This window comes from Chanodichthys erythropterus, chromosome 5 (assembly GCF_024489055.1).
Source record: "Chanodichthys erythropterus isolate Z2021 chromosome 5, ASM2448905v1, whole genome shotgun sequence".
Classification (NCBI taxonomy): domain Eukaryota; kingdom Metazoa; phylum Chordata; class Actinopteri; order Cypriniformes; family Xenocyprididae; genus Chanodichthys; species Chanodichthys erythropterus.
The window spans coordinates 7,606,412-8,759,844 of NC_090225.1; the positions used below are offsets into that span (position 1 = coordinate 7,606,412).

The 1,153,433-nt window shown below is 37.1% G+C and overlaps 18 protein-coding genes and 1 long non-coding RNA gene across 47 annotated transcripts in view; 8 read left to right on the top strand and 11 right to left on the bottom strand.

Annotated features, from left to right (window-relative positions):
* The first annotated feature begins 2,188 nt into the window (after positions 1-2,188).
* Positions 2,189-127,609, top strand: marchf8 (membrane-associated ring finger (C3HC4) 8). Of its 4 annotated transcripts, XM_067385869.1 has the most exons (8): positions 2,189-2,353; positions 33,152-33,333; positions 91,418-91,468; positions 103,659-103,738; positions 104,052-104,882; positions 110,112-110,292; positions 116,339-116,474; positions 124,675-127,609. In XM_067385869.1, the coding sequence occupies exons 2-8, from the start codon at positions 33,238-33,240 to the stop codon at positions 124,977-124,979; spliced, it is 1,680 nt and encodes a 559-aa protein (XP_067241970.1). In that variant the 5' UTR covers positions 2,189-2,353; positions 33,152-33,237; the 3' UTR covers positions 124,980-127,609. The 4 variants fall into 4 exon arrangements, with proteins under 4 accessions (XP_067241970.1, XP_067241966.1, XP_067241969.1 ...); XM_067385865.1 differs by lacking the exon at positions 104,052-104,882 and having other exon boundaries at positions 2,247-2,353; positions 124,675-127,608; XM_067385868.1 differs by lacking the exons at positions 2,189-2,353; positions 104,052-104,882 and adding an exon at positions 3,522-3,573 and having other exon boundaries at positions 124,675-127,608.
* Positions 127,610-130,522: 2,913 nt separating this feature from the next.
* On the bottom strand, positions 130,523-133,262 carry LOC137020399 (uncharacterized). Its single transcript, XM_067385872.1, has 4 exons — positions 133,130-133,262; positions 132,174-132,308; positions 131,778-131,993; positions 130,523-131,498 (listed from the first exon to the last, which is right to left on the bottom strand). The coding sequence occupies exons 1-4, from the start codon at positions 133,239-133,241 to the stop codon at positions 131,338-131,340; spliced, it is 624 nt and encodes a 207-aa protein (XP_067241973.1). The 5' UTR covers positions 133,242-133,262; the 3' UTR covers positions 130,523-131,337.
* Positions 133,168-142,378, top strand: vdac2 (voltage-dependent anion channel 2). Of its 2 annotated transcripts, XM_067385871.1 has the most exons (10): positions 133,172-133,307; positions 134,483-134,572; positions 135,642-135,713; positions 135,806-135,855; positions 136,061-136,213; positions 136,319-136,371; positions 138,501-138,728; positions 139,912-140,062; positions 140,850-140,907; positions 141,260-142,378. In XM_067385871.1, exons 3-10 carry the CDS (start codon positions 135,647-135,649, stop codon positions 141,349-141,351), a joined length of 852 nt encoding a protein of 283 aa, XP_067241972.1. In that variant the 5' UTR covers positions 133,172-133,307; positions 134,483-134,572; positions 135,642-135,646; the 3' UTR covers positions 141,352-142,378. The 2 variants fall into 2 exon arrangements, with proteins under 2 accessions (XP_067241971.1, XP_067241972.1); XM_067385870.1 differs by lacking the exon at positions 134,483-134,572 and having other exon boundaries at positions 133,168-133,307.
* Positions 142,379-152,290: 9,912 nt separating this feature from the next.
* ifit8 (interferon-induced protein with tetratricopeptide repeats 8) lies at positions 152,291-156,084 on the bottom strand. Its single transcript, XM_067385873.1, has 2 exons — positions 155,822-156,084; positions 152,291-155,594 (listed from the first exon to the last, which is right to left on the bottom strand). The coding sequence occupies exon 2, from the start codon at positions 155,465-155,467 to the stop codon at positions 154,169-154,171; it is 1,299 nt and encodes a 432-aa protein (XP_067241974.1). The 5' UTR covers positions 155,468-155,594; positions 155,822-156,084; the 3' UTR covers positions 152,291-154,168.
* A 235-nt stretch (positions 156,085-156,319) lies between these two features.
* On the bottom strand, positions 156,320-159,190 carry comtd1 (catechol-O-methyltransferase domain containing 1). The gene is made up of 7 exons (XM_067385874.1): positions 159,034-159,190; positions 158,529-158,641; positions 158,034-158,139; positions 157,834-157,952; positions 157,142-157,196; positions 156,922-157,055; positions 156,320-156,612 (listed from the first exon to the last, which is right to left on the bottom strand). Exons 1-7 carry the CDS (start codon positions 159,068-159,070, stop codon positions 156,460-156,462), a joined length of 717 nt encoding a protein of 238 aa, XP_067241975.1. The 5' UTR covers positions 159,071-159,190; the 3' UTR covers positions 156,320-156,459.
* Positions 159,191-257,638: 98,448 nt separating this feature from the next.
* znf503 (zinc finger protein 503) lies at positions 257,639-261,071 on the bottom strand. Its single transcript, XM_067385134.1, has 2 exons — positions 260,526-261,071; positions 257,639-260,132 (listed from the first exon to the last, which is right to left on the bottom strand). Exons 1-2 carry the CDS (start codon positions 260,784-260,786, stop codon positions 258,702-258,704), a joined length of 1,692 nt encoding a protein of 563 aa, XP_067241235.1. The 5' UTR covers positions 260,787-261,071; the 3' UTR covers positions 257,639-258,701.
* Positions 261,072-265,113: 4,042 nt separating this feature from the next.
* Positions 265,114-600,994, top strand: lrmda (leucine rich melanocyte differentiation associated). The gene is made up of 7 exons (XM_067385135.1): positions 265,114-265,350; positions 265,987-266,087; positions 482,880-483,006; positions 484,240-484,379; positions 490,663-490,789; positions 560,987-561,074; positions 598,772-600,994. The coding sequence occupies exons 1-7, from the start codon at positions 265,309-265,311 to the stop codon at positions 598,849-598,851; spliced, it is 705 nt and encodes a 234-aa protein (XP_067241236.1). The 5' UTR covers positions 265,114-265,308; the 3' UTR covers positions 598,852-600,994.
* A 10,906-nt stretch (positions 600,995-611,900) lies between these two features.
* Positions 611,901-824,611, bottom strand: kcnma1a (potassium large conductance calcium-activated channel, subfamily M, alpha member 1a). 7 transcript variants are annotated; one of them, XM_067385882.1, is made up of 35 exons: positions 823,719-824,611; positions 774,066-774,230; positions 720,058-720,119; positions 704,927-705,020; positions 704,633-704,744; positions 692,696-692,771; positions 691,644-691,719; positions 691,071-691,241; positions 687,865-687,956; positions 675,366-675,476; positions 674,981-675,086; positions 674,706-674,788; positions 672,909-672,978; positions 671,997-672,152; positions 667,225-667,334; positions 666,777-666,845; positions 660,161-660,247; positions 659,949-660,025; positions 653,521-653,529; positions 652,377-652,550; positions 649,737-649,745; positions 646,088-646,120; positions 645,614-645,691; positions 638,727-638,820; positions 633,449-633,572; positions 632,445-632,669; positions 631,803-631,995; positions 628,550-628,663; positions 626,104-626,187; positions 624,448-624,578; positions 621,825-622,019; positions 621,352-621,470; positions 619,196-619,420; positions 617,831-617,859; positions 611,901-615,469 (listed from the first exon to the last, which is right to left on the bottom strand). In XM_067385882.1, the coding sequence occupies exons 1-35, from the start codon at positions 824,001-824,003 to the stop codon at positions 615,318-615,320; spliced, it is 3,990 nt and encodes a 1,329-aa protein (XP_067241983.1). In that variant the 5' UTR covers positions 824,004-824,611; the 3' UTR covers positions 611,901-615,317. The 7 variants fall into 7 exon arrangements, with proteins under 7 accessions (XP_067241983.1, XP_067241984.1, XP_067241978.1 ...); XM_067385883.1 differs by lacking the exons at positions 645,614-645,691; positions 646,088-646,120; positions 649,737-649,745; positions 652,377-652,550; positions 653,521-653,529; XM_067385877.1 differs by lacking the exons at positions 626,104-626,187; positions 645,614-645,691; positions 646,088-646,120; ... (1 more) ...; positions 652,377-652,550; positions 653,521-653,529 and adding an exon at positions 643,030-643,302.
* Positions 824,612-830,464: 5,853 nt separating this feature from the next.
* Positions 830,465-902,095, bottom strand: dlg5a (discs, large homolog 5a (Drosophila)). Of its 9 annotated transcripts, none has more exons than XM_067385888.1 (34): positions 901,202-902,095; positions 879,702-879,770; positions 877,416-877,448; positions 876,781-876,943; positions 875,520-875,663; positions 872,930-873,113; positions 869,619-869,878; positions 868,219-868,531; positions 865,985-866,215; positions 863,702-863,886; positions 863,495-863,620; positions 862,038-862,170; positions 860,421-860,548; positions 860,139-860,314; positions 859,947-860,050; positions 858,074-858,166; positions 856,715-857,581; positions 852,656-852,776; positions 850,220-850,364; positions 849,223-849,347; positions 849,035-849,127; positions 846,842-847,010; positions 844,215-844,377; positions 843,668-843,801; positions 843,410-843,574; positions 842,770-842,953; positions 840,529-840,677; positions 838,651-838,821; positions 838,153-838,349; positions 837,911-838,054; positions 836,389-836,516; positions 836,019-836,128; positions 833,912-834,021; positions 830,465-832,190 (listed from the first exon to the last, which is right to left on the bottom strand). In XM_067385888.1, exons 1-34 carry the CDS (start codon positions 901,497-901,499, stop codon positions 832,087-832,089), a joined length of 5,919 nt encoding a protein of 1,972 aa, XP_067241989.1. In that variant the 5' UTR covers positions 901,500-902,095; the 3' UTR covers positions 830,465-832,086. The 9 variants fall into 9 exon arrangements, 8 of the variants coding, with proteins under 8 accessions (XP_067241989.1, XP_067241988.1, XP_067241987.1 ...); XM_067385887.1 differs by having other exon boundaries at positions 856,715-857,593; positions 876,781-876,934; positions 901,202-902,094; XM_067385886.1 differs by having other exon boundaries at positions 849,035-849,124; positions 856,715-857,593; positions 901,202-902,094.
* A 5,739-nt stretch (positions 902,096-907,834) lies between these two features.
* On the bottom strand, positions 907,835-927,618 carry anxa11a (annexin A11a). Of its 2 annotated transcripts, none has more exons than XM_067385895.1 (15): positions 927,470-927,618; positions 920,720-920,947; positions 919,344-919,426; positions 916,727-916,927; positions 916,548-916,635; positions 914,901-914,995; positions 914,525-914,638; positions 913,337-913,427; positions 913,096-913,175; positions 912,925-912,981; positions 912,746-912,839; positions 910,340-910,435; positions 909,822-909,880; positions 908,707-908,829; positions 907,835-908,601 (listed from the first exon to the last, which is right to left on the bottom strand). In XM_067385895.1, the coding sequence occupies exons 2-15, from the start codon at positions 920,937-920,939 to the stop codon at positions 908,542-908,544; spliced, it is 1,461 nt and encodes a 486-aa protein (XP_067241996.1). In that variant the 5' UTR covers positions 920,940-920,947; positions 927,470-927,618; the 3' UTR covers positions 907,835-908,541. The 2 variants fall into 2 exon arrangements, with proteins under 2 accessions (XP_067241996.1, XP_067241994.1); XM_067385893.1 differs by having other exon boundaries at positions 916,727-917,065.
* A 1,956-nt stretch (positions 927,619-929,574) lies between these two features.
* mocos (molybdenum cofactor sulfurase) lies at positions 929,575-937,780 on the bottom strand. 2 transcript variants are annotated; one of them, XM_067385137.1, is made up of 15 exons: positions 937,618-937,779; positions 937,212-937,301; positions 937,043-937,109; positions 935,657-936,307; positions 935,474-935,550; positions 935,194-935,393; positions 934,869-934,985; positions 933,989-934,366; positions 933,733-933,895; positions 933,533-933,617; positions 933,217-933,341; positions 930,495-930,591; positions 930,127-930,268; positions 929,941-930,045; positions 929,576-929,820 (listed from the first exon to the last, which is right to left on the bottom strand). In XM_067385137.1, the coding sequence occupies exons 1-15, from the start codon at positions 937,745-937,747 to the stop codon at positions 929,704-929,706; spliced, it is 2,544 nt and encodes an 847-aa protein (XP_067241238.1). In that variant the 5' UTR covers positions 937,748-937,779; the 3' UTR covers positions 929,576-929,703. The 2 variants fall into 2 exon arrangements, with proteins under 2 accessions (XP_067241239.1, XP_067241238.1); XM_067385138.1 differs by lacking the exon at positions 937,212-937,301 and having other exon boundaries at positions 929,575-929,820; positions 937,618-937,780.
* A 5,203-nt stretch (positions 937,781-942,983) lies between these two features.
* On the top strand, positions 942,984-963,461 carry zgc:110045 (uncharacterized protein LOC664755 homolog). The gene is made up of 14 exons (XM_067385139.1): positions 942,984-943,119; positions 944,355-944,422; positions 945,173-945,293; positions 946,698-946,721; positions 946,902-946,934; positions 948,036-948,152; positions 951,040-951,171; positions 953,458-953,586; positions 953,950-954,039; positions 955,548-955,589; positions 958,858-958,933; positions 959,837-959,889; positions 961,282-961,451; positions 963,101-963,461. The coding sequence occupies exons 3-14, from the start codon at positions 945,210-945,212 to the stop codon at positions 963,459-963,461; spliced, it is 1,311 nt and encodes a 436-aa protein (XP_067241240.1). The 5' UTR covers positions 942,984-943,119; positions 944,355-944,422; positions 945,173-945,209.
* A 17,399-nt stretch (positions 963,462-980,860) lies between these two features.
* On the top strand, positions 980,861-1,021,967 carry vwc2 (von Willebrand factor C domain containing 2). Its single transcript, XM_067385140.1, has 4 exons — positions 980,861-980,990; positions 989,003-989,753; positions 1,002,774-1,002,903; positions 1,021,816-1,021,967. Exons 2-4 carry the CDS (start codon positions 989,085-989,087, stop codon positions 1,021,965-1,021,967), a joined length of 951 nt encoding a protein of 316 aa, XP_067241241.1. The 5' UTR covers positions 980,861-980,990; positions 989,003-989,084.
* Positions 1,021,968-1,058,207: 36,240 nt separating this feature from the next.
* LOC137019979 (protein SPMIP7) lies at positions 1,058,208-1,070,074 on the top strand. The gene is given in 9 exon segments (XM_067385141.1): positions 1,058,208-1,058,739; positions 1,058,862-1,058,920; positions 1,061,136-1,061,212; positions 1,061,644-1,061,782; positions 1,061,859-1,061,926; positions 1,062,981-1,063,022; positions 1,063,177-1,063,284; positions 1,063,374-1,063,475; positions 1,069,368-1,070,074. Coding segments are annotated over 9 exon segments (1,254 nt in total). The 3' UTR covers positions 1,069,495-1,070,074.
* Positions 1,070,075-1,078,247: 8,173 nt separating this feature from the next.
* LOC137020408 (uncharacterized) lies at positions 1,078,248-1,083,191 on the bottom strand. Its single transcript, XR_010895193.1, has 2 exons — positions 1,082,240-1,083,191; positions 1,078,248-1,078,756 (listed from the first exon to the last, which is right to left on the bottom strand). It is a non-coding gene; the product is annotated as an uncharacterized lncRNA (long non-coding RNA).
* Positions 1,078,763-1,109,457, top strand: ikzf1 (IKAROS family zinc finger 1 (Ikaros)). Of its 5 annotated transcripts, XM_067385896.1 has the most exons (9): positions 1,078,763-1,081,300; positions 1,088,773-1,088,826; positions 1,091,113-1,091,232; positions 1,101,017-1,101,292; positions 1,101,950-1,101,982; positions 1,104,485-1,104,652; positions 1,104,829-1,104,954; positions 1,106,055-1,106,180; positions 1,107,942-1,109,457. In XM_067385896.1, exons 1-9 carry the CDS (start codon positions 1,081,003-1,081,005, stop codon positions 1,108,661-1,108,663), a joined length of 1,923 nt encoding a protein of 640 aa, XP_067241997.1. In that variant the 5' UTR covers positions 1,078,763-1,081,002; the 3' UTR covers positions 1,108,664-1,109,457. The 5 variants fall into 5 exon arrangements, with proteins under 5 accessions (XP_067241997.1, XP_067241999.1, XP_067241998.1 ...); XM_067385898.1 differs by lacking the exon at positions 1,106,055-1,106,180; XM_067385897.1 differs by lacking the exon at positions 1,101,950-1,101,982.
* A 4,211-nt stretch (positions 1,109,458-1,113,668) lies between these two features.
* On the bottom strand, positions 1,113,669-1,117,363 carry fignl1 (fidgetin-like 1). The gene is made up of 2 exons (XM_067385142.1): positions 1,117,226-1,117,363; positions 1,113,669-1,115,744 (listed from the first exon to the last, which is right to left on the bottom strand). The coding sequence occupies exon 2, from the start codon at positions 1,115,725-1,115,727 to the stop codon at positions 1,113,745-1,113,747; it is 1,983 nt and encodes a 660-aa protein (XP_067241243.1). The 5' UTR covers positions 1,115,728-1,115,744; positions 1,117,226-1,117,363; the 3' UTR covers positions 1,113,669-1,113,744.
* Positions 1,117,364-1,118,369: 1,006 nt separating this feature from the next.
* On the top strand, positions 1,118,370-1,129,694 carry ttl (tubulin tyrosine ligase). Its single transcript, XM_067385902.1, has 7 exons — positions 1,118,370-1,119,027; positions 1,120,001-1,120,079; positions 1,120,690-1,120,922; positions 1,121,017-1,121,152; positions 1,121,281-1,121,550; positions 1,123,228-1,123,371; positions 1,126,162-1,129,694. Exons 1-7 carry the CDS (start codon positions 1,118,859-1,118,861, stop codon positions 1,126,343-1,126,345), a joined length of 1,215 nt encoding a protein of 404 aa, XP_067242003.1. The 5' UTR covers positions 1,118,370-1,118,858; the 3' UTR covers positions 1,126,346-1,129,694.
* A 2,181-nt stretch (positions 1,129,695-1,131,875) lies between these two features.
* The window catches only part of klc1a (kinesin light chain 1a), a 41,205-nt gene continuing 19,647 nt past the window's right edge, over positions 1,131,876-1,153,433 (bottom strand). The window contains exons 9-17 of one of the 5 annotated variants that reach the window (XM_067385904.1): positions 1,151,900-1,152,073; positions 1,150,953-1,151,052; positions 1,149,667-1,149,719; positions 1,149,463-1,149,530; positions 1,149,206-1,149,314; positions 1,148,464-1,148,598; positions 1,139,429-1,139,559; positions 1,136,716-1,136,779; positions 1,131,876-1,134,242 (exon numbers count right to left, since the gene is read on the bottom strand). In XM_067385904.1, the coding sequence (XP_067242005.1) occupies positions 1,134,177-1,134,242; positions 1,136,716-1,136,779; positions 1,139,429-1,139,559; positions 1,148,464-1,148,598; positions 1,149,206-1,149,314; positions 1,149,463-1,149,530; positions 1,149,667-1,149,719; positions 1,150,953-1,151,052; positions 1,151,900-1,152,073 (900 nt within the window). In that variant the 3' untranslated portion in view covers positions 1,131,876-1,134,176. Of the gene's footprint in view, positions 1,134,243-1,136,715; positions 1,136,780-1,139,424; positions 1,139,560-1,148,436; positions 1,148,599-1,149,205; positions 1,149,315-1,149,462; positions 1,149,531-1,149,666; positions 1,149,720-1,150,952; positions 1,151,053-1,151,899; positions 1,152,074-1,153,433 lie in introns of those variants that run through there. The other 4 variants (XM_067385903.1, XM_067385905.1, XM_067385906.1 and 1 more) reach the window with 4 other exon arrangements.

Consider the following 1,153,433-nt stretch of genomic DNA (forward strand, 5'->3'; position numbering starts at 1 on the left):
TAATTTATTTATTTTAATTTATGTAAATTAAGGTTTTTGAAGAAAAATTCCAGGATTTTTCTCTATAGTGGTCTTAACTGGGGTTCAATGAGTTGAAGGTCCAAATTGCAGTTTCAGTGCAGCTTCAAAAGGCTCTACACAATCCCAGACGAGGAATAAGGGTCTTATCTAGCAAAACGATTGGTCATTTTCTTAAAATATCAAAAAATGTATATAGTTTTACCCACAAATGCTCATATTGCACTAACTTTGACATGTGACGTAGGCGGAAGTACTGACCTGCAATTTGGACCTTCAAACCGTTGGTAATCGTTGAAGTCCACTAAAACCTTAATTTCTTTCAACTGAAGAAAGAAAGACATGAACATCTTGGATGACATGGGGGTAAGTAAATTATCAGGAAATTTTAATTTTCAGTTTGTCAGACTGTCAGTCCAAATAGGATTTTTGTGCATATCCAATTGATATCCAATCAGATTTAGCAAGTGTGAATAGCAAAAAATGACTTGAAATCCGTTTTGAGCTACATTCACATGTGGTTTGAAATCCTATTCTAATCGCATTTCTGGAAATCCATTTCAGTTTGACCACTCAGATCGGATTTTCACTTGGTTTATGTGACTTTCTTTTAGTTGAAATCTGATGTCTCCGTGAGGCCTCCATAAGGAGCAATGACAAGATTGCTCTCAAGATCCATAAAGGTACTAAAAGCATATTTAAATCGGTTCATGTGAGTACAGTGGTTCAATATTAATATTGTAAAGCGACAAGAATATTTTTGGAGCGCCAAAAAAAACTAATTATTTAGTGATGGCCGATTTCAAAACAATGCTTCAGGAAGATTCGGAGCACAAATGAATCAGTGTATTGAATCTGTTGTTCGGAGCGCCAAAGTCACATGATTTCAGCCGTTGGCAGTTTGACACGTGATCTGAATCATGATGCGATACACTGATTCATTCATGATCCGATGCTTCATGAAGCAGTGTTTTGAAATCGGTCATCACTAAATAAGTCGTTATTTTGGTTTTTTTGGCGCACCAAAAATATTCTCTTCGCTTTATAATATTATTTTTATAAAATTTTTATTTTTGTTTATTATTTTCATTTTTGGGTCAACTAACCCTTTAAGTATAAAAAGTCTAGTATCCCCAAAAGGCATAATAGGGCCCCTTTCATTTGTTAACATTTTTTTTTTTTTTTTTTTTTTTACTAGGTTTTTTTTTTTTTTTCATTAAATTTTAGGAATAACATAAGCTTAGAAAAAAAAGACTAGTTTGTGCAGCAAACAGATGGTGTAAGAAAGGTTCATGCAGGTCTTCAAATGAATTATGCGACATTAAATCAAAGGAAACAGACGTTGCTCAAAACAGAATGTGAAGGCATTGGCATTTGTGCAGGTGCTTTTAATAGTTGCACATTTTGATTTTACAGTTCTGTGCTTTTTCAAAAGGAATCCACACCTTTAAATCACACTATAGAAGAATACAGATCTCATTTCCAATTCATTTGTTTTTATCTTAGTCCATGTGCCCTTTAAGGAAACATCTCTTTTAATACAAGAAAATCAAGAGGAACTTGTTTTACAGGTTGAGTTTCAGACATTAAGTGACATCCACACAAACATTTTACTGTGTGTCATTGATCCTAGTGGACAAATTGCTCGACTTTATTCATGCATGTACAATTCATAACCACAAGTATTATATAGGCTACCAATGAATCAAAGCAATGCTCTGAGCACAAAAAGTGCATATAAAACGTGTAGCCTAAATCCTTTCAAAGCATGACACAGCTTTCAGCCATTCTCTCCTCTATCATGACACATATACAGATCATCTGTTGTGTTTCTCCAGAAGAGGCAAGGAGGAGCAGGGCACAACACACCCATCCCTCTGTAAGCTCTTTTATAGTCTTCTTTAACCACTATAATAATGATTAAAAAAGAATCTTAATAAAAAACACACACAACACCATGAACTCACACCCTACAGTGCACCATTGTAACTAATGAAATCACTGTATGGAGACATGAACCTCAAACAATGAGGAAGAAAACAAAGGGTTCATCATCACCACCTCTTTCACACAAAAAAGTCATTTACATTTCTTATTTCTGAATATAAATATAAGGGTCATTTATGAACCCTCACCGAATCAGCTATGTGTATAATTTATTTTAACGCTGGAGTACATGATAGCACGCGCATGCCCTCTCCGATTTTTTTCTTTTCTTTTCTCAACCCGATTTTCCACCCCGAACGCGGAAGTCGGTGGACGTGACGCACGCTATCAGATGGGGACTGTGAAATAAAAACAAAAACATCGCTTTATACAGTCGGGGAAAGACGAGGTAAGTAAATATTTGAGCGAATCACGTAAACCTGCATTAGAGAGTAAACACTGCACCGCTGTCACTGTAACACCACACACGGTCGTCCTTTAACACGCCGAGAGATAATTTGTATCTTTATGGGTGATATGCATATCAAGTTAGAAAATATACTGAATATACCATTCTCATGACATTTCGTTCAGCACTGCGGAAGGCATTAGTAAAGACTTGGTTTATTGTATAAACAGCGTGTTATGACTGCAGCTCGAGTCCCTTCGTTGTTCCAGGGCTTGCAGAAACACTGCTGAACAATCCGTGTTGTCTCTGCCTTTTGACAGTGTTTATGTGCAGACCTAGAAAATGCAGAAGTATCTGTTTTAGCGAGCATGTTGCACTTCGTAGAAAGGACGCAGTCCTGAAAATAAGGTAAGAAAAATAACTGTGGTGGTCGTCAGCTGTCATCCTTATCGCGTCATCAGCGAAAGTGTTGTATTGTACGACTGCCAGTGAACAAAAGATAAAACTGAGACGTAACCTCAGATAACAGAGAAAACTATATTGCAATCGGTATGTTGGATAGCCTACATAGTCCGTATTAATGCTTGAAGGACTCATTTGCGCTAATCGGTTCTTTTGAACAGCTCCTTTCAAATAATGAGTTCCAAAATGATTCATTTTTTAAATATCATCGCGCGACGCTTTACCTCAGAGTGGTAGGCATCTACTGTTGTTTATTACTAATCGATTTGTTTCTATTTCGATTGTGATTTCATTTCAGTTCTGTTTGTTGCAAACATTCAGCTTTTAATTAAGTAACATATGCCTATAATTTCCATTTAGCCTACATTTTACGATAATGAAATTTAGCTTAAATCACTCAGGTGAAACAGTTTTGCATGTTTCAACTTAAAATGCTACATAAATGTTTCATTTGTAACATTCCTTTTATATTTGACTGAAAAGCCAGACGTGTTAAAAAGAAGGTTTTTGATTCAGTGAGCCAGTGAGTTGATTTGAGAACCACTCGGACCGATTTAGTCCGATTCATGACTAAAATGTCAGTCCGGTCTGAGAACCGATTCAATCGATTGATTAAAAAGATTCGAATCCAAAGAACGATTCATTCTTGAATTGGATGCCTCTGCTAATAGCCTACCCAGTTTTCCCAGTGCGCTTGGATTGCAGTAGGTCTGTTGGGTGTATCGGCTCAATGCAGAATGGATTACAGTGCTACATAAGTGCGTACTGTAAACATTTTATTTCGCTTTTTTGCTGGCATTCGTATCTTACGCATTAGTAGATCTGAAGGGTGGATCAGTGACTGTGGGTGTTAGGCACATTCCCGCGCGCCTAGTCTTCACATTCATAAAATGCTTTGACCTGCCAGTTTTGTCGAGATATTGATGGACATGGCGGTAAGCGCATAATTTTCTCTACGTTTGCCTATTATATCAACTGTATTTTTATTTTTGTTGCTGCAGTGCAGACAGCAAAACTCTTATAGGAGAGTCCGGGGCTAGTTGTCAGTCTATTTACTCCAGTGAATATTTCTCAGCATAGGTTTGTTTTTGAAAGTCAATTTCTGTATAGACCTGTACTTAATGTACCTCAAAGTCTTGACTGTAACAAAGTGAAACAGTTAATTGAACATGGGGTAAGTTGTCACACTATATCCTGACTTTGTAGCTAAATTAAAAAAATATATATATATAATTTACAGTAATAATATGTGCAGCTATTACATTTTATTGGCAGTTAAGGTCGTAGTAATGAAATGCAGACATTTTTTTTTTTTGTATTTGTCACATTAGCCTTGTCACAGCTTGCTGAACTGTCTGACTTTTTATACACCTTCTTATTAGTTTGCAACATCACTGTTATCTTAACAACAGAATGTCACAATAGATAAAACAAAGTATGGCTTTGTACTCGAAGTTCACACTTTCTGATCCTGTTTGCTTGATTTTGAAGTTGCATGAGGTTTCAAGAACTTCATGTGGTGCTTTGGGAATTATGGAGTTGCCTCCCTTACAGTGAATTTTGTAGAGATGGGAACCATTTCACCAATGTTGTTCATCAAGAAAGACCCTAGTGGGTGTGCACTGTATCAAGATTTGGCTGTGACTTCCATGTTGTGAAATGTGTGCGTTTATGGTATTCCTGTTTTCTGGTTGTAAATGAATATGGTAAGTGAGGCCGTACATGCATGGGGTAGAACTTGATTATTCTACTGTATATTCATTGTAAAATATTAAAGTGACCTTACAATAGATTTGCATGCATCAAAGGTCAAACAAAAAAACTGATTTTCTCATAATAGTAATTTTTTACATTTATATAGCGCTTTTCTGGGTACTCAAAGGGGATCTCCTCAACCACCATCAATGTGCAGCATCCACCTGGATGATGTGACGGCAGCCATATTGCGCCAGAACCAGCTTATTGGTGGAGAGGAGACAAAAGCCGTTTCTTAATATGCGTTCTTGTCTGTACTTGTGGACTTGTGAAGCATCATCAGTCACAAGTTCACATCTAGCCAAGTACAGTTTAAAATCCCCAGATGTGTTCTTGATCCACCCCTTTTATTGAGGATGCATCAAGAGGTGACTTGTGCAGACTTGAGACAGCCAGGTATCCCAGAATGCATCTCGCACTAACCAGAAAGCGTCAGTAGTAAAGGAGAAAACCCGCGTAATTTAAACATATTACTGTTATTATGTCATGATATGTAGTTTTAAGAGTTTTTCAGGTGAGAATGTACTGGTTTAAAGCTCAAATTTGTGGTTTATTGATCAAGATAGTGCCTTGCTGAAAATTTGTTTGGATGTTTTCGGAGTTGTGAGATCCAGGCGATCGCCGGGCGCTCAGCATTCATGTACCCAGGAGAGTACAGCCTTACCTCGGCTACTCCTTCTGACATTTGCTGATGGTTCTGATGTCTCTATAGTGGATAAACATGACATAATTAGTCTTTTGTATATCTAACAGTTGATCTTTGGTCTCATGAATCTATCATTTGTTCTGTGGCAATTAAATCGTTATATATTTAGGCTATTTAACTTTACCATTGTAGCCTACTGAAGCACTGATTTTTTATGCTTGACTGAATTGTTTGCTTTATTTCTTTATACCTTTTATTTTCTAATATGTTTTTGTTTGTTTGTTTGTTTGTTTTTTAATAAAACGAAAAGAGGCAGAGTGGTGTTTTATAACACATTTCGTTTTATTGTTGCCTAAAATATATATACAGAGATAACCGGAGAAGCCAGAGCGAGCTGAGTTATATTATCAAGTACGATGCTGTGCCATTTGCAGAATCACTTGTGTCCTCCCGTTCACGGGAGTTCGTTCTCCTGAGTCGAACTTACCAAGTTCTAACTACCAAGGACCCAAGTCCAAATTTTGCGAACTTGGTGTTAGGGCTGGGTATCGTTCAAAAATTTTCGATACCGAGACGATACCGATACCTTGACTTCGATACCGATACCTAAACGATACCTTTTTCGATACCAATTTTATAAAATCTGTTTAAACAAGATTACATAACCTAAAAAAAAAATCTTTGGTTTTATATTTTAACTTTGTTGACTTTTTTTCAGACTCAAAGACTCATCTCCTGAGCCACTGCGGGGAATAAAAAAAGCACAAATTAACAAAATTTACCCAATACAATAAATCAGTGCAAAGTTTTAATAAAGTTTAGTTTTCAGTGCAAAAATTCAGTATGTGAGGCTCTTTTTAAATCACTCAGCAATTGTTCTTCAAAAAATTAATTAACAAGATCAAAGCGGAAGTAAGAGTGACGCAAGTTCGTTGCGTCTTACCGTGAAATAAGAGTTCTGTGCCTTTATTAAAATCAACACATTAATGATTCATCTCTCATCCACCCGCAATTCATTTGAATGTTATTTTTGTTATGATTATCCGCAGTATCAGGAGGACGCTGATACCCCTTTTTCAGCAGAATTGTTCGCGTTCTGGAGCCAGAGGCAGAGCCTGTGCTCGTGCAGGCGAACGAGCCTGTCACGAACCGGTCGCGAGTTTCCATAGACTTGACGGACGAACGCTGATGTAAAGCTGCTGTGTGTTGTACCTGTCCATAACTAGTCTAAAAAACATTGCGCGTTCCGCTGTTTCTGCAGGCAGTGCGACACTTTTGTTTTCTGTTAACAGTATCTGTAGTGAACCGGCTGCTCACATAAACAGCCGTTTCTCACCCGTCCATTCGGAGATAAACGGAAAACGAAACCGTTGATTCACTCGCCCTCTCGCACATAGGGTCTCTCTCGCGCGTATAGTTTTATATATTGAGATATAAATAATAATGTAGCGCAACGTTACTTGCTCCTCAACGAGACAGCGAAAGCATTTCTCCGCCCCTCTACTCGGCTCCATTCTGAGGTACCGAAATTTGGTACCGAATGACAAGACACTTTTCGATACTCGATAGTATCGAGGCAGTTCGATCGGTACCTAAAAAGTATCGAGTTCGGTACCCAGCCCTACTTGGTGTTGAGAAATGCCTAGAGTGATGAAGCCAATCAGTATATGGGGATGATTAGGAGGCCATGATGGACAGAGGCCAATGGGCAAATTTGGCCAGGATGTCGAGGTTACACCCCTACTCTGTTCGAAAGACATCCTGGGATTTTTAATGGCGACAGAATGTCAGGACCTCGGTTTAACGTCTCATCTGAAGGACAGTGCTTTTTGACAGTATAGTGTCCCCATTACTATACTTGTCACACCTGCACACCACATGGACTTTCAGTTGGTTTTCATTAGTCACATGTGCTCCTTTGTTCTAGTTTCCCGCCACTAATCAGTCACCATGGACACTAACTCACCATCACAGCTGTGTATCCTGAGTTAATCTAACTCTTGTGTATATCAGTTCCTGTTTGTGTTCATTCCATTGTCCGATCTCATTTCATACAGACCACATAGGGACCCATACAGACCACAGGGTGAGTACCCCCTGCTGGCTTCACTAACACCTCTTCCAGCAGCAACCTAGTTTTCCCAGGAGGTCTCCCATCCAGGTACCAGCCAGGCTCAGCCCTGCTTAACTTCAGTGGGCAACCATGACTGCTGGATGATATAATATGCATTGCACATAACCTTATTTCTCAAAGAGTCTGAAAGCGGTTTGTTCGAAGATTCAGTCTCTCTAAACCCCTCTTTTTCGTCAGCCTACTCTGCTCTGATTGGTCAGACGACGCAGTCTGTCGTGATTGGTCTACCTCGTACAGTGTGTGTCAGAAACTAAACTCCCAATACCATATCTGAATTTCAGCTCTGGAGGCTTCGTTAACTCTTGTATATATAGTGATATGAACAGGAATGATGGTGTTGTATTTTCCGTATCAATTCCAGAGTGAGATGTCATCCTTTTGTATAGTGCATCCAAAGTGAATTTGCAGCGCTGAAAACAGAATCTTCTCGACAATTCGACAACACTTACCAAACTCCTCCAGGTCTAGGCTACAACTAGTGTTTGAGGGAGGGGCAAAGCGGACATTGTTCACGGGCAGCCAATGAAGATCATAGGCTTTTATTATGCACATTTGTTACATTGTTATATAGGTATGTATCAGGAAGTGATACTGGAATTGTTGACGACTCATTTCGGCAGTTCAGTATCAATTCTTTCTTTTAGGAGACAATTACTTTACATTCACAAAAAGCTATATTATACACTGCATGAAATATTCGAAAAATCATAATAGTGGGCTATCAAGTGGTAGAAAGGAAATGTATATAATAGGATATGGACAGATATTAATTTATAGACTTCCAAGTTGGTGTTTTATTGTCTGTGTTTTTTAAAATAAAACAAAACACTTTGGCCTATATTTAAAATGAAAGCTTGGTCTGTGAAATGGCATGATATAGCATATTTTCAGTATGCGGTAATTTGTATGCTAAGAAGGGGGAAGATGACTAAATTTAAATAATTTAAATAAGACTTAATTTTACAGAATGCATAAATGTTTTTTGATGTCATTCTTGACACAAATGTATTAATGTGCAATTAATGCAAAATCCTAAATCAACTATTGTGTTTTAAAATTGTGTTTTGAAAATATAATGTCCTGACTATATGAAATCATCTGAAAGGTAAATTTATTCAGTGACTTATCTACAGGCATATGAACATTGGCATATTTAAGTACTCCAAAAATCTAAAAACATTAATGTGTCAAATACCTAATTAAGGAATAAAAACCTTTGATATTCAATATAGTACAATGTCATAGATCACTATTTTCCAGAGGTACAAAATTAGATCAATTAACCTCAGAACTTAATCTAAATGTCACAGATGTTGAGATGAAATGACAAAATTAAGATAAGCATAGTTCATCAAATGACTTTGTGCCATTTTACACTGATTTAGTGGATATTCAATGGGCCGCACACCCACAGTCATCAAACAGACAAGGTTTTGGAACATGTTATTTATTATTTGGAAAATCGCCTTAGCTAAAAAAATAAATAAAGGCACAATATGTAATTTTTTTTGTATTAAAATATCCAAAAAACACTTGAACAATGTTTGACTTGTGTACTTGCATTATCCCAAAGATAATTCTTAAAGTTTTTAAGAATGTTTAAATCCTAAGAAATAAGCAATTTTAACCAGGACACAGCGGACCGTGTGTCGCTTATCAATGACATCATACCTGTGTTACCCTTGGTTTCCGTTCTATGTAGAAACCATGGAAACACCAAAGACGCTTTAATATGTTATGTGTTTTATTAGACAGGATACATTCATCAACAGAAAACTAATCATGTTATATAGCTCAACACAGTAAGTCTTATTGTTTAAATCTTGTTTTCTTGATTTACCGTGAGTACCATGTTTAACCATGACTAATGGTTACGCCTTTGTTTTGGGTAAGCGACCTCTAGTGGCGAAAATGTACATATTGTACCTTTAAGTCTCAAACAATATCTGGCTATATTCCATAAATGTCTGCAGAGGAAGCATGTATCAAAAACAATTTCATATAAACTGCATCCTGTTTCTGGATCTTGCATCCTAAGTCAGGGCTTCTCATTTGCACCCGCATACCAAAAAGGCAAGCTCCGCCTCTGGGCCTTCATTGCATGAAGTGCTTATGATTAGCATAAAGATGTATGTAGCTGCGGGACAGACCTGCCATGAAAAGCTATATATCTGCGTATCAAATGGAGCAATTCCTCCTTTGGAAGAAAAAGGTGTTGAATTTTATGCTAACACTACAGTGCTCTATGCAATTTAAGCAGATATAGCCCTATGTGTGCTAACACAATTGCTACAGCATAGGTAAAATAAAGTTGCTGATTAAGTTTTGGTCCACTAACGGTGTTATATCTCGGAATTGGCTGTGTTTCTGACAGAAAAATAGAAACTGCTGTAGCTAGCTACAGTAGAAAGTAATTAGATTCTTTTGAATGGGTTCGACCCCAGTAAGCCATTTAATTACAAAAACACATTTGTTTAAATTACAACTACATTGGAAAACTCTAATAGAGTGAATGCCTGAAAAACAGGCCACCTTTTGACAGTCTGTGTGTGTGTGTGTGTGCGCGCATGCTTTTAAGACTGTCTATTCACATCCACCTTTGTGCTCTAATGTGCTTTATGCACTTGACCAAGCTTTTGCATATCAACTCCAGCATTAGCCAAGACACTTAATGGTTTATTCTAAGACTGTAGGAAAATCTATTATAAGATCTAATCTAATGCTAATCTAATCTAATGCTAATAGCTACAAATAGAGCTTTTTTTTTCTCTTTTTTTTTTTTTTTTGCCAAAATCTTGGCAATGAACCACAACTCCTAGTAATGTGGTAAGAACTAATAAATCATGAACATGCTAAAATTAAACAATAAATAATATAGGCTAAACTTGAGGCAGTTTTGAGGCGTTTTTAGGGTGGTCATGACCTTCTAATAGATGTGCTGTGGGGTTTTAATATAGCATCATAAACTTGTGATCTCAATAATAGAGCCAAGAAAAGCTACTAATCAATAGTATGCTATTTAGAGATGGAAGAACATTTACCTTGTTTGACTAATCTGGACACATGCTGCCAGGCTTTGCTGTTGACTTTTGTGCATTGGGCTGCTTCACTGTCTGTTCTGATGACACTTCTCCCTCAGCTTCATGAATGGCTGTGTTTGGAATAGCATACTACCTCTAAATTTTCTGCAGTATATAATAAATATGCAAAGTTTCTGTAAGCATGAACGCATGTTTAGTACTGCATCCCACAATACAATGCACTTGACAGTTCTCTCAATTTGACTCATTTTTGATCAAACAGTCTGAAGCTTGTACAAAAACAAATCAAGTAAAATGCAAAATATCTGTATTTCACTTTGGGCTTGATACGTTTTTTTTAATGTATTTGAAATTCTCACCAAGACTGCATTTATTTGATCAAAAATACAATCAAAATATTGAAATTGTAAAACATTGCATTTAAAAAAATAAAAAAACTTTTTCATTTAAAAAAATTGTAAAATGTAATTTATTTCTGTGATGCAAAGCTAAATTTTTTAGCATCATTACTCCAGTCTTCAGTGTCACATGATCCTTCAGAAATCATTCTAATATGATGATTTGCTGCTCAAGAAATCTTTCTTATTATTATCAATGTTGGTGTAATGTTTAGTCCAAGGATGAAGAAGATAAACAAAGTAATTCCATTAGAATTGTTATTTATTAATCAATGAGACTCAGGTAATCCAACAACAAACAACTAATAAACACAAACAAGATATAGCATGTAAAACACAACAATACCAGACAATAAATAAAAGGAAATGAGAAACATAAATACACATGGTGACAACTAATTATTTAATCAAATGATGAATAACCATAGTAATTAATGACAAATGAGAACAAAGGAACACAGACAGCAGAAATGAGTGAATTAAAAGTCAAGACAAACTAAACTGAACATTATTGTGACAGTTGGAAACAGCTGCTTTTTGTTCAGGATCCTTTGAATAGAAAGTAAAAAAAAACAAAAACAGCAATATTTGAAATAGAAATCTTTTGCAACATTATACTGTAAATGTTTTACTGTCGCTTTTGATCAATTTAATGCATCCTTGATTGATAAAAGTAATAATTTCCTAGGAAAAAAGTATTTTAAATGGTAATGTATTTGTGACCAATTAATGCATTTTCTTGACAAAGGCTTTTTGCCGAAACGTTGGAAGTGAGTGTGCGGTCTCATTCATATAAATGTATTTCTGACCTCCACTCATATGCAATGTCGTGAGGTCATATGGCAACTGTACTGTTGCTTAATATTGCATGTTGCCTTTATTTCTGTTGTATTTAAAAAGAATGGTAGGGAGTACAGTGTAGATATGTGTGCAGTAGACTGTTAGTAGCAAGTGAGTGTTTTATTTAAACAGAGCCATGTATTGTGATAGGAAGTTAAAGAAGTAGAGGTGGGTTTAACTGGGAACCACCATGTTTTGATTTTTTTAGGAATCCCTTTGTACTTTTTATTCATTTTATTAATTTATTCATTATTCACTACATCAAAAATTGCAAAATCCTAGCAACAAAAGCATGTTAGCTGTATTCTTTAACGAGGCAGAAGAGATTAATCAGAGATGCCTCATTCAAAACAACGGCATGCTGCTGTGCTTGATAAAACATGAAAAAACACAGTCAGATGGTGTTTCTCTAACATTTTTTTTTGCCGGAGCATAGTTAAATATTAACAAACTCTTTTTCCGACAAGGACAAAAGTAAAGGAAGGATATTACAGAATAGAGAAGAGCAAGTGTCATTACTCAGACATCACTGCAGAATTTACAGCGACTGGAATCAAGACTGCACTTATGAGTAATAAAAGCAAATACTAATCATTTCCAAAAAACCACGGCTAGGTGACACGGAACTATTGCAAGACAATTTTTTTTTCTTCTGAATAAAATGCTTTGTTAAAAGTAGTGCATAATAAAACAAGAAATGTGTATGAGGAAGGTAAATGTGGTAAATTATGAGTTCATGTGGACTTAAAGACCCCATGAAAATAATGTATTTACTTTTGAAAAAGGAAATTTGGGCAGGATATATTGAAGGGGCTTATATATATTTTTTTTTTTCTTTAAATAGGTTTTAGTTACAATCGTCAAATACGTTCTCATTCTGTCTAGAGATTCAGAAAACTGTGTATTTTTACTGTTTTTCAGGAAATGTACCACCATTTAAAGTTTGGAAGAATGTTTTCCTTTTTGAAATATATCTGTATTTTCTTCCCTAAGGAATTATAAAACTGTTAGTTCCTGTCCTTGATTCTGATTGGTCAATAGCTGTGTTTTATTCAAGATAATTCACGATATTCATGATACTTATGTTCATAATAAAAAATCTGTTTAAATGTCCGATGTATTATCTTGTCCTTTTAACAGTTAAGGGGTTTTCCCCTGACTGACAGTGCTAGTCAGGTTTGTCCAAAAATCATAAATGTGGCGGAAGGAAGGCTTTTAGTTAAAGTTTTCTTCATGAAAGTTGCATTGATACATATTTTTGTCTTTAATAATTGTATTGTGTTGTAACCGTTTTATAAAATCAATAAGGTACTCGAGGGTAGTGCTGTATCGTGAATAAGTCACGGCTACTAAGGGTTACTACGCTTCGCGTCGTGCCTAAAAACGCCCTTCAGCTGTGACTTATTCACGATACTGCACAGCCTCTCATACCTTATAGAGTGCCTCAGGGATGACGCATTTTTGTAGGCAAAACCCGGAAGCGAGTTAGCATTTTAGGACTTCCGGTTCCAACGCCGTAAAGTCTATGGGTGTTTTGAATGGGTTTTTGCTAAATCGCCTGAAATAAGGTCTGTGGTTAACAAAGCCTCTAAATACTTTCAGGTTTTGATCTATGACATAAAACACACCAGTTATAACCCACTTGTGATTTTTTTAAACTTTTACTGTGTCTTAAAATCGGCGGTTGCTAACAAATTGCTAAAAGGGACTACTTCCTTTGGCAGGGACTTTAGACGTCATCATTAAAAATGGGACATTTGGACAGCATTTCTCATGAAAAAGTGGATAAGTATTCATAACAGCACAGATCATAATCAGCGAGCATGTTTATAAATGAAGTTGTTTTTTAAATACAGTTTGAGGAAGCTTGGCGGTGGTGACGTTGGTCCACGACCATGGTGTGCTGTAGTCCGTTTATAGCCTACTGTTAGCCTTTTATATCTGACGACTTTATTTAGGCTTCAAAATCTATAAATGTCGTGTTCACTTGTAAAGATTATCTTGATAGACAAAACGTGTAAGTGTCATAACCCTTTGTTAAACACAGAGCTTATTTTCTGCGATTTTCAAAAAGTCTATGGGAAAAATGCATAGGCTTTCAATCGAGGGATGCTGTGCACCGCTAACTTCCGGGTTGGCCTACAAAAACGCGTCATCCCTGGGGTACTCTATTGCTTACATAAAATATTAACTAATACCAAAAAATATAGTATAGTAATATAGTAAATAGTGGTTGTTAAAAATGTACCATCACAGGTCAAAACTGAATTGAAAAATTATATAAAAATAGAACAGTTATTTTATAAAACATTAATAATATAAAATTTCGACTGTATTTTGTGATAAATTAAATGCTGCATTAAATGCTGCATAGATATGGACTAAAATCCACAAAACGTTTGACAGATTTGTTGAAAATGTGACCTTGAAACGTTTCTAAGACAAACAATTGAAGGAGACGACTTTTGAACCAAACTAAAGTCATATCAGGTTTTGTACATATTTAAAGCTGATAGACATAACAAAAATGGCATAGTGGCTAATTCAGATAAATTTAGAGGCTACAGATTTGAGAGCATTGAGAAACATGAAGCAGACAAACATTGCTGAAGTACTTATCACCTGAAAGACATTGTGTGCGAGAGATTTTGGAGCCAGACTGCTTTGTTTAAGTTTAGACTTACTGAATAAATAAATGATCACCTTGTTATTAGGACCTTCATACTGCAAATGTTCTTAAATGCTTTTTCACTTCCTGCTATCCACCTTTCCATTTTTAATGAAAGAGCAAGTGTGGCCATTAGTAACTTGAATGTGGCTGGCTTCTGTTGTCAGTTGCTTCTGATTATTTTAGCTGATGTTGATGTTGCAAACTAATATTATCACATTATTTTAATTTATTAACATAATCATAAACACACTGGATTGTAGTGCAAATAGTTCTACTGTTTACTGCACTTTGCTATACTATACAAAGTTTAGGATTTTGAAAACCTTATAATGTAAAGTGAAGAATAAATATTTGTTTTTGCAATATTTCTTATTGCAATATTGCAATAAGAAAGAGTGTAACATACCAAATAAGAATTCTAAAGCTTATGTATATTGTTAAATAACATTGAACTCGAAAAAGTATTATCTACTGTAATAGCTACAGTACTCTGTATACAAGCACACTATGTGTAAATAAGGGTACATATTAGAACCGTCTCTGTTTTGGACATTTATATGAGTTGAAGTAGACTTTCCATTACGGTTCATTTTCTTTTTTTTGCTCTTCAGTTCTGAATTAGAGCATTTGGCAACAGAAAATGTGTTTTAATAGAGATGGAGTGTACAGCTCTTTGGGCCACTCAAAGAAAAAACAATTATAATCCACTTATGAAATGGTGAATTGCAGTGCTGATCAGTCATCATCACTTATGTGCTTATAATGGTCGCCCAGGCCTGATTAGTATGTACACCACCAAGCAGTATGTGTGTAAGGTTATGGATTTCACAGTTTGGAGCAGTTTTATTTGTCATATTTCATATATATTGAAAGAGACACCTTATGCTCTATACTTGGATTCTGGTTGGATTCAGATTGTCTTTCCTTGTATCCTTAGGTATTTTACAAGCAAATCCGCCCAGCTTCTCCTCAGTGTTTCCATTTTGTGGTTGATATTTTGAGAAGATGCTGTTTTCTGTGCTGCGAAAACAGCAATTTGAATGCACTTCCAAAGGATGAGGGCTCAAATTGATATGGTTTATATCATTGTATATACAAGTACTTAGGAAGTTTCTGAGCTGAAATTCAGATATGGTGCTTTGTTTCTGACAGGTGCTGTGAACAGTAGACCAATAACTACTTGACCGTCTGACCAATCAGAGCAGAGCAGGCTCTCAGAAAGGAGGGGTTTAGAGAGACTGAATCCTTGAGCGAGACCTTTAAAAAATGAAGAACCTTTAAAATTGCATAATACAGGCACTCTAAGGCCATGTGTCCACCAAAGCTTTTTTTTTTTTTTAAAGAGGCTAGCGTATTTTTCCATTTTTTTTCAATGGGAGCACCACTTATTTAAAACGGCTGGAGTGTAATTAGGCACTGAGCGTCTATTTCACGCTGAGTGCTCTGCATTTTTTACAGATTGTCCCGAGTTGAAGAATGTTCAACTTTGGGTAAAATGCAGCAGTCATCACTGTCACTTTGTACCCAGCCGTCCAATCACAGTGGAGGAGGGATGAGACAAATACAACACCCACCAACCGCCACATTCTGCTTGTACAATGTCAACAGATGACAACAACAAGCATAATATAATTTAAAACAAGAGCTAGAGCAAATACTTTATATTGTATCAACATTTTTATTTAGAAACGGTACAGAAACAAAATATCTGTAAAATTAGATACTAGTAACACTTCCGCGGATTGTCAGTAAACGGCCAGTGTTATGACTGGTTAACGTCATTGCATATATCTATGCCCCCTCACTACTGAGTATGTTTTTTGAAAAATGATCCATATAAAACCATCACTTACAGACAAAGCATTATGTTATTGTTTAATTACAGTTTGTGTCAGTCCAATAGAGTTGGCTGGTTCATGTTTCTTTGCAAACTTTCCATTACACTTTGCAGTCAGTCTGATTTGCAGTCAGATGCTCTGAACAAACATAATCTTCAGAGACGATTCGGGATGCAAACAAACATGAATGTTCAAAGTGAACATTCCTTTTCTTTTGCATTTTTCCTATTGTCAGCTAACTCAAGTGGAGTATGTCAGAAATTGAATGGGCGTCTATATATACAGTGTAGAATGTGTAACTTATTATAATGGGTTCTATTTGATTTTGATGCAACAGTCGGCAGTGGGCAGGGCCAATGGTGCGATGATGTAAAACAATTTGTCAATGTCTTGCTCTAGAGACAGTCATATGCAAATGTTTTGCCTGTGTGATGTCACAGATCCCACAATATCCAAACAAGCTGTTTTTGTTGCATTTAAATGATAAAGTTATTAATAACATTCCCTTGAAGACCTCTGTCAAATACCTAGGAATTCTTGTAACAAAGCATTATTAAACTGTTGGTTACAATGTGATCTCTCTGTTTATGGTCTTGTTCTATTATCTAAAGCATAAGGCTTATCTCGATTTGTCTATCCCTCCCTATCTTTGTATGTTAAAGATTCTTATTGAAGATATCAGTAATTTGTTTTATTCTTTTCTTTGGTAAAACAAATCCCAAAGACTTAAGAAAAGTGTTCTTACTAATAAGAAAGCTGAAGGGGGCTTGGAAATACTTTATTTTGAAGATGTTAGAACTTTTAAAGCATGTTGGATTAAAAAATGTTTGATTAATCGTAACTACCTTTGGAACCACTTCCCACACAGTCTCTTTAACCAAATAGGTTGCTTAGAATTTCTGTTAACTTGTGACTTTAATATTTTTAAACTCACTCTTAAATTGTCCAAATTCCACCAACAAGTGCTTTTAGCCTGGAAAATTTGCTACTCACACAATTTCTCTCCTCATACTTCCTTCATTTGGAATAATGCCAATATAATGACTGCCAATAAATCTTTATTTTGAAGGAATTGGTTTAATTATTAATCATTTTATGAATATGTTTGATAATTATGGGAATCTTTTAACTTACAAACAATTCATGCGAATTCAGTTTCCCTGTGCATTTTAAGGAATTTAATTCAGTCATTAAAGCTATTCCTCCTACTCTTGTTAAAAGTCTTATTCACTATAACTCTACAATAATGACAAAACCAAAATTAATTTTAAACAGTCTTGAACTGATTGTACTATTTGTACTATTTTCCAAAAACAAAATAAAATAACACCTAGAGGAAATTTCTTTTGGAACTCTGTTATTACTCATTAATTGGAAGACTGCTTGGTTAATCCCCTTTGAATATTGTATCAATAACAAAACTAATGAAATACATTTTAAAATACTCTTAAATCAATATTTTCAAGATACTCTGATATTGATTATTTATGCTCCTTTTGTAAAAATGAGAAAGAAGTGTTAGCACATTTGTTTTCTGATTGTATTTTTGGAAGGAAATGGCAGAATTTATTTTTAATCTAGTAAAGGATAAATATTGTTTTTGTTTTTTAAATTATATTATAGTGTGCTATGAAAACAATGTTAACAAAGGTGACATTGTTAATTTATTCATATTGCTGGCAAAATTTTATATACATAAACAAAAATGCTTAAATTCATCCCCAATATTTAAGGTATTTTTAGTGGAATTTAATTGTTTTATATCTTCTCTGAAATTGTTAAAAAACAAAAAGTCATTAACGTGTTTAAAATATTATGATATTATTTTCAGATCCCCTAATTAATGTTAGTCTTATGCTGCTCTGTGTGTAAATTGTTCTATTCTCATTCAAAAAGCAGTTTTTGTTGCTTGCTAATGAGCTAGGATATAGAGAAACCTTCAAGATTTTTGTCATCAGATCAAGGAAATTTTGATTTCTCATGTCACGACCACTTCAAAGGTCCACAATCCAGCTAAACTTTCCTTATTATACTGTTCCCCATATTATCCTTAGTAGGTTCCTATCATCATGAATGCACTTTGAAAAAATGACAGCTTTGACTCTTTAGATAACTCCTTTGTGTGTTCCACAGGAAGTAAATGCAAGTGCAGATAACCCCCTTAGTATTTTAACATCCTCTTTAGTTTAAGGTAGTAATTAACCATGTTAATTTGCTATTGTTCTTCAAATTCCTCTTGTGGCAGTAACCTTACGTTTTATTAAGGTCTTGAAGCAGCAAATTCAAGGAAAGATCTTTCGTTCCAGTATATGATGAAAAATCAATGATCCTTATTTTTTGCACTTTGGTCTCAGTGCTCAGTGCTAAGTGCCCTCCCTGCTGTCCCTGCTGCTGTTTGAGACTGAGTGAGTGTGGACCTGTGAATTGATTCAGCAGTGCCATAACTGTATTTGTATTCGGCAACTTTAATCACCATCATTGGAAACATTTAAAAATGTTTTTAACAGACCGGAGAGTACTACTTTTTTGAATGAAATGCCGTGGGTACAGATTTTGTGTGGGCCTAGTACAAGCATAATACTTAACAGATCAGTAATTTTTGAACATTCAAATATAAATGAAAGTATATACTCTAAAAAATGCTGGGTTGTTTCAACCCATGTTTGGGTCAAATGTGGATAAACCTAACATAACCGTTGGTTTAATTTTTTAAAATTACATTTTAAAGGGTTAGTTCACCCCAAAATGAAGATATTTTAAAATAAAATAATATTATATTTTTGATAAAATCTGATGGCTCAGTGAGGCCTGCATTGACAGCAAGTTAATTTACACTTTCAATGTCCAGAAAGGTACTAAAGACATATTTAAGTTCATGTGACTACAGTGGTTCAACCTTAATGTTATGAGGCTTCAAGAATATTTTTTGAGCACCAAAAAAAAAACAAACAAAAAAAAACTTTATTCAATAATATCTAGTGATGGGTGATCTCAAAACACTGCTTCATGAAGCTTTACGAATCTTTTGTTTCAAATCAGTGGTTTGGAGCATGTATCAAACTGCCAAAGTGACGTGATTTCAGTAAACGAGGCTTTGTTACATCCTAAGTGTTTCGAAAATTGCATGACTTTGGCAGTTTGATTCACGCTCCCAACCACTGATTTGAAACAAAAGATTTATAAAGCTTCGAAGCTTTTGGCTCACAAAGTTTTAACTGTTTTAAATATACCTTTAGCACCTTTCTGTGCGTTTGAAAGTGTAAATTAACTATTTACTATTTAAATTAAAATCTTATGGATGTGGAATGACATGAGGGTGAGTAATTAATGACAGAATTTTCATTTTTGGGTGAACTAACCCTTTAAACCCAAAAGTTGGGTTTGTCCATATTTGACCCAAACATAGGTTAAAACAACCCAGATTTTTTAGAGTGTATAAATCAAAGAAATATAATATGTAAGATGTAAACTGCCATTTAAATGTTCGGTGTCAGTAATTATTATTTTTTTTTACTCAGCAAGGATGTGTTTTAATTTATCAAAAACAACAGTAGACATTTATGTTAGAAACTAATTATATTTAAAATAAATGCAGTTCTTTTGATCTATTGAATCCTGATTAAATGTATCACAGTTTCCAATAAAAAATAAATAAATAAATAAAAATAATAATTAAGCATCACAACTGTCAACATTGATAATAATAAGAAATGTTTCTTGAGCACCAATCAGCATATTAGAATGATTTCTGAAGGATCATGTGACACTGAAGACTGGAGTAATGATGCTGGAAATTCTGCTTTGCATCACAGAAATAAAGAGGTGTATTTAATGAAAGTTTAGTGAAAGTTAATAGTGAAACTATATATCCTCTATGAGGTGCAAATCAAACACTTCATATTTTTTCATTGGAGATGCCTGTATGAATGCTGCTATGGCACAGACATGGCTGATAAACAGTTTTAAGTTGCTTGACTGGATACTGCCGGAAGGTTTCCAGGAAACCTTTTCATGACCCAATTAAAATTCACGCATTATGCTTTAATTTCGCAACCGGGCATTCAGAAACAAGAACACGTCCTAAATAAGTGCCTCCTTTTGCACACTAACCATCCATTAACATTTTGATAGATGAAAAATCAGTTCCTGAAATTTAGCTGCTATTTGAATTTTTTTTTTTTCACTTACAATCAGCGAAATCACATAACCATCTGTGCACCGCGTTTTACAAAATTGAACTTTTCCCGCTATCTCTGCGCCTTTTAGGGACTCTTTTTGATGTTTTGATGTGGTCTGCAGTTTCACCTTCCTCCACTAAATTTTCAAAACGTTTCATCTCCTCTTGCAAAACATGAAGTCATCTGCCATCCAGTTTCCTCCTGTGCTCTGCTCTGAATCTGTGTGGATTGAGAGACACTTTGACAGAAACTACAACTAATGCAGAAAATCTTGGAAGGTTTGCTGTCTCCATTAAATTTGCAGGATTTGTCTTCAAAGTGTGAGAGAGGTTTACTTTCTTAGAAGGCTCTTCCTCTTTGAGCCTGCAGAGACTGTGTGTTTGAATGTGTGTTCAAAAATGCATGTGCACCCTAAGGTCGTGTGTTCCTCAATCTCAAGAGGACAGACTTTCACTATCGGCATGAAACCCAGTTCACTTTTCAGCTTGTTCTGATCAAGTACCACCTGCTTAGCAGGACTGGGTATTCACACAAATTTATCGATTCGATTCTATTTCGATTCACAAACTTGCAATTAAAATCGATTTGATTCCGATTCGATTCAATATCGATTATTTTGGTTATATATCAGGTAGAGTACATGGCAAATTTTCTCAAGGAAAAAAAATCTCTCAACTAATGCTGTAAACTATACATACGAGTTAAAATTAAAAACATTAAGAAAAAAAAATGGAACTGGCGTTGTATCAGTTAAGCTTTTTCCATAAGTTGAATAGGGAAGGCGGAGCCGCGGAGGACGTAGCGTAAGCTTTTTGAACTGTGAGAGTTTTACACTTTCTTCGTAAGTAGAATACAGAAGACGGTCTGCTGGAAGCTAGATATTTTACTTCATAACTTGTTTAAATATGGATTTTTTTCTTTTTTACACAAACGCAAACGCATTATTAACCCACCGGAGCCATGTGGAATATGTTTATGATGGATGGATGTGGATGGAGGCACTTTCTTTAGCTCATACTTGTAGATCCCGCTCACTGCCATTATAAAGCTCGAATGCGTCAGGATATTTATTAAAATATCTCTGACTGTGTTCATCAGAGAGAAGAAAGTCATATACACTTAGGATGGCTTGAGTAAAGTTTGGGGTAATTTTCATTTGAAAGTGAAGTAATCTTTTAAATATTGAAGAAAATTTAAAATTATAATGAATATGGTGCATATATTTAGCAAAATGCTCCTCTCTAAAAGTTCATTTTTCCAGCTGACCAACAAGTTTATGGTCACTGAATATGGTTTTTCTGAGGTAAATGTGACATTAAGTAACATTGTTTTTTTTGTTTTTTTTGGCATTTTTTTGCCTTTATTGTCAAAGGACAGTGTTTAGACAGGAAGCGAAGTGGGAGAGAGAGAGGGGGATGGGATCGGGAAAGGACCACGAGCCGAGACTCGAACTCGGGTCGCCCGAAGAGCATTGGCACTACATGTCGACGTGCTGCCCATGAGGCCTTCGGCGCTGACGTTTACGAGCTATTTTATTGATGTCTTTCAGCTGTTGAAGCGATTATATGAGACATGATACGGATTCCGTTAAGTTGTACTCTGTCTTTTAACATACCTTAGATTTAAATGTTAATTCCTGTTTATTTCACTCTGTAACTGGTATTAAAGTGTCACAACACATTAAACAGCGCCAAAATGTTTTTTTTTTTTTTTTATTTCGTAATAAATTGTTTTTTGAATTTCGTAACAAACAAAGAATTTGACATCTGAGACTTTGTTTTATATCAAAAGTAACAAAGCACAAAGCTTATTAAACTTATTGCGATTTATTGGATGGTTGGTGCGCTACAATGTTCCATTCATTCATCAACTGAAAACAGGGTAGACTAATCGATTCTTGGGATTTAAGAATCGATATCGGTTCATAAAAATGAGAATCGATTAAAATCGAGAAATCGATATTTCTTACCCAGCTCTACTACTTAGACAGAAAAGGTCTGTCTGATTGACGTGTGTTTTTTAAGGCCGGGTTGTCTGAAATAGCTTTACTTTACAGTTGAATTCAGGATTGAGGAAACTGTTTAATAATGTAAGGCATTTCTGTCATGCATCTGACTTCAGAATGTATGTTTATCTATAATAAACTGACAATCATATCAAAGCTAACATACAAATGTGATAGTAATGACTTTATCTTATTCAGACGACATTAGTGACAGCAGATCCGACAGCATCGAGGAAGGAGGTGGTCAATGGCGTAACACTTCGCTCCATAAATTACAGCTTCCCGAAAGGACAACGTGTTTATGCGCAAACATTATGATAATTTATTCTTGAGCTTGAATGTGAAATGAAGGAATGAACGTACTGCTGTGCAGAACAGAGTGTGTGTGTGTGAGGATCAGCAGGCTTTCATCAGTACACATCAAGTCCAGTTTATCCCGCTCTAATCTCTTAACAGTCTGTGAGGATGTTCCAGCACTGGCGGAGTTTGTGTCCCGCTCTGATCTTGAGGTCATGTAATATAGCACACTGATGGGGCTTAAGCCAGTAAGCCACTTATTAAGCTTTGAATAATTATCTGATATCATCACTCCAGGTCACATATGACACTACCTGACGTTATCCATTTGGATGCTAGATAATAAGGCGTGTGATTGTGCAACTGTTCAGAAAAAAAAACAGCAGAGATAAATCCTGTTGTCGCCTGCTACTGCTACTGGAAACAGAAAAATGGCGAAAGTGCAAGAGAGTAGAGAGATTTACTTTTATCATTTCCAGTGATGCGGAGTAACTTTCTAAATAAAAGTAGCAATGCTAACTACATTTTTCAGTAGTGTGTAGGTCAGCTGTTTTTAAATCAGAGTAATTTTAGCACCAAGCTACTTTTCCCAGTAGTTAGAGGTGTTCATTTTAGGAAATTGGTTCACCTGCATGGTTCTTTTAAATGCTTTTAAATAATAGTTAGAAATGCTGCTTTTGATCACACACACACGTTGGGTTTCCATGTTTTATGGGGACTTTCCAAAAACATAATGATTTCTATACTGTATATTCTCCTAAACCTAATCCTCTAAACAGAAAACATTCTGCATAATTTAATATGATTTATAAACTGTTTTCTTCAGGGAACAAAAAATGTCCCCACAAGGTCAAACATTTCTGGTATTACTGTCCTTGTGGGGTCATTTGGTCACCATAACATAGGGTACGGGTTCTCAACTCTGGCCCTCAAGATCCACTTTCCTGCAGAGTCTGAATCCAATCCTAATCAAACAGCCCTGAACAAGCTTAGCTAATCAAGATCTTCAGGATTACTAGAAAGTTACAGGCAGATGAGTTTGATCAAGGTTAGAGCTAAACTCTCCAAGAGAGTGGACCTCGTGTATACACATATACAGGGCTTGACATTAACTTTTTTGCTTGCCAGTCACTGTGGCTAGTGGTTTTCCAAAGTTACTAGCCACTCAGTATTTTCACTGGCCACAATTTTGACATTGATACCATGAGGAAAAACTGCCATATAGATATTTTTAATATTATCTCATAATTTGTTAGCAGGTATATTAGGCTGCTGTCACTTTAAGACCTGAGGTATGGATCCATTATACTGTTACACATGCGTTTTCTTTCTCAACTGTTTACGTTCACTTAAAACATAGCTGACATTTTGACATTATTTTGTGTGTATTTGACTGTTTAAGCTCAATAAACAGCGAAAAATAACTGAGAGGTGGCTTTATGTGCGCACACTTTGGGTGTGACAACAAAATCTGCGGGAATGACCAAAATTATGCACAATACGTGCAATTCCACACTGAAATTCAAGCCTTGTAACACCAACAATATTCATCCGATGCAAATAAAATGAGTGAGTCTGTGTGATTATCTGTTGGAGAGATGAGAGCGCGAGAAAGCGCAGCTGGTATCCTGTATCTTTTCTGCAGAAATGAGTATTGGAAGCATTAGATATTTCAGTATTGACGTATCGAAAAATCTATATTTTTTTGAAAACATAATATTGCACTTAGTTTATTATTTCTAAAGCCTTTTTAAAAGACTACAATTGAAAAATGTTCAACCCGCCAAAGTGGCTAATAAGAGTGACTGAAGTGCATAACATTAATTAGATTGTTACAGTGGCACCTGTCAAGAGGTGGGATATATTAGGCAGCAAATGAAAAGTCAATTTCATGTGTTGGAATCAGGAAAAATGGGCAAGTGATTTTGTCAAGAGCCAAATAGTGATAGCTAGAAAACTGGCTCAGAGTATGTCCAAAATGGCAAGTCTTGAGGGGTGTTCCCGGTATGCAGTGGTTAGTATCAAAGACTATAGAATAACACAAGACGTGTCACTCGTATTGTTTTGAATGGGAGAAAGTGTAACGCGCAATATGGCGGAATAAGTCCCGCCTTCTAAATAAGAGCCAATCGCCGACTGGTAAAGTCATCGCGTCACTTCAGCGGCCGTTAGAATCACCGGTTTCTATAGAAACAGTCAGACGCGCGCCTCCGAAGAGACACGCATTTAGGTCTGCGCATGCACATTAGCTTGATCCAGCCTAAAAAATAGTTTTTTTTTTGTCATAATTCGAGCGTTTAGAAACTAAATTTATGAGCCGGTTGTTGTTAGATTTCATTGATGATTTCAAAAATGAAATTTAATCTTAAGGTTGGCGAACAGTTTTGGAGAATTTGAGGTTTCCCCATTCAAAGAGATTGCATGATGCTCAGGATGCCCGAGAGTCGTTTCAAAGATGGCCGCCGAGTGAAGTGACTTGTCTTAAAGGGACTTTGTTAGTATCTACCAAAAGTAGTGCATGGAAGTTCAACCGGTGAACCAGGGTCATGGGTGCCCAAGGCTCATTGATACATGTGGGGAGCGAAGGCTAGGTCGTCTGGTCCGATCACACAGAAGAGCTACTCTAGCTCACATTGCTGAAAAATTGAATACTGCCCATGATAGAAAGGTGTCAGAACATGCAGTGAATCACAGTTGGCTGCGTATGGGGCTGCGTAGCTGCCTAACAGTCAGAGTGTCCATGTTGAACACTGTCCACTGCTGAAAGCGCCTACAATGGGCATGTGAGTGGAGCTGGACCATGGAGCAATGGAAAAAGGTTGCCTGTCTGATGAATCTCATAGTAAATATAGCATGTTAAAAGTTATTTTAGGAGTTATATAAATTACAGTGCTATCTAGTTGCATTATGGTAACATTAGGATAAATAAATCATTTCAAATGCTGTTTAATGACGTCACACCAATTGAGATCCTCATTGTGCTTCTGATTGAAAAAATTCAAATGGGTATCTTGACTGTAGTTTACCTTTAAATTAAGAGTATCTTGTAACTTGACAAGCTTTCCCAACAGACAGATTCTGTAATGGAAATGCAGATCATACATGCAGAAGTTTAGCTGTTTTTAGTCTGGAGGAATGTCCATAGGGAATGCCTAACTGTGTCACCTTTACAGTTGCATGGATGAATAAATCTGGGTTAGAGTCTTGGCACTCAGCGTTATCTCACACACTAGAGACCACAGCAGAAGGATTTTCCAGAGAGAGGAAACACACAGGCTCAGGCCTGTCTCTTGGATGGATCCATTGCTGTATCGATCTCATATCATTTCCAGCGGCAGCTGCTTATTGATGGATCGTCCTTTCTGGAAGCTGGGTAATTTACCAGCCTGATCAGTTCAGTGCACAGAGCAGCTACTCTCTCTTACTGTCATAGAGTTAAGGCCAATTCGCACCAAGAAAGACAATTATGACCATAACCATATTTGTGCTTACACCAAGGGACGATAGTTTTCTGCTTATTGTAAGTGTGTGCTCAGTTATGTTGTCTACCGCTTTAAATGCTCAAGCTTTTTAAAGTTCAGTGGATTCTGATTGGCTGTCAATTTTTTATCGTTCATCAGCTTGAAAAAGTTGTTGAGATTCCAACTAACGATATGGTGTCAGTTGTGGTTTAGAGTTGTCTATTCTCATTTAATTTTGTTTTAGAAATATCATTCATGTTATTATAATTCCCTCTAAAAGTCAAATAAATAAATACGGAAATAAATATAGATCCAAATACAGAATTGTTATCGATACACATCTACTTTATAAGCAGTTTTGATTGGTTTATTTAAAACAAATCGACAGTCACACAAGGTTTGAACTGCAAACAACTACAAGAAATATTCCTTTGACCTTCACTTTCATAATCTCATGTTCAGATCCTGATCCCTCCCAAAATTGTGGTCACATTTAATGTTGTTCAGCTAATTTTTGTGAGTGAAATGCAGGTATTTTTATAGGAATCCACACAATTGGGAATTTTTTCCCCTATTGCAACATATATACAAGTGAATGGCTTCTCGAACGAGAAAAAATGTAGGGCGGGACTTGATGTTTTTCCATCGGGAATTGATTGGAATTGTTGGATTGATTGTCTCGCCCTTGTGCCAGTAAACACGTCATCAGAGAAGAGAAGAAATGTTGCTGCAAGAGAGAGGGGAACTTATTTTAGTTACGAGAGCACATGAATTTAAAAAATGATGTGCACTGATAAATAATTTATAATAAATACTTCAATATTCTATAATTTTTTTTTTTTTTAAGAATTGTCGGTTTTGATTTCATGGTGACTTTAAATCCCTGCTTTGGACCCTGTGATTGCTGGATGCATGGCAGTCATGAAGCATACGGTGCACTTCATCACGCGCTGCCAGCAGGGATCATTGCTGTTCCTCTCGGCCTTTCTTCCTTTTAGAGCTTGAACTTGGTGACTGGAGTGTTTCTGATTTGAGCTGAGGCAAATATTCTGATCTGTTTGTTACTCTGTGTCAGTTTCTATGTGGGCTTTAGCTCTGTAATCAAATCCAATACAGATTTTTTTTTTTTTACTATGTATGGTATAAGACAGGCTGCTATACCATATTTAAGTGTATTATTTATCTTTATCAATAATTTATCACAGTTTTGCTAACTAAAACTCATAAAAACAAATTTGTTATGCTCTTTGAGGCATTGCAGCCAGAAAGAGCCATATTTGTGTCCAGATGCTAACCATGAACTCATTTTTTTTTTTTTTTTTTCACAAAATCTCAGTGGTGTTTGTGCAAAACTGTCTAGGTGTGTCCCAGTTTGCATTCTTATGCACTATTTTATGCCATTTTGTGCACCACTGCCCTTATTTGTTTATTTTTCACTATGACAAAATTCATCCCTGCTCAACAAGCAACATTACTTGAGGTATCACTTATTTTCTGTAGCACAAATGCTTGGGATAATTTACATTCCAAAGATAAATGCTTAAGTTTATGGGTTTGTTCAAACCTGAGCAATAATAATAGGTATACTTGCCCTTTACACAGTACATACAGTATGTGGCATGGCATGTCAGATTGACAGACGGTTTCCCTTTTTTAAATGTTCTACTCTGATCGACTGTGCAGAAGTTTCTGGTGCAGTGCATGCATAAAATAGACATGTTCACTTTGCACCGCTCATTTAGATCCAGAATTTTTCAGAGACCTCATGCATTAGTCATCACTCCGCAGGCTTCAAGACCATGATTATTATTATTATTATGACATCAGATTTCATGAAAACCTCAAAGGCTAATGACTTATGAATTTGACCACTAGTTGCTTTTCTCAACCAATCATTTCTTCAGTGAAACAAAAGCCATGAGATTGATGTTTTTTGCCTTTTCTTCCATTGACACTCAAGATTTGCCTTAAAGGGATAGTTAACCCAAAAATGAAAATTATCCCATGATTTACTCACCCTCAAGCCATTCTAGGTATATAACTTTTTTTCAGATGAACACAATCAGAGTTATACTGATTTTGATGCCCAAAAAAATCACAAAAGATATCCACACGGCTCCAGGGGGTTAATAAATTCTGTCTGAAGCAAAGCGATGAGTTCCAAGAAAAATATCCATGTTTAAATCTTTATAATCTAAAATAACTAGCTTCCGGCAGACAGCCTACGTGAATTGTCTTGCACCAAAAGAATAACCCCTGACCTGACGCATGGCGTATTGACGAACGCGGAAGCGTAGAAAATAGAACAAAACAAAACACTGGTCATGAATTAGAAGTCTAAAATGAGTAATATCAGAGGATTTCAATATAAGAGAAGAAGACCTTGAGATGTTGCCCAGCCATATTTGTTTGAACCACGAGAGGCATCTAAGCTTACGCTACTGCTACATCTACAGCTAGTTATTTTAATTTATAAAGGTTTAAAAAATATGGATATTTTTCTTACAAAAACACCATCGTTTCAATTCAGAAGGCCTTTATTAACCCCCTGGAGTTATGGATTACTTTTATGAAGGATGGATGCACTTTTTTTGGGCTTCAAAAATCAGAAGTGCCTTTCACTGCAATTATAAAGCTTGGAAGAGCCAGGATATTTTTTAATATAACTCCAGTTGTGTTCTTCTGAAAGAAGATAGTCATATACACCTAGGATGGCTTGAAGGTGAGTAAATCATGGGATCATTTTAATTTTTGGGTGAACTGTCCCTTTAAGCTATCACTGATCATGACATAAAATCTCCATAAAAAATGACGCAATGGACCAGGATACTGTAGTTTCATCAGCATCTCACACGCCTCATGTACTTGCCAGTAAACCATATGCTACTGCTTTTGTTTTAGAGAGCTAAAAATTATTCTCAGCCTATTGATCCGATGGAACATGAGTGATTGAAGTCACATGCCCTCTGCTTTAATGCGGTGTGATTAGCACAGGCTGTTGATTGGTCATGTGGAGCAGTTTCTGCTCAGATAACTGTCCTGCTGTGAGCCCTGGATCCATATGAACTGACCAGCTGTTCTGTGAGCAGCTTATGAATTAATGGCACTTTTGATGCCAAACAGGGAGGATTTCATTTGCTCCTCCCCATGTGTTGACCGTTATAACAATATCACAATATTAGATCATAATATGCATTCACTGATAATCACACAACCAAATGTGAAAATGACTTCAATCTGTTATACGTAAAAGTAGGATCCAAAAATCGGAGGCTATTTTCCACTAATAAAAATGCTCCTTATTGTATAATATGTTTCATTCCTTGTTATATAGTATCAGCATAACAATTTCAGTGATTGGTTGAATTAGATTCTAAAGAGTGTCTTGTACTTCAGTGGAAGCAAGAACATCTCATCAAAACAATATTTAAAATAACCGTTTAATATATATATATTAAATATATTAATATATATATATTTTTTCAGCAGTTTTGATCCTTCAGAAATACAGAATGAAACAAGAAATGTTCACTACCAGCATGTACTATTTGTCATGCTGCATGCATTTGTCTTTTAAGCAAACCATTTGCACTTGCAGACAGTGCAAAACAGAACGTTTTCATTGTTCAGTGCCAAACTGGTGGATTTGGTCTGATGCCGGTGGTCAATGTGGCAATATAGATGCAAAGTCTTACCCACACAAAATGGGAGAAATTGAATTGCTGTCATGGTTGCAGCAGATGGTGGTAGAAGTTGAACTGCCTATTTATAAGCAGATTTTGCATTGTCTCAGCATGGCATGAGCTCTTTGTTCTCCTTCAAGGAATGCGTTTCATTATGGAGAATATTGGAATTGATTTGTAATTGGTGATTCAACTTTTAACTGCTGCTTCTCATTTCCTTGCTCGCTGCATGAGACTTGATGTTTTTGTAGTTCAATTAATATGCAGCAGTGTTCCTGAATACTTAACGTGATTTCTCCAAATGGGATGTTTTCCTGATCTACATCCTTGTTGGTTTTAGAATGAAATTCCTATTAACCAAGCAGATTTCAGTGTTTGGATTAGATTCGAACAACATTTTTATCAACCTATTATTTAATTCCATTTGCCACCTGATGATTGTTGCGCACAAAACATGGAAAGCACTTTCTTGATCTGGCAAGCTTGTTGATTTGGTAACATCCAGGAGTTTAAGGCTTTATTTGTTTATTTATTTGTTTATACAGTCCACCTTATTATGTCATAAAAGTTTCTTTTACAACATACTTGGTTAATACAGTGAACACTTTTGAGGATAATTGTTGGATTTGCCAAAGTAGGTGACATTAAAGGTGGCAAATTTATGAAGATATTTTCTGAAAAATTTAAAATGAATGTTGAAATATGTTCACTGAGGCATGAGTATTTAAAGGGGTGGTTACATGGTTTTTTTCTAGGCTTGATTGTGTTTTGGGTGCACAGGGTGTACCTTTATTCTATACCTCTGTTTCCACTGTCATATGAACGGCTCGTTTGACTTCCTGCTTCTATGAAGCCACTACGAAGCCATACGCAATGTGCTCAGATTGGTCAGCAGGTTGGTAACTGGCCCAGTCTGTCGTGATTCGCTGAAGCGTCCGGAAACACCACGCCCCTTACCATTCGTAGTTACGCGCTTAGGTGGAAAGTAAATAATAGGGCCTATATTGCTGTATCAAATAGAGCCGAATCAGACCCAGATGAAGAGGGTCAGGCAGAACCTCTGCAATCGCGGCTTTTAAAGGACGTTTATGAATGGTATTTATTCATATACAGTTTTATCCTGATTAAAGCTTTACTGTTGCCGAATACATGACTGAGTAGTCGCATTTTTGTAAAGGTATCTTTTAATTTATAGCATGAACAACTGTTTGTCTATGAACATAGAAGTTTGTTGGTGTTTGTTGCACTAGAATTTAGCTAACTGGCTAGCAGAAACAAGTTGCTCTTTGTATACGTTCTAGATGCATTAAAAACAGCAACAAAACTATAACATTACGTTCAAAAGACAATAAAACGTACTTACAGTTTGGGAGCGATAAACAACTGCCTCTGCTTTTAAAGTGGGAACTGCTTCATCTTTCAGTAAAAGTCTTTGTGTAAATCCGGCATTGAACTGTAGATTCTGGAATCTGTCTTCAGCGCCGCATCCAGTGTAGAAAATATCACAGAATATAATGGGTTATATATCTTTTGACGCGTCGCGTCGCGCAGCTCGCGTTCGGTGTAAACAACTCTTCCGCTTTCATTATGCTGTGCCACATGGCCTCGCCCACTTTGTGTTCCCGGGGGCAGTGTTTATGTTAATAGCAAGGGTTTATGATGTCACCAACCCGGGAAGAAGCTTGTTGTAGTCCAAACCGCCTGTTTTTGTAGGCTTTAAACTGCCATAACTTGAAAAGACAATATCTCCGTGTGCATTGAACTTTCAGCGCTGTAACTTTGCAGATACTGTTTATGCTCAAGCAGCAACATTATACACTAACTAAAGTTAAAAAAGTGAAATCGCATGCAACCACCCCTTTAAAGCTTTACCTTTAGATAATTCTATTCACACAAGTCAGCGCTGTTTACCCGGCTCTGTTAACATTGCACTATTATTACTGTCCACAGAAAATGGTTAAAAGTGTAAGTTTGGAGATTTTCAACCAGCTTTGTAATGTTAATGTTGGTACTATGAGCATTGTTTACTCTTTCTCTGTGTTATCTGGACGGAAAATTCCTGTTTATTTGTCAGCAACAACTTTTGACAGCTCCAGGGCTTGCGTGAAAACTGCAGATTGTACTTTTGCATTTTTTTTATATCCCTGCCCACAGATAAACAGAGGGTTATTAACAGAACAGTTCATCGATGAAAATTGTATTGTACTTAGTCTACTCTTTAAACAGCATTATGGTAAAAATACTTTGGCAGCAGCCTTCTTAACTGTATGTGACAGCATTTTTCTTCAGGAGGTTGAGCAAGAAAGTCCTCCCTGTTCCTTTTCTTCCTAATTAACTGACGGAACGGCAGTTTAGTTTACCCCCAACCTCCATTTGGCCTAAAACACTGTTCGTAGCCATCCAGTTTGAAATACTGACTACAAATTCAGAGGTTTTTCAGATTTTCCGTTGTGGTTTCTCCATATTTATGATTCTTTGCCGCCTATACTATTGATATACAATATACACTATAGATATAGAAAGACGGTTCACTCCTATTAGTTATGAATGAGAGAAACTGCAATGTGCAATATGGCGGAATGCGTCCCACCTTCTAAGTAAAAGAGCCAATCGCTGATTTATAAAGTCATTGCGTCACTGCAGATGCCATTAGAAGCTCCAGTTCCCATAGAAACCTGAGACTCGTACTTAAGAGCTTTTCTAACCTGAAAAATAAGCTTTTTAAGCACTATTTGAGCATAAGAAACAACATTTATGGGACAGTTCATGTCAGTTTTTATTGCAAATTTCGCAAAAAGCTGTTTTTGAGATTTCAGGATTTCCCCATTCAAATAGATAGGACTTAGTCTTGGATGCCTGAATTAGCTGCTCGGAGGCATTGCAAATGTGGCCGCCGAGTGAACTGACTTTCCTTGAAAGGGACTTTGCTACAATGCTCTGGATCCTTCACTGGAAACTGAAAGTAACTCACTCCTGCTAAATGTTTACTCTTTGAATTCTTGCACCTGGAAACAATATATTTTGACACACCATTATGACTAAAGTTTGCTAAGAGTATTTCCTACTCAAGCAAGGTGGTATTTGACTCTGGTCAAGCCCATCCATAGGAGGAGACTGGGAGGGGCCTTGGACGGCAACATGTCCAGTGCATTATGGGTGTTGAAGTTTGCCTACCTATTTGGCAAAAAACAACTGCCCTTTTTCTCTAGTCAGCAATAATTTTTCAGCCAAGTTGTATTGAAAGCCCATTTTACCAGCAGTGAATTTTCTCTTTAACAGCAATTAATTTACAAGAGATATTTGTGTGCATTTTTCTGTTCATCAAAAGAGGAATTCATAAAATGATGATTAGATTATTTATTTCTTTTCTCTTTTTCTCTCTCTGTCAGATTTGGATTAGTGGTTCTTTCCATCATGCCGGTGCTGGTGGACAGACTTCAGCTTCAGAGAGTGTGAGCTCCACTGAACTGCGGGGATGAACATGCCATTGCACCAAATCTCTGTCATCCCTCGTGATGTCACTTCCTCCCGGGTGTCCAGCAGCGGGAAGGCAAAGGAAAAGGACAAACAGGTTTGTCTTCCACCTGATAGACTTAAAAAAACAGGCGGCACTGTAATCTGTGACCCTTTTTATACTTTGTGGCTGAAAGACAGTATCCTGTTTTCTTAGTTCTGAACATTTTATTTGCCCTCCCAGAACTTGATGTGGAAAAGAATGGAGTTTAGATACAAACCTTGTACACACACACACACATTCCTCTGTCTGAGCTCTAAATGCTTGTTTTTTCTTCAATCGTTCTGGGAACTTAATCTCAATATTGTTTATATTATGCTTTCGTGGAACACCCCAAATTTTGATAACTACTAAAACATTGTAATAAGGGAAGTAGGCGAAGTAGAGGAAGTCGCACATACACCAGTGTGGGTGCTTGAGGGGGGGCTGGTTTCCAGTAAGTGATGCAGATAGGAATGACTGTGTGAAATTAAGAGGTTATGATGAGTGAGGAGAACTATAATAAACAAAGTGTGTTTGATATCACGGTGCCTGTTGGCTTTGTGTTGACTGTTAAAGGTTTTTCCTTATCTTTTGGTATTTTCCCCTTCTGTTAGTCAAGGTTTTCTGCACCAAAACCAGTCATAATTTAGTTTCAGTTAACATTTTATGCTTCTCTTAAACCTAGGAATTATTTGAGATGATATTCCTTTAAGACTTTTTTTGTGCTTACTTAAAGGCACAATATGTAAGATTTTTGCAGTAAAATATCTAAAAACCACTAGGCCAGTGTTATATATTTTGTTAAGTTGAGTACTTACTAGGGGTGCAACGGTTCAGATTACTCACGGTTCGGTTTGTATCATGGTTTTAGGTTCACGGTTTCGGTACATTTCGGTATGTACTATGTTCAGGTAAAAAATTATTACTGTCAAATAAAAATAAAGAAAATAAGAACAAATAATCAAACAGCACAAATAAATACAGCTAAGCAAAGATACAAATAAATAAAGCTTTTTAGGTTTTTCATGTATCCAGTTTTCAGGTACAGAAATTGAATAAAGTAGCTAATAAAATATAAAACAACATTGCATTTAATCTTCAGTGTATAAATTAAATAAAGATCAATCATTATTAATTATTAAGTTACTATTCAGTCATGAGCAATGAGTGATTTCTACGGAAGAGGATTAGGGCCAAGCAATAATAAAAAAATAAAACCATCTTGAGATTAAAGTTGTTAAATTACGAGAAAAAGCTAGTTCAATTTCAAGAAAAAAGTCTAGATAAAATGTTGAGAATAAACTTGTTAAATTACGAGAAAAAACTCCTTAAATTTCGAGAAAAAAGTCGAGATAAAATGTTGAGAATAAAGTCATTAAATTATGAGAAAAAAGTCGTTAAATTGTGAGAGCAAATTTGTTAAATTATGAATTTGTTAATAATTAATAATTTAATGAGTTTACTCTCATCATTTTATCTCGACTTTTTTCTCGAAATTTAATTACATTTTTCTCATAATTTAATAAATTTGTTCTCGTAATTTAATGACTTTTTTCTTGAAATTTAACAAGTTTTTTTCTTGTAATTTAACGGGTTTATTCTCAACATTTTATTTCAACTTTTTTCTCGAAATTTAACGAGTTTTTTCTCGAAATTTAATGAGTTTATTCTCAACATTTTATCTCGACTTTTTTTTCTCGAAATTTAATGACATTTTTCTCATACTTTAAAGAATTTTTTCTTGTAATTTAACGACTTTTTTCTTGAAATTTAACAAGTTTTTTTCTTGTAATTTAACGGGTTTATTCTCAACATTTTATTTCAACTTTTTTCTCGAAATGTAACGAGTTTTTTCTCGAAATTTAACAACTTTAATCTCAAGATTTTTTTATTTTTTTATTATTGCTTGGCCCTAATCCTCTTCCGTAGATTTCCTTGTCTTTTGTTGTTTGATTAACATTAAAAACACATTCAGACAGCAGGAGTGCAAGGGCTGCTGTCTCTTTAAGACATAATATACGGATCAGTACACTGATACTGAACACATGCATTCTTTCTCGAGTGTATAAGTTTACTTAAGTCATAAACGACTATGCTTGCTAGGATACTCACCAAAATGGGCATGTTGATAATTTTGTGTGAATTTGTCAGTTCAAGCACAAGACTTGAAAGAGACCTCAATATTTGCGCCCTGTACACACGTTTCTGCATGCGCGCTTTGGTTAAGTGCACAAATCTTCTCACAGCACGCGCGTAAATTCTCTTTTGCGACTCTAATGTTTAAATTGGCAAGGCTTAAATGAGTTTAGTTTAAACACAGATAGAAACGTGTGCTGTTCAGGTCTCACCTGCGCTTGCACGCTATCAACACCCGGGTGATGACGGTGTAAATGACTGGTCAAATAAACCATGCGGCACTCACAGTGAACAAAGTTTAGGGGAAGCCAGAATGCGTATCAGAAACATACATTAGCCTAACTCTGTCTGTCTGAACCGCAGTGCAAGTGCTTGCCAAACCGAGTGTGCAGAACCGTGCGATTAGTTTTTTTTTTTTTTTTTACAGAGAACCGAAGAAATGTTTCCAACTATTTGTAAATCGTGAGAAAAACGCGATTTTAACCAAGGCTACAGGACGTGTCTGGGAGTTGCCTGTCAATGGCGTCATAGCTGCGTTACCCTCGGTATTGATGCCATTGATGTCTTTGTATAATTGTATGATTTTTTTTTTTTATGTTTCTGAAAGAAGTATCTTATGCTCAGGCAGTATTCAGGCAGTATTTATTTGAGCAGTATAAACAGTAATATCGTGAAATAACAGTTTTATTCCTGTTTTATTGAATAACTATTTTTATTTATGTGATGGCAAAGCTGAATTTTCAGCATCATTACTCTAGTCTTCAGTGTCACATGATCCCCAATGTTGAAAACAGTGCTGATTATTTATTTTTTTTGGTGTAAACAGTGACAAATTTCTTTGGGATTCTTTTGATGAATAAAAAGTACAGGCAGTTTTAAATAAAATATTTTGTAACATTGTAAATGTCTTTGCCTTCTTCACTGTTTTTAATTAATATAATGCATCACTGCTGCATAAAAGTATTAATTTAAAAAAAAAAAAATCTTACCAAGCACAAACTTTTGAATGAAGTATATGGAATTTTTAAAAAGAAAATGCATATTGTGTATATAATAAGGCTTAGTGCCAGTGAGAGACTTTTGGCATCATTGGATGACACACTTTCAAATGTGGGGAGGCTCATCTCGGGAGTATAATGAGAGATGAACTGAAGTCTGAATTGTTGTGTGATGTTGTTCAGCCTTGTGGCCCATATTTGGCACTAATATTTTATCTATCTGAATACTGAAGGCTTATTTTGCTGAGAAGTCTGATTCATACACTTGAACCCAAAAGAATCTTAATATTTACCCTCATCAGCTTTCAGCTTGTGTAACTGTGCCAGCAGCTCTTTAGCCCTCTTCTAGTCCAACATTCTGGCTGGACGGTGACACTAATGAGTCTTGTTTCATTGGTGGGCTTGAGGCCGGTGGCCCATCAGCTGTTTGTTTGTCAGAGCCGAGCAGGAAACAGGAGACAGGCTGTATTTTTTTTTTCCTTTGTGTCCCCCCCCCCCCTTCTTTAGCTAAACGGCCTCAAGTGAGTTGGGTAGCAGGAAGTCTGTTCAGTTCTAAATGCCAAGATGTCAGTCATCATTCCCAGACTACTTTTTAAGAATGTCTTCAGCAAAGGCTCTATATGTTTACATTTCTAGTGTTTAGCAGTTGAGTGACCTAGAGGCATTTTGATTGTTTTTTGTAATAGAGTCTTGTGTCTGTCCAGAGGTATGGGGATTTTTTGTATCAAGCCCACTGTGAAATTACTGGTTACTGATCATTAGTCATCAAAGCTGGACTGACAGTCTGTCAGTTTTGGTTTGTTGCAGTTTCATTTTCTGCCTCACTTTTTTGTGACAGGACCCTCACAAGTTTCTGCCTGACTGGCAGTGGCAGTGTGCCACCCAGATATTTATTTATATATGTTTATCATGACTAAAGATACTTCTGCAGGCATTTAGGCAGGTGTTTTAGACGAAGTAATACATAGTGAATCTCATAAAGTCAGATTATTGAATCTAAAAGAATCTAGTGAATCTAAAAGAGAGTTAGTTACTTTGCTTCACAACCATGTGGTCCTTTGCAGGTGTCTGAATGATTTGACATCCTGTCACATGATATTGACTCCATGACTTGATCCAAAATGGTCCCTTTATATTGGTTACTCCGAATGATATCAAATGAAATTCATTTTTCCGGACATTCTTTCTCATAACAAAGCAACGACTTTTGCACTATGGTAATATATGATATTATAAAATCATGCCAGAATAAAAAATATATATATACATTTTGCATATTTTAAGATATTTTAATCACAAATGAAATGGCTGTATTGGCCTTTGGACGGTTAAACTGAATGACCTTTTGACACTTCAAAATCCAATTCAATTCACATTTATTTGTATAGCGCTTTTCACGATACATATCATTTCAAAGCAGCTTTACAGAGAATGCATGTCAAAATATAATTAAAAGTTTTTGGATTCAATAAAAGAGATCAAGTTGTACTACCTTACATACTTTGGATGTCATATCTTTATTTTTTCATTAATATTAAGGCCTTTGGACAAAAAAAAATGTCCCGTCAAGTCATTGACCCATATATATTTCTCATTAGATTCACACTGTAATGAGACATTGATATACAGTATACTTTATACAATTAAATATGTATATAAAAGTTTTATTTTATTATTATTTATATATGTAACGTCTGGATGGATCCGTTCAGAGTCAATAAACTTTGGAGTTTTCAGAATGCTTTTAACCTGATGAACTTTGTTTCTTAATCACTAAATCGGCTCCGAACAGTCTACTAAAGATGAGCCCACTTGACACCTTTGTTGCCCTCCGAGGTAACACAGCAGGCCCAATTTCCTTGCTCTTAGGACATCAAAGGGGCCCCTCATGTGGACTATGGGCCAGATCCACATTCCAGCACCCACACACACTGGCACACACAAAAACACACACACAGACACACATACAGAAACACACAAACATAAATTTTTAACTGTATATATATCCTACCACTATGCTGAAATATATATTTCATATATTTTAGGGCCTATGCATGTTTCCTAGTGTTTAAATTAGTGTATTTGTGCTAGTGTGCATTTTAACGATATAATTTTGTCTGTAAACCATAACTTCTTGTCTATGCCTTTCTAATCTGGCGAGTTTGGTCTCTCCGTAAAGCTCCGGACTCGAGCTATTTACTGAGGTGGGTCACATGGCTGACATATGCATTTTTCTATGTGTTTAATGATACTGTGAAGAAAGCACTCGATCTCGAAATCCGGTCTGATGGCCACTAAGTATGCAAATTCATCTAGGAGACCAAACCAAGGAACTTTGCCCGCCAGATAGTGCTGCGCATCTATTGGCCGCTACAATTCAGGAGGTGTGTTAGTTTGGGTTTCCATAAAAACAACAACACACACCTTTTCTGTGTTCTCCCGGTGACCTCCCGATCGTCTCGTGCACGTCTCCCCGGACGCCTCAGGTGACCGCGCTTCCCAACCACGCGCGCAGCTCGGGAGGACCACTTCCTTTCTCTCTCTCTCTCTTCGGTTAAGTTACTTAAGTTTAAACCTCTTTTGAAAACCCCGCCGGAGAAACCCTCTCGGAAAGGACCAAGCCAAGCGCGTTGAAACTGCTACTCACAGACTTGAACCAATAAGCAAGTATTATCATTTACCTTAAATTTGTCTAAACTGATTTCTGTGCTGGCTCTCTCAAAAGGGTTTAACTGTGTAATTTGCCATTCTTTGATCATCTTTCTTTCCCTGTCTTTTCTTCATTTTCATTCTCGTGTATATATATGTATTTTCTTGTATATATATTTAGATGTATAACCTCTGTATTCGTAGCTGCATATATTAAAACACTTAATTCATGCTCGATTGTTCTGTTGTTCTTCCAACTGAAGACCAAGTCACTTTAACGTTTTTTCGATCGCTTTATGCTTTAGTTATTTTCATGGCCAGAGAATAACTCCGTTTATAATATTCTGTGAGGGACTTAGTTTGCTGGACAAACGAACAGTTTCTCTAAATAATTATTAAACCAGAACTAATCATATATGTAATTGATTATAATTCGTTGTAATTGATTCACAATATATGTTTAATTCCCCATTGGGTCGATATATGAATCATAATTTATTCATAACCTTATGAATTATTATATTCATATTTCATCCATAAATTGATTAATAACCGCTACACATTCGTTACATATACTATCATAGTATTTATTATTTAGAATGAGCTTTTTTATATTTTTAGTTTTCATTTTAGTTTTGGTCATTTCGTTATGTGCTTTTTCATTTTTATTAGTTTTTGTTATTCGGTTGTTGAGTCTGACGTCACGCGGCAACGCTTCCGGGTCCAAACGCTCTATCCCATACCACAAGAAAACAACAAATGGTGCTAATATACACACACAATGTAGTATAATACTACCAAAAACTTATAATCATAACCTTTATCTCCATACCAAAATCCCAGATGGCCAGACAGTGATTCATCTTTTATAAATCATTAAAATATTAATGTCTGTGACGCTGTGATTACGGAGACTGTTGTGTAGACTGTAAGTATTTTAAATGTTTAACTTTAAAATGTTTAATATGAATAAATAGTTGGTTGCAGTTGGTTGCAAACCATTTAAATTTTCATTTAAGTTTTTTAAGTTTTAACTTTATTTCACTAAAAAAAATAAATTATAGTTTTAGTTTAAGTTTTAGTTAATAATAACAACACTGGTATAAATAATATATTTTATATAAAACATATTAAAGTTTATTATATATTTACATATATTGTAAATATATATATATATATATATATATATATATATATATATATATATATATTTACAATATATGTCAAAATTATTATATAATTGTCATGAAAATAATGTCACAGTGCAAAAGAGGTTTTATTTTCTTTATGCAAAATGTATTTTCCTATTTCTTTCTTTCTTTTGATTTTGGACTGAAATATGATGGTTATGTTCCTGACAGGCTTCGTGAGACTCGCCCTATATCAGTGCTGACACTCAGTGTAGTTTATGAGGCTCTTTTGATTGATTTTGATTGCTCAGGGATGCATAGAGATGGGTGATGGCCCATTAATATTATTCACCAAGACATGATAATCAAACCCCACATGAATTTAATGACCAAAGTCTTTCAAAGCTTCATCAGTGGATTATGCTGTGTTTAGTATGACCCTTTTATGCTTAAACACAAGGTCTGTTTTTCATCAGCTTTGAGGACATTTTCTTTAAATGTTGTTGCGTAATATAAATGATTATGTTTCCCTTCTTTCATTAATAATTTCCTAGAACTGAGCTTCACACTAAATCTCTTGGAGTCTAGACAAATCTTTGCTCTTAACACCTAGAGTTTGTCTTTCATACAGACTGAAGAGTTGGCACCAGGCACAGTATCGTTAACCTCTCGCTCAGCATACAGATCAGCTGGGAGGCATATCGCCATTAGGCAAAGAAAGCACAGCCCATCTGCCTGTTGCAGACAACTCCTCCTCTGTGTCTCAGTGGAAAGAAACCCTCATTCCCACTGCTTTAGATTCAGCGCCAGCTGCCATTGCGGATGCAGTGCTGTTGAATGATCCGAAATGAACAAGTGTCAGAAAAATCAGGTACATAAAGCATGCTGTTCTTTCTTTGTTTTGTCTGGCTGGTACAATCTGTTCTTCCTCACATCGGTGTCATGTTGATCCTTTGAATGAAATCGGTGTCAAAGACAGTCAGTGACTGGTAAAATCCACCCAAAAAATAAAATTCTGTCATTAATTACTCACCCTCAGAACCTTCAGAACACAAATGGAGATCTTTTTGATGAAATCTGAGAGCTTTCTGTCCCTCCATTGACAGCTACGCAACTGACACTTTGACGCTCCAAAAATTTCATAAAGAGATCGTTAGAGTAATCCATATGAATTGAGCGGTTTAGTCCAAATTTTCTGAAGAGACTCGATCGCTTTATTTGATGAACAGAGTGAATTTAGGCTTTTACTCGCCTATAAACATTAAAAAAACACACACATCAGTTGTGGTAAACAGAAGCTCAAGCATGTTTGTTTAATGCGTACGAGAACCAATGAGGTTCATTCTCGTGTGTTATGCAGCACATTTGAGCTTCCACAAGAGGTTTGTTCTCGCACGTCAAGCAGGTTTGGTTGAGCTCATGTTCACTGATCAGTGTTTATATGTGAATTCAATCTGTTCATCATTTATAAAGCGATTGAGTCTCTTCAGAAAATTTGGACTAAACCACACAATTCAGTTAGTAATTACTATAATAAGTACATATGTACATGGGGAACAGGACTGTACAATAAAGTGCTACCTTCTGGATGTGTACCATGATAAAACCAGGGTATTGTTTGAATCACCTCAGATAACCATGATATTGCCATCATACACTCTAAAAAATGCTGGGTTAAAAACAACCCATGTTGGGTTGAAAATGGACAAACCCAGCGATTGGGTTATTTTAACCCAGCAGTTGGGTTAAATGTTTGCCCAACGTGCTGGGTAGTTTTATTTAACTCGACTATTGTTTAAAAATCACTAAATGGCTGATTTAAAATGAACCCAAAATAGGTTGGAAATTAAAAATCATACATAATTACTAGAGGCAACAATAATAATCAAAAGGTGAACATTTATTGATAAGCAATTTAATAAATGTTTATTGTTTGATTATTATTCAATAAACGTATTAATAAATGTTAATCAATGATTGTTAGTTAATTAATTATTAAACATTAATAATTTCCAACATAATTTGGGTTCATTTTAAGCGAGCAATACAGTAATTTTGAACAATATTTGGGTTAAATAAAACAACCCAGCAGGTTGGGCAAACATTTAACCCAACCGCTGGGTCAAAACAACCCAGTCACTGGGTTTGTCCATTTTCAACCCAACTTGGGTTGTTTTTAACCCAGCATTTTTTAGAGTGTACACTCACTGTATCATGATAGTGCCACAGCAGGAGGGGTATGTGAAAAACGCACTAAAAGCATAGAACTGTTCTGAGTTTTGTGATCAAACGCTGACCTCTGGACACAACAACTTTTTGGAAGCCGTGTGCCGTACAGCATGACGCTTTCATGAGCAGCTGCTGTGCGCAGTAATCTCGCATATAATGCTGGGAGAACAAGCCTTGTGCGAACTGACAGACGTGAACAGAAGGAGACAGAAACTGAACTGCCAATTTGGCAGAAATACAAACAACTGTATTTATCTGTGAAAAATGTAAATTTGCCTGTTTTGTAAGTCTCAGTATTTTGAAAAAAAGTGTTTCATGACCCGGAGGGCAGGGAAACTGGCCAAACGTTAACACGGCCATATTGTCCAAATCTGTCTTCCCTAGAATGCTCTGGTTTGGAGGGGTTTTGGATGTTAATAATATGCTAATAAAGATAAGAGCCTCACAGCTCTGTAAAATAACATGAAGCCACCAGGATGCTTCGAGGGAACTGACAGGATTCTGAGGGAGCGACAGGATTTTAATGCCAGCACTATCTTTTGTAGAACGCTTTTAAGCTTCGTCAACATTCTAATCTCCTCGAGAGAGACCAAGGTGCCATGTGATTGCCAGAGCAACTTGTTTGTGTCAGTGTTTGACATTTGCTGTGATATCAGCATAACTCAGAATGTGGTGTTTAGTGCTACTTCAGAGTAAACTGTCAAATCTGTAATTTCTTTTGCATTAAGTGTACCGCATGCTTGAGTGAAATGCTTATTTTCCAACATCCAAAGTATAACGAAGCAGACTTAATGAAGAGAACTTTAAGACGTACTCTGTAAAAAAAAAATATATTTTTCTAAGTTGTAAATAAAGATTAGTGGAGTACATTTTTATAAGAAAATACTATTTCAGTCATTCTACTTCAAAAATATTACATTTAATTCAACGTGTTACATTGGCTATTAACCCTTAAAGGTGCCCTAGAATTAAAAATTGAATTTACCTAGGCATAGTTGAATAACAAGTTCAGTACATGAAAAAAAATGAGTTTCAAACTCCATTGTTTCCTCCTTCTTATATAAATCTAATTTGTTTAAAAGACCTACGAAGAACAGGCGAATCTCAACATAACACTGACTGTTACGTAACAGTCGGGGTGTATGCCCCAATATTTGCATATGCCAGCTCATGATGAGGCATTACACAAGGGCAGAACATCTGGATGTGCACAGCTGAATCATCAGACTAGGTAAGCAAGCAAGAACAACAGCGAAAAATGGCAGATGGAGCGATAATAACTGACATGATTCATGATAACATGAGATTTTTAGTGATATTTGTAAATTGTCTTTCTAAATGTTTCGTTAGCATGTTGCTAATGTACTGTTAAATGTGGTTAAAGTTACCATCGTTTATTACTGTATTCACGGAGACAAGACTGTTATTTTCATTTTTAAACACTTCAAATCAAGAATCAAATATAAACACCCAAATAAATACTATACTCACATGACCCGAAGCATGCATGCAGCATACATGACGAACATCTTGTAAAGAACCATTTGAGGGTTATATTAGCTGTGTAAACTTTGTAAATGCACTGTATTATAGAGTCGCGAGCTCGATGGGCAGGGAGCATGAGATTTAAAGGGCCAGCAGCCCTTGAATCGGTGCATAGTTAATGATGCCCCAAAATAGGCAGTTAAAATTTTTTTTTTTTTTTTTAAATCTATGGGGTATTTTGAGCTGAAACTTCACAGACACATTCAGAAGACACCTTAGACTTATATTACATCTTGTAAAAAAATGTTCGCTGGCACCTTTAAATGAATGAATGAATGTTTTGCCAATCATTATTACATATTCTGGTCTTTAGCGACCCAGATTTATCGAACATGGATAGATCTCTACCTGTCACGATAATATAAAAGTCTCCTGATTGATATTAGAGTAACAATTACAGAAGAATATACAGTATTAATCATCATCACTGTCCTCATCAGAGTTCATCTCCCAGTACATTCAACATCTGTCGCATATATGCGATCCGATTTTCAACTTCTTCAGAAATCTACAAAATCAATATTTTGATCACTGACAGCTTTATCACCAGATCCACCATCGAGTGACAGTGACAGTAATATTTGATCGTGTTTAGTACTTTCTCTGTAGTAAATCCCTGAGCCATTTCAAGTTTTGCTGATGATACTTCCTATTCTTTTGTTTTCTGCCTGCATTGACTATGAGTGAAATGTCACTTCATCATTGTGGAATTAAGGTGAATTGCACTTATTCAGTCATCAAAGATTCAATTATTGTTGTGCAGAGAAAATGTACTTACACTGTTAGACATTAGCGACCCTGTACAATAAAAAAAAAAAAAAAAAAAAATTAATGGGAAAACGGGTATTCTTTTTAATTTTTTTATAAGGAATTGAGGAATACTAAGAAGGTCTAACTTTTAAAAAAATGAATGAGGAGGAGGGTAGTGAATGATGTCCTGGGTCCCTAAAAACCTGAGGTTTGCATTCAAGGGTTAATTGTAAAATTTACTAACAATTTCTGAATTAAATTTGTTTCTACACCAATTTTTTCCCCAGTGTATACATGCTCCCTAACTTTCTGTGCAGGATCCTTCAGGGAAACATCAAATTCTCAGTTGAAGGACTGTTTAAGTGAAATTTGACCCAAATGTGAAAATGTGAAACCTCATGTCATTCCAAACCCATAAGACTTTACATTATCTTCGAAACACAAATGAAGATATTTTTAATGAAACCTGAGTGATTTCTGTTCATCCATTGTAAAGTCCACGCAACCAATAATTCAGTGCTTCAAAAAGTTTGTAAAGAGATTGTAAAAATAATCAATATTAATTGAGCAGTTTTTTGAAGAGATCACTTTACATATGAACATATTTAATTTAGGCTTTTATTCAAATATAAACATACACATACATAGAGCTCATCAATAAACAGAAGCTCAACCATACTTGCTTGACATGCAAGATCAAACACCTCACTGGTTCTCGTGCATGTACAGGAGAAGTTGAGATAGACAGGAAACTATTGGAAAGAGTGAATGAGTTTAAAAACGATACAGATTGAACCTGAGTTCCATAAGACGAATGCTCTTTCATGCATCATTAATGAGCACTACCATGCCATGGCTGTGATAAAATAGCTTTTGCTTTTGACTGTTTACATTTACTTAGAATGGAAAAAAGGTTTAAACAGAAACATTTATTTTACCACACATCACACACTACTGTACCATTCCAGCCTCCACTTGATTCAGGATTAAGATTATTGTAATCTAAGATGACCCACTTCTCATTTGGCAGCAGCAGATTGCGAGCTCCTTCTCATCATTTTGAGAAAGCACTCATGATTGTGTCTGAGAGCGGCTCTGGGAGAAACTGACAAGCTGAACGCACACTGCTGCAGGGCTCAGTCTTGGCCTATAGGGAAGCCTCTGGCCATCATAGTTTACATCGTTCAGAAAATGTAAGAAAATTCTCCCACGTTCAGCACAGCCTCCAGGGGAAACCTTCAGACGCTCCACATATGCTGCCTTAAATGAAACAGGTGGAGGTAGTGCTTACAGAATTTTTTTTTTTTTTTTACCTTGGGAGCATTTGAACTGTGTAAACTACTGTGGGAGGATGAAAGCACATTTGGTGTGTTAATTATATTCAGTGATTTAGATGATGGCCTGTTTGTTGATTAGAAATTTAAACTTGCCTTCATGGAACTAAATGTGAGGTAAGGGCACAGTTAGGCTCTGTTCCAAATCCTAGTGAGCTAGCATGAAATAGAATAAAATAAAATGTTTAGGTTAATTGCCTTTTTTTTTTTTTTTATTAGATTAAACTAGGATTTTTCATTAGATTAAACTACCTACCTGCAGAGTACAGATCCAACCCTGATCAAACACACCTGTCTGTAATTACCAAGTGCTCCTGAAGATCTCAGTTAACTAGTTCAGTTGTGTTTGATCAGGGTTGGATCTAAACTTTGCAGGAAGGTAGTTCTCCAAAAACAGGATTGGGCACCCCTGGATTAAACTGTTTTCATCAATAAAAAGTGACTGTACCTTTAAAAAGTTTGGGGTCTGTACAATTTTTAAAATGTTTTTGAAAGAATCTGTTATGCTCACCAAGAATGCAGTTATTTGATCAAAAATACATCATTCTAACACGCTGCTTTGGAGAGTAAGAAATTTAATTCAATTCACATTTATGAATGTAAAGCGCTTTTTACAATACATATCGTTTCAAAGTAGCTTTACAGAAAATGCATGTTTCTACATTACAATTTAGAGAAAACTGTTATCAGAGGTGACTGTCAAAGTAATATCCATGTGTCAGAAATATACAGTTTTAAGATAATGCAAATCATGCAGTAAGCTTACATCATGTATTTATTTAGGCTCGTTAAAGCAATTATTACAAGTTTTGATCATAATGATTACAGTATATGGAAAATTTGGCAGTTTCGTATGTTGATTCAGAGTTGGCGTCATCTGAAATACTCAAGAAACATTTCTTACTATTGTCAATGTTGAAAATGTTGAACACTTTTTTCAGGATTCGATGAATAGATGAAATAGAAATCTTGAACATTTTAAATGTTCAAATCAATTTAATGAATTCTTGCAGATTACAGTCTTATTTTTCTTTAAAAAAAAACATACTGACCCCAAACTTTTGAACAATAGTGTGTATTTATTTAAAACATTTATCTTGCTTTTTCCGTCATCTTGAATTTTTTTCACTGTACTTGTTTGTTCCTTACTATGTTTTGGAAGAGAAATTGGTTGCCAACATCAGATTCCTTACTGATATGTTTGTTCTCTGAATACTGTCATACTATTTTTGATAGGCAATTTGCTCATCCTTGGGGACAATTGGGACAAAAAAAAAAAAAAAAAAAAACTAATTATTTTACAGTATTAGTACATAACATTGGCTTAATTTCCCAATATAATCACTTGAGATTTCTGATGATGAAAAACATAAGTAACTTGTAGTGAAGTATAGCTTTTTCCAAGCCTCTTGGCAGTGAATTAATACAATGAAATGACTTTAAATATATGTTTTGTTAAAGGTTTATTACAGAAGTGGTAGTTCTGCCTTTCATTCATTAGGTGATAGTCTTGCAACACTGAAAGTGTGAATTTTGTGAGATAATGTAAAATATTTTTCATCATGTCAGAGGCTAAAGAAGGCCTGCCAGTCATGCAAAATCCAAACTATTCATTTGGTCTGTGTTGTCAGGCCCGATTGAGCTTGATGACATCACTGAGGCAGTCAGGTAGCAGGGGTATCTGAAATAAACCACATGTGCATTGTACCCTGTATATTTTGCCCAGGCATCCTCAAGAAATGAAGTGTGAAAATACCAATGTTGTTGTCAGCATGACTTGTCTGTGTTGTCCATCATCCTTTAGGTGAATTGCTGCATTGCTGGTGTTTCTTTCTTTCTTTCTTTCTCAGTCTCTCTCACTTTTGCCTCGCTTTCTTATTGTTACTCTTTTTCCTCTCTTATTTCTGTGGTGATGCGGCGGTTGAAGATGTGTGCTGAGATGCTAATACCCCCTAATTAACCCCAAAGCATAATTTTCTCTGTCTCCTTCTTTTAACTCGTCTCCAGTGAGATGTAACATTGGCTCCTGCAGCACTGCCTCATTCCTAGTGTCATATAGCCAGATATTTGGCAAAAAGTCATCATAGCAGCTTATTCTGGCCAAAAAAACGACAGGAAGAGGCCACTTGACCATCATGCTATGCAGCCAAAAACAGTTTGTTTTGTTTTTATGCGCCAGAGTTATCCGAAATACACTCTAAAAAATAAAACATTGGTTCAACAAAAAAAAAATATGTTAACGTTTTCCACTAGAATTTTTAACTTAAGCCAATTGGGAGAATTACATTAATTCAAAGCAATATTTTGAGTTGATCCAACATAATGTTTTAAGTAAGGTGAAGACGTTTTTTTGCCACAATAAAAACACATTTCTAAGTAACATGAACTTAAAAATTGTCAACATGAATACAACTATTTAAGTGGATCCAACATAATGTTTTAAATAAGGTGAAGATGCTTTTTGGACACAATAAAACGCATTTCTAAGTAACAAGTAACATGCTTGGCAACACTTACCAAGCACCGCTTGTCACCATGATGGTAAATCTCCAAAAAAAACCCCACATTAACAGAAACTCTTCTAAATTAGCATAACAAAACACTAATTACTGCTAAATCTCCCTTACCATTAATCTTGTGCAAAAAACATTATATAACACTTAATTTTAGCATTTACTCTCCCTTTCTAGTGCCATGGGCAAAGCATGATGGGAAATATAAATCCCAGCCCAGTTTCACTTAAATTTGTCTAAATTAAAAGAAGTATTCATACAACTCAAAACACTGAAACACGTTTACACGTCATCAGATTGTATTTTACATGAACATTAAATACATTTTTGATTAACTGAAAATGTTAAACTATGACAAGTCATGATAGTATATCGAATCATTAGGCATAATTTGTGCGTCATCCAAGCTCAATAAAATAACAATTACAAGTAAAAAGTCTAACAGCATTTCAGAACTTAATTTTTTTATTTCACAACAATATATATATTTAAGTAATGACTAAAGGTCGCCTGAATTGGTTTTTAGAATTTATTGTACTTACATTATATATTAATATTTATATTGAACAATATTAAAATTCTACTAACTTCTGTGTAAATTAAAAATAAATGACTTAAAACTAGAAACTCTTTAGTTATATTGAAACATTTCATTAAAAAAATATGAATAGTGTTATTAACAAAACATGAAAAATGCATAACATAATGTGCAGTTTGAAAATTAATAAAGACTACCTTTATAGTGTTAGTAAAATATTAGTTTTTAAAGATTAACTTTTAAGTGAGTGTTAGATGAGAGCAAAGGTAATGTAAATGTAAAAGAAGAATTTAGCATGAACAATTATACATTAATAAGTTATAATTATATATTTAATCTATCTATCTATCTATCTATCTATCTATCTATCTATCTATCTATCTATCTATCTATCATCTATCTATCTATCATCTATCTATCTATCATCTATCTATCTATCATCTATCTATCTATCTATCTATCTATCTATCTATCTATCTATCTATCATCTATCTATCTATCATCTATCTATCTATCATCTATCTATCTATCATCTATCTATCTATCATCTATCTATCATCTATCTATCATCTATCTATCTATCATCTATCTATCAAACTTGTAATCTTGCAATAAATATTTATATATCTCATGCTTCATTCCCAGGTGAACTGATGAAAAAACCTGTGTGTCTTTACTCCTGAAAGTTGCATGAAGTCTGTCAAACAGATTTCAATGAACTTTCTGCTTTCTGAGGCTGAGACTAGATCAGTCCTGGTCTAGCTGATGTCAGGATGCTGAGATATAAAGACAGCCAGTCCTGTCCTATCTCTCAGGAGGAAACACATGCAGAAGCTCAGGCAACCCTCCAGCTCTGGCTCCTGAAAAATGCTTTTTGTGCTTTCTTTTCCACCCTGGCTAAGGAAGCACAGTTTCACGGGCATCTCCGAGTGGCGCCTAATTAACAGTGACACGTTGATTGCCGTTTTTTAGACTCCCACGACCCAGCTGATTTGCTCACTCTGAACTCAATTGCTGTGTTCCTGAACGCTTTTTAAGAGGGCTCTGCCAAGACAGGGGAAGAAGGGGACGCTTTTAGACGCCCCCTGCCTCTCTGCCATCTTCAAACACTGGCCTCTGAGAGAGTGTGCCTCGGAGGTCCATCATTTTCCCAGCGTATAACTATGATTATTCTATCTAATTGAGAAGATTAGGGTCATTTTAAGAGCCTCGCATACGTAAACGTTGCAGTGTTAACTATTCACAGATACAGATAGCCCTCCTACGGATCAGTCTAACCTCAAGGCGGAACATACCTATTTTATTCTTCAACTTTTAATCTGACATTCATAAAATGATGCTTAGATAACGACTTCTTGCCCATTCTCTCCATTAAGCTTGATCTTACGCCCCGAAGAATGGTTATTTGTCATTAGCTGCCTATTTATCAACATCACAACATATTAGACATGACTTTACATAGTTTTCTGCACTGCCTGTTTTATCAAGAAACACATTATTCTGTAATTGAACCAATCAGACTGTTCTTTGTTACTTTGAAACTCTTGTGAAATCAGGCTGCCGTTGTTTCATCAAGTCTCTGATGGTGAAAGGCTCCACAATGGTTGCTATTATTGCCCTCCGGACGTGATGCTGGGTTAGAAAACAGGCTGGAAAATTATGGATTGCAGTCAAATTTTGATTTGTGCTCAGTTTGTGCCTTAGGACACGTTTTTAAGTCTGATTGTAGGTTTGCTTCATGATTTTTAAGCAAAAGGAAATTTAAGCAGTAATGACCATACCAATCTCAATTTAACATGCAAATAAAATTAAGAAAGTAGGCCTATCACAATTCTGTATTAATATACACTACCGTTCAAAAGTTTTGGGTCAGTATGATTTTTTTATTATTTTTTATTTTTGAAAGAAATTAAGAGTTTTATTCAACAAGGACTCACTAAATGAATCAAAAGTGACAGTGAAATAAATTTCAAATAAAAGATGTTCTTTTTAATGTTCTATTCATCAAAAAATCCTGAAAAAATGTGTTCACCATTGATAATAATAAGAAATGTTTCTTGAGCTGCAAATCAGCATATTACAATGATTTCTGAAGGATCAGGTGACACAAATATGGTGATGAGGGAGTTTTGAATGCAGTTATCTTTTGCCATGTCTCCCTTATGCTATATATTCTCATCTCTTATTCAGAGATATTGTAGTATTCATTGTCCAAATCCACATAATCCTGAGTGTGTCTTTTGCTGGATCAGGACAGTTGATTAAAAACTTGCTTTAAACTTCTGTTTGTTTCTGGAGGCTGGCCTGCTGTCATGAAGAAAGAGGGAGTGGGAAGGTTGGTGAGAGAGATAAAGGGTGGATGATAGGGTGAGAGAGATAAAGACAGAAATGAGAAGGCAGAAGGCAGACAGACATTAACAGCTTCAGACACATGAGCTACACTGACTTTGGTGGTTGCTGGGGTAACCGGTTCCCAAGGTCGGACAGGGTAAAAAAGGGTGTGAATTTTTCCTCCCTTGAAGTCTGCATGTAATGATCTGACAAAGAGGATCAAAAGTTTGAGAACTAATATAAAAGGTACACTATGGAACTTTTTTCTTTCACAATTAACATTTATATATTGAGACAATACATCTGAGTCATCAATCTTTCTTCCAAAACATGTTTTACCCTGATTCACTATGGTAAGCCTATTATAAATGTTTATATTTTAGATGGGGTGGGATGGATTTTGTGGGAAATTGCGTACATACAGTATGTAACTTTACAATGCATGACTTGTCATATCTATAAATAGAGAAAAGTTGCTTCAGCTACTTTGAGACGTGTATGGTGTGGGAGTGGCATAGGTTAGTTGATCACCCGTTTTAAAAAAAAAGTCGAAAAGCGCGTGACAGAGATCGTAATAAAACAAGAATCAACATTGCCTTGGCTTTTCGGAGATGGCAAAAGCTGAGGGATTTGAAGTGTTGTAAAAGACATTCGGAAATGGCGTTTTTACTCTGTTAGAGTTCATTGTAAAGCATTATCTTTTTTGCAGGGCCATTTCATTATGGATGTTGCGCTGTGCTGAAATTTATTTTCAAGGAAGTACTATGTCTATTAATGGGTAAAGCTACAGTAACGTCTTAGCTAGTAAGCTTAAGATCATTTCCATCTAAACTGGTTATATCTCTTAAGCCTAGTAGTGAATGTTTTATGAGCAGTAGGATAATCTCTCTGTCTTTTTTTAGTTATGAGAAAGAACCATATTCATCCACACGGTCACACAGAGCCGAAGCACAACCAAAGCAATGCTCTTCCACAAAATGCATGCAGCTTTATTTTTTTTAACTGCTAGAGGGCCAAAAGTTACAGTGTACCTTTAAAAAATTTATATTGTTCCTGCAAATTGTCACTAGCATGAAAATTTGATTGAAAGACTGATATATGTTTTTGAAATACTAAAAAAAAATCTGTTTTTCAGAGAAAAAAATGGACATTCAGTTAACCAAATATAGGTTGGTACTTGATTTTAGTAAATGGGAACTGATTAGATGGTGAAAAGTGGGCGTTACATAGCAGATGAGCCACATGAATGGAAAATAGAGGGGGTGATGGTCAAGTTTTTTTTTATAATGTTCACCAATCATATATACACACACAAAAGCAGGAACGTGTATTAAAAAAGAAGTAAATAGAGTCAATAGAGATACAATGCTCAGGACTCAGGTGCTACTATGAATTCAGCATTAGTGCACAGGAATTTAATAGATGATACTTTACAGTAATATTTTATAGGGTTTGGCTTTGTTGTGGTCATAGTTGTTTTTGTTTCATTTAAAATTGATTTTCCCCCCTTCCATTTTACTCTCTTTGGGAATTGCACCCTGTGCTCATTACTGCTCCTCTGAGTCAGTTTGGATACTCGTTGCTTTTCCCCTTAGAAAGAAACTGTTATAGAAATGAAGGGTTTGTGTGTCCGGTTAAATTGGGTGAACCGGGCTGTGATGCTCATGCTGCAAGGTCTCTGCATGAGAAATGACAGCAATCAGGATGTTACAGTCCACTCTGCACATTAATGCAGTAATGGACAAAGCTGCTGCCAGGCCTGAGAAGGATGAATGTTTCAAAATATCATTTTAGAAATGGAAATGTATCAATTTAGGTGCAAGAATTATACATTGCAGTGGAGGACTGAATTGCCATGGCAACCACTTCCATATGGAGATTTATTTGTCAGATAATTTTGGAGATGACCACATAGATTCTTTTGAAAATGGTTCACCAGAATAATAAAACTTCTTTTTTTTTCTGTCACGTTATCAAGTGGCCAGAAGCATCTGAAATTTATTTTGAAGAAAGTGTTGCCCATGCAAGCTCACTGCCACATTGCATTGGTATTTGGGTGGATGCCAAGGTGTTGCTGTGTTGTTGCTATGGTGTTTTTTGTGGTTGTTAGGTAGTTGCTAACCAAAAGAGCCTTCTGGTCTCTAAATATGGTCTGGGGCATCTTCTTCACTGTAAGTCTATAGAATTTTTTGGGCAGTTTACATGAGAACGAACGTCATTGGTTCTTGTGGAAGCTCAAATGTGATGCGTAACATGAGAATGAACCTCATTGGTTCTCGCACGTCAACGTGCTTGAGCTTCTGTTTACCATAACTGGTGTGTGCATTGATGAATGTTTATATGTGAATAAAAGCCTAAATTGAATATGTTCAGCGTATAAAGCGATCGTGTCTCTTCAGAAAATTTGGACTAAACCGCTCAAGTCATATGAATTAGTTTTACAATCTCTTTTTGAATTTTTGGAAGCGTCAAAGTTGTAGTTGTGTAGAGGAACAGAAGGGACAGAAAGCGCTCAGATTTCATTAATCTTCATTTGTGTTCTGAATATGAATGAAAGTCTCATGGGTTTGGAATGACATGAGGGTCAGTAAATGATGATAGAATTTTCATTTTTTGGGTGAACTATCCCTTTACTTCACTTAGTTACCAAGGCAGCATTTCTACATTTTCAACTAATATATTTTATTAATTTCATTTCATTTCAATTACCAAAAACAATATTTTAATATTTTTAGTCTTATTTAACAATAACAACACTGAAAATTTAGATCATCCGCTATAGGAAAACCATAAATTTGATTGGTTAGAAAATATACAGCACACTAAGTCTGAACAGACTGAAAGCCCAAGGATGAGTTACATTTTAAAGGAGACCTATTATGTCCCTTTTCACAAGATGTAATATGTAATTCTCTGGTGTCCCCAGAACATGTCTGTGAAGTTTCAGCTCAAAATACCCCACAGATCATTTATTATAGCTTGTCAAACTTGTCCCCCTTTCTGAATGGTTAGTAGATAAATTTATGCAGTTGCTTTGGAGTTGATTCAACTCATTGACTAGCATGTGCCATCATAGGTTGATAGATGCACCCAGGACCTGATTATAGCACTTAAACATGGAAAAAGTCAGATTTTCATGATATGTTTCCTTTAAAATATTGGTCTCGGTTTGGGAATTTTGAAAACGTTTGTTCAATAACAGTATGTTTGGTTTGTCTAGTGAACATAATTACCTTCAGGTTCTGTTGGAACTATTAGGCTTGAGCCTCTGAGCTCTCTTACTTTCTAATTTCCATTCTGAATATGCAGACAGATTCTTCTAAAAGGATTTCTGTTAATGTCATAATGCAAAAGTGCAGCGCAGTCTGAAAGCTCTGATAAGCTGTGTGGAACAAATGAAACTCAGGCTGACTGAAGAAGAGCTTTCAGAAAGATGTTAGAGCCAATGCATAAAGTAGGATGTATTAGACCTAAGCACATACTCAAAGAACAGGCACTCAGAGAATACTGTCCTGGAAAAACTTTCATGCTTCATTTTTTCCCCAATGCACTTTGAAGTAAAACATGAAACTGGGTGGCAGCTGTCACAGCGTTCTGGGCATCACTTGGGCCCTGTTGTGGCGTTTTAGGCACCTATTAGCCAGCAGACACATTGTAAGGTGTAGTGCACAATGATGAGATGACCAATTATTTTAGTGGAAAAGATTTGAACTTTGAATGTTAAATACTGTTGATGCATTACGCAAGCAGCATCTTCAATATTATTTCTTTCAGATTTCTACTTTAATTTTTCTACTGAATCAGCTATGTGATGTTTATCAAAGCTAATGTTGACCTGAGAACTGATATCACTGCATTTTTATCCTTTTTTACCATTCGAATCCATAAACAAATCACTGCGTACGTGAATTGTTTGCCAAAACTGATATGTACCAGGAGGAGATGCATTCCTGAATTATGAGTTATGAAAGGAAGACATCTTTATTCTAGTCTGTTGTCTGACTGCCTACAGTCCTCTGTGTCTGCACCAATCGCTATTCAACCGAGACCAAACAAAAGAAGTCCTTCACAGCTTGCTTGAACATGATTAGCAAAAGGACTAACTACACAGAGGATGATTCTGTAAGCCAGTGTGTGTCATTAGGAAAATATCACAATCTGCTCTGGCTCTAGATTGAGATTGTTTAAAAATCTAATGGGAATTCTGAATTTAATCTAGCGGGAATGCTGAATTAGAAGTTCTGTTTGTTCCGACTTAAGTCAGTGGAAAAGGCAAGGAAGGATGGATTGCAAGGCGCAGCACTTGACAGGGGGGTAAAAGTGGAACAAAGTTACAGTGGCTCATGTAGGGAGTAGAAAGGAAAATATTTGAAAATTGATTTTTTTTTAAAGTGCTGCTACAAGTCTTGATAAACTGGATGTTTGAAAAAAATAAAAAATAAATAAATAATAGTGAAACCTCAACATCCATAATGGGCTCGATCCGACTGCCTGTGAGTGGTAGGGTTGGGTTTCGAGAATCGGGGTTTTGATAAGACATGTGCATTCTGATTCCACTTTACGATTCCTGTGTTCGCATTTTCGTATGTGATTTTAAACCATTTAAGTGCAAGAAGACGTGAAAGAGAACTTGCACAATGCACACATCTGAAGCTCGGCCACAGAGAGCCACTGTTCCCGGCCTGTGTCTGTTCTTGAACCGTTTCGCGCATTTCCACCGCAGAAAAGGTAGTTCCAGGCTGGAATTGGCTTCTCTTTCGCATTGAATGGACCAGTATGCACAAAATTACGTCAATATATCCTCATAAAAAAAGTGAGATTTGTTTTAAGTGAACATAAACAAATGAGAAAGAAACACAGCTGTCAACATTGAACACTGAAAATAAGGGAGATTTCCCGGGATCCTTCACCAAAATAAGGGATTTTTTTTACACGATTATTACATTGGCACTGGGGTCAGGACCCCTGCACTTTTGATAAGGGTTGCTTCAATCAGTCACACTATATCATCTTTTAGCTTAGGATATTTTCTTTCAAATGAGACCATTTTCATTTTCACGTTTCTGTGAGCTTTCTTTCGTAAACAATCAACGGAAATGCGCTCTCGAACGGAGAAACACGGGATCTCCAAACCATCGATCAAAGCGTGCAAACGTTTTAGGACAGGTCGATAGTATATAATGTCAATCAAGCCAAACCACCCATTCAGAAACTGAGGAATTTGAAGGCTGATCTCTCAGGTTGACGCGCAAGCTGGCTTGACTGAAGTTTTCGTGAGGATAATAGTTTATGGACTGTTTTGATTTCGGTAAATACATCTAGAAAGGTAAAAGCATTGATGGCATCTATAAAAGAGATATCTGAAATAGAAATGAAAGTGATATTGCCTCGTCCAGTGAGGAGGACGCACGAGAGGAGAAGCGTTTAATCTGTAATACTGCATTTACAATGCTTATCAATGGCTTGCACTTTGATCGTGAAAGTGAAAGTGCCCTTTGCAGTCGCATCGCGGTGCCCCCGTGTTCCCATTTCTCCCGATGTCCATTACAATTTATATACTACATTTCCCGTGAGCCTTTCAAAGAAACTCCATGAGCGTGGAAAGACGCGTTTGGCGCATGCATAGCCTACGTGCATCGCCCGTGGTCAAGTGCAAGCCACTTCACAGACACAGATACTTGCGTCTTCTGAGTTAATACAATCAGAGCGTAAAAATACGGGATATTTTACGGGAAAATACTAAAATAGGAAGACAGCGGGAAAAGAGCTAAAATAAGTGAGAAACCCGGAAAAAACGGGAGGGTTGACAGCTATGGAAAGAAAACACATGTGTAACAGCATTTTGGATCTGTGCGTTCGGTCTTAAAGTGACAGCAGCCTAATAAACATGCTGCCTGTCATTAATGTTAATCGAAGAACAAAAGAAAATCATTCACTCATCTGGATTCAATATATTTTGAGACTTTAATGAGGATTAGTCTATATTTTATTTATGAAAAGAAAACAATGCAAGTTCAAAAACCTGAATGTCTTTCAAAAAGACAGAATAAATATGTTTGATATCTAAATGTTTGCCAAAGAACAGAATGAAACTCGGGGCTTAAATACAAGGGGAACGTAATCAAGGTGAACATAAACAAGTTTGTGGAAACTAATTAACAGCCAGGGAAACTAACTAGGAACTCAGGCAGGAAAAACATAATTTACTACTGTAAAATGCAGTACGATAGGGCATGTGACATTTCCATCAATTGGCCCAAAACTCACAGTGGCTCTGAGCCTTCAGGCCTTCCTTGTTGTTGAGGTGTGTTTGTGTATGGGATCAGTCACGTGCCGCAGAGACAACAGCACAAACCGGACAGACCTGGAGAGCTGTTTCATAATGACTGTGAGGTGTCAACCTGTCACTGAAAGAGAGGGTGTGCACACACGTGTTAGAATGGATTGTCCATGGGGGGCCATACTGAACCTCCTGCTGCGATGGAGAACAATTTGTGTTGTTCCATGAAGTCACACGCAAGAATCTCAGCTCAGCGAGAGTTTTTATGGCTAATCAGACACGTGCACAGATAGACCTCAAGTGGTGCTCAAGCAGCACCTGCCCTTTTGTCCCTGACTAGATAAGTTCCCTTTTCTAAGTCTTAAGTGCATTTTTTTTAAACGTTATGTTTTAGCTTTATTTAAATTTGCCCCATGGCATCAATTCTAAATTATTTGTGTGCCCAAAACCTGCATTAAAGTCTAATTCTGCAAGACCGCACAAGCCCCTGTCCCTACCCCTCTTCTACATCCCTCTTCATAGCCAACACGCAAATCAAGCGGAGCAGCATTCAGCCAGGTGACAATAGTGTTTAGCCTAAGATTCATATTGTTTGTCACTGCTGTCAAATTAAACCACTATTACAATATCTACTTAGAGCCAGCCTAACTAGGCAATAGTCATACATTAAGCTTAACAACAAAAAGCGAGTCTGGCATTGGCATAAAATCACATTGTGCAGGGTCGAAAATGCCACCAAATGTTAAAAAAATGCCCTCAAAATTCAAGATATGTATTTTCCCTGTATGAGATTTTGTCTATTATATCATGTGATATAGTTAAGCAATATCACTCGAGCAAAAGTGCTGTTTTCCCAAATATCAGCACGATTGCAAATATAATTTTACTATTTTAATTTGATCATTTTGTCACATATTGTTTATTGAACTGTTTTATTACAATTATAAGTCGATACTAATGTATAAATTTAAACACAGTAATGTTAGTTTTGACTGTTTTTGCTCTATTTTACAAACGAAAATAGTTCCGAACCAAGCAAAACAGTTGTGTCTCATTGCAACGCAGAGTTGTGTTTCGTTTATGAATGAAGCCGGTTTAAACGAATCAGTGAATAAATGATTCTTTGACTCATTCATACACATGAAATCAAAATTGACCTTATTTATTTTGTTAGCACAAATTACTAGTTTTGTGGTGAACAATTCATCCATGCAAGTCAATCCACACAAAAAAATTGTTTGGCTTCGTAATATTTAATTAAAATCTGAAAATGCTCCTCCCTTCTGCAACGGTGCCCCTTCTCTAATGACATCAGTTTGACGGCTTGGGTTGAAAACGCTTAAACCACTCCCCTGCAACCGTTAGTCTGCTATGAGCGAGAGATGGAGAGGAGGAGCGCTAAAGTAAAACTCTGCCCTCTATTCAATATTCTGTTTCACTTGGAAATACGTCACAGCACTGGAGAAAAGTCGTTTGCAACTTCCGGTTCACAGGGACTTTAAGACTTGCCGCCAGCTACTGGTGGTTTTGGTTTCATATAAAAGTATCATATACAGAACAATATTATTTCATTTAATTTTTTCCCTGTATTTTATATTCTATATTTTTCTATATTTGTATATTCAAAATCTTACATTTACAATTCTAGTTCAGAATCATTATTCCTGCAACTGTATTTGCAATGTAATTCATCTAAATATTAAAAAAAATAATAATAATAAATATTAATTTCTGTCAGTAATGCACATTGATTTCGCTAATTTACCAATTACAGCATAATGCCAACAAAAGATATTTTTATTATTTAAATAAATATGAAAATAGTTAAAATGTTCTATAGTATGTATCTAACTTACATACTATAGAACTTATGTATCTTAACTTATGTATCTAACTTAAAAACTTATTTTTATAGTAATTATGAGAGGGGTGCCCTTTTTTTCTCACCCAAAATGTCTGCGCATGGCCCGTGGCTAATGCAAAGTCATTAGATGTTGTTTTAAAACAAGGAAACCATTTTCCTAGAGGGGATCTTTTATAGTAATCAGACATAAGCATGCCCCAGAGCTCATATCTACAGGCTAAGCACACACACATCTTTACTTGTCTAATTTGTCTCAGTTGGATTCATTGAGAAAATTCAGAACTTGAAAATGATATTAAAAGTTCTTTAGAAGCTCAAAATCTGTTTAAACACATTTTGATGAAAGGAAAATACACAGGGGGTGGTAGTTTCAGGATCAGGGCCAGCAGGGGGCACTAAATCAGTGGTGATTTTTGCACAAGAAATTACCATTGTAAAAATCTAGCTTTGATTTCTAAAACTCTAAACAGTATGGTTTCATAAACACCTTTCATTTTCATGACTTATCTTCACAGTCTAAACATCTGGACTATTTTTTCTGGGTCTGTTTGGTAGGACGCACCTGCACTGTGCTGAGGTCAGCCGTTGGCTGCGCTTCAATGGGAGTTGAAGGGTGAAGATAGCTGCTTGAGTTATGCAAACTATTACAGCATCACACATTTTGCAGTCATATGTCTAGTGGCAAGCCCACATCTGACATCAGCGCCAAGATCAGTAGATGAAGACATGTTCAGGTTTACACCAGAAAGCAAAATGGGTTCTAGAGAATGTGACGTTCATTCATCTACTGAGAAGTTACTTTGCCTAGTTTGTCATTCACTGAAATGCTGTTTCTTCAGCTGAGGAAGCTTAAGCTTTGATAAGCAGGATGTTTTCTCCCTGTGAGATTTGTATATACAAACATATAGAATGTTAATGCATGAGTTCCTCAGCAGTATATTTTAATATGCTTGGTCTTAATTCAAATGTATGTGCTGCAGATGAATTATTTGAGGAAATGAGAGTGGACTTCTTCAGGAGAGAGATGACATTTTCATTACCACTCTGTTAATTTATGGGGGCTTGGGTCTGTATGGAGTGAAGTACCTGTACAAATCCAGGTGTCTCTCTCTTGGTTTTCACTCTCTGTTTGACCCTGCAGGACAGAGTTTATTCTAATTAGACTTTTTCCTTGATAATTCCACATATTGCTCTGCAATCATTTACACGATGTGGGCTTAGTTAGCCTCATTGTTCCAATCACTGCTAGGTTACGGCACTTCACAGATTAACTCATTATTTTCGCTAATTGTAGCAAATGAGGCGTCTGACCTTTTTTCAATAATTTTTGCTACTTTTCGTTCACCAGATGTTTAAAGTGTGTTTCACTAATGCCTGAAACTGAAAGAGGAATGATATTTTTTGACTTTAACAGGTTCCCTATGTAAAGAGCATTTTATGCACAACAGATGTATTGATGCAAATTATACTTGTGTGAGAGATACATTACTGGTCAAAAAATACTTGACTGAGTTTCTATTTCTCATCTTAAAAATCTTTTAATCTATAGGTTTGTGCATAAATACAGTTCTTGATTTATTTTTAGACAAAAATGTAAATGGTGCCTATGCATATTTGTCTTTATAAGACATACAATTTAAATTTTATTTTATTTATTTCATTTTCACGCCATTTTGTTTTGTTTTCGCAGCTGAGCTGGAATCTAGACAAAGGAAAACTTTGGTCTCTACATAATTCCCATACTTCCATTTGTGTTATTTTCTGGATTCATACACCGTGTCTTATCCAGACGCGATGCGATAAGATTCCAGCGACAAACAATTTGTCTGTCCACACCAGATGCGACACGATTATGAGACACGATAAAGTCACAAAAATCACAGCCAATCAGAAGAGACTCACACTCGCAACGAAGTGGATAAGTACATAATCAAATTCATGAATATTACACCATTTTAACATTATTAAAATACATACTGAGTTACTGAAACCATCTTTGTCATAGAATACACTTGTCTGTTCACAATGAGTTTGAACGTTCTAGTTTCCTTTTATTTATTTCGAAGATCTGAGGTGAATTGTCCATTGTTAAGTACAACTATTAAAGACACAAAATGATATTCATACTCACATTAAATGCTTTTAACATTTGCGTTGTGACTTTGTGTTGTTGTTCCAGCCGCGACGTCGCAGAAAAATAGAATCCGTTTCTAAAATAGAATCATCGTGCTATTTAGGACAAGTTAGGACAAAAACTCTGATTAACATGGAAAGATACTTTTTGTCGCATGTCGCAGCGTCGCATATAGTTAGGACACGGATAGTCGAGCTGAAAATAATAATAATTATTGAATAAAAAGGTGTGTCCAAGTGTTTGGATTTTAGTGTACTGTAAGTGAACTCAGTGGAAATTAACTGACTGGCATCCACTGATAATGGCATGGTATGTAACGCCAGAAACAGACGGAGGCAGCAGTACTGGCGTGTGGGATGCTGGCATTCATTAGCAGTGTGTGAAGCAGACATCTGCATGAGATGTGTTGTGAGCCAGTTCATCGAGGTTCACGGATCTATGAAGCCTTTCACAATGGATGATGAGGTGAAATGAGTTGCATTTAGTGGCATGCAATGGACTTCTGAAATGAGAAGGCAAAGTCCCTTTTTACCTTTGAGTTTATTCACATCAACTTGTGCATGTTTCAGCTGCATTTTGTTGTTTATAGGGTTTACTGTTAAAAGGATATCCAGCACCTTTTATCTTATACTTGGGTCTATCAATAAGCAATGAAGACTTTAAAAGTTGTACTATATATTAACATTCTATTCACATCAAGTCACATCAAAAACATAAAGTTTTCATTACATAAATAATGAGTGCTCATTAAAAACTCACAGACTCACTATGTGATGCAAGTCATTTCAGGTTCATTTTGATGTGACTGAAATTGGTGATGGGTTAGTGTTTGCGCTGAACCATTTAGTCCAATTTGTGGACTCGTTGTACTGTGTATACATAGGTGGGCATCATCTCACTGACAAGGAAATCAGCCAATCACAGCAACCTAGAGGCACTGCCTTGTATCATGTGACTTTTAGTTTGTATATTGCTGCTTTTAGGAGCTCAATGAGAACACAGTGCACCCAGTGGAAGCAAAATAGTCCCCGATACTCAGTTTTTGTTTGTATTTCTGTATTTTAAATTATTTTCTCATCCCAATATTTTTGGGAATTCACCAGCTCTTGCCTCTTCATAGAAAACATCTTATTAGATGATTTACAAACATTGCACATTTTATCAAGGCTCTTATCATAAATAACGGTAGTTTAATATAGGAACTGAAAGTCACCGATTTAGTTTTTACAGTAAATGACTGTTTAGTTGATGGGAAGTGAGTCTAGCTATTTCCACTCTAGGGAGACACTGTTCAATACTTTTTCAAGCCATTTTCATTTTGTGGCCTTGAACCGATGAGCAATTCTGTCACATGTAATCAAAGCAGTTCCTCGCTGATTCTCCCTTGTGAGCCTCATGACTGATCTTAATTAATGACCCAATCTGGATCCTAAAAGGCAGCCCGCAGACTGTACCAAAGCACACACAGTCCCTACCTAGCTTTCTAGCTTAGTCATTGTTGCCAAGTTACCAGGTAAAATGTTAGTAATGACCCTGAAGGTGCAGATGGCATAGATTTCATCCAGACAGCCTCTTGTTTTTCTAGTCTTTGTTAATGCAAGTTGTTTCACTTTCAGCCTGAATCAGTCAGATTCAGACAAGCTTGCTAGGACGTGCTATTTCACTTCCTGTTGCAATGTTAACCTAGAAAACATTACTGGCAGGGCTCAATTACAACATTTCAGACACAACATCATATCACTTCTAAAGGACAACATGTGGACATTTTGACCTTTAATCTTGCCTTAATGTCATCAAAACTAATTTAAATCAAAATCAAGGTTTAGGCTAGTCTTAGCCTCAGATGTCAAGCTCACAGACTGTTGGCTGAATGTCTGATCCATAAGGCACACAAAATGGGAAACACTTCAGGAGTTTCGAAGTCGTCATTTGATCGGTTAAATTCTACATAATTTCTGGGAGATGTGTGTGTCGTGTTTTTTAACAAAGCTGTAACAAAGCTGTCCTGAAGCCAAACCCCCTCATGGAAGAAGAAAGCCGTCGTGTTTAGAACTGTGACAAAGAGCGCTTATCAGGATCAACTAAATGCTGGATCTTCAAAAGTATGTGAAGTTTGTGGCCCCATTGTTACAGTAAACTTGCACAACGTTCTTGAATGAATAATTTATTATATGTATGTCGGTCATACATTTTCATGCCCTTAAACATGACAAAACAAATGTGATTGGTTGCTGCCGTCAGTCTGAAGGTCTGGCTATGCGAGACTAGGTTTAGGCTAACTAAAAAAGGGCTTTCAGCAGACATATGCATAAAAATGTACAGTCATTCTCCTCTAAATAGGCAAAAAAAAATTGTTTTCATCTTGTCTGCTTTCATGATTCATCATTGCATGTAGTTGCATTGTGGAACTACAGTATCGTCATCAGGAAAAATCAACGGTGATAGTTTTTAAATCTTCCTTGATATGGTACAATATATATTTTATTTATATATTTTATTATATTTAAATATTATTAAAAATATTATATATATTATGCATTGAAATTTATGTGTAAAAATGTGATATCACATTTTAAATACAGCTCAACTAAGAGACCACTTAACATTGATTTCTGAACTTGGAGTCTCTTAATTTTTTCCAGAGCTGTATATATTTTATTATATTTAAAATGTGATATCATTTGAAAATGACATTTATAAAAACATTAAATTGATTTTATTTCTGTTCCTTCTTTCTCATTCCATTTCTTGCTCATTTTAAGTGTCAGTGTGTCAGTAGTGATAAAGCTTAGCTATTTTTATGTATTTTAATTTATTTTAATTATTACAAAATAATTTTCTAATAAAGTTAAGCGCAATTTTACAGTTTTCGTTCACATTATGGAATTTTCTAAAATAGTGGTTAATCGTTAAAGGCTATATTTTCTATTTTTTAGTTATCAGCACTGACAAAATCCACTGTCATTCAACTTGAACTACAGCTGTTTTAGATGTTGGTCCCCATCATGAGATGATGTTGGTGTGCTGGTGTCCCGATCAGGCTTATTATTAGCTTAACCAACAGATCTTCACCAGAAAGACTATGCTGGTTGACGAATAGTGCTAAACAACATAAACCAGCCTGGGCATACATGGATATTGACGCTGATCTGAGCTGCCTTTTTCTGTTTCAAGAAAATATATCTTACATTTTTGATGGGAATTTAAAGTCGCATGATCCTTTTCAGTTGTGATAGTCTTATGCTGGGAATAGATTGGATCATTGGGTCATTGTGGTTTGCTATTGCTGTGAGTACTCCCTAACGTAAACCCTGTGTTTATTTAAGGCCTTGTTAATAAAGCACCTATTTTTGGTAACTTGTCAGACCTTTTTATGTCATTTTTAGTTTTGCTTTATGTTCTTCAAAAATGAAACATAATGAAAATAGCTGAGAATGAGTCATAAACAGAGTCAAGCATTTGACATTCAGGAAAGATTCAGGCTCTATACAGTAATAGACTGTATGAACAGCAGCTCCTGACCCCTTGACCCTTTAGCTTGAATTTGTGAATGTCCTTCAAACTGCCCCCTGTGCGGATTGGCTGCAGTCAGCCCGGGCTAGTGAAGATGTCCATCTGTGTGGGTTCAATGTATAGACACAATCTGTCAACCAGTAGGCCAGCTTGAAGCAAGACCAGTGCCACAATCCTTAGCGGAATAAGCCATGTAATGCCTTAAGTCTGATTACAAAGAGCTTTGTCGTACAGTTGCAGCTGAAGTCTGCATTACTGCCGGAATCATCATCTGTATGGAATGCCGGCTCAGGGACAGGAGGGGAATTCCATCCTGAGCCCAAATGCAGCCTCAGCCCTGCAGTTTCCTCAACACTCCCATTTCTCTGTGCTGGCTGCTCTCGGAAATCAGTCTTGAGTCTGTGAACCCAGTCTACAAGCCATTCCCATCAGCGGGACTGTGAAATCTTTCATTCTCTCCGCAATAAAGGCTTTGGGATAAATACAGCCTACCCTGGGAATGGAGATGGAACGGCTCTTTAAACTTTGTTTATGCTCATCTCACTGAAGTAGACCATTTAATAGTATCTAATCTCCCTTAATTACACTTGCCAAGGTTAGACATGTAGACAGGACTGCCAAAGGCCCTTATTGATTTCACTTTCAGTCAGGCCAGTCTGTGTCTTAATGGAAATCACCAGGTAAAGACACTTTGGAGATGTTCTGTGTGATTTCACCTCAAAGAGGATTGGCTCTGTTTTGAGCTGTCTTGATTTCTGCCTTTATTGTAGGCAGTCCTAACAGAAATGTAATCTTGTAAAGGCCAATTCACACCGCACCAACAGACAGAAACAGACACTTTGTCAGGTTTTGTCAAATCAGACCCCTTTCGGAGTCTGTTAGCATCTGTCGCAGCTTGTTTTCTCCAATTGAACATTTTGAATCAGAATTAGAATGTCTGATATGTGACATGGTGAATTTCGGTGCGGTGTGAATTGACCCTTCGCCAGGAGTTTGATTGACAGGCGATCTAACCGATCATAACACCGAATCTGCCATTTTGTCCGACGAAGCAGTCAGGGGAGTTAGTGGATTAACGTAAGTGGAGTTGAACATGAGTGAGAACATGATGTTTGGCGTGAGAGCGGCATGGCTTGTCGGACATAGCAACAGTAACTAAGGGGGCGGGTCTATGCGAACGGTCAGTTGGCCTTAGGTGAGCGTTTTGGAACATTCTAACTGTGCATTATTCAAATTGCATTCCTCATGTAAAGCACACGGGAACTTGACGCTCATTCGATTTAAAGTTTGATGTTAGCGTGTTTTGCTAAAGCTAACAACGTGATACTCCGATTGAAAAGCCTAAAATACATTACACACACAAATATTTTTTAATTAGTACATTAAAAATGCATTAAATTTAAAAACACTGATAATTAAAATGTATAAATTCACCTAATGTATATTTGCATTTTGTCTATCACAATACATTTTTCAAAAGTTATCTTAGAAGGAAGGTTTTGGAGCTGAACCGTAGTGCCTCATCTTTTGCTAATTATTTCTCAGAAATCTAATTAACCTCAGCTAACCCCTGTATTATGCATGAACTTTTTTTAATAGATCGTATAATAGAGGCACTTCAGAAATGCATTGATTAAAAAACCTACTTTGAATTATTTTTATTTTATTTTATTTTATTTTATTTTATTTTATTTTATTTTATTTTATTTTATTTTATTTTATTTTATTTTATTTTATTTTATTTTATTTTATTTTATTTTATTTTATTTTATTTTATTTTATTTTACAGCAAAAATATACCCACAATATTCAAAGCATTTTAATGTTCAGCTCAAAAGTGGCCATAAAATGTTTGACCACTTATTTAAATTCCAGCATACTTTGCTAATTCATACTGAGACAAACTACTGTGTGATTAACAATATACGCATATCATATTTTTAGCTCCTGTTATAGATAATCTCTGTAATATCTTTATGATGTGTTAAGCTTTTTCATGTTATAAAGGCAAAAATGAAATGGCAAAAAGAAGGCATTTACTGAAAGTTAAATGTCAGTGTTACTGTCAATGTGGGATATAAAATAAAACAAACAACATTGTTCACTTTCCTGTACTGTTGACGGGAATCTCTTCCCTATTTAGTATGATACAAAAAAAAGCCTTGTTTCACATCACTTCCTATAACATTAGTTTCGCTTTAATATTCAGTGGAAAATCAAGCTTTTTGGATGGAAATGAGCTCTCATGAGTCCTCATGTTGGATTAATGTGCCTATAAGGCCATGAAATGAAATTGTATCACATAGAGAGTCCAGCAGAGACACCTTATACATCCTTAAACAGCTATTTTTATATTATTTATTATAATTTTAGCTTTAAAGTACATAAATTGATGCTAAAAGTGTTAACACTATTTTTTTTATAATATTTTAATATTATTAATAATTAGAAAATATTTAGTGTTTTATAAATATTTTATTATATTAAATATTTAATTCATGAATATTATTTTATAATAATTTAATATCAAAACAGAGACACATATAAACACCCTTAAATAACTATTTTTTATATATTATTTATTGAACTTAATTGCTGCTCAAAGAGTATCAAGAGCTGTTTACACAACACTGTTTTCAACTAAAAGCAGAAAACTTTTTGTGTGTTTTAGCTGTTCATTTACACGACAATGCTTTTGGGGGCCTGAAAACACAAACTTTTGAAAACGGGTTTCAAAGTGCAGTATTTTGAAAATGATACTGTTCATCTCCGTGTAAACTACAGAAATGCAAATTTGTGAAAACGGTGACGTCATGTGCATGCATATCATGTGTTCAGTTTATAGGAGCGTAGTGTTTCTTTACAAAGTGACATCGCCAACTACTGGCCTGGCATTCATAATACAGCGTTTTTTGTTGTTTTCGCGGATCCTTGTGAATGGAGATGACATTGTTGTCGTCTGTACGCGACAAATGCAAAAAAAGTTTACATTTTTAGTATATCATTGTCGCTTAAATGTATGATTCACTCTTAGTGTTAATTTTCTGTTTGAACTGACTAATCTCTCTGATGTTGTTGCTTTTGATGGGAATTGAGCGACCGGCATTGATCCATATCCTCATCTCTTAGTAAACCAGTCATCACTGCAGTGTAAGTGGGTGACCTGCTTCAGACATGCTTTCTGCTCTGTCCTGGCCTGCAAAAATAACATCCCAAAAGCAGAGCTTGTATTTTTAAAAGGGGTCACTTAAAAGAGACTATTTATTGAACGGTAATTAGTTTCACAGGTTTATTCACCTTTGCGAGTTACTTAAATATTAAAAGCCACACACGCTTCCTCGCATATACTTCCAGCCTTACTTTATCAATACACATGTAAATGAGAGCTGAGAGATTAAAATGCAGATTTCAAAGCTGCTGATGTAGGAAGTTTGGCCTTATGTGACTGTTTTGTTGAAGGCATACACACCATCATCTTCTGTCTCCCTCACGGTTTCTGTGTGGATAGGCAACCCCTGGACCTTTTGAGAAGGTTTGACTTTCTTTTTGAATATGAGCTGAAAGGACTATTACATCGCAATTTCATGCCCCAGGGGTTATCTGATATCCTCTTCACTACATTTAGCTCAAAGTGTCTCCTCACCTACCCCTGATTCGCTCAATGCCTCATTTCACTCGTCTCTATGCCACCACCCTTTATTTTTCAACAGTCTACTGAATGTCTCAGTGCTTTTAGCACCGTATCTCTTATGTGTGCGGACCAATAGCTGAGCGCAGAGTCCGAAGTCTATTTTTTTTTAACATGCTGTACCTGCTGATTTAAAGGATGTTATCTGTTCTTTCTGATTTTACCTTATAAGGATGCCCCAGTAATTTGCCATTATAAATAATACTTGATCTGATTTATAACCTAGGAGCTGCCTTGATATCTGCCTTTATTGCATGCAGTCCTAACAGAAATGTAATCTTGTAGGTGAACGTTCTGGAACATTCTAACTCATAGATTATTCAAATTGCATTCCTCATGTGAAGCACACAGGAAACTTGACGCTCAATAGATTTAAAGTTTGATGTTAGAATGTTTCTAAGCTAACAACATGATACTCTGATTGGTGAGCCTAAATATAATGATAATTAAAAATGTATAAAAAGAAAACTAAATAAAAAAAAAAAATTACCATTTATTACCAATATTATTATTTTTTTTACATTTCACTTTGTATATTTGCATTTGCAACTCACTAGAAAAAGATAATATTTTAATTGGAATATTATTTAGAAAATAATACCACACCAATTTTCAGGATTTAAATGTTTCTTGCTGACCATGAAACAGCATTTTAGTATTTACTATATATAAAAATAATATTAATGCTCAAATAATAAATAATATTGATGCTCAAAAACAGTTTTTTAACTCACTAGAAAAATCTTAAAAAATCTTAGAAAAAGAAAAATATTTTCTTTATTTTATAAAATAAAGAAAAATATTAGAAAATATTATAAATATTAAAAATACCACACCAATAAAGGAATTTTTTAACTCACTAGACAAATAATGATATAATTGGAATATTATTTAGAAAATAATACCACACCAATTGAGGAAATTTCCTGGCTTTAAATATTTCTTACTGACCACGAAACAGTGTTTTTTTTATTATAAATGTATTGTTTATTATAAATGTATTATTTATTATATTATTATATAAATATATTGGTGCTAAAACTACTGTATGAATTTTTTTAATTTAGTTCAAAATTATATTTTTGTATGAATATTATTTAGAAAATAATACCATACCAATTGGGAGTATTGACCAGCCTAAATAAATATAACAGCTTTGAAACTGCATTTTATTAAATTAAAAATATATATTGTCATTCCCATGACTGGATTATTTAGCTGTTAAGAAACAGCACAGTCATTATATCACTCCCAGCATCACATGAATGTTAAACCAGCTCTCGGTGAAACTGCACCTGTCAAAAAACATTGCGAGACACATTGTGATTTTGTTCCTCATGTTTCAGTTTTTGGTGATTTATGCAAGGAATACTTCACTAAAATGTCACCACTTGGAGCTCAGGAGCAAAAAAAGCCATCATTACTGCAGATTATCTTGATCGTAGATAATCTTGCTTGCAAGGTATAAACTTTCTATGGTCATTGTGATGATAAAAACTAATTTAGTGTATTTTTGTGTATTTTTAACACTTTAAATTGCATTTCCAGTCGTCATAGGAAGTCTCATTTACTTTGTTTGATATCTTTGATTATGGGTTGTTATATGCAGATTTACTCAAAAAACAAAAAAAAACAAAGGATGAAGTGTTATATTTTAAACTGTGACTCATTTGAATGTAATTATTTTCATTAAACCCCTCACAGTTTTATATCACTGCAGACACAGTGAGCGTTTTGCTCTCAATCACTGCAGAAATCTCAATAGCTGTACCACAAAAACGGGAGTCCAGTATGTGAGCAGTATTTACCAACCTACACAAAGAAAACACTGGATGTTTTTCATTCCGGTGTTTTAATGAGTAATCTTTACTGTGTTGACAGAGCAAAGTCCATGAAGGACTTAAAAAGCGACAAGCAGAGGTTTTTAACAACGTGAGCCACTTAGCAGGCTAATGAAAGTGAAAGGTACAGGCCACACTTAGTTCATTATCCAGCTTAAGGGCTTGCTCTTAAACAGTAGACCTCAGGTGAACGCGTGAGACCCAGCCAAGAGCAGCAGCACTCTTACACCCACTTTCTTACCCAGAACCTCCCTATGAGGTATTTTAAGCAGGATTTTCTTTGTGATGTGCGTACAGCTCTTTGTATAGTACATTATATCTGCTTTACTGAGAAGTGCTTAGTCATTATTAGTCCAGGGCGGCCGTGACCACAATTTCCTTGTTTCGGTCATGTATTTCCTCCTCTAGAACTCTGAAGAGTAAGATTTTTCACATCATGAAAGTTGGATATGGCTCATGAGTTTAGAAACCCCTTGAGGAATCTGTAAGATTTAAAATATATATGTAAAAGATGATAAAAATTGAGTTTGTCAGTTTATTTAATACGGCCCAGAGCAAGTTGCATAACAGACATTGAAGTATATTTAACAAGACAAAATAATTACTGAAATGCATGCTGTTGAATTGGGCAATTTGTGTTTACATTTAGTTTGTAAATTAGTTGTGTAAATTATTTTGTCTTGTTGAATATATCATTTAAATATCTACAATGTTAAAAAGCCTCATCAGTGCTAAATTAAAAAAAAAAAACCTTCTTATTTTTATTTCATTTGAATTTTTTATTTCATTTTTTTTATTTAGCTCCACCAGTGCTAAATAAAAATTAAAATGCATTTTTTCAGTTCTAAATAACAAAAAATCAGTTCTAATTAACAAATTATATTATTTTATTTAGCTTTATGAGTTATAAATAAATGAAAACAAAACAAAATGCAGTTTTATATCACCTTTATTATATTATATTATATTATATTATATTATATTATATTATATTATATTATATTATATTATATTATATTATATTATATTATATTATATTATATTATATTATATTATATTATATTATAGCTTCATCAGTTCTAAATAACAAAAAAAAATGCAAATTTTTTTATCACATTCTTATTTTATTTTATAAGCTTTATCAGTGCTAAATAAAAAAAAACAAAATGCCATTTTTATCACCCTTTTTGAATTTATTTTATTTAGCTTCATTAGTGCTATAAAATGGAATAAAAATAAAAAATAAAATAGAATAAATAAATAAATAAATAAGAAGGGTGATCAAAATCGCAGTTTTTATTTTATTTTACTTTTGTTATCTTCATCAGTGCTAAATAAAAAAAATTATTACACTTTTTTTATTTTAAATATAATACAGATTCTTCATTATGGTGAAATTAATACCTAATGCAAGGTATTTTCTGGCACAGTCTGGTTTAGTATTTAATATGATGCAAAACCTAAATGTCCTTGGTTTCAGCAGTATTATTTCTCTTACACTTTCAATTCTGCAATTTGTACTCCCTGACGTGGCGCCCTCATGACCCCAACCTCTCTACGGTCTGTCTTTGAAATTTTTTTTCCCTGTCTAGCTCTCTGCTGCTTTGTTGTAAGCGAGCCTTTATAATCAGTGTTTCTGGCTAAATTAGAACAATTGCTCTGGGTGAGCATCTGAGGTTCTTGACCTTTTCTTTGGGAGCGTGCAGTCTTAACTACATTACAGCCAACGTGAATCCACCGAAGGATGAGATCGAAGGCAGGGTGCACATTAACCCAGCCTAGGGACAAATGACAGTTTGGAGGGGGAGGGACTATGTGTCAGGAGGATGGGGTGGGGATTTGAAACCCAGACAGCCAGAGAACACGCTCAGCTCCGCCCCCTCATAAATAATGCACGTTGAATCGGGTTGTCCCTGCTGATTGGAGTCAGCTGGAGGAAGTGGCTGTTTGCTGGGCTTACCGGCTGAGAGAGCAAGCCCAGGCTAGTATCGTTTCACTCGCTCCGTGAGTGTGTGTGCGTTTACCTCTATCAGAGTTCCAAAAAAAGGAACTTGGATGTAGGACAGTTGGATCTTCATTGCATCCTGTTCCGCAGCACTTCCGTGTTTATCAGCTTCACCTCTCCCACAGGATTTACACAGGGGACATGTAACCTCTCCAGCAAGGCTTTGTCTGTGTGTGTGTGTGTGTGTGTGTGTGTGTGTGTGTGTGTGTGTAACGGAGGGGACCACCTCCTCCTAAAGGATTCACCAATGCATTCCTGTTGGAAAATGAAGATTCAGGTAAAAATTCTGCAATGTTTTGGTGTTGTCTTTCCTGTGTTTGTCAGCCGAGGCTGTATGTGTTTGTGTGTGTCATTGTGCTCATGTGAAAGGGGAGCAGTGAGATTGCTGTCTCCATGGTTGCTATTGAGAGGCCTGTTGTTGTGTTATGGAGATGAGGCAGCTTCTGTTCACTAGTGCGCCACTTTCAGCATCAGCTGTGAGCTTTTTTTTGTCTTAAATCAACAATGCCGACATTTATTGTGCATTTGTGTGCTTTCTATTCCCTGGTTGTGACCTCCCTTTCCGCACTCTACTTCTCGTTGTAAATGTGTGCTCAGGTGAGGGCTTTTATATTTGCTAGCAAGACTGCACTACTGTCGAATTTTTGTTTTGTTAATCTCTTGTTATACTGACCTATTAGATGGGCTGAGCTTATGTGTAACTACACATATAGAGCACATCCTTTATTTTATAAGGCTGTGCCCCAATATAGGGGCTATTATTTTTTTTTTATGGTAGCTGACGTGCTAATAAACTCAGTAATCATGTAGTGGATGGGAAGATTTAGTAGTTTCTGATGCAGGTGCTTATGAACTTATTAACCAGGCATCTAAATCAGATCTAAATTTTATATTTAAGATGTGAATGAATGCAGTGCCAAAATTATTTATTATAAAACTACACAAAAATGTTCTTAATTTTAAGCATTGCCATTTAGTAATATTACAATGAGACTAAAAGGCCCAAACAAAATTATTAACATGATAAAGAATGAATTGGAAAATTAAAACATTTTCTAGTAGTGCTGCATGATTTATCGCGATTAAAATGCACATGATTTGGCAAAGGCTGCGATTATTTTATGCGCAGCTTGTCGGAGCTGTACGGCTCTGTGATTATTTGTAAATGCTTCTCCATCTGAAAGCCAGAGGGCGCTCTTGCACAGAAACTCCAAATATGCCCTGTTGCAGAAGAAGATAACACACAAAATATCTCTGTAGCTGAATAAACAAGAGATGGAAACACTTTGATTGATTAAACATGACTAATAAACACACGACTGCCCTATTCTGTGTAAGAAGCCACATCATCTCACAGAAGGACGCTAAACTGTTGTTATGAAGTGAATTTGGAGTAAAAACATGTTATTAAATGTTATCTTATGTTGGACAAGATGTTAATAAATGCTTCTTTCGTCTGAAAAGATGTATGACGCATTTCAAATGTACATTATAAGCGATTCAAACTCAGTGCTTTCAGATGAATAAGCATTTGGAGCCATACTTCATTGACAAGCTGCACATAAAAAAATAATCGCAGCTTTTGCGTTTTCATAATCGCACTAAGAATCATGTTTAAGCGATAATCGCGTTCAAGTTCAATGTTATTTTTTGTATTGTGTGATAAATTGTGCAGCTCTATTTTCTAGACTTCTCCTGCTTTTTTTTTTTTTTTAAAGATCTATGTAGGGATGCACCAGTATTAATATTCTGGCAGATACTGATAAACTGATAATTGTTATGGCTGATAACTGATAAAATGACAGATATTTAAATTCTATAATAAGCATATATAATATATATTAAATTAAATAACAAATATTATTAATTTATAAATGTAACACTTTAAACACTAAAAACTAAAATAAATCACATTAAGTACAAGGTAACTAAAATTAGATACTCATTTTTAAAATTACTAAAAAGATTACACAATTTGCTCACTCTCATGTCATTGTAATCCTTTATGACTTTGTGCAGCTCTCTTCTGTGGAGCACAAAAAAACAATAATAATATTTTGATGAATGTTGATGGCTAACCGGTTTCGGTTCCCATTGGCACCCTTTGTATGGACAAAAAACAAGACAAAACAAAAACAATGGAAGTCAATGGGAACTGAAACGGCTAATAATTACTGTAAATATACAGGGTGAGCTGGTGTATATTCTGTGTAAAAATGCTGGGTTTAAAACAACCCAGGTTAAATGTTTGCCTAATGTGCTGGGCAGTTTTGTTTAACCCAACTATTGCTTAAAAATTACTATATGGCTGGCTTAAAATGAACCCAAAATAGGTTAGAAATTAAAAATCAGATGCATAATTACTAGAGGCAACAATAATACTTAAAAGGTGGACATTTATTAATAAGCAATTTCATAAATGTTTAGCATTTAATTATTATTCATTAAACTTATTAATAAATGTTTGTTTATTGATCATATTCAAAAATGTTCATTTCCATCATACTTTGAGTTAATTTTAAGCAAGCTGTATAGTAGTTTTTAAACAACAGTTGAGTCAAATAAAACTAAGTTGGTTTGAAAATGGACAATGTGATAAATGTTTGCCCAACCAGCTGGGTTTGTCCATTTTGCCTCGCTACCCTATCAGGCAATGCGTTTTTGCATGAAGGTACCTCACAAAACTAATTTCGGACAGACGTCTGAGGCAGCGTAACGGTTGTTGATCTACAAAAATAGAGCTTTGGTGATAACTAGGTGAATATTTAATTACTGAAATTGTAATTTCTTGCTAGAAATGATATCAAAAGTGGAAAATGTTGGTCATAATTGACTACCAAACACAAGAAATCTTTATTTTTTACCTTAACTGTCACAGAATAGAATGCAGGATTGTGGGATATCAAAGGCAGCGAAGTATGCATCCTTGCTGCCTTCAAAAATAGATCAGATGATGGTATCTCATGAGACAGGAAGTGAAGCTAACATTGAATTTGTTTTACAACCTGTCATACTACCTGTCCATGATGGCATTTGCCTAATTTGGCTTCTACCAAGTGACTAAGATGAATTTTCACAGAAATACTGTAGAGTTTGTGTGGACATCAACCAAGAAAGGTTGATAAGCCAATTTTGGTGTCATATTTACGCTCTATTATATGATTAGTTGTATTTTATGATTTACATTTAGCAATGCTGTCCACGACCGGAACACCAGAACAGACCAGCGACCCATTTGCAACCTACTGCTTTATGCCTGTTTACATATTAGTTCGGTATTTGTACTGTCTCTCAAAGCCATTATGTGTCATTAAATCTCAATGATGATCTGTTAATTATGGCCTGTTAATATACTGGCACATCATGAGGCTAAGTTCATCATTACACCATCTACTGAATCCACTGAAACATCCCAGCAATAGAAACACACGTGTCTGCGGCAGTGCACGAGCAAATCGCATCATTGACGGACACACAAAATCGTAGGCTTTGTGTAAAATCCCCTCATTGGAAGGGGGAGGGGGCAGACAGATTAGTGATCACATGGCCCCCCCACCAGCTTAAAACCTGTGGGAGAGAGGAAGTCATGAGTGAACACAGGAAGTGTGCCTGTGTAAAAAAAAAAAAAAAAAAAAAGATCCAGTCATCTTCGTTCCAGACCAGAGAGACAGACAGGCACATTCTCATTAGGGATGACTCAGTGATTTGAAGGAGATGTGACTGAAAGGCCTTAGGGTTCTGCTGTACATTACAGATTATCCCTATTACTGCCATGCTGTTTCTCTTCTTTACCACTCTGATTCACAGGAGCCCTACATAGTGCTCACTGCTCCCCACACACTGAGAAGGTAGATCTGTAGAAGATCACTTCACTAAGCAAAATCTGTTCAATTGGGATGACCCGCAAGTTGCAACATCATCAAATTTCAACATCAAGACAGCACTTGAATTGCGCAGGGGCTCAAAAGGTTTCGAGTTCGATAGCATTAGCTCTCACTCTACTTCCTTATATGACCTCTGAAGTGTCATAAGTATCCTAGGCCGAAGGCAGGGGAAAGCACCATGGACAGGTGCCCAGTCCATCACATATATATATATAATATATATTAGTGCTGTCAACGTTAATGTGTAATTTTTTGCAGTTTAACACGCTAATTTTATTTAATGCAATTAATGCAGCATCCGTTTTATGTCATCCTTTGGCTAGCATTACAATATGATCACACTCACCGTGAATGTCCTGTCACACACACGACGCACAGAAAGACGCACGCTAGTATCATGCGCATGGGTGGTGCGCCAGAATCTAGTTCTCTGTCACGCTTGAACGAACAATAACACACACAATAATGGCAAAAATGTCCATTTTATCGAGTATCCTCATAAGAGCAGCCTTGAATGAGTTAAATAAAGTCTTTATCGAAAGTAAAGAGTTGTGATAAAGTGGGACGCGTGTGAGAGCCGCGTCATGTGCAGCAGCGGCAGCTCTTAAAGTGACAGGAACCAAAGTCATAATAATAATAATGAAAGAACAAAGGTAACAGAGAAAATTACTCACTGCTCTTGACTAAAGGACTTTTGTAGCTTTAATAATGATTAATCTATATTTAATTTTGGCTACAAATCATGCAGTTTATATCTGTTAGACAGGTAGGAAGGGCACAGGTAGCCTAAATATGACATTTATTTTGGGTTTATGTGAGGATTGTTCTAAGTTCACTTAAATTAAAAATTGTTTTATTTTTGAAGCCTAATAAATGTTAAAAAAACTATAGTTTTTAATTACACTGTAATGTTGAATGGTAATAATTCATGTTTAAAACTGGGGGGGGTCTATTTCATTGAGACATCAGTAGATGTATTTAGTATCCGTGATACTGGCCTTCATTCATAAAAATATGCCATTAAACAAGTATTTAAAATATATGTTAAGTTGTTTCTTTATGTTGTTTTAATCTGGAGATTAAATGCAAAATTATTACATTATAAAATATATTAAAAACATATAAAATCTTTGAATTGTGAATAATCGCATTTAATCACAGAAAAAAATTTGATTAATCGAGTTCATTTTTTTAATCGATTGACAGCACTAGTTATTATATCTTTAAATTAATATAATTTGTCATATCCCTGCATTTAGTATTAAATGTCTGAGTTTTAATTATCAATAAATATTATATTATCAATAAATAATGGCTTAAATTTTGCTCACGTAAAAATATCGTATGACTTGGAATATCGTGCACAATTTAAATGGTCTATTTTTACTCTACTTTTCAAAAGTTATGCTGACTTGATGCTGAAGAAACCATTATTTTCAGGATTCTTTTATGATTAGAAAGTGCAAAAGAGCATTTATTTGAAATAGAAATCTTAAAGTAAAAACATAATTGTTGTTTTTGTCACTTTTGATTTAATTTCAGACATCCCTGCTGCATAAATAAATTTACTAATTTCTTAAACTTTCTGACCACGAACTAGTAGTGTTCATCAATATGTGTAAAATATAAATCATTATTCATCACACCCTGCATTTAGTAATAAATAACTGCTGTTTAATCTGAAAATATGTGACTGGAAAGAAATATTGTGCAGTAAATAATGGCTTATATTTTGCTCATCCAAAGCTGTTGTATGATTTGGATTGGAATATATAGCGCACAATTTATCTTAGCGTATCTATTTTTGTTGTTTTTGTCATTTTGGAGCTTGTGGTAACTGAACTTGCTTTGAACAACAAATCTCTTTGTGATCAGTAGAATAGATTACAGGTTTGAAATGGCACAAGGGTCAGTAAGTAATTTTTTGCTTTTTATTTTTTGAGTAAACGTCTCGGTTACATATGTAACCCTCTTTCCCCGAAGGAGGGAACGGAGACGTGCTTCGTACCTCATTATCATAAATATTTATGTCCGATTATGTTTGCTGCATTTCTAGTGTCATTCTGTTGTAGATAATTATGCACTACATCAGCATTGGGTTTCAGAGGCTGAAGCAGATTGTTTATCGTCTATGAATGACCTCGCATTTGCATTTTGACGTGAGGGAGCGGTCCAGAGGGTCACTGGGGAACACAGAGGTCCTAGTGTCAGCAGACTAATTAGTCTTGACTAGCCTGAGTTAATTTGGAGTGGCTTTTATTCCAACATCTGAAAAAATAAATGCATAAATAAATAATCTGAAAGTGAACAACCAAAATGGTGTTTTCCCATAGGAATGTAGTTTCACTTTGAGATTAGAACAATAACAGGATGCTGATTATTGATTTATACAGTGCATACTGCAGTTATGTGCTGTATATTTGGACGTTATATCATGTACGGATTTTCAGTATTACTCACTTGAATTCTATTACCTTTACTTGTATACTAATGCAATATTCCTATTACAGATTCGACTGATCATTCTAGAAGGCAAACATTGTGATACCTGCAGTTAGGATTAGGCAATTTTCAGTTCAACTTTTTACTCTTATTATTGTTCTGATGGTAGACTTTGTATTTTGAAAAATTGCAAATGTGTGGTTGAGTATGGTTAAGTGAAACAGATGAGTGGACGTTAAGTCCAACCCTGTTCCCCATTTCAGTTGTTGAGAAATGACCGTTTCCTGTGATTTAGTAGAGATAGTGCTCTGGTGCTCGGCCCTCAGTCAGCTCAGCTGATTCTGTCCTTATCAGATCATGTGATCTCCGGTTCATAGGCCTCAGAAGGCTACTGTTTGTTTGACAGGTCAGATGTGTAAACTGCTGCTCTCAGCTGAAAAGAGACCGTAATTGTTGTCTTTTCCCAGAGTATGAATCCCCCTCTGCCTATGTGCTGCTTCTTTGATATTGAAATTTGAGCTACCATTGTGTAAAAATCATGAGCTCAAACAGGAAAGCGCTTCCGTGCGCACTTCCTGCAAGATAGGGTTACATTCCCAGTGTCTCTCGGCATAAAAATTATTCCAGGCTATTTCAATCTTTCCTACAACCACATTATCCACTATAACAAATTTGTATGTGATTTAGGTTGTTAATGAATCTTATTTATGCTGACGTGTTTCATTTTAGAAAGCATAGATTATACTGTTTAATAATGTGTGTGTGATTCAAAGCTTTTGATTAGTTTAAATTACATGTTTGAATGGGGAGTGATACGCTGAATTGCAAATCTAATCACTTGTTGATGTCAAGTTAAATACTGCATGAAATTCAAAGCAGAAGTGGATGATCCCAGCATGCTTTGCTTGCGCGTGACATGACAGGATTTGAAAGTTTCTTGTTAAGGCTTGTTTGACTCTCACTACTGCTATTTGTGAAATCGCTCTGATCTGCTAGATAAACAAGCAAGCTGTGCTGCAGTTTAAATGTGCACTGCATAATCTGAATTAAAACTAGATTAAAAAAAAAAAAATTAATGTTGGCTTGAGAAAGCCTGACCAAAAAGTTTAAAGAAGTCTTGAAAAAGCTTGAAGTTTGAAAGTTTTCAGTTTGAAGTAGTTTAATGTAGTTTAGTTTTAAAGCTTAACATTTGAAGGCAATACAGTCTATCAGAAAAAAAAACAGATTGTTGCTAGCGTGTTTCTACATTGAATTAGCACATTGTTAGCCTGATTTAAAACATTGCTAGTATGTTTCTAGCATTAATCAACAAATTGCTAACATGTTTTAGCATGTTGTTAGAATGCTTCTACCATGAATTAGCACATTTCAAATGTTATGATTTAACATGTTACTAGCATGTTTTAACAGAGGGGGAGGGGGCAATTTGGCCATATCCGACATAAAGCTTCTATGGTGGTTACGGCCCAGCTGTGATATAAACTGAAGGTTATTTAAGCCTATATGTCCTACTTCAGTGTCCTGTTTCAGTGGGATTTACGTCAACACGGGAGAGAAAATTGTATTAAACCATTTCATGGTCTATAATGCTGTTTTGCTCTGTGTCCCTCTGGACTCATTGTTGACTTCATAATCAGAACATCTATTTTTCCTGTATCTGTTTACTGTGCATGGCTTAATTTTGTTGGAGTGGAGGATGTTGCTGCCTTGCAGGAAGCAATGAAATGAAATATGACGTGTGAGTCTCTTGATTATTGTCTTCTGAAAGGAAATATCTATAACTTAATGTGAAAGCCGAAAATTCATCAGACTGCATTTCACCTTTCGTTCAGATTGTGATGTTTGTTCTGTTGATTTAATTATATTGCTTCCTTCACTGTATTAATTTTCTTCTGCTTTCTCTCTCGCTCTGTTTATACACTCAGACACTAATAACACTCTCAAGAATAAGGAATAATTGACGACAGGCTGTTGAATTATTAGAAAATAATGCACACCCAAGATGGTAATGCGGCCACAAAGCAAACCGGGAGAGTGCATTATTTTCTAATGATTCAATGTTCCGGAGTGAGTTATTCTGCTTATACTATGGTTACCACACCTCAAGACATTGTTCAAGATGTTGTATTTCAAGACATTTGTCAGGTTTTTGTCCTTAAAACGCTCTTGTGTCTAGGTCTAATTTCTTGTGCATCTCATCCCACTCCTCCGTTGTTAATTTCAAAACGTCATTTTAGAGCTGGTAGCAGTGGCTTAAGCCATTGATAGCAGAATAATGCAGTTATTAATGCAGATATTAGAGAGAAATTAAGCGTGTGTGAATTACTGGAGTCTGTGTGTCTCTCAAGAGTGTTCGGCAGCACTAATAGTGAAACTGTAAGTTTATCTGCTTCAAAAACTGCCGTTATTAGCCAGTGAGAACTGTTGTGTAGCTTTAGTTGTTAAACTATTTTACTGAATTTTCAGTATCAATATCAGAGAGAGTGGGAGAAAGAGAGTATGTCCTTTCTGTACATAATAAAATGTAATTTTGTGGCAAAAAACACTGAAATAATTTGTTGTTTTATCCTTTTGTTTACTATATTTATTTGCTTGGTCAGTGCCGTTGCGGGTTTTGGTTCTTTTGCTGTTTTAGGCTGTAAGGACCTTTTTGAAATAACTGAAATCGTTTGGCGAAGTGATATGTATGACATGTATGTGGTCAAAACCTGCCTGGAACTACTTTAGCTGTGTGTTTCCCTGAAAATAATTGCACACCTTAGAGCATTCGTCCACCAATCAGATTCCAGCTTTCAACAGCCCTACAGTACTATAAGAAACAATAATCTCAGCACAGATGATTTGGTAAATGCATAGCAGTTTTGCTCTTGAGAAACAAGTAGTTACCTTTAATGCTTTAACAGCCATGTCCCTTTTACATGTCCCTGTCACATCAACAATCTGAACGATTATACGATGGGTATTCAGAGCACTTAACAGCAAGATCGGAAAATTATACTATACAGTGTCTTGGAAAATGACCAGGGTTCATTTGAGTTCATTGTTATTATATATGCAGTTACAGATTTTAAAATCATTACACTTTGGTATACATAAATGATACTTCAGATCATACGCTTTTTGAGAAGAGATCTACTTTTAAAACCTAGCAACCTCTTTAAACATCCTAACAACCTCATTGCAATGCTCTGGCAACCAGAAGCAATGTGCTGCCAAGATTTGCACAGGCAAGAGCCAGTCACATTTTCTTCAAAAAATGTAATCTAGTTTTACTATAATGCTATCCTGTTAGTCAGTCTTACTCCTTTTGTAAAAGGCTTAATACTCAAAGCTTTGAGTAATTCGAAAGTATTGTTAAGATTAATTTATTAACATGGGTCTAAATTTTGCTTACTATCAGTTGTGTTATCTTTCACACTTCCACAGGCCAACTGTTTGATTTGGAAAAGTGTAAAATAATTTACAATGGGCATATATAATAGTCACTTTCAATGGATTTGTTTTCCTCAAGCCTTGTTTAATTTGTGATGCTGGTAGATGCTGTTTATTTTATACTCCATAATCTCCATAGCTGAACCATAATCACATCCTTTTACCGTAATGCTTTGAGGAACCATGCTTTTTCTTGTTTTGGTTTTGAGAAACCAGTTGATGTTTGTGAATTTTATTGTGTCATTAAGGCCAGTCACTCATTACTGACAGGAAGTGCTGAGTGGAGAAGGAGAAAGAGAGCGAGAGAGATGAAAATAGAAAGACGGTGATGGTGAGGTTGTAGCAGTGCTGTCTCATTTGTTGCCTGTTCCTCCTGACTGCCGTTGTTGCGTTGAGCTGTCTACTGAGGCAATGAGACATGGAGATAGGGAATCTTAGAGATGGAGGAAGAGAGCAGCCAGCTGAGGCAGTGTAGATGGCCATCTGTCACAGGTCTCCACTCACTCAGTGCTGATAACAACCTCTGCTCACCCAGTAGGATAATTCAATCTTCTCCTTGAGACAGTCATGGCCATCACCCTCTCCTCGGAGACAGCTCAGATACCAGATTAGAGCTTAGATTCTCTGCCCGAGCCCGAGCCCGGGCTATTATTTCCCGCCACTGTCCTCGGGCCGGGTCGGGTCGGGTCGGGCCCTTGTCACGTGTCATGCGCAGCGTCTCGTTCACTCGCAGTCTCGCACGCGTGACGCATCACACCTGTTGTGCGTGTTGTACTATTCAGTAGCTTAAAGCCTCGTTTAAAGCCTCGTTTACACTACACGCGTGCGGCGCGTTACGGCTGCGACGCGGCTACCGGAGCTGATACGCGGCCACTCTAGTCAATGCTCGTGTTTACACCAGCCGCGCCGCGGTGCGTTTGAGAAGCGTCCCAGAAGCGGCTCACCGCGCCGCTTCGCTAAAGATATTTTTGACGGACGCCGCGTCCAAGACGCGCAGCTGAAATACAAAATAAAGTCAAAATAATCACCCTGAGTAAACTCCCGCTCATATTTCACATTAATACGATGCCAGAAACTGACGACAAGAGATTCGAACTTGAAATTTCTTGTTTTTTGTTGTGTTTTAACTTCATCTGTATGGCTACAGCAAAATAAAGTATGGCATAGCAATAAACACAATCAAACCGGACAAAATATAACCATTTAGCCATTAAAAACATGAAAAAATTAACGAAAACAATGTTTGCCAGGCAAATCTAGTGGTCTCGCGAATCCAGCCGCTTCGCTTCTGAAATTTTTCTGGTGTGAGTTGACACCCCTCAAAAGACGGAACAAAACCTTGTCGGAGCCGAAACGAGGCTTAAGTACAACATGGAGCTTGAAGAACCAAAGAAAAAAAATAAAACAGGAGAATTAACTTTGAGCAAGTCTGGAGGAAAATCGGAGGTATGGAAACATTTTAAACTAGTTTTAATAAACAAACAACGCAGTTTACATGCTTCTTCCTTGTCGTATTATTCATTAAGATAATAATTAATAAATGCACGCACAATTATGAACTTGATAAATGTTACAGATATGTTTTACTATGCACAAACAAATGCTTTTCAACGTACATATGCAAAATTCAGAATTAAATGAATGTGCTGCAATTTGTACAAAAAGAGAGTCTAGCTATAGCCTACGTGTTTTAGCCATTAAATAAGCACATTTAGTTTCAAGTTTGTTAAGTTTTGTTTTGAAGAAAGATTTTCTTTAAAGTGAATTTCGTTTAGTATTAATTGTATCTTAATTTTAATACATTTTTCATCATCCAATTACCTGGATTTAATACATAAAAAGCAATATAGCAGACAATATAATATTGATATGGAGGCGCCGGCGCGCCACGGACACACTTACACCATTTGAAACTCGTAACACACGCTGTCACCGAATTTACAAATGCACATCTTGCTTGTTGCTCACACACATATTATGTTAAAATAACAATAGGTTGAAGTAACATTATTAATAATAATTAATCTTTAAGAATATTTGATTGAATGCTGAATGTTGAGCTTGTTCAATTTAATAAAATTAAAACTTTATTATAATTAAAATAATTTAATATTTAATATTGAGTGGCCAATTTTTGCTCATTTATTAATAGTATTTATATAATTTATATAACTGCGCAGCTCCCCCCTGTAGCCTATGATCTAGCACAGCAGCACCTGCGTTAAAAAAAATAAAATAATCTGGCGCCGCCCCTGGTTATAACGGCCCACATATTAAAAATGGTCGGGTTTAAATCGGGCTCGGGCTCATAATTACAGTGGAGGTGTCGGGCCGGGCCGGGCTCGACACAACGTGCTCGGGCTCGGGTAGGGTCGGGCTTGATTTGTTGGGCCCGATCTAAGCTCTATACCAGATACTCTCAGCAAAGCTTTACCAAAGTGTGACTTTGTGCAAACGATGATGCCACATTGCTTAGGTATTGATGTGCATTCCACAACTTAGACTTTTATTTAAATTAACCTGGCATGAACATATATAACCTGGCAGATTTTGTTGACATATTCTTGATTTCTGCTTCTGCGGCCTTGTTCTGATTAGCCTCGCCCTGCTTTTCATAACTGCAAGGCCATAACCATGACTTAAACACTGAAGAGACAATTTGTTTTGCTTTTTTTCTTTGTAGATTTAATTTTGGGGTTGGGGTTATGCCATAAATGTAATGTTCCTTTTATTTAAATGGATTAAAGAAATAAAAAGCTTAACAGGAATAAAGAAAAAAAGGCAGATTGTAGGAAAATAATCTGTTGTAAAGTAATGAGTTTGCAAATAATGTTTTTATATTAAAATATGCACATTCACTCTTAATCGTATGCCTAAAATGGCTCTGTTTATGTTTCTTGTCTCTCACATTCAATTGCGAATTTCATTACACAAATAGCATATAGACTTTTCATTTTAAAATTGTGAAATTTGGCAAAACTGGAATAGTTAGTTTCATTGGATATTGCAATTTTGTCTTAAAACACATGGTAAATATTAAATGTTTAACAACTTAAAACCTTGCACACTTTCACTGTTAAAACTGATGCATTGCATTGGAATTCACGCTCGTCTTCTGTAAACTGTAAAGCCCGCCTTCTTTGATTTGATTGGTCATATCAACATTTTGACGTTGGCGAGAGCTATTAGACTGCTAAAAAAAAAAAACTTTTAAAACTTCATCCTAACAAATTGAGTGTTGCGTAAGGAAGTGCAAGACCTGTCCCCCTCAAGTTAGTCTCACGTAGCCAGACCTCCAGGCTGATAGCAGAAGGTCTGGACTCCATAGCAGCTTTCATTGGCCAAGGACCGCCCAAGAGGACATCTGATGACATATAGAGCAACCAATCACAGTTGATTTTGTTCAGCATCATGTTTGGGGCGTGAAAATGTAAAGTTGATGTCCCCACAATAACAGACCAGTGTGCAGTTCATTCAAGAACATTGTGCAAGTTTACTGCAAAACTTCACATACTTTTGATAAGTGATCATTGTCACAGTTGTAAACAAGACTGCTTTCTTCTTCCATGAGGGGGTTTGGCATCACAACGGCTTTGTTTCCAGGCGGACCATTAAAGAACGCCACACACATCTCCTAGAAATCCTGAAGAATTCAACCAATCAAATGAAACTCCCAAAGTGTTTCCCATTTTGTGTGCCATATGCATCAGACGTTCAGTCAACGGTCTGTGGTTGTAATGTCTGAAGCTGAGACTACCCTCAAGTTGATGTCTGTGGTGGTTATGGCTCTGCATAACTGTGGTTGAAACAACTTCTGATCTGCTGTGATTGTGTAGCACCATAAAGGAGATTTGTATTTGATGTAGATTGATTAATTGTTGTTGAAAACTTGTCTGATTAGGACTCAATGATAAACATGTATCACAAAGTCAGGTAAGTTTCCCAAACAACTATATTCAGGACTGTTATGAGAAGTGTAGCCTCAGGCCTTAGTTCATTGTACTAAAACAAAAATAAATTAAAATAGTAGGCCTATCTATCAAATAAAAAATCCCGTCAATTATCATTCCATGTCAACTCAACCAGGTCCCCGGCTCAAATTTTTGATTTTGTTAATATTTTTTCTGTAGAAAGACAAACATAAATAGTGATGAAAGCCAAAATATTAAATGTCACAGATGTATATTTACTGAGTAATCCACTATTTTGTAGAGGGGGGTCAACATGACAATTTTCACCTGAGATTTTGGAGCCAAATTTGAGGGGTGTAAAAATGACTTTAGAAAGATGGCAGACATATAGCCTTGGCTGTGTCAAACAGTTCCTCAGGTTTCTATGGATCAAGAAGTCGCACGCTGATAGGAGCAGACAGAAGCCACAGAGACTGCTGCCATGTTCACTTTTTCACTCTTTAAAAGCTTGACAGTGTTATCAGAGGTTTATGTTAACATGCGCTCACTGAGATGGAGGGGCACATTATTTAAGCACTCTGAGTGATTTGTATATACCTCAAACTTCACTGTGCTGTTTTCTCTTCTAATCATCCCTGTCATATTACATTCAAGCACCATGCATGCATTTGTCATCTCATTATATTATCCGTGCACTCATGGCAACCTTGGAGTCTGGCTCATTATTCTGGATCTGCCCACACACTTGATGAAGCCTGCAGATCCATAACAGCAATGTATTAGCACTTAATTTCTACTGTTACTGTTTACTCAGCCACACACCTGAAGTGCTTGAAAACATTGAGCCACATATTCTGCATTTTATGACTATTTTTTTCGTGTTAGTTCATAGTTGAATTTGTTAAATTTTTTTAAATCATATGCTGCCATGTCCTGTTGTGTATTACCACCAAAAGCAGGACAAAACAGTGCAAATCGATTAACCCATACAGAACGTACAGTACAGAGTGTGATGTGAGCACCTCGAGCATGTGTATTCTCGTGTGGCTCAATGGATTGTGCCGCTCAGAACAATCTGAACACCGCTGTGCGAACCAGACTGCATTGCTGTGTGACCCATTTCAGTTTGGCACAATCTCTGTTATGAAAGCCTATGGGAACCTCAAATTACTTTAATTGTTGAAACCACATCAAGCTCATTGATGAGGAAAACAGATGAATTTACGCTACCCTTCATACAGTAGGTTTGGGGCCAGTAAGATTTATTTTTCTGAAATAAATTAATACTTTTATTCAACAATGATACATTAAAATGATCAAAAGAGAAAAAGATTTCTATTTCAAATAAATGTTCTTTTGATCGTTCTATTAAAAGTACCCAAAAAAGTGTCAAGGTTTCCACAAAAATATTAAGCAGCACAACTGCTTTCAACATTAATAATAATAAATGTTTCTTTAGCACCAAAGAATGATTATTGGAATGATTTCTGAATGATCATATGATACTGAAGACTTGAGTAATATATATATATATAGATATATATATATAGATATATATATTTTTGTGAATTGTGTACACCTTAAAACAATTAATATTAAGCCCGGAACACACCAAGCCGACTGTCGGCCGTCAGGCAGATTTTGTTCTTTGGCCGACTAAGTTTTCTCAGTATGTTCCGCACCGTCGGCTGAAGTTGGTCCTTTTTGGCTTTATTTGGGCCAATTCTACATGTAGAATCGGCATCGGAGCTCGTCGGTCAGTCGGGCCATCTGAGCATTCTGATTGGCTGTTCAACTACTGCCATCTTCTGGCATGGAAAGGCATTTCTTCTTACGCAGGCACCGAACGGACCTGCTACTTGGCCGTCGGGTGTCGAGCGTCGGTTTTGTCAGTGCAACTTTGGACCAAATCGCTGCTGACGTGAGCCAACCCTTGCCGTCTGCTTTTGTCGCCACTAATTCGCTGGAGTCAGCTTGGTGTGTTACGGGCTTAAAGTACACAATAAAAACAATTGGTCTTAAAGCTGTCGTAATTTACTCCCCTCATGTCGTTACAAATCCACTTTTTGACTTTTTCTTCAGTGGAGCACAAAAGGTGAATTTTTTAGAATATCTTGAGCATATCCTGATCCATTTCTAATAAAAGTGAATGGGATGAGTGCTATTTAGCTCCAAACTGACACAAAAAGTACCATAAAAGCATCATAAAAGTAGTCCATCTGATTCGTTTGCTATAGTCCATGTTTTCTGAAGTCAAACAACATTGTGTAATGAACCAGATTGAAATTGAATTTATTCATTGAAAGCTCTCAAATCAAATATGGTTTCTTTAGATGCTCCGCATCAGGTAGGAATACTTTGACGTCATTGAAGGTTGAGAACTAAAGATGTTTGATGTTACTGACGTCAAAGTATTAATTTAAAATTAACAACACATCCAGTTTCTAATAAAATATCTGTATAGAGATGGTGCGTCAAATACTGTACCCTTTAAATGTAATGCCATCGTTGCAAAGTACATTTAACACATGAACATATATTGATCAGAACTTGTTTGAATCTGAACTGATTCATGGAATGAATGTAACACAACCCTAATATTTTATCTTTTTATGGATAAGTGACTTATTTTGACCTGTTATTTTAACTGAAAATGTCCATCACTTTAGTGTGTTTGTGCAGTTGTATGGAAAGATGATGAACTGTTTTGATGTCTAGGATAGCTGAAATTCTCCTTAATAACAGAAAGACAGTAACCAGCAGGGATTTAGCACTGGGTCCCTCCACTGCCATCTCCATGGTAACAGCGCAGGGCTGGAGACATGAGTAAAAAACACAGGAATGATTAAAGATAAAGAGCATGTCCTTCTGTTGCTGCACATGCTCTCACACATATTGGGTCCTCACCATTACAGTTGAGTTCAGAGGAAAAACAATGAGCTCTCACACACGCACCCACTCGCTAATCATGGCACATTTTGCCAAGGGGCTCTTTGTTGCAGAGCTTTTCTCCGCCAAGCATTGATATTAGCACCATTTCTGCCTCATAATTCGCACAGGACTGGAAATGCTAAATGAGCATGTGCTAGTTTTCTTTTGTTCTAAATGTAATGCTGTTTGTTTTGAGGTTTTGAAGTTTTTTTTTTTTTTTTTTTTTGCTTTATAAATGATGCAAGACTAAAAACAGATTTTGTTTGGTTGACTCTAATGAAGCCTCTCAAGAACATGACTGAATCATTGTTTTGCGTGAAGAAAGACCATCTTCTATTAATTTTAAGACTTTTTATTTTGGCTTTGTGCCATGCTTTCGAAGAGAATTAACATTTTCAAATGATCATAACTGCATCTGGAAAAAGAAAAAGGAAAAAAAAAAAGTATACCCCGTTCAGTATTTTTTTAAAAAGGGAAATTAATACTTTTATTCAGCAAAGATGCATAAAATTGATTAAAAAAGTGACATAAGAACATTTATTTGAAATAGAAAGAAATAGAATAGATTTTTTTCAAATTACAGATCCTGTTAATTTGACTATATTCATCAAAGTGCTATAGGAAATTGGATTAGAACATGATGTTTTATCAAAAATGTTAATATGATATTAATGCTTGTAAGTGATTTTCTGTGTCTGCATTCATTCATTCGGCCTGTCTGTTTCAATGAGCCCTTTTTTTCCAGACAGAGTCTTACAGTCTAGAGCTTAGTCTATTTTTAACTCACATCTTGAAACAAGAAAAGAGTAAATGTGCCAAAGCCGGAAAACAATGACAATCTGTACACAAATAGTTGTAATTAAGTGTTATAAATTAGGAAAGGGTGTGTTTGCTCAGGGTTTTTCTGTTGTAGTTATTTAAGTCTAATCACAATTTAGCCACTGAAGAAGGAATGTCGGCAGAAATACAGATGCCTACTTCAAACTATAACCCAACTGATGTTTTTTTGTTGTTGTTGTTGTTGTTGCTGAAGTCAATACAATTCAGTGAAATGGTAAAATATCAGCCATTTCATCAGTCTATTACTATTACAAGCTTTTAATTTGCTTAAAGGTGCAGTAAGTGAATTCTGAGAAATACTGTTGAAAGTGGATCAGACCGAGCACCACGACACACTTGTAGCCAGCAGTAGGGGGCGTGAACACTCAAGTGGGTGATTTTAAGATAGACTGTAGAAAGAGAAATGGCTGAGAGACATTACAAAAGAGAACAGGTCAGAGGAATATCACTGAAAAAAGACAGGTTTTGATCAGGCAAGAGATTTTGGACCTGTGTTAATATTAGAACAGCTTTCCAGTGCTGGAGAGACCGAAGGCCTGAAAACGGATGCTAAGGTTGCGTTGTTTTTTGGTCCATTTGTGAGTAACATTGGTTTTGCTGTTTCACAAAACCTAGAGATGCTGTTGTTGTAATGTTAGCTATATGAACAGGACAGTTTTAAATGTCATGTCTGGAGCTGGTGTGCTGCTGGCAACTAACAACAAACTCTTTCTTATATATACCCTTGTGTACTGTCTGTTAATTTTTTTGTTATTTGTTCAACATTTTCGCTTTATTTTTCAGGAAGCCTTATTTTTCTGTGCTTTAGCAAAGGGGGGGGGGTGGCAATGGTTTGTTTGGGGTGATTTCCAATGTCAACAGTGTTTCTCAGAAATTGCTTACTGCACCTTTAATATTCACTATACATTCAGTATATTGCAGTTGAACAAATCAGTGTCTCAGTGTAGGATCAGTTGTTGTAATATACTGTAGCAACCCTCTTACATTACAGTCACAACTGACCTATAAATAATATAACACAGCAGGAAAAAACACTTTTCAATGCTTAATGGTGGAATTAACCACCTGAGATATAGTTAAATGTCATATAGTTCAAATGTATTATTTCCTTTCTGTGTAGGTGTATTTCCTCCTTGTGAAGATTACAATGTTATTAAAAAATGTTAGCAGTCATTTCCAGGATACTTTGTAAATGCTAAGCATTGTTCTCAAACTTTTTCTGCTTTTTCTCTCTTCCACAGAATGAGAAACCGCTTGGTCATTCTGCAAGCAGGTCCAGCAACATTTCAAAGGTATGAAAATCCATTTCCTTCCTCTTCTACTGACACAGAGCGAGTGGCTTAGCTTTCTAGGGGGTCTGCACCTGCTATCTAAAAATACTTTTCATTCTCTACTGACTTTGTTCTGTCAGGATTTGTAACAGAAATATATTTATTTGCCTGATGCAAAGAAGATTGGAAGGACATTTTGTCTGACCTAGAAGCAAGAAAAAAGTATAAGAAAATGTACGCTGGTTATTATTCGGGTCAAGGAAGCTTTGTTCTTTATTATCTAATCTTGAATTCCCATCTCATATTTGAAGGGACACCTGTTTATCTGTCTAATATTTAATGAATACCATGTGCCGCTACACAAATGAGAAATTAATGCTTGCAGGTGCTCATTCCCACTGTATGTATTTAATATAAATTCTTGCGACGCTGTTGTTGGAATAAACCTCTGTACTAAATGGAGCAATAGTTACTCTTCAATGTCTGTGCTACTAAACTGGATGTGTTGTTATTCAGGTAGCCAAGTATAAACATGTTGACAGTTTAACTAACTCCCACTTGCTCAGCAAGATTCTCCTCAAATTTTTGCCTTATGACAGTAGTTAATCTGAAATAGAAGACTGTTTACTATAATGCACCACAATGGCTATTGAAGCAATGTTGAGAATATAGTGTGTACTTGCATTGTCACATTTCAGAAAGCGTCATTAGGTAGTTAGAAGTGTTGGCGCTTATATACTATATACTCTAATGAAAAACAATGGCACTTTTAGTCTCATTTCTTGGATTGTATAATAATCACCTTTGTTTCACATTCTTGCGTTGCATAATGAACTGCATTTCGACACATTGTAAAATTCATCGATGAGTGTAATCACGTTTCCATAGCTATAACTGCTAGCATTCCTGTATTTATGTATGTTTTGGCTCTAATGATGTAAAAGTGTTCCTTTGGAGTTGGATTCCAACTAACAAAGCAAACTGATTTGTTCTCACCCTATTCAAATAAACCCTACCCCACATACATATTGATTTGACTATTTAGAGACATGGAGCACTGTGTTAGCCAGAGAGTTCATGTTGGAATCATGTCTGTCAGGCATTTTCACTCTAACATGGTTCTCTTCCTAGTAGTGGAGATTTACTGCACTTCTGCGTAACATTGAGCCTCTTAACAGATAAATCCTTCACGTGAACTAATAGATGTCAGGGTCACCTGTTCTGAAAAACGCTCCACTGGTTTAGCTCAAGACATTCAGCAGGGTTCACACTCAAGCCTTGAGTGCTTTTAGGCTGTTTTAATGTTTGGTTTGAATGCATGTTTCCATTTGATTCCTTATGGCCTCGATTCTCACGGCAAAGTTTTTTTCTTTAGGGATAAAAAGAAGTTTGAAATACCTTTTTCAGCGGTTTATCAGTTAGCAAACACCCCGGCACCGCCCACGGTGCTTGGACCGGCATTTAGATGAATATGTGCTGCACTCTTTCCTCACAATAACAAAATAAATGCACAACAAAAATGACAGGGGTGAGAAAACATCAGTTAAGAAAGCATCCGATCATAGCGATGTTGCATCAGCTCTGCAATTTGGCATTTAATTCACATCAAGTCACGCTTACAGTATTTATATACTACTTCATACAAAATATTGCTTTAAATCAAGCAGCTTTACAATATTAAGCATGAAAAAACAGTGTCAGTGTCTCTTAATTAAAATTAAATCTTCAATTTCTACTATAAAGCTGCCCTCCACAGTCCTGTGTTTTCATGTTTTTATGCGTTGCGTCTGAACTTGGACTAAACAGAAGAAATGAACCAGCAAAGATTTCCATGTAAATTAGGCGGAGCCTCAGAGCCACAGCTACTTATTACGTAATCGGCATGGACCAATGGTAGTTTGAAAGTGTTTTACCAGCCTGAGCAAACTTTTCTGGAAAGTTTGCTTTGGCAAGCTGTTTCAAACTCCCAGCAAAAACTTTGTTTTGGACTGATTTTGTTTGAAATGACGTCCCACCAGTTCTTCGATTTCGTTTGAAGTATATTGCCTTTATTTTGCACATTATAAATACAGAAGACACCATAATGCCAAATACAAACAGTACCGCAGTTCACATGAAGCTTACCTTATGCCACCTTTTGAAGTGTACGTGAACCATATTCCAGTTTTGATTGACTCTATACAGTGAATTCCCAAATGTTTGTTCTAATAATTGTGCTATTAGGAGTTGAATGAAAAGTTTGTCTTCATTTACTTTTAAATCCTTATGTACTGTAACACGTTCAATTGACTGTTTACATGCACATGGAGCATCAGGATGATCTGTGTTCATCCCTAGCGGAAATTTGTTCCAGAGCTCATTTGTCTCTGACAGGATAAATAATATGAGAGGTCCCACTACAGTTGTTATCAGTTCAGTGTCCGACACGCATTCATGCTGCATGACAAGGTTTTGACTGCTGAGAAACCCAAAGGGTCCTAATAGGGGTCCATGGGGTGTTCCTGTCAGCTCTGTCATTTCAGCCGCACATTAAGCAATCAAACAAAACAACACACTCAACTGATCCATGTCAGTGTTATTATCCAGAATCCTCCTGGTTGGGTTAATCTCCCCAGCCTTAAAGGGATACCCACATATGAAAACCTTTTGTTAATATTCATGTTGTTCCAATCCCATATGACTGACTTCTATGAAACCAACCCTCTACAATGCAAGTAAATCAGGGCTCGTTGACAGAACTGTCACTGTCCCAATCGGGCCAGTGATGCGTTGTTTGTCATTTGCACATGTTTTTAGGCCTTGCCAATTTAAACATGAAAGTGCAAGAAAATGCAAAAGATAACTCGAAGAAAAGGCCACGCCTGATAGCACACAAATACTGAATTGAGCTCTCTTTCACATCTTGCGCTTGAACGGACAATTTCACAAAACTGTCAAAATGCCCATCTTGGCGAGAATCCTAGTAAACATTGTTGCTATGTCTTAAGTGAATATTAACAGTTGAGAAAGTAAACGTGTGTAACAGTATATTGGATCTGTGCATTAGTCTTAAAGTGACAGCAGCCTAATATTCCTGCTGCTGTCTGTGTTTTTAATGTTAATCAAACAACAGACTCACTGTAAAAATATCACCCAATGATCTTGACTGAATAACTTTTGTAGCTTTTGATTACTTTATTCAATTTATGTACCTAATCTACAGTAGTACCTAACTACTGTTAGATCGGCAAGAAAAACTTGAAAAACACTGTTTATTTAGTTGGTAACTTTTCTATTGTTTATTAGTGTTTCATTATTTGACCTTATTTTATTACAGACTGTTTACTGGACTCTAATAGTGTTTGAAATTTATATATTATATTTATGTAGATTTTTTCATTTGCAATGTTCTTGCATTTCATGTAAAAAAAAAAAAAAAAAATACTAGCCAATGGCGACTCGAGCTTCAGTGTGTCCGTAGAGGGTTGGAGACATAAGAGGATATTTTTATGTTTGTTTTTTTTTTTTTTTGTCCATATAATTAAAGTCAATGAGGTTCATTGTTACTTGTACACTAATGTTAAAATATCTTTAGTGTTTTACAAAACATAAAATCAAACAGGTTTGGAACAATATGTAGGTTAGTAAAATGATCATTTTCAATTTTAGTAAACTAAAAACCTTTTTAAAGTTATTTTTTTCAATGTAAAAATACTTGTACATCTTAATATGCAGAGAACTTGACAGCAACACTGGCTAAACCAGTGGCGTGAGTTTGAGGAGGGAATGCCTGTCTGTCTAGGGGGACTGTGTAGATGAAATATACTTAGTTCAAGTATGATTTTAAAAGAGGGTAGAATGTCTTTGCTTTGTAGAGAACATCTGCTGTGAAGCCCTCTGCCTGTCACATCAAATGTCACATGTGAGTGATTGACAGACCTTTTTTATTGCAGCATCTGCGTTCATTTCCATAATCATTCTGTAGACATACGCCTCAAATTGTGCAGATGATAATGTACAAACAATTAGCTTCAGAGTTAATATGCTTCCATAAAATTGGTTCGGGTTGAACAGTCTGGAAACAAAACCTTGCTTATTTAAATGCTTTTGTATTTAGTGCTGATTATCATTCCGTTTCTGTACGCGACTTTTTCCTAATTTCCTTTTGATTGCTTTTTAGGCACAATCCAAAAGTTCACAAGCCTCTCAAATCCACTTCATTATAAAACATTCTTATACTGACTCCGTCACACTGGGTTTTTTATCATTTATGCAATAATGCTATTAAAGAAAAACCTTCAGTATGTAATCATTTATTTCCTCATACACATTAACAGACCAGGAACTGACCTTTATATCCGGAGATTCCATAATATGTTATCAAGTTACTAATGCAATCTTCTAATTCACAATATGTGCAATGGCAGTATGTTATATAAATGACTTCAAGTTGATTCACTATGTTTTATACCAGTGGTTCTCAACCGGGGGCAGGGACCCATTAGAGGGGGCCCAGCAAACTTTCAAAGGGGCCTCAAGATAAAGAAGCATTAAAGAAGCATTAAAATAAACTAAAACATCTACAGTAAAACTTATTTTTAGTTTACCAAAAAAAAAAAAAAAAAAAATCCTGAATAAATTTGAGGCATTCCCTACTTTAGAATTTTTAAAAAGGAAAATTATGTAATATAATAAAATCTTATAACTGTGTTCATTTTTATGTATTTTATGAATATACATTGTTCCATTTATGCCAAGATGTGAGAATTTTTTATTGTTATCAAGATAACCTTAAACAACTGGAAAAGTAATTGGGTCTTTGAATGTGGACAAAGGGGGGCACTGGGGTCAAAAAGGATGAGAATAACACACACTTTTATACCATGTGTCTTTTTTGAAACACAGATAATGACTTGTAGGCATGTACTGTAGGTAGATAATGGGAAACAGTAGGTGCTGAATATACGTTTAGCAGATACATTTGGCAGATACATTTACAGTATGAATATTTCATGGATTTGTTTGTTATTTTTGTTTGGCTTAAAACTATTTAGTTTGTTTATTAACTTTAGTTGTCTGGCCCTTTGCACAGTTGTGCTTCTGTTGTAGGCTGAGGAGAGGTTTTAGAGCGTGTAATCTTGGCCCAAGTTGCTAGGTCACTGTGCTCTGTGTGTCTGATGAATAGAGCCATGGAGAGAGGACAGCCTCCCAGAATAACACCCGTCACTGGGAGCTATTTAGCCCTCCAGAGGCGGATGGCACACACAGACTTTACAGTGGCTTTGTGGAGAGAGAAAGAGTTAGGAAGGGCTTATGAAGGCTTGCTGAGCAGTTTTAGAGACATGGGCTCACTCTCCTTCTCTTGTTATTCATCCTACATGTTCATTCTTTCTCCCATCTATTCTCTGATAAGAGAATTGAAGTCACAAACATTTACTTTGATGTTTGGGTGATGAAAGTTTCAGGTGATTGTCCTTTCAGATGGCCTTAAAGGTGCCCTAGAATTAAAAATTGAATTTATATTGGCATAGTTGAATAACAAGAGTTCAGTACATGGAAAAGACATACACTGAGTTTCATTACACATTGTTTCCTCCTCCTTATATAAATCTCATTTGTTTAAAAGACCTCCGAAGAACAGGCGAATCTCAACATAACACAGACTGTTACGTAACAGTCAGGATCATTAATATGTACGCCCCCAATATTTGCATATACCAGCCCATGTTCAAACATTAGACAAGGGCAGCCAGTATTAACGTCTGGATCTGTGCACAGCTGAATCATCAGACTAGGTAAGCAAGCAAGGACAATAGTGAAAAATGGCAGATGGAACGATAATAACTGACATGATCCATGATAACATGATATTTTTAGTGATATTTGTAAATTTTCTTTCTAAATGTTTTGTTAGCATGTTGCTAATGTACTGTTAAATGTGGTTAAAGTTACCATTGTTTCTTATTGTATTCACGGAGACAAGAGCCGTCGCTATTTTCATTATTAAACACTTGCAGTCTGTATAATTCATAAACAACTTCATTCTTTATAAATCTCTCCAACAGTGTGTAATGTTAGCTTTAGCCACGGAGCACTATCAAACTCATTCAGAATCAAAATGTAAACATCCAATTAAATACAATACTCGCATAATCTGACGTATGCATGCAGTATGTATGATGAACACTTTTTAAAGATCCATTTTGAGGGTTATATTAGCAGTGTAAACTTTGTTTATGCACTGTTTAAGGCAAGCGCGAGCTCTGTGGGCGGGGAGCGTGAGTATTTAAAGGGGCCGCAACATGAATCGGCGCATTTCTAATTATGCCCCAAAATAGGCAGTTAAAAAAATGAATAAAAAAAAAATCTATAGGGTATTTTGAGCTGAAACTTCACAGACACATTCAGGGGACACCTTAGACTTATATTACATCTTGTAAAAAAACGTTCAATGGCACCTTTAAAGGTGATTCATGTGGGGTTTTTGTTGTTGTTGTTGTTTCAATTTCAAAATACTAGTTTTGGGTCAGTAAAATTTTGTAAATAATTTTGCTAGAGGTTTCTGTGTGAAATATAATATTGTGAAATATAATTATATTGTATATTGTTTTGTATTGTATTGTATATTGTAAGTTTAGAATGGAAATATTTTATGACATTGTTTAAACTGTAATTTTTGAACAATTGAATGAATCCTTGCCGAATAAAACTGCTAATTTCTTTAACATTTAAAAACAAAACATACTGACCCCAAATCTTTGAACAGTATTAAACCTTCTCCTATTTTGGCTTAATGCGCAGTAAGTATTTTACAAATTTATAGTAAAAATGAAGAGATTGAAAAAGTGTAGGGCCAGAAACAAGTCCAAATAAATTAAATACACAAACTTCTTGTGGTGCGTAGATCAATATGTAATATTTATCAAAAATAGCTCAAAGATCAAAAAAACTAATAAGATCCACTCACAAAAAATGGGCCAAAAAAGCTCACAAGAATTTATTGTTCAGAGGCCAAAAATAAAGTGAAAAGTGCAAATTCTGCAAAACGTTTTTGGGATCAAGATGGCACTGATGAAGGTTTGATCCCTAAAACATTTTGCACACTTTGCTCTTTTTGCACTTTTGCCTCTGAATAATAAATTATTGTGGACAAATTCATAGTAAGCCATTCGAAGGATGATTCCTATGGAAAGTGTAAACATTGTGCATTGTTGGTGCTATCAAAACATTGCTCTGTTTGTTTTGAACATCCCAACCAGTCCAACATACTAATGTTGGCTTAGTTTGGGTTGGGACTATTCACCTAATTTGAATCGGCCAAAAATTGCTCATAGCATCTGAAGGCTATATACCAATAATGTTCTCCCTAAACTGCATCTGTGCACTTATGATGTTTTTCCTGTGCTGACCACAAAAACATTCAAGTCTCAAAAATATGTGGGGAAAAAAGCTAGAGATTTCTTGAATTGCTGGCTGCCCATTCAATTTAACTCTGACATGAGTGACAGCGACTGTTGGCTACGCTGTGTAGGCATGTCTAGAAACTTGACAAAGTTGAGTTCAACTTTATGCAAATCACCAGCAACTTGATGGGGCGACTACCAATGGGAGTGAAGTCAGTTGAGATTGTGATCCATCTCCTATGAGACAATCGAGTGGTGTGAAGGTATTCGTAAGACACTGAAAGAGTGATTTTACTGTTCATCTCTGAACATATTAAAATGAAGGGAAAACGTATCAGAAGTTCAGTTTTCTCAATGTTTGATTTATGTATTGATAATTGTTCATATTGTTCATGATATTATGATGCATTTTGCACTGCTGCAGTTTATATACAAACAATTTCCCCTGCATATTGATATTTAAACCAGCTGTTAACAACTTGACTAAAACCATATGCATGATGGGCCTTGTTTATAAAATTTCTGATCTGCTTTCAGTAGCACTTGTTTCACTGGTCCCCCAAATGTCGGTGCCATGTTCGTAATAGAGAATAAATGATTTTCCATTATCTCTGAATAACTCCCATAGTGTGGGAAAAGACAAGCTGTTGGCCTCCACAAACAAGCATTTTTTGAATGTGCACAAATGTACTCACAGGTAGATTGAATTTGCACATTGTACTGGAGGCAAATTCCATAACCGCCAGACTATTTTCCCTATTACTAGCATTTTTGCTCATGTGTCGACACTCGCAAGACTCTCAAGACTCTCTTTCCAATTTTCACCAGTCAGTATGTGGTTTTGTCAAGGGTTTGTGTTGTTTTTGTTGGCTGTGTGTGTTTATCACTTCAGAAACACACACTCTGTCAGGCTTGAAAATACACCTTATCTTGCTGACTGGGGCTGCATGGAGCCTGAGTGACTCACAGTTAATCACGCTCACACTGTCGTCACAACTGTGCAACATAAACACATTTGACACTTTCCACTATTGTTAAAGCATTAGAAGGACACAGTTTTTTTTATTTCTTGATAACAATATATTTTTTTAAATACCAAAAAATTTAATTTTACAACTGTGGCACCAAAAAAGTGATGTTTGTTTTTTTTATATTTATTATTATTATATTATTATTATTAATCTGCAAATCTATTTACTTGTCTATGGAATATTTAATTTTAATGTTTAAATTGGGCTTTAAAATGATGAACATACATATTACAATTTGGGAATGGGATTGCAAAAAATGACATAAATAATGAATATAAAATAAAATATTTATTTTGACCTCCTGAGGCAGGCAGTTTCTAGGCCCTATTAGAACTGGGCGAAATGGCCAAAAATGTTTTTTTTGGCTAAATGGCAGTATAGGGTAAATAAAAAATGAAAATAAATAAATAAAAACAAAAGCACAGGCTAAATGTTAACTGGTAAGAGAAACACACATTCACTCATCTGAGCCTAGTACCTAGTAGTTACATTACAGTAACTACATTTGATTAGCCTATCCCATTACAATAGTCACTTTACAGTTACTGCTGTCATAAAAATACACTTACTTGGAGGTTTAAAGTTCTACATATGACACGTTTAATCTCCAACAACAAATATTTTAGCAAAATGTATATTTTAGTCAGAATTATTGCGCTCCGTCTGTTTGGCTCGCATGCACTAGCTGCGCTCATTCATTGAAGTCTGTGAAGTTTTGCGGAGACTCGCTTGCAGAATATTGTTACTCCTTAAAAAAAAAAATAACTATTTGCGTTGCTTTTTATGGAAAGTAATGAGTAATTTGAGGAATACTGAATCTGTTTTTGTGCAAGTGAGATGAGTAAATGCCTGCTCACATTTAGTCTAGAACTACTGTACAGTAACCATCATGTTCACACAGCGCATACAACGCCTCGGCACTCACTCACGATTCCCCTCAACATGGAGACAGGAGAGGTGTCAGTCAATAAATTGTAAAACAAAGTAACTTTCTTTACTTATTTGAAAAAATAACTTTAAATAACTTTGTAAATTAAAAAAATAATGCGTAACTTTACTAGTTACTTGGAAAAAGTAATCCGATTACATAACTTGTAATGCGTTAACCCCAACACTGCTAATATATGATACAAACTCAATATACTGCCCAACCCTAGACCCTATTTTGTACCCATAAAATGTTTAAAAATGTTCACATCTTCAGTTCCCGAGTTACAGCCTTCATAAACAGAAAGGGTGTGAATGGATGTGAGTGCGAAGCATATGAAGTCATGGTGAAGTGCTAATGTAAAGCGTTCACTCAGGCATACTTCCACATTTGTCGTGCCTGAAAACACAATATTATTTCCTAATAGTTTCTTGGAACATTGTTCATCAAAGATTTGAATTTTTGTGACACTGTGTGTCAGCTTGTGTGTTAGTGTGTGTTTTTGTGGAGGGCAGTTCCGGACACTCTATCCTGTATTGATCCCTGTCAGGCTCAGGGCTATAAATTCTCTGTTCGTTACAGATAGAATCGATAGGTAATTAGTCTGGAACATAAATGATGGAATCAAACATTGTGCATGCGATCCATGCTGCTTTGATTCGAACGCCCAGGTAATATTAGTTTGTTTGTGTGTGTGAGAGAGAGAGAAGTTTAAGGGAAGGATATTGCTTTTGTCAAAAGTTTTTATTTATCTTTAATGTAAACTTTTTTTTCCCCCACTTTCTTTTTAAAATCTTCCATTGACTCCAGTGTTCAACATTTTAAAAAGAACTAATATCAATGGAATGTCTTCTTTCTTCAATCTGTTTACTGAATTGGTCTTATCTTCCTTGCATATATTTAACCATAAAAATACCATCCAAAAGTTTGGTGTTGGCAAGATTTTAAGTTTTATTAAAGAATTAGATCAAACCCACCAAAGCTGCATTTATTTGATCAAAAATACTGTAAAAATAAATAATTAATTAATAAAAATAATAAATAATTGTTAGAATTTAAAACAACTTTTCTATTTTAATATATTTTAAAATGCCATTTATTCTTGTGATGGCAAAGCTGAATTTTCAGCATCATTACTCCAGTCTTCAGGGTCACATGATCCTTCAGAAATAATTCTAATATTCCGATTTGGTGCTCAAGAATAAGAATAAGAATTATTTCTTTAATTCTTATTCTTATTGTTAGAGTAGCATTTATTTGAAATAGAAATCTTATACTTATTAATATAAATGTACTGTCACTTTTGATCAATTTAATGCATCCTTGCTGAATAAAAGTATTCATTTCTTTCAAAGAAAAATCTTACTGAATCCAAACTTGTGAACTTGTCCAAACTTGTATATTCATATATTTAAAGGGTCATGAAACCCTCCTGTTTTAGCCTGGTCATTCACACCTCTGAGCTGCAAAAACTGTTAAAATGGGCATGTAAAGCTCTGGAAAAGTGGGAGTGTAGAGGGCGAGAAGAGGGGAGAGAACAACCAATGAAGCACAGACATAGAACACACTCATTATACAGAATAATAAATATTAATATATGAGCACAGAGAATATGACGACAAACTCACAAGCACAAGGGAGACATGCGAAAGAATATATAATAGGGCTAATAATAGGCTACTTTGATTACGTTTACCAGCACTGATCTCAAAATCAGTCTTTTGTCTATTAGAATAATCGTGTCGTCGCGTTCTACACCACTGTATCAGTGTCCAGTTTGCACAATTCATTTGAAGAAGACTTGATGAAATATGTGTGTATAACTACACCATGCTGGTTAATATTTGGTGCAGGAGAATGTGTGAAATAAAAACTTTAAACACTGATACTTTATTCTGTATGAGCTGTGTGTCACACTATGTGGCTAGTGTTGTTAAACAGCGCGGAGCTCCGCACTGAAAGTGATCAGATGTGAGCTCCGCTTCTATCATAACAGTCGTATCTTTCATGTGTTCCTATTCAAACTCCTATTCTGACCGCATCGCAGGCAAAATACAAACACCACACGTGCTGCTGTGCTGAAGGATACATATACGGCGCGCATTTTTGAACACAGCTAGAGCAGGCAGAGGTGAATGAACAGCACTTTTGTGACATTTGAATTCTCTGCTGTAATGCGATCTCATGCGAACATATTTTCCATTTGTGCTGGTAGATTACAGCAAAACAATCCACATGCACACAAACCTCTGCTCTGGTCGCGTCTCAGGAAAACACATTGTGTTGTAGCACTGAGGAAACGAGCACCAAATGGAGGCGAGAGAAGTGATGCTTCCTCATGCATAATACCGCAATTATAATCTTATGCATACTACAGCGCAGTGATTGGATTAAATGAGCTTTATGTCATGAATATATGTTGAGAATTGCTCGAAACGGTCTACGTCAGCATGTTCTACCATGCCCATACTTGGGCCGAAAGTACACGATGACGTCAGATTTTGTGACGTTGCTCCGACTCGGCTTTTCAAACAGGAAGACAGAAATCGCTCTGAAAAATGCAAAAATAACTATTTTTCACTTATGAATAGCATTAATGAGTACCTTTTAGTGTTTTCAATGATATGCAGCCTGTTTACATCTCAAAAAAAGTGTTTTGGGGTTTCATGACCCTTTAAAAAGATGTGCCGAATCTTGTGACAATGGCAAAGTGGCTGTGATGCATTTCATTTATGCAGAACCAAAAACAAAAAGTTAATTTTACTTAATTGTACTTCAACTTTTATGCCTTTGCAAGGATTTGGATTTACATCAAGAAGTGCTAATTTAGTGTTTCTAATTTGCTGCTATGGTCTTTGTTTTGCATACAGGCAGGAAGTCCGACCTCCATGAATGCTCCCTGCAGCTTCCCCCGGTCTTCAGTGACACCCTCGAACCAGGATATATGCAGGTAGGTTTGCCCTCCCTCAATCCTGAAACCTCTTTATGCTCCTGCAGTATGATCATGTACTGTAAGAGAGAAAAAGATCTAGAGGGAGACTGAACTGTCAGAACATCAGTGGGCCAACATTGCCATCCATCTTGATTCTGTCATTTTGCTTTCTAACCTTCCTCTTGGTTCCTCCCACCTGTCTTTTTGTAATCTTCTTCCATATATTCTCTAATGCATGTTGCATGTATCTTTATGTCCGTTTTCTCTCTTCCCATCTCTGTTTCTGCACCTCTCTTTCTGTCCCATCCCTTTCCTCTCCTCTCGTATGCAGTTCTAATGACCACGCTCAGGACCTGGGCTCACAGAGGCCCTTAAAGGCCACTGTAGTGCTGTTGAACTCTAATGGTAAAAGCTCAGCATCTCAGGGTGTCACCATGACCACGCTCTGCCTGGACTCGCCCACCAAACCCAAAAATAGAACCTTGTTTGGCACAGAATGGCTCTCCCTACTCAAACCATCAGTCAACTCTAAACTGGAAGGAGGCAATCTGAAGTTCTCAAAGTCTCTGAATGATGTGGGACAAAAGATGGACAGCCTATGCAGCGGTCTTCACTTTATAGACCGCACTTGTTCGGACGGGGAGCTGGGAGTGGAGAAAGAACAACTCATGCAAGATGGCCACATCAAAGCCCTCAATGGTCAAGCCAACTCTCCCCCTCTATTTGCTTCTCAGCCTCCGTCTTTCCTCAACAACTACAAATACATCTCCAACCCAAGGCCTGAGAACTGCCTGGCTCCCCCTGCTCCTCCCCATTCAGACCTTCAAAGAAGCTCCAACTTCCTGCGCCTCATCTTTCCGCTCACCCGCTCTTCCACCGCGGGAAGTCTGCAGGCGTCTGAGATGGGAAGCTATGCTTCAAAGCTCCACATCACCAAGTCATCCAGTGCCATGCTGGACGCCAGTGAGTCTTGCTGTATGGAGGAGATGGGAGATGACGAAGTGTTCGAGGAGGATTCGACCCGGTGGAAGCTGAAGATGGAGGGGTTACGGGCTCCTCTTTGCTCTCTCGAGGAGGACAGCGACTTGGATCAATGCTCCTCTCCGCTGTCTGAGAAAAACGGGCCGCTGTCGCCCTACTCCCTGTCGGGGGACTGCTGCAGGTTGGTGGGGCTTACTCACTCCTGGCTTCACCTCTAGGGTGATTCATCCTTGTAGTCCAACTACAGCCCTCATCTGGATATTTATTTCCTACCAATCCCTGTTTATCCTTCCTGTTAGAGGCTGTGTGCTGTGATCGTTTTGCTAATGGCAATCGATAATAAGGCTTGTATATGGGTGGAGTTGTGAGTGTTAAAGATCCATGGTGTGGAAGAGGAAGTGCCTGGCCTGCTGTGTGGGATACATATTGAAAGCATTGTCATGGATAGTCCAAGCAGATTTCGCCAGAGAGATCCTATCGATACTTATGGTAGCTTCTCGAAAGATGAAGTTCAGATAAAATGGAGATTGAGATCTGATTGAGATCTGGCTCTCTGGCTTTGGAATTTGAGACCAGGCAAAATGTTTTTCTCAGTATTCATCTACAGGGCCTCGCGGATACCTCAGGAAACAATTAGTGCAACTTGTGAGGGAGTAAATGGCAATTACAAACTATTAGTTCAAAAAGAAAAAAACTACTTTTGAAGTCCATGTAGTTATCCATGTAGTTGGTAGTCACAAATTCTTTTTGACATCTTAGATTTCAGGAAGTAATTTTCAAGTGAACTCTTTGGCTTATATTGAAAAAGAATGTGGCTGCATCCAAAATGGCATACTTTCTGAGTAGGTACTACTTTTGAGTAACTAATTACTTTTTGACCATTTAAAAAGGTATGTTCAATATGGTATGAATATGGGTAGAATGAAAGTAATCCACACCTAATACATTCGTCGTGCTGTCATTGAGTGCATTTACATGCATCCTCATAATGCGATTAAAATGGTATTTTGGCAATATTGCGATTAAACTTTACCTCATTTAAGCATAATACTTTGATCAAATGAATGCGATTAAGCTCATAATCGTAGTAACGAATCGCATTAAACTTGGTGGTGTACACCGATTTTATTCGCAATAAAGAGGCGTGTGTTGTTCACACAACTTCATGAATGAACTCTGTGACATTATTGTGTAGTGCTCTCTTCTTCAACACAACTCGCTGCACAGTCTCTGCTCCGTATCTTCATCAAGACGGCGAGAAGAACATGACAGCAGCGTAGGCCAACCCGGCATTGCGATTTTTATCACGGCATAATATAATATCCAATAGGTCCATAAAAATGTATTTTGAATTTGATGTGAGTAGATTAAAACAATAGCTAGTAACATGCATACTGTATTCCTATCTGAGTATGGTATAACCATACTTATTAGCGGATAATCAGAGTAATGAAAATTGCATGTAAACTGGAGTGAAAAGTTCTGCTCATGTCATGTAAACATCTTCCTTACTCTGATTATGAGAAATAATTGCATTAATGGTGCACGTGTAAATGGAGTCATTGTCATGTGACCTACCAGTGTCAGTTGCATTGCTTTACTGCCATTTATAACACCTCACCTGTGGCTTCATGGGATGGGATAGTGTCCATCAGATGCACATCTCGCCAGAAGTACGAAGTCTTCCGGGTGCTCTTCACCTACTGTTTAATGAATACTGTGAATTCAGCCATACTGATCTTTTCACATACTGTTTTTCGCTGCTATATAGTAGGGAAGTATGCATGTTTGGATTCAGCCTATCTTTGTTTGGAAAGTGGCTATATCCAAGAAGCTTTTTGAGAAGATCTGCTTGTGTCAAAGCTAAAGTTATTGCTTGCACTTTATACGAGCTTCACTAGATGTCTTATGTTATATCAATTGTTTACATTTTCCTTAAGGGTGAGGTGATGTTTCTTCCCACATGTATTACCACTCTCACGCGGTGCTGTGAAAACACATGTGCTCTTAAAATAGCTGACATTTAGAGATCAGCCAGCAAGACTTATTGGTTTAAACCAGTGCTGAAATACCCAAGCTTGGAGATCTGCCACAAAGCATGCTCAGGTGTCTTGAGGTGTGACCATGGGCAAGGACACAGTTTTATGTGGGAGGAACATCACATGTACCGGTGCATTTGGATATTTTAACTGCATCTGAATGTTAGTTTATGGTGGATCTAGTATTGGAAATTATTCATATTATTCATGGAATTATTCATATGTTCCTGTCTGCTCTTCTTTTTGTGTTCAGTTCACATCTGCATATTTTGAAGAAAACCTTCTCAAATGACCGTGAAAACATTTTGTATTTCAGCTCTTTAGAAAAACCATATACAAACTGGTGCCCTAAAGTACCCAGAAACCGATACAATTACCTAAAATGTAAGAACTTTAATTTTCAAAAGGCCTGGATGATAATCAAAAAACTTATGCTAATTGGTAAGTTTGATTTTGGGAATCAGTCCCAATGAGTAATTGAAAAATGTAATTCAATTTGTTTCCACTCAAAAACATTCACTGAAGTCATGTGCCATTTTAAAATTGTGAAAATATGTTGAAAATGTATTGATAATATTGGTACCTATAAATGAAAATAATTCCTACAGTTTTTCATTTAGTGAAAAGTATGTGGAAAAATGTTCCTTGATTACATTTTTAGTTGGATTTCACTTGTATGGAACATTTCAGCAATGTCAAAACAAAAACATATATCATATCAAATATCATAAAAAGGATTAAAAATGGATATATAATTAATTCAGGATCATATCTGCCAGTGTATTTACTTTAATACAGTGCTATAGAGTGAATGTTTGTCTAATTTCATTTCACTATTCCAGAACATCAGATCAATGAGCCATAGGCCAAACCTTGTGAAAAGAGCGGATAGAATGTCTTAAATGTGCTAATTGGATTGATTCTTAATATTCTAATTTAATCTCATCTAGCTCTATGTGATGGCCTTAATATAATCTGATTAAAATAGGAAGTGAGAGTGGGAAATTAGTCTGGTCTTTGTAGTCAAGAAAAATATGAGCGCTCATAAACAAAAGGAGCCCATTAAATCTATGTGCCTTTAGCCCTCATGAAAATTATTACACACTCTGCTCATATGGACTGTAAGGCCACATAAAAGATGATGGAGATGTGACAGGCTTCGTTTTTTCTCTTTGTCTGTGCTGTTTGCTAATCTCGTAGAGCCTTGACTGGATCAGGTATGTCTGAAAATAGTCATTATCCTGGTCATTCCGTCTGAAAAGCCTCCTCTGAATGCTGACACGGAAACAATCTTCCGTCTCATTTGTGCCTGCTGCAGCTAGTTAACATTTAGAGGGTCCGTATCGGGGAGGATATGATTGTTACATCCATTACAGTGGCTAAACCGTGTGCTGTGACCATAATGTCATTTATTGTATGTTGTTGTTCTGTCAGTAAGTATAAACGTCAAGGATTACATTTATGGTTGTCTATATATAGGTTTTCCTCATTCCTCTGGAAAGTACTGCTGATTGAAATGCTTGGAATGTTTAATGAAATCACAGTCAACTCTTTTATGTCTGTAGACTACATTTTGCACATTTAGCAGACAGTTTTATTTAAAGTGGCTTACTTTAAAGGGGTGGTTACGTGTTTTTTTTTTTCTAGGCTTGATTGTGTTTTTGGGGCACAGTATAACATGTCTTAATGCTTTGTTTTTTTGAAAACGCTGTATTTTTCATATATTTTATCTTTATTCTACACCTCTGTTTCCACTGTCATATGAACGGCTCGTTTGACTTCCTGCTTCTATGAAGCCACTCCCTCCGACATACGCAATGTGCTCAGATTGGTTAGCAGGTTGGTAACTGGCCCAGTCTATCGTGATTCGCTGAAGCGTCTGGAAACGCCACGCCCCTTACCATCCGTTATTACGCGCTTAGGTGGAAAGTAAATAAAAGCGCCTAAATTTCTGTATCAAATCGAGCCAAATCAGTCCCAGATGAAGGGGATAAAGCAGAACCTCTCCAATCCAATCCACAATTGCAGCTATCTTAAATATTTTATTTTATTTTATTTTATTTTATTTTATTTTCCATCTGTCCAGTTATCTATCCATGTTTTCTCCAAAATTGTACTGTATTTTATTTTTTATTTTATTTCATTTTAATTTTATTTTTTAAATAATTCATAGTGTTAATGCAGGTAAAATAAGTCTTTATTTAATTTTGTTTTATTATTTTATTTTATTTTACATCAGTCCATTTATTTATCTCTCCATCTATTCTCCAGAGTTATATTTTATTTAATTTTTTTTTTTAAATAATTCATAGTGTTAATTCAGGTCAAACTATTCTTTACATTTATTTATTATTATTTATTTTATTTTTAATTTAATAAGTATTTTTTATTTTATTTTCCATCTGTCCATTTATCTATCTATATTCTTTTTTTCTTTTCTTTTTTTTTTTATTTATTTACCTGAATTTACCCTTTATATTAGTATTATGTATGGTATTGGGCATTAAAAATTCAGCTGATCTCTATTTTGAAATGATTACCAGTCATGTGTGGTGTCATCTGAAGTGCATCTGTGATTCACTTTGAACTGCTGCTTGAATCAGAGGAACAATGGCGCTGACATCCTCATAATATAAATGTTGACATTTGGCACACAGTTGTTTGTACGTGTTGCTTTCCCAGATGACCTCTAAGCTTATTAAGCATTGGCTGCGTCAGAAATTAAATTCACATGCATAAATCCCCACGAGTGCAGCCCATTGGAAAGAAAAAAACACAAATCCGATCTCAATACATCTCATTTGTTTCTCAGCAATGAGATTACACAGAGAAAAAATTGAGCCTTCAGATTAGATTCTGCTCTCCCTCTTGACACTCTCCACAAATCCAGCCTTCCTTCCACTAACAAACAGCTTTTCCCTTTTCCCCGCTGGTATGATTTAAAGTTGAATGGTTTTATGCTCTATAGGCTCTGTTGATGTTTTTGTAGGGAATTACTTTCCATGAATCCTTCAGGAAAAGGAAATTTTAGATTTATGTGTACAGTGTGGCACTGACATGGTAAATAAAATACAGAAATGCCGTTTCTGACTTCTGTTTTAGTGTTATATGTTTATCCTTTGGTCCTTGTGTCCACTTCATAGTCATTCACTTTGAAAGTGTTTTTTTTTTTTGGAGAACAGAGTCTGCGTTTTATTCAAGACTTTAAATCTTAACAAATATTAAAAATCAGTTGCAGTTACAGATGCATTATAAGATGAATAGTATTATAAGAGTCCGGTGTGTGTGTGTGTGGTTGCTCATGTTGCTTTGCAGTGGTTTTAGGAGGATGACCGAGTGTTTCTCCCTCTCTCTCTGTAAATAAACTGTAGGATTTGTCACTGTGAGGGGGATGATGAGAGTCCACTAATAACACCCTGTCACTGCACTGGGAGTTTGCGGTTTGTCCATCAGAGCTGCCTGCAGCAGTGGATCAAAAGCTCAGACACGCGCTGCTGCGAGCTCTGCAAGTATGACTTCATCATGGAGACCAAGCTCAAGCCACTCCGCAAGGTAACGTTACATACATGTTTACACATATAGATGCAAAAATATACAATAAGGTCTCATAGTTGATGGATGGATGGATGGATGGATGGATGGATGACAATGACATAGTAATGCATTACACCCAACACTGATGGATGGATGGATGGATGGATGGATGGATGGATGGATGGATGGATGGATGGATGGATGGATGGATGGATGGATGGATGGATGGATGGATGGATGGATGGATGGATGGATGGATGACAATGACATAGTAATGCATTACACCCAACACTGATGGATGGATGGATGGATGGATGGATGAGGGCTTATCAAATTTTCACTTTTCTACTGTCCAATGACAATCCAGAAAGAAAAAAGCGTTGGGAGCCTAATGTTACAAAGATAATACATTGAGAATTTTAAAATTGGCTTTTAAAGGGGACCTATTATGCCCCCTTTTACAAGATGTAAAATAAGTCTCTGATGTCCCCAGAGTGTGCATGTGAAGTTTTAGTTCAAAATAACCTACAGATAATTTTTTATAGCATGTTAAAATTGGCACTTTTTGGGGGTGAGCAAAAATGTGCCATTTCAGCGTGGGCCCTTTAAATGCAAGTGAACTGCTGCGCTTGGCCTAAGAGGGCGGAGCTTCAAGAGCTCATTCTCCGGTGTCAGGAGTCAGTCAGGATGCACTATAATGTCAGAAACTGTGAATATATGCTGCATGGAGATAGAACAGGTATAGTTTAGTTCAATTACGTTTATAACTTATGTTGTCGTCTTGTTTTTATCCACTATATTAGTACAAACCTGTTGAACCGGACCCCGTTCAACTTTACTGATGAGTTTTATAACGTTTATTGTACTTCTCACAAAATATGAAGCGTCTGTTTTCACTCTAGAAAATCACTGCAAGAGCTTAATAAAACCAAAGTCCATTTAAGACAAGTCATTTCACTCAGCGGCCATCTTTGAAACGCTTCTCGGGCATCCTGAGCATCATTCAGCTCCTATCTCTTTGAATGGGGAAACATCAGATTCTCCAAATCTGTTCGTCAACCTTACGATTAAATTTGATATTTGAAATCACCAATGAAATCTAACAATAACAGACTCATAAATTTAGTTTCTAAACGCTCGAATTATGACAAAAAAACTTTTTTCAGGCTGGATCAAGCTAATGTGCATGCACAGACCTAAATGCCTCTTCGGAGGCGCGCGTCTGACTGTTTCTATAGAAACCGGTGATTCTAACGGCCTCTGAAGTGACGCGATGACTTTACCAGTCGGCGATTGGCTCTTGGCTTTAGAAGGCGGGACTTATTCCGCCATATTGCGCGTTACACTTTCTCCCATTCAAAACAATACGTGTGACATGTCTTGTGTTATTCTATAGTCTTTGATAAAACACAGTGCAAGTGTGCATTAAAATATTATCCAGAAACTCTCTCTCTCCCTTGCATTATCATCAACATAGACAGCGAAATACACAGAAACACTCGTTACAACTAACAGTAAATGAATATATAAAGACATTGTGCCTTTTCATGTACTGCTTAATAAACTGGTTAACTTTATATATCGTAAATCAACTCTGATTAACTGTAATAAAGTTCTCTCACCTTTATTAATGCCGTATCCACTATCAGTCTGGAGGCTGTAATTACAGCTTAAGCTGGATAATGAACAGTTTGTACTGATCTATCCTTGAGTAACAAATTTTTAGCTCAACCTTTTCCAACCTCATCCAGCTACAGAACACCTAAAACGCTTGGGAGACATTCTCGTCAGTGCGGCAATGGCGGACTGTGTACAACTCGCTGTGAACTCGTTCAGGGCGGATCTATGTTAAAACAGCAGTGTCTGTCAACATTCGTGGGCAGGGCCTGTGACTAATGTGACAGCATACTGCCAGGAACCTGCAAACGGATTGGTCTGAGCCGCTGCTTATGATTTATGAGGATTAAAAAAAGGAGTGGTTGGATTTTTATCATTATAGAGTTGTGTACACACACTGCCAACACAAATTTATGTCCAAACACCATGCAAAAGTGAATGTTGCATAATAGGTCCATTTTAATATTGGCTAACATGAAAATATTATCAGCTGCTTATATTGGCTAGACTATATTTTGCACTCTATTGACGAATTCAGTTACATTCATGGAAAATGGAGAAAATAAATGGGGAAAAAATAATTTGTGTCACTCTATGAATGATGCTGTTGCTGTCTGTTAATCCTAAATAGCCTGCAGTTAGGCTACTATAGGTACTTGATAGAAGAAGTGTTTTTTTTCTGGTTATTAAAATGATCTTTTATCACTTTGTTGCATAAAAACGGTAGCACCACTCCAGGCCATGTATAATGAAGTAATAAGCCACAAGAGGCTGTGAGTGACATTCATTTCACCACAGGTGTTACAAATACTTTTAAATAAGGGCACTCTGCTTTATTTTTTATGCAGATACAGTAGTTGATCAGTGTAGATGAGAAACAGTCTGTCCTTTGAGATGACTGAAAACAAGTTAGTCCATGAAGCCTGCAGGAGGTTTTTATAATTAATCGTTAGAATAAATTGTTTTTGAGTGATGTGAACGTGATGAAAGTCCAGCCACTTCAGTGTGTCAGTCAGTCTCTTCCTCTTTTAATTAAATTTCTGATGCTGTGTGTCTCAAATGGTGCTTAAAATAGGACATCTGTAGGACAGCATTTGTGTTACCATAGAGATTGCGCTTGAGCAGACTTCCTCAGAGAGAGAGAGAGAGATTCCCACTTGTCTGCAAGATACTCCAGATGAACTGAGATGCAAAACTTGGTCAGTTTGACATGGCAGACTAACCATTAACCAGTACTGGTTGGATTCATTTCACAGTTTGTCTGTCAGTTGATGTTTGAGACATTGTTCTGTTGAGTAGATTATGAATGTGATTATATGTTGGCAGGTGTTACTCATGTTGACAGATGAACACAGCATGTCAATGTCAGTATCCTTCCAGAAGAAAGGGTGCAGATCAAATCTCATCTAAAATTCAATTTGAATGATAACAACCATAGACACTGAGGGAGAAACGTCCCCCAAATATTCAGATTAGTAATTTACTGATGTGGGGCTTTTACAATGGTTGATTGGTAAATAAGTACTTCTGGTCCACCGTAATCCTCAAAACTTGGTTAAATCATTGCTTGTGAATCCGTGTATCATTCATTCAGTAGTTTTTTGATTTAATATTGAAAGTAGAAAAATAAGACAATTACTTTTTTAGTTTTTTCATTAAAAAAAGAAAACACAACCCATACCGGGGCACAGCATAGACAGGGCTTTCTTCTGTGTAGACCAGCGGTTCTCAAAGTGCCAGAGGATCCTTGAAATAATTTGCTCCAGCCTACCGTATTTTCCGGACTGTCACATTATCACGTGCGATCATCAGTGACTTATATAATGCATTTAATGTCAAATAATCTAAATGTAGACTTTTAAAAGTAGGTGTGTCAAGTATTCGCTGTGTTTTGGTTCATGTTTGTGGTGTGTGCCAGAAAGATGTTCAAGGAGATCGAAATGCACTAAAGCAGCGCATTCTGTTGTTTTCTTTATTTTTCAAAGGCATGATATTTTGTGGTCATTTTGAATGTACACAAATAAAGAATATATATTTTACCATTTTGAATGATGTCCTACTCTTATCTGTATGACTCTAAAGAGTATTAGCTTAAGTTATTTCCCCTGCTGAGGAAACAATGCAAGTGATCTCACACCAGCGCCTCGCATGCTCACACAGCATGGCATTGCTAACTTGACATCGCAGCCTGTTCATTATCAAAATAAAATACAGCCAACCAAACATATAGAAAATTATTGTGTTGTACAATATAAAGTCTGTGCCGGTCGGTCAGTCGTCATCTGTCACTTGCTTTTATTCCAAACTCTCTTCTCTGCATGTGATGCTGATTTACATGTATATTTGGACTAGTTTCAATTCAAATAATTAGTTTAGGCTTGGCGTTTAAAATAAATGTTGTTTGTAATGAATGGCACTATATATGGGCTATTTTTTTTACATGTACTATATATTTTTATTATACATGGCTACTTATAATTTTTCATTCTTGTTTTTTCTCAATTCCATTCATTTAAAGATTTCAAAGATGAAATGTAATTGCAATAAACGTGTTAAGAATACATACGACTGCAGCAGCGGAGGACTATTATTCTGCTGTGCGGAACTGAGGAAGAGGGCGCGGTATGATCTTCAGCTGTCCAATCAGCAGAAAGGGCTGTTTAATTCCCACCCACGTGTAGAAATCGAATATTCAAGCTGTTTATTTATTTTTCTACCCCTGAACAAAAAACTAAAAATCAAGTTGAATTCTTGTTTTTCATTGTTTTTTTTTTTGTTTTGTTTTTTTATTAAAAAACGAAAAAGAAGCAGTTGAAAGAATGATACACTGATTCTTGCGTCTCATTTACTTGTTCCTGGGTCTGTGCATCAGGTGCAGTTTTGTCTTATTTTCAGAACCTGTTATTGGGTTGCCATGTGATAAATTATTAAAAACTAAAATAGCTAAGGTTTAACTTCTAGACGAAGTTGAACATTTCAGCCGTTCTCGGTTTGAAAGACTCTAAGGTATGTCCGTTGTCAACATGCTGTCTGCTCTTTTAATAATCTCCTTTTTATAATGTCAAAATGTTTTATGACTATGCGTAGACAAAAAGGGTCCCATGTAACTGACATGCTTATATAATAATTTGCCTTTGACTATAGCATGGCCAAAAGTGTGTGCACAATAAAACGCCACACCCATATGTGCTTGAGGGATTCATTTCAAAACCATAGGCATTACAAGGGAGTTTGTCCTCCCCTTCATGTCACATTGGCAGTCACTGAGCTATTTGGTACTTCCCATTCTGCTGAAAATGTTTGTCTAAAGATTGAATGATGATATGCTTGATTTTATACGCCTGTTAGCAGTGTTGCTGAAATAGTCAAACACATTAATTAGGGATAGACATTTATTCACCCTAATAGGTTTCAAAACCTCTATGATGTTCTTTCTTCTGTAGAATTCTTAATTTATTTATTTATTTATTTAATTTGCCATTTAAATGGAAGTCAGTGGTCACCAAAACTGTGGTTACCAACATTCTTCAAAATACAGGATTTTGGGTGAACTATGCCTTTAAACAGGCATTTAACCATGTAATTTATATCTGTGTATAAATTGGGGATGAACTTAAACTGGTTTAACTGGTAGTTCTATTTTTACATTTCAGCAGAATTATTGCACTTCCACATAAGCACAAATCAAGAGAATGTCGACTCGCATGGTTTATTTGACATTATCTAGTTTCCTGATGTATTATATATAATGCTGTATATCCAACCCACATGTTTGCCAATGTTTTCAGATTATCAATGTTTTTTTCTCCGAGCAGAGAGAGTGCGTGTACATGGTTGCCAGGTTGGGAGGATAAATTAAACCCTGGACAGAAAATGTATCCATTTAAGAGAAAAGCTCTGTTTGAGGGATTTAAGCTCTTGACATCTGGCAACCGCAGATAAACATGTGGAGTCTTGTTAACAATACTTGATATCACAAACGTCGAATCAAAATGAAACATTTTCAGGATAAATAACCAGCGGGCAAATTTCGCAGACAATTATGCTTGCTTAATTGAGAAAAGCGGAAATCGTGATCACTATTAAAATATGATTTATCATGCAGCCCTAACTGTGAATTTAATTGGATTAAATGTGTACTACAGTTTAAATAAACACAAATTAATTGATTTTTCTCTGTTAATATAGTGTTATTCTGGTGAATGTGAAAATTTTAAATGGATTCTGTGTCATAGCTTGACGTAGAGACCTGCACTGAGATCACTCTCTCTAAGACACATGAAATATTCATTGAGCAGAAAGGCCAGGTCACCGATTTTGTTTGTACTGCACTCTAAACAATATAGACTATTATATTGATTATAGTCATCAAAGTCCTTCTTTTACAACAACAATTAAAGATTTAATGTGTTATTTTTGTATGTCTTTTTAATATCTGTGTCTGCAGTGGGAGAAGCTTCAGATGACCGCCAGCGAGAGGAGGAAGATCATGTGCTCGGTCACTTTTCACGTCATCGCCATCACATGTGTCGTCTGGTCGCTCTACGTCCTCATTGACCGCACGGCAGAGGAGATCAAACAAGGTTAGCCTCGCCCACCCCTTCACCAGCCAGTTTAGCACTACCTCCACCACTTCTTCATCCAGCACTGTCTGCCTGCTTCCCAACAGCCCCATCCCCCTCCGTTCCATACAGCTGTCCTTACGTTCCCCCCGGATTTTTCTATTGCTTATGGAACGATCACATTCCTCTGACTGACAGCTGTTTGTTGTACCCAGTGATGCATATCTTGATGTATTCATTACCTACATGCAGATTATTTATCCTTTCTTTGAGATACAGGTAATGCAATATGAGTGTCTCATTTGAAAGATATGTGAGCTGGTGCGCTCATAGTCTCATTGTCACATTCACAGACAGAGCACAGTTTGTTCACTGATTGTCTAATACATATTAGGATCCTTGTATACGACAAAAACGGGCAACATTTTTATGCATTTTGGCCATTCATTTACACGACAACATCATTTTGGTGACTGAAAATGGGTTTCAAAGTGCAAGTTTTTGAAAATGATACTGTAATTGTCTCCGTGTTAACTACAAAGACAAATTTGACACATTTTTTTTTATCGTTTTCGCGGATATGTGTAAACGTGGATCATTTCGACAACATTCTCGTCTGTATGTGGAAAAAAGCAAAGGAAAAACGTTTCTGTGTTTAGTACATTGTTGTCGTGTAAACACCCTCAGACACACAACTGAAAAACTCTGATTTTTAAAATTTCTGATTTCTGATTTCTTGCAGTATTTTAAGAGCAATACAGTACATTAAACACTTATAAATATGTGGTTGGTGAACAATACACGGATAATGTACACTTTAATATCCCGTTAGGCCACAGAAAAGTAAACTTTTTTCAAGTTTAAGTGCTATATGTACCAAGACACTTGTTCTTTGTAGTTAAATTGTACTTGTTTAACAAAAGTGGCTGTACATCGTAGATTAAAAAAACATATAGTAATGGGTCAAAGGACTAAGCTAAGATGGCAGATGTAGTATGTTCAAGTACAATTTTAATACTATACACCTACATAATAAAAAACACATTTCTTCAGGAGTTCTAATACAGTGTACATTATTTTAGATGCAACAAGTGTTCCTGATTAACCAATCACTGGATTTTCCAAAGTTTGCCAGATTAGTGGCATCAAGTCTTTGAAAGATATTTGTCTGAGACACTTAGTAGCAGGTAAACTGGATTTCTGCCAGCAAAAATCTATAATCTGCTTTGTTTTCTACATTTTTCTGTTATTGTGATAGTCTCAGATTTAACTGCTGCTAAAGGACCAGACACCAAACCGACATCAAAGAAGTAGCCGTGACGAAAGCCGACATTGCAAAGACTACAGCCAATGAGCAACTAGCATGTACGTTATATGCTTGAGGAAAAAACTCTCCATACCAGCAGATGGCAGTAGTCTGTATTTTGGCATCCTAAAAGAGAAACTGGAAGAGTTAGGACTGCGGATATTCAAAAGCGAAACAAAACCTGATCCAGCCAGTCAGCCGGAAAGCCGCTGATGGTGGTCGTAGTTCAATTATCAAGATAACAATAATGATAACTGATATTAGCTTCCACACCACTGGGTGATAATGTTTTGTATATTATAAGTACATGCCACTATTATGTTGTTTGCCACTTGAAATGCTTAAGATCTTTAAAGTTGGGTGGATTCTGTTTGGCTGTCAAATGTTTTTAACATTCTCCAGCTGAAGAAAAAAACGTGAAATTGATTACAGAGATATTGTTTCTCTGTGTTGTTATTGTTGTAGTTGTGGTATAGGCTTCCCTATTCTCATAGAATTAGAATGATTATTAAAACTTTATAGTTATAACTATCATTCTTGGTGTGAACGTGCCTTAAAGGGTTAGTATATCCAAAAATTAAATTTCTGTCATATGTACTCACCCTCATGTCGTCCCAAACCCGTAAGGTCTTCGTTCATCTTCAGAACACAAATTAAGATATTTTTGAGGAAATCTGAGGGTTTCAGAACCACACATAGGCAGCAACGTCATTGCACATTTTGAGGTCCAAAAAGGTACTAAAGACATTGTTAAAATAGTCAATGTTATGAAGCGACGAGAATACTTTTTGTGCACAAAAACAATGTTGATGTCAGTAACTATGTCTTTTAATACCTTTCTGGACCTCAAAAGGTGCAATGACATTGCTGCCTACGTGTGATTCAGAAACCCTCGGGTTTCATCAAAAATATCTTAATTTGTGTTCCGAAGATGAACATGGGACGACATGAAGGTGAGTAATTAATGACAGAAATGTAATTTTTGGGTGAACTAACTCTTTAAGCTACGTGGAGACTAGTACATTAATGGTGGAGTTGATTTACTCACAGATCATCTATCAAACTCCACTGAATCGATACCATTAGGGATCTGCGGATCGCAGGGGCCGGATGTGTTCAGAAAATATGACGGCAATGGATTTTATTTCCATATTGGATTTGAGCTGGGGTGCAAGTGTGTGCTTGACTAAAACACGCCAATCCTTTTTCCGCTCTCTGGGTGAGTTTTAGCACTGACCTCGACTCGTACGCTGATGGGTGTCTGACAGCAGGCACTTTACTGATTTGCTCCTAACATTAAGAGCCCATTCACACGCGCCTCATTGTACAAGAACTGTAGCTCTGAGGGAGATCTTTGATCACTGTTACCATGGTTACACATTGACTTTTCTTCATCTTGCATGGTAAGGCTTGAGCAGAGTCAGAGGCCTGTCAAGCGCAGTGCATGCACACACCTGAATGTTTCCTCGTGTCCATTTCTCATCTCTTGTCATTCGTAACCAGCAGTTATCTTAAAGGGTTAGTTCACCTGAAAATGTAAAATTATCCCATGATTTACTCACCCTCAAGCCATCCCAGTTGTATATGACTATCTTCTTTCAGACGAACACAGTCAGAGTTATATTAAAATATATTCTGGCTCTTCCAAGCTTGATAACGGTAGTGAAGGGGGGCGAGATTTTGAAGCCCAGCAAAGCGAAGGGTTTTTGTAAGAAAAATATCCATATTTAAAACTTTATAAACTATAATAACTAGCTTCCGGCAGACGGCTGTTCGCATTGATTTACGCCAAGAGTAACCGAAGGACGTGACAAAGGATGTAGGGATAGTGTAAAGGTGATGATACACGGGGCAACTTTTTGAGCAATGTTGCTGGGCAGTGTTGCCATCAACGGGCAACCTGATGAGACACAAGGCAACTAATTAGGGCAACAGACAGTTGGCAGCAACTAATCAGAGAGGAGCAAATCTATTGCCAACCCAATAAATACTTTATTATAAACACTTGTTAGGCACTTTATTTCAACTTTTTAAATATTTTCTTCATTTTAATTAAAAATAAATGCTTTTCCGATCAGATTTTTGATAGGAAAAGGGAGTGTCAAAAGATCGTGTCAAAAGCTACATTCATGTGCCATACGCCCTACAGCCTACGCTACTACAGACGTTAAATGGGCCCTGTCTTTTTAGTATTTAACTGAAAACATTCGATAGCTTAATTACAGTTTACACGCATTACATTGGACAGTTGTTGGTATTTTAAGCAGTATATGAGGTAAATTCCCTGTTTTGGGTTGACACATGACAACTTACTAGCGTAAAAAGATATAAGTTCACACTCCTTTTCTCCGCTCCACTGCCGCTGAGAGGCCGCCATCTTGTTCGAATTTTTTTCTGAAATCTCCGAACCAATAACGTGATCGGCTGCTAACTGATTGGAGGATCTCAAAAAATTGCCCACGACCGATCTAACGTATCCAGATATATATTTGTTGCTCTTTCTCAGTGGGACAGTGCCCAAGCAACATTGCTCGGCAACATTGCTCAAAAAATTGCCCCGTGTATCATCACCCTAAGCTTAGACGCCCCTCACGGTTTAATCAAATAGGGCTGGCCAACAAACTCAGGATTCTCTTCTCTTATATCGAAATCCTTAAAATTCTCGTTTTGGACTACTAATTCGTGAACAGTGTTTTTTGTCCTCTGTGCTTCCGCATTTGTCAATACGTCTTTTGTCTGGTTAGAGGTTACTTTTTCACTGTAAATCGATGTATACAGCCAATTTTTAGTTTATAAAGTTTTAAATATGGATATTTTTCATAGAAAAAAAACCATCGCTTTGCTTCACAAGGCCTTTATTAACCCCCTAGAGCCGTTTGGATTAATATTATGATGGATGCACTTTTTTGGGCTTCTCACACCCCCTTTAAATATAACTCTGATTGTGTTCATCTGAAAGAAGATCAGTCATATATACCTAGGATGGCTTGAGAGTGAGTAAATCGTTGGATAATTTTAATTTTTGGGTGCACTAACCCTTTAAGATATGATTCCCACCCTCCTGCACCCCTGACCCTCCACCCCTATCAGTGGCTTCTCCTTTTGCCAATAGTCAAATAGTAACAAACTCTTTTTAACCATGCAGCGGGGAGAATACCAGGTAAACGCTTTTACATTTACCATTTTTTTTTTCTCCTAACTATTTCCTCTAACTGTAATTATTTCTTTGAAGGTCCTCTCTTCCTCCCCCAGCTACATCAGCCATCTCTAGCATCAATGCTAGTCGCAGCCTGAATAAAGGCAATAATACTTCACAGTGAGAACGTGCTCTGAACGCAGTGTGCATGGCTGCCCCTTACCGTCAGTTGTGAATATGCTGGACAAAGGCAATTTCAGGCTTGATGGCCACTTATCACAGCCTGACCACTTTTTTTCTTTCTTAAATCTATTTTCTGGATATATTCAGGCACAAAAAGATTAAAGAAAAAGCAATTGTTCATGACTGGAAAGGTAATGCGTTGAACAAAGAGGCGAGCGCTGCATTTTAATGGACTGTGGTGTGTTTTTATCGAATTTGAAACTGACGTAAATCTGTATCGACCTGATCTCCTCTGATATTACTCAGGCTAATGTGTAGTTGTCAGTGTAATGAATGAGATGGACCAATCAAACTGGTCCTTTGTATATAATTATGTATATTGCAATATACAAGAAAAGGCCACTTCTATCAGCAAAAAAAGCATGCAGGTTTGCAAAAATGCAAAAGACTGTCCCGTAAGTACGGCACTAACCTCATTCTTTGCCTTCTGCCTTTGATAATCATGTCAGGTGGACTAAAGCTGCACCCCGGCTTGACTTACGGAGCCTCCGAAAGCAGTACAGTATTCTTTGTCCAAGGCCTTGTGCTTGAACAGAGCGTAGCATTTAGAGATGTACTTGTAGCACATGGCAGTTCCCTCACACTTGATCTTTCCTGACATTTCGAAATGCTCTATTCCAGACAGGAAAGCAACTGTAAACAACTCAAAGGTTGGCTGAATTTATTTCCAATGAAGATGGACTGAGACACACATGAAATGTCTTTGCTGCTGGTCTCACTTCCTCAGCCATTTGTAATGATTTTGTTAAAATGGTCAAGGGTGAAAGCATAGCCCTGTCTCCATTGCGGGCTCTTTAGAAGCTTGGGTGGGATATCAGGACTCCAGCCGCCTGTCTTTGCATCCCTGCTCCTGTGTTTGCCCCAGTGTTGTGCTTAACGCATATTTTAGATCTTGTGTTGTATTCCAGAATCACTTCATATGCACATAGTGTTAATACAGTATTGCTGTAGGGCAATGTATTACTGCAATCTTGCTTTAGGATTGTTGCATATGGGTCAACGACATCAGGATCTTTTTTTTTTTTGGTCCAGGGCAGGTCTATTAATTTATTCAAAAATACATAAAATGCAATTCATACATGCTACTGCCTGAATACACCTCTTCTATGATGGGGAAATATCAAGATGAAACGATTCTGAAAAAATTAAGAAAATACCTCATTAAAAGAATGGAAGTCTTGAAAAGAAAACTTAAAGTAAAAGGAAAGTAGTTTGACAATATAGTTTTTTTTCTTAGGAAAAAAAAGTTTCAACAAAAATGTAATTACTGCTTATTAATATTCGAAAAACCTTCTGTCCACCAAATCTTAGTCGTATGATGTGACCCAACCAAATTCATATGGTGCAATTAACAAGTAATATAAAACAAGAAATTATCGTATAGAGGAATGTGTCATGGTCAGCAAGTTCCTTAAAATATCAGATAATATGATCTTTTTTGACACGGCAAGGTTTTAAAATATGTTGTGTGTCTCTTAATGACAGAAACATAATGATATTAATGATTAATTCATAATATTTGTAAATATACTTTTATATTTATTGGATGGATGGATGGATGGATGGATGGATGGATGGATGGATGGATGGATGGATGGATGGATGGATGGATTGGGGATGGATGGATTGGGGAATGGATAGGTTGATGGATGGATGAATGGATAGGTTGATGGATGGATGGATATGGATGATGAATGGATATAGATTATAGGTGGATAGATGGGGATGGATGGATATAGTTGGATATGGATGGATGGATGGATGGATGGATGGATGGATTTGGGGGATGGGTGGATGGATGGATGGATGGATGGATGGATGGATGGATTGGGGGATGGATAGGTTGATAGATGGATATGGATGATGGATGGATATAGATATATAGGTGGATGGATATAGTTGGATATGGATGGATGGAGGATATGGATGGATGGATGGATAGGTTGGTTGGTTGATTGATGGTTGGTTGGATGGATGGATATATAGGTGGATGGATAGATGGATATGGATGGATGGATATAGATATATAGATGGATATGGATGGATGATGGATGGATGGATGGATGGATGGATTTGGAGGATGGGTAGATGGATATAGATGGATGGATGGATGGATATAGTTAGATGGATATAGATATATGGATGGTTGGATGGATTGGGGGATGGATAGGTTGATAGATGGATATGGATGATGGATGGATATAGATATATAGGTGGATGGATATAGTTGGATATAGATGGATGGATGGATGGATGGATGGATGGATGGATGGATGGATGGATGGATGGATGGATTTGGGGGATGGATAGGTTGATTGATGGTTGGATGGATGGATGTGTAGGAGGATGGATAGATGGGGATGGATGGATGGATGGATGGATATAGATATATAGATGATAGATGGGGATTGATGATGGATGGATATAGTTAGATGGATATGGATGGATGATGGATGGATGGATGGATGGATTTGGGGGATGGGTAGATGGATATAGATGGATGGATGGATATAGTTAGATGGATATAGATATATGGATGGTTGGATGGATTGGGGGATGGATAGGTTGATAGATAAATATGGATGATGGATGGATATAGATATATAGGTGGATGGATATAGTTGGATATGGATGGATGGATGGATGGATGGATGGATGGATGGATGGATGGATGGATTTGGGGGATGGATAGGTTGATTGATGGTTGGATGGATGGATGTATAGGAGGATGGATAGATGGATATGGATGGATGGATGGATATAGATATATAGATGATAGATGGGGATTGATGATGGATGGATATGGATGGATGGATGGATGGATGGATGGATGGATGGATGGATGGATGGATGGATGGATTTGGGGGATGGGTAGATGGATATAGATGGATGGATGGATATAGTTAGATGGATATAGATATATGGATGGTTGGATGGATTGGGGGATGGATAGGTTGATAGATGGATATGGATGATGGATGATATAGATATATAGGTGGATGGATATAGTTGGATATAGATGGATGGATGGATGGATGGATGGATGGATTTGGGGGATGGATAGGTTGATTGATGGTTGGATGGATGGATGTATAGGAGGATGGATAGATGGATATGGATGGATGGATATAGATATATAGATGATAGATGGGGATTGATTGATTGATGGATGGATATAGTTAGATGGATATAGATATATGGATGGATGCATGGATGGATAAAGTTGGAGATGGATGGATGGATGGATGGATGGATGGATGGATAATGATATAGATAGATAGAATTTTGTCACTAAAACATTATAAGCTTTTTAAAATCATATGAAATCAACATGAATACAAAGAGAACTTGGAACATGTTTTGAATCCAAATTTTTCTTCTTTGTAATTGTAGACACTCTTATTTGTCATTGACCCTTATGTTTGATCCTTGAAACATAAACAGATGTTCATGTCACAATGCCAAATAAGCATTGAAATGTGTGTGACATGCAGTGATTGACTTTAACTACTTCCTCCCTTTCGTTTATCATACAGGAATATTGGAATGGCCTTTTTGGACCAAGCTGGTGGTGGTGGCCATAGGCTTCACGGGCGGACTGGTGTTCATGTACGTGCAATGCAAAGTCTACATCCAGTTGTGGAAGAGACTACGCGCCTACAACAGAGTAATATATGTGCAGAACCGCCCAGAGACCTGTAAAAAGAACGTTTTTGATAAGCCCTCCCTTCTGGAACCCAACTTGGAAAATAAAGAGGCGCTCGGGCCGGCGCAGTCGGACACAAACTCTTCCCAGTACACAGAGACAGAGGACTACAGTATGGAGATCCTGCACGTGTGATGGCTTGGCACCACATATTACCCCCACCCCCCCTTCTAGAGGACCGGCTGGGGCGTCGCATGCTCCGGGACACACGTGGATGCCACACGGCGCTGGGCACGAGGACTGAGACTGAGCTTGTTTCGTTGTTTAGATGTTATTTTCTCTTTGTTCGTTTGTCCGATCTGTCCCTGTAAGTTGTTGGCTAACCATAAAGAATCGGTGTGCGCTAGATCTCGGATCATTCCAACTACTGCCATTGTACTGCTGTCGTACAAGAGTTGAAATCCACCGTCGAGCCGTGTGTGTGTGTGGACGTGTCTGCGCTGGTTCTGATGGAGCCGATGCATATAAGCACTTTTTATTTCCCTGTCCTAAAGTCCCCTGTTTTAATAATATATTCAGCTCCTTTCTACGTGGATAAGACATTAAAACAAACTTGAAGTTTTGTGGGCGACATCTCCCATTTTATAGGTGCATTTGTATCTCCACAGACCCCTCGGATGGAACAAAAAAGGAATCTGAAGGAGCAATGAGGGAACATTTATGTACTGTTATGTATCATTCCACTTCTTTAGAAACATTCTGAAGTTAGTCATTGTGAAATTGACACGACCTAGGCTTTATTTTATATCGGCTGATTACTAAATAATACGGATCATCTAATTACAACATTTATCCTATGAAGGGCTAGATTTACTAAAGCGCGATGCTACAGTTCTTAGCATGTGCAAAAATGATCCCATACAGTGACTAGTCACTGGCTATGCTGCTGATTTTTGCATTTGCTGAAGACTTGACTGCATTAGTGAAAGACTTTAGTAAATCAGGCCTTAAAGTGTATGTTGCGAATGTAAAGAATTCAAATTTCTCCCTGAGGGGAAATTAACTTCATTGTAGCATCATGAATCAGTCATGATTTGTGTGTGTTTGTGTGAAAGAGATTTACCTTCATTATGAATTTTACCTGCGGGAAACTTGCAAGTTAAATAAATCCAAGTTTTCCGATTTAATTTCTCTCTCTTTTTTTTTTTTTCTTCAGAAAAATGATTATCAAAGATCTGCCCGCTTCTGGCATTCCTGCATTGATTTTAAATCGCAACTTGAATAACAGAAATGATGTTTCAGCAATGATGACTTGAACTATTTAGCAAGCGTTCTGCTTGTTTTCTTTGGTTTTAAAAACAATCATAGCATATTTCCCATAGGTGTAATTTCAGGTTTGTATTTATTCTGAATATTGTATAGCGTTTCAATGGCTTTAAATGTTGGAAAATAGCCATGTTAGTTTTGGCCTTCATTCTTAATTTTGATTGACATCCCCGTTGGCAATGATCATGTACATGGGCTGTGCTTCTTATAAACTCTATTGGAATGAATACTTTTTCATGATCTGATATGTTCACAAGGTACAGGATACTTCTGCCATCTAGAGCTACTGCACAGATAATGCACATTCAAAAATGTTTAACCTCTTCTGACTGGCTTTGTGCCGTTCGACCAATAAAAGATGCTCAATGTTCAGTTTGCTAATGCCATAGCTTTTGTATTCCTTATCTTTTTTTGAAACTCGTCGTCTTAAGTTGGGTCCGTCTGCGTGCGACCAAGCATATTCTTTGGATAACGTCACAATGTATGCACTACAACAATGAAATAATGCAACCCTGTCAGCTCTCATTTTACGTGAAAACACGTGGAATAAAACCACTGTCGTTGGGCTCGGCATTGCTTTTATGGTTTGCCAGGCCTCGTATGAATCCTTTCCAGCTCGGTTTAAATCCCCATAGCCTAGAGATATTTGACATTTCACTCAGTTTTATGGCAGATTTTAACCCAAGTTTTGTTTCATTTGATACAGCAAATTTGTAAAACAACGGGAGCTGGCTCCTTTTACTAGTTAATGAACACCTTAACAGATACACATTTTCCAGAATCTCTTTTTTTAGCACTGCACTGCATCATATTTTGATGGATGTGTTTTAAAGCGCAGTAATAGTCTTTTTTCTTTTTTTTTTTTGTTTCATGGCTCATCATAGAAGTGTTCAGTGCATCAAACTGCAGTGCATTACTACTGAATTGGCTTGAACATGAAAAACATGACTGTTTCTTGCATCTCCCTTATTTCTTGTAATTTTTCTCTAGTAGTAAATAGTTTCTCTAAGCATTTTTGAGGATTAAAAAAACAACCAAATAAAGGAAATGTAGAAGTTTTCACCAGCCTTGTGTTGTATAAAATGTTTTTTTGTTTTTTTAAATTACTGTAATAACGGTGATTAAAGATCTGAAAACTGCCTGGATATGTCGAAGATTATTTCCCATAGGAAAATTCAGTGAAATTCTCAGTTGGTCATTTATATGTGTTGTCAAGGCCTTTTATAAACACTGTGTCAAATAGATAACATCAGTGGATTTGATCAAGCATTTCACATTGTGGCTTTCTCAGTGGATAAATACTGGTTTTGTGAAACTGAAAAGGCTGTAATTTACATGTATAGTTTTGTATTTTATGTATGTTTCTCTTTTTTCTCCTCAGTATTACCACCTTTATCCGGATGATTTTAGTTTCTTCGCTGAGATATGAGTGACTACATTTGTGCTGTGTTTTTAAGGGAGACTGAGTGGAGCAATAAAAGAAATCTTAAACTAGCCAGTGTCGAACTACACAGTTTATTTGTAACTGACTCGTGAGTTTTGTTTTCTCTGTGAGATCTCAAGCTCTTACCTAATCCTTCCAGGGGGTTGAGTCATAAAATAAAGTGACTTATGCTAAATGTCCTTTTTTTTAAACCAGCCATTTAAGAAATCGGACAAACATGAAGCGTTAAATCCTCATTCACTGTGCATGAGCCATATGAGAGAGAAGATGGAAACTGGTCGACTGGATATAAGCCCAAGGGTCATTAGGTCATATGGGTCAAGCGGCTTCCATATATAATCCCATTAGCTCCATGTCTTTGTCTTTAGCTCCCCTTTGGCAGGAAACAGAAAACAGTACATTTAAAACACACACAATGAACTATTCAAATAAAATTTGGTGTGAAATCTTCATGAACATAATGTGCCTTATACCATAAAACTTTCAAATGGTCCCTCAACATTTTCAAAAGCACAAGAAGAGAATAAAAAAAATCATAAAATGGCCACTGAAAACTGACCTTACATCTAACCTCTCCAGCACTGATCTAAAAGCATCTGGACTCTGATATCATTATTATACACCCCCCAAAAAATTTAGGCCTAAATCTGAATTGCATATAAAATTTCCATCCACTTCGTATTACACATTTTAAACAAACTATTTATGTGATGCATATTTGTCAGTTAAACATAAATTAAATTTCTTTACTCAAAAAATGGCATACTTTATTAACTATCTACATCTTTTTGGTTATATTAAATAATTATATTTTCAGAATGCATTTATTCAAAGTGCTTAAAATGTGTGTAAATCTTGTGTGAAATCTTGTTTTATATGCAATTCAAACATAAATTGACCATAAATTTAGCCCTAATTTTCTTTTTGAGTCTCTAGAGATTGAAGTTGGCATGAAACGGAAGTTGTGATAGTCTTTTCTTCCTTATTGTGACGTATATCTGAGTGAAATTGCTTCTTGAACAAGAAAAAATGTAGGGTGGGACTTGATTGTGTCCATTGGGAATTGATTGGATGGTTGTGGTTTGCTATTTCTGTGATGTCATGTGAGTGACAGATTGTCCCGCCCTCGTGCCGAGACACGTCATCAGAGAACAGATGTCATTGCAAGAAGGAGGGGAACTTATTTTGATTCAAGATTACGAGGGCACAGGAATAAAATATATATATGTATATATATGCATGGACATATTTATAATAAATACTGCAATATTCCGTTAAAAAAAACAAGAACAAACCAAGAATTGTCCATTTTGAATTCAGGATGACTTTAAGATCTCTTTCCTGAGAACGAACTGGCCAAAATGGGTATAACCACTAAAAATATATTATCAGCACAGAGGCTGTAAAGAACATTTGATTGAACATTAACGTGTTTCAAGATATAAAGGCAATAAACCGATTAGAGTCTAACGAAGGTACACCATTAACATTTTTTTTTTTTTTTTTTACCTATCTTCATGTAGATAAAAAAAATCAAATAAAAATGTGGAGGACACCTTCCTCAGAAGCTCATGCTGTCATGTGATGTACTTCTGACCTCAGCTCCAGAGAACACAGCACAAATGGCAGCTCTCAAGGTCATAGCAGGGATGTCCTTTCTTCTGTCCTCAGAATCATCTGCAATTCAAAATGAGTCTGCCAACATCAAACAACAGTGCTGTATCAGCACTTAAGGCAAATGACTGGTATGAACAGGATGTTCAATGCTTTAATGAATCATGTTTTTTGTCCAGTCTGCTACTTCTACATTAGTAAATGTATCTTCAAATATAATGTGGTTTTTACAGTCCATGTTGAATCATATGGTTTGGTTGGTGTCAAAAGGGACAACTAAATTCCAAAGGAAATCACTCCCTCTATTGTGTGGACTTATGTTAAATACTTCGATTTACAGGAATTGCATGTCATCATAGGTCAGTTTAAATTGGTGCGAAATTATCATTTGCAGTTTAGAATTTTGTAAGGCCCTTTTTTATTATTTTTAATTTTTGTCTATAATAAATTCACATGGACTTCTAATCTTTAATGTGCAGTGTTTTGTAGAACTGAACATACAAACATGTTAACATTTTAAGAAATGTATTATCAGCTCAAAAGGGCACAGCCTGGATCAAATCCACTGATGTTATCAACTTTGAAGATGATTTTCAAAGAACCACTTAAAAATTTGTATAGGTAGCCTACAACTGATTTTATTACTGAAGGTTAAACTGACATAATGCCTAATGTGTATCTGTGTTCATATAGCCTAATTCAACAATAGGCTACTGATATTATCATAAATAATGTTGAAATTTCATTTCATTGACTACTTGTATCTTTTGTGAACGTAATATGCATCGTTTACATGAAGTAGAAGGTTAAAATTATTAAATGTGAAAAATCAGTTAAATGATTTTGCCTACATTAATGGTCATTTACTTTATGATAATGACCTCTGGAATCACACAAATGCACAAAAACAAAGTAGTAAATCATATAAATATAATGAAGGGAGATTTAATACCCTTCACAAAAAAACCTACCGTGGCAAAATGATAATTCACCTTCAAATCTTGAACCCCTTAAAAAAGTGTGAGATTATTAATAACTAGATGTAGCAAAATCGTGTGCAACAATTTTTTTTTAACATGAACAACCTTAGAGATGTTTTAGCAGCCCCAAGAGGCCAGTGTGTGCATTGCTTGTGAGTTATCAGGCGCTACAATCCAACTCCGTTAAAAGTAAAAAGACATTCAAACTCTTTGGAAACATATTTTTCCAGAAGTTTTGGGAGAGCAATTTACAAAATAACATATTGACATGTAATATAACTAAAGAACGCTACCTCATATCAGCTCAGGCAATGATTCAGTCATATTTTGCAAAAGAAAAACACTGAATAACATAAAATGTACCTTTTTTTGGCAATCAGATGTTTATTAAGGAAATTTAATAAAAAAAAAAGGGAAGATTAAAGTATACAACAAAAAGTATTAGTGGTTACTTATAAGAACTAAAACTGTGCACTTTGTAAACTGGATTCAATTTAATAAAGCTTGAAGCAAAATTCAAACAAAGCTACTGCGGTGCATGGCAGAGCATTGCTCTTGAATATCTTCTTGTGTTCACACTAATTTAAATTGTGAAAGGCTAGATCAATCGTTCTTCTTCTAAACTGATTAGAGCTAATTTGGTATTTATTTGTACTTGGGAAACTTTGCATGACTCCACAGTAACTTTTTATTGAATTTAGCCCTTGGGTCACATACAAAATTCACTAACACAATGTACTGTTATGCGATTATAATGTAGTATACTGAAATTTTATATATCATTAACATCCCAAGTTTGTCCATTTCATGACAATTGTCAATTCATTTTTAATACCATTCTGAAATAATAATCAACAGATTTTTTTTTTAGAAATAAGCTAAGTAGTCATATTACTAATGATCTGAAACGTAACAGTGTGGTGAAGCTTATGTTTGTGCTCTAGATAGCAAATTAGAAGTTTCAGTAAAACCTCAAAACAGTCTACGATCACAGCAACTCTACATTCAAATGCGTGCCTGAATGCCATTAGCATTGTGGCTTGAAGTACACATCTCTCATGGCCAAATTCTGGAAGAGACACTGAACCTGAAAGCCAAAACTTTCAGAGGAAGGTTTAATCTCATCAAAACTGAAATTAACTGTTAAAATTCGGAAAGCACAGACAAATGGCCACAAGTGATACAAAGCTCACACGGCTGCATTAAAAACCGGCACTAAAACAAAAAATTTAGGGAGTCCAGTGTGAAGCTTTGTCAAGTCTTCATTCTTCTGAAAAGACCGTGTTTGCTTGCAGACATCTTCCATCCTCTTAATGTCATCCATGGTTAGGTCTGTCTGGCATTCTGCATCTGCACACAATATAGAGCAGTAGGGAGAGGGGTTAGTTATTCAAATTACTCTCCATGTTAATAATGATGTCAATTGTTGTCCATTTCTAATTCTTAGTACAAAGTTTCAAGTTATCTGGTACAATTTATTTGCAGACTCATTTTACACACCCAGCCGAGTTCATAGAGAATGATATTATCTGTTATGTAAGCCTAATTCAAAGTTTACATGTATTATTTGTTGTAAGAATCCTGTGCGCCTTATACAAATACAGGCAACACCTAATATAATTACTTTACCTTGTTGATAATGTAACATCTCTAACTTGATCTTTTGCTCTGGGTTCTCAGGGGACTCATGGAGATCCAGTAAGACCTCTGCAGCTTCTTCCTTCACCTTAATCCTCTCCGTTCGTTTACGCGATGCTTTTGACTTGGGCTTACGTTTCTGATGACCGAGCTTAACTGTAGGAACCCAGTCTACAGACTCAACCTCATTTAGTGCGCTAGGGCAGCCTAAAGAGAACAACACCGCAGCAATAAGTCTGCCTCCTGCCATGACTTGGTAGTTAACTTTGCTAATGTTTCATATTTCTGTTCAGATACAGGGGTAAAAACTCAAACAAAGAAACTTTAACTTTACAAAGTACGGAAAAACTAACTTTATATAAACATAGCATATGTAAGTTAACTTACCTTTGACAAAGTGATCGCTGCACACACGAGCATTAGCCGACTCCGCTCCACTCGACCGCAGATACAGGTTTTCAAGCCACTTTTTCCTACGTTTTTCAGTCAGTTTCTTCCATTGTTCCCCCCTGTGAGCAACAACTTTTGGTACACGATAAAAGCTCTTCGTGGTCTCTCGGTTTGACCGATTTGTGCATCCATTAACGACGCAAATCATGGGCATTTTGAGTTACTTGTAGCGAAGTTACTTCCTGCCCTCCAGCTACATTTCGCGCCACAGCAATGACGTCATGTGCAAACAACCTATCCACGTGTGTCGTAAAGACTAGAAGGGAAACAGCAACGGCCACTGCGCATGCGCACATAAATATTGCGCCATTGTATTTATTATGTAACGCATTGTATTTATTATGTAATACAGGTGTAGACGTTAATAAAAAATAATCTGATAAGTAGCAAATTAATTTATTATTCTTTTATCGTGAGACTTGCTGTATCCCTTCTAGCCACCACCATGATTTTCACTAAACGGCAATATGTTCTCTATTTTAAATAAATAGCTTATATGTTATGCTAAATAGCATAATCAGAATCAGAATTGTAACTCCATGTAGATCAGCAATCATTTCCATTTAAATGAAGCACGCATTCTTTTTTTTTTTTAACCTTCGTTGAAACGAAAAGCCAGAAACCGTGTTGTTGTTACTAAAACTATTAAAAAAAATTCTTTCACAAAATATAAACATTAGATTTTATTAAAAAAAAAAAAAAAAAAAAAAAAAAGATTTTGTATTACATTTTAAATCGAACAAAATGTCTGAACTAACTGAAATAAGTTTAAGTTGAAGAACTACAGTTAATAAAACTGACATGAAATAAATCTAATTCAAAATATTAATAATATAGTTTCCCTTATATGTCATCAAAAACAAGCAAGGCGACATCTCTTTTTTGGCATTTACCGTCAGGCACCGACGGGGCAGCCTGGGGTCCTTGAGCAGGAGGCTGTCGGCACGGGTGTGTAACATTACAGTCTCCTTCAGTTCGCCCTCCAACTGGCCAGACCCTCCACATTGGTTCAGCGCTGGGATTAACTTCAGCAGGCGTACTTGAATAACCTCACTCCACTCTTTTTGACAGGTAAGTCAGCGAGAGAAGCAGGAATCATATGTAACGGTCATTTCAGCTTTGGAGTCGTTAATTCGCATGCTTTCTACTTAGTGCTAGCGCATTAGCTCGCGTTAGCTGAATCACTCAGACTCTCGGCCTGTTCTAATGTCACAGCCAGAGAGAGACAGCAGCAGCCCAGAGCCTGAGATCAGCCATAGCGTGACATGAACACGAGTCAGCAGCTTTACAGCCTAATATATAGTGTAGCTTTAATAGACAGCTCGCGGGATCCGCGGCGGGCTTCCGCAGACTGCCATGAGTGCAGCAGCCTCGCAGTACTAGAGCCGCATGACCGGTGTCAAACAGAGATTTTTTGGTGTTTTTATTTCTGTTCTGCTTTAGATTTAACCATAGCTCGTGCTGTACATTTGTCTTATTTCGTTTTAAGTGTAGGGCATGAGCACCAGCACCCATGCTGGTTTCCTGCGGCTAGTAAAAATGGGGAAGGAGATCCACAATTAACCTTGCCCTTACTTTGCCCTTTATAATAAAGCAGTTCTCAAACCCCAGCTGAATTTATTATTAATCGATAAGATTCCTGATCCTATTTTTTTTTTTTTTTTTTTTTGGCTTTACGTTATAACGTTAGACTATTATGGGATTGTTTCAGTGGTTCATGAGCAACTGTAATTCACTACTTCCTGAAGAGAAAGACATAGAAAACCCCTGTCACGTCTACAGGACTAGCCATTCCTACTTAATGACCTGTATGATAAAGGTCACAGTGATTCATTATAATATGAGTAAATGATGTGCTCTATTTGGAAATGTAATTTTATTGTATTTCCAAATCCTAATACTGGTTGTCTCAGCATTATTTACACTACTTGAAGGGCAAAACAATATTGCATTCCAATATTACTCCAACATTTTGGTTGTATATTTTCCATTTTCTGATAGATTTGTTGGCTAGTGTTAAAGGGGGTTTGGGCACTTTTCAGTTTGGCCAGCCTGAGAGACTGGATAAGACCAGATTGGTCAATCAGGGGAAATAGATGCCATGAATTCAAAATGATCAATTCTTATTTTTAATTTTTATGCAATATTGTATTATTATTTTAAATGATTTATCCATATACATCATTATTTTTTTTAAATTCATGTAACCTCATCATCTTTAAAATAACTTCCCCTCCCTCTTGCAGTGACATCTCTTCTCTTCTCTGATGACGTGTTTACTGGCATGAGGGCGGGACAAGCTGTCACTCACATGACATCACAGCAATAGCAATCCTGTACTTTTTTTGAGAAGCCGTTTCACTCTGATATATATCACAATAGGGAAGAGAACTATCGCAACTTATATTTCTTTCTGACTTTAATTTTTATAATGTGACGTCACATCATATTGCAATGACTGAGGAGATTTTTAATGTGACTTATTCTAAGAAAGAAAAGAGAGTTCAAAATTCATGTAATCGAATCATGTGACGTCTGCATAATTGAGCATTTTGAGTTCTGATCTTTTATTTTTTAATTCCATTTTTTTTTTTTTTTTTTACGTCTGTTTTCATACTGCATCGTGATTGGTCTATTAAGTGGAATTCCATGATGAATTGATCTCTTTGCATATATTCAACCATTTAGACCAGAGACGTCTAAACCTGCTCCTGGAGGGCCACTGTCCTGCAGAGTTTAGCTCCAACTTGCCTCAACACACCTGCCTAGAAGTCTAGGAAGTCTGCTCTGATTAGCTGGTTCAGGTGTGTTTAATTGGGGTTGGAGCTAAAGTGGCCCTCCAGGAGCAGGATTGGACACCCCTGATTTAGACACGGCCTTTACACTGTACAGCTACTGTATGTTGTTCCTCATACACAGCCAACAAAAAAACAAACATTTGAACATTTGTTTTATGCAGTCCTTAAACCAAAAATTAAAGCCTAAGCTTGCTGTTTTTTTTAGCTGTCTCCACCTCTCACCTCTGTTCACATAATTGCTTCTTATTCTGACTTGCAGACATGTTTCACACTGGTAGGTTAGTGTGGAGTGTATCAGTGCGTCACTTCCCAACTCAGTGACTCAGCTTGGGTGTGTCTTGCTGTCAGGTCAGATTAGCTTGAGTAAAGCCGCTGCATTCAGGCTGGGTCATTTATCAAACTGACATGACACTGTCTCACTATGATTAGCCATGGAATGCTAGAGATACGTAGACCACCCGAAACGTCTCAATTTTATTTTGAATGGCTCAGATCAATTGTAACCATTTAGATTCTGGTCTGCTTCTGCTGTAGTCTGGACAGCTGTATTAGTATGATGTTCTACTAATTAACCCGCTAATTATTCCTACATGCTTTTTTTTAATAGATAAAATGGCCGTTCCCCCAACATACGCTGATCTTGGCAAGTCTGCCAAAGACATCTTCAACAAAGGATATGGTAACGTCTTTAATGATCCACTTCTCCATGTAGAATTACTGTTAGTTTTCTTTTCCTATTCTAATTGTTTCCTTTGGTTTATTTTCTGAAAGGATTTGGTATGGTGAAGCTCGATGTCAAGACAAAATCAGCCAGTGGAGTGGTGAGACTTTTATTTTCATTAAATATGTAACCTCTGCTTATGTCACTTCCTGTGTGTTTAACACATTAGTTAGTTCCATATACACGTAGCCTATTCCTTATGTTGGCACTTAACACATTTGCAAATCCACTATGAATTATTTAATAAAACAAAATGCCTTCTCCTTGAATATTATCTGAAATATTTCTCTTTCCTGTCTCTTTAGGAATTTAAGACCTCTGGTTCCTCCAACACTGATACCAGCAAAGTGGTGGGCAGCCTGGAAACCAAATACAAGAGATCTGAGTATGGTTTGACCTTCACAGAGAAGTGGAATACTGACAACACCCTGGGCACAGAGATCACCATTGAAGACCAGGTCTGAATGTGGTTTCAATCATTGAATGGTGACCGATCATGGTGCAGTTGTTTTAGCATGAAGAATAATTTTGTAATTTTGTCACTTTTTTTTTTTTCTTTCCAGATTGCAAAGGGATTGAAGCTGACCTTTGACACAACCTTCTCACCAAACACAGGGTAAATTATTCCTTTTCTCCACTGGCTCTAACAGAAAAGCTTTTGAATTTCTCTGTGCACATGTGTAGTTGAGTCAGGGGAGACGCAATGTCTCTCATGGGGGACTGTAACTCAATACTGTACTGAGCAATTCAAGTGTCGCCATGTGACAAGTTAGTTGTGTTTTGTTGTGCATTGATGCATATCTCAAGGTTACTTTCACACAAGCTGTACAACACAGTCCTCGTGTTCTGAGAACTGTAAATCGGTCAGGAGAGTGGCACCTGTCTGGTGTCGTTGGGGTCTGATCTCAGATGACAGTCACGCTGACATGGCCTTTACTGATGTATAGGCTCATGTAGCTCACGACGGGCTTTGGATCGTGTAGCAGAGGAGTGAAGAGCAGTGTGTGTCTATGAGCAAGATCTGTTGATTACATTGTTCAAGAGTTTAGGATATATATACACACGTGTGTGAGAAATATCCTTGCAGTTTAAAATAACTGTTTTCTATTTGAATATATTTTTAAAATAATTTATTTCGATGATGTCAAAGCCAGAAATGATTTGGACATCATTCTAATATGCTGACTTGGTGATCAAGACACATTTCTTATTAATTTGTAAAAAAGGTTGTGCTGCTTAAAGCGATTTCTGAGAAATATTCGGACTGAGCACCACAACACACTTGTAGCCAATCAGCAGTAGGGGGCATAAACACCCATGATGGTGGAGGAGAGAGATTTGAAAAAAGACTGTAGAAAGAGAGATGGCTGAGAGACATTACAAAAGAGAAAAGATCAGAGGAAAAATTACTGGAAAAAGAAGGGTTTTGATCAGGCAAGAACTTCAGGACCCGCATTAATATTAGAACAGCTTTCCAGCGCTGGAGAGAGTATCTTTGGTTTTGCTATGTTTCACAGAACCAAGATATGCTGCTGTTGTAATGTTAGATATAGTATCAGGACAGTTTTGAGCGTCAATGCTTAGCTGGAGCTGGTGTGCTGCTGGCGACGAACAACCAACTCTTGCTTGTTGTATGTATGTTCCTTGTGTGCCGTTCCTCTTCTTCACTTTATCGTGAAGTATCATTTTGCTTTGTTTTAGCTATGATACAGACAGCCACCCTTGCATTGTGTGCTTGTTCCTTTTGCGTGTGGAGCAATGAAAGGTTGATTTCAAATATCAGCAGTTTGTCAGAAATCACTTACTACTGCGTTAAATATTTTTGTGGATACCGTGATTTATTTATTTATTTATTTTCAGGATTCTTTGAATAGAAAGTTCAAAAGAACAGAATTTTTTTGAAGTAGCAATTTTTGTAACATTATAAATGTATTTACTGTCACATTTGATCAATTTAATGCGTCCTTGAATAAAAGTGTTCATTTCTTTCCAAAAAAAAAAAAAAAAAAATCCTAAATTTTGAATGGTAGTGTATTTCACTGCACTGCTGTATGCTCTGTTTTATCGTGCAGACAATGCAAAATTGACTTTTTTGCTAGCCTTATTATAAGCTGTGACTTGAGCTTTAAGTTGTTTATAAATGGTGCAGTGAATGAAATAATATGACCAAGACTTGACTTTGTCCTTCACTATGGTATCTGCATCTGTCCTTTGGATTGTGTCTTGAAATCAGTTATGTATTGGATCATGATGAAAGCTAATTATTTTACATTTTAGGCCTAAATAGATGATTTATGATGCAGTGGTCCCAAACAATATTTGAACACCGAAAAATGTATGAATAATAAAGTATCACACCATGTGGCATTTATTTTTTTTTAAGAGAAAGTGAGTAAGCACACTTTTCAAACTAAATATTCACAAAAGCGTTGGTATGGTATCTAAATATTCACAAAAGTTTGGTATGGTATCTAAAGCAATGAAATTGATATTTTAAGTGTGGTTTGATTATCCAAGTGCTTTCCGAGAGAACTACGTGATTATTTCAGAGTCATTTGTTAAACAAATGTATCACTTGTTTGATGGGAAAGAATTAACAATGTAAACAGTTTATATTTCTGCACATCAGAATTTTGGTTTATTGCTAGTCAAAAGACAATTAATCCATATGTTTAAAAAACATCTTATAAACAAATGTAATTCCTCCAGATAGGATGCTAAATTGTTATTTTCCTTCATGAACAGAAAAAAGAGTGGAAAAGTCAAGACTGCATACAAGCGTGAGTACGTCAACCTGGGTTGTGATGTTGACTTCGACTTTGCCGGCCCAACCATTCACGGCGCTGCAGTGGTGGGCTATGAGGGATGGCTCGCTGGTTACCAGATGTCCTTCGACACTGCCAAGTCCAAGATGACCCAGAACAACTTTGCTGTAGGTTATAAAACGGGAGACTTCCAGCTGCACACTAATGTGTAAGTCCTGAAGCGTCACTACATCATTCTAAGTGCATGTGACTGGGACCTGGTTTATTTTAGTGGAGGGAAGTGTTGATATAATGAGAAATTATGTACAGCTGGCTTTGACGTCAAGAATTTTACTATACGTTTTCCCTGGAGTGAAACATTGATTTTCTATAAATATTCCAGGCCATTGACAACCTGGACATTCATTTATTATTATTCATTTATTCATGTAAAAATATAAAATATTGTAAAAAGTAATGTTAAAGTCAATATACATATTTTTTGTTTGTTCTCGTCTCTGAAATATTTCATGTCTAGAAATTACTCTTTGTGAGTTCAATCTCAAATTACAAGAAAAGCCCTTTGTAGAAGTATCCTGGGTTGATGTGCATTTATAAAAGTATTTATTTATTGAAATTTGTGGTTAAACAACTGTATGCAGCTGACTACCTGACGAAGTTATTTTAGCTTTACCAATTAATAGACACTGAACTTCCTTGAAAATAAATGCCAGTACAGAGCTACAACAACCATAATGAAATGACCCTTCATAAAAGATAATGCTTAACAATGAACTCTGTTAGAGAGCTACATATGGCAATTTATTTGTTAAATAAAATACCTTACTCGCCGATTGAGTAATAAAAACGCCATCTCCTCTTCACTTTTATATCATTTCAAATTCCACCGTTCTCATAATCTCTGAAAAGCCAAGCCAATGTTGATTCTTGTTTTATTACGAACTCTGTCGTGTTCTCTTTTTCCAGCAGACTCTCCTCTGTTTGGCATTTTTGTAAAAATGGGTGATTTCCCCAAAGTTTTGAGATTTTAGCTGTTCCATGTCAACCTTTCTCACTCATTGAAACAACTAACCTATGCCATTCCCACACCATACACACATCAAAGAAGCCAGAGCAACTTTTCTGTATTTACAGATATGACAAGAGACACACTGGCGAGTGACATTTGTATGCAATTTCAGACGAAATTGCATCCCGACAGGTTTAAAATATAAATGATAGGCTTACTATAGTGAATCAGGCTAAGACAAAACATATTTTTTAAGGTTTGATGATGACTCAATTAGATTGTTAATTTTGAAGGGGAAAAAAAGTTACATAGTGTACCTTTTTAAGGACAGTATTTTTTAACCTTGTCTTAATGATTCATTAATTTTTTTCTGTCCCTCCAGTAATGATGGCTCAGAGTTTGGTGGCTCCATCTACCAGAAAGTGAGTGATAAACTGGAGACAGCGGTGAATCTGGCCTGGACAGCAGGAAACAACAGCACGCGCTTCGGCATTGCTGCCAAGTATCAGCTGGACAAAGACGCCTCCATCAGTGTGAGTAAACTTGCATTGCTTTTACAGAAATCACAAGTTGGGACACCTGTTTCTGCATCTAAACGTCATTTCTAAATGTACTTTTCTCCATAAATAGAAAAGGGTGTAGTGAATATTGATTCACTAATGCGTTCTGATGGTCTCAAATGACTCTTCTTATTCATAATTATTAATGCATTATTATTAATCTGCACTGTCCTTTATGCCATGAAAATGTGCCTTTACACTGCAAATAAATGTATACGGGAACCTCAGGATAAATTTAAGAGCTAAGGCCAAAAAGGCTTGAGTAAGCATTATTTTACAGCATCTTACAAAACTAAGCAGTGTTTTGCATAATTTCCTCTATATTTAAAGGAAATGGGTGTATATACACAGGAATTACAGTTAGAGGACATGATGTGTTGCACTCTAAATTTGTTGATCAGTAGTTCTCATTCCCATTCAAAGATGTTGATTGATAGTGACAAAGCTTAATGCTGCTGTGATGCAAAAAAAGAAATCCCCAGAGCCGCCACAACCTCTGATTTCCATTGGCAGAACAGACATATTTTAGTACAGCTTTTATATCGATTCTTCACACAGAATTTGGCATCGACCCACTGCCATAGATTTGTGCCCGTTTATGAGGCGCTTGAAGATTCCCACTGCTAATAAAAGTACAGCTTTTGTTTAAGAGGCTGGAACTCAGGCTCCTCATGAACATGTTTGTGATTTGAATGTTACATTTGGCTTTGCATGTGCACACTGTTTTCAGAAATGAGTAATTGTTCTCTCATTTCAACAGGCTAAAGTGAATAACACCAGCCTTGTTGGTGTTGGTTATACTCAGACTCTGAGACCAGGTACAGTCTTGCGTTTCCTCTTATTATATATGCATATTAATTTTTTATATATATATATATATATATATATATATATATATATATATATATATATATATATATATATATATATATATATATATATATATATATATATATATATATATATATAATCCTTTATTTTGTATCTCACAAAAGTTTATAGTTGGTATCTGTCCACCCACAAAATATGATTGACTTTGGAGACTGATAATAATACTTGAAACATGAAACGTCAGATTTTAATAATACTGTTTTGATGTAGACTTCTGCATTTATGTGGTAAAGATGCTGTGTAAAAGGTCCAGTGATTAAATCTGTGGTGGTTTTTCAGGTATCAAGTTGACTCTGTCGGCCATGGTTGATGGAAAGAGCATCAATTCCGGTGGCCACAAGCTGGGCTTGGGCCTGGAGCTGGAGGCCTAAACCTGCTCCTGCTTAACATCAGGGACAAGGGAATATCAGAGAAATCTGGCCTTAAATCTAACTCCATCAGCAACCAGCAGGGGGATTCGGGATGGGATGTGTGCAAAAGCTCATCAAATGTCATGGTGTTTCTTTTTATCCCCTCCTGGTCCAAATGCCCTTTGTATTTGTTTGTAGTTGTTCTCTTACAGACATTCAGCTACAAATTAAGTTTTTCATCTGTCTCCAGCACTGCCGCAGTAATTAAACTCTCTGGAACTGAGGGCATCTGTGGCTTCCTGTTGTGTTCATTTCTCAGTTAGACGGTGGTGGGTTTGTGACAAAACTGTCTCTGATTTCATCATTTGTATTGTATCTGATATTCCTTAGTCGTCTGAATGCGACTCAAGCAACTACTTAACTCGATATTAAAGGTTATACCTGCTATTATTTAAATACTGTTAAACCGTTTTCTTCTTTCCATGCACGCAAGGACGAGCTTAAGCAGTTTACTTTTCCTTCAGCAGCCATCCAGAGTAATCATTATACATGAAGTCTGCCCTTGAACTTAGCAGTTTTTGGGTAGCCTAATAGGGAGATGAACGCTGGTGCTCCTAGCTGGCATGGCTGGCCTTTTGTTTTCATTTGCAGCACAGAGACGACTATCCGTAGTTCACCGTGAAGGTGGAACAGGTGGTTTGAGTTCAGTACTTTTTGCTCCCGGTGTTGCATTATGATCCTGATTCCCTGAGGCCATGCTTTCACAATACCTCAGAGGTCCTTATGTGTATGTTTGAACTTTTCAATAAACTATTTAAACAAATCTATGATACAGGTCTTATTGATTACAAAGCAGATGAGTTTTCATACATAAACTCGAGCTCAGAAATGTGTTAGCAAACCAAAAATGGGCCTGCCGGTCTGTTCCGACAGGATTGTGGACGTGCAGTAGGGGGAAAAAAGGTGGCAAGTGTCCACAACCCTATTGGAAGTCTAATTAACAGGGTTATTCACTTTTAAATGGTAGAATAAAAGCCTCTTGTATTGATTTTATGTTCAGTCAAATTCTTCAGTATTTGGGCAGAAATTAATGTTACTTTGGTTTAAAAAACAAAACATGGTACCACTGCTTGTTTTGTTTTTAATGATTGTTTCAATCCTAAGTGGTCTTTAAGTTTTCACATCTGATATTCTCCACCCATTTGAATTGACCTATTGAAGTTTAAAAGGGTACATAATTTGATTAAAATGGATGTTTGTAGTCATTAAAAGTGAAATGTCAGCTGTTTTATATTCCTATGTAATTATGCGAAGAAGGACGGGTTGTTTACTATGCAACCCAGACTTCATTTATTGTGGGTTCACTGTTACGAAGGAACTTTCCAGTTTTCCTGCTTATTTCATGTAACCTATCTAACCTATAAGTCTTTACAATTCATGGTAATATTAATTTATTATTTTGTAGAATGTTTGCTTTAATATATATAAAAAAGGTATTGTCTTAGGGCATTTTAGGGCTTTTATTTTATGTTTTTGTCCTCTATGCTGATTTTATATATATATATAAGTGGAATATTATTACAGTTTAAAAATCCCGTTTTCTGTTTTGATATATATATTTTTTAAATTAAATTTTATTCCTGTGATGGTAAAGCTGAATTTTCAGCATCGTTACTCCAGTCTTCAGTCACATGGATCACATGATCCTTTAGAAATCATTCTAATATGCTGATTTGGTGCTTAAGATTATAACATTTCTTATCAATGTTGAAAACAGTTGTGCTGTATTTTTGAGACAACTAGAACATTTTTTCAGGATTCTTTGATGAATAGAAAGTTCAAAAGAACAGCATTTATTTGAAATGTAAATCTTTTGTAATATTACAAATGTCTTTACTCACTTTTGATCATTTTAACACACCCTTACTGAATAAAAGCATTAATTTCTTCCGAGAAAAAAAAAAAAAATGGCTGAGCTCAAACTTTTACATGGTGTATACATGGGACTCCTGCTAGCAAAACCACTAGAGAGCCACTGCTCTATAGCCCTAAAGTCAAACTCCCAGTATCCGGCACAGAGACAGGCTTTGGTATCTGAATGTAATTTTGTATCCCTTCAAATAAAGATGATATACTTAACCTTGCCTCAACAAAGTAGAGACATCTTAAAATATTAAGCAGTCTTATAGGGTTTTTCTGGGTAAGTTTTAAGAGAGGAAGCGCATACGATAATTAAATGCCTTATGATCCTTTATAGATGAGTAGCTGCTATGTTGACAAAAGAGAATATTCAAGAGTATGTAAGTGCTGGTTGGCAAGTGTTGGAACCAAGGATAAGTGTTGCATCAGACACCACATTAAACAGTTTACACAACTCCGTGGTCCTCTGTAGGTAAAGCTGTTGAATTAATACACCATGAAACACTGATATGCTGGAATATTTATTAAGTTAATATATAGCACTATTTTGAAACATACATTTGGCCAATCAGATATAGCAAAATAAAGTCTTATACATTCCTCATGATTCACACATTCATTATGTACACATAGATCACAGTGTACGCATGCATCTGCATCAGAAATGTCAGACTTCCAGAAAGCAATTTCTATAATTCATGCTCAACTGAGATCATCTGTCACGCGGCTGTGAGTAATTACATTATATGACATTCATCAAGGTTGCTTATTGAAACATTTTTTCTGATTCTCATTTCTCAAGGCAAGGGGTTTTATTTTTTTGACCAATATGTTCTGCTGTTATTCTACACTACATTAGAGGGTTTAGTTGTTTCTTCTGGACCTTTGGTGTCCACGCTGTCCTTCTTGCTGATCTCTTTGACCTGCTCTGTCTTCTCCAGAGGTTTAGCTTCTGTTTTGGTCGACGTCTCAGATTTTGCAGGCTTCACTTCATGTTCACCGCTGTCTGATTCTTTGTCTTTTGGTACAGTTTCTTCACTTTTAACATCTTTGCTGGTTCCACTGCCTTTTGTCACCACACTATCCTCCTCTTTGGCTTTTTCAGGTGTTTTCACTTTGCTTTCTTTAGTATCTTTTTGCTCTGGCTTTGCATCAGATTTTGTTTCCTTGGCTTTGGGGGCTTGATTACTCGGTGTTTCATCAACCTGTTTCTCTGCGACTTCAACGCTTGTTGTCACACTTTCCACACTGCTCTCACTTTTGCTGTCCTCCTCTTCCTTTGACTTTTCAGGTTGTGAATTTTCTTCCTTCACTTTTGAAAGGTCCTCTTGCGTCTTTTCTGTTTCTTTAGGCAAAGCTGGTTCAACTTTTTCTGCTTTGACACTTTCTACACTGCTATCGCTTTTGCTGTCCTCCTGTTTCACTGATTTTTCAGGTTGTGATTTGTCTTGCATATCTTTTGAAAGGTCCTCTTGCGTCTTTTCTGTTTCTTTAGGCGTAGCTTGTTCAGCTTTTTCTGTTTTGATGCTGTCTGCACTCTCACTTTTGCTGTCCTCCTCTTCCTTTGACTTTTCAGGTTGTGATTTGTCTTGCGTATCTTTTGAAAGGTCCTCTTGCGTCTTTTCTGTTTCTTTAGGTGTAGCTTGTTCAACTTTTTCTGTTTTGACGCTGTCTACACTCTCACTTTTACTGTCCTCCTGTTCCTTTGACTTTTCAGGTTGTGATTTGTCTTGTGTATCTTTTGAAAGGTCCTCTTGCGTCTTTTCTGTTTCTTTAGGTGTAGCTTGTTCAACTTTTTCTGTTTTGACGCTGTCTGCACTCTCACTTTTGCTGTCCTCCTGTTCCTTTGACTTTTCAGGTTGTGATTTGTCTTGTGTATCTTTTGAAAGGTCCTCTTGCGTCTTTTCTGTTTCTTTAGGCAAAGCTGGTTCAACTTTTTCTGCTTTGACACTTTCTACACTGCTATCGCTTTTGCTGTCCTCCTGTTTCACTGATTTTTCAGGTTGTGATTTGTCTTGCATATCTTTTGAAAGGTCCTCTTGCGTCTTTTCTGTTTCTTTAGGTGTAGCTTGTTCAACTTTTTCTGTTTTGACGCTGTCTACACTCTCACTTTTACTGTCCTCCTGTTCCTTTGACTTTTCAGGTTGTGATTTGTCTTGTGTATCTTTTGAAAGGTCCTCTTGCGTCTTTTCTGTTTCTTTAGGTGTAGCTTGTTCAACTTTTTCTGTTTTGACGCTGTCTACACTCTCACTTTTACTGTCCTCCTCTTCCTTTGACTTTTCAGGTTGTGATTTGTCTTGTGTATCTTTTGAAAGGTCCTCTTGCGTCTTTTCTGTTTCTTTAGGTGTAGCTTGTTCAACTTTTTCTGTTTTGACGCTGTCTGCACTCTCACTTTTGCTGTCCTCCTGTTCCTTTGACTGTTCAGGTTGTGATTTTTCTTCCTTTACTTTTGAAAGGTCCTCTTGCATCTTTTCTGTTTCTTTAGGCAAAGCTGGTTCAACTTTTTCTGCTTTGACACTTTCTACACTGCTATCGCTTTTGCTGTCCTCCTGTTTCACTGATTTTTCAGGTTGTGATTTGTCTTGCGTATCTTTTGAAAGGTCCTCTTGCGTCTTTTCTGTTTCTTTAGGCGTAGCTTGTTCAGCTTTTTCTGTTTTGACGCTGTCTGCACTCTCACTTTTGCTGTCCTCCTCTTCCTTTGACTTTTCAGGTTGTGATTTTTCTTCCTTCACTTTTGAAAGGTCCCCTTGCGTCTTTTCTGTTTCTTTAGGTGTAGCTTGTTCAACTTTTTCTGTTTTGACGCTGTCTGCACTCTCACTTTTGCTGTCCTCCTGTTCCTTTGACTTTTCAGGTTGTGATTTTTCTTCCTTTACTTTTGAAAGGTCCTCTTGCATCTTTTCTGTTTCTTTAGGCAAAGCTGGTTCAACTTTTTCTGCTTTGACACTTTCTACACTGCTATCGCTTTTGCTGTCCTCCTGTTTCACTGATTTTTCAGGTTGTGATTTGTCTTGCGTATCTTTTGAAAGGTCCTCTTGCGTCTTTTCTGTTTCTTTAGGCGTAGCTTGTTCAGCTTTTTCTGTTTTGACGCTGTCTGCACTCTCACTTTTGCTGTCCTCCTCTTCCTTTGACTTTTCAGGTTGTGATTTTTCTTCCTTCACTTTTGAAAGGTCCTCTTGCGTCTTTTCTGTTTCTTTAGGCGTAGCTTGTTCAACTTTTTCTGTTTTGACGCTGTCTGCACTCTCACTTTTGCTGTCCTCCTCTTCCTTTGACTTTTCAGGTTGTGATTTGTCTTGCGTATCTTTTGAAAGGTCCTCTTGCGTCTTTTCTGTTTCTTTAGGTGTAGCTTGTTCAACTTTTTCTGTTTTGACGCTGTCTACACTCTCACTTTTGCTGTCCTCCTCTTCCTTTGACTTTTCAGGTTGTGATTTGTCTTGCATATCTTTTGAAAGGTCCTCTTGCGTCTTTTCTGTTACTTTAGGCGTAGCTTGTTCAGCTTTTTCTGTTTTGATGCTGTCTGCACTCTCACTTTTGCTGTCCTCCTCTTCCTTTGACTTTTCAGGTTGTGATTTTTCTTCCTTCACTTTTGAAAGGTCCTCTTGCTCTTTAACAGACTCCTCAGGTTTTTGTTCCTTTTCTTCTTTCTTTGATTGAACCTCTTGCTTCTTCTCCACAGGTTTCTCTATTAGTTTGTTGTTATCCTCTTGGTCTTTTTCCATAGGTTTAGATTCTTTTGTTTCTTCCTTTACAGTAACAGTATGGTCTTTTTTTGCAGAGGTCTCCTCCTTTGTGTCCTCTCCAGTAGTCTGTTTTCCACTCTCAGCATGTTCAGCAGCTGCCTGTTTGTCAGGTTTGGGAATATCTTCCTCTACAGGTTGAACTGGAGTTGTTTCTTTCTCTTTCTCTGCAGGTTTTGTAGTTGCGGATTCTTGAGATGAGATTTCAGCAGCTTTGTGTTTATCATCTTCAGTTCCTGGAGAAGTTGCTTCCACAGTTTGTCCAGTTGGCTTAGTGTCTACTTCAGTTGTTGCTTCAGGACCTTGTGGCTCCTCAGATGGTTTGTCTTTTGGTTTCTCTGGCATTTCTTGCTTTTCTACCATATCTGGTTTGGGGACATCTTTCTCTGTCTCTTTAGCTGGTTTATCTGTCTTCATCACATTTTCCTCTTCAGGTCCTTCTACTTTTCCATTCGTGTCATCCTTCAGGTCTTTCTGCTCGGTGTCTTTCGTGTCTGTTTCCTCACTTTTATCTTGTTCATCAATGGCCTTTTCTGTAGAGTCTTTAGCTGGTTCAGTGTCAGCATCTTTTTGTACCTCAGAATCATCTGGAGTTTTTTCAACTGACTCATCCTCTTTTTCATCACTTGGTTTGACTTCATTTTCCTCTGTCTCTAACTCAGGACTGTGTTCATCGCCATTCTCCACAGCTGGTTCTTCAATATCTTCAGCTTCTTGAGGAGTTTGTTCCTGCGCATCTTTCTCGCTGCTCTCCTCATCTGGTTTGTCACCCTCTCTCCCCTCCGGGCTCTTATCAGAGCCAGTGTCCGATATCTCCACATCTTCTCTGGTTGTCTCTGTAATAATCTCTTCAACAAATTTGTACTGAGGCTCTGCTTTTCGAGTTGCTCCCCCCTGCCTTTTGACACAAGGGAGAGTATAGGTGGGTGACTGTCTGTAAATGTATGGTACTGAAATATGTGCATCTGAGATTGTAGAGTACCTTGACTCTTCACCCTCCAAAAGTTTCCTGTAAAAAAGGAAACAAAGCAACTCAGAATAATATTCAGATACATTATGCTCAACTAGTGACAACCTGTGCATTTAAGCCTACGAAACTATAAATAGGCCACATTTCTGAGTCTGACAATGTTCTATTACAGTGCCGTCACAGCCAAATAGGATCAGTGACATGAATGTGGAGACACTTGGCATGTCAACCTTGACACCCTGCCAGTATCTATCGGACATTTCCAGTGATACTACAATTTGTAATACTGACACTTCTAGTAATACTATAATTTGGTTGTAACGGCACTGTAATAAATGATGTCAAAAATGTGTCCAATTTAGTTTGTCGACCACAATACCAAGTCTGTACTGAAATTTAAAAAATGTGACGCTTTGAGCGCTGTTAAGTGGATTCGTAAACACCTCTGATTGAGTTCTTTGTGTTCAAGTGCACAACAGATATGTTTGTGATTGGCTACAATGATCAACGCACAGGAGCGTTTGGAAAAAGGGAGATATCAGCGGATAGACACCTGCTTTCAAACGCTCCCGTGTGTATCCATGTAAGCGCTCGGTGAAGAGTGTCATTGATGTCTATTTACAAAATGTTTTGGAAGCTTTGATCATTCTAGCCAATCTGATGAGCGCGTGGACACAATTACAAATCAGAGGTGTTTATGAATCCGCTCGACAGCGCTCAAAGCATCACATTTTTTAAATTTCAGTACCGACTTAAGTATCACGGTCGGTACTTTTATCGCTTCTTAATGCAGAGGTTAACTCTCACAAGCCTAAATAGACACGGAACAGAAGCCACCAGCAAAATCATGACATGACACTGAATTTGTTTGAAACTTAAACCCATTCTAATCAAACAACAAATTAAATGAAATAAAAAAAGCACTTAGTAATGATTATTTGAAATTCAAATTAGCCTAACATTCCAGTTTAATAAACATTTCAGTCATGTAGAACATATCTCGCTTTGTTCGCTCTCTAATTATGTATGTAAGTTAATAAGTGATTGCTCAGCTAGAAGGCCTTTGCAATGACATAAACCTTCCAGGTACGAATAATAAAACTTTGGTTTACTGATGAAGCTGACAGTCTGTTAATTTGCACTGTTAAGGGATTCACAGGAAATAAATTCTAATTGGATAATTTTTTTAACACTATGGACAGAATCAGGAACGAAAAAGTGACTAAGCAAATAATTTTTTTAGTCCTGTTATGAAGGCTTTGTTGGTCCTGAGAGTTCGCTATGAGGTCAACACTGAAAAAGTTTATACAGTATAATCAAAATACTGTAATCAAAGAAGTACCTGTAGGAATAAATTTCAGCATCCAGTGCCATTTTGACATTGAGAAGGTCCTGGTACTCCTGCAGATGACTGCTCATGTCAAATTTAGCATTTTTCAGCTCAAATTCCAACTCTCTGATTGTGTCCTGCACCATGGACAACATAAGTAAACACAATGGAAATGCATTAGGAAAAAAAAAAAAACATTGCACTGAATTTTAGATTATGTAGAATTAGTGCTCAACTTACTGTATCTTAATTTAAACATAACTGCTCTTATTTCAGTATTCCTCACACTGAATGATTACAAATATTCTAGGCTGAACAGCGCATCACATGGTGCATTACCTGGTAGTGATGGATTTCAGCATTGTGCCGTTGCTCGAGGTCATACAGCTGCCTCTCCAGTGCTTCCCTCACACCTTTCACAGAGTCGAGCTCAATGTTCTTGGACTGCAGCTGTCTCCGGTGTTCATTAATCTCCGCTTTAGTCGCCATGAGAGATTCTCTGTTGACTTCAGCAGCTTTGGTCAGTTTGGCGAGCTGCGCTCTAAAGCGTTCCTCAGCATATCGGATGTCAGGGTCGGTGTGACCTTCGAGTTGCATCCTGATGTCCCTCAGAGCTGCAGTGACATCACTTCTGCTAAAATCACTCATTTCTGCTGTCACATTACTCTCTTGGACTTGGGCCATCATTTCTGCTACCTCGCTTTCGTGGTTTTTCTTCAAGAACCCGATCTCCTCTTCAAGAGCTGTGGCTTTTCTGTCCATCTCTTGCTTGGCTAGGTATGAGTCGTTAATGTATTTCTTAAGTACTGAAATGCTGTCCTCGGCATCAACTCGACCACGAGCCTCTCTTTCATACTTCTCTCTCAAAGTATTAAACTCGTCCTCCAGGTTCTGACGGTTTATCTCAATCTGATGCTTTTGAAGGCCCATCTCATGAACTTGCTGCCTCAGACTGTTAAGTTCTGATTCATACTCTTTGGACAGAGAAGAAGATGATTTAGCTCTGAACCTAATAGCCTCAATTTCTTTCTCTAGTGCTCGGTTTTGATTTTCCAGGTGATGAACCTTCTCGATGAATCCCGCGAAGCGGTCATTGAGCCCCTGCAGTAATTCTTTCTCACTAATTTTCCTCATAGTCATTCCACCTGCATATTTGTTTGAAAAATCTAAGCTATCAGCCGGTTTTGCGGCGAATTCTTTCAGGGTTTCATTACCTCTCAGTGGTGCAGTGGACCCAAGGCTAAAGGCAGACCTTGAGATGAGTTGCGATGAAGGACGCGCCGTTTGGTACCGGTACTCTTCCCGTGTCCGGCCAGGTGAATGGAGAAAACGATCCATTGTGAGGCTGGTGCGTTTTCCTTCGCAGTGTTTAGTGAAAATGCTCCCCTTTTTATACTGCAGTAGATGCTAGGTTAGCGGAATGGAACTGTCCATATTGGTTAAATTCACAGAATCAGCTGCTCAGCATCCTGCGCATTCACTCACTCACTCACTCCTCCACCGATCCCAGGGGAACCATGTGACGTCACACGAACTCCGCAGATTCCCAACTCATACTATACCTCAAATATTTTGTTTATTAAGTAGCCGAAGCTAGAATATATATAGTCTTAATGCCATAAATGTCACTATCAAATTCAGAAATTCCGAAAAAAAAGAGGTTAATTTTCCTTTTGTCAGAGAAAAAATTCTAAATGTTAAATTTATACGAGGATATAAGGATAACATGCTCATTCCACGAAAAAGGCGCAGCGTACGAATTATGGAGGTAGTCTTAAAGTACGCTATATATTTTTATAATAGCTAATATAGATGATAATACACAAATTTTAACATCGTTTTCGAAGATTCCAGTAAACACAAGTTATTGAGAGTACGCATTGATCAGGTAAACATAGTATTCCATTGCAATCAGTATAAAGTCCTGTAATTATTTAATATGTAATTATTAGTTTATTAGTAATATGTAATTATTAGTTTTTCGCAAGCAAAAGTTTGCTCCATAGAGTTTCCCCTACAATTCCATAAAAATGTAATGGCATCAACATCCTTTCAGGACTTTTACACTTCAAGCACTGCCTCCTGCATTTGTTATCACATTATCAATAGGGGATGATATATCAACCCTGTATCCATTACTGCCTATAGAAATAGGCTATCAGCATTAAATTCTCCTTATACTAAAGACTTTGATGAAGTGTCATGACCTTCAGCACAAGGTTAGTAATGGCTAAATAAAACTCTGTTACTTTTAAAAAGGCATGTATATCTTATTAGCTATGCTATTTTTATGGTTTAATATATATAAAAAATGTTATTATTTACCATTTCCTATTATTGCCAGATTTGCATATATTTTACTGCAGTAGCAACATTCTTCAAGCTATAGAATACATATTTGTGCTGCAGAAAAGCATAAGTCAGCTCCACACTTTCAGTCATGCTGAGCGGACACTGTGAGCTGGATTGAATCCATCAGCACAGCTTCTACATGAGCAGCCAATAGCAACATAAGCACACTCATCTGCCTTCTCATGTGTGTGCATGTGGTTTAGAAAGACTGACTTTCATTTTTCATAGTCCGATATAACTAGCGCTGTTTCTATTTAGTGTAAACTGCAAAAGCAGCATAAACTGGAATAGAAACAGAAAGGAGGCCCTGCTCAGTGATGGGTAAACACCCCCCCCCCCAAAAAAAAAAAAAACAAAAACAAAAAAAAAAACAAAAAACATATCCTGGTATCAATAGTGACCCTTTCTTTTCTATGAGAAAAATGAAGAGAAATATTCAATAGATTTGGACTTTAAAGAAAGTAAAACACCATAAAAAGTTTGTGTGTTTTTGAATTTTGGTTAAAGCAAAATTCCTGCCAGCCTATTAAATAAAAGATGACTCTTATGAAGCAATTTAGCAACAATATGATCTAAATGTGCAAGTCTGCTGTAGACTTTACTTTGGACATTTTAAATAACGACTATAGTATGGTTTGTTCCACTGAAATATTCAATTCAATTCAATTCACATTTATTTGTATAACGCTTTTCACAATACATATCCTTTCAAAGCAGCTTTACAGAGAATGCATGTCAACATTACAATTTAAAGAATGCAGTTAGCAATTAATGTAATCATTTAAGCAATTAATTTACAATCACTGTTAGCAGTTTAACTGAAGGTAGAAACAATGAGCTCCTGGAAAAATGAATTACATATTAAAAATAATTAGGGTATATAGACATTTGGAAATGTGCAAAACTGCTGCATATGTTTATCAACATAATTCATAATGTATTAGCCAAATTTCCTTTACTTCAAAGTGTCTTTTCATGTTGTTGCTCAACTGTTTAGAACAGAATCTGTTTCTTTTTTATTTTTGTTCATCATAACTTTGAGTTAAAGGCACAATATGTAAGATTTTTGGATTAAAATATCCAAAAACCACTTGGACAATCTTATATATTTTGCTGACTTGTGTACTTACATTATCCCAAATGTTTCCTAGAATGTTTAAATCCAGAGAAATAATTTTAATTTAATTGACTTCATACCCGCGTTACCCTCGGTTTCTGGTTTTGTTTTGGAGAAACCATGGAAACACCAAAGACGCTTTAAAGCTGCTTAATAGAGCCCGATCACACGAAAATGCGTATCAATAGTACGAGTTTGTAATCTCGTAGAATATATACGCCAAAATGAGTTTTTCGCGTGCATATGATACGCACTTTATGGGGTATTATACGTACGAAACTGGATTGTTTGTCCGCCATAAGCAAAAATGCTGCACACCGGTAATCTTGAATTTGAATGCCTGTACATGCTGTGCACTATGGCTGTGCATGATAGGAGTGTGATCAGCGCGCACACGAGCTTGATTGACACTGCTAAGACACTCCTCCTGACTCTGATTGGTTGGTTCTTACCGGGAGCGGTGTATTTCTGCAAATGGCAATAGGACCACTGGGAGGAGCCAGAGGAGCTTGATTTTTTCACAGATTATCTGTCTCATATTCTACTGTCAGGACATAATGACAGGTTTAACAAATATGTAAAAAATACATTTTTACAAAAGTTACCTACTGCAGCTTTAATATATTATGTGTTTTATTAGACAGGATACATTCTTCGAGAGAAAACTAATCATGTTATATAGCTCAACACAGTGAGTCTTATTGTTTAAATCTCATTTGCTTGATTTACCGCGAGTACCATGTTTTACCATGACTAATGTCGATCTAGTTTACTGCAGTGTGCAACAAGTGTCTCATAGTAGCAGCCGAGCGAACACAGTGTAGCACTATAACAACTGTCAACACAAAACAGCGCTGCTTTAGCCAACATACGGTTGACCGGAAGAAGCGGAAGCGCGATTGTGGCATAATAAAAGTTCCGCTGCTCTCGAGACGTGCAATCGCTCCAGCGGCCTCATTTCTGCTCACACAGTACTCGACCCTGCTCTGCTTCTTACTACAGTAACATTAATAATCTCATCCATGAACATGATTTCTGCCCGAGTCCTGATTCTTTTCCACCGGCTGTGAGGTGAAGACAACACCTCCCATGATTCCACGAAATCAAGGCGTCATCAAGCTACGCCTTTGTTCTGATTAAGCGACCTCTAGTGGCGAAAATGTACATATTGTGCCTTTAATATTTAAAAATTCTTAAACAACAACAAAAAAAACTTATGACAATAAACACTGTTTTTTTAGGTTAAAAATGAAAGAAAGCATATATTTATTGCTCTTCAGGAAGAAAACATTTGTTATAGATTTTAGTAAATGTACTGGATAAAATACAGGGCACATTAATTCACACAAATGTCCACTGTTCACTAAAGATGTACAGTGGACAAAAAAAGCAAGGACAAAGTGAAATTAGTGTTCTCAATAATCTGTGCTCTCTGTTCTAAAGGACGCAAACAACTTCCGGATCTCGTAAGTGTCCCGTCTGTCACGCTGAAGGATTTTTCTCAGTCTGTTTCTGCAGGAGACCCATTCGGTGGACACTCGCCCCAGCATCATGCCTTGTTTGTAATGCTCAACCGCAGCTCTCTCTGAGCCCAGCCTGTACAGTTTGAAATCCCCATACATGCGATGCCAGGCTTGACGGTCAGCTGGCTTTAGGTCAGAAAGGGCAAACAGCTCAGTGAACTTCTGCTCTGCTTTAGCCGTCTGCTTTAGCTCTGCATACCTCAGCGCTAACTCCACCTGTGGGTATACGTGACTTGGGTTTAAACTGGCGCCCTTCTCTAAATGGTGGACACAAAGGCCCAGCAACTCCGGATTGTGTATGTCATCAATCTGCATGGCTTTCCAGCGGTAATTGTTGGCAATCTCGTGATGTAAGCGTGACGAGTCTGGCGCTTTCTTCAGCATTTCCAGCAACACTTCCAGGGCCGTGTCATAACGCTGCTCTTTCTTCATGAACTTTGCAACATGCAAAACAACGCTGAGGTTATCCGGAGCCATTTTGAGTGCTTGTGTCATGTACTGCCATGCCTCTGCGTTCCTTTCATTCTTGTAGCACTTGAGCCCCAGATACACATGAATCATTGCATTGTTCGGGTCCAGTTTCAGAGCTTTCTTTAACTGGAGCACAGCTGGAGACTCTTCATAACGTACCCGCTTGTACTGACCAATCTTCAGTCCCTCCAGACGGAACAGAGAAAAGGCAAAGCCTGTGTTCCATTCCTTATCATCCGGCTCTTTCTGTAGAGCTTCAAGGAAACTCTCCTTGGCCCTGACATAGGACTTCTTAGAAAACTTGAGAAGCGACCAGGCTTTTTCGCTCAGAACTTCTCTGTGAAGCTCTGTCGGAGATGAGGTGGGGAAAGCCTTGAGGATTTCATTTACCTTCTCTATGTTTTTCTCAGCCTCAGTCGCATTGCTCATGCGACTGTGCACCCAGGCCAGGTTTCCATACATCACTATCGCATTCTTGTCATCGTTCGGATGTTCCTCCTTTGCTAGTGTCAGGTTCTTAAGCGCCTCGTCGTTAAAACCTTGCAAATGTTTAATGAAGGCCAAAAAATTCAATTCTCTTTGTTTCAGGTTTCCTCCATACTCGCATTTTACAGCAAGTTTTTCACGAACTTTCACTTCAAGAAAGTTAAGATCAGCATCCTCCTTTAGCAAGTCCCAAGTAAAGTGGCAGGACAACAGTTTAAGATTGTCCTCAGACATTTTCTTATTGTTTAAAACACAAAACAGATGCAAATGTTTATACTCTGACAGTTTTTCTTTCTCAGTTTCCTTTGGATTTGTACTTTGTTTACAGCATATCTGACTGACCACTTCTTTTCAAATGGACCTACAAAAACAAAATTAAATGATCAGTCAAATATAATTTGCATGAAGTGATCTTAAATTGTATTTTTAAACTCTTTGTTAAATCTGAATATATATATATATATATTGATATTTATTCCCCCAAACGTTTTAGCAAAATAGTTTCTATTATTGATGAAAAGCAGCTTATTTTATTTGTAGACTATATGAATTATTTAGCACTTTATGACAACAGATACAAAGTCTTACCTTCTACAAATCTGTGAGCTCCTCTGGTGTTCATCGAAACAGTGTTCATAGTTTTTATAGGGTTTAGTCAGGTTACCTATTATTGCAATAACCAGTTAAGTTTCACTTTCCACTTATTGCTCCGATTAAGTATAAACGAAACTTTAAGGATGCTGCGTCAACAGTGTAACCATGTAAATATAACCATAGCTACTTCCTTTATCCATGCTAATGAACAAGTCTAGATTAGCCTAGATGAAACGTAAAATTGTTATCAACGACAGATAGATGATAAGTTTAAAATGTAGCTATATATCAAGATTCAGATATAGTTGATTTAATGTGGATTACATAATCAGTTGTCACTTTAAATATCACTGAAAGATAATATAGTACAAAAAATAATTACGTGTCGTTGCACACAATTGAATAAATAAAGTAGTTTTTCTCAAAGGACTAATGACTTGACAGAGTAGAGTAATGGCGCCATCTTGTGACAAACCTTATGACGCTGCAAGGCTTTTCCATTGCACGAGGGTTAGCTTAAGCAAACAATAATGTTTTAATAAGAATGAGGTTTAGATACAGTTTTCATTAACACCAGACAATTTTTTTTTTCAGCGTGTTCGTTTTATTTATTCATTGATAACCAATCAGGGTTATCTTTTGATAGCCAGTGTCAGGCCATCTGCAACAGTGAGCATACTGAGATCAATCCGCTCATCTTTGTGTAACTTCTTGTTCAGTTTGTCTATGGTCTGTGAGGAAAGGTCATCTTCAGCTGGGTTGATGACCTGTCCACCCCAGAGGACCTGAAAAGCAGAAAGACATCAGCTTACTCACAACCAAAGAGGAAAGGTAGGAATATATTTGCTTTATTCATCTCAATATTTTTATTTAAATGAATCTGTAAAATGTAGCTGTCCACCCCCAGCATATGCTCTTTAGGTATGTTTTGAAGCATGGCAGCTGGTTTAATCTGGTCCTAAGCAACTAGCTCCAGCTCAAGACCAGCTTAAACCAGTTCATGACCGACCAGCTTAAAGCAGCTGCCATGCTTCAAAACATACCTAACCAGCATATGCTGTTTTTTCAACAGGGCCCATACAACATGTACTTACATTATCAATAGCTACAATGCCACCCTTTCGAACAAGCTGAAGTGACTTTTCATAGTATATTTCATAATTCTTTTTGTCAGCGTCAATGAACACAAAGTCATACGTTCCAGCTTCACCAGCACTTAGGAGTTCATCTGTAAAGACATAAGGATGTTTTTTTCTATATTTCCAATTAAAATAAAAATAAAATAATGTTGTATTACATGTATTTCATCTTTACCCAAGGTTTCAGCTGCAGGTTTAATGCGAATATCTATTTTATCCTCCACTCCAGCCTAAAACAAGGATAGTTTGCAGTTATTTGATCTCATTTTAAATCCATAGTGACAAAACATCGCTGTTGTTATCTTTGCTTTTCCCAGACCTGTAAGTTTGCTTTATGATTGGGCTGGGTATTTTTAATGCTATTCTTATGAAACTATAGAATAAAAAGCGAAAATTGCATATAAAGCCTTTTGCTGATTGGCTTTGTGCCGATATCAGCACCTAAATGTACAATCACATCAGTCTCAATCAGCACCCAGTGTAAAGTCTGATGGACATTTCTGCATCTCTGGCTTAAATCGCTACTGGTCAGCTGGGCTTTATACTGATGACTGTGTTGTTGCGGTGGCAGGCAGTGATCAGTATTGAAATTGATACGTGTAGGTGTTCGTGGAGGAGCAACTTGACAGATACAGCTGTCTAAAGCAGTGATGTGTCCTTCTGAAACAAATGACTTCAGCTACATATAGCATGCATTAAAATGTACTATTCTGGGCTGTGTTTCCCAAAAGCATTGTGAACTAAGTTGATCGTAGAGAACATTGGTGGCAATGGTCTCCACGATCAATTTGGGCTCATAATGCTTTTGGGAAACGCAGCCCAGTATAGTTTTGCAAACTTGTTGGACTGTGTTTTGCTTTGGTTTACCTCTATAAAAAATGGCTTGGCTATTTTCACATATTCCTCATTAATTTCACAGGCCACCACGAGTCCATTCTCAGGAATTGCCAGAGCCAGACTTAAGGCGTTGTATCCTGTGTACATACCTAAGACAGATGCAAAATGTGTTTTACAGGTAAGAGGTAAAATGTAGACACATATTTATGAATTCTATTGCTTGCACTCACCAATTTCAATAGTTTTATTGGATTCTATTAGTTTTGCGAGATTAGCCATAAACTGAGCCTGCTCAGGTGCCACCATCATCAGGTGACTGGAGTCCTCCATAGTTTTCTTGAATCAGAATCAGAAATATACAAATGAAAAAAATGCAGTATTTTTCCTTCTACTGACCTCTAGTGTTAATGTGTGATACTACGCATGAATACACGTGAAGACTTGTATTAAAATATACAGTAGTGTTTAAAAGTCACATTGAAATGTACATAAAATAAATTTCAATTTCATAAAATGAATTTTGAAAGAAAATATCTCCCTTTGCATTGAACTTTGAGCATTGTAACTTTGCAGATGTTGTTTATGCTCAAACAGCAACATTACACACCAAAGTTAAAAAAGTAAAATCATGATCAACCACCCCTTTAATTTTATATTTCACATTATGAATTTGCTTATTTTATTATGTAGGGTGGCACATGTCCTAAAGGTGTTTTTCTACCCACCAGTCGTAGATTGGTCAGCACTGGGTGCTCCCTCAGAGAGTTATTCACCACATACTGCAGCAGAGGATCATCACCTTTGAAACTCTTGCCGATCAGAGCAGACTGGCATAGTCCTACACATAAAGTGAACTAACATTAGTTAAATAGAATTAACCATTGCTGGGGAAATTAATGCACATCATTTCAGAATAGGAGAGCCAACAGTATTATTAAACAGCTTTTGTGGAGTTGGTTTATTAGGCTGGCATTTACCTGCTGCAAATTTTCAGCTTATTAAAATGCTCATTACCATAACATTACACACACTAGGTGGCCTATAAAAAAGATGTCTTTATACAACTTCTAGGCACCCAATTTACTTTAATCAGTGAGAGGCCAAAACACTCCAAAACACTGTCAAGTAACAGCATTTATCAAACAATATGCATTGTATTTATTTTTATTTTAGAAGTCAAATTACCCATGTGAAGGTAAATAGTCATAATGAAAGCAGATATAAACCTACCTGTAAATGCCAAGAAGAGGGTAATAGTACAAAGCATCTTAATGTCAGGTGCCAGACTTAATCAACAGAAACAAAAGAGAAAAATGAAATTGGGACTTGCACAAGTGAGGCACAAATATATACCCGCTGAGGTGGAAAGTCCATGCTTTGTTTGTTTGGCCTCCGCAGATAAATAAGATACTGCTGTTTGCGTGGTATTGATTTTTATCAAAGTTTAGCTTACAAGTACTTTTGTTCAATGGCTGTTGGGTATAGCACGATAATAACCTGAATAGAAAACTTGATACAATCTAGATAGAAAATTGGTGCGAATGACATATAATTTGCAAGAGGTGTGATTTTGAGACATTTCAAGAGGCTTTCAGGCTGGTTTAAATTCATTTCCAATGTTATCACAGATTTGCAGTGGCGCAATAGCCTCCAATTTACTATATATTCCAGCTGCTGTTTCAAATACTTTACTTTTATGAATGGTGAAATTAAATCTCTATATTTGCCAAGAAGCCATTGATTATCATCCATTTTTGTTCTCAAGCTAATGAATATTTCTTAAGAGTGGACTTTCCAGCATGAGGACATTGCTTTACCACACTTCTTATGATGTCATAAAATCAGTAATCAATATATGAGTAATACAAGAGCTTATGTTGACAGTATGACAGTACAGACATCAATGCAGCTCTATATTATATTATATTATATTATATTATATTATATTATATTATATTATATTATATTATATTATATTATATTATATTATATTATATTATATTATATTATATTATATTATAAACCAGGAAATTGAAGTTCATGTTGAGATAGCCCAGGAGTCAGGAGGAGTGCCCTCTGGTGGAGATTATGGGCACTCCAGCTGGCAGATGTGACATAGTCCCTCCTTAAATCTTACACAATATGTAATTTTTTAATTAAAATATCCCAAAACCACTAGAACAATGTTTTTGTTGACTTGTGCACTTACATTAATGCCATTAATTTAATACCAGAGAAATAAGCAATTTTAACCAGGACACAGACCGTGTCCGTTCATCGCCTATCAATGACATCATACCTGCGTTACCCTTGGTTTCCGGTTTTATTTTATAGAAACCATGGAAACACCAAAGACGCTTTAATAAATTATGTGTTTTATTAGACAGGATACATTCATTGACAGAAAAATAATCATGTTCAACACAGTAAGTCTTATTGTTTAAATCTCGCGAAAGCGGCAACTGCGGCATAATGAACGGCAACTGCGGCATAATAAAAGTCCTGCTTCTCTTGAGGCATGTGTCGCGCTCGTCTCTCATTAGCAATCGCACCAGCGGCCTCGTTTCTGCTTGCACAGCACTCGGTCCTGCTCTGCTTCATTCTACAGTAACATTAACACCTCCCATCATTCCGCGAAATCAAGGTGTTATCAAGCTACCTTTGTTTTGAATAAGCGACCTCTAACGGCGAAAATGTACATATTGTGCCTTTAAGGAGTGCTTAAAGGGTAAGTTCACCCAAAAATGAAAATGATGTCATTAATGACTCACCCTCATGTCGTTCCAGACCCGTAAGACCTCCGTTCATCTTCGGAACACAGTTTAAGATATTTTAGATTTAGTCTGAGAGCTTTCTGTCCCTCCATTGAAAGTGTTTGTACGGTATACTGTCCATGTCCAGAAAGGTAATAAAAACATCATCAAAATAGTCCATGTGACATCAGTGGGTTAGTTAGAAGTTTTTGAAGAATCTAAAATACATTTTGGTCCAAAAATAACAAAAACTACAACTTTATTCAGCATTTTCTTCTCTTCCGGGTCTGTTGTATATCCGCTTTCACTCCACAGTGACACTGCTTCTTCTTCTTCTTTCCTGTTTTACGGCGGTTGGCATCCAGCTTATTGGTGCATTACCACCCCCCTCTGCTCCGGACAGTGACGCTGCTGACGTGTTATCCACTGCGCCCGAGCTTCGTTTACAGTCTGAGGGAGACGCACGCTGTATTCAAGCTATTCTACATTGTTTGTATTTTGGTATTGCTATATTTTTTAAAATGGTGCATAAGTGTGCATGCAATGTCCTAATCGCGTCGCTGTCCGGAGCAGAAGGGGGCGGTAATGCATCAATAAGCTGTGAACCCTTTAAGGGCTCTTGGACAGCTCCTGAGGATATGTTCCAGGGTCCCTCTCGTTCCGGCACAGAGGACGAGCTGGTGAAACTGCCTCCCTCAAGCAGAACAAGTTGGACGGTCTACATCGTAGGCTGTGTGTAGCAACTCAAGCTGCTACAAAAGTCGCTGTCTATTTGCCGCCATCGCTGTTGCTGCTTCTCCGACAACGTACACAACAATCTTCTTTGGCTTTTGCCTTGATACTGTGGGTTACACCATCTGTGGACACTGCCTACTAGGGGTCTGCTTGTGTAATTGCACGTCAATGCCGCAGAAGTATAAATGAAAACCGACGTGTAGAGGCTACGGCGTAGGTCCGACGCAAAAGTATAAATCAACCTTAAATGTACACATTCTCATTAGTACACATACTACTCTCTAGTGGATGACAGAATGTCTACGCAAACCCTCAACAAAGTGAGAGCATGAGAGGGCCTTTCTGGCTTGTTTTTGCCTGTGTAGTTCAGAGAGTGTTCATTTCAATATTGCCTAACTTAATGAAATGCGTTTTAATTGTCAGTCTTTGTAGTAATGTGCATGCACACTGCCTGTGGAACGTTGCCTCCCACACACAGTAATGAACTGAAAGTGTAAGTGTGTCATATGGTAAAATTGTTTACTTCATCTCATTACTGGCATTTCAAACGGCACATTTGTCTGTGTGTGTGTTTCACAATGAGAGAACCAGAGCACAATGCTAAGAAGAACACATTCCCAGTATCAGAGACTGGGTGGTGGGGCGTTCTCAAAGGAGAGGCCTACTTCCTCTGTAGATTCGTTAATTAGGTATGCACGGATGCAAACAAATCTCCCTGCCCACACATAAGTCATCAGCAGTGAAATATGGGGCATGACTACCTCTGTCTTTGAATCTTGCTCTTGCTGTGTTTAATGACAAGAAGAGATGCCTGTAAATAACAGTTCAAGTCCGCTCTCTGAAAATAAGATGCCGTGTTCTCGTATCCTCTCCCCACCACTGCTCCGGGAATCTTATGTGACGCTAATTGTTCCTGCTACTTGTGCCAAGTACCCACTGTTCTTCGACACAATCTACAGACAGGACCCGGTCCCTCGGCTGCTCTCAGTGTCTGTTTAAGGACTGAAAGGATGCGTCTTGCCATCTGTGGAGAGCGCGTCTCTTCCTGTTCCCGGCCCTGATTGTATTTGCTCTTCCTTTGGCTGTCAGTGCATCACCTTGATATATGCTCACAAACCCTCTCAGAGGCTTTGAGTAAGGAATACAAGAAAAAAAGCCCTCCGCCGCTGGAAGAAGAAAAGAAAATACATGTGAAACTGTTAATATGAAACAAAATAATTCAAGAGGTTGCTCCTTTGTTTTCTTCAAATGTAACAAATAAATAGAGTTGTATTTTTTAAAAAATGCATTACTATTATACAGGAGCTGTTGCAACTCGTTTCTTATTTGCAATAAGAGCTGGCTGCCTAATATAGACAAAAATACACATTTGCAGTAGTTATTTCAATTAGTTAAAGCAATGTAAAAACATATGTTGTCAACTTATTGATCATATACTTTTTTACAGTGTGTGTGTGTTTAGTATAATATATATATTATACTATACTATATATATATATATATATATATATATATAATTATATATATTATTTCATCCATAGATAAAGGTTTTAGTATATTATTTCTGGAAGCAGAGAATGTGGTACTCGCTATCTTGCAGCAAGTGGCAGTGTTGTCTACATAATGTCAGAAAGAACCAGCATAAAATAACTGTAATATAGTGATCACAAAGACAGATAACACTAACAAAGAGTTTATGAAAGCCAAAAACATGAATTAGAATCATTAAGTTTCCTGAATAATTGGATATTAATAATTGGATTATTATAAATGTTTTAATTTATAATAATAATGATAATAATATCCTGACTAAATTGATATGGAAACGTTTTTATTTAATTTTAATAACAACAACAACAATAATACTTTACAATAAGGTTTATTAGTTAACTACATTAGTTAACATGAACTAATAATGAGCTTCACTTCTACAGCATTTATTAATCTTTGTTAATGTTAATTTCAACATTTACTAATGCATTATTAAAATGAAGAGCTGTATTTGAATATGAACAAACAGTGAACTGCTGTATTTTTATTAACTAACATTAACAAAAATTAAATACCGTACACTGTAAACCCTAATGCTCAAAATACTTAATTCGTTTGAGTAGGACAAACTTAAATTAAACAAATTAGTTCAGTTAAATTAACAGTTATGAGTATTTAAAACTTTCTTTTACTTTTGAGTTCACAGCACTGACATATTTCAAGTAAACTAAACTGTTTTAGTTGCAGCAGATTTCTAATTCCCAGCATGCTTTGCATCAGACTGTCTAAATGTTGAAATAAAGTGTTATTTTGTGTGTTTTTGCATAAGATTAACATAGGGAGACATAAGTTAGTGTTTAATGTTGTGTTATGTTGGGATTGACAGGGGGTTCTGTTATGTTAGTTTTGTAGGGTTACCATTCTGGTGAAGAGTAGACCGTGTGGTTAGGTTGAGGATGGGCTGCAAAACTTTTAAGACCACATATACTGTATGTTGTTTGATTATATACATGCAAGTATATATTGACAGTCTCTTTGATAATTATAATAGCATGTGTTTTTTGCTAACTAACATTTAACCTAGATTTGAATGTGATGTTTATGTAAATTAACTATATGTACTTGAGTAGGGCGAGGCTGAGAACTGTGGGAGCGAAGGAATGCCAGTGATGTGATTGTTAATGAGAGACACCTGTGCACCACACTAGCATCGCTCCACTTCCATGGCTCTCGGCCCCGCCCCACTTGTCACAAAAAAATTAAGTTCTACTAATTTAAAAAAATAAGTTAGTTAACTTAAATGTTTTGAGGTAATAAGTTTCCTCAAATGTTTTGAGTATTCTGAACTTATTGAGTTTTACAGTGTAGTAAATATATTGCTCATGGTTAGTTCATGTTAGTGAATACATTAAATGAACCTTATTGTAAAGAGTTACCAATAAATGTAATAGTGTTTTCATGTACAAAAAGGTAACTAGAAAAGAAGTAATTGTATTAAGTAAACAAAAAATACAAATGAAAACCAGTGTCAGATGCTTTATGAGGGCTTGTATATATTAGAGATAAGCTGGTAATTATTTTTTCTACCTTTGTATCTCTTCTGCATTGTAACAAAGTGCTGAACCTGGTCTGCATAAAATTACGGTTGAGTGGCAGGTGCAGTTGTTTGACTTTCAAATCACTTAGGCATCTTTTTTTTTATTAACCTTGCATGTAAATAAATACAGATTTCAATTTCTATGGAGCTGCACGTGGAAATGACAGTCCTCAAAACATCAAACAAACTGCTTCAGGGCAATCGCACCATCGCAAGCCCTCTAATGTGAAAGGCACTGACACCTGAAGCAAGGTGCAAAAAAGACAAATGTCATTTTTTCAGAAACAATTAGCGAGAGAGCCTTCGGATTTGAGGACGGCTCATCTTTCCAGGCTGTCGGCTCCTCTGTATGGCAGTGCAAGGCTGCTGTGGAGCTCAGTCTTATATCACTCGCTGCTGACATCTTCCTGTCTGAGCAAGTCAGGCCTCTATAGTGCTACAAGTACACACACACACACACACACTGCAAGAAAACCTTCCTCACCTGAATATTAAACAGTGCAGAGATCTCAGTAGCTTTTAAAATGGTGTTGTTTCTGTGTTTTCTGCTTGTATAGGCAGCCGTAGTCAGGACTGTGCAAGAGACGTTGCATCTCTTATTACATTACTGACCTTTTCAGAACAACATCATGGGCCCATTCAGATTTAATTGCTTCAAAAATGTATTTTGATATCCATTAAAAATGTGTACATATATGTACAGAAAATGACCAGTTACAGCTAATCATCTACCTATTGCAAAATGCTCGGATGTCTTTTTGTGGATCTAGCGTTCAGTTATCTAGGCAGCATCATTTGCATAAAGCTAAATGCATACAGACATTCAGATTATTATATGTGTGTGTACAATGGCTGTTTATTTTCTTTAAAAAGCAGATCTGTTTTAATATCTTATTGTTAAAAACTAGGCCTGCCAGTAATAATAAATAATAACAATTATTCTTGTAGTTTCTGAAAAAGCAGAATCAAGCTGTACATTTCAAAATAATTCTAGTAATAATTCTACGACATTCAGTATATAATTTTGAACAGCAGTTCAAAAGTTTGGGATCAGTAATGTAAAAACGGTAATATTGTGAAATATTATTACAATTTAAAATAATTGTTTTCTGTTTGAATATTTTAAAATGTTTTTTATTTCTGTGATGCAAAGCTGAATTTTCAGCATCATTCCTCCAGTCTTCAGTGTCACATGATCCTTCGAAAATCATTTTAATATGCTGATTTGCTGCTCAAGAAGCATTTATTATTATTATCAATGTTTAAATTTTTTTTTTTTTTTTTTTTTTTTTTGAGAATTCTTTAATGAATAGTAATTTGAAGTTATACACTACCGTTCAAAAGTTGGGGTCAGTAAGAATTTTTTTTTTGGAAAGAAATTAGTACTTTTATTTAGCAATGATGCATTAAATTGATCAAAAGTGACAGTAAAGACATTTATAATGTTAAATGTGTAAGCAACAAGCTCATTGGCTGCAGAAGTGACATAACCCATCAGCCTGCGCCATCTAGAGTTTCATGACTGAACTATATATATATATATATATATATATATATATATATATATATATATATATATATATATATATATATATACGTGTGTGTATAATGTATGTAATTTATTTGTATGATTCCATCTTCAGAAATCACTCTAATATGCTGATTTGGTGCTTAAAAATCATTTCTTATTATCATCAATGTTGAAAACAGTTGTGCAGCGTAATATTTTTGTGAAAACCATGATGCCGGATTCTTTGATGAATAGCATTTATTTGAAATAAATAAAAAGTCTCTCAATTTTAAATACAGTAAAGTGCAGCAAAGTATTAAAAAATCTTACTGACCCCAAACCTTTGATTGGTAGTACATATCATTGTATGCCTTTGACAGCCTTAAAAAACAGAAAAATTAGAAATTCCATCTTTTTTTTTTAAAACCCTAGATGTAAAGCATATTTGTAATATAAATTGTCCCACCCACTTGTCTGTTACAGAAGCGCTTCCTTGCAAAAAGCCGCTAACATATGTGATGGGAAGCTTCAATTCCTTTATCTCCATACTGCTGACACCAGGGCTATTTACACCACCCAGTGCGTCTGAAATGGATGTCCTTTTGTACAAAGTCACTTCATTTTCCTTCCCCATTATTCTTGGTTCTGCCTGTGAATGTCCTATAATTGCCATAGTTGAAGTGCTAATGATAATGTTATAACTTGGATCAATTTGCTGTGGCAATTGGACCTTTTTAATTGAGTCGATTATCAAGCCTGTGTGTGTTGAAGCTTACAGAGCCAGTGCCAGAGAGAACGCACCCCAGGTCGTGCGTATGTGTGTGTAATGTGGGGTTTAAGTGCCCCGGGCCGCAGATAAGGGTTCGGGGCAGAGATGGAGGAGGAGACGAAGAGACGAGGGCAGATCAGAGCCTCCGCTGTAATATTCACAGACACTCACCACATCTGAAGTTAATCCAATCATGAAGAGATGCCTTACTTTCATCAGCCTCAGACACACTAGCATGAGGTCAAGAGCAGCTTGTATTAGCACAATGATGTCAGAGAGAAATGGTGTAGATAATTGACTTTCAGTCCCTTTCAGAAGAAACCCTGACAGCCGGCCTTATGCAAAACAAAAACGATTGCCAAACGTGTGCTTAACGACGTCCAAACTCATGGGATGTCGGCTCCTATTCCTCAGTTGGTCTTCGTCTGGAGCAATGGACAGCCTTGTTGAATTATCTCAAACGGAATGCCAACATGTCTCTATGGTGAAGTATGTTTGAAGACTTGATGAAGACTCAGTGGAAGCATGACTGCAGGTTTTGTCATGTCATGCTCGCACTTGCGCGACGAGTTCCTGCTTTGGAGCGATCGCCTGCTGATTTGATCAGTTTGATTACCAGCTAGAAATAGCTGCAGGAATTTTTCTATTTTTTTTATTTTTTATGAAATATCCGTGATCATATCCATCATGCTAGCATTGTGTGCTTTTGTTAAAGCTGAAGTGTATGATTTTTTTTAAGACTCACTCCAGCTTTAAGGGATAGTTCACCCAAAAATGAAAATTCTGTCATCATTTACTCACCCTCATTTTGTTCCAAACCGGTATACATTTCTTTGATCTGTTGAACACAAAAGAAGATATTTTGAAGAATGTTGGTGACCAAACAATTTTGGGTCACCATTTTTTTTTTTTTTTTCATACTATGGAAGTCAAAGACCCAAAACTCTTTGGTTACAAACATTCTTCAAAAAATTATATACATGTTGCGGGTGAGTAATTGATGACAGAATTTTCATTTTTGGGTGAACTATCCCTTTAAAGGTGCCATCGAATGAAAAATTGAATTTACCTTGGCATAGTTGAATAACAAGGGTTCAGTACATGGAAATGACATACAGTGAGTCTCAAACAACATTGTTTCTTCCTTCTTATATAAATCTCATTTGTTTAAAAGACCTCCGAAGAACAGGCGAATCTCAACATAACACCGACTGTTACGTAACAGTCAGGATCATTAATATGTATGACCCCAATATTTGCATATGCCAACCCATGTTCAAGGCATTAGACAAGGGCAGCCAGTATTAACGTCTGGATCTGTGCACAGCTGAATCATCAGACTAGGTAAGCAAGCAAGGAAAATAGCGAAAATTGGCAGATGGAGCAATAATAACTGACATGATCCATGATATCATGATATTTTTAATGATATTTGTAAATTGTCTTTCTAAATGTTTCGTTAGCATGTTGCTAATGTACTGTTAAATGTGGTTAAAGTTACCATCGTTTATTACTGTATTCACAGAGACAAGAGTCGTCGCTATTTTAATTTTTTAAACACTTGCAGTCTGTATAATGCATAAACAACTTCATTCTTTATAAATCTCTCCAACAGTGTGTAATGTTAGCTTTAGCCACGGAGCACTATCAAACTCATTCAGAATCAAATGTAAACATCCAAATAAATACTATACTCACATGATCTGATGCATGCATGCAGTATGTAGTATGGTTGTAAATGCACTGTATAATATGCTGCGTTCACGCCACCTCGTATTTTCCGGAAACTTGAAATGACAACATGTGACGTTATATTCGGAGCTGTTCACGTCCTTTTGGTCCTTGGACTGGGAATTGTGCGTTTTCATGGCACCACTATCAAAGCCTAAATGAATCTACAGCGGTCAGGTGGTACAGCGGCCACGTGGTACATGTGGGAGCTTTCAGAAAACTCCCAGGCTGTAATTACGAGCTCTGCGAGGACGTGAACGCTTTTTACAAGCTAGAATCTCGTAACTACAGGAATTACGAGGCCGCGTGAATGCACCTATAGTCGAGAGCTTGGGGGGGGTGGGGGAGCGGGAGATTTAAAGGGGCCGCACACGCTTAATCGGTGCATAGTTAATGATGCTTCAAAATAGGCAGTTAAAAAAATGAATAAAAACTGGTTCTAGGACACCTGTAGCCTAGATGTAAATAAAGCAAAGGAACAAATTAATGAAATGTGACCACAACATTTTTCATAAAACAAACAAACAAACAAAAAAAAACAGTCCACTTTATGTTGTTAATAGTGTAGTGATAGCATATATGAAGCACAGCTCAAATAGAAGTCAGTTTTAAATAGCTTTCTGTTGGGAAATTTTTCACGCGAAATTCTAAGTCACATGGATTTCTATTAAAATGAATGAATTTTTGGAGTCTCCTCATATCCTGAGGACCATAAAATCCTGAGGACCTATGGCTTAGGATCATAAAATTTTCATCCAATCTTTATATTGGGTCCGACTGCAATAATACGACGTCCTACCTGTCAACGTATGTTTTTACATACTCTCGCTCACCCTGTTCGCATAGACATCATACATCATCAGCGCATTTCATTCTATGGAGAGTTTATACAGACTTCAGTTCCTACCGAATCAAAACAACGAGCTTATGCTGATTTCACACTATGACTAGAGTAGTCAAGAGATGGCAACCTGTAACGTTCTAAACGGAGCTGTTCAGTCAGATGCAGAATTATGCATATCCATGTCAACACTATCAACACCAAAATGAATCTGCAGCAGTCAGGTACAAGTTGTTTAGGTTCATTATTATTGTAATGTTATGTGCTTTGAGACACAAGGTAGTTTAACGCCGTCTCTGGTGATGTTTTGCCAAAAGGAGCTGTGTGTGTGCCTTCATGTGTTTTGGAGGAGGCTAGCTTTGTACCGCGATTTGCAGGGAGGGTGGGATTGTATGCTTTCAATGCAGGCAAACATTAGCATTTCTCAGCTCACCTACTGCACCTTTAAGGTGTTCAGTCATGGAAATTTGGCCACAATATCTAGTGTTTGAGAATCAGTTATAAATATGCAATTTTTTAGATTAATTGTCCAAAAAAGTGTACTGTGACTCTGAAGTAGATCTATAGCTGGAGAAAGCTTTCTGTTAGCATAAATGCTAATCATCCATGTGAACCAGTAAAACCTTGAAAAAAACTCCCAACTGTGTAAATGTGGGGTGAAACTATCTGTTTGTTCTACCAATGGCAGAAAGAGGAGGTGTTTGGACAATCTTTTTTGGAAAAAATCATTATATTTAGAGTTATGTTTAGTGTCGCTAGTAGTGCTATTTGAATGTTAATATGAATGTAAGAAACTAGAAACCATGAGAAAAAAATCGTGGCACAAATGTTATGATTTACGAGAGGATTACTATGTTACATTTGTTACACACATACAGTGACTTGTGAAAGTCAGTGCTCTGAAATAAATCTTTTATGGCCTATTTAGAGCACATGAGTGAAAATATTCTTCAAAGGGACACTTTCAGGACTTTTTTTTCTATTTCGCCATTCATATCCGCAGTGAAGAGGCCTTTGTAAGGATACCGGATTCCGCCTAATGTTCCATGAAGACCATGGTGAATTTATATTGATGGGACTGTTGACTCTGAACTCCATCGGCATGATTTTTTCATAAGCCACGGGGAACAAGAAGTCAGTCAGCTGACAGGTGTTAACACCGAGAATAGCTCTGTGAATAAGAAATGGGACACGCATAAGAACGCGGCTGGCTTTTCTCTCTCTGAACGCCCTCAGAACTTGTGTTTTTCTGCACGCACTGTTAAGAGTATAGCTAGAGGTTTTACTGGGACTTTGTAAACACCACAATGCATGTCAAATGGGATGAGTCTTGATAGCTGTAAAACACAGGGCCGTTCCTGGCTTATTATCTTTTAGTCGAGCTCCGGAGTGCCGCGCGTATGCGTTCCTGCACGTCAGCACAGCCGAGGCCGCTTGGGAGAGCATTGATTATTTCGCCATGAGCCGAGGAGAGATAGAGAGAGAGAGGTGTGATTTTTCTTTTGTACTCCTTGAAAGAATCAAGAAAAATAAATATTTGCGAGCGCATGTCAGAGGGGGGCAAATACAGTATGTGTTTATGAGGGTTAGTGTCACAGCAGCGCTCCTCTGAGGAACAGTCTGCCAACCCGAGGCTGAGCCGCATTCTCACTAGTCAACTTTACTGCCTTCATTTGGGCTGACGAATGGCTGGCTGACTTATCAGCTCCTCGGCCTGCCGGCTGTAGTGAGTCCCAAGAGCTCCAAAGGACCCGCTGCCTCTGGCCTGATACATCCGCCTCGCACTTCGTTTTCTCTGGCTGCAGCGACAGGAAAGGGGGAGGCCAGCGCTTGTGAGGACGACTTCAAGAGTCGGGCTTCCTGCAGCTGTTCTGTCGTTCAGCGCCTACCCATGGGCTCTTGCTTTGCTCAGCAAACATACATCAGACAGATATTAGAGTAATCCAAAGGTAATACATTACACGGCGTACCGGGGGGACGCTCTGCCGGTAATGGATGCCTGTGCCGCACATCCCCTCTGTCAGCCGCTCCACGACTCCACGAAATTCCACCACTAAACCTTTTTGCTTATGTCATTACCTGAATTTATTTGGAAGTAATGCAGCTGGTATTTTATTCTTAATCACACTGCCCAAAGGATTGAGACATATTTTCGAAAGGAAAATACAGCTTGCATGCTCTTATGAAAGCAATATATTACCTGAGCACTTAACAACCCAGAGAGAGGAAATAAAACTAGCCGCACGATTCTTGTAGTATGTTTATAAGACTATATTACTATCTTGCCGCAGCCCCCTGTGGGCCCGAGGCTGTGCGTTATGGCAAGTGCTCCATCTGCAGTTGCATATTTTACCCTCAGGTTATTACAATTCAGATTTGTTTGCACCTAATTTACCGTTTATTGTGTTTTATGGTTCACTCTCTATAAAAGGCTCTTAAACATGCTCTGAGGACTAGTTCGTCTCTCGCTCAGAGAGGTGTTATCAGATGAAAGTTGCAAATTGGGTTGCGTGTGTGCGAGGGGCTAACGTTGTTTTCTGTACGGCAGGCAAATAAGGGGACAGCAAACTTCGAATCGGGATTCGTAGTCAGCTGCAGACTCCAAAAGAAGATGATTGCTCTGAAAGGCCCCCCTGACATCTCCACATATGGGAGGCCATATGTTTGCTTGATAGACAAGCAAGGGCGAGCGCAGCACAGCAAAGCAAAGCACAAACAAGTTCTTGGCACTTGGAGCACTCCGCCTCTGAACAAAAGGAAACACAACAACAACAGATTCGCAAGTATGCTTAGCATAGAGCTTAAGGGGGTGGGTTCATATCCGCAGCCAAAGTCTACTAGATCAAAATAGACAGCGGAGAAAACGGCACGCTTATTAAAGAGACACACACACTGTGTGTATCTCATAAGTAATCATAGATATTTGGAAGTAGAATGTGCTTCTGAAAAAATGTAAATATAGTAGCTGAAAAAAGAAGCCGAAAGGTTTATGGGAGGGGTGGTTTAGGGGCTCAAAACTACTTTAAATACATTTAAAATAGAATAGAAAATACACTACCATTCAAAAGTTGATTTTTAAAAAGAAATGAATACTTTTATTCAGTAAGGATGTAGTGGTTATCAGTTAAAAATAGCCTCTTAAAGAGATAGCTCGCCCAAAAATATTTTAAAGGTGCCCTAGAACCCCTTTTCTACGGAAGAGGATTAGGGCCAAGCAATAATAAAAAAATAAAACCATCTCGAGATTAAAGTTGTTAAATTTAGAGAAAAAAGTTGTTAAATTTCGAGAAAAAAGTAGAGATAAAATGTTGAGAATAAAGTCATTAAATTATGAGAAAAAAGTCGTTAAATTATGAGAACAAATTCGTTAAATTATGAGAAAAATGTTGTTAAATTTCGAGAAAAAAGTCGAGATAAAATGTTGAGAATAAACTCATTAAATTATGAGAAAAAAGTCGTTAAATTATGAGAACAAATTCGTTAAATTATGAGAAAAATTTTGTTAAATTTCGAGAAAAAGTCGAGATAAAATGTTGAGAATAAACTCATTAAATTATGAGAAAAAAGTCGATAAATTACGAATTTGTTCTCATAATTTAATGACTTTTTTCTCGTAATTTAATGACTTTATTGTCAACATTTTATCTCGACTTTTTTCTCGAAATTTAACTAATTTTTTTCTCATAATTTAATGAATTTGTTCTCATAATCTAACGACTTTTTTCTCGTAATTTAACGAGTTTATTCTCAACATTTTATCTCAACTTTTTTCTTGAACTTTAATGAGTTTTTTCTTGTAATTTAATGAGTTTATTCTCAACATTTTATTTCGACTTTTTTCTCGAAATGTAACAAGTTTTTTCTCGGAATTTAACAACTTTAATCTCGAGATGTTTTTTTTATTTTTTATTATTGCTTGGCCCTAATCCTCTTCCGTACTTTTCACAAGATGTAATATAAGTGTAAAGCGTCCCCTGAATGTGTCTGTGAAGTTTCAGCTCAAAATACCCCATAGATTTTTTATTATTCAATTTTTTAACTGCCTATTTTGGGGCATAATTAGAAATGCTCCAATTCTGTGCATGTCCCCTTTAAATTCTCACGCTCCCCGCCCCCAAGCTCGCAACTCTATAATACATTGCATAAATAAATTTCACACAGCTAATATAACCCTCAAAATGGATCTTTACAAAGTGTTCGTCATGCAGCATATTAGATCATGTGAGTATTGTATTTATTTGGATGTTTACATTTGATTCTGAATGAGTTTGATAGTAGTTTGATAGTATGTTGAGACTCACTGTATGTCATTTCCATGTACAGAACTCTAATAATTTAACTATGCCGAGGTAAATTCAATTTTCAATTCTAGGGCACCTTTAAAGAAGATATTTTGAAGAATGTCAGTCACCAAACAGTTGATGGGCCCCATTGACTTCCATAGTATTTTTTATTTTTTTTCCATACTATGGAAGTCCATCAACTGTTTGTTTACCCATATTCTTAAAAATATCTTCTTTTATGTTCAGCAGAAGAAAGAAAATCATACAGCTTTGGAACAACTTGAGGGTGAACTATCAGTGGCAGGTTACCACTTTTTACATTGCAGCTTATGAGTGTGTTTAAGTGTAGATGTCCATGTTTGACATTTATCATGGTCCTGTTGTCCAAAAAATAAAAACTGGGTCGAAAATAGACAGTGTGTAAATGGACAGCTGGATCACTAACATCTATCCAAAACCTCAGCACTTGTACAGGCTGTAGAGAGCCATTCTGTTGTTTCCTGCTCCATATGGGGGGATGCGTTGGTTTCCTCTCTTTCCCATGTTAGTTCTCCTCAGAGCTGAGTAGAGTGTGTGAGACTGACAGCCCTGCTGATGAGACGATGGCATCAGAAAGCATCGTCTGACAGCTTCTTCTTGACAGGCTTCCTGTCTGAATTTGTGGCGGCTCCCAGTTCTCCTTCTCTCAGCCCTGCAGAAGGAAGAGACATCCCTGGACGAGAGGCAAGGTGAGGCTGTCACTACCTGACAAGTGTTTGGTCATGATGAGCAGGAAATCGTAATTGTTCACAGCATTATTTATGCCACATGAGCATTTAAAGGTATTGTATGCTGTATTTTAAGTTAGGTCAACTTGAAGCACTGTGTTGATTATCTAAATAAATTATGTTCAGTTTTCTAGCAGTGTAAAAAATGATGAAAGAGACAACCTAAATCATTTCCTGGTGTACTTAGTGATTTTATAAAAGCATGGGTACGCCATGTGCACTGAGACAGGATGTTTGTTTTGAATTCATTTTGAGTGAGGACTGTCAATTGGCATCTCAGTGCCATATGTTAAAATGACAGGCCCGGAGAGAACAAATACATCAATCATAACTCTGTCAGGACAGAAACACACTCCAAAGCAAATACTTTCTATTATACAGGTTGCAGCAAAACATCCACGAGTCTGCAGAAAAGCTTTAACGTCCATATTTCCAGGGTCCAGACGCAGGTTAGCTCATGCCACAGCGGAGTGCTTGGATTGTGCCTTTAAATCTCAAAGCATCAGCCCTGTTGCTATCTTGGACCACCAAAGCCATGTTTGAAATTTTATCTTATCAATTCTTAAGCAAATATTTTTCATCTTAAATAAGAATTTATACCTCTTACCCATAAAATTACGAAACTATACATACATATACTATATCTTTTCACACTCAAGGACATATACAACTATTAAAAAAAAAAAAAAATCTCTGATACTTAAGAAGGCAACACAATGCATTAAGAGCCAGGGGGTGAAAACTTTTGAATGTAATGATTAGGGTAAATTGTATTTATGTCTTCTGGGAAACCGAAGGGCAATACTAAATAAAAAATATGATCTTAAAATAAAAAGACCCCCCAGCTCTTAATGCATTCATGCACAAGAAGGCAACACACTGAATTAAGAGCCGGGGGGTGTACATTTTTCTTGTTTTGCAAGTATCCAAGCAAGAAATGTTTTGTTCAAAAAGGCATACTATATACTATGCCATTCTTATGCTTTTAGACCTCACAGCTGCATTTGACACCATTGATCATAATATTCTAATCTCTCGGTTGGACCACGGTATTGGTATCAAAGGCATTGCTTAAGAGTGGTTTAGGTCATATCTATCTGATAAAAAGTTTTCTGTCTGCCTTGGAGACTTTGTGTCCCTGTCGGCACCCCTTCCTTGTGGAGTCCCTCAGGGGTCTATTCTTGGCCCAATGCTGTTTTCCCTGTACATGCTTCTATTCTATCTGCTTTTAAATCTAGTCTTAATACATATTTGGACTTCACTTACCTGCAGCAACTGAGGTGTGTTCATTCCAGGATTCAGCATCATAATCTCTCACCATTCCTGTAAAGTTAAGATTAATTCATTTTATTATTTCAACTTGCCAATTGCCATATTTACTCACCTGTTTGTCTTCACTCCTGTGCTGCATAAATAAACTGTGCTTCTCTTCTCTGAGTATCAAAGAAGAGTATGGCTACACTAACATTCCACACGTTGTTTTTTCATTTAAATCAGTATATAATTTGGTTATTTGAACATTCTTCTTATTGGAATTTTCATCATGAACATTATATTTTAAAAATTGCACAAAATAGTGCACAAATACGTGAATTGGGATGCAGTTTTTGTATTACAGCTGGGTAAACAATGCTTTTATTTTTGCAATTTAATACTGGTTAAAAATAACGTAATAAATTCAGCATCCGTTTTTCACTCTCTGAGGCTACAATGTGTTTTTCCTTACTTCCTGTGATTATCGTTATATTCTCAAATAAGAGAATAGCTGAAACATTGGATATGGCGGCTCTAACAAAGTAAGTTCGCCTTCTAAATTAAAGAGGCAATCGCCAGTCTGCCATGTCTGTATGTGAAACTTAAAGGATTAGTTCACTTTCAAATAAAAATTTCCTGATAATTTACTCAACCCATGTCATCCAAGATGTCCATGTCCTTCTCTCTTCAGTCTAAAAGAAATTAAGGTTTTTGATGAAAACATTCCAGGATTATTCTCCTTATAGTGGACTTCAATGGAGCCCAAACGGTTGAAGATCAAAATTACAGTTTCAGTGCAGCTTCAAAGTGTTCTACACGGTCCCAGACGAGGAATAAGGGTCTTATCTAGGGAAACCATTGCTCATTTTCTAAAAAATAATATATATATTTTTTAATACATTTTAACCATAAATGCTCATCTTGAACTAGCTCTCTTCTTCTTTATTAGAATTCTGGCAGTGTAGACACTGCTAAGTGTATTACTGCCCTCCACAGGTCAAAGTTTGAACTAACTGTTATATACTTGAACAAGCATATTGTATATGACAATTTAGTTCAAAATTTGACCTGAGGAGGGCAGTAATACACTTAGCAGTGTCTACACTACTGGAATTCTAATGAAGAAGAAGAAGAAGAGATCTAGTTCAAGATGAACATTTATGTTTTTGTTTGTTTGTTTGTTTGTTTGTTTTTAGAAAATGAGTGATGGTTTTCTTTAGATAAGACCCTTATTCCTCGTCTGGGATTGTGTAGAACACTTTGAAGCTGCACTGAAACTGTAATTTTTCAAAAACCTTAATTTCTTTTTGACTGAAGAGAGAAGGACATTTACATCTTGGATGACGTGGGGGTGAGTAAATTGTCAGGAAATTTTAATTTGAAAGTGAACTAATCCTTTAAACTCAGCATCTGAGCTACACTATACATGCACATTGTGAATTGGCTGGATCAACCCCAACTATGCAGTATGTAGTGTTATTTGAGCATAGTGTGCTCTTAAAGTGGAGTCGGAAATATAGTAATTACAAGTTATCAGCAAATGACTAAGCCAGGGGTAGGCAAGTTCGGTCCTAGAGAGCCGCTGTCCTGCAGATTTTAGCTCCAACCCTGAAAAAAGACCTTCAGCTGCCTATAGCCTTAGTAATCCTGAAGAGCTTGATTAGCTTGTTCAGGTGTGTTTGATTAAGGTTGGAGCAAAACTCAGCAGGACAGGGGCTCTCTAGGACCGAACTTGCCTACCCCTGGACTAAGCGAACTAGCGAAGTTGATATTACAAGTGGGAAACTTGACTTCTAGATGATGTACAAGTTGTCGAGTTGTCACATTGGAAAGAGAGTGATGATTTGAAACATGGAAGAAACACTGTTCCATAGCTTATATAATATATATAAAGCCAAACATAAAATCAACATGTAGCCAAGTATGGTGTCCCATACTCAGAATTTGTGCTCTGCAGTTCACCCATCCAACACAGCAGTGCGTATTGAATACACACCCAGAGCAGTGGGCAGCCATTTTTTGCTTCGGCACCCGGGGAGCGATTGGGGGTTAGGTGCCTTGCTCAAGGGCACCTCAGTTGTGGGTAATGAGAGTCTACATTTCCTGCCGGTACTGAGACTCAAACCCATGACCTTCGGGATACAAGTCTTACTCCGTAACCATTAGGCCATAACTGCCCGTAACAACTTTTAGCTGTGATACCATGTACAATAAAGTGATAGAAATAAATATTTTTCTTCATTTTGAATTTAAATGTAGCTATTTGGTTTTACTTTTCACAATATAATTCTTTTGTTTTGTTTAGGCTGCTTCTGTGATTCTGACTTGAATACGTGACATAATAACGTAGGTTTGACTCTGAGGTGCAAGATTCCCAGTTGTACTTGAAGGCAGCATAATCTTTAAGCAACAGTGTTTATGAAACCATTCACTTCAGATTTTATTGATCATTTAAAATGTTAATATAATGTGACTTTGGCAAGTGTTTGAAATTTAGGTAGGCCAATTTCCCCATTCAATTATATAGAAACTGTATTTGCATGACTGACAATAGCTGCCAGAGTGTGTTCCCAAGATGGTTGCTGAATGAAAGGATTTACCTTTAAAGTAAGCAAAATAAATAAATAAATAAAAATAATAAACAATTGACCAGACATCTTATTTAAACAGGAGTGCAGATGACACAGACAGGGAAACCATATGGAGTTATTTCTTGTAAGGTAAAGCAACACTAATTGTAACATCAGTTGTTATTGGTTTATGGAGTTATACTTTTATTGAAATGAAAACCATGTTCTCTAATTTTAAATTTTTATTATTTTAATTCTTAAAAAGGTTTCAAATATTTTGGTAAATTGCTATAATTAGTATTTTTATCATTATATATATAAAAAACAAAGGTACTGGCAATAAAAGTATTGATGATATTTTGTACAAAAATGACATTAAACATTTTAAATATACTTTGTTGATACATTAATTTGGGGATTCAATAAATGTTTTAGTAGATTTGATTACAAATGGTATTGTATTGTGATATTACTTGTGATTAATCGGCATGATTAATCAGTTTTTTTAATTGATTCACAGCCCTGCTAGGTATGAATCATCAAAAATGAACACAGTGGGTGAAAAGAGAAAATCCAGAACATGTAGCATCTTTAATGGTTTGTAGCTTCTTCATTTCAGGGGGGGAATTATGTTTTTAATTAACTTTTATATGCCTCTAAATGAACCTTGCTGACAGGGATTGTAAACATTTCATTAACTACTTTGCTCTAATAAAATCAGTCTAATAAATAACTGATAAATTTACTCAAATGTAACAATGGGAGGTGCTGGCATTCACAGACAGCAGAAGCCATGCTTTGTTCACTCTGTTGATCTTAGACTCGCTAATCTTCAAGGCAATTTATAGCAGAGATTGCAGCTATGCATCATTTTACAGTTGTGCATTATACATAGAATTATTCAAATACATGAGAGCATGTCATTATTCACCATCTTTGGGGAGTTCTGCCATGGGGAGGAGGTTCAGAATTGAAAACATGTAAACCTGGCCTAGACCTGCTTATATATTCTAATACAGCTCTGAATTTCTCTGATTGTTGTGAGGTTTCATCATCTACGTTCTGGAAAACCTTCTCAAAACACCACCTCCTCAATGCCCCCCCCCCCCCCCCACCGGTCACATCGCTTAGCACAGTTCTCACATTTGATATCAAATCTTAAAGCATAAATAGGGTCTTTCCATTTTTGCCCTTCTCAGCACATTAATTAAAGCTAAAAAGACAAGTGTTGTGTGTGTATTTAACCCTAGGCCTGTTTACCGAGAAAAGGACCATGTCAGCTCACATATAGCATTTGAGTTCATTCAGGATGGACTTATGAAATATTATGTCTTTCACTTCCAAAACGAGAAAAATCACTTTCATTACTCATCACCTCATCCGCCAAGTTGACAGCCTTCCCAAAACGCCAACATTCTAAAGGGAATGACGCCAAGGCTAAATTTGTTTATAATTTGGGCTCTCATATAAAGACTATTTATGCTTTAAGATATATAGGGTTGTTAATGTCTTTCATCAAGCTGCCAAAGCTGGATTTAAACCATCAAACAATTAATACCAAATTTTCAAATCACTCATTGAGTCAATGTATCGATTTACGCGGAGTGTGTTAGTCATCTGAGAGCCACATGCAGCTATCATCCAAGAGTTATTGCAGGCAGCTGAAGCCTCAGATTTAGCACCTCCCCGTCCGCTTCTTTCAGTGAAACTCTCAGTGTTTGCAGGCCTTTGAAGAGCGCATCGGTCCCCCAACTCAGCTCAAGTGCTCTATATTTCATCCAGAATGACAATTCTCACTGTACAAAGTCCAACGCAGAGTGACGCCAGGATGCTGGAAAGTGATGGAGACACAAGGGAAATATCACATTTCTCTTTAGCCTCCGGAGCGATGGTCTCTTAATATAGCTAATGAGAAAGGGGTGCTATGAGTCCTCATGAAGCAGTAATTGTCAGGCCTTCTCTTTAGAAGAACAGCTGTGTGTGTGTGTGTGTGTGTGTGTTTGGGATATTAAAGTGCGGTAACATTCTGCCTTCCTGCCCTCTGGGTTGACACTTTTACTTGATTACGGAAGAATCATTAGGCCCGTCTGGTTTTAAGTACAGCAAAATGGCGTGAAAACTATCCCAGGTTTGCAAGTTTTTGGAAATAGCAATAGTCTTGAGAGCTGCAAATGAATGATGTAATGATTTGTTTGTCTCCTAAAGTTAACTTTGTGGATTCAAGAATAGGCAGTTTTAAGAAGCACTGTGTGTGTGTGTGTGTGTGTTTTTTCCATCTAGGGTTTCATCTTTACATGTTGACAAATGGTTCATTAGTGTAGGGAGTGATGATGAGTAATAATTATGACCTATTGAGGAAATACAATATCCTGGAAATTACTATAAATGATCCAACAACTTCTTCACGAGAAATCAGATCTTACGTGATCTTTTGAGATAAAAGAGTTCATTGTTCTGTGAAAACAGCTTTTCTGGAACTCACAACTTCCTCCCCAGAAGGATCATTCATTGAAACTAATGCCTATTTTACGCCACATGCACAAGCCCCATATCAGTGAAGTAGCAGCTTACAGTTACTTCATTACAAAATTACTACGTAATTTATAAAATGATTAGTTGGAATGCGCCATTGATAATTATCACTCTTAAAGGGTTAGTTAACCCAAAAATGAAATGTATGAAGTTTATGTCAGTACACACCCTCATGTGGTTGAACCACTGTAGTTACATGGACTATTTTAACGATACCTTTTAATACCTTTCTGGACCTCAAAAGGTGCAATGATGTTGTTGCCTATGTGTGGTTCAGAAACCCCTCTTAACTTGTGTTCTGAAGATGAAGGAAGGCCTTGGGTTTGGGACGACATGAGGGTGAGTACTTTATGACAGAAATTTCATTTTTGGGTGAACTAACCTTTAAAAATAATGGTTCTTTATTAGCATTGATGGTTCCATGTGAACCATAAACATCCACTTTTCCATTGCACAAAAGGTTCTTTATAAAAAGGTTCTTTAGATTATTAAAATGTTTTTCACACTAAGAAGAAAATGGTTCTTTTAAGAACTATTCACTGAAAGGTTCTTTATGGAACCAATAATGGTTCTTCTACACTCTAAAAAATAAAACATTGGTTCAACAAAAAAAAAAGGTTTACGTTTTCCACTAGAATTTTTAACTTAAGCCAATTGGGAGAATTACATTAATTCAAAGCAATATTTTGAGTTGATCCAACATAGTTTTAAGTAAGGCGAAGATGTTTTTTTGCCACAATAAAAACACATTTCTAAGTAACATGAACTTAATAATTGTCAACATGAATGCAACTATTTAAGTTGATCCAACATAATGTTTTAAGTAAGGTGAAGACGCTTTTTGGACACAATAAAATGCTTTTCTAAGTAACATGAACTTACCAAGCACTGCTTGTCACCATGATTGCAAATCTCCAAAAACCCACATTAACAGAAACTCTTCTAAATTAGCATAACAAAACACTAATTACTGCTAAATCTCCCTTACCATTAATCTCGTGCAAAAAACATTATATAACACTTAATTTTAGCATTTACTCTCCCTTTCAAGTGCCATGGGCAAAGCATGATGGGAAATATAAATCCCAGCCCAGTTTCACTTAAATTTGTCTAAATTAAAAGAAGTGTTCATACAACTCAAAACAATGAAACACGTTTACATGTCATCAGATTGTATTTTACATTAACAGAACTTAAAATTAAATACATTTTTGATTAACTGAAAAAGTTTAACTTTGACATGTCATGATAGTATATCGAATCATTAGGCATAATTTGTGTGTCATCCAAGCTCAATAAAATAACAATTACAAGTAAAAAGTCTAACAGCATTTCAGAACTTGATTTTTTTATCTCACAACAATATATATATTTAAGTAATGACTAAAGGTCGCCTGAATTAGTTTTTAGAGTGTATGGCATCACTGCAAAAAAAAAAAAACATTTGGAACCTTTATTTTTAAGAGTGTACAAATTTCATTGTCTATTTACATGAGGAACAGTTACATTCCAAACTGCAAAAATGTAAAGATGCCAGAGAATGTGGTTTAAAATAAATAAATATATAAGTAAAAATAACAGCAGATCTCAAAAAGCACTACATCGTAAAAAATAATTGTTGGTTTCACTGATAATAAGTAACCTGGTTGCCTTAAAATTTTGAGTTCATTGAAATGAAAATTTTGAGTTCATTGAAATGAAAATTTTGAGTTAATACAATGAAGGTGATTAGTTTAATCAACAGAAACTCAAAATATTGTGAACCACATTAATTATCTAAGTTGATTTGACAAAAGAAAAAATGATATTTTTGAATATCATTGAGTATCATGAAAATAACTTTTTACTTTGTAATAAAAATAAATAACAAAGTATGATCCTTCAATCATAAATAATGGATTGGTAGAGTCGTAAGTTCTTCGGTAGAAGTAAAGGCTTCTTTCTCATTGCTTGTGTCATATGACTTGACAGTGATAAAATGAAGGACACAATATCGGAAATATGAGCTGTCTTTCTTTTTAGACTGATCTGATGGACAAGCTTTAAAGTTTGCTGAGACAAATGGAATCACTTCATTATCACTCTCATGGAAGTCTGAAAAGGCTATAGAAAATGCTTTAGTAAAACTTTAGTATGTAATAATTCATTGTTATTTTGCATAGCGTATCTGTAATCATCTGTACAGCAGATCATATTTAGATTTTCTGAATCTTTTCTGAAGATAATTTAGAGCTGCGCGAGTGCATCTTTTGGAGAAATCGGTTTTATTGCCCTTAGTAGTCATTGCAGGAAAAACAAAAGCTCTCAAGGCTTAATTTACTAATTATTAAAACATGATTACATTTGTTTTATCACCATTAGCAATGTGGCTCAAAATCAGTTTGTGTTAGGTCAGTAACTCTTCCCAAATTGGACTCTGCAGAATTGAGAAAACATTAATTTAAATCATTGTGATGTGCCCAGATTCTATTTTCCAATTTAGCTAATAAAGTGCATAAATGATTCATGGCAGACACATACATAATTCATAATTAGATTACCACTTGATGGAGTGGAAGTTATTAATTGTGAAGATACATGTGCGGCCGCTAATTCTTGAATTCATTTGTGTAGTTTTCTTTATTGGCACAATGCTCCGTGAGCTGTGCTGCACTGCTGCGTCTGATTACCAGGCAGCATTAACACATTGTTACAGCAAATTATCTCTTTCCTGGGACAGGCCAGACATTAGTGATGGCTGCAATATGCATTTGCCTTTAAAACTTAAGGGGGTGATTTAATTTATTGAAAGTGTCAGATGGCCCCAGTAAGTAATTATTTCAAACACCCTGAAGATGGCAGCTAATATATTCCAGCACTGTAGGGAACGCATTGTGACTAAGCTGTCCTCTCCTCTGTCCATCCGAATAAACTGTCCTCATACAATCTGAGCTCTGCAAACCATATGGAGTTGTAAACCAGAGAGATTATTCAAAAAGCATGAGTATATGCTAGTGTAAACCTCTTTAAGTCAAGTAGCATTGTCTTACACTAATAGGGGTGTTACACTATTGTACAGTAAAGTGGAGTATTCTTGGATGTATAATTTCTCACATGGACTAGTTGGACCTTTGCAAACTTTCTCAATGCTTTCATCCACTGCAGGATGCTATATGATGAGCGTTGCTTAGTGTTTAAAAATAGTGATGTTAATGAAATTTTGTCCCCACACCAAACACAAAATTAACGTTTTTGAAGAATCTTCCTGTTGTTCTTTTTCTAAAAAACATATCTTTGAATGCTTCAAAAAACATGAAATTATGTTTCTGAAACCACATAGTATTGTTTGAGGAACAGCCCACAGTTTTGGTCATCATTCATGAAGCCAAAATTTTCTCAGACATGTATATTTGAACACATGGCACATCATGTTCGGACACATGCAAGAACCAATGGTATTGTTGCGTCATAATCTAAGATTTGGAATATATGGTGCGTTCATGTCAGAAAGATTGTATTTCTGAGAGAAAAAGTCTGGATTTTCTTTAAGCCCCAAGTTTCAGAGTTGAAAACACATGGAGAGTCTGTATTGACGATACATTTGTTCAAATGAATGAAATTATTATTTTTTTAAATTTACAAAAAAACAGAGCACAGAAGGCAATATTGTTACCGCACCTTCATAAATAAAAAAGTAAAAAAGCAAGAACACACCTGACATATTCTTTGTGTATCACATTGTAGAAGTCGAGTTTAAAAATCCTGCTGTATTTTTTGTATAAAGGTTTATCGACATCTTGATCTAACCAAAGTGATTTGAATGCACATGAAAATAATTCAAAAATATGAACTTCCCAACAGAGCATAAAATGTACTTTTGTGGTGTTTTATGGTCATTTTTGGAGCTTAAAGTCCCCCTGTGGTGAAAATCAAGTTTTTAATATTGTTTACATGTCTATGTGGTGTTTTTAATATGCTTTAACACAAACCATGTGGAAATTCATAAGTATTTTGCTGAGTATTTTCTCCTTAAAACTGCAGTGTACCACAAACAGTCTCCAAAACATGTGGTTTGAAATCGCTGGAGTTTCTGATGTTCACAAACTACCAATCATGTCAACTTGTGATTGTCAAGTGGATCTCTGAACTGGTTGGAGTGGAGGCGGGGCTATTTTGCATATTCATAGAATTGCATATAAATGAGGCAAGGGTTTAGAGTTACATTCAAGCTATTTTAAGGCATGAGGGACATTTTGTTTTTTTTAAAGGAAAAAAACATTTAAATATGTCATTTTGGTGCTCAGAGTTGGTTGGAAAAGATCAGCGGGACGGTTCTTCAAAAACTCATCTTTTGTGTTCCACTGAAAAATGAACAGCATACGAGTTGGGAACGACATAAACGTTCATTTTGTCTTGACTTATTTCTTTGACATTTTCAGTTGATTTTATGAGGATTATGCTGAAATGTGTTTGTGTTTTTATGATTTTGTGTATTGGTTTATCCCTGCTGCCAGTCAGGCATTTTCATTGCACACTGCCACCTTTATTTCTGCACTTATGACACAATAACATTCTGTCAGTCTTGTTGCATACTTCTCTTCAGCATAGTCTGGCTGCAGGCCGAACTTCATCTGGACAGCTGGAGACCATAACTCATGCGTCATCTCCATCTAACTCCCACAGATCTTTAATTAATCCAAGCTGTCTGACAGTTAAGTCACCCTGCTTTGCTTTACACGTGACATAAAATAGCCCTTCCTCACCTGTCAATAACATTAAAGTGTCTATTTCCGCCTGGCAAGCCTTGCTTGGAGAAGATAAACAGGGTTGGCTCTTTTAATGGGCCCAATAATAATGGCCCCTTTAACATTCATGAGAATCTCCTATTATCTATTGATTCAGTCGCACCCAGCATCTTGCTGACTTACGCCTCTCCCTAATTCCCATTACCGGGAACACTGTACCCTTATCAAGCCAAACAATACGGCAGTTGTCAGTGAGAGCAGAAAATATGAGGAAGCATCTGCTCGGTCCAGGAACTCATGACACTCCAGTGAAGAAAAAAAACACACACAAGAGAGAGAGCCGCATCAGCCTCCTCCTGTGGAAGTCCTCTCATTGACCTCCGGCTCCATGTGTGTGTGAACACTAAGGTAAATATGATGGTCGTGCAGATAAATCAGAAGACTGAATCCACCTCATCTCATGTGGGATGGGATGGGGTGGGGTTTCAAAGGTTGAGGGGACAAGGCAGGCCCAAAATAGAGGCTGGCTCCTTGCCTATAAACCTGTCTGTGAGATATGTCTCTCGCCATGATGGCATCCGATTCTTTTCCCCTACTTCAATACCGACTGCTATCTCCTTCCTCCTGCTATGTCTTTGTGCTCTTTAAGACAAAGGGTAATAAAGCTATAAATTGTGTGTCCTGCAGAACGTATAGACATTCTGTCTCAGTACTGCTGTTAGAACTGCCATAAAGCACCCTCAAAGTCATAGATAAAGATTTAGAGTTATTTAACATCCTCCTCCAGCACTAAATCAGAGTGATAAGAGAATTAAGTGATGGCCATAGGTTCTTTGTCCTTAGTCTATTGATTTTTTTACCTCCAGAAGGATCCAGTATGTTATAATTATTGAGCTTTGGATTTGATTCAGGTGTACAGAGAGTGGAGAGGGCGACTTCTTCGATTTTAACAGGGCTAAATGAAAAAGCACCTAATTTTTCCATTTGCAAATGTGCTTTAAGTGACCCTTCGGGTTTAGATGTGAAGTATTATTATTTTTACTATTATTGGTTTGTTTGCAGCTCTGCTTTATCCCATCTTAAACTAATTTGAAGCCACAAATTCAACTATTGTCCACAAGATATAGAGATTACGTTACCCAAAAGTTTTCAGTTCCCAAGTAATTAGAGTAAATTGTGCAAACAAAAAAGGAATTGGAATATATATATATATATATGTATATATGTATATATATGTGTATATATATGTATATAATATATATATATATGTGGAATATATATATATATATATATAATATATATATATATAATAATTATATATATATATATATATATATATATATTATATATATATATATAATTATATATATATATATATATATATATATATATATATATATATATATATATATATTAGTATCTCACAAAAGTGAGTACACCCCTCATTTCAGCAACCATTTTAGTATATCTTCTCATGGGGCAATAGAAATGAAACTTGGATATATTTAGTGAAGTTCCTAAACGTAATTTAGGGAGGAGCGAGCCCATCTAATCTTCCAATCAACAGCCAGAGTATATAAGCAGCTGCTTACCTCTCTTCAGTCTCAGCTGTTTCAGCATCCCTCCACCTCCCCAAACTCCACCTTCATTTCAGGTACCTTGCCCTATGTAATCACATCCTATATTTATTCACTGGGGGGTGTATCAGAGCTCGAGTTGAAGATGCTTCATCGAGCCCCTCCTCAGTGGACAGCAAGCCAAATTAGCTAAACTAATACCCTAAAGATTATATGGGGAAACGAACTCGTTAAAGAGTAGTCAATGTGCTGCTTGTATAGCAGTATAGATTTACTGTCCTCTTAAAATAACTTAACATACAGCCATTATTGTCAAAAAGCTGGCAACAAAAGTGAGTACACCCTAAGTGATAACAGTTGTATGTCGTTTAACCAAAGCCACATGTCCTATTCATCATGTTCATGTTTTCGTCTGCTTGACATGACCATACAAATGTGTGGATCTTGTATTAGAGCAGTTAAAATTTGGTGCTTTGAGTACAATTCTCTCATACTGATCACTGGATGTTCAACATGGCACCTCATGGCAAAGAACTCTCTGAGGATTTGAGTATTAGAATTGTTGCTCTCCACAAAGATGACCTAGGCTATAAGAAGATCGGTAACACCATGAAACTGAGTTACAGCACAGTGGCCAGGGTCATAGAGAGAGGTTTTCCAAGACGGGTTCCACTCGGAACAGGCCAAAGAAGTTGAATCAAAGAAGTTGAGACCTTGTGTTGTGCGCCAGGTGCAGAAGCTGGCTTCAAAAAACACATGCATGAGTGCTGCCAGCATTGCTTTAGAGGTTGCAGAAGCGGAAGGTCAGCTTCTCAGTGCTCAGACCATAAGCGGCACACTGCAAAAAGTCAGTTTGCATGGCTGTCATCCCAAATAGAAGCCTCTTCTGAAGCTGGCTCACAAGAAAGCCTGCAAACAGTTTGCTAAAGACAACCTGTTCAAGAGCATGAATTGATGGAACCATGTCCTGTGGTCTGATGAGACTAAGATAAACTTGTTTGGCTTAGATGGTGTCCAGCATGTGTGGTGACACCTTGGTGAGGAGTACCAAGAAAACTGTGTCTTGGCTACAGTTGCTGCTGGTACTGGGGAGCTCTGCTTCATTGAGGGAAACATGGATTCTAATATGTAGTGTGACATTCTGAAGCAGAACATGATACCTTCCCTTCAGAAACTGGGCTGAAGAGCATGGCAATGACCCCAAGCACACCGCCAAGATGACAACTGCCTTGCTGAATAAGCTAAAGGTGAAGGTGATGGAGTGGCCAAGTATGTCTCCAGACCTGAACCCTATTGAGCACCTGTGGGGCATCCTCAAGCGGAAGGTGGAGAAGCGCCATGTGTCTAACATCCAGCAGCTCCTTGATGTCATTATGGAGGAGTGGAAGAGGATCACAGCAACAACCTGTGCAGCTCTGGTGAATTCCATGCTCAGGAGGATTAAGGCAGTGCTAAATAACAGTGCTCACTCAAAATTATTGACACTTTCGACACAGTTTTGACATGTTCACTTAGGGTGTACTCACTTTTGTTGCCAGTTATTTAAACAATAATGGCTGTATGTTGAGTTATTTTTAGAGGACAGTAAATCTATGCTGTATACAAGCAGCACATTAAGTATATCCAATTTTCATTTCTGTAGAATAGAATTGTCCCTTGAGCACATATAATAAATTGTAAAATATATACACACACACACACACACACACACACACACACACACACACACACACACACACACACACACACACACACACACACACACACACACACACACACACACACACACACACACACACACACACACACACACACACACACACAGTGCTGGTCATATAATTAGAATATCATCAAAAAGTTGATTTATTTCACTAATTCCATTCAAAAAGTGAAACTTGTATATTATATTCATTCATTACACAGAGATTGATATATTTCAAATGTTTCTTTTAATTTTGATGATTATATCTGACAACTAAGGAAGATCCCAAATTCAGTATCTTTAGAATATTATTAGAATATTACTTAAGACCAATACAAAGAAAGGATTTTTAGAAATCTTGGCCAACTGAAAAGTATGAACATGAAAAGTATGAGCATGTACAGCACTCAATACTTATTTGTGGCTCCTTTTGCCTGAATTACTGCAGCAATGCGGCGTGGCTTGGAGTCGATCAGTCTGTGGCACTGCTCAGGTGTTATGAGAGCCCAGGTTGCTCTGATAGTGGCCTTCAGCTCTTCTGCATTGTTGGGTCTGGCATATCATATTCCTCTTCACAATACCCCATAGATTTTCTATGGGGTTAAGGTCAGGCGAGTTTGCTGGCCAATTAAGAACGGGGATACCATGGTCCTTAAACCAGGTACTGGTAGCTTTGGCACTGTGTGCAGCTGCCAAGTCCTGTGGGAAAATTAAATCTGCATCTCCATAAAGTTGGTCAGCAGCAGGAAGCATGAAGTGCTCTAAAACTTCCTGGTATACGGCTGCGTTGACCTTGGACCTCAGAAAACACAGTGGACCAACACCAGCAGATGACATGGCACCCCAAGCCATCGCTGACTGTGGAAACTTTACACTGGACCTCAAGCAACATGGATTGTGCGCCTCTCCTCTCTACCTCCAGACTCTGGAACCCTGATTTCCAAAGGAAATGCAAAATTTACTTTCATCAGAGAACATAACTTTGGACCACTCAGCAGCAGTCCAATCCTTTTTGTCTTTAGCCCAGGCGAGACGCTTCTGACGCTGTCTGTTGTTCAAGAGTGGCTTGACACAAGGAATGCGACGGCTAAAACCCATGTCTTGCATACGTCTGTGCGTAGTGGTTCTTGAAGCACTGACTCCAGCTGCAGTCCACTCTTTGTGAATCTCCCCCCACATTTTTGAATGGGTTTTATTTCACAATCCTCTCCAGGGTGCGGTTATCCCTATTGCTTGTACACTTTTTTCAACAACATCTTTTCCTTCCCTTCGCCTCTCTATTAATGTGCTTGGACACAGAGCTCTGTGAACAGCCAGCCTCTTTTGCAATGACCTTTTGTGTCTTTCCCTCCTTGTGCAAGGTGTCAATGGTCGTCTTTTGGACAACCGTCAAGTCAGCAGTCTTCCCCATGATTGTGTAGCCTACAGAACTAGACTAAGAGACCATTTAAAGTCATTTGCAGGTGTTTTGAGTTAATTAGCTGATTAGAGTGTGGCACCAGGTGTCTTCAATATTGAACCTTTTCACAATATTCTAATTTTCTGAGATACTGAATTTGGGATTTTCCTTAGTTGTCAGTCATAATCATCAAAATTAAAAGAAATAAACATTTGAAATATATCAGTCTGTGTGTAATGAATGAATATAATATACAAGTTTCACTTTTTGAATGAAGTTAGTGAAATAAATCAACTTTTTGATGATATTCTGATTATATAACCAGCACCTGTATAGTATAACATTTTGGAGTCGGTAAGATTATTTTATTCAGCAAGAATCTATGAAATTGATCAAAAGTGACTGTAAAGACATTTATACAAAAGATTTCTCTTTCAAATAAACACTGTTCTTTTGAACTTTCTATTCATCAGGTTTATTCATCTTTTCATCAAAACAATGCACATAAATTGTCATGTGCATAAATGTCACATACAAAAGAAAGAAAACTTTGCAGAATAAAAATAAATCATAAATAAGGAAGAGAAAGACCAAAAGAATCGAGTGTAGATATTCAGAGATTCGACAAGTTGGGCATGTCTCAATAAGCACATACAGTAGGAGTGATTAAGTACACCGGAGGCCCTGCATTTCACATGCCTTTAATCTCCATAAACAAGCCCATTATATGTGATGGCTCATCAATACCAGTAGCACTGAAATAAATAGACACTAAAGAGTGATGTCATAAACGGAAGCCCATGCAGGCGCTCATTGACGGATTGAGGATAGCAGTCACGACGCTGACCTCAATCAGAATTAGTGCGCTGACAAACGGAGTGATCAGCAGCGGTCATAAATGCGCGACAGTAAATCACGCGTCACTTCGACTCCACGTCTCCCACACAGCTAGTTTATTGCGTCTACTGTCAAGTGGAGCTCATTGTCTTCAGGCAACAGGGTGCCCGTGTGTTTTCCTGGCTGCAGAATAAAGAGAAAGAGAGCTCTGTTGTCTGGCATTTGGAACTGTCAGCGATGTGCCACTCACAAGAGTGTGTTCACCAGGGAGAGACTGCTATCCAACTGTCTTCATGTACCTGCTAATTCCTGTTTCTCCTGCTCGGCTGAGCAGGACTCCCATCACCGGCGGCCCCAGGCAGCTCCGATACTCAACCCCCACTTAATGCTTGACAGTTGGCTTCTTAACAAAGATGCCTGGAATATAATTAAATCATATTTACCTTTGATTCCAAGCCAGCTTTGTAATTAATTAATTCACCCAGGGTGTGTTTGAATTACATCGCTATGACAAGTCCGCCATACTTTGGGGGGCAAAATTCCACTTCTGTTCTCGTTCCTTTGCAGAGGATGAATCGGCGGAGCAATAATGACCTCTGTGTGCGGCCAGACTCTCATCAGGTTGAGTGGCTCTAGCTCAGAGGCTAATGTCTATAGACAGGGGGTTTCTTACACATTCATGTAGCCTTTAATTTTCTCTGACCTTTTGCTGTGAAGTGGGAAGAGTATTCCAGTTGACGCTGTCATCGCGGCAGTCCAAAAATAGCAGCGGAGATCCACAACATCTGCATGATGAGTCCAGACGCTGGCCGAGGAGCTGGCCAGACCACCCGCTCCAAGGCAGTTTTGAGAAATGCAGTGTCTCAGACACAGTCCTCACTCTCTCATTTATTGGTCAGGAGAGAGATTGGATGCTAATTCACTACACAGTAAAATCCCCAGAGTTAAATCAACTCTGCTTAGAGTACATATGGTCCCTCTCTAAACAGTGTTAAAGTAACACTGAAGCAGAGTTAAAGTTAATGAGATAATTAAGCAATTAATAAGGCTGTGACCTGAAGTCAGTTGTAGTTCTCTCGTGTGTTTCTCTTGTCTTCAGTGATTCTGCTTGTTAACAGCAGGTGTTCATCACTAATGCACAATCATCACTTAATTAATTGCTTAATTATCTCATTAACTTTAACTCTGCTTTAGTGTTATTTTAACACTATTTAGAGAGGGACCATATGTACTTTGAGCTAAGTACTTTGTACTTTTGATTTTGCTGTGTATACTTTTAGCTCTTTTAGATTATAGTAATATCCCTTCAAACACATTAGCCATGAATTTACAGTTTAAATTGGATTAATGCTTCATTCTGCTCTGACATTGAAACAGGGTTGAATCTAGGTATAGGCGGGGTGAGCCCACCCAAACATCTGTCCTGCCATCCCATTCAGACTTTAGGCAAAGATAGCGTTGATCTTTTTATGATTTGTACATTGATTAAAAGCAATCTGAGGTGGGCTGTGTGTTGAGAAGTTTGAGAAAGACTGCCACAACCAATCACAACACCAGATTGCTGTATTTTTCCTTTATTAGCTGAAAGCAACAGCAGCTGCTTCAGTCTGTTGTGGCAAAGCAGTATATCTGCCAGCCTGCCCTTCTATAGCAGTCAAGAACTGGTCCTGCATTGAAAGCAAAAAATACAGCTGGATTGTTAATTATCAGCATGAAGTGAATGATCATTAAAGGGTTAGTTCACCCAGAAATGTAAATTCAGTCATTAATTACTCACCCTCATGTCATTCCACACCTGTAAGACTTCCGTTCATCTTCAGAACACAAATGAAGATCTTTTTGATGAAATCTGAGAGCTTTCTGTCCCTCCGTTGACAGCTACGCAAATACCACTTTGATGCTTCAAAAAGAGATCAGTTTAGTCCAAAATTGCTAAAGAGACTGGATCACTTTATATGATGAACAGATTGAATTTATGCTTTTATTCACACATAAACATTGATCAGCAAACATGAACTCAACCAAACCTGTTTGACCCGCAAAAACAAACCTCTTGTGGAAGCTCAAACATGCTGCATAACACGAGAATGAACGTCAAGTCAAGTCAAGTGAATGATGTGTGCGTTGATAGATGTTTATGTGTATAAAAGCCTAAATTCAATCTGTTCATCATATAAAGTGATAATTTTTCCTTCAGAAAATTTTGGTCTAAACCACTCAATTCATATGAATTAGTTTTACAATCTCTTTATGAACTTTTTGAAGTCAATGGATGGACAGAAAGCTCTCAGATTTCATCAAAAAGATCTTTATTTGTGTTCCGAAGATGAATGAAAGTCTTACAGGTTTGGAACGACATGAATGTGAGTAATTAATGACAGAATTTTCATTTTTGGGTGAACTAACCCTTTAATCAGTTATCATGATGCACATATGGAATCACAACAGTTGTCTTATAATTGAATGACAACAGTAGGAACTGAACTGCAATGGAAAAAAAAAAAAAAAAAGATGTGTCATTTACTTTGAAACAGTTTTCATTTTAAAAAATGCTAGTAAATTTCAAAAATAATTACAAAGAAATGGCAAGTAACACACTGATTTAAACATCATTTTTTGAAGTAGAAAGAGCATTTACTTGTATAATGTACTCCAATAAACATAAACTGTTTTATTTAAAACTTCCAAAACCCCCTTTTTTTAACAGTGTGTGTTTTGGTTGACCAGTGTGTTTGTATATCACTCAGTGCACTCCACAAAATGAGATCTTTTGAAGAATGAACACACATCTTTGCATAAATATTTTCCATGACAGTTCAAAGTGACCATATCTGCCAAGCTCTATAAAAAAACAGTATAAAAGTAGTCCATTTTCATTCACTGTATTTCACAAAGCTATTATATGGCTTCAGAAGACTTACATGTATTTACAGTTAAGTTTCGGCCATTTAGATTTTTAAATGGTTTTGAAAGAAGACTCTTATGCTCACCAAAGCTGATTTATTTATTTATTTTAAATAGTAAAAACAGTAAATTTGTAAAATATTATTACAATTAAAATAACTGTTCTATTTATTAAATATATTTTAAAATGTAATTTATTCCTCTGATGGCAATGCTGAATTTTCAGCATCACAACTCCAGTCTTCAGTGTCACATGATCCTTCAGAAATCATTCTAGTATGCAGATTTTGTGCTTAAGAAACATTTCTAATTATTATTAATTTTGAAAAGAGTTGCTGCTTCATATTTTGTGGACTTTTTTGTGGATATTTTCAGAATTCTTTGATAAATAGAAAGATCAAAACAGCATTTATTAGACTAGAAATCTTTAGTAACATGTCTTTACTGTCACTTTTGATCCATTTAATCTGTCCTTAATGAAAAAAAGTATTAATTTCTTACTGACCCCAATCTTTTGAATGATAGTGTATTTATTTATTTATTTTTGTGTCCTTTTTGAAGCTTGACAGTCAACAGATTAAGCTCATGTCACCAAAATGTAGTTCTGCAATGTCAGTAATTTGTAATTAAATCATAATTTAAACTCTTCTATCTTCTTGTATTTTTATAAAACATTCATATCATTCGACTTTAGTAACATTTCCGCACATTATCTGATTACAGCGGAGACATATTCGGCAGTCCACTCATTAGAAACCGTCCCGTTGGTGGGTTTAAGTACCTCTGGCATCAACACAATAACAAAGACTTCTCTGTAATGGTTAGTGATATTTGTATCAAACGCACACAACAATTAGTCAAGGGTAGAAAGAAGATGAAGCCTTGACTGTCTGCCCTTATCCCGAGGATGTGGCTCCCACCCCCAACGTCTGAGCTCTTGTCTGTGGGCGCTGTGGAAGTGATTTATCTCAGCGTGAAAAGACTTGTGATAATGCCCCAGTAGGATGAGGCCCAAAGCCCTGTGTATTGAATGCTTCAATGCTGTTTGCATGAAGTTCATGGCCCTGAAGCAATGATAAATGTCAAGTGCAACAAATGTCCTGTAAATAAGGGCCTCCAGCAGTAAGCCATGGCCCTGCGACTGTCAGAACGAGGGAGATGTGTGTGTCCAGACAGACGCTTATCTTCTGGAGGAAAACAGTAATCCACTCCCTCTCGTACACTACAGATATATTCACTGTGTTATGAAGGCTTTGTCAGAAGGAATCTTGAAGAGTATGTGTGTCAGTGATGGAGGAGAAGCTGCCATCACCTTATATCATGTAGTGTTGTGATTACCAGCTGATAGTATGTGTACTACAAGGAGTTGGAAAGAATCGGCTTTATTAAACCTATTAAACATAAATTGTGACAAAAATAGCAAAGTTAGAATAATTCATTACTATAATGATTTTTCCCCAGTTTTTTTCCCCCACCTTTACACATTCAGGAAATCCTTGTTGATGGGGTTGTGGGGGTACTTAAAGACAAAAAAGGTTGGAAAACAATGTTGTTGTGAATTATCTATTTAAATTGTATAATATAGATAATTTACATGTATAATACTGTTCAAATGTTCGGGGTTGGTACAATAGCTTTTTATGTTCTTAAATGAAGTCCCTTATGCTCACCAAGGCTGCATTTATTTGATCAAAAATACAGTAAATAGCAGTATTTTTAAAATATATTTTAAAATCTATATTTTTTAAAAAATTATTTATTCCTGTAACGGTGTGGTGAGAAATCGAGTCCCCCCCCAGGAATCGCGTTTCCTTCAGGACCCCGAGTAATCCCGTTGGATCAACAGGCATTTAATGTCTAGTATTTTTAGCGTCTGATTATAATTCCTGATTAAAAATCTTTTAAAATGCATTTTAATGACAATTAAAGGGTTAGTTCACCCAAAAATGAAAATTCTGTCATTACTCACCCTCATGTCGTTCCACACCCATAAGACCTTCATTCATCTTCGGAACACAATTAAGATATTTTTGATAAAATCCGATGGCTCAGTGAGGCCTCCATTGACAGCAAGTTAAATTACACTTTCAAATGTCTGGAAAGCTACTAAAGATATATTTAAAACAGTTCATATGACTACAGTGGTTCAACCTTAATGTTATGAAGTGACAAGAATACTTTTTGTGTGGCAAAAAGACAAAAAACTGCTTCATGAAGCTTCGAAGCTTTACGAATCTTTTGTTTTGAATCAGTGGTTCGGAGTTTGTATCAAACTGCCAAAGTCACATGAACCATTGAAATTTCGAAACATTTCAAAGCACTTATGACGTAATGAAGTCTCGTTTACTGAAATCACATGACTTTGGCAGTTTGATACGCGCTCCGAACCACTGATTCGAAACAAAAGATTCATAAAGCTTCGAAGCTTCATGAAGCAGTGTTTTGAAATCGCCCATCACTAGATATTGTTGAATAAAGTTGTTATTTTGTTTTTTTTGAAGCACAAAAAGTATTCTTGTCACTTCATAACATTAAGGTTGAACCACTGTAGTCACATGAACTGTTTTAAATATGTCTTTAGTGGCTTTCTTTTAATTATTTTGCTGTCAATGGAGGCCTCACTTAGCCATTGTATTTTATCAAAAATATCTTAATTTGTGTTCTATAGATGAACGAAGGTCTCACAGGTGTGGAACGACATGAAGGTGGGTAATTAATGACAGAAGTTTCATTTTTGGGTGAACTAACCCTTTAATGTCTTTTAAATTACATAGTTCATATTAGTACTGAAGCTATAGGTTGTGAAATCAAGCATTTCTCGCTCTTACTGTTTTTAGTTAGCTTATGTACTAGCATAACATACATCTACCCAATTTACCTGCTAGCTTAGAGAATCTATATTATATTAGGTATAATTTTTGCTTCCAATATCTGTTTCCAGTTTGTTTTATTATTCAATACATAGGCATTCATTTTAATTTTCAAGCATGTTGTATGTGCACTTTATGTAATAAACATCATACAAAATAGGTTATAATTAATCAAGACATTGTGATAACAACTTTTGATCAGGCATTACCACCTGGGTCCTAAAGGAGACACACTTCCTGGTGGGGGACTCGATTTCTCATAACAACGGCAAAGCTGAGTTTTCAGCATCATTACTCCAGTCTTCAGAGTCACATGATCCTTCAGAAATCATTCTAATATACTGATTTTCTGCTCAAGAAACATTTATTATTATCAATGTTGAATATTTTTTTTTGTAGAAACCAGGATACTTTTTTTTTCAGGATTCTTTGATGAACTAAAAGTTCAAAAGAACATTTACTTTAAATAGATATCTTTTTTTTTATTATTATAAATGTCTTTACATCACTTTATGGAATTTAAATGCATGTAGTTTAAATATAAATACTGCACTTTAATTTTTTCAGTCTAAGACACAGATCTTAATGCTGCCATCTGATGGTCGATATGTGAACAGCTCTATCCTGTCACTAATCACAGGATATGCAGAATTACACACTTTTGCATTCATATCATGCGCTGACAGTCTTGGTGAGCAGATCTGCATGTAATCTGTTTTCATATATAAATTGAATGAATTATTTTAAGCAGAACCAATAACCTATCAATCATCTACTTCTAATTACTACACAGCGTGCCAATGCAGTGGATTTTTCTGGCCATCCTGTGACAGTGTTGTTACTGGAAGCAATCCAGGCCACTACCATCAGAAGCACTGAGTATAACTTGCAGTAGTTTGTTGGTTTAAAGCTAGTGATCCCACCGAGTAAGAATGTATTTGTAGGCCTGTTAAACCCAGTGGACAGAGACAGTTTGTGCGTGAGTCAGAACAGTTGGGTTGTGAACATGCCTAACCCATTTGCTCTCTGCACAGGCTATAAGGGAACGACTTCAGCTGCCACATGTCCTGAGAAGACAGAGAGTGAATTCTTTCATTAATACCCACATCAAGATATCGCCCCGGTTTAAACTGCTCAAAACTAATTTCCAAAAGAAAAATAGCCCTATTTGCCACAGATTACCCCGGCCCACCCCTTTCCCCCCTTGAGGCGCCTTTATCTAATTTTGAGATGTTATCTAAGGACCTAAGTCGTTTTGGGATTCAAGTGCGCTCACTTCAAAGTATCATTTCATTTATCGATTGGCTCCCTGCTGGCCTTCTGCTCTCGGCTGTTAGAGCTGCTCACGGCTCTTTGCTATTAGCCATGTTGTCTGCAGATGAACAATGTCATGTTAGGTTTATAAACAAGCTCTGGTGTCTACAAACTCATCTAGAGCTTCACAAAACCTGCCAAGAATATGTGTCTTATTTTAGTCCAAAATCAAAATAAATAAATAGAAATTATAGTTTAATTGAAAATGAAAAATAAAGCCTATTGTAAGGAGGTTAAACAAAGAACACTGATAAAGTTAATTTTTACTTGTATAAATACTGAGTAATATTAATTAACTACATGTACTTACTGAGTTACGGTTAGGTTTAGGGTTAGTTACTTGTAATTATCCATAATTTATAGTACTGTTATTACTAAGTACATGTAGTATCACTTTACACCTATGTCACCTTAAAATTATTTTAAAAAATGTTCCTGCTTTTGTAAACTTTTACTTACTATTCTAACTTGTGTACTAGTCTAACTTGCTCTTATTGCAATACTGTATTGAGTATTTTTGATTATTTTCATATTTTGTTATATTTTTTGGCCATGGCCAGTTTCTCATAATCATAATATGAAACATTCTCAATACTGGTGCAACATGTATAATTCTCAATACTGGTAAAATATATGAAAAGTATACTGTTTATGAAATATTGTTTAAATTATAAAGTATTTATATTTCATGGTAGGATTTATTGTATGTCTTTATGCTTATTAATAATAATAATACTTTGTCTAGGACAAACAGACACATGAGAACACACTTTATTTATATTAAAATAAAAATAAAAATATTTTTATTTTTAAATGAACATTTACTTTAAATTTACTTTTAATTAATACAGCAAAACAAAAATACTGCATACTATAATAGTACAAAATTGAGAATCTAAATGGAGTAAACATTGAGAATGAGGGGAATTAGATAAGCTAAATTTTATATTTTGGAATGAAATGTGACCTGTGCACGTTATGTCTCTATATGTATGTATTTATTTACTGAGACACTAGCTTTAGGAAAAAGTAAGTATGACATAAAACAGACATGGTGTGCAGTATGCAAATGTACACATGCACTCACTTTGTTGGATTAAAATGGCAGCATAAATTATTGCAGCATATTCTGTTGACTACCGTCAGTCACATGACTCCTGTGCTTTACAAACAGCCCTGACAGTACTGCCTCTCTCTGGCCTGGCTATATGCTCAGCCGTATATTCATTTTCTCAGTCTCGCTGGTGACTGCGCTCAGCCGACGCAGGCAGGATTTATGGGCCGCTGGCTGCTAGCTGATTAGGATACTGCTTGTAAAACGTATTTTGGCATGTACAGAGGTTTTACTGGAGCTCTTCCTGTCAGGCAACTGCAATACATCAATGGCAGGAGGGGTAGAATGAGAGGTGCAGAAACATCCAACCCGACGCCATGTTTAACCTGCTGGCACTGTTTGTCCCTCTCGGGCAGTACTGCAGACTTCTGATAGAAAGCTCTCAGTGTAATACACCCGGTGATACTGTGCAACTGTCCTATATTTCAGTCTCTGCTGTATTAAGACATTGAGCGTTATTCATTGGTGTATATGCACTTAACTGCTGTCTCGGTGGCTACATGAGACCTGTTTTTCCCAGAGAGCTTCTCATTCCCATCATCTCCTGTTTCATAGCTAGTGTGAAAAGCAGCCCGGTTTGGCGAAGAAACATGACTGTGTCCACACCATGCACGAGAATGAGGCTGACGTCTGCTACCTGCCACCCCACCTCCACTGTGATTTGTGCCATAGTCAGTTGGACTAGTGCAATCAGGATTTCACAGCACCAGAATGATAAAGATGTCACAGTTGCTCACAGCACGTGAGATCTTTAATTAGACTTAATCGAAATCTCACATACATACATCTCCCACATGAAAAATGGTGTAGTTTTCTGCTTGGGTATGGAGAAGGGTGTGGAAACTGATAAACTTTACCAAAAAACCTATTTGGAAACAACTATATAAGGACAGGCAGACCAGGTCAGAAGCTCAGAAGGCTGTCAGAGCTGCAAGGGCTGCTGGGTAGGACCAGAATGAAAATTATGCCATGATTTACTCACCCTCAAGCCATCCTAGGTGTATATGACAGCCCAGGCTCATTAGAAAAACATACCTGTGTCAACATTTTTGCAAAACGCAAAATATGTGAAAAAACGTGCTAAAAACGTGTTTAGTTTTTTTACCGGAACAGATGTATGTGAATGGCAACATTTTATTACGCTGGAGTTTGTACGTATCACCGCAGTTCTGAACTGAAATGTCCGGTGAGTGGTGCTAAAAGTTTAAAGGGTTAGTTCACCCTAAAATGAAAATGATGTCATTAATGACTCACCCTCATGTCGTTCCAAACCCGTAAGACCTCCGTTCATCTTCAGAACACAGTTTAAGATATCTTAGATTTAGTCCGAGAGCTTTCTGTCTCTCCATTGAAAATGTATGTACGGTATACTGTCCATGTCCAGAAACGTAATAAAAACATCATCAAAGTAGTCCATGTGACATCAGTGGGTTAGTTAGAAGTTTTTGAAGCATCGAATATACTTTTTGGTCCAAAAATAACAAAAACTACTACTTTATTCAAAATAGGCAGTTAAAAAAAATCATAAAAAAAAATCTATGGGGTATTTTGAGCTGAAACTTCACAGACACATTCAGGGGACACAATAAATATAGTCATATACACCTAGGATGGCTTGAGGGTGAGTAAATCATGGGATAATTTGGGGTGAACTATCCCTTTAAGACTTTCCACTACATACATTGTAATGGAGTAGATGGGCTACTTGTGGGTTATTGATGTACAGTATACATATTATATATACAATGATTTCCATAAACCTCTTGTGTGGTGAGCATGTTTGAAATTTCTGAATTAACAGTCATTTTGATATTTTTTGGGTGGTATAAAGTAAAAACACGCCATGCCGATACTATTGGGTAACACTTTATTTCGATAGTCCACTTTAGACATTCTACTACTAACTATAAGAAACCTTGCAACAATGTCAACTAACAGTCATTACTGTAGAGTAGACTGCTTAATATCTGCTAACACTTTATGTTGATGAACTGCCAACAGACATTCTACTAACTATAAGAAGCTTTACAAGTACATGTCAACTTATTCTACTAACCCTAAAAAATTCATGGTTGATTCAACCCGTGTTTGGGTCAAATATGGACAAACCCAACTGTTGGTTTGTCCATATTTGACCCAATTATGGGCCAAAACAACCCAACATTTTTTTAAGTGTAACCTAACCGTCTACTAATACCCTAATGAGAGTTCATTGACATATGGTTGCAAATGAATGAGAATTAGTTGACATGTAGTCAAAAACTTTTTTTACGTTTAATAAAAAAATATATATAAAAAAAAGTTTCTTTGTATGATTCAAGCTAATCATCATTAGGCTACATTATTGTTGTCAGATTCTGTTTTTTAAAATATGTTATTTTGACCAACAGTTTTTGATACAAGGAGCTGAACGGAAGTCGTTACCAAAATGGCCGCCGGGTGATCTGACTTGCCTTCAAGGGAGTTTGACGGCGCACTCAATCCTGAAGTGTAGAGAAGTCAAGCAGAGTCTCAGATCACCCCGGCCTGCATCCACTACAGCCAAAGCAATCCTTTAAAACAAGGCTCCTGGTTGTTCATCAAGAATATTGTCAAGCATGTCTGCTAGGAAGTGGATAAACAATTACTCTCAGCAATCCGCCGAGGTGCATTAAGGTTATTTATGGCCAGCATGTAAATATATAAATTGGGCCACACACCAAATCAAGCCCTCTCCTGGGTGCCGTGCAAGTCATGCTGTCTCACATTAAATCACTGATGCAGTTAACAACAGGCAGAGTGGGCATATGATAATGCCCTCACTGTAAAAAATGCTTCCTACTTAGCAGCCTATGAGTGCGTGAGGTGACATATGCTGTGAGGTACAAGCGCTCCTGTAGGATCAATAAACTCCACCAGGTTTTGGGATTTACGATGACGTGCCATCGATCAATTAGGAACAGAACCGCTTTAAGTGCGCAGAAAATACCAATGGGTATTATAACCAAATCAGAAGTCAAATATTTCAGACGAATATTTCAGAGGTATGCAGCGGAACTGCAATCCACCAGAGTGAAATGACCACAGTTTGTTACCACATAACTAGCAAGGCCTCTGAGAGAGAGAGGGAGAGATGGAGAGACACTGATGGCTGTTCGGTGCTAGAGAGAACGAATGTAAAACTGCTGGTGTGGTTGCAGGAGATGAGATCCATAACTCTATGAACAATCTGCAGGACAGTGCGCCGATGCGGCTTGGTGCCGGGGACTACAGTCGCGATACAAACGAGCTCAGTTTGCAGCCCTTGCTCTTCCCTTCCCACTGGGGAGATGGAGTCATTTGCTAGATCACTCTCCCTTCGCTTATCACTCAAAAGAAGTAGCTTTCAGTGTGCAGCAGATAATCATACATATTCTATGTGCTGGCAGGCCATAAATCTCAGTCGCTATTTCGTCTTCCAGTCATTCATCCATCACCCTGGGAGCTGGATAGAGCGCAGGCTGCTTCACAATATATCAAATTAGTACCTGGGATGTTTACCAAGATAATGCAAGACACCAGGAACGGGTGAAATATAGCATTGCCGCATTCCTCAAATTAAAAGGCTTCCCGGTCCTACGTGTGGAAAGATAGTTTAGAGCTGTTAGCCTGTTGTTAGCTTGTGTGCTTTATCCTGAGCTGGTTGTGTTGACACTACTAACACAGGGACGTTGTTTGGCACGATGCTCGGGATTGTTCTTTTTATGTAAAAGAAGGAAATACGTGATGAGGAAATGAAATCGTATTGGAATTTTTGCAATATGTTCGGGGCTCAATAATGCAAACGCTCCACGTTTTCTGTGCATATTTTCCAGAATTAAATTTGGTCTAAAGCTGAGGTCGGGGAAGAACTGCTGTGTCTGTTGAACAGACTTAAAATCAATAGTAAAATCCAATATCTAATTTTGTTACTGTCTGGCAATAAATAATATGAAATAGTAAATTCAGTTAAGCTAAAGCAGCAGCATTATAAAAAATGTCCTTAATTCATATACATCTCATTTTATCTTCAGCTGTGATGTATGAGGTTGTAGTCTTTGTTTATTAGTGCAGGATTTGTGTTGTGGTTTACAGTGTTTAGCGGTTTGCAATACTAACCTACGGTCACCGTGAGTTTGCCAAGTAAGACATGTTCCGGGATCAACATATTTTTTTGATCCTGGAACAACATTCCAGTCTGAAAATGTAGTCTTAACCATATTCCGACCCCTAAAGCTAATCCTACCCATAACTTATCCCTAAAATCAGAGGGGAAAGATAGGTGAATAACATTGATGTAGAAGCACCTAACCCTGGTTGCAAGCCTAAACTTGACATAAACGGTAAAATTGTCCCTCAAATCTGATCGGTTGATTGGAATGTTGTTCCAGAATCAACAAAGATGAAACAATACTTTGTTAAATATTTAACATCTTGGTTACCTATACTACTATTTTTTGTAACATTTTCAAGTTGTCAAACTATTATGAATATTATGGAATAATATAAACTATTATGATTTTTTTGAAAATTATATATATATATATATATATATATATATATATATATATATATATATATATATATATATATATATATATATATATATATATATATATATATATATATATACTGTAAAAATGCTGGGTTAAAAACAACCCAAGTTGGGTTGAAAATGGACATACCCAGCAATTGGGTTGTTTTAACCCAGCGTGGGGTTAAATGTTTGCCCAACCTGCTGGGTAGTTTTATTTAACTCAACTATTGTTTAAAAATTACTGTATTGCTCAATTAAAATTAACCCAAAGTATGTTGGAAATTAACATTTATTAATGTTCAATGAATATTTATTAAACAAGAAACATTTATTAAATTGCTTATTAATAAATTTATATTAATAAACTATTAAATTTATATTAATAAAATATTAAAGCTTATTAATAAACATTCACCTTTTGTCTATTATTGTTGCCTCTAATTGCATCTTGTTTTTAATTCCCAAACTATTTTGGGTTCATTTTAAGCTAGCCATATAGCAATTTTTAAACAATAGTTGGTTTAAATAAAACTAGCAGGTTGGACAAACATTTAACCCAACCGCTGGGTTTGTCCATTTTCAACCCAACTTGGGTTGTTTTTAACCCAGCATTTTTTTAGAGTGTATATATATATATTTTACTAGTGGGTGCAGGACACTATAGTTCATTTATGTAAGTGAGGATAGCAAAATAAAGTAAACTGTGACATATTATACCCAAAAATTCCTCATACAGTGGACTACTAGTAAAACTGATAAAAATCTGGGACCAAAAATTATACCATATTTATACCAAAGATTATACCATATTCTGTTTATTTTTTCATTAATAAAACATTTAATTTACTTTTTTCCCCCCAAATAAATACTATCATCACAATTTAATAATTTTAAAAATACAGAAAATTTTAATATAAAGACTTTTTAAATGGCCTGAAAGAGATCTCCATAATTTAATATGGCTTTCCAGTAAGATTAAATGATATTTTATGTGATTAATATTATATTTTTAAATATGATGGCTTTATTATAAATATGTTTATATCTAAGGTGGACACTCAGCTTAATAAATTATACTGACCATTTGAATCTAACCATGTCATATCAACAGCTATTATCACGTCAAATATTGTGCCCCAACAATAGGGGCACTTTTTACTCCAAATACCATACATATTTAGTTACTGAAACATATTGCATTGCTGTCAGAATCGTATCAAGGATCAGCCAAATTTCCACATGCTTGGTGAACCTCCTACCTACTTGAATGGGGTAGACAGAAGTCACCAAAACAATTGGATTTCAATTCGATTCACATTTGTTAGTGTAACGCTTTTCGCAATACATATAATTTCAAAGCAGCTTTACAGATTTCTACAATACAGTTTAGAGTAGTCTGTTATCAAAGGTGATTGTATCAATACAGTTCTTGCTTTTCATTAGCATTTGTGCCCTCTTTTTTGTTAGTGAAGAAATAGCTTAGCATTTAGCCATTTTTATAAGCAGCTTGTAGTGTAGTTAAATTTTCATTAGATTGACTGTAGTTTAACCTAATTTGACAAGCTGCAGTTTTTAAAATAGCTTCTTCAATGCTGGTGGTTTGTGTACAGCAATTAAACGGCAAATTGCCTTGTCACATTAGAGAAAAAGACAAAGCGATGCTGTTATGCTGACTCATGACAGCCCAGTAAGTAATGACAGCTATGAGTAGATCAAATGGTTGTCTTGTAATTAGCAAGGCAGATAATCAGGGCAGTGAAATATGGTGGCTAATTGAAAGATTGCCATTTAATACAGTTATCTAGCTGATCAATATGTCCTCTCATCACCACAGACATCTTTGTCTTCATATCCACATTTCATCAGACACTGAGTAAATCCAACATTAAATTTATTGAATAGCAAAGGTGCGCTATCATTCCTGGTTTCCTTATGTAACATCGCCATTGCCATGCTTCACTTTTGGCTTAAATGGATGCTTTCACTGGTACTGTAATCCATTCTGACCTGGCTGGATTCATTAGGGGCGGTTAGCCAGCAATAATTTTTGCAGATTACTGTACATAATTCACAGCGCAGTTCTGCAGTTGATGCTGACACACATTTTTTACCACCACCAACCCCCTTTACTGACATTGGGATGTTTTTTGATGTATTACATGGAGGATATTTATGGTGAGGGTATGTGGAGGACCTTGTGCTGAACTGAATCTCTCCTACACTCTTCCTAATGCACTCAAAGTATTCTGCTCTCTCTGGAGGCCGTTCTGTTCACTTTAATAGTGTTAGGCCAAACCGGAACCGAAGATGAATGGCTGAGAACAGAAGAAAGGATTCCCTTTAGACTGAGCATGACATACTTTGAATTTAAAGGCCAAATTGACTGATTGTTATCACTTACCATAAAACCTGGGATTCGCCTCTTTTTAAGAACCCAATAACATGTCAGAATGAATGGATCTAGATATGTAATTCTCAAACCAGGAGGTGAAGTTTGTGTTCAAATAATTTAGTCTGTCTTTTCTTAAAGTGGTCCATGATTATGATTTCACTTTTTTAACTTTAGTTAGTGTGTAATGTTGCTGTTTGAGCATAAACAACATCTGCAAAGTTACGACGCTCAAAGTTAATTGCAAAGGGAGATATTTTGTTTTACAGAAATCACTTTTTAAGGACTACAACAAACAGCTGGTAGAAACTTCAACAAGCTTCTTCCTGGGTTGCTGACATCACTAACCCTAAAATGTACATAAACCCTGCCCCAGGAAACATGCAACAAAGGAGGTGAGGCCATGTTGAGCTGCTTTAGAGAAGAGGAAGAGTTGTTGTAGTAGAGTGTTGTTACCATGCTGTCATTTTATGTCGGACTGCTTCACAAACGAGAGCCAATTCAAAGCTGGATTTGCACAAAAGATTAACATGATGGCACATGCTAGTCTATGAGTTGAATCAACTCCACAGCAACTACTTAAAATGATCCACTAACTATTCAGAAGTGTCCAAATGCCTTCTAAAAATTGTAACTTCTTCTTGAGTCTCCCCATTAGTGTCGACTCCGGTTTGAACAATATAAGGCTGAACACCGTTACTGACAATCCTCATTTTGGCTGTGTGAGATTCTCCAGCTTTGTTGTTGTTGAGCAACCAAAGAGAGAGCTGTTAAAGCTCCACCCTCTTCTGGAAAGGGGGCTGGCAGCAGCAGCTCATTTGCATTTAAAGGGACACACACAGAAACAACATGTTTTTGCTCACACCCAAATAGGGGCAAATTTGACAAGCTAAAATAAATTATCTGTGGGGTATTTTGAGCTGAAACTTCACAGACACATTCTGGGGACACCAGAGACTTGTGAAATGATATCTTGTAAAAAGGGGCATAAAAGGTCCCCTTTAATATGCAGAGACATTTATACTGTACCTGACACAGCAACATTGGCTCATCCAATGGCGTGAGTTTGAGGGCAGGACTATCTGTTTCCTTATCAATGGTGGATGAGATGGGTGTTCAGGAAACCTGTTTAAAAATAATTCGTTTTGCAATACCGTTTGCTAACACTAGTGGCAGAAATGACAAGTTTAGCTTTAATAAGTGGCCTGTTGCTAGTAAGAAATTTCCCTCAGTCAATAAAGGCCCTGCTTTTCAATAACTCTCTTATGAACCTGCTCTCGTACTACCTCTGCTTTTACACATACAGAGTGAGCGCTGTTCAATCTGAACTAGCTGATGCACAAGTCAATGAAAGTCACATAACACTGTGTCTTCCTTCACATTAACGACACTTATGTTATAGGATTCCAATAGATACCCTCCGGGCGCATATTATTTGGAAAATCATTAGCAGCCAACAGCAGAACACACTCAGCTCAGCAAACTGAAAGTTATATGTTTTATTTCCTGTGCAACATGGAAAAAGTTAGGATTTAAATGTACATCTCGTCTGTAAACATCCCCAATTTGCAGTGTAAATGCAGCAGATTTTTTGCTTACATATTTTGTTAATATTATGTTCAGTCCATTTTCAGCTATAGCTCTGTAGCCTGCAAGGGAGGACGCGCACTGTATCCTATGTATTGCTTTTCAGATTAAAAATCTAATTTAGGGAGATTAATGTATTTTATTTGAGCTTGCTGTGATCAGAAATTGCTGTGCTAGAGAGTGGAATCGCCTCTTGATTATTGAATTTTTATGGCCGTATAATTAATTACAGATTCCCTGTTTTGTTCTATTTCTTTCTCTCTGACATTTTAATTTCGACAAAAAGCCACGCTCCCCATGCAGCCTTTCTCCAGAGATCCCTAATGGCCTATAAAACACAATGACTTATAGATATGGGGCAGACATCAGTTCGCCAATGATTGTTTGAAACCTTGCTGATCACATGAAATTTAGCCGACTCCTCCGTAACCCCCTGGATTCATTCCTCGTCAATTAAATTGTGGCAACAGCGTCCTTTCAGACGGATGGAATCTATCATTGTGTCATCGACCAGGAATTCATTATTGGAGGCAACCTGGAAACTTTTCAAAAGCGTCATCAAGGCCATTATTTCTTAAAGACGATTGTCATTACCTGAGAAAGGGAGTGTCCTTGGTTCTCCTTGCATAGGCTGCATTTAAGAGCCATGAAAATCAATCCTGCTGTCAGCCGAGCCATGCTACATCTTTGAGTAGACAGGTTTGAAAGCTTATATCAAACTAGGAGCTTTAGCTGCCGTCAGAGGCAGCAGTTACCATGCCATTTGGTGAACAGGTGATATAAATCAGACATTGCCTGCTGCAGTCACCTCGTCCAGATGAAACCAACTTTGATTGGTCGCTTTAGGTAGCTATTCATCTCTTTGGTTTTGATGCACAGAAGACAGCCTTTGTGAAAGCTTTATTGACTGATCAGATTGTGCGAAATGTGTCATGTAGATCAGAATAAGAAACGTATACACTTTCATGTCTTTGTTTCACAAAGATCTCTCAGCTAGTGGTAAGGATTTTGATTTATCCCACTGAATTAAATCTTTTAAAGGATTAGTTCACTTCAGAATTAAAATTTCATGATAATTTATTCACCCCCATGTCACCCAAGATGTTTATGTCTTACTTTCTTCAGTTGAAAATAAATTATGGTTTTTGAGGAAAACATTCCAGGGTATTTCTCCATATACTGGACTTCGCTGGGGATCAATGGGTTGAAGGGCTAAATTGCAGTTTAAATGCAGCTTCAAAGGGCTCTACACGATCCCAGACGAGGAATAAGGGTCTTATCTAGAGAAACGATTGGTAATTTTCTAAAAACAAAAAAGAAACAAAAAATGTATACACTTTTAACAACAAATGCTTATCTTGCACTGCTCTGGAAGTACCACGGTAGGGCGAAAATCTCATTTTCTCCTCCAACTTCAAAATCGCCCGATTTTAAAGGGTGTTTAACTTAGTCTTTGCACGACATGAACATCTTGGATGACTTGGGGGTTAGTAAATTATCAGGAAATGTTAATTCTGAAGTGAACTAATCCTTTAAATCTGTTCACTAAAAAGATTTTTCACTGATTCGTTCAGGTTTCATCACCAGTAGGCTCATCAATTCATTGAAGTGAATGAGAATCACTTGAATAGTTTGTTCAAAAACCCTGATTCATTCACTAAGAATAAACCACTACTCAGCCGGCTGTCACAGATCCCTTGTTCTCCTAGACTCCATTTCCCAAGATCCTCCTGTTCTCCACACCTGCACCCACTTCCCTCGTCATCTCCCTATCATCACGGATCACCTGCACCTAGGACTCTATTGTTAGCACTCCCTTTATATGACACTCACTCCCTTCACTCCTTGTCCGTTCTGAATGTTGTTTACTGTATATGTTGGCGTTCCTTACCTTTGTTTGATTAAAGTTCTATGTTCATTGTGGAAATCCGTATCAGCCTCATCTCTACACCAGCATATCATAACACCGGCCTTCAGTGTCATGGTGCCAGTTTTTAGTATAGCTTTGAAAACAGTGACTTTATCTGGCAAAGCCACTGAAACAGACCATACATCACATTTATTAACCCAGTCACTTCAAAAGTACTTCCAGCCAAATATTCCTCATAGTTCATTGTGGCATCACTGGTTGGTTGCCCTAAAGAATAGGTTTTGTCGAGTCACGCATTGATTTCCCAGTGCCTACTTCGTCTGCGAGACACTGATCTTTTCTGTTGTATTTGCGAGCGGTGTAATAAATTTCCCCAGGAGACAGATCCATCTAAGTGTATTTATTTACTATCCTGCGGCTGTGTCGTACTATCCGTCGTCATTGCGCTCCTTTTTTTTGCTGTGCAAGCAGAAATCAACAAACCACACATCTCTTCTGAAAACTACTCCTTACCTCCAGCTTGTCGTTCCCTCTTTGTACCCCTTTTGGTACACAATAATAGCTGTGGCACTTACCATATTTCAGGTCTAATTGGATGATGGTTGAAAAGCCAATTTAGGGCACACACTTTAGAGGGAAGAGTTCCTCTGTGACATTGTTAGGCATCGGGATGCCACCTTCCATCTCGAAGAATAAAGTATAATTGCTGTTGAATGAAAAGAGCAAATCTGTTGATGTATGCAATGCATAGTGGCCTGGGATAGTGAGTGGATATTTTGTCCAGGTTGCAGTCCATCTCGCTAAGGCCTTGGCAGAGTCAGCAAAAAACTGCTCATTGCGAAAGCACAAAAACCCCACTGACAGAGAGTGCTGTTCATGCTAGTGATATTAGCACCATATGCACAATGCTTGCATGACAGAATAAGCTGGCAATATTTACAAAGGCTAAACAATAAACACCATGTGTACAACTGAATGGGCATTTCCCATGGCGAAGAAGGTAAGGTTTTCTCTAAAAAACCTTACTAAATCTTACTAAATACTAAATCTTTTATTATTGTTGTATAGACAATGCACACTTATATAAAAAAAAAAAAAAAAAAAAACATAAAAGAGGAAATTATATTATAGAGAGGACAACCTTTATATTCCAAGGCAGCCCCCTAAAACTTACTGGACTTTATGAATTAATAATTTATGATGTTTGTTATCAATACTTTTTGACAATACATATTAGGATGTGTACACAAGGTATACGAAAAATTTTATTTTTGCTTTAACTGCTAAAAAATATGCATTTATATAAAGTTTATTTTTCTTAGCCCAATGACAGGCATTTTATATACTTGTTTTAGATATAAAGTCACCTTTTTTTTTCAGAAAACAAGAATTGCTTTCTTATGTAATTTTGCTTTTCAAGTAAATGTATCTTAATTAAAAGGTAGGATAGGCAATTTGTTATACTTTTTGAAACTCTCTTCACATCCTGATATAGCAATCGATAATAGAAGTGGTCTATATATCGAAACGTACACATATCTTCTGTTGAAGTCTCAGGACCAAAAAATGTTCGTCCAGTCATTGCATTCAATGTCCTTCCTGCCTGTCAATATATGCATTTCCATACCTATCCACACCACACTCGCGCAGACATCACACGTCATCAGCATGTTCTGTAAGGCTATGTTGTAGACAGACAGTCACTGAGCGCCACAAACAAACAGCAGCTGCCTTTTACAGTTCCTACTGAACCAAAACGGCAATCTTATCCTGCGTTCATGCCATGTCATAACTGTAATTATGAGATGGAAACCCATGACATTCTACCTGGAGCTGTTCACGTCCTTAGACTCGGATTTATGCATTTCTATGTCAACACTATCAATGCAAAATGAATCTGCAGCAGTCAGGTGGTACAACTAGAGCTCTGTAAGTTGTTTACGTTCATTATTATTGTAATGTTTTGAGACATGAGGTAATTTATCGCCGGCTCTCGATTCGTGATGCTTTGCAGACTCCACTGTGTGCGTTCATGTGTTTTGAAAGAGGCATGGCTTTGGAGACTCTCTGAAGGGAGGGTGCCTTCAAAACTAGCTTGCTATTGCTAGCCTCTCTGAAATTGCCCACCCTACCTTTAAAGGTGCCCTAGAATCAAAAATTTAATTTACCTCGGCATAGTTGAATAACAAGAGTTCAGTACATGGAAATGACATACAGTGAGTCTCAAACTCCATTGTTTCCTCCTTCTTATGTAAATCTCATTTTTTTAAAAGACCTCAGAAAAACAGGTGAATCTCAACATAACACTGACTGTTACGTAACAGTTGGGATCATTAATATGTACGCCCCCCCAATATTTGCATATGCCAGCCCATGTTCAAGGCATTACACAAGCCAGTATTAACATCTGGATCTGTGCACAGCTGAATCATCAGACTAGGTAATCAAGCAAGAACAATAGCGAAAAATGGCAGATGGAGCAATAATAACTGACATGATCCATGATTACTTGATATTTTTAGTGATATTTGTAAATTGTCTTTCTAAATGTTTCGTTAGCATGTTGCTAATGTACTGTTAAATGTGGTTAAAGTTACCATCGTTTCTTACTGTATTCACGGAGACAAGAGAGCCGTCGCTATTTTGATTTTTAAACACTTGCAGTCTGTATAATTCATAAATACAACTACATTCTTTATAAATCTCTCCAACAGTGTAGCATTAGCCATTAGCCACGGAGCACTATCAAACTCATTCAGAATCAAATGTAAACATCCAAATAAATACTATACTCACATGATCCGATGCATCCATGCAGTATGCATGACGGACATCTTGTAAAGATCCATTTGAGGGTTATATTAGCTGTGTGAACTTTGTAAATGCACTGTATAATAGTCGAGAGCTCGGGGGCAGGGAGCGCGTGATTTAAAGGGGCCGCAGCCTGAATTGGTGCATAGTTAATGATGCCCCAAAATAGGCAGTTAAAAAAAATAATAAAAAAAAAATCTATGGGGTATTTTGAGCTGAAACTTCACAGACACATTCAGGGGACACCTTAGACTTATATTACATCTTGTAAAAACTGGTCCTAGGTATCTAAACTTTAAGAATGTTTAGATATTTGTACTGGGAAAAAAAAAATACTGCTATATTTTTCAGTATATGAGAGTTACAATTGAGGCATTGAATTTAAACTTTTGTTGAACATGGTAAAAAAGTTTTTCCAAACCAACCTGAATAAGAGTACATTTCTAAGAATTTTAAAGTAAATCTTTAAAAGATTTTTTTCTTCTCTTGACGTTGGACGCTCTTATATGTCACTGACCCCTATGCCAGTAGAGAACTTGAATTTCTGATGAATTTCTCTTCATTTTGTCGTGGATCCAAGCTGAATTTATTATGCTTATATCCTCTTTATCAGAGATGTGAATATCAGGCAGGATTCATAAGTCAAGGCGGTAAATTGGATCCGGTCTTTTACTCTAGCACCCCTCCTCAAAAGGGAGATCTATGGGCCGATTTCCCAGTCACCCAGTCATGAAGAACCAGGAGATGTAAATGTCAGTCTGGCTCTCCTTTACACTCAATAAAGGCTGGAATTGGGCTTTGCTCTCCCCCAGTCGATTGCCCATCTAATGAGGAAAGGCTTAACCATAACTCTAAAAGATTCACTACTGTTTATGTTGCTGTGGGAGGGCCTTGTGGAGTAATAATTCCAAGTGGATAAATGCTTTCCCGATAACAAGCTGAAATAACCTGTCTGGACGAGCTTAAAGTACACAAGAGAAATCGCACAATTAGCGATTACGGAGGTTATACCTTAAGACAGAGGCGAAAAGGTGCTTCTGACTCTTCTCAAATATCCTGCTGACCAAAAAGAATTTTCCTTTGTGTTTTTCAGACAGGTCAGACATTAGTCATCGGCAGACCTCTACCTCAGCCGTGGCCCCTGGCCTGTCCTTAACTGTGTTTTAACACTAACATTAAGCTTGTTAATGTAATTGAAGTCACATGGAGGCCCCGGTGATAGATGGCACTTTTGGAATGGCAGAGAGGGGTAATCTCAGTTTATCTTCCCTACGACTGAGTGCTCTTTGGCCTGAGAGTGTAGTGTGGGCCACAGGAGATCTGGGAAACAGATACTAATGCAATGGATTCAGCAGATGAGACCACCAATCACTATAAGCATGCAGACACTCAATGAGGCCATTTTCTCCACCCTATCTGTTCCTATGGAGATGCTGCGAGAATGTAAATCCGAGCAAGACGGTGGCTGTTTGCTGGATAAAAAAATATGTCCTATAAATGTGCTCAATACTAATATAGACACAAATTCTTAGATGCTTTCTTTTACAGTACAGGACAGTTTTTATTAAAGACCCCCTGTGGTGAAAATCAAGTTTTTAATGTTGTTTATATGTCTATGTGGTTTTTTTCATATGCTTTAAGACAAACCATGTGCAATTTCACAAGTCAACACCATTGCTGAGTATTTTCTCTTTAAAACTGCAGTGATCTAAACACGGTTTGAAATTGCTGGTGTTTCTTACGTCACAAACTACTTTATAACCAATCGTGTCAACGTGCCAGTGAGCTTTAGCGTATCATTTCTATGCTGCAAAGCAGGTCTCAACAAGAGAAGCCAGGTTATCCCGGTATACTTTTCTGTTGATATGAAAAAACAGGTAGATATAGCAACATAGCAGGTGTATGGTGTATATTACAATGTTATGATGAACTATATGCCTTTCTCCACTGACCTTCTGAGTTGTTCAAATTGTTTGTAAGGATTTTTAGAAGGCAGCTGACTCTGAGATCACGAACAGGAACATGGTTTGTGTAACATTAGAAACACATTATTAGTTATTTGATAACATGGTCAAGCAAAAGGCTAATCATATTAATTGCAGTTATGTGTCCGACGTTGTAAAAAGCGATACCTCAGTAAGTTGACCGAGTGGATCTTGTCTGAGCTCGTGTGAGTGAGTGTAGGTGGGACTAATTAGCATATTCATAGATCTGTGAATACTAAATGAAGCAAGTGTATAGAGTTACATTCAAGCTATATTAAGGCATGAAAATTTTTTTCACAAGAAATAACATTTAAATGTGTCATTTTGGTGATCAAAGATGAGTTTTAAGGGATAACATTATTGACAACAGGTTTTTCTAAAAAAAAAAAAAAAAAAAAAAAAAAAGATTGCTTTCTTTCAACATACTGTATATATACACCAAAATAGCACAGATGCAGTGACATCACTATTCAGTTATCTGGTGAATGATCTTGTTTTGGCAAGATCTTCCCAACACATTTTCCTCAGTGCAAATGCATCATTTAAGCCATTACCAGCCGCAAGCTCTTTCATTAGAATGAACTATATCATCCTTTCCCCAAGAGGCCTTGGGAGCGCTCAGCTCGGAGAATATATCTCTCTAAGAGAATGTATCAAAGGCAGCAACATGCCTAGGTAAAGTATTACTTAATTTATACTGCTAATGCATAACATTGATTCTCTGCGGAGAAAATAAAGAACAACATATTTTTGGAGCCTACATCATTAGGTTTAATAATTTAAACCCAGTTTGTGGTAATAAATATACTAAAAGAGCTTTAGTTGGGTTCGTAATGGATGTGCGTAGGAAACCTGGCACTTATATAAAAGAATAATATGAATGCGTGTTGGAATTAATTAAAGTCGGGTCTGCACTGTTTCTTTCAAGGAACAAGGCTAAAAAAGCTCTACCTAGGAACTGAGAGGTAACAAGCCAGTGGAAAAGTACAAAGCCCTCATTTTATCACCCAAAATCCACATTGATGCCAGCACCACAGCCCACACATTAATGGACACACATACCGATAAGCCCCATTTCATTATATCGGCTGTTTGGATGCATTACCCCTATATATTGGCTTTGGTGTTCTCAGCGACTCATTAACAGGGGCATAATGGGGAAAATAAAAGCGCTGAGGAAGATGGAAGGTCTTTGATGTATCAGCTCTTCTGGGCCAACACAGCGCTCTGCTGGCTTTATTCACTAATTTTTAGTCACGACACCTTGAGGACAGAAACTGCCTGAGGAGTTACATAGTCATTCGGCCTTACAGAAAGATTAGTTGTAGATGGAAACGCTTATTAGCATTTTTTTTTGTCATCTTGCCTCCATTTTTGGCCAAAGAAGAATATATATTGCTGAAGGATAACACTTTGAGTTTATCAGAGAACAAGGTTTTCAAAAGCTCACTGACCTCCAAACAGCCTTCAGTGTCACGCTGCTCCTCCCTCAACACAGCCGTTTCATTTGTACACTGTAAATCACAAAACTTTATTGGTACCATAAGTCAGGCCAACAGCTTAACCTAGGCATCTCAGTCAGCACTGCATATGAGCAAGAGAGAGAGAGAGAGTAATCTCACTACAAGCCTGACCTCATACTTGACTGATTCTTGTGTGCTTTGTGGCTTTGTTAATATTTAAAGCAAAGACCTTGTACCTGTAAACCGTACAGAGAGTACAGTCTCTTAAAGAGCTTCCCAGAGCAGGATTTTACATCCTGCCAAGAGATTAATCGCCTAACCTTGAAAATTGAAAATCAAACTGGGCGTCAGAAAAGTTGGATTAACTACAAGAGCATGATATCGGGTTGTACAGATGGTTTTATTATGTCATTTTCTTTTTATAGACCAAAGGTATTGAATGCAGTATACATCAGATACTCAGGTTGGTGCATTCTGCTGCACATGACATAAATCTGCTCCAGTGATTTCCAGAATCTTCTACACGGACAAGAAACTCTCCTTTGAAAAGTGATAAGTACGTCTCTAAACATTTATTGCTGTCATTCGGTTTCCGTGTCCCCTGATTTGAGCATCATGTAACACTTCTACGTGTGAGTGAATGCACAAATGTGTTGGAGATCCTGCTGAGTAAGTTTACGCTGGCCGTAAATCATACTCTGGACCAACTTACCATCCGTTCTGGGCAGGTGGAGCTGTCAAAATGGCAGCTCAAGTCATGCAAATGGGCAACCAGATCCAGGAAGAGGCATGCAGTGGGGTCTTTCAATTCTCACGTCAACTGGTGCTTACGGATTGCTATTTTGACTGATACTTTAGATAAGAGATTAGTGTGTTTAACCTTTGGAGGCGCAAAAAATAAACCCCAATAAATGAAAACATAAATATAAAAGAAGATGTTAGCATTTTATTGCTCTGTTTACATCCATGCTGTCTGGGTAAGGGCCCATCATATATTTCCCTCTTGACAAACGGATTGTGTTTCACTCAAAGCATCTCACCTTGCAGAAATACTTGACAGGGACAGGAATTCAGAGGGGAATTTAGAGAGCCAATAAATAGACTCAAGCAATATATCAGTATGCTCAACAAATAAGCCTTTATAAAGCTTTAATGACAAGATACAGAAGTAATGTGCAGACTGAATGCAATGGTTGATTTATCTTAGTATTATATTTGAAAACAGCACTGCTCTACGACTGACATGTGGCTCTGTTGACTATTACAAAATAAACTCTCTTAAAGCACTTTACAATCTCACTGATTTAATTTGTCTAGCAATGTCCAACAGTTATATTTCTTTCATGAATGTCATAAACATTTGAACTGTTTTTTTGAATGACATTTTAAACATTTAAACATCTTAATATTATATTTATTTTATATTTAAAATAAACATTTTTATATTTGTTTTTAATTCAGTTTTTGTAATAAAATGGATAATTCCATAGCATTTATTTATTGTAAATTTAATTTGACAAAATTAGAGCTTGAAATGATGCACAATAAAAATACGATGATAATGAAATTTCATTAAATGTCAAGGTATATCTTCACACATCATATATTTTTAAATTTTTATACATTAGGTGCAAAAGTATATATAATATACACCGATCAGGCATAACATTATGACCACCTTCCTAATATTTTGTTGGTCCCTATTTTGCTCTCAAAACAGCCTTGGCCCGTCGAGGCATGGACTCCACTAGACCCCTGAAGGTGTGCTGTGGTATCTGCACCAAGATGATAGCAGCAGATCCTTTAAGTCCTGTAGGTTGTGAGGTGGAGCCTCCATGGATCAGACTTGTTTGTTCAGCACATCCCACAGATGCTCGATTGGATTGAGATCTGGGGAATTTGGAGGCCAAGTCAACACCTCAAACTGATGTGCTCCTCAAACCATTCCTGAACCATTTTTGCTTTGTAGCAGGCCGCGTTATCCTGCTGAAAGAGGCCACAGCCACCAGGGAATACCGTTTCCATGAAAGGGTGTGCATGGTCTGCAACAATGCTTAGGTAGGTGGTACGTGTCAAAGTAACATCCACCTGAATGGCAGGACTCAAGGTTTCCCAGCAGAACATTGCCCAAAGCATCACACTGCCTCCGCCGGCTTGCCTTCTTCCCATAGTGCATCCTGGTGCCGTGTGTTCCCCAGGTAAGCGATGCACACGCACCCGGCCATCCACGTGATGTAAAGGAAAACATGATTCATCAGACCAGGCCACCTTCTTCCATTGCTCCGTGGACCTGTTCTGATGCTCACGTGTCCACCGTTCGTGCTTTCGGTGGTGGACGGGGTCAGAATGGGCATGCTGACTGGTCTGCAGCTATGCAGCCCCATACTCAACAAACTGTGATGCACTGTGTATTCTGACACCTTTCTATCAGAACCAGCATTAACTTCTTGAGCAATCTGAGCTACAGTAGCTCGTCTGTTGGATCGGACCACACGGGCCAGCCTTCGCTCCCCACGTGCATCAATGAGCCTTGGGTCACCACTGTTCCTTCATTGGGCCACTTTTGACAGATACTGACCACTGCAGACCGGGAGCACCTCACAAGAGCTGTAGTTTTGGAGATGCTCTGACCCGGTCATCTCGCCATCACAATTTGGTCCTTGTCAAACTCTCTCAAATCCTTACGCTTGTCCATTTTTCCTGCTTCTAACACATCAACTTTGAGGACAAAATGTTCACTTGCTGCCTAATATAGGTTATCCCACCCACCAACAGGTGCCATAATGAAGAGATAATCAGTGTTATTCACTTCACCTGTCAGTGGTCATAATGTTATGCCTGATATAGTTTAAGTTTAAAATGTCAAGGTCTCTGACAAGGTTAAACAATAAAATAACAACAAGACATACTAATATCTGTTAGTTCAAATAAAAATGAACCCTTGCTACATTAAAGTGCCTGTAGTATGAGCCTAATAAATAAAGTTAAAACATCAAGGCCTGGTTTCATAGACAGGGCTTAGATTAAATTAGGAGATTTAAGTAGCTTTTTTAAATGTGCCTTAAAAAAAAAAAAAACATTACTGGTGTGTATCTTGAGACAAAACAATGGCAGTGACTTATTTTAGATATGTCAGTGCAAGTTGCTAAACAACTCAAACATGCATTTTTGTCTGGGACTAGCTTAAGCCTTGTTTGTGAAACTGGGGGCAAACTTTTAACCAGGTTTCTTCAATGATTTAAAATCCACTCTATTCATAAAACACTTTTCTAGCAACAGCAATGTCACTTCCACTGAAAAACCTGCAAGCAAGTTCAGCCTTTCATATCTCATCCAGACCCTCTTCATTTAGACTTATCCCATACATGAAAGCTTAAGTTCTCCTTAAGTATTCTTAAAACAACATAATGTGTTTTTCCAGTGTGATACATGACTGTATCAAACAAGCTCTGTACATTATAAAGCCGCTCTGACAGCTAAACATCTGCACCTCTGAGAGCTGACAAGCGTCCGGTGAAACAGAGAGGAAAGCCAGAGCCTTGGATTAACACCCTCACTGAGGCTAAAGGTGCTTCTGTTGGGTTAGGATGTTTGGCTGGAACACTGGGAAAAATGGACATGGTCTGCTCTAAGCTTTTTGGAGACCCAGAATTCAAAGTCATCACTTTTCATATCCATCTTGCCTCTTAAACTATAATTGTTGTAGTAAAAATTTGATGATCACTGATGTTGACAAACTCTGCCCAAGGCTTGCCTCTTCACATTTCCATTTGATATATATTCTTCTCTCTCTCTCTCTTTTTTAAAGGAGACAAGCTACAGTAAGAAACTGTCAAGTGGCTTATACAGTGCGTCACCAGGCTTATGCCAACAGGATTGCTTTTATTTTCCCCAGATCATCTGGTCACTTGATGAAAGCATATCATCCTCGGTAACCTCCTGGATTTATTTTGAATGAATGTTAAAGGGAGCCCTAAACACAGCAAGCCAGTGAAAGTCAAAAATGCATGCAGGTGCATGACTCACTTTCACAGACACATATTTTGCTGCTTTAACAGTCAACATTACAACCTATGTGTTTGTGTTTCCTACCACAGACGGGGTGGTTGTTTGGCATGTTGAGGTGAAGAGTGCTAGGAGATGTAAATATAGTAGTTGGGCCTTCATGCTCTCATGCCAAACAAGTTCTCAACAGCAGCAGACAGATCTGAGGGCCAAAGGGGGATTGGGTGTCGCACCACTGCGAGACTGCAGAATCTGATTAATTATTAGTGAGTGGTGATCCTGCCATCACAATAGATCTGTCTCAAGCCTGCACACAGCCAGAGCAATGAGATGAAATGTAAGAGCCAGGGCTCAAACAAGCAGCGGCGTCCTCTCCCACAGTTTCAGAGCTTCGTTCCCAGGTTATCTCTGCCATTCTGAGCTAATTATTGAAAATCTGTATATTTCTGATATCACTGAAATACACTGGGCATCATATTTCATATTTGGCTCAGCGTGTCACCTTCTGAAAGACTGAGGCAGTTTATTTACTGCACGAAAACAAACCAGAATGATCTTTCTCTGGTTTCAGAGGTCAATCAAACTGTCAGGTTGAGTTGTGCCCTGGTCCTCTCCTGTATCCCTGTATTTGGAAACTGTAAATTTTCCCAAGAAGCTATCTGTCGTCTTCGCTGCACCTCTTTCATCAGTTTGACAACCAGCTTGTCTTAGACCAGATCCGTTTCTACTTGTGAAATGATTCCTCTTATAAAAAGCCAATGTGACGTTAATTGGCAAATCAGATGTGGCGGTGACATCTTATTTTGGGACTCTTCTAATGAGTTTTATAGAGTGAGACTCAACAGGGTATTGCATTTAAAGTTTAAAGAGCTCAAAGTCACTCAACACTGGGCTGTTGTTCCAGTCCAATCCAATATGGCTGCCGTCATGTGTTTAGCTACCGCAACGCTTAGGTGAGGCAGAGGGGGCGCCGTTTCCCACGTCAAGATTGGTGTCACGGTGACAGCAGAAATTACAGTCATATGTTGGTACTATTTTTGTCTCGCAGGGCTCTGTTCCCCCCCCCCCCGTTTAATGGCACATTCCTTTCGGCAGGAGTTATGAAAACACCGGTGGCAACATGTTCTATCTCCTTTAAAGAAGTGCATGACTGTCTGGCTCTGCAATAAAGCAGTCAGTTATTAATAGTTGGCATGGGAACATGTGTAAATTATCGTCCCCTTGCTTAAAATGACATCCCGATTCTCTGCTTATCAGTCCTGTGACACATAAGAACAACTTGAACTGTCATGTGTGAACGTGATTGATTTGTGCGCCGATTTGGCAGCTCTCTTGAGGGCAGCGTCTTTGTCTTTCAGGAAAACATCCCTTTGCGTGCACGCGCTTGGAAAGAGGACAATTTCTTCTGAGCAGTAGTTGTCAGATCGTGTTATTTAAACTGTCACTAAATGTCTAGCAGGGTCATTTTGATCCTGGGTGACCTCGGGGCCTGGCACAGAGACGGAGAAACACGCCGCGTGAGGGTGCCATGCGCGAGTTCGGGCGCTGCTCTCCCCGAGGCTCGACTGAATGCGTTTCCAATGCAACGTTGCGCCTCTGAGTAGTCTTTTGAGTAATGCAATTCTGTCACATAACTGCTTTTGCAATCTGTGATTCTCATCATTTACGTTTTATTGAGAGAAGAAAATCGGCCGGCTGTATGAAAGGTTGAATATATAAATATTGCCCAAGGAATGCAATTACCCCCACTAGCACTGCTTTATCCAGTCTGTAGGAGCCAACTGTGTGTTTTAAGGGGTATGGATGACCCCCATGGGGCTCCTTTTATTGAAAATATGATTTACAAAGAAAACACAGCGAACACACAATTGTCCTCTGATCCGAGTTCAGAAGCCACGGGCAAACGGGGGAACGGGTCATAAAGCCGAGGCTGGAGTCCCTGCTGATCTCAGAACATCTGCTCAGCCATTTACCAGTCTAATAGATTAGCCCAGAGAATAGGTGCAGGTGTTTTCTGCCCTAGCCAAAACACATCAAAACCAGATTCCTGTCCAACTCGCGCACCGGCATGCATCCGAGCCAAAATGAGTCATGGCCCCTCGCAGATAATAAAACAAGCATAAAGTTTGCTTAAGATACAGGTGGGGGTGTTTTACGCACTTCTGGAGAGAAACAAATAGGAAGCGTGTTCGGGGATACAGTAATTGAATGCAGATGGGAGGAGGTAAATGAACAAATATCTCGGTGGAATACCTAATAAGAATGGGACAGAAAGGGAAATTAAAAATTATTGGAAGCAGATGGACTGTTCTTTGAGTTTTTCAGGGAAATTTATTAGGGCCATGAAAGAAATGTGTCTGTTTATTTTGCATTGCCATGAAATTAATGGCCTGCTGAGTTGTGTTGGTGTTAGTTTATGACTGCTATGCCATTAGTCATAATTTAGCTGGTATTTCTTATTGATTTGTGATTTAGCTTGATTTATTGGGGCCTGTCGGCTTTGATTTTGAACTCCACCACTTTCATTTCAGCAGCGAGAACAGATTTTGGAGAACAGAGAATAATATGTTCAACAAAGTTTTGATATATGGGGAGTGCTCTTTTTTTGTTGTTTTGTTACTCCCCACCCCCCACTTCTGCCTCTTGTTTGCCGAATATATCACCTGTCTGCAGTGGATTCTGGGATTATACTACTTTTTGCTTTAATTGAGTTACAATTACCTATAAAATTCCTATACATTTTTACAATTTTATACATATACAGTTATATTATGTTATGTTATATTAAATTACAAGACAGTGATGAAAAATCAGCCCATTTTTATCTGTTAAATGGACTCTCTGATACATACACACAAAACTGCTGTTGAGGTCAGGCGTTAACTCTCTGTGCAAGCATTTTGTGTCTCTTTCTCAATTAAGCATGAATAAAGCTGCTTTTATTGGTTCGTTAATTCTCGCACTGGCACTGTAGTGGTTTCTGATGCAAAAAACAGAGGAGGCTACATGCTGACTGCAGCGCAGCAGCTGCCCCACTGTAAATACAGGCACCAGAGCCGGCACTCATGGGTATTAATCAGAGTGATGGGTAGTGAGAAAAGAAAATGGAGTCTGATTATTATTCCAGAGGGATCCGGTGAGTGTACTAACATGGTCTAAGAAGCACCGCACTTCCTGTTTCCTCTGATCAATGGCAGGAAGTAGCACAGAGAAGCGATGCAGGGGTGAAGTACGCAATCCAGGTTTTCTGTCTACAGAGAGCCAGATGGGTTTTTAAACACCTCTGCAGCAAAGCTTAGACTCCTCCTGCGAACAACAACACACACACTTTTATTTCCCTCCCTCTGTCCCACACTGTGAGACACAGCTCAGCTAATGTTTGGCCTCAAAGCTGAAAGACAAAAGATGTTGTGTGAATTGTGAGAACAAAAACAATTCTCACCTTGAGGGAGACGCAGCAACACTAGGGTCTGTTCAGCTGGGCTACACTCATCTTTGCTCTAGTCATTTGATGCACTTAATGTGGGTTGATATAGTTTGTATTTAATGGGAAAAAAACACATTTAACAAAGCATGATTTTAGTATATTTGGTATTTTACTATATAATATTTTATATATTATATGTTATACATATTATATATTATTTAATCAAATTATTTCTAAAATAAAATGTCAAATATCAATGTTAAAAAAGTAATTCAATAAACTAGTAACACTTTACAATAAGGCTCCACTTGTTAACATTAGTTAACTCCATTAGTTAACATAAACTAACAATGAAAATACTTCTAAAAGGCGTTTGTCAATATTAGTTGATGTTAATTTCAACATTTACTAATATAATTTTTTAAATTAAAATTTGTATCAGTTAATATTTAATGGATCTGAGCTTTTTTTTTTGCATTTTTATTCACTAACATTTACAAATACTGTATTGTATGTTATTTAATGCATTAACTAACGTTAGCTAATGGGACCTTATTGTAAAGTGTTACCTGTACATTTAAGAACATTTATTCTGCCTATTGTACTCTTCAACTGGAGCACCACATTGAATGTATACTGTATTGTACATTGTATCATATTGTATTATGAGTTGTATATTTATACATTGTATGTAATGGCATATAATGAAGAACTGATTGATTTGAACGGATATTGGAATGACTCACCAATCAAAATTCCTTGTAAATAAACCTGATTAAGTGTTACATATAACAGCATCTCAAATTAGAGGACTGGAACTAACTGGTGTATATACGATATGAGTTATAAGCATGAACAGCAAGACATAGGGCTTATTTACTTGAATCTTATTATCCATGACACCATTGTGGTTGACTTGTGTTGTTCATTCTATTTAAGCTGGGTAGGTAGCGAAAGAAATCAAAAACTCCACAAATGGAACTTTGTTTCGAGCAGGAGTCTACAGCGACACACTTGAAAAGGAAACAGTTGTTTCATTAGTAATAGGTTCAGAGGACCTCGCTGCCACGCTGAGCAGTATTAATGGGCTTTGGATTCTTGCTTGGATAGAACTGAATTATGTTAATGGCTGACAAAATAGCTCAATGATGTGGTGAATCTGAAATCTTTATGGTTTCTTGGCACTAAATGAGGGTTTTGACCCTGGCTTCATGAAGAGAGACCCATTATATTTCATTTACTGATTAAGTCCAAAGAAGAATTATTTTGTCAAATGAGATGAAATCTGGATAACATGACATCTTCACATCTGCACACCCAGACTCTGGGACCTATTGTTATAAGGGGGCAACAGTGGCAGTCCTGTCTTAATTTATGCCAATTATGACTTGACAAAAGGAAAAATAAACCTAATAATTTATTATTTCTTGTATTATGTAGGTGATATTACGTAATTGTAGCATGCAGAGAACATAGTTTGAAATGTATCATCTTGTTTTAAATAAAGTAATTTGTAAAATTGCAACTGTTCACCATGCACTCTAAAAATGCTGGGTTAAAAACAACCCAAGTTGGGATGAGAATGGACAAACCCAGTGAATGAGTTGTTTTAACCCAGTGGTCGGTTTAAATGTTTGGGTAGTTTTATTGAACTCAATTATTGTTTAAAAATGAAAATGAATTCAAAGTATGTTGGAAATGAACATTTATTAATAAGTTTAATGAATAATAACTAAACAATAAACATTTATTAAATTGCTCATCTTTTGATTAGTATTGTTGCCTCTAGCAATCATGAGTCGGATTTTTAATTTCCAAACTATTTTGGGTTACTTTTGAAGCCAGCCATTATAGTCATTTTTAAACAAGAGCTTGGGCAAACATTTAACCCAACCGCTGGGTTTGTCCATTTTCAACCCATCTTGAGTTGTTTTTAACCCAGCATTTTTGTGCAGTGTGCAGTTTAGTTGTATGTATGTTAGTTGATCTTGCGATTTTTTTTGCACACAATAACATTTTTTTTGTATTCAACGATCATGCAACATAATTATTAAAGATACAGACGCATTTTTTTGGAAGTTGCATGGCTCAACAATCTGAGGGGACACGTTTCCCCTTGGTATGAACGGCTGTGACACTTCTGTCCTTCTTTCAGCCTGAACAAGAATGTTTCAGTCCAAATGTGCTGGCTGTCTTGTATTATCCAGGGCTAAACATGACAGATCTTCCACCAGCACGCTGCACTTCCTCTATATTAATGTGCGAGCCTGTGCGAGCTCCCTCCGTGCCTTTCCCTCAGGCCCCTCTTACCCACACAGCCCTGCTCTCCGGGAGTCACAAGAGATGTTCGGTACCTGTCCAGAAACACCTGCATCTCCACACCGCGCAGCCTCTGCTGGGAATGTGGGTTTTCAAGCAATGCTTGTTAATGCTGTCATATCCCAGAGAGACACTCCTGGAAATGGAAGCAAGATGAGAAAAGAGACAGTGAAGCAAGAGTGAAAATCCAGAGAAAGGAAGCAGTTTTATCATTGTCAAAAAAAGACCCCTCGTATCGCCCTTGGAGAGTTGAATAATTCGGTGGCGAGGAGAGCCCAGTTTTTGCGCAGAAAGTCAATTTGTTTTGATCATACTCCACCTATAGTCTGATAATGCAGGCCTCGGCTGCGAAATATGGCAGCAACAAGTCATTCCCCATCACAAAAGCTCAGCCACAGTTGTCTTGCTGTACTCACGGATAAGTAACTGCTTTTATTTAAGTCGACTAAGCATCAAAAGGAGCTGGTAAGCTTAGGAGAGGAAGTACAATGTCAAGAGGTTTTGTTGAAATCCTAGCAGGAATTTTTTTGCCTTGGATACTGGGCCTGAAGAAAGGCGCACAGTGTAGGGGGCTACAAGTCCCCCTCCCTTCGGCCTGACAAGCACAGAGCTGCTTAAATTGAATTGACATGTCAGCAGGAGAGTAGCGCTTTGTCCCTGCTCTGGATGCCAGCATACTTAACCTTACCATTTAAAGCATTAGCCACTACCGTTGGCACTCCTGACAAAGAAAGCCCTGGAAGCACTCTTCATACCTCTTACCTCTGCTTTTTATGATTTTTTTCTCCCCCCATCTTGGCAGTTTTATCTGTCACGTGATCAACTGCTTTTATTTTACATTGTAATCCAGCCCTTTCCTTCTGGGTTTCATTTACAGTTAAGTGCAGGACACGGGAAAAGGGCGGAGGGCGACGGAGAAAGAAAGGGATGGAGTGAAGGAGAACGAAAAAATGGGGTTTGAATGAGCCAAGCAGTGAGATAAAGAGAGAACCAAAGGGGGAGGTGAGCGAAAAGAGGTCTTTCATTGAGTATCGAAGTGAGAGCGAGAGAGAAACAACTATGTTTGAAGTGGGGGCCTAATGTAGTGGAGATGGAATCTGTCACTCAGCTTATTGCATGTTGATGACTCAGGGCTGTTTGAGCTGTAAGCAGCCTATGATTTATGGACAGCAAGTGAACTCCTGCGGGCGAAAAAGCAAGTCGGGGATCAGAGCGGCAACAGGGCCCTTTTTGGGCTGGAGCCCGGCCCTGCATTTTTTTCATTCATGCCAAACTGCTTTGCACGGCAATTAGCTCTGTCCTCATTTAGTCTCCCCAGTCCCAAAGGGTAATGAAAGTCATATATCATCTTCAAGGCTGCTAATTATCCAGCATGGTTGCAGGTAGGCTTTGTAACAGTGAGAAGGGCCTGTCGCCCTGATATTTATTGCTCCTCCAATAAGCAAGTAAAAAATACTCTCTTGAAAGGTTGCCCACAGCCCTTGCCTCACATCCTTGACATACCTTTTTGCAAATGTGCTAGTCAAAGGGGAAATGTCTTCATTCCACATAACTCATTTTTCATGCTGTAACGAAGCGTTCTGCGAGAGCCTCTGCGCAAGTGCCGGAAACTTGAGACGAGACACGTAGCGGGGGTCAGCGCGTCTCCGCTGATTTACACGTGGGTTAGTTAGTGCTAGGACGAGATAGAAAAATCAGGAGAGAGAGAATGTGCAGTAACCGGAATGCTGGCTGCTCAGTTGTCATTTCCAAAAAATAGTTGGAATAACTACTTGCTGTTTTGTTATGTATCCAAGTGACAAACATGCAGAACTGATTTTTAATTATTTTTTCATTTTTATGTTGAATTTTTATTGTTTTTTTTTTTGTTTTTTTTTACTAAATGGGCCTTATGTTACAACAATAAAACATAAGTGTTCATAAAATAGTAATAATAATAATTATCAATAATAATAATATTGTTGTTGTTGTTGTTATCTATTACATTTATGCAAAGATGCTGTTTCTGGGTGGTATTTTTTTTTTTTTTAGAAACCTATCTACCATATTGTGCCACACTGTAAAAAAATATTTTCATGATTTGTTATCACAACATTTTTTCTTTTGTCAAATCAACTTCAATAATTAATGTGGTTCAGATAACATAATATTTCGAGTTTCTGTTGATTAAAAAATCACTTTCATTGTATTAACTCAAATTTTTTATTTCAGTGAACTCAAAATTTTAAGGCTTTAACTTTTTTAAGTTAAACCAATCATTTTACAGTGCATTTTTGTGGTATATTGACAAACTGATAATTAAGTATAGGAAAAAGTGAGTATTGGTAAAAAAAAAATATCTAAAGAACTACAATGAAAACTTAAAGGGTTAGTTCAGTCAAAAATGAAAATTCTGTCATTAATTACTCACCCACATGTCGTTGCATAACCATAAGACCTTCGTTCATCTTCGGAACACAAATTAAGATATTTTTGATAAAATCAGATGGCTCAGTGAGGCCTCCATTGCCAGCAAGATAATTAACACTTTCAAACTATCCAAACTGCCAAAGTCATGTGATTTCAGTAAATGAGGATTTGTTACATCACAAGTGTTTCGAAATTTCAATGGTTCACGTGACTTTGGCAGTTTGATACACACTCCGAACCACTGATTCGAAATAAAAGATTCGTAAAGCTTCGAAGCTTTATGAAGCAGTGTTTTGAAATCGCCCAATCACTAGATATTGTTGAATAAAGTCGTTATTTTGTTTTTTTGGCGCACAAAAAGTATTCTCGTCGCTTCATAACATTACGTTTGAACCACTGTAGTCACATGAACTGTTTTAAATATGTCTTTAGTAGCTTTCTGGGCATCTGAAAGTGTTAATTATCTTGATGTCAACGGAGGCCTCACTGAGCCATCGGATTTTATCAAAAATATCTTAATTTGTGTTCCGAAGATGACAAAGTTCTTACAGGTGTGGAACGACATGAGGGTGAGTAATTAATGACAGACTTTTCATTTTTGGGTGAGCTAACTCTTTAATAAAAAATGTAAGTGTTTGAGCACAGTATAGAGTCTTGAAAAAGGTTGTATTGTTCTATCCAAAAGGGCAATAAAATACTTTCACTTTTTAAATACATGTATGACACAGAGACATACACAGTATATACATTACATTCAGTCCCAGCTGTGGAAATAGAAATAGAAATCTCTAGAAATATCTGCAGTGATTCTTCAGTGGTGTCTTAACTTTGGTAGGAACACACCCCTTCTGTCCATACCCAAATCTACACCCGTGTTCACACCATGTCTTCTTTCATGATTTATGAGAGGAACATGGAAAAATCAGCAGTGCAGTGCACTTTCAACAAACACTTCACCAAGCCAAACTTCCAGGAACTTAATATATTCAAGTTTTTCCTCTATCCTTTTTTCTGACTATAAATTAATCACAGTTGTGACTATAACATATATGAAAGATGTTTGTTGGGGCTTTTGACATGTCGTGTTAGCATCATCTTAAAAAGGAATGACTGCATGATTTTCCTGAACCTCCCTTCTGATTGAAAACATGTGATTTAATGGCAGATTAAGAGGAGCTATTGGGCTGAGACTGTAATTCATGTCATCTTGTTAAGCAGTGTTATGAGGCCCCTTGACAAATTATGTTTTGCAGCATGGGTTGCTCCCTCTTTCCCTCTTTCCTTCCTTCTTTGAGTCACTAGAACAGAAACGTGAGGGGCGTCTCAAATGGAAATATTTATATGGTTCCAAAATGCCTGAAGGGCATCATTAATGCCCATATTCAGAGATCTATAATGTATGCAGGGTACTGCAATGATTTTTGGATCTCAAACATCCACATATTTTCTCAGGCTAATGACTTTATATTTGTCTCATTCCTTATTGCTTGGAGACACGGGAGAAAAGGAAACAAGCCTGAAAAACACAAGGGGGCATGGGGGGTGGATAAGGATAAATGTACAGCTTATGGAGATCAGATTTTTAATTACACTCAAGGCTATGATGACAATCCCATGCAGCTTAAAGCTTTGTACAGTAAACGTATGCCTAGCCAAACGCCCACTACAACACCACCGCCCTTATGTCTTAGTGAAGAAAAAACAAAAGGAGACAAAATGGAGTCCTGATCTCATCTGGTCCAATGATGATGATGATAGTAGTAATAATAATAACAATAATAATATATATGTAAAGGTGTATTTTTACCTTTGTTTTGGGCTGTCTAATGCTGCCTTCATGTGCTATTGGAAATTTGATAATTCCCACTTTTGATGTCGTGATTACGAGCTCATCGCGTTCAAGCTTTGAAACTGAAAAGCGTTCGTGTGCAATTTTTACGTAGGAAACTTGTATTTACGATAATTCGGAGAGCACATGAAGGCAGCATGAGTCATAAGCAACTTTTTTTTTTTTTACCTGTGAATACTGTATAGTCCATACTAGAGGCCCACCAAAATTATTAGTAAACCCAATGTTAAAGAATGAATTATTATATTATCAGTTGCAATTTCAGTTGCATTATATTTATTACCTGCATTCAGATTTAGCATTTTCCTTGAGGTCAGTCCTATGTTCATAATAAAAATCTATTTAAATGTCCGATGTATTATCTTGTCCTTTTAACAGTTAAGGGGTTTTCCTGTGACTAACAGTGCTAGTCAAAGCCGTGTTCCGTGTTCACAACAATTCAGTCTTTTCAATGTAAAAGTCTTCGTTATTGACTGACACACTTACAAAGACACCATCTTTGCCGCCATCTAATGGTGTAATAATGTAACTTCTGTTGCACATTCAGGGACTATTTTTTCCGGCAGTAGGACGGTTTTTAGTGAAAGTTTACTTCATTAAAAGATGCATTGATAATATCATTTTGGCTCTATATATATATATATATATATATATATATAAAGTAAATATATATAAGTAAAAGATGTTTATGTAAAAGTGAAAAAGATGTAAAAATGATAATGATGATGACACGGTTATGGTAAGTACGTTCCAAAACACGCTAGAAGTGGTTGACCAATCACAACACACTTTTCCAGCCGACCAATCAGAGCACATTGCACTTTTCGAAAGGAGGGGCTTCGTAGAGACAGGATTCACAGGAACTAAACAGAGTTTTACAAACAGACTGGAAAGAGAGGTGCTGCAATAATGAAAAATATGTGAAAAATAATGTGTTTTTTGAACTTTCAAGCATGAAAACCTATTCTAGTAGACCCCAAAAACAAAATCAAGAGTATAGGGCATAAAAAATTGGATTATTGAATAACTTAACCAGTGAATACTGTTATTAGGAGCTTCAGACCCACAAAATTGATCAGCATACCAGGTTTCACGCTGATTAAGTTAAAAAGAATATTGGTAATTATATAGATCAGACCGATTATCTGCCTATCTCTGTTGTAGAAAGTTTATCTAAACAAGTAAATAATAATTTGTCCACTACCTGAGGCTCTAAAATATATTTGCATAGTGAAACATCTCTGCCCTTAGGTAAAGCGAAATCAAAAGGAGACAAAATAGAGACCCGATCTCATCCGGATCATACCGGGCAAGCACACGGGTTAGGCCTAGTATCAGAGAAGAGACTAATTGTCAAGGTTATGCCTCTGTAGATGATTGATGTCAGCTCGGGCTTTTCTGTCAGCCTGTCAGGAGGCAGGAATGTTTAATGTTCTCATTATTGGTTGCGCTGTTGTGTATATTTCTCTGTCAGCGGCACGGACCCATCTGAACTGCCAAAGCACTTCAAAGGCCTGCAGGTCATTTATCTTCCCCTGACGCGGTGAGTGTTCAGCCTCAGCTGAGTGCTAGTGATTTGTTATGACTTGAGAGCAAGCTGACAGACAGCTCTTCTGGTACAGAAAAAAAGGATTCCTTTTTGTCACACCGTGAAAACATCAATGTCCCTGTAATGGGCTACAACTGTCAATGGAGGCCAGCACCTGACAGTTGTGTGGTCGCACTAATTTGCAGCCCCAGTGGCTCTCTTCCCCAACTTTAGATTTGGTTATGGTGTCACAAACAAACAGGCCACCATCTGCCGCGAGGTGCCACGGGGCCCGGCGGAGGGAAGGGGAGAGGTGGCTCGGCTAATTGAAGTCACGTCGCAATTTCGTATTAACGTACGTAGCTCGTCGGCTTTGATGTCGAGCCAGAAGAAAAAGCCCGATGCGACTAGGCGAAGATGGGCCGTGCACCGTGGGCCGGAGTCAGGAGGGAAAAAATCAGATCTTTGTTTCCTTTCCCAGGCCATGACATGATTAATCGTTCTCTTCTGATCTAATTTTGGAACATGAAAAACAGCACATTTGTCTTGAAGAAAAATGATGTGCTGTACTGTGCAGATGGAAATTTCCAGCCCTGAAAAAGATTAAAGTGAAATTCCACTCCTTAGACCTAATCATGAGTTGTAGATTATTCTGTCGTTTTAAGCAGATGGCGGGTTTGATTCAGAGGCCCTCTCCTTATATTAATGAATACTAGACTGGTATATTTGACTTAGGTAAGTGAAATGTCTATCACGCCTAATGGACTGCCGGTCGACGGTGCGCGTGCCCTACCGCCGCGTGCCCTTGCTACATATTTCATGGTTTGTACTTATGCAGAACATTTTGTTTCCTTCAATTTTTCACACTTGTCAACAGTTTGCTAAATATTTTCACACAGGAGTGGAGAAAAGAACAAACTTGTGTCCACAGCTAATTTCCATCTATAGGTCACTGCTATAACTCTGCAACTAAAACTGTCACCATGGGCGAGAAGAGAGCAGAATTCAATAGTAACTTGATTAAGTTCCCAGTCAACATGACTGCATACACAGCACTATGTTAACCAACCTAATTATAGGAGCGGCGAGGAGGGGTGATAAAACCGGCTGAAAGGAGGTGCCTTCTGAGGCTGATCATGTGACCTTCAATACTGACTTACCCTCAGGGAGCAGTTGGAGCTCTTGTCACACCTCTCCTCTCGTTCTATCTGTGTGTATTCGATTCGGAAACTCGCGCCTTTCTTCACTTAGTCCAAATTAGGTTATGTGATTAAATCCCCAAGGCACACTTACCACACCCACACAGCTAGTAAAAATAGTGGAAGAAATGTTTCAGATTATTGTCACTTTTTCAGTGCTTTATTCAATTTGGACTGTCCTAGAATCTCACATGTTCTATATGAATATTCATTGCAAGAATGTTCAAGAATTAGTAATGCTAATTAGCAGTTTGCCTCCCACTATTAAGACAAAGCCATTCTGAAATATGTGCAATGCAATATTTAAGCAATAATGTACGAGCAACAACATACCATTTAAGCTGTAAATACTATATATTCACAATATAACATACAGTAAATATGAGTGCCTTATAGCTTTCAAAAATGATTACATAATAATTTGCATGATAATTCAAAATATTAATAACAATATTTTTATTAAAATAATAATACATTTGAAAAAAAACTTAATTCATTATTAATAATATATTATTTACTATTTAATATTATTCATTATAAAATGGATAGTTCCGGCCCTTGATTCTGATTGGTTGAGCCGGATTTGAAGCTGTTGTAAAATTTCCGAAAACATACCGCTGACCGTATACATAACTATCGCTGCGCCACTGAACGTGTATGTTGCTGCGTCTGTCTTAGCAACCACTTTTAGCAACGTAAACATATGTTTGTTCTCAACTGATTTTGTTCATTGAAGCTTACTGCATTATGTAGAACAATATTGTGAGAGAGATATGGAGTGACCGAGTGTATTACCTGCATTCAGATTTAGCATTTTCCTTCAGGTCAGTCCTGTGTTCATAATAAAAAATCCATTTGAATGTCCGCTGCGATCTTGTCCTTTCAACATTTAAAGGGATAGTTCACCCAAAAATAAAAAGATGATGTTTATCTGCTTACCCCCAGGGCATCCACAATGTAGGTGAATTTGTTTCTTCAGTAGAACACAAATGATGATTTTTAACTCCAACTGTTGCCGTCTATCAGTCGTATAATGCATGTCAATGGGAACTCCATCTATAAGAATCAAAAAAACATGCACAGACAAATCCAAATTAAACCCTGCGGCTCGTGACGACACATTGATGTCCTAAGACACGACACGATTGGTTTGTGCAAGAAACCGAACAGTATTTATATCATTTTTTACCTCTATAACACCACTATGTCCAACTGCCCTGCGCATCCGGTTAGTGAGGTCTTAATGCGCTCTGACAACGGAAGTGATCTCTCACACTCATTGAAGCAAAGCGCGAGACATCACTTCCGTCATCAGAATGTGTTTTCAGACCTTACTAACTGGATGCGCAGGGCAGTTGGACATAGTGGTGTTATAGTGGTAAAAATGATATAAATACTGTTCGGTTTCTTGCACAAACCAATCGTGTCATGTCTTAGGACATCAATGTGCCATCACGAGCCGCAGGGTTTAATTTGGATTTGTCTGTGCATGTTTTTTTTTTACTCTTGTAGACGAAGTTCCCATTGACATGCATTATACGACTGACAGACCGCAACAGTTGGAGTTAAAAATCATCATTTGTGTTCTACTGAAGAAACAAAGTCACCTACATCTTGGATGCCCTGGGGGTAAGCAGATAAACGTCAACTTTTCATTTTTGGGTGAACTATCCCTTTAATGGGTTTATCCGTGCCCTGCTAAGACTGACAGTGCTAGTCAAAACATTTGTCAATTGCGTCTTGTTCTGTTTTCACAACAACTTTCAATATAAAAGTCTTTGTGACTGAGTGACTCACTCATAAAAGAAATCTTTGCCACCATCTAATGGCGTAATAATGTAACTTCTGTCGATGTTCACCATCAGGGACTTTTTTTCCAGCGGAAGGAAGGCTTTTAATGATTTTACTTCATGAAAGTTGCATTGATACATATTTTTTTGGCTTTAATATTTGTATTGCGTGGTAACCATTTTATAAATGAAGCCATGATTTACAGTGGATTTATAACAGCTAACAAAGGTTTAACAAAGGCCCATAGCTGTTATAAATTCACTGTAAATCACGGCTTCTTGGGGCTTATTGCTTTATTTAATTATATTATATTATTTAATATCAATTTATGGCACCCACTTTTATTTTAGGTGTCCTTAACTACTATGTACAAATGTCAAAAAAAATAAAAATAAATAATAATTGTTAGACACAGTGTAGTTTATATGTTGTATTGCAAAACAAACAAACAACAAACCCTAACAACTTTAGTTTAGTGCCCTTGTTACATGCAGTTACTATAGTAATCACTATAAATTGTGCATAATTACATGCAACTAACCCTAAACCACACTTTAATCTTAACCTTATAGTAAGTACATCAAGTTAATTTTTAGTACTCAGTACATAATTACACTGTAACACGGACACCTTAAAATAAAGTGTAACCCAAAACACTTTTGCTCCTATTGAGGTGTGATACGGGTAAGGTTAGGGACAGGTTTGGTGGAATGGATAGGTTTAAGGGTGGGTTAAGGTGTAAAGAAATGGTTTAAAGAAATTAATTATTGATGTAACTAATTACAAGTAATTACATGCAGTTTTTAAAAAAATATGTGCTGTGTAAAACATGTATGTACACAATAAGTGCATTGTATCAAGTAGGTCTAATTTATTTATTTTTAAGTATACAATAGACACTTAATATAAAGTGGATCCAAAGTTATTAAGCAAATTCATTAAGTGCTTTCCTTATACAAGAACAGCTTCCTAAAAATGGGTCGCAGGCCTGTTTTGATATGGTCATGGACAGCAGGGGAAAAACTATGCTAAATGCAAATAACAAAATGCAACTGACCATATAATTGTATACATAATCATATTAGAGAGAAAAAAAATAGGCTTAGGGGGAGAAAATGCTTCTCACATGTCTCAAAGCTTTCCACAACATGTTGGGTGAATTATTGGCTGCTGAAAAAGCACGAAACCTTCAAAACTGAATTTTGAAAAATTAACTATTTCGTTAACTTTAAATAATTACGTTACTATCAGTTTTTTTTTTTTTTACAATCAGCATCAAGGACCACAACTATCCATTTTAAAATGACCATTTTAAACGCTGTGCTCATTAATGTCGTGTTTCCATTCTATCGATCAAGAATAAGACGAATGATTACGCAGAAGACACCCCAAGGGATCAAATTATATATTCAGCACTGGAACTTGACGTCAAAAGCATGGCATGGCTGGATTGATGCTGGCAGTATATTAGTCTCTGCCCCATCAGTTTGAGTTAGCAAAATAGCCTCTTCCTAGGGCTCCAAGACAGGAGTCTGGATTCCTGTGAGTCCTTTGGACATTTGGACCTGATGAATGCGCCTCGGTCATGCCTTGGCACTAACTAGCATTGCATGATAACATTTATATTTAGAAACATACTGTCCTGGCACTGTCAAAATGTGCCTTGTGCTCATGTTGGATGCATTTTTAGTCTTGGAGTGATAAAGGTTGACTGAGGTTCTGTGGCTGAATGCTACTGGCTTGTGCAGAAGGATAAAATGTAAACGTCTGCTTCCAAAAGAACAATCGAAAAGGAAATAATCTTAAGAGCTGCAATTGCCAATGCGCAAGAGTACTCATGAATACGGCAAGTATAAATTTAAAACAACAGTGCCGAAACGTAGCTTGTAAACCAAGAACACAAGTGGAGTGAAAGCAGGAGCGCCGTGCCAATATGTCATACACTAAATAGTTCTAAATTAGAGTCTGTATACGCCTGTTGGAGACGCCATTCATCATACTCAACTTTGGTCTGTTTCTTACAATTTTGGCAGTAAGCGCTTCCACATGCCAAGTTTCTGCAAGAGAAAGAGAGGTGGGGGGGAAAGCGCCAAGGAAAAAGAGGGAGAAAATGCAGGTTATCAGCAAAGTTTACATGTCTTTAATCAGTCTGCAGTTAATTAGCGGCTTCCACACAATGTGGCTGCGAGTCATTAATCATACTAGCGTGGAGCAGTCAGCCTGGTCCAAGACATTTGGAAACAAAAGTTTTGTTTTCCATGAAGGGTTCGAGCGCGGCCTGGCGTTGGCTTTCTTGGCCATTAGGCTGGAAATGAAAGGCCTTGTCATGGAGCTGACAGACAAGGGCCCACTGTTCAGCTCCCTGTTGGTCTTTCCCTAAACCTCGCTCAACAAAAGATGACTTCACCCCTTAAACAAAGCTTACACACATGCACACACTCGCACACATTTGGGCACATTTGTCTGCGTGGAGCTCCATGTGAAATGTCACGTCACGCAGCCGGCCAAAGCTCTGTGATACTGCGCAGTGATCCTGCCAGATCCCGAGTCGTTCCTCAGCCTTTCCTGCTCTTGTGCCCGACTTTTTCCTGCTCTTGCACTGTATATATTCAGGGAAGTGGGATGAAGTGGAAATGTAATCCGATGGATAGCTTTAATTTGTCATCTAGCCCAGCATGCATCATCCACCGGAGCTGACCCGAAGGTCCGAGGCTCTCCTTGTTTATAATAGCGCAAAGATGTGGGTTGATCCATTCCCTAAAGTCCTGACATGCACATTTTTAATCTTGGCTCGAGATGGGTAAAACTGTCCATCTACCTGTCTGCGGCAGATAAATTCATTGGCTGAAAATTTTCCGCAGTTACTTCCAGTACGAGTTGTAAATCTATTAAGAGGCGAGCCTTCCCAGGCCTGTCACGCTGAATGTTCCGACAGCTCCATTTACCATTCCTGATCATTCTATGACAGGAATATTTCCTGCCACTGACTCTGTTTCCCCTCTCAGCTGAGACGGGAGGCCAAAATGTATGTTTCATTGTCAAGAAACGAGTAAAAAGTCTGAGCAGGCTTGGCAACTGCAAAAAGAGCCTTTCAACTGCTTTTCATGCTTGTGCATAAATGTAGACTTTGGCAATTTAGTGAGTGACTGAGGGGGCAGAAACAGGGGAAAAAACGCACTCCTGCGGGTACACTAAGAATGTAATTGCCAATCAGAGGCGAAATGCGCAAGTAATGTCATTCTGGGGTTAAGTTTAAGGTGTATATCAAGTACTGTTAAAACACGTCAAACGCCTTTGAGCCGTCCGGCCTCTTTGGCGTGCCGTGTTTGCCTGTTAGAGAACTTCAAAGCTCCACAAAAGGTACAAGTGACATCAAATGAAAGATTGTTTAAAGTCAGAGCTGCCGAAGCTCTCTGGCAATCATTTATCTTGTTACCGATAAATCAAGCTCACTTCATAGTGCAGTCATAAAAATGTATGAGAATGTAAATGCTTGAGTGACCCATTAATCTTGTTTAAAGTGGCAAATGTAACATGTTCTTCACTCGTGGTGATAAAGTTATACTTCGCACCCTTATGAAGGATTGTTGATGGCAGAATGTTCTGCGTATCAGTATAATAAGCTGGAGTGGAATATGTAAAGAAGGGCTGCCTTGAGGAAATCACTCAAGATCTCATTGTGGTGTGAAATTTCAAACTCCGTGTCGAAGGCATTCTGGGGCAGGTGTCACTTAGTAAAGGATCACTCAATTTCGGCTTGTCATTTTAATATGTGTTTCGACTTCTTTTAACAACACAGTGAGGAGTTTCACCGTGGGTACGCGGCCCCACACACACCTCTTGTAAAAGCAAACACTCGGTCTGCCTCTCCTTTCATATGTTTCTCTCAAACATCATTTATCATTTGTCTACTGGGAGAAACGTCCAAGTGACACAAGCCCCGTAGCGAGCGCGGACCTCCCCGCATTAGAATATTTCCGTTGGAAATGCCTTAAAAAAGTGAGAATGAACGAGACTGTGACCCATGTCAGGAGAATGTAATAAGGCTAGTGGTCTCTGAGTGAGGGGGTAAAGTGAATTAAAGTTTTTTGGGGGGTTTCTGGGTGTGATTAAGCACACATTCAGCCCTGGCACACTAAGGAGTTTATTCACCTTGTCTCACAGGGGAAGTGATGAAGTAATGATTAATATGAGGGATGTTTGGAAATGTAAATCCCTGCTGCAACACAAACAAACCAAGGGGCTTTCTCGGGATGATTAAATGCACATTTCACAGTTGATTGAGCATGCAAGAAGTCATCCATTTCCCCTGAACTCTGTAAACAGTGATGCAGGTCCTCTTTCCACTCAAGTATATGACCGTCGTCGTGGGTTTATATGCACATACAGGCCATTGAAGACGAATGACTGCCGCAATTTATATAACCGCCGGGATCTCTTGATTAGGTAATTTATATGGAGGACAGGTTTATAACCACTAACTTACCGTCTTGTCCCAGAACAATTATTTCAGAAATCTGGCTGTAAAAGCAGACGATAAATTCTCGCTTTTTCTTTCGCTGTCATCGAATGTCCAATAACCTGGGATCCAATTCTCAGTAAATCGTCTCCTTTGAAAGCGAGAGCAATTAAATCATGAAAGTGATTTTCCTGAACTGTTTTCGGTGAACAACAGGGTGTGCATTCATGGACTGTGGGGAGCCAAACGTCTGGGTCGTACGGTTGTGCAAATATCATTCCATGGTCTGAGGCATGTGCACAAAAAATATTATCAAAATATTACAGGAATTAGGACATTAACGCTATATTCCACCAATGTAATTGCGGGGGTTCAACTTTCTAGTGATTTAAATCTTACATAAAATGGCATACGGCACACAAAGATTCCAGCAAACAATGCCCTGGATTTATGAGTGTTTTTCTGTTAGTGCAAAGCATTTAGCGGGACACATGAAAGACATGCATCATTGCCATAGTTTGCATATCATTAAACATGTATTACCCCCCTTGGCTACAGTCTTAGAATGACATTGTGTAATGTAAGTATACCTCATTCCTAGTTGCACCGTGACCCGGTGATAAACGAGTGAATAGATTTGTTTTTGATAACTTCATCAAGGATAGTCACATTATTAAGTCTGACTAAATGTGCTACATGAGAAAACACTGGTAACTCGTTAAATGAGACTATGTAGCCCTAATTCATGGATGGAGTTAATATATTCTAGCATGCTGTGACACTGTTATACATCACATTATACAATGGAATATGTAGAAGCAGCATCAGCTTTATGCCAGAGAAATGCCAGCACCACACATAACAGAGATCAGAGCTTAAAACCAAAAAAGAGGGGTTAAAATGTTTTGAAAAATGTTGAAATATTTTTCATTATTATTTAGTTGATTTTAGGAATAGCATTACACTTATATATATACACACATATATGGTAACACTTTGGTAGGGCAAACACATATTCACTATTAACTATGACTTTTGCTCCAATAAACCCCTGATTATTATTTGTTAGTAAGGTAGTTGTTGTAGTGTTTTAAGTTTAGGTATGGGGTAGGATTTTGGGATATAGAATATGGTCATGCAGAATATTGCATTAATATGTGCTTTATAAATACTAATAAACAGCTAATATTCAAGTTAATAAGCAACTATTCAAAAGTGAGAATTGTTCCCCAAAATGTTACCATATATATATATATATATAAAATGGTATTTATTTTTATGATTTATTTTCATAAGGTTAGGGTTCTTCACTCAATTTTAAAGAACACTTTATGCCAAAAAGGTTCTATTAAGGTGAAATGTTTACTATGATTGCATGCATAATACTTATATGTGGTTACGGACAGAAGGGGATGGAGCCACAGTTAAAACGTGAATGATGTTTATTGAACAACCAGAGAAATATACAGAGTGCAGGTGAGTGAATGCAGATACAGATCTTAGCAGGTGATAATCAGAGGGATAATCAGAGTCTTGATCTTTCCAGGAAATGTGGATCGCAGGCAGACGTGGAGCAGACGAGACACTGAGACACTCACAGAAGACACAGAGAACATTAGGGATCTTGGAGAACGCTGGAGACAGGTAAGTAGTCTTACAAGGAGTCCTTGAGGTAAGCATAACGGGTAAGTATGCGTTAACGAGACCGGACAGTGACTTTGTGTGTGTGTGTCTTTTGAAGTGCTCGTGCTGATGAGGCTGATGCGTGTCAGGTGTGTCTGATTAATACTCTGGTGAGAGAGTGCGCTGTGATTGGGTGACTGTGGAGCCTGGCGTGTCTGTGACATCCGTTGGAGACTGGAAGATCAGTAATGAAGTCTACTCCTAGGTGCGACCAGGGGTGCTTTGGAACGGGCAGAGGTTGTAGTTTCCCGGAGGGAAGATGATGAGGGCTCTTGGAGATGGCACATTCCCTGCACCCTTGAACGTACCTCCTGACATCAGGAGCCATGTTGGGCTACCAGAAGTGTTGTTTTAGCAACGAGAGAGTCTCATTGACCCCTGGGTGGCCAGTGCCCAGTGATGAATGAGATGCATGGATGAGAGGAGTGCGCCGTGTCCGGGGAATATACTGTAAACCTTGGGGGCAACCCGGTGGGGCATTGGTGGAGGCATTTGACTCTGGGAGCGTTTCATCAGACCAGGTGATGGCGCTGACAAAGAGTTTTTCCGAAAGGATGGGCTCTGGATCGTCTGTACTTTCCTCGGGACCATGAATACTTGACAGAGCATCAGCTTTTACGTTCTTTGATCCAGGGTGGTAGGAGATGGTGAAATTAAATCTGGTGAAGAAAAGAGCCCATCTTGCTTGGTGAGGGTTTAATCTTTTGGCGTCCCGTAAGTACTCCAGGTTTTTATGGTCAGTCAGAACCACAAAAGGATGTTTTGCTCCCTCGAGCCAATGCCTCCACTCCTCCAGGGCAAGCTTGATGGCAAGGAGCTCCCTGTTGCCAATATCATAGTTTACCTCCGCCGGGTTGAATTTGTGGTAGAAGGTGGCACATGGGTGGAGTCTACGGGGATTCCCCTGCTGTTGAGATAGGACCGCTCCCGCTCCTGTGGTAGAGGCATCAACCTCAACAACAAAGGGGAGTTCTGCATCAGGGTAAACCAGGAGGGGAGCGGAGCTGAATGAGTTGACGAGTCCATATGGCATCACAAGATATTCGTAGTGCCAGTAGGGGTCACAAAAGCTGTCTTCCATTCGCCCCCCTCACCTATTCGGATGAGGTTGTAGGCGCTGCGGAGGTCCAACTTAGTGAACACAGTGGCACCGCGGAGATGTTCCAGTGCTGATGGGACGAGAGGAAGTAGATATCTGAATTTCACTGTGATTTTGTTTAAAGCTCTGTAGTCGATGCAGGGCCGCAAGCCTTCGTCCTTCTTCGCCACGAAGAAAAAGCTGGAAGCAGCAGGGGAAGTAGACGGTCAGATGTAGCCTTGAGACAGAGCTTCGTTGATGTATTCCTCCATGGCCTTTTCCTCCGGGATGGAGAGTGAATAGATTCTTCCTCTGGGCACTGACTCACCGGGAATGAGGTCTATGGCGCAGTCCCATGGCCGATGAGGAGGCAGCTTGGAGGCTTCTTTATGACAGAAGACATCTCTGAAGTGGGAGTAACAGGTAGGGATATCCGTTGAACGTGTCTCGAGTGGACTTTCCACAGAAGTAGCATAGACTTGGATTTTTTCTGAACTTGGAAGATTTGGAACTGGAAACTCAGGAAAACAGTCATTAAAACATTGGTTACTCCACTTCAGGATCTCTTCTGTCCTCCAGGAGATGATGGGGTTGTGCTGCTCAAGCCATGGGTGCCCTAGAATCACGTCAGCCGTTGACTCCTCCAGATCCAGCAGGTGGATCTCCTCCGTATGGAGTATACTGACTTGGAGGTGAAGAGGTCCCACACTGTAGCGTACTTGACAAAGAGGCTTTCCCGTTACCGAGTAGATTTGGTAGACCTTCGGCGTGACTGTCGTTCAGAGCTCCAGAGATGAAGTTTCCGGCTGACCCAGAGTCGAGGAGAGCATTAACTGGAAGACAGAAGTCAGCAGTAAGGGTTACAACAATAGTGAGTGGCTTCATCTTATTCAGCGTAGGCATGATAACACTCACCATGGGTCATCGTGGCGAGTGAGGTATTCAGCGATGTAATGCCCAGCGCGACCACAATAGATACAAAGGTTCTGGGTAAGCCTCCTCTGCCGCTCAGCAGGGGTAAGACAGGAAATTTCGATCTGCATGGGTTCGCTGGCTGTTTCTGGAGGGCTGACGGATGCTGGCTGGCGGAAGCAGGATGGGAATAATAGCTGGTCCTGGTGCTCATCGAGACACAGCTGCATACGTGTGGTGAATCTGATGGACAATTGGATGAATTTCTCGACCCAATGGTATCCAGGCCATGACGATAGGTGGTACTAAGGGCTAGTTCGTTCCAACCAATCGCTGCAGCTAGGGTTCGAAACTGGAGAGCATAGTCAGTCACAGACATTGAACCTTGTTTTAGTTTACATAATCTCTCACTGATAGATGAATCCCAGGCAGGTTTTCCGAAGACTTCCTTGAAGTGAGCAGTGAAACTTGACAAAGACTGAACTATGGGATTTTTCTGCGACCAGAGTGGTTCAGCCCAGCGAAGAGCTTTTCCATCGAGTTGAGAGATTATGAAGGCCACCATTGCACTGTCGTTGGGATACAGGTGTGGTTGCATCTCCAGGACCAGCGAACATTGAAGCAGGAATCCATTGCAGTCCTCCGCCGAGCCAGAGAAGGGCACTGGTTTGGCCATTGGACTGGCAACCGCAGATTGCGAAGGAGATGCAGCGGGGAATGCGGAAGTGGGTGCTGGTGAAGGTGTTGTTGTGGAGGTGCTGGTGAGCGTGCGGCGAAGTGCATCCACAAGGTCTTGGAATGGATCCGGAGTGCTCATCGTGGTTGTTCTGACGAGTTAGGTCCGGTCTTCTGTTATAGACAGAAGGAGACGGAGCCACAGATAAAACGTGAATGATGTTTATTGAACAACCCAAGAGATATAGCAGAGTGCAAGTGAGTGAATGCAGATACAGATCTTAGCAGGTGATAATCAGAGGATTGATACTTGTCTTGATCTTTCCAGGAAATGTGGATGGCAGGCAGACGTGGAGCAGACTTGACACTGAAACACTCACAGAAGACATGGAGAACACTAGGGATCTTGGAGAACGCTGGAGACAGATAAGTAGTCTTACAAGGAGTCCTTGAGGTAAGCATAACGGGTAGGTATGCGTTAACGAGACCAGACAGTGACTGTGTGTGTGAGTGTCTTTTGAAGTGCTCGTGCTGATGAGGCTGATGCGTGTCAGGTGTGTCTGATTAATACTCTGGTGAGGGAGTGTGCTGTGATTGGGTGACTGTGGAGCCTGGTGTGTCTGTGAAACATTTTTAATGTGTTATTTCATAATGATAAAGTATGTTTATGAGCTGTTTAATTCTTATAATTTAATTAAAATAATAATAAAAAAATGAATTAATTCAAACTAAATCCATAAAATGATCTGCATGATAAGAAACCCTAGGTTCTACATATGAAGTGCCTGATGGAACCCCTTAAGCTTCTATATAGAACCTTTCCTTCTAAGAGTGTAAATAAACTTGCTCATGACAGTAATTTTAATTACAATTAAAATGACTGATGGGTGTCCATTCATATGTCATGGTATCCCCAAAAAACATCAACTAAATTTGAAACTTGAGTGCATTTTTAAATATGCTGATGAGTAACTAGACATAGAATCTTTTATGTTAGATGATCAGTAGTATTTGATGGTCGTCTAGCGTGCTGAGCATCTGGTGCCATGTGGATGGGGCCGATTAACAAGTCCACAGTTTGCAGCCTTCTCCCAGCATGAATGCTTGTAAATGGTACTCTCATACTCATAGCACACACACACACACACAAACTTATTAGCTCCATTCCCTTTGAAAGAGAGCTAACACTAACTATCTCCAGCAGTGGTGACATATTTATTAATTGTGCAATAAGATTTTGCGTTTTCATGTTTTAGCAGTTCATCAGGTAAGAACAGTGGTGCTGGTCAAGAGTAGCTGAGCTGGTCGAGTGTGCAGGAATGCTGAAGGAGTGTTATCCACTGAGAGGTTTATATAAGAGATATATAACAAATCACAGTGTGTTTAAGTCTTGACAACATTGGTTAGGACCCCTTAGAAAGATACTGCTCACTGACTGTGTAAGTTACTGTTTACAAGCTAAAAGTATTTGGAAAATGTTGACCGCTAACCTGCAGTGGATGAGAAAAACATTTTGCTCTAGGCAGATATATCTGCTGTAACATCTGCGATGTAGGATGAAATGTTGACTTTTACAGACATATTTTATTCTGATTGCTAAAAGGCAACATATATGATTCACTTCTTAAAGTATTAGTTCACTTCAGAATTAAAATGTACTCACCCGCATGTCATCCAAGATGTTTGTCTTTATTTCTTCAGTCGAAAAGAAATTCAGGTTTTTGAGGAAAACATTCCAGGATTTATCTCCATATAGTGGACTTCACTTGGTTACAGCAGGTTTAAGGTCCAAATTGCAGTTTAAATGCAGCTTCAAAGGGCTCTACATGATCCCAGATGAGGAATAAGGGTCTTATCTAGCGAAACAATCAGTCATTTAAAAAAAAAAAAATGTATATACTTTTTAACCACAAATGCTCGTCTTGCACTGCTCTGCGATGCTCCACACATTACATAATCATGGAAAGGTCACGCACGACGTAGGCGAAAGTACCGATCCAGTGCTACAAAGCAAGCGTGCAAAGACCAAGTCAAACACCCTTTACAAAAAAGGTATAACAATGATGTCGGACGATTTTGAAGTTGGAGGAGAAAATGAATTCTCGCTTACTTCTGCCAACATTGCGTGTGACCTTTTCAGCATGATTATGTAATGCGTGGTGCATCACAGAGCAGTGCAAGATGAGCCTTTGTGGTTAAAAAGTATATACTTTTTTCTTTCTTTTTTTTTTTTTTTTTTAAGAAAATGACCAATCCTTTTGCTAGACAAGATCCTTATTCCTCGGCTAGGATCATGTAGAATGCTTTGAAGCTGCATTGAAACTGCAATTTGGACCTTCAACCCATTGAACCCCAATGAAGTCCACTATATGGAGAAAAATCCTGGAATGTTTTCCTCAAAAACTTTAATTTATTTTCGACTGAAGAAATAAAGACATCTTGGATGACACGGGGGTTAGTAAATTATCAGGGAAATTTAAATTCTGAAGTGAACTAATCCTTTAAAGGGTTAGTTCACCCAAAAATTCTGTCATTAATTACTCACCCCTTGTCATTCCAAACCCATAAGACTTTCATTCATCTTCGGAACACAAATGAAGATCGTTTTGATGAAAGAGCTTTTGGACACATTGACAGGTACGCAATTGCAACTTTGATGCTTCAAAAAGTTCCTAATGAGATAGTAAAACTAATCCTTATGAATTGAACGGTTTAGTTCAAATTTCCTGAAGAGACTTGATTGCTTTATATTCAGATTGAATTTAGGCTTTTATTCACATATAAACATTGATTAGTGAACATAAACAAAAGCTCAACCGAAACTGCTTGACCCGCGAGAACAAACCTCTTGAAGAAGCTCAAACATGCTGCGTAACATGAGAATGAACCTCATTGGTCCTCGCATGTCATGCGAACATTCTCACACTTCCATTGGTTTACCACAACTGATGTGTGAGTTGATGAATGTTTATGTGAATAAAAGCATAAATTCAATCAGTTCATCATAAAAAGTGATCGTTTCTCTTCAGAAAATTTGGACTAAACCATATGAATTAGTTTTACGATCTCTTTATGAATTTTTTGAAGCGTCAAAGTGGTAGTTGCGTAGCTGTCAATGGAAGGACAGAAAGCTCTTGGTTTTCATCAAAAAGATCTTAATTTGTGTTCTGAAGATGAACGAAGGTCTTGCAGGTGTAGAGCAACGTGAGGGTGAGTAATTAATGACAGAATTTTCATTTTGGGTGAACTAACCCTTTAATAAAAATGACATTTTCATTGTGTCGTCTGTATTCTGAATAGCAGTACTCTGGTAGAGTGTAAGTGTTACTTCAGTCAGGAGTCTGCTTGAGTGTGAGTAGAAAACATGAACACAATCAGAGTATTCATGATTTTACTCAGTAGGGGCCATTCAGAATTATAAATGTATCTGGACACAGTTTGAGCAACACTGTTGGAGCAAAATGACATTTAAAAACATTGAAATGTGGCCTTTTTTTAAATGCACAGAATCAACTGGCTGGGTGAACGCACAGACTAAGATAACTTAAAACAGACATAGTCTCCCCCAATTTGTTTTATACTCTATCTACAATCGAAGTATGCCGTCACTGAAAGGAAACCTGCTTATGACAATGTGATGAGAAAAAAAACATGAAAGGCGGTCCCATTGGGCCAATCTGCAGAACAGTCCAGCAGGTGTGCCTTTCCACTGACTAATGTGTTTATGATCACCTGGTGATTCACTTTGCCATTCCTCATAGCACAACTCCTACCAAGTGAAGTTAAATATTAGCCGAGAATATATGTCATTAGATACAGCGACAGCTTTTGACTGACATGTCTATGAAATACAGTATAAATGAAAAATATAAAATGGCTTTATTTACCGAGCAAACAGCGGAGTCCTACTGTGAAGTGGCCATATTTTTCTTTGAACCGGCGTTAGACTGACAAAAACAAACATTCACAGAAAACAACCCCATTAATATTTTATTATACTGCTCCCTTGTGAACGCTGAAGGTAAATCATGCATCAAATATTAAAAGAGATATTTTTATGTGTGTGCTCATATGCTACATCACACATATCTTTGGATCCCTGCAAGAAAAGTTAACACGTATCTGTGGTTTTTCGTCTTTGTAATTAGCGATACGTGTTATTAATCACATTTAAAGTCTACCTCTTTACCCTGGCCCTTCCTCTTGGACACTTTAGCACCCAATACACTTAACAGAAAACAGTCATGGTTCTGGAAAAGCATATACTAGTAAATTATTTAGTAGAATGTAGCAAATTAGAGAGCTTGTCCCATCCATCACTTATATTTAGTGAAACATGTATACAGGGCAAGCGTACACACTGTTAACATTGAGTGCATTACATGCTAAAAGCCAGAGGCCAGCTAAAACCTCTCTGTATTTTACTGTTCTGTCACAAGTAATTCGTCAAGACTAATTATGAATGATCTTCCTTGGAGTGTTACGCATGCTCTCCATGGAGGCTTATTCTGCTAAAGGTTATTGGCATGCTTCATTGTGCCTCGGCCCACATTACAAGGTACGAATGTCATTGTACTTTTTTGGCTTGGTGAGAATGACACTTGAAAGGGTCCTGTGTGCACCTTAAAGGAAAAATCTGTTCGGCTCAAAGCGGATGAAGACTAAAGCAGAGACAGAGTATATGTGACATTAACACAGGAGAGGCCTCATTAAATTTGCATTAAATTAAATATTAAATTATAAGCAGCAGAACCAAACATTACACTGCACGAATATTATTCTCTCTTATCGCGAGTGTTCAAATATTACATTTATAATTTGCTCTGATTTATTCCCGTACCATGTCAACGCCTCAACATGACAACCTGTCATCATCCGCTCCATTTGAGTGACAGCCCATCAATCTTTTCCACCCACCCATAGGGGGAAATGTGATGCTTGTCAAAATAGGAATTTGTCTTTGGACATTTTTCAAATCTGTGCCACTGCAAATGCAAAATAATAACTCTAGACATATGATGTAAGATTGACGTGGTTTTAAATTGAAAAAAAGCGCATGACTGTGTAACTAGATTAAAATGATTCATGAGACTTGAATTAACAAATATATGTTCCTTCTTTTGCTTCTTTTATTAGATTTCCTAAACGCTTATGTGCTCTGGAAGCACCTATAGGAGGAGCTATTATGCCCCCACATCTTCATACACCTCCTTATTTACTCTTTCTCCATTCAATTCTAGCAATAAGTTGCAATATAAACCACAAACTACGCAGATACCCCCATATTACATTCTTTTCACTACTTCAAGGTTTTATATGCCCATATATGCCCACTTGAGCAGCAATGGAAGCTTCCAGATCCAGCTCCATATGGCATGCAGCTGCAGATGACTGCACTGAGTGCCTATGAATTGTGGCTGTACTCTTCAGAGAGGCGGCAGCTATCTGTGGGAGGTCATGGTACACAGACATCCTCTGAGTTCCATGCTGAAGTACGAGGGGTGAACGGGGTCAAGGATACCAAAGCAGGTGGAGGCTCTATCACCTCCCCCCTGTGAGGGAGACATGTGGATGATGCATGGAGGGCAGATACCATGTACTCCCCTCAGGTCATTTTTCAAGCATAAAAAGCTGAAAAGTTAGTTAAGAAATATTTGGTTTATAAATTAATAATTTGACTGACTGACTGACTGTTTTTTTAAAGAGATTTCCTGAACATTGCGCCTTCTCTAGACTACAGCTCAAAAGTTTGGTGTCGGTAAGATTTTTAAATGTTTTTGAAAGAAGTCCTTTATCAAAAATACAACTAAACAGCATTATTATGAAACATTATTACATTTTAAAAATAACTCTTTTTTTTACTTTAATATATTTAAAATGTAATTAATGTTTATTCCTGAGATGGCAAAGCTGAATTTTTACTCCAGTCTTCAGTGTCACATGATTCTTCAGAAATCATTATGCTGATTTGGTACTCAAGAAATATTTCTTATTAGTATCACAGTTGAAAATGCTGTAATACGTTTTCAGGACTCTTTCATGAATAAAATAAAAGAGAAAAAAACTTTTTGGTAACACTTTATTTTAAGGTGACATATTTACACATTACTAAATGCACTTACTATAGTAATAACAGTAATTTATGCATAATTACAAGTAACTAACCCTAAACCCTAAACCAAACCCTAACCCTACACTGTAAAAAAATATTTTCATGATTTTTCACAACATTTTTTCTTTTGTCAAATCAACTTAAATAATAAAAAATAATGTGGTTCAGAAAGCATAATATTTTGAGTTTCTGTTGATTAAACCAAAGAGGATGTGGAAAGATGGTTCACTTCTATTAGTAATGAATGGAAGAAACTGCAACGCGCAATGTGGCAAAATACATCCTGCCTTCTGAGTAAAAGAACCAATGGCTGATTTATAAAGTCGTAAATCGCTGGTAGGTCATGTGACAGTAACAACAATGGCGGATGTAGTACGTTCAAATTTGATTCATACTACACGCATTAATACTATATAGTACATACTTTTTCAACGGTCTTGAAGTAAATTTAAATTCAAATGTAGTACCTACTCAGACAGTACATGATTTCAGATGCAGCTATTGCGTCACTGCAGCTTCCGTTAAAAGCTCCATTTCCTATAGAAACCTGAGACTTGCGCTTAGGACTGCATATGTACATTGGCTCATCTAGCCTGAAAAATAAGCTTTTTTAATGCTATTTGAGCATAAGAAACAACATTAATCGGACAAGTCAGATTTTGTTGCTGATTTAAAATATGTTGTTTAATTGGGAGTTCGCCAAGCAGTTTGTGAAATTTCACAATTCCCCCATTCATATAAATAGGACTTTGTTTTGGATGCCGAAATAGCTGCCCGGAGGTGTTGCAAATATGGCCGCCGAGTAAACAGACTTTCCTTGAAAGGGACTTTGATTAAAGCAATCGCCTTCATTGTATTAACACAAATTTTTAATTTCAATGAACTCAACATTTTAAGGTAACCAGGTAACTTACTTTTTTTAAGTTAAACCAACATTTCTTTTTTTACAGTGACTCTATAGTACATGTAGTTAATTAATATTACTCAGTATTTATTTAAGTAAGTAAAATGTAACTATGTCACCTTAAAATGAAGTGTATAATCAAACATTTTTTGAAATGTTTTAGCCAGTCATGTCTTCATTCTTTTTGGCTCATCTTGTACTCTGCCACATAAAGTTGAGCATATGACCTTTTAGTATATACGTATGCGTGTGAGCGTATGGCTGAGGGCTGATGGATGTGCACATGGAGACACTGCTGGAGTTGTGATCTCCCACCAGATGTGTCCGAGCCGAAGGGAGAAGCTCCACACGGCCTGTCAGAGGCAGACTTCTTTAAGAGGAGACACAGGTGTTTGCCCCCAGAAAGCCGAGAGAAATAAACTGTCAGGAAGATAGTCAGAGGCGAAAAGCATGGTAGGAGGAAAGGATCCCATTTCCAGATGATTCCTTAATATGGACTCATTTATTCAATAATTATATGATATGTGATGCTAATTCACTCCGGATGGCTGTTGAAGTTGGTGAATTGACACAAGCAAGATTTTTAGTGATATTCAAAAACAGCAAAGCCACCATACACTATGATTTCATTGCCATGACACTTTTGATTGATAGACCTTTGGCTTTTGATGAATTACCACTCATGTTTCTCGCAGTGCAGTTATGTATCAAGTGTCAGTTTCTTATTCTCTACAAAACACAACTCATACACTAATATTCTCGAGCAAATTCGACCTTTTGAATAGGCATAATACTTTGCCCCAGGAAGCATTGTAACTGCTTTTCATTGCATTGTTGGAAGAATGCATTAACATTTTCTTCTCGGTTGCACACACAGAGCCCTGCCAATTATATTACAAGAGATGAGATAAGTAATAACATATCTAAGTCTTCCTGTACTCATACAATGCTTTTTCACAAAGGTAATTGCTTTATTTTCATGCAAAACACCCGTGTGGCCTGCGTGTTATTTTCATCAAGTTGCGTCTTTGTCTGTAGGGCATGAGCAAAGCAGGACTGAGAGTAATTTTGAGCTCCTACTTTGCAGTTAACACTAAAATGCATTAAAGCAATAAAAATGATGTGAAGGTCCATATTTCCTCAGGCTGTGTTGCTGCATGTCTGGACCCATTTGTCTCTTGGTCAGATCCATTAGTTTGGCTGCGCAGCTCTCAACACGGCCAGCATCTTCAAATATTTCTGCCCAGTGTGTGATGTGTAAAGGCATCATAACCAGCTCCATGAAAACAAGCTTAAAAATATTGTCTAAACTGTTTCCTTTGATTAGACGCACTGTTAGCATACAAAAGCCACGTCTCGTAAGGGAGGTCAAGAGTCAGGATTCTGAACTGCCAGAGAAATACTACTGTTTGTTAGAGTTTAATGTCTTATATGAACTTGCCAGATAAAGCTGTCAGAAATTACTTTGAAAATTCAATTCTGCATATATCGGAGCAGATCAGAAAGATCATTCCTCACAACATCTCTGATATTAGCATCACCAGCGAGGCCTGTTGACAGTCCATCATTAGGTCTGTCATGGCATCCGTCCTGAATGGAAATTTGGTTGCTAATATTATTCAGTGTCTGCTCAAGAAAATGAACTTTCATCGCTTTGTGCACGTTTTAACAACCTCACAAAGAGCATGGCATGTAATTTTATTATAATCAGAAGTGTGCTTAAAAAAGTGCTCCCAAGAATGACAATGTGCATGAGTGCAAAGAACAGATTCAACGAGCTGTTACATTCCTGTTTGAGTGCCTCTACAGTTCACAGGATCATTCCGAAACAAAGATTAATATCTGCACTGCAGCGTCCAAAGAGTGAACAACAACATAGTTATTAGCATAGCTATTAGAATAGCTGTCAGTGTTTATGTACATTATCCCGCTTATTACATGGCTACTCGACAAATAAATACTTGGACATAAAATATTGATTTGAGTCAAATCACAAAATAGTTCATTTAGAATTTACGAAACAATCGATGTTGCAGCAAGACAAACACTGCCACAATATTACAGAAATATTAATACCGAAGTAACTTGAGGTAGTTTTTCCATCTGAATTAAACAAGGGAGCCTGCGCTGTTACTTAGCATTGTGTCATACGGGCTCTTTTAAAGTCTCCACGATTTCACGATTTTTTTATGGAATATTGCAGTTTTTAATATAAATATTATACCTCTGATGATGTGTTTACTGGCATAAGGGAGGGACAACCTGTCTCTCACATGATGAATGCAATAGCAAAGTCACAACGATCCAACAATCCAATCAATTCTCGATGGACACATTTGCCCTACATTTGTTCTTGTTTGAGAAGCAGTTTCTCTTGGATATACATCACAATAGGGAAGAAAAGACACAGCTTCCGTTTTAAGTCATTATCTACAACCGAAGTTCAATTCCAGTACAGTGCTGGAACAGTCACAACAAGAAAATCAGCAGGACATCTTGAAACTCCCATAAATGCTTTCAGTCACAGTGAATTTGTTCTTTCAAGGTAGCTATAATTGAACTGAAAAACAGCCATGAAAGTGGCGACGCCCGGTTTCGGTTAATAAGTTACAGAGAGTTGCCATGTCAGTGGTTGAATGCAGTAATTGACCAATCAGAATCAAGGATTCCACAAGTAGATAAAACATTCTTTTTGCTCAAACAGTAGATGGTGCAAGCTATACCAAAAACACAGTGTACCGACTTCGATACCAAGTCGATACCGAAATGTTTAAAATGTGACACTTTGAGCGCTATTGAGCGGATTCATAAACAACTCTGATTGGCTATTATGTTCACGCACTCAACATATACAGTATGTCGGTGACTGGCTACAATGATCAACGCTTTAAAAACATGTTGAAGCTCCTGCTTCAGCGCATGAACAAAATGGCCAATCAGAGGTGTTTACAAATCCGGTCAACAGCGCTGAAAGTGTCACATTTTTTACATTTCAGTATCGACTTGGTATCGAAAACTGTACTTTTGACAACACTATTGACAAGTGGTCAATTATTGCCTGGATGCAACTCTCCACCAAATGCTTACATGTAAGTGTAGATATTCAAAATGAAACAAAAATAGTAAATTTTAGATTATGACATCAAACTATCAATCCATTGAAATGAAATGGAAACGTCCAACAGTGTTATATTACAAGTTTAAACATGATGTGGAATGTTCTTGACCTTGCAGAATATTGGTCAAGCAAAATAAAGACATGGAGACTCGGATCATTGAAAACACAAGCACATGGTCTCACTACTACAAGCTCATCTTAGAAACCTCTTCAGCTATTTATCATCTACAGACATCCGAGCCGTCACTGGGCTCTTTACGAAAAAAACCCATTAAGTATTCTCAGAGAATGGTCTCATTTCCATAAAATATTCTTTGTCAAAACCCCAAAATGTGCAAATGAAACAGGCATTGAGATATGATAGCAGGGCCCCGAGAGCTGCCGTAAATGACCTCAATTAGGCACTTAAAGCACAAGAAGGTGCCTCGCATTGCAGGCCCTTTGAATGACAAGCCGTCACGGAAGCCATTTTTCTTTGGGCCTATCTCACCTTGATGAGCACTTTGAATTTGTAAATCAATGAGGAGAGAGAGCGTGTGTAAGCGCCAAGCGATACTAGGAGCCCGCCGTGTTCAATGAGTGAATTGTTTGCCTGGGTCTCCATTACCACTCTCTCTGGGAGCCGTGGCTGGGATTAATCTGTCAAAAGGGGACGATTTAGCATTGATGAATATGACATGTGACCATTGATGATGTTGATTTTATCTCTGGAGATTAGCAAGATTTACTTCAGATGGGTAATAACGTCATTGGCTTGATGCAGTGGATCTGTTTATGAGCTGATTAAATCGCGGAGCTCCTGCTTCATTTCATGCTATTTGGTTTATGGCTTCATTACTGCAATCACAAAAGCTGTGGTCATTTCCACCTCCCGTGTCAACATAAATCACTCTTGAAGATAGCTGCTATGTGTCGTAGCGGAGCACCTTTTGGCAAAGACAATTGTATGAGATATACAAAATAAGTTTTTGTACTTTACAAGGTTAAATTAAAGCGGTTTTAAATGATCTAAACATTATGTAAAAGCAGGCCTGGTGCTAGACTGTTCAAACAAATGCTTTCTCATTTGAAAGATTGCAATGATAATCGTCCTTATCGCAGCTAAAAAGGATTTTGTCTCAATCCCATAATCCCATAAATCAAGCCACTCTCGTGAGAGAAAGACATAATTGTCTGTGACTTATGTCTAGAAGTTTAGCATTTGCGTGGCACTCACATATTGACACAGCTTTTGCTCAAAGCATAGGATTGCTATGTCAGACTACAGCATGTATGTTTATTTTATCACACGCCTAGTAATTACATTGGTGTCAGTAGTAATTTTGAGCTATTTAATAAAAGAGTGAAGTGCAAATCAGTGGTGGCAATCCAGGTGTCTTCTAAAGTCCAGCTTTCATTGGTAACTGGGTTTATACCAGCCCCAGTAGAAGGGTAAATTCAGAGCAGGAAGGCCTTGTGTGTCAGCATACCTTGGCAAAGCCTTCTAAGCATGGTCCATAAATCAGCCATGCATCTCAACCAATGCAATTAGTTTTTTAGCACCTCTGGTATGAAACCTGAGGTGTGGCTATGCATTGTACGCATGATAATTAGTAACCATACTCAGTTTGCGTTCTTATGTTTGAAGACCCTGTATTGTGTAAAATGTATAATAGTAGTTTTAAAATTAACCTACTTTTTTGCCCTTCAAATTATTTAATATGATCCTCTGAGCTAAAAACCCAGCAGATGTATATAGTTTTGAAGACTTTGCCCTGTTTTACAACAAAGCTGTATGTCAGAAAACCCCACACTGGAAAAAAAGAATTGTTGGTTTAACTCAAAATGTAAGTTACCTGGTTGCCTTAAAATTTTGAGTTCATTGAAATTAAAAATTTGGTTTAATCAACAGAAACTCAAAATATTATGTTATCTGAACCACAATAATTATTTAAGTTGATTTGATAGATGAAAAAAATGTTACAAGTGATTACAAATCATTAATATATATATATATATATATATATATATATATATATATATATATATATATATATATATATATATATATATATATATATATATATATATATATATATATATATATATATATATATATATATATATATATACATACAGTGCAGGAAAATATATATTATCAGTTCTCATAAGATTGAATTTGATACTTTTAGATGAAGTATGTTTTTTCGGTAACACTTTACAATAAGATTCATTAGTTAAACATTAATTCATGTATTAACTAACATGAACTAACCATGAGCAATACATTTGTTACTGTATTTACTAATCTTCATTAACATTAGTTAATGAAAATACAGTTGTTCATTGTTTGTTCATGTTAGTTCACAGTGCATTAACTGTTAACTAGTAAATGTTGAAATGAACATTAACGAAGATTAATAAATGCTGTATAAGTGCAGTTCATTATTTGTTCATGTTAACTAATGTAGTTAACCAGTGAACCTTATTGTAAAGTGTCACCGTTTTTTTTTTTTTCTTTTAGAGCTATAAACCTTGGGGTCTCATAGACCCCTAACAGAACATGAGGGTTAACACTTTCAATTTTATAAAAGTCATGTGGCATGTTGTCTTGTTGATCTATGAGGTTGTGGACTCAAATTCATCTCCTATAACAAGCTGTTGTTGTCACAGGTTAATCTGGCATTCCAATCCTCCTCTTTTCCAGATAGTGGTTGCCTGGCATCTTACATGAGACCACTGTGGAAGGTATGCACTTTATTTATCACCCTTATAAACATGCTCATTGCAGGGCTGATCAGTGGTGTAAGTCATGCTTTACTAGCAGGCAGTGGAGTTCTGTTCCTCTTTATACTCCTTAGCCACAGTGAACAGCAGTGGAAGAAGGCAAGCGGGGTAATTTATGCACACATGTGCCTGCTAGCTCCTCTGATGACAGGCCCTGGAGGAGGGGCACATGATGAATGGCTTTCCATCGGGGACCTCCTCACAGCCACCATGATGTGGGTAAAAATGGAAATTGCTCTCTTTCACCGTCATTACATCAGTTTAAAGCTTGTGTGGGCCTCCAGAACATAGTCTAGTTGCTCCGCGTCTATGACACTTCTGGGCGGGTTGAAGTTTTCCATCTTTAATGAACTGCTTTAGGAGTGTAAATACAATCATTAATTAATATTGTGTCATTAGTTATAACTTTAATTCATAAAACTCACGTAGTACGTATATTTATATAGCATTTTAAAATTCCTAGCCGGGGTTAATTGTCATTTCTCCCATAATTTAAATAAATAAAAACATACTAATATATACAACTACTTTTAAACAAAAGTAATAAATAAACTATTAATACTATTAATACTACTAAACTGAAATAATGTTTTACAAGTAAAAACGAAATAAGTTTGGTCGACCCCTATGCGCAGTTTATTTCGCGTAACAGTTAACAATGGAAAAAATTACGCATAAAATGTCGTGAGACGATTTGAACTTTATATTTGATATTACAGGTATACTATTAAATTACATAGTCTATGTGTAATGTACGTAATGAATTTATGTAGTTAAGACGCAGTTAAGTATATTTCCTAACTCGTTACCTGCGTATTTCAGTTTTCCATTAGCCTATTAAAAACAAAACAACTCAAAAACAATATAAAATAACTTTTACAAGAGGAAATATCCACGTTTTTTTTATTTTTATTCGTCTCGCAAAATATCAGTAGCCTATTCTTTACTGTTCTTATGCGTTATCGTTCTTTTATTATTGCATTATTAATATATGGAGCATTCGATAAAGAATTTCTTATTTATTACACGTTTTTACAACCGAATTATAAATAGTCTCCAGTTTAAATACGCAAATAAACAGAATTGAGGAAATTATTTGGTGAGCACACATACAAAAATAGATAGATGGGCCTACAGGCTAGAAAACACAAACCCTACATTTTTTTCTTAGCTGGAAACCGTAGTGTTTCACTAAATGACAGATATGATTTACAGGTCTAGTCTAATGACAATGTTTGTGTTTGCTCACTGAATGAAAATATTGCTGACCGTTTTAGGCTACTCTGATATTTGACAAATAGCCTATTGTGTATAGCCTTATGTGTTATGCGTTTCTGTAAAAATCTGAGAAAAAAAAATATATTTTTTTTCGTTAATTCGCATAAAACAGAGTTACAGCTGATATTGGGTAATCTATAGAAAATAAGATGTATGATAAAGTAAAACCTAAAAAATTTATGGGTCATTCCTGCTTTTTTTTTTTTTTTTATACAGTCTGTTTCCTATAATAGGCTAATTATAAACAAAGAACTCGCAATGTTTTCTCTTTAGCATTTCTCAAACATAATTCATTGTCCACATTAGCAACTGACGGCTGCAGTTATAATTTAGCCAACTGCAAACGAGCCTTTACAGAATACAATCTTGTTCAACAAAACCACAACAAATGCACGTTCAGCATAGCCGTTTATATTCTGAAATGAGTATTCGATATATGGTGAGATGATGGACTGACAACATGATAAAAGTATATGAAATTGAATAAGAAAGCGAACACCGGTCGTGTCATTCACCTAAAAGTTGTGCTGAAAACATTTTCTTTGTAAAAATATGAAAAAAAGATGATAAGTCACATCGATTATTTATCGTCTCCCACTTAGATGAAATAAAGTATTTCGAAATACTTTTTGTATTTAGAAATAAACTATTTTTATTCATAAACTTCAAAGCATAAGTAATAAAAATGAACCTGAAATTATTTCAAACGTGTTTTTGGCGTCATTGCTGAAAATCGTTATACCAAACTTTCAATATAGGCTGATTGCTGGCTCAGTCATTAGAAAAAATAATAATAATAAAATCTCTCAGACACCGACGAATACACTTATGATTTTAAATCTTATTCGAAATTAAATAGTTTAGTAGAACTGTAAAACCTGCAACCATGGAAATGACATGATTTGTAGGCTATTTAAAACGGCAAAATCAATATAGGCTACTTAAATGACAGAATTTAGTTAGTTGAGTTTTGGTGATGTTCAGTTAATGAATACCGAAGACAGAAATATGGAACAGAATTGTTTCTTATTTTCCAGAATACATACAAAAAATACCAATTCTCTCTCCGTGGTGTACACCTGAAAAATAACGGCAATTTCAAATCATGTGGACAGTTTGGGATTTAAGAAACAAACATGCATGTAAATTATCTTCTTTTCAATGAGACATTAAATAATAACGAACAATACAATCATAGCAATTCCAAATCAACATCCAACTGAAGACCCCTATTTTATTAGTACTCTAACATGTGTTTCACGTTATCTACAGAGTTCATGTAATGCACTTTTGAGTTGCTCAAATATTTTCATTTGTATTATTGTCCGCTTTGAGCTGACATAAATAAATACAGTGAGTCCACGGATCCAGTCCTTCAGTGGCGCGATGATATAAAAGTCTTTATATTTCAATCTTTATAATCTATAAATTTGGACAGTCTGTTTTTTTGTTGTTGTTTTTTTTGTCCGTTTTTTACTGGTATCCAAGCGCTGATGCTGTGGTGAGTCTTTGACCGTACAGTGCATAGGGAGAATAATAGGGACCGGTCGCGGCAGGTACCGGAACCGGTGCGCCGGGAGTAGGCAACGGGCTCTTTGAATACGGGTGATAGCGGCTGCTTAGTCCTAACGCGTGATGCGGGCTCCTAAGTGCCAGTGTCCCGGGGCTCCCAGGGGCTCCTGAGGGCGGCATGTGCATATGGCATGCCATAGCTGCGGCAGCAGCACTAGCTAACGATGATGAACTGGGATAACCCGATATCAACTTTTCGGTCCCGGTGAACGCGGTGTGCGTCCGCAGGTGGTTAAGAAGTTCTTCGGAGGACGAGAAACGCTTGTCACAAGGTCCGTTAGCTGACACCCAGTTACACACATGCGGAAGAGGGTCGTTGGGCAGCATGAAGCCATAGGGATACAAAGGGTGTCCACCAAAAGATGGCGGCGAGGAGTGAACCCCGTGCAAAGGGTGTGTCGGGTACATGAGTGGATATCCGGACTTCAAAGCGGACGCGGCCGCCGCAGCCGCCGAGTCGTGTGTGCAGGAAGCTCCGGCTGCACCGGCTAAGTGGCTGGCACAGTGGTAACTCAAGCAGTAAGGGTCTCTACAAAGGCTAGCTGACATTATGGATGGAGGGGATGCCCCGGCTAGAGGGCTCGAGCCAGCTTTACTGCAGCCCAGCGAGCTGGCGAGCTGTGCGTTGACCAGACTTCCACCGTGGGGCAGGAAGTGTTGGGGATAGCCGGCGTAGGCCCCTGCTAAACTGCCAGGGTACGTCATGCCAGCCGGGGGTAGAGGAAAAACAGTCTGGCCGGGTTTGTACGGAGAAACGGGGGCTACAAGTCCTGACCCCAGGACGGAGGCTGAGGACGAAGAGGTGACAGACGAGGACTCCGACGTCGCTGCTTTGGATCCTGATGTGGTCTCCTGGTGCTGGTTGACCTCCACGTTAATTCCCGCACAGCTCACGCTTATCCTGCTATGGCTGACGCTGGTCGGTGCAGATCCATCAGAGGAGCAGTTTTTATTACAATCAGACTCTTTCTTTTCATCTCTCTCTCCCTTTCCATCTGACGGCATCGGAGAAGCCGAAGTGCTGGAATTCGGGCTGCCAGTCCTGGGAGTGAATGGCTGGCAGGTGGCGCTAGGCACACGGAAACCAGACTTCTCTCCGTTCGACACCCCAGAAGACGAGTCCTTCTTATCCGCTGGCTTGGAATACGGCTTGAAGCTGGATTTGTCTTCCACACCGATGTCACTCAGTTTTAAAGGACCAGATTTCGACTCTTTTTCGTTAGATCCGTTTGATGTTACAGAGGAGAGTTTGGAGGAGGGTGGAGGGTCCGGTTTACCGATCTGAGAGCATGTTTGCGCAAGAAGAGCCAGAGGACTTTTCTTGGCATCGAGCTGCGAGGATAGATAAAAATAAAGGACGTAAACACCACAAATGTGTAAAAGCACAATCAATACAACGCATGTGTGAAAATAAACAACAAATAAACTTCATTGAACGACTCGTCGCTTCTGTTTTGAACGTTTTACGCGAGTCGATAATGTGCGCATCGCGCAAAACGCGCTGAAAGGGTAAATGCCTCGTGCCAAAAGCGCATTTACAACGTTAGCTGAATTAAAGAGGAAAACTGGTCGAATTAAAATACGATGTTAGCAATAGGGTTTTATTCATGTTATCCATTCAGCTCCGCTACGTCTAATCCAAGATTTCCGTAATTTCTCCGACAAAAGAGAATGCGGACTTGTTCTAAAATAGCTACATAATGAAACAGCGAATTCACATCTTACCTCAATTGGACTAACCGGGGTGGATGGCAATGGCTGAAGATATTCAGGGTGTAAAATGTGTCCTGTGCGTGCAGTAAGCATTTTCAAAATCTTTATGGGAAGTCGGTTAGCTTGCCGTAAAGGGTCCGAAGGAGGGACGGAATGGAGAAAAGGCTTGCTGACGACCGCGGAGTTGTTATTCCGAGAGCTGCTGCTGGTGCTTTCCCAGACTAGATCAGTATCACTATTTCTTGAAGCAGAAGCAGAGGGCGATGTGATCATGACCCAATTCTCATGTATTTTGTTGGTATTTCATTTATCAGATTAATAAATAAAAAAAACTATGCCGTAATCTTCATTCAAATAGTAGAAATAAAGATAAATTGTATAATCCGCATGGAGCAAAGTGCGAGGCTATCGCAGATCCGGAGCCGCGTGTGACACCACAGGCATAGCGCGCGCTCTGTCTCTTCCCGTAGGTCCGCGCGCTTGTCCTCCCAAACCAAGAACTGGTAGAAATTTTCACTTCAAAAGCAGCTGAATTAGTCCGAGATTAAAGCCCTTGCCGCCTTCCAATCAAATGGGACCCCGAGGTGATTGGAGGGTCAAGGGGATGTGACGTTCCTCCTCCTGCAAGCGCCTCTATTTTGACAACTTGGGGGAGGAGATTTTGCTCAATATGTAGGTTGTCGTGCACGCCGCTGCCTTTGTCAAAAATGAGATTTAAACCGCTCGTTATTCATTTTCACGAGCAGACTTCCTTAATTTTAGTATTTTTTTTAGAAGATTAACTAATTGAGAAATAAAAAAATCTGTTTTAGTCTCTTTTGTAGGCCTTTTATAAGATTAAGCCCCACATTTAATGATGATGATTAACACCTTTTACAAAAACAGAATCAAAACAATAAAGTTTGTAAGATTCTGGTTTATTTTTATTATACACCTCTTTGTATTAAGACTACATTTTAATAACTATCTAATCTTTTGATTTATTACTTATTTTGTTTGTATAAACTGAAATTTAGTCTAAGATATTGTGTGCGTTTAGTTGTTTTTTTTTTACTTTTACGCCTACCCTGTGTGAGTCGACTGAAACATGAGACCATAAACACAAGATCAACTTGTAGTGTTTGAATTCCCCAATCAGACAAGCGTTGACAAGAGCAGACCAATGCAGTGATAGAGGGATGTGAATGTCACATGTTTTCAATATAATATACACCGCCCTTCTATTTCTATCCCCACCCCTCCGTCAACTGTCAATTCTGCTCGACCACAATCAATCAGTTATTTGTCAGTTGCTGTCAATCCTTTTCTTACTTCACGTCAGCTTTTGAAGCTGATTATGTGCCGCGAGTGACGGAGAAAAGGGCAAAAGAAGCATCCTGGAGAACAGTCACTTAATTTGAGGGGCATGCAGTTTCTCTTTTTGATTCAGTTTGGAAAGGTTTTTTTTTAAACCTGCGGTAAGACAAGAACCTTTCCCCCGTGTGTGTTTTCTTTTTTCTTTTTCAATGAAAGTAATAGAAAATCAACCACTGGTCATTAATCCTATATAGTTTATTTAGGAATACAGCTGCTAAGAGTAAAACAACCTTTTTTTTTTTTTTTTTAAATATTTATTCTTGAGGACCTTTTTTGACTGATTTAAATATAAAAATGAATATGCCATATAATTATTGTACTTTAAAAAAATTAAAAAAAGTTAATAAAAACACAAGGCAAGCAATGTAAATGTGTGTAAGCTAATGTTATTTTAAATTAACAAAGCAATTGTCATATTTGTTCATTATCATTTGTATAATTGTATAGCCTATATATATATATATATATATATATATATATATATATATATATATATATATATATATATATATATATATGTATATGTATATATGTATATGTATGTTTATAACTTTTTTCCCTCTGCATTGAATTAAAAAGAAACAAGTCGATGTGTTGTGTTTTTCTGATTGCATGAACAGTAGCAAGACCTGTTTTAAACAAGCTGAGGCTGGTTTCAGACAGGTGTACATGATAGCTACTTCAAATTATATTTTCCTCGTCTCAAATGCAGTTTAAGGTTTTTCCGGACACTACATGTTTTGCACAAATGTGAACTTCACTTGTAGGTTATTGCGTTGCCTAAAGCAAAAAACAACAACAAAACTTTAACTCACTTGGAATGTTAAAAGAGGCAAGAATACAACAACAAGAATAATAAAAAATGGTCCAGACAGTCTTTCCATTCATGTCAACTAAATTTTATTTACACACAATAATATTATTCATTTTATTTGACAATACCAAAATACATAAAAGAAAGAGAAATGGTCTGTCAGACCTTTGAGAAAAGAAGTTTAAAAAGCCTTGAACTATTCACCGCTGAGACGGCTAATCAGTATTGAGGCTCCGGGGCAATCGGGCAGCTTTTCAATGCGCTTTGCCTTTCATCTCTCACTGGATGGAGGCGCTCAATTAAAAGCCTATCAGTTTGTAAGTAAATCAACGCCTATCAAAGTTGTCACATCAAACAAAACGATTATTATTGCAACCCGCCTCCACCATTAATCTCTTTCTGCGGTAATCCGCTTGACAGGTCATCTAGGAGAGCAAGAAAACCTGGAGTGGACAGTCATCAGCGTGAAAGAAATGTATATTTCGCTGGAGTATCTCAGATACATGAAACAGATAACCCTGGTCTGTGACAAACAATAAACATTGCTGGTTTGCCCTACTTGGCAATTATAAATCCCAAAACGCGGTTTTATTTAGCACATATTGCACTTTTTAAATTAAATAATAGCCGACACCCCCTCCCTTTAAAAATTCACATTGCTTAAATTAGCCAAGTACATCTAACTTTTAAAATAAAATATACATAATTTTATTTTAAAAACATATAAACCAATAATAATGTGTAAGGTAATTATCTCTCTCTCTTTCCAAGAATCAATATTTAGGATACTGAATGCATTTGCCTTTTTTACGTGTTTTAATATTTAGAAAAGTTAGAATTATGTATTCACAATACAATAGGCCTTGCTCAAAGACATAAACATGGTGCAATTCTGAAAACCATAGTCGATTTTAAACAAGTAAGAAAAAATATTTCTCACTCTTTATTTATAGATTGCATTAACATATCATATTTGTAGGCTATTTTAGTTTTTGAAAGTGCAAATAGAGGGACGATTTTGCTTTAAAACAGAATACCTTTTCTAATACAACACATACGGCCATTTTAAACAAGCTGAACGCAGAATGTTTCTTCAGTATGTAAAGATGTGTGATTGTTTTCTGCAGAGGCTGTCAGCGCGTGACACACTGCGTGAGATATTAGGGCAGAGAAGAGTAACCATAAATTTCCAGCATCGGGCAAAAAAATTCTCTTTATTGTCTGCATGACGAATGAGCTTCTGAACCAGATACCAAACACTCGGTATTACACTTACATGGGAACATATTTTAGGGGGGTCATAATTGATATTATTTAAATGCAAATGTATTTTCATATCATGTTTATGTATGACTAAACAGTCATCTATGCATAAAGCGCCCAAAACCCCCGCGCTTGTTTAAAATATTTTTCTGTAGTCAAAGTTGAGAACCGCACATTACAATTTATCAAAATAAACAATAACAATCAGGCTACATTTTTTACCCCTTAAGTTGCAAATACATTTTAAACGGTTGCTGACATTAAGTGTTGGGTAAAGCAGCTTAGTCAAAGTAAGCAACACAAAATCAGTTCCAATTAAAATACCGTAGGCTATTAATTTACTTTTAGTGTTTAGAAAAAACTCTCACAACAGTACATTGCGGATATTCAGCCAACTCAAATAGCTACTTTAAAAATGAAAACAGCGTCTCAGTCCGCTTCCTTTCTTTCAAAACATAGCATCTACAATACAAATAATAACAATTAAAACTATAATAGCGTAATTATTCCTTGCAACATGCATTACAAAGCATTTTCATCATTAAGTTCGCTAAAAGAGACCACAACGAACCACTTTACCTTAAATTACACACGCGCTCCGATGTGATACGACAGGTAAGAACATTTACAGACACAATCCCTTTATTTTCTACAAAGATGATAATATAAATAGATTTCCATTGGCGTCTTATGAAGCATATATTAGTAGCCAAACTAAGTCGTTACATTATTCTAGTATTCGTGCGCTACCGCCAGCATAAGATCAGAAATCCTACTTGTCTCCACACTGTCTGCGCGTCCAAAACTTCCGCCTATGGGAGGTTCCGTGGTGACGTCATGGCGCTCCCAAGCTCTCGAGCGTCTCCCTTTCTGCGTGTCCTGTTATAAAACGATAACAATAAAGCTTTAAGGTGTTATTTTAACTTAAACTATTAAATGAACACACGAATGTGATGAAATACAGTAAAATAGGATTATAATACAGTGAAATATGACTTTTGCATTGTAATACGTCCATGTTAAACACATTCTTTGGAGATTTGTTCTAACTTCCAGTGATTAAAACGGCTTTTTTTAACAGAAGGCTGTTCATATTGCTACTCACCATTATTTTCATGGCAAAACATCCTTGGGAATGCCTTATAACCAGCTAAAACTGATTTGAGCAATTGAACAGTGGCGCGTGCTTCCGTCTAAGATCAGCTGACATGAGCACGCGGAAGAAGTAAAGCTTCATACGGAGCGTAGTTTAAAAGTTTAGTTTGAAAACATAAAGCTAACGTTTCATTCTTATGAGCATAAAAACTTTTGTGCTGGTCCTCGTTAGAAGCTTCTTTCTTTCTGAACTGTCATTTGACTGCAATGGCATACAACGAGTCAATGGTTGTTGTGAATGGAAGTCAGGTAAGTGAAATATTGCAAACAAGTTGTCCTGTGACCTACTGTATATTATGGACCAGCAGACACCAAACGCCCCGAAATGTGCGTTTGTTTTGTTTTTTTAATAGTTTTTTGTCAAGTCATGAAGTGTCATGCAGGTGGATATTAATATAAATACATTTTATGTATCGCGAGACGACTGTAGTCAAAAATATTAATACAAATATTTATTATAAACTGCTTAAATAGTTGTTAATTAACATAATAACAGTGGTTTAATTCACACAATAGCTGTATGTGAAGTATTTGCCTTCACATGTTTATGCACAGCTGAACAGCTTCATAACAAACATATATTTAATATTCCCATCAGCTCAGTAAATATTTAAGAAAGTCTATTTCTTGAAATAACATGAATTCAAAGTACCAGCTGTGTAATAAAACTGATATCTCTTCCCGGTAACACTTGATTTTACTGTGTCTTTGTTACACATTACTTACTACAGTAAACTATGCATTTTAATTACATGCAACTAACTCTTAACCAAACCCTACTCCTAACCATATAGTAACATGTTGTTAATTAAGATTACTCAGTACTTACATGTATGATTTCACTGTAACTAAGACCCTCTTCCTCTCTCTGATGCATTGATGCAGGTGTCCTGCATTGGGCATGATTGGGAAGACATTCCAGATTTTCTTGGGACAGAATATGGAGAATTGGCAAGGAGATTAGATCTCAGCTTCAACCTACTGAGGTAAGTTACTGTTTGTGTCTGAGTGTAACTCTTAACAGGCCATGATAATAGGAGGTCCATGATGACGGAAGACAGCAATGACATACATGGCACCTATTAGGCACACTGGATTCCTATATTGATCTGAGGAAGGTGAGATATCAAGTTTTTCTTCTAGGTTTTGGCAACAGGATTATGGCCCACTTTATCCTCTCTGTAAAGATGGAGAATAGCCATTATAGGGAGTTTCCACACCTGTTGTGTTTTTGATTTTGTACTTCCGTGTTGGTTTACTTCTGTTTTTAGGCCCTTTAAGATGCTGTTTGAACGCTGATGTTGGCAATGCACGTTAAGGAATTCAATATTTGGCAATTAAAGGTGCAATAGGACATTCTCTACAGAAACATTTTTTGTTATACTAGTTGAAAATCTCCTCATATCCTGATAGCAATCACTATGTTAAATGTTGTAAATGTATTTTTATAAATATATATCTGTGGAAGGCGTAGGGAGCATTAAATGTTCATCCAATCTTTATACTCGGTCCGAAAGAAATAATACGATGCCCTATCTGCCTGTCAACGTATGTTTTAACATACCCTCGCACACCCTGTTTGCGCTGACATCACACATCGTTAGCTCATTTCATTCTGTGGAGAGTTTAAACAGACAGACTTCAGTCACGGAGCACCGCAAACAAACAGCAGCCGCATTTTACAGTTCCTACTAGTGTTTTCACGGTACCAAAATTCCAGTAGTCTGTACCGATACCATGAAATTTTTACGGTTCTCGGTACCAATTTCGATACCACAGCAAAATCTGTTGGAACTATTTTACTATTTTATATAGCCTATTTTAAAAATATTAAATATGATTTGGAGTGTGTGTGTGTATATAGGCTACCTCAATGAAATACATTTTGAAATATAATAAATAAATAAATAAATAAATAAATGCTCAAACATCCATTGTGTACTGTTGAAAAAAAAAGCATATGCTGGTAAGGTAGGTTTTGAAGCTGTATGCTGGTCAAATGCTGTTCCTAAACTGGTCCTGCTGGTCCATGCTAGTCCTAAGCTGTTCCTGGACCAGCATAAACCAGCTCAAACAACCATACCAGCTTCAAAACTTACTTTACCAGCATAAGCTAGTTTTTTCAACAGGGGTAACGTGCGTGTTTATTTTAGCTATTCCGTCAGTGAAACGACACACTACAGCCTGTAAAACTATGAAATAAATATCGGTAAATAATGGTAACCTAAATAATAAGAAAGTTAAATATTATTTAAAAAAGCATTCGTTTTTTATTTCCACACAAAGACGCGTCATATAGCCAAAGTCCCGTTATTACTTTGATATACACTGCTTTGCGCTTTGAGAGGGATGTGGGACACGAGCAGGAAAGAGAGCATTTCCCTTTAATAATATCTTCATGTTATCTCCTGATGTTACAAACAACTGACACTTGTTGTAAAAGGTCTGAAGAGCGAGTTTAATCCTCCGCAGGAGCAAGACATTCAGGCTATGTTTGATTTAGCGCTGCCAGAGAAAACGAAAGTAAAAATCACTGGTGTGTGAAACGCGCTATGCAAATAAACATGACGCGCCTTATAAAGTCTAATAACAAGCACAAACTGTGTTAAATAGAAATTGACGTGCAAGCAAAAATGTTTCTGTCCTACTGTGTTTTTTCTACTTTACCACAGTAAAGAATGCGAACGGCCTATAGGCCTAAATGCGAACGAGAAACGTTTATAATCCCCTGCGTGAGTGAAGATTTGGGAAAAGAAACAGATTCCATGTTCAGTGGAATAACTAATGGAATATTGTTAAATTCTCTGATAATCGGGTGACCAGATCGCGATTCGCAAAACAGAATACAAATCTTAAATTTATGGACTCTCGTACCTCTCATTCGGCATGAACCAAAATGTTTCCATGGCTGCGATGTCACATTTAATTTCTAACCTATTATTTCTTCTGTAAACAAAGCTTTGTGCTTCACTTGTGTCATATTCACATAAATACTGGCACAGCCCTATCAGTGGGTACCAAATATATACCCGGATTCTCGGTACTACCGGTACTACAGAAATGCTGGTATTGTCACATTTTCAAAATTTCAGTACCGACTTGGTACCGGAGTACCGGTACTTTTGACAACACTAGTTCCTACTGAGTCAAAACAACAAGCTTATGCTGATTTCATGCCATAACTTCGTAATTAAAAGATGGCAACCCGTGATGTTCTAACCAGAGCTGTTCAGTCAGATGGGATCGTATGCTTTCAATGCTAGCAGGCTAATGTTAGCATTCCAGATCACCTACTGCACCTTTAAATATGTAATATTAGACTCCCTTTGCTTACAGAAAAAGGCTTGAATTGGCTGAGAAAGTCATTGTGTGAAGGATGTTTCTATCATGTGAAACATTCTAGAACATTGTCATAAATGACAGGATCCCAACCGCATACAACATCTCTGACTCAATCTACCTGTCGTGCTTACAGTCACACTTTTGCATTAAGTGCAATTTAATACTTGCATTATGTGCATTACATGGTCCGCCGTGTCATCGAGACATCAGAGAGCGGCAGGTACAGTAGCGGCGTGCCATGCTGTGGCCAGATAAAAAGCCTGATCAATAAATGTGACATGTTAATGCTGAGCAAATAGAATAAAAGAATCCTTTGACAGGATATGAAGAAGCACCTTGTGGCAGCTGGGGAGGGGGATGCCATTTCACCAGCAGGACTAGCAAAGCTGATCTGACAACTAAAAGAGAGGAGATGATGGTTATAAGGTGCCTTTGTTTCAGACTTCTTTTCTTGACCTGTCAGGCCTTGAAGAACTCTGAATGGGCCTCTTTTTGTCATGTGAAAATTGTCGTCTTGAGGCAGTTATCTGTGCTGAAAATGTGGATTCTTCCATTTAATTGATTCGCTTTGCACTGGAGTCTGTCACATTAATAATTGCCAAATCCTGTGCTGCTTCAATGTGTCGCACATAAGTGTACGCTTATCGGCACATTAATATTCCTAATGAGCATTTCTGACTGGCGACCCGGCATTAGTTGAACACTGTAGAACCCAGAATTGTGTCTGTGTTTAGGTATAAAATTTTATGTAATTTTGCATCATGTACTGAATTTGGTCAATCGTCATGTGTATAAATTATATAAAATGCTATACTAACAGATATCTAATCACGATTGAAGTAATAAGTACAACCACTCCATCCTTGGACTCATAAAGGGAGGGGATCAGAGTTTTTTTGTGCTTTGTGTTTGTTCTTTAATGCAATGCTCCTTATTGCATCATTTTACCATCCGTAATGTTTCCTGATAGTTTCACCATATGCATAGCAGCATTGCTACAGATAGAAATGCTTGCACCGTTGAACCATTATGCTATCATCAAATCATTTATAACTTTTTGTGTGTAAGATAATTACGAGAATAGTTGGGCACATCGAGAGCCTATTAATAGGAATGCTTAGAACAATGTCATATTCATTCATTACAGATGCAGCGACGTGCACACAGAAGAGTGAGGTTTCACCACTTATGTTTTGGACTAACCCCAGTCTTGTTCACTCAGAATCACACTGCCTATAAAGATGGTATTTGGGAACAAGGCTTGTCAGCAGAAAGCCCCCCTCTCTGACATCTGTATGTATATATCAAATGCAGAATGTTAAAGCTGGCTCTGAAATCATGACTTTTTTATTTTTTATTTTTTTTACCACTTCACAGAGCTTTTGAGCAGAATAGAAGGTTTTGTTACTGGAGCTGTTTTGGTCATATGCTTTGTTGGGGTTAGGGTTACATTCAGTATGAAATTTAATTTATAAAGAGGCATGTGATCAGAATAAAGTGAGGATGTGGCCTACAGTCAGGATTTCGCTGCCTCTTCTGCCATGTTCACACAAAGACCCCACAGTAAGAAGTTAATAGACAGACATCCTGCCCTCTAGCATGAGGACTTAAATATGTGAACATGACAAAGTGATGGAAAGGTTCTTTCATTGTCCTCAGGCCTGCCACAAGACAATTTAGGTCATCTAGAAATGAGTGTGTATTCAGAATGGGTCACTATAGTTGACTAGTCGTCTAGATTGACTAGTTTTAGAATCTTAGGTTTTATTTCACTGTTTTTTTTTTTTTTTTCATTTTTCTTTTTTAGTGACACTTTGAAAGGTAAATCCCTTTCTGAGACATACTCTACCTAAAAATGAAAATTCTGTCATCGTTTACTCATCATTTACATGTTTTTCTGTGGAAATAACAGAACATATTTTGAGAATTGTCTCTTTTTTTCATTCAGTAAAATCAATGGGTTCCAGTGTTGCTTGGTTTCCAGTGTTCTTCAAAATATCTTTTTATGTTCCATAGAAGAATGTCTTACAGGTTTAGAACCACATGAGGGTTATTAAATGGCAGAATTTTAATAGCTGGCGTATCCCTTTAATTCATTCCCTTTAATGCACTGTTGCTACAGCTATACATGTGTAGATGGGCATCTTTGGCCATTACGTTACCATCAGTATTGCATTATACTGTTTGTCAAGTTAAAAAGAGTTCAGATTTAATGATTTAAGTATGTCTTGAGACCTCTGCGTCCTGTTCCTTCTGTGTCCTGTTCCTTCCCGAAACAAGCCTTATTCACTTATGTAAAGGGATAGTTCACAAAAAAATTTAAGTTCTGTTATCATTTGATCATTTGCTCACCCTTATGTTGCTTCAAACCTGTATGACTTTCTTTTGTGAAGCACAATAGAACATATTTTGAAGAATATTTAGAATTTTTTAGATGTTAATAGATGTTAATTAGACATATTTTAGATGTTAATATTTTGTGTGTGTGTGTGTATGTGTGTCACAGAGAATGAAATGACTTGAGGGTGAGTAGATGATGAAAGAATTTTAATATTTGTGTGAAATAGACCTTTTTAGTCATTTAGGCAAAGTAACTACTAGTAAATTTTAAAATGATGTATTTTAGCATATCCCTAGAATCTACCAATTCTCAGACTGCCAAATTCAGTGAAAAATGTATCATAATATTTATTGTTGTTTTAAGGATTACATAAAATATATTTTATGTTCTACCTGTGAAGAGTAATTAATAAAATCTAAGGTTTAGTCATGATTTATTTGAACCATTATTTTGAGAATTCTCAAAATGGAAGTTAGATGTTCAGTTCACAGTGATGTACCACAGCTCAAAACCATTGCGTGCACTCACAGGCTGTGTTACCTGATGTGAGAGGTGTCAGAGAGAATCTCTGCAAACACGCATGTAAAATCACATTCAGTTTATCAGACTTTTCGCTAGGTGCCTTTTGTGTGGTTTTAACGTTGAGGTGGTGTGAAGGTGAAATGTTACCTTTCTCAAGACTGGCCATGAAGTGATATTAGATCATAGACAGGAGGAGTAATCCCAGGTTGGGGATTGCTGTCAAAATGTCCCCTCCAGTGTCCTAGACATGCATGGCTTTGTGGGAAGTGGATGGTGAAAGCTAAGGGAATGTTATTGTCTTGTCTGGTCCTGTCCAGATGAGGGGTAAACATGATGGCCCTCAGTCATGCAGAGGTACAAAACGGCCGTGAATTCCTCTCTCCGGTGTCACTTTCGGTCTAGGAGGTCCGACAGTCTGTCTGTCATCAGATTCAGTTTATTACGCCAACCTCTCATATGAGCCAACAGCCAAATCAAGGAGAATATATTTCAAAGGGAAACTGTTATAAGTTGTATAAACCTTGAATGTAACAGCCAAACATCCAACAGAATTTAAAATGATGCTCATAACTACACAGCTGGACTTAAGTTATTTCTAGTTAGAGATTGCTGTAGATATCATCCAATGCATAAGAGTTTCCACATTAAGTCACACAAAAACCAGTGCACACCTGCGTGTATGTCTTGAAGGCAAATCAAATATGCTAACTTGCATTTTCAAATGGAGCCACTTTAAATGTAGACAGCCTGTCACATTGAGATGCAAGTAGTCTGATGAAAACGGAACAAAGAAGACAAAGTACGGTGGCTGGGTACACCGAGAAATGAAATATAACCTTGTATGGACTGTCAGCAATGTCGTTTTATATTCATATCTAAAGCACATTATAGCATTACACTCCAGCTCATGCTTCACTCATCTGTCTCTCTTCATTCGTCACGGGCGAGACTTTGTCTTTCAAGCCCCCGCGCGCCAACACCAGAAGGCTCCTGTTAATTGACAAATGAGAGCCTGCGACATGAAGTGCTCCCTCAACATCAGAGCAAGGTGGAGTCTCCTTTTTGATGGGGCTATTATTGGCATAAGCCAGTAAAACGCATCACTCTCCACCGAAATGAGAAGTGACAACGGTAGAAGGGCCTGTCATTGTCTTCCGGGTGTGTTCAATCTGCGGCTGTGCCAGTATGTAGATAAAATGTCAGTTAAGAGTACGAGGGAGAAACTGTCGAAATGAAGTCGTCAAATCACTTAGCCCGCCGAGGGTATGGAAATTGATGCTTTCGTGGAAATGAGAATTTTCCATATCTGATCTATCAGGCTTATTTAGCACTAATATTTGGGAACAGCCCAGACTGTTTGGCTTGCATTAGAAGAGGATGCTGCCTTCTTTTAGCCCTGTCTGGTTTGTTAGACAGGCGCAAGTGGCAGAAATGGAATTTATGCATTTCCATTCAGGGCGTCGCTCTTATAAATCAGCTATGAAGCAATAAAATCTCATTTAATTTCTCTGAGCAAATTTGTACCTCTGTGATTGCTTCAAGAGGGGATGAGCTGACAGGCAAAATTGTGAGAATACAGAGAAACCATTTTGGATGCATTATAGTTGACATGTTTGTTACTTGCTGCTTTGCTAATGGATAATTTAAATAAGTTTAGTCTGCGGTTGTTGTATGTCTTTGTTCCACTGTGAAGATATGACCCAGTTGTGCTAAAGGAATTTTTTTTAGGTCAAAGCAAACATGACATTAAATGAAAGAGAGAATTTCTTCTTTACTAAAGGATGGAGTGAGATTTTCTTGACCCTAATCACCGTATTTGTTTTTGAGCCTGACCTGTAAGCAGAATCATTCTTTCAGGAAGTCTTTTGCTAGTCATTAAGTATATTTACATGGACTTTAAAAGTTAAATTTTAGACAGACTATTAGCAGGAATTTAAGTATCATACCTGTCCATTTTTTGTGCTTACGGACTAACAGACCTAGATAATACAGTTGTAACTCTGCTTTGCCCAGAATGTATATACATTAATTAGACTACTGTAGGCCTCTGCGTTGTGCGTTTGCTCCAAAAGACATCCATGATGTGCAACGTGTATCCTTTAAATAATGTATATTAGCGTTGTCAAAAGTATCGACTTTGGTACCAAGTCGGTATTGAAATTTTAAAAATGTGAGTCTTTGAGCGCTGTTGCGCGGATTTGTAAACACCTCTGATTGGCCATTGTGTTCACACGCTCAACAGATATGTCTGTGATTGGCTACAATGATCAACGCTTCAAAAACATGCTGTAAATAGACATCAATGAGGCTCTTCACTGAGCGCTTACATGGATGCACACGGGAGTGTTTGAATACAGGCATCTATATGTGGACCGGTCCGCTGATAGACGCCTGCTTTCAAATTCAAACACTTCCGTGTGCTTTCAAACACTCTCGTGCGTTTACAGACATATGTCACAGACATATGTATGTTGAGCGTGTGAACACAATGGCCAGTCAGAGGTGTTTACGAATCCATTCAACAGCACTCAAAGCATCACATTTTTAAAAATTTCAGTACCGACTTGTAGGGCTGGACGATACATGGAAAAGTAATCAAAATTCAGAACCTCTAACCGACATAATTTTCCCATGTCGGTTATTATTATTATTATTTTTTTAATCCTGCTAATACTTTCCCCTTAAAAACATATATACATATATAACGTATAGTCACATGATTCTGCCCCATCCAGTCAGCGACATGGAAGCAACACGGAGGAGAACTCAGACGCAGAGTCATCACACGCACACAGCGCGAGCGCCGAAGTGAGATTACTTTCTCTTGCCTCTTCACTAAACTTTGTCATTGTGTTTTAAGGCTCTCAAATTTGGACATTCAAGCGATTTCAGACTATCAGTTGTGTATTGTTATTTTGAGCTACATCATAATAGAGAGACGATATGACTAATTCACACATGCAATCGCTCTCATTAATGCATTCGAATAAATTTACTGGTACTGTGCTCACTTATCTGTATCTGCTTTACAATGTGCAGAAATCTGTAAGAAGTGTTACGAACCAGTACATAAAATAACTGCTGAAAGTGAGCTGTAATGTCAGAGCACTCTTTCATTAGGAAAAAATATCCCAACTTTAATAGTCAAGCATATTTACAGTACAAACCTTGTCAGTGAACTATGAGGGCAACAACCCCCCCAACAACAAAACAAAAAACAAAATAATCGTTCATGAATCGTAATGAAGGTAAAATTTTCAATTAATCAAGATTTTGATTTTAAGTCATATCATCCAGCCCTACTGACTTGGTATCGAAGTCTGTACTTTTGACAACACTATTACATATTGTGTTGTGTACTTGGACAGATTGACTGTAGCTTAATTACACAAAACCCATTTTAACTCGTTTGTAACTCACTGGCGCATACTTCTATTCTTGTAGTGTTATTTAGTTCCCGTTATCATTCAACAGGAAGGGATGTCCTCGTCTTGTCGTGGTACTTCCAGCCGTTTCTAATGTAGTTGGCCTTAACTCGAGGAGCCACACGTCCTCGCCTCTTTTGCGTGGCAGTTTTTCCTGCTCTATATATAAACAGATCTGTACTTGATTGCCCCGGGAAGAATAAAATCCAGTTGATGTGCAATATCTATGCGCCCACCACAACAGGCACTGCCGTCTGTCCGGCCAACGAGAGGGGAACATCATCAGGTCCTACCAAATTCGTTTTGAAAAGTTCTTGCAGGCAAATCATGCTTTCTGTATTTTGGTAAGATGACAATCTTGTATCTGATAAAAAAACATTTTTCTTCCACACGTTACTGCCAAACCACAGCAATGTGGTGTTCATTTAGAGGTCTGTCCTTCTGTCCCGTCTGGCTGGCAGAAGTTAAAGCACAGGTATGAACACACAGACTAATGCTGGTGTTTGGACTTGAACCGCAGGCTTATGAATCCAGCTTTCAAGATGCTTTCTGGTACATGTTGTTATAACAAGATGTCTCTAAATCTCATTTCAAATTCGACTTTCCAAGAACATTCCATGTTTGAGTGGTGGAAAGGTCTCCGCTTTGTCAAACGATCGCTAATCACCCTGTGTTTATCTCACAAACCACCTAGATTGTAAATGTCAGTTCTGACTGCTGACTTGTGTACTTTGGTTTTGAAATAATGCTCTCAAGACTGCTGCTCTGACATCTCAAATAAATGAATGGCTTCATTGTTGTAGATGTTTATTCCAAAAAAAAAATCCAGTTAAGTAAGAAATGATTTTATGTGACTTTCCAATTTCATCTTTACCTATCGGAAATGCCAATAAATATTCTGCAGCCTGATGCCAAAAATTCATTCCATTCCACGAGTCTAGTCTCAGCTGTAGCATAAATCACAGTTCCGCTGTTTCGGTGCAACAAAAGAGCCCTGATGGCAAAAGAATTATCTTTAAATCATTATCAACATTTCTATCAGCCAAATATCTTTTCAAACACGCTGTACGGCCCCTCCAGGCACATCTCAAACCGTTGGTCTTGAATTGAAGGGAACATCTTTATGTTCTCTTTTTGTTCAAATTAAATATATATTGGGCACGGGCGTCATTCTCTCTATAACTGCATCCCTGTTTTATTGTATACCCGAAGACGGATGGTGTGCCTGTGACATAGTGATTTACAGGCCCTCAGTTTTCTGTGGCAGGGCTTTAGAGAGGATAGCTGACATCCAGCCAGCACTTTGGAGGGGTAGAATAAAAGCTGACGTTTTATTGGCTTTAAGGAAGAGAGAATAGGAAGGCCGGTCACACAGGGGAGAATAATAGTTTCTGTACTTTATTTTTCTCAGGCCCTGCCAGCTGTCACAGAGCCCCCCAAAAAACGGAGGTTAAATTTATAGGGTATTATTTAGAGACATGTCAGCGGTAATGGCTACAGCTATGATTTCAATTATCACCCACTAAATGTAGCTTAATTCACTGTGTTGGTGAACCTAATGAGTGAGTCTGACATCATTTTTCAAAAACTCGATACCGTGCTATTTTAATATTTTATGTTGACCAGTGGTTTAATTTTCCTCCCTCACGTTTGGCATCGAGGAAGGGTCGTTCCCTCATGGGCTGTTGTACTGTCAGCGTTATGTAGTTCAAAGTCTTCCCAGGGATATATTTTTCCATTGACAGAAATCCAATTAGTTTTAGTACACAGTCTGGCTGAATAAAAAGGCTCTTAAAATCTACAATATGTTTCCTTAGCGCTTTAGCAGAGCACAAACCCGGTGATGGATTTTTATAGCCTGACCTGATGGGCCCTGCATGGCAGACATGCCTGACTCCCTTCCTCTGTTTTGACATGTTTAGAAACAAACGAGTTAGACATCATTCTCTCTTCGGTTTCGAAAGCGGTCCGTCAATATCGCTGCGTGTTGAGGTTCTCGTTCATGTTGATTGATTATCCCAAAACTTAATCCACAAATGGCTTTAACATCATGCTAATGAAGAAGGATGTTTAATTCATCGCTGACATGTTTAGTAAAACAGTATTTTCGTCGCGCTGATGCATGGTTGACCTGTGACGGGAGCACTGGAGTACGAGCGACGACTGGCATCTGTGCTGCTGGTATAATGTGGGCTAACCCAGCTACAGGTCTCACGTTAAATCCGTGTTAGTCCGCGGTTCTCTGCCAGTTTATGTCCTTTATCACGCAAAGCCATCTCGCTGATTAATGATGTAAGCAACTCGGAGGCATGGAACTTATTAGTGCTTTGAAGCAAAAAAGAGCCTGCCATACTTTAACTTCCCCCTGGACGTTTCCCAAAGGGAGAGAGAGGGGGAAAAAGAAGGTTAGCAGTTTGGAAATGGAACAAAGGATTCCCTCTCGGTACTATCCTCTCAATGTGCTTGCTCCATGACACTTTGTCTCCCACAGTGTCTCCTAGCAAGCCTGTTCTGAAAAGCGAAGACAGATATGCTGGCTTTATCTTGCCAAGATTTGAAAAGAAGATTGTAGCGCCTTCTTATGTTTTGAAGTTTAGGGGCAGTTCCTCAAGCAGGCGCTGTGATAAATGTTAACGCTGTGTGAATTTGTCCAGCCACCATAAAACACACTATGAACCCTGTCATTAGGAATTTACTCTTCCAAGCGCTCATCGTTATTAGAAAATATTTGCCGTAACAGTTTGCGGATAGATGCTGCCCAGAATAATAAGTCAGCCTCAGTGTTATGATTTCTGTTAAACAGTGGTGTGCCACCTGGAGAGTGATGAACTAGAGGGTACTATCCAAATCGCTTGCTTTGCAAACGTGTACCATCCCGTTTTTTTTTCTCTTGGCCGGCATACCAAAACCATACAGGGGTTTAAACAGCTGCTGCAGATTTTGAACACAGCTGCAACACATTTCCCCCACACATTTCAGAGTCACTTAGAGCTTTTTCACAGCTAAAGCACGTAACAACTATGCGTGTCCTTAAAAAAACGGCAGCTTTGTGCTGCACAGTGCATTGTAGGGAAAATAATATGCAGTTTTAATCATTTTTAATAATGTTTTGTGGTCTAGTAATCAGTTAGAAGCTCACATTTCTTTTATATTCTTATCCTCTGTTGGAATATTGTTTTGTTGATTATATTTATAACATATATCTCAACTATTTATCAGATTTGAATGCTGAATGAATCTTTTTTGCACATACTGTGGAATGTATATCATTTATTTATTTATTTATTTATTTATGGTTCAGTGACGTGACGGGTCATTTTTTTTTTTTTTAAAGGCCTTAATAATAATAATAATAATAATAATAAAAAACTATATGACATCCAAAGTATGTAAGGTAGTACAATTAGATCACTTTTATTGAATCCAAAAGGTTTTAATTATATTTTTCGACGTAAAAAGTTATTTTAAAGATTTTGAAGTTACACAAGGTCATACGGTTTAATTGTCCAAAGGCCAATATAGCCATTTAATTTGTGATTAAAATATTTAAAAATTTAATAAATGTATACATTTTTATTCTGCCATGATCTTATAACATAATATATTAAGATGTGCAAAATGGTATCAAAATTATGTGTAGAATGTGTTCGGAAAAACGAATTTCATTGACGTCATTCAGAGTAACCAATATAAAGGGACCATTTTGAATCAAGTCATGCGGTCAGTATCATGTGACAGGATGTGACATCATTCAGACACCTGCAAAGGATCACATGGTCGTGAAGCAAAGTAACTAACTATTTCTTAACTATTTGAAAAATTCATGTTTTCACTTGCTCATTCGCATGTCCTTAAACATCAAGTCATTCGGTACAACCGCTATAAAACATGGAAAATGTTGTACTAAATATAAAATATTTGATTGTCCTTTTGTTATCTAGCTAGCAAGCTAACTAGCTAGCTAGCTAGATATCACCCTGTTAGCATTGTTTGAAAATATCATCATTCGGTATAACCAAAAGTGTCATTCGGTAAAACCGAAATTTAGGTTAAACCAAATAACTTTTTTAGTGATAAATTTTGTCCATCTAAAAAATGACAAAAGCTGTGTTAATTGATTATAAAAACCACATAATCTCATTGTTAACACCTAATAAAACTTAATTATATGTCCATTATGTTTTTTTTTTTTACACTTTTAAAAACCTTACTCGTCAATTACCCTTTTTATTCATTTTAACAGTACAGAACAAATGAACACTTACATTTCATATTTAAATTGACAAATTGATTATAATTAAAAGGATTCTTATATTTCCATATATTATCTTATTATGAATTTCATTTTTATACTGTTAATTAATTGTGTGTAATCCCACATAAGTTTTTAAACTACTGTTAATATTGTTTCTTTGTAGTAATCTAAAATTCAGTGAACATACTATGATGTGATTAAATTATCATACATTATAACATGTAAAATGCAGATTTAATGTCAGTATTTTATGTATGTGGCACTTTGATAAATCTATGGCATAATTGAAATCAGCCAGCATCTGAGACAGCAACGATTTTTAGTATTTAACTGGCCAACAAATACAAAATGTATGCCACTGAATAGTACTGATCATGAACATGAATTTTCGAATTATTTAGCTTTAATGAACTTAACTGGATTAACAATACAAATATGCATTGGTGGATAGTTCACTAACTTTTACCTATATACCACATTGTGGTCATTAAAAAAAAAAAAAGTCAAATCAATCACCAATGAGACAAAAAGATAATGTTTACATCTCAGGCAGGAGTCTGCTATTATCTGGATATTTGGTGATGTTTAAGGCATTTCCCCCCTCGGCTCTGAGACTGCTTTGGTCTTGAGTAAAGAGTTGTCTTTTTGTGTCTGGGTCTGTTGGTCTTCAGAGTCTGTTTCAGAACTGAGAGAGTGTGAGGCTTCAAAATGCCTAACATAGGAGAAGAGGGAGGAGGTGGGATATCCTCATGAGCCTGCTTTCTCAGACAGACAGCCTAGACTGCCCCTACACCGGCAGTATGCGTCTGATCTGAGGAGAGTTTGCGTGTCAATAAGATAAAGGGGTTCAGGTGAAATCCCTTTAACGGACCTTGCTGCAAGAGCCCTCGCTGGCACTGAAGGGAAGGAAGGGATTTCATAGACCTGTGACATGGACCGTCTGTTCATGTCGGCTCTTGGTTTAGTAAGAATTGCATATTCATAGTTTCATAGCATAGTGAGCTGCCTACTACCCTATAGTCATCTGCCTTCTAAGTCAGCACCTAATCATCAAAAAATAACAGTAAACTACTTTCTGGTTTTGCTTGAGATCCCAGATTTTACTTAGGAACCAACACGGTACCAACCCAATTGTGATCTGAGGCTGTTGTGTTCTAAAGACAAAAGTTTGAATTCCTGAAAAGAATGCTCTTTGAAATCACTGAAAGCTCAAGAAAGATGGAGTGCAAATGAATTCAACAGACCTCTCCATCTTGAGACTGAAACATTAAAAATAACTATTTAAAATACACGGCACATTAAGCGTGAACTCCCATCAAGCCAGTCACAATGAAAATTGTGTGCACGCTTATGATTATTACGGTAATCTTCAGGCTGCGCCTTTTGAGGTGTTTTTTGAGTTGATACCTCCATACAATTAGATAATCTTCTTAAGAAAAACAAATCATATATTCTTAATATGTTTGAGATGTATTTATGAATGTTCTTATGAACAAATTTCTTAACCTCTAAGAACGTTTTCATGAATTTGGCCCCTGCGTCATATTTTCTTTTACTTTGAGAGCTACTTCTCTTACTTATTCAGTATGTAACACCCATCAAACAGAGGCCTAGGCCTAAGAAAGCTCTACCTCCTCATGTTTAAACTGCGCTGCTGTGCTCTCAGCCCTCGATAAGACCATGCTGAGGACATTATGGCTTCAAAGCTTGTCACTCAGTGTACAGAATTGGGTGCTTTGGGCTGTTTGGGGTACAACGTTGTGTTTCACTCCACGCCATGTCAGTGTGTTAGAAAGTTCAGTGTGTTAGTTGTTGTTCCTGTTATTCTGTTTTTCTTTAATCATTTGTAGAGTTTGATTCAGTGTACAGTATGAAGAATAATACAGTGGAGTTGCATCTTGATTTATTCCGAAGGCCATTACTGCCTAGAAAAAGTCATGCTGTGCATCACTAGGTCATTTTGCGAAGTTACGCACCATGACCGCACATCTTTGTCCAGCGTGCTAGAGATATAAATGCCGTTTTCTCTCTATAGAATTGTAGTCACAACTGGTTGGTGGTGTGTTGCAAATGTGAATCCTTCGACAGGCCAGGCAGGCAGTTTAAATTAATTATTAGCTTTATAGCAGCCCCTCAGGCCGTGCTGAGGCAGCTGAGCCCTAAAGGGGGCTAATCCGGCCCTGCTTTACAGAAAATCAATGCTGGCCTTTGGTGTTGGCATGCCATCCGGGTAGGGGGACACATGTCAGATAACTCCTGATTTTTTCATGAGGTGTGTTTTGAAGTTGTAAAACCAATGGGAGGTAGCTGGAGGTGCTAAAAATGAAAAGAATATCCGGAAGCTACGAAAGGACGGCTAGATTTATTATGAGGGCGTGACAAGTATTAATGAAACATGCAGAATGAATAAAATAAAAATGGAATTTTACTTGAACTATGGGTGATTGGAATTGGCGTGGTATTGAGTTTCTTTTATTATTCCACTTCACTTTGTTCATAACTTCATTTCTCACAACCTCTTATTTTATGTTTAGAATCTCTGTACTTCTGTTGCTAAATCATTTATCAAGAAGGAGAGGATCTTTTCTCTTCACTTAGAGGTTACTGTTGGATGACTTGTTAGTGCCATTTTGCAGTTGCTAAAGTAACTGTCTGAAATGATAATGTATTTCATAATGTGCTGCTTTGCATTACCGCTTTCTCTGTGGAAGAGAGTGCTTTCACTGTTTCATCAGACTAAACTTCTGCTGGCATAATCTCTGGATCAAACGTACATGGAAAGACTATTACATCAAACATTTAGTCAGGAGTGATTTGTGATTCATGTGAAAGTCAAACAGGAGACCATGAAAGTGTCTTATGTGTTAAGAGTTCCATTTTTAAAGGGATATTTCACCCGAAAAAATGAAAAATCTGTTTCCTTTCTTCTGTGGAATGCAAAAGGAGTTATTTACAGCAGATGCTCCGATATGAACATTTTAGCCAATACTTATAATTCTTTATATTTGAAAGCCAATAACCAATATATTGACTAATAAATCTAAATCCAAATTTTTTATATTTTTTGAGAGCCTAATTACAAAGACAAAAGTTTCACCATTAAAAGCCATGTCCCAAGCACATATGTAGCCTATATGACAGACTTGTGCTGCACATGTTGCACTTAACTGTATTTTCCTTTTTGAAATGACTCATATTTCAAGCAATTTAAAACCATCGTGGTGAACAGTGTGCATCTGAAGTGTGTCAGCTGAAGGAAATAATCCATCATTTATTATATATCATTATATATCAGCAAAATTTTCTTTTTGGGACGATTTGTTTGACTAATGTGATCGCTCCATTCCATGCCTGAGCGTGGTTAGCTTAGCCGTCCCTGGCCCGCTTGGAAGAGGTGGGTTCAGTTGGGCTCGAGCGCATTTCGCATTCAGTGTTAGCGCTAACTGTGCCGGAGCACAGAACAACTACAAAAGTTGCATCGTATTTGATGTAAGCGTGCTCCAGCCCGGAATGTTAAGGGCAATTTGAGTGCAGCGGGGAAGTGGGGACAATCACGCTCGGGCTTGTTTCAAGGCAACCGTGCCTAGTGTGAGTACACACTTAAAATATGGTCTATTATGTGGCTTTAGAAGACTTGGAATATAGTAGTTGAGTTGTATGTACTTTTTTATGATGCTTTTTGTACTATGTGGAACTTGACAGTCACTGGTCCCCATCATTGAATGCGACAGAGTAGCATGGACATTCCACTAAAAGTCTTCTTTTGTGTTCCACAGCAGAAAGTATAAGTCATAGGATTTGTAACGACATGAGAGTGAGTAAAAGATACACCCAAACCCTTTTAAAAGACTAGTGTATAACAAGAGACAGTTACAACTGTATTCATATGCGTATCACTTTATTCATGAGTGCTCTGGTTCAACTGTCCATTTCGGGTAGATAGACACTCAGTCTGAGTTTTAAGCTTTGAGCCCCCACCTTCAAATCTGACTTGTGTTCACTGAGAGGTGTTATTTCTCATCCTGCCCTTCTCTCGCCATGCTGAAAGCTTTCTGGCTGAAGCTCCTGTGGAGGTGCTGTTATCCCTTGGACACATGCGGTGGATGTTTCTCCCAGCGGCTCAGCAAGAGGCCTCTCGTTATCTCAGGGGAAGCCCTCCAGCTCATCTGAGGGGGAGCATCCTCTCAAATCCCAAATGAGGGTTCACTACATCCCCTCCTCACCCCACCTCTCTTCACACGTACTACCCCCACAGGCCTGGACACCTCCTGCATCTCTAATCCCTACACACACTGATCTTCCTCAGTGTGTCTTTGCCCATCAGTAACAAATATGAACAGAGGGAAATTTGTGTTCATTTTTTGCCCCTTTCTCTTGAGGTGAAAGGTGACATGTTGAAAGTAAGGGTACAAGGCATTCCAAATTGCCTTTTAGATTCCAGTTCAATTCCTCATGTCAAAAAATTGTTGTTTAAAAGGAAGTAGAATTTAAATGGAACATTAAAAGAAATTATGCTATTTATTTTATTAATAAAATAATTTAGCCCAATTCTTCACATATTCATATCTGTAAAAAAAAAAAAAAATCTGTAAAATATCAAAATATCTGTTTGTTATGCCTTTTTGTTATGTCGTATCTTTTTATATATATATATATATATATATATATATATATATATATATATATATATATATATATATATATATATATTATATATATATATATATATATATATATATATATTATATAGGTAGATAGATATAGATATATAGATATAGATATATAGATATATAATCAAATGAATGCGTTAAATAGCATTGTAGATTTTGCTGTAGTGTCAGAATTGGAAATTGTATATTTATCATCATGACAACGACAGTTAAAAGCGAAGAAATATCTGAAAGAATGAATTTTCTAAGCTTTAGTGTCTTGAACCATTTGCCCACATTAATGGTCTTGGATCAATATATAGGTTACTCTTTGTATTAACATTAAGTACATCGAAATAATGTTCCTTTGTTTCAACATGAAGACAGATACCATCGCCTGCCCTTGATCATACACATTATTATGTGTTAGTCCCTTTAGAGTGGAAAGCTGGAACTGATGCATTATCCTAGTGAATCCATCTTTCACCCAGCACAATGAATAATGGAGAAATGTGACAAACGGCCAAAAAAGCGAAGGGGAAAGGCTCATGAATGGAATTAAGGGGGATGATGCAACAAGGCTTTCCATCAAGAGCACTGCGGCCCATAGATCATTTTATATTTAACTGAAACTTGAAGAGCTTTGGATATTAAACAGGACTTTGAGTTTGTTCAGCTGGGCCTCTTCCTTCACATTCAGCTGTGGGCAAAAATATGCGCTCACCCCCTTTGTGCAGAAATATGCCAGAAGAGTGATGTCATAATTATTTTAATATGGTCAAAAGATGTGATGCTTAATGTTTAGTGACTGGAGTCCATTGAGTGAGTGTGAAGGGTGTCTCCAGGCCTCACTCGGCAACAGAAAGGACAACATTGTTCGCTAGGGACGAGGATAGACACAATAACATATTTCATGACTGCATGTGAAGTGCTCCCTCACAAAAGGAAATTTTCACCAGATTACAAGTAAGATGAACTGGGCATCTTTTGTGCAGCAGTGCAGTATTGATGAGTTGCCTGGAGCGACTGCTTTGCACTGGGATGGAGAGTGAAGAGACAGAATGGGCCTCACTATTTATAGAATGCTTTTGGAAGAGGCGTAGCTCGTTGGCTTTTGGATTAATATCTTGTTTTCCAAAGCAGATGTGTGAGATTTAGATGTGTAATCAGATTATTTTAATAGCTGTACTTCATCTGCTTTTCATTTTAAAGTTGAAGTGGATCATTTCTGCACTGCTGGAGGCACCAAACAAAATTGCATGAATGATGACGGTTGAAGTTTCAAACTCTCACCAAGTTGCTATTGTTCAGAAAAACAGGTAATCCTGCCCCTAAACTCATGCTATTGGTTGAGATGATTCTGGCCTAATCAGGTCGCTGAAACAAACAGATGTGACTATTTAAAGTAATTTTTGAAGTAAAAAACAAACAATCCTGAAAGAGAGAAAAAACACTGAAATAGTAAAATTTACTTAGTGTTTCTTGTAAAATGTACTCCAATCGTCTTTGTTTTATTTACAACTTTAGAAAAAATACTTTTTCTTATTTTTATTTTTTACAATGTACAGTGGTCAATTTGACACTTATTTTTTTGTCATATTATCTATTAATTTTTAAAAAACCATTTAAAATGTATGCATACAATTATGTAAATACCTTAGTAAGTTTACACTCACACATTCAAGATATTACAATTATTCAAGATAGGCTTCCTGCGATAGTCTGTGTTGACGCTGTTACTAGTGTTCAGCTGCAAAACCGTCAACATCACTTGCCCACCTACCCCACCGTCGTTTTGATTTTCTATAGTAATAAAAATCATTTAGTTCACTTAGAAAAGAGACACTGCAATTAAAAACTGAACGCATCTGCACAGTGCAGCGTGAGCCGAACAAGACCAGCAGCAGGAGTCAGATTTCAATCATTACGAGAGGAGCTGACTGAAAAGACGATGGCGGAAGATTTTTGGATTTTTTAAATATTTTGGATTTAACCCCAGTGCTAATAGGGAACATGCAAAGGATTAGTTGTGTTTTTCTAGTTGTTGTGTTTTTCATCAAGAATAATAACCGACCATTCAAGCAATTGCTGTCCCTGAATTGGTGCTAATTAGAAAGCGAAAGTAAAATGCGCACAGCCGCATGGGCATTCATAACGGTGCGTGTCTTCTGGTGTTGACTCTTTTCAGTTCATTCCTGTGGAAGCTCAGCTTGAATGGAATATGGAATTATGTCTCATAATTCCTATGGAAGCTCAACATTGTAATGTAGAAATGCATTTCATCTGCTTTGTAAAGCTGCTTTGAAACGATATATATTGTGAAAAGAGCTATACAAATAAATGCTAATCAAATTGAATTAATTGAAAATGCTCACTCTGCTCTGCAACGTTATGAATGAACATGTGGCTGTGCGCATTTTACTTTCACTTTCGAATTATCAATTTAAAAGTGAGATGAAAAAGAGAGAACCGCCCAATACCAGTAGTACTGGTGTTGTCAGACGTCAATTAACCGGTGGGAAAATTTCCTCACCATCACAACCATAATTCAATATATTACAAAGAGTTTTAAAAGGTTTGTCCTTTTCTTTAGGCATCTTATGTGTCATTTAACCCATATAAGTCATCAAACATTTTTTTGTATTACTTAAAAGTAAGTTTTAATATCTGTGTTAGTGCATTTGTTCACTGCTCTGGATCTCTGTATTTCGAACCCCATCTCTGATTAAATGCTGTAAAGGAGAATTATTCAGTGTATTTATAGTGTATTTGCCAGTTTGGCTACAGCGGTAGCATTTAAACATCCATTTACAAGCTTTTAACTGTCAAGATCCATTGAATTATGGATATTTACTTTGCTCACAGTTCTGCAAACCACCAAAATTACTTTTAATGGTGCAAGTGGTAATATTAATGTTTTCTTATGAGCACCATTATTAGCATATCAGTCCAGTGCCTGAAGAGTTGGCTATTGACTTTTGATGAGGAGCGCATATGTTAAAGGAGATCCAGTAGTTCATAACTCTCCTCTTTACTCGCTGTCATTTTTTTTTTTTTAATGCAGCAGTAGATGAATCCAGGAGAGATTTTGCATCTCTGTAAATCTGACGCTATCGGCCTGTCACTGAAAGTGTTGACTTATAACACCTGGTGCATTTCTCAAAGGCTAAAGCGGCTTGTGCTGTTGACTGGGAAGTCATTTAAGAGGAAGAGGGAGACTTGTTCGAGATGTGCATTTTAATCCTGGTCTGTTTAATGTTTGCCCCTGACAGTCTGAGCCAGACATCATTTTAATGGCATGTACAGTGATAAAGCCAATAAAACGTCAAGATGATTGATAATATGAGCATTATACCAATATGACTTTCCTGTCCGCCTCTCTGCAGCTAGATGATGGTTTCCAAATTGAATTCGGGGTGTGTGCGAAAAACAGACAAGGAGTTGTGTATGTATATGTGTGCGCTTATGTGTTTGTGTATGAATATGGAGGTGTTTTTCTTCCGTAAGCCTGTACGTTTCTATTACGGAGCATTTGTAACGCCGTTTCCGACTGCGTCCCTCGGCTTGGAACGAACAGCATCACTTTGACTTAGTGAATGTTTTCTTTGCATTGCCGCTGATAGTCTCAAATCTAATGGAAAGCTTTGCGTGTCACCGTATCAAATAAGTGGAGGCCCTGGTCCAAAAACTACACAGACATCCTTATAAATTAATGAACGCTCTCAATATTTGTCCAAACTGTTTACAGTGAAGCATGGAGAAGCGCCGGTTGGCTGCGTACCCGAGCGCAGCTTTATGTCTCGGATAGCTGTCATGGCACTGTGTGTGATGTCATGAGATCGGTGTGGGAGGGTTGGACGTTATACAAGCATGGTAAATCACTCATCAGTCATAGATGGTGTTAAAGCGCACATTCGGCGTGACATCTGAAGCGTTCCACCACAAGTTACGGCCAGCGTGTGTTTCATATCAAATAAGGCTTATTTACAGACAAATCTGAATGGGTTCGAGAGCCTGCAGAGAGCTGAAATATTTATTTCCCCCAACTTTCTGCACTTGTCCAAACATTGTGAGGCAGGTCCTGGCTGGGAGGACTAGGGGAGCCATCTTTCATCCTACGTCTGTGGCTATCTTTAACACTGAGTCTTGTTGGTTTCTCTTGAGAGCTTGTGTTGAAACTGCACAGATACTCATGAAATCTTTTTGAGTGAACTAATCATGATTGGTATACATTTTTGACGTTTGTTAATATGTCATTTTCATCTTTTCATTCAAGCCCTGTTTGGTTTTTCAGTTCTGCTTTAAACAGTATGACATGCCATCATCAACACTGGGTGAATAAATATAGTTTGTGCAGTTTTCTTTTTGTATGCTTGAAACCAGTGATGAAAAGCTCTTGGCACAACATAGAAAGCAAATTGACAGTTAGTAGTTTGATTTTTAATATACAGATATTTTTTCAATGTATAAATTGTTGCTCATGTCTGACATAGTTGACAACATTTCTCTATTTGTTGTCTGTCAGCACATGCTGACCCATGTCCTTAGAAAAGCTTTCCAGGTAAAATCAACCTCTAGCAGCCTTGCCTACGGAGAGCCTTTTTGCGTTTTATGTAAATAGTGATTGATGGTGCATCTTACCTAGTGTGCAGCTTTTGACAAAAAGTATTGATGGGTGCTCTCAGTAAGTGTTAGTGGAGGTGACAGAGCAATCCATTTTAAGATGAATTACAGCACAAACTCCCTCCATGGCAAAGTCATGGAGTCAGTTTCATCTGCTGTTGAGGGGCTGGCAGCATTCATGAGTGCTTTGCTGTCATTTTCACAACTCAAGGCAGATCACTGTTTTTGAATTGTGAATCCTAAATTTGAAAGCTTGACAAGGACACAGGCAAATGACAAATTTAGAAAACAAGACGTCATGAAGTTACACAAAAAAATGTGATTTGTAAATTTCATCAGATATCATGTTTTTTCTTGGCTGAGCCCTGACTGGGTCATATGGTGGCAGGGCACATGTACTATAAAGAAAACATATTACACATTTATTTCATCATTAGTTTACTGAAATAAAACCTTTAAATATACATAGGTGTTTATTTTATTTATAACATATTTTAAGCTGTTTTGACAAACCAACAGTAACTTACATTTATATTTACATGTATGCATTTAACAAACACTTTTATCCAAAGCGACATAAAAACAATTTGTCAAGGAGCCAACAATAGTCATAATATATAATGCCAGGTTTATATGACAACTAGATTAGGAAGCAAACTAGAGAAAAGGAGAAATGCAAAAAAGATTTTGTTTTTTTTAATGACTGATGACAGTTATGTTACAATTTCAAACTGCTTCTATGATTTAATTATTTATTTATCATTTTTAATTTGTGTTTTTTGACTTTAGGTAATAATAATGGACAACTGGTATCCAAAAACATACCATTTAATAGCAAACAGATGTTAGTCAGGATTTAATTGAACTAAACAGTGCAAAAATATGTTTTCATTGTTACTGTTACTGTATTATTATTTATAAGAAATATTTTGAAGACAGTTATATTGTGAAATATAACAATATAAGTCTTACAGTGTAAAAGTTAATTATAATGTAACTTTTGATGAATTGAATGCATCCTTGCTGAATGTAATTTCTTTAAAAAAAATCTGCTTGCATACAGTAGTGTTTTTTACTTTTAACTTATAAACATATATAATGTTTATATATATATATATATATATATATATATATATATATATATATATATATATATATATATATATATATATATATATATATAATACACATACAAATAGAACTGTGCCATTTTTAAGCAAATTTGCTATTTTATCTTCTAATGAACAGGCATGGGTAATTGCATTTCTCCCTCTCTTTGTTTAAGTGATAAAGTAATAGTAATCTACAGCCAATCTAAATATATATAACCTGTGTTACCATTAAGGCTCATTTAGCCAGGCCGTGCTTCCTGCCTGGTGCCTGCATGGTTTGTTTGAGTTGGATGTTGTGAGCGATCCATGCACTGGTCAGTGTTGTGCAAGCCTCTGGTCTGGTGATAGATGTACTCACACATTTCCCTAACCATGCGCACCAAGCAAATACATTTCCCCTAATTGGAACAATCAAGTTAAACCGCTCTCCTTTCTGGCCTTTGTTGACAAATGCAAGAGTGGTGTCAGTCTGCTTTTGAGAAAGGCAGAAATGTAAGCTTGATGTGTAGCTTAAAAGAAACAAGAAGTTCTCTTATGGATCCAATGCAGACATGGGGTTGACAGAGGCAGATTTTAACAGATGCTTCAAGGGGACCTCAGCCCATGAAATCATGCTGTCCTGGAACTAAAGCCCCACCCTCTAACTGCTGTATAAATAGATTCTCATGACAGGGCAATTCATCTCCAGCCATAAAAACATCAACTTTAAAAGACAGCTTGTAGAGACCTGGCACTTGTTAAGGCCAGATCAGCAGTGCAGATGCCTGGGATGTAAACTCATGAAGAGAAGATGAATTTGTCTGTCATCCCTGACTTTGACAGTTGCTGTAAATCTGATTCAGGCCTGTGTATGTTTGTGTGGGGTTGATGGGAGGGTGGATAGAAAAGGGAAGAGAATGTATGCGGGCATAAAAATTGAAAACAAGGGAAACATAGAAAGAAATCCCCCTCCTACCCGCTGCTGAAGTCCACCTGGGATACGTCCAGCCTTCTTATGCGATGATGTGCTTTGAGCCTATTGTTAAAAGGGAACATTTGGCAGTGATTTTAAAGTCCTCTGCTCTCCACTTCTTTTTCACTCTTGTTATTTTCAAGATGGTGGTCACGTAAGGCGCTCTGGAAAATGAATTGTGGGAGTGTCTGAAGAGCCATTTGCGGCTTGATTGATGGGAGCAGGCGAGCTGCGGTGGCCATTTTCTGTGATCTGCCGCATATGAACCGTGCGTGGCATTCCCCTGGAAACAGTTAAAGTTTTTTAGTGTCGCTGGGTTTTAGCAAAGCTCCACACTTGTCAGCCGATATGTGACAAACTATCAGAGAAGTAGATTTGATATTATAATGTGACACATTATGAGGTCTGCCTGGAAGCACTAGATTTTCACTTCTGAATGGAGTCTAAATAATCGTAGAGTAATAAACGTTCATATTATCTGATATATTATCTGTATATTTAATAATGATATATTAATAACATATATATAACATATTAATAACATATATACATATTAATTATATTCATTAAATTCTTATATATTAATTAATTATGTTGGTTAATTCTTTTATTTCTTTGACCAGAAAAAAGGTTATGGAAAAGATGTGGATGTAGTTACAAGCTTATCTGCTGTTCATGGACATACTGCATGTGCTTTGATGTTCTCTTATCTTCACCTTCATTTTCCACCACTCTTACTTTTAACTACCTCCATAAAGCTGAATCATCACAATGAGCGATCCAAGTAGTCTGCCAGAGTACTCCTCCTAGAATAATTTCAAGGCACAGTTAAATAGTTAATTGGAAGCGATTAAATTTTATATAAACTTATCAATACTGCTTATTTAGCAGAAGTGAAATTTCTCACAAAAAGGTGACAAACGTGGGTTGAAAGTTTTCCTTTGATCTGAATTTGCATGCAAATGGCTTTTGCCTTGATATGTCAGCCCTTGTCCCGAAGCAAGACAAGGCCTTAAGCCAAAAAGAGAGAGAGAGAGTTTTGGGGGAAGGGACGAGTTGGAAGGGGCTTGAGAGATAGTGGGAGATGTTAATTAGCATGTGGAGGAAAAATGCTTCAGACAAGTGGTAAGTGGCTCCTGATAATGTGGTGACTAAACATTTCCCTCCTCCCTTTTGTCTGTCAGATCCGCAGCTCGGGAGTTAAAACTCCTTTCACCTGAGAGGAAATCAAAGATAATCCAGAGTTTGATGTTGGAAAAAAACTTTTCAGTTTGTGGAAAAAGGGGTCACCAAATGTATAGGGCAAAGGGTTTAAGCTGTAAACCCCACACAAAGGCCGCTGACAGCCTGCGTTTCCCTGCGCTTCAGAGGAAAGTCTTTGGGAAGGTCTAAGCACCTTCTCTGTGCATGACTAAACCTATTGAGGGATGGAGAGATAAAGGAACCCACGGCTTAAAATCAAACTTTAATTTTCTATAAAAATAAAATCCACAGGATCAATAGACGAGAAAATGCAAGCAGGCAAAAGTTCGCTATACAGGTGCAAAAAGAGAAGGAACTAAATTTGATTGATTTTTTTCATGGCTGCTATCTTACAAAAGCTAGTGTTGCCATGGCAATGATGAAAAGAGAGATTATTCAATGTTTACTTACCAGAAATGACATCCTATTAGAATAAACAGGCGGCGTGTGTTTTGTGATGTACTTAGATTTATTTTTAAGTGTTTTTTTTTTCTGTAGTTGAACGGTAAACTTTAGACAGATTGCCAACCCTGTGGTGTAGGGAAACCAAATACAATAATAACATTACATTTCAGTTGAACTGTTTTATGTTAGTTTTTAGTCCAAAAAGGGATAGTTCACCCAAAAATGACAATTCTGTCAGTTGATGGACCCCATTGACTTCCATAGTATTTTTTTTTTTTCCCCAATACGATAGAAGTCAGTGGGGCCCATCAGCTGTTTGGTTACCCATATTCTTCAGAATATCTTATTTTATGTTCAGCAGAAGAAAGAAATTCATACAGGTTTGGAACGACTTGAGGGTGAGTAAATGATGACAGAATTAAAATTTTTTGGGTGAACTATACTTTTAATACACACGCACGCACACACGCACGCACACACGCACACACACACACAAATTAATGCAACATTATGCATAATTTTTTTGAGTTATGACAACTTTAAGTGAATTTACATTCAATCAACAAGCTACACTGAGTTAGAGGAACTTAATTTGTAACATAAACACATTTTTTTTTTTAAGTTGATTACTCAAAAAAAATAAAATAAAAGTGAAATTAAATTACCAGGTGTAGCCCTGGAACCAGTTAATCTTATCTATTTTTTTAGTTCAAATCAACAGCTATTATAGCACATACTAACATAACTTATTTAACATGTATATTTAATGATCAAGTAAGATTTACTTGTCACTGGCATTAGCGCAGTCATTGCTTATAGAGTCAATGTAGTGTTTACATTCATGTATCTACTCTTCAGCACAATGGAAACTTCCACATTACAGAAACTCTTTTAAATGTCAAACATAACAGCATTAAACACTAAAACAGGTCTTTCACTTCACTAAAAACAAATAAAGTAACACTTAATTTCAACATTTATTTGTTATCCAGTCCTATGCAAAGCATGCTGGGAACTAGAAATCCACAGCCCAATTTATCAAGACAATTTTATTAAGTTACTACAACTTAGTTTAAAAAAAGCTAATTAACACAGACATTTGAGTTTAAATTACAGATGATATTAAGTTAATGCAACAACATTATTATGTCAAAAGAACTCAACAAAATAATATTTGCACAATAATATTTGCACAAAAGGTTTAATTAAAACAATAATTTAGAACTTTTAGCTTGAAACTATGCATTTATTTAAGGAAGCAATATGTGCAAGACACCAATATTTGGGGTTTATTTAGTCCTTATTGTGTCTCATAAAAATTAAATTCTACTTTTTAAATTCTACTTTCTCTCTTTTCTCTTGAGTTATGTATGCAGACATCCCACCTTTCCCGGAAAATCCGGGAGTGTCCCATACATACAAAATCGAGCAAGCGAGAGAGAAGCCCTGTTTCCACTCGGTATTAAGATGTGTTTGCGGTGATCTGATCACAAGTGGTCGGCCGAGACGCATTACCATTCACACCTGTTACTAACATGCATTTCAAATGCATTCCTGTGACCACTTGTATTCTGATTTCATCGAGACCCTCCCCTTGTCACTTCCAGTGCACACATACTATTGAATGAACGAATGCTAATTTATAATATCATATCATATCATATATCATATATCATATCTCATATCTCATATCTCATATCATATCATATCATATATCATATCTCATATCATATCTCATATCTCATATCATATCTCATATCATATCATATCATATTATATCATATCATATCATATCATATCATATATCATATCATATATCATATCATATATCATATCATATATCATATCATATCATATCATATCATATCATATCATATCATATCATATCAAATCATATCATATCATATCATATCATATCATATCATATCATATCATATCATATCATATCATATCATATCATATCATATCATATCATATCATATCATATCATATCATATCATATCATATCATATCATATCATATCATATCATATCATATCATATCATATCATATCATATTTTTTGAGTTTTTGCAAGATGGGTTGTCTGTATATGTATGTATGTATGTAAGTACCTAGAGATAGAAACCATACAAAATTCCTTGTGTGCTTTTAAATCGTTATAAAAACGATTATAAATCTGATTCTTAAAAGTTTGTAGTTTTTAAAAGCTCAAGGAAAGGAAAGGAAAGGCTATAGGCTCTGCCTTGCATTAGCTGCTTATGTAACCGTATTAATGTGTAGGCATGCGTTCATTACATGCATCTAAACAGAGTGGCGTTTTGACTTGCAGGGTCATTCTCAGAACGCGTCTTCTTTTCCTGACTCTGAATAATGACCTTTTCCAACTTCCTCTCTGATAGATTCATGCAACTTCGCTATTGCTTTACTGCACATTTGCTTACCATAAGAATGCAATTTTCAGCCATAAGGTCCCAGGACTTGGCAGGGGACCGGGGGGAAAATGGTCCATTTCTTGCCAAAGCAACAGCCCTGGATGATCTAGAGGTCTGCCCTAGGGGATGGGTTATCCACATCAGGCCAAAGTGCTGTCACGCTGTGGAAAAATGATTAATTTCCCCATGCTCCGTTTTATCCCAGAAGGATGCGGGGTTACACAGCAGCACTTGTTCGGATAAATGCTTCATTGATGCATATGCAGATCTCCATATGCAGATCTCCATTAGATACCCTCTGATCAATAATTGACTGTGCGATTATCATTTAAAGCAGGGCGGCGTGAAGTGTGCCTCGTGCTTGCGCATATGAGCAGATTGTTTGTCCTTTTGGACTGGGCGAGGCATAGTCGTCAGACGAATATTCAATGAATTTATTGCATTTTATCTCTTCCCCCTCCCCCCCAAATTAATTTACACATTAAATTGGCAGCCCAAGTTTAAACCTGTGGCTTTGATTGGCTGCACAGTAGACACTGCACTTTCTGAAGTTAGTAGTGGTTAGACAATGGGGAAAAAGAGACGAGACAGCAGGAATAAATGGGAGGTGTGCAGGTCTGTAACAACACGTTTAATAGCATAAACTATTCAAATGTCTGAAAGACGGCCGTTCAGGACCCTCTCCTGTACTGTTACAAAACAGAAGACAGTACCAGTTTGACAGCTCCAAGTGTCTGAGGCCAGGGAAATAATTGATAGCAGGCTGCCTGCATCCAAGGTCCTTTAGCAGTAATTGCAAGCAGAATGTGGCTCTCTGATCTCACCAGTGGTATTTGCCATGCCAAAACAGCCCAGATTTGACAGATTGCCTTCCTGCAGTAATAACTTAGGCATGTTCTCCGCTTTCTCACACAAGGCCGAGCAGCCTTCCTACCACAGAACACAGCTGAATTATTATTTTATGCTGAGTTTTGATTTCCCTCTTCCCCTGCTTTTGACAGGCCCCTCATGAAATAATGGTTTTATTTTATAACTGCAGCAAATGCTCAAGACATAGTTTTGTCCCCCACTTATGATTTCAGTAGCAACTAGAAGTACTTAAAATCAAAAATAGTGTTTAAGGGAAGTTAAATGTGTGGGTAGTTGACATGTTCATAAACTTTTTTTCTCTTTTCTTTTTAAACATGATTATAGGTTAACATGCATATATTTATACATGGAAAAGTATTACCATTTTTTAGTCTTTCACCATTTTAATGAACCAGTTCATTTGAAATAATTCCGATAATTCTGCAGTGTGACAAATTAAAGTTAAACCAAAATTTATTCAGACACCTTGAACATTTAATTCATTATTACAGTTTATTCACTATAGTTTAAAAAAATGGTAATACAATATGACAAGATCTCAGAGTTAAACTGTGTCAGAAAAAAAAAAAAAAAAAAAAAACTTAATTATGTCATATAACACTTAAAGGGATTATGCAGAAAATGCATAAATTAATAATGATGCATTTGAAATGTGGCTTTCGTATGGCGGTTTATATCATGGCCTTATGTCTGCTTTAAAGTATTCTCTGTGACGGCCGGGATATGAATAGCTATGTGCATTGTTCTTTTTGCCAAGTTAAAAAAATAAAATAAGGCTGATACAGTAAAAAGTGCTCAAAATGTGGCTTTTGTTAGGGAAGTGCGTCATTTTTCAAGGATTTATGTCCATTTTAACGTCTTTAACTCTTTGGCATCCAAGAATCGCGCTGGGAAATGGGCTCAGTGTGCATTGTCATAATGCCACGTTTAATGATTCATGAAAAAGCATTGGTACAGTAAAAATGATGAAACTTTGTATTTCGTTAGGGCAGTAGGCCATATTTATATTTTCTCATGTAAAAACACTGGACCTGTAAAATGTAGGCGTACTAAAATTTCATATTTCACAGGATCAAACGGCCCTTTATTAAACCACTTTGTCGGATTTAAAGCATCCTTACAGGTGGCAGAGAAATGCTTATTTTCTTCATTCAGTTCTAACAGCGCTTACTGCTAGCAGAGCCATTGACATAAAGGACTTTAGATATAAAGGAAGGCACATGTTTAATTAAAATGAATAATTAGCTGGATTCATCCTAGATGATCTGTACTAAGAAAGCCAGATTTTGAGCAAATACAGCTGTATTAATTCATGTACATCCACTCTCATTTTCTCTTTAATTTTATGATCTTTATTAGTTCATGTGCATCCATACTCTGGCTTTCTTCATAGGCAGTGATGCACAAATGAAATAGGTTATAGTATACACAAACCGGAAATTGTAACAAAAGTTTCTCGTGCGCACTTGGAAGTTTCAAGTGAGCACGCAAAACTATAATATGTCACAGTTTACTTTATTTTGCTATCCTCATTTACATAAATAAACTGTGTCCTGCACCCACTAGTAAAAATATACAGTTTAACTCTGAGATTTTGTCATATATATATATATATATATATATATATATATATATATATATATATAATATATATAATATATATATTTTTTTTTTTACCATTTTTTTAAACTATAATGAATAAACTGTATTAATGAATGAAATGTTCAAGGTGTCTGAATAAATTTTGGTTTGTGTGTGTATATATATAATATATATATATATATATATATATATACATATATATAATATATATATATATATATATATATATATATATATATATATATATATATATATAGTATAATTAAGTATTTAATTAAGTATATCTATTTATGTATAATTCATAATTAATTAATTAATAATTCACAATCAAATATTTATATAATTATTGAAATAAGTAATTGAGAAATGTATATATAAAAGAAATACATTTTTATAATAAAATACATTTTACAACAAAGTACATTTTTATGTTTTATATTATAAAATATAAACTTTTTTTTTTCTTTATAGCATCAGATTGCTGAAGTAACTTGAACAAACATTTCTTATGATCAACACTAATACAATTTCACTTTATTTTTTTGGCTCTGTTGTGAGGTGGACAGTGGCAGTGCCTGCTGAGTGACAGCGTTTGAAGCTGTGAAGATAGTTGCACTCCGCCCCATATCTTCTTCTGTGTCCGCATCAGAGAGCACTCTGGGATTTATTGTCAGCCAGAGTTTCCTTGATGGGGTCTAATAATACAGAGCCTCTTTTCCCCGCCAAGGTGATAGAATCTCCCCTCGCAGGGCTGAGAGGACCCCTGTGTGCTCCTCCGCAGTAGCCTGTGTTCTCTGGCAGGGCTGGAAGCCTGGCAGCTCCACCCTATGGCTGTCCAAACAAGGTTTCACTACAGGCGCCAACATCAAAAAGATCCGCTCAGAGGCTGCTTGAACACCAAACTGCGGGATGTTAGCTTTATTTATTTACACCCTCCTAAAAAAGCGCAGCTGCTCCTTTTTACCTTCATGGGTATTTTGCTCTCTGTCATTACCTGCAAATTTACGAGCGCGGCCCTGATTAAATGCTCTGGTATGGCCCAACAGACGGCCATTGTGAGCTAAAGAGATGAAAATGTAAGCAAATGAAGGTGCTTTTTTTGTGATTTGAATAATTAAGGGGTGAGGAATAAAAATAGACAAAGATGTGGCCTGCCAGAAGGAATGTACAGGCTGAGATGTTACCTGGTCTCTCTGCAACATTAATCATTACTTTAAGATTAGGGAACATCAACAAAAGAGCACTTAAGATAATTAACATTTTGTTAGTATTTAAGACTGAAATTAAATCTTGCACAAAGCATGAACGGCCTTGAAATGCCTCACTGATCTGGTTCTGGGCAGCTTAACAACGGAGAGAGAAGAATAATTAGAAAGTCTCCACCAGAGCACACAAAATATAAAAGATCCTTTCAATTCACTACACAGTTATGGATAGGGATAGGCAAGTCTATAGAGGATAACGTGTATTCAACCACCTACCCATACAAGAACCAGACGGATCATTGCTTCACGTCGCTTCGAATCATCTAAACATAGAAGTTTTAGAAGTGGACGCAATGTGAAAATGTAAATAAACTTTATAGGGGCTGTGGGTCAAGCCCAGTTCGATTTATAGTTTTGGCATTCACCCCATGGCCATCAGTCATTCCCCCCTCCTCTGCTAACTTCAGCCAAGCCCCTGATCACAAGACCTTCAGCTGAACTACAGCTGACCTGCTGGATCTGTGACCAGCTGCGCCTCAGATGCCTTAATGAGAACCATTCAGCCTTCTTAATAATTGTGTGACTATTGAGCAAGTTATTTCTCTCTCTCGCTCAATTTTTTCATCTCTTTCTCCCTGCGCACATGCAGAGTTGCTCTGGGCGTTTCTGGCTATGTGAAGCAGGGCCGAACGGACAACTCATGTTGAGGATTGTGATGTCACCGAAGAGCCTTAGAGAGCACCTGTGTTTATTTATGGTCATGCTAATAGCTGCAAATTCTATACACACAAACAATTTTGTCTGAATAGATGGCCTTAAGAAATGACCCGGTAGCCGTAATAACAGCTGGATCTGTGTAAATTTAAAATCCAAAAATTCAAAGACTGTGACCAAGAACAAGGGTCACAAATTAACACTCACTTTGAGCCGAATGCGAGTAAAAATTGGCTTTGGCAACTAAATAATTCATGTATTGTGCAGCTGTTCCAAATAAAAGCACCACTCAAGTGGTGAGTAACCCATTTTAAGTCGGATTGTAGGAATAATAGTATGACCCTCACTGATGTAATAGCATGATTCAAATCAAAGACATACAAACCATTTACCTTTTATCACTTGTGCTGCTTCTGCTTCTAACATGCATTGATGGGGAAAGTTACTTTTAAAATGAATGCATTACAATATTGCGTTACTCCCTAAAAAAGTAACTAATTGCATTACTTAGTTACTTTTTATAAAAAAGTAATCTGTTACATTACTTGTGAGTTTCTTTTTCTCACCTGGGCTGGGCTTGCTTGTTTGTTTTTCAATAACAACAAAAAAAGTTTTATTTTTGGAAATGTTAAGGCCCTTTCACACCAAAAGTGAAATGAATAAGCCTCAGGCTGAAGGGAATACAAATACATTTCACTGCATTTCACTGTTTTATTCATTTTGAGGAATACTTATTTGAAAAAGTAACTTAGATATTTTGTTGTAAATTGAAAAAGTAATGCATTACTTTACTAGTTACTTGAAAAAGTAATCTGATCACATAAGTCAAGTTACTTGTAATACATTACCCCCAACACTGCTAACATGCCCTCCCTACACTAATAATAAAATATTAGTATACTTTAATAGTTTCATATAGTTTTTTCATATAGTTTGTAACCTGCTTACCTTCCTTTCAGCAAATCATGCCTGAATGTTTTGTCACCTAATTCATATTAATGACACATGGCGATAAGGTTTATATTGGGTCCATCCCACTTTTCTTACTGTTCCTACTGAACCCAGTAAATTGATTTAGGATACTATGTTTTGTGTAAGGTGTAGTTTCAGCGAAGTTTGGCTCATCTTGGAGGACACTGAAGAATTGGCTAAAAGTGATAAATAATTAATAATAATACAAATAAATAATTAATAATATAAATAACCCATCTTTAATTATAAATTTAATTTTAAATTTATTTTTCATATCTTTTTCAGAGTATATATTTTTTAATTATTTAAAAATACAACATACAGTTTCATGGTTAGTAAAAAAAAAATATTTATTGACCATAATGGACTACCATTGGCCAGTGTTTTTTTTATTTTGGACCCTGCCAAAAACTACTCTAAGAAATAAATATTTCCCTCTGGGAAGCTGCTTGGTTGCAGCTGTTTTACCCAATTGCTTTAATACTGAATTTCGTATGTGCTTGTTTTTCAATCAACCATTTTCAAAAGTTAATTGTGTTGCATAATCTATTCTCACGTGTATTTTTTTTAAAAAAAAATTTTATATGTCGACATATGCCTCATCCTACATTTCTAATGCTTCACTTATGAAAGTGATTAATGTGTAGAATTATACAGGAAGCTGTGTGAATGTATATTCCTGAAGGGTGAAAATGTGCTTAATGTTGCATAAACATAATGGAGTTGGCAACCTTTCAACACTTCCTTCTGGAGTGTATCATTGAGCTGTATAAAATAATGTGGAGTGCTGCAAAGGCTAAATCAAACCTTTAATAAGGGGTATGGGCCTGTTTAAGCAAAGTGACATTTTACTTAATTGTACTCCATAACAGTTGCAATAACATTGCTTCGATAAGTTGTTTGCTTGCCTGACATCTTGATAAATGACCAACTGGCAGGGACGAAGGCCTCAATGATATAGGTATAGATAGTATGATTGTGGCTAAATTGGCTAAATCTTGGCTTGGATTTGCTTTTTTTCTCCTTATTGAGCTTGATAACGAACATATCGGTTAGATGTGCTGTGGTCATTCACAATGATTCACCACGTTTAATAAGGAGGGAAGTGAAAGGGGATGTGGCGGTAACTGCGCTGTCTCTCTGCCGATAAGGGTTCATGCACTTGTCTTGGCATTAGAATAGGAGGGGACACCTGCCCGAGCTCCTCTCGATCTCCTGCAGGGCCCTTTGATCTGTGTGACAGTTTGACTGCATTAGTGGGAGTGTCACACTTAATCCTTGGGCTTCCCACCCTCCTTTTTTTGGCCTGAGAAGAGGCCTGTCCTGGGAGCATTCAGTGGGCTAAATCTTAATCAAATAACCACACCAATTCTGCACTGAGAGATTTAAGAACCGTTTAAGAGGGGTCACTGTTCTGATTGACAGTGGTTCACACAGATATAGTGTTTTAGGTCAAAAACAGAGGATTTTGAAAGGCTTGTGTGTGGAATAAGATCATCAAATAGCCTCACTTAGAGGTTAACTACTTTTGAAACCTCTGCAAATGTATTAATGTCACAAAGAATAGTGTAAGAATTAAAGTATTGACTAGTCTTTGAATAAGTGCTGTGAGCTATGTTGGTTTAGTGATTTAAGTGCGCTTTCCCATTGATTTTTTCATACATAACGTCTAATAGGTTGTACCTCAGAGAGCGACATACCCGATGCATTTCTTCACATTTATAATCTTGCTATCATTTTCCTGCACATCTCTTTCAGGCATTGAGTTATTATTATTATTATTTATTTATTTTTGCACTGAGAGGAATGCTGGTTCTCCAATCACAACATCACACGGTAGCCACAGGATCATTGCACACTGGGAGTGTCTCTGTATGTTTACCAAAGTTCAGAGGTTAAGGGTCATGGAGAGAACACACTGGTGCTGGAGCTTGTTTATGAAGCCAGGCTCTCATAGAAGGCAGATGACTTGCATGCACTAACATGTTTATCTCTGCTCTCGTCTTGCCATTGTTTTCCTAAGCGCTAAAGTGTTATCAAGGTCTGAAATAGCAACGCAAAAAGAAAAGAGCCTTTGTTTGGAGTCTGAAGTGTCTGGGTTATGTTCTCAACTCTGCAAATAGCACAAATAACAGGGTTAGTGAGATTCATCCTCTCAACTATCATCTGATGGTTTAATTTACATTGGTTACAGATGTTATTTATGGCATTCACATATGTATTGTGTTATGTTTTTCAGAAAAGTGCTCAACGAGACTAAAGGTGCCTGGGTTAAAAAGCCCTTTTTCTATAAAAAACCTCCACAGTTGTTTCTTAAGCATGTGTTTGCATTGCATAGTTACAAAGGCTGATATTTTTTATAAATTTTTTAATAGATTAGTTCACTTCAGAATTCAAATTTCCTGATAATTTACTTACCCCCATGTCATCCAAGATGTTCATGTCTTTCTTTCTTCAGTCGAAAAGAAATTAAGGTTTTTGAGGAAAATATTCCAGGATTTTTCTCCATATAGTGGACTTGAAGGTCCAAATTGCAGTTTAAATACAGCCTCAAAGGGCTCTACACGATCCCAGCCGAGAAAGTCTTATCTAGTGAAACATTTTCTAAAAAAAAAAATGATTTTACCACAAATGCTCATCTTGCATTACCTCTGCGATGCGCCACGCATTACGTAATCACGTTAGAAAGGTCACGCACGACGTAGGCAGAAGTACTGCAGTAGTGCAAAAAACTCCATCTCATTTTCTCCTCCAATTTCTAAGCCTTTTTAGCCTTTCGACCAAAAAAAGAAAGACATGAACATCTTGGATGACATGACGGTGAGTAAATTATCAAGAAATTTTAATTCTGAAGTGAACTAATCTTTTAAGTTCTAACAGTAATTAATTTAAAATGTTGATTTAAACTTTTAAGTTTACCAGGAACTGGTACTTGAGTAAAAATGTAATCTTTAGTTTGCAAAAGAGCAAAATATTGAATGTTTGTAGTGCCACAAATTGTTTTCCATAATTGGGAGGGCAATTATTCTAAAGTGAATAATTTGAATAAGTATTTGGGTAGTCAACGTCCATGTACTACATGTTTAATTGAAAAAAAAACTTATTTTACTATTTAAAAAAAGAAAGAAAAAAAAAGCAATTTATGTTACTTGAATTCTCATCATATACTTAGGGTCTATAAGTAAATAAAAAGAGGGCCTTTTTAACGTAGGATAAAACTATTAGATATATTTATGTGTGTGTGGCATAGCATGTAAAAATATTTACTTTTTAATTATATAAACATCTTTTTTCTCTATATTATATTGCTTGAAGCAATTATGATGGGTTGCAGTTTGTAGTTTATTTTAATTTAGGCTTGCAGCTCATATGGCAGCTGATGCCTTCAGATCTTCGCAAACAAGAAGTGAAATTCAGATGTTATGAATTAGAATGCAGATGTCATCCCGACTGCATCCTCATTAATATCAATCATTTTAACGGCCTCCAACTCATACCGATTGACTAACACAAATGAGCCATCAGACGCTCAAATGGCAGAGACAACTCAGGCAGAATTATTAACCAGTTTTCTGTTTGTCATTCCCTATTGATTTTTCTACCTGGTAGTTTATTTCTGGCAGTAAAAATACACCCTCGGAGAGGATTTACAGCTTCTGAAGGCCTTGCCTGCCGGGGCTGCCATTATGAACAGATGAAAGCTTGGAGGGGAGCTGCAGTCCTGGTGCAGTGTGGGATATTGTTTAAATAGCGTAAAAAAGGGCCTACTCATTTACACAGCCAGAGCACAGGCTGGGAAAAAACGCTGCTGTAATCCTGCTTGTAGCAGGTGGCGCTGCCTTTAATATCGGTGTAAAACAAAAGCGATTCTCCGCTAGACCTCAACTTTTTTTTTTCCTCTTTAATCTTTAAATGAGAGGATTGACTGCCTGGTGGCCACAAAATCGGAGCGAGGCTTTTATACGAAGTTTAACCAGAGCAAGACTGCAGGAGTTTTCTACCTTATTTTGTGTTTTTGAGGTGAAGCTGAAGACTGATCCAGTGCTGTCAAAGTGGAGCTCTCTCGCTCTCTCTCTCCCTTTCGTTCGGTCTGTCTTTCGAATTACCTGCTGGGTCCGAGCTCTTTTATGCTCTTGTTGTGACAGGTAGATTTATAAGGCTTGAAATTTGTACAAATCAGTTGTCATTCACCGCGAGCTGTCAATGTGTCAAGCTGTCAGGCCTGCTGTGAGGGGCTGCCTGGGGGAGGGAGGGGGGATACGTGAAGGGGGCAACTGCAGAGAAAAGAAAATGAGTTCAAACAGACCTGAAACGGAGCTCCATTCTTCCTTCTCTGTGCCCCTGCGGAGGCGCCATTGATTTTCCTTGATGTTGAGCAACAGCGTGCTGAAAATGACATACCTCCTTCACCAATCTAGCTTGCTTGCTTATTGTCTTTTAAATGTCAGGAAATCATTTAGAGGAGAATGCCGGGTCCTTGAGTTCTGCGGGGTCTCATTGGTGAGCCGTGAACGCTTCGGCGCCGCATCCTGCTTGTGTGTGTTTGAGCGTACGTGTGATAGTGGAGTCATGCTGTCGTGTTGATGGGTCTGACTGTCTCCCTCGCTCAGATGTCCCAGCGTGAGACGCGGGTTCCTCGGTGAGGGTGGCAGAGCCCGGCTATACGGGAGATGGGCGGCTCTAAAGTCTCTGACAGGAAGTCTCTCTCCAGCCCCGCTAGAAGACTAAAAGCTCCCCTGTTTTTCTGTCTAATCGTGATCGGGACAGTCATCTGAAATGCGAAACTTCAGATATTTTCCCTTCGGTTTGTTTTCCACTATGCGTTTGACAACAGTCGCCTGGCAGATGTTTTTCACGTCAGACTTCAGTTGTGTTTCTTTCTCCCCCATCAGCTGTAACTTATGAAAGGGTCTCTTTGAGTTCACCTGTGTAACGCGGTGAACCCCGCTGCCCCCAAACATAAACACAGTGTGAAACATTTGTCACGTTCAATATGATTTAATTGTCGGTGGCATGTTTTTGCTACAGATTTACAGTAAGAGCCTCAGATTGGGGTCGGTGTTTTGAAAGCCTTAAATCATACGGGACTCTGTTTGACAGCGCCAAGCGTTTCGGTGAATATTAATACTATAGAGTTCCGCCAAGTAAAATTTGTCCTGTCAACGACAGGATCCTTTACCGTGTATGTTTTTCTGTTGATAGAACTAAATCCACCCGGATGACTCCTCAACTGATTATTGACGTGACAGACACTTTATACTATGTGGCTCCTTTGAAAAAGAGCCCTCCGGACCACCTTTGCTAATGTTTTCTGAGAAAACCGACACAAATGTTCACCGAATTTAGTTTGAGAACTGGCTAATTTGAGCGATGAGGCCTTGATTTCCCTCCGCTCACACGCGCACGCCCAGTTTGGCGAACATCCAGCCTCTCCTCCGCACACACATCTGGGTTCTGTTGCTTTTGCTTTAATTAGCCTTATGATTTTTTTTTTTTTTTTTCTCTTTTTTTTGGAAGCGGTTAACTGATCTATCATCGGTGGAAGCGAGTCAAAAAAAGGTGCCGTTCGGGGACAGAGCGGGAAGGTGACACTTGAGCAACAGTCGGTACCAAGAGGTGAAAAATTAATCAAAGATTTCCATATCGCCGTGAGCAGCTGGTCGGCCTGGCCCATGTGCCTTTGAGCGGGAGGTGTCCGCTGAGAGAGGGGCATGACGCAGCCCGAGTTTGTCTTGCAAAAGCGCAGCTGTCCAAAACATGACAGCTACAGCATTAGCGAGGCCATTAAGAGGTGTAGAACATTTCCAGGGAAATGATTTGAAAAATGACAATGCAGGCTCCTGTGCAAAATTAATTACAACAAGCGAGCGCCGCAAATAAGTTAAAATCTGCCAGTGCGGAACATAAAGAGATGGGTTATTTTGTCCCCAACTGCCTCATGTTAGAAATTTGTGGGGGATTTTCACACATTTATCTTGTAAAGATCATTTTGTTGATGGTGGTACTGCTGCAGTAGGTGTTTTTCGTGCTGTTTGGGTTGAGTAGTTTCAGGCAATTTAAGCAGTTGTTATGTAGCGTTACATTTATTTCCAAACTGACATCAATGGTTTTGATCTCATTGATGTATATACAGTGACCTTTTTGATCTGAGGAAGTTTACCCCTTTTAAAAGGGTCAGTCTTTATTGTCTGAATGCTTTGGTTTGCAAATATCCCTTGTTTTACGCCGAGCTTGCATTCACTTGTTAATGCTTGTTAACTGTTAAGAACTTCATTTACACATCTTAAGTAAAGTGTGTTGCACAACCAGGATGTTTTAGATGTTATACATCTTAGAACTCAGTTTGTTTATCCACTCACAATAGTTGTAGCAGATTGATCATATCACAGTCCTGTATCTGATTAAGGAATAGTTCACAAACTTTATTTATTCATTTTTTATGTAGTTTAAAACCTGTATGTCTGCAGGCTGTCATGCTCCAAAAAGTAGTAGTAGTAGTAGTAATAAAAAAAAAATTCTAGAATGAAAAAAACCCAAGTTGGGCTGAAAATGGACAAACCCAGCGATTGAGTTGTTCTAACCCAACGGTTGGGTTAAATGTTTGACTAACGTACTGGGCAGTTTTATTTAACTGAACCATTATTTAAAAATTACTATATGGCTGGCTTAAAATGAACCCAAAATAAGTTTGAAATTAAAAATCAGACACATAATTACTCGAGGCAACAATAATAATCAAAAGTTGAACATTTATTAATAAGCAATTCAATAAATGTTTATTGTTTAATTATTATTCGTTACACTTATTAATGAATGTTCATATATTAAACATATTAATACATGTTAATTTCCAACATATCTTGGGTTCATTTTAAGCCGGGTTAAAACAACCCAATTGTTTGTTGTTTTTTTGGCTAAAAGTGACAGTAACATTTTACATTGTTTCAAAAAAATAAAAATAAAGCATATTAGAATGATTTCTGAAGGATCATGTGACACTGAAGACTAGAGTAATGATGAGTAAAATTCAGCTTTGCTATCTCAGGAATAAATGAAATAATAAAAATATATGTTAAAATTGAAAACAGTTATTTTAAACTGTTATATTTCACAATGTTACTGTTTTCACAGTATCTTTGATAATACAATAATAAAGATTTGAGTGTATATTTTAGGATTTATATATAAAATGTTTGTCTGGGGCCATATTCACAAAACATCTTAAGGCTAAAAGTAGCTTCTAACGTACAGATTTAGGAGAAACTCTTAAAAATAATGGGCGTGTCAGTCCTAAATTTAGGACTCCTACAAGTATTTTAGTGCTAAAACTAGCTCCTAAATCTGTGAAACATTAGGAGTAGTCAAGAGGACTCCTGAGTCACTAAGACCAAATCACAAACAATCCTAATCCACCTAAAGACACTGTACACCATTGAGGCAATAGCGATAAAGCTGGGTGCTGTACCTTTTCTTAATAAATGCAATACATATTTTGATTAATGGAATACAATATAATGCCAAAAATAAATCTTCAATAAATAAAAAAATATATAAATAATTTACTATTACCTGTGGCAGTTGTCTTCACGGGTTCACACTTACAAATGATCGAATAGAGTATATATATGTATATATAATATATATATGTGTATATATTTATGAGCGTATTTGGCGTGCTGTCCAAGGGGATCGAGGGCTCCGATCTTGGAATTTGTTTGGAATTTATTTTGCTCAAACTCCAAGCTTGGAATTGATTTAGCCCAAACCCAGAGTTCGCCCCAGCCGAGAGTGAGGAGCGGGTTGGCGGAGGGATGCAGAAAACTGTCGAGGTAAGGTGAGTCGGCTCTCGTCTGTGTATATATACCTCCACTCGAGTTGATTAGATAGACCGCTTGAACGCGCTCCTCCAAAACTTTGTTTATAAAGCATCATTTGTCACTTGAATTCTGCAATCTCTCGAGATGCAGACATGTAAGAGGCGGACAATTAACTGAACATATACTAGTTTAATTTGTGGCACTAAGCCTACGTTTTAAAATCTTTATTTCAATATGGCAACATTTTTATTTTAAAACCTTTATTTGAATATGGAAACATGATATCTCGTTCTACAATATCCCTATGATTAAATCGCTGACAGAGACTTCTCCCCCATCAGCCAATCACTTTGGGTATAGTTAGTAAGTGTGCTGACGTCATCCATAGCAACGAGGTCGACCCCACCCTTACTCTTAGCTTAAGACTTTTCTCTATTCCTTAGTAAAAGTTTGTCACAGCAGCTTTGTGAATAGATTTTAAGAGAAAACTATGGAGTCAAATTAATGCCTTAAAGTTTTGCACAAAAATAAAGGTTTGCAAAACAAAAAAAGAATTGAGCAATAAAAAAAAAATGTTTTGCAAACAAACATAAAGAATTGCAAAGGAAAAATAAAGTATTGAGCAGAAATGGCAAAATAAAATAACGTAGTGCAAAAATAAAAATATAATCAATTACAAAAATCAATGACAGCTGTAATCCTATTTTATCTTTGCCACATATTTTTCATGCTCAAACCTACTAAATCATTTGCAACGCTCATTTTGTTCTGCGTTTCAGTCAAGCGTGCGCTCACGATACCGGTTTTCCTTTGCGCTGCACTTTTCTGTGCGGTTCTCTTTATGGCACTGGTTTGACGTGGTGGTGGAGTCAAGAAACATGTCATTGGCAGGAGACGCAGATCGGAACAGAACAGATCAAGCATAGAGACAGAGCGCATTTATTATAATCTGAAAACCACGCCCACTGGGGGAAAACAATCCAACCGTCTCCATTGACTTTGTATTGCGTGAGGCTGCCTTCTTGTCTTTTCTGACTCATTACAAAAAACAGAACAATGCCTAAAAGCTGCTGTGTGACAAGGTGTACAGCTAACAAGCTAAAAAAACCCAAAATAAGTTTTTATAAGCTGTCGACCCCAAAAAACGAATGTTTAAGGACACAAAAGTGGATACAGGCAGTGAGACAGACTCATATTACGGGTCATATTACTATAAGAAATGCATTGGAGGGGGTCGTAATCGGCGACAACATATGCTAAAACAAAAACAAACCATTCATTATTTTTAACCATGTCAAAGAATTATTTCACATGTTGCCAATTACGTTCCCCTCCAATGCATTTCGCGGAGGCGTGCCCCCGTTGACTCCACCCCCACGTCAAACCAGCGCCATAAAGAGAACCACACAGAAAAGTGCAGCGCAAAGGAAAACCGGTATCGTGAGCGCACGCTTGACTGAAACGCAGAATAAAATGAGCGTTGCAAATGATTTATTAGGTTTGAGCATGAAATATATGTGGCAAAGATAAAATAGCATTACAGCTGTCATTGATTTTTGTAATTGATTATATTTTTATTTTTGCACTACTTACTATTTATTTTGCAATTTACTATTTTTGTTTGCAATTGCAAAACTTTTTTTTTTCCGCTCAATCCTTTATTTTTACTTTGCAATTCTTTATTTTTGTTTGCAAAACATTTTTTTATCGCTCAATTCTTTTTGTGTTTTGCAAAACTTTATTTTTGTGCAAAAATTTAAGGCATTAATTTGACTCCATAGAAAACTCTTAGCTAAGAACTTTTACTGCTATTTAGGAGAACTCTTAGAGGCAAGATAAAATGTTTTGTGAATACGGCCCCTGATCTTTTGCTGTCTGTAGTTTAGAGGCTTATGTCGGACTCATTTTAGCGAAAGATTAAAATGCAGAATATGATCCGCGTGCTGCTTTTCTTTTGTTTTGTGTGAATGTGAGCGTCTGTGAAAGAATGCAGACTGAAATATGTGGTTATTTAAAAGGGGGAAAACCTCCTGAATGTGAAGTGTTGGCCCATTAAAGTCAGACACCCAGTCTGTGGTAAGTTCTTTAATGGACAGAGAAACACAGTCCGATGACAGACAAGCATTTTAATGAGGTGATATGCGAATAAATCAAAATGTCTGCAGTAGTACCATTTGTTGCTCTGTAATTCCTTTAAGCGAGTAAAAGCCGAAGGAAAACCAGGGAAGATTGCGTAATCACATTGTTTGTTTCCATCGCACCCTCTGCTAGTTTTGTTTCTTTGGGAACCAGCATCTGCTGTTGATGGGAAATTTATTTGCGAGGCCCCCTTGTAAATCAGCTGTGTAAAACAAAACCTGAACACACCAACTAATTAGAATCAAAGGGGTTGAAATCCATAATGGTTTGCCTTCACTCAAAATGGTAACTTTAATTGGTCGTAAATAAACTCTTGCTGTTTTTGTGTGAGTTGTAAACAGCTGAATGCTTCAATTAAGCAGAAATCCAACGCTGATGTGTTAGGAACAGGGTGAAGGAGAAGTACTGACATATGGAGATGATCTGTGTTCTGCCGTTCGCAGTCAAAGCCGCCTTTTGCGGTGTGCGTGAGAAGGGGAGATAAATTTTTTTGCCAGTGTAATATTATAGTGACTCATAAATAAATGGTTACCCCTTCGGTACTAAAAGTTTTCATTAAAGTGGCCTGAGTTTCGTTATTGACACTGTGGGTTGCCTACGCAGCCAGAACGAGCTAAAATTTATCAGAGTGCTTTTCTGCACCTAATAAATCATCTAAACAGGGGAGCCATATGGCAGATAAGACCTTGAGAATGGGGGCTTCAGCCGAGGAAGAGTCAAGTCGCCTGAAATCGGAGCACTGTTTTCTCTCTCTCCTCTTTCCTCGGAATATCTCTCGCTTATTTTACACGCCATTTTCTTGTTCACCTTATCACCCCTTTGTCACTTGTTTTTCTACTTTTCGGGCGGGGGGGAGAGAGGGAGAGCGCTGTGAGCGAGGGAGTGGGCAGAGATAAGGCAGAGAGAGAGAGAGAGAGTGAGAAGGAGAAGGTCCAGGGAGGTGCTCTGACTGATGGGGAGGGATGATGTATGTAGCGGCTGTGTCCCCGCTCTCCTCTGGCCCTTTGTCATTAATCATGGCCATTAGCTTCTCTCTCAACTGCCTTGTCTGCAGCGGCCTATCAAAAGCCTTGCTTTTCTCTCTCACAGCCCACACCAGCAAAGGCCTCACGCTTTTGCCTTTCTGTCAGGGGCTTTTTTTCTTCTATTACTGTGCCTCAGACACTAATTCGAATGTAGAAATAGATTCAGACTGATAATAAAGCAGTGTGTCTCCATCCAAAGTGAAAGAGCTGCAAAAAGGTGGAAATCAATCATCGCTGTTAGTCTCACCTGTTTTTTTTTTTTGTTTTTTTTTTTTTTTTATCAGCTTGCTTGCTTAGTAGTCCTGGATACGTATTTGAAGCATATAACGTTTGTTAAATTATGGGGTTTTCGTTTCTCGTAACTCATACATTGCTGTGCGTAAAATTGTTGTAGTTATAAGCTTTTATTTATTTTTATATTATTTATTATTATTTATCTTTATTTATTGATTATCTATACATTATTTATCTTATTTTAATAGATGCTAATAATGCTATTATTTAATAATGCTAATAATTTAACACTGTTAAATGAAATATTTAGCAAATCTCAAAATGAATATCCATTTGTCATACTATACATTATAATGTTGTGATGCCTAAATTCAATTAATCGTTTAAATTGATTGATTTTAAATGTTGAAGTGATTTATTTTTATTTATTTTTGACAAAATAGCATAATTTTAATATTGACTATTTATTGTTTATTGGTCATATTGTGAAAATAATCATCAGCTTGTCTGTGTAAGAGTTATTACTGTTAACGGAAATTGAAACTAAAACCATAAACAAACATTTTTGTTTCTTTACTGACTGAAAAAATAAAATGTGTGTATATATATATATATAATAAACCAAAGACATCTTGAACATTTCATTCATTAATACAGTTTATTCACTGTAGTTTAAAAAATGGTTAAAAAAAAAAAAAGCAAGATCTCAGAGCCAAACTCTTAAGAAAAAAATTAATCTTAATTATGTCAGATAACACTTAAGCAAAACATGGTCAGGTCAAAGTGTCTGAATCATTTTTGGTCTCACATTTTTATCAATTTTACTGGTAGTAAAAATGAAGAATTTTTGGGTATAATATGTCACAGTTTGCTTTATTTTGCTATCCTCACTTACATAAATGAAGATTTTGCCATGACCATCCCAGTCCCCTTACATGAACCCCATAGAAAAAGAGTGGGGTGAACTGAAGACAGGAAGCACCAACATGGAAGCTGGGAATCTGAAGGATCTGGAGAGATTCTGTATGGAGGAATGGTCTCTGTTCTCTTGTCAGGTGTTCTTCAATCCCACCAGGCATTATAAGAGAAAACTCAGAGCTGTTATCTTGGCAAGAGGAGGTTGCAAAAGTATTGAATACAAGGGTATGATTAATTGTGAGCAATGTGTATTAGAGAAAAACATTTATTTCATTATGAAACTTCCCCCCCCCGCATTTAAAATTCTTATTCTCCAATGAATGGTTGGATTTTTAAAATAAAAGATCAAAATGATGAACAATGCAGATTTATTTTCACAGCCTTCTTTGGTCATATTTACAAAGGGTATGAATAATTCTGAGCACAACTCTCTCTCTCTCTCTCTCTCTCTCTCTCTCTCTCTCTCTCTCTATATATATATATATATATATATATATATATATATATATATATATATATATATATATATATATATATATATATATATATATATATATATATATATATATACACACACACACAATTTTTTCAGTAAATAAAGAAACAAAAATATTATGAAACAAAAGGTAGTTGCCAAGGCAGCATTTCTCATGTTTGTTTAGTTTAACTTGATGTACTAAAAAGTGAAACTAAAATGGAAAAAAGAAAAACTAAGTAAACTTTTAACTTTAGAAACTAATAAGTAAAAAATAATAAAAAACAACATTGACATAGTTAAAAAAAATGGCAAAAACAGACAACAAATTTACCAACACTTTAAATTTAATGTGAAAACAGAAAATATAAAAATGCTATCTAATTCAAAATATTAACAAAAATTATAATAGTTTATCAGTATCAACAAATAACTGCATTGTCCAATGGGTGGTATTGCTTAGCCATTCAGAAAAAAAATCTTTATGTACCACCATAGAGTTAAGACAATCTATCAGAAATTTCATTTTATTTCATGGGATACAGTGACTGCAGCTCAGAGAATGGACTGTACACAATACTGACTTCAGTAGGGATAGATATGTGCCCCAGATTGTTCCCATTGTCTGAGCTAATGAGAATAAACAACAGGCCAGCGGAGTGACCATCAGATGTAATAGAGATATATAGCACGCTGCTCCCTGAGAGCCTCCCTTTCGGCCTCCCAAACTGAGACTGACAGATATACTAAAGCTCCATCAGCCCCGGTCCCACTGCCACCTACTCTACCACAGCTGACCACCTCTTTCACCGTAATATTCCTTAGCAGGGAAATTATAACTGGCCGTGAGTCACCATCATTATCAAGACATGGGGCTTTTCAAACGCGAGCTGAGCCGTATTGATTTGTGCACGGCTGAAGAAATGCCTCTCTCTTTGGGGTGGGTGGGGGGTGTTTTATTTACCTCACACTCACTGAAATAGACAGAAAATAGAAAATATTTTCCTCAACTTCATTAAATACTTTTATTATATTTAGGGTTTTTCACTCAAATTGCTCCTAACACTGATTTTAGTAATTGGAAAAGTCTTTGTTCAGCAAAAGCTCAGGTAGCAGTTCATTTACAAAAAAGCGATGTTAGTTTATCACCGTCCGCAGAGTGTGGCGTCTGTCCCAGAGGGTTTATAAAGGCCAGATCAGCACTCGTACTCTGCACGCATAAAGTGGCTCTTGTTAGGATGCGTGCGTGAAGATGACTGATTTTGACAACACAATCTACATTTTTGTAAAAAACAATCTGTGCCAGCCTCACCGATTTGGGCCGGATTAAGCTGTTTGTCTCCGTCAACAGATAACCGTTGCAATCTATCCCCGCTTGGAGTTTTCCAATATCGCATCCCTCTGTCCTGCCCAGGGGACTGGGAATTGATCGGGAATATAGAGAGCAAAATTGCCGCTTCAACTTCATAGAGACCCACAATTACTGAATCATGCAGATGTCAGTAATTCCATAAAACTGATATGGGGTAATGAAAACATCTGACTGCTAGACGGCGCCTGGATTTATGGCTGCATTAGGGGAAAGAGGCTGAGATGACAGTTTTGTAGCATTGCTCCTGTTGTTTCACACTCATAAAGGGCCAGATCAATTAGCGTCTGCAGGCCTTCGCAGCCGCTCTGACAATGCTTTTATAGCGGCATGAAAAATGCATGCGTTTCAGAGGGAGATTTTGGAGCCATTAGGCGTCCACATATATGATTTCATGTGAGTGTACATTTAGCATGATATATCGCACGAGCGTCATGTTGCTCCGTATCAGCAGTAAAACATGGCCTTTCTCATAGTGCCATAATAAAACTGTTCAGACAGCCCATAATGTTTGTCCTCAACATTTGACGATTAAAATGACCAAAGATTGATCGACTTTTAGATCCGCGCATATTGAAAGAGCAAGTCGGCGAAACGACCACCATTAGCGGGCTAAGGAAGTATTGTTACAAGTTAGCCTTATATCTTCTTTATCAAAAAAAGTCATTTCCTGCTAATGGGGTTTGAGCATGACATTATCTGTAAGGAATATGTTATGAGTGGATATTTAGTCTTTGAGACGTGGATACGGTGAGCTGCGCACTCTTATTTGAGTGATTTATGTGAAGAGACGGAGTACTCTTTTAATATTAATCCTCAAGTAGTGAAATGATCTCATTGTGTCTCCTCACCCTTCTATTTTCCCTTGAGTCATTACTGTCTTAGCTATCTTCTCCCTTCTTCCTTAAGCCATACGTCTAATTCTAATTAAACAGGCATTATGTCGGCCGCCCCCACCCCCTCCGATGCTATCTGGCCTCTTATTACAGTAATAAGTGTGAGTAGAGTCTCGCACTGCCTTCTCATACATGGTCACTGGCAGAATGAGTGGGATTTGCATAACCTGTTAAGGAGATGCGTACGGCCCGGCCTGATTGAATTTCACCTCAGCGTGCTGTTAATTAATAATGCTGTGGATGTGACAGGCCTTTATCATGTGCTGCGAATTGGTGATGATGTCTGTGTTAGCGGGGACTCAGGCGGGCGCTGGCATTATGCCGCCAATGGGCCGTGTTCTAATGAAGTAGTCACTGAGAGAGACTCGCTCCATGAACAAATCATTACTGGACAGCCCCACGATCCTGCCAAAGTGGACTGAAGAAATGACTACTGGTGATCTTAGAATTAGTAATGCAGCCGTGTGGTATATACTATGGTACAAATGTGTGAACCGATAGAGATTCTGACGAAATATATATATATATATAATATATATATATATATATATATATATATATATATATATATATATATATATATATATATATATATATATATATATATATATATATATATATATACATACATACATATATATATATATATATATATATATATATATATATATATATATATATATATATATATATATATATATATATATATATATATATATATATATATATATATATATATATATATATATATATATATATACATACATATATATATATATATACATACATACATATATATTTAACCACGATATATGGATCCATCTGCAGGGCTATTAGCGGGCAGGACTGCTTCACATTATTTAGAAAAATGAAGAAACGTGGAAGAATGAGAAAGTACAGAACACAATGCGCCAAACAAATCAAGATGACAATTGTTGTTTTTATTTATTTATAAGATGACAAAGTTCATTAGGGCTGTTTGTTTAGCTCAAATCAAGTTAATCTAAGCAACGTCACAAATCTGTGTATTAATATAGAATTAAACTAATGTGTGGTCACAGTTTTGTGTATATCTGCATCATATGTGATCAGTCAGGATTAAGATCTGTTCTATCCTTTTCATAATATTAGTTTCACTGTTTTAATGTTTTTTTGTATGTATATGTTATGTAATGTGAGACCTATTATTAATTTCTTATAAATAATTATTTATTCAGATTTGTGTACAGATGCACAGAAAAAATAATCAAATTAGATTATTTTTTTTCAAATTATTTATTAGTTAAATAAATTAATTGTACATTCACTGGATTACCTATTATATGCAGTACAACTGCTATCAAAATTATAAAACCCACAGTGACTGTAATAATTTACGAATGTAAGCTTTTCTGAAAACTTTATTTTCACGAATCTGTCACATTTTAGTGCCGTCATAGTAAAAATGTCAGTACATAATGTAATATTTTTGAGTTATTGGATTTTTTTTTTTAAAACAGTCATAATTTTTCAACCCCTATTCAATATTGCAATCAATTATTAGTAGGGTACAACATAGTGTTATAACAACTCTTAATTAGACTTAATGACGCACATAAATTTAGCCCATGCATGTGCTGAAGTTGAGTACCAAATATGGCTAAATCAAGAGTTCTCACAAATGCTATAGAAAAGTAGTTGTTTCATTCCATCTGAAATGGTACAGCTAAAAGAACATTTCTAAGACACTAAAAGTTCCTGTAGACACAGCTTGTAATCGCAGCAAACTAAGCAGGGCACAGTTTCATCAACGGGGAATAAGATGTTTGATCCAAGCAGCTGAGAAAACCCCCCGATTTAGTGCCAAATACATACAAGATGACATGATGATGAAAGGAGGAAAAAACATTTCAGTGCAGACTATAAAAAGAACACTAAACATGGCCTTTATATTCAGACACTTCTGTTCTGTTCTGTTCTGGAAGAATGTTTTATGCACTAATGTGACCATCTTTATGGACCCATGGATTAGCGGTATGTCTGGTTAAAAAAAGGCAAGGCTTATAAGCAAAAGAACACACTGGATCAAACGTGAAGGTGGGTGAGTCTTGTTATGGGGGTGCTTTGTTGTTGCAAGGGTAAATTTTGGCTATATGAAGGACATCATGGATTCTTTGAAGTATCAGGCCATTTTCACAAAGTTTGTGATGCCTTCTGTGCATAGACTGAAGCTTCACTGGATCATTGGATTTTCCAGCAGAACAATAATCCCAAAGTATTCATCAGTTGTAGAATGTTTAGTCTCTAGATTTAAATCTCATTCAAATCTATGGTGGGATTTGAAGAAAGCAGTGACAACATGAAACCAAAGATTATCAGTGATCTGGGAAGCTTTTGCTCATGAGGAACAGGCCAAGATTCCAGTAGAGAGGTGTCAGAAGCTTGTGAACCTTAAGAAACATTGTTTATTGGCGGTTATAAAGAATAAAGGATTCTCTACAATGTGACTTTTGTGCAAAAATGTTTAGAGCCAATTTGATTTTTTTTTCATCAACTGTATGTTCTCATGATCACTCAGATGTGTGTTAAACTTTTTGTAATAGTCTGATACCTTTTCAAAATTTTGTTCAGGGCAGCAGAATGTCTTTAAAGTTGCATACAAAGCACAAATAAATGTTCGATTTGGGTTTGAATTTGGATTTTTGCTGCCTTGTTCAAGGTTACCTCTGAAGCAAAAATATGTATGCAAAACATCATCCTCTTCTTTTAATGTCCTAGCTCCATATGCCTGGGAATGTGTGTATGGGGGTACTGCCAGCTGCCATGGCTTAATATTCCACCTCTCTGCCATCCCTGTCCTCTTGGCCTCTCCCAGTTTTACAGCCAAATTAGGGACCTGTAATTGGCAATTATGTTGATTCTTTTATGATATGAACTCAATGCTGGACTGGACTGAAAAAGCATATTTTACAGTGGCCACAGATGGTTTGAAACATTTAAAGCTGTAATGACACAGCAGTCAGCCAAGTGCTAGAATATAGACAAATCCACACTTGGCACAGAGGTTAAAGGGATGACATGTCTCTTTTAGAGCGGGCTTGTAAATGTCCTCGACCAACTAATTTGAAGAAAGTTTGTTAGTTCACCCAAAATTGAAAACTGTCATAATTTACTGTAGGGCTGTGTGATTAATCATAATTGATTTTTCGATTTCGATTTTGGCTTCCAACGATTATGGAAACAAGATAATCTGCCGCATTCCGCCCAGCGCACCATCCTTTCCTTCACAGCAGTGTGCTTTTGTTCCTTCCTAAGCCAAACTTCAATCAGCTGAATAAGTGAGTGTGGTAAAATGAATGTGCTTGATATTAAACAATGTTTTTAAAGCAATTTAAGCTGCAAAAGAGTTACTATCCCCTAGGTGGCTTTCTGCGCACGCGCTCCGAGGTGGGCGGCTGCAGAACGGGCATAAGCAAAGTATACTGTGGGCTTCGGATACACGCCTAAAAGGTCAAAAAATGTCAAAATGCTGTTTCGGCGAGTATCCTCGTAAACACAGTTGGATATTTCGTAAATAAATGTAAAAAGTTGAGAAAGAAAACACATAAGTAACAGTATATTGGATCCGTGCAGCTCTTAAAATGACAGCAGCCTAATAAATTTGCTGCAGTCATTAATGTTAATCAAACAACAAAAGACAAATATAAAATCACTCGCTCTTCTTGAATGAATAACTTGTGTAGTTTAATAAGGATTTGTCTATATTTAATGTATACAGAAGTGTTATTTTACATTTAATAACTTTATTAAATTTCTGTTGTTATCTGAATACCATTTAATTAGTATTTTGTTCTGTTGTATTTATTTGTCGGTTTTGTTTGTAATTATTTTCTTCGTTCTTATTGTATTGCTGACTGTTTACTTGTCTTCTGTAACTGTTTTGAGGACCTTTTACTTAGTTAGCCTATAGTTAACCTATTAGTTTTTGCTGAAGTATCAATAATTGTGAAATTTTACCATATCATATCACCCACCAATAATCATGTTAAATAATCGTGATTTCAATATTGACCAAAATAATCATGATTATGATTTTTGCCAAAATCAAGCAGCCCTAATTTACTGTATTCATTCATACCGTAAGTCATTCAAAACTCCTTGTTTTAACTGGATCATTATGGTGATTTTATGCTGCTTTTCCTTTCCCTTTAAAGCTTGAATGCTTCAGTCTCATTCATTGTAATTGCATGGAAAAGAATGACCAGGACAATCTTTAGATTTCCTCCTTTTGTGTTCCATAGAAGAAATAACATAAGGATTTAAAAAGATGTGAGGGTTAGTAAATGATGACAGAATGCTTATTTTTGTGTGAACTAACCCTTTAACGGCAATTTCCAAGGGTCCTCCTTTCATCTGTTTCCAGATATCCTCAGTAGTGCACCATGTTTACTAAATGACCTCAGATTTTTAACACAGCCAAGTACTACACAAGCTCGCATCGTTATACTGACAATTGTTGTGTTACTAATGAGACCCCACAGTTCAGTTGTGAGGAAATGTCCTACGTTAAGACCTTCTCATCGGGCTGATTTCTGTGGGATTAGATACTCTTAGTGCATATTGGTTTTGCTTTAGGCCCAAACCACCTTGTGGGACATACTTAGATGTTTATGAATGGAAACCATCTTACTGCAGCTTGTCCAGGATCAGATACTGCAGTTCGGGTACTCCTGGAGCCAAAGTTAATAATATTAAATAAGTTATTGCTGCTGTTTTAGCAGCAGATTGCATTATTGCCAAAAGCAATTACCACAGCAAAAACAACCTAACTATGTGTAAATGACCAGAGCTGCTCTGTGGATATCACATTGCAAAGGATAAATTATTTAACCTTCCACTAGACGTATGCAGATGAAAAATGACAGATGTGTAAGTGTTCCACTGTTAGTGGAATTAGAATTAAATTCCCAAAAAACATACATCAGAAATCCTGCGTTCACGCCCGATAAATTACATAAATATTTGCGACTCTGCAGTCTTCACACTGCCACCTGATTCACTCAAATGAGTCTCAACTTTAATAAATGGAAACTGTTTTATAAAAGCAGCTTTTTATTTAAAAAAAGAAAAAACTAAAGCAGACACTTTAGGACATAGTGATAACAATGCACATCTCCTAGCGTCAGGGCTTGCTAACTGCTCCGAGAAACTTATGTCCAAATATAAGGCACCATTACAGTGTTTTATAGCTTGTTTGCTGACATTATGTAGCGTCTTCAAAGGTAATGTCGGATTCCTCCGGCTTTAAATTGGTTCTACTAAATCAGGTGCACCCTCCATAGAGGACACCGGAGGCTCCTCTACATCTTTAATGTTGCATACCATTCCGGAGCTGAGGATGCCTGAATGCTCTTAATCTTGACTGAAATGGAGGAAACGTCGTGGCGCAATAGCGCTGTCTTCATTTGAGGGTAACTTATGGAAGTAATATATTCCAGCATGCACCAGATCATCTGTGACGATGTAAACATACTCAAGGGGATGGACGGGTACACAAAGATATTTGCTTGCGTTTTCTCAGGGATATAGTTGTTTCCTCTGCAGCTGTTTGCATTTAATACTTGTCATATTTGTTTTAGGTGAATTACAGAGCGCGATTTGTGTTCTTACGAATTTACCTCGGGCCTCGAAGCAGAGGGAAAAAACATTGCGGCCTACTTCCAGTTTGTTGCTTCAGCTGATACAATTAAGAAAGCGCTAGGACTCGCCCGGCTATCGTGGATGTTTTGAGAGTAAGAGTAAGTTAATATGCAGGGATCAAGGGAAAGGTTGTCTCCTTTAATACTCTGGTATTATATTGAATTTAAATTGCGGTAATGGTCCTGCCCGCGTGCAATTTGTCTAAATGAGCGCGAGTCATTATTCCAAAACCCCAAGCTCTCCTTAAGCTTTTTTCACCATTATTGGTCCGATATCTCTTTAAACACAACAAATAGGTGGCCCGTGACAGAAATAAGGTGTAAGCATTCAATACCGCTTTTTTTTCGCTCTTTCTTCTCCCCCGATCCCTTTCTCTCAGCAATACAAAGCCATGCATAATGTGCAGTCTGATAAGTGTTGTGGAGCACGCCAGCCCCCCGTCCTATACATCACGGTGGCGAGCTCAGCTGTGCCGTGAGAGAAGTGAACTCTGGGATTGGGCTGGCTGAAGTTGATTAATCGGTCGGTGCGGGTGAGAGACTCCAGGGCCAAGCAGTAGGTCCATCCTCGTGGCATGTGATGTTGATTGGCTTTGTCCTGCGCGGCCGCGCTGGAGGAGCGGACATTAAGATTAAGTGATGCTGTCGTGTCGGCGAGTGCTGCACTGCATCATTCGGAGGGAGAGACAGCTGCGGTGCTTAATCCTTCATCGCCAGGGGAGGCCTGCCAACCTGGAGATATACAGCCAAAGATAACCCTCCATAACTTCTGCTAAAGATCAGGAAACTTTGAATTCACATCCATCTGCTCCACAAGCTCCCCTTTAAAAATGAGCAATCGCTCTTCTGCAAAATGGAAAAGATGGAGAGGGATGGTGGTATTAATCGGGAAACAGTTGGGGACAGTGTGTGTGTGTGTGTGTGTGTGCAGTGCATGAATAACCTTTACTGCTAATAGCCTTCATTGCGCTCTCTAAACTGTGGCTGTTTTTCCATGTTTAAATGCCACAAGTGCATCCGAGCACATTCGTTACGAATATACAGTAATGTTTCGATAAATTGGGATGTTCTGTAGTCGGTGTTATAGTGGGGTCTGTTATGTAAAGAATAAGGCATTGTTGAAATCTGCTTTTGTTTCTTGCACGTAATTACATTTATACACACGTTTCCCATTAAGATGCAGTCCGTTTGCTTCCGACTCCAACCCAAAGTGCTTCAAATACATGCCGCATTTTCCAAAGTCACCATATACGTCAATATGACAGTGGCGACACTGAGCTTTCTTTCCGTGAGCGGAACGTTATTGGCTCGCGGGCCTACCTGATTGGGTTTAGTCATCTTCGCTTTTTTGCCAGCCGCATAATCGTTAACTCTACGTGTGCCAATCGAGCGCCTTGTCCCGCCAGCGCCCTGCACATTGTTCCAGTGAAATGGATGGTATTTATTTTACAGTGGCTAGAGGAAGAGAGAGGGTCGTATATGAGAAAATAAATCTAGTGTGGAGCTTGAGCTGAATGATTATTTTCTATGCAGCGATGGGTGGCGTCAGCATGTTTCAGACTGCTGGCCTTTGCATGTTTGCAGCTGGCTTGATGCAGCTGTCAGCCGGTGATTGATGAGTATCATCATTTAAAGTGTAAAAGAAAACGTCTCTGTGAAGGCAGACATGATGAACTGCCGCCTGCTGGCTCTCACAGACACGCTCAACCTTTTCTTCCCTCCCCTTTCGTTCTCTCGCCAAGCCTCTCCTGTCTCTCTCTCTTTAGCTGTCTTGCTTTCTCATGCTTTTTATCTTATTCTTTGTCATGAATAGGGTATACTTTGGTGTCCAATTACTTTTATATAAAAGAAATTGTGTATTTGTTGTGAGACGTATTTGATGTTATACAAGCTATTACCTAACATAAAATTACCCTAGAATATAAAGTAGCTAGCTTAAATTGCATCACATGTCTGTATCCCCCTTTAAAACGGTGATTTTTGGTTTATCCTACTTCAGAGGTCTTGACTGTAGTCATAAAGTCTAAAGTGTAATAATTTTGACAATTTATCAATTGAATCAGTTTTTTGTATTGTAAATTATTTATAATTTCTCTATAATTGCGTGTGATCCTGTTACAGTGGGATTTAAAAAAAAAACATCCATCCATCCATCCATGCATCCAATATATTTTATTTTATTTTATTTTATTTTATTTTTTATTTTATTTTATTTTATTTTATTTTATTTTATTTTATTTTATTTTATTTTATTTTATTTTATTTTATTTTATTATTATTTTATTTTATTTTATTTTATTTTATTTTATTATTATTTTATTTTATTTTATTTTATTTTATTTTATTTATTTTTGCCAACGGAACATTTTCACCTCCTTTTGGTGTTAAATCTGACCATATGTTGTAAGTGAAAAACAAACAAACAACAAATTTTTACATTTTTAATCAAATCGGGCCTTATTTTGTACTACTACTATCTATCTCACTTTTTCAGTCCTTACTAGAATGAGGAAGATGACAACAGAAGTGGGGCATTCTGAGCCCTCTCAGGCCTTTCGCTTTGATAGTTGTCAGATCATATGAAACGTCAAAATTCACGCAGCCTGTGCAAGGGGATATATTTAGTGTCAGCCACTGCATACCTACATAGCACCTCTGACAGTGACATATTACTTGTGCTGTCTCCTGCAATCTGATATCTTTAAATTTGCCACCTTGTTAAGTTTTGATTAATGCGATTCCATTTCGGCAGAGTAATTGGCTGGGCCTGTTGGTAGAAAATACCCGGGCTCTCGGCGGAACAAACGCTGGGACATGCTAATGAGGGAATGAGCCTGTTATATTGATGACACCGAGTGACAGTTATTAATGATTGTTATGATAAACAGACGAGTGCAAATCAGGATGAGTCTGGCAAAAGTGACAGTTTAAAAATAACCAGCATTGGAAAGTACTAACGAAGTAATATACTGTTAGGAAAACAATCATGCAGGTTGTCAAAGGAAGAAGTGTAATTACTAGGCAACACGGGCTGCCAGGGAGGACTAGGACCTGCACTGTAATGAATCAAGAGGAATATGTTGTGACAGTGTTAGCAGATTGATATGCTCTATTAATTGGATCTTTTCTTTTGCTTCAACCATAAAGGACGCCACATCATGAATGGCGCTGCGTTTGATGCCTCTAAACATCCCAAAGGAACCGGAATTACAAGCGAACCGGTTTTGTTTAGTAACAATTGGTCCCGTAGGAACTCCAACTAAAAGCAATATATATATATATATATTTTTTTTTTGTCTTTTTAACAATTGCCGCTTTATTGTACATTAAGAGCACAACGTCGACAACACAGATGAAGTATGTGGGTTGGATGATGTTGGGAGGGGAACTGTTAGTTTAGCTGTGGAACATTGTTTACTGTGACTTATTTGTTGTAGTGTTATGAACCTTTTTTTGCTGTCTTGAAACTTGTTTGAAAATCACATTTGTTATATCTGCCTTAGTTTACTTGGTGCTAGGAATCATATAAAACACCTAACAGTAATTACATACTCGCCGTGGCTGCTTTTGCATGTGATTTTTCTCTGTGGACATTCATGGGTGTGTTGTTGGGTAAAGCATGCGCTGCCTGAAGAGGTGGGAAAAGGTGCATGTTTGGTCTGTCATCTTGCAAACTTTGCATGACAGGGGGACAGCAGTGGGGCATGACTGTCATGAAGTGGCTTCTTCTGGAATGGATGATCAGATGACTCCTCTGACCTGTGTGTGAACTTTGTCTGTAGTTGATTTAGGAGCCTAAGAGATCAAAGCGATGGCGGAACCTTTGCCAAGAGGATGTCACAGCGTTGGGCTGTCAACAAAAGCAGTCAGAATGAGCACTTTTGGACTGGCTCCACCCCTGCTGCTCACAACAACAGCACATTCTGCCTATTATTCACTTCTGTTAATGTTTTTTTTTTGTTTGCTTTTTCAGCCAAAGGTGGTTTATAGTAATAGTTCACCAAACAATTTTGTGTAGATGACAAACCATTTTATATATATTTTTTTTGATAACATCTATTTTAAGATAATTTAAAGGGGACGTATTATGCCCCTTTTCACAAGATGTAATATGTAACATAAAGTCTCTGGTGTCCCCAGAGTGTGTTTATGAAGTTTCAGTTCAAAATACCCCACAGGTCATTTATTAGTATATATTATCAGTATTGTATTTGCTGTTCATCTGTGTAATCTTGATCATGTAAAGCACTTTGAATTACATTTTATGTCTGAAACAATTTTGTGTGTGTCCCTTTAAATGCAAATGAGCTGCACTGATTTCCAGAAGAGGGTGGAGCTTTAACAGCTCGAGCTTCAGTTGCTCAACAACAACAAAGCTGGAGAATCTCACACAGCCAAAATGAGGATAGTCAGTAACGGTGTTCAGCCTTACATTGTTAACCGGAGTCAACACTGATGAAGAGACTCAGGAAGAAGTTACAACTTTTAGAATGCATCTGTACGTTTCTGAATGGTTAGTGAATACATTTATGTAGTTGCTGTGGAATTGATTCAACTCATCGACTAGCATGTGACGTCATGTTAATCTTTTGTGCAAATCCAGCATTGAATTAACCCTCGTTTGTGAAGCAGTCCGGCGTGAAATGACGGGATGGTAACAACACTCTACTACAACAACTCTTCCTCTTCTGTAAAGCAGCCCAACATGGCCTAAATATTGTTCTGTGCTCGTCTGTGCAGCCAACGACAGAACTGTTAGCATGAACAACGTTACTGGGTTGTCCTTTTTCATGTTTTCTGGTTTGGTAGATGCACCCTAGACCCGATTATAGCACTTATAGCACTTAAACATGTCAGAAAAAGTCAGATTTTCATGATATGTCCCCTTTAAAACAACTTTGTGTGTCTGTGTGTTGGGTTTGGAAGGTGAGCAAGTAATGACATTTAATCATGAAGTTATAAACATTTGTACTAAAAAAAATGACTAGTCAAATTTTTAATTTTTAATTTTGATTAGATTTTTTTTTTTTAAAGTTGCATTTCAAAGTGCGCACAATATGCTTTCCTTTAACTTCCAGTAGTCATTCATAGTCCTTTATTTGACTTCTACCTAATCTAGGGCCCATGAACTTTTAAGGTATCATTACTGAAAGGCCTTAATGACACTGAAGAGTAATTTGTAAAGGAACAGCATTAATCTCTTCTCAATTCAGACACTCCTGCTACACCTTTAAGGTTGATTACCTATAAAAATAGATCAGAATGGAGTCATAAATCACACGATTATTACAGTGTCACTTTTACCACAAATTATAGTGATTAAACTGACTCCTATCTGCTTTTAAGTTTAGTGGCCTGGAAACCCACAAATGTACGTTAAATATGGACAGAGTCATTGAGCTCACTCTTGTTCACAGGTGCGCTATGATTTCAACACGGAAAATCATCTGGATAAATTTAAAACACCATTTCGTATGACTGTCAAACTGTAGGAGTTCATCAATCAAACTCGTCAGCAATTTATATACACAATTACAAAGTATCTCACTGGTCTTATAATGAATATTCAGTGTATTGGTTATGGAATATATCAATACTATATCGGTTTTTGGCTATATTTAATTTTACATGCTCATTTCTCCTATTTATTAGTTTAGATTTCCATGATCTAACACTCAGAGTTATCTTAAAAAATATGAATAATTTAATAACATTGTTAAATGTAATCTTTAGCAAACCTCAAAATAAATATACTTTCTACATTCAAAAGTTGTAATGTATAAATTCTCTTGTAGGATTTAAAATTTATTTAGGTTTTTAGTGTTTTATTGGTTTCTGCCATTTATCTGTTGATTGGCTGACACATTAAAATAATTAGCGGCTTATCGGGATTGGCCAGAATTTTAATTCCGGTGTATCCCTAGTCTTTAGCATGTTTACTGAAAATTAATATAGACCAAAATAAATCAAACTGAAGGGAATTTTGTATTTCATGATGAATTGCATCATTTAGTATTAGATTATAAGGTCAAATATTTACATCTTATCTTTACATCTTACATTTATCTTGTGTCTAGGTCCTTTATATAGTTAGATGCATCATCTACGTTGTACTACTCAAGTTATTCATGAGTATGTACAAGTGCTTCATATAATCTTAAATACACTAAAGGGATTTACCCAGGCTAAACTGGTTCATTGTTTTGGTCTTCTGAGAGATAATCATCACGGTGAAGTGCTGACAGTATGCAATACAATATCAGACCTGCAAAACTGATCATTTTGGCCCCTTTCTATCCGGAGTAAGAGATATTTCGTCATCCTGTGATTTTTCTCTCATCTGGGTCGAACAGTTTACAGCTCACATTTTAGTTTTCCAACCCCCCTTCGCTGATGACAGGTGCATAATAATTTTCCTCCGGCAGAACAATTGAGCTGACAGCAGTTTAAAAAACTTGGACAGGACAAAAGGACAAACAGTTTTCCAAATGAGACACCCAGCCAACATTACTGCAGACTTTTTATTAGGAAGTGCGAAGCCCTGGTTTTCATCATCCTCTGGAGCATCGGGGTGATGGCCCCCAAACGCTCCTTGAGCGGCCCTTCTCTTTTGATAAATGTTCTTTGTAAGTGTTCCTTTTTTCTTCCCAAATCAGCATCCAAGAGGTTCAAACTGAAACTAAAGCATTTTAGCACAATTATCTTGAGCTGGAGGTGGATCGCATATACATGCTCACACACGCCACCTTACGAGTAGGTCCAGCGCTGGCCAGAATCCACGGTGCGTGTGATTGTTTGCACCCTGGCACCTCTGCGAAGTCTTTTGCCTTGTTTTTCTGCTTTGAATTTTGCTATGATTCCAGGCCATCTGAAGCCTATGTGCTGGTGGCATTGTAGCCGCCCCATTCTTCTCCTCCTAGCGGCCCTTATAAAGACAAAGGCTTTCTGCTTGGTGGCTGTCAGACCTGCTCCGGCTCGGGCCCGTTGATGTGTGGAACAGCACTGGCCTGATGTCTAAACTCACTTACAATTAATGTGAAGCCAAGCTAATTCGAGAGCCGGGAGTGCTGGGAAGAAAGACACTTTGACGGTTCCAACTGGAGCCCGATTTGTTTTTCTCCCATCATAGGTGTTGTTGATTTATGTCCAGCTCAATCCTGCTTAGATCATGAAAATGAATCAAGATAAATGTGGATAAGAAAGGGCGTAATGAATTTGACATTTACAAAAATTAATTCAGCAAAAAAGATGTCTGAAATTAAAAATGTAATGCATGTCAGAGCGAATCAGCCCACATGCATATGTGATCTCCAGCTGGTGAAGCTTTTAATAAGCTTACATATCCAGCGTCGAACACCTGTTTCTAATTCATGCTTTCATGTTCTGGGAACAGATTACCAGCGTTATGAGAATGAAGGAACGCTGCATCCATATGTAGTGTAAAAGTGGCCATTTTGATGTCCTGGATAAAGGGGGCACAATGCGTAATGGCAGCCCCTGCTACGCCCTCGCCAGGCCTGTGCGAGCACCCTGTTCTGCACTGACTCCTGCTGGGAGATGTGGGGCAAGTATTGGCCCTGAGTTCACCCAGCTGTTCTTTGTCACTCCTCACACGCCTCCGCACTCCTCTTCCGCAGATCCGTGCTTTGCTAGGGTGCGTCTCCTCTTTCCTGTTGGGTGACGGCTTTACTGGAATTGGTTTGAAGAGTGGGATGTTGCAGCTCCAATTCGAGCATGGGTAACTTTGCCACTTTAGTGCCAGTTGTCATTACAACAAAATAAACTTTGTAAGATATTTTTCTTGTACTTTTCATGCACTGAGTGTACTGGATCATCTTGGCATGGTATCACACATCTTACACCATCTTAATTAAGTGTGATGTAAAGCGATAAATCATGTCTCTTCCATGGTAATCTGATTATTTTTCCTAATCAGTCCTTATTGTCGACACTACTGTGTGTCAAAACATTTTTAAGAATGCTTGGTTTGTATTTTTGATGTGTCATACTGGCTATCTCTGCCCACAGTGAAATCGCATTTGTTTGAAAATGCCAACCAAAAAATAAAATTTCTAAATGGATCTTATTGACTTGTGTTGTGAAGACAAAAAATTAACCTACTTTAAGCACAAAACTGCACAATATATTGAAATGACTGAAATATTGCAAATGTAGAAATTGCGATTATACATAACGCAGAGGCTTGTCATAACTGAATGTATTTAAAGGTGATAGCTAGTGGTTGAAATGGGTACTGCAGTCCAAATTCATAATATTGAAGAAATTTGTTTTCTTCCACCGCCTTCTCCTCAGATTTGACGCTCATGCGGGTTGCCAGATTAAGGACACGCAACAGGAACGAGCACAACTGACAATGGAAGGCAACAAGCCTTACACTGTAAGTTGATGAGTTGGTTTATCAGTGTTTTAATTTGCCTATGGTCATTGAGCTTCTAGATGAATACCGAGGCTTTTTGGTTAGGGTAGAATCTGCTCCCTGACCCAGTTAATTTCCTGCCTTCCATGGCTGCAATACGCTGTGCTTTCCACCAACTGGCAACCCTGGTGTTGAAATACTATTGGGTAAATTGGCAGTGGGCGGGATCACACAGTCCAAAACAAAAACAGACATTCTGAAACTGAATGCAGTTTCAAAGTAGAATAACTGCACTGTAAATAAGAATTGTTGGTTTTACTTAATTACCTTAATTTTGAGTTAGTTGAAATTAAAAATTTGAGTTAATACAATGAAGGCGATTGGTCAAAATATTATGCTGTCTGAACCACATTAATTATCTAAGTTGATTTGACAAAATAAATAAATTAAAAAAATGTTGTGATCATCAAATAATAAAATCACTAAAATAATATTTACAGTGTGGCTGTAGCATGTTTTTCGAAAAAGCAACTGTGAACTTAACATGTTTCCTATCAATCTGAAAACATATGGTATTTTTATACTTTAGTATAGTCAAAAAATTACATACAGCACCTGTAATACTCCAAACAGTTACAAAAAGTCAGTTTTAGGTTGAGTATAGACTGGGCATGCGACTGTTACTTGGGTTGTGTTTAAGTGCATGCGCTCCAGTGACTAATGTGACATGATCAACAAGCTGTCGTTGACACTCTCATAGAAAACTAGTCTGACATGCTCAGTGTACTGCCAAAAAAATGTGAAAAATATTTGTTATGTCATTGTCATGGTTTACATAAAAACAATTAAAATAGATTAACTTTAACTAAAATATATCTTTAACTAAAATAGGTTATCTTTAATCAAATTATTTAACAAGTTATCGTATATTGCATTTTACTTCCCGTGCAGCCCTCATCATAACACATAGTTCAGACTACTAGGGTGTTAGTCTTAAGGTGCAATCATAAAATCAAGCAAAATCCAGTCATTCAATAGGAATCCATACCATTGGGAATTTCGTTTGAGGATGAAAGATTTCCACACACAGGTTTCGCAACATGTTCAAGTTGGTGACGTGGGTTCACCACATTGACCAGCAGAAAGCTGCTTGCTTTGAAAGTGATCACACCTGTTTCAGTAGTAATTGTTGTATTATAATTGGCTACTATTAGTATAACTTAAATTTATTAAGTTTCAGCATATAAGCTATGCTGTTATGGTTAGTTGGACTCACAGTCTGGCCTAATCTAGTTAGGCTGTTCTGCTCTGGTTGTATTACGGGGTTTTGGGCACTCATAGGCCTCTGAAAATGACCAGCTTGTCCAAGCTGGGAGATTTTTTTCTTCAGCAGTATTTTACATTTTAACCCACAACCTTTAGCATTTCACAATATACTTAAGCTCCCGTTCAGAAATCCCGCTCAAAGGTCCCTTTTTTTACAGGCAGGACCTCCAGTTCTGTGTTTTTGAGCTATGATCCTGTGTGATTAAGCCCATCACTGCTTTCTATCAACACACGTAGTCCGACAAGGAGCTCTGTTTCTGTCTCAGGATTAAATCTCCGCCTTTTTTCTCTTAAGTTCTAACATTTACACGAAGAGACGGTTGAATAAGTACACACTGAACTTCAAACCCACCATAATTGTGTTTCATGTGGGATGAAACTTGTGAATTGGACGTGGATTGCAAGAGAACAACAGAGCTGATTAGCAGTCGTTAGCTTTGCTTGCTGGAGCGTTTTGACACCTGTCTCCCAGTCTTTCTCTCTACATGCGGGAGCTAATCCCTCTATATTGCTGGTCACATGGCTGAAAGACTGCAGGGGAGACAACGAAGAGAAAGAGTGCTTTGCGCAACCTACATGACAAACGTCTTGGAAAGAGGGTCAGCGGATGGATCAGCACTGATGGGCCTCTGGAACGCTAATGATCACTGATGTGTCATCTACTGTCAAATGCTAGGTAACTACAGATGGCGCCACATTAAGACATGAAACATTTCTTGCCTTGACATTCGTTCTCCCTCCGTCCCATCATGACCTGTAAATCCCACTCAACGACGGCTCCGAGGTTGACTTCTCGAATTGCGTGGTCATATGAAATCAAGGAGGTTCGAGCAGGGGGGGCCTAGCCACATGCTTTCACGTAGGCGGTCCTCCATCTCGGTGTAAGACGCAGTACGTGGCAAACCATCTGGTTGCCTCTTGTTTACAGTACACAGTGTCAGCGCAGGCTTATTAATCATGCTTACACAAATGTCTTAATTACTCCCTATGTAGCTGCTCTGACTCCAACCCAGAAGTTGACCTTTCTCTCCCTGTTTCTTTAAACCATTAATCATACACAATCAACGCCAGCCGAGCCAAGGAGGAGACTGCACTCATTCCCAGGCAAATAGAGGCACCATATAACTGCATACAGCAGCCCAGGCCTGTGCCAGCGTTTGGCCATATCTTTATTAATGACTCCCTTCCTGGGCCAGTCACACGCACATGTGTGCAAAAAAAGTTGTGTGCAAAAAAAGTGAACCCAACAGGCACCCTATGTGTATGTGAATCTGAATGAAAAGGGGAAATGATTAGTGAAATAATGATTACAATTTATATTTTTTGATACATTTTAATTTAATTAATTGTTGTATGGCTTTAAAAAAAAATAATAATAATTTTTGTATTCCATAGGGAAAAAAAGAGTTTCAAACAACATGAGGAAAAAAAATAAATAAATAAATAATAATAATGTAAAAAATGTATAATGTTAAATGTATAATATATATGTTAAATGTATTATATATATAATTATAAATTATACATATAAAATAAAAAATATACATGTGTGTTTTTTAAGATAAACAAACACTTCAGTGTATTTTCTTTTACATTATAATTCCCATTTTTCATTAAATTTCTAATCATTATTTTACAAATAATTTCCCGCTCATATTTAAATGAGCTGAATGACCAACCCGACCAGATCGCTCAAGTAAACCACATGGTCTTTCTTCATTTTCCACCCTTTCCAGGAAACGAGCAGCTTGCAGTCAAGTATTCCTGGACTTAACAAATTTGTTTCACCTCCAGATGTGATATTCAGGCATTTATTGCAGGCAGTGATTCATGTCTGTCACATGGTTTGGATGTATAGCCACATAGCTCAGTGTGAAGCTCTGATGCAGGAGGGCTTTAACATTTCAGATCTTGTTTAGCCAGGCGCACAGTAGATTGACAAGTGGAGCTTCTTCTGTAGCAGGTAACTGACATGCCTGGCTTCCCCCCACCAGACGAAAGCTTAATATATCATTTGTCAGTCAAGGGTAGGCTTTCATTCAATCATGCCATGGTGCTCAGTCAATGTAGCAGCAGAATCTATATAGTTTTATGCACAAGAGCACAAGCAAGCACATGAAAACAGGGTGTTGATTCCTTAAACAGCCCCATTGATTACAGTTTTCACTAAATCATACCTTGGAATCTACTTTTCCATATGCTTGATTATAGTTATTTACTGTTATAACAAAAGAATTTATGTATTTTATTTCATATTTTCATAAGATTAAGTCATCTTGCTTCGCTTAGAGACAAAAGAGCTGAATGCAACTCCAAAGTTCTGTAATAGTTTTATGGCTGCCCACAAATTGCAGTCATAAATTTTTCATTCTTTTTAATTCATGTCCATAAATCAGTCTCAAGCCTGCTCTAACAGCCTAAATGGCGTTGCTGCATATTTTTGGCATGTGCATATCAGCGTATCTCAGAAAAAATAATAAGAAAAAAACAAACTGAAAGCTCATGGAAGGTATTGCATTAATTGAACGTCATAAATTATACAAGCTTTTATAATGGCAAGTCATAAATAACCCTGATGCATTGGAAACTGTAACACATCTGTGCTGAGATTATATATTTGGAGTATATGCTGATTTCATTATAATGGATTTCTCTTAGCGGGGTTTACTTAAAGCTCATTTGACAAGATGGAAGTTGGGCTAGAGCTGTATATTAAATGTTATTGTTCACATAGGCTTTTTCTTCATCAAGAATGTGTGGCTTTTAAAGTCTTTACCTCTGCATTTTGAGCCATTCATAATGCTATAATGCATATTCATTGAAGTTACTTCATCACAATATTTAGAACCATTTTTTCTAAAGTATAGCAAAAGACCAATATAGTATATTGTATTTTCAACTTTATAAATTATACATTTTAATAATAATAATAATAATAATAATTTATAAACAATATAACAATATCTCTATTTTTTTTGTTGGCATTCTTTGATGAACACGTTGAGCCGGAGCTAAGCCGAGGTCATCGTATTAGTTATTTCAGTGCACTCCCAGGAGTGTGAAATGGATGATTAAGTACAGCCCTTTACCGAATCATTTACAAACACTGTACACATTGAACTCTTGAATATTGTGTATTATCTACCATTAGATGGTGATATTAGCGCTGCTGCCAGAATAATTGAATTGGCTCATATGCTTTGGTTCGCTTGCTCTGGGAAAGAAATGCAGGGGAACAAAAGCAAATGCACCAGTGGCTTTATTAGTGTACTGCACAAACCAAACCTAGCAGGTGATTAAAGAAAGGGCCATATAATTCACATAGTTCCTATTTCTGACCAGGCTCAGATGAAATCTGCATTATTTTTGTGCTGTTATTTGACTAAAATTGTTCAAATTAGAAATGAACAGTGATGTGTGTTAAATAGACACTCATATTGAGAGCAGGAAGCACATTCAAATTAGTTTTATAAACACACAAGGGGAAATTTGCGAATGCTAGGCGTTCAAATTTTGCAGTGCTTTCTGTTTGTACCTGTTTGGGTCTAGTTATGACATACAAGCTCATTATCTCAGTGAACGCAATTGAGAAATGAATTTGTTTTGTGATGATTTTATCGACATGGCTTTCTTTTTCCAAGAGAAGGTGAGAAGTGGATCAATAGTTAGCGTGAGATAGGTTCATCTTGATAATCCCAGCCTGTGAGAATGTGGAAACGGGTGGGAACGCAACTTACAAACAGCATCCACTCTTCCTCATCAATCGGACTATAAAATCTATTTCTATGATTTGATGTGACCATCCTCTCTTGATCCTACATTGTTCCTCTGCCCTGCCTGCCTTTATCTTGGTGTACAATGACCTCTCGATCAGGTCAAACTCTGCAGGTCTTTGGAGAACGTTTTTGAAGGTTTCCTATCAGGTTTGCTTTGAAGTACCTACACCTGCCTTTTCATCATTATCTGAATGCCATCATTCCCACAAAGACTTTTTGTTTGTCCCTACTGAAACTCTTATTCACACATGTTTTCTGACACAGTACATAACAAGTTGGCACAAGCCCCCGAGACCGCTTTGATGTCATTTCGCAAACGAAACGCCCACTTTTGGTAATGAGACGTAAGGGATTCTTGTGCCATTGTATTTATCAAATGACAATGGGGTTTGTATCACAGTAAGCTCACCTATTCATTTCAGCTCATTGCATTCATGGTTGCCCTATGATGTCCTGTTCTACAGTCTCAATTGAAACTGCCCAAACTCATTGAAAGGAACAGGACACTCTCTTTTTCTTTCTTTTTGTTTTGTGTTTGCGTTCCTTTGGCCTCTCAGCCAATAACGTGTTGAGAAGGCCTGTAACTTGGCTGTGCATATGAGACCCATGGAGTTTATTTTCAATATCCGACACTAATGCAGAGTAGTGCCAATTTGTATTAAATTATCAACAGCATAGAATTTCAGGATTTTAAAACTGGTGTCTGTGAAGGTTCTAGAGAGGTAACACTTTAGTTTAGGGTTCAATTCTCACTATCAAGTAGTTGCTTATTAGCTTGCTTATTATTAGGATATTGTCTGATTATTCATACCAGTTAATGCCTTATTTTGCATTACCATATTCTTCGTCCCTTAATCCTACCAAATTCGTACCCAATACCAAAACTATATCGAAGCGCCAGTTCCATTTTTTCCGTAAGTAGAATAGGGAAGGTGTAGGACATACAGTGTAAGCTTTTTGAAGAATACGGAAGTGCAGTGTTGGTGGAACCACTTGGAAGGCGATCATTTGTTTATATAAAGCATGTACATTTACATTTTTTCCGAAAATGACCGATCGTTTCGATAGATAAGTGCCTTATTCCTCATCTGGTATCATTTAAAGCCCTTTGAAGCTGCAGTCTGCAAGCTGAGTCCATTGAAGTCCACTATAAGGAGAATAATCCTGGAATGTTTTCATCAAAAACCTTAATTTCTTTTCGACTGAAGAAAGAAAGACATGAACATCTTGGATGACATGGGGGTGAGTAAATTATCAGGAAAATTTTATTTGAAAGTGAACTAATCCTTTAATAAGCAAGAATTAGTAAGAATAAATTCAAATGATTGAGGCATAAGTTGTAGTTAATAGTTAGTTAATAGTGACAATTGGACCCAAATCTAAAGTGTAACCATTCATATATATTAAATATTAATATATTTTAATATTTAAAAATGTAATAACTTTAAAGTTTATCTATTTATCAAGTTTTATTCTGTAAAACTGATCAAGGGTCTTGGGTGGAAGTTCATAAAATTATTACATTGATTTAGTAACATTTTTTTCTGACTCACTGGCATTTCTAAGCCTTCTGTCTTTGTTTGCATTCACTAGGTATAATCCATTTCAAAGCATGCCAATCCCAGACAGTCAAGGTGTGTTAACATGAATGTGTATTATGTCAGAGCTGGTTTCGGCCAGATTGTGGCCTATAGGCAGGAATGACCCATCCGATGGGTCAACAGGTGAGAGGTCAGAAGTTAAAGCCTCATCTCTGTGATTTAGTGGCATTCTGAAGGGAAGAGGACGAGACCGCTCTGTTCTGAAAGCTGTCACTCCCCTGTGTAATTTGCTTCAGTGAGAAGCGAGTCAAACCATGAATAATGAAGGGTTGTTAGCCTCTGAGATGGAACAAGCAAAGCAAAACACAAAACACTCTAGCAAAATAGCTGTAATTACCAACAAGGCAGTGTACTTCTCAACAGAGTGTTATTGTGTGCAGACGACCTCTCAAGTCTTTGGCAAGGGGGACTGTAGCTGAGAAAATTTCACATTGTCGTGGCCTCTTTAAAAGAATCGAGAGGCTTCAGAAGATGTCCTTTCCTGCCATTCACATTCCATGTGCTTTAAAAATTGGGTACAATAGCCCATGAAGTAGACTTCCATCTTGTTGGTAAACTACCTATTTATCTTCCTCTGTTACCAGCCAAATGGGGCAGCTGAAAAATATGTATGAGTATTATTAGAGTTCTGAAAATTGGATAAGTTTTTTAAAGTAATGTACTTTTTTCCCCCGGTTATAAAGTAGGTAGTTAGGCTTGGCAGATTAAGTGAATCAGATTTAAAAAAAAAAAAAATCTGTAAATTTAGATCTTTTGTAGGTTTTAATTTAGTTTCTATTCATATTTTAGTTTGTTTATTGTGGTATTGTTTTAGTAGTTTTTTAAACTTCCTGTTTTAATGTTTAGTTTAGTTAACGGCGCTAGGTTTCATAATAGTTGCAATAACCTTGATGTGTATGACTAAAGTATTTGAAAAGGGCTAGTTGTAGCCAGAAGAAAGTCATCATCTCATACTCTGTGTTGAATTCATTGACATTTGAGAAGTTACAGTGAGTCATTTGCTAACTAAAAATATGCATGCATTAAATTGATAGTAATAAATTGTTAGCAATATTTAAGGTTTTACACTTTAAAATAGTCATTATCTATAAGAATAATATCACCTTACACTAGCCGGGTTTCCATTACAGATTTGCGCAAAACTTTTGTGATATTTTCTAAATGCAGATAAAAAACTATTGCAAAATTACTGCATTTCCATTAACTGATGTTATGTGATTAAAACATAATTTTTTCCTCTTGCGATAAGTCATTCCAAAAATCATGGCAATGGATGTTAGTAGGTTTAAGTAAATCACAGCCACTGCACTATTATTGTTAATCGAAGAAGGAGCAGCCACGTATGAGGTGTTTCTGGGTGTTTCTCCCTCATATCTGCTTCAAGGTCTTGTACCACTTCTGTCCAAACATACCTTGCCATCTTTTAAGAATGATCGACTTTTACGTGTACCAGGTGACCTGTAAATGCGATTCCATTGCAGTTTTGCGAAATATTCCTTTTTCGAAATTCCTGAAAAACCACCTCAAGTGAGTGTAAAAACTTTTTTGTGATATATGGGAGTTTTTGTGAAATTGTTGTTTCATTGGGCGTATTTTCACTTTGCGCAATTTGAAGGGTAATGGAAACACAGCTCTCGTTGAATTCATTGGCATGTGTTGAGAAGCTACAGTGAGTTGTTTCTTTCCATATTTTCTTATTTATTGTTGTATTTTATTTTAGTTATTGTATTATTTAAGTACTTCCTATTTCGTTTTTATTTTAGTTAAATGTTTCACTGCTAATGTTCATTTTTGTGATAGTTTCCATAACCTTGTTGTGTTTGACTTAAAAAGTCTTTGAAATAAAGTTGTAGCCAGAAGAAAGTCATCATCTCACACTTTGCGTTGAATTCATTGACATTTGAGAAAAGTTCCAGCGAGTCATTCGCTGGAGGAAATCTACGCGGCAAATGATTATTTAACATTGTGCGTTAGTGAAGTGTAGCATCTGCATGTGAACCCTGCTCCCCGCTGATCAAATCTGTGTTTGGGCTCTTTTACGACGGCAGGCTGCGCAGACCACCCAGGGAAAGATGGATGAGCTTAAGCTACCTGTGTCAGCCCCTCTCAGTCCCACCGGCTCGTCCAGTTCCTGGGCAAAAACCGCCCGCTACAAATGGCTAGATTAAACAGTGACTCGCAGATGACAAATAACGCAGAGCAGGCTAAACTGCGGCACGGGAAACAGGATCTCGCCTTGACTTTTCAAGATTTATTTTATCAGTCAACTAATTAACATGATTTATGGCGCGGGCCGGCTGTGACTGAAAGTACAAAGAGACCGGAGCCACTCCCCCTCCCTGAAGGAGATTCTATCAGGTGCTTTCTGCTGTGCTTGCATGGAGTCAGCATGCAGTTGTAAATTCAGGCAGCTCTGCATTGAAGTGCCTGACCTCCCTTCACATTGGGAGGTCAGGAGTTCACATCCCGGCCTTAACCGTTAAAACCTGGGGTTTGAACTTCTGACCCTCCTACTGTAGAGAGTGCTGGTGTTTATCGAGGCTGCCAACTCAGGCAGGGGTGCAAACCAGACAGGAAGCTTTCTCGTATGGAGCACAAGCTGGCAATGCAACACTTTCGTGGGGGGATCTCATTATACTGCAGGAAGCACAGGCAGCTCCGAACACGTCAACCGAAAGTACAGAGAGCTTCTTAGACTTAGTCTAATATTTTATACTCGCATATTAAGGTTATTCGGAGGCCTGGAGGACTACTTGAACCCATATATCCAAAATATAGCACATCTATCCAGTATGAATTTAAGTCGTTGTTTTCATCCGAAACCTATTGCGCTGCTCTTGCAAAGTTGTCTTGACTGATCTTTACCTCCGAGAGATGTTTTTCTGTCTAAACTAGGTGGGGGAAAAACTAAATGCCTACAAGCAGATTTAATCTGATAAAGAATACTGTTTACATGTGTATGATATACTGCCTGCCAAAAGTTTTTAAGTGGATGCTTCTACAACACTGGGTTCTTTATAAGTCTCTGACTGCTTGAGAGGGGTTTTCATTTCTCAGTTTGTCTTCAAGCATGGGTGTTCACTATTTAAAACAACATTACAGCCTACATCATGCTGAGAAGCTTCATAGCCATCCAAAAATTGCACCTCAAGGGTTGTAAACAGTCACGAGGAATACCTTGAAAATGGCATGTTGGTTAAAACGAGCCGTTAAATGTGTGACTTGGATTATATTTGGCTTTGCTTAAGCACTCAGTGTTCTTCTATTAACAAGTTTTGTTCCGTTGTTGATACATAACATGTCTATTGAGTTTTTTTTTTAGTTTTACAATAAAACTTTTTTCACCATTATACTAATATATAATATATGTAGTTTATTCAGCAAGGATGCATGATATTAATTACAAGAATGTAAAGACATTTACTTTTGAGCTTTACATTATCTTTTGAGCTTTCTATTCATCAAAACATAAGTATCACTGATTCCACAAAAATATTTAGCACCGCAACTGTTTTCAATAATAATAATAAATGTTTCTTGAGCAGTAAATCAGCATATTAGAATGATTTCTGAAGGATCATGTGACGCTGAAGACTGGAGTAATGATGCTGAAAATACAGCTTTGCCATCACAGGAATAAATTGTTAAAACACAAACTGGTTATTTTAAATAGTTATAGTATTTCACAATATTACGTTTTTTACTATGTTGTTTATCAAATAAATGCAGCATTTTTTAATTTAAGACACTTCTTTCAACAACATGACTCCAAACTTTTGAACAGTAGAGTAATTTAAAAAGCTAAATACATAATTATTATTTTTAATTGTCATGTTTAAAAATGTTTGTAATGAGTAAATGTCAACTGCTCAAAAGTAATTCATGTTGACTATGTTTTATGTAAAAATAACAGAAAAGCAATCATAGACTCTTGCAAGAGGAAATCCCTTGATGTGGATGTATCCAGCTGACACAGAGTGCACCAGGCCAGCATCTGGTATAACACACACAAGTAATTTATCTCAGTCTTTTCCAAATATTAGTTCAGCTAAGCCAGCGTTGCTCAATCTTTAATCGGACAGAGAAATCAGGCTTCTCCATGACAGCTTGCAGCTCTTATAGAAAGCTGTTTACATTTGACTGCAGGATCCTAACATAAATTCCTTTAAGCAAAATAAGCCTCTCCAGCATGTGTGGAATTTAGTTCCCGCTTGCCACCCCGGCAGAGCATTCGAAGAGAGTATTTTAATGAAGGATTTATGAACTAGAGGAAACTTGTTAATTACACGTTGTAAAGGGGGTTGATATGTTTCTGATAATAACAGTATGGAGACACCATTCCTTTGGCTGTACCATTGGATGCAGTTGTTCTGCAGGTGTTAAGTAGTTGTCCTAATTAAAAAGGGACTGATGAAGAAATACACAAGTGAAAATGAACTGAAAGGAATTTCTTTAAGTTATGCGCATCACCTAGAATATACAAGTTATATGAGACAGGCCTATAGTTTGAATGTTAACTCGTTACAATACAGTTCAGTTCGTTAACATTAATGAATTAAGTGTCATAAAAAAATGAACAACAATTTTATATATATATATATATATATATATATATATATATATATATATATATGTAAAAATAGGGCACAATGTACTGTATTAATTTAAAATAATTTTCTGTATTTATTTTTTTTACAGGTGTTTTACGTGTATTTAGAATTTTGAATCAGCCATTTGAACGAATTGAATAATGATTGACTCAATGACTTACTCATTTAGACATTTACCACAACCTACTGGCAGTTTTCGTTTTTTATTTAGAGTACAATTTCATAAAAGAAAAAAAAAAAATAATCAGATTATGGAGATAGTTTGCCCCAAAATGAAAATTCTGTTTATTTACGTTTACTCACACTTGTGTCTTTTCAAACTTGTATTACTTTCTTTTGAGGAACATAAAAAGATATTTCAAAGAAAAAATGCTGATGAAAAAAAATCATGGCTGTTGTAGCCTAAAAATGTGTGTAATAAATTCTGTGTTGAATTAAATAAAATATTTATTTCTAAAGCTACTTTTTGTAGTCTATTTGATGATTTTCTCATTAAACCCAATAATGACTTTATCTAGCGCAAATAATTTTACCGTTTCTGCACTTTGTTATTCTTCTAGTTATTTGAATTGGAAGTCTCACACATTCACAGAAAATCGCTTGCTTCCACATAGCAAAATAAGGTGGAACTAATGGCAGTTATGTGTATATATTTCCATTTACAAACATAAATGTAACATTTGCATCAGACTGGGTTACATGGACAATAACAAAATACTTAATACTTGTGGTCAGGATCGTGAGGTTTGATTTCCCCAGAAAATGTGCTCATCTAACAAAGAAAGTTGGTTAAAGTGAGGTTCATTTTGGCCTGGACAAATGTGCATTCAGAAAGGCTCAATGTGTGCCAGCAACTCAATATGGCCTTCTGGGGCACTAAGTGCATATTTTCAGAGACATGATAAGCATCACTTTGGAGTTCACAAGATGGACGGGGAGCTGCCGTCGGTTCAGTTCATGTTCTTTTTGCTTAAATTGCATTACAGGCTCTGTGAAAGAGAACATTTAGTTCCATGGTTAACCTTTTTAGGCCCTCATATCTGAAACCTCATTGTGTTTCTTCTATGATGGCATACCAGTTGTCGATGTCTATTTGCAGTTTGACGCATAGTGAGAAGTCAAGCAGGGTAACCTTCAATTTATCCATCTATTGAGATTGGTTTTTCTGCTTTGTTTTGCTTTCTGTAATTTCATTTCACTCCGTAGCGGTCGCTCCAAACCCTGTGTTATGCATTATAGCGCAAAGTTGAATGATTTGGTTTTGGACCTGTCTACTTACAATTATTCATGCAGATGTTGTAACTCTCCGAATGTTTCATATTATGATTGACGAGTTGGATATTCTTTGAATCTTCCTTTTTGAGCTACACTCTATGACTTATCAAACAAAAACTAGCTAGTTGTACAGAAAAGTACTCAGCTAGTCGGTTGGTCAGTGTTTGCCTTGACTCACCTTACCCCTTAATAAACAGAGCCATGCACCACTGACTTATAGCTTCTGTCAGTTTTTGGCCGCCTCTTGATTTGTTTCAGGCCAATTTTGCCTTGCATTTGAACACTCAAAATGAAGTCAGACCATCTCAGATGTCTTCTGCGTGGTTCAAAAGTGTATGGATTTGATTTTAAATTTCAATTACAGTACACTTGCCACTGAAGTCATGTGATACACTAGTCGACTAGTTATTGTAAACCCTACACTGTAACTGCTTTTGATTTAAGATACTTCTCCATTGTTGATAATGTTTAAGTATGCATGTGTATAATATGAATACATTCGTACTACATCTGCCGTGTTGGTATTGTCATGTGACCTTAATCCCACAGTATACTTTAGTTTTGATGTGAATGCGTCATGTATGCTTACAGCCAAATGCAAAGGTTTTCAAAGTATATTCATTTTGAAAGTGTGCACTAATACATGCACAATAAATCACAATTAACATGAAATCGTGCTTAAACCGATTTGGCTTGTAAAAACTGCACGCAATTTGATAAAGGCTGTGATTATTTTTATGCACAGCTTTTCAGTGAATCACTGCTCTGTGATCAGTAGTAAATGCTGCTCCATCTGAAAGCACTGCGAGTTTGAGTCGCTTATAACGTCCATTTGAACCAAACATGAGAAGCATTTATGAACCTCTTGTTCAACAAAAGACAACATTTAATAATGTTTTTACTCCAAACTCACTTCATAAAATCAGTTGAGTGTTTGAAAACATCCTTCTGTGAGCTGATGTGGCTTCTTACACAGAATAAGGCACGACATATTTTTTCATAGTATTCGGTACAGTGCTAAAGGCTATGTCGATTAGCATTAAAGTATGTACTTTATCATGAAAATACCCAAAAAAGGCTTGAAGAACTCAGATAAACCAAATATTGTCATAGTCGTGTGTTTATTAGTCATGTTTAATCAATCAAAGCTTTTCAATCTTCTTTTTATTCAGCTACAGCGATAGTATGATGCCCATAGGGATGACGTGAGTTATATCGTACTTCTGCGGGGCATATTTGGAGTTTCTACACGAGAGCGCCCTCTGGCTTTCAGATGGAGCAGCATTTAACAAAGATCACAGAGCCATGCTTCACTGAGAAGCTGCGCATAAAAAAATTGCAGCCTTTGTCAAATTGCGTGCGGTTTAATTTCGATTAATCGTCCAGCGCTACTATCCAAGGTCTGCGCTATTTTTCTTCAAACGTTATGACTGATAAAAAAGTCTTTGCACGCATTTAAACTAGAGATGTATACCCCCTCACAAAAGCACTCAACAATACACATTTCCAGTAGTTTGTTGTTTTTTTCTAGATTTACTTCTTAAATATGAAACAAGATCCAGACCAGTGTTGCCACCTAGTGGACAAACTAATTAGTGCAAAAAAAAGTAAGGCGCATATGCGAGTTGAGTGCACACAGTATGCACTTTTAGAAAAATTGGTCTGCGCACTTACACTATGTGTGTACTATGCCGATTACAAAAATTGCATCACATGCACACATTAAGCATACATTTTTGTTCAGATGTCACTGCCTTTTACACTATGATGCCTCCTGTCACATGGCCTCGTGGGATAGTAAAGTGTCCATTGGATGTGCACTTCAGAATCATGGTGGAAGTAGAAGGCCATCTGAATATTTTTCCAGAGAATTATAAATACTGCACATTTGGACATTCTGCTCATTTGACATTTAGCTTTTTGCATACTGTTTAGTGGGAAAATAGGCATATTTGGACACATGGTTTATTTACTATTGTACTAGTTTGCCACTATTTAAACATTGCAGTTTTAGGTTGCACTTTATTTTACAGTACGTGCACTTGCATGTATTTACAGTGTACTTACCTAAGAAAGTACTGGGTAATATAAGGTAACTACATGGGTTAGGGTTCGGTTTAGGGGTAGGTTCAGGGTTAGTACCTAGTATTACCCAGTACACAGTATGTACATGGGGAACAGGACTGTAAAATAAAGTGCTACCCAGTTTTATGCTAGCAATCTTTTGTTCCGATATTGATTTTACACATTACGCAAACATTTCTGCTTCTCTGAATGTGTGCGACTCTCTACACAGTAGCAAGGCTTTGTTGTTTGACCTACAGGGAGAAGATTGCAGTTGCATACTAATAAACGTCCTAAATTGAGATGATTGATGTCGCTAGCCACTCCCATGTACTGCCTGTGACCTTCCCTAGAGTGTCCCTCTCCGTGTCTCTTCATCATGTCTCTGCATCTCAAATTTAAATGCATTCAAATTTGTTTCACTCATCCTGAACCGGTAACACACATGGCTAGCGTGAGGAGCTAAATTGTCACTGTTAAGCGCAGCCTTCACTCTCTCCTGTCTTAGCATGTGGAAATCAAAGGTGAAAGAAGTCACGTCCATCCTCTGTTCTTCTTTGTTTACTTTGTTCTACCTTTCTCTCACCCATAACCGCCTCCCGCTTGGTGAACTCTGAACGCACTTTGACTCTTTGACAGGCACTTTTCAGGCATTTGGCCTTTGTGTGTGTGTGTTGAAGCCCCTTCGCATATTCCGACAGCATGGTGACTGCCACCCGGAGGTCAGGCAGCTTTACGGCCTGGTCTCTACTGCCCTGTGCTGTGATGACTGGACCGCCCCCGCGGGGTTCAGTCAGTTTGCGGCCCAGCCGGTTCTACGCTGTGCTGGAATCAGTCAGTTTTCAGGATTGATGTCTGTTTTACACAACTCTGGAAACCCTGACCTCATGCTGCTATGGCCGAGACCCTACCGTTGGGCACTCATTCATTTGTATGGACACAGAACTGTGATTCTGAGGTCAAAAGGAATTTTAAGTGTAGAGATTGTTGTTTTCGCACTTTACTGCACTTTACTGAGTTTGTGGTGTAAACTGTGTGACATTCCCTTGTGAACCAATGGAAATTTTAATATGGAGCATGTAGTGTTCCCACAATCATGGGAAAGCTGGAAGTTGCAGGGAATTTTAATTTAGTTGTGCCTTGAAAGGTCAAAGTAGTCTTAATTTAAAGGGTTAGTTCACCCAAAATGAAAATTCTGTCATTTATTACTCACCCTCATGTCACTCCACTCCCATAAGACCTTCGTTCATCTTCGGAACACAAATTAAGATATTTTTGATAAAATCCGATGGCTCAGTGAGGCCTGCATCGCCAGCAAGATATTTAACACTTTCAGATGCCCAGGAAGCTACTAAAGACGTATTTAAAACAGTTCATGTGACTACAGTGGTTCAACCTTAATGTTATGAAGCAACGAGAATACTTCGGAGCGTGTATCAAACTGCCAAAGTCATGCCTCCCAGTGCTGAACCATTGAAATTTCGAAACACTTTCGACGTAACGAAGCCTCGTTTACTGAAATCACATGACTTTAGCAGTTTGATACACGCTCCAAACTACTGATTCAAAACAAGAGATTCGTAAAGCTTCAAAGCTTTTTTTTTGGCGCACAAAAAGTATTCTAGTCGCTTCATAACAAATAAGGTTGAGCCACTCTAGTCACATGAACTGTTTTAAACATGTCTTTAGTAGCTTTCTGGGCATCTGCAAGTATTAATTATCTTGCTCACTGAGCCATCGGATTTTATCAAAAATATTTTAATTTGTGTTCCGAAGATGAACAAAAGTCTTACGGGTTTGGAACGAGTTTAATTAATGACAGAATTTTCATTTTTGGGTGAACTAACCCTTTAAATGGATTTTTTTTCTAATCATGCTCAGCTCTGAAACATTGTTGTGCAATCTCTATAAAAAAAATAAAAAATAAATAGAAAAAAAACTCTTATAAGCAGTCACAAATGAGTCCATTGTGTGGGAACAAAGAACAGGGAAACTTGAAACAATAAACTTATTTTGGACCCTGTGTTCTTCTGAGTGATTAATTTGTTTCCCAAACTTTTTGCCTTATAAACCAGAAATGTGTTCATTTTGACGCATGCAAGGTATTTATTGATAATATTGCTAATAATAATAATAATAATAATAATAATAATATATTTTTATTATAGCTATTATTATTATTATTATTATCATTATTATTATTTGCTCCTTTTGACTAACACTAAATGTTTGATGTTGATGATGATGACGTCAATACTGCTACAACTACTGCTATTACTACTACTAATATTAATAATAAGGACAATTGCTGTGGTTGTTGTTGTTGTATTCCTTAAAGGGAAATCAATCATATTTTCTTTTTTCTTAATCTTTTTGAGCACCCCCCAGAACACAGGCACATTTGGGAATCACTTGGGACTTATAATGTTTAGAAATGTGAAAACATACTAGATCATACATAGTGTTTGCTTGCTCCATACCACTGTTGATGAGATTTAATTTAATTTAATTTAATTTAATTTAATTTAATTTAATTTAATTTAATTTAATTTAATTTAATTTAATTTAATTTAATTTAATTTAATTTAATTTAATTTAATTTTATTTTTTGTTTTATTTTTTGTTTTGTAATAAATTGATTAAATTAATTATTTGTTTGGCAAATTTATGAATTAATAAATGAATAACAGCAGCTTATCTAGAAAAATAGCCTCTTTGCATTTGCATAGTGCCTAGTACTTGCAGAATAGTTAATAATACTTATTGGACCCTTTCTTGTGCTTTACTCAGTTGGTCTTGGCTCTGCCAAAACTGAAGTCTTGACACAGTATTTTCAGGACAGAAATGAAACAAAGCATGATCCAGCTAACTCATCGAAAACTCATCTGAATATAAACTCCATATTCAGACCTAAACAGTCAGACCAAACCTCGCCATGTCTGATTGATTGAATCTGAGAATTGATGAGTCGGCTTTGAGGCTGGTTAACGCTTCAAAAATAGTCATTGTGTTGTGTTAATTAGGAGGTTACAGCACACTTCATTTTTCCTTGTCAGATTGAGGGAGGTCCCAGATGTGCAGGCGGGTTCAAACGCGAAACACCCTACATCCAAACGCAGAAATAATGACTTTCCTTCCTCTTCACCCCTGAATTTCGCTGTGATATACAACTTGCAATTAAGCATGGCTTGGTGATTTAGTGATTAATGTCAGAGTGAGTCCTACAGGAGCAGCACAGGAGTCCTGATCAGCATCTTGTGCTGCCTAACAGCTCTTCTCCTATTACCGGCAAGATGGAAGACTCCATTTACCATTCCCTAACCTTTATGACAGCCAACTCTTTAATCAGGGCTTTATTTCCTTTGTAACACTTCAAGTCATACACAAATGTCAGAGCGCAGGAGAGGCTGCCATGCTGAAGCATTGGGTTTAGTGATTTATAGGCCTCAGCTCTCCTTGCATGTTGTGGGGGGCTTTTAATTTTTATTGAAGGACAACACTAAGTAAATTGTCTAGCGTTTAAGAGGGAGGTAAAATGGAAAAGCATGCAAGTTCTGAGTCATGTACGTCTACATGCTAAAAGGAGGCCTTTCGCAAAGCTGGAACAAAGGACCTGAAGAAAAATCTGTAGGCTGAGTTGTTTCAAACTGGGTTCTACTAGTCAGGCTGGTCTGGTTTATAGAGGGGTTTGGGCACTGTATATATCCATATTTTGTTTGTTTGTTTGTTTATTTATTCCTTTTATTTATTGAATTTATATGTTTTAAAAAACATTTTGAAAAATATAACAGAATATTTCAAACTACTTTTTTGTAATTTTGTATTTATATTTGTTTGTTTATATTTTATTTATTTATTTATTAATTATATGTATTCCTTTTATTTACTACATTTATTAACTTTATTTAAATTTATTTTTAAAAATATTTTGAAAAATATAACTACTTTTGTTTATTTATTTATACTATTTATATTTTTTATTTGTAATTTATTTGTCTTATAATTTATTTATTTATTCCTTTTATTTAATATATTCACTTTATTTGTATTTAATTTTTTAAAATATTTTGAAAAATATAACTGAATATTTAAAACTGTTTATTTATATTATTTGTTTTATTATTTATTTATTATATTCCTTTTATTTTACTATATTTATTTACTTCATTTATATATTTATTTTTTTTAAATATTTTGAAAAATATAACACTTTTATAATACTTTTGTTTGTTTGTTTATTTATATTTATTCATTTTATTTACTATATGTATTTTATTTTTTTATTTTTAAAATCATTTTGGAAAATATAGCTGAAAATGTCAAACTACTGCTAATAATAGTAGTAGTTTATTAAATATTAATTTAAAATATTCACTTTTTTTTAAGTATTTTAATTAATTCTTCTAAATATCTGCTTATAAATGTGTGGGTGGCTTTGTCACATCCTTGACTGATGTGAATGTAATGTGTAATTATGAGGGCCTTAGTAATATTTGATGTAAAAGTATATGGATTAAATTAGAGCATGCCCTCCTGATATATTCTGAGCCAACTCTATGATCCCTGCTGACCCTGAATTTGATGTAATGCCACCAATTTAAATCCAAGTTCTCCCGTGAGAGTGCTGTTTACATCCTTAAACCTCTTGTGTGTCCCTAGTTAGATCTCTTAACAGAGTCAATATATCATTTTTCATCTATGTTCCCCACACAGTATCTGTTTTATTTGGCCCACATCAGTGCCGCGTTGTTTCATATGAGTGTACTGAGGGGCTCTTATGTGCATTAATAGAACTATTTGCTTTGGTGGAAATTGAAGGCCTGATAGAGTCCTAAAACGGGCATGTCGTTTTACTCTCTGTTTGCTGTTTCTGTTTAGCTGTGAAAGCTTTTGATTTAGCCCCATTCCCCAGGGTGCTATTCAGTTGAATAAGCAACAATGGTTGTGTAGTGCACAAGGGCACCCTCTTCTCTTTCTCTCTCTTAACCCGAGATCCAGCCAGCTCGACCTGGATCGTTTCGCTTTCTAGCTGCTTTTCCTGGTACAGTGTCATCTTCTTTCTCTTCCTCTCTGTGGCCATCACCCTTTTCCTCCTCAGCAGCTTTCATAAGCTCAGTAAAGCATGGCCTTCAATTCCCTTGTTCTAGTGTTTTCACTTAAGATCTGGAGTGATGAGCAAGAGTGTTTCTGGCTCAATCCTTGAGCAAAGGCCTGTGTTGACAGGCATTATTATTTATTTGTCATGGTGGATGTAATAAGCTGTAGGTACAGCATGGAGAGCCCTTGATTTATTGCTCTGTCGACCACCACTAGCGGGACGTCTGCTGTAGCGTGCAGGATGAATACGCCGCTGTCAGCGCTGTCCATCCTTCTCTTGCGCTCCACTCCCTCCTAACACCTAACCCATTTCATGCCAGAATACATAAACAATCTTTCATTATTTTGACGCCTTTTTTCATATTTGCTCCTCGCGGAACATGAAAATAAAGGGGTTTTCCTTTTGGTGTTATTTTATTGCGTTTGCACATTTATCTGAATGTGCATCTCGAATCGGCTGACATGTCAGGTGGGGTTGGATTGATTTTCGCCACAGTTGTCTTTCTCAGGCCTGTTATTGACTACAGTTATTTTAATGGTATCGTACAAATAGGGGAAATCGTAGATAGTTGTCACATTTTTCTTAGTATAAGTTTATTTTTGTGGGGCAAGTTGTCACAATAGGAACCTGCAATTTAAATAGGTTATTATAGTTTATTTAATTATCTTTTAGCAAGATGTGTACAGCAAAATAATTATGAAGCCCGACTACTTTAATTAAACACCCAAAATGTAAAGGGATACATAAAAAATGGTCATACATACAAATTTTAATAATATAATATATTAATATAATATAATATAATATAATATAATATAATATAATATAATATAATATATAATCTTTACACTTTATTTTAATGTGTTATTGTTAAATTGTAATTATACATTTAAGTACTGAGTAATATTAATTTACATGTACTTAGCATATGGTTAGGGTTTGGTTTAGGTTTAGTTGCATGTAATTATGTGTAATTTACTGTTATTGCTACAGTCAGTACATGTAACATTTAACAACGACACTATAAAAATATGTGTGTATATATTTGAATATATATATATATATATATATATATATATATATATATATATATATATATATATATATATATATATATCTATATTGATGTTGTTGATTATTGTAGCCAATCACAAACATATACCTATATGTTGAGAGCGTTAACACAACGGCCAATCAGAAGTGTTTACGAATCCGTTGACCAGTGCTCAAAGCGACTTGGTATTGAAGTCGGTACTTTTGACAACACTAATTTGAAGGAAGAATTCATAAAAAAAATATTTTATTATAAGATGGTCTGAATTACTTATAGTGCCTGTGACTCAAAAACTTATAGTTACTGAGATACTGTGACAGTTAACCTACACAATGTCAAATCATTAATTTTTGAATTATTGTACATTATGATCTCAACTGTTGGACGGATATGGATATTTGAGCTGGGTGTCTGAGGAGCTATAGATGACGGAGGTGAGGGCAGTGTCTTGTGGGTTTCCGCTGCCGTATCCCCCTGCATTAGTGTCACAGCGGATCTGATGTTTGGACTATGAGTGCCATATGAAATATCATGCCCTCGCCGCTGTCAGAGGCACAGCACCAGACCTATTCCATCAACTTAATATTTCATGCTAAACCAATCACATTTGGTTAGTGGCTCAGTGTAATCCAATCACGTACCATTAAAAAGCGACACCTCCCCCCATCCCGAGTGCAGGACTCCTGTACGACCTGAAGACCTGGATGAAATCTCAATGTTCTGGAAATATGGCCTAATAGGGCTGGTGGAGAGTGACATGCCTCCTCCCGGCTTCATAATTTCCTGTTTTTGGCAGACTTAAAAGCTTTGCAGGGGTAAGGGATTTACTAAAGTGGAACTGACTTAGTAAATAGGGCTTTCGTTTATTAGTGTTTTTTTTTTTAAATCTACAAACAGGACAGAGGAAGATACTTAGCTCGCATATCAGAAAGAAGACAGGACCGTAGCAGTGGCGTGGGGTGGGGGAGAGCAGAAGACAAGAGTTAATTAATATGAGAAATTTGTTTTGTGTTCTAATAAAAGGCTCAGCCAGGGCGGCTTGTCACTTAAGCCCGGCTCAGCTGAATGTCTGAAGGGTTTTCTCAGTGTAATCTGTGAATAACATTACACTCGGCTTCACAGACCTAACACCAAGCGTGTAATAGCTGAATTAATGCTGCCGAATGCTGATAATTATACATTACAATCCGGTTTTTAAAGGCACAAATAAGTGTTAATTATGTAGAAAACAAGATCTTCTCAGTCCACGCTGATGGAGCCAAACTGTCATTTGTTTGTCCCTGCAGGAGGCCTTGCCTTCCTCATGGGTTAATTTAGGTATTTTTCCTTTATCTTTAGCGTAGATTTTAGTTACTATATATTTGTTTGTTTGTTTTTTTCCTTTCTTGGCTATCATCACTAACTGTATGGTTAATAGCAATCATTAGTTATCCGGCAGGGTTGGGGCGTGCTCAGATGTGGGCAGTGAACTGAGAATACTCATTTGGTCGCTGAATGCAGGTTTGACAGGCCCCATTTATAACTAGCTCATTCCATAATGTCCATCCTATTCATAACATTTGGTTGCTGTCTAATTAGAAGTGTTGAATGCAAACAGCTCTGGACTGAAGAGTAAAATGAATCTGTGTTTATCCATCTTTTTTATTTATATAGGATAAAAAAAATACATTTAAGTATTTGGGTTCTTTGAAAATTCTTTAGGGAGATTATTGTTTAATGAAAACATAAAAAGTGAAATTTATTTAACCACAATTTCCATGTTTATGGCTCTTATACAGATAATCAGGCCTTAAAGGATTAGTTTACTTTAAAATGAAAATTAGCCCATGATTTACTCACCCTCAAACCATCATAGGTGTATATGACTTTCTGCTTTCTTCCAAATGGCCATACGGATTCTACTTACGTCTAAAACATCACTTACGTGACATGTAACATAGGATGTAGCGTAGTACGTCAAGGCGTACAATAGACGTAAGTAGAATACATATGGCCGTTTGGCTGGAAGCTAGTTACTTTACTTTGTATATTTTTTTTACACAAATGCATTGCTTCACTTCAGAATGTTTTTATTAACTGGAGCCATGTGGAGTACGTTTATGATGGATGGATGCACAGGTGGTTTCTGTGCACTGCCATTATAAAGCTTGGGAGCATCAGGGTGTTTATTAATATAACTCCGATTGTCTTTGTCTGAAAGAAGAAAGTCATATACACCTAGGATGGCCTGAGGGTGAGTACATCATGGGGTAATTTTCATTTTAAAATGAACTAATCCTTTAATGAAATCAATGAAATTTGCTGTGATGATAACCAAGGTTAAGGGGATAGTTCACCCAACTATAAACATTTGCTGTTCATTTGCTCATCATACTCATCAGGCCATCCAAGATGTAGATTACCTTTTTTTTTTTTTCAGTCAACGACTGCCGCCACTTTGGGAGTCAAAATCATATACAGGCAAAACAAAATTAATACCTGTGGCTCCTGACGATACAGTATATTGAAGTGTTATGAAGTGAAATGATCAGTCTGTGCAAAAAATGAACATATTACCTGTAATCCACAGCCTTGGCAACGTTCCAACTTTGGGAATCTGTGAAAAGTCAATCTTCCCGATTGAGATCGCGCAAGCGAACATAATCTTAATTTTTTTATAAAGATTGTGGCGTACAGGATAAGCACAAGTAAGTACCATTTTGATGAACAATATAATACGCTCCCTCTTTTTTGTAAATAAAAACAAAGCATCAGCTCACGTGTGAGTTTGCTCCCACGCATCCGTCACTATGCGACAGGAAGTTTGTGCTCCAGGCTGTCGTGAACGCGCTCATAACCATTTGCAGAGGCTGTGGATTATAGGTAATAATGTTGTAAATAATGTTCAGTTTTGTGCACAGACCAATCACTTCGCTTCATAAGAACTCAATGTATCATCAGGAGCCACGGGTATTCATTTTGTTTTACCCGTATGTTTGTTTTTTTTGTTTGTGTTTGATTCTCAAAGTTGACTTGCATTATATGAATCACCAAGGACTACGATTTCAGGTAAAAATTGTCTTTACTTTAATTTTTTTAGGCGTAGTACGATATTAATACTATATTTTTTGTATTCCGGTTAATAAAATGGCAGTCTTTGAAGTACATCAGAGTACAAAAGTAAATGCCATAATATGCCAATATGGTATTTATTTATTAATTATTATACCACTGTGCACATTGAAGTAACATGGTTAACACAATCACTGTACTATGTTAGTACGATATTACTTTTTTGTTATGGTTTATTACTGTAATGTAGCATTTAGCATATTAGCCTATGCATTGCAACAGAACAGTATGCCAGCTATGTTTTTTTTTTTAGCTAAAATTACATGGTTTTTTTAGCTAAAATTATCCATTAACTCTGTAATTGGAACTCTGACTAGATTGTCACACAGTAGTCAGATATTTCTGAGTAATGACCATTGTATATGTGATTGCTCATCCAGGAAACCTATTTTTATTAAACAGCTTCTCATGTTCTGTTTCTCCACAAGTTAGCTAATACAATAATTCAGCTCAACTCAATATTTCATATCTATTTGTTTATTTATTTGGTAAGTAGCCACTTTGCTTCGGGTGATATTTTGCAATAACCACAGCTAAAGACACATTATCCTTTACGTAATTTCTGTGGTGAATAAATCCATTTAGTTTCTCAAGCTTCATTATCGTTATCTTCCTGAAAGCACAACACAACCCTTTTCTTCCATTCTATTGAGTAAATCGTGTACATTAGCATAGCTAGTCTAGCGCCCTTCTGTCAGTGGTGTTTCTCTGCAGGAGCCAGCCCAGAACACTAGAAGTCTCTTCAGAGCTCTGCTGCTCTCCGGCTAAACCACAGCTGACATGGGCCTGATGAGCCCTTAATTAGTGATACATTTTCTCTGTGTGATTTCTATTGATGTGTGGGCAAGAAAAGACAAATTGAGCTGCTGCCTGACCTGAGTACCAATTGTTTCAGAAAATCCAGTAAACATCTCTCTCCCTCCCCCTCTCTCTCAATGCCACCCTCGATTTCTCTCACCTTTCTTTTTACTTTCCACCTCCCTCTCCCTCCTTTCTCTCTCTCACTCGCTGCCTGTCTTTTCTCGTTCTTTCGTGCTTACTCTCTGCTGCCTGACTTTGTCTATTGTGCTTGCATGTGTGTGTGCTTGCCTGCATATGTTTGTCTGTGTCAGTGTGCATGCGAGAGATAGGTGAGTAGTTTGGTGAGGAGACGAGCTGCTGCATTAGTGTTTTTGCTTGCCTGTGCAATAGAAGGCGACATACGTCAGGGCCCCCGAACGACCGCCCGTCAGTCGTGGATGCAGATGGGGGCTGAGCGGCTCCCTAGCGGCGAGGTGTCTGCGCCAGCTCGCTCTCGCCGTGATTGCAGGATCCTGGATGAAGTCGGCACTGACAAAGTGCAGTGATTGATGGATGGACGAAGCTGGGAAGTGGATGAGAGAATGGTTGAGGGTGAGGGGGGCGGGGGGCGGTGAGTTTAACGCAGGCAAACGGGGATAGACAGAGAGGAATGACCTGTTGAGGTATTCAGCCATGCAAAGCTCCACTGCAATTTACTTGCTGCTAACTGAGCGCACCCAGGATCCTTTGCATCTGTTAAGATTTGGCCCCGGTGTGCATGAGGGCTTTTGACAGCCAGCAGGGGCTGCATGATTTCAGATAGTATTGTTTTACGGCTGTGTGCGTAGACTCTGAGCCTGGGCTGTCAGAAGTGCGCATTTTATGTTTCTGCTTAATGGTGAGCATGGAGGTATCCGTGGGATTTTATGGAGTCATCAATACGAAGCCACAAATCATGGCACTTCTTTATAGAATAAAATAAAATACTAATTTCAAAGAGCTTGCGTGTGTATGTGTGTGTGTGTGTGTGTAGGACGATAACATGCTTTAATCGGTTTAAAGAAAACAAATACAGGTATTTGCATAATTTGCACTGTATATGATTTTATTCATGCTCAATAGTGAAACAGTACAAGAGAGGATTGTTTTTTTTTTTTTTGTTTTTTTTCATAAAACAAGTACATAAAAGTGGAAATGAGTGAAATTCTCTTTCATTTCTAAATAAGAAGAATGCAGCTATTTTATGAGTCGTTTCCCTTCACTTTGGAGCTCTATGGCTCTTTATATTAAATGTGATGCATTGCTTCACAAACCTCAGGTAAATCATCCATGGCTTAGTATTTTTTCTAGGCTAGGGCTTCAGCTGACAACTATTGTGTTAACGGATTAATCTGTTACAATATAAAGTACAGATTAAGATGCAAAAACTGATCACATTTTAGAAGCAGCTGCATAGGTTAATTAACCAAAGTTTTAGTTTACCCAAAAATGAAAATTCTGTCATTAATTACTCTAAACTCTTAACACCCTCTTGTTGTTTTATCATCTTTGGAATGCAAATTAAGATCTTTTTGATTAAATCTGAGAGATTTTTGTCCCTCAATAGTCAGCCTATGCAATAGCAACTTTGAAACTTCAAAAAGTTCATATATACCCCTTTTCCACCAAGGCAGTTTGAGTGCTGGTTCGGAGCCAGAGCCTAGTTTCAAATCAGTTCTTTGTCTTTCGACACACAAAGCACCAGCTCCGAACCAGGAAAAGTGGTTCGTAAGTAGCACCAAAACATTGCTGGGCTAGAAGTAAGAACCGCTTGCATCAGGAGCTAGGGGCGGGGTTACCGTGACCAACAAGAAACTTGTGACCGCCATTTTTGAAATAGCAGCTAATCGAGCTAATAGCAGCTCGATCGTAATCTCCGTCTATGTACAAATTACTGCGAGCCGTGTTTGGATGCTGATGTAGGTTCGCAAAGCCATGAGCATCAACAGTAGTGAAACATCCGCGATTGTTGATAGAAGGCTTGTTCGAGATGCATCGAGTAGTGCGGACCAATTCGGCGGGTGCCGCGGATCTGCGGGAGCGTTTGTAGAGCATACGACTCCTTGTGCTTTTAGATCGTTCTCATGAAGCTTTGATGTCATGCACCGATCGCTATGCGAGAAGCCGATGCATCTCGAACAAGCTTGGTGTGTTTGTGTTTGGCGCTGCAGCGCTAGCTTTGCTGTGACGTATACAGTGACGTAAGACCTGGCTCTGTGCTGGCTCTCAAGCCCGTGGAAAGGCAAACTGGTTCTTAGAAGGCTCGTCAGTTGAACCAACTCCGAACTAGCACTAGCTCTGAACTAGCTCCTGGTTCGTGCTGGTGGAAAGGGGGTAATAGAGATCAGAAAACTAAAACTAGTCCAAATTTTCAGAAGAGGACCCATCCCATCTGAGGGCTGTCTTCCCTAGCTTAATTTTTAATTGAAAATTACCCTAAGCTTTACTCACCTTCAAGCCATCCTAGGTATATATGACTTTCTTCTTTCTGATGAACACAATCAAAGAAATATTAATAAATATCCTGATGCATCCGAAATTTATAATGGCAGTAAGTGTTACCAAACGAGTATGAGCTGAAAAAAGTGTCTCCATCCACATCCATCCATCATAAACATATTCCATTCGGCTCCGGGGGGGTTAATAAAGGCCTTCTGAAGCAAAGCGATGCGTTTGTGTAAAAAATCTTTCAATATTTAACAATTTATAAAGTAAGATATCTAGCTTCAGCGAGACCGCCTTCCATATTCAAGTTATGAGGAAAGTGTGAACTGGTGTCGCGTCAGTTACTCTTTTTCCGTAAGTTGAATAGGGAAGACGTAGGACGTAGCGTAAGTTTGCGAACTGCAAGAGTTTTACACTTTATTCGTAAGTTGAATACAGAAGGTGGTCTGGCAGAAGCTAGATATTTTACTTCATAACTTGTTAAATATGGATTTTTTTTTTTTTTTACACAAACGCATCACTTCGCTTCAGAAGGCCTTTATTAACTCCAGTAAGTAGGCTGTCAAGGCTATTTTATTGACTTTAAACATCGAATGAAGTGATTATTTTCTCTTTAATACAGATTATGCTGAGAGATTAATAAATTAGTCATGACAAAAAAAACAAAAAAAACAAAACAAAAAAAAAAAAAAATATATATATATATATATATATAATATATATTAGGGGTGTAACGGTTCACAAAATTCACGGTTCGGTTCGATACGATACACTGGTGTCATGGTTCGGTTCGGTACGGTTCGGTACGTTTTATCACAACTATGCAGTGTTTTCAGCCACATAACGTTCTTTAACGTTCATTCTTTTAAGATTTCAGACATTTATATACGCATAAGCACCATTAAAACAATATATTTAGAGTTTATAAAATGCACACTGATGTCAGACATCAGTGGAAGGAGCAATAACAATCCATTCATATACAATTTGCCGATATTTATTCATATCAGACACACATAATGGGCCTAAGTAACTATAAAGTTTACTCTATTATTCTTCCAGTTCACCAGCCACTTACTTGCATATATTTCTGGAGAAAATGATGAATTCACCTGCTGTAAATCCGACTGACAGGACTGACTGAACTGCAGCGCAAACTAAGATGGCGGCGCCTATCTCGCGTTATAGCTCAAGATAAAGATCATTTATAAAGGCTTTTAAACGACAAAACACAGTCACTTACACATATTTGAGGATCGGAATATCAGATAGTTGATAACATGGTAAGCAAGTTTGTGAATATTTTAAATAAACAAGGAAAAACAAAATAATAGCGATCCATCTGTCATACAGTGTTATTGTTGAATATTGAGGGAATAGAATATTTTATATATTGAGGGAATGTAGAATACTTTACACTCACGCTCGAAAGAGATAAAACAAAAACAGCTCCTTATTAAAAATATGAAAAAATGTTATATAGCTTACATGGAATCCAAAGTGCACCCAAACACCAGACCTGTTGGTTATTTGGATGATCTTCTATTTCTGGTCTGTTAAACCTTTACAGTCTATGTGTTAAACACATTAGCCATTTTGCAAAGAGCCTTCAGCGCGTACTGAGTGAGCGAGTGCCTGACTGAGTAGCCACATGTAACGTTAAATCAGGCGCTCCAGACGCCCCAGACGTGTTCGGTTTGAATGCAGCATTTTTCTTCGGGGGTGTCAGGGGCGTTGCCTGTTACGTCGTTTGGGTTATTGGGCTACCTTGTTGAACGCATAACATTATATTTCACAAACTTTTTTATTTTCCAAATGTAATTAATTAGTCCAACGAACCGTTCGGTACATAATGCGTACCGCGTACCGAACCGAAAGCCTCGTACCAAACGGTTCGATACGAATACGCGTATCGTTACACCCCTAATATATATATATATATATATAACCAATGTATTTTTCCACAAGTCTGCTATGTTAGTGATTATAACGTTACCTAGCTTGTTTGGTAGCTTGTTTAATATTGTAGCTTGTTGGATATTAAGTCAGCCACTACAACCAACACTGCAATAAGCCTACATGTGAACTGATATTAGGCTAATATTGTAGATCTTCCATTGTGTTGGGTTCTGCTCAATATGATGTTAAGTGGCAGATCAGTGGGCTTGCTGCAGTTGAATATCTGTTTTTGTCATATGGATTAGTTTTACGATCTCTTTATGAAGTTTTTGAAGGGTCCAAGTTGCAATTGCGAAGCTGTCAATATGTCCAAAAGCTCTCAGATTTAAACAAAAAGATCTTCATTTGTGTTCCAAAGAAGAACGAAAATCTTACGGGTTTGGAACAACATGAGAGTGAGTAATATATGACAGAATTTTCATTTTTGGGTGAACTAACCCTTTAATAATAATAATAATAATAATAATAATAATAATAATACAATTATAATATATATTATAATATATTTCAATAATAATAATATATTTACCCTTATAGTCTTGCAAAGTTTGGTCACTGATCTTTGCAGAGAATCTGTGTTCAGACTAATCAAAAATAAAAAAAATCAATGATCAATGATCAATTATTATTAATTAAAATTTTGTATTTGCATCCCTAATTTTAAGGTAGGTACGTTGTTGCACCTTTATTACATATGTGATAGTGGCTTTTTGGGATCAGCACAATATACTAGAGTCATTTCCTAGCCCTTGAATATGTAATGGTGGTTGGAGGCAGAGCCGGGGGGCCGATAACCTTGTTGTCCTGACCAAACCCTTCCTGTGCAGTGTAGGGAAAAGAAGCGAGCGGTTGGGCTGTGGAATGGATTCTCATTACGCCTGGACCTGCTCTACATTAGATGTCACGGGTGGCAAGGAGGGCCATTCCAAGATGAAGACTAATGCTGCTGGCCTCAGGAACTCCGATTAGAATCACACTCATTACTCAGCGCCACTGACGGAAGCAATTTAAAGGCCCCGTCCATACTGTACAAGGGGCAGGGCAGACCTCTGTCAGACACACACACACACACACACGCTCTCTCCCCCACTACTTTGACTGCTTTCACCAAGGACATTTGGAGGCCAACCGTTTCTCTCATTTGCTTTGCGTTTTACTTCTCATTTACTTAATCAGGGTGAAGAACCCAACCAGGCTGCTTTCCATATGCAACTCTAAACGGTGTTATGAGCACAAAGCTGCGATAGAAGCAGTGGAAGATGGAGTATTGATACAAATGTAACGTGATCTTAAAAAGCCTACTCTCACTTTCTGACCTCTTGCTAAAGATTATGTGGTCAATATGTGTCAGCCGTTTGTCAGGGCTGGTGATTTAGAAAGGTGTGCGACACTCTCGCACAGCAAGGTTACGGTTTCAGTGAAGCCCTGATGACAGCCAGCCAAAAGAATAACAATCAGCTGGAGCAGTGAGGTGCCTGCCATTCAATAATGAATGATCGGGCCATCAATTAGCCGCCGTCGCTGTGGAAACTCTATCATTGTAATGAGAGATGCGGCTACGTGCTAAATCGCTGCACCATCTTAATGTCAGATTGTGTCTGGGAAAAGCAGCATTCCTCTTATGATTTTGAGTCGTAAACGGGGCTGTTTGATAAATTGCCTGTGCAAGTGTTTGCATATCATCATTTCCTTCAATTGACCTTGACGAGGCAGTTTGACGGGGCCAATGTGCAGAATGAGATGGAAAATGAATGACAGGGCAGAGGCAGACAGAGAGTCATTCTTCTGTGTGACTCGCTTAGAAATGTTGCAAATATGCACCTGAATAACTTTATTGCTTTAAAGAGGTCATTTCAGTTGCAAAAACTTTATTTTCTATTCTTTTATTTTTTAATTATTTTTTTTTTTATTTTAAAGGGTTAGTTCACCCAAAAATTAAAATTTCTGTCATTAATTACTCACCCTCATGTCGTCTCACACCCGGAAGACCTTTGTTCATCTTCGGAACACAAATTAAGATATTTTTGATAAAATCCTATGGCTCTGTGAGGCCTCCATTGCCAGTAAGATAATTAACACTTTCAAATGTCCAGAAAGCTACTAAAGACATATTTAAAACAGTTCATGTGACTACAGTGGTTCAACCTTAATGTTATGAAGTGACGAGAATACTTTTTGTGCACCAAAAAAACAAAAACAAAATAATTACTATTTAAAAATATCTATTGATGGGCGATTTCGAAACACTGCTTCATGAAGCTTAGAAGATTTACGAATCTTTTGTTTCGAATCAGTGGTTTGGAGCATGTATCAAACTGACAAAGTCACGCCCCCCAGTGGTGAACCATTGAAATTTCGAAACACTTACGACGTAACGAAGCCTCGTTTACTGAAATCACGTGACTTTGTCAGTTTGATACATGCTCCAAACTACTGATACGAAACAAAAGGTACATGCTCCAAACCAAGAGCAAAAGCCAAACAGATTCGAGAACCAGAAAGAACTTATTTGTATGTATATGTATATATATATATATATATGTGCAAAATATGTGTCAAATATTATAATTGTGTGAATTTAGAGCACACAAATGCTCGACATGAAATGAGCCTTTACAAGCCTTTGGACATTTTACTCCAGAAATGTTTAAAATGTAATTTCCATGAGCATTCTTTCCACTACATAATCTTATCAGACAAAATGCATAATGTGCACAGATGTTTATTTTAAGGTAGTTCAAAGTATACCCTCTTACATTGTGTTAATGGCTCTCTTGAGATTTCGAGCGAATGCATTCTTTAGAAATGAAGGCCAGATCTTTAAAATGGCACACAGTGTGAGCAAATGTCAGTTTCATGACATACGAGAGTCCGGTTGGATCGATATCTCGTGTTTGATAATGAGACATAATGAAAACAGTAGTCAGATAGTATCTGTAGAGTAGCAGGTGGTAAAACTGAGGCTAGTTAGACATCATAACATAATCTTACAAAACATAAATGACAGTCTACTTTTCTGTTCTGAAGAAAGCGTGACATTGATAGTTTAATGCATCCCCAGAAATGCTGGAATGTTTTATTACTGTCATAAAGAGGGAGCTTTGTGTCACACTGTCCATCGAGACCCATTCTCTTTGTGTATAGATCCACAAAGCACTGCAGATTGCTTAATAGTTGTCAATGGTTGATTTATTTAAGCTCGACAGCTCCATGATGGCTCTTGTGAGAAGGCCTGTCAGCCCGCGCTGTCTGTCTGCGGCAGCGTGCTGAAGATACAGTAATAAAACAGCGAGAAATCCTCTTTCATTGGCGAGCCGGCTCCTCCCTCTCCCTCTCTCATCCCTCTCTCTCTCTCTTCCCTTCCTCTCTCTTTTTAACAAATGGGCATCAACAGGCCATGAAATAATCAATGCTGATGATCCATCTTGGGTGCTGTCGATATGTTAATGAGTCTGCCTCATCGTTATGGCGACGAGGCCATAAATCATTCGCTTTTACCAGAATGCATAGCAGCTGGTGCGGCAAACCCCTGGCCAGGAATAAAACACTGTCTTTTAACGATTAATGTCCAAACATTCTGCTGCTCTGCTGCTTGATTGTTTTCAGATGCCAAAAAAGTAGGACGGATTGTAAATCAATAAAACAATAAGACAAAGTGTTTTAATAAAAGGAGAGGTTGCGAGTAAATCATCGAGGCTCTCCATTTAGCACTGCTTCCTGGGTAACGAATAATTGGATACCTGCTGCCCAGGAGCCATTTTTAAGGTTATAAATGCTTGTGTCTTCATGTAGTGTGAAGCACGTTGGTTATAGCTTGAGCTCTGTGTGAGTGAGTGTCTGTGCATTTGTGTGGTATACGTTTTCAGCATACAAAGTTTGTGAACAAGATATGACAGTTGTAACTTATGACTTATAGATCCTTAGGATTAGTTAATTAATAAAACTACATTTTACATAGAGCTTATAATATATATATATATATATATATATATATATATATATATATATATATATATATATATATATATATATATATATATACTTTTTTAAATATTCTTTTGACAACATTATTTCTAAAATACACTGAAAAAAAAATATGTAGGGTTTACTTGATAAAATCCTTGTAACAGTTAAAGTAAATTTTACTGCTAATGCTCTGTACAGCTTACCTGTTATTATTAAGTAAAATCTACTTAACTAAGTTAAGTAAATTTAACAAAATGAACTTTCTACTCAAGTAATATGACATTGAATTAAACCATGCTTTACTTAGAAACACCTAAGTAAATAATACAATAATAACTGCACAATACACAACTCCAGATGTCACAAAATCACAAGTTACTAAACCTAACAACAAAAGCAATGAAAAACAGTTTAAGTACAGCTTAAAAACTCTTTAAATTCTTGCCTGAACTAACTTTTTCATGTAGAAATTACATTCGTTTTTTCTGTTGTATTTACTTCACCACAGAATAATTTTTATCAGTGTAGCCATTTAGAAAGACTTGCCTAACCACTACATATTGGTATAGTGTTAAAATTATAATTAGAAATTAATAAATGTTTTCAGTTGCATATATGAAAATGAGCGTGAATATTGTTTACTGTGAAATGATTTATGTCTTAAACACAGTATGCATTGTATGAATGTCGACATATACAGTAATGTTCTCCCCAGAATGAAAAATTCGTCATCAATTACTCACCCTCATGTCCTTCCAAACCCATCAGATTTTCATCGAAACACAAGATAGAATTTTTTTTTTTTTTTTTTTTTTGAAATCTGAGATATTTCTGTCCCTCCACTGACAGAGTATGCAACTACTAACTGGTCGCTTGAAAAGAGGTCGTAAAAATCCATATGAATTGAGCGGTTTAATCTAAATTTTGGTCTCTTTATATGATAAACAGATTGAATTTAAGCTTTTATTCACATCAACGAACATAAAGAAGCTCAACGGTACTTGCTTAATGCATAAGAACAAACCTCATTGGTTCTTGAGGAAGCTCAAATGCGCTGCGCGAACCTCATTTGTTTTCGCACGTTGAATAATCATATGTTAATGAATGTTTATATGTGGATAAAAGCCTAAATTAAATCTTCAACACGTTCATCATATAAAATGATTGTCTCTCTTCAGAAAATTTGGATGTAACTGCTTGATTCATATGGATTAGATTTACGATCTCTTTATGAACTTTTTGAAGCATCAAAGTGGTAGTTGCATGGACTGTCAATGGAAGGACAGATTTAACCCTTAAATGCATACCTTGGGTCTTTAGTGACCCGGGACGTCATTCACTACCCTCCTAATCGTTCATTTTTTAAAGTTAGTCATCAACCTTCTTGGTATTCCTCAGTCAGTTCATTATAAAGAATATAACAAAAAAAATCATAAAATTATAAAAGCATGCCTATTTTTGTATTCATTTTTCGTAAAAATTGCAAAATCACGTATGGGCTCATATTCGTGACCTCAAACATAAAACTAGCCTATTATTTGCTGAATTTACTGGGAAATAAGCTCTGACAAGGACAGTGGTGATGGCATAAAACATCTGCTCAAACTGAGCCCTTTCAAGCTCCAAAAGGTAACAAAATACGATATATTTTATTCTTCTGTAATTTTTACTCTAATATCAGAGGAGTTTTATATTATCGCAACAGGTAGAGATCCTTCCGTGTTAGATATAGATCCGGGTCGATAAAGACCTGAATATGTAAGAATGATTGGCAAAACAGTCATGCATTTAAGGGTTAATTAAAATATGTTCATTTGTGTTTCAAAGATGAATGAAAGGCTCATTGATTTAGAACAACATGAGGTGGGGCAAATGATGACAGAATCTTCATTTTTGTTTCATGTTTCTTGCGTGTACGTTTCATGCGATTAAGTTAGTGCGCTTGTAGTGCGCTTGTGATTTTCTCACATGACAAATTTAAGCTACCTTTTAAAGAGCTATACTTACTACTACTTTTAATGGCCTTTAGAAATGTCAACTGTTTAACTACAACTAATCCCTTATGCAGCATTTACAGTGCTGCTGAAAATTTGTTTATTTTTGCTTTTTCATTTAAAGTCTCTCCATTTGAGAATTTTGATGTATAGTTCACTGCACTGATTGAGATCACATTTCCTACTGCGCATAAATCCACAATATGTACATATTTACAGACACTTTACGATTATCCATTTATGCATGATACTCTGGGCACATAAATAGTGTGTCACATCATCCACACATTACACACAGTCTGGGCAACGAGACAGAAAAGATCTGTTTTTAGAGGTGAATCATAATAATATGTAAATATGGCAAGATTATAAAGTGTTTGTTTAATCACTGACCCGTTTCTTGGATAGAGTATGTTCTTTCAGTTCTACTACTCATCTTGCATATTACACAAATTATGAACATTTTTGGATTCATTGTTCCTATAAACTTTGAGTTATGATAAATCTAGCTGAATTTAAATATTCTCTTTTCCTTAAATGTTGTACCCAGATACAGTGGGCTCCAAATTATTTAGACAGATATCATTTTTATACCATAGTCTTTTTGAATACTCGATTCTGATTGGCTGGAAGGTTTGCAATAAAACACAGGTAGTTCCAAGTCAGTTAAATCACCGTTCTATATTTATGTGCCGCTTTCATTGAAGTGCGCACACACGTCACTCGTACACACAGATCACATAGAAACAGGAGCACAGAAACTTGTTGTCAATGCTGCCTCACGACTTTTATTAATAAATTAATTTAGCTACTGAATCGCAACATTGTTACTAAGAAAGGAGGTTGTAAAATTGCTGTTTTTGAAGTAATTAAACTTACATCTTTATTGCTAATAGAGAGATGTTGCACAGACCCCGGCAATTTACACACATACACACACACATCTCTCTCTCTCTCTCTCTCTCTCTCTCTCTCTCTCTCTCTCTCTCTCTCTCTCTCAGTAGACTAATTCATTCAAATAAATGTTATAATTCAGTCAAATAAATGTAACCTTACCCCACTACTTTATCTGATTTAAAACAGAATGCTAGATCTAACAAGTGATTGCTGGTAAAAATAACCGTTTTATCATTTAACCACTGTTATTGTTCATTTGGGGGTCACACTTGTGTCGGAATTGTGGGAATCTTGATATTTTAGAGTGTCACCCCTTCATTGTTGTGCATTTTTTCTGCATTGTGGATGATTTGTAGATTGTACATACAAAAGTTTGTTGTATTTTAGCTTTTTCGAATCAATTCAATTCACATTTATTTGTGTAGCGCATTTCACAATTCACATTTCAAAGCAGCTTTCAAGTCCACAATTTTTGTTTGTTTGTGTGTGGTCACATAGTGACTGCCATAAAAGTCATTGAGTTTCGTACCATACCGATGAAGTAGCGATTTTAAGCATTTCAAAAATGTTTTTTTTTACCGGTCTAAAATAACCGAACAACACCAGAGGGTTAAAACTTGCAGTCAAATTTAGTGCTGTAAACATCAATGACAGCTTTCACTTGTCAATGCTGGTAAATGAACATGGTATAAGCAGGATAATCTATGGCTAGCTGTGCATTAAACGATTTGAATGTACTCCATTTCGCGTCGGGTGCTTCTTTGCCTCCACGCTGTACATTAACCCTTTGTGACATTCATGAAAGACTCATAACTCCCAAACTATAGCAAGTAGAGCCAAAAGGTATCGTTTGATATCTTTTTTTCTTTTTTTTTTTTTTTGTAGCTAGGTGGCACCCACGGGCCATAGACTCCGGTTTATAGGGACTACTCAGCACTAGTTAAGAGTTGATCAAAATGGTTGCTTAGTAATTTGATTCTAATTTTTATTTTTTTTTGTGGGGGGTAGTGCTTCGGGCTTAAAGGGTTAAAATAATTAAATGCACAGCTAGATGTGGATTATCCCTTACATATATTCTTATTTCTATAGATTTTTAAATAAATGCACACACATAAATTAGCAGCTCATGTTCACTGTTATTGTGATGATCCATACATCACAGTTACCATATAAAGATACCTGTGTAATCTCAACACTATCTAACAACAAATTTGTGCGTATTTTATTAGTTGGCAAACTCATACGAATTTGTATGACCTCACTCGATTTGTACGATTTGTCTAAACTCCAGTGACGGGTAGGTTTAGGGGCGGGGTTAGGGGGTCATGCGTACAAATTCACGAATTGGTCACCTCGTAAAATACGTATGAATTGCCGCGAGATAGGGTTGATAATCTTGATGACAACTGACTTCATTCATCCACTAAAAATCAACATGACACTTACGTTAGTGAAGCTAGTTTTGAGAAAAGCTCCTGCATGATTTGTTTGTAGATTCCACTTAATTTGATGTTTTGTTGTCTAATAGAGCGAAAGTCATGCAGATATGTTTTGGCCACTGAATCAACCTTATTTTAACATAAGATCAGGTGTGGCAGGAACTTGTAACTTGAGGCTTCCATTGTCATTCGCTTTCAGTTATTTTAGCTGTACAAGAACAATCTGTTGTGTTGCTTTATATGGTATTTGTTATCATTGCATTTTATCTTATTATCATAATCATAAACACTGGTTTGTAGCACAAATAGTTTTACCATTTACTGCACTTTGTTGTTCAATAATGTGGATAAATGGCAATGATGTGCTCTGGTAGTAGTATTCAGCTGTAGAGAAAGTTCCAGCTGCTCGGCCTGTTATGAGCTGTGTTATCTGTACAGTGCTGAAAGGGTCTGCCAGCAGTGGGACAGCGAGGGGAATATGATAGTTGTTTCTCACTGACGATGTATGTCTTCCAGGAGTGCAGTTGATTGTATAGTGTTCTTATAACAATTTAGCTCCTGTTAGGGTTATTGCGGCTTAATGCTGTTGTAAAAATTGAACATGACACTGGGGTGATTTATCCTCTCTTTGTTTTCTTAACCTTGGATATTGGATTGTTTGTCAGACCATATCACTTTGATTTATGACAAAGTGTGGGACTGATAAAAACATAATAAACACACTCACACACATACACACCAGCACACACGCACATTATGCAAAAATGAGAATATATTTTCTGTGTAAGTGCAAAAGTAAGAAAGAGCAAGTGAGGGGAAGTTAGATGGGAGGGGATAAAGAAAGAGATGATGTCACTACAGTGACGAGGTGCTTGGAGAGTGTCCATGAAGAAAATTTGGACATTTTACAGGACTCCCGGGGAAAATCAGGCTGATTGTCGAGCTTACTGAGAAGCCCTGATTTTTTTTATGTCCATTACAACTGGTCCATTTCCTCTACTTCAGACTTTCTGAATTGTTATGTTGGATGATTAAAAAAAAAAAAAACTGAAATCAGCAATGTGCATTTTGAGAAATAATCAAATTATTGAAATATGATTTCAACTTTAAAGCGGTCATGTATGGAGTTACTTTTGTGCAAATAAAAATGAACATAACTTTTCAAAAAAAAAAAAAAACTAATGAAAATATTAATTGAAACTGAAAATGTCTTTGAAACTTAACAAAAATAAATAAAAAATAAAACAAAAATAAATTCTGGCACAAATCTCTCACAGGGGTGGGGCTAGCAGCAGTGTGTTCTCATAGGCTACTGAGTTTTGATTGATAGCTTCTTGACCTAGAAGTGAAGATGTCAGTGTTGTGTTTACATGTGTGGATGTGAGCATCTGTAATTTTTAATACATGGAGTGTATGAAAAACAAAGTCAAACATTTTGCCTATGATTTTTTTTTTTTTCAGTTTCAATTTATATTTTCATTATTTTCTTAAAACGTTACGCTCATTTTTATTGACACAAACCTAATTTCATAGTCATATACACACACACTTGTATATGTGGTTTACGGGGACTCTCCATAGGCGTAATGTTTTTTTATACCGTACAAACTGTATATTCTATCCCCCTACACTACTCCTACCCCTAAACCTACTCGTCCCAGGAAAAAACACCGTTTAGTATGTTTTTTAAGCCATTTGGTTTATGAAGGCACAGGAAGTGTCCTCATAAACCATGTTTACGTTGTAATACCCATGTTATTATACACATTTGTGTCCTCATAAACCATGTATACAAGAACACACACACACACGCACGCACACACACAAAGGATCCATTTTCAAGGGGCGGCTCCTTCAAGGCTTGTCAGTAAAGCACCACTGTTATGATTGGCTAATGTTATTGCATAGAAAACAGTATCAATGCTCACTATTGCACTTGAGTAAGTGTTTTGAAAACATTATCCATATAAAACCGTCATTTACAGACAAAGCATTGTGAAATCATTTACTTGTGGTTTGTGAAGCAGCCTCATATTCTGGCCTCTGTGCCATTGCACTAGATTTTATATGATTATCACTGATATCCTGAGAGTGGAGAACAATAAATCTACACCATTATGGCTCTGCCAGCTAAGTGAATATTATTCACACCAGTGCCTTCCGATACATTCCTACATGCCTCTCTATATATAATGTATAGTAACTGGCAAGGCCACTCGAAAACATGAGAGCGAGTATGGTAGCATGAAGGTCTTCCAGCTAATGTATTCAAGCGAAATGTTTCGGGGTTAATACATATTCTAGGTTGTCTTTTGAAGAAAGAAGGCCACTGATTAGGACCCCTGTTTAGTATGCACCTATGAAGTTTTTCACAGGTAAGCAAACACTCTTTTAGGTTCTTCTCACATTCTTAGATGAATACAGAAGAGATGAACAGAGAATATGATATTATATCATTAGCTCTCACCTTCCTCTCTTTCAGACAGCTTGAGAGTTTAATTCTTCATAAGATGCTTCAGCTTTAACCTTTTCACCACACATTTTAAATACTGTCATATGTCTGAAGTTTAAATCTTTACTAACAGGAATTGTTCACCCAAAAAATGAAAATGTCATTATTTAGGCTACTCACCCTTATGTCCATACTTACCATCTGTGTAACAAAAAAGAAGATATTTTGCATAATGTCTCTTTTTTTTTCAGTGTTATTTTGGACCCCATTGACTTTCATTGTATAGAAAAGAAAACTATTTAAACATTTGTCCTCAAAATATCTTATTTTATGTTCCACAGTGGAAAATGTTATCAATTTTGCAATGTCATGAGTAGGCTTAAATGATGACACAAGTTTATTTATTTATTTTTTTATTTTTTGTGACCTATCCCTTTAAACCTAACATTTCTGTTATCTCCATTTGGGTTTAAAAAAAAAAAAAAAAGAAGCAATCTTTTTTAGCCCAGCATTCGCCCCTCTTTCTTTTTTTCTTCCTTTTAAGTATTATAGTGATGAATCTGCTGCTGTGCTCTGTGCCAGCATAGGGCTGACATAACAAAAGTTGTTTAAGTTATCCAAAATAAATAGAGAGTGTTTGAATGGAGATAGATAGCAGAGAGCGGTCTGGGAAACTACAGAGTTTGACTTGTGGAAGTTGCCTTTCTAAACTGTTTTTGTTACCAAGACAAGGAACATTAACTCCAGATGACAAAGAAAGTAAATAATCTATCAGTAGACGACAATAAATGCCATGTGTTGAAGAAGCAAATGAGGCTTGTGCTTTTTCTCCCCATTCGTTCCACTATCCACACAGGTCTAAATGTCATCGGGATATCTTCCATGTTTTCCAGTCGGGGTCAGCGGAATCCATCCACACGCGGAGCAGATCACACAGAGAGCGGTGAAAACTATTAACAATAAGTGATTGCTTACATAAATTCAGTCGTGTTGTTAATCTTCATTCTTTCCATTGTGTGTATATAAGCAGAATTTGCATCAACTCAACACAAACGACACTGTTTTCTCTGCAATCAGTGCTCAGATGCGAGGCCTCAGAACGACTGCGGGCCTGGTTTATGGAGCATATCGGCTGAACACAAAAGGCCAAGTCTCGTGCAACCCCACAGAGCTATTTCACCCATATCCTAAGGGTCATCTAGCTAATTATTTGCCAAAGCATATTCTGAAATTGCAGATAATTGGGGCTGTATGATATTAATGGGAAAGATATGCTTATTAGGATTCCTGGGAATTGCGGTTGATGGGAACAGTCTGTGTGCAGTGAGAAATGATTTAACGCTCTCAGCAGGAGTTGTAGGATTTACCATTGTGGTGCGATGCCATTAATTCTCATTGTGTTGCAAAGCAGCTTGATTGCACACTGTGAACGCTGTTTATGGGAGAATTAGTACAATTTTTGCCACGGTTGTTTTGGTGTTCCACTAAATGCTAATTAGACTTTTTCACAATAATTAGAGCCTCTCGCTAGACAGACCAATTTAACTAGTCCCGCATTTGTGACATTAAGAAGATTGAAATACACACTGCTCTGTAATTAGCTTCATGCTAACCACAGTTCCAGGCGAAATAAGGGTCAAACATAGTTTGCTCCTGCGGTTTGACTATTGCTTATCAATTTGCAGTTCTTGCCATTCAGTTCTGGTCATTCTGTGGCGAATCTGAGCTTGTATGCTGCAAGTTCAAAGCCGAATGCAGTTCTCCAGGTTACTTGTTTCTGAACTTTTCCGTGGGCTTATTTTCCTAAGGCATGCCCTCCTCAGCAGATCACATGCTGGTGATTGGTGGCAGTGTATTAGAAAAAAACAGCCCATTCCTGAATATAATTGGCTCCCATTCATCATGGTTGTCATGTCACATGTAGTGCTGTGGAGCAGTACACGGCTCACGCATCAATCTCTGGTCGGCTGGCTGACAGGTCTTCTAAAGGGCTCTGGCAGCGGGGAGATGGCATCCTCCGCTTGGGCCTGCACTTTCAAACTCTTTGCTTATGCAGCAGCTGGTATTTTACTTAGGCACCCCTGGGAGTTTCACAATCACCCACAGGCATGCTGGGGGTTTTCAAAAAACTTACCCAACATGATTTTATATTAACACATATAATGCATTTGCTAGTCTCTGCCTGTCATGTGTAACATGGTTGCTATGGTAAGAATGTGGTATCCAAGCCTCAAAATAATGGTGAATTCCACAGAATTTTTCAAGCTGTAAAAATGGTAAAATCCGCAAACAAATGGCTAGAGATGTCCATCTGATGCATGTGTACATAGTGCCAATGGAATATCAGGATGCATTATATGTGCACTTAATGCACCTTATTATGATTTTGGTTAGTGTTCTGTGTACGTTTGGAGCGCTCAGAATCTAGACACCTCTGAAATGTCAAAATTCTTGACATGCTGCAGATTTTTTGAGCATGCTGTGATGTCAGTATTGTATTGTGTGGAGTGTGGGACTACACATTCTAACAATTGTGTTGTTTTGTTTAGTATTTTTTTGCAAAGAACAATAAGACAGAAGAGTAATGTTTTTGTATTAGGGCCATTGGCGAAAAAGGTTTTTAAAGTGTAAAAAAACATAATGGAGATATAATTAATTTTGAAGTTTTATTAAGTGGTAACAATGAGATTATGTGTTTTTTTATAATCAATTAATACAGCTTATGTCACCAAAATTTGTCACCAAAAAAGTCATTTGGTTTAACCAAAATTTCAGTTTTACTGAATGACAGTTTTGGTTATACCGAATGACGATATTTTCAAACAATGCTAGTTAGCTAGCAAAAGGACAATTAAACATTTTATATTTGGTACAAGTTATTACAACAAATATTACAACATTTTCCACGTTTTATAGCGGTTGTACCGAATGACCTGATGTTTAGGGACATGCGAATGAGCAAGTGAAAACATAAATTTTTCAAATAGTTAAGAGAGAGTTAGTTACTTTGCTTCATGACCATGTGATCCTTTGCAGGTGTCTGAATGATGTCACATCCTGTCACATGATACTGACCGCATGACTTGATTCAAAATGGTCCCCTTGTATTGGTTACTCCGAATGACGTCAATGAAATGAATTTTTCTGGACATTCTTTCTCATAACAAAGCAATGACTACACATACTTTTAATACCATTTTGCACTATTAATATATGATGTTATAAAATCATGCCAGAATAAAAAATATATACATTTAGTACATTTTAAGATATTTTAATCACAAATTAAATGGCTGTATTGGCCTTTGGATGGTTAAACCGAATGACCTTTTGACACTTCAAAATCTTTAAAACACCTTTATATGTGGCAAAATATAATTAAAACCTTTTGGATTCAATAAAATAGATCTAGTTGTACTACCTTACATACTTTGGATGTCATATGTTTTTTTATTATTATTAAGGCCTTTGGACAAAAAAACGGACCCCTCACGTCATTGACCCATTAATAATAATAGTAATAATATGGTTACACCTGTCTTATTATAGGGCCATAACATAACTATTATTATCCTTGCTATAATAACACATAAAAATACAATTAGTGCTATTGAGATACTACTTGGTGTCAAACCATAAGAAAAAAGTATTGGAACAACCTTACTGTTTATTACTACTAGAATTTAAGTTCATAATATTGCTTTGTCATTTACATATTTATAGTCTTATTACTCTTAAGGTTAATGCTGAGTAATTGGAGTGAACAGGCCTGTGTTTCTCACATAGGCCCCTTTGAAGGGTGTTTCAAAATGGCTGCCAGGCTGTGCAGCATATTAGTTCCCATGTAAGCCTAACAGAGCAGTCACATGGGTCTAACTGCTGGCTGCTGATCCTGCGCTCTCAGGTCATACTGAGTGGAATCAGACTTGAACTGAGATATATGTAAATACATCAATTATTAATACACGCATTAGGGAGCGTTGTCTAGGCACGGACTCAAACTTGAACCACGGCCTTCGGGCTATGAGCAGCCCACTCCATCATGTTTTTTTGTTTTTTTTTTCCTTTGCTCTCATGAATAATTAAAAAACTTAAATTACTTGCCATGTTCAAAATTCATATGCTAGGTTGGGGGAAAAGATACATGAAAATTAATTTTCTTTTCTCTGAGAGTGACAGGAAATCAATTAATCTTGATATATTATTTCATGCAGGACGGGGTACAAGAGGCAGCGGAGAGAATGGCTACAGCTGTTCTCATTGGAAGGGCCATATATTATAGTTGGCGTGTTTGACAGCATCTGAAGGAAATGGCTGAAGGATATCAGGCAGGTGAAGCAACTGTAAAAATTTATTGCAGGATACAAACTGTTTCCAGGGACTGACATAAACATAACAGTGAAAGGAAAGCAATAGTGAACAATTCTCTCTCTATTCCTTAAATCTGAAAATGCCTGTTGTCAATATTTACGGCAGTCCCCTGTGATGCACATTTTGCTCATTTGATTAACTAGTCATATGTTCTAGTCTGCTCGCAATTTATTTGTTGTGTCTCCCACTGCCTTTTTGGGAAGAATAAAGATTTAGCGCTGGCTGGATAAATGCGTCCTGGTAATATAACTCTGGAGATGGAATGACAGAGCTATTTACAGCTCCCTTAAAGTTTTATAACTTGTCAGTGTTTGCAGCTTGTTGTCCAGAGCTCCCTGCGAGTGTGTCGCGGTTGTAAATAGGAGTTGCGGGCAGAAATGATCGCTCTCTCAAGAGGCTGTCTGTCTCGGTACTGCCGTTTGGACATTTTATACGTCTCACGCTTTTGGTTATGTGTTTGTACCTTTTGGAAAGAGACCTCTCTCTGTCTGTTTTAAATGAGTATGCCTTGTTCGGCTCCCGGCTGAAGGTCTCAACTCCTGTCTGTGCGCTATCACTTTACCACATTAATATATCTCTGCTCCTGCTGCTCATCTTCCTCTGCTTATTTATTATCTGTCTGTGTGAACTTGAGATTAAGGTCACCAAATGAGTCGCTCGCATGACAGCTATGATTTCCATCTTAAAGCGACAACGTCCGTGACTTTGAAATAGCAGTTGAGCTCTTCATGACGGTCACGTATGTGCAGCACGTACCGTGCCGTCCTTGCGCAGGAGAGTTTTGGCATAGCACGACCCATACGGAAGGTCCCGCTCGGTAGTCAAACGGGCCGTCCTACTTACTGAAAGATTAATTGTAGTGCTTCCCACAGTCATTGATAGTGAGTGGCAAGTGACTGGCATGCCATAACTCCCCAACTATTTGTTTTGCTAGACGAGGTGTCAGCGGCCAAACAGTTGTTTCCTGCACACAAATAAGTCATAAACGGTGGCGTGGTGTCCTCGGCGTGCCTGTGTCATTCTCAGCAGTGGAACATATGCCTCTGTACCTTTGAGGAAAAAAATGGGCAAGTTTGTCGCTACACGTGTTGGCAGTGCAGCGTGTCCTGCCAAAGAGAAGAGGACTGCGTCGAGCCGCGCGATAAATTCCGCTCCATTTATGAACAGATTTCTCTGGTCAACATGACTGGTAATCAACAATCAGTAAACATCTGTTACTATCTATTAATAACACTGCCTGACAAATTTATGGCCATGGATTGCTGGCATATTCATATGAAAATATATTTCCCACAGCTGACGGGGTGCAGCTTGGTGCTGTGGTCGACACCATTTGTAAATGTGAAATTAGAGAGCAGAAGACAACTGAATTAAAAAGGCAAATGACCCTGGCCAGATGGAGCTCAATATAACAAATGTAATAAGTTGTTGAATTGCCAGTTGTACAGACGATGATGGGGAATTGATTTTGGGAGCTGTGGCCAGCCAGATGATGGCTTATGTCCACTTTTAAAAAAGAAATATGAGATTGCACACTGATTTGATGATATAATTTAATGAATATAGTTGGAAACAAAGATTTGTTTGTGGGTCAAACTTTTGACATTTATACAGTTTATTCATACTGAATGAATGGGACTAGTTTCTCAGTCGAAACAGTCAGTGTTTTTAGGATTTTTTTTTTCTTCAAAAACAACATTAGCTGAATACCAACTGTGTGTGTGTGTATGTGTGTGTAGGGCTGGGCGATGTATCGAATGCTTTTGTCACGCGCATTTCTTCAGTAAAGCCGGTTCCCTGATTACCGCTAAATCGCCATCACCTGCTTTCAAATGAAGCGGCATTTAATAGACAGAGCCGTAGTTCACTGATAAAACACGCAATATCGCGCTCAATATCGACGGCGATACATATCGATATTGAACGCGATATTGCGTGTCTTATCAGTGAACTACGGTTCTGTTTATTAAATGCCGCTTCATTTGAAAGCAGGTGATGGCGATTTAACGGTAATCAGGGAACCGGCTTTACTGAAGAAATGCGCGTGACAAAAGCATTCGATACATCGCCCAGCCCTATGTGTGTGTATATGTATATGTGTATATATATATATATATATATATATATATATATATATATATATATATATATATATATATATATATATATATATATAGAGAGAGAGAGAGAGAGAGAGAGAGAGAGAGAGAGAGAGAGAGAGAGAGAGAGAGAGAGAATTCCGCTGAGCAGCAGCAAGAAAATGAGCTCCTGATTTTTTAGTTTCAATGTTGTTTTAAGTTAAGACAAACATTCAGTTTTGATACATTTCAAGAATACAAGACTTCTACAACTTATTAACTACAAAAAGAAGTTCAAATTTATCAAGAAAAATCAACAGAAGACAAAGAGGACAACTAGCTGACAACTAGCTGACAGCAGGCCAAAAGGTCTTACAACTGCCACAGAGAGAAAAGAAGAGCTCTCAGAGTGAGTACAGATATACTACATGAGATCTGCAATCAACTGCCTATATTTTGGGAAGGAATATTTGCCTAGAAACTGTTTTTTGGACAAATTAAGCTACAATATAAGGCCTAACTCCAGTGGATATCTGCATATTCATAAAACAACAACAACAAACTGTCAGCAACTGTTGAGCTCCAGATGAATTGCATGAAAATTGCATGAAAAATGAGAAAAGTTTGCCAATAAACTAGAGAAAATAGAAGATTAAACATAAAACAACATCTTGACAACATCTAGACAAAGCTTTTGTTGGATTAGAACAGTTTTTTTTTTTTTTTTTTTTTTTAATGTCACCTGAATCTGAGGAAAATTCAAGAGGACATAATCAAAGGACAACCCTCTGCAGAAAGGATATTCATGTTTGAAAGGATAACTTCAAGCAACAAACAACGAACAACAACAACAACTAAGAAGAAAACTTTCAGAAAAAGAGAGGTAAAGGCATTTGAAGAGACAGTGATATATTTCTCTCATTGGATATTTGCTTGAAAGAACAGCACAGAAAGAAATTTTGGACAACAGGAATTTTTTTTTTTTTTTTTTTTTTTTTCCCATCTTAACAATCAAAGAAAAGTCATATTTTAGCTTATCTATAATTTTTATTATTATTATCTTCACTGAGAAAAAATAAACAAATAACTGGCAGTTATTTCAGTTGATTCTGTTTTGATTCTAAATCAACTATGGCCAGCACATCATCTTGGCTCCGCCCCTTCTGCCCTCAGAAGAGTTCTGAAGCCTCCAACCAGAGCGTTAGGCCTAAACAACACCCATCTGTGGAGGTCATCGCACTGCACTATCCCAAAGATGTCACAAATGAAACAGCACGGAAAGTCTACAAAAACAAAAGACTAACTGACAACCCAGAAACACTTTTTGCAGACCTACATAAGGATGGCAGCATAAGTAACCTGATATTCTACACCAACAAGCCCTATGCATGGCACAAGGCCATCATTACACACTACCCCTCTGCTGAAAGAAAAGGCATCTGTGGGGGTTTCCAGCTAAAAATAAGAAACGAGAGAAGACAACTACCACCAATGTTAATATCTACAAAACAACAGGTATAGTGGTGGTAAAGAGCATCAATGGGCTCTTTGAACAAGACTTCCTCTGCATCAAAGACAGAGCACAGAAAGAGACCATAACCAGCAACCATCTTATCACTCCTGAGGAGTCAGTCTCCCACACCATCCACACAGATGAGGACCAGACAGAACAGAGAGACCCTTCGAGCATAAACCAGACCAAAGACCCCCATTCACACTGCTATTGCACTGACATGAGGGAGAGGTTCACAGAGCTAGAAGGAGAAATGGTACAGCTCATGGAGATGATCTTTTCCTTGCAAAAAGTTCAGACAACAGACCAGACCAGCAACAGCCCCACAGCCAAACACAGAGAAAGGGACACCCTCAGGAGAGAGCTGTCTACACTGCAGACTGAAGTGAAGGAACTCCAGCAGGAGAGAGAGGGGCTGAGGGCCCAGCTGGAGACACTGGAAACACTGTTCTTACAACAGACTGAGGTACACAGGGCGCAACTAACAGCAATGAGGATGGAAATAAGAGAACTGAGGCAGGACAGAGGAGCACAGCACAGCGAGTTCAGCTCATCAGAGGAACCGGTGGAGCAGGACACCCTTCACCCTGATCACAGCTCCCAAACAACAGAGATACATCACAGCCAGTATCCTCCTCTCCCATCAAACATTTCCCCCACATCACACTCAGTCGACCCCTCCACACCAACAGAAGGAGCAGTAAAACCAGAAGTCGCTCTTTTAATTGATTCAAATGGGAAATTTATTGATGAAAAGAAGCTCTTTCCCAAACACAGTGTGGTCAAACTCTGGTGTCCGAACACTCAGAGTGCACTCAAATCGCTAAGTGTGGACAAACTGGGATCCCCAAGCCATATAATAATCCACACCGGCACAAACGACCTGAGAACCCAACAGGAGAGGGTGGCTACATCATTACAAACAGTGATTGAAAAGGCCTCAACCACCTTCCCACGCTAAAATTACCATCTCCACACTGCTGCCCGAAAAAGACTTCCACCCTGACACTATCCACCGGGTGAATGCCAACCTCTCCCGTACCTGTGCACTTAAACCCAATGTGCACCTAGCACACCACCCCACCCTGGACTTCACATGCCTCTACGACCATGTCCATCTGTACAAAACAGCTGTTCCTGTCTTCGCCAGGACCCAAAAAGATGTGGCCCTGAATCGGAACCGCAACAGCACCCCCAGGAGCAACAGAGTCCAACAACATCTACCCAGACCTGTAGGAAAGTACAGTGTACACCCAGAGAGAACATCCAGAAGACTTCCATCACGACAACAGCACTCTCACATGCTGAGACCACCCCAGCCAACACCTGAGCATCTTCTCCCAGCCCTCACAACCACACATTCAGTGCATCAGGCCAGACCAAAGCCACTCCTGCCTACCCCCTACCCCCCTCATATACAGCAGACCCCCGGCAGCCACAGCTACGCTCAGATAGTGAGCAGAAAACCAACAACAGGACCAGTACAAGCCACAACATCAGAGCTCAGAGACATCCGTCAGATGCTCAACCTCATCTGCTCACACCTACTGTCATAGTTCAAAACATATCAACAAAACTAAGACCCTATGGACAACAAAGCATTTATAATATCATGTTGGAACATTCAAGGCCTGAGATCCTCTACCTTTGGCCTCAAAAGCAAAAATACAGATTTCAACACAGAAATAAGAAATTCAGACATCATCATCCTGCAGGAGACATGGAGCAGAGATGGACCCACCGGCTGCCCCAAAGACTACAGAGAACTCATCATCCCATCCATTAAACTGCCTGGAGTGACACAAGGAAGAGACTCAGGAGGCATGCTTATTTGGTACAGATCAAATCTTGTCCATGCCATCAAAGTAGCTAAAACAGGACAATTCTATACATGGTTAGAAATTAATCGGACAGTCACTGCAACAGAGAAAAATATCTTCCTATGTGCCATATATATCCCTCCAGCAGAGTCTCCCTATTTTAATGAAGACAGTTTCTCCATTCTTGAAGAAGACATTAATTACTTCCAGTCACAGGGAAGTGTACTGATTTGTGGAGACCTAAATGCCAGAACAGGAGAAGAAATGGACACACTTAACTCTCAGGGGGACAAACACCTGCCTGGAGGTGACGTCCTCCCCCCACCTATACACACACGAAGACACAACTATGATAAAATAACAAACAAAAGCGGAACACAACTTCTTCATCTGTGTCGCACACTAGGTATGTACATAGTCAATGGCAGACTAAGAGGAGATTCCTACGGTAGATACACATACAGCTCACCTTTTGGTAGCAGTACAGTCGACTATTTTCTTACAGACCTTAACCCAAACTCCCTAAGAGCGTTCACAGTCAGCCGACTAAACCCACTATCAGACCACAGTAAAATAACCCTCTACTTAACCAGAGCAATTCCCAACCAAGAAGCATCTAAACAAACCAAGCTTCACTCACTTAGAAACACGTATAGATGGAAACAAAACAGTAAAGACACATATACAAGTACAATTAGTCAACCAAAAATTCAAGTTCTGTTAGACCAATTCCTTGCCATTCCTTTCCTGCATAACAGTGAAGGTACAGACCTAGCAGTAGACAAGCTGAACAGAATATTTGAGATCTCAGCAACATTATCAAACTTAAAAAACACAAAAAGAAAAGCAAAAAGACCACATGCCACTGAGAAATGGTTTGACAATGACTGCAAAAGACTTAGGAAAGAAGTAAGAATTCTATCAAACCAGAAACACAGAGATGCTGACAATGAGAACATCCGTCATCTCTATCATGAAAAACTTAAACAATATAGGAATACTTTAAGAAAGAAAAAAGAACAAAACACAAAAAGTCAACTCAGAGAAATTGAAGAATCCTTAGAATCCAACCACTTCTGGAAACATTGGAACACACTAAACAAATCGCACCATCAAGAGCTAGCCATCCAGAATGGAAATGTTTGGATAAACCACTTCTCCAACCTTTTTAGTAATATAGACAACAATCGGGAACAAAATGCAATGCACGAAAAACTAAAGGTTTTAGAGAAGACCATCAAAGACTACCAGAACCCCTTAGACTATCCAATTACACTAGCTGAACTATTAGACAAAATACAAACCCTGAAAACCCAAAAAGCCTGTGGAGTCGATGGCATCCTAAATGAAATGATAAAATATACAGACCACAAATTCAAATTAGCCATCCTCAAGCTATTCAATATCATCCTTAGTTCAGGTATATTCCCCAACATTTGGAACAAAGGCCTAATTACCCCAATCCATAAAAACGGAGACAGATTTGACCCTAATAACTACCGTGGCATATGTGTAAACAGCAACCTAGGTAAACTTTTCTGCAACATCCTAAACAGCAGACTAACTCATTTTCTCAGAGACAGAAATGTCCTAAGCAAGTGTCAAATTGGCTTCCAACCAAAATATCGCACATCAGACCATATATACACTCTCCATACCTTAATTGATAAGCAAATAAACCAAAACAAAAGCAAAATTTTCTCATGCTTTGTTGACTTCAAAAACACTTTCGACTCCATTTGGCATGAAGGTCTTTTTCTTCAATTAATCCAGTGCGGTATCGGAGGAAAAACATATGACATCATCAAATCAATGTACACAAACAACAAATTTGCTGTTAAAATTGGTAACAAACACACAGAATTCCTCCCTCAGTGTCGTGGAGTGAGACAGGGCTGTAGCTTAAGTCCTGCACTGTTCAATATATACATAAATGAGTTAGCGAGGGCTCTGGATCAGTCTGCAGCACCTGGTCTTACTCTACTAGACACTGAAGTCAAATGTCTCCTGTTTGCTGATGATCTGGTGCTGCTGTCTCCCACTAAAGAGGGTCTACAGCAGCATCTAGACCTCCTGCACAGCTTCTGTCAGTCATGGGCCCTATCAGTTAACCCCAAAAAGACAAAAATAATGATTTTCCGAAAAAGACCCAGCTGCCAAGACCAACATCGTAGTTTTAAATTAGACAAAATGCTCCTTGAACACACGCAGAACTACACTTACCTTGGCATAAATATTAGTAACACAGGGAACTTTAATAAAGCTGTTAACGACCTGAAAGACAAGGCACGGAGAGCTTTTTACGCTATTAAGAGAAATATTAAAATTGACATCCCAATCAGAATCTGGATAAAAATAATCAAATCAGTAATAGAGCCCATCACGCTCTATGGATGTGAAGTCTGGGGCCCACTCACAAACCAAGAGTTCACTAAATGGGACAAACACCCAATAGAGACTCTACAGACCGAACTATGCAAAGTTTTGCTCAGAGTACAGCGCAAAACCCCAAATAATGCCTGCAGAGCAGAATTAGGATTCTACCCACTTATAATCACAATTCAAAAAAGGGCCATTAAATTCCATGCCCACCTAAAAAATAGTGATAAACAGACCCTCCATCACAAAGCCCTGAACTACCAAGAGCTGACACCAGGAAGAAACGCCCTCGGCCAATTGGTCTTAGAGTTGACTACACAAACAACAACATGTCTGACTGAAAATAAAAACTTAGCCAGACCAAACCAAATAATTTAAAACACAAAAAAGAAAAATACCTAAATCATTGGACAGATGCAACAGCCCTACAAAGTAAATTGGAATGCTATTTGGCCCTAAACAGAGAATATGAATTGGCAGGATACCTGAGTACAGTGAGTGACCCTAAACTGAGAAAAGTCCTGAGCATTTACAGACTCAGTGAACACAATCTCACAATAGAGACAGGCAGACACAGACAGACCTGGCTACCAAAGGAAGACCGGCTGTGTCCCCACTGCACAGAGAATGAAGTGGAAACAGAACTGCACTTTCTGACATCCTGCCCTAAATATGCACAAATTAGGGACGCTTTCTATCCCCATTTCACAACCCACCACAAAGACTTTCATCAGAGATCAAATATGGAAAAACTCCCATACCTGCTAGGAGAAAGCCCAGCAAGCTCAAACCTGGCTGCCAGGTACGTGAGGTCCTGTCACGACGAAAGAGCCTCCAGCGGGACAGAACTACCAACACACTCACTAAATGCCTAGAGACACTTCTATAAATATTATAAGATTGAACATTTTTATTGCAATTTTATTATTATTATTGCTATTTTATTGCTGATTTTTTCTTTCTTCATTATTATTATTTTATTTATTTATTTATTTTTATTGACTGTTATTAATGCTTTGGCAATGTAAGGATTCCTTTCTCCATGCCAATAAAGCTATTTTTGAATCTTTGAATCTCTCTTTGAGAGAGAGAGAGAGAGAGAGAGAGGGAGAGAGAGAGAGAGGGAGAGAGAGAGAGAGAGAGAGAGAGAGAGAGAGAGAGAGAGAGAGAGAGAGAGAGAGAGAGAGAGAGAGAGAGAGAGAGAGAGAGAGAGAGAGAGAAATACCAAAACCGAAAATTATTCAGACATTATATCTATATTTAGGGCCCGAGCACCGATGGTGTGAGGACTCTATTGTAATTGCTCAGCCAATTCTTCTTCTTCTTCTCCAAAATAAATCGCATTTTTGAGGGCTTAAACATGGTCGAAAACTCATGAAACTTTGCACAAGTGTCAGAATTGGTGAAAATTTACATCTGATATGGGTTTCTGAATTAGTTGTGGCAAAATGGCTCAATAGCGCCACCTACAAAATTTTAATTAAGCACCCTTCGCGCCACGTTTCACGTACAGGTTTGAAATTTGGTAGACACGTGTAACAGCCCAATACCTACAAAAAAGCCCCTGGGTGCAAAATCTGAAAACAAAACAGGAAGTGAGATATTTTGACAGTTTTGGCAGTTTTTGCCATTTCCACACGTTGTACTTTAACAAATTCCTTTAACAAAATCATATTTGGTCACACATCATATTTTTACACTGTGATTAACTCCTCATAGACATTTAAACAGAACTGCATCATATATGGTCAGTCTAATCTTGAGGCCTTAGTGATGTTAAATTGTGAAGATCTTAAGTTTTCTTTGTAGGGCGTGTCCGTGGCGGCCTGACAAATTCTGATGTTTCGCAATGAAAGAGGAAGCTGTTGTAAGTCTGGCATACAATTTTCGATCTGCCCCAAACTTCACATGTGTGATAAGAGTCCTGGCCTAAAGACATCTATATGCCAATATTCAGTTAGTCATAGCGCCACCTGCTGGCAACAGGAAATGGCATGCTTTACACTGTAATTCACTCCCAGAAACACTTTTCAATATGCCACAAAGTGCCAAACATACTAGAAACACATTAACTCATGCAACACTTAGCTAAGTGCTAATGTATGTGATTAACGCCACGAATCAGGAAGCCCACTGTTCACTGTTTTCCTAAGGCCAGCAGGTGGCGGTGAGCCCGAGTGCGAGGGCCCTTTCATCCCTGCTTGCAGCTTTAATTATGATATATTTTCACTAGTGGGTGCAGGACACTATAGTTCATTTATGTAAGTGAGGATAACAAAATAAAGTAAACTGTGACATATTATACCAAAAAATTCTTCATACAGTGGACTTCCAGTAAAATTGATAAAAAGTTGGAACCAAAAATTATTCAGACACTTTGACCTGACCATGTTTTGCCTTAGTATTATATGACATAATTAAGTTGAATCTTTTCTGATACATTTTAACTCTGAGGTCTTGTCATATTTTATTACCATTTTTATTTATTTATTTATTTTTTTTAACTATAGTGAATGAACTGTAATAATGAATGAAATGTTCAAGGTGTCTGAATAAATTTTGGTTTGACTGTGTGTGTGTGTGTGTGTGTGTAATTAAAATTATTATATAAATGTATATATACAATTATATGTGTATTATATAAAATTTTAAATAATAATAATAATAATAATAATAAAATGTAATTTTTAAGCTAACTAAAGCTAAATTTCTTGTTGTGCTGCCTGGCCCACTTCATTATTAATTTAGACCTTTTTGGCAAATAAGTACTGCTGGAATCCCATTTGATGTTAAAAGAAAATGTATTTAAAAATTATTGTCTGAGCACAGAAACTGTTTAAAGGCAATTTTAGTATTATTTATTAAGAAATGTACAAAATAATAATTTCAAAAATGTAATTTGTAAGCTAACTAAAGCTAATTTTTTGTTGTGCTGCCTGGCGCAACTTCATTATTAATTTAGAATTTTTTTTTTTTGCAAATAAGTACTGCTGGGGGGGAAACAAACAAACAAACAAAAAACAACAATACTATTCGGACAGGAATAGTTTTTAATTTATGCATCACCATTCAAAAGTTTGGGTATGTTAAGGTTTTATTTTTCGGAAAAAAAGTCTCTTATGCCAACCCAGGCTACATTTATTTGATCAAAAACACAGTAAATTATTGTCACAATTTAAAATAACTTTTTTTCTGTTTTAACAGTTATAAAAACAGAAAACAGAGAAGTCATAAAACATTAAGGGAGCTGTAAAATGTAATTTATTCAGATGATGGAAAAACAAACAAACAAACAAACAAACAAAAAAACCCTAAACATTTAATGGTAATGTAAATATGGAAAGAATTAAACTTATAAAGCTATTAGTGTGCAGCTAAGCAGTGCTAGTTGAACTGGTGTTGATGCTAATAGCACTGTAGCATAACATGGATACAGAGGTCAGATTAGTGTAACAATACACTGTAGTCTCATTAGTTCAGGGTGAATAACCAGAGTAAAACAACATTTTGACCCTGCTCTCCAATAGACTTGTAGTACCGGATTTATTTTAGTAATTCAGCTCGGTCAAATGCTAGCAGCTTATGCTAATATAAAGCAATCATGAATTGCTCAGCTAATATGTATGTGTAGTTTAGCATAGGCTCTCTTTTTATACCTTGACAACAGTTTGGGGGATAAGGCAGAGGTCTCTATTGATGCTGATGCATCATGCTTATACTGTAGGGTACAGGATATTAACATTTGCTGTCCTGTAAATGGATTTGCTCTCATAGGGCAAAGAATACATTTATTTGGGTTGAAGACTGCATGTTAATGAAATAGATCATGGGCAGTTCCATTATGATAATGGATTGGTGCACTTTTCTAGTGGCCTGATGTTTTATTTATGACTTCTTTGATAACTTTCATAATGATTAGCGTTATATTAAAATATGTATAGTTCGTCTGAGCTTCAAGCAATTTATTTAGTTTCATTTAAGCCTCTAAATGTAAATATGGGATTAGAATAGGGTTAATGAAGTCTTGCTCTAAGGAAGAAATAATATTTCTTTTTAATGCAAGCTACTCAGGCACTCTAGTAATTGGTTAATATATTATTTCAAAGTCTTTTTAAGGTATGAGGTAGACAGTAGTCCCATTTGTTAAATAGAGTAAAACATAATTTTGACTGGAGCTTTACTTAATGTTACATCATGTGCAGATTTTTTTTTTTTTTTTTTTAAAGGTAAAGACAGTGTTCTTAAAGATAACAATTTTTAACTAATTTTATGTAGGATGCCTCATTCAGCAGCTAATTTTAGGAATACATTTATACCATAATTGCAAAATAAAAAGTTACTAAAGGGCAAAAGTATTGGGTCTTATTCATTAATAACTTTGCAGATTATTCTTTTTGTATTTTTTTTTTTAAACGCACAGGCAAACTTTTCATGGAAAATTTTCAGTCGAACACGTGTGTACGCACATGAATTTGTTCTTAACCTCGTTTTTATTCTAAATGTGTGACCACATGCCCAAGGTTAGTCATTTGCATAAAACACACCCAAACCATCTCCATATAAGGACTTTTCTGCACAAAGCACTTCGTCGTTCTCAGCAAATATATGACGCTCTCTAAAGAAGCCTCTCACCTGAGAGCACATGTAGCAAGATCTTCAAGAATGTCATCCTCAAAACCACTTCAAACACTATCATCACCTTTAAGGGTGTGTTCACACTTGGCAGGTTTGGTTCAATTAAAATTAACTTTATTGTGATTGTGCTTTGTTAGTGTGGTTTATTAGAATAAGTCGAAACGCTGCCAACCAAATCCTGGTTTAAACCAAACAAGCAGACTTAGGCCCCCCTTTTTAGGGGGTCTCGGTCCACTTCCAAATGAACTTGTTGTGTGACTGAGAGCACTTTTACATGACAGCAATATACTAAAAACCCCCAAAAAGTTATTCCTTTACATCAAAGCGATCCCCGTTCACACAGGGCAGCGAAAATTACTAAAAACACTGTATTATGTATGCCATGCCAGTAGATGGCGATGTTATTTTGTAAAGAAACACTACGCGCCTATAGTCTGAACATGTAATATGCATGCACATGACGTCACCGTTATCACAAATTTGTGTTTTTGTAGTTTGCACAGAGATGATAATATCGTTTTCTAAAACTTGCACTTTGAAACCCATTTTCAAAAGTTTGAACATTGCTGACCCTGTTGCTCATTACATGAGTCGGAAACGCTGTCTTTTTGCAGCAGATCTTTGTTTGTGTGTGTAATGGAGGAACTCTAGGCGCTGTTTTGACACCTTTACATATTTCATAAGCTCTTCATGAGTTCTTAGCTGGTAAAAATACCACCAAATTTACACACATACAACAGGCGCATTTAGCCCAGCACATAGCATTGTTTTTAATGTTCGGTAAGATCTCTCACAAATTTACATCATAAAAATCTTATTTTCGTTTGTTTTGCTTCTTGAGAAACAATGCTAAAAATAAAGAGTGTGAACTAGGGCTGGGTAAAAAAAAAAAAAAAAAAATTCTCGATTTTAATCGATTCTCATTTTGAAGAACCAATATCGATTCTTAAATCCCAAGAATTAATGTTTTAGTCTATGCTGTTTTCAGTTGACGAATGACCAAAGGTTTGTAGCACACCTCCCATCCAATAAGCTTTGTTACTTCTGATATGAAACAAAGTCTCATCTTTCAAATTCTGTAAATTTTATTACGAACTTTGAACAATAAATGCCGCTTTGGTGCTCTTTAATGTGGCATGACAGATCACAGTAGCTCCTCAGTTCAAACGAAACAGTAGCACGGATCGCATGCAAACTGATCATCTCTTCTGCATTAATACTAATTACAGCATGAAATAATCATTTATGAACATCAGAAGGTATGTTGAAAAAAACAGTACAACTGATGCATATCATGTCACACATAATCGCTCTGAAAAAAACATTTACCGCAGAAAAGCCATTCAATGCATATTCATTGTAGTTTTACTTGTTCTTGTTCAATATTAAATAATTTCAATATTAAATATTATTTTTTTTCCCCCCATAAATTTAAAATAAATGTAAGTACAAAAGTTACCGATGAATCACGATTTGCTTTAGATTATCGTTTCATGCATACATTTGTGCTTATGCACAGTTAGTGAATAAGACCCGTTGTTTTTATGTAACTGTCCTACTGCCATATGCTTTTTTTTGGGCACCGCCCTCTCAGCGTCTCACCGCTGGGGGGTAAAAAAAAGGAAAATGAAATCCAGCCCACGACTGACAGGCTCAATTTGTTGTGAGGATGACACAGGAACGACACATAGTAGATTATAAAATGCAGAGATGTGCAGAGGTCAGATAAACAATTTGCCACCAAACTTGTGTACCCATAATGCTCTCTGCCCCGTCTGCTCAATATCAGGAAGGTGGGGGGTTTTGGGAGCACAAAAGAATAGCGAGGAAGCCTGGGAGCCGATGGCAGTCAGGTTTGCATTTTTTTTTCTGGGTTAATTCACTGGATGAAAAGCTGCACTGTGAGATGTGTCATATATCAAAGGCAGGGCATCAGTAATCTTTGCTCAAGGGCATGGATAACAGACAGATAGACATGTGAATGAGATGGAAAAAAAGCAACTCATCCTTTTCTGCTAACACCACAGAGGAGATAAAGGAAGATTTATGAGTCATCTTGGACCACATACCAGCATGCGGCCCCATTTTTCACATGCTCCAAAAATTGGTGCTGGAAAGCAATCTGCTTGTCACTGTGTCCATCAGGTACTTCAGGAGGAAATTGGGTCCTTCGGGCCTTTTACTCCACAGTCAGCTATTTTCTTTATAGCGGTTTTGTTTTTAATGGTATCCATAAATATATGTAGGGTTATAAGTACCTTTATCACCCGAGCTGTTTTTTGTGGGATGGGATGTCCAAATCTATGCACCTCCTTTTTGAGGCAGCTATGCAAGGAATCATGGGAGCTCACGGCTGCTCAATGCAGTGATTGACACTGATAAGATGGTATGACTACCCTCTTGTTCAAAATGATTGGCAGACATTTCCCGTCGTGCCACGAGGAAAATGTGTGAGTGCGTGTTTGCAAGTGTAGAAAGTGTGTGTGCATTATGATCTCGCACAAGCTGAAAGTTTCTTACTGGCATTTATTTCAGGGCTTCGTAAAAGCATCCCTGGTTAATTTAATGATGATTCTGAATGTGTTTTAGTGTTATAAATAGCCTATTAAGCCAACATTTCTCAGGCTCTGAAAAGATTAACTGTACTGGGTAATATTAAATGTTTAAGTGTAGAAACTCCAAGCTAATCCTTAGGAGTCTTTCTGTTTTATGAGTACATGAGCAAATGTTTCATCAGAAGGTGTTTAATTTGGAAAAATGGATCATCAACCACAGACAAATGTTGCGCTAGCATTAGTAATGTCCCCAACTGAAGCTTCTTGGCCGAAACTCAGAGTAATAGAGCCGCTCGTACACCCAAATTATTGTTCATATTATTTCAACAGTTACCCAATTCACTATATTAAAAACAACATGACATTTGAATCCTTAACATCTGGTTCCTTGTTCTAGTATTTCTGCATCTCTTCCCAAATTAAATCTTAATTTATACAGACTTTGCAGAGGCCAGAAAGTTTTTTTTTTTTTTTTTTTTTTTTAACTGATGGTAGTCTGGTTTGCATTTTTGAGACTGTTCAAAAAAGTTTGTAGTGTTTTTATGAAAATAACTCATTTTTTGACATTCTAAACACCCACACCCACTCAACACCAAACTAAGTGGAGTTTGTTTGAGCCAAAAATGTGTTTAAGTAAAAAATAGGTTTTCAACTTTGCTTTGTCGTTGAGGTGTTATTTTTCCTCGGAATGTGTTAATTGACTGGCAGCTTTAAAGAGGCCCGGAGTTTCATCACAGGTGCTTGTTACCAAAGTTCCGAACTGCCATTAACTAGCTGTTCACCAAAAATATCTGAAGTCTATAACATAGGCCTATGCTCTGAAACTACTGGAATTTTCTTGTTTAAGCAGAGTAATCTACTTAAACTATTTTTTTTGGATATGTAAATTTGTGGCATACATTAAATGCTTCACATTGGCACAGTAACATACAGTGGGGTCCAAAAAATTGAGACCACTAATGAAAATGCTTCTATTTTGCATTTTTATACTACATTTTACCCCCATAAATTATATTTTCAATATAACAAATTTGTGTGAAATGTACTGAAACTGAAAATTTAACATTAAAGGGTTAGTTCACCAAAAAAATGAAAATTCCTTCATTAATTACTCACCCTCATGTCACTCCAAAACCTTTGTTCATCTTCGGAACACAAATTAAGATATTTCTGGCCTCCGATAGACTGCAACACAATTACCACTTTCAAGGCCCAGAAAGGTAGTAAAGACATTGTTAAAATAGTCCATGTGACTACAGTGGTTCAACTTTAATGTGTAACACTTTAGATTAATGGTCTGTTAATAATAAATAACTATACAGGAAGTAATGCAGGACAAATGAGTAGTACTACATTAACCCTTCAGCTACTACTATTAAAGGGTTAGTTCACCCAAAAATGAAAATTATGTCATTTATTACTCACCCTCATGCTGTTCCACACCCATAAGACTTTTGTTAATCTTCAGAACACAAATTAAGATATTTTAGTTGAAATCCGATGGCTCTGTGAGGCCTGCATAGGGAGCAAAGACATTTCCTCTCTCAAGATCCATAAAGGTACTAAAAACATATTTAAATCGGTTCATGTGAGTACAGTGGTTCAATATTAATATTATAAAGCGATGAGAATAAACAAAAAAACAAAATAACGACTTATTTAGTGATGGTTGATTTCAAAACACTGCTGCAGGAAGCATCGGAGCATAAACGAATCAGTGTGTCGAATCATGATTCGGATCGCGTGTCAAACTGCCAACGGCTGAAATCACATGACTTTGGCGCTCCGAACAGCAGATTCGATAGGCTGATTCATTGTGCTCCGATGCTTCCTGAAGTATTGTTTTGAAATCGGCCGTCACTTTATAAGTAGTTATTTTGTTTTTTTTGGCACACCAAAAATATTCTTGTCGCTTTATAATATTAACATTGAACCACTGTACTCACATGAACTGATTTAAATATGTTTTTAGTACCTTTATGGATCTTGAGAGAGGAAATGTCATTGCTCCCTATGAAGGCTCACAGAGCCATCGGAATTCAACTAAAATATCTTAATTTGTATTCCGAAGATGAACGAAGGTCTTAAGGGTTTGGAGCGACATGAGGGTGAGTAATTAATGGCAGAATTTTCATGTTTGGGTGAACTAAACCTTTAATCTCAGATTCTTATTTCATTATAGTGACAGTGCAGAAACCTAAATATTTCTTCTTCATTTTATGTCCATTTCTTTTTATATTTTTGGATTCCAAAGACTGTTTTTCCAGGTTTATTTCAATGTTAGCATTTTAAATGTGGTCTTTTGCAACTCACTGCATTAGTGCTGTGTTTTCACTAAACATGGACAATTAATATTTTATGCCTTGCTCCCCGTTGGCCAGAGTCTTTAACATACATACCCCAAAAGCACTCAGTGTCAGCATCCATGTGCTAGATTTTTTTCTTCCCCTCTCTTTATCTGGCGTATTGAGTTACGTGTAAGGGCAAAGTGTCTCATGGCTCTGCTCGGCTCTCGTAGAGCTGCCAGCTCAAATGGGACAGTGGGATTGGGCTTAGCACAACAGGCATATTGACTTTGATATCCTATCTGTTACCACTACTTCCCTTTTACATGGCTGCCAGCAGCGATGACATTAGTGCATCAACCGCAGAGCTAGCAGAGGGATTTCTGAACCCAGTGGTGGGTGGGACATGTGTTCACTCCTGTCTCTGCCTCGGGTAGAGAGGACACGCTCCTCACACCCCTCTCACACCGTAACTCCCACAGTCACAGGGACCAAATGAAAGGCGGGTCAAGGTGAAGGCACAAGCAGATGTTTTGATGGTAATTGCGAAGCAAGAAGGGGTGAAGACCGGCCGGGAGATGGAAAAAAATGCACTTGTTGTGAGTGTTGTCACCGTCAGGGCCAGGAGCACATGTCTTTCACCCGCTCAAGCTCCACCGTACCTGCTGTTGCTGTCAAGCCTCCTTGCCAACTGTGACATCTGTTCCTGAGAGCGCCTGGCGAATCTGAATGCCAATATCCTCGCCTTGAACCGCAACAGAGAAGTATTTGTCACTCAGCGACAATCATCCCTCAAATGAAAGGTTAGCAAGACGACGCGGGCCTTTAATCAGCCGGTTGGAGCGCGTCTGTCAGCGGTGCCTTTTAAGCATGCAGGAGCCGAGACTAGCCACCAATGAGTCAAGTGATTGATCTGCCCAAATCATTTTCCTTTGCCACTGTCAGTGGAAAGCTGATGGCAAGTTTGCCGTCAGGGGAGATTAAATATGACTCCTCTCTGGCTCCTGATGAATCCTCTTCTTGGAACACTCATTCTTTGTCACCCTGAGGAACGGAGTTTAAGCCTAGTTGAGGCTGAGGTCATAAAAAAGCTGTCTGCTCGTCATGTCATTAAGAGCAATGCTCTAATAAGAGTTTAGCTTCATATGGGTCACATTCTCACACTTTTAACGTCAGTCTACAGAAAACAAGAGGCTCTGGCTGTGTTCCAAAACCTGGTGAGCTACCTGTGTAGATGGCAACTAAAGGCATTATATAGATAGGCAGACTTCAGACCTCAATTCAAATAATTACAGTGCCTTTTAAGATGCACTACTATTCAACATTTTGAGGTCAATGAGATTTTTTGTTTATTTATTAAAAAAATACAGTAAAAACCATAATATTGTGAAGAAATATTACACTTTAAATTAACCATTTTCTATTTTAATATATTTAAAATGTAATTTATTCCTGTAATGGCAAAGTTGAATTTTCAGCAGCCATTACTCTATTCTTCAATGTCATTTTTTAGGATTGTTTGATTAATAGAAAGTTGGAATAGAATAACAATATTTTGTAACTTTATGAATGTCTTTACTGTCACTTTTGTTCAATTTAATGGATGCTGGCAAATAAAAATAATAATAATAATAATAAAAAAAAATCTTACTGACCCTAAACTTTTTTTGGATAGGTACTTTTAGCAAATTCTAAGTGAGCCTCAGTATTCTTCATGTAGAACGCAATCCCATAATGCATTGTGCATTGCTATGATATGTTGATTATAGGCCGACTTATCATTTATATAGCAAAGTATTGATAAAAATATGAAATATCTATGTGTGCTATGTATTTTGATTGTTAAACCATATCTACACCAGACGTGACCGTTGATGCGTCGCATCACTTTGCGCCGTTGTTGTGGCAAATTTGGTCCCCCTGAAATAGGACCCCACTCGATCCCATTGGTTAAAATTGCTTTTAATATGTACTCTCTTTAGTACTCTCTTTAAAATGTACTCTCTTTAGTACTCTCTTTCAATGTGTACTCTCTTTTAATTCTTATGAAATCATGTTATGATAAATGCTGTTTCAACTACATTATAATGTCTGTATTAGTTAGCTTATGTATACACACATTTGCACTTACCCTACATGTATTCACAATCAACTTTAATGTAATTATGTGTTAAATTAAGTGTTAAATGTCCAAATATTTCACTTATAAATAAAACAAATTTATCATGTCCATTTATTCACTTAATAGGCCATTATAATTATTATTTATTAAAAGTTTCCTAGAACGTTCTTTCACAAGATGTAATATAAGTCTAAGGTGTCCCTTGAATGTGTCTGTGAAGTTTCAGCTCAAAATACCCCATAGATTCTTTTTAATTAATTTTTTTAACTGCCTATTTTGGGGCATCATTAACTATGCACCAATTCAGGCTGCGACCCCTTTAAATCTCGTGCTCCCTGCCCCCTGAGCTCTCGACTATAAAACTACACAGCTAATATAACCCTCAAATGGATCTTTACAAAATGTTCCTCATGCATGCTTTGGATCATGTTAGTATAGTATTTATTTGGATGTTTACATTTGGTTCTGAATGAGTTTGATCTTCTGTCTATGCTGGATGCGACAAAGCAACCATTGCAAATCTATTTTTCCTTCCTTTTAGAAGTATTGCAATTGCTACTTCATAAATAGAATACTTAATAGAGTACTTCATAAACAGAATGAGGCATCAGTTTATTTTTGGGGATTTGTCATGTCACGTCACGCAGCATCCAGTGTAGACAACTTCACTGATTATAATGGGTTCTATTGTCTATTGTTTCGCTGCTCGCATCTGGTGTGGACACAATGTTAGAGTATCATAGTTTAGCTTAGCAACATACTAACTCTAATACCAAACTTCATTGAAATCATTTTTGTTTTATGTGAGAAACTGTATTTTTTTTTAAAACACGGAGTGTTCCAGGGCCCTCATTTGTCAACAGTGCGTTGAAAAGGTTCTATATTTTGTCCAACAAATGAAATTTAGAATGTGCTTAAGTACAAGAAAATCCGAATTTATCAAACGTGTGCACGCAGTTCTTACTCACATGAGTAAGCAATCATTGTTGATAAATCCCACATGTGCGTAAGTACCATAGACAGTAAAAGAAATGGACATAGCGACCCCATTGGAACTCAATTGAGTCAAGTGAAGCCCATTTTTAGCGATTTTTAGCACTTCCGTTTCTGACGCGCAGACTCACACTAAGCTTGATGACGTCCGCAACCTGTCTGACAGATGTAAATCTTCTAGTAGCTGTGCTTACAAACTGCCTTTGTTAATCTTGCAGAGACGGCGAGCTTGAGCGGGGAGTTCTTTGGCGTGAGTGAGCAGGAGTAAGTATTCTGATTAATTAGTTTGTATAGTATTTTAAAATGTAACGCCAGTACGCCATATTAAGATAATCTCCCCGATTGCCTGCGAGCTTCTCCTCCTGTCTGTACGGTAATTTCTGTACTGTGCGACAGAGAGTCGAGTGGTTATGACGCAATTGTTAGCTTATTTTTACAAAAACTGTTTCTACAGGGCCATAATGTAACACATTTTACAAAAACAATATAACACTGAATGAAACCATGCTTAATGTGTATGCTTTACTTAGAAACATCTAAGCAAGCAATACAATAGATATTGTGTAGTCACCATAACTACATATTAGAAGTAATGATGTGCTTGAACACAGAGACCTCAATACTTGGTACACAACACACAATGACGGTAACATTCGATGGAACATTTTTGAGTGTGATTGTGGCATTTTGAGTAGAAAATTAACTCCAAATGTCACAAAATGGCAAGTTACCTAACCTAACCACAAAAGCAGCTGTCATTAATTATTCAAGACCCAGTGCATGATGGGAACACCAGTATCAGAAAAGTTGAGCACTTTTACTTAATTATATAATGTTGATATTTACACTTTAATTTCTACAAGCTTAAATTGAGTACTACTAAATAACTTACATTTGTTTGTTTTTTCTGTAGTATTTACTTCACTTTTTTTTTTTTTTTTTACAGTGTAGGGTTTGACACCAATTACACATTGTGTAAAACTAGACAATTGATAAATTGAGTGTTTTATAATTAAAGGAAACACAGGACATGTGGATTGCTTAATGCATACTGTGACACTCTTAAATGATTTTTGTGTGTAGTGTCACTGTTCTACTACTAGATTATCTGCGTAAGCATGCTCAGAGGTGTGCTTATATTTACACACATTTCTACATATAAGTACAAGTTGGTGAATCCCACACCTTGCGTGAAACTGTTCTTACGCACTCACTACGCACAAATCTGACGCACCATTGATAAATGCTTATGCTGACTATATAGACAGCAAGGCAGCTCACCAAGTTTCAGCCTCTTTCAGTATCCTCAGTTAGAAAGAACAGTGAATGAATAGTCAGACGTGACATGTTTTTGCACTATATGGAAGCTAGCCGTTTGCTGCTGCTGTAAGTACACATTTAGCATTTTGCTTGTATTTTCTGAGGCAGCAGTTTAGTCAGCTGTAGAGTGAATCTACAGAGCTTTGTTGCTGGAAAAGTAATTGCATAGTGAGAGTTTTGCCCGTCATGACAAAATGAAGTGCCGTGTATTTGCCAAAGCTCACACACACCTCAAAACTATAAAATGCTCATGCTTAAAACACTGTAGCATTGAGTGGATAGGACAGTATTACCACATCATTTGATCGTTCAAATGCATTATGATGTTATTTTAGCAAGTCTCATTCCACTAACTTAGAAATAACTGATTTATGTGGTTATTACTGGGCCCACATCCACAATAGAAATGACACATGAATCAGAGTTTTACTGTAAGACAAATGTTTTTCAATCAAAGAGCAAGCGCTCGCAGTTAAAGGAATCCTCATTAGGCTCTCGTTATTGGCTAAGTGCTTCTCATTTTCTTGCTGAAAGCTGGGCCTCACTGATCTTTATGCCCCTCTTAAGATTACCTCCGACATCACTCTGTTCATTTGCTCTTTGTGACGCGACAGTTACATTTATTTTTAATGTCCAGACCGTGTCGCTGACCTTCAATTCCTGCTGAGGCTAGCACCTGCTGACCCTGCCCTTAAATCTGTCAGGGTGGAGATACATACAGGCCTGCTGTATGTTAGGCTGGCCTGGGCTTGCCTGTCACGTCCCTCTGATGTTCTACATCTTGTTTGGAAGACATTCGCGATGTTACGTTCTACGACCTCTTCCATTGAGCGAGGTGGTCGTCGAGCGACTCCAAGAGGGGGGAAATTGAGCTGTTTCATTCCTCCCAAAGGAGACTTGCGTTTCCTTCTCTGGCCATTTATTTGAAAGCTATCATTTTCTTGAATTCATAGCTGAAAATTGGCATTGATTCGCAGGATGATGGATGCTGAGAGTCCCTCTATTGACACTGCCATTGACAGTTTTCAGTAAATTCTGCATCTAATTATCACTCTTGGCTAAATGATACTCCTGGATGCTTGGGAGAGGTGGTCGATGAGACTGGCTGTATTGTTCCTGAAGGCCCTATTGAGCCATGTGTCAGGACCGTGTGATGTAGCTGATCACAGAGCACATTTCTCTCAGTTAGCAACTATTGTGTAATTAAACCGAATGCTGACTGAGGCCTTCAGTGCTAAAAAAAGATAAGTTGCAGTGATTGATCTAATTAATTGTTTAATTTTTAGTGGTTTCAAATACATTTTTTAGTGCGTTTCATGAAATGTTATCAAATAGGAAAGGCATTTTTTGGTTTAAGGGTTTCCTACATATATTTGTACACTTAAGACACAGCTAATGTATGAATATCAATACACTACTGTTCAAAACTTTAGACAGTGCATGTATGGGTGGTTGTATATGTGTATGTATGTATTTATATTTCTGAGGGAAACTAACTAATGATGCTTTTAGATTTTTTTTTTTTTTTTAAATATATTCCTGCTGCAAGTAAATAAAAAGCAGTAACTTGAAAAAAAGCATTACATTGTTTAAAAAATAACTTTAAGACCAGTTGTTTAAAAATAATTGCAAAAAATGTTTATGAAAAATGAAGTTAGTTGAAAATAGCTTTGGCATATTGACATTAACACATGCCAACCCAATTTCAGCAGTGGCGTGTAATGCAGTCACTCTTACTAGCCATTTTGGCTGGTTGAATTTTATATATAATATATAAAATTTATATATAATATAACTGTATATATTATATATAAATTTGAATGTACAGTTTTCAATCTTTTAAAAGGCATCTGAAATAATAAACTAAGTGCAATGTAGTTTTGTCAAAAATATTGATTTTTCGATACATATCGGTACTGAAATATCTGAAACACTCAATACCCATATTCTGCAGAATAGATACACAATACCAGCTGTGCTTTCTCTCTCTCTTATCTCTCCGACAGAGAAACACACACAAACCTGCCTCGCCTCACTCACTCGTTTCATTTGCTCCGGATGAATACTGTTGGTGTTACAGGGCTTGAATTTCACAGGATTGCACGTATTGCGCATGATTTTACTTATCACCGCAGATTTTGTTCTCACACCCAACGTGCGCAAAAAGCCACCTCTCAGTACTAAATTGAGTTATTTTTTTTGCTGCTTATTGCACTTAAACAGTTAAATACACATAAAATAATGTCAAAATGCCAGTCTTGGTGAGTATTCATGTAAACACAGTCAGTTATGTTTGAGAAAGAAAACGTGTAACAGTAGGTCTATAATGGATCCATGCGTCAGGTCTTAAAGTGACAGCAGCCTAATATAACTGCTAACAAATTAAAAGATAATATTAAAAATATCTATATGGCAGTTTTTTCTCTGTTGTATCAATGTCAAAATTGTGGCCAGTGAAAATGCTGAGTGGCTGGTAACTTTGGAAAACCACTAGCCACAGTGACTGGTGAGCAAAAAAGTTAATGTCAAGCCCTGTAACATATACAGCTAACATGACTGACACATGTCATTGACCTTGGGTGTTAGATGCCAGGAAATGGCACCTGCTGAAGGAGTCGAGGTGGGACAGGGCTTTCCAGGTGAGCTATGTAATTCAACCCTAAAGCAGCCTTCCTTTTCCCACAGCAGCTATGAATCGACACTTTAGCAGAGCTAATGGCTCACTCCAGCCCTTTCACAGGCAGCCTATTGTGCTGTGAAGCGAGCACAGAGGGAGGGGGTATGGTGTAATCCTGAACGTGCCCTGGATCAGTCTGTTTGAATTTCACACCGACATTGATGTGCATGTCCGTCCTCACTGAAGGTCCTCTATGTGTGCCGTTCCCAAGAAGACACGCCACAGGATCATATAACTATCACTGCCCCTACCTCACTGTGTCTAGTCACCCCTGTCAGGAGGTGAGGACCCGCTACAAAGTGTGGAACAAGAATAACAAGAATGCAAACTAGTGCATATGCGATGCATTTATAGGGGCTCTGTACCAAAACCTAGTGTACTTAAAATTGAATTGAATGGAACCTCATTGGACTGATTTAGATTGTAGGCAGCAACTCGTCAGACAAATAGCGCTATACAGATCAAGCTCAACTTGCAGTGTAGTTGGTGTAGAATCTTGCTGATACTGTTAGACCTACCTGAAAAATCTGAAAAGCACTGTTTGTTTTATTGATGTCTTTGGCCCTTTTTCCTTTGCATAGCACAAAAACCGAAACAGTGACCCTAATATGAGATACAAACCAAATATATATATTTGGTCAAGTCAGAGACATATGTTTTGGAACCTAGTGTATAAGCTATTTTACCCAAGCAAACTATATCAATGTCCTACCTCTACACTCTCACTATAACCTGTCTTATTTATGTGGCTTTTTATGTGCCCACAGCAGCAGCACCAGCTGTTGTACGTAGTACTCAGGGCAGACTGGTGAGATGGCAGCAACGTGGCACTAGGCGAGCAGAGAGCATATGGCCTGGATGGCGTGACACAGCACACTGAACAGAATGCGATACTGCCGTCTCCCCTCCGGGACTGTCACCACGAGGAGCAGCCCTCCAGACACAAATCCAAAACTACATCAGATCAAACTGTATTTGTGAGCTGAGTGCCTAGGGGAGACTTGTCTTCTGAGTCTTCTGAGGTGTAGCTTGGCAAATCGCCTTGTGTATGGGGAAAAAGGGAAAAATGAGAGTAGCTCCCAACCCACCACCCCCCACCCCAAGGCCTTCTCCGAGCTCTTTTCCATTCCATAAGTGACAAATTATCAAGGTTTTTGTTGTTTCCGCCTCTCAAATTGTTTGTTTACTTCATTTGCTTTTTGAAAGGGATACGTGTGCACTCGAGCACGATTTTTCTTTTTTTCCACTTTGCTAGGTGGTTGCAAAATGTCATAAAGTCAGATCCAAATCTAGCTCATGTTGGCGTTCATTGAATTAGACAAACTCAAGCCCACACCAATGACATTGAAATAAATTGATATAATGACACGAGTTTATGCCTCGCTGTTGTACGAAGTGAAAATCTAGCCCTATGATTTCAGGCTTTGCACTTTGAATGGCATGTAATGTGATCCTGGACCTGTCAGGGAAAAATAAATCTACTTTTCCTTCTCCGTTTTATGTATGAGCAGTGCTTATGTGTTGCCATGGGTTATTTTAAGAGGCAATGGAAGAGGGTTTCTGGGGTCACTGGTTCAGAGTCCACCTATGTCACGGAGCACAGATAATTGCTCAATGGCCAGAAGGCTTTGATTGGCTGCGCGGCTGCTGTCTCGGTAGACACTGAATGCATTCGGTTCAGGAAGACAGGAGTGGGCGGACGGGTTCATATATCAGGATTTTCTTACTCCCTCTCTCTCTTTCTCTGTCTTTACCTTCACTGAGGTCATAAATGCAAAGAGGGTCACTCAAAGTTCAGTTGGAAATGGGTCATTGCTGAGCACAACAACTGTGCTGTTTACTGACAGAACAACCTTTAGCAGGCGTGGGTTAGTGCAATAATTCTCAGAGATGCAAGAAATTTTGAAAAGGTGTTTGTGTTGATGCATGTTTGTGAAGGTCTTAGCCTGGTATATTTGTTAAGACCAACTTTTTAAGCACTATATAAGCTGACACTGATGTAATGATTTCCTTTATCTTTCTCGGATATTTGCTGCCTCTGAATTTTGGACTATAAGTAGGCACAGCCCGAAATCTGCTTTAGTAATTGAATCCATTCTGACACCCTTTCATGTTAGTCTACCCACCAAGGCTTTTATTTTATAGACAAGTCTTATGTGAGGAAACTGCTCCAGGTTACCAGCATGGTGCTTTCCAATATTCAACATCTTGTATACACCCCCCCCAGTCTGTCTTTTGATTGCATGGGCTTCCTCTTAAACCTCCAGCGAGGCTCCAGGTTGCGGCGTCGTGGAGGGAAAATCGGAGCTGCTGTTAGTGCCAGGTGAAATATTCCAGAAGACCCGAGGCAGATGCGCAGTTGCTCGTTTCGCCCGCAAAGCATCAGATCTGGCTTTCGAGTGAACCATGGGTCCTGATATGACGCATGATAGTGCGTTAGTGACAAGCCGAGAAACGCCCGGCTCATGTATGCTGTGGTAGCCTTGTAGTGCCATTACCAGACTCGTCTGGTGCAGTAAGTCGCACGGCGATGTGAGCCCGATCTGGCACGGCTGATCTGAGTGTCACGCTGCAAAGGCCTCTTTCTCCCACTCTCCCTTTCTACTCTGTCAGGAAAAGGAACAAGCCGAGAGCGGACGCAGAGGTGTTTGCCATACCAGACGTCTCTGCAGTCTCGGCAACAAATCGCGGCCCCCGGGTTGAGGAGCCGATTGTTTCTCCTTTCTCTTCCGAGTCTTTGCCTCGCCTGCGAGTTTACATGACCCTTCAACTCTGTTTCCACACAGGCTGTTGAGTTGTGCTCACAGGCTTCTATTTGTGTTGTGAAAGAGGCAGCTTTGTCACAGGGGTTGCTCTAGTGGGATGTTGAGTTCAACAGGCTTAGCAAAAAAATAAAATAATAAAAGTGCCTGTTTCTGTGCTGGCCGGCTCACTACTGTATATAAAGTGAAACTGTCAGAACACCAACTTCATTAATCAGCCTGCAGATGAAGAATTGTGGTTTTGACTGGGTTAGTGCTGTCAGCAGGACTAATGTTGAATAGCGTATCCCAACGGGTAGGAATTATTTTGAATGGAATTTTAAATCATGCTGCTGTCAGAAGTTAAGATCCTAAAAGCCTCACGTTGTTTTTACATCTTCATCTTCTGAGTTTTAAATAATTGTAATATATTCTGTATTCTGTCAAGTGACCTTTTCTTTTTACCATTATTATGAATTAAGGAAAATCTTGCGTTAGATTATGCTCTCATTGTAACTTTGGTCAAGTGCACAAAGTGCAATGAATATTTCTGCATGAAAAATATCCTTGGAAGAGGGATCAAATTAAAGTTTTGCTGCATGCTGTGACCTCATTTCATGACATTTCCAAGCCGTTCTCTGTTTAATGCCTGAAATATATGGCTTTCTGGCAAGTTGTGATTTATTTTGCTATGAGACATATTTGCGGCCACAGTTTGCTATAAAGAATATACTAGTGTAAATGTAATGGCCATAGATCAAAATAAACAAATCCCTGATGGCTTATCAATGTCCTTCCTGTTGGGGAAAGAATCCCAACTTGCCTTTCCAAAAGGAAAATATATCATCAGATAAATGGTCCCTAGGAATTGGATGCCAAGGACAAGCTAAACCACTTCCAAGCAATGTTCCCCAGTCCGGGCGCGCCCATAGCGAGCAGTAATGAATGGAAAGTGTATTGTGTCAGTGAAAAACGGGAGAACCGTCAGGAAGAAATATGCCTTTCATCCCACATGGCATAATCAGAGCCTGCCATATTTCTGAGCAGTGGTTATAGTGTTCCTTTGAGCCTGGCTTTTATAGTAAGAAAAGTGTGGACAATAATGTAAAGAATAATACAGAGCAGTTTCCATTGAGTTGACTGTCAGAGTGCTGTTAGGCTGTCAGGCCCTCCCATGGGGAGGCAGGGTCAGGCTGTCAGTCAGAGCTGATTGACACTTGAGAGGTGTGAGAGATCAAAGCCTCTATCAGCGAGACAGGCTAGAAAATAGGTGCGATGGGTGAAGAATTGCTGAGAGTTTGGGAATGAGTGATGTGACGTGAAGGTGAAGTGTCTGTAACGTGCTCGCTTTATTTCGTATCGTCCACAATCTGCTATGTTACATGCATTCGGGTTCTTAGCAACAGTTACAAAGCAGAATCACTTTGGGTTTAGTTGTTGAATGGGATATCGCAGTGCAGTGTGGGTGAAAGACTTTTCATCGTTTTTGACGGGACGCTCAGAAGTGTCAAGAGCTGCCTTCTCGTACCCTGCTGGAAAATCCTACTTTCGATAGGGACTTTGTGTGAACCCAGTGTAGATGGTTCAAGCTTGTTAATTGCTGGTCCAGGCTTCTTATTTAGCGGGTCCAAGCTGGAAGACCAGGGGTATCCAATCCTGCTCCTACAGGGCCACTGCCCTGCAGAGTTTAGCTCCAACCCCAGGTAAACACATCTGAACCAGCTAATCAAGGTCTTCAGGATGACTAGAAACTACCAGGCAAATGTGTTGGAGCAAGTAAGAGCTAAATACTCAAGGAGGTTGGCACCCCAGGAGCAGGATTTGGCACCTTTTTTATAGACCATAATGGACCAGCAACAAGTTGGTCAACAAGTGGTCAAGATGGTTTTGGGAACATGATTGACCAGTTTAACAGCTTGGACCAGCTAGAAACCAGTTTATTTTGATCTATTCCATTGTTTTGCTGTTGTTTTGAAGGTTTAGCTCTGCTAAAACACAGCTAATGTCTTAAAAGAATAGTTCAAAAATGAAATGTCTTCATTTACTCACCTTCATGTCATTCTTAACCTGGGTGACTTCTTGTGTTGAACACAAAAGATGTTTAGCAGAATGTCCAAGCTTCCGTACAATAAAAATGAATGGTAACCACAGCTGTCTTTGGTCCCTATGCCCTATCATTGTATGGAAAAGAGCAGCTTGAAGTCATTTTTGGATGAACACTGCCTTTAAAGCTGGATTTTCCAGCAGGCTAGTTAAATCTGATGGCTTTGTTAAGAGAAATTGCTCTTTGTCATTGTTCTGGATTCACTGTTAGGATGGATGAAGGCCAGAGAAATCGCGATCAGGCCTGTCTTCGCCTCTTAACGCCACTCCATCTCTCCTTCCAGTGTTCTGTATGCCTGTTTCTTAATCCACCTCCTTGCTCCTTCTGTTTTATTAGTCTTGACAGAGGCTTGATTCAAATAAGACTGCGGTGTGGGCATTGCCAGCGCACAACGTAAATTGAATCACAAAGGAGAAGGATTTTCTAATAGGGAAACAAATTAGCACCCAGACCTTTCTCTATGCAATTATTTCTATTACTTGTTTCTCAAGGCACCGGGAGATGTAGAAAGCAGGTTTAACTGCCATTTGTTTTAATTTTTCCTTAAGGAAAACCAATTATGAAAGGTTACTGCTTATCAGCGGCTCATACAGACACAATCCCCTTTGTCTAAAAGATTAATATCTTGTTTTAGATCAGTTCTGTGTTGTTTTGAAGGTGAGAGGCCTGCTTTCATTGAGCATAAAAGTGCTTGTAATGCCGTTTTATGCTGATGCATTTTTTTTTCTTTTCATTAAGCTCTAATTGATATTAGAATTTGTTAAAGTCCATTATCAATCTTTATCTGTATGCTTTGCAAAGACATTGATCAATGAATATGCTTTCCTTTGCTGACTGTATTGGACATTGTGGAACAGTCACTATTTGGGCCATTAAATAGCCTCTGTAAGACCCCGGCACCAAGATCAATAAGGCATTGAAATAAAAAAAGAAAAAAAAAGAAAAGAAAAGATGAAATTACTTTTTTTCTTTCCTCAATGAAAAGAAGTTGTAAGTCCACACTCCGCATTGCAACTTTTTCTTTTGGCAGAAATAATTCCTTAAAAAGTGAAAACAACCCATCACAAAGTTTTTTTTTTTTTTTTACTTTAATTGCTTGAGCCTTATTAAAATTCCTCTGAAGTTTATACATATCACCATATCAAATACATCATAAATTATAAATGTTTCACATAGCAGTCTTGCAGTTGTAGCCCCCGGGTTCCTTGAAAACTGCTCCTGTCTGAGTAAGTGTGAATGTTTGTGAGTACATGTGCTTGTGTGTGTGAACTTTGTTCGACAGGCCAAGCAAAATTGGAGTAATGCGCTTCTCCATCTTTTATCATTCACATTGCATAGCGCTAAATGAAAACTAATAAACATCTCCAACGTCGTGGTCCACTTTGATATTATGTATGTTGTTTCAGTTATTGAATTTACTGATGTAATATTAATGTTGGGAAGCGATTTTGTAGCGATCTGTCCTCTGCAGGCATCTTTAAACATAATCATAAGTAACACACATGTCAGTTTAGGGTTGTTCTAAGTCATTTGAGTGAAAGAGCAATTTTTCTAAATCTCCAAATGGAAACGGAGTAATGGAAATGCAAGCAAACAGAGACTAATCACATAAAACCACAGTTAGTAAACAAAAGCCTTGGACGAGCATCGAACGAGAACCAAGTCTTAGTTCCCTGATGGAAACTAAGACTGTTTCTTAGTGGAATCAGTCTGTTTATGACAATGGTTTTAGGTTGGATTTGTCAATATGACGTGATAACTGCACAGATGAATTATATCGTTATGAATCATATTTGAAAGACCAGAAGACTGGATGAGTCCCCACTACAATCTGTGTCCAAACATTTCTTTCTGTTTCCATAACACGCATTGTTATTACTCTATTATCAACAGCTGTTATGTCAGCCATTAGAAGGTTAATGGATATGACATGCCTGGTGTGAGAGTTTCAGGGCCTCCCTTTCTGGAAACATGCTTGCTATAATACACTTAATATCATTTCATTATGTGAGCAAATACAGCTTCAGCAGACTAAAAGAGTTCTGACAGATGGATTTGTATGACTCTTAATGGAACAGTTCATCCAAAAATGGAAGACAAAAAAAAAAAAAAAAAAAAGGCTGACTGAGTAAAAGCCTTTTTTTTGTCTTCCATATATAATAAAAAATAAAATATTTTTCTAAGAAATAATAATGTATGTGTCTAAATATATATATACATTATTGTCCATTATTTTTAATATTAAATCTCTTGAAAATCTCTAAAATGACAGATAATTAGACTTTTTATGACAATACTATATTAGTTCAGGTTGTAAAATGCTGTTGTGACTATCCAAAAAATTTGTATTTAAAAAAAAAAAAAATATTCTAATTGCAGAATTTACATTTCTGGGTGAACTGTCCCTTTTAGACAGACAGGACACATTGTAAAATCCTGACAAACAGCTACAATCACTCTATATGCAATGGGAATAATAAACACCTCTCTTTATTTGATTCTCCTTCACAATCCCAGTCAATCCCAACATGCCCTTGGAGTTCAATGTGTGTTATAATAAATTACTGTAGACACATGACGTCAGTTGACCTGCTCCAGGTCTGGATGTGACGGGAGGAGTGTGGGGGCTTCTAAAGCCATGAATAAATAGCTGTTCCTCATTTATGCTTGTCAGGAGTTTTAGCTGAGAGCCGGACTTCACACTGTGTCTGTTTTGCCTTGTGAGAGATGATTTATTCGTCTTGGTCCAGCTGAGGTGCTGCAGCTGTTTATTGGACAGATAGTTTTACACAGGCTTACGTTAAATAAGCCTGGCTCGCTGACACGTCCATTCCCACCCTCACAGATCAGCCACAAGAAAGAACTGCTTAGTATGATCCCTAAAAACAAACTTTTAAGTACAAAGCTCTGTCTACTTGGCCCAGAGTTCAGAGGGAACCCTCTCAGGAAATACAGCCAAACTGTTATACTCTGAGACAAAAGTGTTAGGGTATGTATGTCAACATGCTCACTCGAAGTCATTATAAAACCATTAGATGCATTTTGCATTGTTAGTTCATTTGGCAGCCATCTTGGCAACACCACAATCGATCGATTAGCATTGACCGGTCAACAAAACGAATCCGTCTATCTATCTATCTATCTATCTATCTATCTATCTATCTATCTATCTATCTATCTATCTATCTATCTATCTATCTATCTATCTATCTATCTATCTATCTATCTATCTATCTATCTATCTATCTATCGTTTGCTATAATTCTATTGTTTGTTCTACTGTTCTGTCTGTCTGTCTATCATTCTATCTATCATTGTTCTGTCTGTCTTTCAGTCATTACATCCGTCCATCGTACTCTGTTTCCTCCTGTTTAAACCAGCATATGTTGTTAGGCCACCAAATGTTGTGTTTTAGATACTGGTAGTATTTCTACCAGCTAAATAGTTAGCTTAACTAGCAAGGCTACTTTGATCAGGCTGGTTTACAAGGCCGTGTACAGTGGGTCAGCTAGCTTCACCAGAAGAGTTTGGCTGATGAATAGCATAGCTATGCTACTTAACCAGTTAAACCAGCACTAAGCCAGCACTAACCATTCTCAAACAACATCAGACAGAAATTGTTTGAGAAATAACAGATTTATTTTCTCTAAACCATGTTGCTTTGCCCCCCTTTTTAGTTTTAAAAATTGCTTAAAATGAGCAACACAAACCATAAATTATATTTTATAATGCTTCTAGATAGAGTGGCTTATTTTAACACAAAACATATGGCACAGTGCAGATCAAACGCTCACTACTATGATCTGGTCCTTTAACTGCAGCCTACAATTATAGTGTTGGATGTCAGTATCCTCTTCATTGTTCTGAACAGTGTTACCTCAGCACTTACCACACTCTCTCTCTGTGGCTGCATCATACCTGCTGCCTCTGATTCTGCTTTTTACTCTAATGACCATATTTATGACTTATTTGCTATTTTCAGTTTTCCTTTGAGCTGATGCGAAAGCTTTGATTCTCAAACTCGTAAAAAAAGCAGACGGCGTGTCCTGGGATTTTAACTTGTGCCTGTTTGAGCCATTCACTCGCTGAATTCAGAACCAGCTGGAGATCAAACACAGCCCCGATTTATTAGGCTCAACTGCAGAGATGATATGTATGACTAATGTGTTGTTTGTTCATGTCAACATGCTCTTGGTCCATACACATACACAGGCCTTTCATGTTAGTCCACAGGGATGTGCCTGTTGTCTGCTAGTGATGAGTCTTAACTCAATGGAAAAAGCAGTTTTTAGACAGTATCTGTCATCCAGGCTTTGGAAGTCTGCCATTGAACTCACATGATTCTGGATCGCTCTCCTAAAGACATTACATAATGGATGTTTGAGTTGTGAAATGGCATTGTGGCCACTTTTGGTTCACTGATGCCATTTTGTTTTTTGTTCTGTGTTTTCTTTTTTGTTTTGTTTTGTTTTGTTTTCCTGTCCAAAAGACAGAGGAGTTTTTTGTTTTTTGTTTGTTGGTTGGTTTACTTTGGTATATAAATAAATAAATATATATATATATATATATAGATATATATATATATATATATATATATATATATATATAAAACAACTGTCATCTTGTGAAAAAAAACATGTTTGTGTTATACTTTTTTAAATGAAAGCTAAAAGACATTTACACAGTTTAAGTGTCCATAAACACCATATACAGTAGGTATGTATGCATACTTTATTGCCAAAAGTTTTGGGATGCCAGCCTTTACGCGCACATTAGGGCTGGGCTATATATCGCATGCGATTTTCATGCGCATTTCGTCAGTAAAGCCGGTTCCATGATTACCTCGAAATCGCCATCACCTGCTTTCAAATGGAGCGGCATTTAATAGACAGAGCCGTAGTTCACTGATAAGACACGCAATATCGCGTTCAATATTGCAGATGAATCGCCTTCGATAATGAATGCGTTATTGCGTGGCTTGTGCACATGAACTTTAATGACATCCCATTCTTAATCTGTAGGGTTTAACCCTCTGGAGTCTGAGGCTGATTTGGGGCTTGGAGAAGTTTTGACATGCCTTGACATTTGTGCTTTTTTCAGTTGATCATAAACATATAAATGACAAAAGTGTCATTACACTGTATTCAGCACAAACTAGGCTACAATAATATATGAATTAAATGTTTAAGGTGTCTGAATAAATTTGGTTTGACTGTATATATATATATATATATATATATATATATAATATACATACATATGTATCTCCATATACATATGTGTGTGTGTGTGTGTGTGTGTGTATATCAACACATTTCTCATAAATGAAAAACATATGGAGAGAGATGTCATTTGTTAAAGTGCAGTAGAAGGAGTAGAGCAGGCCAGCAGATGCCTCATCAAGAACACTCATTCAGAATGATGAATGTGGCCAAATACACATTTGTCCGTAAAACTTGCAGAGTGGATGAGCATCATTAAGCATGAGAAATAGGTGCAGCCCCGCTGAGAAGTGAGTGCAGCAAACAGATGTTGGGAATTTTTGCAGGCATCTTTCATCCAGAGGACCATCATTAATAAACTTGAAGGTGATTCTCTTGTTTCCATTTAATAAGAGCAAGTAAAGTATGAGAGGCTGCGGAAAATGCTGAATAAACAATCTTACTGGGCTTTTTAAGTCACTGTCTGCATCTCTTACGCAAACACAGGCTGGCAACAGACAGTTTGTCTCATTTGTATGGCCACGTTCCTCAATAGACCAGTATGTCCCTCCCCCCCTCGGCCGCCTTCCTCCCCACATCAGGGTGAGATGTTTTATGGAAATACGTCATCATCAGCCCGGAGCTATATGAATCTGTGTTGGATCGTACAAGCGGTACGCTTCATCCCAAACTCATTTGTCTTCCCGTTTTTGCAGTTGATCTGGAATAAGCACAAATGATCTCTTTATACAGCAACATGACAAACAGCAGGTCATAATGAACTGATGTGTTGGAGAGTGGGAAATGGGGCCGCTCTATGTAAATGTGAACGGCTTGTGTAAAGGCTGCTTGCTGTCCTACCTGACAAAGTCATTCATCAAGGATCTGCGGAGGGCTTGCAAATCAAGGTGCTGGGAAGGCTGTTGGCGAACTTGGCTCATGTTAAGTGGCACTGGCCCTGTTGTTGAAGCTCTATCACGGCTGAAGCTGTCTCGTTTTATAAACAGTCTCAGACGGAGAAGGTCTGCTATGAATAATGCTTAAGCCCTGAAGAATTCTGCAACCAATATATCTTAATACAAGTTCTTAGATTCCAATGGGCGGCCCACGCCTCTCTCTCTATTCCACCTCCCCATGCGGCGCCTGCAATTTTCTCTCTACGAAACCACTGTGACTTGATTTTGCTAGCGCCACAGTTTACCTACAAACAGGATTACATGCATATATCCCATGCAAATCAATAAAAGTTGTCAGGACCGTTTAGCCTGTCCTGCTTTGCTAAATGCAATTTATCACACGGCAAATCAACAAAAGGGAACTGGTTACAAATGGAGTCTGATCATCAGTGCTGGACGTGTTGTCAAATTCCTGTAGACAACATTTTTCATCTCTTTACTGTAAATTGTACTCGTTCAGATGTGCCGCGTCGAAGAAATATAGCAGTTCCAGGTTATTATATACTGCTGGGGATTTCTGCACCATGGAGGATATTTCACAGTCTTTTTTGGGCCTTCTTAAGATTTAATCTGAATGTATTTCAGTTGTTGTTTGTACTTTTCTGACCAGCTGAGGCATGAGATTGATCCAAGTCAGAAACTGTCATGTTTGTTCTGGCCATGCTGAAAATTGGTAGTTCTTGTGAATATTAACTGTGTCACTCACTCTGGTGGATATGCATGCTTTTAACACCCCCCCCCACCCATACACACTATTTGACATCAGAGACATATAACATTAGCAGTTATTTTAAGTCAATTTGTCACCATGAAACCTTCCTGTATGACTCTGCAGGGTTTTCTACTGTAGTTTTTATGTTAAAGTAAATATGAAATCAAAATTGACCATATTTGCATTCTTGCTTTACAGTACAATAGACTGAGAATGGTATGGAAGCTTGTTTCTTCCACTAAATAAAAAATAAAAAAGGTAATTGCGACTTTTTATCTCACAATTCTGATATTTTTGCGTGATATAAACTCACAATTGCGAAAAATAAAGTCTGAATTGTGAGTCATAAACTAACAATTGTGTGTTATAAACACAATTGCGAGATATAAACTTTCAGTTCTGACTTACTTTTCGAAATTGTGAGATATAAAATCGCAATTCTGACTTCTTTTCTTAGAATTGCTATAATGTCAGTTATAATGTCAGAGTTGCGAGATATAAACTCACAATTGCGAGTTATAATGTCAGAATTGCGAGTTATAATGTCAGAATTGCGAGATATAAACTCACAATTGCGAGAAATGAAGTCAGAATAGCGAGTTATAAACTAACAATCATGCATTATAAACACAATTGCGAGATAAACTCGCAGTTCTGACTTCTTTTCTCAGAATTGTGAAATATGAACTTGCAATGCTGAGTTATAAAGTCCAGTTCTGAGGATAAAAAGCCTGACTTTTTTTCCTTAAAATTGCTAGTTCACATCTCACAATTCTGACTTTATAACTCACAATTATGATGAATTCTTTATAACTTTATATGACACACTTCTGTTTTATATTGCTTACCTATTAGATAATTTATTATAAAATGCAGTTTGTTTTTAAATTCTGATGACACTTTTTTATTTGCCATTTTCTGTTATAAATAAATATTACCAGAAAATATATTCATTGCTCAGATGAATGAGCACATCAGATGTTTATTTATCAAAGAGTGTGATGTTGCATTAGACACAGTGCCAAATAGTGAGTGATGAATTAATGACTATAAAATGTAAAGTAAACAACTAATAATACAGAGAAATAATGAAAGCTATCATGCTCAGTACACACTCCAGATTAACTTGTCGTATAATAGTGTGAAATGCATGTGATGAGGTGCTTCTACATGTCATTGTTCAGAGGTTATTTGCTTATTTATTTGTAACATTTCATTTGAACGTAGGATGGTATGGCATGTCTCATTTGAAAGCAGGGATTGCTCTAAATTGATGTTGAAAATTATCGACTTGACACCCAATCAATACAAACGAATATGCAAGTGATGAGCTCTATTATGCTGTCCTTTAATCAGACTAAGTGAAGTCTAATTAAATATGGTTTCTGCAGTTCCACCAGAGATATGTGTATGTGTGTGAACCATCTGCGTGTGTGTAAACCACCTTTAAATGATGATTAGTAGTGTAAGCTATAATCAGCTTCTTCTATTGGTGCTTTTTTAACTAGGCCTGACGTAATATCATTAGTTTGGTGTGTCCCTTTTATGTTTTCTTATGAGTTTTTTCTTTGAAAAATGTTTTGCTCCATCAATGTTTTTTTTATTTTTTTTTTATTATTTCATTCACAGACATTCCCTGAGCTTAATGATTTGTTTTGGTGGACTTGAAAATGTTTGATTTACTCCAGACTTCGCACAAAATCTCAGTTCTAACGTTGTGCTGGAAAAAGGACTTTTTGTTCCACATCTCAGTTTAAAAGGCAATTAATTCTAGTTATGGAAATGTCATTGTGTGCATTTAAAGCCAAGTGCTTCATAGCCGTATGCACTTGATTTGTATAGAGTTGAGTTTCCGTGAGTGTGTCATTCAGGGTACTTCGACCCCGTTAATAGCAATCATGCCTTTAAACTGTGGAGTCATTGGCGTATTTCAGGCAGGGCATCATCTATTCCTTAGCCTTGTTCCAAAGATAAATTAGTAGCTGTTGAATAATGCAGTGAACCCTAATTCTCTTTGATTAGTAGTGAGTTAGATGATACTGACCCATTGAAATTGGTCATCAGCATAAATAATGACTGAATGTACTGATAAAATGCAAACTTGCCGGCCATCATAAATCAAATGAAATCCACTTGCTGTGGAAGTCATTGAAATTAGAAGTCCATGCTCCTATTAATTATGTTGCCTTCTGAAGGCGACAGAGTGATAAATCAGCCCTGAAAGGTACTCCAGTTAGGGAGTTGAGGAAGCGAGACTGCCTGCAAATGGCTTTGTATACCCTCCTAATTGTTTCTTAAACAACCCACCTCTAGAGGCATATCTGATAGCCGGGCTTTGGAGAAGGGCTCGCAATATTGGGAAGGTCTACATGCAGGTGGACTAGTGTCAGATTTTTTTTTATCCCCTCCTGGATTTGAATTTCAGGGACATTTTATTATTTTTAGGAGCACTCTTTTTCCCACTACATTTTTTTTCTTTTTTTTTCTTTTTTTTTTCTCCCAGTTTCACAGTTGGCAATAATTGGAATAGCTTTTTACAGATAGGGATATCTGAATATACACAAAAATATAATATATCTGAATATACCAAAAAAAAAAAAAAAAAAAAAGCTTGGTTAAAAACAATCCAATTTGGGCAACCCAGCGCTGGGTGAAAAAGGGACAAATCCAGCACTGGGTTTAGAATTTAATAATGTGTCCATCACTGTATGGCTGCTTTGAAACAATCTGTATTGTGTGCTAGGAATGATGTCTATTTATGACATGTTTTTGATCATTGCAGCCAATCACAGACATGTCTGTTGAGCACGTGAACACAATGGCCAATCAGAGGTGTTTAAGAATCCACTTAACAAAGTTTCAAAATGCTAGGGGGAAATGCTGGTATCGTCACATTTTTTTGAATTTCACTACCGATTTGCTACTGAAGTCAGTACTTTTGACAACCCTACAGTACATCAGATTTTACTTATCACTTGAAGATAGTAAGGAAAGATGACTGACAGGACAATGACAGAGGATTTGGTGTGCAACAGATCCTGAGTGTCATTGACAAAAGGAAAATGCGTGGTCAGTACCTCTGATCCCTATACACAGAGTATGTGTGATTGCGAACTCGAAAGTTAAAAGCGAGCATGCATTGAAAAGTCATTTCAATACAATGCATAGCTGCTCCCTGATACTCCCGCAACAGTTATATTCAAAAGGTGAACTTTTATTAGTAAGCAAAAACACCCAGAAACAGACAAAAATATAAGCAAAAGTTTAAAAAAAAAAGTGTAGATGTGTATGTGAGTGCGAAAAAGTGCAGAAAAGAATGACAACTCAACATTTATACAGCTTATACAGTATACGGTTATTTGACCAGTTGTTTAGTTTATTTTTTCTCCTGTCAACGCACACTAGTGTGTAGCACTATGGCCATAACCATCAGGTTATAGGTTATATGGGTTTGAATAATTAATCATGGTATTAAACATTTGGTATTTGTGTTGTGACAGTATCATTCTAATCTATGAAAAACGCTATCTAACATTTTCTGCTTAAAGGGATTCCAGTATGCTTTTAGCCTAGTAAAGTAGAATTCTTTTAGACTTTTTATGTTGTGTGTTTGCATAGCTGCTTCTGCTTTTGATTTCGAGTCTAGCCTTGATACGTCTGCCACCTCAGCCTGTGCGTGTTACTTACAACCTCAAAATATCACCTTTCCTCCGACGAGAAGCCAAGTGTTGGTATCCAACCCAGGGGGATTAAAAGGCGTTGTTTTCAGATTGGGTGCTCCTTCAGGACAGCCATGTGCTTTTTGGCCAGAGGATCCACAGCCTCATCAATCACACACCGCTTATTAGGTTGTCCTCTTGCTGAAGGGAGCCATTTTAGAGGGCAGCTATTACAATAATTGCATCCCAGTGTTTTATGTTCGATTTAGTTGTTTTATAACATATGAGAAGTTCTAATGAGGTCAAGTGTGTCTTCTTTGAAACTGTAGGCCTGAACTTGTGGCGCCATGGGTTTATAAACAGAACTTCTTTTATGTAAAAGATACTTTCATTGACTGTGATTGTAATGAATCACTCAAAAAGATCACTCTCAAATTCATGAGTTGCCAATTTGAATTGGTCTAATGACTCATTCTGAATCGGTGAATCACTTAGTTCTTGATTTACTAAGTTGTCGCTTTCATTACAGTATGTCCAATCAGAAATGAACAGATAAATGTTACCACTTCGCTTTTTTTTTGATTGATTGATTGATTGATTGTGATAAATCGGTGTAATTACTGACGGTACAACTTGTACTGAAATAATATTTTTTGTTGTAATAGTAAATGTAAATGGTACTTGCGATGCCACTTGAATATATTTATTATAAAACACTGAAATTTGAGAGAGTGTATCACTAGTCAGTGCTTTTTTCTTACAGCAAAACTGAGAGTTCTTATAAAGCTGAAATGGCATTCTGGGTGAAGAGCCGTCTTTATTGCAAACAGATCTCTGCCTGTGATTAAAGATCTTCTTTCTCTAATAATATATCTGCTACATAATTTTTAAAAGCAGACTATTGCTCAAGCCCAGTGGTTAATCCAAATGCCATCCATCAGATCTTTATATCTGGATTCAATCATCTCATTTTGCAGGAGGTTTACTCCCTCATTTTACATCGAGAGTGAATTAATCCAAATGCAGGTCCTTCTCTAACCAATCACCTTCATCCAGGGTCCCAGAGAAACCATTTAAGGGAAATATGGCGGCAGGCCTGGCCTCAGGTGTCAGTGTCGTGGTGATGAATCGCAGGGAAAACATATTAAATCTGTGATGTGTACAACCTGTGTTTGTAGCTCCACACTCCGTCCGCACTCTGGCCAAAAAAATGAGATCCTCCAATAAAAAGCCTATAAACATGGCTGTGTGCAGTGAACATAAAGACAGGCCTGTCCCAGCAAAATTGATTTATTTGATTCTATGACATTTTAGTTGTGGTTGTTATGTTATATTTATGGGAGAATTGCTAGAGCCTCTCATTATGCTCTCCTAATTTATTTTACATACTTTTATGGCCACACGTGCCTGCTGGGGCTTTATTGCAGCCGTTTTTGAGAAAGGAAAAAAGGCGAGTACGTATCGATTGAATGTACGTGTTTATAGCCGGGATAATGATTTATTTGAACTTGGTTGAGCGAATGTGGTCTGAAGCAACAACACCACTAAGACAGATGCTGTGTTCACTGGACCCATTTGTCCATTGTTGGTAATCACGTAGCAAAGGATATTAGCCCATCAAGTCATCTTGCTTTGAAGATGATGGAAGACTCCATAGTAGCTGATGTTCAGTATGTAATTGTGTGGAATGTGGCAGGATACTGTAGTAGAGGCCCATTTTCTGCAATGCTACAATGCAATAGCTCTAAGTCAGTGTAAAACACATTTTTTGTGTGTTTTGGTATCCATCCATCCATCCATCATAATGTGATTTATTTCTAAGTGACAGGATATTGAAAAATGTATAAAGGGACTTAGTAAGCAGGGACAACTACACTTTAAAAAAATGCCAGGAATTTACAGGATTAAAGAGTATTATTTTACAATAAATTAATGTAGCCAGAAATGTACTGTGATATTAATGCATGCTGGGTCATTTTCTTACAAATCAACAGCAAAATTATGCAAACATCACAGTAGTTTACTGCTCTTGTTTTGAAGTGAATTCACACGATAACCATGCCACTGTAAGAAATTATATTGTTTACCACTGTAATTGTTTTGAAGTCACCATAATGGTGATCAGTGTTACAGTTGTTTGTGATCTTAGACCTTGTATATTCATATTCAAATTTGTGATCTAACCAAGTCAAAAATGTGACAAATTGAAACAATTGTTAAAAAGATGACAAGCTAAAATATAAAATAATCTAATTGGCTGATTATAAGTTAGTGAATCTATACTATTATTAGCGTTATTTCAGCATGAAGATTTACCAATATCTTATTTCAAATTCATAATTGTTTGTAGATGGATATTCCACAATAGTGAAGCAGCTGCTGAGATACATCTTTGAAAGATATGACGACATCTTGCAACACAATTTTTTTTCATCACCTAATGATGCACAGACATGAATACTCGACATACAGAACAGAAGAATGGTGACAGTCAACAAATAATAATCAGAAAAAAACAGATAAACTCTAAACATTACAAAATAACAAACAACACAAACTGCTAAACGTGAAAAAAAAAAAAAGTTCTTCAGCACAGATAAAACCAACAAGTATCAAAAAACTCTACAACATAATCAGTTCATTCTGCATTGCATGATGGGTACCTTTATAGTACATACCTGTACATTGTTTACAGTCATTTTGTTTTACAATACTATAAACTCACAGTAAAGCCAAGCTTTTTTTTTAAATACGTAAACAATTTGTAGCTTGATTCACTCAATAAGTGTGAACACTGTAAAACTGTTTGATTGAGCATCCAAACCAGTCTAACATTAGCACAACCAATGGTGTGAGTTTGGGGTGGGACTATCATTTTGACTAACCAATGGCAAAGTGTTCGGTGATGCTGGCAGAGCAGAAAGTACTCTTCCAAATATATATTTCTCGCTTTAAACTGATATTAAAGTATATGTTCATCTATATACCCACATAACTGGGACTAAGCAGTTCTCAATTTCACGTAAGAATGATGCAATTTGGTAAATGATCAAGTTCATAAAATTGCATATTGAGATATATCATCCTGAGATATCTCTTTTGCAAGACTCAATTTCTTGGATGTAATTAGGTAATAAAAACAATCAAATTAAATTACTTAAACTTTTGATGCATTACATAATGTCCGGAGATCATTCTTCAGTATAAAGCATCAGTAATTAATGGGTGTGATGAAGTCGTTACAAGCTCCTGGTTATTAAATTATAATCTCTAGCCATAAAAAGGGAGAGAGAAAAAAAATAAAAATTCCTCAAAGAATGTGATAATGAATGTGAATATATCTCAGAGCATCTCATAGCATGAAATGTAGTGTTTCCAGAATATTTAACATTAGGATGCAGTTCAAATTTATCCGTTGTGTTTTTTTCTGAAAAGAAAGCTGACAAGTAATGTCGATAAATTGTGCAGCAGCAGCGAGAGGTGACAGCAAATCTGGTGCGGGGGCTTTAGGGGGTGTAACTCTGATGCTGTTGTCAGAGGGGTGGACGGGTGAAGATGGATTCGGAGGGGAGGGCAGGGGAAAGGGCGATTTTAAACCTGGACACTGATTAGTTGAGATGAGAGGCAGACTCTGCGTCCTTGCTGTGACATTCAGGCCTGATATTTGTTTGCCTTTAAATAATACCCTGGACAGTGGTAAAGAGTGATGGCCAGGGCCAGGCTGACATTGTGCCTCGGCCAAGGTGACTGACTCCAGGCCACTTCCTCTCCCTCTCAGCCTTGTCAATACACATCCAGGGCACTGATGGGCTTTCCTCTGGATCACAGCGCTGACATTGGTGTGTCTTCATCTCCACCTGCAGTTTCACTTAAAATATCCTCTCAGGGCTCATAGTCAACAACATCTCACATTCTGACAGAAACGCACACACAGTACTGCCACTCACCATTCACCAAATACAGTGTGCTGCATCATGTTACTTTTAAAATGTACAGTGTATATATATATATATATATATATATATATATATATATATATATATATATATATATATATATATATATATATATATATATATATATATATATATATATAGATATAAATATAACTTCCACCTGAAAAATGTAGTTTGCTACACGATAAGCTATAAATATAAGCTAAATATCTTTTAAAATGGCCCCTTTATGCTATTTTAAAGGTTTTTCATTTTGTTTTGGAGGTCTCCTACAATAGGTTTGCATGCATCCAAGGTCAAAAAACAAAAATTTTCTCATTATATACATTGCACATCACATCATTTCAGAGTCCACAATTGGTTCATTCGAAGAGGCAGTCTCTCTAAACCCCTCCTTTCTGCCAACCTACTCTGCTCTGATTGGTCAGACAGCTCAGTTTGTTGTGATTGGTCTAGCACTTATAGTGCGTTTTGGAAAAAAAAAATGGCTATTTCCATTTCTGAGCTTCAGCTCTGGAGGTTTCCTTGGAACTTGAATACACAGTGACATGAATGACGGCGTTGGTTTTTCAGTTTCAATTCCAGTGAGAGTCCTTATCCTTTTGTAGTGCATGCAAAGTAGATTCACAGTGCTGAAAACAGCTGAAAAACAAACTCTTTCAGGCATAGGCTACAACTAGTGTTTGAGGGTGGGGAAAAGTAGACATTATTCATGGGCAGCCACTGAAGACCATAGGCTAGCATTATGCAAATTTGTTACATTGTTATGTAGGTATGTAACAGGAAGTGAGACTGGAATTGCTGACGACTTGTTTCCACAGCTCAGATTCTTTCTTTTAGGAGACAATAACTTTATTTGTTAGGAACTTTCATCTCTAAAACTTTGCAGACCTTTTAAATTCACAAAGAGCTACACACGGCATGAAAAGTAATATTCGAAAAAGCATAATAGTGGCACTTTAAAAACAGATGATGATCAGATTATATCCATTTTTACAGTCAGAGCAGTATTAATCTGTTAGAAAAAAAACTCTAATTTCATACTTCACACTAATTTTATTGTCTGAGGACGTCAAATTTCTGTACTGTTGGTCACTTTTGGCTTTATACTGGCAATGTCGATAAAAATAAGATGTTGTTTTATTTGTTTATTTCATCTTTTATTTGTTTGTTTGTTTTGTCCATCTGTTTAATCTTTATTACATATTTTATTTAGGCATGTGACGGTATCAAATTTTCATGTTGCGATTAATTGATGAAGCTTTTATCACGGTATACAGTATTATCACGATATTAAAATAAGTTGCAAAACCATTTTTGTCATAGTTTAACAGGTTTAAGAACTCTTTTTGTAATAAAACAAAACAACTCTGACTGCAATTTTCAAACAGATTAAAATGCAAAAGAATTAGGCTATAAAGAACAACAGATAACACTTTACTCTATTTAATGCATTAACTAAGATTGAGCAATAGCTACATTTGTTACATAAAGTGTTATTTTTTTGTTAATGTTATTTTAGAAACACAACTGATCATTGTTAGTTTTATCTCAGGTCCATTAAATAAGTTATTTTGATTTTAGTAATGTTATTAAATAGTAACTAAGAAATTAACATTAATTAATAATAATTAATACTTTATAAGTATTTTTATTGTCAGTTTAGTGATAACTTCATTAACTAATGCAGCTGTATGTTTTCAAAGTTTTACTGAACAATAACAAATAATCAGAACATTTCTAATCATTAGGGCATGTTGTAGTCCAGATTAAAATATAAAAATGTTTAGGTTTGAAAATAAAGTATACTTAAAAGTATCTTTTTTAAGTATTCAGTATTTGGTGCTGTAATGAACAACACTGAGATTACAAAAAAATGAATGGCTGTTTGAAGCATTTTAAAAACTTCACTAGCGCAGTTACTTTGTTTGCACGGTTTCCGTGGTAACCGCTGCACGCTGCTGTTCCATCAGCGCCCTCTGCTGTCAGAGAGTGAACGCGCACTTTCATTCAGCTCGTCTCCTTCACTGGTTCCGCCATGTGCTTCTCGTGCACGTTGGGATTGTTTACATCTGAGCGCGTGTCCTTTTGACGCAGAATACAGCAGTGTTGTGCATTTTATACGATTGATGGGTAAAGTATTCTTAATTGCCATATAAAAAATTAATAATTGGTAATAAATGATCATTTACGGTATTCTGAAGTGCCGACGATTACAATATCGTGCATATTCATTATCACGATTTATCGCATTACTGAATATCGTCACAAGTCTACTTTTATCGGTTTGTATGTTTTCCTTATTTGTTATTTATTTAATTTAGGTAGTTAATCTTTGTTTTCTTGACTTGTTAAAGTCAACATTCTGCAGGGTAAAGTGTTTGTATTATTTTACAAAACTTTAACTAAAACCCATATAGCAAATGTCTCGTAGTGATTCTGCACAGCGACTCAAATGAATCTGTGATTCTTTTTTTCTCTCTCTCTCCTTTTACATGAATCAGTGGACTTTCCAGCACTACAAATGGGAGGAGGGAGACGTTTTAGGAAAGCATGTGATTATTTCCTCAATTTTCTCGGTTGTACTTGAAAAGCTGCTTTTTTGAAAACATCTGAGCTACTGTCATTGCTACTGAAAAATGCAGTTGAATTAGTTGTGCCGCTACATTTAGTTAGTCACTCCCCAACGCTGATCCTGCTTGTTGCCAGTTGCATGAGTCATTTAAATATCCCCAGAGGAAATCGTAACTCACGGCCCTGGCGTCCGGCGTTGTTGTTTTAAAGGCTGAATGAATAGTTTCCCAGCTAAGTGTAGATGATGTGGTGTTGATTAAACCGGGCCGATCTAACCCAGCCGAGGGCCAGGGAAGGACCGTGATCCTTGTAATTATCGCCTCGCTCTCACAGTGATTTACTCTTTTGGCTGCTTGATGCATCTTCCTGCAGAAATTACTGACTGTACATAAAGCCCCTAATTTTCCATACTGACCCCTTTTAATTGGGCCCATTCAGGTGACACCCTGATTTACAGTGAGAGTGGATGGATGACACGGCCAGCGTTACTCACATCTGCACTCAGAGTCGGGGCCGAGCCCCGGCCACTCATTTACATTTACACACTGTCAGCACACTCTCTCATCCAGAGTGACACGGCCAGTCAGACTGCATTTAGCCTTCTGCGTCAGCCGGTGATGAAGTGCAGAAGAAGAGAATGGTCACTCATGCATCTGAGCGAAAAATGTCAGCGTCACCAAATGTCACAATAGGTGGCACAGCCTGTGAGGATGAGTGGCGAGTTTCACATATAAGGTGTCAAAGTGTCAATGGGGAGTGTGAAATAAACAATACACCTTATGAAGACTTCACACACACACACACACACACACACACACACACACACACACACACACACACTCACGCCCTGACAGTAAACAGATTTGACTGTCGTTAACATCGAGACAGGGTACAGATTGTAAACAATTCACAGGAAGTCCAAAGAAACGTGACTTTAAAGGCTTTATTCTAATCCCCCATTTCTGTTCCTTATTTTCACAGGCTGTAGTCATTAAAAAAGTGCACATGAACCAATTATTTCTGCTGTCCTATTTGTTTCCTGATGAATTTGTGCTGGCAGTCGCACCCTGTCACGGCGCAGAAAATATGTGTGAGAGAAGAGGTGCGCCGTGCAATATCTCCGGGTTTGTCAAATAAGAGTTGAAGCATTGATTTTTCTAATTCATCTTGTCTCGGTGTGAGATAGCGTCTCTCTCACAGAAGTTTGACTCAGAAGCTGACACTGTGAGAAACTACAGAACCTCCTGACGCTAGCCTCGGGGGAAATGCAATTATTTTACCATTTGATGAGGAGAGGAGAAAGACCATGTTCCTTTATCAGGCAAATAATAACAGGAGTGTCATATCCTGTCTGCGTAGATGTGGTTTTATCTGATATAGAATTACAAAGCGCTGTCCCGTAGTATCATGGCATGGCTTGTCTTTGAGTTGAGATTTTGTAGTTTAAACGCGATGCGAACTGACATTTTCCTTGCTCTCTTTCTAATGAAGCTGCCAGTCTCGGCGCAACGGCTGCTAACGTACGGCAAATATTCTGACATGTTAACGCTCAATATTATTTCCAGGCTTTTTGCGTGTATGTATGGTGACTATCCTTAAAGCTGAAGTGTGTTCATTTCTGTTCCACCATAAATGATGATTGTTTGGTTTCCTAAAAACTTCATCCTCTGGTCTGCAATGGGTGGCCATTCATGAAGAGATCTTCATTTCTTTGTTGAGCCAATGTTGTGATCTTGTAATCTTATATAATTATATATATATATATATATATATATATATATATATATATATATATATATATATATATATATATATATATATATATATATATATATTATTATTATACAGTACTGTGCAAAAGTCTTAGGCCACCACCAGCTTTGTTGTTTTAGCAATGTTTTAATGACCATTATTTATTTTTCAGTCTCTTTAGTACAATACAAACAGAATACAGGAAATATGTACACATTATTATTATTATTTTTTTAAATCTAAACAATTTTTTTTTTAAGCAAAAACAAAACAGAAACAAAAAAACAAACAAAGAGTATTTAGTGTGACCTAATGAACTTCTACTAGTTTCTCAAAAAATGCAACTCTGAGAAACTTCTCATCAGATTCCATTCCATTTAGGTTTAAGAGAGCCATGTTCCTGCAATTCTAATGGGAGGTCACTAAATACTCTGTTTTTTAATACTGCATACATATTTACTGTATTTTCAAGTTATATTCTAATAAAGAGACTGAGTATTTCTCAGTCTCTTTATTAGAATATAACTTGAAAATACAGTAAATATATATATATATATATATATATATATATATATATATATATATATATATATATATATATATATATATATATATATATATATATATATATATATATATAATAAAATTATTTCTCAGTCTCTTTATATATATATATATATATATACACACACACACACACACACACACACTCACATTTAAAAAAAAAACTTTCTAAAACATTTTAAAACCTTTTAATTAATATAGGGCTGCCAATTTGTGGGACAAATAATTGTATTGTGATTATTTTTTCTTGATTAAAATTTTGATTTGCTATTTATATATATATATATATATATATATATATATATATATATATATATATATATATATATATATATATATATATATATATATATATATATATATATATATATATATATATATATATATATATATATATATATATATATATATATATATATATTTATTACAAAAGATCCAGTTAAAAAAAATATTATAATAATTTTATTTTAGTGTACAACACAATTATAATACTAATTTATGGCTGTCTTAATTTCTTCATTGTCAAATGAAAATGTTGTTAATTCAAGCACTTATAAGTAATTCTCATTACACTTTATTTTAAGGTGTCAGTATTACAGTGTAATTACACAAATTTAAGTACATGAGTAATAATAATTAACTGCATGTACTTATTATAGGTTTAGGGTTAGGGTGAGGGTTTGGTTTAGGGTTAATTGCATGTAATTATGCATAATTTCTAGTTATTACTACAGTAACTACTTGTAACATGTGTAACAATGACACTGTAAAATAAAATGTTTCCCAAGTTTGTTTCAAAAGTGTCTCAAGACAGTTTTTAGAAGTTGAACTGATTTTAAGTTGTGCGATGCGGTTTTAAAACGCCTTGTCAAATGTGAGACACTGCAAAAGATGCAGATGCATATGGAAAAGTAGTGCATTGAAATGGAAATACATGTTCTGTGTGAACGGAAGTCAAGCAGAACCCTTAGTCATTTAACCCTTTGTTGAAAATATAACATTTTTTCAGAACCATATTAAAGCAGCATTAATACAGATATTTCCTGTGGCCTCTTAAAATGGCTCTGAGCGGTCAGGGTGGGGTCCTCTATGCCCATGTGTATGCACACGTGGTGTTAGGAAATTTACGGCTTTAATTTCCCCTGAAACATGCCCAGGCTGCAGGTGTTGTGGTGGGGTGGCTGTAGGCTGGGGTCACTCTGATTAATGGCCGTCCTTTCACAGGGAATGACAAACCCCTGAAACGTTGTCATCGGGAGTCCGTTCCCTTTTGTTCCTCCTCAACAGCTGTGACAGCCTGGCAAATCCAGGTTTAAATCTGCCAAACTCACAGACAAAACATAGTCATCATCAGCTGAACAAATACTGCACCCCTACCCGTCCGCAGTCTAGAGATTACCCAGAGTGCTTAGTGCTTATAATTAGGCGTAAGTTGCTGATAGTAGGCTCGGGCTGGGTAGAAATTGTTTCATTATGCTTAATTAACACCTACTTGATTATGGTTAATTACTACTGTTTGATAATAGAGGAGCAAAGTTGTCAGTCTCCAGACATGAAGAAGCCATCTGGATCATTGATAACCATATGCTGACACTTAGCTCCTGGTTGAGCTGTCAGAGGCCCAGAGACAGGCAGGTGTCTCCACTGTGTGATCCCCGCCTTCGACAGATTCACGAGTAAACACAAGCATGCAAACATCTTTCTATGGCTTTTGTACTGTATTTGCATGAAAAGCACTCTTCTGAGTATTACCACAGCATGGAAAAATAATCCTATTCATATTCACTTCTGGCTAAAACTGTAAACTGCATGTTTGTTGAAAGGTTAGAAGACGTTAGAGGCAGCAGAGTACCACAGAGCCTGAACAAGACAAATCAAACATACGGAACCCTGTGGTGCACAAAAGAAATGATCCTTGCTATAATGCCTGTCTGTCCTTGTTAATTTTCTGTATACACAATATGAAATTAACTAAGAAGCCACAACACCAAGATGAATAGTTTGTTATTTGGAAGACTAAAATGAAGTTTTGGTGCATATAACATTTGTCATGTTTAATTGCTGGATCAATTAGAATCCTCGGTAATGATGATTTATAAAGATTTGAGTGTAATTTGATATTCATTAGCTCAGCCAGACACATGGCGATATCAGCTTGTTAATTGTGCTTCCTTTTCATGAAGGCTTTGAAGCTTTGGAACACATTTTGGCATAGAGTTAGTTCTTTTTGATAGTACTGGCATGTTGCTGTGCAGAAAAACGGCATTGTAAAGAGATTTTTGATTCTGTAAACAGAAGTGACTTGCACTTGAATTAGGTTATAGGTTTTAAATTAAATTTATAGTTAAACACTTGTTTAATTTTCTTCTGTTGATTTTTTTTTTTTTTTTTTTTAAAGTGTGTATATTCAGTCCCTCCAGAAAAACACGATTATGCGATCGCCTGATTTCATGCATAATCAGCCAAAGTCCGCATATTTATGCCGGGGTCGCATTTTTTCAAATACGCCGCACTTTCGCCGCATAAATTGCCGATCTCAGCAAGCAAAATATATGCTGGGCTAGGATGATTTCATAATCACTGCATTTTCGTTGCAAAAAAGCCACATATATCTTAGCAGAAAGTTGAAAAATGTTGCGTTTACTTAACACTAGTAAAGCGCCATTATTTTCCCCCTATTGCCATGGGAACCTTGTGAAGTGACGTAATTACGCGACGTGAACATCATCTGCAAACCATGAAACCATGATGAAGCACACAAATCATTCTCATTTGCCAATAAAAATAAGTGCAAAAGAACGCGCAAAACAGTTTCCCGGTGCGTTACATGACAGTGGGGGCAAAATATTTTGCACTCTGTGCAACTGCGTGTTGACGCTGGAAAACTTGTTTGACTCAATGTTTTGTAAGTTTGAGCCATGTGTTAATTAAGGTCTGAAATAAAACAGAATGATAACTTAAATATTCTGTGATTTAGTATGCTTGCTTATCATAGGAAGTAATAGGAAATAACTCTTTACATTAAAGCAGTAGCCTAGTGAGAACAGGATGTTGGGGGAATCACCTTTTATTTTTTTCTGTTTTTCATCAAACCGCAGATTTTGCAAGTTCCCGCAATTTCATCGCATAAAATTGCAAAAATATCCTGCATATTCCATCGCATTTTTTAAGAAAACGTGCCGCAAAATCAAGCATTTTAGCCCGCAACAATCACAAAAAAAGTCTGTGTTTTTCTGGAGGGACTGTATATTATGTATTATAATACAATGAGTCCCTCCATTGAAACTCATTGTATTTTGTAGAATATTATTGAGAGAGAGAGAGAAAGAGAGAGATTGTCTGAGCGAGCATTACCTGTGTCTGATATAACATTCATTCTTCAGGTCCATAATATTATATCCATTATAAAAATCCATTTGAATGTTCGCTGAGGAAAGCAATCTTTGTTCAGTTAAGGGAATATTCCATAACAGCACTAAAACAACATCCTTTGTTTACAAAAGTCCCTTTCAATTTAAAAGTCTCTTGCCACTGACTCATTCACTCGTAAAGTTTGCCGCCATCTAATGCCGTATTAATACAACTTCCACTCAATCCATATTACACACTAAATGACTCTTTCTCAATACCAAATACAACATATTATTTATCTAAAATAACATTTATTGAACAACAATATTTAAATTAACAACAATAGCCATTATAAATGACAATAGGAAATAAACACAATTGTACAATTCAGTCAAATGTACAAAAGCAGTTAAATATTGCCTTAATATTAAATAATTAAATTTAACATAGCCATATTCGATTTACTCAGGAACAAGTAATAGACCAAAGATTGCCTGTTTTATGGAGCTCACATCTCTGAAATCGTCTAAAAAAAAAATTGTAAAATAGGAGCTATGATTAAATGATTACGTCACATATTTCACATCTAAACAACTACATTCTCGCCTAAAACACAACAGTTTGTGGTACAAGAAGTGTAGTATTTGTAAAAAAAGAAAAAGAAAATGTGTTGGATTTGCTCGGCCGCCATGACAGTTGCTTGAAGCGACGTGGCTGGAAAGACCTCTCAGCCAATCAGATTTGAGAACCAGAATGAAGAATTTATTCGTAAAGATGTAGGATGTGTATTCCCCACTTAATTATAATTAGAAATGAAAGCATTCCTCTACATTAGTGTATTAGACAGCCACGCAGTTATGTGATTACACAATTTATGGTGCTACATGACTGCCATTTATATACTGTCGAAGCCCTACATAGAAGCTGTACACAATGTTTGTGGTTTATTGCTGTCAGTAGAAAGTTGAGTGTATCACTGAACCTCTGTTCATGAATCATCAGCATGTTCATATATGACTCTCTGGTAATATGTATTTAGTGTAGTATGGAAGCGTGTCGTTTATGAGGGCTTTCAGTGACAGCTCAGAGCGCTCTTAGCTGCATATTGCTCTAATGGATTCAGTGGTCAAATTGGAGACAATGTCATTTTAGAGGCGTAAGGTAAATAGTTTGTTACACTCATGTAATTCATGCAATTTGAGCGCACCAGACAGACACGATTGGAGGATGCCAAGATGATGTGCCCTGCTTTTCTCGCACGATGCAGAGATGTAGGCCAATTGGAGATGCTCCAAATTATTCAACGGCACAGCAGAATTCCTCCTCAAATAGGAAGGTTCCTTATTCATTTCCTTAGATTATCATCACATTTGTGTCACCAGCAGAAGAGCTTTATTGACTCACAGAGATGCGCCGCCTTCGCTTTGGCTGTCGTTATTGGCCACGCTGACATATTCATATGTGCCTGCGCTAATGCCTCTAAATTACTCCCTCCACAGACGTCACAATTGAACAGATAATTTTAATAAGATTCAGCTTGACTTTCGACTGCTCTCCTTCCCCACTTTATGGAATACAAATTGTAACCTGTTTTTAAAGCCATGCAAGACAGTGAACTTTAATGGGATTTGACAACATCATATTAGGCACAACAACTCCGCATAATGTACCGAAAAATTGGACGTGAAATTGGAAACATAGCCGAGAACAAAGTAAATTTACATGGTTTGGTAGGTTGGATGTCTGATATCATATTCTCTCATGCGAGCTCTCGGGGAAGCTGGGGAAAAAAAGGCTGGGGCTTTAACAATGGATATCAGCGGAAAGTGCTTTTAAAGTTAAGGCTGATGGATGGCTTGTCAAAAAAAATAATTGCACTGGTAGGAAAGTGGGGCTGCATGCTGGGGAGGGGGGGGCGCCGAATATACAGAGAGGATGATGGGAAGTGACAGTGGTCTGTCAAGAAGCAGTGGCTGCCCAGAGAAGTGTGAAGCCCTAGCTATAAGGTGGCAGAATAGAACAGGCTGTCAGGGCGGGAAAGTGGCTTTAATACAGCGAAAAGCAAAGGAATCCGCCTGTCAGCCCTGCTCAGCCGAGCCGAAACAGGGAGAGGAAAAACGGCGGGAAAAGGTAGACCGAAAAAAAACAGGCAGCAGTACTACTGCAGGGAGCGTAGGTGTGTGTGTGTGTCAAGAAAAACGGAATAGCTGGGCGTGCGAGCGAGCACGTCGAGAAGAAAAGCAAGGGCGTGCGTTGCGTAGGATGCCGTCCCGGTCGGTCCACTCCATTATGTCGGATTCATCAGCCTGTCCGGTCCTTGTGGACTTTTAAGTGGATGTTGAGAAGTCACTGATGAGACAGGCAGCACGACTGTACTCCTCCTGTATCCTTCTTACCCCTTGTCCTTTTCTTCGGCGTCCCGTGATGAAAGGAGAATGCGGGAGGACGCAAACGAGTGTCATTTTGAATTTTCGGATCCCGCAGGACGGCTCATTACAGCAGGGGACAGCTTTACAATTATATAGCTGAGCTTCCTAAGGCATTTACATGAATTGGTGGAATAAATTCAATAATGCTTGTCTACATAGCCTTGACCTTGGGTGAAAGGCACTCCAGACTAATTCATCAGGGTGCCGCTGCTGAAGGGCTGATGTGTTGATTGTACCTGAGCGGAATATGCGCTCTCTGGTACACAAGGCCACGCCGACATGCTCATATTAAAACTAGCCCTTATTACCGCAGCTGTGTCGTCATCCAAAAATTCAAAGTGGGTGGGGTTATGGAGGTATTGTGTTAGCGTATTGTGACTCATTTACACACATATAAATGAATGGTTGAGTTTACTTTAAAAAAGCAGTGTCAAGTGGGCTCCATGCAACTGTATTGAGTAATTTGTACAAGTAAAAATTTAGTTGTATGAACAAAATACATTCAAGTAAAGCTGACAAAATTTCTTTGAGTAAATACAAATCATTTGACTTTGTCACTAGCTATGTTTCCATTCAAAGTTACGTAACTTAACTTGAATATTGCATAAAACATTTGCGAATAAAGCAGTGTTTCCATCCAGCGAGTCAAAGAGAACAAAAACATCACTTCCATATACATTGCTGCTAAATATCACTAAGAAAAATTGAAGTTTCTGCAGAAGAAGCCACTGTATGTGTATATAATAATCGTCATATTTTAATAAATTATTTCTGCCTCAGAGCGTGCAGAAGAAATGCAGTAAACGCTGTCATGTTATCTTGCATTCAGATGCCTGGTGTTTATGAACGCAATCGTGTGATGCGCTTCTAGGAGGGAATTATACTGAACCACTTTAACGATAGACTTGGCTCAGGCATTACAGAATGACCAAAACAGCATTTCAGATTCAGATCGGTCCGCTGGTTGGTCCAGTTATGCTGTTACATACATTGCAAAGTCATCAAGGAGTTTATTCGGTAAAAATGTCTCCATCGTAGTTTATGTGCATGTTTTTTATGCATATTTTTAGAACTTATGCGCATCTTGCCATTTCCATCCACCGTTTTTTATGTGATATCCCAAAAGTAGGTGGATGGAAACATAGCGATAGTTACATAATATTTATATGTGCAGTTTACTTAATAATGTTATTTTTACGTTTTTTGTTTGTTTGTTTGTTTGTTTGTTTTGTTGTTGTTTTTTAATGTAAGGTGAACACATTTATTGACTTAATGTACCTTAATAAATTAACTATTTGCTCTACAAAATGAAACGACTCAGTTAAATTAAGTTCATATAGTTACATGAGTTTTTAAGTAATGAGAACAAGGATGGTTTGAGTGAAACTAACAACAGTAAAAGTGATTTTTTTTTAGTGTAGTTGTCCACAAAATGAGTTCAGTTGGATGTACAAACCTAATGTGGTTTCAAATCACAACCCTTTGAAGTGTAACTTATCATGATGCATTATGTCTTTTAAGAAGTCTGATATAATGGACTGGTAGCATCAAATAGGTATAGTGTTATTGTAAGAAATAATAGATTAAGCAGTCTCTTTTGTCAGATGATATATGCACCTCACTCTTCTTATTTTTACAGCTGTGCCATTTGTAGTACATTGATTATGAACCGATTAACCATAATAATGGAAACAGGAAAGAGGATACAAAATGTAGTCCCTCTCATAATCCACATACAAATATAATGATCAAAATTGCTCATGAGATCAGGTGAAGTGTATAATTTGACCAAATGCAATTGCAGTCTGACCAGACCACATATGACAGCACTGGCTCAAACAATGGTATGAGTTTAGAACCGGTCTACTTGATGCCCAAAAAGATGGCAGTCAGGTGCTTTTTGAAAAACTATCATTATGTTTGCCATTTCTTTGTGGAAAGAAAATGTCACAAACTTCACCTTAGATTAAAATATTCAACAATAGCACCAAAAAAAATATTACCTACAGCATGATGTCACCTGAGTATAGCTGTTTAATAAAGCCATAAAACCACTCAAGGATGAATGTTACTGTGATTTTCACCAGGTTAAGGTGATCTGTAACACAATGCAATAGCAAAATGATAAAAATAAATTGTTCAATTTGTAATATTAATTCATTATTATTATTATTATTATTATTATTATTATTATTTTATAATGTGACACACATTTATTGTTTAGTTATATTGCAGTAAATCTTAAGCCAATATAGACGTAAATGTGAACTTAATTGATGAGTTCTTAACACTAATTGGAGAGTATTCTTTCAAAACCTCCATGAAATCATTTTCTCTGTCTGCTTTATGTGTGATGGATCAAAACCCATGATCTGTGTCCTCCCATTCATAAGCAATTAGGCCTGGCATAATTCATTCTCCATTAAAAAAGGATAATTAAAGTCCTCTGTAGTTTCTTTGAAAGTTGAATTATCTTTTCATTTCCCACAAATATAAACCCTGAGATTTAAGGGGCCACTAAACATTCACATCATGAAAATGAGCTATTCAGAAGAGTTGTCATTACAAATGATAATATAATGACATGTACACTCATGAACTTTTTTTGTTCGTTGCTGGCACAGCATACTTAAAAAGCAATTGCTATGGAAACTGCTCCTAATGAGAATATTATGGGCACTGTCTTATTTAAAACATTGTGTTGTTACTGTGTCTTGCCACTTTCAAGTACACCGACAAGGTGATTTCTGCACAGAGGATGTGACTGATTCTGATGACAAGCAAGGCCTTATCTCTAGCTCACACACACAGACGAAACCTCACACCCACCACACACACACACACACACACACACACACTCTCTCTCTGCGAGACTAACATAACACAACTGTAATGAGAATGAGAAGTGTAATATTCTTGCGGATCAAGGTTTCTCCACACATTTCTGGAATGATAATAGAACACGGTGCTTTTTGACACACACATCTGTGTGCTGAGAAGCTAGCAGGGAAAGTGAGCGCACTTCTGATGTGTGCTGTGATGTATAGACTGACCTAACAAAGAACTGAGTGCTCACAGGAGCCGGACGGCTCTAATGGATGGGGAGAGAGAAAGAGAGAGAGAGAGAGAGAGAGAGAGGGCCTCATTTAGAAGTGGAAGGCTGTTTGCTCTGCCAATACGACACAGGGGGAGTGGACAGCCATTGATCTACAGCCGCAAATGACAGCTGAGAATTCAGCAATAATCATGACAAATGAGAGGAAGGACCACAGGATGGTGGGGGAAAATGTCAATAATTCCAGCCCAAAAAGGAAGCCCAAGGTCGCAGGAATAGGGCACATTGTGTCTGTGTGCTCTGGACTGCACAGAGAGACAGAAGAAGAAAACCTGTCAAATGAATGGCTGTTCAATCAGTGATCCCGCTCAAATGTTGCTTGGCCTGTTATCTCAAGTCTCCATTGACCTTTATGTCATCTGGAGAAGTGCATGTGTTCTTCATCAGTTTGCATGTTTCTAGTTTGTTTTGTACTTGTCTTGGAAAAATCTGCTCCTAAACAAGGATATTGCTATTTTTATGTATTAATTTATTTTACATGAGCAAGGAGCCGTTTATATACAAAAGGAAATTAATTTAGAACTGAACATTAAAAATATACTGCTTGCATTGTCTGAATTAATAGGAAGTGTTTGTGTGCCTGTTGCATGTGGAACTTGCATCAAAGCCAGAACTTTTAAAACAATGGATGACTTGTTCACTTCATTATTCTGTTTCTTCTTAGAAGCCTATATTGTGATGATAAATAGTGTGTTTTCAAATGTGTGGCAAAAATAGACTCTACTTCTGCTATTGTTATTTAGGCGGTGTGAATACTGTAACCTTTTAAAACCAGCGTGAAAAATGGCAGTTTAATAGTCAGAATATTTGAATGTAGTTCATAAAATTCTTTCATTTGAAGTCAAAGTTTACAGCTAATCATTTGCTAAATCGGTTATGTGGTTTGTATGATACTGCATATTTATACATGGATTAGATTGGCATATAGAATAAAAAAAAAAAATTATATTAGAATGATTTAGAATGATCATGGGTTGTTGTAAATTGGAGTATTGTATCCACCACAGAAATAAACAACACTGTAAAATATAGTAAAACAGCAAAAAATATTTTAAAATTTTGTAGTTTGCCATGTTCAGGCGTGGCAAACATTTTACAGTACACATTCCCTGTAAACTCACTGTTAATTGGTTTGAGTAGGACAAACTAAACTTAAATTAAACAAATTAGTTCAGTCAAATCAACTTTTATGAGTATTTAGCACTTTCTTTTTCTTTCAAATTCACAGAACTGATATATTTTAAGTAAACTGTAGCAACTGTGGACGAACCAGACAAATGAATCATTCAGATGATTCTTTCAAAACATAATTCTAATTCAGAATTGGGGTCCGGCTCCGGCCCGTCTGCAGATAAAGCCAGGCTGATTACTTTTACGACACATGCTTCCTGATAGCAGAAGCGACATACCAAAGGGTCACCCAAGAAGACAGAGAGACAATCCAGACCCTTTTGTCTCCTTACTTCACAGGAAAGCCAAAGAGACTGTTGAACAAATAAAACTGCTTCAAAATTGTTTCAACAATTTTAACGGACTTATCAAACATCTTTTAACTACATACATTTTGCATTATGTGTCCACAAGTACTACCTGTAAACAGTTAGGCTTTAGAACACTCACAATTCATGTAAATGTGTTAACTCTTGACTGAATGACTGAAAGTATGCCTTATTTGGACTTGATCTATTTCTTTTCATCTTTCTTAAATCATGGCTTGAATGAAATCTGTTTAAAATGTATCGTATTCCATTTAATAGAAATTATGTTAAAATGGCACTCTCTGCTGAAGCAGAAACAGGATGTAACACTTATGTTTTATTGGGGTCAGAGGAAGGCCCTCTTGAAACAGGACAATGTCTGATTGGCCAGGACTCCTCAGAGGTGTGACAAACAACTAAGTTTAAATGATCATATTGCAAGATAGTGAGGGGGAGAAGTTGGTTGGTAAACGAGAAAGGAGTTGGTCCTGTTCTGGTAAGAGAAGCCAAGACAAGTACCAAGAACAATGGAGTGACAAGAAGAACAGACAAGCCGCTCATTCAAGCCATCCAACCTTCACTCACTTTTCTTTTCTTTACTTAATTCTCCTTTACCGCTGAAAGTCTTGTGTCCTAAGTTTCGCCGCAAAGTTCAACCAACGACTTTTGCCGCTTCAACTCCAGCGACAAAGAGACTTCCTTCATTGTTCCACACGGACCTGATCTGGACCAATCGTCGACTTGGGAAACCCCTCTCTGCACGACGAGGGAAATTCACCTTAGTCAACGCAAGCAAGTACCTCCAGATGAAAACTGAACTGGTGTATTTAAATGAATGATTCATGGTTCGTTCTGGTCTTTGAAATGCATTGATAGGAATTCTGTTAATCAGATCTCTCTCTCTCTCTCTCTCTCTCTCTCTCTCTCTCTCTCTCTCTCTCTCTCTATCAAAACTCTTTCTCTCTCATTTCCTTCTTACTGCAACGCGTATGAATGTGTGTGTGTGTATGTGCGTGCCTTTGTGTTAGATTAGTTTGTGTTAGAATAAATAAAATCTCTTGTAGATTTTAAAAGGAAAGTGTCTTGTATTATGTGCTTTATGATTTAATGTCTTAAACTGTGATCAAGTTACCGTGCTCTAATCAGTGTTTTCACGATTGTTGGATATTTATATCCGTTACAAGAGCTTATTACGGCTCGAGCAAATGAACGCTGGACGAATCAGTTGCTCGGTCGTAATCTAAACAACTCTTTATAATTCCCTAAATATTTCATTTGAGCTAATTTTACTTCCTAGGGTGTTTTCCCTACAGTAATGGTGGAGAATGCGGGCAGTTTAATCTAAATTTGGAGCACATATCAAGTCATTTTTCTTTTTATCAACGCAAATTATTAAACCCCTCAGTGTTCGTGTGACGTATGCAGCGCGCACGGCGCGGCCCGTTTGAACGAGTGCCTGAATGAGTGAGAGCTTTAACCCCAGTCTGCTGTCTTGTCTCTAAACTCCAGTCTGCAGTAAATTTCAGATCTATGATATCACAATAAGGTAAGAATTAAGCGTGTTCCTTAAATTCTAGAATGCCTTGTTTATAGCTATCCTGATGTCTGCGTGTTCCAGCGTCATTCAAATAGCTATAATAACGTTATTGTGTATCAGAGAGCTGAATCGAAACTAAACTGCAATAGTTAAAATACCTCAGTGTAGGACGAATACTCTCCTCACAGAACGGCAAGATTGAGCGTGTTCCTCGATCTGTTTCTAAATCAATATATTTATAGCTAAGGTGTCAGTGCGTGTTCCACTGTACTCAATCTGCTATTTTCCCCTTTGTTAAACAGTAACGCTATACGCTTGCTTGTTTTATTTTTATAGCTAAAGTGTCAGTGCGTGTTCCACTGTACTTAATCTGCTATTTCCCCTCTGTTAAACAGTAACGCTATACGCTTGCTGGTTTTATATATAGCCAAACTGATTATAGTGCGTGTTCCACTGCTTTCAGTGTGCTATATTCTCCCGTTTGCATAAACGCTATACGCTTGCTTGTTTGAGCTCGTGTAACACTACGTGTGTCCGAGCGCAATTTAAGTGATTTGAAACTGACCAAGTGAAGCTTTTGAACCTGTTATATTTTGCGTGCATATAGAGACCCGCCGAGGTCGCGATTTTTCCATCTATTACAGCAGAAAGCTATCACTTAAAGTTTAAGCCCCACGTCGTAAAACAGCTACGAGTGGTGTCTCTTATTTATAGAGTTGAAATGCGCCGACATTTCACGTAATGCTTGATTGTACGTGCATGTGTCTTTCATTTGTACAGTTACATGTATTTGATGTAATTCACATGTTCGCCACTATCATTTTGTTTGGTCGCCATAGTTACAGTCGTGGCACGGAAGTCTTAACCAACGCTTCCGGAAGAACGTCATTGTAAACAAACCGCACACTAACCTCTGTAGTTTTTTTACACCGAAGTTCGTATGCTAAAGCCTTTAGCCTCAAAGCTAATCTAGTTAACATCATTGTGTGAACACAGTGTCTGTTTTAGCAACTATAAAGTGATTTAACCACTTAAAACACTTCAACTTTATGTACACTTGTTGGTCTTTCCTTCATACTTTCACTTAACTTTCTCACTTATTACTTTACCTATATTTTACTTGAAAAGGAAAATATTGGTTTACAATTAATAATTGCCTTACCTGCATTTGACTTGAAAAAGAAATACTGGTTTACAATTTTTAATTGTCAAATTTGAATTTAATAAAACCAATTAAATTCAAATTGAAATCCTACATTTTACTAGAAAGTAATTTTAAATTATTTCTACATTTCCAAATTTCCATTATTTCTAATTTCACAATTTTCATGAATCTAAAATTCTATTTTAGATCGAATTACTTTAGGTATGAATAAGCCTTGAACTTTAGAAGTTTAAGCAAACTTATTCCACCAAAGTTTTTCCTAATTTTGACTCACATTTGCTCATTGTTTTATTGCGTTATCTTTCTTTTCCTTCGTGGTTATTCACCTAACCACTCTATTTTATTTATTCATTCACCTGTGTTTAACTCCCTTTTCCTTATTTCATCCTGTTATTTTCATTGACTTCATTGTCTTATCTTTTTCCTGTCCTCTTTGTATTCTAGCTTAGGAACGACACACCTGGGCCTCAACAGGAGACTCTGATATCTTTTTACGAGTTTCAAACCAATCAGACACAACCCTCTCTTTACTAACATTTTTATTCTCATGGGTTAGTTGTCCATCAACTACCAATTATATCCTCGTAATTAGACAAAGGCTTCAGAGCCACTTGTGGATCTGGTCTCCTTTCTTCTCCTTCCCTTCTCACATCTTTCCTGAGCTGTCCTGCTTTCTTCCATCCTATTCTTCACTTTTGTAGGATCAAGCTTGGACGAACCATCAATCAATTCTATAGAAAGAGAAACACAATCTTTCCAAAGAAACCATTCATTAGGTTTTTGATTTTAATCAAACCCTTTTGTGTTCTCCATACTCCCTGCATTTGTAAATGCAATTTAAATTTTGACATTTCCTCCAAGAACCTTTAACAGAGACAAGTGTTGAGCAACCGTTGCCTTCACAGCATCCCTGGTAAGCAGTTCAACTGAAGGTGTGTGGTGTCAATCCTGTCAAACTAAGAAAAGAGGTATCAGCATTATTATTGTATTATTGTCCTTGCGAACATAAACAATAATATATATTTTCTTTTCTTTTATTTTTAGAAACAGCTTTTCATTAATAGAAAATATTTATAGGAAATATTTCGTCTATTGAAATTTGTTTTAACTTTTCTCTTTCTCTTTCCCTTACTCAGTTGAGTGACAAAGCCTTCTCATCACTAGCCTACCTGTCTACACACTGAGACCAACACGTAGCCACACTTCACTATTGGTGTACATTCACTGAACGACACTTAGCTGTTCCACCACATATAGGCTTGCACCCCACACAGATCTGTGTCAGTCTCTTCTCCCCAGCGTGCCAACATGTCGCAGACGGAAAACCCCACTGCCCAAGATGTGGACGCCTGGCTCAGCGGCATTACAAACTGCCTCATGCCAAAGACAATTGAACTGTTATTATTTTTAATAATAATCATAATTCTGAGAAGATTCCCGACACATGATTCAAGCCAGAACCAAGACCACACTGAACTAAGCAAGATAACCAATTCTCTAAGCATTGCCTTCACAGCCCAGCTGAAACTAAGCGACAAGCACATCACCCACCTGCAGGAGGAGCTGACACGTGCCCAGGAGCCGCATAGACAAGCTGGAAGTGAAAGTCCAGGACGACTTCAAGCGTCAGACCACTGAGTTCCTGAGAGAGCTGATGCACATCCAACGCTGCACAGACCAGCACAAGGTGAAAGCTCAAGACAAACTTGCAGAGCAAGAAACAAAGGAACAAGTTGACAAGCTCCAAGAAGCCCTTGCAGTTGCGGAACGTGACAAGCAAGAATTAAAGACTGTCCAAAGTCACCTGGTAAACCAACTACAAAATGCCAATTCTGACATTAAAGATAAGAACTTTAAAATCAATGCTCTGGAAGACCATTTGAAATGGTACAGCACTGAAATGGACCATCTAAACCAACAATTAGACGATGCCAACGGCAAGCTCTACATGGTCAGAAATGAACTTAAGCATGTTCACACACAGAAACCAGAGTCAAGAAGGGAGGGGCCTCCTCAGCATCACCACTGCTGAGCACAACAGAGTCCCCCATCCAAGAACTGCCATGCAACGGAAGAAGTGAATGGCCACAACCCACAACATCACCGGCCTTCACTACAGGATTGTTCCCTGTCAACCAAAGAGAGCTCATCCATGCAGACCCCAAAGTTGCGCACGAGATGACCCTTAAAGACCTTGACAAGCTGGCTAAGAACATCACACAGTTCAACCCGAACTCCATGGAGAACCACAACATCCAGACTTATCTCCGAGATATTGACTTCTACCTAGAGGTGAGACCCAATGTGACTGACGGAGACAGGTTGTGTCTCCTCAGGTCCACATCCAGCCCCGAGGTACGAAGCTTTTTAGATCGACAACCTGTTCACGTTAAGCACAACTACCAGCTATTACGTGAGTCACTGATCAAAGAATTTACAGGCCCAGAGTCTGAACATGGACTGCTAGTCGCCTTGGAAACCAAACAAGGTCGACAAGAGACTCCCCAAGCTTACTACAACCGTTTCCGACAAGCCTACTTAGGTGCACATCACGAACCTGAACTTGAAGAGGATGTGAACTTCAAAACCCTCTTCCTGAGAAACCTGCACCCTGGACTAAGTCACCATCTTGGCGTCATGGCCTGCCCAAGCACAATGTCAATCCAACAGCTACGTGACTTGACACACAAGGCCTACATCAAACAGAAGATGTCCTCAAAGAAAGGTTTGAAAACATCCACAGTTTCAAACTCCTTCAGCCAAGACCCAAGCCGTGCACTGCAAGACGGCCAGTGGCATGACAATGCCACAGCCTGTCATAAAGGACACGGAGAACGTGACCCCCATGCCACTGACAGCTCCCACACCGACAGCTGGAAAATGCCATGGGACCAGCCACACTTCTCAAGAAACCCACCAGAAAGAAACATCTGGGATCCAAACTGGACAGCTAAAGTCCACCAACCAACACATTCAAATGCATCCACTGTGGGTAAGCGACGGCGGAACCCACCTCTGCATCACTCAGTTAAACACAGCACTGAGAACAAGAACGCCCAAGAACAAGACAGTTCCACCTCAGAAGACATGGAACAACTGATGAGGCAAATTACAGCGTTCTTTGCAAACAACATAAACAGCGACGATCACGAGGATGAGTCACCCTTGTTATGACTAGAGACAGAACGGAAGGTCAGTGATCATCTGATCCACCTTCCAAATGGAGATGACTGCCACCTGTTCTACAACAGCACAGAACGAAGCGGTCTCTTGCAGCCAAACACCGCTGAAAACTCAGTAGTACCAGAGAACACAGTTCTGGTTACTCATCACCCACCAATAAACCCAACGAGTTCCCATCTCAATAACCATGCTTGTGCAACAGTAACAACAGTAAACACAGTAAGCACAGGTCAGACAGTCTGTCACAACCAGAAGGCATTACAAAAGGAAGGCACCGTAGGAGACAAAGTTTTGCACCACAGCTCAACACAGCCATGTCAAACTTCCTCCCACCTTCTGCCAAAGAACTTCCTGCCTCACTGGACTGACTCCCATCAAATTAGGGATGATCCCTCGTCCCAAGTCCAAGATGCAAAGAGACAATCTTCATCTAAGCCCTTCAAGAAAAGGGGGGAGCAAGACAGACCGAACCAGATCTGACCATACATACACTGCACTACATTACATTACACTACACTACATTAACATACTCACCAACATGCTCTTCCTACAGACAGATATTAGTTTCAGAACCTAGCTCAACATCGACTTAGCTACATTCACCATAAGAAACATACAACCATCTGCACAACAAGTAGAACACCTTTCATTAAGCTGATACATGACACCTTAGATGCACGCAGTAGTGTTAGCCATACCAGGAAACACTTAACTGTTTTATTTTGTTTTGTTTTCCTCTTCCTCTCTTTCCCTTCTTCTTTATAAGGTAAAATACCTGACTGCCCCATAAGGGTCAAGGTCGTGACATTAGGATTGACGCACCACGCCTAAGGTCTGAAAGCCATTTGAAAATTCGAATGTGAGCCAGAGAGAGCTTCCATGATGGGTCACATCATTTTTACCACAAATGATGTCACCAGAACAATTTAGAAGAGAAGGAAACAAACAATTTAAATCACACAATTTGATCCAAGCATTAACATACTGAGACAATGTAGAATAACACTCCCAAAATTGAACTTAATCCATCAGTACTCAGATAATCTAATGCCCTGCACCAGTATAGTGGTCAATCATGGAGGTGTTGTTTTGTTGTTGCTTTGTGTGTGTCTGCTTCTGTCCATTTTTCCACAGTGTCCGCCGATGTCTTCATCTCAACACATCGCCGAACAAAGGGGGGATATGTAGCAACTGTGGACGAACCAGACAAATGAATCATTCAGATGATTCTTTCAAAACATAATTCTAATTCAGAATTGGGGTCCGGCTCCGGCCCGTCTGCAGATAAAGCCAGGCTGATTACTTTTACGACACATGCTTCCTGATAGCAGAAGCGACATACCAAAGGGTCACCCAAGAAGACAGAGAGACAATCCAGACCCTTTTGTCTCCTTACTTCACAGGAAAGCCAAAGAGACTGTTGAACAAATAAAACTGCTTCAAAATTGTTTCAACAATTTTAACGGACTTATCAAACATCTTTTAACTACATACATTTTGCATTATGTGTCCACAAGTACTACCTGTAAACAGTTAGGCTTTAGAACACTCACAATTCATGTAAATGTGTTAACTCTTGACTGAATGACTGAAAGTATGCCTTATTTGGACTTGATCTATTTCTTTTCATCTTTCTTAAATCATGGCTTGAATGAAATCTGTTTAAAATGTATCGTATTCCATTTAATAGAAATTATGTTAAAATGGCACTCTCTGCTGAAGCAGAAACAGGATGTAACACTTATGTTTTATTGGGGTCAGAGGAAGGCCCTCTTGAAACAGGACAATGTCTGATTGGCCAGACTCCTCAGAGGTGTGACAAACAACTAAGTTTAAATGATCATATTGCAAGATAGTGAGGGGGAGAAGTTGGTTGGTAAACGAGAAAGGAGTTGGTCCTGTTCTGGTAAGAGAAGCCAAGACAAGTACCAAGAACAATGGAGTGACAAGAAGAACAGACAAGCCGCTCATTCAAGCCATCCAACCTTCACTCACTTTTCTTTTCTTTACTTAATTCTCCTTTACCGCTGAAAGTCTTGTGTCCTAAGTTTCGCCGCAAAGTTCAACCAACGACTTTTGCCGCTTCAACTCCAGCGACAAAGAGACTTCCTTCATTGTTCCACACGGACCTGATCTGGACCAATCGTCGACTTGGGAAACCCCTCTCTGCACGACGAGGGAAATTCACCTTAGTCAACGCAAGCAAGTACCTCCAGATGAAAACTGAACTGGTGTATTTAAATGAATGATTCATGGTTCGTTCTGGTCTTTGAAATGCATTGATAGGAATTCTGTTAATCAGATCTCTCTCTCTCTCTCTCTCTCTCTCTCTCTCTCTCTCTCTCTCTCTCTTTCAAAACTCTTTCTCTCTCATTTCCTTCTTACTGCAACGCGTATGAATGTGTGTGTGTGTATGTGCGTGCCTTTGTGTTAGATTAGTTTGTGTTAGAATAAATAAAATCTCTTGTAGATTTTAAAAGGAAAGTGTCTTGTATTATGTGCTTTATGATTTAATGTCTTAAACTGTGATCAAGTTACCGTGCTCTAATCAGTGTTTTCACGATTGTTGGATATTTATATCCGTTACAAGAGCTTATTACGGCTCGAGCAAATGAACGCTGGACGAATCAGTTGCTCGGTCGTAATCTAAACAACTCTTTATAATTCCCTAAATATTTCATTTGAGCTAATTTTACTTCCTAGGGTGTTTTCCCTACAAAACTGAACTATTTAATTGTTTTGAGTTTTATGAACGTATTTCTTTAAGTAAAGACAAACTTAAGTTTAACTGAAACTGGGCTAGGATTTCTATTTCTCAGCATGCTTTGCCCATGGCACTCGAAAGGGAGAGCAAATGGTAAAATCAAGGCCTGGTTTCACAGACAGGGCTTAGACTAAGCCAGGATTAGGCCTTAATTCAATTAGGGTATTTAAGTAGATTTTACAAACGTACCCTAGAAAAAGGTGTACATCTTGAGACAAAACAATAACACTGGCATAAAATGCCAGTCCAAGTTGCTTCCAGTTGAAACAGCTCAAACATGCATTTTAGTCTGGGACTATCTTAAGCCTTGTCTGTGAAACCGGGGGTAAGTGTTTTGTGTGTGTGTGTGTGTGTGTGTGTGTGCAAGATTAATGTTAAGTGGGAGATTAAGTAGTGATTAATGTTTTGTTATGCTAATTTAGAAGGGTTTCTGTTAATGTGGGTTTTTGGAGAGTTACCATCATGGTTTGAGAGCAAATATAAATGCTTCATAAAGCTGTACTCATTCAGCAAGTGCTATACCATGCTATTGCTAACATGTTAGCAAGTTAGCATTTTCTGAATTAGCTTGTTATAGCTACATAAGTTTACACTAATAAAAATGTTTACATTGATAAATGTATGATGTAATGAATTAGTGTACTCAACTATTGCAAGTTAAGAACAATTGAAATGTTTGAGTACAAAATAAAAATCTGCCAGTTCTGCTTACTTAAACTTTACATTTCTTAACTTAACAATTTTAAGGCAGCTGATTGAGTTTTGCCATGTTATTCAGGTTTACAGTGCTGTATATGTTTTCTAAATGGTACTAAAATACTCTGAACATGCAGTGAAAAAAAATCTTAACGCCATACATTTCATAGCTCTCAGCACACCCATTGAAGGAGAAACATTTCTCTTTGTAGATTGGACTGAAACAATAATGATTAAATTGCCTGTGCAAATCAATGTGCCTGTGTGATAAGCAGTGATCAGTAATGGGGCTGTGTGTTCTTGCTGGAGGAGGACTGCCTCCTCCTCTCTGCCTCACTGGATGAGGCATTTTCTAATCAGCTTTATCACTCATATCAGAATTTATCTTATTTGAGGAAAATGCCAATATATTAGCCCGGCGTGTATGATACACAAGGTGACCCTGCTGACTTAATGACATAATACATTATCCTTAATGAAGTCAATATCTTGTCTTTTAGCTGTCTGTCTATTGGGGCGATTAATTGCGGTGTCATTAAAGTTAGCTCTCTTTTCATTTGAGCCTGGCAAGTGGCATAAAACTAATGTTCTTAGTTATCAGCCACTGAAATAGAATGGAAGGTAGAGGAAATTACACAGAGAACGAGGGGGCTGCGCACAGCCTACAGCAGGGGCCATTTTCAGCGACAGTATCCTGAGTAATTCAGCATAGCACTATTCACATGGTTAAGCGGTGCAAGCTGAGAAAACATATATATATATATATATATATATATATATATATATATATATATATATATATATATATATATATATATATTAAATATATGTTTATTACAAATTAACAAATAGCTGTCCAAATGATCAATATGCTTCAAAAATGAACAATAACTTCAAGTTTAACAGGTAAACAAGCATGTTTGAATACTATATGTGCCTAGAGAAGTGTTTACAATTAAATGCATTTAAATCTAAACAATGATTTTAGGAGATAATTAGCAATGCATGAAAGTTTTGTAATGTTAAATATGGGTCAATAAAACAAAAAGTGTGTGATGTTCCTAGGGCAGTACAACAGGTAAAATACTCTTCTCACAGATCCATTTATAACTGGTATTACATGGAGCATCGGCCCATGTTAAATAAGACAAAACACAGTTCTGTGTTCTTTTTCCATTGGGTTGTCCAGCGGTCCAGAACCCAGATGTCAGTGTGCTGCCATCAACCCATTTCCAATGTCAGTCAGACCAATCCAGAATGCACTGCCGCAGGAAATTTTCTTAGCAAAATCTTGTTCCTCTGTGCTATTTATCTTCAGCAGATCTGCTCCTTTCTCCGTACAGTTTCTTCTGCTCTCATTCCAGCTCTTCATCTCAGTGGAAACATAGTAAAAACTAAATTGATAGAAAATCCATCCATCTTGGGTAAAGTTCCACAGTTCATTTTTTTCTTGTTTTAACTGTTCGTTTAGTTGAATTAGGTTGGTATTGTTGGTTAGCAGCTGGTGACTCTCTTCTCTGTAGTTTTTGCTCTGTGTATAAATGTGGACACACAGAACTATGACTGCAGTCAGCAGAAGAACACACATCAGCAACAAAATCCCTGTAGCTGCTTTGTAGCTTCTGGTATTGACAGAATCACTCGTTGTGTTGGAGTCTGTGATTTCTTTTCCAAATTCATCTCTTATATCGTCAACATTTGCATAGACATCATCAGTGGTTTTTCCATCTTCTCTGTGCATTTTCTGAGTTGTACCCTTTATACTTTCAGACAGATTTGATCTTTGTCAAGATGATAACAGACTAATACTAGTAGCTTTCCTGGAGTGGACTGCGTTGTGTTTCCCGTCTGTGTTTGTGTGGCCAGTATTTATGCAAAAAGGAACTGTTGTTTGTGGAAATATTTCAAGTATTTATGCATGACTGGAACTTTACAATCCACATTGTTGAAGTTGTTCATTTACAGTAAATGAGGTTCAAATGCATATATTGTTCATTTCAACACTGGGTTTGTTGTAAATAGTTTGCAACTTTTGAATTGTTTACAATGTTCGATTAACTGTAGGTTATTGCTGGTACATAAAAAAGTCCCCATTTTCAATTTGAAAATTTTTAGCCTTGCTTATTCTGGACTTCCATGCAATCCTGCAACTATTTTGTTTAAATGTTTAAGTGACACATTGATTAGTGCACCTTTGCTTTAGTCTTTGTTTTTTCTTGTTTAGTTTTTCTTTTTTTTTTGACACATGAGCATCCTCATCTGGGATATATTTGGCATATTGCTGAAAGCACACTTTAGGGCTTTTCACACTGCACTTAACCCGTGTTATCGGCGTTCTAAACACCACTTTTAACTCCGGGTAAAGGTACGTTTCACACTTGTAATTTAGAAATGGGGTTAGCACTGTTTTTTACCCCGGGTTATGAAACCCTGCTCAAGAGCAGGGTTAGCACTGTCTTTGCGGTGTTAACCCTGCATCGCAGTGCCAAACTTATACAGTGCGAAACGATACGGTGTTAGAATGTTACAGCTAGACGCTTAGCAACAGACAACCTATCACATACTCATATTTGCCTACTTTGGACAGTCACGGAAATGCTGCACATTGTATATAAACCGTAATTTCAGTGTTTGAGAGGAAAAATGTCAAATGCTGACAGAAAATGTGACAATTTGAGTGAAGAGACCATTTCATTCTTTCCTTTATAGTCGGAAATGTCCATTCAGTATTAACTGTCGAATTTATACTGTGCAGTCGACAATACAAGGATGCACAATGCTAGCGCTATGTAAACAGGTCATGTGCTGTATCCAATCAATGACACTGACACTGCAAATATGCAAATAAAAACGTTTACCCAGGGTTTTAGAAATGTATAACGTGAAACGTCAGTTTATGAATACCCAGGATAAATTGTTAACCCTGGGTAAATTATGAGCAATGTGAAACATGAAGCAAAATAACCCAGGATTCCGTTTACCCAGAGTTTAGAATGACCCAGGGTTAAAAAGTCCTTTTGATTTTCTTGAGGTCATTGTTATCCAGGTTAACCAATAGTTGTCTTGTCATACTTTGTTGGGAAATTTATTGTATCAAAAATACAGTGTTGGCTTTTAACAGCTCCAGCTTTTTGTATGTTCACAGCATTGTATGCATCCTGAAATATACATATTTATTTATTTTTCTGTAAACAGCCAGGCTACATTTAACTCCAGTAGATGCTATCGACTGCTTTTGCTTTCCAGAAAAAGAGGTGAAAGGGTTTGCTCGTGGGATCATATGTTGGAATATCTAGTTTATGCGGTTTGTGCTTCGATTTCAAGGTCAGAGCGCAAGTACTTCATCAGGAAGGATGATTGACAGTCTTCAGAAGGCTGTGGGTATGAAATACAGCACTTGGCCGTGACTGCGCGTGTTAAAAAGGACACGTGCTGCTAGCATCTTCCTTCCAAAGTCACACCAGACTGACAGCGCTGGACGCAATATTAATCACAGCTCTGTGACAACCGCCCTAGGGCACAAACTGGCAGTGACTGACCAAAACAAATCAAGGCCCACATGTTCCGTTGTCATTACATCGCACACACACTTGAGTCATGGGGTTTATCACACCAGACGATGATTAATGCTCTTGAAATTATTGACCGTTTATGGCCTCGACAGTCCAGGACGGACGTTATGTCTTTCTGGCGATTAAACATCTATGTTTTGTCGATATGCCTTTCACAAGATGCTCTGACGGTCACAGTGCTTTGTTCTTTGATATTTTGTTCAGTAATTTACACCCAGTGCACAAATGGGGAAAGTCATCACCACAATGGCAAAGTAAGCCAACAATCTCACACAGGAGTGTGAACTGTGCACCTGTGGCACAGCAGTTTTGAGAAAACAAGCTAATGTGACATGGAGCTCTGCACTCACGCACCCCCCTGCCTCCCCCCTGCCCAGCACTGAAACAAGCAGACTGGATGGGGGTAATTTACAACGTGTTATCTTTGTCTATAGCGGCCAGATGATATGAAGTAAATCAAGGTAGGAGTAATGAAAGACTGAGAATTTATTCCTGCGAGCACATTTTAAGTGTAGTATCCGTTACGGTGGCATTGCCTGAAGACCCTGAAATGAGACGGGGTGGTTGAAGGGCAATAAAGCAGCAGCAGGGCTCATGTTAATGCTGTCTGTCTGGGGTTAGTAATTGGGTTGCACTGATGAGTTGCACTGGAAGACAAAGTGTAAATCCAAACGGTTGCTGTAAATCTGGCATTGTTGGAACAAGGTGCAATCCCAACAAATATTGATCCAGCCCAGCAGCTGGAGGAGGGGAGGGAGATGTCGTTACCCACGAAGCTTCAATTACTTTAGTCAAAGTAGCATGCTGCGTGGGGCCCTGTCGTCATGACATCAGGTGGGTCGTCCTGCCACCCGCTGTCTCAGTTCCTGTCTGGTATCCTGAAGATCATTTGCTGGTGGTGGTTTGGTTGAGGAAGGCCACATTATTTTAGAGGAAAAGTGATGGATGTCATTTTTTTTCCTTTGTTAAAATGCTTTCTAGTTTCTACGTCCTTTAAAGCAAGGGTGTCCATTCATTTCTGGAGGGCCAACATCCTGCAGAGTTAAGCTACATATTGTCCAAACATACCTGCCTGGAAGTATCTAGTGATCCTGGAGACCTTGATTACCTTTGTTCAGGTGAGTTTAATTGGGGTTGGAGCTAAACTCTGCAGAACAGTGGCTTTTCAGGACTAGGATTGGACACCCCTGTTTTAAAAGAAGGGTTCACCCAAAAATTCTGTGATCATTTACTCACCCTCATGTCATCCCAAACATGTATGACTAACTCTTCTGTTGAACACAAAGAAAAAACTTTGAAGAATGTGTCAGTAGCTGGGTTTCCATCCAAACGTGAAGCGAATCTTTTCAAAGTTTGCAAAAAAACAAACAAAAAATAATAATAAAAAAAGACAAACAAAAAAACAAAAACAAATGCGAATTAGATGTGTTTTCATCAAGTTGTTCAAGCGGATGATGGTGGTATTGGTAACCTAGTAACCAACAGTAAATAAAACACCATCAGCTGGATAGTCACATGGGTTTAATGTTTGATACGTCAGAATTTATTCCCAAAAACCACCTCAAGTGAATGTAATTTTTTTTCTTCAAAATTTGGCTTTTCCATCACTTGTTTCTGATGCAATACTTCAAAATGCACATAAAAACATGGTAATGGAAACATAGCTAGTGTTGCAGAATATTCATTTTAGCCATGTTTCCACTGCAGGAACTTTCCCCAGGAACTAGGGACTTTGGGGTGGTACCGCAGGGACCAGGGTCTAAATGAAGTTCCGGGTAAAAATGTCCCCCTCAGAAAGTCCCTGCTCGTGAGGTAGTACTTTTTCAAAGTTCAAGAACTTTCGGAGGTGGGACTTGGGTGCTGAACATGCTGATTGGTTGAGTTCATGCTGCATTTAATTTCAACCACTATTTTTAAAAGTCTGTTGCGATGCGTGCAGTATGATTTGTTTGCTATTCGAATCAACAATGGAGTTTAAAAAATATAAACAATGGACCAACGACGAGGTTCAGGCTTTATTAAACTTATATGAGTAGGAAGAAATCCAGCGGGAACTGGAAAGTTGCACGCAGTCCTATATCAACGGACTAATTTGCCTAATCTTCACGGTACTTTAGACAGCGATGGAAATGCAAATAGCAACAGGTCTGAGGGAAAAAAGTTTCTGCGACAAAATTGTTCCAGGTAATTTTGGTGGAAACGCAGCTTTTGGGGGGAACTATTCCTTTACAACAAAATCCCTGGGAATCCATAGATCAGGCCAAAACAGCAACATTGGCTCAACCAATGGTATTAGTTTGGAGCTGGACAGTCTGTGTGTACTACCAATGATAGATAGGTACCTGGAACCCTATTCTTGTAATTCATTTTACAAAAATTCTACTGTAACTGTATGACTTGATAAACCATGGCTCAATCACATATCAAAGCACACCCTACACATATGAACTTTTGCTTTTAAACTAAATTTCAGACTTTGTTACTCATATGGCCAGTCTGAATATGTGTGATCTAGTCAGACAGCTTATCATCGCAGATTTCCTATCTGGCTTGACAAGCTGGTGGCAGGAAGTGCTCCCTGCCTTCACTGCAACCAGTGGTGTTGGGCATCAGTGACAGCCCACGTCCTGTTCCAGAATGAATATGTTAATGCGACGGGATGTAGCTTTTCATTAGATGGAAACTTAGCCCTCTCTCCTTGACTGAGGCCTCTGTGTGCCTATTTCATGAGGGAAATGGTTTGAGGAGTAATTTGGAAAGCTGCAGTGACGTGCTGAGGAAATGAAGCCTGAGCGTGTTTGACAAATAGAAAAGGTCATGTCTGTTTCAGTCTCAGTCACCTGGTCTTCTCCTCCCCACCTGTCTGTCCCATGCACTCATCATCACATTCTTTGGACACATGTTATACAAGCTAGCCATATACCGCTAATGTCAAGCAAATATAGTATCTAATCTGCTTGGTTTAAACACACATATTATGTCCTGATAACTTGTCTTGATAGAAAGAGCTTGTTTCAAATGTGTCTTTTGTTGTTTTGTTTAGTTTGGAAATAATTATCCTTAGTGCAACATTTGTCATGATGCTAAATGTTTGTTAGCATTCTCTTCTGAAAGGCAGCTACTCACCTGGTGCGGGACCTCCTGAATGTATATATAGGAGGGGGGGGGGGGGTCCATATGGTGTAATTATCATATTTTCCAGCAGGGGCTAACAGGTAGTGATGCTAACCATCCAAATTTCGACCCCCTTGGTTACTGTCAAGATTGATATTTTCTTTTGAATCCCTTTCACAATGCACATCATTTTAACCCAACCCCTGATGAACTTTGGCATTGTCTAGTCTAATAACCATTGCCAAACATATTTTCCTGTGCGCTGACTCAGCTTTTGTTAACTGCACGTGTTCCACTTGTACACATCAAACTGTTTAAAACTTCACAGGAGGACGTGGCTAGTAAGATCAAGCATGTCTGCTCAGCTTACTTCCTGCTTCCTGTGTCTGTCTAGGAGGGGAAAGGGAAGGTGAGGTAAGATGATGGCTGCGGCCTGGCACAAGATTAAACAGCTCACTGTAGAGACCATTAATAATGCTCATATTTTGGAACTGCTCAGTGCTTACAGAACCAGAGGCATTTAATCTTATTTGAAGAAAAAAAATAAAAAAAAAAATACGAGGACCAGGGAGATAGGAGAAAAAAGTAAGGTCAACAGGGAGAAGCTCATCCATTTTTTTCTCTGTGCTGTTCAGAGTGATAGGCCCAGGTTTTCCAAGGTAGTGCATTTGTCTGTCAGAAGTGCTGGCTGGCGCGGTGATTTACTTTCTGTCAGATGATGCTCATGTCCAGCTGAAGCTGCTGCCTGGCTGGATATGGGGAAATTTGTTACCTTTCGCTTTGACAGGGAGATAATTGCTGATGGTTAACAGAACTGTGTGGAATCCAAAGGGTTTGGGAGCGAGTAATAGGAAATACACTATGGCTTTTCACAAGCTCTCTCAAAAAGCCTCTTTCTCTGCAATATTACATGCTTAACCTCACCTCCTTCCTGGATGAATGAGACTCTTAATAGGCCAATGGTCGCAGTGGAGATTAAATCCTAAATTACCCCTCGGAAAGACAAGTGTTAGGACATCCAAGACAGCCCCCACTCTCACCTCTAGCCTTAATTCGGCTAAAATGCCTAAATTACTGGCCCTATTTCACTGCTTCATCCCCCAGTTCTCCATTCAGCAGACCTTCACCTGTCTTTCCTAACCGGTCCATCTGAGCTAAGGATACCATCTTGTGCTCGGATCAGAAGGGTTGTCAATCAGCTGTCCGAGCTGCCAGAGGCATATCACAGGAGGAGTTAAAGAGGAGGCGGAACAGAGCCTGTGATGTGATGGGCCGAAAGGAGAGTGATTGACAGGTTAAGCCTCCATTTAATTGTCCACCCCTCCTTACATTTCAACAGCTTGTAACAGCGGAGGTTAAAAACACAACTCTATAGACAAAGACATTGCTTTCGGCTGTGTGCGGAATCTTTTCAAGGACCACTTAGATGGCAGACAAACATGAAAACTGACACTGTTTGGCCTTGTTTACTTTTTTACTATACATAATCAGTTCATCTGTGCTTGCTATTAAAGAAAGGTCTTCGCCTCTTATTATTCAATATTTGTTCTGGTAATGTCTACTTTTCACCATATAATCAATTTCTGCTGAATAAAATCAAACTCCGCCCCAACATTAGTAGGCAAGTGCTTCAATCTGACTATTTGCTTAATCTGATTATTGTAAAAATCTATTACTTATGGTAACAATATTTCACATGATATTTTTGAGTAGTTTTTATTGCTTGTTTTCTTGAATGGAATCTACCTGAATAAATCATGTAAAATCTCCTAAATTATTTAGTCTATGAGACGATACATTTCATATTTTTTAGTGAAATGTGATTTTTTTATTTTAAGTTTAGTGTGCTTTTGAGTGAACAGAGTGACTTGCTGTACAATTAAAAGACTATGCTGCTACTGCACTGGCATTAACAAAGCTATTGCTCAATGAACAAAGCAACATGCTTATTAGAACATGCAGTTATCCACAACCTAACCATAATAAGCTCTCTTCTGCACAATAACGATCAAAACTTCAAAATAACCGAAACTCTTTCAAATGTCAAACATAACTGAACAATAAACATTAACAGATGTTTCCCTTCACTCAAAAACTCACACACAAAAAACACTTAATTTCAATATTTACTCTCCATTTCCAGTTATATGCAAAGCATGCTGGGAACTAACGATCACAGATGGTGTCTCTAAATAAAACTGCATAATTTAATAAATTCTCTTAAAATAAGTAGGTAGCCTTCCTTAATTTTATCAGATTAATAGGTTCCTCAATTGAAGCCTCAAAACTGCTTAAGTTTCCTTAAAATAAATGAGGAAAGTGTATCTCCTGGTTTTATCAGTGAAATGTTCTCAATACTTTCTATACAACAAATTCCTTAATAAAATATACACACTATTTTTAATTATCACCTACATTTTCTTTTAATGAAAATTACAAAACCCATGATTCAATGAACTGCGCATGCTCTGAAGTTTTGTTCAGAATACATGTAATGCACATGAAATGCAATCTGAAATCAGATTGGATTTATGAAAAAAAAATGTTCAGAGAAATGAACCTAGAAATGACTAGAAGAAAAAAATATTTTAGGATTTAGAAAATTACACACTTCAGCTTTAATTGCATGATTAGATTTTTTTTTAAATATTTCCTTTTAATTTAAAAAATGAACAATGACCAGATGTGACTTGAAGATATTACAAAAAAAAAAGAAAGAAAAAAAAGAGAGTTTTTCATTTGTACAGAAATGTATAATTATTTACCAACAATGCAATGAATCCTCATTTTATCCCTGACAGGCGATTCAGTTTGAAGAAAAGTGCCGCCAATCTCATTTGACCCAGCATTATATTTTGCCTGTGACAATGAGAGTAATAGAAGATATTGATTGGCAGGGCAGTTAAGTTGTCATTGCCGCCATTTAATGTGTCACGGGGAGCAGTTAAATTGTCAGAAATCACTGAAGGACTCCCTTCATGCTTGATATTGCTCCATAAAAGTCTTCCACATGTAAATTGGAGGAAATTTTGAGAATGTCACCATCTGTGCAGACTATGGCACTTATTTTCTCCAGTTAAAGACTGAATTATATTTGTTGTCGTTCCTTAAATATAGTTATTGAAAGATGCTTTTTCCATCCAGTGCCAGATATGTTTTTGTTGAAATCTTACCAGTTGACATGTACATGCTGGCAGATCTTGCCCAGAGAAGCTTTAATTCATTAGTGTGTGGTCTGTTTCTTAGAATGGGTGGCTGTGCTGCTCTGTGTGTATGGTCAGCATTGGGGTCTGTGCTAAAGCGTGGGTGGTAAGGAGCCTCCGGCATATTGGCAACCAGTTGGGCCGTTTGTAGCCAAGTGCGCTGAGCCTGTGGCTGTTTGCTGGGCAGAAGGAGGTCCGCTGTGGCTCTCTTCGAGAAGAGTAGGGTACAGGCCACGCTCCACAAACTTGAGAGAGCAGTTTCTGGTGTTGCTCCTGTCCACTGGCTGTTTGCTGAACCCTTGATAACCTCAGCTCGCTCTTGTGTGGACTCAGTGAATGATGCAATAATCAATACTCACTTGAAACACAGGGTCCGAGGAGAGAAGCCTGCTCAATCAGCAGTTGGTGGGAAGAGACACGGTCGTGAGTGTTTTAATCAGTGTAAACACATTTCACCTCGTCTGTCTTACAATGGATTATTCCAGAGTGTGTTTTTTGCTAGTGTTGATATTCAAATGACTAGTTCTTACGTGTAATACAGAACAAAAGGACTGTTTGTTGTCATAGCGTATACTTTAAAACTGCAGTGTGTCATTTCTGTTTGCTTGCAGTACCAACCCAAAGTGCAAAAATAAAAAAGACTATATTTCCTAAATGAATAAATTTACCTGTGCAGAACTCACTGCCACTGTAGTATTCTAAATGGTTGCCAAGGAGTTGCTATGTGCTTGCCGAGGTGTCCTGAGCATATTGCCATGTAGTTGCTAGGGTGTTCTGGGTGGATGCTTACGGATTAAATTAAAATAATAATAATAATAATAATAAAAATAATAATCCAAGTATGATATTTATTGGGTGTTTGCAACAAACCTCTTAAAGGTTGGAATACGCTACACGACTAAATTTGAAACAGATTTTAAAGGGGTCACGAACTGCAGATTTAATGTTAGTATGCTTTTTACAGCAAAAATTGTCATAATTTAGAAATGCATTTTTCCTACCCTGATTTTAGCCCTCTGATTTGAAGGCACGTGTTTGCTTTGAGACTTCAGTGTAAACGCCCACGGCTGTGATTGACTAACATCTTGCATATGGAAATAGCTAAGTATTACATGTGGAATTCTCTCGAAAACTTGTAGCATGTTTTTACTATTACAGTTCTCAAGGTTTACTAATTTTGAAAAGTGTTGATTATAGCATTATATTTAGATTGTGGCATGAAAGGTTGCGGTGATGAGCATGTAGCCGATTACAGACATGTTGAGTGCATGAATGCAGTGATCTCGTCATTGTAACTCAATTTCTGCACACCAGCGAATGCTTTCATCATAACTAAGTGCAAACACAATGTCAATAAGAGATTTGTTGATTCTAACGAGAGTTTTGGCGAGAGTCCAGAACACTCGCGCTGTTTAAATGACAGTTCCAACGATTGTAAAGTGAGCGTCCTTTGTTCGCTTTCTATATATAATTTAATCACAGTTTAAATCCAACTAAGAGAAACAATGAGAAGTTGACCGTTTAGTCACTGGTTTGATTTACTGACAATAAACAATTTTAAGACAAAATCTGACTGTAGGCCTACATGAATCATTACATATTAGAAATCACTGGTCACTGGTGATTTTGGTTAGACGTACACATAATCCGTACATATCAAATGGTCTGTAACAAAGTAATAGTGACACAGTAAAAACTTTTATACTCACATAAGTGTGTTTTGCGCCATTCCTGACGGATTTAATATAGAAGGCACAGCATCGATTTTTAAATTTTAGACTCTCTGCAAATCCAATGCAGCTACTGTGTTTTTGCACAACCTGATACTGCACAACATTTTGCACTCTTTGGCATATTTATTGATTAGTATCCATCACTACAGTTCTTGATTTTCTGTGAAATCGATCAACTCTGTCTACCCAAAATGAGTAGACTCTCAGCAACCAGTGTCGACTCATCCAGACCGAAAATTGGGGCAAAAAACTGTACAATAATTTTGAAGTGTATTCTAGCCTTAAATTAAGAAAATCCTGAGTGATAATTTGTTTATAATTAAACTAAAAATTAGAACTAAAATGATATTATTTTAGCATAAGTGGTTTGTTGCGACCTAGGCCCTGGTTTCTATATGGCTTGGGTTCCTCTTAAAATGCTAGCCTATTGGGATTTTTAAAATCAGTTTTCTTTCACAAAGTTATTTGACTAATATGTCATGTCCTTTGCAACCATAGTGCCAAACAAGTGACTTGCCAGTACTTTGGTTTAGGGTCACTCACAAAAACTGCTAGTTCTGCCTCAAACTCACGCCAGTGGTCAAGCCAGAAGTTGACATCTTGGGCTATTTAAACAAGCAGGCAATGTTTTGATTGTCTCAAATTGTACTTTAATATCATCAAACATGTTCACATCAACTATTCAGTGACCTCTAGTTCTTTACAGTATTTGTCTTAAAATGATTGATGAATTGAAACAACAGGAATATGTTTCCCCCCTCTTTGCCAGCCTGCAGAGACTGGCTAAAGAGACAGGCCACATTAGGCAGCCTGAACAGATGTAGAGACAGTGCAGTTAGAGAGAGGGAAATCTGGCAGCCAGAACTGGTCTGGGGATTGGGGAATACGACTCTATAATAGCTGGTCCTGGGTCAGAGAGCGCTAGCTGCTTCTGTCCTTCTGTGTGTTAACTAACAGTCACCAGTCCCAGTGCCAATGACCAGAGACGAGGAGAATAAGAGTCGAGATGCACAAAGCTTTCACCTCTTAACCTCAAACATGCTCTCGTCAACTCAAATGCAAGATGCGTGATTGCGTGATTGCGTCTTTTGAGTGTTGGAATGTGCAGAAGTTTTGCATTGCTCTTTAATTTGTGTTAGTTATTGAGGTGGTACTCTTCAGTATATCTCATAAAGGAGTAGCTCACCCAAACATGTAAATTCTGTCATCACCCATTCTGTTACTCACCCTCATGTTCAAAATCTGTATAACTTTCTTCTACAAAATGCTAAATATATTTTGAAGAATGTATTATATGTGTTTGTGCATACAATGAAAGTGAGAAACAACATCAGACCCCTTTAAATTTAATTGGATATAAAATAAAATAAAAATCTTACTTTGAAGAATGCCAGTCAGGTTTGGAACAACATGGGTGTGAGTAAAATATGACAGACCTGTTATTTAAATGAATTTAAATATTTTAAACAGAATAATAATGGGGAAGTCTGTAATTTCTGCAACACTAGCATCACTAAATGAAAATACAAAAATGTTTCCCCAAGCTCATGCCAGTGGTTGAGGTATTGTTTCCATGTTGGGCTACTTTTATGTCAGAGTTAGTAATTTAACATTTTTACATCGTCTCCATCTCTAGAACTGATTATCTTCGAGGCAACTTTCTCTTGCCATATTTCTCTAGGTAGCAGTATTAACTCATTGCATGCTTGTATTCAGTCCTTCATCTTTGAGGCACATTTGAAGCATTTAGAGCAGCGTTAGTCTCAGACATCGAACTGTCCCTGCGCTTCCTGCGGGGGCCTGCGGTTGGGTTAGCACCATTAATGAAGGGTGCCTTTAAGAAGTCTCCAGCGAGCAGCCAGGCATTACAGATTAGGTCAGTGGAACGGCTAGCGGGTTGAGCATGATGGATGAGGGGGAGAATGAGTTTCTGCCGTGCAGTATTGTGAAATCTTTTCATTGTCACCGACGGGCCTATGAGGTTCTGACGAATGAGGGAGCAAGTGTCAGAAACGCCCTTCCCCTGCTCCCCGCAACGCTTTTAATATCTCCCGGAGCTGCCGCCAAAGTATTGATGAAAGTAAAGTTTAAAAATAGCCTCAGCAGCGAGAGGAGAGCCGGAGAGCTGCAGAGATGATTAAACAAGGGCGCTGTTGTGCTTCTGAGGGCTTCGTTTCTGTAAACACCCGGGCACGAGCAAGTGGACTTCCCGCTTCCAGAGCGAGAGAGGGAGCCTCTTTATGGGAAACGTTTGTGACCAGGGTGACAGCTCAGCTTGATGGATGGGCTGCCTCCATCTGGTTGCAGTGCATGTAATAAATTTCCATGCTCATGTTTGACCTCTCTCACTTACCAGACACATCTTTCACTTTTGGGACGTCCAAGAGGGACTCACAATTACAAGGCGAGATGCCGCCAGGGCGCGGGGATAGTGCTGTTTATGGGCCCCAGCCCAAGGGCAAAGAGTCAAAAAAAAAAGAAAAAAGAAAAAAAAGATAGCTGTAAACAATGCCTCGCGCCGCCAGGAGAATTCTTCTGCATTCAATAACCTTTCACACCTACTTGGATCCCAGAGTAGCAGTAGGATCCAATGCTTCAGCATGTGGACCTCAGATGGTTAACGCTTCAAAGGAGGTTAGCAGCTCTACATAACGGCTGATACGGCTGCTAAGTCATAACACTGAACAGAAATGTGTCAGATCGACGGCTTTTAAAAAGTGAAGTTTGTTCAAATGAAGCGTGATTGTTTACAGCTCATGCAGAAGTCAAATATAGGTCTGAGAGGCAAATTTGGGCTTGGGTCTTAAAGAGATAGTTCACCCAAAAAATGAAAATTCTGTCATCATTTACTCACCCTCAAGTTGTTCCAAACCTGTTTGAATTTCTTTCTTTTGTTGAACACTAAAGAAGATATTTTGAAGAATATCAGTAACCAAACAGTTAATGGACCTCATTGACTTCCACAGTATTTATTATTTTTTTTTCTTATGGAAGTCAGTTGGGTCCATCAACTGTTTGGTTACCCATATTCTTTAAAATACTCTTCTTCTAATCTTCTTTTGTGTTAATAAGAAATTCAGTATTATCATATTAATATGGCAGTTGTTCTAAAATAAATTACAGTTTTACATAGATGACCATCTCTGTACTTGCACACAGGTTGGTGAAATGCCCTTAAAAGTAACACAGCACGTTAAAGCAGCAAGGCTTTTCGGTAATAGAAACAGATAGCTGGCCATTGGATTTTAATAAAGTAGGATAATAATGAGGGTAAGAGTGGAGTGAATTGTAAAGAGGAGGCTAATGAAGTGCCTATGTGGGCAGTATGTGCAAAATAACCTATAACCTATTAAGAAACAGTCTAACGCACTGGGCTCCAGTCAGACCCCCTGATTGAATTAGTAGGCTCTTTAATTACTGAGCATCTTAGATGGGAGCTTTGAATTTAATTGAACTTTTTCATGGCCCCTGCTCACCCAGCCAAACAATTTGTTCAGAAAAAAATTGAATTAACAACCAGCCTTTTTTTTTTTTCTTGCATTGCTTATTATAACATTAGGAAAGTCCCAGGAGTTTCCAGGCTGTAAGAAACGAAATCGCATAACATTATTCACAATAACGCATATGTTATAATCGCAAAGAACTTACTTAAAATTCAATCCACTTTGGCGTCATTATCATGTATCAACATAATAAATGAGCCCTTCAGAGCATGGTAATTATAATTTGATAAATCATCAGCAGAAAATTAACTGGATGTCAAAACATTCATTGGAAAGGGTGATGAATCGAGGATGATTGTGGTGATGAATTGTGTTAATCTGCGCAGTATGAAGCCAGCGAAATGGCTAAGCAGCCCAAGATGGATGGGGCATGGAAGCAGCAAGGTCAGGACACAGCACTGCAGAACGGAGGGAGGGAAAAAAAAGGGGGAGAGGGAGAGAGAAAGAGAGAGGGAGACGCTAGCTGTGCAGCTCTCAGGGCTTTACCTACCTGCACTTTTTTACCACAGTTTTCACCCTGGGTATCGGGCAGACAGATTATCCTCCTCTTTTTTTTTTTTTTTTTTTTTTTTTCCAAGTGTGACTGTGCTTTTAATCTTTGCCTTCACAGAGTACAAATATGGTCCCGGTTAAAACAATGGAGGGTGTTTAACTTTTGCTCCATTCTATTACCAGTTAGTTCCTGGGTGAAATAAAAGCTGTGAGATGCTTTAACCTTCATGTGAGATAGCTTTTTTTTTTTTTTGTCCAAAATACATTGAGCTAATCATGTATTAAATAAATGTTCTAATGTGTTTATGCATTTAGGTCCTTATTTATATGTTAATTCTGAAATTGACTACAAAATGAAGAATGATTTGTAGTATTAGTAGTTTCTTTAAGCTATACACAGCCAATAGTGTCCACCTGGGCAAATTAGCATGTAAATCCTGATTTAGGCTTGCATGGTTGATCGGCCCCTTTGTTCGACCTCCCAGCCCTACAGGTCATTTTCAAATGCAGTAAATCCATCAATTGGAGTAGAAGAGCTCTCCTTGCCAAGACCTAATGGGGAATGACCTGCAATCTTGATTTCCAACAGTTTGTATGTCAGACCCAGCAGCTATCATCGATTTGTGTGTGTACACAGCCATAAAACATATTTTTCAACAGGACCGAGCTGTTTGATCATCCACGGTGCATTTTGATATGCAGAATAGCGGTTGGAGAACCTTTGTTCTAAATTAAATGTATTTCTGTTGATATTAAGCCAATTAAATCATAGCATGTTATTCTAGAGCAGTAGATCAATATGTCATTGGTTTCAAGGCCAGGATTATTTTCACTTTCTTAAACTTTCTTTTTTCTAAATAAATATGAGCAGCAAATAAATCCAAGCTGAATAAGGAAAGTGCTGTTTTAAGGCCGTATCTTGCCACAGGCTGTTTGTTTAGTTCATAAATGGATGCAGTCCACTCGCTGAGGTCGAATAGCACAGCACTTCCTGTAGGCCACATATATTGATGGGTGTCGAAGAGCAGGGGCCGTCCAGTGTAGCGCTGGTGTTTATAGCCAGCACCAACCTGCGATCACTCTCTCATCAAACTCATCAGAAACTTCCTGGAAATGGTGGAAAACTGCCTGATTTAATCTTCGCACAGCCCAGCTTCGCTGGTTCAAACTTCACAACACCCACTCTGTGTGTTTAACATCACTCAGCAGTCAACGGAAATTAAGCTGAGGAACATATTTCATGAATTGGGAGAGATTGCCCTACTTTCCCACTTTATAGGCGTGCTTTTTGGTTGATGAGGTCTGAAATAAGTGTACTTGAGGCCTTAAAGGAATAGTTCACACAGAAATGAAAAAAAAAAAAAAAATCTGTTGCACTCAAAAATGACTCACTTTATACTAACCCTCATGTCGTTCCAAACACTTATACTGAAATTTCTGAGAATCTCTTGCATACAATGACAGTTCATTGTGTCCTTGTCTGTCATGCTACAAAAGCACAAACATAAAAGTAGCCCATTTGACTAAATACTGCTGCAAATTAATTAAATCAAATTTACATCAATCACACTGAACTGGTAAATTGCAGTTTTGGACAGTAGTTGTGTTTGGCTCCAAGTAATTGCCATTTTTTCTGTTCCTTGAAGTAAAATACATAAAGTGATTCTATGTACTATTTTTAATGGATATTTATATATTTACACTACTGTCCAGAATTTTGGAGTCAGAATTATTTTTTAAAGAACTTTATATTTATATTCACCATTGTGTCCATGTCTGTCATACTACAAAAGAACAAAGAAGCACCATAAAAGTAGCCCATGTGACTTATGCTATATGTTTTAAGTCCTCTGAAGTCATATGTTTTTGAACTCAAATAATTTTTTGTACAAAAGAGCATTTTGGTGTCAGACGTTGATGTGACATTTTTAAATCTGGACACACACTGAATATAACACAATATATGAAGTTTATGCTATTGGTGCTTTGACAGATGTGGTCAGTATGACCTGTAGTCGTTAGAGCTTCTTTTTTTTTTCTACTCATGTTTAATAATAATAATAATAATAAAAAAAAAAAACTGTGTACAGGATCATTTTTTAGGTGAGCTATACCTTCAAGCATTATGGTGTATAATGTAGTGTGGGCATATTGTTTATACAAGCCTATAGCTGTACAAAGAATATAACAGTAACTATTTGCAGGACAAAAATAACAAAAAACACAACTGCTAGCAAATCCAACTAAATGGAAGCACTTCTTTTCATTATTTACAGAGCCTACTGATTCTTATTGTAGTAATGAATGTCTTTTCAACAAATTATGATAATTACTTGTCACTGGGTTTGAAATGTGACAAATCAGACAATGTTACTTTTATTGAATTCAATTATCAAGTTGAAAAATGGGTTTATTCATTATTTGTTTCTTTATTTTACATGTGGAGAAATGGATGTGTCATTATCTAATACTCTGCATGTTGGTTGTTTGCTGGGATGGCAGCTCAACTAATTGGCAACAAAATAAATGAATGCATACATTTAAAGAGAGCGAGAGGCATCTTCAGTTTATTTAGTTTGGTTGTTTACATGAGGTATTAACGTCCGTTTCGGGTGGTCAGTCACGGTGCATCTGGAAATTACATGCATTTTATATTCGTCTCTTGGGACCACTTGTGATGATATCCTCAAGAAGAGACTCCATACATCACATCAAAATATAAACTATTGTTGCTCTTAAATATACTTATAATAATGCAAATTAAATATACTTTGTAAATTTTCAGTATAGATTCAGTGTCATTTCTCGTGTAGATTGTTTATTGTTATTGTTTGATATAGTTGTTTTCTAATAAATCTTAATGTAACTGGCAAAGTTCAAAGCCCTTGTTTTAGCACAATTGATGACTGACAGGTGAATAAGTGGTACTCCACTGTTGTCCAGGATGCATTTGGACATATTAGCAATGACACTACAAATGCAATGTGGCCACATTGTGCATCCAACAACCTCTGATTTCAGGATCATAAAACACTTGAAACTTACATTTAGCGCCATTCACTTGTGATTCACCTAAAACAGATGGTAATACCGGGTTGTACATGGGGTAAATGTGTCTGTATGTGTTCTTTAGTCCGTAAAAGCCTTGAATTCGATCTCAACAAAATTGTAGACAAAATGTATTTGTTGGTCCAATTTACCTCTTTTATATCACAATAGTGAAAACTTTTCCTATGTGAAGTTAATACATCTCTCTGGCAAGCAGCAGTAACACAGAGTGTGTCAACTGGATGTGTTACATATGGAAGAAGAGTATCTTTACCTTTCCTGCTATTGGTCTTCTCTCAGTTCCAAGTGCTTACTCTGTCTGGAAGTGATCACAAATGTGTGTGTGTGTGTGAGAGAGAGAGTTTTTTTTTTTTTTTTTTTTTTTTTTTTGTGGGGGGGGGGGGGATGTGTCACTTTGCCTCTTAAGTTTCTGATTGTCTAAATAACACAGTATCCCATCATACAGCTGTCTTGCATTTTGACAGTACAATAACCCATAATTCCTTCTGTCACTCAATATTTCAAGGGCAGTATTTTATGGCTTGAACTGAGCGAGAATGCATTTACATTTTGGAGGGTGTGAGAGAGGGGAAGGGGCTGAGGGGGGAAATAGATTTCTTGTCTTGTGTCACTTCAGATTTTACCCTTCTCCTCCTTTCTCTGCAGAATCCATTTTAGGAGAAATCGTAAAAGCAGCTTGGGAAAGATCTACGCTTTTTCCTATTTAATCAAAGCTAAGAAGATAAGCAGAGTCAAGTATTGAGCAAGCGCAGTGAGAGGCAACTTTGGCCATGGAAATGTACTGTATACACATTTACTTACAGTATGTGTGGCTAATATGATTTACTAAATGCATCTGCAATTCATTAATTCAGATTTTATCCCCTCAGAAATATAACAGATATATATATATATATAATGGGTCAGTAACATTTTTTTTTTAAGTATTTGATACTTTTATTCTGCAATTGATGTTTTAAATTGATCAAAAATGACATTAAAGACATTTATGTAACATTACTGTTTCCACAAAAATATTAAATGTAATAATAATAATAATAATAATAATGAGAAATGTTATCTGAGCACCAAATTAGCATTATAATTATTTATGAAGGGTCATGTGACACTGCAGACTGGAAATATTAAAATTGCAAATAATTGTTATAATTATATAATAATTTTTACTGTGTTTTGATCAAATAAGTGCAATCTTGGATAAGACGTTATACTTCAGCCTTTTCCCTCGATCATAGTATGTGATGCCCATTTTTCACAATCCCATTAATACCTGATGCTTTGAGACGTGCCATACTTCTGTTTTTGTCACTGAACATCCCTTTTCATACAATTATGTCATATTCGTTATGGAATAATGTGCATTTCATGTTGTCTTTATCATTTTGTTGATAAATTTGCATATGATAATTAATGTAAATAACCAATACCTTTCTGTGTTGTACATTTAATGTGTTTATCGAGACCTCATGAGCTTAAAGTACCCCTAATGAATCCTTTCACCTCAGCGCTGCATGAAATTGAACTTCAAAGCTGCACATTTCCAAAAAAACAGACAGTGCTGACATGGAAATTGACCTGTAGGCTCGTGTCTCCTCCACAAAACTCTCAGTTGTACTGCATGTCAACGAGATGAAAATGATTCCCATCTCCTCCCTTGACTGGATTTCCATTTGCAAAGAAGATAGGGCTCTATTATAGACCTATTTGAGCTGTGCTGATAGCTGCAGCGATTTAAAGAGCTCTATTGTTTGAAAAAGGAGCCAGTCAGATTAGAGAGGTGTGTAGAGCTCTTAGCAAGGTCAAATATTTCATGACTGCTCTGCTTCCATCTTATTTAATATCAAAGAGATTTTTTTCTCTTAAATGACACCTTCCGCTATGACTAACGTCTGATTTACAAAATACAGCAGGATCTGAGACTGCTGTCAATGTCTGTGAACATGAATCACCCAGATCCCTATTTTGTGCTTTTTTAAATAACTAGCTAATGTGTGGTGTAAATGCATCAAGTACACAATGAAATTCAGTGTCATCAAGTATACACTAAAACATAAAATCACTTTAAATATCAACTACAGTTTGGAACCTAAGCTGTCTGTCTTGTTTTAAATGTGCATTATATATTATTAGACCTTCGATTATCAGGCATATTTAGTATGAAATAGAAAAAAATGCCTGATATGCTTGATAATCAGGTGCAAGAAATAGATTGCTTTCACTAGTTTTGGTGTCTATTGTGTAGGTTGTTGTTATTGTTCACTCGATTGTATTAAACAGTCCCCCGGGCAATGTTCCTAAATGTCCCTTTACACCCTTATGTGTGTGGTGTTACTATAGAGACTGTGTCTGAGGTTGGTCAATAAAACACAGATCAGATTGTGCAAGTATAGCACTAGAGCATGCACATGGAGCATTGTGTTGTGCAGCATGCGTTACTGTTTTTTTTTTCCTTAGCTATTTTTGTTTTTGGTTATACTTTGTTTAATCACATAATATAAAATACATTTTAATGAATTTAATTTTTATATTGACATGTTTTTACTAAGTACAGTGATTTTATTTATTTTTTATTTTTTGTAAATATCTAGGGATGAAATTAATAAATATAGCCATTTAACATTTATATTGTTGCGCTGTCTGAGAAGCAACTTGAGTCAGTGATGGGTCCAGGGGTGGGGCCAGAGGGGCACTGACTTCAGCTCAAATCTGATTGGCCCCTGCCCTGTAATTAATTACTGATCTACACCAATTCAACCCGTGTAAACACCCCTCATTCAAAGACGCACGTTTATTGCATGGATGGCGCAAGAGCATAACATATGAATGTGCACAGTTCAGTTTCAGTTGAATGATAAAGTTTGCACTCTTTAACTTAACGCTGTTAAACCTACTGTACTTTACAAAGCCTTGTAATAAAATTAGAGCATGCGGTTTATCTTTAAAACAGGTGCTAGTGGAAGATGCTTTCATTAGCCTACTACGGCAACGTTAGGTTTTCTTTCAGAATTATCGACAGGTAGAAAAACTGAGGCATAAAGTTAGATAAAGAAACTCATGTTACGTAGAGGTGTGTTAAAATGTTTGGTTGAAATTAAATGTATAGTGAAATTTCAATCAAGACTGTTAGCACTTCAATGATAAAATTCCAGACAGCTATTACCGTTTCACATTTTAATTATCATTAAAACTGAATTTGATTATTGTGGTAATGTATGTTTTAACTCATACTTGAAGGTAGACTAGTAGATTCATCATCTCAAGTATTTTCTTATGAATAAAGTATATTGAGAATGCAATGCTAATCGAAATAGCCATCATCACAGTACTACAAAATAATGGACTTTTTTTGTGTCAATCTGTAATAAGAAGCCTTATCAGATTGTAAAATATGCATGCTTAGACATCTGCATGCTTAGATAACGTGAGTAACTATTAGTTAGCATTATAGTCTCCTTTAAAAAAAATCGCATGGCATGTCTTAAAAAAAACATTTAACAGTTTTAGAGTGTGAAAACAGAACTTCAAATTTGTACAGAAGCTTTTTTTATTCAAATGTTGTTATATTTTATTATGTGTGTCATTCCTAATAAAGAAAAAATAAAATATGGAAATCTTTAAAGGGTTAGTTAATCTTAAATGAAACTTCTGTCATTTATTACTCACCCTCATGTTGTTCCACACCCATAAGACCTTTGTTCATCTTCGGAACACAAATTCAGATATTTTTGATAAAATCCGATGGCTCAGTGAGGCCTCCATTGCCAGCAAGATACTAACGTTCAGTTGACCAGAAAGGTTCTAAAGACACATTTAAAACAGTTCATGTGACTACAGTGGTTCAACCTTAATGTTATGAAGCGACGAGAATACTTTTTGTGCGCCAAAAAAACTAAATAACAACTTTATTCAACACTATCTAGTGGTGGACGATTTCAAAACACTGCTTCATGAAGCTTCAAAGCTTTATGAATCCTTTGTTTCGAATCAGTGGTTCAGAGCGTGTATCAAACTGAACCATTGATATTTGTTCATCGAAGCCTCATTTACTGAAATCACGTGACTTTGGCAGTTTGATGCACGCTCTGAACAACTGATTCGGAACAAAAGATTCGTAAAGCTTTGAAGCTTCATGAAGCAGTGATTTGAAATCACCCATCACTAGATATTGTTGAATAAAGTCTTCATTTTGTTTTTTTGGCGCACAAAAAGTATTCTCGTCGCTTCATAACACTGAGGTTGATCCACTGTAGTCACATGAACTGTTTTAAATATGTCTTTAGTGGCTTTCTGGGCATCTGAAAGTGTTATCTTGCTGGCCTAATTATCAATGGAGGCCTCACTGAGCCATCAAATTTTATCAAAAATATCTTAATTTTTGTTCCGAAGTTGAACAAAGGTCTTACAGATTTGGAATGACATGAGGGTGAGTAATTAATGACAGAATTTTCATTTTTGGATGAACTAACCCTTTAAGCTGATATTGTAGTAGTTTCTAAATCCAGAGAGGGCTTCGAAAAAAAAACTGTAAATCCAGAAAGTCCTTGAACTTAGGGTTTCAAAGAACAATTAATGAACAAACCACTGGAGCCAGCAGCAAAAGAAAGATGTAAAATTTATGCAAAACTCGAACACTGAACAAAAATTTAAATTGTGGCTTTATTGTGGACCCTGCTTTTACAAAATCCTAGACCCGCCATTGACTTGAATGAATGAATAGCTGATCATAGGATAGACCTACATGCAGACCATCCCCAGACAGTGTGATTTTATACTGTATCGCTAGCCAAAGGATGCAAGGAAAAAACGGATGCTGCATTAAATATTTTTAAAGTGTTATAGCAGAAAATAATTATATTATAAATACATTATATTGTGGAAGGCAGGAAACCTGTTTGGAAATGGTTATTTTTGTAGTCCCATTACGCTAGTGGTGTGGGAATTTATGTCCATATAAACTGTTGTCTTTGTTTATAATTATTATTGGTGACACTTTATTTCGATAGTCCACTTTAGACATTCTAATAACAATAAGTAACTTTGCAACTACATTAGAGTATTAGTAGACTGTCTGCTTAATATCGGCCAACACTTTATTTTTATAACCCCCCAACCAACCAAACAGACATTCTACTAATTTTGCAATTATTTTAACCAACTCGAACCTAATAGTCTACTAATACTCTGAGAGTTAGATGACTTGTAGTTGAAAATTAATGAGAGTTAAAATGCATTTGCAAAGTTACTTATATTTAGTAGAATGTCTAATGTGAACTATTGAAATAAAGTGTAACCTGTTTTTTTTTTTTGTTTTTTTTTTTATTTTTAGACATATCCTCTGATGCAATAAAAAAAAAATAATCCTAAGTGGTCATTAGTATGCAAGTCAAATTTCTGATTAAGAGTGTGAGTACACTCAGTTTGCTCACATAAACATTTACAGATTCCCTGTCACAAACCCTCCATCAGTGTGGAAGAACATGATACCTCTGTAATTCAGTCTGTTAGCTTATAAGCTCCTTGCTTTCCTATGCATTTAGCCTATTTTCATCCTCACACACATGTCCAATGGTACAATACAAAGCGCGGTGTGTTGAACAAATATGAGCGCTGTATTTATTTAACTACTGGTCGAGCACAAAGCGGCTGAGGGGAGAGGAGGTCTTTTTCGTAGGGCAAGCGGAGACTGAAGCGGCCATTCGAGGGGCCCAATCGCACTTGAGTTCACTATAAGCCTGTTGGACATTCAGCTTTGTTCCCCTTATAGTCTACTTATCAGAGGGTTGATTCGCTTGTCCCCTCGCATGTTCCTGTCCTATCTCAGTGCCGCCAATTTTCCACAGGCTAAGTGCTCAAATTGAGCCATTTTGTTTCACTTTAAACTAAAGCGGGGACCTATTATGCGTGATTTTTCATTCATAGCTCCCACTGCTGGCACTCTCTCTCTCGTTCTGTCCGCACTCAGAGGAAAGGCCTTGTGAGGCCGTACTGTTCTCACTCCAGGCATGTCAGCTTCAATCTGCCACCCCTGGGTGTGAGGGGCCAGCCGTGGTGTGAGGGCTCACAGGTCAACCCTGTCGGTAATTGATGTTGCTTATTCATCTGTTTTTCCTTGTGTTTTTTCCTGCCGCAGTGGCCTTTTGTTTGTCTAAATTGTTTGAAGATTTACTGTAGGTCCTCAGGCCCCTGAGAAGCATCACCCCTGCGGCACTGCCTCGACGCCCCTGCTGAGCACGAGGTTACGCGCACATACACTGACAGATAAAGGTGTGTGCACAAAGAGAGCTTACCCTGAGTCAAAATACAGGGAGTATCTTTCATTGTGACCAATGGGGCCATCTCCCAGACTAATTTGTCATGGCTTCATGTGTAGCATGTATATGAGGAATCATTCAATCATTACTCATACAGTACATGCAGAATGTGCTGAGATACTCGAAACTAGTGGCTATTGACTGTTCCGATTGCATAATTAAGGCAGCAAAATAAACAGGCTTATCAATGTTCAAAAGGCAGGAGCAATCGCTTCCCATATCGTTTGTTGTGAATGTCAAATGGTATGTGTACAATCAAAGAGAATTTTGGCTCAAACTAACCTTTTGTCGCAATTACGTTATTATGAGATATAAACTGTCAATTCTGAGAAAAAAGTCAGTCTTTTTTTCTTCAGAATTAGACTTCATAACTCGCAATTGCAAGTTTTATGACTTTTTTCTCAGAATTATGAGATATAAACTTGCGGAAAAAAAGAATTGTGAGTTTATAGCTCGCAATTCTGACTTTATTTCTCGCAATTCTGACTTTATAACACAATTGTGAGTTATAAAGTCAGAATTGTGAGATATAAACAGTCAATTCTGAGAAAAAAAGTCAGAATAGGACTTTATAACTCGCAATTGCAAGTTTATATCTCGCAATTCTGACGTTTTTCTCGCAAATTGTGAGTTTATAACTCGCAATTCTGAGTTTATAACGCACAAATGTGTTTGTAACTCGCAATTCTGACTTTATTAATTGTAATTGCGAGTTTATATCTTGCAATTATGAGAAAAGAAGTCAAAATTGTGAGATAAAAAGTCGCAATTACCTTTTTTATTTTTTATTTAGTGGTGGAAACAAGCTTCCAAAGGTATGTGCTATGTTCAGGGAAAAAAGGACTACTTCTTTAATAATAAAAAAAAGAAAATAAGAACAAATAACCATCGATAGAAACAAACTCTGTCTGTTTTATGCATTGTTATTTTTAACAAACCATTTTATAGATGCGTTGTCAGATTTCAGTTGAACCTCGGTGCAAGTGCGTACGTACTGTGGGTGAAGAATGGTACAGTTCGTTTTTTTTTTTATCAAGAACCGTTGTACTCCTACGACTGTAGTTTATATTATATTATATTATATTATATTATATTATATTATATTATATTATATTATATTATATTATATTATATTATATTATATTATATTATATTATATTATATTATATTATATTATATTATATTAAATATAGGGTTTGGTAAAACACATTATTTTTGCAATGCTGTTTGGTGATGCTAGTCATTTCTATCCATCTAATTCCATGTTTTAATTTTTTTTTAAAAATTTTAAGCTATACTATCATGAGATGCAAGATTACATGCACTTTTTATGTTAAACAATTTTGTTAACAGTGTTTTGTCACCACTCAATATTCAGTTTAAAATGTACATCCTGAAGCCCAACCACTACTTTAAAGTATTACAGCAGGTTTGTCCATGAGCTGTTTCGGTGACCCTCTAAACCTTAACGTGGCCAGTGTTTACATTACATTCTTCAAGCTCAGCTGTCTGAGATCATAACCCAGTAATGCTTTTGAACTACAAAAAGACATCAAAGGCATTTTACCTTATTCCTCTGCTCGTTACCGCACACTCATTGTTTACGCTCACTTTACAGCTACGTGACTATCACCTGAAAATGGAAGTAAACAGGCGACTGTAAGATAAAGAAAAGTGCCTAATTACTGAGCTTCATTTGATCTTTGCCTCTGACATGTCGGCAGGCTGCATGGGTGGTACGTCCCAGGGGCCTTTGAAGAGGGTGATTTTGTAAGAGATTTGGATCATTACACAATAAAGAACACTTCATAAGTCATGAAGCGAGTTGGAGAAATGATGGTTAATGATGTTGACAGCAGTTCAACTCTATAGAATTATACAGAGATTTGACTGGACTTGCCTCTTTTAATGATTCCTGCCTTTTCTAAGGTAATGAAGCAATGGCAGAGAGAATGAGAATAATCTTACATCAAACCGAACTTCAGTTAAAATTGCATAAATCGTCCATCACGTGCCTCTTTTAAAGTGTCATGTCTGTGTATTAGAGAGGGCATCTGAAAATGAAAAGGAGGCCTTCCTATTTCTTCTTAGATCAGAGTGATGTAGGAATAGATCAATGTCTAGGATGGCTAAACATAAAAAAGTGCTATAACAATAAGAATATAATGTTTCATGTGCAAAGAAGGACATTATTAACAGACATTATGGTTGTCAGGCAATTTGTTGCTCAAAGTGTTTCCAAATGTTTCTATGGTTTTTGACCATAATATTTCCAATAACCATCAATGTCTCCTTTGACTTTCAAGACAACCACAGACTAACATTTTAATGGACTGACGCACCTACTGCTTTAGTGTAGAAGATTTTCATTTTTAATGGATTAGTTTACCCAAAAATGAAAAGTGTCTTTACAAACTGTTATGACTTTTCTATCTGTTGTGGAACACAAAAGAAGATGTTTCGCAGAATGTCCAAGCTGCGCTTTTCCATACAATTAAAGTAAACGATGACCCATTCACATTTACTGTATTGAAAAGAGCTGCTTGGACATTACAGCTAAATTACTCCTTTTGTCTTTCCTGTATGAAAAGGAAGTCTTATAGGTTTGGAACAGCTTGAACTATCCCTTTAAGTTGGGTTATCTGTCGATTTATAGGAATTATGTAATGTTCATAATTAGCTCAAATTTATATTCACACCATAAAACGACGACGCTCACTGTTCACCTCCTTTTTTCATCTTTGCATGCACAGGTTATTCTGAGTCCCAAAAACATTTTATGTGATATATTCGTGACAGGGCGTTGGAGAAGTCAAACTGTATGTTTGATAGGGGAAAAACAGGCTGCATCAGGAGTTTAATTGGTTTGAATATGTGTCTAATTATCACATAGGGTTGGTACTGATGCAGAAGTAATGTAATTATCATTTTGTAGCATTGTATAATGATATTGCCTTTTGCTCGTCAGGAGGAGACATCTTCATACCTGACACTTTACTGAGCTACATAATGATATGGCGGAGCGACAGCTAATTACAACATAATAAGTGAGTGATGATGGAGTCAGGGTGGATATGCCTCATATATTTAAGTGGTTTCAAAGCACTGCCAATGTAGAGAGACTTGCAATTAAATCAAACCACTCTTCATTTAATTACAACCAGATTTATTTGCATATACTTTTACTTAACACAAATGAAAAGACTAGCCTATATGTAACTGGAATATATGTACGGGATATTTGTATGTGGAAAAGCCGGATTTCTAAATTGGCTGAGGTACAATTCTTAACTTTAATTGTGTTAACCTATTTTTGATGTATACATAAATTGTAGAGAGTCAGCATTTACATGTGACAGTTATATAAACAAATCCTTTTATAGGTTTTTAAACATACATTAGGCTGTCTAACATCATTCCTGCGTTTTGCTCGGCAATTAGAGATTGGCGAATTGACTTGAAACCCACAAGTTATATTTGTGGCGCGGCTGTATTTTTGTTTATTTTAGTATTAAGGATTGTGCTCCTATATTTTCCAAAAGTTCAGTTAGAAGATAGCACTCTGGCAAGTTGCCTACATATAATTTATAATTTGTTGTTTGCATAGACGTTGCGATAAAACTGTGTATGATGAGGAAATGTGCATGACATGCAGATCCGTAGATAGGGGAAGTTGATGGCAATTTGGACGGGAGAAGAGCGGCGCTCACTGACTGCTTGAAACCTTTTAATTAGCATTAATTACCCAGCAGAAAATGTTGGGGCTTGAAAGGATTTGTGTCAGCAAGTGAGAGATCAAAGATTGCGGCGCTCGCATTTTAATCTGCCAAGTAAAAACTAATAAGGGCCTTGTAATGGGGCCCCAGAGAGTGACAGCACAGGTGGGGGACCGTAATCCTCCCAATTAGATCATCAGATGATTTAATTTCCCTCTAATATTGAAAAATTACGATTTCTTTTCTCAGTGGCCAATCATTTGGATAAAGACTGAATTTCCTTCCTCTCTCTCTCTCTCTCGGTCTCTCTCTCTCTCTCTGAGCCCCTCATTTACGGCTTTGAGAAAGTGAAATGAAAGCTTTCTTGGAGGAATGTGTGGTTGGCCATAAGGCGCGGAATCATGGCTGTCTCATGTGGTTGTGAGTGGGGATGGGAGTGATGCAGACCACGGGCAGGCACCAGACAGGGTCATCCATCAAGTGTCATTGATCATTTGCCATGAAGTGACAGCAAGGTAGTGATTATTTGCTATTAGATAGATTCTCAAGCATACAGGGCTGCAGCTTGACAGTACAACGGCCTCAACCCCAGATATCTGTGCTTTGTGCCTTCCAGTGTCTTCAAATGCTTGCTCTTTAGGAGCAGTGGCCATGTTTTTTGTTTTTTTTTACAAGCACATAAAAATTTGAATTAATATCGCAATTTGTTTGTAGTCCAATTATGAATGTGCCTGATTAAGCCAGTATTGTGATTTTTAGACAGCTGGCATATGAATGTATTTAACAGAATATCAACTGCTTATGTCTGTGCATGTCCGAACAAAAGTAATTATGGTTACTAATAGTAATTATAAATATTCTTTTCCTTTCAATAATGATTCTTTTGTTATAACATTAAAAGAAATGAGTATAAATCAATAAGCAGATAAAGTGTTACAGTTCACGTTGTTTGTGTGCTGTTGACAAGGGCATAAACGAAAATGAAGTGTTCACTTTTAAATGAAAATTTCCCCAAGCTTTACTCGCCCTCAAGCCATCCTAGGTGTATATGACTTTCTTCTTTCTAAATTAACACAATCAGAGTTATAATAATAATAATATCCTGAAGCATCCAAGCTTTATAATGGCAGTGAACAGAGCCAATGAGTTTGAAGCTCAAGAAAGTCCATCCATCCATCATAAACGTACTCCACACGGCTCCGGGGGGTTAATAAAGGCCTTCTGAAGCGAATAGATGCGCTTGTGTAAGAACAAATATTCACATTTAACCAGTTATAAAGTAAAATAGCAAGCTTCTGCCAGACTGCCTTCTGTATTTAACTTACGAAGAAAGTGTAATGCCTCTTGCAGTTCCATATTCAAATTCCGAAAAAAAAACATTTTTTTTAAAGGGATAGTTCACCCAAAAATGAAAATTTGATGTTTATCTGCTTACCCCCAGTGCATCCAAGATGTAGGTGACATTTTTTCTTCAGTCGATCACAAATGATGATTTTTAACTGCAACCGCTGCCCTCTGTCATTCAAATAATAGCAGTGATTGGGAACTTCATCTATAAGAGTGAATAAACCTTGCTTAGACAAATCCAAATGAAACCCTGCGGCTCGTGACGACACATTAATGTCCTAAGACACAAAACGATCGGTTTGTGTGAGAAACCGAACAGTATTTATATCATTTTTTACCTCTAATACACCACTATGTCCAACTCCGTTCAGCTTCCGGTGAGTGAGGTCAGATCGCGCTCTGACAACGGAAGTGATGTCTCGCGCTCATTGAAGTATATGGGCGAGACATCACTTCCGGCACCAGAACGCGTTTTTTGACCTCACTAGCAGGAAGCTGAATGGAATTGGACATAGTGGTGTATTAGAGGTAAAAAAATGATATAAATACTTTTCGGTCGCGGTAATATCTTTTCTTTTTTTTTTCTTTTTTTTCAAAATAAAGACTAACTTTTACTCATAGTAATTCCTCTGCTGCAAATGCGTAATGGTTTCATTCTGTATATTTTAGTCATTGATAATATTTTCCCCCAGTTACTGCATCATTTTCAAAGTCATTGATTTTACTTTTTGGTATTTATCTAAATGCAAAGTGCTCTAAGATTAATTTCCCTCGCAGATAAACAGTGATGGCAGATGACTGTGGTGCCATCTGTAAAGAATAGAATTGATTTTCAGGGCAGCGGTACGAAAGGGAGAATGCATTTGTTTTGCGAGGAGAGGTATAATCAGTCAGTGGTGTCGTTTAAAAGAAACTGGGTTGCACCAGAGACAGGGAGGCCATGAGGCATGAAGAGAAATGGTGTCGACCATTTCTCTACCAGGAGACCCATATAAAGTTACGCTGCAGTGCTTCCAAAATAAAGTGGCTGACTCTGTTTTTACTTTAATCTTAAAAATTACACCTATATTTTACATGATGTTAATGATTTTGGTGTAATAATGCTGCTTACGTTTATTGTGTGGTCTTCACATTGGATAGTTTAGGCCTCAGAGCAGGATGCCTTTAACCCCCTAATTTCATATATTATTTTATATTAATGAGTTGCGTAGAGTATGTGATATGAGTAATTTTATGTAATATATATACAAATACAATAGGCTGCTATACGTAAGCCGTCCGCCATAGTGGATATTGTTGGATATCAATATATAATTTTTGTTGGAAATTCAATGCATAAATGTTTATGTAATATCCATAATTCAGTTAAATACTGTACAAAAGTTTTTGTCTTTATCTCATTGTTAATTTTTTTTAGGAACTTGATCAACACAAAAGATAAGATTACTACTAATAAAAAAAATATGTGTCACGACAGTGTGTAAACGGCTGTTTCACATTACACCTTAATACAAAACCAGTAATACATTGTTAATCCGATTGGATGAGTTGTGCTTGAAACTACTTTAAAATAGCCAATGTAAACACACCAGTTGAATACAATATTAATGCCATAGATACGTGTACGTAGATGTCTCATTCCACCGCTCTAGACACATCAGCGCGCCCGCCATCTTGAAACGTTCAGGGTGTCATCACTCACAGTAAGAATCAATGATGGCACAACATTGCACAGCTTCTGGTTATAAAACCCACCAAGATTTAAATTCCAGAAGAAATAGGAAAACCTTTCACTGGTGAAAATTTGTTGGTTTGTGGTTTTTATATGTATTAACTCAATATTACATTCTTTTACTATGTTATTTTAATGTTTTTACGTTTACTATGGTAACTTTTTAATGTAGTGTCAGCTGATGCCTTCGTCTTGTTGTAGTTATTGTTTAGTTTAGCTAAATCATCATATAGATATTCATTTATGTGAACTTGTCACTGTCAACTTGCTCTCAAATGTTCACGGACCACTCCAATATGGCAGACGGCTTACGCTAATGAGGCCGCTAATGAAGCATCTATGTGTGTGTATATATATATATATATATATATATATATATATATATATATATATATATATATATATATATATATATATATAAATATAGCATTATTCCACAATGCACAATGTTGTAAACAACCTTTATTTACACCCTATTTACGTCAAAACTAAACCAATCCCAATGTAATCCAAGAAGCTGTCTATATTGGAAGCACTCGTCTGCAACAGTCAATACTTTCCTTTACCATATACTGTGGTATATCTGTGGTTGTATAGTCTCTGCAGTGTCTGTACCATTGACAGTCCCACCGTATTCTGTCAGTCCTGCTCTTTATTATCATAAGAAAATGTATCCATCAATTTGATTGTTGCCCTGTCCATGATGATGATGAAAAAAAAAATATCTTGAGGGCCACATTTTGAATAGCACTGCTCAAATTTAGACAACTACAATTTGTGTATATTTGACCCAAAGAACACACAAGCCTGTTCCAGAAGCTGTCCTTTGAAGTGCAGGTTGTGCCTTTTGCATGACTGAAGCGAGGGTAAGTGATTAGACAGCGATTGGACAGACACCCTCGGTACTCTGTAACACGAGGTGATTTGTGCACGTTGCAGCTCAGCTCATGAAGTCCAGGTTGCCCCTGACAGGGCCCATCAGGTCAGTCAGACTTGGCACTGGAAACAAAGTTTGCCAGGGCCGGGGGTCAAACCCAGCTTAAAGAGTCAGCTCTGTCAAAAGCCTCAGACACATTCTTACCTTACGGCCAACCTCGACTGATCCGGAGCTATTAATCACAGCGGAGCGGCTCTGACCTCAGCCCCTTCTCCCTTTGAAGTGTGCTGTCCTTTGCTGCATGAGGAAATCATTTGCTGCCTGATTCAATGAGCCGTCAGCCGAGCCAGCGGACCTAATGACATGTGAGAATATTAACCTCCTACCACTGAGAGCTGTGAATCTTGAGAGGCAGTCTATAATTCACCAGGCGTTTCATCCCTCGCCTCAGTCCTTCTTCTGGTCGAACCCCCGCCCGACCCGATTCAACCCCACCCTAACCCAGCACACCACTGCCTGGTCCAGTCAGAGGATAGTTCACCCAAAATTGAAAATCATCTGTCATCATTTACTCACCCTCATTTCATTCCAAATATGTATGACATTATTTCTTCTGTTTATATTATGAGAAATATAATTTCCACCCCACACAGTTAAAGGGTTAGTTCACCCAAAAATGAAATGTCTGTCATTAAGCACTCACCCTCATGTTGTTCCAAACCTGTAAGACCTTCATTTATCTTCGGAACACAGATTAAGATATTTTTGATGAAATCCGAGAGCTTTCTGACCTATACACAGCAACGTCGTAACCAATTTTAAGGCCAAGAAAGGTAGCAAAGATGTCGTCTAAATAGTCCACGTGACTACAGTGGTTCAACCTTAATGTTATGAAGCGACAAGAATACTTTTTGTGTGCAAAAACAAAACAAATAATGACTTTGTTCAACAATTTATTCTCTTTTCTGCCAGTCTCCTACGCTGTTTACGTTGTAAACACAGTGCAGCGCTTCCGGGTGCTGACGCAGGAACTGGCCAATAATGAGCCTGCGTTCTGACGTAGAAGCAAAACCATAAAGTTATCTTAAAAGTAGTCCATCCCTCTTGTGTTTTATATTCCGAGACCTCTTAAAGGGTTAGTTCACCCAAAAATAAAAATTCTGTCATTTATTACTCACCCTCATGTCGTTCCACACCTGTAAGACCTTAGTTCATGTGACTACAGTGGTTCAACCTTAATGTTATGAAGCAACGAGAATACTTTTTATGTGCCTAAAAAACAAAATAACGACTTTATTCAACAATATCTAGTGATGCGCGATTTCAAAACACTGCTTCATGAAGCTTCAAAGCTTTACAAATCTTTTGCCAAAGTCACAAGAACCACTGAAATTTCGAAACACATTTATGACGTAACGAAGCTGCGTTTACTGAAATCACTTGACTTTGGCAGTTTGATACAGTTTGATACGCTCCAAACTGATTCAAATCAAAAGATTTGTAAAGCTTCGAAGCTTCATGAAACAGTGTTTTGAAATCGCCCATCACTAGATATTGTTGAATAAAGTTGTTACTTTGTTTAGTTTTTTTCACACAAAAAGTATTCTCCTGTAGTCACATGAACTGTTTTAAATACGTCTTTAGTACCTTTCTGGCCTTTTTCAAAGTGTAAATTAACTTGCTGTCAATGGAGGCCTCACTGAGCCATCGGATTTTATCAAAAATATCTTAATTTGTATTCTGAAGATGAACGAAGATCTTACAGGTGTGGAACAACATGAGGGTGAGTAATTAATGACAGAATTTTCATTTTTGGGTGAACTAATCTTTTAAGCCATTTAATGATATGCTTTTTTGAAGTTTGACTGTATAAATCACTATCTACTTTCCTTGTTTGTAAAGCAAAAACAAATTCTAAAGAACAGAATAAATAAAGAGCTGGAACAATTAAATTCCCATATTTTTTTGGCCGCACCATTCCTTTAAGTGACCTTTTGTTATCTCTTCTTATAATCCGCTATTTAAGACTAATTAAATACTTTTTATTACTTTTTACTTTTGTTGTTTTTTTTTTCTTCTCCAAAACACTAAAATTTATCTCTTTATATAACTATTTGTTATTTATATGTGTAATACGCAGTACTGTAATGATAGTGTTGTTAAATGGAGCCAAATTATGCACTGCAGGTTTGTGAATATCCACGTAAATAACAAACCAAAATGTACATTATATATTGGAAGAAAATCACCCAACCAGTGGGCGTCCCCATTAAAACTGCAGGATGACTGCTCCATAAGCCTTTAACACATGTAAATTGCAACATAGCTCAAGCCCATTTCCTTACACATGTGATCTGTAAATTGCTGCCACCCTAGGGCTGGTGACATGTTTGATGTCAGGCGGGGTGGAGGGGCTGAGATTAAGCCAGATAATGGTTGCCTAATACTGCCAAACTGAAGATTTATAGTGCCGCTGCATCTGAAGCATCATGTTTCTGAAGATTGAAAACAGAATTGCATGCAGGTTGAAGGTAGGAGTGCATCTAAGCTCCTTTGGCACATATATTCTGCATGAAGCTGGTGTCAAGATTATATTCAAGGTTGTAAAGTTGATTAAAAAAAAAAACTCTGAGAATGACACAATAGGCAGATGTGGCGTTCTACCTCACATTTATCACAACTGCAGATCATCCTCTGAAAAATAGTTGATTCACTCATTTTCTCTGTGCGACGAGTTTGTCATGTCCTCTGATGGACAGCTTTGCTGTGTCACGTGCATTTTTTCTTTCTTCGCGTTTTTTTTTATTTTATTTTTTTTACATTTATTAAAACCAGTCCAATCCCTGTTTTTACAGCCCCGCTTCCCTCTTTCATTCATTATAGTTTCTTATCTTGGCAGGCAATCAGAACTGCCAGGCAGCCAGTCCATTATGCACATATGAAGCCCATCACTCCAACCGGATTGGCCAATTCATCAAACATTTATCTTTTGCCCTGTGAACAGCGTGTCAATTTGCCTGTCACTCCCAAGCCTTCGCAGCCTCTTCGGAATAAAAACATTACTTTTCCTGCACCGGAGGACGCTTTGATGTTAAATCTCCCCTCTTAACTTTAAAACAAGGCCTAAAGTCTGATTCCAATCCTCACACAGGCAAGGTCCCAAACAATGGGATCCGGACAGCCATCCGCCGTTGACCATACTTTGAGACCGAGCTGTGGTGCTGGTTGCAGATCAGCTGGTATATATGTACGATCTAGAACACCCGTGGCTGTTCTGGGACCCAGTTTTGGCTTCAGACACATGGGTGACACTGTGGAGCTGAGGATATGAGAGAGACTAATATCAAAGGATGATCAGAGCTGCTCTGTCAAGAACAGACACACTGGGGACTCAAAAAAGAGAGCAGAGAAGAGAAAGGCCTTTTAAAACCGGCGAGCAAACAAGGGAATTATTGGCCATAGCAAAGGGAAATATCAAAGCTGGGAGTATCATACAGAAGGAGGCTTTTGCTGAATGGGATCACTGCTGGAACACAGACTCGGAATACAAAGGCAGTGTGAGTGTGTTTGAATGAGCGCCGTGTCTGAGAATGTTATTTGCGGTTAGCGCTATTTGCTAACTCGGTTGTATCAACTCAGCAGGTGTATCTGGATTCTCTCCACTCTTACTCCCTCTGCCTCTCCCTCCCTGGACATGTGACCTGCGAAAGCTGGCTGACTAATGGCTGCAGTGACTGACATTTCAACCAATAATCACAGAGTGTTTTTTCCCCTGTTGTCAGCAGCAGTTTATCAATCAGCATGTCCGCATTAGTATTTGTCTATCGATCCATCCATCTCTGTCAAGCCATCTCTGTGTCATTGTCTGAGCTCTTGTCCTCTTGTTTGGCTTCTTTTGAGGATAGTCTGCATAGTAATTTGTTTTACAGGCCCTGGCTTTGAAAGGTTGACTAACAGCATTTACATGGCGGCTGTTTGAAAAGGCGTGGAAGCAGACGTTCTCAGCGAGCGCTTGTTTCACATGTCAGCAACCTGTCACCGTTTTTTTTTTTTTTTTTTTTTACATAACCTTTGGTAATAATCGAATCGTTTGACCTTCTTTTAATTCTATCAACCTTCTCTGTCAGTATTTTTTCCTCCTCATTCCACTAGTCATTATGTTTAATAATGGGATTACAAGACATCCCAATTTTATGAGCAAGAATTACCATCAGGATGCTATTTGTCTGAATAATTAGCCACATCATATACAAGCTAGTCTCTGTTCCTCAGTAAAACTAAACATGTCACAAAAATGTGAAGACAACACCGTGATGTTGATCCTCTTTTTCATTTTGGTGGCTTAATGAGGGGAAGATTTCCAGAAATGTGTCACCACATGGAGTTATGAGAAAAAAAAGCATCCTAGATAAAGTTTGCTGGTACAATTTGCATAGAGCTAACATTTGTTAGGAGAAAACATCATTAGTCATGTTTTTTATTTGATTGTTTGTGTCGATTGCATCAGCAAGGGCTTGACCATCATTCTTTACGGTTTGTCTAAAACAATGCATTATGTTTTGGACCATTATAAAGTTTCACACTAATTCAATTTTGGCTTTTGCTCAATCGTCCAAATAATGTGATTAATGTCTCCAAAGATTAGATTTATTAAAGCTTTTTTAATTTAAAAATGTCTTTTTCTTACAAAACATTACTGTAAATCACTCAACGCTGGATTAAAAAGGGGTCAACGAAACATTATAGTGCCCGCATTATCCACCAAGCCATTTCTGACCCGTCCTAAATTTGTATCATGATCATTTGGTCGCCTTATTTATGATGTGTAATCGTGTTTTTTCCAGCAGCAGTTGTTTAGCAGCTGGGTCTGTGAGCCATGTGCTAACTCAGGCAGATAGAGCCAGACACGCTGCACTGGCAAACACGTTGAGATATTCACTGTGACAATGAGCTTGATCATAATTATCTTAACAAGGAGTGGGTTCATTGGCGTGGCTCGTTAAATCTATCTCTCTTTCCCACTGTCGTGTCTTCCCGTCCATCTCTCTACTTCTCGCCTCAGATCAGACGACGCTCTCTGCATTGTGCTATTCTGTCATTGTGGTGTGACTTTGAAGATGGTGGTGAAAATGTGCAGTCAGTTTTGGATTCCCCATGGGGACGAGGTGTGAGTCAGAGAGGTTCCTACCTGAGATTGTTTTGTGTGTGATTGAGGTTTAGATTGCTTGTGTATTGACATTATTTTAGTTTACATAAGTGTATGTACAAGGTTTACTCGCCCTCAAGTTGTTTTTTTATTCAGTGGAATACACTTTTTGGTAACACTTTATATTACAGTGTCATTGTTACATATATTGCATGCAGTTACTATAGTAATAAATATAGATTATGGATTAGGTACATGCAACTAACTCAAAGTTCATAAAGTCCATACGATTTGTACAGTATATTCAAATAATTTTGAAGTGTGACTTAGGCAGATGTGGCATGTTCATTTAAATATACAAAATGCAGTATTATCTATAAATACGGTAACACTTTATTTTGTCCTTGTTTCTTGTTACATGTACTATATATATATATATATATATATATATATATATATATATATATATATATATATATACAGCTATGTAAAAAATTAAGAGACCACTTCAAGTTCAGAAATCAATGTTAAGTGGTCTCTTAATTTTTTCCATAGCTGTATATATATATATATATATATATATATATATATATATACAGCTATGTAAAAAATTAAGAGACCACTCCTAGTTCAGAAATCAATGTTAAGTGGTCTCTTAATTTTTTCCATAGCTGTATATATATATATATATATATATATATATATATATATATATATATATATATATATACATACACACACACACACACACAGGGCCCTATTTTGACGATCTAAACTCAAAGTGTAAAGTGCATGGCGCAGGGCGTGTCCAAGTCCACTTTTGCTATTTTAACGACAGAAAAACGGTCCGTGCGCATTTTTGAAATGGGTTGTCCCTATTCTCTTAATGAGTAATGGGCGTAACGTTCAATAAACCAATCAGAGTGTCATCTCCCATTCCCTTTAAGAGTGACATGCGCTCGGGCCATGGCGGATTGATATTTACATGGTGGAATTTGTTGGCGGAAAAGCTGAACCCTTTTCAAGCAAAGAAACCGATCTGCTCGTGCGCGAAGTTAAACCGGGCTTTCAAATAGCTCCGCGCGATGAGTCAGTTAATATATATGTGTGTGTATTGGCACGATTGTTCAATTAATTAGCCAATTTCGTTCATCATTATAAGTAGTAATAGGCTGAATTGAAAATAGGTAGCATACACCCAATGACTATTCATCATTACATTTTTATATTTATGTAGCCTACACAATAATATTCTTTTACACTGTAATCCTTTTGTTTTTAATATTTGACATGTTTGTGTGATGCGCATCCCTGTGTGTAATAAGCAAAGTCAATGCGCACTGTGAAAACGCACTGTGGACGCGCCCATAGGCGCAGTTTCTACCAACGCGCTCTAACAAAAAAATATTGTGCCATTGACTTTAGACTTTAGACCAGGTTTGAGTTGGTCTATGGCACAGTCTATTTTCAGCTCCTTAAAATAGCAATGCGCCTGAACACACCTCTTTTTTAGACCCATGGGCGCACTAACTGGCGCAAATGCATTTACTAATTTAAGGACGTGGCGCTGAAGGGGAAAACGCGAACGGTGCCGGACGCAAACTAGCAAACACACTTGCGCTGCGCCTTGCGTCGCATTGCACCGGGTGTATTATAGGGCCCACACACACACACACACACACACACACACATATATATATATATATATATATATATATAAATATATATAGTATAACAGTAGTATAACAGTATATTATGCATAATTCCATTCAACTAACCTTAAACCAAGCCCTATTCCCAACCGTAACCCTATAACACGTTGTTAATAAATATTGCTTAATACTTAAACTGTAACAAGGACACCAGTAAAGTGTAACCATAATAAATGGCAAGCATTAGTCATGTAATATAGCACACTATTATTTATTAAATATGAACTATGAACTGTTGTCGTGAAAAGAGCTGCATGAAGATTTTTTTGAATTTTTTCTCTTTGCATTCCATTGACAAAATAGAGTGATATATGGACTGTATTTGAACTGTATTGAAGCTGTTTCTGCCTCAGAGAAAGAAAAAAACAACAACTATATATATGTATATATATATATATATATATATATAAGTAAAAATAGTTTTATTTTTACTCTGGGGCAAAAATTGGGCTTCCACGGGAAAGAAATAAGGAGTGAGTAAATAACAGAATGTTAATTTTCAGGTGAGCCGTTCTTTTACATGTGCTTTACTAATTAATCATTCAGTTAGCATCATATTTTGAAAGTTTTCCATTTCTACACTGTACAGATGCTGTATATAATGGCAGCAGAAATGTTTAGGCACAATGTGTTGTGGGTATATTAGGGCTGAATCCCTGTTTGTTGTTGTGAATGTGATTTGGCCGCTCCCTTGGCTGTGAATTTAACTGATTAAATCACCTTTTGCACACAGCAGTAGTGACACGAAAACAACAATTAATAAGCAACCCCCCTGTGACGCGCGGATGCCTCTTAACTAAGCGGCTAATAACATTACACCCACCTAGATACAGCTGAGGCAAACAGGTGGAGGGGGCTCGCAGAACAGCTTTCATTTATCGAGCAGGGACATTTCTCTGTACGAGTTTGGTGCGATTTGACTGCACAAATAGAACGTATTTCTCTTGTGGTTGGAGTACTTGGCTCTCTGCTTATAGGTTTGCTTTCTTTCTCTTCTAAAGCCCATAAAATTTCATCAGCCATGTTCTACATGATAAGAGCGAGGTATTTGCATAACACAACAGAGTTTTATGAGACTGATGGCAGGACCGATTTACAATAGTTGGGTGTCATCCAAAGACAGTCTTCACCTGGCTAGATATCAACACTTCCCAGATTGCCATGGGATTTTTCACGCAAAAGATCTCACGACAACAAATCCATAAGATTATGATATGCAGGTGTTATTTTTCCATTTTGTCCCAAGAGCGCCAGAGACTAGCATCTAGTTGTCATCGAATTGTTCTTTGCTCAAGGAGGCTGACAGACCTAAATGTCAATTAAGTAAGGGTGGACACATTAACATTGTAGGTTGTCAGCCTCTGCCATTTGAGGGATTAGAAACACACACCCCGGCTTTTATGCACCATCCACGGAATGAACTTTGCAAGGCCCCGACATTACCCTGAGCACCACCCTCCATCATGTTTATGCCAGTGCAGGGCGAGGAAAAGACCCAGACAGAGCGCAAGTCCTTGGGGACAGTGTGCGTGCGGGGATTAGGTGTCACTATCGGGAATAAAGGGAGAAACGTCCAAGTTTTCCCCCCTAAAAGCAGTTGTTTTTAACTGTAAGTGGCTCATCTGAGAAGTTGCAGAAGTTGTACTCATTCCATTTGTGGCTTAGGCATTATAGTTGCGCTGGGAAAATGATGGATGACGAGTTAAATTTGTGTTGGGGGAGTGAAGGTGAACTGTGACAGAGTTATTTATCTTGGGAATGGAGGGTTAGGGTCAGGCAAAGCTGGGTGCCTGAAGGCACAAGACATTGACAAATTCATCCCGCACACTGCATTTCTGAAGCCCTTTTGTTTTGAATCCTGGCTACTCACGAGTGACCCTCATCACTCACGCTGCCAGCGTGTGAAGGATGCCGCACCATGCCAGGGGATCTTAGCGCCACTAATTCTTATCATTCACTCTCCTGACAGTCCCAAGCCCAAACTATTCCGGCCCGTGAAAGGGCCCGCCTGAAATATTTATTTCTGCACATAATGGCTGCTCAGATTTAGGGCCATATCATTTTTCCTCTCTTGCCTTATCATTGCAGGTCACTGACAGGCCTGAAAGCGTTCAGCCAACTGGAAGAGCTGATTGTGGACAACAATCTTCTCGGAAATGACCTCCGGTTGCCCAGGCTACCACGGCTCCATACCCTAACGCTCAATAAGAACCAAATATCCTTTCTCAAGCTTTGCTTTTCCCTTCATGCTTGAACAAAATGACGGGATATGCTGTGATTTTCTGTGCGATGCAGTGTAGGATCTCCTTTTGCCACACTTCGTCTCTTTAAATGATGTTATTGTGTTAAATTGAGCTCCTGTCTAATGGGGTTGCTTGATAAACTCACTTGAGTTTGTGCCATGGTGACCTCTAGTGGAGGAGAAGCAAAACAAAATATCTAGTACAGTCCCATGACTGAAAGATAAAACCCCTTTAGACCATTTTCTAAGAAACGGATCATATCATGATGACCTATATTATAGTTACAGTAAATTAGCGTAGAGACACATGACCAGAAAGCAGAGCAAACAGACTTTGTTAACCAATCTTTGAACTCCAGTATGGCATTAGCTGTTATTAGCTAACAGAGTAACATACAGTACCAGCTACCCCACGGCAAAAGTAAATCTTTGATCAAATTTCAAGTTTCCAGCTGTTGACAGTCAGCAATTACAACACTACTACACGTTACACTTAGTTTGTGTGATGAGACGCAAAGAGAAATAAATGGCAAAAGTAAATGTGCTAGCCTGATGAAAATTTATGCTCCGCTGTTTGTCGCTGGATGCTATCCATCTACATAATAATGACGCAGCCTCACCCTCTGTTCTCCAAACAGCTCTCCTCCGACAGAGTGTCAGCAGCTCAGACCCGAATTCTGCTGTGAAGTGGTCTGCACATGCTAATGGGCCAATTATTTACATCCTGTAGTGGCCTGCTGCCATTGAAATTCAAGTGCTGCATTAGTGTGGTTGTATTTTGACACGTTTCGGGCAGCATTTTCCAATGAAGTGAATGTATTAGTGATGAATTTGCTGTGAAGTGGCTGTTTGTTTCCCTGTGCTGGGTGAAGGGGAAGGGGGTGTCCATGGCTTAGGGAGTCACTAACTGTTTTTACCACAAGGCATCCATCATTTTGTCAATGTTTTTAATGTTCTGCACCAAGCCACCCAGGAAATGGGAAGAGGAACGGGGGAAGAGAACGGCCAAACTCGCAGCAAATGCCAAAATCTCGCCCTTAAATTTACCCGCTCTTTGTGTTCTCTAGCATAATGCCTATTGAGCTCCTTTTGAAGGGTTTCGGTAAATTTGACAGAGTTGTGCTGGCTGGCTAGGCCAGGGGAGAGCGCAGAGTAAATGCTAATGTAATTAACAGCCTGGATTCCTTGACCTCTGCCCTGTGACACTTCACCGACATCGAGGCCCTGCTGGAGCATTTGGTGGAAGTGACGCCAGCCCTGGAATACCTGAGCCTTCTGGGAAATGAGGCCTGTCCCAATCAGCTGGTCAGCATGGATAAAGATGAAGACGACTATCAGAGATACAGGTCAGAACACTGTCATACTGATGGACAAGCACAGTTGTCATTTTGAATGTAAGATTTTTGTCTTTGCAATATCTGTACTATTACAGAGTAATGCAAAAGTATGACACTGCATTGAAAATTTGGGATTTTAAACTTGGAAAATGGAGGGATAAAATAAAATAATAAAATAAAATAAACAAAGACGAATAAAACTCGTGTGGCAAATGAATTAGGAATATTTCAGATTTTGCACTATATACACTACTGTTGAAAAAGTTTTTGAAAGAACTTTTATTCATCAAGGATGCATTAAATTGATCAAAAGTGACAGAAAATACATTTATAATGTTTATAATGTTATTTTGAACATTCTATTCATCAAAGAATTGTGAAAAAAGTATCACGATTTCCAAAAAAAAAAAAAAATTAAGCAGTACAACGGTTTTCAACATTGATAATAATAAGAAATGTTTCTTGATTAATGAATCAGTATATTAGAATGATTTCTGAAGGACCATGTAAAACACTGAAGACTGGAGTAATGATGCTGAAAATTCAGCTTTGCATCGCAGGAATAAATTAAAATTGAAAACAGCAGTTTTTAAATTGTAATGATATTTCACAATATTACTATTTTTTTATCAAATAAATGAAGTCTTGGTGAGCATAAGAGACTTAACATTATTTTTTTATTTTATATTTACTGATTCCACACCTTTGAATGGACACACACGTTGGGTTTCCATGTTTTATGGCGACTTTCCATAGACATAATGATTTTTATACTGTACAAATTGTATATTTTATCCCCTAAACACCCTCAAACACATCCTATCCTAGAAAACTTTTTTGCATTTTGTAAAAAACTTTAGTATGATTTATAAGCTATATTCCTTATGGGGACCACAAGGTTTGGGGTTGGTAAGAATTTTTTATTTTATTTTTTGTTTTTTCCTTTTTTAAGATTTTCACTAGCAGTCTTGACCTTTGGGCCTCACTGTATATGAAATATTTGGTATCCTGAAGCAAAAAACGTTTTTTTTTTTTGTTTTTTTTTTTTTTAGGTACTCATGAATTTATTTTGTTTTGCTGATATGTTTTTATTTCTCCTGGAAAAAAAGAGAAATACCCCAGGAGTGTGTAGTTTGGCAACTTTCAGTAATCTTTTATTTGGATGAACGGCTGTTGCACAACACCATAAATCACATTGCACAAGCAAAGACTGATACTTTAGGCTATAACCACACTCCTCTTAAAGCTACTTGCCTCCTTTTTTCTTTTTCTTTTTGTAGACTTGCAAAATCGATTTCAGGTGTGAATTGTGATAACCACAAATGAGTGTTTGCTATCCTTTCCTACAAGATGAAACGATGCATTCATTATCAAGCCCAGGCCTATGGGAGTGCAATGCCACGCTATGTTACCACCATTTGTCAGGTTTTCAACATGAAACCCAGCGGTGGGAAGAAGGGAGAGAGAAACACATTCTTTTGTCTACCTTAGACCTAAGTGCATTTTTCTTGACACTGTGTTCTGTATGAATCATTTACTATACAGATGAACCCAATAGGCGCCACTCTCGCGCAATGTCTCCCATGCTTCACTTGGTGCAGAGGGCGACCATTCTTTCCCTGACTGACAGCAGCTGTGTGTTTGTGATGTAATATTCATAATGTGTCACATAGTAATACATCAATTTGAGCATAATGCAGATTTTATGTCTGACAGGGTTAGGCACGCACCCAGGTCATGGCAGGACTGGCCTTGGGCTATGCACTTCTCAGACTGCGCCCTGAGAACAAAAAAAACAAAAAAAAAAATTAAAAAAATAATATGACCCGCTTCATAACTTGGTGAAATATCGCACGCCTCTTTGCGCTCTTTCAATTAGTCAAATGAAATGAACAGGCGTAAATGTACACTCGGCTGTATTTTACAGCAGTCGCTCGGCTCATTCATCATTGTTTACTTCTGGGGCTCGAGGAGTTTTTTTTTTTGTTTTTTTTTCCCTCCCTTTAGCTGAAGTAGTTCAGCGCTCGACACAGCGACAGCCATCTGTGGTAAAGGATGTATGTCCTGTCTCTCTGGAATGCTCTCCAGCCCATGCTGTCTGAGATTGCATGTTTGTCTCTTGACATCATGACGTGTGTGTGGGCTTAAATATCTGTGTTTGCTGAAGATCAGAAAGTTTAGGGCCAGTTTTGCCTGGGGTGCTTTAAACAACACTTGCTGCAGAGCTGCTCCAACCATCTGTTAGATCAGCACTAACAATTTCACAATCATCAGGAAAACACCTGCATATTTCCCACTAACAGTTGCTGTTATTATGTTTGTTTGTTATTGAATAATAACTGTAAACAAAACATATACCTACACCATACTGCTGCCAGTCACTCTGGAGGAATTTGTTACTTAGAGTTATTGGTTGTTTTGCTAAGGAAAGTATAACTGTTACTGTTGCACATATTTAGTTAGGGATTTAAACAAACAAAATAACTCTTAAGCATTCAGCTTCAGTGTGTAACTTGTGCTGTGTAGTTTGTTCTACTGACAGTGATACATTTTTGAGGAGAGTGTGAACTTACTTTTTAAGAATTAGCACTTTATCTGTCAAGAAACATGCATCTCATACACACTCTATATATACATTTATGCTGGGTAGATTACTAACAAATTGTAGTCCTTTACAAATTGCATGATAAAAGTTGAGGTCAGTAAAGTAATCCATTACATTACACATTTTAGTGTGAGCCGTGAATCTGAAAATACTGTCAACAGCCAGAAAAAAAAAAAAAAATCACAATTTTACATGAACAAACCCTTCGGTAAAAACCTTCAGAATATGGATAAGAATAAAACTGTAAAATGTTGTGTATGTAAGTACTGCTGAAAGGGAGATTTCTGACTCGGTGCAGGAGAAGAAAAATCATTTTGAGAAAACGTCTTTTTAAAGACGTGTATTGTTATTGAAATATACAGACGCAAATAGATAAAGTGCAACAAAACCAACACTTAAAAGTGTATTTTGGATGTTTACTTTCCACTAGTTTGAAAGCCAAATCTCAAAATACATGACCAATACATGGAAAATGGCTGTTTTTGCCTGTCTCACCTTAACTTAAAATCTCATGTGGTACTTTAAGTAAATATATTATGTTAAAGAGGTTCAGCTGACAAAAACAGAGAAAAGTTTGTGAATATGAAATTACATGAATTTGTGCATTTTAATATGTTTAATACACTAAATGTGCAATTCCACAAAATTAAAGGAACTTCAGAAGAATCAATAAATTGTGAATAATTTACTGCCATTGTGTGACTAATATGTAGTCATGTAAGCAATAAAAAAGTAACTGTAGCCTGATAACAATTTTTTTTTACAATGTCATATAATATAATTACAAGTGCTTAACACTTTCCCCACCATTGACGGAAATTTTTGTCATTTATGAGACAACACTTGGCCGCCATTTACGGAAATTTTCGTCATTTATGACACAATGCTTCTTCGCCATTGACGGAAATGTTCGTAATTTGTTATTCAGTGTTTTCACTCTTATATGGTAGGGGGCGATATTACTCAACTTCTGAAAGAATACAGAATCTCTGGATCAAAACACTGGCAAAAAATAAGCAGAAACATGCGATAAAAGCATTGCTTATGCACGTTGTAGTCTTTGAAACAATTTTCTCAGATTTATTTTTCAAAAAAAATAGCTTTTTTTTATAAAACTTTCCCACATTCAAGTGTTGATTAAAAAAAGAATGCATGAAGCTAGAATAGATTTGTTTTTTGTTTGTTTTATTTTTTGCAGAGGCTTTGTTCATTCTTTTGATATATTACGTGTTCAGATATTCATACAAAATATATATATATATATAGAAATTTTTGTGAAAATGATCAAAAATGCTTGCAGTGGCTGGCAACTTAAAAACAAACAAACAAACAAAAATGCTGGTGGGAAAAGAGTTAATTTTTGGAATATGATTAAGTAATCTAGATTACATGTAATCGGTTACAACCCAGTGTGTGTATGTGTATATTTATGTGTGTGTGTAAATAGATATATTTACAATGAATTAATCACTTAAGCAATACAGTAATAAAGTATAATAAAGTATAAAGCAGGCTAATATACATTTTGATAAATGTATTAAACATTGTGTTAAACATATTTTATTAATTTTAAGTTAACATGACCTAAAACATACATTTTGTAAAAAAGCTTTTTTGTTTGTTTGTTTGTTTGCCCTGGACCACATTAAATCCCTGACCCCAATTGAATTAAAGCTTCTCCACATTTTTGTCACTGTACAATAACAATGTAAAAATAAATAAATAATAAAAAACTCTTCTTCAGAAAATGTAAAAAAATAAAAATAAAAAAAAATAAAAAATCTAGATAGCTATATTGTACATTTTAATTTGTGAAAACGTACACATGCAAAATATACACACTGGGGTGTTTATGCAAATAGAGCTTAACTCTGAATAGATGTGGTGGAAAACACATCCCCACACGTTTTTGATTCAGGCTTATCTCAATACGATCAATCTGCAATTGTGCTCTCTGTGATCCATCAGGAATAAACACGTAGCATGGGTTCGCCTTCGTCCTTCATCATTGTCATCATCATGGGTTTGTTGCTGGCTTTTGCATGAGAGCTCGGTTGGGAATCTGTCACTGCCCATATACACATCTGTTCACACCCTCCACTTAGTGTCTCTCTCTCTGTCTGTCTCACTCTCTCTGTCTCTCTCTCTTTCTATCTCACTCTCTGTTTGAAGTCTTGACATGCCTCTTCCTCCATTCCAGTCATCCTGTGAAAGAATCTGTTGTCATCTATGTATTCCTGCTATTATCTCACGTCATTTTCTCTCCCTGAATGAAAGACAGAGAGTGTGTGAAAGCGTAAAGAGATATCTGTGAAGCTACCGGAATGACAGCTTGGCAGATTCTGTCAATGTGGAGTTTTTATCTGTTTATATGTTGTCCCTATTATTTATTTATTTATTTATTTATTTATTTATTTATTTATTTATTTATTTACATATTTTGAAGTTAATTACCCATTTACAAATGTTGCTATAGTTAATTTAATGCATTTTGAAGGAAATGTTCATGTAAGTTTTATTTTATGTGGTTGCCTTGCAGATATGAATTAGTTTCCTTCATTTAAATTTGCTGTATAGGGGAGTTTGAAGTTTTTTTTTTTTGTTTGTTTTGTTTTTTTCTCCCCCACACTCCGTTTTAAGACTTATTGACACTGCACTGGATATGGATATTCAAACTTTAAAATAAAATAAAAAAAAATAAAATAAATATTATTTTTGATGTGAAATACCCCCTTCCTAAAATATAAAAGCAGCTATATTTTCATGTGTACAGACCCATTTTCTTACTGAGTAAAAAATAAATAATAATAATAAGCATTATATTTTTAAATTACTAGCTTTATCAGTATACAATGGAAGCTTGTTTCCACCATTAAATTAAAAAAAAAGGTAATTGTGACTTTTTATCTCACAATTTGCATCTTACAATTCTGACTTTTTTTCTCAGAATTTCGATATTGAAACTCGCAATTGTGAGTTATAAAGTCAGAATTGCGTCATAGTCAGAATTCTGAGATATATAGTCACAATTCTGACTTTCTCGGTATTGCAGATTTTTATCACACAATTCTGACTTTATAACAATTGTGAGTTACAAAGTCAGAATTGTGAGATATAAACTCACAATTCTGAGAAAAACGTCAGTCTTTTTTCTCCTCACAATTGAACTATATAATATGCAATTGCAAGTTTATATCTCGCAATTCTGACTTTATAACTCACAATTTCGAGTTTATATCTCGCAATTCTGAGAAAAAAAGTCAGAATTGTGAGATAAAAATTCACAATTTCCTTTTTTATTTCATGGCTGAAACAAGCTTACATAGTGTACTAAATGCAAAACAAATTACTGAAATATTATCTTAAAGTATTTACAATTAGTTGATTATACATGGAACATTTGCTTCCTTCAAAACAATAACAACAACAAAATTCCAGCACATTTAAATATTATTATAAACTTTACATAGGACACAGAATGACTGTCTATGTAGCTTGGTTTATTGCAAAAGACATTCTTATGACTTTTTTAACTGTTAAATGTGTTTTAATTGTTTAAACAAAATTGTGTAAACTGCTATAAAACAACATAAAATGTTACTTTTGTGACCTGTAGTCTAGAATGCTGACTGGTTAGTAAAATCTGCTTTGTATGATTTTTTTTTTTTTTTTTTTTTTGATCTTTAGGTATTTTGTACTACATAAGCTGCCAAATCTGAAGTTCCTGGACACCAGGAGAGTGACCCAGTGGGAGCGGTCAGAGGCCGAAGCACGTGGAGCTTTCATGAAGGTGGTCAAGCCAAAAAATGACCAAGTAAGTGCTTTGCTAGAAAGAGAAAGACCGAGACATATGACACATACACATACAGGGATCAACAAACTGTTTATAATCCGAGATCACTGACTGTATCCCAGATTTAGACATTTAAAATGGTCTGTGGTTTAGCGTGTAACTCAGTAGCTGGTTAAGTGTTACCTTTACCTTATGTAATGTGGGCGAATAACTGAACACCCTGACCCTGTAAATGATTTGTGTAACCCTCCCCTTTCTGTGCAGATGACTATAAGAACTTAAAAGGCTAAGGCACCGTAAGCTAATCCATCCCACTCCTTCTTAGCTTCCATTGTTTGTTCGTAGCAAATTGTCAGAATCTCTTAAGAGGTTACTTGTACGCAGCTCTTTGAAGACGTGCCCTTTCAATCTTGCCTGGCTGTTTAGAGGAGGGTCTTTTTAATGACCACGACCTGACCTCTTTCTGTATGCATGAGCCCAGATCAAAGTGGACGGCGCCTGTCCGATCGGCCTTGCTTCGCACGGCGTGACAGCGCTCTCGATCGGAGTGACAGCTCACGTTCACGACAGTCACCATCGCTTAATTATCCATCGCACACACAATTATTTCTCTCTCCGGCTTGCGTTTGAAGGAGTCCTAATCTTCAAAAACATCTCCATTCTTTTCTCCTCTAGAGTTTATGAAGGAATGGCTTTAGTAAGATTTGATTTCATGTAATTGTACAGTCATTAAATATTTAGCTTGTGGTTGAACCAGGTCTTGTCTTCGCTACTTCCCAAGAGACATAGTGAAGCAAATATGTATGTGGATGCTTACTGTATGTGATTCGATGCTGAGTTTAAAAGAAGAGAAAGAACAGAGCATTTATCATAGTTAGCATTTAGACGATAGTGACGCTGAAGTCACTTTTTTGTTTGGAAAAGTGAAAACCATACAATGAGTTAACCTCGTTCAGGCATGTTTTTAGTTTGGAGGAGATTTTGTTGATTGGAAAATGAGAAAAATGACTGTAAAGTGGAAAATAAAGTGTTGTGCAACCTGTCTGCTCAAATAAGACAAGACATTTCAGGACATGCCATTTTGAGAGTGATTGAGATGAATAAATGGCCACACGTGAAATAAATAAAACAGTAACATAATGCCACAGTAGATCCATTTTAAGCCCAACCATTGAACAGTTCCAGCATTTAATACTTAGCACGCTGCTGAAAAAGGGGACCTGTTTTAAATATGTCAGAACCGACCTAGATAGTGTTTATAGAAGTTGTGCAGAGTTTGCATCTAATCCAAACGTTTTCTTGAAGTAATCTGGAACATATTAGAAATGGTTTAAAATTCTTTTACAAAGCATTCTGTTTTTCAAAATGGCATTATGTTATGCTAAATTGTTATTATTTAACATTATATGTCTTGCATGTTAACCGTTGCATCATATTTTTCTTTTTCTGATCAATATTGTTTATTTATTAAACATATTAATGAATGTTAATTTCCAACATACTTTGGGTTCATTTTAAGCAAGCAATACAGTAATTTTTAAACAATAGTTGAGTTAAATAGAACTATCCAGCACGTTGGGCAAACATTTAACCTAACCTCTGGGTTTAAAACAACCCAATTGCTGGGTTTATCCATTTTCAACCCAACTTGGGTTGTTTTTATCCTAGCATTTTTACAATAAAGTGTACAATAAAGTTCAATTTGTTAATATTGGGTATCATGAACCAAAAATAAACAATACTTATGCAGCATTTAACATTCTAGGTTTATCCAACTTAAAATACAGCGTTATACTAGTGTTGTCAAAAGTACCGAGTTCGATCCCAAGTCGGTGATGAAATATTAAAAATGTGACACTATGAGCACTGATGAGCGGATTCGTAAACACCTCTGATTGGCCATTGTGTTCACGCACTCAACAGATATGTATGTGATTGGCTACAATGAAAACATGGAAGTGTTTGAATTTGAAAGCAGGAGCATTTGAAAACTTCTGTGTAAGCACTCAGTGAAACGCGTCATTGATGTCTATTTACAGCATGTTTTTGAAGCGTTGATCATTGTAGCCAATCACAGACATATCTGTTGAGCGCGTGAACACAATGGCCAATCAGAGGTGTTTACAAATCCGCTCAACAGCGCTCAAAGACTCACATTTTTAAAATTTCAGTACCAACTTGGTATCAAAGTCGGTACTTTTGACAACACTACTTTATACAACTTGTTCAAATATATTAGCATATGTAGAATGTGTTAACTTAGCTCAGTGAATCATGTAGAAGTGCCATTCATTGTTAGTTCATTGTACCTAATGCATAAACTAATGTTAACAAGTTGAACCTTATTGTAAAGAGTTAAAGTTTCTAAAGTCTGAAAGTCTACAGCAAAAAGACAAGAATATCTCTGGCCTGTCCACTGTCAGACACTTAAGCAGATTAAATAGACACTGCTGTAAGGCCTCTGTCCTCTCCACAATAACTGCTATTGTAGGGGCCTAGTGAGAGGGAGAAAGTTGGCCATGCTCTGATGTCCCATGTCTGTGCCTGACGCAGCTGTCACGCCAACGTTTTCCCTAGCATTTGTTTTGATTTAGATGAGACATGATGTGGCAGCCATAACAAGCTCTGTGGGGCATGTGTACTCTCTGTCTCTAATTGGCTTCATCATCATGCCGATTGTCTACTGACCAATAGTGCAGGTCACCAATTAATGAGCGCCAGCAACGAGCTAGAAGATGATGGCATAATTAGTTATTTGTGTTTGCTTTTATTCTCCATCCAGTGGGGTGTCTTACGTTTAAAGACATGCTGGCGTTAACATTGTTACAGCAGACTGTAATTAGCTCTTACTGCTTTCCAAATTTGCCATCAAACCGGAGTCCTGTACAAGACAGCTTGATGTTGTACCATTGTGGTAGTCTTTGAACGTCTCATCTATGCCTGTCTGTTAGGTCTTACCCACTGTTTTCTGTGTCTGTTTAGTTTTGCGAGATTAAAGAAAGAAAGAAAAATAAGTACGTTAACAGTACTGTGTGCGTGTAAAACGAGATACACGTTTTAGAGATTTTTTTGATTTTTTTTATTCATTTTCAATGAAAACTCTTATGATGGTTAATGTGCTTTCTGTTTCTTTGCAAGTTTAATGGGATCATGTAATCATTTTGTTTTCCTTTTCAAAATATAAAACATATATAAATCCTTGGTGTACTATGAAAACATACTGTGATCCCAGTCCACAGAGAGCATTTATTGAAATCAAGCTGCAAAAACAGCAGATTTAGAGTAACAGTATTAACAGTATTTATTCCCAAATACTAGAAACACTAATAATAACATATATTAAAGTTAATCAAATATTGAGCTGATCTTGGCTGTGTAGCACCTGCCGCTCTACATTTCCTTCTGAAGAAACCCCATGTTAGAAATGAGCAGTATGTGGCCTTTTTGCAGAATTAGCAAGGCCATGTTGCTACTTAAAGGGATAGTTCACCCAAAAATGAAAATTTGATGTTTATCTGCTTCTCCCAGTGCATCTAAGATGTAAGTCACTTTGTTTCTTCAGTAGAACACAAATGATGATTTTAACTCCAACCGTTGCCGTCTGTCAGCTGTATAATGTGGGTCAATGGGAACTTCTTTTATAAGAGTAAATAAAACATGCACAGACAAATCTAAATTAAACCCTGCGGCTCCTGACGACACATTGATGTCCTAAGACACGAAACGATCGGTTTCTGCTAGAAACCGAACAGTATTTGTGTCATTTTTTTACCTCTAATACACTACTACGTCCAACTGCGTTCAGCACTCGCTTAGTGAGGTATGATCGCGCTCTGACAAGTAGCTTTTCCACAAGCTGAGGTAAATACTAATATATAGAAGATGCACAGTGTCATGTTCACAAATACAAAACACCATCATTGTAACAAATAATGCAATAAACATTCAAATAACAGCATAGGATGTAACATAACTCTAATGTACATAACTGATAACAAAAAACAAAGAAGAAACTTAATTAATCAAATGCGAAGCGTCACAAAGGGAATTCTGAGAAAGTCATATCTAAGTTAGATCTATTACAGTTTTTTCCATATATAGTATGGGAACTTATCGTTAACCAGTCAACAGGTTTTTACTGTTGCATTTTTACAGTCTTTTGCAATTAAAATTACAATTATTTTTCACAGTGCAATAATGCCATAGAAGAATCATTTTTAGTTTCCCAAATTACCTTTCAGTAAACAGTTCTTAACTCTTTCCTGCCATTAACGAGTTATCTCGTCTTTTATGAGAAAACGCTTTCCCACCAAAGACAAGATTTTACGGCTTTCCGTGTTTTCACTTTTATAAGGTAGGGGGCACTATTATGCATCTTCTGAAAGAGTACTGAATCTTCTGATCAAAACACAGGTAAAGAAAATGCAGGAAAAAGCGATAACATATGTTATCATATGCCTCTGTAAAATAATGCGATCATCAAAACAAAACTGCCAAACGTTACTGAATGAAATGTCAATCCAGGACGAGCTATAGAATTGTGTAAGCTTTGGGTGTATTAACGGACTCAATCTACTGCATCTATGATTTGAGCGTCATTCTGAATCCGATCCAGATGTAGTCTTTGACAAAAACACGATGTTCTCAGCTTTTTGCTCAGTATGTTGCTTTTTTACCCTGGTGGGGAAAGAGTTAAAAGAACTTTCTTAGTGTACAGAATATTTTAATAATATAAAGAACTTTGTTTCCACTATAAAGAACCTTTTGTGTAATGGAAAGGTTCCATGGATGTTGAAGGTTCTTCATGGATCCATACATGCCAATAAAGAACCTTTATCTTTTAGATAATTTGTGGCTTATTTCGGGACAGATTGTCTCACCTCTTGAATTACAATTTGAGGCAGAAAAAAATAAACTTTTTTGAAATTTAAATGTTTAAAGGCTGCATTTTATGCCGATAGCATGATATTAGGCAGTGGTACACTAATACACAACAAGTTGAGGGAATTGGAATACAATATGAATACCATAATGATAAAACTTTTTCACTTTTTCCAGGAGTCTCAAATTATACCCAAAGCATAAGGCAAAAAGCTGGACAGAAATTGCTCTCACCACATTCAAAGAGTTTTCACTTTATTGTCTCCCAAAGTGACGTTGCACTTACTGAATGTGTTGAAATGTTTAGCGCCTTTGCAATTTAGTCCAAGGTGACATTTATTACAGCCTGTTGCAAATCTCTTTCTCTTCTGCATTGATTTTTATTTTTTTTTCCTCCTACCATGCACTGGTGGTCCTAAAACTATATATTAATGTAAGTGGTTGAAAATGAGCTGTCTCGCTGTTGTTGTCTGGTGTCTCTGCATGGCTGATATGTGCTGGAAGGGAGGGAGGTCGTTTTGCGAGCTGTAGTTATGAGGACAGCGTAATTGGGCCTGTGTTTTATTGGATTTCTAGAGTGGTGAAATGGAGTGATCTTCCAGCTTAGAGAGAGATAAACAAGGAATAAACAACTACCTGCAGTAAACAAGGGAATTCGGAAAGGGTATTTAGGATTTTTTTTTTTTCTATATCCTTTCCCAAAGACACGGAGAAGGGAAGTGAAAAGCCTTAAGCTGTACTTTTGGGAAAGTGGGCGTGTAGGAATGCCACAATGTGATAATTTTTGGACTCGGAGGTCATGGAATGTGATGCTGTGAAACCACACTCAGACATTAAAAAAATAAAATAAAAAAAGTTAAATTTTGTCTCGTTTAAGTGCAGAAAACCCTACATAGCATTGTTAATCTTTCACTTTAACTAACCATGTCTGCCCAAATTTACTGACAAATGTGGTAACCTGTTTTAGAAGCTCTTTTGTATAGTGTTCAGCAAAAATAAATAAATAAATAAATATTATTTCTCAATCAATGCAATATTAGCAACCAAAAGTCCTTGATTATGATTTCACTTTTTTTTTTTTTTTTTTTTTTTTTACTTTAGTTAGTGTGTAATATTGCTTCAAAGTTCAATGCAAAGGCAGAAATTTTCTTTTACAGAAATCACTTTTTAAAGACTACAACAAATGGCTGGTAGGGACTACAATGACCTTCTTCCTGGGCTGGTGACATCATAAACCCTGCCCCCGGGAACATTCAACAAAGGGGGTGAGGCCATGTTGAGCTGCTTTAGAGAAGAGGAAGAGTTGTTGTAGTAGAGTGTTGTTGCCATGCCGTCATTTTACGCCGGACTGCTTCACAAACAAGGGTCAATTCAACACTGGATTTGCACAAAAGATTAACATGACGACACATGCTAGTCTATGAGTTGAATCAACTCCACAGCAACTACATAAATTTATCCACTAACCGTTCAGAAACGTCCAGTTGCATTCTAAAAGCTGTAACTTCTTCCTGAGTCTCTCCATCAGTGTCCGACAATGTAAGGCTGAACACCGTTACTGACGATCGTTATTTTGGCTGCGTAAGATTCTCCAGCTTTGTTGTTGTTGAGCAACCAAAGCGTGAGCTGTTAAAGCTCCACCTTCTTTTGGAAAAGGGGCCAGGATCAGCAGCTCATTTGCATTTAAAGTGACACACACAAAAATGGTGTGTTTTTGTTCAAACCCAGTTTTGAGCTGAAACTTCAAAGACACATTCTGGGGACACCAGAGACTCGTATTGCATCTTGCATCTAAAAGGGGCATTATAGGTCCCCTTTAATGAAGATGAAGTAGCTGCTTCACAACATAACGTTTGGTAGCTACGTAATGATATAATGGTTTTGAAATGTCAACTAGATTATGCTTGGATGAAGCATTTGACTTTTCTCACCACGATACACAATTTCTCCCACATCCTCCTCCTGGGTAATGAAAAACAGACGTCCCATCAGTTTTAGTCACACAAACTCGGCTCTCCATAATCCATGTTGGCAGAGCCAGGAAAGTTATGAGGTCGATCTTCTCTCTGCATTTTTCATATTAATCTGCCTCTCGTCAAACTAAGACAGACCACCTCAGTGAAGCTGCCTGATAGCGTGCGATTATTGTATTTTTTTCAGTTTGTAAGTTCTGTAGAAAGTGAGATGGACAGAATGCTTTTCTTTCTCTCGGTGTGTCATCCCTCTTGTGGGATGGTGCCTTATTCATCTCTATGTGAGAATTATGACTTCCCTGAAGCATTTAAACATAATAAAACAGCAGGCTGTAGAACTGAGCGCCAATGTACCTTCAGTGTTTGCTGAATCATTTTATGGATAAATCTTTCCTTGAAAGACACTTATAAAAATATAGTTTCAATGGGAAGTGCAGTTATTGCTGCCATTTTCTACAGATGTGTCTCTGAAACTAACTTGTGACAAGTATCCTAAGTTGTGCGATTCGGTTTAGCCGATCCACAAAAATTACAGTCAGTTTTATTGCACGCATTGTCATGAACACTTAAATTAAACCAACCACAGCTGTGCAAACTTGCAGTTGTTTCTTTGTGCATGTATGCAGGTGTACAGCCGGTGTGTGCATGCTTGTTTTGTTGTTGGTATGTTTACAGATCCAATAAATCTGTATATTTTCTGATTTTCTGATCACTGGACACACATACACATGTATCTGTGTGTCTGTTTATGTATCTATCAAGACTGGAATAATATTTATATTTTTTATTGTATATTTTTAATAATATTATTAAAATAATTTACTAAAAAACAATCAACTCAATAATAATAATAACAACAACAACAATAATAATAATAAATAAATGTTGTATTTATTATAGGATCTTATATTAATATTATAAAAAATAAATTATATTATAAAATAAAAATTATTCGAGTCATTATTAATAGTAATAATGCATATGATACTAATAATAATAATAATAATAATAATAATAATAGTAATAATAACAATAATAATAATTCTAATAATAATGGAAGAATATTTCCATTTTGTATGAGATGAATTTTATAATATTAATATAAGGTACTAAAATAAACTTGATAATAGTAATAATGATAAACTGGTAGCCATTTTGTATTTATTTTGAAATTTATTATTATTATTATTATTATTATTATTATTAAGTTTTGTTTAGTCCCTTATATTAATGTGTGTGTGTGTGTGTGTGTGTATATATATATATATATATATATATATATATATATATATATATATATATATATATATATATATATATATATATATATATATATATATATATATATACATACATAAAATTTTCTAGTCATCAAAAATAGTAACAATGCATATTATTATTATTATATTATTATTATTATTTCATTTATGACTGGAAGAATATTTTTATTTTTCATAATAAAAAATATAATATTAATAAAATAAACGTTATAGTAATAGTAGTAGTAGTAGTAGTAGTAGTAGTAGTAGTAGTAGTAGTAGTAATAATAATACTAATAATAATAACTGTTAGATACATTAGTATGTAACATAATAGTAATTATTATTAACATTAATAGTATTATTAATGTTATTAATATTACAGTAATGTTTATTTAATGTTAATACTTTATATTAATATTATAAAAATTTATACAAAATTTAAAAATAAAATATTATTCCAGTCATTAATAATAATAATAATAATAATAATGCATATTCTTATTGTAAAATTTAATTTAATACTTTATATTACAATATTATACAAATTATATTATCAAAACTAAAAATATTCTTCCAGTTATTAATAATAATAACATTAATAATAATAATAATAATAATTATTATTATTATTATTATTATTATTTATAACCAAACTTCTTCTATTAGTACATCTTAAATAAAAGAAGAACATTAATATAATCATGGCATCAAGTCACTGCAGTATTGATCAAAATCTCAGCCTCTGTCCATCATCCTGTGTGGGAAGAGCGTAGCTATGAGAACACTGTCTCCCCCATGTGTCAGAAAACACGGTTTGGATTTCCCCTCATCTCTCTTGAGGGACAAGGGCTGGGACGGATTTCTCTTTCTGGCCCGAGGTGTCCAGCAGCGAAGTGTTTGGACCGCAGCAGGATCAGGCCGCTGAAAGTGCTCTGGCAGCTGGAGTTTTTGGGAGGTCGCCGTGAGGGCACAGTCCTCAAAAACAGCCGCAATTAGAGTGAGTGACTCATAGTGTCCACATAAATCACATGACATTGCACATCATAAACAGACTGTAAAACTTTAAAGCACAGTTAATTGTTAGTAATAGCTGCTCGATTGATTTATGACCCTGTACAAAGCAGAGAGATAGGGGCGGATGACCTCAATGTCACGTCACTCTTATTACACGAGTGATATATTGCATATTTTGGCCTGAAAACAAGCAGATGTTTTTGAGGAGTTTTGTTTGAACAGCCTCAATGATGTTTCCCATTTGCATTGCTTAATGGAAATTGAGGGAGAACGGCCCATCTGTCCCTTGCATTTGCTCAACTGCTATGAGATATGACTAAATGTAGTTGTAAAACGACAGTATTGAACTTAGATGTTGTCAGGGCTTTGTTCCTCGCTTTAGACAAAACCAAAAGAGGAAAAATGTGCTCTATCATTGACTATTTGTTACAGAAGTAACCATAGATATTATCCTGTATTGGATTTTGATTTGCATAATTTAGATACTGCTTAGTCATCTAATATACTGTATATAACACACAGAACTTGACAGTGCTTATTGATCTCGCTAGCATTTTTATTTATTTTTTTTTTTCATGCCAGACTATTATTGTAATATAATCTATTGTGGCATAAATGGCACTTTAAAACAGAACAAAATGTGGTTGGTGACCATATGTCAGTCAGACTGTCTCTTTCTGTCTAAGTGGGCAGTTCCTGGCCTGAATAAGTAGCAATGTCTCTCTTTTTTTTCATTTAGTCAAGGCCCGGCCAAAAGAGAATAATAATGAACTAAAGATGACGAGCTGGAATTTCTCTAGCTGACGGATGCCCTCCGTGCTTCCGCTGTTGGCGTAGAAGTGGACAGCACAGTTCTGCTAGCTCTACTAAGAGAGCTGTTGTTGTTTTTTTTAAGTTCCAACACTTATTCAATGATGTTTTTGCAATTACAGAGACACAGACAGGCATGTCCCACAGCGCCAGCACTTATAGTTTAATTACAGTTTAACTTTTCAGTTTTCCTCTGATGATTGTAAGATGTTGCCAGGCTAATTAAACACAGATGGCTTATTCTGAAAGACCTCAGCATGCGTGCGTGTTGCCGCTCAGGACCGTGCCAGTGTTAGAGTTTGGAGATAGAGCCAGATCATTAGGCATATTTAAAATAATCCTGCGTCTGATTGTATCATATAATGCTAATTGTGTCATTGTGATTTATAAACATATGCAAATAAGCCAGTGCTGCTAATGTTGCAATTGTAACACTAAATTTGTGTTTCATTAGGGTGAGGAGATACTGATAGCGCTTTATCACTCAGTTGATCTGCCCTAAAGGACCCCAGATACAATTTTATACCTATGGAGAATGTTTCAGTATTTAACTTTGATTAAAAGGAAACACTGCTGCAAATACTACCAAATTCCTATGGAGTACAGAAAGGACTATGATTAATATTGTGAATATACAGTGGATTTTTTAATTGAGTTATTTCTACAAAATTTCAAAAAATCCTAAACAAAACTTTGTGTGTGTATAATATATATATATATATATATATATATATATATATATATATATATATATTATATATAATTATATATATATATATATATATCAATCACACTTCAAGGATTAGTTCACTTCTGAATTAACATTTCCTGATAATTTACTCACCCCCATGTCATCCAAGATGTTTATGTATTTCTTTTTTTCAGTCGAAAAGTAAATTAAGAGAAAATTTTAGAGAAAAATATTCCAGGATTTTTTCTCCATATAGTGGACTTCAGTGGGGTTCAATGGGTTGAAGGTCCAAATTTCAGTTTCAGTGCTGCTTCAAAGGGCTCTGCACGATCCCAGATGAGGAATAAGGGTCTATTCTAGTATATATATATATATATATATATATATATATATATATATATATATATATATATACCACAAATGCTTGTCTTGCAGTGCTCTGTGATGGCGGAAGTACCGACCCAGTGCTTACAAAGCAAACGTGCAAAGACTAGTCAAGCGTCCTTTACAAAAAGGTAAAACAACGATGTTGGATGATTTTGGATTTGGAGCAGAAAATAAGTTTTTCGCCTTACCGCGGTATTTCTGCCTACGTCGCACGTGAAATTTCCAACGTGATCACATAATGCGTGCCACAGAGCATAGCAGTGTAAATGTTTATTTTTTATTTTTTTGAAAATGGCCGATTGTTTCGCTAGACAAGACCCTTATTCCTCATCTGGGATCGTGTAGAGCCCTTTGAAGCTGCACTGAAACTGCAATCTGGACCTTCAACCCAGTGATAGCCATTGAAGTCCACTATATGGAGAAAAATCCTGGAATGTTTTCTTCGGGAACCTTAATTTCTTTTTGACTGAAGAAAGACATAAACTTCTTGGATGACATGGGGGTGAGTAAACTGTAAGGAAATTTTAATTCTGAAGTGAACTAATCCTTTAAGTATTTTACAAAAGTTATTACAAAATTATCTTTTTTTTTTTTTTTTTTTTTTTTAATCAAACTGCAACAAGTGCTGCTACCTTTAAAGCAAAATACTACAAATTCTGAAATTCAAATGCCCATTCCATTCCCTTTTCAAATTGTTATATTGGTAATATAACTTGTAATGACCCCCCCCCCCCCCCCCCCTTTAGACTCCACTGTATATTTCCTTTTAATGTAAAAATAAGTTTTTATTTTTCCAACAAACATTTACATAAACATCTTCATATTCACGTGTAGTAGTGCGCCGTAAGAGCAGCACTAATTGTATGCAGTGCTTGGCGGCAGTGAAAGTGGCCGTGACAGAGATTGAGTGTTTTTCTGTCCCAGGGGGCTTGGAGCTTTTCTCACCCCATGTCAGTGGCTCCCTGTTGGGGCCCTGAATCTCAGACCTGCAGGAGAGCTGGAGCCAAAGAGGCAGCAGGAACTCTTATTACAGGGGCCGGTCGAACCCAAACAAGCCTTCAGACCTGATTCCCACTCAGCTCTTTTCTGAATCCACCGCTACTGAAAACAACTAGCAAAGATCACGTTACACCTCCCCTTCTCTTATTTTGTATGGAGCCATATATAGCCGATTTCGAAGCACGAACAAGAACTAGGTGCATAAATTCACACATTGAGTAATTGAAAAGCTCTTTGTAGCAGCACTTTGACTGGCCTGACAAAAGGGGCTGAAGTTATGGGAACTCTTCGCTCAGAGCAATACTTGTTGACTTGCAGAATTCGAGGAGGATGCCAAAAGGAAAGTTGCCCTATTCAAGTTTTTGCTTACACAAGGCCTCTTTGTGGTTTTTAAAGCTTGTCAGACACGTCAGGCCCGGTAAGAAACAGTATATTGTTTCCAGCACTTTGGATTCCTTTCCTTCTGACATCTGCCAGTCTGTAAAGATGATAAATTCTTGCCTCATTAGCCAGCGGTGTGGGATTACAGCCTGACAACACATTAATCACTTGCCTCTGTGGCAGGCCCCACTTGCAATAGGCATTGTTAACAAAACTTTTCTAATATGTCACTCTCCTCTCTGACAGGCCGTAATCAATCATCCTGATTGACAGAGCTGATAGATTACACTATTTATGCTCTGTGTAATGAAAGATAGCGTTTCCACCTACTGTCATTCCTGAGATAATGATAGCCCACCTCTGTAAAGGAACATACACACACAGTGCACAGAAGAAAGGAGCAAGAAGAAAAGGCAAAGCAGACAAACGCTGGCATGCATTGTGAACTTTAAGCAGACAATGTTCTACTCCTTGGTGGGTGTCTCTTTTTGTCGAGCGGCATTGTTTGGTAATACGGGCTCGATTTAAGGAAGGCTTCGACAGCGACACCGCCATTGTGCGCTCACCGGAGCTCATGTTCTGGCGGGGAGAAGTCGACTTTGTCTACCTGAGGATTCGGTTTCCACCGCCTCATTGTGGAGGCGAAGCTTTTGTAGGCTTTTTGTTTTTCCCGTCGGGAGGGAACGCGAACGGCAGCGACGAATCTGTGGGCCGAAACGTAATGATCGCGTGATTTATAGCGCACCTCTTATGTAAATTTTTCAAATATTGGCAAAATTACCAGTAATTTGCGCTTTCTCATTTTCCGTTCGGCATCGTTCGCCTGTGTCTAATAGCGTCTAATAGCAGCTAATACGCGTTTGGGCTTTGTTTATAATCGGGTTTACTTCATTGCTTGTGCATTTGCACTGAATCTCCACATATTCTTGCTGAAGGGGCTGCTGCGAGGAGTGCCATTTCAAAAAGAGGAAGCGAATGAAAAAGAGGAATAGTCCATCATGCACCTGACAGCTAGCGAATTTGGTGCTTTTCTTGTGAGACAGTGAGCTGTCAGGAAATTAGTTAACTGGAGCATATTGTGGAGAGGCAGGTAATTTAGCCTCATTGATGGCATCACATAATGGCTCACAGGAGTCAGCTCCCTGACCTGCCAGTTCTTTGTGTATAATGCAGAATTTAGTGGCATGCTCAATGCATTCTGTCAGCTGCACGATTGGATTCTCAGCCCACTGTATCTCAGCCTGCAACATATTGGTCAATTATTTCTGAGGCTGTCAATGCTAGGAGGCACTGTTATTTAGTGTGTGTTAACTTTGCATCATTAAGACGCCGCGCGACAGCGAGAGACACTCCCGAGCGTAATTTATTTTGATACGGGCGCCGATAACCTTCATATTGTTTGACCTCCTGTTATGTTATGGAGGAAGAGGGAAATTCAACAGCTGTCGACGGCATTGCATTCAGATTGCTTTTAATCTAGCGCTTAAGTTCAATACTCTTAGCGTCGGTGCCTATTTGCTGTTTTGTTTTGTTTTTATCGTTAGCCGTCAGACAGCTCGCATTTCCCCATCTCCGGTTAGCCCGCTTGTCATCCCGGCATTGTTATATCCAGATATAGCGGTGCTTTATGAGATCCCAACAAGAATATAGCTGCTCACAATGCCATAAAATAATCAATCACTCTCAGCGCTGTGTATGCATGCTGTGGCCCTGCCTATGACGTAATTGCATTAGTCAATTAATATTCTCCATTTACGAGACAAGCCATCGAATAAACCGTATTACTGCTTTGACGATGTTGACTTTTATTTTAGATGAGTTTAATGGCTACTAACAAGCCTAGCAGTAAATAAACAGCCTGTGTGGGTGGGGAAGAACCAGAGTACAAGAAGCCTCGGGCTGCTGAAACCGAATGAGTGTGTGAACGTTAAACGTGTCCATAAAAGCACTAATTTAGGCATTTGGATGGAGAAGATTAATGAGAAATCTGAGTGAACGAAGCAGCATCGAGGGCCATGGCGACAGATGAAGCCTACCGTCCTTTTTCTCCTCAGCAGGCAGATGGGTGTATAATTCATGTCATGAGGGGTCAGGCGGGGTAAACCTGTGCTAATAGGTAGATGTGCACACATGAGCACGGGGTGGAGTGAGGTTTCAGATCTGCTCTGTTTGAGAACAAACAGCCGAGGCCTGCGTGAGATTAACTAGACAAGTGCACTGCATTAAAGCTCTCTGTTCTCGCTGGCGCTAGGTCAGAGCTGACAAACCTTTAACATATTGATGCAAGTCTGAAGTTCTTATTGGATATCGGACGTTCATAATGTTGTAGATATCTGTTATATATATATGTAGCTCTGTTCTAAATGTAAGTACGCTGCCTACCTAGGCAGCTGCGATCTAATTGAAAATGAACCCGGTTTTGAAACTCAACATAGGCAGAAACTTTATCTGTGCTGTTGAAATACAGATAGAAATAAAGATCCCATGACAAAAATGAGTCCATCACTAAAATCTTCGAAGCCATATTAATGCTGGTCTACTCTTAAAAGTTGGGAAAAAAAAAAAAAAAAAAAAAACATCTCTAGTTTTTGGCTGAATGACGATATGTATGTCTTGGTATTTTCCACTTTTTTCTTACTATTTGGATATAAAAAAAAAAAAAAAGCTATACGTGTTAACTTTATTTGAAGCCCTTATTATAAAGCATGTCTCAGGACAAAATGGATGATGCACTTTCCCAGCTTTCCCAGCTAATTTCAACTGTATATCAATATAAACATATTGCCTCTTCCTATATCGTTTATAAAAATATATCAATATATCATAGAAACTCGATATACCGCCCAACCCTAACTCAGGGGCATATCCAAATCTTTGCCCAGTGAAATTCTCTCTAGAATTAATATGCATATTTTAACTTTTTTTTTTTTTTTTTTTTTTAATAAAGATTGAAAGAGTTGTCGGAAGGTTAGGATGGTGACATTAAAATTATGCGACCGTGGTGCAGTCTGTTTATAGACTACATTTAGCTTTCTACTTGTGCCGATTGTACTTGGGCTTTAAAATTCATAAAAATTGTGTTCATTTGTGAAGATTATCATGTTGAACAAAACGAAAACGTAAGAATCATAAACTTTTGTTGGTCACAGAGCTTAATTTCTGCAATTATCTGAAAACCAATGGAGAAATCTTATTTGTTTTTTTCAAGAGAATCATGGTGATGCTATCTTCCTCAAAAATACGTCATCCCTGCACTCATAAAAATGCACATATATGGCCAGTTAAAAAAAAAAAAAAAAAAAACTCTCCTGGTAATTTCATGAATTTAAGCGAACAAAATGCTTTTTGACTTCATTTCATTCTACCCCACCTTATAATAACATTAAAACAGGAAAACAGGAAAATGGCAGTGCTGTAAAAGGTCAAATACTGTACATGACATCCAATCAAATGATCTTATCTTTTATGGTCAAAACTTCATTCACACAAGTAGCATGCATATGATAGGTTGCGTGCAGAATATGCTGCCTTCATGCTACATTACTGCCGTTCTCGACATTGTACCTTTGCGAAGTGGGGTTTTAGCACTTACTAGCATGAACACAAATATAAACACAGACAGTGCCTAGAGATCTATTTAAGACTCAAACTCTCTTCAATACAATACCCTGTGTGAGTTCTTCTTTTTAATGTTGATCATATATTATATGAACAAGAATGACGTTTTTTTCCAGAATGTCTACACGATTGCAAATGTGAAATTGTTTTATACAACAGTTCAACAAACAAAGAGGTAATATTAAGTGGCATACATTTTAAACACAATATTGTCAGTATTTTTTGCTCTATTTTGCAATGAAATAATAGGAAAGCCACAGCAGAAGTGTTGTGAAACACACAGTGGTGTTCCGTTAGTGAACCGTTGTCTGTGTGAATGAGTCCTCTGTGGCTTTGAACAAATCTGGAGAGTCAATGATTCAGTGACCCATTCATCACAATGTTTATGCCTATTGTAATTGCATTCCTGCCTCCTCTGAGCAGCATTAAACAGTGTGTAAATACATCTACATTCAGCTTGTGCCACTGCAGTGCAAAGATGTCTTTTGTTGATACTGATTTTGTTTATTGAAAGTATTGATATAGTTTAATTTATTGCTTTTTTTATTATATTAATGATTAAATTAATGGAATATTAAGAATTTGATATAAAACATGACATATACACTTTGCCTTTAGGTAAAAAATGCACCTGAAAATCAATTTAAGGGGGCAAGTATTGTCCCTTAATGGAAAAGGTATGACTGCAGTCTAAGAGAAGAGAGGGGGTACACAGAAAGATGTTAAATACCTCAGGTGGTACCCCACTCTAAAACGTTTGGGAACCACTGCTCTAAAAGAAACAAAGCAGACACAAACACACAAAAGTGTGAACATTATCTCAGGTGTGTATGTTTGGGACTGTGAAGGTTAATCATGTTCATTATTCACTGTGCATTCTTAATGCAGCAGCCCTCCACATTGTTGAATGGCCAGTGAGAGGGAGGCCCATTCTCCTCATTCACACTATGAAAGGAGAGAGTCTCTGAGCCATCAGAGCAAAGGCCTCCTGCGAACCCCGTGTGCATCTGGGGTCACCCGCAGGTCAGCAGGGTCAAGTGATACTCACACCACATTCATCCCTTACTTAGAAGAGACAGAGAAAGAGGTTGAGAGAAAGAGAAAGACTCCTTTCAAAACCTCAAACCCCAAACTATTCAAATTGCCAGCATATCTCACCCTACACCATTAGTGCTATGTACAATGATACATCAAATTGTGCTGCTTGCTGATGAGTCAAATGAGTCATTTTGTCTGATTTTTCAGTTTTAAACATAAAATAATAAAAAAAGTAAACGATTATACAGTTAACTGTGAAATCAATTTTCGAATGTTTAAAATTGTCTAAGATGACACTTGATGACACTTCAACTGAGAATATACTGTATAAAATAAAATATATCTATAATATATCTCTGATCTCTGAACCACCTGATATGTTGTGTTATAAATGATCATGTGACACAGAAGACTGAAGTAATGTCTACTAAAATGTGTAGTAAATACATTATATAAAACAGAATTTTCACATTATGATAATATTTCACAATGTTACTATTTTACTGTATTGTTGATCACCAACAGCAGCCTTGTTGAGCTTTATAGTCTTAATTGGTCCAAACTTTTGACTTTGTGTGTGTGTGTGTGTGTTTGTGTACTTGTGTTTCTTAACAAATTGTTTTTAAGCAATAAACTGCACCAAGTCCTGTCAGATTTATGCTTGAAATATGCTTAATTTTCTCACATTTTAATAATAATATTAATTTTTCTTTTTTTAAATAAAAAGTATTACTTTGTGTTCTGAGAATATATCTATTTTTTTATTACCCATTTGTATTGTTTTTTATCAAACTACATTAAATGTTTTTAGATTTATCCTTAAAAAAATAGGCCAATGGGGTAAGATAAATTAAAAATAAATTCTCTGAAATAATCATCTTCAAATGCAATTTTGCTTCTTAAATTTCTTATAAACTTAAAAGTATTTAGATAATTGTACTGGTGGGGAAAAAAGGTATTAATTACTAATTAATATATTTATTAATTTCAGTGTTAGCTTTGGGCTGGTAGGTAACCACCGAGAACACCTTAGCAACCACATAGCAACATCCAAACAATCACCTAGAACATCCTAGCAACCACACATAAAACCTTAGCAACTGCCTGGGCAACCGCCCAGAACACCCTAGCAGCCACATAGCAACACAAAAACAACTACACAGAACCCCTTGCCCTAGTAACCACCCAGAACACCGTAGCATTGGGCAGCAATGTGGTGAATGGGCACTGGGCATTAATGAATGGCAAATAGTACATCTTATTTTTAAGCTTGACTGGCATTTTGAAGGTTTAAGTCATTTCTTGGATTTCCTCATGCTAGTGAAGTCATAAATTAGAATGTTGACATTTGAAACCAGAGAGGACGCTTTACCCAGTTAAATGTTGGACTTGACTTCATTTTGTTTTTTAATTAACAGTATATTGCACAGGTGTTGAGGACAGTTGTGACTTCTGACATTAGTGTCTGGCTATTAATACCCAGCATGTGACCTTCGGGAAGCTGGCATTCACTGCGGAGCTGACAGATTCATGGCTCTGTTGCCCTGAATAAGGTTGTCACATATTTTTAAGTGCTTGAAACAGGTCCAGGGTGCCATAAACCTCAGACGTTTTAATTCAGGCTGAACTGTAAGTCAGAATTTGCCGTATAAACGTTGGCCCTTGAATAATACAGACAAGGCTAATAGCTAGGATTAAAGCATTACTTGGACTTATTCAAGCATGATAACATCCCCGAGCAGCCATCAAGTTTCACCCTGTGTAAACCATAAATTCCAAATGATGTGAAGTCATGAGGTGAAATCGCAGTAGAAACTCCATTGCGGGCGAAACTCTGCCCCGCGTTCAGCAGTTTAGCTTCCGTGCGTGTCAGTCGTGTCCTGCAACTCCGTCCGTGAGAAGGATGCGTCTGGTTATTGTGTTTGATCAGCACGCTCTGGTCTGCAGGTTGCATTGTGGGGCTGCAAAGGGAGAGTAGGGTTACGGCACCGCCGCTGCTCTGTTGACAGAGAGAAGGGTGGATGAGCGCCAGTCTGCCCTCTCTGCAGGTGTTACAGAGGTGCGGATTCCTTTCCAACCTCCGTTCGCCACTGCCAACCAAATGCTGAGATACAAACTGACAACAATACGCTATTCTTGAGGCTTTCTTCCTCTCCTAGTGTATAAAAGTCACAAATGTAACCCTGCGCTCTAACATGGGATAAAATAATATCTCTGAATCACCTGATATTGGCAGTGGGAACAGTAGCCTGCCAGTGGCACAATAGCCGCTGCCTCGCCGTGTTTGCTTGCCAGCTGGAAGCAACAGTCGACGGGCTTGTTTAAGGTAATGTGATAAGTGGGCTGCTCCTACTTTCATCACACCTCTTCCAAAAGCACAAGGGATCTGGCCCTTTTCTCAGCTGTAAAGCAAGACGCAGCCGTTAAATCAGATAGGTTTACCGTATCCTGTCATAACTCATCAGACTTCCAGACAGCTCTCCTCCATTCCGCAGACATCGAAACGATAGCATGTCCTTACAAAACGCTTCATGTTTTTCTAATTTTCACCACTGTAGTTAGTTTCAAGTCACTCAAATAAACCTGACTAGATACACGCCTTGGAACTGCTTCTAAAAGGTTGCATGTGCTATCACAGGAAAAAACGAGAAAGAAAATAATGCCACGGACTAGACGTAGACGTTTTCTCTGATCAGAAAAAAAAGAAGCTTCTGACTGCTTTCATCAGTTTGCAGCGCTGTTTTTGGGGCAATCCTGGATGTCATTCATGTCAGGACTGGCTGACACCTGTCTGGTGTGTGGGGCTGGTCTGAGCTCTCTGTGTGTCTGTCAGGCGCTTGAGAGACTGTTTGTTTCCAGGCCGCTTTTGAGCCAGACGCCTTGCTGGCGCTCCAGGCCATGACCAGACTTTGAGCTCATCATGCCAGACATGACAGGCCTCCTTCTCTTTGGTGTTGAGAGTGAGTACGCTCTGTAGCCCAGTGGGGGAACCGTTTCAAAATGGCGGCTGACTTTTTTTCATCCAGCTTCTCTTGAACTGCACATCACAGAGAAGATCAATATTGTCTGTGCTAATATGATTCTCTTGTAAGTTCAGCGAGAACTTGTAAACATCCACCTTCACTATATACTACACTACTACTTTCAGATTTGTGTAGAATGGGAAATTGTGCACTCTATTTTCAGGACACAAATTAAGGTGTAACTGTTCTTTAATCTTTAATCAACATGAAATACAGTTTGCCATTCTTTTTGCTTCTGTTATCTGATACATTTCTTAATTCCTTTTGGAAAAGAAAAAAAAATATGTATGTGTGTATATATATATATATATATATATATATATATATATATATATATATATATATATATATATATATATATATATATATATATATATATATATGTATGTATAGCACAGGACTTGATTGTATCCATCTGGAATTGATTGGATCATGAAAAGTGGCTTTTACCAGAATCAGACCCAGTGTCAAGGGGGTGCTTGATTATCTTGAGCCCCCCCTTGGAAGCCCTGGATTTGCCCCCCAAATTGTGTATCCTGGTACTGGGCCGGACCAGAATGAATGTCGTTAAATTCTTGTGTATTTCTTAACACTACCCAATAGCAAGTCAATAATGTTTTGATTTAAGATCACGAAGACAAACACTTTTTTTTCCCCCCTTCGGACTAATGAGCAATTCACAATCCGGGGGCTTGACCAGGAATGTTCCATTTTGATTCCATTTTATCTTTTTTTAATTGTTGTCGTTTTTTTGTTGTTGTTTTGTTTTTTTGCACGATGTAATCGAAGTAAAGACAGATATTTTCTTCTGTATTTTGACGTGCATCCAGACACAATGGATGATTGATTGAAAAAAGAAAAAGGGCCATCAAAATCACCATGGTTCTATCCATTGGTTGTTGATTGGATGGAGGCAAATCTGAATGTGAGCTTGGAGTCGATTATAAGAAAGGGGCAGCTTTAAGTGGACTAAATAATCACCAGAGAGAAGTTTGTCGTATTACTGGAAGATCAAGCTATGGCATTGTGATTGAGAATTACAAGGTCAAAATAAATAAATAAATACAAATTAAAAATTACATGCATGCATGGATGTTCACAATAACATCAATAACATTTAGAATATACTGTAGATATGGCTAATTTTGATTTTATGCTGACTTTAAAGCTACTGTCTAACTTTTTTTGGTTAAAAATGATCCAAAATCAATTTTGGAGCAAGTACATAACCAGCCAGTGTTCAAAACTATCTCCTTACCTTAGCCCAATTCACAATGGCAAGCTTCTAAAAATGTTTTATAAAAAAAAACAAAAAAACAGTACTGCTGGAAATTCGAGCATGTAGCTGTTCATCTTTGCGTCATTATGTCACATGTGTAAACAGAAAGAGCAAGTCCCAGATAGTAGGCTATATGGCATGTGAGGATGCTACTGGTAGCGGATAATTTATAGCCTTTTCTCACAGCAGCTGGAATAATGAAACTTATTTTGATGGCGAATTGTAATCCAGAAAGGTACAAATGACAAAGCGATCATCAAGCGATCTTTAGATTTAATCACCTCTGGCAGCGCGATTAATGCTTTTTTCTCTGTTGGTCTGAACAAAAGTGGCAGACATGTTACTTACTCCTTCAGATGACATTTTTCGGTGAAAATTCTTATTTTGGTCATACTTCCAAGATGAAATGCCCTATTTTAACAATCTAAGCGCTTGGTCTAAAGCGCATGGCGCAAATGCACTTAGGGCGTGTCCGAATCCACTTTTGCTAGTTTAAGGATGGGAAAAATGGTTGGTGTACCCGACGCATTGTCTAAAGAGGTTGTCCCTATTCTCTTAATGAGTCATGGGTGTGTTTTCGGCGTAACGTACAATAAACCAACCAGAGTCTCGTCTCCCATTCCCTTTAAAAGCTAGTTGCGCTCGCGCCATGGCGTATCTGCTATTTACAAGGTGGAATTTGAAAGCGGAATAACTGCATGCGTCTATAGTGAGGAAACGGATCTGCTTGTGCACGAGGTTAAAGCGAGCCATCTACATCTACATAAAAGCCGGATTCCACCAAAGCATTTTTTTTTTTTTGCACACAATAATAATCTCTTACTTTGTAATACTTTAATTTTAAATATTTGGCATGTTTGTGTGCTGCTGCGCTTCCCTGTGTGTATACTAAGCAGAATGTATGCATGTTGTGCACCCGCATATAGGTTCATATTACTAACGCGCTCTTTAAATAACAAAACAAATATTGCGCCAATGACTTTAGACCAGGTTTCAGTTGGTCAACGGTACAGTCTATTTCAATTGCCTCAAAATAGTAACGCACTACAACACGCCTGAACACACCTCGTTTTCAGAGCAACACACCCATGGGCGCACAAATGGGCACAAATGCATTTGCTATTTAAACAATGCGGTGCAGGACATGGAAACGATAACTACGCGGGGCTGAAACTAGCAAAAAACACTTGCACCTTGCCTGGTGCTGCATTGCACCAGGTGTATGATAGGGCCCGTAGAATCTGTCATTCTGAAGTACAGTATCCACACCGATGTGCCGAATGACAGCATTAGATTCATCCACGCTGAAGAGCCGTGCCAACTCACAACCCACGTAAATAATATTCTGCAAATAACTGGTACTGCAGGTTTCAAGCCGAGATGGCGACAAAGAGGCAAAACTTTCGGACTGCAGCTTTAAAGGTAATTTTGATGAATAATTTAGGTATTTTACGCAAAAAAAATGCACTAACAGGTCAGTTTACACAGTTTTCATCAGAAAACGTCTTGACCTTTCCAGTCTGTCTTCATTTATTCCATTCATCCATCCAGGTTTATTTACTAACCGGTGCTATCTTTGATTAGTCATATAATCTCTTTAACACTGAGGGATATCTATGTCATGACTTGGGCTGGAAAGCTTGCCGTCAGTATCACATTTTGAAGGCATCTGCTTGCCTGTCTTGTGAAATGAGATATAGTGATGGTTTCATATTCTAACTCAAGATTAATGTAGTTTTTTACAGCCTGCTGGGAGCTGCAATTGTACATGTCACTATAACATAATATCTGGCTTTAAAGGCATGACTATTCATTTTAATGGCCTTTTCGACTCGCAATTGAACATTACAATGCATACTACTCGTCTCAGAGCTCACTCATCACTCATTATGATGTCAAATCATCATAATGCACAATTCCATGGAAGTTCATGCCCAGTAGAGCTTGCTGTTAATCAACTTCCTTGTTTTTTTCCTATTAGCTCTAAAGAAATTCGATAAGGCATTGGCACTACCTGTATGATACACAGTTCAGAAGTTCATTTTACTTCTGTAATGTCAAATATTTCTAAGTGAAGCTGGTTATTGAGTGACTTGATTGATTGGTCTCAGTCAACAAACACTTAGAATAATCAGGTTTAACAAAGATGTTTGCAACAGGGAAAATCCAACTGCTGTCTAAAAGATTTGTTTCATGAATATAACCCATCCATTTTCCCAGTCTAGCATTTTCCAGATTTCCATACAGCCAAGTTTGACTGGTCACTGACCCGACATGTCTTGCCTCTTTGAACACTCTTGTTTATCTTCAAATAAACAAATCTTTAACTGAATAATAGGCTTAGACCTGCTTACACGAAATCTCTCGCTCAGATCAAATGCTCTGTGTTATTTTTCTTGAGTTATTGTTGGATGAATGGGCGCAATCGCTGGCTGGTACAAATATTTTTGGTTAGATAATCCAGTAATGTTTCGCTTTGCACTTTGTCCAAACACACAGCCCTTTTGAGTCCAGCTGCACATGACCAGAACACTTTGTGGGAGCAGAGTTTGATTAAACAGAGCCGGTAATAGCCATGAGCTCATGACTTGTGGTGAACATCATTTATTTAAACATTCCTTCATAGTGGCTGTTTGCTCTTTCATGGTTGTCAATTGTATTAACGTTAACAGGTGAAAAATGATTTATTTAGCAATAAGGTGCATTTTATGAGATGTCTAAATATTTGTATAATTTCTATGATTCTGTTATTTTCTTGCAAAAAATCTAGATGTAAACTTTTAGTAAATATGTACATACTTAAATGGTTCAAAAGTATGGGGATGGTAAGTTTAGAAAAAAATATTCAGCAAGGACACATTAAATTAATCAAAAGTGACATAACATTACAATAAAATTCAAAATAAATGTTGTAAATTGAACTTTATATTCATAAAATAATTCTGAAAAATAATAAGAATTACTAAGAAATGTTTCTTGAGCACCAAATCAGCATATCAGAATGATTTCTGAAGGGTCATGTGACACTAAAGACTGTAATGGCTGCTGTAGTGACTGGAGTAAAGACTTGAGTTCAGTTTCGCCTTTACAGTAATAAATGACATTTTAAAGCAAATTTTATTTTAAAACGTTTATTGCAAATTGTAATAAACTTTTCATGCTAGGTTTATATATATATATATAATATATACTTATATACAGATTGTTGTCCAGTGATATACAGTAGCTGTTAAACATGTTTTTTTAGCTGTATTAACCAATCAGAATCCTGAACATCGTTTTATAATGAATTTTAATGCATGTTGTTGATCCCCCCTCAGGGCTATACCACGAGAGCTGTGTTTAGGGCATCTCAGCTGTGTGTTTTTGTGGTGTTATGTCACCCCCTCTCAGGTGGTGTTTGTTTAACGCTGCCCGCAGGCCCGAGCCGCACGGATTGTGACCTTAGCGAATTTCCGCAGCGCGTGTCACAACGAGGCCACGCCGCTGCAGGTATACATGTGCCGCCACGCTGCGTCTCTGATCTATACTCACCCACACAGCCGAAGAGGCCACAGCCGCTGGTATATCCACTCTCACAGATTATGCTCCTTGCCCGGGAGAGAAAGATAAGGATGAAATAAGCAAGCGTATTCTCTAGCACGGTGCTGTGTAAACATCTGTGTTTTACCTGTCATTTCCCCTGAGAGCTGTCTCATTTCCTTTATCTCACAGCGCTCGGCGTTCTGCATGAAATTTGATCCTGCCCTTTCTCCTGCTCTACATGAATGCCATTTTGTCAAACAGGGAAGACATTCTTCATGGGATGAGTCGTTTAACATTTGTTAAATGTGGCATTCACCAGTGTGGTGGACCGCGGTTTAAATCAGTGCTTATTACTGTGATTTGGAGAGGCTTGTCTGCTCGGCTTTGCCGTAGGTGCGAACATGCGCCGTAGCTCTTGTTTTGCTCAGCGGTGTTGTTTACACATTCATTAGCAGGCTTTGGTTTCAGCCGAAACTCAAAGCGACTTATCATGGTGTTTCATCACATATATCCATGACAACATAAGTGCCTTCAGAAAACGTCTGCTGCTCCACCCTCACAGTGACTGGGTGGTCCACCGGTGGCCTTTTTGAGAACAGACTCCTGGTTTTGACTACCATTGAGGGATCTTTATCAGATCACATCAGCATAGTGAATACCCCCAACGTGGAACAGCGAAACAGAAATCTTTAGGTCAAAGATTTTCAATATTTTTGGTCCTCAAGCCATGTTTAGGACCCATTTTTAGGCAATTATTTAAAGAATAACTAGACATTTTACTATTTAACTGTTTTTACTTTTCTTTACTTTGACTTTTAAATGGTAAGTAATTTGCGGAGAGGCTAGCAATAGCAAGCTAGCTTTGAAAGCATTAGAACACACCCTCCCTTTAGACTGCCTCCTCCAAACCACATGAACCCACACACCCAGAGCAGAGTCTGCAAAGCTTCATGAGAGGTGACATTAAATGACCTCAAAGCACATAACATTACAGTAATAAAGAACATAAACAACTTAAAGAGCCCTGACCTGTACCACCTGACTGCTGCAGATTCATTTCGGCATTGATAGTGTTGCCATTGAAATTTGAGACACAAACCGCTCTGAGTATAATGCCACAGGTTTCTCTTACAAATTACGGAAGTTATGGCGTGAACGCAGCATAAGCTATTTTGGATGAGGAGGAACTGTAAAAGGTGGCTGCTGTTTTGGTTGCTTGCTTAGTGACAGATGTCTGTCTAACTCTGTATAACATGAAATGCTGATGATGTACGATGTCTGCCAACGGTGCACGAGGGTATGGAAATGCATATGTTGACAGGCAGGTAGGACATTGGACAAACATTTTATGGTCCAATGCCTTTCCACAGGCGATATTATGTTTTATTAATGTAGTTCAGGAGGAACAAGTCAAATAAGCTACCCAATCATTACTTCATCTTAATGATTACGTCATCTCAACCAGCTGTCAACAATCTGTAATCAACATATCTACCCAATCGGCATGAGTTCAGGCCTGTATATAATCACAGTCAAAACTCACCCAAGGATCCTCGACAGTTTCCAGAATCCCTCCACCACCCCGTCTCCTCACACTCTGTGTTCGGGCCGATTACCGAGCTCGGAGCCCTCTCCCTGGACAGCACGCCAAATACTTTACCAATTTATTTACCTGACTTATTTGTAAGTGTGAACTCGTGAAATATATATAAACATAAAAAATAAAATTTAGACCGCTTAACTTTTGAAATTGATTTTATTTTTGTGTCGATGAAAAACATAAGCTCCTTCAGAAAGTAAAGTAAGTCATACAGGCTTGTAAATTTTCATAGTTTTATATATTTTATTTTAGTTTATTTTTATGTGTTTTACATACAAGAAAAGCTACAAAATGAATATACAAGTAAAAATGATGCTAAAATTTTAAATAAAGTTCAACCCCAAGGTTGAGAACCCGTGTTTAAAGTCATGGCTGTTTTTGCTGTTGTTGTTCTTTTAAAGAGCCTGCTAAATACGGATCAGCTGCTGATGGAGCTGGGGCTCTGACAGGCTTTCTCTCTCTCTCTCTCTCTCTCTCTCTCCTTGTCTCTCACCCTCCAATTCTCTTCCCCCTCCATCTAAGAATGGGCTGTGCCTCCGGGGGCCACATCACTTACCTGCTGACACACAGGACATGATTGATGAGCAGCCTCGGGCGCTGGAGTCGACTTTGTCAGCTGCTCATAATTTATACATCTTATCTCTGTCAGAAGAAAAGACGGAGCATGGCGTATGGAAATGAAAACACGGGCCTTGTTTAGGCTTCCAGTATGCACGGCACACAAATCGAAAGAACTTTGATTGCTATCTGCCCTCTCCCTCATCGGGCCCTAAGTGTCCCGGCACCATGCGTCCCCATATACTCTCTGTGTGTCTCTGCTTTCTGTGCTGGGCCAAACTGTGATTCTCAGCTGACAGCGGTTGCCACCGTTTTCATCCCAAACCAGCTTTGGACATGCTGGAGTGGATGATACCACAAAATTATACCCTTTTAGCCATTTCAAATGAAACAGACATGCAGTTGAGAACCCTTAAAAGGGTTCCTTTCTGTCAAATGTTCATAATATAGAAGCATTTAATCTTTAAGCACAAAAATGGAAATCAATGGTTGCAATATGAGTTCTGGCAGTTTATCATTTTGTCTCAGCCTGTTTTGCCAGTGTTTACTGAACACTATGTATGGAAAGGCTGTACAGGGCAAAACTTTTTTTTCTAAATGGTATAAAATTGAATAGGCTACAATAATTAAAACATCAATAAAATTGTATTTAACATTTATTTTGAGCATGGATAGTTTCTGAAAGAACTTCTCAAGCTAGCGCTGCTATGTAGCAGTTGTGGGGTGGTGGGGAGGGGGTACCCTTCAAATCAGCTATCAGTCCAAAATGAACACATGTCAAGCATCAAATGCGAGTAAAGATCACAGTTGCAGTGTATGAAATGGTGAAACTTGCCAGCTGGCTGATAACTCTCTGCTGTGTGTAGGGGTGGGCAATATAACCAAATTCGAATTTACGATACGAGAAATTACAAAATTTTATTCCACAATAACTCTATATATAACGATGTAGTTATATTGTAATTTCAAACAATATACCAAATACAATATAACAAAAATATGAATAAACAAATTAAGTTTTTCGCTTATTTAACATGTAGTTAGAATTAGCACACAAAATTTAAAAAATCAAATGTAAAAATAAAACATTGCATAGTTGTCACTGTAATACATATGAATATAAATGTATTGTTATTAAAGCTAAAAATATTCAAGAGCAATCAAGAGAATAAATTAATTTTTCTTTTGTTTGATTCACATTAATGGCACAGAGCAGCAGGTAGGAATATTAGGCTGCTGTCACTTTAAGACCAAACGCACAGATCCATTATACTGATACACATCTGTTTTACACCCAACTGTTTACTTTCACTCAAGCTATAACCCGCTGTGTTTACAGGAATACTCCACACGATGGGCATTTTGACATAATTGTGTGTGTGTTCAACCAATATGTAAGGAATAATTGATGAAGGGCCGTTGAATTCTTAGAAAATAATGCACACCTGAGGTGGTAATGCGGCCATGCACATTATTTTCTAAGAATTCAACAGCCTGGAGTCAATTATTCCACTTATACTATGGTTACCACACCGTTCCAATGTTGTATTTCAAGATGTTTGTCAGGTTTTTGTCCACAAAACACTCTTGTGTGTGGGACTAATTTCTTACGCATCTCATCCCAAGCCTCCGTTGCTAATTCCAAAACGTCATTTCAGAACTAGTAATGGAGGTTTGAGTCTTGATAGCAGAATAATACCGTTGATACAGTTATTAACAGTTGAGAGAGAGAGAGAGAGAGAGAGAGAGCCACGCTGTTTCTGTGTGAGTGTGTGTCCGCACTATACAGTACGTGTGTATGTTTGAAAGAGAGAAAGAGCGCGAGAGAGTATGCGCTTTCAGGACACAATAAAATGTATTTTGTGGCAAAAACCATGACAATAATTTGTCGTTTTCATCCTATTATTTACTATATTTATTTACTTGGTCAATGTCATTGTGGGTTTTCTTTTTTTTTGCAGTTGTAGGCTGTAGGACCTATTGCGATAACTGAAATAATTTGGCGAAGTGATATGGAACTGCAGTGCGGTCAAGACCTGCTAGAACTACTTTAGCCATGCGTTTCCCTGAAAATAATTGCACACCTTAGAACGTTGGTCAACCGATTCACGCATTCGACTGCCCCGTAGTATAAAGCTCAATAAGACGTGAAAGAGAACTGAATTCGCAATTGCATGCTGAGAGACGCGGCTTTCTGTGCTTGCGATTACGCTGTGTCAGTCAGCACATACACTGCATTGAGTTCTTTTTCACTGCTTATTGTGCTTAATAACACTTTTTAACAGCTTTTTAAGTTTGCGACGCTTATAATGTATTTGAAAATGCAACACACGACAGACATCTTCCCGGATTTGTTATGGGAAGCATTTATAAATCTGTTGTCAACAAAAGGGAAGCTCTATGGTTTAAAGTTTGAAAGCAAAATCAGTCATAAATATTAGAATTGTAAATGTAGTATTGTTTTCTAAAATAAAAGTATTATTATTATTATTATTAAATACTTTTTTACTTTTTTAGTTTACAGTGCAATATTATTATTGCAATATTAATATATTTCTTTGTTGATTTGTTTTTTTTTTAATAATTTTTATAATTTAAATAATAATAAACTAAAATAAATATTTTGAACATTCCGAGCTGACCTTTGATGTTAAATAACACGCCTTATTTATCTTCCGTTGACTCTAACAATAAATTTCATTTTCTTCTATTCACAAACCTTTTAGAGTAAGCACACCTAGTCAAAATGAAACCCGAAAGCAGAAGTGCAAATTGCGTCTCCAATGATGTGTCGCATCATCTTTTCAACACTTGTTTTCTTTAGTTTGTCAGCCTTATTGTCAGATCACTCATCCGTAACTTGTTATTTTAATTCTGATGACAGATGAGTGACGCACCAGTAGATATCGCAGTCAGGCACCCTTCAAACCCATTGTGCGCTTGTTTGCGAGAGATACATAAAAATAGTCACGATGTAAATGAAGCCAAACACATTTGCACATGGGTACGACACAGTTGACCTGATCTAATAAAATGAATTCTGCTTAACAGAACATCTCTTAACCAGTCTTTTAATTGTTTGAGGTTGGATGTCATGTCAGCTTTAAACTGACTTGACTTCTCTTTTCTTGTCTACTGGCTAACAGTGTAGCTGAATTGGAAAGTTTAAAACACTCAGCTGTAATCATTCTTCACTTCTTGTGCATATTTATTTTTGCTCAAAACCCTTTCTTCTTCAATATTGTGCTCCACCAATTTTTTTTTATTTTTAAGAAAACCTTTTTTTTTTTTTTTTTTTTTTGTAGCATGACTAGCAAAACAGCTTTGATTTCATAACCCCTTCCTGCTATTGATCTTTTGTCATAGATAAAAGAACTTTCCTGAAATCATGCATTTTTCATGCCAATATCAATGGGTTCAATTGAAGTTTTTGTATTTGGCGCTAAGGTTTGCTTAAAGCTATACTTAGCAATGCTGTCTGTTTTGCTCTATTGATTCAGTAGTTTTGTATCTTGGATATTGGAGGCACCGGTCCCTTGACATCACTTTACTTTGCCTTTGATCAACATAATAGCTCTGAGCAACAATGTAGAATCAAGTAAATTAGACTAATTATGAAGTTTTAGGAAGATAGTGTATTGTGTATTGCATTAAAATTTAAAGAGATTCAAGCAGTCTTCAGAAAATGTGCGTCTGAGGAATATTGTTTGAGGCCTGCTCATAACACATGCTTGATGTTCTCATGAACTACATGCTCAACTGAGAAACTCATTTAACCCGGCTCACTATCAAAGAGATGATATTATTAGATCGTAGAGATTTTGAGGCACATTAATGGCAGTTCTTTTTTCAGTAAGTTAGAGATATTTTTGGCATTTTGCAGGAAAAACAGTCTGAAAGTGTTAATATTGATTGACAGAGTTACAGTTCATTCATTTGCATGATTAGTTCTTTAGTGTAAATAATGCATAATGTTCTGCAATAATGATTCTGTTTATATAGTGTTGAAAGATTAGATTGACGCAATTGAGTTTTATCTATGTAGTTGTTAATTAACACACTTTTTTGAAGTGATCTTATATTTTTTGGAATAGCAGACAATGTTCAAAGACAGCTACTTTTATTGTAGAGCAGTGAAGCTGTTAATAATTTTGATGTGACAAACACATTGACAATGTTCACACACAAATAGGTGATAGACATATCAAAAAGCATATTGCTGGCACCTTCTGCTCAGTTGATTGAGTTCTTTATTCTTCTCTTGTTTCACTTGATGATTTTCCTCTCTGTGAAGAAATGTAACATCCAAGATGCTGCTTCCAACTACGGTCATGTAATTTTTCCTTAAGAATTCACTAAATTGTCTTTTGTAAGTTATATGAAGAAAACCAGGGCTAGTTGTCACAGTTTTTATTTGTGGTTTATTTAGCTTATGGTTTATTTAGCTTAGTTTATGTTTAGCTGTAGATATTTAGCTATTTAGATATTAGCTATAGATATTTAGCTGTCACCCATAGGTTTCAGAAGAGCATTTTTGAAGCCCAAAGTAGGCGGAGGCGGTCGTCGCCATCTTGTCAGCGCGTCACTGCGCGTCACTTCCGGATAACCGGAAAATGGGCAAAGAGGTGGGACATGGGTGGAACTAGCTGAGGTAACAACAGCAGATAAACAGCTAGTAGTGACAGCAGCGGCGATCCACCTGTCACTCAAGTGGCCACGCCCTTAATTATGCAGAACTTTAAGGCTTAATATAATTTATATTAGTTATTATATAATTAATCCGTCATATAATTTAAACAGATGAGTCGTAAAAAAAAATCACCCACTTCACAGTTTCATGAAGGGCAAAATTAGCTATATAGACCAAAACAACTTTTTGTACCAGGCTGTAAACACATTTTTTTCTGCTGTAAAGTTGGGCATTTTAACATATATTGCGGGTATACGGAATTGATTCCCTTTTAGAACCTGTCTCTAGCGGCCAGTCGATGAATTGCAGTTTAAGTCATGTATGTGTTGGATACAAGAGAGAGACCGGAATGTTGCTGCTTTGTTACACCTTTAAAAAAGTAACTAATTGTGTTACTTAGTTACTTTTTGTGGAAAGTAATGTGTTACGTTACTTTTGCGTTACTTTTTCTCACCTGGGCTGGACTTGCTTGTTTGCTTTGTAATAACAAATAATAATAATAATAATTCTGTTTTTGGCACCCTTTCACACCAAAAGTGTAATGAATAAGTCTCAGGCTGAAGAAAATACAAAATACACCTGTGCCGTAGAACCTTCCATAATGTTCAAAAAAAAAAAAAAAAAAAAAAAAAGGAAACACAAATGTGATGTTTAACTGAAGTCATTTTTGCTTATTCGTATGGTTGAAATGGATAATAGAAGTGAGATTAAATGCATAAAGTATATTTGTATAATTTAACATTTAATTATTGCAGGTTTGTGTAATATTCTGAGTTTGCATTTTATTGTTTTTATTCATATTGAGGAATACTGAATCTGTTTTGTGCAAGTGAGATGAGTAAATGCAAGCTCACATTTAGTCTAGAACTACAGTAACCATCATGTGCACACAGCGCACACTATGACACTGCATTTACTCCTGATTTCTCCCAACATGGGGACAGGAGAGCTGTCAGTCAATAAATGGGGGGAAAAAAGTAACTTGCACTACTTATTTGATACTTAATATTATAGTAACTCAGACATTTTGTTGTAAATTTAAAAATAATGCATTACTTTACAATTTTCTTGAAAAAAGTAATCCTGATTACATAACACCAATTATAAGCAAAATTTTACCAATATGAGACAAATCAATTCATGAGCAGAAGGTAACATACTTATGACAATTATCCACCGCCTTCATCTAAGAGTTATTACAAAAATATTACATTGAAATTTTTGTTTGGAGGACAGAATTTACAGAACTTATCCTAATCCAATGGAGAAGGTGTTTGAAAGCAACATTTGTGTAATTGGAGTTATATATAATGCTGCTGCTGTTGTTAGTCTGTTGTCTTAGAGTGTGAACATTTTGGGCCATATTTATGAGACAGTCATTGTGCCATATAGGCTTGTCTTCTAGACTACAGGACCAATTTAAGACTAGCCCCCACAGGAAATAATTCCGAAATGATGTTGTTGCAGAGGCGGCGGCTGCTTTTGTTGTCAGGTGTTAAATAACACTTTGGACCAAGGACAGCCAAATGACAGAGTCCTCTCTGGGAGAATCTAAAAAGAGGAAAAATATAGTGCAGAGAGGCAGGAAGGACTCCTCAAAGAGGTGACCATCAGCACAGCACTGAGATGTTTGGCAGCACACTGCTGCCATGGTGTAATTGGAGAGAAAACATATATGGGTGCAAATTACCCCCTGTCAGTGACATTAAAAGGAGAACCGCTGATGTCTGAGCAAGAGGGAGCGGGAAAAGAGAACGAGCGGGCGGGCAGGGAGAAAAGTGGAGGCTAAGTAAAAAGCAGATCAAATGGAAACATGGCGGGAACGAGGAGCGAGAGAGCGCATGAAAATATTTCGGATAATTGTTAGCCAGCCGGTCTGATGGTGCGCTGTTTGCGAAACCAGACAAAAAATAGTTAGGAAAACAGATGTTTTGTTGTTTGAAGGTGCTATGATTGATTTGTCACATTTTCAATGCATGTACATTTAAAAGGGACAAAAAGGAAACATTAAAGAGGACGGAGGCAGCACAGCCACTCATCTGATGTGTGATGTGTGTACTTAAGAGCCGAACATGCATGCTAGTGGCAGAGGCGATCAAAGCGTTCCCTATCATTAGAAGCAGATAGCCTGTGCCTTCAGCTTTCAGCTCAGCCCAGTGACCAAGAGCTGTCAGAGAACGAGCTGGAATGTATGACCGGATCAACTTCAATGGAAGCTACAGGCATGATCTTGGCCTGGAAGTACAACCAGACAGAATATGTGGGCTTGTTCTGTATGTTCTGTGCCGATATTAGGGGAAATGGATTTCAAAACAGAAAATCATATTAGTGGCAAGAAGCATTATCAAATTAACCAAAATATTTATAAACTTTGTGAATTGCATAAAATCAAGTTCTGTGGAAATCTGTGGAGTTCAAGGCACAGATTCTGTTTGGGCATGTTTATAAGTTGTGTAATGAAACAAAACAAGAAATTTAACTACGCCAACATGTTTTTGTCTTGTAAGGAATAGTTTGTCCAACACATTTCAACTCAAGTCAATGTCATGATTTTTTATTTATTTTTTTTTTATTTTTTTTCGAGGTTATTCCATTTTGCCAACATTAACTGACCTATGTCATAATGTCAAACAGGTGAATATATTCTTTTTTTTTTTTTTTTTTTATTGATCTTGACAGTTGTGTGTACCAGGGTCTCTCTCTGTGATAAAATTGCCATTTTATGATTTTCTTGTCACATGACAACAAAAAAGGTGTGCTAAAGCTGCTCAGGTCATATTTTTGGTGAAAAATTGATGATCATTCTTTCTAAATGTGATGTAAACGTACTGTCCGGTGACTACAAATATACAGAAACATAAGCGAATGAACGTGCGTCCTCTTTCTTTTGTGTATGACTTAATATTTTAAAACTGTGGTAAAACATTGATGCTTGGGTTTTAAATATTTAAGTAAACTACAAAAATGGCCGCTTTTATCATGTTCTTTTTGTGAGCTCGCCAGTTTCCACTGACTTATTTCTGATTAGTTTTCTGATAAAACTTCCATTTGCTGGTGAAATTATGGGTTTGTGTGACATTGTTCCAGAGAGGCATGCTACGGGTGGGTTTTAGTGAAGTGCTGCAGAGCTTCTGGCCCGATGGTGGAAATGCAGAGTGGTTTTGGGCTCGGTGCTACAGGTCCGAGGCTATTGGCCCAGTCTGGCCCATTAAAAACCCTGGCTCGCACTGGCTCAACAGTGGAAAAGCGGCTAATGGCTTCCTGCATGTTAGTTATACCACTGAATTCAGCTATTAATATTTTACAACAAAACTGCTTCTTTAAAATAAATAATTATAAAAGATTATGGCTTTTATAGACATAGCAATGTCAGAAATTGTTCTTGAATTAGATCTTTTCAGTGAAGTTCAACTCACTGAATCAGTGAATAGCGGCCTACATTTCGTCTGTTCCTCACACAAAGCTATTAAAAGTCTTCATGAAACTGAATATCACACCATATGAAATTCTTTATAATACCATTAATTTTGTGTGTTTATAGTAGGTTGAAAGGACCGGACCCGCATAGAAATCCAGTGTTAGCGTCAGTTCTGGCAGGTCACATCAGTCAAGCTCGCATCAGCTGACTTCCAGGTGACTCGAGTCAACTTATAGGAATACGAAGCCTATCACAGCATCCATATATAAGCACCTCAGTATTATCAGCAGCTATTGCATTTCTCAGGAGCTAATTACCATCCTCCATCTCCAGCTCCTCTCCTTAATAAGGATTTGGCCTTACGATTCCCCTGAATTAGACTAATTCTTGAAACGTGTACACTAAATTATTGACATTAATGATATCTGAATATGTTGGTTGTGTTCTGTTGACCCTAGGGGAGGTTATTGCTGGTCTCCCTGCTCTTATCCATGCTAGGCCACAGGGAGTTCTTGCCCAGAACAGAACCATACCGCTAATACAAACTCTATGCATTATCAATCATATTTGCTGATAGTGGTCCTGAGAGAAAGTACATTATTTCAATTGTATAATTTCTCCAACAGAAGAATGAAAGCCATACAGGTTTTGAAACCACATGAGTGTACGTAAATGATGGCAGAATTGTAATGTTTGTGTTTTCTGTCTCTTTAAGAGATGTTTTAAACTAAACAACTGCTGTTTCCTATTTTGTTTTGGGAGGAAAAATCCACACAGCTCATTCTAGGCCCTTCCCATGATCCGAGTCTGGCATTAACAGTCCCAGTGAGGGCCCCCTGCTGGGGCATTTACTGCAGGCTCAGTCTTTCTTTGTTTACCCACAAAATCATTCAAAAAGCAAGTCAATGTTTGGCACTGCTCTCGGAGGAAGACTCCAAACTATTCGCCGCAGTGACGTGGGCTTCTTTTTGGCCCCCGAGTTTTTTTTTTCTTTTTTTTTTCCCACTTCTCACACCTCTCAGCAGAACGTCACTGAAGAATGTTTTCCTCTCGCAGCGCATCGGCGCGTCTGAAGGCGAGCCTGACCCCCGCTCTCAGCCGAGCGTGTCAAAATGTTAATGAGGAGCTTGCAAAGCAGTGAGGGGTTAAATAAAGTCTTCATAAGCTGTCGGTTAACATTTATTTATTTATTTACGTGCAATGTTTTGCCACTTTCTTCAATTATATCCCCGGACAGAGCTTGTCTTGTTTTTTTCGGCAGCTGTGCGGGCGGCCATTGTCTGGGCTCAGATTGCTGCTTTAGCTCGCCAGCCACCCTCATTAATCATCCCTTCAGACTATTTATAAAGCGGGAGCCGCCGCGCCATTGGCTTTTGTCATGGTGGCACCCCGTTTGGTGCCGAGAGGAGGCCTAATTATTAACTGTTAAAATGACATTCAGCGCCGTTCTGTCAGCCGCGCAGACTGACAGGTAGACGGAGGGGAAGGCCACAAAACAGCAGCGAGCAACCTGACCCATTTTTTCCCTCCGAACATCCCCGCAAACAGCTTCCTCTTTTTGTCTTTCTCAGCTGTCTGCTATCTAGCGAGCAAACAGATGCCGCCGCGCTCTGAGGTAGATGATAGATGGCATTATGTTTCATTTGAGCTTGATGATAGCAAGAATTGTTGGGCTTGTTTATTGTTTGACAGGTGAAAGTAAGAGCGAGTTAGTTTAGAAATGTAAATGGACTACGTCTCAAAATAGATGCATCGCTGCAATTAGCGCTTGATTCGTCTGACAGTCGCAATTTCGTTCCATTGTATAGACGGTGTCGTATTTGAGCGAGAACGGTGTCATCCTCTCTTGAGCTGCCAATAATGTCACAATAAACTCACAACATCATTTAGACAGCACAATGATTGTCAATCAAACTACAATGACTTATCAAAAACTCACGATGGCGGCGGCGCAGGTAAATGCCGGAATCGCGGCAGCTGCGTCCTAACGGTTTTAAGAAACTGAGTGGACCAATGAGTGGAAGATTGCCGGGGAACATGAGCAGGATCTCTCCTCCGCTGGATGACAGTCTTTGTTATTTGTCTTTTGACACCATGGCAGACAGCTATCAGGAAGAAAGAAAACTCACTGCAAGCTGGTAAAAAAAAAAAAAAAAAAAAGAAAGAAAAAAAAAAATGAGAGTCAGACTTTTTTCTCTCCTCCCCTCTCTCAAGCTTGAGATCCCCAAATAATGAAAGGGATCAAGTTGCTGTCACTGTCACAGAACAAACATAAACTTTTCTGGCACCTAATAAATAGGCAGCGTGGCATTGTTTTCAGAGCCAGACAGGTGTGTCTGGTACACTGCTGATGCCTTCTATTATTCTGCTGGGGAAGCGTGTTTGCTTTCTTGTCATATATTGTCACACATCTCTCTCCTGAGAGGAGGGCGGCTTGAAAGATGGCCAACAGTAATTATACAGATGCCTCCTGAAGCTGCCTCGTGTTTTGTTTTGTCTCTGTTAGCAGCCAAACTGTTAACTCACAGCCGTATTTCACACGCTGTAGAGTGGAATGGACATATGTTGATCTGTTTTGTTTTTTTTGTTTTTTCATCTTTACTTTTCTTGTAGCCGTTTAATTGGATGTTGATGGCTAGCTCATTAGCTTGTTTTTGCCACGGGGAGGAGGCCGAATGGCACGGGTTACTCAACGCCTCGGCGCAGTTAAAAGCCCTGATCCCAATGCGGGTGATGACATTATTTGCACCTGAATGGCAGGTACATCAACATCTCCTTGTCAGCATCTGAAAAGGATGACAGTCGAAGCCTTTGTTCTTCCCACAGCCCACTTGGGGCTTTGACAGCCTGTTGATGGATATTATCATTCTTAATGTCAGTAAATAGTGCCATGCCAGATAGGGGATCTGTTTCCCTTCAGTTCTCCAGCATTCATTTATCTTGCAGCGGTTCTGGCACATTCTGGAATGAGAGCCGGATGTGGGCGACGACTTCACATTGAGGGAATATTTATTCTGCGTTTGTGTTTCGTCTCTAGTAAGACATGGTGACAGACTAGCAGCATAGCCATTTTTTTATAGATTTGGGCCACATCTGATAGGCATTGTTGTCGTGGTTGTTATTCAAGTCGTGTATGAAGAAAAACACCAAGAGTGACACATATCTTAGAGAGTTAGATTTCTTCACATGATTGTCCCTTACAAAAAAAAATTACCATTCAGTGAGTGAGTAATCCAAGCTGATTCAGTGAGTATAATATATATAGTTTTTGAAAGAAGTCTCTTATTCTCACCTAGGCTGTATTAGTAAATGTTGAAATTAACATTAATAAAGATTCATAAATGTTGTATAAGTGCAGATCATTATTAGTTCATGTTAACTAATGTTAACTAATGAACCTTATTGTAAAGTGTTACCATTTTATTTATTCCTGTGATGGCAAAACTGAATTTTCAGCAGCCATTACTCCAGTTTCCAGTGTCACATGATCCTTCAGAAATTATTTTAATAATTGTTGATTTGGTGTTTAAAAACATTTCTTATTATTTTCAACATTGATATAATAGTTGTGCTGCTTGTTTTTTTGTGTAAAAAGTGGTAATTATTATTATTAATTTTATTTCTTGATTTCTTATTTCTATAATTTTTATTCCTTGATGAATAGAAAGTTTAAAAGAACAGTATTTATTTAAAAATATTTTTGTAACAATGTAACAGCACTTTTACACTGAGCGCGATGCAATGAAGCGAAGCAAATCACTGACGAACAGTGCTTTCACACCGAATGCGAAATGAATGATCGCCTTTAGCTAATTCACACCTGCAAGATAGGTTGCGCTGACCGAGAATGCATTTTTCCTCTTGTATGTATCTCATTGGTATCTGATTAAATGGCTTTAACCTTGTCCGCTGCACAACGTTACAGTAAATGAAGATAAATTAAGTTTGGTACTACACCAGAAACACAAACTATCTATAATTCTTACGAGACCTTTCGACCAAATGCATCATAAAATCGCAGCTGGATTATCTTAAAGCTAAACATCACCATATATGACATTATTACTGTTTTTGCTTAAAACTTGCTTTAAACCACCATCGAGTGCTTGTAATAACTACCGATTTCAATCTAAAGTGGATTTTGATTATATAAAAGGCAGACATGCGTTACTTGTAGTGTTTTATAATGGACTGAACACACGCCTGCTTACCATTTCTCATGTAAACACCCTTTATTTTCCGCTAGTAAAATACCCAGAGCCGCATGAAAACCACATACATTATGATCAGATAATATGATTGACAGATCTAGTGCGAATGATCTCTCTCTGACTCATAACACAAAGCAGACACACAGTGCTCTGTACGCTGTTTCAACTCTTCAGATCACATAATTCAGTGGAAAATGAATAGAAATTATATTCTGTATAAAGAAATATTAAGTAAACATGTGAGAATAAATCTGTTCTCAGATGCCAATAATAACACGAACTGAACATCAGTTCTCTTCTCTCTTCCTGAATACTTTTCTTCTGAGTTTGCAAAACAGTGCCACCAGTCTTGTCCTATTGTGCACATGATCTAAAGCTCAAATTTAATTGGACGGCCCCAGGGAGATGAAAAAAATGGACACACTGGTCAGAAAAAATCTAACTTTGTCACGCCACGATTGATGTGTGAATAGCTCCATAGGAATCTATTGTTCTGATTAAAGAGCGTCATCCAATCGTACATTTGCGCCGCTTAATTGCACTCGGTGTGAAAGGGTTAGTTCACCCAGAAATCTAATTTCTGTCATTGCTCACCCTCATTTCATTCCAAACCCTCAAGACCTTCGTTCATCTTTGGAACACAGTTTTTTTGATGAAAAAAATCTCCCATAGAAATCCTCCCATATATATCCCATAGAAAGCGACGAAATTACCACATTCAAGGTCCAGAGAAGTAGTAAAGACACTGTTAAAATAGTCAACGTGACTACAGTGGTTCAACCTTAATGTTATGAAGCGACAAGAATACATTTTGTATGCAAAAACAAAACAAAAATAACGACTTTATACAAAAAATATGTCAGTCTCTTATGCAGTTGACGCAGTGCAGTGCTTCCATGGTCACGGCTGAATGCTGGCTCATTATTGGCCAACGCTGTTCACATTAGCAGCACAACGCATGCATGTGATGCTAATGTAGTAGCTGGCCAATACAGAGTTGGCGTTCTGATGTAGAACACGGAAGCTCTGCAGTGTGTCTTCAGAGAGGAAATTGTTGAATAAAGTCGTTATTTTTGTTTTGTTTTTGCGCACCAAATGTATTCCCGTCGCTTGATAACATTAAGGTTGAACCATTGCAGTCACGTTGACTATCTTTACTACCTTTCTCAACCTTGAATGTGGTAATTACATCTCTTTATATTTATCAAAAATATCTTAACTTGTGTTCTGAAGATGAACATAGGTCTTATGGGTTTGGAACAACATGAGGGTGAGTAATTAATGACAGAATTTCATTTTTGGGCGAACTACCCCTTTAAAAGTCTTTACTGTCACTTATGATCAATTTAGTGCATCCTTGTTTAATAAAAGTGTTACTTTTTACAGGATACCTTTATTAGTGTGCATGCATGTATTTAACATCTAGGTCTTACTTTAAAAAAATGTATGAACACCTTTTTAAATATACAACAAAACATCAAAGAAATTGGCATTCAAACAAATATAGCACAACATTTAATGTAAACACTTTTCAAGCAAAATTGTTCACTAAAAGAACTTTGTTGGTATCACATAGTACTGTATTTCAGAGAATGTACTGATGCTATGACCCTAGTACTGTATGTGACCTATAAACCATGGTATTGTTATGGTACGTGTAAAAATGGAACCCCCCCCCCCTGTTGTTTCCAGAGATTTTGATCAGGTGTACATGAGTGTAGGTCAGAGAGTCGTGGAACTTGTCTAGTCTGTCTGCCATGCAAAACGAGTGTGCTCGGTCCGTCCTGCTGTCGTTCCCTCCCTCTCGATGTTTCTCTTCTTCCTCAACATTAAGTTGACAGAACAGCTCATATCCTGCACAGAGATGATAGATACGTCATGTCTGTGAGAAATGTGTTTGTCTTCCGCAGGTGCTCGGGCGTCCTTTTTCTCCGAGCAGACGGTGCACATGACACTTTTCGACACTCTTCTCAGATAGTGATTTGGCATGAAGGCATTATCAAAGAGGGATCTTTCACATGCAATTATGGCAGAAAATAAAGGTGATGAAGTGTGCAGTAGAGAGGGAAGCAGCGGATCAAAAGGCTCTTGTGAGCTCTGATTAGAGTAAGAGGCCACTGCTCATCCCTGGGAATTCCACAGGTCTAGCTTGAACACCGGCGGACAAGATAATGAAGGCGTCGAGTGACACAGTCTGCTGATGAATGCATCTCATCTGACTCAGCCAGGGAAATAGACGGCTTGTTTAGGGTAGAGACAGGAAGAGAAGGCTCCATTATACTGGCCCGTTTGGTTTTTGCAGTTTGCAAACTTCTAAACATGACCACAGTATGTATGTTCTTGGTACAAAGGCAACCTCTTCCATGTTATCAGTGATTATTTATTGATTTCATTTTGGATCCTTTATTTTTGATGGGAAAATAAAGGTTAACTGGAGGAGCCTGGAGGAAAATTTTATAGCTCTTTCATAGCTCAGTGGAGTTTTATTCATACACTTTGAATGAGATTTTCTCCTCAAAAAATCATTTAGAGAGAAAGACTAGACATAAATGAGATTTTTGATGCATAAGAGTATAGAGCTCTGAAATGAATATGGGTATATAGTTCAAATAAATGGTTTTGGCAGTTTTTAATGACAAATGTTTGAGTATTACACAATAAATTCTGATTGATTGCAGAGTTTGCACATATTGAAACACTGTAAACTACGCATATCGCCACTGCCATTGTTTGGCGGCTCTAATGTTATCATTGCTGTATAGTTGGATCTGGTTTGATGTCGGATGATCTCAGTTCTACACAGGGATCTTGAAGGTGAGCGTGTCTTCCTGCCGTTCCTCCAGTGATCTCCCCTGCATGCCCTCCTCTTGTTGTGCCCTGAGGCTCTTCTAAGTGACAGCTGTCACTCTCCACCTAGCTGTCCTCAATATAAACCTGTGCTCACAGTGAAGACACATGTGAATGCTGAATGCTCACACAGCTCTTTTGCACTCAGGATGAACTCAGCTGACCGCATCTTTGAAGCAGGTTCTGAGGTTATCTTTTACTCAAGGACATCAGGAGACTCACTGTAGAAGGAGCCTAACCTCTTGTAGACAGACTGATGACTAAAGCCTATCGTTCTATCTATCTATTGTTCTATCGATCATTCTATATATCCATCTATCTATCGTTCTATCTTTCATTCTATCGTTCTATTGTTTCATCATTCTATCTATCATTTCACCGTTCTATCTATCTATCTATCTATCTATCTATCTATCTATCTATCTATCTATCTATCTATCTATCTATCTATCTATCTATCTATCTATCTATCTATCGTTCTTTCGTTCTATCTATCGTTCTATCTATCATTTTATGGTTCTATTTATCATTCTATCTATCTATTGTTCTCTCTTTCGTTCTATCTATCGCTCTATCTATCATTTAATCGTTCTATCTATCTATCTATGTATTGTTCATTCTATCGTTCTATCTATTATTCTATGGTTCTATCTATCTATCGTTCTATCCATCGTTCAATCGTTCTATCTATCTATCTATCTATCATCTATCTATCTATCGTTCTATCTATCGTTCTATCTATCGTTCTATCATTCGTTCTATCGTTCGTTCTATCATTCTATGGTTCTATTGATCATTCTATCTATCTATTGTTCTCTCTTTCGTTCTATCTATCGCTCTATCTATCATTTAATCGTTCTATCTATCTATCTATGTATTGTTCATTCTATCGTTCTATCTATTATTCTATGGTTCTATCTATCTATCGTTCTATCCATCGTTCATTCGTTCTATCTATCTATCTATCTATCTATCTATCTATCTATCTATCTATCTATCTATCTATCTATCTATCTATCTATCATTCAATCGTTCTATCTATCTATCTATCTATCTATCTATCTATCTATCTATCTATCTATCTATCTATCTATCTATCTATCTATCTATCTATCTATCTATCTATCTATCGTTCTATTGTTCTTTCGTTCTATCTATCGTTCTATCTATCATTTTATCTATTGTTCAATCTATCTATCTATCTATCTATCTATCTATCTATCGTTCTATCGTTCTATCTATCGTTCTATCTATCGTTCGTTCTATCATTCTATGGTTCTATTGTTCATTCTATCTATCTATCTATCTATCTATCTATCTATCTATCTATCTATCTATCTATCTATCTATCTATCTATCTATCTATCTATCTATCTATCTATCTATCTATCTATCTATCTATCTATCTATCTATCTATCAGTTTTCCTGTCTGTGTATCTATCATTCTATTGTTATATTTGCATCTCTATCCGTGGTTATATCTATCCTGGCTTTATATATCTATCCTGTCTTTATTTCTATGAATCTACATGTTGCTCTATCACCCTATCGTTCTGTCTGTCTATTCATCGATCTGTCTGTCTGTCATTCTATCTTTCATTCTATCATTCTTTCTGTTGATCTGTCTGTCTATATTGTTCTATTTGTCCATCCATCCACCAGTCAATCTATCAATTTTTTCTGACGTTCTGTCCTTATATAAGGCGTTTAAGGCGTTTCCATGTTTATTTTAACAGACTTTGCTTTTCTAGTTAAAATGAGTTATATTATTATTATTATTTTATGAAGTATGAATTGCAATTATACTTCAATTCAAATCCAAATGAAATTCTGGAATTGAAATGGAATTCTCAGGCATTATAAGTTCAATTCAGTTCTCAATGCTGTAGTTCAGAACTGACAGTTTCAGTCAGCGCTTGCCATTTTTCTGTGCGGTGTGCATCAGACGGTCAGTAAATAGACTGTGAGTTTGCCATTTGAAGCCAATACTAATACTCTAACTATAGATGTGGACCCTCATGCTGTCTTTGTCTACTTTAATGCAAATATTGACAACAACATTCTCCAGCGTTCCCCTGGTAGCTCTAAAAGATCGTGGGCTTGCGGAGAGACAGTAGAGTGTGTTGTTGTTGTGAAGTGTGAAGATGTTCAGAAGTGTCATCCTCTCATTGTGATTGTCACATGAGAACAAGCTGTCCAACATGATAGTTCTTGGTCAAAGCTTCAATAAACACTATTTACACCCCGTCCCTTCTACATATTGAAGGTGAAATAAAGTGATTGCCATTTTAGGGAGCTTGCTGACAAGAAAGGAAGAAGGGAAACTAATTTGATACTAGCAATTCAGAATTGAGCAATGAAAGTCATCCTTGTCAGACATCTTGAGAAAATTGACCATTTTTCATCATCACAAGTTAGTTGTCAGAGCAGTTCTCTGTCATCAACAAAAACAATGGCTTTTGAAAGACGGAAGCACATACTGTACAATCAGAGGCAGTGTGTGTATGGTGGGGTGAGACAGAGGTTAGATGTGTAAGTCTTAAAGAGCATCAACCTGGCCATTACAGAATGTCAGAAAATGTGCTTAATTGGAAATGATTCAGCCTTTTAGAAAGCCGATTTCCCCCTCTTTGTCAGCACAGAATGCGTAATTGTGTTGTATAATCCTTACTGGCGTTGCTCTTTCATCTGGGTGAGGAGATCCGAAAAGAAGGATTTGCGGGCCAGACCTCCCAGAGCTGCCTAGGCTGCCTGATCTTCATGCGTGCTGAAGAGATTTCTGCCTGCCTAAACCTGACTCGGGTTAGAAATCCCTCTGGGGTCAGTGGTCACCATGCTCTATTTTTAATTGTCTGATAGAGTAAAATAAAAGACTCATCGAGACAAAAGATTTTGCAAGAGTTCACACTAGTGTTCATTTTGTCAGCTATTTTTTAATTTAGTCTTAGTTCTTTGTCAAATGTACTTTTTAGTTTTTATCATATTTAGTATTTAAAGTGGTCCTACAGTATTTTTGTTCAGTCTAGCTTTAGTCAACTAAGGCCCAGTTTCACAGACAGGGCTTAGATTAAGCCAGGATTAGGCCTTAGTTTAGTTAGGATATTTTAGTCACTTTTATAAACGTGCATTCGGAAAAAAAACATTACTGGTGTGCATAATGAGACAAAACAATGGCACTGACAAATTTTAAGATATGTCAGTGCAAGTTGATTTCAGTTAAAACATCTCAAACATTAATTTTAGTCTGGGACTTGGGTTATGACTTGTCTGTGAAACCGGGGGTAAATGTCTGGGAATTTTAGTCTAGTTTTAGTCACTGAAAACTTGCGAGAGCTTGTGAGAGAACACACATGTTGCATGTGCATGGTTGCCAATTGCAAAGATTAAGTAAATCACCGGGTAGAAAATGTACACTTTTAGCCCTCTGGCCCTCTTTGGTCATTTTTGACCGAAAAATTGTATATTTTGAAATGTTAAAAATCGTAGCTTCATCGGAATGCTATGACACTTGGTGACTTTTGTCGCATTAGCAATATGAACACACAAAAAAATCAAGGACATGATTCGGACATGTTTTGATTATAACAAATTTTATATAATAATCAAAAAAATATTATTGAACAAAAATATATTACATTTCAAGGCTTTGGTCACTTTTGACCATAAAGAAGGCAAGTGTTACCCCTAAACGAAGAGGGCCAGAGGGAGAAAAGCTCTGTTTGGGGATATAAAGTCTTGATATCTGGCAACCGCAAACATGAGCGCTTGTAGTTGAGGATTGTACAGCAGCCTTTAATATTTTGTCTCTTCTTTTTTGATCGACAAATATAAAGATAGATTTTGATGAAGTTTTTATTTTTAAACTAGTCTTGTCTTTTTTCGTCAATGATATTGCGTGTTGATATAGTCACAGTTACCGTTTAATGACCTTGATGACATCTCGTCACCATCTCATCTTAGTCATGGGAAAAAAAAGCTTTTTGATGAATATTTTTCATCATAGTTTTTGTGAACTAGTTCACACTTTTAAAAACTTGTGTGTAGATAAATTTGTTTTGGCTAGAAAATTTATCATTTTAACAGAAAAGCTCTGTTTAAAGTCTGTGATAAAAATGGTTTTAAAGTCTTGATATCTGGCAACCGCAAACATGAACGCTCATAGTAGAGGTCTTGTACTGCAACCTGTAATATTATGTCTCCTTTTTTTTTCAGCAAAAATAAAGAGAGAAAGTTTTTATTTTTAAACTACATTAGTTACTTAGTTTCATCTTTTTCGTCAACGAAATTGCATGTTGATATAGTCACAGTTATCGTTTAATGACCTTGGAGTCATCTCATCTTAGTTATGGGAAAAAAGCTTGTTGATTAACATTTTTCTTCATAGTTTTTGTGAACTAGTTCACACTTTTTTAAAAACTTGTGGGTAGATAAATTTGTTTTGACTAGATAAATTGAAAAAAGTGCCAAACTTCATTGAAAGTGAATGACTCCTGGTTAATTTGTTTATGAATATACTGTGAAAAAAAATAATCTACACTTCACATTTGTCAACAAATCTTATCTTAATAAAGCTGAGTTGAAGTTTAGAGGTTGTCAGGGTCATTCCCAACATAGATATCGAGGCTTCCCTAACAGCTCCCAGTATTCACAATAGTGGTTGACAAATATAGCTTTATAAAATAACATTTTTACATCCTTATGTGCAAGTACAGCTATTAATGTTCTTAATACCATTGCAATATCATTATTAACTGCATAGCCATGTGGTTCAGTACACTTTGAGTGAATAAACATTGAAAGTGTCCTCCAGCTGTAAGGAGTATATACTTCCTGCCACAGGCCAGCTTAGGGATAAACACTCAGCTGTCTCACAAACACACAAAATAGCAAATTTCTCTCACGTTTCCTCAGAACATACATCACTTGTTTGTCCCCAGAGAGAAAGAAGAGAGTGATAGAGAGATGCGGATGAGCAGCATGCTTGTGCTTGGGGGGAGTTTTTTTGGCCTGCTGGCCTGTGTTTGAAGTGAACCGCAGGCCCTGTGAGCAGCCCTGATCCCTGCATGGGGAATCACACCGGTCTCTGCAGGCTCCAGGCCACTACCAGCAACAGCAGCTGCACAACAAAAAGACGTGAAAAAAGAGAGGCCGTAATCTTAGATGTTCTTTCCTGATGGCTAGCGCTTTGACATCTGACATCGTCAAAGACAATAGACACCCTGGTAACTGTAATACTACCTGATGGAACATGGAGAGGATTATCTGCTTTTATTATAAGTCTGGAGTTTTTGTTTCTTCTCCTCACATTTCAGGTACTTTTTCATTCAACACGGAATGATTACGATGCCAAATCGCCAAGTTGTTTTGCCTAAAAGGGAATGGGTGTTTCTTCACCTGTAGCCCTTTAGACAATATAAACTCTCAAAACACATTTACTCTCACTGGTTTATTAAATGTGTCCAACAGTGGACATGTATGTATCACAAGAAAACCATTTTTTTTTCTTAACAGACAAACTCAACTGATGTATAAATAATTTTTTATAATTAAGGTTCTGTGGTGAAAATTACATATTTGAAATAAAACATTTTTCTTAAATGGTATTAAGGCTAGCATTTTGTTTCTTAAATGCACACTTAATATTTTTCTACCCTTTTTATTTTTTATTTAACAACAATTTAATGTCGTTTTACAGTTTTAACATCTTAAATGGAAATCAAATGTCCCTTTCTCTGTTCTGTTCTGTGTCATCTTTGATCCATGCAGAAAACAATATACACTTTCCAGCTTTGTTTCTCTATTACGCTTCAGTGATGAAGATGGTGGAGACAAATGACAACCAGGTGCTGTCCATCATGGTTAAGTCATGTTGTTTTACTGAACTGTCCATGAAGTTTGACAGCTGTAATCTGTTGCTTATTCCACAGAATAGCATGACCCCACACTCGAGCGAAAAGAGAGAGTCCATTGTGTCAGTGTGAGGTCTGGTCCAGGGAAATGTTTGGGTCCAGAGAAGCTTGTGTTTGACAAGAAACTCCAGATGCTTTTATATTACAAACTGTCATGTTGCAGGGGGACAGATAAAACCCAGTGATGGGACTGTGGACCCTCCTCCTGCATGCACAGACACAGTCTCGCTCGCCAGATAAACGGTTCAGTGCAGATTTGCTTTGTTATTGTAGGTGGGCTGTTGGTTGGGGCTGTCAGGTCTTCATGTGCTTTGTCACAACCTCTGGTCTGTGTTAGTGGACTCTAAAGTATATGACAGATAGGTTACATAGTTTTCATTACTTGAAATAAAAATAAAGTTTACATTTACATTTATTCAGTTAGCAGACCCTTTTATCCTAAAAAAAAAATTACAAGCGATTCATTAGTTGAAGTAACCTAAAAAACAGAAATATAAAAATACTCCTGTATTATTAATTGTATTATAGTAAAAAATCTAGCATATCAATGATACTAAAATAATACTGGTTTCAAATGCTACTCATATGCAGCAGATGACACATTCAAATTATTTTGGGCCAATGTATTAAACATTGTATAACCTACTAAACCTTCTGGCTTACAGTAAATCTGACGTGTCTTGCCTTCGTTTGCCCAGTTCATTTCCAAGAGCGAACACACACAGTAAAAGCCAGCTTGTAATGCTATAATTCATTATCTAAATGCAGTCACCGTCTAGACTCTACACTGATAAAAATACAAGGTAATCCACCCTGACTGTCACGCCCGCAACCAATTCATTAGTCCTCAGTGGTGAGCAGTGGGATCTGACTCCACTCCTGTCTGAATTGGGTTTTCAATCTAAGTACTCTAACACACTCCTATCGGGGGACTGCATATGAGCTCAGCACTCAAGCTTCACTCATTTACACCTTTACGCGCCTTTAATTGTGACCTCTACAGAAGTGACACCAAGATTTTTTTTTTTTTTTTTTTTTTTGATGACTGGGCTTAAGGTTTGTTTGCAAAACATGCGCTAATTTATTGGAACCTATGATACTTTTTTCAGGATATATATACTTTTTATTCATCAATGAATCCTGAAAAAAGTATCACAGGTTCCAAAAAAAATATTAAAGGGTTAGTTCACCCAAAAAAGGAAATTATGTCATTTATTACTCACCTTCATGTCGTTCTACACCCGTAAGACATTGCTTCAAAGCTTTACGAATCTTTTGTTTTGAATCAGTGGTCCAAAACGCCAAAGTCACATGATTTCAGTTAACGAGGCTTTGTTACGTAATAAGTGTTTCACAATTTCAATAGTTCACGTGACTTTGGCAGTTTGATACACGCTCCGAACCACTGATTCAAAACAAATGATTCGTAAAGCTTGTGTTTTGAAATCGACCATTACTAGATACTGTTGAAAAGTTATTTTGTTCAACAAAAGCTACTTTCACAATCCATACCACCTACGACCTACACCACTGCAGACGCTGAGTGGTGGGTGTCTTTTTTAATCTTTTGTGGCCAAACCAGACATTGGTGGGCGGAGTTAGCCTTTGCCAACAAGACATGCTATTTACTAGGGCTGGTTGATTCGATATCTATTCACATGCTTGCGATTCGATTCTGATTTCATTTCGTTTCATTTCGATTATTTTGGATGTAGTATATAAGATACACTACATGGCAAATTTTCTAGAGGAAAAAAAATCTCTCGACTAATGCTGTAAACTACACATGGGAGTCAGTTAGTACTACATTACTATAATATTGAAGGTTAAAATTTAACTTATTTATATACAAACACTTAAATTACATTCAATTATGTTTTTTTTATAATAAATAAAGTTTAGAATTACATAATCATATTTCTACTCCAATTTAAACATTGAAATTGTGACTGTCATTTATTCAAACATTCATTAAATATTAAAGAACATTAAAAATTCTAATGAATATGTAACGGTACATATATATTTATCAGAATGCTGCTCTCTAGAGTTCAGATCTGACTAATGAGTTTATGGTCACTCAGTGTGGTTTTTCTGAGGTAAATGTGACGTTATGTGACATTGTTTACAAGCTGTTTTATTGAAGTCTTTCCGCGGTTGAAACACTGATTGAGCTGTTACATGAGATATGATACAGATTTCAGTAAGATGTACTGTATCTTAACATACCTTCAGATGTTCATTCATGTTTATTTCATGCTGTAACTGGTATTAAAGCAGAGGAGACGAGGTTCACATGTGCTCCGTGTTGCCGCTTCTCTTTAACTGAGATTAAACAACGGTATTTATTTTTTGAATCTCATAATAAGATGGACTTCATTTGAAATCTGAGACTTTGCTTTATATCAAAAGTAACAAAGATTATTGCGATTTATTGGATGGGAGTCGCACTACATGTTCCATTCATTCATCAACTGAAAACAGACTAGACTAATCGATCCTTAGGATTTAAGAATCGATATCGGTTCATAAAAATGAGAATCAATTAAAATCGAGAAATCAATATTTTTTGCCCAGCCCTACTATTTACACTTTACACATTTTTTTTTTTTGCTGAAAGTCTGAACACAGCCTAAGTAATCTAATTTAAAGGACATTAACGGTCACATCATAGATCATAAAGCACATTTGTAGAATTAATAAAGAGTACCATTAAAACGTATTATTTCCACTGACTATAGGATCCTAGGCAGAATTGATTCCACGGACGGACTGAATTGTTCATCACACAACAAAAGCTTTTTTTTTTTGGTTAACCTCTTTGATTTTGACACTCTCATTTAACTCGTTCACAGACAATCTTCTCAGCCTATATTTGATGCTTTTCAACCGTCTTTATGTGTGTTGTATAACGTGAACGTGATTGACGTTGTTATACATTTCTCAATTTGAAAAGGATGAATGAATAATTGGATATATCCATTTGTCGCTGACTGTAGCATTACCTCTGGAAGATTAATTGTGGTGGTTTGGATGTTCTATGGTCTAGTAAGATCACAGTCCAGTGACTGCTTAGTGATGCATTTCTCCAGCAAATGTCATGGGCCTGTAGCTCCACTGTCACACTATTAGGGTAACGTCATTATGCACGCGGCCTGTCTCATCCTGAAAAGAACAGAATAATTCCTGCTGAAAATTGACACAAATTGTTTAGCATCATTTTTTCCCCCTGCTGCAACAGCGGCGAACCAATCATTTTGCCACGCTTCAGGTATCCCAGATAAATGAATAGTCTTTTGAGTGTTTGCAACAGCAAGCCTGGTGAATAACACATGAGCACTGTGCATTTGAGTGCACTTGGCAAAGACAGAAGTGTTCGTGTGGTGGCCACACCTGCTCTGGAATGACGTGACACGACGGACACGGTCCATTCTAGGCTGACCTTCACTGTGACCATGACCTACAATGCTCCTGCAGCTCCGCTTGACGTTCCAGTGATTGAGTGGCAGTACACTCGGACGCTGGCTTCTTTTGCCCTCATCTCACATGTCCGACTCTGCCAGTCTGGATACTTGCCTAGAGCTTCTGCGCAAATGAGACGTAGTGATGTACTGACAGTTCTGCAGATGAAGTCATGGGTGAATTTGTCCACTTTGATGGAAGTGTCCACGCTTGTCTTATGGGCATAATAACTTCACCCTGTCTGATCTTGTACAGTGACAGCACGACTACCAATGATTTTAAACAGTCATTGCTCAAAGAATTGCAATAGGCTAATCTTTTTTTTTTTCTGCAGTGATGGTCAATTTCTTTTCTGTGTATTCAGATAGTGAACTGTATGTTTGCTTTTACATTCCTTTGACATCATCTCTGTGGAGGCATGTCAGTTATTATAGATATATCCTAGAAGCCAATAGTGTCAAACTAAGGCCCCGTGTACACTTGTGCGTTTTCATTTTAAAACAGCTGCGCATGCATGTACAAGTGTAAACAGATCCCTCTTTTGCATGTAGGCAGTTACACTATTAAAAAAAATGCAGTTCAACTGCACAATGGCTATTAAAAATGACAACAAAGCCAGCAAAGATTGCAGTTCATTCTCCATGTTATTGTTTACATGGTCATCAAAGATACGCAAAGCAAACGTGGGCAGCCACGGGATCATTTTCAAAAGTCTCTGTTTTGGTCCCTGGCATTTTCAAACTAAAATGGGGTCTGCAGCATTTGCAAATGTCTCAGTTTTTGAGGTTTGAAAATGCCAGCGTAGTGTAAACGACAAGCGCAACCATAGCAAAACGTATGCTTTTAAAACTAAAACGGACTAGTGTAAATGGGGCCTTAAGGCCCGTACACACCGGGACGAATATCGCACGCGTTTATCGTCAGCGTTTTTCGAGACGTTTTTTGTGTTCACACCCAAACGATTTTCACCGGCGATGTGCCGAGTGAAAGTGCAAATTCACTCCCTGACAGTATGTGGCGCTTGTGCTTAACGGTAGTGCAAATAAACATATGATATTAATAAAGTTAAAGAAGATTAAAAAAAATACATATATAAAATGGCATACATACATACATACATAAATATATAGTGCAAGTGAACGGTAGTGTAAATAAACATATTTATGAAACAGACATTCTCAACTATATTTCTTGAATGTAAAAGGAAAAAAAAAAGTAAAAATACAGAAATAATACTGTGGCAGAGCACCCATAGTGTGCGTCTCAATCAGCTCTCTACTTCACTAGTCAGGGCACTGATCAGGGATTCGGCCACATTCATTTATATGGTATACTGATACACGACCTAGGAAGCTAGGGAGCTGTTTGAGACGCAGGGATAGTTTGTAGGGGTCTTCCTCTTCCTTCCTTCCTTCCACTTACATGAAATTTTGAAATGTTGCATTGGCAAATAACTGAAATAAATAGGTTTAAGTTGAAGTAATAAATTAAAAGTGAAATAAATAATTTTATGTAGAATTATTATTTAAAGGTGCAGTATGTAATATTGAAAGCTAGTGGTTGAAATGGGTACTGCAGTCCAAATTCAGTGATTTTCACTGGCAATGCGCAGAGTGGACATGCAAATTCAGTCCCTGACAGTATGTGGCGCTCGTGTTTAACGGTAGTGCAAATAAACATATTCATGATATTAATAAAAAGTTAAAGAAGATAAAAATGCAGATATAAAATGGCACATATATCTATCTCTCTATCTATCTATCTATATATATATATATATATATATATATATATATATATATATATATATATATATATATATATATATATATATATATATATATATATATATATATATATATATATTTATTTATTTATATATAAAACTCTGTATATAAATCATAGTAAAATTTCAGTCTTTTTGAGTTTTGTCTGAGAAATAATCACAAATATATATATATATATATATATATATATATATATATATATATATATATATATATATATATTTATTTATTTATTTATTTATTTATTTATTTTTTTTTTGTACTGTCATAGAGACTGCTGAATTTCAAATACTCTCACTTCTACACATATAAAAGCACACCACAACCTGATGTTAGTCAGGTGCTCTTTTTCTGTAAATCTGCAGTTCTGCAATGTTGACCAGACTTGATAATGTTAGTCAAAAGCCCCATTTTAGATACCTCATATATTACTGAGAGTAACCAATCACCATCCACTGAGCATATATCATAGCATATCATCTAAAGAGCCTATTTATATATTAATACTTGAAAATATAACAGTGTAATCATTCTTCAGTCTTATCCTGAGCAGATTCAAGTCAAGATGGACCTTTTTGTTTTAATTATTTGTCATTTTCTGGTGAACTGCTCAAACGTGTAGGGTAACACATTAGTATAGGGAACACATATTCACTATTAACTACGACTTTTCCCTCAATAAACTCCTAATTTACTGCTTATTAATAGTTAGTAAGTTAGTTGTAAAGTTTAGGTATTGGGTAGGATTAAGAATGTAGAATAAGGTCATGCAGAATAACGCATTAATATGTGCTTAATAAGTACTAATAAATAGCCAATATTAATATGCATGCTAATAAGTAGCTAGTTAAAAGACCCTAAAATAAAGTGTTACCACGTGTAGGTTCTTGATTAACAATGTTAAATCAAACCTTTACACCTTACACACGGGTGAGTGTGTTGTTCAGTCGCACGGGCATTTCAGATTGTCGGTATTGTTAGATTGTGTTATTTTCTCTGTCCTGTCTCATTGATGCAATCTAATCAAACAGGGCCTCAGTACAGACTCTTCTCGCTCTTCTCATTAGTCTGAGACGGTTCTTCAGAGAGTCATCATTTGCTCAACGTAATGAATAGGTTAATAAAATAGAATTGTTTAATTATGTTTTACTCCCTCGCTTGATAATGGCTCCAGAGTAGTTCAATTGAATAATACGATTCCTGTTATTAATTATCTGTAAGTCAACTTGTTTAAATGGTATTTTACAGTGCCTTGATAAAATTACAGCTAGAGGCAAAGTGGTGATAGACAGACAAAGGCCATGGACAAATTATCATACAACTATTAGCTTGTTTCCAAAGGGTTTTATGTTAATCTTTTAGTGCTTAAGTACCCCGCAATTAACATCAGGAGGAGCTGCCTTCCAGCAAGCCTTGCAAATTGAAGTGCTCAGATAAAGAAGTAGTTATTCAGATGTAAACCAGAGGAACGTCGGGCTATCGTACTGAAGTGTACAGGAATTTTTATGTGCGCGAGTGTGCGTGTGATCAAGGAGGTATAACGATATCATTATCTCTTATGGGCTATGACACAAGATGTCTCTTTCAGCCTGCTGTGCTTTTGTATAGCGCTAAAGCAGGACGCTAACAGGCAGATGAATGGCTCTCATCGTCAGTGCCATCTGATGAAGGAACACGTTTACATATCAGCACTGGTGGCTTGATATGCAAATGTGGCCCTTTGAGAGGGCTATAGGGGGATATGGCTCATTGTTAGGGTTTCACAGTCCTGTGTTCCTTTTATGCTAAACAGAGTCGTACACATTGCGAGAGAGCGGGCGCCCATCTTCTAAATCAGCCTCCATCTCTGCTAGCTTAAACCAACAAAGAGGCCACAACCCTAAAGGACATGTGTGATTAATAGGCTAATTAGCGGTGTTGCTATCTGGTCTATCTTGTTTTCTATTTCTGTTTGGGAAAAAAAAATCTGTTTCCTTTCATATTATGAATTTAACTGATGTAGTTGGTCCACCCAGACAGAGTGCAAGTGCTAAGTAGCATGCTATTGTTTGTTTCTCTGGTATTAGATTTAAATTTATCCCATTGCAGAGAATGCTGCATCCTTAAGGCCCCAATTTAGTCATGGCAAAGTTCTTTTTTGTTCTTCGCTTTGGGGTGAAAAGAAGTTTGAACTACACGAGCAGTGATATACTGTTAGCGAACATCCTGACACCATCCCTGCTGCTGAGTGTGTGTTTAGATGAATATGTGAATATGTGCTGCACATTTTAAATAAACAGACAACAAAAATGACAGCGGTGAGAAAACAGCAGTTAAAATATCTGATCATAGCGATGTGGATGTTTGCACAAGCTCTGCAATTCGGCACTCCAGTAAAGTCATGTCACTTTATACAATAGATGGTTTAAAAGCAAGCAGCTGTTACAGCATTAAACATGAAAAAAAAAAAAAAAAAAAAAAAAACAGTGTCACACTTTCATTTAGAATTACAACTTAATTTTCTACTATAAAGCGGCTCTCCAGCGTATTCATGTTTTTACTCGCGGACATCCGACCTCGAGGGACTGAACAGAAGGAATGAACTGGAGAAGATTTCAGAATCAGCTTTATTCAGCAAGTGTGGGCAAACACACAAGGAATTTGTTGTGTGGTATACATCTGGAACAGAAAAATTATGTACAGTATGTACAGTTGTGTATATATATATATATATATGTGTGTGTGTGTGTGTGTGTGTGTGTGTGTATTTACACAATATCTAATTATTGCCTCTCAGGTACTGAGAATGAATTACTGAGAATGTATTATAAAAACAGGTGGTAATTTCCACGTCAAAGATGGTGGAGCCTCATTGCCACACCTTATTAGATAATCAACATTGACCAATGGTAGTTTGAAGGTGTTTACCAGCCAGAGCAAACTTTTCCAGAAAGTTTCCTTTGGCAAGATGTTACAAACTCCTGAAACTAAGACAAAATGAACTTCATTTTGGCCTGATTTTGTTCGAAATGAAGTCACACCAGTTCGATTTTTGCTTGGAGTATGTCAGGGCCTTTACTGGCCTTTTAAAAGCTGCAAAGGTCTGTCTTGTGTTTAAAGAGTGATTTGTGTGTTGTGCGCATTCTATATTCTAAATAATATACGTTATTGCACTATATAAACCTTTCGTTAATTGCATTGGGCAGAAAGTGTCAGCCTAGAAACCAAATGGAAAGGAAACCTGGCAATCTGTTCGTAGAACACATAGCAATGATCTCAATAGAATGACAACACATATACTGTGTTCTTTCATAAAAGACTGTTTCAGTAATTAGAGATTGTGTATTTTAAATTGGTGTACAGTCTCAAACCTATAAGAAAGAGTTGGCTACGAGGTGCCTTCTCTAAACTGTGCACAATTTCTTTGACCATGACCATGTATTTAAAAAGGGCAGATCATATAGCTGCCTGAGATTGAGAGTTTTGTTTTACTATAAGTTGTGTACTATTATGGTACAGTGCTCAGTGTAAATGAGTACACCCCCTTTGAAAAGTAACATTTTAAACAATATCTCAGTGAACACAAATTCAATTTCCAAAATGTTGACAAGACTAAGTTTTATATAGCATCTGTTTAACTTATAACATGAAAGTAAGGTTAATAATATAACTTAGAGAACAAAATTTTCAGTTTTACTCAAATTAGGGTGATGCAAAAATGAATACACCCAACTGAAAGTTTCTGGACCCCACTGAAAGTCTCTCTAAATTTTACACTACAAATGTCTAATTTAACAAGAATTCAACCACAGGTGAGTCTAATTATTCATTGCACAGGTGTCCAGCAGACAGTTGACTATAAAAGGATGTTAAAAACCCCTTTCCATTTCATGCTGTCAGTGATGGCACCACATGGAAGAACAATGTCACAAGACCTGAAAAAGAAAATAATTTCTTTACACCAGAAAGGTGAAAGCTACAAGAAGATCAGCAAAGCTTTACTTATCAGTCAGATTACTGTAGCAAAAGTGGTACAAAACATTGAAAAAGATGGAACTGCAACCATCTCACAGAGACGTCCAGGTCATCCACGGAAGTTAGCACCTTGACAGGAGTGTCTTCTGATGAGAAGGGTTGAAGAAAATCAGCATGCAAGTTCACTGCAGTTATCTAAAGAAGTAGAAAGCCAAACTGGGGTGACTATTTCCTGTGACGCAAAACGGCGTACACTGCAGAGGAATGGCATGCATGGGTGCCGTCGATGAAAGAAGCCGCTCCTAAAGCCCAGGCACAAAAAAGCCTGCCTAGATTTGATGAAGACTACTGGGACTCTATACTCTAGAGTGATGAGACCAAGATAAATGTTTTTGGAACTGATGGCTTCAAAACTGTATGGCATCGCAAAGGTGAGGAATACAAAGAAAAATGCATGGTGCCTTCAGTGAAACATGGTGGTGGCAGTGTCCTTATGTGGGAGTGCATGAGTGCTGCTGGTTTTGGGGATCTGCATTTCATTGATGGCATCATGAATTCACAGATGTACTGCTCTATACTGAAAGAGAAGGCTCGCCGTAATTTGTATATAGACGAGATTACGATCGAGCTGCTATTAGCTCGATTAGCTGCTATTTAAAAAATGGCGGTCACAAGTTTCTTGTTGGTCACGATAGCCCCTGACACAAACAGTTCTTACTTCTAGCCCAGTAATGTTTTGGTGCTACTTACGAACCACTTTTTCTGGTTCGGAGCTGGTGCTTTGTGTGTCGAAAGACAAAGAACTGATTTGAAACTAGGTTCTGGCTCCAAACCAGCACTCAAACTGCCTTGGTGGAAAAGGGGTAATGGAGGCCATACAAAGTACTAGATGTATAGTTTTTGTTGTGGGGTGTACTCATTTTTGCAACACCCTAATTTGAGTAAAACTGAAAATGTGTAATCTAAGTTAAATTATTAACCTTACTTTAATGTTATAAGTTAAGTTCATGTTTAAGTTATAAAACTTAGTCGTGTCAACATTTTGGAAATTGTTTTTGTGTTCACTGAGATTTTTTAAAATGTCACTGTATTTATTAATATTTTGAATTAGCTATTATTTTCATGTTTTATGTTTACATTTTAATTGTAGTTTAAGTTTTAGTAATTTTATGCCCTTTTATAATTTTTATTTTGTGTTTTTTAATATTTCTATTTAGCATTAATTTATTTTTATTTCAGATTTAGTTGTAAAAAGTTTTGTACTTTAGCTTAAATTAAATTTAGACATGTTGCTTTGGTAACTAACTGCAAAAAAATAAAGTTTTTTTATCTAATATTCATATTTTAGCTTTATTTCAAATAATGAAAACATATTGTAATAGTTTTAGTTATTTAGTAATATTGGGCAGGAAATAGGGGAAAAAAAGATTACATTTATATATATATATATATATATATATATAGTTTACGTTATAGTTGTTTTCTTAAAATTTCAGTTGATAGCTGGTGCCCTGAAATGTAAATAAGCATATCTAGAATGAAGCAGAAAATGTAACTGCCTTAAGGACAACTTGAGTAAAAACTGGCAAAACTTACCCATGTCTTCCCTCCTGAATACCGAGACCTGGTTTCATGGGACCGTCTGGGATCTTTTTCATGAGCATGAGTATTGAAAGATTCATTTCTCTTCAGCCAGACAACCAGGGTTTCACTGTTTTATTTGCTCTAACCCTATGTCCACAAAGTCATTGTGTTAGTGTCCAGATAGGAAAATAAAACACTTGTCTTTATTCTCTTCCCCCATGTAAATACGGTAGATATGGTCTGACCAGACCTTTAAACATGATAAACACTTTTGCCTTCAAACCGAATTCTTTTGTGTCAGGCCCCATAACTTATTGCACATGATTACAAAGCTACCGATATAATAAATTAAGCTGATGGACAGAATTATACCCAGTGCTTCCTGCACTCCCCAGTGACGCATACTAGCTTAGTGCTCCTTGACAGCAGCCTGTGATTTAACACTAGTGAGGAGGCCAAGAGGAAAACAGAAAACATTCACAGGAAAGGTCTGAGACTGGGCCTCCGCCTAGTTTACGAAACCTTCTCTTATTCACCGCAAACGCACCACCATTAAAAACCAGAGCAGAGCATCTGGGGAGATAGAAAAGTGTGTTATTTATATGTTAGCAGTGAAGTTTATCATTTCAGTCATGAGAGAGAATTGTTTGACACAATAGTCAGTGGAAGAGAAGAAAAAAGGGATGGCTAACTTGGTCCAGAGCCAGGTCTTGTGTATTAAAACAGATGTGTACTTTTGACATGGGCATGTCATGGGCAGAGATAAACCGAGTAAAGCAAAGAGAGTGCGGAACTGGCACGACACCGGCTAATTTATCTCACTGAGAGACAGATTAAAGGCAGGGCCCAGTAAAACACAGTTGGGCCGCCTTAATCAGGGGACAGACTGCAGGCATTATAAATAATAAATCAGGCCTGGATATTGAGAGGCCTGGGTGTTATTAGAGAGCATGGCCTTTTAAAGCAACAAATACAAGCCATCAAAAGCTGTTTTTCAACCAGTGAGAGAACTAAGGGTCTGTCCAAAACCTAGTGAGCTGCCTTTTTGTCTGCATGCCTTCATAGGCTAATTGAAATAGAACTTTATATGTGGTAGATTCCACTCACATGTGATTTCAGTGGAGCATTAGCATGTTGCTAAGCTAGCTACACAATACTGTAGCAAACAAGGCACACATAAATGCTCTGTGAATAGTAATTATTTTAGTAGCTATTGAATGAATTGTATAAATGTTTATAATCAACATTCATCAGCCATCTTGAATAGTTTTGTTCACAGAGCTGGTATTTCTTTTCTCTGAAAAATAAATGCAATGCTAATTTAGATTTCAATTCTTTTTGGCTAAAAGAAGCATCTTAGGAGGCCTTAAAATGCTTTCCATGTAGGCACTAGGTTTACTGGATTTAAAAAAAATGTTTTAGACCAAATTTTTTCTTTCGACTTAAGAGATGACTTAAGATTTTGTTGCTAACGCTATTCTTTCCATGCTTAAAGAATGTTGTGATAGCATTCCCAGTGCAGACTCAGCTTTTAATTTCACCATGTTTACATATTTCTTTCAGCGTATGGTCACTTTCATTCAAAAATTTTGCCAGCCTTCTATTTTGCTACGATTTATTTGTTGTTAACCTTCCATTATGCTAAGATTTTGTTGCTAACACTACTTTACGTGCCCAAAGAATGTTGTGATAGCATGCCCAGTGCACTCTGAGCTTTTAATTTCACCACGTTAACATATTTCTTTCAGCGTATGGTCTCTTTCATTCAAAGATTTACCAGCCTTCTATTTGTTGTTAACCTTCCATTATGCTATTATTTTGTTACTAACTCTACTTTACATGTAGAAATAATGTTAGCATGCCCAGTTCACTCTGAGCTTTTAATTTCACGTTTACATATTTCTTTCAGCATATGTTTACTTTAATACTAAGATTTTCCTAAACTCTAATGCAAATATTTTGTCACTAACCTTCCATTATGTTGAGATTTTTGTCGTAAACTTTCCATTATTGCTAAGACTTTATTGCTAACGCTACCTTGCATGCTCAAAGAATATTGTGATAGCATGCTCAATGCACTCGGATCTCGTAATTTCACCATTATTATTGTTTAAATTGATGCTCTGAGTATCATTTATGTTGTTCTTTGTGTTAGATAAAACCGAGGTGATTTCAGTGAGTTATTTGGCATGCAAATGCCCCGCAGGTCAGATGTAGCATCATTTCAATGCTAAAACATAAAGCTGGCTTTTATGTTCCTCTTGCTCCGTAGGAGAATCGTCTCTCTTTAACTATGATTAGGGTGAAGTCAGGGGAGAAAAGACAAGATTTAAATTTCTCAGTGTCATTAGTTCGACACGGGGTCACAGCCGGGCCTCTCCCACCATAATTGCGAGGCTTGATTTATCTGTAAAGAAGCTAAAATACATCTAAATCTCCGGGCTCATCTTTGTTGCAGGATTCCCTCTCTGATTAATGACCAGAGCAAAAAACAAAAACAAATGTGCTGTGAATAAGTATGAATTATTCATCTCGATGGCCTGTTAAATGTGTATATTTCCTTAAGAAAAGCAAAGGTGTTTCGCGGCTATCTCCTGTTTTGCTGATGATGGAGAATGCGAGGTTGACCGCGTTCTTGGAGCCCTAATAAACTTTATTTCTACCTCAGCCATCAACCGCCGGCCCCACGCATAAATATGCTTTATGTAAATCTGTCAGCACCTGGCCTGCGCCGAGGCTTCTGTGTAGATATTGGCCTGTCTGGAAGTTTATGACGAAGTTTAAAATCATTCATTAAACTGACCCGCCGGTAAATCCACTTACTGGAAAATTGCCCCCGCTCTTCTATTTGGTTTGTAGATGCGATCATGAGTCCATTTTTAACTTAATTAATTGGCCGTTTCTGTTGACAAGAAATTTATGCAGTAATAATTTGCTGGAAATAGATGCAGAGAGTTGGAAATGAGATATCCATCACCGCCTCGTGTTCCAGCAGCTGCGGCGCGGCTAATATGAAAGTATTTCAGCCACTGACGACCCCGCTGTTTGTGCAGTCAAGATTATATATACCCACGATCCATTGCCTGCCTGAGAGGCGCTCATGGAGGTCTATGATAACAAAGAGTTTGTGATTTATAGCTTGCTGTGAAAGCAGAACTTGATGAGATTAAACAATTTCATAGCACAAGTGTTTCTCAGACCTTCTGATTTGTAGTTGTGAGCCGATAGTAAATCAAGTTTATATATCTGAAAGCCTGCTCAGCAAAGCAGTGCAATTACTGTTTAAGACAGCTACTTTTTATTTAATTTTTATCCAGGGTTTGTCTCCTTTATTTTCGCGCCTGTCAGGGAGGCGCTCACCTTCATAAGTCCTTCTCCCGGGGAGGGGAGGATGCTGGGAGGAAAAGGCCTCCTGCTATCTTCCCCTCACAGCTTTTAAAACCGCGCCGAAGGAAGAGCTTGGCGTGTTTTACGGTCACCAGTTGTATATGGTAGTGCATCACAGTAATATGACAACATGTAATGTGGTGGATGTTGACATGTTGGGTTTGTTTTATTAATAATGACAAAAAGGGTAAAAGTACACAATTATTAATGAAAACTCATGGTATTTAAAACAATGCAAGTGTTTGTACAATAGCATCATCCCGCTGCCCTCGTAACTAATCGATTATCATCATGCTGTAACATTTATTTGTTCTGCCTTATACGCTGTAGGCTGAAATAGCACTTTCAAACTAGTCGACAGCCTCAGCCTTTATCTCTCCTGCAAACATCAAGAGATCTCATTATTTAGACACATCTCAGGGTTTTTTTTCCTCCCATATGCCCCAAGTCAAAATTAGTTTTCACTCCCTCTGTGATCTTCTCTGACTGGGGTGCGCTGGAAGTAAAGAAAATGGCTGTCTTCACATCAGGGCTGAGTCAAAGACGTACTTCACAGAGCCGTTCTTCCAGCTTAAGCATTGCTAAGTAACCTTCACATTTCACTCATGTAAAAAGCTAATTTCCTTTAAGTTCGCATGTCACTTTCTGCAGGTCTGCTTTGTGGGTACTCTTCAAATGTCTTGGAGCGTCTAATTGCGTAGGAAACATCCCAGACAACCCGGTTTGACAGTCCTACTCACAGAATCCTCAATAATTTAACATCCCACACACTTGAAAACACCCCTGACATTAGATACAGCTCCTAAGCGCAACATAAAGGGCCACGGTGTGTCATACCTTTGAGAGAGAGCGTCTGTGAAATGGAAAGATATAGAGAGGAGATACACAGGGAACTGAGAAGAAGAGGTATACAGAACAGACGACAAATGCAGAATTTAAAGTAAAATGCAGATATGATTAAATCATTTTTTTTCAGCTGCTTTATCGAACTATAATTAATCATCTACTAACAATTATATTTAGTTAATAAGTTTAGTGAGTGTGGGCTTATGACATGTACATCTATAGACAAAAAGTGCAGTCAATAAAATGTGTATAATTTCTCAACATTTCAGTTGGTCAAATTAAATAAATACATAAAAACAATTAATTTGATTTTAATATAAATTAACATAAATTTTTCCTTTTTATATTAATTATACATATGTTATATACAATTAAGTTAAATTTATAATATAATATAATATAATATAATAAATATAATAAATTGTATATAAATTACAGCCATAGCCACATTTTTTTTTAGTTTTGTTTTTGTTGTTGTTGTTGTTGTTTTTTTTTTTTTTTTAAATGAGAAATTGAATATATATATATATATATATATATATATATATATATATATATATATATATATATATATATATATATATATATATTCAAAAAATAAATATACATTTTTAATATAATATAAACACGTTTTTAAAAATGTAACGTTTCATTATTTTCATATATATATGTATATAATATATAATAATATAATATAAATTGTATATAAATTACAGCCATTTTTATTTTATCATTACAATTATATATATATATATATATATATATATATATATATATATATATATATATATATATATATATATATATATACACACACACACGCAATGTTTTATATTTTGTTGATTTTTTGGGGAAAGTGAGAAACATTTTGGTGAATTAGCCTACAAATGTCTTCCATCTAATTGTCTTAAAGTTGCTTGAATGAGAAACACCCTGCAGCTTTTAGTTTTGACTGAAGTTTTAAGTATAGTTAATTAAACTCCCCCCTTTACATTTATGTTCCTGTCAGAGTCATTTTTGATAAAAAGGCTGATAATAAAGTTGTTTTTTGTTGTTGTTTTTTGTTTTTTTTAAGAGCAAGTTGGCTCTTTTTATGTTCAACCCCTGTAAAGCCATGTGAAGTGTTGGGCCTGTTGATACGGGTGATTAACTTCCTGCTGTTCCTAAACCTTTGCTTTTTAAAGCCGAGCTGTACATAGAGTCCCGTTTCCGGAGAGAATTTGGGTATATGCTTGAGGCAAAAGCTGTTTCGCTTGTGATCGCTGATCATATGATACATTTACGTAGCACAAGTGCATTGAAGTAGAACTGGTAAATCATTAAATACGAGCTCAATGCAGCTCACACTGTGATCACACCACAGAAAAGACTTTAAACCCCTTGGAGGGCAGGCACCATTACATCCAGCCTTCTCTCCTTAGTCATTACCTAAGAAAACAGAATTAATACAGTTTTATGCACACTACAGCCATTTAAAACACATTACTGCCACACATCTGAAAGACAATTATGAAGGTCAAAAGCATTAAAGTGCTTCTTCAGTGATTGGCACACCGAACGTTTTCCCTCTCTCTGCGTGACATTTATACTGCGTATAATCACAGTCCGTGCTTCAAATATAATTGATAGGTCTGACCCATATACGATTCAAGTCTTTTTATGCAAAGCATATCATGTTTAAATAAACTTAATGAGAAAAAAATAGAAAATCAATATCAGACCGACATTTCATTGACTTAAATACACACAAAGATGTTTGATTTCCCTCTGATCTTGGGCTCATCAGAAAAAAAAGTCTTGCACGAAAGACGAGGAAAGTTTCATACCCACAGAAAACATTTTTTTTTCCTTGTTACAGACCCAGAGAGAAAACATATCAAAAAACATTTTACTACATGTCTTTTGCAAGCACAAAAAGCTGAAATGGTGTCAAGAGAAAACAAAACAGAAAGCTTGTTTCTTCTAACAATTGCTTTAAGCTACAAAATCTCCTTGAATCCCAAGCCTCCCGTTACTGTCGAATTTCCACTCTCTTTCTCTCACTCGCTCTTAAAGGGAAAGCAGGCCCTTCTGTTGGGCCTGATAGGTTGTAGGCTGATGCTTAGCAACAACATTCCTGTGCCTTAAGTAGCAGTAAGCCCCTGGCTGAACTCTTTGAAGTGGCTGTCAGGCCACATTTATTTCGTTTTAGCACTTTGTCTACTTGTCCAGATATATAAGGAGATAAAAAGCACTGGTGTTTACACTGATCTTTGCCTCTCTTTCTCTCTCCCTCTGTCTGTCTCACTCTATCTCTGTATATCTCTTTTGCGGCGCTGGTAATTAGATTGTAGCCCTGATCAGGCATCGTAAGGATGAGACGTGCTGCGAGTTGCGCTTGACGTCGCGCTCAACTCTTGAAGTTTCGGCGAGGGATATCTCCAGCTTTGGGGGTTCGCACCAAACCAAATCATAGCGTTAACTGCATCTTAGCCACCCGTTCACCTCTTCCCACTCTCTGGAGTGGAGATTCGTTTGGAGTTGATAATCACAAATGGCTGGATTTTTCGTCATTTATTTGCGGGGGAGAAAAAAGGACATGCGAAAAGAAGAGGGAGCATGAGTATGATGTATAATCCAGGAGACGAGTCATATTTCACTGTGACATTTTCAGCAAGCAGTCCTCCCTTTGAGTGCAGAGCCCCTGTTGGGCTGAGAGCTGCTGTGGCTGTCTCTGTTAATGCCATTATTAGAGACTTTTTTCTTTCTCCAGCTTGTAAATTTCTGCTGCATTATCATAAAGTGTAGTGATTACTCAGTGTATAAAGACAATAATGATGTGAGCAGGCAGCATATGCCCAGGGCCTGGAGAACAAGAGCTCAACGTGCTGAGATGAGAGGCCTATGCAAACCTGACGCTGCAGCGCCCCCATCTGACCAGTGCAGGAAATAATGCACACTGGTGTATGTGAGTGGGCGGCGAGAAAGCGTGCAAGAAAGAGAACGAACAAAAGAAAGAACTAATGAAAGGAAGGATCAATGAATGAGAGCTGAAGATGAACGCAGATTTGAGATTGGAAAGTGTGTCTTGGCATTTGACAGATATCTCAAAAGAATGCACAGTTTGCAAAGATCTCCCAAAGTTACCGCACCATAGGGTCCAGATTTCTCTGAATCAGGGCTGCCAGATTTCAGCCATTATACTGGAGATATATATCTGAGCATGAGTGAGGAGGTCTTCCGTCACCTCAGTGGCATCTGAAGATACTTTCTTCTAGACTCTAGATTGCATGCTCACTCTCTCTGTCAATCTTCTGCCTCTCTGTTCAGACTCATCATAGATGAGTCTCAATGGCAACCCAAGTAACCTTTGAAAATATGTGCAATATGTTTATCTCAGGCACTGCTATATATATATATATATATATATATATATATATATATATATATATATATATATATATATATATATATATATATATATATGGTAGCACTTCAGTATAGGGAACACATATTCATTGTTAACTGCAACTTTTGCCTCAATTAACCCCTAATTTACTGCTTTTTAATAGTAAGGTATTTTCTGTAGCGTTACAATTTAGGTATGAGGTATGATTTAGGGATGTAGGTCAAGCAGAATAAGGCATTAATATGTGCTTTATAAGTACTAATAAACAACCAATATACTAGTAATTTGCTAGGTAGTAAGCAACTTGTTAAAAGTGAGAATTGAACCCTGAAATAAAGTGTTACCATATATATATATATATATATATATATATATATATATATATATATATATATATATATATATATATATATATATTTGGCCATTTTTTAAACAATTAAACTGCACTTAAATGTATGAATGTCTTTGCATTGATCAAATCAGATAGAAATCCAAATTTAAAGAAAAAAATCAAACAGACATTTTCTGGTTGTCTTAAGTTAATGTGTTGAATTACACCTGTGGTTAAACTGCCAGGTCACCTGTGTGTGTTTGTACTAAAAACCACTGTGAGTTGGTAAAATGTTACTCAGATATGTTAGTTGTCATAGCTATTCCATTGTTTGTTTGCAAATGGCACTTGCTTTGATGTTTTATCTAATGCAATAACATTTAGACCTTTTTTTACAAAACTGTCCAAATACTTATTTAGAGCCACTGTATTATCATTCATTACAGACGGGCAGATCTGAGCACACAAGTTGCCATTTATTTGATGGATAGTGATGCATATCTTTAAAAAAGCAACTAAAAACAAAGTGCTTTGTGGAAGGAGAAGCTCTTAACTGCCTGTGCGTGCTCAAAGCTCCCAGACTGAATGAATTCAAAGGGCCCGGGGTGACCCCTTGGCTTGTGATTATGTTTGTGTAAAATCTTAAGGATGCCGATCAAAGCAAGGCTCTTGTCCGCCTGCCCTTTTTTTTGCCAAGAAAGGCCCAGATAACAGCTGGCATTCAAACAGAGTTTTCCTTTAACTTTTTTTTTTTTTTTTTTTCGCCGGGATTCCCATTATGAGCCAGGCCTCCTTTCTCATCTCGAGGATGGCTCATTGAATAAAGAGAAAGAGAGGAGTGGATGGGAGGGGAGGAAGTGGAGGGAGGGCTTTGATTAATCTTCTTCCAGGGTGGGGGTGTTTGATCAGCGGACTTGGCCCGGGAGGGGTGGGATGGTTAGGAGAGAGGGGGTATCTCTGATGTTGACAGCAGGCGACTTTTGCGCACGGCATGTGATTGACGTGCCTGGCCGCTGGGCCGGAGGGGGGGTGCTCTGTGTCCGGTGGGGCATAGCCGGCCCCTGTCTGTGGGTGGTGGTGTTAATAATGTGGCAACTGGGAAGATTAATTGTAGACAAGCAGCAGGATTACGAGCGGCTTTGTGGCCGGGACAGGGCTGTTTGGTGGGGAAGGCCTCTGATCTGTCAGGTCCAGAGGAAATTAGTCAGGGAGGACTGAAGTTGACACTACAAATGCTGCTTTAGGATATTAAAGCCAAATGGCCAGAGGAGATTGAAATGGTAACAAGGAAACTGCTGACATACTCGGAAACCCTGATGTAGCCGCACCCCACTGGATTTGTGTAATTAGGGTGATAATTAGTCATGTGATAACAACGAGGGGAAAAAGCGTAGTAAGTTTTAAAAGAAAAGAGTTTACGCCGTTTTCTGTTGCTGGGCAACTGTAAACAGCCTGCAGATAGTTTTGTACATGTTTTAGAATGTATTATTTTGATTATTCATATTTTTGTTAAACATGGGTGTCTATCATAATTGTTGCTGTACTAACACTTCTTCAACTAAAGTCAGATTTTGCTTATTATTAATAATATAAATACATAAAATAAACACTTAATATCTATATTCAGCAAAAACGTGACAGTAAAGACATTTGCATTGTTATAAAATCAATAAATGAATAAAAAGTAAAAAAGGTAATTGCGACTTTTTATCTCACAATTCTGACTTTTTTTCTCACAATTGTTACATCTCGTAATTCTGAATTCTTTTTTCAGAATTGTGATGTAAACTAGCAATTGTGAGTTATAATGTTAGAATTGTGTGATGTAAAGTCAGAATTTGCGAGTTAAAAAGTCAGAACTGTGAGATAAATTCGCAATTCTGAGAAAAAAGTCACTTTTTTTCCTCAGAATTGGACTACAACTCGCCATTGCGAGTTTATATCTCACAATTCTGACTTCTTTTTTCAGAATTGTGTTTATAACATGCAATAGTTAGTTTAGAACTCGCAATTCTGACTTTATTTCTCACAATTGTGAGTTTGTCTCGCAATTCTATCATAACTCACAATTCTGAATTTATTTCTGACAATTGTGTTTAAATCTCACATAACATGCGATTGAGAAAAGAAGTCAGAATTGTGAGATGTAAACTAGAAAAAGTGTCAGAATTGCAAGATTAAAAAAAACAAAAAAAACAATTACCTTTTTTATTTAGTGGCGGAAACAAGCTTCCATACAAATAAGTTATTCTAAACTTTAATATTTAAAAATATTAATATTTTTAATGTACTGTTAAATAAATGCAGCATTGGTGAGCATAGAAGAATTCTTTCAAAAACATTCAAACACTTTACCGACCCCCAACCTTTAAGCAGTATATGCATAATACATTCCCAGCACTAAGCTGAGTGTTTTCAATGAATGGAAAAATAAAATAGGCCACCTCTACTCTGTTTATTTGTCATTTTGGCCCTCACAATGATTAAATGCTCTGAGAATTCCTGCCTGCAGAAAAGCAGAATATTTTCACAAAGGCATCAGATATCAACACATCATGATGTACTGTGTTTTTGGTCCTTGAAAGAAGACAAAGGAGGTAGAAAACAACACTTGTGACCTACCAGAAGCACACAGGCGATCTGTATTCTCTCCAGCTCTTCTCCTGTTCTGTCTATGTGGTGGCCTTTATGTGAATATATTTGTATTTTTAAGGTCGGCCAGTGAGAGATGAGTTTACTTAAACTCAGGTCTGGCCTTTGGAGAGCAGTAATTTCATGCCACCTGTTGGATTGTCAACACACAACAGCGCGTGTGAGTGAGTGGCAGGTTGACCCGGGCCTGACCCGTGGGGCTCTTCATGGCTGAATGGTGGCTGGGGCCCTTCCCCTGGTGGCCTCCTCTCTAAAGCAGGCAGGGGACAGGTAATCAAAGCCAGGGCCAGTCCTCACCTTTCACTCCCCTCCCTGCAAAATAATGAAAGTTGCCCTCGCCCCCCTCGCCTGATAAAATAAGAACGCCGCTCCTAACATTTCCTCTCCTCGGCGCTGATAAAATTCATGGCATTTAGACAATCAGTCATGGCAGTGAAATCTCGCCCGCATTCTTTCGTTGTCTCTCACCCCGCCGTGCCTTTCCATTCTCTCTCCCTTTTGTGTCATCAGTCTGGGAAAATATTCCAGATTGCTTGTGACAAATGAGCTCTTTTCATTTAACTCAATTAGGATCATTGCATACAGAAATCAATAACCAACATTTCTCCTGTCGGTGTTGGATAATGAATCGTCTGAGACGTTATAAATGTTCGCAGGTGTGTAAACTGAGCATGGTGAATTTATGTTTGTCCAAACTCTTTTTTTTTTTAAGGATGCCGCCAGTGATCTGAGGCCCGAATCCACCACGACGCTGTACACCCCGCTGCCACGAGGATCCAGAGATGCCCGAAATCACAAAGGTAGTGTTATTTAGACCAAAAAAGTGTGAGAAGAACACAGTATGCATACATTTTTGTCTCAGACGACAGGTATCTAAACAAACGTACGGTAACAGAAGCTCTGCAGAAGAGATGGTTGTGATGTGTTGAACTCTATAAGAGGCTTTCATGCCAACCACATTTATCATGCTCTTTTGTCTGTGCAATGCAAAGCGCTGTTTTTATGTCACGGCCATGGCGGTGGTACTTTCATGCGAGGTCAGCTGTGTGCTTCTCAACCCCCCACCAAGGACAGATCTATTTCACAAAGGCTGACCTGCACCTCTCAAGTGATGTAGAGGAAAGCCCAGTGCTTTGTCAAAATCATGCTGCTTGAGAATAGTCCATTAAAAGGTGAACGGAGCTGACATATGAAATATTTTTTCTCCCTCTTAGATTTGGGCGAGCTGACACTCTCCATTTGTTATTTTTACGATACTGTACTGCAGCGTTAGATAACACAAGCCCTCATCTTCGTCCTTCGCCTCTTTTTATTCCTCTGCCTTTATCGCGCCATTTTTATTTATCTTGACTTATTGCCTATTCTATTTGCTTAATGCATCGGCTCTGACACTGTAACTCTTTACTAAAACTCACCTTTGGCTGTGCCATGAAAATGCTTTAATAGAATAGCCATGACACTAAAAGATGCAGTTCACCTCCAAGACACTGTCAGTGGAAATTGGGCATTGTGTTTAGATTGGCGATAATTCACAGAGTTTCTGTGTAATCGTAATGCGGTGCAAATATTACCTGCTCATATATTGTAGTTTATTTATTTATTTGTCTATATTTATTGTTTGTTTGATATTGTGCATCACCAATGCTCTTAAAGGAATAGTTTACCCACAAATGACTATTCTGTCATCATTTACTCAACTTCATGAAGATATTTTTGTCCATACAATGAAAACAAAATTCAAACCAACACTGACTCTCATTGTATAGAAATTAAAAGTGAAAAATATATACTGAATTAGAATTACATAAATGATGAATTCTCATTTTTGGGTCAACTGTGCCTTTAAGAAACATCTGAACATGATGCACAGACACATAAATTGAGACACTTTTAGTGTATCTGTTAATATATATAATGACACCAGATTTTTCAATATTAGCCAGACATAGTTTGGATATTGACATGTTTGCTGCAAAGGAAGGAAGGAAGGAAGGAAGGAAGGAAGGAAGGAAGGAAGGAAGGAAGGAAGGAAGGAAGGAAGGAAGGAAGGAAGGAAGGAAGGAAGGAAGGAAGGAAGGAAGGAAGGAGGCAGAAGGAGGGAGGAAGGAAGAGAGGGAGGAGGAACAAAAATGAAGGGAGGGAGGGAGAGAGAGAGAGGAAGAAGAAAAAATGAAGGAAGGAATGAAAGAAGGAAGGAAGGAGGAAGGAAGGAAGGAAGAAGAAAAAAAATAAAGGAAGGAAGGAAGGAAAGGAAGGATGGAGGAAGGAATGAAGGAGGGAGGGAGGCAGAAGGAGGGAGGAAGGAAGAGAGGGAGGAGGAACAAAAATGAAGGGAGGGAGGGAGGGAGGGAGGAAGAGAGAGAGGAAGAAGAAAAAATGAAGGAAGGAATGAAAGAAAAAAGGAAGGAAGAAGAAAAAAAATAAAGGGAGGAAGGAAGGAAGGAAGGAAAAAATGAAGGGAGAAGGAGGAAGGAAGGGAGAGAGGAAGGAAGGAAGGAAGAAGAAAAAAATGAAGGAAGGGAGAGAGGGAAGAAGGAAGGGAGAGAGGAAGGAAGGAAGAGAGGAAGGAAGAAGAAAAAAAATGAGGGAGGGAGGGAGGGAGGGAGGGAGTAAGGAAGGAAGCAAGGAAGGAAGGAAGAATGGAAGATAGGGAGGAAGGAGAAAAAAATGAGGGAGGGAGGGAGGGAAGGAGTAAGGAAGGAAGCAAGGAAGGAAGGAAGGAAGAATGGAAGATAGGGAGGAAGGAGAAAAAAATGAGCGAGGGAGGGAGGGAGTAAGGAAGGAAGCAAGCAAGGAAGGAAGGAAGGAAGGAAGGGAGGACAAATCATTGTCCATCAACCTGAGATTTAGGAAAGTCTATATTCAGTAGACATACAGTATAGGCAGATGTCTGGGATAATTTGAATCCTAACTGTGCTGCAGTCTATATTGTATATATTTTACAATATGTACAGTACAATATTATAGTTTTATGCAGTAGAATGGCTGAAATTAGGACATGCTTCCATAGGTAAAAGCCTAGTCCAGTCACGTTTGCTATATGTTACCCGCTGCCTTGCAGTGGCCGGCAGGAATAGCGGCATCTATGACAGCAGGCTGTCTCAAACAGGGACCTTCTCTACCTTTTCTCAATATTTTTACAATTGATGTCACCTGCGCCAGGCCCCCAGAGCCAAGGTGCCATGGGTAATTACAGCAGACAGAAGGTCTGAGGAGGGAAGAGGGGAGACTAGCTATATGCATGGCACGAGAGGTCTTGGCTTTGGGTTATAAGACCCTTGTCGGCTGTTTTGGGGGAAAATTGGGAAGTGGACAAACAGCGAGCAGACAGGAGAGGCTCAGAGGAGAGAAACGGAGGAGGGAAAAGCAGAAGCTAAGAAGGGAGGCTATGTGGCAGGCCCGGCGTGACACGGAAGAACCATGAGAGTCTGGGGATGGAGGGGGTGGAGAGTGTGGCCGCAGGAAGTAGTGCTGCTGTCAGCTCCCACCAGCTTTAAACCGGCCTGTCGCCTGAACCTAGCCCAAAGTTTCTTTCAAGAGACAAATGTCATCTTAAAGGAACAGTTCACCCAAAAAAAAAAAAAAAATAAATATATACTCACCCTCTTTTCATTCCAAACGTGTATACTGTTCATTTTTAAAAAGGAAAGTTTACATACAATGATGGCTCTGTCAAGCTCCACAAGAGCAAAGTTTAAAAGATATTGTTTTAAAGCATAGCAAAGTTTAAAAGACAAAAAATAAATAAGTGAATAACAACTTTAGTAATAATATATAATAGGGCTCCATTTTAATAATAAAAAAAAAAACTTATGGCATAAACTTATGGTTTAGTGCGATTGTCTAATCACAAAGGCTGTGATGCTCTGCATGTTTCAGAGTGAAGATCAGCACCAAGTGTGCCACACAAGTCCTGTCAAGTCAAGTCACCTTTATTTATATAGCACTTTTTACAATGCAGATTGTGTCAAATCAGCATAACTGGTATATCATTTTTGGCTGCACAGCAGCTCTTAAAGAAAATGGTGTCATTGTCCAGCTTAAGTAAATTCAGTATTGATTCATTCCGATGTAAGTAACAATAGTTATTAATTTAGTTAATTTATCTATATCAGCACTGGAGTAATCAGTGATGTCATCATCCAGCTCAGTTCAGTTCGCATACAATAGTGTCGATACAGGCAGATCAAAACATTGCTGAACATCAAATGTCAAGTGTCCCCAACTAAGCAAGCCAAAGACTTTTCCTGAAAAGTAAAGCCAAAATGTTTTGATCGCCCCCAGGTGACTGGATCCAGTATAGGTCATAAACCCCGCCCTCTCCATGTAATCTAATGGGAGGCGAGAAAAACTAAACAATCAAATTACACTTCAAATACATTTTTTCCAAAGTTTTTATCATATTGATGTAAGTTCAAGTGTTTGTTTTTTTAAATAAGCTCGGCTCGCAGTAAATGCAGCACCACACAAACTCATTTCCACATCTGGGTTGATTATAACATACATTTGGGAACACAATATGTGCAAACTATCTTCCTAAACTTGTAATGAGAAGTGCTTATAAACCGACTCATTACCAGAAACTTTAAGGTCTCCCTGTGATTTTTCACTAAAATAAAACTTGATAGTTTAATGTTTAAAAAATTAAAAACAAATATTGTAAAAAAAAAAAAAAAAAAATACATATTTTAAAATAAATATTGTAAAAATAAATAAATATTTTGCAGTTATACTGTAAAATAAATTATATATTTTCCTTAATCTATTTTTACAGTGAAATATTACAATATCAATATTGCTTATTTAGAGGAATTTGTATTTTTATATTTTAATAATTATTATTTATTATTATGTCATATTAATATATAATCACAAACTAATTGGCCAAATTGTGCAGCCCTACAAACAAGCAGAGAAAACAACACAATTTATTTTTAAATCGTATTTGCCATTTTTCTCAGAAAAATCATTGTGCAGCCCTAATATACTCCATTTGTTTGACAAATGTAAATCTTCAGGTGAACTGTTGCTTTAAATATAAATCTCCACGTCTAAACCAAACGACATAAGATAATGTTTGTCTTTCCACAGGCGCAAATAAATACAAAAATAAAGTGGAGCCACAGCTCTCACTGCTGTCACATTCTAGATAGCCATATTAATAACAATCATTATGACAGGTCACACAACTGCCCTGGAACTTCATACATAACTGAAATGGAAAATATACAAATCCATATATACGTCTCTGGACATTTTAAGGCAGCGACCACCACTTTTGAATTCCCATCATTCATCTTCACCGTGGCGAGCAAACCAGAGGCCATCGAGGGTGAAACCGTACTCCTCCATCAGCCGCGCACGCACCGACTTTAAACGCTCCTATTCTGGGCCCTGCTCCAGCTGAGTTGACTGTATTTTAAATGGCACACAACTAAACCCTTGAGGCAGGCAGCCTTCAAAGAGAAAATCTTGAACTGAAGACCCCCTAGGGACCATCTACTTTTTTTTCTTTTTTTTTTTTTTTACCGTCATTAAGCCGTCGCTGATTTGCAGCCCCGGAACGGGACTGCATATGAAGAATAAATGACTTTACAGTTGTGGCACAACAAATAAACAAACATCTGGAACCGTTCAGAAGGCGCCATTAAAACAGTACATTTCTTGCCCAAAATGTGAAAATGATGACAAATGTGCTGTCACAGGGACTGGGAGAGGCCAGATGATGGAGCAGTGGGTGCTAAGCACTGACTTTTAGAGCTCAGCAGGACAGAGAGAGAATTACACCTGCTGTTTGTCTGCCTACCCTCCATTAACTTACATCTGGATAGCGTGCATCACTCAATTACCAAAGTCTGGATCTGCACCCACATTGTTTAGCTAAAATGCCATGTTTAACATACAGCCCTAGACAGAGATATTTATGCCAGCGATCCTGTGTAATTGAGATAAATTTGATTGGTGTTGGTGATGTGCTGTTGCTTGTCTTGTTTTACAGCCCAATGGATATGCAATAGCCCCAAGCTTTGCCTTTGGCAGAGTTGCCTCTTAATTATGGCCTGTCGAGCAGTTGTTCCTCTCTGCTGTTTTATAAGTATGAGATTGCATGTGTACAAACTGCATATAAGTGAATCCTGCAGGCCAGACTTGATGGTAAGCTTGTCCAACAGTGTGTGTCAATCTTTGAATACAACCTTAGCATTTGATATTGGAAAAGTGCTTGTACGTGCTCAATGAGATTCTAAAGGCTCTTTGGTGATGGTTTTAGCAGTGATGTTTTTCCCTTGACGAGTGTTATTCTCAAACCAGCTCCAAACTTTGGCCCTGTCATGCATTATGCTGACATTGTGATGGGGATTTTGGAAACTTGACTTATTGGCTGTTTTATTGGTATTTTTAGGAGACTGGTTATGACAGATTTTTTTATTACCCTTTTTTATTCAGCACTGCAAATGTATGCACATAATATGCTATATATATATATATATATATATATATATATATATATATATATATATATATATATATTTATATATATATATATATATGAATGAATGAATATAAATGTCCATATGTACATTGATGTGTACATGAAATCTACTTAAAAAAAACTGATTTTAGTGTTTAGTAGTGTTTATACACAAAATGTAGAATTTATCAGTTATCAATCCTAACATGAAAAAAAAAATCAATTTATTAGTATCAACCAGAATTTTAATATTTACATGTCCCTATTAATTATGCATTAGAAATGACATTTCTCACATCTTGGATGGATTTTTTTTTTCTTTTTTCTCCACTAAGATTGCCTTTTAGGCAACATAAATAAATCCTGTCTTTAAGAACATCACTGTAAAACCCAACGAGTTATGCTTACTCATTTCAATTGAGGAAACGTATTGCTTCAATTCATTTAAGTTTAGAATGCAAGAGTTATGAGTACTGTGAACTTATTTCATTTGAGCTCACTAAAAGAATATATCCTAATATACAAACTCCACTCAAATATTTGATGTTGCTGAAACTTCACTATAAAACCACTCAATTTAAAAACATTAACTTTACCCTCCTAAATTTACCTACTAGCTAGCTAGCTATATCGCATGTGCTAGTATAGCAAGAGACTATTACACATTAGCAAGTGCAATTACTACTTTTAAACAAAGCAGTGTAGAGATAGTCTTGCTTTGGCCCATCCTTGACTTGGAAACCCTTTTAAATTCCATCATAACAACATTAAACCATAACAGATCTCCCCCTATAACAACATTTACAGAGTCTGAAGCAAAGCATGCTGAGAACTAGAAATCTGCTGTAACTGATTCAGTTTGAGTTCTGCTTAATATAATCAGTTATTGAGTTCACATAACATTTTCTATTAAGTTTCAGTAATATTTGAGTGAAATTAACTAATTTCATTTACTAAATTTGAATGATAGATTTTACAGTGAGGTTTGGCAGTGGGAGAACACTTAATGTCCTGAAGTCCTCTGAAGTTCAAAATGTTTAGGATCATATTGAGCCAATAACAAACCTGAGAGTAGGTACTCTATTTTCTACAATCATAAATGTGTTCACCACACGGTTATGTTTGTGCCTTAATGAGAAAGAATTGAATATAAAATCCAAAAATCTCTTAATTCTTGAAGAGAATGCTGTTTATTCCCTTACATAGTCCTTGGCCAAATGGCTGACATATGTTTTCAATAGATCTGAATGAGGGAGAACTGTCTTACAGATATTTTTGCTGCATGACAATGTTATGATCCAAAGAGTTTTCCAGCTCTGATGAGGTGTTTAGGATCTCTGTATAATGAGTTTAGGGTGTTTTGCGGCCATCTAAAGCCCCTTTATTAAACACACCTATAATTTCTGCTATAGCTAAGTAATGAGCTCCTATAAAACATGAATGGCCATCATGCAAGTTTATATTGACTTTCAGATTTACACCTCGGCTCTCCTCAGATCAGGTGCCAAAACGTAATGGATGGAAAGTTGCGTGTTAAAAAAAAAAGAAGGTCAGTATGATATTGATTCGTATTATTCATTTGATGTAACTCCCATACATCTGCTTTGGATATCCTTGGTCTTCTACAGCCCTGATTAATAACTTGTAATGGCTTTCAATCTGTCTGTGGGAGACCACTGCCTTAAGTTGACTCCTACAGGCCTGTAGGTTTGTATAGGAGCTGCCAAGGGCTGTTTTTGGGCCTCTCTTTGTGAGGACTGCTTTTGTTTCCTTTGTCGGAGAGAGATGATATGATATGATTTCTCTCAAGAGGTTGCGGTGGGCCTCCCAGGACTGCTTTGGCACAGGAGCATGAATATCCATTAGTCTGGAGATGGAGATTAATGGAGGAAGACAGAGGAAGAGCCAGACCGTTCCAGCCATTCTTCACCGTCTATCAGAGCAAGAGAGAAAAGAACACAGAGATGGGATCGGATTCTTCCATGAGGCAGTCAGAGTCCTGTTTATCACCGAGTCTGGAACGCACCCACTCTCTCTCTTTTTCTTTCCCCGGAGCGGGGTAGATTAAAACACCAGGACAGACTTAACTTCCCTGACAGTTTCAACTGCTGAACTCGGGCTTGGCATCCCGAACTGCTCTGAGATGGCTTCTCTGTCTTCAATGTCATTATCTCCATATGAGATGGCACTGCAGTCGTTGAATAATTCTGTTTGTGTTGAATTTGAGGATGTGTCATCAACACCATTGTTTTTTTTTTTCTTTGTCTTTCTTTTTTTTCCTCTTATACTTGGCTGTTTGATGTAGTGGAATGAGTCTCTGAAGGCGCAGCTGAAACGTGGAGAAAGGTTTCAACATGACGCTGTCGAGATGGCGTTGTGTTTATTTTAATATCATTTAACATATTTGTTTGTACTTTGGTGCGATCATTGGAATATGAAAGCGAGAGATCATTTCTTTTTAATGATTCAAGTTAATAAGGCATGTTAATATCAAATGGTAGCTGTGCTCCTTGGGTTGCTCAGAGAAAAATGCTCTCAAAAGCCTGCTTTCGTGTTTATGAATTAAAATGGCCTTTTCTAACCCTACTCTCAATCTCTAATCTGATTGGCTGGTTCTGCTCAACTTCCGTGAGTGAAGGAACTCATAATTTTATCATTCCGTCTGGAAACTAGGAAGAACTAGTCACTGGATTTGCCAGTTGTTTTCTCTCTCTCTCTCTCTGTGTGTGTGTGTGTGTGTGTACACGTGTGTGTAACATGAACACAAACACACAAAAAAAAGCAGCACAACAGTTTTCAGCATTGATAATGATAAGAAATGTTTCTTGAGCAGCAAGTTAGCATATTAGAATTCTTTCTGAAGGATCATGTGACACTGAAGATGGAGTAATGTTGCTGAAAATTCAGCTTTGCATCACAGTAATAAATTACATTCCTAAATATATTAAAATATATATATATATATATATATATATATATATATATTTTTTTTTTTTTTTTTTTTTTTTTTTTTTTTTTAATATATACTATTTTACAATATTGCTTTATTTTTTATCAAATAAATGGCCGATAAATGCACTGTAAAAAAGAATTGTTGGTTTAACTTAAAGTAAGTTACCTGGTTGCCTTAAAATTTTGAGTTCATTGAAATTTAAATTTTCAGTTAATACAATATAGGCGATTGGTTTAATCAACAGAAACTCTTTTCTTTTTTTTCTTTTTTTTTACAGTGTAAGAGACTTTTGAAACTTTTAATGATAATGTTGATCAGTTCATTTTTTTTTTAGTCTTCAAATAGGCTTCAATGATATTCTCAAGTACCATGTGCAATGTTTCTCATATTACTGTACTACAGTATCACCACATTTATTTTCAAACAATCATTTTTAGCACTGTTTAAAGGTGCGATTCAGCATCTCAGTAACTCTCTGAGTTCTGTCTGAAAAACATATGGTTTTTCCAACCCAAATCCTTTAGCACTAGCCCGACCAGCACTTTATTTACTGCTAAAACCGCTGTCATCACTTTACTGTCTTTAATCAGTACTGCTTTGCTTCATAAAATTACAGCACCGTGATGAAGCAGCCGCTCCCGGATGATCTATTAATACATACACAAAAGAAACACGTTAAGTGATACCTCAGGACGGAGAATGTGTCAGCATGACGGACAAGGACATGAATTCAAGCCAGCCTGCCCAGCCCACTCGCAATAACATACTTGTGGTAGTTGGGGCTTTGGTCTGCTTCCCAGTCATGCTGGACCATCTCATGAGACTGACAGCAAATTTATCATACAAATGGATACCCCATGCCTGCGTTCTAATCAGCTTTAAAAGTGATTGCTAATGCAGTCTAAGCATTATTCATATTTGTGTGTGATTTGTGATTTGAGTTTAGGACATCTGAGATGCAGGATAGTATTTCCTGTGTGCTTTTAGTCCTGCCAAGAGTTTAGAGCAGGTTAGCGTGGCTTTCACAGTTTCGAACCACAGGACTTTATCATTGTAATTTATGAGGGAAGAGGCAGGCCATATGGTTTAGATATTTTTACGGCGGGATCGATGCGGGGTCCTCGAATTTCCCTTCTCTTGCTTAGGTTGATATGGATGGCTGTGTTCATGTCAGGGGGTTCCTCAACCCTCTCAGATGCTGAGACACAGAGTCCTGGCAGATGTTGAGCAACTTGTCTTTCTGATGGCGAAACTGATCTGTGCACAATGAGCTCTGATTGCATTATAATGATCATGTGACGGGCCAATGGAAAAGTTTATGAAGACAAATGCTGCTTGCAGGAAGAGAAAAACACACCGAAGAGTTATAATTCAAAACCGTGGAAGATACATGCTGGAACTATTTATTATTCATTATTATTCATAGCGAGGCCTTTTTTGGCAGCATTTGCTTTTGTTAGTGTGATTCAATATACAATCAATTTACAAATGATAGCAATTAATTTGGTGACAGCTTCCATTTATTCTGTTTTAATTATGTATCATGTGTTTTTCAGGATTATTAATCATCAGTGATAGATGAAAACACGTTATGAAAGCTGTCTGTCCATGCCTCTGCACAAATGGTGAAAATAAATGTTGTAAAATGCCATTCATACATACAGTTACTTGTATATACTACTACTATGAAAAGCATGAGAATGTAAAAAAAAAAAATAATTTTGATATGTTTGGGGGGACATAAAGTCAAACATGCCAGGCTGATACAACTGTCCTGATAACATAATAAATGAAATGTCAATATCATTTATTCCAGTCACCTATTTGACTGTTTACCAGCTGTGGATGTGGCCGCATTTGCGGATAATGAGATGACTCGCGAACGACTGGCATATCTCCCTTTTCAAACAAATTACATAAACAGAGAATATTTCTTTTCAATTTGACTTACATTATTTAACAGTTATTTAAATGTCATTTCAACGTTTCTTTAGATATATGTCTTATGTTTGTGTGATTAGTATTCAATGCAGTTCATTTTCTGAGGACTACTAACTACTAACACAATTCAACCAGGCCTTGCCGCTTGTTTTTTTTTTGTTTTGTTTTGTTTTGTTTGGCATATGCCTTGGGCAGGAATTATTTGAATGAGGAATATTGTGATTTGTACGTTACCGGTAGAAAACTCAAAACTACAAACTAAAGTGCTTATTGATGTAGAGATAACTCCTTTTGGAGTGGACTTTGTGCTTTGTAACTTTGCAGACCTTTTGCTCAAACAGCAACATTAGACACTAAAGAAAGTTGAAAATGTAAAAAGCATAATAGGTCCCCTTTAAGATAAACAAGCCTCTTACAATATAATATAATTTAGCATTGCCATAGCAAAACCAATCCTTACCAACCCCAAAGTATCTTTTAAAATATTATGTATTTGTAAGAGAGGTTCACGGTCATTCTACAAGGGCGAGTAAAAATGATATATATCTTTGTAGGTTTAAGAGTGAAATGGGAAAAAAATCTTTTCTATTTACTAGTTCTGTTGCTTGGAATAAATTACCTAGATGTATCCAAGAGATACAAGATGAGAGTATTTTTAAAAAGGAAGTAAGAAAATGGTTGTTTTATTATTGATGTTTGAATTTGAACTTGTGTTTATTGAGTTTCTGAACATGATGAAAGTTGCACTCCATAAATGATTTGTTCGTCCATTTTTTTAAGATATCGAGGACCACAATGGAAATAAGCCTAAGGCTTTTTTGTGTATTTTATCCTCAACAATTTTGAAATGTGTATGAACTAGTCTATTTTTTGGACTTTTTTGTATTATGTTTTAAATTTTGTTAAATAAAACAAACAAACAAACAAACAAAACATTTGAACAGTAGTGTATATATATATGTTTTTACTTTTGACTTTATTACACCACATGACATTTTTTGAGACATTAAACTTTTCTTGAAAATGATACAAGAGCTCCTTTATTGTGGAAGCTCTGTCATTGACGCGTTAGCATGCAGAACAAAGCACAGTGAAGATTTAATAAGCAATCTGAGACAATGACTGACACACAGTAACCTGTGACCCCCGTGCCCCTCTTCGATCCACATGTATTCTTGGGATGAATTCATTGTGGTGGAAGGGACTGAACTCAAGTGTCAGTTAGTGCAAGCTCCATTGGACTGTTGTCAAAACTGTGTTCTTGCTCCCTGGTGAATTTACTGATTTGTTGTCAACTGTACCTCAGCACAGCATCACGAGACACCCCCACCCACGTCTGATGTCTGAACACGGACTATTACGAGAGGATCAGCATAGCTCAAGTTAATGACCTAGCACATCGTTTATTCCATGTGAATGCTGGGAAACAGACAGTTAGCATTCACTGCCATGCAGCAGCCTCAGTGAGGGCGGATCATCTCTGTCAGAGACTCCAAGTACAAATTGATGAGAATTTGACATTTACTGTGGTTGATGGCTCGCCCGAAAGTGGAGCAGGACTTTTGGCCAAATTTAAGCAGGCACTTGAACTTAATGTCATAATTTATAAAAGTCAGTTGAGGTCAGGTACTTTGAGCCGTGCTGTTCACTCCTTCAGCATATTTAACGTTTCAGATCGAATAATTGTAGGGTCAGTCAAAATGCTTCTGAAAATAAACAGATAACTAGGTCAAACAAGGCCTCGCATCTCAGGCAACTTTTTAATCTGTCAAAATGATTTGCCCATGAAGTCGAATGAAAGAGAGCAGGTTTCTCCGTCATATTAATGTAAGTGGACACATTGTTTTATTGTCATAATTTGATTGGGTGATCATTTCTGACATGTTGTGTCGCTGTAAGACTGTTGAGTTGACTGAGTCATAGAGGTCAGACGCTGAAATGAATTCCAGATTGCTGTCATTTGAATGAGTACTTTAGTAATTTCCCTAAGAAATCATGCCTCTTCAGTCCTGCTACTGGTTTAACCACTCAACTTCAGGTCACCTAGCCAATGCAAGATGTCAGGATCAAGTTCTGCTGCTGTCGTACTCGGTTTGATGAATTCTCTGATCTCCCAAAGTCATTTAGTGGACTGTTATTTAGTGAACAAAATGGATTTGCACAAAGGATTTGGCTGTTTCGTGTTCTGTTGTAAACCTCACTGTAGCTTTTGCTAATGTGCTGCATTACACAATATCTGTTTCAGATTTAGTTATTTTGTTTCTAACCAGCTCACAGTTGTGAATTTGGAATATAACTGCAGAGAGATGTTTTTAATTTAGAGCTTGGCCTTGACGTGGACAACTGAAACTATTTGTAGTGCAAAATATATTTATAAAGTTGTGTTATACTCCTCTTTTCTCATAAGTTTGCATACTCCTTGCAGAATCTGTACTGTATGTTATTTCAATTATTACATATTATTTAAGATTCAATCTCTTTTATTTAAAATGCTAAATACGCTAAATAACTTGCATTTTCCACAAGGACTAAGTAGACTTATAAGAAAACCGAGGCTGCTTTTATTTGATCAAAGTAATGTGAAATATTCTAATTTATATTACAATTTAAAATGACTGTTTTGTAATTCATTATATATAAAACTGTAATTTATTTCTGTGATGGTAAAGCTAAATTTTCAGCATCATTACTCCAGTCGTCAATATCACATGATCCTTCAGAAATAAATGTAATATGTTTATTTGGTGCTCAAGAAGCATTTCTTATTATTATCAATGTTGAAAACCGTTGTGCTGCCAATTATTTGACTAAGACCAATTATTTGAAATTGAATTATAACAATGCAAAAATGTGTTTTTGCTAAATAAAAGTATTAATTTCTTACTGACCCCAAACTTTTGAATGGTAGTATATGAGCTATACTCTAAAAAAATGCTGGGTTGGGTTCTTTTAACCCAGCAAATGGGTTATTTTAACCCAATGATTGGGTTGAATGTTTGTCCAACTTGATGGATAGTTTTAAACTCAACTATTGTTTCAAAAATACTGTATTGCTTGCTTAAAGGTGCCCTAGATTCAAAAATTGAATTCACCTCGGCATAGTTGAATAACAAGAGTTCAGTACATGGAAATGACATACAGTGAGTCTCAAACTCCATTGTTTCCTCCTTCTTATATAAATCTCATTTGTTTAAAAGACCTCCGAAGAACAGGCATATCTCAACATAACGCCGAATGTTACGTAACATCACGATCCATTTTGAGGGTTATATTGGCTGTGTCTTTGTTTATGCTGTTCAAGGCAAGCGCGAGCTCCGTGGGCGGGGAGCGTGAGCATTTAAAGGGGCCGCAGCCTAAATCGGCTCATATTTAATGATGCCCCAAAATAGGCAGTTAAATCTATGGAGTATTTTGAGCTGAAACTTCACAGACACATTCAGGGGACACCTTAGACTTATATTACATCTTTTAAAAAAAACGTTCGATGGCACCTTTAAAATGAACCCAAAGTATGTTGGAAATGAACATTTATTAATATGTTTAATAAATGAACATTTATTAATAAGTTTAATGAATAATAATTAAACAATAAACATTGATTAAATTGCTAATTAATAAATGTTCACATTTTGATTATTATTGTTGCCGCTAGTAATTATGTATCTGATTTTTAATTTCCAACCTTTTTGGGTTCATTTTAAGCCACCCATGTAGTAATTTTTAAAAAATAGTTGGGTTAAAAAAAAATAATAATCAAAAAAAATAAAACTGCCCAGAACGTTGAGGAAACATTTAACTGGGTTAAAACAACCAAATTTGGGTTGTTTTTAAAGGATTAGTTCACTTTCAAAAACATTTTTTCCTGATAATTTACTCACCCCCATGTCATCCAAGATGTTCATGTCTTTCTTTCTTCAGTTGAAAAGAAATTAAGGTTTTTGATGAAAACATTCCAAGATTATTCAGTGGTCTCCAAACGGTTGAAGGTCAAAATTACAGTTTCAGTGCAGCTTCAAATGGCTTTAAACAATACCAGACGAGGAATAAGGGTCTTATCTAGCAAAACAATCGTCCATTTTTGGAAAAAAAAAAAAATAAAAAATGTAAATGTATATGATTTATATAAACAAATGATCACCTTGCACGTGCTTCCGCCAAAACTGCACTTTCGTATTCCTACGCCTTCCCTATTCTACTTACAGAATGAATGCAGCACCAGTTCCGTTTTTTTTCCGTAAGTCGAATAGGGAAGGTGTAGGACATACATCGTAAGCTTTTTGAAGAATACAGAAGTGCGGTTTTGGCGGAAGCTCATGCAAGGCCAATCGTTTCGCTAGATAAGACCCTTATTCCTCGTCTGGTATTGTTTAAAGCACTTTGAAGCTGCACTGAAACTGCAATTTTGACCTTCAACCATTTGGAGGCCATTGAAGTCCACTATATGGAGAATAATCCTGGAATGTTTTCATCAAAAACCTTAATTTCTTTTCGACTGAAGAAAGAAGGACATGGACATCTTGGATGACATGGGGGTGAGTAAATTATCAGGAAATCTAATCCTTTAACACATATTTTTTTTAGAGTGTACTATATTAATAATATTAATATCATCAATTAATGTCAGTATTATTAATATCAAAATATAATTTGTTGATGTATTTCATTTATTTTACTTTATTTTGAACTACCCTAAAGAAGCTGCAGAATATAATATTTACACAATATCCATTTCCACCAGTCAAAAAAATAACTTAATTTACACAAGTGAACCGTTCACATGCCTTTGGTTCTGTATATTGTGTGCTTCCACTGGCTGCTTGCAGTCTTTTGTGATAGTTGTGTATGATAAACGTCTTGTAGATTCTGCAAAGGCTGTGTAAATTTCTGAACAGAAGTGTATATGTGTGTCTCTTAGAGCTCAGATCTTCACAAATACTCTTAAAATACGCCTCTGCACTTGACACCATTAAGCCTCTGTTAACCAGCCTCCCCTGAGAGCAGCTTGAAATTGTACCACCTCCAGCAAACTAGTTTACCATTCAGCATCGCCTGAGATACAAGCGTAACACGGTTTGTTCTCAGGAAGCAAGAAGCAAATAAAAGACAAAAATGGCATGAAATAAAACACATCGGAATGAACACACATGTCCTGAAGTGCAATTCCTCCCTCAGCGAGGAAGCGAGCAAAGGCGTGTTCATATCCAGTGACCCGGCTGCCCCGTTCATGTTGTGACTCAGGGCGATACTTTGTGTTTATGCCTTAAAGTAGCCATAGCTTTTCCCCTAGAAAACTGGAAGTGCTACTCTCAGGATATTAAATCTAGTCCTGTAAAAGTAGCAGTCGGCTGGAGGACAATCAGAAATATCACCTCGGTTTTCACATACAGTCCTGTTTATCTGAATACGGTGTAATATATGGTGATGATGACCAGTGCAGAGGCTTGGCTGATATTAAGATAACCTTGGGGATGGGAAAGGGGGGCTGGAGAGCCACAAGCTCGGCTTCCAGAATCACTAACTAACAGTGACATTTGGGCAGTGCAACTGTTCAAGTCACTGCGCAAATCAGAACTGATATTTGCTGAACTTTAAGCTCTATTCAAGGTAGGTTTTTTTTTTTTTTTTTTTGGTCCAACATGAGCATGGCGCAGCTAATAGGTATTATTATGCTCCAATATCCCATGCGACGGGCAATCCCTTCTTTATCTAGCAGGATTTTTATGCCTTTACGGTATAGATATATGAATGAATGAGAGAGATTATTGTGCTGGATGTATATTGGATGATATCTGACTTCATTAGTTCTGATGCCCTTAAAAGGACATCCTGGCTTTCTTATATTTGGACAGCCGCCCCCTGTCCTTCCCTTCCTCTGCCCAGACTCACTCGTGCAGCCAAGCACATAATGCGCTTGGAGCCCGGTAACATGTACGATTATAATTAGCTTTGTCAGGTCCTAGCCCCTACAACCCCCATGCAGATAATATGATAATACGTCTTCATAACCGACTGACCTTACATGCTCAATATTTCTCCCCTTATGAAGATTACATGTCAATAAAGTAATTGAGTCTCGGGCTGTGTGGCAAGTGAAGATTTAGGTTATTGGACTTTTCGGGGGCAGTGATGTATGACCGTTATTATTCCACCTGTCAGGGGATGTGCAGGGTGCTGATGACGGTCCGAGGATGTCGAGGAGAGAGAATGAAACCGGGGGGAAACGTCCTCTTCGGCTTGAGTGTTATGTCGTTAATCACCCCCTCATCTTCTCCGCTCCGTTCCTCCTGCATCTGCAAACTGTATGTGTCTTATTAATTAGGAAGAGGAGACTTACAGTAAAGCCATCCATTAAAAGGGGGCCGAGAGGGCCTCGACAATCGCGTCTCATCATCGCTGGCCTGCCTTCATATATCCAAACCTCATGAGATCATCCATTATAATTCCCCAGGATATTATTTTCTCTTTCTTCTCAAGTGTAAGGTCTCTGTCTGTAGGCCCCTGTCAGACGGGAGCGCTTTTGTAATTGCGACTCAAAGCCTTGCGTTGGATTTAGCCTCTGCTGTCAGTTTAATACTATTACAGTCATTGCAATCCCTATCATTACATTCATGGGCTTCATTACTCATTTTTCAATTTTGGGTTTCAAAGCAGACTTTAGCTGTTGTGCAGTTCTGTGAGGTCATTGAAATCCGCCTGAAATTCATCAGAACACTGGAAGAGTTTGGTTGTTTGTTGATATATACACCCCCCCCCCCCCTTTTTTATGTTAGAATTGAGCTTTGTTTTATTTGCTCTCGAGTGCTTTACCTCTATAGGCACATGGTTTTATTATTTACATAAATATATAAAAACACATGATGTGTTACCTATTTATATCATACACTTCAATTGATTCATTTAAAACATGTAAATTCACATTCTGTTTCAAAGTTATATCAGTACCATATCGGTTATTGGCTACAATTAGAGATTGTTTTTAATTTATTGGTATCAGATTATCCATTTTTCATACTGTACATTATAATGTTCTGATGTCTACAGTAAATTCAATGTCTGAATACTTGATTCTGATTGGCTGGAGGGTGTGCATTAAAACTACTGAATCCACTGGTAGTTCCAGTCAGTTAAGTTCCCGTTCTGAATTAATGCACTGCCTTCATTTGAGCACCCACACAAATAAATACAAACACAAAACAAGGGACTTTTATCAATAAAGTAGCTTCACTATTGAAATCTTTCTCAGCAATGAGGTGGTAACGTCGCTGTTTTTTTTAAGTAATTACCATCGGGTGGTTTTTCACCTTCACAATGTGCATTAAAATCATTCAATGCATACTTAAGGTGAATTTAGCAATTCATGAAACACCGCTCACACAAAGGTTACTTTCAAACCAAGCAGCTTTCTGTTTTATTTAATGCAGCAAATTTGCGTGACCAACTTTAACCCAATGTTAAATCTACGTGTGGATTTTTTTTGGGATACTTCGATCGCACAGGTTACTAATTAGATGACTTGTAACTAACTTGTAACTTTTGAAACTTGTATACAACATTAGTATCTGCTATTTATTGGTCATCGGCCTTAAAATGGAAATAATTATTGTTTTAAAGGATTAGTTCACTTCAGAATTAACATTTCCGGATAATTTACTCACCCCCATGTCATCCAAGATTTCCTCTTCAGTCAAAAAGAAATTAAGGTTTTTGAGGAAATCATTCCAGGATTTTTCTCCATATAGTGGACTTCACTGGGGTTCAACAGGTTGAAGGTCCAAATTGCAGCTTAAATGCAGCTTCAAAGGGCTCTACACGATCCCAGCTGAGGGTCTTATCTAGTGAAATGATCAGTCATAAAAATGTATATACTTTTTATCGACATATGCTCGTCTTGCACAACTCTGTGATGTGCCATGCGTTATGTAATCATGTTGGAAAGGTCACGCATGACGTAGGCGAAAGTACCGATTCAGTGTCTACAAAGTGAACGTGCAAAGATTGTCAAGCGCCCTTTTACAAAAAAACAACAACTTAAAACAACAATGTCGGACGAATTTGAAGTTGGAAGAGAGGAGGTTTTTCGCCCTACCGCGGTACTTCTGTCATGTGTGACCTTTCCAACATGATTATGTAATGCGTGGCGCAGAGCAGTGCAAGACGAGCATTTGTGGTTAAAAAGTATATAATTTTTTTTTTTTTTTTTTTTGAAAATGTCCAATTGTTTCACTAGATTAGACCCTTATTCCTCGTCTGGGATCGCGTAGAGCACTTTGAAGCTGCACTGAAACTGAAATTTGGACCCCAGTGAAGTCCACTATATGGAGATAAATCCTGGAGTGTTTTCCTGAAAAACCTTAATTTCTTTTTCACTGAAGAAAGAAAGACATAAACATCTTGGATGACATGACGGTGAGTAAATTATCAGGAAATTTGAATTCTGAAGTGAGCTAATCCTTTAATGCTTTCGGCACAAATTTTAATCTTTATTGTAGTATGATCTGATCTTGATGATTTTACTGTAAAAACAACTGTAGAAATGGTCTTTTGTCATAGTCATTGTTTTGTAAAGTGGATAGTTGCACTAAGATTACATTAGAATAACCATTTCATGCAAAAGTGTATCTCTCAAGAATGTCAGAAGCAAATTGCAGTGCAATCTGCCACACTGAAGATCATCTGGCAGTTGGATACTCAGAAAGGGGCGGGAGGGCGGCACACAGTGTTAAAGGATATTTTACCGTGTCCGCTCGCATTAAGGTGGGAGATTGATCCTCTCCAGTCAGATGAAGCTCCGGTCTGACTGATGCCCCTTACTGTCATAGTGACACCAGGCTCCGGGACACGAGCTGTGGGGCGAGAGGGGCACACCCAGCAGCCACCCAGAGCACGGGCCAGCAGCGGCTCGACTCAGCCCTTGTTCTTTTCCCTTCATGCCCCCTCTCCCCACTCTCTGTCAGGATGTCATGACAAATCACTGTACAACAGCGGGCTCCGCAGCCTCAGGTACCAGACCAACAGGCCTCAGACGCCATGCTGAAATGAATATAATAATGGGCTTCGAAAAATAGCACAAGGCTCTCAAACACAGGAAGAGAAGTGAGGCTGTGTGCGCGTGTGCTCTCTGCAGGGGGAAGTGGCGAGCAGACACATATCCCACGGTGAGGCAGGTGCAGCTCGTCTCTTCTGTGGTTGAGGTGGCAACAGGGGCTGTCAGATTGGTATTGATATGTGTCACTCCGGGGAGTGTCAGGCGCTTTATTTAAGACAGCAAGAAGGCCATGTGTCTGTGTGGTAATTGACGGTTGGCTACGGGAAAGATCAGGCTGTTTGTTGACCTGGCAGAGCAGCTGATGGGAGAGCTAGCATGGTGTATTGCTTTCATCCAAAATGGTTCTTTTCCCCTGTGCTGTAGGTTTTATAAAGTGAGTTAGTTTGTTGGGCATATAGGCAGTGTAACACACATAAAACATCACAAAAACATGCAAAATTGTGAGTGCAACTAAAGCCATTTCACTTCTTTAGAAATGAAGAGTTCAATGCTATACATACATATTTAAAAAAAAAAAAAAACATGTTTATTATTAAATGTTGATGTTAGGATACCATTTGTTTGTTGTCTCTCTCTTTGAGTGAAATGAACACTGTGATATGTTGACATGTCCATTCATTTCCATGGATTGGTGGCCGTATTATGTTTGACATTAATTCCAAATGGCATTCAGCAAGGAGCCGCACTGCTTACTGATGCATGAGGTCTGTCACATCCTTCATCATTACATTTAGCATCAACACACAACCACGTGACCCAGCTGTCCAACTACCCACTAAAGTTAGTTATGTGCTAAACCTATATCCTCAAGTCAGAGATTTCTGTCATCAGTTGAGCTTACACTGATTCTTGAGACATGATACGGGAAAAACGGGTGACAGAAGTGAAAAAACAAACCTTTGGAGAAAAAAAAAAAAAGGTTTATGTACAGAGGAAATATTTTGGATTCATTTATTTAAATGAAATTTGATTGAGTATCAGTTCAAAATACCCCATAGATTTTTTTTAATTAATTTTTTTAACTACCTATTTTGGGGCATCATTAACTATGCGCCAATTCAGGCTGCGGCCCCTTTAATTCTCCTGCTCCCTGCCCTCCCGAGCTCTCAACTATAAGTGCAGTTATACAGTGCATAAACAATGTTCACACAGCTAATATAACCCTCAAACGGATCTTTACAATATGTTCGTCATTCATGCTGCATGCGCGCATCGATTCCTGTGAGTTTAGTATTTATTTGGATGTTTACATTTGATTCTGAATGAGTTTGAGACTGTATGCTCTGTGGCTAATGGCTAATGCTACACTGTTGGAGAGATTTACAAAGAATGAAGTTGTGTTTATGAATTATACAGACTGCAAGTGTTTAATAATGAAAATAGCAATGGCTCTTGTCTCTGCGAATACAGTAATAAATGATGGTAACTTTAACCTCATTTAACAGTACATTAGCAACATGCTAACAAAACCTTTAGAAAGACAATTTACAAATATCACTAAAAATATCATGTAATCATGGATCATGTCAGTTATTACCGCTCCATCTGCCATTAATCTAGTCTGATGATTCAGCTGTGCACAGATCCAGACGTTCTGCCCTTGAACATGAGCTGGCATATGCAAATATTGGGGTTGTACATATTAATGATCCCGACTGTTACGTAACAGTCTGTGTTATGTTGAGATTCACCTGTTTTCCGGAAGTCTTTTAAACAAATGACATTTACATAAGGAGGAAGCAATGGAGTTTGAGACTCACTGTATGTCTTTTCCATGTACTGAACTCTTGTTATTTAACTATGCCGAGGTAAATTCAATTTTTGATTCTAGGGCACCTTTAAATATAAATTTTAATGTGTATGAAGTGTTGAGTTATTGTCTGTTTGAGTAAGTGGTAGTGTAATAAGTCTAATAGCAGATGAAGTGTGGCTGTGGGATGTGTTTCATTTCAAGAAACAATGTTATCTAAATATTACCGGACAATGTACAGAGATTTCAGTCACAACCATTTGAAATATTACATTTGTTTTGAGTTTTCTAATGATCCCACATACAGTCATCAGTCACATTTTGACATTGAACAGGTTTGTTTTGATAATGACCTTATAGTGTTTCTCACACTCTTTTTCTTCTGGTGTTTGTGGTGGATAATTAACATTTACCACGCACTGATTTAGACCCTCGTTAACTCGAGCCGACCTCCAATGTCAAAGCGATTAAAAAGTGCAGCGATCTTTCTGCGACGATTAATTTACCACCACATTGTTATTGAATCATGTCACTTGGATTCAATTTGAAATGAGCAACTTTCCCATCAGCCTTATTAATGGGACCATTACTGAAATCAGCAAACTTTTCACATTTTATTGAGGTCTGAATGACTTATCAGCTTTTCTTTTTAATTAGGAAGCACATGCTAATGAGGACTAAAGTCAGTCAGCCCCAGAAAATGTTCCTTCTGTAATACTTTATTCTTATCAAATCACGCTTAACGTCCTTGACACAAGTGGTTATTAAATCATAATGACTAATCAGGTCATTTGAAGATGCTGCAGTGGTTAATTAGTGTGTGTCATCTTTACATTGTGACCCGCACACCCAGCGAGACCCTTTCACCGCTCAATACGATCAGCAGCACCACGCTGACATGTACTCGTACGAATCCGTATTTTACAGTGGAAGCGCCAGAGCCATCCCTCGTGCTGACACAACCAGCAGGGGAAATTCAGACGCCGAATGGCTGTTAGCTGCGTGTAAGTCTCCTTATGATAGACCATGAGTTGTTCCAAAGAGATTAAGGCTTTGTAAACTGCTGGAGCACCCAACCTCAAATGACTTCCCCTTATCTCCAGAGCCCAGAGCCACTGTGTGCCTTGCACACACTTGCTCTATGTAGAATAAATGTCATTGAAATTAATTTCACCAGACTTGAATTAGGCGGCTGCTATAATCTCTTTCTTCAGTCAAAATTTATGTCCTCCAGAATTCAATTTCCTCTTCAACTTCATAAGTTGGAGTACAAAGAATGATAGGCCCTTATCAGGTGGGCTGTTTGAAGACTTCATTAATGAATACTGCCGCTTTCAATATATAATATTTGATTGTAGTAATCTCGTGAGGGTCTCGTGCTTTTGCAGTGCTGTGTCCTCCTTAAAGTGAAAGTGTGGAGGTTAACGCCATTGAACAGTCCGCCATTAAACTGTATAATGGCTAATGGTTTTTTTGCAGGGTGAAATAGAGTATGATCAGCAGCTCTGGTTATATCAAAGACCTGTAGCACAGAAAACTATGGGCAATTCAACAAAATATCAAGATTATGTTTTGCTTGGTTGAAAAAAAAAAATCATGTGGCAAATCAAGCTGGTATTGATCAGAGCTTTTGAGGCATGAACTAGCTGCTTTTTCTGACAGGCCCTCTAGCTAGAGTAAATCTCTCAACCTTTTCTCATTGGCAGACCTCATCCATGCTTGACTATCATGTTTACCTTTGTTGCTTTAGGTTGGACTGACTTAAAGAGCTGTATTCCAGGCAGTTCATTAAAGTCCAAATCTGGTTTTGAAAGAAATGCACAGGTGAACTTATCAAGGAAAATTACATTTATATATATATATATATATATATATATATATATATATATATATATATATATATATATATATATATATATATATAACCAAAGTGTCAAAACAAAATGTCCTAAATTAAGCTTAAAGGGATAGTTCACCCAAAAATAAAAATTATCACATGATTTACTCACCCTCAAGCCATCCTAGGTGTATAGGACTACTTTCTTTCAAACAAACACAAATTTTAAATATATCTATGATTGTGTTTGTCTCAAAGAAGATAATCATATACACCTAGGATGGAGGTGAGTAAATCACTGTATAGTTTTCATTTTGCGGTGAACTATCACTTTAATTTGTCCTAAAATGTATGTCCTATTTTTTATTTTTTATTTTTATTTCAAAGGTGAATTACGACCAGGCCATTTTGACAAGCATTATGAGATTCACCCAAACAGCCAATGATATTCTGAGAACTGGCTACATATAAAAAAGAGTTATTTATATTTTATGTCGGCTAATGGAAAAACGCACATTTTTGTGATGATATTTCACTTCACTTCATTAGCATGTGGCCCTCCGGCAGATTGGTGGATGTCATAGACTTGCTAAAGACAGAAGGACAAAGAAACTCTCCCACCTCCAATGTATCAACCTAACCTTCAGCCTCAAAACTCACAGACAAATGGTACAGTGGCATATATATCATATACTCAGTGTATACAGAGTTTTATAACAGTTCCCAGCACTCTGTGGAAATGAACATGAAATAGATGGTTATCAGTGTTGAGAAGTTACTTTGAGGAAAAACAAGCTTGACTTACTTAAGTGAAAAACAGTAGTGAACAGCAGCATCTAACTACATCTTTGGCTATAAAACAAAGACCTATAATATGCCTTACAGACTCATAGTTAACTCAATAGTTATATGAATCTGGTTATTAACTGTACAAACTAACTGATTCTCTATAGAATAAATCAATGAATCCAGACTTTCAAATGCTAAATAAGAAAGGAGTGTGTTTATCACTTTAGCTCACTCTTTGGTAAAGCTGTGTGAGCAAACAACGTGACATTAAAAAAAAAGTAGCTCATTACTAGAAAAGCTACTCTATTTTAAAACCGCTGAACTACTGTCACACTACTGAAAATGCTAGTTAGCTGCATTGCTATTTTTATTCAGTTACTCCAAAACACTGATTATTGTTATGCTCGACTGCACATAATGGTGTGAATAGGTCATATACACAAATCAGACCATGTTTGATCACCATATAATGAACAGTTTGTTGTTGTTTTTAATGCAAAAACACATTCATATTAGATAATAAGATGTGCACAGAATACAGTATGATGATAAAGCATAGAAAAGTTTCCAATGGCTCAACAAATTAAGTGAAAGTTTACAGCAATATTCCTGTTCTAAAATTAATATACTAGTAGTGTCTTTACAAGCCACTGTCATGGAGGAAGCATTAGTTTCATTAGGAATACTGGTTCAATTATGTGTTTTTGGCCTTGGTAGCATTTTCAGCTGCTTTCTCTTTCCCTAAGCCACCGGTCTTATTTGTATGCGGTGCAATTTTCAGTTCCCATTCCCAAGCCTGAGCTCGAGTGAAAAATGGCCCGCATTTTCTTGATAGCCCATGTGGATGTGGGGTATAAATGGCTAATGAATTACAGATGAACATTGACGCAAATTAATCTTCCTGATGTCCCTGGGTTATATGGCAGCCATTTAAAAGTTTAATCAATACGCTAAAGTTGAAAACATGCAGGCGCTGCAGTTGTTTGGCTGTAATAAACATCAGTGGGGAATGGGGAGGCTTGTATCCAGTGCATGCATCATAATGACAGGTATTTATGTTTAATGGACTAAATATTTTTTATTGCATGAGAACAAATGTCAGTTTAACTCGGTAAGTTATGAATTTAGCTTCCCTCGGTTGCTCCCAACAGATGATTGACATTCTCAAAGACACACTCAAGACTTTTTTTTCTCTGTTGCTTTGAGTAGAAACTCCCACATTTTAGCAGATGCAGAGCGAGGTTGCTTGAGGTTTTTTCCAGAGTAAAGTACAGATGCTAAACTGTTTATTTCAAAGCTCAGTCGCATTTTCCCCCGAAGACAACAAGCTTCTTTCTTAACTTTTGATGCCTCTGATTCTTGACCCATTCTTCAGTGAGACGTCTCTGTGTCTCGAGTTTTTCTCATGTCTGCGCTGATGAAAACCAGCCTCATCTTTTCTCATCTGTGTGTGTGTGTGTGTCAGGAGTGGTCAGTAGTTTGTGGTTCATCGCAGGCTTTGGGCTTAAAGCCAGTCCACTTTAGCTGCATATGGCTCCATTTGAACTGCGGCCCAGTACACCATCACAACTTCAGTCTCCCTTTTGATTGAATAAGTGACATTATCCAGGCTACTAATTTAATATCCTCCAACATTCCCTTCTTTCTTTCTTTCTTTCTTTCTTTCTTTCTTTTCTCTGGACGTTGAGCGTCTCTCGCTCCGAGCGGAGGCAGGGGAACGCAGCTGCTCTTTGACAGTGCATGTGGATATTCATCTCTGCTGGTTGCTCATATTTATTATCTGTGTCTTTGACCTCTAAGTGAATGCAGTAACATGCAGAGCGTTGCCTTCAGGATGTCATTAAAACTGTCTTCTGGCAGGCCAGCAGTAGTTTCTTATTTTGCTTAACAGACGTGGCTGTAAAAATCACATAAAATACAGCTTCGACTTTATAGCAGTTGTCTCCAATAACAACTCTAAAGATCTGTGGACAAAATCAGTGAACTGTGACATTTAATGTCATGAATTATCATTAGCATAAGCACATTTCCCACACAAGTTTAAAAGATAAAGATGTATAAAAGATGATTCAGATACTATTTACACGTCAGAAAGACTCTTGAGGCATCTTGCAGTTGTGGGAAGCGATACTTTTAAAAGTAACAATATAATAATCTCTCTCATTCAGTGCTATGCTTGGCTTGCAGGCATTTTTACATTGGAAGTACTATTTTTTTTTGCTGTGGAATAGTTTATTCCAGACAGTTTGCATGCAATGCAAAGGTGTTTCTTGACTTTTTAATGCAGCATAAGTGTATTTGCACAACAATTGCAGTTGACCGTTCGTAAAGACCTGCCCTCATTTAGTTACTGTTGCTACGTCCGACAAGCCATGCCGCTCTCAGGCCACACATCATGTTCTCACGCAGTGAAAAATACATTGTGGAGCAAAGAGGACACTGACAACACGTCGACCACAAGACAGAGCAGGTTACTTTTGATATGAAACAAAGTCTGAAATTTTGTAATTTTTAAACACATTTAAACAAATACCGTTTTGTGTCTCTTTAAAGTGTCGTGACAGATCGCTGTAGCGCCTCAGTTCAAGCGGCTTGTGAACCGATCATCTCTTCCTACTAGTTAATTTATAGCATAAATAAACATGAATGAACATCAGAAGGAATGTTGTTTCAACCATGCAAAGACGTCATTACACACCATTTTAAAGTTCACCAACATTAATCTACTAACTCCCCTGACTGCTTTGTCGGACAAAACAGTGGATTCGGTGTTATGATTGGTTAGATCACCTGTCAATCAAACTCCCAGCAAAGGGTCAGTTGCCGTGAATGTTTTGACCAAAGAATAGATTGTCTGAATAACAAGACACTGAATAACAAAACAAGACACTCAGTGAAGTTTCTGGTGGCTGCACCAGTGATTTCCAGGACAGAACAAATCTACCGCTGAGGCACATATCCTGTTATTTTATCAGCTACAAATAGCGAGCACAGCTGAATTCCACTTGAGCGCTTGGATGCATTATAGTGTACATTTGACAAGTAATGCATTACCTGAAAAAACATAACCTGATTACACGTTAGCCCCAACAGCTGTAGGTCAGAGACGGTTGTTGTAAGGCCAGATAATGAGGACTCCATCACAGGATGTTGCTGCAGACTGATAAAGGGACTCAGGCAGATATATTGAGGCTCGTATAATAGCACAAGCTCATGGCTGCAGCTGCTCACAGCCATAACTCACCCTCTCGCACCCTCACGGATGTCCGTCCGGCTTCCCTTCAGGTATTATTTCAAGCTTGTAAGATAATAAGGAAAGTTTAATTGCATTGTTAATTGATTTTTTTCCCACAACATTATTACCCTGATTGATTGCAGGGCTGATGAGAGCATGGGATACAGGGAGAGCACAGGAAAATGCTCTGAGAAAGAGGGAGCAGAGAATAGATAACCTTGATGTTAAGAGCTACATCCTTCGGATATGTCTTTCCTTGACATATTGATGGCCCTTGAAAAGAGAGAAGCTGATTGTATGCATATCACTTCAGCGGCCAGTTGATGAATTTGTTTTTCCTTGTTTAGAGGAGCTCAACAGATTTTTTTCCCAGTTCTCCAAGTAGTCTTTTAAAGGCTGTATCACACACAGTTTCTGCCAATCTCATGTTAATCTTGAGTACCTATAGAGTAGTATTGCATCCTTCATATCTCCAAAAAGTCTTTAGTTTTATCATATTTATAAAATATACATGCGCTGTACCGAGTCTTTCCGAAAACAGCCGAGCGCCAGGAGGCGTTTTGTGTGTGTCATGCGCGAGACACTGCAAAGGATGCAAGCGGGACGGTTTTGCACGTCAGACTAGTGCGTGTTTACATAGAATAACAATGGAAAAGTAGTGCACTGGAATGGAGAAGCATGTTCTGTGTGAAAGGCCCTTAGGTTTACTATGAAATAATTCATTTGTTTCAGCATATTTTCCCACTCTTGGTGTATTGTTGTTTTGAGTGGTTTACAATAAACAGACACCTATAGTGGTCAGCTAAACATGTATTTAAACACACCACACATTGCATTATCCCTTGATAAATTAACTATACGTTCATGTTGTTTACTTTATGCACTTACGTGCCGATAGCCAACAACACGCAGACTTTGTTTAAAGCAGTTTTACTCACCGCCTGCGGTTCCAAATCATGACCTTGAACCTTTATCGCTGGGACCGCTCTATCTTTCAGCTTTAGACGATCTGCAAAACCGGCATCAAACTGGGCCTTGTTTATAAAACAATCATCGCCGAAATGCAGGGAACAAACTAAGACACTTGCGCAACTCCGTTGTTGCCCCGGAAAAACAAACTCCATCCGCTGTTCCCTTAACGCTGGGTTCTTTGGGAAGATGTACAGGGTTGTATTGCCCTAACAACCATAAACACAATTCTTTGGTGATTTCGTGAAGTCCTGTGGCCTGTGCAGCGCTGCCTATGTCTTCAGTAAAGCCGAACACGCGTTGATGGGCATGCTCTTGCTCTCTCGCTCTGAGCCTTCCAGGAGAAATGTTTTTACAAAGAGTTTCGGCCATAGTGACGTCACACAGGCACGTACTCGAAAAAAAGAGTCCGATGTTTATTGGGATTTGGAAGACTATTTTTGGCACAGAAAATCTCCATCATACGTCGAACTAGTGTTTTGGCCATGTTTACTCTTTAACAGTGTAAATAAGTCAGAATACATGAAATAGCATTATACCCCCCTCACTAAAAAAGTTTTACAGATTAAAAAAATGAATTATATTTTTGGAAGTCTCCAGTCATATCAGTAACCTAAAAAAGCTGATTTATCCTTCATGAAGTTGGTTGCCTTATGGGCGCCTCCATTTTAAGACCTTAAAAGTTTTTTGATTCATTCGTTAAAGTGAGTTTGTGAGTATTTGATTGATAGATTCAAATTCATTAAAAAAAATAAACTCATAAGAATTGACCGTTCATGTCTTTTTGAGATTTGTGCACTGAACTACTGGTTTTGGTGTGTGTCTGCCTTAACAAGGTCATTTTAAAAAGTCGTAAAATGTCTCAAATGGTATTTAAGATTCAGATGTCTTAAAAATAGTTTTAAAGGGATAGTTCACCCAAAAATGAAAATTTGTTGTTTATCTGCTTACCCCCAGTGCATCCAAGATGTAGAGGACTTTTTTTCTTCAGTCGAACGCAAATTATGATTTTTAACTGCAACCGCTGCCGTCTGTCAGTCAAATAATAGCAGTGATTGGGAACTTGAACAATAAGAGTCGAAAAAACTTCCATAGACAAATCCAAATTAAACCCTGCGGCTTGTGACGGCACATTAATGTCCTAAGACACGAAACGATCGGTTTGTGCGAGAAACCAAACAGTATTTATATCATTTTTTACCTCTAATACACCACTATGTCCAACTTCGTTCAGCTTCCGCTTGTGAGGTCTGATCGCGCTCTGACAACGGAAGTGATGTCTCGCGCTCATTGAAGTATATGGGTGAGACATCACTTCCGTCTTCAGCAGGCGTTTTTTGACCTCACTAACAGGAAGCTGAACGAAGTTGGACATAGCGGTGTATTAGAGGTAAAAAATGATATAAATACTGTTCGGTTTCTCGCACAAACCGATCGTTTCGTGTCTTAGGACATTATTGTGTCGTCACGAGCCGCAGGGTTTCATTTGGATTTGTCTAAGCAAGTTTTATTTACTGTTATAGTTGAAGCTCCCATCTACTGCTATTATTTGACTGACAGATGTTAGCGGTTGCAGTTAAAAATCATAATTTGCGTTCGACTGAAGAAAAAAAGTCACCTTCATCTTCGATGCACTGGGGGTAAGCAGATAAACATCAAATTTTCATTTTTGGGTGAACTATCCCTTTAATAGCGTAAATTTGGGCACAGAAAAACATTACGATATGCCATAATGTGATTTTTAAACTTCAAAAGGCGATTTAATTAAAATAAAGAAGGCGCTGCACATTCAAAGTAAGAACAGGCTTACGGTTTCACAGCAGTTTGCAATCAATGAATATTGCATATTTATGCCTATTTAAGTGAATGCTTATGCTCTACTATTGATGAATTATGACAATGTTTATGTTGTAGATGAATGTTAGGGTGCATATTAGTGAGCAACTGGAAGTAGTAAAGTATATACATTTCAAAATAAGAGTCCCAGTGTATTTCAGTCTTGTATATAGTGAAAATCTTTAAAATCGTAAAATCTTTTTTTTTTTTTCTGATCTATATATGTATCTTAGTGACACAATATATAGATTCTACTAGTATCAACACAATCTTTTTTCCCCTGTTTTAACACTTCATTATAGCATCAGCAAATTCCAGCAAAATTGATCAAAGTCTAATTTGTATGCATTGATATATTAGTACAGAAGCCAATTTCATTACATATATTACAAATACAAATTACAAATATACAAATATAAGGCAAAAGACAGACATGTTTTCTGTTTATTATGTTTGTATTGTTCACAACTAGAATATCATGTATTTTTTTCTGGCACTGTCAATTCAGCAGTGTCACTGCAAAGGTGCAGGAAACACTCTAGAACTAGTTGTAGAGCTGGTAGTAAAACAAGCGTGTACAGTGTGTGAGTTTTATGCATTTTTCACATTGCTCATTCTGACAGTTTTTAAATGGCGGTGTGATAAATGTTGGCTATTATGATTTCACCAGAGTTTTGCCAGAGGAAGAAAAGCAAAGACAGCAGATTTCCAGGACGTCAGGTGCTCTCCTCACCGCCTGTGATAGCAGGTCATGGAGAGGCTGTGGAGGGCTCGTGTTGTTTGTAATAAGCTGTGAGTGTGCCGGTCCTGTCTCCACCTCCATCTCCAACCTCTTCTCCTCACGAAACATCTAGGTATGACAGGATGGGAACAATGCTTTCAACCTTTCCCCTGCCAGAATATGCAGCATGGAAACATTAGCTTCCCAAAAACTTTTAATCTGTCACTATAATGGCTGTATGTGAGTGTCTGGAATAAAGACGAGGCCAGGCCCTGACACAGTGTTTTTTTTTATATTAGCTATCAGCTCATCAGCCGTCCCCACGGGTTCAAGCTAGACTCTGCTTTCCACTAACAGGTTATGTAAGAAATAGCTGCTTCTGCATTTTACCTTTTCTCCTGCCTTTATCTCTCACTCCTCTTTTTTTTTTCTCATGTAATAAGCGTAGTGTCCAGCTGTGGAAGCTGGCTGCCGTGTGCAAAATTTGCAGTGGGCTGCACTATATCACGCATCACCCTAGCTGCCAGTTTACGCTAAACATGTTTCCCTGGCCCTTGCAGGCCTGTGTGTGTTTTTCTTTCTCTGTTTCTCTCTGCTCCCCAAAGGGGTTGTTCAAAGAAGTCAGTCTGCAGGGGGGACAGGATGGACATCTCCCAGACCTGCTCCATTTGCTGACTGCTGCTTTAAGCTCTTGAACATGTGAGGAGGCAGTCAGGCTGCAATATTACAGCTTCAGTTGTCACCTGACATTGAACTGAGCCACACTTTATTAATCATGTGTTGTTTTCTACTTCTAGATTTAACACATCAGATGCTGCTCCAGGCATTAATTACAGGGTCAATGACAAAATAATGCCTGAGATCATGAAAAAATCCTTTTTTTTTTAATCTTTAGAATAGAGGGTATGCATGTGACGTCACAGTCGGCCGGAGTGATTGCGATTACGACCATTGAGTGGCAAAAGGACTGAATGGAAGCATTGGTTTTCAGCGTGAATGCCGCAAAAAAATGCACAAAACACATCTAAAATGGGAAACAGCTTTCCGATTGACTGTAGAAATAGATTTGACGAAATCTGAGGTATATTTTTACAGACTGCCAAAAGCTACAGAAAAGAAAAGCAAATGGATTGCTGCAATTCACAGAAACAACTGGACTCCAGGCAGTGAAAGGTGGATTTGCAGTTATCATTTTGTTTCAGTATGTTGAATTTGTTATATATTGTATTGACAACTCATTAATTAATATTTACCATCTTATATTCTGCATAATTGGATGTTTTTAAATAAACACTATATGAGTTAAAACTATACAAGTTTTAGAACTGGATGATATGACGATATACTGTATATAACGTTGATATAAGTGATAACCTGGATTTAGAACTACCTATATTTATATAAAGTGTTTGTTTTGTTTTTGCCGCCACGGACACGCCCTCCAATGAAAACTTAAGATCTTTGCAATTTAACATCACTAAGGCTTCAAGATTAGACTGACCAAATATGATGTTGATCTGGTCAAATCTCTACAAGGAGTTAATCACAGTGTAAAACATGTCATTTCCTGTTGCCCGCAGGTGGCGCTATGAATGCACTTGATGTGTGTAAATGAAATTTTTCATGTAGATGTCTTCAGGCCAGGACCTTTATCAAACATGCGAAGTTTGGGTAGATCTGACATTGTATGTCTGAGTTACAACAACTTCCTGTTTCATGGCGAAACATCAAACTTTGTCAGGCCGCCACGGACACACCCTTCACCCAAAACTCTAGATCTTCACAATTTAATATCGCAAAAGCCTTTAGATTAGACTGACCAAATATGCTGTTTATATGATTAAAGCTCTAGGAGGAAATTGTTAAAGTACAACATCTTGAAATGGCAAAAACTGCACAAATTTTGCTGAGAAAATTCAAAATATCTCACTTCCTGTTGGGTTTTCAGATTTTGCACCCTGGGCTTTTTTTGTAGGTATTGGGCTGTTACACGTGTCTACTGAATTTCATACTTGTCGATGAAACGTAGCACGAAGGGCACTTAATTGAAATTTTGTAGGTGGTGCTATCGAGCCATTTTGCCACTCATAATTCTGAAACCCATATCAGATGTTAATTTTCACCACTTCTGACAAGTGTGCAAAGTTTCATGAGTTTTCGAGCATGTTTAGGCCCTCAAAAATGAAATTCAGCGAAGAAAAATAATTGACCCAGCAATTACGATAGGGTCCTCACACCATCGGTGCTCAGTCCCCAAATATAAATAAAGTGTAAAATAATAATAATAATGTCATCTTCTCCTTATGATTATTTAAGTTATATATATAAAAAACATTGTCCTGAAGGTCTACATGCCCTCTCTTTGATTTTCATTTCCTGTTTTATTTGTTTTCTTGTCATATGACAACATATTTGCTTCCTGCATGTTGTCTGCATAGAGGGTTTTTTGCTGTTGCTGTTCTTTTCCTCTTTTTTTGTCAGGTTTTGATATTAATGTGATCTCTTTTGCTGTCACTGAAGGGCTGCTGCAGCATTTAGGATGATATCAGTGCGGTTGGGTGCTAGTCTTGTATCCTGGTGAGGTGAAGTGTATGAGAAGCTCCTCTCAAATCAGCGCTCTGATAGTCAGAATGAGCATACAGGGATCCAGTGGCGGTACCTCGATCCCCAGGGCGACTGCAGCAGCTGGAGTGCAAAAACCCTGTCACCCCCTCAGAACAAGTACTTGCACTGGCAGAGCTGTCCGCTGCCCCCCCACACCCGTCCGCAGAGCGAGGGGGGGGTGCCGACACCGGCGTAGACGTCTGATCTGATGCGAACAGACATCTCCTCACACTTCACAGTTTGGATCACCTCAACTCGCGAGGATGGCAGGGAAAATGAGCGTCGCTCGGCTACAAAAGTCCAAATTTAGATTGACTTGAGTTTGTCTCCGGGCCTGCGGGCTGACACGAGCGGGCCCGCCACTAACTCGTTGCGGAAAGAGAGTGCAGGACTGGAGTGACACGTCGGAGAAGGCTGGTTGCCGATCGCTCGTTGTGGGGGAAGGGGAGGAGAGAGAGAGGAAGAAGGGAGGAGCGGCTACTTTGAAGCGACGGGAGAAGGAAAGTGTCAGATTTGGTTAGCATCCAGACTGGTGTTGGAATATGCTTGGCACTAATATGGCACCAGTATCTCTGTCCTCATCTCTGTTCACTGTCAGTACGTGCGATTCCGGGGCCCGTCTCTCTCCGGCTCTGACAGTGTCTTTTCGGATTATGTTAGTGGCGCGCTCGGAGCGCTGCCGCAGCTCACCCATCACTCAGGCGCTTTGTTTGAAGCCTGCCCTTTTTTGTCATTAATGCACTTGATGTCTATTTAAAAACGGCGGCGAGCGCGGTATCTGTTTTCCTGTCAGGAGATCATTGACAGCATTAATGCCACTTGTCCTTGCCTCATTTACTAAAGCGCTGACACCTAGCTGCAGTCTGCCACATCCATCAAGCTGCTCTATTTCTCTCTCTCTTTCTCTTGTTGGCATGTCAGAACGATCCTGTCTTTAACACACTCAGACTGGGCTGTCTCGTCACATCACCTATAGGCCTCACAGTCAACTAGCATTTTCAGCAAAGCAAAAAGAAGAAGTAAATAATACAAACGCTGTGTTCTTGTTCCTAACACTGGCATATGTTTTGCCAGGACATGTATTGTTGATGTATGAGACAAGTGAACGGACACTCACACGCTCGATGAGTTATGACCAGTCTCAATGTTCGCAGTGAGAAGCTAAATTAATCTTTGCTTATGTTCCATTAATCACTGCTTGATGAGGTGTTTTATTTTGATTTAGCACCATAGCAACACCCCTAACACCCTGTCTAGCAACATCTTATGGGCCGCTCAGACCCAAAGACTTTAGAATAACGCAAGACGTGTCACTCGTATTGTTTTGAATCGGAGAAAGTGCAACACGCAATATGCCGGAATAAGTCCCGCCTTCTAAATAAGATCCAATCGCTGATTGGTAAAGTCATCGCATCACTGCAGTCGCCATTAGTAGCTCCGGTTCCTATAGCAACAGTCAGACGCGCACCTCTGAAATGAGACACAAGAGGCGCACACTTTAGGACTGCGCATGCGCATTAGCTTGATCCAGCCTGAAAAATACAGTTTTTTTTTGTCATGATTTGAGCGTTTAGAAACAAAATTTATGAGACAGTTGTTGTCAGATTTAATTGATGAGTTCAAATATGAAATATAATCAAAAGCTTGGCAAACCAAGCTTTGGAGAATTTGATGTTTCCCCATTCAAAGAGCTGCACTTGAATGCCCGAGAGGCGTTTCAAAGTTGGCCGCCGAGTGAAATGACTTGTCTTAAAGGGACTTTGTCAGATCTCCCCACCAGAACCACCAAAGCAACTGTCAGCAAGGTCCTAGCAATCATCTAAAAACATCCAGACATCCTTAGCAACACCCTAGCAACCATCTATATCACTTATCAAATGACAAGCAATGCCCTAGTAACCACCCAAAATGTTTTAGCAACTAATACCATAACTAATTCGGTTGTTAAGTCTGACGTCACACGGCAGCGCTTCCGGGTCCAAACGCTCTATCTCATACCACAAGAAAACAACAAATGGTGCTAATATACACACATAATACTACAAAAAATATATAATTATAACCTTTATCTCCATACCAATATTCCAGATGGCCAGACAATGATTCATCTTTTATAAATCGTTAAAATATTAATATCTGTGAAGCTGTGAGCACGGAGACTGTTGTGTAGACTGTAAGTATTTAAAATGTTTAACTTTTTTAAATGATTGATGTTTAATTCAAATAAATAGCGCTCATAAACGGCCGTCGATGGCATTTGCTAGTGAAACGAGTCGAGGCTTGGACCCGGAAATGGCGTTCCTTACGTCACGACTTAACAAACGGATACCATAGCACTACAGTATCTACCAACATGCTAATAAATAAATACTCACAACACCTTAGCAATTGTGTAGCAACATTCTAGCAACATCTTAGGGACCACCCAGACACCCTTAGCAACGTCCTAGCAACCACACAGAACACCCTAGAAACTGCCTATAGCAAGTTAGTAGAAATCATCAAAACAACATTTTAGGGACCACTCAGACATCTCTAGCAACTGTCTATTATTAGATAGATATTACTATGCTGTCATGTAACATGAGTGTATTAATATCCATGACAAGATGGTTATACACACACACACACCATTGTGCACATTTGTTTTAATGAATGGATGGACTTCTAAAGGATCTACAGGAATGAGTGGCAGGTTCACACAGTGTATCATATTAAAAATAGTCATTTGTGTTAAGCATCTGCGTTCTTGCCTCATAGGAGTGTTAATGCTCCTTCAAGGGCCTGTCACAGTGTCTCTCTCACACACCTTCAGAGTGTCTGGACAATGAATGATGCAATGAATTAAGCAAATGGTCATGTTATCAAACATTGGATCAGTACAGTGGGATCACTGTCGATCTTCACCCTTACAGTTTCATCTCTCTCTCTCTCTCTCTCTCTCTGAAGAAAGCAATCTCTTGGCTTGTTATTGTCTAGACAATGCCCTCAGGCTAAATGTTGTCTCTCTAGTGTTCTCAGACTTTAGACGGATACACTGTCTCCCTCGACACACCTTTCATGCCAGAAATTTGAGTGAGAAATGACAGATTCTGGAGACAGATTCTGGGTTATATATTTGCAGTAGTGTGTGTACTTTACTGACAAACTGCTTTCTGATGGATAAACGGTAACGGAGAACTGTAACATATTTTTGGTTCATAGATTCATAATCATAATACACATGCTTTTCACAAGTATTGATTTGTGTCTAAATCATAAAAATCACTTTATTGCTGATCTGCTGGTATTATGACTTGAAATCTATCTGTCTGTCTATCAATGGACAGATAAGAAAGCAAACAGATGGGGAAAAAAAGACTAATAAAAATTTTGCAATAAAATAAACAACTAGCAGAAGTGTACTGATGACCAAGAATGTGAATCATAGCATGTGAAATTCACGCCATTTATTCGTGTTATTCCTGACGTGCACAAAGGCCCGGGTATACTTCATATTTCATGTTCCACTCCGTCTCGTGCACATATGTGGCCGCATGGCTTTCAAAGTATACTCGACACGTGCAGTAAAACTGCTTTTTGTACTCTACCAGACGTCAGAGGGCAGCACTCGGAAGGACAGAATAGGAAGTAGCGTATCCGCCATCGCATGCAAAGATTAGAACAATAACCAAAATAAAAACGAGGGAGAGGGATATGCTGGTTTGTTTTCTTTTTACTTTTTTGTCTCGCTCTTTACACACTCTAAGGCCCTGTCCACACGAACAAAGGTATTTTCAAAACCGCAGCTTTTTCTATGCGGTTTGGCCTTTCAGAATTTTTGAAAACTCCTGTCAGGGTGAAGATTTTTAGAAACTCCGGTTACAGTGTTGTCATGTAGACGGTGACATCGGAACAGGAATCAGTAATAACCTTTTTTTTTTCTGATAGGCCGACATGGCTTTACGGTTAGGGTTACATCGCCACCTGTTGGTTTGGCATGCTCTTGACAGTGCTTCATGGCGTGTTTTTGCGTTTTCACGCAGACTCCATTTTTTTTTTTTTACATCGCGTCACACTGTGGAATGCGGACAGCGGAAGTATACTTTGAGCTTAATGAATCATTGATCATGGACGAGTTACGTAAAAGCATGTTATGAAGTTGATTTTTTCCGTTCTCATACAGTTAGGAAGTGTATTTAAATATCAGTCTGATAGTTGTGTATTTTTGTGCTAATGAAATCTCTCAGAGCCCAAACAGGACATGAGGACAGCATCTCATAGACACTGCAGAATTCACATAGAGTTGTTTTGACATTGACGTGTGGTTAAATGTCATTTTGACATGCTCTTCTCTCTCACTTTCAGGGGTTTTCACCAAGTGCCGTTATGTCTACTACGGCAAGCACTCAGAGGGCAATCGATTCATCCGCAATGACCAGCTTTGACTGACAGACGGGTCAGTGGATAGACACGCGAAGGGGCTTTACAAAGATATCCTGCGCATATTATTATAAATATACATGTTGCCACACACATTTTAAGCAGCCAAACACAGCCCTCTAGTGCCGTCTGCTGAGTGTGCCTTCCCTGCCACCTCCCATCGCTCTCGCTCCGTCTGAGCAGTGCCATCCAGATTGACATGATTGCCTTTAAGCAGCCCCGCTATGCCACGGTGACAGACACACACGCGGCTGAGTGCTCGTCCTGACAGCCGCGGCTCCATGATGGATTGCCTGGTCCAACTGCTGCTCTCCCCAGGTCAAAGGTCCCACCTGAGGCTTCAGGCTGCCCACACGGAAGCCCAGGATGAGCTCCTCTCAAAGTCAAAGCTAAAGTTAAAGAGAAACATCAGGGGGAAAGTGTCGCTTTTGTTGAAGTTTTACACTTTATCTGTCATTAAAAGTAAAGCTTATTACATGGCTTTGTAACCATGTCATTTTCCGTATGTTACTGTAGGCGTGATGTCAGTTTGAGTCACTGGAGGCTTTTGTTCCCCTACATAAGTACAAAAATAAAAAATAAAAAAATTAAAAATGGCTAATAAATTTAAAGATAAGCACATTTCAATTTTGTTTGTTTAAATTTATTAGCCTTTTTATTAAGCTTTAAAAATAAAAGGCATGTTCACCATTGGCACGAGGGATTAATAACAGGTTTTGTTTGTTTTTGTTTTTTTTAAATAATATACAGAGAAACTGTATTTTAAAATTACTAGCTGTTTTTTAATCTACGTTATGTATTAATGATCCAAAGCTTTCTTGAATGTTTTCAGCATGAGCAGCTTCGAGGCCCTCACAGGCTCTTGACTCTGGCATGTGTATGTTTGCGTGTTTGTGAGGTGCATGTGCATGTCGTGTGTGAAGTTTGTGTGTTGCGGGGGCAGTTGTTGCAGTGCCGGAGCCTGGAGGAGCTGTGAAAGAAAGAGGTAATGAGCTTTGCTTTATTTCATTCTTTCTCTGGAGGGAGAGAGCAAAGAAAGACAGCAGCTCTGGCAGTGAAAATGGAGGAGGTGGATGTATGTATGTGTGAGGGGGGAGGCAACAACTTTCTCCAGTCTTTGTGATTGTTTCCTCGTGCGATTTTTGGACCTACTCACGTTATTTTAATGATTTCTTTTTCTTTTCTTTTTTTTTTTTTTTTTTTTTAATCAATTAAAAAAAATCCATAATGGCCTTTGCTGTGTTTGGCAACAGAGTTTACTAACAGTGGGCAAAAAATTGGGCAAATATTTGAAGCATCAACTCCATTAGGTGCAGTGAGGATGATGAATGTTTTATGTTCGTCCAATTTATTTTGCTGCCTCTTGTCACACTTTTTTTTCTTTCTTTTTTAAATATTACATTCCACATTTAAAGCTCAGTTCTTGCACTGAAGTTGGTATACAGTAAGACTAGCCAAAGATGCTCTGCAAACAAAATAACAAGTTTGTTTTAACCATGTGTATACAGCGGAAATGTAAAAGATTACCTGTAACCTGTTTTAAAGACGTGACTTAAAATGATGTGAGATTTGAGATTAGTTTGATTGTTGTATGGATCCTCTTTAGATTTCTCTTTATTATGACATGCTATTCTCCATCTAAAACTATGGTGATATTTTAATAATAATGGAAAAAAATGATTATAAAGATTGTTTTTATGACTTCATATTGATTTAACAGACTATGAAGTATTTGTACTTTTCAAGTACAGACTATTTAAGTGCACTGCAAATAAGCTAGAGGTAATTAAAAAAATTACCTCTATTTAAATTAATTCAATTTAAAACATGTTATCTGTCAACTACATATGAAGACTTCAGATGCAAAAGCCTCAAAGCATTTTTATCAAGCTTGTATGTTTAGGTTCAGTAATTCCACTTTAATGGCAATTAATAGGTCCTTTTCATTGACATTAAAGTGAAATAACTGAACATAAACATATGAGCTTGATAAAAATGCTTATTTTAGAAGAAAATTTCAGACAGCACTTAGAGGCTTTTGCATCTGAAGTCTTGATATATAGTCTATTACTGTGTGTACTGGAAATATTGTATGTAATATAGTATAATTGATAATGAAACTACTTTTTGATTACCTTTATGATTAAATATTCCTGTGCTTTCCTTGAGAAATAAATAAAATTGTCTGGAAAAAAAAATCTAGTGTTCTTTTAATTATTATTTTTTTATAATATTATATACTTTTATGTTATTTTTTTTTTATTACTAAATGACTGAACCTTACTATTGTTGTTGTTGTTGTTTCATCTTTGTTTTTTTTTTTGTTTTTTTGTAAACATTCATTATTAATGGCATAATTTTGCCTGGCACCATCTTGCTTAATTGCCGTGTGTTAAACGGCCTCCCAAGTATGCCATCCAAATTAGCCCAGCAAATGAGAGACGTGGCTTTGGATGTGAAAGAAAGCATGTGTACCCGGAGCAGCGCTCGGCAATGTGAAGCACACAGGGAAAGGTCACAGATAGCCCAGTGAAATGATTTTGTGTTCACCGGCTGTGTGGGTTTGACTGTGGGTCACAGGTTGTGTGCATCTGTGCCGTATGCACATGACGGTCCAAGTGTGTGCGTTCTGTGTCTGAGAGGGACACAATGCAATGGGAATATTGTACAAAATGTGTGTGTGCGTATACAGTACATTTGTGTCTTCGGCCCTATGAGACTATGCTTGTGCGTCGCTCCTGTCGTACTGCTGGAGAGCATGGTCACTAGTGCGGGCGTTTCTAAATGACAAGGTTTATTTGTCGGTGTTGTGATATGTTTTGAGAAAAGTGGCACTGACAGCTGGTGGAGGCAGCAAGAAGGAGCCACAACAAGTCTACACCCCCCCCCACCACCACCACATAAAATGTCATCTCTTCCCTGGCTGGCTCACCCAACCATCCCCATGAAAAGAACAGACATTTAAAACTTTGTGACATGTGTCAGAGACGCTGCCATTGAGCCACTGCCGCTGATGTAGCCAGAATTGACAGCACCCGAGCCGCTGGAGCTGGCTTGGGGACATACCGAGTTTGGTGAGTGTCAGTTCCCATCCTCGTCAGGGCCTCATCTCAAGCAGCTCCGCAAATATAAACAGCATTAGAAGGCGGGCGGAAGTGCAGCGGGAAGACATATGCTGACACACACGTGTGTTCGAGAGAGAGATAGTGTGCGCTCGGGAGAGGCGCACGGCGGGGACTAATTAAGGTGTGAGAAGTCGAGAGCAACCTGTGGGCTCTGACCTGGGACTCCCTTCACGCAGGGCTCCAGGAAACACTCCTCGGTAGGAGAACGCAGGGACACGGGCCTGAAGGAATGAGTGGAAAGGGTGTGACCTACATCAGCATGAACCGAATGAAAAGCTCATCTAAGTTTCACAAAACGATCACGCTTTACATATTTTGAAACTGTGCATGTTTTTTTTCCAAATGCGTAAATTGAATTTTTTGCTATTATTCATAGTAATAACATAGTAATAACTATGTAATAGTAATAAATAGTAGTAAACTTAGATTCTTGCTGTGTCTTGATTTAAAGGTGCCGTAGAACGTCTTTTTAAAAGATGTAATATAAGTCTAAGGTGTCCCCTGAATGTGTCTGTGAAGTTTCAGCTCAAAATACCCCATAGATTTTTTGGGGGGGCATCATTAAATATGAGCTGATTTAGGCTGCAGCCCCTTTAAATTCTCCTGCTATCTGCCCACGGAGCTCCTGCTTGCCTTAAACAGCATAAACAAAGTTCTCAGCTAATATAACCCTCAAAATGGATCTTTACAAAGTGTTCGTCATGCAGCATGTCTAATCGCATAAGTATAGTGTTTACATTGATTCTGAATGAGTTTGATAGTGCTCCGTGGCTAAAGCTAACATTACACACTGTTGGAGAGATTTATAAAGAATGAAGTTGTGTTTATGAATTATACAGACTGCAAGTGTTTAATAATGAAAATAGCGACGGCTCTTGTCTCCGTGAATACAGTAAGAAACGATGGTAACTTTAACCACATTTAACAGTACATTAGCAACATGCTAACGAAACATTTAGAAAGACAATTTACAAATATCACTAAAAATATCATGATATCATGGATCATGTCAGTTATTATTGCTTCATCTGCCATTTTTCGCTGTTGTTCTTGCTTGCTTACCTAGTCTGTTGATTCAGCTGTACACAGATCCAGACGTTTGGCCTTGTCTAATGGCTTGAACATGGGCTGACATATGCAAATATTGGGGTCATACATATTAATGATCCCGACTGTTACGTAACAGTCGGTGTTATGTTGAGATTCGCCTGTTCTTCAGAGGTCTTTTAAACAAATGAGATTTACATAAGAAGGAGGAAACAATGTTGTTTGAGACTCACTGTATGTCATTTCCATGTACTGAACTCTTGTTATTCAACTATGCTGAGGTAAATTCAATTTTTAATTCTAGGGCAACTTTAAAGAATACAGTAAACCAGTTAAGCATTATATTGTTTTCATCAATGCCATAATATGGGAAACCACTATCTGTCAACCAAGGGTAGATGGGAGGAGTGTTCTGGAAAACGGCCATTCTCTGCTATGAATGGCTCAGAAATAACATTTAACAGCTATCACAATAGTAACAAGAAAAGAGGCAAAGACTGGGCAGCATGCAAAATCTGTGTCGTATATGAAGTTCCCTAAGTTTCATAAAAAAAGCCCAGAGCTGTATCAGAGCAGCACACCACTACTATCCAACAGTCAGCACGGATGCCCGTCAAAGCTGCGGCGGGAAATCATCTGTAGTCATCAGTTATTAGGCTACTCTCTCTGAATGACTGACGTCGGCGAATGCAAATGAGAATGCGTGCAGCGCGCACAGTATCGGTGATTGACAGCTGTGCGCTGATAGCGTATGCTAACTGAATGAGTGAGAGGTGAGACGGGGAGCAGATCGCTCTCCAAAAGCTCACGGCTCCATCTTTTACGACAGACACGAGGAGATATTAGCCCGGGCAGACGGGAGAGGGAAAAGGGCAGGCGGGGAGAGAAAGAGCTTTATTTCCGGCGCGGTTTCAGATGAGTAGCATTTGTCATGGAAGGGGAAGATGGTGTAATTAGCTTGTCAGTCTGCTTTAGGCTGAGCTTGCGAACGCCGGTAAGAAAGATGGACGAACTGCCACGCGAGTTGACAGGCAGTCGATAATGTGGCAATTAATGTCATAAATAATTCCTCTACCAATTATATTCGAATGGACCCTGCGCTTTAAAAAGAGAATGGTGTTCCCTTATCATTTCCTCTATCGGCAAGCATCGCCATCATTTCCAACGTAATTATTTCTCTTTAAACATCTCAAGAGAGGATGACCCGTACTTTCAAGTGTAGAAAAAAATACTGATTCTTTTTTTATTAAATACTGAACACACTATTAGGATTGTGTGTGTGTGTGTTTTGTAAATGTCATGGTCGGGTCCTAGACAAGATTACACGCTAATGTAATTTCAAAATATGGAGGGCATTAGATAAATCAATTTGGCTTATGTTAAAGGTTGCCAAAGCCTTACTAACATGCAGCGTATTGATCCAGCACCACCTTCTACTGTGGGAAAATGCTAGTTCACCTGATCTCTGAAGTCAAAGCAAATGTTTCCCAGAATACATAAATTACTGCAAAAACTACATGCGCCAACATCGCCTAAAAGGCAATGCTATTCAAATATTTACATCTATCATGCCATCACAATCAGTCACATTTCCAGATGACAGGCTACTTAATATTTGTCTATATTTTGTCTCCCATGCGTTAAATGACAGATATACTGTATGCCTGATTAACATTGGAATTCATGGAAGTCCATCAACACTATTACTGTTCCAGTGAACACATAATAAATGGTTATGGCTTCCACTTTCTCACTGTATCAGTGGCTTTGTGATTATTAATTGTCTGTCTGAGGCGAATCAAATGGCGGTGGGGCTGTTGTAAACGGCTTCCCATCCGTTGTTGTTAAACCACTCCTGAAATGGATGACCAAATAAAAGGAGCTCAACTCATGCAAAGCGTCAGTAATGTTGTGTAAAACCCTGTTAAATACGTCAGATGGATCTTTGGTCTGGGAAAGATGGCCGCAGCTGTAATATATAGCCCGGGCCGCGATGGCTCAAGGTCACATCAGCCGCCTCTACATAATGCATGAACCCCCTCCTTCCTCAGTCAGTGTCCAATCACTCAGGCCCAACCTTGGGATGAAAATTTTACTAAGTAAATCAGTGAACATGCTGGCATTTCTATTAACCTCCAATGTGCAACCGACAGCAAGATGAATAATGCTAAATAATAACATGTGGCTGTAAATCAGCTTTACAACTTGAAGGTGAGCTAAAACTGCACTGTATACTATGTGCTGTCGGCCATTATTTGCAGTACAGCGAATGAAGCTAGTCACATCTTAAATGAAGCTGTTCATATGTAAAATAGCTACCATGGTGAAATTTGATGTGAGATCTCTTTCAGTTCTTGTGTTTTCACTGGTTAATAGTGTTATGAGCTTGAGTTATTTGTTCATTTGTGCCATTCTGTGTAAATTGTTTCTATGGATGTGTATATGCTTGTGCATTTTTGTTTTCCAGGTGGGCGGTTTCTGATGATAATTCGCTGGACGCTGCGATTTGGATTGTAAGCATTCATTTGTATATATATCTTTTGTAAATATTATTGTGTGTGTGTAATATATATATATATATATATATATATATATATATATATATATATATATATATATATATATATATATATATATATATATATATATACACAGTGGTCAACATTTGAAGCGGATCAAAACTTTTCATCAAAGTTGTCCTAAAACCTTCTTCTTAGGACAACTTAGTTCTTAGAACAACTTTTATTAACTTTTTTGATCCACTTCAAATGTTGACTAATATATATATATATATATATATAAGCTTGATAATGGTAGTGAATGGGGCTTGGGATTTTGAAGCCCAAAAAAGTGCATCCATCCATCATAAAAGTAATCCATACGTCTCCAGGGGGTTAATAAAGGCCTTCTGAAGTGAAGCAATTGGTTTTTGTAAGAAAAATATCCATATTTAAAACTTTATTAATTATAATAACTGGCTTCCGGCAATGGCCATACGCAAGTCGAGTTCCAGTGGAAGAGTGACCGCTGAGGTTAACAAAAGTTTGTTTTGTTCGTTATTTTGGCCTTGTTTGCCCCTTAAGTTAAACCCCTGTTGAAAAATGAAAAATAAAACTGTTATTTGTTATCTCTCTGGTATTGACTCTTCTTTTCCTGTTATGGCTTACCCCTAGAGGTCATAACAATAGTTAAAGGTTTGATTTATCATATGTATTTTTTTCAAAGATGGACCAAATCTATATTGTACTTCAACCTTTGTCTTAATTCTTCAGGCTTATTTATTTACCCTTTTTGAAGCCTCATTTCTTTAGGCCTAAAGCTGTTATTTACATGCTTGACTTGAAAATCAAAGCGTCTATAAGATGGTGGTAGAAATATTGGCATTTCCTTGCATTTTCATAGCAGGACTAGGAGGTAAAATTACTCAAAACCAGTGAGCGTGCAAGATTTGCCCTATCCGCCAGATTTTCACAGTCTAGATTTTTATTTATTTATTTAGTGTCTGTGTGTAATTGTAACGTAAGTCCACTGGAAGTGAGCGTAGTGAGAACCCAAGTGCAGTTTATTTACAATAATCCAAAATACAAACTTGAACAGGAACATGAAGACTTGACTTGACCCTCACCAACAACAACGGGTTACATAAAACAAAGCTAGACAAGAGAACAATGAAACATGAGGGCTATTTATACAAAGGGACTAATGACAAACAAGGAACACCTGTGAACAATGAAGACAAAGGACCAATGGCAAGACAGAACTGAAATCACATGACAATAACAACCAATCAGAACATGACGCATGAGACAGGGGAAGCACATGACATGATCAAACGAGGGCAATGGAATCACATGATACAAAACATGGCAAAAACAAGGACAACAAACAAAGAATAACTATGAAAAGTGAACATGAAACAACACCAAAACGACATGACAGCAATGTAATGCTCATGAAATTATCTACTCCATAAATTTAACATTGTGGATTTATGAAATTAAAAATCTGCTGAGTGTGAAACACATATATAATTTGTTTGGTTTAGTAACAACATACATGCATATTAGCACATATTGCCAGATGGTGAATGATGAAATGGTAAAGCATAATTCTGGAGAAATTACGGTAACCTTTAGGATGAAGTGTTTTATTTTTTCTTATATTCATTTTTTTCTATCTCAGCTTAATGTGCAAAATAATTTGAGACTTTCCCAAAATATCATTTTATATAAAATCTTTTTAAGTTATCTTATGTTCCACAAAAAATAAAATAAAAATAAAAAATTATATGAGGGTGAGTAAATGATGACTTTATGATATTTTTTTATATTTATTTTTTAGGCCAGATAGTAGTGTAGAAAAAAAGGAAATATGTGTGGACTATTCACTCATGTTTTCACAGACATATGGACATTGAGACAGCTCAAAGTCATCTGTCAACACTGTAAAGGTGAACTGCCTTTAATTTTATGGTAGAGTAATTTTGATGTTCACAGACTTTCATTTATTTTTCTTTACTCATGTTTAACTACTTATGACATGATATTTCCTCTCATTTATCTTCATGCATGCAGTGACAATTAATATTGTAGTAAATATCACACGTTAAAGGGTGAAGCTGCAGAGAGAAATCAACATAATGGATTTCTATCCATACTGAAGTGTGTGTGTTTGTGTTTTCTCAATAACATATTATTAATGACACGGCACTGGTAGGGAGAGAATTGAAAGTACACACACGGCTTACACATTTTCTCTTCAGATTGTGTTTTGTGTTCAGGAAAGCTTGCTCTACAAGACAATTACATTACTCCCTGTGGATTTGTTTTCTCTCTGCTGTTTCACATGTAGACAGGCAGACTAATGCATGTGGAGAAAGAGCTTGATTGACCATTGCCAACAAACATTTGTTGAGAGGAGAGGCGATTTTTGATGTCATGTTAAATTAGTCATGATTTTCCTCCCAGTCTTCATGCTGAGAGAAATCTTGTAATATTAGCAAACGATAGGCCAGGCGTGTATAAATAACCGCATGCCTTTATTTATACCCATCATCATCCTTAATTTGTTTTGAGCATAATAACTTCTGAGTGTAATTTTATGTGAACTCTCAAGCGTGTAAATGTTTAGCCATGACCTGTAAAATGTTTTATTAGTTCCGTTGACAGGTAAATCCCAAATAATGGCATTTTCATCTCATACTGATTCAGTGTTTAAACATGAAAATATCTTCTTTTTTTTTTTTTTTTTCCTAGCCTTCCAATTTTTTAATTGTCATATATATACATTTCTGACAAATTAATCCATTGAAGTAATTGAAAAGGATAAGAAGTCAACTAATAATTTATTTATTTAAATGTATACAGAGTTGACAGTTTTAAAAAAAAGTTCCTGTTTTGTTCCAGTTCATTTTATGGTCCAGTGGTGTGATGACGACGTTATCTGCTCCAAAACTTTCATTAACATTGTGGATTTATGAAATGAAAAATCTACTGCGTGTGAACATAAAATGACCAAAATGCTGTTTACAATGAAATACTTTTGTTATACTTAGCGTCAATGACCCATATTTGAGATCAGGCTGCTAAAATCTAGCTGAAAATATGTGCCTGAAGTGAAATAATAGTTCTTCGAGACTTCTTTTTCAATAATCCGGGAGACCATTGACTTTTGTGTGCATGCTCAATCTTAGTCTTCTTGTCTGATAAAAAGTAAATCAAGATTAGTGAGTTTAAGTGTGCTCTATTAACACTAAGCAATTAGGCAGCTCCCAAGCGAGAGCGCTTAATGCCGTGCGATTTCAGCTATCTGATCGCGCACATTTGCACAGACCACCAGTCGACTCCACCAGCTCAGCATTGCGGTAACCAGCAGGGCACAGGGGGATGAATCCCAGCTGACAAAATGGATGTGTCAATTGGATGAGGCTTACACAAATCTCACCACAGGGCCGGGGAGCGACGCGCTAAAACAAATTAAAAGCGCGAATCGAGAGCATATTTTATGCTAGCGATTTATGATGTAGATGATCCTCCCCTCTCTCCCGTTCCCTTAATGATAAATCATCATCTCCCAGAAGAATGGATGGAGAAGGAAATCAAAATGTCAGTAAGAGAAAGCAAAAATGGCAAATGCGCCGTGCTTTTGTTGTTCCTCTTAAATTCTGTTAATCGCCTCAGGTAAAGATTAACTGCTGCTGCCAATTTAATTCAGCTTCAAATAATGCAACAAGGTCACTGTTTTCCTTTCGCTCTTCTCTCTCGTGTCTCTCTCTCTCTCTCTCTCTCTAGTGCAGGATTGAGTTGTCATGTAGCTCTAATAGGCAGCACAGGGAATCATTAGTCCGGCTCAGCTCTCTGACTGATGGGCATTTCACTCCAATCATCTGGCCGTGCTCAGACGGCGCAGCACTATTGACACGGTGTCAGAGCTGAGAGAGGATGGCTTAATCAGCCGGGACACTCTCAGCATTGATTTGACAAGCTGCCGTAATGACCTTCTTGTTTTTGTAAAGGATCACTGTTTATCTGAGCTGGCACTGATGCACTGAGCATGCCGCATCGTCATGGAAACTATTATCACGGCCAAGCCGGGGCCTTGGAGGGCTCCTAAAGATGATGCCGGATGCGACTCGAGGGGGGTCACCGTGGATGGGGGTCTGTTGCCACGGTGATAGCTACTCCTCCTCTGACTGCTGTCTGTCCGAGACACACGCAAAGGACTCCAGGAGAGAAACGGCGTTTTGAGTCAATATCTGATCCGAGGGGTGACTTTGACTTGAATAATAGTGGGATTCTTTGTAGTCGTGTTGAAAACAAACCCCATCAAGTGTGCAACACATTGATTGTTAAGTGTTCAATATTAGAAATTTCTCACTTTCATTCACTCCACTGACAATCCACGCAGAAAATTGTTTTTGATTTTAGCACCTATTGATTGCTAAATGGCCCATAATGGCCACTCGAATGTATTCATGTGGGAAAATACCCACCTACGCCCGACCTCGTCAACTTTAATTGTCGTAGCTTCAGACAAACCTCCGACCACCTCTCTGCATTTCAATAACGTGCGCGTTATGCTTTAATTCGTAATAAGCAGCCTTACGGCGACACCCGAGATGTTCTTATGAGTATATTTGCGGAAGGATTCAGGGATGAAGTCGCTGTCAGGTGGACGAGTGTAATCAGCCCGTCCGCCCTCCACCCCTCCGCCTCCTTCCCAATCTCCCCCAACAGCCCATGTGTCAGACAGTAAATATTACTGCCGTACTGACAGACCTGGAGCCGTGACTCACCGTGTAAAATTGTTAATAAGCAGCATGATGGGGCCACTACATCCCAAGGTGAGATTGTAGGGGGCTGTTTTCATCCACAATTATCCAAAGGACAGCATGAAGTGTCCATGGCGGGATGATTTGTGGGCTGAAAACAAGAGTGCTTTGTCTCGACAAAGAGATGAGGGCTTAGGAGCAGGCGAGGGAGATGGAGAGAGGTCAAACGGACGGGAGTGAGATTGTGTATTACAAATCATCGGTCTTTACTGTTGGTTTGTAAGGCTAAAAAAGTACAGCTGTTAAGGCACAATGCTACTGTAGTATACAAAAAAAAAAAATCAGGACATTTTGGACCCACTTCATATTAAGAGCACCATGAACACGTTAAGTATATTTGTACCATAGAGCGAGCTGATTATACTACTTATTTTAGATAAACAAAATATGAAGTGGTAGAAGCGGTGTAGATGTTTTGGTTGTGATATGTGGCTTGTTTCTGTTTTATTGCAAGAAACTGGGAGAATATGTCTTGCATGGTTTCGTTCAGTAAACATACTGCCAAGTTAAATGGCTGATCAATCAATTTCACTCGAATCGATCTGAATCAGTTCAGCTTGCGTGCACACACAGGGAGCCACTTTATTGTAAATCAATCATTTTGAAAACATCTCACAAAGGGGCCAGTCCTTACTAACAAGCCATAAATTTAAACCTACAGGGTGCCACCCTTATCAGCCTACAAATCAGGAGCACAGACAACATCTGTTCTACTTCCTCCTCTTTATTTTGGCTTGGCGGGTCGAGCTCAAATCTTTAGTTTTGAAAATAACAAGGCAAGTAAGATCAGTCTAATATCTTTCTATAGAAAAAATGTAATAACAGTTATAGTTTTGAGACCTAACAAGTAATCATAGATTGAGGGGCACATTTTGTCTTTGTAGATATAAAATGACTTGGAATTGAAATCATTCTTATGTCGACGATATAATTCAATTGTGTGAGGGGTTAGGGGCCGTTCACATAGAACATGTTTTTCCATTCCAATGCGCTATTTTTTTTATTTGTTTTTCTATGTAAACATTCACTAGATGGACGTGTATGACCATAGCACTTGACACAGCGTTCTAAATATGCGGCCCTCAAGTTAAAATTAGTTTGTTTTTTCCCAATTCCACTACCCACGTCTCACGTTTTTCAAAGCAAAAACGTGTTCTATGTGAACAAGCCTATATCCATCATTGTAAGCACCTTTTTAAATGTTAGCAGATGTTTGGGGAAAGGTGTATTCCCTGCATCAAATGCACCGTTTCCTCCTCCACCACCACATGTTATTGAACTGTAACAATGTCCATTTGTCAATGATTCGCGTTTTTTTTGTTCAAATGTCGAGTGTAAATCAAGTAACGACGCAATATACCAGTCACCCGTAGAACACAAATACATCAATTTTAATTGAGAAAATACAAAAAGAAACCATGTACAATTTATGTACAAACTTTTTGTACAAGACAGTATGTTTATCAGCAGGTTATATTTGACAGAGTCAGGTAGATCAGCTTCAGCACCATCAATTTCTTCACGTCTGGTAGTCAAATCAGTCATATTCTGCTATGAGAAACTCCTTTATCCTGTAATGAATATGCCAATAATTACATGTATATATGGATGTTTTGATTATTTATTGAAGTGGAAGAAAAGACAGCAACAAAACAGTAATCCATATGCAAGTTCAGCATGTTAAGACTTAATTCCCCTCCAAGTATTTATTCGGTTACAGCGTATTTTCTTTATACAGTTTCTAAAACTTAAATCTGTCCTTTACAGTAGAATAAAATAGCCAAAATATGACATTTGTGTATTACATAGCACATCAGTAAGGTTGCTTTATATGTTACTTTAATTAAAACACTCTTGAATACAATGACAGGTGATCGAAATAAACATCATGTCAGTTCTACCCAGCATCTTTCAGCCATTGCTGTCCAACTTTTTTTTTTGTTTTGTTTTGTTTTTTTTTTGTTGACTTTTTCAGTATCCATAACCAAGGTGCTAGGATTTCAGCAGCTTGCATAGGCACACGTGTCTTGTACCTATTTGAATGCCACTTTTCGCATTAGTGGGTCTTACAGCGTTCCTCCTTTGGTCTTCCTGCACTGCCTGGCACTGACCTGGCATGGAGGCAAGGATGGCTTGGATGTTCTCCATGCCAGTTTTAGATGCCACAGTATTCATCCACTGTTACCGACCAATGACTGACTGATGCTGGTAGACAGATACATTTCATGGCACTGTAGAAACGCTGATATGTGTACACTGTAGTATCTTCACAAGATGTACAAATAAATTGCATGATGCTAAAACATTGCACATTTGTTGCAGTTTAGAAGAAAATATCAGTATCACCTCATACTGCCATTAGGGCTACGAAAGGTAACAAGAAAATGTAAGCCAGCTTTATTTTGTAGTTTTGTCATCAGGATTGCTACCTGAGTATGTGTTTTGAAAGAAAGAAAAAGGTCTGTAAACAAACAACCGATTTTGACATTTTCAAACGATATGTGATGGAAATGGATTGAAATGCTGATGACAAAATGGAATGTAAAAACCTGATGGTTAATAATCCTCAAAAAGAAAAAGCTAGTTTGCTTTCTGCTTCCCTCAACGTGCATCTACACTTTTCTAATCAAATGAAACCTGCTGTCATTACAACACCATCTGCCTTTGTAATGTAGTTTCATTACAGGAAAAGGACCTTACATAGAAGAAGAAGAAAAAAAAAAAAAAGTCAAATAAATTGGACATTTAACTCCAATGGATTTCTTTCTTTTTTTTTTTTTTTAAGCTAGCAAGTATGTTGACAATCCAATTATACATACAGTTTACTCACATTAGTATTATTATTTTTTTCTTCATTTATTAAGAAATCTACTTGCTACAAAGTGTAACACCAATGTAATCACAATTCAGAAAATCACTTCAGGACAAAGCCTAATTGTCCAATAGACAAACAATAAAGCAGATCCTTTTTACTTGAGAAAATAATTGTGGACTAGAACGGGCAGAATTTATACACCAGATTTATATTCTTTTGCTCAATGTATGGACATGTGCTAATGTCTCTTTTCTTGCATCTACAATCATATGGCTATTAGCTCGCTGCTGATCTGATCAAATTATGCTTGCACAAGTACTTCAGCATGCTCTTCCCTTTACCGAGACCTAATTTAGGTCAAACATCGCTAATATTACTATAACTCTACCCTCATTACAGAAAGAGCAGAGCCCCTCCTCATGCACATCTCTGAGTTCATGTCTGTCTGAGGATCAACATCGCTTTACCTGGAATTACAGAAAAGTGTCATCAGTCATTCAATATTGGTTTTCATCTCTGTTAGCTTATGAAAATGAAAGCATTTATGCAGTTTTAGTAGCAGAGCTCGAAGTCCTTCAAAGCAGCCCGTGTGAGTATCAAAGAGCACTCCAGATGGAAAGCTGAAATTGTACCGATTTGACTCGGGTTCACAGATCTTTGACGTGTCCCGGTTGATGCTATGTGATATGTGGTGTTGTCAGGGGTAAAACTGAACTGCTGTGCACTGTAGCTATTAAGATATCTTTAAGATACATTTAGAAATAAAGTTCTCTGATATGTATAAAAATAAGTACAAAATGATTACGCTCATGGATAAAAAATAAGTATGTACTTATGTATAAATCTGACAGAGCACTTGAAGCAAAGTTCAAAGGTCTGTGAAGCATCTGTATCAGTATACGTTCTACTTTAAAGGTACAACATAGTCGTGTAGCCTTGATAGAAGTGAGTGACGACCAAATCCATTCAGTCCACAGCAAGAATCATCCACAAGTTACAACTTTGACTGATAATTGAACATTATGATTGAGCTCATGGATTCGGGCTAGAGTTTAAGGCATCACAGTTGGTCACAGGGAACATCCAAGCTCTTTTCCGCCCCTGTGCCAACCCTGTGTCAGGCAGTGGCTACACCCAAAGGAGGAACCAACGATGCCCACTTTTCGCAATATGTGGCATTTTCTATTGTATACTTTTCATTTTAGCGTAAAAGCTCAATCATTGTTGAATTATCAGCAGGTGACAGTAGTGTTTCATTCAGTCGTATTAATAGCAGAGCCGCAGACACAAACAAACATGTTATAAGCCTCGATCACAGACAGTTTCCCACATCAACAGTCATGTATGATGGAAAGACATCAACAGAAGTAGTGCATATCCTCAGTGTATTGCCAATTCCGAAGAGCTACGTTGGGGACGACCATTTGCATTAGGTACAGCAAACATGTCCATGTGTCTATGTGCCTAAGTCTGTAGGGATGGAAATGGGCATCCTTTCCTGAGCCGAACGTTCAGGCAGCCTTCGGCACACACCATGCATGAATACAGTCACGCAAACACTCGTTTTCCCTGAACAAAGCCATTCGTTTAACAGCCTCAGCCTGTGACTTCAGCCCCAAACTCAGAGGAGAACCGAGGGTAAGCTTTGACTCTTCCGTGAGCGGTGCTTGAGTTATTACACGGTAGTGCAAAATGAAATGGACGACGGATACGCAACTCAATCGGCGGGGCTAATCTTTGGGTAGTGTTTGGATGAAGCGAACGACGGTGACCCTCATCCTCCATTATAGCACCCTCTGCATGGAGTCAGGTCACGGCAGAGGTGAGATATTGCAAAGAATCGCAGGAAGTACTTCTTTTTTCTTCTTTTGTTTGCCTGTTAACATAATTTCAAAAAGTGCTAGGGGCTGTACAATCCTTACTTGATTGTCATTATGTACATCACTATGTATACATATATAAAAGTATGGAAGTAACATTAAAGGTATACACATAGGAAGTCCCTTCCAGTTCTCGAACGCTTCAGACCCTTGAGTCGAACAAGGGAAGAACAATGTGTTGCCATCATCATCAGTCATCGTATCGCGATTACCGCTCATCTTTTACAGCAGGATGACCCAAGTCCCTCAGTGATGGTAAAGGCCGGGGATTCGTTCAGCATTCATCTTCGACTTCTCGGATAGGTGGAATCAGACTGCTAGTGGATTTGTACTGATTGACTTGGTTGGCCATGTGAGTGCTCATGGGCTTGATTTGAATGTTCCTTGGGTATGCGTTTTCTGCTTCATCTGTAAACCATCTCTTTTCTGTGAGACAGCCGGGCGGGAGAGAAGCAGAAGACGAGAGAAACAGTGTTAATATCAGATTTTTAAAGCAGGGTCATGCATCTCTCTTAAAATAAAATAAATAAATAAATAAATAAAAAAAGAATACCACGCTCTCTTTCTCTCTCTATACATGAGATTTAATTCACATTCAGAAAGAAACAGGGTGAAACACACATTGTTGGACCTATTACTGATTTCATGAGACAGCAAAATGTACGGTATGTAAAAGCATTTACAGCCTTCAAACAAGGGCATATTGTAGCCAAAAGGAATGACTGTATCATGCCGTGTATCTGAGCAAGTTATCACGTGATCGGGTCTCTGAAATTAGGTGTTTTATTCTGAAATGTTTTCTACAAGGACTTAAGCCACGCGCAGGGCCGGCATCCGTCCTCATCACATTCACATTCTCCTAGGCGGTGTCATTTTCCAGCACTCCAACATTTCCAACTATTCCTCCAACTTGAAATGTGCTGCACACCTTGGAGTGTCAGTCTGCGACGAGCCACGGGGGGAAGAGTGTCACGGCGCAGTCGTTTGATGTAAGTGGAGCTGTGCCTGAGGTGGTGCAAGGAGTCAGCCACCTTGCTCCGTTCCCCTGAGTTTACTACTGATGCTGGAACTTACATCGCCGCGAGACATCCTGTGGCTCCGCAAGGGTTAAAAGAGCCAATTTCAGCAGCAGAGGGACTCTCATCATGGTTCCCCTCTCACACGGATATCTGAGGTGAATTTCGGCTGAGAGCGGAACATGAAACCACTTTCGCCTGGTTTGAGTGGGGCACTTTTAACGGACCAAATCTACGTTTTTGGATTAATGTAGCCGTAAGCTACGAGAGGTTGTACAGTATAGTAATCTTACTTCCATTTAAAAAGTGTTATTACACCGTGTCCTAATTGCACGCGATGCCGCGACACGTGATAAAAGATATTTTTTCCATGTTAATCAGAGTTTTGTCCTAACCATCTGCGACGGGGACATGCAATGATTCTACTTTAAAAATTCTTTCTATTTTTCTGTGACACTGTGGCTGGAACAACAATACAAAGTATGGCAATGATAATCTCAAGTACTGTTTATGTGCCTTATTTATGTGCTTTATTTCAGCTTTGTAGCCGTACTGAAAGTAAACATGGATAATTTACCTCAGGTAGTGAAAATAAATAAATGGGCACAAGAACATTGAAAACATTGTGAACAAACAAGTGTATTCAATGACAAAGATTGTTTCAGTCACTCAGGATGTACTTTTAAAAATGTTTAAATTGTGTAATATTTATGAATTTGAATATGTGGCCTACTCATCCATTTCATTGTGAGTGCCTTGCACTTCCCAAGAGAGCCCGCCCTCACACTCTTCTGATTGGCTGTGGTTTTTGATTGATTTTGTTGCGTCTCGTAGTCACGTCGCGTCTGGTGTGGACAGAAAAATTGCTTGTCGCTAGAATCTTATCGTGTTTGGTTAGGACACGGTGTCAGGAATGACGTAAAGTGGAAAATATGACAAAAGCCACCCATGTGCTGTTAACAATTCGCGATATTGTCCAGACAGGTTAATCAACCAATATCTGGAGATTGAAAATTGACAGATCGATCATTTGTAAAAAATTCTATATATATCTAAAGATAGAAATATTATGCACAAAATGAATTAAATTACTCAAATTTCTACCGTCAGCACTATCAACAAATAGCATTTTGAACAAATATTATATAAAAACGTGTTTATTTTTGTGCATCTTTGCAATGATTTTTAATATGACTTTTGAAGTAGATGTAATAAAAGTGATATAAAAAATATATTAAGCTTTTCATGTAACTATTATTATTCAGTTATAAGTGAACGCTTTGAAAATGACTTATCCAATCAGATTACATTCTATATTCCAAACACAATTTTTGGATTGGATGACGTAAATACATTTTGATTATCTACCTGCAGGAACAATGTGCAGACACACTGACCTCTCACACAATGCAGTTTGTCTTAGAGAAAGAAAGAAAGAAAACCTAATGAGAGGTAAATGAACAAGAGGAACTCATATAAGTCAAGGGGACTACTGAGAGAGATCACTGGAACCTATCAGATGGACGGAGGTATAGAGAGAGGATGATAGTCAACCGCATGCAATGCTGGGATGGTCCTGAGCATGACAAGAGTTAGGCAGTAGCAGCAGCCATTTGCTTTCGGTTAGAAAGCAAAGGTGAAAAGTAGGCATGATTTCCTTGGAAAGTAAAATCAAAATCCCCTCTCATAACAGTGCTCCACAAAGGACAAAGTTATGTTTAAAAGATCCCACAACAGGTGCTGTATCATGCAGAATCATTAACTTGCATACCTGGGCCCATTCTATTCATCCTTGTTGCACTTTAGAAAAAAAAGTGGTCTATGTAAGTTTTACAGTGTTTAAGGCAAGTAACAGGTCTCAAACAGAATAACTGACATCATGTGTCTACATTTTTAGTCTGGTTAACATAAAATCATAACCATCTTTATTTTACGCTTATGGCGAATGATTCTTAAAATCTAAAATGTTACTACTGAGAATATAAATTCAGTATTTAAGTACTTAGAAACACTTAACAGAATTTTTTAGCTTCTCTAGTATTAAAGAAAACAATAAATCTGATCATTTAATTGTATCCAAATAGAACTGAAAAACGAAAGGACAATATTTGCTTCTCAAATCTTGAATATCTACTAATATAACCTACTTTTTTTTCTCTCACAGGGGGAATGTATCTTACAAACACTAAAACTTTTAACTTTTGATTTAAAACTTTTAGGCACGCATCGTAACAGGCACTGAAATCAATGCAGTGTTTTACAGCATCCCAAAATGCCTTGCAGCTCCTTCATTCTGGTGAGAGATAAGTCTCAACAACAGCTTCATGAAGACTGTATATATATAGATGATAAAGATTTCAAAACTGCACATTTTAAATGATCCACAAATAAATGATCAACTGCCTCAAGAAATACACACCATAAGGGCTTCTGCACCTGCAAGGCATGTAGGGATGGCGTGAAACTATTTATGCTATGATAATGTCTCTAAACCCTACCTGGAACATTAAAAAAAGAAAAATAAATAAATCACTAGAGCATAACTAAAAATAAGCCACTAACACAGACTAAAAACATGATGATGCAATTTGCAGTTCTCACACACACAAACATATAACAATGACTGGACAAACAGGAAGGCGAGAAATGAATTAATGTGGTTTCCTCACTCTTATATGGTCATAACTAAAGCCCAAAATTATCTATATTAACTATACACAAATGCTGATGGAAAATGTCTGCCTCTATTCCTGGAACATTATTAAGCTTAATAATAAATATTAACTAAACATTTCTAGAAATTCATACTAGTAAATTTCATACTATTATTAATCATTCATACAGTTAAAATTCCAGAATTAGGTTGATTGTGTTTGTACAAATGCAGCAGCGATATGCAGACTGATGCTGGCATGGTCCTGGCGATGAGGCGATGATCAAATGGTTATATAGTTCAGTGTGTGGTCAAGGCAAGGGCCACATGCACATAACAATGAAGCAAACTCACAAACAGAACAACGAACGCTGGGTACAAACACACACACAGCATCCTTTCTGTACAAAGTGTGCTAAAACCAACAAACACAAACATACACTCACGCTACTGGGTTAGAAGGAGAAATAAAGGCCAACTTACTTCTGTTTGTCACGGGCTTCACGTGCTTTGCTGCTGCGGTTCTGTCGGTTCGTGGCGGGGATGGAGTGAACAGACGAACTCTTCTTGCTGGATGAATGAGAGGAATGGGAGGAGTGGGTCAGGCTTGCTCGGGACTGGCCTGCGTTGTGGTCGAACTGCATCAGACAGAAGATCAGGTCCGTGGGCACCAGCTCAAACTCATAAGGCGGGTTTGTGATGACATATCTGTGCATGTGGAAAAATGACACATATGTTCAGGGATCTCATATAGGAGGAAATCAAGCATTTACTTCACTTGTTTTTATTTTTGTTTTTATGATGTTTGCATTTTGCACGTACAATAATATTAAATAGATTGTAAAGTGTATATTGTAAAGTGTGTCATTTTAAAAACTTTCTCCCATTCCAGCTTTGACAAGTAAAGTGGATAAAGTAAAGTAAAGTAAAGAAAGAAAGAAAGAAAGAAAGAAAGAAAGAAAGAAAGAAAGAAAGAAAGGAAGGAAGGAAGGAAGGAAGGAAGGAAGGAAGGAAGGAAGGAAGGAAGGAAGGAAGGAGGGAAGGAAGGAAGGAAGGAAGGAAGGAAGGAAGGAAGGAAGAAAGAAAGAAAGAAAGAAAGAAAGAAAGAAAGAAAGAAAGAAAGAAAGAAAGAAAGAAAGAAAGGTGCACATACCCTCACGACTATAAGATACTATCAGACTATTCAAATATATTTTATAATGTAATGTAATTTGAATTTTCAGCATTATTACTCCAGTCTTCAGTGTCACATGATCCTTCAGAAATCATTATAATATATTGATTTGGTGCTCATTAAGCATTTCTTATTAATATCAATGTTGAAAACAGTTGTGCTGCTTAACATTTTGGTGGAAACTGAGATGCATCTTTGCAGAGATTCTTTGAAGAATAGAAAAGTTCAAAATAACAGCATTTATTTGAAACATAAATCTTTTGTAACATTAGACGCTTTTACACGGTAGGACCGAACTTAGGACCTAAGAATGGTAAGGAACGGTTATGGTTATATTTCCCCTTCAGCTTGGTTCGGCACGGCACGATCACAAACCATTCTCAGCACGGTTGGCTAACCATGCAGAACCGTGCTGGTGTAATGCATTTAGTGCCGTCACCACTCAGGAATGGTCACTTGTCTGTTGCCTGGCTACCAGTTTCTCTGTAGCTGGCACTATCTGAATGAACTAAACACAAGTTAATAATAGAAATATCTAATCATTCTCTATAAAGCAGTTGCTATATACAGTACTATGCAAAATCTTAGGCACGTTTGTATTTTGTAGTATGCCGTAAATAAAAATTTTGCTGTAGTGTGTCAGTCGGAAATATCAGTTTACATTTCCAAACATTCCTTTTGCCATTAATTGTAATAATCCAATGAGATCTTTGTAAGCACAAGGAGTCTGACAACAGCCGGTATACTCCACAAGGAGATCTGATCTCACCATCATCGAGTCTGTCTGTGATTAAATGAAGAAACAGAAAAAAACGGAGATAGACTAAATCCAGAAGAACTGTGGCCGTGTCTCCAAGATGCTTGAAGAAACCGACCTCCAAAGCTACCTGACAAACTGTGCAAGTGTACCTAGTTTTAAACACAAAGGGTGGTCACACCAAATATTGATTTGATTTAGTTAATAGAAGTTAATTGATAAATAAAATCTACTTATGACATTATTTTTTTGAAAGCATCCTCACTTTACAGCATGTTTATACAAGTGCCTGAAACTTTTCACAGCACTTTTTTTTTGGAGGTTAGTTTCTGCAAGCGTCTTGGAGATGTTGCCACGGTTCTTCTGGTTAAGCATCGAGAACAGTTTGGCCTGATGGTGGAAAAGCGGCCATTATAAATGTTTTTGTGACTTTTGAACAAACTTTTTTATGTGTCCTTTCTGAATAAAAATATTAATTTCTTAAAAAAATCTTAGTGTATCTTATAAGCAAGCACAAACTTGTGAAGATTTGTATCAGGTGTTCCTCTGTGTTGCTTATGTAGGGAGCTCACTAGGTGTTGGAACTGAGTTTGTAAGAATAGTGTAGGCTTCACTGTTATTTCTCAGTAGTAAAGCTGGATTACATGCCTACTGAAATAAAGGATTAAAACCCTACTGACATTCAGGACAGCAAAATGGACATCTCACCTTTTTGTGCACTGGCTTGGTGCACCTAAATGTGCATCTCGCAATCTATAGATTCCAAAGCACAGCATGTTGTATGTTTTTAATGCTTTACAAAACAAGTCTCCGTAGCAACCACCATCCTGAAAAACAACATAAAATAGTGCAATCATTCATAACATTCAAATCAACTTATGCTTATTTCAGGTATGACTAAAGCAACTTTAGCAAGTGCAAGAGCAGGTGTTTTTTGTCTCATTCTCTGCATTTGCATTCTAGTGCAATGTCTACACTGTATGAAATGTGTGGCATTCTTACTTGGATACAGATTTTTTTTTTTTTTTTACAGATTTAAGGCAACATTATTTTTCACCCACAGACTTTGTGTGTTCAGCTCATTCACTTTGCATTAGTGGGCAGTGGAGGCGTCGGACGGGGAACGAGCCCTGTTGGGCGAAGTGCCAAAACGTGTCAGCTCCTCTTAACCATCCACTTACCCCCAAGTCTGCGAAGGGCCCATCGTATAGGGCCAGCTGGGCGACCCGACACCTGTCCCTGTTAGCCAGTGTCTGCGGCGTGCTGTAGCCACCTCTCAGTGCGTTCTCCTCAGCCAACAGGCCCTCCAGCTCCGGAGTGGCGCCTCCCGTGACCAGCGTCCGGATCAGGGTGAGGATATTATCATTGAAGTATGTCTGCCAAGATAAAGGAGAGGATCCGGACGTGAGCACCATTAGAGTCACAACTCAAGACAGTCAGGATTTTGGAACTGTCCCGAGCACTGTTATCTAGACCCTGATCTGTCTTTTCTCATTTCACTCCCTGGGAAGGGAAAAGACACGGGAATGCAATTACGCCAGCTGCTGTTGTTGTTGTTGTCGTCGTCTCCTCCCCACGCACATTCATTTTGGTAACACCAGCCACGCTTAACAGGGGAGCGTTTTGCACACGAGGACATTTTAATTATCATTATTGTAGCTAATTGTAGATTAGATACGATGAAGAATAGATAACACAACAAGTCGGGGACATTTTTCTTATACAGTGGGATAAAAAGTCTGAAATCACTGGTGCATTTTTCTAACAGTTTGAGTGAATAGTTGAATTGAAAATGTTTGGTTTAATAACAACAGCACTCAAACCTATAGGCTTGAGCCTAGTCCCAGAATAAAATGCATGTTTGAGCTTTCTTAACTGAAAGTAACTTGCACTGACTTATTTTCAAATATGTCAATGTCATTGTTTTGTCTCAAGATTTAGTAAAAATCACATTCTGGGGGTAAAATCCACTTTTTGGCAGGGTTCCCCTGGTCAAATTTGCATTCCAGTGGCTAAATGTCATGTTTTTTGGGGTCACTTCAAGCCGCGGACATGAAAAACAACTTGTGGCAACAGTGTTAAAGTAGCCCAATTCCACAGGAAAACCGCAGACTTGGCAACACTGCTGATGATCGATGTTATCTGGCACTTGTTAAAACGTTACAATTTGATTAGTGACCTACAAATATTATTATTATTCAATTATTCAATTTTTTTAAAATGTTTTTGAAAGAAGTTGAAATCGGATTTAATTAAAAACACAGTAAAACAGTAATATTGTGAACTATTAATACAATTTAAAATAACTGTTTTCTATTTGAAAATGTAATTATTCCTGTGATGGCAAAGCTCAGTTTTTTGCAGCCATTACTCCAGTCGTCAGTGTCAAATGATCCTTCAGAAATCACTCTGGTAATAATATGGTAATTTCATGCTCAAGAAACATTTCTACTTATCAATGCTGAAAACAACTGTACAGTTTAATATTTTTGTGGAAACCATGAGACAATTTTCTAAATGAACAAAGTTGAAAAGATCAGCGTTTACTTGAAATTTAGATATTTTGTAGTTTTCATGTAAATATCTTTACTGTCACTTTTAATTAATGTAATATGTCCTTGCTGAATAAAAGTATTAATTCTTACTTCCCCCGAAATGTTATAGTAGTTTAATAGTGTGTTGTACAACAAATCCTAAAACTTTTGGTTATGATTTCAGGTTTAAATAAGATTTTGTATCCGAGACTTTCGAAGTGATCTCTGACTTGTGGACCCCACTGTATCTTGTCCATCAAATGTTCTTCAGTGTCACTGATGATGAAGTTGTCAAATGATTAACGCATAAAAATAAAAGATTCTACTAGGATCACGAGGTCGTTCTGTGAGCACCAGAGGGCTGTGTCGCCGCGAGCTTGCACTAGAGTGACATCTCTCTGGGCCCCTGACAGCAGCATTCAGCCGAATGATGGATGAGAGCTGTCTATTAGCAGGCTTCACCTTTGTCCACAGTGAAATGCACTTGAAGGCTGCTTTGTTCTAGCTTCACTCAAAGTGAAAGGTACTGGAATTAAGCCATCATATGGATAAGGGGATAGCAGCGGTCGTAGGTGGTGAGGGGGAAAAAAGCAGCAAAGAAGAAGAGAGAACGAGGGGAAAAGGAAAAAAAGGTATATTTCCTAAACTACCCAAGATGACATTGTTAGGAGATTAGAGCTCTTGGACCCCATAGCAGCCCACCTTGCGTGTCAAGGCATACCATTAAAGAAAACTTGAGCACTTACCTTGTTAAAAGATCTAATAAGACTCTTGAAAGTTCATTTCATGACACATTATATGAGGAGTCTTGGCAACAAATTTCCTTTTGATGTCACTGCTGCTGACAGTGCTGTCTGATCAATGTGGCATTTCATTTACCAACCTCTGCCTACTGGTAACGTCTGAGCCCTACATCTAAAGCCCTGCACAGCCGGAGGATGTCTCTTTCCTATACATTATTTCAGAGGATTAGCAGTGAGACATGCCTTCATGTAATTCTATATGACATGCCATGATGGGAGAGAAATGACTGTGCACCTTTTGACAGGTTGCTTTGTTCACCGAATCACTGGCTGCTTTTGAATGTGAACGGAAAGATCATCTGAAGCCTAGTAGATAATATGAAGGATCCTTCACACAATGAAAGGATCTGAATCGACTTATTGAGCAGGGATAATTTCTTTAAAGGATTTATGTATGCTAATCTGTTTAAAGGAATTCAAATCAGTAAATAGTTGTCAACGTGGCAGCTGTTTAGCCACTAACTCACCGCACTCATCAGGGAGTCCAACACGCTGACGGCGAACGCGGTACCGCAGGCAAACGGTTGGGTCAGATACAGCTCCGTATCTGGGTCGTCGTCGTCATCTTGGTCCAAAAACTGAACGTTGGAGTCATTCACTGCAGTACAGAGACAGAAGTTTTACATCTGTGCAGAAGAGACAACCAATGTCCTGCAAATGGTGCAGTGGTGTGTCTCACCAACCATGAAGTCAAATAAACAATGAACATAAAAATAAAAATAAAAACTGCATGCACGTCAGTGGGCATGCATTCTGGAGATTCATATAGATTGATATCTGCACAATGCAGTACCCAAAAACGGTGGAATCCAACTTGAATCTAAACTTGAATGAATTTATAACAAAATAAAGGGATAGTGCACACAAAAATTAAAATCATGTCATCAATTATTCACCCTCATGTCGTTCCAAATGTGTATTATGAAAAATATTGAAATTTAAAAAATCCAACCCAGCTCTACTTTGCACGTTCATGAGAGAAGTCCTACTGTTTGATCTGCAAATGGATCGTTCTTTTGAGTCAAATCTTGTCAATGAGTCGTTTGGTTCCACTTCACAAAACTGATCTGAACGATTAAGACTGTGCTTCACTGACTCAATGATCCACTTACAGCGGTTACCAGATCACAAGATGGAAAGATTATCAGTAAATAATGACTTACATGTATCTCAGTTTCTCACACGAAACTACTGTATGACTTCAGAAGATGTGGAATAAGTGTACAATTATTATGACCTACCTTTATTTTCCTTTTTGGAACTTGAAAGCCTTAATCCCTATTCATTGTAATTGTATGCTGTAATTTTTTTGAAATTTCTCCTTTTTCGTTGCACCGAAAAAAGTCATACGTGTTTGGAACAACATGAGGGTTTATAAATGATGACAGAATTGTTATTTTTGGGTAAACTATTACTTTAAGTGATGAACAATTGCTAAAACGCCATTGTAGAGTAACAGAGAACTCTCGTATTAGACAAAATGTACGAATTTAGGTCCACTTATATAAAATAACTCGCTTTTAAAAATTGGTATCTTTGGTTGGACAGCAGCAGCCGTCAGACTGCTTTGAGGCTATTGTGTATGGTCTCAGCGGCCAATGTATAGAGACAATGCTCTGAAATCCCGCTCGGTTTGAACACAGCCTCACACAATCTTTGTTTCACCCCCTTTCAAAATCTATGCTTCAGAGATTAGGGCCAGCACCAAAATAAATAAATAAAAATAAACAGCTTAAAGCAAGGTTTGATCTGGAGGGTTTTTTTTTCTAATTTGATTTCTTCCCAGACTTCCTGTGAGCTAAGGAAGAGAAATGTCAGTCTTTCAGACAGGCCGCTGATGAAAAGGAGCCCGGGCCAGAGAATTGAACTGCAGGGAGATGCTATGGAAACAGCCACAAGGACAGACTCGCATGATCAAAGACCTAGTGATGCTCTGAGAAAGAAAGAAAAAAATCCTTAAAAAAAGGCCAAAAACAAGACAGTCAATTTCAACCAGAACTAAGGATAAAAATGTGTTCAAAGTGATGCCATGGGAGCAGGCCTCAGCTGCAGCGAGAGAAATCAAGACAAGCCGATGAAGGAGGCAGTGCATCAGAGTAGCGGAGGACAAAGGCGCAGCTTACCCAGTTCTGTTATCATTTGTATGTTGGTTCCACTGTTTTTTTCCTGACTGAATGAAACCAAAGGCAGTAGTTTGCCAGGCTTAGCTAATGATGATAAAACAGTATTGAGGGGAGACAGTTATTGAAACAAGTTCAAAGCAAGAGAAAAAGAAAGCATAAACGAGAGTATCATGTCAAGAGTGGGATTAGAAATCTAAAGGTACAGTGTCAGGATGAAGCGCTTCTGTAAGAACTCCATGGAACAGTTCAGCCGTGTTTGTTCATGATAACGGGAATGCCGTGCAAGCTTAGGTATCTACTGCACTGTGAATAGGGGAAAGATTACTATGAACCATTTAGAACAGAAAAACAAATCGCAAAACATGTTTTTCAACATGTTTCTTGTGTAATCGCACATATTCCAAAACTGATACTGCAGACCTGATTTACCAAGAGCTCCGTTGACGGTCAATGATTCGCTTGTGTAGAGAAATGAATACGTCCGATTTGCTGGCAATCTGCTGATAAAGATGTGTTTCAAAATGTAGCGGTGAATTATATTTAACTGAATTTTATGCAACCGTTAGGCAAAACATTTTTCAAACTTTGCAAAGAACTTCTAGTTGAATTATTACAGCAAAACCGCAGTATCAGTTTGATCTACTGAACAGATGACACAATGCTGTGTGACAAGAATATAAGAAAGAAATGGATGGAAAAAAGAACATGATTGTAGAAAAGCTTTAGGAAACTAAGACTTAAGGGGATACAGCAATGAAAACGGCAATGTCGCATTTTAATAGTGCTCAATCCATATGAGTTCTCTAAATGGCTGATGGTGATACCGACATCAGTGTCTTATGCAGGCCAGGCTGCATTTATTTGATCAAAACAGTAATATTGTGAAATATCCTTCCAATTTAAAATAACTCTTTTCTATTTGAATATATTTTAAAATGTAATTTATTCCTGTGATGGCAAAGCTGAATTTTCAGTATCATTACTCCAGTCTTCGGTGTCACATGATCCTTCAGAAATCATTCTAATATGCTGATTTGCTACTCAAGAAACATTTTATATTATTACCAATGCTGAAAACAGCATTGGTAATAATATAACATGATGTTTTTGTTTTTTCAGGATTCTTTAAAAAATAGAAAAGGTCAAAAGAATAGTGTTTATTTGAAATGGAAATATTTGTGACATTATAAATTTCTTTACTGTCACTTTTGATCAACTGAATGTGTCCTTGCTGAATAAAATTATACATTTCTTGCCAAAAAAATAAAAAAATAAATAAATCATTGACCTACAAACTTTTGAATGGTATTGTACATTGATTTTGATTCCATTTAATATGGGATTTATATGTGATATTGGTTACACTTTATTTTAAAGTGTCTGGGTTACAGTGTAAATATAAATTATACTGAGTAATAAAAAGTCAGTATATGAATGCTAAATGTTAAGAATAACGCTTCTCCATTTTGAGTTCATTTTGAGAGCACTTCAAATTTAACTTCCTGTTAGCCATGATTATCTGAGTAGCTTAGAAATACAACATGTGAATACTTATTGAAGAAATAACCAATTTACATCACTATAAATAAGTGGCAATTCATGTTAACTACAGTTTTAGTACGTCTACAATTCTTGTATTATTAGCTTGAATATCTAGCTTTGGCTTCTTGAATTACAGAAGGACACTGTCAAGAGGCTGAAAAAATCCTCTCAACTCAAAGTCAAACTCTAGCTTTTAGATTATTCAATGTCAAGTATTAATCAATGTCTTTAATGACACATGACATGGTAAGACTTTATATAAGATTATAATGATTACACTTCAGTAAAATAAAGAATATTTTGTATTCACCTCTACCAATATGAAAATGCCAGCAAACTTTAGTAAACTAGGCCCCGTGTGTCTCAGATGTAGGACTTTGTAACCCCTCTGGGAAGAGGACTTCTGGATCCCATGTATGTCTGAGCAGAACATGCATGTATGTGTGAGGAGTGTGTATTGCAGTTTTTTAAGTTTTAAGTGTTTGTAAGGCCCATTCTCTTTCGCAGCCTTTCTGGTGTAACACGCTGTAATTGGGTCAGTGGAGAGTTGGAGCGGACGGTCTCTGGTGCTTTAGTGCCCTCTGAGATCTAAAACTTTCATGAGTCCCCCCACCATGGGAATAGTGCCACCCTCATTGTTATTTATAAATGAATCCATTTTGCTAGTACATGTTTTTTTTTTTTTTTTCTCTCCCTATAAGTCTAGGTCTCTTCCAGTGCATTAAAGGCACAACTGATGAGGACACGACTTTGACCCAGTCCGTGAAATATTCAGGTGTGCCATTACGCACATCACAGACACACACTTCATAAGGAACACATCACTGTGGTTTGATACGGGAGTTCAGATTCTAATCACACTCGACTTTGACATGTTAGCAGTACGACCGCAGTCGCGTCTCACCAAGTTCAGTTATGATCGGGATGTTTGATCCCGTGGTGACGGATGTCTGCCGCACTAAGCCGTGCACTGGACTGTTATCTGGAGATGACCTATCCATCCCTGGAGGTGTGAAACCTGGAAGAGAAAGAGGAAAGAGACTGTCAGTTTCTCCTCTGCTTAGGTTTACAATGGTGAACAAACCATTGGCATAACAGTCAGGCCATACAAATAAGATTTTCTTTGTACAACGCTAAATGTAGTGAACATATTGTAGAGTTTGTGGTGGTAGGATACGAGTGGACCGTCATGCTAGTGTAAAACGGTGAGATATAGATCATCCACTTCTAAGGGTCAGCTCAGGCATATTTAGCATTTGCTGCCTTCCATCAACCAAGCAGGTATAAATTTTATATGCCGTTCATTTTGTTACCATAAAACTGGTGAAGTGGATCCTGAAAACCTTTTATGTGAAATGCCATGAAATACAAGCAGGAGTGACAAGAGTATGAATTCACATGACTTGACACTTTTGCATTTCCTCAAGCTGACAAGTAAACACTTTAAATCAGTAATGCTATATGCATAATGCATTGGCCCTGTTTTGACATCCATCGACTGGAGAAAAATGCAAGCGTATAGTTTTTACAGTGACAAACTTAATGCAGGGAAAAGATTCAGGTCACAAAGTTTTCAAAGGGCTGCAGAATTCTGTACAGGGGTTGTCCTTCTTTTCAATGGGGAAGTTCAATAAACTAGCTTTCTCTGTAGCTCTAAACAAAAGAATACACAACAGAGAGAGAAACTAAGACTTTGTCTTAAATGTGCAGAGCATAATCATGTCTCCTGTTGTGTGAATTGTGAAGTCATCAGATATGCAGTGACAGTTAGAGTCAACCATCTGGCATACTGAATAGCATTTTTGCTTCAGCTTATAAATAAGAGCAATTTGGATGCTGATACACAAGAGCAATAGTATTTGTTGATCCTATTATTATTTTTAATTGTTCATTTTTCATAGATATGTTGGTGAAGTGTATGGATTTTTCACATTATAAAACATTTCAACAATTTAATGATATTAATCAGAATTTGGTCATATTCTCAGAATCCCAGAATTCTTCAGAATTTAGTCAATATTCTGATCTCTATAAAACTGAATAAGACAGCTGATACATACCTGTATTAATCAGAATTTTGGGTCAGAATATTCAGAATGACCACTGAAACTGAACATTCATTCATATTCGAGCATCTCCAAACAAATTTAATACTATAATATACACAATATTTATCTCTTTTGGAAATATTGGAGATGTTCTTCAATACTGTTGCTTGACTTCACAACTGTTGATATTAGATAAAGACAGTTGTGAAGTCAAGCAATAGTATCAAAAAACATCTTCAATATTTCCAGAAGTGATAAATATCATGCATGTTATAGTTTCTGGTTATATTTATAGAGGAATTTGTCAATAGAATTTAAACATGTTAAAACTGTGAATTATCTTTTAAAATTTGGAATAAAAAAATAGAAATTCAGCAAATGTTCAAGACCAAATCTAACCATATCTCACTTGGTCTTGCAAGTGCAACTTTGTGTTTATTGTTGCACATCGATCACACTTCATAAAGCTATATGCCCTCCACACAAACCTTAAAGTCACACTATAAATTCTGCTATTGTTTGTTGTTTTCAACCGTAATGCATTATGTAGCCTGGACTTTATGTACTTTATTCAAAGACCCCTTAAGCACTGACAGTAGTGTCCTGTGTAGTACTTTCTCCTGGCAAAAGGCTTGCTGATTTATTCAATAACACCTTCTGTGCAAGTTTAACAAGCCGCACTGAAACGGCGAGCTGCTGAGGGCAAGAATATTTACCAAGATGATGTGGTATGATGTAATTTATTACACCTGCATCTCATAGATCATTTTTTACAAATATTTTTGATATGGTTTCTTTTATCTCATCAAAGAAAATATAATTATGATGTATAATTATGTAACATAAATAAATAAGAATAAAACTACATGTTTGCCAAGTTGGAACTACAATCTGGGGGGGAAAACAAGAATAATTTGTTCTTTTTATTGCTGCAAAAGTTTACTTGGGAATAAATGGAGAACAAGAAAACTGTTCATTGCAGGATAAATTATGCTCTAATACACTGTGTTAATGAAATAAATCTTTATTACACACCATTGCTCTGCTGTTGATCATGCCAGATGTTGAGTTAAACTAATTGAGAGAGTTGTAATGACCAGGCACTCATGTGCACAGATTTCCACAGAGCTAGAAATGAATATCAATCACAAATTTCTACACAGTATTTTGGCTAATTTGATTACGCTTTCAGTCACTAATAAGGTACTCTCAACTCCACTTTAAATACACATAATTCCTCTAAATCAGCACAGACGGTTCAAGCAGATTTCTTCTAGGCCTGGTAATGACGTATTCTTCATGTGCACAAACAGTATGATTACCATCTATTATCATCCACCGCAGAGGGATGTGCTCTTCCCCAACACTACACACTGTTCAGCGTGAGCCTTTGGGACACTATTGGACACATTTCATCTGAAAGCTGTCATTTTGAAGCTTTAAATCCATCTTTCTGTGCAAAAAGTAGATTCTCAATAATGGTTGAAATGTTAATTGTTGTGGGCCAGCTTGTGCGGTGTGTGTAATTTACGTAATGAAGAGCAGCTGACAGAGGGAAGCTGCTGATTTGTACAGTCTGTTTAATGATGATGAATCCTGATGGGCACAAGAGGGTTACATGTTTATCTGAATGCATAAACAATCTGTTCGAGTCAATTTGACGGCAAACAAATCTGCTGCGGTCCAGCAATTGGAGGCAAATACGCAATCTGCACAAAAACGTTAGGGATGGGTTTTTTCAGAGCTTTGAATACAGGCAAAAATATAATTCACTTACTCAGAATTGCATGCATATTCTAATAATGGACATACATATGCATGAAATGCAAATTCTTCAATGTATAACAGTTTTCAGTTTCATAGACATTTAATGTTTGCATAAAGTGTCTAAATGACTGATTTGTTGTCTTTCTAAATGCACAAACATTTGAAATGTCAGTCATACTTTTATTCTTTGGTAATTCATGTTTTCCCATGTTTTATTAAACCATTTGGGCATGTAATTGGACCTTGTTGTCTTACAAAGCACACAGTAAAGTGCTGGTTTCACAGTCTAAAGCTCTTGAGAGGTATTCTCTATGTGCTGAAGTATTCTTGGCCACTCCTTACCTTGGGAATTAGCCTGCAAGACCCCAATGCTGTCATCAAACTGCATAGATTTGATGTTAAGAGACGCCAAGATGCATTCCTTGTCCTGCAGTGAAGCATCGTCGATATTGTTCTGATTGGCTGACAGGATAACGCACATGTCACAGAGGTTGATGTTGACGGCCCTTAAATCAGCTCGACTTAATGGCGTACCCTTCAGCGGAGAGAGAGAAAAACAAATTAAAGACGGCACAGAGCTCAGGGAAATTAGTTAACAAGTATTTACTTTTCTAAAGGCAGTGACATTCAGCTGATCTAACTATGTGCTGAGGGAAGAAGAGATGTAGTCTAATCTAAAGGCTAGCCTTTGCTGACGGCAGCTTTTTGGATCCGCTTTTCATACTCGGTCAAGGCAATTCTAACAAGCACTAAAGCAGGAAGCAAAGTCTGAGATTCACACGACCAACAGGAACCTGCCGCCAGAACATCAACACTTGAAAACAAATTGTGGTGGCACTATTCAATGCAAAAAGCTTGTAAAAGGGAACATGTGCTGCAAAATGATGTCTTACTCCTTGAGTCGTATGAACGCATAACGTTTACAGACATCTTGTTTTCTCCAGGTGTAAAAGCTCTAGGCTCATTTTCAATGCATGTACTCACAGGTAAGATGGAGACTTTGGGGAAGTTGTGAAGGGTTTCCCACTCTCTTCTTAGATAATCTAATGAGCCCACAAATACAATGGGCTTTAGCTCGTGGTAATGGAAGTTGCTTGCTCTTAAAGGCATCACCAAGTTTCGAAGCCCCACTAAAGCTGACGTGACATCTCCGAATATACAGACTACTACATGTCCACTTAAAACCGTCATGGAGGCCTCACTGCGTGTCTGTGGTGAAAAAGAGACAAACAAGACAGTTACAATCTCGACAGCAAGAATGGAATAAGAGCTCATATACTGTCACCCATTATTGTTTAAAATGATTTTTTTTTTTTTTTTTAACTGTATTTAATTGATTCAAATCTCAACACATAATAGCAATAAAGTATGAACATCGCAATTTGAAATTGTGGGGAAAAGCACATTAGATAATTAAAATGAGTAAACCATAACTGAATAAAAACACTGAGCATTGTCAAGATGTTTTAAATGGGTAAAATATATTTGTTTTGAATTTTTTACAAAAAATACTCAAAATAAATTTCATTTAGTAAAGGCAAATATATATATATATATATTACCACAAGAACATGGTCATTTAAAAACTTAACTTAAAATGGGCATTCTTTTTACTTTGCAAAAGGCAAATAATTCATTTATTTTCTTTTTAATATTATTCTGATCTAAATAACGTTCATATACAGCAGTTTTGTGTGTGTAAAAAGAAGATATTATTCCGTTTTCCCTTAAAGTAAGTAAAGTAAGATTTCATAATTCATGCTTTTAAAACAATGGATTCAGCATTAAATTTTGAGCATGTTATTGATAATGAAATGTAAACAGTTTGACATGTTTTTTGTTTGTTTACAACTGGACAGAATCATTATGAATATTATAGGATGTTAATAAAAAATATGGTATTACTTCACTCAATTCTTGTGTCTAGGTGATTTATAACTCCATTGCTTTAGCAAAACCCTACACACTGCAGTTATAAAGGTACCTACCAGAATGACCTTCTCAATTTCTTTCGATGGACACCAGTGAAACATTCCAGTAGAGTCGTATCTTTTCACATTAGCATCCATGTTTTCAATCTGCTCGTTTCCCGGAATGAGCAGGGGGTCATGTCTGAAACAGAGCATAAGGAGGAGAAAACGTGTAAGAAGAAAACATGTGTGCTGGCCCTATTTGCAAATGCAGGTTAGTAAAAATGCAACATAAGGAATTTATCTTCTGGGCTTAATTGTGACATTTGTCAAAGGACAAACTTTCCGCACATCTCAATAGACGTCTATCGACAATAAATAAGCAGTAAACAGCCTTGTGCTGACATGGCTTGTCATTGTCAGATTGAATTTGTGCATTGGACTCCATCATAACTGCAGCTCTCTCCGGGCTGCCAAGACTGCGGAGTCATCAAAGCGTCCGCGCCGGTGACAGCACTGGAGTGGAAGAGATGGAGCCGGAGCACTTCAGTGACTGAGTGGCACCAGAATGGAACGCCAATTACCGGCTTTTACTCCGCATCACTCCTGACGTGATGTGTCCAACGGTAAAAGCTTTAACAGAGGCGCACTTTAAATATTTTAGGAATTTGCCCAATCACATTTTGCTCCCCCAAACTGAAGGCCATTAATGTTTCAGCAGCATGTCACGTCCAAACAGGCTAACCTATATCAGCGCGCCCTGCTGAAGCTGATCTGGGGGGCATGTTGACCGTGAAAGAAGTCCCAGCACTTCAGAACAGCACGCATTCATTTCAGTGAACCCCCTTGAAAGCTTTCTAAACAGCTAAGTAGCTGAACTATACAACTGAAAAACCGAATTCACAAATCGAATGTGTGGCCATGTTAATTTGACGCCTGGTCTAGGGATGTTGGTATGAATAGCAACTAAAAAAAAAATAGTATAGTGCTGTTTTGAGCTTGTAATGGTTGAATTCTCTGCCTCAAATACAGATTTATTGGTAGTATTCAATATGGGCATGCCTGCACCATTTAATATACTCAATACAAGAAAAAATAAAACCACCAATCTCTAAAAATGTTTAAAATTAATATGATCAGATATATAAAATGTCTATTCTCGCTTTTGACTGACTTTCAAATCCCATTTGTTTTCTGTTATTAATTCAAAAATGACGGAACTCAAAATTAATTACTTCAATGTGACTATTATTATGATTATTAATAAAACATTCTTTAAAACATGAGTATTCAAAAAGTAAAAGTATTCAACCCATTGTTGCAGAATTTTCTGGAGATAAAATAAATATTGTTCTAAAATTAGCCAATAAACGTGAATTATGAGAATAACTACTAGGGATAGGAAATATATTAAATATTCACAATATATGATTCAGATGGCAATATATAAATTCATGAATATTGCAATGACTTTAATGTGTAATAGTTTGGTCATCATGTTTCCTAAAGACTTTGTCATTAGACTAGATTGTGATCCCTGTGAAAGTTGTAAAAATGAACATTAAAATACAATAAAATAATAAAATTCATATACCGATGTCATATACAGATATAAAAGCCAAAAAAACATTTATCTTGCGTATAAGCCAGGGCACAAACACCAGTTTAAACACCTGGTTAATGTTTTTGAAATGCTTTGCTGTTGAACCAGTTCTTGAGTCATTTCTATGTGCTATGGGTGTATTTTAGTACAGGTATTTTACAATTAGTTTCCCCTCAGTGACTCTTGAATATTCTAGATTTCTGAGGGCAGTTTTTGAGAGAAACCACACAACCCTTGTAAATGCATAAAACTGTCAACTGAAACCCACCGTGCAGCATGTTACGGAGCCTGAGATGGGCCAAAAAGGCTGCCTTTGAGGAATTGCCCTCAGGGCAGACAACAAAGCCCCATCTCTGAGACACAGCTGCAGGGGAACATGCTCTCTCAGAGTCTGCTCGACCCAGTTATTGTGATAGTATTATCCACAGTGCTCAATTAACAACCATTTACAAAGGAGAATTTTTTTTTTTTTTAACAAGTTCAGTCTGATGACAGAATACCATTTGATTATCTATATAATATATCTCTGACAAATAAAATGTTAATGCACAAAACAGCTCAGCCTTGTACGTTTTGAAAGGTCTGAAGCTTAAATATAGAACACGGCAAATAAATTACAAGATTTATCAATGCAATGAATGCTATTTATTTATTAACACCAGGGTGTATTAATTTTTATCTTATAAATGTATGTAATTTAACTGACATAATAATACCATGCCTGTTATGCCTTGTTCTGTAACACCCTGTAATTAACACAGCACTAAATGAGGTTTGTAAATTGCATTAGCCCCTTGTAAATCACACTAATAATGAATGATGGGACCTCTGCCTCACCTTCCATGTTTGCATAATGTCAGATAATATTCTGGAAAATTAATTTACACTTAAAATAACTGCACTGTTACGTGAAGCACAAATACTAATTTCAAATTCAACTACTGCACAGACCAAACGAAACAACAGATTTGTGGTAGTAAAAACGTGGTAATTCTAGTCATATTACAAACCTCATAATTACTTTTTTCCATCTATTCTTCTCTCACCTTCCTAAGCAGGTTAATTCAGTGACACGCTCCACTGACGCACCGCTTAGACTGTGTTTGATTGCTAAAATATCACATCAGAAATGTGTCAATTAGCATGCTTGCATGAGATGATATCAGACTGTGTGCAGGTGCTAATAACAGTGAAAGCATTTAGTGCTTTTACACCCTGGCTGAATATTTTATTACGTAGCGCATGTTTCACCACTCACTCTACGGACCTCTGTCATTTCAATCTCCCCTCAACATACTGACTGGCGCAGTGCACCTCTGCCAAGATAGCTATCTCTCACCCGCTGTCAGAGCTGCCTGCCAGTCACAAGCACAATCCAACGCGCCACTCCAGAATAAAACATGTGACGTTACTCACTGCTGCTAGGGAACCCGACAAATGCATTTTGACTTCCCACAATTAGATGTGTTGTGTCTCCTTTGAAGTGTCCTTTTGAAGCATGATACTGTCGTTGTGTAATATTTCAGACATTCTAAATCAACCGTTTTGAAATTTTTACATTCCACTTCATTTTATTTTTGCCAACAACCAACCAGAAATACATTTATTTCATTTTAAATAGACATTTAAGCTAAAAAATTAAAGGGCTAGAGAACTTTATAGGAAATTGCCAGGTACCCTAAGCAGGACAGAAAGTTCTCTATTTAATTGGTATGTCCAGAGGAGCGTCCTAGACGTGCATTTGGGGAAAGAGAGAGCGAGAAAGAACAGAAGTTGCCCTGAGAGCCGGGCGAGCTGCTTTTCAAACAGCGTTCAGCTTTTCCAGCGCATCACTCGGCAGTCACTGGCTCCCCGAATCCCTCTCCAGCAGCCTATGAAAGCAGCTCCTCGCTTTGAAAATTTTCCCTATCATGCAAACTGACAAAGGCATACTTTTCAAAAACCCACAGCCAATCTGTTGATCATTATTTATTTACGACGGCCTGGAGGCGCAGAAGCCTGTAAAAACCGTACTTGATATGGTATACTCTGGCTGTTTTTCCCTTTCCTGATTGTTGAATAAAGTATCCCTAAGGCTCCCTCAAACAATCGCTTTTCATTCAGCATAAAACGCACCTTGTAAAGGCGAGGTATTTAATGTATGTTGTAATATATTGACAAGGAGGGCACAGGTTGAGAGAGTCCACGGGTCTGTCTTTGGTAATTTTGATGTTTCGCTGCAGGGCTCTGGCTTGAAAAAGCTTACACCTAGAACAGAGGACCTGTCATCCAGTACCCAAGAGCCAGCTGAACACACAGGCACCCTAAAGCACAGAAAACTTTGACACCGCTTTGAAGCCTTTCAAAACAGGGTAAATAACTCCCAAGAATTATTATCACTTGTAGATCAAAGAGCCGATGCATACATTACATGGCAAACGGGGACCTTCAAATCTGCTCAGAAAAACAGTTTTGTGCTGTAAGTTAAGGAATAAAAAGATCCTTCTAAGCAATTGCTGAAAGCTATTTTTTTTTTTTCATTCCTCTCGCAGTTTATTGTTTAAAACTGAGAGCGAAAAGAAACAATTGAACATTGATCATTTTCACTTGGAAAGCAGACTAAAGGGCGAGATCCTCTGCAGGGCTGACAGTTTACAGTATGTAAAACTCAACATAATTGCTTCTTTTGGGGGGAGATTCATGTTGGAGACCTCTGTCTGGGGTACTTATTATACGCTACAGCGAAATGCCTCGTGGGTGGCACACAACTGAAAAGAAACAAAATAAAATAAAAATCTTTTTTTTTTTTAATAAAACAATAATGTTACATTAAAAAAATAAATATAATAATTAAAATTAAACAAAAATTGATTTAGTTTATAATACTAATGTGAATAACAGAATAAAATAAATACATCACACTTGAAAAATAAAATTGCTGTTTCATGTAAAAGATGAATTTAAGTGTTACATTTTACAACTATCATTACAGTAATAATAAGCCTGCAACATCAATCTGGCATTTAATTACAACTTAGAAAAATCTAAATTTATCGAAAGGCGAAAACAAATAATGTCATGTTGGCTATCACTTTGAAGAAAGTTGTCCCTTCCTCTGAACCTTCGGCAACACTCTCTCACATGATGATGTGTAACGGAGGGCATTGTCTCTGCATTTTTTACAACCGCTGCATAAACGTCTCCTGGCCACATGGGCGGAAAGCAAGTCCTTTTATCAGTCAAAATCAATTAGCAGCATTATAATTCCACCGGACAGGATAAAAGGAAGGTAATATTTGAATTCATTTTTGATTGCGATGATACATTTCACATATGGCCTTAAGTACGAAAAACACTCCTCACAGGGGTTCCCACAATAGATGAAGAGCCCCGAGGCTAAGTAACCATGCTGGCGTCTCTGATTGGTTGGCACCGTCATTAGTGCCACCGCTGTTTAAGAACTACATGTGGACGGGACTGGGGGGAGATGACAGCTGAGACTTTAAAGCAAGAGTATTTTTCAAACAGCTTTTCATAGCTGCTTTCATGACAGAAATATTTCAGCTCTATCATTAACCGCTGACAGGCTGACAGCTCAAACGCCTCGGCCTGAAAGGCCTGCTCTCCCCTCCCTCCCTCTCTCTCTCTCTCTCTCCACACTTTCTTTTTCCTTCTCCACTCCTCCTACTCCCACCATCCCAGCACCATCCGTCCTGTCTCTGCGTCTCTTTCCTTTTGAAGGGTGGAGGGAGCGTCTTGAAATCAATGTCTTACCTCATCATTTTGGGTGAGCAGTTGGGTGAATTTCGCATGCCTCCGTTGCGTTGCTTCTTTTTGGGTGACAGTGTTGACGGATGCTCATCTTCGACTGCAAACACATGCAAAGAGTGTCAGACTGTGGACAGCTGGGATTGTAAAGTGTGCTGGAGATGACATATTAAAGAACACAAAAGCCAACACTCAATCAATCATTGCAAAAAACACTCAAATCTGAGAAGACCTCCAAAAATAGAAAGATAATAGTGTTAGTATGGACACTTAAAGATAGCAAGTACAGACCTGAAGGACAACCATTAAGTTTTACACCCTGTTTTCCATGAATTCTCATGAGTTCTGCTTTTCAAAGAGTTGTGTAGATCTATTTCAGTCTGTATCAATATGATCAAACTCTCTTTTACCTCTCTGTCATTGTTTGGAGGGCATGGGCTCGAACAATGACAGAGGGGAAGAAAAAAGAAAAAAGAAGAGTAATTTGGTGTGCGTTTTTTTTAATGGATGACTACATGGCAAAATCAATCCTCATCGCTCAGAGAGCCGTGAGTGATGGCTCCGCTGTGAGTCTGTCCCCCGTACCACAAGCACTCTCAGCGCTGAACAAGCACCCTGAACTGAGCCTTCTCATTCTGAAACGCCTCTCCAAGAGGATGTTACTGAGAATGTCACAAGCTCTCCGCTTTATAAACACATCATGTGTGAGCCTTGAAGCTGTCTGAAGGTTGAGCTCCTCATATTTTCGGAGATAATATGGATGTACGAATGTAAAATATTTGAAAACTATAGCTTAACTTAAAGGAATAGTTCACTCTAACAATGAAAATGTCATCATTCATTCACCATCATGTCATTCCAAACCCATTTGACTTTTACTCTTCCAGGAGAAATTTTAAAAAATGCCCATGCTCCTCTTTTTCATAGGACAATAGCGTCAAATTCTGCCCCAAAAGGCATTGAAAGGTACCGTATCTGAATTGAACATGAGCACAAATGAGATCTGTGAATGGTGGAGGGAATTTAAACAAGTTAAAATGTAAGCTTTATTTTACTTTTACTTTACAGTTGTGGTCACTTTGAATTGTCACTGCACGAAACAGAAAAGCATGGACATTTTTTTGAAATGTCTCCTTTTGTGTTCAACAGAAAGAGAGACAAAAACAATATTGGTGAACTGTTCCTTTAAGTAGGGGAGAAACTGTTCAATGTTGTAATAAAAACCAATAAATGTTTTTAGCCCTGGAATTTTGCATGTACCTCAACTTCCATGTATACCACAGTACATAATTGTTTTTTTGTTTTTTTTTATTATTTGGGAAATTATTTAATATTTGTTATGCTGCACTGCTATATTTATATTATACTGTTTTTGCTTTGTTTTTGTTTTATTGAGTATGACACCAGATACACAACATTTTGGAAAGGTCTGATTTGTATTAGAGACAAACTAGTAACAGAAACCCAAACTCTAAAACACTGCAAACTTGTGTGGCTCTGTTAGAAATCCATCAAGCAGCACGGCAAAATATTAGAGACAAATACTGCAAACACATACACTTGTATGTCTCTGATTTCCCTTTGTCATCTAATTGTTGTAATGAAAAAAGACAAATTAAACTAAAAGACGCTGTCTGTGTCTTCACCAAATGCCAGTGCTTGACATTTGAAATTACACTGTGGAGGGAGCAATGTGAGACAGTAATCAACTTTAAAAATATCACTAGTGATAAGATGGCGGTGCAGTGGCCCTTTGTTCTGTACTATGGTTGTTGAGCGAGTGGCCTGGCTGGGCCGGACCGCTCTCTCCTGCCCTTGCTCCTCCAAATTAGGCGGCGGAGATTTACGAGCTACAGTGGTGCCCTTCAGTAAGAGGCTTAACAATGAAATAACTCCACCTGCAACATGGCCATTTCAGCAAGTCTCTGCTTGTTCCAAATTACATTACGGCACTTTTACAACCTCAATCAAAATAGGATCAGCCCACCAAAGTGTGATTGCTGTTCCATACCACGGTCAGCTTTAGCCCTTGCTTTTTTGTGTTGCCGATCAGAATGATTGAGCTAGACATCTGTCTCCTCTGCTTCAGACAGACAACTGGCTGATGCAAGCTTTAATGCACAACAGAGGCCCTGTTTACACTGTTTTAACATGGCATTTTAAAATGAAAACAATCCTCGTCCATACTGGCGTTTACACTGCGTTTCAGAAAAGATCTCCGTCCACACTACATGACCGAAAAAGCATGTCACATGACCATTCATGCACACTGGGCATGTGCGTAGTGTGAACAGTTACCGATTGCTCTAATAATAGCTTGCCTCTTGCACATGTAGGCAGCTGCAGTATTATAAAATGCAGAGTTTAACTGCACAATGGCTGCTATAAAGCTAAAAAGCTGCTAAAAAGGACAACAAAGTCAGCAACCTTGCAGTTCTGTCTCCATGTTATTGTTTACACGGTCGTCGAGGCTGGTCTGTTACAGAGCCATTGAGAGAGACGGCTCTGGTCTGTTATTGTCAGTGTTGGGGAAAGTTACTTTTAAAAGCAATGCATTACAATTTTGCGTCACTTAGTTACTTTTTATGAAAAGTAATGCAATTTATTACTTTGTTTTTTAATAACAACAAAAAAAATATATCTTTGGCAAATGTTAAGGCCCTTTCACACCAAAAGTGAAACGAACAAGCCTCAGGCTGAAGGAAATGCATATTTACACCTGTACAGTAGAGGGCGCAGATCAAACAAACCTTTCAGCTGTGCTGCTATTCTGGATTAAGGAAGAATAGGATACAGGAGAAGGAAGTTCAACACTCTTATTTCTAAATCTAAAGTAATTTTTGCTTATTAGTATGGTTAAATAGGATCATTGAATGTCAGGAGCAAATACATTGGCTAAAAAAGTGAGATTTAATACAAAGTATATTTGTGTAATTTAATATAGTTAATTATTACAGGTTTGCATAAAATTCTCAAATTTCATGTTTTTATTCATTTTGAGGACTTACCCTATTTCTCATGGGGACAGGAGAGCTGTCAGTCAATACATATGGAAAAAAAAAGTTATGCTTTACTTTACTAGTTACTTGAAAAAAGTAATCTGATTACGTAACTCAAGTTACTTGTAATGCGTTACTCCCAACACTGGTTATTGTCGTGTTCCGGTTGCGTAATGTAAGAAGCCGTGCCTTCATTTTCTCAAGTCTTCATTTTGGTCCGTTTACACTGAAACGCAAACCCGGAGTTTTCAATCTAAAATGGGGTCTGCATCGTTTCCAAAAGTCTCCATTTTCGAGGGTCGAAAACTCCAGAGTAGTGTAGACACCAGGCATAACGTAGCAAAAGTTATGCATTTTAAAATGAAAATGCATTAATGAAAATTGGGCCAGAGATACAACAGATATAATGGTTTTGTTGCTTTTCATTTATTAGCGCCTTTTTACTTTAGTCCTGAACACAATTTGGGTTGTCTAAGAGAGGGACAACGAGTTTACAATGAGGTCTAAAAGTCTGAGACCATATTGAAAATCTAATTTAAAACTGGAAACAAAAGACTTTCAAAAGATAGACGAGAAAAAAAAAAAGAAAAAAAATTATATATATATATATATATATATATATATATATATATATATATATATATATATATATATATATATATATATATAAGTCAAATTTATTCAGACACCTTGAACATAACATTTCATTCATTATTACAGTTTATTCACTATAGTTTAAAAAAATGATAATAAAATATGACAAGACCTCAGAGATAAACTGTGTCAGAAAACAAAAAAAAAATCTTAATTATGTCAGATAACACTTAAGCAAAACATTGTCAGGTCAAAGTGTCTGAATAATTTTTGGTCCCAAATTTTTATCAATTTTACTGGAAGTCCACTGTATGAAGATTTTTTGGGTATAATATCACAGTTTACTTTATTTTGCTATCCTCACTTACAGAAATGAACTATAGTGTCCTGCACCCACAAGTAAAAATATATCAAAATATCAAAAATGTCTGAATAATTTTTGGTTATATATATATAAATTAGTGGTCTTGTATCCCATGGTATATGATGGGTAAACTAGCTATTCTGGTAGTACTATATTTTTATTGATGGCAGTTGTGGTTACACACATTACACACACACACACACACACACGCACACACACATTTAGTGCTGTGGCGGGGGTACATTAGCCACAAGATGCTCTACATGCATGCGGCAGTGACTGCAGGGACCCATGCAGGAGGAAGGGGTTGTTTGCGGTAGCACCGACTAATGCGTCCTAAGGCACAACCTACAGTGCGTGGGGACGAGGGTGGAGGACAAGTTGCTGGGGCGGTAGCGGTATTTTCCGGGCAGGCTGCGGGCCCGGTTCAGTCCAGCCAGGCTGAGGCGTGACTGTGAAGGCGGTGCCAGAAGGAGCAGACTTCCTTTACGGTTATTAACAAGAGGTACGGCAGACGTGGAGCACTCCACAACCGGCAGCACACTGGGAAGAGTGTTGGGAACAGCCATGCTGTTGGCCAGTTTGTTTGAGCGGTTTTGAAAAGTCGCTCTAACTTCCTCCTTTACTGTCAAACAGTGGAAGACAAAACAATGAAAGATGACTGTGATTGGGTCAATGACATATACTATTAACAGGGTCCATGATAAAGAAAAAAAAAAAAGTGTTGTCAAACGATTTATTGCGATTAATCGCATCCAAAATAAAGTTTGTTTACATAATATATTTGTATATTGTGTATATTTATTAATGTATATATACACACATACATATATCTATATTTATATAATTTATATTATATATAAATATAAACATTTTATATATAATGTGTTTTTGTTAAATATATACATGCATGTGTGTATATTTAAATATACATAATAAATATACATGGTACACACACAAATTATGTAAACAAACTTTTATTTTGGATGTGATTAATTGTTTGACAGCACAAAAAAATATTTTACAGCTCTTAGAAATGTATTTTTTTTTATATTCATGTTAGTTTCATATGGATTTGGAAAAATGTTTCAGTTTAATGACTCATGATGTAAAAACATCATGTAGTGTAACCATCAAACAAAATGTAATAACATTTTACTTAAACCTTCAGATGATCTTGATCTTAATCATTTTTAAAAATTATTTTAAATATACTTTTCAGTGTAATTTTTATGAAATATCATGCATGAAATATGAATACATAAATATTACGTTTTTGGGTAGTCAAACCACATGACATTCTAAACTCGTCATAAGATAAAGAGATTATCTAATATTCATCTAATAATTTTAAGAGACTTATTAACAGACAGTCAAAGGCTCTGCAGGGGTCCTACAAAAATTTTATGAAAATGCACTGCTATCAGCTGTAAACTGAAATAAAGTGCCTTGTTAAATAATAATAATAAATAGTTTTAAATAAGATTTAAAATTGCTATGCAAGTCATCTAAAAGCACATGCCATTAGTGCTTCTAAACTAAATATATTATGTTTAAAACACTGCAGCGTTCATAATTTATCACTGAACTGCATGAGAATCACATAAATATTTAAGTATGAAAATACAAGTTGACATGATTTTCATTGTTGAGCCATTTATTTCGCCCTTCGATTACCGTTTACAGACAGATCCACAATTCTGTGTGCCATAAAGGTAACCGTCGCATTTTTGAATAATTGATGATGACCCCTCAGTTTTATAAAACACTACTTAACCACTTGCCAAGCGCTTTAGGTGAAATGTTCAATATGACATTTGCTTTTCCATTGCTAATAAACATTAATTAATTAGAAGCACTTTCTTCCCTGCCTGCTCTGCGACAAGACAGAACAAAGCATGAACATATTATTCCTGATAACAGTCACAATGAATCAGGTCACAGTGCAGGTAGGGATGTGCTTGCACAAGGGAACACGGCAATCTCTTTACATTCTGCCTCGATATACAGCAAAGCAGTGTTAAAACAACGTATGTAAAATGTGTGAAAATCAATACTTCATACCACACACAAAAATGTCTTAGATTAAGCTGCGAAAAGGACCAAAATACAAACAATCTGCTGTCTGACAGACGAGAGTATGCAGTGTGTATAAGGGACCTGAAGTGTTTCACACAGGGAGTTATCAAGCTCACCGCCTGCCACCCGAGCCATAAGACTCCAGCCTAATGCTATCTACATAAAAGGCAAGAGGTTAACCAATATCTGGTGTAAGTGGAAAAGCAGTTTCCGCCCGCTCCCCAAACCTTGCTCAGAGCAATAAATAGATGGTTATTTCTGCCGTCAGCTGCCGCATAGATTTAAAGGCCGCCACAGATAACTCCTGGATTCATCTGGCCCCTGTCAAACACGAGTAGCATTATACAGAGAACATCCGCTGTGGCACTTTCACTGTGGATTTACAGTAATCCAGACGGCAACTGTCCCTTTATGAAATGCAAATCCTGTGACGAGCCACAATTGTGCATTCTTATCAAGGCCATTGTTAAATTATAGAAAATACATCTGTGAGAAAATCCATTTTAAAACTTTATCTTATTTCATGATGGCTCTAAATAAATCAATTCGCTATACATACATTTATGAACATTTTACTTAACTTAAATTCTCCTAATTATTTATACTATTTTTTTTTTTTTGTATTATGCTGCTGTTAAAAAATTATTATTATTATTTTTTTTGTCCTTCAGATGCAGAAATATAACACAAAACATTTTAAAACAGTTTAAAAATAAACAGTCACTTAGGCCTATTAATTATGCAAATACATATGTTTACATACAACATTGAGATACATCGAAACGGTTACATATGAAATGAAACTTAACAGCAACAAAGCTAAAGCTCTCTCAGCATTCGCTTGGCGTCTGATTTACCTAAAACGCATTTAACTGTGAACCGAACCCCAGACTGTGGCTGTGATCCCATTTTCTCTGGAGTTGTAGCGCCATCTGCTGTTGATGGTGTCACAACACAGACCCATCTCTAACACTCCACACATGCGTGCAATACATCATAGCATTTCTATCTCTTCAATCATCCCTCACAAGGACACGGAGCTCTTTATGCAACATCTGGATTTCATATGGATCCCTCTATTCAGCACCTGACCTTTCTCATGCACATGTTTTAAAGTCGAGCAGCCCCTCTGATGCATTTGACCAGAACCCAGTGTTGAGAAACTGTCATCACGACCCCCCTTCCCATCAATCCCCAGTCATCTACAGAGAGCTGAGGATGGCAGCTTTTGTGCTGTAATGCTAGTGGGGGTAAAATCAAAAGCAAAGAGCCAAAGCAGGCAGGTTGCACGAACGAATGAGGGAATGAGGAAAACAGAGAAGTACACTTACGTGATCTGACATATCCGTTAAACTTATATTTGGCTGAGGGGAACGCAGAGACCAATGTGAGGATACAAAAAGGAAAAGAGAGAGAATGAGTGTGAGATAGACAGCAGAAAGACAGTACATCGCACTTACACAAGGACAGAGAGGAAAAAAAGTCAAGTTAACAGTAGTTAGAAGCAAAAAAGGATGATGAAGATAATTATATAAGCAGGAGATGATTAAAGAAACAAAAGAGATGATTGGTGGACGGAGTGGACTTCAACGAAGCGATGAAAATCAAGCTGCCTGTTCAGTGTTTCCACATCACGGATCCATTTAAAGAGTCAAATGTTGGATTCTTGTCCCAAGACCGATGACGAACATACTGCCCAAATCCGAACAACCTCACAAGGATCGTTATGGTATTTGGATTTCGGATGGGGAAAAGAGAATGCTTTGATAAGTCATCATTTTATCCTTGACACTTAATTTGATGAAAACCAGTGAAACCGATCAAACAGATGTTAACAATCTTGAGGCTTTACCAAATAGTTAAACACAAATTACAGATGTTTCCCATCACATAATTGCTTCTGTAAAAATTAAACGCTGCCAGCTGATCATTTTTGATCAGTAATTACTATCTTGTCAACTCCAGATGAACGCCAAACTGTAGGCATTGCATGCTGGGAGAATCAAAATACTGTATGCCACAAATTTGTGACAAAGCAAACACACAAAGTCATTACAGTGAATATGAACTGATGTTTTGAATACATGATTTGCCATTTTCGTTACCTAATGTTTGGTATTTCTGAGTGAAACCGCAATATTAGTGATATTAATATTATTCCAAATTTAATATTACAAAAAAAATTATATTATATTTTTTAAATGAACATTACAGTATTTAATATTATATATATATATATATATATATATATATATATATATATATATATATATATATATATATATATATATATATATATATATATATATATATATATATATATATATAAAAATATATATATATTATATATTAATATAATATTTCATTAATAACAAATATATTTTACAATTATATATTCAAAAAAATATTCGAAAAATTGTTAACCGATTGGCTTCTTAAAAAGTACCTATCTGGGTATTGGCTAACATTATGCAATAGTCTGTGAAGCCTAAGGGTGCTTTTACACTTGGTTTGCTTGCCTGATTCGAATTCGAGTTCGATTGCTCCAACTTCCCCTGCTGGATTGTGTTCACATTACATTATTTGGGTCCGAACCACAGTGCGTTTGCATTATCAAAGCAGCAGCTGTTCACCCGTTGCATGGTAATGGTGGCAAAATGCATAGCTTTGATCACCTCACTTTTATATTTAGTTTTTTAAACCTTTGGTTTTGTTTCCAAAGCGTCAGCACATAATTGCACTTGCATCTATCTGCTGCGAATGTACAGCAAATGTTATAAAGAACGCAGGAGTTTATTTGTTGTGTAGGCAAGCAGAAATAAGATACACTCAAAAATATGATTCTAGCTGCTTGTTCAGTTTATTTAAATAAAATAAGCTGAACCAACACAAATCTTTAGTTTTTTACTTAATTGGCATTCGCACTCAATTGTATTATGTTAAATGAAATTAAATTTGCAAAATGTTAGGTCAACCTAAACCATTTGTGTTGGGACTACATGAATCATTTATGTTGCATTGATTGAACCTGGGCAGTGGATTTCTAGTTCCCAGCATGCTTTGCGTAGGGAAAGATTGGGACAGTAAATGTTGAACTTAAGTGCTGTTTAATGTGTTTTTTAGTAAAGGGAAATACCTTTTAAAGTTTGAAGTTCAGTTATATTTGACATTTAAAAGAGTTTATGTTATGCCGATTTTTTGAGGTTACCATTATGCTGAAGTGTAGACCTTGTGGTTAGGCTCTAGGTGGCTACGTAAAATAAATTTATATTGTTCTCAACGAGCATTAACTGTGCTCAAGCCAATAATGAGAAGTTCTTTATCTGATCATTAGTTGCATGCTATAAATGTTACTTAGCATATAAATAAGTGTTATTTTAGTTTTTATAGAAATATAAATAATTTAGTTTGAGGGCCAGCACAAAGTTTACACAGTCTACATATGGTCATCAGCTTTTCCCCTCTCAATGGTCATGAAACATGTATGTCTGTCTACAACAGCTTCTCAAAACCTAAGCACAAGCGCACATCTTCACCATGATGGTAACAAAAAAAAAAAAAAAAAAAAAAAGCACTGGTTGGATCAACAAGAATGAATTATGTTCAGGAAACATACACAGAATACGTCAAATGAAACTGGTGTGATCTCATTCAATTAGGATGAATTTCACTTATTAGTACAATTAACCTAGCTTAAGTTCAAATAAATCAGTTCAACTGTGTGGAAATAGGTGTCATAATTGAATTAAGTTAGACCAACAAGTTATTTTTTTGAGTGTATACATTCTCTCTGCTTGTAATGTGTCAGTCACACTTGTCAAAAAAGTGAGTGAGAATACACACAAAAACAGAATCATTTTATCGACATCAGTTCACTTCAGCGATTTGGTAAGATTGTGTTCATATCAGCCGCAAACTGTTCCGGAGTTCACATGAACTGTACCCCAGACCAGCCTTTTTATGTGAACTCGGGTATGGTTCACAGGTGTGCACCGGAGTTCGGAAAACAGCATTCACATTATTCAAACGAAACTGAACTCAGATGTCAATCGAAACCAGGTGTGCGTCAAAAGTGCTAGTGTGAAAGCACCCTAAATGACATAACCCAGAGGAACATCAGGCCATTTTGATTAAACATTGTGAGGCCAAACTAATTTTGTCTTTGGAATAAAAAGTGCTGAATCATTAAAAAAAAATAACACCAGGAAAGTGCAATAAATACATTTTGATTTCATGTTGACTAAGTTATATGTTGCATGTGAAACTGGGAGTTTCCGAGTTTATCTTGCAGACAATCATAATGCGGGATATGTTCAGATGCATGTAGGTTGTTCTATAATGCAGCCCCCATTGCAAAGTCTCATCTTTCGTTACGCGCACTGTATCTGATGCCATAAAGGTCACGGCGCAGGCCCAGGGCGGGGCAGTGACACAAGTGCTCAAGCAGGGCCCCGCGCCGGTCCTGGCATATGTCGCTTGCGATCTGCGGGCGCAGGAAGAGGCGGCCGACTCTTTGGCTAGCATCTGTCCTACACGGCGGAGGGGATGACCGGCCCTGCTCCTGCCTGGTGGTAAGGAACTGTCAGGTTGAGTTTAATGACACACCAGCTGAGCTGGGGAAATGAAAATGCAAACATAATTTTCATGTCAGGCTGCATAAGAGCCAACGGTGCTGAGTTCCACCCTGCAAGGAGCGGACAAGATCCACTCTCTGGGCTGCGCCGCACCGCCCCGCCCTGCCACGCTCGGCACATCCTCTGCAAACTCCATAACCAACCAGAGCAGGCAGGAGAAGAGGAAAAAGGAGAGGGGAAAAAATACCCCTAAGACTCAAAAAAAGCAGCGACCTCTTTCCCTCTCAGTATGACAGGCGATTGTTGTTTACAAAACAGGCATGTCTAGGATTGCCCTGCTGGAAACTTCCTTTTGAAGGCTCATAAGTTCAAAACAGGAATTAATACCCTTTGCAATTCTGAGCACCTTGAGAGTCTTTAAAGCTTGTGTAATGAGGGGATAAGTCTCGGCAGGTGGAGCGGAGGGACTGTTATTGTCATTGTAACTTAGAGCGGAGGCAGCTAACTCACTCGTTCAGTATATTTGCTCCCTAAAGCCTGCACTTGCAGAGATAACAAACTCTTCTTAATAGTGTGCAGTGCACTAGAACTATAATGAGTGTTCCATTGCTCCCTACTCCTTGTCAACGACTCTCTGGGCTTCGACTGCAGTCAAAAGAGTACAAGAGAGACATGGCGTCGACCTTTCACACATCTCATTTTCATACTAATAATTCTTTGTTTGGCTTTGGAAGAAAGGAGCATTACCATCCTGAGTGATACATGCACAGAATCAGAACAAAGTACAAGTACATGAGGGCTGTTTGAGAAAGCATCCATCAGGGATCATTACTTTTGTCATTTACTGTCTTGGTTTCATGCATTCAGCAAAATTACTGCATCCAGAGGAGTAGAATTTATACTATAATGTGCAGGTATAAAACCACCATATCATGCTTAGCACAGGAACGTGGTGATATTTATGCTTTCTGATCCATTTGGGGTGTGGGAACACATTAACTGGGGAGTGCCAGTAGTTATGTTTCCATTCAAGTTGTGAATGTAACTTCAAGTTGTGAAGGTAGCACTTCTGCCCCACATGCTTAAAAGAACAAAATCATAATCTTTAGGAAAACTGGTGCAAAATGGATGTTGTCACTGAGGAAGCCACTGTGGCTCATTAAATAAATGTAATTTTTTAAAAAAAAAAAAAAAAAAAAAAAAAAAAAAAATTATATATATATATATATATATATATATATATATATATATATATATATATATATATATATATATATATATATATATATTACACATTTCTCTGATTTTATTGAAAACAAGGTAAATAATGTGATGATGTGCTCAAAGATTTTCATCGGAAAATCATTACTGATTGAGGAAAATCAAAGTCAGATGGAAGAACTCTGTGAATTCCTCATCATAAAGATGTAATGCTAGATCTGAGGCAGAACCGATGGGAGAAAGTCAAACAAAGCCGCAGCTGGCATTAGCTGTCAGCCTTGGCGAAAACGCGCTCATTTCAGAAAAAAAAACGGCAGCAATGAATCCAATGAAGGATGACGCTACATGAAGAGATCAGTAACTATGTAATGACCAGTAACTGGTATCCAGGGATATCACCACAGACCAAAACACAAGACACAAAGTCAACCTCATCATAGGGTTTGATGCTAATCTGAGCTGATGTGGCGAACAGTCGGAAGGCAGTTGTAGAGGAAATGCGATCGCCTGAACTGACCCCTGCTTTTATAGTAGGTCGCACCGCTGCCATTCCTAATTGACAGACGCTTTAGTATTTCACATCTGCTAAGGCTTAATGAGAAGACCCCTGTTCGGCGCTGTCCTTTACACAACTAACTGCTTCAGTCATCTGACCTCATCCAATAGCCTGAGTCACCGCCATCTCAATTGAGTTCCTGTCAGGAGATCTCTTTTTAACTTTCCCATTGAGCCTGACAGTCCCACTGTGGTATACAAGGCATTAAATAAAGCACATTGACTTTTTCTCCCCTGATTGCTGGCTAAGAGAAAATCATCGAGGAGGATCAGATCCTGTGGAAAGGGGGAGAGTTTGATGTGTTTTTTCAGTTGCACCTAAATGTGGACTTTACTAAAGGAAGAGGTTTTATTTCAGCTGGTGGAAATGGTGGAGGCATTAATGGCTTGCGGTTGTAAAACATGATTGTCCAAAAATAGCAGAACAGACACTGCCAGTATATACTTACTCTTTATGAACAGAAGAATCTCACCAAAGATCCCTTTCAATCACAATCTAGTGTTTGGCAAGTGAATTAAACATGATTGTAGTAAATAACAGACATATAAGGGTTCTGACTGTTTTTCATTTACTGATATCCTTCCAATTTCGCTCAATTAACAAATATAGTCAAAAGGGATCTTGACCAGTGAGATGGACATTTGAGTTACATTTTCTTGATTCTAATCATTGAAATAGGACAAGACGGCATGAAATAATTGAAAACATTCAAAATTCAAAGATTGTGGGTACCCAGTGTTTGAACCTGTGGGGGAAAAAAAACAGTTAGCCATTCATTTGCATGTTTCCTAACCTGAAGAAGGGTCTTCAAAAGTCACATGAACATGAAAATATTATCAAAACATCATCAGTGTCAATGTACACAATTAGCCCATGGATTTGATTAAAAGCACATCATACTGCATAGTTCATTTAACAGATACATGTACACCTGCCATGTAACAGTGTAAACACCAAAACAGTGACTGCAAAAATGTCACCAGCACCGCACAAGTGCTCCACTAACACAGCATGCGCCAACACAGTCCTACTGCACCTACTGCAGCACTAACACAGAGAAGCCACGGCACTTCAACTACCACCAATTCACCAAACGAAAAAGAATATGTACTAGTGTACCATCCAATAAGCCACAGATACGGAAATAATGGAGGAACGAAACAGACGTTAAACACAGCATATGAAACACGGCACAGACACGCACACTCACACGCACACGCTCACAGGTCACGGACATCGAACGGCATGTGGTTTGGCGATCGAACTTACAGGCACGTAAACTGGTTGAGCAATCATGAACAGAGACAGAAGAAAGTGGGAAGGCCCTCTGAAGACTGTCCATGTTACTATGTACACTGCCTGTCATGCACGAGCAGTCGCGCTCAGAGCGCCCGCAATCAAAACAACATGCCAGTTTCATTCGCTTGTAGACGGACATCTTGGCTACAGTCATGTGTTGGATGAGAGGAGAGGAAAGCAGCAGGTTAATGGCAAGGATCAAAAGAGTTTTTCAACCAGGGAAGTCTGAAGGTAACTTTTTCAAACAGGAACAAAAAGTGCAATGCCTTAGCAGCAAGCTCTGACAGGTTTGACCCGCAGATGGACCACTGCGCTCCCGCTTGAAGTACGCTTCGGATAAGCTTCCGATTGTGTTCCCACTGCACATGTGAAGTTCGATCCAAATTTGAAGGCTGATACCAAATTGGACTTTGAAAACATCTAATAGAGGGCTTGTTTAGGCAGGAAGCAGTAGTCTCATTGGGGTCAAGCCGTGCCCTAAGGCTGATCATGTCATAAAAGGTTAAAAGGTCAGATATGACAATATGATCAGAGGTTGGGGCAAGGGACATTCAGGCAGAGAGGAATGGGTGAATGTGTTCAGCAGCAAAACCTCTTTGGATAACATCCTCTGTATCTAAAGGAGAGGATCACGTACCTGTATCCCATCATGCAGCAGCAGGTTATCGGCATCACAACGTGCTACAGGCTCTAACGTGGGCGCTCTATTCTGTTCGTCAAACTCTGCTCACCACTGGACTCGGTTGGGAGATTCATATGGTAACATGCCAATAGGCTACTTCTTCATTCCCAGATCAGAAGATGCATTCGCATGCATTGCGCATTTTACTCAAACATACATTACGTGGAGTGTATGTATGCGTGTATGCATGTTTTTTGGTTCTCAAAGGAGCTGTGGTGAGAGACTATAGCAGCATTTGATTGCTGTGAACCGGGCTAAAAACAGTCCCTGGTACACATTCTCCCGGTGCCACCTCGCTAACGGACCGTAATCAAGTCTGGCACCCTCAAAAGAGCAAACAATCCACAGGGAAAAGCCTGCTTTTGACTTCCATCTGAGGTTATGAGCCTGAATTAAGAGGCCAATTTCAGTTGTATGCTGGAGAGATAATACGGTAAATGACTTGGCCTTTAAAGCCATAACCTCAGGGACTGTTATTCTTATAGAACCATGCAGAGTGGCTGAAATTAAGGAGAACAGGCATGCAGTGGGAGGCGACCGCGGTCGTATCTCTCGAAACGGCAGCCCGGTCGACTGTTTACAGGGCTGAAACAGATTAAGGCAATGTGGAAACATGCAGCAGCGGGGTTTCTACTTAATTTCATGCTGAAATCTATCGCTTCAGAGTTTGAGGGTTGACATTCATCGGAGCACATAGTATGTGGTTATGTTAGTCACTGAGACATGGAGGGCGGAAGAGACACAAGACAACATGATGATGTGAGTGACTGAATATGACTACACAGAGAGCCTAATTACTGAAGCCTCTTTAACAGAACAACCCGATTTAGCAAGAATGCTCTCAGCACCCCTATCGTCTTTCCTGGCCCCACAACGTCCCATAATTCAAAGCAGGCTATGTCATATGTTAAAATACTAATGGAAAGGAATATATCTGGATGATTTATAATGTAGTCATATATGCCAAACGCTTAAATCAAGAGTGATTTTAGATAGAGTGAAGCCTTGCGTTCTTAAAATACTTAAAACAAACACACCTCCATCCGTACCGATATAAAGCAAACAACACCTTGGGAAGACCTACATAAAGAAACCTAGGTGACAAGTGAGAAGACCCTACAGTGCACATTGGCTGATAGCAATCTTGCTAAATAGGTTTATGAGGACCTCAGTGTTCCCATTTTGTTCTGTTCTCATTTGTAGAACTACAGTGGCATCTAGTGGCCAGCATTGTGTATAGCCGCTAGGTCAACACCACCGTGAGCCTAATGTTGAGAGATGTACCTATCACCGAGGGCAGTGAGTAAAAAAGGGTCCAACTACTGAAAAGAATTGAAATTCAGAACATTTCAATTCTACCGATGGTTCTTGTGTCGTGTAGAGGAGCTGGGCAGGGGCTGGGCGGTGGAGACAAAGGGGAGGCTGTAGGCAAGAGGGAGACCAGATTGTTTTGATTGTGTTTTGGAGACGATGCTCGTTAAGTCTAAGAATTTGAAGAACTTCCCACAGAACTCTTTCCGCTCTCTGAAAATACAGCAGCATGCGAAATTGCCTTTGACAGCAAGGGGACGGATTCAAAGGGGACTCAACCGCCCCCCTTGGCACTGGTAAGGTCCATGACTAATAGTAGCAAAATCAATCAGCTTGTTTGACTTTTTAGATTGTCATGACAGGTTACGTTGAGTTTAGAGTGAGCCAAACAACCTCTGAAATGAATCACCGATTTCAGAATGGTGCTATGGGTAAAACTTCAGGAGGAACTGTTATTGGTCAAGAACTTATTCTTCTCTTTTATTAGAGACTGGTTTGTAGGGGTCAGGACAGGGTCATTTTAAGGCCAGTAAATTCTGCCGTATTACTGTTTTGGGCTGAGGACAGTGGAGAGATGAGAGGAGGGATGCAGCAGCTAGACTGATACATGCAACATATATATATAGAAATATATAGAACTATTATCAGAGTGAGACAGTTAGACTGTACTCTGGGCCACAGGAAACCCATTTTTACTCACAATATGTCACTACCAGTGAGAGGTTTAAATAAAGAGGCGATATTCCAAGGCAGCAAGGAAGGAAATACATCAAAAAGTATGTCAATGATCATAAAGAGGGTGAAATAAAAGAACACAAACTTCCATTACAGCAATGGAAACCCCGTTTCCCTTACTGTGAGGCTATTGGCCTCTTCTCAGGTGAAATTCAGTTTTGGGAGGGTGCATATCATCAAAAACATATGATTGGGAAGAGAACAAAAGAGAATAAAGTAATAAAAATGTTTTAGTTCAAACGTACACTATCGTTGCAAAGTTTGGGGTCAGTAATTTATATAATAATCTAATAATGCTTTTATTCAGCAAGGAAGCATTAAATTGATCAAAAGCGCAGCAAACACATATATGATGTTACAAAATATTAAATAAATGCTGTTCTTTTTTACTTTGTATTCATTATTAAAGAATGCTGAAAAAAATGTATACGATATTAACAAGAAATGTTTCTTGAACACCAAAACAGCATATCAATGATTTCTGAAGCATCATGTCGACTGAAGACAGGAGAAATTCAGCTTTGCCATCACAGGAATAAATTACATTGATAAAATATTAAAACAGAAAATAGTTTTTTAAATTGTAATAGTATATGTCAATATTACTGTATGTACTGTATTTTTGATCAAATTAATGCAGCCTTGGTGAACATAAAAGACTTCTTTCAAAAACTTAAAAATCAGTAGTGCATGTGTTATCAAACACACTTAGCATGTCATCTGAAACATCATATATAATTTTAAATAATTAAATTAATGTAAAAAAAAAAAAAAAAAAAAAAAGGATCTGCAGTTAAAGCCAGCTGTTTAAAAGTGCCCAGTAAAAGGTCACTGGGAATGAAGCTGAATTATTCATCTTATGGCTAACTGGTTTGGACAAATGCTTATATAGGTCATGTAATAACAATGCATCATTCCACTATTAATGTTAATGTATGCTCTACTTAACATAAATATTGCTTCATTCTACCAAGCCAACATTAGCAAATGACAACAAACATTTAAATGCTGCCACATCTATATATAATTAAGAGGGTGTTTAAAGAAATACAGTTCTATCAAATGATGTAAATGTCTGCAGGAGCTGCTCTGACAGTGGACTACACTCTGAGCTATTAATCTCTCTTCTACTTCAGTGACTTCCTGTCAGAAAGTGTTTTTGCCAGGCTGAGGCAGTGGGACATGGCAGTGGCGCGTCCAAACGGCAGTTGCGTTGGGCGCTCTGGGTAAACAGGGTGGATATGATTGGTAAAATGATCCTGGGCCAGGAGTGTGTTTTCGGTGTGTCTGGCGAGGGTGGGCCAAGCTGCTCTTGCCTTTTGTTTTTCCACCTGACTGGTGTCATTACCGCCGCCTCTCTCCCACTGACGCCACCGTGAGCTGACAGCCTCTCTCTTCAGCCCTGCTAATCATGTCATTCCCTCTCTACATCTGTATCTCTCTTCACCATTAGCATGCTGATAACTGGCTTTTCTCAAGAGTCTCACTCTTTCACCTTGTCATCTTTCTCCCTCTTTTTCTTAGGCCTTCAATTTGAAGGTAGTCTGTTTTTGATGAAGTCAGTAGTTACTACAGTTCAGTTCATCGCTCTACTATTACTCTACTACGTTTAGTATTGTTTGTCTTAAAGTGGTTGCAAGCTAGCAATGTGTTTTGTACATAATTATAGTCTTAGGCGTCAATTTTTTTTCACACTTAAAGGTGCAATAGGTGATTTTCTACAGAATTTTTTTTGTTATACTGGTTTAAAGTCTCATATTCTGATAGCAATCACTATGTTAACTGGTCTAAATGTATTTTTTATAAATATATATAGTCTGTGGAAAGCATAGGACCATAACATGTAAATCTAATCATTCTATTCTGTCCGAATTAAATAATAATTAGTGATCGACCGATGTATCGGTTTACCGATATTTTTCCCGATATTTAAGCATTTTTCCATAATCGGGTATGGGTTTTGTAATATCGGATTCGCCGATTTACGGCGCCATCTTGTGGCCGTTTTGAGACTTCCTCCGTCTGAGGAGATCAGTCAACAACAACTCAGTGCACAGGTAAAGTATATGTTCTACTTGGTTTGCTTTAATTAATCAACTTTATTTAACATAAACATGCACAAATGAGATCTGAGACATAAATTCCTGATATAGTTAATTTATGCAGCTTGTTTCTAAACAATTGAGACAAACTCATTGAGTCACGTAGTGTAATTCGTCATGTCCTGCCCCAATAAAGACGTAACGTTACATGAATTAAATAAAACAGACGTGAATGAGTGCATGTTGAAAATAAAAGCGCTGAATTTAATTTTCTATCTGTTGTATTTGCTCACCATTAGTCTAGAAGAAAAAGTTCGTTCATATTGCTTAGCAACTGATGGATAATCAGGAGGCTTAAGCACGGCCACTGAATAAAACTTTTGACAAGATTATCTTGTTTAAACACCCTAGATTATATTATCATTTACTACATAACAATTATTTTGCTAATACACATATAAATATAGCCTACCGCTTTGTGGAAATTAATTATTTATTATCTCCATGCGCGATCGCGGTTGATTACGTTATAGTCAAACAGCACTTTGTCAGTTGGCATTTCATGATTTAACGTTAGATTAAATTTAGATCATAAAATGCCAACTGACAAGTGCTGTTTAACTTTATTAGATTATATAATCATTTGATTTACTACATAACCATTATTTAGTTAATACAAATCTAAATAAATGCAGCTCTGTGGAAATTTAGTATCTCCACACGCGATCGCGGTTGAGTAGCCAAATTTATAGTTTTGTGTAAATGCATAGATAAGTTCCAGCACTTTGTCAGAAAGCATTTCATGATCTAGACCGACAAAACATAATAATTAATAACACTAGTTGGAAAATGCAATGATGTATGCTGTTTTGTTTGTTACTTTCCTGACAATGTTATATATTCCAGCTAATATTATTCAGTAAAGTTTTTTTTTTTTTTTTTGTATGCAAGGAGGGAGTGATTGTTATAAATAAAATGGTTTGTTCAGCTCATTTGTGTTGTAATAATTGTCAAAAACAGAAGTATAACAGTAAATAAATATCGGTTCTGCATATCGGTTATCGGGTACATAAACATGCAAATAATCGGTATCGGTTATAAAAAATCAATATCGGTCGATCACTAATAATGTCCTACCTGCCTGTCAGTGTCTGTATTTACATACCATCGCGCATCATTCGTGCTGACATCATACATCATCAGCGCGTCTCATGCTATGCAGAGTTTATACAAACAGACTTCAGTCACAGAGCATCGCAAACAAACAGCAGCCACCTTTTACAGTTCCTACCGAATCAAAACAACAAGCTTATCATGCATTCACGCCATAACTACCGTAATTAAGAGATAGCAACCTGTGACATTGTAACCGGAGCTATTCAGTCAGACTCAAAATTATGCGATCCCATGTCAACAGTATCAACACCGAAATTAATTTGCAGCAGTCAGGTAGAAACTAAGTTGTTTACGTTCATTATTTTTGTAATGTTGTGCTTTGAAACATGAGATAGTTTAACGCCTTCCCTTGTGACCATTTGCTGAAAGTGCTGATGTGTTTAGGAGGAGGCATGGCTTTGGATGGTAATTTGCAGGGAGGGTGGGATTGTATGGTTTCAATGCTAACAGGCTAACATTAGCATTTTCCAGATCACCTACTGCACCTTTAAGAAATGTGTAATTTTCTTTGCATATATACTATCGTTCAAAGATTTTTTGTAAGTCTCTCATGCTTAACAAGGCTACATTTAATAAAAATACTGTAAAATCAGAAATATTGTGAAAAATTATTAAAATTTAAATAAACAGTTTTAATATATTTTAAAATTATATTTATTCCTGTGATGGAAAAGCTGAAATTTCAGCCATTACTCCAGTCAACATGTCAAATAATCCTTCAGAAGTCATTCTAATATGCTGATTAATTTCTCAACAAACAATTCTAATTATTATCCATGCTGAAAATATTTTTTGTGGAATGCTTAATATTTTTTTTCAGGATACTTTGATGAATAGACAGTTCAAAAGAACAGCATTTTTTCTAAAAAATAGAACATATTTGTAACAATGCAGAAGTTTTTACTGTCACTTTTGATCAATTTAATGTGTCCTTTCTAAATAAAAGTATTAATTTCTAAAATCTTACTGACTGGTGGTCAAAAGTTAATCATTAATAGCTGTACAGTGGCTATCAAATGAGTACGTCTGGCACAGTATTCAAAAAGTAGTCACTTAATACTGAGATTATAAAGCGCACATCTGATTTAAACTTTACTATACTAAATGGGAATAGGGTAGCCATCAGATTCAAAAAACTGAAAAGGGGCGGAAGGCTGGGTGACTCTTTTCAAATGTAAGCACTATAGTTACAAAAAAAAAATTAATTGTACTTTATATGTACTTTACCAACATAATAATTTTAATGTGGCATGTATGATTTAGTTTATTGTGAATTGAATGGTATGTGAGTGGAAAAGCAAAACCAAAGCCTAAAATCTGAACTTTTTTGACACTATTCTTTTGCTGCCTTGCAAGTGTTTTTTTTTTTTTTTTAGTGAAACTGACATGAGCCTATTTTTTTTTTTTGTTATTTGTATATGTAACAAAAACTTTCAAATTTTAACTTAAAAAAAAAAAAAGCTACAATACAAGAAAAGCAACAATATCTGACATTTTACACAACATAACAGTGTCCTACAAAGTGAAAAAGAGTCGGTGGACACTTTCCGTTCAGACTGGGCTCGACAGGAGGGAGGGATGGTCGGGTGTACTTACTTCTCTTGCAGCCACACTTTTTAATCCTTTTGGGATCTGTGATGTCATCATGACATGCTTTGCAGTAGAAAAATGCTCTAAAGAGAGACGGTAAAGAATTGAACATTCTGCTTCCAAGGGTGTCCTTCACATTTCCATTTTCATTTGTATTTAAAATTGAAAAATCAAACACAAGAGTGCATGTAATTCTGATGGATTGGAGACATGTTTACCTTTTCACCTCTTTGGCGTCACTGGCGATAAAGAATCCCAATGTCCCCTCTTGCATCTTAACGTGATTTCCGGGGTTGATGAGAATACTGTTCAGTCAGAAAGAGGGTCATTCTCATTAACATGAAGAAAATCAATCTTGCACATTCAAACACTCTAATCAAGAGGAATGGTACACATGTTTTTGGACCTCGTTGAGAAACTGATGAGAAAACATGCATATACTGCCTCAAATTTTGATACTGGAATTGTACTTTTGTCAAAAAAAAAAAAAAAGCTGCAGGGAAAGGGACCTATTCAAGTAATACTGCTTAGGCCACTTGGTTTCACACAAATACGGTACACAACAGCATGACTTCCCCATTTTAATTCTTTTCTCATGATGGTCTTAGATTGGGTGATGAGATAAAAGAAAGAATTAAAATTGGGGTGGTAACAATCTAGGCCTTCTGGTCGATGGGCCTTTAGAAACACATAGTGTGAGGTCCATCGCCACACAGAAGTGCAATTTAATTCCTGCTTCAGAGCAGTGAAAAGCAAGGGAATGACCAGCCCACCAAGAGTTCAGGATGCATCCTGGATATCTGAATCAAGCCAACACATGCCATGCTATTTTACTTGAGGTTGCTACTGCGCAAACAGGACAGGCTAATTCTGAAATTATGTTAAAGATATTCTGTTATTATATCATTTAAAGCTACAGTTCATGGTTATTATTTTTACTGTTGCGGTTGTGAATCATTAAAAATAAGCACTGAGTCAGAAGCTGCACTACCAATAATCAGTATTTGTCACTGAGATGGACTAAATTGTAAAGTTTACATCATTTAATATTTTTATCTGTTTAACTTTACTGACAATTATACATAGCAGAGATAGTGTATGTCATATCATCTTGCTATAACCAATATAATAATAATTATTGTTTTACCTGGGAATAGTTGAACTTCAGTAAACCATCTAACACAAACATGTTATTAATGCTTTAAGAGAGACTACCATTGAACAGTTTAGGGTCATAAATATTTTTTAATGTTTTTTAAAAGAAGTCTCTTATGCTTGCCGAGGTTGTGTTTATTTGATCAAACAGACAGTAATTTTGTCAATTTAAAGGTGCAGTGTGTAAATTTTAGGAGGATCTACTGACAAAATACATTATTTTATACATTATAATATACATAACTATGTTTGCAGTGGTCTATAAAGACCTTAAATAATGAATCGTTATGTTTTGATTACCTTAGAATGAGCCATTTCTATCTACATACACCGCAGGTCCCCTAGCATGTTAAGTCGTCATTTTGCGGCGGTATGTTTCTACAATAGCCCTAAATGGACAAACTGCTCTACAGAGCCCATTTTGTCACTATGTTCTTCTTCTTCGTTGGTGTTTTTAGAGGCAGCTTGCATCGTCACTAAGAATACGCACAAAGAAGAAGAAGAAGTAGTAGTAGCAGTAGTCGTCATCTGTTGTATTAGAAGCAGAGACCATTCTATGTTAGAAGTAAGAAGAAACCTCATTGCTTGACTGGCTACTCTCTTCGGTCTCAGATGATGACATCTTTGTCCTGTGTCAGCCACCGTAGCTTCTCTACGTGATTCGAAAGGGAGGGGTGAGCGGTGGACTGAGCAATTCGCAACCTTATAACGTTAAAATCTACACACTGAACCTTTAAAATAACTATTTTCTAATTTAATTTATTTTAAAAATGAAATTTTTCCTGTTATGTTTTTTTTCTGCCTTTACACAAGTCTTCAGTGTCACATGATCCTTCAGAAATCATTCTAATATGCTGATTTTGTGCTCAAGCTACATTTCTTAATATTATCAATAATGTTGAAAACATTTGTGCTGTGTACTATTTTGGTGGAAACTGTGATACAGAATCCAGAATAAAATAAACAGATACAGAAACTGAATAAAAGATAAAAATGAATAAGATTAAATTGATAAATTTAATTTCTTTAAAAAAAAAAAAAAAATCTGTCTGCCCATAAACGTTTGAATGGTTAAAAATGAATCAATTCAAAACATGTAAAGATGGTAATTGATAGGTTTAAATTGTTCTTTTTATTGTCAAAATGACAAACGCATTCTGAACCAAATTAAGTAAATGGCAGGATTTTTTTGGTTAAGGCAACCTCTGCCTCGAGGTTTGGTTCCCAGCAGTTGTTCAATCCCAGGCTATTGTGAACAAATACCAGTCAAACCTAAGCTAGTGTCTTTATTGTGACTTCCCTTGGTGGGCGAGGAAATTTAGCTGTTTAAGAATCCACTGTCAGCTTCTGCCAAATATTTGGGAGAGTCTGGTTTGTAACTGTAGAGGTTCAGCAGTGTAGACAGAGCCACTACTGAACCACTGTATCATTCCCCATTAATTAGACAGAGACAGGATGACACAACACAGCCATCAATGGTTGCCAGTTGTTAGGAATCATCAATGAATTGAGTGGTGGCTGCAACTCTTGACAAATGCCCAGCCTGACTAGAGAGTCAAGGCCAGAGAGCCCAGACGAAAGGGAAAGGTACATGATAGACATCCCATTATTCCATGGATTCAAAAATGTCAAAACTGTCAAAAATCCATATACTTATTTACTGTTTCATATATGTTGTCTATCAAAATCCTTTCCTCTGGGCTCATCAAATAACCACTTCATTGGAAATGAAGGCCGAAAGAAGGGGATTTAATCCATTATAAAGCAGATGTTGGCTGGTCAGTTAATGAAAATGTCAAAAGCTCTCTGTATTGCTTGAAATTATTGTGCTGGGTTATTTATCACTGAGCTTTACATCTGATTAAATAGCCCCCTTAGCGAGAAGCAGCACATTTGACATGCCGTTCAGAAGATGAATACAAACAGACTCATTCACTGACATTCACACACGTTGCTTCCCAAATTTGAGATTTTCACACCATTTGACAGTAAATCAGACAGAAGCCTTATGCAATGGGTCGATCACAGACCGATTGCATGGAATTGGAGGCTTCTGCTCGGATCAAACCTCCTATTATGGGAAACAAAGCAAGCATCACACATCACATGACAGAGCGTACAGGCATGCAGTTACCAAGTGCATTACAACCAAAGACACATCTAAAAGAGAGCAGGTGCAGCAATCGCACAGCGGCACGTAGATGCAAACTGTTGCAGTAACTTCTGTGCAGTTGGATTGTTGTACAGAACACCAAACTGACAGGAAGTGACCTCACTTCATAAACATCTACTCAGAGACGCACAGGCATTTGGGGACATGATGAAAGTCAGTTCCAGACACACTGTGACAAACAGATCGACCATTCAGTCACACCCACTCAACAACATCTCATACGCCCATACATATACAAATCACACTCGCTCCGACACACAAATACACAAAAACGCAATACAGTGTTAGAGTGGTAATGACAGAAAAGGCAAAGATGGTGCCATGAATAGTGTGGCCTTCAGTGTTTAGCGTTTAAAATTCCATGAAGTAAAACTTGCCATATCGAGACACATCAGTTCTTAATGGACAAACACTAGTATTTTCTGCTATATAATGCACTGAGCACAGCTGTTTTCCGATTAGGGCACTTTTCTCTGTGCATTACGAAATAAGTGAGAAAAACATGAAGTACTGTTTGCATGGAGAGCACAATGCTGAAAAAGACACGGGCAGAAATGATTTGCAGCTGATGAAAACTGAAAAGTAATCAAACAGGGAAAAGGAAAAGAGAGGAGAGGAAGTCGAGAACAAAAAACAGTGATGCACAAACATGGAGTGGATAAACGTTGTGTTGATATGTGAACAGCACAGACAAAGAAACAAGTGAATTGAACAATAGCAACTACTCTCTCTGCCTGCAAAGAAGTTAGTGCATTAAGCACAAAGAGAATCACAATATAAGAGATAGCGAGAGATTTTGGCCGTTTTTGAGAGGGAGGTGGTACAATATCCTTAAGCTTTTCTCCCACAGTTGATCTAAAGTGTAGAGGGGTGAGATAATGAAGAGGGCATACCGCTTTCTGCTTCTGCAAACAACAAGAAAACATTATAAATCAAACATAGACTGGGGAAAAAAAGGAGGCGGTCATCTGAATCTGCACATTAAGATCAGGACTCTAAAGTAGAGGGCAAAACAGTCACTTTCACCATTAAAAAAAAACAAACAAAAAAAACACTTTGAATTGGTTAACTCGTCTGTCCTACAAAGGGGAAAATACGGTCTAAATCCCAAAGTGCTCCTCTAAATTTAGACCAGCCTAGAACATCAAATTGAGAGTTACGCTAAAGGATAATGTTGTGCCCTCTAAAGGTTTTGTCATTATGTGTGGTATGGCAAAGTTATTAACCAAAGTTTAACAGCCATCCATTAGAAAGTAATCAAATTATATGAACTGTATCACACCACGCGACAAAACATTGCGTTGTGTTGGCACGGAGAATACTTGACATGAGTGCCACTTTTATGTGATATCAGGGGAAAACAAGGTTCTAGTTTAGATTTTTAGTAGGTAAATTAAAAAGTCAGGAAAAAACAAAACTAGTTCATACTGTAACTACTGTACTGCTGGGCGGTATGAACAAACTCTTATATCAGAGTGTGATATAATGATAAAACTAATATTATAAAATGGATAGTTACAACCAGTGTTGGGGAAAGTTACTTTTAAAAGTAATGCATTACAATATTTTGTTACTCCCTAAAAAAAGTAACTATTGGCGCTACATTCCTTTGCATAAAATTCTGAGATTGCATTTCACTGTTTTTATTTATTTTGAGGAATACTGAATGTTTTTGTGCAAGTGAGAAAAGTAATGCGCTACATTACTTTTGGGTTACTTTTTCTCACCTGGGCTGGGCTTGCTTGTTTGTTTTTTAATAACAACAAAAAAAGTTCTATTTTATATATTTTTTTATATTTAAGGTCCATTCACACCAAAGGTGAAATGAATAAGCCTCAGGCTGAAGGAAATGCATATTCACACCTGTACAGTAGAGGGCGCAGCTCAAACAAACTTTCAGCTGTGCTGCCATTCTGGATTAAAGAGGAATAAGATACAGGAGAAAGAAGTTCAACATTTCTAAATCTAATATAAAGTAATTTTTGCTTGTTAGTACGGTTGAATTGGATAATTTGAAGATTAGCAACAAAGACATTGGTTAGTAAAGTGAGATTAAATACAAAAAGTCTATTTGTATAATTGAATATAGTTAATTATTACAGGTTTGCATAACATTCTGAGATTGCATTTCACTATTTTTATTTATTTTGAGGAATACGGAATGTTTTTGTGCAAGTGAGATGAGTAAATGCATGTTCACATTTAATCTAGAACCACAACAACCATCATGTTCACACAGAGCACACAACACCTCTGCACTTTATTTCTCTCAACATGTGGATAGGAGAGCTGTCAGTCAATAAATGTGAAAAAGTAACTTGCATTACTTATTTTAAAAAGTAAATTAGATATTTTGTTTTTAATTGAAAAAGTAATGTGTTACTTTACTAGTATTTGGAAAAGTAATCTGATTACATAACTCAAGTTACTTGTAATGCATTATCCCCCACACACTGGTTACGACTATAAATTCTGATTGGATTAGCCACTTTCAAAGCTGTTATAAAATAGATGGACAATATTCAGTCACATACCTGTGACCGCACATCAGTTGAATTCTGCATTTTGCCAAATAAATACCACTTAATAAAAAATTTCATTATAAAAATAGTTTCAACTTCTTTAGTACACATCCTACACTTTTTTATACACTTTATTTATCATTCCTCCATGGAATCCTCTGTGACATGTAAATAACGTTAAGTCGTCCTAGCCAATACAGTATATGCATTTACAGTGGATTCAATTTTAAAGCAAAATGTTTACAGACGCATTTCTAGTGTCCCATAATATATTGTCATACCGCCCATATCCATTAAAAAAATAAATAAATAATGTGAGCTGCATGTCATGAGATAATAATGAACAAACAGTACCAGATCTTCTGGTTGGTATTTGGGCTGTGTGTGTGTTTTCAGGCCATCTTGTGTTCTAAACCACACTCATTAGTACTTACTGTGTACAAAAAATGTATTAGTAAGAGTTACAGTGTACAGAAACATTGGAACACAGGTTGTGGATGTAGGAAGGGGTGGTGGGATTTGGCAAACTCGAAGTTACTAAGACAGAGTACTTCATGTTATTAGTTCCAATGGGTCACTTAACAGAATGCGACAGGAGTGCTATTGATAGAAGGCTCTTTACTCGGAGAGTAAACCCTCATCAATACAGCACAGTGAGTCTGAACAGATGTCATGGCTCTTTGGCTTCACGGTGACTCTTACAGACAGTGATCGGCAACTGTGATGCTGTGAGAGTCAAGCTGAGGCAAACTTCCTCCAGTGACAAAACGTAACATGCTGCTGTCTCAATGAGAGCGATTTAAATTTGAAACCAGATTTGATTATTTGCAGAGAGACTTAATGATGAAAAACATAATTTCTAGCAAGTTGAATAGGAGAACTGTACTGTAGGGGGTCTGCAGGACCAATGAGGGACACAACTGCTTTGCCCCTCTTTGGTCAGTGTAGTGTGCATGGTGGATTTTAAGACAAAAGAGGACAAACCTGCTTTCCCTTTGCTCTGACTTGTACTCAATAGCTATCAACAACAACTTGAGCTTCACATAGCACAGCCTGAAAAAGAGAACAGACATTTAGCATCCAGAAGAAGTTATTTGCAAGTTATTAGAAATGATTTCAAGTTGATCTATTGCAATCAGAACAGCCTATCACCATAAAAAATCCCATTGAAATCCCACTAAGAGTACGTTAAACATCAAATTTGCTCTGATTGGCTGTGAGCTGTGTCTTAAAAGGCAATAATATATGAGAGCCTTTACGATACTTACTAGGGCTGGGACAATATATCAATGCATCGCGAATTGAGAAATGATTCTGTATCGATTCTGATATTTTCTGCATGTATCGCGATTCTCTCTCAGATTGTCACAGCCCTAATACTTACTATTATGTGCTGTAAAGCTCCCATGCTTTAGAGCAGAAGCATACTTACTCACAAACTGCAGGAAATGAAAGCCCCACAAAGGCACTGGACAGGTACTCAGTGTACATTTCATTGGCCACTCCCTCCAGATAATACTTCTGCCACGTGTCCTCCTCAATCTGAAAGGCAAAAACAGTTGGATTCAGATACACACAGTCAGGGAAGATTTGATGTGAATGGATAGATCACCCATCATAACATTAAAAACATTCTTTTTAACAACTTTCTAATTTTTTTCTTTTTTCTTTTCAGTGGACAAAAAGCTCCAGAAAACATTCTCTGAAAATAAGAGGCGACTTAAAGGGATAGTTTACCCAAAATTTAAATTCTGTCATCATTTACTTTACACGTTGTTCCAAACCCATAACACTTTCACTCATCTTCGAAACACAAATTAAGATATTTTTGATGAAACCTGAGTGATTTCTGTTCCTCCATTGAAAGTCTATTCACCTGAAACTCTGACTGTTCAAAACATTCATGAAGAGACTGGAAAAGAAATGCATATGAATTGAGTGGTTTAATTTAAGTCTTCTGAAGAAACACAATTTATCAACTTTATCACAACTTTATCCACCTTTTTTTGCAATGCGGAGAAAGATTCTTTTATTTGAATGTGAAAACTTCTGATTCAGTAGCCGCTAGTATGATTTTGACTGTGATTAAGAATTTAAAATAATATGATGGCAATTAAAAATTTGCAAGATAAGGCAGCAAAATAGTTTTTTTTTGTTTTTGTACAGGTAAAATAACTGGAAGAGAATGACACTGGAAGCCAGACACATTCAAGTTACAAATGGTCACACCTGGTCTTTCATTAAAAATAAGGTGGATATGATGAACAGATTTAATTTAGGCTGTTATTCACATAGAAACGTTGATCAATGAACATATAGAGCTCATCAAATATGTTAAATGGAAAGTCAACCGTGTTTGCTTGACACAGAACAAATGAGGTTTGTTCTTGAGTGTCTAGCAAGTAGGATGAGCTTCTGTTTACCATATTTGAGGTGCTCTATGTATGTTCATTCATATCAATGTGCCTAAATTAAATTACATTTATCGATTCATATGGATTTGTTTAACAATCTTTATGTACTTTTTGAAATGTGAAATTTGGTTACATAGATTTTCAATGGAGGTACAGAAATCTCTCAGGTTTGATTAAAAATATCCTCATTCGTGTTTCAAAGATCAACATGAGCCTTATGAGTTTGGAACAACATAAGTGAGTTATTCCACAAATGTGATATTCCAAAAAAATTTCAGTGGACAAAAAGCTGTTGGTTGTGAAAATTACATACTATTGAACATATAGTATATAATCCTGTCCATCAAAGCTGTCTTGGTTTCATGCGCATCAAATTAAATATGGTATCAACTCTGACTAAGTTGGATAACCACAAAGAGCCATTGTATACAGTCTCATATCAGAACACAGCATACACACTTCTTGTTCTCTCTAGTTTCTCTATTTCTCAGTGTCATACTTTCAGGGATAACATTTCAACCTTTTTTAGACTTGAGATTGAGAATAAATGCTAGGCATATTCCAGTGTCTGAACTCACAGCTGGTCTCTTCATCATCCTCTCATTACATGCATCTCAGGATGTGGGGCTGTGATAAGCAGGCAAACTATTAGGCAAACACTCTGCCATTAGTCAGCCATCTCGCCCAGCCAACGTCTGTCTGACAGACAGTCAAGAGAGATGCTTTCAAAGCCAGGCCCAACTCTCTTTCTCTCTGCCAGGCTAAGAGCACTCGCATTCCGGTGCAGGCATCTTTTAGGGCGGCACTAATGGGTAGAGTTTTGTCATTTAGTCCTAAAGAGATGGCAGCCATTTACCGTAGGCTCCCTAAATTACCCCTTGCGCTTGTGCCCTGCCTGTCAGAGCTGATGTAAGTGTTACGGGCGTGTTCTCTCGCACCGACTGAACAATTATTTCCTTCAGTCCCTCCAGAGAACCTGATCTGAATTCCCTCTGCTTATTGCTTTTTTGTTAAACCTGAAGAGACCAGATAAAGAATTCATGCTGAACGTTCAAGCGATATTAGTGAACGACACAACACATCCGAGATTTATACTTAGGACAACAGACATAATGCAAATGTGTTTGTGGCTGTGTGAATGTGTGCATCTCTGGGGTGTGGGTCTCATTAACACCTCCCGGTAACACTCTTCTGCTCTGCTTCCTGAATGCCCACTCAAATCAGTCATGTTGCCATCTACTCAACCGGCCCTCTCTAACCCCTCTCCTTCAGCAGACAGACTGGGCCTTACACTCTCACACATTGTCTATGTTGTCTTGTTGTCTCACTGTGCCTTATGTGAAGTTGCTGACAGAAAATGACTGAAGATATTTCAGATGAGAGCCAACAAAACACTTTAAGCACAATAAGAAATTTTAGCCAGATATTTTATATATCTTTATATATCTATCTATAGATATATGCCGATTAAAGTGAAAGGATCAATCTTTACACTTTACTATACTATATATACTATACTATCTAATACTACAGATGGATGAAATATAGATTGTGTGTTTGCACTACAGAACTGAAAAAATAACATGATTTGAAGAATGCTGACATCACGTTAATTATTTGTGTGTATACAGTACTGTGCAAATGTCGTAGGCCACCATTAGACGTTGTTTTAGCAATGGTATAATGGCCATCTATAATTATTTCTCAGTCTCTTTATAAGAACATAACCAGAAAATACAGGAAATTTGTATGCAGTATTTAAAAAAAACTGAAAAAAAGCAGGAAAAAAACTTAAAAAGAACAAAACTTGAAAAGAACTTAAACCTAAATGGAAAGGAAAAGGACTGGAAGGCCAAGAAAACTTTCAAAATATGATGAGACGATTCTCAGATTTTCTTATTTGAGAAAATTGAAGAATTCCAGGTCACAATAAATACTGATTTTTGCTTAAAGAAGCCATTTTGTTCTGATTTTTTAAATTAATTTAGTTTTATTTTGTGTACATATATCCTGTATTTTCTTTTTGTATCGTAATAAAGACCAAAAAATAAATATGAATGGTCATTAAAAAACATTTTTTATTTTATTTTATTTTTATTGTTTGCTAAAACAATAAAGCTGGTGATGGCCCAAGACTTTAGCACAATACTGTATTTCTATGTTTTATTAAGCAGGGGTTTACAAACTGGGGGTCTGTGGGAAATAAACTGAATTGAAAAAGGTATACATCGAACATTAATTGTGTCTAGAAAAAAACTAGATAATCAATATGCATATATCAGTAAATATTAAACAGATAATATTTAAAAACCTTTAATAAAGTTTTGACTTTAACAGAGTGACAATATAAAAGCCAACTACACTACCATTCAAAAGTTTGTTGTCGGTAAGATTTTTTAAAATGTTTTTGAAAGAAGTCTCTTATGTTGCATTTATTTGATCAATGATGCAGTAAAAATAGTAATACTGTGAAATCATTTTAATATGCTGATTTGGTGCTCAAGAAACATTTCTTCTAAAATATATCTTGCATATATTTTATGGAAAATGGGATCTTCATATTTGTGGGTCAATGACAAAAAAAAAAAAAAAAAAAAACTGTATTAGAGCATTGTTTGACAACATGCTACTGTCAAACTCTAGAGGAATCAATCATGCCTAGCAGAATAAGAATGTCTTGCCACTTAGAGTTGCTACATAGTGTTCCAAATCGGTGACTAATGAAGTTTGGTTTTAGTTAGAGTGCTTAGAAGGCTGTTGCCAATGTAGAGAGTAAGGCAGCTATTTACAAAATCCTTTCATTGCACAGCTGATGGAAATGATGGGAGCTTTCCAGCATCTCTATACATTTTACATTCATCTGACTGCTCTCTTTTATAGTGTGTTGCCATCAGACCCATTAAGAGATGATCAGCAACAATACTGACACACTTTCCTTTTTGACAGTGTCTTATGCGAGTGGGTCAGAGAGGTTAGAAATGTGTATTCGTACGCTGAACTCTGGCATGGGTGGTCTGGGCTGTCTCTCCTCTGTGTTTTTATGAGAAGAGTGATGTGCCCTGCAGATGTTTCCACACATGCCACATTTAAACAGTCATTATAAAGTCATTCCTCATCTCTTTATGACAAGAGAATGTTGCTCTCCATGTTGAAAGCCTGCGCAGTCTAGAAAAAAATAAAAAAAAATCAAAGAGAGTAAAATATAGCCCTTTGTGGATTTCAGAATACGTTTTACAATCTCTGCGAAATTCTTCAGTCTGATCGCTCACTCATGCTCTCACTCTCTCTTGATCTCTCTTCGTTTTTCCAAAGGGCTCCATCCAAATCTGAACCACCTGATAATAACCCACCATCTCACTGCAGCTATTCAGTTCCTCCGAGCGTTTTATTTAGTGTTTTCTTAAAAAGAGCGATCCATACATCTCTGAGCAGTCTGGTTCAGTTGAACGATAAATAAAGATGGCTTTGGGGTGCCGTTCATTGACTATGAAACAGGCACATGGTTCGCATTTCCCAGCTCTATCGGCACGCAGGAGGACAGTAAATTCTGAAAGAGGAAAAACCACTAATTTACATCCTCACTTCCACCATGCCATTGACTCATATAAATTACCTCATAATGGCAGCAGCAATGCTGTGTTGCCGTCCCGAGTAGGTCCCAAATGAGACCGCCAGGCTCAGAAGATGATTTACTCAATACCATAATGGCTCTGGTGATTGAGCTGAAGTAGGGATGGAGGCTGATTCTACTCTATGGGTTGTATCAAAGCCCAAGACGGGCTGACGGTACCTTGATGTATGACCTCATGGAGAAGAGATTGGCGAGCATGGTGGACAGGCCCTGTGCCAGGCAGCTCTGGGCTATGAAGCCTGCCTTCAGCTCGGCCAAGCAGATCGCATCATCACCCTCCTTCCAGTTCCAGCTGGGAATGTTTAGCAGATGGGCCTGAGGACACATGGGACGAGACAAGGGGAAGTTAGCAATGTCCCCAGCTGAGATGTCTAACAAGTGTAGTAATGAAAAACACCAGCAGAAAATGAAAATTAATACATTTCTTACAGTTTAGAGAGAAGTTGTAGTTTTCTATATAAACTTGTAGCAAATAAACATGAATTTATTATATATTAAGGTTTGAAACACACAGTACAAAACATTGTCAAAACATAACGCGTTACAACAGCCCCTGGTGTCCCCTGCCTTGTTAGATTATATAAATCTGTCAAACTGATAACGCAAATCTCATAACAGTAGCACGTCACTATCATATCTCATTGCTAAAACAGCGGGTTCTCTGACAGTCCTCTAAAACAGTTGTCTACAGTTGACATTCAATTGCTCTCGAGTGAACTGTCCCATAACCAAAAACCATCCATCAAGTCATTAACATCCATCTCCTGTTCCAGCGCTCCCTGATGAATACAAAGCTTTGTTCATGTTGGTGTAATAAGGCATAAATACTGAAGGAAAACAAGTCATGTAAACATACTCTGTATTTGACTTCTATGAACTTGTAAATTTCCCATTGTCATGGACGGCAGAATCTGAGGGCCTGTTCTCATATGACATGTTTTTTTTTGACACAGGTCACATTTTTGATTACTTTTATAGCCTCTTCATACATTGTATGTATTCTTTCTGTTTAGGTCGTCGTTTTTTTGTCGATTTGACTTGACACAGCAACAAAACATATACATTTCCTACCTTATTGTGGTACTGCAACATTTGAGTGATTATTCTGATCTTTGGATGGTAGTTTTTGATAGATATTACTCTGTAAAAAAAAAAAAAAAAAAAAAGAAGTAATCAACATGAAGCAGCATTTTTGCAGCAAGGGGGAATAGAATATTCAGGGAAAATATATGCAAGACGGAACATGATTTTATTTATCAGAAATTTGAGAAAGCATTTTGACTGGTGCGCAAGTTCACCCTCAATATATTTCTAGGGTTACATTTTTCCCCCCAAAATAAATCATGCAAAATAAGACTTTTGTGTAATAAAAATGTGTAATAAAAAAGAAACAGATTTTTCTACTTGTTTTTTTGTTCTAGAGGTGAGAATTTTGATTAAAGGTATACAACCATTCAAAAGTTTCAGGTCAGTAAGATTTTTTTTTGTTTTTTTGTTTTTCCTTAATTTGTTTTGCAAAGAAGTCTCTCTTAAAAGATGACTCACTAAGGCTGTTTTTATTCAATGTAATACAATCAAAACAGTAATATTATGAAATATTACTACAATTTACAACTTTAAAATATATTAAAAGTAGTAGTAAAGTGTAAGTTATTCCTGTTGTGCAAAGCTGAATTCAGCTTCAGAGTCACATGATACTTTAGAACTCATTCTAATATGCTGATTTAGTTCTCAAGAAACATACACGTATCTTATTATTATCAATGTTGAAAAAAAGCTGTACTTAATATTTTTGTGGAAGCACTGGTACATTTTTTCAGGACTCTTTGATAATTAGAAGGTTCAAAGAACAGCATTTGTATATATATATATATATATATATAAAAATATATATATATATATATATATATATATATATATATATATATATATATATATATATATATATATATATATATATATATATATATATATATATATATAGTTACCATTTTTTTAATCTTTACTGTCACTTCGAAACAATCTGAAACATTCTTGCTAAATAAAATTATTTCTCAAAAGAAAAACTTACTGACCTCAAACTTTTGAACAGTAGTATATGAACAGCACTTTCGAGAAATATCATCATCATGATTTACACTCACATGCGAAAACTCTAGACATAAATCTTCTAGTAAAATATGTTTTATTCTGCATGGAGCAGGCCGCTCCCTCATGTAAACAAAAACGCACTGAGTGCACCTTTAACCTCCATCGTAAATCACTTTGGATTAAAAACAAGCATCTGCTGAATGAATAAAAAACCAATTTATCTTTCATATCTATAGAGAAGCCTGTGATATGTGGTAGAACAGTGTGACTTTCCTGTGAAATCCAGTCTGGATTTCTCTCCAGTCTCGTAAGAGAGGTGCAGAATTTATTTCCATATTAAGCTGCTCTATAACACATTAGTTCAAAAGAGCATTCCAAGACCTGCCTAAATTAATATTTCATTTTCCAAACAGGCCAGACTGGGCACGTTACTCATGGCTAAAGAACATCTTCAGCATGAAAGGAGGAAGTGAAATATGTTTGCCCTCCCTTCACACACTCTTTCAGAGCAATATTAGTTGACTCCATCCCAAAGGAAATTCCTCCTGGCTCTTTTCATCTGTGTCCAGGTATATAACAAGTGCGAATCTGACCTGAGACGCCGAGTATCCCATTCACACCTTTCTTTAACAGCACAGGAGGGTGAAAGACATCAGCTTTCAATACATCTGTTTTACAGGAGGACGTCTCTAGTGAGTGTGATGCTGCTGCACAAAACAAGACGTGTTGAAATGCATCTAGAGTTGATAGCATACTGTAACCCTTCACCGAACTGACCTCATGATATTAGAGGCATCTTCAGCATCGGGGTCTCCACAGTATTTGTTTGCGAGAATCAAGCAGGCATCAGCTGACTCGATCTGTACAAGATGGAAAAGAAGAGGTGAGGCTGCAGTGTTCAGAACAGCATCAAAAATGGACACTAACAACCTGCAGCATTATTCTCTACAAAATCCCTACGATTCTGTATCAGTAATAAACAAATAAATTAAATATCAGTGTATGACACCATTAATCCAAAGAGAGAGAAATGCTACGTTTTATGATGTTACCTTCACTCTTGCTAGATCATGTGGGTTGAGGACAGATCCTTGATAGAATTCCACCTGAGTGAAGTGACGTTTGAACAAGGCTTCCAGCTCAAGATTAGGGGAAATACTAGAGTATGGCAAAAAGAGAAAGTATGTTATTAACCGAGTGATGTAAAGCTCTGTAATTTTGAGAATGTTTTAAATTTATAGGAACAATGTGTCATTTGTGCGCCAAAGAAAGGAGCTTTAAAAAACATCTTACTGGCTTATCTCCACGTTATATAAAAACAGGCAACCATATGTGATTTATTTGTTTTTCTTAGTAACACACAGTCATTATATTCTTTACAGTGGGTAAAGGCTCCATCAATCTCATAAAATGTATTCCAAAGGGAATTGTACTTACTTATGAAGAAAAACAATTTCTACATTGACATCATCCCTGTCCTTGTGTAGGAAGTCTTTAAGGAAGTTGGAAACACTTTCGAGCGTGATATGACCACAGACCACAATATGCCTGTAAGGGGGAAAATTCAGCTGAAGAGTGCAACATAAAATAAAACAAAACTCTGGCATATCCTAAAAAAGAGCATAAAGTCATAATAACCAAAAATGTCTTGAAAACATTAAATGTTGTGGCTTTCAAACGTTTGCCGTCAGTTTTAGTCATAATAGCACATGTTGTTTTACCTCATATTTATAAACATGGTTTAAACACTAAATGAAGTGCTTTGAACTTTCCAGGAAAAGCAAAATTGAATCTTACGTTTTAATGTTGGATTGTCAAATGTTCTTAATAAGCCGTGTCTCTGTAGCCAAACCACCCCTGTGCTAAGACGCATGTTGACATGTACATCAGTTCTAACTGACATGTATCGGAACCCCTGTCAAAAGCAGTTAAATTGTTTTTGGATCTGTGGCTGCCATGAACTCTAACCGTGACTGCTCTGGACAGGCACCGAATGAAAAACTTGTGATACATCAGATGGAACAAACAAACAGACTCAAATGGATTGTTCCAGAGGTCACGGTCTTCTGGGGCTCATTTATTCTGCCTCTATAGTAAGATCTAGTTTCATACTCTAGAGCTTTTCCAAAACCTTGTAGTGAGTTGCCTTGACATCTACTAGCTATATAGGAAGCGCTCAAATAGCACTCATGTGCAGTTTTAGCTAAAGCTAAAGATGCAATAATCACAAAAACAAGAGTCTTGTTATTACAGTACAATAAACAAACTACTTAATATCGAGTAACTAAAATAAAAGAAAAAAATTGGTAGAGTAAATAAATAAGTAAATAATTCAATGACTCACTCGTGAAGACACTAAGTACGTCAGAAATTGCATACTGACTAAGTAGGTACTACATTTGAATTTAAATTTACTTTGTGACCGTTATAAAAAAAAAAGTATGTTCTATATAATATCAATGAAATTTGGATGTACTACATCCGTCATGACATTACTGTCATGTGACCTACCAGCGTCAGTTGTCACTGCCATTCATAAATCCTCTCTCATAGCCTCATGGGATAGTAAAGTGTCTATCAAGTGCACACTCCAGAATCTCGGCAGAAGTAGCAAGTTATCCTTCTTTTCGCCTACTAATTTTCGAATACTATGTATTTGGACTTGCTACTATTTTGGCGAATTGTTTTTCACATGCTATATAGTAGAGATATTCAGACGCAGCGATTCACTTGTTTAATTTCTGAACAAATCACTGCGTTTTGAATCAGTTTAGTCAATGATTTAGTGACTCATAAAATAAATTTGTTTAATTTCTGAATTCATCTGAATGAATCAGTTTAGGCAATGATTCAATGACTCACTCAGCAATAGTGTCATATTTCATTGCTGAATAAATCAGTGTGTTTGAACAAATAGATTCAGTAAATGATTCAATGAATCAAAGAAAGTCACTAGTCGCCACTAACTGGCACAGCAATATAACCTGAAAAAGGAGTCACTAAAAAAATCCCTCAATTGAAGGTTGTATTCAAGCCTTTAAACTATATACCAAACTACACACTAATGCACTTTAAATTACACACCAAAGTTGTTCTCAAGAGTTTTACGTCTGCAATGATCTGAATCATATAAAAGATTACGGCCCATCATTACTATCCTAACAACTTAATGGCCACTTCTATTACTGTTGCTGAACAATAACAATGCTTTATTTGTCAAACAGGCCTTCTATGCAACAGAAGGTTAAAGAGTTGAGCTGTAGCCATGGGGTTTTGCGGATCACTACACTTCCCATGCTGGATGACTCCAATACTGCCGTGGTCAAAGTCTCAAGAGCCTTAACCGTGCATGGTCATCAATCTAAATCTGTCCAAACTAACTCTCTCCCTTCAGCAGACACAGTGTGTACAAAGAACAGGGGCTGCTGACCTTAATTGTAACTGGGTGTATGTGCCTGTGCTCTCTCAGGTGCTGGAGAGATGTGCTTATTTGTGCTGAGATCCTGGGCAAACATTAAGCGGATCTCTGTTTGCCGGAGGGACCTGATGAGGCTTTATGGGTGCAGTGTCTGGATGCCATCACACATAATGATCTTCACAGATCTGGCCTCTTGTATTTAATGAGTGGTAGTAATTGCATGCTTGACTGTCCTGGGATGAGAAGACTCTGTTGAGTCGATGGTTTGGTGTAAAGCCAACAGCGTCTGGCAAAGGGGTGGCTTGATGAGAGACACGTTATTCATGTTTTCCTATTTCCAAAAATGCCCATTTGTGAGCTTTAGCTAAATCGGAGGGTTTTGTATGACAATGCTCTCACTCTTTTTTACTCTAGAACAGCAGAACATAGTCTCTGGCAAGGATACAAACACACTTTGTCTCGGCTTATGTCAGACATCTTGTCTCCGTGTTTGGATGAGCTATCAGTGGTACGTGACTGTGCTACCGATTGTGTTTCACCACTGTGGGGGAGTTTTTTTTTTTTTTTTCTTCTTTATATTTATAGTATGGCCAATGAAAGCAATACAAGAAATACAACTGTTCAAAAAGACTATAAGGTAAAACTAATGTCATTATGAACCGCCTAAACCTGTTACTATTTCTGTGCTTGAGTTAAAGTGCACTCAGTAAAACATACACATTACAGTTCAAAAGTCTGAACTTTTATGACAAATTGCTATTTAAAAGAATCACTGTATCAACAAAAATACTGTTTCAACACCGTTAATAAAAAGAAATGTTTCTTCCAAATCAGCATATTACAATGAATTTCTGTTGAAAATGTTGCTTTGCCATCGGAGAAATAAATTATATTTTAAAATATCTAAAAATAGAAAACAGTTATTTAAAATTGTAATAATTTTTACAGTAACAAAACTGTTTTAGATATATAATGGTGAACTGATCAGATATAATTTTACTTTTTTATTTACATTCTTTATAATATAGAAGATTTTATGATAGGTCAATTCTTTTTGTTTGTTTGTTTTTTAAAGAATAACAAGACAGTAATCAAGACAGAGATAAGTATTTAACTAGTCATGTGATCTTAAAATGAGCCTCCATTAGGCCCAATGTAAAATAAAGCAGCTTTTATTAGGCTACTGATATGAGTAGAGTCTTCATGTGAGTGTACATTAAACAATCTTAAATTACTGAGTGCACCTTTAATCAACTTACAATAGCACAGAGATGGAAAAGCATGTTTCCTTTCAAAAAAGTATTAGAGAATCTTTCTACACAATTCACCTACACATTTGTTGCACAATTTTAAACTTCTTTATGACTGAATAGCCACAATATTGTTTGCAAATATGGGAGAAAATTAAAGTTTAAGATTAAATTAAAGTTTTTTTTTTTTTTAATCACTGATTAAAAGTAATATGAATAATCACCATGAAAAAATGTACATTCAAAATACAAAAAATGTTTCAAAAAATTAAACACTAGTGAAAAAACTTAATATCTACAGACTTAAGATGTCTTCAACTTGAAATACACACACTAACAACACTACACTGTGAACAACACACAGTGAAGAGAACACTTGGGTTGCAACACAATGTTACGCACAATAAGGTGAAATAAAAAAAAAAGTGCACAAACAGAGCAAGCAAATGCAGAAGGGCAGTTACCCAACATGCACTGTGAAACATGCCAAATAAAAAATAAAATAAAATAAAATAAAGCACCAAAAATACAGAAATCATAACCAAAATTTGAAGAAATTAAAAACAACAAGCTCGAACATCAGCCTCAGCAGCGAAACCATTGATACTGCTCTAATCCTTAAACTGATCAATCATTTCAGAGACGAACGAAAAGACTGATTCCGCGCTCGACTTTTAGGAACAGATAGTTGTTGAGAATGTCACCTGATGAAAGGGGTGAATGCCTGCCTTTTCTCTTCAAACCAAGAGAGAACAGAACTTGAGATAGACCACATGTGTAAGTCCATATGGAGCCAGAGCTCCATCATCTTAATGACTTGATGCAGGGGAACAATAATGAACTTAATTTGGCAACTCTTTAGCCAATAACACCTCTTTAAACTACTGTAATTATTCAAAAACACTTCATTATGTCATTTCTGACTGTATTTTCCCTGCATATGCTGTAAGGCTAGCACCAAATGTAAAAGGTTAAGAATTGACCATTGAAAGTCCATATTGACTGACATGTAATCTAAATGGCTTGGGGTTATCATGGAGTTTAACTGATACGCATCACAAGAGTGGATCAGTTTTAATCTCTCTCATGAGTGTTAGTGCTTAGACTACCTGCTTTTTCATTAATTACACTGGAAACATGAATGTAGAAATAAATATGAATCAACACAATATTCCAAGTGTCCTGGAACAGAAAAAGGGTTCAAGCAGCATTTATGGCCAGTCAATGTGGTTTGTGATGGGCACAAATGTTTGGATATGAATTCTAAGTTAAACTATATTTCTGGGACCCAGCAACTCAACGTTTTCCTGTGTAGAGAACAATTGGTTTCCCAATTTCCCAAACTGGTTTCCCAAGCATAAAGATACATTCTAGGCTTTATGGTGATACCAAATGTTTAGGGGTTTGGCCATGACAAAAATGGCTGACATCACAATTCAAAAAAAACTTTTATGGTAAGAATCATTAGGTCTATTATTTCGGAGTGTCTTGTTGGCAGAGGCTATTTATACTAACTCAGCCCACCATTGTCTGATTGAGCCAGACAAAATGACAAAAGAAATCCCAGAATCAGTGGCGGGTTGCGTTAGCTTTTAACACGACTGGCCCGAGTTCAAATTCACCTGTTGTGTACTCATTCTTATCCTATTTTATTCTTATCCATTTTTATTCTAATTTTCTTATATTCTATTATTTGTATATTCTATTTCAGTTTTAGTACATGTATTTAAATTTTACCAAAACTTATTGTCAGTTAGTTGTAAAATCTCTAATTTCATCTAATATTTATATTAAAGGATATTTTGAAAGTCTTCAAATCTAAACTTAAATCTAAACAACAATGGACCCCAAATGACTTTCATTGTAATGACAAAAAACACAGATATTTTTCTACATTCATCTACATTTTCTACAAAGAAAGATTTGGAATGACGTGACAGTTTAAATGAAGAGTAAATTATGACAATCTACATTTTTGGTTGAGTGTCCTTTTAAGTGCAAATTCTGGATCATGTACATTTAGTTGAAGTTTAGATTTCTGTCAAAGTGCTGTAAAACACAAATTTAAGTCCCTGATATACTTCAAGCGAAATCAAAGAATGAACTTTTCGAACAAAATCAGGACAAAACGAAGTTCGTTTGGAGTTTGTTTTGGGAGTTTCGAAACTTTCTAGAAAAGTTTGTTACGGCTGGTAAACACCTTTGTATTACCATTTGTCCATGGCAAATATGTAATAGGTAGGTGGTCGTGAAGGCTTCTTTCCCATTGAAATCTTTTCCGGTTCATTTCCCCTGTCAAGGTCTGCGAGTGAAAACATAAATTGGAGAGCTGCTTTATAGTAGAAAATGAAGTTGCACTTCTGATTAAATGAGACACTGACAATGCTTTTCATGTTTAATATGGAAAAGCTGCTTGATTTTAAGCAATCTAATATAAAATGTGCTATAAATAAAAATAATATGACTTTACTAGAGCACGGAATTGCAGAGCTCGTGCAAACATATCCACTTTGCTATGATCAGATGCTTTTCTTATACTTTATTAAAAAAACATGCTTACTGTTTTCTCAATTTTGTTGTGCATTTATTTTGTTATTGAGAGTAAAGCGTGCAGCACATATTTATATATTCATCTAAATTCCACTCTCAGCAGCGTAGACACCGTCAGATGTTCGCTAACAGTATACCACTGGTCACTTCGTTTTGTCCCAAAACAAAGAACGAAAAAGAACTTCACTGTGAGTATATCAGGGCCTTTACATTCAACACCTATTAAATGCTGATACTGCTGCTAATTCATATTTACACTATTGAATATTCAAAGACAATAAACATTGTTTTTTAAAGATATTTTCATTTAAGTCTGACTTGATTTATTTTCCTCAACATTAGTTGTCAAAAGTAACGACTTCAATACCAAGTCAATACTGAATTTTTTTTTTTTTTTTTAAATGTGATGCTTTGAGTGCTGTTGAGCAGATTCATAAACACCTCTGATTGGCCATTGTGTTCACATGCTCATCAGATATGTTTGTGATTGGCTACAATGATCAGCGCTTCAAAAACCGAGCGTTTACACAGATACACACGGGGGCGTTTATAAGCAGGTGTCAGCGGACACCTGCTTTCAAAACGCTTTCAAACACTTCCGTGTCCTTTCAAACGCTCCTGTTCATATCATTGTAGCCAATCACAGACATATCTGATGAGTGCATGAACACAATGACCAATCAGAGGTATTTACGGATCTGCTCAACAGCACTCAGAGCATCACATTTTTAACCGACTTGGTATCAAAGTCAGTACTTTTGACAACACTACTCAACACATTGTTTTATTCTCCAAAAGAAATATTTTTCATGCAGCATACTTTTCTTTTTCTTTTTTTGCTGGGTCCCAGGAGGTTATACATAAATACAAGATTCTGTTAAATCTCAGCCTTATAAATAGCAGGAGAATGTTCAATGCAGTAAGCTGTCCAACATCACAGACTATACATCAGACTGTCAGCCATGCATGGATAGTTACCCTACACACCTAAGCAGAAGTCAGGAAACCAGATGACTGAAACTCCATTGATCTCACTCATTTTAATGCGTTGTGAGAGCCATATCAGTAATAGCATTTCTATATGCCATTTCACCCTCTTTTCAACTCGTACTCCATGCATGCTCATGCCAACACAGACCTGGTCTGCTGGGGCAAGCCGTGCCGGCTCCACATACTTGGTGTGGCTTCAATTCTGGAGAGAAGCTCAGAGGCAGTGCATGAGCTCAGAGTTCACTCAGGGTTTATGTCAGTTTCAGCAGCACTCTAATGGAAACCACAGAGACCCCGGCCTGATCCAACAGAACGCTGCTCTATATTATACATATAGATCCAGATCTGTGTTCCCGTTCTGATGGTTAAACACTATGCTAAACACAAGCTGACATAAACAGCCATCACACACTTGGCTGTGGCATGGTTTCAATAGCAGGGATTACACTGCTAGGCTTGATACGCCATGATGGTAGTGTCAGGGCTAGAGACTAAAGAGCTATTGGCTTCTAAATGGAAACATTAAAGCCAAATGACTTTTGTAGTTGACAAATTACAAAATCACTCAATAAAGATAGTTGTTCACTTCAGTTCACTGAGTGCACAGAGTTTAGCTTTTAACAAAAGTCATGTGCTGTGTTAAAGGGACTCTATTATATGGACTATGATTATGATTTAGGTCATACACTACTGTTCAAATGTTTTAGGTCAGTAAGATTTTTTAAAATTGTTTTTGAAAGAAGTCACTTATGCCCACCAATGCTACATTTATTGATCAAAACTTCAGTAAAAACAGTAATATTTTGATGATAATTATTTGATATTACAATTTAAAATATCTGTTTTCTATTGTCATAAATTTTGAAATGTAATCTGTGACAGCAAAGCTGAATTTTCAGCAACATTACTCCAGTCTTCATTGTCACATGATCATTCAGAAATTATTCTAATATGCTGATTTGGTGATCAAGAAACATTTCTTATTATTATTAATATTTTTTCAGGATTCTTTAATAAACAAAAAGTTCAAAAGAACAGCATTAATAAATATAGCTGCAAGCAGCAATTACGGGGCCAAGCACAAAAACGGCACAAGAAGCCAGCCAACATGGCCGTGAGCATCAGACCAACAGCAGCAGTGAGCAATTAGAAAAAAAAGTTATTAGCATTTTTGTCAAGTTTTGTCTGCTTCAGGGCATTGTCCTGATGACCCATACCAAATTAATGAATTTTGGTCAAACCCATCAGAAGTTATAAGCAAAAATAGCCATTTTTCATATCTCCACTCCAGTAGGTGGCGCTGCGCCGAAACACTGTATGATGCCTCAGGTCATGCTTGTGATGACACGTACCAAGTTTGGTCTGAATATGTCAAAGCATTGTAGAGATACAGCTTCAAGAGTAATTTTTGCATCATCTCTCAAATTCTTTGCTCCGGTATACGAAAACGGTTTGACTTATCAACTTGAAATCCATAACTTTTTGTCGGCATGGTCTGAAGATGATACGGTTCAATTTTGGTGAAAATTGGAGCAAAGGTCTAGGAGGAGTTTGAAAAAGTAGGTTTTTAAAGAAAAACAATATGGCGGACAGGAAGTTCAGCTGAATATGGCAAATTTGATATCTATGTTCTCAGCATGACCCAAGGAATCTATTGAGACCAGTTTCATTACAATCGGTAGATATTATCAAAAGTTATTAGCATTTTTGTAAATTTTGTTATAACTTTTGACCACAAGGTGGTGCTGGTCCGAAACTTCTCAGGCTCCTTCAGGGCATTGTCCTGATGAACCATACCAAATTTATGAATTTTGGTCAAACCCATCAGAAGTTATAAGCAAAAACAGCCATTTTTCATATCTCCACTCCAGTAGGTGGCGCTGTGCTGAAACATTGTATGATGCCTCAGGTCATGCTTGTGATGACACATACCAAGTTTGGTCTGAATATGATAAAGCATTGCAGAGATACAGCTTCAAGAGTCATTTTTGCATCATGCCTCAAATTCGTTGCTCTGGTATACGAAAACGGTTTGACTTATCGACTTGAAATCCATAACTTTTTGTCAGCATGGTCTGAAGATGATACGGTTCGATTTTGGTGAAAATCGGAGCAACGGTCTAGGAGGAGTTCGAAAAAGTAGGTTTTTAAAGAAAAACAATATGGCGGACAGGAAGTTCAGCTGACTATGGAAAGTTTGATATCTATGTTCTCAGCATGACCCAAGGAATCTACTGAAAACAGTTTCATTACAATCGGTTAATATAGTCAAAAGTTATTAGCATTTTTGTAAATTTTGTTATAACTTTTGACCACAAGGTGGCGCTGGTCCTAAACTTGGTATGCTCCTTCAGGGCATTGTGCTGATGACCCATACCGAGTTTCATAACGATACGCTAATGCGTTCGTAAAATACAGCATTTTAGCACCAAATTTAAAATGGCCGACGGCCAAAATGTCCAATATGGGAGAATTGGATATCATTCGACTCGGCATGATTCCCCGAATCCAACGAGACCAAATTCATGATTTTTGGCCAAACCCATCAGAAGTTATAAGTAAAAATAGCCATTTTTCATATCTCCGCACCACTAGGTGGCGCTGCGCCGAAACGCTGCATGTTGCCTCAGGTCATGCTTGTGATGACAGTTACCAAGTTTGGTCTGAATACGATAAAGCGTTGCGGAGATACAGCCTTATGTCTATTTTCGCAAGCACTACGTACAATTCGTTTGCGTGTTTTTCGAAAACGGTTTGAGAAATCAACTTGAATTCCATAACATTTTGTCGGCATGGTCTGAAGATGATCTGGTTCAATTTTCGTGAAAATTGGAGTAACGGCCTAGGAGGAGTTCGAAAAAGTACGTTTTTCAGAAAATTCAAAATGGCGGAAAAATTTTCATGACGGAAAATGACGTCATATGGTGCAATCGATTCGTCTTGACCCAAGGAATCAGAGGAAAAAAGAATTTTGTTTCTAGCCCTTATGGTTCAAAAGTTATTAACATAAACATAAGTGCAACTTTGGACAGCTGATGGCGCTAGAGGGATTGAGTTAGAGACTCCAAATTTGCTATGGACAAAGGTCAGACTGTCCTCTAACTGTGTGCCAAATTTCACAACTTTCCCGCAAGCGGTTCTATGGGCTGCCATAGACTTCAAGAGCGGAAGAAGAAGCGGAAGAATAATAATAAGTGTACGGAACGCCAACAATAACAATAGGTGCCTAAGCACCTTCGGTGCTTGGCCCCTAATTAGCATTTGAAATATGTAGACATGTTTTCTAACAATATAAATGACTTTACTGTCACTTGCAAGCATCAATTTAATGTAACCTTGCTGAATAGAAGTATTAATTTATTTAAAAAAAGAAAAAGCTTACTGACCCCAAACATTTGAACAGTAGTGTATATATAACTTGATGCTGTCACTCTATTAATTTGTCCATCACAAACCACATTGATCATAAATACCGTTAAAGAATATTTCTGTTTGGGAAAAAAAATAAAAAACCACCAACTAGTCTTTACTACCAAAATTGTGTCACTTAACTATGCTAAACAACCAATCATATTGTGATTATGGTTTATTTTGAATCAGACATAAACGGTACTACTTACAGTTCACTTACTATCACTATGGGCACTATCTTAATTACTCACCCTCATGTTGGGTGATTTAAAAAAAACTGCTTCATTAAGCTTCGAAGCTTTACAAATCTTTTGTTTCGAATCAGTGGTTCGGAGTGTGGTGAACCATTACAATTTCAAAACACTTATGACATAACAAAGCCTCGTTTACTGAAATCACGTGACTTTGGCAGTTTGATACACGCTCTGAACCACTAATTCGAAACAAAAGATTTGTAAAGCTTCAAAGCTTCATGAAGGCCTCCCTGAGCATCAGATTTTATCAAAAAATATCTTAATTTGTGTTCTGAAGATGAACGAAGGTCTTACAGGTGTGGAACGAAATGAGGGTGAGTAATTAATGACATAAGTTTCACTTTTGGGTGATCTAACCCTTTAAGTCAAGCTAAACTATACACATAACATTTTATTATAATCAGCATTTATATAACAGTTTTGCAGCCTCCAACGCTTATTCATAAACACCTACTCATGGACTTCATTTATAAAAAAAATTTAAAAACTTGAGGCTCTTGGACTTTTGTGAGTTTAAGCAGAATTACACTCTAAACATATGTATTTTGCACCAGCCTGAGCTTGTCGGAAATGTGCTGACAGTGGAAATAAATATCTCGACACATTTATTTTGAGGTGTCGTGATGTGTCCGTTCATGAGCACACAGTCCCCTGTATATTTAAACAATAGGGCGAAGCCTGGTGCCTGTCTTTCTGCTCGGCCAGAGAGCTGGAGCCTACTGTAATTGCAACCAGATGCATGCATAGCCAGAGAGAAAGAAAGTGAGAGAAAGAGAGAGGCTCAGCTCTTTTGACAAGGCCTTCTCTCAACACCAGACTGCGAATCCAAACGTGGGGCCGAGGCCAAACATAACATTTCATCAATCTTGTTTCACTGACAGCGAAACGGCATCAAACAAAGGGGCTCCTAATGGCTTTCTCCCGGCTTAGTATTTGCCCTCAAATTCAGATGATGAAAGCCGGACGTGACTGTGAGTCTGTTTCACGCTGCGAAATGGGTTGGGAAATAACGCGCACACGAGAGAAAGAGAGAGAGGGGGCTCTGGAACTTAGACGCAAGCGTTTGGGAGAATCGCTGTGCTGATGACAGGGCCGTGTTTGAGCCAGAAAACGAATGGGAGGGGGTTCATAATATCCACATTCACATTCAGGGGTCATCTTTGAAAAGGAAAAGAAAAAACGGGATATGGTAAAAGTACCAAGCGGGGCAAAAAAGCAAGCCAATTGCAATGGAGCAGCTCCAGTGCGAGAGCTGAGGCATCCAAGCATTCAGGGTGTGCGCTGACTGAAGATCAGGGCCAGAGTCATGTCACACAGAGATGAGGTAATGGGCTAGCAGTGACGCACAGCCAGAGAGGCTTTTCTCACTGCAGCATGCACAACCAACCAACCAAACAAAAAAAAACAAAAAAAGCCAACAGTCGTCCATTCACAGAGAGCATGCGAGAGATGGATCAAGCATGACAAGCAGAACTCAAAGAACAGAAAATTGAAACAAACACAAGACAATGATGACACTAAGTAAACAACGTTTTATCTGAGCATCACAAAAATAGTTCTACGAGCTAGTGATTTCATTTTCTATCATTCACTGTGCTCATTTCTATTACAAATATGAAACAAACACCGATTCTATGGCAGCACATAACAGATGGAAAACCAACAGCAGTCACTGTAATGAAATTAAAATGCAGCAGATGTGTTACGGAAAAGAAGCCACGGACACAGAGCAAAGGGCATGGACATGTGGCTTCGATGGCCAAGGTCTCCAGTCACAGTGTGACATTCATTTGTCCTATCATTTTTGTCTGCACTAACCCCCTCTCTATCTGAGACGGGGGAGTGTGAGTCACACAACCACACCTTGTTCTGGATTTTGACTTACTTTCTGCCTCGTGTCGAGTTATAACTCCCTCCGTATTTCTTCCGATTAAGGATGAGAGCAGCAATTTCTGGCACGTAGCGAGCAAACATGGCCTACATGCATGGAACAGAAAAAGAAAAGGGCATGCAAAGAGGGGTTCTGCTGTGACCGAGGCCACAGAGGCACCTGGAATACTTACTTTCTGCCATTTACCGCACTATAGGAACCACCATATTTCTTGCGGTTTCCTATTAACTCTATGATTTCAGGGACGTAGCTGGCAAACATGGCCTAAGGAGAAGATAGGAGACAGAAGCAGAGGCTAAAAAAGAGAGTGGAGACCCGTCCGAGTCTGGATTTTTTCCCCAAACCTCTGAGGTGCAGAAATTGATTGGGACGCGTGTTTTGTCGGGGAAAAAAAGGTGTTGCTTAGTTAAAATTTTCATTTAAGTCATAAATGTTCATTGTGCTTTTGAAAAGATCAAAAAGGATCTCTTTTTTTTATTTTTGTTTGTTTTGTTTTTAATTGAGGGGAAAGCCAACTTTGAAAACACTCCACTGGTTTGGAGACAAATAAAAAAAATGTTTTTTTTTTGGTGCTGCCCATCTGTTTTCTCTGACAGCACAAACAATATCTTGTGAAAAAAGAAGAAGAAGAAAAAAAACCTACATGCCATGTTTTGTCCAACAAACACTATTGCAGTGGCAAGTGTATTTGAATAGTCCAGCCTGATCGCCCACAGCTGCAAAGCACATTAAGACTCATTAGTGTGCTTTAAATGAGCTGGATGCGCTTTGCAAGATTGCAGCCTTGACAAAGTTCTGTTTTATCTCCTCGCTGCATGTTACTAGGGATCTTAATCCCCGAGTTGTCAGCCTGACCTTCCGAAGAGAGTTGTGAGCGGTTCTTCACCTCTCTCTAGGGCCCTAATGAATTATGACATCTGCCTGATCAGACCTGACGGTTTACAACATTTCCATACTGAAGTCATTAATTGAACACCTGATATAAAGCAGAGCAATGATTATTTCCAGCCCTCCTCAAAAACAAAAAAGAAATAGCAGATTGCTATGGAAACTTCTGGACAGCTGGAACTTTCTGTCCAGTGATAGAAATGAAGCGCATCTGTCCTGCATTATGTCTACAAGAACTTCACGTGAGAGTTTCTGAATGCCTGTGGATGATCTATACCTTGATCTTGAGTCTGTCAACCACCTAGACCCTAAAGGTTAAACAATATATACTGATTTTTGAATTTGTTTCATTTAAACTGTTCAAAATGACATCAATCAAAAACTTATTCACTGCAAGTTATTTAAAAGCTACCTTACTTTCACAAGCACAATCAAATGTATATGTGACATGAAAATAATTATATAAAAGATGCCACAATATTTTTTGGTTATTTATATATATATATATATATATATATGTTGAAAACATTTTCTTATTTTTAATTAGATTTTTACTGTATTTTACAAATTGCAATAATTATTATATATAAGAACAGGCCTATCTGACAACAAGACAAAAGGTGCCCCAGGGTAAAAGGCGCTTTTGATTTTATTTTCCTCTAAACCACTAGATGGCACAAAACATCCTGCAGCACTTTCCAAAACATCCGCTTTTCAAGATGCATGTGGAAATTTGAATGATACTTGACACAATTATGGACAGCAGCGCAAAGTTGATTCTGTGCTAATTTGATCTAATATTTGTTTTTTTACTATTTGTTTTTTAAACCATTGTAGATTTAAGTAGCAAATGAGAATCCCTAAAATTATTTAATATATTTTGAGACAAATGTCTTCTTGATGATCTTCAGTTTTGTTCATGTTCATTTAAAAACAGAAGAATATGTAAAAGTATGGTATTTGGGGTAAAAGGTGCACCTGCTGTTGGGGCTAAAGGCACAATAATTAACATGATAATAAATAGCTGGCTGACTTTTCCATTTCTTGACAGGACATGGTTAGATTCAGATGGTAAATTTCATATATTAAGTTGGGTGTCCACCTTAGTGATAATGGCCATATTTATAATGAAACCATCATATTTATAAAAAAATATATATTAATCATGTCATATAATAAAATATTATTTATTGTTACTACTGTAAATCTATATCAAATTACGTGATTTTAGAATCTTTACTTTCTAAAAATAATGTTGTTTCTGTATTTAAAATATATTTTTATATTAACATTTTAATGACAGTACATTTACTGAATATACTAATATATAATCAATATTGTATTCAATATACTGAAAATATGTATCAAAATAAACAGAAAATAATACAGACTTTGCTAAAGTGATTGTTCTGAACAAGTATTAACTTAGACATTAAAAAGATATGATTTTAACTAATATATTTTAGCTAGTATTTACCCCATGCTGGTGAGCCTTTTACCCCGTGTGTGGGTAAGGCCCCCCTCACCACCTCATACAATTATAAGATTTTTAAACAAAAAAATAGACTACTTTTATGATTTATTTTCATACAAAATCTGTTGCTCCATAAATGTTCAATACAAAAACGCACTTTTTCTGCAATCATACACTTTGGGAGTAGTGAAAAACACTTATTTTTCTTAAAGGTGTGCCTTTAGCCCCATTGTACCCTATAATTTATTTATCTTTTTTAACTAAACTACACTTTTGTTTTTAAACTAAACTTAAGAAATGCAATATTGCGGTTTGAAACTGTAAAATGATCAAATGTACAGCAAAAATCTAGCTAAATCTACCAATCCCAGCTGCTCATCTCTCATTTATTTGCCAAAGTTTTAACAAAAACCTCTTGCAAAGCATACACGTCTAGTCTTCATCTGTGTTATTGCTATGTATATTTTTCTGTATCACCATCTGAAGTTGCTCTGGTGTAAATGCACTCTTTGAGTGTTTGTGGCTGCTGTTGCTATGGAAACGCTCAAGCTGGACTATGGGCCATCCGCCTGCCACTGTGTTTGTTGGAATTTGGGGAGGGAAACAGAAGGATGGGATCTCCTGAAACCGCAAAACTGTTTTAAGAGAATAGCAACAACATTATCGTCAAAATACATTTCTTTAAAGACTATTTTAAATGTAATAAACATGAGTGGTAGTGTCATACAGCATCTACAAGAATTTACACAATACATGTACATTTCATCTTAACTTGGGCTGTAATGTTAAAACAAGGTAATGGATTTTAAAGGCAAGGGTGCAAACATTACAAAGACAGTGGACAGCGATATAATTTGGGCCGTTATGAAGACTGTGGAAAGACGACAGTTATGAGAGTCATATCACAGGAGTTGTCTTATTTTTACATGGTACTTGGAGCAAGGCGTTTGCATGGGGTGAGGGAAGGGGTGCGGGAGGGGTGCATTGAGTGCCAACAAGAGGAAAAGTGTTTTTACCAGACCACCAAGAATGAAGAAGACCATGAAAAGGCGTCCAAGAGTGGTTCTTGCATAGACGTCTCCATATCCCACAGTGGACATAGTGACCATTAATAAGTACACACATTCCCAATATGAGAGCGGTTGAGAGTTTTGAAAGTTTTCCCATGGATCCCCTGAGTTTTCCACCTGCAGTGGAGAGGAGAGCGAAGAGAAAATTACCGACGGATCAAAACATGATCCTCTACAGCCATCTACTGTCCATAGAGAAAATCACAAAAATGAATTGTGAGAGCAACCAAACTGAGGATTTAGTGGCGATCAGAGTCTCTGCTGCCATCTAGTGGCACAGATGTCCTCTGGCACATCCTGATAAAAATAAAAAATAAAAGAAAAAAACACCACGAAAAAAGGAACAACGAAACAAATCTTTAGATGAACTACAACACAAACCATATACGCCACAAAGGGACAGACGTGACGCTCATTTAGGAGCTTTTTCCTCCCACGAATCTGCATGTGCACTCCTTTCTTTGACTGTTTCTCCAGGGGCATGAGGAAAGGGGGGCGTGTGTGTGTTTTTTCACTCACCAGATGAATGAATCCTGCAGCAGTGAGCCATGTGCTTATGAAGATGGAACACAGGTTCACCAGCTTGATGGAATTACTGTGAGAGACGAGAGTTACATCACACCTCTCAAAGTGAAACGCATCACACTGACGTACAGATCAGTCAGTCATCTACTGAGCCCAACACACACACGAGCGGGCCGCTTCCAGCCGCGCCTTGCCGTGACGCTGCTCACTGGGAGTGAACACACAAGTTATCAGCAAACAAATAAGAAGACAGTGGGATCCCGAGGATGACCAGCGCATACCTAAAGAGGCGTTCACACTGTTGGTTTCTACTCTACAGCGTGTCAAGAGGGGATTACATGCCGTGGCTGTGTGTTTTGCATAAAGATAAACTCAGCTTTTTATGTCGGCAAGGGTCCTGTCGCTCATGTCACCTCAAATTGCCACTCTCACTGAAAACGAAAGACTTCCGGTCGCTGCAAATTACCGTCAATGTGAACGCCCCTTCTTTAGCAGCCAATGAGAGAAATACAGCGGTGGAAATGTAATGTCCTGTTGACAGCTGTGTCAGTTCAGTGTGATATATCTGAGCAATTTCCCCAGACTGAAAAACGAGATAGCAGCTAAAATAAATGAAACGTCCAGTGGTTTTTCATCCACTGAGTTGGGTGCTGACTGCTTTTTCCCCCACTTCCTTTCTGATTCATTGACATTTTTTACAAAATACCACGAGATGTCAGGAGGCGCTCATCTGTCATGTGTGTGACAGCCTGCCGGAGGAGGAATCAATCAGGGGTCTGTCTGCTTCATACTCTTGCATTCATCAGGCTGGACGGCCGCCCTGTTCTCATACCTACAGCACACTAAATGCACACACATTGGGGGACTAAAGTAAAACATTCTGCTCAGCTACGAGCCCTGCAGACTTCTGGGTCAAAGCTGCAGAGCAGCGTGGTAAGACATGGAAGGGACACCAGAGATCCTACAGACTGTGTGTGTTGATGCCAGCGGAGTGGAGCTTTTGAAACTGAGAGTGAGAGAGGTGCGTGATATGTTGTCGGCCTTACCTTGTCTTTAAGATATTCAAAAACTGTAAAATTTCTGAGAATTGTATCAATCTCAAGGCTCTTAGAAACCTCAGACCTGCAAGAGAAGAGAAAAGCAGAAAAGAATGAATAATAATAATAAAAAAAAAAGGTGTTATTGTAAAGCAATCTGAATCAGTCCATTTATTCTTCTGGAAAGGGAAGGTCAAGCACATTGCATTGTGAGTTACAGTAATCCATTGCAGTGCACTCAGCATTCTGGTAAATATAATAGTTGGTTCAGATAGTTTCTGCATATTGTGCAAATACTGCATTCCTAGTAAAAGTTGTATGGTAATTTGCCATTCCTAACAAATGTGAAAGACAAAGAAGAGCCATGGAACAATCACACCACTGTGTGTGTGTGCGCGTCCTTGTGTGTGTATCAGGTAGCAGCTTAGAGAACAACATCACCTGCTTCAGCAGACTTCTTACATAAACAGCATTTTTGTCCTGCTTTCAGCCTCAAAAACATCCTCTATTCAGAAGCACATCGCAACGTCTTAGCTTTGCTCATGCTGAATTTGTATTAAAGTGGAACTCAGTAAGATTTGCGAAGCTCCCCCTACAGGTTCCTTCATTTAATCACACTGTCGTAATACTCCAAGTGCAGCTCTGGACTACAACGACTACAACGCTCACCAGCGCAGTAGTTTTGCAAATACAGTACAAGAAATCTCGATGGAGGTGGGTAATTTTCAAAATTGTCTTATAAAGTCATAATATATACATTGTTTTTGAATTACTGTAAAGCATTTCGTCACTCTCGCGTGAACGTGAACACGAGGCGAGATTGTGTCGGGTCGGCGCAGCTCAACTTGCAAGTGCTGTATTCTGGCGTAGACGTGCCAGAGGGGGTTAGTGTTCGCCTCAAACACACCACTACAAGTCAATTAACCATTGTAAGGACTATTTATGAAGGTAAAAAAGTTACTTAGTTCTGCTTTAAAAAAATTACTCAATGTCTTTAACCTGTTGAAAGTTCCCCCTTTTTGAGCCAAAATCATGACTTAGTTGAAGAATGAAGATGGAGGGCAGAATGTTCAGGCAAAATCTGATGTAAACAATGGATTATATATTAACATTTCATGGATTTAACAAAAAGTGTTATTGGATGTTTTTCAATGGACTCTTGACTTGAACAATTTGCTCGAGTGTAAAGGATTGGATTCATCTCACAATCGCCATTTTATAATAAAGTCCCGTTTTGATTCTGCATGTTTTCATTTGTATTTCCGATACAAATTACAATATTACTGTTGCTGAAGCATTTCTATCATAAAACGAAAACCGGAAACTATTGCTAAACCCATAGACTCAGGGGCGTCACTAGGCCCTTTTTAGGGGGGCTTCAGCCCCCCTAAACTTCTGCCCAGCCCCCCTAAAAAAAATATTTGATTAATAAATATTTGATCGCTTCAGTCCCCTTTAAAAAAAACTCATTTGAAACGGCGGCAAGCTGCGTCAAGTTTCGGCTCCTCCCCTTATCTGAGTCTGCTTGGATTTACCGCATTTTTCAATCTGCAGGGGCGCCATAGACCTTTCAAAAGATATAACATAACATATGTCGTAACATTTGTGGGCAACTGTTTAAACAAAGGTAAACACAGTGATGGGAGCCCAAGAGAGGGGATCAGGCAAGCCAACAGGTTAGTAAGGTCCTGACAGGATTCACGCTTGCAGAAATATCTGACTTCAAGTTTGAGGTTAATCTTCAGCAACAGGAAACAAAAACACCTCACTAAAATTCTTAAAGTCATTAAGTGAAAAATCAAAACAGCACAGTCACTGCAAATATAGTTTTAATCTAAACAGAAGTTCCCCAGAAAGGATGTCTTACCCCAGTTAGAGAGTACATGGAGGCAGTAAAAAAGAGAGCTCTGACTGTCACTCTCTCTGCCATCTCCTGTCTGGCCTGGGCCCAACTTCACACGGTAACCGTTCTGAAACAGATCACCACCTGACTTTTTGCGCCGCTGGCTCTCCTGAACGGTTTCCGTGACCAGAGCACCCCGCGGGCCCCGAAACACTAGCAGCTTGCTGGAGATCATGATTCTGAGATCCTGAGAGTTGATTCTGTGATCCTACTCCTTTACAAGTTCAGAAATGTAGAATGTGATGTTTCCTCAGCTTCTAAGATGTGCAACCTCAGATGTACTTGATCAAAAAAAATTCAAATTTAAATTCAGAGAAAAAGAAATAACATTCTTGTAGAGCGTGAATGTCAGAATGTGCCTTAGAGACTGTTTAACAATACTAAAAAGCCTTCAAGCCTAGACAGTGACACCTGTCATTGGATGAAAATCTGATTGCAGCCACAGTCTCTGACGTATTTGGTCTGATCTTTTCAATATTAAACTCCCACGCACGTATCTTTCCCTTTGATCCCCTCTCTGTTTAAGTGAGGTGACTAGCTTTAGTATATGCTGAACCCTTCTAGAGATTTAGATCTGTTAAAATGAAAATGAAAAAAAAAAAAACTATCCTAAATTAATCACGGGGGTTGTATTAGCAGTGACATTTTCTCATGATTTTTAATGCTGTGCAGTAGGATTGTTATGTTAGAAAGATAATACATTTCATAGCAATAATTGCTTTCTAAATGAATTGCCATAATCCTGCTGTTGAGCTCTTCTGTATTCACTGTACTTCAAAGGTGTCTTCCTGATATTTTCATGCTATGTTTCTTTTACTGCGTTCTCTTGCATCTGCAAGAGAAACATCAAAACCTAAGGTCTGCTCCAAAATCTAGTGAGCTGTCTGCTTAGACAGCACTTTAAAGGGATAGTTCACCCAAAAAATGAAAATTCTGTCCTTATTTAATCAACCTCATGTTTTTCCAAACCTATATGACTGACTTTCTTCTTTGGAACATAAAAGAAGATATTTTGGTATGTTGATAACAAAAGCGTTTTGGTGACCACTGACTTTCATTGTATGGAAGAACACTAAGAAAACTAATTTCTCAAAATATCTTTTTGTTGTTGTTGTTCAGCAGAAGAAAGTACAGCAACTCATACAGGTTTGAAATAACATGAGGGCTAGTAAATGATGGCAGAATTCTTATTTTTGGCTGAATGATTCCTTTAAGGCATCAGGAGTGCTTCGGATACAAAGGCTGTTTCAAAAGTTAGGCTGCTGTCAACATTATGTTGCCTTCTAAGATCTCACTGAACTAATTTTGACAACATTCTAAGGCAGCATTGCACGTATTCTTTCAAGAGAAGATAATCCAAGAATGTACTGTGGCAAGCTCAGTGAAAACAATGAATCCAAGATGGCAGAAAAAAAAAGTATTCAATCCCACCAAGTATCATTATAAATAGTTAAATAGAATTTTAAAAACTGACTATTTTACAGAGGATAACATTCATTAACAAAATCAACTTTAGAACTGATAAGTTCAAATTATTTCTGTGAATCAATTAAAAAATTATTCAACAACTTTTTTTTTAAGAGAGAGAAATTAATACTTCTATTCAGCAAAGGATGCATTAAATTGAGCAAAAGTGACTGTAAAGACATTTATATAGTTAAAAATATAGTTTTTTTTTTTAAATAATCTTTCAAAAACATTAAAAATTCCAACCGATCCCAATTTTTTAACAGTAGTGTATTTTTCCTTGTGCTATATTTTTGAGAAATAAGAATGAGACTATTTTAATTCGATATTTTTTTTCCTCTGTATTTCTGTTTAATCTGTTTGGCAACTATGGCTGCTTTTTTGAGATGACGATTTGTCTAAAGGAAAAAAAGACCTAAGAAGGCAGCAAACAACAGAGCACCACACTTGATTTAACACTACATTCAGCCAGATTTTCGGTATCTACGTTGTGCATCAGTAATTTCCCATGAACCTTTGGTGAACCTGATAGCATGTTTCTGTCTCAGCAGCTGAAAGGCCCGTGGCACAGGAGGCTGAAGGAACAGGATGCGGGAGAGTAGGCCAGTGCTGTGCACTGAAGCAGGCTTAATGGACATGTGTAGTATGGACAGATGCTCATTCAGACTATTTCATTCACATCTGCAGGCTCACAGACCTGCAAGTCACGTGTGTTACAGTCACAAACCACTGGTTCTTTTTCTCAATCAGGGAATACTGGACATGTGTAAAATGGGATAAAGCGCTGCCGGGATTACTCGCCGCTCGTTTCTCCCAGAATGCATCTGCACAAGCATGTGCTGAAGCCTGCCACGTGAGAAAGGGCTCTATATATGAAAGAGGCTTAAAGCACAAATTAGTTTCCTTCACTGATTTTTCTTCCTCTGGTCATGCCACTCATATTCCTAACTGAGAATCTTCTAGTTCCAGTAGTGTGGCACAATACTGTTTCAAACCACCAGATGGCAGTAGTACTTAATATCTACACTCGGGGATGGACTGGGACCATTGATGGTGAGAATCAATCACTGAAAACTTCATCAGAAAACAAATGACTTGGATATGCTACCACTAATTTACTTTGGCAGAAATCAATTTCTTAAATTGAAACAGAGTTACAGAGTATATCAGAAACCAGAACCACTGAGAATGTTACCACTTACATACAGTATGCAAGTACTCTAGTAACTACTGACATGCAAGTAACTACTAACATGGTATTAGCAAATACTACTTTCTTACTTGCTTATCAGAATCAGGCTCTTATAAAGCATTTGGTACATTTCAACTTAGTTGTTTGTTTAAACCCTGTTGTAAATGTGTCATATGATAAATGACATTATGAAATTAAGCATGGAGCAAACAAAAACAAAGTTACACACGGGCCCTCATTTATGAAACAAATGTACAACAGAAAACAGTGCATAACAGGTCTCAGTTCGCGTTTCTGAGTCAGCGAGAACTTGCGTGCAGCATAGTAAATCTGGTGGAGAACTACTATTTAGTTTATTTTCCTGACTGACAATCACTCACTAACCGATCATCAACCATTAAACAACACGATTAAAATGTCAAATTAAAATGTCTTAAAATACCACAAAAGTTTTTTTGTTTTTTTTCTTTTCAGGGATTTCACTTTGCATGCACAAATGGCAACATCGACAGAACATTAAGATTCACACATCATGCACCTGCAATGCAGAGAAAAACAGAATAATATATAAGGAATAAAATAATAGGACTACACAAAATATATATTTCACTGAAATAACAGATTAACAAAACAAAAGAGAAAAACTGTGGACAGGGCTAGTATAGGCTACCCTAATTTGATGCGTTGTATTAATTTTCTTAATTTTATTAAAATATTTATCTTTATTTTTTCAATCCAATTGATCTTGTGGGTGCCTCACTCACACACGCAGACACTACATATCAGTTCTAGAGTTGCTAAATTTACATTTCAGCCATTTATCAGCAAACTAAATGCAGAGAAATACAGTGTTAACTTTTATTTAGAAAGTTAACACTGCTCAGTTTAATGGTCCGCTATTAGGAGTACATCTGTACCAGTCGACACGCGCAACGGCCAACCAAACACATTTTTGCGCATGCAAAGGATGACGTTTTATGTGGATATTGAAACAAGAGTGAAATACAAAGCCTTAGTTTACATAATGAACAGTAGTTTGACAACCAATAAATGTTACATTGCGAATATGGAAATGTTTGGATTCTTCTTGAATGAGAGAGGTAGGTCCTCTTCATGGGCAGGTTACATTTCTCTGTGTTGTAAACTAGAGGGCGAGGCTTCTAAAATTTGGGACGTGACTAGGGTTGCCAACCGTTACGTATAATACAGAATCGTCCTGTATTTGACACATAAAAGTCTTGTTCCGTATTGAACTGATACGGAACGCATTTTGTTCCGTATTTTTGAGAATCAATTCAGTGCAAATCCATGACAGACATTTTCACAGTTTTTTACCGTTAAAATCAGTCATTTTTTGCAGTGTGCGGTAGATAGGCTTACTAATTTCTCCCCCTGTTTGTCTATGATCAGCGTAGCGTTTTTAACATCTTGAAACATCATCAGAGAATGCCCTTTTAATTGGTCGTTTCAGTCATTGTGAGTCACGTATCGTAGCAACGATGACGACAAGTGACAACAGCGGGAAATGTAAAAATGACTACCTCCAGGCAGCCGGCGGAAAAGAAAAGAGCACAAAAATATAGAATTGAATGACTACCCGTTGCTGGAATGCGTGAGTGACAATGAATACAAGGCCAATTGTACCATATGCCGTCGCGTTTTTTCTGGTTTTTTAGTCACGGCGGAGTGTGTGATATTAAGCAGCACACATCAGGCGATAATCACAAGAGGAGCGAGAGGCTGCGGGCACAGGAGGGAGCGATGTCAAGGTTCCTTGTCCGTCAGACGACTCCAGAGGCTGATATGGTAGGCTATGTAATCATGTGGATTTTTAAAACTCAAATATAGTTGATAAGAAAGTGATTATATTATATTTTCTTTATTATTTGTTTTTTATGTATTATTGTTTTGCCCTGGAAAGAAAGTTAACTATAATGGAAGTACAATTATATAAAGATATTTGCACTACACTTCCGTAAAATGTTGTCTAATTAAATTAAAAATATAATTTTTTGCACTGGAAAGAACATTCTAGAAGTCTAATTCTATTGAATAAGTTTGCACAAGGCTACAAATGCAGTCTAAGCCGATGAGTTTTGAATCTTATTATGTTGTATTTGTTTAAGTTAAAATTAAAACGTATTATAAACTAAACAAATCCATGGTTCATTGTTGGCAAAATGATCATGATAGCCCTTTATATTTCACATCTATGTGATTCAGTCTTGTATATTGATTAGGCCTACTTTGCCATTCTATAAATATATAGGCCTAATAAGTTGTATTATAATATGCTATAATGTATGAAATATATTTATCTAAATGTATCAATTAGTTTCCACAATATTCACCAGAAGTCATCATTTCAGCCATTTCTACGTTAGATTGGTAAATGAGGCCCATGCTGTTCACCTAAAAAGAGGGAAAAAAAAAAAAAAAAAAAAAAAACTTGATTTGACTTCAGAGTCATTTCCAAACTATGGGTGACTGACAGCAGGACAATGACAATACTTACACTACCATTAAAAAGTTTGAAGTCAGAAGGATTTATTTTTTTTTTTATAAGAAATTAATACTTTTATTCAGCGAGGATGAATTAAATATTAAAAGTGACAACAAAGACTTTTACACAGTTACAAACGATTTGAAATGTATGCCGTTCTTTTCAACTTTATTCATCAAATAATTATGGGGAGGGGGAGTGTATCACAAACTGCTTTTAACACTGATAATAATACAAAATGTTTCTTGATCACCAAATCAGCATATCAGAATGATTTCTGAAGGATCCTGTAATACTGAAGGCTGCTTTGTCTTCACAGAAATACATTACATTTTATAGCAGCAGCTATTTGCTCTAAGCAGCTTTACACCTTCCCCTAATCCTACCCAATAAATACTTTTAATAGCCTATTAGTAAACACTCGTTAGGCAGTTTATTTCCACTTTTAGAACATTTTTTTTCATTTTTATTGAAAATAAATGTCTTTCTGATGCGATATGTGATGGGAAAATGGAGAAGAGTGATTTCGGCAAAAGGCGGATTCAAACCGTCTATCACGTTAAAAGCCAGATCTGCAAACCTTACTTGCTACTGCTGCACCACTGAAGACTGACTAGAATTCTGTGTGTCTGTCTTTAAATGTGAGTGGCCCAACCACACATTGGTGGGCAGAGTTAGTGGAAACAGTGTTTGCCAACAAGGGACGCCATTTGCACTTAGTGTAAATATACAATCCATTTAAATATTTTAAGATAGAAAATTGTTCTTTTAAATTGTAATAATATTTCACTATATTAGTGTTTTTTACTGTATTTTGATCAAATAAATTCAGCTTTGGTGAGAATAAGAGACTTCTTTCAAAGATATTAAAAAAAAAAAAAAAAACTTCCCAACCCCAAACTTTTGAACAGTAATGTATTTAATACAATTCCAAATTAGAATTTTTCATTTTGTTTGAAAATGGTTTGTAGCTTCAAGCTATATCACATGACATTCAGGCAAACCCCCTTTCAGAAAAGAAGCACGGAAAAAGACTACAGTTCATCATTGAACCATAGCATTTTAATGGCCCTGAAAATAACAATAAAACCTAGAGTGGACCTAGAAATCTCCCTCTATATACGTTTTATACTCCATTAACATGCACAAGATCTCCTCACATAAGACACTGTGATTAATGTCTTTTCCTCACAGACTGATACAGCTTTTGGAAGAGGGCTCACAAGACATCTCCATTTCAGAGTCAAGTACCTGTTGTTAATTGATTGCAAAGATGAAGGAAGCTATAAACAGTCTCATGCTAATCCATAACCCTTGTGTTTAAAAATACTCTCCTGTACTGCTTTGAGAAGATTAATTTCTATTTCCCAGAAGAGGGTCTCTGCATACCCTTCAAATTAATAGCACATTCTCCATTGCTTTAATCAAGGTCCAATTTACAGATGAGGAATGATATAGCAAAGGATCACTTTTTGACAGTCCCTACAGCAGATTTAATTATGATCCATCATAGTTTCCTTTACAAGGATGGAGTGGGGGGTCAAGATTACATTAGTTCATTTGAGTTTAGCTTATATGTGTCACATGGAGCATTTGCAACAGGATTTAAACAAACAACTAGTAGAAGTCTCAATGTACCCAACATTTTATAATTATGATTTGTAGAGTAGGATAGTTATCCAGAACACACATTTGCTCCCTAGAGCCTGACAAAACTTCAATGTTTATTATGTCGTTTGTTTTCTAAAAGCCCTTTTCGCTGAATTTACCATACCTCTGATCTGCTGTATATCATCATTATGTAACATATGACCACTGTAGTTCCCTCTATTCAGAGTTTGCTAATGGTGTAGGACACGTGGCTGATGTTGCTCCAGATTTCATATGCCAGCTGTTTCACAGTCTTTCATCATGTCTGAGAAATTGTCTCTCATGCTCTTTGGTCTTCGAGACGGCTTTATTCTGCATGACAGGCCCATACCATGTCCCCAAAAGTACCAGGAGCATGTGTTTCAGATCAATACTTCAGGTATGGTACAGAGAGTGTGCTTTGTCCACTGGAGCGCTATAGCTGAGTTTAACAAGCTTTAGTTTTTAACATTTTCAACAGTATTACATCAATGTACATCAATGTAAATTACACATTTAAATTTATCCTTGCTGATTTGCTGCTCAGGAGACATTTATTATTATTAATGTTGAAAACAGCTAAAATTTTTGTGGAAACCATAATAAAAAAAATCTGGATACTTTGAAGAATAGAAAGTTCAAAAGAACATCATTTATTTAAAATAGAAATCTTTTTTTAACATTATTATTGTCTTTACTTTTACTTTTGAACAATTTAATGTGCCCTTGCCTACTTAATTTTTTAAATCCTGACTTCAAACTTTTGAACGGAAGTGTACAGTATATACTGCCTTTAAAGCTTAGGATAATTAAGACTTGTCCAAATCTCAATTATTTATTATATATAAAAAATTCATTTGATGTTTCACCACTCATTCAATTGGTTTCATCAGTTGGACAAATGTCAAAAGGAAAACTCAAGCTAAAGTCTAGTTTCTTCTTCTGATTAAAAATCTACATCCCGTAAATGTTTTAATCATGATGCTTCTACAGCATCAGTTGAGTCAATGCTGTTGTGTAAACAGTAGATGACAATGCCTGAAATTGTGGACATCTGTGAAGTTAGGAAAGACAATCAAAATTACAAAATTGGTCTCCAAATCCTTATACTCCTAATGGTTTAGAGCTTTTAACGAGTTCAGTGTTCAAACTTCCTCAGCATTTGGACTGTAAAGGCAAGTCAGCGATTGTTTACATATGCAGCTCAGCCAACCAGCTGTTATTAGGTGGATGTTGATAGCAGCTTTTATATGATTTTCATTTACTGGCTCGGTAGGGAGGAACACTATTAAAATTACAGATTTTATGATGAACTTCTGCTTTTCTAATGCATTATTCAAACAGCACCATGGTAGAAGATGACAGTTCTCTAAAGCTGGCTACTAAAGTACTTAATTATTAACTAAATTTGTTTGATGTGTTTAATGAAGGACGGTATTCTTTTTACAGTTGTTTTGGAAAGTACTAATGACACAGAGGGTGTAACGGTTATGAACGAGTGTGTGTACATTCAGTAGTCTAAAGCAGAGATGCTTTCCTAACCTCCTGTTTGGTAACAGGATACACAGGCACACACACACACGAGTCACTTTACACCGCAGTCGTGTCTCACCTGTTGCTCACCTCAGCTTTGACACAAACATATTGTGATGGGAAATCATTACCATCAGACTGAGGGTGTTTACTCGCCCCACTGGCTACTCGAAAGTAAGCCTAATACAGGAACATAAACTTTCCCTTTCCGAAATCTCACCTTTATGGAAGACCAGTTTAGAGAAGCAAGACCTAAAAAGCTAGTCCAGGCTGGTTTATCTTGGTCAGTGTGCCTCTTGCAGGTTAAGATTACAAAAATAAATCATTTTGCAAATGCCCCGTCCACAATTCAATTCATGCAATTCAAACATCACAAACACTCATTTTTTGACCTGACACACCACAACTATTTAAGGCTGTTGACACTGAATGGGTGCATGATGATGTTGTATTGAAGTGTCCATTGTACTGCATTGCATCGCAATGCCCCATTTGCTTTGATGTGTTCATTCTTCGAATCTTAGAAGGTCTAAACTAAGCGAAATTTGGCTGGCACTTCTGTAACCAAAGTTTTTTCCATGCAATGTGTCAGTCATGGTCCCACACCATCTAAACACTATCTAAATACTAAATAGCCGCTTTTTCACTGTCAGGTCAGTGTGCCGGGCAGGACCAATAGCCTGAATTAGTCCATCAACACCAACATAGTCACATTGGTGCCGTGACCTGGATGGGAGTGAGGTTTGAGGGGGGGGGGGCGTAACAGAGGCCAGATAGTAAGAGCTGTGCAGATAAACGTCACTTCCCTTGCATCAAAAGGCGCACTATCAACTGATGCTAGAGGCTGCGGTCTTTAGCCTTTTTGTTAGCGTGCCCGCCTCCAATGCCGGAGACCGGGGTTCAAGGCCCCCACAGAGCGGGGCGAGTTAGACCTGAGGGGTTGTATGCCTACACTGCAAAAAATGCTGTTCTTACTTAGATTTTTTGTCTTGTTTCTAGTCAAAATATCTTAAAGTTCTTAAATCAAGACACATTTTCTTGACAAGTAAAAATTATTTTCTTGTTTTCAGGAAAAATAAGTAAAAATTAAGTAAGTCTTTCCTTAAAACAAGCAAAATAATCTGCCAATGGGGTAAGCAAAATAATCTTATTTCAAACCAAGAATAAGATATATAATCTTGTTTTCAGTTTGGACTAAGATTATTTTGCTTACCCCATTGGCAGATTATTTTGCTTGTTTTAAGGAAAAAAGTACTCAATTTTGATTTATTTTTCCTGAAAACAAGAAAATAATTTGTACTTGTCAAGAAAATGCTTCTTGATTTAAGAACTTTAAGATATTTTGACTTAAAACAAGACAAAAATTCTAAGTAAGAACAGCATTTTTTGCAGTGTATAAATAATTACATAACTCAATGCTAATATCTCAGGATAATTAAAGCCCCAAGCCTTCCTTCCCAGCCTTTTTCACCTAAGCCACACTGTCATTTTTTGCAGTTTGTCTAGTTTCCAAGCCATGGTATTTCGTAGCTATTCTTGGGTTTCCCACGACAGAGAGTGACAACAAACCATGGCAGCTTAGCTTAATAATAGTAAAAAAATCTCCTGTTCAAACATTTTCCTTGGTCTCATCAAGTTCCTGTGACTGCTGCACTGTGGTTCAGAGACTGACAGGCGGGTCAAGAGGAAAAGGAATGAGGAGGGTGTATGGAGACTTACCCAGCCAGCTCCTGTTCAGATAAACTGACACAAACACGGGCGGTACGGTGAAGAAGTCCACCACTGAGTTCACCTCCAACCAGAACCACAGCTTATCATTGGCTGCTATGAACTGGAAGAAGATGAAAAGGAAAACAGATCACTATTACATCTTTTTAAAGGTGATCATATTTTAGTAACATTAGAATGAAAAATGTCTGGTCAAACATTAAAGGTTATCAGACCAAAACATATTACTGGGTGTGTGAAATGTGATAAAAATATGTTGAATATGAAATTTAAATATGTACTTACACGCAGGCCAAAGTAGAGTAAGAAGAACACATTGAATGCCATGTCAATTTGTAACGTGAAGTCTTTGTAGAAATTCTGACAGGATTCTATAGGACTATGGAGAAAGAGAAATAGATAAATGTTAATTCAGTTTCAAACAAATTCATGAATTGGCATGGAAATAATGTCACAGTGCAAACTTAATCTGAATGGTCCAAAAAATAGGCGCTTTTTTAATGCAAAATGTATTTTCTTTTCTTTCTGAATTTGAGGTTAGCTGTAACCTGACCATATTTTGTTTTTGAGATTCACCCAATGACACCTCATAAATATGAACATACAATATAAAATACACTCTGTAACATTATCAAACTTGCCTTTTTGCATACTTTTCCGGATATAATATATTATATATATATATATGTATATATATATATATATATATATATATATATATATATATATATATATATATATATATATATATATATATATATATATATATCCGGAAAAGTATGCAAAAAGGCAAGTTTGATAATGTTACATATATATATATATATATATATATATATATATATATATATATATATATATATATACATATATATATACACACACTACTCATATATAACCTACATAAAAGTTCACCCTTAAGTTCATACCTTACATACAATAATTTATTTACATACTGTCATTTGCACTTTTGTTTATATACATTGGTTATGTACAACTCTGTACAATGACAAAATTTATTCAAATCTAATTTAATAACATTTTAGTTGGAGTTAAACGTGTTTTAAATCAGGATGTCTTGAAAACACAAACATGAATAGTTTAGACTGTTACAATTATTCAATGTATCATGAATGCATTATAATACCGTTTTTTTTTTGTTTTGTTTTGTTTTTTTTAAATAAATTATATGTCAAAGCATCACAGCAGGTGTTCAAAACATCTCTAAAATTTCGAGACAGTCAAGACATCAGGAAAAGTTGAAAGACGAGTTGAAATATGATTCAGGACTGTATTAAAGCACCAGGTGCCATTATCCATTAGTATAAATCTTAAAATGTATAACAGTATTGCTGATTTATTCAGTACATCTGGGATGGTTAAATCAACTGCTGAATGATTTAATTAATTAAAAGTTATTATTTCATAAGCCAGAAGCCTTTGAGCTTAGGTTAATGTAGTGCTGCCCTTTTACTGACATTATCATTGATCTCATGTAGGAAGTTATTTAGAGACCAGCCCTTGAATTCACTAGACATAAATGATGTGAAACTAAAGAAAAGACTGCTAAAATAAGGAAAAAAGTGGCCCATAATGAAAGCTTAACTAGGTAAATGTAGCCTTAAAGGGATAGTTCACCAAAAAATGAAAATTTGTTGCTAATTTACTCACCCTCAGGCCGTCCAAGATGTAGGTGACTTTTTTCTTCAGTAGAACAGTAAAGAATGTTTTTTGGTGATTCATATAATGCAAGTCAATGGCTACTGTCACGTTGAGAGCATATACATATACATATACATATACATATACATATACATATACATATACATATACATATACATATACATATACATATACATTTATACAGGCAAAACAAAATTAATACCTGTGGCTCCTGATGATACACTGAAGACTTATGAAGCAAAACCATTGTACCTGTAATAACATTGTAAATAATTTTCTTGCACAGACTGATCGTTTCACTTCTTAAGACCTCAATGTATTGCTAGGAGCCATGGGTATTAAATTTGTATTGCCTCCATATTTTTGTTATTTTTTTTTAAATCTCAAAGTTGCGGTAGCCATTGACTTGCATTATATTAATCACCAAAAACATTCTTTACTGTTCTTCCGAAGAAAAAAAAGTCACCTACATCCTAGATGACCCGAGGGTGCGTAAATTAACATTTTTTTGTTTTTTGTTTTTTTTTGTTTTGTGAACTATCCCTTTAATGGTCAGGAAGAGCTTTCTATCAAGTTACAATTAGCAGCACGACCGTCAACACATGTACGCTGTGAAACACAAAGCGCCTGATCCTTGATCTCAATGTCACTTCACACTCTGCAATTACAAGAGATCTCCTGCCATGTGGCATCCATGCAGAAAGTATCCCTGCTCAGAAATCTTAAGGCCTGAATGTCATTCTTGACTGCCTGGGCCATAAGATGACACTTTCCCAGGACCTTACAAAGATGTGGGCTGCTCTGAGGTCAGCTGAAAGCATGCTATGCCAACTAATAATGGGGTAAACAGTGCTCAGGTGCTCCTGAGCTTCTAACTAACACTAGGTGGCCTCAGTTTCTAATCGAGTGCCTGTGGAGGACGTACAGCAATGTCAGTGCGCACAGAGCTATGCCACCCTGAGGGACGCACGCAGTGGGCTATTTTAGGCTAGCTATGTGTCTTCATCCTCTTCTTTTACAAAGATGCAGCACTGTGGCACTCATTCAGAAAGGGCACAGAAATGAATGTGTATCCTGAAAAACTCCCTGTGTGCTGCAAAAATCCCATTATGTGATAAACAATTCACATCATTAATCACTATCAGTGTACACTTAAACTGTACAAAAATTAAGCTGATGGCGAAAGAAAAAAAGGACGACAGTTTAAATGGGTGGGCCGTCAGAGTCGGTGATGGTGTGGCACACAGCAGGTCTAGGTTAATACAACAGTAACTGATTTAGGCCAAGGCACCATTTCTAAAATAAGAGTGATTTAGCACCTGCAAGGGCACCGGACAGCTAAAACCTCAGTCAGAGGTCTAAAAATAGCCTTTCTGTTTTAATTCCTCCCTGAGGTGCTCTCTCTGCATGTACTTCTAAAATAGGAAAACACACAAAGCAATGCCTCTGTGTTTTCTTCCTCTTAATGAAAACAGGAGGAAGAGAAAGCTCTAAGCAAGGAAGATGAGAGACTGAAATTTATTTAGGAGCTGTAGTTGATATTTGCAGCGATAGTCATGGCAGCGTGTTCAAACAATTCTCTGTTCAAGCAGGAGAAATGCTCAGAGGACTAGCTAATCTTCAAAGAATCACACTGAATATTTTTGAGAATTTCCATCCGGTTTTACCAAATACAAATACGCACATGGAGCGAACGGCACTGCAAAGCCAGCCTCCCACATACAGAACTCAATTCTCACAAAAACGAATGGCAAGATAAAGAGAGGCATGCGAATTGAAACGGCATCTCTTATCTACTTATTGATTAAGCCCCCTCAAAAAGAGGTCACACTGGAATGAGCGTTTTAAACTGCTTTCCTGCCCTCTGCAAGAACTGTGTGTGATTACCTCTGGAAAACACAGACCGCATATCAAGGCTTTCCTTTCAGTGATAAGACCCTATTACTGCAAAAAGCTGCAGAGTCATAACTGGGCAGAGCAAAACCTCCATCTCTATGTTAATAAATGACATTGACAATGTGGCCACCTTAGCAGAGAAAGAAATCTTGAAGAATCTGTCAGTAATGAGATATAGCTCAGACAATTAAATAAAGTTTAAACTAATTTAAATCAGTTCTAATACGGTTTTTGCTACTGATCAACACTAAAACATTTGTCTTAAAGGTGCCCTAGAACTTTTTTTTAAAAGATGTAATATAAGTCTAAGGTGTCCCCTGAATGTGTCTGTGAAGTTTCAGCTCAAAATACCCCATAGATTTTTTTTTAATTCATTTTTTTTAACTGCCTATTTTGGGGCATAATTAGAAACGAGCCAGTTTAAGGTTGTGGCCCCTTTAAATTGCGTGCTCTCCACCCCCAGAGCTCGCGCTTGCCTTAAACAGTGCATAAACAAAGTTTACACAGCTAATATAACCCTCAAAATGGATCTTTACAAAGTGTTCATCAAGCATACTGAATGCATGCGTCAGATTATGTGAGTATTGTATTTATTTGGGTGTTTACATTTGATATTGAATGAGTTTGAGGCTATGCTCTGTTGCTAACTGGCTAACACTACACTGTTGGAGAGATTTATAAAGAATGAAGTTGTGTTTATGCATTATACAGACTGCAAGTGTTTAATAATGAAAATAACGATGGCTCGTCTCCGTGAATACAGGAAGAAATTATGGTAACTTTAACCACATTTAACAGTACATTAGCAACATGCTAACGAAACATTTAGAAAGACAGTTTACAAATATCACTTAAATTATCATGTTATCATGGATCATGTCAGTTATTATTGCTCCATCTGCCATTTTTCGCTATTGTTCTTGCTTGATTACCTAGTCTGATGATTCAGCAGTGCACATCCAGACATTAATACTGGCTGCCCTTGTGTAATGCCTCGATCATGGCATATGCAAATATTGGGGGCGTACACCCCGACTGTTACGTAACAGTCGGTGTTATGTTGAGATTCGCCTGTTTTCCGGAGGTCTTTTAAACAAATGAGATTTATATAAGAAGGAGGAAACAATGGAGTTTGAAACTCAGCGTACATGTCTTTTCCATGTACTGAACTCTTGTTATTTAACTATGCCAATATAAATTCAATTTTTAATTAACATTCTCATAATTACAAGTCACAAAACAAGGAAGGATTTTTTAGTCTAATGACACTCTGTAGTTGCCAAAGGGAAAAAAAGCATTTTCAAATCATCAATTTTGTTTAATTTAATAGCACCACAAAATCATCAAACAGTGTGAATATTCACTAACTCAGCCCTTTGCTGGTGAGACACTTTGCATATATTGAGATATTAAATTAAGCTATTACTGCTGAAGCCTGATATTAAAATTAGTTAATATTTCATCAGCTGCTGTAATACATTATTAGAGGTCTATATGATATTGAAGCCTGATACTGAATATCAGACATAGGCATGTATCACAATCTTGGAGAACATGACCTGCCAATATCTCTCTTTCTCCTCCTCTCTTTCTATAAAGAACAAGCTGCTGGTGTGTGGGAGATTTTCAAAGCGTAGGGACGCTGCACTAGAATTAAACGGGGTGGATTATTCATCCCTGCAATGCAGTGCAAGGATATTTATTTCTGTGGCTTCTCAGTGAACAGGCCGTGTATTTCCCTGCCCTTTCACAGTATAGTGTCCTAAAGCTTTTCCAGGTCAGTGCAGCTCAGCTTAAGAGCTGCATATAGAAGCATCCATTCATATAACCAGTTTAGAAAGCAAGACATTTTTTTGATTGATCTTACTGCATAAATAAATTCATTAAGCCATGTCTCTGTGCTCCTTTATCAGTGCTTGTACTAGTAGGTTTCGGGATTGCAATATGTAACTGCGCTAGAGCGCTGATCTCCCAAAATGTCATAAGTGGGACAGAAAAAAATAAAGGCATCCCTTGAAGGAGAGCTTCCCCTGTTGTTGCCCTACATATTTCTTGCTTCATTGTTCAGTCCCCAAAAAAAGTCATTGTGGACTAGGGGGAAAAGTACAGACTGTTCTCGTTAAAAATATGACAATGAAACTACAATGTTAAGACGTTTTGTAACAACCCTACAACACAGCAATATTATATGATGCATTTGTACTTGATCTTCATGTAAAGAAAAGTTTTTAGCCTTTAGTATGAATATGATAGTTTTAAGGTTATGAATAAGCTGGTGTGTTCCAAAACAATGACAAAATTCACATTTATGAGATATAATCATTTAAAACTTACAGTCTCTCACTTCCACTAAAATGGATCACGGACATCACCACCCCTCCTACACTATAAACAGATGCTGAAGCTGCAGCTGAAATCGGTCATTTGTTCACACATTCACTAGTTTCTACATAGTGAATGGCACATAGTGCACTATATGTAGTTGATAGGGAAGGATTCAGACAGTGTAAATATGCTTTCCATTGACGCGAATGAAGTCCGTTTTCGCGTTAGTGTCACGTGAACCACTGCAGCGTGAGCAGTCTGCTCTGGTCCGGAGACACGAGAAAACAGAGCCGATCATATGCGCGAGTTTGGACCTATTTGAATTCTGCACAGAATGCTGTATTTTAATTGCCTGGAAAATCCAAGTCTGGTCGGCCATTGAATCAATTCGATTTCTAGGGCGGAGCAAATCCGAGCAAACAGGAAGCGGAGTAAACCAGAGAAGGGCGGATATGACGTTAGCAAAGCGACAAGAGAGTCGACAGCGAAAAGTAAATAAATTTGTTTTTGGTCATTTAAAACTGAATTCACAGTTGAACAGAACAAACTCTCAGGTCTCTCGTGCGCAATCTTTGTTGATATTGAAGGGACTTTCGCCGCACTAGAGTGACACTGTAATAAACTAATCTGATTGCACAGTATGGCTTGGAGTTGACTCGAATCACGACGGAGGGCTGACTGACCAGACTGATATATCTTGTAGAAGATATATCAGTCTAGCCTTGCCAGGCAAGTATTTTAAAGTGATATAGAGGAGATTAGGAGGAGAAACAAGCTGTGATATAAACAAAACGCTATTGGCCATTTTTTTAAAAGGGGCGGGGCTGTTAGATATATTCCGCCCTGTCTTCCTGTTTCAGTTGAAATTATGTCAACACATTGAATAATGCTGTGCATTCCAAGACACTTTGGTGGACCTTTAAGGTGGTAGCTATGCTATTTTGGGTAATTGATATGCCATTTTAAGGTGGTTGCTAAGGTGTTCTGGATGGCTGATACTGATAAAGCTTTGCTAGGGTTTTCTGGGTGGTTGATAGGTTGCTTCTAGGGATGGGCAATATCTTATTATTTGCCATATACCGGTAAAAATTCTCACCACAATAAAAAATTAGTCTTCCCACGTTAATAACGATAAAGCCTTGTTGATGATGCATTTCTGTGCGCGATCCGTTCGCGGCTCACGTGCAGAGCGAAAACATCTATGGCGAAAGGCAGACATGAAGCTCAGGAGGAGTTTATTGCTAAATGAGGAGCTACCTCTACAATCTGGAACTAGTACACACATATTTTTTCACTCGCTAAACACTCTGATTGAGTGCTTGAGAGTTTCGTTCTCCGCCAAGCGCACTATTTCAGTTCATCTTAATGAATGCACAGTGTATTTGACGCACAGTAAACACTAGTGTGAGGCGCCTGACTCGCAGTCGCTTTGCTGAGAGCGCTCAGTGTTTCTCACACACTTAAAGAGAGAGCAAGAGAGTCTTACATATCAAGTAGAATTTACGTGCCACATGTAAACAATATTCTTTGTTGTATTTCTCTGTAAAAATAATGAGAGTTCATTTGGAATTATTAAGCCTTTAAGAATAAAGAAGCTACAACCGGCTTGTCCTGTAGTGGCAGAACTATTGTTATTATCAGCAGAATTCGTAGTGTTATTATTATATATACAGAAACACTGAATGATCAACAATGTCTAAAGCACCACCACCAGTCCTAAGTTCAGTTAAAATGACAAATATGCATTCATACGTTTTTCATATCACCTATCCCTAGTTGCTACTAGGTAGCTACTAGTGGTTTACAGGGCATTGTTAGGTGGTTGCAAGAATGATGGGTGGTTGATACCATGTTGATAGGTGGTTGTTAGGATGTGCTTGGTGGTGCTTGCTACAACCAACTCCACTAATAATGCCAGGGCAACAGGCCCAGGCATTGTGCTATACAGTAGGTTTATTACAACTGGCTTCTTTCAACAGAGTCATGCAACAAAACACTCCATCTCCACTGAAGAGTCTTTTCACTCCGTTCCTGAACTGAGGATCAGTCTGTCCAAAAGAAATAGTGTCCTGAAAATTGACTCCTCACACAAAAGAAGGATTATCCAGACTTATCCAAACTCAGGGGAGGGTGGTAGTTGGCCACTAGAGAGAGCTGTGCATCCACAGCATTGAGTGAAGTGCCCCCCTGAAAGCCCGACATGTGCACTAAGGCAATGAAAAAAGAACCCCTCCCTCCCACTCCTGTCTGCAATTGCTGCTTTCACCCTTCATCAAATTTTGAGTTACCTTAGGGAGTAACCATCAGCTCAGAATCACTCAAAATGTCCCACTTTAGATGCCTACTGATAGCTTTTTTAACAGACGATTACGTTGTCTATTTGTGCGAACATTTGAGAGATGCATTCGACATTCTGTTGTTCCCTGTTTACATGTGCAAGAGGCCAAATCATGTGGTTTGCTCCAGACATTCTTGAACAGTTGTGATAATTAGCAGCGTAAATGAGTCGTAAGAGTAGTCAGCGGACGATCCATTATCGAGACCATTAACACTCGAGTCACGTGGTAGGGCAGGTCAAATGAGGAGCTCAGAGGGTGAGAAGTTGCACACATCTCTCTCTGGTGAGGACAGCAGCAGTGGAGGTTTCAGCTGCCAGGACTTCAGGCGGTAACTCTAGAGCCAAGCGTGATGTAGATCATTAAGAGCACATCACAACACCCACCACTGCTGTCACAACCGGATCTGGAGCTGAACCGGGAGGGAAAGACACAGGCAACTAACAAAACACTCATATACAGACACATACCAATAGGTTCATGTCTTCTATATATACCATCTTAAACAGGGTCTCGGATACTAATATATGAAAATATAAAGTGAAAGGGGTAGTCTCAATTTCATGTCATTTTGAACCTGTATGACTTTCTTTCTTCAGTGGAACATTTTGAAGAATATTTGCATTTTTGTCCATATAATGAAGGTCATTGGGGTCCAAAATAACACTGGCCTCCACAGACTTTCATTGCATGGAATTTTTTTTTTTTTTTTTTTTTTTTTTTTTTTTGTGTTCCATAGAAGAATGTCATACATGTTTGGAACATACATTCTTTTAACTTCAACCAAAAGTTCAGAGGCTAAAGTTCAGCTAAATGTTTATTGTCCCTACCATATTAACAAAATGAAATTAAAATGTAGCAATGTAAATATGTATATCAATCATGCTGCCAGTGACAGTCAGTGCCACAGTTCCTCAACAAACCATCCATACCGGCGTGATGAATACGATCCTCAACTGGATGGAACTTAAATAAATACTTTGAATGTTGTGATCCTATTAGATTTATGATAGCAACCTGATTTGTAACAAAGCACTGTTCGCCAGAGGAGAACTGGCCCCCCGACTAAGCCTGGTTTCTCCCAAAGTTTTTTTTTTCCTCCATTTTAACACCTATTTGCCACTTGTTTGCCACCTGATGTCACCTGTTGGAGTTTGGGATCCTTGTCGTTGTCGCCTTTGGCTTGCTTAGTTGGGGACACTTGACGTTTGACTTGACATTTGATATTCAACAGTATTCTTGACATTTATTCAACAGTGCTTTGATCTGCCTGCATTGACACTATTCTTGAAGAGCTGCTGTGCAGCAAAAATTATGTACCAGTTATTAATGTAAAGCTGCTTTGATACAATCTGCATTGTAAAAAGTGCTATATAAATAAAGGTGACTTGACTTAATGCTAGTTACAATATATTATTATAAAAATGTCACAAATTCTGTACATCTACATTACTATTCAAAATTCAGTCAGTAATTTTTTTTTTTCGAGATTTTTTTTTTTTTCAGCAAGGATGCATTAAATTGATCAAAAGTGACAGTAAAGGCATTTATAATGTTACAAAAGATTTATATTTCAAACAATGCTGTTCTTCCTATTTATCAAAGAATCCTGAAAAAAATGTATCACTGTTTCCACAAATAAACTATTTTCAACATTATAAATAATAAAAAAAAAATGTTCTTGAACAGCAAATCTTAGAATGAGATGAAATATGAAATTAAATATTACAATGATTGAAGTGACAATGAAGACTGGAGTAATGGTTGCTGAAAATTCAGCATTAGAGGAATAAGTTACATTTTAAAATACATTAAAATAGAAAACAGTTATTTTACATTGTAGTGGTGAGCATAAGAGACTCCTTTCAAAAACATTAAAAAAAAATCTTACCTACCCATTGTGATGGTGTATATATTTAAATAGAATCACAAAGTATGTAAATCTTAAGTATTTGTGTTGTCAAAAGTACTGAAATTTTAAAAATGTGACGATACCAGCATTTCCCCTTAGCATTTTGAGCTCTGTTGAGCGGATTCTTAAACACCTCTGATTGGCCATTATGTTCACTAACTCAACAGATATGTCTGTGATTGGCTACAATGATCAACACTTCAAAAACATGTTGTAAATAGTAGGGGTGTGACAAGACAGGTATCTCAGGAGACGTGACGAGACGAGACGAGACTCGAGATTGAGTTCACGAGACGAGACAAGATTTTTACACACTATTTTTAAGAAATCCTCAATGACTAGAAAATGAAAATACAAGACTAGAAAAAATATTATGCAGGTTTATGTTGTAATGTATAATCTTTGTTTATGTTAGTTAATAAAAATAGTCATTCATTGTTAGTTCATGATAGTTCACAGTGCATTAACTAATGTTAACAAATTTGTGCATAATAAGATTAAGTGAAAACTGTTATTCATTTTTATGGTAACACTTTACAATAACTGCAACCATAATCGCACTCTCTCAATATTCAAAGTGCAAAAAAGACCAATTTTTTATTTGATACAGAGCTAAGAGATGGTTATAACTACACTGCCCAGCCTAAAATAGCTTTCATATTGAGAGATATCTGTATTCATCAGGGAGCCGCTTTCAAAATGTGGGGTATTGAAATCGTGTTTGAACATGCCCTCACGTTTACTTTCACTTTAGCGATCGCGCGTACTGTATAAATAAATATGGAGCAGCAGCGAAAAGTTATCCAACTGAATTTTTTATTTAAATACAAAGCAAAACGACAGTGGAGGCGTAATGTAAACGTAGCGGTGGCATATTCTTTCCTAATCGTCCTAACACACTGTCATGGCAATATCACAAGACTACTTTTCGCCTCGATGAGAAATCTGGTCACATTTTAGTCTTGCGAGATCTCTTGACACGAGATCTTGTCACACCCATAGTAAATAAACATCTTTGACGCTCTTCATCGAGCGAGTGCTCATTGAGAGTGCTTTTGACGACACTAATAAGTATTTAGGTAAATATATTATTAAACCTTAAAATGCATCAAAGCGTTCCATCTTCTATCTCCACCAAGAGATCCTGAAAAAGCCTGATAAATGTTGAAGACCTACACCAGAAAAAACATCCTTCTAGATAAGCACTTCTATCACTCAACTGCTCACTCATGGGTTAACCGCCACACTGTTTGAGGTGTCACACCACTGTCTGTCACAATTTTAAAAGAGCCTAAAGTGTCTATATGACTATCATTCATGTAGCACTGTTCAGCCCCCCTACAGAAATGATTAGAGAGATGTCCAATCTGACAACTCCAGTCCAATAACAGATCTAGATCACTCGGTTAGGCTCTTTTATCTGGAATCCACCCACACTGCAATGCTAGAGAATTCAGGACATCGTGTGTCTGCAAAAATCCCGTGACTGAGACCACGGACAATAGATGTGACAGGACAGCTCAGACTGAGATGTCAGTCAGTTTGCCGAAATGAAGAGCCACCAATTCACACAAAACAGTATAGAGCGGAAGTCCTCGACCAGGCGGCAGGAGGATGTTATAAAAAGATTCAAATATATTAATTACTTCCATTTTTCCCCCAGTTTATTTAGCAGAAATACTGGAGGGAATATGTTATTTTATGTTTCATATGTCCTCAATACACATTCTATTGCTGGCTGCATACAACAACAAACTTGTAAATCAAATTATGAAAGAACTGCTTGGCTGGAGCCAGTCAGCTCATTCCAGTGTAACAAATGAGTCGACTGATTGGCAAATTAATCACAATCAATCTTTTACACCGCTTAGCTAGTCTCTTTATACCGTGTACTTCCTAGTGTTGTCGCTCTAAAATTAATGATAGACTGCACGTCTGGACCAGAGGTCGCGATAGACTTTCATTTTGACAGACAGGATAGAAAAAAAATCCATCATAATCAATTATTCCTCATCATTTTTAATTTTTAGATTTTAATGATAAGACGTTTAATAGTTTCTTTTTTCGTCCATATTTTCATTTTTATGCATGAGCTTACAAGATAAGCAAATGGGCCTAGGCTATACATTTATTTATATTATGAAAAGAAAGTAGTACAAAGACTGTGTGTCACTTCTCAGTTTTCATCTTGAACAGCTGTCGTGGATCGTGACTGAACGAGTTCATCCCTTCCTCTTTACTACTTTACAGAATGAAATAAATATGAATGAACGTCAGAAAATATGTTGCAAGATACCTTAACGAAATCTGTATCACGTCAATTCAATCAGAGTTGGAAACAATGTCACATAACATTACACCTGAAAAAGCCATTCATTGACCATAAACTTGATAGTCAGCCACAAAACAAACCATTTGAATCAAAACAAACTGGATTAGAAACTTAATTATGTAAGTATAAGTATTATAACTTTATTATAAAATGGACTTAAATTGGGTGCTCGCCTGTGTGTAATCAAACGCTTCGTTTTCATTTTATTCTGGAGATTGAACTCGCGCTCTGCAGACACACTGGAGTGCACTCACCGCCTACTGGACTGGGGTGGAATTACAGTTACAAGTTACATCAGCCTCAATGTAATCTGTCATAATGATGGATGGCCTTCAGATTTTTCCGTCATTGCAAAAAAAATTCCATCAGTGACGGAAAATTTTCGGTTAATGTCAAATACTGACAGAAAATGTGACAATTTGAGTGAAGAAGAGACCATTTCATTCTTACCTTTATAGTCTGAAATTTCCATTCAGTATGAACTCGATAGGACAGTCGGCAATACGAGGACGCGAAATGCTAGAGCTAACTAGCCTGTGTAAACAGGTCACGTGTTGCATTTATCCAATAGCCGTGTTTCCACTGTCGGGCCAAAGATGAGTGTGCTAGTGCATGCCAGGGCCAGTTGCATTTCCACTAGACACTGATACCGCAAATATGCAAATAAGAACGTTAAACCAGGGTTTAGGAATGTACAATGTGAAACGTCATTTTATGAATAACCAGGATTAACTGTTATCCCTGGGTAAATTATGAGCAATATGAAACATGAAGCAAGATAACCCAGGATTCCGTTTACTCAGGGTTTAAAATGACCCAGGGCTAGGGCTTGGCGATATATCGAATGCTTTTTCAAATGGAGCGGCATTTAATAGACAGAGCCGTAGTTCACTGATAAGCCACGCAATATCACGTTCAATATCGATATGAATCACCGTTGATATTGAACGCGATATTGCTTGGCTTATCAGTGATCTACGACTCTGTCTATTAAATGCCGCTCCATTTGAAAGCAGGTGATGGCGATTTAGCGGTAATCAGGGAACCGGCTTTACTGACGAAATGCACGTGACAAAAGCATTCGATATATCGTCCAGCCCTACCCAGGGTTAACTATTTCAAGTGTGGAAAGCCCTATGTCCTATTTAAAAGACTTTGTATGTATTGTAAAACTATCTATTTATATGAAAAGTGTTGTTAAAGCAATGTTTTTGTAACAGTAAATCATTTTTAAAAAATGTTTTAACATTGTTTATTGTTTAGCTAACAATAAGGCCCAAAAATGATGAGGGTTTGCAAAAATGTAAAAACAATCCTGCAGGAATCCTGAATTCACTTCATCTAAATCTGTTTATCATTTGTCTCACATATGCACTCAAATGAGGAAGCTGCTGACTCTAAGCTGTAATATGAAAACATGTATTGTAAATGACAAGCCAGACCAGGGTTTTTCTGAATGATGCATAAACACAGTGGCTTGCCCCTCCCTCCGCATCCTTTACCATCCTGATCTGCGCGTTATAGGGATTAAAATCTCCCATCATGTCTCAGCATGCTGTGACAGTCAGTCTAGGCACACACAGGCTGTATGTAAGACTTTATATTCAAGACAGCACACATGCTCATTTGAGTGCTTAGCTTAGATTTAAACTGCATGTGTTGTTTTTTTCGTGTCAATACACCAATCTGTATCTCTGACATCACACTCACTGCCATATTCATATCTATTCAGTTTCAATTTCTATACAAACAATTGATGTAAATGCATGCATAGATTGGCCGGTGCATATGTAGCAAAGGTGAAAAGGAAAACTATGATACCTGATTACCTGGGCAACAGCTAACAGCACACCTTTCTCTAGGGAGCATAGTGGAGAAGGGTGGGCGGCAGAGATGCTCTGCTAATGTAACCATGGAAACTGGCCTGCTTGGTTTTCATTGACAAAATAATCCCACCATACTGAGTCTTTAAACTCCAACATTGAAGAAAGAGAACAAAACCCTGAATTATATAATAGTACCCTTAACAGTACCAATGAATGCAGAGTTCATTAATATCGTATCATTATCTATATGGGAAAATAGTACCTTAAGGCTATAGAGTGCCCTGCTACCATCTGTGCCTTGCACTCCTAACGATAAACTATTGGAGGTTTATGCATGGCACAGAAATCATAAATAAACATAATTTTAAAATAAACTGTGGTATTTAATACATTCTTCAAGCTCAACCGTTCGACCTACTTAACATTATTGTGTAGTTAACTTTAGTTAGTGTGTAAAGCTGCGTGAGATTCTCCTGCTTTGTTGTTGTTGAGCAACTGAAGCACGAGTTGTTAAAGCTCCGCCCTCTTCTGGAAAGGGGACCGGGAGCAGCAGCTCATTTTCATTTAAAGGGACACACACAAATATGGCGTGTTTTTGCTCACACCCAAATAGGAGCTAATTTGACAAGCTTTAATAAATGATCTGTGAGGTATTTTGAGCTGAAACTTCACTGACACATTCTGGGGACACCAGAGACTTATATTACATCTTGTAAGAGGGGCATTATAGGTACCCTTTAATGTATATTTCTAGAAAGTAAAATAATCACAAAATGATATTTATCACATTATCACATTTTAGTAGTAAGTATAAACTGCATACCTCACATACACAAGTATCAAATAAAATATTTCTCATTTATCATTTATTTGGCCTTCTGAGGTGTACAAAAATATTTTTCTGAAGGTTAACGATCCCTTTGTTCAGTTCTGACCCTATCTCAGAGTTTCAAGCCCTATTTTGTGCCCCATTCATGAAAAGTTCCATTAGTGAAATGTGGTAAAGGAAATTACTTCCTTAGGAAGATCGCATTATTTAATATCTGTGTTTAAGGCCTTTAACTCATAAATAATTCAGGCGAGAATTGCTCATTCATAATAGTACTCACTCCGAAGAATCTATGAAGTATATTCCCAGAGCTCCGATACTGAGTGCAAAGACCAACACCACCTGGAGGGGGAGAGAGAAAGAAAAGAAAGAAAGGGAAAGGATATCATTAGTGAAGGACCACTGAGAACAGTACCACTTACAGAGAACAGATTAATCCCGGAGCTGTTCAACAATGAGCACAACTCATTTCTGCCCATATTACTCATGTGGAAGAGATGAAATAAACAGAAAATGTCATAAAACTGTAAGTGATCTGACCAAATCTGGCTGTGTCTCAAACCTAATGTGTCCTTGTTGAACAAATTATTAATTAATGTATTAACAAAAAACGTCTTACTGACTCCAAACCTTAGTGTGTGTGTATAGGCCTGTGCAAATCGCAGACTTACGCTAATTGTACATACTCAAAATGCTGACACTCTGAAAATAGGGAAGCCCCTGTGCTAGAAGCAGAGCATAGAGAACAGGAGAGGGGTGTGGGGAGCACAAAGCTTCTGAGGTCAAATCATTTGATCTTTTCTAGGCCGCTGCATGTGAGATATACGCTATCACCATATCAGGTGAAATCGAGACAGCTGCTATCAAATGACTGCTATGTTATGGTGTGTGGTGTAGTAGTACACATGCATATACACCCAGCAAAAGCACAAGACAAGTGCGTTTACTCACAGACTGTGTGTCAACTACACAGCTTCCCAAGTGGGAAAGAGCAATATGAAAATCTGTCATGCACAAATATAAATCAGAGGACTTCAATCTCAACATCACCACACTTACAAAGCAATTACCATGATTTACGGTGCACTAATCATAGCGAACAGTACTATTCATAAAATCATAACCATATAATACCGTAGCTGCTCAAAAACATTAACATTCAATACCAGTGATAATGTCACCATTTGCAGAACAGACATTATGCTGTAATCTGACTGTGGAAACAGTAGATCTATGCTGATGTGATATATAGAACATGTTTAGTAACAATTTTGCACATTACATATCACATTTGGTGTGGCAGCAGAGTACAGTACATGCTCCAGGTATGTTCAAATGTGGTGCTTATATGGGTAACATGTTTGAGTCTGGCATGCGATGCATCTCAATTCCATCATCCCCCTCTGTTCCCTATAATTTCCTGTCAGTCCCACTGTAACACTCTGATAAAAAGCCAGTGGTGACCTTGCAGCTCACTTGAACTTGTGATGGTGTAAAAATAAAATTATTTGTGATGCTACCAACTATGATCTGTACGATTTTAAAAATATATATATACTATGCAAAAGCTACCGTTTTATTTGAAAAACAGACTTGTGTTCTTCTTTAGTAACTGAATGACTGGTATTTATGCAAATGGCTCGGAAGCATATACATCTGTCTGAAATATAGCATCTGAACCAAAGAAATGCAGAACCGCACAACACTTGTGATTCAAGAGCAGAGATGTTAAGTACCCAGTAAGTAGATTTTTGGCAGACTACCATATTAGTTTAAAATCCCTGCACAGCAAAAAGAGAGAAAAAAATATGCAATATGATGAGATTTATACTGCCGTTTCTTATTGAGTCTACTAAATGAGGTCGCTTCTAAAACAACTTCTTGTTTCAGATCTCTAATCCATGCTACAGTCTGCCAGTTTCCATACAGAAAATAATGAACAGTCTAACAGTGTTTACAATAAGCATGAACAATAAAAATTAAAATGGTCTCTTATTTCACTAAATGTAGCTAAAATCTTATTTTATGCAATGGATAGTTTCTGTACTGGCTTCTGACTGGACAATAGAGCATTCCAGCTATGCTAAAATACACAGTTTGTGAGAGATATGACTTGAAACATGTTCACTATATCACTGCACATGGTATAAACACATATCAAATGTTTCGTTCCATAACCCATCTCTAAAATTATAGATGAATAACACTGATGTAGAAGCACCTAACCCTTGTTGTAAACCTAAACTGGTCCTTCAAATCTGATTGGTTGATTGGAATGTTGTTCCAGGATCAACAAAGATGTTGTACTTGGTGAAATCATGTTCACATACTGGACACCACGCATAGAATAACGCTGTTACTGTTTACATCTTTGGCACCTCATGAAACTACCATATTAAATCATATTTTAACAAATAATGTGTCCTACAGTAACTGTTTTTAAAAACCAGGCATCTGAGGCCATGCTAATAACTTAGGCTGTGACTATATTACCAACAGAACACAACCTCTCCTACCGTACTGATTAAATAAAGGCCACGATCAAACTTGTCTTGAAAAGCGTGTCAAAGAACACTCTAGGCACTCTAAAACTGGAAATGGAACAAGTCCTGTCACTGGCTTAGGTTAAGTTTCGAGGTGAATGGAAAAGTCTCTTGTGTGGTGTAAGGTGAATGGCCCTTCTTGACCCTTAAGGTCCAAAGGGCTATTGGCCGGAGAGTGGACATTTCAAACATTAAAGACTGGAAACTGCAGCTGCCAGACAGGGTGTTTGTGTATCCAACAGTGGAGAACTATTCTGGCTCACCTCATGAGGTCAGTGACAGGGGTCTATTTGAGAAGTAATTCTACACACGGACGGGTTCTGCACGGACGATTAGCTCTTTTTTAGTAGTATGAGGCACAATGATTCATTGTGTGCTTGTGCACAAAATAATTGGACCAAACATGGATCATGTTACGTGTCATGTTCAGATCACTAAGGCCGTTCATTATTGTTTTTCCCATATCACAAATAAATAATGTTTATTTTTCTTAAAGGACTAGTACACTTTAAAATGAAAATTGCCCCAAGCTTTACTCAGCCTCAAGCCATCCTAAGTGTATATGACTTTCTTTTTTCTGATTAACACAATCTGAGTTATATTAATAAATATCCTGAAGCATCCAACTTTATAATGGCAGTGAACTGTGGCAATGAATATGAAGCTCAAGAAAGTGCATCCAACCATCATAAACATACTGCAGGGAAGGCCTTCTGAAGCGAAGCGATGCGTTTGTGTAAGAAAAATATCCATATTTAACAAGTTATAAAGTAAAATATCTAGCTTCTGCCATATCACCTTTCGTATTCAACTTACGAAGAAAGTGTAATGCCTCTCGTAAAGGCTTACAATACATCCTACACTTTATATATTCAACTTACAAAAAAAGTCAGTTACGCTTTTTTCGTAAGTTGAATACGAAAGGTGATCTGGTGGAAGCTAGATAATTTACTTTATAATTTTTTTAAATATGGATATTTTTCTTAGACAAACGCACCACTTCACTTCAGAAGGACTTTATTTACCCCCCGGAGCCATGTGGAGTACATTCATGATGGATGGATGGATGGATGGATGGATGGATGGATGCAGTTTATTGAGCTCCATATTCATTGGTCCCGTTCACTGCCATTATAAAGGTTGGATGCTTCAGGATATTTATCAATATAACTCTGTGTTTATTAGAAAGAAGAAAGTCATATACACCTAGGATGGCTTGAGGGTGAGTAAAGCTTGGTGTAATTTTTAACTTAGTTGTTAGGTTATGATATAATGGTTATGATTTTAGCAAAAAAAAGCCTAATCCTTTCCTGTTATTTCTTATTAATTTCTATGGACACATACTTAAATATAATTAAGAATACACACTTTACATTGTTTAATCAAATTAAAACATTATTTAAAGCTGCAGTCCGCAATGTTTCCTCTTTGTCGCCATCTCTGTTTGAAACCTGCAATTGCAATCATATGCGGAACAGTTATCTGTACGTGCGTTATGCCTCGGCACAGCTCGTCAGCACGGATGAATCTTATGCTTGCTGTCAGTCACCACACCGGTGTGGATACTGTACTTCAGAATCATAGATTCTATGTCTTGAAATTTTCACTGGAAAATATCACCTGAACAAGTAAGTAACATGTCTGCCACTTTTGTTCCAACCAACTGAGGGAAAAAAGCATTAGGCCTACAATAAATCGCGCTGCCAATGATGATTAAATCTAACGATCGCTTAGCTCGGATCATGCCAAACCGTGCAAATTATTATTACTGTTATATTGTTCTCAAATTGTTCATGTTAACAACATCAGCATTGCGTGACTCTGATTTAGTGTGTATTAGCATTACCTGTAGATTTCAATTTCTGTAGCCACTCCAGTCCAAAGACTTTTGCTTTTTGACTACGGGTGAATCTTCAGTTGTCACTGATGATCAGGGTTCGAATTATGGGGGAGCTAAGGGGAGCTCAGCTCCCCTGAAAGCCTACTTTTAGACATTTAGGGGGAGCTCTAAAACACTGTCAATTTTTTGTGTCGCATTTGATTTTCTGTACATTAAGGTTCCTGAAATAAATGATGATATTAAAAATGTGTCAATGTTGTGTGTTTATTCGCTCATTACATTACTATTTCCGAACACTATTTTCCTGCTGTGACCATCCATGCGTGGCGACGCTGCACTGAAATTACTACGTTTACGTCACCACTTGAACTTCTCACTGAGTTGGTATTTGAATGTTAGCTTAACTTCAAGTTCAAAACACTCTGTGGATACTAATAAGAATGTCAAAAAGAAAGCAGCCAAACCTCAGTCAATTTGGATTTACAAAACAAACGAAGAGGAGTGATGACAGCGCACCAGCTACAACTAGCTTGCGGGTGATACCGCCGCCGCTAAAAGTTGCTGCTAGTGACAGCACCAACGCCGAGGATAGCGAGACTTTGGCGCCAGAAACCACCGCTGCGATCTGCAGCGGACCAGGCGATCATGCAACACCTTTCAACTGGACAACAACACAGAAGACCCCAGGCCTCTGTGGTCACTTCTGATTAAAGGTAAGAATCATGGAATTAATTACTTGATCTGTGCGTTTGTGAGGATTGGCCCTAATCCTATTTAATATTGATGTATTTTTTTTAATGATTGTTATGTGAGTTATTCTGTTTCTTTTCTGTTTTGATTTGCATGATGTAGGCCTAAGCGCGGTTGATTTAGAACCGTGGACAGAGCTGTTTGCCCTAACACTGACAACACTGACTGACGCTTGTGTTTTAAAGTAAACGGTTTACTGAGTAAACAATAGGTTTACTGTAAGCCTATTGTTTTAAATGCCCTAACATGCACCAAAAGCGTTAAAGTCAGTTTGTAATTCGAATCCTGCTGATGATTGTCATTTGGATCTTTCTGGATTACAATCCGCCAACAAAATGATAAGTTTCATTATTTCAGCTGCTGTGAGAAAAGGCTATAAATGATCCATTACCAGCAGAGTCCTCACGTGATAAAACCGACTAGCCTGGACTCCTTCCTTTCTGTTTACGGACGTGACGTAATGACACACAGACGAACTGCTGCATGCTCGAACTTCCCGTGGAAATCCACCATGTCGCTCCTATTATAAAACATTATTACAAGCTTACCGTTGTGAATCGAGATAAGATAATGAGATAGTTTTGAACACTGGCTGGTTATGTACTTTGGATAATTTTTAACCAAAAAAAGTTACGGACTGCAGCTTTAACCAAACTTATTAAGTGCCATACATGCACAAGAAGATAGAAATTAATGTTAGTAATTATCCTCTATGAACGTGGTTTTGTCATAGCGGTTACCATTTGGGATGTTCAAAACTTTATATTTTAAAAATTGAATGCATATTTAAAATAATGTCCAAATAAATTACATATAGTATTAAAAAAAAATAAAAAATCGGTGGGTTCACCTGATCTTCATCAGGTGCCAAATGAAATCGATGAACCATATGATATGCGTTTATAAAAGTTGACAAAATGTTTAACTGGCCACATTTAACAGTTTTAAGTGTTTTTTTAATTAATTATCTTCTGCATGTTTAATTTTATTTAATATATGTTACTCTTTTTCAGGATTTGTTGGTGAATAGAAAGATCAAAAGAACAGAATTTATTTGAAATAGATTTTTGTAGCAATGCAAAAATCTTTACTGTCACTGTTGACCAATTTAATGATTGCTTAATGAATTACTTTAAAAAAAAAAAAAAGAATCTGATTCCAAACTTTCTAATGGTAGCATATATGTAACTTCTTACAGTGCAAATTAAACAAATAAAGCATATCACGCTGCCAAAACAAACAAACAAACAAACAAACAAAAAAACATTCAAACACTCAAAGATATTTATTCCCTGAAAGGACCTATGAGATTTCTTAAAAGGATGTAGTCCTCAACTCTATTGCAGAACGATCACATAAGGCAGTTGGCGAACCATTTTGTCTCTGTGGCCACCAACAATGCTCAAACTGTTTTACACAGGCCTTTTTTTCAAGTTCATAAAGCATTTGGCTTAGCTTAACATTATCCTGTCAAAGCAATATACAAAACCTCTCGAAGAAGCCGGATCACCGCATCTATTATTGATGACCAGAGGCTGATTATTTTCATGCGGCCTGTATTTGGATTGATATCCCACATTGTCTAGTGAGAAAACACCTTGATGCATTTTTAATAGGACCTCTTTGTCTGGGTGATAGCGAGTTCCAGTGAGCAGCAGCTGGAGGAAGAGGAGCTGTGCAGCTCAAGATAAGCAGAGACTGTACAAACCGACACTCCTCCCCCACTGCAAGAGATACTAAGCACTCCAACATCACTCAGAAGAGCTGCTTTTGATCAAAGATGCTGGTGGAGGACATTAATGTCATTTTTGTATTTCAAGGCGAATGTCCTCCATTTGACTTCATAGTTGACTTCTTCCACAAGAGGGCACAGTGTGCTTGTTCTGTGGGTGTGTTCAGACTGGCCTAATCGAGGGCCTCCAGTGCTGTGCTGAGTCCTGACAGTAGGTTGGTAACATTGACTAAATAACTTGACACTTGAAAATAGGAATAGGCCATATAAATGGTTGACGTCACAGATCAAACATAATTTGAACAGAATTCAGCTATATATAAATCCATGAAAGACAAAGACCACCAAACAATCATTTCCTTGCAGCTGAATAGTGGGATTTTTCACTGTGGCTGGTTGCTGAAAAGCTGAGCATTTGAGCACTCCTGATGAACTGAGACGATAAGAGGCATCGTCTTTAAACTGACCCAGTTATTCATCTGGAAACATCGGTGCCAGCACTGTGTTCATCCCTCGCACAAGCTCACTGCAAAACCATTACAACAATAACGAGGAGCATAGGATTCGCAAACATATACAAATCCATCAATGGGAGAGCGGTTCTGGGATATGAAGGATTTGAACTTGAACTTGATTGCAAATGGGTCAATGGCACATAAGGCTATCTTTCCAACACACGTGACAAGTTCTTAGAAATGTATGCTTTGTAATCACTTGCTTTCATGTGGTTTTTAAAAAAACAACCATTTTAAACAAGTTTAAAATGAATGACTCTAAAAATGTCATATGGTGTAACCATCGAGTAAAAAGTAATAACATATTTCCCTCTTGATTATTATTATAAAAAAAAAAAAACTATATTATATATGGTACATAGTATTTTTTTGCAAATATTATAAATTATAGATCATATTTTACAATTTGAACAGACCTTGCTATGTCATGGGTCAAATCATCAGATATCCGAAAGTTTTTAATAACACTGAAACAGTGTTTTAATGTATTTGAATGTATTTTCAAATAAATGATTAGATCCTAAATAAATTAACTAATTAAACGTCATGTCATTTACTCTATACTGCGACCTTAACAGATAAGCATATAGATGTGCATACTGCACCACATATAACTCATAACAAGAGAGAACAAGGGCACTAAAGAGGTATTGTTTTAAATATAGCATGGCGTCTACCATGCTTTGTACCGTTTCAAGTTGCATCATGAAACTGGTGTTTACAGACAGAGTAAAGGATGAATCTGTATCCAAGGCTTCTCACATGGCCCAGTACAGTCATAGCCTGAAATATGACTCACACACACACACACACACACACACACACACACACACACACTTAACGGTGCATAGGATTATCCACTTTTCAGAACTAGAACTACACAGCACTTCCTGACCATATCGTTGTGCCTTTCTCTATGAGCAATTTCATGCAGGGTTGGGAATTGAAAATCGAAACATGGAATTCTGGAATCGGATAATTAAAAGTTTGATATCTAAATGTCTGACTTCATTTTTCTTCTTTTTTTTCATATTGAAATTGAAAGTGGGAATCGATACGAATCGGAATTGCTAAAATTCAAATGATACCCAACTCTAGTTTCATGTGACAATTTCCTACACATTTTCAGTCGAGTTCACATCCTTTCTCTGTGCTGGTGCAACTGAATTCTAATTAGAGCATTTTGACTTCTCTCCGCCTCTTGACAAGCCTCTTCAAAAGTGCACTTTAACAGATCCCATGAATAATTTAGCTGACAGGTGATGTAGTCAGCCTGCAGATGGGTCTCTTCATATTAGTGGCAGATATTGAGAGAGAAACCAAAAAAGCTAGTTTTGTAGTTCAGATGAAATGGCATGCAAATGAGCTGAAGAAACACTGTTCCCCCGCCACAGCGGTGGTGCCACGAAGATGTGATGTATGAGATTACCACCTTCAAAGCTTTAAAACACAAATCTAAAAACTGATACCAAATCTGAATTTGCGTTCCTCATTATCCCACCATGAATATCTAATAGATACATGGTCTTTCAAAAGACATTCATAGAAGTTCAAAGTCAGGATGACAAATGCTAATAAATGTGTTGGCACTGCTTGAAGGGAAACGGCCAGCCCTCATAGGATAATGATATGGGTGTTATGATGTAATAGTGATGCAGCGTTTCACACGATGAGAGTGAAGCTTGCATTGTGCTTTGACAACATATAAGAAGTATTTTAATAATATATGTGAACAAAAGGATCTCTGCCTTAACAAAAAGCATTGAAATTGTATTAGAATTGATTTTTATTAGATATAAATAGTATTACATTTAATCCTATTAAACTTTTAAAAAACTTGTTGCATGCCAATCAGACATCACTTGACTTTACCTTATGTTTAAGGGTAGGTAATGGACTATTACTTTTTATGCACAATCTAACAAAAATATTTTGTTTACTTGCAACTATTTGCTAAAACAATATTCTTTTTGTGTGTGGGGGTGTTATGATCCTTTGTATCTGTGTTCTCGTGTGGGTTGTTTTTTCTGTATGTGTGTGCAGGAATCTGATTAAAGGGTGGCGCTGTTTGAAGATGGCAAGCTCATTCGGGCGTTGGCCTTGTGGCGAGGAAAGCTCCGGATTCCTCCTCCCGTCGACAGATCCCAAACATTTCTTTGATTATGCCTGAGTAACGCCGTTATGCATTTGTTTGTAGTCATCTAATCAGACTTACATTTTAGGAGAGTAGGGGTGTCCTGCCATTTTGTTTATTTATAGGGAGTTAGGGAAGTTTCCCAATTAGGTTATTTATTCATGTTTTATTTATAAGTCTGTTTTATTTATTATTTTGGCCTTGGGGCACCCTGAAGCCATGGCTCCTTAATTTAATTATTTTTCATTCCACCTTATTAAATTACTTTTTGCGGATCTTATGTTTTGGTGTCTCGGCTGAGGCTGGATTCCTGTTTAACATCTGAAATGTTCACGTCAAGACCTTCCCTTTAGAATGGGTCAAAACAGCTCCTCTTTTAAGTAATGAAAAAAATTTATCATAAGAAACATTTTGTAAGTAGCTTTGTGCATTAAATTGATGACATTTGTTAAAAAAAAAAAAAAAAAAAAAAAAAAAAATTAAGTAAATGCTGTTCTTTTAAGATCTTTCAGGATCTTAAAATATACTGAAAAAAAATGTATCACAATGTCTACCAAATTATTAATCTGCACAAATATAAAATGTTTCTTGAGCACCAAATCAGCATATTAGAATAATTTCTGAAGGGTCATGTGACACTGAGTAATTTCGTAATGATGAGGAAAATTCAACTTTGTCATCACATAAACCATAGCAACAATTTCCTGAGTATTCAAGCAAGTTGAACCACTCTAAAGTTGAACCACTTAATATATAATCATTGTAAGATCATGCATATCCACAACATGATGAGCCAAAACATTTTCAGTTCAGTGCATTCAGAAAAATACTAACATAACAAATGACACCGTTCAACGGCAGGTTCCCACAGGAGACACTACACAGCAACTGGGCCTACAACTCACTTCTGCAAAATCACAAGGGAGGAACCCTGAAGGAACCTGCTGAGATCCAGTGACGTCAATCAGTAGTACAGCAGAAACTGAGCTAGACAACACACGCATCAAACTCAAATCAAGTACCTCTGAGGTTTAACAACCTAACCACTGTCCTCACCCCGCACAACCACAGATTTGTGTGCATCAATTGGCTATGAGATTAAATTGAAAATGTATATGAAAATGTAGATGTTATGTTTCAGTTCAATTCTCATTAGACTGGATAAACAGCCTCCTGGGGCCAACTGAAAAACAACAGCAATAAACAACAAAATAACACAATTACACAAATAATCAGTTTACCTCAGATCAGCACACCTGAAAGATTTCCATATTCATGAGCACAAACCAAACATCACAGCACAAATATTATCATTCAACCAGGCAGCCCACACAAACACAGGCTCCCCGATTCAATGCCAATGCTTTAATTATGTAAATGATCAAGCGGTAAGCCACTGTACACAGCTCAAGGGATAAAAATGTCTTTAGCGTGACCCATCTGATTCAAATGCACAGACGCACAGTCAAGCAGCAATATCTTGAGTGAGCACACTGTTTACTGTGTGGACTGGTGAATAATTCACCACCATACTCCATGGGAAATGGCACCTACTGGACACTGTCTTCCAATTACCCTCTCAGTGGGAAACACAGCATTGATTTGTGGAGACGCTGGGTGTTAGAGCAGATAGTCGGCATATAAACAACATAAATGTATTCCTGGGGTGTCAGTGTGAAACCTACCATAGAACTGAATTAGTCTGCTCACATCCAGAAAGCAAAATCAACAGTGTTAGGAGAGGTGTGCTATTGCTTGTTGAAAAAAATTAGACCTTTTTAGGGTAATTTTCAACTGTTGGACCATAAGGTGGGAAAAAAGAAAATGAGAAATGAGTAACTGAGAGAAAAGTCAATTCAACAACTAAGCCACTGCACTAATAGTAAACTACGTAACTTTTGGCACTCTAGCAGTTAAAAAACAAAACTGCATGCATTCTGTGTAAGATGAGGTTCGAAATTTAACTGCTCCATATCAACCTTTCTCACTCATTGTAACAACTAACCTATGCCACTTCCACACCATACATGTATCAAAGTAGCCGGAGCAACTTTTCTCTATTTACTGATATGAAAACAATCCCAACAGGTCTAAAATACACTTATAACAGGCTTACTATAGTGAAAAGTACATTTTTGGAAGAAGTATTGATGTATTGACTTATTTAAATTTTGTTAATTTTGAACAAAAAAAAGTTACATACCACAGTAAAAATGTGTTACTTTATTAATGAAAGTTCCCTCATATGGTGAAAAACTTAAAACTTAAAAACTAAAATTTACAATTTTTTTGTGATAAAGAACAATTCATCCTGTAATATACAGTGAAAACATCAATTGACAGTCCAATAATTCCCTGTGTGATACTTCACATCTTATGTGTTTTTTAATCAGTTATGTATCTTAACTCTCTGGAGTCCGTTAACGCGCCGGCGCGTTTTGCAGGATTTTTTTTCACATTGCAGCAAAACAGACTTAAAATACTTTGTCATTTCTTGTCATAGAGACACAAGTAATATATCAATTGAAACTATAGAATATCTTTTATTTGTGTACACTCAGAGTAAAAACACAATGTTGTGCTTTTTGTAAAATAAAGAAAACTAACATAAAGCGTGATCTCTCATCTCCCTCTGAACGAAGTCCAATCTGATAGTTCTCAGAAAATGAACTGTAACTTATGAATACTAATGACAAAAAAAATGACACTTATGTCTAAAGAAACGTTGAAATGTCAGGTTTTAAATCGTGTAAGTCAAATTGAACAAACATTCTGTGTTTATGTAATCTGTATGAAAAGAGAGCCATGTCAGAAGTCTGTGATTCAGCTCATTATCCGCTAATGCGGCCACGCCCACAGAGCCAGCGCTTTTCAGAGGCAAATTCAGAGGCAATACTTGTATGCATTGTCTCAATCGCGTATTTATTGTCTTGAAAATTGTTTATTTGGATGTCAAAGCCATGGTTAGCGATCTCTAGAAGACATGCCGTTAGTTCCTGGTTCCTTTTCTTCTTTATATGAATTTGTGGCCTAAAGGTGTACAGAGCGCCCTCCGGCTGCAAGTATGAATTGAAAACACAGTATCCAGCACTCATAGTGATGACAATAAATATTGAATAAATATTACTCCTCAGTATAGAAAATTGACATAAATATATAAGAATCCATCAATATTTCTCCAAATGTGCATTCTTTTTAAGCTAAAAGCCTATATGAAATGCCATAGAGGTAACATAACTGTTCAGACACTTTGAATCACAGAAATACATTATATTTTAAAGAATATAATAGAATACCATTATTTTAAATTGTAATAATATTTCACAGTATTGCTGTTTATGATGAGCTGAGACATTATTACAGAGGGTTTTTTCACAGCCTACCTGACTGAAAGGCCTCATTAATATGCAAGTCATTTCAGGTCATTATTATGCAATTATTTTGTCTCCTCAGGTGTAAATGGCCCATTATTCATGATGATTCACGCCTCCATGCATACTGTGTTTCTTGATAAAAAGTGTCTTACAAAAACTAAATCAATATATTGTTTTATATGAAGGAGTAGGCAGCATAATTTTTACATAATTCTGAAGCAAAAACTCTAATCTACAACCTCCAATACCCAGAAGTCTTGTCAATACAGATTTAATATACTTTTTTTGGCCTTATTTCAGTGACTTAAGTTTTTTGTTTTTTCAATAACCACGCATAAACATTATTCCTTCAAAAACAAAAACATGTACATACATGTTCCTCACATATTATGGTAGCCTAGTTTGTGCTGAATACAGTGTAATGACACGTGTCATTAATATGTTTATGAACAACTGAAAAAAGCACAAATGTCAGGGCATGTCAAAACTTCTCCAGGCCCCAAATCAGCCTCAGACTCCAGAGGGTTAAAATTTTGTTACATCTTTTGTTTTTAAATTAATTATTATTATTTTGTTTGTTTGTTTGTTTGTTTATAACAGCAAGTTTAATTTTGGTAAAGTTCTGCCATCCACAGCTGCTGTTTTTTTTCTTTTTTTTTTTACTGTACATTTCATAGATTATTTTTTTAATACAGTGCTCCATATCTTCTTGACACACAATTTATCAGCAGACTAGGGCATCATTCAAAAATCATGTTTAACTTGAATCTAATATTCTGTCAGGACCACTATCATCAAATATGATTGATAGTACCATAGAGTTTGTATTGGCGGTATGGTTCTGTTCTGGGCAAGAACTCCCAGCGCATCCATGCAGCCTAGCATGGATAAAAGCAGGGAAAGCAGCAATAACCTCCCTCAGGGTAACGGAACAGAACCATCATAGATGTGCAGATATCATTAATGTCAATAATTTAACATTCAGGGGAATCAGAAGGCCAAATCCTGACTGACAAGAGGAGGAGCTGGGGAAGGAGGAGAGTAATAAGCTCCTGAGAAATGCGATAGCTACTGATAATACTAAAGAGCTTATATATAGGCTTCGTATTCCTATAGGTAGACGTGAGTCACCTGGAAGTCAGCTGATGCAAGCTTGACTGACATGACCTGCCAGAACTGACACTATGCTTGATTTCATAATTCTGTCTGTTTGTGCAATAAATACTAATTTTGGCACTGTGTTGGGTTGTTACTTTTTTTCTCAAATCTGATTGGCAAAACCTACATCAAACAATGTCAAATTAATGCTGTTATCTATTACAGCTGATCCTGACTTGTTTGACAGTTTCATCTCAGATGCCAGTCAGTTTAAATCCTTCGATTTAATTAAGCCTAGAGTTGTTCTTAAACAAGTATCCCATCTGTCCCCACAAAGAAGAAACATAAGTGCCAAAACCCTTATAAGTACAACAAGTCTCATTCAGAGAGGGTGCAGCAGCCGAATAGCATCCTGACCTCCTAAAGCTCAGCAGAGGGGCTGCTGTCATTATCTGTCTAGAGGCGAGTTAGCACTATGGACACTACACTGATGAAAAAGGCCTGCTGGAGTCAGACTCTCATAACCTTAAGTGTCCAAAGCACAGACCCTCTGAGAGGACCACATCCACATCAGCTCCCTCATTTTATTCTAGCAGACACATCTGTCATTTTGTTCCAGCTCCATTCGTCTCTCTTATTCTATTTCCATATCCACCAGTAAGCTGCATCCTCCAATTTTAGGACCTGTGAAAACTGTACACAGTGACAAAATGCATTATTCTGTAATGTTGCAAAATGCTACTATTATTACTAGTGTACAGTACACTACAAAGTCATATTCCCAGCATGCATTATATGTATGCATTAAGCAGAAGCTTTTTTCCAAAGAAACTTAACAGCATACATTTCCCTGGGAAATGAACTCATAACCTAGCCGTTGCTAGATTGAATTTTGATAGGTTGCTTTGATAGCATCAGTTACAATGGGCTCTCACTATACAGGGCCCGAAATTAAGCCTTGTCATGTGCTTGTGTCATGTGTCAAGAAAATGTCATTCATTTGTCAGAATAAAAAGGTTACTTGCCCAGGGGGTATTTTTGGTGGTGTAAACAATTTATTTTGAAGCAATATTTTCAGTGTTCTGTCAGCTTTTACATACTTAAATATGCATACTTTTGACATTTACCTCAGGGCATTATTTAAGGCCATTTTTTGAATGTATGTCATATATATATGTTTACATAATATTTGTGTGTGTACTGTCTACTGTATATTATATATATATATATATATATATATATATATATATATATATATATATATATATATATATATATATATATATATATATATATATATTATATATATATATATATATATGAAACTAAACTGCTAGTAAGTGGTGGCAAGTCACTTAATGAGTGAGTCATTGAATTGATTTGTTCAAAATGCTATATCATTCAGTAAAAAAAAACACAGCTGAGCTTTGCTTTAAGAATGTGCACTAGTTCTGCTGTGATCTTTGTTTGGAACTAGTTTCGTTGGTGAAAGAACAAGAACAGTCAATATTGAGTATAAAATGCAAGTAACTTAATATTAACTACTTGTTTATTGAACTATTAAATCAATATGAAACATTTGCAATCATGGTAATATTCAGCAAAACTTCCATGACGTAGTACACAATGACATGACATACTACACGTTATAACGTAGGAAATAGCATAGTACATCGTGGCATAGCGTAGAAAGTCATGTCATTGTGTACTACGTCGACATAAGTCGAATGCATATGGCTGTCGCACCTCTTTATTTTACTTTATAAAGTTTTGAATAAGGATATTTGTATTACACAAACTAATCGATTAGTTTCAGAAGGCCTTTATTAAAACTCCGGTGCCGCGTGGAGTACGTTTTATGATCGATGGATGATCTTTTTTGGACTTCAAAAACTCATCCTCCAATCACCCCCATTATAAAGCTTGGACATGCCAGGATGTTTTTAATATAACTCTTGGTTGCGTTTGGCAGAAAGAAGAAAGTCATATATACCTAGGATTGCTTGAGGGTGAGTATAGTTAGTGTAATAGTTAATTATATTAACTATTTAATGTCAAGCCCTGAGTATACATGTTGTAACTGTGTTGGGGCCATTGAAAACATTTTTCTTTGTTTGCTTGTTTTGCTTTTCTTTTCTTTTCTTTTCTTTTGATTTTATAAATATCAGAGGTTCAAAATCAAATTGTGAAAACTAAAGTCTTGAGTCATAAGGCATAACACAACACAACACATGGTCCTTTTGGCACCAAGCTTCTTGTGACTGATTTTTCATATTGATTTTTTTTCTCTCGGTTTCACTTCCTTTTGGCCAAAAACTGCCTACAGTCATTTTCAGATCATCACTAACATTACATCCTGCAAACAACACTCAAAACCAGTCAATGGCTAACACCTTCAGCAAAGTCTTATTCAATACAGATCATTTGGCAGCTAAACCTCTGAGAAACTACAAAAAAGTTGCTGTAAATAAAGCATTTATCCCCTGACAGCTTTGGCCTGACAGATGCAATACATATAAGTGACTTCATCGATGTCCTGAAACTAGAGGTGCAAAAAGCCCCTGTCCAATTAACACTCCAAGTCGGGTGGGACAGACAAACTTTATCTCAGAGACAAGTGATTTATAGTGAGGACAGAAACAACAGATGAACCGATAGCAGTTCAAGGGGAACATCTGGGCATCCAACAGTGGCCCAGGTCCATGGTGTGGAGAATGCCCAGGATTTGGTTTTCTCACTGCACTGCTGCCCGCACTTAGCATGGCCAAGATCCTCATTATGATGCCTGCGAACTGCCAACCTTCAGGATTAATGGCCTTATGCACATGAAAACAAAATCGCGTCCAAATAAGCCACATGCCATTTTCCATGTGGCCTCCGGCGTGTCATTTTGAGCTGACACTTATTACAGGCCGGTGATCATCATCAGATCCATAGCTCTATTGTGACATGCTTTTGATGCTGCTGATATAGTTATTTGATCTACAGGGTCAGATTCTCCATAAGCCTCAGCACCAAAAACAATCTTCAGATTTCTGACATGCTTAATTTATTGCAAAATATGAGCTTCTAAACAGACCCTGGACCCTTATTTTTCCTTCGATAACTTTAAATTATTTGAACCATCCAGACAGATGAAAAACGAGCAGCCGTCAGATGTCTCGGTATTGAGCTTATCTAAAATGCGGGCTGACGGCAGATATTGAAGAGAGCACAGACAGGTTGACATGTAGGAAAATGATGTGTCAAACTGAGATGATCTCTGAAAGAGGACACTGCCGACCTGCAGTTGATAGGATGAGGCACCTTGTCACAAAGATGAAGCACAGTGTTGTTTTGGTGACCTTGACTGACTTCAGAGCCATGGAATATTAAAGAGGTGCTTCACAGGCCCCCGTCATCAGTGAGAAAGGACGAGCACTGTGATTGGTCCAGCGCAGAGGTGGGAGGATATAAAAGTATGTGACCAGAATTCAGACTGGCTCCCTGAGGAGCAGCCAAACAGGTCACTCGCTGCCTCACAAGGACGTGAGATCAAGCATGTGCATCTCCACGAAAGATGATGCAAGGTGTTTTTTTTTCATTGCTAAAGCTTCTAGGATTAATTCCTCTTGTATTTATATATATTATCTCTCACAGCAAGACCGCTTGATTCACAATGATGCTTGCTAAAGGTAGAAAACATAAAAAAGAAAGTCCACAGTAAAGAACAGGAAAAATATTCAGTTTACACACACACCAAGTTAATAGGAATGTAATATTTTTGAATGTTTTTGAAAAAAGCTTTTTGTTTACCAAAGCTGCATTTATTTGAAAAATACAGTAAAAAAAAACTATTATGATGAAAAAATACAATTTAAAATTACTGTTTTTATTATATTTTTAAAATGTAATTTATTCCTGTGATGCAAACCACTCAATTCATATGGATTAGTTTTAAGATATCTTTATGAACTTTTTGAAGCATCAAAGTGTCAGTTGCGTAGCTGTCTATGAAGGGAGCAAAAGCGCTCAAATTTCATCAAAAAGATCTTCATTTGTGTTCTGAAGATGAACGAAAGTCTTACAGGTTTGGACCGACATCAGTGGGAGTAATTAATGACAGAATTTCCATTGTTGGGTAAACTATCCCTTCAATCAACCATCAATAAGTTTTATTGATGAAATTATTATTGACAATCAATCATTGATAAATTGTTAATACTAACCATTAATACATCCCTAATACTAACAAAGCATATTGGCCATATTTTTATGGACTTTTCTTGAAGTGTGGAGTTAGCAGACTACTTTAATTCTGGATGTCAGAAAGTTATTTATTTGTAAATGTGTGCACATCCTGCTGTTCAGAGAACAGGGAAAGGCCCGTTTCGCTTCTCAGCATCGGGCTGTATACGTATTTGTGCGTTCATGTGTGTTGAAATCAGGGAGGAAACGTGTGACATTTCCCTGCTGAGATTTGCAAGCGGCAGTAGCCATGTTTCTCTGGCCTTCTGTCACCGTGTCAGAGCTATTCCTGCTGCAGCCTAGGGTGTGATCCCATAAACACACACACACACACACACTAATGGACACTCCGGCCTATGCAGTGCTACCGAGAATTTCATCACATTAACTGTCACTTCCTATCTAAAATGACCTCCTCATGTTTCATGTTTCGATGACACTGATATGATGAGAGGACATCCCAAATCTCACTCGGATTACACAGAAAAAAGTGATTGTGCTATAATGGAGAGATATTAGACATTAATCAGACATTTTCTTATCACTTTCCATTTCTCAATAGGAACTTGTCATTAAAATGTTTTAGTAAAATATAGGAAAATATCAGTTTTAACTTTGTATTGTTATATTGGCGCTTATTCATTACATACTATATTTTTCTGTTCATTTAGTAAAAAAACTGTAGAAAAACTGTGTGTGTGTGTGTGTGTGTGTGATTGTGTGTGTGTGTGTGTTATATATATAAAAAATGAGAAATATTAATATGTATTTTTTCCTGTATCACCTATGCAATGGCTGCAAATGTAAATAACTCATTCACAGTCAGTGGAAAACAATCATCTGATATCTGACCATGATTAAGCAAAACTGTAATCTTTTGGAGATGACAGGTATCTTGGACAGATTTCTAAAGACAGCTTTAAAATCAGTAATGTAATAATGCTAATGACCAAATATCTGGACTAAATTTGATAACCCAGCAGGAGTGAGCTCTAAATAACCCAAAAGAAGGCTCATTTAAATGGAAGGTGTATATCCAGTGTCAGAACGAGTGTGTGAGTTTGTAAGATAAGAGTGCTGTTGTGTATTCACTGTTAGGAGACTGAGTCACTGTGTCAACTGTCATTAGCGCTTACTGATCTCTGAATCATGCATAGCCTAGTGTGCTGCTTCCACACTCAGCATTCGGTATGAACATCCACACTCAACATCCAGATCACTGCTCACTTACTCCAGATGGAAGGACACGTCTTTGGATTATTAAAATGTTGTTCACACTAAAGAAAAAAAAGTTTAATTTTAAGAATGTATGACAAGAGTTTAGCCACACTGATTTTAGTAAGTTTAAAAATGCAACAGCAATAAAAATTGATCACTGCAATTATTAGGCAGTATCATGAACTTCAACATGTTTTATTTGCCTAACATAATGAGTGAGTGATGTACAGAAGGATCTTCTGTTGGCCACAGCTGTTAATATTGTGTGCCAGTCATGCTGTTGTCATGGGCATTATTAGAGGCAATCATTCTTATTATGCATGTATAATAATTACATAAATCAAACCAGTCACATTTGTCTGTATAGCAGCAATTAAAATGTGGCAATTAATGTGTCCATATCTTGTTTTGAAGACTGACTCGCATAATCTTGCATGCCAGCTAATTTTCCAGACTGGTTTATTATTGTGGCATAATCGAAGTCAGATAAAACTGTTCTAAACAGCACACGCACAACACAAGAAAATATTTTTTGCTGCTTGTTAAATGTACTTAATAAAAATGAGCTAAAGCAACACAATGGCTGAACATTTTATCACAAATAAATTACATTGTGCTCATTCCACTTAAATATGTTTAACTTCATTCATTTGTGTCTGAACTACATGAATCACTTTTGTTGCATTAACTGAAACTGCATTGGTGAATTTTTAGTTCCCAGCATGTTTTGCATAGGACTGAACTGGGAAAGTAAATGTAGAAATTGAGTGTTATTTTAAACATTTTTGAGTAAAGGCCAAAGACCTGTTAGTGTTTAATGTTCAGTTGGACATTTAAAAGAGTTTCTGCTGTTGAAGATTTTGTTGTTGCCATTGCTCTGAAGAGTAGAGCTTGTAGGATGGTTAACCCGGAAAAAAAAAAACTGGCATAGAAACAATTTTCACTCAGAAGTTACAGGTAAATTTCACAAATAATTACAGTGAAACGGCAAGTAACATTGAATTAAATATGAAATTCTTAAGTAGAAGAAATTAAATAATAATTTCTTCCAAAATGTACCTCAATACATAATCTTTGGTTTATTTACAACTTTGAAAAATCGTTTTTTTACTGTAGTGTATTTCTTCATTTATTGAACGCAGCTGTCATTTCAGTGTAGTGAGAAGCAGTGAGAAAATGTCTACATTTTAAAGGTGCCGAAGAACATGTTTTTTAAAAGATGTAATATAAGTCTAAGGTGTCCCCTGAATGTGTCTGTAAAGTTTCAGCTCAAAATACCCCATGGTTTTTTTTTAATTAATTTTTTTAACTGCCTATTTTGCGGCATCATTATAAATGCGCTGATTCAGGGCTTGCGGCCCCTTTAATTCTCGTGCTCCCTGTCCCCGGAGCTCGCGCTTGCCTTAAACAACATAAAAAAGTTCTCAGCTAATATAACCCTCAAAATGGATCTTTACAAAGTGTTCGTCATGCGATGTCTAATTGCATAAGTATAGTATTTATTTGGATGTTTACATTTGATATTGAATGAGTTTGATAGTGCCAGACTATCCAGACATTAATACTGGCTGCCCTTGTCTAATGCCTTGAACATGAGCTGGCATATGCAAATATTGGGGGTCATACATATTAATGATCCCGACTGTTACGTAACAGTCGGTGTTATGTTGAGATTCGCCTGTTCTTCAGAGGTCTTTTAAACAAATGAGATTTATATAAGAAGGAGGAAACAATGGAGTTTGAGACTCACTGTATGTCATTTCCATGTACTGAACTCTTGTTATTCAACTATGCCGAGGTAAATTCAATTTTTGAATCTAGAAGACATTTAAATAAATTTAGAAAAATCAAAATATCAGTGATATAGTATGTAATAAGTATGTAGTTATTCCCTTTGTTGTGGATTATACTTAATTCAATGGGTGAACTTTATTCGAAAAAGCAGTGAAAAAACTTGCAAAAGAAAAATTGAGTTAAATTCACATTTTCAGTGCAACAAAATATGTAAAAAACAATAAAATTTGGTTGGTCACAATGTCGTTCAAACAGACACCTTCATTATGTCAAGTCTGGCTATGAATGACCAGGTCAAAGTTAATGGAGAACAGTGCCAAATGTACAATTAAAACTAATTGCTTGTGACCTTGAACAATTTTAATGTTGTTTAGTAAAGCTCCTCAACACCTGCAAAGCAGAAGGAGGTGTTTCTTGTCCCTCTTCATCTGAGAAATGAGACCGAAATGATGAAGTGTCTGCGGAGACAGAACAGTGACACTAATCTTTACCTAATTAATTCCAGGTTTCCTGTGTTCTCCTCCTGATTAATGACAGGTTTGCCGCACAAGTAAAGACCCCTACAGCTGTGACTAAATAATATTTGCACACAGCACAGAGAATGGTGGATAAATACAGTTTACAGCCTGTGAATTGCGTGTGTCAGCAGTGTAGCTGAGAAAATGGGGCTAAATCATTTCCTAACATCTACTGTTCCTTCCTCACAGCAGAACAGTGGCAGGCAGCCATTAAAACCAAAGCTTGTTGAAATTTCATCATGAATAACCCACAGCTCATGCTTTAGGTACCACACTGCGGTTTTATTTAATTAAAGCTGACACACACCTGATGTCGTATTTTGAGATTTTCAAAACTTTTTGTGTAGTGATTTATTCAGGGAATTAAAAGGTTATTTCACCCAAAAATGAAAATAATGTCATTTATTACTCACCCTCATGTTGTTCTACACCCATACGACCTTCGTTCATCTTCAGAACACAAATTAAGATATTTTTGATGAAATCTGATGGCTCGTGAGGCAAAAACATATTTAAATTAGTTTATATGACTACAGTGGTTCTACCTTAAAGGGCACCTATTATGCCCCTTTTTACAAGATGTAATATTGGTCTTGGGTGTCCCCAGAATGTATTTGTGAAGTTTCAGCACAAAATACCCCACAGTTAATTTATTATAACCATTTGAAAATGTCATTTTTGGGGCCTGTTTTAAAAAGAGCTGTTTTGGTGTGTACCACCTTAAATATAAATGAGCTGCATATCCCCGCCCTGCCTTTGGATGAGGGCGTAACTTGCATACTTATGGCAATAAACAGTCGGTAGAAGCAGAATGGCTGAGAGTGAGAGACCCGCTGTTTTGTATGGCATTCAGCTGTACATGTTTGAACCGGAATCAGACCCAGATGATGAAGAGACTCCGGCAGAAGAGAACACAATTGAGAATGGAGCAGGACGTCTCTGAATGGTTATTTGATACATTTATGTACTTATAGAGTTTTAATCGCGTCCCCTTTGCAATTGTGGATGTGCAACACACACACACACACACACACACACACACACACACACACACACACACACACTGTGATAACGTTCATGCAATTTTTTGAAACTACAAACACAAATACTGTGATAACGTTTGCTAAGTACAAACGAAATTATATTTATGCGAGGGAACGGTTGCGTCATGTTGACATTACTTGTCGTACAGGTGCTTATGTGGCAAATGTGAGAAGTTGGCTACAGAACAAGAAAATATATGCTGCAGGGAGATAGAACAGTATTAATTTATTTACATTTGTAATTGTTGCTGCACGCCAATATTCCTCGTTCTACAGCTTTGTGTCGATGTGCTGGCCTTTGTATAAACATAGCAATTTTGATGTCTTGTCTTTACAGAAAACATACACAGTTTTTAATACAATATCTTTAAAAAGTATATAAATACGTGTGGATACACACTATACAAACAAGGTTTAAATTATATACACAGACATTCTACGACGACGACAACAACTTTAGACGCATTTGTTATTGAATTGGCTGACATCGACTGAAATGACTATTTGCTCAAAAAACATTAAATGCACTTACTTCTTCTGGAGGTGACGTTGGATCGCGAACAGTAGGCAACGATCCACACTTGAGGATTAACTTTGAAGCAAGACCTGCTTTGAATTGACCCTCGTTCTCAAAACAGTCGTGTATTTAAAAAATGATTCGCGTATTTTGGAATTTTGAGTGGCGCCTTTCCTTCGTAAATAAAATCCATCCACTGCGTTTTCAGTGGCTCTGATGTCGGAAGTAAGTGAAAACTACTATGTTCATCATTACATCCCACAACAGAACACTTATGTTTCTTAGGAGACATTACCGGCTGTCGTTGAAACAATGGAGGATGGTTGACAGATCACTGACGGCGGGGTCTATGCCAAAACCAGATTGTCAATCAAACCACGTGGGTGGGGCTTAGCGCAATTCTACGTCACAGTGAGAGCAATCTTAGAACAGGGCGTTCTGAGACAGTGCTTATGAATTATCGAGATTGTAAAAAAACCACTGGGTGGATTTTTCTCATTCTAGGGTGGTTTTGCTCACACACTGCCAACACACATTTATGGTCAAACACCATGTAAAAGTGAATTTTGCATAATAGGTGCCCTTTAATGTTATAAAGCAACGAGAATATTTTTTTGTGCACCACCAATTGGCCATCACTAGATATTGTAAAAAAAAAAACATTATTTGTTTTTTTTGGTGCACAAAAAATATTCTCGTCGCTTTATAATATTAAGGTAGAACCACTGTTGTCGCATAAACTAATTTAAATATGTTTTTAGTACCTTTATGAATCTTGAGAGAGGAAGTACCATTGCTGGCAATACAGACCTCGCTGAGCCATCGGGTTTCATCAGAAATATCTTAATTTGTGTCCCGAAGATGAACGAAGGTCTTACGGGTGTAGAACAACATGAGGGTGAGTAATAAATGACATATTTTCATTTTTGGGTGAACTAACCCTTTAATGTTGAAGCAAACCAGTTGATTTGTTTGGAGTAAATGGATGAGTCAATAATAGAGTAATTTATCTATATTTACAAACAGTAACTAATATGGTTATTAAAAGACTTTAATGAAAATGTAATAAATTATGAATTAATGCAATACTCAGAATACAATAAACAAACAAACTACTCATTCTCATTCAATTATTGCCCAAAATACTAACTTAAAGGGTTAGTTCACCCAAAAATGAAAATTATGACATTAATGACTCAGCTTCATGTCGTTCCAAACCCGTAAGACCTCCGTTCATCTTCGGAACACAGTTAAAGATATTTTAGGTTTAGTCCGAGAGCTTTCCATCCCTAAATTGAAAATGTATGTACGGTATACTGTCCATGTCCAGAAAGGTAATAAAAACATCATCAGAGTAGTCCATGTGACATCAGTGGGTCAGTTAGAAGTTTTTGAAGCATCGAAAATACATTTTGTTCCAAAAATAACAAAAACTACGACTTTATTCAGCATTGTCTTCTCTTCCGGAATCCTTTCCATTGAATTGATTCCATTGAATCCTTTCATCTGTTGGCGTTGGTAATGCACTTTTACGTGGTAGTTTTTGGCGATTAGGACATCCGCGACATGCACACTTACTCACCATTTTAAAAAATAAAGCAATACCAAAATACAAACACTGTAGAATAGCTTGAATACAGCGTGCATCTCCCTCAGACTGTAAACAAAGCTTGGGCGCAACGAATAACATGTCAGCATCATGTCATATCTTAAACTGTGTTCTGAAGATGAACGGAGGTCTTACGGGTGTGGAATGACATGAGGGTGAGTCATTAATGACATCATTTTCATTTTTGGGTGAACTAACCCTTTAAATTCAGATGAAAAATATAGCAATGCTCAAACTTGCAGAATTAAAATAAACACAGTCAGTTATGTGTCATTGCACATGACAGGAAAATTGCATTGCAAACACGTTTTGCTTACACATCTTTAAAGAAAGTCAGCATTTAGGTCTAAGTGCCAGGTCTGACCTCATGGATTTATGAAAGTATGTTTTTGCACAATAACAACACACAATAAGCTCTGCATCAAATTGAAAATCCTTAATAGCTTCATCCACGCCCGAGGTAAACGTTCAAAGCACCGAACAGCACCGAGCTAAAACCCCAGGTGACGATGGGCTTTTACGATTCTAATATTACAGACAAGACTTTTACAAGCTGCTACAGCCTCCGGGGGGAACAAGCAAGCAAGGCATAAAAATGTTACACACAATCATATCGCAGGGCCTTGCATCTCTACAGTCACTTCCTATGGGAAAACTAACCGAGATTGACAATTCAACACAGAGAGCAGGGTGCTGTCTAAAGAATCAATCCAACAAAAGCCATCAGAGTGAGCAATCTCCACATCTGTCTCCAGCCTCTGTTTACTCTGAGATGCAACAGTAAAGTTATGACTGTAATCCTCCCCTAGTGTGCATATCACTATATCTGAGAATACAATCTGCCATTGAGACAGACTGCAGCGGCTGACAACAAATCAAAACACAGATCTACAGAGTGATGAGAGACGATGGACCGCTACTCCACATGCTAACGTCAAACAGAAATATACTGATTTTTTAAAGGGGTGGTACAGTGGTTTTTTTCTAGGCTTGATTGTGTTTTTGGGGTACAGTTTAACATGTCTTAATGCTTCGTTTTTTAAAAAAAAAACGCTGTATTTTTCATATATTTTAGCTTTATTCTACACCTCTGTTTCCAATGTCATATGAACGGCTTGTTTGACTTCCTGCTTCTATTAAGCCACTTCCTCCGATATACGCAATGTATTGGTTGGATATACGCAACCAGATTGGTCAGCAGGTTGGTAGCTGGCCCAGTGTATCATGATTCGCTGAAGCATCCGGAAAAGCCACGCCCCTTACCATTCGTAGTTAGCACTTTAGAGGAAATGTAAATAATGGCGTCTATATTGCTGTATCAAATTGAGCCAAATCAGACCCAGATGAAGAGGAAAAAGCAGAACCTCTCCAATCGTGGCTTTTAAAGGATGTTTATGAATGGTATTTCATTTAGTATTTGTGTCAAAGTGTTTAGATGCTGTCACTGCTGTTTGTTAGCTTTCAATATACAGTTTTATCCTGATTAAAGCTTTACTGTAGCCGAATATACATGACTGAGTAGTTGCATTTTTGTAAAGGTAGCGTTTAATTTATATCATGAAGAACTGTTTGTTTATGAACAGAGACGTTTGTTGATGTTTGTTGCACTAGAACTTAGCTAACTGGCTAGCAAAAACGAGTTGCTCTTTGTATATGTCCTTGATGCAACCAAAAATAGCAACAGAACCATACATTTAAAAGACATGTACAAACAATAAAACGTACTTACAGTTTGAAGCCAATAAACAGCAGCTTCTGCTTTTAAAGTAGGAACTACTTCATCTTTCAGTAATAGCTTTTGTGCAAATCCAGAATTGAACTCATGTAGATTCTGGAAGCTGTCTTCAGCGCCGCATTGTAGAATATATCACAGATTACAATGGGTTCTGTATCTTTTGACGTATCGCATCTCGTCGCGCAGCTCGCATTCGGTGTAAACAACTCTTCCGCTTCCATTATGCTGTGCCACATGACCTCGCCCATTTTGTTGCGTGTTCCCGGGGGCGTGTTTATGTTAATAGCAAGGGTTTATGATGTCACCAACCCGGGAAGAAGCTTGTTGTAGTCCAAACCGGCCGTTTTTGTAGGCAATAAACTGCCATAACTTTAAGAGACAATATCTCTGTTTGCATTGAACTTTCAGCGCTGTAACTTTGCAGATACTATTTATGCTCCAGCAGCAACATTACACACTAACTAAAGTTAAAAAAGTGAAATCGCATGTAACCACCCCTTTAAGCAGGACTTTGGCATCCAAAATTCTAAGTAGAAATACTTTACTAGTGTAAAACATCCTCTAATATTTTTGGTGTGTAAAAAAACATTTTTTAAAGTGCATACTACTTATAGTGTTTCTGCAATATTCTGCATGTGCAGAGTACCTGAATGACATTGCTAAAATGTGTTTCATTCGTCCATGCAGGGCACTGTATCCCACAATGCAATGTGCTTGACTTTCCATTTCCATTTCATTCAACCGATAATCCATACGATATCCGTCGTGTTATTCTGTCATGTTTTCTCCCTTTCTTTCCAAAACGCGACAAATGCCAGTCTCCTTTCTCTGCGGAATGCGATATATCCGCTCAACCAATCACAGCACACCATTCCACGCACTAAACAGTAATAAAGGCGCTCTTAATACAGCCGGCTTCCTAGTTTTCATTACTTTGTGATCAACAAGACAGAAAAATTAAACATTTTGACAGCATTGATGAACCTGTGGTGGTTTCTGCGGTGGGTAAGAAACGCAAGTCATCGAAAGGTAATCATTTACGTGAGGAGATTAAGATGATAAGGCACTCGAGTCAGGTGGAGGAACAATGCCGACTGTTGCTTGTTCCACGACAGCATCAAACTTCTGTCACAGTCCACAAAACTGGACAGTTTTTAAAATCCTTTTTAATACCAATGTACTCTGCAAATGTGTTTATTTTAACCGTGCGGTGGCGCCAGATACTCTTTAATCGGTAATGACAAACGGAGACATAATTCATTTATAACATTAACAAGATGACCCGTTGAAATCATTTTGGGAGCAACAACTCAATGTTTTTTTAGCAAAATTACTGTATATAAGATTAGTACTGACAAAGTTCAGAGGCTGTCATATATGTGAATCAATTTACTTTGCCCTGTATTTTCAATATGACAAATACATTTTATATTGATGGATTAATTGCATTTTGAAAAAAAAAAAAACATGTCATGGACTTATTGCATTTTGGGGAAAAAAAATAATATGTTTTTATAACAAACCTTTTAAAATCAAAATGTAGATTTGAATTTTAATGTTTTTATAACCAAAAAATGCTATGTGAAAGTTTGAAACAGAAACTAGTGGTTTTCATCTTGCCACTTTCTTGGTAAAGAAAACACATTTTTACTCAAATTAATCAAAATGTTTGAGTTTTTGCTTTTTGGAACCAAACTCTTCATATACATATATATATTTCAAAATAAGAATCCCTGTGTATTTCGGGCTTGTTTATAATTAAAAGTCAAACAAGTTTTTTTTTTTTTTTTTTTTCTCCCTTCTGGGCATTATTGGTATTTTGGTTACACAATACATTGTATTTAATTTGATTTCCATTTAATTCATAGTAAACTATTGAAGTATCTGGCTGGGATGCTCCCCTACAGGAAGAAAAACTAAAAACATTATTTGACACATATTATTCAATATATAGATTTTACTAATATCAGTAAAATTTGTTCAATTCACTGATAGAGACACTATATGACAAAGCAAGGAGAACTCTACCATTTAAACGCTGTAATTTTGCATAATTTACAATGCATAATATTAGTATGTAATTAAATGTAATAGTAGCTAATGTAATTAAAATCAATTTCAATAAATACAAATATTGTTACAAATCACACATTATTTGTTGTTTGTCACATGTAAACCATTTTTGTGCCATGGATAATAGGATTTTTCACCTGGCTCCCACTGCAAGTATATTTCAAATCTGTGGGAAGCACTGATACAGCACATTATTTAGTATGTACTGTAGCAAGCTAATATTTATTTCCAAACATAGCCATTCAAAAACATCATCCTTAAAAGATGAGATCTTTGGACAAGACTCTTTGAAGAGCATGCAACTGACTCACTCTCAAAGCCAACCAAACTGTCAGTGTATAAAGAGAGGTAAATCGACCCTGACATTTGATAAAACATTAGTCTACCTACGTCTTCCTTTTCATAAACAAGCAGCCAAAGCCTCTGTCGGAAGAATAGCTGCATCTCCAGCTCATCAGTGAAAGTTTGAGCACACATACACACACTCAAACACATTTGAATCATTCAGTATAAACGCAGTGTTATCTTCTTCCAATGTCACATGCTTAATGTGATTCAGAATATTGTTTGAATCATCATGACAGCTCTTTTTTTCTCAGAACTCTCACTTTAATATATTATGTATAATAAAGAAAAAAAAGAGAGAAATTTTCATTTTTCGCTTTAGGCACATATAGTACGCACTCTGTCTTCCTCACCCACTACAGTAAAGCTGCCCACTCCAACTGCCAAAGGCAAAACACCAGTTTTCACTTTTCCAGCATCAGCTAGAAAGAGGCCACATAAGAGTTTTTACTTTTCCACAGCAGTGTTTGATCTGTAATTAATTGAGTTTTAAATGCATCTATGAATTTATGCCCCTTTTTACTTTGTAGTTGCATTAATCAGCTACCTAGCTTCTTTCCAGTAGTTTTTTCTTCATTTATAGTGACTTTCACTAAATAGCCAATATAGGCCCTGTGGAATAACCTCAGGTTAAATGACTTGCTTAAGTGCTCAATGATAATTGTTCCCATCTCTTCCCTTTCCCTTTCATGTGACTGCTTTCTGGTTGGCAGCCCGTATTCTTACAATAACGTAATCCTTACCACAAATATATTTATATATTGCACGGAAACATGTTTCTAAAATGCACTGCAAACAAGCTTGTAAAAATGGTCTATACTTCAAAAGATTTCACATCATCTAAGAGTTCTTTAGCTCTTGAATGGTACATGTGCCAGTTTTCAGCAAAGGGAATATTGCAGTAATTAACATGCATGGTATTGTTATTGTAAGCACTTCAAAATACTGTGAATAATTTTAGATGCTTTTTCCGAAATTTGTTTAGAATTTTAAAATACACATTAGCTTATTTTCCATTAGCTTTTTAAATATTACACAACTTGATTTTTCACATTGGTCTGAACAAAATGAAAATGCAAATTCAATCTCTGACAGAAGGTCATGTTTATGGAACAGCAGAAATGCAGCAGTTACCCCTTTACCCACAAAGCATCACAAAGAGAAAAAATGAAATTCAAACAGACTTTACGTGTTTTCAAACAGCCATTCAGATTTTTGTACTTGCAATAGTATTTATCAAACAATGCCAAATGGTTAAAGACTTAACATTTATTTTCTAGTACTGTCCTGTACTGTTTATTTTTTTTTTTTTTTTTACTAATTAATCACACATCTTTATAGATTAATTTGATTAGTTCCACCTAACACTAAAAGAGTTTATATATTTTTATATTGTAATAATTTCACAGTGAATCTCCAAATTAATGTAAAAACAAGATAAAGATAGTATATTTTCAATATTTGTTTAATGGCATTTCTTTACTAAGTACTATAAATTAAGCCCAGTATCATTGATATTAATACAAGTACTGACGTTTCTGGGGATGAAATGAGTATAGCCATCCAACATTACAGTATCATTGAAAATCATCATTTTTAACATTTAATAGGCTTTTTAAAAGATAACTTTTAATTTAAGTGAACGTAAAACAATCTTCACATAAAACCATTATAATAAATGTTGCATATAGCTATGCCTTTAATATAGCAGGGATCAATGCTAAGGATTTTTCCACTGGCCCAGTCAGGCCAGTTCAGATTTTTACTTGCCCTGCCCAAATTTTCTAGACATTTGTTAAAACTCATTCTTTATTATTGTTCTTTATAATTGTCAGTGCTCGACATTAACACTTGTCCAGGACAAGTGGATATTTTTGAAGGGGCAAGTGAAAGAGAATTTTACTTGACAGACCCAAAAAGTAGATGATTAAATCTTCAATAACAAACAATAACAAAAGAAAAAAATTAGTTTAGAAACTTGGGCCACCAAAAATGTTTGGGCAAAAATGACTTATTATGACTATTCCATTCAGTGTAAATAGCGACTGACAATGGATAATGTGTTGTCGTAACAAGGTCACATCAGTTGAGGCTCGCACAGCCTGTCTGTGTGTGTGAGACTCAAAGTCACTTTCAAGGAAAGTCTGTTCACTCAGCAGCCATATTTGCAACTCCTCCAGGCAGCTATTTTTGGCATCCAAGTCAAAGTCCTATCTATTTGGGGAAATCCTGAAATCTCAAAAAAAAAAAAAAAAAAAGCATTAAAAATGCATATTGGCTGGACCAGCCAATGCACACGTGCAGTCTAAAGCGCGTGTCTCGGACACTGACTATTTTTATAGCAACCAGAGCTTCTAACGACTGCTGAAGTGATGTGGGGACTTTACCAACTGGCGATTGGCTCTTTAATTTAGAAGGTGGAACTTATTCTGCCATATTGCAAGTTGCACATTCTCCCATTCATATTGACATGAGTGTCTTGGTATGTCTAAAGTTTTTGCTGAGACTCTTGTGGAGAAATGAAAACAAATTAGCACAGTAGCACACACAAAGAAACTCACAGAAGCTTATATAAAGCACATTTATAACATTTGATATAGCTAAGCAAAATTACATGAATAAAAGTGCTGTTTTCCTGAATATGAGCATGATGGCAAATGTGACATTGATTTTATACAAGTAGCTAATATTAAGTGATTTATATTTTAGACACAATATTGACTGTTTTTTTTTTCCAGCACAATTTTTTTCCCAGCATAATTATTGTCCACGTGCGAGCAACCCACAGCTGTTTCGTTACCGAATGATTGAGCATTTTTTAATGAATCAGGTGAACCAATGATTCAATGACCCAATGACTCATTCATGAAGTCAGTCACTTGCTTCAATCTTGAATAAATCAGTCGTTATAATGAACCGGTTGAATTAATGACTCAATGAAACTCTGAAACTCTGGTAACTCTGGTAAAACTATGAAAGACTTGAGTGACTTCCACTTAAACAAATCCTCTGTGGTGATCTGATGGGGTTATAACCTGCTGAAGTGTGTTAAAAGACTGAAATGCCAATCAGGCAGTGAATTAGAAGCACTCCAGGGCATTCTGGGAGGTGAACTGAGCAAGCATATCTTTCAATGCTGTTTCATATTGAAGTCAATCGTAATAATCCTATTTAGTGAACACTGAATCCTACTCCTCCTCCCCACAAGATTTGTTTCATTTGAGTGTAGATCTTTGCTCTGCACTAACTGACTTATGTCATGGAAAATATGTGGTGGTGGAAGGTGCCGAGCAACCCTGTCCAATCTCTGCTAATCTAGAAACAGAATCTTAGCACAAGTAAACAGATCTTAAGCAAAGCTAGCACGTTCCAAATGCTGCTGTCTATACTGATAAGCAATTAAGTATGTAAATGTGACCCTGGTGACAAAAGCATATTCTGAGGAAATCTGAGACCAAGACCCTCAATCATGCACTACAGGGCAAGAAGGTCAAACCATGACATCTACCTGAAATGTGGTTCCAGACACTCAATCCAGAACCTTATATCCAGACACACGTGTGCAGAATTCTGCAGAATTTGTGCACCCCTTGAGTTTAATAAATCTTGTGACTGTTTTGAAATTGCTTTCAGCAAACAAAGAGTGCATTATTCTCATACCTATTTAACACATCATATTTAACACAGTACCAAAAATAAATAAATAAAACAAAAAATATTTTGTTTTACAAAAAAAATACTATTTCAGTCTTTCTATTTCAAAATTATTGTTCAATTCAAATGTTACTTTGTAATTATTTTGTGACATTTACTAGTAATTTATGAATAAAAAGTAAAACCTACACCACTTTTTTCAGTGTATGCAGAATTCTGCAGATTTTTCCTCTAATTCAGAGCTAAAGATGTGTTGATCTTGGTTGATTTGTTTTTTCGGCATGCAAACAAAAATTATCAACCCAAACGTTCGGGCCCAGTGGGAAGGGATTCTGTTACATTTTAAAATTGTGACAATTTTGCTGAAAATTGGTATTTGACTTATGAATATAAGCTTTAGAGTTGCCACATAAAAATAGAAGTACAACATAAAAGCAAATATTACAAAAAAGTCTGACTGAGAAATGTCGTCACAAACTATATTTCTTTATGCATTCAAAGCAGGAACTTGAGCCTGAAATCTTACTTCCCAAAGTCTGAAAAGAACTGAAATCTTCCACCCACTGCCTCTGACTCAACCTGCCTTAATCTAGCAAAGTCTGCCGGTGAAAAGAGGCACCTATGTGTGTGTGTGAGAGAGTGTGTGTGGTACATTCACACTGACAGTTGATATATAATCCCTTCATAGAACTCAAATGAATTAGTTTCTGCTTGTCCACTTTCTTAAAGAGAGCAGGAAACATAAACTATGAGCAGCCCAAACAGAATCTGGGGACTTTTTCTGCACTTTCGAATCGATTTAAACATGGTAAAATATGTTAAATAGACCTGAGTGTAGCTTAAATCAGCATGTAACTAGCTAAAACATTTAATAAAGGTAAGAGAGATGTGTAGAACTTTGTGAATGACAGGTGTTCCAAATTCTATGGAAATCTGCAGTTTTTTGGGGAATTCTGCAGGCGTAGGTTCCGACACATTATAGCACAAAAAGCACAATGAAAATGCTTGTAAGCAAGCTGAAATTTGAGGTTAACTCACTACAAATAGTATTTTGAAAGAAGAGAGAGCATGGCCGAGACATCACCTGAGACAAAATAAATACGAAAGGCTGACATCTAAATCGAATTCATTAAGGATAAAACAAAACAGAATGCTAGAGGATTGAGGGTAATTTTCCGGTTCTAAATGCCTGTCTATGAGCTTCCTGACATCTTTCTGTCTCTATGGATTGATGAGTTGATGTTGAGCTCAGACCCTTCTGCGTCAGTAAGCAGTCTGTGAGTCAGCCTCATCCATTTATCCTCTCATGCACTCACACAAACAGTAAACACGACACTGCACTCTGCACTACTTCCCACATCACCTGTTAATCAGAAGAAAAAATTACATCATTGTGACATATTACGGATACTCCGGCTGAACACATGGACAAGTAACAGACCCAGGGTACTCAACAGGTGGCCAACGGGCCGCATCCGGCCCTTCAGCATTAAATGTGTGGCCCGCGTCTTGCTAAAATATGAATGTATTTTATTATAATTTGCGCTCAAAAATAGCTTGAATATTTCTTTGGTTTTTACACGTACACTAGGGTAGCCATATACTGTGTGAGACACACAATTAATCATCAGCACAGAACGCACACAGTGTACGCGCACAGCGCAGTTTTTCTAACCTAAGTGAACAATGTACGTCACTTTGCATGTGCGTTTTTTAATAGTTTTTGGCACTAATTTAGTTTGTCCACAAGGTGTCAGCACTGAAATGGGCCATTGTTTCACATTCTAAAGCCGGGATACACTGCACGATTTTAGCAATCCTAGAAGATCATTACAAAACACACTGTGCGACATGGATCCAGTGAACTTGGGTACGACAAGCATGTAGACTGTACGATGATGACACCTATTGACTCGTAGGCTACGATCAGGGTTGGGGAGTAATGGAATACATGTAACGGCATTATGTAATCAGGATACAAAGATCCAGTAACTGTAATTCGTTACAGTTACGTCAAAAAAACAATCTATTAATCAAACAATTAATTAATTAATAATGAAACCTTTGCAAAGCAACCCCGAGTACACTATAAAAAGTATAAAAAATGTGCAATGGAGTATTAGAAGACTAAAAAAGATGTTTCGGTCTACTGACATACTCATCAGTCAGTGAGCAACAGCCAGACCGGAAATTACTTGTGAAAACAATGAAGACTTTTCACTAGGAATAAGGACTTTTTCATCAGCTCTAAAGTTTTTTTGCTCAAGAATGTTTTCTTAATGCATTTTGGGAATTTTTTTCATAGTCTAAATGCATGTTTGCATTAAGTATACAGCAAGACAAACTATTAATTCTTTTTTGTAATGCCAATAATTTTTCATGTTCAGTGGCACTTTAAAGGTGCCCTAGAATTAAATATTGAATTTATATTGGCATAGTTGAATAACAAGAGTTCAGTACATGGAAAAGACATACACTGAGTTTCAAACTCCATTGTTTCCTCCTTCTTATATAAATCTAATTTGTTTAAAAGACCTCAGAAGAACAGGCGAATCTCAAAATAACACCGACTGTTACGTAACAGTCGGGGTGTACGCCCCCAATATTTGCATATGCCAGCCCATGATCGAGGCATTACACAAGGGCAGAACAGCTGGATGTGCACAGCTGAATCATCAGACTAGGTAAGCAAGCAAGAACAATAGCGAAAAATGGCAGATGGAGCGATAATAACTGACATGATCCATGATAACATGATATTTTTAGTGATATTTGTGAATTGTCTTTCTAAATGTTTCGTTAGCATGTTGCTAATGTACTGTTAAATGTGGTTAAAGATACCATCGTTTCTTACTGTATTCACAGAGACAAGAGAGCCGTCGCTATTTTCATTTTTAAACACTTGCAGTCTGTATAATGCATAAACAACTTCATTCTTTATAAATCTCTCCAACAGTGTAGCATTAGCCGTTAGCCACGGAGCATAGCCTCAGATTCATTCAGAATCAAATGTAATACATCCAAATAAATACAATACTCACATAATCCGACGCATGCAGCATGCATGATGAACATCTTGTAAAGATCAATTTTGAGGGTTATATTAGCTGTGTGAACTGTTTTTATGCTGTTCAAGGCAAGCGTGAGCTCCGGGGTGGGGGAGCGGGAGATTTAAAGGGGCCGCAACCTATATATTTTTGCATAGTTAATGATGCCCCAAAATAGGCAGTTAAAAAAATGAATTAAAAATAATCTATGGGGTATTTTGAGCTGAAACTTCACAGACACATTCAGGGGACACCTTAGGCTTATAGTTCATCTTTTAAAAAGAAGTTCTAGGGCACCTTTAAGTAGGACAACCATTAAAGCGGAACTCGGTAAGATTTGTGAAGTTTCCCCTACAGGTTCCTTCATTGAATCATACTTTCTTAAATACTCCAAGCGCAGCTCTGGACTACAAAGACTACAACGCTCACCAGCGCATTAGTTTTGCAAATACAGTACAAGAAATCTCGATGGAGGTGGGTAGTTTTCGAAATTGTCTTATAAAGTCATAATATATACATTGTTTTTGAATTACCGTAAAGCATTTTGTCGCTCTCTCGTGAATGTGAACATGAGGCGAGATTGTGTCGGGTCGGCGAAGCTCAACTTGCAATTGCTGTTTTCCCCTCTGGCGTAGACGTGCCAGAGGGGGTTAGTGTTCGCCTCAAACACACCACTACAAGTCAATTAACCATCGCAAGGACTTGTAAAACTATTTATGAAGGTAAAAAAAAAGTTACTTAGTTCTGCTTTAAAGGACTAGTAAGACTTAGCTAGATAAAATTGTAAATACTCAGTAAAACTACAAATATTGTTTTAGGCCTAAATAAACATATTCTGATGCAAGTTGTAATTTGTGGCCCTTTGCATTTTACGTAGTATAAATGTGGCCCTGTTGGTGTCCGAACTTGAGTACCCCTGAGTTTTTTAAAGGCATTTAAGTTTCTTTCTATGTGAATATGAACTTAAATGGATAGCTCACTCAAAATTGAAACTTGTCATCAATTACTTGACTTCTTGTTTTTCAACCTCTTCTTTGTTCCACATGAATTTTGCTTAAAATCAGCATGAAATTAAAATTCACCCTATTTTCTAAATGCAAATGCTCTGCCCCTGCAAGCTCACGCCTACCTGCTTCCATTTTTGAGTGCAACACCCACATCTCAAAATCCAATCACCAACCAATGGAAAGAATCAAGTCTTCATAAGTTATTAGACTTTGAATATAGTACTTAAGCCACACTGACTACTTTCATTGTGCTTTCTGTAGCATGAGATTATAAACTTTGGAACAACATGAGCTTTATTAGTTCATGACAGAATCTTCATTTTTAAGTTAACTTTAAATATAGAACAGAAATACTACCATGTTATGATTATCACAGAGCTAATGTCAAATTTGGCCTTGATGCCTAGAGAAATACCATCCAAAATAACAATTACTTGAGGGTTACTTGGCTTATTGTATTAATAATAATTAAAATGGCCTTTTAACCATTCAATCATGTCCACTTCAGTACAATGCCTACAGGATACTTGCACAGTCAACATTATATACATGGGTCAATTGCACTGAATCCATAAAGTCTAGGGCTAAATTTAATAGACAGTACCAACTGCATGCAAATCATGGCCCTGGAATTCTTGGCCAAGCATAAATAGCATTTTGAATATGAAAAATCATTATTTTTCTTTAACCAAGAGTCTGAGAGGCTTGTTTTAATTATCTAATAGCCATGGTTTCTTTGCACATGGAAAACCTGGAACATTGTAATTAGCTAAGTGGTCTTGAATAACCACAGAATAAACAATAAAGGGCACGCTGTCGGTTTTACTTAACAGTCTCTTGAAACAGAAGGGTTATAAAAGTCAAATTAAAGCTTGGCCTTGTGTCCACTGACTCTAAGATAGCAGACATTTTAACAGGAAGATTAACTTTTGCACAAATAGACATTTGAAAGATGGGTAGTTTATGAGAGTTACTGTCTCTTTTATATGAGAAATTAAGCAGGACCTGACACCAAAGACCCCATTTTCTGAGTAAACACTATTGATTGATTCCCAAAACATAAAGATAAAAAGAGGGGGTTAAATGTCAGATTAACCAGTCTCTTGTCTCCTTTGACATTAGCACGAGTGCGTGTGTGTATGTGTGTGTGTGTGTGTGTGTGTGTGTGTGTGTGTGTGTGTGTGTGTGTGTGTGTGTGTGTGTGTGTGTGTGTGTGTGTGTGTGTGTGTGTGTGAGAGAGAGAGAGAGAGAGATGGGGCTACAGCTGGGTGGTCCTGAGATGCGTCTTATCTTCTGACCTTTCAAAGGATCAAATGGAAAAGAGGCTAATCTATCCCAGTATGGCTGCCACGGGCTTCATCTCTGTTCAGAAGAGATTGGAGAGATGGTTGTCTAATGAATCAAGGAATAAATGCTGGAACATGAGTCACAGCTTCTTAATTACTACAGCTCATTATGAGAATTGCATGGAAAACATTAATTTGTACAAATTGAGACAAAAAAGCGATGCTAAAGTTAGCCAACTGAAACTAATGAAGACAACTAACATCTCAAAAGTAAGCAACACAGGAGATCTCTCTCTCTACATATATATTACAAAGATATGTACATATATAATATGTATATGTAAGGATGGACAGATGGACGGATGGACAGATGGATGGTTTTCAGGGTTATACACTCTATAAGAGGCAGTCACAGCAAGCCGTTTGTGAGGCTGTATTCCTCCCTCTCACATGAACTGTTTTGAACTGACACTGCACTCTAGAGTCTCAAACCGTTCCAAATCCCATCCTGCATGCTTTCATCCTGCAGTAATCCACAGCGGACATGTCTCTACTCTACTGTCCGCAGATACATTACATGGCATGATGCTTTCATGGACAAGTAGTAGTTAGCATTTCCTGTGATGAAAGTGAGACTTGTATGTTATTATAGTATATAATACATCATATCATATTATAGTCTTTTGCATAATGTCATATATTTGCATAATATAGTGTCACTTCAGCACCCAAGCCTCAAAATACTTTCAGAGTATATTTTTCAAATACATGAAAATAGTTCTAAACAGTATTCTATGGTATGCACAGTACTAAATATTTCCTCTGCCAAATTTTGATTAAAAAAAAAACATTTAAATGTGTAGTTCTTTGCAGAAATATTTAACTTGTCCATAAATTAAATGCTTTTCACATGAATTGTGAATGTACAGGAGGCTAGATTAGCTTTTTTTTTAAACATTTGCATAATGGACTATATGCACGGGTTACTTCCTGGTTGTCGTTAAGCCAGCTCAAACATTTGCATAATGGACTATATGCACGGGTTACTTCCTGGTTGTCGTTAAGCCAGCTCGAGCACTTCCGGTGAACTGTTAGCTGTTCATTCTATAGTCGTTGTACATCGACACAAAACCATCTATGGTTGACTTTTTAATGTTGTATTTATATTTTAATGCAGTTATTACATTTACCTAATTTGCCAATAAACCAGTTTTATTGATTGCAATAAAGACGAAGCTATTGGACTATTTAAAAATGCCCTGTCTGTAATTAGACACGCACACACATTTTTTCCCCAGCACTTCAAATGTTATTTTTAATGCAATGACCACAAACATTATTTGTTCATCCTTCTGAGATTGTCCCCATTGTAAAACCGAACGTTTAAAAATGTAGGAAATTTAACATTTGATAGAAAACACTTATAAACACTTATAAAATAAAAAAAGACAGTAATTAGCACTTTAACCAGCAGGTGGCGGCAAAGTAGCATTTATTAGCGCACATATCAGCCATTTCCTCTAAACGTTTTTCACTTCGTTTTTGACTATATATTAAACATTATAAAATAACTAGGTTTGAAAAAACATTTTGTCAATGTTAAGTATGAAATACTCACAAAATCTTATGAAAAACAATAACTTTTATTGTGAATTAATTACACAGAAAGCGAGCACCGCGCTCTCCCTTTGAAATCACAGCAGCTGTCAGTCAGTGCAGCGCAAGATCAATGATTTCAGCACACTTGTGAAAACACACATTTTATTCAATTAATCTAACTAAAGTGCACAATAAATATTTAATTTTTGAAGCTTTTTTTCACATAAAAGTGTGAAAACTAATGGTCGAATTGAGTTTAGCCGAGGAGGAACATTGAGTTACGTCTTTATTCATTTATTTTCTATGCTGTCTTACGTTTGAATAACTAAATTAATGCTATGCCTGACTATTTAAGTGACTATATTCTGATTATAAACTAAGTATTACACTACTGTTGCACCAGCCGTTCGTAAGTTCTTTCTTAAATTGGAACGTAAAGTCCACACTAGTGGCTTAGTAACTACTAGCTAGTTTGTACTTTATTCGGTTGCACCATTTGTTCTTAAGGCAGAACTAGTAGCTCGTAAGGTCTCCGTAAAGTAATGCGTAGTCGCATAATATGACGTTTACCTTCAGTTATCCTTCAAATACAGGAGCAGAAGTTGTTGAAATTCCGTGAATTTCAGTTTATCCTTCATTCTGACTTATTTTGCCTCACGTAGCTAACAGTAAAAATAAGTTCCTATTAAATATAATAGCCTACTACTTAATCATAAATGTTTTTATATGTAAATAACATTCAGAAACTGTATTTGAAACGAAATTAATAAGGATCGATAAATAAATACTGAAACAACAACAAAAACATAAGAAATTACAGATTTTATTTGACATGCACAACACGGAGTGATAGGACCGATGCACACAGCGGTGCGCTGTTTAACGGGTTCGTGTTGAAGAGTGTCTAACAAAGTAATCTTTTCACATGATGTTCTCTCTCTTAAAATTTAAGAGAGTGTAAATGTCAGCAGCATCATATATGTGTAAAGAATGAAGTCTGTCAGGTAAAACAAGAGCTTATTGATGCAGTTCAGTCAGTCTGTTATTTTATTCCAACCGTTACTCCTGAAAGGAGGCTTCCGTAAATATTTAGTGTATACGTAGAGTTACGCTTCAACTAAGTTTAATGGTGCGACACAAAAATATTTAGTAGTGCGTAGGTTGTAACTTAGTGCCCATTTACGTCAAAACTAGTCTACGTTGTAACTTGCGCACAAGTGCTCAACACACCAGCAAATGACATCTCACCGGAAGTTTTCGAGCTGGCTTATATTAATGCGGAAGTTCTAAAGAACGCTCCGTGCATATAGTCCATTGTGAATACTTTTGCCAGCTAGATTTGCATTCAATATAATGCAATGAGTAAGGATAGTTAAGAGAGTAAAGATTTATATACTGAATGATGTACATAGGCCACATTCACACAGCAGCAGAATACAGTTGTCAGTCCTGTATGAGTCCTTAAAGGGATAGTTCACCCAAAAATGAAAATTATACCATGATTTACTCACCCTCAAGCCATCCTAGGTGTATATGACTTTCTTCTTTCAGATGAACACAATCGGAGACATATTAAAATGGGGGGCTGGGCGCGCATTAAAAAAATGTATCCATCAATAATCAAAGTAATTCATATGGCTACAGTGGGTTAATAAAGGCCTTCTGAAGTGAAGGGATGCATTTTTGTAAGAAATATATCCATAATTAAAACTTTATAAATTCAAATAACTAGCTTCTGGCAGACGACCGTACGCATACTGCACAAGTTGACTCGCACCTCAATTCTGGAATCTTGTCGTGTCAAAAGTGGTAAGATTTTTAGTTTTATGGACATCGCCTTCTTTGATATTACTTTGATTGTCACTATGCTTACTGGTAAGAGAATACGGGCTTGACTCCCGTTGCACGTTCATACAGATAGTATTCAAGACGGTACTGTAAGTTGCTGTGTGAACGGGACATTTCAAGACCTGTAAGTAAATATGGTTATCAATCCCAAAAACTGATTTCAGAACATAGTCTCAATTCAATTTTCACTAAAACTTACTGTTAATTTAACCAGACTTCACTTTACAACAAAATAAATAACAAATTAACTATCATATTCTCATTAAAGAGAATGAAAACGAAAATATAATATAATATAATAAATTAATGACAGACCATGACTATTCTGAAAGATTTCACTTTTGAGTGCAGAAATGACACTAGACCGTACGACCAGAGCGACTGCAGCACAAGGCTGTGACTGACCACACCCCATCTCTTCAGTTTTCATACACAAACAGCAATTCATCACAGAGAACAGGCCTGAGATCAATGCAGGATTGAATTGTCATCGATTGTTCTGACGAATGATGGCGATACAAATGAATTCTGAGAGTTTCTCGCGTCACGGTGGAAGCAGAAGACTTTGAAGTGTCACTGCGTATGGTTAGCAGTAGCAGCACAGCCTGAAGAGGTTATTTCATCCCATGTCACTCTAAACACATTTATCGAACAAGTGAATTGTAGCAAACATTGGAAACAGAGGATGGGTTTTATTTCTCAAGTACTGAATCTCTTCACTGGGGAAAGCTGAATGTTTTGTGTTTGCTGTGAGTGGTGTTATGCACAAGGCGTGACTGTGCTCTCTGGAGGGGTGTTATTTTTGCGGTGGGTGTTAGGAGCTCCATTCCCCTCATCCCTCCATCTCAAACGAGATTTTTCCTCCAGCCTGTAAATTAGTTCAGCGGGAGAAACAAGCGAGTATTGAATTATGCTAACCTGATCCCGTCTGAGTGCTGTCTTTGAAAACAAAGAGAAATGTTTTTCCTATCCTGGCCGTGGATAGCTTTGCTCTCTATTTTATAAACAATTAAAAAAAAAACTTAATTAGCATTCATTTTCCTCCTGTTTAAATTGCTGCAAGGCAGCAAGAGAATAAAGTTTGTAAGTTTAGGTTTTATGCTTTAACTGAGTAAATGAAATGCTGCCACAGAGTTGCGTTACCACTGTTTTGGCAGCTTTGTACGATGAGAATTAATACAAAATGCAACATCTTTTGGAGATGTAAGAGAGGAAGACCAATTCAGCATGTAAATATTTAAAAAAAAAAAAAAAAGAATGCACATTTTGATAATTGATAAACTGACTGAAGATGTCTTTCCATCTTTGACACTCACATACATTTTCCGAATTTCGTCCAATAGTGACAGTCACATGGAACTTTCAAATTGATTGTGAAGCAGCCGTTACTCACCACTTCGGAACTGACAGGATGTGTTTATGGACATTCCGTTTGAAATGTCGACTTCAAACACAGAGGTTTTTCAAATTTTCCGACATGCCATTCTCTCCATATTTACGATTATTTGCAGCCTTTAAACCAAAAGTAACTCACTCCCGCTAAATGTTTACTCTGTGACTGCACAAGGGAAAAATACAAGTCGGCACCATTATGACTAAAAGTTTGCTAAAAAGTATTTCCTACTAAAGCAAGGCAGTATTTGACACTGGTAAGCATATAGCAGACTCGTGGGAGTGGCTTTATTAGGTTTATTATTAGGGTTAGGGCTTTAAAACCAGTGTTGGGCAGTAACGCGTTACTGTAACGCAGTTACTTTTGACAGTAACTAATACTGTAACGCATTACTTTTTAAATAAATTACCGTTACCATATGGTGCGTTGTGTGTAAAATTTAATTAATTAATTTTGGCTGAAGTGTGTAGACAGCATAACCTGTTTACAGCAGCGACGCATTGTAGGATGCCAACCACTGTAAACTCGAAGACGCACTGTGGGCATGTTTCCGTTTATTCAAGTATGTGCGACAGTCATGGCGAGCCAAGGCGAGAACAAGACGAGTTTCTCAAAGTGGAAATATGCTCATTATTTCACTTTAGATGAGCATAAAGACAAACCTTTTTAGTCAAATGTAAGCTGTGTCTTTCTGGTTCGAATGTCCTATCTACTGCGATAAACAGCAACTCCAATCTGTCAGCACCTCCAGAAATGTAATTTATCAATTCAAGCCATTAGTTGACTAATTGCATTTATATTAATTTAATTTCTTAAATACTGGAGAGAATAAACCATAATAATGATCGTAATATAGGCTATAGCGCATGCATAAAGCTTGCCACAAAGAACTGGCAAAATTAATGATTATGAATGTGACAAAAACAGCAAGGAGACATTTTAATTGTTTATTAATAAAGTAATGTTTTCTGTATCAGTGTCGGCTGCGAAGATGAAGGTGACATTGCTGACTCTCATCATCTCCGGATACTGGACGCGCCTAGAGAGAGAATGTACATTTCATTCGGATTAGGCTACATAATCAGAGTAGCCTATTTCTTTTCGTTTTTTAGATATTTCAAGCTTTCTATAGATATATTTATCATGTATGTGAGGCAAGCAGCCGCTGAGTTTCGGTTCACTTAGCCTATAAGTCGCGCTCCAGTTCACGCGCCAGTGATCGCGCCTGCACCTGCCATAATTATATTGTCTGCTATATTTGCTTGTTATTTATTAAATCCAGGCAATTGGTTGATGAAACATTGATTAAAATTAAGATAACATTTTTACGAAACGAAATTCACTTTAAAGAAAGGCTTTCTTCGAAACAAAACTTAATGAAGTGGTCAAAATCATGTCTGACCCACTCCATGTCCGATATATTGCGCATCTTATGATGCATCTTACTCATGCTGTTCACTTTTCATAATCAAGTAAATTAATTTAAAACATAACATAGGACTATTTAAACATAAATATGAAAATACATTTTCTTTAATGGCTATACCAACACGTATTGTACAGTACAGAGAAATTTCATCAGCAAGAGCGGATCATGAGTCATGAGTCGGATCAAAAATAATTTATTCTTAGACTTATATTTAATAATTCAAGTTATTTGACTTTTTTTTTTATTTAAGTAACGCAATAGTTACTTTCCCTGGTAATTAGTTACTTTTCTAACGATGTAACTCAGTTACTAACTCCATTACTATTTGTGAGAAGTAACTAGTAACTATAACTAATTACTTTTTTAAAGTAACGTGCCAAACACTGTTTAAAACAAACCCTCAATATGTGAGGTATATCCTATGTGCTGCCATGCAAACACCTGTTGTATTAAAGAATAATGAGGACAGAATATGAGGCTCTTTCTTAATCAGAATGTATCCGGACTACAGGTGGGAGGAAAATGTGCTTTATGTGGCACATAATTACAAGGCAAATTCTCAATGTCACGCTTCACATGGGACTGATGACTTTGTCGTTATTGTTGCTGTTTTGACTCATTTCTTCCTGCAATGACAGCTGTTGTCCCAATGATAAGTTTACTGGCAGCAAAAGATTAACTCCAAATTAGAAATGCCCTCCGCAGGAACTCATAATTATGAATCCAGACGCACTCCATCACTGCCAGCCACCCGCTACGGAGCCGTATGGGTGTGCAGGCTGAATCTAAAAAGATGCTTAAAGTCCAGCAATAGAGCTGGGTCTGTGGTCAAGGCCATGTTTGGTAAGTCTGGTGGGTATTTATGTGCAGGGGTCAGAAGCCCAGAGGTCATTAGGGGGCTGATGACTGACACAGCACATTCCTTTGTCTCTCTCTCCCACGCCACGTAGTGGTGAAAGTCTCCTCCCTTCACACAACTACAGCCTCTCCTGCACAGGTGGTTCACATACCCAGACCTGTTCCCAGAGTTCCAAGTGGGGGGCTGGAGGCATGAGCAAAACACACTGCACCTGTTAGGACATCTTGAACAGACGGAACTGAGGGATGGGCATTTCTGCCTGCTCAAAGGTTGGAGTAAAACTCCAGGAGAAGTCGGGGGTTCCATCGCTGCTCATGTTTCATTGTTGGTCAATGTACTACAATAGCCACAGAAAGTGTTTGGACATTCAAGTCAGAAATATTGAAGGGTTAGTTCACCCCAAAAATGAAATTTCTGTCTTTAATGAATTACTCACCCCCTTGTCGTTCGAAAACCGCAAGACCTTTGTTCATCTTCAGAACACAAATTAAGATATTTTTGATGAAATCTGAAAGGTTTTTTATCTCCCATAGAAAGCAACAAAATTACCACATTCAAGGTCCAGAAAAGTAGTAAAGACAACAAAAAAGTGGTAATTTTGTTGCTTTCTATGGGAGATAAAAAAAATAATAAAAATAAAAACTCTCGGATTTCATAAAAAATATCTTGATTTGTCTTACGGGTTTGGAATGACATGAGGGTGAGTAATTAAATGACAGAATTTTAATTTTTGGGTGAACTAACCCTTTAATAAAGTGATGCCAAAAATGTATAGAATGTCAGTGCATTATAAACAAAGTATCAAAGCAGGTTTCATCTAGAAATAAATGATGCAATACAATTTATAATTTGAGGTATCTTTGCAATTCTTTTCTACCAACTGGAATTAAAGTGACTTTAAAATTCACATTAGAGCTTTTCACATTGTGCTTAACCCTGGGTTATTGTCATTCTAAACACCACTTTTAACCCCAGATACAGGAACGTTTCACACTTGTAATTTAGAAGCTGGGTTAGCACCGCTTTTAACCCGGGGTTATGAAACCCTGCTCAGAGGCATATTGCAGTGCCAAACCAGTACAGTGTGAAATTATGCGGTGTTAGAATGTTACAGCTAGACGCTTGGCAACAAACAACCAAACGCGTACTCATATTTGCCTGCTTTGAACAGTGACAGAAACACTGCACATTGTATATAAACAGTAAATTCAGCATTTGATAGGAAAAATATCACATCTGCCAGTCACCTCCATGTGTAACCAGACCAGTCTATAGATTTCATCTAACCTCTAAAACGCCAGACATTTGTCCTTCATTGTGCTTCCATGCCAAGTAGCAGCTGGGGTTTTAGTCACACTTCCTGTGGGTGGCGACTCATTTCCTCTGAGGCTAACGTTCTCATTTCATAGTGAGCCCTCTGGTGTCAGAACGAACAGGAAACTTTCAGAAAACGCAAGCCCCGACATAATCCATGCCTCCCAGAACGGCCAATAAAGCTGTCCGGGTGAAAAGAAAGCCACTTAAACCAATAAGAAAAAGGTATGAAATGACTCATTAGGGAGCTGTTGCTAAGCTTCAATTAACGAAATCCCATCTTCTGCCATTAAAGGACAGAAAGCCGAACTGGTCTCTGATCAGCGGCTGCCAAGTCTTTGTTATTCCAGTCCGTGCCGCCCACACACACGCAGAGAGAGAGAGAGAGATAAATCACATTTACAGACCAAGCCTGCCACTAAGTAATCTGTTATGACAAAAACAAATTCTTGTTTAGGTGTCTGATGATGTTTTAGTGCAATGGATGAGAAGAGGCAGATATATGACATGCTGCATCAGCCATCTGGGAGCCCAGCGTATGGCTTAACACTACGACAGAAGAAGAAAACTGACAAATACAAAAGAGAGGCTGCTTTTTGAGCGTACGGGACATTTATCTAGGATATTAATCCTGCCAGCACCACAAAGGTTATTACTAAGTGTTGTTGACTGATGTGGCACCCATATATTGACCGATGATGCATGATGCTATTACGAGGGTTAAATGTTGTTCAAACTATACCACCACAGAGGATTTGCCTGGTGTCCATCATTTACATAAGACTGCAAGTGTCAAAGATGGAAGAACGACGATCATTTAGCCAACCATAATTCAGCACTGCCCGAGGAGACACAGCTAAACTGCAGTAGGTGGATTGTGATAGATCTTGTAATTAAATGATTCCCCTCGGGAAACACCTGACATGTTAGCACCCTCAAAGTCATCAGGCAACCCTAATGAATGAGGGTATGTTCTTCAGGCTTCATTTTTATAATGTCACACCGCATAATACATTACCTACCTACCCAGACAGGTTCTCGTCACCCACATCTTTCTTGTCATTCTCTTATTTTCGCTGAGGATCCAAAGAGCCTGCCCGTTCTGAACATCACAATGACAGAGCGAAGGTAAACTGCTGTTGCTATGGTTACCAGCCGGGCTCGTCGTCCACGGATGCTCATTGCAATTTTACGCTGCAAAAAGAACCCTGATAGAGGGCACGAGTCCATACATCCACCCACATACACGCACAGAGCTCATAGTACATATGGGCTCTGAAGCACAGCTGCACATAAACACAGACACCCACACATACTCACTCACTATACTCACACTTTCACTGGCCCACAATGCAACATATGCACCATGCACAACAGCACTGTGCAATTACTCTGGCAATTTCATCATTCAAAAGTCCCTATGTGGTATTTTTTGTTTTTAGTAAAATATATATGTGACCCTGGTCCACAAAACTAGTCATAAGGGTCAATTTTTTTGAATAAATAAGCTTTCCATTGATGTATGGTTTGTTAGGATAGGACAATATTTGGCCAAGATACAACTATTTTAAAATCTGGAATCTGAAAAAAAAAATCAAAATATTGAGAAAATCGCCTTTAAAGTTGCCCAAATGAAGTCCTTAGTAACGCACATCCACTCACAAAAATAAATTTTGATATATTTATGGTAGGAAATTTACAAAATATCTTCATGGAACATTATCTTTACTTAATACCCTAATGATTTTTGGCATAAAAGAAAAATCGATAATTTTGACCCATAGAGTGTATAGTGTTGGCTATTGCTACAAATATATCCATGTGACTTATGACACATATATGGTGAATATTGATGCTTATGGGTAATTGTATTTTGTTAAATGATTAAACACAATTCCCTACCAACAGTGTGGAAAAACTAGATTTTAAGATGCTTTACTTTACATTTGTTTAATCTTTTGACTCAAAAATGATGGTTCCTCTGAGTGAGGGGGAGAAATATTCACAAAACTCAAATAATTAAATAAATAAAAGCACGAGAGAGAGTGAGAGAGAGAGAGAGAGAGAGAGAGAGAGAGAGAGAGAAAGGCTGATGAAAGCATTGCTCATTTGCAGAAATTGATGATATTCTCATGGGATGTGTGCAGCTCTGGTGTAACGAAGGCTTTCCCTCATAATAAATATCCATCATACCTAAAAGAAGCCAAGATTGAAACAGAGTCATCTCTAGCCAATGAAACTGTTTGAAATTCAGAAGAGAACCTGAATGTCCACCTTCAGGTTGTGGTACATGTGATATTTTTGCTGTGAAATCTTTATTTTTATAAAGTAAACATAAGAATGTGTTTTATATTATTAGTAATATTTCAAGATGACTTAAGAAACTGACACTTTTTTAAAAATCATGCAAGTATCAAATACGATACATCAGGCTTTAAAGGAATGTTTATTTGTACATCTCTCAACCATCAATGTATTGCACTGCAATATTATCATTATTATTATTTGGAGATAAACAAGCTATTATAATTTCACTTATTTTTTGGCATATACATTCAAACCAAAAATTATTTAGACACTGGATATATATTTTTTTACTAGTGGGTGCAGGACACTATAGTTCATTTATGTAAGTGAGGATAGCAAAATAAAGTAAACTGTGACATATTATACCCAAACATTCTTCATATAGTGGACTACCAGTAAAATTGTTAAAAATTTGGGACCAAAAATTATTCAGACACTTTGACCTGACCATGTTTTGCTTAAGTTATCTGACATAATTAAGATTATTTTTTCTTTAAATCTTTTTTTTAATCTTGTCATATTTGATTACCATTTTTTAAACTATAGTGAATAAACTGTAACAATGAATGAAATGTTCAAGGTGTCTGAATAATTTTTGGTTTAACTATAAATATCAGCAACCTCACCAAATTGCATATTTTTGCTCAGTTCGGGCCTCTGAGGTGTTTTCTCCCCTCTGAGTATGAGCTCAATATTCTCATATACAATATTAGCCATAAACATATGATGTATCAAATATGATACTCAACAAAAACCATGCACATTTTTTTTTTCTGGCTATTATTTCCTATGTCAGGCTTACATTGTGTACAGTGGATGCTGAGAGATTCTTGGCCCATGAAAGATTGCAAGTTGATTTAGTGTACTGGCGTTGATTTGAGACATTATTATAGTCATAGCCCTGACACAACCAGCTGGCAGACCTTCAGTGTTCTTTTAAAGGAAGGGGCAGGAGAAGGCCAAAGGAGGAGGACACAAAGCACACATCATCCTAGGCAAGTTCAATGCACTTTGCCTCTTAGTCTCACTCCAAACTCACACAATGGAAAAAAACAACTGACATGTGGAAGCACTAAAAAACAAATGCAGCTCCATCTATAGATAAGAATGTTAGGGTATAGAGAGCTCAGTTTCATGGTAGCACTGGTAGTACAACTGAGTGGTACATACTGTTTGCATTACAGTGTCTCTGAGCATCAGTCTAGAGATGAATTCCAGGCAGGCTATCACTTTCCATCATTTACCTCAAGGAAATATGATCCACTGGTACATCCAACCCATTAAGTTGTTTAGACAGAACTCAATAGCTTAGATGGAGCCATGGGAATAACATTCATTCATATCTGTGGGTCCAAATAAAAGATCCACTTAATTTGTTTCACTTTGCTTTGAGCAAACAAATTTGTAGCTGAATCAAACATATTCACATCACTATGATCAGATGCTTTCTTTACTGCTGTTCTCTCACCACTATCATTTTAGTTGTGCATTTATTTTGTTATTGAGAATAAATCGTGCAGCACATATTTACATATTCATCTAAACGCCTCTCTCAGCAGCGTGAGTGGGGTCGGGATGTTCACTAACAGCTGCAAAGGAATTTCAAACTTCTTTTCCCCCCTAAGCTAAGAAGGAAAAATAACTTCACTGTGAGTAGATCACAAAATGAACATTTGCTAACTCAGTGTCTCCACACCCCCGTTCAATTTCTTCTTCTTCGTTCTTAACTACTGCACATTTATGTATTAGGTCTGCAATTTCATTAAAACAATATTTGAACTCCATAACCTTAGACACAATTTCACAGATTCTTAAACCAGATCACAAAGGGCATTCTAAATTGAGCAAGCACCCCTGAGCGGACTGAGTAAGCGAAGTAAATCTTCAGAATGGCACTCTCCGCTCTGGAGGAAATATTACCACTCTGCTCCGCTCACATGATCTGAATCAATCACATGTCCCAACACCAGAGTGACAAATGTCACTCATGTTGTAGCTATATTGGCTACATTGTTGAGAATTAAGAGACGTTCACACTGACAGCGATTTTCAGAGACAAAGCATCCTGAATAGTTATTTTCAACGGGAATTGAGTAAAACTTTGCACCAGTAATTTCAATTTCTTCACGTCAGTGGCATCGGTTTGCAAGAACTTGCCTTAACCTGTTAACCAGCACTGTCACGCCGACGCACCGAAGCTTCTTTGTTTAAATTAGCTCAAATTTACTGTTAGATTTAATATAATTACCTTGACAAACTATACATCATTAAAAAGATCTAAGACTCGAGCTTCAATTTTTAATCTTTATTTTACACTCAACATTGTATAGTGACCGTTATTTGTTAATATGTGTCGGGAGTTATGAATATGAGAAACGGAGTCGTTACCTTTTCATTGAAATATGAGCGTCAGCTTCAGCCATTGAGAAAAAAACTCTGTACGATCATCATGAAAAAACTCCACAAAATAACATCCTTCGGGGCTTTTAGCTTAAAAGCATGCACATTTGGAGAAATATTGATGGACTGTCATACGTTTATGTCAATTTTCTATACAGAGGAGTCATATTTATTACATTTTTACCCAAAACGCGCTGTTTTCATCATATGAGTGCTGTATACACTGACTACTGTGTGTCCAACACATACCCGAAGCCGGATGGCGCTCTGTGCACCTTTAGTCCACAAATTATACAGCATGAACAAGAGGCAGTCATGTGACATACACAGAACTAACAGAGGCTACCTGACATCGCTATAATCATTGATATAAACATACAGAACGTCACTTTTGAAAGTAATAAATACACGATTGTGACGATATGTGGTTTATCTGTGTTCTTCACGCCATGTCAGGTATTCATAATAGTAGATTATATTTATAATGCAATGCTAATCGAGATAGCTTTTCTCATTGTGCAGAATAGCCTAAAATGGTATATTTTCTGTCTGATTTTTGATCCAAAGCCACATCACATCAAAGAAGGTTATTTAAAACAATCGACTAGTAAGTTTGGAGAAAAAACGTGGTTTTAATCTTATAAATTGTCGTGTTTTGTTGGTGTGCTAATCTAATATGCTAACGAGCCCAGAGATGCACCTGTTCTAATCTAAAGCTAATGCAAATAAATAATTTTTAATAGTAAAGCTCAATTTTTTTCTCTTTTTTTCCAAGAAGGGCATTAGATCCAGTTTGAAAGAAGGTGAAGTGAGAAGTTTGGTGAATGAAATGAGGGATTAATCATCTTGAATAGAACATCAGTAATTATAATAGAGACAAAAGAAAAGAATAATAAGAGCTATAAGATGGCTGGAGAGGTGTGAATGTGTTCAGGGGAGATTGAAACTGAATGGGGCACTTAGCACCACAAACACCATATCGACAATACCCTTGAATAGATGACAATAAACATCAGTTAACATTAGAATCCTTTCTAAATAAAGTCTCATGACATGGTCTTGAAAAACATGTAATAAAACTCAGAGTTTTAAACCTATCATCTTCAGATTTGAAATATAACATGGTCAGACATGTGGCTTTAGCTGCAGTGCATTTCTAGATTGCCACAAGGCCAACTTCACTTTCATTTTCATAAATATATTTCATAAAAATCAATTTCTAATAACTTTTCAAAATTTCAAAGCTATTTTAAACTATTTTCTTCTTTGTGACAATAATTAATTATGAGTTTACCATAAACTGCAAAGTGTCTGCTTTCAAATGAGACCTTACTTATGCTTTTAGTGCAAAGGGTTCATGAACTGTATCTGTTTTAGTTTGAGTATGTCATTTTTTGGGATTTTCCAAAAGCGGGGGTGCTGGCTAACAGGTTTTAAAGGAGTAGTTCGCCCAAAATGTTTTATGTTCTACAGAAGAAAGAATAAATAGAGCATTGGAGTAACATGAGGGTGAGCAAGTGATGACAGAATTTTCATTTTTGGCACTATCCCTTTAATGTGCGGGCACATTTACTGTTCGTTCGCCAAATTTTCAAGTTCAAAATGCAGTAATTTCACTAGAAATCCATGCGATCATGAATTTTGCTTGAGGACGAAAGATTACCCCACGCCGATTTCACAAAATGTTCAATGTTCATATATCATGATTACATGAATTTATTGCATTGACCAAAAGAAGACTGCTTGGTTTGAAAGTGACTTCTGTGTGAGCTTTATACATCACTATGCTATTAACAATAGACAAGGTATCTTTTTTACCCACCAAATTTCATCAAAATGTCACCAATATGACATCATCATAATTGTGAATGCTCCAAAAGAAAACCATATTTAGGAGGTGCACTGAGTGGACCTGAATATTTCAATAGCAAAAAAACGGACGGTAAAACTGGCCATTCATGAACCAGCCACTGTGGTTAATGAAGTTAATTTCATAGTCTGTATGATACAGTTAGACCAGGGGGTAGGCAAGTTCGGTCCTAGAGAGCCGCTGTCCTGCAGAGTTTAGCTCCAACCCTGAAAAAAAAAACCTTCAGCTGCCTATAGCCTTAGTAATCCTGAAGAGCTTGATTAGCTTGTTCAGGTGTGTTTGATTAAGGTTGGAGCAAAACTCAGCAGGACAACAGCTCTCTAGGACCGAACTTGCCTACCCCTGAGTTAGACACTAGTCGAGTAGGAATGTCTAATAGTGACCGCAGCACTTGGTGACCTTCAGTGATTTAATTGCTCTCAGTGTGAACGGCTCATTACAGATCAGTCATGTGCTGAAAGAGAAACACTAGACTGGACCAGTCTACTGAGGGCCCGGCTTCCCAATCTGGTCATGTACAGCGGTCACCAGACCTGAAAGATGAGATGCAGAACTGGGAGAAAAATATTCAAGTCACAATTAATGAAGGACATAAAGCATGAATGCTGCGGAATGATACAGACACACCAGAGTGGAAAACCACAAAGCAAAATGGATTTCATCCATAATTTGCTGAAGGTTATAAAATTAGGACTGCTCTCATTTGCATAACTTTCCCAAAGTAAATGATCTTCATTATGTGGTAAATTGACTCAATTGTTCATAGTTAATTGACCTGTCCATGTCTAGCACTATGCAGGCACTAACAACTGTGATGATAAGCGCCACCCACACGAGTCACTGCTCAGTATTACTGCGCTCCCAAAAGCCCTTTATTGTGTGAGGCATGCTAATGAGACCGTATTTAACAAAACACCGGTAAATCATCTGGGTATAATCCTGACCTCTAGAGTCAGATGTATGACTTGAATATGATCTGACAGAAACATACAAAAACAGAAAATGTCATCAGCCGTGTGCTATTTGTGTCATAGCATGTAACAAATGTTTTGTAAGGCATCAAATCCAAGTAATCAGTGAGAAAACATATACTTGGTAAAAAATAATAAATATGAGGGTCAGGTGCTCTGAATGTGACTGTGGAAGTATGTGAGAGAGTTTGTGGGCATTGAGTGAAGCTTTAGTGGGTGGCTGTGTGTGGCTGTCTCACCAGAACTCTGCCGGTAAGGGTCTGTGCTGAGATCATGACCCCCGCCCAGTCTTTGACGGAGGTCATCCAGCCCACCTCACTGGCTGGGGCCTCATCTTTATCATTCAGGATCTTCGGTGGGCCATCAGCCTGACTGTTCATAGGATTATTCACCTTCTGTGCCTCCTGGGAAAAAAAACACAAAGGCAGAAATGTAAGCAACAGGAAAGTTGAGATACAAACACTGTGTGGTGATATAAAATTTAGCACCATTGTAAATCTTTTGGTGGTTTTGATGAGATTTTATTCAAATTAATAAAAAATAAATAAATAAATAAATAAAAGACTTCACAGAACATTTGTAATTTTTTAAATGTACCACATCATGGTCATATTCCAGGATAACAATGTCAAGATTCAGCAGGCTCAAATGGTGAAAGAATGGTTGGGAGGGAGCATGAATAATAATTTTTACACATGAATTGGCACCTCTGAACCCAGACCTTAAATTCATCAAAAGTCTTTGGGACGTGCTAGAGTAGACTCCACAGAGCATTGTCAATACAAGATCTTGACCAAAAAGTCAAGGTACAAGATCTTGATCTTGCACCTAAAAGAAGTAACAATTTTTGGTCTTATATTAACATATAACATGCTAGAAACTAGTGTTGTCAAAAGTACCGACTTCGGTACCTAGTCGGTACTGAAATTTTAAAAACGTGACGCTTTGAGCGCTGTTGAGTGGATTCATAAACATCTCTGATTGGCCGTTGTTTTCACGGCTCATCGGATATGTCGGTGATAGGCTTCAATGATCAACGCTGTAAAAACGTTGTAAATAGTCATCAATTAATCTCTTCACTAAGCGCCTACACAGATAGACACGGGAGCCTTTGAAAGCAGGCGTCTATCGCGGATCGATCCACTGTTAGACGCCTGCTTTCAATCGCTCGCGCTCCCACTTTCAAAACGCTTTCAAATTCAAACACTTCCGTGTGCTTTCAGATGTTCCCACGCGTTGATCATTGTAGCCAATCACAGGCATATCCGATGAGCGCGTCAACACAATGGCCAATCAGAGATGTTTTTGAATCCGCTCAACAGGGCTCAAAGCGTCACGTTTTTAAAATTTCAGTACCGATAGGTACCGAAGTCGGTACTTTTGACAACACTACTAGAAACATAACCACTGCAATAATGATCAAATCATAGTATCTTAAGCATTTGCCTATTTAAATCCAAATAGTGCCTTTATTTTATTTATTTATTTTATTTAATAAAAATATTTAATAAATAATATTTTATTATTATTTTTTTTTGGCCGGACAGTGTATTTTGCCATAATATCACAAAAAGTTATAAATATGGAGATTAAATTTCCCAGCTATACCGTTCAGCCTTGATACAAACCTAGGACACTTCCTGATAAAATGTAATATTTATAATAAAAAAAAATCATACCAAAATAAAATAATGAAAAAATCATACAGAACTGAAACAGACATCATAAATAATATTTTAGTGTGTTATTTGTTATGTGTGCAATTTAATTAGTTATGATGATTTATGCTTTGAAGCTTCAAAAAAGGGAAAGCAGTGATAAAGAAACTTCAAAGTTCAATGCCAGAAAATGCATTCATAACACCCTATTTTTGCTTGTTTCTACAGCTTGACTCATGCTATAGTTTGACAGGCTAAAACCTAAATCACGTTAGACATCAAACTCGCTGTCAGGTTTCTGACAGCTGGGAGAAGCCTGAGAGGAAGCAGCAAGGAGAAGAAATTTTTGAGGCCCAGTAAAAGAGCATCTCTCAGACTGCCTGACGCACACAGCGCGGCTGGCGGTGTGTAGGCCGAGGCAGGGACAGCTATGATTCACAGGCTCAGGGAGTCGCTGTGGGATTCTGGGGTTACATCCGCAGGGCTAGGCAACACTTTACAGTCAGGTGGGTGGATGAAAATACAGCCATCATGTGCTCAGTGGTGCAGCCTGATGCTTTAGAAGCTGCACTGGAGGAATCACTCATATTCAACTCTGGGGTTGGCAGGGAACTAACACACTTGGGCAATGATGCATAAATAACAGCAGGTAATACTCTAATTTCTGCAAGAGCACAATCTTTTGAACATCTCTGTCTTCTCAGTGGGATCATGTGCTAAAAAGCTTTGTGTTTGGTAACAAAAACAAATAATGTTATTCAGTTTATCCCAATGAAAATGGAGTAGAGATCATAAAATGGCTAGTGATGACTGATATATCACTAGGGAAACAAACTGATAGTCATTAATTCTCATGTACATTTTGGCTTTATATCAACCCACTTTGAGGTATTGGTATCAACATCAGGCATGGAAGAACTATATTTGCCATAAAACCTATATTTGAATTTCACATTGTTACAAAAAAAAATTTATTTCAAATAAATGCTGTTATTTTGAACTTTCTATTCACATTCGAAGAATCATAGCTTGCCTCACTCACTCCCATCCGGGTCACGGCACCAAATGTAACCGGTCCTACCCAACCCACTCCGGGCAGGATTCGAACCAGCATCTAACAAGGATGCTAAAGCATTTTTAGACAGCTGAAAATGCCTAGCTGTGGGCACTTGAGAGCGCCTCAGCAGCACTTTTTAGCTATTGATAAATTCATGACAATTTTGTCGAGCAATACATCCCTAGAGGATGTATAGCACTCTAGTACTGCCACAGAGGACGCTAAGCTGTGATGGAAAGATGTATGGTTCAGGTGAGAGCAAAACTAATGAGAGTCTCAGGAGGAGAGAAACTCTTCCGTCATCAAGAGGGAAGAACAAAACACACATGCACCAGTGATATAAAACTAAACTCCAGGACAAATGAAAACCACTGAGCATTAATAAACTACCTGCTCAATGCAGTCCAGGTTTACCACTTGTTACAGGTGCTGCTAGCAGAAAGCACCAGATTCTAAAGATAGCATGAAAGAAAAGTAATTTTTGGATCTTGAGCTAATTGACTGAAACCATGAATGGAAAAAAGCTGCCTAATAAAAAACAGAGGTGTCATATATCAGCCTGTCTTCAGCGTACAGCAGCCAGTGAGGTCGTAAAGACCATATATCACAGACTGGCATTCAGGTATTTTGAAGAGACTGGCACTGCAGGAGATCCAGACACAACCATCTGGCTCCAGAAGTTGACCACCGGCACTGCACTGCACTGCACTTTGGGGAAGTCGTGGCCTAATGGTTGGAGAGTCACACTGGTAACCCGAAGGTTTTGGCTTCAATTCTCAATATCAACAGGAAATAACTGAGGTTCCCTTAAAGGATTAGTTCACTTTGAAATGGGAATTATCCCAAGCTTTACTCACCCTCAAGCCATCCTAGATGTATATGACTGACTTCTTTTGATGAACACAATCGGAGATATTTTAATAAATATCCTGACGCATCTGAGCTTTATAATGGCAGTGAACTGGGGTCATGAGTATGAGCTGAAGAAAGTGCTTCCATCCACATCCATCCATCATAAACGTGTACTCCACACATCTCCAGGGGGTTAATAAAGGCCTTCCGAAGCGAAGCGATGTGTTTGTGTAAAAAAAAAAAAAAATCCATATTTAACACGTTATGAAGTAAAATATCAAGCTTCCGCCAGACCGGATTCCGTATTCAACGTGCGAAGAAAGTGTAAAACTCTTGCAGTTCAAAAAGCTTACAAGCTTACGCTAAGTCCTATGCCTTCCCTATTCAACTTATGGAAAAAGTGTAACTGACTTGAAGCCAGTTTACACTTTCTTTGTAACCTGAATACGGAAGCTAGATATTTTACTACATAACTCATAATGATTTGCTAATGGGGAGGCTGGTGTTTAAATTTGTGATTGTCAAAAAACAATCAAGTAAGCTAGTCCTAAAAGATGAGCTTGTTGTTCAGCAGATCAGATTTCTCTGTCGTTCATGGGAACTTAACCTTCAATCCACAGTCGCGGCAGGAGTAGGTCAACAAAGGTGTGCTCTGCCTGTCCATCACACTCCAAAATATATCCCCATCTCCTCAAGCCTCCTCTGCCACATTGCACACATGCTTGGAACTGTCACTAGGTGTAAATACTGTAGTTGGTGTGCTGTGCCCACAGCGTGTACACACGGATCAAGTTACGTTCTGATCGGATATCACCATGTGCTCAGCCTAGCCTGGAAAGTAAATCTTTGAGTGTGTTAGCAAAGCCACTCAAGATCTGAATCTATCGAGTTAATGAGAGCTATGCAGGGAAACGAATATAAAATTCACGCACCTGGTGACAATAATTTTAAATCAAACATGAATAAATAAAAAAATAAAATAAAAGCGGGCTTTATTTTGCTTTGCATTATTTTAATTGATTAAAAATAATAATAACAACAACAATAACAGCCAAAATGTTTGACTCACCAGTGTATGAGTAATCTCTTACATAAATATAAACAAGTCTGAGATTTACACAAATATATTTTGACTCAAATGAGGCGGTTTCATTTTTGGTTTGTCAGCCACACTCGGGCAATCACGCAGCACACTCAACAAACTCACTGTCAAGAAGTAAATTTGATTACTTCATAGGACATTCATGCTAACTCCACCTAAATCACAGTTCTCAAGCACCACATGCAAAAGAGAAAGCTGTGAGTTGAGAGAGGTGTGGCGGTGTGGGTAAAGCCATGAATTATACATGAGGTCTCAAACTGATGGCTGTGCAGATTTGAGCAGACAATGTAAACAAGAAACAGTTTCTACTTCATTTGAGTGCTCTGTGTGAGTGATGAAGAAGAGGGGCTGTGGAACAGTGAGCCATGGGATACTCCATCAGATATTTTTTCACCTGTGATGTCAAAGCCTGAGCTGCATAGGGCAAATCCAGACCTTTTCACGATGCAAACAGACAGTAGGCCTTAAGCAGACCAAAACCCGGCAGTCAACACACTGAATTTAGGGTGACCTTGTTCCCTGACCTCAACATTGTTTTTCTAACAATCTGTTCCAGGTCAGACAGGGCATTAAAGTTCAGCTAATTAAGAGTTTCCACTGCCATTTTTGTGCCTAACAGGGTTTTTTTTAATGAATTTTTAAATGGTTGATCCGTATATCTATATTTATCCATTTGTATTGATCTATCTATATCTACCCATCTATTTATATTCATCTATTCATCTATTCATCCATATATATATATATATATATATATATATATATATATATATATATATATATATATATATATATATATATATATATATATATATATATATATATATATATATATATATATATATATATACACATATATACACAGGTATTGAACGATGAAACTGAAACACTGGCCAATATAATGTTGGAGGTTTCACGCCTTTACATGCGCAGCCCGGTGGCTGAATTAGCAGAGCAACAGCACAGCTGTATAAAATATTGCAATCCACACAGCATAATGGGAGACATTACAGAGATCAAAAGAGGACAAATTGTTGGTGCAAATCTTGCTGGCTCATCTGTGACCAGGAAAGTCTTTGTGGTGTATCGAGAGCTATGGTACCAAGGGTAATGTCGGCATATCACTTTGTGGGTCGAACAACATTCACCAGGAGTTTGAAAGGCTGTCTGAAAGGGATGTCCAAGTATTAACCTGGATTGTATCCAAAAAAACATAAAACCACAGCTGGCCAACTCACTGCAGAAATGTGCACTCTGACTCTCCTTTTTCCACCAAAACTGTTCGTCGGGAGCTCCACAGAGTCAATATTCAAGGTCGGGCTGCTATAGCAAAGACTATAGAATAACACAAGACGCCTCACTCGTATTGTTTTAAATGGGCGAAATTGCAACGCCCAATATGGCGGAATAAGTCCCGCCTTCTAAATAAGAGCCAAACGCTCCATTGGCAAAGTCATCGCGTCACTGCAGTGGACGTTAGAAGCTCCGGTTCCTATAGAAACAGACGCGCATTCAGGGCTGCGCATGCGCATTAGCTTGATCCAGCCTGAAAAATACAGGTTTTTTCGTCATGATCTGAGCGTTTAGAAACAAAATATATGAGACAGTTGTTGTCAGATCTCGTTGGTGATTTCAAATCTAAAATTTAATGAAAGCTTGGCAAACAACTTTGGAGAATTTGATGTTTCCCCATTCAAATAGATAGGAGCTGCACTTGAATGCCCGAGAGGCGTTTCAAAGATGGCTGCAAGTGAAATGACTTGTCTTAAAGGGACTAAACCAATGGCAAATGTCAGTTTGCCAAAAGTGCAAATATTGGGCTGTGGACAATGTGAAACATTTATTGTTCTCTGATGAGTCCACCTTCACTGTCTATCCCACATCCGTGAGAGTTACGGTGTGGAGAAGCACCAAAGAGGCTTAACACTGGACTGTTGCGTGTCCAGAGTGAAGCACGAGGGTTTATCAGTGATGGTTTGGGCTGACATATTATGGCATTCCCTACTTGATGGAGGACCGTGTGCACCTAAAGGTTCAAACATTGTACCCTGAAGGTGTTGCCATGAATCAGCATGATAATGCACAAATACACACAGCAAGACTTGTGACAGAATGGCTTAATGAACATTAAAGTGAAGTTGAACATCTCCACTGACCTGCACAGTCACCAGATTTAAATATTTTTGAGCCACTTTGGGGTATTTTTGAGGATCATGTCACAAAACGTTTTTCTCCACCAGCATTGCATAGAACATACTAATAAATTATTGTGGTCTAAAACCAGGTGTTTTCAGTTTCTTTGTCCAAGCCCTGTATTTATCCATATCTATCCATCCATCTGTTCACACATGATCTCTAAATAGTAATTTGTTAGTAAAGACTGTATATATGAACATGGCCAATATCTATTTATCCATCTATCAAAGTATTTCTATTTATTCATATCTCTCCCTCTCTCTTTTCCATCCAATCATCCATCCATCCCTCCCTCTCTCTTACGCACCTTCCAACATCTCTCTCTCTATTTATATGCAAGCAAACAAAACAGATAAATGTTGCAGTAAATGTAATTAACAATAAATGAAATGAAAGATGTTGCACATTTTGACAGCTGAAACAGGGTTGAAACAGGGTTGATATGCCCTCACTTGGGAGTTCCAGTAATAATGAATGGCAGAGAGCAGGTCATGTGACCAAGGCTGATCTAACAAGACTTGGCTTCAGAGCAGCTGTTCCGGCGACTTCCATTTGCATCACTGGGGAAAACTGTACTCCATAGCGAGTGCTATTTTTAGTTTCACCCAGGGAGCTGGAAAAAAACAGTGAATCCGAACATGCTCTGTTTCCCATTTGCTATTTTAATATCAGTACAGTTAACCAATCTCACAGGGTGACAATTTCACACTACAACATTGTAAAACAGATAGGGGCAGATAGAGTTACAAACCTAAAAAAAAAAAAAAAAAAAAAAAGTATGATTTGTTTGCTTTTCTAATTTCAGAATAACTGTGACATTCATACACAACATTCTTTTGCCAATTTAAAAATAGTTGTTTGTTGATTATACTAAAAACAAAAACTACTTGAAGAAAACTATTTCCCTAGAAACTCACTTAGAGTATACATCTATTCTTTCTTGCATCAATTCCAGATTGTCAGATCTCACCAGCAATCAGAACCGTAAACAATCAGGGGTCTACAATTAGACCTAAGGTAAAGGAAACCCCTGAGAGCAATCACCACTTATGAGTACTTCGCAAAGTTGCAGGCAAGACCATCATACACTGACTGACACAACCAGGTCACCCCCTGTGCTAAAAACCACTTAGTCCAAATGGGAAGCTCTACAGAGGGTGGTGAAAAGTGGGGGGGGGGGGGGGGGGAATGATATAGGTCTCAAAAGAGGTTTAGTAAGATATGCTCTTAAATGACAGTAACATCAAGAAGAACATAAGCTGGAGGAATACCAGTGATTGAAGGAGGAGCTACAAAGACAACACTATAATTAGCACTAACGCTATTTATAAGCTGCTTCTAAAATCAGAGGGAAATCAGGTTAAAACAATGCTGTTCAACAACCCCCTAAGCCTAAAATCTTATTGGTTGTCATAAATGTTGACCAATAAAAACACTTATCTAGGACCATGTCCTACTTGGGTAAATCACATTAAGTATGGTGCCAGAGAGGATTCTCGGGTGAACAGATAAGTAGATGAATTGAAAAATAAAGAGAATGTATTCAGCTATTATTTTTATGTGAACTGCTCCTTTAAGGCAGAATCTTAAACCTCCCTTCTGTCTTATTCAGGTTTAGAGCTTAAAGCAGGGATGCCATGGGCTTGATTTGAGGATTACACAGGTATGAGACAACATAATCTATGCCTCTGGTTGGACGTGCCTGCCTGTGATGCCAGACTATTTATATTATTATTATTATTATTCCAGAGTATCTTATCTCATTTCACACTCATACCAGGCCAGTAAAATAACACATCTAGTGTTGAAACATGAAGCCTCAGCACAGTACAAATCCCTGCCTTAACCACAAGATATTATTATGACCAACACAATCCTTCTGTTTCATTATTACACGTGTTCCCATCTCCCCTCATGGCATGAGATTTAACACCGTCATAACTTTTTTTAACACAAGTCGGCCATTTTCTCTTCTAATTGTTATAAGGATCATTTTATGATCCTTATAACAAGGATCATTTCTTCTAATTGTTATAAGGATCATTTTCATTTTAACATTAAAATATAAAACATTAACATTAAACAGCAAATGCCCAAAAGAAGAACGAAAAACAGCTACGTTTGAACTGTGCCACAATGATCACTTATCAGCTCGAGCTTAGAGCGAATGTATTTATTTACTGACCGTCTCAATCACACAACCACTAAACAGCACTGTGAGATCCAGTGAAATGCGTTACAGTTTCGCGGAGTACTCCCATACAAACCACAAATCAACTGCCTTGTGATTTAGTTGAAAGCCAGATAAAACAGCGCTGACATTCTCAACAACACAACTCCGAAAACAGGAGACACACTGTGCCACAACGATACAGTTGGAAGGCTTTTCAATCCAAAAATCACAAACCTTTACCATGGATTTACTGTATTAAAAACAACTGTAACCATGGTATTGTGACAGAATATGGGATATTCCTATTGAATTTTATTATATTATTAATGTAGACATTAAATGTATTAAAGAAGTAATGGAATATACAGTAGTTTTAAGCTATAGTAGTTTTTGTGCATTTGTATTATCATAAATGTCTTTATAACAAACACCACAGAAACAATATAGTTACATTTTACCATGTTAGTGAGGTACAATGTGTGGTTTTATCTGTGGATACCATGATCCAAATACTATGGAAGACCAAATTTTACCCTTTAAAAATGAAGTTGTTACAATTTTTACAGATAAACATAAATTTACATTATTACGATTTACATCTCTACTCATGCTACTGTCAAATGTGCATTTCTAAGAGAGAGAGAGAAAAAAAACGTAATATTAATTTGTGAAATGTTTACCTGTTTGGCAAGTGTTTGTCATATTCTGATAATAAAATCACAATTAACTGTAATATCTTTGGGATATCACCCAGCCCTAGTATAAAATAAAACAAATAAATAAAACAAATAAATACAGAACTAATTAACAAGTAAATAACTAAAACTGTTTTCATGACCATTTTCCCCAATCTCTGACTTAATTAAATGTATGAAATAAAACAAATAAATGCATAATGTAAATGTTAATGTTAATAATGTTAATAAATAAATAATTTATTAACAACTAAATAAAATAAACAAACATTTTGTTTATAATTATATTTTGTATATATTTAGTTTATCCATGTCCATTTTCCTTCATCTCTGACTGTATGTTAATATCTTCCTTAAACATACAAAAAAATAGAGAACTAATAAAACATATAGTTTATTTTTGGTAACTAACAATTTAAAAGAAGGGCAATCAATGCCACATACATCCAATCATATTAGCTTCAACAATACTCATAACTACGATTAGATGAGCTGCATAAAAAACAAACAAAGAAAAACAGTAACATCTACAAAGCAGATTTTTAAGGGACCTTGTAAACAGTGACAGTTTCTGCCAGAACCAAATTCATCACGTAATCGGGAGGACAAAAGTCTGCAATGCTTTTAACACAATTGTTTGGAAGAGCCTGCCCATTTCCATTACAGCTCAAGAACTCTGGAAACAGGCCGCAGACCCAGGGAGCGTCATCCTCTCATATCTCACCTAAAACACAAGCCAAACACAGAGGACGCACTGCCTGTGCATTAGTGCTACTCTGCAGAGCATCCAGGCCACATGTACTACTATTCTCTAAATGATTCACAACACCGTCCCATTGATATATGATTATCAGCCCCAGTGCTCTCAGATAAAGACACATCCTCTAAATGAATGTTGCGGTTTCCCAAGGTCAGGACTCGGATCTCTGCTTCAATGATGTTCGCTGATGATAAACACGTACTAGTCAACATAAAAGTCTGTTGTCTTGGTCTGTGTTGTGGATCCCTGCTGGAGCATCTGTGGTGGAATAATTGAGACCGGAGGGCTTTGGGAGAATCTGACCTTGTTTTCCAATGCGTGTTACCTGCCAGCAGCAATGGCAGCTTGGAATATGAGCAGGATCCAGTGAAAAGGGACAGGCAAATGATGAGAGACTCAAGCTCTGTGGCTTGAGGAAAGGAAATACCTCTCTAAAGCCTTAAAAAAGCCTGGATGGTGCAGGACAGATAATCTGCATCTGATGGATTTGTATAAAACTAAGTGAAATCAACCTCAAATAATATCAATACAATTGCAATTCACTTATATCCAGTCACACCGCTGATGTATTACTTAAATTACTGTCCTCATTAGGAACTAATGTTGCACTGTGCCTTTAAGAAAACGCTGCCTTAAATAGAAAAGCAATAAAGATCTTCACAAATTATCCCTGCAATAAACCAACAATCAGGTCATTCAGTTCTGTTCCTGACAGGGCCAATCTCTTTCCTCAGAAATATGTTCACGCTGAAGTGTCTGTGATGACAAAGGAAGACCATTTCAAGCCAGTGAAGTAAAACCATAACAAGTAAGAATTTAAGTAAACAGACAGTTCCTCCTCTAAGGGCAATTGACACATAGCATGAAGACAAGGTCACATGTAAATATTACTAGGTTTTATATATATATATATATATATATATATATATATATATATATATATATAAAGGTCCCTTAAAAATCTGCTTTGTAGATGTTACTGTTTTTATTTGTTTTTTATGCAGCTCATCTAATCGTAATATATATATTCTGAGGAAATTGTGAGTGGCGCATGCAGAATTTTCTGCCACGTTTAATCACATTTAGATTTACAATCATTTAGCAGATGTTTGTTTTTTTTTGTTTTTTTCCGACTTACAAGGAAATACACAAGCAATTAATCATACAGAAGCCAACAATATTAGCAGTGCCACAAATTTCAGGAGTAAACCAGTGTAGAACAAAAGCTAGAGCAGATTGGTAGCTCTATAAATGTATAGAACTGATAATTGTTCATTAATTAGTTGTTTAATTGTTTAATTATGTTGATTAATTTAGTTGATTAAGTGCATAACAAGTCTAATCACACAGAACCAGGGATTTGACAAAACAAAACCTAAAGCATTTAAACTTTGCATGGACATCTAAATAAGAAAACTATGAAAGCTTGTTTCTGCCACTGAATAAAAAATAAAAAGGTGCTACTTTTTATCTGACTTTTTTCTCACAATTGCGAGATATAAATTTGCAATTGCGAGTTATAAAGTCAGAACCGCATGATATAAAGCCGCAATTGCATGTTATAAAGTCAGAATTGTGAGATACAAACTCGCAATTGACCGTTCGCAAAGACACAAATACATCACAGAGCAAAGATGACACTGACAACGCATTGACAGACAAGACAGAGCAGGCTACTTTTGATATGAAATAATGTATCGAATTTCAAATTTTGTAATTTTCAAAGAAATTTAAACAATAAATACCATTTTGTGGCTCTTAAAAGTGTTGTGACAGATCACTGTAGCACCTCAGTTCGAGCAAGTCATGAACCGATCTCCTCTTCCTACTAGTTAATTTATAGCATCAAATAAACATGAATGAACATCAAAAGGAATGTTGTTTCAACCGCAGAAAGACATCAGTACATACCATTTTTCAAATTCAAGTCCACCTATGTTAATCTACTAACTCCCGACTGCTTTGTTGGAAAAATGGCGGATTCGGCGTTATGAGTGGTCAGATCACCTGTCAATCAGACTCCAGGCGAATGGTCAATTCTGACTTTTTTCCTCAGAATTTTAAGTTTATATCTCATAATTCAATTTTTTTTTATAAGAATTGGACTTTATAACTCACAAAAAAAGCCAGAAATGAACGAAAAATCACAAGTTACAATTTTCTTTTAAATTGTTTTATTCCGTGGCGGAAACAAGCTTCAATAGAAAACACACTCTTGATCAAAATCTTTTCAGTTTATTAAGAGGAAATGAAGGAGTGGAGAACAATTCTCATTTAATAACATTTATTAGCACATGTCTCTGATGTGTCACTGTTCCTACAATTTCCTCTTGATTTCTCCCCTTGTCCCATAACCCAATCATTTGAGGGCAACTCCATTTTTCCTACTGCTGAAAAAAACAAACAAACACAATTTTCACTGAAGGGCATGGCTCCAGCAAATGTGTGTATGTGTTTGGTACAGTAATTGGTTCCCATCTCTCACAGGGTGAGATTTGTGTCAGGGCTGGTTAGCTGTTCTTTATATCAGAAGCCTCAGAGAGCAGCCAAATCTCCACACCATGAAACTCATATCTAGGTGTACAGCTCCTCTATCAGCGTTCAGTACGCACAGCGCTGCATGTCACATGACTTCAGACTGACCTACCCTCACATATGTGCAGCATTTCAACAACTACACATGACTATTATGGTAAACACAGAATGATATTTTCCTTCTTTTATCAAATAGATTATGAACACTTTGTCTCAAAAAGTCTCAAAAATTGAGACATTCCTTCATGTACTTTTGCTTCATTCCTTCATGTTAGTTCTGTTGTGAACATTTGAAGAGATCTAAACATGTTTTACACAATGTTTGAACATCATCTTGACAAGCATCAGTGTTCTAATCCAAGTTTACCACGAGACGCTTGTGCTGTCAATCTAGGCGTAGTGACTGAGTGCTCTTCCCACCAAACAACAGCCTTTTCCAGCGCTGTCAATCAAGAACAGACACACACAAACCCCTCAAGCACCCGTAATGAGCCTTTCCTCTTATGTCAGTATTACCGCAATCTGGCTCAACCATCTTCAAGCACCTGTGATGAACCGGCAGTCAGTCTACCTTAACAACAGCTGAATAAAGGACCTTCTTACAGCCATAGGAAGTTGACCTGGCTTCTCTCTGAAAAGAGTGCAAGCACAGTGCAAAGAAGATCAATGACGTTCTCTAAGAACGGTGTTTAGAACAGTTTTCTTACTGAATTTTTTAAAATGGCAAAGTCTAAAGGTAAGCCTATAAATATATAAGCGGCTCAGTTAACATACAAGTTGCTCGGTTCACTCTTGTGCGGATGCTGTGCTGGTATCTCAAGTGCTTGTTAAGCTACGGACAGTAACCTATTCCAGGGCCGACTCCACAGCTTTAAATATTTCATGACAACATACGGTAACATGCAAGACACTTAGAGCGGCCCATCTGTCCTGCAGAGCTTCATTCATTGGCAGAATAAATATGAATTATTTCAGGTTCAGCTAGTTCATTTCTTACTAGATATACACTATATTTGCTTTAGTGAGAGGAACTGTCATCGGAGGAAGTAGCATTTGTATAGTGGATGTTGCAAGTGCTTGAAACAACTATCTAAATCCATTTAAACAAATAAGACATGACCCTGACATCTCCCAGAATTCATTGTGTTGTGTTTACAGAGAACAGCCACTTACTCAGAGTCTAAAAAAAAAGGTCCTCTCAAAAAAAGCACCAGCATTTAAAAAAAAAATTATAATAATAATAAACTAACCAAGTTCAATGCAGCCTTGATGGCAAAGGTGTGTAAATCTTTGAGTTTATAGCAAATCGATTAAATTCACAATTCAATGATTCTCGATTCAATTCAACAGCGGTTTTCCTTTCAGTTCAAAATTATTTAATTCAATTTGAGTTAATAAAATACTTCCCCAAATGCATCTTGCACAATAAAAGACAAACTATTTCAGATCCAAGGGTAACTGGTAAAGACAGGCAATAACTACATATCTTAAATATATAGGCTACCAAATATATTAAATATATTAGAATACCAAAAAAGACTAAGAAAAATGAAATACACAAACAATGATCAATGCACACATAAATGCACCAGAAAAGCCTAAATTAAATCTGTTTATCATATAATTATTGTGTCTCTTCAGAAGCCTTGGATTACACTGCTCAATTCATATGGATTACCTGTATGAATTTTTTTTTCTTGCTTAAACCATCTATCAAGTAAAGCCTCTATCATTCCTCTTATCCCTTCATCCTGCCAGCCCAATCATAAAATACACAGAAGACATAAACATCAATATGAAAACAGTACAACTGTGGAAGCCCTCCAGAGAGTGCAGGGCCACAGTGACAGACAGACCACTGATTACTGCACCAGACTCGAACAGATTTCATTACTGCTATCTATGCTTATGCTGCACTTTCTTCTCTGATGGATGAGCTAAAGGAGAGGTGGAGGTTTGGGGCTGGAGAAAAGGATAACAGAGTGTCATGTGAGGGATAAGCATGCATGGAGGGAAGCCATGGACAGATATTACAGAGACACAGCAAGGATCCCAAGATCTTTTAGCTTTTATTTTGCAACCATGCACTGTAACCATATACAGAATTTTTCACTTTCACCCAGATACTAATGCATGGACATACCTCCCTCATTTCTTGCAGATTAATGGAGATTCTTGACAACTGTATTTTTTCCCTCACATTAGCAGGTAGCAGTTGGACTGAGAAACCAGAAACTTCACAATGTGCAAAGATAAGACTTCTCCATCTTTTTAGGCTATTAGTCATCAAATCCTTTGTAAGCACTGAAGATGGTATGATAATTGCATGCAAAGAGGTGCAGCTTTAATTTCAGTGGTGGACAAAGTACACAAATCAAGTACTTGAGTAAAAGTATTAAATGTTCCTTTTCAATTTTATTCAAGTAAAAGTACAAAAAAACTTGATTTTGATTGTACTTAAAGGGTTAGTTCACCCAAAAATGAAATTTCTGTAATTTATTACTTACCCTCATGCCGTTCCACACCCGTAAGACCTTCATTAATCTTCAGAAAACAAATTAAGATATTTTAGTTGAAATCCGATGCCTCCGTGAGGCTTCCATAGGGAGCAATGAACACTTCCTCTCTCAAGATCCATAAAGGTACTTAAAACATATTTAAATTAGTTCATGTGAGTACAGTGGTTCAATATTAATATTATAAAACGACGAGAATATTTTTAGAGCGCCAAAAAAAAAATAACGACTAATTTAGTGATATCTTTAGTGTAAAATATCTTAATTTGTGTTCTGAAGATTAACGAAGGTCTTACAGGTGTGGAACGGCATGAGGGTAAGTAATAAATGACAGAATTTTCATTTTTGGGTGAACTAACCCTTTAAGTATTCAAAGTAAAAAATACTGATAGATGAATAAATGGATAAATAAAATATGAATAAATAAATAAAAATATCTGTGTGTAAAAACAGATGTCACATAGGGCAAAATGTGTTAACATAAAGAGGAACATTATGCAAACATACTTTTACATACACAAATGCTGACAAAAGTCCACATTCAAGCATTTCATACAATGGGTTTAAACAGTTCACCCTTTTACAGTACATTTAGTTCACAAACAAGTGACAGTTGTATGATTTTCATTTACAATAATAAATCCTAAAATTCTGCATCAGTAAATTTTCATGCAATCAGTTGTATGCAATCAAGTTCCAAGGATCTTCCATTCTTAGCTCATTTTAAGCCAGAACGGAGAAAAAAGTACAATATTGTGCTTTGGAATGTGGTTAAGTAAAAGAAAAATGTTTTCTACTCTAATAAAGTATGGATATTTGAAAAAAGCACTTAAGTACAGTAACAAAGTAAAAATACTTTGTTACTGTCCACTACTGTTTAATTTAACTGTGCTAATGAACATCTCATCATTATTTCACTTTTATTTCAATTCTGATGAGGGTGAATTGTTTACTTGGTAATTAGTCCATCCATTTCAATCAGTTTGACTCATTCACGCTTATTTGTGGACTAGCAGCAAACATGACAAGCAGGCATTATCCTGCTAACAGGGTAATCAGACAGCTATGGTACTGAGGTGGCATTGCCTCCTTTAATGTGAATTTACACATATATATGTGTGTGTGTGTGTGTGTGTGTGTGTGTGTGTGTGTGTGTGTGTGTGTGTGTGTGTGTGTGTGTGTGTGTGTGTGTGTGTGTGTGTGTGTGTGTGTGTGTGTGTGTGTGTGTGTGTGTGTGTGTGTGTGTGTGTGTGTGTGTGTGTGTGTGTGTGGATTTTGTTTATAGTCTAATTCGACTAAATATCTCAATATCGACCAAAGATGAAAAGCTTTTGACATCATTAAACTGACATCTCACATTACAAATAAGGATTCCTTCTGCCAGAGGCTGGCTGGAAGCGTAACACAAGATTCAGATAAGGAGCATTTGAGTCAGAGGATTTCCTTATTTTAAATCATTTGGTTTTAGGCTACAAATGCCCTCTATTCCTCCTATTACTACTTTTGCTCTTTTAAGAACTGAAACAGCACATTACAGTTTTTGTTTGTTTCTTAATATCCCTATTTTACATATTTTCCTCTGAACATCACCCTGGAAGTGTGCACCAAGCAGAGCATTCTGCCAGTGTGATAGGTCAGTGCTTTGAGGTGAATTGAGCAGTGCTCTGTGGAGTGTAAACTGGGCCAAGGGGATCGTCTGAGGCATGCTGTCTTCAGTCCTAACTTCATCACATTAGTTCACTTTCACGCACTCTACATACTGTAGACATGAACAACTCACTCAGGCTGTCTCCTCTGCTAATAGACTCATTTGTCAACCCTTATTATTATCGTCAATGCAATTCGACTCAAAACACATGTCCGGTACTGGTATAGTTTTTGTTGATATTTTGTATTAGAATTTAGTTTTGTATTTTCTGTTTTATTTTAATTTTAGTTACAGTTTTAGTAATACAGTAACACTTGTGTGTTTTTGCAGGGTTTTTTTTAAGTTTTATAGTTGTAGTTTATTTAATTTTATTTATTTATTTATTTATTTATTTTTTTGGTATTTCGACCTGGAATGAAAGAAAATGATAAATGCCGTTTTGGCAAATTTTTCTTTATATTTTATATGGAGGGCAGAACATTTTTATAAATAGTATAGTACATAGTGAAAGCACAATATATATATAGTGCTTTCACACAGCTTCAGAAAATAGAGAATGACTAAACTGAAAGATAAGCACAGTTGAACTGCTAAGCCCATGACCTAAAGGCAGCTGCCAAACTGCATTGTGGGAAATCTCTCTCTCAGCTGGGAGAGTCTGGCCCTGGCACTGCTGTTTTGAGATAAGTGAACATGGATTCTCCCTTAAGTCAGCAAAACGCACAGGCCACACTAGAGACAGCCTGGATGTTCCTGCAATTTTGCCCTCTGTTGTGAACAGAGGCTGTGTTAGAGCAAATTATGATAAGAAGTGACAAAAACATTCACATGAGATGATCTGAATAAACCAGCCAACAGAACAGACACACACACTATCTCAAACTTTGCTGAGCTGCTATAGGCATAAGCACATACATCAAGGTTCCTCAAATCCGGTCCTGGAGGGCCACTTCCCTGCATAGTTTAGTTTCAACCAAAATCAAACTCACCTGAACAAGCTACTAATGGTATTCAGAGTTCTAAATAAATTCAGGTAAGTGAGTTTGATCAGGGTTTGAGCTAAACTCTACAGGACAGTGTCTACCATTAAAGGTGCCCTCGAATGAAAAATTTAATTTACCTCGGCATAGTTGAATAACAAGAGTTCAGTACAAGGAAATGACATACAGTGAGTCTCAAACTCCATTGTTTCCTCCTTCTTATATAAATCTCATTTGTTTAAAAGACCTCCGAAGAACAGGCGAATCTCAACATAACACAGACTGTTACGTAACAGTCGGGGTGTACGCCCCCAATATTTGCATATGTCAGCCCATGTTCCCAACATTATGAAAGGCATTAGATAAGGGCAGCCAGTACTAACGTCTGGATCTGCACAGGTGAATCAACAGACTAGGTAAGCAAGCAAGGACAACAGCAAAAAATGGCAGATGGAGCAATAATAACTGACATGATCCATGATAACATGATATTTTTAGTGATATTTGTAAATTGTCTTTCTAAATGTTTCGTTAGCATGTTGCTAATGTACTGTTAAAAGTGGTTAAAGTTACCATCGTTTCTTACTGTATTCACGGAGACAAGAGCAGTCGCTATTTTCATTATTAAACACTTGCAGTCTGTATAATTCATAAACACAACTTCATTCTTTATAAATCTCTCCAACAGTGTAGCATTAGCCGTTAGCCACGGAGCACAGCCTCAAATTCATTCAGAATCAAATGTAAACAATATAACAGTATACAATACTCACATAATCCGACGCATGCATGACGCATGCATGATGAACACTTTGTAAAGATCCATTTGAGGGTTATATTAGCTGTGTAAACTTTGTTTATGTACCGTTCAAGGCAAGCGCGAGCTCCGTGGGCGTGGAGCACGAGAATTAAAGGGCCAGTAGCCCTGAATCGGCTCATTTATGATGATGCCCCCAAAATAGGCAGTTAAAAAATAATTTTAAAAAAATCTATGGGGTATTTTAAGCTGAAACTTCACAGACACATTCAGGGGGCACCTTAGACTTATATTACATCTTTTTTTTTTTTTAAAGTTCTAGGGCACCTTTAAAATATGGAATATTAATGCCAAATCTCAGTGAGCGGTCTATGAAGGCAGTTTTTAAGACATCTTAGACAGACTCCTGACATAAAGGAGTGCGTGACTTAATTATGCTGTCCCAAAGCATAACAGGGATGACAATCCCAGAATGCATTGCAACAATCTCAGTGAAAAAAATAAATAAACCCAAGATGGCTGACAAAGTGAATGAAAATGTAATAATAATATAAAACTAATTAATTAATTATAAAACCATGTCCTATCTAATTTAAAATCTTGCATTTTTGTACAGCTACTTTGTACTAAAGTTTTAGTCATTACTTTTAGTAAAACTACAGTTACCAACATTAATTTTGATAGCTATTTTATATGTAGTCTTTAGAAAAAATAGTCATTATAATTTTTTACTTTAGACCAATTTATTTAAGCTTATGAAAAATTTGAATAAAGGTAACAGGTTGTATTGACATTGCACTCAGCAACAGCATTTGTGCAATTCTACATATCCATTTTCAGTACTCCCTGAAGGATTTAACATCCTTCTGCATACCCTCCCTTTTGCACTTAAACTGAAGTTAAACCTTTTCCATTAAGGGACAGTATTTGCCCTCTTAAATCGAACTTTCCAGAGCATTTTTTTACCTTTATAAATACATTCATAAAATAAATAAATGCTTTATAATTTTTTTTAAAAAATTCAATAAATACGAAGTGATCATTTTAAATATTACATTAAAACCGCCAGTAGGTTGCGGTAAGTCACCATTTTTATGAGTGAATCATCGAATCATTCATACTTTCAGTACCAAAGCAAGTGGCTGTATTTATGAATGGGTCATTGAATCATTGATGATTCGTTCAAAGCAGCAGATTCATTAATGAAACACAGCTTCTGTGCTGCAGTTCTGCTGTGGCTTTTATTGCAAATAGGGCAAAAATAGTAATGATACTGTTTAAAATGTACATCACTTAATATTATCATTTTGTTTGTTGAACTGTTGTATAAAATCAATATTCTATATATGTATTCTTGCTGGTATAATATGATCAACATTAAAACCTAACTCATAGAAGGGTATGTTTTTGTAAGAGTTTTAATCTTAAATCTCTTTGCAGTCTGTGTCTATATGCTATTTGTTCTTCAAGCTGGTATAAGTGCTAAATCCCCACTTTTATCGTCGAGAACAGAACTATGTAGCGCAATGTGCTGGCTTGTGTGGATGCAGTCAGTTTTGACCGTGAAAGATGAGGTCATTTGACTGAATGTCATGTATTTATGGCATTTTACCTGCTAGAAATACATGCTCAGTTTTAATGTTATTTTAAGGTGGAGTAGAATTAAATGAACGGCAAAGCATTTTGTTTGCGTACATCAGTTTGAGAGCCAATCCTGGATATCTGCCTACACTTTGGTCGCAGATTTAGTCAACAAACGAGCAGCGTAATATAGACCGACTGAATGACACTTTAATTTAAGTAGAAAATCTCAAATGAAGATGGATGAACTCCAGCTTACTTGTCAGTTTTCAGATCATCTGCGCTTCTTCCTTAGTGTAGAGAGAGTTTGCCAGATTGCAAAGATTAAGTAAAACCTGTTCTTTAACAGAAAACTCAGATTGGGGCTTTAAATTCTGGAAATCTGGCAACCGTAAGCATGAACGCTCGTAAAGACAATCTGTAATGTTTTGTCTTCTTTATTCGACAAAAACAAAAAGTGATTTCAAAAGAGTGATTCTGGTTTGTTTTTAGTTTTTGTTTGAGAAGTTTTCAGTCTGTTAGCCACATATCAGTCTCGTCTTTTTTCGTCAACGATACTGCGTTGATTTAGTCACAGTTATCGTTTAATGATATTGGTGTCGACTCTCATCGTCTAGTCATAGTCATGGAAAAAAATGTTGTCAATGAACATTTTGTGTCATATTTTTTGCTAACGAAATTAACACTGGCTGATACAAGTGTTTGCGTTTTCAAATACATTTGGTTTTAGTTAGTTAATTGATGCTAAAAGAAAGGGGGTGTGACATCATGATTGACAGCTGAGATTGACAGCGAAGTAGTCTTTTTCTCTCCAACTTTTTTCTGGATTTTGGAGCTTTAACTTAAATTTATTCATATTATTCCGCACAGACATAAAAAGTTGTTTGGCAATAAACTGTACTAACCAATTCTGCAGTAGTGTGGGCGTGGCTTTGATACCACGGTTCCACTTCACGCTCACTACTGCGCAGACTCCATGATGTCAGCAGCACATTTGGACATTGGCAGCTTCACTTTTCTACAATGGAACAGAGTAACGGTGCGTTGTCCATCTTTTTCTTTTTTTTTTTTTCTTTTTTTTTTTACAGTCTATGGGCCCGACTTACTACAAGCAAAATTGAAGAACAAACAGGTGACATCATTCCAAAAAAATCTGGCCTAAACGAAGTTCATTCATCTCCAGTGCAAACTTCCACACTGAATGTTAAAGCATCTTCTAATTGCAATTGATCCATGACGATTTCATAATAATGTTCGTAAACAGTACAGTGCTTCCCACACATAGACTTTACCTGGGCGTGCCGCCCACATATAATAACGGCTGCCCAAGTATATTCGGAGACCCATTTTTGCTTTTATTATTTTTATCCTCTTATACTTTTATATATATATATAATGAAACCATCCGCGATCGATTAACTAGTCGTTTTGAACCTGCTCGTTATGTGTGCGTCAGAACTGTTTACTCCCACTAACATTCAAAACGGGCGCTGCATTTTGCAAAGTCACAAGGGGGCGCTGTTGCGAGTTCTACAAGCTCGAACAACAGTGCTTCATATAAAGCTCAGATTTATGCCAAGCGATTGCTAATGAACTCAAGTTGATGAATTATTACAATGTCTACTTTATGGCCTTTATATAAAATGTTTTAGACGATTGTAAGAATCTGAAGGATCAGCCTGCAATAGTACATACATTTCAAAATAAGAGTCACAGTGTATTTCGGGCTTGTTTATAATTAAAAGTCACATGCTAAGTTTTTTCTTTTTCTTTTGGGCATTATTGGTATTTTGGTTAAACAATAAATTGTATTTAGTTTGATTTCCATTTAATTCATAGTAAATTACTGTAGTCTCCCCCACGGGAAGAATACACTAAGAACATTATTTGACACATATATTATTCATTTTATAAATTTTACTAGTAAAATCTGTGTCCCATTCACTGAGAGAGACACTATGTGACAGCAAGGAGAACATATGAAAATGTAAGCCATTTAAATGCTGTAATTTTGCATAATTTACAATGCATAATATTAGTATGTAATTAAATGTAATATGTTATGTAATTAAAATTAATTTCAATAAATAAAAATACTATTAAAAATCACACATTATTTTTTTGTCACATGTAGTAGACCATTTTTGTGCCATGGGTAATAGGAGGATTTTTCACCTGGCTCCCACCGCAAGAATATTTCAAACCTGTGGGAAGCACTGCAGTATATCGCTGTGCAGGTCTTACTCTTTTACTCTTTGCCTTGAGTATATCGGGCCTTTAGGCTAGCATGCCAATTCCAGAAACATCCCCTGCTTTGTGCATGAAATACAGAGTATCTAAAACAGCTATAGTCCTTAAGTGCATGCTTAATAGTATTAAACAGATTTTATCAGAAAAACAAGTAACATACAGTGCAACATGCTATTATTATTGTTATTGTTGATGTTGTGTTGCTGTGACATTATAATGGTAATAAGGTTAGTTTTTATAAGATTTATATAAATGTCCTTTTTCAAAATGTCATCAACATGGTTCAGGGTCAGTTGTGGGAAGATAATCACAAAGGACACAAAATTATTTGATTTTTTTGTCAGTCTCAGCCTCAGATACAGGCTATAATGGCCATTTCCAATCTGAATGGGTGCCTGCTACAAAACTTGGGCTGCACAGATTCATCAGTCTGCCAGGAAACAAAGTCATGTTTACAAGAGTTGCTCAAATGAGTGCTTTTGAGGCAGAACTAAGCACTAGATTTGCCCTCTGGATTTTGTCAAGTTAGTGCCATCAAATCTTTGACAGATAGAGTTTTGTTTGACTATCAACCCTTTATAGACCTACACTGCAGTGCCATTTTTTTTGAAAATGTTTATTATGATGTTATTACCAATTTCAGGAAAAACTCAACCCTAAATCTCACTCAAAATAACTGTCATTGGCTGCTTTACATGTCACTCATATGGGCTCTTCCTGCTCATAAGTTACATAAAATACTAACCCTTATGCTAATATCACTATGAAATCATTGTTGTCATGATTATTTGAGGATGTGAGCTGCCATAAACCAACGTAACAGCATTACTGTAGATGACTGTATAACTGTATGTAATCTGTTACGCAAACAGTTACCCTACATCACACTGACCTATTTACACTTTTATTGTACATCTGTTCGTTTTGCCGGGTGTATTTTTAAACAAGATATTCTGAGCGATTTGTCAGTGTAGTATCACTGCGCTTTACGAAACCGGTCATGCCAGCTATGTTTGTCAGTGTCACGCATTCCCAAAGCCAGAGAAGAGGAGGACGCTTTTCTAACACGAGAGACTTGAGACATTCAGAGAGCAGCCACCCACCAGCGCTGGACTAAAGACAGTTAAGCACGGCCTTTTAACATTACAATGAGCAAATCCACATTGCTAATCCTGAGATTGATGTCTCCCATTTGAAAGAAAGAACACATCTTCTTCCTGCCGTAGTTAATAGCCACCATAAATCAATAGTCAGTAAGTGCTCTTTATCACGCTCATTTGTCAAAATAAAAGCTTGAGATACTCTGGGGACCAATCAAAGGTGTGAACCAGCAGAGCCAAATCCTCATGCTGGTCATGTGACTGACACTATTCATACTGCAGAGGCTTGGAAAACATCAGCTGTATATTCTTCAGCCCCGTCAGCAGCAGTTTGATAAAATGCTGCAACAACATGCTGAAAAGTTCATATGCAGGAAAACAAATAGCATGGAGCATGCTAGGTCAAGTTAGAGAAGCTGTGAGCATTGTAATTTGTGTAAGATCATCAGCAGAGGCAGCTAGGATGGCAAGATTCAGTCACTTCTGAGGATGAAATTACACTGGACAAATGTCACTATCATAAGAGCAAGTCCATCATACTTGGTTTGTCGCTTAGCAACAGAGACCGGGATGGTAGACTGTAGGTGTGTGTGCTAGAGTGTGTGGGAGACAGAGAGAGAGAGAGAGAGAGAGAGAGGGAGAGGGAGAGGGAGATGAGAGAGGAGGGTGGTGTGTTTGAATAAGCCAGTGAAAGCATGAGAGAAAGAGCGAGAGAGAAACAGAAAGAGACGAGGAGAGAGGAAAGGAAAGGAAGAGCCAATGAGAAAACAGTGGAGGAAATAAAATGGCTTCTTTTTAGTTTGAGTGCTCATAAAAATAATTAAATGATAAAAGATTGCATAAACACCATCTGTAAACAGTGTTAACTTTCTTATTATGATTACAAAAAAGACAGAAGCAAATATGGAAACTACAGCTGTTGCACAAGACAAACAGCATCTTGTAGCTCAAGGAAAAATGCACTTGAATCCATTACATCTTATTTACCTGAGCTTCTGTTTTTCCTTACAATGAAAGTGGAGGATGAATTACTGCTAAGCTCCAAAAAGGACAAAAAGTGATTATGAAAGTATCAAAAAAAAAAAAAAAAAAAGTAATCCATGTGACTTGTGCATTACATTTGAAGTCATCTAATAGCTCTGTTTGAGGAACAGGCCAAAATTTGAAATTCTTTATTCAATATTTACCCCTGTCGCAGCTCTGTGACATAATGATGCCAAACAGCACTGTTTCTCATCAACTGTGACGTGACAATGTTTGAATGTACACTTTTGTTTAGTTGTGGTTGGTAAGATTTTTTAATGTTTAAAGAAGTCTCTTATACTTACAGTGGTTGATCAAAAATACAGTAAAAACAGCAATATTGTGAAATATATCTACAATTTAACAAACAGTTATTAAAGAATAATCACAATTTTTCTTTCATGGTTTAAGTTTAACAGTAAAGCTTTGTTGTGCACCACTTTGTCTGACAAAAAAGAAGTTTGTTTAATGTCATATTATTAAAAGTATGTATATGTAATGTTTAGTAATGCCTTCATCTGAGTGACAGAAAAATTGAAATACACAGCAAAGATTTTTTTTTTTCATGAATTAAATTAATTAGACATGCTTTTTGATTATGAAAAATTAATTAAACCATTAAAATGGAATCCAGAAAACTTAAAACAGAATTTGGTAAAAATAAAACGTAATTTGAGAAAAAAAAAAAATGTATTTCATAGGGCCCTAAAAAAAGTGCAATTTTTGTTAAACTTTTAATAAATTGTTGTTAAATTGTGTAAGTTTCATGATTTCAATTAACTAGACATGCCTTTTCATTAATAAAATTTTATTTAATCATTAAAATGGAGTCCAAAAAAATTAAAACGAGGGGGAAAAAACAGAATTTGGGCCATAGGGCCATAAGTAGGCTATGGAGGATCTAAGAAGGACCAAAAGGATCACTTCATGACTTACAATTAATGATGAAACAATTATTTCTCACCCTTCTTGGATAAATGCTTGACAATATATAAGCTATCAAAAGAAAGGCAGCCATGATTTCTGAAGGGCGATTGATCTTTTTGAGTTAGCCAGACAGCACAGACTGACAGAGGACATAAGGTGGATAAATTGGTCTGGTCTAAGCAACCAGCTTCTCTGACCTTCATTTTTAATGAGGTAAACACAAGCAGCCCTTTGGGAATTTCAGACACGTCGGTGAGATGCAGACATCTGGCAACAACAAACCTGACACAAATTATGGTCAAAAAAGCATCCTAATCTTAGGTCAAAAATTATGGTTATGATCAAAAACTTTCTCATCCATGACTAAAATGTGTTAGAATGTCAAGGGCTTCAAAAATGCAATGGATTTACAAAGAACCTGGTGCCAGGTATTCCCATAGGAAAGAAAATTCCAATTAAAACAATAATATTAATAATAATAATGATCTCTCTTTTATATCTCAATGTTTTCTCCTAGACCGCACTGAGCCTAAATGGAGAACATTTAGCTACAGCGTTCTCAGATGTTTCTCTTGAGGAAAAAAGATCACAGTAATGTCAAATAATGTTGAATCTTTTTCTTAACAATGTAGATGTAAATAAAGCCCTAATCTGCCATAAACATAGCATTATAATAAGAAATGTATAGAAATCTATAGTAAATTCTGTCCTTGCCCGTGTTTTAGCACGCTGTCATGAAAGCGCATCACGGCAGGAGCGCTCTCTCTCTCTCTCTCTCTCTCTAGCGTGTAGCTTAAAGTTCACTGGCATTTGCATCCTTTATGCAGATACAAGTTTTAATGTTACATCTATGTTATGTATCTGAGTTATCTGATTAATATCATAAGATGTGTCATAGAACGGGCTTCAGTCACTCTTCACCTCAGGCAGCTATTCCTTTTAGATACTTCTTAATAACATTGCTGCATCATAACCATAATCTAACAGTGTTCTTATCACGTGTTCATGTTTCAATAGACAAGTTTTCATGTCTTTTTTTTTTAAAAACATTCATTTTCAGATATTTTCAGTATCTCCATGATGGCCATGCCCCACCCCCCGCACATTCCCCGCCTCCCGAGTACTCGATTACTCGTTTTTGCAACCCATTGATGATCGAAATGAAAAATTGCCAAAAATGACCCTAGACTGTACTATCGAGTTTATACTGAATGGACATTTCGGACTATAAAGGAGAGAATAAAACGATCTCTTCTTCACTCAAATTGTCATGCTTTCTGTCAGCATTTGACATTTTTCCTCTCAAATGCTGAATTTGCCATTTATGTGACTTTCTAAAGCACATGAACATGAGGCACGGTATTGGTCATCTGTTGCTAAGCATCTAGTCGTAACATTCTAACACCGCATCTTTTAACGATGTACATGTTTGGAACCACAATGTGGGTTAACACCACAAAGGTTTTCATAAAACCGGGTAAAAAGTGGTGCTAACTCCGCTTCTAAATTACAAGTGTGAAACATTCCCGGGGTTAAAAGCGGTGTTTAGAAGGACGATAACCCGCGGTTAAGCAAAGTGTGAAAAGCCCTTTTGTGTACTTTTACTAGTCAAATTTACATGTATTGTAATTTTTTACATAGTATAGAGCAATACAGAAATAAATGTGGTTTGTGGAATATGGAAAAGTGCAGAAAATTAAAATACAGCTATGGAAAAAATTAACACTGATTTCTGAACTTGGAGTGGTCTCTTAATTTTTTTCCATAGCTGTACTTCTCACACAGGCTGAAAATATTACTATACTCTAGCAAGTCTGGATGACCTTCCATAACATTTCTGCAGCATGACCCCTGTAGTCCGGCAATACAAGAGCACGTTGCCCTCTGTACTTCACCTGCCATTTAGAAGATCTTTTTCTCCTCTAAGCTATTACCTATTGATTCCAATGACCACAATATAATGGGTAAAAATGCTGCTGTTAGTCATTTGTATCACTTGTTTGTGTTTCTATCATGATGTTCATGGAATGAGAGAGAAAAATATCACTTACTTTTCACTAGATTTCCTGTGTGGCCAAATGATTATTATTCGAAATTGCTGATTGTTTACTTTTTTGTATTTTTTGCCAGATGTGTCATTTTCACCAGTTGCATTTCTGTGTCTAGGGACGTAGAAATATTGTGGATACCGATACTGTGCGTCAACAATTGTCTCATTTGCATCTATTTTTATTTGTCCTTAGGTATTTAAAGGAGAAATTATGTTGAATCTTAAGTGTATCATAATTGGGATCATTAGATCTGAGAGCAACCTCTGATGCAATACAATTTTCCTCCGGCTGTCACAATATTTTTAGCAAGAGGGATGAATAAAATGCGACAATGTCCTACTGCAGGCTTTCACAGCGGTTTACAAGGTGCATCTTCCACGGTAGGTCTAATACCACATATCAACAAGGGTGTCTTGTGAAAATGTCAAAGGTAAGTTTAGATCAGACGTTGAAGTGAACAGAGAAAGGCTGTGTATACAGCAAGTGATTAGCTGGGGTATTTTTACACTACTGCTAGAGGAAAAATGCATTCATGAAAGCTGTTATAATACTGACCATCATGTACCCAAAAGACACAAAGATGAACAGGATAAGCAGTAAAAGTTCTGGTACAAAAACATTTCCCTAGAAGCCTTAATGAATTCATTTATATGCGTCTGTTATTTGTTACAATTCAGTTTCTAAATATACCTGCTCATTCAAAACTCTGATTTCATTACAACATGATTCACATTTGTCTGTGAAGATCTCAGCAGACGACACAACGCTGTGGCAGGCTAAACGGAAAGTATTCTAGTATCCTGTCACAGAGATCAGATCACAAGCAGACAATGTCCTTCCATCCACTGCTCAGCCTTTCCCAGAAGCCAAAGCCTCTCAGTTCCTAACAATACACTGCATTAAAAAAAAAAACAGTGGGAAAAAAAGTGAGCTGAACAACCCATGAAATTTACATAGTGGCCCAAAAAAGTAATTGGACACTTAAGTCACACTTCAGCAGAAATGATGCCATCTCTCAAGCCATCCCAGATGTACATGAATTCCTTCTTCAGACTCTAACACAAAGATTTTTAGAAAAATAATCCAACTCTGTCCATATAAAGCAAGTGTACAAGACTCTTCAAAAATCACACAAATCAAACAACGGTAATCCCCAGTTTATGAATCAATGTCTTCTAAAGTGGAACAATAGTAATATTTAAAACTTTTTTTTTTTTTTTTTAACTATAAACTATCAATCCTAGTTAAATGTCATATGCGGATTCACGAGTTCACGTTTGGCGTAAACATCAGTGATTTGTGAAGATTGAGTTAAGAGTGCTGTGAAGGATCGTGCGAGGAGTCACAAAAAAAAGTGAGGACCATCACTTCTCACGAGAGCTTCAGAGCATGTTTACATCACGATTCACAACGTGCCGACATCTTATGAACACAAAACCCCGAAAATTATAGTTTATAGTTAAAAAAACTTAAATATTAGCATTTTTCTTACCAATTGTTTTGCTTCAGAAGAACACTTTTTACACTGCGCTGCGGGGTTAACACCATAAAAGCGGTGCTAACCCTGCTCCGAAGTAAGGTTTCATAACCTTGGGTAAAAAGCGGTGCTAACCCTGCTCCTAAATTACAAGTGTGAAAAATACGGTGTTAAAAGTGTTGTTTAGAACGGTAATAACCCGTGGTGTTTTTTTAAAGGGTCAACTTTGGGAGTCCAGTACACTTGCTGGAAAATCTTTGCTTGTGTTCATCTGAAGAAAGAAAGTCATATTCAGCACAGTCCAAAAGTTTGGAACCACTAAGATTTTTAATGTTTTTAAAAGAAGTTTCATCTGCTCACCAAGGCTACATTTATTTAATTAAAAATACAGTAAAAACAGTAATATTGTAATGATTATATTAGAATGATTTCTGAAGGATCATGTGACACTGAAGACTGGAGTAACGATGCTGAAAATTCAGCTTTGCATCACAGGAATAAATTGTCAAATATATTTAAATAGTACACAGTTATTTTAAATTGTAATAATATTTCACAATATTACTGTTTTTTACTGTATTTTTAATTAAATAAATGTAGCCTTGGTGAGCAGACGAAACTTCTTTTAAAAACATTAAAAATCTTAGTGGTTCCAAACTTTTGAACTGTACTGTACATCTGGAACGACATGAGGGTAAGTAAATGATAAGAGAATTTCCATTTTTGTATTCCTTTATAGTATCCCTATCAATAGCAAAATATCAAACCAAGTGGCATTTAATTTAAAGCACAAACACACTACAAGCAAAAGAGTTTAAAAGAGGTTAACAGGGTTTACTTAAAGCAACACATGCTGTTCAAAATGCTCTTTTAGGACTCAGTGCTTTCCATAAACATTATCAGCTGATCCATACTCTGCAGGTACTGTCTGCACTGTAACCTTGCTGCAAAACTAAGAACAGCTAAATAATGTCGTTTCCCTCCCCTAAAGGGTTAGTTCACCCAAAAATGAAAATTATTCCATGATTTAAGACTTCTAAAGGCCTGAAGTGATGGGTTTCTGTAAGAAAAAAATATCCATATTTAAAACTTTATTAACTACAATAACTAGTTTCTGGCAGACGGCCGTATACATCAATTTGCAGCGGAAGAGTAAACTCTGACCTGACACATGACGTAATGATGAACACTGAAGTGCAGAGGATAGAGCACAACAAAACATCGGTCATGAATTAGAAGTCTAAAACAAAAATTTTTAAAGAGAAATGTCAGAGGAATTTTTTTTTTTTTTTTTTTTTTTGCACAACCCTATTTGTTTGTACCGAAAGTGGTGTCCAAAGCTTATGCTACACTCCTACACCCTGCGTCATACATCTATTTTGGCGCAATTTGACACATGAGAGTGCAAGTTGAGTCATGCTTAACTTAATGCAAATGAAGAATGAGTTTTGGGAGCCACAAACAATAGAAGTGAAGTCAGTAGAGCGACGTGATCCGTCACTACATCCTGTAGTGGAGTGTCGGCAACAAGATGGAGAAGTTATTTTAGCGGTCAGCAACATTCCTATAATTTATGACATGTCTCTGTGTATATACGGTGGTACTCGCCATGTTGACCGAGGCTGAACAGTTCCATAAATCGATATAAACTGCAGATATTTCATCGTAGATAAATAGCCGCAATGGCAAAGAGCACTCTCTTTCTCATTCATATTTAATTTTAAGTACCAATTTCATTTAGTCTTTTCTCTCCAAAATGTTTGTTTTAGCAAGAAAACTGATTTGTTGTCTATAACATAGAGTAACATCTGTGAATGTCATTCATAAATGTTTCTAGGCAACTAGTAGTGGGAACGTCCACTAGCAACCTAACTGCCAGTTATTGGCGATATGCAGCAATAAAGTCACTGGTAGTGTGAATGCAGCTTTACCGATTTAATTCTACAGAGGGGAATATTTTAGTGACACCACATTAAACCCAGAGATTTGGGCTGGACTCCATTACTCCATTGCGGCAAAAGGGAGATCAAACCTAAAGAAAAGCGCGGTAGTCCATGGTAACAGAACGGACCAGATGGTGAGGAAGTAGATATGATGATAGTGTGTGTTGACAGAGATGCACAGTGCAAGAAGGGAGGGAGGGAGGCCCAGCAGTGCATGAGAAATCTCAGCTTCTGTAATTGCTGTCTGTTAAAGGTCTATAAAGCAGGGGATGGGCTGACGTTTCACTGTGATTCATAAAACCCCACCCACAACAGAGCCTGAGCCTAGAGTCCTTCACCTCAATCAGAGATTTTTACATTTCTAGATACTAATTTCAACAGTTAATCAATAAAAATAACAGAAGTCACCCTGTTAACAACTTGGTATCTAAGTATCAGTACTTTTGACATCCGTAGTACAGACAAATAAAGTCCAGTCACTCTTTCAGCCTTTATTAAATTTCAATTATAGAGATTACAGATCATTCCTAGAAGTGGGTATTGACACAGATTTCATGATTTGATTGGATTCCGATCTCGATTCGATATGGAAACAGCTCAGGTACATCTCTCTTAACTAATGCTTGTAAACTATACAGGGAAACAACAGAGCCCAAATATATTAAATTACTTTTGCTATTTATTTTAGATATAAAAGAATCAACAAATCAAATGGAAACTGTGGTATACAAACACTTAAGGGAGGTTTTATATGAACTTTTAAACTGTGCCTGTAATAAAAGGCTTGTTTTCATAACAGATTATTCAATTCAAACACACAATAAATGACATCACTAAAAGGTAAAAATATAATGAATATATAATATAGTACATATATTCAGCAAAATGCTCTTCCGTAGAGTTAACTTGTCTAGCTAACTACGAGCTATAAACATTGAATGGCGTTCCGGAGGTAAATGTGGCATTACGTGACATTGTTTAGAAGCTGTTTTACTGACGTCTTTCCATGGTTGAAGCACTGATTGAGCGATTAACATGAGACATGATACATTTCAGTAAGTTGAACAGTTTCTTTCACCATACCTTCTGTTGTTCATTCATGCTTATTTTGTGCTATAACCATTTGTAAAGAGCCACGTTAAAGAGCGGTAAAATGACATTTAATGCTTGAATTTGTTGTGAAATTGACAGTATCTGTAGGCTAAGACTTTATTTCTTATGAAAAGTAACAAAGCGCAAAGCTTATTGTGAGTACTGGACAGGAGGTGTGCTGCAAATAACATTTAGTGATGTTTTATTTATGCATCAACTGAAAACAGCATACACTAAAAGATTGATCTTGGGATATGAGAAACAATATTGATTTGTTAAAATGAAGACTGTTTAAAATATTTTCAGCACATCCCATAACTCCTATGAAGGATTCTGATTATACGGTTTATTTTTTGTTGGCAAAGACAATATGGCATGGAAGTTCATAGAGTTGACAACTGATTGAGTAAACAAGGACATAATATATGAACGTACAATATGTATGTTATAGGTCAAGCCGATTATATATTTATTGATGAAATTGCACAATTGTTGATATCTAAATGTGAAAGGCATGGCTGGAAAGGCATGAAATTGCAGTGCACATGCACAACTACAGTGCCATAGTACAACTGTAACTGCTTCAATACAATACTAATGCGGGTCAGTCTTGATTCAAGTCATTACATGATCACTGTATCTCCAGCTTAGCTTCACATGGGCCATCAGCATCAAGCATCTGGTGAGAGAAACTGATGACAGTGGGTTGGTTAAGTGGGTTTGGTCCTCTCAGCATGCAGTTTTCCATTTTAATCTCCTCTTTTCAATATCACTGTTTAAAAAGTCTCACATGTTTATACTGATAATAAACAGAGTACAAGAGCTACTGGCTCCATTCCAAAGCCTAGTGAGCTGCCTACGTAGTCAGCATTTTAAGGTAACACTGTTGTGCTCCCGTCGCAAAAGCCGTTCCAACGTTATGCTGCCTTCAAAGATGCCTTTCTTTGGCAAAATATAAGACCTCTGTGTCTCATTTCGAAGGCTGCGTCCTTCGGAGGTTGTGTTTGACGGCAACATATGTCATAGTGTGCATAAAATAAGTGTATTTGCTTATCATCTTACTGGTTAAAAAACAATGAGGTGATAACTTTTGAGGTAGTTACTTATAATAACTTCATCTGTTGTTGACTACAGTTGGGAGATTACTTGCAAATGCTGTCTTTTTTTTTCTAGGGCTCAGCTCTGCTTCTTTTAAGTAGGAAGCAAATGGGGACCATCAATCGGCTTCTGAGCCAAGAGGGACGAAGATAGTGAGCATTCCCAGACATCTCCCTCTATGCCAGTCCTGATTGAATTATAATTTGCTCCAAGTTAAAAGTTGATCCTCTTTTAGCAAAGTCATCTTCTGCCAAAAGGAGCCAAGGCTTTTGCTAGCAAACTGCCTCTGAAATCAGTCAATCTCCCTTTAAGACAAGATGGCTCACTCATTGGCCATTGTGGCAATATCTCCAGACAAATCATCATGATAGTATGGCTACTAGACTTTAATCACATGATCTGTGCATACTTGCCCTTCAGCTTTCTTGTCAAGGGCATGTTTAAAATATCAATTTGAGATTTCTTTCAGATTGATTTACATGTAGCACAAAGCAAAGACTTCCACAATACTGCAAACCACAAAACATGATGAATTATGCGGTTCAAGTATCTGTACCCACAAAAACAAATCTGTACACAGGCTTTTGTATTATAAATATGGGATTTCACTTGTAGCGAGACTTATAGTATTTTTTTAAGATTGGTTATTGTAGCTCAGATACACATGAACAGTCATATATGTACACAGAATCCGGCACCCAGCAGGTCACGTTCATATGAGTTATAAATGACAATTTTGTCATTTGCAGCATACACTTAGCACTAATCATTTTTGTCCGATTGAAATATGGTTGCTTTTAAAGAGATTATTATTGACAGGCAGTAACCTGAGCAAAGTGCTTTTGTGAGCCCTATATTATCAGTGTGTGACATTCAGTGGATTTTCTTTTGGTGCATGCACAAAATTTGACATAACTAGAAAGGATTTTCACAAAATAAGCCAATTTTGACATTTAAATGGGTATTATAGACTGAAATATCATGTTTTTGACTCCTGAACTACTGTGTCTTATACAACATAGTGAAGTGAGTTATTTCCTCAAGTATGATTCTGGGCTGAGGAACAAAACCAGATGCAGCAATTCATCATCCAAGGGTTTTCCTGAGCACTCCTGCAATGAGCATAAAGGAATACACCATGCTTCCTGCTGTTTCTACAATGTACCAAGAAAAAACAGCATGTGCTCTGGGAATAAGGAATCTGAAGGATCAAATGCACACCAATATAAAGCCCATAATTTACTGGATGTCTAATGTAGTGTATTTCCTAAAAAATATTAACGTACTGGTCTTAAGCCATCTCAAGAGAGATTTTACATCCTAAGCCCTATTCGCATGGTAATTGTTTTTCTTGAGGACGTCTGTAACAATAATTTGCATGGCACTTCAGTGATAAATCTCATGCATTCCAATGGCAATTTATTCATGGTGGAGGAGTGAGTTCTGTGAGTTCCCCTTACTCCATACAAAAAATGAATCCTTCAAATTTAACGGTATAAAGACCAAGAAGTATAAAAACAAATAAATTATAGTGTTAAACGACATGTATTATAAACACCAAACATGAATCTAAAGCAAAACTGAATTCCTGGCATGTTGAAAATGAGCTATAAATAAACTTGACATGACTTACCTTGCCTAACAAGCACAAAGGGCATTAAGTTGAAAGTGAAGAAAGATAAAAATTGACACCATGAGATGAAACATTTATGTTTGAACGTACAGACCAGTCATATCTAATTTGACAACAGCTGACTTGCTGTTGCCAATATTTACCATCATCTACAGAAAATACGGAACAGGACAGTCATTTGCATTTGCTAATTTGTACATGCAATACTAAATATGAACCTAAAGACTGATGCTAGGGTTGTCACAACACTAAAATTTTGGTAGTTGATAACAAAACCAAATGTTTTCTCTCTTTTTTTCGAAATAACATTTTGAAATTTTACACACATTACAAATGGCGGCAGGTCTATTATGTTGCATTTGCACTGCAAAGCCTAATGCCCAGATCAGCTAAGGGGTAATAATGGAACAAAAGTTCTAAAAAGTGATTTTTCACTATTATTTACCTCAGTATCTGCATTGTAATGGGTTTAAATACAATATTTTTGTCGACAGGTGATTTTTATGAAATGTAGTTTGATCTCTATTTTCAGTTGTTTAAAAGATTAAGGCAACTATCAATGTTTAATAAAATGTTGTTTAATTTTCCAATAAAAGATACATGATTTGTTACATTTAGCAGATTTTAATACTTTGACACAAATCAAATATCTTTTGTCCTGCTGGTTTACAGTCATTTAAGACAAACCAGCTCTCTTAACATTAATACCTTGTCAAGACGCAATTGAATACCAATACTCTAGAAAGATTGGTATCTTTACCAAAACCTCAACAAAGTCAGGCCGGTGGCGGTAAAGACAACTCTTAGCATCAATTACAAAGACAAGCAAAGCTTCAAGTAACACATTTTTAAGCTATTTTCATGTGCACATGAAATAAAGTGTGTAGCCTTTAAAATACTGGGCCATATAATGCCTTCAAAGAAGGCTTATAAACAGCATTGCCCGTTGCTGGTGGGTTTCTACATCTTGTCATAGTAAATGAGCCCTCACCCAAGGGCATGAATGACAGAGGGGGCATAACCTCTGAGGGGTGAAGGAAAGGGTACAAGCTCTCAGGCAGTCGAATGACTCATCACTCAACGCCTCGGTCTGCCATTTTCTGCTCCAGTGAATTCACAGGATGGAAAAAGTAAAAAGCTGCTGTCCCATGATCCACATGACCACTTTCTGAGAGCCAGGTCTATTCTGCAGGTAAAATAAAGGTTTGCTTGTACATCATGTAGCACTGGTGCTCAGGCAGCGTGTGAATGAGCTCTGCATCTGTCAGGCAGCTCTCAGCCTGTCTAATCTAGCAGGATACAGCTGACAGTGTCAGGTACATTCTGACATGGCATTATTTTGGCTAAATGTCAAGCTCCTAGAGCTGCAGGTACCTGCCAAATCATAACAGCAAGGGCAGGGTGTGCTCTGAAACAGCAATAAATCCCCCTTTAGACATTTTCCTAAATAAAGAGAGCTCTTCATTTCATTGAGAGGCTATGCCTTGTCTATGCACTTTACCGTTTTGGTGCCTTGCTTGCTGCCACGGCCATCGCATTAGACAAATGAGTCAGCGAGTGCAACAGGCAGTGCATCTGAACATGGCAATTAAATCATGTCACTAACACAGCATGGCATTATTCATTTAGTTTATGAGCACAAACAAGCAGACAACCGCTGCTGCTGACTGTAGAATCTGTAGTTTCACCCTCCGCATGTATTTTTAAACAAACTGAAGTGGACAGACAGCTCATCTGAAATGGATGTGTGAGCTTGAGGGACAGCGAGCACAATCAAAAAGTGCAGCAGGTAATTAAAGAGCATGTTACATGGCTTTTGAGTCTGTGTAACTGCTCCGCCAATCCTATCTTGGGTTACTGGGTTTAAAAAAATGTTCTGTTCTCACGTTGTAATTTGAGTGAGGCTGGTTAATTTCTCCAGTGACCTAGGAAACTATGACCCTGACCCTATTCGAAGAGGGCAAAGGTCGCAGCAGGGATCCAACAGTTCAGGCCTAACTCAATGCCTTCTATTTGTGGAGAGTAGACCTTTGTTTCCTTAAAGGGAAACAGGTAATACAGTAATGACAAAGAGTAAAATGCCCGCTATGGGGTAGGAATGTCAAAATTAGGGCTGCCCTCAACTAAAGATTTTTTCTAGTCGACTAATCACGTGTTTATATTAATAAACCATATAAATCATAATAATGAGCCTTTAATTGACTTAAACGCAGCCTTAATGTTACCTGGAGGCCATTGAAATACCATTGTATCAATTTCATATATGGGTCATTGACGAATAAGGTTTTTAAAAGTGTAAAAAAATAATAATAAGAGATATAATTAATTTTCAAGTGTTAAAAATGAGCTTATGTGGTTTTTACAAACACAGCTTTTGTCATTTTATACAAGATGGACAAAATTTGTCACCAAAAAAGTCATTCAGTTTAACCAAAATTTTGGTTTTAACGACACTTTTAGTTATACCGAATGACGATATTTTCAAAAACATGCTAACAGGCTGATATCTAGCTAGCTATCTAGTTAACAAAAGTACAAATCAAACATTTTATATTTAGTAAAATTTTTTAAAAATATTACAACATTTTCCATGTTTTATAGCGGTTGTACCGAATGACTTGATGTTTCAGGACATGCGTATAAGCGAGTAAAAACATGAATTTTTCAAATAGTTTTCAAATTGTATTGGCCTTTGAACGGTTAAACCGAATGACCTTTTGACACTTCAAAATCTTTAAAATACCTTTATATGTAGCAAAATATAATTAAAACCTTTTGGATTTGATAAAAGAGATCTAGGTGTACTACCTTTCATACTTTGATCTTTGTTTTTTATTATTATTAAGGCCTTCGGACAAAAAAATGACCTGTCACATCATTGACCCAAATAATAATATTATTAATAAATTATAATTAAAAATATTGAATATTATTATTATTTGAGAATTTGAGAGAGGCCATGTTGGAAAAGGCTGCTACTGCTGGAGGCAGAAAATAAGTTAGAGAGAGAGAGAGAGAGAGAGAGAGAGAGAGAGAGAGAGAGAGAGAGAGAGAGAGAGAGAGAGAGAGAGAGAGAGAGAGAGAAAGAGAGCGGGGCCAAGCTGGGTTTTTTGAGCCTCTGCCAGTTCTCATCTCTCTGCAGTTGTATTGCTTTGAGACAATGCTCAGCAAAGCAGCTGTGTGGCTTTAGCCCCCTCTACCCCACCAACCAAACCGGAATTAGCAAATCAAATGACGTCCTTGTAAAATATAATGCAAAATCATCCTCCATGTCTAGGGTGCATTCAAATGCATGTCATGCACTGCCAGCAACACAAGGACATTCAAGGGTAGATGCCAGATGTAATTCACAGTTCTTTAATACTAAATCAAGGAAGCTGTTAAATCAGTATTGTCTTACAAAAATATTGCAGCAAAACCTTAAGAGAGAGCAGCAGCTCTCTGAAGCATGGTAAAACCCTTAACGTATGCCAGAAGCCATTATCTTCCCTGCACTGTGAATACAGCAAGCACAGTCATTGCTGTTCACATACCCAATGGGTTATTCACACAGTTTTAGGCCATCCCAACGTTTTCTTATCCACAATTTATTTTAAAGCATGGTTTTATTTTTGAGCTTTCAGTCAGTAGTTCACATTCAAGAAATGCACCAGAACTGATCTTTCATTTTAAATTATTTGTGTACTATTGTTGACTTTGACAGCCACTAGAAATATACCTGATTTAAAAGATGAATGACTTACGCAAATATTTCTCAGGGCAACCGTTTCACAATGAAGAAAAATAGCAATCAATTAGTGGTCTCCACCAGCTATAATTAACAACCAAAACATGAACAGCTGTGCATGTGCCCAAATGGAAGCAGCCACATGTGTAAATGTCTAAAAATTGCAGACCATAACTGGGAGAGTGCAAAAGCAGACACACCAGTCTTCCAAATCCATGCAGTATAGTGGCGCAGTCATTTACTGCCCATTCATATCAAATGTATTTCAACATGATGTACTTGCACAGATGACAAGGTCGCAGCTGCTTTCATTCAGACCAAACAGATGTTAGCTTTCAATAAAACAATTGCCACCATTTTCACTCTCTTGATTACGACAAGCTCAGATGTTTAGTGCAAAAGTCATCCCAAGCATTTCTGTATACCTTCCATCAAATCAAATGTATTTGAGCATTAAGCGGTCCAGTGTCTGGATTCGTGCAGCTGAAACTCTTCCACTGAGCTCTCCATGGTGCTGACGGCCTGATTCTGAGCAGAATCACTGAGGCTGGAAACACTTGTGTTTTATACATCTCATCCAAACCGTGAGACTTCACACTCACGCAGAGCTAGAGCGAAGCAAGTGATTCTTGCACTAAAGATTTGCAGGAGTGCCTGAATGTTAACAAGATTGCTAGTGTGGAGCATCCAGCCCAGATGCCTGTTCAGCAGCTTAATTTCCAAATGTGCTGAATGTGATTCATGAGGGATATAGATCTCATCAAGAAATAAAAAAAAAAAAAAGTGTGCTTGTGCTGTCAGGTGGACTCACGACCTCTTGTGCCTGTGTCTGCTATATGATCGATAGGTACTATGTTGGTGTTAAATATTTAATGAATGAAGCATAGCTTCAAGAATTAGAGCATTTCCTATAAGGGATTATATTAACAAAAGAGTATCATGTTTTTTTTTTTTTACATCTCTAAATCAATGAGTGGCTTTACATGCAAATGATCAAAATCAGCTCATTCATACAACTCAATTCAATGTTTTACACTGTAAACATGTTATCCCGAATTGACATCAAAACATTAAGAGACATGCACACATCGATTAAACCATCAAAGCACTGTTACTTTAAATGTAAAGCAAATTTACATGTAAAGCAAAAACAGTCTCATGAGGGAAAAAAATCTATGCGTGCCAATCGTTTTGATCATCGCTTACATGAACTTACATGCTGTCAGGTTATTAAGCATAATTAGCATGTTCTAAAAACACTTTCAGAAAGCAGTGAGTCATGAATAAATACCACTTTCGACAACAGCTTATTTCTATCAAAACCATTAACAGCATCCAGTACCATCAACTCAATTTCACCTGGTACACTGTAAAAAGTAATACTCTCTATCTACTCAATAAAATTGTGGCAACAGATTACGAGCAAAATTATTAATTAAATTCTGCATATAAGAATTGAGTTAGAATTAATCAAATTAACTCCTTAAAAGTCAAGCATTTAAAATGTGTAAAATTAGCAAAACCATTACAAAAACCACAAACTGACAACTAAATGAAACACTGATCACATAATGGTGACCAAAGATTTTCAATAAAATAAACATCTAAACCTCTGTTAATTGATGGCTTCCTCTTTCCCTCAGTGGTTCTAATCTAGACATCAGTGCCCGGTTGCATAAAGCACCTTAAGTTTTTCCCTTAAGTATGACACTTAAGGCGTGATTTCCCCTTAACTAAGGGAATGACTTAAGGGTGTTGCATATAACCTCTTAAACTGTTCTCTTAGGTAAGGGAAACCGTTAAGTGTTTAACGACAGCATCCCAGGTTTTGCCGTTAAAAAATTCTACTGTTGCTATGGACACGTTATTTGTTAATACCTATCGTGGTAAGTTTTCACAGAAAACAACATAATATGGATAAGGAAAACAAAAAAAGAAAACCAAATATGAAAGAGACGAGAAACTCAAATTGATTGTTTACTCAAAATTGAGATTTCTGCCGTCATTCACTCACCCTGACACCCTCATGTCGTTCCAAACCCATAAGACTTTCATTCATCTTTGGATAACAAATAAAGATATTTTTAATATTCTCTCATCATTTATGTCCATTTATTGAAAGACATCCATATGATTACGGCTGTGTCGGAAGCTCAAATGTGCACGCAAGAACCAATGAGGTTTGTTTTTGCGTGTGATGCACGCACGTTTGCGCTTCCGTTGACCATATAAGATATGTTATAAGATATGTTATATTTCATCAATGTTTATGTGAATAAACCGCTAAAGTACAATTTGTCTATCATATAAAGCGGCCGATCGTGGCACGTTATACGACTTGGATTGAACCTGCTCAATCTGTGTAAAACTTAAGATGAAGTTTTACGAACCTTACGATATACTTAGGGAAATGAAGGTTAAGGGGCTTTATGCAACACTTACGCATTACTTAAGTGAAAAATATATACTTAAGGGAAATTCTTAGGGTTTATGACGTTTCGCCTAAAGAAACCCTTAAGTAACACTTAAGGGTGTTGCAGAAAATAACCGTTAAGTTTAAGGGAAACATAAGGGCGATCTTAAGGGAAAATTACACTTAAGGTGCTTAATGCAACCGGGCACTGTTGTCTTCAATGTTGGCAATAAAAAATAAAGAGTTCTTAATTCATCTTTGACGTCTGTCTGTTATCCAGATATTTTTGTTTAAATGTTACTTAAATTTTACTCTTTTTAAATGGTTGACATTTAAGGAATACATTTTTTATTTAATTCTAACTCAGTTCTATTTGTTGAATTTAATTAACAATATTGCTTGTAATCTGTTGCCTAAATTTTATGGAGTAGATATAGGGTATTACTTTTCACAATGTAACAAATAATCTGTCCCTTGTCCCCTGAAGTTTAGCTGGGGAAAAACAGTAGCCTGTTTTCTACTGACATATGTATTAGTATAGTATTTTACTAGTATTATTAATAATATTATTTATGTATGTGCACTTTTAACATTAATGACCTGTAATAAGATTTTCTATTTGTATTACAATGGCTTGCTATTTGCAGAGTAATATCAAATTCTAAGTCTTCTTTCAGTAATATTTGATAGCGCATGCTCTTCAAGATGTTTTGAATTAACCATGTTTTACTCTAGACGGCATTCTCATAATTATCACATACTTTGTTTTTGAGAAAAAAGTAAAACAAGAGTGCAAAAAGTACAGTAACTTTATGTAGAACATAAAGCATAAAGTAACAAATGTAATGAGATAAGAAGTTCAGAAACATGCCCAACATCAGCTCAAATAAAACTACAGCCGTTTTAACCTCTTCCTTCCGAGACCTACACCAATGAACTTAAGTTTCAGTGTGTAAAACATATGTAGGCTACATGATGTCGACATGCCATGTCATGTGCGGAGCTTATTTTACAAACACTCGTCTCACTTTTCACGAGCCCTATTGCTTCCACTATTACTTTTTAAACAAATGAAACACCCTTAGAGCCCTGTGGAAAAAAAAAAAAGAAAAAAGAAAAATCTACATAATCAAATGCTTTTATACATCCTAAAGAGAGTAAAAAAATGTGGTTTCATTTAAAAAGCTTTCAACAGTACTGCAAGCTGACAAACGGCTGTTGAGAGAAGCTTTTGTAACATTTCTTCAATTAAACCAGCCTGACATTTGTGGAATAACCTTTGCAGGCACATCAAAAGCCCTCCATCTCATCACACCAATGTGCTGTAGTGCATGCTAAGAGCCAAGCAGGTTATTAAAATTGCCGCCTGCCATCAGAAGCACAACCTGTTATTAGCTTGCGAGCACACGGGAGAGATGGAGCCAAATCACAGAGCAGCGCGAGGCTTCGGCAACACAGCCCACATCCCTGAAGGTCACAGGAACGTCCTCTACCCTTCGCTTCTCCTCTCCTCTGCACACTGCATCACTGCTTCCAATCAAAGCACCAATTATGATGTTAAGCTCATTGAGATGTGGGCAAATCAGAGCTCAGGGGCTGGCAGCAGGGGCCGCGTTTGAATAGGCGTCCAGATAACTGTCTTAATGAAGGGCTCGGACTGCTCCATCAGTTATGCATCCATTTTCATCTCACAATGGTGAAGTACCGAAGATGTTTGAAAGGGAAAGTAAAAGTAAAGCCTACTCTCAAGGTTTAAGAGCTACTTCTTCTCATGCAAACACAACAATGATTACGACAGAGGCCATGTGACTGCTTCATAAGGACGAGTAATTCACATTGATGAATTGCTATTAATGATAGCAATCGTTAAACAGTCTTCATACAGTTATCCTACACTGAACTCCAAATGACAATATGAAGACAAACTGTTAAAGCGGACCTATAATGCCCCTTTTACAAGATGTAATATAACCCTCTGGTGTCCCCAGAATGTGTCTGAAGTTTCAGCTGAAAATACCCCACAGATAATTTATTATAGCTTGTCAAATTGCCCCTATTTGGGTGTGAGCAAAAACATTCTGTTTTTGTGTGTCCCTTTAAATGCAAATGAGCTGCTGCTCCCGGCCCCCTTTCTAAAAAAGGGTGGAGCTTTAACAGCTCGTGCTTCAGTTGCTCAACAACAACAAAGCTGGAGAATCTCACACCGCCAAAATGAGGATTGCCAGAAACGGCGTTCAGCCTTACAATGTTCAAACCGGAGTCGGACACTGATGGTTACAACTTTTAGAATGCATCTGGACGTTTCTGAATGAATAAAGGATACATTTATGAAGTTGCTGTGGAGCTGATCCAACTAAACTAGCATGTGCCGTCATGTTAATCTTTTGTGTAAATCCAGCATTGAATTGACCCTCATTTGTGAAGCAGTCCGAAGTAAAATGACCGCAATAGCAACAACACTCTACTACAACAACTCTTCCTCTTCTCAAAGCCGGGCAACATGGCCTCACCTCCTTTGTAAATTTTGGGGTTTGTGATGTCACCAACCCCGAAAGAAGCTCGTTATAGTCCCTACCAGCCATATGTTGTAGTCCTTCTGTAAAAGAAATGATCTCCCTTTGCAATGAACTTTGAGCGTCGTAACTTTGCAGATGTTGTTTATGCTCAAACGGCAACATTACACACTAACTAAAGTTAAAAAAGTGAAATCATAATCAAGGACCCCTTTAATAAAAACTAGTTAATATTAGCCTGGGGTTAGTGGAGATGAGAGCACATGGTGGCTTTGACTGCAGACAGATTACACACATACGAGGCTCTTTAAAGACAACAGCAGCTGAACCAGCCAGCAGCGGCTTCCTCTGTGATCTCCAGCAATGCTCATCCTACTATCTTTTCCCATGTGCTAACGGTTTTGACCAGCCAGCAAGATCTGGTGTCGCCAGCAGTGGGGAATGTCTCTCCTGACTCAGGCAAACCTTTCCTTTTAGAATTTAACAGAAAATAAATAAAAAACTACAGTGGGGGCCTAAATGTCTGAGGCCACAAAAATCTGAGGTTCAAATTTTTAGTTAAATAGAAAGTTTTAGAAAGACTGGTTGCCATGTCTTGACCACAGCAGTGGAAACTGGTCAGTCTTTGCCCTGGGTTTGTAGAGCACGCTCACATCAGGCCAATATCAACAACATATGACAGTAATGTCAGGCGTCTATGGCCGGTATGCTAGAAGGAACTCAGAGGCCTAGCACATAAATATCACTCACATACTAAATCATCTCTGTTCCCAGCAATACAACAGTAACTTTGCATACAGATTAACTGAACTGTAATTTCTGTGTAGCCACACACTGTAACACAAACCAATTTTGAACCAGTGTCTTTGTCTGCGGTTATTAGAACACTATGTGAGAATAACACATATCAGGGGATAACATTGTAGTGTTTAAAACACAAGTCCTGTAATAAGTGGACATGTCTGATAGAAAATAAATCACTTTTAGAAGTAGTATTTAAGTGTAGCCTATACTAAAACAGCTCTCCAGTGCCTGACTGCCCTGTACAACTGTCAGTTTCAATTTCTTCATACTTCATTATCGCTCATTTCAACCATGATCCATCCTAGTGGCTGCAGCCTCCTCCCCAGTTTTAATATGCATACTCATTTGTCATATTGACAACAGCAAACAGGCAACGTGACATCCTAAGGAGATATGTCATTTAAAATACTTCCAAATATCAATTCAAGAGGCGTAAAAAGTCAGTTGGGATCAATAGCAAATCAATTTATCACTGTTCTTATTGAGCTGTTACAAGATGGACTTTGTTGCTAAAAAAAAAGGCACAGAAAAAAAAAAGAGAGAACTATACTCGAAAAAGCTTCATTAAAAGCAGAATTACTACTGAAGTGTAACACCCAAGTGTCCTTTGACTTCCACAACATGCTCTTCCACTGCATTCATTTGCATATTCAAAACACTGATTTTTAAGAAATAAATATCTACAGTCAATGAAAATAATTTGACGTTTATCTCGTAATAGAGCTATAGGCGCATGTTCCGAGCACAGAACTCACAGGGTACATTGTGTTAGAGCGTTAGTGAGAGGGACAGCTGATCTTTGGGTGTGTGTTGTCCGCCTGCTAGCCCAAAGGCAGCTGGCGTGTTGCCAAGCACGAGGGGATACACAGGCGCACAACAAACCCACTTACTAGGCATCTCAGTAATTCTGAGTGTTTTAATGAAAATACAAAGTTCAGCCCTAGGTCTGTAAAAATATCTTTGTATTGTAGTCTCATAACACATGCACACAAAACACACGCCTCATTTGAGACGTAACCCTCCAGTGGGTCAGAGAACGTTGTGAGCTTTAAATGGAAAACGGTAGCCAAGGAGCATTCAGTCTAAATCACTGGATCGAAAAGCAAAGGCTCATTTAAAGGAGCGATAGCTTTTGACAAACACCTTCAGGTTATTTGCCACTAAAACAAGACAGGGAAATAAATAAAGCAATTTAGAGCAGAATCACAAAACCATATTAAATTAACATGTCCACTTCAGTCACAGTTTTGCAGCCACATGCAAAATGTCATTAAACAAAAAAGTGTGAATTTAATGTGGCTAGTGCCTGCCTTAAGAAAAATCATTAAAAGGTGAAGTAGAAATGCAAGTATTTTTTTGTGTGTGTGTGTGTGTGTGTTGCTAATGGCAGTTAGCCTCAGCTGATTGATATGTAATCAAAATGACAGCAATATGTGAACAAGGAGCATTTTTCTCCACAAACATCCAATATAAAATAGCCATGTATCTTATTTTGGAAACCTCCTATCTTTCCCTGTGCCCTTCCTCTGATGTCACAGCTCATGCACAAGAGGGACCATTGTCAGTGAAAGGCTGTGCACGTTCTTGTGGTGCCATCAACCAATCAGTGTTACAATTTTCCCGTGGCTCCAGAGTGATTAGTCATGGCTCAAATGATTGGCTAAAAAAGTGTGCAAAGAACTGAGCACCTTTAAGCAAAGATGGCAACATGCAACTACCCAGATTTATTCATCAAATGTACAAATAAAAATACAGTAGAAACAATTCTGAGCTTTATGAACTTAAATTTACAGTAAAAAACATATTTCATTAGCATATGGTTGTCAAACAAAATATGTTTGTATCTTTATTATATACTGACAACCACCATAAAAAAAAACACAGATGGTAAAAAAAAAAAAAAAAAAAATCACATGTAAAGTCTCATCACAAGAAGTTTTTTTTTTTCTCTCAAGCTCAAGTAAATACTAATGTGTGTCTACTGTATGTCACATAGTTCATTTAACATAAGATAAAATAATTTGCACATATTTAATTGAAAAACCATCAAATAGGAAGTGCCACAGGGTATTCTGGGAATGTCACTGACAGGTTTTCACTGTAAATTATAAGATGGCTTGTTCTATTTTTCATTTCTGGTAAATACAACTTGACGGCGCATATTATAAATTGCAATTTACATGAAATCGCGCGTAAACCGATTAGACTTGATTAAGAATCGATTATTTTTTATGCGCAGCTTGTTACTGAAGCACAGCTCTGTGATCAGTAGTAAATGCTGCTCCATCTGAAAGCAATGGGAGTTTGAGTCACTTATAACGTGCATTTGAAACAGCAACACGCGTCAAACATCTTTCCAAACATGAGAAGCATTTATGAACCTCTTGTCCAACAAAAGACAACATTGATCACATTTTTACTCCAAACTCACTTCATAACACCAGTTGAGTGTTTAAAAACATCCTTCTGTGAGCTGATGTGGCTTCTTACACAGAATAAGGCACATAACTTATTTTATTGTATTCTATTCTATACAGTGATAAAGGCTATGTCGATTAGCACTGAAGTACAAATATACTGTATTATCATGAGAAAAAAAAAAACGAGAAGGCTTGAACTCAGATAAACCAGTCGTGTGTTTATTAGTCAAAGCGTAATCAATCAAAGCGTTTCAATCTTCTGTTTATACAGCGATAGTATGATGCCTATAGGTATGATGTGCATTATATCATACTTCTGCGGGGCGTATTTGAAGTTTCTGCACTGGCTTTCAGATGGAGCAGCATTTACTACTGATCATAGAGCCATGCTTCACTGAGAAGCTGCGCATTTATTATTAATATTTATTATCGCAGCCTTTGCCAAATCACGTGCGGATTAATTTCAATTAATTGTGCAGCCCTATGCACCAATAAACCTCCTTGGCTCAAATAAAAAGATGGCAATTTTGTTTCTTGCGGCGAGTGGTGTTGCTACTGCTACCAGTGCTAGAAATAAAATTCCCACCAACTCTAAAAGTCAGCATCTTTATTCCATTTTCCACCCTTAATAAGGACACAAACTGTTCTCTTAAAGACTCAATAGGCATTGTACTTTAAAGCACATGCATTTTAACTGGAGCCTCAGGCAAGGTGCCACAGAGGACAGAGAGAGAGAGAGTTCACATTAAGTCACTATTCCTTCCATATGGCAACTGCACCTTAGGGGCAGTTATCACCTAGTGAACAATGGAAAGACTCATCGAATAACCAAGCTGTCAAGTCTAATACAAAACCTGAACAACTCTAAGATGATGTGCTCTGGATTTGGCATCTTTTTTCCAGGTGCATTACACCTGTATGGTGCAGTCTATATTACAGATATAATGGCATGCTTTCAATCTCACCCACTTGCTCAACATGGCCGGCCTCTACTGCGCATCCCATTACTAACACTATGCTTGGAAGACCTGCCGTCCACAGTCAGCTGCACAGGGATAACGTTTCAGCCTCTTAATGCTACTAATAAGCATGTTCCCCTTGCGACAGAGTGTCAATACCCGTCCACAAAGTCACCCTCCAGACTCTCCTTCTGCAGGAGAAACACCAAGTGCACACAATTATCCCCAGCGCCATTTTCATTTCTTTTTGGAAACGGGATATGGTGAGATATCACTTGGCACAACACAGTCATTCCCAATGGCACATAACAGATCAACCACTGAACTGATGAGGAAACACTGATGCTGCGAAATAACCGGTTTTACTTATACATCATATCCCAGAGAGGACAACAAGGCTTAATCGAGGCTTCCCAACAGCTAGTAATATAAACACAGGCCTGATTGCGTTTTAACAACTCCCATCCGAAGAGACTGAGCTACAGTGTCAGTTTCAGATAGACTATGCTTTGCTGGAACGCTTGTACATGTAGGTAATTAAATGATAATGAAGACTGGTGGCTTCACAGACGTCATTAACCCTTTTCATTTAAATAAATAAAACGTTCAACACAGTCTCATCCGAACGAGAAGGAACATGTAATTCATTCACCTTTTAAACACGAAAACATCCCACAGCCAAGGTTGTTGACAAACTAACATCTAATCGGTCTTTTAAGTCATTCCCAGACAGATATCTTAGTCAGTAGATACTAATAGGGATTAAACCGTATTGGCTGTTTGAATCCATGCAGGCCTCATGTGGTTAATTATAACTCACTGGATATTGTCTCCTCAAATCCCACTTGAAGCAGCCAAAATGAAGCTTCGGTCCTTTTTTATGTCTGCATTGAGTCTCCAGAACACTTTTCCATTTACATTGGACTGAAGCCAATCGATCAAAGATGGACATGCAGAAGATAAGCCACACTTTTGTTGCAATCACTCTGAGCCTCACAGAGTCCATTTTGAGTGCCTAATAGAAGCCATCACATTACTACCAAATTGAATGGATGTGAAGAATAAAAAAAAAAAAAAAAAAAAAAAAAAAAATATTTCAAACTGCACAATTGAAAGCAACAGGTCTGAATTGTTTTCCTATGAAAATCAAACACTAAAACGTGTTTGTAGTTGAGAATGGCTGTTTAGTTAAAGATAATCTGTGTCCCAACATGACTGTGTGCTACATTTTAAATGTGCTGGCTTGTTTTTAATTTTATTGACCATAAGGAATCAAATAGCATATGTATTTTTAAAAGCCTGAAACACTTCAGATAAACACCTTAACACAATTACACATTTTAACACATACACGTTCATATATGGCTTTCAAGGCAGTGTATGAATACAAGTTGTCTAATATTAACTTCATTTTGCGTTTCAACTTATTGTTTACGAAGTGAATCTGCATAAATCTCTAATTCTTCATTCACATCAAGACTATGGTGTATGTATGTTCTGAATTTTCCCCTTTTTTATCCATCAACAAACCTCTGACATGAACCAAAAGTATAAAACAAAATTCAGTATCATTCAAAACAAGACTGCAGATCAAAATCCATTTTCACAGACATCTAAACATCTAAATAACGTTATTTGTGAAGGCAAACATGAGGCCTGAATGAAAGGCTCTCATTTGCTGACAAAATGTCATGAATCTCCTAATTCAGTTTCAGCACGGTCTTGTTTTGGGCTTTGAGCATCATTCTGAGTAGTTTATTCAGACTGACTGCTGCTTGCTGCAATATTGTCATGCAGATCCAGTGTATCCCCCACAATGAATCACTCTATCAGTGCCAATCCACTGCCATCTAAATGTCGTTCAGTTATTAAGATGCGCAGAGAACATGACCATTTAATTCCAACTAATGGTGCTTTTCATTGGGGAGGGAAAAGGGCTCGAGATGCATTACCTTGGTTTTGATGTTGCAGTGGCAGCAGACAGTCCACAGGTACTTGAGGGTCCTCCACAGGAGGATGATGAAGAGACCCCCGAAGAACGTCACCATGGATGAGGCGAGGAAAGCCCACCACATGCGCTGACCATTGTTGTCACAGGGTACGTCTGGTGAGAATGGAATGATCACGTCCATCTTCGATATAGAGACAGAAGAGTCCGGATTTTTATTAAAATTGATATTACTACTCATTCTACAGCTGCTGCCATAGGATCCGTTGCCATCTGCCACAGCTAGCATTGAGAAGAAGCTTTGGACAGCTCCTGCCAGCGCCCCCAACCCCAGCCATCAGCCATATTGCTTCAAATATCCCTCTCCTTTCTTCTCTCTGTTTTTCTATCCACGTCTGCTCAGTGTGAATAATATTTTTTGTGTGAGAAATACAGCAGCTTGGAGAGCGTGAGGAGAAATTGCGCGTCCGTTCCCCTCAGCGCGAGACATTTAAATCCGCATTAATGACGACTTCATATTTTCATTTTGAAGGGTTTTCCTCGTCTTTTTCCATCTCTTCTAAATAAAATGGAGTCTAAAACCAATATTCGTGTAGTCTCTGTTATTATCAGTGAGAAAGCAGTGGCTTCGTGAGAGAAAAGCGGACAAACGCCTGTCTCTTCAGGCGGCTTGTGTACGTCCAAGCTCTCTGTCGTCCATCCAGTGACAGGGTCGCCTCAGCGGTGTTTAATCGATATTTCTCTCATAAACGCCAACTTAATCAATGTCTCCAAAGCTATTCAGCTGGGAGTCAAGCTGCTCTTTGTAGTCTTGCTAGGCTCAATGGAAGAACCCGTTCAAATATCGGCGTTTCTGCGACTATTCCGCTCTCAATGACACGTCGCTGTCCCCATTCACTTTCCTCAGCTGATCCAGGCAGTCCGTCAGATCTGCTCCACAGATTGTTGGGGAGATTTACAGGTAGGAGGGCGGAGCCAAACCGTTATAATAAAGATGGTAGGACATATTTTATATTAAACGTAACACAACAACAGGCAACATTAGCAAGCATCTACATAACTATAAGAAGAAAACTATTAGGAAAAATAAATGCCACGCACAGATTAATAATAGCTAATATATAGTACAAAACATAATATTTCACACTAGGCATACTTTCCCCATTATTGATTTGTTATATTAAAGACGTGCTTACAAAAAGCCTAATAAGATAGATATTATCACACTTGCAATCATGCTGTTGTAATAATTATCCGTTTCGAATAGCACTCTTGCTTGTGTGAAATCACTTAACACTTCTATAAACATTGAACAAAATATAATGTAAAGTACCTTCACATAAAACGGCCCATTAATTTGTAAGCTATATTTTTCTTCGCATCAAGCTGTGCGTGTTCAAACGCGTCGACTGCATACCGGTCTGGAATCCCATATGAATGGAGCGGAGCAAGAGATTCCCCTCATTTGAGCGGTCAAAACCTTGTGCAATCGCTTCGCATTAATTCCATTGCGGGTTTTACATTTTCCGCTCCTGCAAACTAGTGAGGAAAAACAACAAACATACTTTTGGAGTGTCTGAAAACACGGACGCTGGGATTTTCCAATAAAGTATAACAATTTCGCTTACATTTGCGACTTACTGGTCAAATGATAATATATTAGAGCTGCCGGGACGGATTTCCCGTGAAATTGCATAACACCTTCATTCTTCGATGTCTACGTTCGCGCGTCTTTCGTTTAAAATTGCAAGTTTATTTACAAAATGCAATTCTTTTTTTTTTTTTCTTTTTTTTTTTTCTAAAAATTGTGACATATAAACTTGGAATTGCAAGAAAAATCTCAGAATTATGAGATAATAATATGAGAATATAAAATCACAATTTAAAAAGGCAACTATTTCTCACAAGCGATTCTTTTTTCCCCCCTCAGAATTGTGAGATAAACTCGCGATTAAAATAGTCAGAGTTGTGATATAAAAAGTACATTTATTCAGCTGCGGAAACAAGCTTTGTAAAATAAAGAAAAAATGTCAGTTTTATAGTATCTGAAAGCAAAATATTTGTGTGGTTAATCTTTAAATGAATTTATCTCGCTTTATGTGAGCATATGGTCATTTCGCAAGATGGTCTCAGGTCTTTGTGAAAAGCAGCATTTAAATCCTATAAGGTCAAAGGCAGTGTGTCCTGTGCGTTCAGATGTCATGTGATGCTTCATTACACATCAGCCTGTTTATCCTTATGTTTGTCTCAGTGATTCGGTAGTGGTTTCATCATTGAGGTAGGCTATAAGCGGTTTCCCCAAAGGTCGAGGATAAGAGATAAGCTTAGTAAGTTATTGGAACCTGTTAAAATAGCTTGCCTACTGTAAAGATATAGCTATTGATGGTAAAATTGAACAAATAAATATTGGGCTTTGTTGTTATTATTATTATTATAAAACTGTTATTAAGACAAGCTACACTTGCCTATGAAATGAGACCCTAAAACAAGTCATTTTCAAAACATAAACAAAGATAAACCGGAATGAGGTGTAAAGAAGATTTACTGACATATGATTTTTTATGTTTGAGATTTACTGTCTGTGAGATGGTATTACTTGACCAAAATAGCAGCTGGAACATAATCTTTGTAAATAGTTATCAGCTGTTGTACTGTATGCTGGTACATAGGCTAGTCGTATCGCTTTTACAAAATATTCTAAAATCTTCGAATGGATAAGATTTAGGTTCAATTTCATCTTTTGGTGCTTTTGTTGTTACAATTTCCCATCATTTTCAGAATTGTCTGTTAAATACCCTGACTTTACCCTAGCGAGTGGAATGAAGTGCTTTCCAACAAATACTGAGACATTATTTTCATTTCATTTTTTTTAACAAGACATGATGTATCTGTGGATAATGTAAGCGTGTAAATGTCATGGAGTTTTCAAACAGTATCTGTTACTTCTCCTCCTACTGGACATCAGTGAAAGTGCAAGTTTAGTGTAAAAACAGCTCGATTTGTCTAGAGAAAAATGGAAATGGTTTCTCAACAGCTCCAGTTCCAGGGTTACCGCATGATATCAAGATTGTTGCAACACCAATTCTGAGTGTTACCCAATAGACAACCCCCCCACCCCCAGGTGACAGGAAATAATACTACTGAAAACAGGAAGAAAACTATTTATTTTCTCTGTTTGTGTGCATGTTATCTGTAACATATTCCATCTTTCTGTTCAGAGATAAAACAACTATACATTGTTAACTGTCTTGTGTAGGGTGTTGGCATCTTTTTAGTGGTTTTCCATCTCATAGCCCTCTGTCCTGGTAGGCTACCAGTTGGTAGGGACTGGATCTTGCAGACCTGGCTTCAGTGGTGTTATTTATGGAGGGCAATAGGATCCACGATTGGTCATCTTCCTGGAAAACGTGCCCAGCTGTCAGCTTAGAGGGCTAAAGAACTGGTTCCTGCAAGAGCCGCGTCAAAGAACGGCATAGCTAACAGATGCAACGCTTAGTTACGCATGCAGGAATATGATTTAGATGGTACACTTTCAGAAATGTGGCATCTGCATGGTTGATCACATCGATCAGTACTAGCACTCAGGTTCTAGTACTAGTTCTCAAGTTCAGAAGAGCTGTCAGCAGCTGTCTTGAAACAGATACCCTAGCAGGAGACTCGACCCTTTCTAAAAGAAGAGGAAGGGGACTTGAAGGACGTGTTGCTTTTGGGGTGCAGCCGGAGAGAGCGCCGCAAAGGCATTCTTAGGGCTTCCCGTGGTCGAGAATGGTTTCGAGAGGGAGCTCAGGACAAGAAATCAGTGCGAGCCAAATGAGGACGCACACTCGAGGGAGGAGCTTCAGTTCTCACGACTGAACTGTGATAATCAGCGCTGGCATGGCCGAGGGCATCTTCAGTGCTACACACCACACTAATCCCTTACTCAGGAAACGTGCTGTCGGACAGCCAGTGACCTCTCTGTCAGGAGAATGTTTGCTAGGGCTTACCTGATGACTCTTCCGTTCTTGTTTGAATGGCAGCTGAAAACAAGAAGGAATGTGTGTCTAGAAGCGCACTATTATTCAATACCTCTTTAAAGCAGATGTTTATGATGATTAAGTCTTTGGCTACATTTTTTTTTTTTCAAGCTTGCTTCACAAATGATTAATGTGCAAGTGGCAGCCTTTGCTGCAAAACTGTAAATATGTGAATTAATGCAATGCATATGCTTCATTATAATATGCACTTCAGATGTGAAGTTTTGGAATATTGGTGCCTAATGGACAGTTAAGTCCAAATGATTTAGATAGAAATGAAAAAAAAACAAACAAACAAAAAACAGGATATTATCATTTTTAAATATTCTGTACCATTTTACAGTAAGGTTCAAATTGTCAAAATTAATGCATTATGAACTTTTTACAGAATGTAACTTATAATATAAAATCTAATTTAATGTTCATTTCATAAACATACATTTGTTTATACCGAAATAATAATTATCCCAAACATTATTATCCATATGGAATTCTCAGATAGCCAGACAGCAATCTTTTCTGAAAATCGTTTAGCTATCATTTACTGATGTCTGACGCCGTGAGGATGGATAGTGTATGCTGTGACGTTTTTAAAAGATCGGCTTAATTGTGTGATATGAATAAATAATGGTCAAAAACAGATTTATAGTATTCTAAATTGATTCTCAATTATTGAAATGACTATAGACTATTCCTTATGTTTCATACCTGTTTTTTATATTGTAATGCAAATATGTATTGGTGTTGCCTTGTTGTTTATACATAATTATTGAAAAAAATAAAAATAATATATATATATTTTTTTCCCCTCCTAAGGTCAAGCGGTATGTTTGAAATGCATTGAAAATGACTAATCACAGAAAATGGATGTACAGTACACAAGAGTAAATACAAAGTGTTTATTGTTAGTGTTTGAAATTGAAACAGTGTCTGAAATACTACTGAGTCCTCCTAATACATTAAAATATGTGAATATATAAATGTAAATTGAATATATAAATGTGAATTGAAAACACACACTCACACATATATATTATATATATATATTATATTACATATACATTATATATATATATATAAAATAATAATAATAATAATAATAATAATAATAATATACACACACACACACAGTGTTGGGGAAAGTTACTTAAGTTAAAGTTACTATATTCTGTTACTCCCTAACTAATTTTTATGGAAAGTAATGTTACATTACTTTTGCATTTTTTTTCTCACCTGGGCAGGGCTATTAATAACAACTACAACAAAAAAAGTTATATTTTTGTCAAATGTAAAGGCCCAAAATCTAAAAACACCAAAAGTGAAATGAATAAGCTTCAGGCTGATCACACATATGATGTTTATCTTAAGTCATTTTTGCTTTTTAATATGGTTGAACTGGATCATCACAGGTCAGCAGCAAAGACATTAGTTAATAACGTGGGTTTTAATACAAAGTATATTAGCTTAATTTAATATATTTAATTACTGCAGATTTGTGCAACACTGAGTTTGCATTTCACTGTTTTTATTCATTTTGAGGAATACCGATTCTGGTTTTGTGAAAGTGAGATGAGTAAATGCTCACATTTAGTCTAAAACTACAATGACCGTCATATTTACACACAACGGCGCTGCATTTACTCTCGATTTATCTCAACATGACAACAGGAGAGCCATCAGTCAATACATGAGAAAACAAAGTAATGCGGTACTATAGTAGTTACTTGTAATGCGTTACCCCCGATTGCGTATCTAGTTACTTGAAATGCATTACCCTGATATGCATGTATGTATGTATGCATGTATGTATATAAATACACACATATATATACATATGTATATATACACACACAAATACACACATATATATACACACATATACACACACGTATGAAGACATACTTGCAGTGCTGCTTGAAAGTTTGTGAACCCCTTGCAGAATCTGCAAAATGTTTTTTTTTTTTTTTTTTTTACAAAATAAGAGGGATCATACAAAATGCTTAATTTTTTATCTAGTACTGTCCTGAATAAGATATTTTATGTTAAATGTTTTACATATAGTCCACAAGACACACACACAAAAAGCTGAACTTATAAAAATGACCCCACTCAAGTTTATATACCCTTGATTCTTAATACTGTGTGTGGTTACCTGGATGATCCATGACTGTTTGTTTTGTGATGGTTGTTCATGAGTCCCTTGTTTGTCTTGAGCAGATAAATTGCCCAAATGTTCCTCAGAAAAATCCTCCAGGTTCTGCAAATTCTTTGATTTTCCAGCATCTTTTGCTTATTTGAACCCTTTCCAGCAGTGACTATATGATTTTGAGATCCATCTTTTCACACTGAGGACAAATGACAATTCAAACACAACTCAAGTTGTGATCCTTGTTATTTTGTTAAAATAATTAACATTTTGCAAAGGGTTCACAAACTTTCAAGCAGCATATATCATAAATATGTCTATATCTGTACATACATACCCAAACCGCAGCTAACAGCCGTACAGACGCAGGTATTGTTTGAGAGCTCACCTTTGTTCCGGTAATTAACACCATATCTTCCCCATGGTTAGACGCAGTGCATCAGCTTCAAGGAGGAGCAACAAATAAGACAGCTCCACACTCAATTACAGCACATGTCAATCTACTGTAGAATCAACCGGCGCTGCGGAAGCAGCTGTATAACACCCTTAATATGATGGAGATCTCAGCCTGTAGCAAGATGAACACGCCCATCAATCAAACACACACCATCTTGATTCATTTAATGACATTGTGCGGTACAGAAAACAACTTTATTCTCGCATTTATGACGTTTTCATACAAATCACATTCTTTTAGAATAAAAGAAATGTCAATGGAAACAGTACCTGTGTTCTAATCGTTCTAAATACTCTGTGGTGATGAATCCCTCGTGAAAAACCATATGCTAGCTATTCAGAAAAATAGTTAGACATTAGATTCACTTTGACAAAATGCCAACCCAATGGACTGATATCTTGCTGTGAAAAACAAAGTGTGCAATAAGAAATCCCTTTTTATGCAGTGTTTCTCTTTTTCTTTAAAAAAAAAGGCAGTTAATGAAATGTATGGAACAGGAGTGATACACATGAATATTATTTTACAGTAAAAATTATAGTACCTATTTCCATTCTACTGGAAACCTACGAACAGTCATTTGTTTAGGGTTCAGAACACTGGAAGTGCAAAACAGAAAAACGAAAGAAAATTACATGTTTTTGGCACAACATTAATGGGGCTACTGGTCTGCATGAGACATAACATGCCTCTTGAATAAAAAAAAAAAAAAAAAAAAAAAAAAAAAAAAATTTAAATAGCAATGAAAAGCCACTAACATTTAAACAGATTAAAGAAAACCATTTCAGGTTTACCCTGCAACTTTTCTTTCCGTGATGCTTTTTTTTTTTTTTTTTTTTTAGTGTGTAGTACATATAAAAGTGACTGACAAACATACGCAAACAGAAACATGTGCATTCGCTCTTTCACACGCACACAAACATGCTAATATTTGCTAAGACGTGACCGCTCCGTCACACTCTCCTAGGCCTATAGCCTAGTAAAAATACAGTAAATATATTTCTATATATTTCGATGAAATTGCATACATACGCATACGTGTACAAGTGTTACGTGGGATATTCTCTTTAAATATAAGCTCTGCTATGAGAATGCTCCGAGATCTCATAGTACACAGTGGTCTGTCTAGCCCTGGAGTGCAATCTGAGAAGTTTTACTGTTTAAATACCAGGCTTTCACCTCATGCCATTGTCATACGCTCAGTAGATCTCCGAAGGCACTTCCATTTGGCCCGTAGAAACCGCTTAGCTGCTGTCTGTCTCAGCTTGATAGATAAGCACTACGATTCAAAGCAACGCTCACTGACATCTACACAACAAACTTGGCCACAAATGACTCTTAAAGCACAAGACGAGGATTCAGTCCTTGAGCTGATATGTGGGAGGGTGTCACGCATACGTTTTGGTACAGGGTTGCTTATGGGTGGGAGTGGGAACAATTCACCGACTGATTGCTCTGTAAACGAGTGTCTTAAATGCAGCATTGCTAAAACTTTACATGTCCGTCAGGAAGACCAAAGGAAATGAACAAATACTTCAGTGCTATCATCCTGCTTCTGCGCGCACGCACACACACACACACGCACGCACACGCACACACAGACTCATACATACATATACAAATAAGAGTTACAATTAATAACATAATAAAAATGAATATTGACAAAAATAATCACTATTTTAACATGACGCTCGTAACGTTAGTGTACCTTTGAGTGTGTAGTGTATAAAGTCTAGTGTTTGTAAGTCTCAGAGCCCTACGGAGAGCCCAGCGGCGTCCACAGAACTTTGCTCTGTTCCTGATCCACAATAGTCACGATCTGAGTGCAAATGTAAGGGAAGGTGCCTCCTTGAACGATACCTGTAAGAAAACATACAAATACAGCTGTTTTTTTGTTTGTGTTTTTAACACTATCAGTCAAATATTTGAACATACCTACTCATTGACTTTTATTAAAGGGTTAGTTCACCCAAAAATGAAACTTCTGTCATTAATTACTCGCCCTCATGTCGACCTTTGTTCATCTTCGAAACACAAATTAAGATATTTTTGATAAAATCCGATGGCTCAGTGAGGCCTCCATTGACAGCAAGTTAATTAACACTTTCAAATGCCCAGAAAGCTACTAAAACTTTTCATGTGACTACAGTGGTTCAACCTTAATGTTATGAAGCGACGAGAATACTTTTTGTGCGCCAAAAAAAACAAAATAACAACTTTATTGAACAATATCTAGTAATGGGCGATTTTAAAACACTGCTTCATGAAGCTTTACAAATCGTTTGTTTCGAATCACTGTTCGGAGCGTGTATCAAACTGCGTTAACCATTGAAATTTCAAAACGACAAAGCTTTGTTTACTGAAATGAAGATGAATGAAGGTCTTACTGGTGTGGAATTGATGACATAATTTTCATTTTTGTGTGAACTAACCCTTTAATGTTCTCCACATTTTAGAATAATCAAGAAGTCATCAAAACTATAAAAACTCAACTGAAAGTATGGGACCTCAATCCTATAATAAAAGATATTAATAATAAAATCCATTTTATACTTAAGAAAAAGACTAATATTATAAAGAGATGTTTCTGAAATGAATTTGGCCTTTGTATTGTCCTCATACTAAATCAAATTAAGCTCACAGCGCAACTGAGATTAACAAAATTCTTTTTTTTTTTTTTCACAAAACTACACTGCCTTTCAAAAGTTTTGGGTGAATAAGATTTTTTTGTTTGTTTGTTTTTGAAAAGTCTTTTATGCTCACAAAAGCACAGTATAAACTAATATTGTAAAATATTATTACAATTTAAAATAATTGTTTTCAATTTTTATATATTTCAAAATGTCATTTATTCCTGTGATTTCAAAGCTGAATTTTCAGCATCATTAATTCAGTCTTCAGTGTCACATGATCCTTCAGATATCATTGTAATATGCTGATTTGCTGCTCCAAAAACATTATCAATGTTGAATACAGTTGCTGCTTAATATTTTTGTGGAAACTGATTCATTTTTGTCTGGACTTTGATGAATAAAACGGTCAAAAGAACAACATTAATTTAAAATACTTTTCTTTTTTTGTAAATTTCTTTGTCACTTTTGATCAATTTAATGCGTTTTTTATAAATAAAATCTTAGATTTTCCTCAAAAATCTTACTGACCCCAAACTTTTGAACAGTCATGTATGAGCAGATTGTTTTTCCTTTTCTTCCAATTAAAAAAAATAAAAAAAATAAAAAATAGTGATGAATAGAATACTTGCAATTAAAGGGATATCATTCAAAAATGTACCGTAGTAGGAAAAATAAATACTGTGGTAGTCAATGGGGGCGAGATCTGTTTGGTTAATCACATTCTTCCAAATATCTTCCTTAGTGTACAGCAGAACGAAGAAACTCATTCAGGTTTACTACTTTACAACTACTTGAAGGGGAGTAAATGATGACAGAATTTTCATTTTTGTATGAACTATCCCTTTAAACATTAAAATAGTAGAATAAATGTTTGTTATATTAAATTAAATTAGTTATTTTGTCAAATTTGGTTAATGTAAAAAAATAAAATAAAAAAAATAACCAAACCTGTGAAAAATTTGCTATACTCCTGCTCTATCTTCTGTGCAATCTCAAACTGCTCCTTGGAATGTTTTTGAGAGACTTTATCCCGCAGATAAATCGGATCTTTCTGCTCTCTACACAGGGAAACAGAAACAGTCATTCACACTTCACACATAATGACATTAAAAGATGAAACTGGCACAATGACATTGTTCTTTTGAGACAAACATAGTTTAAGCAGCAACATTTTGGACAGGTGATTGTACATAATAATAAAACACGTGTAAAATGAAGACATCAGCTGTTTAACACTAAAACTCAGTAAAAGTGTGTGCAGCTCCATTGAGAAGAAGATTCCCGCAGGGCAAAACAACTAAACACTGAACATCTATGTACATACACTGCGGTGACAGGTGTCGTCTGTTAGGGATGGGCAATATTGATAAAGTTAAATAAAACCAAATAAAATGGTTATCCATTTAAGTTCTCATAAGACTATGTATGTGAGGTGTGAGTCTGTGAGAGTGTGTGTTAGGGATGGGAAATATAGTTAAAAATAAATGAATAAAATCTAGTTTTGTTTTTAGCAATAATATAATTTATATGCATGTATATATAGATAGTGTAGCTAGTAGTGGCCAAAAGTCATATCCGAAGGGGATGTTTGATACAGATTAAAATATTATATTATTGAAATATAATATATTATTATATGAAAATTAGTTAAAGTACTCATGTTAATTGAAGTACATTGTGTCATTTTAATTAAAGAATAAACAACCACCCTACAAGTTAAATTAAACCAACAAAATATGAGGAAAATATTTTCTATTTTTTTAAATATTTGGCAAAGTAAAGGCAAACTAAAGCCACAAGTTTTATTTTACTATGTAAAAAGTGTATAGAAAAACAAAAAGCTTACAGGAAAGAGCGTACACTGAATATAACAATCAGTTATTAATATTTTGTTGGTTTTCTCTTTTTTTGCATATGTTCATAATGTATTTGTATGACAGCCTGGCCAAAAATTTTGTCCACACAATTTATCACAAATAAAACAAAATTGACTCAACTACACAATATGCTTACAAAATCGTTAACAATTTTTTATATTATATTTTATATATTTATATTTATATTTATATGCACATTAATATTTCATTGTTAATTTTATACTGGCACAGAATCATGACAAACATATCATGAGTATTTAATACACCACCCAGCCTTGGTGTATGTGTGTGTGAGGCTTTTCATAGAAAGCCTGAGTTTCTAGAAACGCAAGAGCCTATTAAATCATTGTACATGACGTGATGTCATGATCCTGAGCGTTAATGAGTGCAGGACCGATTAACTCGGGTTGCCTTTATATTAAGTAGGTGCTAGTCGGCAGGTCAAAGACGACCTGCGTTAATCCCTATAGTGATCGAGCGCAAGCTTGCTTTCCCAATCCTTCTGGGAAATCACCAATTTAAAATCCTCTGTTGGGACGACTTTGCACCATTAGCGCTCTGACAACTCCACACGGAAGCACTGAAAAGACCTAAAGGCACAGTTATGCAGCACTATCAGGAGAATAAAGCAGGGATTTATTGTTCTTTTAAGTCTCACACCCCTAGAGAGCTATCAGTACAGTATGCTGCGAACCCGTGATATGCATATTAAGGGTCTAGAGTCGGCTTTAATTTTTCCTGTCTGATAAACCAGGCCGGGATCTCACAAAGCGGTCTTCGACCTTGAGCGAAGGAGAGAGACACAGACAGAAAGAGTGAAGCAGCTGCCTACGCTGTCGTATATCTTGTCCTATATCTGTGTAACATTATGGCAAAAGTGAGCCAAGATATTCATCCATTTAACAGCAGTTCTTCCAAGTCAAATGCAGCCTACACAGTAAAACTGCTTTCCATTTCCCAAATGTCTCCGGGGACTTGAGGGAGCGCACAGGAACTTCTTGGCGAAAAAAAAAAAAGTGTGCCAGGAGGGCTTTAAACAGTGTGTGTGTGTGTGTGTGTTTTTGGAAGGGTCTGCAAGGACACCCAACAGCTCAGCTGGCTCTTTAAACTCGCTAAAATATTCGTACCCACTGCATTTATTTCGAGAAGTACGTGTGAAGAGGGATGTGGACACTTACTTTATCTGCTTTGCGTTTTTGTAGCGAATGAAAATGACGATTGGGTAAATGTGAACGCTGTGAAGCCGTTCGATAGCGTGAGGTGCAATGTCAAGCAAACAGTGACAGTCCTACGAGAGAGAATGACACAGCACAGAACAGGTCTGAGTCATGTTACACATATATAGCATGAGCGACTGCAAACAGAGAAACAAGCTTACAGTCATTGACAGCAATCCTGCAAGCACAACCAAGAAACATGAAGCTCATCTGTTGATATTAATCTACATTCTTATCAGATTCTTGCTCATTATTAAGAGTCGCCGTATTAATTTCATTTAACATCACAAAAGATTCGACTGAGATGTAGTCAGCAGAAACATGGACAAACCTTGTCTGTGATCTCATTGATTGAGGCAACAGTAGTCACATCAAAATGGCCACTCCTCCGTTTGTAGTCGATGAAAAGAAAGTCTTTCACCCCGCGCTCGATGGCCTGCTGAGAAGCCTTCATCACCTCTGGATGAGCAGAACAAACAAAGGTCAGCTCACTCATATTCAACAGCATGATTAAGGCTGAACCAATGACATTTATCGTCCATTAATGCTACCAGTTTTCATGATACCAAAACTATCAGATAGTACCAGTGAAAGTTCCTGTATCTAGATATCAATTTCGATACAACTTATATGCAACTGAACGCACTCCTTTATGTAGTTTAATATTAACATAAATATTAACACATTTAATCAAAATCATGGATTTTATTCTTAGTAATGTTCACTTAATTGAAAAATTCTTAAGTTTTTTACCAAGTAACTATTCAATTAAACGGGAACTATTATGCCCCTTTTCACAAGATGTAATACAAGTCTCTGGTGTCCCCTGAATGTGTCTCAGTTCAGCTCAAAATACCCCACAGATTATTTATTATAGCTTGTCAAATAGTTGTTTTTGTGTGTGTCCCTTTAAATGCAAATGAGCTGCTGCTCCTGGTCCCCTTTCCAGAAGAGGGCAGAGCTTTAAAAGCTCATGCTTCAGTTGCTCAACAACAACAATGATGGAGAATCTCACGCAGCCAAAATGACGACTGTCGGTACTGGTGTTCAAACCGAAGTCGGACACTGAGGGAGAGACTCAGGAAGAAGTTACAACTTTTAGAATGAAACTGGATGTTTCTGAACTGGATGTTTATGTAGTTATGGATGTTATGGAGTTCATTGACTAGCATGTACCATCATGTTAATCTTTTGTGAAAATTCAGCGTTGAACTGACCCTTGGTATAGAATGATTTGTGAAATATATATGTTATATATATAATTCAACCATGGTTTCCTTAGTGACTCAGATGTAGAGAGTCTATGGAGACTCTTATGTTAATTGGTACATCCAATAACAGAACATTTGTAATGTTTTTTTTTGGCACAGACATTTTATATCTCCAGCTGCTACAGCGAGTAAACAGAAATGGCCGACTGCTGCAGCTCACTCAGGGCAGTATCTATGCTAATCATGGGCAGGGTTTCCCGACTTTAACGTAAGAGTAGGGGGAAATCTGGAAGCGCACGTTTGGAAACACCGTTTATGATTTATGGGGATTATAAAAAAGGAGTGGGTGATTTTTTTTGTTTACACACACACTGTGGACACACATCTGTGTTCAAACACCTTATAAAAAGTGAATTTTGCATAATAGGTACCCTTTAAACAGTCAATAGTATTTAAATTTAAATAGTATAGCTACTTTTGCCATAATTACTATCAGAGCATTTGTTGGTAGTGCAGATGTTTGTAAATGCCATGGGCCAAAGGCTCAATGCCATAAATGTCTAAATATTTAACAGTATTATAGGATTACAAACATCAACTTAACAGCAATCACATTGCAGTTCAAAACTAATAGACATTTACCAAGCACACATCTGCTGAATTTCCCTGGAGATTCCTTGACCAGCATGTCTTTGACTGGATCCACTAGCGGGCCGAGGATCAGCACTGGTCTGGGAGACGTGCAGTCAATCTTCTGCACTCTCTGATAGGCCAGGCTCACACAGTCTGAGCAAACGCCAAAAAAACAAAACAAGAATTAACATCAGTCTCATCAAAATTCTCATTTCAACAGCACTGCATTATGGGAAACTGGAGAGTCTCACCATCTAAGAATGGAATGGAGTCTGTGCTGATCGCGTCCAAGGCCACCACGTCTTTCCCATCTTTGGAGCTGCTGCGTTTGTGCTTCTGTTTCCTGCGGAAGAAGGATCTGCGCGCGGCTGCGGAGAGGGTCTTACTGGAGCCCGTCTCGTCCTTCAGTTCAGTCATACTGTGTCTGCGGTAGAACTCCTGATCCATCCTGCACCAGAACATAAGTTCAGGTTACTCAACTGCCTTTCTGCAGTCTTCTGTATGTTTTCATATTGTCACCTGGGACAGATGTGTTACCCCTTAGTATCCAGTTCAAATGTATACACACATTTTGATGTCTGCAGTAAGTCTATGCACTATTCTGAGCAAATGACTACAGCTGCATTAAGTTGCTTTTAACTAGTGGTTGAATGAAATCAAAAATCAAGGCTGATACGGATGGATGGATGGATGGAAAAGGATGGATGGAAAAAGATCACCATTTAACTGAATCTAAGGATGGGACTCACATATATTTGCTAGGGATCTGCCCTCTTTGAATTTTTTGTGCATTTTCGTCAAGTTGCCAGGCCATCCAGGTGCCGAAGTTGCCATTTGGTAGTGTGTCATCCACATAGAGGATGTCATCTTTCTTAAAAGAGAGGTCGAGCTCAGTCTCAGCCACTCGGTCATAAAGTGCTCTGCAAAAGAAAGAGGAAATTAATAATTCAACAAGTGACAGCATTATACAAGAGGCAAAGACTGCGGCATCTGCAAGAATGAGGTAATACGAGACAAATGAAAAGAGTGCAGGAGACAAAGAAAAATAAAGGAAGGAAAGAACAAATGAAAAATTCAAGAAGAGGCCGGGACAGAACCGATCCTTCATTCCTGGGAGTAGCACGAGGTGGCTTTTAGCGGCCACCCATAACTCCTCATCCCTGTTCATTCATGACATGTGGATCGACGGAGATTATTTACTGCGGATGACATCATGGGAGAGCAGGCAGAAAAAGCGCCTGCGACAGCTGCGGGCCACAGAATTTCATTTGCAAAGACAAACACGGCTATTTCTGAACGGCTCTCTTCCATTATTCTTTTTTCCACCGCGCAGACACAATGCATCTCTGTCTCGAACTGTCTAATTACCACGGCTGCTATTATAGAACACAAATTATTGAGATTTGGTGATATAATCTTCACCGCCAGATACAATATCTCACCCTCCATCTTAAACATAATTAAAGAGATTAAAATATTCCTGTTGCTACAGTTTTTTTTTTCCACATATCTATATTTAGAGCAGCATGCACAAGGCCCAAACACTGGCATTTGGTTATAGGGAAATGTTAAGTGGCCATGTATGGTGATGTATGTCAATGGCAGATGCATAGACTGGTGAGATCATGCTGTACCTCAGTGTTTCCCATTACTTACCTAGACTCCGCCATAGTCTAATCTGTGCTGCCACAGTTTCATAATGAAGCAAAAATATTTCAAAACTTCTCATAACATAAAAAGTCTCAAACACTTTTGCGTCATTGCTTTGGCAAAGTATCTGTCAAACGTACTAAAATCGAATCGCAAAAGACTGTTTTAATTAAATAACTATATAGTCTGTTTACACAGTTTCAAAGCAAAGTGCGAATTGATCATATTGATCACGCGATCAGCTCTTTATCAAGTGTTTTCCACATCTCAGAACGGCTCTGTTCATAGTGAATGAATGCAGTGAACTTCATCTTGGAATGTGCTGTGAGCTTAGCCGGCATTTGGGAATGTAGCAGGCACCAGTTATGCATTATTTTCACATTTGCATGATTTCCAACGTTTTTGTGGCAAGATGATTACAGCATTTCACTGGATTTATAATGAGATGTGTTTGTTCTATTTGTATTAACAGAAACTGCAGTTTTCAGCCAGAATAAAAGCTCAACTGCACTTTCCGTCAAAATAAAAGCTCATGGGTTTATCTCTTGCGAGAGTTTAAATTAAGGCAAAAGTATAGTAATTTCCCTACTGTAGCATAAAGTAAAATAATATACTTATGAAACATAAATTTTTTATTTTTTTATTTTTTTTGGCTTCCAAAAACACCATTTTTAATGTAATGTAGACTGAGACATATCACAACTAAAAAGCAGATTGAGTCCCCTTTAAAGTTCAGATACAAGTCAATTAACCAACTTTTTTTTTTCTTTATTCAATTTGCACACTTTTATATAAATTTTCAAGTTAAAATGTACAAAATTGGGATGGAGCTCTTGTTTTTTAACTCTCTGGGTACACCAGATTGACGAATTTAACTTTATCTTGAAAGAAAATTTTGTACATTTTACTTTCTAGAGAGGCCGAGGTCCATCACCCCCACCCCAGAGTCTCACTAAATCCTGTGGGAAACACTGTACCTGATATAGAATCCATCTCCAGGAGTGCCTTTCACTTGGTTGAACTCATCCAGACGATGCTGTACTCTGAACGTCACTGTTTCCACAGGCTTCAGCATTTCCAGGTACGCCTCCTCCACAGTCTTATTCTTCATATTAACTGGGCCATACTGGATGAACAAAGAATGATAGAAAGGGTGTAGTTACATTTCATTTAAATATCCAATCTTTTTCAAAAATAAAACATGCATTTAAGGGTTCTGGATCGATTTCCATTCCAGAACTAACATAACATGTAGAGAAACAAAATGACTTCTTTGCCTTGTCTTAGTAAAGCAAATAAGTGTGTAATAATGTGGCTGACAAAAGTCTAAATATGTCCATGCCAAGAATGGGATATTACCAATTTCACATCACATATGAGAAAGCAAAGAAGTGATCAATAAAAACAATAGTTAGGAATGCATCATGCTGACATCTGAATTAAGAGGAAAACAATACAGTCAATGGACGAGGCTGGAATGTACCCTAGCAATAGTGTGCATAACACAAATTTTATTCTATGACAAATTACATCAGTAATACCTCACTTTTGCTTTTAATAAGCTTTTATGTGTCTTAAAAAATGGGTAAATGGGCTACAGAGGTAAACTCATCTACTCACTAGTCTGCTTTTAAGGTTGCGTCAGACCAAACTTACATCAAAGAACTAGTGGCAACGAAAGCCAACTGTGTTGTCAGCTTGCACTGAGTGCATTTGGGCTGAATCGTGCTTGAACACACTGCAAAGACTACAGCCAATGGCCAACTAGCACATTCGTTTCATGTGTGCGTGAGAGGAAATAACTGTCTACATCAGCAGGTGGCAGGAGTCTATATTCGTCATTCAAAAAGAAAAAACGAAACTAGGACTGTGGACATACAACCTGTAAGTGCTTGCTTACCATTTTAAATTAGGGCTGTCAAAAAAGTACCGACTTCGGCATCAAGTTGGTACTGAAATTTAAAAAATGTGACGATACCAGCATTTCCCCCCTAGCATTTTGAGTGCTGTTGAGCGGATTCTTAACTCTCTGGAGTCTGAAGCTGATTTGGGGCCTGGAGAAGTTGAGCTGAAATGACTTGCATATTAAACACTTCTGATTGGCCATTGTGTTCCCGCACTCAACAGATATGTCTGTGATTGGCTACAATAATCAATGCTTCAAAAACATGTTGTAAATAGACATCAATGACACTCTTCACCGAGCACTTACACAGATACACACTGGAGCATTTGAAAGAAAACATCTATCAGTGGATCCATCTATCAGCAGATAAATTAGGGATCTACTGACAGACACCTTTCAAATGAAGAGAACCGAAGTGCTTGGTACCGAAGTCGGTACTTTTGACAACTCTTTTTTTTTTTAAATGTGAATCATTTTGTTCTTCATTCCAGATGGCCATGTTGTTATGAAAATATTCACATATTGAAATGCTCAGGTAAAATTAGAACAGCCTTCTCTGTATGCCCTCTGACTTCATTGTTTATTCACTTTCATCACTAAACTGAACAGCCAATCAGAGCTCAAGCTCTCTCTCACCAACTGATGCCAATTCAACATGCTCAATCAGCCAAAAAGCTGTCGATGGGGTCCGACTTGTGCTGACAGTGAAGAACACACTGCAAAAACTGAGCTGACAGACGCTCAACAATGGCCTGGCACTGATGTTGGTCTGCCACATCCACTATACTCTATACACTATACTGTCACTATACTCACACTCTTGCAAAATATTCAAACCTTCCAACTTGTAGAATTTAAATAAAGACTGAGTTATCAGAAGCATAAAAGTTGTCTTGATAAACAAAAGTTATAAGAATTATAAACGTTTGTTGGTCAAAGCGCTTATTTTCTAAAAGCCGATGGAAAAATCCTTTTGGCTTTTTGTTGAGCGTACCAGGGTGAAATATATTATCACTGCAGCACTATATGGTGATAATGATATATGTTCAGATTGAGTTAAAAGTCTAACTGCCCCACTGCCAATGCTAAGATGACTCCGGGAACCTATTTGTCTTGACTCTTGATTGTAACAGTAGCCAACAGGGCTGTTGCTAAAAGTGTATTATTCCATTCGAGGCAGTGTAAAGCATATAACACTCCCAAAAAAGGAAGTACAAAAATTCTCCAACCAAGTTTTGCTGTCTTGGGTTATATTTCCATTCACAGTAGTCTCCAAAAAGCATTACACAGACAGAGAAGTAGCTTCATTTACCTCAAGTATCATGTCCCCAGGCACAAGACCATCTCCTCCTCTGGCAGGACTGTCCTCTTCCAGCCTCTCCACAAAGATCCCCCGCAGGTTTCCTCCACACAGTTGAATGCCCAACTCCACCTGAGTCTTCTTCACCGTTACCAAGCGAGGCTCCGGAACTTTCTTGGAACTCTCAGAAGAAATTCTGACATTCAAGAGAGACACAGAATCAGACTGGCCACCCAAAGTCTGTGGATTTCATGTTGTGTAACCCTGACAGTTCCAAAAAGTAAGCTCCATATTTATGCTTCCTTTTAAGAAAAGGTACCTAATATGTCGATTTGGTGCTCAATAAACATTTATTATTATTATTATTATTATTATTATTATTTCAATGTTGAAAACAGTTGTGCTGCGTAATATTTTTGTGGAAACCATGATTTAAAAAAAAAAAAGATACTTTGAATAGAAAATTTAAAAGAACATTTATTTATTTGTTAGAAATAGAAATCTTTTGTAAAAAAATATTGTATAAAATGTCTTTACTGTCACTTTTCACCAATTAAAAAAAAAAAAAAAAAATCTTACAGACCCCAAACATTTGAACAATACTGTATGTAGGCAGTAGACAGCAAAATCTGTGTATTAATTTGTGCAGTACCTGATGAAGCTGTTGGGACTGGTGGTGGGTGTCGTCTGTTTGGAGGATGGGGTGAGCGTTCCTTCATCCTGTTCACTCAGGGTGTCTATGGTTGAGTGGTTATCTGGGGTGGCGGCTCCACTGCCCTGTGGGGTGGACTGAGTGCTCACTGGCTCCAAGCGGGAACTATGGAACAATATGGTCAAGAATAAGCCACACCTGCTTTGCGATCAAATATGCATTCACCTAAGCAAAAAATGAATGGGAAAAGGGCTGTACCTGGAGCGAGAGTGGTTGCCAAGCTGATACATGTGTGGGTTGTACTGGGCCATGATCGTGATGGTGTCACACTGCTGGCCAATGATAAGCCGTGCTTGCTGTTCAGTGGCATTACGCAGATTTATCCCATTATACTGAGGGAAAAGAAACCACAATGAATGTGAGCTTCATAATGCATATTAATATTTAACATGACATGCAGCTTTACTGATCTCAAGAAGAAAAAAAATGATTTTCTTTACTTATATTTTCATCATTTAGCAGGACAGCAAAAATTGGTTAAAAAAATAAAAAAAAATAAAAAAATACAACAAAATGTGATGTGTTCAATATGTTAAATATAGAAACACTACTTATGTGGAATTCTCTAATTGGCCTGTATTTAAATAAAAATGATCATGAATTTACATTTGCCCTAAAAATGTAACAAACAAACAAAAAAGAAAAAAAAACAACCTTTAATCATTGGCAAACCTTCCAATATCTTTATTCTTCTCTCTTAAAGCCCATCTGGGATATGTATGTACAGTATTGATGTAATACTAACCTCCAGTAGCTGGTCTCCATATTCCAGCCCAGCCTGGTGTGCGATGCTGCCCCCGGTCACCTTGGAGACAAAGATTCCACCATTCTCTCCACTCACGATGGAGATGCCAAGAGGCTCCGCCCCTTTGTGCACGATGACATTCCTTGGCTCCTCCAAGTACGGCCTGCCAGAGCAATAAAAGTGGTTGAATTTCAAGATCAGAGATAATCAACAGCTGAGACAGAATCTGGTCTGCAGGTCTTAGCCAGGGAAGATGTCTTAGACAGGGGAGAACCATGCAGGTGGATGTAGAGCAAGAGACATTTACTGAACGGGCAGTTTGGAGGACTTACTGCCACACAGACACAAAAACGGGATAGAAAGCGGAGGGAGTGTGCATACAGGACTTCAATAAAAGATCCAGAAGGTTGTACATTTATTCTTCTAACCTAAACATTTAAATACGCCTGTAAATACTGATTTACTGCTCAAACAAGTAAAAGCATGCTTTAATGTTACAGCTCCAAGTCCAAACAAAATATATACGCTTCACTGACAAGAACACAGCATTTCAAAACAGACCTCTGCATCCCAGAGTAAAGAAATTGAAGCTTTTGTAAGCGATGACCTGTCTATCATCATAGATAGGTTTGATTTGTCAAGACACCCATTTCAGACATGCCTGTCATTTCACGCATGGTAATAATTCCTTACAGAAGCTTTTTTTGATTGATTGAGAAAATCTGGATCTTTTCAGTACGAGAGCAGCCAAACTGACATGCAAATCATAAATGTCTCTCCACTCCAGAACCTTAAGCACTTAAGAAGACATTTACTCCAAAAATAGCTAAATCTGCTGATTTAACATTCATGAGGAATCTCTTGCTGAGTAGGTTAATCAAAAAAGTAAATTAGAAGCAGCAGGTAAAATTACCTAATAACACCAATTAAACTCCACTTTAAGGAAACTATTGACAGTGATTCATAAACTTGATCCCCTCCATGTAGGCGTATTAAAGGGACAGTTGAAATGACAATTCTGTCATCATTTCCTCACCCTTATGTCATTTAATACATGACTGACTTTCGTTCATCTTCGAAGCACAAATGAAGAATATATTTAATGAAAAATGAGACTTCGGTCCCACCATTAAAATCCATGCAAAACGTTTAAGCTTTGAAATAGTAAAAGTAATCAATATCAATTGAACGATTTGAAAAAAGATTTTGATTATTTTCAAATAATCAACTGATTATTTTATTCACATGAATGTGCGTTGATTAAAATGTCTTCTTTATGAACTTTCTGAAGCGTTCAAGTTTTGGATGCATGCACTTTCAATAGAAGTGCAAAAAGTTTAAAGAAAGTTTTATGGGTTTAAAAATGAGGGTGAGTAAATGACAGAATTATTAAAACTAAATAGGGACTCGCAAAACTAGACATTTTAAGAATCAGCCATTGGGTTGCTTGAACAACTAGCTGACTAACTGGTCAAAGTAGTGTTGCCAAAAGTACAGACTTCGATACCAAGTTGGTACTGAAATGTTAAAAATGTGACGCTTTGAGTGGATTCATAAACACCTGACTGGCCATCGTGTTCACGAGCTCAACATATATGTCTGTGATTGGCTACAATAATCAACGCAAGGGAGCGTTTGAAAACACAAGGAAGTGTTTGAATCCGAAAGCGGGAGCACCTGCTTTCAAATGCTCACGTGTGTAAGCGCTTAGTGAAGAGCATCATTGATGTCTATTTACAACATGTTTTTGAATTGTTGATCACTGTAGCCAATCACAGACATATCTGTTGAGCGTGTGAACAATGGCCAATCAGAGAAGTTAAGAATCCACTCAACAGCGCTCAAACCATCACATTTTTAAAAATTTCAGTTCCAACTTCGTACCGAACTCGCTACTTTTGAGAACACTAGGTCAAAGTCATGTGAAGTGCTGTTCCAACTCAATTTACTTCTGTAATTTTGTATTTCCATGTGGTAAATCTAATTATCGTAGGACCACTAGCACAACGCCTGGGTTGTATACCAACACAAGACAGAGAAGCAAGGATTTCTACAGCCAACCACTTGGAGCAAACAAGTACGTTTGTCAGGCATTCCCTGTGCGTAACTGGCAGGGAACAAACCTCAAGCTTCTGAGAGAGGAGAACCTAGGCCTAGCAGCCAGAGGGATTCTCAGAAAGGATCTGTTACGGTACAGAGATCTGAAAGATTCAGAGGAGCAAAGAAGAGAGGAGAAAAACAGATTGTGAAAGAGAGAGAGAGACACACACACAAGGGACTCTGGAAGAAGACAAATATGTAGAGAAGAATTATAATAAATGCATAAGAACAACTGGAATGAGCGACCTAGTTTACAAATCTCCACTAAAAGTCGATCTGAATTTTATATGATGGTGCAGATTAAAATAAGTTCTCATTAAGTGAGCGACGGTGATATGAACGACTGATCCTTCAACATACATTATTCTATATTCATGCACAGTCCAATTATTCGAGTCAGATAAAGGGCTTCTGAGCTCGCCGGGCTGCTGTACGTGGATAAGAGCGAGCTGTTGCTTGGCAACCTGATGAAGGGGCTGTAGGGAGGGGGTGCGCAGCAGGAAGGGACAGAGGCAGCGGGAGTGTACCTGTCTTTTCTCCGCTCTCCCGTGGGTACAGGGCTGACGGAGATCCTGGGAAGGGTGGAGATGGAGCTCTGAGACTGGCTGGAGGCGAACGAGGATGTCTCCAGATTGAGAGGAGACAAGGGTGGGGTGATGAGACTGGGACTGCTGCATTCTGAATGAGACAGTGACCCTGATGAACAACATGGATAAAACAACAGTCAGCATGTGTTCTAGAGTTCTAGAAAGCTTGAATTTACAGGAAACAATTTTGACACCTTCGGACAATAATCAATATAAATCGTTATATTTAAGAATTTGCTATAATATATCTTTATGTTATGGATTCAAAATGTTGAATGCAGTTAAAGTATAAATTTATTTAAATGTACCAACATAATACACAGTAACAAATAGCAATATTTACTAAGGCTCTATATTTTCAAAAGTTTGGGGTCATTTTTTTTTTTTTTTTTTTTAAATAAATGAAATAGTAAATTTATTTATAATGTTTTTATAAATGTCTTTTTGCTTTCCTTTCCTATTCATAAAAAATCCTAAAAAAATCTATCATTTCCACAAAAAATATTACACAGCACAACCATTTTCAACATTGATAATAATAAGAAATGTTTCTTAAGCACATTAGATTGATTTGTGACACTGAAGATTGGAGTAATGATGCTGAAAATTTAGCTTTGTGTCACAGGAATAAATTACATTTTAAACATTAATTTTTAATAGAAACAGTTCTATGAAATTGTAATAATATTTTACAAAATTGCCGTGTTTTATGTGTATTTGACCAAATAAACGCAGCCTTGGTGAGCATAATCCTACAAAGTCATGAAGCAAGAAAAGATTGTGAAATTAGTCAAATGCCAGGCTCGATATTTGCCCATTTCAAATTACCAACAAAATGATCACAAATATACAATGAATGTACGATATATTGCTCTGTCCTAGTACAAAAGGAAACTTTGGGATAAAAAACAATTAAAGGGATAGTTCACCCAAAAATGAAAATTTGATGTTTATCTGCTTACCCCCAGCGCATTCAAGATGTAGGTGACTTTGTTTCTTCAGTAGAACACAAATGATGATTTTTAACTCTAACCATTGTCGTCTGTCAGTCAAATAATGCTAGTAGATAAAACTTGCATAGACAAGTCCAAATTAAACCCTGCGGCTCGTGACGATAAATTGATGTCCTAAGGCACAAAACGATCAGTTTGTGTGAGAAACCGAACAGTATTTATATCATTTTTTACCTCTAAAACACCACTATGTCCAACTGCGTTCAGCCATCGCTTAGTGAGGTCTGATCGCGCTCTGACAACGGCAGTGATGTCTCGCGCATATACTTCAATGAGTGTCAGACATCACTGCCGTTGTCAATGCGCGAGACATCACTGCCGTTGTCAGAGCGTGATCAGACCTCACTAAGCGAGTGCTGAACGCAGTTGGACATAGTGGTGTATTAGAGGTAAAAATTATATAAATACTGTTCGGTTTCTCACACAAACCGATTGTTTCGTGTCTTAGGACATCAATGTGTCGTCACGAGCCGCAGGTTTTAATTTGGACTTGTCTATGCAAGTTTTATTTATTCTTATAGTAGAAGTTCCCATTATTTAAGTGACAGACGGCAACGGTTGGAGTTAAAAATCATCATTTGTGTTCTACTGAAGAAACAAAGTCACCTACATCTTGGATGCGCTGGGGGTAAGCAGATAAACATCAAATTTTCATTTTTTGGGTGAACTATCCCTTTAATCTCCTCTAGTTTATCTACAGCATATTTGACCCTGGAAGCCAATGGAAACTTACTGTACATGTGTATGATTCATAACTAGTTAAAGAAATTTTTTATATGCACTATATTAAGTATAGACTCTTTGCCTCAGGTTATTTATTCAGGCTTCCAATATTTCAGTGTACACAAATGTCAGGCTTGTTTGTGCAAAGTGTTCTCTACTTGACATGTTTTACTTGATTTAGCCTAGTCTGACATTTTAATTTCCTTTCCTGTACCATATTGCTGCTGGTGGTAGTTATTTACACTTTTACCAACAGCAGTGTGTGGAAGAAAAACACTGAATTAAAAATTGGATTAAAATGCTAAATTTATTTATTTTAGTCTATACTGTACAGTACGTAGATCGAAACGTGACTAAGATGAATTCAAAGATGCTGTATTCTTAGGAGGAGGCTCACCTCTGTCTGAGCCCAGTATGGAGCGAGGATAGCGTGGTGTGGAGGGAATCTTTATCCTTTCAGTGCGATACTGCAAATTATTTGATGAACCTTCTTGAAACAAAAAGGAGGAGAAGATGATGAGGAGACCAAAATAGTTTAGTGTGTGAGAGGGAACAGATGACATATATTATTAAAGAGAGACTGACCGAGTCTAGCGCTGGACGGCAGGGAGTTGGTGCCGTGTGAAGCCCGGCTGCTACGGGACGACTCAGAGTAGTCTGCGGTGCGTTTCTGGCTCAGGTCCAGGCTTAGATGTCCTTGATGCTGAGGACTGAGATGGAGAGAAGAAAACTGAGCAGGCCAGATCAGCAAACACTCATTATGGGGAGAGGGAACAATTATTCTCCCGAGAAAGTAAATAATTATGCTGTTTATGACCTACAACGGCTAATTTGTTCTTAGTACGACATAATGAAATGCTTGTTGACATTTAGGATGCACTTGTCCTGTACTTAGATGGGTAGCTGTGATTTTGTTCCTGGATCAACATCTTTTGTTGGTCCTGGAACATCATTCTTGTCCAAAAAAAAACTCTACCCCTACCCCTTAACCTAAGCCTTACCATAACTTTACCCTAAAATTTGAGGAAAATTATAGGTGAATAAGAATGGTGTCAAAGCCCCTAACCTTTGTTGTAAGCCTAAACTTGACATTAAAAGGATAATTCACCCAAAAAATTCTGTGATAATTTACTCACCCTCAAGTTGTTCCAAACCTGTATGAAATTCTTTCTTCTGCTGAACACATATTAAGATATTTTGAAGAATGCTGATAACCAATAAGGACCCCATTGACTTCCATAGTATTTGTTTTTCCATACTATGGAAGTCAATGGGGTCCCATCAACAGTTTGGTTAGGTCATATTCTTCTAAATCTCTTCTTTTGTGTTGAGCAGACTTGAGGGTCAGATGATGACAGAATTTTCATCTTTTTAACTTTAAATCAATCCCTCAAATCTGATTGGTTATTCGGAATGTTGTTCCAGGATAAACATGGATGTTATTCCAGTAACATCATCTACTTAAAGTGAAATCACGTTCACTTTGTATCTCAGAGAGTTGCCATATTTCATGGAGGTACAGTCTTCAGTGGAAGTACAGTACATGTGTGTGTGTTGGTTATCTCAGTGGGAACTGTGGTACCTGGGGTGTGTGTGCTGCTGATTGATCTGGCTGGTGACAGAAGGGCAGTTGTTAGTGTGAACTCTGTGACTGCGCACCATGTAAACGGGGTTCTTCATAACGGCTGTAACCGCAGAGCAGGGGGCCAGTCCTCGATGTGCTGAGTCTGAAGTTTAAACACAACCACATAATAACCAATAACACAATTCAATGAGAACCTTCAACTGCCCGCTGAGCTCAGATCTTTCATTTCTGACTCTTTTTTTGTGGCTACTGCGATAGTCGAGAGTCAAAACTGTCTGTGATCAAGTGAAAGGTGTTTACCCTTCAGAAAACGTTGATCGTCCACCACCGGTCGACCACTGACTTCTATGTGAACAATTTTATGTTCTATCTGGGTTGCAATTTTTCACTCTTAGCAAAATTTGGGACATGCAGAGTTTTATTTGTGTGACTGGTTTTTGAACATTAAATAAGCATCGAAATGAAAATTAAATCAATTTAACTAAGCTAATTTTAAACTAAGACAGCATGATAAGAACCAGGGTTTTCAATCTTGGCCTATATTATGCTGTCACTCAGTACAGAATAGCTCATTTTTGACCAAATGTTTGTACTTCAAATTTATATTTCTCCTATATAAAAGAAAAAAAAAATTGATTATTTTTATTTTCAATAACTTACAGAATTGAAAGCAGTGTTGACTACATTAGGGAATTTGATACAATAAACCATAATATACTTTTATCTAAATTATCATATTTAAACTTTTCAGTTAATACAATGAAATGGACTGAATCTTATTTAACAACAAGGAAACAGTGCGCCTGGATACATCTTCCCAAAGAAACAGTTCCACAGGGGCCCTTACTTTTTAGTTTGTACCTGAATGATCTCTCAGAAGCCTGTCCAGATGGCTTACTCAGTTCTGCTTGATATTAAATATTCAGAAAACTGCATGCATGGATTTAAAATTAAAAAGGAGGAAGAGGTCCAACCAAAAATCTTTTACAAATTGTGCCAGATTTTAAACTTATTTTAGAGTTTCAAGTTATTTTAGACTCTCACCTGACATTCAAAAAGCATGTTACATGTTTATAACTGGAACAAGATACCAAATAAAATCAGACCATGTTTTACTCTTGCACATTTTATGTTACGATTGAAAATATGGTTAAAGATGAGTCAAACGTGATTATTGAACACTTAGTTATACAATTTTGGTAGTTTTATATTTATTATTATTTTTATTTATTTATTCTTCTTCCATGTTTAGTTTAGATGTAATACCCATTGTAGTGTAACTTTTTTGTAAGTATTTTTATATTGTTTTATATTATTTTTGTATTATATTTTTATTTTGTATTGTATTATTTGGAATGCGTTTTCAATTATTAAGTGAGGAATATTATAATAAATATTATTTTAATGAATGTTTAAGCTATGTTTCACTTTCTCCTATCCAGGGACTACAGATGAAATTTAGCTCTGTAGCCAATTCTGCGGCAGTCACTGACTGTCCATTGTCGTCTTCAGTGTCCAAATTTAAGGAATTTTTTATTTATTTTTGGTAAATGATGCGTTAAAAAAGATAGGACAGGCCCCTTCATTTTACTTAGATACTTTTTATCATAGGTTATGTTGGATAATAGATAACTCTAAAATATGTAATGGTTCCCATAACAAAAAACATGGGAAATGTGCAATTTCCATGCTTTAACAACTATATGCGTAAAAGCGTAGACATTACACATTGCTGTAATGTGCCTCGCTTTCACTTGTGTTCAGAATTGAGTTCCACCTTTAAGTAAAGCCAGCTGCTCTGGGTGACAGATGAGCAAACGGCAGGGAAGCTCAGAAGGCAGAAACCCTGGCCAAAGCTTGAATATTCAAATCAAGTAAAAATAGACCTCATTATCACACAAACCCCATGTGAACTGTCTAGTCATGTGACAGGTGCATCAAGCAGCACCCACAGTGGTTTGTCCTGTTTCTACAAAAATCGACAGTCCTGACAATGTTTTATGTTTTTATATGAAAAAATAAAATGTAAATATTGAATGTGAATGCATTAAACGAGACCGAATAGACACATTTTAGGGCTCAACAATAAGGATGGCCTTATGCTGTGAGAAAGAATCAGGAACAATTGTTGAGACCTGCATTTTCATACTAAGAGATGGCATGAACATTCAAAGAAGAATATTATAAATAGGTTTTGTTCAACAAGCCCGTTCATACATATTCAGCATGATTATCATAAATGAGCAATTCAATTACTCAGTACTGACTTCACCATAAAATTAAGTAAAACATAAATTCTTTAGGCCGCCTTGATCAGAATAAAGATGAACTGTGCTCCACAGAGCAAATGTAGATAGAGAGTATGTTGTTAAAGAGATACAATGAAATGCACCATGGGCGACTTGAGCTCTGATTAAAGCGGGTGTAACTCACTGGGAGGCAGGGTTCCATTATAGGCTGTAGGCACGAAACCCACGCTGTGTCTATGAGGTCGGTTAGGAGAGGAACGCAGTATTTCCCTCTGCTCCATAGAGTCACCATCATTTGAGTAACTCTGCCAAACACCCACACACACACACACACACACACACAAACACACACACACAGCATTAGATAATGCAGTATACAGTTCTATAGAAAGTTACAGTTAAAGATTCTACATATTATAGAATATTGTAAAAAATGGTTGGTTGGCTAATAAAATATACTCAATTTTTCATTCTTTAAAAGGTGCCATCGAGCGTTTTTTTACAAGATGTAATATAAGTCTAAGGTGTCCCCTGAATGTGTCTGTGAAGTTTCAGCTCAAAAAACCCCATTGATTTTTTTTTAATTAATTTTTTTAACTGCCTATTTTGGGGCATCATTAAATATGAGCCGATTTATGCTGTGCGGCCCCTTTAAATGCTCGTGCTCTCCACCTACGGAGCTCACGCTTGCCTTAAACAGTGCCTAAACAAAGTTTACACAGCTAATATAACCCTCAAATTGGTCTTTGCAAAGTGTTCGTCATGCATGAGTCATGCATTCGTCGGATTATTTGAGTATTGTATACTGTTATATTGTTTACATTTGATTCTGAATGAATTTGAGGCTATGCTCCATGGTTAACGGCTAATGCTACACTGTTGGAGAGATTTATAAAGAATGAAGTTGTGTTTATGAATTATACAGACTGCAAGTGTTTAATAATGAAAATAGCGACAGCTCTTGTCTCCGTGAATACAGTAAGAAACGATGGTAACTTTAACCACATTTAACAGTACATTAGCAAGATGCTAACGAAATATTTAGAAAGACAATTTACAAATATCACTAAAAAAAATATCATGTTATCATGGATCATGTCAGTTATTATCGCTCCATCTGCCATTTTTCACTATTGTTCTTGCTTGCTTACCTAGTCTGTTGATTCAGCTGTGCACAGATCCAGACGTTAATACTGCCTGCCCTTGTCTAATGCCTTTCATAATGTTGGGAACATGGGCTGACATATGCAAATATTGGGGGCGTACACCCCAACTGTTCGTAACAGTCGGTGTTATGTTGAGATTTGCCTGTTCTTCTGAGGTCTTTTAAACAAATGAGATTTATATAAGGAGGAGGAAACAATGGAGTTTGAGACTCACTGTATGTCATTTCTGAACTCTTATTATTTGACTATGCCAAGATAAATTCAATTTTTCATTCGAGGAAACCTTTAAGTCAGTATTCGGAAGACCGTTTTGAGTGGGTCGCGGAGTCTGCAGTCAAACAAAATTTTAAAATTTAAATTTTTTTTATTTTGAAAGATGTGAGTGAAAGCTGTTGACTCTTCTGTCAGAAGCAGTTTAATTAAAGAATGTCTGAGAAAAACGCATTGTCCTTTAATATCTGCGGTTAGATGTCAGGTTATACGACAGCGCCCATTTTCTAACGTTATTTTCATAACTTGTTATGAAATAAAAACTCTCACCCCAGAAAAACAAACTTTCCTTTCCTTCCTGCTGTTATACTGTGCTCGTAGCTAGGGCTGGGTATCGTTCAAAAATTTTCGATACCGAGACGATACCGATACCTTGACTTCGATACCGATACCTAAACGATACCTTTTTCGGTACCAGTTTTATAAAATATGTTTAAACAAGATTACATAACCTCAAAAAAATCTTTGGTTTTATATTTTAACTTTGTTGACTTTTTTTCAGACTCAAAGACTCATCTCCTGAGCCACTGCGGGGAATAAAAAAAGCACAAATTAAAAAAAATTTACCCAACACAATAAATCAGTGCAAATAGTTTTAATAAAGTTTAGTTTTCAATGCAAAAATTAAGTATGTGAGGCTCTTTTTTAAAATCACTCAGCAATTGTTCTTCAAAAAATTAATTATTATTAACAAGATCAAAGTGGAAGTAAGAGTGACGCAAGTTCGTTGCGTCTTACCGTGAAATAAGAGTTCTGTGTCTTTATTAAAATCAACACATTAATGATTCATCTCTCATCCACCCGCAATTAATTTGAATGTTATTATTTTTTTTTATTATTACTTGGCCAGACCCGCAAATTATCCGCAGTATCAGGAGGACGCTGATACCCCTTTTTCAGCAGAATTGTTCGCGTTCTGGAGCCAGAGGCAGAGCCTGTGCTCGTGCAGGCGAACGAGCCTGTCACGAATCGGTCGCGTGTTTCCATAGACTTGAGGGACGAACGCTGATGTAAAGCTGCTATGTGTTGTACCTTAGACTACAAAAAACATTGCGCGTTCCGCTGTTTCTGCAGGCAGTGCTACACTTTTGTTTTCTGTTAACAGTATCTGTAGTGAACCGGCTGCTCACATAAACAGCCGTTTCTCAACCGTCCATTCGGAGATAAACTGAAAACGAAACCGTTGATTCAATCGCCCTCTCGCACATAGGGTCTCTCTCGCGCGTATAGTTTTATATATTTAGATATAAATAACAATGTAGCGCAACGTTACTTGCTCCTCAACGAGACAGCGAAAGCATTTCTCCGCCCCTCTCCTCGGCTCCATTCTGAGGTACCGAAATTTGGTACCGAATGACAAGACACTTTTCGATACTCGATAGTATCGAGGCAGTTCGTTCGGTACCTAAAAAGTATCGAGTTCGGTACCCAGCCCTACTCGTAGCGTATGCTTTTCAATTGTGGCTGTGGGCTATGTATATCACTTCATTATAAATAAAGTGCACGAGAAATTACATGCATGCAATGTAGTTATTTTGTCAATAAGTGAAGAAATTACCAAAAAAGTACCAATAAATATTAATAATACCAATAAATGTTAGTATTGTGTATTTACTGTTTCCGTGAACCCAAAATGCCACTTTATTTGTGTTATTTTGTATATTTTTAAATGACTTCGGTTAAATTAGGTTAAATTGGGCTAAATTGGGCTTAATAACCATGGAAAAATCAGTTGAGAACCACTGCTGCTTTAAATCATATTCAAACTATTTATGTATTTGCTCTGAAATGGTTTAAAACCACAACTGACTAATAAAGCAAATGAGGCATAGCAAACGCACACCTGCAAACGTGCAAGTTGAAGAAAAAATGCAGTCTAGTTAAAGAGAAACAACTGCACACTCACTGAAGCATCTAGGCTTGTTTATTCACCAACGTTTTGGCTAGTAGCCTTTGTCAAGGTATTTGATAACTTGAATAAACAAGCCTAGATGCTTCAGTGAGTGTGCAGTTGTTTCTCTTTAACTAGCCTTAAAACCACAACTGACCAAACAATCATTGTAGCGTATTTGAAATATTTAACACCAAAATAAATAAATAAATAAATAAATAAAATATATATATATATATATATATATATATATATATATATATATATATATATATATATATATATATATATATATATATATATATATATATATATATATATATATATTTATTTTTATTTTTATTTTTTTTTCACTCTAAAAGGTAGAATAATATTTAAAACAGTGTCTTTTATTTTTGGGGTCAGTAGGATAAAGAAATTAATATTTTTATTTAGGATGAATTAAATTACAATGGAAAAGTCTTTACTGTCACTTTTGATTAAAGACTTTTACAAAAAATATATTTCAAATAAATGCTGTTCTTTTCAACTTTCTATTTATCGAAGAATCCAGAAAAAAAATCAGTTATCAGCTATTTTAATTTGTAATAATATTTCACTTTTTTTACTATTTATACTACTACTTCTAAATTTATGACTTAATATATATCATATATTAAAATATATATTTTAGTATAACATGTACATGAAAAATACTAGATTATATTACTATAATTAGCAAATTAATATTATAAAACACTCATACTAATACAATAACGCTAAGCTAGCCTTCTGCATATCCTCCATCATCGTGTGTCAGCATTTCTAATGTTCTCTTCCCCTCTCCTCCTGGTGCAGTGGGAGATCAATCTCAGGCTGTGAGGCTAATTAAAACAGGCGGCTGGCTGTGTCAAACTCAGCGGATCTATAAATTCACCTGGAAGCTCTGGAGAGCAATGGTCTGAGGAGTCATCCTGCGCCTGAGTGCGGGGGCTGATTTGGGCCTTGGGCGCTTCACTTCCGGTTCCTCCGGCCGCATCCGACCAATGTCCTCCTCGCAGGACTTCCTGGAGCTCAAGACCTTGCCCTCACGCCCCGCCTCGGTGAAGTACAAGTTACCGTTGCGGTCCTCTTGCTTGGGTTCGGGGATAGAGATCGTGGTGATGGTGGACTCTGAGGCGGAGCTGCCCTGATGTTTGTGCTTAAACTTGAAGGAGTCGCTACGTGTGGGCGGGGTCGGAGGCGTTGGGGCGGAGTCTGCTTTCAAAGGTTGAGGCGAATGGTAGTCTGTCTTCGAGGGTGTATCTGGTCTTTTGAAGGAATCCGCTTCAAAGATGGACTTCCTTTGCTTGGGCGACCTGTAGATGGAGAGTTGTGCTGGGCTGTCGGTTGTCATGGAAACACCCACCACCATTTTAGGCCAAGTGCCGCCACTGTGTTTCTTCTCTAGGGTGGTCTCCAGGGTAACACATTCAGGGCCGACTGACTCGGAGCGGGTATAACAGACCTCCTGAAAGGCACTGCCGCTGTAGCGGGCCGGCCCCAGCTCTGAAGCGGGTCGAAGTGTGTTAGGGTGCAATGTGGAGATCGGGAAGACCTTCCTTTCGGAATAACCGCTCTCCTCTGCGTCTGTCCTGGTCTTTCTTCTCTCGCCGCCCGCGTCCCCACTATAAATGTCCGTCTGAGTGGAGCTGTTGTGTTTGAGGTTTCTGCTGTTTCGTGAATGAACATCTGACAGGTGGATTCTGCCGTTGGATTTTTCGGCCTCCCTCAGGCTCTCAAAGATGTTCTGCCCCGATGTGCTCTGAGGAAAGAACTGTTAATGGACAGGTTCAGCATGACTGGCATACACAACACACCACAACATCAATAATACAAACTTTCTGTGTTCACTTCAAGTTATAAAATGCTGTGTTTATGCTGTCAGGAAACCTTTAACTATTTATTTAACTAACTATTAAGACATTACAAGTCAGTGCAAACAAAAAAAATCTGTTTAAAATGGTTAAAATCATTCAAACACAATGGTAATGGATAGCTGAGACAGCATTTGTCTGTAACTTGGCATTACGCAGGGGCTTAGCGAAGGCTCAACTGATTACTGAAACCAGTAATGAGAACAACTACAAACTAGCCTATTTTCAAAACCTGACTTCCTCAGTGATGCTTCAGAGTTGGTATTCTAACTCAGACAAAGCTGTCTCAAATACGACTTGGAATAAATGTCACGGCAGCACCTTGACGTGTGGTAATGAGAGCGGCGCACACGTTCAGACAGCAGTGAGAGAACAATCACCTTCATGAGGGAGAGAGCGAGCGAGTCCCTGCCGCCCCTCAGCAGAGCCTCACATTCACTCAGAGATTTGTTATCCAGAGCGATCCCATTTATCTAGGGAAGGAGAAATTTAGGTCAGTGCTTCAACAAAGAAAACTTTTCAATCCTTCTATTTTCAAACCCAGAAATGACTTTGGAAACTTGAGAACAGTGACAATTGATGACTGGTGAACGAAAGGATGGTGCACATTTAAGATCTCCAGTTCAGATAAATCCTTCCATGTTTTTAAACTTAAAGAGATTGTTCATGCAGAAATAAAAATTCTGGGTTACACTATTTTAAGGTGTCTCTGTTACACTGTAATTACACATTTAAATACTGAGTAATATTAAGTTACTACAGGTACTTACTATAGGATTAGGGTTTGGTTTGGTTTAGGGTTAATTGCATGTAATTATGCTCAATTTATAGTTATTACTATAGTAACTATGTGTAACATATGTAACAATGACACTGTAAAATAAAGTGTTACCAAATTCTGTCATCGTTCACTCACCCTCAAGTCAATTCCTAACCTAAACTGACTGATTTTCTTCTTTGAAAAAAAAAAAAAAAAAAAAACAGGAATGCTAAAGATTTGTACTAGTCATTTAATGAAACTGTAAAGAGACCCAGGCTGTTGAGATTGAGAATGGCAAAAAGATCCCTAGAAGTATCATAAAAGTATCATAAAAGTAGTACTCTTTACAGTACTACTTGTGCACTATGTTTCAAGTCTTCTCAAGTCTTTAAGACTTCAACTTTGAACCCAAACTTGTTATTCATCAAAAAATAGCTCTCAAATAAAATATGGTGCTATTAAACATCAGGTTTGATGTCAGCAACACACAAGAACCAATAGCGTCCAATTTAAAAAAGGCATTTGTGTGATTGTGTAGTACATTTTAGCACTAAAATACAGGCGTTATTAGTGGACAAAAATAAATACATTTTAGTCCATCAGTGTTGTTATTGTTAAGTAAAATATATTTTGTTAATTGAAATTAGGGCTGTCACGATTCCTTAATTAAATTTAGGTACTCTTTTTTAAAAAAAAAAAAAAAAAAAAAATCCTCGGTTGCAATTTACCCATGTCGAGTAACCAGCAAAATACCTGAAATGGAGCATTCCATGGACGAGAATCCATGAACCACATTATTAGACTAGACTAGAAGATGAATAATGAAATTAAATATGTCTTAAAACATGTTCTGGGAATGGCTAGAAGGTCTTGGCCTGAAGACCTCAGAGACCAACCAGGGGTGTCATTTTGCAGTTCAAAAGTCCCCATTTACTTTCATTATATGGAAAAAGGCAGCCAGTACATTAATCAAACTTGCTCCTTTTGTGCTTGTGTGTTCCGCTGTAGGGTTTAGAATGATTTGAGGGTGAGTAAACCATGACACAATTATCATTTGTGAGTGAAATATTCCTTTCAGGATAAGAACTGGCAGATGTCGTAGGCCTATTGATTGAGCCGTCTGACATGGCCAATATCGGAGCCAAAAGGCTACAGATATCAACTACCTAGTATCTAGCACAGAGTTAAAGTAACACCTGATCTGCTCTCAGGATTAACATCTGTGTTACTTATCACCAGAGTGGCAGCTATCACTTAGCACATCACCTGTCTTATATTCATCACCTCCATTTAGGGAGAGGAGTGGATTTGATTGGCAGTTTATCTAATGAGCCACCATGCATTTAAGATAAGAAACTGGATTACAAATCTGCTTCAGTTAGGAGATTGTGATGAGAGCTAAGGTCAGACTTTTCTAAGAGCAAATCAGATCCTTGACAGCAGCGATCTTCCTTCAATTTGAGGAAGGATCGCATGACTGTTTGATGACTTACGGCAATGAGGCGGTCTCCGATGGTAAGAGATCCCTCTCTGGCAGCTGGGCTGCCCGATGCGATAGCAGCCACGTATACGCCACCCTCAAGAGTGATACCAGCGTCTGAAAGGGTGCAGACCAAAATTAAAGGCCATTAATGAGAAAACAATGAGTTGGGGAAGATGTGGAAAGTTACAGAAGTAAGTGATACCTTTGTGTCCAATGAGATTAATGTGGACAGGGGTAACCAGTCTTCCTCCTAAAGATTTTCTCCTGCGAACGACCATATTGATTAGTCCACCTCCGTTAAGTACGGCTTTGATGACCTGCTTCCTGTCTTTGTGAGTCAGGTCCACATCATTTATCTTCAGCAGCCAATCATTCACCCTATTGAGAGAGGCACGGTTGGTCAGGAAAAAACTATAAGCAGGGAAATGACCGTGTAATCATTCCAGAGGCTATTATCTGAAAAACACTCAATATCTGAATTCACCTCAATCTTCCATCCGCGATACTTCCTTTGTCCACCCTGGTCACAAATATCCCACAATCCCCTGGTAAATATGGATCATTCACCCCCTCTGCAATATCAAACCCCATTGCCTTCAAATCCATGTCGTCCTGTTAGGAGGATAATGATAGAAAGACAGATGAGACTTCTCCACATGGAGAAAAAGTAAACTAAAATGCAGGTAAAGTGATATGAATGAACATCTTGGAACAACATAATAATAATAAAAATGAATAAATCAAACAAATGACCAATGAATTTCCAGTAACACTTTTCAATAAGGTTTAATTAGTTAACATTAGTTAACTACTTTAGTTAACGTAAACTAAGAATGAGCAATACTTGTTAATTTCAACATTTACCAACACATTATTAAAATCAAAATTTGTATTTGCTAACATTAGTTAAAGCATTGTGAACTAACATAAACATGAACATTTTTATTAACTAACATTAACAAAGATTAATAAATACTATAAAAAATGTATTGCTCATTCTTAGTTCATGTTAGTTAATACATTAAATAATATCAACAAATGAGACCTTATTGTAAAGTGTTACCTGCAGCAATCTGTAATAGCTGGATTAGTATTTTTACAAATACAAATACTGAAAAGTACGTTTCAGACCGGCAAAAAAGGCAAAATTTTCTTGGAATCAGCAGCTGAAATTGTTTCAGAAAATTCTTATCTTACAATAGAACTACATATAGTTTAGGTAACAATGTTTTGAAACAACACCAATGTCAATGGTAACACTTAAACTGTAAAATTACCATATGTTTTAAACAAGTTTTGACAAAATAGTTCTCTAAAATGATAAACCTCACATTTCAGCCTAATAAATGATTATATTATATATAATTGGTCTGAACAAAAATGGTAGACTGACTAAATGGAAATGAAAATTTACTCTCTGGTAGTAGGTGACTGTAATGGAAAAGCTGAAAAAAATGAAAATTTTGACAGTCAGTTCCCTTCAGACATAAATTCATATTATCGCCCCCCCCCCCCCCCCTCCCCCCTCCAAAAAGAATCTGCAGAGTCAAATCACACGATGATTGAATTCAAATCATCAAATCATTCAATGGCCTATTTCAATATAAAGCCATCTAAGAGTAATCATTTTTACAGATTCATTAAAAGGAATCAACTACAAAAAACGATTCTCTCAAAAATATAACATTTGCAGTTTTGTTCTAAATGAGAGTAATATGTAGCTAACAAAACCTTAGATCTAAAACTACAAAAATGTTTATTCCCTACAGAAATTTTGATTGTATTTTATTTTACAATAGATACATTTCTAATATGCTTACCCAAGAAAATCATTGAGTAATATAAGCTAGCTACTTGGGTTAAGGTTAGATTCAGTGTTAGCACCTAGTTATTACCCAGTTATTATAATTACTGGTAATTAATTGGCAAGCACATAATATGTACGTGCAGAACATGTCTGTAAAATTAAGTGCTACTAAAATTAATTGTTTTTCCAAGCCTGGAAAACATATTCCCAGATATTTTCTCTAACTATAATATATCTGTAAGATCATTATATTTTCCTTATTTACTTTTAGCTGTAGTGCTTTGGATTGCTTACCCGATCCTTCTCAAACTCCACCACCTCAGTCTCCCACTCTAATGAGTCTGTGTCTATGGCTGAATCATGGGAGCTGTGAGCCATTAGCTGGCAAAAACGCGCCTCCTTTTCCAACTGGCTCTCCATCTTCTCCCTTTGTTGGTAGAGAGAGCACAAAACAAGAGACTATTTTCTCTCTCATGTCTCCAAACAGTCATCTAATTCATCTCACGCCCACAAAAACCAACACAGAATAGAATGTCAAATGTCAACAGTCTTTGTGAAGACCATCTCTTTGTTTAAAAAGCTGCTGAAGCAAGACTGGGAAAGCCTCTGTCCTACAGGCCAGTTGGATAACGCGGGTTGGCATCAGGGCATCTTTTGGTACAGTTTGTTTTATCTATAAACAACTGTGCTAGATGGAGATATTATAAAAGCGACATCAAGGTCAAACCTTAAAATTAGGTAGAAAAAAACAGGATCAAGTAGTTGGGGAATACTGGCAAACTGTCACTAAGATTCATAGACTCAGAGAGAGGAAAGCCTGGAGGGCATGAGTGACATAAGAAAAGTCTAGTGCAAGAGGGTGGGGGGTGCTCTGGAGTTTTAATGGGGATGGACTAACCACTAGGGGGCGTCTGAAGCAGGAATTTAATCAGAAAAGAGACCGAGCCTTGTTACCAATTAACAGACTTGAGCCCAAAATTAATTCCACCAGGACCATGATTCATTTGCCATAAATTAATAAGACTGGCATTATAAGTGCGAAATTATCTGCTGCTTATCAGTTCACATGCACACAAGAAAAAACACCACTGAAAATCATGATTATTTTAACTACCATTTATTTATTTTATTAAACAAACGTTATTTATTACTTTGCATTATGATGTTATTTATTTACGTTATTTATTACTTTATTAAATTATGCACTCATTTATTCACTGATAATAATAATGATGATAATATAATTATTAATATTGATTACTTATTACAGTTATTATTTGCATTTACAAGTTATAATGGCTGCAAATTTGAAAAACTACAATGAACATCCCAAAATGTAAATTTATTCACATATTCATATTGTACATATACAATTAATCTATTACTTTATTTATTGACTCTTTTTTCATTTATTTATTCATAAATAATAATAAAAATAATTATTATTAGTATCATTATTATTTTTATTACTATTACTTGCATTTTCAAGTTATTATGGCTGCAAACTTGAACAATTACAATGAACATTCCATAATATAAATTTCATAGCCATATATCATTGTCTCTTAAAATACTGTGAAGTTATTTTGGGACGTTTGATTGTTCAGACCATTGGGAGGTGAGATGAAAATTTAATATTTGTGTCAATTTGTCTCATATTAATGTGTCATATTTGCTTAATATTATCTGTATATTATATGTCAAAAACTGACTGAAAGATTGGCAGAAAAGCAGGGCTAAAAAATGTTTACTTGAGCTCTTTAAGTTCCCTGGCTGCATCGTTCCGCTGTTTCCTCATGTCGTCAAGGTTACGGAGGGCATCAGCCAGATCGCTGACGGCACGGTCTCTCTCTCTGCGCAGGTTATCGCACAACGTCCTGCCAAGACACAGCAAACACACGCTCAAGCATCAGCACCAACAGTTGCTTATTTTAGATAAATTCAATGTCAAACGGTACCGTATGCTCTCCCTCTCAGCAACAATCTTGTCTCTTTCCTGAAAGGCCCAATCTCTGCGACACTTGGCCACCTCTGCCTCCTGCACGGCCTCCTTCAGCTCCTGAGACATGGCCTCACACTGCTTCCTCAACACATCAATCTCTTTATTGGCACGCTCCATATCCAGCGTGGCAGAGTCTTGTTTCTGCAGCAAAAACATTCATGATGACTATAATTGCAAGATGATTTCATCCCCCAAATGGGTTTTTAAGGCATAAATTAAGACATGTGTAAAGTCATTTCAGTTAAATGAGTTAAATGAGCTTCACTAGGGACGTGAGAATAGCATTTCTGAGCCTTACAGCTACTGGAGAAGTTAGAGAGACCTCTAGTGGACTCTAGCAGCACCGCTGCTTCAACAGCTTCAAGCTGACTGAATAAATCAGCTTTGGGTTTTTTCTACTAGAATAATCCAATGGCTCACAGCTTATGAGATTTTTATGAGCTTTGTGGTTTGTATTGTTTGTTTGTGGTTGAGGACCGGTGTGAAAAATCAAGACAAGCAGGAACAAAAGGTGAGGATGTCCCTTAGACATTTCTGCTCGTATAACAGTAACTGCAGTGACAGAGCAGCTGATAAATATCTCAGATAAAAACGTGAATCATAATGGTAAAATACAATATAAAATATCACAGTTTTGAGTCGTGGTGCAGCAGAAACATGTTACTCTGAATCTATTACATAACTATTTAAATAACACATTTTAATAGATTAAGGGTGCTGATATGATAGACACTACAGTTTAAAAAAATGTGGGGGTTGGTCAGATTTTAATGCTTTTGAAAGAAGTGTCTTATACTCACCAAGTCTGCTATTATTCGATTAAAAACACAGTAAAACAGTAATATTGTCAAATATTAGTAAAATTTAAAATAACTGTTTTCTATTTTAATATATTTTAAAATGTAGTTTATTCCTGTGATGGCAAAGCTGAATTTTCAGCATAATTACTCCAGTCTTAAGTAGTGTTGTCAAATTTAAAAAAATGTGATGATACCAGCATTTCTCCCTAGCATTTCGAGCACTGTTGAGCAGATTCTTAAACACCTCTGATTGGCCATTGTGTTCATGCACTGAACAGATAAGTCTGTGATTGGCTACAATGATCAATGCTTCAAAAACATGTTGTAAATAGACATCTATGACACTCTTCACCACCGAGCGCTTACACGGAAACACGGGAGCGTTTGAAAGCAGGCGTCTATCAGTGGATATATTAGGGATCCGCTGATAGATGCTGATAGCCTGCTTTTAAACACTCTTTAGTGTCACATGATCCTTCAGAAATCTTTCTAATATGCTGATTTTGGTGTTTAAGAAACATTTCTTATTATTATCAGAGCCGAAAACAGTTGTGCTGCTTATATTTTTGTGGAAACCATTATTGAATGGTAGTGTAATTTTTTATAGATTTCGAACCGAGAATTTGTTTCATAGAAGTAAACAGTCAAACATTGAAACGCTTCATTACAAATGTTAAGTCTGAAGATTAAATGTGAATCTTCATGATTTTCTATCCCTCAATCTGCTTTACTTTTATTCTTTTACTTTTATTTATTCTTTCTTTTATTATTTTATTTAAACTTTTTTTTTTTTCTTTTTTTTTTTACAGATTAAGGATCGAATTCCAAGTTTGTTTGTTATTTCTTCATTATTATTCTTTAGCATAGTTTGTTCAATCAGTCTAGATCCTTTCATATTCCTAGTGCATTGCAGTAGACAAGAATTTTAAGCACTTGCATATGTAATGTTAAATCACTTCCCTTAACACAAAGCATTGGAAAAATAAAGTTAAATGACCCATAAAACTTAACTACCTAACCTAATAAATGAACAGATGCTATTGTCAGATGTGTCTTTTTGTAACTACTCAAATTAATGAGCATTTTCTCCATACTCCTGACAATGTCAAATTAGATTTGAAGAGTGCAGGTTCTTATTCCTTCCTTTTAGCCAACAAAATCTCCATGACATTTTCATGTGTTTGAGATAAAGATAAGAGGTTGCACTCAATAAGGGTAATTTTTCATTGATGAATCACTGAAGCGCTGAGCAGAACGGCATAACTAAAAAATAAAATTACTTCACAACAAACATTTCCATGACTTCTTTTACTTCCATTTATCAGGCCTGAAAAATTCCCTGCATCTTTCAGGTTTCCCATAGAAGACTGGATGCAGCATCAGATTATGAAATATATATTTTTAATAATGTCATTAATGTGACCATAAGTTGTAAGCACCTGTCTGGCCTGATAGTATTCCCGCAGTAACTGGTCTCTCTGGATGATGGCTTCGGTTCTCTCTTTCCTGGCCACATCTCTTTCCTCCCGCACGGTCTCGATGTCTTTACAGGCCTGACTCAGCTCTTTCTGGGCCTCCGCTTTGTCCTTCACTTCATGGCAGTATTTTTCCAGCAGCTCGTTTCTCTCACAGATGGCACGGTCTCGATCCACCAGCGATGAATTTAGCTCCTACAAAAAGACACCAACGTCAGCGACAGTTATACACTATTGATTTAAAGTGCTTTTTCAAAACTGCATTTTATTCACTGGCAGCCTAGCACAAACTTGGCAACAGAAAGGTGATTTACAGAACAGAGAGCATATTATAACAAGACCCAGTCCAACCTTAATCTTAAATACTGTATACAGGGATACAATGACTCAAAAGACTGCTGATCATGAAGGTCAGAAAAAAAAAAGATATGTTTCCATCCACCTACTTTTATGCACATTTTGGGATACTGCATAAAAAAATTTAAAAAACACTGGATGGAAACACAAAGATGTGCATACATTCTAAAAATGCACATAAAAACTTGTGCACTCAATGGAAGCGGATAAATTTTTTTATCCGATAAGAGGACGTGCATAAACTATAGGAAGTGTCTCACACGATTGCATTCCCAAACACCAGGCATCCGAACACAAGATAACATGACAGTGTTTTTTGCGTTTCATCTGCACGTTCTGAGACAAGTCATTTACGATGAAGGAAAAAAAGCCACAGTGGCTTCCCCGATTGCAGTAACTTCCATTTTCATCACAGATATTTTGCACCCATTTCCTAGGAATAGTGATCAACTGATGTATCGGTTTACCGATATTTTTCCAGATATTTAAGCATTTTTCCATAATCGGGTATCGGTTTTGTAATATCGGATTCGCCGATTTACGGCGCCATCTTGTGGCCGTTTTGAGACTTCCTCTGTCTGAGGAGATCAGTCAACAACAACTCAGTGCACAGGTAAAGTATATGTTCTACTTGGTTTGCTTTAATTAATCAACTTTATTTAACATAAACATGCACAAATGAGATCTGAGACATAAATTCCTGATATAGTTAATTTATGCAGCTTGTTTCTAAACAATTGAGACAAACTCATTGAGTCACGTAGTGTAATTCGTCATGTCCTGCCCCAATAAAGACGTAACTTTACATGAATTAAATAAAACAGACGTGAATGAGTGCATGTTGAAAATAAAAGCGCTGAATTTAATTCTCTATCTGTTGTATTTGCTCACCATTAGTCTAGAAGAAAAAGTTCGTTCATATTGCTTAGCAACTGATGATCATGAGGCTTAAGCACGGCCACTGAATGAAACTTTTGACAACATTATCTTGTTTAAACACCCTAGATTATATTATCATTTACTACATAACAATTATTTCGCTAATACACATATAAATATAGCCTACCGCTTTGTGGAAATTAATTATTTATTATCTCCATGCGCGATCGCGGTTGATTAAGTTATAGTCAAACAGCACTTTGTCAGTTGGCATTTCATGATTTAACATTAGATTAAATTTAGATCATAAAATGCCAACTGGCAAGTGCTGTTTAACTTTATTAGATTATATAATCATTTGATTTACTACATAACCATTATTTAGTTAATACAAATCTAAATAAATGCAGCTCTGTGGAAATTTAGTATCTCCACACGCGATCGCGGTTGAGTAGCCCAATTTTAGTTTTGTGTAAATGCATAGATAAGTTACAGCAATTTGTCAGAAAGCATTTCATGATCTAGACCGACAAAACATAATAATTAATAACACTAGTTGGAAAATGCAATGATGTATGCTGTTTTGTTTGTTACTTTCCTGACAATGTTATATATTCCAACTAATATTATTCAGTAAAGTTTTTTTTGTTTGTTTTTTTTGTATGCGAGGAGGGAGTGATTGTTATAAATAAAATGGTTTGTTCAGCTCATTTGTGTTGTAATAATTGTCAAAAACAGAAGTATAACAGTAAATAAATATCGGTTCTGCATATCGGTTATCGGGTACATAAACATGCAAATAATCGGTATCGGTTTAGGTTATAAAAAAATCAATATCGGTCGATCACTACCTAGGAAGTGATGATTTTGTTCTCTTGAACACACGGGATGGAAATACTGCTTTATTCACAAATGTTTTATGCGATATTCCAATCTGACATCAGTTATTATGAAGGTGTTACCTGTCTGAGAGCTTCTAGCTCCTCACTGGCCACCATCCTCTCAGAGGAGGTGTTTTTGAGCCGGGCCTCTGCCGCTTCAAGCTCTGTCTGCAGCTTGTCGACCTCTTTAATGACCTGGTCCCTCTCGCTCATGATCAGTCTGTATTCATTAAACACAGAATCTCGCTCCTCCTTGTACTTCTCCGCATCCTTCACCGCCTTCAGCTGGAAGTTCTTGTAGCGCGTCACTTCCGACTGAAGTCTCTCCATCTCTCTCTGTAGCTCCTTGTTCTGGGCTGAGGCCTTATTCAGCTCCTGTTGCACTGAGTCAAACCTGATGGGATACAAAGCAAAAATGTGAATTAATTAGTAATTCCTGCGGGCAGTCGTGGCCAGTCATACTGGTAATTTGAAGGTTGCAGGTTCGATTCTCAATACTGGCAGGAAATGACTGAGGTGCCCTTGAGCAAGGCACCAAACCCCCAATCACTCCCCGGGCGCCACAGCAAAATAGCTGCCCACTGTTCCACGTGTGTGTTCACTACTCACTACTCCTAATGTGTGTGTGCACTAACTTGGATGGATTAAATGCAGAGGACAAATTCTGAGTATGGGTTACCATACTTGGCCTTCACATGTCACTTTCATTTTCATTATTATGATTAATGAATGATTTTCATTATTATAATGCTTAAGGACTATTTTTATAAGTGGGGCATGTTCATTGAAGAACTGAATTGAAAGACTGGCAACTGACTGTATTGACCGATCAGAAGCCAGAACCGCAATTGTCTGATTTATGTGAAGGATATAAACAATGTACACATCTTGTGTAAAATATATGACAATATATTGTATGTAATGCCTGTCATTCACAACTTCTACTCATCCCTGTGTGTGAATTTATTAAATATTTAGGCAAAATTGAGTATGCTTTCAGCTGTTTAACATATTTTACCATATTTCAATCAATTCAGCACTTTTTGCCTCAAACTCAGAGCAGAAAATGCAAAAAAGGCTGCAGATTGTGTTTTATGTGACTGTAGTGTCTAAAAAAGGTGTTGATGTATGACCTTTAAATAAAATGTACACATCTTGTATAAAATGTGTGCCGATATATTTTATGTAATGCCTATTAATCAAAACTTCTACACATCCCTCAATCCTTATGTGTGAATTTGTTAAATATTCAGGCAAATCTGATTACTTTCAGGCCTGTTTAACATATTTTACCATATTTCAATTCATTCTGCACTTCTTGCCTCAGACTCAGAGCAGAAAATGCAAAAAAGGCTGCAGATTATATTTGACATGACTTTAGTGTCTAAAAAGTTAAGCTGTTGATGTATAATCTTTAAATTTACTCGTAGAGTGTTACAAAACTCTTAAAACACATTGAAAACGACTGATGCTGCTCGTACCGTCTCATAGATGTGGACCACTGCTGTTGGTACTGGATGGCCGTGTCACGCTGTTTCAGCAGAGTATCTATTTGTTTTTGCAAGCGCCTGTTCTCCTCCTCCACCTGCTCTAGTCGACTCAGATCTGTGTTGTGACTGGCCACCTTCTCACTGTATCTTTTGCTCAAGACGTCGTATTCCTTCTTCACCCCCTCCAGCTTGTCCATCGCTGTGTCATAGAGCTTGTTCAAAACCTCTGATGACCCGTTTTCCCTGATTACCTGTAATGGAAAAGACTTTCATGAATCTGATTTACTGTGTGGTGTCAAAAGAATCAATAAATAAAAACAAAAAGAAAAAAATAAATTAAAACAAGAAGACAAACAAAAATAAAAACAAAACAAAAAGATTACCTGTGTCGAAAACGGCTCGGATGAACCTGATTTACTGTGGTGTCAAAATAAAAAAATAAAAAAAATAAAAAAACACAAAACAAAACCCTGATTAACTGTGTTGAGAAGAGCTTTCATGAACCTGATTTATTATGTAGTGTCAAAGAAAATTAAATAAATAAATAATAAAATAAAAACTTAATAAAATTAAAAAAAAATTAAACAAAAAACTAAAAACACAAAACAAAAGCCTGATTAACTGTGTTGAAAACAGCTTTTATGAACCTGATTTATTGTGTGGTGTCAAAGAAAATAAATAAATAAAAATAAAACTAAGAAACAAAACAAAACAAAACAAAAACACAAAACACAAAACAAAACCATGATTAACTGTGTTGAAAACAGCTTTGATGAACCTGATTTACTGTGTGGTGTCAAATAAACTATCAAAGAAAACAAAACAAAACATAAAAATACAAAAAAAATATAAAATGAAAATAAAAATAAAAATAAAGGTTAAGCCTTTCGACACTAATTATTTGTACTAAAATTAAAAAGTATTTGTTCTTAACTACATAGGCCAGTGCAAAAGATATTGATATACAGGCATTATGCACTAATGTGAAATCCAACTGATGTGTGGTCACATGTCTGAATATACTGCCTTATTTTACAATGGTTTTGAATGCGGCTCATCATATATTTCAGAGTCTGGACTATCAATGTTATAAATTTGCTTTTATCTTCACTTGAATTAAACATCTACAATGCAAACACCAGAGGGCGATCATGAGTCTATAAAACATCTAATGTACTCACAAGCAAAATGCTGTCACTGCACTTATACACAAAAAGGAAACACCGCATTCAGTATTAAACAAACAGCATTAAGTTCACTTGTTCCGCAAAATGCTGACCTATTAGAACACTATATGTCCTAATGACATAATCGAAGGTAATTCCCTGTCCGGGCAATAAACCCACACCTCAGTGGGGCCTGACCAAGCCACAGTGGGATTTCATATGCTGAGTGATTGGCGTCCGTATCTAACTCTCCTCTAGGCCAAGTAATCAGTGCTTAGAGTATTGACTAACTGCAAAAGCTTCTGTCCTTCATCAGTCAGTGAGCACTTGCCCTTCCAGGCTGACCTTTTTCAAACAGGCGGAGTGCGTTTTGTGCAGCCTGTGGGCAGCGCAAGCATTGCTGACGGGCCAAAACACGATTCAATCTGTATGCTACAGTACAGATCCTGTGGCATGCCTGATGTGACATCTCTGTGACAATTAAGACCGCTCCAGACACATAACAGGAGATATCCTAATGCGCTAAACCTTTCCATTTGTGTTTGTGGGTTTAATCTGGAAAGAAAGCCTGATAAATCAATCCGACAGGAAAAGGTTCATTCCTTCATGGCAGCTGCAGACAGCAGACACCGTGTTGACACGGTAGCATCTGATTGAAAAATCTCCTGTCCCTGGCTTCCGATTTATGTCAAGGTCAGATATGGTTGCACTACTATGGGATGCTCAGCCTCCGGATTTACAAACATAAACGCTGCTGTTCATGATGCAACAGACGTACTAATCCCACAACAGTCTGCGCTGCGGGGGAACGACAAAATCTGCAATTTAATTAACCATCCCTGGAGCTCTCCGAAAAACTCAGGGATCGATTTTGCCAGACAAATGTCACTTTTTGGCTGATGGCAGTACCACTAGGCCTGTTTCATACTGCAAGTGTAAGAAGTGCATATGTATTTTGGTGCCGGTATTAACAGGTTATGTTCACGCTGTGTGTATTAGCAGGGCGGTGCTGCGAAGAAGTGGTTCTGCAAAGCAGAGTTTCGGCACTGAGCCCATTTTTGCTGTTTATAGCATGCTGAACTAGCAGAAACATGGTGAAAATTCATTTCAAACCTACACTACCATTCAAAAGATTGGGGTCAGTAAGATTTATTTTTTTAATTAATCCTTTTATTCCTCAAGAACATATTAATTTGACAGCAAGGGCACAGAAAAGACATTTACAATGTTACAAAAGATTTCTGCTTCAAATAAACGCTGAACTTTGGAGCTTCTATTTATACTGTAGAACAATCCTAAAAAAATGTATCACCGTTTCCACAACTGCAAATGGCAGGCATACAAAACTTCTTTATAAAAAAAAAAAATCAAACCAAATGTTTACGACTCTGTCAAATAATGGGACAAGTTAAACATACAGTGACAGGAACACAAACACTGTGTCTATTCAGTAAATCTGACTGAACCCAGACAAATTTTATAGCTACAATTTTGGAATTAGGGTTTTGTTCTAAGATAGGTATGATGTAATTTGGATTTAAAAACAATCCCCTTCTTCATGGATTTATTAGACTCTTCCCCTTCTTTATTAAATTTGTCAACTATAAAAGTCTAATAATTCACAAATGCACACATGATAACAATTTTACAATTTAAGGCCATTATTGAAAAATACTCAATGTATTAATCCAGAAATCACTTGTTTTTTCTATGAAGCTACAGCAGAATGAAGTGATGGGGGTAACACATTAGTAACGCGAGTTATGTAATCAGATTACTTTTTTCAAGTAAACCGTAAAGTTACGCATTACTTTAAAATTTACAAAAAGGGGAAGGGCATTTACAAAAAGGGGAAACAGAAAGGGCCTTTACAATGACCAAAAATAGAACTTTTGTGATTATACTAAGCAAGCTCAGCCTAGGTGAGAAAATGCAATGCAAAAGTAATTTGATGCATTACTTTCCATAAAAAGAAACTAAGTTACATTTTTAGGGAGTAACACAATATTGTAACATTACTTTTAAAAGAAACTTTCCCCAACACTGGTCAGTGCATTTCTGTTACAGCATTTCATTTACACACTGCTTGTATGAAACACATCTTAGTTGTCCCTGGAGTGTGTGTAAAGTCAGTACCTGTTGTTGCTGTAGTCTCATGTCGGCCACCTCTCTCTGATCTTCAGAGTGAAGTCTCCTGAGCTCCTCACAGCTCTGTTTCAGATGGTTGTGTTCCCGAACCAGCTTAGCATTTTCTCTCTTCACAACCTCCATCTCCTCCTTTAACTGAGACTGTTCACTTAAGAGGCGGCTGTGCTGTATGCTGAAATACAAACATAAAACAAACGAGCTATTTAGCACATGAGAATCTGCATCACACTCCACCTTTGTAGTCTAGGTAATGTTTAACTTTTTTTTTTCTTTTCTTTTTTTTCTTTTTTTTTTTTCACTTTTTGTGCAGTTTAGGTATTGATACAACCGAAACTCTCAGAAATGTATTAAACCCTGACCTAGAGTGGTAACTCTACAGTACATTAGTAACTAAACAACGACTTGTTCCAAAATCTAGTAAGCCATCATTTTATGGCATCAGAGTAGTGTAAGCCACATGATGTTGCAGTTCTAAAATACCTTGTTTTCAGACAAATTCTTAGTTAGCATCTCACGGTACCATCATAGAGAGTGCAATCCCATAATACATTGCAACAAACTCCATCCAAGATGGCTGATAAAGCAAAAGAAATTCAATTATGAATATAATTAAATACTGGAAAATATCAATTATCTATTTTAAATGAATTAAAATGAACTATTTCACCAGATATTAGTGGGTTGTTGAAAATAAAAAACAGAAAATATTTTTCAGCCTTTTGCGTGCTGTAATCACACACTGTTGAGTGAATGGGGAATATGGGATTAATCCATCGTCAACTCAATCTTCATCTCTATGTGCCCAGCAAAGATGGGGACAGGAGGGCATGTGTCCTGACATCATAATCAGATTACATCCGCTGCACATCTATGTGTGGTTATGTTGGTGTGTGGATGACCGCACACTGGCAAACAAGGGTGCGTCAGAGACAATGGAGCAGAACAAACTTCCTTGTGTACACGATCAAATATTGCCAACCTGTTTAGATAACGAGGCTACATTAAACCAATGTCATTTAAATTAATGATGTATGGCAGAGCAGTTTTACAATATCTTGTGGATGTGGTTTCATTTATGCATAAGACTTTTTATAGAAAGACACTAATGGGTTCACACAAAAATGAAAATTCTGTCATTTACTCTCTATCCAAACCCATCATAACTTTCATTCTTCTGTTGTACACAGAAGAAGATATTTATATATATATATATATATATATATATATATATATATATATATATATATGTATATATATATATATATATATATGTATATATATATATATGTATATATATATATATGTATATATATATATATATATATATATATATATATATATATATATATATATATATATATTTATATATATATATTTTTTTTTTTTTTTTTTTGGGCCAATGTTGTTTGACCCCATTGACACTGACTGTATGGACAAAATTCATCAAAAATATCTTATTTTATCTTCAACAGGACGACATGGGGGTAAAAAGGTAACAAATCTAAATAATAATAAAAAAAAAAAAATTCAATTCAATTAAAAAAAAATTCTTTTTTTTTTTTTTTGTAGTTAAGGTTTGAATGATATGTGGATGACTAAAAAAGGAATTTAGATATTGGGGTGAACTATTCATGTAGATATAAATATAATAAAGGCCCTGTTCACACCTGGTATTAAGATGCGTTTTGGCCGATCGGATCACAAGTGGACAACACTACATATAGGTATAAACATGGTCTAAAACATTTTGAGCTTGTCCACTTTTGACCACTTCCAGAGGTAGTCGAAAAAGTATTTGACCAGATTGCTTTTGTAGTGTAAATGCTCATGTGGTCGAATGTGTTCAAACAGACACAAAAGACTGCCTACTCTCCGCCTACTGACCTAACACATAAACATTATGGGAGGAGCACTAGCCAGACAGTAAATTTAAACTTTATCGGCTGAAGACCCAAATTTGGTTTGAAGACGAAAAACATACCAAGCACAATGTTCTCTCACCATTCCTGATTTCTAACACACTCACAGCATTTGGCATGGTCTTGCGGCATAAACAAAGCAGAAACAAAAGCTGCTGCTCTCCGTATGTTTTTCCATTATCTCCTCTCCGAGTGCAGTTATATGTAAATTGCATGAGTATATTTTGTCCATTAGATCGAAAGATCTGAAAAAACCCATACATTTACCTACCCACAGAATCTTCCTTAGAAGAAATCAGGACAGAAGTGGTTGAAAGTAGACAAAAGAGAGGGATTAAAATACCAGGTGTAAACGGGTATGTGTCTCCCCCGTCTACTTGTGATGAGATTCTGATCGACCAAATGCATCTGAATACCAGGTGGAAACAGGGCCATAAATTAATAATTTTCAAATATAAAACTGCTCCAAAACCGGCATTACGCACTCAATATTGCAACATGAATTGAGCTCCAGAACAAAGTGCTTCAGACATTTAATAAAGCCATAATTAACCTCAAGATGATGTAAGCGCTAATTAAAAACTGTGCTACAAATGCAGCAGATGGCTTTTGGCATCAATTCTCTGTGTTTAAGAGAGACATGTGGAGCCTGTACTCACTGGTAGTAGTCTGCTTCCTTCACGGCCTCCTCGCACCTCTTCAGAGTCTTGGTGTGCTGGTTCTGCAAGGACTGTAGGTCTGCCATGGCCTTCATGCACTGCGTTTTCAGACGCTCGTAGTCATGACCAGGTTTGGAATTTGGCCTTTTAGAGACAAGAGTAATACATCAGCACTGCGTCCCTCAGTCTGCAAGGGCAGCCCAATGTTAATTGGGATAACAGGGATACACTACTGGTCAAAAGTTTGGAATAGCTAAGATTTATATACAGCATTTATTTGAAATAGAAATCTTTTTTTAACATTATAAATGTCTTTACTGTCACTTTTGATCCATTTAATGCTTACTGGCTAACATTTGCATGGTAGTGTATCATGGTTAGCACAAAAATATTAAGCAACAAAAAACAACATTTTCAACATGGTTTAATCACATTTTTTTTTTAAACAGATCACGGTTCTCCCACAATTCTGAATAGACAACAAAATAACATGTAATTTACTAGAGGTTCTGACAAAATTATAATTGCTGCAGTCTATTTAAAATGTTAAATTATATATAAAAAACAAAAACAAAAACAAAAACCAGTTTGAATGAATGATTCAATGACTCACTCATAAAGACTTCATGACTGCAAGAATCATTGTTTTTGAATGAATCTCTTGAATGAATGATTCAATGACAAATACATTTTTTAACAGTCACTTGTCGCCATCTAGTGGAGTAACGATGTAATCGATACAATCGTTATTTGAAGAGCCAAACTACTTTCAAAAGGTGATTTGCTTTATTTTGATCGCTAACATAGATATCAGTTTTTATATCCGAACTATAAACTTTTATCCCTGTTCTTCTGTGTTAATATGAATATTTGTAACAAAAATAACTGTACTGTGTGGTTGAAAAGACTGTTTGTGAAGCTGTTTAATACCTATGAGAATCATTGTCATTTAGTAATGAGATCATGTTTGAATTGAGATTGCGATCTTTAATGACTAATCGTGCAGCTCTACCTTACAGGTTAAATTACATTTTTAAAACAATCAAATAGGAAACAGCTCTTTTAACTTGTCATAATTTCACAATAATACTATTTTTACTGTATTCCTAATTAAATAAATGCAGCCTTGGTGATTATAAAAGAAGGTTCATGCACAAAAAGATCTTCATTTGTGTTCCAAAGATGAATGAAAGTCGGTTAAACAGGAGCAAAAAAGAACCAGTGAAACATTCAAGGTCCTGTTTTAAACCAAGGTTGGTACCTGCAATCATCGAAGGTGGTGCCAGGGGAGGCGAGAGCCAATCGCTTGCGAAGTTCATCCCGTTCCCTGGTGACCTGTCTCAGCTGGAACAGGATGGTATCCAGGTTCTCGCTGGCCGGCCGGGTGTCACTGAGCGCAGGTGGAGGTGATGAGGCTTTGGTACCTGCAACAGTGAGCACGTCACCGGAGCACAGACAAGCTCACCCAGCACTAATGTAGAGCTATGGTCTACACGGTTTCCCCAAAAAATAAGACTTCAATGGAGGAATCCAACTTGAAATTACATGATAACTTCACATCATAACAGTAAATGACAATGGTATTGATAAGACCCTCTGTTGTGAAAATCAAGTTTTAGATGTTGTTTATATGTTTATGTGGTGTTTTTAATATGCTTTAAGACAAACCATGTGCAAATTCATCAGTCAAAAACCACTGGTGAGTATTTTCTCCTTAAAACTGCAGTGTACCAAAGACAATTTCAAAAACACAGTTTGAAAACGCCTGTTTCCTACATCACACACATGTAACCAATCCCGTTAATGTGCGGACGGGGCTTTTCCACAGTGAGCACAAGAACACATTTAAAAGGGATAGTTTACCCAAAAATGAACATTTTGTTATCATTTACTCACCCTCAAGTTGTTCCAAACCTGAGTTTCTTTCTTCTGTTGAACACAAAAGAAGATATTTTAAAGAATGCTGGTCATCAAACAGTTGACGGTAGCCATCGACTTGCAAAGTAGGAAAAACTACCATGGAAGTCAATGGCTACCGTCAACCGTTTGATGAAACTCATACAGGTTTAGAACAACATGAGGGTGGGTAAATGATGACAAAATTCTCATTTTTGGGTGAGCTATACCTTTAAGAAGGGACAGGGGGGAAAAAAAGAGAAAAAAAAAGGTACATATAGCAATATAGTGGGTGAATTATGTAAACAAGGTATATTAGGATGTTATGATGAACTATATGCCTTTCTCCACTGACTTTCTATGATGTTCAAAGCATTTCTAAGGATGCTGATTTTTAGAAGGCAGCTGTCTGACTCTAAGATGGCGAATGGGAACACGGTTTGTGTAACATTAGCAACACATTATTAGCTGTTTGATAACAGTCAAACCAAAGGCTAATCATATTAATTATTGTTGTGTGTCTGATGTTGTAGAGACCGATACATAAAACGCATTACCATCGACTTGTAGACGACCCTGTATAATTCACTCCTCCACTTCTTCTAAATTAGTTTCTGGTTCAAACATATATGGCAGAATTAAACAAATATTTCCACTTGCCCTTGTGTAGTGTTTACTACAGTTGAAGTGTGGATCAGGTAGTCCGAGCTGGAGTGATTGGGAGGAGATGGGGACTAATTTGCATATTCATGGTTCCGCATAAACTAAATGAAGCAAGGGTGTAGAGTTACATTAGATTACATAAGATTAGTCTATATTTAATTTATAAAGCGAGTACTATATAGTGTTATTTTAGATTACATTTGTACCTGAATAAGTTAGACCTTACTTTATTTGTAACTTTGTTATATTTTAAACTTCGCAGTATTGAAGTAATTATATTTATATTCGAGAGTGTCTATGAAGCTTTACAATACATATGTTAGTTTTAGTAGTTTTGTAGTATTTATTTACAATTATAGAATTTATTAATATTTTGAATTTGCTTTTATTTTAAAATATTTTAAATATTTAAATATTCTTTTTTTTTTTAATAATAACAACACTTTTTAGGCAGAGCTACTGTGACTAAAATAAAAAAAATAAAATACAGGCTTAAAATGAAATCTGACCTTTAAAGCTCGACAGTACTAAAAAAAATAAAAAAAAACGCAGAGCAAAAGAAAGCTGCATAAATAAGCGTTAGCAAAAAAATGTGAAAATGCTTGAGGTCACAATGGCAGGCATTCTGAGCACTTTATGTAAATGATGATCTTTTGGGATGAGCTGCAACTAAAATTCCACAATAATCTTTTGGTCTTGGACAATCTGCTGCAGATATTCAGAGAATGAATTAAGCTTTATTCAGTAACAAAGAGGATAATCTACATTAAAGATAAAAAGCAAGGCAGAGAACATAGTATTTGTCAAGATGTCATTTCATTGTCTTTCTAGGGATTTATTAGAGGAGGTTAACATATCTGGATAAACACCACAAAGCTTTTTTCCACAAATTTTCAGGCCTAGAAATATACTTGTGATAGCTTGTGGGAATCCTCAGTATGGTGAAAATTATTAAATTCACTGTGTAAAATTGTCTGAACATTTTTAAAGCATATAGCAGCTGATTTTAAAATAGAAGTCCTATTTATACCAAGTTGAAAACATGCATGACAAGATTTTAAAACAAAATAATGCATCTTAATATACGTCACTACACAAGTACAATATCATATCATGCTGCAATTTAGAGATTAGGTTGATTTTTCTTTTTTTTAATTAAACACTTAAAAACAAAATGTATCATGACTAAAAAGTTGATGTGAAAAAATTGCTTTGTGCAAAACTTTGGCGTCAAAAAAAAAAAAAAAAAAAAACGCCAAAAGTATTTGCAACTGACTGTGAACAGGCCTTTTGTTGACCTCGTCATCTCAAACCCACATTGCTCCTCATCAGACCCAAACAGGCAGAGGGCATTATGGGTATCTCTAGCACAACAAAACTGCCAAGTCATTTGGATGACAGTCAGCCTCAGAGCACATTCTCCATTGGCACCGAGCTAGGAGAACAGGGCTCGGCGTTCAGATAGATCTGTCATGCCCTCCAACACCCGTTATCACTGTTCATCTGTTCACTTCAGTCTGATTTGAATTGATTTACAAATGCATCAAACACACCCGCATGCAAACAAAGCAAGGTGACAATGTGTGCAAGGTGTCAAGAGTGGGAGACGAAACTCTGACATACCGACACTGCTGAGGGAGCTGCTGCTCTCAGAGTCTGATGGCATTGTGGACAGGACGCTGTAGGTGGACCCTGCGGAGGAGAGAAAACACCATTAATAACTCAATGCCGACGCTTACAGCTCTTTTATTAACAAAATGCTCAATGTTGGCAGAAAGGTAGTACTTTAGAAAACACAAAATAATTTATCCGCAATTCTCTAAAGCATCACACCTGGATATTTATTAGATATGTCAGTGTGAATGTTTTTATTAGTTTTCACACTTCAAATCGTTCGTCAATAAGGTGTCTACATGCAGGGTCTATTAGTTTATTTACATAAATTATTAGCATTTCTTAATTTATTCTATTATATATATATTTATTTATTTATTTTTTCCATAATATATTTAGATATTTATTACATAACAAATAATATAATAACTACATTTAACTACATCTACTACTACTACTACTACTACTACTACTACTACTACTACTACTACTACTACTACTACTACTACTACTACTACTACTACTACTACTACTACTACTACTACTACTACTACTACTACTACTACTACATATATTTTTACATTACATAATAACAACATCTAAATACAACTATATTGTTATTATTAATAATAAAAAATAATATATTTGTAATTTTATATATACATTTCCTAATAGACATTACAATGGTAATAATGTTTAATTTAAAAAAAAAAAATCCTTTATGAAAATTATAAATATTTCCTATTATTATTTTTCTATTATAGTAATAAAATAATATATTTATAATTCTATATTTATATACATTTCATAATCTTTTTTTTCTTTTTTAATTAGAAGAAAAACAATGTTAATGAAATAAAATATTATGAAAATTATATATTAGTTATTCAGAATTAAAATATTGCTGTGTAAAAGATTGTGTAAACTTTTTTAAAACCATTAAAAAAAAAAAAAAAAAATTCAGTAAACAATGTCATTCTGCTAATCAAATTAATCAGACACTTAAAAATGATCAATATTATTGTAAACATCATCAGTCAATGTCTGACATTTATAGAAATGCCAGCAAACTTCGAGGCTTGAAATGATCAGAAAGCAAACAGAAAAAACACTATAGCTACAACAAAATCCCTTACAACTATTGACCCTGTGGGAAAACATAAGTATTCTAAAGTGCGTTCCTGCGAAAACACCTGAGCATGTAAGCAAATAGGAATAAAATGAAATGGATAATTGAATCTTTCAGATTGTTTGCAGCTCCTCCACTGCAGGGCTCCTCCTCTTAATGAGCAGAGCGTGTGGTGACAAGGACACGGTTCATTATCACAGTCCCGACTCCACACACGAACACATGCACCGAAATCCAGCCCGGAGAAGATCACAGCTACTCGGCTCTTGCTTCACCCTCTTATCACATCATCCGAGACACAATTCTGCTTTTGAAGCGCAACTTCAGCGGCAGACTTCAATGCCTCCCATAGCCTGAAATAACTTCAGGGTAGCAATGATTTGAGAGCAAGGTTTTTTTTTTTTTGGTGGGGTGAAAGGCAGATGGAATAAATAGATATTGTATAAGGTCTGAAAGCAGACCGAGTCCTCCGAGTCCTGTACAGGAAGTAGGCTTCAGAAATAGACACCCTGGTTTTAATGCACTCTAAACAAAAGCTACTTTGCAGTGAGAGGATGGATGGAGATACACTCACATGAACATGTGGAGCTGCACTAACTTAATGCATCAATGATTCAATGGCTATAGAGAACAGACATCACTAAAAAGTCCTAAGGGAATGTCTGGCACTTTAACTGGCCTATTTTCAATCAATGCAAATTAGCAATAGTCAAATTCTTTGATGAAGTCATGCTGAATATGTGATTATAGTTAGCTTGTCAACATTAAAAATATTCATGGAATTAGATTGAATGGAAATCCATTTCAGAGATGAGGCAAGTTGTTACATTTTGATTAAATTATGTTTTTCAAGACATGAGAACATGCAATAAAATAGTAGGGCCGGGACACACACAAAAAAAATAAAATAAAATACAGATATTGATGCATTGCGAATTGAGAAATGATTCTGGATCAATTCTGAGATTTTCCGAATGCATCGCGATCATCTCTCGAATCAATTCTGAGCTCAGTTTTTAGAAACAGCCATACTCTGCTTGCTACCAATTCCTTACACACACCACTTAAATGGTCTATAAAATAATAATTCATAAAGTTCAATAAGGTTGAAGCGAATTACAAGGATGTTTGCAGTGGCTGTTTACTTTAATCTTGCATCATAAAAGCATTCTGAGGTGCAAGTACATTCTCAGACTCAGCCGAACACACGAGCACCAGGGTCGCGAGGTCTGTGGAACAAAAGTAGCCCAACTTTTCGTAACTTTTTCCATTGGGTGACCGAATTATCCACTGAATTTATATGTCAAGAGGGGTATTTTGGAGGTGTTGGAGAGTCAAAATCCTACGTTCATTGGGTGGAAATCAACCCGTGGAAAAAAATAAAAATTTACCCACAACTTAAAAGTAGCCCAATTCCGTTGGAAAAACGCTCCGTGGGAAAACTGCTTCAGTGCTCTTCTTCGTGAGCATTTGATAATATAATAATAATAATAATAATAATAATGTTTAATTTATATACCGCTTTTCCAGAGCTCAAAGTGCTTTAAAAACAAAGCATGAACACAAGAAAAGCACAGTACAATACAAAGAAGCAATACAGTATACATATCAAACGTCACAGATAATCATGGTATTGGAATTAAAATTATCTGACTAAAAGTCTGTGCAACAGGAGCAGTATTTGAGAATGCAGTTAAAAACTAGCCTAGAGCTCCATTTGCTGTTAAAATCTAAGCTCAGAATCAATTGAGAGAATCATGATGCATTCGGAAAATCTCAATTAAGTGATGCATCAATTTATTTGCCCAGCCCTATAAGATAGTAAGAACTGAATGTTTAACTACATAGAAAGCAACATATATTGAGCATAGCATTCTGTGTGAAACATTTGGCCATTAAAATGCATTGCCTATGCATTGCAATAAATCTCATTTGAAATTCACAAGCTAGCAATGAGGTTATTCAAAATGCAGTGCTTCCCACACATAGACTTTACTTGGGCGGGCCACCCACTTATAATAACGGCCGCCCAAGTATATTTGGAGACATTTTTGATTTGATTATTTTTATCCTCTTATACTTTTATATCCGCGCAAGATAATGAAACCATCCACGATCGATAAATTAGTCGTTTCATACCTGCTCGTTACGTGTGCGTCAGAACAGCGCTTCAGACTGCTTCAAAGTGATTCACAATCAATGAAAAGCGCAGATTTATGCCAAGCGATTGCTAATGAACTCAAGTTGATGAAATATTACAAAGTCTACTTTATGGCCTTTATATAAAATGTTTTAGACGATTGTAAGAATCTGAAGGTTCAGCCTGCAATAGTACAGACATTTCAAAATAAGAGTACCTGTGTATTTCAGGCTTGTTTATACTTAAAAGTCACACGCTAAGTTTTTTCTTTTTCTTTTGAGCATTATTGGTATTTTGGTTACACAAATTGTATTTAATTTGAATTCCATTTAATTCATAGTAAATTATTGTAGTCTCCCCCACAGGAAGAAAAGACTAAGAACATTATTTGACACATATATTATTCATTTTATAAATTTTACTAGTAAAATCTGTGTCCCATTCACTGAGAGAGACACTATATGACAGCAAGGAGAACACAGGAAAAGGTGAACCATTTAAATGCTGTAATTTTGCATAATTTACAATGCATAATAATGCATAATATTAGTATGTAATTAAGTGTAATATGCTATATAATTAAAATTAATTTCAATAAATAAAAATACTGTTAAAAATCACACATTATTTGTTTGTCACATGTAGTAGACCATTTTTGTGCCGTGGATAATAGGAGGATTTTTCGCCCGGCTACCACCGCAAGTATATTTCAAATCTGTGGGAAGCACTGAAATGTGTTGATCAATCTTTACATTTTTGTAGAAAAAAAAAAAAAAAAAGTGAAGCAGTGTTATTAACTAAAACTTGTTTTCATAATTGAAATAAAGCTTAAAGGGGTCATATCATGATCTGACTTTTACCCTTTTTAAGTGCTATAATTGTGTCTCTGGTGCATCTACCAGTAGTCTTGGTATACCCAGCCTGAACTGCCGGCGATTTGATTTCGCTCGGCAACTCAGTCTGGAAACCCGTACATTCACTTCTGCTGCACTGTTACACTTTTGCGGGAACCAATGACAGATGGGCTTATCCACCTTGCTCGCTATTGGCGGGTATAACACGATGACGATAGAGAAGCGACGGCAAGCAGCTTTCAAACTCTGATCTAACGTTACCCGTCTCTCGCACGACCGTCACTCCAAAATAACAATGCACAATCACAGTGATGCCGATTGTGTTAAGCATTTACCTTATCTGAGAGAAATGTAGCAGAGCGTTGATCTGACAGTCTCTTCATAGGAAGATTACAAACGGCGATTGATGACGCACAATGATTCTCTGCTATTATTTTGGTGGTTTGCTTCACGATGTGAGTACAGGACTCTTACTTCCCCTTGATGGTAGACAATATTTTTATTATTTGCTCTATATGTTTCGTCTCCCTGCTTCTTGAATCTCGCGCCGCCTGAGCTGACTGGAATTCTGTTTGGTTGTCATGACAATGACGTAGTTTAGTCTCGACGATGCTGAATGACTTCTTTAGTTAGCAAACAAATTGCTCGAAATACTGATCACTCATGTTTTTTTGTACAACCTGCAAAAATCACTCGATGCTGAATGAGACACGGTAAACCTGTCTGGAGTTTTCGCATCGCTCTGCAAAGTACGTCACCCGGATCGTTGATCTGATTGGTTGAAGGACTATCCAATTGCATGACTAATGCTCGTTGATCACACCTCTTGTGCAGTAGGAAATACATAGCAAACTCCCCAGACCAATGTTAAATTTTAAATTGAGCGTGGTCTGGTGATAGCCAGACTAATCTACCAGCACAGAAAATGTGAAAAAGGACAACCCAGTAACTTTATTTTGGTAAGCCTTTTTCTACAAGCATGTGGAAAATTGAGCCATTCTGATTTCACTCCCCTTGTGACGTAGGAAGGGGATCTTATTATATATTACCGCCCCCTGAATCTGTAAGTTTCCACCCACGGCCCTGCCATTGTTTTCGCACTTCACACACGTAACAGTTTAGCTACAACCCTGATCAAACACACCTGAATGTCTTCAGGATTACTAAAGCTACGTGAAGGAAGGCAAGTTGGGTTGGAGCAAAACTCTGCAGGACAGCAGCAGTCAAGAATGACGTCCCTGAGCTCGTGATATGTCTCAGCTATGTAAACATTATCACGGATCTGTTAACGGCTATAATAACAAACATATGAGTCTCCATAAACTCCTGGCATCTGAGCCACTAAGGATGCAGTGGTGTAATTTTATTTATGAAGGGAATGTGGCTAGATAAATTCATATACCAGTATGTGTAAGTCATTAACACTAGAATGCTTCACACGATCATCAGTAAAACACAGGATTTGCACAGAAATTGATTCTCAAAGATGGATCAATACCAACTGATCCAGTTTCATATATATTTATTTCATGATGTTTGCAAATTGTCTTCCTGAATGTGTTTAGTTAGCATGTTGCTAATGTACGGTTAAATGTGGCTAAAGTTACCATTGTTTCTTACTGTATTCACGGAGACCAGAGCCATGTCGTTATTCGAGTCTCTCCAACAGTGTAGCTTTAGCCACCTTATCCGTATCACGCTATCAAAATCATTCAGAATTGAATTTTAGCAAACATCCAGAAAATACATGTCATACCTCTGTTATATACTGCATCAAGAACAGTTAAATGATCCATTTTGTGAGTTATATTAGCTGTGTTAGCAGCTGTATTGCCTCAGTGTATTGGAATGACGAGCGAACTTGCGGGCGGTGAGCACGATCTCATTTGCATTTAAAGCAACCCACCCAAAAAAGGGCTTGATTTTGCCTCGCACCCAAACGGGGCAAATTTGACAAGCTATAATAAATGATCTGTGTGGTATTTTGAGCTGAAAATTCACAGACACATTCTGGGGACACCAGAGACTTATATTACATCTTGTCATAAGGGGCATAATAGGTCAGCTTTAAATAAAGTACAATTATTAGATTTAAAAAAAAAAAAAAACTACTTTGGCAACTAAATAAGTCGAAGCACTAAAATTACTAAAACTGAAATAAAAATATAGAACTCTCAATAGAAGTTAGAGCTGGGCGATATAACGAATGCTTTTGTCACGCGCATTTCGTCAGTAAAGCCGGTTCCCTGATTACCGCTAAATCGCCATCACCTGCTTTCAAATTGAGCGGCATTTAATAGACAGAGCCGTAGTTCACTGACAAGCCACGCAATATCGCGTTCAATATCGACGGCAATACATCTGCGATATGAACGTGATATTGCGTGGCTTGTAAGTGATCTATGGCTCTGTCTATTAAATGCTGTTCCATTTGAAAGCAGGTGATGGCGATCAGGGAACCGGCTTTACTGACGAAATGCGCATGACAAAAGCATTCGATATATCACCCAGCCCTAATAGAAGTACAAGCCAAAAGCCTAAATTCAGTCTGTTCATCATATAAAGCAATCAAGTCTCTTCAGAAAATTTGGACTAATCGCTCAATTTATATAGATTTGTTTTACGATCTCTTTATAAACTTTTTGAAGCATCAAAGTGTTTGTTGCATAGCTGTCTATAGAGGGACAGAAAGCTCTCAGATTTCACTTCATTTGTGTTTCGAAGATAAACGAAAGACTTACGGGTTTGGAACAACATGAGGGTGAGTAATTAATGACAGAGTTTTCATTTTTGGGTGAACTATCACTTTAAACCTTTGACGAAATGACAGCGAAACATTCAGATCTGCATCGTTGCTGCCGCTGATCCACAGAAAGCAGTTCTTATAGGTATTAAACAGCTTCACAAGTCTTTTCAACCACATTATTTCATTATTTCTGTGTTACAAATATTCATATCAAAGAAGTACTGGAATAAAAGTTTGGAACTTCAGATATAAACACTGATGTCTAAGGCAGAAATTAAACCTTTTGAAAGTAACTTGGCGCTTCAAATAACGATTTTATCGATTACATCGTTACACCACCAGATCATTCACACCAGTGAATCATTCAAGGGATTCGTTTAAATGCCGATTCATCCATTCATGAAACAAGTGAAGTCTTTATGAGTGAGCCATTGAATCGTTCATTCAAACCTATTTTTTTAGTAGTTCATTCAAATTAATTCAACATTTTTTTAAAACTGACTGCAGCAATTAACATTTTGTCAGAACTTCTAGTAAATAACATGTTATTTTGTTTAGTTTAAAAATCTTGGGAGAATTGCAATCTCTATTTTTGATTCTAAGTTTATCCAGAATTGTGCAGCTCTTTTGGACCGATTTTAAAACAATAGAAGTAGCCCTTTCCCTGTCCTCGTGGATGAAGTAGGTCAGAGATGGCATGCTTTGCCATGGGCATCCTTTGTGTTTGTTTGTTTCCTGCTCTGCACACACTTGCTCCAACAGTTGTTTCAGGCAAGTAGACGATCAAACCCCCAACAACCCCCCAGCTCCCATCACAAATACGGCATGACATGCGCTGCTATGACAAATTCAGCTGAATTTTAAATCCTGCTATATGGCACAAAAAAAAGAGAATCCACAGGCAGAGAATGAACATGCTCTGAGTGTCTTCCTGAAAAATGAACCAAAAGCTGAAGGCTGAAGCTTAATAATGGATGAACTTGAGAGCATTCTTCAAAAAAAAAAAAAAAAAAAAAAAAAAAAAAAACATTTATCCTTCCACTTTGACAGCCAAACAGAATCTGTTTGTATAAAGTTGATCTTGAGTCACAAGATTTTATTACACCATGATGATAATCTATTTAAACATTGTCTCATAAGCTACATTTTACACAGCAGCAGAATACGGTTGTCTTTTTTAGAGCACCAAATATGGTTATGTTCACCTCACACACAGTTCAGTTATAAACCAGAATGACAGCCACTTTTTATAACCATAATATACACAAAGTTGATTCCTTGCAAATTAGTGTATAAATCAACATTGGTATTATGGAGGACGCATTTATTGATATTTACTTGATACTTTCTACTTACTTTCTACTTTTTTATTTACTTTCTACTATATATATATATATTTTATAGGGTAGTTCACCCAAAAATGAAATTGATCCCATGATTTACTCATCCTCAAGCCATCCTAGCTGTATATGACTTTGTTCTTTTAGATGAATACAATCGGAATTTTAAATAATGTCCTGGCTCTTCCAAGCTTTATAATGGCAGTGAATAGAGGATCAGATTTAAGCCCAAAAAATGTACATCCATTCATCATAGAAGATATCCACACAGCTCCAGGGGTTAATAAAGGCCTTCTGAAGCGAAGCGATGTGTTTGTGTAAGAAAAATATCCATATTTAATACTTTAATAACTAAAATAAATAGTTTCCAACAGACAGCCAAACACATCAATTTAAGGCGAAAGAGTGAACTCTGACTTGATATAATGACGAATGTGGAAGGGCAGAGAAGAGAGCAAAACAAAACACCAGTCACCGGTCATTTTTAAAGTGAATTGTTGGAGGATTTCAATATAAGAGAAGAGGAGTTTGAGTTTGTTGCACAGCCCCATTTGTTTGAACAGTGAAAGGCGTCAAAGCTTACTCTACTCCGACATTGCATCAGGGGTTACTCTATTGGCGCAAGTCGACGCGTGTACTGCCGTCTGCCGGAAGCTAGTCATTTTAGTTTTAAAAGTTTTAAATATGGATATTTTTCTTACACAAATGCATCGCTTCACTTCAGAAGGCCTTTATTAACCTCTCGGAGCTGTGTGGATATCTTCTATGATGGATGGATGCACTTTTTGAGCTTCAAAATCTCTTCCTCTATTCACTGTCATTATAAAGCTTGGAAGAGCCAGGACATGATTTAATACAACTCTGATTATATTCATCTGAAAGAAGAAAGACATATACACATATGATGGCTTGAGGGCGAGTAAATCATGGGGTAATTTTCATTTTTGGGTGAACTATCCTTTTAAACTAGGTTTTTAAAAGATTGTTAATGTTATTGACCAAATACGGCTATCAGCCTCAAACACTGTCTGTGTAAATAAGTTTTAGGAGTTTAGAATTAATTTCTAAAGGAAATGTGCAAAAACTGATATCACTATGCTAGGTTGTTGTAAAAATTATTTGCAACAGCTACCTGCCACTACAAAGCTGCATTAACTAGTCTGAGTGGTTTGTCCCATTCATGATACTGGGCCGGCAAAGAGGCCGTCAGAATGTGCCTGATTAATGATTCTGTTTACCCACATTTCAGCGGTCTAAATCAGCCGACTTTGGCTGTGCTCTTGCTTCTGCTGCAGGAGCCGCTGCCGTTTGATTAAATCTGGAGTGGCCCCAACACAAGCTGAAAGACAGAGAGCAATGTGCCCCAGGAGAAGACACATCACATCTCACACAGCCTTTGTTCAGTCACTTTAACACGAGGCTGCATGGCAAGGCTGTGGCACTGAGGGCAAGGTTCAGAGGAAGCAGCCAATCAGGGCTCAGAGTTGGTCATGTGACATGGCAGTGTATACAGTCGGTCTGGTAATAATGTGCAGTGAGGAGAGAGACATCAGCAGACAAAAGAACTGGACTCTCACGTATCAGGTGATGTCACACTCAGATACAGGGACATTCCCACTTTTGACAAGCCTGTGGAAAAATCAGAGGGGATCAGAGGTAACCCAACACTCGTTCAATACAATGACTGAATAACATCTTGTGAACACAAAGCACTGAAACGGAGGAACCAAAAATCTAATTTTACCACTACAAGTGCTGCATCTGATATTACTTGGCCTTTGGTGGGGGCTTTTTATCCAAAGCACACTAACAGCAGGAAAAGAGCCCCTGGAGTAAGTTCAGCACTCGTCTCAATGGCAGCACAGTAATAGAGCAAGATTGTGATCTCAGTAACTCTAGTTCTCGGTCACGCCTACTAGAAGCACCAGTCTCAGCGTAACGTTCAGAATCTGGGCTGACAACACCATCACCACCCTGCATCTCATCACACATGTCACTCCAACCACAGGCAACACTTGTGGGCAAATTCTGCTTCTCTCGGCACATCTAACAGAGATTTCTCATCTGATGGCAAAGCAAACTTTAGAGCAATTTATTTGGCCCTAAATGTTACTTTTCACTTAACAGAATCGTATGTAGGAAATAAAGCTATATAGACTACAGTTCAAAAGTTTGGGGTAACTGCAATATTGTGAAACATTATTAATTTAAAATAGCAGTTCTCCATTTGAAAACATAAAAAATGTCATTTATTCCTGTGATGGTAAAGCTGAATTTTCAGCATCATTACTCTAGTCTTCAGAGTCACATGATCCTTCAAAAATCATTTTAATATGCTGATTTACTAATATTTATCCATTATTGACTAGTTGATGGCTTTTCTGAAGGACTAGTCAACTAGTTAATATTAAAGGGTTAGTTCACCCAAAAATGAAATTTCTGTCATTAAGTACTCAACCTCATGTCGTTCCACACCCGTAAGACCTTTGTTCATCTTCGGAACACAAATTAAGATATTTTTCAATAAATTAAGATATTGTTTGGACATAAACAAGGAAGCTTGCACTGAGTTCACTACGTATGACAACGGTTCAAATTGTTGAATAAAGTTATTTTTTTTGTTTTGTTTTTGCACACAAAAAGTATTCTTGTCGTTTCATAACATTAAGGTTGAACCACTGTAGTCACGTTGACTATTTTAACCATTTTTATCTGTCTTTCTGGACATCAAAGGGTGCAATGACGTTGATGCCTATGTGTGGATCAGATACCCTCAGATTTCATAAAAAATATCTTAAATTTGTGTTCCGAAGATGAATGAAGGTCTTATGGGTGTGGAACGACATGAGAATCTTTAGTTAATTTTTGGGTGAACTAACCCTTTAAGAAAGCCCTGATTCATTGGGTTAAATTAGGGTCAAAGTAATCTGTATTTATACTTTTAAATTTATATAGCAAAATGAATCAAAGAACATCTAGCAACAGAACATCAATGTTTGGATTCCCAGAGAACGCATGTCCTGATGAAATGTATTTGAATGCAATGCCAGTTTCTTTCAATAAATCAATAAATGCAATTGTACAAATTTAGGCTAAATATCTATAGATTTGTATGTAAAACTATCACAGTTCTAACAATAACCAGAGATGCAGATTATGCATAATAACAGGTGATCTAAAGTATTAAAGTAACGGTCTTAAAAATTCATTTCTGAAGATGGTGGTGAACACATTACAAAAGCTTTGCTCTGATGACTGTAGCGGCGGTGCTTTAAAAGGGATGGATTTAGAAACACCTTATGTGTGAGAGTGAAGATTACTGTTTCTGACAGTCTAACAGCACACTAAAATCCTCTCAGGCAGACATCAGAGAAAAGCAACAAAAAAACTAAAACTAAAATTAGAAAAGAAAAACTATTGAAGAAAATCTTCAAATTCTTTCTCTCTTTTTTTTTTAACCTTAAAATTCAAAGACTAAAAAGACCTTAAAAATCCACATCTGATTGTGGTGCAGTGACAGGTACATAATGCAGGCTTACTCTAATATAGCATCTCCCTACGGGACACATGGCCCGTTTTCCGATACCCACTGTACTGCTTCCTAGAACAAGCTCCATGTGCCAGTCTGATCCTTCCCGCTCAGTCTAACAGGCATTAAGACTCATGCCATCTCAGGTCCTGCTGGGAAGATTGTACGTATGACTCAATGTGATGTGCACACAAGTGATTTTTAGTCATACTTACTGATACAAAGAAAACCTTTAAGTGCTTATGCAACAAAATGAAGTACAAAATATATGCATTATGAGTGTAAATTATGTATTTTATTATTCTTGTTCAGCTAGATAGAGAATGAGTAGAAAAGAAGCTGTCACAAAAACCTCAAAGCAGCTAAAATGAGACAGCAGTACACAAAATATGCAGCATACAACCTTCCAAACTAAACTGTCAACTTTTAATACATCTGAATGTAAACCATCATTCAAAAGTTTGGAGTCAGCAAGATGATTTGTTTGAAAGAAATTAATACTTTTATTGAGCAAGGATGAATTACATTCATCAAAAATGACAGTAAAGACATTTATATTGGAATAAAAGATTTAAATTTCATATAAATGCTTTTGAACTTTCTATTTATCGAAAGAATCCCAAAACAATGTATCATGGTTTCCACAAAAACATTAAGCAGCACAACTGTTTTCCACATTGATAATAATAATTAGAAATGTTTCTTGAGCAGCAAATCAGCATCTTAGAATGATTTCTGAAGTATCATGTGACACTGAAGACAGGAGTAATGATGCTAAAAATTCAGCTTTGCCATCAGGAATATTTTAAATTTAAAATGGTATTTAAAATAGAAAACTTGTAATAATATTTCACAATATTACCATTTTTACTGTATTTTTGTATGCAGCCTTGGTGAGCATAAGATACTTTGGCTATTTCGAAAACAAAAATCTTACTTAATCTGATATGACTTGAAGGCAAGATTAGACTATCACATCTGTATATTTCCATTACATCACAACTAGCATTTAGACCGTGGCACTTCCGCAGTTCCTCAGCAATTAAGCAGCTTGGGAACACTTGAAAATGGTAATGAGGTCTTTCTTGATAGCTCTGCCTCTCATGGAGAAAAAACTTGAAGCTCAGAGTGAAACTAGGAGGCTTGTGTCCTTTTAAAGCAACCTAGACTAGCACACATCCATGTGGTGCTGACACAGTATCATTTTGTCTCCTTTAATTCTAGCATTAGCAATCATTCATGCGTTCTGCAGCCATTAAACGATCAGCCGCTGCTACCAAGTGTTCACACCACAAATTGAGCTGAGATCAATGCTGTTTGAGCCAACATGAAAACGTGTGAGTGCATCATTATCCGGAGGGATATTGGATTTATCAAATAGCTTTGTGCCACGTTTAGTGATGATGTGTTAAGCTGAAGACAGACAGATAGAAAGACAGATAAAAAAAGAAATACGTCTAGATCCAAAAATAAATGAGAGCTGCAATATTGACTAAAAGCAGTGCAGTCTCAAATGTATTCCATCTAGCGAGGTGGATAAAAGCTGAAGCTGACATGCAGAATATAAAAGATAGAGGCTATCCTGTCCGAGTGTGACATTAAGAGGCAGGGATCCTAAAAAAAAAGTCTTCTTAGATCTGAAGTGATGGCCTTGAATCAGAGTGGCATCGGTATTAATGTTTCATGGCATGAGCTGTGCTTCACAAAGTCATGAGTAGTGCACATCTACAGAATACACTCAAAACTTCATTCACAAAACCTCTTCCGAGGGCGCTTTCACACTTGGTTCTATTGCCTAGTCTGAACCTATGTTCAATCACGCCCCATTCCCCCCCACCGGATTGTGTTCACATGTTGGTAACGACGACACAGGAGAAGGCAGCAAAATGCATATCGTTGCTCACCTCACTCTTAAATTTTGGTTTTGTTTTCAAATCATAAGCACATAACGGCACTTGCTTCTATCTGCCGCGAATGTACCGCAAATGTAAATAATGCGGGACTGTCATCAATGCAGTTCACTTCCACGATTTAGTACAATTGTGTTTATATCAGCAGCTAACTGTACCAGAGTTCACATGAACCGTATCCCAGACCACAACCTTTTTTCACGGATGCGCACCAGAGTTCGGAAAACATGTGACTGCCCTACCACCTGACTGCTGCAGATTCATTTAGGAGTTGACAGTCTTGCCATAGAACTGCATAATTCCCAGCCAGAATCTGGCAGTAAGGTGTGGGAGTTCATTTTTAGTCCATCTCCTATCCTGAAAAGTCTGTCTTGCAGATATAGAATAAAAATGATGCCAGATTTTGTAAGATAAATTCTTCAAACAGTGGTACAAGGGAAGGTAGTGCTGGTCCTTCAAGAGTCACTCTCAATCTGTTTGTCTATAAAGCCTATAAAAAACAAAACAGGTATTCATATATTTCACAACTCTCTTGAGCTTGTGATTCTTATTAAGTGGGGGTCATGTTTAGGATTCTTTACCTAACCTAAGTCTCTGAGATCCTGACACCTTGCAGTTCTGGAAAATGGTGGTGCTGGAGACTACAGGCCCCGGTATACTTCAAACAAAGTTCTTTTTCATTCTTCGTTTAGGGGTAAAACGAAGTTCGAAATGCATGACCAGCGATATACTGTAAACGAACATCCAATGCTCCCCACACTGCTGAGAGCGACGGTTAGATGAATATGTACATATGTGCCGTGCACTTTCTTCTCAGTAACAAAATAAGACAACAAAAAGGGAAAACAGCAAGCATTTATTATAGAAAGCATAAGAAAAGTGTCTGATCATAACAACATGGGTATGTTAGCACGAGCTCTGCAAAGTAGCACTCGTCACGTCATGTCTTCATATAGCACTTTATTCAATATATTGCTTAAAATCAAGCAGCTTTACAGTATCAAACATGAAATACAGTGTCAGTGCCTCTTTTTTTTTTTTTTTTTTTACAAGCACAACTTTATTTTGTACTATAAAGCAGCTATCGATGTGTTCATGTTTTCACCCGCGGAGCTCTCACTCAACAAACTCAAACACACAAAATGAGTCAAAGACGCATTCGACGCGATTGAAGGCGGAGCGTTATCGTCACGGACCAATGGTAGTACGAAGGTGTTTTGCAGCTGGAGCAAACTTTTCCTGAGAGTTCGCTTTGGCAAGCCATTTCGAACTTCCAAAAAGAGCACAAAATGAACTTTGTTTTGGCCTGATTTTGTTCGAAATGACGTAACATTAGTTCATTCTTCGTTTTCGTTTGAAGTATACCGGGGCCTTAAAGGGTTCCTGATGGTTTCACACTTAATTTTTCACTTTAATTTTTTTTACAGTTAACATGTGTCTTTTCTTCTCCACCCGTTTTTGTCTGACCCTGCTGACCCACTGAGCATTTTGCTGCCCAATGGTCATGCTTGAACTTTGTAATTTCTAGTACTGCATTAGTATTGCATCCTTCTCATGGGCATTTAATAATTTTTGACTTTTCAGCCTGCGTTAAATCTCTTTTTTGGCTCATTTTGCCTGTAAAAGAAAACCTGCCTAATAATTATGCACATCTGAATATAAGACGTTTTTCACTTCCAGCATTCGCGAACAATTACACATCACTTATAAATGATTAAATACAAAATGAATAGCAGTTAAGATTAGTGTGGTTTGGAATTGGTAAAATGTGCTTGGAACAAAAATACGATTAAAAAAAAAAAAAAAAAAAAAAAAAATCGACTTGCGTAATAATTATGCACATGGATATAAAGCATATGTAATGTGCATAAATGTTTCACATTGTTGGCAAATGTTTACTATGTTACGAGATATATTTCAACATCTTACATTTTCTAAATGATTCCACATGTGTAATGGTGGGGATGTTCAATTATTTTAATCTGCTAAACTGTAACAATCATAGAAGTAGGCTTTTACGTCCAAGTTTTGAATGTGGCACGCCCATCAAAAGAGAGGATCAAAAAAAAGGATGGAAAATAGCCTATTACTTCTCAATTAGGATGTTTTTTAATAACATTATAAAGGAGACCTCAGAGAACATTATACATTTAAAAAAAAAAAAAAAAATGCAGTTCATGACCCATTTAAGAACTCTTTTTGATATATTGTCACTGTAACTTTCCCTGTCCGCTGCACTGATCATGTGGGATCCAAGTGGACAGCCCCCATGGTCCGTAAACAGTGCAAGCTGCTGACGGTGCAGTTTGGGGCAGTTCATTTAAAACAAAAGGCCTGTTGTTTCTGTACTGGCCCTACATTCGACTGCATGGAGGAGCTGCCTGCAAGCCCACTGTGGACATGCCCTTACCCCAGTGAAACAACTGCACTGCTGCTCATTTGAAATGGATGGCACCATAAAGCTGCATTGTCATCTCCTATCTGAGGCGGCCTATAGGTCACAGCAATAACTTCAGATCGGAAACCACAACAAATATTTATTACATTATGCAAATTAAAAAGATGCCAAGTTAAACAAAATTATCAGGGCGTTTACAGTAATCAATGCGTTTGGGCTCAAGGAAATGTGCAAGTCTGCACTAAGGCTATTGGAATATCATCTACAGCACATAAATCTCACTCTCCCTGTCCTGTTAGAGAGATTGATCAGCAACATTGATCTTTTGTCTCCCTATGTTGGTTGATTTATGAGGCAGTGAACAGGAGAGTCCTTCCATGGAGAGACATGCTGTTTGCAGTTCCTTTAGCCTGCGTGCTGAACAGTTGGAGCTGCCGCTACAATACTATCCTCTGAACTGATCCGGCCCCTCCTCCACCACTCTGAGCTTGTCTGTGTGTGTGTGTTTGTGTGTGTCTGTGTGTAGAGGAAGACCTGGCAATGAAAAGAGATGAAACCCAACAGCGGCAGCTTGGGAGAATGACTTCAGAGCAGGTTGATATCAGCGCAACTCATAATACATGCATATGCAGGGGGACAAGGCTCATCTTTAGCTCTTACTAACACGGCTAAACGTAACAATCACATGAAGCATAATAAAGCATACCTTTCAGCTCAAATCAGCATAAGCTCCACACAGGATGCATAGCATCTTCAGAGGAAGGGAACTAATCTGGAGATGAATAACCACAACTGGGAATGGAAATATATACAGCTCCAAGCATATGGATTTCTAATACACGTGTGTGGGTGTGGGTGTGTGTGGTCGGTGTGCACAAATAAAAGCACAGAGTCAGGCGGGACTGTGCCAGCATGCAAAAGGGTGTGTGTGTGTGTGTGTGTGTGTGTGTGTGTGTGTGTGTGTGTGTGTGTGTTCATGTGTGTGAACTGACAGTAATGCTCTACAGCAGAGGCTCTCAACGGGTGGGTCGCTGATTTGTTCTGATAAGGTTGTGGGCAGCAGGGGAGGAAAAATTGCATATGCAAATAAATATAATTAACCATAATATTCCTAATATATTAGAAGGGAGAAAACACTTCCCAAAAGGTTATGCATTCAGTTAAACTTAATTTTTGTTTTGCACAAATTGCTCTGTCACCTGGTAGAATTGAATCTGTTTAATTTGGCTTTCTGTCAAATAAAATATAATAATAAAATAAAATAATTTTAACATTTAAAACTATGATAAAATTAAGTGGATTTACATTACATTTAAATTTAATTATTTAGCAGATGCTTTTATCCAAAGCAACATACAAATGAGGAGAACTATAGAAGAATAGAATTTTAGAACAATAGAATCTTCATTCATTCATTTTTTATTAATGGCGATACATTACAAAATGGCAGATAAAGTACCTATATACTGGTATAGGAGTTAAATAAGTATGCACAATTAAATACCTAATATTACCTACATTTTTAGAATTTAAAATAACTTGTCTATTTGAATATATTTTGAAATGTAATTTATTCCTGTGATGGCAAAACAAATCTCAGCATCATTACTCCAGTCTTCAGTGTCACATGATCCTTCAGAAATTATTCTGATATGCTGATTTGGTGTTCAAAAAACTATTATTATTATTAATGTTGAAAACGGTTAATATTTTTGAGGAAACTGTGATTTTATTTTCCCCAGGATTTTTAATATATAGAAAGTTCAAAAGAACAGTAACTAAGTTTATAACTGTCACTTTTGATCAATTTAATGCATTTTTACTGAATAAAACTTAATTTCTTTCAAAAGATAATCTTATACTGTACTTTTGAATACATATAGTGCATCCCTAAACAACATGCTCATCCTCAAAACCATGAACAAAACTACACAAAGTACAAGAAAACACTCAGACTCAAGTCTACATATAATACAGTGAGGTTCACAAGCAACATGGATAAACATGGTTAAATTCAGTGTTCAGTGACCAGTCACTAAAGCTGCAGAGAGCATGAAACCCTCAAAATCCAATTAAGCCAACAGCAATAGTATGAGAAGCATTCAACAGTACAGTTACTCAGGGTAAAATCACCATCCAGAGCATATTTCCTTCTATCGACACCTTCAGTAGGATGTTCTTTCCAAAGAGACACCATAGTGGAGGTTAAAGTGGTCACAGTACCAAAATTTCAGTAGTCAGTACCAATACCAGAAAAATTTCACAGTTCTCGGTACCAATTTTTGGTACCAGAGAAAAAAAACTGTTGAATTAAGTACTAGGGCTGCACGATATATCGCATGAGATTGTCACGCGCATTTCGTCAGTAAAGCTGGTTCCCTGATTACCGCTAAATCGCCATCACCTGCTTTCAAATGGAGCGGCATTTAATAGACATTGCGTAGCTTGTCAGTGAACTACGGCTCTATCGCGTTCATTATCAAAGGCGATTCATCTGCCCATTAAATATGGTCAATCCATGTCAGCATGAAAAACTAAACTTGTATTCAGATTGTGAATGGGTGATAAACAGAAAGCCAGAGGAGAGCCTCCCTTTATAATAACTAGGCTGTCAATTTCTAAAGTGCAAGCTCACTGAATTCTGCACTCTTGCGAAAACTCCCATTATGATTAAAAAAAAAAAAAAACTGTCTTTATACAACGAATCTCTCATTTACATGATTTCAGCGGTGTTTAGCAGATTCTGACTACTTACTAGCACCTGATAGGCCATTGCATTAAAATGCTCAACAGATATGAGTACCAACTGGTATCAGTACGTTTGACAACCTTACTGGAGGTTCATGACCACACACTCATCCTCAAGGACACGATGAACCAATAAAGATGTCATTAAGCTCACACATCTCCAACTGTATCACTATATAATCTGATCAACTACAATCATTTCAAACCATTTTTAAGACTCCAGATCCATTCATATAGGTCTACGAACACAGCACATGTATGTTCAAATCGATTTGCCATGGTACCCTGGCAAGTGTGTTTCCATGGAAACAAGTCAGCCCATAGCCTATTCCATAGACGTGAGTCAGGGAAGCACTTGGTTTGAACAAAATTAAAATGGAAATGATGACCCATGTCATGAGCACTGAAACAGAAGCACATCTCCATGGGCTAATCCAGGGGAAAAATCTTTATTTCAGTTACCCATGATGCCTCTCTCTGATGACTGGTAATAGCTTGGAGACGTGGAGCATCGACTGAGAAACCCTAGTGTGATCTTTGCATTCAGGGTCAGTCGATTACAACGATAGTACTTTCATCCTCATCTGTAACAGCACGTTCAACCTGCAGAAGATCACTGTTCCAACCTGGTGGTCTGCTCCATTCATCAGGTCAATCCCAGCCATTTATCATCGCTCCAACACTAAAACCATCATCCAACACCTTTAAGTCATAAAACAATTACACTACTGCTCCGAAACATCCGCTGTAAAATACTCAAGATGTGACATCTTCAGAACACAATCATCATCTATGCAAATGCAAAGATGTGTCTTAAAAAAATAAAGGTTCCAAATGGAGGTCTTCACACCAATGCCATAGAAGAACCATTTTGGGTTCACCAAAAAAAAAAAAAAACACCTTTCAGGGAGTAGTTCTTAAAGGGTTAGTTCACCCAAAAATGAAAATTCTGTCATTAATTACTCACCCTCATGTCGTTCCAAATCCGTAAGACCTTCGTTCATCTTCGGAACACAAATTAAGATATTTTTGAAAAATTCGAGAGGTCTATGAGTCATCCATAGACAGCAATATAATCACCACTTTCAAGGTCCAGAAAGGTACTAAAGACATCGTTAAAACCGTCAACGTGACTGCAGTGGTTCAACCTTAATTTTATGAAGCGATGAGAATACTTTTTTTGAGCAAAAAAACAAAAGGAAAATAAAAACTTTAAATCAACAATCGGTTCTCTTCCTTGTCATTATCCATGCGCAGGTGACGCATTAAGCACAGTGAAGGCTTCAGTATTTATGTCCAAACGCCACTCGGTGTTGGCCAAAGAAGCACATGAGAGCAGTACGACACATGTGTGTGATGCTGACACAGGAGCCTGCCAATAATGAATCCGCGTTCTGACGTAGAACCTGGAAGCACTGGACATAAACAACGTATGAGAATTACACAGAAGAGAAGAAATTGTTGAATAAAGTTGTTATTTTTGTTTTGTTTTTGCGCACAAAAAGTATTCTCATCGCTTCATAAAATTAAGGTTGAACCATTGCAGTCACGTCGGCTGTTTTAAATATGTCTTTAGTACTGTTCTGGACCTTGAAAGTGGTGATTATATTGCTGTCTATGGACGAGTCATACACCTGTCAGATTTTATCAAAAATATCTTAATTTGTGTTTCAAAGATGAACGAAGGTCTTACGGGTGTGGAACGACATGAGGATGAGTAATAAATGACAGAAATTTAATTATTGGGTGAACTAACACTTTAAAAGAACTATTTTTTTCTTAGTGTGAAGAACTTTTTAATACTTGGAAAGGTTCCATGGATGTTAAATTTCAAAGTTCTTCAAGGAACCATAGATGCCAACAAAAACGTGTATGTGGCATGCAATAGAAATAAGTTCAATCCACTTATGTCTATACCAAAATAAAAATAAAAATCCTGTTAACTGCTTCTATATCTCATATTCATCTGAAATAAGTCAAACGTCAGTTTTAGACGTGTGCTCTGATCCACATCATGAATCAAGCATGATGGGCATGTTCACCTCCCAAACTCCTATTTGTCTTGACAGAGTGACTTTGACTGGTCAATTCCAGTACTTTACTGATTGATCCAAAGCTAAAAATAACTGAAACCATCCTGCAACATCATTTCATCATGTTGACAGTCACCCACATCACAATAAATCAAAAACATGACTTCATCTTCTATGCAAATGCAAAGACATGTTATGTTACAAGCAAACACAAAGTCTACAGCATTCAGTTCACACACTATGTCTACTGAAAATACTCCAATTGTATTTACAACTCATTGTCAACCTGTGCTAGGACTTCCATGATGTGCATCAGATCACACGTTGAGTGTTCATCTCCCATTTTGCCATCCTTCATGCCAGAGTGCAATTCCAGCACTTTACAACTGAAACAAAGCTAAAAAGAACTGAAACCATCATGCAACACCATTTCATCGCCGATACTTGCTTTAAAACACCTTCTGCACAAGGACCATGACCTCATCATCTATGCAAATGCAAAGACATGTACAGATTCTACAACAATCATACAACACAATGTCTATTGAAAAAATACTCCAACTGTATGTACAACTCATTGACAACCACTTTCACAACCATCTAGAAGTGAGTTAGACCATCAAACATCTGTGTTGCAACGTGTGATGTGATGCACACCATGAATCAAGCATAGCAGTCTTACCAGAGTGATCTGCTGGTCCTCCACCGTTGGCGAAGAGGGCAGAGTACAGGTGAGGGTATGTCTTCTCCAGGGCCACACAGAGCTCCAGGAAATGGTCGCTCTGCTTGTTCATGAGCATCTTCAGAAGCTGGTCCACTTTCTCGGCGCTGGAGGAGCAGTTTTGGTCCAGCTCGAAGGCTTCCTGTTCACTGAGGCTTCCCGATTTACTCAGCAGCTCTATCAGCCGGTCTGCATCCGTGATGGACTCCAGTAAGTTCTGGTGGTACTGGTGTAGTAACTCTTTGTGCTTGGGCTCCATTGCAGTTTCTACAGTTCCCTAGCTAACTAGCTAGCTCCGTGCTATCGCCGTAGACCCGTTTCCCCTCACACAAACCCGATGAATGCAGCAGCAACTTCTCTCTATCCGCTCACTTGTAGGATTTGAGCCACGGCGCCATGAGATGCGATGGCTTAATCAAGCGGGTTTTCATTACAAACAGCAGAAAGGCACAGAAGCCATGTTTGTTGCCTGAGGCTGTTGACTGCACTAAACAGCGAGACATTTCTCCGGATCACTTACGTGAGGCAACTTCGTCTATTTTTCCCTGCGCTTCCGAGGAGAGCATGTTCATCCGCGTTTATAGTTTCTTCTTGGCCATTTATTTGGCGCTGTGCGGACTCAAGTGTGAGCAAAAGTAGCGCAACTCTTCTAGCGTTCCCTACTCAAACTGTACGCTCCGCCATGTCTCGGTATCTCAGCAGCTGCTGCCTGCTGTCAATCAACTTCCCGTGCAATGTCCATATTTGGTAAAGTAGGCGGGGATTTGTCCGAGACACACCTGGTTTTCTCCAATGGGCGTGCACTACTGTTCAAAATTTCGGGCAAAAAGGGATACACAGTTATGAAGATGATGCATCATGACATAACAAGTGCAAGGGGATTTTACTCTGGAACATGTGCTGTACAACGCCGACTGTTTGCCTGTGATTTTTTTTGTAAATGACTGTGCTAGTTTGTGATTTTATTAGTCACAATATCTAATAAATACATGAATACTAGCCATTGGTGCTCACTGATACATGAGAGATAAATATCAAATGAAACAACAAAATATTGCAAGGCATTCATGTGGTTAAGCGTAAAAAGCCTTTCATGAATTGGGCTAAGTCCTTAAAACGTGGTTGTGTTGCTTTAATTACTTCAGCCCAGTTCATTAAAGGCTTTTTATGCTTAATCACGTGAGTGCCTTGCAATATTTTGTTGTTTCATTTGATATTTACATAAATAAGGCTACATTTTAAAAAATGTGAATTTGGTGTTTGTAGCTGATCTAAAAAGGTTATCAAGCCTCAAGGCAGTATGAATAGATCACTGTAACAGTGCCATAAATGTAGTCATTGTACAAGTGTAAGCAAATATGTTGAATGCTAGAATAAAAGATCCTCTGTGTTCTTCCATATATTTATAATTGTCTGTCATTTCTGGACAGTCTTTATTAAAGTGGCATAGACAAGTTTTATAAAAAAAGTTACACTTTATTTTGCAGTTCTTACATGTTTATATATAATTACTATACTACTATTAATAAACAATTTATAAATTAGCCATGGTTTTATTATAGTAAAATCATGTTTTTTTGGCGTACAATTTTTATAACCACATCAATAGCATAGTTAAACTATGATTTTTGTAGCAAAACCATGGTTAATTTGTGGTTATCATGAAACACAATAATCATATATATATATATATATATATATATATATTTTTTTTTTTTTTTTTTTTTTTTTTTTTGTAGTAAAACCATGGTTCATTTTTGTAAGGGAATTACATACAAAAAAAAAAAAAAGAAAGAAAAAAGTTTAGTATTTCTTCATTACTGAAGTATTAAATACATATTAGGCCTACTGTAAAATAAAGCGTGACCTACACTGCAAAGAAAAAAATCCTTACTCAGTATTTTTGTCTGTTCAGTACAAAAATGTAAAAGTTCTTAAATCAAAATAGCTACATTTACTTGAGAAGCAAAATGACTCAAGATATTAAATCTTGTTTTCTGAAAAAGGTATCATAATTAAGTGAGCTTATGCTTAAAACAGGAAAAAATATCTGTAAGAAAAATACAGTACATTCAATTTTCTGAGATTTATATTACATGAACAAACCTCAACTCATGTTCTTGATTTTTCCTCAGTTCTGGATAGCATGTGAAAAATGATCCCTATATGATTTATCTTCTACTGTCACTGTATATTTAATATCAGCCATATGACCAGCATTACATTTCTGATTTATGGCTTTGTGGAACATCCATGATGCTCAAAATTCACATTATCATGCTGGAAGCCAGCAGCAGAGAGAGCTGAAAGAGTGTTTGCACATCTTCATTAGATGACTTACATCATTAGCAGCAGTTCAGACTGCTTTATTGATGAAGAACTAAGGTTATGTGGAGTTCACAGGCTATAAGAGGCCACGCAGCTGGGTTTTTTTACATTGTAACGAAAAGAAGATTACTAAGTATGTGGTCAATTTTCAGTTAGCCTACCTCAAACATGCAACAAGAGATAAACATGGGATTAAAACAGACTGAGTCATTTTATTGGACTAGCAAAGCAGATAAAAAGGAAAGGATATTTGTCTGACACATGCAAACATGATGAACTAATGAACTATCAGTTCTCACGGCACCTCTCTGTAGTCTACTTAAGCAATTGATTTTATTTCTGCAAATGTTATGCAAGACTTAACAGAGTGTGCAGTAACGTTTGGAGAAATCTGCAATCTTTTAAAGTCGGCATGAAATGGAAGCTGCAATAGTCTTTTCTTTTTTACTGAAGTACATCCGAGTGAAAAAAAAAAAGTTGATTGGATGAGTGACAGGTTGTCCCGCCCTTGAGCCAGTAAACACAGAGCTACGACATCTACATACCACCTGACCACTGCAGATTTAAGGTGTGTTCGACTTGAAGCGGCGCTGTGCAGACCGATCGGTGTATGACATCAAATTACCGCAAGAAGGATTCGAAAGCATACGGAGCGACTGCTGTAGATTCATTTAGGCTTGATAGTGGTGCCATAGAAACGCAAAATTCCCAGTCTAAGGATGTGAATAGCTCCGAATATAATGTCACGTGTTGTCATCTCAAGATTACGTTAATTACACGGTGGCATGAATGCAACATTATTTACCGTAATTACAAAATGGCGTCAATGCAGTTTTTAGCGCCTCAGGCGACCCGAGTTCGATTCCCGGCTCGAGGTCCCGTTCCTTTCTTTACACCCCGTGTTTTCCTGTCTGACTGTCCTCCAATAAAGCCATGAAAAGGCCAAAATATAACTTTTTTTTCTTTTTTTTAGCCCAACAAATGCTGCAATAATCCATTTAAAACAACAACAATTGTCAATTTTTATTTTATGGTTTTATAGTAACGTTAAAGGTGCAGTATGTAATAATTTTGTCTGCTCGAGGTCACTAGAAGCCTATTCAAAACAAAGGCCAAGTTTGAGAGCGGAATCTTGGGATATGTGGTCTCCACTTCAACGGACGGTGCCAAAGAATAGGGATAGGACTCAGGAAGAAATCATGTTCATAGATGCGATTATTAATGTTACTGTAGTATGAAGCAGAGCAGGACTGAGTATTGTGGGTGCTGAATGCGGCTGCTGGAGCGATTGATCAACACATGCCACGAGCAGCGGAACTTTTATTATGCCACAGTCGCCGGCGCTGCTTCCACTTTTCCGGTCATGAGTATGAGCAAAGACTATAGAATAACACAAGACGTGGCACTCATAATGTTTTGAATGGGAGAAAGTGTAACGTGCAATATGGCGGAATAAGTCCCGCCTTCTAAATAAGAGCCAATCGCCGTCTGGTAAAGTCATCGCATCACTGCAGCGGCCGTTAGAAGCACTGGTTTCTATAGAAAAAGTCAGACGCGCGCCTCCAAAATGAGGCACAAGAGACACGCATTTAGATCTGCGCATTAGCTTGATCCAGCATAAAAATACTTTTTTTTTTGTCATGATTCCAGCGTTTGGAAAAAAAAAAAAAAAATGAGACAGTTGTTGTCAGATTTCATTGGTGATTCAAATATGAAATTTAATCGAAAGCTTGGCAAACAGCTTTGGAGCTGCATGATGCCCAGGATGCCCGAGAGGCGTTTCAAAGATGGCCGCCGAGTGAAATGACTTGTCTTAAAAGGGACTTTGGTATGAGGTAACGCAGCTCTGTTTATCATATTAGATACATTTGAGTGTGTTGAAAATTATGTTATAACATTACTCTGTGCATTTGCTCGGTGGCTGCTGTAAGACACTTGTTGCACACTGCAGTAAGCTAGATCGATTTTAGAAAATATTAATCTGATTATGCTATGTTAGCTACTTGACAAAATATTGATTTTCTCTGAGGCATGGTAAAGCATGGTACTCACAAAAAATCAATAAAAATAGATTTAAACAATAAGATTAAACATGTTAACAATTCGTTTTCTGTCTATAAATATATCAAAACAGATGTCCCCTTGTCTATTAAAACGTGTAATATATTAAAGCGTCTTTGGTGTTTCCATGGTTTCTACAAAATAAAACCGGAAACCGAGGGTAACGCTGGTATGACGCAATTGACAGGCGACTCCTCACACGTCCCGGAGCCTTGGTTAAAACTGCAATTTTCTGACGATTTACAAATAGTTGGAAATATTTGGGATATTGTAAGTACTTAAGTGAACAAAATGTATAACACTGGCCTAGTGGTTTTGGGATATTTCACTGCACAAATATTACATATTGTACCTTTAAATGCAGCTGACAGAGCTAACAGGACTAGGAAAGAACCACAGCAACGCAGGGAAGAAACCTTAAGAAACCTTGTGACACTGCAAATTGGTTGTTCTAAATTGAAGCTATTTTACACAACACTCCCACGTGACGCAGACACTGACGCCATATAATCAACAACCGCCAATTAGAGAACATTTAATGTCTGTATACACTTCTCCAGAACCGGGAATGATGTTAAAAGATTGATACAGAACATTAGTTCTTTGTATGCGTTCCGAATAATTAAAGAAAACTCATAAAATAGTTGTTGTAATAGACCGATGTTGTAAAGACTGAAATTACTATGATGGATTTTTTTTTATCTAGTTAATTATTTCCAGGCTTGTATTTCCTGTAAATAGCACGCAGAAGGAAATCACAATAAAAGATTAAGGTCTTAAAAAACGAGAGAGATGATTAATGTGTATGAACAGATGTTTTGTTTTTATGTTATCTAGTGCTTAGATATAAGTTGATTGCTCTTAGTGGGGACTCATTTTCTGGTATTTGTAAGCCCTGAATAATCACGACCAAAGTTTTTAATTTTGAATGGATTTTCATTTCATTTATGACCTATGCTGAAAGACTGCAGTATTGGGCTGTTTCTAAAATGAATGAATAAATAATATAAAGCGATCAAATTTCAGAGGGGAAAAAAAAAGGTTGAAAGTGAAATAAATCAAACGAGGTTTTTTTTTCTTTTTTCTAATACTATTTATTGTAATTTTTCCATCCTTCAATGTTGTATTTGAAATGGATAGGGCAAGTATGCCCTCTACTGGTGGAAATAAGAACATAACTCCAGGCAAAATATGTTTGTCACTTACCACCGTGATATTTACTCAAATATTTAATTACTTATATCCAAGTGTTTGCTTAGATAACCGTTAGATTTAAGAGAAAACACTATTAATCAATGAAAATTAACGTATAGGCCTATGATTATACATTACATAATAAGAGTCTCTCCACTAAATCGTTCAGGGAATGATTTAAATATGTCCCCGCCCTCTTGCGTTCTCGATGAACTTGTCTAACTAAATAACGCTCATGTTACTTTCGGGCCTCAGCAGTTTGCCCTTGATATGAAGAAATGAACAGGCTGTTGGATGGCATTAGATTTATGCTGATTTGGAAGCAGTGACACTTCAGACTCACCCTGCACTGCGGGGAGGGGCAAGAGAGCTACAAATGATGGATGTATCCCATGATTCACTCACAGTGAGCTAAGAACCTCCACAGCTCTTAAAATCTTTGTTAAACACGGTTAATTACAAGTGACATAAATAGTAACAGGATAAACAAAATAGTCAGCTTTCTTTTCTACTTTTTTTGCAATTAAAAGTTAAAGTAGCCAAGAAAGCTTAATATTTTGTATACCCTGTTTCTATTATAATATATATAGCCTACTATATATATATATATATATATATATATATATATATATATATATATATATATATATATACTATTCCGTTGGACAAAATACCTTTTAAAATAAATAATTAAAATGATTAATACTTGTATGTATGTATTCTTTCATCATCCTTTAATAAGAGGTTTGATCCAGATGCAGGTCTAATTATGATTATGACCACTTTTGCCCAGGTAATGTCACTTTATTCTCTTTATGTCTATCTTTATTCTGTTTATTGTAATGCTTGTCATGCCTGATCTAGTAGGAATAATTATATGAATGCATATATTAATATTTATCAGGGTGTTTTGAGGTCACAGTTAGCGTCAGAAGTCAGCACTGATAGTACCAAGGAGCTTTTGAAGAAACACCAAGTTAATTTGAGTTAAACGCTTGAGATCTCTTTCAGGCAGGATTTACTTAGCATTTCATTTGTGTGTGTTTTGTCTCTGTACAGAATAAGCAAATGAGAAACACAAAGACAGCACCATCATTACCTCTTTTTTGCCTCAATAGGGAGGTGGTTGGCAATCTTAACAGCTAAAACTACAAAAAAAAGTGTATATAGCAAAAAAAAAAAAGTAAAAAAAAGATTTAATAATGCATATGATGCAGTAAATAAAAATGTCTTTACTATAAAATGTTCATTTAATTACGCTGAACATGAGTCAAACTAACATTTATGGCACATTTTCCCCACTATATTATGTATATTACTTAAAATACATAAATGTGTAAAAACTATTTTGACATTCAGATGTGCACAATACTTAATCCAGAATTTTCTTGCGATCATCTTTCAAACAAAGCATACTTGGAGGAAACAAATGCATCCAAAACATGCACTCTTTCTGATATAAACAATAATTCGCTAAGCCACTGCTTTCAGCGTAGAAGGCACGTAAAGATATATCGTTTTCTATTTTAGAAATAAAGATATAGTAATGAAACAGCATGAAAATGTAACATGCAGCATATATGCACACAAGTGCCTTTGCATTGAGTACAGTAAAACATGCAAGTATGTAATAGTTTGCAAATGAAGGTAAGGCATAAGATGTGTCGAAATTGTGGCGTGGCTTCCTGTCCTCTGAGTGTCGGGATCATCTGTGGCTTCTAGTCGCTTCCGCCGCAGAGCTTCAGCAGTAGTTTCTTATAATCCCCTGAAGTGTCTCCCTATAAATGCAGATGGGTTCGATTACAAATATTATGGATTTGTAATTTTCATTTCTCAAAAAAAATGTAAAGCATAGACTGAGGGGTGGTTACACAGGCACTCACAGATATGGCTGTGTAAAGAGATTTCCCATAATTCTTCATGTATTCCTGACGAATGTCCAGCAAGTCCACCTCAGAGCGGGTCACCATGATGCGAATCAAAGTGCGGTCCTTGGTTCCTGCTCCCTGTACAACCATAAAAGCAGCTGTTTAAAGTTTGCCTTTCCAAAATCGAGAATGAGTTTTTTTTTTTTTTTTTTTAAACTTATATTTTTATTTCTATAACTTATATTTTTAAATTCTTTAATTGTATACTTTATTTGATAATATTATATATTTATTTGATAAAGTATAAAAATAAAAATGTAAACTAAATATATATATAATATATAATACAATATATAATGTATCTGAATTTGTGTTTGTGTTCATTTTATATTATATATATACATATATACAAACACACACACACACACACATACACACGCACACAATTTTATACTATGTATTTTTATACTTTTTTTAAATTAAAAAATTAATTTAAAAAAATTTATTCTTATCTAAAAATAAATAAATAAATAAATATATTTTAAAATAAAATAAAATCAATCACTCTATAAATACATACATGTATTTTTTTCTTTTTTACTACTATAAATAAAAGATTCTTCTTTTATAAAAAGTTATAAAAGTTGCTAGCCGCCACCAGCATTTAAAAAAAAAATAATAATTTCATTTTCAACATTTTTTTTTTTTAATAATTTTCACAAAACTTTCATGGCCCCCAAAATATATTTGCTCTATGAATATCTGAACTTGCAATATAATCAAAAGAAAAAACAGAGCCACTGCTTAAAAAGCTGCATGCATTCTATTTTTTAATCAATATTTGAATATGGGTAAGTTTCATAAAAAAGCAACATTTTGCTTCAATTTTGCCTGTGTTTTGATCTGTATTCTTTCAGAAGATATGTAATATCGCCCCCTACTGTATAACATTAAAAAAACATGGATTGCCAGAAGATTCTGTCAATGGCGAGGAAAGAGTTAACATAGTTTGACTTCTAACAAAATGACTTCTAAACCATGGCTATGTTTGTTGTAATTAATCATGATTAGTCTTCCCTTTTACACTGTAGACAGTAAAGCTGAACCGCACAGAGAGGAATGAGTCTCACCTTCATGGCCTTGTAGAGTCTCTCAGCAAAGTAGGCCGGTGTGTTCTTAATGCATTTCACTGCATACAGAAAAAACATGCTTAGACTCACCATACACAAACCACCCTGCAGCTAATAAGACGTGTACAACACAGCAAGCAGGAAGAATCTTGAAACTTAAATGGAAAAATGAAACCGAATGAAGACAGACCAGGCATTCGTCTGAAAGTGAAAGTCATTTAAAAGAGAAAACCTGACTGTTCATAACAGCACACTGAAATGACACACTAAACACACCTCGTTATGAACACCGACTGAAAGAAAGTCATGCACTATGACACAGCAAGCACATATGTCAGCTATTTTATGTGTTATGAATCACGTTGTGTGATTAAAAACATATTACCACATATTTACCCTATAACAGCTTTACTCATAAAGGGGCCAGCAGAATGGAGAACAAGTTAAAAAATACAATTATGAGTGTTTAACGAGAAGATTTCAGCAAACGATTCTAGATGGCAGATCGGAAAGCTCACCAACAGCCAGCATGCCACTCTCCAGGTCTCCAGACATCTCTCTCTCGATACTCTTCTCAATGTCTCTGCCACACATGTGCTGGTACTCATTAAACACTGGCAACATAAACACACAAAATGACTTAATGCAATTGCTATTTCTGCAAACACTGACATCATATACAAACGGCTGTTAATAAGCATGTGAGAGTACAGTAATGAACTTTAAATCACAATCAATACTTTTAATTACAATGCAACACCAACATAATGTTCATTAAACTGTCCTCTATGGCTGAATGGAATACTAGCTTACTATTTAATAAATATACACCATTTATTGCCAAATTGTCAAAGGTTTGGGATCAGTATGTTTTTGTTTTTAAAGAAATTGCTACTTTTATTTAGAAAAGATTATAAATATCATTATACAGTAAATATACTGTTACAATTGATTTTTATTGAAAAAAAAAAAAAGCTGTTCCTTTGAACAGAAAAAAGGATACGTTTTTACAACTTTTTTTTAATAATAATAAAATGTTTCTTGAGCACTAAAGCAGCATATTAGAATGATTTCTAAAGGATCATGTGACATTGATGCTGAAAATTCAGCTTTGCCATTACAGACAAAAAATAAATAAATAAATAATAATAATAATAATAAATATCAAAATAGATAACAGTTTCTTTGAATTGTACGAATATTTCACAATATTACTGTTTTTGACTGTACTTTTGTTTAAATAAATGCAGCCTTGGTAAGCATAAGAGACTTCATTCAAAAGCAAAATGTCAAATTATATATTATTTGGATAAATATATTATAGTATAATATAGTATTGCACATATTATGTAACTGTACAATAGACAACTCTTACATAACTATGTCCTATGGAAAAACAGAAAATGACATACTAAGTCGCTGATTTAGAGGCATATTCAAGTATTTCCATGGGAAAACATGTCCGGTCATGAGTCATAATTCTCATAATGACAACTACAGCCTTGGGAAGAGTTGGTTGACTGCAAGGCCAGATCCAAAAGTGAAATTGTGGCTGCCCATGTGGCAGAACCTGGAAGTTTCTGAGCATTTTCCCACTTTTAAGGCCCCGATATTCTTCAAGCTAAATCAGTGATCAAACTGGTGTGACACCAGTCAAAATCAGGCCAAAACGAAGTTCATTTTGTGTTTGTTTCAGGATTTCAAAACAGCATGCCAAAGTGAACTTTACGGAATGTCCACGAGTAAAAACATGAACACACTGTAGAGCCGCTTTATAGTAGAAATTGAAGTTGTAATTCTAACTGAAAGCCACACTGACACTGTTTTTTCTTGTTTAATACCATTAACCTGCTTGCTTTAAAACAATCTATTGTAAAAGTGAAATATATAAATGAATGTTCTATTCTACTTGCGGACAAAAACTAAACTGGTGCCGCGTTCATTCCGTGAGTAGAAAAGTAAAGGCATAGGACATGCAGCGTAAGCTTTTTGAAGAATACGGAAAGCGGAAGCACGTGCAAGGCGGTAATTTGTGTTTATAAAGCATATACAGCATATATGTTTTTTCGAAAATGGCCGATCGTTTCGCTTCGTTTTCGACCCTTATTCATCGTCTGGTATCGTTTAAAGCCCTTTGAAGCTGCAGTGAAACTGTAATTTTGACCTTCAACCGTCTGGAGGCCACTGAAGTCCACTAGAAGGAGAATAATCCTGGAATGTTTTCATCAAAAACCTTGATGACATGAACATCGTGGATGACATGGGGGTGAAAATTTTATTTGAAAGTGGACTAATCCTTTAAAATGATTTAAAATAAGACAAAACAATCATTAAAATAAACAAAAAATGGTAGATGCCAAACTCTAAAATATTTTACTGGGTAGATATAGGGAGTTGAAGGGAGGGGGTCCTCAAATATCAAATGAGGGTGCCTTGAAGTAAAAAAGGTTGAGATGCACTGCTGTAGATCCTCATTAAATGAACAGTTTAACAATATAATTGTAGACAGTATAGGAGGACTTGTAGAGAAACAAATGGGAAAAATATATGCTCAATATAGTGGCATGAGGAATGGTAAAGCCAATCACCTTCTCAACAGAAGTATTGCTTGTTGTTTTGTACTTGTGTTTTACTCATTAGCTGGCCTAAAAAATGCAGTTCTTTAGTCTGATTTGAGCTAAAGCAGAAGCAATGTATAATTCGTCATAATTATTTATTATTCAATATATGTTACGGTACAGTAATCTTGACAAACAGGTTTGGAGATATTTGGTCTTTCCCTATTCAAGTAGATATGTGCAGTACCAATTACCTAGAAAGAAAATAATCTGCCTGGGGGTGGCGCGGAATGAACTGCCCTATCTTAAAAGGACTTTGACTGGAATAATAGTATTATTTTATCAAGTCAATGGCCCATGACGTACCTGCTCTGAGGTGAGCTTTGCTCCGAGCACACAGGATGGCATTGAACTTGGACTCATCTGTGCCAAGTTTATTTTCTCCGGCTTGATACAAAGTCTGCAGCAGAACATAAACAGAGTATAGTAGGCACTCTTCAAAGACTGAGAAATGCATATTTTTTAAAAATTATTTCAATAATTACCTGAGCATCCTGTTTGGCTAATGATATATCCACATTCTCACTCTCATCACGATTACCCTTTAAGATAATAACAGAAAGGAATACTGATATGACATTTACATTTCTGTCCTTGATGTTACATGTTTTCATAATTAAATCCATGTATAAAACAAAAGCACAGCATCTGTGTACCTGAGCAAGAGAGACCAGAAGTCTGCGGAAGTGTCCAGATGTGTCACTACTTATGGCATCCTCCAGTGACTTCTTATTCTCTAAAACAGGAACACTGAGCATTATCTATCACAATTCACCAGGCTTTACTGTCAAGCTTTAAATTAAAATGCATATGACATGTAGCAGATGCTTGATTGGGAAGTAATCAAATCTGTAATTGCAGAGGGAAGGAATTAAGTGATATGAGTTGAGGACGTACCAGCTTTGAAGAGTTGATTGATTTCTCTTATCTCTGCATTAGAGCGAGAGGCCAAAATTTCAATCAGACAGGCCTCATCTGTCCCTGCTCCCTGTGAAATAATCAGCAGATTACATTTGTATTAATGGCATATCAAAACATCTAATCAAATCTTTTTTATCTGATCACCATAAATGAACAGTTCACTTAAAATGTAAGCTGTTGTAGATGTGAGAAATTCTCCTTTTGTGTTTGTGTTTTTGGTAAACTATTCCTTTAAGACCCAGAGAACAGTGTTACATATAAAAAACTATGGTTCAATGGCATTATGCTCATAAACACTGCATTTATTTGAACAAAAACACAGTAAAAAACAGTATTATTGTGAAATATTACTACAACTTAAAATAACTGTTCTATTTTAATACATTAAAAAATGTCATTTATTCCTGTGATGGTAAAGCTGAATTTTCAGCATCATTACTCCAGTTTTCAGTGTCACATGATCCTTCAGAAATCATTCTAAGATGCTGATTTTGGTGATTATAAATTGAAAACAGTTGTGCCGTTTCATGTTTTTGTGGAAATTGTGAAACATTTTTTCAGGATTTTTTGATGAATAAAAAGTTCAAAAACAGCATTTATTTAAAATAAAAATCAAATGAATGTGTCCTTATTGAGTTAAAGGTATTTGATTAATTAATTAAAGCTAGGGTAGGCATGTTTATGTTTTTCATAAACACTTTTTGTTATACTGCTTGAAACTCTCGTCACATCCTGATAGCAATCAATCATAGAAGTGGTCTAAATATAAAAAAAAAAGAAAAGAAGCCTCAAAAAAAGGACCAAATCTACTGTGTGCGTTCATGTGTTTTGGAGGAGGCGTGGCTTTGGAGATGCTTTGAAGGGAGTGTGGGATCTTATGCTTTCAAAGCTAGCTTACCACTGCTAGCCTTTCCGAAATTGCCTACCCTAGCTTTAATACTGATCCAAAACCTTTGAATGGTATATAAATCATCATTATAATTACAACTATACTTTCTCTAATGTAAATCCAGTATGTGTTTATATATTATACATAGCATCATTGCATCACATTGTGCAACTTTGCACCCACACATTTCATGTGATGGTGCAAAGTTGCACAATGTACGATTAAGTAATTTCTAACATTTTTCTAAATTCTGTTAATAAAGTACTTTCACAAACCTTGATGGCCTCTTTGAGCTCATATGCGTCATACTGAGCTGGAGTCTTCAACATGGCCAGCACCAATTTCTCAAAGTTCCCTGAAAGCTCAGACTTCAGGTCCTTGACCAAGTCCTGTAAACATTGGGTTACATGAATGCACAATGTTGCTTATCTTAAAGACCACAAAATGGACCAAAAATATGGATGTCTCATCTTATACTCAGGGGTGTATACAAATATTTGTCCAATCAAATGCTGTCTAGAATGAGAAAAATCACTCCCACTAATACCACCTGCCTCTTACTATATAATAGCAAGTAGCAACTCATGATTCACAGCTGCCGTTCCATCTGCTGAATAGCAAATATCTAAAAAGCTCCAATGCTCTCATTACCTTTCCATAGGCAGTCTTGTATGACACCAGAAGAGGTACACGCTGCTTGATGGAGCGACTTCCAAGCAAATTAATGATGGCTTGTTCATCAGTGCCTGTTGAAACATGTGCTTGTATATTAGCAGCATAGAGTAAAAAGATGAGTCATTTTCAGGAGAAGCTCATATTGTATTCCATGTAAGTCCAAAAAAAAAAAAAAAAAAAAAGCTCTTAGTATATGAACATCCGCCACCTGTATAACAAAGCGGTCAAACTTAACAAGATTAATAATAGATAGACTTCAAACAAACAAAAAAGAACAGAACACCTTTTACCCCTGAGGGAGAAGTGATGCTGCTTTCCAAGAAACAGAGTAAAGACCTTGATATTCTTAAAGTGAAATCAAAGAACAAACTGGAACAAAGAGTTTGTTTCAGGTGTTTGAAACAGAAAAGTTCGCTCTGGCTGGTAAACACCTTTGAACTAACATTGGACTATTACATAATAGGCAGGTTTGCTCTGCAGCTCCGCCTTCTTTCACTTGGAAGTCAGACACGAGCAAAAACATGAACACACTGGAGAGCTGCTTTATAGTAGAAATTGAAGTTGTAATTCTAACTGAAAGCCACACTGACACTGTTTTTTTCAAGTTTAATAATGTAAAACTGCTTGCTTTAAAGAAATCTATTGTATAAAGTGCCATATAAAAACATTGTGACTTGATTAGAGTGGTGAATTTCAGAGCTCATATCCAAACATATCCAACTGTGGCTAGCACGACGATGCTGAGGGCCGTGGGAATAGCGCGAGTCCGTTGACATGATTGATAATGAGCTCCACCTGCGCAACACACTGGTCTCAGATCTCACGGAGGAGCTGGGATGCATAAAAAGAGGTGCGACGACAGTGAAGGACGAGAGAGGACGAGACCTGGACTATTTATGTTATGTTTTGTCTATGTGTGTGCGGCAGTCGTTCGCGAGGGGCTGCTGCTTTTACTTTTGTTTTGTTGTTTATTTTGGAATTAAAGTTTGTGAAAACATTCGTCGGTTCCCACCTCCTTTCCTGAACAACATACCGTGTTACATTGGTGCCAAAACCCGGGAGGAAGGAGGAACGCGCTGTCAAAGAGCCCTCACCGCTGTGGGTAATCTAAGGTGCCATCGAGCATGGCTGAGCAGAGTCTGCCACCATGGAACGCTCGAGGCGGTGGGCTGGAGTGAGTTGCTGGGGGGGGGGGGGGGACTCTTGCCGGCTGCCTGAAACCGGAGGAGCCGTCACCATCCATCAAGCGGCAGAGGAGTATCGAGCCATCCGCCAAGGGCTATCCAGCACTCCAGGAGTAGAGTGCAGTCTCAAGAGTATTTTAGAGTATTTTAAGTGGCAAGCAGGATGAGGCTGAGGACCATGAGAACAGTGCGAGGCCAGTGGCATGATTGATAATGAGCGAACAACATAACGTGTTACATCCACATTGCCATGATCAGATGCATTCTTAACGGCTGTTTTCTCACCATTGTTGTTTTGTTGTGTGTTTATTTTGTTATGGAGAGGAAAACGTGCAGCACAGTTTTGCATATTCATCATATACCATATTTTACAACTTCTCAGGTATTTCAAGATTCTTTTTTCCCTAAGCGAAGAGCTTTTACATGAAAAATAACCCACCAAAGCCCTTCATGGCCTTCCTGAGGACCTCTGCGTCTTTTAGCGGATCAGCTCCTGGGAAGTCTTGGATGGTCCCTCTGAATCCACGCTACAAATAAAAGAAATAAAACAACAGATGTTAGGAAACAAATATACAATCCAAATTGCACACCAAAAATAATTCAATTGCGTCAATTTACACTGATAGCTGGAACGGCAGGTGCACCTCCTCCGTAACCTCCGCCGTATGCAGGCATGGACGGGTTGGGTGAGGGTGCTTTGGGATAGCTAGGGACGGAAGGACTGGGTGCTGGGGCATTTGGGTATCCCGGCATCTGCTGACCAGGCGGTGGCCCTCCAGGGTATCCCATTCCTGGACCTTGAGGCATACCTCCTCCTGGCTGAGGGTACAGGCCATAGGGCTGGTTAGGGGAGGGGGCTGGTGGGCCCCCAGGTTGGGGGGCAGGATATCCACCAGGCATTTGAGAGAACATGGATGGATTTGGGGTATATCCACTATTGGCGGCGAACTGATTTGCCTGTGATGGAAAAATTTGAGGGGGCGAAAAAAAGCACAAAGCAAAAAGCAAGCATGACAGTTAGGACAGTAGAGCAGACGTTTCAGGAAATTGAACATATACAGCCTTGAAGTGACAATACTGAAGAACAAAGAGATGATTAAGGCCAGGACAGGGAGATAAGAAGGATGCTGAACAAGTGTGCATTCATGGAAAGGTTTGTTTAGATAGTGTGGCTTTGCACTGAAACGTTCCTATTGACTTAGGCCACTCGCATCATATTACACATGGGCAGTGACACGGTTTTGTAACATTTACATGAGCTTCCACATGCACAAAGTTTCCCTTGCTGTTTCTTCAGAGTTTCCCTTGCTGTTTCTTCAAAGTTTCCCTTGCTGACCCTAAATGCAGAAGTACTGAAAAAGTAAAAATGAAACCAGTTGGCACCACACTACCAAAAATATTTCTATCAAAACCAATGTGTGCGTTTAATGGCTGATAAGAATATCTAGGTAGTCATCAAGGTAGCCGATTGCTGAGATATTGCCAGTATATTAGTATTTCTTCAACTTCTGGCCACTTTTAGATCCCAGCATAAATTACAAAATCATGAAACAGGAAATTCCCTTTTGTGATATGTATTTGTATCCATTTATAAACCTTCCCTTGTGAAAAAGAAGTGTGCTTAAATGTATTAAATATGCACTGATAGTGTACTTCAAATATTAAAGGTATATTTACAAAAAAATAAAATAAAAATGAACTGCAGATATAAAATAGTAATAAAATAAAAAGCCACTCAAGTGTACTTAAAAAGAGGAAACTTTCTAAACACAAGTACACATTTAAAAGTGCACTTTGTAATAATATCAAATTAAAAGATAGCAAATAGCAAATTAAAAAACATAAATCATTGCTTTAATAATCTCTTCTCACTCTTTAAAGATGTACACTTGTTCTGTTGTGTTGACTAACATACATGTAAAGTACTTAATTATAATTTTACTGTAGTATGTTGCTCAATATTGCATTTAATAGAAAGACAAGTTAAATGTAAAGATGCATTTAAAGGCACAATATGTAAGACTTTCGGATTAAAATATCCAAAAACCACTAAAACAATGTTATATATTTTGTTTACTTAGATTATCCCAAATGTTTCCAACAATGTTAAAATCCCCAAAAAATCCACAATTTTAACCAGTGTAACGCGCCGTGTCACTGCGTTTGCCTATCCGCGGTACCCTCGATTTCCGATTTCTGTAGATTCCATAGAAACACCACAGATGCTTTAACATATTGTGTTTTATTGGACTTTTTTTTCTATGATTGTTTTGACCAGCGCTACTTTACCAGCTGCTTTACTCTCTTGCCCTTCACGTCATTCCTTATTATATACTTCCGGAGCAATCGTTCCACTGACCTCATTCCTCTCCCACAGCTCTTGGCCTCGACCTACTTCATACCACAGTAATTTTTAATAAAACTTTAATACATTAGCTCATCTATCAACATAAGTTCATGCCTGAGTCCCGTCAGATTACTTTCCATTAGCTGTAGAGATAAAGAAAACAACTCCCATTATTCCACGCTCATTCACGCAGTCATCAAGCTGAACCTGTATTGTTTTAAATAAGTGATCTCTAGCAGTAAAACTGACATACTGTGCCTTTAAGTCCTATTTAAGTGGTTCAAAAACAAGTCTAAATTTCAGCTAACTGCATTTAATATAAATGTTAACAATAATACATTTTCATTTAATTGCAATTAACATGCAAATACGTGCCCCAAAACATTATATTCAGTTTGCACATAAGTATATTCTTTTAAAGTATATTATTTATATAATAAGTACTCTTTTTAAAAGTATGCAGTGTTGTTCTTTTTCACAAGGGTTAACAGAAGAGAACTCTTTTAAAATATTTAATTCACAGAATTTTTTGGGTGAATTATTGCCCTTACTGCAATAGTTCAATGGATCCACACTTGTTCACATTTCCTCTGATGAGTAAATTTGATTACGGAGCAAACTGTAAAGAAGCTTGTGCATCAGTAAATTAAATAGGGTCAAATTTGTTGGTCAAAGCACATTCGGATTACAGATAAATTATAAAAGATCAATGTCACGGTCACAAGAGCACAGTTTTGTAAAAAGCTGATAAAGGAAGGATTTGATGCAATTTCAGCCAAGGCTGTGCATTTCATGCTGACTGGAATTAAATTACCTGCATCTGTTGAGAATGGAGACCAATGTCATTTCAAATTATGCATTACATCATCGTTACATTGTAGAACTTACCATTCCTGGTAGATTTGATGCATTGAATCCGGGATTTGGCAAATTATCCAGGCCAATAGGAGCACCTGGAGCACCCCAACCTCCTGTAAATACATGCATTTAAAACAAAATTTAAAACACATAAACAAAAACCTAAAACCCCACACAAATTATGACTGAACAATATCAATTCTCAGTTAACATGAAATCAAAACTGACCACATTTACTAAATTAAAACATTTACCTGTTCCTGATCTTTTTGTGCATGATTCACTGGTGGTGCATGGATTTCCAAATAGAAAAATGTAAAAATATGGTCTGCCTGTGAAATTACTTTTCTTTTCGGCTGATGTCTCAGACCTGACTAAAACATTCCAGCCTATTTTTCAAAATCCAAACAATTCATGCCGTGCATCTCGCTCATTGAATATCCTGTCTCATATGTCAGATTACAGAAATAAAATGGGCTGTGAACATCATTTCATGCTGACTTCAAAAGTGTGTATAGCAGAAATACAGATACATTGTGCATCATATGTCAGGCTAATAATAATCTAGACATCAACTTTTGATCATTATTCTGTGCAGTACCCTGAGGGCCCTGCATCGCCCCATCTTGTAACTATATAAAAAAAAATCTTTTTCAGTTCTGAACCTGTTTTGATGTGATTTGACAAAACAGAAACACGGTTTGAATCCAGAACAGCAGGTTATGTTATGGTAATAAGAAGTGTCAGGTAACACTGCACTGACTGGCATAATTAAGCTCTTTCTGCTAGGTGTTTCCTCTACATATATTTTTAAATCTAATATTTAACTTATACGTTTGGTTAGTTGATATGGAATAGAATGCTAGCATGTATACACACCAAACAAAGCATATTTTGTTATGGAAAAATAGCTAAAGCAACCAGATTATGGAAAATGTGTGACACACTAGCCAACAAGTCAATGGTTTCCTCCCAAAAGAACATGTTGTGAAACATTCATAGGAGTTCATTCAATAACATAATCCATGTGACCTCTGGCATAAAAAACACTCACAGACCACTGGGTCTCTCAAAAGAAGAGCTTCCAAATGAATGTCTGTCAGTGCAAGACAATGCTAGAAGTGAGCTAGCATTTCTGACTAACTATACACTCAGTCACTCAATTTTTTCCACCTAAAAATTCCACATTACAATGTCAACATCACTACTTATCACTGTTCAATGAAAGCGCCACTATACAAAGTTGGTTTGTCCACTGACTTTATGACTAAAGTGCCCATAAAAACTTCATAATCCAACATTTCAAATACAAACCACATTGAGTATGATGCAAAGAAATACATTGTGACAAATATGGAAATCTACCACCCAGATAAGTGCAATTTCCTGGTTTTACTTTGGCTCACCTGAGGCTGGAGGAGCATACGGCCCTGGCTGGCCAGGATAGGCACCTGGCTGTGACGGGTAAGCACCAGGTTGGGGAGGGTATCCACCCGCCTGGGGGGGATACATCCCAGGTTGAGGGGGGTAACCCCCTGCTGCAGGAGGGTATGCCCCTGGCTGAGGTGGGTATCCACCAGCCTGAGGAGGATAGCCGGTTTGGGGAGGATAGCCTGGATAGCTCATTGTCGTGCCTGTAAATGAAAAAAGGATGGGATTTACTTACCAAAACTGTGTATAAATTAAGTCTTCATAAGCCTGGATTGGACATTAGAATTAAAAAAATTATGTCAAAGGAGCCGTTTACACAACACTGTTTTAAACGGATTTAAAAAATAAATAAATAAATAAATGAATAAATTATGTGTTTTGGCCATTTATGTACACTACAAAAGTGTTTTGGGGGCCTGAAAATGCACATTTTTGAAAAAGTTTTTTTTTATTTTTTAAAGTGCACGTTTTTGAAAACGATACCGTTATTGTCTCCGTGTAAACTACAAAAAAGTGAATTTGTGAAAATGGTGATGTCATGCGCATGCGTATTATGTGTTAAGTCTGTAAGTGCGTAGTTTTTCTTTACAAAATGACATCGCCATCTACTGGCCTCGCAGCAGAATACAGAGTTTTTAATCGTTTTTGCGGATCCCTGTGAACGGGGATAGTTTTGACAACATTGTTATCTGTACGTGAAAAACGCAAAAGGAAAAACGTTTCTGTTTTTAGTACATAATTGTCGTGTAAACATACCCAAAGTTTAGTTTAGAACTGTAATTGCTTAAAGGGTTAGTTCACAAGGCAGCAACGTCATTCCACCTTTTGAGGTCCAGAGAGGTAGTTAAGACATTGTTAAAATAGTCAACGTGACTACAGTGGTTCAACGTTAATGTTATGAAGCAACAAGAATACTTTTTGTATGCAAAAACAAAACAAAAATAACAAATTTATTCAACAATTTCTTCTGAGCTGGCACTGGAACATGAACACCGAAGCGCTGCACTTCATTCACTACATCAACAGCATAGGAGACTGACAGGGAAAAGTATTCTCGTCGCTTCATAACATTAAGGTTGAAGTCACAAATTTTAATGATGTCTTTAATACCTTTCTGGACCTCAAAAGGTGCATTGGCGTTTCTGCCTAGAAATATCCTAATGTGTGTTCGGAAGATTAACAAAGGTCTTACGGGAACGACATGAGGGCGCACTTAATGACAGAAATTGCATTTCTGGTTGAACTAACCTTTTAAAAAAATGCATCAGAGGCTTCAATCATTCTAAAGTCAATGTGGAAATGCCTGAAATAAGTTGTCAGGAACTGCAGTGCTCTATTTAAGGGGATTCATAAGCTTCATCCATCAGGCCACATTTTCCAAACATTATGCTGCACCTGCTCCTGTGCTGCTTGAAAGACAGACTGAGCACAGACTGCTGTACATCTAAAAATGTCTCAAATTAATACATATTTATAGCTGTCAATTATGATCTGCTTTATATGGTAATTAATGCATAAAAAGCCTCAGATAAATCACTAAAAGCACTAAAACATAAACCTTAAACAGAAAATAGTGGCTATGCTCTCAAAATGAAACCTTATTTTTTTTTTCCCTTTCTTGCCAAACATTAACAGCAGTCAGTGTCTCAATGAAGAGTTCCCGTGTGGTACAAACCATGGAAACATTACATAAACTACAGCTGAAGCTCTGCCCTGCTGCTATAGAAAACTAGTCATGTTCAGGAAGTAAAACTCCCATTCATATTTTCCATAGGGAAACAGGTTTAGTTTAGAACACTGACAAGCTCTGATGTTGTTACAATATATACAAACATTTAAGCATTTAGAGAGTGTAGAGAGATCAACATGATTACACCATTTTCAGTGATTCATGGGAGTGGGTGGAGCTAACAAGCTCTTTTCACCAACTCTGATTGGTGTAATTTTCTGTGCAGCATCATGGGTAATGTAGTTTTTCACCAGGAATTCCACTGTTGAACAGGATTATTTATTATTTATTATTATTTAAAAAAATAAGCTGAAATAATGCAGGCTGACATCTTCAGCAGAAGATACCATCGATTAAAGGGATAGTTCACCCAAAAATGAAAATTCTGTCATTTACTCCACCTCAAGTTGTTCCAAACCTGTATGAATTTCTTTGTTCTGCTGAACACAAAGGAAGATATTTGGAAGAATGTTTGTAACCAAACAGATCTCGCCTATGGTACTGTGGTACTCAAGGTCAATGGGGGGCGAGATCTGCTTAGTTACAAACATTCTTCCAAATATCTTATGGTCTGTCTTTAAATGTTTATAAGTTACCATGCAAAATCAATTTCCCTATGGAGAAAATGAATGAAGTTTTTACTTCCGGAAAAAAATAAATATGGCACTACCCTGACTAAAGTCTATAGTAGGCAGTATCATGCTCTTTTGCCTATGCTAAATAACCAACCATTGAGGCAGTGAAGAAAGGCAATGCTATCTGTAGCACAGAAAAAAATAGTATGGGTACAGTACATGGGGCACAAATTATATGGATAACATGATAGGAGCAGATAAGATGTGAAAAATAGGCTTTTATAATATCGCTCATCAACCCTTGGCGCATTGCCTCTGTGATGTCCAGACTTTGTGAATAACCAGATAGGTCACTGTAACATTTAGCCTATGTTCACACTCCATTGGTCATGGAAACTATTACAGATGCATTTGAAAGTAAAATACACTCTGCATACAGTCTTATCACCTTTACTCAGTGTGGGTGTGGTTTGTCACCTGCCATAAAATACATTAGAAGTTGTGTAGAGGGAAGGGGCAGTATAAACAGACTTTTAGAGATGAACCCTGCAGATAAAAAGCACCACACCTCAATATATGATGCAATCCACATGGTTAAGATTTACAAACTTATGGATCACAATAGGCCTAGTCTTTCAATCTAACGTAGAAACGAGTGCCGATCCAACCACAGAAACAGGGTTCATGTTTGATTCATTAAATATTCATATGCTGCAAATCCCATTGATAAAATATGGCAGCTGGAAACAATTGTCAGTTAAATATCACACCCCTACAAGTTCATGGTTTTGAAGCCTCGTCCCTAGAGTTTATAACATGGAGAAAAGTAACCTGGCCAAGAAGACGGATCTAACCAATCACAATGCAAATATGTAAACCTACCCATTGCTTTTGATTTTAATTGATTGTAATTATCTCAGCAGTAGCCTATGAGCATGCCATGTAGTAGACTAACTTCATGAAAGAGAAACTGATCTTAGAGCAAAAACACTGGTTAACCTTTGGCAACACATTTTAAATGATGCATATGTGGCTTCAAATATCCGCCAGATTTGCTATGCTGCAAGTTCGCGCTATCTCAAAAACTTGCATACAGGGCGTCACTAGGCCTTTTTTAGGGGGGCTTCAGCCCCCCTAAACTTCTGCCCAGCCCCCCTAAAAAAAATATATTTGATTAATAAATTTTTGATCGCTTCAGTCCCCTTTAAAAAAACTAATTTGAAACGGCGGCAAGCTGCGTCAAGTTTTGGCTCCTCCCCTTATCTGAGTCTGCTTGGATTTAGCGCATTTTTTAATCTGCAGGGGCGCCGAGCAGAGCGAACATCAGAGAGCACAAGGTGTGTGTCGTGTGTGCGTGCATTTATTGATAGATTGCTAATGCTATGATATTACATCTGCATCGGTGCAGTTCTTTGTCATAAATGCATTGCAGTTTACATAATGTATTGTTACTGGAGCATTGGGAGCACACGGGACGGCTCGGTTTCTCATCCAATACAAATACGTTTCGCTGCGTTCACCTTCAGCCCTTGTGTGATAGTTGTTTTTTATCCCTACAAAAATGAAGTGATTAACACCCATGAAAACATACTTTAGATTCAGAAAACGATCATGATTTATTTTAATTTACTTTTTACAATTACAGACATATTATAATGTATTTTGACATTACATTATGCAGCCATGCACAGAAATGACACACATCATTGTCTGAAAGCACTAGATGGCCCAGAGAGAGAATGTGGAGTTATTTTGTTTTGTATTATTAAATATAGTTTTGTATTAAGTAATAATGAATCAGGAGGAGTGTCATGATACATAAATAAGTGTAGAGTAAAGGGATTTTTGATTTTCTTGATTTATACTATTTATACTAGATTTGAATTGATAATTCATGTTGTTATTTTTAATAAATAGAAATAAATATAGAACAGATTAATCATATTGCCAATAGACAATTACATTAATACATGGTTTGTCTATATTCTTAATGAATATTAGCTGGTTAGTTAAAATACTTAAAATGACATCAATTTTCATGGGGTGACTTTATGAATATCCAACTGTATTGTTGATTATAAAGGCTAAAAAGCTAAAAAACTAAAATATTTCATTGTAGATGGCTGCCAAACTGCCTTTGTTAATCTTGCAGAGACGGCGAGCTTGAGCGGGGAGTTCTTTGGCGTGAGTGAGCAGGAGTAAGTATTCTGATTAATTATTTTGTATAATATTTTAAAATGTAACGCCAGTACGCCATATTAAGTTAATGCATACTATTGCCTGCGAGCTTCTCCTCCTGTCTGTACGGTAATTTCTCTACTGTGCGACAGAGAGTCGAGTGGTTATGACGCAATCGTTAGCCTATTTTTACAAAAACTGTTTCTACGGGGCCATAATGTAACATAGAAGGTAATGGAGCCCTTTATACATTGTCGTGTATGTTTAGAAATAAATTATGGACAAATGGAGTCTTTAAACGCCTCAGATGTAAAGTTATTCGCTGTCAAAGTGACGCCAAAATGAATGGGAGTCAATGGGATGCTAACGCAAGTGAAGTTCTGCTACAAGATGGCGGCACGCAGCCGACTTCAACTTCCGGTCGACATCCTTGGGCACTGGCAACAGTCAGTCAAATAATATTTTTTTAATCATACCCTTATTGGGGGCTGAGCCCCCCTAAAATCAAAATCCTAGAATCGCCCCTGCATACAACACAAGTTGAAACCACCTGACGTCAAATTTGAGATTGAGATCATAGCCACCGCTTACGTCTATACAGATAAATGCCAAGTTTTGTGTGGAAATAACCATACGACCAGTTTTCTATCATATGTTCATTTCGTAAATGAGGGCCACTATGTTGATTTCAGGCCTATACAATCACACATTGCCCAGAGCAGAAAAAAGGCTTTTGTTTGGCCTAATTTTTAAAAATGTTAATGCCATGCATTAGAATGTCAAAACAGCGCTATCTACCAGTTTAACCACAACACCAACTCTTTTTGACTCTAATAGTTTTACTTTCTATTAAGGTGCGGTCTTCAACAGGGCAAGATTCTACCAATTATTTTTGCAAAATAATGAAAATATGTATCGAAAAAATATTAAATAAATGTAAAGTAAATGACTCTGTACATCTGATTAATTTAATGACTTTGCAAAGTAAACATCATAAAGTATGCAAATAAATTAATATGGTACAATTTACCTTTTTAAAGGGCAAGCTTAAAATGCAACACTCACCCCTGGTTTCACAGACAAGGCTTAAGCTTGTCCCAGACTAAAATGCATGTTTAAGCTGTTTTAACTGAAAGCAACTTCCAGTAACATATCTTAAAATTTGTCAGTGCCATTGTTTTATCTCAAGATGCACACCAGTAATGTTTTAAGGCACATTTATAAAAGCTACTTAACTGAACTAAGACCTAATCCTAAATCCAAAACCTAGCTTAATCTAAGCCCTGTCTGTTAAACTGGGCCTCAAGGTTAATAAAGAACTTAGTTCATCATGAAGAAATGTTAACATCCATGAAACATTTCCATGATGCCACAAAAGGTTCTTTATAGTGCAAAAAAAGTTATTTAGATTATTTAAATGTTCTTCAAACTAAGAACATTTTTTTAAGTTATATTAACTATATTTTTAATTATATTTTAAACATGTAAATTAAAATATCTTTTTTTTTAATATATATATATATATATATATATATATATATATATATATATATATGTGTGTGTGTGTGTGTGTGTGTGTGTGTGTGTGTGTGTGTGTGTGTGTGTGTGTGTGTGTATATATATATATATATATATATATATATATATATATATATATATATATATATATATATATGATAAGAGAATTCCTACCAGAGCCCAACATAGTAACCATATGAGCAAACATAAACATCTGAACACTATTATGTGTCCTAATTAAATAAGACGAGACAGATGTCCATTGAGGCCTACATTAAAAGTGTCATTATTCAGGTTTACTCAGTCAACAACAAAATATGTGCTTATTAGGATTTCTAAACTTCCATTTTTATCTGTCCCACACAACAGTACTGTTGGAGGACAAAATGTTCGGTCACATGAAAACATGTTTTCACCCTGTAAAAAGTACACTGCAGAATATAACTGGACTTCGCTGTAGGATTTTAAATTAGCTGGATACTTAAATGTGCGAAGCGAACATGAGCGACATAAGATTATCAATACACAACATTATGGGTGGGAGCTCTGAAAATGCTAACTGGAAGAAGGCTTGAAGAAGCTTAAAATAACGCAGTGGCATTCCTGCAGGCAAAACAGAACAGAAAGCGCATAAACGTTTACATAACAGCGCGCTCAACGTATTTATAACTATTTTACTAGTATAAAACGACCGAATGTAGTGTAAAAGAGTAAATGTTACTTACAGTTTATACAGCGGGCAGTCACTTCCTAGGTACAGAGTACCTCTCTTTTGCTCGTGCGTTGGACACGCAGCGTAATATGTAATGAGGTGGGTGGGACTCATTCTTTCCATGACTGTTTCACACCAAACAATCTTTAACTAAACACAAAACATGTGACTCTTTCGTTTACCATGACTCATGTTGTTTGGTAATAGAGGAATGACTATTGTAATCTTTCCATAAGTCTGTCAAATATGGCATAACCTCTTGCGGAATACACAGTTTAAACGAACTGTTGCATTAAGGGCGTTGCAGTCACTTTAAGATCTGCGTTCATGATATAGCCTAACTCTGGTTCCTGTAGGTTGTTATTTTTCTGTTGTTGTTGTTTTAAAAAAAAAAATATATATATATATATATATATATATATATATATATATATATATATATATATATATATATTAATGTGAAACAATATAGCATAGCTCACACAAGACTGGGTGGGTCTAAATATGGCAGTTTGCCCAAGAGCACGCCCTAAATTCCCATCTGGGCGTGCGTATGACGTCCATGGACTTGTATGTTTACAGTTATTAGAAAAAAACGCTCTTCTATTAGTGAGTTTTTAAGTGTTAAATTTATTATTAAAAGTTCACTATTAAGATTATGCAAATCTTTGAAGAATACAAAGCACATTTTTGATATTAGAGCACATTTGGTAGATATTAAATATAGAAACTATATTTGACCTTCTTCATAGCTTTCTATATATATATATATATATATATATATAGTCAAACCAAAATTTACCTTGAACATTTCATTCATTAATACAGTTTATTCACTATAGTTTAAAAAAATGGTAATAAAATATGACAAGATCTCAGAGTTAAACTGTGTCAGAAAAAAAAATAATCTTAATTATGTCATATAACACTTGGAAAACATGGTCAGGTCAAAGATCCCAAAATTTTTATCAATTTTACTGGTAGTCCACTGTATGAAGAATTTTTGTGTATAATATGTCACAGTTTAGTTTATTTTGTTATCCTCACTTACATAAATGAACTATAGTGTCCTGCACCCACTAGTAAAAAAATATAAAACATTATATCTAGTGTCTGAATAATATTTGGTCTCTGTGTGTGTGTGTATATATATATATATATATATATATATATATATATATATATATATATATATATATATATATATATATATATATACACACACACTTATGAATTTTGTTTTTTAATTAAGAAAATGTACGTTTATGTTATGTTCGATTTTTTTATTGTAATTTCTTTTCACTGATAAGTACAGGTTGCTAATAACAATAACTTATTTTGCAACCATCCTAGAGTAAAGATAGAAACCAAAACTTTTTGGTTTCTTGTTATGAAAAGTACATATGGTCCTTCTTGTCTTACATCTAGAAGAAAGGTGGGCACATGAACAGATCACAGAATATGGAGTCCCTTATTTTGACCTTATTGTATGATTTAGCAACAAAAGTAAATAAGCCCAGAGAACTCCATTTTTGACTTTAATGTGCCATTGTTATTTTCCAGCGATTGCAAATCAGTTCACTCTTAAGAGTCTGTGATTGATTAAATTCTCATGGTTCGACTCAGATTAAACATATTGTACTTTCACATCTTTAAACTTCCTAAATGTACCCTACGGTGTTGTTACTGTATTTGCTTATAAATCACTTTGGTAAGAAAGCGCCTACTTGGACCATAAATGTGAAGTAATTAATCACTAAAAATTAGACAGACCACATATCCGTTGCAGGCCTATTCTAAATATGCAATAATCACTACATCCTCTGCAATGGGATTGCATGATAATTACATTGAGGAAATGTTCTGGAGAAGGAAATGTGTACATTCTTAAGCTAGTAATCCCAGCAGTGATCCAAGCCTAACATAATCTGATATCTAAGAGAAGGCTGTTTTTGTAAACTGTTGAAATAATGTATTTTTTTCATTCCTATAGCTGAAGGTGTACATGTCACAAAAATATGATTTATTTTTAAATTGAGTATGCAAAATGTATAAAGTCTGTAATATATATTCATATTAATACAAATACACCACATAAAATACATTAAAATTCATTAAAATGCAACTCGTCACAGTTTAAAAGTTAAAGTCAAAGTCAAGTTTATTTCTAGAGCACTTTTAAAACAACAGAAGTTGAACAGAAGTTTAAAAATCAAACTACCTGTACAATTGCAAAAAAAAAAAATGTTAAAGTTTCTCAGTAGATTCTGATATCCGTGGAATAACACGGTCCCCTACAGATAAGATGGAGACAGCAGTGGAGTTCCATGCTGATTGGTGAGCCAAGTAAACACCAAAAGTCACCTAAGAACAAGAGCCGAGGAGAAAAGAAAAGTAATGTGATTTTTCATATATTATAAATGTCATTCTTATAAAAGCAATCAAATACAGAAAACAAGAATAAGAAGTTTTGGTTTTACAGACCCTTCCACTCCTGCATTCAGAAAGAGACCTAAGGGGTTCCTGGGTCATAGTGGCAGATTTTTGATCAACTCCAATCATCTGACAGCGGCCACATCTCCCCATCACCTTAAACAAAACATAAAGAAGAGGCCTGAATATCTGTTTTAATTCTTGCTGATTATGTGTCTATTACCTATTTCCACTAACCTGAAACTTTGTGCCTCCAACTGTCAAGTAAGACCAGTCATCCTCTTCAAACGGCTCCTGTCCTGAGATGACCAGATTCGCCCTGAAACGCTGAATGAGCCGTTCCTTGTCGCTCCATGTTTCTTCATTCTCACTATCGTGTCTTTAACATGCCAAAGATAACAAGAACATAAAATAATGAAGACATGTAATTCATATATGCAGAGTACAGGCTGACAATTTTAAAAAGACAGACTAGCAATTTAAAGTCATCTGTTAGCCATCTAATAGACAATCACATTTAGGTAGCGTCAGATGTTATACAACCAAATAAATAGCTCTGTATTGGTCAGGTGTAGCTGTTGTAAGTGAATTGGGCATTACTATACCTGTTGGCAATGTGATCTTGTAGAAAAGACACACTGGCTCTGCTAATAAGAAGAAACTGAGCCTCATTCACCAGAGAGAGAGCAGTGGGACAACAGGCTGGATAGGGACACATCAGGAAAAAAAAGTTGAAACAATTGTAGACAGACTTTGTTACAATAGCTTGGAAAATCTGAGCATAGTTTAAGTCATTGTTGAGGTCACTTCTGAATCATAATTTCTAGGTTCTTATCTCTGAAGAAAAATCTGAAAAGCAAAGGTCTCAATTTTCTCTCTGTTTAATCTCACTGTTATGTAAGAAACAATTGAGATCATATTTGTGATTTTTTTTTCTATTGGGAAGAAATGTAAAAAGAAGCTATAAATTGCTTTCTGACTTCCATGATTTAAAAATGCTGAATTCTGAAAGCAACCCAATTAATATATCTAAAATTGAATGACTGTTACTTTAAAGGTGCCCTAGAACCAGTTTTAATAAGATGTAATATAAGTCTAAGGTGTCCCCTGAACGTGTCTGTGAAGTTTCAGCTCAAAATACCCCATCAATTTTTTTTTTAATCTTTTTTTTACTGCCTATTTTGAGCCATAATTATATATGCACCGATTCAGTGCGCGGCCCCTTTAAATCTCGTGCTCCCCCGCCCCCGAGCTCTCGACTGCCTTAACCAGCATAAACAAAGTTCACACAGCTAATATAACCCTCAAAATGGATCTTTACAAAGTGTTCATCGTTCATGCTACATGCATGCATCGATTCCTGTTTGTATAGTATTTATTTGGATGTTTACATTTGTGCAAATATTGGGGGCGTACACCCCGACTGTTACGTAACAGTCGGTGTTATGTTGAGATTCGCCTGTTCTTCGGAGGTCTTTTAAACAAATGAGATTTACATAAGAAGAAGTCTCAATGGTGTTTGAGACTCACTGTATGTCATTTCCATGTACTGAACTCTTGTTATTCATCTATGCTGAGGTTTAACACTGTTTATTCATAATACAGAACCTAATGCTGGAACACACGACATGATTTTCACTACACGAAAGTCATCGGATTGGATCATTTCTTTAACCTGGCATACATATAACACACTATCACATTTCTATAATTCCAACCCCTTAAAGGATTGTTAGGTTGCATAAATTGCGTCAAACAGAACAAGCATTTCCTATAACACTGATGTACTTCTTACATTGTACATAATATTAGTCCATCTGTCTCTTTCTTGTCCTGATGTTACCCTATCAGATAGGGTCAGTATCCAGATCAGATGGACCTGCACTTAGAGGCAGCCCTGAATGTCAGCGGAGACCATGACAAGACAAGCCCTAGAGACCAATCGCCATTGCAAAGACCTTGTCAAACAGCCCATGGTACAGACCCTCGGTGAGGATCACAAGAACCAGACAAGTCCTCTGCACAGACCCTATGGCCAGCTTCACCTCCTCCCCACCATTTGCCATCATGATGTATCCCATTCTTCAAGGAGAAGGAGCTGGATGAAATATTCTGAATGATATCAATCCACAATCTGACTTGTGATGCAGTCTGGACACATAATCACATCATGTTCGTTCATTTGGAAAAAAAGAGGACTGGACCCCCAACTGAGCCTGGTTTCTCCCAAGGTTTTCTTGTCACCGATGGGGTTTCGGTTCCTTGCCACGTACTCTGGCTAGCAATACTGACTTGACTGCAATGACACTATTGGATGAGCTGAGCTGGATGATGACATCACTGATTTCTGTAGAGATGCTTTATAGCTGAATTGAACTCATTTTAGAATTGATGAACTTCACACAGTCATTGAACTGAACTGAATCAACACTGAACTGACTTCAGCTTATCACTCTAAAGCTGCTTTAAAACATTCAGTATTGTATAAAGTGTCATAGAAATAAAGGTGACTTGACTTGACACATTACACAACATTTCAATAGGAAGAATCGCCAACAACTCTGTCTGATCAACAAACTACATTTCACAACAAACACAGGTGAGAAGTGACACAGGAAATAAAGTAAGATCACAAGTTCTCACATGAGACTACATGTCATGGTAGCTCACAAGAAGCTTGCAATCCAAATTGTCTGTGTGCTGATTTGCAGAAAAAAGAAGAATATGGAGGAGAGAATGGTTGCTTGCAGAAGCCATGCTTGCTGATGTTCTGTTGCAGGTCTGTGACTCCACCCCCTGAACTTTTACTTGCCCTGTATCTTTCTCTCTCATTGGCTGTAGGTCTTCGCCAATGTAATTTCCTGTCAAAACACATTCCCAAAAGCATGCTAAATATCTCATGGGCATTGGTGATGCATCGGCACTTCTCTCAGATTGTGCTTCTTAGGCAGTTGTGGCCTAATGGTTTGAGTGTCAGACTTGTAACCCGAAGGTCGCAGGTTCAAGTCTCAGTACCAGCAGGAAATGTAGGTGCCTCTGAGCAGGGCACCTAACCCCCAATTGCTCCCCAGGTGCCGTAGCAAAAAAAAAAACAGAAAAAAAAAGAAAAAAAGATTGCCCACTGCTCCATACTTGGCTACACGTCATGTCACTAATGCGAACAAGCACCGATTTGCCTCTGAATTCTGTGAAAATTGGGGCTGAAATCGTGTAGTGTGTAGCCAGCACAATTATTAATATAGCTAATATTAAATTTTAACTACAGATTTTGTTACGTTCCAAAAAATAAATAAATAAATATATACAAATACAAATCTTGTATTTTACCTTTTTCTCGTCCAAATTTCATATCACGCAGGAACTCCGGTCTCTGCCTTATAAGACGACAAGGTTTTCCCAGAAACTCTGTAAGCCAGGCTGAAACTTCCTCCCCACAATCCACTGTCTGTACCCTACACCAAAGACACATTAATATTAATCTACAACAATATTCATATTAAGCTGCAGTATTAAGCTACAAGATTCAAACATATGAAACTGTTAATACATTTTAAGCTTAACAATGTCTAAATGCATATTCTAACGATATAAAATGAAAGGGCTCAATGACATTTTTTGATGGGCTTGTGTTTTATCTTCATACCTGTCACCGCAAACTTTGGTTTGGGATGTTCTTAGATCTGAAATCTCTAGATTATTCTCCAAGGGAACAGTGACTGCTTCCATGCCTGAGACAGGACACAAAAATCACCTTATCTCATGAGATGTCTGCAGTTATTGTTTTTTAAAAAGCTGTAGTGATGTTCTTTGTACTACACTTATTAGGAACAGCAAATGTCTGACCTGAGACCTGCAGCTGCAGTGTGTTGGAGGCCAGACAGATGATAGGGCGGATGAGACACAGTTTTGGCTCCCTTTTCTGGCTCAGACAAACCCCATTCTCATTCACAACCATCCACAAACGGTCATACAACAAACCCTGTGGTCCCAATGGCCACTCGGTCACCTGTTAGGTCAGTCACAACAAATGAGTACTTGCCATGAAAACTAATTACATTAACCTGCATTTCATTGCCAAAAAAAAAAAATCTTTCTGTACCTCAAATGATGCACATGATTTAACAGGGTAGATAAAGAGATTGGTTAGAGTATGACTAATGCCATTGTCCTTTGCTTCTTTTGACACAGATGGTGTTATTCTCTCAGGTGAAGGGGTGATAACTTGCTCATGCTCTAGTTGGCCATTTGTTATTAATGTCAGATGATAAGAGGCTGATGACTCTTTTGGTGCAGCTGACTTTAACTTGGTTAGTCTCTTTTGGTCCAAGATTAGTGGTTTGTCCACAAAACAATTCACAACAAACCGAAGAAAGTTCAGACAGTCCTCAAAACTGGACATATATCCAAAAGACACACGGATAGATCCTGTGGGACGTCCTTCAACCAGATCAATGTTGTCTCCACAGACATGACCGGCCTTGAAAAGAACCATTCCATAACAATTATTTCAAACATCTTATTTTTTTTAACATCCATCCATCCATCTGTCTCTGTGTTGTTCTATCTGTCTGACGTTCTATCTATCTATCTATCTATCTATCTATCTATCTATCTATCTATCTATCTATCTATCTATCTATCTATCTATCTATCTATCTATCTATCTATCTATCTATCTATCTATCTATCTATCTGTTGTTCCATCCATCCATCTGTCCATCTATCTGTCCTCATCTATCTATCTATCTATCTATCTATCTATCTATCTATCTATCTATCTATCTATCTATCTATCTGTCTGTCCTCATTCATCCATCATCCGTCCTTTGTTATCTATCTATCTATCTATCTATCTATCTATCTATCTATCTATCTATCTATCTATCTATCTATCTATCTATCTGTCTGTCTGTTTGTCTGTCTGTAAGTTCTAATTGTCATGCAAACATCAAATTTTGTATTGGCGGACATCCACTTACATGCAAATTACTCTTCACATTTTGGTTGCTGATAGCCAGATAATGTTGGCAGGCTCCTGTGTTGCAGAAACAGCCTGTGCGAATATGAATGTTGAAGAGACTGGCCATTTTTTCCACCTGGCAAAAAACAAACAAACAATAAGCAAAGACATAGTCAACTTTTTCTAATTCTTACATTATAGATTTTCTTCATTATCTGAACAGATGTGAGAAACAGTTTACAGAATGTGTTTATAAATATACCTCTTTTTACAGGGTAATCTGGGGAGAACGTAACACAACCCAAAAAAAAATAAATAGTAACATTTGGCAATTCCTGACTGACCTGAGAATACCCTACTGTTCGTCCATGACAGTCCAGTAGACTAAAGTTGAGGATTGCACCCTGTTCAGCAATATTTTGAAAGTCATTATCACAGTGGATCTGTGCCACAGGTCTTCCATTGCTATGACACAGGCACGAGAGGATAATGTGGGAGTAACGAGCCAAACCAAAGGTGTGAAGCTGAATGTTCAGCATACTCCCTGAAAACCAAAAACATCCACTTTTAATGTAGAATGAGAATCATAACCATGTTCAACACGTAAATCATAAACTTCTGAACCTGTAAGTTTTTGAAGCATTTCAAAACCATGATGGAGAGAAATGATGTCAAGGAAGGAGATTGTGCCATCCTCAAACCTGATAAAGTCATGAAAAAAAGAATTATTACACATTAAACAAATTATGACAGCTCTAGTAGCATCAACTATGCTGCTTGCCAATAATTAGAGGTCAAATATCTTACCTGCTGGCTACATTTGGCTTTGGTACAAAATAGTTCTCTGCCACAAGATACGCTGCTGCTGTCCCTCCTCCAAAGTAACTTTTTCTCAAGAACCCAGCAGTCTCATTCCTCACCAGCAAGGCTCCGAGTCCAGTCGGGAAGCCAAACATTTTGTAGAAGGATATTGGCACAAAATCAGCTGGATACTGGCTTAGATCCAGAGGTGAGCAGCTTACAAAACAGGCAGCGTCAAGGAGAACAAACCATCGACCATGATGCTCACATGCTGGATAGAGCTGTTGAGACTGAATTCCTTTCACATAGCTGAGAGGATATTTTCTGCCTGAGAAGTTACTCTGGGCAGGATAACAAAAAAGATGAGGAGTAGAACACTCCTCCTCTCCATTTGTCTGCGTCGGGGGTTTTTTCGCTCTTGCTTCCACCTCATGAGGAAGAACTGAAATGGTGCCAACTCCCTGGAGTGCGGCCACACCGCGAATGCCCACCACAGAGGTGTGGTTGTCAGTGAGGTAGCAGAACTGACTTCCAGGCTCCTCATTTGACACGGCCTTCCAGGGGAAAGTGTCAGCCACTAATTTCAGTGCTGCAGTACATCCTGATGTGAAAATCACTGAGTACTCTTCAGGACATGTATTAAAATGTTCCAGTATCCTGCAGACGTTCGAAACAAAGAGCTATCACATATTTATAACGTTATTAAGTTCTTAATAAAAATATTACTATAATACTACTAAATATTAGTAACACTCAATCTCTCAATTCCGGCCAATTTCGATGTTTAATAGTTTAGTTAACAATAACAAAACTTGCTTATTATATATATTATATTGCTTATTATAAAATATTACTATAATACTACTAAATATTAGTAACACTCAGTCTGTCTCAATTCAGGCCAATTTCGATGTTTAATAGTTTAGTTAACAATACAAAACTTATATAGATAGATAGATAGATAGATAGATAGATAGATAGATAGATAGATAGATAGATAGATAGATAGATAGATAGATAGATAGATAGATAGTTGACAATAACAAAACTTGCTTATTAAATATATTATATTGCTTGTTATAAAATATCACTATAATACTACTAAATATTATTAACACTCAGTCTCAATTCAGGCCAATTTCAATGTTTAATAGTTTGGTTAACAATAACAAAACTTGCTTATATATATATAAAGATATATATATATAGATAGATATAGATAGATATACAGTATATACTCTCTCTGAAGAGAAAATAATAAAAAAAATTAAAAAAAGCAATGTTTTTGGTTCCAACTGCTTCGTACTTTTAAAAAATACATTTAAATGGTAATAAAGTCTGTTTTGCTGTAGGCTAACTGATGAAAAATTCAGAGGGTGCAAAAGATCTTACCTGTATCTGACACTTTCCACAGTGTCGTGTGTTAGTCTACTACTGGGATTGTGGCTGTGAGGATTGCCTGAGGTAAAAAATTGGAGCAAAAATGACAAAAAACCTCGTAATTTTTTTGATGTTATGAAGTTATGATGTTATGATTGTTCATCAGGAGGGAAAAACTCACCATAAACATTCCTAGATATGTCATCGTAAAATTCTTTAATCTGAGATTCAGGAAATAGCGTTGTCCCTGCATGATCAAGGTATGTAATACCTTAAAAAGTGAAGGAAGAACCTTTCAGTGTCTACTACTCAGCCTCTAGGTGCAATTCACAATACGATCAACAGAGGGCGCTGCATTCTAACCACAAGACAACAACTAAAGAGAAAGTAAACAGTGCAGCACTAGTATAGGCCCACGCTCTCAACCGCCGAAGAAACTTAAAAGTCTGCTCTTAATCCAAAAATCGGTTATTTACTACACAAACGTACATTTTTAAACCGTGACAGTAGTCACGTGTATTAACTGAAATGTTAATGAATGGGGAAGCAGGTTATTAAGGACCTTATTTTTATTTTATTTATATTACCTTTAATCCGTTTAAATTCCCGATCTATCAGCTCTTGTTGATCAACGCCGTAACCATAATAGTGCCAGAAACTCTTAAAGCTCTCAAAGGTACACAAGTCCTGGAAGTCCTGCGAAGACTGTGTCTCCATTTCTGTAAAGTCAGACAGACACAAGAGCTCCCTCTTTCGCTAATTTATATATCACTCATCCATGTCCAATTGATAGAAGCGAGACCAAAGTCCAGCTGCAGTGTGACTGTTGATTTTTCTGCAGGACAAATATAGTGGAGTTTCTTTAGAAGCCCATGACGGTGCTGAAGCATGTCTTATGGACATTATTAAGTAGCCTAAAGAATAACTGATCACCAAACATCATTTTGAGTAGACCTACAATTATTATGTGACATACACTACAGTTCAAAATATTGGGGCCAGTAAGATTTGTTTTTATTTTGAAAGAAATTTATACTTTTATGATTAGGAAAAATTAAGCAGCACAACTGTTTTCACCATTGATAATAATAATAAATGTTTCTTGAGCAGCATAATACACTGAACAAAATTATAAACGCAACACTTTTTTTTTTTGCCCCCATTTTTCATGAGCTGAACTCAAAGATCTAAGACTTTTTCTATGTACACAAAAGGCCTATTCCTCTCAAATATTGTTCACAAATCCGTCTAAATCTGTGTTAGTGAGCACTTCTCCTTTGCCGAGATAATCCATCCACCTCACAGGTGTGGCATATCAAGATCCTGATTAGACAGCATGATTATAGCACAGGTGTGCCTTAGGCTGGCCACAATTAAAGGCCACTCTAAAATGTGCAGTTTTACTGTATTAGGGGGGGTCTGAAAACCAGTCAGTATCTGGTGTGACCACCATTTGCCTCACGCAGTGCATCACATCTCCTTCGCATAGAGTTGATCAGGTTGTTGATTGTGGCCTGTGGAATGTTGTTCCACTCCTCTTCAATGGCTGTGCGAAGTTGCTGGATATTGGCAGGAACTGGAACACGTTGTTGTATACGCCAATCCAGAGCATCCCGAACATGCTCAATGGGTGACATGTCTGGTGAGTATGCTGGCCATGCAAGAATTGGGATGTTTTCAGCTTCCAGGAATTGTGTACAGATCATTGCAACGTGTGGTCACGCATTATTATGCTGCAACATGAGGTGATGGTTGTGGATGAATGGCACAACAATGAGCCTCAGGATCTCGTCACGGTATCTCTGCATTCAAAATGCCATCAATAAAATGCACCTTTGTTCGTTGTCCATAACATACGCATGCCCATGCCATAACCCCACCACCACCATGAGCCACTCGATCCACAACGCTGACATCAGCAAACCGCTGATGAGTTGCGTTTATAATTTTGTTCAGTGTAGAATGATTTCTGAAGGATCATGTGACACTGAAGACTGGAGTAATGATGCTGAAAATTCAGCTTTGCTGTCACAGGAATAAATTGCATTATTGCAAATTGCATATTTCACAAAATTACTTTCAAAAACATTTAAAAAAAAATCTTATCAACCCCAGACTTTTGAATGTGTATGACTTTTAATTTTATTACATTTAATTCCAAAATGCTAGTATCAAAAACTTGTTTACCTACATTATCCTTATAAAATTTACTAACCGTGGTTTCTGCATTTTTTTTATTACCATGGTAAATCTTGTAAACTGTTGTAACATATCTTTGTTGTATTTTTGTTGGGATTTTTTAGGCTTAAGTACAAAGGTCACAATAGTTTTGATAATGTATACCCTCAAAATGAGGCTTGTTGAAATCTCAGCAACTAAGAACAGATCCAGAGAAAATATATTACTAAGACGACAGAAGTAGTAAGACATGTAACAGGGGGTTTTATAATATGAAAATGGATAAAGTCACACTCAATTCACTTTATGTTGTAATATAACAACAGTTCTATTAGCAATTTTGGGATTTATGGATAAATAGAGTGCAAAGGTATTGTAGAAACTGTGGATATAGTTACCATAAAAACAAGATGGCTTCACTTTTCTAGCTGACACTGTGATTATTTTAGTCATAGTTTTTATTATTATTTTTGAATTAGCTTTTTTTTATATTTTCATTTATCTTTTTAATTTTGTCCTTTTGTGCTTGTATCCTTTTTATATTTCTAAATAGTTTTAATTTATTTATTTTTTGCAGTTTTAGTAATTTTAGTACTTCAACTTATTTCAGTTAGTTGCCAATGCAACATTTAAATTTTGTTTAGTTTAAGTTTTTGATCTAATTTATATATTTTATGTTATTTCAGCTTTAATGTTTGTTAATAGTTTTACTTTTGGTTTTACTTTTCTCATGATGAGAAATCAAATATGCCTTGATTTTTGACATATAAAAGTTCTTTGTACCATTAAACCATCCTGCAATTTTCATACCGTAAAACGTCCTCCTCATTATAAACAAAGCATTCATTTAATCAAGCTCCAAAAATGGCTTGGCTTTTGATATTGTGGGATCTGTAACTTCACACAGGCAAATACATTTGCATATGACTGCCTTCAGAGCAAGACATTGACAGATAGTTAAACATCATCACCCAGCACGCTTGATGTGATTGCTGCGTTAAAAGCAAATAGAACCCATTATAATCACTGATGCTGTCTACACTGGATACAATATACAGATGCACGTTCAACTTCTGACGTACTCCAAGCACTCAAGTCTGTCAACAACAGGACTAACGGAAGAGTGAAAGAACATCCATGTTTATCGCGTCCATCTCTGTACAGACTTCAGAAGGATCTCAGCATGGATGGTTTGTTAATGGTGTTCCGGTTTATGTTTGTTCAGAGCATTTTTTTTTTTTTTTTTTTTTTTGTAAACGAGGAGAGTTCACAAAGAAACTTTTGTTGAAAGATGAAGCAGCCAACCGTATTGGATCTGACAGCAGCTGCATCACAAACAGTAAGTAAATTATTTCATAATTCTTTGTCTGTAAATGACAGTTTTATATGGATAATGTTTTCAAAAAACGTACTCGTGTGCATATACTGACAATCCTTGAAGGAGCCACCCCTTAAAAATTTGTTAATTCAGACAGAGGGTCAGAATGAAGGTTGAAAATAGTTGTTTTTTGCATATATATATATATATATATATATATATATATATATATATATCATCAAACAGATTTAAATATGAATCAAATATAACACAAGTAAACACAATATGCAGTTTTTAAATGAAGGTTTTTATAATGAAGGGAAAACAAAATCTAAACCCACATGGCCCCGTGTGAAAAAGTGCGTGCTCCCTAAACCTAATAACTGCAATCAAGCATTTGCGATAACTTGCAATGAGTCTGTTACAGCGCTGTGGAGGAATTTTGACCCACTCATCTTTGCAGAATTGTTGTAATTCAGCCACACTGGAGGGTTTTCGAGTATAAACCGGTACAAATAGGATTGAGGTCAGGACTTTGACTAGGCCACTCCAAAGTCTTCATTTTGTTTTTCTTCAGCCATTCAGAGGTGGACTTGCTGGTGTGTTTTCGATCACTGCCCTGCTGCAGAATCCAAGTTCACTTCAGCTTGAGGTCACGAACAGATGGCCGGACATTGTCCTTCAGAATTTTTTGGTAGACAGCAGAATTCATGGTTCCATTTATCACAGCAAATCTTCCAGGTCCTGAAGCAGCAAAACAGTCTTGGGCATCATCAAGAGGTTTTCTGGCAAAACTGAGACAAGCCTTATGTTCTTTTTGCTCAGCAGCGGTTTTCATCTTGGAACTCTGCCATGCAGGCCATTTTTGCCCAGTCTCTTTCTTATGGTGGAGTCATGAACACTGACCTTAACTGAGGCAAGTGAGGCCTGCAGTTCTTTGGATGTTGTTGTGGGGTCTTTTGTGACCTCTTGGATGAGTCGTCGCTGCACTCTTGGGGTAATTTTGGTCGGCCGGCCACTCCTGGGAAGGTTCAACACTGTTTCATTTTTTCGCCATTTGTGGATAATGGCTCTCACTGTGGTTCGCTGGAGTCCCAAAGCTTTAGAAATGGCTTTATAACCTTTTCCAGACTGATCAATCTCAATTAATTTCTTTCTCATTTGTTCCTGAATTTCTTTGGATCTCAACATGATGTGTAGCTTTTGAGGATCTTTTGGTCTACTTCACTTTGTCAGACAGGTCCTTTTTAAGTGATTTCTTGATTGCGAACAGGTGTGGCAGTAATCAGGCCTGGGTGTGGCTAGCGAAACTGTGATAAACCACAGTTAAGTTATGTTTTAACAGCGGGGGCAAGCACTTTTTCACACAGGGCCATGTGGGTTTGGATTTTGTTTTCCCTGCAAAATAAAAACCTTCATTTAAAAACTGCATGTTGTGTTTACTTGTGTTATCTTTGATTCATATTTAATTTTGTTTGATGATCTGAAACATTAAAGTGTGACATGCAAAAAAAAAAAAAAAAAAATCAGGAAGGGGGCAAGCACTTTTTCACACCACTGTATATATATTAACATTATAAGTGAACCTTAAAGAACATATTAAAATAATTTTTAAAAAATCAATGCCATGATCCCTTTATCATGATGCCATGATAACAACACTGTCATATAACACAGTTCTGAACTTGATTTTACACTATTTATCAACACATATGCAGAAAGGGAAGGGAGATCCACAGAGACCATTGTTCATTTCCATCCTAGACAGCAGGCAGTGATTAAATATGCCACTTCTGCTCCACTAATTCATTCACTTTGAAATTCTGCTGCCGAGCAGAGTGCATCTTTTTCTGTTAAAGGGCCACATTGTTTTCACAGGACTTTGGCCTCATTAGCAGGAGTAGATGCTTGGTGTGGGGGAGGGGAATCCGGCCACAGAGACATTGTGTCTTTCTGTCCATAATGATGTGACACAGTCAATTTGGAGATGCTTATGTTGATTGGGGGGTGTCGGCAAAAACATTTGGCCATTTACTTCTGTGTCCTTCGAATGTCATTGTCCATGCATATGTCTTACCTACCAAAATGGACAACGCATTTCAAGATGAGTCTCTTGGGACACACAATTAGACTTTTCTGTCTTTTTCCTGTGAATATTTTCCCTGATGAGCTCAGCTGTCTGTATTGCAGCTGTACCAAAGTATGATAAACTTGTTGCCTTCTGTTCTTCTTGGGATTCCCTAATACTACCGGGACCATCCATTCTCTGGATGAAGGTGGCATCAACTACGTGAGTATTAAGTACTGAGAGAGATTCTGGGCTCACGTAGCCTGGTCTAAAGGCTTATCAGAGGCTAAGCCAGAAGGGAAAAAAACAGTAAAGCTAGTCTCAGTCGACCAGAGGTACGGGCACAAGGCCATCTGTCCATTCTCTGAATACAACTGACAACAAAGGAGGGCAACTCCGCACTCAGGGAATCATACACACTCTGGAGCAGCAAACGTTAACTCATCTTGGATTGAAAGGGTAAGAAGAGTTGGTGAAGAACGTAACTGGCATCTTTGCGCTGTCTCAACCTCCATCACTTCTCAGGTCAGTTTGCTAACTTCAACCCAAAGCTGCTCGTCACGTGCAGGGACTTCCAAGAACAAATAGGGGTGTTAATGTTTTCTAGCAACAACAGTGCTATTGTTTCATCTTTGACAATAGGAAAACTGTCTTACATATACTTTATGGATAATTTGTGTCTATATGTACACATCATATGACATTCTATAGCCTAATGCTGAGTTGTTTATACGTTTTCCAAACCTGTTGTTTATATCTTTCAAATACCTTATGTGTATTTTGTCATCATACGACATTCTAAAATGCTGAAATGTTTTTCATATAATATAATAATGTAACACAATATTATTTATAAATTATGTTAATGTTAGTAAATACAAACATGATTTTTCATGGACATATTCATCAATAGATTTAGTTAATATATCAAGATGAGTTTTTTTTATTTATTAAATTTAGTGGCCGTCTACACTAAACCTTTTTATGCGTTTTGGCCGTTCATTTACATGACAACGGCATTTTGGGGGCCTTTCGTTGTTTTCGCAGATCCGTGTTTGGAAAAGGAAAAGGAAAAACATATCCGTTTGAATACATCGTTGTCATGTAAACGTACCCTTAGTTTGGCCTTAACTGCAATGTATTGAGCGTGCAATATTTTTAAATTTAACATAAAACAATGTTCACAAACAACAACTGAGGCTTAGCCATTGGGATTACGTATTTAAAACAGACTGATCATTTTTGAACACTAAGACTGAGTCACCATTTGCTTTGTACGTCAACATTTCAACATCAGTTGCATAAATAATTTTAATTCCAGATTCATAAACACATTTGACATGTGAAAAACAGCCTGTGTGATATCTATGTTCGGGCTTATTAGTGCTATGCTATATGATGGCAGAATGTTTTCAGATGCCTGTTGACAAGCTTTGGAAAGACAGAAATGGGTCAAATGGGATTTAGCATTAGCCAAACAAATCCGGGCCTAAAGGATTAGACGAGATGGTAGCAGTGTGTTTTATGCATTTACCTGATGAAACAGCACAGAACTATTAGCCACACAAAAGAACTGGCTTTTACAACATTCAGCCATCATATTTCATATTGAGCATGCTGAATCTATAACTTATTTAGTCTTGTTCATGACTGGGAATTGAATTCTCAGAGTTTGAGAATACTTACATAACACATATAACCCTTGTAGGTTTTGATATTTAACAGAAGTAAAACATTTCTTTCTCTTTTAATCTATTCAGCTGTTCACAAGTTCCTCTGCTGCTGGAGTGTCATGGAAAAAGGGACCGCATTTCATTTAACAGCTTATGTAAGTCTGAAAACATTTCTAAAGCAGTAGTTTTACAAATGAAAGCATTGGGGCTCAATTGGAATAATAGATCTGATAAATAAAGAAAATGCATTCATTTATTTCTCACAGCTGCAGGGCCTCATTAGAGGAACATGAGGAATGAATAAGGCCTTATTAAAGAGAAATTTAAGACAATCCACTAACACTTCCTCTGATCTAACGCTGACTCATTTTTTAGTTTCGCCCATGAATGTTCTCTGTGATCTCATCTGGCTTAGAACTGATTTAGATATAGATGGTGATAAGCTCGGTTTTAAAGCGCGGAGATGTGCGGAATGTGGGAACAGACGACATCGTGTTCCCGCGCTGATGAATTAATGGGCCTTGTTAGACATGGTCACACAAACGTCACTTGATCCACAGGCCTAGAAAGACACAAGTGGCTTCTTTAGAGTCTTATCAAACACGGTCACACCATTTCTATTAAAGCAGAACCATTAGAGACGTTAGAGGCTGGACCTCGCTCACCCAGAGCCCAGAGGGAAATAACACCCAACTTAATGTCAGAGCACAACAACAGGTACCTACGGCTAAACAAAATGAACGCACGACTGAATAGACATTTACAGCTGAGAGAGGTAATGGGGAAGAATTATTCAAGTTTTATTATTATTTCAAAATTATTTCAAGGCTGAAATGTTTGCACACTGAAATTCAGCTCGTATCTGCTCTGACTGAACGGGTAAATTTGTCTGTTTGTGTGCACAGATACAGTCTGTTTGAAGCATCTAGACCCAAGAGAAGAATGAATATGAATGAGAAGGAGGGAGGAGTATTGGAGGGGGGGCTAAATGTCACCCTCACCATCCGCCTGCTAATGCATGGAAAGGTAAGACACATCTCGAGTCCTCAGAGCTGCACTTGTTTGTTTTCAGTGTTGTATTTTGCAAGCGCATCCAGTCAAGCACATGAAAAAGACTTAGAAATGTATAGGTGACATTTTAGAATACAGATTGCCGATATAATTGATTATAAAATTATTTTAGATGACATATTCAGAAATAGTATTGACAGCATAAAGTGGCATTTACCGCATCATCTTTTCTTATGAAAAGAAATGAAGTGACAATCTTTCTGCTTATCTACACTACCAGTCAAAGGTTTGGAATAATTACGATTTTTAAATGATTTTGGAAGACTAGACTATTTCATCAAAAATACAGCAAAACAGTAATATTGTTTTTAGTTTTCTGTAATGCTCAAAAAATGTTTTATTATTATCAATGTTGAAAACATTAATATTAATATTTTATATTATAAAATATGAATAAAATATTTAATATTTTGAAATTGCTTAATTCCATTCAAAATTTGAAAGATTTTTTTTTTTGAAGAAATTAATATTTTTATTCAGCAAGGATGCTGTCATGATCTGTTGTGTTTTTATGTGTCAGTTTCAAGGACTTTTAGTTTTGTATCATCATTTCTTGTATTTCCTTTCTGTTTTCTTGCGTTGTCATGGTTGCTCATTGGTTCATTGATTACACACACCTGCTCCTCATTAGTTCTCTCAGTATATTTTGCCCTCTGTTTAGTTTGTTCATACTCTGGTGTTGCATGTGCAATAGCATACTGTTATGTACTTACTCTTCATGTTGGATTATCACTCTTTTTTTTAATTTAAAAAGTTACACTGCATTTAGATCTGCTGCACGTAACCTCGTCTTCTTCCTCAGCCCAGTCATAACATGCATTAAATTGTTCAAAAGTGACAGTAAAGACATTTATAATGTTACAAAAGATTTCTATTTCAAATAAATACTGTTCTTTTGAACTTTCCAAGAATCCTGAAAAAAAACAAGATATCAAGGTTTCCACAAAAAAATATTAAACAATGGTTTTCAACATTGATAATAATAAGAAATGTTTATTGAGCGCCAAATCAGCATATTAAAATGATTTCTGAAGGATCATGTGACACTGAAGACTGGAGAAATGATGCTGAAAATTCAGCTTGGCCATCACAGGAATAAATCACATTTTAAAATATATTAAAATTGAAAACAGTTAAATTGTATTAGTTCACAATATTGTTGTTTTTTACTGTATTTTTAGTATAAAAGATTTCTTTCAAAATCATTAAAAAAATTCTTGATTATTCTCCAAACATTTGGCAGAATTAAAACCCAAGAAGATGAGATGAAACACCATAATACAGTAGTTCTCCACTTTACTATGCAATTGTTTAGAATAGATTAACCAAGTTAATTATTTTGTTTGTTTGTGTTTCTAGGAAGTTGGAAGTATCATTGGGAAGGTAAACAATTCAGTATTATTCTGATAATTACATGGCTAAATTAAGCAAAGCTTCTTTGGTGTTATTATTGTGTTTACATATGGCTTACAATCTAATCTTAATATACACATTCTAATATAATTCATTTGTTTTATATTCAGATAGTCTTTTTAAATGATTTTTCCCTTGTTTGGTTTTTAGAAAGGAGAGACTGTCAAAAAAATGAGAGAGGAGGTAAGTGCTACTTTGACCTTCATGATTAAATAAGACTAATTGTTTTTAATGTATTTATGAAAATCAAAACCTAATTTTATATATCTCACATATTAAGGTTTTAACACTTTTTTTGTTTGTTTGTTTCCTTATGGACAGTGCTGGGTAGTAACTGTTTACATGAAATCTGGAATACATAATACGATTTCAATAACTAAGTACTTTTAAATAGATGATATTACGTTTTAAAATACTCATAATCAAACTACAGTTACCCTGACATAATGTAATGTTTAATGCAATTCATGTTGTTTGATGAAGAATGGAATACATTTTCTTTGTTTGTATTTTTATATCAATATAGTACAATACTGGTAACACTTTACAATAAGGTTTATTAGTTAACATTAGTTAACATGAACTAATAATGAACTGCACTTAACTGTTAATTTCAACCTTTACTAATACATTATTAAAATGAAGAGTTGTATTTGTTAACATTAGTTAATGCACTGTGAAGTAACATGAACAAACTATGAACTGCTGTATTTTTATTAACTACCGTCAAAAAAGTTTAACAAATACTGTAGTTAATGTGCTCATGGTTAGTTAATGTTAGTTTATATATGAGCTATGTTAACAAATGAACCTTATTGTAAAGTGATACCACAATATTATCCTATTCAGTTTGATTTGATAGTCTAAAGGTAATCAAAATGTAGTCAGATTATATTAACTAAAATGTGTAATGTAATGGATTACGTTACTAACTATAATTTTTGTCATGTCATTTTGAACCAGTAATGAACTACAATTTGTAAGTAATCTAGCCAGCACTGCCTATGGACTATTGACATGCAGTACACATTATTAATGCTGACTAGCTGTGTAAAGATTAAAAGTATCTCATTTGGATGGCCACGTGTATATCAAAAATTAGACAGCAGAAAACTGGGATCATTTTCAGTTTGAGAAAACTCATCTTATTAAAATCATGTCATTATCTGCATGATAAGTTAAATGGTATTTATCTGGAAGAGTGTGCAATTGTCAGCCCAGAGGCCAGATGGATCAATTAAATGTGATGCAGCACAAAAACTCTGCTTTTCTCTGTGGATTCAGAGTGGAGCCCGGATTAATATATCTGACGGTTCCAGTCCAGAGCGCATTGTCACCATCACTGGTCCGTCTGAGGTCATTTTCAAAGCCTTTGCCATGATTGCAGAAAAGTTTGAGGAGGTAAGTGGAACTTTTCCAGTTAAAATGAGAGAATAATTCTTTGGGTGATTTGATTAATTTCAGTTTTAGAGTATAATGTAAAAATACTGTATGTGTGTTGGCTTACAGTATATTCCTGGCTACAATTTGCCATACTTTCAAATAAATTTTACAGTAGTAGTTGTACAACTCTTAGTTATATTATTACTGTATAAAGTGAATGATATGAAAGTATTTTGCCACTGTAAACCCTAATGCTTAAAAAAATTGGTTTGAGTAGGGCAAACTCAAATTAAACCAATTAGTTCAATCAAATGAACTTTAATGAGTATTTAGAACTTTCTTCTTCTTTTGTGTTCACATTTTAAGTAATTTGAATTGTTTCATTATTTTGAGCTTTATGAACTTGTTTCTTTTCATTTAGACAAACTTAAATTTACCTGAAACTGGGCTGAGATTTCTATTTCCCAGCATGCTTTGCTGTGATACTCGAAAGGGAGAATAAATGCTAAAATTAAGTGTTATATTTATGCGTTATAGGTATTTCATAAATGTTCTATATTTCCGTACTCTTTTAGCATTTACTATGCTAAATTTCAATACTAAAAATATAAGTTAACAGGTTAGTTCACCCAAAAATGAAAATAATATCATTTATTACTCACCCTTATGTCGTTCTACACCCGTGAGGCCTTCGTTCATCTTCAGAACACAAATTAAGTTATTTTTGATGAAATCCGATGGCTCAGTGAGGTGTCAATAGACAGCAATGCCATTGAACTTCATTCAAGATTCAGAAAGGTACTCAAAAAATATTTAAAACAGTTCATGTGAGTTCAGTGGTTCAATCTTAATATTACAAAGTGACAAGAACTTTTTGTGCGGCAAAAAAAATTAAAAATAAATAAATAATAATGTTTTGAGTACCTTTCTGGATCTTGAGAAGTTCAATGGCATTGCTGTCTATAGAGGCATCACTGAGCCATTGGATTTCATCATTTGTGTTCCAAAGATGAACGAAGGCCTTACGGGTGTAGAAAGACATGAGGGCGAGTAATAAATGACATTATTTTCATTTTTGGGTGAACTAACCCTCTAAGATGTCGGCGTCGATAGCCTTGTGGGCATATAGTGCGCCATTGCACTACAGGCAACCTGATATATATAAATTAAGATTACATGATAATTTTAAGTTTCATGTATGAATGAACTTACTCAAAAATTTTAAGTTAAGAGCAATTAAAATGTACAAAATTGAAATCTGCCAGTTCTGCTTACTTTAACTTTGAATTTCTTAACTTAACAATTTACCTTACCTCATTTTTTTAGTTTTGCCAACTTATTTGGGTTTACAGTGTACTGATTCACAATTGTCTGTGTCAGAATTACAGTGAAATTGTGTATTTAGATATTAATTATAATATAGTGACTTCCACATATGCCCTAAATGATTTTTTTGTACTATTTGATGGTTTATTATACTGTTGTTCACTGTAAAAAAAATCCCGTTGTTTCTACGGAAAAATACCGGCAGCTGTGGTTACCAGAACAATACTGTAAAAATGACATCAAACCGTAAACATACTTACGGAGTTACATGTGAATTTTACATTTTAAATATGTATATTTAACATTGGATTTCAGTACACTGTAAAAAAAATCCCAGTTAAATTTACGGTAAAATAACATATTTCATTAACTGATATAATGTTAATTTACCAGCCTAATGAAGTACTAATATCTGTTTTGTAACTTTATAATACACTGACAGTCACCAAACACAGTGGTGATGAGAGTCACATGATGAATCAAAGTTCATCACAAGCAGCTTTTCCACAAGCTGAGAAGGACAACACTAACATATAGAAGGTGCACATAGTGTCATTCACATACACACTAAACACCATCATGGTAACATGCATGACATTTTAAAAATGCAATAAACATTAATTTAACAACATTAGATGTAACATAAAACCCTAATGTACATAACTGATTAGAAAAGAAATGAGAAAAACTAAGAAGAGAGTTATTTCAACAAAAATATATCAAATGTAAGTGTCACGCAGGGAATTGTGGGAATGTTAATTTACGTTTTTTCACTGTAAATTTTACAATGAATTGTTATTTTTCACTTTCAAAAACTGTGAATTTAACGGTATTTTACCATAAAATTACATTAAATGTACCGTTAGATCTATTACAGTTATTCACCGTATATTACACGGAAACTTTCTGTAAACCAATCAACAGTTTTTCACCGCAGCATTTTTACAGTCTTTTACTGTTAAAATCACGGTCATTTTTTACAGTGTTCTTGTAGTTTATTTATTTATAATTTATTCTTATTGATTGTTAATGAGTTTTATATGCAGAGAACATATTAAAAATAGTAACTCCTGCCTTAATTTGTTAATACAGTAATTTCTATAACTTACAATGTTGAAGTTTGCAAGATATAATCTGAATTACGAGTCAATCACTTGCTTTATTTTCTCCATGTTGCACAGTGCAACCAATTGTGTTCTGTAACTCTATTACACTAGCTTTTAATTAAATGAATTAAAAGTAAATTAGGTCCCAGGCAAGGGGAACACTAATTACTGTAATGGTGATTTATAACTATTTACACTTTTGTCCCACAATGCAGCTTGATATGGTTATTTTTTTACATTGTTACAGCACAGAAAATACTTTGATCTCCCAGTAAGCATCTAAATGCACTATTTTATTGTAAGAAATGATTCTTGTAAAATCCTGTCAATACTTTATGTGTGGATGTTTCAAACACCATGTATTCCTGCAACAGTTGTTTTGGGGTTATAAACTTGTTTTTATTAAAAAAGGACACAATGACTTGACAGGAGCTGAATTGAGCTGCTTTCTGATATATATGCATCTCTTTCAGGATATCCTGGCATCCATGATAAACAGCACTGTGACAAGCAGGCCTCCTGTGACACTGCGTCTCGTCTTCCCCGCCAGTCAGTGCGGTTCACTCATTGGCAAAGGAGGCTCGAAGATCAAAGAGATCAGAGAGGTAGATATTCTAGGTAGAAATTTAATTGTTGGCAAATGCGCAGGGTTTGTCATGCAGGTCACAGCGACTCCCAGATGATGCACCGAACGATCCGTTAAACAATTAGTTTCCGTTGTCTCAGCGGCAGGCAGAAACACTTAACATCAGCATGATTGATTGTCCTCATCAAGACAGAACTTTTTATTCCTGAGCACAGGAGGCTGCTCGGCTCAGGCTTCCGCTAAATCCACCTTATGAGACGGCTGCACCCCTGAGCTGTAATTTCCTAAACACTTGAACTCCCTCACTTTTCCTCAAACTTATCTATTCATGACTTTCGTTCATGGAAAACAAAGCGATCCATCTCACAAGCTGAACCATTCGTTGTCATTTAGCTGCTGAAATTGACATGAGGACAGTGGCTTTTGCTTGAAGGCTTTGTTTTTTATTCGGCTGGTGGATCACATTGAATAAATATAGCTGTCCTCGCTGCTGAGGGCTGTGAGGGGTGAACTGGCTGCTTTTATTCCCAGTTGCTATGAATGTCTAGGACAGGATGGCCCACAAAGGCCTAAATAGACTCACATTTATATACAGTATCCAAATAGGTTGACCTAAATAACTGGCCAGACGATAACAATGTCAGTTCTAGACATGAGAATAGCTGTAATACCAAAAGGGACAGTATGGCACACTTTTGTGCAAGTGGCTTTGAAACACAAATAAAAATTTTGAAACCTCTTCAGTGCTGAGAACTTAGAATTGGAGAAAATGATAATTGATAATCGGTAGTCCTATTGCAGTTGTGCAATTATGCGCAATATGGACACCTAACAAATTTAGAAATTCACTCATCCATATCCATATCAATATCCCATATTCCAAAAATATTCATATCACATCCATATCTATTTATACATTTCACAACAGTAATGATATTTCAGATGTAAAAATATGCAATTATTACACAACTCTCTGGAACAACTGAATGTGACTGCTTATATTTCCTAATACTCCTAGTTGTCCATGAAAATGTTGTATACCGACGCTACTTTCTCTAGTATCACACAAGGACTCGCATCTATATATGCCTACATCCCTAGAAGGCAAAAAACAGTATGTGAAATTAGAAATATGTCATAAAGTATTCATAAATCTTTCACAATTTTTGTAGACAAAATCACGCCATTTCAATAGGAATCCTTTCATGTGCAGGTGAAAGATTTCTCCTCAAAGATTTCGCAATGGGTTCAAGTCGTTTACTGCGTTGACCAACAGAAAGCTTTTTTTTTCTCACAAAATTTTGTCTAAATTCTGCTAATGTGAGCACCTTTAAACAGTAAGTGAAAAGTACCCTTCCTAACACAATATTAGGAAGGTGATAATGTTATGCCTCAGACCTATGCAGCTCCATACACCCCATTCACTGTGTATTCTGACACCTTTCTATCAGAATCAGCATAAACTTCTTCAGCAGTTTGAGCTACAGTAGCTCGTCTGTTGGATCGGACCACACAGGCCAGCCTTCGCTCCCCACGTGCATCAGTGAGCCTTGTCCGCCCATGACCCTGTCGTTGGGTCACCACTGTTCCTTCCTTGGAGCACTTTTGATAGATACTGACCACTGCAGACTGGGAACACCCACAAGAGCTGCAGTTTTGGAGATGCTCTGGCCCAGTCGTCTAGCCATCACAATTTGGACCTTGTCAAACTCCCTCAAATTTTTACACTTGCCCATTTTTCCTACTTCTAACACATCAACTTTGAGGACAAAATGTTAATTTGCTGCCTAATATATCCCACCTACTAACAGGTGCCGTGATGAAGAGATAATCAGTGTTATTCACTTCACTTGTCAGTGGTCATAATGTTATGTCTGATCGGTGTACATAAATATACATATAAATACACACATATATAATATATATATATATATATATATATATATATATATATATATATATATATATATATATATATATACATACACACATATATTATGTAAACAAACTTTTATGTTAGTTGTGATTAGTCGATTTGACAGCACTAAATTATAACTTATTTCAATATAATATCAATATTTCATGTCTGCGCATTTATTTATTTGGTAAGCAGCCGTGTAATAAGCGAGATAATGTACGCTCATTATCGCAAAATAAACCCAGATGGAAAGTGTGACCAGGACCACAAATGCGGAGCACATAATGACCTTCTCCTTTTAACTATCACTATTTAAAGAAATATGAATGAAGCCACTCTAAGCAACCTGTCCAGCCTGTGTTGACCAGAAGTGTTGCTGTGTGTCAGAGCACAGGTGCCCAGGTCCAGGTCGCAGGAGACCTACTGCCTGATTCAACCGAGAGAGCTGTGACCATCTCAGGCACCCCCCACGCCATCACACAATGTGTGAAACACATCTGCACCATCATGCTGGAGGTTTGTGAGCTTGCACATGAGAGTGCATCTATGTTTTAATTGAAAATCTGTGCAATTATGCATGATTTCCCTTGTGCTTGAATGTTTTTTTCAGAGGTGGGGAATATCCTTCAGGTCTTTTTCACCTTCACACTTCATTTGCATTTGCTTTTTTAGCGCATACACTACATGTTAAATGTTCCTGTTTGCTTCATTAGTTCCCAAAATCCAACCTTGGATGCCTTTGTTTTGCAGGCTTTTCCCTGGCCCACATTAACTTTGGGCTTTGAACAGTAAAATCCAGTGAGGCTTAACAGAGTTCTAGAAACATACTGACTAAATGCCTTTTCTTTTGTCCTGACTGTGTTTGTCTCCCTTATTTAGTCACCACCTAAAGGAGCCACCATTCCATACCGACCCAAACCTTCCGCAGGTGGCAGCCACACAGTGTTGACGCAACCACATGCTGCGCCGGTGAGTTCTCCATCTATCTCTTAATGCAGAAACCATACAATCGAAACAGCCCTTTACGAGCATTAATGATTCCATAGTTCCCTGCAGTCCCAGTGGGACGCTCTCAGTGTGGATATTTACACTAATGATTTCGCCGAGATTCGCTGGCAGAATAAATATAAGCCCAGATGCAATCAGTAATACAGTCACCAATGGGGCCATTGGACCATGCCAAGTGCTCTTAAACATGCAGATCAGTCTGACTTTTAATCACTAATTCAGATCCGTAGGTGTTTGAATTGGAAAGCTTTTTACCAATCATTGTCAACACAGCTGTATATAGCTGGACTAAACAATTCATTCATCACTATTCCATTCTATTCTATTGTTCAGATCTCGTGAAATACTAATCTAAGCTCTGACCCTTTACTTTTGACATCTCCTCTTGCAATGTCGTCCAAAGGGCTTCTCTTGTTCATTTGAGTGATCATCGTGACATTTAGTTTGACTGAGATGAGGATTGCAAAGGCTAGTTGTCTGTGTAATGAAAAACCATGTCAGCTACCAGCTCCATTTGTCTGGAGGATTAAAATGCTAAGAAGCAGTTTAGTTCTGTATTTTTTTCTTTTTTGCCATCTCTGGTGGTGATAGCATGGGATGTTCATGTGATGCCCCCTTGTGGTTACATTAAGAAGAATTTAACATAGTTCAGTCATAATTCCACATGGCACTCTTAAATATGTTAATGACAAAGTAGTCTCACATGGACAGACTTTGACTTGTGGCGTAAAGTTTGGCCCACTTTGAAGCTTATTCTGTCCAAGAGCTGCCTACTTTAAAATGAACAATACAACCAACTACTGTTTGTTTTACATGTTCTTTAGGGGTGAGTTTGTGAAATTGAGCTATTACAACTATTAGCCAGCATCAAAAAGGAAAATATGGCTAGGCAGTCATAGAGAAACCTGTGTAGACTTGATGAGCAAAATTTACGGATTATTTTACACAGCAAAACAGTTTAGCTTGTGGATAACTAGTTTATATACTAATAGGTGTCTCAACAAGATTTGAAGCCAACTTGACAAACTATGGAAAATCCTAAGATTAGTTCTTCCTCAAAAATTGTGTTCATAATATCAACCTGGTATCTTTTAAGGCCAATGCACACTACGCCGACAATCGCAGACAATCACTAGATTACAAGACGTCACTTCTGAGGCATTCCACAAACCGGCAAACACCAATTCAACATGTTCAGTTGGCAAAAATGAGCACCAACAGGAGTAACACAGTGGTCCAACAAAACCCGTCAAAGTGTCTATTGGTGCAGTGTGCATTGACCTTTAAACACTATTTTATTTGAAATCAGATTTGTGCTTTTGATTTTCAGACAGATTTTCTTGGATTTTAATGAAATATGCATCCTATAGACTGTGGGCGGTCCATTGACGTACCATGTCAACTGTGACTAATGACTAAGCAGCAAATTATTTGCACTAACACTAATAAACGTGTTATCTGTTTCACAGGCATTTGCTATTCCAGGACAGTTTGCCATTCCACCCCAAGACGTGAGTGTTAGTCCCACTGTCTGATCAGTATCATTCAAAGCACACTTCACAACACCACTGCAGTGATCCCAGCCACATCCCATCCCTGACACAACCACGATTCTCCCACTGTATTCCTCACACACACCTAAGAGCCAATATCCCCATCCCTCTGATCACACTGGAGCCTCCACTAACTTCCGTCGAGGGAGGATATCAGAAGCATAAAGCATGAAGATGCTCTCTGTCTATGATATTTTCTTTAATATCTTATCTAGCATCACTAACATTGGTTACTCCTTGGTTATTTCATATCCTCATTTAAGACACAATTAAACAATATGTGTTAACTGAAACAATCACATATGAATACTGTAATTACAATGGTTGAAAAGCAGCACTGTATTGTTAAAACTCTATATATTATAGTTAGGGTTTGTTTTAAATCCCTAAAACTAAGAAGTAATCTTCTGCAATCTATTCAGGTCAAACTGTTCTCCATACAGATATTCTGTGAAAGCACATTTCAGTCTCATAAATTGTGAGATAAAGTTTAAAGTAAAAAATAAAGTCACAATTTTGATATATAAAGTCGCAATTGCCAGATTTAAAATATATATATGACAACTTGAAGATTTAACATCACAATATGAGATATAAAGTAGCAGGTATGAAAAAAAAAGTTGCAACTGTAGGATATGAAGTCATAATGTGAGATATAATCACACTGTGACAAAGTCAATGCGAGATATAAAGTAAAAACGCAGGTATGAAAAACAAAGTTGCAATTGTGAGATATAAAGTCACATTGCGAGATATAGTCACATTGTGACAAGTAAAGGAACAATTGTGAGACTTAAAGTAAATGCGAGATATACAGTAAAGTCGCAGTTAATTAAAAAAATATATTGTGAGATACAAAGTCACATAGATATAATCAATTTAAAGTCAATGTGAGAATATGGTAAAGTTGCAGGTATAAAAAACAGTCAAAATGGTTAGATATTAAGTCACATTGGGAGATATAATCACAAATGTGAGTTATAAAGTTGCAACTGCAAGATTTCAAGTTAATGCAAGATATACAGTAAAGTTGCAGGTATGAAAAACAAAGTCACAATTATAAGATACAATTTCACATTGTGAGATATAATCAAAGTCCCTTTCAAGGAAAGTCTGTTCACTCGCCGGCGGCCATATTTACAATGCCTTCTGGCAGCTATTTCAGGCATGTGTTTAGATGTGTTTAAATGGGGGAATCCTGAAATCTTAAAGGTGCCCTAGAATTAAAAATTGAATTTATATTGGCAAAGAGTAGAGTTCAGTACATGGAAATGACAAACAGTGAGTTTCAAACTCCATTGTTTCCTCCTTCTTATATAAATCTCATTTGTTTAAAAGACCTCCGACGAACAGGCGAATCTCAACATAACACCGACTGTTACGTAACAGTCGGGATCATTAATATGTACGCCCCCCAATATTTGCATATAACAGCCCATGATTGAGGCATTACACAAGGGCAGCCAGTATAAACGTCTGGATCTGTGCACAGCTGAATCATCAGACTAGGTAAGCAAGCAAGAACAACAGCGAAAAATGGCAGATGGAGCGATAATAACTGTCCTGATCCATGATATCATGATATTTTTAGTGATATTTGTAAATTGTCTTTCTAAATGTTTCGTTAGCATGTTGCTAATGTACTGTTAAATGTGGTTAAAGTTACCATCGTTTCTTACTGCATTCACGGAGACAAGACTGTCGTTATTTTCATTTTTTAAACACTTGCAGTCTGTATAATTCATAAACAACTTCATTCTTTATAAATCTCTCCAACAGTGTGTAATGTTAGCTTTAGCCACGGAGCACTATCAAACTCATTCAGAATCAAATGTAAACATCCAAATAAATACCATACTTACGCAATTAGACATGCTGCATGACAAACACTTCGTAAAGATCCATTTTGAGGGTTATATTAGCTGTGTGAACTTTGTTTATGCTGTTAAAGGCAAGCGCGAGCTCCGTGGGCGGGGAGCGTGAGCATTTAAAGGGGCCGCAGCCTAAATCGGCTCATATTTAATGATGCCCCAGAATAGGCAGTTAAAAAAATTAATAAAAAAAAATCTATGGGGTATTTTGAGCTGAAACTTCACAGACACATTCAGGGGACACCTTAGACTTATATTACATCTTTCAAAAAGACGTTCTACGGCACCTTTAAAAACTGCATGTCGAACTCACAATTAAATAACATATTTCAAATGAGCAACAAAATCTGACATGAACTGTCCCATAAATGTTGTTTCTTATGCTCAAATAGCATTAAAACAAGCTTATTTTTCAGGCTAGAAGTGCCAATGCGCATGTGCAGTCCTAAGCGTGAGTCTCAGGTTTCTATGGGAACGTAGCATCTAACTGCAGCTGCAGTGACGCAATGACTTTCCCAATCAGCGATTGGCTCTTTAACTTAGAAGGCGGGACGTATTCCGCCATATTGCGCATTGCAGTTTCTCCCATTCGTAACTAATAGCAGTGAACTGTCTTTCTTTATCTATTGTCTTTGAAATATATTCTCACACTGTGATATAAAACAGCAATTGCGAGATTTAAAGTCAATGCGAGATATACAGTAAAGTTGCAGGTATGAAAAAGTCACAAATGATAGACATAAAGTCTGATGGCAAGATATAATCACATTGTGAAATATAAAGTCGAAACTGTGAGTGTTAAAGTCTTTTTTACTGAGGCACAAACCATAGATCATTGAGACTTTGTTTAGAAGATGTGTGTTGTAAATCTCCTATTGATTTGTACTGACAGAATGGTCAGCATTAAAAACATGTGATAATGTAATCATAATATTTGCATACCAAATTGTGACCGGTCTTTTTTCTTACATCTATTTGCAATCAGAATTGTCATTGGTCTTGCATGTAACACTACCTCTACACTGCAAAGGCGCTGTCTGTTGATTCTCACAGACAGCTGGCAGAAAACCAGACATGTGTCATGATGACAACTGCAGAACCTAAACATACTGTACCTCACACTTGAAGACAATTCTTTTCCTGCCTTGCAAGTACTTAAATTCCCTTAAGGAAATGCAAATCGGGTTTTTTGATCACATTATTTGGAGAAGTGGACAGTAAGTCCACAGGGGGACCTGATAACTAATCCAATTTTGAGACTTGATATGGGTGCTGTTCTGTCTGTAGATGTGAGTGTCCTCTGAAATAATTCCATTTTGATTGGCTAGTTCTAACCTCCCTTCCTGCCCCCGCAGTTGACCAAGCTTCACCAGTTGGCTATGCAGCATATCCCCTTTACCTCCCTTGGGCAGAGCAACCCCACCTTCCCTGGTACGTACCCAAAGCTCCCCAGGGAAGTCTGTCTCTCCCTTTGTCTGTCTCTCTGCCTGTCTTTCTCTCGATCTGTCTCTTTCCCTCTCCACTCTTTCGTCTGTCATGTCTGACCATCTCCGCCTCATGCGTTCACCATCGCGTGTTCTACTTTTCCACTCTGAAGAAAATGAGGGCGAAGCCGTTTTGTGGTAAGGCAATAAATACCATAACACTTCCAACATAATGCCGCACATGCCGTGCCATGATACGACCACTGACCAGTCCCGATTGCTCTAGTTCATCTGCCGTTGATGAATGCTTTGAGCTGTCACAGGAATCTTCAAATGTGTCATGTCACCATAATGACAGCATAATCATGACGGCTATGTGATGCATATGTGTCACCCCTCTTTCTCCTTATATGTGAACTCATCATGAACATTTAACATTCTTCCCCCCTCATGTCACTCCATTACCTCCACAATACCCCTGACCTGTTCAAACCGCCAGCATTTTCCTAAGCAAACCTGAAGCCCACTCTCACAGCAGCCCACATTTATCTTAACAAACAGAGTCCACACATTGAAAGTGCCAGCCCATAATTATTACTATGGAAATAGGGAGTTGAAGAGAGACAGCCTCTCCATAGACGTTTCCAATAATGTGCGCTATCTGGAAATGCTTTTATGGGTGTTTTTGAATCTCAGTCAGACATGAATTTACCAGAAATTCATTCATGACTCATGCACTGTAGCAGCATTAATGCTTTCATACATTGTGTAGCCTAATTTCAATGTGATATTTTTCCATTTTATTCGAGCAGTCTCAGTGGCAGTGTAGCAATGTTAAAATGTTTCAAAGTTTCATTTTTTTGTCAGCCATTAGGTTGTCTATTGCTTACCTTCCCATTTCCCTGCATAGGTCTGGAGGCCTCCATTGCAACCAGTTCTCATGAGCTGAGCATACCTAACGATGTAAGTTATATGTGATATACATTTAGGATAAAATAATACACTTAGATTGATGTAGAATGTTTGTTGCAGTTTATGTTACTGTTATCGTTGTGTACAGTGGCCCCAAAAAGTATTTGGACACTTGAGTCATACTTCAATTACTAGAATGTCATTGCATTATATAAAATAAATGTGCAAATTATTTATACATTAGAATTATATATTATGCCATAATTTTTTTTTCCTAGCCATATTTGCAATTACTTTCAACCAGGTGCTCCAAATCAATGGCGTTAAAGGATTAGTCCACTTTTAAATAAACTTTTCCTGATAATTTACTCACTCCCATGTCATCCAAGATGTCCATTTCTTTCTTTCTTCAGTCGAAAAGAAATTAAGGTTTTTGATGAAAACATTCCAGGATTTTTCTCCTTATAGTGGACTTCAATGGGCACCAAACAAAAATTAGTCAAAATTAGTTTCGCTGCAGCTTCAAATTGTTCTACATGATCCCAGATGAGAAATAAGGGTCTTTTCTAGTGAAACCATCACTCATTTTCAAAAAAAAAAAAAAAAAAATTATATAAGTTTTAGCCATAAATGCTCATCTTGAACTAGCTCTCTTCTTCTTCTTCTTCTTCTTCTCTATTAGAATTCCAGTAGTGTAGACACTGCTAAGTGTATTACTGCCCTCCACAGGTCAAAGTTTTGAACTAATTTTTATATGCAATATGCTAGTTCAATAGTATATAACAATTAGTTCAAACTTTGACCTGTGGAGGGCAGTAATACACTTAGCAGTGTCTACAATGCTGGAATTCAAATAGAGAAGAAGATGAGAGCTAGTTCAAGATAAGCATTTATGATTAAAACTTATATAATTTTCAATTTTTTTCAGAAAATAAGTGATGGTTTCACTAGATAAGACCCTTATTTCTCATTTGAGATCATGTAGATGACCCTTATTTCTCATTTTGTGATCATTTGAAGCTGCAGTGAAACTAATTTTGACCTTCAACTGTTTGGTGCCCATTGAAGTCTACTATAAGGAGAATAATACTGGAATGTTTTCATCAAAAACTTTAATTTCTTTTCGACTAAAGAAAGAAAGACATGGACATCTTGGATGACAAGTTGTAGGTGAATCTTAAGTTTTCAAATGGGACCACTGGAATAAAAACAAACAAACAAACATTCGTTATGCTTTACTATTATACTATAACATGACACATTTTTACACTGATCATGGATTAAAGTAATCTGTTATTGTAGAAAAATTTTGTATAATTTAAGGCATGCCATACAGTTGTGAAGAACAACTTCCATGTCCTAGAGGTTCGCTCTCAGCCTCCATGGTCTTTTAATGTCCAGATGTTGTTTGCCCCTCACACGTCTGTCTCTCTCCCCTCTCAGCTCATAGGCTGCATCATTGGCAGACAGGGCAGTAAGATCAATGAGATTCGCCAGATGTCTGGTGCCCAGATCAAAATTGCCGGGGCCACAGACGGTTCGGCAGTGCGCCACGTCACCATCACAGGCTCCCCAGCCAGCATCAGTGTGGCTCAGTACCTCATCAGTGCGAGGTGAGACCTTTCCCTCTCACATTTTAATGGATAGTTCGGTCAAAATGAAATTCTGTCATTATTTACTCACCCTCATTTCGTTCCAAATCCGGATGCTGTTTTTTTCTTCTTCTGTGGAACACAAGACGAGAATTATTGGGGAATCTTCACTTTACCATACATTGACAAATACATTTATTATGTTACAAAACATTTCTAGTACTTTCTGTCTATCCATCAAAGAACCCTGAAAAATATTACATGGTTTCCACCAAAATATTAAGCAGCACAGCTACTTTTAACATTGATAATAAGAAGAAAAAATGTTTCTTGAGCAGCAAATCAGCATAGAATGATTTCTGAAAGATCATGTGACACTGAAGACCGGAGTAATGAACTCACATGCACCTTAAAATTGTCCAAATGAGCTGTGTAGACCAAAAACTCCAATTAGGGAAACACTTCAAAAAAGCCTGCACATTCTAAAAATGAAGGGGAACCACAAATCGCAAGATAAATTGGCAAACGTTTTGGTCACATGTGACCTTTCTCAATGCCTAATTAACTAGTTATTGAGAAAGGTCACATGTGCCCGAACATTTTCCTCTTTTTCATTAAAGCAGTGGTTTTTTTTTTTATCTTGCAATTTGTGGTTCCCCTTCATTGTTAGAATGTGCAGGCTTTATTGAAGTGTTTACCTAATTGAAAATTCAGCTTTGCCATGTTTGCCGCAGTGAATGAATCACATTTTAAAATGTATTAAAATAGAATTTTTTTTAATTGTAATAATATTTCATAGTATTACGGTTTTTACTGTATTTTTGCTCAAATAAACATAGCCTTGGTGAGCATAAGAGACTTCAAAAACATTTTTAAAAATCTTACCAACCCCAAACTTTTTAACGGTAGTGTATATTCCAAAACTTCTAATGCCAAATGACAGCTGTGTGTGAAATAAAATATTATTCAATTAAACCCTTTTTAGATCAATCTATTTAAAATCAAATAGGGTATTGACGCATCACACGAGTGTGTTTCATGACTAAATGCATTAATATCAAATGTAATGTCTGCCATCGTGTTTAATTTGAAAGCTACAGTGGAGGAGAAGAATTTCAGTGAATAAAAATCTAAGTTTTTGGTCTTTTCCTTACATAAACTCTATGATTCAGAAGACTTGGAATATAGTGCAAGCTGTTTTTTCCTGTCATTTTGGATCTTGACAATCCACGTATCCATTCGCTTTCATTATACGGTCAAAACGAGAGCAGCCAGTACATTCTACGACATTTCTTCTTTTGTGTTTTACAGAGGTCATGAGGGCGAGTAAACATATTGACAAAATGTATTTTTGGATGAACTATTCTTTCCCCACAATCTATTTTACATAATGGTGTAATAAGTAGGTTTTAGACAGCAATCATGTGTTCTGTTTCATCTCACCCATTTTTGCACTCCTTTATTAATTCTCATCCAGGCATGTTAAACCCTTATTATTATTCCTTCTTGTAACACATAACATTCCCTAAATTGATTATTCTTTTCTCTATTTCTCTCACCCCCCTCCCATGTCACTCTCTCTCCTCTTGTGTGCACCCGTAACCCCTCAATTAACCACACACTTGTCCTCACGTCCATCCTTGTTTGCGTGCATCTGAATGTGTTTGCAGTTTAGAGATGGCTAAACTGAGCATCCAGGCTGCATCATCCTCCTCCTCCAGCACACCTATCGACCTCAGCCTGGGCTTCCCCCAGTCCACCTCCTCTGCCTCCACACCCTCTTCCATGGCCGTCCTGGCTGCTCCCCCCTCTGCTATTAATGTCCACTCCCCCTCGTCCGTCTCCTCCATCCCCGGTGCCCACTACGCATTGCCTGTTTCCAGCCTGTTTGGCATGAAAACCGTCCCCCTGCTGGCAGTGCACGCAGCCACCTCCGCAGGCCTTCCGACCGGCCTCACCCCCTACACCGCAAAGATCCCCACCTCGTCCAGCATCAAAAAATCAGAGCGGCAGAAGTTTGCCCCATACTGAGCGGCCATGGTCTTTAATCTCATCAGTTATGTTGTATTTCTTTGTTATTCATTCATGAATTTTAAGTAGATTGGAAGTGTTTCTCCCCGCCCCCTCTGTTTTTTAAAAGGACCTATTATGCTTTTTTTACATTTTCAACTTTCTTTAGTGTGTAATGTTGATGTTTGAGGAAAAAGGTCTGCAAAGTTACACAGCACAAAGTTATTCTCCATTTCAGTAAGCACTGTTTCTTATTGAAGCTTATTTCTGCCATGAAATAAAAAATTAAAAAGGTATTTGCATCTTTTTATCTCACAATTCTGACTTTTTTTTTTTCAGAATTGCGAGTTATAAAGTCAGAATTGCGAGATATAAAGTCCGAATTACATGTTATAAAGTCAGAATTGCGTGATATAAAGTCAGAATTGCGAGATATAAAGTCCGAATTACATGTTATAAAGTCAGAATTGCGTGATGTAAAGTCAGAATTGCGAGATATAAAGTCAGAATTGCGTGATACAAAGTCCGAATTACATGTTATAAAGTCAGAATTGCGTGATATAAAGTCAGAATTGCGAGATATAAAGTCAGAATTGCGTGATACAAAGTCAGAACTGCGTGATACAAAGTCAGAATTATGTGTTGTAAAGTCAGAATTGCGTGATACAAAGTCCGAATTGTGAGAGATAAAGTCAGAATTACCTTTTTTTATTTAGTGGAGGAAACAAGCTTCCATAGTTTCTGAACCTCCCGAAATGCCACAATTGTAATTTTGAGTTGTCTTCCGGTAATATACACATCACAATATTCCTCATTTAAATAATTCCTGCTAAAGCCATATGCAAAAAATAAATAAATTAATTAAAAAAAAAAAAAGAAGCGAGGCCTGGTTGAGTTGAGTTAGTAGTGTGTTGAAAATTGCGGTTATGGTAAGGGGCGTAACATTTCAAAAACACACTCAAAGTGGTTGACCAATCGCAACACACCAGTCCAGTCAACCAGACCACATCGTGCTTTTTGGAAGGAGGGGCTTCATAGAGACAGAAACTAAACAGAGTGTTACTGACAGACTGGTAAGGGAGGTGCTGCAACAATGTAAAATATGTGAAAAAATTAAAGCATGAAAACTGATTCTAATAGACCCTAAAAACAAAATCAAGTCTTTGTAAAAGGGCATAATATGTCCTCTTTAATGTCTCTGTGCAATATTTCACAAACAAGGAATGGTGAGTGCATGACAAGATTAATCGCTCCTTATATTGTCTTCCATTTTGTTTGCAGTTTCATTCTGAAGTTAAGATATTCATCTCGCTCTGTATAATTTATCTGACACTGCTCCTGTTTTTTTTTTTGTTTTTTTTTTTTAAGAAAAGCCAAAGCCAAAAGAAACTTGATTTATTGGTACTATGCAGCTCACAGTGTTGTGTGTGCATGTTTTTCTTAGATATATTTATATCTTAGAGCGATCTTAAATGTGCTGATTAGAATGGCTGTCTTCATTGTTATTGTATCACAATTCAATATAAAAAGTAATTTAAAAGAGAGTGTCATGCTCTGCCTCTCATACTGATGATGTTATTCAGACTTTAACCTACTATAACATTATGTCAGAACATACATCAATATACTTTTTGCAATTACCCTTTTTAATTAACTCTGCAGAAAAAGTTACAGTAAAACAAAAGCACATCCTAGTACCAGAGCATCAGAGAAACCTGAGCCCTTTGATGACATCCTTTCAATGCCATGGACCCCCTAATATGATGAAATGAATATATTTAGCAGCACTATATTTTCATGTATTTAAACCTATTTATACTGTGTGGGAAAAAATGTGATGTATTTAAAATTAAATTAAATAATTGGCTTTTATATTGCTACGACAAAACAAACTATTAAAATAATATCTGGAAAATATTTACTTCGTATTGAGTTCACAGCGAATAACTACACTGTTAGATGTGTAAACATGAGTAACACTTAAATTCAAGTTATTCATAGTGATTTTCACAATGAATATTGTTGCAAGGCAGATTTATAAGTAGAATAATGGCCATTAAAAATATTTAACATTTAAAAGTACTGTTCAAAGTTTGGGGTCATTTTGATTTTTTAATATTTAATATTAATACACTGTAAAAAATGATTTTTTGAACTTGTAAATACAGATAACATAATTTAAGTATATTTTACAAACAAATCCTATTTTGTCTTTTTACTTCAGAATGTCATGTTTAATTCAATAAACTACTTAAGTTTTAGTTTTATTTTATTGTGCTTAAATACATAAGTAAATTGAAATGGAACCCCCCAAGTAATATTTACTTAGTATATGAACTATAATGAACTAATGCAAAAAATGACAAAAGCAAGTAAAACTTACTCCACGAAGCCAGGCAATCTGTGCGCATGCGCTCTTGGTCCCCGAAGTGGCGCGCAGAGGAAGAGGAAAGCAACGGAAAATTTCCTGGAAGGACGATTTGATTTTTACACGGTAAGTTATAAAATATTTGTTTATTTAGTTATGTTTCCAGAGAAGTATTTTGCAATTAAGCTGTCTGCAGTTCTGGTGGTTAAAGAGTTAACGCATTAACTGTTATAGTCGTCGACAGAGTTGAGTTTGCTAAAGAACCGATTAGCACAAATATCCGTTATTAGCAAACGGCATCTGTCTTGTATTTTACATGTAATCTACGGAGAAGTTTAATGTAACGTTACAGTGAAGTTTAAAATAAACTTTGCCGGACGAGACGGCGCGATGCGTCTCGACAAATGCCAATAGAAGGGCGTCTGTTTATTCATCTGTGTGAATAAATAATTGTGCCCTCATGTGCTATCTGAATTATAAATACAAGTTTTCTAATTAGAAACTGGACATGTACAGCATCGAAAGTCAAATTTACGAACCTAGGATTATACCCGAGCCCTGAGATGGGTGCCCATTAACTTTAAACGCGATGTAGAAAACCACTAATACCCCATAAATCCACATCAACTACACTGCTTTGTCTTATTTATAAAATCGGTAAGCATTTGATGCATATTAATCAAGTAAAACAAAGATTATAACTTACTCCCTATTGAAGCTATACAATAGTGATACATTTTCTAGTGTATGTGTTCAGGCAGCCTTAAAGGGATAACGTTAGTTCACCCAAAAATAAAATTTCTTCACCCTCAAGTTGTGCCAAACCTGCATACATGTCTTTCTTCTGCTGAACAAAAAAGAAGATATTTTGAAGAATATGGGTAACGTTAACCAAACAGTTGATGGACCCCATTGACTTCCATAGTATGAAAAAAATAAAAATAAATACTACAGAAGTTAATGGGGTCCATCAACTGTTTGGTTATCAAAAATATTCAAAATATCTTATGTGTTTAGCAGAAGAAAGAAATTCATACAGGTTTGGAACATCTTGAGGGTGAGTAAATGATGAAAGAATTTTCATTTTTGGGTGAACTATCCCTTTAACTCTACCAGATGATTGAAAATTTATTGTTGATAGGCTACTTACTTGAATGCAGTTGTTCCAAAATAAATTAACTGTTCAAATTTTAAAACAAGTATATTTATTCAAATTTTATTAAAAGAAATCTATTTCTGACATTAACATTTCTAACATATGTTCCACAGATTGCACTCACCGTTAAAGCTCATGCAAGGTAAGTTGGCAATACTTCTTACAGCCTATGCAACACTGATTAAGCTTGCAGTATTCACTCTGCCAGGACATGTATATAGTTGTATGTAGATGGAAGTGTACACTGTTAATGTTCGCTGCATTTTACTTTTGTTTTTAACAGCAAGTTGAAGATAAGCAAGATGCTGTTATTCGCTGGAAGAATCATCTGAGGAGCTCATTGAAGCCTACCAGGTACATTAACAGGAGAATTCAAATTTCGTTTTGACTTAGCATATGTACAGTACTGCAGAAGTCTAAGGCACATTAGTATTTTCATCCCCAAAAATGTTTATTTCTTTTTATATCTTTGTGCTCTAGTTTGTCATGAAATATCAGTTTACATTCCTAAACATTAATTTTGCCATTATTTTTAATAATCCAGTGAGATTTTTGTATGCACAGGCAGTCTGACAACAGTTGGTGCTCCACAGAAGATCTGGTCTCACCATTATTGAGTCTGTCTATTATAACATGAAGAAAGAAATGAAGTTGAGAATAAATGCGAAAATTAAGAAAAACTGTGGCAATGTCTGCAAAATGTAAAAAAAATAAAATAAAAATAAAAAATACATGCAAAGCTATCGGAAAAACAATATCAAGTGTACTAGGCCAAAAACTGTTTAAAGTGCAAAGGGCGATCACACCAAATATTGATTTAATCAATAGAAGATAAATGAAAATCAATTTATGAAAGCATTTTAAAGGCATCCTCACTTTACAGAATTTTTACACAAGTGCCTAAAACCTTTTACAGTACTGTAGCTTTGCAGGTATTTTTTTAATCGACTTGCAGATACAGTTCTTCTGGATTTAGTCTGTCATAGTCCCTCTTTCCCTCTTTCTTCATGTAATAACAGATTTAATGATGATGAGACGAAATCTGTGTGTGGCACTTATCACATAAAATTAAAGAGAACATTCAACTGTACAGTATTGTAAACACTTTGCATTTATTTGTGTATTTGACAGGATGTCAGCAGAGACATGATTAAAGATTGCTTCACCAGTCATGTAACGGAGATCATTGAACTGGGCAGCACTGTAGGAGAGGAATATGCCAACATAGCTGATATCGTTATCGTCATTGTAGGAACTAAGGTGCTGTTTTACTCTGATTAAAGGTGCTGTTTAAGCTTTCTGAACCACACATTGGCAGCAATGTCAATGGACCTTTTAAGGTCTGGATAAATAGTAAATACATAGTTAAAATAGTCATTGTGACTACAGTGGTTCAACCGTAATATTTTGAAGAGAGGTATACTTTTTGTGCACAAAACCAAAACATATTCATTCAACAATTTGAACCGTTTCATACCTAGTGAACTCAGTGCAGGTTTCCATGTTTACGTCTGAATGCCGGCTCATTTTATTAGCCGCCTCCTGCGTCAGCATCAAACCCATGTGTTGTGCTGCTCAGCTTCGGCCAATACTGAGTCGGCATATGGATGTAAACATGGAAGCCTGCATTGTCACTACCTATGACAATGGTTCAAATTGTTGATTTAAGTCTTTATTTTTGTTTTGTTTTGTGTACAAAAAGTATTCTTGTTGCTTCATAACATGAAGGATGAACCACTGCAATCATGTTGACTATTTTTACGATGTTTTTACTTTTTTCCAGACCCCAAAAGGTGCAATGACATTGCTGCCTATGTGTGCTTCAGAAATCCTCGGAAGATGAACAAAGGTTTTATGGGTGTGGAATGACATGAGGGTGAGTACTTAATGAGAGAAATTTCATATTTGGGTGAACTTACCCTTTAAACTATCCCCCAAAGCTGGGCTGGGTGCTTTAAAGGGTTAGTTCACCCCAAAATGAAATTTCTCTCATTAATTACTCACCCTCATGTCGTTCCACACCCGCTAGACCTTCGTTTATCTTTGGAACACAAATGAAGATTATTTCTGATGAAATCTAAGGGTATCTGATCCACACATTGGCAGAAATGTCATTGCATTGTTTGATGTTCAGAAAGGTAGTTAAATATTTTTTAAAATAGTCAACGTCGCTACTGTGGTTCAATCTTAATGTTATGAAGTGATAAGAATACTTTTTGTGGTTTAAATTGTTGAATAAAGTGGTTATTTGTTTGTTTTTGCACACAAAAGTACTCTCGTTGCTTCATAACATAGAGGTTGAACCACTGCAGTCACATTGACTATTTTAACAATGTTTTCAATTACCTTTCTGGATGTCGAAAAGTTCAATGACGTTGCTGCTAATGTGTGGTTCAGAAACTCTTGGATTTCATCAAAAGTATCTGCAAAAAGTCTGCTAGTTGGCCATTTTGTTTGACACTTACACTTTTTGTATTTGCTCATTTGTTCAGCAAGTCTCTAAAAAGGTTTATTTTAAATTAAGTTTGTACTATACTGTACTGTTTCAAAGAAACATTGTAATGCAGTGTAATGTATAAGTAAGTGTTGTATGTAAGATCACATTTAAGCATCTCACGTTAAATTGTTGTGCTCTGTTAAACACATTGAAACATCTGTGATAGGATAAAGATGCAGAACCACTTTGGCCATGTTTTTGGCCAACAGCAGTTAATCTTAATGAATGTGTCCATTAATTTTTGTCCATTTGTTTTATCATTGCCTTTGTTTAATCTGTTTTTTGAAGAGTTTAATTCAAATAAAAGTACTCAAGGAAAATGTTTGTTAGTGTTGTTTTTACTGAAAACATCCGTAGTAATACATCACAAATTATATTAAGTAATGTTTAAATAACATTTGAAGTAAAGGTTACTCAGAATAACTAAGAAAGATAACTAGGACTCTTAAGTAAAAGAAATGCAATAAATCCTAATATATTTATAAGCATTACTTAAGTAAAATTTACAAACAAAGAGTCAATAAAATTTACTGGGAATTCCCAAGTAAACTTAACTTAAAATTGTCTAATTAAAGCTACTAATAATCATGTTTAGGCTTTTACTTGGCAATTGTTTGTAAATTTACTAGCCTTTTCTGAGTGAAAAAAATTTCCAAGCTTTTTTCAAGTAAATCCTACTCCAAATTTTTTACAGTGTACTTTTATTCAGCAAAGAATATTTTAGTATCAAAAGTGATACTAAAAACATTTATAATGTTACAAAAGATTTGTATTTCAACTAAATGTTGTCATCAAAGAATCCTGATTAAAATAGTTTCAACAAAAATATTAAGTAGCACAACTTTTTTTGCTTCAACATAATAATAAGAAATGTTTCTTGAGCAGCAAATCAGCATATTAGAATGATTTCTGAAGGATCATGTGACACTGAGGACTGGAGTAATGATGCTGAAAATCCAGCTTTGTCATCACAGGAATAAATTACATTTTAATATATATTAAAATGGAAAAGTTATTTTAAATTGTAATAATATTTCACAGTATCACTTTTTTACTGTATTTTTGATCAAATAAATGCAGGGTAAGCATAAGAAACTTCTTTCAAAAATGTAAAAAATTTTGAATGGTAGTGTATGTATTTTATATAACATTTTTGTTTTTTTCTCTCTCTCTAATTTTCTGTGAACCCCCATAACACTCCCTTGCAACCCGTGGGGGTCCCAGGACAGTTTGAAAAGCCCTAGAAAAAAACTATACTTTGAGTTCATGTAAAATAAATCTACTAAAATGTGTTATTTGTTCCCTGAAGCTAAGATAAACAATGACAACATGAAACTGTGACACAGCACATCTACGCTTCTCATGCCCAGCAGGGATAATTATCAGATGTACAACTGTTTTTAACAATAATTTGATCTGTTCTTCTGTATCTGATTGTGTTTTCCCCTCCTAGGCTGTCCTCAGTAATAGCAAGTCTGAGGCCACTGTAGTGCAACATTTACAGCTAAACATTAATCTGATTGGATTACCCTAAAGACATAGTGGACTCTTATGGACTCAGACACTACTCAAGAATTCCTGGCTACATGATGTAAATTGTTTTCTAACTTAAAAACTATGTATTAAACAGATGCGCTGTAACTGTAGTTTCTTAAATGTGTCAACCATTCAATGTAAGACATGTATTTATGTATGTTTTGAAATTCTGTACACATTTCACTGTTAAAGTATGACAAATCAATGTGCTTTTGACATTAAATGTAGACGTTCTTTAATTAAACAACAGCTTTTTCTTAGTATACACAGGCTCTTTTGGTTTCGTTTTATATCCAAAGATGACTTTTCTTCAAAGAAAATACCTTGGCATAGCATTTATAAACCTTTAACGAAATTATTAAACATTTTTAATTCTCTATTCCCTTGCATTTCAGTGCCTGACCTGTTGTGATTGAAGTTAAAAGGTAAAAGCAAAGAGTTTTCAAGGTGCTCCAGATGCATATCTGCTGCCTTGAGTCTTTCAATAATACATGCAGTGCTTAAAACAGGGTTATTTTGGTAAAAGTAAGCTGGTCTCTAAGAACCAGGAAGTACATTCTCCCATGGGGAAAGCTGTTTTCATGCAATGTATGTGATTCATATGTGTCTTTTGGAGAGCTTATTTTGTCCTGCCTATCAACCATTTGTTTCTGATGGATGTTTGCTGTTTTGTAAATTTCATCAGTACTCACTGGTTTACGGGAGAACAGACGCGGTGACAGTCTGAATGCTATTCATCTCAGTCAGCCCCAGACCATATCATGACATGACTTTTTTTTTTTTTATGTAGTCAGCATCCATATAAAATATAAAAATGCATGTTTTCTTATGACCAGTCACATGCGTTAATAATGTCCTAAGACATTTGAATGCATTCTGACATATGTTTTACTTTTATCTTGGATGTTTCATGACAGCCTTCTTTCTGGGGTTCTTTGACACATTTTCCTACCCTAGAAGAAAGGCCTCTATATTAAAGCTATGGTAGGCAATGTTTTTCATAATCACTTTTTGTTATACTGGTTGAAACTCTCTTCACATCCTTATAGCAATCAATAATAGAACTGGTCTAAATATTACAACATGTACATCTTGTCAGGGTTCTGTCACTTCGGTCTAGTTTATTTCTTGTTTTTGTGACAGAGCTCTGACACTCCCGTTCTTGTCGTGTTTTTGTGTGAGCGTACGGTCTCGCGTGTTCTCGGGGCTGTGCGCTCTCTTGTCTGCGTGCCTTGTTTCATGTTGGGAGCGTGGCGTTCGGATCCCGGCACTCGTGTCTAGTTTGGTTTCGGTTTTGTGTCGGGATTCGGACACTCGCGCTCCCAGTCCTGTCTTTATTGTGAGCGCACGGTTTGTGTGTACTTTCACTTGCCGTGCGCTCTTGTCTCATGTTTTGTGTAGCACGCGGTTATTTCCACCTGCCGCGTGCTTTCATGTTTTTGTCTTGTGTTGTGTAGCACGCAGTCTGTTTCACGGGCTGCGTGCTCTCATGTTGTCTTGTTTTGTGTGAACACGTGGCTTATGAGTTTTCATAGTCACGTGTTCATGTCTCGTCTTGTGTAAGCACATGGCTTGTGATTTGTCTTCATTGGCCATGTGCTTGTGTCTTTGTTTTGTTTGGTGTGAGCACATGGCTTGTCATGTGTTTCTTTGTGCCATGTGCTCTCATGTCTATTGTCTTGACCCCGCCCACCTTGTTACCTCATTATTGGTTGATTTGCCTCACCTGTCCTCCCTCATTACCTGCCTTGTTTGCTCACCTATTTATTCTCCTTGTGTTTGCAGTCCTGTGCCGGTTCGTTGTCGTAATTTGTCACTGAATGTCATACTTTCCCTGGTGTTTTTAGTAAGTCTAGTCAAGTCTAGCAAAGTCAAGTCGTGTCCTGTTTTTGTCAAGTCTGTTTTCCCCCACGGGGTAGTTTTTGTTGTCTTTTGTTTTATTTTTTATTATTAATAAAAAGCCCTCTTCCCTGCAAATTGAGTCCTCGCTCCTTCCACCCACCCAACCTGACACATCTTCTGTGACTGTGGAAGTCTCAGGACCAAAAAATGTTTGTATAAATGATAGGATGTCTTGAAGGGTATATATCATGACAGTCTGACTTTTTCCATGTTTAAGTGCTATAATCAGGTCCCCGGTGCATCTACCAACCCAGAAAACATGAAAAAGGACAACCCAGTAACTTTGTTTTGGTAACCCTTTCTCTGTAAGCATGTGAAAAAAAAAACAGCTCAGATTTCGCTCCCCTAGTGACGTAAGAAGGGGATCTTATTATAATATTAACACCCCTCAATCTGCACGTTTCCACCCACGGTGCTTCCATTTTGTTTTCGCAAGCGACGACGGTGTACCAATTCTAACGTCATGGCAAAAGTTCAAGCAAAGCATGCTGACAGTTCTGCTGTTGGCTGCACAGACAACCGAAGCACAAGCTGTTAAAGCTCCACCCTCTTTTGGAAAGTGGGCCAGGAGCAGCAGCTCATTTGCATTTAAAAGGACACACACAAAAACGGCTTGTTTTTGCTCACACCCAAATAGGCACAAATTTGACAAGCTATAATAAATGATCTGTGGGGTCTTTTGCGCTGAAACTTCACAGACACATTCTGGGAACACCAGAGACTTATATTACATCTTGTGAAAAGGAGAATAGGTCCACTTTAAGCCCAAAGTATACTTCACTTTTTACACGTACCCGAAGGTCAGCGTCATCAGAATTTCGTCATCAGAAGAGTACGTGCGTACTGTACCCGCATTGCCGGATTTTTATTACTTTGTACGCGCAGGTCTCACATGGGCATTTAATTTTTTGTAGTAATTAGTTTATCCACAAAGTGGCAACCATGCCCTGGGGGCGTCGATTCACAAGGTAGTCAAAGAAAAACTGCATAGAACAGAATGGAACGCATGCAAGCTACAGCGAGGATGGAGGCCTACATAGACGAGAGATTGTGTGAAGAGGTTGAACTCTAGCAAGAAAGAATGCAAAGATTTTTACATGGGTTGTAACTCGTGGCGAGAGATTGCTCAAAACGCACATGCGTTGAACGCCTGTATATGCGCATGTCACGGAATGGCACAGAGACAAACAGGTAAGATCCAATTGCAGCTTTTAATAGGACAATCCAAAGTCATAATCCAGACAGGCAAGGGTCAAACTCCACAGAACAGTCCATACAAACACAAAGAAAACAGAAACAAAAACCAGTGACCATAAACGAAAGCCAGTGACATGAAATGAAACCTCAATAACAAAAGCAGAAACAAACAGGGTATAAATAGACAGACACTAATAACATAATACAAAACAGCTGAGTGCAATGAAGTGCTAATGAGTCCAGGAGGTGAATTATGGGCAATGTAGTTCACAGGTGAAGAAAACCAAAAGTCCAGGTTGGAGTGCCCTCTAGTGGGAGACAAGGGCACTCCCAGTAATGATCATGACAGTACCCCCCCTCAAAGGAGCGGCTACCAGACGCTCCACCAGAAAAAACCCAAAAAAACACAAAAACTCAGGAGGGAGATGGACTGGAGGAGGATCAGGGGGAGGGATGGCGGGCCAAGTCCGGGGTCCCGAATGATACCAGGGTGGTGCTGGCGGAACTAACCAGGCGGGTTCCAGAGGGTCTGGAGTCCTGGCTGAGTGCCAGAGCGGTGCTGGAGGAACTGACCAGGTGGGTTCCAGCAGGTCTGGAGTCCTAGCTAAATGCCAGGGCGATGCTGGAGGAACTGACCAGGCGGGTTCCAGCAGGTCTGGAGTCCTGGCTGAGTGCCAGGCGGTGCTGGAGAAACTGACCAGGCGGGTTCCAGTGGGTCTGGGATCCTGGCTGACGGCCAGGGCGGTGCTGTTGGAACTGACCAGGCGGGTTTCAATGGGTCAGGCAGCCTGGGCGGCGGCGACGGGGCAGAAGGCTTGGATGGCGGCGGCAGCAGGGCAGACGGCCTGGGCGGCGGCGGCGGGACGGACGGCTGCTCTGAGAAGGCAGCAGGCCATTCTGGGATAACAGCGGTTGCTCTGGAACAACAGCGGTTGCTCTGGAACAACAGCGGGCTGCTCTGGGACCACAGCGGGCTCGGGTTGGCAGACTGCTCCCAAGTCCATAGGGCTCGAGTACATCCTACATGCACGAAGGACAGCCAAGACATAAAAAGTGAAAACAGCCCTCTTGGCCATGACAGGACTGACAAGGAGAGTGGGCTGCTCTGGAGCGACAGTGGGCTGCTCTGGGACGACAGCGGGCTGCTTTGGGACAACAGTGGGCTGCTCTGGGATGACAGCGGGCTGCTCTGGGTCGACAGCGGGCTGCTCTGGGACGACAGCGGGCTCAGGCCGCCAAACAGGTCCACGATCAAAGGAACCTGAATGCATTCTCCAGGCCCGCAAGACAGCCAGAACATAAAACGAAAAAACAGTCCTTCTGGCCACGTCAGGACTGATAGGAAGTGCCTGCGGGGCTGGAGCAGACTCTGAAAAGGCTTCCGGGCCTTGAAAGATAGAGGATCCTTCTCCTCCTCCTCCATTTCCGTGGATGAGGCCGAGATTCAGTGCCCACTTCCTCTGTGGACTTTAGAGCAGACTCACGGGCCGGAACAGGCTCTAGAGCGGACTCACGGACTGGAGCGGACTCACTGGCTGGAGCGGGCTCTGGAGCGGACTCACGGGCTGGAACGGACTGGCTGGGGGAATAATCCTGAAACTCATGCTGCTGGATCTAGTGTTGATTGAGGTTTCTGTCACGGAATGGCACAGAGACAAACAGGTAAGATCCAAATGCAGCTTTTCATAGGACAATCCAAAGTCGTAATCCAGACAGGCAAGGGTCAAACTCCACAGAACAGTCCATACAAACACAAAGAAAACAGAAACAAAAACCAGTGACCATAAACGAAAGCCGGTGACATAAAATGAAACCTCAATAAGAAAAGCAGAAAAACAAACAGGGTATAAATAGACAGACACTAATAACATAATACAAAATAGCTGAGTGCAATGAAGTGCTAATGAGTCCAGGAGGTGAAGTATGGGCAATGTAGTTCACAGGTGAAGAAAACCAAAAGTCCAGGTTGGAGTGCCCTCTAGTGGCAGACAAGGGCACTCCCAGTAATGATCATGACAGCGCAAGAGTCAAATGAAGTTTACTTTGTAAGGCTGTGCATTTGATTGTACGCATACACTAGCGTACTCGTAAAAAACGAACTATACCCAGGGCATTTATCTGTCAACGTATGTATTTCCATACCTCCGCGCACCCTGCTTGCTCAGACATCATACGTCATCAGCATGTTCCATGAGGCTTTATTGGAAGTTAGACAAACAGCAACAACCTTTTACAGTTCCTCCTGAACCAAAACAATGAGCGTTCATGCATGTTGTGATTTCCATAATTAAGAGATGGCAAACTGTGACATTCTTCTCTGAGCTGATCAAGTTCTACTCAAATTTATGAGTTTCTATGGTGACACTATCAATGGCGAAATTAATATGTAGCAGTCAGGTGGTAAAAGTCATAGAACTTTAAGTTATGTTCATTATTTTTGTCATTTTACGTGCTTTGAGACTTGGGGTAATTTAAGCAGACTCTGCTCTGGCTGTGTGCGTTCATGTGTTTTGGAGGAGGCATGGCTTTGGAAAGTGCTATGAAGGGAGGGTGGGATCTTATAGTTTTTTTTTTAGTCTTATGGTTTGTCTGAACTTTTTTACCCTTTAGCAGAAATGTCCACTGAAAGTCTGAGACATCAGTTGGTTCTAGACAACAAACTGTCAGACAAAAATCAGAATGAACTTTTCATCACCCTTGTTTTAGAAACTACCTTTTCACAGTTTCTGCTGGGACAGGTTTCCCTGCAGGTTGCTCAATCATGCATGTGGTCTGAGTGAACCATTACCACACTGTCACTCACTGCACGTAGAGCCCTTGTCCTGTTCTCAGGGAGCAGAGACCCCATTCAACATTAATAAAATAACTTCTGCTTTTAGAAAAACACTCTCACACTAAGACGTTTTGCCAAGCCATAAGAATTTGACCATAACCCTTTCTGCTTGAAGATCTGAATCACGTCCGCATGCTAAATACAGGTTCAGAGTAGGGCTGGACTAGATCAATTCTTAATGGGCATGGAAATGTGTCAGAAAGGGACCTCCTCTCCTCTATATGGAGGGGGTCGTGGTGCCAACTGCATGTGCTCTGTTGTGAAATGTAGTGTTGTGGACATCTATCCCTGCCTCTTTGTTAATGTTGAATTAATGATTTTCCCCTCTCACCCCATCAAAAGAAGATGATGGAAATGGCTTCGACTAACCCTGAATAATCAATTATATTAATGCAGGCCTGTGCTGGATATGAATAGCATTTCTTTAAAAGGACGTAATCATCTAGCCTCAAGCACCACTGTCGTTCTGTGTTTATGTGTGCGTGTTTGCAAAATTGTCCCCAGAAGTTGGCTAAATCTGACAGTGTCCTTTTGGGGACATCTGGGGATGTTCTCGTTTGGGAAAACAATTAATCTATAAAATAGTGTTTTTTAAGAATGTAAAAAGGTTTAGGGTTTTTGTGGTCATTATTATTAACTTTATACAAAAACAACAGATCTATGGTATGTTCTCATTTAAATAAACATTTGTTTGCTATAGTTTGTGGTCAAAAATCTCTTATGTTCACCAAGGTTTATTTTTATTTGATAAAAAATATTATAAAAACAGTCAAATAATATTACAATTTAAAATAGCTGTTTTCTATTTTAATGTACTTTAAAATGTAATGTATTCCTGTGATGGCAAAGCTGAATTTTCAGCATCATTACTCCAGTCTTCAGTGTCACATGATCTTTCAAAAATCATTCTAATATGCTGATTTGAAGAAATTTTTCTTACCCTGATAGCACACGTACATCTCGGAGACGTCTATTTGATGTGCGTGTTTACGTCTGGAAGACGTATTATTTAGGGTGTTTGCTCATCTGGAATACGTCTATAGGACGTATCCTGTCAGATGTCAAATAGACGTTTAGAAGACGTCTTTAAGATGTTAATGATTTAGAATGCATGTAAAAATGACATCTTATAGACGTCTATTAGATGTTTGTAAACAGCAGATGCTTTCCAGATGAAGTGATCTTTAACAGACGTCTTGCAGACGTACGTGTGCTATCTGGGATATAATTAAAACTGAAAACAGTTGTGCTGCTTAATATTTTTTCTGGAAACCGTTGATACATTTTCTCACAATTACATTACATTACATAGAAAGTTCAAAACAACAGCATTTATTGTAATAGAATCTTTCGTAACTTTATAATTATCTTTTCTTTTGCAGTTGATCAATTTAATGCATATTTATTGAATAAAAGTATTAATTTCTTTCAAAAAAATCTTACTGTCCTCAAACTTTTGAATGGTAGAGAAAATCTGACTAAACTTATTTGGAAAAATTCAGTAATAAAATATTGTCAATAATGTCTATAAATGTCATTATAATCAGATTTGTGCAAAAACAACACAAGTATCAACAAGTTGAGTACTGACTATTTGATATTCATGAAAAAACCACACTACATTCTATTGTATTGTGTATTCAGCCCTACATATAAGACTTATACTACGGGGCTGTTGAATGCTCGAATCTGATCGGTTGACCGACGTTCTAAGGTGTGCAATTATTTTCAGGGAAACAGATGGCTAAAGTAGTTCTAGCAGGTCTTGACCACATTGCAGTTCCATATCCGATAGCACACGTACATCTCGGAGACGTCTATTTGATGCGCGTGTTTACGGCTGGAAGACGTATTTTTTAGAGTGTTTGCTCATCTGCAACACGTCTATAGGATGTTTCCTATCAGATGTTAAATAGACGTTTAGAAGATGTCTTTAAGATGTATATGATTTAGAATGTATGTAAAACTGACATCTTAAAGATGTCTATCAGATGTTTGTAAACAGCAGATGCTTTCCAGATTAAAGTGATCTTTAACAGACATCTTGCAGACGTACGTGTGCTATCACTTCGCCAAATGATCTCAATAGGTCCTACAGCCTACAACTGTAAAAGAAAGAAAACCCACAACGACACTGACCAAGCAAATAAATATAGTAAACTATAGGATGAAAACGACAAATTATTGTCATGGTTTTTGCCACAAAATACGTTTTATTGTGTCCCAATATCCGATAGCACACGTACATCTCGGAGACGTCTATTTGATGCGTGTGTTTACGGCTGGAAGACGTATTTTTTAGAATGTTTGCTCATCCGCAACACGTCTATAGGATGTTTCCTGTCAGATGTCAAATAGACGTTTAGAAGATGTCTTTAAGATGTTTATGATTTAGAATGTATGTAAAAATGACATCTTAAAGATGTCTATCAGATGTTTGTAAACAGCAGATGCTTTCCAGATGAAGTGATCTTTAACAGACATCTTGCAGGCGTACGTGTGCTATCTATAACTTCCCCAAATGATCTCAATAGGTCCTACAGCCTACAACAACAAAAGAAAGAAAACCCACAACGACACAGACCAAGCAAATAAATAAATATAGTAAACTATAGGATGAAAACGACAAATTATTGTCATGGTTTTTGCCACAAAATACGTTTTATTGTGTCCTAATACTCTCTTGCGCTCTCTCTCTCTCTCTCTCTTTCAAACATACACACACCTATGACACACACTTGCACAGAAACATTTTGTCAATGTGGCTCTGACAAATTAATCAGTAAAATAGTTTAGCAACTTGACTCATGACTCACCAGCGAGATAATAACTCTGTGGTTCTTGAGGTAGATAAGGCTAGTTTCGCTATTAGTAGAGTACACTGCTGCCGTTAGAGACGCACAGACTCAGGTAGGCTAATTCACACATGCTGATTATTCTCTCTCTCTCTCTCTCTCTCTCTCTCTCTCTCTCAACTGCGTTAATAACTGTATCAACTGTATTATTCTGCTATCAAGGCTCAAGCCTCCATTACTAGTTCTGAAATGACGTTTTGGAATTTGCAATGGAGGCTTTGGATTAGATGCGTAGGAAATTAGTCCCACACACAAGAAGAAAGGGGGACAAAAACCTGACAAATGTCTTGAAATACAACATCAGACCAGTGTCTTGGGGTGTAGTAACCACAGTATAAGCAGAATAATTGACTCTTGAAGCAATTACCACCTCGGGTGTGAATTATTTTCTAAGAATTCCTTACATGCCAATGTCCTCTTAATTAAATTCGCTAAATAATAAGCAATTGTTTATGAAAATTATTTAAAAAAAACTCAGAAAGTTTTCTGTGATGGTTAGGTTTAGGGCTAGAAAATGTCATGAGTTCAGTATAAAAACCATTACGCCTATTGAATGTCCTCACAATGATGTTTATCAATGTGTGTGTGTGTGTGTGTGTTCTAATTTCACTGTTCATAACTGAAGAGATCCCATTACAGTGCAACAGCAAATACAATCAATACAAATCATAGCAGAAAAGTTAAATCCTAATGTGCATTTTCATAAGTTTTATACCTGCACATTCAAATGTCTCCTCAGAATGTCGTTATGAAGCCCAACAAGGCAATCAGAAACACAGACACGCTCATCGCACATCTTACGAACAATCTAAGAATGGATAGGCTCTGTCAAAACAACGTGAGGGAAAGATTAATCACAAAGTGTATTTTATAAGTCCAGTAAGGGAATGTGCCACCTGGTGGTCGGAAAGGTGACGCGCTATTTTCATTAAACTCCTCACCCAGTGACGCAAGTCTGCCGGTTTATGTGTTTTGTCACTGGAGCTGAAGAGTCCACTCCTTTCTTTCAGTTCTCAGACTAGAGGTGAGGAGACATTAACAGCCCTGTCGTCCTCGTTAGTGGCAACATTTCAACTAAATTTCCTTATTTCCTGAGCGCAGCTGTGAGGTGATGTGGAGTGTGCAGAGACTGATGAACGAGCCTCGATATCAACTGTGTGACAACTATCTACACAACACACCAACCACACCGACGGAAAGATGCAGGTATGGACGTCTAGTCAGTTTTAATGTCTCTAAATGGCATTATAAAGTTACAGTTAAACGTTTAAGATGAGTCAGTAGGCTATAGGGTGTTGTATGACCGATGCGCTTAATGTTCCCAAAATGAACAGAACTGATATTTGCGGTCGAAGAGTGAAGTATGATATGGATAAAATAGACCACTCGCTCTGTTTGGTCTCTGTTCATTTTTTTCTTTAGGTTACGTTACGTTAATTAACTTATGTGGGTGGTATGGATATTACAGCTAATAGCTTTAGTGTTAAAGCGCAGACACAGATTTAGTGTCTGCTTTGTGTCGCATCATTATCTACGCCTCTTTTTCTCATTCTCAGCCTCATGTGAACTCCAAATGATTGCCTCAGTTATACTTTGTATCGTTAAACGTGAGGCTGAAGATGTGATTTTCGAGTGGATGTTAATAATGCTGTGAAGAGCACCTGTGCATTGCATCAACAGGCTCCACAGGGACTGTAGTTCAGATAATTGCATGGCTTTTTATAGGCTATGCATTAATACGAGTTTAAATTAACAATTAATTATGTTTGTTCGTCTATAATTGAGTGTTTGACATTTTTGCTGTGGATCTTGTTTGACATATTTTTCCACTCATCCTTTTTCCTCCTACAATATTTTTTTTCTTTATTCTTTGTTGGTTAACAGTTGTTTTTTTTAAACCCGCTTCAGAGCTTTGGTGCCTTTTGTTGTTGTTGTTTGGGTACAAGTTTTTACCTGTTGCAACAACCATATTTTTCAGAGTCAGAGCTTGGGTGTTTTCTCACTCCTCATTTTCGCTCAGACTGGGTTTCTCTCGCTTGTGAGTGGGGAGCGTGAAATTAAAAACCCGGAGTGGAGCTGGAGCTGAGTGATTATTACTAAGGCTTTTAATGGCTCCGATCTACTATATGGCTTCTTGTGGAACTACTTTAGGGGCCATTTACACAACACCGTTTTCAACTAAAAATTTAAAAATTGTATGCGTTTTAGTCGTTCATTTATACAACAATGCCATTTTGGTGGTCTGAAAACGCAAACTTTTGAAAGCGAGTTTTTGAAACAACGTCTCCATGTAAACAACAAAAACACTAATCTATGAAAACTATGACATCATGCACATGCGCATTACATGTTCAGTCTGTAGTGTTTCATCGCCAGCAGAATACAGAATACACATCGTTTTCACAGATTTATATGAATGGGGATCATTTTGACAATGGTCATCTGTACGTGGAAAACTCAGTGTAAAACTTCTCAGTTTTAACCATATCATTGTCTTGTAAACATACCCAAAAACACGAACCTATGAAAATGATGACGTCATGCACATGCGCATTACATGTTCAGTCTATGGTGTTACATCAACCATATCGTTGTCGTGTAAACATACCCAAAAACGCTAATCTGTGAAAACGATGACTTCACGCACATGCGTATTACATGTTCAGTCTATAGTGTTTCATCGCCATCTAATGGCCTGCCAGCAGAATACAGCGTTTTTAGTCGTTTTCACGGATTTGTATGAATGGGAATCGTTTTGACAATGGTCATCTGTATGCAGAAAACTCACTGGAAATCGTCTCCATTTTAACCATATCGTTGTCATGTAAACATACCCAAAAACGCGAATCTGTGAAAATGATGACGTCATGCACATGCGCATCACATGTTCAGTCTATAGTGTTTCATCGCCATCTAATGACCTGCCAGCAGAATACAGCATTTTTAGTCGTTTTCACAGATTTGTATGAATGGGGATCATTTTGACAATGGTCATCTGTACGTGGAAAACTCAATGGAGAACTTCTCTGTTTTAAGCATATCGTTGTCGTGTAAACGTACCCAAAAACGCAAATCTATGAAAATGATAACGTCATGCACATGCGCATTACATGTTCAGTCTATAGTGTTTCATCGCCATCTAATGGCCTGCCTGCAAAATACAGCATTTTTATTCATTTTCTAAAATGAATAAAAACGTCTCCGTTTTAACCATATCGTTGTCGTGTAAACATACCCAAAAACGCGAATCTGTGAAAACGATGACGTCAAGCACATGCGTATTACATGTTCAGTCTATAGTGTTTCATCGCTATCTAATGGCCTGCCAGCAGAATACAGCGTTTTTAGTCGTTTTCACGGATTTGTATGAATGGGCATCGTTTTGACAATGGTCGTCTGTACGCGGAAAACTCAATGGAGATCTTCTCTGTTTTAAGCATATCGTTGTCGTGTAAACGTACCCAAAAACGCAAATCTATGAAAATGATGACTTCATGCACATGCGCATTACATGTTCAGTCTATAGTGTTTCATCGCCATCTAATGGCCTGCCAGCAGAATACAGCGTTTTTAGTCGTTTTAACTGATTTGTATGAATGGGAATCATTTTGACAATGGTCATCTGTATGCAGAAAACTCACTGGAAATCGTCTCCATTTTAACCATATCGTTGTCATGTAAACGTACCCAAAAACGCGAATCTGTGAAAATGATGACGTCATGCACATGCGCATCACATGTTCAGTCTATAGTGTTTCATCGCCATCTAATGACCTGCCAGCAGAATACAGCATTTTTAGTCGTTTTCACAGATTTGTATGAATGGGGATCATTTTGACAATGGTCATCTGTACGTGGAAAACTCAATGGAAAACTTCTCCATTTTAACCATATCGTTGTCTTGTAAACATACCCAAAAACACGAATCTATGAAAACGATGACTTCATGCACATGTGCATTACATGTTCAGTCTATAGTGTTACATCGCCATCTAATGGCCTGGCAGCAGAATACAGCGTTTTTAGTCGTTTTCACAGATTTGTATGAATGGGGATTGTTTTGACAATGGTCGTCTGTACGCGGAGAGCTAAATGGAAAACTTCTCAGTTTTAACCATATCGTTGTTGTGTAACCATACCCTTAATTGGCAGAGAAGAAATATACAAATTAACTGGCCGTTTTTTTGTCTGAAACATACGTTAATTGATATTAATTACATTGTTGAAGTGTATAATTGTAGAACTGTTGTAATCTGTGAAAACGATGACGTCAAACACATGCGCATTACATATTCAGTCTATAGTGTTTCATCGCCATCTAATGACCTGGCAGCAGAATACAGCATTTTTATTCGTTTTCATGGATTTGTATGAATGGGGATCGTTTTGACAATGGTCGTCTGTACGCTGAAAACTCAATGGAGAACTTCTCTGTTTTAAGCATATCGTTGTCGTGTAAACGTACCCAAAAACGCAAATCTATGAAAATGATAACGTCATGCACATGCGCATTACATGTTCAGTCTATAGTGTTTCATCGCCATCTAATGGCCTGCCTGCAAAATACAGCATTTTTATTCATTTTCTAAAATGAATAAAAACGTCTCCGTTTTAACCATATCGTTGTCGTGTAAACATACCCAAAAACGCGAATCTGTGAAAACGATGACGTCAAGCACATGCGTATTACATGTTCAGTCTATAGTGTTTCATCGCTATCTAATGGCCTGCCAGCAGAATACAGCGTTTTTAGTCGTTTTCACGGATTTGTATGAATGGGCATCGTTTTGACAATGGTCGTCTGTACGCGGAAAACTCAATGGAGATCTTCTCTGTTTTAAGCATATCGTTGTCGTGTAAACGTACCCAAAAACGCAAATCTATGAAAATGATGACTTCATGCACATGCGCATTACATGTTCAGTCTATAGTGTTTCATCGCCATCTAATGGCCTGCCAGCAGAATACAGCATTTTTAGTCGTTTTCACAGATTTGTATGAATGGGGATCATTTTGACAATGGTCATCTGTACGTGGAAAACTCAATGGAAAACTTCTCCATTTTAACCATATCGTTGTCTTGTAAACATACCCAAAAACACGAATCTATGAAAACGATGACTTCATGCACATGTGCATTACATGTTCAGTCTATAGTGTTACATCGCCATCTAATGGCCTGGCAGCAGAATACAGCGTTTTTAGTCGTTTTCACAGATTTGTATGAATGGGGATTGTTTTGACAATGGTCGTCTGTACGCGGAGAGCTAAATGGAAAACTTCTCAGTTTTAACCATATCGTTGTTGTGTAACCATACCCTTAATTGGCAGAGAAGAAATATACAAATTAACTGGCCGTTTTTTTGTCTGAAACATACGTTAATTGATATTAATTACATTGTTGAAGTGTATAATTGTAGAACTGTTGTAATCTGTGAAAACGATGACGTCAAACACATGCGCATTACATATTCAGTCTATAGTGTTTCATCGCCATCTAATGACCTGGCAGCATTACATACAGCATTTTTATTCGTTTTCATGGATTTGTATGAATGGGGATCGTTTTGACAATGGTCGTCTGTACGCTGAAAACTCAATGGAGAACTTCTCTGTTTTAAGCATATCGTTGTCGTGTAAACGTAACCAAAAACGCAAATCTATGAAAATGATAACGTCATGCACATGCGCATTACATGTTCAGTCTATAGTGTTTCATCGCCATCTAATGGCCTGCCTGCAAAATACAGCATTTTTATTCATTTTCTAAAATGAATAAAAACGTCTCCGTTTTAACCATATCGTTGTCGTGTAAACATACCCAAAAACGCGAATCTATGAAAATGATGACTTCATGCACATGCGCATTACATGTTCAGTCTATAGTGTTTCATCGCTATCTAATGGCCTGCCAGCAGAATACAGCGTTTTTAGTCGTTTTAACTGATTTGTATGAATGGGCATCGTTTTGACAATGGTCGTCTGTATGCGGAAAACTCAATGGAGAACTTCTCTGTTTTAAGCATATCGTTGTCGTGTAAACGTACCCAAAAACGCAAATCTATGAAAATGATGACTTCATGCACATGCGCATTACATGTTCAGTCTATAGTGTTTCATCGCCATCTAATGGCCTGCCAGCAGAATACAGCATTTTTATTCGTTTTCATGGATTTGTATGAATGGGGATCGTTTTGACAATGGTCGTCTGTATGCAGAAAACTCACTGGAAATCGTCTCCGTTTTAACCATATCGTTGTCGTGTAAACGTACCCAAAAACGTGAATCTGTGAAAACGAGGACTTCACGCACATGCGCATCACATGTTCAGTCTATAGTGTTTCATTGCCATCTAATGGCCTGCCAGCAGAATACAGCGTTTTGTCGTTTTAACTGATTTGTATGAATGGGAATCATTTTGACAATGGTCGTCTGTATGCAGAAAACTCACTGGAAATCGTCTCCGTTTTAACCATATCGTTGTCGTGTAAACGTACCCAAAAACGTGAATCTGTGAAAATGATGACGTCATGCACATGCGCATTACATGTCAGTCTATAGTGTTTCATCATCGCTATCTAATGGCCTGGCAGCAGAATACAACGTTTCTAGTCGTTTTCTCAGATTTTTATGAATGGATATTGTTTTGACAATGGTCGTCTGTACATGGAAAACTCCTCCGTTTTAAGCATATCGTTGTTGTGTAAATGTACCCTTAATTGGCAGAGAAGAAATATACAATTTAACTGGCCAATTTTTGTCTGAAACATACATTAATTGATATTAATTACATTGTTGAAGTGTATAATTGTAGAACGGTTGTATAATGGAAATGTTGCATCAGATTCATTTCTGTGGTCTGGCAGTTATTTTACTGTTCTAAATGTATTTATGTTATAGATATTATTGTCAAGGGTTCATCTGTGCATATGCTGCTTTTTACAAATTGCATTGACCATGAGGCTTATGTCATAACTGCATCTTCTAGTGAAAACAGCAGACTTCTCTCTGAAAATGTATGCAGGATTTCTCCACTCCACCCCTGCAAGCTTGTGTTTACCTGCCTCCATTTTTGACCAATGGATAGAATTCCCACCCTGCATTTTTTTTTTTCGATCCTTCACACTCGGATGTACATCACAGTATGGAAGAAAAGATCTGTCGACACTTCCGTTTCATTGCAATTCATTGTGATTACCTGCAGCCTTGTGCCTACAGCATAATCACAGCCATGCTGATATTTAGGACAACAGCAATCTTGGTCACATGATATTGCTTAAATATTTTTTCCACAGAGACCTTTTTCTCCCTTTTAAAATCTATTTCTCGATTAACCTCTTCGTGTCATTTAACAGATTCAATTGAAGTGAATTGATTGCGCTTAGCTGGACGGAGAATAGAGGAGTTATTGAAGTGCTTGTGACTCAAGTTCCCTTGAGGCAATTTACTTTCGTGTCCATCACCCCCGTGAAAATTGATGCGTGGAGGTGCGATTGGAAGATTGCTGTCGCTATGTGTGATTACACCCAAGGCAGTCAGCCTTCACACGTTTCCAGCATGGAAAAGTTGTATAGTTCTTCAAAAAAAAAAAAAGGAAAGAATTTAATTAATTATATTCATTTTGGTTATTTCCTGTTTAAGCACAGGAAAGGCAATATTCTGTACTCTGTAAAATAATAGCCTACAGTTTACTCTATAAACGTATGGCAACAAATGACATACTATATTTAGAATTCAGCTCCTTAAATGTGAATAATTCTGCTTATAATTACTATTAATCATGCTTATTAATAGTAATTATAACCTTTATACTGTGCTTATTTTGTACATCTCATTTTTCTATGTACAAGTGACCAAGAGCCAAGTGTTTGGTGTTTACTTCACATGGACACTCACCACACAAACACTCATGAAATAAAAATCATTAATTTAATACTTTAAAATACTCAAAGACGTTAACACTTGGTTCGCGAAAACATGACAAGGGTAACAATTAACTGTTCATATTGGAACAAATCCATTCTGGCAAGAGGTTACTAAACATGACAATAAAATCAACAACAACAGAAATTAAGACAGTCACACAATATTTGTTTATACTCTAGTGCATACTGGGAGGAGAACAGATGTTCTGAACTACAAAACTATTGCTGGAAACCAGATTGTGAGCAAAAGTAACATTGAGACAGGCAATGCATGTAAATTCAAGATTTTTTTTTTTGCAAATTATACTTAGTAGTTGTTAGTAAAAGAAATGTAGATTTTATTTCAAATGCCTTTATATTATGTTCAACTGTGGTTAAATAAATAAATAAAATAAAAAACAAGTCCCCCTGTGGTGAAAATTAAGTTTTTAATGTTGTTTATATGTCTATGTGGTGTTCTTAATATTCTTTAAGACAAATAGAGAAGCCAGATTATCCCGGTATATTTTTTCTGTTTATATAAAAATCAGGTAGATTTAGCAAATATAGTGGGTATATGGTGTATATTACGATATTTTGATGAACTATATGCCTTTGTCCACTGACGTTCTGAGTTGTTCAAGGCGTTTCAAAGGATACTGATTTTTGGAAGGCAGACCCAGATGGCAGAGGGGATCATGGTTTGTGTAACATTAGCAACACATTATTATCAGCTGTTTCATAATGCAGTCAAGCAAAAGGCTAATCACATTAATTACCGTTATGTGTCTGACGTTGCAAAGAGCGATACCATTGTGCAGCGTTTACCTCAGTAAGATGACCGAGTGGATCGCTGAGCTTGTGCGAGTGAGTGGAGGCGGGGCTAATTAGCATAATCATAGATCTGTGTATACTAAATGAAGCAAGGGTGTAGAGTTACATTCAAATTATTTTAAGGCATGAAGAATTTTTTTTCACAGGAAAAAAAGTTTAAATATGTAATTTTGGTGCTCAAAGATGACTTTTAAGGGATAAAATTATTGATTACAGGGGAGCTTTAAATATAGTTTATGTATTATAAATTTTCATGAAATCTGCACAAGCACAGAATCAATTTCACAGCCTGAACGATTAACTCGACTGAAGAATCAGTGTTGGGGTTTTTAAAGGAGTGTTTTAGATCACTTAGACTCCTTAAGAGAACTGATTTTGGGTCAGCTGTTGGGTAGTTGATGTAGTCAGCTTCTCTTGACTGACATTATGTTGTACACCCCTGTCCATGGTGCTGAAACCTGTAGTTTGTTTCTTTTACAGATGTGACGCCGCTTCTGCTGTAATAGACTCTACCTGCGATTTGAGGATTGTAATGTGAGTCCAGGTGCAGTACTGTAATTTTATGCTGGTGGAGAGGAGTGAGATGCTTCACTCGGCTGCCATGACAACAGGACTTTTCTTTGTTACTTGGCTCTTGTATACAAGCGCACGAGGTAATCCCATTGTATCGGTGCCGGAGGGTGGGGAGAAAGAGCGTTTGGAGCGTGTTCTGACCCAGGCCAAGGAGGGTGCTCTGAGCCCTGGTGCAAGGCAGCGTTTGGAGGAGCTGAGTAATCTTGAATTGGAGGGGATCAAGGGCGTGAACAGATCTAGTGTTAGCAGGACCCGACCTAACTCAAGCCCCTTGAGACGTGGGTCCAAACTGCAGGGTAAGACCCTCGAAGCCTGGGGTGAGCAAGAATCACTCAAGCAAACTGAAGAGACTCTTACAGAAGAGGCCAACGCCTCCCTTGATGCGACTGATGAGTACGCATATCCCGATTACAGGGGTAAAGGCTGCATGGACGAGACAGGGTTTGTGTTCGCTATCGGGGAGAAATTCACCCCAGGACCCTCCACCTGCCCCTGCTTGTGCACAGATGAAGGTCCTCTGTGCGCCCAACCAGAGTGTCCAAAACTTCATCCGCGTTGCCTGCGTGTTGACACCAGCCAGTGCTGCCCACAGTGCAAAGAGAAGAAAAATTACTGTGAATTTCGAGGAAAGGTCTACTCATCTCTGGAGGAGTTTAAGGTTAGAGCAACACATTACATGAGTCATTATCCATTCCAGATGCCATCTTTAAAGGATTAGTTCACTTCAGAATTAAAATTTCCTGATAATTTACTCACACCCATGTCATCAAGGATGCTTATATCTTTCTTTCTTGAGTCAAAAAGAAATTAAGGTCATTGAGGAAAACATTCCAGGATTTTTCTCCATATAGTGGACTTCAGTGGGGTTCACAGGGTTGAAGGTCCAAATTGCAGCTTAAATGCAGCTTCAAAGGGCTCTACAAGATCCCAGCCGAGGAACATGGTGAAAATGTTCAGTCATTTTCGAAAAAAATTAAAATGATATACTTTTTAACCACAAATGCGCTTCTTGCACTAGCTCTGCGATGCGCCACTTATTACATAATCACGTTGGAAAGGTCATGCGTGACATAAACGGAAGTACCGAGCAAGTGTTTAAAAAGCGAACATGCAAAGTCAAACAGCCTTTACAAAAAAAAGTAAAACAACAATGTCGGATGATTTTGAAGTTGGAGTAGAAAATGTGATGGAGTTTTTCGCCCTACTGCAGTACTTCTGCCTACTTATATAATAATATAATACTATATAAAAAGTATATAATTTTTTTTTTTTTTTTAGATAAGGCCCTTATTCCTCGACTGGGATTGTGTAGAGCCCTTTGAAGCTGCATTTAAACTGAAATTTGGACCTTCGACCTGTTGGTAGCCGTTGAATATTTTCCTCAGAAACCATAATTTCTTTTTGACTGAAGAAAGAAAGACATAAACATATTTTGGATGAAATGGGGATGAGTAAATTATCAGGAAATGTGAATTCTGAAGTTAACTAATCCTTTAACTAGGTTTATTCTTCTCTTTTATCTGTGTTCAACAGTGTCAGGAGTGCTAGAGTGACCTTTATTTTATTGCAGATTATGTGAGGACTTTGAGTTTAGATCTTTACCCCTATGAATCCCTGTTCATTATTGAGTGGGATTGAATTTCTGTGGTCCAGTGGAGTTTTCTGTCCAGTTGAAGAAATCTAATGTGTGCACATCATGTCTTGATTATGTATTGATTCCAGCAAGCCAAAAATGAGATTTCAAAATTGCACATTTTTTCATTTTTAATCCATCACTCTTCCTCAGCCTGAGCCTTTCCCCCGGGAAGAGTCTCGCAATAAAATAAAATGCAGTTTTTTCCTGCATTTTATACTGTGAAAGTGTGAAGAGTTCAATTATTATGCGAAACTAATGGTGACTTATCTTGCTTAGGCTGTGTTATGTAAAAGAAGAAGGCAGGCATTTTTTCTGTAAGGCCCTATTATGATGCTCTCTAATTCCGCCTTTAGTGAAAAACGCTTGTCATCAGTTTTCAGTTAGCAGCAGGTGCACAAATGATTCTTTTTGAACTGCATGTCTCACCTCACAGTGTAGCCAAAGCCATTAGCTGCTTCTACAGCTTATGCTCTTGATTCAATTTTCATTGGTTCCTCCCCCTGTGACATTGGAGTCCTTATCCAAAGCACCTGAGCTTTATGGTAAGCAAGCAGTGAGATTTATTAATGCAGAAGTCAGCATAAGTGCTTTTCACAAAGAGTGGTAATGACCAAGCACTGAATTTATTGGTTCTGCTCAGCTGTACCTAATGCATATGCAGAATGCAAAGGAAACAATTAAACCCTTGGCAGAAAGAAATGAGTCCGGTATCATATCTGTTTAGTCCCACAATGTGGGTTTCTCAGGGGGAGCTGCTGAACGAATCCTTACTTGCCACTGTTGAACTTTTCAATTTTAGAAACCCCTTGTGAATTTTTATTTTCCATCACAATTGGAGGTGACACATTGTCCTCTGTTTGATTTGATAAAGATTGTCTCAGGAGATACTGTGTGCAGAAGGTTCTTTTCACACAAATGCTAATGCAAGAAAAGTCCTTTGTACTTTATGCTTGGTAGCAGAGAAAAAGCAGTGAGCAAAACTGATCGGTTTGTTCATATATACTGTATGTGATTTCTGGGACATCTGTAGAGTCACATGAATGCTTCAGAAATCCACTGTGTGACAAGACTCTGAATTTATCACATGAATACAGTTCGGTTTAGCTTCATAAAAATGCATATGGGCACTTTTGGTGCTGTGGATTTTTAAAACCATTTTTAAATTCGCTAGTTTAATTTGGCTTTTAACAATCTCCAAAAGTATATACACATGAATCACAGCAGAATTATAGCATTTCTCTGTTCCATCCCTGATGGAAATGACATTTAAATGTGCCCTCGAATGAAAAATTTAATTTATCTTGGCATAGTCAAATAACAAGAGTTCAGTACATGGAAATGACATACAGTGAGTCTCAAACGCCATTGTTTCCTCCTCCTTATATAAATCTCATTTGTTTAAAAGACCTCCGAAGAACAGGCGAATCTCAACATAACACAGACTGTTACGTAACAGTCGGGGTGTACGCCCCCAATATTTGCATATGCCAGCCCATGTTCCCAACATTATGAAAGGCATTAGACAAGGGCAGGCAGTATTAACGTCTGGATGTGCACAGCTGAATCAACAGACTAGGTAAGCAAGCAAGAACAATAGCGAAAAATGGCAGATGGAGCAATAATAACTGACATGATCCATGATATCATGATATTTTTAGTGATATTTGTAAATTGTGTTTCTAAATGTTTCGTTAGCATGTTGCTAATGTACTGTTAAAAGTGGTTAAAGTTACCATCGTTTCTTACTGTATTCACGGAGACAAGAGCCGTCGCTATTTTCATTATTAAACACTAGCAGTCTGTATAATTCATAAACACAACTTCATTCTTTATAAATCTCTCCAACAGTGTAGCATTAGCCATTAGCCACGGAGCACAGCCTCAAATACATTCAGAATCAAATGTAAACAATATAACAGTATACAATGCTCACATAATCTGACGCATGCATGCCGCATGCATGACGAACACTTTGTAAAGATCCATTTGAGGGTTATATTAGCTGTGTAAACTTTGTTTATGCACTGTTCAAGGCAAGCGCGAGCTCCGTGGGCGGAGAGCACGAGATTTAAAGGGCCGGTAGCCTTGAATCGCCTCATTTATAATGATGCCCCAAAATAGGCAGTTAAAAAAATTAATAAAAAAAAATCGATGGGGTATTTTGAGCTGAAACTTCACAGACACATTCAGGAGACACCTTAGACTTATATTACATCTTTTTTTTAAAAGTTCTAGGGCACTAGGGCACCTTTAAAACATTTGTAGAATAAAATGACAAACTCTTTCTGTTAGGCTAATTTTATGGCTTGCTTTTTATGTAAATATAAGTAAATACAGACAATTAAAATACTTCCACAATTTTTGCATACTTTGACAAAATACAACTTAAGTGAAAATTATGCACAGTAAAGATATTATATTTATTATGATATTTACCTGGATTTTGTAAGTTTTTTTCACACGTTGAAAATCATTTTATCTTAAAGCTGCTGTCCGTACATTTTTTTTGGTTGAAAATGATCCAAAATCAATTTCAGTGTCCAAAACTACCTCCTTACCTTAGCCCAATTCACAGCGGTAAGCTTGTAATAATGTTTTCTAATTCGAGTGGTACTGGTAGGTTTCTGGGGGAAACTCGAGCATGCTGCTGTTGGTCTTGGCGTCTGTAGTGATTTTTACTTTGTCCATTCAAGGACGCAAAGTAAAATAGGGATTGGTACTCATGTCACCGGCAACGTTGTGATTTTGGATCACACGTCTCTTAAGGTGTGGTTATGAGTACGTCAAATGACTACCCCCCCCCCCCCCCCTTTCCTAGTTCAGGGCACCAGTCAAGGTCTTTTACCTTGGCAGTATGACAACACTTTCAACAGGGGCTTTTCATTCATTTAGAATTAATGTAAATTTGTCAGCTGATCTATTTGAAAATTTGGTGAGATTGCTAACTTGTGGAGCCTCTTCTGTATTATCAGCACAAAGAAGACACAAGTGTCATAAAATTTTATTAACAAAAAGACAAACAAGAATAAATATAGCTGCGAGCAGCGATGGCGGGCCCAAGCCCGGTGGCACCGCCACCCCGGTGGCTTCAGGGCAACTGTGCACAGCGGGCAACAGGCACTTAAAACGGTTAAACATCAAAGGACTATGTCAAATTCACTCCACATTTACTGCACTACAAGGTGCCGTTATAGAGCCCCTCCTCCCTGCCCATTTTCAAAGGATTACATGTGCCAAGTTTTAACATTATTCTGATGAATTTTGAAGCAAATCAGGTAAAAATAAGAGGGTGATCTCAATGTATGCTGAAAGTGACACATTTTCTGCTTCCAGTTGGTGGCGCTATGACTTTGAATCACAATAGTCAAATCCATGTGATCAGCCTTGTACAACGAAGACTAAGCCAAAGTTTCATCAAAATCAGTTAATGTATGCAGAAGTTATAACACTTTGTTTCCCTTTTCTTGCCATAAATTCGTTGCCTCGCCACGGCCAAACCGTTTGAGATATCCAAAATCCGTTTGCAATTAAACAACTTCAATGTGTTAGCAACAAGTTAAAAAAAGCTTGGTGTAAATTGGATAAACCCTGTAGGAGTAGTAGTATAAAATTCATAGCCTGTTTTTTCAAAAAATTAACATTCAAACCAAAATAGCTGACTTCCTGTTGGTCGGAGCTAATGAATGTAAATTAGAAAATTGTCCGGCTTGATGAGAATAATATGTGTACCGAGTTTGGTGACTGTAGGAAAAACTAACCCCCCCACTTTTGTCAAAAGGTGGTGCTACTGAGCCCCTCCACCACGCCCATTTCTATGGCTTTGTCCATGTCTACTGGTTGACAATATTGATGTGTGTGTCGAGTTTCATGCAATTTGAAGCATGTTAAGAGCCTCAAAAACACTCAAGAATATTATTACAGTTTGACCTGTTGCCATGGCAACAATATTTCAAATATCAAAAATCCTGTCATAGGTCTACATCTGCTGTGTATTGACATTACACTGATGAAGTTTGAAGCAAATCAGGTAAAAATAAGAGGGTGATCTCAAAGCATTTTAAAAGTGATACACTTCTTGCTGCCATTTGGTGGCGCTATAACTTTGACTCACAATAGTTACATCCATGTGATCAGACTACTACAACCAACACACTCCTGAAGTTTCATAAACATCAATCAATGTATGCAGAAGTTATAACACATTTCCTGTTTCCCTTTTCTCGCCATAAATTCGTTGCCTCGCCACGGCCAAACCGTTTGAGATATCCAAAATCCGTTTGCAATTAAACAACTTCAATGTGTTCGCAACAAGTTAAAAAAGCTTGGTGTAAATTGGATAAACCCTGTAGGAGTAGTAGTATAAAATTCATAGCCTGTTTTTTCAAAAAATTAACATTCAAACCAAAATAGCTGACTTCCTGTTGGTCGGAGCTAATGAATGTAAATTAGAAAATTGTCCGGCTTGATGAGAATAATATGTGTACCGAGTTTGGTGACTGTAGGAAAAACTAACCCCCACTTTTGTCAAAAGGTGGCGCTACTGAGCCCCTCCACCACGCCCATTTCTATGGCTTTGTCCATGTCTACTGGTTGACAATATTGATGTGTGTGTCGAGTTTCATGCAATTTGAAGCATGTTAAGAGCCTCAAAAACACTCAAGAATATTATTACAGTTTGACCTGTTGCCATGGCAACAATATTTCAAATATCAAAAATCCTGTCATAGGTCTACATCTGCTGTGTATTGACATTACACTGATGAAGTTTGAAGCAAATCAGGTAAAAATAAGAGGGTGATCTCAAAACATTTCAAAAAGTGATACACTTCCTGCTGCCAGTTGGTGGCGCTATAACTTTGACTCACAATAGTCACATCCATGTGATCAGACTCCTATAACGAACACACTCGTGAAGTTTCATAAAGATCAATATATGTATTAAGACGTTATAACACATTTCCTGTTTCCTTTTTCTCGCCATAAATTCGTTGCCTCGCCACGGCCAAACCGTTCGAGATATCAAAAATCCCCTGGCAATTTTTAATCATCAGTGTCTTGACTTCATGCTGACCGAGTTTGGTGGCGATCGGATTAATCGTCTAGGAGGAGTATATCAAATTCCAGAGCATGCGTTTTTCAAACAACCCTTAATAGCTGACTTCCTGTTGGCGTGGCGATTAACTTAGAGCGCGAAAGTTGTTCGGCCCGATGAGGTCTATATGTGTACCGAGTTTCATACTAATACGTGCAAGCGTGTTTAATATATGGACCAAATTTTCAGACTTTTTTCAAGGGGGCGCTGTCGAGCCCCCCTGCCACGCCCGGGTACCAGCCTCTCCGGCGTCCTAATGGCCGCGGATTCCAATGTGTGTGCCAATTTTCAAGAGTTTTTGAGCATGTTAAGGCCCCCAAAAAGCCCCGGAAGACGGAAAAAAAAAAAAAATAAAAAAAAAAATAAATAAATAAATAAATATAGCTGCGAGCAGCGATGGCGGGCCCAAGCCCGGTGGCACCGCCACCCCGGTGGCTTCAGGGCAACTGTGGACAGCGGGCAATAGGCACTTAAAACGGTTAAACATCAAAGGACTATGTCAAATTCACTCCACATTTACTGCACTACAAGGTGCTGTTATAGAGCCCCTCCTCCCTGCCCATTTTCAAAGGATTACATGTGCCAAGTTTTAACATTATTCTGATGAATTTTGAAGCAAATCAGGTAAAAATAAGAGGGTGATCTCAATGTATGCTGAAAGTGACACATTTTCTGCTTCCAGTTGGTGGCGCTATGACTTTGAATCACAATAGTCAAATCCATGTGATCAGCCTTGTACAACGAAGACTAAGCCAAAGTTTCATCAAAATCAATTAATGTATGCAGAAGTTATAACACTTTGTTTCCCTTTTCTTGCCATAAATTCGTTGCCTCGCCACGGCCAAACCGTTTGAGATATCCAAAATCCGTTTGCAATTAAACAACTTCAATGTGTTAGCAACAAGTTAAAAAAAGCTTGGTGTAAATTGGATAAACCCTGTAGGAGTAGTAGTATAAAATTCATAGCCTGTTTTTTCAAAAAATTAACATTCAAACCAAAATAGCTGACTTCCTGTTGGTCGGAGCTAATGAATGTAAATTAGAAAATTGTCCGGCTTGCTGAGAATAATATGTGTACCGAGTTTGGTGACTGTAGGAAAAACTAACCCCCACTTTTGTCAAAAGGTGGCGCTACTGAGCCCCTCCACCACGCCCATTTCTATGGCTTTGTCCATGTCTACTGGTTGACAATATTGATGTGTGTGTCGAGTTTCATGCAATTTGAAGCATGTTAAGAGCCACAAAAACACTCAAGAATATTATTACAGTTTGACCTGTTGCCATGGCAACAATATTTCAAATATCAAAAATCCTGTCATAGGTCTACATCTGCTGTGTATTGACATTACACTGATGAAGTTTGAAGCAAATCAGGTAAAAATAAGAGGGTGATCTCAAAGCATTTTAAAAGTGATACACTTCTTGCTGCCATTTGGTGGCGCTATAACTTTGACTCACAATAGTTACATCCATGTGATCAGACTACTACAACCAACACACTCCTGAAGTTTCATAAACATCAATCAATGTATGCAGAAGTTATAACACATTTCCTGTTTCCCTTTTCTCGCCATAAATTCGTTGCCTCGCCACGGCCAAACCGTTTGAGATATCCAAAATCCGTTTGCAATTAAACAACTTCAATGTGTTCGCAACAAGTTAAAAAAAGCTTGGTGTAAATTGGATAAACCCTGTAGGAGTAGTAGTATAAAATTCATAGCCTGTTTTTTCAAAAAATTAACATTCAAACCAAAATAGCTGACTTCCTGTTGGTCGGAGCTAATGAATGTAAATTAGAAAATTGTCCGGCTTGATGAGAATAATATGTGTACCGAGTTTGGTGACTGTAGGAAAAACTAACCCCCACTTTTGTCAAAAGGTGGCGCTACTGAGCCCCTCCACCACGCCCATTTCTATGGCTTTGTCCATGTCTACTGGTTGACAATATTGATGTGTGTGTCGAGTTTCATGCAATTTGAAGCATGTTAAGAGCCTCAAAAACACTCAAGAATATTATTACAGTTTGACCTGTTGCCATGGCAACAATATTTCAAATATCAAAAATCCTGTCATAGGTCTACATCTGCTGTGTATTGACATTACACTGATGAAGTTTGAAGCAAATCAGGTAAAAATAAGAGGGTGATCTCAAAACATTTCAAAAAGTGATACACTTCCTGCTGCCATTTGGTGGCGCTATAACTTTGACTCACAATAGTCACATCCATGTGATCAGACTCCTATAACGAACACACTCGTGAAGTTTCATAAAGATCAATATATGTATTAAGACGTTATAACACATTTCCTGTTTCCTTTTTCTCGCCATAAATTCGTTGCCTCGCCACGGCCAAACCGTTCGAGATATCAAAAATCCCCTGGCAATTTTTAATCATCAGTGTCTTGACTTCATGCTGACCGAGTTTGGTGGCGATCGGATTAATCGTCTAGGAGGAGTATATCAAATTCCAGAGCATGCGTTTTTCAAACAACCCTTAATAGCTGACTTCCTGTTGGCGTGGCGATTAACTTAGAGCGCGAAAGTTGTTCGGCCCGATGAGGTCTATATGTGTACCGAGTTTCATACTAATACGTGCAAGCATGTTTAATATATGGACCAAATTTTCAGACTTTTTTCAAGGGGGCGCTGTCGAGCCCCCCTGCCACGCCCGGGTACCAGCCTCTCCGGCGTCCTAATGGCCGCGGATTCCAATGTGTGTGCCAATTTTCAAGAGTTTTTGAGCATGTTAAGGCCCCCAAAAAGCCCCGGAAGACGAAAAAAAAAAAAAAAAAAAAAAAAATAATAATAATCCTTAGAAGAACAAGAGGGCCCTGCGCGAATTTTCGCTTGGGCCCTAATAATCCTTAGAAGAACAAGAGGGCCCTGCGCGAATTTTCGCTTGGGCCCTAACTAGCACAACTACTAAATGAATACCATGAATGATAAAGGAAAAAAGTGCATAAGATACATAGAATACAAGTGATTAAGTTGGGTGTGGCAATTGAAGAGTTACGTTATCTTATGGAAAGATAAACTGTTTCTCTGAAAATAATAAGGTGGAGGACCTTATTATGCACCAAACAAATAAACGAAAGATTAATTGTTACTAAGTAACATCAGCTATATTACATCTAATGGGAATTAGGAAATTATATACTGATAATATACAACAATGCCAAGGTCTCTGGAAAGAGGTTTGGTTAAGTGATATTTACATTCCACGTGGTTGAGTCCGATGATGGTGACATCTTCCACTGGTTGTGCTGGATGACAATGCAGTGGGGAGAGGAGCCAGAATCTGTTTCAACAGTCTTGAACACGAAGCTCTGCGGGATGCTGGTCTCCTGGAGCACCAAAGGGTCCTAAAATCTGGGACACGCAGATGAGGCCCTGGTGTAGGTGCAGAAGGTCCTTAACAATCTAGAACATGCAGATGAAGGTTTGCTCTCCTGAGCTTAACCTTGTTGCAAATGTCGTTACTGTTTCGCTGGACAGAAACTCTGAATGTAGTGTTTGTTAATGTTTCTTTCCTCACAGGCGGGAGGCTCAGAATGTGATCATCTCTGTTGCTGCCTCACAAGCTGTAGACTCAGATCATGGGATCTGTGGTTGTCTCTCTGGACGAACCAGAGGCTCAGAATGGTGAATATATCTGTTATGTCTTCCCGATGGAGGGCAGATGCAGAATGGTATCTCTGTTGTGTCTTTCTCCTTTGATGGGCAGACTCAGAACAAGGTGTGTCTATTGAAAGGGTACCTTTATGAGGAGGAGTGCAATTTGGCGCTTCTTCATTCGAGTGATGTGATTGGCTGCTGGCATCAGAAGGGACGAACAAAACCCTTCTTTCCCCTGTGAAACTCATTTGCATAAAGCAAAAGTTGGGAGTCTTTACAGTGTCTTTAAAGTTTACCAATGCATTTCTCACTTATCAAACCACCACCAGAATACCTTTGGCAATATTCTAAACAAATAGAGACTAATTGTACATTAACAGCCGAATTTGCGTCAGATATTGTAATACAAATTGCGAGAATACTTATTTTTGTGAATAAGTATGAAATGGATGTGTAGTTTGCATCAGTTCTAAGGTTTTCAAACATAGTTTTGAATGGATTTGGATGGATCTTTGTGATCTCTCTTTGTTTCACCCATTGCTGCTAAGGTCCTGAGGAATTTTTAGTCTCCCGCCAACCTTAGGTTGTCTCTTAAGTAGTCTCTAGATGGGTGAAGGGGAGAAACTGCCTGTGGACCAATGAGAAGTCCTGTCCTTCCCAGGCTTGGTACAAGAGGTCTTCTTCTTGCCCTGTAAGAGGTGTCTGGATGTTGTCCTTACATCTTTATCTGATGGTGTTGGACAGTTTGTTTGTGTTAGTCCATCAAGATCCAATCAAATTGTAGCAAACCTCTGTCCGCTGTTATGGACAGAGAGGGGCCCGGCCATAAACTGGGCCCTGGAATGTGCTGTTCACTACACGTCATTATGTCACGTCTGTTTACATGAAGAAGGAGTCCCAGCTAGTAGGCTATATGGCATGTGAGGATGCTGCAGGTGGTGGATCATTTATAGCCTTTTCTCACAGCAGCGGGATAATTAAACTTACCATTTGATGGCGGATAGTAATCCAGAAATGTCCAAATGACAATAATCAGTGACTACTGGAGATTCACCCATAGTCAAAAGACTTCGGACTGAGGAGTGGCTACAGAAATTGAAATCTACATGTAACGCTAATAAACATACACAAAGGCTAATACACTAATTATAACAAAAATAATAATTTGCACGGTTTGACATGATCCGAGCTAAGCGATCCTTAGATTTAATCACCATTGGTAGCACGATTTATTGTAATGCTTTTTTCTCAGTTGGTCAGAACAAAAGTGGCAGACATTTTACTTTTTCAGATGACATTTTCTGGTGAAAATTCTTATTTTGGTCATACTTTCAAGATGTAGAATCTGTGTTCCGAAGTACATTATCCACACCGGTGCAAACATAAGATTCATCAGCGCTGAGGAGCCATGCCAATGCACAACCCATGTAAAGATGATAATTCCACAAATAACTGCAATTGCAAGTTTCAAACAGAGATGCGACAAAGAGGCAAAACATCCGGACTGCAGCTTTAAGCATAATAATGTTGTGTCCTTGGGTAAAACAATTTATTGTTTGTGATGGAAAAGACTCTACAACTGATGGACAATCATAATGGTCATAAAAAATGTATGTAAATCATTGGTAGCACTTTACAATATAGTCCCATTAGTTACCATTAGTTAATACATTTGTTACAGAATTTGTTATTTTTTGTTAACATACAACTGTTCATTATTAGTTCGATTAGCTCAGATTCATTAAATAATGTTATACCACAGGGCTGTTGAATGCTTGAATCTGATTGGTTGACAAACGTCCTAAGGTGTGTGTAAAAACGCACAGCTTAAGTAGTTCCAGTGAGGTCTTGACGCATTACATGTCCATATCACTTTGCCAAATGATTTCAGTTACAGTCTAAAACAGCACAAGAACCAAAACCCTCAATGACGCTGACCAAGCAAATAAATATAGTAAACAATATGTTAAAAACACCAAATCTGCTTCATGTTATTTGCATTATTTGCATTATTTTCTAATAAGTCAACAGCCCGTTGTCAATTATTCCTTACTTAACAGATACAACTTTTAATAATGTATTAGGAAATGCTGAAATTAACATTAATTAAAGGTGCTAAAGAGGATCTTTTCATCGACTGAGAAACCAAAGACCAAAAGTTAGTGAGTTTTTGAAATGAGCGCATGCGTAAGAACAACCCCCCTCCTTCACAGCTCATTTTGAGGGAACGCCTTCCAAAACTCGTGCACCAGTATTGGAACACGAGTGTTTACCACCTGCATTCGCTGTGTCGTGTTAGTGGATTCATTATGTTGGACTCACCACAGGTAACTCATAATCTAGAATTGTTACTCCTGTCTCCTGACAAAAACATTGCATGCGGCGCCTGTAGAGTGTGGAAAGTTACTGGAGAGTGCAGCCGCGCACATCTCACACAAGGAACGTCATGGCAGTGATTGACAAGCCAGAGGGCCAATCGTTTACGCGATGATCGCATAAACGATTGGCTGATGTTTTTAAGGCCCTACCTCGTGCACAGATGATGTATATTAATATTTTTCCTTTCAGTGCACCCAATAAATAGTCTTTTATCAGTTAGTAAAGACAGTTTCAAGTAATATTGCAAAAATGTATAAAACTCTTTATCACCTTTAAGATGATTTAGAAGTATTTTTCATTGTTAGCTCATGTTAACTGATGTCAACAAATGGAATCTTGTTGTAAAATGTTACCAAACATTTAAAAACTCGAAATGGTTTATGTTTTAAACTTTTTTTTAGATTATCATAACGTTAATTTATTGAAAGTCTGTCTGAGACATGGGCAAAACAATAAAATCTATTTATAAAAGACATTTAAAAAATCGCGAACGTAAATGAATGCATGGTCAAAAAGTTTTCAAGACCATTTTAATGTGACCTTTTTAAAAAGTTTTAATAAAAATCAACCCTTGGGACATAAAAGTGCCTAGCTGAAGAATCACTCAAAAAAAGTAGACAGGTATTGATATTCATCCATAATAAATGGGCTCGAGCGTAAGGCATGACTCAAGAGTTCCCCATGGACATAAATATGGAAAGAAAGGAAGTGAGATGAGCGATGCCAGAGGTATTGCCAGAAGGAATTAGGTAAGCATTGTTAATATACTCCAAGATTGGCAGAAATATATGAGCATGCTCATCAATTAAATTGAACATTCGGTTCCCTCAAAGAAGCACACCACAAATCAGAGCTCTTGTTCTTCTTGCTCTGATGATTGAAACTCATATCAATCGTAATAGTATTATGAATGCTGCAAAGGAGTGTTTTGTTTCTTGTCTGGTTATGTTTCTAGGTGTCTCCGTGCGAGAAGTGCCGTTGTGAGCCCAGTGGAGAGGTTTTGTGTTCCGTGTCCGCTTGCCCACAGACAGAGTGTGTTGATCCGGAATATGAGCCTGACCAGTGCTGCCCGGTGTGTAAGAGTGGTAAGTGGTTGTGTTCTTCCAGCTTTTCTCTCTCTGTTTCTCCTCCTCATACCTTTCAAACCACCACCTCTGAACTGCAGAACCCCCGCTGTGTCCCCCAGGAGCGAGAGAGGTAGGTTCGAATCGCTTCTGTAAAATGACCACTGAGACTCCTGTCCACTACATCCAATTACCACACCATGAAGAAAATTCACAGAAAGCATGCACAGAGCAGCAGATCTCGCCACCTCTTGTATGCCTTGCGTGTGGATCCATCTCATTGTTTTATAATAGCCAGTTTACCATCAGTGAGGTGATGCAAACCCAAAGAGATTATATTTGTCTGAAGGCCTTTGTTTAAGATAGTTGCCGAGATGCATTATTCAGATAGCAGTAGCACTAATGAACCTGCAAAGTTGGTCTGCTTGTTTCCAGGAGGTGAGGTGATTAGCACAGGCAGGTGTTTCTGTTGCAGTCTGCTTTCTCCAGCCCTAGGGCACAGATGGTTAAACTTTTACACATGTTTTTTCCCTCCATTTTGCTGCAAATATAGAAGTATAAGGTACATAAATGTACTCCTTTGTCAAAGCACCCACCGCAGTGAAGGAAGTATTTTCAAAGCCACTCTACATGAAAAGCTCCCTTTGCATGGCAGCCTTTTTTTGCTCTGTTACAAAACCTAGTGTGCTGCCTACAGGAGCAGCATTTTAAGAGATACTGGGAGTGCTCCCGACAAGACTGCTGTTCTGCAAGGAATCTGAGATACCTTCTTTTGGCCAAATTTTTAGGCAGTGTATTTAAAAGCCGTTCTTGGCCACTATAGAGGTAGCGTAGAAGCTCTGACTATATACTAGAGGTAATGGTCTAATGGTTTTACTGTAGTACCTTTTTTCAAGTGCAAAAATATCCTTAGTCCTCCATGGTTTATAATGATTGTGAATTGGGGGGGGGGGGGGTGATTTAAAGTAAAAAATAATGCATCCATCCATAAAAAAAAGTAATCCATATGGCTCCAGTGGGTTAATAAAGGCCTTTGAAGCGAAGCCATGTGTTTTTGTTAGAAAAATATCCATATTTAAAACTTTATAAATTCAAATAACTAGCTTCCGACGGGCGGCCATACGCACACTGCACAAGTCGACTTGCGCTAAATGAGTTACCCCTGACATGATGTATGACACAGGATGTAAGAGTATTGTAAGCTTAGACGCCTCTCGTGGTTTAAACAAATAGGGCTGTGAAACAAACTCAACACTCTTCTCTTATATCGCAATCCTCAGAAATTTCTCTTTAAAAATGATCGTTTTAGCCTTATAATCTGTATCCAATGATTTGTTTTGCTCTATCCTCTGTGCATCCGTGTTCGTCATTACGTTGTGCATCAGGTCAAAGGATATTATTCAGCCGCAAATCGACTTGTCCACTGGAAGCAAATTATTTGAATTTATGTAGTTTTACATATGGATATTTTTCTTATAAAAAAAAGCATCGCTTCACCTCAGAAGGCCTTTATTAACCCACAGGAGTCATATGGATTACTTTTTTTTATGGATGGATACATTATTTTTGACTTCAAAACGTGGCCCCCCCATTCACAAGTATTATAAACCTTGGAGGACTATGGATATTTTTAAATATGTCTCTGATTTTGTTTGTCTGAAAGAAGATAGTCATATACATCCTAGGTGTATGAGGGTAAGTAAATCATGGGATAATTTTAATTTTTGGGTGAAATATCCCTTTAAATTACACATTTAAAATGTACATTTTGTTAGACCATTACCTCTAGTACAAAGCCCAAATTTTAGCTTTAAAGCATCCTTTACCTGGCTGAGAAACAGCACTGTGAAATGAATTCAGCAGTAATAAAAATAATAATTTTGTTAGTCCATTGCCACTCATATCAAGCCTGCATGTTAACTTTAACACAACCTCTATTGGTGACTGAGAAATAGCCCGTGAAATGGGCTGATTGCGCAACAGATGGCTCTGAATGTATTGGTCCATATGGGATATTCAAGGGTTCATAAAAAAATATTGGTACAGTAAAAAAATTGGGTTTCTTTAGTCCATTGCCACTAGTATAAAGCTTGCGTTTAGCTTTAATGCGCTGGGCTGATTGTGCAATAGAACAATAATGTATTAATTGCCCCATAGGAACTTCAAGGGTTCATAAAAATATATTGAAAAGGTGAAAGGTGCCCCGAATACCCTAGCTACAGCCCTGCATATGCCCCATTTGTGTATATAGGACCATTTCAGTTGTGTTGTTGCTTGATTTTGCTGTGTTTTTAACTTATGTTTGCTGTTTACATTTAGTTGAGTTGTACACTACTGGGCAACTGTACTTGAGGCTGCATTTATTTGATCAAAAATACAGTAAAGACTGAGTGGTAGCATTGGTTTTCAGCGTGAATGCTGCGAAAACCACACAAAACACATCTAAAGTGGGAAAGAGCTCTATACAAAATATCTGAGGTATATTTTTACAGACTGCCGAAAGCTACAGAAAGGAAAAGCAAATGGATTGCTGCAATTCACAGAAACAACTGGACTCCAGGCAGCAAAACGTGGATTTGCAGTTATCATTTTGTGTCAGTATGTTGAATTTTGAGGTAAATTTACACCATATATATTGAATTGACAAGTCATCAATTAAATATTTACCATCTTATATTGGATTTTTTTAAATAAACGCTGACAAAATCTATACAAGTTTAAGGGTTGGAAGATATGACGATATACTGTATATAACATCGATATAAGTGATCACCCAAATTTAGACCTACCTATATTGTATTTATATAAAGCAAATTTTGCTTTATGTTTTTCTCTGGCATCGAAATCAAGCACATACAAATGTCAGGAAACACGATTCCTGGCTACATGTCAATATCCATGGATCACTGGATCTTTGGTAAGTTGAAAGGAACACTATATCGAGTCCAAACTTTAGTTAACTTCACTTTTTTGCAGTTTCCCCTATTAAATCCAGTTATGCAGCAGGCTCTTTTGCCATTCAGTCCGGCTGAGGGAGCGTTTTCCGACGGCAAATCTTCTATACTTAATTATACTTAATGCTTCTACTAATATTTATGTTATTGATCCTTTTTGTAAAGTATATAAAAAAATACACTTAAAAAGGAAATATTTCATTATAGGATCATGCTATAGCAACATGTTAACGTCAAACTCTATTGAAATCAATTGAAAGTTGAGTGAAGAATGCTCTTTGTGCGTTCTGTTCTGTGATGCTGACTTGAAATACTGCTGTTTATGTAGGCAGTAGATGGTAAGGCAACTCACTAGGATTCTGAACAGACCTTTTGTCTGCCTTGTGCGTGCTGTTGTTGTCTTTTTGGCCAGAGGAGTGTTTTTCAGGAGGGGGGAGGAAAGAAAAACTGTGACCTCAGGTTAGTGTGTGAGTGTTCTGTGATTGGAACACATTACAATGTCTTGGGAGAAGTTTTCTGAATCAGTGTGGGTTATATAGAGCTGTTTGAGATGCTTTTAGACAGCATGTCCAAGACTGTTGCTTCTTGTGTACGCCTGGATCCTGATCTAATATGGCACCGGCAGCCACGCTGCCTCCTTCAGCAGAAAAGAAATGATGACTTGGTAAATGGATCTCTGACTCGGCTGCTAAACTCTCAGCGTAGTGTGGACAATGGGGGAGGGGTGATGTGGGCCAATTATTTTAAAGAGCACACATGTTTAAATGAATCATCTTGGCATTTGCTGAAATGCTGACAAGACTCCCTGATCAAATGTCTCAGTTGGTGTTTGGGTGTGAGATGGAATCCAGGGAACAAAAGCAGGCCAATTTCATCAAGTTGTGCCGTTGTGAATTCAAACAGCTTTACAAATGTATGTGCACACTCAAGCAGTCAAGCACTATGGTTTTATGATGGATTGGAAGCATTTTTGCTCAACGCACAAGATTACAGCCGCCTAGTGATTTCACGGCACGCCGTAATACCGCATCTCAACTCGGCTCGGCTCCGTTGCTCTTGCCAGGTAGTCTGCAATTTGATTTCATCTCGGAATTGTTGTGATAGATAAAATCACTGTAATACTCTGTTTGTGTTTCCTGTCTTGTGGGGGTGGATCACAGAGAGACTTAAGTGCACAGAACGCAATTTCAACCAAGGGGGACAACCTGTAGGCAAAAACCTACACCCGGGCCCCGGATACCTTAGCTACAGCACCTCTGAGGCTTTTGCCTCAAATGACTGAGGTACAAAGACTCCATCGCAGATGCAGTCTATGAAGCAGATGCTCTGACCCCATGAGATTTGCACTCTTCAAAAGTAAGACTTCAAAGCGCCGTGCGGTGACACCGTAAGATGGGTGCCGGCTGTGACAGCTAATTCTAACTTGGCTTCTGATGAGGATAATAATCACATACACAAACTTAGCGTTTGACGAGAGAACATCAAGGAGGTCCATTAGCATTTCTCAACAACTGACATTGGACCCCCCTGGAAGTACATGATTTAAAAAAACAAAAAAAAAAAAACTGGCCATAGGGCCAACCACCTAGAGCTCGAATAGCCATGATTGATCACTCTGGAGCCAAAATTACATTATGGGAATTTTAATGAGCTGAGGGATCCACAAGAACATCAGGGCCATGTACCATTTAAAATTCCACAATTTGGATTCAATTTCAATTGACGTAGAAAACAGGATGCAGAATTGCAATTTGTAATAAATAAAAGATTGTTTAGACCAGCTTTGAATGATGGCTTGTCAAAGCCTTTAGTTTTGAAAAAAAAAAATCTAATTTGAAGGTCTGCCAACAAAAGGAGATGGATGGATGTTCAAAAGTTTGGGGTCAGCAAGATTGATCAAAATTGACAGCAAGATTGATCAAAATTGACAGTTAAAACAAATTTATAATGTCAGAAAAGATTTCTGTTTACAATAAATGCTGTTTTTTTTTTTTTTTACTTTCTGTTAATCAGAGAATCCTGAAAAATATTATCACCAAAAAAAAAAAAAAAATTAAGCAACTGTTTTCAACATTGAAAATAAAAATAAAAGCACCAAATCAGCATAGAATGATTTCTTAAGGATCATGTGACTTTGAAGACTGGAGAAATTGGAGAAAATGTACCTTTGCCATCACAGGAATATATTTTACTGTTTTTACTGTAATTTTGATCAAATAAATGCAGCTTCAACATAAGAGACCACACATTTTTGGTAGATAGATAAACAGACAGACACAGATGATTGATTGATTGATTGATTGATTGATTGATTGATTGATTGATTGATTGATTGATTGATTGATTCTATCTCTATATCTATCTTCATGAATTCACACAGTCCTAAAACCTTCACTAACATCTATCCTAAACTGTGACGTCAAAGGCAACAGATGGATATTTAACATTTAAATGGATATCCATTTAACACTTTTGAGAGCCCTCCAAAAAAGAATCGGGCTCTATAATGTACTGAAATATTAGTGTTATATATATACGCCTTTAGCATGAATTAAAGGGTTAGATCACCCAAAAATGATAATTCTGTCATTAATTACTCACCCTCATGTCGTTCCACACCCGTAAGACCTTCATTCATCTTCAGAACACAAATTAAGATATTTTTGGTAAAATCCGATGACTCAGTGAGGCCTCCATTGCCAGCAAGATAATTAACATTTCAGATTCCCAGAAAGCTGCTAAAGACATATTTAAAACAGTTCAATGGTTCAACCTTAATGTTATGAAGCGATGAAAATACTTTTTGTGCGGCAAAAAACCACAAAATAACGACTTAATTCAACAATATCTATTGATGGGAGATTTCAGAACACTGCTTCATGAAGTATTCTAGTCCCTTCATAACATTAAGGTTGAACCACTGTAGTCACATGAACTGTTTTAAATATGTCTTTAGTAGAATTCTGGGCATCTGAAAGTGTTAATTATCTTGCTGGCAATAGATTTTATCAAAAATATCTTTGGGTGTGTCTCAATCAATTCCCTAGCTCCCGAGCTCGTGAATCAGTATATCGTGCACACGAATTCGGGCACTGGTAAGGACAGTAAAAGATGCTGGTTCACTACACATTGGGACACTTATGACTCTATTTCCAGTGACGGGACAATGTCCTCATTGTACAACATCACTATTGGTATTTATGAACAACAACAGAGCTGATATTTTCTGACATTACTTGTAATGTTATTTAAATTACATTATAGTTAATTATTTGCTTGTTACATATACGTGCAACATTTCAGCCGTGAATAAATTATAAATGTTAGCTAGATTATGTTCATTACCTGTCGAGCGATGTATGTTTATGCTGAAATAAAATAAAATAACAGTTTGTATTTTTAAAAACATCTATCGCGTTTCGTTATGTGTAGTGAGTTGGCTCACGTGATTCAAGTTTCGCGCTTCAGAACTTCCGTTAAGGGAGCATAGTGAGCATCGATGCTCCCTGGTTTTCACAGTGCATTGTGGGACTTTTCAGGGAGCGAACGTTTCAGTGCCCTGAAAGGATTCTGCGATTGAGACAGCCCTTAAAATGGCCGACTCCCTGGTCAGTACCCTGACTACTGAACTAGGGAGCTGATTGAGACACAGGGTTAATTTGTGTTTCTGAAGATGAACGAAGGTCTTACAGGTGTGGAACGACATGAGGGTGAGTAATTAATGACAGAAGTTTCATTTTTGGGTGAACTAAGCCTTTAATGTATCTACAAGAAGGGGCTAAAGGAGCCATGCTAACCAGCTACAACTTGACCCCTTGATCAATACAGAAACTTTCCAACTTTCTTTGCAAGTGACTTGTCCAATAAATCAGAAGGAGAATGATTATTTAATTGGTACCATTAAGAGTCAATTACCATCTCATTGACTGTGCCTTTGTATGAAAGACGGGCCTTTTGAGAAAAATGTGGTGTTCTAAGGGATGAAATGATAATGGCTGAAGAAGAAATGGGGGCTGTCGTCTTCATTTTGGTTGGCAGACTTGACACTGAATGAGAAAGCAGTGAGGAGAATCGATTTCTAAATGGGTTGCAAGTATTTCTCTCATAATCATAATCTTGTGCTCGGTTCACGCTCACCACGCAATACACAGCAGGGGCTACAAAGCCTCCTCCTCCAACTGTTTTAGCTCAGGTCACAGAAACCACACAATTCAAAGGACGTAAATGCTTGTAATTTGTTCGGTCATTAGAACGCCTCATCATTGAGCTGATTCATCCGTGGCCAGCGTCAGCAGCTTGCAGAAAATGCAGTAAACAGTGCAAGGCCATCTAAACTTCCAAGACCATGGAGCATATTTCATCCTGTTAGCCACAGTTTCATTAATTTTAAGTGGTTGTTAACACGTGAAAAGCACAAAGGGTTTATAAAGCAGTCATGAGGGCTGATGTCTCTATTTGTTGCTCATGAAGAGCAGAGGTAAGCACCTCTTTCTTAGCTGCTGAATGAAGTATTATGTTCCTGTGCAGCGCGCTGCCTGGGTCTGTTGTTGGAGGAGTATGCTAGGAGACACTTGAGGAAGTGCCATGGGGGGAGATGAAAGTGAACGCTATTGCTAATATCCACCCCAGGCAGTTGTTCATGAATATCAAAGAACATCTGCGAGGCAGCAGCAATGTTGGGACTCAAAAAGAAATGGAAAAAAAATATTCGGATTCAGTCACAGCACTCTGCGTTCTTTTCATTCACTGAGGGACTGTCAGTAAATAAGAAACTTGGCATTGAGTGATTTTTTTTTTTAGTGCTTTTTGCTGCTTTAAGATTCAGAGAGAAAGCTGCACCAATATCACAAACTCCCAAAGATTCAAGACCTTGTTTTAGGAAAGAGTAACTGCTATCATTAAGAATACTTGTGTCATAATTAACCCTTAGGCTGTGATGAATACCATGTAACACGGTCAACAAAAATGCAGCCTTTTAAAAATTGCTTGTAAATCACTCGTTAACTTCAATGTCAACTTGTTTTCTTTCAATTAGGACAGTTTTTATATTTATTTTTGAAAATGATTGACCGTAAGCCTCATTGAAAAGCAGCATTTGTTGATAATTTTGTCAATATTCAACAAAATATGGAAAAAATTTGCACTGTTTATAAAACTAGCATGCTTTAAAGGGTTAATTCAACCAAAAATGAAATTTCTGTCATTAATTACTCACCCTCATGTCGTTCCACACCCGTAAGACCTTCATTCATCTTCAGAACACACATTAAGATATTTTTGATAAAATCCGATGGCTCAGTGAGGCCTCCATTGACAGCAGGTTAATTAACACTTTCAGATTCCCAGAAAGCTACTAAAGACATATTTAAAACAGTTCTACAGTGGTTCAACCTTAATGTTATAAAGTGACAAGAATAGTTTTTGTGTGCCTAAAAAACAAAATAACGACTTTATTCAACAATATCTAGTGATGCTTTGAAGCTTTATGAATCTTTTGTTTCGAATCAGTGGTTCGGCATGCGTATCAAACTGCTAAAGTCACGTGATTTCAGTAAACGAGGCTTCGTTATGTCATAAGTGTTTTGATATTTCAGTGGTTCACCACTGGGGGGCGTGACTTTGGCAGTTTGATACACGCTCCAAACCACTGATTTAAAACAAAAGATTCATAAAGCTTCGAAGCTTCATGAAGCAGTTTTTTAAAATCGCCTATCACTAGATATTGTTGAATAAAGTCGTTATTTTGTTTTTTTGAAAAAAGTATTATTGTCGCTTCATAACATTAAAGTTGAACAACTGTAGTCACATGAACTGTTTTAAATACGTCTTTAGTAGCTTTCCGGGCATCTGAAATCTTGCTGGCCACGCAGGCCTCAATGAGCCAGCAGATTTCATCAAAAATATCTTAATTTGTTTTCCGAAGATGAACGAAGGTCTTAGGGGTGTGGAACGACATGAGGGTGAGTAATTAATGACAGAATTTTCATTTTTGTGTGAACTAACCCTTTAATGAATCAGTGTTTTTAAACAAATATTTTAGTTGAAAAAGTGTATAAATCGGTCTCTTACTTCCATGCACCGGCTCTGACTCGAAATATATTTAATTTACTGAAATATCTCCCTCTGAACTGTGTAACTGCTTTCCTTTTGTCAAAGATTCATGGAAAGAGTCGACAGTGAACTAGGATCGACACTGAACTAGTCATCATAGGTGCGTTCTACTTTATGTGCTCAGCGAAGTTGACTTCACATGGTATTCCACTATCTTATGTGAGATTCCAATCTGAAGGAAGTGCACATGTTCAGTTTAAAGTGCACTGCAAATGGCTTAGGCTATAATGAAACATCGAGACATCACTTCACAGGAAGTGGAGATAGAAATTTACCCACCAGTCATTGTGCATCACTACAGTTATGCCACAGTTACAATGCAACTATCATGATTAAGTTTAAATACGATAAAAGACACATCTAATAACAGTTTAGCACTTTCAAATATGAAAATTATTTTTATTAAATTAATAATACATTTATATATACATATATATATATATATATTACACACACACACACATGAATATATTATATACACGTCATTTATATTGCATTTATTTACATGAGAATATTATGGCCAGGGTTATTATCAGTAACTAAAACTATAACTGGTATATCATAGTTTGATACTAAAATAACACTTGTTGGGTATTTGCCGAATAACACTTGACAAATAAACTAATTTTGTCAAATGAAGTGAACTTCGACAGATATCCCATGCTCCATGAAAAGAAAGCTGTGAACACTGTCTAGGGACCATGTCAGTTGGAACACAGCTCTTGTTCATACATTAATTCAATGAACTGGGTTGTTCATTTGTCAGTGAGAGGGGCCATGTTCGTTTAGTTGCACATGTGAATCATTTCATTCACATCAAAGAGAGAACAGGGATTGATATTCTTGAAAAGTGAATGACCAATAACAATACACCATTATGTAAAATTTTTATTTAATGAACACCTACTGGTATAAAGATATAACAAGCAGAAAGAATCAGCAAACAATTCAGAGAATGAATCTGACCAAATCTTTTTAGGGAACAGACACAAAAGAGTGATTATTGTAGTGAATCAAAATCCCTACTAATAGCTTGCATGTGCTACAAACAGGAATAGATGCTTTTTATTTTCTCTGAAGACCTTTCTTTTTTGTCGACCTCCTCTCATGTGGGCCATCGCCTTGGCAACATGCAGGGAAACAAGCCCTCTTCTTGAAGGGCTCAGACACTGAGGTCGCTGCTAATCTGAGGAGGTTGCAATAAACATTTTGAGCATGAGCCGAAAGCCTTGAAAATCTGCAGTGCTGGGGGCAGAAAGGGATCACTTGCATTTTCAACCAAAAAAAAAAAAAAAAATGGAAGGAGAAATATTCATGGGGGCTTAAAAAAGGCCCCGGAAATCACTTTCAGGCCTCAGCTCATCTCAAATACTTCTTTTTTCTCCCTCTGGAGAAATATGTTCACACGGATTTGTTGCGCTGATGGTTTTATCCGTTTGTAATGGGGCTTGATTCTCTGTGATACTGAAGGAGAGAAGTAGAGGACAGTGATTTTATATGCACAGCACCTCCAGCTCTCTTTACATTCTTCTGAAAGACTATTTTTTCAGTCTTTTTATGCCCAGGAGATGCCCGGAAGTATGAGAACAGGATTTGAAAAGCAAACTGTACGGATAGGAGTATGTTTTAACAGATGTCTGAAGTCAAAATGCCATGTTTTTTTATGTTAAATAGGGGTGGGCATATTTCGCAATATGAGAAATTTTATTTCACAATAACGATATATATCAAAATTTAGTTAATTTTGTTATTTCATTTATTTTTGTCATTAAATATGAGAACAAAGAAGCAAATTACAAACAGTATAGGACAAATACAATATCACAAGGATACAAATGAAAAAATAGCTGCAAGCAGCAATTAACGGGGTTCAAGCGATTACGGGGTTCAAGCGAATTTTAAGATGTTACATTATATGGTAAGCCTGTAAACACCTAAATCAAAGAGTAAAAAGACTTTTTTCCCCCCAATTTCAGCTGATTTACCATTAAAAAAAAAAAAATAAATAAAAATTTGAAAACCGCACTGTGAATTCAGTCCAGACTAAAAAAGTCTGGCAATTTTTATTTATTTTTTTTAATAAGCTGCATGGTGCAAAAAGTGTAAGGTGCATGTGAATTAACAGCTAGACAAGCTAAGGTAATTTACCATAGAAATTGTGTTTTGAAACATTTTTAACAGTTATTGTGCCACCTATGATAAGATCTCCATAAAATTTTGCATGCCTTAGTTTGCATATTGACTTAGAGAGCTCAGAGAAATGTATTGCAGTGGTTTTATTGAGGTTAAGTGAAAAAACCTTGAGGTTAAGTGAAAAAGTTTTATATATATATATATATATATATATATATATATATATATATATATATATATATATATATATATATATATATATATATATATATATATATATTCTCAAATATTTAACAAACGATTTGATTGACAGCAGTGGTTGTTCAGAATGAGGAGGCAAAGTTGTTCAGGATTAGGAGATCTATCATTTGATATAAATATTGTGTATATGTGTGAAACCACGTTAATACAGAGCTGTAAAATGCAATGGCTTCCCCCAGTGGCTGATTTCTTTCGAATTTCACACAGACCTCTAGGGCCGTGAGTCAAACAGGCCCAGTGAGTTTTATTCCGATCGGCCTCCATTAACATTGTCTAACAGGCGCTCAAACTTCATTGGCCGACAGCGGCAATCACGACACATTAGACAAAGACACTGTATGGCAATTTTCAAGCCAATCAGACTGACTCTTGCATATCTATAGCCATTTTTTTGTTTTGTTTTGTTTTGTTTTTTCATTTTATAGTGCCACAAGTGGCCAGTCGCCATGTCCTTTTTCATGTGACCAAAGACTGAGCCTGTACATAGATGTACCAAGTTTTATTGAAATTATATCATTTTGTTCAAAAGTTATAGCCATTTAAGTAAAAGTGGCCATGCCCGCTTCAAATGTTTTGGCTTCCCGTGGCAAAGGTGAATGAAAATTTCAACCTTTTTTCAATAATTATTGACAATCAGACTCCAGAGAATCTTTCTGCACTGGTTTGGTTCCGATTGGGTGGGGAAAAAACCTAAGACTAGGTGGCAAAAGAAGTTTTTTTCAAAAAATCCTAAATGTCTGAAAATTTTGTCGAATACAAGACATGTTTTGTTTGTCTTGAGCCAAGGATTCCGATGATATAAGATACTCGGGTCTGCAACTAACGGTTTAGGAGTTATAAGTGGTTTCGTACTTATGATTGCTGTAGCGCCACCGTCAGGCCATTGGGGTGAGCCTTGGTGATGTTGTAGATAGGAATTTTTTTTAAAACTTTGAATATCCTAACAATTACAATAGGATTTCAGTGCTACTCTCTTGAACCCCTAATAAACTTTACATTTTTCAGGCACAGTAGGTTTGTTTAATATGTAGTAAGAAATACTACAGAAATGAAATAATCATATGTAAAAATAAACACTGCATTCACTGTGTGAATGAAATATAAATGGATTCTTATTAAAGCTACTAAAGTTATTCAGTCAAGAGCAGTGAGTTACGTTCTCTTTGTCAATTTTTTGTTTGATTCACATTAATGACACTGATAGCAGCAGGTTATTAGACACCAAATGCACAGATCTTATTTACTGATACATATCCAATTTTTTCCCAGCTGTTTGGTTGTTAAAGTGTCAATAACTTTAAATAATAAATGATATAGCAAAATCTCTAGCAATAGACTTTATATCGTCACAACGAGATATACTGCCATGCTGCCCAGCCCTAATGTTAAAGACATCTTTCTCATACATGAAAGCTCAACAAATACCCTGTGAGAAAAATTCCTGGTCTATGCAGAATAGCCTGTGACTTATTATGAGAGTGCTGAATTTGTTCATTAATGTTTCAGTGAAGTCCATCCACAGACACTTCCAAAATAAAATACACCCCTGCAAATCCACATAAACCATCCATCCCATCCCAGTCATCATTTCCACAAAAGTAAGTAAATTTAGTGGCATTTATAATGCATACATACTAAAGAACTGCATTAGAAGGCTTTCCTTTTACTTATTCTCAGAGCAGTGTGAGCTATGATCCCAGCTCTTTCAGAGAGCATCAGCTCTAATGAGCTTTAAAAGATCATGTCATTTTCAGGATCCAAGCTTTTCTTTCCTCCTCCTTTGCTTTTTATCTCAATTACCACTGTACCATGGGGAACGCAATTCATCTCTGAATGGACCAAAGTCTTTAATGGTGCTCTCTCTTGAATTTAGCCTCTACAGCAGCGCTTTGATAGGCGGCGAGGATAGGGGGCTGCTCAGCGTGATTAAACACTCCTCTCCGCTGCTAAAATGCAGCAAGCATACTTCTCCTCCGCCGTTTTGTTTGCTTCTGCGTTCAATGAACCCGTTTATCTTCCTCCCTATCCTCTTCTTCCTCTTTTTTCAACATTCTCTACCCCCTCTCTGTGTACCAATGATAACATATAATGTGACAATACATAGTCATGTTCTGTTATGTAACAGTTAAACATAAATGGCTGCAATGTTAACGGACATACAGTACAGAGCCATTGGGTGATCTGAGATATAAAAGCTAACGATGAATCAGCTGTGCCAGCTGCTATTATTTCCACAGTGTTGATATTTGGAGATAGGAATCTGAAGTGTTTGCTCTGAAATTATTATAAATATGGCTTGGATGACGTCTTGACAGCACCAGCCAAATATTCAAGATGATTGATGTGCCTGTGTGTTTTTTTATGTAGTCTTCCATCTTCTATGATAATGTCTTTTAGATGCTGAATACCAATTCATCCTTGTTCTGCGAATGTTAAAAAAGGGGGAATTGGAAGCTGTGCCTAGGTAGCATTTTTCTTTAATGGTATAATTTTTTTTAAATGGATTATGTTGGCTTGAAAAGGGTTTCTTTTTTAAAACATTTTTTAACCTGAGACTAAACATTTAACATTTAAATGTAATTCCTTCTACAGTTTTCAAGCTACATCCAACAAATTCTGTTCTGGTTTCCCATAGCTGATGAGTAACTTCCATTAAAAGATTCTGACTGTAAAAGTCATTTTATACAGCACGCAAGTTCCCAGTTTATTTTCAGTGCATAGATTTGATTCATTATCGATTAATTGGGGCCAATTATCATGGCAAATTTCCTCAAATATCTCTCAACTAATGCTGTAATGCAGGGAACACCATTTGGTACATTACTATAATATTAAAGGTTAAAATCAACTGATTTGTAGGCTACTTACATTTACATTACACATAAGGAACTTTTTATTATGATGTTATAATAATACATTTTTAATGACAATTATGTTTCTATTCCTTTTCTTTTTTAATTGCCTATACACATTTAAATGGTGGCTATCATAAAAACATGACAGATCTATTCAAATATTAAATATTGAAGAACAGTGAAAATGCATTTAATATGCAAAATAGTGCATATATTTATCAAATTGCTCCTTCCTAGAGTTCATTTTTCTAGCTGATGAGTTTCTGATCATTTAATGCTTTTCTGAGGTAAATGTTACATTATGTGACATTGTTTAGAAGCTGTTTTTGACTTCTTTCTACAGTTGAAAAATTGATTGAGATATTACATGTGACGATACAGATTTGAAATACACTGTATTTTTCAGTATACCTTCTGATGTTCATTCATATTTATTTGTAGTTTATAAAGAGTGCCAATAGTCTTTAAAATGGTATTTATTGTTTGAATTTTTTAATAAAATTGACAAAATTTAAAAGCCAACACTTTGTTTCCTATCAGAAGTAACAAAGCACAAAGCTTATTGCGATTTATTGGATGGGATGTGCGCTATTCATTCATCATCTGAAAATGGCGTAGACTGAAAGGTTGATTCTTGGGATTTCCCAATCTATATTGGTTCTTCAAAATGAGGAAAAAATTAAGAAATTTGTATTTAACCTGGTCCTACTAAATTAGGGATTAGTGAATGAGTAGTAGTGAGTGTGTGACATATCCAATTTTACGCGCCAATTTAATTAGTTTGTGTTCTGTTTTATGAAGAAATAACACTTTCATTGAGAAATAAATAATTTTTTCGTTACTTATCATTTACATTCAGCACAGAATGCAATATTTTCGCTGTACAAAATTATCATAATTTTAACAGTAGACTGTTAAAATGGCACAGTAAAAACCTGTTAATTGGTTAACAGTAAGTTTTCTTAGTACATTAAGGTTTTATGTTGTATTTTATGTTATTAAATTAATGTTTAGTGGTTTTAGTGTTTTGTTTTGTGTTTTTGTGTATGACACTATGCACGTTTTGTATAGTACACTCTAAAAAATGCTGGGTTAAAAACAACCCAAGTTGGGTTAAAAATGGAAAAACCTGGCAGTTGGGTTCTTTGCCCAGCCTGCTGGTATAGTTTTATTTAACTCAACTATTGTTTAAAAATGACTTGCTTGCTTAATTTGAACCCAAAGTACGTTGGAAAATAACATTTATTAATGTATTTAATAAAATAAATTAATAAATTAACATAAATAAAATGTTTATTTAAACAATAAACATTTATTAAATTGCTTATTAATAAATGTTCACCTTTTGATTATTATTGTTGCCTCTAGAAAATTATGTGTCTTTTTTTTAATTTCCAACATATTTTTGGGTTAATTTTAAGCCAGCCATATAGTAATTTTTAAACAATAGTTGAGTTAAATAAAACTGCTCAGCATGTTGGACAAACATTTAACTCAACCGCTGTGTTAAAACAACCCTATCGCTGAGTTTGTCCATTTTCAACCTAACTCGGGTTGTTTTTAACCCAGCATTTTTTAGAGTGAGTGTAGAAAAAGCTATCTGCGATGAACTTTGAATCCTCATGTGGCTCTCTTTATACCATATTCCCTGTGTTTTTTAATGGTTGTCAGTATATTATAAAGGTATATTATGAAAATATAGTATAATTTCATACTATATTAATAGTATAAATATAGTAAAATAGTATAATATAGTAAAATACATTTTATATTATAAAAGAGAGGTTGGTATATCAACATTATATTAGTTCATGAAATATATATATATATTTTTATGGTAGAGCTCTGGCAACCATATCTGCCTTTTTTTAACATTAAATGTCATGGATTTGTTTTTACAGTGTAGTGTGTAGCTGAAGCAGTAGCACACAATGTTTCACACACCTTCTCATTTATATGGCAAATGAATGCAAAGCTTGCTGCCTATCGAGTACTGTGTAAAATGCCCTTAATTCCTGCTAGAGCTTTCAAGCTGTGTTCACCAAACTCAACACAAGACTTCAGGCTGCTCTGACTTAGTAGGCTTTATTTTGTTCCAAATTGATCAGACCTGATTGTCCTGTAGTGGAAAACCATCCATCCATTCAAACATTGAACTACTTTCAAAATTCAGGCACGGTTTTGTCTAGACATAGTCCAGGTTTGCCATGACAAATTTTCTTTTTCCAGTTAACACATGCCTCAGAATGCGACAAGCCATAGTGTTTGTCTTGATGAGTCATTTTAGACCTGCATGGTCCATTGCATGATGTGGCCAATCTATCTTCTACTGAAAGCTGGCCATAGTTGGATGTTTTTTTCCTCTTTTGTCCATGATGAACAGTTAATGCCAAACAGGAAGCTGTTTATGTGTCATGTGCACGTGCACAACCCATTGTATCATGGCTCTGAATACTGTAGCAGGAAGTTTGCTTATAGCACCTATATTTAGACCCTGCCTGTTTTTATTTCTATTTGTCAGTGTTGGTTTCATTAGTTTCAACAGCTATTTCCAGACCAGTGTTACTCTTTTCTCTAACACATCCTCAAAAGCATTATAGCTGGATTCTGTTTTAAACTCATAGGTTTGTATAAATTTTTTACATTTTGAGAGAGCACTTGGATAAAAGTACTTAAAAATGCATGCAAGGGAAGAGCTTTATAGATTAGCACACTAAAAGTTCGAGTTTGCACTTGGGGCTTGATAAATGTTTATGGTGCGCCATAAGCTCAGCAATTACCTCCTCTCTGAAGTTATGATACAGTCATGTTTTATGGAAGGTCTGATATTGAATTGTGCTATCCAATGTGAACATCTTTAGAGGTACCTCTGTCATTTGAAACCTCTAACACCATTTTGAAGAATGATTGTCATCTGTGGGTTCAGTAAGGAATGCTTTCAAGATGAAGTGCCAAGACAAAATGCCCCTGCCTCGATGAAGCGAGTTGATTCTGAGCTCCAGACTGCAACAAAAAAAAATTCTAGTTGCAATTGGGAGAGTGCAACAATGGGAAAAGCTTTGTGTGCATCGAGATTCAGTTTTATCGGATATCATCTTGTGCATGCTGGTGTTGAATGCCAATGAAAAAGACTCTAATGAACTGGTTGTTTGAAGTGAGTTATTTAAAAAGATAAACAAACATGTTAGCAGTTTGAATCTGATTCAGTATTAGACTGAGCTGCAGTCCATGAACTGCAAGTCATTTTTCATGTCCAATTTAAAGTGAACCAAGAATCATTAACTGAAAGCTGTATCATTTTTCTGTAATGGTATTTCTTTTTTCTTTTTCTTTTTTCTTTTTTAAATGAATCAGATATCATCTTGTGCACGCCAGTGTTAAAGGGTTAGTTCACACAAAAATGAAAATTATCCCTTGTTTACTTACCTTCAAGCAATCTTCTTTCAGACAAACACAATTGGAGTTATACAGTACTAAATAATGTCCTGGCTCTTCCAAGCTTTATACTGGTAGTGAATGGGGGGCGCAATTTTGACAGCCATCCATCCATTATAAAAATAATCCATGGGGCTCCAGGGGGTTAATAAAGGTCTTCTGAAGTGAAGCGATGGGTTTTTATAAGAAAAATATCCATATTTAAAACTTTATAAACTAAAATAACTAGATGATCGTATGCATACTCATAAGAATAACTTCTGACATGATGTATGACGCAGGAGTATCGTAAGCTTAGACGCCTCTCACGGTTAAAACATTTAGGTCTGTGCAACAAACTCAAGCTCAAACATTTTCTCTTTAAAATTTCTTGTTTTAGACTTCTAATTCATGGCTGGTGTTTTGTTTTGCTCTATCCTCTGCGCTTCAACATTCGCCACATGCTTCGGGTCAAAGGTCACCCTTTCGTCGCAAATCGCTTCAGAAGGCCTTTATTTACCCCCTGGGGCTGTATGGATTATATTTATGATGAATGGATGCATTTTTTTGGGCTTCAACATTCACTACCATTATAAAGGTTGGATATTTTAAATATAACTCCAATTGTGTTTGTCTGAAAGAAGATAGGATGGCTTGAGGGTGATTATCATGAAAATGTGTAATTGAAGAAACAAATATTGTTTATCGCTTAACAAATAATGTCCAATTATACAATCAAATCAAATGTAAGTCAAAATTTGTTTGGGTGACGTTCATATAATCAACAACATTTGACTTTAAAAAAAAAAAAAGCAATGATATTAGCACGGATATTATCATGATCACTTGAGTTCTGTATAAAAAAGCTATAGCAATATGAACTGAAACACTTCTGGACAGCCATCTTTAGTAAGCAATTTTGTAATTTGTCAACTCAAAAGTCATTTGGCTCATAAATATTTCACTCGTAAATATTTAATTTCTTTTTTTAGTCCGGTGCCCTGTACATGCAGGGCAAGAACTGACTTCTGTTGTAATATTGTGTTTTGATTGAGAGCCTCATAAAACTTACATGAGGTCAGCTGACATAATTTCTTCTTGATCCCTGACAGTGACTGCCACTCAAAGCCAGGAGTTGCAGTTCTGTTGGCAGGTTTCAACAGGCTTTCTCTCATTTTGATGCAGCCTCTCCCGTCTGTGCACAGGCCCGAACTGCTATGCGGACACGGCGGTGATCCCGGCCGGCCGAGAGGTTAAGATCGACGAATGCACCATCTGCTACTGCACGTACGAGGAGGGCACCTGGCGTATCGAGCGGCAGGCCACCTGCAGCAAGAACGAGTGCCAGCCGAGCTAAGGCGGCGACGAGGGGCTCGAGACCCTCAGCCTTCACCCGGACAGCTGTGGCTCTGGAACACCCGTCCCAGCTGTGGTCTGTACGGGCTCAGCACGGCAGCCCTGAGCCTCACATGCAGCCAAGACACCGGCACCGTGTGGCGTAACATCAATCACGGTCATTTGTGACCGTTCATGACTATGAACTCAGAGTGTCCTGTAGCATGCAGCAGACAGGCCAATTACCCTGGGAACAAGGCCAAGGGCCAGAGTGCGAAATGCTACATTCCTCTCGCTACGACGGAGCCTCTGAGTTGGCATAGCGTCATGACAAGTGACGAGATTCATACGTTAGAGTTACATGTATAGTCTTAGGAGGCATGGAGTTGAATTCAACTATATTAATATTTCAAGTTTGTATTGAGATTTATAACCCATATAAAGGATATTTATTTATGTATGTGCTGGTTCAAACAATTATGATTGGATTCAAATATCTGATTTACAGTGAGATGATATTTTTTATAGCCACTGTATTTTGATATGCCGTTACATTTAATATCGGATCGTCTTATTAGAATGTATAACGCACCTACAGCTGTCAATGTGTCTGGAGGAACGTTTTGTCAAAGACTAGATAATGCCGCTGTCAGGATGCCGCTGACATAACATCTAACTCAACGTCAGGATAGTCAACAGAGCAGAATGGATTTGATGCCCATTTGAAGAAATCAAAAATGGAAAGAAAGCTGCTTGCAGATGTTTGCATTTATGTTAAGTCTCTATTGTGCTCTTATCTGATATCCATTTTGCTAAGACGTGTTTCTATGTGTACGTGTTTTCATGTTCCAAATAAATCGTTACACTGTGCAAGCTTGTTTGTGGCTAGACGCTGATGCGAGGTCAAGTAAGGTTAGTTACCATTTTTAAACGCAGGGCCACACTTGAAATGTCAAGTAAAAACATGAAAAATGGCACAGATTTCACAAGGAATATTGAACCAGGAGGAGTCTCCAAGTCGTGTGGGATTCCAATAACTCGCTGTTTTAAACTTAGCTGTGTCAATAAAGACCTCCTGTATTAGCATTTTGCTTTCAAACCACTTAACCCCAAGTTTTCTGTTCCTGTAGTTTGTGGACTAAACTGTAGTATAAAATGGATTGGGTGAAAAGCTCCTGTGGAATGGCATGCAAAATTATTGACACTAGTTATAGTCGCCATAAAATCAAATTCGCAGTATTTATTAATCCATGCACATCATTATTTTTTAAACAGTTAAATGGTTAGTTCACCCAAAAATAAAAATTCTGTCATTAATTACTCACCCTCATGTCGTTCTACACCCGTAAGACATCTTCATCTTTGGAACACAAATTAAGATATTTTTGATAAAATCCGATGGCTCAGTAAGGCTTCCATTGACAGCAAGATAATTAACACTTTCAGATGCCCAGAAAGCTACTAAAGACATGTTTAAAACAGTTCATGTCACTACAGTGGTTCAACTTTAATGTTATGAAGCGACTAGAATACTTTTTGTGTGCCAAAAAACAAAAATAACGACTTTATTCAACAATATCTATTGATGTGTGCTTTCAAAACACTGCTTATTGAAACTTTGAAGATTTACGAATCTTTTGTTTCAAATCAGTGGTTCGGAGCGTGTGTCAAACTGCCAAAGTCACGCCCCCCAGTGGTGAACCATTTAAATTTCTAAACACTTGTGATGTAGCGAAGCGTGACTTTGGCAGTTCAGTCTTACGGGTGTAGAACGACATGAGGGTGAGTAATAAATGACAGAATTTAATTTTTGGGTGAACTAACCCTTTAAGTCGTTGTTTTTTTCTTTGTTTTGTTTTTGCGCACAAAAAGTGTTTCTCGTCACTTCATAAAATTAAGGTTGAACCACTGCAGTCACATCGAATCAATTCCTGAGTAACAAATTCAAGTCACTCCCCACATTTTTTCTTGTCCGTGAAGCCATTTCACTCAGATATACATCACAATAGAAGAGAAAAGACTTTTGCAAATTCCGTTTCATGCCGACTTTAATATAAAATTTGAGACTGGAAGATGTGAAGCTGCAGCTGTTATATTCTTACCTTTTAAAATGACTTTTGTTGATGTGACCTAGATTGATTCTGACATATTACATATTTTTGACTCTGGTTAAGGCCAGTTCATTTGGATGAAACACATTTTTATGTTACCTGACAAAATATGTTTTGAGAGCAGAATTGTAAAAATACTGTGAATCATACCCAGCTCTAATTTGCTCATATTAATCAAACTCCCACCCTGAGGAAATTGTCTTGTTGAACTTCATCACATTGAAGAAAGAGCAGAAGCTGAGCAATACTGGTGTTTATATTAGGAAATGGTAAGTAATATCAACTGCACTACAGTATTTCTCATTTTTGAGACCTTAGAGGAGATACAAACGTTAACTGATTTTAAAATATTGGATTTTTATAAACCTACTCAAATGTCATTTGATGGTAATGTAGGATAATAATTACAGCTGATGAAGTTAGTTCATGTATACTATAAATGAAATAATCACATATTTCTTTCCAGTTCAGGTCTTGAAGCAACCAATAATGAGACAATGTGTGGAAAAATCCAAATGTGAGATATCCAAAATGTGCAGTGATGGGCTACTCCAGGACCCCAGGACTGAGAAACACTGGTCTAGATGATTCAGTCAGCTCAAACACCTCCCACTGACAGAGATACATGTAAGATGCTTCATGTCTGAACAATAAGCAACAGTGCCTTCTTGCATAAATATAGTGCCTCTGCTCATATGAATGCAGTGGGATTAAAATAGAGATTTTTTCCTATTAAATTAAAATGAAACATGTTTTAGTCACTTATATATGTTTTTAGACCAGTGTTATTTACTATTATTTAAGTACTATTATAATATTTATTATTATTTTGACTTAGCTTTTGTTTTTATATTTTCAGTGTTTTATTTTAGTTTAAATTTTAGGAATTTTTTGTGCTTTGTCATTTTTATTTTTTCTATATATTTAATAAATGTTTTATTAAAATTTTAGTTTAGTTTACTGAACACATTATTTCAATTACAATTCTTTTTTCTTATGGAATCTTGCAGTATTTATTATAAATGATTTATCCATTTTTTTTAAATCATGTGCCCTCATAATCTTTAATCAAAATAATTTAATCTCTTCTCTGACATGTTTACTGGCACAAAGACGGGACAACAGTCACTTACATGAGATCAACCAATAGCAAACCACAACCATCCAATCAAGTCCAGATGGACAAAATCAAGTCCCACCCTACATTTTTTCTTGCTCAAGAAGCTGTTCCACTCAGATATATGTCACAATAAAGAGAAGAAAAGACTATTGCTGTCACCATTCTGTTAATTTTTGTTAATGGACTTTCAGTTTGTTTTCATTTGTCACGTCTTCTTTGTCTTCGAATTCCCACCACTCATCAGTCACCATGGACACTAATCATCACAGCTGTTTGTCTTTTAGTTAAAGGTGCCCTTGAATCAAAAATTGAATTTACCTCGGCATGGTTGAATAACAAGAGTTCAGTACACGGAAATGACATACAGTGATTTTTCCTCCTTCTTGTGTAAATCTCATTTGTTTAAAAGACCTCCGAAGAACAGGCGAATCTCAACATAACACTGACTGTTACATAACAGTCAGGATCATTAATATGTATGACCCCAATATTTGCATATGCCAGCCCATGTTCAAGGCATTAGACAAGGGCAGGCAGCAGGCTATTAACATCTGGATGTGCACATCTGAATCATCAGACTAGGTAAGCAAACAAGAACAACAGCGAAAAATGGCAGATGGAGCGATAATAACTGACATGATATCATGATATTTTTAGCGATATTTGTGAATTGTCTTTCTAAATGATTCGTTAGCATGTTGCTAATGTACTGTTAAATGTGGTTAAAGTTACCATCGTTTCTTACTGTATTCATGGAGACGAGAGAGCCGTCGCTATTTTCATTTTTAGACACTTGCAGACTGTATAATTCATAAACACATCTTCATTCTTTATAAATCTCTCCAACAGTGTGTAATGTTAGCTTTAGCCATGGAGCACAGCCTCAAACTCAATCAGAATTTGATGTAAACATCCAAATAAATACTATACTCAAATGATCCAACGTATGCGTGTAGTATGCATGACGAACATCTTGTAAAGATCCATTTGAGGGTTATATTAACTGTGTAAACTTTGTAAATGCACTGTATTATAGTATGGGGGGGGTGGGGAGCACGCGACTTAAAGGGGCCGCAGCCTGAATCGGTGCATAGTTAATGATGCCCCAAAATAGGCAGTAAAATAAATTAATAAAAAAAAAATATATGGGGAATTTTGGGCTGAAACTTCACAGACACATTCAGGGAACACTTTAGACTTATGTGTTAGTCTTCTTTGTATGGATCTCTAGCTGTTTGGAAAGTAAAGTTACCTGTTTGAATCTTCATCTTCTGTGTCTACGTCTTCCTGCCTGCATGCGCTCGTGACAACTGCAACTTCCATTTAATGACAGCTTTAACGATAACAATACTGTTTTAGACATGAAAATGGCATTCCATTATTAGTACGCACCAAATGTGTCTTTTAAATTTGTCTTTTTAAATGTGTCTTTTAAAGTGTCCCTATTATGAATTTTTGAAAATTAGAGTAGACTCTGAGTCAATTAAATTGATTGTTTGTAAAACGAATCCCAAGCCGTGACATCACAACGAAACATTAGCATATTGCCCACCCACTTATTGTGCACGCAGATGCTATGGAAAACTTGAAGCCCGATTCTTTTGCTGTGTTCCCGTCATTTTACTGATGACTGCTTCTTCAACATAAATGCGTTCAATGAGGGATTTGCAAGCTGGTTGTTACTGAAGGATGGGTCAGTACCCAGTTTATTTGGACCAGCATCTTCTTCCTCCGAATCACAACCTGTAATGATTAACGTTTGACAGACTGACTGTTTTGTAGGAAAGAATGTAATTATAATTCTCACAGAGAAAATAAAATATAAAACTGTCCCCTAACAAAAAGTCCTACCTGTTCTGATGTGCAATCCAACTGAAACAACACAAGTCTATGTGTCCTCTAAGTAAAAAAAATCTTCTAGACAAACATGCAGTTAGCACGCTTCTGAGTTTCAGTTCAATGGCCTAAGTAGAGTAATGCTACTGGACTGAAACCGTTTATACAGTTCAGTCCGAACCATGTCAGTGACGTCTCCATCATTATTATAATACAATGTAAGTCAAGTCAAGTCACCTTTATATATAACACTTTTTACAATGCAGATTGTGTCAAAACAGCTTTACATTGATAACTGGTATATGATTTTGGCTGCACAGCAGCTCTTAAAGAATAGTGTCAATGCAGGCAGTTCAAAGCACTGTTGAATATCAAATGTTAAGTCAAATGTCAAGTGTCCCCAACTAAGATTAGCGTCACACAAAGGAGGGGTTCTGCAAACTGAATCGTTGAGCGAATTGTTTGGGAGTCGTTGAGCAAATAATGCATATTATAAGACAATGAAAGTGTTTTTTGACATTGCATGCTTATAAACCTGTTGTTGGGGACTCCCAAAACAAAAATAGGAACCTTTCAAATGCCATAATAGGGGCACTTTAAAGTCAACCATTTGATTATGGTCCATATGTTTTTCATTGAATATCAGAATATAAAAAAACACACAAATAACTGTTTTTAGAATACGTATTTCTCCAGTAGTTTTCTGTAGGAACAGTTCACAACGACACAATGACTGCCATGATTTGGTTTAAACAAAACAAATCAGTGTTTAAAATGCTGATCATTAATTTAACGTGAAAGGAGCAAAGTGAAGTTGACAAATCCATGTGGCAGGATAATATGCCCCAACATCAGGTGTGATATCAAAGAAGCACAAACTGAATCTTGCATCAAAGTGATTCAATGATCCCTCCTGCCATATGGCAGCTGTTAAATGCACTTCGATTTGATGTCAAGGGCTCTGCCACTAACTGAAAGCTACAAAGAGCATAACACGGGTTAGCTGAGTAGATTTACAGTAAAAGATTTTACTCTGTTGCCACTTCAGAGCGTTGAAGCTCTCGGCAAACAAACAGCCAGTCTATCTTCAGGATTCTCTGCAGCTGGCTCATTTTGGCATAGTAACGACAATTAGTTTTTGGGATTAAAGATGAGGGTTTACATAGAGAGGTTTATATTTCCCTCATGATGTTTTATCAGCAGTTAATAATGTGTCCAATCAATTAAATGAGCATAAAATTACACAACATAATTACAGGCAGATTATGAATAACGGAGCTGAATTATGAGTCTTAAAAGGAAATGTTACTGGATTATACAAAAATTCATGTTCATTCAAGATTTTTTTCATATGTTTATTTATTAGGTCCCCTTCACCCCTGCCCAGCCAACAAAAATATGTTCTGAAAACATTGTGCAAATGTTCCCACTAAGTTATGAAAATGTTATTTCTGAATGTTCTAAACATCCATTTTTTTAATGTTTTAAAAACCCTTTTTTGTCCTTGGTTATTCAAACCAATGTGGAAATTTGTTTCTATCACTAAATAAAAGATAAAAAAAGGTAATTGCGACTTTTTATCTCACAATTCTGACTTTATATTATGCAATTCTGACTTTATAACTTACAATTCTGATTTTATATCACACAATTCCGACTTTATCTTATGCAATTTTGACTTTATTTTACGCAATTCTGACTTTATATTATGCAATTCTGACTTTATATCACACAATTCCGACTTTATCTTATGCAATTTTGACTTTATTTTACGCAATTCTGACTTTATATCACACAATTCCGACTTTATCTTATGCAATTTTGACTTTATTTTACGCAATTCTGACTTTATATTATGCAATTCTGACTTTATATCTCACAATTCTGACTTTATAACTCGCAATTCTGACTTTATATTATGTAATTCTGACTTTATATCACACAATTCTGACTTTATAACTTGCAATTCTGACTTTATATCACACAATTCTGACTTTATATTATGTAATTCTGACTTTATATCACACAATTCTGACTTTATAACTTGCAATTCTGACTTTAGATCACGCAATTCTGACTTTATATTACACAATTCTGACTTCATATTACGTAATTTTGACTTTATATTACGTAATCCTGACATTATATTACGCAATTCTGACTTTAGATCACGCAGTTCTTTAGATCATGCAATTCTGACTTTATAAAACAATTCTGACTTTACCTTTATATCTCGCAATTCTGACTTTATATTATGTAATTCTGACTTTATTTTACGCAATTCTGACTTTATATTATGTAATTCTGACTTTATTTTACGCAATTCTGACTTTATATTATGTAATTCTGACTTTATTTTACGCAATTCTGACTTTATATTACGCAATTCTGACTTTATTTTATGCAATTCTGACTTCATAACTCGCAATTCTGACTTTATTTTACGCAATTCTGACTTTATATTATGCAATTCTGACTTTATATTATGCAATTCTGACTTTATATTATGTAATTCTGACTTTATATTATGCAATTCTGACTTTATATTATGTAATTCTGACTTTATTTTATGCAATTCTGACTTTATAACTCGCAATTCTGACTTTATATTATGTAATTCTGACTTTATTTTACGCAATTCTGACTTTATATTATGCAATTCTGACTTTATATTACGCAATTCTGACTTTATATTATGCAATTCTGACTTTATTTTACGCAATTCTGACTTTATATTACGCAATTCTGACTTTATAACTGGCAATTCTGACTTTATATTATGCAATTCTGACTTTATAACTCGCAATTCTGACTTTATATTATGCAATTCTGACTTTATAACTCGCAATTCTGACTTTATATTATGTAATTCTGACTTTATATTACGCAATTCTGACTTTATAACTGGCAATTCTGACTTTATATTATGCAATTCTGACTTTATAACTCGCAATTCTGACTTTATATTATGCAATTCTGACTTTATAACTGGCAATTCTGATTTTATATTATGTAATTCTGACTTTATTTTATGCAATTCTAACTTTATAACTGGCAATTCTGATTTTATATTATGTAATTCTGACTTTATGTTATGCAATTCTAACTTTATATTATGTAATTCTGACTTTATTTTACGCAATTCTGACTTTATATTATGCAATTCTGAATTTATATTATGCAATTCTGACTTTATATTACACAATTCTGACATTATAACTCGCAATTCTGATTTTATATTATGTAATTCTGACTTTATTTTACGCAATTCTGACTTTATATTATGTAATTCCGACTTTATATTACACAATTCTGACTTTATATCACGCAATTCTGACTTTATATCATGCGATTCTGACTTTATATTACACAATTCTGACTTTATATCACGCAATTCTGACTTTATATTACACAATTCTGACTTTATAACTCGCAATTCTGATTTTATATTATGTAATTCTGACTTTATTTTACGCAATTCTGACTTTATTTTACACAATTCTGACTTTATATTATGCAATTCTGACTTTATATTATGCAATTCTGACTTTATATTACACAATTCTGACATTATAACTCACAATTCTGACTTTATATTATGTAATTCTGACTTTATTTTACGCAATTCTGACTTTATATTATGTAATTCTGACTTTATTTTACGCAATTCTGACTTTATATTACGCAATTCTGACTTTATTTTATGCAATTCTGACTTCATAACTCGCAATTCTGACTTTATTTTACGCAATTCTGACTTTATATTATGCAATTCTGACTTTATATTATGCAATTCTGACTTTATATTATGTAATTCTGACTTTATATTATGCAATTCTGACTTTATATTATGTAATTCTGACTTTATTTTATGCAATTCTGACTTTATAACTCGCAATTCTGACTTTATATTATGTAATTCTGACTTTATTTTACGCAATTCTGACTTTATATTATGCAATTCTGACTTTATATTACGCAATTCTGACTTTATATTATGCAATTCTGACTTTATTTTACGCAATTCTGACTTTATATTACGCAATTCTGACTTTATAACTGGCAATTCTGACTTTATATTATGCAATTCTGACTTTATAACTCGCAATTCTGACTTTATATTATGCAATTCTGACTTTATAACTCGCAATTCTGACTTTATATTATGTAATTCTGACTTTATATTACGCAATTCTGACTTTATAACTGGCAATTCTGACTTTATATTATGCAATTCTGACTTTATAACTCGCAATTCTGACTTTATATTATGCAATTCTGACTTTATAACTGGCAATTCTGATTTTATATTATGTAATTCTGACTTTATTTTATGCAATTCTAACTTTATAACTGGCAATTCTGATTTTATATTATGTAATTCTGACTTTATGTTATGCAATTCTAACTTTATATTATGTAATTCTGACTTTATTTTACGCAATTCTGACTTTATATTATGCAATTCTGAATTTATATTATGCAATTCTGACTTTATATTACACAATTCTGACATTATAACTCGCAATTCTGATTTTATATTATGTAATTCTGACTTTATTTTACGCAATTCTGACTTTATATTATGTAATTCCGACTTTATATTACACAATTCTGACTTTATATCACGCAATTCTGACTTTATATCATGCGATTCTGACTTTATATTACACAATTCTGACTTTATATCACGCAATTCTGACTTTATATTACACAATTCTGACTTTATAACTCGCAATTCTGATTTTATATTATGTAATTCTGACTTTATTTTACGCAATTCTGACTTTATTTTACACAATTCTGACTTTATATTATGCAATTCTGACTTTATATTATGCAATTCTGACTTTATATTACACAATTCTGACATTATAACTCACAATTCTGATTTTATATTATGTAATTCTGACTTTATTTTACGCAATTCTGACTTTATATTATGTAATTCTGACTTTATATTACACAATTCTGACTTTATATCACGCAATTCTGACTTTATATCATGCAATTCTGACTTTATATTACACAATTCTGACTTTATATCACGCAATTCTGACTTTATATTACACAATTCTGACTTTATATCACGCAATTCTGACTTTATATTACACAATTCTGACTTTATAACTCGCAATTCTGATTTTATATTATGTAATTCTGACTTTATTTTACGCAATTCTGACTTTATTTTACACAATTCTGACTTTATATTATGCAATTCTGACTTTATATTATGCAATTCTGACTTTATATTACACAATTCTGACATTATAACTCGCAATTCTGATTTTATATTATGTAATTCTGACTTTATTTTACGCAATTCTGACTTTATATTATGTAATTCTGACTTTATATTACACAATTCTGACTTTATATCATGCAATTCTGACTTTATATTACACAATTCTGACTTTATATCACGCAATTCTGACTTTATATTACACAATTCTGACTTTATAACTCGCAATTCTGATTTTATATTATGTAATTCTGACTTTATTTTACGCAATTCTGACTTTATTTTACGCAATTCTGACTTTATTGTACGCAATTCTGACTTTATTTTACGCAATTCTGACTTTATATTACGCAAATTCTGACTTTATATTACACAATTCTGACTTTATATCATGCAATTCTGACTTTATATTACGTAATTCTGACTTTATATTACACAATTCTGACTTTATTTTACGCAATTCTGACTTCATAACTCGCAATTCTGACTTTGTATCAAGCAATTCTGACTTTATAACTCGCAATTCTGACTTTATATTACGTAATTCTGACTTTATATTACACAATTCTGACTTTATATTACTCAATTCTGACTTTATATTACGCAATTCTGACTTTATATTACACAATTCTGACTTTATTTTACGCAATTCTGACTTCATAACTCGCAATTCTGACTTTGTATCAAGCAATTCTGACTTTATAACTCGCAATTCTGACTTTATATTACGTAATTCTGACTTTATAACTCGCAATTCTGACTTTATATCACGCAATTCTGACTTTATATCACACAATTCTGACTTCATAACTCGCAATTCTGACTTTATATCACACAATTCTGACTTCATAACTCGCAATTTTGACTTTATATCACGCAATTCTGACTTTATAACTCGCAATTCTGACTTTATAATAATCTGAGAATAATCCTTTTTTATTTCATGGCGGAAAAAGCCAGTTCATAAACCAGTTAAGGGAACATTCAATTTTATCAATTTGCAAACATTATGGGAATGTTACTTTTCATTGTTTTCTATACATTCTGCAACAAGTAGTAACATTTAAAAAATGTTAGACGACACCCAACTACAATGTTTCAGAAAAAAAAAAAGAAAAAAAAACATTCCATGAACAATCTATAAATAATGTTTTTGTGCTAATGTTTTGAGAACATTATTAAAGACCAGATAACTTTGAACAAACATGCTATTAATGTTACTGGAATAATGTTTGTTCATAACTTTGAGAGAACCCTGACAGAACGTTAGCCAAAGTTTTTCAGTACCTTCCCTCTTAGCTGAGTACATGCTCTCTGTCTTCAAACCGTGGTTGCCAGACAGTACCCCTCTTGTAGCAAAACGTGCCTCCAGGCAAGACTGGGGGATTATGGGAAAATGAAGCCAGATGCGTGCACATACATGACAGAAGAACTGATCACCCCCCGGCATCTCTCTCTGCTTCAATCTATCTCTTTCTTCATCTCTGATCACCTCCAATGTTTCTTTTCTCTTCCTGACGTCTCAGCTGTGGGGCTCAATGGATTTGGAATCATGGATTTCTTCATGCATCCTTTTGTAAAGTCGGACACCCTGCTGGTGTACACAATTGCCATTAAAGTGTCTCTTTCCCACAGTATCGCTAACCCCTCTCCAGCCTTTCTTACCCATTCTTCACAAGAGAGCAGATTTCTTTTTATATTTCCCAGTTCAGTTCTAAAGCTTTGACCTTAAAGTGAGCTCTTATCAAGGGCCAAAAGATCTGGATTTTCCTCTGTTTAATGTTTCCCATTATCATTTTTTAAACAAAACAGTGCCTTTTTCAGATAGTTTTGACTTTTCCGTGCTAGTTGAGCTCAATTATTAAAACTAACTCTAATGACTACAGGGTAGCCTGAATTAGTTTTGCCCTTTGAAATGTAATTCCCAAAGTGTCTCAATACCAGCAACTCCGTCTGTCTTCAAAGGGAACTTTTAATGAGGGGAATCTGTTACACAAACTAAAACCGATTACCCCGCGCTGCATCTAAAATGTCCTCTAATATATGATCCTCCCCTGGTCATTCAAATGATAGTAAATACTTTGTCCTTAACAAGCAATGACATTCATTTCTGGCTTGTAGCTAGATTACTTCATACATGGCTAATACCCCATTAAACATGTCTGTCAATCTGTGATGATTTCCTCTGGACCAAGCTGCATTCCCACAGGCTGAGATCTGAAGGAGTTTCTGACACCGAAAACACAAACCGCTGTGCAAATGATTAATTGAGTGATTTTGTCAGTAATTGTGTTTGTGTAAGGTATAAAATGAACAGTGAGCGTTTGGTTGTGTTCCATTAGCAACATGTCCACATTGCTTCGAACCAGATAAAGAGGAAATTTCACACTCTGATTTCTGACCGTCTTACAGCCTCTACACACACCACTGCAAATGACACAATTAAATGATAGCAGCATGTCAAAATTAAACATTGCACCCAATTTATTAAGCTATAGCATCCAAAAATTTAAAATACAAATCACCAGCTCATGAGCAGAATAATATTGCAGTTCAAAGAATAATGTCATACCTGGAATAAGAGAAATCAGTAAATTTGTCCAGAAATATCAAGAGTGTTGTTTTGACTGTGATTTTAGACTTAATATTTTGCGTGCCTCAGAGCAACACATAAATAAATATGATTTATTAAAAAAACACAACAGGTGCTTGAACTTTTTATATTATTTATATATTATTATAAATGTTTAATATTAGTATTATTTGTTTGTTTGTTAATATATTTTTTCACAGTTTTTCTCTGAATTCCCTAAGAAGACCATTGGTTTAAAGACAACCAGTTTTAGGTTGGTTTTATACAAATGTGATGCATCCGAAATCATGTAATGTTTGAGTAGGTACTACATTTGAATTTACGTTGCGAAAAAAGTATGTTCTACATAGTATGAACGGTGGTAACGCATTACAAGTAACTTGAGTTATGTAATCAATTACTTTTTCAAGTAACTAGTGAAGTAACACATGACTTTTTCAATTTACAATAAAGTAAATTACTTTTTCAAATAAGTAATGCAAGTTACTTTTTTCACATTTATTGACTGACAGATATACTTTATGTATTTAATCTCACTTTATTACCCAATGTCTTTGCTGCTGACCTTCAATGATCTAATTCAACTGTAGCCTACTAATAAGCAAAAATTATTTATATTAGATTTAGAAATAGGAGGATGTTGAACTTCCTTCTTCTGTATCCTATTCTTCTTCAATCCAGAATGGCAGCACAGCTGAAAGGTTTGTTTGAGCTGCGCCCTCTACTGTACAGGTGTGAATTTGTATTTCCTTCAGCCTGAGGCTTATTCATTTCACTTTTGGTGTGAAAGGGCCGGAAAACATTTGCCAAAAATTGAACTTTTTTTGTTGTTATTAAAAAACAAAAAAGCAAGCCCAGCCCAGGTGAGAAAAAGTAACGCAAAAGTAATGTAATACATTACTTTTCATAAAAAGTAAATAAGAAACACCAATAATTACCTTTTTATGGAGTAACGCAATATTGTAATGTATTAATTTTAAAAGTATCTTCTCCCAACACTGAGTATTTATATGGTTAGTATGAATGACATTTGAATGTACTACATCCGCTATGTTGTTACATATATGTCACATGACCTACCTGTGTAAGTTGCATTGCTTTACTTCCATTCATAAATCCTCTCCTGTGGCCTCATGGGACATAAAGTGTTTATCAAATGCACACTTCAGAATCTCTTCGGAAGTAATAGGTCATCTGGGGACATTTCGCATACTGTTTTTCTCATACTATTTAGTTGGAAATGATTTGATTTCAGATGCAGTGACTGTCTTTTCCCTGATGTCTTTTTAATATTTGTTTAACTTTTGAATCTCGTTTAATACTCTGAATTCTGGAGACAGTTCTAGCTCAGTGGTTTACATTTCCAATATTCTCTATGAATTAAAAAGAAAGGTCAGTTCCAGTTCTGTGTATTTTGACCATGGTAACCATGTGATGAGCTATTGTATAACATTCTGTCATACTACTCTACATTTAGTCATCAGAGTAACTCACGGCACCCTCGTTTTCCTCAAACTAAAGCTCATCTGCGATGACACGATGCTGCTGCTCTCACGGTCGCTCATGAGAATTGTTTACTCTGGTCCAGTTTTCGACAGCAAAACTAGTGCAAGCAAGCAATTAGCAGAAGAAGATGAATGATATCGCAAGAATAGCGAGCCGACCCCTCTGTTTGTGAAAACAAACACCACACAATTGAGGCTGCGACCTGCTGGTCTGTCTGGCCACAAGAGGTATTATTTCACTTCGCATGGTAAAAAAAAAAAAAAAAAGGGCCAGTTTCTAAGGAGAGCTACAGCCAAGAACAGGCAGTAGAATATAGGGATGTTATACTGGACTGGAAAGCCACCAGTGAAATCGACATGCCTGATTTCATGAGAGAATCAGTTTTTCAGTGGTCTAGAAGTGCCAGCTGTGTGTCTGTGCTTGTCATCAGACTGTTGTCTGCAGCCTGCAGCACAGGCGGCAGATGGAAACACTGCATTAAGAAGGTGTGAGACGAGGTGGTATGTCTCTAAAAACACCTCTACCTCCAACAGCCTCTACTTCACAGCTCACGTCTGAAGAAATAGTACAAGAGAAGACATGCCAGTCCCTCAATTAATAGAAGAGCGAGGAAACAGATGAATATTGGCTATCTGTTTTTGTATGTTGTGCCAACCACCTGTTGCGTCTCCCTGTGAGTGTGTTATTGATTGGCTCGTGTGTGGTTGGAGGGGATGCGAGTGATTGGGGGAGAAGGCTAATCCTGCTCATCCTCTTTTTCGCCAGAGTTAGTGTGCTGGGGGAGATGCCTCGTCTCCTCTCTTCACTGCTGTGACCTGAATACAGAGCGTGTCTTGGTTCAGCCTGGAAGAGCATTGTTTTGATACGGATGTCTGCATAACTAGATGTCAAGCTGTCTGAGCGTGAGGTCATGTTAACATAAAGAAAACCACTCTGTTCTCTTTGCTTCAAGGAATGTTAAAATCCAGGTATTTGGGTGTCTTTCTTCATCCCTGGGATCCCCAAATTTTGCAATTGGCAAATTCTTGCTAACAGGGAGACTATAAGGTTATCTGATGCAAGCTACTGAAAACAGAGAGATTCTGTTCTCATTGTGAAACTTAAGAGATTAACTCACCCAGTCATCTTTTACTTACTCTCAGGTCCTTCCAAACTCATATGACTCTCTTTCTTCTGTGGAGAAATTCTTGATAGCATATTTAAGAAAATTGTGAGAAATAATGGCAGAATTGTGAGTTATAAACGGGCAATTCTGACTTTTTTTCGCAATTGCAAGTTTATATCTCACAATTCTGACTTTATAACTCACAGTTGTGAGTTTGTATCGCGCAATTCTGACTTTATAACTCTCAATTGCAAGTTTATATCACCCAATTTGCAATTGCGAAAAAAAGTCAGAATTGTGAGATTAAAAACTCGCAATTATGTTTTTTTTTTTTCATTCAGTGGCGTAAACAAGAAAAAAAAAAGAGTTTAACTTTTATAAAATGCATGTTGCTATTCCGTTGTTTTTCTATGAAAAAGTGCATTACATTACTTTAAATAAATCATTCAGGTGTTTCCCTTACAATGACGTAACTCGCTGCTAAACTACCATAGTACAATGCATCGTTGAAAAAATCACCTAGCTGTATTCACGACTGTTTCGCAAAACTATATTGTTGAAAAGTTGCCTTTGTCTCTCGAACATCTAAAAGATATAATTGACATTTGTATGTATGTGACCCATGCTGGCTAAATGAGTCGGAACCATAGACTGTAAAAAAATATGGACGTAGTGTCCGTGACGTCACCCATAGATTTCTGAACAGCAGTTTTGACGTGTAAATGAGGCTGCGACCATCTTAGCTGCGCGTCACCGCACGTGACTCCTGGATAACTGAAAATGGGCAAAGAGGCGGGGAGGTGGTTTGAGCTGATGTGACTGGTTGCTGAAACCACGCCCGCCTAGCTCGACGTGACCATGTTAGCAAGCAAAGGAGCTATCTATATTATTAATGAAGATAAGTTTTATCATCAGAAAGTTCTAAAGGTTTACTGTCAATCTACAGTGTTTTTTTTAAAGATATAGATGCTCGGACACCAGTAATTTGTGTTGGGTGTGCAAATAACAACATGGAAAATTAAAATGGGCGTTCATACCTTTATAATAGAGATCACGAGATGAATCCAATCTGTGGCACTTGGGTAAAATATAAATGTCCATTGCAAAACAAAAAACAGTACTTTTTGTCCATGAAATATTGATATATTATCCATTGTTTGCATAACATTTCTTCTGAATGCTCTCTGTCATCGTTCTTCAAGAAATAATGCAATATGAGCAGCGTTTATGTTGTAAAACTGTATACGATCATATCTAACAAACAAATGGGCCCGTGTCCAAAGTATATTTTTTCAAAATAGTGCATCAGTTTTGGTTATAATATCCAAGCAGTGCTGTCAGAGTTGTATATCCTCTTGGTATTGTCATTGTAGTAAATCTCACAAACAAAACTTTTAGCCAATTCCACGATCCAACAGCATGTGTTCTGTTTCTTCCGCATGCAAGCACATCTACACAGATGCACATGCACGTCTCTCGAATATTATGCAGCAAGCCATATTTTATAATTGTATAAAATAATCGAGCACAAATACGGCTGAGATGCCAAATTCAGCGGCTGGAATTAGCTGAGGTAAAGTGACGGCTCACAGACAGCAGCGGCATCTACCTGTCACTCAAGTGACCACGCCCTTAATTATGCAAAACTTTAAGGCTTAATATAATTTAAAAGAATGAGTTAGAAAAAAATTCACCCCCCTCACAGTTGTCATGAAGAGCAAAATTAGCAGTAATGACCAAAACCACAATTTGAACCAACTTGTAAACATGTTTTTTTCTGCTGTAAACTTGGCCAATTTAACATGGAACTCAATGAAATTCTGCTCTCTTTTGGAGCCTGTCCCTAGCGGCCAGTCGATGAATCGCAGTTTAAGTTACTTCCGTATTGGCTTCACGAGAGACTGGGGGAGGTTGCCGCTTGGTCGGAACGCGCACTGGCTAATTACGAGCTACAGGCAAAACAAGTCAAAAATGTTGATTTTGGTCGAATTTGGGGTTTTCACAAAAAATAGTTAATTAAGTTCTCATCTAGCGATCCAAATGCTTCAAATAGCAATTAAACATCTAAAAGTATCTTTATTTGCATGTTTTCTCTGAGAGGAGTACCTTTCCTGTGTCGATTTGAATGCCGTTTTTCTCTGCTTGCTTCACCGCTCGTGCTTCCCCGTCAACTTCCTCATTAGTCCAAGTTTGGTATCATTTTAAAGTGCAGCATTCCAACTTTGTGAATATTCATAGCAAATTTTTGATGGTATGAGTCTGAACCAATGAAATGTGGTTTTCAAACTCATGCTGATGTAAACAAATCGATCTTACTCGGGCTGACTGACAGATCCGAAGCGCTCACACAAAAATGCCTCAGTGCGCAAACCCGATATACACACATAAACAAAATTACAGTACTTCAAAATATTGAAGTGAAATATTGAAAAAAAAGTTGTTTATATACATTTTCCTAAAGATATTTGGTTTTGACGAGGTGCATGCCAAATTTGGTGGGATTACCAGGTATTTTAAGGTATGGTTGCTAGGTGATTTTGTTTTGGAACCTACAGAAAACTTTAACTTTAACCGACTTGTTGAACTACGCTGATAACGACGGAACTTGCGACCATAGTTAGCTAACGATGCTTTCGAGAAATGCACCCCAGATTGGTTTTGTGACCTGAATCATTGAAAACATCCAAATCAAAGAATGATTCATTCACTAATTGGGCATTAGTGCTGCTTTTCCCACAAACTCGCTTGCTGAGTTCGACAACAGGATCAGTATGATTAATGAACAAATCATTTAAAGCTCGGTCACATTTTCACAGACGAAATCAAGTCATTTCAATAGCAATCCACGTGATTAGAAATTTCACATGAGAGCAAAAAAATTCATAGCAAGTCAGTATTCACTAATTATCTTCCCTCCAGTGGACTTGTCAATGAATCAGTCGAGATCATGAACGAATCATTCAGACTTGTTTTGTGAACTGAATACACTGATTTATTGAAAATTTAACAAATCTGCCGCTTTTAATTTTTAAAAGTTGTCCTTTTGCGTTCCGCAGAAGAGAGTGAGTCATTTAGGGACACTATGAAGGTGACTGAATGATAATATAATTTTCATTTTTGGATGAACTGTCACTATATTTTTTCTTTAACATGACTCCAAATCAGATCTGTCTTCAAAGGCAGCTTTGTACCTAAGAGGACACAAGCAGCAGTTTTGGCCCAGTGTTTAAACGAGACTCTATTAAATGTCGAGACAGTTGACAGCAATTAAGGTGCTTAGAGAAAGGCGTTTACTCAATTGTCTCTTTCTGTTGCAGTTGGTTTCTCCGGCCCAGGTAATTTCGAACCAGTCTTAGGGAATGAAAACATGTTAGCTGTGCAATTGTGTGCCAGTCTAATAATGGAATCTCGTAAGTCACCAGGGACAGGCTCATTTTTACAAAGCAACAGAGAAAGTCCATTACCCTCTGTGTTGCCTACCTTATGGTGCCTTTTATTTCTTAATTGAAACTCTTGGCTGTGTTATAGCATGGACAGAAACAAGGCTGTGGAAAAGGGGAGAGAAAGCAGACAGTCAGATCCAGAAGCCCTCTCTTCTTTGCCACCTTCGGCAATGACGGGTCTAAAAATATCTACAAGCTTCAATGAGCATGATCTTTCCAGTGAGGACACTATTACCATCCTCACTCATCTCACAGCTGCAAGGGAACTAATAAACTGTGACACCAATGCAAACAGTCAAATTATTTGGCAAAATTGTCAAACTGTTAATAGGTATGACGGATCAATCATTGCTGAGTAAACATAACAAAATAACTTGATGACCTCAATGCCTGTTAGAGAGCCCAAACATTTAGTAGATTGTGGTTTAAGATGCACCATGTTACAGCAACTGAATTTTAATTGGTATCAGCTCCATAGAGCCAGTAATACAGGGAACATTCTATGAAATGGGTATTTTTTTCAAGATTGATGAGGTGATTTCTGTTTTTAAAAAATCTATCTATCTATCTATCTATCTATCTATCTATCTATCTATCTATCTATCTATCTATCTATCTATCTATCTATCTATCTATCTAGTTGGTAAACATTGGTATCAGTTATTACAAATTTTTACACTCGTTAGGACTCATTTCTCAACACTTAGGTCATATTTTAACTATTCACACAGTTCTCCTCTTTCATCTCAGCACAGCAGTTAATTTCACATTCAGAATGCACTGAAACTACCAAAACATTTCACCTCAAATCAACTCATTTTCCCATAACACTAGCAAAGGTTTTCACCCAACAAGCCCGCTTTGCCACTCATTAAACAATGACCTAAAAAAAACTGACAACATGTTGCATTAGACAATGAATAAAAATAAAATTTCTTTACAAAACAAGAACAACAGATCTCTTACTGGGTAACACTTTATTTGACAGTGTCCTTGTTACATACAGTATGTTACATGTATAACTACAAATTATGCAGAATTACATGCAACTAACCCTAATCCTAAATTTAACCCTATAGTAAGTACAATGTAGTTAATTATTATTACTCAGTACTTACATGTATAATTACACTGTAACAAGGATACTAAAATAAAGTTAATTTTAGCTGTTTTGAAGAGTACACAGCAAAATCATCAGAGTTAAATCAACTCTGCTCGGAGTACATGTGGTCCCTTTCTAAATAGTGTTAAAGTAAAACTGAAGCAAAGTTAAAATTAATGAGATAATTAAGCGATCAAGTTGCGATTGAGCATTAGTGATGAACACCTGCTGTTAACAAGCAGAATCAACGAAAAAAAGAGAAACACAAGAACTACAACTGACTTAGATGAAATCACCTGAAGATAAAAGACATAATCTTGACATCAGGTTTTCATCACTAATGCTCATTCATCACTTAATTAATCGCTCAATTATCTCATTAAGTTTAGCTCTGCTTCACTGTTACTTTAACACTATTTAGAGAGGGACCATATGTACTCCGAGCAGAGTTGATTTAACTCTGGTGATTTTGCTGAAATTGACTTGTAGTTACATAGAGTTTTAGTGGAGTGAGAAAATAATTAGTGCTGTAATTTGACAGAATTAGTCAATGAATGCATTTTTTTCTTTTTTTTTTTTGCCAAAGCAATGACAAATGATCCACAGTTTAGCCTACATAGACTGCTGTTGTGCTCACTGTGTGAAGAGTTTTGAAAAAGCCTTGAGAAACTGGTCCTAGTGATTCTAAAAACTGTAGTTGTCAACTTGTTTACAAATATGTATGAGGATACAAATATTTTTGTATAGAACAATCCATAAACTGTATGGTATCCAAGCACAAATCATTTTCATTGATACTCTATAGTGTTTATGTTGCATTTATTTCTCCTTGTTTTATTGTTTTGCCCATTTTATTTATTCATACGTTTATTGCTGCTATGCATTTTAAATGCTCTATAGCTGAACTTCTGTCTGGCGATTAATTAAATCTAATGTTGTTCAATGTGTAAGTGTAGTGATGGTGTTTAACAACAGATCAGTTGGATTTTTTTCCATCACGATAAAGCTGACTAATTCACAAATCAGATTAATGTCTATTATGCATTCGCCTCAAGGTGGGAACATAATTTGGCTGTAATCTCTAAGAGACTCTTCAGCTCTTCCTGACAGGCTACTGCTATTGTCTGATTTCTTGCCCGTACAAAACACTTCCAGTAAAAGGGCCTGTGAATATGAACCCCCACGTTTCATTCTGTGCCTCTGAGCCCTTTTGTTTTCCATTTTCCATTTCCCATTCCCACGTTCTTTTGTGACAGCTTCTCAGCTGTTGGTTTGGATCCTTTTAAATTGTTGCTTCTGATTATGTGCGTGTGACAAGCTCAACCATTCTATCTCAAAAATCTCAATTGGCTCTGACTGATTTTCATTTGAGTTGTCTTCTCCCGACACAGCATTGATTTCTAATGAGAGAACGGAGTAAACACTGTCATCTACATATGCTGATTATAAACTTCTCTATACTGAGGGAAATGATGGCTCACAGATATCTGTCCATTCTCTGATTCCCTCATGAAAAATATAGAGCGGCAGATTTGTTACTTCATTGGACTAATTGAGTGTGACAGGCAAAGAGCAAGAAAGAGGGAGGGTGATAAAGCAGCACACAGAAGCTGCCAAAGGCTACACTGGCAGGACAAGCTCACCCCAGGTGCTCATGGGGGTTTCATAGGATGACTAGTGTTTGCATGAGCAGTAATGCTGCTGAGGCCAGCAGGGCATGGGAAGACGGGAGACCAGAGAGAAAGAAAGGCCAATGATCACTCAGACTTACGAGCCTTGGCGAGGCCACTGCTTGAGGCCAAAACCCACGGCAGTGTGACATAAACAAGGCTAAATATTCACTTTCATTAACTGAAAATGCATTTGGAATGGCATACATCCAGTTACTAAAGACCTAGACTATTTCAACAAACTCTTATGGGGATATTAAATGGATAGTTAAGCCAAAAATGAAAATTCAGAAAATGTTTTCTGTGGAACATATTTTTTTAGTGAATATAAGGTGAATGTTTGTAGAATCTTCATGCAGATATTTTCCATAAAATAACAATTCATAGTGACAGTGAGCTCAGGTTTGGAACTACAAGAGGGTAAGTATACTGCAAGTAATGACAGAATTTTCATTTTTGGCTGAACTATCCCTTTAAGACATAAAACCGAGAATCTTGAAGCATTAGACGTATTATCAGTTCATATAGAACCTTAAAGGGTTCTGTCAGGCATTTCATATATAGAACCTTTTAGGGCAATGGTTCTCAAACAGGGGACCAGGGCCCGCAGCCTCAGCAAACTTCCAGGGGGGCAGTATGGAAGTAAATTAATGCCAAATGTTTTTGAAATAAAAAGCTTGTTGAATTGCTCTAACTGAAAAAAATATGCATTACATTAGCTGTACTTGCATTTAGATGCACTGTATTTTTAAGGCTTGCATTTTTATGGGATGAAATTCAACACAGTCGTATATTTAAGCTGTGAATATTTCAATTAAAAATATTTCACACACATTTTCATTATTAAAAATTAAATAATTCATATTCACATTTCAAATTTCACTTCCAAGATATTTATTCTGTTTAAAAATACAACCTATAAAATTCGACTAGCAATTTTCAGTCCATTTTATTTCACTTTACAAATTCGCTTCCACAAATTCAATGGCTCAAATTCGGCAGAAAATTCAACATTTCACATCCGGGAACTGCAGGAAGAGCAGTAGAGTGCCGATGCATCATCTCTATCTGCTGTTGGTCTTCTTCACCAGCAGGTGCCGCTAGCGGCTGTTTAGGAAGACCAAAGCAACGCTAGTAAGTCATTCATTCATAAAAACGGATTTACAGAATTAGAGCAAGCGGTAAGTGAATGTGTGATGATTATCAGGGCCAGTATAAATGCAGAAAAGCTGATAAAGACACAAAAGCTGCATTTATGTTTAATTCAGTGTCTTTACGCTTACTTTCCCTGTGTAGCCAGGCCCGGATTAAGAACACATTGGGCCCTGGGGCTATAGCAACACCAAGGGCCCCCTTTCATATGATTGCCAAGCCACAGTGTCTTGTACCACAAGAATTTGTTTTTTATTGTTATTATTTTTATATTTTTACAAATTTCATTTTATCAAATCATTTTATATAAGCACAAGCACACTAAATATTCCATGCTATTTTACATATTTTAAAATATATTTAACATAAAATATTTAACATATTTTGAAATTGTATTGCATATATTGCTGACACAATAATTCTTTCTTCTTATTAACACAAAATAAACTATTTTGAAGAATGTGGGTAACCAAACAGTTGATGGTCCCCAGTGATTTCCACATTATATATATTTTTTTTCCTACTATGGAAATGAATGGGGACCAGCAACTGTTTGGTTACCCACATTCTTCAAAATAGTTTATTTTGTGTTCAACAGAAGAAAGAAACTCATTCAGGTTTAAAACAACTTGAAAGTGAGTATGATGACAGGATTTTAATTTTTGGGGTGAACTATCCCTTTAGGGACAAGGGACAATTTTCTCAACTCACTTCAGACATAACCAACTGTGTTTATGTAAACCTTGACGCGAAAGAAGTCCAGTAGTCAGGTGCTGTTTGACAGGCTTAAGTTTGTGTGCACGCTTCGGGTGTATGGGGTCAGAAAAAGCGCATAGAACAGCACACGAATGACATGTTTAACTGGCAGGGCTTTAAAGCACATGCAAATAAAGAACTTTTGTGCAGTGTCCCGTGAGTAACTCTACCGCTGTGTTAACGTGTGATGTGAATGTGTCGAGGTCGAGTTGTACGGATGGAGGCACCAGAACTGCAACTGATAGAATGTGCTTCAAAGGCAGATAGTGGAGACAAGTCACTCGACATTGGTGTTCGTCAAAAAAACAGTAGGAAAGTTAATTCAGGCTTTTTACACGGGTGATGATGATGATGGGAGAAAAACACTGACATTGTGAATTCAAACGGCAATAAAATCAATCGACTCGTAAACTGTAAATGTTGAAAACACCTTACGTTTTCATGAGAAACAATTACTATCCGAATAGGGCTTAACTCGTTATAAGAATAATAACTTGCTGCAGCTGCTATCTCACCTTTTTCAACGTCTAAAGCACACAGATCGGCGACGGTGTCGGTGGGTGAAGATAATTGTGAGCTGCCGCTGCGCGCGGGGTCTTCCACTGGCTCGGATGTTTTATGTGAACCGAAGAAGTTAGTTTTGGTATTTTTGCTGTAAGATTAGCATCCCTTTTTCTCCCTTTCAAGCTTATTTTTCCTTTTTTGCGCACCACTTTTTTAATCATTTGAACACCAGCGAGGCTGAAAAAGCAATAAAGGCCAAATTTCTAGTCTACATGAGATAGCATAACGCAAAGAGGCGTTTCCCGATGTCATGGCACGAATTGTAAAGTGATTTTGATTGGACGATGATTTATCAGTCAGGCACATTTCCAATCATTTTTTCTTGTTATTTTATTAGACACAAATCAAACACCTATGACTTGTCAATCTCATTTCCTCCAGCCAATCACGGGCCCCCTCTACCCGCGGGCCCTGGGGCTTCAGCCCCACCTAGCCCTTATGTTAATCCGGCCCTGTGTGTAGCTACAGTTTTCTCTACAGTGAACAAGATAACGTTATTGCCCGATGCTGGTGTATAGATCAAACGTTAAATCTGAGATAGACATATATTTCTCTCTGTTGTTTAGTTTCCTTAACTTTGTATCGCAGCGCTGTGTTGTAATACTAGGGCTTCCCTCATCCGTCATAGCTGCCATCAGGACATATAAACTCTTAACACAGCTTAATGGACTCGTACAGTGATATAAAAGACCAAACTCGCACCTCATTTGTGATGTAGGTTAGACTATATAGGCTCCAAGAAAGCAGATACTGGCATTAAGTTGATTTGACGCTGAACGTTTGATTATGATATTCGCAAATTTAGGGACCGTCTCTAAAGTTACGACATTCTGTATTCACGTTTCTACCTTCTACCAAACTCTTGTAGACACACATGCACATATACATATTCAAACACACCCCACTCAAAGTACATGCATATATACTATTTCTTTTTTTTTTTTTTTACACGTTCATCACACAATTTTTTTTTTACTTTGTTCATTTTTTATTTTACCTGATTATATATTATCCTGCTTATACAAATTTTAAATTAAATTTAGAAATAAAATTAACTAAGTAGAACTAATTGTGTGATGAATGTGTAAAAAAAAGAAAAAGTATATGTGCATGTACTTTGAGTTGAGTGTGTTTGAATGTGTGTGTGTGTGTGTGTGTGTGAGAGAGAGAGAGAGAGAGAGAAGGGTGCATCACTCTTCGACCTGGCACCTATAGATGAACACTTCACAGGTAGTTTTGGTGACTAAATCATTCTCATCATATGCTATTGAGCTTTAAGTTATGGCATTTTTTTGTATAATCCAATACAGTAGTGAAATACATAGCAATCTTTACATATTACTTGACAGTTTATTTGGAAACACTTTACAGTAAGGTTCATAATGTATTAACTAATGTGAACTATCCATGAGCAACACATTTGTTGTTGTATTTGTTAATCTTTGTTAACATTAATAAAAATACAGCAGTTCATTGTTCATGTTACTTCACTGTGCATTAACTAAAGTTGACAAATACAACTCTTGATTTTAATAATGTATTAGTAAATGCTGGAATTAACTTTAACAAAGATTAGTAAGTGCTGTAGAAGTGCAGTTCATTGTTCGTTCATATCAACTATTTAATATAAAGTGTTACCTTTTATTTTAATAAACATCAAAAATCTAAAAGGTTTGCATTATACCTGACACCTAGATGAACAATTTACAGTTGGTTTTGTGACTAAGTCATTCTCTTTAAATGCTATTGAAGGTAGAAACGTGAATACATAATGTTGTAACTTTAGAGACAGTCCCTAAATTTGCGAATATCATAATCAAACGTTCAGCGTCAAATCAACTTAATGCCAGTATCTGCTTTCTTGGAGCCTATATAGTCTAACCTACATCACAAATGAGATGCGAGTTTGGTCTTTTATATCACTGTACGAGTCCATTAAGCTGTGTTAAGAGTTTATATGTCCTGATGGCAGCTATGACGGATGAGGGAAGCCCTAGTATTACAACACAGCGCTGCGATATAAAGTTAAGGAAACTAAACAACAGAGAGAAATATATGTCTATCTCAGATTTAACGTTTGATCTATACACCAGCATCGGGCAATAACGTTATCTTGTTCACTGGAGAGAAAGCTGTAGCTACACTGGGAAAGTAAGCGTAAATACACTGAATTAAACATAAATGCAGCTTTTGTGTCTTTATCAGCTTTTCTGCATTTATACTGGCCCTGATAATCATCACACATTCACTTACCGCTTGCTCCATTTCTGTAAATCTGTTTTTATGAATGAATGATGACTTACTAGCCGTGATCTCGTCTTAAACAGCCGCTAGCGGCACCTGCTGGTGAAGAAGACCAACAGCAGATAGAGATGATGCATCGGCACTCTACTGCTCTTCCTGCAGTTCCCGGATGTGAAATGTTGAATTTTCTGCCGAATTTGAGCCACTGAATTTGTGGAAGCGAATTTGTAAAGCGAAATAAAATGGACTGAAAATTGCTAGTTGAATTTTATAGGTTGTATTTTTAAACATGAATGAATATTTTGGAAGTGAAATCTAAAAGGTGAATATGAATTATTGAATTTTTAATAATGAAAATGTGTGTGAAATATTTTTAATTGAAATATTCACAGCCTAAATATTAGACCATGTTGAATTTCATCCCATAAAAATGCAAGCCTTAAAAATACAGTGCATCTAAATGCAAGTACAGCTAATGTAATGCATATTTTTTCAAATAGTGCAATTCAACAAGCTTTTTATTTCAAAAACATTTGGCACTATTTTACTTCCATAGGGCAGTAAGTAAGTCTTAAAATTGTTTAAAATTAGAAGTACTTCACCACTGGCAAAATGGGCTTTCATTAAAACTTGACTTTAGTAGGAAATACTTCTTAGCAAACTTTTACTCATAATAGTATCGGCTTGTATTGTTCCCCAGGTGCAAGAATTCACAGAGTACAGAGAAGGATCCATTGTGTTGTAGGCTGCAGTTAAAGGCTGCAAAGAATCATAAATATGGGGAGAACGCTGTGACGGAAAATCTGAAATCAGACTAGATGACCATGAACAAGGCCAAGCAGAGGGGGAAAACTGAAAGAAACTACTGTTCTGTCAGTTCCACCCAACGTTTCGTAAACATTTTGTTATATTGTAACCATAATACATAGGGGTTGAAAATCGGCAAAGTTAAATTTTAACAGAATCACCTCATTGATTCTCTGTGGTCATTAAAAATCCCAGGATGTCCTTTGAAAAGACTAGGGGTGTAACCCTGACATCCTGGCCAAATTTGCCCATTGGCCTCTGTCCATCATGGCCTCCTAATCATCCTCCTAATCATACACTGATTGGCTTCATCACTCTGTCTCCTCTCCACCAATAAGCTGGTGTGTGGTGGGCGTTCTGGCGCAATATGGCTGCCGTCACATTATCCAGGTGGATTCTGCGCATTGGTGGTGGTTGAGGAGATTCACCCTTCAATATGTAAAGCGCTTTGAGTGTCCAGAAAAGCATTATATAAATGTAAGGAATTATTATTATTATTATTTTTATTATTATTTCAGCTTAGTTAGGAGGGTCTTCGAATATTGTCCAAAAACTTTGGCAGCTGACTTGTTGCCTCATTGCCTTGTAAGCAATGACTTTTCAGCCAGCGTTTGCATACGAAGACACCTCACTAAACTGATTTCTGAGGCAACGTAATGGTTTAATGATCTACAGCAAAACAGAGCGAGCTTTGGTGAATAACTACAATACTAATTTCTCAGAAAAGGTTTTGTCACCAAAAACAGAAAAGGTTTTGTCGGCATACTGTTGTGAGACATTAACATATCGTATACACCAGTGCATTTTGTTTACAAAATAAATATATAATTGTAGTATCCATATTTATGAAATTCAGTCTTGATTACTTTTAAACCCTGTAATGCTTCAATGTACCAGACAGTAAAAGGCTCTTTAAGGTCTTTAAGTGGGCACATTATTAGAGAGGTAATAAACAAGCATCATCTGAGCATTCATCGCTGTCTCTCCCTCTTTCTTTTTCTCTTTTTCTTTCTCACACTTGCACTCAGAGTCTCCCACTTTCTTTTTCACAGTCCCAGGCGTCATTGCGGGTCAGCATCCATCCTGGACCCATTGTCTAATTAACAAGACACAGCCAAAATGATCCATGGCCAAAAGGAAAATAAACACACATAGCCCAGACATAAATATCATAAAAAATTGAAAAATATTTGAAAACTTTCATTTGTATCTGAAAGTTTACAAAGCCTTTAAAACCCTTGACGTTTGAAGGCTGTCATACAATGAAATTCATACAATGAAAGTCAAGGTCCAATTTTGTTTGAACCAACATTCTTTAAAATATCTTCTTTTACGTTCCACAGAAGACAGAAAATCATATAGGTTTGGAACAACACAAGACTGAGTAAATGATGATAGAACTTCAATTTTTGAGGAGTTTAGGAGTTAGATAAGACAGAAAAATAGACAGACAGAACTTGGAAAGTGATATAAGAGACATGAAAATAACACCAGTATTTTACCAAATAAGTATACTTCAGTTAGAGTTTATTATGTAAATACCTGTAAAGTTCAAGTATATACTTTATGTAGTAAGTATAATAATATCAATGTTGTAGTATACTTGTACTGTAAGTGTACTAATTCAGTACTTATTGGGAATAAATTGTCCCACTTTTTAGTTTATAAAAACATTCTTTTAAGTGTGCTTTAAATGTATCAGTGTAGACTTTGAGTACACAGCTAGTTTACATCTGAGTTAAACTTATACTGTAGGCATACTGTTAGTTTACTAGCTATATACCTCTAGCTCACTTTTTTAGTTTATGAATGTACACTTTGAATTACTCTCAGTAAACTACCAGTTTAAAAGTTTTTAAAATCAGCCAAATGTTTCTATTTATTTCCCTTCACAATATATTGGCTGATGCATCATTATCCCTCACATGCAAAATTTATATTTAAATATGTTACAATTTAACATAAAATAAGTAAATGCACATTCTCTTAAGGGGGCATTTCCCCCCCATCTTACCCTACTACATTAACACTTTACAATAACTTTACAAGAGATATAACCAGTTTAGATTAAAAGATCTCAAGCTGACTAGCTGAAGATGTTACTGTAGCTATACCCATTAATGCACACAATTCCTCACTGAAATCAAATTCTTTGCTTCGCCAATGTTGATTCTTGTTTTATTACGAGCTCTGTTCAGATATGAGCAGACTGTCCACTGTTCGACTTTTTTTTCTTAAACGGGTGATTCCCTGGAGGTTCGAGATTTAGCTGCTCCATGTCAACCTTTCTCACTCGTTGTAACAACTAACCTATGCCACTCCCACACCATACATGCATCAAAGTAGCTGGAGCAACTTTTATCTATTTACGGATATGATGAGACATGCACAGGCTAGTGTCGTATGTACTCAATTTCTCACAAAAACCATCCCGACAGGTCAAAAATATAAACACTTATAATAGGCTTACCATAGTGAATCAGGGTAAGACAAAAACATGTTTTGGAAAAAGGATTAGGGTCTTTCGCACCGAATAGTTCTAGGAACTCAGTTATAGAAACTAACCACTAGGTTAGTTCCCCGAGAACAAATTTCTCCTCCGGGCCATGTTCCTGGTTGCATTCGCACCAGGAATAGGAACTCTTAAAAGTGCAGCATTTATAAACGCGAAAAAACAGTGGATAGAGGATGCCGTGATCTCAGCTGTTTGTTGTGTGTCGTGGGTTTCGTGATAACGGAGATGGAATGTAAACGTATAATTTATGCGACTGAAAGAGCAAAAGGTGGGGCTAAGAGATGAAATCTCCTATGACAAATTTCAGTATTACATATCAATGAGGCGGAGAAAGGAACACAACCCTGCAGACAACGGGTAAATGCCGTTATCGCTGTTGTCCAAATCCGGCCCGCCAATCATCTTCATCCGGCCCCAGGGCACCCCAACCTCCCTCCTCCTCTTTTCCTGGCGGTGCGGCTAAATTTGGTTAGATACGTGGCCGCAGTGGTGCCTGCGGCTGTACCACTATATACACACTGTTCGTACCATGCACGCTCTTCTGACCTGAGAAACGTTTTCTGTGCAAATATTTCAGCAGTTATTTATGTGTGTCCTGTGTTTCTGTTGACTGAACCAGCGATTCCTATCATTCGTGAATTCTTTCTTTCTTGATTTGGCCAAACACGCTTGCATAATGATCAGAAATGTTTTGGATTCGTTCAGACCACTCTGTTACTGAATCATCTGAAGTTTCTCAGTCAGTAACAACAAATACAGAACAAATAGTGCTGTTTTCATGTGTTTCACTAGTTTACTTTGAACTACGTAGCACGGCCCAGTGGATAACGGAACGAAAGCTTAAAAGAGGTGCGTTTATTCCCGGTCACCATTATTAAACAGCGTTGTGACATGAGAAATGTTTCAATTCGACACACCACCACCACAACTTTTTGATTTGATTTCCGGCCCTTGAATGAAACTACTTGTAGAGCCCTGCCCTATACTGAAGAAGGAGCTAATTTAGTTCCCCCAAAAGGAGTTCCTAGTTCCTGCGGTGCGAACACACCAAAATCCGGGTACTTCAGCCAATAGTTCTAGGAACTATGAAAACGTTCCTCCGGTGCGAAAGCCCCTACTGATGATATAGTGACTCATTATTTTAATTTTGTTAATTTTGAACAAAAAGTTACATAGCATACCTTTTAAAAGAATTATATTAAAAGCACAGTTGAATAAACTTAATTTTTGTAGCAGTTCCACTGAAATATTTGACTTCTCAGTGGGATAATTGACAAATCAGAATCAAGTATTATAGTAAACAGTGGAATGAAGCAAATTAGACCAAAACAGACAGGACTGTGCCGAGTGTGATGGATGTGACTCGAAAGCTCTAAAAGCAATTATAATTTTGAAGAAAGAAAGAAAAAAAAAAAACAAACCCATAACCCAGGTTTAAACAATGTAGGCTTGACTAACAAACTCCATAGCAGCTGCTCACACTGCTCTCTCTTTCCCTCCTTCCCACCCTTTTCATCCCTTTATTTTCCCTTTTCCCATGTCATCTTCTTAAATATACAGTTGCATATACAGTCTGTTTCTAAAAGAATGAGGCTTACCCAAATTAGCCACTCTGGTGCACGGCTGGGCACCATGGGATGGGTGTGCGGCTATTTAAATAATGTCAGGGCTTCCAGAGGGAAGGAGGGAGCAGACAAGCAGACTAATAACTAGATTTCAGCAACATGGCACTCTCACTCTGTCTTTCTCTCTCTCTCTCTGAAGAAAATTATTTCTTGGACTAAAAATACCCATATCCCTGCCAAAAATACTTTCATCTCCAAGCACCAAAGATGTTCTAATTCATTAAGAGCTCCCCCACTGAATGAACCTCAAGCGAAAGAAAGAACAAATAAATTAAGGATTGAGCATTAATTAGGAAAAGGAATAGCCTCCCTGACGTTAACACAAAGCATGTCACATGTTTTCAGCATATTATTTGTGAACGTGGAAGGGAGCGTCTATACTGCACGTTCCTACTAAACTCTTATTTTGCCTGGGGCACTGCTCTTACAGAACATGTAACAGTGGTTTTACCCAAATGCCTGAGGAGCCTTTTACCAATGGTGTTGCAAAAATGTCATCACACTGTTTTTGTCAGGGATAATATGGCCAATTAGTGTGAATACAGACCGGGGAAGACAAAAACAACACAAATGGGAGGTCATGTTTTGGATGGGGTTCTTTCAGGAGTATAATATTTTATAGAAGTGAGCACCCCTCTATGGCCTGAAGTGAATCATTAATTCTTAATTGTTTACTGAGGAATTTGTTTATGTCTCTGCAAACACCACTGCGTTGTTTGTGTGTCTTCAAATTCACTGGCGGTGCATTACTGAATGAAAATGCAAATTGAAGCATAAATAACATAAATGACTGTTAAATGACTGTCAAATGGCCTCACTTAATTCAGTTAAACCTTAGAAACCTTTTGATCTGTTTTTACATCTTAGTGAGCATCATTTTCATTGAATATTTTCACAATGGAGAGCATGAGTTTTTAGTTTTACTGGTCACTAGTTAGCTGGAAATTGTTTGATCGTTTCACATATGATTTTCTTCTTGGAGAATTTCAAATGTGGGCCAGTGCAAGTCAAACAAAAACAGCTACAGTATGCCTGTTAAACTAAAGCTTTTTTGTTTGTTTTTTTAAGAAGAATATATAGGACAATGATTAATATCCAGCCTTGAAGCTTTATATTTAAGGTTGCATTGAGTTGAGCAGGACCTATGTGTTTTCTGCAGTAAAGAAAATAAAGCCTGAGATATCCAACTTTCATTTCTTTTGAAACAAAGCAAGTGCTGTAAAAGGCTGTAAATTATTAAAGGGAAGTCTGAATCAGAACCCCCGCTGAAAACAGTGCTGACTTACAGTTTTTGCATTTCCTTCTCTCTCTCGAACCAGAACTTTGATATTTTTCGACATAATTAAACAGGAGGGCAGGGGCGTTATACATGCAAAGCACCATTTTCAAATTATTCTAATTGGATTATTTTTAACCCACTGTTTCCAGTCTATACAGCTTCCTGAATGTTTGTTTGGTGTTTATGTTAACGAAGATCTGAGTTTAACATCGGCTATCAGCGCTTATCACCCTCATCAGTACCACGTTGTGACACCCAGATATGCAAGGGCATTCTCATCAACAGCACAAGCACATACAGCCATATTAATGACAGAGTTGTTTTTCTAAACCGGTATAAAGAAGAATATTACATTTGACCATTTATATCAAGCCAACCATCTACTAATCTTTGGCCACTGAGGCAGACTGTATGAGATGCATTTTGCTTCAGTGAACATGCAGAAAAACCATCTTGAAAAAATAAAAAGATTATGTACCAAAGAATACTGTATTTCTTGGTATGCTAATAGTCCCAAGCTAACATTGTTTTTATTGAATGATTGACTGACTGACATTAATGTAAATCATAGTTCTGAGCTTTATATTAATCACAGCCATTAAGCACATTCCTCTGAATGTCTTGCTTCTGCATACTGCATGATCCCTCACTGCTCAGTACATAACAAATAATAATGATGATTAGAATAATATATCACAGCCTGCTGATATATGGCCATATCGCACGGCTACGAGTGTGATATTGCATTTATAATTTATTTAGGAGCAGGGTTTGGGGTAGGTTATTCGTATGAATTCATACGAATTTGTCAACTCGTTAAATACGTGAGGTCGTATGAATACGTACGAATTAGCCACCTTGTAAAATACGTACGAATTGCTGTGAGACCGGGTTGGTTGAGCCCAAGCCTCCATTACTAATTCTAAAACCTCATTTAAGAACTAGTAACGAAGGAATGTTGAGTCGCTTCATTGAAGCTTTCTGTATATTATGTAGAGTAGAGTAAAGTATTATGGAATAAATGACGACGGGCTGTTGAATTCTTAGAAAATAATTCACACCCGAGGTGGTAATCGCGTCATGGCCGTTACACCTCTGGTGTGCATTATTTTCTAAGAATTCAACGACCTGGAGTTATTCTGCTTATACTATGGTTACTACACCTCAAGACACTGGTCTGATGTTATATTTCAAGACATTTATCAGGTTTTTGTCCTTAAAACACTCTTGTGTGTGGGACTAGTTTCTTATGCATCTCATCCCAAGCCTCCATTGCTAATTCCAAACGTCATTTCAGAACTAGTAATGGAGGTTTGAGCCTTGATAGCAGAATAATACCGTTGATACAGTTATTAACGCAGTTAAGTACGAGAGTAAGAGAGAGAGAGAGAGAGAATAAGCATATGTGAATTAGCCTACCTGAGTCTGTGCGTTTCTCAGTGTCTACTAATAGTGAAACTATAAGTTTATCTACCTCTCAAGAACCACACAGTTATTACCTCGCTGGTGAGTCATGTATCTGTAAGTTGCTAAACTATTTTACTGTTTAATTCGTCAGAGCCGCACTGACAAAACGTTTCTGTGTGAGTGTGTGTCCGCACTATACAGTACGTGTGTATGTTTGAAAGAGAGAGAAAGTGCGGGAGAGTAGGCTTTGCGCTTTCAGGACACAATAAAGCGCATTTTGTGGCAAAAACCATGACAATAATTTGTCGCTTTCATCCTATTGTTTACTATATTTATTTACTTGTTCAGTGTCGTTTAGGGTTTTGTTTCTTTTACGGTTGTAGGACCTATTGAGATAACTGAAATCATTTGGGGAAGTGATATGGAACTGCAATGTCCCTAAGGACAAAGTTCCCAACGTCCTTGTTCTGACTCACTCATAAGGATAGTCTTTGCCGCCATCTAATGGCGTAATAACGCAACTTTCACTGATACTATTGACATAAACACAAGCAAACAATATACATAATCAAATAAATAAAAAAACACATGCAAACAATTCAGTCAAACGTACAAAAGTAGCACTCTAGTACAGGATTTAGGTTAAATATAGCCTAATATAAAGGCTAAAGTTATGAAATTTAATTCTTCCCTTAATATAATCGTTCTGCTCTGGAACAAGTAGCCTAATAGGCTAAATTAATAAGACCAAAGATTGCTTGTTGGATATAGGCAACCCCAAATTAATTTTTTATTAATTAATATTTCTTACCACTATCTACATAAGAGCTAGCGGCAAATACCCGAAGGACTGACAGAGATGAAGCTGTTCTCTGCAGGTTATGAGCGCTGAATGGCCGCTGACGGCCTGGAGCTTGCATCTGCAAAAGCGTCAAAACAAATAGTAAAATAGGCGCTATGCGTATAAGCCACATATTTTAGGTCTAAATAATTACATTCTTGCCTTAAAAACTCTTTAAACTACATTTCATGACATAACAACAGTAGATTTGCTCGACCGCCATGACAGTCGCCGCAAATGGAGTGATACAAATGGTGAAAAGGTACCAGTGCCGATACTCTAAGCCAATCAAACAAACGTGGATGAGCATTTCTGAATTTGTGGGTGTTTTCAAACTGCTGGGTGTTTCTAAATCATGCAATGAAAAGATTCACCTGACCCCACCCATAAACCTTACCCACACTCTGATGTAGGCAAATCTGGTAACGCTTTCAAAAACGCCCCTCTGTTTATGGCCTTGCTCACTGATCTGGTATCTCCTATCACTGTCCTGCAGAGACCTGTACTTGCAATCACACGCCTCTCAGTCAATCAGATTCGAGAACCAGAAAGAACTGTTGTATAAACACACACACACACACACACACACACTCACACACATTATGTGACAAGACCCTTTTAAGCCCCATTGTGCGTTATATACTTATATAATATAAAATATTGTTATGTTATATAAGCTTCTGTGTTTGTGCTCTTGTTTTTCTATCCTTGTGGGGACCAATTGTCCCTATGATTAGCTATAGTACAGCATGAAAACTCTAAATTTTGGGGGACATTGTGGTTCCTACAGTATAGAAGATAGCTACACATAGATAATAAATAGTAACTTATTTTACGCGGGAAACTACCAAAAGGTGTCTGTAGTTGGTAGGGTTATGGTTAGGGTGTAATAATTATATTTGTCTTAATTTAAGAAACACCATCATCATGTGAGACAACATCATAGCCCAAATTGTCTGATCTAGGTCTCCACCTAGTGAGCATTAAATGTTATTGCAGTTAGTTATTTGCATTCAATGTCCTAAATGCATTAAAATAATTACTTAAACAGTTAATCATCATTCCAATTCACATTTTACTGTTCACAATAGACGACAAACTGTAATTCTCCTCAATAATGTGTCTTTTGCTTCATTGTGAGTCTGTTGATTCCCAGCGTGTCAATTTACAGACACATGCCAGTAATTTGACCTCCCGCTGACTGCAGTGACACAGGAGGCAATCTAATGACAAACTAATGACACAGTCTCCTGGCAACAGCGAACGTGATGATTACACCTGTGGCTTCCATCTGCATAATCCCACATGCCAGACCACATCTAGAAGAGAGATTCAGCATTTATGGAAATATATTCTATTTATTGGTTAATTGTTTGATTTCATTAATCATTAATGGAGAAGAAACGAGAACCTTACCATGTAAGACTTCTCAAGACGCCCTATGTGAGTTCAGATGGAGTGAGCAGGTGGCTTTGCAGACATATGAATCTGCCCTGTGAGAAGGGTCCAGAGGGAAGGTATGACTTTGAGAGCATGGTTGAGACAGACAGACGTACGTTCTCCAAATTCAATCCTGGAGCCCAGATGCCTGATGAAAACGCTCCTCTGGCGCCGCTGCGTGACGATGTGACTCTAATAGATCCGTGCTCCGGTCAACTGAGTGCAGGGGCACAGGTGCGTCTGGAAGCAAAGAGCAGAACCCCATTCATTGAAACAGTTTACACTCCATCTGATCTCTGGGTTCCGGCAGGAGCACGAGACAGGCCTCAGACTCCTCCAACCAGACCTTCAGCTCTGATATATGACAATTCTGAGCACAAGAGGTGGAACTCCAGGATGAAACTAGAGGCTGCATTAAAGGCAAACCTTGGAGGTAACTGCAACCTTTTTGTTACAGGCCTAGAGTGGAGTGACTGCAGCAGTGTAACAAAATAAAACTGAACAGTTTCAGACTCTTGCATATTTATTAACGTATTCCATCTGCTTTGTCATCAGGTTGGACAAGAGCGCAGAGTATTAAACACCCCTCTGAGGACAGCCATGAAATAAATGCGGTCAGTCATAGACATGCTCAATTATTCATCTCTGCTACTGTAATAATACTCTTGTATGCTGTGTTCAAAGCTTTATCACTTTTAAAGCACTGAACATTAACTATTCATGTGAAATGTGCCTTAAAGAAATAGTTCACCAAAAAATGAACATTTTGTCATCATTTACTCACCTATTGTTGCTCCAAACCTTTATGAGGGTTTTTTTTTTTTTTTTTTTTTTTTGTCTTCCTTGGCACATAAAAAGAGAAATTTTGAAGAATTGTATCGGTTGCTCTTTTACATGCAGTTACCATTAACAGGCATGGAGCTTTCGATCTTCAAAAATGACACAAAAGCACCATGAAAGTATTAAAAAAAAATTGTAAATACAAGTCATGTTACTATAGTCTGAGAATCTAAACCATAATTGACTTTAAACCAAATTTCTGACCTCTCCTTGACGAATCTACCTGTATGAGAGATGCAGCAATTTTTTTTCTTCTTCATTTTACTTGGATGTTTTCAATAAATCGGTTGGAGAAAATATCTGAAATATCTTAATAATTTGTTCATGAATTGGTCTGATCTGGCTCTCAAGTTCTCAGTGACTCAATGACCATGTTTATATGCAATTAAAAAAATGTTTTATTTCAGGGTTTTTGCAGAAAGCGGCGTTCTGAAATGCCAAGTAAATGTCTTTTACCTTTCGTCATAAAAAAAGGAAAAAAAGATTTCTCCCATAGACTGTGGCTTATGCATTCTATTAATATGCATTCTTAAAGTCACAATGAAATCAAAATGGAATGCTTTCACCAGCACGAGGGCGGGACGACCTGTCACTCACATGACATCACAGCAAAAGCAAATCACAATCATCCAATCAGTTCCCCATGGACAAAATCAAGTCCCCCTACATTTGTTCTTGTTTGACAAGCCATTTCGCACGGATATATGTCACAATAGAGAAGCAAAGCCTTTTGCGACTTCTGTTTCATGCTGACTTTAAATGGTTAGTTCGCCCAAAAATGAAATTTCTGTCATTAATTACTCACCCTCTTGTTGTTCCAAACCTGTAAGACCTTCATTCATCTTTAGAACACAAATGAAGATATTTTTGATGAAATCCGAGGGTTTCTGTTCCACACATAGGCAGCAACATCATTGCACCTTTTGACGTCCAGAAAGGTTTTTGCGCACAATAAGTATTCTCTTTGCTTCATAACATTAAGTTTGAACCACTGTAGTCACGTTGACTAACCATGTTTTTAACCTTTCTGGACATCAAAAGGTGCAATGACGTTGCTGCTTATGTGTGGATCAGATACCCTCAGATTTCATAAAAAATATCTTCATTTGTGTTCCGTAGAAGAACGAAGGTCTTACAGGTGTGGAACGACATGAGTGCGAGTACTTAATGACAGAGTTTTCATTTTTTAGTGAACTATCCCTTTAAGGTGTGGCCCCATTAGTAAAATCTTGCGAAAAAGGTCTGTCTATTGTCGATGTAGCTCAGTGAAGCTATGCATAAAGCTCATGGGTTCACAGCTCACACAATGACTGGATTTCACCCATGAAAATTCACCAAACAATAGAAAATATGACCTTTACAGGTGTTTGAAATGTATTGTTTGCAGACTTAGGGTTACCATCTTCAGTGTGTAAAAAAATTCAGGAAAACAGACAATGTCACCAAGCATGACAATTCTGGACAAGTCACACCCAAATTGACCTGATAGACAATAGGTGCATCATTTCATCTTTTTAATACAGGAATATCCCAAAATTGATGGGATATATGGCAGACCGATTCTCTAGATCTCCAAAAAACACCAGTTGTTCACCTGCAGCAGTTCTGGAGATTACAGCTCACTGGAGAGCAAGACTATTAGTGAATAATGACTTCAATTTCAGTCTCTTTCTCACACAAAGCTTTTTATGTCTTCAGAAAATGTAAAATACACATGCACAGAGTCATTCAGTCTACTTTTATGATGACTTACTTTTATGCTGCTTTTGCATCTTTTTTGAAGCAAAGTCTCCTGTCCCCATTAATTGTAATTAAAATGAGCTCAATTTAGGATATTCTTCAAACATTTTCCCTTTTGTGTTCCATGGAAGAAAGAAAGAATTTTTAAACTTAACTTGTATGTTATATTTGCCCTATTTTGTCACACTTTTCGACCATAGGACATTTTCTAATAATGTGTCGTTTTGTCTTTTTACTATCCTTTTATAGGGTACAAGACCGTCTGTACTTTATGATAGCGTAGCAACGGCAGCTCGACAATACATCTACACTTCTGCAGCCCAAAGGTCTGAATGTATTTGTTCTAAAAGCTCCCTTAAAAGCAGAACTACAGCAATTTATTTTCCAAGACTCTCTCAACTTGACTAATTGATACTTTCTGTTCCATTTGTCTGTTTACACATTTGACAGACACATTTATCCAAAACATACAGTGCATTCAAGATATACTTAAAGGGATAATTCATCATTTAGTCATCATACTCACCCTCAAGTAGTTCCAAACCTGTATGAATTTCTTTGTTCTGCTGAACACAAACAAAGTTATTTGGAAGGATGTCAGGAACCATACAGACCGTGCCCCCCATTGACTACCATAATATTTATTTTTCCTACTATGGTAGTCAGTGGGGGTGATATCTTCTACTGCAATATTCCATTAAAAAAATGAGTGTTCATATCCCTTACGCGTGTGATTGTGTGGATGTGCTATGTATAGAGGTTATGAGAATGTAGACTGGGACTCAAAGTTACCTCCTCGCCACAAACCACCCACAACTACACTGGAAAAAATGGCTGACCCCGTGAGTCAGCGTTTCGTGCTGAAGCGATACCACAGCAGACCTGAGCTGTGGCAGGTGAGTCTGCTGCACTGGAAGTGATGTTACTTCTGCTGAAGATCTGAGACATTGAGAATGATTTCTTTACTTTCAGGCTATTGGATCCCATTGGAACAAACATCAGTTGCGTACCACATTTTACACAAGGAAACCCATAAGCTTGTAAGTGACTTAAATAACCCTGTAATGCATTTGGCAGAAACTTAAGTGACTTAAAGGGGACCTATAATGCTCCTTTTACAAGATGTAATATAAGTCTCTGGTTTCCCCAGAATGTGTCTGTGAAGTTTCAGCTCAAAATACCCCACAGACCATTTATTATAGCTTGTCAAATTTGCCGTCGTTTTTGTGTGTGTCCCTTTAAATGCAAATGAGCTGCTGCTCCCGGCCCACTTTCAAGAAGAGGGCGGAGCTTTAACAGCTCGCTCTTTGGTTGCTCAACAACAACAAAGCTGGAGAATCTCACGCAGCCAAAATGACAATAGTCAGTAACGGTGTTCAGCCTTACATTGTTCAAACCGGAGTCGACACTGATGGAGAGACTCAGGAAGAAGTTACAACTTTCAGAAGAGTCCAAATACCTTCTAAATGGTTAGTGGTCAAATTTATGTAGCTGCTGTGGAGTTGATTCAACTCATCGACTAGCATGCATTGTGCAAATCCAGCTTTGAATTGGCTCTCGGTTGTGAAGCAGTCTGACGTAAAATGACGGCATAGTAACAACACTCTACTACAACTCTTCCTCTTCTCTAAAGCAGCCCAACATGGCCTCACGCCCTATGTAGCATGTTCCCAGGGGCAGGGTTTATGTAAAATATAGGGTTAGTGATGTCACCAACCCGTAGTCCCTACCAGCCGTTTGTTGTAATCCTTAAAAAGCGATTTCTGTAATAGAAAATATCTGCCTTTGCAATGAACTTTGAGCGTTGTAACTTTGCAGATGTTGTTTATGCTCAAACAGCAACATTACACACTAACTAAAGTTAAAAAAGTGAAATCATAAAGGACCCCTTTAAATTGTATTCAAGGTGGTACACAGTTATCAGTTTTTGCTTTTAATCGAACCCATGACCTTGGCATTTCTAATACTATGCTCTATTGTTTGAGTTAAAGCTTTTTATTTTTAGGTTCTGAGCTTATAATGTTTACAGATTTATATCATTGTATCTGTGTATAATAAATTGTGTTGTTTCTGACTGTTGTTTTCATTTTACAGCACCAGTCCATGTCCAAAATCAGGCCATGTACCTTTATATTGGTAAGCAGATGCAGGAATCTTTAAAGCAATGTTTGTTATAAACTATTCAAAACAAATCAGTTGCATATACCTGTCAGTGTATTGCTGCTTAGTTATTTTCCAGTACATTTATTTAGGCTTTGAGAGATATTTGTGATCTCTCTGTACTGTACAGCGGTACGGTTGGCTCTGAGAACATGGACAGTGTGGACGTCCCAGAAGAAGACTTCATCCCTCTGACTGTTCTGCGGACCACAGTGCCTCCTCACACCCCTGCCAGCTAGTATGACTGATCTGTGTATCTGTGAATACATCATAACCATTCTACAGAACCATTTATATGGAAGATGTTTTGTTTTGTTTCATCTGTAGCCGAACTACTATACCTGGTTACACTGGAAAAGCCAAGTTTGACAGACCACAGACCTCAGCTGTCAGTTTCCCTTCTTTACCCTATACTCCACAAACAGCAGGGTAAGTCATTACAACATTTCAGATTAAGATATTTTGCTTTTTCTGCGATGGGCTGGCCATCTGTCCAGAATGTTTCCCTGCCTATGGCCCAAAACAATGGGATAGACTCCATTATCCTGCGACCCTACATAGGACAAGTGGTTTGGCACAAATAATCACTTTTCTGTTAATCAATAGATTTAACAGAAACATTTATCCAAAACTTACAGTGCAATCAAGGTTTTTAATTTTTTTAGTGCCACAATAACATATATGCTGGTCCAATGATTATATGCTTAAACTAAAGTTTTTCATGATATCCTACTGATAAATCTTGGAACTGTATTTGATGGTCATAAGGAAAACAGAGCTATCAGTGAGTTTAATGGTGTCTATAGCATATATATGTAAATGTTGACATATGTGTGTGTGTGTGTGTGTGTGTGTGTGTGTGTGTGTGTGTGTGTGTGTGTGTGTGTAAGAGAGAGAGAGACCCTGAACCACAAAACCATATGTAGCACAGGTATATTTGTAGCAATAGCCAACAATACATTGTTTGGGTCAAAATTATATATTTCCTATTTTATGTCATTATTCATAGGATATTAAGTAAAGATCATGTTCCATGAAGATATTTTGCAAATTTCCTACCGTAAATATGTGAGTGGATATGCATTGCTAAGGGCTTAATTTGGACAACTTTAAAGGTGATTTTCTCAATATTTTGATTTTTTTGCACCCTCACATTCAAGATTTTCAAATAGTTGTATCTCTGCTGATGTAATTTCTGATGATGTATAAATCTCAAAAAATTTACCCTTATGACTGGTTTTGTGGTCCATGGTCACACACACACACACACACACACACACACACACACACACACACACACACACACACACACACACACACACACACACACACACACACACACACTTGTAATTGCTGCTTGAAATAAAATAAAACTGAAATAAAAACTGTATGTATATATATATATATATATATATATATATATATATATATATATATATATATATATATATATATATATATATATATATAATGACAAAACACACACACAAAAAAAAACTTTAACTAAAATGAAAATATAAAAATAAAAACAAATTCAAAATACAGTTTTTTTTCAGTTGCTAACAAGCATTGTTCAATACCGAAACCACATTTTCAAAACTCTTCACACAGTCAGTTAAACAGAAGTCAATGCAGACCAAACTGTGAACCATTTTTCATTGCTTTCAGACAAAATGCATTTAGTTACCACACTTTTCAAACTTCAGGAACTCTTTTCGCATTCGTTCTCCACAACATGCAAAATACTATGTATTTTCAGCACAAATTCCAAGCATTTATGCAATAATTATTTTAAAATATTATCAATTTTATAGCCAAAAATTAAAAAAAAATAATCATTACAAGCTAATTGCAATTAGCCACTCCAATGCAAGAGAGAGAGCAGACTAGAGTCATCACTGTAATTTACTATAATGAACAACTACACATGTTGTTACAGTAATGTGTTTTTTATTATCATTGCAGCTCTGGAGTTTTTTCCCTCTTTTTTCACCTTTTGCTTATAATTTTCAAGTACTATATCCATATAAAAAAATGAAATTTTCATTAATTTTTGATTCATTCATGTTACAAATGCATTCAATAAAGTGAAATTGTGTTACAGTATTCTATATGAAGAACTAATTTATGTGGAAAATCATTGAAACTTTAAAAAAGAAAAGTTCATCATGTTCATCATTTCATTCATTATGTAATGCTTCCTGTTGTTAGTGTTTTTTAGGTCAGTGTGTTGTGAATGTAATGTGTGTTCTCTGAATGAGAATTGTTGCCAGTGTTATGTTGATCTGAGTGAGTTTTGTAGGTGAGATTAACTGTTTGGCCAACATTCATGCTGGTAATGCAGACTGTGTGAAGAGTTTTGAAAATGTGGTTTCGGTAGTGAACAATGCTTGCTAGCAACTGAAAAAAACTGTAATAAAAATAATAACCACAATAGTATCTAAATGATACTAAAATAACACTGCTCTGTACTGGAGTAATGAGTCACCAATGACAATAATGGGAATAACAAATATGTCAATAGTAAAGTGCTTGTGATATAGTAACTGCCGAATGTGCAAGTGACATCATGTGCTTCATTTCATGTAAATATTGACAAACTATGAGAAATATTAAACGTCCTAAAAATAGTAATCAGTTTATTTATGCAAAAAAGAACCTGGATGTGTTTTCATGAGATTCATCCTTTAAATAGAGAAATGCAATACAAATATATCTCAGTAGGTGGCAGCAGTGCTTTGTATTCAGAAAGTTCTTTTGTAAGTCAACTTTTGTGGTAAAAACCACAAACATACACAAATTCCCTGAAATAAGAAAATAATTTATAATTTTATAAATCAAAAAGAATATAAAGAATTTAGTACTCATAATTAGAATACTAAGTAAATGTATTTCCATTTGCTAAAAGCATAATGGTGATCAAGTGATGACCTAAAGGAGAATGCTAATAATTCTAGTCCGTGTCATTGCATGCATTCTAATAGTGCGGTATAAACGTGCCCTGTAGCAGTAAGCACATCACAGGATCACTCTGAAGAGGCGTTTCCCACAAACCATTGCAGTCACTTATCTTCTGATCTCTGTCTCTGTTTTTGCCTTAGTATATGCCATGTCAAACTTATTTTTTTTTTTCGAGCTCCTGCATGTTCCCCTTCTGTCAGAAGCTGAGCTCTGTGTCTGCCCTAGATTTACTGCTCTTCAACGCTCTACAGAATGTGGCCACGGCTGGAGGTGTGTGAACCGTGTCTCACAGCATCACTAGTAGACCTCAACATGACGTGTCAGACTTAACAAAGTTTGGGTCATTTTATTAAAACAGACAGAATGAATAAAGAGATGTGCTGCAGAACAAAAGTGGAAGTATATACTTTAATTCTCCACTTTTAAAATGAAAAAAGCCCAAAAAGTCATGAAACATTGTTATTGTCTGTGGGTTTGTGAAGAGTCAGATCAGACAGACACTACCGGGAACAAAACCAGCCAGCAGCACTCTTCCACCCTCCGTCTGCAACGGCAAAACGTCCTCGGCTTTCAGAATGAGTAGGAATGAGGCATCTGCAGCTCGAGTAAAGAGGAAGAAGGAGGAGGAGGTGTTTGAGAGAAGCACTGGAGGAAAACCAAACTCCTCACCCAGGGACCGGGTGGTTTTTTTGAAAACGTGTTTCCTAGCTGGGCCCCAGAAGAGCTGGTTTACCGTCTTTTTGGAGCAGACCTCTCCAGATGGCCCTATCCAAAGCTGAGCTGCTCTTGTTGCCGGTGGTAATCGTGGTTTTTACTCAACCCAGATCCATTTTCCTGGAGTCACCGGTGCTCTGAAATCTGTTTCCTTTGCCGATAAAACAGGCCTCCCATCTCTTTTCCTTACAGCAGAAAGTCAGCACCTTTACAACTTCCTCTAACTCTCTCCTACTCCTTATTTGGTGATAATTCAAATGTCTCCAAACTGTTTTTATTCCTCTGCAGCTTTAGTCGTAAGTCAGACTCTGACATTGTTTTATGGAAAATCGGACACAAGTGAATAACTTCATGACGCTCCCTTTTTCAAAGTATTAGTAAATAGATAAAGTAGTTGACACATAAGGTGTCTATGAACTTTTTCCATCAACGTCAAGATTTTAGGTTAAAATGTGTTTGAATGTATAAGAGAAGGTGTATATTTTAGGTCATGTGACTGCTCTAGTGAAAAAAATATATATATACTAAAATATATTTGAAATACTTTTTTTTGTGCTAAGTATACTACAAATACATTTACATATTCATGTGCTTAATAAAAATACCCTGCAATTTAGTATACTAGTATACTTAAAGTCTGCTAAACTGGAACAGCTAATTTTGTACTTGATGCAGTTTAATTGTGCGGAAGTAGTGCTGAGATCCAACTAAAGATATACTGAAGTATATTTGATTGTGCTAAAGTGGAACTATTGCAAGTATACTTTAGGCACAGTTTAAATATCTTGCATTTAAAGACATAATATTCATTAAAATACATTAATAGTGATATTAAAACACATTTTAGATGTAATATAAAAAATGTGCATTGTGCAGTAAAGAAATACTCCAAATAAAGTTTAATTATAATTTTGTATCAGTAGGTCTTAAGTGATACAGTATGTCAAATATGTTAATTGATTTGTTTACTTAGTATGAAATAAATGGTTTTTAAATAGATTTTGGTATAGGTTTTTTTTTTATTTTTTATTATTATTAGGGTGGTCACCAATTTAAATTTTTACCAATTTTTAACCTTTTTTCAGTCATTCGTTCAGGTGAAATGGTCTTGTGGTGTGACAAATTATAAATTAATAAATAAATATGTTACAGTGTGGCAACTAATTAATTATAATACATGTTATCAATTTAATTATAAATAATTAGAATTAATTAAAATCAATTATTTCATTTATTTTTTAACTGCCCATATATCATTTATTACATTGATTAACTCATTATTCCATGTTGAGTACAAGTCAAGCTTGTTTAACAACATTTGTAGCATGTCCCTTACCACAAAAAGTTTTATTTTATTTTATTTTACTTTATTTTATTTTAAAACGTTAGTTCACCCAAAAATGTAAATGTAATTTATTACTCACCCTCATGTCGTTCCACACCCGTAAGACCTTCGTTCATCTTCGGAAAACAAATTAAGATAGTTTTGATAAAATCCGATGGCTCAGTAAGGCCTGCATCTCCAGCAATAACACTCCCTTTTTCAATGCCCAGAAAGCTACTAAAACATATTTAAAACAGTTCATGTGACTACAGTGGTTCAACATTAATATTATAAAGTGACGAGAATACTTTTTGTGCGCCAAAAAACGAACAAACAAAATAACGACTTTATTCCACAATATCTAGTGATGGGCGATTTCAAAACACTGCTTCATGAAGATTCGAAAATTTACAAAACTTTTGTTTCGAATCAGTGGTTCAGAGCGTTTATCAAACAGCCAAAGTCACGTGAACTATTGAAGTTTCAAAACACTTATGACGTAACGAAGCCTCGTTTACTGAAATCATGTGATTTTGGCACTCTGAAACACAGATTCGAAACAAATGATTCTTAAAGCTTCGAAGCTTCATGAAGCAGTGTTTTGAAATCGCCCATCACTAGATATTGTGGAATAAAGTTGTTATTTTATTATTTTTGCCACACAAAAAGTATTCTCTTCACTTTATAACATTAATGTTGAACCACTGTAGTCACATGAACTGTTTTAAATATGTTTTTAGTAGCTTTCTGGGCATTGAAAAAGGGAGTGTTATTGTTGGCGATGCATCGGATTTTATCAAAAATATCTTAATTTGTGTTCCGAAGATGAACAAAGATCTTACGGGTGTGGAACGACATGAGGGTGAGCAATTAATGACAGAAAATTTATTTTTGGGTGAACTAACCCTTTAACCTTTCAATTAAAAAAGGCCACGTGAATTTCAAAACAGCAGAAAAGTTAAGTTTATAATTTATAAAAGCACTAAAAAGAATTCTTCTGTTAAAATGTGTGTATTATGTGAGCTGTCAAGTTATTCTTGTTATTGTTACAGCTGCATTTTAGACAGAAAAGATTAGTACGCAATATATATGTATTTTCACACTACTACATCTGTTAACATCCTGTTAACATCCATATTGTTATGTCTTGTGGCTATATGACTAAAACAGAGAGTATTTTAACATTTATTCAAATTTCAAGCTTTGTGGTAATCAACCGTTTTTGTGGTCATAAGTGCTGTTGATTGAACTTAACCTGTATTGAACCCAGAATATTCCTTTAACTTGAACATTCCCAGTTTCACCAAGTGTTCTATTTCTAGAAGCTGTCCTGGTACCTGGAGCTCCTCACACTATGGACACAAGGCCCCTCTATCAGGAATGGTCACCACTGTCCCTCCGGGAAACCCTTACATTCATCCCAAAGCCCCGGTACTTTCCATGAAATAATTCTAAAAGCACGGCATGTTCCTTAAAGAGAATAATAAACGATGAAGAAGTGTGGGAAATGAGAGCCTCCCTTTTCATGAAATCCAATCTGTGTTTGTGAATAGATCTATAATGATGCTATGTCAATGACTGATTCTCTGAGCTCTGAATAATGAGATGTTTTATTAGCATAATTTCCCTTGATTTAGATGAGTGCTTCTGAAAATGTGGAGGTTATGCCATTGTCTTAAACATTCGACGTGGGTGTGTGTGGGCCTACGTATTTGACTATATGTGTGTCCATGCGGATAAATGAGTGCATCATTTTCTCACAGATCCTCTTCTGCATACTTTTATTGCCTTGATACATTCAAAAAGCACTTAAAAACTGCTAGTGGAAAGAGCTACTTTGTGGTTATGCAGCAATGGCAATGCAAATAAAACTTTGCCTGATCTGATCTTAAAAGAAGACAAAAGACTTGCATTTCTGAAATGCTCTAGTTTTGCACCCCAAGAACTGTGGTTTGGAGAATAAAAGAAAGAATACCAGTGCAGCTTCACCTGCTTACAGGAAATAGGAACATGCTGGTTTCCTGTTTCCCCCTTTGTCGTCTTTGCACTTCAATGTTGAAAACAGTCCGCTCTGGAAGCAGCTCAGTTGAATCCACCAGTTGAAAACACCTAGAAAACACCAACTAGTAAGAATCAACATGTATTTATGACTGAAAAAGTGATCAAAAGTCAGTACACAGGAGTAGAGGAAATTGTTAGATGTCATTGTAATTAATGCTTTGCGCTATATGTTGAACGTCAAATCTGTTTTTGGGCAGTGGGAAAACTTTCTCTGTTTTCAGTTAGTTTGACAGCTGAGCCATGGTGGGAATAAAACCCTCTCTGTGGTATTTCCAGAGATGGAGATGTGGTTAACAGATAACTAACGTCCATCTTGAGGCCAATGAAAGGGATCAGACTTGTCTTTTGTTTCAGGGTCTGAAACGCTTTCTCTAAGGTGACCTTCAGCCCATCGCTATGAGCCCGTTAGACAAAGTAAAGCCCTTTCCGAGAAGAGACAGACTCAGCACGATAGATTTAAGTTGTTGAAACAGCCACTTAAGTTTACGAGATTTTCCTAATTATCTTTTGATGTAAAAAAGAAAGTCAAACTCGCCAAACTCGCTGAACAACGGTAAATGTGACCGCGCATGAAAATTGTTGAGTTTGAATCATTAAATCTATAGCTCTAGTTTCATTTTATCCATTATATCCATTGGGAGGATTTGTTGTCAAAGGTATGGTTTAGCATTGATACAGAAGCACCTGAAGCAGAATAGAGTCAGGAGGTTGGATAGAAGGGAGTTTAGTTGTACCATTTACATTTAACAAATGCTTTAACTTACAAATGAGGAGAGCAAAAAGCAGATAAACGAACAAACGTTATTAAGCTATAGACGCTATTAACTTGATCTCATATACCTCTGACTTGTGTAGATAGTTAAATCAATAATGGATTAGTTGTTAAAGTTATAAATTAGGTGCATTAGGTTTGGTAATAGTCCAGCCAAGAGCTCGAACAAGGAGTTGTTTAGCACGAATGGCAAGTAGCAAGTTGTGATGAAGTGTTGGGATGGCAGAAACCACAAGCAGTTCTGTCTTGGCAAGGTTAAGTTGAAGGTGATGGTTCTTCCTCCAGCAAGAAATGTCTTTCAGGCAGGCTGAGATGAAAGTAGCTACCACCAGTAGGAATGAGAGGTAGAGTTGTGTGTCATCAGCATAGCAGTGATAGGAAAAGCCTTGTTTATGTGATGTCATGTAGATGGAAAAGAGAAGTGGTCCAAGCACTGAGCCCTGAGGCACCCCAGTTGCTAGATGTTGTGACTTAGAGTGTTTTCACACCTATGGATCGCTTGTTTTGTTCCAAAACAAGGACTAAATTTGTTACAATGTTGCAGTTTCTTCTTGGTTCGGTTCGCTTTCACATGGCAACATTTCAAAGCATACCAAAATGCGTTCAGGCAAGTCACATGCGAGTACAACTGTCCTCTTATTGGTCAGAGTTTTCGCTTCGTCATCCACCAAAATAATGATTGACAAGCTAGCTCCATGAGCTTATTGTGGCTTTATTTGTAACTGTCGAGACACACACAAACACTTTATAAATGTAGCCGTCTCTCCCGCAATTAAATTATATACTACATTCATATTTGCTGCGGCAAATTCAAACCCGCGCTCTTTCTCTCTCTCTCCGTCTCTGGATTTCCCAGAGCTGTCTAGTAAGCGACCTGTTGTCCGTGTGTCTGTCGAGAGAGACCATTTGAATTTTATAATGAAGCAGAGCGGGAATTGAGACTTCGTCGGGACAGCATTCGCACGGAGAAGTGTAATTACACAACAGAGGCGCTCGTTAGTTTTCAGATATGGTAAATAATGTGCTCACTCACAGAATCAGACATTACTGCTTTTTATATCATATTTTCCATTATGAAAATTATATCATTTGGTTCGTTGGTCAGTTAACTGGGTCAGATTGCGTTCACATCTCAAGCGAACCGCTCCAGAGTTTGTTTGAAAACGTACCGAGACCACCTCTTCAAGCAGGTCTCGGTACGTTTGTTTGGTCCGCTTTTGGTGCGCACCCGAGTGCGATTGCTGCTTTCACACCTGCCCAAACGAACCGCACCAAAGGGGCAAACGAACTCTGGTATGATTCAACCGAACTTAGGGTGCGTTCACACTTTTCATGTTTGGTTCGATTAAGGGTGCTTCACATTAGCACTTTTGGTGCGCACCCGGGTTCGATTGACGTCAGAGTTCGGTACATTTGGATGATGTGAACACAGTCTTCTGAACTTCCACTTAGGGTGCTTTCACACTTGGTTCGATTGCCTGGACCGAACCCGAGTTCGATTGCTCCCCCCTCCCCCTGCCCCCACTGGACTGTGTTCACATTATATTATTTCTGTCCGACCCGCGGTTCGTTTGCGTCATCAAACCAGCAGCTGTTTACTCCGTTGCTTAGTAACGACGGCGCAGGAGAAGGTAGCAAAATGCATAACGTTGCTCTCCTCACTTTCATATTTTTGTTTTTGAACCGTTGGTTTTGTTCATAACGGCTCTTGCGTCTATCTGCCGCGACTGTACAATGCTGAAGGCGAGCAGAAATAAGAAAAGCTACGCTACAGCGCTCTGTTTGCAGCACGTGACTCACGCTCATCGGGAAAGTGAGTGAAACACACACAAACTCACATTTTTATCAAATAATACAGCATTAATAGCGGTTCACTTCCGCAATTTGGTACGTTTGCATTCATATCAGAAGCGAACCGTACCGGAGTTCACTTGAACCGCACCCATAGACAGTAAAAGAAATGGACACAGCGACCCCATTGGAACTCAATTGAGACAAGTGAAGCCCATTTTTAGCGATTTTTAGCACTTCCTTTTCTGACGCGCAGACTCAAACTAAGCTTGATGACGTCAGCAACCTGTCTGACAGATGTAAATCTTCTAGTAGCTGTGCGTGCAAACTGCCATCGTTAATCTTGCAGAGACGGCGAGCTTGAGCCGGGAGTTCTTTGGCGTGAGTGAGCAGGAGTAAGTATTCTGATTAATTAGTTTGTATAGTATTTTAAAATGTAACGCCAGTAGGCTTCTCTCTTGACGTCTCCCCGATTGCCTGCGAGCTTCTCTTCTTGTCTGTACGGTAACTTCTCTTCTGTGCGACAGAGAGTCGAGTGGTTATGACGCAGTCGTTAGCTTATTTTTACAAAAACTGTTTCTACGGGGCCATAATGTAACATAGAAGGTAATGGAGCCCTTTATACATTGTCGTGTATCTTTGGAAATAAATAATGGACAAATGGAGTCTTTAAACGCCTCAGATGTAAAGTTATTCACTGTCAAAGTGACGCCAAAATGAATGGGAGTCAGTGGGGATGCTAACGCAAGTGAAGTTCTGCTACAAGATTGCGTCACCCGGCCGACTTCAACTTCCGGTCGACTTCCTTGGGCACTGACCGCACCCCAGACCACCCTTTTCACATTAGCACTTTTGGTGCGCACCCGGGTTCGATTGACGTCAGAGTTCGGTACGTTTGGATGATGTGAACATGGTCTTCTGAACTCGGGTACGCACCCGCAAACCGTACCCGAGTCCGCTTAAAAAGGGTGGTCTGGGGTTCGCTTCTGATATGAATGCAAACGTACCAAATTGCGGAAGTGAACCGCTATTAATGCCGTATTATTTGATAAAAATGTGAGTTTGTGTGTGTTTCACTCACTTTTCCGATGTGTGTCACGTGCTGCAAACAGAGAGCTGTAGCGTAGCTTTTCTCATTTCTGCCCGCCTTCAGCATTCTCGGCAGATAGACGCAAGAGCCGTTATGAACAAAACCAACGGTTCAAAAACAAAATTATAAAAGTGAGGAGAGCAACGTTATGCATTTTGCCGCCTTCTCCTGTGCCATCGTTACTAAGCAACGTAGTAAACAGCTGCTGGTTTGATGACGCAAACGAACCGCGGGTCGGACCCAAATAATATAATGTGAACACAGTCTAGTGGGGGCAGGGGGAGGGGGGAGCAATCGAACTCGGGTTCGGTCCAGGCAATCGAACCAAGTGTGAAAGCACCCTTAGACACCTTTTCAAAACAACCTGACGGACCTACCTGAGAAGACCTGAAGCTCTTTTATTAAGTGTTGTGACTCTTACCTGAGTCCTGCGAGTGCAATGCTGTACCATGTGAGCAATCATGCAAGTTTATTACATCAGAAAATCCATACATATGAAGATGATTATTTGATTCAAATGTCAAAATGTATTGGTTTACAAATTATGCGCTATGGAAAAAGTGTTTTGAGGTCATAACATAGTATTGTGCAAGAACCACACAAAAATAAGTCTTTATTTATCGATAATCTCCCCCTTGTAATTATAATTTGTGTGAAAAGGCATAAAAATAATTTGTGTTCATGTTTTGTAATAACTGGATTCAGAATTCATTAACCTAAGATACTAAATCTACTGCAGCTGCTGTTTTCAGTAAATATGATAATTCACAGAAATGCCTCCTTTTATATTTAAACTCTGTCCGTTCTTACTATTAGCATCTATCTTTTTTTTTAGCCAAGCTCACTGCACCAATCAAAAAGCTTCCCCCAAATTTAGAGCCATGATCATTTTGACTATACTTTTCTCCACTCTTCTCAGTTCCTTGAGCTTAGTCTTTTTCTTGTCTACATCGTATCATTGGCTCAATTTTCAAGATGGGGTCACAAACATAATGACTGATTCAGCGACAGTCCTTTAGGGTCTTCACCATACTCGCTCGGCCGAGAGATTAATTTCCCTCCTGCCGCTTAGGTTTTTTTTTTTGTCATTTCCACATAAAGAGGCTAAATGTCAAGCATGCCTGACTCCCTCCAGTGACACATCTATTCCCGCAGATAATTACCATAAGGAAATTGATGCTTTAGTGTGCAGAGGGGAATTTAATTTACTCTGACATCCCCTGCATAATGCTTTCCCAAAGAAAGTGAGATTTTTCGGCCCCAGATTAAGAATTTAAATACAGCAGACTATTAAAGTGATTACCAATCGCAAACATCTCGGACTTATTTAGGTAGTTAAACCAATTATGGATTACATGTTGTTGGAGTCATGAATTAGAGGGTGTGAAAGCTGCTCAAAGATCCATGAAATAAGCAATAAGAGGATGTTTATTTGCTACTGGATAACTTAAGATAATATGTTTAATAGTTCTTGTTTCTCCAAGGTGAAATTAGTGAATGTTCATCTTATCAAATCCAAGAGCTAGTGCTTAGTAATAAGTGCTAAGGAATTTCTGCATTAGGTTTCAAACAATGAACTACTATTTTTTTTTACAGCATTTATTAATCTACGTTAACATTAATTTATACTATTGCTCATTGTTAATTTATATTTGTTGATAAAACAAAACAAAGGATAATTTATACAACTTTATTTAATATTAAAATGTATTATTATATGTAGAAATGAACATTTACAGCATTTATTTAAAACGTATTATACATTTTTATTTTGATTGTAATATCTAATGCTAACATGTTGCATTACAAGAATTTCTCAAATGTTGTACTTTTAGTATGTTTACCCGTCTTTCAAATGTAACTTTATTTGGAATGCAAAAACAAATCCATTACAATCAGTTATACATTCGCTACCTAAGTTAAAATTAGATTTCTATACCTGTGCAACCCTATAAGACAAGCAGTTCTGAGAATGGATGGATAGATGGATGTTTTATAACTTCAAGCAAGTGCACTGATGTATCTATATAAATCATTAGTACTAGTTTTACATTTGTTGGCACTTTTTATTTACTCCCCCAAATTTATGTCTGCATCCCAGTTTGCGTGCCTATGTACTATTCTATGCCATGTTTTTGTATAAATAGTGTGAGTAGAAAAAACTCCAAAAAGAAAAAGTACACTTTAAATCCCAGAATGATGCCCTTAAATAACCAAAAAAAAGGAAGTGTGGAATGTGGGACACTTCATGCACTCATCTGTTGCTTTATGTAGCCAAATCAGACTCTGATGCTGGATGACAAAATAACCTTATAAAAGTCATACTCTAGACCAGACTTCCTCAAATCTGTTCCTGGAGGGCCACTGCCCTGCAGAGTTTAGCTCAAACCCTGTGATTTTCTAGTGATCCTGAAGACCTTGATTAGCTGTTTCAGGTGGGTTTGATCAGGGTTGGAGCTAAACCCTGCACTAGACCATGGGCAAACTCAGTCCTGGAGGGCCGCTGCCCTGCAGAGTTTAGCTTCAACCCTAATCAAACACACCTGAAACAGCTAATCAATGTCTTCAGGATTACTAGAAGGCTACAGGCAGGTGATTTTGATCAAGGTTGGAGCACTAGACTGTTGAGAACATAGTGCATATAAATCCATAGTGTGTAGTGCATTATTTGGGCCATAACTAAGAACTTTTTTGTATTTATTTAACTTTTTGCAGAAAACGTAAACTATTATCACACAGCTATATGTATAAAGTAGGATCTATATTATATCCAACTTTATTCACATACATACGCACTGTAGAAACCATTTTTACTCTGTAATTATTTGTGAAATTTACTAGCAGTTTTCTAAGAAACACAAATACACTGAAATAATGTGAAATTTTTGAAGTAGAAACACTGATAGTATTTTCTTATAAAATGTACTCCAATAATCTGTTTTATTTACAACTTTGAAAAAGTGATATTCTACTGTATATAGCAAACCTCAACTGCCTGATTTTCTAATTTGTCAAAATGTATCGTCCAGCTCTCTATATAAAGTTGGTTAAGTATTTCATCCTCATACGTGTAGTACACTTGAGTAAAGTGATTTATACTAAAACAAATATCAATGTGCTTGTTTATATCATCACAAAGTGAAATGAATCATCCAGCTTTATACTCTAAATGCAACTATAAACTAGATATTAGGATATTATGAACATTAACATTAATTTTCTGTAAAGCTGCTTTGAAACAATGTGTATTGTGAAAGCGTAATGTAAAAACATTTGACTTGACATGACATGACATTAGCCTGTTAGAACTTGCACTTTTTTAAATAAATAAATAAAACTTAAACCCAATGGCATTACAACTGAAGCATTACAAAAAAGAATATGCGTATTCTTTAGGGGAATATAGAATATTAGATCAAATTTAAGGTAACACTTTACTTCGATAGAGTATTAGTAGACTGTAAATGTCTGCTAAGACTTTATATTGAAGCTCATCCATAGACATTCTACTGATTATAAGTAACTTTGCAAGTATGTCAACTTGTTCTACTCAAACCCTAACCTATAAGCTAATACTCTGAGTTAGTTGGCATGTAGTTGTAAATTAATAAGAGCTAGCTGACATGTAGTTACTTATAGTTAATATTTATAGTCAAATTTTTAAATTATTTATAGAATAGAATATTAATAGTGGCAGTGTTGGGTTTAATGCATTACTAAGTTATTCATTACTGTAATTTTATTACTTTTCCTTTGAAAAAGTAAAGTAAGGAATGGCGTCCCAAATGACGCACTATACACTTATGCACTATGTACTCATCTGTGTAGTGCATGAATTGTATAAGGTTATTTTGTTATTTAACATTGGAGTCTGATCCCCCCTCCCCCTCCGCAATGTAATTAAATCTGCGACAGTTGAGTGCATGAACATTCCGCACTTCGTTTTTTCCATTGATTTAGTGCATCATCCGGGTATTTAAAGTGCACTTTTTCTTTTTGGAACTTTCAGTGTGAACGCACTACTTGCACTATTTATACTTAAAAACGTCTTAGAATAGTGTATAAGTACGTGAATTGGGACGCACCTAGGGATTACTCTTCATTTTTACTTCTGATGCAGTTGCATTAAATACTTAGTAGACTAGAACAATTCAAAGACAAAATATATGTTTTAAATGTAACCTTTTACCTTTAAATACATTGGTCAGTTCAAGAAACATTCATGCAATTTTTTATTACTTATATGAAAGAATTAAAAGAGTTGTTTATCCGTGTGTTGTTCAACTGGTTGGGATTGATAATGGATTTAGAGTGTGATTACTAATAAACAATACTTTTTACAGAGAGTAATTATTGCAGTAATCTAATTACACTGTTGAAGATGTAATTAATAGCTAATTACTTTTTTAGGGTAACTTATCCCAAAACTGAATAGCAGAAAGAAAATTGTTAATGAATTGAAAATGTATCTAATTAATGTTCAACACATAACAGTCCAAAAGTTTATTGCCTGAATAAAACACATTTATTATCATAACCCCCAAAAAGGCTATGCATGCTCTCAGCCATAGCAGTTTGTGCGAGTCATCATGCACCTCCGTGGCTCTGCGAGTCTCTTCTCTGCTCTGCTGGCAATGTCTGGAGCTAGAACACAGTTTGCTGAGTCACCCTACACCAAAAGCATTCCCTCAATGTCGTCTCTGGAGATTAGACTGTCCCTCTGTAATGTCACAGCCAGTTTTTACTCCGTTTATTATGATATCACAAGAAGAAAAACTTTCTGCCTCTCCAGAGGGTCACAAACCTACACAAATAACAGGTTGTCCTGAAAAAAACAAGCCACCATCATCCAGGGTTCCTGTTTCACCCCACACCCAACAGCCTGAAAAAGTCCTCCTGGAGACAGGAGATAAGAGTGGCCTCCTTCTGACTCAACATGACTCAGCACCAGCAGCTCCTGAGATATGGCTACCTGGAACGGTCAAACATTTGGATCACTGGGAGAGGGAAAAAAAAAAAAAAATTATTACGGCACTACCACAGCCATGAGGCAATGTACCGGAAACGTCATTTAAAATATAATGACAAAACATGGGAATTAAATAACCCTATTTGTTTAAGCCAAAATTGCTTTCTAACTCATTATTTATTGACTATTTCTATAAATATTAATGCAAAAATTATATCTCTTTGGATGATTGGTAGCAGTATTGTTAGTACATCCATTCTGAGTGTAATGATATATTTTAATAAAGTAATATTGAACAAGACATTGTAAGCTTATAGAACCATTGCCACCAATGGTCAACCATCAACTTAGGCTTACGATGCTTTTGAGAAACACAGCCTTGGTCAGTTTGTACTGTCAAAATCTTATGAAAATTGTAACTGTTACTAAAACAAATTAATGGATATGCAAAAGACCTCATTTAGAGGTATTTTAAAAGCACAATCAAACTCTATGCACTAAAAGATGCCATTAATAGACTTGGTCTGCTGCTGTTCCTCCAAACGTGAAGTACCCTTCATTCAATAGAAACTGACAGGATGTTCAGCTTTCATATCAAGCAACATCTTCTTTAATGCCATGATGTGTGTTTTCTAAAAATCTAATTGAAATCTCAGAAGATACAAATCGGTCAAGTGCGATTTGAGAGTTTTGTAGTGCACCTTTAGAAGAAAAGGTACAAACGTAAAGGGTTCTGTCAGGCCTTTTAGGGGTTTCCATCCTGAGATCATTTTATGGATTTGGTTTTAATTAATTTTATTTCATTTTTGACTTTATTCAGTTTTATAAATTAAACAGCTTGCTTGTAAGCATATTATATTGAAATCCTTAAACATGAAAGTAGCCTATTATGTCATCATTTAAGACATTTCTCCTTACAGAACATTTTTGCAACAAAGGTTCTTTAAAATTGAGAAGAGAACCCTAGGTTTGGTTTCAACGGCAACAACATAAATGTTTTGTGGCCCAAACTTAACTTTGGGTACACCTCCACAAAAAAATTGATAACAACAGAGTCCAAAGTAGATTATTTCTGATAACAAGCAAAATAAGTAAATTACATTAGCTAGCAAGTTAAAACTATGTCTAGCCAGTATTATTTTGGGGTACCAGTAGAAGTAAAGAATCGCTATACTTGGCCAAACTTAAATGCGACAAAGTTACTACCAGATACGTTCTATAAACATAGACCGGAAGTTAACTTCGGGCCAGGTGCATAAACATGGCAAATTAGATCATATTTAACTTAAATTGTATGCATATGGATGCAGAGTTTACACTGGAAGTAGATCTCCACCTTTTATTTCCACCCTCTAATCCCCCATAGACAATATGCAAAGCCTTCTAATGCATTGGTCACACTTTAATTTAGGGTCCAATTCTCAATATTAACTAACTATTAATTATGACTTTTGCCTCAATAAACTCCTAATTACTGCTTATTAATTGTCAGTAAGGTAGTTGTTAAGTTTAGGTATTATGCGATGTAGAATAAGTTCATGCAGAATAAGGCATTAATATGTGCTTTATAAGTATTAATAAACAACCAATATCGCAGTAATATGCATGCCAATAAGCAACTTAATAGTGAAAATTGGACCCTAAGCTAAAGTGTTACCCATTTTTTATTTAATTTATGGCTCTTAATGAAAAATGTAACATTCAGTAAAGACAACAAAAGAATAAGCCGCTTTTATTAGTTCTAATCTGAAGAGTGCTCATATTTACTATAACAGCCCTGGGACTTCACTGTTTTGTATCATATCCATTCACATCGTTCCAGATCAGAGTATGTTTGGTGCGGAGCAGAAGCTGAAGTTGGCAGTGGACTGTGATCGCCCATGACTCTAACTGGTTTTGTTGTCAACATGTCTGAGATCGACCATAATCACAAGCCGTGCTAATATTTAATACGACAGCACTCTTATGTTGTTCTTAAATAAGGTATTTTAAATGATTTGAAATCAATCTGTAAGTTTGATGAGGCCCTCTAGTGGGCTCCGGCCCCTCTGCCCTACACAGCAATTAGACTAATTAATGAAACACTATGTAGTGCACTTTTCCATTTCTCATTTAAACAGACATCATTTCACTTCTCATTTAAGAAAAGTATTCTTCCGACATCACTAAAACAGGTGACACGAGATCAAGAGACCCCGTCCCTCTGAGAGAGAGAAATAAATAAATAAGAAATGATCAGTCCACTGTCCTAACCCGCCTCATCCCATCTCATGCATGGCTGCCAGTGATGGTCTACTGGGTGTCAGCTTTTATTGGCACGATACAAAGCGAAGTGCCAAGCTCCGCTGCCTCGATTCCCCGAGCAGACTCGGCCTCTGGAATAAAAGCTTGCAAAATGTCTCGCACGAGCACAGAGACATAGCAATGCTGGGCTGGAAGGAGGAAGTGCAGTGGAGAGGGGAGGGACCGCGCACAGAGTTCCAGACTGCTGCCGCGGCGCTGAGAACTTGTGCGCATGGAGCGGCGGGGGACAGCTGGAAGAGCTTCATACTGCAAACTCAAGGAATAGCAGGTAAATAACCCTCACGGGCCTTTCCAAGTGACACATGTCAAAGAGTTGATTAAAATGTACAATTTAAGTAAGTGAGAGAGAGAAGAACTGGCGTAATGGAAGTTTTTGTCCTGAACTCTGTAGCAGGTGCAAGCGCTTCATATCCTCTTGACATGGCGAAAGGCGTGTTCGTCGCGCGCGTAAGCGTAATTACATTACTTTTGCGCAGGGCTTCTTCATCAGTAGTTTTAACTATAGTTGATATGTTTTACTTTTCTTCCCTTTTTTCTTTTCTTTTTCGCCTCATCGTTTCATTTTTTCCAGTTTTCCATATGGAAAAAGTTTCCCGATGTCCCAAACGTGGAACTGAGTGGAATTTTTTCCAGTAATTGAATTGATAATGACATTAAAATATAGGACATGCATTCCTTAATTATGTGCGTTGTTAATATTTCGTTTAAATTCAACTTTAAACGTTACTTTCATTATCTTACCATACGCACCTGTTGCTCAGTATGAAAATTCCTCACTATTTTTAGCAATATGGAGTTTTGAGAACACATTTTCTTTGAAAAATAAAAAAGCCTGTTTTAATAACATCCCCATTTTTTTTATCAGTAATATGTCTGGGGAAATTTATGAAATCGAAAAGTTTTGTCCTTCCAGCTAAGAATGTGTTTTTCAGAAATAGGTTTTAAAACGTTTGTTTTCTTCGTTATGTTAGAACAGAATCTTTTCATTCATTTCACTTTCATTTTTACTCGATTTTCTTCAGTAATTAAAGTCAAAGTGGTTGAAACCTAATGTGATCCTTATGAAGTGATAACAAGCAAGTTAGTTTTTACTTAATAATAATAATAATAATAATAATAATAAAAGATATTAGGCTATTTTTGTGAGCATTTTTTTTTTACTATTGTTATTATTATGTGCAGTGATAGACAGGCGAAAATGACTTACACGATGTCTTTGGTCATTTCTTTCTCCGTGGATGCGTGAGTGTCTCGAGTTTCTCTTTTGTGCCCTTGTTTGGTTTCTTGTACACTCGTTAGTGCTCACGGAACGAGTCATATGTGCAACACAAGAGAAACGGCATTGATCGATTGTGTAAAAATACCGCGCGCGAGACACAACACTTCTCACATTATTAGAGAGAAGCGATTCATCTAACTTTTTTACTGAGAAAAACGCAAATTTATAGACAAACAAAGTTTATTTTACGAGGATACGAATAATTACCAATTAAATATAATTATCAAATCTGTAATGTAGGCCTTCAAGAAAACAATAACCGCTTTTTTTATACTCCAGTTCAGTTTTTAACTTATTGAGGCGATTAAAACAACTTTAATCTATCTTTTAAAGAAAAAAAAAAAAAAAAAAAGGATGGCTTTCACATCCGTTCACTTAAAATAACAGTTTCACAGTTTATGTTTGTAACTTTTGCGCATCTCAAGAGCGTAATACCGCCATATATGACAACATTTATTGCACTTTGTTTCAGGCATGTATGAATGTAAAATCTATTTTACACGTTAATGTGGCACCTTAAAATGTGCGCAGAGAAAGAGAGAAATGAAATGATGAAGTGAATAAAACGAGTGTTCTCAATGGCAGTGTGGTGAAGTGTGGCCAATGTAAATGAGGCTTCTAAAGTGAGCTTCTTTTATTTCTGTGACAGCCTCAGAAAGCAGTTCCTGCATATCATCTTTGAAAGATAGCAATCACTCTATCCTACGCCCTTAAATGTGATGAAATCCTCACTGATGCAAGGCAGGCCAGTCAGTGGATATCCCATTTGACAAAAGTTAGAGAGAGAAACTAAACATTGTTTAGAAGTTCAGCTCTCCTAATTAGAAATCATAATTTTTTACAGTGTTTATACCATTATCCAATATGGACAAACTATGCAAAAGAGCCACATTTGTCATTTCTGAAGGCATTTTTATAATTGTTTTATTGATGTTTATTTTTATAATATATATATATATATATATATATATATATATATATATATATATATATATATATATATATATATATATATATATATATATATATATATATATATGGGTGAATTCAGCATAATTGGGACACTTTTTGTCCTATTCCTATTGAGATGATTTGAAAAAAAGTGTCCTAATCAACCTGAATTCACTATATATAAATATATATATATATATAATATAAGATAAGCCTAATATTTTTTATTAAGAAAAGCATGATTTTAGGAATTTCAGTTTTTCAGTATTGTTTGTAACAAGAGAAAAAAAGAGGAACGTGGTGAAGATGCTTGTTCACGGAAAATGAATATTAAATTAGTGCCACCTGTGTGAACTAGAATATATTAAACATTCTTCAGGTGTCCAAAAGGAAAACTATACATTTGTCTCATGTTAGAATATTCTTTTGAACTTACTGCAATGAAACTAAACCGTTAAATGAAGACATCAATGAACAATAGATTAAATTATTATTTGTTAGCGAAAAAGCAGAAAGCAGCATAAGACTACATTTGTGTTAACATCAAAATATTTATTTGAATGAGGCATCTGTGTTTGTATCATTTTTAGAATGGGAAAAAATATATATATATATTTCTGCTATGACTTAAATCAGTATTGCTCCCACTGAAATCAGGAAAAATTCCCAGAATTGTTTTGCATCCTTTTATAATATTGCTGTTTTATGCAAAGGCAAAAATTCCACCATTTACCCTCTGCAACCCTTCTTGACTCATTACAATAAGATGTCCTTTATGTAATCGTCCCTGAGTGAAATGATGAAACTGCACTTGTTGCAAGTAGTTCTTTAGTTAAGTCATACTCACCTTTGAATGGCTCCAAGTGCTGCTTTGGCATTTTGTCTGTTTAACGGTTTTGCAGTGCCGAGTCTCCACCCATCTCTTCAACTTTTTTTCACACATTCATCTGTTTTCCTAGCCTTTACACTCCCTTTCTTTTCACACACACATGCACACGCACATGCACACACACACACACATACACACTAATGGTGTTTTAAAACCCACAGAGCTCTTCCTGTCGCTATGATAATATGCTTGACTATGCTAATCTCCTGTCTTGACTGTGACCAGTGCCCTACACGCATACCGAGGTTTGACAACACAAGCACAAACTTCAGAAAAAAGAAGTAACTGAATGTGTGAATTGAGATAACATTTGGTATAGTAACAATTTTATTTTTACTACCTGTATTTATAAGGTAACACTTTATTTTGATGGTCCCTTTTGAACATTCTGTTGACTATAACTTTGCAACTACATGTCAACTAACTCTCATTAGAGTATTAGTATACTGTCTGCTCAATATCTCAATAACTCTTTGTTGTGATGGTCCCCCAACAGACATTTTACTGACTATAAGTAACTTTGCAATACATGTCAACTTGTTCGAACCAGTCTACTAATACTCTTCTAACACTTTGAGAGTTAGTAGACATGTAGGTGCAACATTACTTTAGTCAACAGAATGTGTGGTAACACTTTAAGGTGACGTAGTTACACGTTACTACATGTACTTACTATAGCAATAACTGTAAATCATGCATAATTACGAGTAACTAACCCTAAACCTAACCCTAACCTTATCTCTATATTAAGTACATATAGTTAATTAATATTACTCCGTACCTATTTGAGTAAGTACAATGTAACTACATCACCTTAAAATAAAGTGAAACCAAAGTCGGCTGATCAGGTAACTGATATGATAACTAGTCCAGAGTGGCTTAAGTGGGAGAATAAAGCAAGCATTTTCCTCTGGTTAAAATAATTATGCATGAGGAGTATTTTTACTTTTTCTTCCTCGCTCTTTGTCTACACCATCACTATTTCCCCTCTCACATCTGCTCAGAGAAGGGGGCGTAGGGGAATACCATACCGCCACCCACCTGATGCACTCGACTTCTCCACTCCATAGAGCCTGTTCATGTGTCTCAGTTATGAAAAGGCAGTGCATCAGCCTTCAAGATGATAGATGGTTAGTTTGTGGTATGAGGAATGCGTCACATATGATGCATTTTTATTGCACCTAACCCAAACCCAAACCTGACCTGACTCTAACCTCAATCAACATCTTTTAAAAAGTTGCAATTTTAACCACTATGCACTTATATAAAAAAAGAAAAAGAAAAAAGAAATGATAATAATAATTGCAAAACCTTTTGCTATATTGAGGTTGAATACTGGTAAGGTTAAGGGAAGAGTCAACAGTGTGATACTGTACTGTACATGAAGAGTTTCGTTGCAAAACGAGAAATCCATTTTTTTAATTTTTCAAAAATCTTGTTTTTTGGTTGTGCATTCCAATTAATAACAATTCAACTGCAGTTGGTTTGTTTTGATTTAAACCTTCATAACTTAAAAAATACAGCTAAGTAGCACCATAAAACAAAATAATAACATGATAACATAATAATAAACATGTTTTGACAAAAATGTTAAAAACGGATTTATCTCGTTTTGCAACAAAACTCTTCACATGTAATTACAGAAAATTACAATTATGCAATTACATGCATGCATTTTTTAAATATAGGTACAAAATAAAAATGTGTGTGTTGTATCAAATTATAAATTTAAATGTTAGAAAATGAGGTTATACTTTATTTGGTAACACTTTATTTTACAGTGTCCTTGTTACATATGTTACATGTAGTAATAACTAAATATTATGCATAATTACATGTAATTAACTCTAAACCAAACTTCATCCTAACCCTATAGTAAGTACATTACAGTACAAGTTATTTAATATTACTCAGCACTTAAATGTATAATTACACTGTAACAAGGATGTCAAAATAAAGTGTAACCCACTTTATTTTAGTGTCCTTGTTACATGTGTTACATGTTACTGTGGTAATAACTATAATTTTAGCATAATTACATGCAACTAACCCTAAATCAAACTCCAATCCTAATCCTAAACCCCATACATGTAGTTAATTATTATTACACAGTACTTAAATGCGTAATTACACTGTAACACGGACACAAACTAAAGGGTTACACTTTTTTAAGGCATACTTGTTACAGTGTATTTATACATTTAAGTATTGAGTAATATTAATTAACTACATGTGTAGGGTTAGGATTAGGGTTTGGCTGCATGTAATTATGCATAATTTTAGTTATTACTATAGTAACTACATGTAACATGCGTAACAAGGACACTGCAAAATAAAGTGTTACCATAAAGTGTTAACAAACATAATAGGAAAGACACTTAATATAAAGTGGGACCAATCCTTTTCAAAAATCCCCAAAACAATACAATAAATGCAAATATTTTTCTCAGTATGACACTTTGAATTGAAAAAAAAAAAAAAAAGTCCAGATAAAACATTCCTCAGAATGAAACACTGGATTTTTAATTTATACAAATATTCACCTATGAGTCAAACTTTTACATTTTTATTGCAAATGACTTATTATCATAAATGCACCATTTCTCAGGTCCGGTCACAGATTTTCAGTTATAATTCAGTGTTGCTGGGCCACTGAAACAGGTTCTCATCAAGTTTTTGCCTGCATTTACCCAACCCATGTTGTTTTTGATGGCAACATGTGCCTCCTGGTAAAAATCAAAGCCAGACCACTGGCAAGAAACTGGCAAGTAAGCCAAACGCCTTCCTTCTATCCAGATTGGGCTGCTGTCTCACAGTGGCCAATTCTGTGAAGTGTTGAAAAGATTGTTGATGTCCCATTTAGACAGTCAAAGAGGTCTGTGAAGATCCATGAACAGCTTGGTCTTCATAACAGCTGATCTGATCTGTGGTTTGCATGTAAAAAAAAAAAATGTCACAGAGTCAGTAATATTACTTACTAGTGACATTGTGCAATCAAAAATTATATATATTGTATATTTTTCAATATGCATTACATTTATTTTACAACACAACCAGAATGAGAATCAATTAATACAAAATGAGTCATTTCTGAAGGAATTTTAGCTACTAATGTCATATTAAGAAAATATTCATGTACTATGTCAGATTCACATTAAAAAAAGTCATCTAAACAACTATTTTTAGAAAACAGTATATTCAGAGGAAAATACATTTTAATTTACACACACACACACACACACCACAAATGTAGATTTGCATATAAAGATATGAAAGGAAGAAACACACACAGAAAACATATTTCTCTTCAGCTAAATCACATTTAATTGCGATTAGCTCGCCGTGTCTACCTGCAATCCTTTACCCACCACTGACCTTTAACCTTCTCCATTTCACACACACACAATGACACCCAGGCACTGGCACACGTATCTCACGGCAGACGAAAAAATGAGCCCTCACCAGGGTTTTAGGCGTGCGAGCGGGTCGTACGTCCTCCGAGAAGCGCAAACCCCAGGAAGACTGGGACATTGCGACAGACGGTAGGCCGCTGCTTTCCCACTATTTGTTCCAAGTGCGTGGAGCCATCTGTCATTTAAAAACAGGAAGGCCTACGTCCCCCTTCTCCCAGGAGCTCTTTTCAGCTTGCTTGGCTATTTTCAGGAACTTCACTGCTCCCTGTGTGGCTGGCGGGGCCGGGCGTGGGGCCCTAACGGGAGCGTCTTGAAGTGGCAGCGAGGCCGAGGCTGTTGTGCCCATCTGCTGTGGGCCCAAGTGGCCGCTACATTATTAATGGGGCCACGAGCGCTGGTGACTTCTCAGAAATGCAGGCCTGGCCTGAGGAAGTGCTCATCACCGACTCCTTCTGAGGAGTCAAAAAAACACTCATTTTAGCCCCCCTCAGATTTTCTTCTCGTCCTATTCTCTCAGTGAGTTGTTTCTGCCTAACCTTTCCCTTATTTCTTCATCTGTTCATTTCTTGTCTCCGATAAACCTGCTTTTTTTTAATTTGTACCCTCGCTGTCGTTTTCCTTCTGTCACCTTACTCACTGCACATCTCGTCTATGTTTCCGTCTGCGTTCTACATCTGTGTGTGTGTTAAAGAGAAGCAGAGAGATGCAGAAAGAGTTGGGCTTGCCGGGCTCACCCATGCATGCTCAGTAAATTAGTGTGAACACGGGCGCCAATCAGCTGGCGATGCCAAACACCCGCATCCTCCATGACCCCGGGCCATCTAATTTTCTGCTTAATTTTGCGGCAGTCAGTTTGCATTTTTGGATGATTATGTGGTGGGAAATTAACAATAAATAACAAATGTGGTCTGAAAGCCTGTTCCTTTTGAGACTCCCCACCCCATCCCCAGTCTTGTAGTCCACCAAATATATTCTCTTAGTTCACCCCGTCTGTCAGAGCAGTAATGAAAATGTCTGTAGTTCTTTGTAATGTAATGTGGAAGACAGTGGTGTGTGTGGCTGGAATGGGGCTGTTCTTGCCAGGGTGATGGAGATACACAAAGAAAGGCCATTCTCCTTTAATCACCAACCACTTCTCTTATACAGGGTTATTTTTGAGGCAGCGAGCGCTGATGATACGTTTTCTCTCTTACTTTTGCTCCTGTTAGAATACCTGCACAGGATGGAGACAGAGGAGGCACAGGAAATGTCCCAGATAACAGGTAAGAGTTGCCTCTCATATGCTCAAAGCCACAGAAAGGTCTAGACGATCAAAACAGTGAAGCAAAGATAACCGTATTTTGACTGTTCAACGACAGGCTATGTGTGAAGGTCTGTCTCATCAGATATATGTTAATGCATAGGTGATTCTAGACCACATTTAGGAGGCTTCAGCTCACAAAAATGTCTGATTAACTCTTAAAAAGATGACCTCTTGCCAGTTTAAAGGAACAAAATATAGGTTTATAACTTATAAGGGTTAGTTCACTCAAAAATGAAAATTCTGTCATCATACTCACCCTTGTGTCATTCCAAACATATGCGTTTTTGACTTCTGTGGAACAAAAAAGAAGATTAAAAATATCTCTGTTTTTTTTGTTGTCTGTACAAGGAAAGTCAGTGGGGTCCAAAAATATGTCCCCTTAACTTTCATTCTATGGACAAAAACATTCATGAAAATATCTTGGTTCTGCAGAATAAAAAATACAGGTTTGGAATGATGTGAACAATATCTATCACTCATCAGAAAGCTCTGTGTTCCAGTGAAATACCAAGTCAAGTACATCCAAAAGGTACATCCTTATTACTGATATACATCTATACTAGCAAACGGATTCATTTTTAAATAATACATTCAGCAAGATTTAAACTTGTGACCTCCCGCACTTGTTCCTCATCCTCAAGGATGACATCTTGAATCGGCACAGGGTTAATGCAAAAGCTTTTCCAGGAAAATAGATAAATGGAAAAAGGGAACACACTGAATGTAGTAACCGGGTCAGCATTTGCGCTCTGTCGACATTTTCATATCTAAATAAAGTTATGAAACTTGCACAAGACTCATTATAGTGAGCTCCTATCTTGCTACATTAGTGAGCATATATTTTATACTCTTTAGTCTATTGAGGTTTGGCTTGCTATTTGGCTTGCTGTCCGCAGTGGAGGGGTTCCAGGAAGCAGCTTCGACTCAAGCTTAGATATACCCCACTTCAGGACTACAAAATAATGTTGGTGTCCCAGACAGCAATATAGCGTCGGCCCAGACCCGTCCCATATCTAGCATGAGTGGATTCCACACGTACCAGATGTGGGCCGGATATGGGCCAACACTATGTTGCTGGGGTAGTTGGGGATGCTGAAAACAGCGGATGCAGGATCAAGGTGAGCTGCTGCTTATATGCTCCAGCAGTTGAAAGATAAGATGGGTTCACCCCTCCAAAAATTGTGTTTAGGAATTTCACAAATGCTTCTGAGTGTCAACGAGGGGGATACAATACAACCTTGAGCAACCACAATACAACCTTTTTTTTTTCTTTTCTTTTCTGTTTTTTTTTTTTTTTTTTTGAAGGGGAAGTGTGCAAATTCTATGCTACTAGTGTCACCAAATGGATTTATAAAAATAATAGGTGTGTTCATCAGTTTAACCGATCAGTGAGATTTGCTGCTTATAGTTGAAGGAGTTGAAAACTGAAACATATAGTAGGACAATTTCTGCTTCCTAAAGTCATGATTGCAGTTTTTGCATATATTATCATAGTGGAAGTGGATTATCAGCAATATCTGTCAAATACACAGATGTTTTCATGTAGCAACAAAAACACTTTTCATTCAATACTTCATGTACTGCTTAATTCAGCACCTGTCTCTACAAGAACAAAGTTTAGCATAAGCCTAGACTATTTAAATACCATTAAAGCGTCTATATTTTTAATCAGTTTCATTTAGATAAACATGACACAACATTAATATTAAATGAAAAGAGTTTTACTGTTATAAAAACATGGATGTGTGAGCATTAGCAGAACTGAAGGTATCAGAATTGACACAAAACACAAGTGATCGTTGCCATCAGTGAATCCAGCTAATCATGAAACAACTGTGACGTCAAACATGTGCAGCCGCTCTGAAGAAGCTGTGCAGAATGAGCCAGATGACTGCTCTCGAATTCAAACTCTCTACTTTTAAGCATTGGTCAAAGTAACATGGAATCTGCACCGTCTCTAGTTGGACAAAATTTCTAACCCACATGCACTGCTTTAAGTCAGACACCGGTCAATCTGCTAAGCGACACATTAAGTCGAACACACATTGTGATTATTTTCAAACAGGTTTCCTGAACACTCAAACCACCTATCACTGATCAGACAAACAGATAGCCCTGCCCCCAACACCAATGCCATTGGTTGAGTCAATGATTACTTACTGAGAACTTATTTTACCACTAAGGTAAAGTATGCAACAGGGATAAGTCTAAATCTATATTGGTAACTTCTCTACTCTCTGCTCAGGAAGGGACAGCCCGACTGCTAACGATGGGGGAGAGGACCAAGATGAGGCCATGCCTGTTCCTGAAGACTTGTCAGCCAGCACTGGCCTCCAACACAACAACCGCACAGACAAACCACTGGGTGAGTCAGACCAGCCTAAGCTGGGACACAACCACAAAACTACCTCATTTACACATGCAATACTCAGTCTGATATAGCTCCCACTGCAGCCAACTCTTAAGGTCAACCCAAAAGTTAAAACTTTAAAACGCAACGCTACACATGAAACAGATTTTTCACGTAGCGGCTCTCGTTCTTCATGCAAGATCACAAAGCGAGTGCACTAGATTGTTTGAGGGTTCGCAGGGTCCGAAGCATTCAATTCAGCTCATGATGCGCATCTTCAGCTTTTGTAATGAGATCATGCCTCTTTCTCTTTTTTTTTTCTATTGCCACACATAGAAAAGAAAAAAAGATCAAATCGAAAAGGAACATCTGTAAGAACTTTAAGTAAAACAAATTAATTATTTTCCTCTCATCAGAGTAATAGTTACCTACTGGTTCCAGAAACCGTGGGATATTTAAACAGTAGATTGCTAATTTAATACACTGAAACAGTGTTTACTCACTGGCTGAGCCTACACATAACATGCTCAGTTGTGCCATGAACCCTTTAACCCACACTTATTAGGAAATTTTTCTCTACTTTTTTTATACTTCTGTTCTTCCTTTTGTACTTCTCTGGTTTATTCTTGAAATTTCTTTTTTTCCCCCTCATTTTTAAGTCCTTTTGGATAAAAGCATCTGATAAAATCTTTGAATGATTTAATGTAAATTCAAATTTTATTGAAAAACTATTAAAACAATCAGTTTTCTAACAACAGAAACTAAAAGGTAAGTTTGGGGTCAGTAAGATTTTTAGATGTTTTTGGAAAAAAGTCTCTTATGAAGGCTTATCAAGGCTGCTTTTTTATTGCAAACACACTGTAAAAATTTTTTTTTCCATGATTTATCCCAACATTTTTTCTTTTGTCAAATCAACTTAATAATGAATGTGGTTTAGATAACATAATATTTTGAGTTTCTTTTAATTAAACTTATCACCAAATTTTTAATTTCAATGAACTCAAAATTAAGGTAAAAAAAATTGTAAAAAAAAAAAAAAAATGGTTGGTTTAAATTTAAAATAGCTGTTTTTTTGTTTGTTTGTTTTTTAATTATATTTTTAAATAAAATGTATTCCTATAATGGCAAAGTTGATTTTCAGTGTCACATGATCCCTCATAAATCTTTCTAATATGCTGATTTAGTGCTCTATTATAATTATGCTTTATTATTATCAATGTTGAAAAAACTTTTTTAATGAATAGAAAGTTCAAAAGAACAGCATTTATTTTAAATAGAAATCTTATGTAAAAATGTATTTTTTTTCTGTCACTTTTGATCAATTTAATGTATCCTTGCTGAATAAAAGTATTAATTTCTTTAAAAAAAAAAAATGAAAAATTCATACTGACCCCAAATTTTTGAATGGTAGCATATAAATGAAAATGTCATGTGTGAAGGATAGGTGGTAACATAAAATGTAAGTTAGTCTTTATATTAATAAATATAGTGTTAGCAGTGTAAATAGAAAGTGGGTTAACTAGAGGCGAAAATGGGTGGGAATGAATTTGGCTAACCAGAAGTTAACAGATGGCCTGTTTAATATCTTGATGTATTTTAGTTTGGAATTTTCCCCTCCAGAAGTTCCAGATTAACTTGGACTTAATGCATGACCCGCTCACTTTGAAGCTACTGAAAGTAAAAAACAGAGTGAGTGAGAGAGAGAGAGAAATAGAAAAAAAAAAAGATGTGAGAGGAAACTGAAATAGGATGTGCAAGAGTTTCCTAAGAAGAACTTGCCAGAACTCAGTTTCAACACTCACTCAAGGAGATAAAATGTTCAGGAGCAACACTAGATAGGCGCAGTATCGCAACATATGCGAGTGTACGCTCTCTTACACACAACTCTGCACCTGCACTTTTGCCATGCTTTCACTTCAACTGCCACGGTATTCACACTCTTCCACACACCCACCCACTTTCAAATGCAAGTCCAAAAGCTATGCTTCACTCTCAGTAAAACAGAGCATTCATATCTGCCTCATACGTTACGTATATCAAGAGCAAAGTCAAAATCATATCGATAAAGTAATAAGAGACCATAGATGCTGACGGAGGTTGTAGCGTGATCTTGCTATATAACTGTTGAATCACCCCTTGTTAGTCATCTGTTTGAATTGATGGGCATTATGAACACTAATAAGAGTATTAAAATGGCCTTTAACTCAAAATGACACTCGTTTTCCACACACAATTCTCAACATTGAAGAACTTCTCTAATTGAGACGTGAGTGTATTTAAGGAATGTATAGAAAGAATAATAAGGCATTTAGGACATATAGAAAAAAATTCATGGATTGTTCGAGAGCAACAGGGAACTAAACTTCAAACGCTCTGAACTCTTGCATCAGCAAAGGTTTGCGTGAATATGTGTGCATGTGCGTGCATCTGTCTGTCTGCATGTTGTCCCTGAAGATATAATCAGCCAGTTTGTGAGAGGATGTGAAGACTGTATCTTCACTGTGCATCATTGCTTTTCTGATTAAGTGAGTATCTGTGCAGACTGTGCAGTATACGCTGCTCAATCAGATGCGAGATGACTCTCGGAGAGCGCTGTGTATTTGCTTTCCTGCCATGATGAAAGACCTACAAACGCCTTTATAATTATGAAAACATTTGCGTATTGAAATTTAAAGTAAAAAGAGCCAAACAACATTTTTCTCTACAAACGGAATGTATAGTTCAGTAGGAGAATATGAGAGAAGTCAAAAAGTCATTGTGACCCTTGGAAAAACGAGAAGTGTGCTTAATTGTACTGAATGTGTGTACTTCACATTCACAAAATTATATATTTTTTTAAAAAATATGTACTTTCCCATAATATAATTTGGTTGCACTTTATTTCGATGGTCCACTTTAGATATTCTAGTAACTTAACTCTCATTAGAGATTGTTTGATTAGGATTAGGTGTTGGTTCGGGTAAGTAGAATAAGTTGATGTATCGACCATCACAATAAAGTGTTACCTATAATTTTAATAAAATAAAAGACCACTTGAGTATAGTTGAAGAGAAAACACTTAAGTACACTTTTAAAAAGTGCACTTTGTAATAATGTCAAAAGTTTTCATTTTAAATCATTGTGTTTTGAAACTTTTGTCAGGCTTTAAAGAAGTACACTTATTTTGATTTGTTGACTAACACACTAAAGCACATGTAAAGTGTTTTTAACTTTAACTGTAGTGTGTTAACATCTATCATCTATCTAGTTATTCTATTTCAAATGTACTAAATTGCAACTTCACTATAACAAATGTGTAATTAGTGTAAATGTGTGCAAATGTATTTGAAAACAAGTTTCAACAGAAATTACATAAAAGTATATTTTATTTCACTATAATTGCTTGTCAGTACATTCAGTGCACATTAACCATATTTCAAAGATAGTATAGATGTACTTAAGTGGGTCAAAAAGCACTTTAAATTTTACGTAATTGCATTTTATATGAATTTAAATTACATTACATTTTCATTTAATTGCATTTTAGTGTCCGATTACATTCATTTTGCCCTTAAGTATATAATTTCCATAATAATAACTCTTTTTTTCTTTAAAAGTAGGCTGAAGTGTGGTCCTTTTTCACAAGGGTGAATTGCTGTTCACAACCTATTTTACCCCTGTAATGTGATATATTTCTTAGTGAAACAAGATGAGATCAATTGTTTGGACTATCAAGTGTAGTTTGCTAAAACAATGCATAAATAGCTATTTGGCAATTAGTTATCCTTCTGATACAGCTACATTTGAGCAGAAAAGGAAGTCGCTTTACACAAAAAAAAAAAAAACATTTTTATAGATTAAAGGTGCAGTAAGCCATTTCTGAGAAACACTGTTGATATTTGAAATCACCCAAATAAACACGCCCCTCCCTTCATTGCTCCGCCCCCAAAATGCATGAACACACAATATCATAGCTGAAGCGAAGCATAATGATGCTCTGCAAAAGCATAAAGCGAAGATGATGAATGACAAGGAGTTGGTTATTAGTCGCCAGCAGCACACCAGCTCCAGACAAACAATCACACCCAAAACTACACTCAAAAAAATAACTTGTTGGTCTAACTTAATTCAATTATGACACCTATTTCCACACAGTTGAACTGATTTATTTGAACTTAAGCTAGGTTAATTGTACTAATGAGTGAAATTCATCCTAATTGAATGAGATCACACCAGTTTCATTTGACGTATTCTGTGTATGTTTCCTGAACATAATTCATTCTTGTTGATCCAACCAGTGCTTTTTTTGTTTTTTTTTTGTTACCATCATGGTGAAGATGTGCGCTTGTGCTTAGGTTTTGAGTAGCTGTTGTACACAGACATACATGTTTCATGACCATTGAGAGGGGAAAAGCTGATGACCATATGTAGACTGTGTAAATTTTGTGCTGGCCCTCAAACTAATTTATTTATATTTCTATAAAAACTAAACTAAAATAACACTATTCATATGCTAAGTAACATTTATAGCATGCAAGTAATGATCAGATAAAGAACTTCTCATTACTGGCTTGAGCACAGTTAATGCTCGTTGAAAACAATATAAATTTGTTTTACGTAGCCACCTAGAGCCTAACCACAAGGTCTACACTTCAGCATAATGGTAACCTCAAAAAATCGACATAACATAAACTCTTTTAAATGTCAAATATAACTGAACTTCAAACTTTAAAAGGTATTTCCCTTTACTAAAAAACACATTAAACAGCACTTAAGTTCAACGTTTACTGTCCCAATCTTTCCCTACGCAAAGCATGCTGGGAACTAGAAATCCACTGCCCAGGTTCAATCAATGCAACATAAATGATTCATGTAGTCCCAACACAAATGGTTTAGGTTGACCTAACATTTTGCAAATTTAATTTCATTTAACATAATACAATTGAGTGCGAATGCCAATTAAGTAAAAAACTAAAGATTTGTGTTGGTTCAGCTTATTTTATTTAAATAAACTGAACAAGCAGCTAGAATCATTTTTTTGAGTGTAATGTTACTATAGCTAATATTACAACAACAGCATATCTTGGTTCTGTGAAACAGCAAAACAAATGTTACTTGGAGCAGAAACAACGCAACCTCTACGTCCATTTTATAGGGTCACTCCAGTGCTGGAAAGCTTCTCTAATATTAACATGAGTATTAAAGGTGCCCTTGATTCAGAAATTGAATTTACCTCGGCATAGTTAAATAACAAGAGTTCAGTACATGGAAATGACATACAGTGAGTCTCAAACTCCATTGTTTCCTCCTTCTTATATAAATCTCATTTGTTTAAAAGACCTCAGAAGAACAGGCGAATCTCAACATAACACCGACTGTTACGTAACAGTCGGGGTGTACACCCCAATATTAGCATATGCCAGCTCATGTTCCCAAAAAAAAAATGGTAAATTGTCTTTCTACATGTTTCGTTAGCATGTTGCTAACGTACTGTTAAATGTGGTTAAAGTTACCATCGTTTCTTACTGTATTCACAGAGACAAGAGCCGTCGCTGTTTTCATTTTTAAACACTTGCAGTCTGTATAATTCATAAATACAACTTCATTCTTTATAAATCTCTCCAACAGTGTAGCATTAGCCGTTAGCCATGGAGCACAGCCTCAAATTCATTCAGAATCAAATGTAAACATCAAAATAAACACTGTACTTACACGATTAGACATGCTGCATGACGAACACTTTGTAAAGATCCATTTTGAGGGTTATATTAGCTGTTTGAACTTTTTTTATGTTGTTTAAGGCAAGCGCGAGCTCTCGGGGCGTGGAGCATGAGATTTAAAGGGCCAGCAGCCCTGAATCGGCTCATTTATAATGATGCCCCAAAATAGGCAGTTAAAAAAATTAATTTAAAAAAATCTATGGGGTATTTTGAGCTGAAACTTCACAGACACATTCAGGGGACACCTTAGACTTATATTACATCTTTAAAAAAAAAAGTTCTAGGGCACCTTTAAACTTCTTGCCTGATCATAAGCCTTTTTTTGTGATATTCCTCTGGCCTTTTCTCTTTTGTAATGTCTCTCAGCCATCTCTCTTTCTACAGTCTTTCTTCAAATCTCCCTCTTGCTCATGAGTGGACACGCCCCCTACTGCTGATTGGCTACAAGTGTGTTGTGGTGCTCGGTCCGGTCCACTTTCAACAGGTTTCTCAGAAATCGCTTGCTGCACCTTTAAAGATTACGAAAACAAACTATTTAATTTCATTAAAACACGTGCACCGATAAATCATTCATAATAAGACCCAGAACATCCATTACGAAAGTAAACAGTCCTTTCTGATTTCATTTTGACTTTAAGTTGTGGTAAACAGTTTGGCTTGATCATTTAGTATTTATGCATGGCAAGATCGCTGTCCAGTGAAGTGCAGGAAGGTTTTCATGGTGCAGAGCCGATTTGATCATGTAATTCCTCTTTTTAAATGTATGAAGGTGATGGCCTGGCTTTAAACCTGTTGCCATATCAGAGGCAAACATTTCACTAGCAAGTTCCTAAAAATGTGAGCGAAAGCAGGGTTTTTTTTTTTATCACATCTCACACACATATGCATACACATGCATGCTCAAAACATACTCTCACCCACCCAATGTGGAGACGTGGTTAACGTGCATGTAGCTCTGCTGTACCACATAAGCTAAAACATGGTTATTTTGAGTGCCTCGACTGGAGCATAAACGAAAATTAATTGTAGTAACCCATGCAGTTACATTCATTTATAGTGCCCTCATCATGAATACATCCCTTTGCTAAAGTGCAATTTTATGATCATTTTTGTTATCGATGTGGTAAACAGTTCAAACCCCAAAACGAGTTTCTCTGGAAATTAAAAAAAAAAGAAAGAAATTAATCTAATTTAAAATTACACATTGATGTTTGTGAGGTTTGCCTGTTATGTCGTTCTCTTCTATGTAGAGCTCTTTTGTTTGTCCTTGTCTGTGGCTTTTGACACTTGCTTCCCAAAACGGGTAAATTAGGATGTGTGACAAACGTTATACAAAGTAAAAGCTCCTCTTCCCATCCCCAGTTTAGTCACAACTTCCCCAAAAGATCCATGAGAGACTGTATCATGACAACAGGCCTAGTTCCCTCTGCCAAACTCAGGTCACATCACTGGTTAAATCATCATATCATACAAGCAGAAAGGCTGTCAGTGGATCTGTGTGTGTGTGTGTGTGAGAGAGAGGAAGAAATACATCCTTTTATGGGTGTTAATGGAAGATTGCTTTCCTGTATTGACTTTGTTATTAACTGCTGTAATTCATTCACACATTGACACTGAAATCCATATAAACCATCCTTAAAGTAAACATAAAACGCAATTACGACCTGTTTTACTTAATCGGACATACATTATTAGAGTCAAACAGAATATTCAGTAGGAAAAAAAATGTAGGGTGGCCAATCAGAGCCATGATGTTGGAGGGGACGAATTAAAAAGTATGAGGGATTCTGAAAAAGAAAGTAGTTTTCAAAGAAAAGCATGCACGTCGACCAATGAACAGTGCATATTAAGAACAGGAACGTATATTAAAAATGAAAATCGTCTGCTTGACTGAACTCATTTGTGAAGTTATTCAGTCAGGACCTTCTTTGAATTTAAGGATGTGTTTTGCTCTTTTGGTTTCAATAAAAGGTATCTGTCCTAGTTAGTCATTTCCACCTATATTGATTAGATCAAAAATGATTTTTCTTTAGTCACTGGAGACGATTATACTGCACTGGATCACTTGCTGTAAAACTCAAGGCAAGTTGTTTTGGAAACACTACAGTAAAAGGAGTATCTGTGTAAACTGACAGAGAGTAACCTGAAAACGAAGAGTCTATCGGTACTCTCCAGTTCAATCACGTGCTTCAGTTGCTGATCCCTGTAGTCTGAATATAAAACAAGAAAAAGAAAAACTGTTTCACTTGTTGTGCTTAACAATTCCCTGTCTGTGCTTCCCTTTCTGTCACTTCTCCATAACTCTTGTCCTTTTTTTCGGTTGGGCCGGCTCGGGTGCTGAAGCTTCCCCTTTTCCCTCGGATTCCCATATTTCATTATTTCTGCTTGTTCCTCTTGAGTCTGTACAAACACAGGCTGAGGCATGGGGAAATCAGCCTGGCACCACAGCATGTTAACCACAGGGCATTTACTCTGAGCTCGAACTGCCTGAAAACCTCAAAATGTTTACTTCATCAGGCTGAACGGGCATCTGAACAATGATCTAGCTTATGATCGGACATTCCATAGAATATTATGAATATTTAACAAAAAGTTTTTTCCTTATTTGATTGTGTGCTCTTTTTTTTAATGCTTCTGGGCTCGTATGTCAGTGTATGTGTTTACCACGGTTTGTTGGTCTGGTTTACACCGCTGAGAGTCCTCAGTTTCACAGTGCTTCCTGTGTCTCTGTTTCCTGTTTATCAGTCATTTGTTTCAGAGAAGTGTGTGATGGTGAATGAGATGGTGATATGGTTTGTGAGCAGACAGCCTGATAGAAGAATCCTCGATGATTCATAAAGAGGAATATTTTTCTTTCAAAATTCCATTTTTCTCTTTTCCTTAAAGGGAGTTGGGAGCTTTCACCAAGTAATTATGTAAACATGTGTCTTATGTACTTATACTGAAGCTATTTTTTGGTTACAAGCCACTAACACTGCAATTTAAAAGTTTGGGGTCAGTTAGATTTAAAAAAAAAAAAAAAAAAAAAAAAAAAAAAAAATGTTTATTCAACTAAGAACTAATTGATCAAAATTGGCAGTAAAATAATGTTACAAAAGATTTTTACTTTAAATAAATGCTGTTATTTTGAACTTTCTGTTTATTAAATAATCTTGAAATTCAGGGTTTTATATCATTTTCAACACTGATAATAATAATAATAATAAATGTTTCTTGAGCAGCAAATCAGCATATTAGAATGATTTCTGAAGGATCATGTGACACTGAAGACTGGAGTAACGATGCTGAAAATTCCATAACACACTGTAAAAAATTATTTTCATGATTTATCACAACATTTTTTCTTTTGTCAAATCAACTTAAATAATTAATGTGGTTCAGATAACAATAATATTTTGCGCTTCTGTTAATATAACCAATAACTTTCATTGGATTAACTCAAATTTTCAATTTCAATGAACTCAAAATTTTAAGGAAACCAGGTAACTTACTTTTTTAAGTTAAACCAACAATTCTTTTTTTACAGTGCAGAAATAAAGAGACTTCTTTCAAAAATATTTTTCAAAATCTAACCGATCCCAAACTTTTAAACAGTAGTGTGGACAGTACCTGTTAAAATATATGTTAAAAAAATATAACTCAATGAAGAAACATCAGTTGAATCAGACTTCACAAAGCTTCAAATGAAAGAAAAAAAACATTTGCAAAAGCATGTTGAATTACTGTCTGTTTGCACAACTGCAAAGCTGCGTGAGCAGCAATGTAGCAGCAGAAAATGTTAAATTAGTAACAAGTTTAGATAGTTAGTCACCTCACAGTACTAGTCTACAGAAGACGATATTCAATAAATGCAGTTAATGTTCATAATGTCAAGTAGAATATTTCAGAAATGTGTTTAATGCAATAAAAGATGATGTTTTGCACACACACACACACACACACAAAAGCTGTTAATCATAAAATAGATAAGACAATAGTTGCTTTGCAGGTGCACTTCTTGTTGTAGAACATTGAGATTTAGCGGTGTTAGTTACCGAGACAGAGAAAATAACCACCCAGCCTGCCACTTTACTTAACAGGCCCACTACCCTCTTTTCCAGCCTGTAATATAAAAGTTGAGGCTCGGAGTGACGAGGAAAACGGGCTGACCTGTGAGATGAATGGAGAGGCGGAGGAATGTGCAGCCGAGGACTTGCGCGTGCTCGATGGCTCGGGGGCCAAAGTGAACGGCTCCCACGCAGGCCCTGACAGCAAGCCGGCCGCCTACCCCACGGCCGGGGGCATCCGCCTCCCCAACGGGAAGCTGAAGTGCGATATCTGTGGGATAGTTTGCATTGGGCCCAATGTGTTGATGGTGCACAAGCGAAGTCACACTGGTAAGCACAACTGCCATCTACTCTTCCCTCCTTATACTATCACTCACAGCTGACAGGGTGCAGGGCTGGGTAGGTTGATCCGCACATAGTGAGACACACACAGAGAGAGAGAGAGCAGGATAGAGACAGACGCTGGATGTGTTTTAAATGCAACCATCCTTTTATGTATCAGAAACTAGCTGTGTATTAGACACTGCTTGACTTGAATGGATGAGACTGCTAGAAATGCAAATTGATGTAAATGATTAATAAAGATGCAGTACTTCAATATGCTGTTTGCAATGTGTTTTTAGTATATTAGGACAGCATTTTTTGGCTAATTTCTGCAGTTTGTTGCATTAAAGTGATAGTTTATGCAAAGAAATATATTCTGTCATCATTTACTCACCCTCGTGTTGTTCCAAACCTGTATGACTTTCTTTCGGACCCACTTTATATTAAGTTTCTTTAACTACTATGTACTTTTAATGAATCATTTGATACATTTTTTGGGTTTATTGGGTATTGGGTTTATATTTAATTGCTGTTTTGCAATACAACACAATAACAACTAATATAAAGTGGTCCTTTCTTTCTTCTGCGGAACACCAGTTTTGACTTCCATTGTATGGGAAAAAATGAGACATTTCTCAAAATATCTTCTTTTATGTTCTGCAGAAGAAAGAAAGTCAGATTTGGAACGACATAAAGGTGAGTAGATAATGACAGAATTTTTCATTATCCTTTAAAGGCTCACCTGTAACCTAATTAATATGATTATGATCAAAATGAGATGTTTTTGTAACAAAATGTGACATTTTTTTTGTTTAGTTTTCTTTACGACAATCCAACAAGAAAGAACTAACCAAGAAGAAGTCTCGCTCAAATGACAATTACTTCAGTATTAGTTATTTTCTCCCTTTCTCAAATTGATATTCTGCTGCAATGAAGCCAAACCAGTGGGTGAGAACATTTTTCAAAAAGGCACTTAACTTCCTCACTTGACAAACTAATGAAACTCAAAATGGAAGAAAGGAACAGTGGGCTAATGTAAATTCAGAAAAGAACGTATAATAAAAGATATAATGAAAAGCTTCCTATTTAAATCAAAATATTCGCAGGAGGTACCGAGCTCCTGAAATGCCTTTTTAATGAGTTTCTTTTTCCGTCTTTTTGCTGCTTCACTGGTGACTCTTATTTTATAGGGCTTTTGAAGAGAGCGCCGTATTAATAGCGTTCTCGGAGAATGCCACAACATTCGGAGGAGCTGGATATTGGTTTATTCCAGGGGCGCTGATCAGGAAGACTGGCTCTCAAACACAAAGTGTTTCCTTCACTTTATTTAAATGAGCTCTGCATTTGCATTGTGATGGGCCGCTCTTATTTTAGAGCTGAAGAAGAGGAAAAAATGAGATTTTCAGATCAAATTGACCCAGGCAGTGGTGCATTACGAAACTGGCAGGCGGCGTCTGAAAGCCTCTTGTTCGATCAGGGCGCCAGCCGGCGCACGGAGCCAGGCAGCGCGCGCAGAGCGGAGAGCGGCGCTCACGTGCGAGATTCCGCTGGCGTGTTTGATTGAGCTTTGGCGCGAGGCGCTGCGTTGTTGAAGATGTAACAGCGCGGTGGAGCCGTGTAGGACAGTGACCCCGCATTCACAGTGTAATAGCGCTACAGCAGCGGAGCTTTGCTTTCAGAGGGCCGATATAGTATCTCAGACGCTCATGGCCATTTGTGGCTGGCATTCTCTATTCAAATTAAATACAGTTTGATAGAACTACAGGCGTCTATGTAACTTCTATATGTGTTAAAGCATGCCGAATAACTTATCTGTGAATGCAGGTTTCATTTGTATTCTACTTTATCACACAAAAATATAAGAGAACAGGTGTTGTGCTGAATTCCTACCCCCGCCATATTATTACCCCCCTAGTAATGGTAGGTTTAGGATATCGGTGTGGGGGAGGGGTTAGGATTAGGCAATCAGATAGCGACTTCAAGTAGAGGGGTAATAATTTTGCAGGAAGTCGAAATTCGGCACAACAACTGTAAAGTAGCCTAAATCACACATTTTTTTTGCGATTCCTTTAAACCAACGGTTCCAAAGCAAATTTTGTGGATGTATTTAGTGAGTTTAGTTACATTTCAAGTCAAGCCATATTTATGTATATATCGCTGTAAGATTCTGTCAAAACAGCTTCACGGTAACAAACAGGAAAATAACAGTGTTAATGTTGCTGAATTAATCAGTTATGAAACAAATTCAATCTTCATTTCGTAAAGTACATCTATTGTTTCATCATACATACGCTTTGCTTGAAAACTGTGCTTCTGGTTTAAAGGGAAAGTTCACCCAAAAATGAAAATTTGATGTTTATCTGCTTACCCCCAGCGCATCCAAGATGTAGGTGACTTTGTTTCTTCAGTAGAACACAAATAATGATTTTTAACTCCAACCGTTGCCGTCTGTCAGTCAAATAATGTGGGTCAATGGGAACTTCTTTTATAAGAGTGAATAAAACTTGCTTAGACAAATCCAAATTAATCCCTGCAGCTCGTGACAACACATTGATGTCCTAAAACACTTTGTGCAAGAAACCGAACAGTATTTATATAATTTTTACCTCTAAAATACCACTATGTCCAACTGCGTTCAGCACTCGTTTAGTGAGGTCTGATCACACTCTGACAGCGGCAGTGATGTCTCGCACTCTTTGAAGTTGTCATCACTGCCGTTGTCAGAGCGCGATCAGACCTCACTAAACAAGTGCTGAACGCAGTTGGACATAGTGGTGTTTTAGAGGTAAAAAATTATATAAATACTGTTCAGTTTCTCGCACAAACCGATCATTTCGCGTCTTAGGACATCAATGTGTCGTCACGAGCTGCAGGGATTAATTTGGACTTGTCTGTGCAAGTTTTATTTACTCTTATAAAAGAAGTTCCCGTTGACCCACATTATAAGACTGACAGACTGCAACTGTTGGAGTTAAAAATCATCATTTGTGTTCTACTGAAGAAACGCAATGACACTCATACATTTTTAAGTATGGCTTAAGTTCATTTTGGAACCACTAGAAAGGACAATATGCTATATGCTGAAAAAATGAAGTTTCTTAATCATCATGCAGTACTTGCAGTATGTAGTAAGTTTACATGAAAATGTCCCAATCCCCAGAGCACATAAGTTATGCATTATCTTTCTTTCTCCTATAGGGGAGAGGCCATTCCAATGCAACCAGTGTGGTGCTTCCTTCACTCAGAAGGGTAACCTGCTCCGACACATCAAACTGCACTCTGGCGAGAAACCTTTCAAATGTCACCTGTGCAACTATGCCTGCCGCCGCAGAGACGCCCTCACCGGACACCTGCGCACGCACTCGGGTAACTCATGATTTCATCACCTGGATTATTCAGACATGATGTAAAGAGACAGACGTGCCTTGATTTCTTCATTAACCTACACTGATTGAATCACTTGAGCCAGTTCAGCAAATCAGTTGTTATTGTGTGAGCTTAAATTGTATAGTGTGATTGAGCAGATTTTTTTTTCCTGACAGTTGGAAAACCTCATAAGTGTGCATACTGCGGGCGCAGTTACAAGCAGCGGAGCTCGCTGGAGGAACATAAGGAGAGATGTCACAACTACCTGCAGTGCATGGGCCTTCAGAATAGCATTTATACAGGTATGTGAATGATAGCATACTATCTCTCTCACTAAAGTGTTTTCTATTCCTAAATAGATGGAAATGTGGCTGACCCATGACCATGGCTTAAATGTGGTTTATTGTCACCGTAATGAAAAGTACAACCTTTACTTTAAATGTAGAGTATTAGAGGACCTAAACTACAATCAACAATGTTCTGGCTGTTCTTTATGGTGACACTGGACAAATATTGCCATTCAGATGTTTGGAGCCATAACTGAACAATAGTATGAAATGATTCGCAACTTATATGTATGCCCGTAATGTCTCAAGGCTTAAAATGTTAGTTCACCCAAAAATGAAAATTGTGTAATTAATTACTAACTCTAATGTCGTTCCAAAGCCATAAGACTTTCGTTCATCTTCAGAACACCAATGAGGATGGGTTTGATGGAATCTGAGAGCTTTCTGTTCTTCCATAGACAGCTACGCAACTGACACTTTGACGCTTCAAAAAGTGATCGTAAAATGAATCCATATATATTGAGTGGTTTAGTACAAATTTTCTGAAGAGACTTGATCGCTTTATATGATGAACAGATTGAATTTAGGCTTTTATTCACATATAAAATTGATCAGTGAACATAAAAGCTCAACCGAACCTGCTTGATGCACGAGAACTATCCTCTTGTGGAAGCTCAAAATTTCTGCTTAACAAACAAGAATGAACCTCATTGTTTCTCACACACATCAAGCCAACATGCTTGAGCTTCTGTTTACCACAACAGCGTCAAAGTGCCAATGAATGACAGATTTCATCAAAATGATCTTCATTTGTGTTCCGAAGATGAACAAAACTCTTATGGGTTTCGACATGAGTAATTAATGACAGAATTTTTTATTTTTGGGTGAACTAACCCTTTAAGAAAAAGTGGTCCAAGAAAAAAAAAAAACTCATTAAGGTAAGGGATAGAAAATCATGATGTGTGCCTCAGAGATACAGGTATATGCCACATCTTAAATGCATGTTCGAAGAAACATCATTCTTCATTATAGTTAGCACCATGTCAGAGGATGAGCTCAGGTTAGATACAGGTATTTGAAACTTATGCGTGGTTTCTTTGTCTTGCTTTCCATAGTGAAGGAAGAGAACAGCCAGAATGAGCAGAGGGAGGACATGCCTGCATCTGAGAGAGCCTTGGTGCTAGACAGGATAGCTAACAATGTAGCTAAGCGTAAGAGCTCTATGCCCCAGAGGTTTGTGGGTAAGAGTTGAAGTTTGTTTCATTGTACAGTACATATCGCAGAAGTTGATAGATCATCGTCAAAATGCATATATGTCTCTGACTAAAAGAAATTGCAGAGACATACAATGATGGGCAACTCCCTCATTTCATTCTCTTCGATGAGTTGACTTTAAAAAAAGCAGGATAAAAGAAACACTATAATCATAGCATGCAACATGAATTTGACTGTTGCTTGTTGTTTTAAGCTTCTACATTAATTTCATTTGCTTTTATAGTAACTATTAGAATAATGTGCTTTGCTACTAAGCCCTTTTCTTATCTTTTCGTGTTGGTGTTTTACTGAAGAGTATTATAAAAATGTAAAGATATTTGAGGCAGAACAATGGAAGAACACTCTGGAGAACTTTTAGGCAACCTGCTGAAGGTCCTTAAAAATAAATAACTTTACTGACTTCTATGGTTCCATAAACATTTTAACATCCGTGGCTCTTTATAGTGGAAAAATATTTTTTAGATTAATAAAATGTTCTTTACACTGAGAAAAAAATGGTTCTTTTAAGAACTGTTCATTGAAAGGTTCTTTCAGGAACACAAATTGGTTTTTCTAAGGAAATGCTGCAGAAACCTCTTTTGGAAACTCTATTTTAGGAGAGCACAGCTAAATATATTTTTAAGCACACCCTTAAAAAAAAAAAGGTTCATTACTGGCATCAATGATTTCATTAAAAACCTTTAACTTCCATTAAAAGACTTTCCATTGCACAAAAGGTTTTTGTACTGAAAATGTTTTTTCAGATTTTTAGTTATTTGGGGGACCTAAAATGGATCTTCTATGGCATTGCTGCGAAAAACTCTTTTTGGAACCTTTATTTTTCAGACAGTGTGTCAAAAAGTTTATTTAAAAAAAAAAAAAAGCCCATTACGATGGGCTTTTTGAGTTCTTACAGAAGCTCCATTTGTTTCCTCAGAGAACTGTCCATATTGAAAGGTACCTAGAAGTTCTTCAAAGGGTTGCACCTGAGGCCCTGTTTCCACCTGGTATAAAGATGCATTTTGGTCAATGAGATCACAAGTGGACAAGGGAGACACATACCCATTTACACCTGGTATTTTAATCTGTTTCTTTTGTCCACTTTCAAAAACCATTCTGTCCTGATTTCTTCGAGGGGATGGTCTATGGGCGGGTAAATGTATGGGCTTTTTCAGATCTTTCAATCTAATGGACAAAATAAGCTTGCACAATTTACATATGAACGCAGCCAGCTTTTGTAAGTGCGTGTTAGAAATCAGGAATGGTGAGAGAACATTGTGCTTGGTACATTTTTTGTCTTCAAGACAAACTTGAGTCTTCAGCCGACAAAGTTTAAATCCCGCACTATTCATAATGTTTACACATTATGTCAGTAGGCAGAGAGTTGGCGGTCTTTTGTGTCTGATCGAACTCATTCTCCCACATGAGCATTTATACTACAAAAGCGGTCAAATGCGTTTTTGACTATCTCTGGAAGTGGTCGAAAGTGGACAAGCTCAAAACGTTTTACACCCCATTTACACCGATCGACCAAAACGCATCTTAATACTGGGTGGAAACAGGGCCTAGTGTCTTTTCATTTCCACAGTAATAGTTAATACTGTAAAAAGACAAGTAAAATGTCAGAATTTGTGCCTACCAGTAATGGTGCAGAAAGATCCATTGATGCAAATAATTAAAGTTCTTATTTTCCATTTCTCAGAACTCAGACGAGTTAAAACCTTTACTCTTTTGGCTTTCTTCAACAGGAGAGAATCGTTTGTCGGAGCTGTCATTCGAGGGCGGCTCAGGTGAGCTTATGCAGCCTCACGTGATCGATCAGGCCATCAACAGTGCCATTAGCTATCTGGGAGCGGAGTCCTTGCGGCCTCTGGTTCAGACCTCCCCTGGCTCTTCTGACATGGTGGTCAGCCCTATTTACAACCTCCACAAGACACAATCAGCTGAAGGCAACGGCGTGTCTGCTAAAGACAGCGCCGCAGAGCACCTCCTTCTGCTATCCAAATCCAAATCAGCCTCCGTGGAGAAGGACGGCTCCCCCAGCCCCAGCGGCCAGGACTCCACCGACACCGAGAGCAACAACGATGAGCGGGCGGCCGGGGGAGGCGGGGGAGCAGCCGCAGGTGGTCTCATCTACCTGACCAATCACATGGCTCCAGGTATGCGTAACGGAGGTCTCCCAGTGGTAAAAGAAGAGCAGCAGCGGCATTTTGAGGCCTTGCGGGCAGCAGGTATGGAGCTGGGTATGGCGTCATCGGAGGGGTTTAAGGTGCTGAGTGGAGAGGGAGAAGAATTGAGGGCGTATCGCTGCATCCATTGCAGAGTTTTGTTCCTGGACCACGTCATGTACACCATCCACATGGGTTGCCATGGCTTCCGAGACCCCTTCGAGTGCAACCTGTGTGGTTACCGCAGTCAGGACCGCTACGAGTTCTCATCGCACATCACGCGTGGAGAGCACCGCTTCTGAGTTAACACAAAGAGACGTTCCACATACACTTGACTATACGTTAACACAAGCATACTACACACACACACACATGAAACAATTCAACAGAATTTTTTAGACACTGTCCAAACACTGGATTTGTTTTTGTTTTTTTTGTGTAACATTGATTTGGACATATGTACATACAGTTAGCTTATATATTTCACTGTCTTGTCTATTTTTCTACAATGTTGTGATGTAGGACTTCTACTAAAAAAAGCACTGTAACTGAAAATATAAATTAAGTGTTTATAAGTGCTAATATTATATATCATTCCATCTAAAATTGACATGTTTTAGCTGCCCTATAGTTACGAAGATAAAACAATAAAACTAATAATAAAATAATGCATACTATTATGACACATTTAAAATTATTTGTAATAGAAGTGGTCAATTCATCTTCTGTATCTCTCACTTCCCTGTGTTCCAACTGTTATGAAAACCCTGTGTTATTTTTTCATTTAATTTTAAATATATTATATTTTTTATATTATGCAGCCTGAATAAGTTCAGATAATTTTATAATTTATTACAATGAAATTATTTCACAATTTGTCCATTTTATGTAAGATGACTCCCTTTTGAAATGCTCCCCTGTATATTGAACAAAATCTATGGCAGTACATATTGTGCCTGTTTTTTGATGTTTTTATTTTACAGCTTTTTTCTGCTTGTTTTTTGTATTCTATTTAAAAGTTTTGGCAGCATTTTGCTCGTCCATATTTACATCAACATACTAGAATATATATATGCTTGCAAAAAAATAATAAAAGATATTTTACATTTGTTCAACCTCTGATAATGTGTCAAGTTTTGTAAAGCAAATTTTGTTTAAGGGAATAGTTCACATCATTTACTCACCTGTATGAATTTTCTTCTTCTGTTGAACACAAAAGAAGATATTTTGAAGACTGTGGGTAACCAAACACTTGATGGGCCCAATTGGCTTCCATAGTATTTTCCCCCCATATTGTGGAAGTCAGTGCGGCCCATCAATTGTTTGGATACCAACATTCTTTAAAATATCTTCTTTTGTGTTCAGCAGAAGAAAGACATTCATACAGGTTTGGAACTTGAGGGTGAGTAAATGAATTTTCATTTTTGAGTGAACAATCCCTTTACATTATAATTAATTTGCAAATGCAGACTGATTATAACACAAACACACAAAATTAATTAATGAAGTTTATGTTAATACTTCACAAACATGTGCTAAAATAATTAGTATAGAACTTAATATAATGCAGAAAGGATGTGGCAACCAATCATCACACTAGATAATCGCTTTTTATCTAAATAATTGAGCTAAATGAACATCAAGCCAAAGATGTCTGTCACCTTTCAGATAAATTGCGTGGCAGAAATTTACACTATACAATTCGAGAATAAAACGGAATACTCCTATTGAATACTTACGAATACATTTTTAGAACAAAACTGGGGATTCTTGGGGATTCTTTTCCTAGAGATTAAGGATCAAATTTAACTTGTGGGGTTGAAACAGCATTTTCAGAACTCTGGAGTTAGAAAAGGAATCACTATTTCTCAGGTGTTAACAACTTATATTATGATTCTAAACTATTTGTTGTCAGGCTATAATATGTAAGAGTGCACAATGGCCAAAGGGTGATGGAGTAAACTGAACAAGAGCATATCTGTCAAGAAAGCATAAGTGACCCTGACCCAAGAACTCACCAGCTCTTCACAACGACATGCGTGTCCAGATGGCTGCTGTGTGATTGGGTAGAAAGGAGAAGCAGCTGTGGCCAACGCAGAGCCCCCCACGCTTCACTGGGACCTAACCGTGGAGAGAGTGCATTTGCATGAGAGGGATAATCTGGCCAGCACCCCCCCCCTTCTTACACACACATCACCCCATCCCCAACAGCCTCAATCCCAAATCTCACTTCTCTTTTCCGCTTCATTTCTTGATAGTACAGAACAAATAAACCCCACCCATTCAGAGAAACTTTAAAGTTGTCCGCCAAAAGAGAGACCAAAAGATCAGTCAGGCCGATTAACAGCCCCTTGTGTTTCAAAATCTACAAGATTACATGGATAATAAACTAATAAAATACATTTTGTTTTCGGAACTTTGAGAAAGTTCATTAAGTAAAGTGCATGTTTACTGCATTTCAGACCTTTTACAAAAACATCACTACGAAATAGCATAATGCCATGTCAGCACCAAAGGCTATTTTTGTATCAGGAACAAGGTAGAATTAATAATATAATAAATCAATAAAGTTAAAGTCCACCATGTAGTCAATAATTGTATCCCTTAAAACTCATCTTTGATCATCAAAATGACATTTAAACATTTCATCACAGGAAAAAAAAGGTTAAATGTGTCTTAAAATTGCTTCAATGTAACTCTACACCCTTGCCTCATTTATTATACGCGGATCTATGAATATGCTAATTAGCCCCGTCTCCACTCCACAGATAAACGCTTCACAATGGTATCGCTTTTTACAACGTCGGACACATAATGGTAATTAATATGATTAGGATTTTGCTTGACTACATTATCAATCAGCTAATAATGTGTTGCTAATGTTACACAAACCATGTTCCCCGTTGCGAACCAGACAGTTGTCTTCTAACAATCAGTATCCTTAGAAACGCTTTGAACTTCAGTGGAGATAGGCATATAGTTCATCATAACGTCGTTATATATATCACCAGCTATATTGCCAAAATCTACCCGCTTTTTTTATATCAACCAAGAAAAATATACTGGGATATATTCTCTTGAGACTCTCCTGCTTCAGAGAGGTCATGGTTAATGATATGCTAAAGCCTGTTGGCACGTTGACGTGATTACAAGGTAGTTTGTGACGTCACAAACACCCACGATTTCATACCGCGGGTCTTTTTTTCACAGCAGTTTTTAAATAGAAAATACTCAGCAATGGTGTTGACTTATGAATTTGCACATAGAACACCAAAAAAAAAAAAAAACACCACATAGACATATAAACAACATTAAAAACTTGATTTTCACCAAAAGGGGACTTTAACAAAGAGAAATCCAAGATTTTTCAAAGTCTTTCTGCTGACATCTCACTGAATACATTCCACCACTATGAAGCATTAAATCTGTTTGTATAAATAAACTATGTAGACAGCTTAAGACAAACTAGAAAAAATAATAATGCAGATGTTAATATTTGTTGTATAGTGCTGAAAAAGGTTGTGGAGGAATTCGATGTGCCTGTCCTGCTATAGTCCAGCAGTGGGCAACCCCTGCGGTTCTGACAGCCTTCCACTGCTCCTCAGGGATGGACTCACTACTTGCACTGCTGGCTAATTTTACAAAGTTTCAACACTCCGGCCAACCACACAGCCCTAAAATATTCATTAACCCGCTTGACAAAAAGATGAAAAATAAATGACAACCTTTTTTCATGGGCTTCCAGTTTTTCTAAGATTGTTTCATGAAAATTACATGACTGATTCATTTCATGTGAGCACAATCTATAATCGGATGCAGATGAAGACAAGCCAAGAGTCAGAGTTTAGAATTGAATTAGACTGTTAAATCCCACACGTCTTCTGAGGTGTATTAACAGTTCAGCCTGACTTCCTGTAAGAATGGTTTTGCAGCAACCAAATCAATCAGCCATCTTTCTTTCAATTTTTCCAGACTACAGTCATCAGGTTTCACGTAACACAGACCTTGTGTTTCACTTCAACACAAATCAGTTGTACTTTGCCAATGAAAATGTAATGCTAATGCAGAGGCAGAAAAACACCAAACAAAAAGAACATTTCAGGGAAGCAAGTCTCACTCAAATAAAGTAAGTGAATTTAAAACCGACTGAAAGTACAACTGGCATCATTCTGAGCTTTGCAAAAAATGATTTATATTCTGTAACCTGACCCAAACCATTCATGTTAAAATTCATTCATTGCTTTGCAATTTGGCCTGGGTGAGTTTCCTCACCACTGCACCAGCAACTTTTATTCCTCATGCCATCTGCGGCCACTCAATTAGAGCTCCACGATGCCCCTCTCCATCCATCAACAGTAAATGCATCAAGCCACAGTTGTTATCTGCTTATTTTCTATAATGCATAATTTTTGGTGAGGTTCATGGCTGGTATCTGGGCTGGAACTCTGGTTTATGAAATATTCCCTCCATCTTTGAGTTCACCTTTACGTCTAGCAAAATAAAGAATTCATAGATAAGACAGACAGACAGACTGAAAACAGATCAGATGAACTATCCTCTATAGACATGGTGTAACTGGGAAGAAAAAAAACTAACCCAACAAACTTTCCTCTAGGAGGAGGATGAAGAGTCCACCTTTAAAACCCCTTCCAAGGCACAAAGCCATTCCTCTGGTTTACCACATGTGGTCCGAGACCGCACTGGCTTAGCAACAGGAAGAGCACTGCAAGAGTTGATCTGTGGGTACTTCTTATCATGAGAGCAGAATGCCTGCAGTGTTGCCCAACTTCCCCTGCAAATCCATTCACCAAGACAGAACACAATGGGAGAGTTGGCCCTAAGGTGTCTAACAGTCTGTCTCAACAGGAGCGAGAGCAGGTAAACATTAAGAGCCGTTGAATTCATTCTGTACACACTGAAGGTAGGGCTGGCTGAACATTGTACTAGCTGACAGTTCCCCTTTGGATAAGTGCATTTATTCAGAGGGAAACAACAAACTCAAGACCCCATGTTCCTTTTTAGTGCAAACTTGGCACATTTCCTCTATATTACAGGGAAAACAGCTCCACTAAATGATGCAACTGTTTTCAGGAAGACACAACTGTGGTATGCTAATTTTGAGGCAATGAATACAGTAAAAAGTTCAGTTTTACCTAATCGTGTGTGCTGTTTTTTTTTTAGTCATATCCATTCTTAGTACATGAATACATTAACTTTTATGAAACTTGGCAACAAAACAGACATTTTTAAAGTCAATAACCATAGACTTTTTTTGTAAAAGAACATGAAAAAGACTCAAATCAACCATTTATTTCAAGAAATGAACCCAACATCATAGTCATACTAACATAAAACTCAATCAGTATAATCACAACATGTGTGCTCAGCGACCACAGCCAAAAGTCTTGTTCCAGTCCTCATATAGCTCCAGATCTTTAGAAGAGACACTGGGCCGCACTGTTTTGAGAGCCTCCTGGAAGTCAGTGTAGAGTATTGGCCGAACCTGTTCTGCCGCGATGGTAGCAATGTCACTAAGGCGAATGCTTCGGATGGGGCCTAGGGCTGCTTCGCGACATAGCTGCGTCATATCCGCCCCCGAAAACCCCTCTGTTCCCTGCACCACTTGCTCCATCTCATCTGCTCCTAGCTGACTTTTCTCACGGGACATGAGGTTGGTCACTATCTGCCGCCGAGCCTCAGCCTCTGGGAGAGGGATGTAGAGTCGCTTAGCCAGGCGACGACGGGCTGCTTCGTCAATCTCTTGTGGTCGATTAGTGGCACCAACCACAAGGATACGATCTTCTGCTGAGGTGGCAGCTCCATCCAACTGGACAAGAAATTCAGTTTTAATTCGACGGGATGAGTCATGCTCTCCATCTGTACGCTGAGATAGAAGGGAATCAATCTCATCGATGAAGATTACTGCAGGTTGGTGGCACCGAGCGATGGCAAAGAGAGCCCGTACCATCTTCTCGCCCTCCCCAACCCACTTTGAAGTGAGCGACGAAGCACTGATGCTGAAGAAAGTGGCTCCGGATTGGCATGCTATACACTTCCCTATGAGAGTTTTACCAGTGCCTGGAGGACCAAATAGAAGGATGCCTTTAGGTGGACCTCTAAGACCAGTGAATATATCAGGCCTCAACATTGGCCACACTACAATCTCTTTGATTGTGGCTTTGGCAAACTCCAGGCCGGCAATGTCATCCCAAGCTACCGGGGGGCCGTGGTCCATGATCTCACTCATGATAAGTTCAATGATCTTAGGCTCAAAGTTCTTTAAACGCTCATCAACAGGTTGCGTGTCTTGCTGTTTGTTGTCCTTCGAGTAACTCTCTTCCTCTTGCCTTGGCATGGGAGAGACGAATTTGGAGGATGTCCCACGAGACCTACTTGCCCCAAGGCATTTCTTGGTGATTGTAGCAACGTTGGCTACAGAGCCTCGCTGGCCCTGATGGGAATGTTTTTTTTGCTGGTCAACGATGAACTGCTCTCGTGCTGTTCTAAAGTTAGCGCTGACACCCTCTTCTCTTCTCTGTCCCCTCCCTTGCGGTTCCCGCTCGCCTTGTGATGGGAATGAACTTCTGTTGCTTTCACTTCCTGAGCTGTAGAAGTTCTTCCTCTTGGAAGGGTTTGTGGAGGAAAAGAACACAGGCTGATTATGCACATTGGATCCACTTGTGCAACTCACACTAGACTGAGAAACACTAGCATTGCCTGTGGAACTGATATAGTTATGGCCAAACATAGGCAATCCTATTGGAGCTTTTGGAGCCAGAGGAGGGGCTCCTTCAAGTCCTCTGCCCCACTCTGCAGCACCGCTAAGTGGGTTACTGATCCCCCTTCCCATCTCAGCTCTGGGTGGAGGCGCAGAGGGCCCTAGAGCAAGAGGCTCTCGTTTTAATTCAGCAGGAACAGAGAGAGCACTGCCTTTCTCCCCACCTTCACCGACCTCACCACCAACAGTGATGTTAACATCTGCTGGATCTACTGGGAGAGCGCCGCTTTCTGACCCAGCCTGCATCATCTTTTGCACGCACGGCAGATTGAACACATTCTCGAACGTTAGGGATGACTCCCATTTGTCGCTATGGTTCTTTTGATTGCGGGCCAAGTGCAAGGCACTCTCTGCATAGTTGTTTAGCCCGGTGTGTGGGTCGTCTGAGTCCAGGACTGCGGCATACCGCTCTGAGTACGTCCTGAGCAGGCTGGCAGCTCCAGCCGGAGAGAGCTCAGCACTCGCCCATGCATACTGAATGGACAGGATGTGTGCCCGATAAGCATCGGCCGTCTGTTCAGGTGTACAAGAGCCAGACGAAATGTCAAAGGACCTCCTCTGCCACTCGTCCAGGTGTGCTCTGCTCATGCCTGGCCTGCTCCAGCCTGCATAAGAAGTGGGCACAGGATCAATTAATAATGTATAAAAGTAGAGAAGTACCACACAACAATAGGGCTCTTGAAGGGTGATGATAACGCAGGTGAAATAATGATTTTGCAGGCAATATAACTTTAATCCACTTTTTATGAGCCTATTAGGTTTCCTAAAGCTTTACTTTCCAGTATGAGAGCTTTAAGGTAGAAGTGTTTTAATAGTGTTAAGATAATTAGATCATTTAAACTGCAGTTACAAAGCAGTGTTACAATCAGTTTGCTTCTTTTGATTAACTTCTGTGAGATCCAGTGAATCGAGTCAAAACTCTGTCACATTTTTTATGTATTAAAAAATATATATATAGTAAATACTAATGTTTATGATTAGGTATAATTATATTGGTGCATATAATTAAAAATATCACTCTTCCCTGAGTTCATTTAAGCAATGAACAGTGTGGAAAACACACCCTGATCAATTTTAACTGTATTATACTTTTAATTCCTTTCAGATAAAATACATAAATATTGTTATACGTATATCAAATATTGTCAAAAGGCAGAAAAGTATGTATTATATATATATATATATATATATATATATATATATATATAGAGGCCCTTTTTTGTTCTAAATTCAAGACAGTTACATTCAAAGTTATATTCAATTCCAAATATCTTATTTGTTATCTTCGTTTTCGTTCATTTAATTCTGTAAAGACAGCGTATAAGAAAGAGTATAATGTGCAGTACCAGTCAAAAATGGACATACTTGACTGAATGTTTCTGATGATTTGAAAAAAAATCCATCACAAAAGTTTCAGTTTAAATGTTTGAAATTAGTTTGTAGACAACTATGAAATGCCTATAAATGTCTTTGCAAAACTGTTGTAATTTAAAAAAAAAAAAAATATATCACTTTTTCAATGAATGACTTGGACCAGATAATGAAGAAAAAGGCAGTCAAGAGAGAAGAGCATAAATGTGAACTTCGTTTGTGCATAAAACCCTCATGAAGAGATTGAAGAGTGAGCAGAGATCAAATAAGCTAGATTTTATATGTTGATCTGTAAACAATTCCTTTACTTTTGTTTGGCGTTATTTCATTGTTTTGGTGACTTATTTTAAAAAGTGAAATGTGTTAAGAACAAAGAATGAGATGTGTGACCAAACTTTTGAATGCTACTTTTACCATTTCATTTCAAATATAGCCACCTATGCCAATGTTAAAAGACAGAAACGTGATGGAAGAAATCCCCCTTTAACAAGAACCGTATTTACAATATAATGATCGTAAATAACGATCCTACGAATAAAGTCTCAAGGGTATCAACACATTGAATGAAATATGTGTAGGACGTTCAGATAGAGAGGACAATGTAGCTTTATCCAAACTCAGAGCGGGAGCTGATAACAGGAACACAAATCACAAATACAGCTTCAAACACACTGCCGTGTGCACTTTATTTTGGGCGAGGAAAGTTGCAACCTACCTCTCTGTTAAACGTTTTTCTTGTGTAAATGCTGTAAAGCTCAGAAACACCTGAAAGTCTATACAACGATACGGAACAAAACAACCATAACTTTGACTAAACCTCGCGCCTCCTGTATGATCTGCGCCGATATTCGCGCACCAGCGACTTCCGGCTGTTCAGAAATAAGATCGCGCGCGCCATCGCCTGGCGAAAGACACTCATTGCGTTTATTTAAGGGAATGTTACTAAACGTTCGCTTTTTCTTTTTATTCTTTTTATTTATTTATTTTATTATATTTTATTCGTTATATTAATCTCTTTCATGTCATAACACTGAGAAAAAGAAAAGAAAAGAAAAAAAACAACAAAAAAAACAAAATAATAAATTGTGGCTGGACCCTCACAAAGGTATGATACAATCATATTATTTAAAACATGTTTTTTTGTTTGTTTGTTTTTTGTAAATAATTTTCACAATACGTGAGACTGTTATACATTAAAAATATATATATATATATATATATATATATATATATATATGAATACATTTACAAGTCATGTAGACGGTTAGATTTTTCTGTTATATTTTTATCATATTTTTATATATGAATGTACATATTGCACAATGTTTTTACAAAAAGTACTGTAACTGATATTTCAACATAACTGGTAGAAATTTGCTCATTTTTTATGGAAGGCCATTTATGCCATAAGAAACATGCTTTGGTAAATCATAATTATATCAATACAGTCATAATTATGAGATAAAAAGTCGAAATTGTCATATTTAGAATTATCTTCATTATTTTGACTTTTAAGATCAAACTATGCCTTAGTAAGTCATAATTTCGACCTTTGATGTCATAATTATGACTTTTTCATGTGATAATTATGATTTACCAAAACGTTATTTTTTTCTTCTGTGGTGAAAATGGCCTTCCATAATTTGAGCTCTGAAAATCATGACAATTGTTCGAATATAAGCCAAAACAGGATCAACGTAATGTGTTAATAATTATTTGTAGCTAACACTGATTTAATCAACCACAATATCAGTCGTGCCGTTAAATATCACCACAGTTGTGACGTAAATGTAACATAAAACTACAATACCCACAAGTCTGTGCGGCGTGTGCGCGTTCACTCCCAGCGGCACGTCACATCATGAGTGTGTTGGGATAAAGAGGCTTCAACTGGGGATTTAAACTGATGTCTACTGTCTAGACGAAGTACACAAGAAGCGAGGAATTAAATGCATAGCTATATATAGTCGACCTCTATTCTTGGACTCTGTACTGAGCAGGAGTTTTACTGGACTGGGTTTTTTAATAATTCCTGTTCATAGACAATCATCGGAACAGATGAAGCTAGCGTAGTCTGTTAGCTGCGAGAATTCAGAAGACAAATCCTGTAAGAGTCACACCCTAATGTTCACTGTCCTCGCACCGGCCACGCGACTGCGGGTACAGATGCCCGACCCTGCTTTTCGTTTCGGAGTAGATTATTACTTATAAAGATATTGTTCTTATTTGTCCAAAACAACTAAGAAGTGAGGTCATGTATGTCCGGTTTCAGTCTACTTTGCTGGGATACAGATAACGTTAGTCGGCTAGCTTAGTGTGTGATCGTCAGCAGAAGAAGACTGAGGAATATGAGTTCACCAATGTACACTTTTGTTTTGAGAGATGACAACAGTACTGTGTATGCTGAAGTCGCCAAGATCCTCACCTCTACTGGAAAATGGAAACGACTGAAGAAGGACAATCCTCGGTTTAATTTAATGCTGGGAGAGAGAAATCGGCTGCCTTTTGGACGACTGGGTAAATGATGTCAAGAGCAGCATATTTAACATGCATTCAAAATTCAATAATAATATGATTGTTTTGTAATGCTGTTTACATATGTTAGCATTCACTGAAAGTTACGAGTTGCATCTAACCCGTGCTCATTTTCAGTGCACCATGCTTTTTGGAGACTATGATTTATGATAATGCATGATAAAATAATGCACTGCTGTGTGTCCAGCAGCAATAATCACAAAAATTCAGCTTTATAATTCATCTCTGTGGATCTGTACCACTGCTACTGTGTATTAACATGTAATAACACTGATATTAACTTTTCAACATAAGTTTTAATATCAGTATTTTATAAATATTTATATATGAATTAATAACGACATGCATATTTTAAGTATATATAATATATATATAATATATATATACTTAAAATACACATTTCCTTACACTTATACATGCATTCCATATATAATATTCAGCATATTATTCAGCAATATTAATATTTGTATTTAGCAATTATGCATTTGATCAAAAGTGATAGTAAAGACATTTATAAAATGTCTATTTAAAATGAATGTTGTTCTTTTGAACTTTCTATTTAAGAGCCATTTACAAATAATAATTGAGCACCAATAATACAGCACCAAATTCAGCATATTAGAATGATTTCTGAAGGATCATGTGACACTGAATGCTGCTAAAAATTCAGCTTTGCCATCATAGAAATATTACATTTTAAAACATATTAAAATTGGAATTATAAGTAACAGCATTACTGATTTTACTGCATTTTGAGCGAATAAATCGAGCTTTGGTGAACATTAAAGACATTTTTCAGAAACAATTAAAAAAAACATTTAGTCGTAGTGTGCACTTAATTATTGGTGTTGAACTACAAAAATGTTGATTAAAGTACTTTTAGCTGCAGGACACTGCTGTCACGGCTCAATATTTCGATACTTCAGTGTCAGATACCCTGCTGTGTCCTCTACAGGTCATGAACCAGGACTGATGCAGCTGGTGAATTATTACAGAGGAGCCGATAAACTGTGTCGCAAAGCATCATTGGTCAAGTATGCGGTTTACTCATTCATATTCATGAAGTTTCCTTCCATTCAAATGTATGACCATAATTGACTTTAATGAGAGCTTTGAAATGATCTTAGGAATGACACTGTTAAGCTAATGCTTACTTAAAGGGATAGTTCACACAAAAATGAAAACGATCCCATGATTTACTCACCCTCAAGCCATCCTAGGTGTATATGACTATCTTCTTTCAGACGAACACAACCTATTTATAGCCTATTTAAAAAATATCCTGGCTCTTCCAAGCTTCAAATATCTGCCGGAAGCTAGTTACTTTAGTTTATAAAGTTTTAAATATGGATTTTTCTCTTACAAAAACTCATCGCTTCACTTCAGAAGGCCTTTATTAACCCCCTGGAGCCGTATGGATTATTTTTATAATGGATGGATGCACTTTTTTGAGCTTCAAAATTGCCATTCACTACCATTATAAAGCTTGGAAGTGACAGGATATTTTTAAATATATCTCTGATTGTGTTAGTCTGAAAGAAGATGTCAACTAACCCTATAAGTAATGTCATCAAAGCACACTTTCCTTTTGATTGATTTATAAACTCTTCTGTTGATATTTATATAAGCATATATGATGTTTAGGATTATCAAGACCAGTCCAGAGTTAAAGGACTCCTGTAACTGGTTCCCTGAGTCTTACATCATATACCCAACCAACCTCAACACCCCAGTGGCCCCGGCCACCAATGGCATCAGCCACATGAAGAGCAACCCAAAGACAGATGAGCGAGAGGTCTTCTTAGCTTCATATAACTTCAGAAAGGAAAGTGGAGAAGGAACGGTGTGGATTGCCAAATCATCAGCAGGTGCAAAAGGTACGAATCTTTAGTGATCCAAAATGGTACACTGAAAGAGAGATGCCAGAGTGCAATCTTAGTATGAATAAATAGTTTCCCTATCTTTGTTCAGGGGCAGGTATATTGATATCTCATGATGCAAACCAGTTGCTAGAGTTCATCGATAATCAAGGCCAAGTGCATGTCATTCAGAAGTATCTGGAAAAACCACTGCTGTTGGAGCCGGGACATCGCAAATTTGATATAAGGTAAGATGAGCTATATAATCCTTTGTGCTGAATGTTTTGATGCCATTATGGAAAAGCGGGAACTGCATTGTCCCATCCTAATTAAGTCAAAGTACTTTTAAAGTCGATGGATATTCTGTTGTCTGTAGGAGTTGGGTGCTTGTAGACCATCAGTACAATATCTACTTGTACCGTGAGGGTGTGTTGAGGACGTCTTCCGAGCCCTATAACAGCTCAGATCTCCAGGATATGACCAGCCACCTGACGAATCACTGCATCCAGAAGGAGCATTCGCAGAACTACGGCCGCTATGAGGAGGGCAATGAGATGTTCTTTGATGAGTTCAGACAGTACCTGTTAACCACACACAATGTTGCCATGGAAACATCTATTTTACCTCAGATCAAGCATATTATCAGGTGCTCCTCAAATTCACCATAAAAATACATTTTTTAAAGGGTTAGTTCACCCAAAAATGAATATTCTGTCATTTATTACTTACCCTCATGTCGTTCCACACCCGTAAGACCTTCGTTTATCTTCGGAACACAAATTAAGATATCTTTGTTGAAATCCGATGTCTCCGTGAGGCCTCCATAGGGAGCAATGACATTTCCTCTCTCAAGATCCATAAAGGTAGTAAAAACATATTTAAATCAGTTCATGTGAGTACAGTGGTTCAATATTAATATTATAAAGCGACGAGAATATTTTTGGAGCGCCAAAAATAACAACGACTTATTTAGTGATGGCCGATTTCAAAACACTGCTTCAGGAAGCATCGGAGCATAAATTAATCAGTGTGTCGAATCATGATTCAGATCGTGTGTCAAACTGCCAATGGTTGAAATCACGTGACTTTGGCGCTCCGAACAGCACGTTCAATACACAGATTCATTGTGCTCCGAAGCTTCCTGAAGCAGTGTTTTGAAATCGGCCATTACTAAAGTCGTTATTTTGTTATTTTTGGCGCTCCAAAAATATTCTCGTCGCTTTATAATATTAATATTGAACCACTGTACTCACATGAACTGATTTAAATATTTTTTTTTTAGTACCTTTATGGATCTTGAGAGAGGAAGTGTCATTGCTCCCTATGGAGGCCTCACTGAGCCATCGGATTTTAACTAAAATATCTTAATTTGTGTTCCGAAGATTAAAGAAGGTCTTACGGATGTCGAATGACAAGAGGGTGAGTAATAAATGACAGAATTTTCATTTTTGGGTGAACTGACCCTTTAATGATTGCATGTTATCTGTGCCTGCAAATGAGTTCTATAAGTATGCATGTAGAAAAACGCAAAACATATTTCACAAAAGATAATTTTGTCAGAGATGTTCAGTGGGGTCCAAAAGTTTGAGACTACTAATGAAAATAATTTTTTATTTTTCTCCAAACAAATCAGTATTATTTTAGTATTATTTATATGCTACTATAATATTTATTATTATTTTGAATTAGCTTTAATTTTATATTTTCTGTTTTAATTTAAATAATTTTTAATTTTTAATTTAGCTTTTAGTAATTGTATGTATTTTTGTCAATTTATTGATTTTTTTTTTAATATTTCTGTTTAGCTTTAATTTTTTCAGTTTTAGTTACAGTATTTTTAGTACTTCAACTTATTTTCAGCTAGTTGTTAAAAGAAGTTTTAATCTGATATTTATATTCAATTTCAGCTTTATTTCAATTAACAAATGATATTTTTAATTGTTTAAGTTAACACTTGCATTTGTATCACAACTTAATTAAGTGAAAAGTTTTGAGAAATAATAATAAAAAATGTAGATGAATTTTGGCAGCACTCAAGCTGACATGGAATTCACAAGTTTGTCTAAAAATCTGACCATTCATAGAAAAAGATAATCATCTACAATTAGTGCAGAATCTTAATTATTTCTTACAAATTTTACATAACTTTTGTTTTAAAAGTTTTCAAAACTCTTTCAATATTTTTGTTAAAGATTTTAAATTTTTTAATGCAAAATAACAGATTTTAAGATTTTAGATTTTTGCACCCCAATATATGCATTTTTTCTGGATGAATCTAACGAACTGTGACATTCCTCTGAAATCCCATGGCTTGTCTCAACAGGAGCTGTCTCACATGCATCGAGCCAGCCATCAGCACAAAGCACCTGTCCTACCAGAGCTTCCAGCTCTTTGGCTTTGACTTCATGCTGGATGAGAGCTTTAAAGTCTGGCTAATTGAGATCAACGGGGCTCCTGCCTGTGCACAGTGAGTACACTCTTCTCATTTGTTATGTCCACAATGTTTTGCTTTAGTTTCTTTCAATATATGAAAAGCATATTTATATTTGGTATGTTAATGCATAAAGTTTCCTACATGCAGTGTGTCACCACAAGGAGTTTTGGGAGATAAAAAAAACCCTTTAGGCATATCCTTGCTAAATATATGATGGTAAATTTTACACCGAGGTAAAGTTGTTAGAAGAAGTGTGAGTTGCAACATGATGACATCTAACAGACTGTTGTTCTAAAAATTAATTTTAAACCATGTAATGCTGCAGTTCCCCATCTGGCAAGCAACTTTTATTTTCTTGCCCAAGTCACATTGTACTCAGATTTGTTTCCTTCTGTGTGTGTCTGTACTGTTTGTGTGTGTGTGTGTGTTTGTATGGGAGAGAGAGAGCTAGAGAAAGCGAGCATGCCATAGATAATGAAGTGCAATTTCATGGGGAAAACAAAGAAAAGGTTTATCATTTTTATCCCGTTGTTTATTTTTTATTTGCTTGGTCAGGTTTTGTAGGTTTTGGTTCTTTTGTTGTTGTAGGCTGTAATAACCTTTGAAATATCTGAAATCGTTTGGCGAAGTCATTTGGAAATGTAATGCAGTCAAGACCTGCCTGGAACTACTTTAGCCGTGTCTTTACTGGAAAATAATTGCACAACTTAGAACGTTGGTCAACCAATCAGAATAAAGCATTCAATAGCCCCGTAGTATAAAACAACCATAAATTATAGTAGCATACATTATAAACAACATTAATTATATAATTAACTAATTTATTTAAAGTTCCAGCATGTGGGAAATGCACTATTCAAATATGGTTATGCAGTGTTGGGGAAGTTACTTTTAAAAGTAATGCGTATTTTTATTGTGTTACTCCCTAAAAAAGTAACTAATTGCATTACTTAGTTACTTTTTATGGAAAGTAATGTTATGTTACTTTTGTGTTACTTTTTCTCACCTGGGCTGGGCTTGCTTGTTTGTTTTTTATTAACAAAAAAAGGTTCTACTTTTGGCAAATGTTAAATGAATAAGCTCCAGGCTGAAGGAAATGCAAATTCATGCCTATACAGAAGAGGGCGCAGCTCAAACAAACCTTTCAGCTGTGCAGGAGAACAAAGCTCAACATTTTTATTTAAAGGTGCCCTAGATTCAAAAATTTTATTTACCTCGGCATAGTTAAATATCATGAGTTCAGTACATGGAAATGACATACAGTGAGTCTCAAACTCCATTGTTTCCTCCTCATTATATAAATCTCATTTGTTTAAAAGACCTCCAAAGAACAGGCGAATCTCAACATAACACCGACTGTTACGTAACAGTGTACGCCCCCAATATTTGCATATGCCAGCCCATGTTCCCAACATTATGAAAGGTATTAGAACATATGGATGTGCACAGTTGAATAGTCAGACTGGATAAGCAAGCAAGGACAATAGCAAAAAATGGCAGATGGAGCAATAATAACTGACATGATTCATGATATCATGATATTTTTAGTGATATTTGTAAATTGTCTTTCTAAATGTTTCGTTAGCATGTTGCTAATGTACTGTTAAATGTGGTTAAAGTTACCATTGTTTCTTACTGTATTCACAGAGACAAGAGCCGTCGCTATTTTCATTTTTTAAACCCTTGCAGTCTGTATAATTCATAAACACAACTTCATTCTTTATAAATCTCTCCAACAGTGTAGCATTAGCCGTTAGCCACGGAGCACTATCAAACTCATTCAGAATCAAATGTAAACATCAAAATAAACACTGTACTTACGCGATTACACAGTCACATGCTGCATGACGAACACTTTATAAAGATCCATTTTGAGGGTTTTATTAGCTGTTTGAACTTTTTTTATGTTGTTTAAGGCAAGCATGAGCTCTTGGGGCGTGGTGCACGAGATTTAAAGGGCCACACACCCTGAATCGGCTCATTTCTAATTATGCCCCAAAATAGGCAGTTAAAAAACTTAATTAAAAAAACAAATCTATGGGGTATTTTGAGCTGAAACTTCACAGACACATTCAGGGGACACCTTAGACTTATATTACATCTTTTTAAAAAAAGTTCTAGGGCACCTTTAAAAAAAACAAAACAAAAAAGAAACACAAATGTGATGTTTATCTTGTCATTTTTGCTTATTAGAATGGTTGAATTGGACTATCAAAGGTAAGCACGTAAGACGTTGGTTAATAAAGTGAGATTAAATACATAAAGTATATTTGTATTATTTAACATATTTAATAATTGCAGGTTTGCATATTATTTGAGTTTGAATTTCATTGTTGTTATTCATATCGAGGAATACTGAATCTGTTTTTGTGCGAGATGAGTGAATGCATGTGCGCATTTAGGCTAGAACCATCTCGTTTACACAGCGCACACAACACCTTACTCCTGATTTCTCTCAACATGGAGACAGGAAAGGTGTTGGTCAGTAAATGGGAAAACACAGTAACTTGCGTTACTTGTTTAAAAAAGTAACTCAGATATTTTGCTATAAATTTAAAAGTAATGCATTACTTTAGTGGTTACCTAGTAATCTGATTACGTAACTTGCATTACTTATAATGTGTTACCCCAACACTGTGCTCATGTTACTCTCTCATTCAGCAAAAATCCAAATGTATTCTCTTTCCGAATGTTTTGCGTCACTATTAAATCAACAACATTTTGGACAATGGTTGCAGATGCTAAACCTTTTTTTCCTACAATTATTTCTTATGTCATGAAGTTAAAATGTTTAATATTGATATTAAAGTTTCTCTCCTGTAGGAAACTCTACCCTGAGCTATGTCAAGGCATTGTGGACGTGGCCATCTCCACAGTGTTCTCTCTGAGCGCAGATGCTCTCTCATCCTCGCCTCCGTTCTCCACTTCTCCATCTCTTTCCACCAACTCCTGCTCCTCACCCAAGATCAGAGCGCCCCATCAGTTCGGCCCATTCATCAAACTATAAATTGCTGTTGCGAGATGCTGCTTTTGCCATACAAACCCCGTCCCCATAGTCCTGCCTGAAAACATCATCCAATCTGAGAGGCTTAACCTGATCTTGGGGCTGAACATACAAGGGTTTTATCTCTGTCTGAAGAGGACAGAAGGTACATGGGGTCACTTCTGTATCCGGCGTCCTCCTGTTCACATTTCCATCCATCATTTCTAAAGCAAACACAGAAGAGTCCATAGAGAGCACGAGTTTCCAAAGTAAAGACCGGAAGGTGAGGATAATCGTGCACATACCAGTGTAGCATTACCCAGAAAAGAGCGATTTGTTTCTAAAGCCAAGCATGCACACTGATAATCGAGACTATGTTTGTCCAGGAGTTTAACACTTACGTGATTTAAAGACTTGAATTTGCAAGCGCACATTTGAAGGAGGAGTGGAAACCAAAGAGGGTTTAGCTCCTCTATGCCCCAGATCTGTTGCGTCAAAAAGACTCCTCAGGACTTTCCCAGGCACCTTGATGTAACGGAGGATGGATTTGAGACTTTAGTGCCTTACATATTCACATTCTGTCAACACTAACTTCCACAAGCTTGTCTGGCCTTTTGTACGTCTGTATGTGTCCCATCAACCGTATTATCTATTAGATTCTTGTGTGCGTTTTGTGCTATTATCTTCAGTGTACTAAATGGTTTTTAAACCACAAAAGAGTCTTTCTCGGATTCAGATATTTATGATTTGCAGTGTAGTGTACATTGTTGTGATGTCTACAAGACAGTATTTGGTAGAAGTAGCAGAAGATAATCTGTTTGCATTGTTACTGTTCTGTCCAGTGAGACCAGATTTAGTCTTCCCACTGATTCTGTTATTGTTTGTACAGACACATTTTAGGTTCATAATTACTTCGTGACAGGCAATCAAGAACATCTGGGAATTGGGGAAGCACTGCCTTCTGCTTGTGTTGTCATGAACATTCACGACTCATCACTTACTATTCATAGACAACTGATAATAGTTATTTGCAATAGTTATTTTGTTCATTCCAAACTGTGTCAAGAGTTTCTGAATGACTAAACCTTTGGTGGACTGAGATGTTGCATGTCAAAGCATGTTGAAAACAAGGCTCTTTTTACATACCTAGAGAAAATTAAGTTTTTACATAAAGGAATTGTTCACCCAAAAATGAACATTTCCTGATTATTACTCACCCCAAGGCTGTCCAAGATGTATATCTTTCCTCAGCCGAAAGAAATGAAGGCTTTGAGGAAAAACATTCCAGGATTTTTCTCCATTTAATGCAAGGGAATGTTGCTCAAAGTAGACCATTTTTGATGGTCCAAAACCATATTTAGGCAGCCTCAAAGGGCTCCACAAAAGTTCGAAAGTATATCATTTTTATTTTTTCTGAAAATGAGTGATCATTTCGCTAGGGAAGTTGGCTGGGGTCGTGTGGAGGCCTTTGAAGCTGCTTAAATATGGTTTTTGGACCATTAAAAATGGTCTACGTTGAGCATTAGATGGAGAAAAATCCTGGAATGTTTTCCTCCAAAGCCTTAAAAGGGTTAAAATTCTGTCATTTATTACTCACCTTTATGTCATTCCACACCCGTAAGACCTTCGCTCATCTTTGGAACACAAATTAAGATATTTTTGATCAAATCTGATGGCTCAGTAAGGCCTGCATCTCCAGCAATAACACTCCCTTTTTCAATGCCTAGAAAGCTACTAAAAACGTATTAAAAACAGTTCATGTGACTACAGTGGTTCAACTTTATTATTAAGCAATGAGAATACGTTTCGTGCACCAAAAATAACAAAACAGCGACTTTATTCGACAATATCTAGTTATGGGCAATTTCAAAACACTGCTTCATGAAGCTTCGAAGCTTAACAAATCTTTAGTTTCGAATTGGTGGTTAGAAGCGCGATTTAGGCGTTATTTTGTTATTTTTGGCGCACAAAGTATTCTCGTCGCTTTATAATATTAAGGATGAACCACTGTAGTCACATGAACTGTTTTAAATATGTCTTTGCTTTCTAGACAAAAGGGAGTGTTATTGTTGGCGATGCAGGCCTCGCTGAGCCATCGGATTTTATCAAAAACATCTTTCCGAAGATGAATGAAGGTCTTACGGGTATGGAACGACACGAGGGTGAGTAATTAATGACAGAAGTTTCATTTTTGGCTGAACTAACCCTTTAATTTCTCTTCGCCTGAGGAAAGAAAGTCAAGTCACCTTTATTTATATAGCGCTTTATACAATACAGATTGCTTCAAAGCTGGCAAAAGGGAAATGATTCAATGATGCAAACAGAGTTCATTTGGCTGTACAGCAGATCTAGAAGAACATAGTGTCATTGTTCAGCTGAAGTTAGTTCAGTGTTCATTCAGTTCCATTGGTGAGTAAATAATCAGGCCATTCTCATTTTTAGGTGAACCATTCCTTTAAGATGAATGCATTATTTCTACTCTTGTTTTATATTTCTGTACTGTTGAAATGGTTTATGCTTAGCAAAGCTGCAAAAGATTTCTTTGGATTTTTTTAGCACACAATACGGGTTGATTATCAGTCGGTTTGTGTGCACCGGTAGTCATTAAATGTCATTTCTCCAAACGTAATCTGCGCAGGTTTATGACCTTTCATCTTACTGTGCATGCAGATATGACTGAGGTCCTGTGATTGGTGTGGTTCATTAACAGCAGACTCTGATGGCTTGACCTGTAGACTGTGATGTAGATGACAGGCAAGTAGATTAAGAAGAAAGCAGCAATTTAAGGTTGAATGTGTGATATTCAGATATCAGTATTAATGTTGATTGGTGAAAGAGGAAGGACTTAAATTTAAGGAGTTTAAATAGAATGAAAAAGTATTGAAGGAAAGGCCAGCTTTTTTGCGATCATCAACACTACTATTAAGAGCAGTTATCCAAGTTTTTTTTATGCATCTTTGCGTTGCTTATTGTCTTATATGTAATGTCTGTCTGTGTCTAATTTTTACATGAAGACTTTGCTGTACAGTCTTTGAATTTTTGTTAAAGAAAACTGAAGACAGTTGTATGTAGCCTGAATGAGGGAAAACATCATCTAGCCAAAGATGTCTGTTTAAATATCTTCACAGCTGCTTGGAATATGACTGTCAAATGAACATTACTTGTTTGATTTAAGTTGTGAAACATGGGAATGCTGTTGTAATAGATTTCCTCCTGTATCTGAGGAAAGATCAATGCAATGTATGTTATTATTAGTCTAGTTTGCTGTATTTGTTACTGTTGTTCAGACCATCTGAAAATAAATAATGTAATTTATGTTGGATTAGTAAAAGCCTAAAAAGTATTTAAGTTGTTCAAATAAAAGCATCCATCCTGTGCAATAAATGTGTGTCCTAAATACTACATTGACATTTAGTCTAGAAAATGAACATATTGTGAACTTGACTAATGCAATATTTATCCTCATTATTTTTGCATAAAGCCTGTTTATTCCTTACCATTATTCTCTACAGCTCTGAAGTAGTTCCCAATCCAAGTACCTGTAGTTTCTGTCATGTGCAATACGTTAATGGTACAATATTTAAAGCTGCAGACTGTATAATTTGCCTCTTTGTCGCCATCTCTGTTTGAAACCAGCGATTGCAGTTATTTGCTGAATTATCATCTTTACATGGGTTGTGCATTAGCATGGCTCCTCAGATGAATCTAATACTTGCTGTCAGTCACATCATCGGTGATGCTGTACTTTGGAATCAGAGATTCTACGTCTTGGAAGTATGACCAAAATAAGAATTTTCGCTGGAAAACGTCATCTGAAAAAGTAATAAATCTGCCACTTTTGTTCTGAGAAAAAAAAGCATAAATCACGCTGACAATGGTGATTAAATCTAAAAATCGCTTAGCTTGGATCACACCAAACTGTGCAAATGATTTGTTCTCAAATTGTTAATGTTAAAAACACCAGCATTGCATAATGTGTATTTAGTGTGTATTAGCATTAACTGTAGATTTCAATTTCTGTAGCCACTCCGCAGTCTGAAGTCCAGTTGTCACTGATCATTGTCATTTGGACCTTTCTGGATTACAATTCACCATCAAAATGATAAGTTTAATTATTCTAGCTGCTGTGAGAAAACACTATAAATGCTATTAGCATCCTCACATACAGCCTACTAGCTGGGACTCATTCTTTCGGTTTACAGATGTGACATAATGACGCAAAGACGAACGGCTGCGTGCTCGAATTTCCCGCAGAAACCCACCAGTACCGATTTTATTATAAAACATTATTACAAGCTTACCATTGTGAATTGGGCTAAGGTAAGGAGATAGTTTTGAACTAGGGCTGTCAAACGATTAATCAGGATTAATCGCATACAAAATAAAAGTTTGAGTTTGCCTAATATATGTGTGAGTACTGTGTGTAATTATGTATATATAAATACAAACACATTCATGTATATATTTGAGAAATATTTACAAATATATGTATTTATATTTTTATATAATTGATATTATATATAAATAAAAGTATGTTGTACATAAGATATTTCTCTTAAATATATATATTAATTTGTGTGTATTTATATATACATAGTAATTACACACTGTACTCACACATATATTAGGCAAACTCAAACTTTTATTTTGTATGCGATTAATCGTGATTAATCATTTGACAGCCCTATTTGGAACACTGGCTGGTTATGTAATTGCTCAAATTGATTTTGGATCATTTTTAACCAAAAAAAATTACACCAGCTTTAATAAAATTATTTTCTCTTCCCTGTTGTGTTCCAGGTAAGATGGTCCCACTTGATGTTAAAAATTCTGCTCAAATGTGCTGCGTAAACAATGAGGTTCATTCATGTGTGTATTACGCAGTTCAGCTTCCACAAGAGGTTCGTTCTTGTGCGTCATTCATGTTCGCCTGAGCGAACTGTTAGTTCGCTGATCAAAGTTTATATGTGAGTAAAGGCCTAAATTAAAAATGTCCATCATAAAAAAGTTTTCCGATCTCTTTATGACCTTTTTGAAGTGTCAAAGTATCAGTTGCGAAGGAAGTGATGGAAGGAAATCTAACCGCATTCTGTCATCAACAAGATTTTGATTTATTTGAATATTAACAAAAGTCTTGGAACGACTTGAGGGTGAGTAATTAATGAGAGAATTTTCATTTTGGGGTGAACTAACCCTTTAAGTGTCTTTAACTGCTATGTACTAACATTTGAACTAGAATTTGATACAAAGCACTATTGTGTACATACTAAAACACTTATAAAAAACGTATATACTTATTAAAAACACCCTGATTACATGTTTTTCATGACATGAACACATCAAGTATATTGTACCTACATTTTTTAAATGCAAGTACACAGTAAAGACACCTAAAAGTGTGAGAATAAATATAAAAAATTTAAAATGCATATCTATATCAGCCATAGGCCAACTAAACCCCATAAAGAAGATAATACATAGAATGGCTGGAAAAAGTTCTGAAACCACTCGACTCTCCAACAGGGGGAACTAAAACCCACACAATCTTAGAGTAGTAGAGTACTTCTGTTGTCTTTATTCAAGTATGTACACTATACCATATGATATTCAGAGCAACACATCACCACAAACACGGCAGTAAATGCAGTTTAGCCAGCACAGCGGCAGCCTGAGAAAGTGGAAGATACATGAGTCCAGTGCGAAATGCAGGATACACACACAAACATACACATACAACAAAATACAAAACAGTGAACACAAGTTGTAGAAGACAGAGACAGACAGTAGAAATGCAACATCAAAAACCACAAAAATAAATATGTCAGGGTTATACAGGTCACAACAGTCCCTGCTACTACACACAGGTTTTGTCCTTAATTTTATAATAATATTTTTGACGGCATATAGGTCAATTTAATTGGAACCTCTTGAGTCCTAGCCTGCATTTTAGGGTTACAAAATGCAAATACTATGCAACTGCATATGGATTTAGCATTAAAAACATTTGACTTAAGGGAGCGAGTGCCACATCTGTAACCCCGTTCTCAAAAAAAATTAAAATAACAGCCAAATAGAACAACACAAACTGATCAACAGTCAAAAAACGTATTTAATCGCACATAAACAGTCTGAAAATGAAATTCAAACACGTGAAGGGCACATTTAGTCCCACAAGTGTGTAGCAAAGCTCAAATTAGTGAAGTAAAACAAGTATGTATAAAAATGCAAGTGATATATTTATTCATTTAGAGTACAAAGACAACTGAAACACACAAGCCGAGCAAATATTCCAGCTTTTGTCAGTAAAACATTGGGTGTGAGATCAAATCCACCCAACACACAGCAGCTACCCTATTGCACATTGTCACAATGCAGAGAATTTTACAGAGAAAACACTGATACACACACATATGATGAATTCATTACTGCATCAGGCAGTAATATAATATATTACACCAATAGAAAGGTTATTAGGAAGGTGTTAAATGGATACAGAAAACAAAAAGAGTAGAAACAAATTCAAGAAGGCCAGTTGAGCAGTACACAATATTAGCATAAATCCATGACACGATACACTGATATATATTGGGCTTTTATTTGACCACAGTATTAAAAATTATTTACCTTGTAAAATCCTGACTTACATCTGACCTTAAGGAGCTCAAACTGTTCTGTCGTCATACACAAAATCAATAACTTCCACATTCATTAGTAAGAACCTGCCTGAGGCACTCACAACAAGGCACACTTGCTTTCAAACAGGTACTATAGTTAAACATCAGGGGACAGAATTCATATTCCAGTGCATGTTTATCTGGAGTAGCAGTACTCCATGTGAGATAACAGACCTCACAAATTACAGAAAGACAAAGGCTTCCTGTAGTCATTGTTCATGAAAACTTGCAATATTCACTAGCAAATGTTATGGTGGTGTAAGAAACCAGTCAAAACATTGAAATAATTACCAAATGCAAGCGATAAAACCGAGGTAAACAACTCAATTTAGTTTTGTAACATTTAATGGCTTGAAAAGTGTAACATTATCCTATGAGATCATTCAAAGTGCAGTGTTACTTTGCATACTGAATCTGTTCGTTCAGTCCTGAGGTTTAATCCACATTCTTATGTAACCACGTCAGCGTAAACCATCTAAAATCTTTTTCTCCTGTTATAAACCAGATAAAAAATAAGGCCTGTCCCTCCAACTTCTCAAAAGCAATAAGAAAATGTGCATCATTGAACCATCACTCATGTAAACATAGACCTTCATTAACACGGTGCAGTTCTCACTTTATCAAGGGAATAAGTTTGATTGTATCAGTACTTTACAGATGCATTATGGTCCTCTGGTGTAACTCAAGGTATAAACAACATTAAAGTCGTCAGTGGCAGAATATTAAGTCACAAAGAGGGACAAAAACTACTATAAACACACAAATATGCACACCTCCGTTACTTAAGTCACTATAATCCTTAATAAAAACGGTCCTATAGTTGTTGGTTTCAAAAAAAGCATCAAAGTACATCTCGAAAATAAAACAAAGAAAAATAAATCAAATGAAAGCAGCAAAAAATGCCATTAGAGTGTCTAGTCTCAACCTGAGCCCAAATACCTATTTTCAGATTTTTGCAGAACATGATAATCTCAAATTTGTTGTGCACTTTGGTTCTGGTTTAGCCTCTTTACATCAGTTGTCATTTCTACAGCTAACTTACCAGAAATTAAATACATATACAGAGACTCGAGAGCAAAAGTAACCTCAGGATAAGGTAGTCCTGTCTAAACAGCTTAGGTCAGCCAGATGATGAGACCTCTTAGTACCTCTCTTCATTTGGGACATCCAACAGCAGACCTTCAATGCGCCAGGTCAGTGTGACTGGAACTCAGGTCCCGCATCTGCCTTAGACGATAATTTCGTTCCTGTAAGAAAGATGCAGTAAACTGAGCTCAAGAGATCCTGAAGGAGGTGAAAAAAAGGTAAGGTCACCGTCAAGATATGTTTTAAACGAACATCTTCTTGTAAACTGAACCCTTACTTGCATACCGTAGCTTTGTTTTGTGCAGTCTATTTTACATTTTATACCTTTTAATCCCATTATCAATTCAGACATTAAAATTGTATTAGTTGATATTTTGCCAGGACATAGTGTTAGGGGCAACTGTTAAACTGTTTTAACTGTTTAACAAACACAAGTTTAAGTTTGGCTGAAAAATGTTTCATTGTCTATGTAAATTCATTTTTGCAAAAATAGGGCTGCACAAGGATTAATAGTGATTGCAAAATAAAAGTCTGTTTACATAATAAATGTGTGTGTTCTGTGTATAATAATTATGTATATATAAATAAACACACATACATGTATAAATTTAAGAAATATATGAATGTATAAATAAATAAAATATATATATATATATATATATATATATATATATATATTTTATATAGAAATAACATTTTTCTTAAATATACATTTGTATGTATTTATATATACATAATTATTATACACAGAACACACATTTATTACGTAAACACAGACTTTTATTTTGCAAACTATTAATCACGATTAATCGTTGTGCAGCCCTACAAACAAAACTTTTTTTATTAAAAATCACAGGACAAAAATAGCTGAATTCAATGTAATTTTAAAGGAAAGATTCTCTAAATAAATAAACATCAAATAGCTGTGGACAGTTCATCAGTTACAGTCATGAAAGAACCATGTCATTCCAAATGTATGTCTGGATTTCATTTACACTACAAACCATCCATACTAAAGCTTGTTCACCAAATGTACTTACTCAGGCAGTATGCAATGTCTCACGACCAATTCGTACGTATTTTACGAGGTGGCTAATTCGTACGACGTCACTCGTACGAATTTATATGATTTGTCTAAACCCCAGTGATGGGTATGTTTAGGGGCGGGGTTTAGGGTAGGTCATTCGTACAAATTCAGACGGATTTGGCAACTCATATAATAAGTACGATTTAGCAAAAAAACGTCCAAATTCGTATGAGTAAGGTCGTACGTATTAGCCACCTCATAATAAGTACGAATTGCCGTAAGATCGGGTTGCAATGTCCGGCACACCTTAGGTTTAGTTAACAACACTGTAAACAATGATTTGCTACTTGCTAATGCTAGTTGTTAACGGGGGTATTAAGGGGAGGAGCATTCACATTCTAAGAATTTGATAGATCAAAAAGCTAGACACTCCAATGAAAACACAATGAGATATTTATGTTTCTGATGCATTTTCCTAAAAATAGACAGACCGTACATTTCAACAGTCTTCCAAAATGTAATAAAACTTGTATGAGTATGTTAGCATCAGTGTTGGGGGATGCATTATTATATTGTGTCACTCCCTAAAAAAGTAACTAATTGTATTAGTTACTATTTATTGAAAGTAATGCATTACATTACTTTTGCGTTACTTTTTCTCACATGGCCTGGGCTTGCTTATTTGTTTATTACAGGTTTGTGCAATATTCTGAGATTGCATTTCACAGTTTTTATTCATTTTGAGGAATACTGATTCATTTTGAGGAATACTTTTTTGCAAGTGAGATGAGTAAATGCTCACATTTAGTGTAGAACTACAATAACCATCATGTTTACACTCGATTTCTCTCAACATGGGGACAGGTTAGCTGTCAGTCAATACATGGGAAAACAAAGTAACTTGTGTTATTTATTTGAAACAGTAAAAATAAGATATTTTGTTGTAAATGTAAAAGTAGCCTAATGCATTACTTTACTAGTTACTTGAAAAAAGTAATCTGATTACATAACTCTAGTTACCCCAACACTGGTTAGCATATAGATAGCTGAAAAGCTTACATGGACTAAAACTCACAAAAATTTCATTTCACAGTGTCCTTAAAGACTCTATAGATTCACACCAAAGAACTGAAAAAAAAAAAAAAAAAAAAGACTTAAAAAAGATCATGTGAAATACTATTTTTGAGGTGACACTGATCAATGTATTAGCTGAACTTCAGGATTTTTTCCTAACAAAGTGTTTGCTTATAACCCAAGACCATCAGTAGTTATTACTGGGGATTTTAATCAACATAATCAAATGCGTTAGTCTGTGACCGCTGTGAGATCTCACACATACAGTTAATTAATGTGAGTTAATATGGTAATGATAGAGCTGTGGGTGTGCTGATAATAGATGCCCTCAAAAGAGTCCAACAGTGTGAGACTGAAAGACAGTAAAGTGCTAGACAGATGGGCCAGAAAAAATAAAGAGAGCAGGAGGAATTGAGAGACAGAAAGATAAATATATACAAGATGGAGACAGACAGCAAGAACAGACTGAGTTGGAAACTGAGGAGAAAGCTGTCAGGAGAGAGGAAGAGCAGGAAAGAAAGATGTTGTCTTACTTTGAGTTCTCCCACAGGTTTATCCGGGACGTTGAGAACTCCAAGAGAGCTGGCCCTCTTCATGCTGCATCCGAGAGAGCCACATGCAAGCAGGTCAGTTAGGTCAAAGGGCAGGTGTGAAGGGTCACGGAGGGATGGGAATGTGTGGGTTAAAACATGGAAAAGCAACTTTCACTCAATGATGTTACTTTATAATGTGGACTAAGATAAAAACACCACAGTGGAAAGACATGCAATGACATACTGGCCATGTACACACTGCAGATAAATCATTTAGTGCTCAATCCTGTTCTGTACAGAGTGATCAGTAATTTACAGGAGTGAATGCATTTACAAACATTCTATGCAGTATGTATTGAACCGAACTGAACAACTAGTAATAATGAATTTAAATGTGCATCATGGATGTGTCTCTCTTGTATATGTGCAAAAAAAAAAAAAAAAAGAAAAGCCCCACAGGTATGGAGGTACAAGCTTTGACTCATTCATGTTGCCAGATCTTGGTAGAAAAACAGCAAACAAGAACAAGTCCATAATAATAAAAAAATAAATCCAAATGCTTTATATTGAGAACAAGACTGAAATATCACGACCAGCACCTGTCCACTTTTGGATCACTTTATGCACCAAACCCAAACAAGCAGCCCGAAAATACTTATAATAAGTGGACATGGCAACACTTAAAAGAGAGCACTGTATAAAAAAGCCTTACAGACTTCTTTGGTCACTCTAATATTACTTAGAGATGCTAGAATGTTGCTGTGGTTATCAAGTGTCAATCATCGCAATTTCAGGAGCGAGTCGTGTTCCGTACACACACAAAACGATAATTTTGGGAATTCACTCCAGTGTTTAAATGTCACTCCTATAAGTTTACAGTGTGTACGTGGCCACTGTGTGTTACGTTAGTCATCTGCCACCTGTTTTTGACACTTCTCTCATTACTCACAGATAAATATTCTCATACAGAATAAAATGTAATATTACTGCTGAGTTATTTCAGTCCAATCCTCTGATGGGGGTCTGTATTTACTCTCCCTCATGTTGTTTCAAACCTGTATTTCTATTTTTCCACATTCAAATTTATAAATGATGAATAAAAGCATTACACCAAGTTTGACATCACTGATGCCATCACGCAATTGGTTTTTGCATATATTGTAACTGAATACGACACTCCAATTTGAACATGAAAGGCGGAAAATGATATTTTTGAGCGCTGCAAAAGTGATCTTAATTTCAGTCTGTTTTTCACATAAAACTGTTGTATGAATTTAGAATACTTGGAACATTCGGACCACTTTTAGAGTTACTTTATGTTTATTTTTTGTTGGCGTTTGATGAAAATCATTCAGGCTTGGAAAGACATGATGGTGAGTATATGAAGACAAAATGTTCATTTCTGGGTAAACTATTTTTTTAAGACTGAAAAGGGTGATTTTATAACAAATATTGCACAAAATTATATACACTAAACAGACACCAAAAAGGAGCTGCAACAGACCCTTTTCATGTTTCTGGGGTTCATCATCACAGTCTGTGAAAAGGGTCCATTGTAGAGGGACAGTAAAGATGTTTGCCAGGGAATTGGTAGACAGAAGGTTAAAGATGAGAAAAGAGGTTAAAAAAAAATTGGATAACACAGCAAATGGAACCAAAAGACAGAAAATGGAGGAAACAGGCATGCAGCAGACAGCAAATTTGCATGGAAATGTTTATTCAATTAAACAAATGTACAACACAGCACAAAGTAATAAAAGTCCTCAAATAAAAAACAGATCCAAGCAGACACAAAAAGCCATCAAGAAAATCACCGAGCAAAAAGGCATAAAAGATGAACAAAGTAATCATAACACACACACCAGAAAATATAGTTAAAATGCAAAGAATAAATAAAAACAAATGGCATTTTACAGGGTAAGGAGAGAAAGTTAGTCACATCTGGCAAATCAGATGCTACAGGCACCCCAGTGAGCCGTCCTGAACACACTGCATCGTAATGTCGTTCGTCCGTCACGTTAGATGTCAATGTGTCATTGAGGGTTAAGCAGGTTTATACATGTGCAAAAAATACAGCCCAGTTAATAAAGCAAGCAAATCCCTTCATCCACTTAAAACTGGGTAGTGAAAGAGAAAGACTTTGCATATTTCCTTCATTATAACGTCATCACAGTGTGCAAAATCCCATCTCCATGTAGTAAACCACCTGCCTTCCTCGCATTAAAGAGATAATTCTATAAAGCCGGTCCCATAAACCCTTTAAAATCCCTTTTTTTGGTGTCATCCAGTGTTTAGAGTAATTCAGATGGGGACATTCACTATAATTCACTTCATGCTCTCCATATTTACAGTCTATGACTCCCAATGACATTTAAATTATTTTTAGAATGTCTAATAACATCATTCCAGACAGAAATACTGAGTGTAATTGTAAGATCCTAAACTGCTCAATCCTGCACATCAAGATCTACTTCACTGCAGAGTTCTCAATTGTAATAATTTTAAAAATGTCTTCCCAAAAGTGTGATTGAGGGGATACCCCTTTCCCAGTTTTCAAACCATACAGCCATTCAAGTTGCTATTCCAATGTATATTGTTTAATGGTCACGGTGTCATATTCGCCTACCCATTGTTGAGTCCGTAGTGGGAAGGTTTGGGATGTTGGAAAGGGGAGGTTTTGTCTGAAAATAGGGATGGAAGTGGTGATAGTTACCCAGGATTTTTGGGTTCGTTTTCTCGTAAGCCTCCTCCTTTGAGCTTGCGGACCAGTTTCTCACTGCTGCGTCGAATAGAAGCTCGTAGTTTACTAAAGGAACCGCTGCGCTTCAACGAGCCCGAGCCGTCCTGCCAACAGAAAGCTGCAGCATTAAAACCACACATACTTATTCATACTGCACATTAGTGAAAGAGAGCACTGTCCTTTGTCACAAGCTCATCCTCAAACACACTCAAGCACAATGATCACTTACCTAGATCTGGAAATATGGTCCTCGGTTATGTTCATTTAAAAAGGATAGTTCACCCGAAAAAGAAAATTCTGTCATAAATTACTTGGCCTGATTTTCATTCCAAGTCATATAGTTATAAGACGAACACTTAAAGCAATCATATCTCTTCAGAAGACTTGGATTCAACTGCTTGATTCATATGGATTACTTTTATGATGTCTTTATGAACTTTTTAAAAGGTTTAAAAATTATGGGAGAATATTAAAAAATATCCTCATTTACATCCTAAAAAATTATCAAAAGTCTTACTGGTTTGATTTGACATAAGGGTAAGCAAATTTCCTGACAATTTTCATTTGTAACTAACCGTTTACAATTATTTATACAAATAACCATATTTGAATCATATAAACTTTCATTGCAAATAAGATTATATTTGCTGGTCAGGACATAAATTCCAAAGCCAAACACAATTTAACATAACTAGGGTTAGTTCACTCAAAAATCGAATTTCTGTCATCATTTACTCACCCTCGTGTCTTTCCAAACCCGTAAGACTTAGGTTCATCTTTGAAAAATGAAATCTGAGAGATTTCTGTCCCTCCATTGATAGTCCATGCAACTACCACTTTGACGCTTCAAAACTAATCCATATGAATACAGCGATTTAGTCAAAATTTTCTGAAGAGACACGATTGCTTCATATGATGAACAGATTGAATTAAGGCTTATATTCACATATAAACATTGATCAACTCACACATCAGTTGTGGTAAACAGAAGCTCAAGCATGCTTGCTTGACATGCAAGACCCAATGAGGTTTGTTCTTGTGCATCAAGTACGGTTGAGCTATGTTCGCTGATGAATGTTTATATGTAAAAAAAAAATCAAAATTCAATCTGTTCATCATATAAAGCGATCAAGTCTCTTCAGAAAACTTGGACTAAACCACTTAATTCGTATGGATTAGTTTTACGATCTCTTTATGAACTTTTTGAAAAGACAAAGTTGTGTCAGTTGTGTAGCTATCCATCTCAGATTTCATTTAAAATATCTTCATTTGTGTTCTGAAGATGAATGAAAGTCTTACGGGTTTGGAAGGACATGGTGGCAATTTTTTATTTTTTTTTATTTTTGAGTGAACTAGCCCTTTAAACAAACATTAATTTCTAAATCTCTTAAATATGGCTCACACATGACCATAGTTCAACTTATTTTCTTCTTTCAAGAAAGAAAAAAATATACTTTGTAAATAGTCTTTTCTCATGCTCTACTCCAAAAAAAATATTTCTTAATGACTCTCCGTTACATTTTCCAGTTATTCATGACTATAAGAAAAGAATGATTAAAAATTAAAGAATTATTTTAAAAGAATTATAGAACTGTATACAGACTTATACTGTATACTATACTTACAAAATACCAATTTCTAGTTAATTTTACAGCTGAGCATTTCTAGAAAGATGTAATTTAAAGAAATTTCTAGAAATTTAAATGTAAAATCCAAAATTTTAAAATTCCTTAAAGTTACCAAGTTTGAAATCTTCCCATTAAAGTATGAACCCTGTAATATTCTGTAGTTCCCGATACATTTCGTCCTCCGATCTTTACCACAGCTTGCTCTGCTGCAGTCTCTTCTGCTGCGACCCCTCACCTTTGACCCCCTTAACCTGGCTATTCATCCAGGGGCTTGGAAAAGCGATGAGGATTTTGAGGGGGTTGATGGAGATGGAGGTGGAGGGGGGAGGAAAGAGAGGTTTGAAGAAGATGCAACACTGACCCAGAAAAATCATGACAACCACCTCCATTAAAAAGACAAGCAGTTACAGCAGTCAGCCACAACACATCCAGCTCACAACCACACCAGCATCAGGCTTAAACATTTCACTGGGAAAACACACATATGCTTTCAAAAGAGAAGGAGAACACAGACAGAGGCTGTGGTGAGCAAAGTCAGTTTTATTCGAAGTTATGAAAGACACAAGATGCAGCAACACACCAGAGAACGTGTTAGTAGAAGAAAGAAAACAAGAGCATCAGATTCTACAGACATGCTTCTATTTGTCCCATCTCATCCCTCTCTTCTCATCTACCCATCTCCCTTCTCTAGTGTTCTACTATATACAATGTCTCACAATAATGAACAATATGAAATGGTTTGAAAAAGTTTGTGGAAAGCAAGTTTTAGTGGACTATACAGATGCTGAAGAACACAACCATGCCACATTAATGCACTGTACAGGAGGTGTGAGAGAAAGATAACATTACAGGGCTCGCTTTCAGACACAGTAGATCAAAGTTCAAATGGCTCTCAGCACTACAAAACATTGAGGGGAGCCAATGAGAAATGAGAGAATTAAGTGTAACAGGACCTGCAGCTTAAATCAATGTTAGCGTCGATACAAGAGAAGCTGCACTTTCTGGCATAATGGTGATTAGCACAATGTATAATTCTGACTCATACCTCAGTTTATTCATTTTATTTGTTTTAATACAGTCAAACCAAAAATTATTAAGACATTTTTGATATTTCTGATATATTTTACTAGTGGGTGCAGGACACTATAGTTCATTTATGTAAGTGAGGATAGCTAAAGAAACCGTGACATATTATACCCAACAATTCTTCATACAGTGGACTACCAGTAAAATTGATAAATATTTGGAACCAAAAATTATTCAGACACTTTGACCTGACCATGTTTTGCTTAACTGTTATCTGACATAATTAAGATTAATTTTTTTCTGACACAGTTTAACTATAAGATCTTGTCATATTTTATTACCACTATAGTGAAATATTCAAGGTGTCTGAATAAATTTTGGTTTGACTGTATATTATTTTGTTACATAATTTTGAGGAAATAAGAGGGATGTTAAGATTTCAGTTTTTATTTAGCAATGCCTTGAATAAGCTATTTTGCATACTAGATGTTTCCTTATAGTTCACAAGACAAAATAATAGCCAAATAATGTTATTTTTTTTTTATAAATTCAGCTATAAATATTGTTTCAAAAGTATTACGACATGTTCAAAGTTCTTCACAATTATATTGAATCAAACTGAATTTATTTAAAACTTGGAAGCTTGACAATTTACTGCCTTACTGCATGATTTTGACCTTTTTAAAAATTTAAATTTGAGGAACCAGATGAAGTTATTTTGCGGTAATCAACATTATGCCAAAAATGCTGTTGGGTTTAACTTATTATTGATCCCAGAACATTGTTTTATGGAGGATGTATGTCAAATGTACAGAATAGACATTAATCAGAGTAGAGTTTGTTTTAATTTGTCTTCTACTCCGACTAAGGTTTAAGCTTGGCTTTCCATTTAAGAATCATCTCATTTTGTGCCAAATGTGCATGTGTATTTTCTCTTTACACAGCTCTTTTACACAGATTTGCAATATAGTGCAAGTTTTGACAAATATGGTCACTATGGAGAATATAACAGCAAATAGGTTCGGAATGACACGAGGGTGAGTAAATGATGACAGAATCTCAATTCTTGTGTGAACTATTGCTTAAAAACACCAAAGCAGCTATATTAAGACTATAGCTGAGATGAAATATAGCCGAGACGAAAATTCCAGTCAGTGTTAGAGATGGGAAGGAAAATGAAGGATAGTCCCTCTGGAGTATTTGAGCAAGAAAACAGTGTGTTTACTAAGAGATTTATACAGCAGGAGACTCTGAGATGGAGCTCTACAGGAAGTTAGTAAGAGACATAGTGGCATAGCTTACATCCCAGATGAACAGACAAACAGTTAAAGAGACTGACAGACAAGAAGATACCTCTTTACGGGCATATTACAGACTGACAGATTATTATAGTGCTGCAAGATAGAAGAGAGACTTAGTTCAGCTTTGACAAGAAGGAAAGGCCAAGGAACTTGGCCTGGGTCAGGTCTGCTTTAGCCCACTTATGCCCACAGGAGGAGGAGGAGGAGGAAAGGTGCCATTCGGAGAGAGGAGACGAAAAACATCAAAGCTGGAGAGGGGGGTGAGGAGGGCATCCATCATGCAGAAGGTAAGTTCAACAACCACAACAAGGCATCTGGAGTTATACCTGCCAACCACACGAGAAAGAAAGAAAGAGAGCAATGCAAGAGGAGGCAGAGTAAGTACACAAGGAGGAGAGAGGTTATAGAGAAAGAGGAACAGAGACAATGTTATATTATTAGGGAGACTGAAATTGAAAGTGCAGACAATGAAAAAAGACAAGAGATATAGAAAATGTTAGATTGCAGTAAGGCCTGAAACATACAGTACACAAGCAAATGAACACATGCTCAAATTCATGCCACTGGATTCTGAAATGTGCCAGTGTAACCCCTCAGCTCTTACTAGCTGATCTCCGTTACACTCACCCCTAAACCTCACTTCCATTTGGGTCACGGCACCTATGTAACCCGTCCTGTTCTACTCAGACTGCCCCGAGCCAGATTCGAGCTGGCATTTCCTGCTTGGGAGGCAAGTGCGCTAACAAGAACACTAAGACCGAAGTCTCTAGAATCAGTCGCTAATGTGCCTCTTGATGCCAGAGGAGGTTTACTCACACAGCTCTTACTAGCTGGCCTCCGTTACACCAGAACAGACTTCTCTTTTCTCTGCATTCTCAGAGTTGCCACAAGGGGTGCTATAGCATTTGTGCAAACTTTTTCTTCTATGGTCAGTTTATCCTTCCAGGTCAGCTTCTGTCATGGTGAAGTAACAGTTTGAATAGAATCTTATTGAGGAGAGTTTAATATGAGTGAATACTTCTCGCAAATATGACATGCAATATCCAAAATTCAGCAGTTCTGCAGGAATGAGTCCTGTTATGCTCATTTACAGGTTCATAATTTTGTTTATGGGGTTACTAGAATATGTTTACATCATTTAATGGTCAAAAACTTCCTTTTCCCTTATAATTTACATTGTTGCAGCACTCGTTTTCACCCTCTATCTGAACGCTCTGTTTTAGTTTTGGTTTCTTTAAAACCCATCTTCTGAAAACCACAGTCTGCTCTGATTGGTCCAGACTCAGTTTGTTGTGATTGGCCTACCGCTTAGAGCTTGTCGGAAATGTAACAGCCCTTATAATAACCGGTGAGTATCAGCTCTGTAAACACTAATATAACTAAGCTAATTATGGCGTCAGTTTCGAGGTCAAGCCAGAGTCCGATAATTAGAACAAGCTCATCAACCTGAACCACCTTTGCAAGCACGACTTGAGCTGGGGTAGAAAAAACCGTGTCTCTTGGACATGATGACAACACACTACTAACGCAACTCAACCAAACCCGGTCCCTTTTTATGCCCTAGGTTGGGAATTATTTCAATGAGGAATATTGTGGCGCGTTTGTTCACAGAAGAAAACTCAAGACTACAATTGAGGTGTTTCAGGGAGTTCAGAAACTGAAACGGAGAATAATTCCCTTTGGAGTGACTTTGTGCTTTGTAACTTTGCATACATTTTTCATGCTCAAAAAGCAACATTACACACTAAAGAAAGTTGAAAAAATATATATAAAAAAGCAAGATAGGACCCCTTTATTACCCAGAAATGAGTTAGCATTTTTGCACTTATGGTTCCATCGTCTTGGGTCAATGGGTTTTTTTGAATAGGTTTTTGGTTAAATGCCTGAAATAATGTCTGAGGATAAAACGCAAACATATCTTGAGCTTGTGTTAACCAATGACATAAAATAAATCCTTAATACCCCCTTTTTAAAGCTTTTACTTGTCTTGAAAAAGGCAGTTGACAACATGTGGCTGAATACGACTACAGAGGTTGTCGAGAACATTAAACATCACGCTGAACAGAAAAACTCATCTACTCATTAGTCCCATTTTACAGCCTCGTTTATTCTCATGAACTTGTAAACTATTCTAACTCAAACTTTCCCACTTATACGTTTTAAATAAAGACAGAAAGAGTTGTCGGTAGCTTAATGGTGGTGACGTTTAAATCACGCAACCGTGGTGTAATTTGTTTATAGCCTACATTTAGCTTTTTACTTTTGGTGATTGTATTTACAATTTCAAAAATCATAAAAGTTATGTTCATTTATGAAGATTGTCTTGATGAACAAAGCGCATAAGAATCATAAACTTGTGTTGGTCAAAGAGCTTATTTTCAGCAAAATAATCTAAAAGCAATAATACAAAGTCCTATCGGCTTTTTGTTGAGGGAACAAGGGTGATGCTAACTTCTGATTCTAACAAAGTTTACAAGGTACCAGGTTGATAAATGTGCTTTTGAGGATAAAATAATTAATGTATACAGGTTTTTGGCATTGGTCTATATTCAAATGTTGTTCAAATGTATTCAAATGTTGCATTTGCGCATAGTATGTGTTATTAAGTCAAGAGGGAAGATGTGAATGGATTGTGATAATAATATACTCCTCAGAAGAACCACAGAAGACCTACAGCAACTCACAGGGGCATAAACAAAGCAAATGAAAGCTGGAACAAAACAAAGAACACAAATATTGTGCCGCTGTGATCACACATGGGATCATGTGCTTGTTTTGAGTAAAATGGCTGACCGAAATAAATTCCGCACAGTAGTCTCATTTAGAGGGCAAAGCCACAGGCTGTTTTCCATAACTATTCCTACAACCCTAAGCAAGGTCTAAAAATGGCACACTATCAACCCTGAGGTCCCATTGATTTGAGCAACATTATGGACCTCAGATTTGACTGGGAGAGGGATACGGATAGATGAGGACAACAGCACAAAATGGGCTGGCAAAAGGTAAAAGCGAGAGGATATTTTAAGTGTACAAAGAAACACGCATTCACAAATAGGATTAGAGCATGCATTCAATGAGACAAATCAGAAAATACACACCAGGAGTACAGAACACACAGCCCACGCCAACATATTTGTTTATGTGACCCCAACAAGTATGTGAATGTGAGACCTTGCTGATTTTATGCTATGTGTCTATGTGAGTACCTGTAAGAAAACAAAGTAACATAGTGAAATACTGAGTCGTATGTGTGCGAGAGAAAGAGACAAGGACATATAAGCAAGAAAGACAGGGAAGGGAAATTCAGGTGAATGAGATCACAGCCAAACCAGCTCGATGAATCTGATAGGAGCCTCCCACAATCTGGAGGGGCGGGTTCCCGCCAAGGGGGATGCTGATTGGTTGTGTTGGAGCTACGGTTACTGTTGCTACGGCAGCATAAAAGTTGTGACTCAGAATTGCAGAGAGACTACAGCAGAGGTGTGATGATCAAAACAGCAGCTACGAAACATCTGCCTTACAGAAGAGAAGGAGTTCATATTCATCTAATGAACAGCTACAAAGAGGAAGTTAATGAATGAGTTCTGCTTAGATTTATGATGATGATGATTCGGATCATTCATTTAACTTGAGGAATATTTTTAAACAATTCATTGTATCTGGCACATAAGAAATTCTGTTCATCTGAGGATTGAGTGTGTTTAAAAGACAAGCTGTGATTTAAACTGCAAATGCATGAGAATTATTTCAATAATGCAGCCCACCTGCTTATCAATTTTTTAAAGACAGTAGATGTATGAATAAATAAAGGTTTTTACTCTTGTTTAAAGGCATGTTTTTCCTTTATATACACATTTATTTATTAATACAATAAAAGACAAAAATAATTATCTTATATAAATGGAACGGTATCAAATATTGATACTTTTGAATATACAAAGCGTTTATGAATACACTACCAATCAAAGGTCTGGACAACTCTAATAATAAAAATATTATTAAAATAATTGTTTAAAATTGAATAATAGTCATTATTGGTACATATTATATTATATTATATTATATTATATTATATTATATTATATTATATTATATTATATTATATTATATTATATTATATTATATTATATTATATTATTTTATATTATATTTATTTATTTATTTATTTATTTATATATATATATATATATATATATATATATAAACATTATTAGAATTCTATAATTAGAATAATGTTAATTATTTAATAATGTTAATAATTATCTATAATTATAATAATCAAAATGCATCTAAATACATCTACAACTTCATACATTTCAGTATAAGACTCTAAATCAACATTTTTTTTTTAAATCATATATAAATTTAGTCCAAAATAAGCATGTCCAAACGTTGGACTGGTAGTGTATTATGTTATGCCTAAAGAATATAAACCATCTCTGTACTCAATGGATATAATTTCAATTTTAGTTAATTCATGGTTGAAAGGGTTAAAAGATTTTCAAGTCAGGCCACTATAAAGCACTACATGGCAAATAAATTAGACACTCAATCAGCATGAGGACTGTGACTGCAACAATGTATGGTGTCAGAAAGTATAAAGAGTAACTTTAGTTTAACACTATTTGAGCCCCAGAAACAGGCCTGCAAATTCCACACTTTGCTCTTTGAGAGCAATAACTGAAGGTTACTTTCATACTTTCAATACTAAACTCCATACAAGCCACTGTTATAATATAATTAGCTGCATCTGATTTCAGGTTTGATCTGCTTCCAGTGATTCATGTTCGTTTTAAATAGAGTTTGATCAATGGGTTGGCACACATCCAAATGCATTATTCTTCATGTAATCTAATTCTGGATGTGAGGTGGGGTGGATGTATGAGGGAATCAATGTATCTTGTCTGGTCAGAATTCCATGGCGCACTACACTATCCTGTCACTGTATATTTATGCCTGCCAGGACTCGTGGGACCCATGGGACATTGTAGTGTGTGAGGGCTTGGGCGGTGTGTACTGTACTTACCCCGTTCCACTCCACGCTCATACTCACTTCCTCTCCTCCGTCAGGGCCGCTTTCGTACTTCACCGTGTCAGAGGTCAGGCTCTCACGGCTCCGCTGCTTCTCTCGTACTTCAGGGTCTCCCAGCACTTCCGCCACACGCTGCTTATGCGCCGTGTCCAGACCCTGCAGGAAAACAAACGAGAAAACGCAGTGAAAATTAACAAATATGAAATTAACAAATATGCCTACAACCTATCTACCATAATAAAAAAAAATAATAAAAAAACTAATTAATATAATATAATATAATATAATATAATATAATATAATATAATATAATATAATATAATATAATATAATATAATATAATATAATATAATATAATATAATATAATATAATATAATATAATATAATATAATATATACACACACACACACACACACACACACACACACATTTTATTTATTATTTTATTGAATATTATTTAATATATCATATTTTATTTAATATATATTTTTTAAATTTTCACTATACATTTTTATAAATTCTATAAAATGTTAAAAAAGCTTTCTATGTACTGACCATAAACTTTTCAATGGTAGTAGTATATGTAAAATGCAAACGCAAAGAGTGCAAACTCCCATTGACAGCATTATAGAAAGCTTTAAGCACCTGGCAGCACAACAAGCTAAACCTTTATAAGACCTTAATAAAAACCAACGGAATCCTGAGTGACAGCTGTCAATTTACGTTTGACCCATTTGTATTTCGCCAACAGACCACACACACCTGTTTTCTGGAGCGCAGAGCCGCCTCCTCAAGGGTCTCTGCAGCCTCAAACTTGCCCTGTCTCCTGTAGAGAGCGCCAAGATTCTTCAGCGTGGTCGTCACAGTGGGGCTGCAGGCGGCAAAATTTAGACAGGAAGACATTTCATTGTGATGCTGCAGCAGCAAGACTGTAAATCTTGAAGCTATGCAAAATTATTATAGCTATGCAAATAATATTATTTGTATGAATGCATGCAGCAGATGAGGGAATATCTGACCTGTCTACTTTACAGGCCTTGTACCAGCCACCATACTCTCCAAACGGAGAGCCATCCTTCTGCTTGCCCTGAAACACAGAAAGCACTTAGAAATGCATTTTCAAAAACAGTGAAAGTACTGTTGAAAGTACATCTGGACAGTGCTGATATTCAATGTTAATACACAACATTACTCCCATCCGGTGACCCTTGACCTGTCCTCACCTTGCTCTGCTCTTCTCTCTCCTCTGCATGCATCCAGATGGGTTTATTTTCATCTGCAGGGGGAAACAAAGGACAACATCACTTCAAGCCCAAACACATGGCTAGTCATTTAGTTCAATATAATGAGTGATGGTGTTTTTCCAGTGCCTGAGGTGAACTATAGTCACAAAAAGGAGTTTGAAAGTGTGTGTACATGAGGACTGGGTGATATAAATATTATATATCTTGATATATTTCAGCCACTGACAATCAATATATCTCACAGCATCATTTACATATATTTCTAATTAAAACATGTTAATACATACAACTGTTCATAAGTTTGAGGTCAGTAAGATTTTTTTTAAAGAAATTACGCATTAAATTGATCAAAAGTGACAGTAAAAACATTTATAATTGTACCAGATATCTGTCAAATAAATGCTGTTCCTTTGAACATTCAATCCTTCATAGAATCCTGAAAAAATCTATCATGATTTGCACAAAAATTTTAAGCAGCATAACGGTTTTCAACATTGATAATAATAAGAAATGGTTTTTTTTGAGCACCAAATCTTAAACTAAATCTTAATATTAGAATGATTTCTGAAGCATCATCTTAATGGATTCTGAAAACTCAGCTTTGCCATCACAGGAATAAGTTACACTTTAAAATATATTCAAATAGAAAATAGTCATTTTAAATTAATATTATTTCACAATATTAGTTTCTACTGTAGTTTTAATTAAGTAAATGCAGCCTTGGTGAGCATAAGAGATTTCTTTCAAAAACAATTTTAAAAATCTTACCGACCCCAAACTTTGAAAAATACCACACTGTGAGCAATATTAAACAGAGACGGTATTAAAAAAAATTATAGACAATATTAAAACATTTCTGACTGAGCACTATCATACTTAGAAGCTGTAAGCGATCTCATGATTGCAAAATTAGTCCAATAGCACAATGAAACTTAATGGCCAAATATTGCCATTTTCACAACGATGATTCATTTTTATATTGCCAGCAAAGTCATAACACATATATAATGAATAAATAACACATCCTCCAGCCCTAAGGAGCATGTTAAGCTTCATTTTGAATTCTGCTAAATTCCAGTGTGGTAAGCTGTGCTGCTGCTGACTGTATAAACCCTGCTTAGAAAGTTTGTGAGGTTTAGTTTTAAGTAGAATAGTGTGGAGCACATTTAAATATTCTATAGGGAACAATGCAAAAAGATATTCTGAAAATGCTTAGGTCAGGAAAAAAAAAAAAAAAGAAGAAAAAAAAAAAAAAAAACACATACCGTCTACAGAGCCAAACTCTCTCTCATGGGCTCTGGTCAGGATCTCTTTATACAGAGTCTCTGCCTGCTTAAATTTCCCCTGTTTCAGATAGCATGAGGCCTGAGAAAGAGAGAAATGGGTCAGAAACAGGCATGTACTTATTTGAACATTTTTATCAATTTTCTAGATTACATTTTACTAAGTATATTTATGGACTATATTATGTGCAGAAAAAAAGTTAGACTCTACAATACAATAAAAATGCACCCAATTACATCTAAATACATCGACCTTTGGTGCTTGTGCTTGATTGCATTTGTTGTTAATTTGATCAGTAATTGTCTGATAAATATCAATGGTTGACATACTCTATATCTAATCATAGCTGGCATAAACCCTAAACGTCAGTCAGCTGAATATGGAGCCCCAAAGGGACATGGTGAAGGAAAAAATATATTTCAATCCTTTTGCATTCCCTTGCAATAGTTTTGCGTTCCCTTTGAGAAACTTTCCGCTTACTCGCAAAACGTTTGTGTTCTTTGCGATCGAACGCAAAAGCACTGACTTATAATTGTTCCTCCCATCTCCCGTCTCCATTGCTGAAAGATGTTTTAGTCTGAGCAGGACTATTTACTCTAAAAGCTTTTTCCATTACACCAAAAGCACAATGAGCCATATCTGATGTGTATAATCTGCTGAGATGACAGAAATACAGAAGTAACATTGCAGACACCACACCATTTGGATACATTGCTTAATATTAATCAAAAAACTGACCAGACAGAAGATCATTTCAAATTGAATCTGCGTTATTCTAATGGGACATTTGATTGCCAAGTTAATGCATTATTTATCTATGACCATGTATACTGGAGGCTTTGTTTTTCTCTAAACATGCTCAGATATGTATAACTCTACAAATGGAGGTCTGTTTGCTGGAGGGTGTGAAGTGCGAGTGTGTTTGTACCAGGTTGTTTTTGGTCTTGGCCACATTGGGGTCGTCAGGGCCCAGTTTGGTCTGGTAGATCTCCAGGGCTCTCTGGTAGTAGTATTCCACCTCTTCATACTTGCCTTGGTTCTGACAGAGCAAGGCCAGATTATTCAGCTGCTTAGCAACATCAGGGTGGTCCTTCCCCAGCACCTGACACACAAACACAAACATACCCCATGTTATTCAGCTGCATTATCTGTGTTACACAGATTGTAGCAGTATACACCCACCTACAGAGAGAGGATGACCAGGTTTTTCAGCTGTTTGGAGAGGTTAAGTATACTAATACTTACTATGGTGGCTGTAGGAATGGAAGTCCCACCTACCAATTAAAATAGCCCCTTTTGCAGTCCACGGTGCTGCTTTTCCATTGTTTTTCTATGTAAACATGGAAGTGTTTGACCATTGTGCTCGCACCTTTTGAAATGTCTTGCATGTGACATGGGGTTCTAAAAATGCGGCGCTCAAGACCCTGTCCCAAATGGCGCATTTCATGTGGACTTTTGGTCTCGTGGACTTAAATTGCACGTGCTCGCAGAGTCTACGAGTCCGTAGGCCGTCCCATTCAGCATTTTAATGCTCTGAAGTGTGCTCAGCAGCGCCCCCTTTGTACCCTTGAAGTGGTCTTCCGCGAAGCCCGCATAGATGCAGGCTCCGCACACTTTAACTACCCAGGAATCCTTGCGAAATGCCAATCAGACAACGGATGGGAGGAGATTTCGCTCAAGAGCAATTGCTGAGAAAAAAATATTTAAGTGTAGGTATCATTACGGTTTTTATGACCTAGGTGTACATTTTACCAGTTGTTACCTACAGTTTATACAAACATTATGGTCATCGACCAATGGTTGATATCTCAAACATAATAATAGCACGTTGAATAATACGATCGCATTATGATTCATTAAATAAATAGAACCGAATGTCAGGGCTTTACTGAGTCATATGTAAACCTAGTATTTATATTTAAACCTGTAAATTCATCTGAAACTCACGCACATGTTTATTATGTGTTAAAATTGTAATCTTAGTTCAAATGGAACATTATGTATTATTACAACTGTATACATTATTTAAATAAGCATGTATATATTGTCTAATGCCCAGGTGGCATAAGCAAAAGCAGGCTGTGTAGTTGACATGGAGATAATATTTTGCAAAAGAAAAGAAACCTGTTCTCAATGCTAAATATTATCGCCGAACCTGCAGCTCCTGTCAAAAAACAACCAGACTGTTCCGGTGTGACGATCGAGTCTTTCCCAAAAATACCTCTCAATGCACCCTCGTGGACTCGCGCCAAGGGCCCTATAGGTCTGCACTACATGACGTCACCAAAGTGTGGACTCTGAGGAAGTCCACAAGTCCGGAGTGTGCCATTTGGGACAGGGCCCAAGTAAAAAAATTAATCTTTTAAACGCATCTGGGGCCCATTCACACTGAATGAATTTTGTGGTTAAAACAGAGATGCAGGTCAGTATAACTGCAAAAATCGCAAGGTCTAGAGTTGTCA

Bases quoted from the DNA above. Each gene is read 5' to 3' on its own strand.
- marchf8 (XM_067385869.1), top strand. From the start codon at position 33,238: ATGAACATGCCATTGCACCAAATCTCTGTCATCCCTCGTGATGTCACT. The intron at 91,469-103,658 runs GTATGAAAATCC...TTTTGCATACAG, and splicing joins GGTCCAGCAACATTTCAAAG to GCAGGAAGTCCGACCTCCAT. The intron at 110,293-116,338 runs GTAACGTTACAT...CTGTGTCTGCAG, and splicing joins AGCTCAAGCCACTCCGCAAG to TGGGAGAAGCTTCAGATGAC.
- LOC137020399 (XM_067385872.1), bottom strand. From the start codon at position 133,241: ATGTGGAGGGTCTGGCCAGTTGGAGGGCGAACTGAAGGAGACTGTAAT. The intron at 131,994-132,173 runs GTAAGTTAACTT...TGTTCTCTTTAG, and splicing joins CAGCGATCACTTTGTCAAAG to GCTGCCCTAGCGCACTAAAT. The intron at 131,499-131,777 runs GTAAAGTAATTA...TATTGTGTGCAG, and splicing joins GATGTTACATTATCAACAAG to ATGCAGAATGCCAGACAGAC.
- vdac2 (XM_067385870.1), top strand. From the start codon at position 135,647: ATGGCCGTTCCCCCAACATACGCTGATCTTGGCAAGTCTGCCAAAGAC. The intron at 135,714-135,805 runs GTAACGTCTTTA...ATTTTCTGAAAG, and splicing joins CATCTTCAACAAAGGATATG to GATTTGGTATGGTGAAGCTC. The intron at 136,214-136,318 runs GTCTGAATGTGG...TTTTCTTTCCAG, and splicing joins AGATCACCATTGAAGACCAG to ATTGCAAAGGGATTGAAGCT.
- ifit8 (XM_067385873.1), bottom strand. From the start codon at position 155,467: ATGTCTGAGGACAATCTTAAACTGTTGTCCTGCCACTTTACTTGGGAC.
- comtd1 (XM_067385874.1), bottom strand. From the start codon at position 159,070: ATGCTTTGTACTATTACCCTCTTCTTGGCATTTACAG. The intron at 157,056-157,141 runs GTAAAGATGAAA...ATGTCTTTACAG, and splicing joins ACCTGCAGCTGAAACCTTGG to ATGAACTCCTAAGTGCTGGT. The intron at 156,613-156,921 runs GTAAGTACATGT...TCTGCTTTTCAG, and splicing joins GCATTGTAGCTATTGATAAT to GTCCTCTGGGGTGGACAGGT.
- znf503 (XM_067385134.1), bottom strand. From the start codon at position 260,786: ATGATCACATCGCCCTCTGCTTCTGCTTCAAGAAATAGTGATACTGAT. The intron at 260,133-260,525 runs GTAAGATGTGAA...CTATCCTCGCAG, and splicing joins CCCCGGTTAGTCCAATTGAG to CTCGATGCCAAGAAAAGTCC.
- lrmda (XM_067385135.1), top strand. From the start codon at position 265,309: ATGGCATACAACGAGTCAATGGTTGTTGTGAATGGAAGTCAG. The intron at 484,380-490,662 runs GTCAGAACACTG...TTTGATCTTTAG, and splicing joins GACGACTATCAGAGATACAG to GTATTTTGTACTACATAAGC. The intron at 561,075-598,771 runs GTAGTGTTATTT...TCTCACTTTCAG, and splicing joins AGATGCCCGAAATCACAAAG to GGGTTTTCACCAAGTGCCGT.
- kcnma1a (XM_067385882.1), bottom strand. From the start codon at position 824,003: ATGCTAGCTGTGGCAGATGGCAACGGATCCTATGGCAGCAGCTGTAGA. The intron at 660,026-660,160 runs GTAAACATGTCT...GTCTCTCTTTAG, and splicing joins GACGCCAAAGAGGTGAAAAG to AGCATTTTTCTACTGCAAAG. The intron at 638,821-645,613 runs GTAAATCAGACG...ATGTGTTTGCAG, and splicing joins CACAGTTAAATGCGTTTTAG to TCGAAGATGAGCATCCGTCA.
- dlg5a (XM_067385885.1), bottom strand. From the start codon at position 901,499: ATGGAGCCCAAGCACAAAGAGTTACTACACCAGTACCACCAGAACTTA. The intron at 838,350-838,650 runs GTGAGTCCCATC...GTTCTGGTGCAG, and splicing joins CAGATCCCTAGCAAATATAT to GATGGATCAGGAGTTCTACC. The intron at 836,129-836,388 runs GTTTGTCCATGT...TCTCTCTCGTAG, and splicing joins TCAATGAGATCACAGACAAG to GACTGTCACTGTTTGCTTGA.
- anxa11a (XM_067385893.1), bottom strand. From the start codon at position 920,939: ATGAGCTATCCAGGCTATCCTCCCCAAACCGGCTATCCTCCTCAGGCT. The intron at 913,428-914,524 runs GTTTGTGAAAGT...ATTATTTCACAG, and splicing joins AGCTCAAAGAGGCCATCAAG to GGAGCAGGGACAGATGAGGC. The intron at 912,840-912,924 runs GTAATTATTGAA...GTTCTGCTGCAG, and splicing joins TAGCCAAACAGGATGCTCAG to ACTTTGTATCAAGCCGGAGA.
- mocos (XM_067385137.1), bottom strand. From the start codon at position 937,747: ATGGAGACACAGTCTTCGCAGGACTTCCAGGACTTGTGTACCTTTGAG. The intron at 934,367-934,868 runs GTAAGTGGATGT...GTTCTTTTCAAG, and splicing joins ATGTGAAGAGTAATTTGCAT to GCCGGTCATGTCTGTGGAGA. The intron at 930,269-930,494 runs GTATAGTAATGC...GGCATGTTAAAG, and splicing joins CAAGATCACATTGCCAACAG to ACACGATAGTGAGAATGAAG.
- zgc:110045 (XM_067385139.1), top strand. From the start codon at position 945,210: ATGAATATGAATGAGAAGGAGGGAGGAGTATTGGAGGGGGGGCTAAAT. The intron at 948,153-951,039 runs GTAAGTGGAACT...CATCTCTTTCAG, and splicing joins TTGCAGAAAAGTTTGAGGAG to GATATCCTGGCATCCATGAT. The intron at 953,587-953,949 runs GTTTGTGAGCTT...TCCCTTATTTAG, and splicing joins TCTGCACCATCATGCTGGAG to TCACCACCTAAAGGAGCCAC.
- vwc2 (XM_067385140.1), top strand. From the start codon at position 989,085: ATGCTGGTGGAGAGGAGTGAGATGCTTCACTCGGCTGCCATGACAACA. The intron at 989,754-1,002,773 runs GTTAGAGCAACA...TTATGTTTCTAG, and splicing joins CATCTCTGGAGGAGTTTAAG to GTGTCTCCGTGCGAGAAGTG. The intron at 1,002,904-1,021,815 runs GTAAGTGGTTGT...GTCTGTGCACAG, and splicing joins CTGCCCGGTGTGTAAGAGTG to GCCCGAACTGCTATGCGGAC.
- ikzf1 (XM_067385896.1), top strand. From the start codon at position 1,081,003: ATGGCTGCCAGTGATGGTCTACTGGGTGTCAGCTTTTATTGGCACGAT. The intron at 1,101,293-1,101,949 runs GTAAGCACAACT...TATGTTCTGCAG, and splicing joins GCACAAGCGAAGTCACACTG to AAGAAAGAAAGTCAGATTTG. The intron at 1,101,983-1,104,484 runs GTGAGTAGATAA...TTTCTCCTATAG, and splicing joins AGATTTGGAACGACATAAAG to GGGAGAGGCCATTCCAATGC.
- fignl1 (XM_067385142.1), bottom strand. From the start codon at position 1,115,727: ATGAGCAGAGCACACCTGGACGAGTGGCAGAGGAGGTCCTTTGACATT.
- ttl (XM_067385902.1), top strand. From the start codon at position 1,118,859: ATGAGTTCACCAATGTACACTTTTGTTTTGAGAGATGACAACAGTACT. The intron at 1,120,080-1,120,689 runs GTATGCGGTTTA...TATGATGTTTAG, and splicing joins CGCAAAGCATCATTGGTCAA to GATTATCAAGACCAGTCCAG. The intron at 1,123,372-1,126,161 runs GTGAGTACACTC...TCTCTCCTGTAG, and splicing joins GGGGCTCCTGCCTGTGCACA to GAAACTCTACCCTGAGCTAT.